Source organism: Ochotona curzoniae, unplaced genomic scaffold (genome assembly GCF_017591425.1).
Source record: "Ochotona curzoniae isolate NIBS_2020 unplaced genomic scaffold, NIBS_Ocur_1.0 scaffold_4683, whole genome shotgun sequence".
In the NCBI taxonomy this organism is placed as follows: domain Eukaryota; kingdom Metazoa; phylum Chordata; class Mammalia; order Lagomorpha; family Ochotonidae; genus Ochotona; species Ochotona curzoniae.
Window position 1 is genome coordinate 27299719 of NW_024467121.1, and position 1153433 is coordinate 28453151.

At 39.3% G+C, this 1153433-nt stretch overlaps 4 protein-coding genes, 1 long non-coding RNA gene and 1 pseudogene across 8 annotated transcripts; 2 read left to right on the forward strand and 4 right to left on the reverse strand.

The window, feature by feature from the left end:
• Nucleotides 1-186684: 186684 nt before the first annotated feature.
• Nucleotides 186685-192863, forward strand: ZP4 (zona pellucida glycoprotein 4). Its single transcript, XM_040968276.1, has 12 exons — nt 186685-186874; nt 187086-187207; nt 187302-187404; nt 188236-188385; nt 188993-189180; nt 189821-189918; nt 190542-190672; nt 190816-191005; nt 191080-191230; nt 191498-191576; nt 192484-192594; nt 192760-192863. The coding sequence occupies exons 1-12, from the start codon at nt 186697-186699 to the stop codon at nt 192861-192863; spliced, it is 1605 nt and encodes a 534-aa protein (XP_040824210.1). The 5' UTR covers nt 186685-186696.
• Nucleotides 192864-228969: 36106 nt separating this feature from the next.
• Nucleotides 228970-832869, reverse strand: RYR2 (ryanodine receptor 2). Its single transcript, XM_040967818.1, has 105 exons — nt 832766-832869; nt 656000-656119; nt 617813-617917; nt 596333-596353; nt 585441-585455; nt 582328-582402; nt 580510-580588; nt 577252-577364; nt 573584-573683; nt 572848-572944; nt 554591-554665; nt 550296-550452; nt 539276-539440; nt 535796-535917; nt 529668-529851; nt 527860-527995; nt 510300-510395; nt 494750-494868; nt 493702-493835; nt 492074-492315; nt 488040-488232; nt 486446-486662; nt 484623-484727; nt 481558-481661; nt 475960-476043; nt 464085-464244; nt 462065-462212; nt 450497-450705; nt 446903-447077; nt 434141-434349; nt 433022-433374; nt 432307-432421; nt 431023-431183; nt 428978-429137; nt 428546-428632; nt 424296-424522; nt 418731-419535; nt 416672-416872; nt 412511-412616; nt 409876-410019; nt 407937-408210; nt 405264-405378; nt 403109-403241; nt 401391-401494; nt 397119-397254; nt 396440-396626; nt 394820-394925; nt 391496-391616; nt 388933-389102; nt 387557-387777; nt 386213-386303; nt 383893-384033; nt 382981-383144; nt 380167-380245; nt 378298-378387; nt 374562-374699; nt 372378-372455; nt 370892-370967; nt 366495-366618; nt 365863-365978; nt 362670-362734; nt 360733-360854; nt 355447-355496; nt 346318-346378; nt 344547-344785; nt 342797-342878; nt 341147-341277; nt 336113-336433; nt 334684-334924; nt 334215-334302; nt 332487-332579; nt 329284-329454; nt 328292-328351; nt 326342-326476; nt 323034-323064; nt 322171-322288; nt 319966-320062; nt 318109-318212; nt 316472-316523; nt 314759-314812; nt 303153-303252; nt 301113-301192; nt 297483-297559; nt 295360-295433; nt 286090-286170; nt 285205-285293; nt 283870-283998; nt 279622-279726; nt 277031-277112; nt 274782-276079; nt 273628-273695; nt 271985-272132; nt 268640-268726; nt 267926-268147; nt 266440-266570; nt 264421-264463; nt 262133-262266; nt 252911-252971; nt 250051-250197; nt 247078-247212; nt 236659-236815; nt 234011-234075; nt 231578-231678; nt 230679-230730; nt 228970-229994 (listed from the first exon to the last, which is right to left on the reverse strand). The coding sequence occupies exons 1-105, from the start codon at nt 832811-832813 to the stop codon at nt 229899-229901; spliced, it is 14907 nt and encodes a 4968-aa protein (XP_040823752.1). The 5' UTR covers nt 832814-832869; the 3' UTR covers nt 228970-229898.
• Nucleotides 466045-466464, forward strand: LOC121147923 (annotated as a pseudogene).
• A 121002-nt stretch (nt 832870-953871) lies between the features above and the next one.
• On the reverse strand, nt 953872-1043855 carry MTR (5-methyltetrahydrofolate-homocysteine methyltransferase). 2 transcript variants are annotated; one of them, XM_040967869.1, is made up of 33 exons: nt 1043465-1043855; nt 1036114-1036328; nt 1032945-1033034; nt 1027032-1027101; nt 1024646-1024738; nt 1022874-1022980; nt 1019123-1019182; nt 1018266-1018360; nt 1013788-1013888; nt 1012644-1012705; nt 1012015-1012082; nt 1011344-1011423; nt 1006062-1006174; nt 1002526-1002666; nt 1000697-1000882; nt 994409-994588; nt 992453-992569; nt 991894-992034; nt 989107-989196; nt 988124-988276; nt 987245-987352; nt 986109-986209; nt 978466-978533; nt 977753-977873; nt 972391-972472; nt 968182-968280; nt 967207-967282; nt 964541-964696; nt 962940-963136; nt 958426-958626; nt 957466-957658; nt 954847-954959; nt 953872-954431 (listed from the first exon to the last, which is right to left on the reverse strand). In XM_040967869.1, the coding sequence occupies exons 2-33, from the start codon at nt 1036321-1036323 to the stop codon at nt 954345-954347; spliced, it is 3759 nt and encodes a 1252-aa protein (XP_040823803.1). In that variant the 5' UTR covers nt 1036324-1036328; nt 1043465-1043855; the 3' UTR covers nt 953872-954344. The 2 variants fall into 2 exon arrangements, with proteins under 2 accessions (XP_040823803.1, XP_040823804.1); XM_040967870.1 differs by lacking the exons at nt 991894-992034; nt 992453-992569; nt 994409-994588 and having other exon boundaries at nt 1043465-1043552.
• An 18133-nt stretch (nt 1043856-1061988) lies between these two features.
• On the reverse strand, nt 1061989-1129563 carry ACTN2 (actinin alpha 2). 3 transcript variants are annotated; one of them, XM_040968082.1, is made up of 21 exons: nt 1129214-1129563; nt 1105832-1105946; nt 1104839-1104958; nt 1103684-1103770; nt 1098552-1098639; nt 1096940-1097018; nt 1093233-1093314; nt 1090205-1090290; nt 1087059-1087151; nt 1084763-1084993; nt 1082144-1082291; nt 1080160-1080310; nt 1077131-1077239; nt 1075711-1075851; nt 1073898-1074080; nt 1071188-1071322; nt 1070133-1070312; nt 1069397-1069543; nt 1066856-1066921; nt 1065505-1065663; nt 1061989-1064003 (listed from the first exon to the last, which is right to left on the reverse strand). In XM_040968082.1, exons 1-21 carry the CDS (start codon nt 1129337-1129339, stop codon nt 1063845-1063847), a joined length of 2685 nt encoding a protein of 894 aa, XP_040824016.1. In that variant the 5' UTR covers nt 1129340-1129563; the 3' UTR covers nt 1061989-1063844. The 3 variants fall into 3 exon arrangements, with proteins under 3 accessions (XP_040824016.1, XP_040824015.1, XP_040824017.1); XM_040968081.1 differs by lacking the exon at nt 1090205-1090290 and adding an exon at nt 1088907-1088992 and having other exon boundaries at nt 1129214-1129523; XM_040968083.1 differs by having other exon boundaries at nt 1065505-1065678; nt 1129214-1129282.
• LOC121148081 lies at nt 1110481-1125967 on the reverse strand. Its single transcript, XR_005882502.1, has 3 exons — nt 1125957-1125967; nt 1115040-1115044; nt 1110481-1110563 (listed from the first exon to the last, which is right to left on the reverse strand). It is a non-coding gene; the product is annotated as an uncharacterized LOC121148081 (long non-coding RNA).
• Nucleotides 1129564-1153433: the final 23870 nt, after the last annotated feature.

Below are 1153433 nucleotides of genomic sequence, written 5' to 3' on the forward strand. Positions count from 1 at the left end.
TATCTTAATGATAAGGAGAAGGAAAGAGAAAATTTAAGTTCTTTTGTATCTAATATAGAAGACTAGCGTGACAGAAAATAATAGAATTGGAATAGCCAACTTTTCTCCACTTTAAAGTTTAATTCAAATGTTATTTCTATTAAACAGCTCTAATGCTTAGCTCAAATTAGCTTAAAACTATAGAGAATTGAAAGAAATGGATGCCTGTTTGTTCAGGTGTGTTGTTATACTTATTCTATCAAGTTTTCATGACACTTTAGTGGCAGTAATGTACTGCACAGGACTAGGTATTGGGGGAAAACAAAACTCAGAGACTTACAAATCCAGGTAGCTGTCAAGCAGGTGTTGTTCACATTAAAACTTTGTTTTTTAGACGTTATATCTCTAAGAAACAATCATGTGGCTATGTTAAAACAAAATTTATTTTTTATTTGAAAGGCCTGGTTACACAGGAGAGACACAGGTTCTTTTAGTCAGTGATTCACTCCCCAAATGGCTCAGCCAGAGCTGAGCCAATCTGAAGCCAGGAACTTGTTCTAGCATCCCAGCACTTGGAAAAGCCTTGGATGCTTTTTCAGGCCCTAAACAGGGAATTGGATCAAAAGTGGAGTAGCCAGAATATGAACCAGCATCCATACAGAATACCAGTACTGCCGACAGACACTTTGTCTACTCTGCCGTGGTGCCAGTCCAAGTAGTATACTTTTTGTCAAAAGGAAGGGAGCATTCAACTGTAAAATCAACTAAATAGACAAGATGCCATGATTTCTACAAGTCCAACATAAATACAACCTCTCAGAATTTAAAATAAAACCAGGGCTAAACTCCTGCCCGGGTGGACAGAATCTTGCAGAACACTGATAGAAGGCATCGGTGGCCTCCCTCTGCTGTCTGGGACAGTGGACTAGCAATTCGTTTCAAATCCCAGAAGAACAGAGTGTCATGGATAAGGCCCTGATAGTGTGGAAATTTTCCGAGAATGGGCAATTAACATGTAATCTAGGAGGCAAATCTGACTGTGGCTGTTGAGGAAATCCTGTCTTCCGAGAAGACATTAAATCATCCCCAGAGTGTCCCCTGAGGGCATCCCAGCAGCCCCATGGGAGTCGAAAAGCAGAATAACTGCTTTGTATCTGTCAGAGATCCTATTTCTTGAGTGTAGAAAAGAACTGGCAGAGAAGCTGAGAATAGCAAGGCATAATTACTGCATGATCCAGACAGAGAAATTGTTCTACATAATCTCATCAGAAATATCTTCCAGATCGTTCTGAGAGGTGGAGAATAATAAAATTCTGTTCACATGAGGCAGCATATTGCATTACTGGATGTGGAAATGAGAGATCCATCTAGTGGTACACTGGGTGTTCCTGAAATTTTTCTTGGAATTTTTTTATGTATCAAATGAGTTGAAATTACATGTGAATGTACTGCTTTTTTTTGGCTGTTAAGATGGATATGTTTTGATATATATATATTGCTTGTCTTTTCAGTACACTTATTTCCCCTTAAAAGAGGGAAAATTCTTTAGAATTGCTTGTATCTAGGTAGAATCATTTAGGTTTCAAAAAATAATTTTCAGGTAGTTAACTTCAGAGTAGAAACTATGGTTGTACTTCAAAATGTTGTGGAAAAATAGAATTTAAAAATGGGCCATACTGTCTCCAATTAGTGTACAATCTATGAGTAGTTTCATAAAGTTCAAGCAAATGTTTAATGAAAAAATATTTTTGAAGCAAGATGAATATCTTTTAATTCCATTTTTCTATAGATTTTTCAAAGTACATCTGTGATTATTAAAGGCAAATTATCCATTCTATGGAGTCTAAAAATTAAAGAGTACTTGGACAATGTAAACAATGAACTTAGTTCCTTAACCTTTTAGCTGTAGGATAGAGCGATTTCTATAAAACACTCATATTAAAAGGTACAGACAGGTGGATGAGTTTTATAAACACAGAATTTAATGTATGTTTATATACACATGCTTTCCTGCAAAGTATTTGTGAAAATGCCTTTGGTATTGCACAAGGAGTGCTGGTATTAGTTATATTTTTAATTCCCACCCCTCAAACACTCGGCCTGAGTGGCCATTTTATTTCCTTTTTAAAGAATCAGTTCTCACTAAGGAAATATTCTGTTTGGGAATGAGTGCTTGGCATTGGTTAAGCTTCCATTTGAGGTGCTCATGTATTTATCTAAGTACCTGGGTCTTGGCCTTGCTCCTGATTCTGCCTGCTGATATATACACCTGGCCAACAGTGAGTGATGGCCTGAGTAGTAGAGTTTGGCACAGTGGTATCTTAAGCTGTCAGCTCCTTGCTTGACACAAAGGTAAGAATTCTATGTTGAGACATGTGTAAATTTCATAAATCGAGAACAAGATTTATTTAAAAGATGAGTAAGGAGGTGCAGGAGTGTAGGGTTCTGCGCATATGCAAACAGCCACCACGAGTGGATCAGGGGGTCACCCAAAGAAGGAGAAATAAAAGCCTTAGTACCTCCGACTGTGTTCAGTGGTGGCAAGGATATTCTCCCCGATTCTAGCTTCTGTTTTGAAGAATTACAGGATCTTTCCATACATTTCTTCCTGGATCCCATCTGAAAGGGGCACATCCTAGTAAGAAGATATTTTGATTGACAGGTAAAGGCCTTATATATGTTCTAGCACTTGCAGAGAATTCCAGCTAAGACTTGAACTGGCTGCCTATTGACCACATCATTTAGGTCTCTGCCACTTGTTTGGAAGACCTGGGTTGAGTTCTCATTTCCCAAAACTATCTGCTGAGTAAACCAGCAGTTGGAAGACTCTTACTGTCTGGCTCTGTCTGCCTTTCTAACACATTTTTTAAAAGAAACAGAAGCAGAATTCCCTATACCAGGAGGGTCAGGGAACCCCTTGTTTTTCTTAGGAAACAGATACCAGTCCACAGCTTGTCTTGACACATAAACACAGGCTGACTTGATGAAAGAGAGTTGCTCCCAACTGAAGTATCTTTAAAACAATGTTCTGCAATGTTCTGCATCTCTAATAATTTTGTCTCATCTGATCACAGAAAACTCTACTTTGCAGATAGAGTTGTGGAACTGGAAAGTTAGATGCTGAGTGCTTTAAAATGTACTTCTGAGGCAGCCAATATCTTTTTACCACCACTTAGCCCCTCTACTAATTTGCTGCACTTCAGTTTATTTTGTTTATTTGTTTGTTTGTTTTTGAGGTCCTTTTCTAACAAAATGGCTGATGGTTAGTATCAGTATACTTTGATTTTCAGTTAGGGGACTTATGTTTTGTTAGACACGGTTTAAGGTGTGTTGTTGCTTTTGCTGTTATTTTGTTTCTTTTCCTGAAGGAGGAAGTGGAGGATTGTATATTTGATATTCTCTGGCCAGTGAAGGCATCAGCTGAGATGACGGTCTTCTTGTCTAAGACAAATGCCCTTTTCAGGTAGCGGCTTCCTCCTCGTGCTTTCCAGGTTAGTGAATCGTTCCTGTTTCAGAGTTGGATCTTGTTGTTGTTTGTAGCTCTATATTTCACCCTTGCTTTTACTCATTTAGATGGTTCTCAATATGCTTATATTCCAAAATTAAAAAAAAAATAAGCTAGTCCACTGAATGATTTTTCTGCATGTGCATTTTGAGTTGCTGAAAGTGTATTTCCCTTGCAAATGCTAAGAGGTACAATCAGATCTTGGAAAATGCCTGATCTTAGGCCTAGATCATCCGTGATCTGAGATAGTCAGTAATTCTTTGTACAAGAAAATAAAGTGTTCTAGAAGTGATGATAGAATGAGAAAAGATGCAGAAACAAGCTTGGATCAGTTGCCATTGTCCAAATCTGAGAGAATTTGTCAAATTCTTCTCCACTGAATTTTTTTTTTTCTGTAGTCTGGTTTGGCAGCTAATGGCAGTGCCTGCTGAACAACAGAATACTTCGTCCAGCTTTCTGTAGTTTTGTCGGTCTGATGTTAAGAAGTGGGGTCTGAGTATTGCTTTATCTTATAGGTTTTTTTTTTCTTTCTATAAATGAACTTCATCTTTTCACATGTCTGAGGGTACTAATTTCATAGAGCATATTTTCCGTTGTGTGTTTTCATTTTTCTCTAGGTTCTCTTCATGCTCATAAATGCAAATACTCATGTATTTCAGGCGTTAGACACCCATTTGTCATATGTTCTAAATGCTTCAGTTTGCCATGTGCCATTTATCTTAGCTTCCGGCTTTTGCTCTTTTGTGTTGGTTTGGTTTGATTTTCTCAAATATAAGGAATTTACAAATTTGGGTTCATTTAGATTTTGTGCTATAATTAGAAAACCTTACCTATTCTCAGTACAGAAATTAATTCAGATTTTCTTCTAGAATTTCATAGTTGTATTGATTGCATTTAGTTTCTGAACAATTTGAGGTGCAAGACGTGACTTTTTTACTTCATCCATTTGGCCTGCACCATTGTTTGGTTTTACTTTCCAACTCCCTGCATTGTTGCTGGCATCCTGCCATCCCCATGCTCTCCCAGCATGTTCTCAGTCTTCTAACAGGGGTACTCATTGACAGAATGTGAGGTATTGACCTCCCCCATTTTTCTAAGTTCTAGAACAGGTTGTAAATACTATTCAATGGAACTAATACGTAAATCACCATGTGCTTTAAATGTTCTACTAGTTGTATTTTTAAAAATTCTAACAGGTATAAATAATGTTATATTTATTCTGCATCCAAAATCTTAGTTTTAATATATAACTAATATAATGATTTTATGAATCTTTTGCATTCTGTTTCATATTAAATATTGACTCATCACACATCTGCAAACAAGCAAAATTCATAGTAGTACAGTAGCCACACACAGCACAAAACCACCACACTGGATAGCTGAACCTGGGTAACCATCCTAATCTTAATAAAAGTTACTTTTGGATCAGAATGGTAAATTGTCAAGAATTTGGACAACCTTAACCAGGAAGAAGATTTTAGATAGTTTGAAGAGTTTTGTGAATTCAAACGCTTGGACGAGCTCCTTTAGGGCATAATTCTCCTAACTGAATGCACAGATCATTCAATTTCTGCGCCCCTGCTAAAGGTTCTTAGCAGTCTTAAAATTCTATGGGAACCATGTGCAAATGTAAACTATTGTGGCAGCCACATATGTATAAACACTCTATTATATCTGTAATGATAGAACACTGCCTTCTTTCATCTTGGGGATGAGGCCACACCATGAGTAAAATACCAAGGTTTGTAAAAATATGAGCTTTGGTACTATGACTTCAGGGAAGAGACAGCTTCAAGAGAGAAATCCGACATTGGGAAAAAGGGAATGGGTGGGTGTTTCAAATGAACTTTTAAGTTTTAAAAGAGACTACTAAGTACCAGTTGTTCTGTAAACAGAAAACTCTCCTTCTGACATAGTGAGCAGTCATTGTTAAATGAAACAGTAAGTTTCTAGAAGGAAGATCATTTGCTGGCATTCAGTGCTGTTTGTTCCAATACAACGCTATTTCCTAAGAAACTAACCACAGGTTATAACACTATCATAATATAGGTTCATCCCAAATCAGAAGGCAGACAAATTGGATGAAAACTTGCTCATTAAAAAGAAAAAAACAAAGGTCATATAAGGCTCACAGCGTTCTTAGTCTTATTTCTAAATTATTTGAGATTGTGCAAGTTAAAGATTATAAAAAAAGCCACATTATTTGATGTTTCAGGGTGGATTATAACTAAGTGTTCCTGAACATCCAATTAGTGGTAGGTTGTGTCTGTGTTTGGAAAAAAAAAATGTACTTATAGCCTAGGGAATAAAAATTGGAGACCAATAGCAATTGCCTAGATCGGAAAGAGATCACCATTTATCTGTGGCTTTGAAGGAGTAAAGTCAGAATCTTTACCGTGTGAGTTATACTCAGGATGAGACCTTCATTCCCAACGCTGTGAAGAGATAGCCCCAAAACATGAGGAATAAATGCTCATCTGCAAAGAAGAAAACAGAAACAATGACAAATTAGTCTATAAAACGTGAATCAATAATAGTGTAAATTTAGAATTACTGAACCAATTCAAACATCATTTTTAAGTCATAGCAAAATCTATATTGTACAGAATATACTAAAAAGTCATACAGTGTTCTTATTTTCTATAAATTCTTAATTAGTCATCATAAATTCAATATTTCGCCAAAGGGGACACAGTTGAAATATATTGGGCTAATTCCTTCCCACCTTACAAAAACAAAAGTTTTGTGGTAAATGAGAACACCACAGGCTAACAATCAAGCAGCAAGTTCCTGAGGCGATGTCTTAAAAGGGATGCTATGTCTTTGTGTTAAGATATGCTGACAATGAAAGTCTATTGACTTTGGCTGAACCCCACGAAACATCACTGCTGACTGTGCATCTGCTCCACAAATCAGCTAAGTACCTGTGCTGCAGAGAAAGGTATTCTGTTTCAAGTTTTGACAGCTCTGGATTCCAGGGAGTTGGTCTCCCGGGTTATTTATGCTGAGTATAAAAAGTATGTTCCATTTCCTCCTGAAACTGTGGGAAAAAACAAAATTTTGCTTGTATTTGAAACCCACCTTAGGGTTTCCAGACAATCCAAATTTTAGTTGAAAATGCCCTGATTTTGTATCATTGAAGAGTGGCATTTCACAGTTGATTCATGCAAGCCACATTCCCCTAGAGGTTATTTGTTTTTATAGCTATAATCTACTATAAAATGAATGGATCATGCATTGCAATGATATAATAATAAAAATGTGTACATTTAGCAAAGCCTCAAAAGATGTAATGCAAAATAAGGAACTCATTAAAAAAAATGGACAGTGTTAGAGAATTCGTGCTTTTCTTGCAGTAATTGATGGACCAGATAAAAATTACCCAAATATAAATGACACTGTAATGACCTAATATAAATGACAAATATAAATGACCTAATCAATATGTATAGAATACTTTGTAGGTCACTTCCCAAGACATAGCATAGGCTGAGCCATCAATGAAATCTTAGCTTTGACATATTAGTGGTATTTCTGGCCACAATAAAAATAAATTAGAAGTTATTGATAATAAAATAATCAAGAAAAAATCCAATTTTTTTTCTACTCGGAGGGTTTATTTTTTAAAGATTTTTGTATTTTTTTCATTTTTTATTATATTTTTGACAATCTTTACATAGGTAATTAGGGTAAAAAGGTTCAAGGGCTATAGGAAAGTGGGCAAGACTATTATTTCCATATTGTTTCCTTCATGTGTCTGAGGTAAAGGGGGATATTGAGGGAGAAGCCCCACCCAGTTTCCCACCCACCGCAGGTCCCAGATGTGGGGCATGCACTGAGATACTTGGTTTAGATGGTTCACCAGTTATGAATCACTGCCGATCTCTCCACTCCACGCACGATGAGGTCATTGAAGAATCTCCTGATTGACATAGTCCATCATAGAGTTTCCATTTGCCCAGTATTTCGCTGCCAACATATAGCTGAGGTGATTGATTGACTTGTTCTGTCTTCTGTCTTTTCTTGGTTAGGGTTCTGCGTCCGGCAATTCGATTGGGGAGGTTCCCAAAGAGACTTTGTCTGAGGTGTTCCCAGACCAGATTCTTGTATGTGTTAGCAAGTACAGGTCCCAGCCCAGTCCATTGCCCTGATCAGCTGGTGGTTGCACTTGCTGGGTTGGTTCTGTTTCAGCAGTGGTGATAATGGGCATCCTTTTCTGGTTCCAGTTCTTAGTGGAAATGCCTCCAAAGTCAATCAACATGATGCTAGATGCGGATTTTTCATATATGGCCTTTTTATACTCAATTTCCTTATGATTTTTTTATGAATAGATATTGTATTTTATTAGCTGCTTTCTCTGCATTTACTGAGATAATCCTACAGTTTTTAATCTTCAAGGTGTTAGTGTGATAAATCACATTTCTTGATTTCCATATATTGAACTTTTCCAGCAAACTAGAAATAAATCCAACCTGGTCTGGGTGAATAATTTTTCTGATGTGTTGTTGGATTAGATCAGCAGGTATTTTTTGAAAATATTTGCATACGTTTTCATGAAGGGTATTGATGGATGTTTCTTTTTCCTTGTTTTAGCCTTCCTAGGATTTAGAATTAAGGCAATACTGGCCTCATAGGAGTTGTAGAGAATTCTTTCATTTCATTTGTTTGGATTAGCTTGAGAAGAGTTGGAATTGTTTTCCTTGAAACTTAGTAGAATTCAACAATAAAGCCATCTGGCCCTGTGGTTTTCTTTGGAGTTTGTTTATTGCTAATCTTTGTTATTAATTCAGTCTCCTTACTAATTTTTCTATTTAGGTTTCTATGTCATAATGACACTATTTAGGTAGATGTATATGCTCAGAAATCTATCCATTTCTTCTAGATTTTCACATTTGATGGCATATTGCTTTTTGCAGTAATTCCTAGTGATTTTCTGCATGTCTGTGGTGCCTGTTTATGTCTCCTTTCTCACATCTGATGTTATCAATTTGGGTTTTCTCCCTGTTTATTTATTTATTATTTATTCTGCTTAGTTGTGTGATGGTGGATTTTGTTTACTTTTTAAAAAAAAAAACCAGCTGTATAATTTACTGGCCTTCTGTACTTTGGGGATTCAGTTTATTTATTTGTAATTTCAATTATTTCTTTCTTCCTTTTGACTTTTTATTTTTCTAGGTCTTTAAGATACATTCATATATCGTTTATTTGATATTTTCCCAATTTATTCATAGAGGCACTGACTGCTGTGAAATTTGCTCTTAAGATGATTTTGCTGCATCCCTTAAGTTTTTACATTTTATTCTGTCATCTTCATTTGTTTCCAAGAATTATTTGATTTTTTTTTTCTATGACTGTGTTCATTCAGTAACATTTTGTTCAGTCTGCAAGCATTTGTTCCAGCTTCATTTTATTGTGGTCAGAAAAGATGCATGGTATGATTTCAGTTTTGTTTTTTTTTTTAATTTGTTGAGCCTGCTCCATGTCCTAGTATAGGGTTTATGCCAGAGAGTTCCATGCTTCAATGCAAAGAATGTGTATCTGCTATTGTGTGTTGAGATTTTCTGTAGATATCAGTAATGTCCATTTGATCCACAGTGTTGATTAGATCTGTTTTGGGTTTTGTTTGTCAGTCTAGTTGATCTGTCAGTTGATGAAAGTGGCAATTTGGAGTGCCACATTACTATTAAACTGCAGTCTGTTTTTCCCTTTTGATCCAGTAACATTGTCCCCTGGCATTGGATGCATGTACATTTACTGTAGTCATATCTGCCTGTTAAATTGAGTTTTAATCATTACATAATGCCCTTCTTTGTTTATTTTAACAGTTCCCTTTTTCAAAGTCTGTTTTTATATTAGGGTGGCTAGTCCTGCTTTTTTCCTTTTTGTTGGCATGGAATATCTAATTCTATCCTTTCACACTTGGTTTGAGTGTATGTTTGTTGGTGAGTTGTGTTTCTTGCAAGTGGCAAAGAGATGGGTCTTGTTTTTAAGCTATTAAGCCATTCTGACTCTTTTAATTGGATAATCTTGGCCATTTTTATTCAAGTAATTAAAAGTAATGATCTGACATTGTTCTATAAATTCCTCTTGTTTGCTTTGAATTTCCTTTGAATCTTTAACTAGGACATTTAATGATTATCTTTGTGTTTCTTTGAAGCACACACTTTAGCCTCATTTGTAAGGTTCAGAGAGTGGTGGTGATTTTGTTCGTTCTGAAAGATCTTCATTTCACCTTCATTTTTAAATGTGAGCTTTACTACTGTGGTATTCTAGGTTGACAGTTTTTTCCTTTTAGGGCTTTGACTGTCTCCGTTCTTCTCTAGCCTTAATGGTTTCTGATGAGAAACCAGCTGTTGGTCTAGTTGGAGATCGTCTGATGGTTATCTGGTGTTTGTCCTCTGCACATTTTAGAATTTTTAATAGCAAGAGGAACCAACCAGAGACCCCCAAAGCAAGAAGACAACATTTGCCTAGGACTCTGACCAGAGAGAACTTTTCTGAGTGTCTAAATCATTCATGCACAATTTTTATTGTAAGGCTAAGTCAGTCATAACTCAAAACACCTTTTTTATAATACTAACATTAAGTAAGTATGGACTTAATTATAACACCTTTCATATTTTTCCTTTTTTGCCATTGTGTTAAAATAAAATTAAAAAAAAACACCTCAGGATACAATTTACGCAATAGGAGTGTAGTTAATGAGAGCTTTGGGGAGTGACCAAATGGAAATAAAACAGTGAAAAGTGTTTGGAACAGTTTGCTTCTCACTTCCAATTGTTCTCCAGGACAAGCTAACTTTGCCAGGGTAGCAGCAACTATCATCGCTTGTAGTGCAAAGCAGAAACAGTGATGCTTAGGACTGCGAATGCAAGCAGAGCTTTTTCTTATGATTGATTATTTTATATGATTGAGAACCTGACTAAAAAAGAGTACGGAAGCAGTTCCAGATTTGCATAAGACAATAGTTTAATAAACATGAACCTGAACAAAAGCTAGGAATTGAGCAGCCTATTCTGTGAGCTTCTTTCCCCAAAGAACAACTTATCTGAGATCTAGCTGGCTGGTGAGGTTGTCTTGCGGTAGCTTTAATAGTTTTGGAAATTTGGAGTGACCTGCAAAGGAAGGGAATATGTGTGTTTAGAATGACTCAGTATTCCGTAGTGTGTGCACTAAGTTATGTGACCAAATTGTACTACATTATTTCTGCATGACATTATTCTCAGTAGACAGTACCCTCCTGCAAATGGATGCTCTTGCAACAAAATCTGGATTAGACAGATTTCATTGGATTGGAGAGAAGCAGATACTGTCATCTTAATAGCAGTCTTTTCTTCTTCCGTACTCTCCCTCCCTCTTTCCTGCTTTTAGAGAAATTTGTATGATTTGATATTTTACCAATGAAAGTAGTAGCATACAGATGGCATACAAACAGAAACTCCAGTTATATATGGTATTAGTTTTTCATGAACTATTAATGGGACACTATGAGTAGTAAGTATAAAACAAGTTATTTAACCCACATAAAATAATAATAGTAATAGTAATATATGATATTATCCTGGCCACTTCTGTGGATGGCAAAACAGAGGGTTAAATGCAGTGTAGTCATCCTCAGAAGTAGAATGGGAGTCAAAAACCTGATGCCTCCTTGGTTTACAAGCACACCAACCTACTTGGTTCCATTCAATTGCTTCCCGTGGTCTTTTTATGTTAGTAGACTGCAAGCCTGAAGCAAAACCAGGCTCAAACTAATTAGTAAAAGCCCTGTATAGCAGCAGGCAGCAAATCTCAGTAACTGCTTTGCTGCAGGGCTTCCGTCTAACTCCCTGAATACAGCATGCAGCTTTGCCTCTCAACTCTTCTTCGTTCCATTTAATTCAATTGCAGGGCCTAAATCCTCACCATGTTCTTTTCCTACATGCATGCTTTTGGGCTTTCGTTTCAGCTTTCATATCCACATTTAATCTTGTCCTGTCACTCAATGTCGGAATATCCTTCTGCAAGCGTGTGCTTGTGTCTACTTTGAGTTGCTAAAACTTAGTTGGCACCCACTCTGCTTTCAGAACTTGAGCTAATTTTCATGTCATGTCATAGGCCCTTCGATGTTTTCGTTAGAACTGAAATTCTCATCTATTTTGCTTTCGTGATAACAGTGTCATTTTAATAAAAGCTAAAGTTTCTTGTTCAACTGCTAATATTATTTCGAAGTCATGACATTTCAGATTTATCCACTAAGGAATAAGTGAGTATTTCTTGCACTGAAAACAGTATGTGTGTTCCCTCTTTACTTTTTAAATGTATTAATGATGGATTCCCTGCTCTTTTACTTAATTCCTTGTCTAGTCTTGCTTACAATCATTAAACCTGTTTCATTGCCATAAAATGACAGGAAAAAAATCCTACCACACAGATGTATTGTGTAAACAAACTGATCTGGGATGAACATGATGGCTCAGTGGCTAAATCCTTGCCTTGAACATGGCAGGATCCCATATGGGCCTTTTCATGTTGTGTCTGGTCCACTTCTTATCCAACTCCATGCTTATAGCCTGGGAAAGTAGCACAGGATGGCTCAAAGCCATGTGGGAGGCCCAGAAAATGCTCCTGGCTCCTAGCTTTGGATAAACTCATTCCCAGCAATTGCAGCTGCTTAGGGAGTGAACCAACGGATGGAGGATCTTTCTGTATTTCCTTCTCTCCATAAATCCGCCTTTCTAATAAAATAGATAAATAAATGAATCCACCCCCTCCAGAAAAAGAAAGCAAAATGATCTTTACAAAGCAATCTCATGGAGTCGCTTTTGTTATCAATCATCAAAAACAGTAATTTCTGACATCATAATATTATAGAATTTGAGTGTTTCTCTTATAAGCCATAGCTCCCAATCCCAAGCTCAATCCATTACAATTACCTAATGAAGACAGAACATAAGTTTAAACTAGCTCAGAAGATAATAAATTGTTAAACTGAACTTTAAGTTTCACTGTGAAATGTGATGTAAGGATAATTTGGTCTGACACTGAGTCAAGTACACATACATAAACACACTGGGAAAAGGTAAATTTGATGTAAACATTTAAGACACTATATGATGTGCCCTCGTCCCCTGTGCTGCTTCTGCTCCTGATTTTGACTTCTTAATCTTGCATACTCCAGGAGGCAGTAGGTGAAATCAAATGTTGTCAAGTCCCTGCCACCCAATTAGGAGGCCTGAACTGGACCATAGCTTCTGGCTTGTGACTGACCCAGCCCTATCTGTGAACAGCACATGGGAGATCTGTCTGTTACTAACTGTGTGTGTGTTTTCTCTGTCAAATTTTTATGGAGGTGTATTTATTATCTATGTCAATTTTCCACCTTATAACAGTATCTTTCTCTAAGTAGTAAAATTTTACCTTATCCTAAGCATAGGTATGAATGATTGAAAGATATATTATTAAAAAAAAATTCCATCATGCTATTGGACTTCAAATAAACCTTTAGAGATGCTGGAATAATGCATAGCTCATGGTAAAAAAAAAAAAAAAGTAGAAAGTTTGGGGAAGATATTCAAAATGGACTATACTGAAGTGAAGTCATATTTATGCTATGGCTTTTTTTTATTAATCTTTTTTCTATAAGTCTATTTTTATTGGAAAGGCAAATTATGGAGAAAAGATAGGGATAGAAAGATCTTCCATCCCTGGGTTCATTTCCCAAGATGCTGCACAGGTTGGAGCTGAGTGGATCCAAACCAGAAACTTCTGCCAGGTCTCCCATGCTAGTGCAGGGTCTCAAGGCAAGGTCATCCTCCACTGTTTCCCCAGATCATAAGCAGGGAACTGGATAGGAAGTAGAGCAGCTGGGACATGAACTGGCACCCATATGGGATCCTGACAAGTGCCAAGGTGACAATGTAGCTACTGAACCTTCATGTTGGCTTCTGGGTCAATCTTATGATAAGGAATTGAGGGCAAGACGATGAGCTGTTTATTAATATATGTAGTACACGGATAGATAAATGTGTACATAGATAGACCCAATAATGACATCCTAGTGTGTTACATCCTATTTAATTTCATGTAGTAGGGTTACACTTAACTCTGTTTAGTCTTTTATTTGAAAAATGTAATCCCGCTCTACACCATTACTTTGGGAATATGTAGTCTGTTGAAACTGAAGAGCTAGAATGTTAGCTTGAGTTTTAGCACTAGATGCATTTGATACTTGCCATTATATGTTAAATTCCAACATTCAAATTATGTTTAGAATCACAATAATAATGCCTGTATAGCTCAAAGTTATGGAATTAAGTGGTAACAGTATGTTTTTGAACATTCTTTTAAAGCATGCATCAATTTGACAATATATTTTACTTCTTGAATTTTTTTCCTTCTCCCCCTCATTTTTTTTCCTTAAAGATGACTCATTTTTATTGGAAAGGCAGATTTACAGAGAAGGAGGGGCAAATAGATATTCCATATGCTGGTTCATTCCCCCAAGTGACCACAATGGCCAGAGCTGAGCTAATCCAGAACCAGGAGCTTCTTCTGAGTCTCCTTCGTGGGTACAGGGCCCCAATGCTTTGGGCAGTATTCAGCTGCTTTCCCAGACCATAAGCAGGGAGCTGGGTGGGAAGTGGGGCTGCTGGGAAAAATTGACACTTATAAGGGATCCTGTCATGTGCAAGGCAAGGATTTAGCTACTGAGCTTGGCTCTTTTCTCCTCCTTTTAACCCAGGCAAATGAAACTTCTTCCTGACCCAAAGGCCTCAGTCACAATTGGATTTCTCCATTTTGCATTTTGATCTATTTACCATTCAAGAATTTGTTCAAATCCTTAGTTTACACATTAATAACACTATCTCTCCTAGAACTTCTACGACACTTAACATCCAAACCACACAATATATTCTTCGGTTTGCCATTTCTCTCATTCTTGCATGACTTATCTTGTGTTAGACTGATCATGCATCATCCATCTTTTGGGTAATTCTGTGTTGAACTTGCACAGTATTATTTTGCGTATGAGAGTACAATGCTTGACCTATCACAATGGACTGTTCTCTGCTCAAGAGCAGACACTGTATCGATTGACCTTAAAGCAGTACATCATCTGGCTCTTTCAGTTATATTTTTATTTAAAACGCTAGTAGTTCTCAACTTTGGATCATTTTCTTTGCTAATTAATGAAATATAACAGCATTTTGGTTGATTGAGTGTTTTTTGTTTATGGCCAAATTATTACTATTATTATTATTATTATTTTGAGAAACAGAGCATGATTTTCCATCATCTAATTCATTCCCTGAATGTCTGCAACAGCCAGGGCTGGTCAACGCTGAAGCCTCCTACATAGATGGGAAAAAAACAGGTTACCTAATGAAAAGAGTTAGCAACCTTGGTGCTTCATGAGTCCTGACAGACCGACCCGTAGATCGATTCTACCTCTATGTATTACCAGCTCTCTAACTCTTCAGCAAGCAGTTTAACTTCTCAAGCCTCATTTCTTCAGTTGCAAATGGGAATATTAGTTGTATTCTTCAAAGAGGGTTGATTATGAGACTCAAATGAGGGTTACTGTGGGGAATAAATGAGATAGGAACTGAAAAGTCTAAGTGCCTGCTATACCTATGTTAGCAGGAAAGAGAGGTTAGCAGAAGTTAATGTATCTGAAGCTGATAAAAAAAAAAAAGGAATCGCACAGCTAGCAGGTGGCAGACGCGAGGCCTCAGTCAGTGAGTCATTCCTGGAGAGAGTTTGACATTACATTTCCTGAGGCAGGAAATCTAAATCCTTCCCCCCAACAAAACAAGGTAGTAATATTTAGTCACAATCCAGATTTCTTGAAGATGGAAGGAAGAAAGACCATCTTTCTTTGCTCATTTGACGTAATTTGAAAAGGGCCCCTTGAGAGGTTGTCATGCTCTAGGTGGCAGTGACTTTGACTGGAAATGGTTCTAAAATGCTGCAGGGAATGAAAATTTTATAAGTCATGCTTTATTCTTTGTCACTTGGGTAAATTCAGCCCTGATATTCATGCCAGATGTTGAAAATCGAATTCCATTTCTCTCAGAAATGGCTCTTTTTTACCAGTTTGAAAATGTGGTCTTCCCAGATATTTCTTACCAAGATTCAAAGCTTTATTCTAAATTCATAATCAAGAATAAAAATGCTGGCTTTGTTTGTTAGACAGTGGGTATTCCCATGAGAGATGCTCTTGCTACTTGGGGCCTGGCTGACACATAGGCTTTGAACCGTTGGTTGAACCATTCAGAGTAGTTTCACTTTTGTAAGTTTCTAAAAATGATCTCATTCAAAATACAGGGAGTGGGCAGACCATTGGCCTACTGGTTAAAATGACAGTTTCGATGCCTGAGTCTTACATTGAAGTGCCTCTGCTCCTGATTCCAGCTTCCTCTTCACGCTCACTTTGGGAGGCAGCAGGTGTTAGCTAAAATACGTGGCACTCTGCCACCCACGTGGGAGACTCAGTTGAGTTTGTGGCTACTACATTCAGTCTCAACTATCCGTGGCCATTAAGGTCATACAATAGTTAATGACTAATGTGAGTTAATTGTCTGAGTGTATCTCTGATAAATCAAAGTGTTGCACTGGATGAACTTGAGAGTGCGTGTGTGTGTGTGTGTGTGCACGCACACACGTGATTATTTAGATATTCTATGCCAATGGTTGTTGACCTGATATCTTAGAAAAGAACCCCATGATTTGAATTTGGAATTACTAAGGTTTACTTTCAAAGAAGCATTTGCAATAGGTGTCTGTACCTGCCTCATGCTTTCATGCTCAGCCCTTCTTACTACCACGTCTGATCAGGCCTGCTCTCTTTGGATCATCGTTTTCTGTTCCAAATTTGACAAACCAGCGAAACATTTTGAGATAGTAGCTATGGCCTTTATATTCTTATCTATCAGTGATTGATAGTGGAATTCCAAATCCAGAGAGGTTTTTTGGTTGTTGTGTTTTTTTTTTTTTTAAGGGCAGGAAGAATATAGAGAATATATTTCTTCAAATAAATCATTTAAAACTGTTAGTAAAATGCTGTTCTACAGACATTGTCTATGATGAGAGTCCCCAGAAATTCCAATTCTATCTCCATGACTTGGAATCTCTCATTATAATGTCTTTATCACACTTGTTCCCAGGGCATCACTATTAAATCTAATTCCCTTTCCCAGGTGTGGTTCCACACAAAAATATTAATGAAAATAAATACAGAAAATGGATAGCTACTTTTCTAAAATATGAGTTTCTGTTCCTAACGTTTTATTCTATTTTCAAGGCTGCTGAGACAGCAGGTACCCTGTTTTGGTGAAATGGACCTGTTTGTTCCTTCCTAGCCCATGTTCACCATCTCCTAAATATTCTACGGCCTTTGTTGTAGAAATAGGAGTTGGTTGAGAAAGTGACCCTTTTCTGGATATCATCAAATACTAGAGTAATGTGATTATGCGGAGAGATGATCAGGGCTGGCATCTTGGAAACTGAAAGCTATGAGCCAATATGTGATGGATGATGGAGTCAGGAATGATGAATAGACAATTGGACATTTATTGTGATCTCTTATTCTTGTTTTTCCCTTATGACAATGCATTTTACTATCCGAACAGTAATACAGGACACCAACTGAACATAACACATGAGATATAACACATGAAAAATGACTGATTGAAACCAGATCAAGTGATGCAGGAGTTCACTTTCCATCTGAGTAGCACAGTGTGATTTATTAAAATATATTACAAAGGAGCAGTTGGCAAGCAGGAGAACTAACTACTGCTGCAATGTGGGTTACAGTTGTAGATGCCTGTGAAAATCTGAGTTTACATATACTGATTTCCAAAAAGCCCGCCATTGCTGGGGCTGGATCAGGTCCAGAACCAAGAGCCATGAATTCAACCTCAGTTTCCTACATGTATGGGAGGAAGGCAGCAGCTTGAGCCATCACTGCTGCTCCCCAAGGTAAACATTAACAGGTAGCTGGAATAAGAAGTAAGCCAAGACTTGACTTAGGCGCTATGCTATGGGATGCAGTTGTCATAACTTAACTAGGTCTCCACTTTGCCAACACCGTCAGTTTGTAATGAAGCATCAGAACCTAGGGGTTCAGGGTTCAGGCTGTGTGTGTGTGTGTGTGTGTGTGTGTGTGTGTGCACGTGCATGTGCATGCAAGAGTGTTCTAATTTCTACTCCAGGTTCTTTCCTCACACAAAGATAAGCATTCCAAATACAGATACATGTAAATTGCAAAAGAGATAATGTGTTCAAAAGGTGAGAAAATAAACACACCTGCAAATGAAGGTGTGAACTGTCTCACACAGAGAAATACTATCATGAATGGGAAGTGGGCCAGAGGAACTGCCCGAAGGCGGAGATACAGAGGAGGTGAGAAAGGGCATTCTTGCAGCACATCCAGATGTGGTCCCTGACCTATATAATCACATACCAAAGGAGCCCTCTTTCTTTCTCCCACAATGCCAGACATTAATCAACTCCAGGCTGTTCCTTGTGCCTCTACCCTAATGGCAGTGTCAGGGTTCCCAAGATCTTTCTCCTTGAACTTCATCATTTCCTATGTCAGCTCACAGAACTCAGGGAAACACTTTACTAATTAGACTACTGGTTTATCACAAAAGGAAACTTCAGGAACAGCCAAAATGAGGAAATGCCAGGGACCAAGTGGAGAGCTGACATATCTTCCCCTTGACACATGACCCTGCCAGGACCTCCATGTTCACCAGCCTAGGAGTTCATGGTTGATCTAATTGTCACTGGCTGCTGATAAAATCAAGTCAACTCCTCTCCCCTGCCTGTAAATCTGTGTAGAAGGTGGGGGTTAAAACCTCTAACTTTCTAATCCCATGGTGGGTTCCCTTAGCAGTCTTTATCCTCAGTGGCTTTCCAAAAGTCACCTCACTAACATAAACTCAGATGTGGTTGAAACTTTGACCTGGAAGTTTGTGGAGGAGTGAATGGAAACCAAGACCAAAATATACTACTGGGCCTGTGCATCCTCCTGTTATAAATCTGAGCAGAGCTTGTGTTCTATAGTTAGGCCTATGACGGTTGCGTCTGAGTAGATATGAACTCCGCTCACCTAGTCATTATTCACTGAACTACACTATGCCACTACTGGCACTGTATTTAGGTTATTTTGGTATACTAAGTAATAAAAAGGTGCTCCAAAGTATATAGGAGGATGTGTATGGATCAACAGCCAATATTAGTCTATTTCATGTCAGCCACTTGAAGTTCAAGAACACTGAAGGACAACTATATTTCTTATGGTTTCACATTTGCATTCAGTCACTTACGTGCCATTTGAGCACTTACAGACAATGAATGATGTTTGTAAGAAGTTAGTAAGAAGAAATTGAGTAGCAAAGAGAATGAAGATTTAATCTTAGAATAGGTTGAAAGCATTCAGTGATAAAAACCTAATAGTATGATAGCCATGAAATCTTGTAAATATTTTTGGCATAACCATATCATATCAAATAAAGTTTATATTACGCAAGCCATCAAATCGTATCCAAAAAGACATTGGCTTCCCTACCTTATACAGTGCTTGTCCTGTTTCATACACAAACTGAAGCTCCTGATGTAGCCAGATTCCTGCAGAAGAAATCAATCTCTTTTTACAATTTATGTATCATTCTTTTGCAAGCAAAGGGGGAAAAAAAAGGAAAAATGGAAGAAAGAGACAAATATTTTTTAAGTACCCATCATATACTAAGCACTACACTGTGTATTTTCTCACATTTTGACTCTTCACAAAAACGAAGGGTGTATAATGTACATTTACAAGTTCAGAACTCTTGCCTCAGAGAAGTAAGTTATCCAGTTCAAACCTGGTTAGTGACAGCGTTGGCGTTAATGCCCACCACTGAGTCCAATGCTGGGATTGATTTCTACCAAATCATGCTACCTCTTTAAAATGATTATTTCATTTGTCCAAATTCAAATGTTTTTTTTTTTTTCAATGTAGGGGGAAATGCAATCTCTTGTTTATTAGCAATATAGTCTGGAGTTTCATCTTCCATTCAAACTTAAAGCCTAGGAGGCATTCACTTTTCTGGAAAAAGACCCATGGGACTAGGATAAGTTGGTGAGTGACTTACATAAAAATATGCCTAGATTAGAGTGGGCTTGAACCTATATTATTTCAGTAAAAACATTAAAGTACTGTGGAGCTGTCACTATTCAATTGCAGTCTTTCTCACTTTAATGCTATTCTTTGCTTTTCGCCAGAGCATTTTGACAGAAGTTCTATTTTGAAGAAGCCAATATAAAATTTTTAAAAAGGCCTGGTGTTCTAAGAGAAATTGCTAATTCATCTTGAAAAACCCTGAAAGATGCTCATAATTACTTCTCAAAATTGGAAATATCTTAAAAGAGTTGTGAAGTGAGATTTCCTTTTACCCTGAAGTGAGTGCCAAATGATAGCAAGGAATATAATACACCACACTCCCGCTACAGAGAAACAATAGTATTTGGGGACATCATAAGAATGTGGGTCTTAAGAGCATGCTAATTAAACTTGTTTCTGTAGCTAACTGAGCCTCGGGAACCTGGAATAAAGCTAGAAAATCAGCTGTAAAAGTTCCAACTGAAATAATCATCCTAAAAAGTGTAGTCGTGCTGGTTGTAGTGTGGTTGGGATGTGGGAATTCCCGAAGGAGAAATGAAGGGAAGGCGATAAAGTTGGAAGCAGACCTTCAAGTAGATGTTTGTATGGCTGCAAGGTAGTGGATCTGGCTCAAAAAGACTACACCTGACTATTTCACCACTTTCTTTGTGGCATACAGCAGCAAATAAATACCTTTCAAATGAGAGCTGACATTAGTTAAAACCTTAATATGTCTGAAAATTAAGTTAATACATACCATGAAATGTGGCATTTTCCACCTGATGGGGAACAAGGAGAAAACTAGTTTCAAATTCTTTCAGATGTAGCGTGGCTGGGAAGACACCTCAAGTGGATGCGGTTTTCAAATGCTTTGTCTGGCATGTCTAGTGACTGTGAGGATAAGGAAGAAAGATTGGAAAGGCAAGAATATAGAGAAAAATTTCAAATTCTGACTGCAAATGAGGCCAATGCTCAAATGAGACACCATCCCCTGATTCTGCCCTTTAGTTTCCAATGACATGATTGTGCCTAGAAATACCTCACTATAAAATCTACTGGAAATGAAAAACTTTAATGTCTTCAGTAGTTGAAAATAAAATTATTTCCAATCCAAATAAATGCTCCTAAAGGTTAAAAAACATGTTTATCCAAATAATGTGAATATTACTAGATTTATACTTGCTTCCCTTTCATCCATTTACCCATTCTGAAAATTCATGCATAAGTGACAGGCAAGAGGAAAATCATAGAAACAATTCTGTTACACACTTTAGAGTAAAATTATTTAGAACCAGGATCCTTTGTTTTTTTCCCCAATTGACATGCCACTTCTAATGTCACTGATTTAATTTTTCATCACTGAACACAGCCTAGGAAATAACATTACAACATTGGTGACTGCCTATTCTATGGCTGAAAATCATGTCCGAAGTGCATATTGAATCATTTATCCTAAGATCAGTTGATACTAAAATAAAGGATAAAGTTTACTTTATGCACCACCATGAATGAAGTTGTTTGGGGTTGGCAGATTTTATGGGTTAGGACTTTATTTCCCCAGTCTGAACAATTTTTTGTTCCCTAAATTCTCAATCTGTCCTGGGTTCTATTCTGATATTTTATTCTCTTGTCGTTTTCAGAAATCTTAGAGAAGCTATTAAGCAGAATTGCTAGAATGATTTGCTCACCTGGAAAAATGGCATTTCAGCAAGGGTTTTTCTAAAGGAAAAATAATTGAAGAATGTTATTTATGTGACCATAAGCTGCTACTTTCTCTGCAATCATGTGAGCAAATCCCTTATTCTGTAGGCTGACTCCCTTTAGTACCAAAGAAAGCAGGCAACATTATTTCACAGTAGGTTGTGGGTGTCTATGTGTAATTTTGTGATGCATACATCTAGCTTGAGAAGATATTTTTCAGCAGGCCGACTTACTCAGAACTTCTCAGACTGCTTCTTTCTTGGCAAAGCTATCCATAAAGATGGATGTGAATGTGCGTGAATAAATCTATACTTTCAAAGTTTTATTTCACAAGTTGGTGACAAAAGATGATAGATTGGAGTCCTATAAGAAGATTCATCAACAATATCAACTTGAACCAAAATTTCACATTGGAGATCTGTTCTTAGAAGGGAAAATAGTCAAATTGATGATTGTTTGAAGCATAATATCTTAAGTAAATGTACATCAGGAAAAGAAATTACAATTTCTGGCCAAGGGTTGATGGTGCTAATGCAGTGGGGGACCTTCATTGCCTTAATTTAGGGTGACGCTGGTCTCTGACCATTGCTCAGGCAGCCATCACAACACTGGGAGCTGTGACGTGAGGAGGGAGCTGATGCAGTACAATAATTTAGTCATGATTGTTGCTCACATCGAAAATCACCCTGGTTCCTAGAACAGTTTAGAGTTAGGCCAAAAAGAGTGTTGTGTTTGCCTGTCAGAAAAAAAAAAATGAAGTAAAAATGAAGTCTTGGTCAAGGAGGATTGCACAAATGCATAGAAGTCAGCAGCTTCAAAGTTTTGACTAATCTGTTTACAGCATCAATTTTAGTGAAATGGGTTACAAAACCTGTGTTGTACTAACTCATGTTGAGATTGGGTGCCTGGCTACATAATATTTATGACATGACACATTGTTGATAGTACCTTAACATACGATATTTCAAAAGTCGTGGGAAAAGTATATATCGGAGGCTTTCTCTACACATTGAATATGCTCAATTTAGCAACATCTGCTGAAGTCAGTGAGGAAATATTACAAAGAATTCTAAAAAAATCATAAACCTTACAGTATACATAAGTATATAAAAGCTTTCTTATGGGAGATGTCTCATGTGGTTATGGTGGATGAGAAAACCCCATGAATTGTCTGCTATCTGGGAACCCAGGAAGCATCATGGCTGACTAGCACCAAAGACCTGGCAAGGAGGAAACATGCTAACACTCCAGATTGGAGCCAGGGATGGGAGCATCCTGGGGCCACTGGTCTAACTCTCAGGGTCCAAGGAACTGAAAACAAATGATTTTGACGTCTGAGGTTTGATGTCTGAGGTTGGCAGAGGATGAATGTCTCGGCTTAGAGAATTTGCTTCCTTCAGTTCTTTCATTTGGGTTTTCAGTGCATTGAATGGTGCCACCCACTTTGGGAGGGCAGTTCTTTAACTATAATTATACTTAAATACAAATTTCTTACAAAAACACTGTCACCTACACACACACACACACACACCCCACAAAAATTTTTTTTAGCCACATATACAACTAACCTAATCAAGATGACATGTAAAATCTGACAGTGGGTAACTGCTGTAAGACTCCTTCATCCTGCCACCCAGTTCTTAGGATTCTCATAGCATCTAAAACCACAAGGATTTAGATTTTTTTAAAATAGTTTTAAGTTTCAACAGAGAAATGAACAAAGCAAATTTAGGAAAATTGTATTTTTCTATCCTTCATACATGTTTCTATGGACTTCATTTCCACCACCCAAGTCAGTCAAAGTGTCAAAGGATGCAGCTGTAACTTCTGTTGTATTAATAGAGAAGGGAAGAGATAGTAGGGAATAGAAAGTTCATAATAATTTTGAAACTTTGAGTTTACATGGGAAAATCTTCAATACAGTTTAGGCTGAGAAGCAGCTTTTCAGATTTTTCATTTCCATGCACTAAAAATAATCTGCAAGTTATGCAAATAAATGCATATTGAGCATGAATAGTTTATATTAATATAAAAATATTATCCCTTAATTGTTATTTTCCTCAGGAAGCAAATGTGCTATTTTGCTCTCTGATAATCAGGTCACTTCGGTGAATGAACATCAAAATGCAGAATGAACTTTTATTTAAATGCTAATTAAAATGTATAAAAATGTAAGATGAGTTAAAGCATTCAACTTTTAAATATTTTATCTTTTGCTTGAAGAATTTGGATTTTACAGTAAGTGAATTACATTTATAGAATTGTGTGCTGTATATCAACTTGAAATACTAAGTGATAGACTGAAAGAATTCTTTACAAAATCATCCTTAAACTACCATTCCTAAAATAACTCCAGTATATATTTTCAATATATGCTGCCATTAACCAGAAAATGGGAATAGAATGGGGCCAGATGCAGGTATGAATTATATGTATAATCAGCCTTAATGTTGAACATTAGGAAAAGGCATTATGGAAAATTTGTCCTTGAAAAGTAATGTGTAAATTTCTGGGATTCAAGCATTCTAAATTTCCAAATATGCTTAAGTGTGAAATAATCTTTGAATATCTAGTTTTCTAGTACAAATTATTTGTAGTAAGCTATATAATGTCTACTAATGTTAATCATTCTAAAGGAAATGAAATTCTTATTTCATCAGAATATTGCTTACATTTAAATACTGAGATAGCAGGTAATCCAACATATGTGGTTGCAAAGGACATCCAAAAGTTTGTCCTCCAATTACATTGTCTAGCAACATAGCAAAACAAAGTATGAAGAAACCATTTGATCCTTAGGATTAAATTTTCATTTTATCAATTATTTTTCAATGGACTTCTACTATTTTAAATTCATATTTTATGCCATTTTAATCGAGACATTTCTAACATTTCCTCATTATAATTTTCACTTTCTGTAGGAACAGTAAGCTCTTTCCATGAGCGTACAAGGTTTTTCACTTTTCTATTAGAATGTTCATGAGACAAAACAGTTTCTTCTCCATATTTTAGATGTATCCTGTTTATTTTAAATTAATTTTAAACTAAATACAAGCATATCAGTATGGATAAGACAAAAGAATTTTACAAACTAATGTTTATTACAGAAAAGTAAGTACTGGTAAAAACTCACATAAGGGTAAAATCACCCAATAAATTTGAAATAGAAGCTTAACATAAGGTCAATGTTAAGGCTTTTCCAGTTATGCCAAAGATAAATGATATTACCAAATGCTGCATATGTTGTGATTAGCTCAAAGATGCTGGAAGAATGCAATGGAATTAGCCTTTTTGTATTTCTACCCACAGTGTATCTAAATAAGATCATGTCCATCAGTTATGGTCTAATTTATTCCTTTGACATTGTGTTTGTACTGATCCTTTGTCCAACTGCTATTTCCAGTCCTGGTACTTATCACATAAGTGGTTTACCACTCCCCTGCCTCGCGTTTTGGTAGAAAAAAAATGACATTATCAAATTGTCTATTATTAAATAACTCACTAAGAACTGTTTGTGGCTTTCACAGAAAGCAAGTACATTTACTGGAACAAAGAGAACATCAAAAGCCTCTTGTCATTTGGGATTCTGAACGATGACTAATTCTGAAAAATTGCTCTGTTAGTGCAGGTATGCTAACTACAATCACCCACAACTGTCACATCTCACAAATTTAGACATGAAAAAAAAAACAGAAAAAAATGTTTATTGTTTTCTCAAATTTTACTCCAGCATAAGTAAGTTAGGGGAGGTCTATTCTATGTGGTTTCAGAGGTTTATTTATTTTGCAAAATCTCATGACTTCCAAACTAGTTGTAGGAAACAGAGATCAGACAGAATGGGAGTATTTTGCTCAGCCACGCCTGGAGAAGCACACTCCTTCACTCATTGCCACTGACCAAAATTAGTCATGTGGTCAAACTATTGCAAGAAAATTTGAGAATGTGTGAACACTGAGTAATTGTTCACCCAAACTCTGATCAACATTGACCAGACTCTGCCATCCTTTTCCTTCGAGCCATCAGATGTTCTCTTTCAATCTTTATCTCATACATAGAATACAATCAGCTCGGGCATATGAACCAACCCTTCACCCGGTCACCACATGCGAACCCAAATCTGTGCAAGAGTTCTTTCCATGTGATCCTCTTAACGGATTTTGATGTGTAACATAAAAAGCAAAAAAAGAAGGCCATTTTCCATCTCATTCCCTCATCCATGGAATTCCATCAACAGGAATTGGAATAGTACAGCAAAACTCTCCTTCCAAAGAAATAGTGTTGGGCCCAGTCTTGCTGTGTACCTGTGGCGATAGGATGCCGATCGTGTTACTGGGAGTGTCGTTCTGATCTGAGTATGCGCTTGGGAAAATTAATTTGTTTTCTCTGTTTTGCTGTGGGACTTTGTGTTGGTGAGTTTTGCTGTGGCTCCTGGCTCTGCCTTCTCTGGAGGAAGTGACGTTTTCTTTTTATCATCATTTTGGGCTCCATATGAGGCGGACATTGAAGACTTTTCCTCTGAATAACAGCGTAGATTGTATAGTTCACTTCCAGAAAGTTGTTGTAAGGCTTGTCTGCTGTGAATGTTCTTTGTTTTTGTCCCAGCCTTCTGGTTCCTTTCAAATATGATTCCCTTTAGAAATTCTGATGTCTCCTTCCTATATGTTGTCTAGGAAATCCTGTGATTGGAACCACACATAATGTTCTTTCCTAGATCCAACTCCCTAATGGGCCTCTCTACTTCCTTGTTTCCTCTCATTGCCTCTCCATAGGATCCAGTCTTTCTCTTCCATTTGTTTTTATCACATTTTTTGTCCTCATGTTTCTTTCTTTAAACTAATGATGGCTACTATTATTAAACTGTTTTTCAATGCCATTCCGCCGTTCCATCTCTTCTTATTAATAGGTTAAGGTTTCAGATTCATTGATGCTCTTTCATCACAGAATGGTCGTGTCAGTAAATATGTGTTGGATATCTAGTCAGTAGAGATTCATTGAATATTGACTTGGTGTCAAGCACTCTTGTGGATCATTGACTTAAGTTTTCCAGTTACAATATGACTTTAATGTCTTTAAAGTCAGTACTAAGTGTGAATCCTTGCTAGCTCTGTTTGATGACGTGCACCACAGCCTGCAATTACTTTGTCTGGCTTGTCAGCCTGGACTGCAATTGTTAACGTTGCAAGGAAATCTGACTGAGCAGGATCAGTAGCACTTGAAAGACACAACAGATAGAGCAGAGGCAGAATCTGAAAATGAGGAGTCCTTGTCCATTTGATGGTTAAAGAAACAGAACCACAAGAGGAAGTGACTTGCAAAAGGCACAGTTACTTAAGGGTTGTATTTGTCCCTTCTACATGTGTTAACAAAATATCTTAGCCTGGGCTTTTTGCTGATAATAGAAATTCATTTTTCATAGTTTGGGACATTGTGACATCTAAGACAAGGCATCAGATGATTTTCTGTCTGCTAAGGGTTTGCCCTCCTTCAGAAATGCACTTTCCTGGTGTGTTTTCATCTGACAGCACAGGGATAAGTGCAAAGCAGAACATGGGGGCTCCATTAGGCCCTGCTTGTCTAAATGATTTGAAAGGCACAGAGGTAATATGCATAAGTGTAAGAGAGCATTTCTCTCTGCTGGCTCATTATCCAAAATGCCTGGTCAGATCTCCCACTTGGGTGACAAAAATTAGTTACTTCAGCCAGCATCTACAGCCTCCGACAATCTAGGTTCCTAGGAAGCCGGAGCCACGAGCTACAGTTGGGACTCTGACTCAGGTACTCTAGTGTAGGACGAGTGTCTTAACCACTGAGCTACATGCTTGCTCCTCAGTGGCCTCATGAGAACACTGATCCCATTGCAGAGCATCAGAATGCTCATGACTTAATAATCACACCGCAGGTGCTCCACCTCCTAAGACTGTTGCACTAGAAATTACATTTTTTGTTCTTTTTTTAAAGATGTATTTTTTTTTTATTGCAAAGTCAGATATATACACAGAGGAGGAGAGATAGAGAGGAAGATCTTCTGTCCAATGATTCACTCCTCAAGTGACCTCAATGGCTGCAGCTGAGCCAATCTGAAGCCTGGAGCCAGAAAGTTCTTCAAAAATTCATGCTAAAATTTAATCTCTGGGTCCGGTGTGATGGCCTAGCATCTGAAATCCTTGCCTTGAATGTGCCAGGATCCCATATGGGCACTGGTTCTAATCAATCCTGGCAGCTCCACTTCCCATCCAGCTCCCTGCTTGTGGCCTGGGAAAGCAGTCCAGGACGGCCCAAAGCCTTGGGACCCTGCACCCACGTGGGAGACTTGGAAGAAATTTTTGCACTGTGATACTTCCATTATGATGTGTTCTATATGCTGAAATGGTATCACTATATTCTCCCTCTCTATCTGTGCGCTAGGATTGCTTCTTTCTCTGAAAGTCATTCTCTAAAATTCTTACGATCCTTCTTTCGATGTCCAGTGTGTTAACTAACAGCTTTAGCTTTGAAAATAAAAAAAAAGGGAAACTCTTCTTCCAAAAATCCATTTATTCAAGGATGTTATTGGCCCAACTGGGTACCTTATGCAATCTCCAAGGTCAAAATACTGTTGTCTAGTCAATGGAGTGTTCTGTTTGGCCCATCTAAGTCACTGCTCACCACTGTGCCTGTAGTGAGGTGGGCACTATTTCTTTGAATGCTTGGCACCTGGAACATGATTAACATTGTATTTGTCTAAAACACTATGGTGAATAGTGCTCATGTGAACAATTTTCTTGGGCATTCCCAGACTTCCATGAAGTCCGATGTGCTGCGGTTTTCTTTATTTTCTTCCCTTCCCTCCCACCATAAAGTATCTGAGCACAAAAGTGGCACAGATGATGACTTAGAATATAATGTATTTTTTACTCTAGTCAAATATAGATATCAGAATTCACAATTCTAGCTATAATTAACTACATAGTACATTGATATTAAATATGTCCAATTTTTCATTTTGTGTTCTGCTTACTAAATTTAGATGCAAAAAGTAATATCTTGTGCAAGTACTCTGAATGTTTTTAGTTCCTCTGAATGTAATTGAGGCTAAGTAAATTTCTTTAAAGATCAAGCAATAAATTTTGGCTATATGTGAAATGACCTGATTTTCAATTTTATATCCAATGATCTAAAAATTAAACAAAAATGATGACTGGGTTTGATTTGCCAAGTCTTTAACTTCAGGATAAATGAATGATATGAAAATTTTGTAGCAGTTCCAATGCAATTTATAATAATAAATTATAGATATGGTCACCCCGAGAACTTCAGCCTGTTGGAACTTCTCCTCTATGGAGCATGTTGTGCTTTTGAATTCTGCATCAGTATTTTCAAGACCTCAGTCTTAACCACTTTTTGTTTTAAAACTCTCTGTGTTGGGCCTGCTGTCTTTTCAACTTTAAATATAATTTCAGTTCATTGTGTAATCATTCTGAGTTTTCATAATTATTCAGACTCACAGCTTGACAGGCACAGTATTAAAATAATTACCTATAATTTGGGGCAGTATAAGTGTACTTTAGTAATTTTTCAAATCTGTCTCAGGCTTACACTTCCTTCCCAGCTGAATCTGAGAAATCTGTGGATGTCTTAAGGTCCCTGTCGATTTTGGCAGAATTTAAACTGCTCTGATCCTTCCACCTGGGTAGAAAGAAGACAACATCTATTTTTATTTTAGTGCACACTGCTATTTCTAAGCGTGCCATCAGGTCTATCCAAGATTATTTTTGAGGAGTTGTTTTAGGCATAAACATGAAAGACTAACTTCTTTAATATTGATGACAATGGAGTTAGAAGAAGGGGCCATAAAGTTGATTGGGTTAATGTACTTTTTATGAATTCTAGGATACCAAATTTATATAATGGAAAAAAGGGTTTCTGCATCATGCTTTAAAAAATTATTATTATTAGAACAGATTTCATGTATAAGTACAATAAGATAAATATACATCCCTCCCACAATGGCCACTTCATTTTTTTTCCTTTAATTTTTGCAGTAACAAACTTTCAATTTACTGTATAATCTCAAGCTCAATGCACCAATAGCAATTCTACTCAACACGTAAGAATTTGAAACCAAAGACACATAGGCAAGGGCTGTAAACCATCCTCAGATCATTAGATGTTATTATTCCACACTGGTTTTTTGTTTTGGTATTCTTTACTGACTACCAAACATCAGAGAAAACATTCTGAACTTGTTAAGATAAAAACAGAAGATGAAAGCAAATTCTTTTCCTAAGCATTCATTGCTTTCCTTATTATGTATCTAGATCACTTGGTGATCCAACTCAGTTTCTTACATTCTCAAACTATCCAAAGATTGCTTTCTACTGTCAGAGCTCGTTTCAAAATGTCCTCACAGTCCGGTTGTAAAAACACTCCTTTCATTTGCTTAGTTCTCTTGTTTTTTTGTGCTCTGCTCTCTAACTACAGGGCTGAGAAGTCACACATATTTCTGAGTAAATTTGAACAATATATGTTTGGATTCCTTATACAAAGAGATTGGCATCAAACAGTTTTCAGATTTGTTTTGCAGCATACGTGTCTAGATGTCATGAGATGTGGGGAAGTATCCCAGGATAGTTATACAGTTCACTCACATGGTACCCACAGCTCACATCGGTAGTCTAGTTCTGTCTGGCTCGTGACTTCTACCCACCGCACGAGATGTTGTTTGGAATTGTTTTCATGCATTGTAGTCAGTTCTCAAAAGGTTTTAGATTTTGGAGCATTTCGGATGCTTGCATTAGGGAATCTCTGCATTTCCAATAGTAACTGTTTTGTAGCTGGTTTCTTTCACTTAGCACAACGCTTTCAACATTTATTGCTATTATTCTGTGCAACAGTATTTTATTTTTTTATTGCTGAATAATGCTTTATACAAATTTTCCACATTTCATTTATTGATTCACAAGGTGATGAGTATTGGGACTGTTTCCAATTAGAGGAAATCATGAAGAATGTATTTACACAGGATCAGAAATTCATCTGTGAGTGGATACTTACTTTTGTTTACACTTGGGTAGTTTTGAGTTGTACTGTAAATTTGTTTAAGAAAAGTGAAAAAAATTTTAAATGACTATCATTTAACACCATCACCATCCATCCTTGGAATCTGTATATGTCTTTGTTCACCTGGGCTCCCTCCTGAACTGGCACCCACATGGATGTTGGGTTTGCATGAAATAGCTGCACTGGTTACACAGCAGTGACAGCCAGGAGGGTTTTTAATTATAAAGTGATGCTAGATATTTTTTTTTCAAGCCTTAAAATCAGAGTTTTTAATTTTTTGAAAAATTGTATTCTTGTTTTTTTTAGTTTTTAATAGCCTCAGTATAGTTCATAAGTGCAATTCTCTTTAATGTATAGTTTTCTTAAATAAAGCAATCAACTATATTATCAAATAATAATAAAATTAACAAAGTTCATGTATCTCATGATCTCAATTGAGAAGCAAAGGGATACTTTGCACCCTACCATCTGTACTGCCAGCAATCCTCATCTACCTTCCTCATTCCTTCCTTTCTTTCCTCCAGTTTTTTTTTTTTTTATTATTGGAAAGTCAGATACACAGAGAGGAGAGACAGGGAGGAAGATCTTCCGTCCGATGATTCACTCCCCAAGCGAGCACAACGGCCAATGCTATGCCGATCCAAAGCCAGGAGCCTCTTCCAGGTCTCCCACGCGGGTGCAGGGTCCCAAAGCTTTGGGCTGTCCTCGACTGCTTTCCCAGGCCACAGGCAGGGAGCTGGATGGGAAGCGGGGCTGCTGGGATAGAACCGGTACCCATATGGGATCCTGGGCGTGCAAGGTGAGGACCTTAACCACTTGCGCCACCGCGCCGGGCCCTCTTTCCTCCAATTTTTATAACAGCATATTTTCACTTCAGTTCTACAACCACAGGCTTAACACCCAAGTGGGTAAGCACATCAACACTTGGAATGTAGAAAAGAAAATTTTTTCTTCAGGACTATAAACAAAGGCTGTTAGCAATGATACGAAGGTTGTCAACAGTGATCAGATTCCAGCATGTCAATTACATGCATGTAAATTACACTTCTTGTACTCTATATTAGCTATCACAGATCAGAAAAATATATAATATTTGTCTTCTTGACACTAGCCTATTTCACTAAGCATCATGGCTTCCAGGTGCATATATTTAACTACATAAGACAAGATTGCATTCTTTATATGGCTGAGTATTATTCCATACTGTAAATATACAACAAACTCTCCATTCATCAGTTTGAGCATGTGGGTTGTTTCTCGATATTAGCTCTTGTGAATCAAGCTGTTAACTTGGAGGTTCAGATGACTTACTGATATGCTCATTTGTGGTTGCTAGGATGCTTTCCCTCAATGTCTGAGGGATATCCAGATGTCTTCCCAAATGATTCCACTTGTTTACGTTGCTACCAGCATGTATTGTTTTCTGTTTTCTGTATGATAACCGTTCTAACTGGGACAGGGTAAAAGCTCACTGTGGTTTTTATCTGCAATCCCCCGATGGCTAGTGACCCTGCGCAATTTGTCATTTGTCTGTTGGACATTGAATTTTATCCTTTGAAAAATGCATTTTCATGTCTTTTGCCCACTTCTTAACTGTAGTGTTTTTTTTATTGTTTTTTAGTTCCTTGAGTTCTTCATATATTCTGGATATTAACCCTCTTTCACTTCCATGGTTTACAAATATATTGCCCATTCATTTGGCTGCCTCCTCACTTTTTATTATTTTGCTCTGCAGTGCATAATCCTCTCGATTTTGTGTAATCTCATTTATTTATTTTGGATTTAATTGCCTGTGCAATACCTATGTCCTGCAGGTTCACCTATGTGTTCCTCTAATACTTTGATGTTATCAGGTCATAAATTTAAATTCTTTATTTAGAATGGACCGTTGTATGAGGCATAAGGTAGGAGTCTCAGCTTACACATCTACACATGTGCATCCAACTTTCCCAGCTCTGTTGAAGAGACTAACTTTTCCCCCAGGTTGACTTCAGTTTGTTTGTCAAAAATTGGTTGTCTCTAGAAGTATGGGTTCACTTTGGGGATTTCTATTCTGTTCCATTGTTCTTTAGCTCTGCTTTTGTGCCAGTACTGAGCTCTTTTGGTTACAACTAACCTGTAGTACCTCTTGAAGTCTGGTATTGTGATTCTTTATTCTTGTTATATTTGTTTTTGCTTTTCAGAGTCTCTTGTATTTCCGTATATTTTAGCATTTTTTTCTATATTTGATAAGCATGTCATGGATATCTTTATTGGAAACAAATTGAATCTGGAAATTGCCTTTGGCATATGGACATTTTCATATTAATTCTGCTAAGACTTTATAAAATTTGAAAGAATCAGCACAGTTAGTTGCTTTTGATATGGTAAGATGCATCTCAGTGTGGAACAATCTTTGTGTTGGAATTAGCCTACTTTGGTAAATTTTGGTAGATTTGCTCTCTGTTCTCCATTGGCTATTACAAGTCTGTAGCATTCGATGAATTACCTCCTATTATGCTAAAACATAGTTCTATCTTTATTGCTTCATGCAAATTGTGTGTGTTAAATAGTAAAATGAGATGAATGCCCTAGCAGTCGTGACCCCGGTTAAGATGTCTTTGCCCTGTGTTTGGGGTATCTGGGCTGAAGTATTGGCCCACCTTGCAAAACAGTAAATGATGTTTAAGTAACTGGTTAGTGCCCACAGTGTGGGAGACCTTGATTATCTTTTTGAATGCCTAACCCAGTCCTGCAAACTGGGAATTTGGGGGATAAGACAGTGGTTGGGAGTTGTCTGCTTGTATTGCAAATAATTTTTACTAATTAAAATGAAAGTATATTATTACAATATTAGAAGAACAAGGAAATGAAGGAGGAGGAAAGGCAGGGAAGTATCATGTCCACTTGTATCTATGATTTACATAAAATCTATTTTCCTTAAGTTATAAATTTAAAACATAAAAATTTGAGAGAAATGTATATTCCTAGGATCTTTTTTACTCAGACATACTGACCTCCTTGGATTCTATTTGTCTTTAGATATGACTTACCATTTGATGTGTTTTTAGTTTGAAAGGTTTTCTTATTTCTACTCAGACTGGTACAAAAAGTTCTGTCTTTTGTTATCTGTAGGTGTCTTAATTCTGCCTTTCATTGGTTATTGCTAGTTGATTTTTAGATACTAGGAGTGTTAACTGGCTGGCACCCCTTTGCCTTCTGACTTCTGCTGTTCCTCTTGAGATCATTGTTCATATTATTGTTCCTTTGTTCAAATTTTTCTTTTGCCAATATCAAAATTATTCCTTTGTTTTTGTCATTTATCTATCTTTTGTTTACTTCTTGATTTGCTCAAATTCTGTTCCATCTGTGATAGCTTGAGTTCCTTAGATGTATACATCAAATGTTGCAAAAATTGTGAAGTTCTGAAATATATTTTGCACTTCATTCCCCTCTAAGGTCTTCATCACCCATATACTCTGATTACTCGTGGCATCATCCAATGAGATACTACGCAGTTTTCTTCAGGATTTTTGAGTCTGTTATTTAGAATATATAACAGATACTGAGTTTTCTTCCATTTTCCTGTTTTCTCCTGTCAACTTACATTTGCTTTTGAATCATTGTCACTTGTTACACCTTTCAACCCCAGACTCTGCGTACATTCTACTGAGATTGTCTATTTAATTATACTTTTTTTCTTAATTTTTTAAATATGGCTTCTATAAATCTATAATCATGTTGATTGATATGTGCGGCTTTAATATCTGTTAGATCAGACATGTGAGAAAGTGTGAGGCAATTCTGGTTTTCTCTTTTTCTGAGTAAGGAAAATGCGTGTATAGGATTGTTGCAGCCCTTGGAGTTTACTGAAAATCTGACAAGCTAGGTTTCACATTGCAGCAGCTCTGGATGGTTATCTTTTTTTTTCTCCCACTGTGAGTTGTTAGTGTTATTGGATAATCTGGGCTAATCTGATGTTTCATGCATAAAGCATGCATATTCAGGATTCTTTGAATTTTTTTTGAGGCTTCACACTCTAAGGTTTACTCCTGTGTTTATACAGCTTAGTTTTCACCTAATGATAAGAATAAATTTGTGCTCAAGTGTCTCAATTCCATGAGATCCTGTTCTCTTCTGGGAGGTGCATGGGGGGACAGAAGCACTTCAAAGGCTATTTTCAAACATGCCCAACTGTCACTTTCTTTTGGGCAATTTTTGTTTTCTCCAACTGTGTATATAGCTTTAGGATAAGGCAAAAGTTCATGAAAAGCTTGGTCCCTCTTTGGTTTCCACTGTGCAGACACCGTTGTCCAGGAATTGGTTTGCTGCATCCACTGAAGAAAACTTGAGGGTAGTAGTCATTGTTCCTTGTCACTTCACTGTTACCACCAGCAGGTTCACCACACTGCTGAACCTCTTGGGCACGCCATGCTCTGGCAGAACCTCTCTGTCGACTGTTTGGAGTTGGATGTGTGCAGCCCCAGACAGAAATGTTGCAGACTCCCACCATTTAACTGAAACTTGGTCATTACTCATACATATGTTATTTCCAAACTGTTACATCTTTTGTCAGTTTTCATAGTATCAAAATAGTAATTTATGTTAAAGTTTTCTCCATTTACAGTTGCTTTCTGAGTAAACAGTCTGTGACCTCCTCACTTAGCCATAGCTACAAATACTGTTTTTAAATTTAGAAGTTAAACATAAAGACAACGGCAGGATCTTCTACTACTGTCATTCAGGGTGTGGCAAGGGATAGTTGTGCCTATGGCTGGAATAAAGCTTAGCACAAATGAAGGAGAGTAATAGGGAAAAACAACAGAAATGAGCAATTCAAGATTGCACAGCTATTTAAGTGTAAGTGCTTGCAGGATACAGAGAGATTCTACTGATGTATAATTCATAGATCTCAATGTAAATGGCTATGCAAAAGACATGGAAAAGAGAGGAGGAGATACTTGCAAACAATAGCGCTCCTAAGCTGTCACTTGCATGAATAGTTCTTGTCAATAGGGAAACAGAAAACAACTCAAATATCTGACTGTTAAAGGCTTTATATTCCAGACACAAACACTTATAACCTTGGAGTCCCTATTACACTTCTCAATCTGACTTTTCTGACAACTCTCAAATCAGGATATAATAATATTGATAGAGTTGATGTAAAGCTGAGTAACGTTAGTTGTGGTAAGGGACCTTAAGACCCTGGAAAAATAGGTGTCATGGTAAATATCTCAGATGATGTGTGACTTGAACTGGCATTTTTATATGCCCTTTCATAACATGGTTTGCTACAACAAATGGTATGAAAAATTGCACCCTCTGGAGCACAGAAGAATTGCACACTTTTTATTGTGCTTGCTGTGTCCTCTGAGAACTACTACGGTACATGAATAAAGATGAAGACCTAGACATGTGGATGGAGTCTGATGTCTTTGCTGTAAGGACATTTAGAAATTAAAAATTATGACAGACAATTAGCAAACTGATGACCCCTAAGCTAATGCTGCATTTCCTGTCTAAGGCTGTAGGCCTGAAAAAGAAGATTCTGATATACATTCTAGATTGAACCTAAGTCCAAAAGTAGAAGATCGGTGTCTCCACTTGAAGCCAAGCAGAAAGCATGGCTTTTGCATACTTTGTTCCATTACATTTGTCCATTTCATCAACCCAAATGACATTGGGGAGGACAATTTACTTTTATTGGGTCGACCTGTTCAAAAACTAGTCTCATCCTGAACAATCCTCACAGACATACTCAGAAATGCTTCATCTACCCTAGTACTCTGTGGCCCAAGCAAGTTGATACCTGAAATTTTAACGTTATTTCCTGAGAGTGAAATGCTGCCCTCAGAGATTATCATAGTCATATAATTATTTGACATCTTCCGATATCCATACCTCATAAAGATTCCAGTCTTGGGCCCAGTGCCGTGGCCTAGCAGCTAAAGTCCTCACCTTGAACACACCAGGATCCCATATGGGTGCTGGTTTTAATTCCGGCAGCTCCACTTCCCATCCAGCTCCCTGCTTGTGGCCTGGGAAAGCAGTTGAGGACAGCCTAAAGCCTTGGGACCCTGCACCCATGTGGGAGACTTGGAGGAGGTTCCTGGCTCCTGGCTTCAGATTGGCACAGCACCAGCTATTGTGGTCACTTGGGGAGTGAATCATTGGATGGAAGATATTTCTCTCTCTCTCCTCCCCTCTGTATATCTGATTTTGCAATAAAAATAAATCTTAAAAAAAAATGATTCCAATCTTTGGAAATTTACCAAGCCACAGGCAGCACATTTATTACACCATTGCTGCATAAAAAATGATCAGAACAGTAAAGGTTTACAACAGCATGAATTTCTGCTGTTTTTGTAGGTCAGAAGTGCAGCCATGCGTGGCTGTGATCTCTGGTTGGGGTGTCTCACCGGGCCACAACCTGCACCTGGCAAATCTATCTGAAATCTAACTAGGAAAAATCTGCCTCCTAGCTCCTCTCTCTCCAAACCTCTGTCAGGATTCGGCTGCTTTGGGATTGTGGGAGGTCTACAGCTTCTTGCTATTTGTCACCACCAGTGATGGTCTGCCAGGCTGCCCTTCAACATGACCACTTATTGAAAAAACTCAAGACTATAGAGAGGCACTCTAGAAAGACAGAAATTACAGTCTCATGCAACTAAGTGCAGAAACGACAGCCATTTTAGCAGTACTGTCCTGATTTGGAAGGAAGTCACAGCACCTGTCCACACTCGAGGAAGTGAGTTCCTAGTTGGTCATGGATACCAGGGGTAGGACTATCGGAAGACATTTCAGAGTCTGACTTCCATGGGAGGCAAGCAGAGCTATGGACAACCATCAGCTCTGTTAACTTTGTCTCTGCAACTTGGAGAGTTTTTCTTGTTGTGTTAGGCGTCTGGCAGCCTCTTTCCTCACTTTAATCTTGCCCTGCTGTGCTGCTCTTATGTTTTTAATTTTTTTTTTCTTATCGGTTACATTGCTAACTAATAATTCTCAGAAATTCAAATGAAATAGTTGTTGATATGTTTAACAGTGTTCTATTTTGTACAGAGGAGCAAATTAGCTTCAGGATATGTGATTACAGATGGAGGGGTCATTTTGTTTGTAGGCATCTGTCTCAACCTGACTTTTCACACTTTGGCAAGCTACTGCACGGGAAAGGGGGTAAACCTTTTTTTCAACCATCATGTTGAAAAAGTTAGCAGCTCTCTGCCAAAATCTTACTTGCAGTGGTGAGAGAGTTTGACCATTCTAACTCTACTTTTTCATATCTTTGTGTGACATCTCTCGGCTCAGGGTTGTTTGATGTCATCCCTATCAATAAACATCAGTTGTACTCTTGGACGGTATGTTTGACAAGAGGCTCTTATAGCCCTGACTCTGGGGGAAAAAAAAAAAAAACTCTTAATTTCTGTTCTGGGCTGCTCAAGCAATTTTTTTTCCCAAAGCCTCCTGACACCAGCACCTGATTTTTCTAACTCTGCTCATTTTTCAATATTGGAAACACATATTAGTAAGCCAAGATGCCAGGAACTTTTAGACCATTGAGCACATAATTGTTACCAGTACATCTTACAGAACTTTAAAACTGGTAATCCTGTGATTCTTAGACATGCAGGGTTCGTTGGCTTGTTTAAAATGAAAATAGATTTGCTTTAATCTGTTTAATTTTTGGATAAGCAGAAGAAATTAGTATTTTATAAGTATTCTTAAACAACATGGAACCCCATTTTGTTTTATAACCAACTGTTGATTATTTACTAAATCCATGTCACTGTCATAACTGACATAGGCAACGCAGAGACACACACTGTGGTCTTGTCCTTAAGAAGGATGTGACCACCCCTACGGTAACACACCAGTACAAGAAGAACGAGCGCCTCCAAAAGCTAAATCTAAAGGAAATCTCATCCTCCATATTCACTGCACCTACCTGTCTCCCATTAGCCTTTGTGGTCCTTGTTCATGTGTACTGTTTTTGCACTTTCATCCCCGGAATGGAATCCAGCAAATTCTCCTCAGAAAACACGATGTTGGTTTAGTTACAGATTGATCATATCAATGCAGGAGAAATCAATCACAGATGCAGATGATGCAGAGAGGCCAGAGTGGCTTTTCTGCCTCCTTTGCTATTTCAGAATACAGCAAACACTAACAAAACCTTTCCTTGGAGTAGCTTCCTGCATCTTGCAGGTGTTAGCCATCAACACATTTCCTTCTTCCCAGGAGAAAACTCAATTATAAAATCTTCATTCCCCCATATTTTTCCTGATCATTCAAAATAAGACACAAATAAATGGCAGTGTGTCCACACATGCTTGTGAGTCTGAGGAGTCTGCATGTCTTCCAGACCAGAAATGTTGTTTGTTAAGAAGCAATAGGTATGACAGTATCCTAGTGTCCAGTTCTATCCCAATGTACCATCCAACTGAAATTCTCTAAAGCTGAAAGAATTTTCTGGAGAACAGGCTGGTACTGTGGTACAGCAAGCAAAACCACCTCCTGTGGTGCTAACATGTGTAGGAGCCATTTTAAGGCCTGGTTGCTTCACTTCCAATCCAGCTCCTTGCTGATGTGCCTGGGAATGCAATAGGGGATGGTATGAATACTTAAGCCACTGCACTCACATGGGAGACCTGGAAGAGACTCCTGGCTTGGGATCGGCCCAGTTCCAGCTTTTGGGGCAAAAAGAGGAGTAAATCATGGATGGAAAACCTCTCTCTGTCTCTCCTTATCTCCCTGTATCTGCCTTTCAAATACACATTAAAAAAAAAAAAGTGTTTTAGTAAGAGCTGAAAATTTTCTGCATAAGGTCTATCAATGATTTTCCTTGCATTATGAAATATAAGCTCAGTTTCTTCCTAATGTCAAAACAGAGCTGGAGAACCCTGATGGGAGAAACCACAATTCCATATCATCTGTGCAAGGGAGCACATATGGAGAGGTAGCCAGACACTTGTTCCCTCTAACCTTGGCTTTCCGGGGATACACAGGGAAGATAAAGCTCATTATCACTAATGAAAAGCTGAAATGTCATGGAGCCAGGGGCTTTCTTGCATTCCCCTTATAATGCCCAAAAAGTTGGATGGACCCAATAATTAAAGAAGGAAAACAGCAGAATTTAATGAAGAGACACCATTTTAGAGATAACTTCACGTGGACTGTCTTCTTTAGCAATCTCCAAAAGGGAGGAGGGGGGTCCTGGCTGAAGACATTTTATTGCTTTAGGGAATCAAGCATCTCAAGGAGAAAATCAATTGCATTTTCAATTGCTAATTTGAAATTCTTTTTGTTGGGAAAAAATTGTTCTAAATGACTTTCCCTGAATTAATTTTCATTTTCCAAAAAACATGTGCAGGTTTCTAAAGCAGACTTAGAAAAAGCAGGTGTGGAAAAAAACAATTATCTGGAACCAATACAGTCAATCTCATCTCCAAGGATACCAGCAGAAGCCATAGCTGAAATTGTTTCTCAAACTTAATATGAAAAGGGTATAAGAGGTGAAAATGCTTGATTTGATTTTTTTTTTTTGGTAGTTTTATCTCCTTTTTTGTGCAACAATAGAATTTCAGTTATCAGAGGGCTTTCAATTTTGAAAAAGACAACTGCTTTGTAAAGGCAAAACATTGGCAGTTGCAAATGAGTATTAGAATGTTAAGCATCAGCTGCCACTTGCCAGAGGGAATAAATATTGTAATTGCTTCCCTCAGAATGTTCACTTGTTAGAATGCTGGTCGGAACAGCACTTCCAGTAGGTGACACTAGATATAATCAATTTAAGTCCTATGATTAAGTCTTTGTTCAAAAAAGGGATGGGAGGACAAGGAGGTGGGGGGGGAGCCTAAATACTCACAGTTCAGATACATAATGACATGACCAACAAAAGAATTAGATCATCTGAATATCAACAATATTAGTGAAAAGCTGTGTAGCTAGTGGAGCCTTCTGCAGAGCATAATTGTTATGATTCTGTCTATTCTCAGGCACACTTTTACCCAGGATGTTTACTGCTGTGTACAAAGGGTTGATACAACCTTGCATGCACTGATTGTAGTTCCAAAGATGCTTCGTCATGGAACCCGTGCTCCTTTATAGTTCATGGGTGAAAACGACCAAGTCAAAGTTACGTGGCTTTCTCCAATTGGGGCTTGTTCCTTCCTTTAAATAGATTCAGATAAAATTATCAAAATAGTGTAAGAATCTGGAAACTCTTTATGTTTATTGCACATGAGCTAAGCATTCAAATCTAAGAAGCATTTTAAAAAATACTTGGGAGGTAATGTCAAACCTAGTGTCTAAATTCCCCTTTGTGCCATAACACGCTCAATACTAAATTTAAAGAGAGAAAGACAAGAATCTGAATATCTTAGAACATAGGCTTAGGCAATGGAGCAGTTAGCACTTGATTGGTTGAAATAGCTGCCCCTAAGCCAGAAGAGTGTTCTGGAATGATACTGAAATAGCTTGGGGAAAGGAGGAGGACTGAATGACCCTGCATTGGGAAAGCAGTGCCCAGAGCAGTTCTGAGCATCCTGAGTGTGCACTCCAAGGAGCTGCTATCACCATGCGAGTTCCAGCCACTTCTTGTCTCTCGTGGTCACTCATGTTCCACCTCAGGCAAAGAACAGCCAGACAATTCAAAGTACTCACAGCATTGCTAGAGCGTGGTGGTGTCTGTTCTATGAAGGGGTTGCACTGGAAAATGAGCAAATAGTAGAAACAGACGCTAGAGACCTCCGATAGGCTTCCTCAAAGCCTATTTGGAAATGATGCAAGAACGCAAGAAAATTCACATGGATTGTTTTTTTTTTTTTTTTTTTGCTTTCACAGTTTTCTGAAGTTTTCTAAAGTATAGGGTATGGACTTCAGGATTTAAATATCTAAACAACTTGATGAACAACTGTTTCCTCTGGTCTTGGCTCTGCTTCCTTACAATGATTAATTCATTTGGGGAAGCATAGAATCTTCATTGAGGTGTGAAAGGAAATTGTGGAGAACTTCTGTTTATTCTGAACATTCTATTTGATTTCTATTTTAAAAAATTGTTTATCAAAACAACCAAAAAGTCATAGATAATACGTCTCAGGAAAAATTTTCTATCAATTTCAAACAGGCATTGGCATTTTCCAAAATCACTTTGTCATTCAAATATTAATGCTTACATGCAAAGATTTGTAAAATTGCTTTTTAACTTGCAGCCACATGATAAAAAATGGAGAAATCTCTGATTTCCAAAAAAATGTTAATTTTGAAGCTATTAAAACTCTTTAAAATGGTAATAATAAAATTACAACATGTAAAGCTACAGGTTTTAATCTGGAAGAATAAAACAATGAATTTTCATGTTAAATATCTTACATTAATTTTAAAAAACTAATATTTTCTTTGCAAAATAAGTTTTATTTTTCTGTCTTTAGAGCCTGACCAGGTTTCATTAAGATAGTGATCTGCTACAATATATGCTGCTTTGCTTTTATTTTTTCCAGATTTATTTTCTTTTGAAAAAGCAATATTCAAATATAACTGAATGATTGATGGTGATAGTAATAATACCTAACTAGAGAGTTAGCTTTATTCCAGCAAATATGTAAAAAATATCTTACAAATAATGCCTTCAAGATGAAAATGTTTTATATATCTAGAGAGGTGATTTGTTCGCCTGGTAGCCTTTTCCAAGCTTGATGTTCCAATTGTATAACCACAGCATTTAAAAATTTAGAAAGAAAATCTTATACTATTTCTGGATATGCAATTTACAATATTTCATTTGGGAATCTGAAGTAATTAAAGCAAATGAAATCTTTCACATGAATTATTTTTTGTCAACAAGAAAAGAAAGTATGGTCCTTTCTTGAGAAATGGAAAAAAAAGTCAAATAAGATGATGTTTGCTTAATAAATGTTAGCCAAACATTTGCTAATAGAATGTGAAATACACAATCAAGCAACAATGTTATTTTTACTGCTCCGAATGTTTTTTTTAATTGTTAATGAATATACATAAAATAGAATTCATGATCTTCATAAATATATTTCTAAGATGAAAATCATATTTCCATTCATTCCTCAATCACCGCTACTTCAGTTCTTTCTTTTCTTTTCCTTTTAGTTTTTGCAATAATAACATACTTCCTATTTACTTATTTGTATATCATTAACCATAATGTTAAAAATAAAAAGTAAAAAAACTAGCATTTACCAGGAATATAGACAAGGACTAAAGTCAGTTCATAAGTTAGTTTCATTCTTATACTTTATATCAACCATCGCAAATCAAAGATATCCCTTTAATTTATGCCTTTATTAATTTGGGTTTTCTCCCTTTTTGACTAGTTTGGCCTATCGTATATCAGTGTTGCTTATTTTAAAAAACAGTCCATTTCACTATTATATTTTTTGCTTCAATTTTATGCATTTTTTTCTCTTATTTCTTTTCTCCTGCTAATTTAAGGTCTCATTCGTTCTAGTTTTCTAGATCTTTGAGTTGAATTCTTATACCACATTTGAGAGGCGAGGAGAGGGATACAGACACAAAAAGAGAAGTCCCATGTGCTGGTTACTGCCCAGATGTCCCCATGCTGGACTATCCTGGGCTGAACCAGCAGGGCGGACTTCTGTTTTGGTGTCTGTATCCCTCTTGTGTAGCAGGGGACCATGTACTTGAGCCATGACCTGCTGCCTCCCAGGGAGTACACTATCAGGATTTGGGAGTACAAGAGGCAGTGATACTGGAATACAGGGACTGTAATATAGGATGCAGACAGCCCAGCTGGGGTCTTCACCACGGTGCCCAATGCCTGCCCCATGGTGCTGGCTTCAGAGGAAAGGAAAGATTTTTTTTTTTAGCGTATGTAAGCTAAACTAGATTGGAGACAGTAGGCAAAACTCAAATATTTCTTTTTGATCTGGGGTTTAGGGTAAATTTCAAAGCCATGAAATGAAAATCTGTAAGGAAGTTACACTTTGGCAGCTCTGCCTCAGCCCATTTGTGGTATACAAAGCATCAGGCACTGAATAATCCTCATTGTGGTTTCTCCCATCCTGGAACAGGCTCTGTTGATCAAATTTTCAGCTTCTTTGATTGCATAGACAACCTACTAAATAGCTTCAAATTCCATCAACCATAGCAGTGTGTGAGGGAGAGATAAGGAAGTGAAAGTAGTTTAATAAGCCTATCAGTCTTTTGGTCCAGTTTCATAAGGACATCCTTAGCCAAGCAGCCACACATGCACCAAAACTGCCAGGTATCTCAGGAGACAAGAATGAATCCAGGCAGCATTGATAGAACCTCTAGGCCAACTCACGGATTGATGAGCACAGAAAATGCAGTATAGACCACTGCTTTTGTACTTATTAGTTAGCATTAGACTATGGGAAAATGCATATGTTTGATTTTTCATGGAGTAACTTACTGGGGCAAGTTCTGTTCCTGTGGAAACCAAATGTCCTTTTTCAACACCTGCATGACAAGATGATATTGAATTTCATATTAAGTGTGGGCTGTATATAATACATATTAATGGGATGACATTTTATAAGTGACTAGAATTAACTTTTTATTTATTTTTGATGATGTTTACATAGTTGATCATGATGGGAAAGGTTGAGGTTTAGAAGAAAGTAGATAAGACCATTGTTTACAAATTTTCTTTTTCTTCCTCCTGTATGTGGGGGAAGAGAACAGATAAAGGAAAGAGCTTTACCCAGCTTCCCAACTGCCTCAGTATCCAGAGATGGGGAATGGCCACCAGATGTCATCACAGGATCCCCAGTATGGAGCGTGCTCCAAGGGTTCTGCTTAAGTTGTTTTGATAGTTTTTTTAAAAAAAAATTTAGATGATGTTAATATAGTTTATCAGAGTGAGGTGGATCAAGGGCTAGGAAAAAGTGGATGTGATCATTGTTTCCAAATTTTCTATTTCTCCTTTCTGTTTCGAGGCAGTGGGGGAGGAAGATGATAAAAAGAGAAGCCATACTCACCCTCCCAACCACCCCAGTATCCAGGGATGGTGAATGGCCATTCAATATCAACCCAGGGTCCCACTGTGGCACACATGCTTAGGGTTCTGCCCAGGTGGTTTTGATAGTTCTGAAATGTTGTTGGTCTTGCCAATCCCAGGATGAGAAAATACTTCCAAGGTCCATTGGCTGACACAGTCCACCATTCATCCAGATATTTGTTGTCAACACTTGGTTGGTGTAGTTGTCCAATTTGTTCTGTTTTCCTTCCTCTGGTGTGGTACCAGATGTCCTCTGCAGGCCCCAATGGACCACATATTCTCCATGTACCTCTAAGCATGCCATTCACTGCTCCGTCTTAGCCACTGAGGAGGCCCAGTTTTTAAAATGTAGGTCTTTACTATCATCCCTAAAAAGACTTAATAATTAGTAAATCTTTATATTAGAGTATATAGCACTATTAATATAAAATATGAAAATTTGCTAACATTCCTAAAATGTGACTTTCTGCTCTAATTTTATGCCACTATGAAAAATATCTTTCTAGAAGACAGTGAAAAATTTAGTGAATGATTAATTTATATATCACTGTTGGCAATGAGTATTGATCTCATTATGAGGGATGCAGCTTTTTCCATCTGTGGTTCTATCCCTGCACACTACAAAATTCAGACACATGTTATAGAAACAATGATGGCAAATCACAACTTCTAAATACATTTGTTTGATAGGACACAAAGAGGAGGCAGATCTTTCAACTGCTGGTTCACTTTCCAATGATCAAAATGGTCAGGGCTAGGCCAGGCCGAATCCTAAAGCTTCTTCTGCATTTCCCATGTGGATGGCAGGTGCACAAGGACTGAGTGCATTCTGCTACTTTTGCTCGCTGTTAGCATATAGCTGGATCACAAGTGGAGAAGCCAGGGCATTCACTGGCAGCCTTAGGGTATACTGGCATCACAGGCAGTGAGTTAATCTATGCTACACACTTGGTGCCAGTCATACATTAGTTGATATGTTCCAGTTCAACTGTTAATGTAAGAAAGGATTTGTCATTAACATAATGTACATTGAGTCATCCATCTACTCAATCATGCAACACATTCATTAAACATTTGCTTTGGGCTACTGCAAGGACTGTAACAGATACCAAGACAGAAACAGTCATAGTGTTCATGGAACTTATATGTTAGTGAGATATACAGCCACGACATATGTAAATGTGAGGTTGGGATAAATTCTGTAAAGGAAAGAAAAAGCAGCAGGATAGGACGAGGACAGGGAAATCACTAGCTTAGAGAGTGAGGTTAGGGCACAACTCAGAGGGGCACAGACAGTGAAGGCCACAGTGAGATTAGAATTGAGCCTTCTAAATAACCAGGAGACACAGAATGCTTTCACAAAGTGAAAACAAGGGTGGAGAGGAGTATCAAAACAAAGAACATATTCTGAGTGGTTTTCTCCTTACAACCTAAAATTTTATTCCCATGGTATGTCTGATTCTCTGGAAAGAATGAGACAGAAGACAATCCAGATAGTGATATGAGAAGCAGAAGGGTTGGCTTGGTATTCCTTCCCCAAAAGGGAAGAAAATAGTCAGCCTGCGATGCACTTAATGCAGTCATTGGCAGAGACTGTCACTTACAGCTATCCACACAGAACCGCAGCTCCGTGCTTGTGTTATGCAGATTGGCCCTGTGCACACATCTCTTTGACATGGTTGAATTTTCACCAAAGGCTTGGTGATCATTTCATAACCCAAGCTGAATTATCTCATTCCTTCAATTCAGATAAAAATTCTGTATTGATGAACAAACTCACAGTAACAAAGTACTCCTAAATAATCATCTTTTTGTTGATGTTGGGAGATATTAACCTGTTGGTACTACCTTTCTTAATCTGTCCTTCTGGATTAAATAGTCTCTATCAAAAATTCATGTCCACTTAGAATCTATGAAAGTGATCTTGATTTACAATGTGAGTATTACAGATGTAATCAAACCTAACTTGAGGATTATTAGGGAGAGCCTGAGTATGACAGAGTGAGAACAAGGAGGCAGAGATCGGAGTGGCGCATCTACAACCCAAGGAACACTAAGGCCTTGGTTAACCACCCCAAGTTAGGAAGCAGCCATGAAATGCGTGGTCCTTCAGAATCCTCACAGCAAACTTGGCTATGCTGACCTCTTGATTTCAGTCTTGGAGCATCCAGAACTCAGAGAAAATAGTTTTCTCTCATTTTATGCTCCTTAGTTTGTGGTAACAGCAACCTTAAGAAAATAATATAACTGGAGAAGAAAAAAATCTAAGCAATACCCATCCTTCTGCTACGTAAAACTGGCCGCATTTGGATGATGGTTTCCAGAGCATTATAAAAAGAAAAGATGCACTCACAAACAAAAATTCATGTTAGAAAGTATCCTAAGGGCCATAGCAATTTTGAGTCATTTTAATAAATACATAATTCAGCAATTTTCTGCACTTTAAGTTGAAAAGGTAAAACCAGATAAAATGACTTTCTACAAAAAAAATAGACAGCCTAAGATCTTCATCTATTCAATAAAACCTGATTTGAGGGCCAGGTACAGTGTTAATTGCTGTCTGATAAGCAATCAAATAAATGAGATATTTAGTTTAATCTTTTCTGATATTCTCTGGGAAAAAAAGCCTTAAAATAAATTTTCACTGTTTTTATCATGAATTCTTTACATTGCTACTACTTCACCACCCTTCTTTCTCAATGGATAAGTAAGACATAATGGCTCAAGAATGTCAGTACCACTTTCATTTACAATGTTGTGACCCACATGTCAAGAAATTCTTAAGAATATAAAAATAAATAAATAAATAAAATTTCAAGCAAAGCCAGAGGGCAGTTGATGCTGTGACAATGCTTGGTAAGAAAAAAAAAATTAAGGGACTACAGTTATGTTAGAGTTTTGACTAATGTTCAGAGTTTTCCTGTTGACTTTACAGCCCGATCTAAAAATATAGACCATTTGTCACTGTCAAGAACTAAAGCTGTATTAGAAAACTCAATACCAGAAACAAAAACAATTCTCTGAATAAAATGTTATAATATCGAGCATTAAATCCAGGGCTTTTATGTTCCCAGCACTGATCCCTCGATACCTTCTCCCTGGAACTTGTAAGTATATGTGAGTCACAGGAAGGATGTCTGTTATGTATGTCAGGATTGGAAGGGGATTACATTTTACCAGGACTCAGCAAACCTTCCCAGTCATGCTACAAAACGTGAAATGCACAGATATTCAACACTACCCACTTTTATGAATTGTTGCATGAATGAGCAAGAAATTGCAGACATCGAAGCAAAGGAACAAGGGTTGTTCAATTTAGAGGAAGAAGGTAGAGAAGTATCCAAAAGCTGCTGTGTGAAGTGTGACATGATTGAAACATTGGCTAAAGATGTGGTCAACTGACTAACCTTCTGAATATTAAATATGTATTAACTTACTCTAGAGTCAAAGGGAGAGGCAAAGATTCTCCATTCACTGCACTGAATAGCTCCCCAAATGACTGCAACTGCCTCAACTAGGCTAATTCAACACCAGGAGCTTCTTCCAGGTCTCCCACAGTGATGCAGGAGCCCAAGGCCACAGGACACCCTAAACTGCTATCAGGCCATTATCTGGGAGCTGGATTGGAAGTGGAACAGCCAAAACCCATATGGGAGGCTGGCAGTACAGGTGGAGGACTAGCCTGAAATACTACCATGCTACCCACTCAAGCCGGCCTTTTTAAAAATGTATGTCATTTATTTAAAAGTAAAAGCTACAGAAGGGGAGGGGGGCGTTTCAACTTTCTTATCCTCCAGTACCTAGTTTAGGAATCTGAGGTAAATCAGAGCTTCTGCAACACAATTTTATTTATTTTGCTTGATTTTAATTTTTACATTATATTTAATTACTTACAGCTCCACAAAATATAGAGTAAAACAAATAAAAACTAAAAAGTAGGACTATAGGCATGGCCTATAAACAGTCAATGAAAAAGGTGTTGATTTCTGCAAATAAATTTTAAGTCATACATCACTAAAGTTGTAGTGGTATATCTAAAATTTTTTAAAAAATTAAAGTGACAAAGTATATTTGCAGTAAGGCTAATATTAGGCTTTTGGTGTGTTGCATTTTTCAGATTTTAGCTCTCAAATATAATGGAAAACACAGGGTATTCATCTTGCAGAGTCTGATTTTATTTCACTCAATATGGCTGAATACTATATTCATATGATGGATACCTTGGTTGGTTCCATATATGATTTATTGTGAAATTTAGTGGTGCAGGATTCTCATTCATGCAGTGCATTCATGGCTTTTAGTTATAAACTCAGTATCAGGACTGTTCCATCAGATGGTAAGTGTCTTTATAGCACTGCAAGAAACCTCCAGAGTGTTTTGCCCAGTGGTTACATGATTTTACATTCCAGCCAGCCATGTATAAATGTTCCCTTCTCCACACCCTCACCAGTTTTGTTAACCTTTCTTTTGGATATCATTCTGACGTTGGTGAGGTGTTACTGTGGTTTTGATTTGAATTTTGCTGATGGATAATGTTAAACATTTTTTCATACACTTTAATTTCATCTTTTGAGAATTATGTTGAGGTACCTTGCCTATTCTTTATCTGGGTTGGTTGTTCTTTGATGTTGAGGTTTTCTTCAGCTGCTCGTATACATTCTGTATAATGACCCTTTGCCAGAAAGGTAGCTTAGTTTTTTTTGTTTGTTTGTTTCTATTCGATCATTCTGTCATCTTCTTTTCATGCTGCTGATTAATTCCTTTATGTCTAGATTTGCTTTTAGCACCTTTGCCTTGAGAGTCTTATTCATTACCATGCCCATGTCTTCAAGTGTTTTCCCTCTCTTCAAGCAATATTGTAATCTAAGATTTCAAATTTAGGTCTTTGTTCCATCTTGAATTAATCTTTGCATATGATGAGAGGTATGGATCTAATGTCATTCTTTCATCTTAATTCATTTTACCAGCAGTTTTTATTGGTCAGACATTGGTCTGGAAACTTCCATCAAAAATCAGCTGATTTTATGCATGTTCTTTACCTTGTTGGCTTTCTGTTCTGTTCCATCGATCTGTATGTCAGATTTTATGCTGGTATTATGCTGCTACAATTTCTATAGCTTGATAGTATGCCTTGAACTTGGGTATTGTGATGGCCCCAACTTAATTTAATTGTTTTTGCTATATTGGGTCTTCTGTGACTTGACATAATTTCGATTTTTAAAAAATTTTTATTTATTTTGAAAAGACAGATTTACAGAGAGAAGGAGACAGAAAGACCTTCAGTCAGTTGGTTCGCTCCCCAAGTGGCCCCAGTAGCCAGAATTGAGACAGTCTGAAGCCAGGAGTCATAAAGTGGGTCCCCAGGTTCTTCTGCGTCTCCTGCCCAGGTGCAGGGTCTCAAACCTTTGGGCCATCCTCGACTGCTTTCCTAGGATGGAAACAGGGAGCAGTAAGGGAAGTGGAGCAGCTGGGACCTGAACTGGCACCCTTATGAGATCCTGGTGCCACTAGGCCCGAAATTTTAAAGTTTTTTGTTGTTGTTAATTTCATAAAGCATGTTATTAATGTCATTATTATGATACTAAACTGTAAATTATTTAGACAGTATAGGCATTTTAGTGATATTATTTTTTTCAGTCACTGAGCAAAGAGTATTTCCTTTTTATAGTAGATTATTTCTTTTCTCAATATACAGTTTTCACTGTAGAGATCTCTAATTGGTTAAATTTATTGCTAATTATTTGATTTTCGCAATGGATACTGTGCTTAGGATTAGCACTTTGGTTTGTCTTTTAGCCAGTTCATTGTTAGTAGTAGAAAAGGTACTCTTTTTTGTATGTCAGTTTTCTAACTTGAAAGTTTATGAAAATGTTTTTCAGTTCCAGCAGCCTATTGGTGGAATATATACTTTCTCTAAGTATGGTGTCATGACATCTGAAAACAGGGGTACTTCAACTACCTCTTTTCAAATTTGGTTCCCTTTTCTTTCTCTTCTGTGATTACTTGTGAATACTTCCAGTACTCTACTGAACACGTGTGGCTCTCGTGGACGTCTTCGTCGTCTTTCACATCTGATCATTTATAGGGCTGGGAAGATGATGGAAAACCTGTTTTTCAAAAGTCTTCGTTTCACCTTCATACAGTGTGGGCTCTGCTTGGAATAGTATTCTGGGTTGCATTTTGTTTCTTTTAGGACCTGGACTGTGTCTCTCCATTCTCTCCTTGCCTGTCGGGTTTCTGATGAGAATTCAGTTGTGAATCTGATTGAAGAGCCTCTAAAGTTAACCTGCTCCATGCACACTTTGGAATCTTTCTGTATTACTGTGGACAGTTGGCCAATGATGTGACTTGGGGAAGATCTTTTCTAGTCATTCTTATTTTCACTGTAATTCCTGTACTTGGATAGCCCTTTCTTCAATTTAAGGAAATTTCAGTTATTAATTTATTGACTAGGCTTTGCAATCCAGCTTCTCTCTCGGGGGCTCCTGACTGAAGGGATCCGCAGGTGATGGTCCTCAGCAAGAACCACCAGAGACACCCTGGTCGAGCATGTCCGTTTATTGTAAAGCAAGCACAAACTTTTTTTTTCTTTTAATTCTTTTAATTTTTTTAATATATAATCTTAGTTGATTAGGGTACAAAGGATCAAGGGCAACAGGAAAGTGGGTAATACCATTGTTTCCACACTAATATCATCATTTTTCCCCTGTGTCTGGGGTCAGGGGAGAAACAAAGGGAGAAGTCCCACCCAGTCTCCCACCCATCCCAGGTCCCCAACGTGAGGCACGCTCCGAGGGTCCTGCTCAAGCAGTTTTGATAGTTCAACAGTTGTGAATTGCTGCCAATCTCGCCGTTCCAATTGCAATGAAGTCTATTCAGAATCCACTGGCTGACATAGTCTCTTCGTGGTTGGAGTTCTGAGATCAGCAGTTCAGTTGGAGGGATCTCCAAAGAAACTTCATCTGAGATGATCCCAGAACTGATATCGTGTGCCAAACACAGATTTCTATAGCCTAAGAAAAGGGGAAGGAACAAGGGCGTCTCCTAATAATCCTCCTACCCGGCAATGGCACTGTAATTGGCTAGAAGGCATGTCTACCTCTTTGGGCAATCCAGGCTTGCTGTAGATCATCTACAACATACATAGCTGGCAGGCATGTTGTGGGTCACGTACAACATGCATGGCTTCCAGGTAGGCTGTGGGTGATTTACGACTGGCAGGTAATGCGGGAAGACACCAACTATTTCAGCTGTTTATCGGGATTCCCAGCACAGCTCTCCCAAGGACCTTGCCTACATGGGCTGAGGTCTCAGTGTGCCAAGACCATTGCCAGAGGGTTCCCTGGGGACATGGTGCGCTGTGCCCTTATGACCTTATAGGCCAAGCAGGCAGAGATCCAGGGGCCATCTCCCATTCCCCTCTTTCCATACCTTTAGGGATCTCTGAAGACATGTGAGTCAAGAGTTATTTTATGATATTATGAAATTCTGTTTTCTCATCTCTTCAATTTTTAATTTTTTTTCAAATATCTTCTAGTCTATAGATTCTTCTGCTTTATCACATCTTCATGTAGGCTTTTCACTGTCTTTTTAATTCGATGTATTGAATTTTTCAACATTTCAATTAATTTCTCTTTGGATTTTTGTTTATTTCATGGGATAACTCTTCCTTAATGTCTTACGTATTTTCTTAATTCTGCCTTGTTTTCTTGTGTCTGAGTAATCTTATCAGGTTTTGAATTCATGTTCATGTATTTTTTTCAATGTCTTCATCTTGTGATATTGAAAGATCGTTTCACTCCTTTGGGGGAGTCATGCTGTCTCCCTTGTTCATGCTTCTCGTGCTTCTCTGTTTATGTTTCAGCATTTCTGGAAGCAGTTAATGTTTTCTTCCTCCGATGGTTTTGTTCTAAACAATGCTTTTGTGGCTTGATGGAGCGACCACTCCTTCAGTGGATATCTGTAGCTGTGTGTTCAGTGTGGGCAGCATGAGGTACACTGTGCTGAAGTGTAGCCTAAGAGTCCAGGCTGGTACCCCATTTAGATGTGGTGGACCCCCCCTTTTGTCAATGATCATGACTGTCACTGAAATTTCTGCTTGACCTACTTTCAAAGTGACCAGTGCCTGAGGTTAGCCCACAATGGCTACAACCCCCACCTACACCAGCATATAACCACACAAAACACAGATGCAGTTTTCTGTGTGCCTAGAGATACAACTGTATATGTCACACTATTGTATAGATAGTGAATTTCCATAGTTTATATCAGGAAGATTCCAGAGTCACAAGATGCACACCCTGTTGCAACTGTGGATAGCAGTGGCATTTCCAATCCCAGATGCCTCTGGGTACCCGGCCTTAGTGGTTAATGCTGCTGTGCCTCTTCTCAGAGCTCATTGAAGGAGAGAGTGTGTGCTGCTGCAGTCAGGCTATCTGTCCCAACTCAGTCAGTGTGAAACGTAGACCGGTCCTTTTGACAAAACCTCCTAATTATATGCAGCCGGGTGCATGCTATATCTTCCACAGCTGCAGGCATCTTTAAAATGGTTGCTCCTCACTACTGGTTTGGGTGACCTGTAAGAGAATCAGAGAAAGGAATGTATTCCTACCCCGTTGGAACTGCCAGAATCTTTCCTTACTGTGGCCACTTAATTGCATATTATGTAATTTCCATGTTTGTAAAGGTTATATTTCTATGTTGGCTTTGTTTTATTCCATTGTGATCTGAGAAGATGTATGGTCTGATTTTAATACTGACAAATTTACTGATACTTGATATATGCCTCTATATATAGTCTATCTTATAGAATATTCCATGTGCTTAATAGGAGATGAAGTAGCTATTGGGTGGAATGTTCTTTAAATGTCTGTTAGATCCATTTTTTTTTTTTTAGATTTTATTTATTTATTGCAAAGTCAGATATACAGAGAGGAGGAGAGACAGAGAGGAAGATCTTCCGTCTGATGATTCACTCCCCAGGTGAGTGCAACGGCCGATGCTATGCTGATCCAAAGCCAGGATCCAGGAACTCCTTCCAGGTATCCCACACGAGCACAGGGTCCCAAAGCTTTGGGGTCATCCTCGACTGCTTTCCCAGGCCACAAGCAGGGAGCTGGATGGGAAGTGGAGCTGCTGAGATTAGAACCGGAGCCCATATGGGATCCTGGCACGTTCAAGGCGAGGACTTCAGCTGCTATGCTACGGTGCCAGGCCCTGTTAGATCCATTTTTGCAGTAGTATGGTTTGAATACATGTTTTTAAATAATTTTATCTTCTGCATGACCCATCCACTATTGACAGAGGGATGTGAAATGTATCAGGAGAGTTGTATTGGCATGTAACTCTCCATTTAGCTCTCACGGTGTTAGCTGTTTATATCTGTTTATATCTGATTGACCTTGCATTGGGTGTTTATGTATGATTTTAATATCCTATTGCCAAATTGATCTACTCAATATATAATTAATTCTTTTTATAGGTTTTAATTTAGACATTTTGTTCAAAAAACATAGAAATCCCTGCTCATTTTTTTTTTTATTTCTATTTGTCGGTATATCTTTTTCTGGCCCTTACATTTTTTTACATGTGTTTGTGAAGTGAGTTTCTTTTTTTTTTTTTTGGCTAGTGAATTTAATCCATTTTTGTTCAAAGTAATAAGAGATAAGCACTTACACTTACAATTTTATTGTTTTCTGATGATTCCTTCTGTATTAATTTAGTAAATGTGGTGGTGTCATGTGTTTTCATGTTAATTTTAACGTAGGACTCCTTCAGAATTTGTTGTAAGGCTGTTCTGACGATGATGAATTCTCTCAAGTCTTACTTATTTAAGAAACACCTTTTCTTTCATTTCTAAAGAATAGATTCACTGGATGTGATATTCTTGTTTGGAGATATTTTTCTTTTAATACTGTGAATATATCACCCTACTATTAAGTCTACTAAGATTTCTGCAGAGAAGTCTACACTTAGCATAATTGAATTACCTTTATTTGTAACTTCATATTTTTCTGTCAATAGCATTCTCGTCTTATCTGTAAACAATTTGACTGCACTATGCCTTGGAGAAAATAAGAGTTTTGCTGATGTCCTTTAGGCTTTCTGCATCTGGTCTTCCACTATTTGCATCAAGACTAGGAAACTTTTAAACTATTTCGTATGTGCTCAATTCCTTTTTCCTTCTCTTGTGCTTCAGGGTTTGTTAGTCACTTCAGGAATCCTACATTTCACATGAGCTTTGTACGCTCTTTGTCTTCGTCTGACTGTGTTAGGCCGAAAGTCTTGAGCTTTTGATTAGAAAGTCTTTTCTCCTGTTGATGCGTTCTGCTGTTAAAGCTTTGAGTTATGTTTTTAAAATTTCATTGGTTAGAAATTTTCATCTTCTAAATTTCTGCTTCTCTTTAATGATTTTTCCATAGTGGACTTTTAAGACTTTGAACATATCAGCCCACTCCTCTTTTCCTCAAGCTTTCTGTCTACAGTCCCTTGCATCACATTTAATTTCCTCGCAATCATTCTGAATGTATTTCTAGCATTCTTTGCTATCCTTCAAATGAGTCTATTTTGAGATTACAATAGAATACAATAGTTTTCTTTTGGAAGTGTCATGATAACTTCTTTGTTTCTTGTTGTCCATACCTTGAGATATGCATATCTGATATAATACACCCTTATTCTTTATGCAGTTTTTCATTGAAAAGTAATTGATTACTGTGGTGGGAAATAGGGTATCCTTTGGCTGGTTGCTTTGGAGTTGGTTGCGGGTGAGCCTAAAATTGTGAACTCTGAATTAGTTTGCTTTGAAGAATGCCACCTGAGTCTCTAAGCGACACTGTGGCCTAATCAAGAGCAAAAGAAAGTAGCCTGTATCTGACATTCACCATCATGAATCACTCCAAAATGGCTGGACCGGATGGACTACTCTTGAGTTTTTAACAGAGCAGTTGTGTGAGCTGCTTTTAGCACTGGTGGGCAAACAAGTGAGGATATAGAGCTTTTTCGATGTCCTTTAGGCTTTCTGCAGCTGGTCATACAATGTTTCCTTCAACAGGGAAATATTAAACTGCTATTTAGTAAGTGCTCAATTCATTTTATTTCTCCTATCCTTCAGGGATTTATGTTATTTATATATATATCATTTACATAAATTATAAATTTTATATAATTATATGTAAACATATATATTCATTTGTAAATATAAATAACATATATTTTATATAATTTTATAATTGTGTAATATATTGTTATATAAATTATATGTATATAAAATTAGGAATGTTTAGCAAATACGCAGTGGTTAGCTTTGGGGCTGTTTCAAACCTGGGAAGCTTCTGAGTTCTTTCAGCCAGCATGCCTCATCTCCTTTCTTTCCCTGGCCTTCTTTTTACCTGACTTTATTCGTGTGAACTCTGGCTGCTTCTTGCATGACCACCATGTCCTGCATGTGAACTTGCTTTCTGCTGACACGTAAGCCAATTTCTATTTACTCGCCTCCTCTTCAGCTACATAATCCACTATGGATCACCTATTTATGTAAAGGAATTTTAGAATTCTGTCACCAATTTTAATCTGTCTTAATTCTAGATTGAATGAATCATGCAGGAAGATCTGCATCACAGCATTCAAGTTTATGTTCAAGGAGGATAGTAAATACTGGGCCAGCTAGTGGCAATGGCCAGGGCTGTCAGGAGGTCCACCTTTTCTCCACCAGGAATCCCAGCATGGAGACCTGTCTTGGGTGGCCACCGGAAGTCCAAGTCCCATGAACACAGCTGGGAGGATCTCTGCAGTGGGTCATCTCAGTTGACTTTAGGTGCACCAGGCAGTCAGTCAGATCTGGTTCAGGTTTGACAAAGATTTATTGAGCATCTGCCATTGAAGGTGAGCTTTGCTCTCAATAGGAACCAGGGACTGCACTCTAGCTTCCCATGTTCACAGCAATGTTGGGTTTGTGTGGAGTGGTGAATTCAAGGCTTGATACCTGCAACTTAGTGAAGCCCATCTCTAAATCAAATAGACCTTCCTGCATTCCTGGGACCCCACGGGGTGCAGGAGGCCCTTATTTCCAGTTGCTGATGCATACCCAGTGATGCATGTTGCAGCAGTTTAGGTTTGAGAGTTGAATGTGACTCAGGGCTGCTCTGAATGAAAACTTTCTCCTCTCCCTTAGCACAGGAGACTCAACCTCTTCTGTTGAATAAGTTTTCTGTTTTAATGACTTAACACCCTCAATTTGGATCTGGGGATCTTCTACAAACTTGGCTTTACAGCAGACAACTCCTTCTCTTGCGGGCCTTCTGGAAGCTGGCCCCTACCAGCAGGGTAAGGATCTGTGAGGAACCCAGTCATGTTTTTACCCCAAAATGAATCTGCTTCTTGGGTCAGCAACTTTGTGGCAGCTAAGGTTCACAGACACAGGGTCTAGTCTCTTAGATGAATAAACCACCATCTGTTGCCTTGTGGCAGGCGGGCAGGTGGCAGGGTAGCTATCTGGGCTCCATAAATCCACCTAGACCAGACCCCAGCTGTATGTGAGCTTTTGAGTTCAAACTCTTAAGATGATCACTTTCCTCACTTTATTATTTTGAGATTTTTACTACTATTTCCCATGAAACTCCCTCCCCCATTTCCATTTCCCCTCCTGCCATTTCCCCCATATTACAGTGGTATAGTCATTCAGCAAAAGTTACAAGTTGAAAATTCTGCTATTCTAGTGTATGATGGCATTGCAGGTATAGACAAACATAAAAATCTAGTGTCTTACTTGAAGGTATATTTAACAGTCCTTCTTCCATTCAGAAGTAGAGATGTGTACTGCAATGTATCTTTACTCTCTGGTATGCCAGTGTCTATTACACAGTTCACCTGAGAATATATGTCTGGTTACCTATATATCTGTTTACCTTGTATGTTGCTTGAAGGCTGTCTTATCAGAGAATGCAAAATACTTATTCTTTTTGGATTGGCTTATTTCACTGAGCAGAATGATCTCCAATTGGGACTCTTTTGTTGCAAATGGGTAAATTTCACTTTTTGGAATGGCTGAGTAGTAATCCATGGAGTTGACGTACCCCTGTTCTTGAACCATTTTTCTGTTGAGGGACATCTGGGTTGTTTCCATTTATGGATTGTGCTGCTGTAAGTGTAAGGATGTGCGTTGCTTTCTCATGTAGACGTTGCTTTACTTGGATACACTCCCAGTGATTTCTGGGTTATACTGCAGAACAATTTAAAATTGTCTGAGCATTCACCATACTGACTTCCATAGCAGCTGCGATAGCCTACTCTCCCACCCACCAACAGTAAAAACAGGGTCCCTTTCTCCCCATATCCACACCAGCAGGTAATGTGAATAGAGTTTCAAATGTAGCCCAATCTCACTGGAGTTAGAGCAATACAAACAAAAATCACATTGAGGTTTTACCTAATAGCCAGGGAGCTTGAGCATTTTTTCATATGTCTATTAGCCGTTTGAATTTGTTCTTTTGAAAAATACCTGCTCGTTCCCTTTGCCCATTTCTTCACAGGGTTATTTGTTTTGCTGCTGTTGTGATTCTGGAGCTCTTTTTAAGTCCACGGTATTAGTTCCCTATCTGTTGTGTAGTATGCACGTGTTTTCTCCCATTTTGTTCGTTGTTTCTTTGTTGATTGTTTCCCTATTGGCACAGAAGCCTCTTAGTTTGATGTAGTACCATTTGTTTATTTTAGCTTTGCCTGCCTGTGGTTTTGGTGACTTGGAGAGTGCTCCCTGTGTATTCCTCTAATAGTTTGATGGTTTCTGGGTGCAGAATTAGTTCCTTAATCCATTTAGAGCTAGTTTTTGTATAAGGTGACAGGTCTGGGGGGGGGGTGTCTTCTCACCTCTGTAGGCTGCTACCCTGGATTATTTTCAGTTCTCTTGTGGAAGATAAGTTGGCAGTATATGTGTCGGCTCCCTTCTAGGGTTTCTATTCTGTTCCATTGATCTTTTCTATTTCTGTTGCAATACTAGACTGTTTCTATGACCACTGCTCTGTAGTATGTGTTGAGGACTGAATTTGTTTTTCCTCCAACTTTATTCCTCAGGATAGCTGAACTGTAATCCTAACCAGCTCAGAGTAAATGTCATTAAAGGGGTATTATTACTGTCAGCCCCCACTTGTGTTCTCATAAGATGAAACCTCAGGCTCATCTTCTTGCTTCCCCATGATAAGAATTCAATGAGATGGGGGTTGACATTGTGACTTGTCAGATAGTCTGGGGAGATGGACCCTTCCCTGTGAAGGCATTTCCTGACTCAGATTTCAACAGTGTCTCCACTGCATAGTTGCTATTCTTGCGGTAAGACAAGAAGCCAGAATGGACATGCCTTTCCAAAGGGGTAAAAATGGAGGAGGAAGATGTTATTCTTTTAAAGGAAACTCCACCACAGATTAGAACCCTAACTATGCTTATAACAGTAGCTAATTATTAGACATTATAGGGTTATTAAGAAGAGATATCTTCATTAACTGCAAGCCTAGAACCCTTGAAGCCAGGCATTCTATCACTAATTTATTGCCAAAGTTTCCAGCCCTATCCTTTTGTCACAGAATAGGTCTAGTTGAACCCATGCAAATGTCCGGATTTTAAAAAGTCTCAGAAAAGCTTTTACATGTTAGAGGAATTAAAAAGAAAGTTTTGTGCTTACCTATCTCAAAGTACTAGTCACAGGAAAATGTTTTCAGAACCAGAGAAACATTTGAATTTAGTCTCAATATTTTGAAGTAAATGGGAATTGATGGTTTTATTAATTTAATCTCATAACTATTTTTCATTTGTTCTCCATTAGTTTTACAGATTTCACTTTTTTTCCTTCTTTAAGTTCTATAATTTATTCTCTAATACATTAAGCTCAAGGTTGTCACAAACTATATTAAAGAATACTATTTAGGGTCTTTATAAATCTTTTTGCAAATGTTTGAAAAATTTACAAAACTTTTGTCCTATTTTGGTCTTGGGCTTTCATTTTTTAATCAAGACATCATAACTGATAATACCACAAAGCCCTCAAACTTCTGAGTTTATATCAATAGAACTTTTATGCTTTTTAATAACATTTTTGCAGCTAACCTGAGCTTCTCCAAGAAGTGCAGCCCACACAATCCTGCTAAGCAGTCAAGTTTATTGAGGAGAGAGATAAACAGACCAACCGGCTTGGGTCAGCTCTGCTTTCCTTCAGAGTGACCCCAAGGTGAGGGTTAAATGGGATTTTATAGAAAGAGCTGAGTTACACAACCATGGGGACAACGGGTGGGCTGGAGCGGCCACAGCAGGCAGTCCTAGGATCAATGAGTGACTAAATCATACAATATCGTTTCCTGGAATCAAAAATTGCTAGCAAGGCATGTTGTCCTAGTAATCTGGCCCCAAAAGCAGGAACTGCCAGAGCATTTTGCACAGAAGCATAAAAAGCAGACTTAGGCAGTTTAGCATATTTATGCAGCCCTGAATCAAAGTGACTCCTCTTTGAGATGTATCAATACTATTTGGAAATTATGCTAAACCCTGAGTCATGTTGTAAAATCCAGTCACAAACAGCCAGATTATTACCTTTATTTGAAGGTACAAATTTTGACATACATTCTTCTAATTTTGAGACCACCAGGGACTGACCAGTAATTTCAGTCAGAATAATTAAGCCTATCAAATATGCTAAGAGGTCTTAAAATATCTGATCCAAGTAAAATTCCTCATCACAAAATATCTACTACCTTTTTAGGATGAGTCAACCAGGTAGAGTTCAGATTTATTCAGTTATTTGATCACTCAAATTTCATGTCCAAAAACGTTCTTGATACTTAAAACTCAGCACTTTCCAACGAGAACCTGACAACAGAAAACACAAAAGGTAATGTTACTAAGTTGCAAAGTGTTTCCTTTGGCAACAAAAAACGAAATAAAAACCATAAATTGAAGACTGACACACAAAACCAACTCACAACTTGGATCAATTTAAGACTCAGAGCTAGGGACCAGAGAGGGCTCACGAGAGTTGCCTCTAAATATACAGACCCTCCAACTAACAAATCAGCAAAGTGAGCTGCTTCAGGGTTTGAAAACAGATTCCAAAATGAGACGTCAACCAGTTCAGATATTTACTGGTATATCAATATGTGTATTTCAAAAAAAGTTAGAGGATCACAATTCTATTATTTGTCATATCTTAGGTATTTATGCTAAATTTTAGATTATGCTATAAAATGCCTCATGAATTACAGCCTATTGTACCACACAATTGTTACAAGGTTTGCTCCTCTCAACTCTGACTCTCCCAGTCTTCAACATAGTTAAGCCTTTAAGTATTCTGTCCTGTCTTTCTCTCTTCAGTCTAGGGTAATGTGCCTTTTTCCTGGAGGACAAAATCGTTATGAACAATGCTCTTTGTTTATCTAAAACTTTTTCATAACTTTCTTACCAAGAATGCATTTTCATGCTTGCGAACATTCCCATAAGCTAATGCCCTTGATTTACATTTTGAAATAATCCTTAAAAACTCTGCAAATTATTTTCTAAATAAAAAAATATATCAAATCTCAACCTTAGTTGCTTTTAGGCAATCTTGAATTATTTGTCATATGGACATTTATAGAGATGAACCCTAGTTAGACCACATAATATATTCTTTTATAGAATTTAAGAAGCTAGGAGTACTCACATTTACTTCTGACCAAGGTATACTAAGCCGCTGGTACCAGCAGACAAGGGACGCAGACATGAGACAAGCACATACACCATTTGAAATCATTTTTCTGTTAAACAAAACTCCAAAAGTTAGCTCATCATATTTAATATATAGAACACAATGAGTATTACAGCTTCATCTAAAGCACTCTTAGGTCAAAATTACATTTCTATGATTTCAAACACTAGCAAGATAAGTGGCATTTCCTGGAAAGCACACACAAGTACAAATGCATGTTAACACTTTGGAAATTTCTTGAAATTAGCCTTCTCATTTATCTTTTCCTTTTAAACAAATGTAAGGCAGATTATCTATCAAAGCTGTGCTTATGAATTAACAAGCATTTGGACTAACATTTTTTTCTGAACTGCCCTATATTGGTTCATTTTGGCAAAAGAGCACATATTCTTGTGTATATAGAACTTTCATTTTCTTTTCATAAACCAACTCTAGCTGGAAAAGAGTTACATTAAAAAAAAGATGGCCATCTCTCATTCAGTCTCAGGGAGCTGCCATCAGCCTCTCCTGACTACCACGGGGTACCCTGATTTACTTAGTTACACAGCCAGGTCAAGGCTGCTTCCTTTCCACTTGATGTCTTTGGGTCCACAGACAGGCCCAGGTTTCAGAAAGAGACCTCAGATGCCATTTGCAGGAAACATGCTTTTTTGAACCTTAGGAACGTCAGCTCATGTCCCTGGGTGTGGGAGGTAGCCCTCTGTGGAGACAAGTAGACCTACCTGGCTGGGGACACCAGAAATATTGTGGAGAGTGACCACCAGAGACACGAAAGCAACTTTAGGAAAGGAAGTAGCGCTTTAGCCTGGATCATTCAGAATGGCTGGGCCCTAACAGACTACTCTCGAGTTTTTAAAGACCAGTTGTATGAGCTGTTTTTAGCACTGGCAGGGGCAAACAGGGAAACAGAAGCAAATACACAGCAGTTAGCTCTAGGCTACTTCCATCCCCGGAGCTTCCCGAGTTCTTACAGCCAGCATTTCTTTCTCTCCTTTCTTCCTTCTTCTCTTTATCTGACTTTGCTGTTCCTGTGAGACCTGGTCTCTTGCTCTGTTCTGCTTGTGTTTTTGGCCACATGCAAGCCAGTTTCCCTTCAAATTCTCAGTGCTAAAAAATAGCTTACTTTGTCCAGTTTTGTAAAGTCACACTTTAGTATCATAATGCATATTGATTCAATATCTACAGTGATGATGCTCTTGCCGGCAGTCCCAACCCAGCTCGGAGCAACAGGGAGCACATGTCTGAGACTCTCCTTACAGTCCCCAAAGAAACGTGATTTAGCTTAGAATTTTTTTTAAAAATCTATACAGTTTGGATATATTCTGTTACTAGGGTGGCTTATGGATGAAAATAGAATCTTCTATTTAAAGTCTTAGAAATAAGTAGTACTTAATTGATTAGACATTTAGGTACAGATATAAGGATGTTTAATATTCTTAACAGTGCATTTTGGAACAAAAACTCAAGTGAAAAAAGACTATACAGCGATCTTTAGTGCAGAGCCAGGGCCCACACATGAATTGATCTGTGAGCATGTCCATTCTGAATGAGACAATATTACTGTTATAAATACTCAGTGGGGTGCTGAAATGAGTTGACATATTTAATAGGCTTATGGATGAGAAAGTAAGGATATTTTAATTAAATTTAGCCACTAGGCTACCATGCTAGGCCTTGTGCAAAGTCCTCGCCTTGCACATGCTGGGATCCCATATGGGTGCTGGTTCTAATCCCAGCAGCCCCGCTTCCCATCCAGCTCCCTGCTTGTGGCCTGGGAAAGCAGTCGAGGACGGCCCAAAGCTTTGGGACCCTGCACCCATGTGGGAGACCCAAAGGGGACTCCCAGCTGCTGGCTTCAGATTGGCTCAGCTCTGACCTTTGGGGGTGGGAGGGGTAAACTGATAGACTGAAGATCTTCCTCCCTCTCTGTCCTCCTCTCTGTATATCTGACTTTCCAGTGAAGATAAAATCTTAAAGAAAAAGCTTTCCAAAAGTTTTAACTTATTAAACCAAAATGAACAATCTCAAAGAGGAAATTTGTATTCACAGCTGTCATTTCCTCTCTCCTGCATCCTACCTTTGTTGAAGCTGCCAGCTGAATTCCTGCTGTTTTGTTTTCCAGATGTTTTGTTCACTAGCTTTCTTATTTGTCCTTTACTTCCTTGATTGTTCTGAAAAATAACAAACGGATTTTGTTAAATGCCAATGTCATTCAGTTTCTATTGCTATAATTTTCTTCCTTTTTCTACCTTTGCTGATAATCATTTCTCTTAAATATCATAATTAACACTTTATGTTTCTTAAAATCTATTTTCCCTCTAGTCATCTTAAATCAGAAGAGAAAACATGGGTTTTCTCCAAGTCAGATTTGCCTTCATATTTCTAGTTTTCCATTAGTTACCTGGTGCTCTGCAGAAATACTTCCATTTCTATAAATGTAAGTTTAACTATCTGAAAATAACTGTCCTTTAGTATTAACTTTACAATATCCAAGTCTGAAAGTTAAAAGTATATCACACTAGGAAGTATGTGAATAAAACTGAAGAAAAGTATAGCGTGATATTTTTGAGGATAGCACTTTCAATTTATTTTATGATGCAGTTCCAAAGGCTCTGGGACTTCTCTTCTCTCCGGTCACTGGTTTCTGTGACAATGATTGTTTTCTGAAACACTAAGTCCATCATTTTGCTATTTAAGCATATCCTAACAAGGTCTCCCCATATATACCCACTAAATGTCCAAATAATATATTCAATAATGGAATTTGAGTAAATTTGTGTTAGTCATCTAATCTACAAAAACCCAGTCTTTCCTGAAAAATTGTAGAGGTTTATAAGCGTTTCCTTATTCTCTTAGTGCTTAAGAATTTATAGGTAGGCATTTGACATGGCAGCAAAGGTGCCACTTAGGCCTCTTGCATTCTATCTTCAGGTGCCTCTGCTTTAAGTCCCATATTCAATTCTGTTCTTGACATAACATTGATAAAAATTTTAATGATTCATATTTATTTGAAAGGCAGATTTTACAGAGAAGCAGACACACAAAGACACTTTCCAATATGACCACATTAGCCAGAGATTGGCCAATGTGAAGATGGGAGCTGGGAGCTTCTTTTGATCTTTCACATTGCTCAAGCTCCTTGGGCCATCTTTTGCTGCTTTCCCAGGTACAGTATCAGGGAGGTGATTGAGCAGCACAGTCAGGGGTGTAACTTACTATGCCAAGGTGCCAGCCCCTGAGGTCCACATGTGTGTCCAGCTTCTTGTCAGCCCTGAGAGGCACAAAGCAATGGATTGAGTGCTTGTGTCCTTGGCACCCAAGTGGGAAGCCCATGTTGAGTTCCAGGCCCTTGACTTCAGCTATTGCAGGCATTTGGAGAGTAAAAGACCAGGTCTAAGATCCAATCTGTCAAATCATGCTCTGACTTTTAAAGAAAATGATTGTTTTTGAAAACAAAGTATCTGATAAGATCATATGAAGTAATGATTCAGTTCTGCTAAGTCTTTGTTCACAACTGAATGCAGTCAGATCTGTTTTCACACTTGAAAAAATTTATTTTTACTCATGATTCACCTTAAAATGTTAGATCAATGCATATCACTTTTTCTGAACTTTGTCAATGTGGATCCACAATGTTCACCACCTTGCATCCTCCTTGTCCTGTAATTTAATCTAGCAGAGGTTGGGCCGCACCGCAGGTCCACCACTATAAGTCCATCCTTTTAGCTTGGAAAATGGTGCTCTCGGAACAGTGTACATATTAGAGAGCCCATATTTTACCTGTCAATCGCTTGAGCTATTGCCACATTCCAAGACACCTATGCAACTTATAGGTAATCAGGTATTCATGAGTTTGGTGAAAGAATGAAAAGGTAATGAAATTAGAAATAAAAAAGCACAAATTAAGTTCTGTTAAGTGACAAGTTAGAGATAAATTATGAAATTATACCTATAAATGTTACTTTGTCTCCTAGATTTTACTATGATTTGAGAAAATTAAATATTACACTCAATTGTATTCAAAAAAATCAACTTTAAATCAAATATTCCCATACTATGCAACATCCAATATCTCCTTTTATAGTCTTTTACTGTAACATTGACTAGTTACTATAACCTTTATTATAGCTAAAGAGCCAGTTTCTTCAATATTTTACTAAATTCTTTCAGCCCTTACAACTGCTAATAAATATTGTGTATCCACAAAGTTTTTTAGCCTAAATATATGAGGGAAAATGTTTTGTTTTTGTATATCTGGTCCAGTTCACTCAGCATAGTGTCCTTAAATTCCATATACTTTGCTGCAAATGAAAGCATTTAATTCTTTTCATGGCTGAACAGTATTCCAGCGTGTGTTAAGAGACGGGGTTTGTTAGGGTCGGGGGGAGGTGGTTTCCTGCTATAAATAACTCATTTTCCTTAGGACTTACCTTGGAGAAGGCTTTTTCCATATCTAGGCTGCAATAAACATGCTCAAACAGGTATCTCTCTAATGATTTTATGTCTTTTGGATGTAGACATAGTAGAGAATAGCTCAATTGTATGGCTGTTCTCTTTATAGCTTCTTAAGAACTCCCAGTATTCGTGTCAACAGTGTTTCTATTTGCATTCCACCCTCACAACAGAAGTGTTATTCTTTTGGTAATTTTCTCACATTTGTGGAGGGGCCAATTGTCCAGTACTCTGTAACTTACAGATCACAGAGTTTGTGATATTAGCACAGGATATAACTGTCCTAAATTATTAATGGTATCCATTTCTGTATAATGAGAGGAAGTTCATTTTCTGCGAAAAAGTTAATACTGAATTGTTTCCTACAAACTACTGCAATTCAATCATAATGTATGGCTAGGATTTAAACAGTGTGTGTGAAGTGGCATGAATAGTCTGTTTCTATTGGGGAGTGGAATCATACAAAACCACATACAAAAAAAATAAATCTTTAGAAAAAGTGGTAAAGGCGTGTATTTAGAGAGGAGCAGAAACAAAGACCTTCTGCCCTCTGCTTCACTCACCAAGTGGCTGCGCTGAGTGGAGCTAAGGTGATCTAAAGCCAGGAGCTTCTTGGAACTTCTTTCGGGTCTCCTAAGGAGGGAGTGTGCAGTCCCAAGGCGTTGGCCCGTCCTCAACTGCTTTTTCTAGGCCATGAGTAAGGAGCTGTACAGGAAGTGAAGCAGCCAGGATATGAACCAGTGGCTATAGGGGATATTGACATATGCAAATTGAGGATTTAGCTACTAGGCTACCATGCTGGACCCTGCCCTGCCATTTTCATCTAAAACAAATCTAGTCTTACAAACAGGTGTTCACTTCCGTTTATAAAATACCTTGTTTTCAAAACCAAACACATTGAATAGAACATATACAAATCATGTGACAGATTACATGGTAATGTAACACCCAGATATTCACATAACATAGAAAAACAAATGGTACACTACTGGATCCCTAGCCTACTTTTGTCAGCAGCAGCCAGCACACAGCCACTCCCGAAGGTGACATTTACACACAGTGTCTAAGTTCTGGCTCTGCTCTTCATCCCAGGTTCCTAACACTCTGTGCTCTGGGGGCTGGAGTAGATCACTGACTCAAGCAGGAGACCTGCCTTTGTCTCTGGATGTCTGCTTGGCCTGCCCAAACCCTGACTCCTCTAGGAAGTTGATAAATGAGCCAGCAGATGCAGGATCTCTCTCCTGCTTATATACACAAACACACACATACACATGCATACTCATTGTAACAGGATATCTGAACAGTCTTTGAAATTTCAAGAATTATGTACTACAGGTAAAAATCTAAAGTTGGCTTGGATTTCCCTTCCTAGCATTTAAAATTTGAAAAAAAGAAAAGTTTTCAATACTGAAATTACCATATAAATTCATTTTTCTTGCTACATTTATTAAAAAAAAAACAGCCCCAAACTATAATAAATATGATAGCAGGTATATCAAAGACTCAAATGTCAATTTTATTCTTATTGTACTATTCTGAAGGTTGTATGGATGCTGCCTGTCAGAATTTTAGAACAAAATAGATTAGAGCAAAATAATGCCGGTCTTGCACTTTAAGATTGTTACTCTCAGACTGGCACAATAGCCTAGTGACTAGAGTCCTCACCATGCATGTGCCAGCATCCTGTATGGGTACTGGTTCACGTACCAGATGCTGCATTTCCCATCCAGCTCCATGATTGTAGCCTAGGAAGCAATGGAGGATGGCCCAGTGTCTAGGGACCCTACACACTCCAGTGGGAGAACCAGAAGTAGCTCCTGGCTTTGGATCACCTTAGCTCCAGTCATTGCAACCATCTGGTGAGAGAACCAGCAGATGGAAGATCTTTGTCTCTCCTTGTATCTATTTTTAAAAATATTGCACATCTGACTTTCCAATAAAAAGAGATTTTTAGCGTTCACAGACAGATACATTTAACAAAGAATTCCAGGTAAAGTTAACCTGAAAACCACTCTTAAACTTTTTGTTGCACATAGGTGGCTAAGAGGTTTTTTTTTTTTTTTTTTGACCATTTCTTGCCTCCCAATGTCACAGCTGGACAGCTTTACCAAGGAAATGAGAAACTAAAGCTAACCACATGATCAGTAACTGTTTGAGAAAACAACCAAACAAAAAAGCCTTTATCGCAAGAGGATAACAAAAGAGATGAAAGAGATGAAGATTGTCAATATTGAGTTACTAATGGCAAACCTAAGCGAAATGTTGGGACAGGCATCTACATGACACCCCTAGGGTGATCCAGATGGCTTTGATCACACACCAATGCCCACAGAGGGCCACCATTCGAAGAAATGTTTACTGGACATGGTGGCAATGCTTGGTCTTGAATCTAAGGCTGAAGTACATAGCAACTAGAACATTTAAAATCATTTAGTTATTGGCCAGAGAGAATATAACTTTACTACATGTCCCTGAATTCTCCTCCCTGCATGAACAAACAGGCATGGGAAGCCTCTTCTTGCTTTCTCTAACCACATGGATTTTTCTATCTTTAGGCTCAAGCAATATTTCCTCTTCAATGTTACAAACGATTATTATCATCACCCTTTGTGTATTTTAGGAGCTGCGGGCAAAGACTACACAGATTTTGCAGTTTTCTTCTTGAAATTCAAGTCTAACATTTATATTGTTTTTGGAAACATGCACATTTATAATTTATCTTTTGGCTCTCCTTTATTTTGGTGCCTCTTCCTTCAGAGTCTAGCTTTGCTATATGAAAATTATGATACTCATCCTCATTTACATAGTATGTTTTTATACCTGCCTTTTAAATTTTGTGTTCTAGAAGTATGGAAATAATAAAAATCTGCATCTATTAATGTTTCTAATCTGGCATAAAAACGCTTTTAGTTACTGTGTCAGTTCTGAAGCACCTATCTGACCATTAGCATTTTTAACTTATATTCCTTTGAATTTACTCATATTTTCGACTACTGTTTTTGTGGAAGAGATTGGTTATCTTATAGGATGTGACAATTTTAGTATTGAAGTTGTGAACTATATTTCATTGTCGGTCATTTCCTAAATCTGGCATTCATGGTGACTTCCAGTGGTTTACTGATATTGTGATAGAAAAAACAAAACCAGAGCCTGGAAGAGTTCAGGGGATGTTAGAACCTTCTAGATTACTGGCTGATGTCCTTTGTTCTGTCTCCCTACCTGCACCTTCAGGTCATTTCCCTCTCTTTCCTCCAGTCATAATAGAGCGAGGCTTAGCCACAAGGATGGAGATTTTTGTTGCTGAATAGCACTTTTTAAAAGGTTTTTCTGTTGCATATTCACTATACTTTTTAAGGAATAGTCCTAACCATATCTGAAGGGGAAGTTTTTTTTTTATCTTTTAACTACAGATTCTGTTGGCCAACTTCGAACTACTTTTTGACTAAATCACAAGAAATTACCATTTTTTTTTCTTACCTGAAAATCCTCAGCATTAAAAATTATTGACCATGCTTCACATCTATTCCCTAAGAAACAAATGGAATATTGGGTTTATCTCAATGCCCTTAGAATCTGATTTTCACCAAATGCTTTTTGTCAGTGCTAAACTTTAAAATTTACCAAACTTGGTTTAAAAAGCAATTTCCTTTAGTGGTGATCATTACATTACAAACAAGCATGAAAATTTATCACTGAATATTTTATATTTCCTCTAAGACTGAGATGGGACTGTTTACTATTTTTTCTATAAAACATCCTACAAAATAGAAAATATTTAAGTGATTCACCTGAGATTAATATTCATAAATGTAACTTACAGGAAGATCAAAGATGGCTGAATAAGGTATAGCCACATAGTTTGAGCTGCTCTGTGATATTTAAAGAACGGAGGAAGGACTGCAGTCGCAGAACTCTGTCTGATAGAAGCTCTTGGCCAATAAGCAAAAGAAAACAAAGATCTGTGGAACAAAAACACCACTTGCAGTCAGTGATGGGGGGCGGGGAGCGGCCCACCACAGGCAGTGTGCTGCTGCCCACCGGGGTCTCAGTAAGTGGGGTGAACACACTTTCTCCTGCAAAGCACCTCCACCAGCAAATCCTGGGAATGACAAGATAAAGTGTTGCGGCTGTGGCAGCCATGTGCGATGGGCTTCTATCAAAGGGATACATCTGTGCTCCCCTTCAACTTTAAGTTGCAGTTGGTGGCCTGGCAGGGGTGATGTCTGCAACTGGTCCTGAGAAACACTTTCAAGCTCCAACCCTTTTATGAGCCCTGAGCGGAGGTCACACACAGCAGACCTCGCAGAAATGCAAGGTATCATCATTAATCACTAGAAACGGACTTACGCCACCAAAGTGAGTATCAGGGAGTAACGCATAGATTTCTATAAATTTACAATCCACATAAATTGAGTTGTGAGGATATAGAAAACTTAAATAGACCATTAACTAAAAGGAAATTTATTCAGTTATAAAGACCCACCCAAACAAGAAGAGTACGACAGGGTGGCTTCATTACTGAATTCTATCAAACTTTTTCAAGAAAGAATAATTCTAGTTCTCAAATAATTCAAAAAAATTGAAATGGTAGAAATCCTGCCCAAATTCATTATATTAGTCCAGCAACATCCTTTAAACAGAACCAGATTTAAGAGACCTGTAGAACAATAACCCTAACTAACCTAAATGCAAACATCCAACAAAATAGTATTTAATCACAAACAAGACATCAAAAACACTCACTCAGATAAGTCGGGTTTATCACTGGTAAGCAGATATGGTTCAACATATGCAAATCAATAAATATGAGATATCACATCAACAAGCGACTATCATTCCATGAGGAGAAACCATTTAATAAATATAATCCTTGAATTATAAAACCCTTAACTAAATTGAGTAAGAGCATTCCTGAACATAATAAAGCAATATATGAAAACCCTTAGCCAACTTGATACTGAAAAGGGAAAAGTTAGGGCCATTTCCACCAAGATCCAGAACGAGGCAAGGTAGCCCACTCATCGCAGCTGTACCATGTAGCCCCTGAACTTTTAGAGTCACTAGGAAATTAAAGGGACACAAATTGCAAAGGAACCCACTCAAGCGATCCCTGATTGCAGAGGATATATGATCCTCTACATGGAGGAATTAAACTATTGGAACTCATCCGAGTTCAGTAGGGTTGCAGAATATAATCACAGAAATGGTTTACACAAACAATTCCAGATGAGAAAAATTATAAAGTCAGTGTCATACACAACAGCTTCAAAAACTTTAAACACCTTGTAATAAAATGAACTAAAAGTGTCAGGAATCTGATGAAAATTACAATATAAAATTTAAAAGATGACACTAAGACATAGGAAAATCTGCCATGTTCATAGAATGCTGTAATTATTATCCTGAAAGGTCCATACAAATTGAAAATCTAGGTTCTCAGATCTAGAAAATGATGATAAAATTAATATGGAAACACAACAGCTCAAGCAGACTTACACAACGAAAAGAAAGCTGGAGTTATCACTATACCAGATGCTAGGAAGTACTGTATTTTTACAGTCAAAATACCCTGGTACTAAAACAAGAAAGACATGAAGATCAGTGGAACAGAATAGAAGTCTTAGCAATTAACCCACATACCTAAACCAATTGATTTTTTGACAAGCTAATAATCAATGCAGGGAGGAAAGAAATTCTCTTCAATAACTGGTACTGAGTAAACTGGGTCTATAGGTGCAAAAGTATGAAAAAGATACATACAGTACACCATACCTTACACCATATGTAAAATCAACTCAATTTACCAATCATCTACACCTATGATCTAATACCATCAAAGTAGTAGATAAAAACATTAAACTCTGAAAAGCAAAGGCAAAAAATGTCATGCAAAACCCCAGAAGCACAGGCAATCATAGCAAAAATGAACAAAATTACAAACTAAGAAGCTTCTACACTGTGAACAAAACCAACAAAGTGAAGAGGTAGCTGCAGAAGGGAAGAACATATGTAAACTATGCATCTGATGGATGATTAATATACATGATCTATACAGGACTCAAAATAGTCAACAAAACAATCCAGTTATCAAATGGGCAAAGTACTAGAACAAACGTTTTTCAAAGGAGGAAATTCAAATGAGGTTTCACCTCACTGCAGTTAGAACTACTATCACACAGAAATCAGAAAATAAATCCCATGGAGAATTTGGGGGAAAAGTTACCCTGATCCATTGTTGATGGAATGTAAACTAGCACAGTCAATACAGAAGACACTATTGAAATTCTTGAAGTGTATGAACATAGACCTACCATATTACCCAACCACCCCATGCCTGGCTTTTTATCCAATCAAAATGAAATTATCATCAGTTATCTGTTCTGCAATATTTATAGCAGCTGAATTTACAGATGTCTATCACTGGATGACTGGATAAAGAAAATGTGTGTATGTGTGTACACTATGGAATACTACTTGGCCAATGAAAATATTAAGTTTTTTATGAAGCTTCTGGCTTCATGCAATTGCTAAATGGATAAAACTGAACATCATTACACTTCAATGAGACAAGTCAGTCCCAAAAGAGAAGTATGTTTTCCCCGATTTGTGATAATTAACACACTAAGTACAAAAACAATGTAATTATATGGGCAAGAAAATATGCTGCCATCTGATTATTGTTACTGCATTTGTCTATACACCTGAGGAACACAGGACTTTTTTTTCTACTTGGTATATGTGGTATCTTTACCTAACAAAGTGTTAAGTCCATGATAATAATGTGAAATGAAATTACGCCATTATAAAAAATAGAGAAAAGAAATAAACCGAAGTGTGGGTGGCGATCTGGGAAGGAGGGAGGCTGGGGTAGGTGGTAATACTGTGCTCCTAAATCTGCACCATGAAATAAATGAAATCCTTTCACTTTATGTAAAAATACTTCAAACGTACCTTAGAAAACACAATACATGTAGAAAATATGATCACGAAGCAGCAGGGAAATAGAACAGTGATATCTTAATCATAATGGTTATGACTTTGGTGGCAACGTCAATTAATACAACCATTATAGAGAATAGAAATCCTTGAAGTAAAAAATACACAAGCAAAATCAAGTAGAATTCACCAAAAGTCGAACAAACAAGATTAAAAAAAGGTTTCATGAACTCGAAGCTGGTCATGTAAAGCGGGGATGGTCAAGCGCCAAGGATGGCAGAAAACTTAAATTACAGAACTTGTCAAAGACAGATGCAACTAACCTGGTGCAGGAAGATCAAATATCACCAGCATGTTTTCCATCTGCTAAGTCTGTCTGTAGCATATTATGGTCAAATTCTCCCAAGTTAGAGAAGATTCTCTAAGAAACAAGAAACAAGAAGCAGTATAAGTGGTTTATTCACGCCTTATGCCATAGATTTTGCCATAAACATTAAAGGACAGAAGGGATTGAGGTGATACTTTAAAACTATCAAAGGTTGGGATGGCAGGGTGAGGGGCACTGCCAACTAGGAATATAGTAGCCAGTCAGCTATTCATTAAATTGAGGGCATTAAAAGACAACTTCAGACACGAACAAGTTCAGAATTTATCACCACCCAAACTATCTTCCAAGAAATTAAAATAGGAGCTCACTGAAATAAAAAAGACAATTAGCAGTAATTAAGATATCAGAAAATAAAAAACATTTTGCAAAGATTAAGTGCACAAATTCAAGATGCCCTAATATTGTAAATGTGATGCTAAAATCACTTCAAAATAGCTTATTACAAAAAAGATTTTTGATTTTTTTCTCTTGTGGCTGCAATGAAGTTTACAAACTAAACAATAAGTGAACACTACTAGAGAAAATCAAACAAAGGAATATTGTAATTGAGGGAGAAAGTGAAGGAGCTACAATAATACTTGAAAATGAGTATCTAAATCACATTAGTATAAACTTATTAGTAATTACCTTTAATATACTTTAAATCATCTAATATTAAAGAACCAGAGGAACTACTTTTTTTAATAAAGGGGTCCAAACATTAAGTGTATATGCTTACCTAAAAGCTCATGTCACCTCTAACACATAAATAACAGTGAACAATGGCCCAAGTCCTTGGGCCCTAGGGTACCACTGCAGGAGTCCCAGGAGCTACAGCCAAGCTACAGCCATTGTGGCTACTCTAGGGGTGAACCAGTGCAAAGAAGACCTCCTCCTCTTTCTGCCTTTCAAATAAATACATCTTTGATTGTTCTTTTTAAAGACAGAGTCATTCAACAATGATAAAGGGTTGCGCCACGTGTGATAGCCTAGGTGCTAAATCCTCACCTTGCATATGCTAGGATCATATAGGGGCAGTGGTTTGTGTCCCTGCTGCTCCTCTTCCCATCCAGCCCCCTGCTTCTGGCCTGCGAAAGCACAAGAGGATGGCCAAAAGTTTTAGGTCCCTGCACCCTGCTTGGAAGACACAGAAGAAGCTCCTAGCTCCTGGCTTCGGATCAGTTCAGCTCTGGCCATTGTGGCCAAGTAGATCTTCTGCCCGCTGGTTTACTCCCTATTTCTCTGTCTTACCTTATCTCTGAATATCTGATTTTCCAAAACAAAATTTTTAATAAAAAAAATGAATGATAAAGAGGAAATAAGACTTGGAAATTATATATATATATATGATTATATATATATAATGTCAGAGGACCCAAGTAATACATACCAAATACTGACACAAAACAGGAAGTACAGATTCCATCAGAGTAATATTAAAGGACTTTAAAACCCTACTTTCAGAGATAGATCATTTAGCTGGAAAATCAACAAATGCAAAGCTTGCAACCTAAATCGATTGTTCCTCTAAGGCATCTATAGAACAATCCATTTAACATTTAGAGTGTATACATTCTTTTCAGCAGAGCATGGAAAATTCACCAAGCTAGATGCTATGGTTGCTCACATAATGCATCTCAAATCTACCAAAAATCTTTCCTGATCCTGATGCAATAAGATTAGAAATTAACATGGAAAACATTTGAAGCTATAGTTTATATACATATATAAGTATATAAGTCATTAAGTCATATATACTTATATATAAGATGTATATAAACTCTACACAGCATATTTGAGCATAAATAGATGAAAAAAATGAAGTACTTAAAAATCAACTGTAACATATAAACCAAATCAGTATTATCCCAGTTAGGTTAAGTGGAGAAGATGTTGGAGCCAGCTGGGGTGTAAGCAGTCCCAGCTCTATCTTGCGCCAGTGTAAACTAGCTGGTTCACAGCCTAGAAGTATCTCACGGTTCCAGTGCATCCCACCAACGTAGGCACATGCACCATGACATCTGAACACTGTTGGGAGTGTATCCCCAAATCCACGATGAGATCCCTGCCCAGAATGCGAGGGACACTGAGTCTCTGCAGCAGTTAGTCTAGGTGGGTACAAAGGAATCCAGACACAAACCATGACCCTGTTAGCTTTGTGGGCTCTGTGCAGAATTCCCACTGCCAGAGGACTCAAGAGGTCTGCTCTCTCCACCCTGCAAGCTGCCCCATCCTGAGCCCTCACACCTTGCAGTTCAGAGAAATGCCCACTCTTCCACATCTCAGCAGAGTTCAAGTACAGGTGACCCTCAGCTTACCGTAACCCATTTGAAAGACATGGAATGAGATTCTGGCTGCAAGTTTTAACCTGAACCAACTCTAGCCACTTTAAGAACTTTGGGATACTCAGTACCGTGTCAATTAATTCCATAATGTAGTAAATCATTGTTGATGTTATGTTGGGGCTTTTAAATGAAAGGGATGATATTCTGCCAGCTCTGCCTGCAGACCAGAGATGGTCTCCCCAATAAAACATTGAATGTATCTGGACAATAAAATGCTGGACTCTATGCTTGGTATATGCTTTCAATGAAAGAATCTCAACTGATTTTGAACTGTAATACTGCAACAAGGTGGAGGAATCCACCATGGGGGGAGGGCACCGGGAGGGTTTGGGGGAATCCCAGAGCCTATGAAACTGTGTCACATAATGCAATGTAATTAATAATAATAAATTTTTTAAAAAAACACTTTGAGATAAAACCAGCAGATGCTCTTGTGTTAATGTGCATGTGTATGTGTTGATAAATGTTTTTAAAAATAGACATTATCTCTATCTCATCTTCTCTGTATATCTGACTTTCTGATAAAGAAAGAAAATTTTTCAATAATAGGGGCCAGCATGGTAGCCTAGAGGCTAAAGTCCTAGCCTTGCACATGCTAGGATCCCATATGGGTACCAGTTCTAATTCTGTCAGCGCCGCTTCCCATCCATAGCCCTGCTTGTGGCCTAGGAAAGCAGCAGAAGATGGCCCAAAGCTCTCGGGCCGGTAACCCACATGAGAGTCCCATAGAGTCTCCTGGCTTCGGATTGGCACAGCTGTGGCCTTTGCAGCCACTTGTGGAATACACCAACGCAGAAGATCTTCCTCTCTGTCTCTCCTTCTCTCTGTACATCTGACTTTCCAATAAAAAGTAAATAAATCTTTAAAAGAAATAGGCATTAATTCTAAATATTTCTCAAATTGAGTCCTATGAATGTACACAAAGTACACAGAATTATCAATATCTCTAATCAAAAAACAAGCGTAAATCAAAACAAGAATGAGATGTCACTTCATTTTAGGCTTTTTTTGCCGAACTGATGTGAAGCCAAGAGCTTCTTCCGAGTCTCCCATGTGGGTGAAAGGACGTCACGACTTCAGGCTGACCTCACTTCTTTCCTGGGCGACAAGTGGGGAGCTGGGTGGGAAGTGGAGCCTTCAGGTCAAGAACTAGCACCCACATGAGATCCCAGTGCCTGCAAGCTGAGGATTCAGCCATTGAGCCATTGAACCATGCCCTTAACTAAAAAATGAAAGTGGTTGGCATTTTAATTTTTGAGAGACACTTGAAAATATCACTTCATGTTGTCATTCATCATTCAACCTGTTACGAAAGATTTCTTTAATATGTAGGAACATTACATTTTTAAGAAGTTAAATGTTTAAGAAAACATTAAAAACTAAAAATGCAACATTCTAGTGAAAAACAAGCACTCAGATTAATCCACAAGTTCTTATATATTTAAGGTAGACATAACAAAAGAAATAACAAGATTAGAAACTAGCTCTAACATTTATATTTAAATTTGGTTTTCTTATCTTTCAATGTGCTGTTTATTTACTAGGATATCTTCCATGTTAGGAATATCAGGAAATCAGCAATATATCTAACTCTTTCCCAAAAAGCTATAGAAAAAATTCTGCTGTTGATTATTTCTAAGCAATGACTTCCACAGTGTAACAGATTTTACCAACTGTATTTGTTAAAAATCCATTGAAATGATTATTCCTTCCTTATATTCCCTTAAGCAACTGCAGGGAAAAAAAAAACCCGTCTGATCCATAACTCTACATGGTGAAAAACAAATTAAAAGGGTAATTAATATAGTTTCATAGCAAGGTTTCTTTGAGTCAAAATTTTGTTTCTTAAAATCTGTAAATATTGATCTGATAATATAACCTCCACTTTAGCAGAACCTAGATATTATGTTCATAAAAGTATATCAAAGGTACCTTTATGTCAAATGTATTTCATCAAAAAATTCCCTAATAATTTTAGTTTTCTCCAAACTAATGAGCAGCAGGGTACTAAGTTCATGGTAATTTTTACTTTGATTCCCTTATACCATTAATTTATTCACCAGCAATGGCATGCCCTGAACTTTACAGCAGAGCCAAAGATCTTTAGAGATTGAATTAATCAGGTCAACAGAAAAGGGGATGAAAAGCTCACTGTTAGAAGGTGAAGACCTCATAAATAACCCACTCACTTTAAAGGTACAAGTGTTTTCTTTTTTTAACTTTATAGGATGACCAAGTAATTCATTATTGAAAACATTGAAATGATTTCTGCTTCTTGCCACAGTCTAACGACAGACTATAGAAGTTATCATAAGTAGACAAAGTAACTTGTTTTGTCCCCATTGGACAATATGACTTACAATTGAGCTTCAAGTGCAGAAAGTACACTTATAAATTGCAGAACGCAGAATTCAACCATGTCCAAGGAAAGCAGGTGGATGGTCTTTGGTCTTCACCTCTGGTACATAAACTCCGAGGTCCTGAAATAGTTCTGAAATTAGGGGAACAGTGTGATTTGGGACTTTGGCTCATGCATGGTCAAACTGAACCACAGAATAAATGAAAACTGAAATGCACCAAGTAGGTAATCAGACCCACAGATGGAGTATGATCAAGACCCTCGGAACCAAAGTTTGGGTGAAGTTCCTTTGTCAGCAGTATCACATGCTGTTGTCACCCATATGTTGTCATACTATTCATGACTCCACTTGGAGAAGGGAGAGGTTCTGCTTTTGGAAACCTCTCCCAGATTTTGTCCTATATGTTCGTCTTTTTGACTTATCAAATACATTATTGAGCTGTAACATGTCATAGCCATGAAAGAAATGATTTATAGAGCCATTATACAAAATTATATCCAAAAATTTATACTTTCAAATTAAGGATCTGAGCATGCACATCACTAAAGAAGCACTCAGTCACAGATCTACAGTTTCAGTCCTCAATTCTCACACATCAAATACATATTCTACCATCTCAAAGAACGTAAGACTGAGTGTTAAGAAATGAGTGTTCCCCTAGCATGTAGATGTGTATTTGGAATGATACGGTGCCTTAAATAAACAGATTCCATGTGATATTTCAGTTAGATGGCAGCAGACACATGTGGTATTTAAATAGTACATTTGTCCTTTTTATTTCCAAGAACATAATAGTTTTGGATAGTTTCCTGTTTACTAGCTCTGTGTTGTTAGGAAGGGTCTGTTACATGTTAGTTCAGACTGAAGCTATAAGTGTTACTTCATGTATGAATGAATAAAAAGCAAAGTAAAATTATGGAACTTTTTCTACTTCTTAGTTTTTGGCCGATGAAAGCCATGGTATCTGGAAAATGTTACTGTTTAAGGATTACATTATCATAATATCTATAAAGTAGCTAACATGGAGTTCAACAGAAAAATGTAAATACTACTCATATCATGATATACAGTAACTCTAGATATTCCCCAAAACATGATATACATTTTATATATTCAGGATGGACTCATCAGTAAATTTTAAGATATGGATGTACTGAGAAAGTACTAGCAAGTGAATAAGGTAGAAATGTCAAATTTTTCTGAAATTACAGGGTAAGCTGACTCCAACTCTTCCATATAAATTCTTCTGTTCCCACTGGGAGACAGTACAACAAAGTTTAAGTTAGAAGATTTGAAACTAAGCACTCAACTGCAGCTTCCAAAACTTACAGATTTATGATGCTAGGAACATTATTAGACTCTTCATACATACTGCTCATTTTAAAAATCCAGCTTAGTGCCTGGCATAGTAGCCTAGTGGCGAAAGTCCTCACTTTGCATATGCTAGGATCCCATATGGGCACCAGTTCTAATCCCGGCAGCCCCACTTCCCATCCAGCTCCCTGCTTGTGGCCTGAGAAAGCAGTCGAGGACGGCCCAAAGCTCTGGGACCCTGAACCTGCCTGAGAGACCTGGAAGAAGCTCCTGGCTTCGGATTGGCTCAGCTTCAGCCATTGCGGCCTCTTGGGGAGTGAATCAATAGACGAAGATATTCCTCTCTGAATTCATCTCTGTATATCTCACTTTCCAATAAAAATAAACATTCAGCTGATTTACAATTTAGTATAGGGATTATGTCCAGTATATATACTCATACAAAGCTATACGTGTAATTATACATAACCACATTATGCCATGAACACATTACTTTTGAAAAAGTTCTCTAATTTTTAGAACCATTCCTGTTACTACCCTAATGAGAAAGTCCAAATGAGTCTCTCCACAGATCAATCATTTCCAACTCTATCCTTTCCACCTCCATCTTGGCTATAAGACAAGACTATTACCCTAAATAACACAATCTTCACATTAGAACTAATAATAAGTAGTCATAACTGGTGAACAACCAGTCTGCAGTTCTCTGATGGGAAACCCCCCTCTGCCTTTGAAGGAACATCAGTGTAAGAATTTAAGCCCTAAAGTCCTAAGATAAGATGGCACTGAAATGAGAATAGTCTCGACACAATGACAGTAAAAGCCCATCTAATGAAAGAACAATGGAAATCCAAATTAAACAATAGGTGTCTTCATGGAAAAATTGTAAACTATAGTCATTACTTTCAATAATAACCCTGAATGCAAATAGCTTAAAGTCCCCAAAGATGTGAAATAGATCAGTAGCTTAAAAAAAAAAAAAGACTCATATCTGATGTTTACTAGAAGCACACTCTAAAGATACAGAGACTGAAAGGATGGAAAAAAGACAATCCACACAAAAGGAAAGGAGAAATAAGTAGTGTAGCTATTCAGGTACCAGAATGTGTGTATACACACACACGTGTGTGTGTGTGTATGATGAATGACATTAAATTATGGTTAAGATATTAATTCAACAAGAAATGATCATAAGAAATGTAGACACCAATTCCAGGGCCCCTAGCTATATAAACCATGTTCATAGACCCAAGGAAGGCATATATATATATCCATCCAACAATAATGGTAATATCAGCACCTAATTTTCATCAATGGACAGGTCTACTACCTAGAAAAGAAACAGCAATCTTAATCTGCTATGCACCAAAAGGATCAACGCCACAGTCCAGGTTGCCCACTCTTACCACTGTTATTCAACATCGTCCTGGAAATTTTAACCTGAAGTCTTAGGCTACAAGGAGAAATCACAGGGATGACAATTGGAATGAAGGAAGTCAAGTTATTCCTGTTCGCAGTTAACATGATTCTCTATTGGAGAACCAAAAGACTTGACTAATTTGGGTATACCCTTTGAATATAAAAGACTTTGGTAAAGTTCTTTCACATTCAAGTAAAAGCTTGTTTTACCAAATTTTTGCCCATTTACATTCATAATTAGTTGCACAAATTTCACACTTGACCAACAAAGATACACAGATTTCAAGTGTAACAATGGAAAAATATTCAGTGGAAACCAAACATGAGCAAGGGCAGCTATAGTTACATCATAAAATAGACTTTAATATTTAAAGTATTATGAGAGACAATGAAGGTTATTACCTAATGATTAAGAGATCAATTGAATAAGAAGGTGGGGTTATAGTAAATGCACTTGTATGCAATGCTAGGGCAACAGGTTTATGAGATAACTATTCAACAGAAGCATAATCTCTGATACTGTAACAGTAATATACTTCAGTACCCCCACTTTGATCAACAATGAAGCAACAGGTCCAATCTAAACTGTAGGCCCAGTAAACTTAGTAGCTATCTAGGGAACATTTCTTCCCACAGCTGCAGAATGTACATTCTTTCATCTGTGCATAGAACAGGTTTTTATTGTAGAATTTATTGCATTTATTCATCTATGTGTTTAGTGCCTCCGTAAGCTATGAGATCTTGAATGCAAGAAACTGTTTTAGTTCTTAATGTATCTGGGGATAAGGAGAGACACAGACCTCTAATCCAGATAAATTTTGGTCTTGAAAATACTAGAATTTAACGCTCAGAAATTCCAGACTTTTTGCTGTGCTGTCCTAGGGCTGATGGCCATGACATTGGCAAAGTCATTACTTCTATCAACAAATCACATGGCACAAACTGGGGCTCATGGCCAGACTTCAAAGGTAAATCCATCTCAGAAGGAGAAATATCCATATTCTGGCTCCAGGAAATCTGGACATATTTAAAGGTTTCCCACAGTTCTCAGCGGTCTGTGATCAGGAACATCCAGTTTCCATTGAAAACCTTTATCTATGAAGTTACAACAACCAGGAGATATACTAAAATAGTCAAACCAATTCAAGAAAACAGGAGTTGTCCTGAAAGACCCAGGCCAGATAATGAAGAAAACTGCCAAGTAGCATGGTCTGTTCGAAACCAGACAGCCACATGGCATAAGGGCTTTTTCCTAACTTTTCTAATTGAATGAAAGTGGGAACATTTCTCAAGATTAATAAGAGTGTAGAATTCCATCCAGCTGGCAGCTCCAGGGTCTCACCAAGTGTTTAATCACACAATATGTGGGCATTAAAGCATTGGTAAGGAACACCCAGGAGATTAGTTCATGGAAGGCAGTTCCTCTTTCAGAACCCTGAGCCCACTTCTACCTGTCATTCCTGACCGTTGCTTAGGGCTAAAACTGAGAATAAATAGCAACCTTTTCTGCAGAAAAGCTCATCCAAAAAAAGGAATTATTTACACTGCAAGCCAACCTGACATCTTCCATGCTGTTCCCATCTGCTTCAGACATGCACACTGGACAGTTTTCAAATGACAGCAGATGTCCCAGCTAGGAAAAAAAAAATTAATCAACTAAAAAGTATGTCATTACCTAGCTAATTTTATAGTTCCTCAAGCCAGAAAATATACTGTATTTTGGTCATCACAATATTTCCTCAATGTAAAGCCAGTTCTCGTATAAACTCAATATTTTCTTAGAATTTATCACAGAAAGATATCTTTAAATATGAATGTCTAGATAGGATGCTGCTTTGAATTTGGGTCTTTAAAAAGTGTAGGTAAGTCCTTCAGATCCAAAGAGGTTCTACATAAGGATTAAAATAAAACAGTGCCAAATGTAAAAGACTTCCATTCACATTGAGCATAATTCATGCCAAGTGATCAACTATGGATACTGCTTGTTCTGTTGTGGGCATCTCGCAATAATCAACTATCTCTTCATTTGTATTCAGTGTAAAACAAACAAACAAAACTATCAATAAGCAAAGCTAATGTATTCCTTTCCTTTTTTCCCCCTGGAATTAGTTTGGAGTTTACTGTTGTATTTCATCTAGATTGTTCAAACTTACTTGAGATCCAGGTACTGAATAAATATTCCTTAAAACAGAGCTAGTGCTTTTTTTGACATTGTATTTTCCTAATAACTAGTTTTTAGAACATGATGTCAGATGATCACTGCTGTGTAGTTCAAGAAAAAATTTAAGAAATCTATTATTATGCTCTTCAGGCAATGTTCTACGAACCAGCTGGAAAAACTACCATATATACCAACCAAATGACTGTATGAGAAGACACATGGAACAAAACAAAGCCAATGAAAGGAACATACATTGTTCATATGACTTAGTGGTTACAAAAACACAGTTCCACATTATAATTAAATTTATAAATCAACTACACTATGCAAGATTCCAGCCAAAACCACAAAATGGTACACAAGAAGAGAAACTTCTATTAATCTAATAGTCATTTGGCTATTTTGTTAAGGTGTTCTCTCTGGAAGGAGGGTGAGGTGCCCTATTTTTACCCACAGAATGGTGGAACGGGCTGTTCTTTTTCCTAGATTCTAAAATTTGTCCATAAGGAATCCTTTAATCACAAGGTCAATAATACTAGCTCTATTTTCTTGTTCCCTACGTTCTCAAAGCACTAAAATTTGGAGACTCAGAGTCAAGGAAGGACTACCCTTCCCAGGGTTAAGTAATTCCTAGAAATAATACATTGTACTTGCAAATATTCATTGTAAAAACTAGAACTAAAACCTAAGGTCATTGTGTTCAAGAAATCTGAAATGCACGCAGAATTTTTCATAGTGCAGACCAAGCATCCTCGAGTCTATACCTTAACCACTATTTGACTGTCACACAGCAAGTCAATATTGCCTTTGCCTTAGATCATCACAGGTCCAAATGTCAGACTACTGGAGGCAAGCCCTGTAATCCAAATCCCACACAATTTCAATCTAGTCAATCCCAATTTCTTTACCTTCCTTTATCTTTGCTGCCAAACTCAAATGACAGCCTAGCATTTCTCCTGTTTCCTGACACCTGCTTCACCTAGGGCCTTTGTATCATACGTGGTGACCTCCTCTTTCGGGTCTGTGAGTGTAATAAACTTCTTCCTTCCAAGCTTTGTTCTCATTTCCTCCTGAGGCCTTGCTCAATTTTTTGTATCCTATCCAACATTCATATTCTTAGAACAAGACAAATATGCATCCACCAGGGGACCAGAATATATTCTGCATCTCCACCAAGCAGAAAAAGACTGAAATTGTTTCATGGTCTAATTCCTGGAAATTATGACTAGACACTTTACATGGCAAAACAGATTTAGCAAATATAGTTAACCTTAAACAGATATTGTCCTGTATTATCTAACTGGTGATATCAGAAGCATAGCCTCCTGCAGTGTCCTGGGGTCCCAAGATCTCAACAACACAGTGCTATTGGTGGTTTAAACATAAAAGGGCCCATGTGACAGGAAATGCAGGTGGCTGTGAGGATTTGGGAGAGAATCTGTGCTGGCAGCAAACAAGTAAATGCAGACCTCGAATCTGCAACCATGGACTCTGAAGTCAGCCAAAAAACCAAGGAAACTAGAAGTGGACTGTCCACTAGAGTCTCCAGGTCAGCTTCCAGACCAGCTGATGCCTTCGTTTTCAGGCCTGTGAGAACTATAGTTGGGGAGCCAGCCATTTCAAAGCCAGTATCTTATCAAAACTGATGTTTTTATTGGTATATGCTCTCAGATTTGATAGTTTATTATTGTGGCAATGGACAGTAATGAACCATTTTCATCAAGAAAAGGTACCCAGAGCTGGCAAATATGCTTCGCCTAGGACAGGGTTTCTTTGGGAATTTGCTTTAATTGATGTAAAGGAAATAGTATTACCCATGGCTGTGTGACATGGATATTGTCAAAGACACTGCCCATTAAGGCATGCCACTTCCAACAATCTGACAAATGTTATCATGACATAATAAAACTCTAGTACAGAAAGTAATTATGTAAAAGTTGCCATTACATTGTGATCTTACAATGTGAAACTGTTATATCCTACCACAGAGTTGAAATATTAGCTATAAGCATTGATATTTCTATCAGATATAACAGGTATATTTAAGTCTTTATATATGGAAAGTTTAAGAGATAGAATTTGTATATAAGCATTACATAAGTATTAGTGAGGCTGGCAAAGTGGCATAGCGGGTAAAGCTGCCGCCTGTGACACTGACATCAGATATAGACACAAGTATGCTCAACTTCGTATTCAACTCCCTGCTACAGGCCTGGATGAGTAGCACAACATGGCCCAAATGTTTGAAACCAGGAGGCAGAAGCTTCTTCTGGGTCTGGGCAGCAGAGGGTCAACCAACCCATGGGATGAGTGAGCCAGCAGATCAAACTTTGTTCATTTGTTCTCTCTTTTTTCTCTCTTTCCCCTTCTAACTCTCTGACTCTGTGTGTGTCCCCCTCTCTCTGTAACTCTCTCAAAATAAATAAATCTGTTAAAAAATAATTATCAGGGTATTTTGATACCCAAAGACTGTTTCTTATTGTCTACAAAAGAATGGGGTCCAGCTAGGGAAGATAGTCTGTGTAAACTTGGTGAGCCCTTTCTTTGAAGAGAACGGAAAATTTTCATATGTAGATATAGAAAATATGTATGTTTTGTAATTTCCTTTTTCATTGTCACTTTTTTTTCATATGAGAATTTCAACATTGTGGAGCTAAAGAGAAATAAAGCACATTCAAATATTGGTTATATTAAATTCTAAGCAGATAATTTAAAAATTGTGGTCAACATAAGATTATGAATATAAAGAAACCTCAAATTTTGGTGGCAACCTGAAAAAGGAAAATAATTCAGTTCCTTTGTACATATGCTTTTTATTAAAGCAAGATGCTGTCTCAGTGATCATAAAGAATTTAGCATGGAATTCAGCATCGTCCATTTTATTTGTACTGTGTGCATATAATGAAACAGAGGTAACATTTCTGCTTCTAGTCATTCCATCTATTTGAAAAAAATAAAAAACAGATGAAATGTAAAAAAAAAACTTTATTTCGTGTGTGACAGTGTATTTTTTTTTTTTTACAGTGAGCAGTGATTCATGACACAGAATCACATGCAGGGTAGATTTTTAGATCCATATCTCACTGCTTGGGATTCCTAGTACTTTGCTTCAATGTGGGAGATAATAGAGCTCAAGCATACAAAAGTACTTAGTATTTGTAGGGCAAATTTCTAGAGCAAAAGTAGCACAAAAGATCTTCAGACCAGGGCAAAAGGCTCCAGATAAGAATGGATGGTTTCCAATTTTAAAAATCAATCTAAAAGAAAAAAAAAAAAAGAATGGCTAGAATACTTTTTGGAACTAATTTTTGGTAATGATTTGATTTCTACCAAACAAAAGGAAACGTATTATGATTGGTTGTTACAGACCAAAGTCTTCAAAATGGTATCATCTTAACTCTGGGGTCGAATTAACTCTAGAATATGGCCCAGCACGGTGGCTCAGTGGTTAAGGTCCTCGCCTTGCACCAGGATCCCATATGGGCGCCGGTTCTAATCCCAGCAGCCCCGCTTCCCAACCAGCTCCCTGCCTGTGGCCCAGGAAAGCAGTCGAGGACGGCCCAAAGCTTTGGGACCCTGCACCCACGTGGGAGACCCGCAAGAGGCTCCTGGCTTCTGATTGGCATAGTATCAGCCGTTGCGCTCACTTGGGGAGTGAATCATCGGACGGAAGATCTTCCTCTCTGTTTCTCCTCTCTGTATATCCGCCTTTCCAATAAAAATAAAATAAATCTTAAAAAAAAAAAACCTCTAGAATAAAAGCCCATTTTGAATTAGCTTAATCATCTTATACTCTTTAAAAAGATTAAATTTAGCACAATTAAAATGTAATACTGAACACTGTGCAAATTATTTCCAGAATCTATTTAAAACTTAACAAGTGAAGAAATAGGAAATACGACCGTAGCCAGAAAATTAGTTAATAGACTCAGAAATAACAAATATAATTTAAGGGCAGATAGCAGCATTAATAAGGTTATTGCATTGGTTTGACAGATGTAGGGGGACGTATGAATAAAGTAAAAAAGGCAAAATTTAAAGAAGAAAATATGTAAATTGAAAATAAGTTCTGAGGAATTCACATATCTTTAGACACTGCAGAAGATCAGTGCAAGTGAAGCTATTCCCAGAGGAAAGGTTCCAAATGAAGTTTGAAGAGAGCAAGGAGAAAATGCCAACCCTCAGTGAGCTGTGTTACATGAAACCAGCTGTTTCTTATGCAGTAGTATACCAAAGGAGATTAGGAGAAAGAAAACAATTTTACCAGACGCAGTGAAAGAAAGGGCCAGGGGAGTAGGAAGGGGAATGTCACTATATTCTCAGAATTGAATCAGTTCTCTTTGTTATATCACAGTAACATGAGAGGAATAAAATGTAATAATATGCAATTTCCAAGTTTGAAGAAAACCATAAAGCCATAGACTCAAGGAGATCAACAGACAGAAAAATTAGGGGGAAAAAGGAATGTCATATCCTTGTTGGGTGGGGGGGGAGGGTTGTTTTGTTTTTTTGTTTTTGTTCTGTTTTAGAAATAGTGAGACAAGGAACAAAGGCTCTGATCTGCTGACTCACTCCCAAAATGCCCGCGGAGGATTTGGGAACTCAAGGCTTCCATGTGGGTATCAACAACACAGTGTGGGAACCTCCTGAGTCCTTCAGGATCCCTCACAAGGCCTGCATGAACTCCAACTTCAGTCTTCTGGAGCCAAGGAGGGGCCGCAGACACTCCTGTGTACCTAGGCAGTTCTTAACCATTATGCCCAACACATACTCCCCTAATCACAACCACAAGAACTGGTGATAGAGAGGAAAATCTTAAATAGGACTAAAGAAAAGCAACATACAAAACTAAGAATTTTGTGGGAGAACAATGAATTGAAAATTTCATCTGGCACAAAAATTCTTGAAATGCGTGCATATCTAGTATATTCAAGAAGTATATAAAATTGTATGCACCAAAGAAGTTTATCTTTTAACCCTGTTTTCCCACAGGTTTTAGTGAAGTACCTTCAGACTATCTGAAATAAAATAAATATCATTGATGATTTTTCTAGATCATATTGTACTCCTCAAACCCTTAAAAGTGTTATCAAAGTGCATATTGGAATGTTTTCCAATACAGACACATTGTGAGTGATGGAAATACCAATTACAAAGAGCTTAAATTACAAAAATTGTCTTTGTATTGGGAACTCAGAAATGAAGTATAAATTAACAGATGTGATTTCAATGGATCTTGTGAGGATACCTCTTGCTTCACAAACCATAGAAATAACAAATGATCTACCACCAAGAGAGCTTAATGCCAACAATTCACAAGAACAATTCAGTTTAATTCCATTTTTTTTAATTGATGGATTTCTGTAATCGGCTTCAGAGTTTTTTATATCAAAGTCACAAACATGCTTTTCCCTTATTTCTTCTAGATAAAATCATTTTTATATTTACAATCCATGTGGACAGATTTCTATGCAGTGGGAATATGGATTAATATTTTGGTTCTACATATATCTCCAATGATCCTCCGCCATTTGTTAAGGTCGGCACTTGGCTCACTACCTCAGTGTCACTTTAATGCTGAAGCACTGATTGTGAGGCTATGAATCTCTGCAGGTGCTGCTTAGTTCCACTGGTCTATCTGTTTATCTTTTCAAAAATAATGATCTTTACTGTAGCTTTGTAATAAATTCTAATACTTAGTATAAGCTCTCATCTTTCCTTCTCCTTCAAGATGGCCATGGCTATTCAGAAGCTTTGCATTTCCTAGAGTGATTTTAATGGAGATAACATTGGATGCATCAGTGAATTTAGGGATGTGTGATTCTTTTAAACAATGAAGTTTCTAATCCACTAATAGATTGTACATTACCAATTATTGGGGTTACCCTGATCTCTTCTGAATAATATTACATGGACTTAATCTTAGAGATCCAACACATATACTGAGTTACAGTACTATAGTTAAAACCCAATGCCAGCATCATACTAAATGGAGAAAGATTGCAAGCCTTCCCACTAAAATCTGGAACTAGACAGAGATGTCCACTGTCACCACTACTCTTTAATATAATATTGAGTCTTTACCAGAGCTATTAGGCAAGAAAAAAGAAGTAAAGGAATCCAAATTGGAAATGAGGAACTAAAATTATCTCTATGTGCAGAGGACATGATTCTCTACATAAAACAACCAAAGACTCAGTCAAGAGACTATTGAAGCAGAGGAGCAGGATACAAAATTAGTGAACACAAATCAATAGCACTAGTGTACACAAGTAATTCCATGGATGAGAAAGAAATTGTAAGTACAGTTCCCTTTAAAGTAGTGGAAACTTAAATATTTAGGCAATAAATACCTAGGAATTAAGCTAACTAAAGATGTGGAAGGCCTCTATGATGAAAACTATGAAACATTAAGGAAGTAGAAGAAAACACTGAAAAATGGAGAAACTTACCACGTTCCTGGATTAGCAGGACCAACATCAAAATGACCATAATACCAGAAACAATATAGATTCAACCCAATCCCAATCAACCTTCCAACAACATTTTTCTCAGAAATAGTAAAGATGATATAAAAGTTCACCTGGAATCACAAGAGACTGTGAACAGCCATAGCTATCCTGAAGAATAAAAACCAAGCTGGAGGAATCACATTTCCAGATCAAAAGATATACTACAGAGCAGTAGTTATCAAAACAGTCTAGTACTGGTACAGAAACAGAGAAGATGATCAGGGGAACAGAACAAAAACACCAGAAGGGAGCCCAAACATGTATAGCCAACTATTCTTTGACAAGAAAACAGAACAATCCAGGCAAAAAGCCTGGTCTATTCAACAAATGCTGTTGGGACAAATGGATAGCAGCTTGCAGAATTAAAAAGCAAGACCCACACCTGTCATATTATACAAAAATAAGCTCTCAATGAATCAAGGACATAAATCTATACCCAGAAACCATCAAACTATTAAAGGAAAACATGGGAAGCATTCTCCAAGATATAGTAATAAGGAAAGACTTCTTAGAAAAGATATCAAAAGCACAGGTAATCAAAGCCAAAATGAACAAATGGGACTACATCAAACTAAAAAGGTTCTGTACAACAGAGGAAACAAAGTAAAAAAGCAACCAACAGAATGGGAGAAAATCTTTGCAGACTGCATAAGTGATAGGAGACTAATATCCAGGATTTACAGAGTTTCAGAAAACTGGGAAAGTGAGAAAATAACCATGTAAAAAGGTGGGCAAAAGAACAGATATTTTTCAAAAGAACAGGTTCAAATGGCTAATAGACATGTGGAAGATGCTCATGCTCCCTAGCCATCAGGGAGATACAAATGAAAACCACCTAACTCCAGTGAGACTGGCCTATGTTCAGAACTCAACTAAGGACACCTGCTGGCATAGATGTGGGGCGAAAGGTACCCTCTTCACTGTTGGCATGGATGTGGGGTGAAAGGTCCCCTCTTCACTGTTGGCATGGATGTGGGGCGAAAGGTCCCCTCTTCACTGTTGGCATGGATGTGGGGCGAAAGGTACCCTCTTCACTGCTGGCATGGATGCGGGGCAAAAGGTACCCTCTTCACTGTTGGCAGGAGTGTGGGTTAATACAACCACTGTGGAAATCAGTACGGAGAGTGCTTGGAGAACTGCAAATAAATCTGTCATATGACCAAGTTATTCCGCTCCTAGGAATGTACTCAAAAGAAATGAAACCTGCATATGACAAGGGGATCCATAAACCTATAAACAGCAGCACAATCTACAATAACAAAGACATGGAAATAATTCAGATCCACATCCAAAGAATAGTGGCTAAAGAAACTGTGGTACATGTACTCCATGAAATATTATTCACCTATTAAGAATGAAATTGCACCATTTGCAACTAGATGGTCCCAACTAGAGACCATTATGCTCAGTGAAATAAGTCAATCGCAAAAGAACATATACCATATCTCTAATATGTACACCATCATGCAAATTGTAACTTCAGTCTCACAATGGAATAGGTTATTGAAGTACTAAAGTAGGGGTTTTTTTTTAAAGTTTTATTTTTATTATTTTTTTTATTGGAAAGGAGAGGAGAGACAGAGAGGAACATCTTCCATGCGATGATTCACTCCCCAAGTGAGCGCAACGGCCGATGCTATGCCGGTCCAAAGCCAGGAGCCTCTTGCGGGTCTCCAACACAGGTGCAGGGTCCCAAAGCCTTGGGCCGTCCTCGACTGCTTTCCCAGGCCACAGGCAGGGAGCTGGAAGGAAAGCAGGGCTGCCGGGATAGAACCGGTGCCCATATGGGATCCCGGGCGTGCAAGGCGAGGACCTTAACCACTTGCGCCACCGTGCCGGGCCCTAAAGTAGGGTTTTAATCACTAAATAGTATTGAGTAATTTGAAGTAGTATGAAGTAATAGATAGTATTGAGAAATAAACAGATGACTAGCAATAAAGGAAATAGTGTTAAATTAGTAAAATGTTAATATTAAGAGATACGTAAGTGCTAAGAAGTAGCATCACGTAAATAAAGAAGCTAAGGTTAAGAGATAGTCTTAGACAAGTAATTAGCGATAAGGTAATTGAAGTATAAGAGTGTTAAGTAGTGTTTGAGTAACGCTGATTAATTAATAGCTAACCTAACCCCAATTTTGGCTTCTGCAATAAGTGCTTAGCTTGGTGCATACAAAACTAAGGTAAAGACATGACAGGCCTCAGGATGGCCTAGGCCCAAGTTTCAGCTTCCTAGAATTGACACACACAGTTCTCCTGAAATTGCCACCCACCCTAGTCACAGCGGACCAATCAGGAGAGACCTGGAAAGTCCCTGACAGGTGGTCCCAGACAATAGAGGTCGACCAATCACAATCCTACTTGTGTCTGTTCATATTATTTGTAACCTATTCTTAAAATGTAGCATTATATAACTAAAACCCTTTATAAACTACGTAATATATATATTGGTGGGGTCCTTGTTGAGAGTCCACTGTGTTGGATGAGACTTGGACCCAGCTCAAGCTAGCAATAAAGTTTTGTTTTTTTTCTTTTACATTGTTGTGTGTAGCACCTGTTCGTCCTCGGTGTGGGGATCATTTGTACCTAACACCATACTGGTTTTCTCGGCTGCATCTCATGTGTTTTGACGGTTTTGATTTCAGTTTCATTTCTCTCAAACACTTTATTTTCTCGTTGAATTCATTGCTGGCTCATGGATTACATGGTGGCATCACTTTATCCAAGAGGCTTGTAAAAAACGTATTCATTTAAAAGACATAGTAGGGAAAAGGAGAGCTAGAGAAAGCAATCTTTTACTTCCTGGTTCTAGGCTGAAGCTAGGAGCCAGGAACTTCACCTGGGTCTCTGGTTGAGGAGCAAGAAACCAAGTATTTATACCATCTTCTGCTGCTTTTCCTAGTTTGCAAGCAGAGAACTGGATCAAAAAGAGTGCAGTTGGACTCAAACTGGCTCTCCAGTGTGGGATGTTGGCATTGTTAGCATCGGCTTAACTTGCTGTGCCACAACCTCAGGCTCCAGGTATTATTCTGGTGAATGACTTTATGGTATAAGTATATGGAGGCAAAGAATAGACCACACAGTAAGAAAACCAAAGAATGAATGAGGTCAGCTGGTTCTTTTAAAGTAATTTATTCTAGGGCCCACCACAGTAGCCTAGAAGTTCAAGTCCTCACCTTGTATGCACCAGTCTCCCATATTGACACCAGTTCTTATCCTGTCAGCGCCACTTCCCATCCAGCTCCCTGCTTATCACCTGGGAAAGCAATCAAGAACTGCCCAAAGCCTTGAGACCCTGCACTTGCATGGGAGACCTGGAAGAAATTCCTGGCTCCTGGCTTCAGATCAGCTCAGCTTTGGCCATTGTGGCCACTTGGAAAGTGAATCAGCGGATGGAAGATCTTTTTTTCTCTCCTCCTCTCTGTATATCTGACTTTCCCATAAAAATAAATAAATCTTTGAGAAGAAATAATCTACTCTTGCAGACTGATCCACTCCTATGAGAACTAAGTCATCCCACACCAGTGTTAATTCCTTTACAAAGCTGTTATGACCCATTCACCTCTCTTGATTCTGTTCTTCAAATTCTCACTACCTTTCATTACTTGTTTACTTTGGTAACCTAGCTTCCTGCACATGAACCTTTGGGAGACAAAGTAAACCCAATCCTCAAAGCATGCCAGATGAAAAAGAACTGCTGGAGAAGAAAATATATAGAGAGAAAGACAAGCTATATAGGCAACTCTTTTCAATACTGAGCATTAAAGATTAAGGGATATGAATCATAAATATTGAAATGTGAGCAATTATTTAGTTTATTATATTTAAACAGCTTCAACCAATGGGCCTTAATCAGTCTGACTTCTCTCTTCTATCCAAAAGATTTTCTTCAAGAACTAGCAAAGCAAAACAGGAAAATTCCAAAATATTGGGACTTTGTCCAGTGCAGAAGCAAACCCAATGTGGTCCATACACTCTCAGTTGCTTCTTTATTTTCCAGCTCTACATTAAGATCTCCTGGACTATTTAAAGTGTTGTCCAGAAACAGCATATTAAGCATCATCCAGCAGATGATCAGAAATTCTGAATCTGAAATCCAGCAGGATAGCTTGGGGATAAGGAATCAGGTTTTCATCATGGTGCCCTAGGAATTCATTTTCTGATTTGGAACCATGGGCCTAGATATGAATTCTCCTGTTGCTGCTTGTGTTCTGTGAGGGGAAAAGTGACCTTGGAATTATTTTCAGGGATGCTGATACTTTTCTAGTTGATCAAACTTATCTGTATTTAGGGCTATTTGTAGATACCTAGAACCACTCAGGTTCGTGAGCCCCATACAGTACGCTTGAAAGATTAGGTGTCACCAGTTGTTAGGTTAAATTTCCATATGTCTTCTGTCAAATGAGATAGTTTTAAATTTCTAATCTCTACAGACTTGGGTTATAAAAAGATAGAATAATATCCTTTGCTATTCAACAGAAAAACTTCTCCTAGAATAAAATGTGTCCTTGGGTCAAACACCAAGACATTATAGGAACATAATTAGCAGAAAAAGTTATTGCTGGATTGCAAAAAAGAACAGAAGGAGAAATAATAAAACAGATGGACTATGCAATTAAAATAGCATAAAAAGATTTGTGTATCTGGCAATGAACGAACACATTTTATATTAGGCACACATGAAACACAAGATTGACCCAAACAGGGCTGGTGTTGTGGCACAGTGAACTATGTTGCTGCCTGCAACATTCACATCCCATTCTGCAGCATAGATGTAAATTCCACCTGCTCTGCTTTAGATCCACCTCTTCACCAAAGTGCATGGGCGAGCAGAGGATGGCTGAAGTGCTTGGATATATGCTTCCCAAGGAAACAGAACATTTTCCAAGTAGCTCACATAGACCACAAACTAAGTATTAACCTGCTTAAAAACATAGAAAATACATGAAATATAGTCTCTACACACAATGGTATAAAGCTAGAAGTGAATAAAGAATTTAGAAAAATTTGCTTTATCTGGAAATCACACAACATACTCATGAATGAGTCAGAGAATCAAGAGGAAAATCTAAAATTTGACTTCATCAACAATGTAATTACACCATGTTAAATGTTATGGGATGCAGCCAAAGCAGTTCTAGGGACTAAGTTTGTAGTAATGAGCTCATAAAGATGGATATAAAGGAACAACATCTGAAACAACTCTATCACACTTACAGCAACTGAAAAAGAAGAAACTACATGCAAAGTGATCAGAAAGAAAACAATAAGAAATTAAGAGCAGAAACAAATTGAAACAGAAACAGACAGAAACTTACTGGTTTGTGGATCTCAGTAGGCTTTTTAAAAAAGATATTTATAGAGCTTTAGCAAGATTTTTTTTCCAAAATGCATAATATTGAGCTATAAATGTAATACCATAATACAATATTAGGCTTTCTAGCTTTGTATTCAATAAACTAATCTATTTCATTATCTGATGTGAGAACTTAATTTTAAAAACAGAAAATCAGATAGATCAAAATGAGTCAGAAGATCAAATCAGTGATCAAAATATCCCCTCAAACAAGAGCCCAGGACTGCATGGCCTCCCTGCTGAATCCTGAAGTGCTAATATGAATACTTCACAAGCTTTCCAAACTAACAAAGATGAGAAAATGATGCCAGCACTAACACGGTGCTGAAACCAGGCCAGGACACCAAAAGCAAAAGAAATTACAGTCCAATATCCCTGATCAACACAAATGCAAAACACCTCAAAATTGTTGCAAAATGAACTCAACACATTAAAATGATCAAGTGGGATTAAAAAAAAAAGTAGCATACAAACCACCACACATTAAAGGACAAAGGACTAAACCACTGATCCACCCAAGAGGAGCAGAAAAGTCATCTGACAAAATATTAGAAACTATCATGATAAATCCTCATAACAATTTACATACAGAAGAATATGTAAGTCCACAGCTGACTGAACACTCACTGGTCAAAAGTTCTTCCAGGGTCAGGAGGAAGAAAGAATTGTCCTATGCCACAATTTCCACCCAACTGAACAGTGAAACGTCTAGTCAGCAATTGGATAAGACAAAAGGCAACAAAGTCAGAAAAGTCAGCTTGCTCTCATGATTATACACTCGTACACATTAGAGTCCCTAAATATTCTTCCAAAATACTGTTATTTGCTACGAGTCACAGAATACACAAATCAGTATCCAAGTATTTGTGCCATTTTTTCGTATACTAACAGAATGTCTGGCAAATCAAGAAAATAAATCCTTCAAAATCTGTAATGACTATTTTCTCAAACATTGCAAGAACTTAGGATCATGCTGCTTATGTGGAAGACCCCATGGAGCGCTTTGGGAGAGGAATTTGTGAGGAGCCATGGTTAAAGCTTTGCTGACTGCAATGCCAGTTTGCCTCTGCATTATTAGAAGGCCTATGTTCCAGGAGTCAGATTCCATACTGAACTATGAAAGCTTAGAACAAGTTCTTATGGAAATTGATTGGCTAAATTAGTTTCACTGTCAAAGGATTGGTGTGTGGTAGACATGTACTTGAACAATAATAGGTTTGGATCACGACTTACTTATTACGTCCATACTTTGGGTAGGCATATGGCACAGCCTTTAAGTCACTGCTTGAGATGCCTACATTCCATCTCTAAGTGCCTCTTCCAGCTCCTCTGTTTCGGAGCCAATGTGCTGTTACTGCTCATCCAAGGATGCAGCAGGTCATTAATCAAGCACTTGGGTCCCTGCCACCAATGTAAGAGACACGGACTGGTTTCCTAGCTCCTGGTTTCATCTGGCCCAGACAACAACAAAAAAAAAGAGTTTAAAGACACTCTTCCTTTGTCATTCCCTCTAGCGTTTCCACTTTGTCTCTCAAAGTAAATTATGATTTTAAAACAAAATTATGTTTGTTGAGTGCTTTATAAGGACCGGCATGTTGTGATAACACAGGCAGTTTGCATCCTGGTCCAATGAAGCTTCCACATGTCATTACTTCCATTAGAGCAGCTGATCACCCGATAGTTTTTGTTTTTTAAAAGAGTAATCTCTTTGAAGAGCAGAGTGACACAGAAAGGAGTGCACGTAGAGCAAGAAAAATACCCCTTTTGTTCATGCAGCAACCAGGTTTGGGTCAGATAAAACTAGGTTTAAGGCACCCCAGTCATGTCTCCCACGTACGCGACAGGACCCTAAGAAGTTGGGCAATTATCTGCTGTCATCCCAGCCACATTACCAGGAAGTGGACGAGTGGAAGATTCAGGAATCAAACCACCATTCCCAAATCCAATACAGTAACCTACTATGTCACAATACCCATCCCTTATTTCTTTAACCATCCACTGATTCTTATTCCCCAAATGGCCACAATAGGCGGGGCTGAACCAGAGCAAGCCAAGAATCAGTTCTTTCCCTGGATTTCCCACATGTGTAGGTGCCCAAGAACTTAACCTTCTGCTGCCTTCCCAGGTGCATCAGCAGGCAACTGGATTGGAAGTGGAGTATCTGGAAATGGAGCTGGCACTTATGCGGAACACTGGCATTGAAAGCAGCAACTAACACATAGCAATGGCCTCAGCCACCACTTTATTTTTTTTAAGAAATATTTTAAAGATTTCTCATCACTTAAAAATTTGTGTACATTTCAAGTTCCACTGATTTGGCTGGAGTAACTGGATCTCACATTTCCTTTTTTAAATGTAATTGTCAACACAGATGGGTATTTTTGGACCTTTTCCATACATCCATCTGCCCAAACCAGATCCTAGGAAGCTATCCTTTTTTCTTCACATTCTCACTTTCAGATCAAACCAATCATTAAAAATACATAAACAATTGTTCAGAAAATTAACCCCTTTTCCCCTAAATGTATTAACTTTCCAATAGGATTCCAGAACTGATATCTATATTCGTCTTTCTTTCATAGTTTTCTACAATCTCCTTCTGAGCGCACTAGAAAAATAGGATTAAAAGGGGCTGGCACCGTGAGAAAATAAGTTCAGCTAGTATTATCTGAGGGGTGCTTTGAGTTCCAGATGCTCCACTTACAATCTAGGACCTTTTTTTTCTACATTTTACATGTTATTATTATTACTACTCTTATTATTTTCATTTTATGATACAGTTACATAGGCTCCTGGTATTTCCCTTATCCCAGCTCCCTATCCACCCCCCACCAAGTTCCTCTATAACATTTCTATAGTTCTTCATACACAGTCATATGTCCATCATTGCAGGCATGGGCAATGGCAGAGTCCAGCATCCTATTATCAAGATATAGTAAGCAATTTCATTGTAAGTCCATCTTTGTCCGGAAGTAGAAATACATACTACATTGAATCCTCACATCTGGATATGTTAGTCTCCATTTCACAGCTACTGTACATCCCCTCAAATGAAAAGTCATAATACAAAATCAACAATAGAAAGAAATATAAACTCACAATGCCATGAAGTTAAATAACATGTTACTAGATATGACAGTCTCCATTACACAGCTACTATACATTCACTTAAATGAAAAGCCACAAAACAAGATCAACATCAGGAAGAAAAAAGTGTAGCTGGAATAGCTCAGTTGGGAGAGTGTTAGGCTGAATCCAGGACCTTTTAACGCACCTGGAAGAGAGCAGAGTCCGAAGCACTCGGGCCCTTAGCACGCACTTGACAAACCTTGAACTAGTTCCATATTTCTTACTTTGAACTGACCCAACACTGACCAATGTCGTCATTTTGGGAGAAAACTAGTAGGTGGGCCATCTAAAATTTTTCAAATAAATAAACCTCTAAAAATATTTTGCCTTAAAGAGCATTTATTGATGTCTAAAAGCCTGGTTTCAGTTTTCATTTCATCAGAGCTCAGGTTTTTGCAAGACAGTCATACTAATATGCACATCTATACCTGAAGAGTTGAGAAACTCAGATCTAGATGCCCATTCTAGGCCACCTACTCAGCATTTTGGATGTATGTATTGTAAAGCAATGTAATCTTGATATATGGGGGGGGGGGGTCACACTCCACATCTCAAAGACAACAGTGAACACAGTAGTTTCATACTTATACAGAGGTGGTGATATCTTTCCTTCCCCCAATTGCTGCACAGTTCTAGATTCCCTCCCAACTCACTGGTCCTCCTCTGCCTTTTCTTTGCAGATTGTTCTCTGTAATCATAATTTATTGTTTCCAAGAAATGTATCCTTAATTCATCTATTTTGTGATGTTTGTGAAGAATCCCTTAATTCTACATTCTACTACTTATCTCCTAGGCCAGACCTGTTTTTTTATCTCATCGCAAACACTCTTTCCAAATTTTGAAGTTTTGCATTAATTTAAATGGTATCAAAGATCCACATGTCCAAAGTTCAAATTAGCATTTCCCCCCCAAACATCAGTCTCCTCCTTACTGTGAATTCTATTTCCATTTGAGAGGGTATCATCATAGCCTGTTACCTTTAGGCGAAATTCAACCCCTCAAATCCTCTAAATATTTAAGAAAAAACTATGATTTACTTATTTTATATCACATGTAAGCCCAAGGTAAAACACTTTCTGCTATCGCCAGGATTGCTTCTTCAGACAATATTTTTCTAGTACTCTTCCTAAGCAGCCCTCTCCACACTGCTGTAAGGCTGATCTTTGTCAGACACAATTCTGATCACTTCCTCCCTTGTTTGGAATTCCCGAGAGCTCTGCCTTGCTGACAGGATGATGCAAACTCCTTGGCATGCCCTGTCCTCTGCGTGCCTACCTGGACTGACTTCTCACCGTCCTGCCATTGACATTTAGCCTCTAGGAATGCTAATACGAACTATTTCTAGCTCATTTCTATGGCAGATTCTTCAAGGATGGAAGCCCTTATATCACCTTGTATTTACTTATTGGTATTTCAATATTTTTGTATTAGTAGACACATTTTGAATCATTTGTAGCTACCAGCCACAACGTTAATGGTATTGAACATACAACTTAAGGCCCATGTCATTCCATGAACATTGCCTGTACTGACTGGGAAATCCTGCTGCCTGGGTTTGTAGTCCTTGTGGGATGAGGGTCTGATAAACTTCACAGGAAAGGGGAAAGAAGGATCGTATAAACCTCCAGAAGATGAGGCTTTAACCAAAGGCAAAGTCAGTTGAAAATGAATATGAACCTGCACAGGGAGCCTGACCGTAAACAAAGAAGAAATTTTAATTACAAACCCAAAGTTAATTGAATGAATAAGTAAAAATGATTGGCCCAGCTCACAGGTCAGTAACTGAAAACGATAGCAGTAGACCAAGTTTTAGATGTGGTTCAGTTAAGGCTCCAGCCCACAACTCCAGAATGCACTAGCACTCAGCTCTTGTTCTTGTATCGTCTTTGCCTTATGTGAACGAGTAGTACTGGTCTTTAACAGGTCGCATCATTCATAAGAATGACCCTGTGGATCCCAAAGGTCTGCAGGGATCCTTGAGATGTACTCACTGGCTAACTTCAGATTCTAAGATCAACCTAAACTCATTTAAACTTACTTTCTTTCGAGTAGAATACAATGTTCTGTTTGGCACCCTCTACTTGTGAGCTTCACAACAGAAAATCCAGATGTCTCAGTTACATTACGGAATCACCTATACAAATCTGATGTGGTATAAAGAAATTGTGATGTATTTACCCAAGGAAATATTGTCACTTACTGAAACAAATGGAGTTGGAGGACATTATGTTAAGTAAAATAAGTTAGGCACTGTATGATCTTTGTCACGTGTGTAACCTAAAAATGGTTGGTTACATGGACATGGAGAATGGAACAGAGATTAACAGAGGAAAGGAAAACTCTGGTAAGGAAGAGATTATTAGAACCAAAAATGAAATCATTAAGTTCTGGTGTCCTATAGCATAGTGGAATATTGCAGTTAAAGTAATTTATATTTCAATATATCATGTACTGAAGTATCACACTGCACTTCACAAGTACACATATTTTTTAAATGTCTTCACTTTTTAAAGCAAACTTATTAACAGAAATACATTTTTATGGATCATACTGAAGCACCATAATACAAATATGTAGTATGCAACAAATCAAAGTAACATTTTTCCTTCTTTACAGTTACTTTATGATGAGAGCCTGGAGTGTCTCCTATTTACTCAGAAAGTATGTAGTATATTTTCATGAACTATAAGCACTCAATTCTACTATGTAACATTAGGGACTTGTTTTATCTATATAACTGATTTGGTACCTGTTATACAAACACCTTCTCTCTTCACCCTCCAAGATCTTCCAGTCTCCAGTAATTATTGATCTGCTTTCATGTCAAAAGTTTTAACTTCTGTACATGAAAAAGGTTCTCTTCTGTGTGTTTTCTAAACTACCACATTCCAATGTTGTCCTTTTTTTTCCCCCAACAAATCAAGCGGGAGCAAATAATTGTTCACTGTGAAAATGTCCTGCATTTTCTTCATCTATTCGTTTGTTGATGGGCACCTTGGTTAATTCCATATTTTGTCTATTTTGAGTAGCGTAGCAGAAAACATGGAAGTGTTGTTATTTCTATATAACTGGACATATACTCAATAGTGAGATTGCTGGTCAATATGTACAATTACATGTTGACAAAGAATAAAAATTTGGAGGAAAGAATTTGGCACAGCTTGAGGGATTTCACACCCTGTATTAGAGTAGCCGAGTTCTTGCCCAGGCTCTATTTCTGATTCCAGATTCTCATTCATGTATATCCTGCAAAGGCAGTAAGGGTCGTGGCTCAAGTGCGTGGGTTCCAGCCACCCACAAGGGACATCCATAGCGAGGTTCCTGTCTAAAAGCTTTAGCCTGGCACCAGCTCAACAATTTTGAGAAAAAAAAATAGAAGATGGGAACTCTCTATCTCTGTCATTATCTCTTTTTAAACCAATGAAAACAAGTATTTTCAAAAATAGAACTGATTTTAAAACAAAAAGAATTTATGGTTCTCAGCATAATGCAAGGGAATGGATAGGCGGATAACCCGCGGAGCCTACAGAAGATATAACAGAGGGCAGTTCTCGTGTAAACGGGCTTAAATGTTTACAAGAATACGTCTAGTTAGCCTCCAATTTGTTTACCTTTTCTGAGCATTGTAACAATAGGTTCCAAAGAAACTTACATGCTTTTTATTCTGTTATTTTCGAAGGTCACTGCTTTTCAGCAATAGAGTCCAGTCTCAGTTAAGACTCCAAATGCTTTTTGCTCCAGAAAACAAGTTATGTTTTTTTCTGATCTGCTAATAGTTTTCAATTTGTTCTTTCTTCCAAGAACTATTTCCTAGTCAAATCTCCAAGAAAAATCTGTTCCTATTGTTCTGTATTTCCTTATTGATAAGTTCATACCATGTACCAGTCCTTTCTAAACCACAAACTGAGCACTTATTTCCTTCTTTCCATCTCCTTCCAGAATATAAATTCCATAACCAGGAGTACATGTCTAATAGTTAACACATGCCTACCCATAACTATAAACTGTTAAACTATAAACTGTTCACCCATAAACTGTTGGTTGAAGGAGTTCACTGCATTATCTTCTTACACTTGAATGCTTACCAAAGGAACAGACCAAGTTTTACTTGCATAGGCCGTGTTGGTGCAACAGAATAAAGTTACCATGAAGTGTGGGCCTGGGACCCCAAATGTGATACTGCACCTTTTGTTTTTAGCAACTAAGTCAACATTCACTAACATTTAAAGTTACCAACTTCTACGTAACGGAAGTATTTCCTCCGGCAAATAATATGGAGGGATGGATCGATTCTGTGATATCTCTTACTTCAACTGTTAGCAACGTATAAACACAAGGCATCACAGAAATGAGTCGTTTGAATCAGAAAGTCGTTTAACCAAAATGAGTAGCAAGGATAAAATGCAGTTATGTTATACCCTTAAAATAGGAAATAGAGCCAAGTTTTGGCAATCTTTCAGTTTTTCCATTCTATATTTCTCAGCCATGTCACATTTTCTTCCGCCATCTCACGGGAACAAACGAATGGGAGATCACTTCAACATCTCCCTGACCTTGTTCAGCAGATGAGGAATTGAGAAAACAGCGGAGTCCTGCTTTCCTAGAAGAAATTCGCTTCTAGTAGCTATTTGCATTACAGTGATTATTTTAAAAGAATGCATCACTCTTGCTTGAATATAAATGAGCTTCATGAATAAAGTATAAATACATATTTTTAAAAAGATAAATGTCAATAAAGGCAACTTGAGTCTATATTATTTGGAGGTTTTTGATAGCAAAAGGAAAAATCTCTTATTTCTTACAATGGCACAAAAAAGCTAAATGCCTCAAATGTAGGAATACAAATTTGATGAGTATAAAATACTTGAATTGATAAGTAAATGAGCCAATTATGAGGCATTTTAGTTATGTGGCAGAGAAGAAAGTGAAATAATGATTTTGCCTACAAAAGCAGCTTCAAAGAAGGGGAATCAAAAGTGTTTCATGGCAATAATTCTAGCTTTGGACTGAACATATCATTTTGTTTACTAATGGAAAAGTGTCAAATCATAAATCTTTTCATAGTTTATTCTTATATCCTCAGAATATAATCCTGATAAATACTATAATACTTTTCTCATATTAATCAGTGTGAGAAGCAGTAGAGAAAACTATATAGTGAACTACAAGGGTTATAATTAACTTATTCATCCTTTATGCAATTGGCACCACATATTTCATTACATACCCTTACAATGAGAGGCAGGGATGGTCAAAAAACATTGAAGTAAGGCATGAATCTCGGAGCTCCGATCCTGGAGTCATACTTTCCTCCAACTCTCTCAAGCGCTGCTTTCCGTTCTAGATAATGGCATATGGCTCAGGCAGGGTTGGCCTGCCCTGATTCCCCAGGGCACACTTTCCTCCTGCCATGTGCATATTCTTTATTATGGATTTAATGTATTATTGCAATTTGCCTTTGTTGACTTCGCTTGTCCACTGCTGCATAATCCTGGACACCATTTCCTGGCCATCTGGCCAGATATCCTCTGAAGCTCACAGCTGAGGCCCAGCCGCCAGGAGCAGCATACCTTCCTTCTTTCTACTCTTCCGTTTACCAGCACAAATCATCTCTCTAGGTTTTTTCCTAACAAAAATTAATGGGTCTACATGATTTCTATTTTTTTTTTCCGGAAGCACTTAGTCATAGCAAAACAAATTTTACGAGACTTTATTTGGATTTAAAATAAAAACAATTATTACAAATATCCATAATATACTTACATTAAATGTATCTTCCTTGATTACCTGAATTTCAAATCTAACTTTTGTCCTATTTTATCTTGACTCTGATCAAGTGATAAGAAATATAATTCTCAAATCACCTGACATCTCATTTAATACTTTCAGGATAGGAAGATTATACTAACAGGATTAGAATATGTATAAAATCCACAGGAAGATAATCACAACTTTTATTTCCTAACTCAAAAACCTGCATTTTTCTGATCCAACAACTGAGTCTTCCAGAATTCATCAAGATTACACACAGACTGCTATGTGACAGGTGGGGCATTCGCCTGCTTTCCAGGATTAAAGTGGCGAGTGGACTAGGGTCTTAATACAGTACAACCGTACTTCAGTGCCTCATTAGACTTCGGGTTATAAAACTCAAGTTATGTTTCATGGCATCATTTCTTTTAGCATACTAATTTTGAAAATTATTACAAGCTTAATATTATCTGACAAGTAATACTGGCTGAAATTCAGACTACTGTATATTCATTCAACATAATCACATGCTGTCTATCATGACATGACCTTGGGTCAGTCAGTATTAGTCTGTGATGAGCAAATTTATAGGAGATTCATAATTTATAAATGCAACGTATTAAGTAGGCTGTCAATAAAATACTGCAGGCAGTTGATCTTTTCTCCTTTGTTTTTCCTTTCCTCCCCTTCATGTTTGTGGCCATGAGCTCTCATTTGTGTCTAACATAGCCTGAATTCTCATCCTAACACGGAAAAAAAGCCTATTGCTTCTATGTAAGAGTATTTATAGCTCAGTCCAATTCTGCATACCATTCACTGCATTTTTTGGCAATGACCATTTCCCTTGGGCAGCTACCAGTGTCAAATGATTATGATAGTGAGATTTTCATTCATGACTATATTCTCTTCTATTTATTTAGATATGATACACTGCCCAGAATTTAAACCCATATTCTACCCATCTATTATTTTATTCAATAACTATCTTAATTACTACAAGCAGGAAGGTAAAGAAAGATGGGAACAGAGTAGGTATGTCTGCTAATCACTTCCCCACAGAAACATTCCTCTGAGCAGCTACTCATGTACCAAGGCACCTTTACAACAACTGAATCCAGCCAAGCCAATGACCAGAGTGTCTGGTTTGGGTATAAGAAGAAACAACACCTTGAAGAAAGCAAGGAGAGTGTTGTCCATGTCACCCTTACTTCAGCTTCCAGTAACGCAGTACAAGGACACTTTGCCCCCACCCCATGTGACAGAATGAATAGGAAAGAAATTGATGTCTTATGCTTGATTTCTAGGCCCAGGCTTGCCATAGTTGAAATGGCCACAACAGCTCTTGCCCCCATATTAACAACTGCAGACCTAGTGTCCACACCCTCTCTAATCAAGCTACTACAAGAATGCCTTAACCACTCCTCCTCCAACCTCTGAAAACTAGCAGAGCAAGATACTAGCCTCTGGATAGCAGAGCAGAAAAGGGACGCAAGATGTAACAACTAATGAAGCCCACAGTCCTGAGCCTCCAAGCCAGGGTTCACAGATGGGCTCCAGAAATGTCCTGGCATAGTGCCCTGGGACAGCCATGTTGAGGTGTGTGTCACTACCAGCCTCTTGTGGGCCTGGCACGTGCCCAACACCTCCCAGGAATTAGACACTGTGAGATTCAAGTGTGGCCCATCTGATACCTTTATCATTCTTCAGAAAATAAAGAAATTACAGCACTGGACCTTGAAATTCACATCTGAGTTGGTAGAACTCAAGGCTGGGCAAATCCTTACGGTGTCTGAAGCCAGTGTCTCTGGACAGACCTTGAGGACCTGTCTACAGGCAGGGGGAGGTCTGTCATCCCAGCTGGTCACAGAGTCATGTGTCGCTGTCTGCAGCACCCATGACGGTGGTTTCCCCGAACTAGCAGAGATTCTCCCTAAGGGTGTCCATGTCAGCTCCATCACACACAGCTCTATTCTTGGCAGACTGTTAACTCAAAGCACAATCCAGCATTGTGGCAAGGCTGACGTCAGCCCCTGAAGGAGGTGTGCAGGAACGGAACGCCCTTCTTCAGACACAATGCCTGCAAAAGTATGACCCAGTGCAGATTTAGTACTGTTCTAATCTTTTGGGCATCCCTGAGACTTTTACAATGAAAACATTTTAATGGTGGACTGCGCAGGGTATCTATTGTTAATAAAGTTAAAGCACCTACTGACTTAGAGAAAACAGCAGATTTCTTGAGATTCTCAAAGGACAGCCACAAAGCAACAAGTTATAAGACTGGAAAAATACCTAAGCCTTCAATATATGGATGATGTCACATGAAAATAAGCAGTAAGAGTTTAATGAGAATCAAAACCTAACATAATGCACAAAATAGTGCAAGAAACCAATTGGTTAGGTGCGGATGTTCAAAAATCCTCACGAAGAATCAAAAACAGTATTTAAAGAACCTGAAGAGAACCCAAAAGAATACATGTAATACACTGATAAAATTACATTCACTATTTAAAAATCTAAGCATCAAACAGAAACACTTTACTTAAATGAATATACAATGGAAGACATGAATAGCAATGATAGAAACAGTGAACTTGTAGACAGTCTGCTTGAGAGGACCCAGTGAAAAGAAACAAGAGGAATGAAGAAAACATACAGGTCCTTTGGGACAGGATGTAAAGAGTAAACATATGGAGCCAAGAGCGATAGCATAATGGTTAAAGTCCTCGCCTTGCACGTGTCAGGATCCCATATGGGCTCCGGTTCTAACCCTGGCAGCCCTGCTTCCCATCCAGCTTCCTGCTTGTGGCCTGGGAAAGCAGTCAAGGACACCCAAATCCTTGGGACCCTGCACCCATATGGGAGACCCAGAAGAGCTCCTGGCTCCTGGCTTCGGATTGGCGCAATTCCAGCCATTGTGCTCACTTGCGAGTGAACAATTGGATGGAAGATCTTCCTCTCTGTCTCTCCTCCTCTCTGTGTATCTGAGTTTGTAATAAAAATAAATAAATCTTTAAAAAGAAAGTAAACATACGAGTTGCTCAGATATTGGAAGGACTTGAGTAGGCTAAAGGTAAAGAAAGCATATTCACAGGTTGGCGTCATGGTGTAGCTGGTTACGTCACTGTCTGTGATGCCACATCCCATAGTGGCTTTGATTTATGTCCCAGGTGCTCCTGGAATGTTCCTGGAAAAGCAGCAGAAGTTGGCCAAAGCAATCAGGTCCCTGCCACCCCCATGTGAGACCCATAACAACCTCCTGGGTCCCGACTTCTGCCTGACTATCTCCTGGCTGTTCTGGCCATTTGGCAAGTGAATCAGCTGCTAGGCAGAGTACAGACAGAGAGTCTGTCAAATTAACAAGTGAATCCTTGAGACAGAGAGAGTCAAAGAATGAATATCCAAAGAACTAAGAACAGAAAACTTCCCAAACGTAGAGAATGACAAAAAAAACTATATATATATATAAATATAAGGTAAAGGCTCCCGAAGGTTAAAGATTATGAGAAGATTCCCAAAGTTGCAAAAGGAAAGGAAATTATCAATATACAAGTATGCATATTCACTTGATTGCAGATTTTTGAGTAAAAGCTAAACATGCTGGGATGGAGAGGAGCGAGTCCAAGTGCTGAAGAAACCGCCGGCCAAGGAGACCATTCCTAGAAACATGGACATTTCTCAGATCCATCACAGCTAGACCTATCTTAAAAAAAATGATCAAAGGAGTTTCTCAAGTTAGAAGAACAAGATGCCAATCAATAGAAAAAAATCTGAAATTTGGAAGCTCACTATGAAGAATATAGCAATTCAGAATACTCCAATATTCTCAGCATGTTACATAAACTATTCATATATTCAATGTAAATACTTTAAAAAACTACTAAAATGGGGGCCCGGCGTGGTGGCGCAAGTGGTTAAGGTCCTCGCCTTGCACACCCGGGATCCCATATGGGCGCCGGTTCTATCCCAGCAGCCCCGCTTCCCTTCCAGCTCCCTGCCTGTGGCCTGGGAAGGCAGTCGAGGACGGCCCAAAGCTTTGGGACCCTGCACCCGCATGGGAGACCCGGAAGAGTCTCCTGGCTTTGGATCGGCATAGCATTGGTCATTGCACTCACTTGGGGAGTGAATCATTGGATGGAGGATCTTCCTCTCTGTCTCTCCTCTCTGTATATCCGCCTTTCCAATAAAATAATAATAATAATAAATCTTAAAAAAAAAACTACTAAAATGTTGACATGATGTAAGATAAAATGGGACGAGAAAATATTTTAAGGTATGAACCATATTGTATTGCCACAGCAGATTTTTTTCCATTATTATCCCTTTTTTTGCTGTTTCCTTTTCTATGTTTATAATCAATTTTAAGTGGCATCATGTTAAACCCAAAGTAAGTTTTGTAAATCTCTTAGCAACAACAATAATCAGAAGGAGACTTATAAGAAATAGTAAAATATATCAAACAGAATAAAGAAACAATGAGTCCCTTATTAAAGTCGGCACTCAACGCTCTCTACTAGTTAAAAACAATTATCTACAAAGAATATTGTAAGAGAAAAAAGGCAAATAAAAAGAACTACTAAAAATGGAACATAGGATGACAATTTCAATCGTAAGATCCTCTCTGTCAACAATTACTTTAACATCAATGGATTAGCCTTACCAATACAAAACAAAGTCAAGAAATATTAAATAAAAAGCATACAACTCAAATGTATACTTAGAAAAAAAACTCCACTTCACTTCTAAGGACATGTACAGAGTGACAATAAAAGTATTATATATCATATTGCAACACCCAAAGAAAACTGAGTAGCCATACTTTTTTCATCTTCTCTCCATCTTTTTGTTGTTGTTTTGTTTTGGTTTTTCATAATCATACTTAGTTGATTAAGGTACAAAGGGTCAAGGGCTGCAGGAAAGTGGGTTAGAGCATTGTTTCCACACTAACATTTTTTCCCCTGTATCTGAGGACAGGGGAGAAACAAACGGAAAATCCTCACTCAGCCTCCCACCCATTCCAGGTCCCTGATGTGAGGCACGCTCCGAGGGTCCTGCTCAAGCAGTTTTGATAGTTCAACAGTTGTGAATTGCTCCCCATCTCGCTGTTCCAATTGCGATGGAATCTATTCACAATCCACTGACTGACATAGTCTCTTCATGGTTGGGGTTCTGAGATCAGCAATTCAGTTGGAGGGATTCCCCAAAGAAACATCGTCTGAGGTGGTCCCAGACTTGATTCTCGTGTGTGCCTGCTAGCTCAGGATCCGGCAGCATCCATTGCCCCAATTAGCTTACGCACATGCTGGTCATTGCAAATGCTGGGTCAGTTCTGTTTCCAGTCCCTGTCTTCCACATGAACTGATGAGTGTTGCAGTCGAGCCTGATCCTGCCCTCCTTATACTCGGCCCTCACACAAACCAGTGCGAGCTGCAGCCTGGTTGGGGCAACTCCCCGTAACCCCCACCAGGCCTGCCCCACCCTGATTCCCATGCTTGCCAGTATGTACCGCAGACTTGTTCAGTCTGTTCCACATCCCATTTAGCTCTTGAGTAGCCATACCTTTTCCAGAGAAAATCAAAAGCAGCAAAAAGAGAAAGATCACTATCTAATGATAATAATGGATTCAATCTAGGAGAATGAAATAAAATTTTGAAATATATGTTCATCCACAATGGAAGCATAATTTGAGAGAAAGGCAGGACATGTAAACACCGTGAAGAAACAGCAGCTTGGGAAAACGGCCCCATCAGACCCTGACAGGACATCCCATCCGACAGAAACAGGTCAACTTTCTGAACAGCTCATACAAGATTTTCTGGGATAAATCATGTGGTAGGTCACATGACTCCACAAATCAAAACGGACAATAGAAGTCATACCAATGATCTTAACAGACTCTGATGCAATAAAATTAGAGATCAATAACAACTTTGGAATTTTATGGAGATCAAACACCTTACTCCTGAATAGCCAACAGTTGAATGAATAAATTTAAAAAGAAAAGCAAAAATTTCTTGAAGTAAATGAAAACAAAACAAGCCAAACCAAAGCCTATGCAACCCTGCAGAAGAAGCACTAAGATGGAAATTAGCAGGAATCAATGCCTGCATCAGAAAGGGGGGACCATCTTCATGTATAAGGAAGATAAAAAATCAAGTGCAAAGTTAGGACAAGGAAAGAAACAATTCAGGTCAGAGCACAATGACAAAGACTAACACAAGGAGTCACTATTGTGAAGCAGTGAGTCATGGCACCTCCTACAATCCCAGCATCTCATATGGGTACCGGTAGAAGTCTCACTTTAGGTCCAGGTACCTGTTAACATTCCTGGGAACAAAGAAAATGCTTCAAGTACTTGGGCCCTGCCTTCCATGTGAAAGGCTCCCATGGGGCTCTAAGCACCTGGCTACTGCCAGGTCCAGACCAGACACCAGCAGCCATTTGGGGAGTAACCAGAAGATGGAAGATCAAACTTTTTCTCTACTTTAAAATTAAACGTGAGGGCCCAGCGCGATAGCATAGTGGTCAAGGCCCTCACCTTGAACGCACCAGGATCCCATATAGGTGCCAGTTCTAATCCTGGCAGCTCCACTTCCCATCCAGCTCCCTGCTTGTGGCCTGGGAAAGCAGTCAAGGATGGCCCAGAGCATTAGGACCCTGCATCCATGTGGGATACCCAGAGAAAGAAGTTCCTGGCTCCTGGCTTCAGATCGGTGCAGCACCGGTCATTGCAGCCACGTGGGGAGTGAATCATCAAATGGAAGATCTTCCTCTCTCCTCCTCTCTGTACATTTGCCTTTCCAATAAAAGTAAATAAATCTTTAAAAAAATTAAACATGAGACAAAACTAATAAATGTACTGCTTATTTGAAAAAATAGACAAACTTGACAAAGTACATGATTATGTAAGAAAAATGGATGAAATATGTAAACTCAAAGAGGACATTTTTACTAACATCACAGAAAATATTTGATAGATACTTTTATCAGAATTTATATGCAACAATTCCAATAACCTAGAAGATAAAAATCCTGGAAATATTAAGTCACTATTCATCAGCATGTTACTAAAAACAAAAGATTTCCAGCACCTTGGAATTCTCTTCATTCTTGTTGTTGATTTTGTCTCATGGCTTCTCACTTACGGGAATATACAGAAGTGCATAATAGAAATAGAGACTGTCATATCCAGTTCTGAAGATACAATGCAGTATGCATCTCTACTTCAAAATCCAGGATGGACTCCCATTGAAACTGCTGGATAAATCTTGACATTAGGATGCTGGTCTGTCCGCCATGGTCAGTATCAGCAATGTCAGTACACGCTCAGATAACAGAAGATGGACCTATGACTGCTTATATAGTACTATACTATTACAATCATATTGCAAAATTAAGTTAGGGAGAAGAAATACGGATGGGGGTGGGGAAAATCCCTGAACCTATAAAATTGTACCATAAAAGTAAAAAGAAAATAGAAACAGGAAAAGGGGGAATATTAAACCATATAACCCTTAGAAAAATTGAACCACACGAGCCCAGGGCAGTAGCCTAGTGGCTAAAATCCTTTCCTTGCACATGCCAGGGTCCCATATGGGTGCCAGTCCTAATCGCAGTGGCCCCGCTCCGCATCTAGCTCCCTATTTGTGGTCTGGGAAAGCAGCAGAGGACAGCCCAAAGCCTTGGGACCCTGCACCTACATGGGAGACCCAGAGGAAACTCCTGGCTCCTGGCTCCGAATCAGCTCAGCTCCTGCTACTGTGGCCACTTGGACAGTGAACCAACAAACAGATTTCCTCTGTCTCTTCTCTGTATATCTGACTTTCTAATGAAAATAAATAAGTCTTTAACAAAAAAAAAATAGTGAACCACAACTAAATAGAACCCATAAGCAAGGCAGTGAGATTGATTAATTCAATCTTTCCTCAAACAGAAACCCGGGAGCAGATGGCTTCTCCATTCAATTCTAACAAAACATTAAAGATGAATTACCATCAGTCATTCTTAACTTATTTCAGTAACAGAAGAATCAATATTTTCTTTAAAAAAAAACATTTTTATTGGAAAGTCAGATTTACAGAAAGATCTTCTGTCTGATGGTACCTACCCCAAGTGCCGCTATGGCCAGAGCTGAAGCAATCCCAAGCCAGGATCAGAGCTTCTTCTAGCTCTCCCATGCGGGTGCAGGGTCCCAAGGCTTTGGGTCATCCTCTATTGTTTTCCCAAGCCACAAGTGGGGAGCTGGACGGGAAGTGGAGCAGCCAGGACATGAACTGGTGCCCACATGGGATCCTGGCACATGCAAGGTGAGGATATAGTCATTGGGCCATCGTGCTGGACTCCGTAATCAACATTTTCAAACATGTTACGAGACCGGCACAATGTTGAGACCAACATCAAATGAAGACGCAACAGAAAAATAAGTTTCAGGCTAATATCCCTGATGAAAATCTTCAACAAAATACTACACAACTGCATTCAATAGCACATTTAAAAAGTTGCTGGAAATGATCAAGAGGGATTGATGCCAGGGTTTCTAGGAGAGCTCAACAGGAGTGATGCAGATAGTCTAATGCATGCAAATTGATCAGATAAACCAGGTCAACAAAAACTGGACAGTATAAGATCATCTCAGCAGATACATAAAAGACATTTGCTACACCAAACATTTATCATGATGAATACTCTGAATAGATAAGGTCTGTAAGAATTTCATCTCAACATGAAAATGACCTACATAAAATTAGTTGATACCTAATATACCAAGTAGAGAAAATCTGAAAGCAAGATAAGGATGCCTAGGGCCTGGCATGATAACCTAGTGGCTAAAGTCCTCACCTTGCATGCGCTGGGATCCCATATGGGTGCCAGTTTGTATCCCTGGTGCACCAATTCCCTTTCTACTTCTGGACTGTGGCCTGGGAAAGCAGTCGAGGAGGGCCCAAAGCCTTGGGACCCTGCACCTGCGTGAGACACCCAGGAGAAGCTCCCGACTCCTGGTTTTGGGTCAGCTCAGCTCTGGCTAGTGTGGCCACTTGGGGGGTGAACCAGTGGATGGAAGATCTTTCCGTCTCTCCTTCTCTTTGTAAATCCGCCTTTCCAATAAAAATAAACGATCTTTTTTTTTTTTTTAAAAAAAAGCATAAGGATGCCCACTTTCAAACATAACAATTGTGGCCACTGAGGAGTGAACCAGTGAATGTAAAATCTCTATATCTCACTGTGTCTCCCCCTCTGTAACTTTGTAAACATTAAATATTTTCTTAAAAGCTAAAAACTGAACTACTGTGTGACTCAGCAATCTCAATATTGTACATATATCCAGGAGCAAATAAACTGGTAAAAGGAACATCTGACATCATAGCAGTATACAAGCAACTGGCGAAGCATTTTTATTATGTAAGAATTAATAAGCCTGAATGTTTATTAACTGATATATGGAGAAGGAACATTTGGTACATACACACGATGAAATGATACTCAGTAATAAAAATGCACTCGAAAGCAATCTGGGTGCAATGGTGAAATCAATGCGTGGGACCTCAGTGTCCCACATGACAGTACCTACAAGTTCTGGCTCCACTTTCAAACCTCTAGCATTCATCGCATGAGGCAACTGGGGATAGCCCAAGTAACTGCATTTCTGCCTCCCACACAGGAAGCCCAGATTCACTTTCAGATTGCTAGCTGTGACCTGGCCTAGCCTCAGTGTTGCAAGTTTTGGGGAATTGTGCCAACACATGAAGACCGATCAGTCAATGCATCTATGTATGTATCTATGTATTTCAAATAAACTACTTTAGAAAAAAAAATCTTGTCATTTGCAATACCATAGATGCAACTGGACATCAAGTTGAATGGAATTAACCAAGCACATAGGAAGATTAGTACCACTTGTTCTCATGCCTATAGAATCTTAAAGTTGATATTCACAAATTCAGAAGACAGTGATTTTCAGATAGAAGTAGGGATGGGTGAAGATTATTTAGCAGAAATTAACTTATGATTAGTTAGGAATAAGAAATTCTACTTTCTATTGCATAATGCTAAATACATTTAATATATTGTGAGTCTCCCCCCCCCCAAAAAAAAAGCAGAACAAAGTATTTTGAATGTTTTCACCATTAAAAAAAAGTAATCACTAAAGGGCCCAGCGGTATGGCCTAGTGGCTAAAGTCCTCACCTTCAACGCACCAGCATCCCATATGGGCGCCAGTCCTAATCCCAGCAGCCCTGCTTCCCATCCTGCTTCCTGCTTGTGGCCTGGGAAGGCAGTCGAGGACGGCCCAAAGCCTTGGGACCCTGTGCCTGTGTGGGAGATCCGAAGGAAGTTCCTGGCTCCTGGCTTTGGATTGGCACAATTCCAGTCGTTGCGGTCAGTTGGGGAGTGAATCATTGGATGGAAGATCTTCCTCTCTGTCTCTCCTTGCTGTATAATCTGACTTTGTAATAAAAATAAATAAATCTTAAAATAATTACTGAGGATCCAGATATATTTTCACTGATTTGACAGTATACAAATATATGAATATATTGAAACATAGAAAAATATTTTTAAAAATAGAGACCACTATATTTTAACATTATTTAAGCAATCTTGTGATTATCACCACAAAATATTGATTTGAGCAGCCGTTTCACTTCCAATTATGCTCCCTAATGATGTGTCTGGGAAATCAACAGATGATGGAGCAAATGGCGGGGGCCCTGCACGCGTGTGGGAGACCTGGAGGAAGCTGCTAGCTCCTGGCTGGGGGCTGGCCTGGCTATGGCCTCTGCGGCCATTTGGGAGTAAATCAGCAAATGGAAACTCTGTCCCTCCCCATCTTTCTGTAATTCTGCCACTTAAAAAATGTTTCAATGACTACTGATTTGTGTTGCCTTGAGGAATTTGTAGTTATGAATAAATAAGTTATTATTTCAAATTATAAATGTGTCAGTGTTGTTTATTAATATTCAAGTCATTTCCTTAATGGAATATTAGACAGAAAAAGTACATTTTACTTAGCAGAAACAAATGTCTAACTCCACCAGTATTCTCAGGAGAAACAAACAGTAGGAAGCCAGGCTTTAGTTTACACACACACACACACACACACACACACACACACATATTCTCTTGCTTTAACATTTTCATGGAAAAATGGGATTACAGTATAAGCTGATTTTGGCACAAAAAGATTGTGACTCGTGCATGGTTTTTATTAATATGCATTTTTATGAGTTTTTGAAGAGTTTATGTGTGCAGGCTAATGAATCAGATAATAAAAATAGTTATTATGGAACCTTTGAAGTCCCAGTATAAGCAGGGTGGGATGTCAAGCCGGAGACCAGTACAGTTAATATTTCACTTCAAATCCAAAACCAAGAGAAAATCCTAATGTTCCCAGTTCAAAGACCATTAAGATGGAAGTAAGTACCTCACCTATGGAAAACCAGTCTTTTGTTTCAGTCTGGCCTTCTACTCACTGTAGGAGTCCCATTCACATAAGGAAGAATCATCTGCTATACTCATCTACTGATTCAAATGTTAATGGCTTCTAAAAATACACTCACAGAAATATCCTGAATAATGTTTGAGTGAATATACCCAGGCATAAGTTGGCACACAAAAACAGCCAAACCGAGAACCAAGGTGATCTGGAGGTTCAATAAAAAAATGGCAAGTGAGCCTTATCATTATCCTCTGGGCAATTCATTTTCCCAGCTGACTTTAGTTATATTGAATTAGAAGTATTCTACTTAATTTTGTGGAATTATATTTTATACAATAAAAGTAAGAGCCAATGTTTTGGTCTTTCCATAAATTTCCAAGGCATGTCTCATTTTTCCTGATTAAAAAAAAATCTGTTAACATGTAATACACATTTTTGGAGCATTTGTGTAATATCTCAACACACATACTTAGAAATATGTCTAATTTCATCAGTAGTCGCTATGTAATAGAATTTACAGAAACAGACCTGCCAAATCTTAGTATTTGTGTCAAAACAAAGGGAATGAGGAGTACAGCAAATTGTTATGATGAGAAGGCTTCTCCGGAGAATGAGAAAAATCAAAGTTAAAATGCAGAAATAAAGAGACACACACGGAAAACAGAGTTGGTTTGTATTGCAAAAGCTTGGCAGACAACAAACTGAGAAATGGGGCTTGGGCCTTTGAAGCATTGTGGCCAGGAAACAAGGAATAAGCAAAGCCTGGGGTAGAATCTCCAGGAGCCTCAATCTTGCAATCTGTTTATGCCACAGGTTGCCATAGACAGGCCAATGACTGGCACACTGAAATCCTAAGTAAAAGTTTTCTGAAAATTGGGCAGAGTTTCCAGTGATTTCATGTGACAAAGATTAGACGTCACGGCTCACAGTGAAGGAGCCGTTGAAATTGTCAGCCGTTTCAGATCTATTCCCTACAGGACTCAAGACTCAAGTTACGGAGGGACAGAGTGTTACTGCACACACAGGCTGAACCGCACGCAGGCTACAGCCAGTCACTCTCCATCAGATCCTTACTCTGCAGCCGATGGCTCGAATAGCAGGGCAAGCAGACCCTGCTGGATTCTGGAGCAGAGTGTCACTGTATGTTTTCTGGTTTGATCTTTCTTGGTAGATAAAATAGGAAGTTTCTCTTGCCTCATTAAACACCTACTGAGATGAAATAACAGACAGCCCTGTATCAAATGGCCAGATAATTCTCATCTCGGAGCATACACAGGCATCTCAGCACACAGACCCTGTTCTCAAACATTCTGTGAGCATGACCTGCCCCTGGTTTATTGGGAGGAAATGAGATTGTGAGACATGATCCAACAGAGCCTGGTACTTATGTTTGAGTTTAGAGTCTGTTGAGGTGGACAGCACAGATTGTGAATGAGATGTTTTCCACAGTGGAAATCAAAAAGGCACATAATGTACTGAGTCGTTAATAATTTCAATGATCTTAACCTATTTAAGACAAAATGAAGTTTAAGAGACATTTAGACATATATAAATGCTACAGAACTATTTAGTAGGTCCAGGAGTTAGATGCTATGATTTCAGAAGTCTAATTTTTTTTTCTGTTGCAAAACAGTATCTCAAAAAAGCTTAAGTGATGATGTCATTGTTTAAATTGCTAAAAATCAGAAGCATTTTAGTTATGCTAATATCTAAAAGCTGATATGAAACCTATAAAGCAGAATGATTAACAAATCCGGTGCCTTGAATCCGAGAAATTAAGAAGAGAGATTATGAAAAAGAAGTTGAGTGGGTGGGAGGCCTGTCCAGCAGATAAAGCAGTTGAGAAACCTGTATCCTGCTTCAAGTCCCAGCTCAGCAGCTGATGTCAGCACCTGCTTAGGTGTTCCCACAGGCAGTAGGTGATAGTTTACTGATGGGGCCCTGCCACCTGGGTGTGAAAGCAGCATTGAATTCACAGCTCCTAGCTTTGGCCTAGACTAGTCCTAACTGATGCATGTATATTAGGAATCAGCAGATTACAGCACTTTGCCTATCAACCTTTTTCTGTCTCACATATATTTAAGCATTTTAAATATATATATTTTAAATATTTCTTTTAGGGCCTGGCGTGGTAGCCTATTAGCCAAAGTCCTCATCTTGAAAACACCGGGATCCCATGTGGGCACCAGTTCTAATCTGGCTGCTCCACTTTCCATCCGTCTCACTGCTTGTGGCTCGGGAAAACAGTTGAGGATGGCCTGGGAGAACCAAAAGCCCCTGGCTTCAGATCAGCTCAGCTCTGGCCATTGCAGTCAATTGGGAAGTGAAACATCAGATGAAAGATCTTCCTCTCTGTCTCCTCCTCTCTGTATCTCTGACTTTGCAATAAAAATAAATCTTTAAAAATTATTTATTTTAGGGAGAATTAGAGATCAATGCTCCATCTGCTGGTCACTCCTTGAATGGCCAAAACAGCTGGAACTGGGACAGGCAGAAGCCAGGAGCCCTGAATCTCATCCTGTCTCTCAGTTCAGGGACCCAACAACTCAGAACAACTTTCCTAGGTGTATCAGCAGAGAAGTCAATTAGATGTGGAGCATCTGGGACTCAAGCCAGAGTATATATTGGCTCCCAGAATGGCAGAAAGCAGCCTAATCCACTGTGCTACAACATCCCCCATATAGTTTTTAAATGGGGCTGAGGAAGGTCGTTTATGTGAAGGAGGCAGGATGGACACACCAAGGAAGGATTTGATTGAACACACATTATTTAGAATACACTGAGTTATAAATGTCCCCATAATCCAAGAACTTGTAACCACAAATTTCTACTTTTTCCACTCCACACATCACCATAGATCAGTTTGATCTAATTGTATTTCCTGGATCCAAACTAATCCAGAAGCAGCATCTTGAAATACTGTGGTAACATATCAGATACACTTACATAGCAGCATGCTGTTGCAGTAATACAGAAAGAGGCAAACTGTGGAGGGGGAGGAGGAATCCCAGAGGCTACAGAACTACATCGTATCATGTAACTGACTAATTAAAACGATTACAGTGGTCACCAGATCAAAATGTTCATCTTTGAAAGCTCCCGTTTGCAAATGTGCAGAGCCATGTTCCAATCAATTGCATTGGCCAGCATCCCGCAAGCACCCCAAAGTTCAGTGAAGGTAGGAACGTTCAGTCCCACCTCCAGGAAGGGAACCAAGAGATCTAGAACGTCTGTGCCCAGCCATTACCATTGAGAACCGTTATCATAATGAAAAGCAATTTGTGTAATGCTTTTGTTGTCATCACTGTAGTGAAAAACATCAACTATTCCAAATATGTAATAATGGAAATGATCACTTCTTGATCTAACATGTAGGAGTACAGTCCTGGGCCATTCTAAAAATTATTAGATTGTGCCCATATTTCAGAACAGAATCCTGAGCGTGTGTATGGTATCCATCCCTCTTGAGAAGACTAAAAGCAGCCAGACTATGTCCTTTGAAATGGAAGAACAAAACCAAAACATATTTGTAATTTGGCGATGCAAATTAGAGATATAGCAGGTAAGATAATTTAATTATTGAATTTCTCAGAATGTAAGGATGCAGATAATAGTGCACTGGAGAGCCCTACAGAGTTTTCCAACTCTGAATACCCAGGTATGGAGGCGAGGACGGAAAGAACGGCAGAAAGCAAGCTGTGAAATTGCAGTTAATTCTGTGGAATGGTCTTCCAATTGGCCACTAGAGAAACCAGATCCACTTCCATTGCACAAACCACACGGGAAGAGCAAGACTCGGCAGAGTTAAGTCCTGTGAAGCCACTTTCTGAAGCAACAGGGTCCCAAGGCTTGGGTTGTTCTCAACTGCTTTTCCAGACCACAAGTAAGGAGCTGGATGGGAAGCGGAGCTGCTGGGATTAGAACTGGCGCCCATATGGGATCCCCGCATGTTCAAGGGGAGGACTTTAGCTGCTAGGCCACCGCACCAGGCCCTCTTCTCTGCTTTTTAACCTGCCAGCTCCTTATCCTGAAATGAAGCCTGCCTGTCATTGTGCCATGCACACATGCACACTTGTCTCTATAGCCAAATGATGAGTCTATTAGAAGGGAAAGATGGGTAGGGGCTGTTTACTTTTTGAGCCACAAAACCTCACCACACACCCGGAAAAGCACAGGACATTTACCATTGGCAGCCAGGGACAACCGGCAGGGATGTCTCCAGGGCGAAAGTAGCAGCCCACTCGTTGAGGATAAATGTGACATGACGATAACAGAGAATCTGTTTAGATCAAATGTTTTCTTCATCTGACAAACTGCTCCCTACTGGAAGACAGCCTGGGGCCACTTCCACGTGGTGGGTGACCCTGTGGGGGAAATGGCTGCCCAGGTCATACACACTGGGCTTTTCCACATCTCAGGTATAGGGGATGGCAGGGGGCAGTCGCTCCTCAGTTTGCACATCACGGTGGGTGTTGACCTTCTGCGCAGAGAGGTCAGGGTGACTCATCGTTCCAAACACTTCTGGCTGGGAGCGTCTGCTGGAATCGCCTCCGCTCAGCCCTGATATTCCTGCCTTTTGTTGTATGGTGTAGCTGGGCACTGCTTGGCACCAAAAAGGGTATTGTGGGGAGGGTTAGGCCATAAAACTAGTGAGCAGAGGTTTGTATTGACCTAGGAACAGTTAGTTAAAAGATTGTCTAGTGTAGAAATGGACAGCATGCAAAAAGAACAAAAGTCATATGTGTGTTTGTGGCAAAGAGAAACACTTCTGATTTTTTTTAGCATGTACGCTCCAGCAAGGAGCTATGGAGTGGACACAGTCCGGCTGCTCCTGGTCCTGTGCTCCTCCGAGGTGGGATCAGCAGGAGCAGCATCAGCACCATTCTAACAAAGGTGGTTGTACATTTGACCTGCAAATGTTATGTCCCTGCATTGACATGATTACGGAACTCAGAGTCAGACAATTGAGGAAGTCAGTCTGGTAAATACAGTAAGATATCAGCTTTACTAATAAAGCCTTGTTTTCAAAAGAATTAGAGAGCCCAGATGATCTCAGCAGCAACAACTGCATCCCAGAATTAGAAACCTCTAGCAATCAAGTTAAAACAAAACTATCTCAGATTCTGCCCCAAGGGCTGGCCCCTTTCACCAGAATGGATATTAAAACAAACATTCCCATCCTCTATCTTCACACAAGTGCTCCCCCACTGTCCTAACCCAATCAAATCCCAGCAGACAAGAGGCCCTGCACACCCAGTCTGCAGGGAGCTGGCAGAGAGGTGAAGAGGAGGGTGCAGACGGAGCTTAGGACGAGCAAGCTGAGCATGCATAGCCACTAACACTTAAAGCCCACTCACTCTGTGCTGGGCATTGTGCCACACGCTAATGCAGGTTATCACAGGTAATCCCCACAACTAGTGTGTGAGGTAGGCAGGAAAATACTACCATGGAACAGCAGCAGTGAGAAACCTATCTATACAACAAACAGTAAGAAAACTAGTGACAGAAGACAGTAATCAGTCTTTAGAATAATCCACAGAGTGTTAAAAAATAAACAATAGATATCTAAATGGGTAATATCATTAGGGTTCTGAAAATAATCACTAGAACTCAGCTAAGAAAACATGAAAGTGGTTGTCTTTGTACAATTGATAAGAGAAAATGACCACTCTAAACACGGAAGCTTGGAACTTCATCTGGGTCTCCTATAAGCAGGACGCAGGGGATGACGCATTTGAACCATCACCTGCCACCTCCCTGGATGCATTAGCAGGACATGGCATCCTAAGCACAGATGTCAGCATTCAATTTGGAATGTGGGTAGATAAAGCAACTGCCAAACCCACCGCACCACGATACCTATGACCATCTTACATAGTTTAACTTGTAATATCTAGGTCTTATGGCCAAATCCTTAACTGCTTTTATAATAAAAGAGGGTAAAGTACAGTTAATTGTTTGGGCTATTCTCATACACTCTAGGAAGATTTTACATATCATACTCCACACTATCCAGAGTTCACCTATAAATAAGCCAACCTGTGTCAATGACAGTTTCTACTGGCTCTGTAACCACTGCACCTGGCAGAAAGCCCTAGGGAAAGCATAATTACTGGGACCTCAAGGGCAAAATCATATGCTTGTTGGGAATTCAGTATGCAACTACCTTTTATCGACGAAAATAAGTATCATAGGAATACTGATTGCTACATATCCAAAGAGCTATAGTGAGGCAGCACCAACACCAATTTTGACTACCCATTAGTCATTCTAAGATGTTATCACAACATTTTTATCCCATGAGCTACTGAATTGTCCACGGGTGAAGTATATACAGGATAAAGAATATAATCAGATGATGTGCTTGGTTTTATGGAATGTCTAAATCAGTGACAAAGCAATTAAAAGATCTTTAAATCTGAAATGTACTCTTCGCCTCAGGGAACATCTGCAGTAATCTAAGTAAAATTTCATTATAGCAGTCAAACCCATCGTCATCAAAATGCAATTGATTAATCAATCCTCCAAGAATTCAGCTTACTACCCTTATTTTTTTTTTTTTTGCTAGAAACATGATGGACATATTTGTCCTATTATTAGACCCATAGCAGGGAGGCTACAGGTTTACTTCTGCACATATTAACTGTCATGTCAATTCTATTCATTGAAAGCTGCATGTAATCTAATTTACCTGATTATTTCCATCTCTTTTCACTGTTTTTGACTTTTTCTTATTTTGTGAGCTGCCATTTTTTTCAATAAGCTATGTGACATAGATGCCAAAAACTTCTTTTAGCATTATTGGCAGAGGTCAACTAACATAGCAGCTCTATTCCCTTTTATTAATAACATTAATTTTCATGAAACATATAGACATATTCCTCGGCTTTTGTGAGATACTAAGAAAGTATGAAAGATATTTTCACTGTTTCTCATCCTACCACCTTCCCGATGGCCACACATACACGTTGATCTTTGTTGATTATTTTAGTATAACTCATAAATTCAAGTATTTGAGCATGTTTCCTTAAAAGGTTTTTTATATGCAAAAGCACTCTTACTAAGTTGTGTTGTACCTCCCGATGCTTCTCTCCCACATGTCCTGTAATATGTGACTTATTATACAGTCACTGCCACCCCTTCCTCCTTTCTTCCAACTCTAGGTCAGACAACTTTGGAAAGTATATTTCTGTGCTTACATTCTGTCCCAACTTACAGCTTTTTAAATGAAAATTCTTCTTACAATATGGCTCTCTACTTTTTTTCTCAAAATTTTATTTTGAAAAATGCCAAACTGACAAAAATAGTTGAAATGCTGGAGAATGAGCATCCGTAGAGCTTACACTAAGATTCACTAGAGCTCACCGCTTTGGCGGACATGCTTTCCTCTGTCTCCGCCATTTCTCATTCTCCTCCATCCTCCCCACCCCCCCCACCTGCCGCAGAGAGACACATACACTGCATGTCGGCCTTTACTGATGAACTGAACGGAACTCATTTATATTCAAAATCTTGATCTTGCTTCCTTAAAAGATACTCTCATACAACTGGTAGATTATAGCTATTCTAAAGAAACTTAAAATTCATAAAATAGCATCAGATGTTTAACCTTTTAGATATTTCCTTAATCACCCCTGAGAGGGTATTTTATTAATTGGGAGATTTTCAACCCAGGAACAAATACTGGCCATGAATTGCAAGAGTTCCCACAGTTACTGTCTACATTTTTTTAAAATCTTCCATGAATCAACATTTTGTTCTTTGCAACAATGTTTCACTATGGGGACCCGGCGCAGTGGCATGGTGGTTAAGGTCCTCACCTTGCACACCCGGGATCCCATATGGGCGCCGGTTCTAATCCCGGCAGCCCCGCTTCCCTTCCAGCTCCCTTCCTGTGGCCCGGGAAAGCAGTCGAGGATGGCCCAAGGCTTTGGGACCCTGCACCCACGTGGGAGACCTAGGGAAGAGGCTCCTGGCTTCGGATCGGCATAGTATCGGCCATTGCGCTCACTTGGGGAGTGAATCATCGGTCGGAAGATCTTCCTCTCTGTCTCTCCTCTCTGTATATCTGCCTTTCCAATAAATAAATAATAGAGGTACGCAGTGTTCCTAATGAACACGTGACAAGTATCTCTTCTTGAGAAATGAACACTTTTAAAGTGGATAAGAGTATTGTGATTTAATCCTTTCTCTTTCAACATTTCATGTACTGTTTGTAGCTCCCAGGGTTGGGCATAGGCCTGATACCACGGGTAAAAGCCCATGCTCCAGCGCCCCATGCCCCAGCGCCCCATGCCCCAGCACCCCATGCTCCAGCGCCCCATGCTCCAGCTGTCCCTCACCTTCTGTGTTCTTGCACCCCACTACAACACGTCATCAGCACCTCCTCTCAAGTCCTCCTTAGAAAACGGAGGACTTTCTAACCTCTGCAGTCATGTTTTTCTTCACATCTAGAAAGTTGTCTCTCATGATATTTCTTTTCTAATCATAAACGTATTACTCTTCACACATCTTTCAAAGGATGAAATGGAAACCTTAATCATTTTAATTCCATGAAAAATTTCAGTCTAATTCACATCATTGCCAAAGCTTGATAGAGGGCCAGAGAAAACCTTCCAACTATGTCAAATAGATCTTCAAAAAGAAAAAAAAAAATCTAAAATCATCTACTGTAGCATCAAATTTATAAAAATGAAATTGTATGAGTCTGTATCAACCTGATGTATGAAGCACAGTAAGTTTAAATGGTACTATACTTTTCATGCGAATTGTATCTCTAATACATCTAACACCAAGAGACCAGAGCAAGAATTTTTCAGCCATCCAGTGCAGCCTCCTGAACAAAATTCTTCTTTCTGCATCAACTTCAGTTGTCATAGCTTTGTAATCCATGCTTACTGTGACCCCTGTGCCACCTCCATTGGTTCAAGAATAGATGCATGGACCAAATTGGGCCCCAGAGGTACCTAACTCATCAGCCAGTTGCCAATCATGCCATAGTTATATGTTTTAGCCATTGAGATCAATGTAATCTATCCCCTTGGACTTTTCAATTCAGGGTTACCTGCCTCTACAGTAAGAACTATAACATGTGAGCAGCACAAATCATTGCTGCCACGCTCCCAAACAAATGGAGAAAGTCATTTTCCGACTAAGACTTAAAAAACAAGTGTCAGGCATGACATCCCTTGGGATGATTGCTTTCCATACTGGAGTGACCTGACTGAGTTTTGCTTCTGTTTTTGATTCTACCTTCCTGCTAACATCTGCACCCTTTTGGGCAGCATGCAGTGGCTCAAGTACTTGGGTCCTGACCGCCATGGTGGATTGAGTTCCAAATCCCCGACTTCAGTGTAGCTCAATGCAACTCACTGTGGGCATGAAAATTAACCATCAGATGAGAGCTTACTCACTCTTTTGCTTTCCTCTGTCTACCTGTCAAATAAAAGTATATACATGCATTCTTATACATAACCCACAAAATGCGGACTAGCATACTGCAAAGTAGATATGTGGCACAGGACTTGCAGTGAAACATGTATCATACCAGATTACGTATGCTTACCATTTCATGATACACTTAAATAGCAGAAAATGAAAACTACTGCTACTAGGGAACTATACTACTGTGACAATATGGGTGCTGAGGATTGGGAGTGTAAATCAGGGAGGGAAGAAGAGGGGAAGGGAAGAATCCTTGTACTTTAAAAACTATCAGGAAAAATTATCTTAAAACTTCATTTTAAAAAATAAAAATTGAAAATAAAAAGCGATGATTTACAAAGAGCTAACCTTGTGACACAGAGTTAAGTGTGTCTGCATAGCAAGCTTTCCATGTAAGTGTCGGTTCCAGTCCCTTCCGTTCCACTTCTGATCCTGTTCTCTGTGAATGCGTGCATCAAAGCAGCTAAGGATGGCTAAAATACTCGGGCCTCTACCATCCACATGCAAGACCCAGATGGAATACCAGTCCCCTACTTTCCGCCTGACCCAGTCCTGGCTGTTGCGGCCACTAGCAGATGGAGGCTAACTTTCTCTCCCCACCACCCACCCCGCTCTGTACAACCACCTGTCAAATAAAACTGAACAAAACTTTTCTCGATAAAGAATTGAGCAAATGGAAACAGAAGCAAAAATAAGTCATTGACTACCCTAGTGCTGCTCAAACCTCTGGCTTGATATTCTGGAGTATCTAGCTGTATTTCCTTGCAATGTGATTGTTCACCATGCAAATAGGTGACTGCATTAACTTCACCATTTCATCAATGCTTGTCAGAGATTTAATTTGTAACAAAATGTTTCTAAGGGCCCGGCGCAGTGGCATGGTGGTTGAGGTCCTCCCCTTGCACACAGCAGGATCCCATATGGGCGCCGGTTCTAATCCCGGCGCTCCGCTTCCCTTCCAGCTCCCTGCCTGTGGCCCAGGAAAGCAGTCGAGGACGGCCCAAGGCTTTGGGACCCTGCACCCACGTGGGAGACTCGGAAGAGGCTCCTCGCTTCGGATTGGCATAGTATCGGCCATTGCGCTCACTTGGGGAGTGAATCATCGGACGGAAGATCTTCCTCTCTGTCTCTCCCCTTTGTATATCCGCCTTTTCAGTGAAAAAATAATAAAAATAAATCTTAAAAAAATGTTCCTAAGTCTAAAAGCACTAAAATGTCAACATTCTGAATGTTTTTAAGGAGAAATATCTCACATTTAATTGACTTAGTTAAGCTAGACAACTGATTTGGTATCTGCCCCAGCCCCCAAACATCCACATACATATTCTCTTAAAATGACAGGAAAGCACAAATCAATTAAAGGCACAAATCAATTAAAGATTAAATAAATTTAATCTTTCAATTTCTGCTCACATCACTCGCTAGTCCTCTGAAATGGTAGGCAGATGCAGCAATGGCGAACAGTATATTTCCCTCTACTAGAGCTGACGACTTCAGGTTTTCCAAGCATCCCTTATTGGGGTGGCACTTGTGCAGAGCCCGTGCCTCCCCCACTGGGGAACTCCTGCCCATCCCTCTCATCCCATTGGATGGCCAACCACTGAGTGGACCACAGGGGACTGCAGTTTGGCAGAAGATGGAGGTTTTGCAAATAACTTCTCTACAGGGGGTCGATTCCTGGGGCAGGCTGCAGGTGCACTGGTTTGTGGCAGTCTATTGTTTCAGAAAATCAACAAGGAGAATGGCATTTGACTTTGTTGAGCACTAAGAGGCAGAGCACTCAAGAAGCTGGAGGAATTCCAGTGACAGCTCCATGTAGTGATGGATCAACCATCATGGGAGCTGTTACTGATTGAAGCTTGGGAGTTAACATTTGATAAAAACAAGAGTGAACTAGAACTCCCTGCCATTCCAAGCATAGCACTGCAAATTAACAATACATGGTTGTCTCTTGTTTCTGCTCTATACTCTGAGCTCTTAGTGCCACGGTGTGGTTTTTCCCTCTCCAATGCTTCTGTTTTGCTAGATTTGAGCATCTAGCTTTACATGTGAGGTAAGAATCCCCACATGTAGTCTTTAATACCTTTGGCAAGGTCCTAAAAAAAAAAAAAAGCTTTTGGCTGTGTATTCCATCCCCTTACCAACCAAAGTATCAACTACAGAGATGAAAATCTCATGAGGAACCCTAGCACATGGCTCAGCTCATTTCCTTACCCACCCTAGTCCACTCAGCGCCTCCATGCCCAGTGCCTTATCAAATGGTCTCTGAATACATATGGAATTTTATCTGTAACAAACACATTATTTGTAGCACATTTGCTTAACAATTTACCCAGATACAGATAAAGTAAATGATCATTAAGAACTGTTAAAGATTACAGTTAAATTTTCTGTAACTATAAAAAATTGCTTAATATGAATTATCATCACAAATATTATTGATAGTGTGTCTGTCAGAAAGCTGAACACAGGGAACTAATTTAAAACAGAATTCAAGTTCTCTGTGTGTATGTATGTGTTTTGTATACTTCAAATTGTCCTTCCTCCAAGAAACTGTTTAAGAATGTGCACTTACTGTCTGAAGTCACAGCATATACACATATATACACGCAGCATATTATACCAGTTACAAAAAAGTTACTGAACGAAGTAGTGAGCTTTGGGATTTGCTTAGCCTGTGTCATATACAGCAAGGCCTTGTTTTTACAACTGAGAAGTCTCATGGGAGGGCTTAGTTTCTAAGGTGAAAAAGGACACCAGTTCCTACGAACCAGAGGTTATTTAATAGATCTCAGTATGTCCCCATCAGGGAAGAGAAAGCATGACAGTTGGGCGTTCTGGGTAACAGCTGCTCACATGACAGCTTCATGGGGACTTCCACAGCTGCCAATGCTGAGGCTTATGGTATCTGTCGAAGAATTAATGGTGTCACGAGAAACTCTGCTTTTCCATTTTTAGTGTGACATCCATATCCTGTGATAGACCATCTGCCCTCTCCGATTTCTCCCCTCCCTCGCACACGCTCCATGACATCAGCCGCTTGTCACGACCAGTGCCAGAGAGAAAGGGAGATAATTGGGGGTCTCTTCCTTTCTGTGTGCAAGGCAAAACTTCTGAGAGAAATAAGGTGTCTGTGATTTTAATGCAGATAAAAGAAAACTGGAATGCTTTTGCCTGAATGGAAAGAATCTTAGACCACTTTCACTAAAAACTTTCATGAGATCAAAGTAAACACCATGATTGGTAAACAGAACAGAATAAGCCACCTGCCCTCACTCTTCCCATGCCTGGCTTCAGGTGACATGACCAATTGATTTGAATCAAAGCAGCCACAGAGACATCCCTAAAGAACTCTCAGAGTCATGGTTATTTTATCCATTTTTTCTTTGACAAAACAATTGTAATGGTGGGCACGGGGTGGAGAAGAAAGGTCAAGGTTTGGGGTACTGGGTACCCAAGTACTTGAGGCACTGCCTGCTGCCCCCAAGGGTATATATGTTAGCAGGAAGGTAGAATCAAAAACAGAAGCAAAACTCAAAGTCGGGTCACTCCAGTATGAAGTGCAATCATCCCAAGGGATGACTGTCAAATAATTGTCAAATTGTGAAATAATTCAGAATGTGGTTGGGTTGATGTCCTGGGCCTTCTGGATGATGCGAGAGGGCATGGACTAGAAGTCCATCAGTCATGTGAATTTTATCTGACCTGAAAGGCCTGATCAGAACTTTACTAAAACTCAGTGATGCCACAGTAAATTCTTCAGTATGAATATACGGAAAATTAAAGTGTTCAAAAATGTTCAACGTGCACTCATAATCCTGAGAGAAGTATCAACATTGCTCATGGCTTTCTTACCAATCTTTACAGTCAACACTGATCATACTGCCTTTCCTGAGGCATATCAGTGTTTTTCAGATTGGGAGTATTTCTTTGACATTCTCCCAGTCATGGATAAAAGATCTCACTAAGTAAAGCTCTAATAATGACATAGGAGAAAGACGACAGTGGCTCCAAGAAGCACGTATAGCCTTCCTTCAGTGCGTGCTGCCCAGCCAAAGGGCATAGGCAGTCCTTGGACACCTAGGACAGCAGATGCGGGGGTTCACAGAGTTCTGATGCCCACTTGTGCCTTCTTCCCCAAGGACCCTGATATTATTTCCCAGCCCTCTTCTCCCTCATCCAAGTAGCAACCTAGAACTTTCTCCCTCAGTGCTCCTTCCACATAAAATCTTCCGATACTACAAACATTCTCATCTCTGTTCCCTGCTCATGGTGTGTGGGTTTCCTCTTGCCTGATTTTTCCTCCTTCGCTGTCTGTGTTTCTATCATACTTTCACTACCACTTCTGTTTTCTGAGGTTGTCTGAAAAAGACTCAACATTGTAAATCCATGTTAGTGTTGCAAGGATAAATATCTGACGCTACAGCATCTTTAATTACCTCCTTAAGACGTGATTTACCTGAACTGCAGAGGGGCAGATAGATTTAGGGAATGATAATGAGAGAACAAAAGAGAGCTTGGATTCAGTTAGCTATTTTACTCCCACAAATATTTACCATGTAGGGGCTAGACCAGTAAAAACCCAGGAACTAGAATCGCAATTCTGGTTTCCTACCCAGGTGGCAGGATGCCAATTACTGGACCACCACTTTCCCTCGCAGCCTCCAGCTGTCTGCATTAATAGGACATTGGAGTCAAAAGCCAGTCAGTGGACCCAGCGTGGTAGCCTAGCAGCTGAAGTCCTCACCTTGCATGCACCAGGATCGCATATAGATGCTGGTTCATATCCCGACTGCTCCACTTCCCATCCAGCTCCCTGCCTGTGGCCTGGGAAAGCAGTCGAGGACGGCCCAAAGCCTAGGGACTCTGTGTCCACATGGGAGACCCAGAAGAGACTCTTGGCTCCTGGCTTTGGATCAGCTCAGCACCAGCCATTGTAGCCACTTAGGTAGTGAACCAGTGGACGGAAGATCTATTTCTCATTCTCTATAAATCTGACTTTCCAATAAAAATAAATTTTTAAAGAAAACAAAAAGAGGGTCAAAAATTCAATTTAGGCACCAAAAGTGGGCGATCTGGTTGTCTTAATTGATGGGTTAACCGCTACGTTAAATAACAGTCCCTGCAAACACTTCTTCATTAAAACATGTGGTCAAGGAATTTTGTATGGTTACCTATTAGCCAGCACCTTACTCACAGAATAACAAAGTGTTGACTCCAGGCAGGCCTTATTTAAACCTGCTGTGTGAACATGAATACTGTGTCCTTCACTCCTAAGATGTCACAGTGCCTTTTTTTAGTGCATAGTTGAACAGTAAGTTGAATGACCACTCACTACTTATTAGCAGGTTACCAACAGTCCATAATAGGATTGACACTCCTTGAGATGTGGGTTTTAATTTTGGTAGTAATATTAGAAGTAATTAAAACATGTAATTATAAAGTGAAATAAAGGGAAATGGGATTTTAGAACTATTCTGTAAATCTTTTTAAAATTCTGAGAAATAAAGAAAATGTAAGCAAAACAAATGCCAAAACAAAGATTAGTAATATGATACATAAAAACCTAAATACACCAATACTTTATCAAACACTAGTACTATAAATACTCCAATTACATAATAGTTGCTGGGATTTTTAATAGTTGTAGGGATTTTTAAAATTCTAACATATGTTTAGATGAAAGTTTGGAAATACACACTTACACACACACACACACGATTCTTTTGGCAGTCACAATGTATCTTGGCCAATATTAAATCACTGGAATTTAAGAGAAGTACCACCATCAATATTTATATAATATCTAATAGGACTGGGCATTGTAGCATGGCTTGCAATGTTGGTCTCCCATATGGAAGAAATTTGTAAGTCTTAGCTATACTACTTCTGTTGCAGCTTCTTATCAAGGTGCCTGAGAAGGCAACAGCTGGGTGGCCCAGACACCCGGGCCCCTACTTCCATGCAGGAGACCCAAATGCAGTTCCTGGCTCCCACTTCGACTGGGCCCAGCTCTGAGGGCTTGACTACTTCAGGAATGAGGTTAGAGATGGATGAGCTCTCACTTTCCTCCCTGTTACCCTTTCAGGAAAACAGAACAAAACAAAAACACAAAACAAAATACACACACACCACACACACACACACACACACACACACACTTTATAATGAGTGCTTAATTCTAAAAGTTATAATAACCAGAAAATTGTGGTTACTTTTAACATAGCCTAAAATATACCAAGAGAAGCATAACAAAAATTGAATGAGAAGTAGACATACATTCATATTTAGAGATTTTAAATATTAAAATAGACAACAAAAACAGTATTAGAATAGTACAGCTAATAGATGTGACTTGACTAATGCATATACACATTTGACAGCTAACAAATGCATCTTCTTTTTAAGCTATTGATTATTAGCTAATATTAGCCAATAAGCTGGGACTGGTGCAAGAATCAGAAAATGTAGTGTTGAAAATTCAATCATATTGAACGACAGTGGAATAGGGCATAAATCAATAACAAACTACATAAAATCTCCAAATATATAGATCTCAAATTTATGATCTCGAATTTTCCAAAGGTTGATGGAAAACTTACTATTAAATGTAGAAATATCTGACTAAATGGTAATGCTAATTAACTCATGCTTAATAAAAAAGTTGCAATTAATATATTAACAAAAAGGAAGTCCAAAAATAACACACCAATAACTCAAAGAAGCCATAAAAAACTGTAAATTAAAAGAACGTAGAAGTGATAATAAAAAGAAGGAAATACAAAATGCCACAGAATGAAATTTCCCCTGTAATTTCTTTAAAGGGGCTTATTTTAAAATATGTAAAAAGGGGGGCAGGATTGTGGTGCAGCATGCTAAGATGATGTCTGCCACCATCCCATGTGCATTCTGGTTCAAGTCCAGATTGTTACAATCTCGATCCAGCTTCTTTCTATTGTGTCTGGAAAGGAAGAAGATGGTCAAAGTGCCTGGCTCCCTCAAGTTATGTCAGTGACCCAGATAGAATTCTTGAAGCCTAGCTATCCCTTGTCAAAGCCATTTGGAGAATAACCCAAGTGACATAAGTCCTCTCTTCAACTTTTCAATAACCACATAGAATATTTCAAAATAAAAGATATACAAGATTAGCTCAGATAAAACAAAGTAAAAAGAAAAAACAAGTAATAATATCAATGAAAACAGACATTATTAAAATCTTAGAAAATTAAGGAGGAACAGTTCTTTGTTTTAAAATCTATGTATTTGGGGGCCCGGCGCGGTGGCGGCGCAAGTGGTTAAGGTCCTTGCCTTGCACGCCCGGGATCCCATATGGGTGCCGGTTCTATCCCGGCAGCTCCACTTCCCATCCAGCTCCCTGCCTGTGGTCCGGGAAAGCAGTCGAGGACGGCCCAAGGCTTTGGGACCCTGCACCCACGTGGGAGACCCTGAAGAGGCTCCTGGGTTCGGATCAGCATAGCATCAGCCGTTGTGCTCAATTAGGGAGTGAATCATTGGACGGAAGATCTGTTTCTTCTCTCTGTACATCTGACTTTGCAACAAAAATAAATCTTAAAAAAAGTGGCCTAAATTCTCCAATTAATGGAGAAGTCTGCTAATTATTACTTCCAATTAATCACTTTGTTAATGGATTAACAATCAAGATTCACTTATTCACTGACCATAACAAACACACTTCACCTGTCAAGATACATACCTACTTAGAGTGAAATGATACAAAATACATTCCAGTCCAATGGGGAAAAAAAAAGTTCATGAGTATCTACTATCCTATCAAGAAGACGACATTTTAAGATAAAAATGATTGAAACAAACAAAGAGAGTCATCAGATAAAAATGACTTTGGGATCAATTTTTTAAAGTGGCCAGTTACCCAGTTTTTAAAAACAAATGCTAATGGACCTGAAAGGAGACTTAGCTTTCAATACAAAAACCTGGGGATCTTCAGCACACTATTGTCATGGTACAGATCAGCCAGACAAAATGCCAAAGAAACAACAGAGCTAACGTACATTACAGATGACGTGGACCTAATCGGTATCTACAGAATATTAATTTAATGACTACAGAATACACATTCTTTCACAGTACATGAAGCATTTTATAGTATAGACCACATACTAAGTTATAAAACTGACTGCTGCAGTTCTGATCCAGCTCTGTGCCTCTGGCCTGGGAAAGCCATGGGACCCTACACCCCTGTGGAGACCTGGAGGAGGCTCCTGGTTCCCAGCTTCAGATCAGCTCAACTCCAGCCATTGCAGCCATTTGGGGAGTGAAACAGCAGATAGAAGATCTTTCTCTGTGGTATTATGGCAGAACAGGGAGAACCAGCATCTGTGATGCTTGCATCCCACATGGGCATGAGTTCACATCCTGGTTGTTCCAATTCCTATCAAGCTCCCTGTTAATGATCTTGTCAGCATAAGACAAGCCAAGTGCTTGGGGCTCTACTTCCTGGATCAAAGACCTACAAGTAGCTCTGGACTCCTGGTTTTGGCCTGGTCCAGTCACAGCCATTGCAACTCTGATGGTTGACCCAGCAGATCAAAAAACTCTTTCCTGTATTATCAACTTCTCTTTTTGTAACTCTAATGTTCAAATAAATCTTTAAAAAAAAAAAGGGATGTTTTTTATGTAAGGAGTTACTGCTATAAACTTTTCAAAGGTATCAAATAAATGACATGAAATGTTATCTCAAGAACATTAAATAGTGAGAACCAAACCTATAAATTAAATGAAAGGAACAAAATAAAAATAAGAAAAGATGCCTAGGACAATTATACAGAAGAGTGGTGAAATAAGGAACTTGATTTTGGAAAAAATAAAATTCTTACATGACTGGCCCACTTAAACAAAACAAAAAAAATTGAAGATTCAACAAAAATACAGAAAAGGAACATAATTGATACCATAGAAATACACAAAAAATTTGGGATTACAGAACAGCTATATGCCAACTACTTGAAAAACAGGAAATAGATTTATGAAGACAATTTACCAAAATTAATACAAAGACCAAAATCCATGTTAGAGCAATAATCAAGACAAAATTGAACTCATAATAAAGAACCTCCCAACACAGATAATCAAGAACCAGGTTTCATTACTGAATTCTATCAGATCTTTAAATCAGAACACACACAAATTCCTCTTAACTATGCAAAACAATTTAAAGCAAGGAAATTTCTAAACTCATTCTATGAAGAAAACATTAGCTTAATTTGAAAGCCAGAGAAATGGACAAGAACAAAACACAGAACTATAGAACAATAGCCCTGAAGAGAATAGATGCCCAAATTATCAAGCAATATCAACATACCAAATCCAATACTACAACAGAAAATTATTCATCCAAACCACTTAGGATTTATTCCAAGCATGTAGGAATATTTTAACATCTGCAAATCAATAAATGTAAAATATAACAAGATTAAAAATCATTTGACACAGAAAAAGAGTTGAATAAAAATGTACCATCCCTTCACGGAAAGAATTGGTGTAAGAGGAAGCTACCAACACAAATTAAGCCGGCATATGAGAAAACCACGGCCAGCATCACATTCAACAGGGAAATACTGGAAGCATTTGGACTAAGATCAAGAACAAAGTGGTAATATCCGCTCTTACCATTATTAAATGTCTTTGTAGGTCTTAGAGCCATTAGGCAAGAAGAAGAAATCAGACACAAATTGGAAAAGAGGAAAACAACTCATCGCTGTTTTCAGACAACATGAATGTTTGTATAGGGGAACCAATATACTCCAGCAAGACATTAATGAATTCAGCATTGTTGCAGTATAACAAAAATCAATACAAGAACCTTAATAGCATTGTTAAACATCAACGATCCTCTGCCTGAGAATTTATAAGATTAGTTTCTTTCAAAATAGCTACTAAAAATTTAAATATCTTATAAAAAACTTAAAGGATGTTAAAAATCTAGACAATGAAAATTACAACGCATTAAACAAAAACATAGAAGACAGGCCTGGCAATGGTAGCCTAGCAGCTAAAACCCTTGCCTTGCAAGCGCCAGGATCCCATAAGGATGCCAGTTCTAATTCCAGCAGCCCTGCTTCCCATAGCTTCCTGCTTGTGGCCTGGGAAAGCAGTAGTGGACTGCCCAAAGCCTTGGGATCCTGCACCTGTGTGGGAGATCTGGAGGAAGTTCCTGGTTCCTGGCTTCAGATCGGTTCAGCTCGGGCCTATTGCAGCTGCTTAGGGAGTGAACCAGTGGACAGAAGATTTTCCTTTTTCCTCCTCTCTGTGTATCTTTCTTTTTTTTAAGATGTATTTATTTTCATTGGAAAGAAAAACATAGCAGACACCAAAAAATGAATATTCCATGTTCAAAGATTAGAAGATTAGTGTCACTTAAATATTTATATTACCCAAAGTAAATCCCAAATTCAATGCAATCTCAATTGAAATATCAAAGATATTCTCCTAGGTATAGGGGAAAAAAATCCTAAAATTCATATAGAAACACAAAACATCCAAGATTTTTAGAAAAGAAAAATCTGAAACAATATAAAGTCAGGCATCATCATTCTAGATTTCAAGACATACTTCAAGGTTGTTGTGATCAAAAATTTCTAGTAGTGGCATGGAAATGTGTATGTACAGAATGGAACAGACTAAAAAACCCTTGAAAACTCCATTCAACCTCAGCGAGCCGGTAACCCAGCATGTGTTTGTCAGTGTGCAGGTGACTTTGCCTCCCATTTCAGCAAACCAGAGTACAGAAACTTCTGTTATGCCTTCTCCAGCTGCTCATCTGGCTGCCTGTGTCAGCACTAAATATTTGTTCTGTGAATTTTCAAAATCATAGAATTTCCTCTGCCTCTGATACTATGAAATCTAGGAGTTTCATTGCATTCCTCATGCCATCAGGTCTTGTGTTGAGGCTGCTTGTCAATGTGGGGTTTTGACTCTGTATACTTCCTATTCTTATTCTACTCTGTTCTTACTAATTTGCTCCAAGAAAAAAAAAAGGAAAGGAAAGGAAAAGGGAAAGAAAAAAAGAAAGAAGGAAGGAAGAAAAAAAAGCTAGAACTATTCTGTATTCCATTCCACTGATTTCTGTATGAAAACATTTACCTTCCGCTATTTGAAAGGCAAAAGTGGGCTGGCTTTGTAGGGTAGCAAGTTAAGCTACTGCCTATCATGTCAATATCACCAATGGATGCAAGTTCAACTCTTGGCTGCTCTACTTCTAAAACTGTGCCTAGAACAGCAGCAAGAGTTGGCCTGTGTGCTTGGGACCATGGCACCCATGAGAGCGCTCTGAATAGCACTCCATGATAGTGACTTCAGTCTGGCCCAGCCCTGGCTCTTGTGGCCATTTCAGGAATAAACCAGCAACTGAGGATCTCTAACGTTCTATGTCACTCCAATTTCAAATAAATAAATACATCTTTAAAAATAAAAAGAAAGGCAAGAGGCTAGAGGCAGATCTTCCATCTGCTCGTTCATAGCTCCAATGTCCAAAAGAGCAAGTGAGGGGCCTGGCCAAAGCCAGGCTGAGAGGATTCCGACAGGGTGTCCCACATAAAGATAGGGGTGCAAGCAATGGAAACATCATTTTCTTACTCCCGGGGTGCTAGATCAGAAGGAGAATATTCAAGATTCAAACAGCACTTGAAAATGGGATTCAGACATGGGATTAACCCATTGTGCCCTTTTAAACACCCTCTTAAACACTTCAAATTACAGCATAACAGTATAAATTTAGAAAATAGAGAATTATAAACCAAGCATGAATGAAATAATTGATCCATATTAATCAAAATCACTTTCCAGAATATGCTTACAGGAGAATTGACATGAGATAAGGTAGCTAGATTAGTTCCTCAAACTGGAAGCCACACCTCCCCTGCTCTATAGAATTCTGTCCACCTAGCTGTCAAATAACCCTTCTCAGGAGCATCTCCCTTCACCTGGGACCTAAGATAGGTACCATGCATACCACACTCATTCTGCCTTCATAGGAACCAGGTAACCAAGAGGAATTCTCTCTCCCCCACAGACAAGGTGGCTCCACTCATCCTTTTCCCTTCCTGGGATAGTATATTCCTCAACTCTGTGTGTGTGTGTGTGTGTGTGTGTGTGTGTCTGTGTGTGTGTGTGTGTGTGTGTGTGTGTGTACAGATGCACATGTTCTTCACCTTTTAAATAAACTCATCACTTTGTGCACTGTATTTGTGTCCATACTTAAATGCATCTCTTGGTAAAACACAAAAGGCCTGGAAAAGGAATTTAAACTCAATATTGCCCACAATAAGACATTTGTAATTAACACTTGGACCCTTTTCTGTTTTCAACTAACAAGATGTAGGAGGGTCATTAACATGTCAGTGACACATTGCTTTGGTAATATTATGAAAGAAGATTAGCAGGCAAGGCAAGAATTGGCTACTCAGTGCATAACACACTCCTTCAGACCGTGCAACCTCAGATAGCCTGTATCACATGCAGTGATACTGTGATGTAACCAATGAGCCAACAGCCAATGTGAGTCAGACTGTTCATGATCTACATCAAAGAATTGTAAAACATATTATAATTTTAAGACCTTATGCTACTCGGAAATGAGGCAGGAGGGAAGAGAAGTCTTCCATCTCCTTAGGTTATACTTCACGTCATCCTCACATATTCTATCAAGAACATAACAGGTAACTCATAGACAACAGACTCGAATCAGCATTAGACAATAGTAAAACTACAAAGACATACAGGGGGAATCAAGAGTGATACTGACAACCTCTTAACAGGAGGTCATATACACAGAGCAGGGGAGGAACCCGGGGTGGAGCAGGTGGACAGGAGGAGGCTTGTATCCCAACCCTGGAGACCCCTGGATCCCCACCAAGGACTACATCCCAACTGCCAAAGAGACCACGGGGAATTGGAGTGCTTCCGGAGGCCAAGAACTCTGAGGTCACCCTCCCCCATCTGGATCTCCCACATGGGATGGAAGAGGCCCAAATCCTACCTCACAGGATCCAAGGTCATCGGAACGACAGCCAGGAGCCTGAGCAGTCTGTAGAAACAGAAGAACAGTAAACTTCCTTCGGGACTAGGGAGAGGAGCTTTCTCTGGTCCTTACTTAATTCCAACTTTGGATCCCCACCCTCTCCTGCAATGACTATCAGGGTCCTTCCGGAGCCCCCCACCCCGCCAAAAAAAATAATAAAACAAAATCAGAATAGACAGAGAACAAGGAAAGCTTAGAACCAGACAGGAAATGGTCACCATGGATTCACATATACCTTACTAGGTAGGACACAGAGATTAGATACTCCTCACTGGGGAATGGAAGATTTCTCTGCACATTCCTCCTAAGACTGTTCTGCACCTCAACTGTTGACATGTTAGAGTTACAAGCCAGTTTAGACTATACTAAAATCTGCCAAGTTCAACAAAATTATGCTTCAACAGTATAAACTGCTAAATATTAAAATGAAAATAGACATGAGACAGCTGAATAGTACCCTATAGCCATTTTAATGTGTATAGCAGCCGGTTCTGTATATAAACCAAAATCGAAATGTCAATGAAGTAGTCACAGGATGTGGTTAAGAATTTACATTTTTTTTTAAACACTGGTTACTCAATGCCATGTCAATTAATTCCATAATGTCGTAAATTGTCATTGATGTTATGTTGGGGCTTTTAATTGATCAGGATGATATTCTGCCAGGTCTATCTTCAGACCAGAGATGATCTCCCCAAGAAACCGTTGAATGCATCTGGACAATAAGATGCTAGACTCTGTTTGGTATATGCTTGCAATGAAAGAATCTCAACTGAATTTGAACTGTAATACTGCAACAAGGTGGACAAATCCACCATGGGGGGAGGGCATGGGGAGGGGTTGAGGGAATCCCAGAGCCTATGAAACCGTCACATAATACAATGTGTAACTAATTTAAAAAAAAAAATTGGCTACTCAGTGCATAACACACTCCTTCAGACCGTGGTGGTGAAGTAATGGGACAAACACTTGTGAACTCACTGCCCCAGAGTCTCCTAATCCTTTCCCTACTGAAAAGTCTAACTAAGGCAGAACTAGTCAACAAATTCCCATTACCGGACTTGAGTATCTGCTACCAGAACAAACAAGTGTAGGCAGGGGCAGGTGTTTGGCAGGTGTTCACCTTCAGATTCTGGTTTCCCACTATTGCCACACCAGATGGCAGCAGGTATTGCTGCTGAGCTCAGCACCCTGGCAGGCATGTGGAGAATAAGCCAGCAAAGATAGTCCTTTGCACGCTCGCTCCATTTCCTGTCTCTCCCTTACCCTTTCAAAATTGGTTGACTTTTCAAAATACCTTCTGTTTCTTCAAAACAAATTAAATCATTCCAAAGCTAGTCAATGCCAAGCTGTTGAGAATGTACAAAAAAAAAAAAAAAAAAACAGGAAACACTAAACTCCTGTGCTGAAGTCAGATTGTTCTACTGTTTTACCTCAAGACATTGAAACTCCATCATTAATCACCCTTAACCTCATTTTTCTCTTAGTAGCAAGTGTAAACAAAACAAAAACATACCCTGAAGGCAAATCCAATAGCTACTCATTAAAATGAGAATGCTGCCGAAAACAAATATTGCACAGGGTATCTATATTTCTGTGTGAGCAATGTTTTTGAAATAGCTAGAGATCAACTAGCAAAATAACCATTGGGCTGTATTGAATAATTCTGTATGTTAAATGTAGCCCAGGCTCTCCTGAAGCCAATTTAAATTGGTTAAAAATGGCAGGGATGGAAATGACTGATTTGTGCAACTGTTGATGACAGTTATATAAAAAAGGCTTCCAGAACTTGTGCATTGGCTAACCATGAACCAAGGGAAGGAGAAAAATACATTAATTTTTGTATTATTTGGAGAATTGGAAGCCAGTGTTAGTGTGAAAATGGCAAGCTTGGTTCATAGAGTAAGCCAAATGTTAGCTGCCCCGAAGAAAGTTGATGGATATGGACTTGAACTACACTGTCACAGTGACTGCTAGGAGCTGACCCCCTCCACCAACATGTCCCTGAATTCCCAGCCTGTGCTCAACTGTATCAGTTCCCCAACAACGGTCTGGGGGGTGCTGATGATGTGGAGATTCCAAGGACAATATAAAAACTGATTTCTCTCATTTTCTGGCTTCATCCTCACATCCTTTCTTTCATCAGCCATTCTTCCTCTCTGAAGCAAATGAGAGCCTTTCTCCCATTGCCATGGCTCTGATAAGCCCCGTATCATAAGAGGTGACTTAGTTTACCCAGTTGTACTCTACAGACTCATCAGGGAGTTTATAAATATACTTTGTTCCTCCTCTATGTGAACACTGATAGCAAAAATATACTCTACTGCAATACATGTGTATTTTCACTTTATAAAGTCTTGAATTTTAATTCTACATTTTTCCTATATTTTGTTTCTGCAGCTGTTGCAATGACATCATCACTTCAACTACTCAACATCTAAGTGAACTCTGTGAATGACAAAGTTTTTAAACAGTTATAAAATCCTCTGCACAATCTTTGTCTTGTTTTCTGCTCACAAGATCCTATGGGAGAGTTTAGGTTATCATGGTCTCTAAGTCATGCAACAGAAACCAAAAATTTGCTAGGCTGTGTGACCATTTTGAGCTTATAATTCTGGTTCATACTGAATTTGGAAGGGATTGGCTGTAACAATTTGGACTCGAATATCCAGAGTCCACCCTCTAGGCCATTCTGCATCACTGAACATTCTGTATATGTGTTTGTAAGTTCATAAACAAACATTGCTTGCATGATCCAACACTCCAATAAGACGAGACAGTGGGTTTTGGTTTGCAAAAAGAAGAGATAAGTGGGGAGCACCAGAGAAAGGACTGTGGGTGGGTAACAGAAAAGATGGTTTTAACTAATTAATGAGACAGTTCTTACAGTGGAAGAAACTAAATGATATTTCTCGAGGACTTTCAAAAATATTCCACAGAGATTGCACTGAGTATCATGTCATTAATTCAAATATAAGCTCAGCATGAAACACACAAATTACAATAAAGAATGCAGCAACAGTTCTAAACCAGAGTAGAAGCAGAGATAGTAAACCATAATACACATTCCCTGAAATATACAGAATACCCATATAGGTGATCATGCAATATATCATGTTTTGGACAGGACAATACACATGACAGTTCTGTGAGATAATGAAAATAAATTTGTCACATGTGAGTCATAGCAAATATAATGTAATAAAATAAATGTATTCATTGTGATGCTGGTGAAAGTAAATCTGCTGTACTATCAGGTATATAAAAATATAGTACATTACAGTTATGTGTAAGTACAGTTTATAACACTTAATCATGAAAACAAAATACCCTTGTTCTGTTGTATTTAAGAAACAGAATATCAAGAGGGACCTCTCCCATCTCTTTGTTTACTACCCAACTAAGAACTCAACCTGGGCATCCTACATGGCTGTCGAGGACCCAAGCTCTGGAACCGTGTCCTCCTGCCTCCCAGGGCGCTCACTGGCAGAAGCCGGTAACAGGAACAAAGCTCAGACCCCAAACTGGACATCCAGTGTCAAACATGGATGTCCCAAATGACACATTAAGCTTCTGTGAATACCTGCTCCATTGTTATTTTACAGTGTGTTGTATTGATCAAACACCATACTGTCTTCTATGAGCAATAGTCTCAACCTTTCGTGTTACTGTTTATCTGACCTGCCTCAGCAGGCCATGTGAAGTGACTGATCTGTATCATGTAGATGTTACGGGTACAGCAGTACCTGTTCCCCCAAACCAGGCAGATTTTTAAACTCTGAAGGTTGTAATGGTTGGTGGGTTAAAATTAGAGACCTAGTGTCCTTGAGGCAGGTAGGAGGTGGGCCATCTGAAGTGTTGAGGGCATTGGGGTTATGCTATTAGAGGGTGGTTCTTGAGGAAATACTGGCTGTAATTTCAGTCTGATCTCATTCTAGCATGCTCTCTGCTCCTGGCTCACTGAACCAGCACTCCTCTATAACCACCTTGAGTAATTTCCACCAGGCAGTGTAGTTGTCCGGTGCTGTGTTCTTCAAACTGCAAGGTGACACACACCTTTTCTTTCCCACAAAGTCTCCTCTCAGGTAACTCAGATAACAAGACAAAAAGCATAAGTTATATGCTAGTACTTTCTGTACTTACGCAATGATGAAAAGTCCCTTATGACACATTTCTTAGCATGCAGCCCTGTTGTTGGATCCAAGATGACTATTGCTTTCTGTATTAGGAAAAATTCTTAATGCCTATTCTGTCTTTGAAAATAAATAACTTAAGAGTCCGAATTTCTGTCACCATAATTTTGCAGATTCCATTTAAATTCTTACAACAGATATAGCTCTGATTTAATGGGAAACACCTAGCCTATTGCATTTTCAAAAAATTTTAAAACATTAAAATTCAGTAACAATGTTCTAGACAGATACATTCAGGATAGTATGCTAGGAGCCATACAGAAATTTTAAAAAATTAATAAAATACAGTCCCTGCTCACTGAAAAAAAAATTGTGGAAAAAGAAAGGACTTCATGAATAAAGCATAAGCCAGGAGATGCACTCCAATCTCTTTATTCAGGTTCTAGTTTCTCATTGATAAATATCAGACTGGCTCCATTTGGGAGCAGGATTCACTTACAGCACTTAGCATGGCCAATCTGAAAGCTCCAAATATCACTAAGAGGGCCAGTTAAACCTGGGGACACCCAATTGTTTGTGACAGTACACCCTATGTGTTTCAATCTTAGAGCTTGAGATGATAGAGAATCAGAAAACACAAGTGAGAGAACCAGAACATCTTGCATCTTGTTGGTGTGAAGTTTTCCCATTTTGACAGAACCCCTTGAGGGAACAGTTTTTAAAAAAAATAGGAAGTGCTCAAGCTGAAGAGGTGGCTTGTGGGCAAATCGTGATGGCTTCTTGGATGACAAGTAGAGAAGCACTTTAGTTCAGCTGGCAAAAAGGAGTCACACGCTTTGCTAGGAAAATGCATGTTTTGAGTATTATATTCACACTCCAAAAGTTTGTAGAAGACACGCATTGTGAGAAAACTGGCTACACATTTCAGAATCCCCCTCAAAAAATTTATTCCTTTAATTCCATTTTTTTCATAAAATGAAGATCCATCATGTTAAAAAAAATAAAAGGAAAAAAGAAAAACAACATTTCGCAGCTCTAGGAAGGTTTTGTGGTTGGAGTTATTTCCCCATGGGAGAGGATTATTTCTCTTGTGTACTACATAGGTGTTGTATCCTTTTGGTTAAACAAGCAAGATGGATAGAGACCAGAGGAGCTTTTGTTCAAACAGCAGCGAAACAGCGGGAGATATCTATCTTGCTTAGGGGCACTGTCAACTGTTTGCATTTAGTGTAACTGCCCTCCCTTCAAACTGGCCTCATGAGGAAAGGTCCCTTGAAATGTTTAAATGGCCTTCTCTTGCCAAGTATAGAAATTCTGTCCTTTTCTTAGAGAAAATTATGTTTTCCTAGATTGTGAAGTATTCCATTTTCCGAGTAGGGAGGAAATGTCCTGGGTGAAAACATCACAGAACTGAATTAGGAAATAATTCCTTACAAGCTAACTCTGAGACTCTACCCTACAGGCCAGCTAGTGAAGAAAAACTGCATAGTCAAGGACAGGGAACAGGTAGGCTGTCTGTTCCAGCACTCAAAATGGCAATGTGGCCAGGCTTTGGTGCAGTGGTTAAACTGTGGTTTGGAACATCCACTTTTCACATGGGAGGGTGTGGGCGTATTGCTCAGGCTTGGTTCTACTCTGTTCCAAATTAATGGGAGGCAACCGATGATGACAAACATACTTTATCCGTCTCTCCCTGTGTGCGCATGTGTGCTTCTCAATTTTTTCAACAACCAGTTTTTAAAGATTTGTTATTTTTATTGCAAAGTCAGATACATATATATAGAGAGAGAAGGACAGAGAGAGAGAGAGAGAAAGAAAGGAAAATCAGATCATCTATCTAATGATTCACTCTCCAGGTGACTGCAACAGCCAGAGCTTAGCTGATCCAAAGCAGGAGTTTCTTCTGAGTCTCCCACACAGGTGCAGGATCCTAAGGCTTTGGGCTGTCCTTGACGGTTTTCTCAGGCCACAAGCAGACAGCTGGATGTGAAGCAGGGCCGCCAGAATTAGAACTGGTGCCCAAATGGGATCCCATTGCAGTCAAGTCAAGGATGTTAGCTGCTAGGCCACTGTGCCTGGCCCTAGCCAGTTTCTGGAATCATCCTCAATCCCTCTTCACTCAAGGACAAAAGTGATAATCAGTTACAGTAATACTATGGCTCTGCATATATGAATCACCTTGTTATTTCAAAAGTTCCATTTTAAGGCTAGAATAATACAGAGGGTGTTGGGATGCAGTAGGTTGAGCCTCCCACCACCTGGGAGTCTCAGCCCCATGTCACAGGCCTGTTGGGAGCACCGGATACTCTGATGCCAGTCCAGCCTTGAGCATACAAGATGATGATCTAAGTGTTTGCGATAAGGCAGATCCAGATGGGGTTCTAAGTTCCTGCTTTAAGCCTGGCTGTTGCAGGCATTTCAGAATTTGTCTTTGACATCTGCCTTTCAAATAAATGCATTAAAAAGGAAAGTCAAATGTTTTGGGGGAAAATGTTGGTACTTTACCTACAAAATTTCAATAAAGTTCTCTGCATCATTCACAATTTCTCTGCAAATGAACTCAAAACTAGCAAAATTAGGGCTTTTCCTTCTTCCTATTTTTTGAGAGACCATACATTTTTGTATTATCACAATGAAAAATCAAACCACCTCTTAATTTTCATAGATATTTTAAACTTCATGTTACCTAGGATAGCACTTGAGGGTTTTATTTATATAATTTCTCATCTCAAATGCAAACAATACAAATTAGACCTGTTCACATGTGAAAATTCACATGAGTTTTTTTATGGGAAATATATATTGGCAACTAACATGTTTCAAATTAATGTATACCATTGGTCTTTGAAACTTAATCTCTTGAAGTTAGATGCTTAAAACTACAAACAGGAAACAGTAAGGTTTAAATTTTTTTTCAATTTTTATTTAAATGCCTGTAAGAGGGATCTTTGAAGAAAAGGATTTACTTTAAAATATGTATCTCATTGAAACAGGGAGAAAGACAGGAATGGGAGAGAGGAAGGGAAAGAAGAGAGATGGGAAAAGAGCAGGAAAGGAGGAATGTAAGAAAGGAAGGCAAATAGATCTTCCACTGCCTGCTTTGCTCCCTAAATAGCTAGAGCATCCAGGACTGGGCCAGGCTAAAGCCAGGAGCTTATAATTCCATGGTGATGGCAACAGGACAAGGATTTAAGCCATCTTCCACCACTCTACCAGGTGCATCAGCATGGAATTGGATCAGAACAGAGCAGCCAGGATTCAAACTAGTGTTTCAATACAGCATGCCAGAAATAGAGGCTTGACCGGCTACCCCACAACACTAACCCAGTGGATTTTTTTTTTTTTTTAAACTGGAAGAATGTAAATCAAAACACTCCTGGTTATTCAACCAATTTTGGCTTCTGCCCATTGGTTTTCAAAATGACAGCAAAATTCATTGAACCATCATTTAGTTCTACAAGTGATGGAGCTAAACCAACCACTTAACTCTTTTCTTGATTAACTGGCATAAGGCAGCCTTACTTCAGTCCTTCTATCCTCTAACATTACACATTTGCAAACACCTTTTCCCATCCTAGGTGATGTCTGAAATGAAATGCAATGGGAACATTACCTTCTTATTTTTTAAAGCCCAGCTACAAAATGTAGTAAAGATTTCCACAAAGAGAAAGGACAGAAGTTCTGTGAACTTCTGAGGAGCATCATACCCTAAGTAAGATTAGTCGCTTGCAAATATGTTCACAACTTGCAATTTTTTTTGACAAAATGGACCATAACTTATAAATTCCTCTTTAGCACCTAATGCAATGAGTATTCAAAGCCTGTGTGCAGAATAAATAAATAAATAGAATTCTTTTCCCCAAGCTTCAGTGAATTGCCTTAAGATTTCAATAAAGAATAAAGGCTATTGTGTACTGAATACTGTGTGCCTTTTAACATCTATTATTTTTAGTCTTCCAATACCATATGAAGAAATAGAGACAGAAATTCTATAATGTTATGGAAGATCATACAACTTACACATAATGAGATTAAGTTTTAAAATTAATTCTGTCTGGAATTTAAGGCTCCGGTTTTTCTGCTATTCCAAGTCTTCTGACTCTATAGTTTTACAATATGTAAAACCTGAGAAAAAAGCATGCCCATTGCTAATCTTTCCTCTTCATACAGGAGGATTTTTGTTCAGTCTCCACTTGAAATGGAGTATTTAAAGATATGAAATTAAAATATCTTTATGAAGGCATAGAGCTATTAGGCAAGAATCAGAAATTAAAGGAATTCAAATAAGAAATGAGGAATTGGAAGTATTTCTGCTCACAGATAACATGATTCTATACATAGGAGAACCAAAAGATTCAATGAAGAAACTATTGGAACTCAGAGTTTGACAGCGTGGAGGGCACAAATTAAATGAACCTAGATCAATGGCTCTAGAATACACAGACAACTCCATGGCTGACAAGGAACTAGTAAGCACAGTCCTCTTTAACACAGTATAAAAGCAGCCTAAATATCTCAGAATAATCATAACCAGACATGGAAGACCTCCATGATGAAAATTACTAATTATTAAATAAATAGATGAAGACGTTAAATGGAGAAATTTACCAACACACTTCTCAGAGAAGAATAAATTCCCAAGACATGTGACAGGACAGCGGTAATAAAAACAGTATGATAAAGTACAGAAACAAAGTCAATGGGAATATAAACCCTAGAAGTGAGCCCACACACATATAGCCAACTCATCTTCGAGATGAGAACTGAAAATAACCCAGGGAAAAAGGTTGGTCTCTTCCACAAATGCTATTTGACAATTGGATAGCAGCCTATGGAACAAAGACCACCCCAACCAGAAACACTGTACAAAAATCAGCTCCAAATGGATCAAAGACCTACATCTGCACTTAGAAACCATCAAACTATTAGAGGAAAACACAGGAAGCACTGCACAAGATATAGATATTGGAAAGACTTAGAAAAGTCACCAAAAACACAGGCAGGCAAATCCAAAATAAACTGGACTACATCAAAACAAGAAGCCTTTGTAGAGCAAAGGAAATAATCTACAAAGTGAAGAGGCAACGAATAGAATGGGAGATCTCTGCACACTACACAACAGACAGGGAGCTAATATCCAGAATTTAAACTGCTTCAGAAACTCAAAACTAAAAACCCTGTTAAGAAAGAAAAAGGAAATGAGCAAGCATTTTTCATAAGAAAAAAATTGAAATGACTAATAGACATGAAAAAATGTTCAGGTTCCCTCACTATTAGAGAAATACAAATAAAAATCACATTGAGGTTCCACATAACTCTGAGATTAACCTACATTCAGAAATCTATTAACACCTCCTGCCATGTATGTAGGAAAAAGTGTACCCTCCTCCATTGCTGACAAGAGTGTAAGCTAGTCCAACCACTACGAAGCCAACAGAGAATGCTCAGACAACGGAAAATTATTCCACCATATGACCCAGCTATCCCACTCCTGGGAATAGATCCAAAAGAAATGAAATCTGCTTATGAGAAAGTGACCTGTAAAGCTATATTTACAACAGCATAATACACAATAGCAAAGACATGAAAATAACTCAGATGCCCTTTGAAGGAGGAATGGTTCAAGAAATGGCAGTGCATTTACTTCATGACATATTACTCAGCCATTAAAAAGAACCATTCGCAACAAAATGGTCCCACTTGGAGACCATTATGCTCAATGAAATAAGCCAATCCAATCCCAAAAGAACAAATATTTTACATCTCTGATATAAGGCAACCTTCATGTATCATACAAAGATAAACGGATATAAGTAAACATGAATATATTCTCATAGGTGCCCCGTATGATACAGACTAGCATATTGGGAATTGAACATATTTTCCAGTATGCATCACTAGTCCCCAAAACCAGGAGATTCCAAATGAAACTGAAGTATTCCTGACAATATGATCCTAGATTTTATACGACTGCCTATTTTTCTCCAAAGATGTATGTATTATTATTGGAAAGGCATAACAGATTTACAGAGTGAAGAAGAGATATAAAGATCCTCCATTTACTGGTTCACCCTCCAAATGTGCACAGCAGCCAGAACTGAGTCAATCCAAAGCCAGGAACCAGGAGCTTCATCTGGATTTGGTTTTAACCAACCTTATCTTTTAATTCCATTTTCCATGACCACTTGATCTGTTTCCCTGATGAATAAAACAAGAGAGAGACAAAAGCAGACACAAAGACATCTCTCACTCTCTGGTTCATAGCCCTGAATGCCTGCAACAGCTGCAGCAGGGCCAAGCTGAAGCCAGAAGCTCCAGATCTCCGCTATGGAGGCAGGGAGCACGTGGCTCGAGACATCATCCACAGCTCACAGGAAGCCCATTGGAGGACGCTGGAACTGGGAATGAAGCAGAGATTTGAACCGCAGATATTCTATAAAATGCAACCAGGCACCCCAACTGATGCCTTAACCCTTCTGCCAAATGCCAGTCTCCAGCAGCTTCTTACTGGAATTTTAAGTCCATGCAAGGCATGATACCAGACACTGTCCTAAACATAGCAACAACATAGGGCTGATGACATCTGATAACATCACATGAAGATGTGTGGCACCAAAGGTACTCAGGGTTACAACATTCACACAGCCCTGGTGTCCTAAGGCAGCCTGAAGGAGTGTGTAAGTTACAAACCACCTCTTTCCTGTGCCCGCTGCAGTAGCCTACCAGCTAAGGTCCTCACCTTTCCAATAAAAAATAATTTTTTAAAAAGCCTCTTTCCTGAAGTAGTCCAAGTGAAGCAGCATGTGTTTACACTGACACAATCCCTGGAAATCATCAGTAGCTGTTATCTGCTCACACAGATCAGCATGTTATCTGATTTCCACATACAACTCGACATGGTAATCTCGAACTCACTCCAAGAATCAATATGGTGCTTTTTATCAACCACACACCCTAAAAAGATTTCTTGGATAGATACTGTCAGATCACAGCCAAGTGATTTTAATAGAGGCCTTAACTTGCATTGTTTCAAACAGCCGTGCTAAAAGATCCCGCAGTAGATAGTGACATGAGAAGAATATTACCAATTGCTGGCTATGCCAATCATGTAGAACAAACAGTGTAACATGCTTAGCCTGCTTTGTGGATAATTACTTTGTCTAGCCCTTATCACATGTATTGAGCGGTCCTATACACAGCTTCCCGATTCCACAGGAATGTAAGCAAACATGAAATCAGTGATCCAAATTGATTTGTACAAATTCGATCCTGTGATCTCACAATCATGTAAGAGCCATTAAATGTGTTACCAGAAAGGCAAGGGTCAAGATTTGACTCCACTTGTACTATTTTATGTTACCCAAACTCATGCCTAAAGATGCCCATCCATGACAACTTAGATGCAGACCTACGACGAGAATGGAGCTTGTCACACCGCGTCCTGCGCAGTCTCTGCTGAAGGCAGATCAGCAGCACCAAGTGTAAGGTTTAGCTTTTTACTGCTTTGGATTCTAATTAAATGTCACACAGTGCTAACAGCTTAGCAACAGCATATTAAAGTAACATGTGAATGCTTCTTAGAGTCTTAGTTCAATGTGTACATTTTAATTTTCCCATAAAAAGCTGGTAGGAAAAACATTCAATCTCAAACGCATGTGCATGCATGCGTACATACACATGTGCACAAAGGATTTTCAAAAAATTATGAAGTTTTTTAAACATGCATGCCACAATAAACTTTAGTTAATTACACTTTTCCATGTTCTGAAGCACTGTCACGTTTGAGTGAATATGCATACTTGTGTTGACATACACAAGGACACTTTCTAAAAACCAAACCATGATCACATCAGACATTATATATTGTTAGGTATTTTCTCCTCAATTGTATGTCATAAAGACCACAATTTTAAAAATTGCAATTTTTAGCTGTATGGATTATAGCATACTGACATGATCCGAGAGAGGTATCTACCATGGGAACTTTTTTTGGTCATACTGATAACTAAAATCTGTAATCCTGCTAACAGTTTTACCACACAGAACTCTCAGCTTGGCTTTCTCCTAATGTCCCGTTAAAATTCATCTCCTGTGGACGTTATCATGCTTGTTTTCCTGTCAACTAATGGTAAATTTATCCTACATTTCTCCTTTCTGTAACCTTCCAACCTTGGAATGCCCACCCAGGGTTGCTGGGCACAAAATGAGTTCAAAGACTCGTTTTGGCTCTGCTCCCCATCCTAGCTTCCCGGTAATAAATGCACTCAGGGAAACAGCGGCTAATAGCCCGGGCAGCTGCATTCCTCCCACCGAGGGAGAGACCTGGAGTGGGGTCCTGTGATCCTTGGGCTCCAACCTCAGCTGGGACCATGACGGTCTTGAGCATTTGAATAAAAGAGCACATGGAGATCGCCTTCTCTGCTTCTGCCTTCAAATTAAATTTAAAAAATTCCTTTGAAATCACCTATCAATTGTACATACATCTGGAATTTTCCCTAAATGTTTTACCAGCATGGCATTCTCAGATTACACGCCACAATTCTTTAGTGTATTTCGAAAAGACTTTTGATCATTTTCAAATGAGCCTTTAGCAAAAGAGAAAATACTAAGTGTATAACGAGGTATATATATGTGATGACACTCTAGGTTATATTGTGTCACTTGGTTCTGGAGGTGAAATGGGCACTGATGTTGTAAAATGAAAGCAAGTTTCTTCAAGAAAGGAATCGTGCGAACAGCAGGGTTCCAAAGTCCCTCTGGAATCCTTCTGTACATAAGAAATGTTTAATGCATAAATCCATTTAACCTAGAATTTCTGTAACAGTTTCAGAACTCACAATGACTGTCTCCACATTTGTTGAAAACAGCAAACCTCTGACAGATTCTCACTGCCTGCTGCTAGGTTCTTGGAGGATAAATGAGAAGTGTGCAGGCCGACTTCTTTTCATCATAAATCTAGGCATGTTTCTGAAATAATGAATCTTCTGATTAAAAACTACAAGGTTCAAAGACTCATTGTGGCTTCAGGAAATAAAATGATTTGCAATTGAAGCAGGTAAAATGAGAAATGGCTTAAGCAGCTGTTCTTGGACTGTCTTTTGCCTTCTAAGAAATCTCAGCAAGAAAACTTTTAGCAGAGAAGCAAATTTATATTGGAAACATTACTCAGACTTTGCAAATCATGTATAATTTAGGACAAAATAAACGTTTTGTGGAAGGTAAGAAAATGTAACACATGAAATACACTGACATCCAGAGATGACTACATCGTATAGAATTCCAATTCATTAATATAAGCCACAATGCAAAAGTGTGGACAGCTGGGGCCGGAGAAATGGTTGACTGATCCTGCAAATGACAGCATCCCACAGGAGCACTGGTTCATGTCCTGGAAGCTCTACTTCCAGTCCAGCTCCCTGCTTGTGATCTAGGAAAGCAGTGAAAGATGGCCCAAAGCCTTGGGACCATGCATCCATGTGGAAGACCCAGAAAGAAGCTCCTTCAGATCAGATCAGCTAAGGCTGTTGTAGCTGTTTGGAGAGTGAACTAGTGGATGGAAGACGTGTGAATTACAAGTACCCGAAATGTAAACAATGAAAGGATAATGTGATGTAAGTTTAAAATACAAAACAGATCGGGGATCCTATTGTGCCATAGCAGTGATGCTAGCACTCCATGTGAGTACTGGCTTGTTGTGCTTCTGATCTGGCTCCCTGCTAATGCACCTGCAAAAGGAGCCTAAGATATCCTAGGTACACAAAAGAGGACTGGATGGAGTTCTAGGCTCCTGGCTTTGGCCTGGTCCAGAAACAACCTTTGTGGCCATCTGGGGAGTGAATCAGGGAATAGATCTGTCACTGAAATTCTTTCAAATAAAACACATTTGTGACAACACATAAATATATAAAACAATTGCTTGAAAAAGAGAAGGGAAGTGTATCAATCTTCTGGTTAATTCTATGTTGAAAACTGTCATGTCTATTGTGTCAATATATTGTTAAATTGACCAATAAATCAGTCCCAAAAGGGCACATCATGTGTTCTTATATAGGACAACTAATGCATAAAATACTGATATACACACACACACACTATACAAGGGATATCAATACACTGGGAAGTGATGGATATACAGCATGCTTATTTACTCCCAATAGTGGTACTTCCATTGAAACGTATACTTCTTTATTACAATACTATGCATTCTTCCTTTTTATACTTTCCAGGTAATGCTGCATTTATACATCAACAAGTTAGGCATATAAATGTGAACCAAGTGAATATGCTGTTATGATAACTTGAGGACAAATAAAAAATTATAGAGAAGAAGGAATGGGGGAAGGCTGGACCTCTGTTTATAAATCGTACCATGGGGGAAAATGAAAATTTCACTGTTTTTATATTTTGTAATGTGGGTACTAGAAAATTCAAAGATGTACATGGCTTATATTTGTAGCTTTCTTTAATTTTGATTGGATAGCACTTTTTTAGATTTTTATTGGAAAGGCATATCAGATTTATAAAAAGGAGAGACAAAGAAATTCCATCTGCTGGTTCACTCTCCAAATGGCTGTAATTACCAGAGCTGAGTCACTTTGAAGTCAGGAGCTTCTTCTGGGTCTCCCATGAAGGTTCAGGGTCCCAAGTATTTGGGCCTTCCTCTACTGCTATCCCAGGTCATTAGGCAGAGAGCTGGAAGGGGAAGTGAAGCGGCCAGGATACAAATGAGCTCTCATATGGGATTCTGGTGCATGCAATGTGACGACTTAGTATTGAGACATGGCACAGGACACCGGCATAGCACTCTTTAACATTTAAGATTTTTTTTATTAAAATGCAATTTTACAACTTTGTTACTTAATTAAAAGGTATTCAAGAAAACAGTATATAAATGGGAACTTCCACCGTTAGATTGGTCCATCTAATACGAAGCTACATTTAGCTTAGATAACAAAATCTTAGAAATGTAAAATAAAATATGAACTGAATCACGTTAGCATAAATGAAGCATGTCAAGGTTCCACAATTGGGAATTTGGTTCAGCTTTCTCATCAGCAACAGCACTGTACCATAGAGCACAAGGGACACAGCCATTTGATGTATTGCTTGCCTCCTGCCTTCAGATGATGGTAGACTAAAACTGAGAATTCTGCCAGGCTCTGAACCCCCAAGACCCTCAATCTAACTCTTGGAAGCAAAGAATATGCCCCGCCCCACAACTTCATAGAAATGGATAGTACTGACTTGAAGACTTCCATTTCCTAACTTTGATTCTTCTGTTTTCCTGCTTTCATGGCTCCCCGTTTCCTTTTCATGGTGGGTAACCCTGCTGCTTCCTTAGATGCGGATTCCTGACTGCAATTTTGGATCCAGTTCCATAGGACAAACAGGACTGCCAGTCCACCATCTTTCAGTTCAAATGACTTCCAAGTGCAATATTCTCACTGCTGCTCCCTCTAATGTCAAGAAACCTCCGTGCTTTCAGCTAGATGTTAGTCTTTCAGCCAAATTCCATCAAATTCAAATTTGATGGTCTGTTCTGGGTTTTTAAGACACAGACAGCAAGGAATTGGAATAGGAATAGAGAAGTGTGGAAACACAATATTCCTCCTTTTGATGTGAAGTAGTACTTCTTTTGATAATTGATTAAAAAGCAGTAGTTCCAGGGTAGCAATACTTACCACTGACCAGAGCCTAAGAAATGTCAGCAAAGGTGAAACAACTTCCAGAAACGGAACAAGTCAGATGGTTACTAGGAGTGTGAACATGAAAGTTTTAAAGAATAGAATGCTGAGAGATTACACAGAAGTATTATTCCACCTAGCAAGGAAGACTATTCCAACAACTGGATCATAGAAAAATAGGACTTCCCAGTTCTAACTACTATGTTTTTCCTTCACATGTCGCTTAATTATTGCAATGGAAGATTGCAGATAATGTTTGATCTTAACTGACGGGAAAGATAGTTTCAGGAGGAGCAGGTAATACTACGGGCAGCTCTCTTCCAGTTTCCCAGATGAGGAACAATGTATTGCTATAGGGAATGTGATACTATTGCTGTAACCGGCTCTGTGATGCAGGTGTTATACCAGTCTAACTTGTCACTTGGCCTCAGATCAGGTGAAGGTGGGAGAGGGTAGTCCAAGCACCCAGTCTACCCAGGCATCAACCACCCCAATAAGTGACCCAGATGAAGTTCCAGGCTCCTGGTTTTGGCATCAGACATGGTTCAGCCTTGACCATCGTGGCCATTTGGGGAGTGAACCGTTGAATACAAGATTTCCATCTCTCTCACACATTCTCATTCCTCTTCCTCCCCTATCCCTCTGTCACTCTGCCTCTCAAACTTTCTTTTAAAGATTTATTTTTATTGGAAAGTCCGATTTACAGAGAGAGGAGAGACAACGATCTTCCATCCACTGGTTCAGTCCCTAAGTAGCCGCAACTGCTGGTGCTGAGCCAACCCAAAGCTAGAAGCCAGGAACTTCTTCCAGATCACCCACATGGATACAGGGTCCCAAGGTTGTGGGCCACCCTCGACTGCTTTCATAGGCCACAAGCCGACAGCTGGAAGAGGAGCAGCCAGGATATGAACCAGCGTCCATGTGAGAACCTAGATGTGCAAGGCAACGACCTTAACCACTAGGCTACCACACCAGGTCTACCTCTCAAACTTTAACAGTATGTCTGAATATTATAAAACATAAATTGCATTTTGATTGCTTCAAAATAGCATCAAAATACATTTAGATCATAACTGGAAGTTTCACAGAAGGAAAGAACAGTGATTCCTAACAGCAACTTTGAAAACACTGCTTTCATAAGGGAGTCACATAAGCACATTTATATCCCAGAAGTATAGTCACAAGAACAAATCAGCACTGTCAAAGTTCTCTGGATTCCTGGCACCCACTAGCTTTTTTCCTTTTCTTTAATTGAATATACATAGCTGCAGTTTCACAGCTTTGGTATCTGTTCCTGTTGTCTGATTCAAGTTTCCTAGGTCTCATATCCTCACTTACCATGGCCTCAACACAGAACTACTTCTACTGTGCATATTAAGACATTCTTAAGCCCCACTGGAAACCATAATGCTAAGGGAAATGAGCCAATACCAAAAGGTTAGATACCACATTTGCCTTAATGGAGACTGTCATATCTAGTAACATGTCATTTAGCTTAAAAAAAAAAAAAGGAGGGGGCTGGTATGATGGTTCAATTGACTGATCCTCCACCTGCAAGTGCAAGAATTCTAATGGGCACCATTTCATGTCCCAGCTGCTGAATTTCCCATCCAGCTCCATGCCCATGGCCCGGGAAACCAGCAGAAGATGGTACAGATCCTTGGGACCCTGCACCTACATGGGAGACTCAGAGCTGGCACCCAGCTTTGAATCCGCTCAGCTCCGGCTGTTTTGAGAGGGACACACTTGGAGAATGATCCAGCAGATGGAAATTCTGTCTATCCTTCTCTCTGTAAATCTGCCTTTCCAATAAAAATAAGTCTTTAGGATTTATTTATTTTTATTATTGCAAAGTCAGATATACAAAGAAGAGGAGTGGCAGAGATAAAAATCTTCCATCCGGGCCCCGCACTATAGCGTAGCAGCTGAAGTCCTCTCCCTGAATGCACCAGGATCCCATATGGGTGCCAGTTCCAAGCCCAGCAGCCCTGCTTCCCATCCAGCTCCCTGCCTGTGGTCTGGGAAAGCAGTGGAGGAAAGCCCAAAGCTTTAGGACCCTGCACCCATGTGGGAGACCCGAAAGCAGCTCCTGGCTTCGGATTGGCTCAACTCCAGCCATTGCGGCCGCTTGCGGAATGAATCAGATGGAAGATCTTCCTCTCTGTCTCTCCTCCTTTCTGTATATCCACTTTTCCAATAGAAATAAATAAATCTTTTTCAAAGCAATTTTCCATCCGTGGACTCTCTCCAAGCTGCCACAATGGCCAGAGCTGAGCCTATCTAAAAGCAGCAGCCAGGAACTTTTTCCAGGTCCCCTATGCAGGGTCCCAAGGCTTTGGGCCATCCTCTACTGCTTTCCCAGGCCACAAGCAGGGAACTGGATGGGAAGCACAGCAGCCAGGATTAGAACCGGCACCCATATGGGATCCCTACACATGCAATGCAAGGAATTTAGCCACTAGGCTAATGTGTTGGGTCCCAATAAGTTTTTTTTTTTTTTAACTAATTAGTGAACAGTAGCAGTGACTAACAGCAAAATTCAAGCTGAACTCAAGCTGCTGGGACATTCGCATGCCAAGGTCTGCCTGAGCCAATTCCCAGCACAGCTTTCCCCACACAGCTGGTGAACCCTCCCCAGAGCCTTCAGTGTCACAGTCGCATTCCATCTCCATGTTTCTGAAAGCTGTGTGCAATTATCAGAGAGATTTTTATGAAGTGTTTTCTTGAGAAATTCCTGGTAAAACTTTTTTCATGAAGATTGCTCAGATAATTTGTGGAATCTCAAAAGGAAACGCAAGGCACACCACTTCCTAAACTCCTAAGCTGGAGACGTTTATTTTAGAGCATTTTACTGATCCTTGGAGCAATTTGCATAATAAATGTGGATTGTACTATTTGGTGGAAATAAAATACATGACATGGATTTTGACCAAAACTGCCTAGAATTAATTAGCAGGAACCAGGCGCTAAGAGAACAATTAATAAAATCAATACAAGTTTGGTGTCTAACTTGACCGCTTTTTAACTTTAAAAGCTTGCTCAGGTAGATGTATCTCATTAGCTACTTAAAATACTCCTTACCATAGCCCTGGTCCAGTCTTTGCAAGAATGAGTCCCTTTATACATTCTAATTGAAAGGATGGTGCATAAAGTTTACACAATTTCAATAATCTCAATTAAAACTTTGCTTAAAATCTACCTTTACTAATAATCTAAACCCAGCAATTTTATGCTTAATCAGGTACACATTTAAGTTTTTTGTTGTTGCTGACTCTGATAAGCCAAAATCTAGGGTCCCTGATTTAGTGGAGTAGGAAAATAAGATAATTTTGACCACAGGAACTTATCAGAATAACAGAGGACAAAGCATATCCCTGGGCGACATCTGGAGCAAAGATTTTAGGGATAAGTCTACAGAAATAAAAGACACTGTGCAGCAGGAAATACTGCAATCACGAAGCAGCCAGCAGGATGCCACAGTGACTCCTGCAGTCTACGAAGATGCCAGGTTCTTAGATCAAGGGAGAGGAACCTGTAACAGGCCACTGGTGACCTCATAGTCTCTACTTACTTTGAGTCTGGCCTAAAGAGCTAACTGGGGCAAGGTGCCCATCAAACCTCATGAAGGGAGGGCAAATAAATTTGCTCCTCTCCCCCTACAGTGGTGCCAGGCAACCGGCAGGAAGCAAGTGTAATATTCCCAGGAAAAGGCAGGTAAAGGCTGCTGATATCCACACATCAGTAGTGGATTTTGTCTGAGAAATCCATGATCTCTTCCACCCTGGAGGTCAGCTTGGAGAACTAGGAACTGGGGGGGAAGGAGGTGTGAGGGTGCACTGTCACATAGCAGCTGGCGCCAGTAATGGGACACCTGTTTTCAGGAATGGAGAGACTCGAAGTCCAGGGAATGGATCCACTGAACTTTGTGAATTTGGAAAATTATGTCCAATATAGTCTGTGGAAATTCTGGGACTGTGAGGTGTGCCTGGGCCTTTAGGCAATCACTGGGTCCACTTCCAGTTGCTCAACTACCTCAGTGCTGGAGAGAGTAATTGTGGAGAGCTTCAGACTCACAGCATGGGACACATGGACCCATGCGAGATTTGTGTGCCTGATTGGGTTGATTGATGTGGGATCATCATGAGTAGTTAGTTATATGATTAATGTAAATGACATGCACAAGAAACTGCCAGGAGATAGACTTTAAAGAAAAATCTAACTGAAATACTAAGAAGAAATCAATACGTCAAATAAAGATATAATGGGAAATCCTAGTAACAGGTTCAGTGAATCAAAGAGGATATTTTTTTAATTTTTAATTTTTATTTTTTTAATATTTTGACAATCTTTACATAGTTAATTAGGGTAAAAAGGTTCAAGGGCTACAGGAAAGTGGGTAAGACTATTATTTTAGGAAAGAGGATCTTTAGAGCTATCTTAGGTTACAAGAAGAAAAAAATAGAAAAAGCCAGTGTCAAACCACAAAATAAATATATTTAGGATTTCCTGCAAGTATGGACAAACAGAATGGCTTAGAAGACTTGCAATGACAGAGTATTTTCTTAATTCAGCGATATAAATGAATCTCTGCACAGGAAACAGAATCCCTAGTAGACAGGATCAGAAAAATCTGCACCCAAACTCATTACAGTTAAACTTTCAAAAATAAAATGTAAAGAGACTCAAGAACCAGCAAGAGAAACATGTCACCTTTAGAGGAACTCCAATTAGATTGACAGAATTTTCATTCCAATCCCTACAGGCCAGGAAACAATGAGGAAACATTGTCTAAGGAAACATAGTCTAAGTCTTAAAACAAAAAAAGCTGTCTACCTAACATACTAAACAAACTCTGAACTTGTCACCACCTGGCCAGCCTTACATATGATTCATAAGGTTGTACTAACACAGAATCAAAGAATGATCGCCAACATCACAAAAGAACATGGAAGCAGAAAACTAAAATCACAAATTAGATTTAAAATAAACAATAAGAATATTTATGCAAAATGGCAGGACCGCCAGTATTACTGATTAATGATAGTCTTAAATGTAAATGATCTAAATTCTCCAATTAAGAGATAAAGACTGGGGTCTAGCGTGGTAGCCTAACAGCTAAAGTCCTCGCCTTGCACGTGCCAGGCTTCCCCACGGGCACTGGTTCTAATCCCAACAGCCCCACTTCCCATCCAGCTCCCTGTTTGTGGCCTGAAAAAGCAGTACAGGACGGCCCAAAGCCTTGGACCTTGCACCCATGTGGGAGACCTGGAGGAAGCTCCAGGCTCCTGGCTTTTGGATAGGCTCAGCTTGGCCATTGCAGTCACTTAGGGAGTAAATCATAGGAGGGAAGATCTTCCTCTGTTCTTCCTCCTCTCTATATCTGACTTAGCAATAAAAATAAAGTAAAGATTGGCTGAGTACATGAACAAGATCCATCTATTTGCTGTCCACAAGAAATACACCTTTGCAACATACATACATACAGACTGAATTGAAAGAATGAAAAAGATAAAAATACTCAGATGGGAATAAAAAGTGAGCAGGATTAAGCATTCTAACATCAGACAAAACAGACTTTAAGACCAAGACTGAAGGGACTCACTGAAAGAATTATGTAATGAAACGATCAGTTAAACAGAGAGAGGTAACTATGGCAAATGTATATGCACCTAAAGCTAGGGCACCAAGCTATTTAAAACAAATGCTAAAGGCAAACACAGGTTCCAATACAGCAACAATGGGGACTTTAGCACACTGATGTTCAAATTAAGCAAATTTTAAAAATCAAGAAACAGAGTTAATGTAAGCTCATTGACCAAATGAATCTAATCAATCTTTACCAAACATTCCATGCCAGTTGCAGATTAAAAATTATCAATGCAGAGAACATTCTGTAGAGTAGACCATAAAAATAAGCTTTAAATTTTTTAAATGAAATTGTACCATGTCTTTTCTGACCAAAATGATCCAAAGCCAGACAACAATAACTCAATAAAATGTGGATACACATAGAGACTGAATAACCTGTTCCTGAATGAACAGTGAATTGCAGACGAAAAAATAAAATCAAATGATTCTTGGAAAAAAAGTTGCAATTCAGTTTATCAAAGTTTACAAGATACATACAGTGAAAGAGGTTTTAAGAGAGTATCTAGGGCCTGGCGTGGTGGCGCAGTGGTTAAGGTCCTCGCCTTGAATGCCCGGGATCCCATATGGGTGCTGGTTCTAATCCTGGCTGCCCTGCTTCCCATCCAGCTCCCTGCCTGTGGCCTGGGAAGGCAGTCGAGGACGGCCCAAAGCTTTGGGACCCTGCACCCGCGTGGGAGACCTGGAAGAGCCTCCTTGCTTCGGATCGGCATAGCATCAGCCGTTGCACTCACTTGGGGAGTGAATGATCGGATGGAAGATCTTCCTCTCTGTCTCTCCTCTCTGTATATCTGCCTTTCCAATAAAAAAATAATAAAAATAAATCTTTAAAAAAAAAAGTATCTAGAGGTTGGAAAGGCATCAAATCAACGATGCAGCAGGCCATCTCAAGGACCAAGAAAAACAGGTCAAACCCCCAAATTAGTAGGAGTAAGAATTAAAACAGAAAAAAATAAACACAATGGAACAAAAAACCTCAATAGACACTGAATAAACTAACACAATCATTAAAAAAAAGGATAATATCACAATACCAGATTCAAGAACTCTTCCATCAGTAAAATTCAAAATAGCCTGGCACCACATACAAATAGATAGCTGGATCACTCGAGAAATGTTTCTCCTTTAATTTTATTTCTTATTTTATGATACAATTCCATAGGCTCTGAGATTTCCCTTATCCCCTCTTCAAATCCCCCCCTCCCCGCCCGCTGATTTCCCTTATATTACAATAGTATATTCCTTCATGAGCAGTCCTAAGTCCACCATTCTGCTACCTAAGTATATGCTGATATTGTGGGTACAGACAATGGCAGAGAGTCCAGAATCCTATTGTCAAAATATTTAACAGTTTCATTGAAAGTCCATATCTGATATGGAAGCAAGGTTATATTGTATGCATTGTATCTTCATATCTGGATATGATAGTCTATTATTAAGATACTATACATTTCCTTAAACGGAAAGTCATAAAATAAAATCAACAACAGGAAGAAAGTTTAAAAATTTATAATGCCATGAAGTTAAATAACATGCTACTGAATTACCAATGAAAAAGAAAATAAAAAACCTTCTTGGAGAAAGTGATGTTACTGTATGACCTATTAGTGACAAATTTAGTAAGGAAAAAAAACTCTATTTTGAAGAAATAAAAATAAAAGCAAAAATATCAAAACACGTGAGATGCAGCAAAAACAGTACTGAAAGGGTTTTGATCTTACCAAAATTGGCTTAGGTCTCCAAACCCAAGTTTCTACCCCAGAAATTGACCCACACATTTACAATTACAACAAACTAATCTTAGACACAGGTGGTAAAAATCCCTCCCCGGATAAATAACAAATGGTATTGAAAAAACTACATTTCTATGTGCAGAGTATTAAATAAGATCCCTGCCTAATACTCTATAAAATATCAACTCAAAATGGATCAAACTGAAGATCTGAACTCATTGAATCACTAGAGGAAACAGTGTATGGCACTGGCCTGAGCAAAGACTTCTTAGCTGAGGTCCCAGAAGCAAAGATGATACGGTCCCATTTGCATTACTAAGCTAACAAGCTTCTGCACAGCAAAGGAAACATTCAACAAAGTGAAGACGCAACCTACAGAATGGGAGATGATAATTGTAGACTACAGAAGCAATAAAGGGCTAATACCCAGAACATGTAAGCAGCTCAAGCAATTCAACTACAACCTGATACTATCAAATTACTAGAGCAGAAGATAGGGAAAACAACAAAAATAATCCAGCTAAGAAATAGGAAGAGAAGGATCAAGCAATTTTGAAGGCCAACAGACACATACAAAAACGCTCTGTGTCACAAGCCATCAGGGAAAGGCACAATGAGGTTACACCTCAGCCCAGTTAGAGCAGCAATCATACAGCACTCAAAATGAATGCTAGTGAGGATGTTGGGGGTAAAGGTACCCCAATGCACAGCTGGTTGGAATATAAACTAATGTAATCATTATGGAAGACATATTGAAGATTCCTCAGAAATCTGGAAATAGATCTACCACATGAGCCAATCTATTCCGGGGAATTTATCTAAAAGAAGGCAGCTGATGAACAAGTTATCTCCACCGCCTCTATGTTTATAGCAGGTCAATTCACATTTGCTAAGGTACAGAATCAACAGACGTCTACGAGCCGATGACCAAACAAAGCAACTGATACACATACATAATATACCACCACTCAGCCATAAAAAAGTATTGAAGCTCTGTCTTGTGCATCGATACGGAGGCCATTGGAAATCATTTTGTATAGGAATTAAATGAGTCCAAAAAGACGTAGGTTTTCTCTGCTTTGTGGTAACAGTGCAATAAAAATTGGTGAATTTAACATCTGGAGGCCCGGTTAGATTTGTAGTCCTTGTCCACAGTCCTGAGGGTCACTGCTCTTTCTACTGATCACTTCTTGAATAATTTATTTCATGAGGATTAAGCTAGTGATCATAAACTAGAACTACATTAGTGCAAAATTAAAGAAAAAATAAGAAAGGAAGGAGGTTGGGCTGAGGGAGGAGAGGGAGATGGAAGGGAGGAATAATTATGTTCACAAACCTGTATATATAAAACATATGCAATTAAATAATCCCCAAAACAAACAAGTTTTGAAAGAAATCTTCCACTTCATTTCTGAGCTAGACTTGTATTAGCTGTTTGCAGTGCACATGAGGAAACACGAAGCCCATCCTATCCTACAAGCATGCGGCAGGAATCCTCTCCTCCACACCCTTCCTTCAACCCAACAACAACGAAAATCAAGCCGTGAGGAATTAAACTGTGCTTGCCTTGATTCTTTCTGGCAGAAGGGCAATTTACAAGCTTGTTCCAAAGTTGATTCATTGTGCTACTATGCAGAAAACAGGCTGCAGGTAAAGATATCTAAGCCAGCCCCAGATAAACTAAAATATTTGTGGTACCATTTTTTGCAAGAAAGAGAAATAATTGATCACTTTCATCAAGGCTGAGTTAATAAAAATTCAAATTTTTACTAAATATGTGAACAAGTGTTTTGTTTTACATTAAAATATATTGTTGTAAAATATTAACATGTGTATTCTTTCATTTTTCACCCTGTGTGACAAAATTTATTGTACATGAAGGGCATTTCTGGAATAATTTTTTTGTTTGACAATGAATGACCAAAGAGGTATCTTAATTCTGTTTTTAATTCTCAGTATGTTTTATGACCTAGAATCTGGCCACATATTGTCACACCCACACAATACACAATTAGTCCTCCTCCACCTTCTACCTGGGGAAAGTGGGTGAAGATGAAGTAAGGAGGGGGCTATTCTCAGCAGGTTGCTGTTCCCTGCTGCATTGGGCAGCCAACTTATATTTTAAGTACAGCATGGATGAAAAAGCATTTTAAGTCCTCTGTATGTTCAAGTTTTAAAGGTGTTTTTATTCATTAGTTTATACAAATCAGAGAAGAAAATTAAATCATTATGGCAACAGCAATCTTTTGCTTCCCAGTTCACATGCCTTCCCAATGAGCAAAGTAAAACTGTGCATGTCCAGGACTAGCCTTTTCAGGACCGATGAGAACACTTACACATGTTCAGCAATCTATAGGAAAACACCGGGTGCCTGGGATTCACCGACTGCCCAATGAGGCAGCACCACAGGCCCCTTTGGTAACCCTTCATCGTTCATTTATCCCCTGGTCCCCATGCTCTCGGTGTGTTCTTTCCATTTCCCAATGTGGCAATGTGAATGTGCGACAACAAAACAGCATGTCATTACATCAGCATCTCCTCATCTGTGAGGTGTCAAGAAATACTTGGGCAGCTGTGTCATCCTTGCAAGGCTTTGGAGGTAAACTAAACATGGCATGCAGGAAAAGGAGAGTAAGTGCTAAGTGCAAGACTTGGTCCGATCTCACCCCTTTTCCTCGCTTTCTAAACTATCTCCCCTAGACTGTTTTTCCTTTGTGCAATGGAGTCAAGAGCCCCCTCACTGTGCTGTGATGAGCACTGGGAAAAGATAAAATTTGTAATACATGTCTGGATCTCTTCTTTGATTTTTGTTACAGATTTCAGTTCAGTCTACACAGTTTAGCATTCTGATCAAGAATAAAAGGCCATGAGCTGTTTTATGATTACAGATAGTCACATATAGACAAGGTTGCCACTGGTGGCCTATTTCGACGCTTACATTATTTTACAATTTATCCTAGATGCCTGCATGTAAATATCATTTTACAACTCAACATATTTAAATATAACAGCAGGATTTTCTTTCAGTTTAACTTCATTTGTTGACAGAGAAACTACCTTCTTCCACCCTTATGCAAACCCTTGTTCGTTGGCTCAGTGGCTCAAATGTTTCATGCTGTTGACAACACCTCTTCTGTGGCCATTTCTATCTAAAATCTACATAAAAATTCATATGATACACTGCTATTTATCATCCACGTTTTGGCAGGAGCCAAGTAGAAAACCATTAGCAAGTGTTTTGTAACCCTTCTTTTTGCTAGAGGCTTCACTGTGATTGTAATAAAAATACTGAAAAGCATGACATCACTTTACTTGCTGTATTTGACTTAACTAGATCTGGGCCAAGATGGCAGGGGCACAGATGCTTCTGGAAATCTGGAGAACCCCACAGCATTAAAATCAAACATGGCAAGACTGTATGAGAAGTCCCTGTAGCAGAGAAAGTACTCGGGTTGGGGTGGGGGTGAAGAAAATGAAGAACATGGATGACCACTGCCAGGATATATCCAACCAGCAGGAAGCTAACAAAACTGCCCACGGTTCTAGGGGCATGACTGGAATCCATCTTTTTGCCAGTATGTTGATATCTCAAGGAGGCCTTACTAGCATAGCAGGTGGTGGCTGTAACAACCTGTCCCTTCTCCACTAATGATTCATTTTTGCATCTACCTTCTCTTCTGTTATCCATCCTGTTAGATTTTTGTTTCTTGATCCAGACAAAATCCCAAGTAAGGGTGCTCCCAAACAAAATAAGAGCCTCAGTCTTTCCTCATTTAAAAAAAGGTCCTGAATTGGGGACCCAGGGCTGCTGTGGCATCCCTAGGAAGTGACCAAAGAGTGGCTTCTGGCTTCCTATCTGTCTGAATCCCTGGATATGCTTGCCATCTTAAGCAATACTCCATGATCTGGGGTGGCAGAGGGAGTCCCTGCCATCACATAGCCCCTGTAAGCCAGGAGCGATTCCATCTCTTTTGGATATCTGTGGTTTTTTCTACACCTCACTGGATAGGACTCAGACATGTGTCACATCCAACTGTAAGAAGACTGACAAATGAAAACATTTACTGGGTGGAGCTGTGCCCAATGGGAAACAAAGTTTTTCTATTTAGGATAAGGGAAATCGATGTTGGGGGCATGTGATCAGCAGTCAGCTCCACTCCAGCCTCACTCAGAACATTTTCCTTTTTCATTTGGAATTATTCTATACACTTACACACTCTTAACAACCCACTACTATTCTACCATGTCAAACACACATTAATTACTATGATGGTTCTTCCACTTACAGAGTATAAGACTGAATCTGGTCATGAAGACCTGAACTTTCTACTCTTAAAAATCACTACTTCTCTGGGCAATAACACCCCAAAGCTCATCTCTGGCAACCTTTCAAAGCCTCCGTTCCTTGCGAACATGAGCAGCCAGCTGTTCCAACAGGTAGCTGCAGCTGCTTCACCGCATCTCAGGACCCCACCTAAATCTGTTATTCAATATCCTTGGTCTGCAGTCAGATTTGGTACTTCTGAAATCTCCCTTCAGCCATTACCCGTTGCTGGAAGTTGATTCTCTTTTCAATCTCCCCCCACTTCTCTTCCTCCATTCCTTTTTCTCCCTCTCACTGTTCAATAAAGATCTGCACTTTTCTTGAAAAACAAAGTAAGCCCCTATTTTCTCAGGGACTCACAGCCTGGGATTCATATTTCTTTAATTGCATGGAGTTGGACAGTTATAAAGCCGTTATTGTCTCTCATTTATTTCATGCTTAATGCTAATATTAGTTATTTTCACTCCTGTCACACTGTCACTTGTCTTATCCAACTAAGCTTTTTCCTTGGGGATACCATGAAAAAATGGCATGCTGAAGCTAAAATTAGTACCTTATACCTTCCTCTTTCTTTAAGGTTTATTTATTTTTATTACAAAGTCAGATATACAAAGAGGAGGAGAGACAGAGAGGAAGATTTTCTGTCCAATGATTCACTCCAACTGAGCGCAACGGCAGGTACTGCGCTGATCTGAAGCCGGGAACCAGGAAACTCTTCTGGGTCTCCCACGTGGGTGCAGGGTCCCAAAGCTTTGGGCTGTCCTCAACTGCTTTCCCAGGCCACAAGCAGGGAGCTGGATGGGAAGTGGAGCCTCCGGGATTAGAACCGGTGCCCATATGGGATCTCGGTGCATTCAAGGCAAGGACTTTTGCTGCTAGGCCATGCCGCTGGGCACCTTCCTATCATCTTTTTCAAAGTCCTGTTCCCTTTCACAAGAGCCCAGTCCTGCTTATCTGAACTGCAGCTATTGGGGCAATACATGATACCCAACACACATATCCAACAACAATGGACACTGGCTTCTACCTCTGTCTTACTTTGACCTTCATCTTTATTTAAGCTGCTATTCTATCTCCTAACATTGAGTTAAGAAGGAATAAATATGTATTTTTCTGGATAAGTAGTGACCAAAGTTTTCGCATTTAAATTCTAATTCCACAAATTTCAGTATTGCTTATGCTAAATCAGAAGACAGTCTCACCTGAAGAGAAGCACTGTGACATAGCTGGTAAAGCTGCTGCCAGTAACACTAGAATCCCTTAATAACGCTGGTTTGATCACTTGCTGTGGAGTTCAGATCCTACTCCCTGGTCATGGCCTGGGAAAAGCAGCAGCAGCAGCTGATACCACACCCAGCTCCCTGCTTGTGGCCTGGGAAAGCAGTCGAGGACAGCCCAAAACCTTGGAACCTTGTACCCATGTGTGAGACCTAGAAGAAGCTCCTAGCACCTAGCTTCTAAAAGGCTCAGCTCTGGTCATTGCAGCCACTGGGAAAGTGAACCAGTGGACAGAAGACATTTCTCTTTATCTTCTCTGTAAAGTCTGACTTTCCAATAAAACAAATCTTTAAAAAAATTGTGTTAGATATCTCTACAATAATGCCTTAGTCATAAATGACTCTTAAGAATCAAAGAGCAAATAACATGTTCCAAATTGTAGCATCTGTATGAATATAAACTGATTCTAGATAAGTACTAGGACAAATGCTTTTAGAAATACCAAAAGCATAAATCAGTGCAAACTAGACGCAAGATTCCTTGAAGTGCACCTGTTGTTAGGCCTTCTGTGGAATCAAACAGGCCTTGGTGAACGATGAGGTTTCCCAATTTGTGTTTGCTTAGCACCTTAAAGGGTAGCAGACCAGACCACAAAATTCAGATCCCTACTTCCTAATCTCAACCCACTTCACTCAACTCCCAAAAACAATTTCCAAAATGAATCTCTTGGCACTCTTCGTATGAGTACAGATTATTTGTTCTGAGCACAATTCCTTTGGAGAAATCGCATTCTTTTAGCTTAAATTGTCTGCCTAAAAGCAATTGAGTTTGGTATGTCTCTTTCCCAAGCTAGTGAAGGAAAATTTTGTAAGGGTTCTACAAGCATATTCCTGGTTTCCAAAGGTTTAACTGCTTTTACTTACAACTGTAAGTCACTAAAAATATCTTCTGGAGTCAATTATAATATTAAACTGGTCTTCTAAATATTAGTTATGTCATGATTTCCTTTAAATGCAGAATGCCAAGTCATATAACTTTCAGAATTCATACAGACTGTCACAGTCATTATCCAGCCTACTACATTTTTCCAGCCTGCTGGAATACAAACAATCCTTTCAATTTGTAGCAAATTACTATCAATAATAAGCTGTGCTGTTTGTTTCCTGTATGTCTGCTATGAGTGATATTATCCACTCCACTTACAGCGAGGAAACTAAGGTTAAGTAAGGTCCATTCACTCACCTATGACTATAGAAATTGTACTTGGCACACTGACATTGTCCCCATGTCTAATATCACACTGTTTTCCTAAGGCATTGCTTCCATAATGAAGTAAGGAAGTGGTTTTCCAGATGTCAGCAAAGAACACAATCTGCTATCACATATTATTACTTCACTTTAAGGCACGGAACTCACGCAGATGCTTGTTCTGGCATCATGCATTATTTTCAGAGAAATAAAGTTTAAGAACTGTAAGAAAGATACAGTAAGAATCTGAGGCACAAGCATTTGAGAAACAAGTAATTATGCTTTGCTAGGTTTCACAAAGCCTTGCAAACAGTACAACACCTATGTTTTACAACACTGTGTAGCATGTTATACAACTCTTCATAAATCTCTAGAAACTGATATGATTCTTCAGCAGAATATTAAGTCTAATATCTGTCACTATTGCAGTGTGACTTAATCAAGCTATGGGATATTTGTTGAGATTACTGTAAGTTTTCAGGATGCTGAGTATTCTTTGGCAATGATATTATTTTATCCATCTAATGAACAATAAATACCATGAAAAGATGAACATCTTGGAGGATATCACTCCTCGGAAACATAAACGGAAGATATTTAAAACACAGTATTTTCAAACCTAGGTGTCTCTGGATGCTTTGAAGATACAAATTTGAAATCACACACAATTGCAAACATACAATGACTAAGTACATTAGTAATGGATGTTAACAGGCTGAGTTTTGAAATCAGAAGGGAATTTCTACATTTGTAAACCAATTGTTAACATTCATTTATATTCCTTGAACAAAAGCTTGGCACCAAGCTGGCAGCTTTTAGTAATATTAACATCACCCAGCAATTATTAATTTTAACCAAAGAATAGACATCAACAAGATCTTCCAAAGGTCCGTCTTTGACAAACACAACATAGATTCCAAACAAATTATATAATTCTCAGCTTGATGACCCTCTGGAGATAGCTGATAAAAGAAGCTGTTCCAACAGCTTGAATTCTCTAGACAATCTGGGAAATGTCACAGAAAATAACAGAGAATGCTGGAATGATGTAACAAATGGATGATCCCTGTCAGATTAGAGCACATCTTTTTATCAATTTCAAAGGATTTACTGAGAGCACTTTCAGCGCTCTCATTCTAAATAATAGATCTAATCAATTCCTATCTTATTAGACAAAATTAAAGCTTCTTGAAAAGTTCAAAGTATTTTCTGCTTGAAAATTCTATTTTAGAATTTCTAATTTGTACAGAAATGTGAAGAGGCCTGTCTCAGGAAAACATTTTCTTATTTAAAGCATCCAATGTTAACATCTGAATAACAAATTCAAGCATCAGAACTGAGAGACAGAATTCTAATTAGACATTGCTAAAATTTTGCCTTTTCTAATTAGTGATTGTGATACTTAAGAGTCACGCTCATTTTCTGAGAGTTTGTACTATCTGAGCAAATGGTTAATACTGTATACGTCACATGGTTCCTAGGTCTGAGATGTTTGGAAAGTGTAACTTGGAAAGTTTAACATGGAATGGGAAATATGGTGAACCTATCAATTCTGCTAGATTTTATTTATTCAATATATACAAATTCTTCACTGTTTCCATTCTCTCCCAAAATGAAGTTGCATAGTAAGGAGAGTTGCCTTGGTTTGCTATCATACTTACAGCAGTATTGGCTTATTAAAAATTCTAAATAGATTTGTGAATTGAATGATATTTATTGTTTAAAACAGAAGGCCCTCTTGCTCACAAGTTCATGTTTTCATATTCTAATATGTAGTCTCTCCTATTATAGAATTTAGGAGTACCATCAATAGTGATCTCATGGACACAGAAAGGGTTTTTTTAAGGAATATGATAAATAACTATACCTACAATTTTGACACCCTATGTGGGATGAAGCAATTCTGACATTATAAAAATTTAAACAGGAATATATAATGCCAATCAATCTATCCAACAAATCGAATCAATAATGAACAATCCTCCAAAATAGAAACAGGAAAATGGAGTTTCCTTGTTCAATCTTTCCAATTATTTAGGGAATTATACCTATTATCCACAACCTTACATGGAAAATGGAGGCAGACGGATTACCCTTCATTGACTGAACTAGGTCAGCTGTTTCCAAATATCAGAAGCCAAACATATTATGTTGCCTGAGGTACCACCTGCTTCCTTCTTGGTGCACACCAGCAGGAACCTACAATAGGAACTCAGACATTCCGATGCAGGACATGCACATGACAAGTGATTGCCCAGCCACTGTGCAAAGCCCCACTCTTATTTGTTAGGATTCCAAAAATGGACATTCTGTGTATTGGGGGCTCAGTTTCCATGCCTTTGGTAGAGAAGATCCAAAGTTGTAACACTGCGACTTGGTTAAGGCCAAGAAAGGTTTTCCACCCTCTCAGTAAACCTGAGAAACCATGCAACAGGAAGGAAGCAAAGGAAGAATTCGACACTCAACTTTGCTGTTTGAATCAGGTCCCTTTGTATGCCCAATCCCCACTTAACTCTTCAGAAAATTCTCTACAAGATTCTGATTAACAGCAAAAGTAAACCTACAAAAATGAAAAGTGGAATGACACAGAAGTCTACTTATCAAAAGGAGCTGAAACGGATTTCAAACCTGTGAATCTGGATTGAGAATGTCTACGTCCACAATTAAGACAAGTCAGTAAATCCAGACTGGTGCCCAACTGTTAAAATCCACAACTCTACCTTCCTACCCTCACAGTCCATTGCCATTGCCTTTCAAACTCACCTCCATAAACACCTAGGGGTCCAGGTGTGACCTGACAGAACCCTGCAGGGGCTGAAGAAGTAAGTCAGCGAGTCAAACACTTAATGGAATGAAAGGTAAGTCTATTTTGGCACAAATCACTCTGAATTCCATGCATAGGTTTAATGTGTATTCTCCAGGCACTTGACTATTCCTCGTATTTGGGCAAAAGTTAACACCACTGTTTTTATTCGGAAAATAAACTTTAACCATGCAAAGGAAAGAAATTGAAAGTGTTAAGGTATCTAGAAATGGAATTTTCCCAATAAACAGATAAAATCTACCTCATCTTTCAAAAGCCTTTTAGATTTGCTACTTTACTGATTTGAAAAATAACAGCTATTTAGTAATAATTGCATTTACTTTTAAAAGACATAGTTGCTACAGCCAGCAATGTAAGGCATCAGGTTAAGGTGCTGCCTGTTAAGCTGGCATCCCATAGGAGCATGGGTTCTACTCTCAGCTGCTTCACTTCCAATCCAGCTTCCTGCTAATCTGCACTAGAGAAAGCAACAGATGATTGCCCAAGTGCCTGGGCCCCTGCAATGCAAGTGGATGACCCAGATGGAATCCCAGGCTCCTGCATTCAGCCTCGTCTGACACTGGTGATTGTGGCCATGTGGGAGTAAACCAAGTGAGACAGAGGATGATGAAGCAATTCAAGCCCAAGTCAGTGATACTAAATCAATGTCACACCACCACTACCCTGTGGCCTATGCTATATACATATATATTCCATAGATTTCAAAGCCTTCACAGTTTTATATAAAATCAGTACATAACACAGCTGGACCCACTGATGTGCAGCGACTCTCTTGTCCCTCAGCCTCTTCTCATCACCAGTGTGCTCAGACTTCTTCCCACACTTTAGTGGCCGCAGTAATTTCTTTTCTACCATTGTCAAACCCTTTACTTTGCACAGGTATCAGTGAATTTCTCAGGAAGCAGATTTTTAAGAAAATTATTTGTTCCATACTTCTTGTGTTGATTCCTTAATACTTTTAACACTATAAGATGGCAGTCATTTTAAAAAATAGAACAATTATTTACATTTTCCTCCAAATGGTGAAAATGTCAGTGAAGGGCAAAGGTTGATGGTGTTCCAACTTCTGGCTTGTCAGTATGAAGAATCCCTGAACGGCACTATTAGACAAAGTAGATGTAACTTCTTCCAAGAAGTTCTATGCCAGAAGTGGAAATTTAAAAACAAACAAGTATTTCACACACAGGGAGGTTGGGAGAGAGAGTGAAAACCTTTTCTAGGCACATATTTATTTCGGCTTTGCCTTCCCAAATATCCAGTAAGTCTCCCATAACTGGCCCAAGTTTTAAGGCCTAAATCAAATGACAAATGCCAAATCTGAAATTTCCTAAAGGAGACCTCGTGGAAGCAACAGAAGTAGTCCCAGGTTAGCAGCAACCCCAGCACATACCACAGTAAAACTTCTCTGAAGTAAAGAATCCCTGGTGTTAGCCCTTGAGACTCCTCCTGCCCCCAAAGAAAGAACTAAGAGCTCATATTCAAAGGTTATCAAGCCTTCATAAAGCAAATCTGATGGGGAACAGAAAATGAATTCAGAATCCATAAAACTACAGCTAACATGAGTATTGGATACGCTGAAAAACTACAATTTTCCCTTCTCAGAGTAGAAGCAAATGAGCAAGAAAAATGTCAATGAAAATGTATTAGAACTGAAGAAAGTTGTTATAATTAATATTACAAACTCAAAAGCTCAAATGTTAGTCGTAACCAAAGACAGAAGCACGAGGTGGAAAATATGAAAGAATGATTAGAAGTTAAAGTGGAATAATAGCTCATAAATAATCTGGCTATTTACTGGAATCCTATTTTCTGGAATAAAGTCTCCAAACATTTAGAATAACCTGAATGATAAAAGCATCTTTGCTATTTTGGTAGGTCCCGGTAACCAGGCAACCAAGATGACTTTAATTAGGGGTCAGCCAGGCCAGAAAAATTAAGCATAGCCTTGAATCACTCAACATCCATCCCACATTAAAGAGAGGATCCAGGAGACGTGGTGAACAGGATGGAGGTTTAAGGCACAAGACCAATCATTCAATTATGCATACCCATTTATGAAACACCAGTCAACACTAGGGATGCTGAGTTCCAGAGAGCACCCTTGGTTTACAGTATCCCATACTCAGTCACATGCAGGGGAAGTAATGTGCCCACCTCCATGGGACAGTGTACAAAGACTTTGCATTTGGGGTCCTTCTAGATACTATGTGTCTCTTCTTTTAATGCATCCTCAGTTGTATCCTCTTAGGATTGCAACAGTGCACCGGTATTGTATAGTGTAATATGTGTTATGGTCAAGTAAATAAAAATGTTGACATAAGGAGTTGGAATTTTGGCATGGGGGTTTAAACCACCACCTTAGATGCCTGTATCCAATACCGAATCTCAGCCAATGCTGTGTCCAATAGTGGAATGCTGCGTGTTTTCACCCATTGCACTTCCACCTGGACCGGCCTCAGTTAAGGACATCTGGGAATTTAAGTCAGGAGATAGAGAAGGGGCAGAGGTGAGATATTCCATTTATAATGCAGTGTCTTAAGAAAATTAAATGCATGTTGAGATGATATAAATTCCCATCTTCCTAAATTTAAAGGATTTGTCAATTTATCCTTTCTTACAAGTCATTCCAATTTAAGGTAAACTATGAATTATCTTTTTCTCTCTGGAGTTCCCAGTACAGTGCCCAAAATATAATATATTCAACAAAATCTTTGTGGCTATAAACAAGTAATTTTGTGCATGCTGACAATTTTGAGTGCTCAAAAACATATTACACTGTCACTTATTTTCAGCATGCATTTAATGTGGTCCAAATAGCAAAATTTGTACTTCCTCCTCTCCATATTAAATGAGCTTCCATGATTAACACAAGTTCACATACACATCTGACTGACAGCACTTAATAAAATTCTTTTTTAAAAAAAGATACAGTAAAGTTTGTCCCTCCAGTGTCAGCAAGATAACTGGAACATCTTCAGAAATATTTTATGGCCTCGAAGTAATTTTGAGCTGGCGTTACTTCGGACAAACTTAACAAAAGAGTTTAACTTCTAACTTAACTTGAAGGCATTTGCATTGGGGCAAATGAGCAATAGGACTTTGAAGGTTAAAAATTTATTTGTATTCTACATGGATGGTAAATTGCTTAATGAGACAGGAAAAACATCCTGATGTAATTCCTGCTTCATTAAATTTAGGGTCCAAGAAAAACTAACCTTTCTGGAATACCTTCTCCTTATTCAGTGAACATCTCTACTCACTACTTGTCCTCCAAACACTAAAGCAATGCTTATAATTCATGACTTTTCCTTACACATTTAAAGATGTAGCTTTAAGGAAACTCTCAGAACAAGTTACATTTATTCATCATAAAGTTCACTCATACTCTTAACTTCTAAACTTAATTCTAATTCAGTTTTTAAAAGAGTTTTTTTTAAATTCATTTTATTTATTTTTTTATTACATTGCATTATGTGAATTTTTATTGTTGACCATAACAGACACTATGCTTTAGTTTACAAGTGAAATATGTGGGGACTGGCATCGTGGCTCAACAGGCTAATCCTCCACCTTCACATGCTTGGATCCCATATGAACCCTGGTTCATGTCATGGCTACTGCACTTCCCGTCCAGTTCCCTGCTTCTGGCCTAGCAAAGCAGCAGAGGATGGCCCAACTCCTTGGGACCCTGTGCATCCACATTGGGAGACCTGCAAGAGGATATTGGCTTCAGAGCAGCTCAGTTCTGACCATTGTGGCCATTTGGGAAGTGAAACAGATGAAAGATCTGTCCCCTCTTCTCTGTAAATCTGCCTTTTATAACACATCTTTAAAAAATGAAATATGTAGAGGCATATTTAGATTACCATTCCATAGCAGAAACAACGTTACATCTTTGTTATTATTTTCAAAATCTGACTCATTTAAGAGAATTACACACTCTAGGACACCCCAACCCCAATCATTAATTTACTCCACAAATGCTTACAAGAGCTTGAGCTGGGCCCCTGGGTGTAGGCCAAGAACCAAAAGGCAATGCAGTCATTCAAGAAGGGAGAGCAACCCAATTGACTGAGCCAAACTGATGCCTCGCAGGGCCTACATAACATACTGGATTTAGGGGCTTCAGGTGGCCATCAAACCCAACAATCCTGCAGTAGGGCATGGGTTGTTTAGCCAGTGTCTTAATCACTAACCTTAATGCTCATCCCCAAACCTAGTTTTTGAGCTTTACAAAATATTAAGCACCCTTGAGGGAGTTCTAGCTTTTCCCTATTAGACACGAATGTGCCAAATGGGCTCTTTGCTCACAGTAACAGATTACAGGCTAGCAAATGTTTGGAGTAAAACAACAAAACCCCGCTTGACTGTTGCCCCTATGAGTTTTTCAAAACAAGAATCTTACATTGCCTCTATTCTAATTTCCCATGTGCCTGACTAAACTCAGGTTCACTGTGCATTCTGAATTACTCCCCTGGCTACTTGTACATGAAGGATGCCAGTGGAATTCACTTCGGACTCAATACAGTCTGATCCCTTTGTTCTGTCAGCAGATGAATGATCTCACGTCCTACCTCAAAGAACAGAAAGGAGCAGGGCACCACTACTTCCTTAGTTCAAACCTACACACCAACTGGAGCTGAAATATAAGGAGCCCCTTTTTCATGGTCTACCCCTCAGCTTGACAGACCCATTGCCTCCTGGCTGTTCAAGACTATTCATGCCACATGAAAAATTTGGGGGTGTACTTTTTTTACTTTCCCTATTTACTCACATTATTATTAACACTAGTCCTTCAATTCCTGCTCTCCATCATCTCCTTTAGATGAGATCACCAAAACAACCACTAGGTTTTTTAGTCACCATTTTCATTTCCTCACCTCCCCAAAATGTCTTCTTCGATGTGACCTACAGCCCTTTACCAAAATTTTTAATTCGACGGAAAAAAAAAAAAACGCAAATTTCTCAAAGATTTCAAAGGCAGCATTACAAATTAAGAATGAGACTCCATTTGTCAGTTCACTCCAACAATGGCCAGAACAACCATGGCTAGATCAAGCCAAAACCTGGGAGAACCTCTAGGACCCTGTTCTCCCACATGGGTGGTAGTGACCCAAGCACTCAGCCTATCCCCTATGCCTGGGCAGGTGCATCAGCATGGAACCGAAATGGAAGATGAGCAATTATGACTTGAACCAGCACTCACATGGATGTTGGCAGTGCAGGCGGCAGCTCTGTTACAGCACTATTTTGGTGTTGCAAATGAAGATAGTTCAAACAGTTCAACAAAAAGTGTTGGACAATGAAAAAAAGCCTTCGTCTACAAGACTTCTGTAATAGTTTAATTATTCTCAAAATAGCATTTTCCACCCTTAGTTTCACTTTGTACTCTATATGAGGAATAAAGAACTTCACATGGTCCACAGGGCTCAGTGTGACCTGGCTGAAACCAGATCATAGCATCCTCTTCTCTGCCAACTCCAGTTACATCATCCATGCTTTGCATAGATTTTCCTAGTATTCATTCACTGAAATCATGATAATATTCACAAGCCTTTTTGTATAGTTGATTTGTCTGTCCTAAGAGACTCTGCAAGCAGAATCAAAAATATCCATATTTTATTCAAAATTGTATCTCCAAGTGTCTGGTTGACACACACACTGTTTTACCTACTCCTATTGGATGAATGCTTGGAATTAGAGACAAAGGATTTGTGACTCATTCATTTAAGTTAGGAGACCACGTGAACTTACCCAGGATGAGAATGGATGGAGTTAGTTAGGATTTGGAAAAGAAGGTGTAAGATAGAGAACACTGGGCCTGGTGGCGTGGCCTAGCGGCTAAAATCCTCACCTTGAACATACCAGGATCCCATATGGGCACCGGTTCTAATCCCTGCAGCTCCACTTCCCAACCAGCTCCCTGCTTGTGGCCTGGGAAAGCAGTCAAGGATGACCTAATGTTTTGGGACCCTGCACCCCTGTCGGAGACCTGAAGGAAGTTCCTGGCTCCTGGCACTGGGTCAGCACAGCATTGGCCGTTGTGGTCCCTTGGGGAGTGAATCATCGGAGGAAACATCTTCCTTTCTGTGTCTTCTCTCTGTATATCTGACTTTGTAATAATAATAAATAAAATAAGTCTTATTATTATTAAAGACAGAGAACATTAACTTCAGTGGTAGCATTAGCCAGGAGTTCAAGACCCATATTTATTTATTCTTGGTCCAGCTAATGTTAACTGTTATCAATTCATTTGTAATGATTCCCTAGGAAGTAGATGCATGTGAGGGAATGGAAAAGGACAAAAAGATTGATGGTTAGGAACAAAACAGATTCCTTACATAACTTCCAGAGCTAGACTTTAATGTAAAAGTGCACAGATGTATGGAAATGGTTACATCTGACATAACAGCCGCAACTACTTTCCAAAAAATATGCAAAAATTAACACAACTCCTGACACCAGAGCAACGGAAGGACATGCTGCAACCCATTTTACATTCTCCTATACAAAACCTTATAGCAACTTGCCTTGGAATTTTCCATTCCCCCCTCCTGATTAACGAGCATTTCTAGTTACTTTTAAATAAACCATTGCTAAGCTGACTTTCTGTTGTTCATCAACTTCATACTTAATGACTGATAGAACATGATCTCAGGGTTTAGAAACAGCTTCAGCAAGATAAGCAGGGGCAAAGACAGAACCCTGTGAGAGCCAGCACCCAAAGAATGTGGGGTGCTAGGTAAGGGTGAAGGAATATAAACCCGTATGGGGTATTTCATCTTTGCAGCAGTATTTCCTTAGAGCTGAAGGTTTCTTTTTAGTTTTGTTTCTCCAACTGCCGTAATGCAACCGTATATGGGATCAAGTTGTAATTATGCCTTTATCCATCGCTAATGGACTCACTCCACAGCTCATGTTAAATGATCACCAACTTCACTGGTTTTCATCAAGAAGCAATTGTCATTGTGATTCCCTCCTTTGGAGGGTCCCCACAATGATTTCTGGAGTGACAGCAAAAGCAGTGTCGCACACATTACTGCCAGGTACAAACACTTTAGTGTCCTAGTGGCTGATGGGATCCACATGGATGAAATATTGTTACATGTTACATGCTACTCAGACACACCTGTCATCTACATACCTTCTCTAGTTGAAATGTCCCCTCAGCAAGGAAGAAGATAGCAGAAGCTAGAAACTCATGGAAAGGATTCCAAGGTAGGCCTTGGCAGCAGTAGCTACAATGCTGCTTGCAATGCTGACATCTCCCAGTGGAGTGCAGGATTCTGCTTCCAGTCTGGTTTCCTGCCAATGCACACCCCAGGAGGCAGCAGACAGCCCTCTGCTTGTAGGCATATGCAAAGCAAGTAACAGATGAAAAATCTCCATCCTTCCATCTTTGTATCTCACATTCAAGTAAAATGAAAAGAATTCCTTGCTTCTCTATCAATTGTAAAAACAATGTGAATTGTTCCATTAACTCAAGTACTCATGAGTCACTTTTTAATTACTTTTCACTAAACGGTTCAAGCCCTGATGTGAATCATTAGCAGGAAGCCTATTATCTACTTCCCAGAAAACTATGACCCACCAAATTGTCCAAGAGCTTTGATAATCCACAAGTAGAGGAGGACAAGGAAGACAGAGATATTTTCACTGGAGCAGAGCCAGAGCTAGAGTTGCCTGTCCCCTGTGGCCCCTGTCCCTGCTCAAGGAATATCTGCACTCATACAGCATAGTCTATTGAGACTATCACTTGAAGAGATAACCTGTCCTCTACACCTCAGCCACCCAACACCTTGCTGCTAAAATAATCTGCACCTAAAGCTGGATAGCAAGGGGCTCTTATGTTTTCACCACCATCTATAATCACCTCCCAGGAACCAACCTGTTTTTCATGTGCAGACTCCTGGCTGCTCATAGGGTTTAACACTCACTGAGACCTGCCCATGTGTCAGATTTGCCAGCCTTCCTTTCGAAATACATAAAACAGACTTCACTCTATTACCTCCTCAGTACAGCAGGGTTATTGTCTAACCCTACCCATCAGGAGCACTTGTCTTTCTCCTGGAGTCCCGCCAACAATTCCAGGGAGATTAACATTTACTCGTCAAGACAGAGAATTTCTTTGGACGATTCCAAGAAAATTTTTGGACATCCTTTCACTTAGACACAGTAAGAGATGCAGTGGGGTACCCCATAGCATTTACCCATTCTCAACCCGACACCCCCATACACTATCAGATCTGCTATGGATTACCTTAGTCCTTAGGTCACACAAAATATGTTAATGGACAAATCATAATAGAAACACAACCCCTTTGTGAAAAATTTTTTTAAATTATAAATAAAGCTGAATGAATCACAGCCACATGCCCTACCTCATGAATTTCAACAAGTAGTATTTATTTTTAAAAAGATATTTTATTTCATTGGGATGATATACTTGATTAGCAACTACCTGTATTGTCAGGTGACTTAAAAAGAGGCTTCATTAATTAGACTTTTCATCATGAGCCAAACCAGTGGGAATATTTTTTAGTTTGTCTCAGGCTATAGCTAACTTATCAGAATGAAGCAAAACAATAAATAAGCTGAAATCTCTCAAGATTTGTGCTATGGGATAATTTAGGAAGGGAATTTTAAAGACAATCAAAAATACTGATTTCACTTTTGTTTTACTACTAAGAAACCTGAAACTCAGAGAAGCAAGTGTGCAGTTACATAATGAGCCTGTGACCCATCCAGTGACACATTCGAGAACTTCTACAGATCAGCCCCAGGCAGTAAAATCCAAGGTTGAGTCAATAGCACATGGAGAAACCTATCATCTTTGTCAAAGCTGGAACTAGGACTCAGGTCTCCTCAGTACAGAGTAAGAAGTTTTGCTTCCCAGGAAGGACAACTGTTGGAATGGCCATCTATTGTCTTTGGAACATTCTAGAGGAAAGCCCTTTAATGCCACGTTTCATTAGCGAATACTCACCAAACCCTGAATCCTATCATTGAAGAAATTACTTCTATACAAACATACTGAAATTCTGCTTGAAAAAAAAGAAGTTTGTTCAATTAATTTTTTCCAAAGTCATCCAAATAGCATTCAACTCATTGGTTTCATTAAACTTCCGCATATGACTTGGGATGCTTTCTCTTTCATTGCAAACTACTGTTAAATTACATATGCCCCAGAGGATGAAAATGCAGTGCATAAATCAAGAACAAGTTTATTTTTTTCTGTGCAGTTATGGAAATATCAATTTGCCACATCATTTAACAGCAGAGAATAATGTTCCAGATGGGGTTGTTGAGGGGGCTGGGGAGGGATCATGAGCAATGAACCTGATCATTTAGGGTAAGAATTTCAAATTTCTGACCAAGATGAATTTCTTGCAGCTTAAGGGAACGGTACTGATAGGCCAATTAAATGTGAGGTCAGAAAACTTCATCCGAGACAGGATCTTGAATTTTCATGTCAATTACATTTCATTCTAATTCACAACTGACTTCTTTGTGTTACAACAGTAGCCCCATTTTCTAATTTATTGGTGTCTCTCCATACTCCTACAAAATCCAGATGTCTCACGTAGCATGGCAAGCATGGACCCAAGTGTAATAACTGCATAGAGAACAACTCATTGTGCCAAACCCACAGGAGTATACAGCTTCAAGAAGCACATATGAAAAAAATCCTTTAGCTGAGATCTAGCAGTTCTCGGCCCCAGGTGAATGTATGACTTGAGATCAGAATTATTCATCCCTACTCTCCAGTCCCAGTGCTAGACAAAGCCAAGAAACAAACTACATCACTCATCACACTCCTATCTGAACACAAGGCAGGAGGACATGACTTACCCATTGTTTCTGAATGGTTCCTTATTCTAAATGCTTCCTCATGTCTTTAGTCACTTAATTTTCATTAGTAATTTATCAATCTAGGATGGTCTCTTTTCCACACCATCTATCCTTTCCCACGCAATCAACAACAAAGTCCAACTGTGCTATGGGGAGTCTAAACTGTAATGTTGTTGGCCTTATCTTTCTCTTACGTCCAAGTCCTTTCCTGCTATCCATACCTGTTATTCTGTCATTTAATTATATAATGTCTTACATTGGTGCTTGGGTTTTTATTTCTTTATTTTATCACTATTTGCCGTGTCATGTATCAACATCTTAAATCCCAACTGTACATAGTCAAAAATCCTGCTTTCTTATCCTAATTACTCCTTCAAACACCACCCTCCCCCCAACTACCAGGCATAGAAATAGTGATCTTGTATTTCCTTAACAACAACAACAACAAAAAATCCCCAGGGCCCCAGCGCAGTAGCTTAGTGGCTTCAGTCCTCACATTGCATGTGTCAGGATCCCATATGGGCACCAGTTAGCATCCCAGTGGTCCCATCCAGCTCCCCATCCAGCTCCCTGCTTATGGCACGGAAAAGCAGTTGAGGACAGCCCAAAAGCCTAGGGACCCTTTCCCCACATGGGAGACCAGGAAGAAGCTCGGATTCTGGCTTCAAATTTGTTCAGCTCTAGCCACTGCAGCCACCTGGGGAATGAATCAGCACACAGAAGATCTTCCTCGGTCTCTTACCTCTCTGTATATCTGACTTTCCAATAAAGCAAATAAATCTTAAATATCCAAAACTGCTTCACTCTAATGTGTTTTTTTTTTACTGTTTAGAAATTTAGACAGGTAATTGGAGTTTATTATCACTCCTTTTAATTTCCAGCACAATTATGACATAATATATTATTTATGCTACAAGAAGTTTGACAAAAGGTGATGAGAATATTTATCTAGCAACTAATTGTGGAGGTGGCCAGGAGCATCCCTCAACCATGCTATTAAACAATAGGCATGAGAGCCTCTCACTCAAGAGAACATGGGAGAAGACGATACAAAACATAGCTCAGCATTTGTTGAGATTCTTAAAAACGCATTTCTGAGCTTACAATTTTGAACCAACAAGAACCAATTCCTTTACCTCCTACGGACAGAAGTTCTCTGCCCTTAAATGAAGGAACACACATGGCTTGGCACATTACAACTGAATTGACTTAAAAACAAAGAAATAAAATGATCAACAGTTTCAGTTCAGTATTTGGAAAGAAAGGCTAAATCAGATAATCCTGGCATGTTTCTCATTTTCTGCTTGAGGAAAAAAAAACAAGAGTATTTATGAGAACTGTCCTCTATTATTAAAGCAAGATGATTGCTTAGGCCCTTCTAAAATGTTTTGTAATATTAATTTCTCACTAATGACATTTTTAATATACCCTGCGATAAATCCTTGCCAACATCTAGCTCTCTGCAGTGTCACTGTTCAGGACTGTAACAAGCATGACCCTAGTCTCTTACACAGATTGGAGTCACTCATTATTCAATGCCGCAGCCAATCTGCATCTAAAGGCTGCAATCATTTTTTCTCCAGCTGTTATACAAATTTGTCCTCGCAGCCATTTCCATCAGCTCTGCAGAACTGAGCAATGGCCCAGCACTGCAGGGAAGAGAAGCACTGCATTCTCCACTTGCAGATTTCATGGGGCCCTTCACTAACTTCCAGAGGATAGTCTTAACAAGAACCCCCCAGATTTTGAACTTACGCCTCCCAAGTCACAAATTCTCCCCTGAAACATAGTTGTTGGTTGCTGTCTGCTGAATTTAGAGGCACTACGATTTATATTTTGTCAATACAGTATTTCACATGGCTCAACATAAGCAGAGCTTTGAAGCTTAAATTAATAACACCTTTGAATACTCATGGACTTTTCTGTGCATGTAACCGATCTGCCAGACTAAAGAAAAGGAAAAAGCAAAAGGATTTGAAATGGAGAATATTGGTGAGATTCCCTGAAAATTCAGCAATCAAAAATGATAGTCCCCAAATCACATCCACAGATAAAACACAAGCTGCTGCCTGCTCTTAAGTGAAATGCATGCAAGCTTGAGATTCTACTCAAGACTTCCCAGTTTCAATGAACAAGAACCTACCATTAGATGTCAGACACAGGAATCCATGTGTGATTAATTGTTACATAAGTGTTACTCTATTTACTGTTAAATCCCCTAGCATAGCATAGCATATGGCAAAGTGTGTCTGCCAAGATATTAGGAATTAGTGAAGACAGAAAGTGAGGCAGGGAAAGATAAAAAGGATTCAGGATAGGAGAGAACTAAGCTCTCCTTAGTATACCTCTACTCTGGGTCAAGTATTTTCTGAGTATCAGTTATTCATTCAGGTACACACAGCGGAATAAATGGCATTTATATACAAAGCATTGGCAATACTGCCTAACTTGTGTCTAGGCTGTATACAAATATCTTAACACAATTTTATAATTAAGATCTGTTAAGAAAACGAACAGTTTCAGATATTCATCCTCAGAATATATCTTTGTAAGTCAATAGATGTGATCTGGAAAAATTACTTCTCTACTTGCACTTCTGGGGTTTAGAACACATTCAGTTTAACTGAAGGCCAAGAAACCTGGTGGCTGTGGGTGTCAGATACAAGGCAAGAATCAGCGGGGACTGAGGATGTGTCTTCAAGGGGGTAAGCTGAATTCCCAGGACATTACCCAACATTTCCATGAGTAGGTTAGTGAGGTCTTACTGCACTGAAACACTATGTTAGGAGGGACAGATCCTGAACTCAAAGCAACTTGTTTACAGGGAACCTAAGCAAGATGGCCTGAGCAAAGGCTACAGCGGAAGGCACGTAAGTGCTCAGAAAGCACAGCCCTTCAGCCAACGCTGATTAGTAATATAGAAAGGATTTCTGGAGAAGGTAACACTTGCACTGAACTCTTTTCAGAATGTAATTAAGTCCTTGGGACCCTGGGAACTGGAAGGAAGCTCCTGGCTCCCAGCTTCGGATCAGCTCAGTTCTGATCATTGTGGCCATTTGGGGAATAAACTAGTGGATGGAAGACCTCTGTCTCTGCCTCTCCTTTTGTAAAAATATGCTTTTTGAATAAAAATAAATCTTAATTTTTTAAAGAAAAGCATTTTTAAATAAAATTGCAAATATACCACCTGAAAAGCTATGGTTCCACTTGGTAGTTTTGAAGCTGCTGTGTGTCCGGAATTCCCAGCAGACTACTTTAACCAGTGTGCTGGGTTTCTGCAAGTTTCTCAATCTGTAGGTTTGGAGTGAACTCCGAGCTCGGGAGTTTTAAACTCCAACGCAAATTACTGCTGCTTATCCAGGTACAAAATTACAAGAACTTCTGCTCAAACACAAAATTAGAAAATGGGAGAAAAAGAGCTAAAATGTGGGCTCCCCATCCACAAGAAACCACTCCCATAAGCACATGCTTGGAAAAGCTGGATGAGGTAGTTACTGAATCAATTTAAGCCAACTGAGAGCAATGGTAATGGTTATCAAGCACAAGATAGCGGCCAAAATGAGAACTGATTCCATTCCCCTACTGTTTTCTTCCCGAATGTTCTACCCTTGAACTATCCTAGACTACCAGTTCTGTCTACTTGGTAGACTGAAAGAGCAATCAGCACCAACACCACAGCTGGTAGATAAAATAATTAACCCCTTCACTCTAAAGCACAGAATTACAAAGTCCTGTTAGTTGAGACAGGGTTGGAGATGTTCAAAATAAACTTTATAGATGATGTGGAGCTTTAAGAAAGATGCCTTTGGTGCCATGGTGCCAATGCAGTTTTACAGTGTAAAAAGTGTGAAAGGCTGACTTCTCTCTTCCCCAGCAGACATGCTGAAGTGCCAGCTCTCAATGCCTCGGAATGTGTTATTTGGAATTAGGATCTTCTCAGACTTAAGGTTGAAGTCACCCCTTTAAGATTTGTATTATTTTAAGGTAAGTTGTTTTAATATTTAAAAAAAAGTAAGTAATTTTAAGCACGAAGACACAGAGGCAAGGCGATGCGGTCACACATTAAAGGGAAACTGGTGTGAGGACAGTGGATGCACATGGCCACTATGGAACACGAAGTGCTGGCAGCCATCACAAGTTACAGACATGCCAGATTCTCCCCTACGTGTTTCTGCAGAACACGCTCCTGCTGACACACGAGTCTCAAACTCGCTGCCTCCAGAACTCTAAGTCAATACACGTGTGTTATTCTGACTCGCCCAGTCAGTGGTAATATCTAATTATTCATGTATATCCATGCTTAAACTTACACAAAACACTACTGGCGTGTTCTATTAAATAACAGGTTTTCTTCATCCTGTTAAGTGACTCCTGTAATTGGAGAAATGGCCCTAATTCTCAAATCACCATTGCAGGGTAAGATTTTGCAATTTTGAGCAAATGCTACGCATTACAACAGGCTCTGCCCCCCCTTCCCCCCCCCCCCCCCCCGCCACCCCGTACGCAGCGTTCTCTTGAAGACACATCTAGTACTACTGCTCCCATCCACACTGCAATGAAAGCTCAAGCAACAGTGCAGCGACACCTGCTAGTCTCATATCTACAGTCAACCCTGCCCTTTCTGCCCTTATTCACCACTGGCTTTCACAAATAATATAAGCAGTCACTTTGAAAACTAGTTTGCCATATATAAAAAGCTACAAGTTGTTTGAAATGAACAAAGGATTTTCCCTTTCCTGACATTATTTTACAAGTTTAAGACCCATGACAATTAAAGGTTTGGTGACAGAATTATTTCATTGTACCCAGCACTTTGTATCTTCAACAAAGACATGAGCTACCACTCGAGATGGAGTGTGACTCACCGATAAGTAGGCAAGCAGAATTAAGAGTAGGGGAAATTAGCGGAAAGCCATGCAATTCTACAGTTCCTCTGTGTGAGCCAGCAAACTCAAGTGAACCATATCTGGGCACTCCTACCCCACAGTCCATAAGTTTAGTTCTGTTGCCTTTCTTTGGCAATTCTCCTACCTGTTTCTTAATCCATTCTTCCGCAGCAAGAAGTCCAAGGTGTTATTCAGCTGGGTGTCGTCCTGCTGGTGTAAGGAAAGGAGGATTTCCTGACGCTGGCAGTTTTTGTTGCGAAGAAAACAGTGGCTCAAGGTGGGAGCATGAGTGGCTAAGAGGTTAGCACGGAGGGTGTTGAAAGAAGGGTCTTACGACCACGGGCAGAGAGAGGGAAAAACTGCAGGACTGGGATGAAACTCCTCACCTTTTATCTGATTCCAAATTACCTCCCACTGTTTCTTGTTTAAAGGAAAGCCACGTTAAGTACTTACAGTAAATTCGACTTAACATCATCCTTCAGATGCTAAGTGTGCTAATTTCCACCACATGCTGACAACAGCTGACTGCTCCCTCACTACTGTCTAATTACAAACTAGTACACACACCAACAGTCTCCTCCAAAAATGTTGGGGCGTTAGTAATTTTGGTCATGTTTTTTTATACATGGAATGAATTTCTTAGGGTCTGGTTCACACTGCACCTCACCTTCCAATGAGGGGGGCACAGTTTCAGTAACGGGAGAGTGAACACTGTAAATTTCAGAGGCCTGGAAGCCTTTACATAATGATTAGACAGTGAAATGTGACGGCTTCAGCACTAACAAAGTACAATCTGTGAGATGGTGTGCGGTTTACCAGATACCAGTTTCTATGCTGTCAACTTGCCAGTGAGGGAGAGGGTCACTCACCCTTAAATCTCTCAGGATCTATGAGGCTTAAATTAAAAAGTTAAATGGAACGGCACTGAAATGCAAGCTTAGTTTTGTGCAAAAAAAAAAAAAAGAAACTATAGAAACTACTACATGTATGAGCTCTTTAACACATTCATAAAAATGTATATTATAAAAGTTTCATGAATGCATTTCAAATTTTTTTTCAGCAAAATAAAACTTAATTTCTTTTTTCCATAGACTTTTTAAAGTACCTTCCTATAACCCAGTCTGACATTCTACCCACAGAGTGACCAAAATCACGGATGAGAGCTACAACATTTTCATGAAAATATGTTTGAAACATAGATAAATACAAGATTTAGAAATAGCTATAAGAGGCAAAATGAGTTTAAGGTTTTTTTTTAAACCAATCCACATTTCCTCACAGATCCCTTGGGGAAAACCAGCAGGAAAACTCTGGCACTAAAAGGTTTGGAATTTACCAAGACGGCTATCATGGGGTTCTCTCTTAGGGCCAAAGAAAAGCTTTAAATTAACTATCCATAGGAACCCAGTTCAAGTGTTTCTGGGATTTTAAACCAGACTCTGACTGTGCAGCGACTTCTCATGAATACTTTGAAGGGGTGGAGAGTGTGACTTGAGTCCTTGTAGGTCTTAACTTTATCCCAACGAAGGCAGCCGAGCAGTGACAGCTGGGCCAAGGACTGTGCCAGGAGTTCAACACAGAATCTCTCCTCAAAAGCACACTGCCAGTAAACATTATTCCCATTCTACAGAATGCTTGAAATCAGATTCTAAAGAGCAATGACTCACCCTAACTTCATAGCTTGAGGACTGGACGAGGACTCCAACACAAGGACTCCAACACAAACGCCCAAACATCTAGCAAGAAGCTGTCTGAATTCAAAACACTGGTGGAAGAAGCCTTAATTGCGCAAACCTGAGATGACTTTTTTTTTTTATCCTAAAAGCCATCACGTGTTTCCTAGGCTCTGGAGGCCTCCTGGATGGCAATAACGTGGAGCAGGTGCAGTCCATGCCTCAAAGCAATTGAAGCTAAAAGAGCCATCCTTATTCCACCTGTAACAAAGCTGCACACCTGGAACTCAGTCTTTCCTTTATAAGGAAGTATTCTGTCTCTGAGAGGCTGGCTGGGAGTGTTCGTGGCCAGCAGTGACTCCTGGGAGCACCATGCGGCTGCTTTGTTACATCTTGCTCTGTTTCCTAGTATCGCTGGCTATGAACAAACAGCCTGACGTTGAAACTCTAGGTGATCTTGGCGTGCTCCACTGTGGACCCAGCGGCTTTCAGTTTACTATCCATCTTGGGAGCCAGGAGACAGGATCTTTCCCTGCATTAGTAGCCTGGGGTAAGTTGGACAACTGGCCTCAGTCAGTCAACGAAATATCTCCTTTGCTATCTGCAGTCACTCTCGGGCTTTCTGTCTTAATCTCTAGGCAGAACACAAAGTCGCACTTTCAAGTTCAAAAGCATGCAGCTGTCCTGTGGCCAGCTGTTCTTTCCCTGTAGCACTCAGTGAAAGCTCACTGTCTGCTTTTCGCCTCCCACTTTGCATGCAGACAATGAAGGGCTACTACACACGCTGCAGAACGACTCGGACTGTGGCACCTGGGTAGGAGAAGGTCCTGACCACTCCGTGGTGTTGGAAGTCAACTACAGTAGCTGCTATGCCACTGAGTTGGTGAGTAGGACCAGCTGTTGGGGCCAATGGGATTGCCTCCACCCACCCTGCTATGCCACCACCCAAAGTGAGTTTTGAGGATCTGTTCCTACAGGAGTTCCACCATGTTATGCTGGTCGGAGTTGAACAGGTGAACACAGTTGGACATGACCTACCTACAAAGAAGCAGCTGCTGAGGTGCCCTGTGGATCTTCGAGGTACAGGCTGAGAATGTTGGGGTTCTGGTCAAGAGTCATTGACCTAGAGGAGGACACAGGCCTCCCCTAACTGCTCTAACAGGGGAAAAAAGGTTCTCTGCTCCCAACTTCTTCCTCCATGGGTCATCCTCATGATGATGCCTACTTGTGTAGTTACTCGATGGCAAGGTACTGTGGGAAGGCCTTCATGTGCAATGTAGCCTAACCATGATGTAGTTAAGTAAATACTACAGCTGTCCCCCAGCATAGACTGTCCAAGGGCTCCTCACCAAGGAATGATAGGCCTCTTGCCTTTAGGGCAGAGGTTGATGCTAGTAAGGATAATTGAAAACCTACCTGGGATGCATTAAGTTATGACTCAAGTTTCCTATCATCCCAGCTGGGCACTATCTGGTTAAGTGGGAACACTAAATACTTGCCTGCATTCCAGAAAAACTGTCGTACAATCCCACTTTTCAGTTAAAATAACTGAAAAACAAAACTCGTAATTCTTCTCACTTACTTTGCTACTTTGTTATTGGCATGGGCAGTTCCAATAAAATGAGAATTCACAGGCCACACATCGGAACTACTAACCTAGACCCCAATTTTAACACTTACGGGAACTGAAATTCTCTGAGTATGACCTGTAAAAAACAAGATAACATGAAAGAGTAAGGAGCTTACTCCTTCCAATTACAGTAGAAATGACTTACCTATGCAAGGATGGACTTACTATAGCCATCTGCACCTCCAGGGATTTGAACACTAACTCTGTAGCAATGTCTGTGGTGGTGAAGGCCAACATTCCTGTGACCCATCTTGACTTACTCTGCCCTCTTCCACATCTAGCCCTCGATGCTCCAGGTGTGGGACTGTGCAACTCCATCCCTGTGCAGGACCGGTTGCCATGCTCTGCTTCCCCTGTCTCACAAAGAGACTGTGAGGAACTGGGATGCTGTTACAGCTCAGAGGGAGATTCCTGTTACTATGGAAACACAGGTGAGTGAATTACCATGTCTGAAAACAGCTGAGAAATCTAAAAGTTAGAACATCCAGCAGACCTTTCAGGCTGACCATAAAAACCGTCACAAAAGCACTTGTATTCAAAGTACAATGCTGTCTATAGCCTTTGGTCATCTGTTCTAGAATACATGAGATAAACACTTAGTGCATGGTAATGCACCTAAATCTTGTGTTCACGGATACTTCACCTAATCTCCTCCCAAGAATTATCTGGCCAACAGTCTGAGTACTTAGAGAACCTTGTTAAAGCTGTGTACCCCAAACCTTGCTCCAAGGCTTCCTGATTTTAAAAAGTCCTCATCCAGCAGGTATACATGCTACTCTGCTCTTCAGAATTTAAAGATTAAGTCAACTGCTATGTCAGTTATGCAAAGGAAGCTAAAGGGTGCTAACGACCTTGACTAAGATTCCACAGTAAATGATGGATCAGACCAAACCCAGGAACTACCAAGAACCTCAGCTGGCCTTGAACCAAGGTTGTTGGCTGAAAGCAATTAGAGTCAAGCAATGAAGCCAACACCTTGTTCCTGCTGGCTCAGTACTGGGGAGCTAATGTGTTCAATGCAGCATTTTGGTGTTTCAGTGACCTCACACTGTACCCAGGAGGGACACTTCTCAATTGCTGTGTCCCGAAACGTGTCCTCGCCTCCTCTGCGCTTGGATTCAGTGCACCTGGCCTCGGGGAATGACAGCAGCTGTGATCCAGTGATAGCAACACCTGCGTTTGTCCTATTCCGATTTCCATTTACTGCCTGTGGCACCACAAGCCAGGTAAGACCAGGGGCCGTGGGCTTGGTTTCTGAAACCCTAGTGGAAATGGCTTGGTGAATCATGGAGAGTTGAAATACCCTGACAGTGAAAATTTACTTAGCATGTGTTTGAGAATATATCTTGCATGAGCTAGTTCACCATATGGCAATTGGGCCATGATGAAGTCGGGCCTGGAGCTCCCTCTAGGTGTCTTACTATAGCACCTGCCTTCCTTGCCATTATTGGGGAACTTAAACAGAGCAGCCACAATGCGGACTGGAACTTGTGGGATGCTGATGTCATAGGCAGGGGTTTACACCATGATGCCTGCCCCAGGTGGGCAAAACTGACTGCTGCTTCTTCAGGCTAAAAGGACTTAGTTTCAGAAAAGCGAAAGTCTCCTTCATAGATATTGAAAGAACAGAGTTCCCTTCACACTATGCGGCTGCTGTTCCACAACACCACAAAATATCAGTACACTCTACTTCATGCAATGCCTATGGGAATTGTGAAGTCCCATGACACCTTCCTGGGCTACTCAACAACTGCTGGTAGCCATTGCTCATGGTCCATAAAATGTAACCTACATTAAGGCAGCATTCAGCACTAAATCAAAGGACCTGGCCAACAGGAACAAAACTTCTCCTTGCTGCCCATGCAGATCACTGGAGGCCAAGCAATATACGAAAACGAGCTGCTTGCCATGAGAGATGTGAGAACTTGGAGCCATGGCTCCATCACCCGGGACAGCATCTTCAGGTAAAACCTTACCAACCAGATCATATTTGGCTAGAACGTCCTCCTTTATTTACTTATTGTAAAGTTGGATAAATGCAGGAGAGCCAGAACTTAGGTCTGCTGGTTCACTCCCCTAGTGGCCACAATGGCCGGAGATGAGCCTATCTGGAGCCAGGAGCCTCTGGGTCTCCTACATGAATTCAGGGTCCCAAGGCTTTGGGCCGTCCTTGCTTGATTTCTCAGTCTGCAAGCAGGGAGCTGGGGGGGGAAGCTGGGCTGCCGGGACACAAACTAGTGCCCATATGGGATTGCAGCACATGCAAGGTGAGGATTTAAGCCACTAGACAGCTGCACTGGACCCAGTACCTTCCTTTCTGAAGGAACTATACTTAATATTGCTCTGGGGTCAGTGTTGCACAGTGGGATAAAGCAGGGCTTACCACTGCAACATCCCAAGTGAGTGCCAGATCAAATATGGATGCTCCAACTACGATCCAGCTCTGATGGTTCATCTGAAAAGCAAAAAATGACCCAAATGCTTGTCCCTGAACCCATGTGAGAAAACAAGATGGAGCTACAGATTCCTTCCTGTGGCCCAGCCAACAAACCCAAGCTAGCCAGCCTAACAGCTTGTTCTTCTGCAGGCTCCGGGTCAGTTGCAGCTACTCCATAAGCAGCAATGAACTTCCAGTAGATATGGAGGTGTTGACCCTCCCACCACCCCTTCCTGAGACCCAGTCTGGTCCCCTCACTGTGGTCCTTCAAATAGCCAAAGGTAAGGACATCTGGCTACCTTCAATCTTGCTACCCTCCAGGGTCATGAAGACTAACTTAGGAACAAGGTGCTTTCAGAGACAGGGATCTGACAGATTGATTTTTCCCTGGCTGCTTAACTTAGTTTATTCTGGCCACTTGCAGATAAAGACTATGGCTCCTACTACATGGCTGGTGACTACCCAGTGGTGAAACTACTTCGGGAGCCCATTTACGTGGATGTTGCTATCCTTTATAGAACAGATCCCCACCTAGGGCTACGCCTACATCAGTGTTGGGCCACACCCAGGATCAACCCCGTGTATCAACCACAGTGGCCTATACTGGTAAAGGGGTAAGTAGTCCTTCCATTCACCATACCCAGGCTGTCCTAGAAACCCATCCTGATTGCTCAGTCTCCTTGCTTAGATGTCCCTACACTGGAGACAACTATCAGACCCAACTGATCCCAGTCCAGAAAGCCGTGGATCTGCCGTTCCCCTCTCATCACCAACGCTTCAGCATTTCCACCTTCAGCTTCGTGGACAACACTGTGGCAAAGGAAGCTCTAAAGGGACCGGTATGATATTCCCTTCAATGTCCCTCACAGTGGGGTCTGAACTACATTCACTATTCAGCTAAGGTTATCCCTTACGGCTGGCTGAGTGACCTATGAACGATCATAGATGCTAATGACAACACTGACATCTGCTTCCCAGACTCTAGCCAAGGTGTTCTAACATCTAGGGTGACCAAGAATTTCTGAATTGTCTCTTTGGAGACAAAGAAGGTCTTGACTTGTGACCTGCTGGTTTTACAACATGATCCAAATTCTTCACACTCCCAGGTCTATCTGCACTGCAGTGTGTCAGTCTGCCAGCCTGTTGGGACACCAGCCTGTATGGCAACCTGTCCTATTGACAGCCGTAAGTATCTAAGCTCCTTAGGCTACAGGGGGCAATCTTGAGTACTATTAGGTTCTCTAGCCTCTAGTCAATGACTTAAAACTAATCTTGCTGTGCCACAAGCACTTACAGCAGAGACAAGTAGCAACTTAAGCCTTCAGTCCCTAAAGACCGAAAATTCTTAAGTTGGAGGACACTTTTGTCCTTGCTTTACAAATGAGCTGACAAAAACTAGGATCAAAACAGATGACTAACATGAGGTTCAGTTCAACCATCTACCTAACTCAATGTATACAGCTGCTTACAGGCCAGCCTGGCAACATGGCCCAAAGTTTTCCAGGTAGAATGATGGACATGGCTTGTTTGGAAGACAGTCAAAGCCATTGCCATAACAGCATATGTACTTCAACCTGGTCAACTACTCCTTTCACAACCTCCTACCTACTGGAATGCATGACCTTGGAAGCTTTTAAGTAGCTTCTAATAGTCACAAAATGCTAGTTAGCTGGAAAACAACATAAAATCACAAGTCATGGGAGTTGGGTATTGTTCCTCCTTGGCGGGGGGGGGGGGTGAAATACCAAGTCGCATTAAACTGTTCAAAGATCTTGACACTCTTAAATGCATGGAAGAATGATAAAAACAAGTTAATACTTTGGAAATACACAAGGTAAATATTCCTTGTGACCTGAACCAAACAGTACTTTAAGATACACTTCCATAGAACAACCTGTTACACAACATGTCTCAACTTTCAGTGAACTGAGCTAACTGCTCCAGGAATTCATGAGGTAACTTGGCATTAACAGGCCAATACGGCTTTTATAAAGCATGGAGCAGTAATTTATATATGAGCTTTGACTTTGGATAAAACTTGTACTTCTGCTTGTTTTCAAAAACAAATAAGTAGCTTCAATTTCTCCAACAGGAAGAAGCTCAGTCTATTTTGAGAACAGTACTGCTAGCATTTCCAGCCAAGGCCCCATGATTCTACTTCAAGCTACTACAGATGCTGCAGAAAGGCTCCATAAATACTCAGGTATCCTCCCACTTCCCTAGCTCATGACTGGGTGGTTCACGTAGCTATTTCCTTAGCCCTACTTGCTATGCCCACTTACATCTTCTGCAAAACAAAATGACTAGCATCGTGAACTCCAGTGTTAAGGAACAAACTTTGAGTACATGAACTGTTTCCATCTTTCAGGTGCTGCTGTACAGGCTGAAGCTTTGTGGGTGGCAGGCCTTTCTGCGACCTTGGTCATCGGTGCCTTACTCGTGTCCTACTTGGCTATCAAGACACGAAGATAAATTACACGAAGCTAAAGTAACAATAAAACCAAAGTATACAAATATGAGTGAGTTTCTCATTTGACTTGAAGCTTACAGTTAGTTATAGTTGCAGGCCATAACTTAGATGCACTTGGCAGCTCATGTTTCCAATTGGGTGATACAAGACTATAAAATGTGAGGTCAGTAAATGATGGACATTCGGGGACAAAGATCTTTCAGGTTGTAGAGTGAAAGGAGGGAAGATGAGTGTGTACCTACTCATTAATATCCTTAGACCACCACTCACCTCCCAAGACCCCTGTCTACTGCCTCAGAGGCCGATCATGATCAAGACTAAAACTGGTTCTTCTAAGAATCTCAGACTGTGGCTCATTTTCAGATTTGAAAAATTACAAAGTATCCAATAATGATTTGGTTAAAGATAGCCTCATCAGAAGTGGCTTGGTTTTTAGCTCAAACATTGTAGTGCCCTAGTTTAGACGTGCTGAAGACCACTAGGGGAAATGGGGAAGGGTGTTGCATAACCACTGGAACTCAAGGTAAAGGTCCGTTTGAAGGAACCCCAGTAGCTGATGCTATATTCCCTATTCCTACACTGAAGATTGCAAGCTAACCCTGATTACATAAGGTTTCCCTGTTTCTCAATAGTGAGTTCTGTGACATTTCAGCAAAGTCAAAGATGCAGCTTTTGGTGCACAGCTGTTTTGTAGACAAGCCAGCCTGCCTTCAAACTGTTAAAACGTACAGGATTGAATATTGCTCTTATACAACAGACGGGAGTGTTGCATGCTTCTGACTAGGCTATTCAGGATGCTTGGTTCTGACACAGTCTAGCCTACTGATCATCTAATCTGGTAACGTTTGCTTATCCTTACCACTAAAGCACCTTGCCTAGTGTCACTCAGCTATACTTCTTTTGCTAACTCTAGAACATGTTTTCACTTAAAGATATTTGCATAATTAGGGGAGAAACAGATCTTCCATGTATGATTGTTTCATTTCTCAACTGGTGAAAACTGGGCTGGAGCATGCAAAACCCAGGAACTCCCCCTAGCCCTCCCAACTTTGGCCATCTTATGCTTTTCCCAAGCAATTAAACCTGGCCTGGAAGTGCAGCAGCCAGGATTCACTACCGAAAAGGGAGATCAGCAGTTCTGGCAGTGGCTTTTACCTACTATACTACAACCCTGCCCACCCAAGGCATACACTCCAATGTCTCAGCTTTACAAACACCAGGGTGCAGTGGTAGATACGGACTTGGCTTGACAAGATTTTTGTTAGACTAGGCTGCCCAATTCTTGGAGAAAGGGTTAAGCTAGAGGCAAAGGGCTGTTTTTCTGCACTGAAAACTAGCTTCACAGGGGAGAACAAAGATCTTGGGCAGCAAGTAGTAAGTCAGACACTTCATAATTCACTTTGATAACCAAATAAATGAAATTCATGTTACCTTATACCAGAAATGTTTTAATATAGTGTTCTCATTTAATGCCTGACAATACAACATGGAAATGAAAATTTGCTATGAATATACACATCAAATACCATTCAGTCTGAAAAAAGATTCATGGCCCTGACTGAAATTAACTGAATAGATCAATTTTGAGTTCCATTACATACTTTTTATCCTAACATTTCAAATGTTCCTTGCAAGGATCTGACTAGGAACTGGCACAGCATGACTATGAAGTGAACCACCTCACGTGTGTGTTCAGTGTACAGAGGCATTGTGCTTTGCACTGCAAGTAATGCAATAAACAGTGGTCCCAACACTTAAATCACATAAATACCGTTAAATGGGCCCGGCAGCATGGCCTAGCGGCTAAAGTCCTCACCTTGAACACACTGAGATCCCATATGGGTGCCGGTTCTAATCCTGGCAGCTCCACTTCCCACCCAGCTCCCTGCTTGTGGCCTGGGAAAGCAGTCGAGGACGACCCAAAGCTTTGGGACCCTGCACCCGCGTGGGAGACCCAAAAGTTCCTGGATCCTGGCTTCAGATCGGCATAGCATCAGCCGTTGCGCTCATCTGGAGAGTGAATCATCGGACGGAAGATCCTCCTCTCTGTCTCTCCTGCTCTCTGTATATCTGCCTTTCCAATAAATAAATAAAAATCTTAATAAAAAATAAAATAAATACCATTAAAACAAAGTTGAGTTTAGTGAAATTGAGAAGACATGCTTTGATCATTACAGTCAGAGAAATTAATAAAGCTCTGCCTTCTTAGCTTACCTTCCCTTTGCTTCCAAAGCATACATGTAGCATCCTCTACGTGAAATTGCTTTGATAAATCAGGATTTCTCAGAGGAAGGCTAGTCTACTATAATACATAGCATGCAGGTTGTTTGTTTCAATTCATTCCCCTTTTTTGGGTGTTTGGGGATGAATATATTCCTGGAGCAAGTTGAGAAAATAATCCTTGTTCTTAACCCTTAGAATCAATTGCATCGACATCCTGTGAGCATCCAAACAGCTAAGTACATTTGCTACACTATTTTATATATGATACCTCTTGAGCTTATTATAGGAGTAACAGCCTATGGATGTTATAGCTACCTCTATAGTGTTCCTGGTGTCCTAACGGCTGAATATTCAAGTTGAGGCTGATCCACAAAGAAAGTAATCTTTTTGTCAGGAGAAAATTGTTACAGTGTATCTATGCCTTGAATAAGCTGTGGCCAACATTATTCTGGAGAAAGCTGAATCACTGATTCAAAGAGAAATATAGGTTGGGACCATTCATTTGAGCAGCTTATTAATAGGTAGTTTCTTTTTAAATCATTAACATCCCCAGACATCTGATTCCTAAACCTGCCCATACTCTTAGTATTTCTCCAGGAATTTCTCATAAGACTGCCACCCCAACTCTTCCCTATCCCATAACAATACTGACAGACATCTGTAACTGGTCATTTTCTTTCCTGTGGCTAAAGAGTAATTGTTCCAAGTCAAAAGATTAACTTATTTGCATGCCTTGGATAAAGAATTTATATGACAACAGTTTTCCATTCTAACCAGGAATGCTAGCTTTCAGTGTATCATATGCCCTACATCCTACCTGCACAAGGGAGTTTAAGTTATCCCACACCCCTGGAAAATAAGCAGCTGTTGGAGTCGAGCCAAAAGAGGATATAAACTTGACCTAGGTCAGGTCTGATGTGTGCAACTGACAGCACACATCTTTCTGTTCTTTTCTGTCTGATCACTTTGGCTTCAGACACTAGGCAACTGTGTAACTGCAGATCCTTCAAGACTGAACTCTGTCAGGCCCTGTAAGTTTAGCAGGATGCTGCTGCTTCATTCTAATGGACCCACAAGTGAATGAGCTATGAAACAATGAAGAGACTGCCAATGGCATGGGAAAATACCTACCAACTACACATCTCAAAAGGGATCAATGTTTAAAACGCAACAGCAAGAAAACAATCTTTTCAAAATGGTACAAAAGTAGACATTTCTCAAGATATGCAAATGATTAACAGATCAGCAGGTAAATACAAAATAAAGTTAAAATGAGGCCTCATGTTTGCTAGAATGTCTTGCAACAGAAAGACATAATAAGTATAGGCAACAAGGTGGAGACAAAGGAGTTTACAACAAGTGACAACGTAAATCTAGCCATTAAGGAAGACAGCGTGAAGCTTTCCCAAAAACTACTAAACATACAACTAACTGTATGATTCTGCTATCCCACAGCTGAAGATACAGCTAAAAGGGAAAAAAGTTTTTAAAAAACCTGAATGCCCAATATTATTTGCTACATTATTCACAACAGTCAAAATGCAGAATACATGAAATGCACACAACTGATTAACCCTCAACAAAAGGGAACCCTGTCACTTGCAACAACATGGATGGTCCTTACACATGGTATGTTAAGAGCAGAAAGAAATCTGGACAAGTTGGTTTTAAAGCATCAGAGCAGCATAGATAGAGCTAGACTGGGGGGGGGGTGAACAAATGTTGATAAAAAGGTAAAAAGCCAAAGGGGGAATATCCTCCCACTTTCTACAGGAAACACTATCTTCTGCCTTTGGTGACATGAAAAGAATTACTGATATTGCCATAAGGCAACACTCCATGCTCTTAAACAGGTGACTAACAATGGTCAAATCGAGGGAAATTTCTCATTTCAATCAAAGCAGTTAAGGAGTCAGGGGCCACCTATAAAAAAGATTGTAGAGGTGAGGTCAACATTATAGATCAGCCTGGTAAGCCACAAATGACAGCATCACCAAGAGTTTGATTCAAGTCCTGGCTGCTCCACTTGCACTAAGCTCCTTGATTATGTGCCTAGGAAAGCAACAAAAGATAGTCCAAGTACTGTGTCCCTACACCCACATAAAACAGATGGATGCAGTTCCAGTTGCCTAGTTTCAGCATTGCCAGACATGGCCAATGCCATCATTTGGGGAGTGAATCAACAGTTGGAAGGTCTCTGTTTCCTTTTCTCTCTGTAGCTTTGCCTTTCAAATAAATTTTTAAACATTTGCAGTGTTAACACAAGCCATATGTTGCAATGACACTGGTACAATGGGTTCTACCTATGAGATAGTGACTTTAAATATGAATACTGGTCAGAAGTAAATTATTATAACTTCGTGTTTACCAACCACTTCCTTATGTCTGATCAATTAATTTATCTCTTCATTAGTACATAAGCCCAGTCCCCGAACAATGGAATTTTTGATTTGTCAAAAATACCTAGAATATTAATTTTCAATTTCTGCATCAAGAAAGACCAGTTAGGAGAAATGTTATTCACAACTTTCAGGATGGAATAAAGTTCATGACATCAATAACATAGCACAGCAGCTGTATTTTCTAACAATGTGTTGGAAACTTAAATACCTGCTAAGAAACACATAGTAAATATTCTCCTTCCACATGCAACATGACAAATATATGAGATAGTGAATATGCTAATTGTCTTGATTTAGCCATACCACCATATGTTTGAGGAATCAAAAAAATTCATACGGGTCCAGTGTGATGGCTCAATGGCTAATTCCTCACCTTGCAAGCACCAGGACCCCACATGGATACCATTTCATGCTCTGGCTGTTCCATTTCTCATTCACCTCCTTGCTTATGGCTTGGGAAAGTAATAGAGGATGGCCCAAGCTTTGGAACCCTGCACCCATGCGGGAGACCCAGAAGCTCCTAGGCCCTGACTTCAGATCAACTCAATTCCAGCCACAGCAGTCACTTGGGGAATGAACCAACGGATGGAATATCTTTCTCTCTGTCTCTCCTTCTCTCTATAAATCAGATCTGCCTTTCCAATAAAAATCCATTAAATCTTAAAAAAAATAGCAGAAGTAAAACTTTTCCACACAAAATATGTGAAACCTACTTGTGCGTGTTTCAGAACATCACACATCGATCCATGCAATTTTTATCATTTTTTTTAATACTGAGCCTAAGAGACAAGCTCCTGGCCACACTATCCTCTCAAGGGAATACATGCAGCCAGCAAGTGATCCTGAGAGGGACCAGACCATTGTGGGGAGAACTGACTCTCCTGAACAGGCACTTTTCCAGTGAAGTGTGCTCCCCACACCTTGCCAAAGTCAGCCCTCCCTTCTAGAATGTCTCTGTCCTTGTCCGGGTCAAAGGCCTTGGCACAGAGCAGTAGCTCAGGGAACAATGGATGAATGAATCACAAAACAACATGACATCATTTAATAAGATTTGAAGGGGTGCAGAAAGTTCCCAGAGAACAGCTGAATTTTAACCAGAACATTTGTTGCTTACTGAAGTGGTTTCTGCCCAAAAGGGCAGTTTAGGGCAGAAGTGTTCACCTGCCTCTGACCTTGGCCTTTTCTGGGCTTTGTCATCCCTCGTGTCTTCGGTGTGATACTACTTGGCTCGCAGGATTGAAAGAACTTTCATGATAACAAAATGTTGTACTTCTGACAAAATTTACTTGTCTTCTTCTTTTCACAAGCTGAAAACCCTGAGATTTCAGATTCCCTAGTAAAACACCCTCAACTCATTTCTCCCAAAGAGGAAGACTACTTGACCACATTTAAAACTAAAATGCCACACAGAAACACAACAAATCAGCATCAGCTATTCCACTCTCCTCTGTGTAGATTCTTTTCTGTGTAGAAGGCTAAGATCTGTTTGTAAATGCTTAAACATTTTATTGAAATATAACTCATATTTCATAGAAGTCATGATTTAAGAAGGCAAGTCGAAAGATTTTAGTGTATGCCTAGTGTTGTATAACCATCACTATGCCAGAATAAATCCGGCAAGCATTAGAAATCCCTCACCATTCCCTTTTCTTTTCTGCCTGCCAATCTGGAACCATGATCAACCTCTGCAGCTTGCGTGTTCTGGACATTTAATATGAATGAAATCACACTGAAATTGGCCTTTCATTACTTCTTATTTTCTCATGGCACCAGGTCTTCAAGATTCATTCATATTTCAGTAGATACCATTATTCCATCATGTTCTGTTCCATTGTTCAATTATGTTTATCCATTGAGCAGCCGATGGACACTTGGGTTCTTCCATGTATAAGCAATTGGGAATAATGCTGCTATATAATCATTCATGTGCACATTTCACAAATATGTTTTTACTTCCCCTGGCTATCTCTCTAGAAATAGAATTTCTGAATCCTGCAATAATTCTAGATTAAGCATTTTGAGACATTCACTGAAAGTTTCACAATATACCTCCACTATTCGACATTTCCAATAAGTATACATGAAGGTTCTAATTTCTCCACATGTCTGCTAATAGTTATTATCTTTGTCTCATAAGTGAATAACCATGGGCCCAGCGTGTTGGCACAGTGGTTAAGGTCCTCACCTTGCACGCCTGGGATCCCATATGAGTGCTGGTTCTAATCCCAGCAGCCCTGCTTCCCTTCCAGCTCCTTGCCTGTGGCCCAGGAAAGCAGTCGAGGACGGCCCAGGGCTTTGGGACCCTGCACCCATGTGGGAGACCTGGAAGAGGCTCCTGGCTTCGGATCGGCATAGCATCAGCCGTTGCACTCACTTGGGGAGTGAATCATTGGACAGAAGATCTTCCTCTCTGTCTCTCCTCTCTGTATATCCGCCTTTCCAATAAAAATAAAATAAATCTTTAAAAAAAATAAGTGAATAACCATAAGCTATTTTAAAGTGAAACAAATATATGAAGGGAATAAAAAGGGTCCAGAATTCTGCCTATAAAACTAAGTAGGTGTAATTAAAGGTAGCAAAAAATAATTAAACCATAGAGAGAAAAAATAGAAAAAATCACTTCCTGGGCCTGGAGCGGTAATCTAGTGGCTAAAGTCCTTGCCTTGTATGTGCTACAATCCCATATGGGTGCCGGTTCATATCCCGGCTGTTCCATTCCCTTCCAGCTCCCTTCTGGTAGTCTGGGGAAGCAGTGGAGGATGGCCCAAAGCCTTGGGACCCTGTACCCACACAGGAGACCTGGAAGAAACTCCTGACACCTGGCTTTGCATCAGCTCAGTTCCAACTGTTGCACCCACTTGGGGAATGTACCAACAGATGGAAGATTTTTCTCTCTGTCTCTCCTCTCTGTTGATCTTACTTTACAATAAAATAAATAAATCTTAAAAAAAAAAAAAAAGCAAAAGCCACTTTCCATTCTTTGTTCCCAGTCCTTCTCGCTCAAAGGAATTGTTCTCCACAATTCCTTGTATGTCAGTTGGTAAACAAGTCTCATGTGTATGCCCTGTATCTCCTATGGGAATCCACAACATCTTCTCCAAACACAGTTGTCACTTTTATTTTTTCCTGGATGTGTAAGGGTGCTTCAAGACATTCACGGAAGAGTCAGGTGTTACATTACAGAGGGTGAGCAGATTATATCCCGTATCAGAGTGCCTGGGCTGCAGCATTGCTGCTCTGATCCAGCTTTGAGCAAACACACTTGGGAGGCAGCAGATGATGGCCCAGGTACAGCAGTTCCTACCACCTACATGAGACCCATAAGGAATTCCAGGCTCCTGCATTTACACTGGCTTAGCCCTTCGTCCTGCCTGTTCCCGCGGCAGTTAAGGAATGAACTGTCAGATGTAAGATCTATTTTACTCTTTCTCTTTCAAATATATAAATAAATATCCACTCAAAAATATGTGGGAAAAAATATTACAACTTATTTTGTCACAAAACAATTTTGGAATATATGCATATGAGAAGATCTTCAAAAATTTATGAAGAAGGTACTATGAAAAAATTATAAATTGACTTAAAATGTTTTATACCAAATAATCTTTTAAGTACATTTTCCCATAAGCTCTTTGAAGTGTGCTCATTGTCTAAAAGGCCTGCATCCCCCACAAAATAAGCAGACATTAGATGAAAATGATAAATCCATGAGCAGTAACTCCTCCCCCACACCTTTTTTGGTTTTCCAAAATAAAGTAATGGAAAACCTTTTCCACAAGATGTGTTAGGTTTGCTGTGGATGATGGGAAAGGATTATTGGTGTGCTGGAGTTTTTGCTGAGCACTGTGGAGTAAGCATGGGGGTGAAGGCCTCACTCGGGGTGAAGGATGCTTCTGCACACCTACAAGAAGTGCTGTTTGTCTTAGGCTCTGGTTACAGCTTGCATGCTCTCCTGCTTGTGCCCTTCAACAGCGTGTGCTGAAATCTTGCTGTTCTCGGCATTTGTCGTTGACAGGAAGCTACGGAAAGGTGATGGGAAAACCCTGATAAATCAGCCCACTCATAATGAAATGCTAGGCAGACAGCTCTCTGTCAAAGTCACATTTAAATTCCATGAGTCAATCCTTTTCTCAATTACCATGCAGACAATCTGAGCACAATCCATTGGAGTGCATTGCAGTGACTTCCGTAAGATGACATTGGAGGCACAACACACCCCTCTGGTGACTCAGTGCCCTTGGTTTGGGGCCAACTGATTAATGTACTGTGGTTCCTGTGAGTAAGCCTTTCCCCTATTTCCCCTAACTACTTTTACATTATAAGATTCCCTAAACTAGCATTTTGACCTTTGTTTTTTTTAAAATGTTACTTTAGAAACTGTTTACAAAATAAAACACAAAACTTTGAATAACTAAAACATAGTAGCACAATGATGTAATCCCCCAGTGAGGTGTAATAAAAAGAATATAAGATGTAGTCGATGGAAAAATGGGCAGAACATAGAAGAGAATTATTTAAAATATGATTGTGACAAGTATTTATTTTGCATTAGTGTACTAGATAAAATTAAAACCAAAATTATATGCATATTTAATTATAATCTAGCCTGGGAAATTCATCTGATTGAAGGGTTATTCTATAAAAGCAGATGGCGTTAAAAGCACATTAACTTCCATATTTTAACCCCTGAAATGAATGATGAGACACTATAAAATAATTAATTCACATTTTCTAGCACATATAACATGCCAGACACCCTGTAAGCAATTCTCATAGGTTATTGGGTTTTATGATTATTCCCACATTTGAACAATGAGAGTTGTCTGAGGTTCATATTGTCACTGCTACATAGAAGAGCAGAATCCTGCTGAATGAAGAAATGAATGTTGTCATGCTTCTGTAACACCACTTGACCTCTCAGAGCCTGAGAAATAGAGAAGCAACGCAAGCCTGAACCTTGCAGGATGTGCCATGTATTTCCACTACACTATATATCTCCACTCCAGATCTCAAATATCTTGCTTCTTCTGCCTTCTGCCTCCTGTTGAGTGCAGGAAGGCAAGAAACCAAGAGCTGGTGGGTCCCGTCAGTCACCCAGATTCGGATTTCAGATTCCAAAGATCACACCCATTCCAATGGAATGTGTGCTTCCATTCTTTCCTCTTCTCCATTTCTTTTTTTTTCTCTAATTTGGAAATGTCAAATGACAGTGTTCCATTTGACAAATTCCTGGGCTTTTTATGTCGTTTTTTAAAAAGCTGCAGATGTGGAATCTGGCGTGGTGGCCTAGTGACTAAAGTCCTCACCTTGAACATGCCTGAATCCCATATGGGCACCAGTTCTAATCCTGGCAGCACTGCTTCTGATCCAGCTCCCTGCTTGTGGCCTGGGAAAGTAGTTGAGGACGGCCCAAAGCCTTGGGACCCTGCACCGCGTGGGAAACAAAGAAGCTCCGCGTTTCTGGCCTCGGACCAGCTTAGCTCTAGCCGTTGAGGCTGCTTAGGGAGTGGATCAGTGGACAGAAGATCTTTCTGTCTCTCCTCCTCTCTGCATACCTGACTTTGCAATAAAATAATTACATAAAAAAGCCTCCTATGTGTAACGAGGAAGACATTGGGAGCTTCTGCATCTAATCCAATCAAGTAGTTTCTGAAGGCCTTGTCTTCAGACACCATAATCAGATCAAGCTTGTGATCCAATGTATTGACCAAATTGCTTTAATTTTCAAAATTATATGTATTGATTTATTATTTGAAGAACAGGGAGAAAACGAGAGAAAGAAAAATTGAGAAAGGAGAGGGACAGAAGAGCCCGATGTGGTAGCCTAGCTGCCAATGTCCTAGCCTTGCACTTGCTGGGATCCTGTATTGGTGCCAGTTCTAATCCCAGCATCCTTGCTTCCCATCCAGTTTCCTTCTCGTGGCCTAGGAAGGTAGTCAAGAACAGGCCAAAGCCATGGGACCTGCACCTGTGTGGGAGACCTAGAAGAAGCTCCGGGTTCCTGGCTTCGGATCGGCTTAGCTCCAGTCATTGTGGCCACTTGGGTAATGAATCAGTCGAGGGAAGATCTTCCTCTCTGTCTCTCTTCCTCTCTGTATATTTGACTTTGCAATAAAGAATAAATAAATCTTTAAAAAGAGAGAGAGAGAATCTTTTATGAGCTGATTCACTCCTTAAATGGCCATACTTTAACCTACGGCACCATAGTACTGGTTCTAATGTATTAGTTTTATATCAGTAAGTATTAAAATAAGACTTTGAGATTTAAATGTCTCCATGAGTTTTGGGAGCCAAATCTTGTTCAGCCCACATCGTTCCACAAAGGGCTTCCTAAGGTTTATATCCTTCTTACATGTAACACTCATTCTACTCCCCAAAGTCCCCAAATCTGAACTCAATCTAATGTTAGTTTAAAAATCAAAAATATTCTTCCACATAGTTTAAACATATCAGGGATCTGCTTGGTTTGTTTCTGTCTCTTGCTTAGTGGTCATGCTTTGTGACCACCTTAAACAATATCACACTGACCACCTGGGAGATGTGAGAGTTGAGAAATATTGTTGACCTGACCAATCTAGATGCATTATGCCAACCTGATTAGTTGCCAACTAGCTGAGACACACTTCTTCATGGCACATTCTGGTATATTTCCAGAGCCTCAATTCTCATATGGTTACCGATAGCTATGGATAACATTATCTCCCCTGTACTGATTGCTTCATTTTGGGGGCAACATCGTTGGCCTAATCAACTGAGTGCAAACATCCAATTCCTCATTTGCACATGCCTTTCCTAATTGCCTGCTAACACTTCTGAGTCTTCGCAGAGCAGAGGTCACCTTGCTGGTCCCTCTGCCTCTCAGGTCTCCTCTGCAGCTCCACTCTATAGCTTGCTTAGGCATCTCAAACTCTGCAGCACAGCTCCACCTAGCTCTCCAGGTTCTTCTTTGGAATTTCAGTGGAAGCGCCATGATCCCATAATTCTTGCATTCTGCATGCCTGTAGAACCACTGAATGGGCATAATGCCAAGACCTGTCAAGAGCAGGAGGTCCACCTAGACATAGCAAACCACTAACAAGAATTGCCCTTGCTGGAGAAGTGAGACTTTCCTGAAAACATTCCTCCTGTAAGCAATTTGCACATCTAGGTTTCTGGTGGAACAAGGATGGGAGTCTACCTCAAAGGTCTCAACAATACCTTCCTTCATTGTCTCACCCACTCGCACCTGGTTTCCTTTTACTTGCACTAATCCATTTAGCAAGTGATTTCTCTGCCTTATTTTCTGTCCTGAATAATTTTTTTCTCCTTTATTTCCATGGCCAATTTATAAAATTTTTTTTTAATCTTTCTGTTTCTCAACTGTTTGCCTCATTTTCCCACTTTACTAACAGCAGCCAACAACATCCATGTGATAGCCTGAACAATTCGCTGCCTTAAAATTTCTTTTATCAAACAAACCAGTTCTCTATCTCATAGCCTTGCATAAATTCAAAGCATAGGAACACACACACACACACACACACACACACACGCATGCCAGGTGCTAGGCTGTTATGTAGAAGCCTGGCCTTTCACCACATTCCAAACAGATTTCCAATTTCCTTCTGAATAACTTTAGCTTGAACTTTACTGCCCAGAGTAGCACCAGCATTCTGGTCTTCTGATCCCTCATCACAACGACCCATGATATCCTGACAGTAATACGGTTTCTCTAGCTTAATCCATGAACTCATTCAACCTTCGCTGGTAAGGTAAGCTAATCCAAAAGACTTCTCTACATCTTCAGATACAGCTAACAGCAATGAGCCTTTTTCTCTGGTACCCATACTGTGGGGTGTGAGAGACAGATCATGCCAGGCAAGTCTAGGATGTATTAAGAAGTCTTTATTAACCAAGCTTGGTGATAAAAGAATCCACTAGAAATTAGCAAATGACAAGTCTAGTGGCAATCCAATCAGAATCAAAACCTTGAAAGAAACAAACGGCCATTACCATGAAACCCATCCATTAAACTGAAGACTTACATTCCAGCTTTGCCAACAATATAAATTATCCTAAGAGACCTGCAGTAGACAAACTGGACACACAAAGCCACAAAATTCACTTCTTCCTGGCTTCTCTACCCACATTCCATTACTGCTAGGCCTCACTTCTCCTGGAACTCTTGAAAGTACACAAAATAGAAATGCAATGCATCTTAGTATTCCAATCTTCACTGACTCACTCAAGCAGTAAACAGAAGGTGAGGAATACAGATATACAGGGGCCATGGTCAGGGGCTACCTGTCCTTGGAGTCTGTCCGCAGGAAACCGGAAAGCAAGCAGGTACAGGGGAAGCTAAGAGTTGGAGTGCAAGAGACATGAAAGCATGTGAACAGGAGGGAGAGTCCCTCCCTATCATGGGACTTTATGGGGGGTTTCAAGGAGAGTGGCAATGGTGCAATGCAATACCCTCTCAGGTTTCAGGTGATGATGGGTGAGCATCATAGGTGGACAGTAAGGACCACACTAGTGTAGGAGGTGTGACTTTAAGCTTGTGACCCTGAACTAGCTGCCTAGGAGCATAACACCAATCTTCTTTATTCATTAACTTTTAATTGCTTTAGGAACATATCTGAGAATAGCTACTTAAGGAGGAAAGTTTATCTCAGCTTATAGTTTCAGATGTTCATAGTCCAAGATCAAAGGATCCATTGATTTAGGCTTCTGGTGAGGCTGGAGGATATTAAAGGATGATGGCTTGATTCAAAACGCAAAGAGAATGGTTTGTTCATACATGTATCGTATTGAGCCAACATTCAGTGAAGAACTGTCTTCCAAGCGCAAGTCTCCAATCTCCCTAAGAACTCCCACTGGGGTCATTAGCCAGACATCAGAATAGGACTTTACCCTAACCCATCAATGTTTGGCATTCATCAACTCATCATTACGATAATACTATTAGATTAAAACTGCAAGACTTTGGTGAGTGAAATCCTGTTCATTTCTTAGCAAACAGCAGTAATAAAAGTTTCAAAGTATCCCTAACCCATGAAGCTAAATATACAGATCTGGAGATTAAAAACAATTTGTTATGGCATGCTGTATTCTATAAAAAACAAAATAATTACCAAAAAAGTAAATGTACATTCATCCTTACTTATTTGAGAAGTTGACTGAAATGGTTTGGATTCTTATCCATCAAATTCTTCTAGACAAGAATAAGAGAAATTTCATAGAAGTAAAGACAAAATCTATTCAAGATTTTTTTTCTTTTGAACATTCTGTGTCAAGCACACAGGGTGTGTGGGAGGCAGTAAAGCTCAGAACACTCAGTGTAGAAAACAGAAACTTACTGCAGTAATTTTTGTTAAGAGCTGGATATCGTTGGAAGTATTGATTATAGTCACACAGAAAGATTTTGGGGTGAGGGATGTGGAAATTGGCAAACTTGGTGAATGATTAGAAGGAGGAAGGCATCCTAGGGGCTGAGAGCTGGAAAGGAAAGAACGGAGGACAGGTGACGTAGAAGAAACATGGAAGTTGGAGTCAACAGCCAAACGTGCTCAGCAGGTGCATGAAACAAATCCATAGCTTGGAGAACGCTGTGGAAAGTGTTCTCAGTGAGACAGACAAATCGACAGAATTAAAAAAAAAAAACTGCATCAATGAATTCGGTATCTATAAAGGGTGGTGTCTCTAAATCATTACAGAAATGAGGGTTTTCTCTTCTCTTTTCTCTATATTATTTTGATTTTTCACAGCAAGCATGCTCACATATTCACAGTCTTAAACAGAAATCACTTGTTGTCTTCAATTACTATCAAATATTCGCATTGAATGTTTTGAAAAACATAGAATGTAAGAAGCCAGTAAATACTAGTCTCTTTGGTATAAACTCTTCTGAACTTTTTATACATGTATTTTTCTTTTAACAAGAAATTTCCAGTGTTCTCTGATTTTGTTAATCGGATTCTGTGGTGATTTTAAATACCTGCAAGTTTTTGTAGTCTTAATCCTTTCTCCTGAATGTTGGGCAAATCCAGTGAACAACCTCAACCCAAGGGGGCACGCTGCAAGTGATGGGATATGAATGCTGAGACCAGGTGACATATAGGTGGTAATGTCTGTCTGTCCATCTCTCTGCCTCTGTCTCAGGAAACATGCCTTCTCCTGAAACATACCCAAGCTCAGAGGATCCCTGTACCCTGAAGAGAAGACCATGTGGGGTTACTTGGCTTAGAGGTGTAGCTAGTCTCCTAGCACGTGGTCGGCATCACCCAAACACCTAGAGGGAAGATGGCTCAGATGACTCTAGCTGCATTGAGTCTTCTCAGGTTCCAGACACTGTGGGACAGATACAAGCCATTTCTGCAGCAATCTGTCTCAACTTCCAACCCACCATTGTGACAGATAATGAACAGTTGTTTAAAAATAGGTGTCAGTGTTAATTCAGACACAGGCATCATCCCGAAGACTCTGGGCTACAGGACCTGCTAAGTTCTCAGATAACTTTTCAGTCCAAGATAGGGATTATTTCAAATGTTACCTAGATCCGTACCACTGTTTTTGCTAATGTACTCTATTTTTGATCGTCATTCCAGCAAATAGCAAAGACTTTGTGATTGACAGGAAGGGGTGATTTTAACATACCATTCATGAAGAAATACCTTTAGATAAATACACACATCTATCCTAGCATCTACGTGCTGTTCCGTTAGCTGAAACATCTTTTTTTTTTTTTTTTGGTAAACTTTTCTTTCATGACCATTATTAAAGTATTATGAACAATTTAGGGATGAAGACCCTTCCACACATACTTTTACATACTTTTCTCATTATTCCTTGAGATAAATTCCTCTATGTAGAATTATTGGGTCAAATGGCATATATATTTTCAATTTGGCCCAGTCAGATAGGCTAATAGGTAGTTAGGGTCTGTGGTCCCTGGTAAAGTTATTTTTTAAGAATATAAAATATTGCCTCTGTCTCATTTTACCCTTGTATCTCTCTCTCTCTGTCTCTCTCTCTCTCTCACACACACACAGACTTGTACCAGATTTTGAGATCCCCATAAATCATCAGGAGTCTGAAGTTGATGCAAATGCATTAGGGCAGTTTATTCAGGCTGGCCTGGGCTCCCAGCTGTCACCCAGCCCAGCAGGACTGAGGGAAAGAGATCCCCGAAGTTGGACAACACAAGGTTTTTATACACTTCAGGCCAATTTCATACAATTCCATAGTCATGATTGTCAGTTTAACTGTTAACTTTTGAAAAGAGCAAGCTGACAGGCTTCTATTGGTGGGTTTGAAGCAAGCAACTTTCAAATAGTACAAACCTAAAAAGTACACCAGGGGCCTCCTTCCTGCTCCTCCTGCTCTACCTACGTGACCTGTCAGGTGTCATATAGGTTGTTAGTCCTGGAGTTCACACAGCCCCCCAGCCAAGCAAGCAAGGCAGAAACCACAAAAGCAGAAAACACTGAGGTTCCTCAAAACACACACACACACACACACACACACACACACACACACACACACACTCACACACACACACGTGTTTATTCCTGTTCGTGAGGGACTAGAAGTTTATTGGGCTCAACACTCTGATAGCTTAAAAGTACAAACAGCCTGGCACTAACCTTGCAAGGGTCCCTTGGCTGAGCCCCGTGTGGCAGACAAGCTCACCTGAGGACAAGAAGCAGATAACTGAGCGCAGGAACAAGGGAGTGAAGCCTGGAAGGTGAGCTCACATTGATAGCCACCCTGCTCCAGAAGCAACCACTGCAGCCTGGGAGGAAACCATTCATTCCTCTTTACAACTTAATCACCTCTTCTTAATGACATCATCATTTTGGAGACCAAGCTTCAACATGAGTTTCACCAGGCTCAAAACACATTGAGTCAAAAGAGCCCTTATGGGCCCGGCGTGGTGGCGCAGTGGTTAAGGTCCTCACCTTGCATGCCTGGGATCCCATATGGGCACCGGTTCTATCCCGGCAGCCCCGCTTCCCTTCCAGCTCCCTGCCTGTGGCCCGGGAAAGCAGTCGAGGACGGCCCAAAGCTTTGGGACCCTGCACCCATGTGGAGACCCGGAAGAGGCTCCTGGCTTTGGATCGGCATAGTATCGGCCATTGCGGTCACTTGGGGAGTGAATCATCAGACGGAAGATCTTCCTCTCTGTCTCTCCTCTCTGTATATCCGCCTTTCCAATAAAAATAAAATAAATCTTGAAAAAAAAGAGCCCTTATGCTAATTATCAGACTCACTTAGAAGCAGGGGTTTCCCTTGGAGTCTGCACCTTTGCTCCCAGGGAACTGAAAGCATCCCAAATCAAGGGGCCAACCCAGATTGCTACGGGTGGGATCCTAAACAAGGGGAGAACTCTCAGGAGTCCCAATCAGGACAGGGTGTGATGAGTCTCCCTGAGTCAGGACTCCTGGCAGGATACAGCTTAGCTGCAGGCAAAAATATTTTGGTACCAATTTTTCAATAGAGAAAAAAGATTGCTCTTGAGTGACCCATAAATCTTCCTTACAGGACTGAGACTAATTTACATAAATTTCCGCCCCCCAGTATAAAACAAAGGAACAACAAACAAACTTCAAATTACCCAAAGAACACACAGGATTCAAAAGCAAGTTGTCTCAGATTCCTTGAGGCAGGATCTGGTACAAAGAGATAAGAATAAAATCCTTTATTCCTGGTTAAGATCCTGTGGGGCAAATGCTTATTTCATTCACCACCCTATTTTAAACTGCTATCTCTGATTCCTGGGGTTAAATTCATTTCCACAAGTAAGAGGGAAAGAGAAAGCAGAATGCCAGCAGGGCCAAGTAACTTCAACACAAGGCACACAGACAGACAAGCACAGGGACCAGAGTGTTTCCTTAATACCTCTTCCACCTAGTTCTAGCACAGGTCTGACTAGTAATCAAGGACTGACTGAATGCTTGTTATAACTCCATTAGAGCATTTCTCCCACACCAGTGATCTACCTAATGGGATAGGAACCACCCCACAGAAAGGATACTGACAGTCTTGATTTTGTCCCCTAGCATGGCTCTTGAGACAGCAGGTGCTTCAGAACGCTTCACTTGGTGAATGTGTGGATGCCTCAAAGAGAATGCTCACCAGTACTGATTGAGTTCCAAGTGTACAATAAGTAGTCTTTCATCAAAATTACACAACTTGTTTGAGCATTTATAACCTATAAACAGGCCTCCAAGTTCTCTGAGAAATGGGAAAGTGGCGAAGCTTCTCAAGCCTAAGCTCTTCTTCAAAGCCCAGGTGGGATTTCAAGAAGCCACCTCAGAGAGGTCGGCATTGTAGTATACTGAGTAAAGTCATGTGCCGCTCAGGTTGTAAGTTTAAGTCTCGGCAGCTCCACTTTCAATTCAATTCCCTGATTATGGCCTGAGAATAGGAGTGCAAAATAAGCCAAGTATTTGGGCCCTGCTACCCACAAGAGACCCAAAAGAAACTCTCAGCTTCAGCTGGCCTACTGCTGGCCATTGCACCCAACTGGGGAATTATCAGTAGGTAGATGTCTCTCTTTGTCTATCTCTCTCTCTCTCACCCACCCCACCTCCTGACTTTCAAAATAATATAAATAAATATTTTCTTTAAAAAGTCTGAGAGTGGGTGTTTAGAACAGCAGCTGTCACTTGGGATGCTCACATCCTATGTCGCAGTGCCTGGTTTCAGTCCTGGCTACTCCATTTCTCATCTGGCTTCCAGATAATACACACAATGATGATGGCTCAAATACATGAGACCTCGCCACTCAACAAGAGAAACCCAAATGGCATTTCTGACTCCTCCCTCCAGCCTGGTCCAGCCCCAAATGCTGCTAGAATTTGTAGATTGAACAAGTAGATGGGAGATCTCTCTAGGCTTGCTTGCTCTTGCTCTCTATTTCTCTGCATGTGTGGGTCTATCTGCCTCACTGCCTTTCTAATAAGTGAATTTTTTTTAGAATAAGAATTATTGAATAGGTCCAGACTCAAGTGAATGAATCAATGATAAACATGGATTTGTGTGCATGCAAGGATCTTTCACGGTGGAAATGAGGGTACTAATTCTATCTAAGCAAGTAACTCCTCTGCATATTGAGGAGTTCATATTCGAACTGACTTATGAGAGCAACCCACTCAAATGCAGATCTCTTCAGAAGATTCAAACACTTCATACACCAGATAAAAAAACATTAACTGAAATTTCACAGTTTGTTTTGTAAAATGTCATTGCTTTGATAAAGCAAAGTATTTTTATTCCCTTAGTGATCTGCAGTTCTCTGCTAACTTATGCCTGTCAGAAGCCACATAATTTATTGATGTTTTCGTTTCTTAGGAAAGAGTCATAGAAAGAAATGCTGCTATTAAATGCATACTAGATGGGGCTGGTACAATGGCATATTGGACTAACACTCTAACTATGGTATATGGCGTCTCATATGGGCACCTGTTTGTATCATGGCTACTCCACTTCTGATCCAGCTCCCTGCCTATAGACTATGAATGATGGCTCAAGTCCTTGGGCCCCTGTACCCACATGGAAGACCTGGTGCCGTCTATCTCCTGGCTTCAGACTGACTCAGCTCCAGCTGTTATAGCCATTCGTGGGGCTGTGGGATCAACCAACAACAGGAGGATCTCTCCCTGTTTCTCCTTCTCTATATATGCAATCTTTCAACTAAAAATAAATATTTTAAATATATACTAGTTGTCAAACATTATACTTGTGTCTCATGTGCAATGCTTAATATTGAAAACAATCAATATTCAAAACAACCAATACCAATTTTTTTAGGCCAACAATCAGACTCAAGAATAGTGAAATTATCTAAAGCCACAAGGTTACCAATGGCAAGGTTGGATTAGAGACACTTATTTCTGACTTCAAATGATCTTTCCTATGGGCCTTTTATAACAGCAAACATTAATTGGAAGTGAAATTCTGAACTATCTGAATGTAGGGAAGTTGTTAAATAGAGTATTTTCTTAATGAAATATATTAGTATGATTTGATTTAACGGTTAAGGTGCTGGTTAAGATGCTGTGTCCCATGTTGCAGTGCCTGGGCTCAGGTCTTGGCCGCTCCTTTTCCTGATTCTATTGTCCTACTAATGCAGACAAGAGGAAGCAGAATAGTGAGTCAAGTATTTGCATTTCTGCCATTCCTGTGGGAGACTTGGACCACGTCCCTGGTTCCTGGTTCTGACGCTGACCCAGCCTTGGCCATGACAGGCACTTAGGGAGTAAACCTGTGCGAATGGGAATGCTCTTGCTCTCTCACTGCCTCTCAAGTAAATAACTTTTAAAAAGAGTCTCACAGTATTTTCTGTGTCTTTATGATTATACAAGATCATTAACATTTTCCCATAAATATTTTAAGCAGCAAACTCTAGACAGAATTTATAAAATTCTTATAACTGAGCTTAAAGCAAACAAACTCCAAAGGCTCATCAAATCTGCATAAGACAGGAAGTAAATAGGATATTTTAAAAATTATTTTCATTTAAAACTTCTTTATCTTATGGTATATAGTCTTACATATTAAAGTCACAATTCTCTGTTAAAAACAATATGACTGTATTATATTAGTAGAACATGTATCATTAAAACAATCTATTACCGAAATAATCTCAGCTAGGAGGAAACACAATGGGTATAAACAACACAACCATGCACAACAATGTGAACATTAATAAGAAAAAATGCCACAGACAATTAGACCAAGTTAGACTTGATCTGATGCTCAATGGAAGTCTCCAGTTCTGATTAGTGGACCCACTACTTCCCAGACTCCAACTTCCAGAAATTCTCTTGTCACACAACCACAGTATAACATTAGCAAACAAAGTGTTTAAGAATCAGATAGCAATTCGGGCACACAACCAAGGACAGACCCAAAATGTATGGTCATGCGGGACAGGCAAGGTGGGTTTTTAAGGAATGAAAGCAGAGAGGGCATCTGATCTCAAGACATCTGTTTTGATCCCTTCAGATTGGATGACGTGGGGTTGCAGGTAGGGACTTCAGGATTATGTTGCCTATTGGCCATCAGCAGACTGTTGCAATCACCTGACTCTGGATATGTAGGAGTCAGCCACACACATTCTGTCAACCCCTCTTGCAAAATGACTGGAATATGGTCTCTGGATTTAAGGAAGTTTCAAACCCTGAATCTTCAACACTTAACTGAGTTCCATTACACAGCAGCTGATTTTTAACCTGAGGAAGCTCAATAAATAACATCTTTGTACCTTTCACACTGGGAACTAATTAGAGAACACAGGCTGGATGTGGATTCTCAGTGGTTAAGGACACCAAGAGATCATTAGCTATGTGACTTTCTAGCTGACATGAGACTGGACTGCTGCATGCTCATGTCAGTGCTTCAGCCTAGAATTGAACATGTTCAACCAATCCTAAGTAGTGATTGAAAACTGTGGCCTTCCTTTGCCCAGCCCTGGAAAAGAACACGCTGAAAGAAACACATGATCTCGTCCCACAGGTACAGAACTGAACTGAACTGAAATCTCAAAGAAACAGAGTCAGTCTAAATGCCCCGTGTAGTCTCTTTATGAGACGAATCGAGGATGCCAACATCTAAAGGCCATTGTGAGGCTAACTGAAGACAAGGACATCTGGAGAGAGCCTGACAAAGTACCCTCCTCTTTGTTGCTTATCGTATTTTCCTGGTTAAAAAAAAAAATTCCCAAGGAAACAAGCCTAACTCTTGCTGAGTATCCATGCTCAAATCCAACACTGCATCACTCACTGCCAACTTCTCCCTAAAGTCACCCATACCCAGTTTCTCCAGGGTTCAGTCACAGAAAAACATTTAATAAAATGGGCAATACCAGTACCTGGGACATGATTACTTTATAAACTACCTTTGATCTCACAGTCCTAACAGCCTCTCCACCCTTCCTTCAACCCATACTCCAGTAGACTGTGTCTAGTTATTTTATCTTGCTAAGTTATTAAATACACATTTGCTAAAGTCATTCACCACTCCGCTTCTCCCACCACCAAGATTTTATATTAATTACAGATTCGCTTTCCTTCATTATAGTGTAATTAATTTCACAAATCTTTTATTTTACTGAAACCTACATGTAGATTGGTGGTTCTTAGAACTCCTGTGTTTCTACATGTATACCTGTTGCAATCTCACTTACTACTTTCCATGAAAATGAGAAAATTTGCAGCAATACAGTCTCAAATTATAGAGTTAGTCAAATTGAGCATTTCTTAAACTAGTTCCACCATTTGGATTGAGACAAAGCCTTGTGTGCAGGTATGTAGCCTGGTAGTAAATCCTTATCTCATGGACAAGGGGCCACAAGGAGAGAAACAAGAAAGGTGAGAGAGTTCGTGCAAAAGCACTTGCCAAGTTACTATGGATGGGTCACACTACTATGGAATCCAGAATGGGGTATAAATTGTGTACCAAGATTGAAAAAAATGCTCAAATGCAAAGAACAACAACTTTCTCCAAAATAATTTGAAACTGCTTTCAAAAACAATAGAATATGTTTAAGAGGTGTATTAGTTTGTGAGGAATGGGTACCAAATATTAATCCATAATAGTGATGCAATGTCTTACTTATAAAGCACAGGAGACTTAGTAGGGCCACAATACACATTTTGTTACAGTCCTATAGAAGCAAATGTCCAAAAAGCTTTTGCCACGGCCTACAGATTACCCTTTAGAGCAGAGATATGCATGACTTCGAACTCTGCATGACAAAGACAAAGGAGAAATACTTCTTACACAGTAGCTAACACTTGAGATTAAAAAAAATGTATCGCAGTAACACAGGGAGTTATAAGCTTTTAAATGACTTGAATGCAGTGGAAATGGAATGTTTTCATCCTTCTTGCTGTAACAAAAGTAATTTCAGAATCTGGATTTAAAAGTACAAAATTCTTGAGGGCAGGGAGTTCATTTTATACTTATCACTTGGTGGCTAATAAAGTATTTAAAGAGCAAGGAGAAAGTACATCTAGACAGCAAGTATGTGACGGCCAGGGTGTCCTCAGAAATCAATTACTTGACTTTGGTTAAAAATAAGACCAATAGTAGCTGACAAGAGGAGGCTTATATTCAAATCTGGAGAGCAAACATGACCTTCACCACCTGAGCTGATGAGAGAACACGGTGCATTTTCTTACAGAGCCACTCTGAAAACCTACAGAGAAGTGAGCTGCCTTGCACACAGACTGCATATGGGTGGTAATCTTCAGCTTTATTTCTGAAGATGTTTTAGGAAAATACATAATATCAGGATAGTATAGTGATTGTTAACCTTAAAAGATTCCATTTAACTCTGAAATTCTGAATTACATTGCAATTTCTGGAGAAAACTTTCCATTTTTTTAAACATACAAATGATTTTTGGTTTTATTATTTTTAGGAGAATATATTTGATGTATTTAATAGTTATGATTCTAAGAAGAAAATCTTTTCCTCCTTCCCTGCTTTCCTCATTTCCCTTCTTTCATTTAAGTTTTGCAAAAACATACTTTCAGCTTACTATATAATCACAGGCCTAATGCACCCCTAGCCACTCTCAACAAACAAACAAAAAAATCTGAAATGCCACTGTTACCAAAAGGACATGTTTCCTTAGATATACAACAGTTAATTCAGAATGCCAAAAACAGGATAGTGTTTTTCTATGATGTTTTTAATCAAGGGAAAGGGCAATTTAAGTGAACTTGCTATCTGAGATGGCATTTTGGAGTGCTGGCAGGCTGCAAGAAACAGAAAGATACACATGCCAGGACATTTCAGTGAAGCACGTAGGGATGGGCTAAAGAAAAAACGCTGGGGAAAGCACTAAAATTAGGGGGAAAAAAATATAGGGCCTAGCATGGTAGCCTAGTGGCTAAAGTCCTAGCCTTGCATGTACCAGGATCCCATATGTGCACCAAGTTTGTATCCCTGCAGCCTCACTTCCATTAAAGCTCCTTGCTGGTGGCCTGGGAAAACAATAGAAGATGGTCCAAATTTTTGGGAACCTTACACCCGCGTGGGAGACCTGGAAGAAGCTCTTGGCTCCTGGCTTCAGATCAGCTCAGCTTCAGTTGTTATGGCCACTTAGGGAGTGAACCAGTAGATGTCTCTTCTCTCTGTAAATCTAACTTTCCAATTAAAAATAAATAAATCTTTAATCAAAACGAAAAAGGACAATGATTCTCCCTGCGCTGCCAAAGAAATTAAGTGAAATAAAGTATTCAAAATTACTCTGTACCTGAACAATGCTCAACTTTAATATTTATTATAGTATTCAATTTTCTATATGCAGTTACATAGTTTACAGTGAATTAAATGCATTGATTCTTCTAATGTTCTTACATATTCCATAGCTGAAAGTAGTACAAAGTGTAGTTAAGTCAGAGATTGCAATTACATTACAGCAATATTTTACCACAGAATTGTAATAAATTGTGAAGCATTTCCTTTAGGTACAAAAGAGAATGTTTATGGTTATCTTCTGTGAATTTTCCATTAGATTGCCTTACTAGAAGCTGGCAAGCTTTAAAGTCTTTACTTGTGTCCCCCAATTCAAGTTTCTCTTGCATTTGATTTGCCTTCTCTGAAGACGTTCAATTATATGAAAAGCATACATAACTGCTCATAGCAGGTTATTAATTTTTAAATTTCCCCTTGTGAGAATTTGAAGAAGAAAGCTGGCCACATTGATTAAATGCTGGTGGATGTTTTATGAACATATCCCCCCTCCTCATATTCTTTTCCCTGCTAGTCCAAAACTAAGCCTGAACTTTTTGCTTTATCATCTATTCCAGAATTGCAAAGTTAAAACTTCCAAATCATTATTGAATTGGGGAAATAAATTCAAGTCTTTTTTTTATCTTATCCTTAATCATTTTCATTAAGTCATAACCAAATATATACATAACTTGCAGTTAAGTTCTCATGCTTACAAATGTGCCTTTAGCATAACTTTCTGTAAATATATTGCTTGCAGCCTCTAACATAAAGTTTCCAAATTGCTTTTGTTTCTTAATACCAGGACCTTGTCCATCCTGCCTCCATAGTTTATATCCTGTGCTTGCTTCCTGTGCTATCTGGTTATATGATTAGTCTTGTCCACGCTTTTTCCTTTCATTTTTTCCTGGAATGCAAATTTTTAATCTCTGTTCTAATGCTTATTACTAGTGACAACTAAAATATGAGTTTCATAACATTTAGCAGCCAAAAGGATAAGCCACATTCATTCTTTGCTAATGATTGGTATTATCTATTGTAATAATTTTAAAGTATACGCAAAGAGTAGATAAGATATAAATTTATTTCTTCCTTCATTTTCCAAGCCAATTCAAGATATGCTTAAAAAAATCAATGGAAATTTACATTTTAAAAGTAGCTTCAAAAATTCAACTTTATGAATTAATTGTGATCCAGAGCCCTATACTGCGGAGCATCAGGTTAAGCTGTTGCCTGTGACTGTGGCATCCCATACGGACACTGATTTGAGTCCTGGATGCTCTACTTCCTATGTTCCTCCCTGCTAACACACCTGGGAAAGCAGCACAAACTTGGGCTGCTGCATCCATCTGAAAACCCTAGAGGAAGCTACTGGTGCCTGGGTTCCTGGGTCACAGTCCTCAACCTTGGGGCTCTTTGGGAAGTAAACCATCAGATGGAATATTTTCTCTTCCTCTCTGTCTCTCAGTCTCTTTCCTCACCCCCGCCCTCTTTCCCCAACCCCTCTGCTTTTCAAGGAAATAAACAATTGAAACTCAAAACATCTAGTCATCACAGTAGGCTTTGTTAGGATAAAAAATTACCAAAAGAAAACACATACAAAATTCAGAGTAAAGGTTCTATAAAAAATTTTTTTAAATGGGAGTAAAGAAAAAATAAAACCAAAATTCGACATGTTAAGTGTTTCAAATTCATTTATGTATGCATTTATGTATCACTTGCAATTAGTCAACTGAAAGTCAGCTGGTGAAATGTGGTTGTCATGTGATTGTATTAGGACCAGAACAAATGAAGGGTAACATCAAACAGGCTCCACAAGACTGCACTACAGCAGCTCACTGCTCCTCTCCCCCATTAGGGATCTCCAGGGAGACATCCAGCTTGGAACTCAGTGCTAACATTATCTGCAGATCTTTAACTATGCTCAATTTCTTTTCCCTGGCTCTCTTCTTCCTCCTCCTCCAGTGGTGTTAATTAGGTTGTAAAGCCTCCAAGGCAGAAACTATTTCAGCACCAGGGAGAGTTCCACAAGTCTCTTGACCCAGCTTGTGCGGTTGCTTCACAAGGAAAAAAAAAAAAATCCCAGACCCTGAGGATTTACTCTCCAGCCAAAAGCAGATAAAACTGAGGCCAATCTGATGGAGGCTCTGCAAGAGTGCCAAAGACCAAAGTCAGTCAGTCAGAAGACATTTTTATAAGATAAAACTTGAAATTCCACTCATAATACAGATTTAAGTGAATATATATCAAGCATCTGTAACTTCTTGAAAATAAGTTTAGGGCCCGGTGCGGTGGCGCAAGTGGTTAAGGTCCTCGCCTTGCACGCCCAGGATCCCATATGGGCGCCGGTTCTAATTCCGGCAGCCCCGCTTCCCTTCCAGCTCCCTGCCTGTGGACAGCCCCAAAGCTTTGGGAACCTGCACCCGCGTGGGAGACCCGGAAGAGGCTCCTGGCTTCGGACTGGCATAGTATCGGCCGTTGCGGCTCACTTGGGGAGTGAATCATCGGACGGAAGATCTTCCTCTCTGTCTCTCCTCTCTGTATATCAGCCTTTCCAATAAAAAAATAATAAAAATAAATCTTTTAAAAAAAAAGAAAATAAGTTTAAACACTACTGAATCAATTCATCATTTTTAACATCACCTCAATGGGATGTAAATATTTTGGAACTTGACCAGATGATGGTCTGGAAAGAATTAGAGCATTAGAAAAGCCAAGAGTACTTTTGAAGGCTGAGAAGGGATGGTGGAGGGCTTCTTTTATTACATACTAAAACCCATTTTGAAGTTCTAATAATTAAATGTACAACTCCAAAGTACAATCTGTTCAGACACTTTTTATTTTGAGTAGCAGAACTCTCAGTTTGAGCTTAAACAAAATGAAAATATTGCTGTGTATTAAAAGATGTATGGCAGACTTCCGAGGACCATGTTGTTAATGTCAAGGTGGTAGCTGTTTCTTGGTGGTTCCCTTTTCTGCTTTTCTACCTGTCAACGCCATTCTCACTCTTCTTTACCTCAAGATCCCAAAATGACTGTCCAAGGTGCCAGAAGGGTGGATGATGTCACACTCTGTAACAATCACAAACCACCTGAAACTTACTTCCTAGGGACCATCTGAAGGCAATTGCTTACCCCTGCAACAACTGCAAAGTCAAGGAAAGGATTACTTCACTTGTCACCCTATTTGAAATGCAGAAGGCTCTTCTTATGCAAAGGAACTGGAAGGAGAATCAAAGACTACTGAAATAGTTAGAAGAGAACTAAGTTTAATGAAATTCACCAGTCAAAATGATCCTTGAAGGAATGTATCTAAAGCAAAAATTCAATTAATTTTACAAGGGAAATGTATACTTTTAAGTAATTTTGTCAGTTGGGTGGGGGGGTTTAAGAATATGTTTATTTTGATTTAGAAAAACTCTAAGCTGTCAAATGAATTGCTACATAGTTTCTCATAATATGTCTACTATTTATTTTATACTATAAATTTACCTCAGTCTTCTGCTTTAGCTTCATCTGGATGATTTTGATATGTTCAATTTTTAAATTTTCTTTCATAAAAAGGTAAGAAGGAACTAACACTAATAAGTTGCAGGGTCCTTGTAACTGTGGTCCCAGGTATTGAGCTATCATCTATGATTTTCCAGGCACATTAGCAGGGATCTATATCAGAAGTCAAGTGCATAATCTACAATGCAAAAGACATGGAAACAGCTCAACCACCCATCAGAAGAGAAGTGGATAAATAAACTGTGGTGCATTCACTCCACGGAATACTACTCGGCCATTAAAAAGAATGAAATTCTACCATTTGCAACCAAATGATCCAGACTAGAGATCACGATCAGTGAAATAAGTCAATCCCAAAAGGACAGATATCGTATGTACTCTCTGATATAAGGCAATCTTCATACAAAACATAAGATCACTAGCCTTTTCAATACTGTTTTTGTTATATCTCATGGCTTTTGATATTCTTTTTATTTTCATTTTATAAAAACAGCCTTTTTTCCTTATTAATTTCTTCACTGACTCATAGGTCATATAGTAGTGTTGTTTGCTTCAAGGCCTTTAATTTTTTTTTAATTACTTTAGTGACATATTGGTCATTCAGTAGCATGTTATATAACTTCATGTTGTTGAAAATTTCCTATTTTTCTTCCTGTTGTTAATTTGTTTTATGGCTTTTCATTTAACAGGATGTATAGTAACTGTGTAATAGGGACTATCATATCCAGATATGAAGACACATTGTAGTACACATATCTATTCCAGAATAAAAGATGGGCACTTAATAAAACTGTTAAATGTTTCTTAACAATAGGATGGTGGACTATCTGCCATTATCCACACCTATAATGTCAAGAAACACATAAAGAACAGAATGATGGACTTAGGACTGTCTATGAAGGACTATATTACTGTAATAATATGGGGGGAATCAGTGTGGGGAAGGGACCTGGAGAGAAGGTAAGGGAAATCCCAGAGCCTATGAAACTGTCTCATAAAATAGAATGAATAAATAAGAAAGACAAAAACATAAAGTAGTAGAGTTGCTGTGACTTGAAAAAGGATCCATATGGAATACCAATGTTGCAGGTGGTAGCTTAACCTGACATGCCACAACACTAGCACCACAATATTTAAGCTAATTAAGTTATATGGCTCGTGAATTATGCAAAAGGTCCATGGCAGAAATTTTTCCACCCCAATACATGATAAACATAAAATTCTGACACTGTCTTTTACAGCCACAGAGAATAAGATAGAAGCACAATGACTCATCACAATTTCAAAGTGTATTACTTTAGATTTGCCTAAATCATATACTTCTCTAGAAGTTAAAGATGTTTTACATTTATTAATATGTTGTACAAAGAGAGGTTTTCTTCACAGTCCTAGAAAAAATTTACCTTTAGAAATGTTAACTCCAATAAACTCACTTTTTGATATTTGGAAAAATTTTACTTTGTTAAAAACTTTGATTTCACATATTTGAAAGCTGTAAAGAGAGAGCAATAAATTGGTTTTCCAATGGTTTACTCTCCTAAAATCCCAACAGCCAAAGCCAAATTATTCCAACACCAGGAGACCAGAACTCAATCCAGATCACCTACCTGGGAGGCTGAACCCAAGTATTCAACCCACTACCTGCTGCTTCCTAGAGTTGTATATCAGCACAAGTTGGGATCAAGGAGTACAGTGAGAACTGAACTCCAGGCATTCAGACACAGGACACAGGATTTCCAAGAAGCAGTCCAACTTCTAACACGGTGACAGCCCAGGGAATAGAAAATAGAGACAGTAAGGCTAGGTCTTCTGAAAGACTTCTGGGACGTGCTCATAACCTGACCTTTGTTTGACATCCTCTTGGGTTTTTAGAATGTCCCAAAAGGGAAGGACTTAACCCAAGGGAATATCTCATTTTGAAATAAGATCTTGTTTCGGTTTCTGTACATGGAAGAACCTGTTTTCCTGGTTCCGTTGTTCCTACTAGTTGGAATGTGGCTCTTTCTCGGTTGCTACTAGATGGGATGTGGCTCTTACTGTATAAAGTTAGAGTGTACAATGCTTAACCTGATTGGGTATCCATGTTCCACACCACTATAGTTTATTGAATAATTTGTACTGCGTACTGATGTAAGTCTGGCTGGTTGAATGAACTAATTTGGTATCTGTGCTCCACACCATTACAGTTGATTGGATAATTTGTATTGTGCACTCTTGTGAGGTTAGTTGATTGAATGATTACTATCACACACCAATGCTCTCTTAGTTGACTGGATTACTGTTTCTTAAAAACCCCTTAACTTGGCTGATCAGAGCTACTCCCCTAGTCCATGTGTAGTGATACAGGACAGTCCACCCACAGGTGAATAAAGACTCCAAGCTTCCAAGAGTCGGCCTCAAGCTCATTTCTGGGTAGACAGGGTCAACTCAGTAGAACACAAAATGCAGCCCCTATTTGTTAATTAAAATATTTTTACATAATATATCATTTTTACAAGATTTATTTATTTTTATTTGAAAGGCAGATTTACAGAGAGAAGGTGAGATAGAGAACAAGAGAGAGTGACAGAGATTATCTTTCATGTCTGGTTTACTCCCCACAAGGCCACAATGGCTGGAGCTATGTCAGTCTGAATCCAGGAACCTGGACTTTTTCCAGATATCCACATAGGTTCAGGGGCCCATGGACTTAGGTAGATCAGAAGTGGAGTAGTTAGGACTCAAACGGAAGCCCATATAAGGTGCCAGCTCTGAAACTTGACACTTAAAACTACTATGCCACTGTTCAGCCAGGCGCAATCCCCTTATCCCAATTTCTTTTCACATCTAATCTTCAGAATTCTGCTTATTAGCTATCAGATATGGTAATTCAAATGTAATTTAGTTAAATGAATTTATTGATACAGGTTAAATACATTTACCTAAGATGTATTGCTGGTATAAGTTATAAATGGGGTTGGAATTCAGGTCACCTGACTCCCAAGCTAATGGTCAAAGGCCAATACACCGTACAAATATCACATAGCCATAATCTCTCAGTGTAATGACCACGGATTTACAATGCAGACTTAGTGAAGTGAGCCACAGACTCAATTCAATAATCCTTTCTTAGAGTCACAGACCCACTAATGCAATGTTTCCTTCAACCATAGTTTTTCAACCACTTTTATTTAAAATGTAGATTCTCTGACTTCATTTAAATTTCAAAATCAGAATATTTTGGTACAAGGCTTAGGAGTCTGTATTAATCATAAATTCGCAGATGATTTGTATGTCCCATACAAACCGAGAATGTTTTCCTGGAATACTGGTAATTTTTCATGTGGCTTCTATTTAAATACTTCTTATTACACCTCCTATAGTTGCCTAACCTATTGGGTAACTACTGGGAAGAAGTTAGAACAAGTCATTCTAATTTCTAAGAGTAAAAATGAACATACTTTTATGACATATTTGGGAATTTGTATTTTTCAAATTTGATATGTAACTCATCTATGGTTTTTATCTAACTAACGCTGCCGCTCTAGTTGTTGAGGAAAGTGGGAGTAGAGTAAATGCTAAGAATATTTTGTTCTGTCTATGGTCTGTTGGACTTATATTATATTCCCCATTTTAGATTCTACATTTCCCATGTGATTCACTTTATATTGTTAACTATTTCAAACAGAATAGGAAAGACAAATGGTACAGCAACATGAACCTTTCAAAACTCCTCAAATTGCTCTGGTGCCACCCATTTCTTGAGCCACCAGCCAGTGACTGCCCCTTGGTTTTCTGCACCAAACAACTTTTTCCAAGACTTCAGTTTCTGCTGCTGGAAACTGACCAACCTGTTGGTTTTGGTACACTGAGCCACCCTCCCACTGTGTCTTCTCCTAATGTAATACACCCAGCTGACTGCCCAGGGGGTGTCCAGCTCTTCCTGCCACTTTCAAACTGGGGAACAACAAACCTCTCAGAATACGGATAAGGTGTCTAGAAAGTACTCAAGATCCAGATGATTCTGTCCACAAGGCACAGGACATGCATGTTGTGGTCATGTCTGACCAATGGGAAACCAGAGAAGGGAAATAAAGATTCATTTTTAGCCTTTTTTTCTTCCATAAGCTACTTGAAAGCAATTTTCTCTGTGCAGAATGACTTGTGAAGTCTAGCACGTTGTTTGAACTCACCTGCCATGAAGTTGTTCTCTTCTCTGAGTGGAGCAGCACCAGCCCATAAGTGCTAAGTGCATTCATCTGTGCTGATGCCCATTCTTCCTCACTAAAACTTTTCCTCATTATTGCACTCCTGCTATCCCCAATAAGCAATAATTATAACATCAACCCTTGCATTAGTCAGTGTCAAGAGAACCCAGACAAAAATAATGTCATAAAGGCACTACTCAGGATAAACAGGAAATAGTCATTTTCATGTTATTATGTCACTTTTGCAATGCAGAGCATTTATTTTTCTAAGTATAATATTTAGATTAACTAATTCTGGAACATGGCTTTCATGATATTCTTACATATGACAATTATTTCATGATTTGTATTCCTTAAAAGACATGGTGAGTTTCCATCAATTTACCTTACTGGTAAAAGGTATTTCCAATGTTTGTTTTACTTCCTCATGTATAAGGCATGTGAAGAATAAACTAACAGTTGTAAACATGAATTTTATGAAGTTATCAGAACTCGTCCAGGGTTTTATTCCATTTAGATTTATACTGTGTTGGAAGAAGAGCTTATATCATAATATTAAAAGCTTAAATAGACATTCCTAATTCCCTCTCTCTTGCAATAGTACAATCTCTCATGGCCATCCATGACTCTTATTCTTGATATTATATCTGCTTTTGCATATAGTTCTGAATTTACGTATGAAATCTGAGATATAGCTAATGTAATTCACATGAGGTTCAAAACTGCAGGTCATCCAGGTTACAATGTACAATAACAAACAGGCGTGTTGGCCCTTAAATGAACTCTAGAGCTTCTGATAACATGCTGATAAAATATTTTTTACATTGGGAACATTACAGCTTCTAATAGCTAGTAGTGTTAACCAGGCCTATACCAAGCGAATTATTTTCTCTACAAACAAAATTTTGAAGGCCTACTTACCAATGCTTCATAAAGACAGTGTATATATACATACATACACACACACATATAATATTTATAGGTTTCTTGGAAGAAAGTAAGCATGAAATTAATGATGTTTAGAAGGAGTCAGAACACATTATGCGTGTGTAGGAGTTGAGTGAAGGGGTCTAGAATATGCTACTGTGTCATAAAAATTACTTTGAGCTGAAGGCATTTGAGTTCATTAAATCCTTTATCTGCCTCAAAGTAAAGCCTCCCCGGAGAATTTAGTCATTATAAACCCCTTTCCTGAGAACAACGCTAATCTCTTTTTGGAGACAGGAGCCAGCACCACACCCAGACAATGCTGGAAAACCCTTTGATTTGTTCTCCTAAGAATACATTTATTTTTCCAGAAAGTCACTGGTGTTTAAATGCCCTTTCCTTTCACCTGCACAGAGGTCATTTGTTCTCCCACAAGTGTCGATTCTTATAGACTCTGTGCATCAAAAGTTTTCCATAAATTCCCAGCCACATGCTTAAAATAAGAATCTTTTCTTTCATTAGCCTATCAGTTGACAATTTAATTTTCAGACCTTTATGAACTGAACTGAACAGCACAGAGTAAAAGTTTTTCTTCCAGCTCATCAGCACAGTAACTGTAATGCTTAGATCCCCTCATTAATACTACTCAGGTTTTTTAAGAAAATATTAACTCATTATTGTAATTATCATGAATATTACAACACAACTAGATAATTTTAGATGTTTTCCTTATTGTCTTAACATTGGCTTCCTGATTCAGAAATGGCTATATTCAATGGTGTCTTTCAAAGCCAATTATTCAATTAGTCACTCACAGAAATCTATTATAGAAACACTATGCATATAGTGAATACCAATGGCATTTCATCAAAAATTTTCTATCTGCTTCCCTGTGCCATTTTGGTTAACTGATCAGTAGACTGTTATTTTTCAATATTCTGCATGTAACAGAAAAAAATAACAGGAAACCTGACCTCTTTGAAAAAAACTTGAGCTTTGCGACTAATCATTTTTGTCATTATAGCCAAATTGTTTAACCTACCTGAATTGCTTCATTTGAAATGTGACGGCTTAAATTCCTTTCAGCTCTAACAGTCTAGAAGTCCTCAAATGTTTTGTTTATGAGGAATTTAGAGCTACCATTTCACATTGTTCTGTAATGAGTTATGACTTTATATACTAAAACAAAAACAAAAACAAAAACAACCTGTCATTTGAGAAACATGAAATTTAAAGGATTTATAGAGCTACATGCTTTTTATCCACAGTGCCAATACCGTTAAGTTTGAATATCATTTTAGATGCTATGATACAGGCCTCTGTCCTGTTAATACATATTTGGTGACTATAAACCCACATGCCATCACCCTTATACTCATATTAAGAGAACTGTCTCATATAGCTATCTCAGAGTGATGTGCAAAAATTTCTTGAGCAAGGTAATGGTGAGGGAAATCTTTTCAAAATACAATAGCTGTTGAGGAAATAATTTGGGAATATTTTCCTAAGTATTTCCATGTCAAATTTATATGAATTCCATGCTTGAATCTATGCAATAAACATATTTCTAAAAAGTTCTTTCTGTCTGTGTCCATGGTAAATGAAATAATCACTCAATGACCTTAACAGAAATGAGGGCCTTTTGGTATATTCACCTGCAATGTGCAGTTTAAGACAAATATGCACATTTCCCCAGTTAAGCAAGACAGTGAAGAACTTAATTTTTTTAGGCACAATTTTTATAATCAGGCATAAAGCATTTTCATTACAGTACTTCTTTGAAATAAATTAGTTTTGTGGGGGTTGAAAACAAAGATTTCCTTCACATGAAAAATGTCTATGAGAACTCTTTTGACACTTACAAGCAAAGTTTAGTTGGAAAACATGAAATTAAATTTTGGATGTAACCTTGTTGTATGGGGTAGGTTCAAACGATGTTTCTAAGAACTAGAGGAATGAATTGACTAGGAAGAGCAGAATGATGCCTGTAAGCACTGAAGTGGATACACAGGGGTTATTACAGCCTTTGTGACTGTTCCAATGTTGGCACAACATCTCTAAAAGGATTAAGTTTCTTCTGCTTGGGTCAGGTAGCCCTGTGTTGATACGTGTCAGTGAAGATTGCTTCAAAAGGAGAGGTTCCCTCCCTCTTCCCTTTTGAGGCCCTGAGAAGATAAAGCAGGTGACAAGTGGGATAGTTGAAGCTGTCTTAAGTCCATTCTGCTGCTTTGATCTGCCTTCACTCCCGAAATGCAATGCAAAGCTCACTGGCCAATGTAAGTTTCCTTTCCCCAAACTGTACCCAACTTCTACCCCACGTCTAATACTTAGGTGATGTCCTAGCTTCTGGGAGTTGAGAGAAATCAATCAGGAGAATAGACAGGAGCTTGTAAAATCTACCAATTTAGTTACTCACATCTCACCTGTACTATATTGTGTGTCAACTCTGACTTAGACATTATGAGACTTCACTCTGGTAGTGGACTTTACATCCCGGAAGATGTAATCTTCTCCAATCAATGCTTCCTCTGTAGAGTTTCATGGCAAAGGGTCCAGGTGCTCTTTGATGTTTTATGCAGCTGCCTTGGCTGATTTCATTCAGACTCCTCTGGGCACAAGATCATCTGCTGGAACAGGCTTGGGAATTTCCATAACAGAGCCAGATTATTTTTCCCAAATAAAAGTGACAACAAAAAGCAAATAAAGGAATGGATTGAAGAACGTGTATATTATGCTGAGAAGTTGTAAAATGACAGATGAAGCATCACTGGTACCCACCACTACTCTTGGTACACGGCAAATGTTCAATTTGTATCTGAGTTTTTCATATATTGCTTACTAATGTACCAATTCTATTTCCTATGAAGACAAAAAATACATCCCTATTATTATATGAAATAATTTATTCTGAGTAAGGAAGAGCACTCTAAAATAAGAGTATATGAAAATTAAACAATTTGAAGGACACTGATTTTTGTGTGTATGTGTATGTGTGTGTGTGTGATTAGAGATTTCCAAGAGGTTTGAAGGACCTCAAGATACAGAAATGATAGGGGTGCACCAAATGCCAGATGACCATGAGGTCTTGTAATCACCACTACAGAAAACTTGCTATGCTATAAAAGAACAGAGAAACAGGTATCAAAAGCCCCAGTGCAATGTTGGAAAACATCCTCTGTCCACCTCAAGTTAAAAGCTCCTACCTTAAGTTATAAGGAGGCCCAGTTATACATGAAATAGACAAAAGAGGATGAGAAAGTTAGTTAAATAGTTTAATCAGAGCAGTTTTACAATTCTAAAATTAACAAGCAGACTTGTAATAAAAGAGCTCCAATGTTTGCAAAATGACATTGCTTCCATTCTGAATCTGTCTTTTTAATTGTAAATGTTAGCATTACATTTAAAAGACTCAAAATGGACAATATGGAGTGATTTATATTCTCATCCATGTTTTGTGATGCAACTGATGAAATCCCTGAATGGATATTGCTTCAGCTTTGATATTAAAAAAATGGCCTGACAAGAAGTCCTTAATCAACAACTGATCACAAGTGGCTGAAAGACAGAGAAACCCAAAACTACTGTCAAGTTCATAACATATCACATTGTTGGTGGATGACACTGGCTCCAAATATACAATTAAGCCCACGACACTTTTATTACTATGAATATAATTATCATGAAAGTTCTCTCATGTTGATCAATTTGCTTCTGAAGGTTTTCTTGATCATTTAAACTTGCATAATAAACATGCAATGAGTTATTTCATTTGAAAGTGCATTTTTTTTTTGCAGTCATTGTGTTTTCATACAGAGATTTCATAAAGTTGCACTGTTGCATCAGAACATTACCAAAATAAGATCAGGAGCGCACGGGGAGGGTGAATGTGAAGAATGAGAAGAGCCTCCCTCCATCCTGAGACACCCACCCGTATTCTTTAAAAGATGTGAACAAACTTTTCTTACCATCCCCCATCTAAGAAAGGGGGGAAAAAACTCACAAAATCAATGGAACTAAGAAAGAAAAAATGGTTGACATAAAGAAAATAAAGATGTTTTTTCATGCACATATCTTCTGCATAGCTCAACCCACATATAGTAAGGCACTATTTCCCTCCGAAACTGGTGTCCACGGCAATCTGGTAAGTGCTACAAGTGCTCTGTGACCATGAGACAGCTCCTTCCAGGACGGTGAAATGAAGAGGCCGGGTGAGTGTGGCTGCCACGCTTTGCTGTGAGGGCCCCATAACTCAAGGAGACTTTCAGGAGTCTCAGAACAAAGTTTGTGTGTGTGTTATGATAGTGTCCAGAATGGTTTCCTTTCCAGAGTTTCTGTTTTCTCTGTGTGTGAATTTAAATAATTCTTCAGTCTTTATTCTCAAAGAAAATATATAGGGTTGGGGGCAACAGTCAAGTCTTCAGAAGCAGAGCCACGGTGCCCCCACAAAGCACACACCGCCTGGCAACCTGGGAACTCACCAGGCAGAACACACAGGAAGGGGTGGGAGGAGAAGAGAGGGCTGGGGCGGTGGTAAAGGTTCAGGGCAGGGGAGGGGGTGTCTCCGTTTAATTGAGCTGGTCTTCATACTGCTTCCGGAAGCAATCCCCTGCTGGGAAGAATTCCCAGCACCTTTCTTGATACATCTTCCACACATAAGATTCCTGGAAAAATGAAAAAGATGCAACAGTGTTTTCCAAAACAATTTTGCACTAACACAAACTACATGCTGCTTAATGTAACTGGAAGAGTTCCCATTTATTTATGTAGTTCCAAATGGAATACACCAGACCACATTTATTTTTATAAACGAATAAATCTTCATCCTGACTATAGCATAATAATTATAATATGTATCTGAGGTGTGATTTTGAAGGCATCTTAAAATATAAGTAATTATATTTAAATTCAAGCTATTAACAATTTGTGGTACAAACTTACAGACTTTCAAATATCTTAAAAACTTTAGCTATTTAACCTTCAGTAATTTTTTAACAGATCTTAATGCCATTGATTTAAGTTCATCTGAAATCACCTGCCCTTTGATTAACCGATCAAGGGTATTATAATTAAGCATATTAAACATGTTTGTGCAGTAGGATATTCAAAACCCACATCTAGGATTTCAAGTGACAAAGCTTATTTTTATGTACAATTAGAATTTTACCGTTTTATTAAAGACAATCTTTTCCACATTCTTCCAAGATAACAGGCATTTTGTGTCAGGATGCCATAATGGCTATCTGAAAGTAACTCCCCCCACCCTGTCTATGATACACCTTCTGATACACGTGAGGGTCTCTACTCCCTCTTTTTCAGGGGATCGAATTTAGTCCCTGTTTACTTACCTGCCCTGTGTGTTCTGTTTCATCTTTGTTTATGAGATACATCAGAAAAAACCTACAAATGCAGAAAGTTTGATGAGCAATGGAGCACATGAAGATATCAGTGTAAACAGATAAGAAATATTTATACACATTTATGTCACATTAAATTATAACAATCACAAATAAAGCTTTTATAAAATTAATCAAATTTACCAGAAAGTGGTAAGAATATTTTTTACTTAAATTTTTTGATCTTATGTATAATTTTACCCTACAGCCATTTTAACTTTAGGTAATAAAGACATTTTTGTCAGAATCAAATCAACACTGATGAATTTCAACTGAAGACTTGCTTAATGAGAAGTTCTTACAGTTCAATCGTGCATAATGAAACCATTTGCTTTCATATAATGATACTTTGTTTCTCTTCTTTTGACATTAAAACTAAGTCAGAAATTGAGTAAAAAAAAATGGCATTTTTACCAAACTACATTTTGCCTAGTTCGAAGTGATGACCCCATTCCTATATATTTTTTTTAAAGTAACTTTAAACTGTGTTTCCAAAAGTGCCTTAAGACATCTGTAAGTCTGCAAAAAAGAAAATGGAGCTTCCCATATCTCTGGCCAGCAGCTGGTGGACTCCCATTCCAAATCAAAAACATGTGCACGACTCCCCAGGAACCTGTGCTCCAGCACTTCCATCTACCCATCTTGCCTTCCAGAAAGAACTGTTTACATGAAAGCCTGCAATTCCACTTCTTAAGTCAACCCACTCCAGCAGAAAAGTTGTTGCTCTCCAGTGGTCTGCAAGCATCCCCAGCAATTACAAAGGAAAGGCAGTTTTTCTCTGTCTTCCTGCACTTCCAGGGGTGGGGGAACCGGTGGCTCCAGAGGAGCAGAAGTCTGAGACAGGCACTTACAGATAATTGGCCAAGTTGTGCTCCTGTAAGGTATGAGTTTCAAAGCCATGCGGCACTGTGTCAAAGTAATCATTGCCTATCCCACAGATGAAGCATTTGGTCTAGAAGACAAAGAAAATACGCTGGTGTTAGAGAGTTGAAAATCCAAGACAAAGGGAAAGCACAACTCAGCTTTTAGGTATAATGATCTTAATATATGTCAGAGATCACTATAACTTGCACTATGCAAGTTGGGCTAAGTCCATGAATATAGATGTAAAGACTATTGTAACTGTACCTCAGTATGAAATTGTGTAGATACCAGCAGAAACAAATGACTGATGAAGAGAGGATGGGATAATGATGGCTGTAAGTCCAGTCCGAGTGAAAATGTTGTCCAGGCTTAGAGATCACTCTTGTTCACAATACTAACTCAAGTTATCTAGGCAAGGCTAATCATATCCTAAGAGGAAACTGCAAACGTGGTACCTACCTGAACAACATCTGACAACCAAGAGGAAAAGGAACAAAAGTTCCTTTTGGGCAGAGCCAAATCAAACATGAAGCCCTAAGGTGCCCCATCAGTGATTCTGTGACAGTCTGCCATGTGTCACAACCTTGCTAGACACAAGATTAATCAGTGGACAGATACTGAAACCAACTTCAAGTCTAGGAACTAGGTACCTGGTCTTTTGTCTCCCCCTCCTCTGAGTTGTACCTTTCTTTAAGCAGCCTGTGGAGCAGCAGCAATTCATGTCTGCCATCTGCAGGCCTGGTCCACAGAGCCTTCTATTTCATTATTACAGTATCACAGGATGAGTGGGGTTGCTTAGTGTAGTAGTTAACATGCCATTTGGGACATCCACAATCCATACAGTCCTGTCCCTGCTTCCAATTCCAGCTTGCTGCTCATGTTCACCCTGGGAGGCAGCAGGTGATGGTTCAGGTCCTGTCTCCCACCCACCTGAGAAACCTGGATGGAGCTCCTGCTTCCTAGCTTTGGCCCTGTTGCAGACCCACACACTACAGGCCTTTGAAGCATGGGCCAGCAGAGTGGATGAAAGAGTACATGCTCTCTCTAGCTTTCCCTAGCTTTCCAAATCTCTCTCCCCCACACACACCCATCATTCTGTTTCTAATATTCTCTGTATCTGACATTCTGCCCTTTAAGTAAATCTTTAAAATTTCATTATGTATTGGCTCAAGTTCATTCAATAGCTATTGTCCTCATGTGACTCAGATGCCCATCTTGCTCTGAAGGGCCTAAAGTCAATAGAACATAAAATTCTGCCTTCCTTCTTAATCAACTATTGCTGATAGCAGATATGCCACATTCAGCAATTGGGAGGACAACTAGGTCTCTACTATTGCAATGAATGTCTCTTAAGCTAAGCAGATTCAGCAAAGCTAAGTGGTATCCGTAAATCTAATGTTCCTCCAGGTTATCTAGATCAGCAAAATGCACTGTCCAAGTAGAGTGTCATGACTGAAGCTTGGTATCTCCTCACTTCACTCACCCTCTTCTGCAGTTGGCCAGTGACCAATTTCTTCCCATTCCAAGTCTAAGTGCAGGTTAAGTCCATGTAGTTAGTGCATCCTCAGTTCCCCTCCTTTAGCAAAAGCTTTATGTCCCATCTGGCAGTCCTCTTTCCTCTCCCGCAGTCTCACCAGTCTCTAGTTAATCTCCTATACTTTATACTGCAGTTATGTTTTTACAATGCAAATTCAATCATCTAGCTATTTTGCTTAAAGCCCTTTTCCTGTTTCCTGTGGCCCATAATTAAACTGTCAATTTCACAAATGAGTTATTAAGTTCTTTATCTGCTGGCCCTCTTCTGCTGCACAGCCCCTAATAGTCACTGTTTCATTTGGAAGCACTGATGTTTCCAGGAAGAACTTTGCATATCAAATTCCCCAAAACCAGAGTCTCTGTATACAGGTTCAAATGACAATATTCTAGCACAACCTGATATTGAGTGTCCTGGAGAGGTGCACAGAGAAGTAGGGGACCAGGAGGTTGTCTCTGTTCTTTCCCTTTCAAAACCACAGCTGTGGAACCTTCAGACTTCTCCCAGGAAGCTCTCTGGTTATCCAGGAACAAGACACCAACTGTAGACCTCAGCATTCAAGGTTTTTGCACATAAATGGCTCATGACACTAGTTGTAACCATCTATTTACTAATCTGATACAGTCTCCAGTGAACGGTCTCTGCACTTCTTGAGTGGTAGGATGGTGCTGCATTCCTGCATGTGTATGCAGTTGGGGTCTATTACGTTCCAGCCTGGCACACTGCTCAGTCACAGGTACCGGCTGGAAACCTGATGCCCAGAAACTAATCCACTCTTCATACTTTTTTCTTTCTCCCACATCCATGATTCTCTTGACAAAAGTAGTGAGAAAAACAAGTGTCTAAGACAGCAAGAGGCAATTTGGGGTCCTGAACTGAGCCTCACCTCCATGTCTTCTTTGACTTGCTCCTGTTGGTCTCTGAGTTCTCCAAAAGCATCAATAATTAAACCTAATGTTAAATAAAAGCATAATTGAGTCTTCAGCAAACAGAAAAATGAAAATGGAATTCATAGTCCCTTGGCTGATCCTTGCAGGTAAAGAGAAAACACACAACTACTTTGGGCAATCTAGCCTGGGAACATGGTCAAAGTGTGAGCTCACACCAGATGTTCCCAGCAAGGCATGGCATTTCATCTCATGGGGCAAAGCAGATGTGTAATTACCAGGGTATACCCTCGCAGGGAAAAATAAATAAATAAAACAAAACATTGCAAACTGAAATGACAAGCTTCATTAGATAGCTCAGCCTACACAGATAACTGCTACTCTCAACTTCATGCTGGAATATGCAAGGTTTTAAAGCACAGAAAATTCCACTAATAAGGTTTTTGAGTATTAATATGGGAACCAAATATTTCACATGTCAAATTACACTAGGTATGAGAATTTGCCTCTGGAAACTTTCTGCACAAGTTCTTCATTATCAAATTCTCCATGATGTTTACCAATATTGCAATTAGAAATTAGCTGAATCATGTTTCTTTATTCAAACTCTTTCTTCCTGTGACTCACTGGCTTCACATTTTTTTCCTAGTTTTTTATGACTTTGCCCTCTTATAAAACACATCATTGTTATATTCAGTGAAGACATAACAAGTGGATTGTGGGTCCTTTAAACTTTTCCCTGTGCTTCCCTGAAAAAAAAGGCTGTTTTATGCCTCTGAAAGTTAACAAATAATGTCACATTTCTATACATTTAATTCAAGTCAGAATAAATGTACAGAAGCAGAAAAAATACAACATCAGTGATTTTCCTGAGACAGACATGAACATACTCTATTCCTGGAATAAAATGGAGAGCTAGTGGGTAACTAGGACCCTGTGGTTGCATGTGGGGGCTTTAGATTCAGAATGAACCAGAGTGGATACAATTCCAGCCCAGATTGTAGCTATGCACCTTGGCCAAGATGCTCAGATGTAACATGGCTTAGTTACTTCACATGTCAAATATGAATCATGAGTTAACAACACTGTTCACATCACAATGTTGAAAGGCTCCAGCAAGTAAATCCCCATGCCCATACACGGTAACTCACTCATTAGAGCTCCATGAGTCACTTACTGGGTACTTGAATATAAAACACTTTCTTTTCTACAGATGTAGTCATTTAAGTGGCAAAATTGCAGAGAGTGTGCGGAGGGGAGAGGCAGGAAGAAAGAGAGAGGGAGTGAGGGAGAAAGAGGGAGGGAAGGAGGGAGAGAGAGCGTGTGCCTACCTATTGGTTCACCTAAAAAATGGCTGCAATGGTGGCTGCAAGTTGAAGTCAAGAGCATGGAGCTCCATCTGGGTCTCCCAAGTGAGTGTAAGGCCCAAGAATTTGGATCATTTCCCACTGTTTTTGCAGGAACATGAGCAGGGAGCCAGATCAGAAGTGAAGTATCTGATCTGGAATTAGGGGCCATATGGGATGACAGTGTCACCGATGGTGGCTTAACATACCTTTCCACAATGTAGGTCCCAGTGTTTCACTTCATTTTGCCTCTCAAATACTAGGAGACCTTGGGCCAGAATTGTGGTCCAGCAGGTAAACTCACTGCTTGGAATACTTGCATCTAATATTATTAGAGAGTTGCCTCAACCTCTAGCTACCTTGCTTTCAATCCAGCTCCCTGATACTCTCCTGGGAAGGGCAGTGGAATACAGCCCAGGTCTTGGACCCCTAAAACCAATGTGGGAGAATGAAATGGAATTTTAGTTTTTTATCTTTGCCTGGCAGAGACCTGGTCATTTCACTTATTGAAACAGTAAACCAGGGCACAGCACAGTGACCCAGTGACTAATCCTCGCCTTGAATGTGCTGGGATCCCATATGAATACCAGTTCATGTCTCAGCTGCTCCACCTGCCATTCAACTCCATGCTTGTGGCCTGGGATGGCAGGGGAAGATGGCCCACGGCCTTGGGACCCTGTAGAGCTTGAGAAACCCAGAAGAAGCTGCTGCCTCCTGGCTTCAAATCGGCTCAGTTTTGATCATTGCAGCCACTTGAGGGAGTGAACAGCAGATGGAAGATATTTCTCTTTGTATCTCCTTTTCTCTTTGGATCTGCCATTCTAATAAAAATAAATAAATCTTAAAGTAAAAGAGTAAACCATTGGATGAAAGGCCTCCATGTCTGTCTGTCTGTCTCTTTCTCTTCCTCCCTCTATCTCTGTCATGTCTTACTTTCAAACAAATAAATATTTTACAAAAAACACTGACTTTTTTTTTCATATAACAAACTCACGAAGGCTAAATTCAGCAGTACCACATACTCTCAAAACACTTAAAGTTAGCAAATGGCAGGTCTGACATTCAAATGAAGGACTCTGCCCATCATGGTTTGTGAAATGTGACAAAAGAAAATAGTATACATTTTCATTTCATGTCAAATTGAGTACTTCTTTGCTTTTTTCTCTACAGATTCTAAAAGGAAGAAAGACTATTATTTAGCTTTTCCAGAAAATAACTGACATTCTTACCTTACTTGAATATTAGCTTTAACACAGTAGGTCAATTCCTAGATTTTGTTGAGTTTCTATGAGGATGCTTACCTTGTATTATGGCTAGGAGGATGACAATGACAAAGAAGAAAAAAGTGATGTCAAATATGATTCGGTAGATCTCATATTCATCTCCTGCTGGGTCTTCAATTTCATCACCAATACCTCCTCCAGCACGTACCCCAACATACATGTGGAACATATAGCACTGGAAAAGAGAAACACAGTATCATTCCTTAGACACACAGTCTTTATTTTCATACTCAACAAATCTAAGATTTTGTCTAGTTCTATACCCTCACTCTAAAAATATGAGCATTTTTGCATTTTCTTTTTGTTTGAATATTTGTAATTATGATACAGGACCTTGGCTTTTTCATGCTATTGCTTTTTAAATATGACTATATTCAGCATACTCTGATTAATACCTCTGTCTTATCTTGGAGAAAATGAAACTATTTCAAGACTGGATTGTGAAACACATTGGACTTAATACAGTAATCAGGTTATGATCACGTTAAGCAGCACAAAGCTATTTTTAATTGCATTGTCTGATTATTTTGAGCATAACAGACACAGCAAAGGGGAAGTAAAAGCATACTAAATAAACAAGATGGCACCTTAAAAACTAGGCTGGAGAACCATCAAATTAATTCATTTACGTTTAAACTCCCGATTTCATGCCCACATGCTTAGTGAATGCCCACATTCGGCCTCTCCGGTTTGTTAATTCCTCCCGATCTTCCATAATTCTATGTTTTCCTCCTTCAAATAAGCTATTCTTGATATTTGTACATCCCCCTCATTTTGATAATGTTTACACATTCTCCTTATTTTGACATATGCTTCTCCATGCTTATTCCCTTTCTGGGCTTATATCAATAGCCCCTTCTCCACAGAGCCTTCCTGCAGTGCTTCAGATTGATTCAATGACTCCATTGATGTGTCACCTACCAGCTCAAAGCCTATTTTTCCATTTATTTAATTATTTTAAGGGCAGTGTCACAGAAAGAAAAAGGCAGAGTGAGAAGAGAAATCCATCTTCTAATCCATTGCGAAATGGTTGAAAATGCCAGGACTGAGTCAGGTCAAAGCTGGGAGCCAGTAACTCTGGGTTTCCCACAGAGGTGCAGAGGCCTGAGCACTTGGGCCCAAGCACTTGGACCATCTTCTGCCTGAGCACTTGACCCAATAGCAGGGATCTGGGTTGGAATTGGAGCAATAGATGCCATATAGGTGTGTCTTAACCCACTATGTCACAAATTCCAGGCCCTGTTCAAAGCTTATTAACTTGCTGCTTATCCACTAAATTAGACCAAAGTGCTGAAACAGCTCTTTATTTGGTAACACAACACACTTCCCTAGTTCTTTTTTCTGCTTCTAACCTTCCTTCTTGGTGCCCTTTGCCAGTTCTTCCTCGCCTTCCTGCCTTTTTGTAACTGGTCCTTAAAAAAAAGAAGAAAAAAAAAAACCTTCTAGGCAACTCTCTTGGGTTAGTTTTATCAATTTCATGGATTCAATTCTCATTTCTCTGCCAATTGTCACAGATATTAATATATCCAGCCTGGAACTTGCTCTTTAATTTGACACTTAGATATGTAACATCTTTGTCATTGTCTAGCTCATCCCACATTATAGTCCCTATAATGGACTACATTATAACAAAAAATACTTTGCTCATTGCTCTAGTACCCTTGCCTTAAATTACATGTGGCCTATGATGCATCCTCAGAAACTATTTGGACAAAGATCAGGAATGAGGCAGTTATTTTTGTGGAGTTGTCACTGCCTCAACCCACAGACCTCACCATCTCTGACACATCTAAAAAGCTCAGTGTATATCAAGAGCAGTCTGCAAGCAACACCAAAATGTCCCTGGTTCAACCATGGGATCAAGAGCTCATGGATCTCACAGATGTAGAAGACCAGATGTCTGCAGTTTAACGAACAGAATTAGATAGAGTGTATCATTGTAAGTGTTTTGTCAGATGGGCATACATTAAAAAAATGAACATCATGGAATCAGTGTTGCCACTGTTCATCAAGGGACTGCTCTTGATCCTAGGGAAGGGGTCTCTGCAAGATGTCAGCTCAGCCTGTCAGCTGAGAGCAGCTGATTTGGCTGCTGCTGTCTAAACCTAACTAATCCCAATCTTCTGGATGTTCACACAGCCTGGACTCCACTCACTTTATTTCTCTTTGCAAGGATAATTTTGAACATAGTTTTTTAAAGAGACTCTGTAGGCCTGGAGGGCTCTGACCTAGATTTCTGAACTATACATCTTCTTCCTACACCGGATTTTTCTCTAGACAAGAGAATAGGTTGACCTGTAAGACAAACTCTTAAAAAAAAAAAAAAGGATGATTCGCTTCTTCGAAAAACAGAATGACAAGAGATGGAGGGAAAAGAAAGGTTCGCTCTCCACACCACATGCACCAGGCCTGCACCAAGCCAAAGCCTGGAGCCTGCAACTCAACCTATGGTTCCCATAGGGTGGTGCAGACTCGAGTGCTTGAGCCATCAATCATTCCTTCTCTGGAATAACAGAAGAATATTACGAAGCTACATATGAACTCTTAGTGTGTTACAGTCTGTGGCTGTTTGTCTTGATCCTTACACCCATTCCAGGCTGCTCATTGCTTCTGGTACCTTTAGGAAACACTGCAAGGCCAGTTTCTAGCGAAATGCTAAAAATCCTTAAGAGACTTCCATCTTGGCTTGAAAAAAAGGTAGAAGGGATAAACACAGAGATGAAAGAAATTAAAAAAAAAAAAGACAGAGGCCATATATTGGGGAAATAGAGTAAAATAAATAAGGACAATTAAAACTATTTAAAATAATGACCTTGGTAACAAACTTCCCTTAGAAGCATATTGTCTTCTCAATTACTCAGAAAAGTTTGTTTCTTTCCCAGAAATATACAGGTCTCATTGTCTTCCTTGCAGCTTCTCAATTCAGCAGCTGCAGGTAGACCCCACTGATCCATGAATTTATAAAATCTCTCCCAGCGCTGTTGGCTGCTCAGGATGGATATGGTGGGCTTGGCAAAGAAGACCACTGACCACCTGCCTGGTGGAGTGGGCTGTTGTTGGTCAGAATCCACACAAGAGGCTAAGAATACTGTACGCATAGATTCTGGACACTCTTCAACAGATGCCTAGAACTGCAGCATTACAGAACACATTACAAATGAGAAGCTGAGTGTGGTGAAAATGGAATCAGATGTTAAAAAATTACAAAAGTCGGGCCCGGCGCGGTGGCGCAAGTGGTTAAAGGTCCTCGCCTTGCACGCCCGGGATCCCATAATCCAGCAGCCCCGCTTCCCTTCCAGCTCCCTGCCTGTGCCTGGGAAAGCAGTCGAGGACGGCCCAAAGCTTTGGGACCCTGCACCCACGTGGGAGACCCGGAAGAGGCTCCTGGCTTCGGATTGCCTCAGCTCCAGCCGTTGCAGCTGCTTGGGGAGTGAATCATCGGACGGAAGATCTTCCTCTCTGTCTCTCCTCTCTGTATATCCGCCTTTCCAATGAGAAAATAATAAAAACAAATCTTTAAAAAATTACAAAAGTCTCCCAATGAAACTTTTGAATTTATCTGGACAATAAGAAGCTGGACTCTTTGCATGGTCCATGCCCACAATCAGGGAATCATGACTGGTTATGAACTGTACCACTGTAACAATATAGAGGAATCCAATATTGGGGGAGGATTTAGGGAAGGGCTAGGGGAATCCCAGAGCCTATGAAACTATGTCATAAAATTATATATATATATATAAAATTACAAATAGAAGAGGTAATTCTTCAGGCTGAAAACAAATTAAATCTGGCAAGAAAAATGATGTCAGGGAAACCCTGGGAGCCATGAGTGAAGAAGCTCTCGTCAGCCAGCGGGAACGGCCAATATAATCACTGTTACCTTGTTTGGATAGGTTGGTGGGAAATTCATGTAATTAAAAGCTCTATTATTTTAACATGTTGCCTTATTATTGACATTTAGTACAAATGTAAACATGTAGAAAACTGACACAAGATGCATTTAGTAGATTTGGTAAAATGAATTATTATGACAGTAAGGTTGCGTGTAGCTCAGCTTTTGATTTGTAAAGTATTTACCCTGATTATTTCAAAGATGGTATTTCTTTGACCAGAAAAGGTGATAGGGAGATTTGAAAGTTAACTAGAAAAAGTCCCATAAGTCTACAAAACAGAGGCCATAATCCAAATGCCAAGTATCTTTAATAGACCTTGAATGCAAATAATAATAATTATTATTGTTATTATGCACAAGAGTTTGGGAAGGAGAGGTACTTAGTTATTGTCTAAATAAATTTACAGGTCACTGTTAGGAGGAAGTAATAAGAGTCACTAGATTTAGTTGAGAGAAAACAGCAAAAATAGTTGGTATTAAAAATTTATGTTGTTAATCTAACAACAAACAAACAAAACTGCCCCAGTGATTCCTCTCCTTTGAGACAAGAATCCTTAAATATGTCAAGTTAGTCTTCTTAGTTCCTTGGATACAAACATTGTTTCTACCCTAAACTTCACCATTTCTAACTTTCCTTTCCTTTCCTACATTCTTGGAGAGAAGGCTCAAATTCTTTGGGAATACTGGCGGTTTAATCAATTTCAGGCTCAAAACACTATATTAAAAAAAAAAAATCCCTGTGGAGTATTCAAAAACTGTAGCTACAGCGCCATCTGCTGTAAACTGTGGAATATGCAAGAGTGCTTTTCCAATGTATCCCTTCAACCCCGGGCAAAAGGCCTGGAAACTTAGGAAAAAGCTGATGGAAAAACGTGACATAAGAGAGAAAACTTATTTCAGGAGGAATAAAGGCTGCACTTTGAGAAAAGGAAAGGCTAAAAAGAAAGGAATATCTTTTCAGAACTAAGTTAATGAAATGAAACCTAGGCATTTCCTATTTCTTTTTCACTTACTGGTTTGTAAAGGCATCTGCTTCAAAAGTTCACCATTGCAACTGATCAGCTACACTATTTATGTTCTTCTATTGAGAAAAGCACCAGACAAGCAATGGCAAGAAGTAAATTAAGAAGGGGGGCCCTGAGACTGTAAAGTTAGCCTATGTAATGGGTCTCTAAGGTGACAGTTTCAAGGACAATCAGTTGGGAATGACCTTGTACAAAGCAACTGACTGTTGTCTGGTTCAACCAACCAGTAGCAGCTATTTGTGATGAGCCAGGAGTTGCCATGTGGCTTGTGTCTTAGAACTTAGTGTTCTCTTTCCACAAGGCACAACCTAAGCTATGCAGTTACAATGTCCCAACCTCATCCCAGTGACAGGCAAGACAGCAGGTTACTGCCACATTCAAGGCTATGCTTTGTATTGAATTCTCCTTAGAAGTTCACATCCTGTAAGATTTGTCACTAGTGTGGCAATAATGAGATGGCAGAAGTTTTAAGAGATTGGGTTATGGAAAGGGAATTAATATAGTTTTTATGACACCAGGTCATTTCTTGTGACAGCAGGCTGTCATGAAATGATGCCAAGTCGGCCAACCTTGGGCTTCATTTGCATAGATCTACTTCTCTTTCCACTTCTTTACCATGTTGCTATCTAGCATCATGAGGCTTCCAGATACCCAATAAGCCTCTTTTGTTTACACATTATCTAGCATCAGGTAATCAATACTAGTAACAAAAAAGAGCTATAAAAACTTACAACAGAGCTGGAAATACCCCGTGTCACCCAAAAGTACAAAGATCCCTCAATCTGAAGAAAATCTGGCCTTGAAGTTCCAGCTAAGTTCATAGCTTAGAACATAAAAAGTTGAACTTCTTTACCCTAAAATAGGAAAAATCTCTGTTTTTTGGACCATGGCCCACATAATCAGGCATGATTAGCCACATAATAGCAGTTGTCTTCCTAAAGATTAAGAAAATCAATGAAAATACATAAAGAGACTAACATAAGATATAATCATGTACCTTTGCATCTGGCTGCCATAACAATAGTGACTCAACATACACAGCAATTGCACAAAGAGTAGCACAAATTTTCCCCCTTAACAATGCAAGAAAATAAGGACAGGGCATAGACTTTGCAAAAGTAAAGAGCATTTGATTAGTGCCTGGAACTGTGCCTAGGCAGCTTTAGCAAGTGAGGCAGCCAGTGTCCTGACAACATTCTGGATAACAGTTCAATTCCCTTTTCAGGCTGCATATTTCACATGTTGTTGAATGATTTCAATTATAAATAAAGTTTTTAACAATTCTGTGAAAAAAAATATAGTCATCTAAGGATACAATGAGTAAAAATAAACCTTTAACACAGTCAGGTGTGACTACAAGAGAGGCTTGATTAGCATGCTGTGGGGGTCTCACGATAACACAGGAGGGAGCCCCAGCATTGCATACTGACTCCACTACCCAAACCAACCTTCCCTCAGCCCGTCTAGAGCAATTCCCCAAGTGTTCTCCACAAGTGAGGAACCAAAGTCAGCTTTCTGCCCTGAGGCTGGTGCATTTTGAGATTGAGAAGCACTGTGGGGTATTTTTCTTGGGATATAAATAAACCTCCTAGGAGCACAAGTAGGAATGTTGTCTGCTGTTAGCATGTTGCCACATCTGCCTTGTGCCTTGAGGACTCCCCTCTCCTCGTTCTCAATGACGCAGTCGAGAGGCTGTAAGCAAGGGCAAAACTAAGGGCAACACATCCCAGAGATGAAGAACCACTGACACGCCCTCAGCACTGGTCATGGGATGGGGAGACGAGGGAGAAGGCGATGTGGGGATGTGGGGAGGGGTGGCAAACCCTCACATGTAAGTGCATTTTACTGATGGGTTATTTATAGGGTCCAGTCTCTTAGTGCATGGAATCCAGTTTTGTTACAGATGCAAGAAAAGTAACAAAAATTCATAAAATTATTTTTCTCTACTGTGCAAGAAAAAATAGGGAATGAAAGGAATGGAGACCCACCTACAAGGGGCAGGTGGAGCAGAGACCAATCAAGAGCGCTATGCAAAAGCAAACAAAAGTGCCTCCACACAAGGCACGTGGTTTACTTGCCAAGCAGAGAATCAGACAAGAGGATCAAAGAATAAATCTTGTGCTTCAGTCATGCTAATTGAGGATGAGGGGTTTGAGGTGTTATTTAAAAATATTCTGGTCTACATTCACTCTGATATCTTCAACTCTTTTGGTACTCACTTGCTGTTTCATTCGCAAGTCATTTTTATTTCCTTGACCACTGCCATTAAAAGTAACTTTTAAAATCCTGGTATTTTAAGAATCCATTACTTCAAAAGTTCTGTATCATTAAACATCTTACATTAGATCTTAGCAAAAAAGCTGAGGCTCCATCATTAAACAGCCAGTATGCAGCAGGAATGCTAATCAGGTAATAACCCTGCAAGCTCTTCTCAGGGACTGTGCTCAAACCTTAACTTCTGCAAAGGCCTTGACGCCCAAAGACCACTACACAAATACCATGAGAATCACTGGAGGTATGCACTGTGAGTTGGCACAGCAGAGAGCAATGACAAAAGTATGACTTCTTCATTTGAATAGTGTGACCTGTGATAAGTTGTTTAGAATCTCAGAGTCCTTGTCATAAAATCAGGATGATAGCACCTGCCAGAGCACAGAGTTGTCAGATGAAATGAACTCATGTTTATCAAGCGTGTTAGGCGATACTTGGGTTAACGTCACTTATGGTGACTGCTAGATTACTTCTTGGTAATACGATTATGATTTTGCAACTTGGTCACTGTTTTCTTCCTTTCGAGGAGTTCAGTCCACGTGACTGATCATAATCATCACACTCGTCTTTCACCATGGTCTCCACCCCCAGGAAAACACGACGTACGTTCTGAATGATTTTAATGGCATGGAATGATGGAACATTCTGAGTGCTTTCTGCACAGTAACACGATTTTCCCTGCTCTCAACCAGGTGTAACGCAGGGATGAAGAGGTTCTGGCCCCATACTCTCCTCCTAAGGCGCCCCTTTTGTTCTAGGCCTTCAAAGTTGTTACTGCGATCCAGGAAAATGGGGAGTATTCATTTTTATGTTGACAGACTATTGTGTATCTTCAAATTTTAAACAAACCACAGTTCATTAATGCTTTGAGATTTTTTTGTTTCCTTATTTAAAAATGTACAGAAGAGAAAGCCTGAATCAAGAATCTGAATCATGAAAACTGGAAAAATCATAATTTTTGGAGTATCTTTAAATTACTGATTAAATATAGGATATTTGTTTAAAAAGAGATTGAAGATTGGCAAATGCATGTTGATGATCACTTCTGATAAACATATACTTATTTTTAAAATATGTACATATTTATTTACTCATTAGAAAGGCAGAGACAGACATTCACGCACAATCAGAGAGCTAGGGACTCAATGCTGGTTACCCACATGGGTCACTGATGCATCCCAGACTCCGCCTTAGCAGGAAACTGGACTAAGATGCCATAGGTAGATAGCAAACCCAAACCCAGATACTCCGATATGGAACACTGCCTGTTGCCCTCCAGGCTCAATACCTAACCAAGAACTTTTTTCTTTCATTTTTTTTTGGAGGGGGGGCCGGAAGTGGGGGAACTTTTTACAGACATAAGGAAGCCTTGGGTTGGAAATGGTTGACGCACAGGTAAGCAGTGAATTAAGCACAGGTGACTTGAGTCACTGTTCCGTTCACTGCCCCAGGGCTGACACTAGGAGGCATAAACTCTGTAATGTCTCTATCCTACCCTGCCAAGAAGGAGTCTCAACATGTGCCTAGACAATTTTTGCAAGAACTGAATTAAACTTCCTTTCATAACTTGGTGGAAAGAAACAATTTTAGAATTTTAAAACCAAAAGACATAATATATATTTGGTAAAAATGAATTCAGACAGGAGAGAATTATACATAATGAAAAGCATATGCTTTCGCTCTCCCTCACGCTGTGCTGTGACTGCCTATATGAATATTTTTACCAGTTTCCTATTTTTGAATGCCACCAGAAAAACATGTATGCACTTTATCTAAAATATGCGTTCTAGCGTATATGTGAGTACAACCTTAGATTATTAGAACCCTATCCTAATACTATTCGGGATACTGTTTTCTTCCTCATTTAAATGTAATATGTCTCCCTCCCTATTAGCAAATATAGATACCCTTATTGGTCAGTATATGTATGCATTTTATGCTCATTTAGATGATTTATAATTGTGCATACTGCTAATGTCCTTGAAAACACAGACGCACATTTGTGAGCAAACTTTCAGGTAAACTGCTGGCAGGGAACCGACAGTGCAAAACATATGTATATGAAGTGTCTATAAAGAAGTTCATAGAAAATGCAAATTATGAAAAAAGTACAGATTTCAAAGTTTTTGTACTTCAAGGTATTAATTACATTTTCAAATATTTTTGAAGGAGTCTTGCACTTAAAATTTTGATTTTTTTAGGATTTCTCTGAAGTTTTCAGGTCAACTCAAATTTTCAAACTGAGTCATGAAATGATTTTTCCCATCAATTCATCAACTGTAGGTGTGAAAATTTAAAAGCTTGCAAATGTATAGGCAAAAAAACCAGTGGTTTGCCATTGTCCTGATGTAGATTTTTCCCATTCAAACAGAAACTGAGCATCTTTTCACATTTATAACCCTACTGAATTTATTCTAACAATTATCTGGTTATGTAATTTGCCTAGTGCTTTACTGTCTATTTTTCTTATTGATACTATAAGGACTTTATGAGGATCTATGTTATTCTGTCATTTATATTTGAGGATTTTATTTCATTTTTACTTTACATCTTTTTCAAGACCCTACCCTGCCCCTTTGCTCTGTCATTCCACAGTGCCTAACCATCTTAATTGTTAGTCTTTATAATATCGGTGGTTTTCTGTCCTCATTCACTGAGGGGCTTATGTACTTCTTGAGTAATTTTACTGTCCTTACGCCTTCCTCTCCACCTTCCATCTCAAGCACAACTGTGTAGGTACTCCAGTTAGGAGCTCATTGAAGGATACATCTCTTTCCACGACAATGTGAACAAACTGTACCTCATGCTCCCCTTCCTAACTGTAAGACCTGGTGTATGATAATTTCTGATTTGTCAATATGAGGGAATCACTTAGTACAACAGTCATATAAAGCAACACGAAAACTTTACTATCTGTTGATTATGAAAAGGAGAGCAAAAATTTTCTCCAGGATAATTTAACCTTTCACGCTGGAATACATAAACAACGGGCTAAAGTGATAATGTTACTTCTAGTTCTGTTACTCCAGAATTTTTATTTCAGACTGCACAGCAATATAGAAAATCAACAGAAATGATGCTTCATATTTTTCTATAAATGGATGTTATTCATTTTAAACATTCATTCTACTTTCTACTATATGCACTTTGTTTTCCATTCTGAACTTTAAGAGTAAATACACAAATACTTTAATTGATGAAGTTCAAATTTTTGCATTCATATGAGATCAAAGTTGATACACTTACTGTGAGCATATCATCACATTTCATGTCCGGTGTATCACCATCTTCACTTTTGTTGTAGAATTTTCGGAAAAAATTGAATGCCACTACCGTATACAGGTACACAACAACAGCTAATAAGCCAACTGTTAACACAAGCTGAAAGGCAATGTGACATTGAACAGTGATTAAAAACACAGGGCCTATGATTGAGATACTTGACATCTGTGTGGGCGGATGTATGCCATGAACAACAATGATGCATTTACTTACTAGAAGTTAATGGGTAATATAACCTCACTAACATCCACTGTTACAGGCCACCTAGTGGATAAATGTATTTTAATATTCTATTTATCAAGTTTTCATACTATTTCCTGCAAAACTTTCCCATTTTAATTGACTAGCAAATGCAGAATATCTAGAACATGAATGAACTGCGGTGAAGCCTCACCTGCAAACTAAACAAATCGCTGAAAATATTCATTTTTATTACCTGAATATTTAATGGTTGATACTACACGAATTTCTTGTCTACTTATCTATTTTAGAGGCACTGAGAAAGGGGAAGAGATAGAGTATGTTTATTATCAACAAGCTGTTTGTAACCTCCAGTGCTCAGGGGCTAACGCCCATCCATGCATTGTGGAGTGAAGTGCAAGCCTCCCCATCAGTGCCATCTGTGTCGGTCCAAATGTCAAACCATGACTTCCGCTTTTTGTAAATAATTTACCTTCATTATAAAACCTATCTGACTTTTAGTATAGCAAAATAAATTATTTTTGCTTTTTAATCACACCCCATGACACAAGTTTATATTACTTCTGAAACCTGAAAAATGCAACTTGTGTTAATATAATCTAAATATTTTTAAACATAAATCTGAGAAGACTTTCTCTGTTCACAAAAAGCAACAATCAAAATGTAAAGCACCAACCAAACTACTGACCACTAACATTACAGAACGTTAATTTTCTCAGTGCATCATTAAATGTTTTTATTCACCTTTATATAATTATTTGAATTTCAATTAATGTATTATTATATATAGATAAATGGGATACTTTAAAATTCATACTTAATAAAAAAGGACCTTTCTTTTAGGTGAAAGAAACACTTGAAATCCACACACAGATTTTTTTGTAAAATCATTTCCATAACATTTTGAAGACTTTTTATATACATGGATTTCAAAATTTTTACCAAAATAACATCATCTTTTTTTTTTTTTACTCTATTAACAAACTTTTTTTCAGGAGCCTCTACATTTGATATACTCAATATCACATGTGAAATCTGTAACCACTAAGTTGCTGAAATATATTTCTGATTATATCATAGACATTCTAAACATATTAAAAATGCATTGTCCTTGACTACAAATGTGTCCACTGATTAAATCTTTATAAGTAACTTCATGCTTTTCTAGAGAAATATGTGATCCCTAATGCATTAATTAATTTATATAGATCAGGTGTAATGCCAGCGTAAATGTCTGTATATTTAAGTGCTACAACACTCCATACTTTGGAAAATAACAGAGGAGCTCAGACATGAATTAAAAGTAGTACAAGAACGAATTAAAAGTAGTACAAGAATGAATTAAAAGTAGTACCAGTATAGAGAATCATACAATAGATTCAGCCTCTCAGTGCTTTACATATGCCAGGAGTTCAAGCTACTGACCAACTGACGAGTGCGTATAGAAGAGTTCTGTCATTGGACATACAGCTTGCCATGCACACATCACAGTCACGTTCAGAACCTAAAGTGACGTATGTAGGAGCCATGTGCCAGAATTTGGAAAACACCAGTTACCACAATGTGAATTTTACTACAGACACCATTTAAGTTTTCTGGAGTGATGTTACATCTGTTGGACTGAAAGACTCTAGAAGAGAAGGTCTTTGTTCATCCACATAACTAGTAAAATGTGTTACTACTCAGTGGACATTTGAAAAAATTGCAAATTAATTGATAAATGATGCTTCTGCAACATGTTTCATAGCAAACAAAAATTTTTAATGTTATAACAAAGCTCTGTCAGATGTAAGTTGATTATCTAGACCGAGTTAATTTTCTTTCAAGTCAGTATTACCTAATCAAATATGAAGCATTTTACTTATTCCATCTATTTAAAAGTGGAGAAAAGAGTATATTGACATTCAGCTTTACAATGCTGCATTAAAGTGGATGCCAGGATTGTGGCATCCCTAGTAAACCCTGTACCGGCAACACTGGCATCCCATAAGGGAACTGGCTTGCTTCCTACCTGCTCCTCTTCTGACCCAGCTCCCAGCTAACACACCGGGGGAAGCAGCAGGGCATGGCCCAAATGCTTTGGTTCCTGTTCCCATGTGAGAAATCTGGAAGATGCTTTTGGCTCCTGGCTTTAGACTGACCCAGCTATGTCTGCTGTCCACTTGGGGAATGACCAATCACATGGAAGAGTCTCTTTTCTTCCTCCCTCTTTGTTCTCTGATTCTTCCTGTCTGTGTAAGTCTGCCTTTAAAAATAAATACATTTAATACTTAAAAATTAGATTAAATTGGATTGTAGCATATTACAATTTACTAGCAATATTTGTGTAACACTGATTCAGGCTTCTACAACTTATTTTGGCTTCACATTATACGAAACGGAGAAAGCACCAGTCCAGGAGTGATATGATGACTGATTTCCTGAGTATCTAACTTTTGCCAGGAGTTACTACTTTTTCATAAAAATGCAATAATTACTTTTCTTATTTTTTCATTTCAAGAATTACAGAAATTGAGATTTAGAAACCTTAATGAATTTAGCTTTTTGGCTAATCCAAGGCTTGAACTTCAGGTGACACTAACTCGACTCATCTCAGGCTTAGAAGGAAAAAGGTGTGGACTTCTTTCAAACAGAATCTTGAAAACCGCACATTGATGTTTGAGTGTTGGTTTTATTTATGTTGGCTGTGTTTGTTATTCATAGTTTCCGTTACGGGGGAAAAAGATAAACATTTACCTGTTTGCCATTGTGAGTTACTGATGACAAGATGGTTCTCAATGTTTTGAATCCCATAGCAATGTCAAGAAGATGAGCAGCAAAAAAAAAGTTGTTATAATGTCCAAGAATGGACATGGTCATATACCAGGCCAGGTAGAGGAAGGACTATGGAGACAAAACCAGGTTTGGAAAGCACATTAGATATTGGAACACATGACTATAATAAAAATTACTCTGGTTTAACTCTATCACAACTTCTCCATCTATCTCATCATCTTAGACCATAAATGTATACATATCTTTGGGATGTGTATCCACCTGTCCTTCAAACACACACCTGTTTAATTTGTTCTCAAAGATCTGATGTCACTCCCCTTTTAAAGGAGAGTGGCTTCGCAACTAAAGTGCTAGATGATCGAAGGCAGATGCATGTACAACATAGATGAGGGTAACAAAAACACTTTATAAAAAGCAGGTTTTTGCGTATAATCAAGTCTTCCACAGGGATATGTTCCATCAGTATGAAGGATCAGAAGACAGATGATAAAAACACAGAGAAAACAGGCCAGATGAACAGAACCAGAAATGGCCATCACATCTAGCTGAGTGTTGCTGGACTGTCAAGAGTGAGAAGGGCAGTAAAGGTGTTTCAGAACTAGCAACTGAGTGACTCTACTTACATCCATGACCTAGTTCCCAAACCAAAAAATCAAATATGCTTTGGGGGAAAATCATATTTCTCTTTCATAGAGAAAAATTACTGACTTTAACTTAACAGAATTTTCCAACCTTGGAACTACTGATACTGTAGACCTGACAATTCTTTCTTGAGGTGGCATGCTGCACACAGCAGGGTGTTCAGCAGCATCTATCAGCTACAAACAGCACTGCCTTGTGCTGCCCATGACAAAAGATCTCACCAGATATTGACAAAGGTTTCCTGGGGAGGAAATGGCTGGATTGAGAACCCTGATTTTACAGTTAACAAACCAAATCAATGTTCCCTCTCTCTTGGACATGAGATGGAATTCGGTGGGGAGTAGTGAAGGAGAAGTATATAAGTTTGCCATGGAACATTCAGATCATGGCATTGAGCAAGGTGTTGAGAAACATAAAAGCTAAAGAAAAGGGACATGTTCACGAGCCTAATATGATCAAGTATGTAAGTAACAGCTGAGGCAAGAGTGAAGTGATGGATTCCACACTCATGCTTCCAAGTTATACCTGGGCAAAATGTGTATGTGCGCGCACGTGCACACACACACACACACACACACACACACACACACACACATCTGTAGCATTAATATGTCTCATGTTGCAAGCCGCATCTGTATGCACTGGCCACATGCTGTGCCTAAAATGGCGCCGGCCGGAGAAGCCACACCTTCGTGTAGCCTTCGCGGTACTGCGCAGGCGCCTAGCGCATGTGCAGTGAGCTGCGGCGTGGCCGGCACGTGAACACTGGGGACTGACGAATCCGGTCGCCCAGGACCCTGCGTGATCATGACGCCGACCTATCATCGGCGGAGGCGGGGCCAGTCAGCACATAAGAGCAGAAAGCCTGCCGGGGTCGCCCCCTTCCTCTTCCTCATCTTTGTGCGCGCAATAAACTTTACCGCAGAAGGCTTCACTCGCGTCTGCGTCTTATTGCGGGACAATAAGACACGTGGGCGCGACAGTCTCAGACACTGCATGGGGTACACAGTTACACTAAAATTATTTGGTTTTGGTCATACACATCATCAACTCTACCAGGAATCCTTTATTTTACCTGTTTTAAAATTTTCTGAATACTTGTTGAGAGATAATTAGTCAAACAGAAACCACTAAACTGCAGGTGGATGAAAGCCTCTTAAGGTATCAGAAAGATGTTTGAAGTTCTCTCTTCAATTTACTTGAGATTGTGTCTCTGCCCAAACTCTCCACAAGACAGGAAAAGTGCATAGCAAGGTGAATACAATGGAAAGGCTGAGCTGGGCACGAGTGGACCATGTAAGGAATGTGGCATACACAACTGTCCTTAGCAGGAAGAGACAACAAGGATTGGCTACTAGAAAGGGAACAAGCAACAGGAGCCACTGCTGAAGTTGCTTCCTTATTGTTCATCGAACTGTTTGCATTATCACAAAAACACACTTCAAAGTTTACAGAGGCTTATAATTCCAAATAACATTTAAAGATACTTTTTTTCTCTGAAAAAATACAAAAGAAAATGGTTTTCTTTCTCTCAATTAGTCTTTTTTTTTTTAACCAAATGGTCTCTATAAAATAAAAACAAGTTCCAAGTATATATCCATATGCCATGGTGCTTCAAAAAGTTTATGGAAAATAGAACTAAAAGATCAGATTATTTCACATAAAATATTTGAAATTCATGCATACTTTCTATAATATGCATTTTCACAAACTTTTTGCAGACTTCTCATATTAATTAAAACTGCCAGCTCTCTCAGGATTTCACTCTTTAGATTTCACACTGAATTTACAGTGAACTTGAGTTCTATTTAATGGCCGTTAACCCAACTTCCACTGTCTTGGTCTCCCTCCTGCCTCACCCTGCCTTGAGTCCAGAGCTCTACCTTAAAAAGCCCTCCTAATGGCTCAGTTACAGCCAGTAGAAACCTGTAAAATAGGCTTACTACACATTATTTTGCATCTCAATTTCTCGTCCTTATGTAAACATTTTTATTTCATCTTTCAGCTTTTCAAAGAAATGAAATGAGAAATTGGCTGCTTAATCTTATCCCTCCATGGCCTATCTCAAATATGGTGTTTTAAATGAACTGGTTTGTAAGTAGCTTTCTTCTTAACAATCTGTCTATCCATAGATTCATCTGAGCCAAGTGCATTTTTTTTGTTAATAAAGTAGACTTACATTGTCAGTGAAAACAACTCCTAGTTTCCACATCTGATATTTCACATCAATAGAGTTCAATCTGGAAAAATAAAAGAAGAACAAATGTCAAAGATTCATACATTAGAGACAGCCTGCTGGCAGAAATTTCCTATGGAATAAGACTGGAGAGCTTCCCAGGAGACTAGACCTGTAACTTTAAGAGAATACATATTGTTTTCCCTTTACATATTCTCATTGATACAAGCTAACTGCTGACTTTGTGAATAATCAGAACTTTTATTTAATTTAATGAATGAATATTATAAATATCAGGTACCGATTCCAGGTAAATGTCTAGAGCCAGAAGGACAATCAGGAAGAATGATCACTTGCTTTGAAGAGTCACGCTGATATTGAAAACCAGCTAAACTCATGATCTTCCGTAACTTCAATCCAATTCTCAGCCATTTTTTTAAGTGTTCTTGCTTACTAACACAATAGCAAAAGCATTTTGAAGCAGGTTTCCCTCCCCCAGACTGCTGGCTTCTAGAATGATCCTGTTTCCTTGCAGCAGCCCTTTCTTCAACTAGCTGGCCAGACCCAGTGTCCTGCTATGGGGATTGCCGACTCTGTGCGTGTGTGTGTTAGTTTTACAGCAAGTGCCAGGGGAGAAAATGGACAGCTTGCTCTGACAACATTTTCCAGAGTTCTGGGATGCTTCTTTAGAGGGATTTTGTCAGCATAAAGCACAGTCACTTCTGTCATTTGTCATCTAAGTCCTTTCTCTTTCACTTTTTCCTTCCTACATTATGCAGAAGCTAAAATCACTATATGTATCGTATTTATTTCTGAAAACTGTCCTAAATTAATCAGTATGTTTGCATCAAACTTTGCTAACTTTCATGATGATATTTTTATAACTACATTCCAAAAGAATAATTTTCTGGCTAAAATAATAATAAAGACTTGCATGCCTGTCTTTATTGATTTGGTAGCTATATTCATTTCAGAAATAAAAATGCTTTCTCATTTTTCGCTTCCTCTAGCTTTCAGAAAACTCATCTCTGTTCTCTTTTAGATCTAGGTTGGAATTTAATCTTTACCTTTGGTTCTCATGACATTTTGTAGACACATCTCTTCACCACCATTTCCCAAATGGGTTTGTAGTTGAAACGGTAAGAGGGTATAATCTGTTCACACATATCCCCTACCAGCCTGTAACTGTTTTGTGGAAAGGACATTATCATTCACAACATTACAAAATGTATCTCAATCAATATATGCTGAATTGATTTTATTTTCATATTGAAATGAAACTTCTTAATTCTCATTTTTGCAGACTATGTGAAAAGTGACTTATGAGCTAGAAGTGATGGTGCTTTCGTCAGCCTTTCAGGCATGTAGTATGACCTTTGCAGGTAGTTGACACTGAAGGACTTGAAGTAATGTAAATATACTCAAAATGCTTGTGGAAAAGGAATTAAGAATAATAATTTTGTACAGAGAGTTTTAAAAATCACATATTATTTGGATACATGGTTTCTTTATGCACTCTTCCTTCAATGGGTATTCAACAGAAAAAAAGTGATAACCAATGAGATACATCAATAAAGATACCTTTGGTGTTTGGCCAACATATTCACCTAGGATAAAATAGCACTGTACTACACAATCATAAATATGTGCATTTTCAAAGAAATATTAGCATTCCTGATTGACTGAGACCATAAATACACAAAGAAGAAAAGACGAACATGTTTTTATGGGAAAGTAACTATAACTTTCTTCCTGGAACACTGAATGGGGACAAAAAGAAACTACATTTTTACAAAGCACATGTGCTTTATCTTTAATCCAGAAATGCATGCAGCTATTTGTTCTATGTGTAAACTTGTTAGATTTGATCGCAGGTTAATTCAATTTAACTAAATTATTTATTTCGTTCTAGTTCTAATATAACACTATTCCTTGTAAGTACTATGAATAGTATTTACCTTTAAATTAAATTTTCCAAGAAACAATGTGACTGGCAAATAATTTTGGCTACTAAAGCTCTACTACTTAAAACAATACAGTAGTTACATGAATTGGATACCAACTTTGAACATTTGTAAGAGTACTACATTGTTTCCTTTCTATAAAGCTTAAGAAAATTAACACCTTGGAGCGAAGATGGCCGACGTAGGAGGAAGGCTGTGAGGGAGCGTCTAGTGAGAGAGGGATAGAACGCTACAGAAGCAGCAAAGAGGAACAGCAGGGAACCGCAGGGAGAGGTCCGTGAAGCTCCCTGGGACAGTGTGGAGCCAAAAAGATCCACAAAACTCGGAAGAACAACGAGAACGGAGCAGGGCAAAGTCAGAGAAACCGACATCCCACTCTAGACCCGCTGAGTCACTTTTGAAAACGGCCTGACGGGAGACGCGGCCAGCTCGGAGGCAGGGAGATCAGGGGGATCGTCGCTGGTGGGAGGCCTTCGGCAGCGGTGGAGGCAGACTGCAGCAGCCGGACGTTTGGTGAGCGGGGGGTTGACGTGGCAGCCTCCGCATTTCTCGCCCCCTGCTGAGATTCCAGCCTCTGAGAAGGCGGAGCAGGCGGCCGAAACTGTTGGGTCTGTGTGGAACTACGCACAGTGGTGTTGTGTTGGTGGCTGAGGGGGGCCGCGGGAAGGCGCCTCGGAAGTTCCTGCGCTGAGGGGACCAGTGCGGCTCGGTGCGCAGAGGCAGCTGGCGAGGGTCTGGAGTCCCCCACATCCTGCCTGGTGAGTGCACGAAACCACCGAGCGCACTGGTGAGTGCGCGCCGCACCGAGCGGGCTGGGCACCCCGCCTGCAGCAGCAGCACCTCCGCAGCGCAGGTGTCAGGTGTCAGGAGAGCTCAGATTTGGGAAGTGTAGCGCTGTGTGTCCCTGACACGCAGGTACCACTCCCATAGAGTGAACTGCTCACTTCTCGCCTCCCACCCTGCAGTTCTGAGCGTGGGCGACCCACCAGGAGAGCCCTGAAAACTCCTGCACCAAACTGACACGGTGCGAACCTGCCGTGAAGTCATTATAACAGGGCGCCTGGGTCACTCCTCCGCTAAGGGCCTGTGTGGGGGAGCCACACGGGAGCAGGGGCTCTGAACACCCACACACCACGAGTGGTGGATTCACTGCACAAGAGCCACGCCTGGAAAGTGCCTCACCCACAGTCCCGTGTGTGGGAGACGCACCAGGTGGGCTCTGAAAAACCCTGCAGTCCCTGACACGGAGAACGCAGGGAGAAAGCACATAAAACCTTCTACGCCCTGCGGATTCCCGTGAAGGGGGCACACCCAGAGAGCGCCTCCATCCTTCCACGCCCTGGGGTGTCACACCTGTAGAAGAGGTGCCCAGAGTGTGCCTGGAATCCACTGGGCCCCCAAGGTGGTGCTCTACAGCCCCGGGCCCTGAGAACGCACCAACGGTGCCTTGAAAATAACCACGCCCGGCAACACCACGCCTGCAGGCTCCAATCTCTACAGGAAAGCACCTGACAGCCCCTCAACACACGGGTCCATTTGCCTCACCAGAATACACCAACGCAATGGGAAAAACCACCAGAAAGAGTTGTGCTCCAGATGAAAGAGCCAGCACCCCACCAAACAAGGGCCAAAAGCCATTATCAATATCGACGATACGAGATGAAGACATGGAAGTGTTACCAGCAAAGGAATTGATGAAAATAATGCTAAAATTTCTCAGAGACGTGGACACAAAGCTGGAAGACTACCAGAACCGCATAATCACCGAAATACAACAAATCAAAACCAAACTGGACGCCCAAGATAATAAGATTGAAAGCCTCATCAACAGAATAAATGCGGCAGAGGAAAGGATCTCTGAAACAGAAGACACACAAAATGAAAGTGCCCAGCGAATCAAACAGCTGGAGACAAACCTCAGCAAAACTAATAAAATGATGCAAGAGATGAAGGATTACCTTAGAAAATTGAATATTCGGATCATCGGCCTCCCCGAGGGAGTAGAAAGAGAATCTGGGATGCAAGCAGTGTTCGATGAAATTATACAGGAAAACTTCCAAAACACTTGGAACATGAATCCACCCCGCATACAGGATGGACAGAGAACTCCCAACAGACATGATCCAAAGAGATCTTCACCCAGACACACGGTGCTCAAGTTCTACTCCAATGAAGACAAAGAAGGAATCCTGAGACAAGTACGAAGTAGAGAAAAGATCACATACAGGGGAAAACCCATCAGAATCACTGCTGACTTCTCCGAAGAGACCCTACAAGCAAGGAGAGAATGGACAAAGATCTTCCAAGTCCTGAAACAAAACAACTGTCAACCAAAAATAATCTACCCAGCAAAGATCTCATTTGTATATGAGAACGAAATCAGATACTTCAATAGCAAAGAAAAACTAGAAGAATATGTCTACACAAAACCAGCTCTGCAAAGTCTCCTTAGAAATGCGCTAGTCCCGGACAAAAAGGAGGCAAATCACAAACAAAGTTGGCAAATAAGAAGGTCTCCAAACTAAAGGCCGCACAAACAAGACAATTACATAGGCAACAACACACACACAACACAATCACATGGCAGGGCAAAATTGCAACCTCTCAATTTTAACTCTCAACACAAATGGTCTAAATTCACCAATCAAACGACAGAGATTAATAGAATGGATCATCAAACAAGACCCAACCATCTGTTGCCTACAAGAAACGCATCTAACCAGAAAGGATGCAAAGAAACTGAAAGTGAAGGGATGGAAAAAGATATTCCACGCCAATAGACGAGAAAAAAAAAGCTGGGGTAGCTATCCTAATTTCAGACGAGATAGATTTCATTCTAACTAACATCAAAAGAGACAGGGAAGGCCATTTTATACTGGTGAAAGGAATGATCCATCAAGAAGCAATCACCATCATTAATGTTTATGCACCGAATCTTAATGCACCTACTTACGTAAAGCAATTACTTACAGACTTAAGGGAAGACATAGACACCCGCACAATTCTTGTAGGCGATCTCAACACACCTCTAACAACAATGGACCGGTCTACGAAACAAAAACTCAACAAAGAAACAACAGAGCTCACACAAACAATAGAACAACTGGACTTAGTAGACATATATAGAACTTTTTATCCTAAGGCCACAGACTATACATTCTTCTCAGCGGTGCATGGCACCTTCTCCAGAATCGACCACATGATAGGACATAAAGCGAATCTAAACAACTTCCAAAACATTAGTATCATACCATGTACCCTCTCAGACCACCATGGGATGAAACTGGTAATCAACAACTCAAAACTCCCCAGGAAGTATAGGCACTCTTGGAAATTGAACAATATGCTATTAAACGAACAATGGGTCAGAGAAGAAATTAAAGATGAGATCAAAAAATTCATGGAAACCAATGAAAACTCTGATACAACATTCCAAAACTTGTGGGACACCGCCAAAGCAGTGCTACGAAGTAGATTCATCGCAATCGGAGCGCATGTCAAGGCCCAAGAAAGACGCCAAATACAGGAACTAACCTCACACCTCCAGGATCTGGAAAAACAGCAGCAGAAGAGTCCCACGCACAATAGGAAACAAGAAATCATCAAAACAAGGGAGGAGATAAACCAAATAGAAATCAAAAAAACTATACATAAAATCAACAAATCAAAAAGTTGGTTTTTTGAGAAAATAAACAAAATAGACACTCCACTGGCCCGATTGACCAAAAAAAAACAAGAGAAAGTGAGAATCAACAGCATTAAAGATGAAAAAGGCAACATAACAACAGACACTGCAATCATTAAGAAAATAATTAGAAATTACTACAAAGAACTGTACTCCCACAAATTTGAGGACCACCAAGAAATAGAAAAGTTCTTGGACTCCCACCATTTACCAAAACTCAGTCCGGAGGCAACTGCAGAATTAAATAAACCCATAACCGAGGTAGAGATTGAAACAGTCATCAAGGATCTCCCAACGAAAAAAAGCCCAGGCCCAGACGGCTTCACTACAGAATTCTACAAAACATTCCGAACAGAACTAACCCCAATCCTCTACAAGCTCTTCAAAACAATAGAGGAGGAAGCAACCCTCCCAAACTCATTCTATGAAGCCAACATCACCTTAATCCCAAAACCGGATAGAGAACCATCAGAGAAGGAAAACTACAGACCTATTTCTCTGATGAACATTGATGCTAAAATTCTCAACAAAATCCTAGCCAATAGAATTCAAAAAATCATCAGACAGATCATTCATCCGGATCAAGTAGGATTCATCCCTGGAATGCAGGGATGGTTCAACATTCGGAAATCCATAAATGTTATAAACCATATCCAAAAACTGCAAAACAAGAACCACATAATAGTTTCAATAGATGCAGAAAAAGCTTTCGACAAAATCCAACACCTCTTCATGCTAAAAACTCTAGCCAAAGTAGGCATAGATGGGAAAATCCACAACATAATTAAAGCAATTTATGAAAAACCCAACGCCAGTATCATACTGAATGGAGAAAAGCTAGAACCCTTCCCACTGAGATCTGGAACAAGACAAGGGTGCCCACTATCACCACTGCTATTCAACATAGTCCTAGAGGTACTTGCAGAGGCCATAAGACAAGAAAAAGAAATCAAAGGCATACGTATAGGAAACGAAGAAGTCAAGCTTTCACTATATGCAGATGACATAATCCTATACATAGAAAAACCAGGAGACTCAATACAGAAACTGCTAGAACTTATACGAGAGTTTGGCAGAGTGGCGGGGTACAAAATTAACGAACGAAAATCAAGCCATAGTGTACGCAAATAACACCAAGATGGAAGAAGATCTAACCAACAGGATACCATTCAAAATAGCAGAGAGAAGTATGAAGTATTTGGGAATAAATCTAACCAAAAGTGTAGGAGACCTATTCGAAGAAAACTACAAACTATTTAAAAAGGAAATTGAACAAAACCTCAAAAGATGGAATAACATCCCGTGCTCCTGGATAGGCAAAATCAATATCATTAAAATGTCTATACTACCACAAGCAATATACATTTTCAACGCAATTCCAATCAAATTGCCCAAAACATTCTTCACGGAACTGGATACAATGATTCAACAGTTCATCTGGAAACACAAAAAACCACAAATAGCTAGAACCATCCTGAAAAATAAGAAATTAGCAGGGGGAATCACAATCCCGGACCTCTGGACATACTATAGAGCAGTGGTAATCAAAACAGCCTGGTACTGGCACAAAGACAGAAAGGAAGATCAATGGAATAGAATAGAAGCACCAAAAGGGAATCCACACAGATACAGCCAATTAATCTTTGACAAAAAGACTAATGACAGCTTAAGCAAGTGGGAAGGACTCTTTAGTAAATGTTGTTGGGACAACTGGCTGATAGCCTGTAGAAACAAAAAGATAGACCCACATCTATCACCATACACTAAGATCCAATCTACATGGATAAAAGACCTAAACCTACATCCAGAAACCTTCAAACTCTTGCAAGAAAATGTAGGAAATACCCTGCAAGACCTAGGAGTAGGTACCGACTTTCTAAGAAGGACACCAAAAGCAATAGCAGTTGAGAACAGAATAAACAAATGGGACCTCATCAAACTAAGAAGCTTCTGTACAGCAAGGGAAACAATCAACAAAGTAAAAAAGCAACCCACAGAGTGGGAGAAGATCTTTGCACACGATATAGGCGATAGGGGGCTAATTTCCAGGATATACAAAGAACTTCAAAACAACCAAAAAACCAAAACAAACAAGCCACTCAAGAAATGGGCACGGGAAATGGGCAAACATTTCACAAAGGAACAAGTCCAAATGGCAAACAAACATATGAAAAAATGTTCCAGCTCCCTAGCAATAAGGGAAATCCAAATTAAAACATCGATGAGGTACCACCTAACACCAGTAAGATTGGCCCACATAAACAAGAACACCAACGACGCTTGCTGGCGAGGATGCGGGGAAAAGGGAACCCTACTCCACTGCTGGTGGAGCTGCAAATTGGTACAGCCTTTATGGAAATCAGTCTGGAGAACACTCAAACAACTCAAAATCAGCATACCATATGACCCAGCAATAGCACTCCTAGGAATATATCCAAAACACCTGTTTTACGACAAACCAACATGCATCCCTATGTTCACTGCAGCACAATCAGTAATTGCGAAAACATGGAAGCAACCGAAATGCCCATCAGCAGAAGATTGGATAAGAAAGCTTTGGTTCATCTACTCCATGGAATACTACTCAGCTATTAAAAAAAAACAAAATGCAGTTCTTTGTGGCTAAATGGGCACAACTGGAAACTATAATGCTAAGGGAAATGAGCGAATCCCAAAAGATTAGATACCACATGTTTGCCTTGATTTAACCTGTAATTTTTTGTTTGGTGGTTTGTTATTTTTTGAACCTGTCATTGATACTGTCTCAACCCAGATGTTTCGAAGAATGGAACTTGCATTATTTTTAACATATTGTTTACCCAATACTATGTCAATTAATTCCATAATGTTGTATAATGATACTGAGGCCTTGTTGGGGCTTTTAACTGACTGGATCTTTACTCTGTTAGACCTATCTTCAGACCATAGAAGGTCTCCCCAAGAGGCCACTGAACTTATCTGGACAATAAGACGCTGAACTTTATGCTAGGCATGTGTTTGCAAGCAATGAATCTCAACTGAACTTGAACTATGGTTATGCAACAAGGTGGAGGAATCCACCATGGGGGGAGGGGTATGGGAGGGGTGGGGGGGATCCCCAGCGCCTATAAAACTGTACTACATAATATAATGTAAGCAACAATAAAAAAAAAAAAAAGAAACTTAATTTGAAAAAAAAAAAAAAAAGAAAATTAACACCTTTTCAAGTAAGGAGTTTCAGAAAATAGTTAAACTGTGATTTTTGCATGTGCTTTACTTTGACCTAAGGAAACACTTAAGGACAGAAAAGGCAATTTTAATTAAAGAATGAAATATTCTTTCTTTTCTCTTATTCTTTGTAAGTAACAAAATGGCATCTTCAAGCAGGAACAGAGAAAATAAAATAGCCTATTCACATCTCCCACACCAGGGTGGAAACAACCTTCCATATCTCCTATATGTATTTTCTATTTTCATCATCTTCTTATTCCTCAGATTCTGAAAGAAAGAACATTACTGCACTAGAAAGTTCAGAAATTCATTAGCTCTTTCTCCTTCCAAGTCACATCTGTAGCACTGAGCACACGTAATACTCACACAGCTGATAAAGAACTGTCTTTCTTTGGCTTCTTCTTCTCTCTGGCATCACTGAAATCCAGTGCTGCTTTGTCCATTCCAAGCAACTCACTGATTCTATCACGGCCATAGAATTCTCCATATTTATCCATAACCTGGAAGTTAGGGGAAGAGAATTTTGTTGTCTTCAACCACAAAGTGACATAACTTATGTAGTAATGCGTATCTAGTTATTATAAGCAGATCTCCAATTATTTTTACATTTACTATATATCTACATAAAGGTTTCTCACAAATCTAGTTTATAGTTCATCTTCTGCTGCCACATTGCTTCAGATCCATCTTATTTGAAGGTTAGAAAGACAGAGGGAGAAGATAGAAATTAGGACCAGAATTAAGCAAGGAGTCTTGAACTCAGTCCATGTCTCCAGGTGGCAGGAACACAGCTACTTGGGTCTTCACCTGCTAGCTTTCAGTGTGTACAGTGTGTACATTAGAACAAAGTTGGAATTGAGAGTGGCATCAAAATCTTAATTCAGGTTCTCCCATACGGGATGTAGGTTTCCCAAATGATGTATTTACCACTGAGTGCAATGCCCACCTTAGTATTTTAAACAATAACTAAACAACAAGTTTTCTCATTCAGAAGAGAAAAGCAGAAGAAACATACAAACTAAGGTAACAAGGATAAGTTGGAAGAAATGGAAAGTGACCATGAAACTCAGCTGGTGTACCAAGAACTATGCTTTACTTTATGTGGCTATCATAAATCATGCACAATTCTTATTAATTGCTTCCATAAACTGTCTTAGAAAACCCAAGGTAATCTGCCCAAGATTCCTAAAACTAGCCAGAAGCCAGGAAACAGTTAACAATGCCTATCTTCCCAGCCAAGTGTCTTCTGTCACAAGGCAGGATATCACAGCAATGACATTCCTTCCATAGTCTTGATTTCAACCATGTAACTCTGTAGCAACAATCCTCCATCTTTTTACTTCACATCTCTTAATTCTGAGCACAGAACTTCTTCAATCAACACCCGGTCTTGCCAACTTGTCAGCATTCATCCCTGTCTCAATGCCCTCTTTTTAATGTCCATCATTGGAATTATTTCTTAGCAGCCTATTATATGCCATTTTCCTTCTTTCCTGGTGTCATATTTCCCTGACCTTTCTACTTTTCAGGTTTTAGGATCAATGGTTACAAGTGGCCCAAAGTGCAGCCTGCTCAGTACGTCTAACTGAGATAGCTCCTCTCATGATAAACTTCAGGTAGCCTGAGGGTAACATACAAAAAAAGGAAGAAGGACCAGGAAAGGTAACAAAAGAAAAACAGGAGGAGAATTAAAGGAAAGAGAGCAAGAAAGCAAGGGATGAGGCAAGAGGACATATGGGATAGAAAAAAGAGAATGGGAGAAAAAGGTTTAGATTGGAAAAGATAAATATATAAGAGAAAAAACAAACAGCAGAAAGAGAAATAGGCTTTTCTTGAACACATGTAATGAAGGCAGTTAAAACATGAGAGTGTAATGAAAGAGTTTACTATCTAGATCAATTAAAATAATTAGGTATGCATTTTTCTCATGGTAGAAAAAGCTTATTTGTTTATGGGCTAAAGACAGTATTTTCACCAAGATTCCCCAGGAAGCTAATTTGGTAATCTAAGTAGGAATGCCAGCATAGTTTGAAATGCCACTGCCTTTCCTCTATTTCTTCCTCTGGGGGAGGCCATTTGGCCTAGTGATCCAACACGTGCATCCCATGTGTGAGTGCCTGGGCTCTATCCTGGTTCTGGCTCCTGATTCCAGCTCTATAGCGAAACAGATGTTCAGAGCCAGCAGACAGCATGAGGAACAGGATCCCTGCCATCGTGCAGCATTCCTAAATTCAAACTGATAACTGAGTTGACCCTCAGTTGTTGTTGGCATCTGGGGAGTAAACAGTGAATAACTTTCTATGACTCTCAAATAGATTCATAAATTTTAAAAACACATAAAATTAATGTTTTCAACTATATATATATATATTTATTATAAAGATTATAGAACAAATTTTATAACATGTTTATTCTATAGTTTTATCTTTATTACATAGTTATAAAGACATATGCTCTAAACTTTAGCATCTCTGCATGTGGTGGATTTTTTAATGTGCTAGTCTTGAAATTCTACTAAATTCTGTTGTCCTTCTGCAGTGACATTACACAGACAAAACACATCTCAAAATCTTATTTTATGCCTAAAGCAAATTCATATCTTAATTGCATCTTAGAAAAAAAATGAAGAATCTGTTCCATCTAAGAAGTATTACCTTTCTTTTAACAAATTTGTCCCAGTAATTGTTGGGGAATGACCTAAAAGGTAATAGAAGTATAGATATAAAACATTATTTTTCAAAACAATACAATCACAACCCATGGGGAAACAAAGAATAATTAAAATAATATATAAACATATACATGTTACCAAACACATAATAATGAAATAACTTTCCATAATTTTTCCACTTCATAGTCATGAACAATTCAAATTTCAATACACAGGTGTGTACACATGTAAACATGTCACAGAAAAGATTAGGGGCTTATGTGATAATAATGAAAGCACAATTATTTAAAGTAGTGTTATTTTTAAAAAATACTTATTAATTTTTATTGGAGAGTCAGATTTGCAGAGACAAGGAGAGAAGAGAGAGAAAGATCTTCCATTTGCTGGTTCACTCCCCAAGTGGCTGTAATGGCCAGAGCTGAGCTGATCCAAAGCCAGAAGACAGTAGCCTCCCGTGGGTCTCCCACGCGGGTGCAGGTTCCCAAGGCTTTGGGCTGTCTTCCACTGCTTCCACAGGCCACAAGCAGAGGAGCCGGAAGGGAAGTGGAGCACCCAGGACACAAACTGGCACCATATGGGATCCCAGCACAAGCAAGGCGAGGACTTTAGCCACTAGGCTACCATGCCTGGCTCACATTGCTACTTTTTATGTTTGTAATGCACTAATATATAGGTCTGTCTATTACCTCAAAAAATTAAAATATCTGGAAACCCATCATTTTCCTGTGAAAGAAAGAAAAGTCTCATTCCCATCTGCAAGAAACTTTGAGCATGGCACAAAACCATGATTTTGGCATCTTGCCTATGATGTAGAGGTTACGTAAAGGGACTGACCTTGTTACATTCAGTATCATGAGTAGAATTGTTAAAGCCTTTAACATTTACAGTGAACTCCCACATGGGAGACTCAGAAGGAGCTCTCAGCGTTAGCCAAATCCAGTATGGGCTGTTGCAGGCACTTGAGGAGTAAAGGAGTAAATGGAAATTAGTCTCACTCCCTCACTCTCACTTTTTCTTCTCACTTTCAAACAAATAAATAAATCTTTTAAAGATACACATTCTACCAGTAATTCTTGCTATTGTTAAAAATCATACTTTTGCGGGCCCAGCGGCGTGGCCTAGTGGCTAAAGTCCACTCCTTGAAAGCTCCGGGATCCCATACGGTGCTAGTCCTAATCCTGGCTGCTCCACTTCCCATCCAGCTCCCTGCTTGTGGCCTGGGAAATCAGTTGAGGATGGCCCAAAGCCTGGGACCCTGGACCTACATGGGAGACCTGGAAGAGGTTCCTGGTTCCTGGTTCCTGGATTCAGATTGGCACAGCACTGGCCGTTGTGCTCATTTGGGGAGTGAATCATCGGACGGAAGATCTTCCTCTCTGTCTCTCCTCCTCTCTGTGTATCTGACTTTGTAATAAAAATAAACAAATCTTTTAAAAAATTATACTTTTGAAAAGGATTTAAATTTGGAATAGCAGCTAATAATGTAAATCTTTTCCTCACAAGGCTAAATGATTATTCGACTGAAAAAGTGTTTCTCTACCCTACAATGTACATCATAACATCTAGCTAGTTTTGTGCCAGACAACAAGATAGTACTTGTTGAAATTTTCTAACTCAGAAACATTAAAGTATGGAATTTTTTTCCTTGCCTTCAATGCTACAACTCTTTCCTTGATGAATACTTTTGGCTTCCTTGGTTTCAGGATGAGCTAACCCGGCTCTGCAGGCTGTAAGCCTCCTGCTACACAGTTCCCTGGGCACTAAGTCATGGATGTGAAGTTCCGTCAGGCCATTTTTGATTAAAGGATTCAGAACACAGAAGGCAAAATTGAGGGCAGCCATTACGATCCTGATAGTGCTTGGTCTTTTGAATTTTTGGTCTGAATATATAGCTATTATTCACTCTGTTAAACTTTTGACAAAGCTGCAGAAACTTTAATAAAGTATTTTTATGTCTTCAAATTTCTGAGCACAGAAATGTTTCATACAGCGCTCTACTCACTGTGTGTTGATCACGAGTCTATCCCACTGGCCTTTAATATCGTCCTCTGAAGGCTGCTCTGTGATATAAAGCCCATCAAATTCCAATTTTCGTGCTACTTCCTTTTCTCGCTTAAAAATAACCAAGGGAACCTACAGGTGCAAAATAAACATACCAAAATTAGCTTAGATTTGTTGGTATCTCCTATGGTTACTATCTTTGAAAAACAGCTTTTGCAAAGATGTATTTCCCATGCATTCAAAGATAAGACTTAGTGAAAATGAATTAGTTGTGTTTAGACAAAATGAAACACTAAAAGATTTTTTTTAATACACAGAAAATATAAGGATACCATATTTTGCCCGTTTCCCAAATAATGGTTCACAGATAGCTCTATAATGAAATAATCCTAAAAACAGAGAAAATATTACAAGACACTCTCTCTCACGCATAAATATCCAAATATGGACAGATTTAATAAAATTTAACAACTTTAATAATCCAAACTCCTTGCTAGTAATAGATCTATAGTTTTATTTGAAAAATCTCATTAATAATCCCATGCTTAGCTCTTTACAGCTTTAATTTCAACATCAGCAAAAATCTTGACCAGGTTGCCAAAACCATCCAACACATTAATTTTCTACTCATATGAACAGTTTTTACTCAGACATGGGTGTAAGACAGATGCAAGATATTCCTCACTCTCACAAAAGCAATGGAGGGGAAAGAATAGAAGAAGTTTCTGAAGAAAGACTTCAATACAGAACCCAGATTATTCAAGTCTCCTTGTAGCATCACAATCAGAGGCATTACGTTACACTGAAATGTGTTTTGATAGAGAAATACAAAGGAGCGTGCACAATTCATGTGCAGCTCAGAGCAGTCAGGGAGTGGATCTTGAGTTTTATTCACCAAATTATACTGTTGCTTTGACAGAGCTTGAGGCATAAAGATACATTATCTTCTGGGTGAAGCATGACAATCATGAGGTAGTTCTACCAAAGATGGCAATAACTACCTAATAACAGAACAATCAAAAAGACTTACAGGCATTTCTTAAAGTTCTAACATACTACAATATAACAATATCCCACATTACAAAGAGACAGTGGGTTGGCGGGATTATTTTATCCATATAGGCACAATTGTCCACTATGTGCATAATCAGCAATATGTCAACACACACTATAATCTCATCTCTTTTCAAGGGCAGCTGGTAGCCTAATGTAAACATACAAAAGACAGGATCTCTTGCTCTAGGCCACAATAACCTACAAAGGACATCTCAGCTTCAGAGATGGAAGCCTGTAACTTCCTCTTCTGCTGTGCGTGTTCCTGGAACATTGTCAAATAAACCTTGTACATGTAATTTCCACTTTAGAATTGGTATCCTTGGATGTTCAAATTGAAGACCCTACACATATACGCACACACACATACACACACACACACACACACACACACACACACACACGTTGGTATCCTTGAAGTTTTACTAGCTTACTTTCAAGCAATAGTAACCAATGATGCAGAAGAAAGAAATGACAGTGTGGAGAATAGCTAAGATACGCAAGGTGGGCTCCATGTAGCCACTGCTCTCCTCCAGGACATAGTGAACAGCGATGATCCTATCTGAGCTGCTGTCCACGCTGGTAGTAACTCTGGCATTTTCACTTGAACTTCGAGTCGGAAGCTCCTTTCCTTCAACCACAGAAGAAGTGGAGACCTGATGCAAATCATTTAAAGTACAGTGAGTTCTCTGCAATTAGGTAATCATCACGAACAACACAGCCTTTTGCTTTCCAGAAACTAAAAGCAAGTAATGAATACATGTTTAAAAATGCATCCTAATCCAACCAACAGTTAAGAGGATTCCAACACATGCAGGTAAAAATTAAATGGCTAAGTTCTCTTCTCAAACTATCAAAAAGAGTTCATTGAATACAAGCGTGCCATACCCAGTAGCAGGAACAAATAAGATATTTGACCAAATTTGATGAAAGACACTGAATAAAACCATTTGTCAGTTAACCAGTCTTTAGCCGGGGCACTTATCACTCAGAAATAAGTCTATTTTGCCTTTCTACATAACAATGATGTCTTTAGATTTCAGGTATAAGATTTAGAGGTGCTTACTAGAAGTCAGGTGAAAGCTTTACATTAATTTCAGACTACTTGTAGCTGTAAACTGACTATTAGGACACTAAAAGGTACATACCTTATAAAAGAGCAAGATGAAATTGATTGCAAATGCGACAAATAAGGCTAACATTCTCATGTTGTAAAAGTTGCGAGCAAAATAGTTCTGAAGGTGAAAAAATTATGGAAAGATCACTGAATCAAGTGCCATGAAATTTACAGACAGTTTAAATAAAACATCCATTTGTTTATCCCCAACTACTTATTGAAAGCCTGTTATATTTTAGGCACCATTGCTGGTTGCTAGAGAAATAACAGGGAAGGAGGAAATTTTTCACACCACAGAGGGGACAAAGATTAAGAAGCATACATATATTTAAAAACAAAACAAAAAGCATTGTTCCGGGGACTGTTAAATTGTTACAAAGGAAATTTACATCAGATTAAGAGGCTTAGGTAAAGGGGATACTACATTCAATAAGCAGTCTGTGAAGATTTGTCTCAGGAGGTGCCATCTGAGCAGAGGCCTGAATACAGGAGGGAAGCAAGTCAAGGAACAGTTGGGAGAAGAGTAAATGGGAGAGAGGAGCAGCAAGGGCAGAGGTCCTGGGTTAAAAGGATGCTGGTGTATGCAAGGAGCAGCGTGAAGGAGACAGGAGAGCAGGAGGGGATGAGCTCAGACGGATACCTAGGGGGCAAGGTTTGGGGGCTCCTGACCAAAGTCTACATTGTCCTTTAATGTGAATGACTCCTTGGGTCATGCTGCCTGCTTAGGAGGTCCTGTCCCCACCACTTCCCAGTTGGGGGAAATGGGACAATGACTTGGTCTCCACTTCAGCATCACTTTTCTCATCTATAAAATGGAGCAAAGCAACAGAGTCTATCTCACAGGTTTGCTGTGCAGATCCAATGAGTTCATACAGGGAACTATAGCTACCAATCTTATTTCGATAATAATTTTACCTAACACACATATATAGTTCCACAATAGAATTATTATTTATTCTAGAGGAGACTGGAGCCATTGGAAGATTTCATTGTATTGTAGAAACATTACCACAGCTGATACATGAAAACTATAAAATAAGGGGCAAGAAGGGGAAGCAAAGCGGCCAGTTAGAAAGTTCCTTGGGGACTGTAAGAAGAGGTGATGTTGATGGTAACAGCGTAGACTGGTGGTAGCTGTGGAGATAGAAAACACTAGAAGGAAGAGCTGAGAACTACAGTTGAGATGTATTTCATGTGGGAGAAGGGAACAGGAATCAAAAATGACAACTTCTGGATTTTAGGATCTATTTGGTACAATTACTGAGTTAGAATAAAAAAGCACAATAACTTGGAAGTTCATTTAGGGAAAGAGACTATAGAAGAAATTGAGTATTTATTATAATACTAAGTTAGTAATAGCTATAAATTAACACAGATATGGAAGGGGTTTAAGTATCACAAACCCATATTAAAATGGTAACACCTCACCTTACTTCCTGTACATGCCCCAACTCAGATGACATCATTTCCCCCACACAGGACTCTGATCTTATTGCCTCAAATTACTGGGACAGTACTGGCCAGCTCACCCATACCAGTTCACCCACATTGTTTCTTTGCAAAAGGTGGAACTAGATCACACAGGCTGAATCGCCCTGAGGTAATCCCAGTCATCTGAGTCAGAAGTTTACAGGGACATGAGGGACAGACATGTGGTGGCCTGACAGGACAATGATTTGCTATGTGCAGGTGAACTACTGAACGGAGAGGTCAGATTGCAGAGAAAAGAAGAAAATGGAGAAGTACAGAGACAAAAAAGAACATGTGAATCCCAAGACAGGGATGGTAAAAAAAAACCCTCAATTACTTGGCTTATAGTTAAACATATGCTTCAGAAATCCACCAGGGCTATTGCAGGGTATTGTGGAGCTCATGAACTCCTAACCATCTATAATAGAGTCATTCCTGCAGCCATGGAAACAACGACAGCATATCAAACTAACAATTATCTGGGGTTACACACAAAATGCTTCTGTTCAGTGCACCATGTGTACTAAACAAAATAGGGAAACTATAACATGGATTAAAAAAGTGTAAATGAAACTTCACTGATGAACATATGTTTATATAAACTACAAAAACATGTAATGCCTATGGATGTATATATGAACATGTTTTTGGATAAATATATTGAATGCATAACTATCAGGCACAATCCATTTGTTGATAGCTTAAGTTCTATAGCAACAGAATTTCTTAATTCTCTATTTTGGTCTCTCAAGTGATGCAAAACAATACACAGGACTTTGTCTTTAAAACAGCTTCTCTCATGAGGGATCTGGTCCTGAATATGTAGATAGATCTGATATTATTCATCTGTAGATGAACTCTTTTCCTATCTTTCTTTTCCTTCTTTTTCTTTAAAATTGCTAGAATATTATTTATATATAATATAACCTGTATTATATATATATATATATATATATATATATATATATATATATAACAGAGAGATACCAAAGGCCTGTCTATAGCAAGTTTCAAAAACTCCAATGCGATTATCAGAATAGTTGTAGCTCTTTACTTTTTATTTTCCAAATAGAAAGTATATGTTTTACTAATTTGGGGGAATTTTTATGCAAAATAAGTGGTTACTACATAAAAACTGACTCTTCCCTTGAATTCATCCACTTTTCTTTTACATATCTCTATGTAAATAATACAACCATTCATGGAAAGTTGGCAAGGAGGCAATGATTGAATTTTCAATAAAATGTTAATGTTATAGAAATATTGGTTATTCTAGTTATAGAAATTACTGAGAAATAACCCCTGGGAGCCTTGATTTACTTTGACATAATACAGCAAGAATGTCAGAATAGATTTGCTTAAATGCCTTCAATTCTTGTGAACAAACATTGGAAACACTATATTGGAAATTATTAAATCAAATGACTTTAGGTAGTGTGAATGTAGGTGGAGGTCATGGGTTTGAGAATGGAGAAAAAGAACAAATGCAATCATGGCTAAAATGAATGCTAATGTGCAGAGAGAAAACATACACTTGGCCTTCCACATCCAACCAACTGTGGATCAGAAATATATCTTTTAAATAACAGTTTATTGAACATGTACAGACTTTCTTCCCTGTATTTCTCCATAAACACTGCGCCGCAACTGTTTCTATAGCACTAGGAATTTTAAGTAATGTAGGGATGATTTAAAGTAACAGGAGGATGTGTTTGAGTTATATGTAAATATGACATCACTTAGCTTGACTTGAGCAGTCACAGATCGTGATGTTCATGGGGCTTCTGGAAACAATGCCTTCCAATACCAGAGAATGAGTGCATTTACCGGACCTAACAGGTTTTCTGTAGCTAAGGGTCCGAGCTTATTCATGTGGTCTCATAGTATCTCAGGAACAACATCTTACCAGAAGTTTCTGTTGATACGCTGTGATTTTCTTCCAGAATGCCGACTCTGGGACTTCTGGCTCTCCATACCTATGTGTGTGAAGCTGCCTCAACTTCTGCTTACCCTTGTCCTCCTTTGCTTTCTCTTCTTTTTCTCCATCCTCTCCCCTGTGAAGAGAAGTGAATGAAATATATGCTACTTGGAAACTGAAGAACTAACCAGGCATTGGGTGAAATGATGCAAGTGGAAAAACATTTCAGAAAGCAATGTTACTTTTTAAAAATTAATATTTTCTAATAGTAATATTTTGAATTTTAGAATAAGCAGTAGAATTTCCTGCTTGTCATGATTCTCTGTAGATGACAATTCTGTTAATTTCAAATCTAGCAGGAAACTTAGGTCTTGTAAAGATTTTTACATGTAACAGATTTATTTCCAGTCAAGCAATATTTCATTAGAAGAGAAAACAGACTTTCTTTGTTAAAATTTCCCAACATAACATTTATAATCTGAGTTCAATGGTTAATTTCTAAAATTATTAGGCATTAAAATTTAAAACTCAGAAGACTGTATATGGATTTTCACATATATAGAGTATCCATATACTAATACATTCACATATGAATAACATTAGTAAGCTGCATTAACTCTATATACCGTCATTAATTAAACATAAGTGCTATATTGTTATAATATCAATGCTTAATGAAAATAAAGTCATATGTACCATAATACATAAAAAAAAGCTTATATTCAGCTCTAACACATTGAGGTATATCTAAATTTATTTTTAACATTAGAGATGTTACACTGAAACTCCTGTTGTTCCCTGTTACAGAGGCCTGCTTTTTTACCCTGCAAATTACTTACACGACCATGTCTGCGAAGATTCAACAAAGCAAGGACCTATGACAATGAATTATGCTGATATCAAAAAATCAGAAATGAAAACAGGACAAAGAAAATAGTAAAAAGAAAAATAAAATGCAAAGTGAAAATAGCACTGCAGGCTCTAAGTTTATTTCTGTCTCAATTTTTTTCAAAATATGCACGTAAAGTTAAATAAATGTGGAAATAGTCTCAATGGTTGATCTAGAGCCATCGTTATGAATGAGTTTCTTGATATTCAGATCTGAATTCTTCATTCCTGCAATTATATTTGTGCTCCAGAGCAACAGCAGAATTGATAAAGCTCCACTTTCCTGGACTTCTCACCATGCCCACTGAGTCGGACACTGGGGTGAGTTCCACAAACTTTAACAAACTCTTCAGGTGATTTTCACGCTTTGGAATTAAGCTTTATGGGGTATCACATCACAGGAAACTATGCCACAACAACTGCATTTAGAATGTTGGCTTCCTCCATTCTTTAAAAGAACAAAAAAATGCAAGTATGATGTTAAAGAAAGAATTTCAGGAGTTAGTCACACTGGGAAGAGCACTGTGCAGAAAACTGCTGCTTGAGAGAGACCTCATAAATGAAATCCTGCCAAGATGTGGAGTGACAACAGAAGGGGCAGCTGTGGCACCTGAAACAGGTTTTTGCCACCAGCACCTCTCCACCGAGATCACAGAATGTGCAGTATGACAATCTCTACTACAGCTTCTGGACATGGAATACAGGGAAAGAGACAGCAAAACAACGTTTACAGAAATACGTACTCGGCCTTTTCCGGTTCTGATTTGGTCTCCTCTTTTTCTTCCTTTTCTTCTTCTTTTGCTTTCTGTTCCTTGAATGAGTCAAACAAGGGGGGAAAAGCAGGATTACCTATCATCATTGAATGGGTTTAGAGTTCCAAGTGACCACGGGCCCAACCCTAACCTATCTAAATAGGACATTTCCCATTTATACCGATAGACAAGCACCATGCAGGCTTTTCACAGTACTTGCCCAAACATACTTCTCATCTCTGCATACTTCGTTACTGCATCAGCAGTGGGTACAAAACTTTCTGGGTCCCTTTACTCATTTCAGAAATATTCCTCTTTACTTGGTCCATCTCCTCCAATCTGATTCCTCCTGAAGATTAGATCAATTCTCGTCTACATCTAGTACAGATGCTGCTTGACCAACTATGATATTGCTTCCCCAAAGGATGTAATTTCATGAGTTGCAAATGTATTTAGTATAATCATGCCCAACTGACCAGACAGTCTAACTTAGCAACATAGGGTGTACAGAGAATTAATCATTCAGCCCTGGAGCCAAGGGCACACCAAAAGCTGCAGTGGCTGCCCAGTCTCACATCAGGATCTTGATATACAACACTAGCCTGGGAGGAGACCCAGATTCAAAAGTCTACTAAACATACATCACTCTCACACAGTTAGAAGGTTAAAAAAAATCCCATAAAATATAAGATGAACCATCCTAAGTCAAGGACTTTCTGTAACGTAAACCACATTAGTATTTCCATTTGCTCAACAAATGTAAGCCATATTCTGTGCTGCCTACTGTATTTACCACTTAACAAGTGTCTAAGTTTCTTCATGTCCATTAGCTCTTTCTAATGAACAAATTATGGACATTTGAAAGTAGTAACCACATCTGGGCTTTTATTTCCCTAAAAACAGTGCATGCACAGCAACTCCCAAATGTGATCAAGTAATTAAACCTACACTTTAATACCTTAGGGCAATTTAACAATTCATATATAATTGGAAGGTCTGATCTGTATTCTCAAAACTCATTTCTCCCTAAAAATTCTAATATTTGACACCCCTCTAGCTCTAGCCTGACCTCTGGTCTCATTGATTTACTTACTGTATCACCTCAAGTCCTGAGACAGAACCACTGTGACGGAGAGGTAAGTTACCTGAAGCTTTTCTTGTACCTCAGGAATGGGGACCGGGTTGCTCATTAGATCACTCAGGCCAGCGTTGGGATTATGAGGAATGAGTTTGTACTGTCCACCTTCTCTCTTCAGATCCAAACCAAATATGTCTGACAGAAGGTCGCTCTCCTCAGTCAGTTCCTTTAGGTCTGTCAGGTCTTCAGAGGGCAGGCTGCTCTCCACGGGCTTCCTCTCCCCCTCCTCTCCATCTCCTCTCACCTCATCCTGAGTGGGGTCTGGCATGTTGGCTAAGAGTTCTGCAACTTTGATCTTTTTAGCACCTTCCACGAGGCTTCCCCCCAGCAGCAGGCTACACACAATGCGGAAAAAGCCCCTGAAAACGCTGGTCACAAAGTGCAAGAGGGTCATAAAAATGCTCCAGTAGGATGAAAAGAAGGCCGTGACCATGTCTTTCATGGTCATCTTTTTCATCTTTTTCATCTGTTTCTTCAGGCTCTTTAGACTGAGCATTCGCATGAGGGTTAAGATGTTGTACCTGAGAGCAAACAGTGCCGACCTGACCGTCAGAATGGAAAAGAAGCCCATTCTGGGTCCCTGCTCTTCAGGTCTCTCTTTCTCACTTTCTTCTTTATTCGCTGACCTCTCATTCAAATCAGACTCTGATATCTGAGCTGCCAGCTGCATTTCAAATATCGTGTCTTCACAGAAGTTAACAAAGAGTTCCATCTTCTCTTTTTCTCCTCCTTCATTGACCACATCAAATATAAACTGTCTTTTTGACTCTTTGACCTGAGGCTTTTCCCACTGGGTTCGGCTGGACTCACTGATTTCAAAATAAACCCTCTCTATGCGTTTAGCACTTCCCATGATCTCGATGCGGCCCAGAAAGGGCTGGAAATAGTTCAGTACACTCTCTGCCAGTTCCAGGAAAGTCTGCAGCCGAGTGTCATTAGGCATGTGTTCCGAGAGGTTGGTCAGGAGGACAGCGACATTGAAGCCGATGTCCTTCGCAGGTTCATGGAACCTTTTGACAAACTCTTCATAGTCCAAGGTTTCATTCTCATCTGTCTCCGCACAGGACAACAGAAACTCTGTTTCAGATTGTGTGTAGTGCTTATGACTCTCCATGGCTTTGTGGAAGTCCCTCTTGGAAATGATTCCCTTGCCATCAGGGTCATATTCTTTAAATGTATCAGAAGAGGTCAAATCCTTCAGCTTTAAGAACATATCAAAGAATTTGAGTATCATCTCCACATTATTGGAAGATTCCACAAGCATATCAACCATCTGTTTGCCGATTGTCCCATTAACAACATTACCTGGTGGTAAAGCAATGGCACATTTTTCAAAATGAACTTTCTTAACAAAACAAATACATACATATACATATGTAACAGTATAGATCTTTCATTACACTGGAATTGAGGGGTTTTTTATGTCCAATCCTGTGTTGTTTAATTATTTGTCACTTTTTTTCTTTCTTTCAAAAACTTATATGAAAGAATGCAAAACTCTATAGACAAAGTAACATGACACATATGAAAGAGCATTTGAATAAACACTTTTTTTCTTCAAAGTAATCAAACAAACAACATGTTCAGATAAAGGAATTTGACAAACAGCTAGGGAATCCTAGCCCATTTTAACAGTCAAAGTGTACATCTGTATAACTCTTAGTGCTTGAGAAGTCACTATCATATATAATATCTGATTTAATGTGTTTTTGTTTATAAGGCTGGTGCATTTTATGAATTCCAATTTTACATTTGACAAAGGGAAGATTTCTAAAATTAACTTAACTACCAGGTCCACTGTGACACGATTATTAAGTGTTCATACAAGGATTTAAAAAACAATTCCATGACAGCCAATGATTGAGAAGTACACTTTTATGACGTTTATATATCCACTGCGGTACAGAGAAGCTACAAGACCTGGGCAAATTTCTTAGCTCCTTTAATTGGTGGAGAATGGAGTGCAGCCAGTTACACAGCTCTAATCCCCACATGCCTCATGTTTACTCTTCCATGCTTCCTCGTGTATGCTTCTCCTAAGCAGAGTCCATAGACTTGTTCCTATGCACTCTTTTTGGCTTATTGTTTTACTTTATGTTATACAGCATTTTGTAGACAGGTGATCTCTAGTGAGAAAAAGAATACAGCTGAAACCTATTCAAGCTAATCATCATAGAATTACAACTTCATTCTCAGCTCTATACACTGATTTGATACGCATGTGCACAATGATCCTCAAGTAAAAGAAAAAACTACCTTCTAACATGGACAGCAGCATGACCACCATATCCTTCTGAAGATCCATTAACTCTTTTAAGAGCTCAATTTGACTGGAATCCTGAAAAAATTAACATACTGCCTTTAAGACAAAATGGAAAAAACATGCAGAAAGGTCATGTTTATGCTCAAAAAGATGATGAGGCAATAGCAAGCACTTTAAAGCTTTCCATATCTAAAGGGGGATACTTCAGAATTAAAGAGTACATCTTACTGTTTCCAACTCATGTTCACTACGTATTTGTAAGAACAGTATGTCTAACAAGAATACGAACACCAGCAGTTGTGGGTTCTCAGTGTCAGGAAAAACTCCAGCATGCCTGCCATGGGATGTCTTTCATTTGTTTGAAAAGACTGCATTCCTGTCCTCTTTAAAACAAGTAACATTTCAAGAGATAGATATGAGAGAAACTTACCTTACAAAATCCAAACACAATGTAAACAAGTACCACCTACACTCACAGTATTCAACATAGCTTATCAATTAAAGTCATCAAGCTTTCCATTCTTTCTTCATTAACATTTACATGGATTTTTATACTTTTTATTTTTTGCCACAAAATTCATATTTTATGTAGATGGGCTGTGTTTAAATATTTCTATGCTTATACCCTATAGGCTTATAGAAAATGCCTATATTTCAAATTTCATTTTTAAAAGATTTATTTATTTACTTAAAAGAGCTACACAGAGCTATACAGATCATCCATCAGATGCTTTACCCCCAGGTCTAGGTAAGACTAAATCTAGAAATTTCCTCCTGGTCTCCCATTCAATGGCAGGAGCCCAAATACCTGGCGATCCTCTGGTACTTTTCCCAGGACATTATAAGGAAGCTGGATCAGAAGTGGAGAGGAAGGGACATGAACTGGCTCCTTTATGAGATACTGGTATCACAGGTGGTGGCTTAACATGCAGTGTTATAACTTCAATACCAATTTGTTTCATTTATATTTTCTCCCCAAAAATAATTATATAAAGTATCACCTATTCATTCAAATATACATATACATATGCATATACATATATGAAATGTAGACACTGTTGGAAAGATAGGGCTTTTTTTTTTCTAAATAGCCATAACCATGAACAATGGCTAGATATACCAAAAAATGTCAATAATATGATATAAACATATCAGAATGTGAACCCTGCTGTGAGTTTACAAATTTTGTTCATGTTGATTTTCTCGAATTACTAAAAATAATCAGTACTGCTGTGCTGTGTGTTGAGCTGCCCCTGTGATGCTGGCATTCCAATTGAGCAATGGTTCAAGTACCCACTGATCCACTTCTGATACTAGGCGCCTAGTAATGCAGCAGAAGATGGCTCAAGTGCTTGGGCCACTGAACTCATGAGCTCATCTCATCCAGATGGAGCTCCAGGCTTCTACCTCTGGCCTAGCCCAACCCTCGCTATTACAAAAATTTAGGGAATAAACCAAGAGCTGGAAGATTCTCTCTCCAAAACTCTCCCTTCCAACAAGTGAAGATAAATTTCAACATGATTTTTAAATGTCATTAGTGGAGAATCAAGAGATGTCCATATTTGGCTGATGTCACCAAGAACCAGATAATGACACACATTCTCTCCATAGTCTATCTCCATTATGGATCCTCTGAGCACTCCAGAGCAGGCTTTAATCTCGACTTCTAAGAACGGGACAAACACAGCTCCAACTGTTCAGGAATATATCCCCTGGGATGACCCTGGTTCCATTTAAAGTTCTTCGCTAGCAAAATTAAAGGATGATCACAAGGTTCCTGTTGCATATACACTTGAGGGGTGGGTCGCTGCTGCCCAGTCTCTGGGGAAGGACAGACCCCCAACTTCTAAAATTGCTGGCCTAAGCACATTAAAACTCATCTGCTCTAATTCTTATGCCCTGATAGCCATGTCAGATCTCAAATACACCACTGAAATTCAGCACATCAAAGGGATACATTCACTCAATTTTTACTGAAAGCTTTTTCTATTCGTGCATCATTTAGTCACAAATCAAATGCATGTAGAAGTGAGAAAATAAAATGACATTTCAATAGGCACCTCCAAGCTAACATTAAAATGATGGAAAATCTACTGATCCCTTATTTGCTTTTCTTGATAGCTATTACTCACTGTTTAACTTTGATGAAGTTAAACCACCTAGAGTGCCATGTACTGGTAAAAGATGTATATTGATAATCTTATAAGAACTGTCTCTCTTTAACAAGAGAATCTTAATCGGCTACAGATCCATTTGCAATCATCCATAACAGGGAAGAACGTGCCAGTGAACAGTACAAGGAAGTGCGCATACAAGGACTGTGTCATGTACAATGTGTACCAGGATCCACTGTTTTCTTTCTCCCTTATTCTCCCTTATTCAACTCCTTAATATTCTGTCTTCTCAAACTTGAATAGGAGCCTCTATTCTCAGCTTATACAAATGTCTAAATTAAATATTACTATCAAAGTAGAACAAAACAAACCAAAGGCTGTGCCCAAATTTAAGAAAGCATCTTTAATTTGTTGGTGATTTCAGTATCAAGTTTGTTGGTTAGGACAGCAGTGGCAGAAAGCTCATTTACCTGTGACAGCTTCATCTGCATGTGGGCAAACACATGAAGAAAACCCACCACTGCATCCCATAGCCTGCTGTGTGCCAAACTCTGCTGATTGCCAGTACAAGGACCCTGGGGCACAAGAGAAAAAAAAAATTCTAGCAAAACAATCATAAACACAACAAATTAGTGTTTCCATATGTTAGAGCCAGCATGTTATCTGAAAATAATCCAAAATGAAATATAAATATAAAGTAATGAAAATGTCCCATAAGAGTTGCACGTGTTCTTAGAACATTTACTAGAGCTCAGAAAGCATTTTCAAAGATTTTTATCTTCCACTTCTGAATACAATAGTAACATACACAACAGTGAACAATCTCATATTTTGTGTGATTCTAATTACTTTCATGTAGACAAAAAGGATAGGTCCAGGTATCTGGCTGTTAAATCAATTTGTAGTCACTACCTTGTGCTGAAAAAAGAAAAGTGTAAAAATATATTTAGGATGAGTGGTAAAAATTCCTTATTTTGAATAGTAACCTAGATAATGCAATAGACCACAATCCTTTTCCACATGCTCTTAATTGTATAGTTATTTACTTATAGTATAAACACTAATTTTTAAATATTTACTTGATAGGATAGAGAGAAGGTACACCTCTCCGCTGGTTCAGTTTCCAAATGCCCACCACAGCTTGGGGTGGGTTGGATTAAAGCCATGAGCCAGGGAACATATGAGTAGCAGACACCCAAATACTTCAGCTATTACCATTGTCTCTCAGGGCCATATGAGCAGGAGCTGGAGTTAAGAGCCACAGTTGAGTCTCAAACTCAGGTATTCCAACATAACAAATGTGCATTTTTAACAGGTAGGATCAGTGCTTGTACTGATATTTGTTCAAGATTAATACTTGATCATTAATGTAATCATTCTGAAATCCAAACCTAATGGCACCTGGTAAAATCATATATTGGGAGGTCAGTTAAAATAATTCTGGTGTTTTGAGTACTATAAAATTAAACCAAGAACCACCTAAACGTAAATTTTTTTAAAGATCTGTTTATTTTTACTGGAAAGTCAGATATACAAAGAGGAGGAAAGAGACAGAGAAGATCTTGCTTCCATTGATTCACTCCCCCAAGTGGCTGCAAAGGCCAGAACAGCTGAGCTGATACAAAGACAGGAGCTTCTTGCCAGGTCTCCCACTTTGGTGCAGGATCCCAAGCCTTTGGGCCATCCTCAAAGCAGGGAGCTGGATGGGAAGCAGGGCTCCCAGGATTAGAACTGGCACCCATATGGGATCTTTGCACATTCGAGGCAAGGACTTCAGCTACTATGCTACCACACTGGGCCCCCAGTGTAAATTTAAGTGTCCCCAATCAGAAATTGACAAGCAATTTACAACTGGAGAACTTCTCAATCAGAAACTGACAACTAGGTCAGGGAATGTAGGTAGGAGGAAGGTAGAGTGGGAAGTGTCACTATGCCCCTAAATCTGTATTGTGAAATAAGTGAAATTTTTTTCACTTTATGTAAATAAAATCAATTTTAAAAAAACACAATTCCTAATTAATTAGCAAATTTCAACTTAAACATTTTGTTTTTCCTTTGTCTTGCCTCCAGGAATTCCTTAAAATGTTCACTTTCCATGCTCTCTCAATGCAAGGCTGAACCACCAGCAGTTCAGTGATGCCTGGTTCATGTATAGGACAATGCTGAAATAAAACCATTAAAATATTAACACAAGCAAGTTTTGTTTTAAGAAGCTTAACTTTGCTTGCTTAGCTTACACATCTCTAGTGATCTTTACTTGCCACTAGACAGTGTGTGCTGAAGAATTTCTTTATGGAGAAGACTTTATTTTTCTCCTCAAAGAACAAACTCTGTAAACAAAATCACATTAAATGTAAAAATAAATTGTGGACATTTTATGTTGCAACAAACACAGTATGTATAGTCCCTCACTTCAGAATCATTCATTCCTTTAGCCAAAAGACTCACAGAAAATTTAAAAAAGAAAACATATCAAAACATTCCAGATGTTATTTTTTTTAAGAAGTGATTGGAAGAAATGGCCATATTAAACATAGTGGCAAGATGATGAAATGGAGCTGTTTCATCTTGGGTTTGTATGAAATTCTAAAGCTAAAGAACTCTGCTAAGTTCCAAGTTTACCTTGATTGCAAAAGCCAAGTGCTAGACTCAGAATTGCAAAAAGTGTGAATAAAAATAGATCTTTTCACCCTTAGGATGCAATGAGGTTGAAGATGAAGAAGAAACTTTGGAGAGAACTTTCCATTTACTCTCTCTTTCTTCTAGCCCTAACGCAGTGGTTAGCAATGAGACAAGGGGCTTCAGGAAAATCATTAAGACAGCTTGACTTCTGTCTCTTGAAGCTGGTTCTAATAAGGTCTGTTCATACCAAGTGTGATGGAACCTGGTTGACATAGAAACCATGTATGTTCCTTATGGTCTACTCAGAAAGGAGCCACCACTGCCTCCCAACCCTACCCACCAACGTTCTTCCCAATCTTATCACTCAAAAAGTGGTTTGAAAGGGTAATATTACTCCATGGGACAACCGATCCGCAGGATCTTTTTTTTTTTAATTTTATTTTTGATGTTGCATAGTTGGTTAGAGTGGGAAGGGTCCTAGATCAAGGAAAGTAGGTGAGACCATTGTTTCCACAGTTTCTTTTCCTTCTTTCTGTATCTGGGGAAAAGGAAGAGATAGATGGAGAAGCCACACCCAGCCTCCCAACCAATATTCCTTGGTAACTCAATATTCCAAGGGCTCTGCTCAAGTGGTTTCAATAGTTCTGAAATGCTGTTGATCTCACAGATTCAATGATGTGAATATCCTTCCAAAGTCCATTGGCTGATACAATCCACCTCTGAGTCTCCGTTTGCCCAGAAACTTGCTATCATGCTTCACTGGGGTAGTTGACTAATTTGTTATGCCTTCCTTCCTCTGCTATGGTACCAGGTGTACTCTGCAGGCTCAAATGGTTTGCCATATTCTCTACTTGCTTCTGTGTATGATGTGCACTGCTCGGCCAAAAGCCATAGAGAAGGCCCAGTTCTGACACATGCACATCATTGTCAGACCACGGGTCCTGCTACTCTCCCCATGGTTGAAGCTATGAATCATCACTTATGGAATTATGAGTCCAAGAATATAGTAATTTGACTTAGTTTTTCAGTTTTGATTTTAAAGAAAATGTATTAGAATTATCAAATGTAACTTTTCAATATAAAATGCTGAAATAAAGTTATTTTCTTCCAACAAGAAACAAAATAACATTAAAGGGGAGATATTTCCTAGGGGCTGTTTAAAGAGAAGAGAATGAGTCCTGAGCAGTCATTCCACCTGTCTCTGTGGCGCTTACACTTTATTAGCTTCCCTTGACCATGAGACATTCAAGTCTAATACCTATCACTATATAGGCTCCGGGGATATCATCTGCCTCAATTACTTAACTTTCCTTTTTATTCCCCCTCCCCACAAGATTACATCTGCTCTAATAATAATGAAACTCTAAGTCTTCACTTGCTGTATCCTTTGCACAGGGTACAACAAGTAGAAAGAGTAGAAAAAATTACTGATTAAGTTGTTAGGAAATAGGAAAGTTCTGCTGGATATGGAGGTAAAGATGAGATCTTACAAAAATCTTTTAAAAACCTGAGGTTATTATCTGAAATTGAGCCTAAAAAAATGAAACAAATTAATATAAGACAGGGTGGAGAATATATTCCCCATGGCATTTAACTTCACCTAGTATACACACACAAACACAAGCGCACACACACACACACACACACACACACACACACACACACACACACACACACAAGGCACACACACAAACACACATTAGGTATCTGAGCACAGTTCTCTTATTACATTTCTATGAAACTTCCCTCACTTTGACCTAATTAAACAGTGGTTTTATGTCCCACCTTCTCTCCCTCCCTTGACTCAACTCTTTCTTAAGATATATTAACTGTTTACTAATCTACCAGAAGCTGAACATACAACATCAAGGTTTAGACGTCTAAAGAGTCATGAATATCTCATTTGACCAAATGCTACAACAATTTCATTGTGCATAAATCCGTATGAAATGCAATGTTTGATAATGGTCAACGGCAGAGAAGCTACAAAAGGGGTCGTAAAAGTTACAATTTGGATACTTGACATGCTATTCAATGCCAACAAGTTTATTCTTATTTACATTTCTTCAAACATAGAAATGCTTAAACACACATACCTGAATATACTCAGTAAGAGTGTTAAAGACTTGTTTTGCCACCTGGATAGCTTTGGAGAAATTCCGTTGCCCTTGTTCATCAATAACATCTTTCCCAGAGTAATACCAATAGAAATCACTAATTGATTCCTGGGAAACAGATATATATTACAAAGTTATCATTGAGCTTACCAGTCTTGGACTATAAACAATAAGAGTAACTTAAATAACAAATACAGAAGTAAGCAAAAATATCTCTGAAGATAATCCCATGCTAAAATTTATGCTCTTAAAAATACAATATGGCAAACTTCTCCACAGACATAAATAACCACCAGAGAAGACAAAAAGCAACATTTTCAACTTAAAAATCATTTTGTCTCTAATCACTTGACCTTTAAAAACAGAATTCATTAATTAATGTCAATTTATGCATTAGGTGGAACACAGAAAATTACACAAATCATCAGACAGTATTGTGGGGCGGGGGAGGTCACAGATCCTTTATTCCAACAAAACCACTATTTCTTCAGCGACACTGCAAAGGTGCTCCTTGCTCTTGTAGCTGTCCCTGAGAAAATTAACTGCATAATTTACAAATAACTATTATAACAAATGTCAAAAATAAGACTCTTCTTCAAGAACAAGATATCTCAAAAGTGACTTATACTGTGTGTATGAGCTCTAGTTGTTAAATACATAATATGATTTAGCTCAGAATGTAAACATTTCTGCTTTAAGACATGACAAAACCCATAAAAATTCTCAGCAATGCTGCTAGATTTAGAAGCTTTAAGTTAAAATGTGTTTTTATATACTCACAAATTGAGAAAAACAATGAGAAAGTTTGAATTTTTAGTTTCTATAACATTGTCTGGTTCCTCTATTAAGAAAGTGGAAAACATAAAAATTTAATAAAATTCTCATTATTCAGTTTGAGATGTCAAATATGTCTGTGATATCAGGCAGATTTTTAATCTAAAGTATTAAGCTGGATATTAAAATTAGTGCAAATATTAGAAGAGTTGAAAAAAACGCAACTTTGAGTTATCATATTTAATGTACAGTAACCACTGAAAAGCCTTTCTTGCTTATTCTTAAAGATATCTCAAATAAGTTTCCAGAATTTATCTATCAGCTCTAGGAACAGAATATAAAAATGTTTTACAAAATGAAACTGAATCAAAAATAGCATCAAGCTAAAAGATAAAGGAAGAACATCTCAATTTATAGGAACAAATAAAGCACAACGTAGGGTAATGGGACTGAAGTCAGAGACAGCATTCTAAAACATGTCCATTTAACAACTCTATCACATTAGCCCAATTTTTCTTATTAATATGTAAGGCAACACACCTGAACTCGCAGTAGGTAATCTACAGTAGAGATGATAATGTTGACAGTTGTATTATTACCAGTCTGAGTTCTCAGATAATTTTGAAAATCTACAGAAGATAACAAAAAGTTATTAAAGACCATCTAAAAGTTTAAAATGTGATATTATGCAGTTAAATATGCAAGCAAATGATGACTTAGTCTACAATAATATCATTAAGGCTAAAGGCAGTGTTTTACCTTTTAGTTTTAATATAAAGTAGTGCATACTTTTCATTAAAAATAGGTGACATACCTACTACAGCAATTGAACAAAAATGAATTCTTACCTGCAATGTAGCTAATACTTATTTCACTTTTTCAAACTATCTAGAGTTTTGGCATGTGAATAAATTAAAAGGATTTCAACCCTTGAGGGTACAGTAATGAAATTGCTTACTCAATACTTATTTATTCCTCAATAGCAATAATAAATCCTCAATAATAATAATTCTCCGGAGGGAAGCACCAGAGAAACAAAAATAAAATTAAATGCAGTTTCTGCCCTTACAGGCCCACCAGTTTGGTAAAGAGCAAGAAATATAAAAGGCTCATGGAAATTGATTGTAATAAATAATTCACTAACATATTACTAAGGCAGAAATGCAGTACAGAAGACAAAACAACCATAGAAAGCTATTTATTTGTATCTTCTGTTTCCTACCACCTATTGCCTCTAGCATAAACACAATTGTTAGGTATTAATGAAATGTCTATTCAAGGACTATGAAAGCAGCAAAGCAATACAGAGAATATCACAGTGCTCAAGTCATAGAGATTAATACTCAAGAACTATTGGTGGATTCAAGAGCATAATGGGAACTAATAAAGCTTTGTTAAAATTGATCAAAAACGCTCAACACAAACCTGAGTTGTGTCCCTCACAAAGTAGTTGCAAAAATCGGAAGAGGTCACAGGTGAACTCATCGTCCTGCAGAACCTTTTCGCCTGTGGGAAGTCCAAAGGGATGAACTAACACCAACAACTTTGGCCTGTGCCCTGCCTTGACTCCCACCTGCAAACAACTTGCATGTTGGTCTAGCACTGTTATAAACCCCAGTCACAAGTCATAGCCATTTTTCTATCTGAAGCTTGTTAGATCATGCGCTTGGCAGATAGATATATATTTTCTTTGTAAGAAAAGAACATTTAAACCTTAAAACTGATATTTTTCTCTGTTAACAGTAGCAGCATGGGCTTGGCAACATTTTACAAGACAACCTGGAGGTTTAAACTTTGTCTTTTTATCTCCTGCTTTTGAAGATCATATAATTTATATGATCTCTGTTGCTCTTACAAATGGTAAAGTTAGACTGGCTTTGTCCGTGGAAGTATGATTACATTATTCTATGGAAAGTATTTAATGTATCCAGAAAACAGGACTGTGATTTTTTTTATTATACTTAAATAACGGAATGATTTTTGTGAAAACGAAGTCACTAGAAAATACTTAGCAATTAATTTTAATTAATTTTCACGAGCTTGTCTATAGAAAAAAAAAAACAGAGACAAGAGTGACTGGAACATTACTTTCAGAAGAAAGGGATCTCTAGAAAAGTCTTCACTCCAAGTAACAAATCAAAACAAAGACTGGCAGCTCCTGCTGTGAGAACTGACTCTGATCAAAAGCAAAAAGGTGAAAAGGGGACATTCCTTAGTCCAGAAGTCACCCTGCATCATCAAAATCTAAAACTACACAGCAGCAATGATGCTTAATTGTATTTTTACTGAATCACAAGTCACTTTGAAAGCAAAAACACAAGGAAAGAAACAAACACGTAACGGCACCACACAAATGAAACTTGGTTTTAAAAGCATGAAGTGTCAGTGAAAAGAAAATGTGAACATTACGAGTGTCTGCTCCATTAGCTAATCTTGTTTAGCAGGGAAAATGACAAAAAAAAAAATTGACTAGTGAATGAATGTACTTATGTAAATTTAAAACTTTTTCACAGACTGGAAGTACTTGGGCCAAGAATGAAAACTATATGATGAACATGTGTTGAACTTAAAATATGAACGTTCATAGTGATAGAGAGCTGATGGACTTACCAGTCCGCAGTCTGTGACTTTCAAAGTGACAGGCTTCATATAATGGTAGGGTTAGGAAGCAAAACCATTTTGAAAACTAATATAAACATTAAAAAAAGTACATCAAATCATTTCACTCATTTCCCTGTTAGCCCACAAGATATGATAGTTGGTGATGCAACTAAAGTCACCAAATATACAAATCAGATGTGGCAGGTGCACATTGTCTCCATAAATGGTTGATAAATCCATTTCTTGGTGATAAAGCTCAAGACAAGATAGGTAAGAAAGGGAGCACAGCTTAGGCTAATAAATTCTTCATTGATGCCACTAAATGTCATTGTCATTAGTCACTTTAATCAGAAGAGCTTTTAAAAATATTTATATGAAAATATGACTTGCTGGTATTTATTGATTTTGTTCACTATGAGTCAATCTAAAATATCTTTGTTTTACAGAAAACCAAATCAATAAATCATGTATACACAGTCAATGCTCACATATCCAAGGTGCACTAAGTAGTTTTTGCTGGAAGGCAATCAAAAATGTTGACACTGAAATAAATATGCAATCTAGCTGTGCACCTAAAAAAATGTTCTGCACAAAGCACATGATTTATAACAAAATTTTTTTACTGGTTGTTGGCATGCACAGAATTTCTTGACTATAAACCCAAGAACATACAAATAATGTCACTTAGGTAAAGACACACTGCACACAGCAGAACAGAGAGCTGGACAGGAGACAGTGGGAGGCTGGCTGGGTTTCCATTTGCTACCAGGTGATGCCAAGCACAACCTGGGTGCTGCTGCTTAATGAACACATTACTATCAAATTAAAATGCTGCCATTTCCCATGCTGCAAGTTAAGTGAAACAGTAACAGAGATGGATGATGGCTTTATGTCTGCAAAAGGCACAGGATCACAGTCTGGACTGTGATATATGCAAAAGAAATTTCACTGTATGATGGAAACTAAGATTAATAATGAAATGAAGTTACAGATAGTTGAAAGTGCTCTTGCATTCTTCAGATATTACTTGTAATGACTGCATGAGGATTCAATGTAATTATAGTGAAGGGCATTTTTTTAATAAGGGACTTTTTAATAGGGATATAAACAATAAGACTAGCTAATGAATGCTAAATAACTGCATTTATATTTATTTAGATGTATTTATATCTGGATTTTCTGAAGGCCACCTTAATTCTAGGGGATCAATGTGATTTCAAAATTTGACATTTTCACTTCAAAATAACACTAGGAATAAGTTATTTATTTAAGCTAAAGGTAAGAGGGTAATTGTATATTAAGACTTTTTAAGATTTATTTTATTTTTGTTGGAAAGTCAGATACGCAGAGAGAAGAGACAGAGAGGAAGGTCATCCATCTGATGATACACTCTCCAACCAAGTGGCTGCAACAACTGAAGCTGAGCTAATCCAAAGCCAGGAGCCAGAAACTTCTTTGAGGTCCCAAGGCTTTGGACTGGCCTTGACTGCTTTTCCAGGCCACAAGCAGGGAGCTGTATAGTGAGCTGGGCTGTCAAGATTAGAACTGGTGCCCATATTTGATTCCCACAGGTGCAAGGAAAGGTCTTTCGGCTACCATGTTGGGCCTAAGTAATTGTATTTTAAAGAGTTAATAAAGTTAACACATTTTAACAGCCACCATGTTATTCACAATTAGTTTATCCAATTAATTAAAAATTTACAAATGTATGTGCTTAAATAAGACAGCCTCATGTGTCTGTGTGTGGTGTGTGAGTGCCTGGGTGTTTGTCTGTCTAGTGAAATTGTGAAATATTCATGGACATCCCTCAAAATTCTTAGCCTATTTTCCAGATGAATTTTGGTGTAATTGTTCATAATTATTAATAATTTCCAATAGTGATTAACACAAAAAAATTAATGGGATAATTTAAAGCAATAACTAGCCTGTATGTAAAATAACTAACACAGGATAGACTCCACAAAACTAATATCTCCACTGTTACAAGGTCATGTATTATACTCATAATTTAATATAAAAGTGGGACTAGTCTGAAACATAACATGAGCCAAATCAAATGAGTCCCTATCATCTGTTACTCAATGTAATTCAAAAGTATCAATTCACAGAGAAAAAAATCACTCTGCTGATCCTTATGAGACACTATTTTCCATAATGGCAAAAAAATGAAGAAATAATGGTGAAGATATGTTTAACTAGCAAGTATTTTATTACATGTTAGTAACTCATTATCAACGCTCAATTGCATAAAAATTTGACAAAACGTAATTAATGATTATAATGTGCAAAGTATTATGTCAACAATATTATCTCAGGATTTCATTTCGGCTTTTTAATAATCTTATAAATTATCAAATATAATCCCATTTGTGTGGATCAGTAAATAAAAAGCAAATTAACCAATGATTATCATATAGATATTAACTAATTAAAGACTGACTTGGACAAACTTCAGCAAAAATTAATTAAATGTTTGCATTCTTCAAGGTGCATATGAAGTGCCCAGTCTCCAATGGGAGAAGTTTGCAGTCGAATGGAAGAAACACACAGTAAAACAGGAAATGCCAGTGTCACAGACCTTTCTAAACTTCATAAAATTAACATAAGTATCTAATAAAATCTTTAACAATTATGAAAATACCTTTTTTTAAATTCATACTTGCTTTCATGAACTTTAGGATTTAAGGAAAACTATTTCTAGATGTGTGACATAGAAATTCAATTCACCATCCTTGGTTTAATTAACCTCCATCCTTACACGCCCTCCTATTCTCAGATCCCAACTTATCAAAATGAGCGCTATGTGAATACATGAAGCATGTACCAGGGATAACAGAACTACAGTGCTTTCCATTACTTAAATACAGTATTCAGGGGGAAAAATCTAGCTTTTAAATGTGATTTGCAGATTATTTTTTTTTTGTAGTTTGAGCCTCTGCCTCTCAACTCACATTTCTCTGTTGAAATCCTTATGGTCCTTCCTCCATTTAATCCATCAGTGTCCTAACAGAACTTCCTGCCTTCCCATCAAACTTCCCATTGTCCTAGCTGAGTCTTCCATCTTCCCATTTCCCATTCCATCTCTTAATCAGTGCTCCTTCAATTACTTTTCAAAATTACCAATCCAATTATAATACTCTTCCAAATAAAAAGATGAATTGGTTTAACTACAATCAAGAATATTATACCCTCAAGAATTCCCTGAAGTTTATCAGTATGTCCTGTATCATCTCAGAGCTTCCCACTACCACAAATGAATCAGTACTGGTTACATTCATAATTTTATGTCTCAATCTGTAGGAGAGCAGCATTAATCAGCAATGAGTAATTTGTTACCTATATGATAGTGCATTCCACTTGAAGCATAGCCCTTAACATTAATGTTACAAACTTTATTCCAGGTAAGGCATTTAACACGATACATAAAATTACTTAAATGGCTCTCCTTGACCTTGGAGGAAAAAGAGTGGGGGCAAAATCCTTGAAAGAGGAGTACATGTCTTTTGGGGTCTCTCATAATAATCTAATCAACTTCCAACAACCCCAACAGGTTAGTCACTGCCCTTTGCCATGTCTTAAACCTTTCCCTCTTACTGGAACATATTAGAGATATGCAAAGAGAACTTTGTTGTGATGTTACCTGCTTTCAAGCTTTATCTATACAATACTAAATCTCTGAATCATCTCCAGTACCTAAGACACCACCAGAACATAGCAACCACTTCATTTTAAATGAGTGCTTCAAAATGTAATGCACATATGTTAAGAAAGCTCTTTGCATGTCATTAGATGTCATTAGCCAACATCACAGAAGAGGTTTACTCACAGCAATGGCCAAACAATGTGAGCAGAATACTAAACTACATTTTTGAAAATATTGTGAAAACTATTGGTGAGAGACAGACAATATCAATACTAAGTGGTAAAAATAAATAAAAAGAAAAATTAGAGTATCTAATTCTTAAATATAAATTTTATTCCTTCATTTAATGTGTTACACAATGAATCCTTATTACTTTAATTTCACAGAAATTTGATGAGGTTACCATAAATATATTCATAAGGACATTAGTGCAACGTATTATCACCCACAAATGTAAATTTGGTAGTTAATATTTTGGTATAGGTTTTAAAAATCAAAACATTTCTAAGAAATCAGATCAACTTCAAATTTTCACATTACCTGTAAAATGTAAGACCACCATACAATAAACAAAAATAAAATACAGTGTCTCCTGCTATATTTCAGAAAATCTGAGATAAGGAAAACTGCATTTTCAAATTTATAATGATTTTTATAATGCAATTAAATGATTCTGATAAAAATTAAAATCTAAGGATGGGATGAAATTTTAAATATTCATATAAAGGTGTTCCTTTTGAACTTCACTATTCAACTAAACAAACACGTGAATATAAAATACACAAAAAAGGACAACAATGAGCACATCACAAATCCACCAAACATATTTGCTGAAGACTTTTTTTTGCTTTTAATTTAAATGAGAGGGCCAAACTTACAAAAATAGGGGGGGAAATTTAGTAATGACAGGTCAAGGTTAAATTATACTAAAGGCAACAGAATAAGAATGTCATAAATAGTCTGAAAATTTTATATACAAATCTTCAAAAATATATAGTTGCTAGTGGCATCTTGATATCACAAAGGGAATAACCAAGAAAAATTCAACAAATTTTGAGACTTCAACACGAACTACATGACAATAGGCTGACATTCTAGATAAAGCAAGGTACAGTAAATGACAAAAAATAACTAGCTGCAATTCTGGACAAAAAATAAAATCCTGAAAATTTTGAGAATATCAGGGGGAAAAATTTTGGATCACGGCTTCTCTGAATTAAACATGAGAGGCACGATGCTTGTATTTCCATCTTCGCCCTGTCAATTAAGCATGAGCCCTGGGCAAGCCAAGTAACAATTCTGTCTCTTGTTCCTTAGCTCTACAATGGGATCAAAACTACTCTCAATGGTTATTAATTTGTGCACACGGTATAATTTAGACTTAGGCCAATTAAGACATGGTTTCTAAATGAAGAAACATTAGATTTAGCAGATTATTTTTACTAGTGCTACCTTCAATGTTATTTGGGCCTCAATGACATTAAATATAAATCTCAGTTTTTCATTCTTTTCCATTTTCCAACAGGAATGGCCTTTTCCCAGGTAGGTACAAGCTTTTATTAACTTTTTATGGAATCTAAAAGGAAAGAATGTCCTCTTAAGCAAATTCTTAAAAAAAAAAAATACTTGGCCAAAGGAAAGTCTGTATAGTTCTGGGAAACATTACTGATAATGTTCTTATAATAGACTTCTTGATTAGGTAACAGTATATAATGAGAAAGTATGCATTTTAATCTAGACAGCTGCATTAACATAGAGGGTACTGCCAAGTGTTTCTATAAAATTAAATTAAAAAGATGTTTATTTTGATGCTAAATAATTTTGAAATCCATTCCCAGGAAATATCTGAGGAATCTCCACAAGATTCATGAAAAACATGCATTATGAAAAAGATCTTCTGACTCCAATTCTTGAATAATCCTACCTGAAAAAAATGTGCTTTAATTTAGTTTTCCATGAAAAGTGGTCTTGTATCAAGTGCTGTTCAAAAATGTCATCACTTTTTGGTTATTCCTTTAAAGGAATTCCTTTTAAGTTTGTAATGTTAAGGCCAGAATTTTAATTCTATCTGTTTGAAAAATAAATTTTTGCTCTCTCTTAACGCTCCTTGAATTCAGTATGAATACTGAAAAATTTTTAAAAGAATTATAGTTTGTGATATTTTCAAAGAAGTTAAGAAAAACCCTGTAGAAATGCCAATACTTGGTAGGCAACTGGAAGAGCACATTGAGAAATCCACTTCTGGTCATCTTTCGCTCAGTCACTGATTTCCTGTGTACCAGTAAGTGCAGCCATAAAGCCACAGTGTGTTCAAGACAGGAATGCCACAGGGGGATGAGAACACACACTCTAACAGTCATTCATTCACACCACATCACAAAGAGTAGGATCGCGAGAACATATTTTTAAAGAAAGACAACAAATATAAAAACAAAGTAATGCCTGTTGACCCTTGACAACTAGTATATTTATAACCGTACATCCTCATACAAAGGAAGAAAAAAAAATGGAGAAAAGCTAGGTATGTGATTTTTTTAATAGCAAGATGCATAATGACAGAAATGAAAGACTATTTAATAAACAAAATAATCTATAAAAGGAAAAATGCACATAAACTATTACTATAAAGTCGCTACACAAAGCTAACAAACAAAAGAGCAAATAAATAAGAGGCAGCTCATTCTTAATAATTACCACGCTCATGAGTGATGACTGAGGAAGGAAAGATAATATATTTACAGTAGTTGAAAGAAAAGGAAATAGGGAAAAAGAAAGAAATTGAGATTTTCTTTTTGTTTTGCAGTTTGTAATGAAATAAATACCAAATGTGTTCATCAATTTGGGCAAATATCATTTTTACAATGAAAAAGAATTCACAAGTTAAGCCAATCTATCTAGAAGGATCTAAATAAGTCTTAAAATGGTTAGTCTCAGTTTTTTCTTTCGGGGACTCCAAAACATTATGATCATCTATACCTGGCTGACAAAGGATAAGAGGCTGTACAAATATACATGTGTGATTGTTGTTTCTTTGTAGGACTTGCTGTCAGTGACTAAGAATGACCAACGGAATTCTGCTGAGAGATGTTGAAATATTAGGTAATAACTGTAGAAGAAAAACTTGATTTCTAATTCCAAAACAGGAAAGTTAGACTTTGGAAAGAATTCATTCACTGTTGGGTATTTCCCATCTGACCAAAGGCCAAGAAATTCCAGGAGATACAAGGGCCAGGCAAGCACTCTGTTCTGAGACTGGCAGTGACTCTGAGTTTTTTGAATGGATTGTGAGATCTACAGGCCAGAAAACCCAAGTTTATAATGATGCTAGTAACAGTTCTTAAAGGCATATAACTCAACTGAGTAACCATAACATTTATATCAAATTACTAGATCTAAACATTTGAATGTTAACTGGAAAATAAAATAATAGAAGTGCCGCTTAGTATGTGTTTTTTTTCCTATTCTTGAGAACAAAATATACATTTATAAAGAGATTAGTTAAGTATAATCTATCTCAAGAACCATAAAAGGTATATGGTTTATACATCTATGGTATATATATATCATATTTATATATATAAATAGGTGTCATAAAAGTCCCAACATTCTAAAACTAACATTTATAAGATAAAAACTAAAAACCATGCCAAACACACGCAAATAAACAAAAAGGCCTTACTAAAACTGAAGTAGTTTTAATGAAAAAAAAGAAAGAAAACACACATAAAGAACAAAACAAATTAAACTAAAAATATTTTTTAAACTTAATAAACAATTCTAAAATGAATGGGCAGCACTTGTTATTTTATTTTTAAATACATTCTATGCTACCCTTTCTAGTTAATACCCACACATCTTAGCAGACAGAAAAATTCTATAGTTTCACATTTTAGTATTTGGGGTACATGCAAATCCAGTAATCAGAATTATTTAAACATGAAACTTACTGTATCTTATTTTATTAAAAAATCTGGACTTGTAAAGATGTGCAAACAAGTGAGAGACAGAGAAGGATAACTGTTCTAAAGAACCTGCAGGGCCTGAAAGAATTACTACCCTTAGGAGACAGAATCTGGGAATCCAAATGTTTGTTTTAAAAAAGAAGTCTGTAAAAGTGACTAAGAATTCTATTTTCTTATTGCTACTTGCATGTGCTTTATTCTTTAAAAGTAATTCTCTGATAAGGAATCTTCATTCTTAATACACTTTTACCCCTTAGTAAAAACCAACTAAGGGAAAGACAATTAATAGTAGGATGGACAAAAAGCATTTAAGGACTTATGTGGAAGGTCATTTTGGGGTATGGTCCGTATGTATCAATTCCTAAATTTCCAATGAGTCAGATCATACTTCTGAAATAACCCCGTGCCTCTGCTTGAAAAGCAATTTATACTTGATTCATTTCAGTGAAGAAGAGGGATAGATGATTCTTTTAATGAAGTGATTAGTACCTGATCCTTCCTCTGTCACCATTCCAAGTCCTTCAGCCTTGTTTTGTCGTTCAAATGCATTTAGGTCAAGTACACTAAAGTAACAAGAAAACAACATTTAGAGGACTAACAGAACATCATATTTGGTCAGGAGAGCAAATGCACAAAAGAATGTCAACCAAACGTTAACAAACCCTGGAAACAAGCCCCAATTCAATGCTTACCAGCCACATTTATACAGTAACATCCTAGCACTCACACACTTCAATCCAGGGAACATATCGTGAAGTTAGCAGACACAAAATAAAAGTAATAATATTTTTGTAGGTAAAACAGTTTATCATGTTAAGTATCTGCCATGTTGTCTAAATTTAAATCATGTTAAAAAAGGAAATGATTATCACAATTTCGGAGGGGGGAGACAAAAAATTTGCTAACACTTTATAAAATGAGAACTATCCTGTTGGCTCCCAAACAAAACAGAGGGGTTTTTGTTTGTTTTTCAGTATTTGCAAGTAAGCAGAATATACTTGAATTCACCAAAATCCTCATGTAGGTACAGGGAAGACTATTTTTGTAAACAGAAGAGTATAAAGACTCAATGAAAAAGCTTACTAATTGATGTGATATCGACACTTCAATTACAGTTTGGTCTTGTCTTGTTTAGATACTGATCTTTTAAATCCTTCCATTTCAGAAGGAAGCTGTCTTTTCACGGCTGTCAGAAATACTAAGAAAAGGTCTATGTGGGAAGGTAAAATTATGTAATACAGTGTTTGAAACCAGAGAAGAGCTCTTTTTCCCTGCTTAATGTTTTCTTTTTTTGTTCTTCATTTTTCAGCTGTATAACATTACTCAAGTTATTGTAGTATATCTGCTACTAAATTTCCAAAGTATACCACTTTTTAAAAATTTTGCTACGAATAAAAAATAGTTGTAATTTTTAGCCTCTACTTTGTCATTCATACTTCTGTGCTCATTATTCTAACAGAATCTAGGCCTTTCACGGTCTATGGTATTTCTGAGAAATGTATATGGAGGCCAAGTACTGCTTTCTACAAATAACTACTCTCATTGCTTCAAAAACACACAAAAAAATGAGGTTGTTTCAAGATGTATTTGGCATTACAGGAAGCAAACTTTAGCACTAAATATTTAAATAGAAAACTGTAAGTTTGCATTCACAAATATGTAATTAAATTGTGGAATGGGTAGGTACCAGGAGTAAGTGGGTATGATTAAATGGATTTTTCATGGGTTCATAATCAGTCCCTTCCTTGAGAGTTTCTAAAAACCAGAGAGATCATTTTGTTGCATTTTTCCATCTTGTCTTTAACGAAACAACAGATTTCAAGCCCCACCAGTGGTTTGTATTGAACTTTTATATTTAAATTACAGGTTGTTAAAGAGGAAAATACATGTTTTGAGAGGAGACAAAAAAGAGAGCCCCAGAGAAAGAAAGAATATAAGCAAACTCCTATCTGTTAGTTCTCTCCCCCAAATGTCTGTAACCAGGGTAGAGCGTGAAATCAGAGGCACGAACTCAGTGCAGGTCATCCAGGTGCATAGCAGCAACCCAACTACTAGAACTGCCATACTGCCTTCCAGGGTTGTATTAGCACAACGCTGCAGTTAATGAAGTTGGGCAACAAACTGAAACCAGGAATGTTAACCTTGTGACACAGATAGACTAATGGCTAAGCCAAATTTCTGCCCCAGGAAGACTATTCTATTCTAAAAGTTTATTAACATTGAAGAAGTTGATAGTTGAGTATTTACTTATAACCTAAAGCCACCATATAGAAAAACATTTGCCACACTGTAGATCAAAAACTTAAAAAAAAAAAAAAACAGAACAACTGGAACAGATTTAGTTAAGACACCAGTTGGGGTGTCTGTAATTTATATCAGAGCTTTATTCACAGCTCCAGAACTTGACTCCAGTTGCCTGCTAATGCAGATCCTGCAAGGCAGCACTAAGGACTTAAGAGACAAGGTCCCTGCTACCATAATAGGACCTGGATTGTATTCTGGCTTCTGGTTTTGACCCCTGGCCTAGCCTGGGAGTTTGTAGGGAGGCATTTAGGTAGTTAAGCAGCAGATGGAAACCACAAAGAACCGAAACAAAGCATGCACATTCTTACCTGCATGACTGCATGAGTCCAGCCAGGCTCTGAAAGAAACCCACATCCTTTTTCTCCTTGAGGTAGTCAAGCATTTTCTACAGAAAAAAACCAGTGGCCATTAAATACACATTCATATTCATATATATACATATACTTGCTAAATGTAACAATCAAAAACACACTTTCAATTGTGAAAAAAATGATCAGAATGATACAAACAACTGATATTAATGTTATCTTTACCATAAAAGAGTAAGAAACTTGTTAAAACAGGATTTGTATAATTCTGTGTTCTGCAATACAGAAACATGGTGTGGAACAAGGGATTTGTTTCACACTCACCAACAGCACCTTAAATATTATAGAAGGACATGTGACCCTGGAAGGTCAGTGAGCAGAAGATGACAACTGATCCTATAATATCTGTATGAGAACAAATGAATGGATACCTTTTGTATAGCTGATTGGATATCATTTGTATGAGAACAATTGAGTGGCCAGCATGTGAATGAGAACACTTGGTGGAATATACAAAACAAAAGGAGTTCCAAACAAAAGTATAGAAACAGTTGATGGGTTTTGTTGATTAAGTTCAATACTTCCTCCCTTATCCCATATGATCCTCAGTTTATAAAGTCTGATGCCACTAATAAATCTGCTTTGGACCATCAGTCAGAGTCCACCCCTGTTATTATCGGCGCCGTGCACCAAGTCCATTGCTGCAGGACAGTGACAAATATCAGGAGCAAACATCAATTTTAAATCTCTTCCTGCCACTCTTCAAGTACTTGGAGATTCAGAAGCGTAGTGTAAGTAAAGCAGAGAGATCTACCTGCTGCTGACAGCTTTTCATACAAAAGTGAGTTCTAAGATTGGCATCACAATATCAGGGTTGTGACTACTATATACTAACGCTACAGTCATTAAATCAGCTGCCTATAGTCTATAAATCTAAATCAGGGTAGCAATCATTATTAAAGTATTAGAATTTTCTCTTCTGTATTCAGAACGATGTCCAGAATCTGTGTCTAAAACATTGATTAAACATAAATGTAAAACATGTTAAAGCAATGCATATCTCCCTCTTAGCATATTACATCACAGATAATGAAATAGCTTCTTCTCACTTAGTTAAAAGTCTTGGACATTTCAAATAAAAGTACAGTAGATCCCTGACTCATGATGGTTCAACTCATGCTTTTTATGGTAGTGTGAAACTGATGCAAACTTTGAATTTTGATACTTTAACAGACTGGCAATGTGCAGCTGGAAGTGGGGAAGGAGATAACCAATAACATACTGTGTACCATGTTTCTGTTAGGAGGTCCAGAAGGTTTGATGCAATATTGGTATTATATAATCATAAATGTATATATATTTATAACTTTATAACCAGTTGAGTATTGAGAATTCTTTTTGCCATTTTTTTGGAGGGGGAAATTTATTATTTTTATTGGAAAAGCAGATTTCCACAGAAAAAGAGAGACAGAGAGAACTTCTATCTGCTGGTTCACTCTCTGAAGGGCCACAATAGCCAGGGCTGAGCCCATCCAAAGCCGGGAGCCATGAGCTTCTTCCAGGTCTCCTGCACGGGAACAGGGTCCCAAAGATTTGGGCAATCCTCCATGTTTTTCCAGGCCACAAGCAGGGAGCTGGATTGAAAGTGGAGCATGCAGGATATGAACTGTCCAAATGGGAGGCTGGTGCTTGAAGGTTGAGAATTAGGTTTCTGAGCCATGGTGCCAACCCAGTATTAAGAAGTTTATCATAGGGCCCGGTATGGTGGCCTAGCGGCTAAAGTTCTCACCTTGAACGCCCCGGGATCCCATATGGGCGCCGGTTCTAATCCCGGCAGCTCCACTTCCCAACCAGCTCCCTGCTTGTGGCCTGGGAAAGCAGTCAAAGACGGCCCAAAACCTTAGGACCCTGCACCGGTGTGGGATACCCGGAAGAAGTTCCTGGATCCTGGTTCCGGATTGGCATAGCATTGGCCGTTGCGTTCACTTCGGGAATGAATCATCAGATGGAAAATCTTCCTCTCTGTCTCTCCTCCTCTCTGTATATCTGACTTTCTAATAAATAAATAAATCTTTAAAAAAAAAAGAAGTTTATCATAAGTGAAACAACTAACTACATAAAAGCTATGCTGCTAAAATATGTGTTTCACGTTATAATAAATATCCCCACTTTGAACTTACAAGTAGCTTGTTAGAAAGAAGCTCCAGTGTTAAATGAAAGAGCATAGTACATACAAGATGTAGAAGACATACTCAAATGCTTAACAGAAGCAAAGATCCTACTTTCCTCCAAAGCTCAAATACAGAATAATTCCTATCTAAGTGCTGTGTAAACAGTAAGCAGGAACTTAACCACAAAGCAAAAATCCTGTTTTCCTTTGTGGGCAATCGCCCCGAGTCCGCCTGCTACCCGCTGGGTGTGGCTTAGAGCTTACCTGCCCACGGCACAAGCCACAACTCCCAGGCTTACACATGGTACATGACTGGAAGGTCAAGCGAAATAGACACGTCTTTCAGCCAATTACAGTGTCTTTGATGGGTGGGGGCCTGCCGGAAGATGCCCACCTGCTGTCCCCTGCTGAACCTTTATATCCCTCGGATTTATTCTGAATAAATGGACATTCCTCACCAGCTTATCTCTGGTTGTTTTTGTGGCCAAAAGAACAACTTTGCCTCACCCCTGGTGACCTCAGAGCCTGCTGGCAGGCTTAAATGCCGAGATTCCTCCAAAGCTCAAGTAGAGCATACTTGCTAAGTGCTGTATAAACAGGAAGCAGGTACATAACCACAATTTTAGCAGTAATTCTTTCACAAATCAGAGACAAAGATTATATAAAATAAATATGTAAAGAATTCCCTGCATATACATGTATTTATACACAGGAACATACACATACACACACATACATAGATGCACCAAAGCTCATAGCAATCTTAGGGAGGCAGTCATGTAACTTACAGATAAATAAAACAAAGGAATGTAGTTTGAAGAGTCGAAGGGAGGTGAGATTATATATACTTAAATATAAGAGAACAGATCCATATATGGAACAAGTAATTATAAGTAGCACACACATGATCTTTGCAGGTTCCTTCCAATCCAATTATTCTAAACACATCTGTAAGATATGTGTGTGTGTGTGTGTGTGTGTGTGTGTGTGTGTGTGTGTGTGTGTGTGTGATGCAATGAAGGTCTTCTGAAGTAAAACCCAATGCAAACGAGAATAGTTTTAATGCATACTTTGGGGAAATTACCTATGCTTTATATTTTTCCATTATATTTGGCATACATTATGGCAACAGAATGATCTGGTTACCACTGCAAGGTGCCAAGTTGACAATATCCACACTTTTGTGTAAGGACAGTTCACAAGTGGCTCATGCTTCAATGAAAACATCCATTTGTCATGGTGAAAAACCATACCTAGACTAACATTTCTGGGTCCTTGCCACTATTTTATCTTCAGACCTGTAATTCTTTGAAAAAAAATTTTTTTACTCCTGTGCTATCTCTTGTGTATTCTGACAAATAGTGTCATTTATGTAAAAAATGAGAATTTTCATGACAAATAGTTCTTTTATTGATCCATTTGTCTGAAAAGTACATACATGGATTGCTAAAACATCTTACCTGCTGTACTGTAGAGTTCCCACCATTTAATATAGCAATTCCAAGCTTCAAAGTAGCAGCTACCATTGGTCCAGTTTCACCTGAAAAATATTTTTAAAATCAGTATTGCTTATATCATTTCACCTGCTCCACTAACCTATCTTACCTTATGTACTGTGGGTCTGTTAATGTTCAAGGAAAACAGATTGACTTCTTTACTGAAAACACCAGGGTACTTCAAAAAAGCTCATGGAAAAATGAAATTGAAAGAGAGGCTTGTTTTGATAGCTAATAATCTGGAAATCCAGGAGTAGTTTCTTCATGATATATATTTCCATTAACTTTTCAAAGCATCTGGTATTAAAACACCTTTAATTCTTATTTTACCATCAATATTTTTAAAATCTATATATTTAAGAGTTATACTATATGAAGACATAGAGGCAGGCAGAAAAAAAATCTACTCCCTTGAAATACTGAGATCTGAAATCATTAAGAATTAAAACTATTCTTGTTTATTAGTATAATATTTAAACAGGAGGTTGGTGTTGTGATATAGTGGGTAAAATTGTCAGCTGACATACTAGCATCCCATTTGTGTGCTAACTCATGTCCTGGCTACTCTCATTGCAATCCAGTTTGTTACTAATGTGCATGGGAAAGCACTTGGGCTGGGCCCCTATAACCACGTGGGACACACAGATGAAGCTCTTGTCTCATCCTGGCCCAGCCTGTTGTGGCCATTGGGGGAGTGAATCAACAGATGAAAGATCTTCTAGTCTCTACCACTCTCTCTGTTAACTCTGATTTTCAAACATCAATAGATTTTATGAAAAATAAAACCATGATAAAAATAAATACAAGTCACTAAAAATTGAAGGAAATTCCATTTCCTCTTATTTCAAGAATATTGTGTTTCAATAGCTTTTATTATTTTTACTTCATTACTTTTTTTCTGAACATTTTTTATAATCTCAGCTTTACCAAGATGACTATTTCAAAGTTTTGCATACTCAAGTAATGGTAAAGTTTTAAAACCCAAATGATTGTCATCATTTAGTACATGTTATTTCTATGTTATATTATTTCTTTTTTTGCTTAGAAATAATTCCCATAATTTAAAGACAGGGGTGCTTCATAACAGTGTATCAATATTACTTTAACCATTACATTGAAAACTGTACTAAAAATGTTTCAAAGATGATACTCATTTGTCATGCTGAAAAATATAATGTGGCACATATCTTAAAACTGGAGGCTCCTGAGGTGTTCAAAAGTACTTTGTTTACATTTTTAGTATCTAAACATTCCAACCCAGGATCAGCAAATTCTGGACTAAGGATTAAATATTGTCACCCTGCTAGTTTACCTTGGGTCTCTGTCTCTCTCTCTCTCTCCTTCTTAAGGTTTATTTTTATTATAAAGTCAGATATACAGAGAAGAGGGGAGACAGAGAGGAAGATCTTCTGTCCAATGATTCACTCCCCAAGTGACCACAATGGCTGGTGCTGCACCCATCCTAAGCCAGGAGCCAGGAACCTCCTCCAGGTCTCCCACATGGGTGCAGGGTCCCAAGGCATTGGGCTGTCCTCAACTGCCTTTCCAGGCCACAAGCAAGGAGCTGGATGGGAAGTGGGGCCACTAGGATTAGAACCAGTGCCCATATGAGATCCTGGTGAGTTCAAGGTGAGGACATTAGCCACTAGGCCAGCACGCTGGGCCTGGGTTTCTGTCTCTTAAATGCCACTATGGTAGACTGAAGTTTCTTGACACACAAAGTTGAAAATACTTACTCTCAAAAACTTGCCTGTCCATGGCGGATAAAATCAGTCTGCTAGATTTTGATCATTATATAGTTTCCAGAACAGAAATAAATCTGCTTTGGTAAGAATCTCAAAAAAAACAAATCTAGAGTGTGGGTACATGATGGGAGCTAGTGTTTGTGAATGATCATCTGGTACAGTGTATGAAACAAAAACTCAGGGCCTAAACAGAATGAGTCAGAAGGGATGACACGAGGAGTGGGGTGCAGGCAGGGGAACCCCACGTACTATGGCTCACCTTTGCTGGCACTGATGGTCTGCAGCACCATCTCAGCGGCCCCACGGTCATGCAATCTGGCTTGCTGGTACAGCAACTTTTGCTTTTCCATTTCTTTTTCCTGAACACAAATCCCAACCATTTATATTATGGCTATCATTAACCACAAAAGTGTTCTACAGACCATAGTCTGAGTCATCTCTTCATGTATTGGGCTCTATGACAACATTATGGACCATTTCATCACCAACAGTGTTATTAAACCAATAACAACATTTTTCAGCTCTGGGTTTTTCCCTTCATATTTTTCGTGATATACTTTTGGTACTTGTTAATCAGGATGGATTTTTCTCAATTTCAGTTATTTGAGTAGTCCAAAGCCTGTATCATGGTTTTGTACTTCATCATCGATATGTGCACTTTCTCATGTACACTTTTATGCATAACTTTGTCACATTTTTGATCATCACCCATGTCATGGCCATAACTTGATACTGCTCAGCAAATGGCTCGAGTTGCAAGTTATCACTTAATCACAGAAAAAAAAAGAAATTAACTGAGACATCTTATGGTTTAAGCAAAATTGAAAGCTGATATGGATATAAGATAGGCTCCAACTACATCATGGCTTATGATAGGAATCTCCCCAGTCAGCCCCACAGAATCAGAGATGCAATGTGCCTTTATATTTTGTAATCTCTGGTGGTAACAAACGATACTGCATGGTGCTGCTAGAGCAATGGCTGGAGTTTATTCTGTTTCACTTAAGCTATCACTAAAAACAAAAAAAAGAAGACAGTAAGAATAAAATATAAAGGCACAGCAAGTTCAAGACTGGTATGACCATTCATTCACTTGAGCAATCCAGTTCGCTAGAGAATTGAGACGGAACTAAGCAGTATAAGTTGCAGAATGAAAGTTGCATAGAGCCCTATGACAGCGAGTCCATCAAATGGCGTGGTAGAGAAGCTTAGTCAATGGGACATGAAACAGTTAGTATCATGTCCATAAACACAACGGCCAAAACATATATGACCCAAGAGCAGGAAGAGCTGCAGCAGAGGTAGCCAGAGAGACAGCTTTGCTGCCATAAACTTTCCATCCAAAGTACAAAAAATAGACACTGGAAGATGGAAGAGGTTTAAAAAATGAAGGCTTGCTAGTTACAGAATATGAAAAATAAAGTAAACTAAAAGGAAGGGGGAAAGAAATGGGCTCAAACAAATGAAAAAAGAAACCTTTAAATCAAAAGCAACCAACACAGACATTTATGCTGTTACCAGAGAGTTCTCGCCGAGGCTGGCAAATTTGTTTCTTAAATCTTTGATAATATCGTGCTGCGAAAACAAAATTGATCAGGGTTTTTTTTTTTCACACTATAGTTAAAACTCCTGTGGTTAAATTTTATTTTTTTCTTAAATTATGTGATAGGCCTAAATGGAAGCAGAGAAAAGAAAAAAAAAGAGGCAGCTTTGCTTTGTATGTAGCCATGCTAACATCTCAAAGGTTTGCCTTCATGTTTAAACCTCTTCCTGGGAAGTCAGAAACAAAATGAAAACAAAACCACACAGACACACAAAACCATATTGTCATTACAACACAGTTCCAGAAAAACTGAAAGAAGACCCTTTCACCTGCTCTTCAGGAATCTTTTGAAAATAGATGAGTAACATTTCATTCTTCCTTTTAGACCCAACAATCTTTTACTTTACTCACACTGACAGCACTATATTTGGAACTTCTGGATAACGGCTAAATCAACTTCTTTTGTTGAGTTTTTGTTCTTTTTTTTTTTTTTCAGTAAGAAAATGAGAAGAAATTAATGGCTTACAAGAGTTGCCCTGTGACTTTTGTCAGCTAAAGAGACAAGGAAATCAGAATAATTTTTCTACCGACTCAATACAGCATGCAAAGACCAGGAGACTACAGAAGATGGAAGATGGCAGCACACTACACATTTTCAAGAAAACCTCAACAAAAATCATTTGACATTTGTGCTCTAAAAGTAAGTAGGTGAGTTTGAAGATTTGTTGGAACAATTCTAACAACAGACTTTAATTTTCTAGGATGGCAATTGAAATTTATGCATGATACCTTGAGAAGTATCAAGCAATGCAGTATCAAAATACTTGTTTAAAAACAAACAGTCAGGTATTGAGGCCCAGCAAGATAACTGAGCTTGGGACACCTGTGCCCTGTAAAAAGTGCTGTTTTGAGTCTTCCGTACTCTATTTTCAATTCAGACCCCTGCTAATACACCTCAGAAGTTGTGTATGTTGGTTCAAATACTTGAGTTCCTGCTACTCTCACATCCTTGATGAAGTTTTCGGCTTCAAGTTTCAGACAGGCTCAGCCTTGGGTGCTGCAAACTGTTTGCAAAGTAAATAAGCAAATGGAAAGCATCTCTCTCACTCTCTTGCTCATACTCTCTTCTCTGTCTCTTCCTCTTTCACTCTGCCTTTCAAATAAACAAACAAGTAAATAAAAAACTTTCTGGACAAAAATCACTCTCATTTTTCTTATATGAGATTTAAATTGTAATAATAGAAAATGATGAGACTCATTTTAAAAAGCATAAAGACAAAAAGATATACTAATCTAGAAATGAAAAAAATTTCGTAAAAAGGAGAGAGTTGATCCCCTCTGCTTATACATCTGCAACACGGATTAAAAAAAAAAAAGTAAGGAAAATACCCGAATAAAAAACTCACTTCTTGGCTTTGAGGTTCAATCAATTGTAGAAACCAACAAAACAAAAGCAAAGTAAAACAAACAAAAACCAGGACAGAGATAGTCAGGCTCTCAAATCTCCACATAGTGAAATCAGCTGCAAAATCTCCTCAACACTATTATGTTAATACACATTAATATCTGACATTGCTTCTTTCCAATACTTTGTCATTGGATAACTGCTTTGAAGCATAAAATTTAACTGAGTTATTGGCAAATTTTATCAGAACATAAAACAATAAAACTTGGAAGCTAGACCAGAAATATTCCACATAAGAATGCACTGGGGTTGTGTGAGAAACTGTAAAGCTTTGTTTCAATTCAAATTGATCACATAGTACCTTTTCTAAGCAAACCGGATATACATCTCTTCAGATTATCTCACACAGGGAACTAGCTCACTGCAAACACTTTTTTTAAAGTTAGGGTTCCCTTCCTTATCCTAGATTCTACATCTAAGAAACTTAAGTAAACACTACTTCTTACTTTTCAGCCTACATTTTAGATTCTAAATTAATCCAGGGTTTAAAGAAAGGTTGATAGAAATAAAAAAGGCAGCTCTACTATTTGGATTTTCCTTTAGTCAAAAGGTTCTGATGGTGAAAAAGAACCAAGAAATTATCAGCTGTCATTCTAATAAGATGGATATGTGTTTCTACATCAGACTCATGAGTCAATCATCTGCATTGTACATGAGCATTCAGCATTGGTTTTCGCTTTTTGTATGACCTAAGTTTGTCATAAAATTGCTAATATTCCTCCATTTTGTGTAAAATTTTCTCATGCTTTTAACTTGATTAGGAGAAAAGTAGATAAGGCCAGAGGGGATTCTTTAAACTGTGACACTCTGATGAGAGCAAAGAAATTCACAATTTTTGGGCCCAGCAATGTAGCCTAGCGGCTAAAGTCCTTGCCTTGAACGTGCCAGGATCCCATACGAGTGACAGTTCTAATCTTGGTGGCCCTGCTTCCCATTCAGCTCCTTGGTTGTGGCCTGGGAAAATAGTACAGGATGGAACAAGGCCTTGGAACCCTGCACCCATGTGGGAGGCCCAGAAGAAGCTCCTGGCTCCTGGCTTAGGCTGGGCGCAGCTCTGTCTGTTTGCAGGCATTTGGGGAGTGAATCATTGGATGGAAGATCTTCCTCTCTGTCTCTCCTCCTCTCTGTATATCCGACTTTTCAATAAATAAATCTTAAAAAAGAAAAAGAAATTTACAGATTTTCCAAAGGAATTTCCTCAGTTACATGGACATCTGTGGTAGCATGGGGTAGGGTTTCCATTTCCATAGTCTATGTGCCATGGCAATGAACCCAGCTGTTTTTTTTTCTTTGTATTTCTTAGATCTAAACCACTGCTGAAATGTTTTCATGCCTTTCTCATTAACTGCCTGTAAAAGCAAGTTCCAAACATGAGAAATCCAGAATAACTGAACTCTTTATAAAAACTCCCCATAATTAATAATATTATAAGTCAACTTGAAATATTAACTACTACTTGAATGCATGGAGAACCTAAAAATAATACATATATTAAATACTAAATATCAATATTATAAGAAGAATAAAAGGAGTGAAAGTGTTCTAGTTTTGTTCACAACCTGAATTGACAAATTCAAACTAAACAAACAAAAAAAGGATGACTAAGAGTCTCATTTTTAACTTTAACACACCTTACAATGTATTTCAGACGCTAAAACTAGATCAGCTGTGTTTATATACAGTTGAATCACACTGCAGGAAAATCCTTAAAATATAACTTATATAATGGATAGTTCCCACTTTTTAAAAAAGACATTACATATTTCAAGTGCTAAATACATGGACTTGATATGCTTAGTACAATAAGTATTTGGAGATTCCCAGAGCAGACTTATGAGAACAGGAGTCATAGCTGTTTCTCTGATGTAGCCACAACACCAGTATCCATAAATTGTTTAGTTTCCTACTCATAATATTTATTCATTAAACCCATAATAAATGAATAAAAGTGCTAAATAACATGGCATCCTGTGGCATGGGTCACAATTAATCTGAACTATTAAAGATGTCAGTTTTCTGTTTAAGGAGCCAGAGAACCACAACAGGATAAAATGTGTACTCAGTACCTGGTTGAAGATGTTTAGACTATTATACACAAAAAAATCATAATTTGAATTTTATCTCATGATATTTTTGTTAGTATCTTTCCTTATTACCCATTGTCTTTGTTACTAAGCCTTGAAACAGCAAAATATCTTCCACAGTTTTATTTATCAAAAAGATGAGTAGTTTTCAATAATCTAACAGAAAAGAGTCCATGTCTTTATTCAAAGGAAATTTTAAAAAAATGCTTATTAAAAAATCAAAGCTCATTTAAAAATCAGAGAAAGAGAAAACACTAATTAGAAACATCTACTTGTGCTAATATTTCAGTGACTCTGACGTGTAGATGTTACTATGTAATGTGATTTCATGATTCATTCCTGTCCAATATCATGTACACTTGCATTTGGGGAGCAAAATTGTTTCCTCTAAATTCAACATTTTTCGAATTAATGTAGAACTTCGCTAAAGCAAAAAAAAAAAAAAAATTCAGCTGATCTGAAATAGTCCTCTATCAGCGTCCAAGAGACAATCTGTATACCATTCCTCTGACAGTTCTATTATTACCAAAGCATAACCGACGTGAGGACAGAATGAGTAGCTATAATCTAGAGGTTATAACGTTAGTAAAGTTTAACTGATGTACTGGAGACAACATGGGTTATCCTGAGCACAATTGCAATTTTAAACCATCTTCATTTATCCATTGATTCGTTAAACCTTAAAAACCTTGGATACTGCCTTGAATTCAGAAAGCAAGTGTGACTCAGGCCATTCGCTAGTGTTATTTCCTAACAAAGGCAGAATAGCAAGGGAACTGATGACCAGTAATACTATGGAGCTTTGGTTAGATCATGAAAGTTGTGGAAGGTTATATTAACTTGTGAGAAGCGAGCCATTGGGACAACTGTCATTAGGGATGATTGATAAGCATTCATTATTTGGACTATGAACACTCAAATTCTAAATATTCTTGTATCTGTAATTCTCACTTTTCATGCATATTTATTAATCTCACTCCTGAGATCAATTCTGAGGGGCCAGCACTCTATACGGCTCCACTGTTCCACTGGAACATGATGTATCTGGAACTGCAGATTTTTCTGTAAACTATTACACATTCCTTCTTTCGTTCCTTCCAGAAGTTGGTTCTGAACCTATGCAATGCCATCTTCAAATGGTATCTGTGAGCTGGACTTTATTCTGTAAATTCTCAAATAATTATTTTGACTCAGTTGTTCAGGGCATGCTTCATACATCACATAACCTTTTTCACAAAAAAAAAGCTCTTTTGCATTTTAACCTCATGAATTCTTATTTCACCTGAACAAATAGATTATTTTATTCTTTCTTTATATAACTACATTATGGACAAACTAGAAAAAAACAGACATACATAGGTATGTACAGAAACTAGATACTTTTTCAATAAAACATTTTATTCTAAAAATCATGGAATTGGTTCTCTTTTAATATTCCACAAAAGGTCAGAAAAAGTAGTGAACACATCCATGATTTATCAGCAATTTATCCATTTAGAAATGCTAAATTGTCTTGATAACTGAGAGACAAAGTACAAAAGTTCAGCTCACACAATTTCTAACAGTGTATTTGACTCCAGAGGATGTCTGGTTCTCCTTCAAAGAAGAAAAAGCTGAGATGCAGAGTGGCTGACTAGGGCTTGGTAAGGCCCACACAGTACGCAGGTGGAAACCCAGGCCTCCTGCACTGCACAAGCAGTTCTGAGCTCACTACACTGTAAAAGTTTCTCTATGCATTTCCTCAGCTAGTTTTTTTTTTTAAGCCCATAGTGTGAAAATTGAATCAAAATGGAACCATTTGTGCCAAACACCAGCATTAAAAAAGTTATTAAATTATGAAGCATAGGATCTACTGCATGTTTCTCTGACAATAAGAACTATCCCAAAAGACCCAGAAGAACTACAACTTGGCACAAAGACCCACACAGCCTTACATAGAAAATACATCTGAAAAAATCTGCCCTGGACTGAATCCATCCTTGTCAGTGATACCTGTAGTTACAGATGTGTAAAGAGTCGGCTGGGATAGTAGGCAGTTAGGGTCTCTGGTTTCTAATACAACCTATGTAACCCACATTTTATCAGCAAAGTTCTGCCCCCTTTTGTCTCCTGGAATACATACAAAGATTACTGTATCATGTATATTCCCACTAAGACTATCATTCCTGAACAAATTCAGAATGTTTCAAAAATCTTTCTCCATTTGTCTGTTAGGTTGATTATACAAAAATTGAAAATGAGCACGTGCTATACAGTGGAAAATGCTTATATATAATCAGTTATGTGTTACAAAATGTTCTGAGCATCTTGTATATTATATTAACTAATCTTTATAGCTATGCCCTGAAGTTGGTATTAAAATGAGTCCGAATTTATAGACTGTGTCATCTTGCTTTTGTCATGACAATAAGTGATGGGAAATGATATTCTGATTCTGACTCTTTGTTCTCCCACTAGGAGAATGGGAGATGAAGCTCAGGAGAACAAGCTCTTCGAAGAGTATGAAATGGAGAGAAGCATGATTTTACATTTTAAGAGGTAACTTCACAAGTGACCAGAGACCCTAACTGCCTATTGGCCCATCCGATTCCTCATATTAAGACCTCTTTTTTTACATCAGATTTCCTATAATACGGAGTAAGAAAGGAGAAGGGGTCAGTGTGTTATTGATAGGTTCTCTACCATTTCCTCTATCTTACACAAGAAATTTTGTTTTTCTTTTTTCCCTGCCCTTCCTGTGGCTCATTTTACCCTCCCTCCCCTGAGATGGTATCATAAAAAATACCACTTCCACCATTTCCTTGAGTCTTTTCTCTTTTGTAGCACCTTCCTGTCACTATGGCAGGAGACATCTTTCTCATTCTTTCTGAAAAAACCTTGCTTTGCATAATGAAGTTGTCCACATGGAAATTCTTTCATGAAATGAAAGAAATGAGATTGCTGCCTTCTTTTTCCACTGAATTCCCCACAAAAATAACTTGAGATCAATAATTTCATATATAAAAACTCACTTTAAAGATTGCGTGAGTATTAAGAAAATACTGGTCTCTTAAATCCACCTACAGTTTGAATTGAATCTCATCTAGGATTCATTTGTATAACAAGCAAACTAAATGCCTCAGTTCATATTTTGGAAACCATACAGATTTCCACAGGAGGAATTAAATATTGTTGCAGTTACTTCATAAAAGAATAATTGTTTTAATAGTTTGCATTGCAGCTATTTATTCTGTTTTACTCATCTCAGATTTTCTTTGCAAAGATTCACATAGCCCCATTCATTTAAAACACTGTGCTACAATCAACAATACTAAATAAAGCTATTCAAAGTTCAAATTATGCAGCTATGGGGCGTTATTTATATTATAACCAATTCATTCTTGCCAAATCACCAAACATAGAATTCTTCAAAACTAGATTATTGGAAGGGCCAGATGCGACTTCTTTCATCATTGGGACAGCGTTATATAACATCATTCTTTATGAAATTTTAAATTTAAATTATAACTTGATTCTTCCATGTTTATTAGTGCATACTTTAATGTATGAGTTTCGCATTGGTCTGAATACTTCAGGAGTTAGGTCATTTTAATTATGCTAGAGGCCAACCTGGAAGAAAATATGTTAGTCCTCTAAGTTTCTGTTATATAATGCCAACTTTACCACAGGCATATTTAGATTTACTACCAAACGAGTTTTCCTTAGTCAAATGTACAGAATGACAAGAGCTCCCACATGGATGGGGGAATTCGTCTGTGAGTTAGGAACTGGGTCTCTGCCAAAGGATCTCTATCGGAGAACGATGGCCAGGAAAACAAGTCAACACTCCATCTGTCTCACTTACCAAAGCTCCTACATCATTAATTTAGGTCTCTCAGTAAGTAACATATATTTTATTACTCTTTACTCTTCCACAAAAATGCTCAATTTTGTCATTGTAATGCCATACCCTTCGCTTTTAAAAATAAGGACAACAGAAGAAGCAACTGTATTAAAAATATTTCCAAATATAGTGTAAATTATACTTCAAAAATGTCTATGGTCCCAGAGTTCTTTGTCTATGTGTGTAAGATAAAACTATCATACTCATAAAAGTTTTACCTGATTTGAAACACTTATTTTTCATCTTGCTTCATGGGAGTTTAAAGGTAAATAAAATATTCAACTGCAACAATTATTTTTCAAGTTGCTGTTAAAAGATTTCTTCCTTTTCATTTAATGTTGGCTACCTTATCAGATTTTTTATGAATGTTTTATTTCTGAATAAGAAACATGTCGCTCAATTTGATCCTATCAACTGAATTAGGTGCGCTGTGGAGTCTCCTTAAAATTGCATTCCTCTTTCAATGTCAAATGCTTTTCTTGACAAGAGCACCTTACCTACTTTATCTATTCTCACTGCACAGTCATTAACATACTTTTGAATTGGACCTTCTATATAAACAGTAAATCAAATTTTTGGTTGATGTTAGTAGACACAGTCACATTTACATCTCTCAGCAATTTAGAGGACTTCTGAGATGATTAGTGATAAAAATCACAATCTACGAAACAATTACTATACTCATTATGTATTTATTAAGACGATAGTATATTACCATAATGCCCATTGTACATCTTGTACATTATTAACCATCAGAGATATATCTTACAGAGTGTCCTTAACTCAAATTCAAACATTACAGGATCATGATGTTATGGGAACAATGTGTTCCTCCAAATGTAATAGTTATTTATAATTTTCAGTTTCTTGTAAATATGCTTTGTGTAAGCCTAAACACATTTAGGAAAAATACTTCATTTTTTTCCTGAAGAAGGTAAAGCATAACAACTTACACTAACAATCTCAAAAGTTTGTTTCAAACTATAATCATTATTTTCACCCTGTGATATTTATAATTAATTTTCATTTAAATGACCTCATTAAAACACGAAGATCCATATCAAAGTTAAACATACATAATTCTAGAACAAAATATTTGTTTTTGAAAAATTCTCCAGATAAAATATTTAAAATAATAGACATGAAAGGTTGTCTAGTTCTTCCTGGCAATGAAACGGCATGATCAATACTGCAACCATAGACCATAACCTCTGGTTGCTGTCTGAAGGTGCTATGAACACAATGGAAAAAGCAGACTGTCTTCCAGTCTCACTAGGGATACTGGTTATCCTGTGTTTTCAACTACGAAGGCTAGTATTAAACAATATCAAGAAAGATGTAGGCTGTGGTTGCACTGAAAAAACACCTAACTAAATGCTTTTTGACAATAAAAGGGCTTCATTCTTTTATCCCAGCACGGTGTGTAGCTCAAAAGTAATATGAAAGACAATAAACTGTGAATCATTTAAATTACAAGAAGACATTTATGCCAAGGAAAGATACTGAAGAGATTAATTATGCTGAAGCTAAGAGCTTGTAGAAGGATTTTCAAGAACTTTGTAAATAAAAGAGTCCAAGATGTTGGGTCTAACAAAGGTAAATGTCACAAGAAACCGAAACTGAGACCCAGACAAATACACACATACATAATTTTACCTTGCTGCGTTGGGATCCTGTGACCTTAAGGAAGGATGAGGACAAGAAGCAAAATAGCAATAAACAACTGCTCTGAAGACAACCAACAGACCATAAATGGTGTGCACTTCAGAAAAACAAAATTAATTGCTGCTCACAGCTCATTCTAATTAACTCTGTTTCTTAACAATAAAGACAGTTTAGAGAACAGGTCACACATACATTAGAATAGATTATAGTGTCACACAGGAAATGAATTCCATGACGTTTTTCTCAGCCAGCAATACTTATGAGTTATCTTCTAAGTATCTGAACATATATTTCATACATTGACTTCAATGCTACAGAGATGCTCATACAATTTTTCTTGGAAGCAAATTAACTGCTTTAAGTTCCTTCCTCATCTATACTCTTCAGTGGGTCCACCAAAAATTAAAGACTCGTTGCTGGCTACAGATGAATTGCAGACTTCTAACTCAAAGTCCAGACACGTAAATTAATAGGAAAAAAATCTAATTTCTATTTCCTTGCACTCAATTTAACTTCCTTTTGAAAATTCCAAGGAAAAAAGAAAAGAAAATGAAACAAAAAATGATAATAACACAATTTTTTTTTTCACAGAAAGCAAAAAAGAATAGTATAAGCCAAGGGAGGTAATAATACTAACTTTCCTTTTGCTAATTAACATTACCAAAATTTCAAATTACATAAGAAATTTAAAGACTAAGATCATTCAGGAAATAATGATAAAGCAGAATACAGTCCTGATAATATACGCACTCCTACCTCATGCAAGCAAACTGAATTGTGTGCCACCATCTACATATGTACATGGAATGAGTGACCTATTGGGGCAGAAGTCAAAAGAGGCCAAATCTTTAAGAGATCAATTCAGAACAAAATATTAAGCCAAAGGTTTAATTCAAAACTTGATGCCATGTTGTTCTTCAACAAATATTTTCCTCCCATTGTCTGTTGGAAATTTCAGAACACATCACTGAGATGAGAACGTTTTGAAGCAGTCTCATCTCTGAGAGTTCTCCGGAACACTCATTCTGAACATATGGGCTGCATTTTTCTACTTAACTACCCTATGTTCCTTCGTCTTAGGACTCAGGTTTGTCCATCCAGCTCTGGCATGCAGTTCCTTGACACAAAAAGCTGCAATAAGCCATGAAGCAAGAAACATAAATGTCAATTATAAGCTATGAAACAATGTTTCAAAACAGAACATGTCTAGAGAGACTAGTCTTACTTCAAAACTCTTCACTTCTTCTTCACCATCATCATCTTCTTCATCATGACAACTCTGATACATGTAAAAGAAAAAAGAGGAATATATTGAGAAAACACAAAATAGTTATTTAATATGGAAAATAAAATCATTATATTTTATCAGTAACATTCTCATATATATGTATGTTAGACATGTTATTTAGATATGAAATTAAATTTGTGACCTAAAAGAGTCTATTTAATGCTTCTATAAAATTAAAATACTAAGTAACCAATTTTGTGCATAAAAGGGCTAATTACAAAGTCCATGTCAAAATCTATATACTACCTATGCATTCATTTGCCTCATTCTAACAAAACTAAAATTTTAACAAGATTAATATTTTCTTTTTTTAATACTGACCTTACAATTCACAATTATATAATACTCATTTTTATTTTGTAAAATTATTATCCAAAACACAATATTATAGGTACAGAGATGCCCCCCTCTAGGCAACCTTCCTTGTTTCTCCTCCTTCCCTCCTTCCCCCCGCTGCCTTATTATTATAGTCTGGTCCTTAAGCTATAGTCTCAACTCCAACATTCTGCTATTCAAGTGTATCATGCATATAATACTCATTACTTAAAATTAAGAAAACAGGGATGTTAGATAAAGTGATTATTGCAATCCTAATTTTAAGTTAATTTTTACTGATTTTGGCCCAAAGAAAGTAAATGAAATTTTGTTACTTAATCACTCTTAATACATGAGAACGATATAACTATCTCATTATTTTAAGGTTATTTTCCCCCAAAGGCTAAAAAAAACTAAGCCATACATATATTCTCACTTAATCCACAAAGTGAAACTTTCTTGCTAAAGAGGCACAGGGGCATGCTGGTTAAGAAGGTGGTACAGAGAGGCAGAATGACTGGTTCAAATCCTGATATTATCAGTTATGAACTGTTGAGGCTTGGGCAAATTCCTTCACCTCTTCTTGTCTCAGTTCCAGGGAGGATCCCAGTAGCTACTACAATTGCACATAAAGTAGTTACAGAAATGCCCACAAGAGGACTTGGAGATTCACAATAAACCTCAAAACTGACTGCAGGAATACATAAAAGCAGTAGACAGGGCACTTTTGCTAGAAACATTACTATGCCAAAGAGGTATATTTCATATATTTTTGAAGTGGCCTTTTAGATTACATGACTGCAGGCCGACTGAGAAGCAAAACCAGAAGCTCTTTAGTATGGAATTAAATCATATTACCAGAGCAGTAATGAGTGATTTACAAGACAAAGGAATTTCCTAATAATCCTAGAATTTTATTGTTTCAACCCATAAAGAATGGAACACTAGGCATAAATGGACAAGTATTATAAGTATTTCAAGAAAATTGGTAAGAGAAGCAAGAGTAAAAAAAATTATAAATAAACTCCATGGTGCAATATATGTAGCTTTTTTTCTTCTACATGTTATCCTCAACAGCTTACTGTTGAGTAACTTCGCTGATTAAATGCTTGCAAGATCAGTCAGTAACTCAAAGATAAAATGACATAGGAATCAGTGATCACCCGTCAAAAAGTTAGAGCAGAGATCTCATGCAACTGATTAGTTGAGATTAATGCTGCTTATGTTTCTAAGATTTAGTAATATGTTTTAGTTCCGAAATGCAGACCCTAATCCTCTGTCAAATGAAAATGATTTTTCTTTATTAAACATTAAATTGAGAGGGAATTTATTTACCTTTGCCATAATATCTGCATAAGCCATATATAAAAAATCTTCCTCTAGTTTGCTATGGAAGACAAGAAAAAAAAATTAATGTTTAAGTAGAGAATCAGCTATATGTATAAAATTATCCTTATTTTTTCTAATAAGTACATCTTTTTAAAATTACATAAACACAAAAGTTAAGCAATTCAAAATAATAAATATCTTAGAATTAGAAATCGAAGATTCAGAATTCCTATCTGTCCTAACCTTATCTTACAGGCCAGGATATCAAGTATTAACAAAATAATAACACATAATCTATTGAGTGACACACAATTGTAATAGTTTTCATTTTCTTCAAACTACAAAATTTAAATGAACAAGGAAATTTGACAGTAGACGTGATATTAGTTTTCTGATGGAAACACTGGTAAAATTATAATGTTTACCATAAAAGTAAGATGTTTGTAATGTTGATTCTGTTTTATAATGATGATGATTCTTAAAAATCAATAATGGTTAAAATGCTTAATGGCTTCTTTTAAGGTTAGAAACCACTAATACACAAAAGAAGATTTGTATTACAAAAAAAACCCTATATCTGCACAATTATTTTAGCAGTGCTAAGTTTTAGCCATGAGAAAAATCCACTTATGAGAAATACCTCATTACCTGACAATGCCAGACACAGAGCTGCTCTATGCTTAGGGATGAGATGGTTTTGTTAATTAGGAAATAACAAGAGAGAGAGAGAGAAATAGTGAGAGAGAGGATGGATCACATTGGCTTGGAGGAGAAATGCACATTAACATGGCATGCAAAGAGGTCCAGGGAACTCCTCGGGACTTTTGAAAAGACCCAACAAAGGGAGATGGATGGATAATTAAATTATCCCCCAGGTTCTGTGGGGAAATTATCTCCCAGGTTCTCTGGAAGAGGGAAGTAAATAAAAGTTCGGCAACCTTTGCACGAACCTAGCTATATAGCCAATCAATTCAGTGCCCTCTATAATGAGCAAAATATAAGAACATTTTGATTTGGGGGCCTACACGTGTACATCTCATTAAACTCCACAGATATTTGCTTTTCGTAGCTGTGGTGGATTTGTATGAATGAATGCCAAAGACATGTCAAATGGGCAATGTCCTTAAAATAGGCTTCAAACATACTTCTAAGTTGTCAGAATGGCTCATCCAACCCTTAAAGGGCTTCTAAGATCCCCTGCACAATGGAGACACAGTCTACCTAAAAAAGTGTTGATTCATCATTGGTCTCCATATATTTTGGGCACTGAAATTTTCTTTGCTTTGCTTTGTCTGTTTGTTTTGTCTACAAAGGCTGTTTGCAGCAAACAATCACATGCACACACGCACATGTGTGCGCACACATACACACACACCACAAACATTTATAAGAAGAATCACAGTAAACTAAATCAGCTAATTGCAAAGTTGATAAGAAAAACTAGAATCCATAGGTAAGTATTAAATTCCAAAACTGAATGAGTGGTTGGTCTTCTGGTGTATGTCAGACTGGCTGTATCTTTGAATAACTTTCCTAACAACAACAAGATGAAATTGACATATGAATATATGATACACACAATAAACAGACAGGGCTTTCTTTATTTGTTCATTCTGTATCTGAAAGAACCCTCCCAACCATACCATTTTTCCGTTAAAGCTGTTCTACTAAACAGAAGAATCAGCTGGTGGAGAGGATCAACTCTCTTAGTGACTTCATCTTCCTCCGGAGGTTCAGCCCCAGGTTTCTACAATATAAAAACGACAGAATTTCACTTTTTAAAAGAAATGCTCACTTAAATGCAAAGGAAATGTAAGAGACTCACATAAAATGGAAGTTTCTTCTAGTGACACACACACCATAGGAGTCTGTATGTGTATGTGTGTGTGCATATGTGTATGCATTTTATGAATATTGGAAGATATGCCAAAATTTTATAGAAAATGAAATTAAAGCATGGTTTTATTTTGTTGCAAAAATTCTGAAAGGCATGTGAAAAAGAATCTCAGGACAGTAATGAAAAAAAAACCTGCTATGAAAAAAAAGGTGTGGATTTTAAAATTTTTTGGCATTGTACCAAAGTATGTTTATCTCTGGATGCTATTTTTCCACAAACTTCTGGAAGCATATTTGCACATGGTAAGTACACATATAAGTTAATGAATGCATGTATGTATGCATATGTGTTGTATATGTATACAAGGCATATATAAAATACAATAAATGTAATATAATGTGGTATATATTCATTACATTGATAATTTAACAGAATACTCAGTAATCTAACCAACAAATGGTATGGCAGGTTAAAGCTTATTAATTTAAAAGCTCTGGTGATTATTCTTCTAAGCAATTTGTAACTAACATAGTGTATATCCTACATAAATTTCAGCTTCAGGAAGACTTCATTTAATTTTCAGCAAAATACTAATTCATCTCAAGTGTAAAAAATATAGTCAAACAGCAATGAAAACTGGTTGTCAAATGAAACATTTTTATTGGCTACTCAAGTAATGTTAGGTAAACAATGTTAAAAGAACTAAATTCTTTACATGTTCAGTTGCTTCAAAACTTTTTTTACTATTAGGCAGAACTTTAGCAGTAAGAAAGATGATTAAACAGAATTTACTACTGCTGACTTTTTGGTTAATGATTTTGTAACTTCACTTTGGCGTCTGAAATTTTTACCTTCTTTGAACTATGCTCTTTTCTGTATTTCAGGCTTGCTATTGTGTGTATTGGGAAAACTTCCACAAGATACTCAAATATTCTAGAACTGCTTGAAGTCTTAAGACAAACTGAACCCACTTAAAAAACAGGTGGGTAAAAAAGGCTTATTCTTTTAAAAATTAAATTACTGCAATCACTTATTTCCTGGTAATTACTGAGTTAAAAATAACTGTTATATAAGTAATCCTTAAACTGGGAATCATGAAGCCTTTGTCTTATTAGTTTGCAAAAATTGTGGGACTGCATGCTTGTGGAATGTTAAGAGGATTTAACAAATGGACAAATTCAAAAGATGACAGTTCTGACTCCTGTGTACATAACTATGAGTGACGCAAGCGTCTCGGTTAACACTGTCAAATGGAAATTATGCTTGTCTTCCATCTCATCGCCCAGGACTCTCTGTGCCTAATGCATCATGATCTTATCTGTTTATTTTTATAGCCTAACAACTTTTGACAGCATGTTTGGTGGATACATTCCTTACAGTTCAGCTTTTTATAGTTTATCCTGGGTCTGCGATTTGAAAAGGTGACTAAATGGTGTTGTTATAATGCTTATTTGTATTATTCATCTTAAGTGCTGAATTCTTGATGTTGGTGAGATCTCTTGTTATAATAGTGCATTTTTCCATAGGCGCTGAGAGCAATATCCACTAAGGTTTAAAAGGAATGTATCACATTTCTTTTTTTGTTAAATAACAACTGCTTACACCAACCATGTTCCACCAAGTTCAAACCCTCTTTAAACTTGTAATTCCATTAAAAACATACTGCTAAATCTTCTATCAGTTTATCTTCAAAGTAATGTTCTTCTGTTTCAATCCAAGACTTTTCATATCCCTGGAGGAAGAGATTGACAGCTCGATGCCTAAAATACAAGCAAAATTTCAAATAAAGATTTTCTTAATCATAAAGGTATTCAATATTACTTTATTACTAGACTGTGCAGTAAACTTTAAAATAAAATTCAACCTCCTAGCTTTCACTGACCCTTTGAAGATAACAGAGCAAGGTATCTTGGAGCACATACTGACTTGGATTCAAATTGTGGCTCAGGCGTTTCTAAGCTTTGTGACACTGATCAAATAACTAAAATTCCCCTACTTTCATCATTTTGATTTGTAAAACAAAGATAATATCACAGTTCAGTTTTGTAAGATAAATAATGTAAAGTACAATGGATACATATTTTTATATGGTAACTATTTTTATATAATAAGCTCTTGACAAGGCACATAATATGTTTCAGTACGGCTATTAGTCAGTATTGAAGTTAAATCAAATACTATATATTCCAAATTGAAATGTGAATTTCAATTAGGTGAATTTATGGGAGTGTTTAAATAGAGTTTAAGTCCTGCATTAATGATGATTAATGGCCACCTATGAGATAAAACCACTGAATTCTAGAAGAAGCAACAAGAAAAGAAGAAATGTGGAAAAGATTTAAACACAATAAAGGGTAACAGATTATGATAACCATAAGGAAGCACCATAAGAGATTTCAAAAGTGACAGAATGAGGTGGTGCTGCTGATGGATAAAATGCCGAGCTCAAGGATTGCATAGGCGGGCTAACAGTCATGAGACATGCTAGCAAGATGGGTGTATGAAGGGTCTTGAAAATTGGGAAAGGGAATTTGTAACATAGCTGGAAATGCTGGAAATCAACACAAATTCCTTTTGGTAAGAGAGGGAGGCTGGGAGGTGCGCTCTCACGCTCACTGGTGCATCAGAATCACCTGTGTAGCATGTAACCTGAACACAAGCTAATCCTAACAGAAATTCTCATTCAGGAAGATATGGCACAGATACACAAGTGCTTTTTAAGAAATAACTATGTGGAAGAAGCACTGGAGTAAGGTATATGATTTTTAAAATGAGATGTAGGAGAGGTAGAAAAAGTGTAACATCTTAGAAACGGCTCTGAATCTGGTAGCATCTAGTTGATATGAGGGAGGGAACAAATGACTTGACCAAGTGGCAATAAAGGAAAGGTGGTGATTTAAATTACTTCAAAGAAAAACTGAGGAACTTTGTGTAATGACCATGCAGTGATGAGCAGAGAAGAAATGAAAATATAAATTCAAGATTAGTATTTTATTTGGTACCATAATGTCACAGAATTCAGATGTAGCACATGATTTGAGAAACAAGCTCATATATTTTAGGCTTAATTAGTATTAACGCTGTTTATATACAAAAAAGGAACAAAACTTTAAGAATCTTGAATCAGACAAATTGCTCCAACCCTGTGGCAAAGTAGATGTATGCAATTTGTCCTGGAAACAATAGGAAGTTGCAAAGTTAGAGAAGTACATGAGTTAAGTTCTGTTTACCAAATCTAGGGATGCTGTCACTTGCATGAGATTCAGAGTAGGAAAGAGCATGCTTTCCTGGAGAACTGCAAGAAGGCTGAAACTGGTATCCTTCATTACCAACAATCTTCAAATGTATCAGAGGACGCTACATTAAGTATTGTCTATTATACCTCCAATGGAAGATTAATGGGACTGTCAAATCCGTTCACATCAGCTCTTTATACTACATCAGCACTTTGCATCAGGCAGCAATAATTACAAAAATAATAATGACTAACATCTATCGTGACAAGCTCACTTCTAAGCTGTCTGCATACATCAGTCCATTAAATAATAATAAATGTATGAGGCATGTCCAAACATGATGCAGTTGCAGAAACAGTAACAAGATCACATAATTAATTGGGTCAATCTCATATAGCCAAGAAGCTAAGAGGTCAGGATTCAGAGATATTTCTCAGTATAGGAAGGTCAAACAGCAACTACATTATAGACTACAGAGCCTGAAAATATTAGACAGCATAAGCTTTACACACACAAAAAATCTGTAAATTGGTCCCCTCCTGATTTTGCTAACATAAAGGCAGACTCACTATCACTCATTAGATAACCACTAAACACTATAAAATAACCATTAAAGACTAAAAAATTCTGACCTTGGTAGATTATACAAGGGAGCCATTCGGAAGCAGGCCACCACTGCCCTTTTCCTTTGCTTAGAGAGTAGCTTGTGCCACACAGCCTTTTTAGACCGCTGAGGATGTTCCACCTGACGTAGAAGGAAGAAATAAATACACACGGAAACCTCAAACCACCCTCAAAGCCAGTGTACTGACTTATTACACCTTGCAAATATCCTACATTTGGAATTCCAATTCCAAAAGGACTTAAAAATTATGACGGAAAATTCCAAATCTTAAAAGTTACTCAATGCTACATTTGAGACAGTTTCAAATGCAACATGATTTTGGTAAAAAAAAAGCACAATATTTTCCCAATAATCAGTACTTCAGAAGCTCTGTCATCTCTAAAAATCAAGGAATTATAAAGGAACCCATGAGAAATCATTTATTCTATTCTTCAGTTTCTTTATGGCTGTAAAATGTATTTTTTTTTTGCCCACAAAAATTAGCCTAAGTTTTATTTACTTATCCACTGTAACTAATTTTATCCTAACAGCTACAGAGGTACTTTGAAAAGAGAACATAAAAATTCTAGAAAAATTAAAATTTGTTGTTCCTTAATATAAGATAACAAGGCTTTGTGAAAACACAGTATCAGGAGTGAGTAAAGGATTTAATTTTAAAGAAGGTTAACATGTATTCATTTTGTTAGATGGGACAAAAGAAAACTCAAAAGTTACAGTAAATGATGCAAGCAGGCTATTTATTTAACTAATGGTTATTGGAGCTCCAAGAGGAAAAAAGGATTAATTTTAAGTATTAGAAAGAAAAATCTAGATATGTAATTTTGAGTTAATTAGTAATATCTAGGCAATTGAACACTGTACTTCCCAGATTGTAAAATCTCCGGCCAATAAATTTAGATTTCTGGAAGAAATAAAAATGCTTTGTTAGGCAAGGAAAAAAAAGTAAAACTGAATGTGTTGCCCTTTTTAATAAAGGGTTAAAATTTAATAATGCCTCCATTAAAGCATTAAGAATATTTACACAACAGTGGCTTAAAATTCTTTTCAGGCGATACCAATTTAAGCAATTAAAGCAGTTTATTTAATTGGAAGGCATTTGTTTCTAAGACCTCTTTTTTTTTCCATAGGTTCAAGAAACACTGACAATTAGCTACTTGAGTTGTCTATTGATGAGTAAGTTAAATAAGAAATTGTTGAACTTTAATGTAGTAAGTGAAAACAGAATCAAGGGCAGTGCTGTTTGTACTCAACACATTTCAATTTAAAGTTTTATTTTCAGATCCAAGATCGTGGACTGGTAGCTTTTTAATGGATACACTGCACTTTGCCCAGTTTTGGTGACGGTCAACAAACGAGGCATTGATGATATAGTGAACTTGAAAAAGAAAGACTACTATCATAAAGACTATCATTTGGCATTTTATTAACTAAGGAAAGGTCTTAAACACTGGACTTTGCTATAAATCAAATAAGGTATAACATAAGATTTGTGACCCAAAGTTAACTACTAAGGTGTATCTTGACAAATCTAAAAGTCTTGAAGTGCTGATTTGTTAGCTTAGCCAGACACTGAGTATTAAGGAATTAAAAAGTAACCTACCATCATGAGAAAAATTATTAGGTGTTCAATATAAAAGATATATCTACAAGGGTCACTAATTTGGAAGAAAAATGAACAAGCAATTCCTATAAATGTATTGATTTTTGCATTAACATTAATGTTGAAATATCCTTTGCAAAATAATTTCCATTAAAAACAAGGGTCAATTTCTTTCTACTCAAACATCCTCCTCATGATAATCTAATTTGTTGTCCTATTAGCCTTTTGAACATGAGGACACTTCCAAAGTTCAGAGAAATGGTTATTGTGATAAAGCTATACATGAATTGAATCCTTTTGCATCAAAATAATGTTTTAATTCTGATTTCTTTGAACTCTTTGAAGTAACTACATATTTGGTTAACTGAAATCTGATTCTTATACATTTTCCTAGACAATTTCTGCCTCTGCAAGATTAGACAAGTATTATCTACTTCCTAACCAGATTATTTTGGGGATAATTTTTTTACCCTCCTCAGCACAGTTTTTATTCTACTACATCTTTAATTGTTTACATTGGTCTGTGTCTATATTCTCTAATGAACATGAACTAGGAAACAGCCTCAATCACCATTATTGAGTGTAACACTGCCATCACATAGAGCATTCAATGAATGTTCAAGGCATGAACAGATACTTAATAAAGTGAATTTCATTTTAGAAATGTCATCATTTTAGTGGCTGACACTGTGGTGCACAACCTGTCACTAAATGGGTGAGAGTTCAAGTTCCAACTACTCCACTTCTGATCCAGCTATCAGCTAATGTGCCTGAGAAAACCAGTGGAGGATGTGAACCAAGTGTCAGGGACCTGCATGTACTCCTGGGAAGACCCAGATGAAGCCTCTGTCTCATGGCTTCTGCCTGGCCCAACCCTGGCCACTGCAGTCATTTGGGGAGTGAACCAGAGGATGGAGGACCTCTCTCTCTTTGTGTCTCTCACTTGCTAACTTTGTCTTTCAAATAAATAAATCTTAAAAAAGAAGTGCTATCATTTCCCATGATTGGATATATTTAGTATATGCTTAAAATAAAATATAATAAAGATTTTAATAAGTTACATTAATGTATCTAAAGTTAATTCACAAAAGGCCAGGTGTGTTTTAGAAACCTAACAGGACTAAAAAATTTAAGATAAAATAATGCTGTCAGAAATAGTTCTCCACTAGCTGTTTAATTAACATTTAATAATGTTCTTTACAAGTTATATAATAAACACATTTCTATAACTTTGTAATAACTTAAAACTTCATTACCTTAAGCTTTTTCATCAGTTGATTAGGATAATGCTATTATTCAAGGGAAAACATTAAGTTCTAAAATATGTGCCTTGAGAGGATATTAGTTAATTTAATCCCATCAAGCATAATGACAAATTGCATGTTATTGGAACTTGAGAAGTCTCTAAATAAGCAAGAAGCAAATAAAAGTAATATTACATTACCAGAAGCCATGATGGCCAGAGCTGAGCTGACCTGAAGCCAGAAGTCAGGAGCCAGAAGCCTTTTCTGGGTCTCCCATGTGAGTACAGGGTCCCAAGGCTTTCAGCTGTCCTCCACTGCTTTCCTAGGCCACAAGCAAGGAGCCACAAGGGAAATGGAGCAGCCAGAACACGAACTAGTGCCCATATGGGATACTGGTATGCAAGGCAAGGACTTTAGCAACTATGCCACTGCACCAGGCCCCAATATTTATTACTGCTATGTGGTATGTTCAAAAAACGATGTAGGAGGCTCAAACAATTCCTCAGAACATTTACATGGCAAAGTTCCTGAGGTGATACAGAGAAATTTCATTGTTTTATATTAGGTATAATTTTTTCCTATGTTATATAAACTATCAGAAAGCTACTGCTATAAAAGTCCAGTACCAGATCACACTGTGGGGTTCACGCTAAGATATCTCTTCTGAAGTGAATTGGTTGCTGTGTTACAAATATAATGGATAATTCAGAGAACAACCTTTATGTCAATTATATTTGATAACTGATGATAATAATGTAAAATATTACTATTTGAAACTTTATAGTCAAAGACATATGAAATTCAACTATACTGTAAGCTTTATGATGAAAAATAGGTCATGACTGGAAACATAAAGTCACATGGTTTTAATATCAATGTACTGATATTTTCCCTAAATATAATTTATTTTTGAACTCAAAAATTAACTCAAACCACAATTCAACTAGAGAAAGATAAGCTCAAATATGTTATCACAAGAGTAATAACAACTAGGTAAGCACAGTACACTTGAATTCGTATCACTCACGGTTTTTGTTGTTGTTAGAACAGTTCAGAATTAAGTTTATAAGCTTAATTATTTAATTTAAGAAATATGTTTGAATATTACAGTAAAAGAAACGCCTTGAAGACACAAAATAAACTACATGTTACCACAAAAACTGCATTCTTCAGAACTGTATTTAATAAGTGCCAAGCTTCCCATGGCATATATTTTTTAATAATAAATATACTAAATATATATTTTGGGTGATAGTTAAGAAATTAACATAATCCATTTAAAAATGTATGTATGCAAGTGGGACAAAGATGAGTGAATCAATGCAGAGTCTGACCTGTTCCAGATGAAACAGCACATTGGCTATATCCAAAACTCGTTCCACTGTCTTCTCTGGATCAGCGGTAGCCTCAGTCCTGTTGGGTAAGTCTTTATACAAAGCCATTTGCCATCTAATAGCAGGATCCTCCAACTGCAGAAAAAGGAAAAAAGCACATGAAATGCAAAGTTACATTCTAAAGAGGGTAGAGGTTCTATCAGGAATTATATATTGAGCACACTATAGTACTGAGACCATGTGACAAAGCACAATTAAGGAGAGTGATCACATCTAGTGGTTTAACTACAGCACAATGACTATAGTTAATAATGCAGTGAGTTCTGGAAATTTGGTAAGAAAGCAGATTTCAAGTGCTCTTAACACATACTCACATGCAAATAGCACCTATGTCAGGAGAGGGATATGTAAATTAAGCAAGTTAGCTATAGCAATCATTTCTCACAGGTTTATATGTTAGTATCTAAAGACATCAAGTTAACAAGCTTCTGCACTGCAAAGGAAACCTTTAACAAAGTGAAGAGCCAACTAACAAAGTGGGAGAAAATATATGCACACCATACAACTAATAAAGGATTAATATCCAAGATCTATTAAGAGCTTAAGAAACTCAACAAGCACAAAATAATTCAGTTAAGACATAGGCAAGAGAAATGAACAAACTTTTCAAAGGATGAAATTCAAATGGACAATGGACATGAAAAAATGTTCAGAATCATTAACCATTAGAAAAATACAAATAAAAACCAAAATATGGTTTATCCTCATCCCAGTTATTAATAAACAGACAACATCTAAGAAATCACAATTGGAAACCTGAGAGACCTAGATGGAAATTTTAAAAATAACTTTCATCTTGCATGAGTGACTTATAAACATGTTCCCTATGATAAAATAAAAAGTTTTTTCATATAAACTTTTTTTAAAGATTTATTTTATTTTTATTGGAAAGGCGGATATACAGAGAGGAGAGACAGAGAGGAAGACCTTCTGTCCAATGATTCACTCCCCAAGGGGCTGCAATGGCTGGAGCTCAGCCAATCCGAAGGTAGGAGCCTCTTCTGGGCCTCCCAAATGGGTGCAGGGTCCCAAATCTTTGGGTGGTCCTCAACTGCTTTCCCGGGCCACAGGCAGGGAGCTGGATGAGAAGTGGAGCTGCTAGGATTAGAACCGGCACCCACATGGGATCCTGGGCGTGCAAGGCGAGGACCTTAACCACTACACCATCGCACCGGGCCCCATATAAACTTTCATCTGATTAGTATTCTTCCTTCTATTTAATAAATAAGATGGAACAAGGAGTAAAATAATTCTGTTTGTAAGTATTTTAACCTTTATAATGTATATGCCAAATTCCTAGCATTAGAAAATAAAGAATTAAATGACAAAAGAGATATATATTTACTACCTCTTTATTTCTATCTCTCATTTCTTTAGCGGTAAAACAGAAATACTGACAATAAACATTTGCTTTTCTGTCTGCTTTTTCTCATTCCCCAACGTGATTGTATCCTAAATTGTCCCCAGTCCTTCCAAAAGTGATCTGTAGAATACAGAGGAAGAATTTCTTTCTGCTCTGCTCCACATCTTAACCACTCTTACTTTTCTGTTTTTTTTTTTTGAGATTTGCATAAACCCTTTGAGTCACTGCACATTCAATCCATTCACTGTACTCTCAATCAAATTCAGATGTACAAAGCATATCGGTGCTGTTGATTTCAGTCAATGACATATTGTTTTCAAATTTGTCAATTTTTGTTGGCCTAAGTAAAATATATTGATTTTTACCTTTACAGTAGCTTTAGAGTATTTAATAACAAAGGATTTTTAAGTAAGGACTGGAATGTGTTCAATGATCTTAATCGCTGAAGTAGCAAGACATGTAATACTACTCTAGAGAGAGGTTAGCTTTTAGATAACAAGTATGATCCAAAATAACGTTTTTCTTACCTTCCCTTGTAAATGAATGTTACTGCGGATTATATCTCGCACTTCATCCTCAGTGTCTTTCTGTCAAGAGATATATGTTACCTGAAAGGAGTCTTACAATGCATCAATACTTGGCAGTCAAGGGAAAAATACAATTCTGAAATGCCACATTGGTCAAACATCACTATTAAAAGACAAACCAACCTGACCCAAGATAATAACCTATTTGAAATGCGCAATAATAGCATTAAGACTCCACAGAATTACATTTCCAATTCATAACAAGGAGGTGAGAAGCTCTAACACAATTGTTATTCAAGGTTCTCTAAATTCCCACAAAGTTATTTAGCAATGAACTCTACTGTCTTAAAAATAACAAGAGGCCTACATCTGAGAGTGAAACATGAGAGAACAGCCAAAACTTCCACCCAATTCACTCATTTTATGGTGCTGAACTCGGTATACACTGAGAGGCGCTTCAGAGACTCTGGAAATGAGGATGGGAGGAAGATGTCCTCCAGTAGTTATAAACAGAAAACAGTCACCTCATCATGTATTTTTGAAGGGTCTCATCCTCCTTTGCACAGCTATGAAGAGGGAACACAGAGCACACAAACGAACCTTCAAAAGCCACCTCCTCATGCTTGCAGGCAAAGGAGCTGTTGATGTGAGAATCAACACCTTTTATAACTACTTTGCTTTTAGCACTGAAAAACTGTCATTCATACATTTGGATATATTTCTCATCACAGATTTCAAATGGGAGCTCATAAAAATTCATTTTCCCCCACTACTAGAGATATATTTGTGACTTTTCTGTTTGGTTCTTGTATATGGCCTGGAGGTGACTAACATGACTTGGGGATGAAAATGTCCTTTTAAAAAAATGGAAGCAATCTCTGCATTTGGGTCTTCAGGAAACACTGACCTAGAGCAGGGAGACAAAGGAATGCAAATGCTTGAGAATCTGGAGGGTGAGGTATCCCTACCACTGTGATACAAGGCAAACTTACCAAACTAAATCGATTTTTGGCCAAGGCAATGAGTTCCTGGTCCCCAGGGGCGCAGATGTTCAGCCCAATGGGCAGTAATCGCTTCAGTGCTGCTACAATGAGAGAGGTCTGCATAGAATACCGATCTCCTTTGCGCTTCATTTTCTTCCTTTCCTGATCAGAAACAGCTGCCTGTGGAACCAAGGGAGACGATGGAACCTTTGCCTGCTTTTCTCACATTCCGATTAAGAAGCAGTAAGAACGCTTATATTTCAAGGGGATGCACTAATTGCATGGATGCTTGTTTATATATTTATCAGAGTGCAAGAGGTTAGTCTGAACAGGGTCAGGAAAAAATAACATTAATTTGTACTATTAAAGTGCTCAACTGTTAAAATCATGATCAATGATTCGAAGTGAATGTTCAAAAGGAAATGTAACTAAAATGATACAATTACTTAAGAAATCATCAACCTCCATCTGCTACTAGCACTTTAGTTTCGGTAAAACATTGCTCAATACAGCAAAATTCTGAATTGTATCATGGTTGTGGAGTTCCTTAATTTTGGAAACAATATTTCTTTATGTTAGAGTCAAGATAAATAGACAAAAGATAGCTTCCATTTCCTAAACATCTGTAAGTCAAGAACTGTAAAACCAGTCCTGGATTCCCGGTACGTGATGAAATTCAATTACAGGAGCCAGCACTGCTTTCTCTCATCACATGAGTTGGCAAAGAGCTCAAATCAGGAGCCAGACCTGGGAACTGAATGCAGATGCTACAATATGAGACACGGATATCCTCCACAGTGTCTTAGCTGCTAAGCCAAGTGCCTGCCACTTCTTTAATTTTAACTTGAAAAAGGTTGTTTGATTTTTCTGGTTGTTTAAACAGAAGTAATTAAACCTGGTTTGATATTTATAAATATTTAAATTGTCTTATACTATGAATAACTAAACTTAACATTAAAGGCCAACTGCTCAGTTGTAAGAAAAACTAGAAAAATTCCTATTTATCTTTAAACAATAATATTGTTCCCCACCCCACGGAAAATCAGTTAGCTAACAGAAGCTGACACAGTTTTGAACATCTTTGGGTGAAATCAGTTAGTACAAAGAAATTAATTTTACAATCTAATATCCCCATACAAATTTGTGTTAATTTTGTTTCTTTGCTCAGTGTGTCTTTCCCTGTGTATTTTGTCTGTTTATAAATGTCTTACAGTAGTTGATAAAGAGTGTAGTATATAAGAAAACATCAGGCGTGAATGGTACATAAAAGAGAGATCAGTGAATGCGTAGGGACACAGCCCAGTGTCCTGAAAGCTTTAATGGGGATGATTACAGTCATTCTCATCCTCTCCAATGAGTTGTCAACCTTCTTTATGTTCTTGCCAACGTTGACCTAAACTGAATATGCTGACTAAGCAGAAAAACTGACTCATAATTTTCAGTTGAAAATTCTGTGAAATGTGAACTCTCAGTATAGGATCTACTAATTCTTCAGACTTTTAATTGGTGCTGGGAGAGAAAAATCATCTTTTGTTTTTTTTCCAGAGCACAGATTGCTTGGTAAAAGCTAGTTTCCTTGGCTAGAGTAACATTCTGTTCTACAACTTTGCTCAGTAGGAAGAACATTTTGTGTGCTATCAAACAAGGCAGACTTATTTCTCTTATTTAGCAATAATTCATAATATACAGGAATACATTTTAAAGTTCTTGGAAAACAATCTCCTCTCCAACAATCTCCTCTTCAGCAAACAATCTCCTCTCCAGGATGAGTGACAGAGAAAATAAAAAGTCTGGAAGTATATTTGTGACCTCAGACACGAGAACCTGAAATTCATTCACACGGTTGTCAATTAATGCAGTCAATTTTTAAAAAGTTTTTTGAAGATTTATTTATTTTTATTGTAAAGGCAGATCAGATTTACGGAGAAAAGGAGAGGCAGAGAGAAAGATCTTTCATCCACTGATTCACTCCCCAAAAGTTTTCAATGGCCGGAGTTAGGCCAATCTGAAATCAGGAACCAGGAGATTTCTGGGTCTCTCATATGGGTACAAGGTTCCAAGGCTTTGGGCCATACTCTATTACTTTCTCAAGCCACAAGCAGGGAGCTGGATAGAAAGTGGAACAAATGGGACACAAACCTGTGCCAATATGAGATCCTGGTGGATTTAGCCATTGAGCCATTGCACCAGACCCTCAGCTATTCTGGAGATTTATAATTATATACATACTCACTCCTGATAAATATATAACATTAACTGGTTATAAGTGGTAATTTATAAAGTATGGCATGTATGCATTTTGTGCCTGATATATGCATATGTGAATTTTTTTTTTATTGGATAGGCAGGTTTATAGAGTGAAGGAGAGACAGAGAGAAAGATCTTCCATCTGCTGGTCCACTCCCCAAATGGGCACAACTGCCAAAGCTGAGCAAACTCAAAGCCAGGAACTAGGAACTTCTTTCAGCACTCCCACATAGGTGCAGGGTCCCAAGGCTTGGGGCCTTCTTCCACTGCTCTCCCAGGCCATAGCAGGTAGCTGGATGGGAAGTGAACAGATGGGACATGAACTGGCGGCTTACGGTTGCAGGACTCGCCATTAGGTCAGGCCCATGAATATTAATCATGTTTTTATTCTGATGCTTTGGCATTTGGGGCCTTGCTTATCCTGGAAACTACCTCTCTTAGGGCTGGGCAATCAGGGATGAAGGTACCCCTCAATAAATCCAGAGCCCACATATCCAACTACCTCCTTTTGTCACTAGTCACCAGCCCTGTCTCAGGGTTAGGTAGTAGGAAACCAGGAACGACAGTACTACACCCAGAGCCTATTTGACGTATCCTGATTTGCCAGTTCTAAAGTTGTCTTCTCCACTTGGGTACATCCATAGAAACTAAAACAAAATTCCCTGGATTCTCTGACACGTCCCTAATTCTGGTGCTTCCCAACATAGTTCTTCTGTTTGGCTGCCCTATTTCTAGAAACCTTTGGAAAAAAAAAAATAAATACAAAAAACTCATTGCTTTATTTTAGACATTCTCACTTCTACGTGTCTTACCAAGCCCAACATTCTGGGAAACAGTTGTGTTTTAAATATTTAGATATTTGAATCAGTAAATGACACAATAAAACTGCAGGCTATAATCGGAAGCCTTCAAAAATGTAAAAAAAAAAAATCAATGCATGGGACAACAGTGAAATACAATATTACCTTTGACATCTTTGACTTTGTGTCAGTAATAAGGAAAGACATATTGTTGATTTCATTCTGTACAACAAAGTTTTGCTCTTCTCTTTTGAAATTCTGCAAGTAGCAAAAGAAATCCCAGTTAAAACCACATAGATTAGAAACATTTCTACAGCACTGATTTGCTGTATGTATATATACACATACACACATATATACACACGAAAAAATGGCATAAATACTCATTGAGTATCTAATGCGAGAGCTTGGCTATGGATGACAGCTCTATAACTACACATGAATATGTACTTCTCAGGTGTGAGAATTTATTTTACCAGGTCACATGTTAACATGTTAGCTGGCACAAAACCCACAGTTCCTAAAATGAACATGTACTTTCTGAGGACACACAAAACTATGATGTATCTGCCAATCTGCTAGATATACATCCTTTTACAATAGCAAAATATCCTCTTTGTCACTTTTAATTTGGAGCCATACAAAAGGATGGCAAATACTAGCGCATGAATGTAACACATATTAATAGAACTGTGTTTTCATTATATCCACATGAGCTTCAAAAGCACACCACCAGATATTTAGTTTTTAAATTATTTTATTCATGAGATAACTAAATTTTGTGCATTTTACAGTATAGACCTTTTTTTTTAACTCCTGGAAGTACCGTTGGGCATTTATCTGAAAATCTGCTAATTCATGTAAGTACTCTTTTTCAAAACTTTGCCTTATGTATACATTCACAGATGCTCTTTGGATATTTTTATATTTCAAGAAGCTAAGGATCCTCAATTTTTCATGGAAACTACACACTTTTTCTAAATTCATCTAAGTGATTTCTTACTGGACATTCAATACAGTAATACAACAGAAAATACAAAGTAAAAAGTCACAAATTAATCCATACTCTTTGGCAGGTAAAAAGTGATTTCTTCTGGATTTTAAAGTTTCTTTCAGAGGTCTTAAATAATCTATGTGAGCTACTTAGGATAAGAAATCATATGTTTTTATCGAGTGAGACATAACAACTCAAAAATAGTTTTCCATAATAATGTCAATGTAAACTACACACTAACATTTCAAAAGGCCATCATTCCATAGATTCTTTTCTGTTTTATTATGCCTTTTTATGTATAGCTTTAAATCAAGTTTGATACTGACAGACTACTGTGTAGGAAATAGTAGTATTTAACATTTTATAGGCATTAAATATGAATGTTAAAAAACTGCTATTTATTCAAAGCAATTTGGTTTTTACAACAATCTATTGAAGTAAACTAAGAATTGACCTCACAGGATGAAACTGAGGCTGAGATTTCTAGTCTAACTTTTTCAGTCTTCCCTTACAAAACAGCACAGAATTCTAACTAATGTAGGATCCCTAATTTTCTGTAATACTAAATATCATGATCTTGACGGGGAAAGCTAGAGAATAAAAATGGAACATCTCTATGCAAAGCTAATATTATTCTAAGATTTAGTGGCAATCTATAAAAATATTTATGCAGTACAATTAAAACATTTCTGTGATGTCTTAAAGACAAACCACAAAACACAAAATTCCCTCAAATTAATAGGTAGTGGAACCTATTAATTCTCCTTCTTTTTCCCTCTCTCCACTGTTGAATCCAGTAGATGCAGTTGAAAAAAAAATTATCACAGAGGCTTATTGAAGAAACTGGTTAACATTTAATAATAAACAAATACACACAGTGCCAATATTCTCCTCCTTACATGGGATTTTGACCAGTAGATAAATACTTCGGCCACCATGCGAAACAACTCCTCTGCTTCGGGGGTGGGTTCCTTCAGCCACTTGGCCCTGGATCACATAATAAAGTACATCCTTGGTTATGTTTTAAAGTCAATTTAAAGAAAATTACCCTCCCAAAGTTACACTTGTTTATCACAGAGCTCATCATGGTTTGTATACAGAAAAATTTAAAAATTAAAACAGCCTAACTATTAAACTTGCCGGCATTTATTAGCAAAGGGCAGATTGTTTCAGAATGAGATTTCCAATTTTAACTTTCACATGCTCAATGAAAATTAGCTCATCTACAAACAGGTAGCTACATTATTATACTCATCAACAAGCTCATGGTCAAATAGTTGGTGACTGAGACCATCCAATAGGGACCTATGAGCCAAGAAAGGCTGTGAGTGAATTAGGGAGATTATTAGCAACTTGTAAAAACTGTACCTGTTATAGTCCACAAATCTAATTAGGAGAGGATAGAAAGCGTAGAGATCTCTGGCCAGGGTGGTGAACTCATCTAGAATGAGCAGCTCAGCCTCCGACATATCCCCCCTGGCCTCGGCTTTCAAGTGGTCTTCCTCAGATACCACCATGGCTGCCTTTTTCTTGAGTTTCTCCATTAGGGGCAAAAAATGAGTTTTCAAGAGCTGAGGTTTCACTTTATTTATAATAGGCTGGGAAAACACTGTTTGAAGACAGACATTAGCATTCTGCTTAGTATAAACGTTCATTAAAATGAGGATATGTTACAATTACAATTACACCAAATTCAAGGCACCTGCCCCACCACCACAAGTCTTCCTTAAGAACAGAGCCCATTCCTTAGTCATCTTTCTTGCCCAAAATCTAACTGCACAGTTGCTGTTCTGAAATGATGATTGAATTGAATTTTATGTGCTTACTAGGTTTGAAAACAGCTTTAGAATAGAAACAAAAAGACTGTAATTCATTTTGGGAATCAATTTTCTCACACAAAGAAGTGATTCCTAAACAGAAATGGTTCCCTTAACCCCTTAATAAGTGAGAAATATCCACTGCTTAATGAGACTATGGTTATCTCGCTTTAAGGTTCCATATTTTTGGCCTAATTAAATTGGAAGATTATATCAGATATTCCACTCATTTAATAACAGCCATAGTTATTCGTAAATCTCTAAACATGAGTAGGCCATTTTTAAACAAATTTTTCTTCCTGTACAAGGGAGAAATGCACAGAATGAAAAAGGTGAAATCAACCATATTCACCAATCCATAATACTAAGACACTGTATATTGCCTTGGAGTTTAAGAAATAGACAAGTTCACACACATACATATTAGTTTGAATTCATGAAAATTTTTTTTAATCTTCCAAAGTAAGAAAATTTTTTCAAGGAACACAACACTGCTGTGTTTAAAGATGGTACAGTACTATGGTCTATTTTTTGGATAGATAAATTTCATTATTTTCAGTGCAGATAACAATGATAAGCAAACTCAATCAAAAATATCTGAATCATCTTTTGATCATTCCTACAGCTCCCCATAGGACTGCTATGAGTGTTTGAAATTTCAATTTTATTTTTCCCTGTTTATAAAACCATTGCTTACTGATTTTCATGAACAATTACTTATTTTGTATATTGATTAATCTTATAGACATGGTCAGGTCAGAAAAAATTAACTTATAATAGAAATTAAATGGAAAGGAGAGCTACTGTACACTGATGATATCTGTATTTTTGAAAGAACACCATGACATATAGATAGCTAATACTTTTAGCAAAAAAAAACCAATATTAACAAATGTTATGACACAATAATTGTAGTCGGCTGAGTCTTCTGAATTTTTGCAAATAGAATGCATTTACAGGGTTCATTTTTCAATTCTTACCTGCTAATCGCTTCATCCAGGCTCCCTCATCAATTCCCAAATTATTATAAATGATTTTCAGGATATTGCCCAGCAGTGTGTTCATGTGCTCTGAGTTGAGGGCTGTGCAGCACATCCCAGCCCTGCCGGGATTGCTCTCAGGACCATGCTCCCACCAACGGGACATGTAGCTACACAGCATGGGCAGAATGACTTCCATCACATGCGGCATTTGAGTGTAGCGGATGCCAGACTCCGCCAACTCCACAATCTCTTCCATGAGTTTCTCCAGGGATGGTATATTTGGACACACATCTTCCACATTAGTTGGTAAATTTAGAGCTGAAAGATAATACACAAAATAATGTCATCATTTAAAGTACTACTATTATATGTTATGGGTTATTTCCACTGATAGAAAAAAAAAAGCCAATTTTGAAAACTCAGCAAGCTCCAGCATTCCTTCAACTTCCTTCTCTTTCCTCACAACAATTAATCCCTAAGTGTTTTTTTCCGAAGGTCCTACACTAACTCCTTCCCTTCAAGAACACCACAGGTCCATTTCTCCTACTCCACACTGAACAAAATACCAAGTGGCAGGCTTGTAAGCCTGCATCTTGTCCCATATTTGCTTCTATTCTTTTTCAGGGAAAACCATTCTGAGGTCCCTACTCTGTGGTCCACTTGAACTGAAGTGCCTGTTGCACACCTGGGTCTTACTCAGGCCTATTTTTGGCCTTCTCTTCTCTAAAGCCTCTTGGGCACATCATAAATTCCTTCCTGGATTGCTCGACTTGCAAGGCAACTCCTCATTTCCTCATGGTGAAGCATCTTCTTTCTACCACACGTTAGCATTAGTCTTCCAGAACTATCATCCTGATAACTGGTGGCTTTTCACAGTGTTGAACACGTCCCCTTCCCTGAAACTCCTGCTTCCTTAACACCAGTGCAGTCAGCCTTTCCATCTTTAAACTTAAAAGAACTACTGCTCTTTCCTGATTCATTTCCCCTTGCTGAACTTCTAGATGAGAGTCAGCTCTAGAGACTTACCTTTAAGTCTTCTCTTTCAGTCAGTTACATGTTTATCTAGGTAATTTCAGTCATTCCCATGTACTTCTGCTTTAAATAATTAGCTTTCCAATATCTCGGGAAAAAAAAAATCACCCCAGCTATAGGCAACAGTCTAGCTTGTCTTTGTACATAGGCAAGTGTTACACTGTGTTAACTATATGAGTGTGTCAGCATACCTAATTTTTTTAAAGATACATGGGAGGCGGCTGGTGGGCATGCCAAAATAAAGTCCTGGGGCCTGTGCTGGCAGGGTTGGAGTGCTGGAGGACAGGTAGGGAGTGTGGACTTGGAACTAGCTGGTCTGGGATTGGGGGTAAGTCGAGCAGAGTGATGCTGTAGCACTCAATGGCAAATGCCACCGTGAGGCGGCTGGGGTTGAGTCTGGTAAAACTCCCCTGTTAGGCCACTGCACCCATTAGTGAGCATGAGAGCTGGGACTAAAACAAATCAAGCTGAGCAGGGCTGCAATACCAATTGGTGTCTGCATCTAAGCTGGGTTTGAGAGTGTGCTGGGATAGGATATGCCCCAACATCTGCTGGCACATGCAAGAGCTAGAATAAGTGAGGGTTAGCCAGGCTTTACAACAAAACCTGCTGGCAAGTGCCAGGATAGGCTACAAGTCATGTCAGACTGGACCACAGTAGCCCCTGGTAAGCACAAGATCTGGGTCTGGGAGTTGGCCTAGTAGGGGAATAGTGGGCAAACCCTGCTAATACTGCTGGTGAGCATGAGAGGCAAGGCTGGGAGTGGATCAGGCTAGACAAGGCAGCAGTAGCAATCAGCATACATGTGTGCTGGGTCGGAGAGTGGATCTGACAGAGCTAAGGTGCTGCACCCATGGGTACGCATGAAACTGGATGGGATGTGGACCAGGCTGGACTAGATCACTGTGTATGCTGGCATGCCCAGGCCTGGTGTGTAAGGACTGGGTTTGTGGTGGACTGGGTGGTGCTAGGCCTCAGCACCTGTGGGTTGGCATGGGAGATGGGTCTGTGGCCAGAACTGACAAAAGCAACTGCATTCACCATTATGTGTGTATGTTAATGCTGGCGATGGACTGAATCAGACCCCACACTAGCTGGTACACACAACATTCATGCCTGGGGTCACTCCAGGCCACAGATTTTTGGGGGGTCTTTCCCACTAGTCTGCTGTACTCAAACTCTGGCCACAGGGAAAAATCACAAGATCAGTGGTATGACCTTGGAGTACATATATTAGGACTGGACCTCCACAGCTGTTGAAGTCTGTGCAGTGGACAGCATGCTCAGGATGCACAAAGAGGACATGACAGGAAGCTCACCCAGCGCAGCAGGGGACATCAGCTGCCTCATCACAGGAATGAAAGCAAAACAAGCTGAACAACTCTTTTGTTCTAGCAAGTGTCTGGGTGTGCGGATGAACTAAGATGGACTTTGCGAATCATTATACCTTGGAAAATTTTTCTCAACCTTGGATCAGTGAAACCAACATATCTCAGAACTATCAAAATCACTCAAGTAGACTATCAAAACATTCTTCTCCACATCAGGGTCTCTAGGATAACATCAAATGACCATCCCTATCCCGGGGTGCTGAAGTTGTTTGACATCAAGGAGCAGCCCCCACCTTTTCTGCCCAAATACAGAGGAAAAAAAATTGGAAACATTTGCTTTTTCTCCTTCCTTCATACCTCAGCCCTCCTCACCCTAATCAGTGGCCCACATGAGTATATATGCTTCCCAACTATGTAAACAACATTAAAAATAAAATAATTTAAAAACTGCCCAATTTTGGCTTTTTCAAAAGACACTAGAATTTAATAGATCCATATGTAAATTTTTCCTTTCTTTTCCAAGCTACTTTTTGAGTATGCACTAACTGAGTAAGGACAAGATTATCTAATCAGTGCCAGACTAGAAAGCTGTGAGAACGTCTAGGACATAATGCTGCCTCATCCCCACATGACAGAAGTTTACCTTTAGGACAAATCAAAGCCAAATCTCTAAATGGTATTTACTACATACAAGGGGTCTCACTCTGTTATCGTGGCTCTTTAAAGTAATGATGCACAAGAATGAATTAATGATTTAGTGTTTCTTAGCACTTTCAGGATAATTTTGAAACAAAATGTTTTCATATTACTCCATGTCTGAAGCCAGGAAATCACCCACTCGGCACTGTCCTGGTCCCTATACCTTGCCAACTGAAAAAGCCTGCACCCCCTCCTCCTGGTCTTCTTCTCTCCTCACTTGCTCTTTTCTCTCTTGGAAGTATTTCCAACTATTTCAAAATACTTGAAGATTCTCCTAATATAATGAAGTTTCATTCACTAATTTAAGATTTACCCTCATCTTTGTCAAGTCTTTTTAAATGTCCTCAGATCATATCGCTTTTCTGTGTCCTCAGAGGGATTTATTCTGAATTTTATCACCTATGTTTATCTATTCTCCTCCATCTATTGCAACAGCCAGAACTCTTTAGGGAAAATAATCAACTCTTACTTATCTCCGTGTTACATCTCCTTCACTCAGCAGAGGACAGGTCACAAAATTATTTACTGGGCAGTGACTCTGAAGTGAATAAGCTTATTAGATTTAATTCCATTACCTTGTGAAAATTATGTATTTTTGAAAAACAAAAAATCAAATTATCTGCTTTCTATATTTTCTTATCTATAATGTGTAAATCTGCCTGAATCTTGAAGTATAGGACATGTTTTAACTAATTAAAAAGCCTTATTTAGCAAGATAAGTTTTTATATGTTTACATAGGAGATTAATAATTCACAATTTTAAGTAAATGCAATATATTATGAAAATAGTTATAATTTGTCCAATACATGTTATTATGAATAACAAATTATATATATTGCTAAAGCATGTTCAACATGATATGCTTTGGCTTCATCTGATATAATAACTCAGAATTACAAAACAGGTAAATTAAATTATTAAATCTACTAAAAATCTTTACTTGATATATATCATATTAAAGTCTGTACCACCAGTAGCTCCTATAAAAACACAAGTTGTTCTGAGAAATAACTCCATTAACAGGGATGTACATATGCAAGAAGAAAAAATATTCCTTGTTCAAGTTTTAAGAACATGTCTGTGCCACTGGAAAATAAGTAAGTTTCAATACACTTTATCAAACTTAGAAAAAACAAAAAAAGGAAAAAAAAATTCAACAAATGGGCATTTGTAAAATTGCATGCTCCTAGGACTAAGGTTTGATTGCTTTAAAGTACTGGTCATAACAATGAGACACATCCAGTTTATTTGTTAATTCCATTCAAATTATAATTCTAGCATGTTTTCAATATCCAGTCAATAATTACCAGCAATAGCTCTAAAAGCTTTCATAACCCAGACTGTGAAGCAATGCACCTTCTATTCATAAAAGAATCAGATTTTCCCAATTTGATTGTAACACTAGGCATGATTATGAATACAAAGATATGCAATGTATTCACACACACGTATATTTTAGCAATGTTCATGCTAGAGACAGGTGCAAGTTTGAATTACTAACAACTGTATCTTAGGTTTATATATTTTCAAGTTTGTTAAGTGATAAAAACCAAAGCAAACTGAATAGCACATGAAATAAAACTGTTCTAGTAAAGCACACTCACCTGGTTAACAAAGAATAATAAAGGGTCCAAACCCACCAATATAATAAAGAAGAGTATCTTAATCTTGCTGATTTTAAGAGATAACGGGATCAGAAATCAGGGTGGTATTTTCTCCATATTTGCTGAGCACTTTTTAAAATTTTTGATACTGCTTGCTTGTCTCACTTAACTGAGAAACTAAATAAATTCTCGTCCAGAAACATTAATAGAACATAATATCCTCCCTCCCCACAAAATATAACACCAAATAATTACCCTTTAGACAAAAAGCATTGCAGCTACTAGGAACAGCCTATGAACAAATTGCTACACACCACTAAACCTTAACTTCATATGTTGCACACTGCACATGCTTCTACATTACCTGCTCTCTCTCGGGAAGACTTAGTATTGTAGATAGAATAAATATTATGTTTGTCAAGATGAGTTTCCAAAAACGCTACAGGAAAGGCACCAGCAAAGGCAGCTAGGCATTCTCCTAATGCTGAACGTTGCCTACAAGTAGAAAAATAATCTATTTTTTCCTCCCAAATAAGTAACCAAAGAAGTTATATTAAAATTAGCAGCTCTATCATCTAAAAGGACAATAATTGTTAATAAAATTATTCCCAAATCAAATGTCTAATTGCAAAAAAAGTCAAATTCAGTCAATAGCACAATCAATGACATTATAATCCAAATTACCAGTTAACAAAAAAAAAGTTTACACTAGTTCAGATACAAATAAGAAAATCTTCTTAGTTTTCCTCCAAGTTTGTACTTCTTCAAAAATTTGTTTTCCACTTCCCCTTATCTAACCCAGCCTCTTGTTTTGTTAATAAGTGGAATGACAACAAACTTAAAAAAAAAACAACCTCAAGAAAAAGCATTAACACTAGTATATCACTTTCTGAAAATTTACCATATAAAATTAGCATCAAAGTGCTATAAAGTGCTAAGACATATACAGTGATAAAACAATAACAAAAAAATTTAAATTTATTAAGGCGTATTCAAGAAATATCAATATGATCAGCTGACCTAGAACAGGCTCAAGGCTTTTCCTGCCAATGACACTAAGTCCTTCTCTTCCATTGTCATCTGCTTAATCAAAAGTCTTCTTTGTATATTAAGTTGTTTATTAAATAGAAAATACAAGGTCGTTTTACATGACATGGACTCCTTAGATTTTTGTATATAAATGTATTTGTTTTAAAATAACTCTTACTTCCATGTGCAATAAAATTAAATTGTTAAAAATTTATTTTCACCTCATCTAAAAGACAGAACTATTTATCAGTAAGCATGAGACAGACAGGTCAGAACCTGGATCTCAAGCTAGCTTTTCCCGTGAGTAGAAGGCTGGTACTACTTGCCTGTCAGGGTGTACTTTAGCAGATTAGGGCTTTCTTCTCTGAAATGAACTGAGCTACTTTGTCAAATTGCATTACAGACATTCTGTTCGAGAATGTTTAATAATTAATTGTAGAACAAGTCATCAAGAGTTAACATTTATTTGGTATTAAATATTCTATTAGTTTGTCTTTGATTTAGCCCAACCTCTTCTCAGAATTTCCCTGGCCTTCTTCTCTAGCACATAGAATCTTCTTTATGAAGTTGCCCAAGAGCTTTGATTTTTATTGAGCGGGACAGCTTTTCTTATTTTACCTATCCATATCCTTTGACATGGTTCATCATTCTATCCTGAAACTTCACTTTTATTTCAAAAAAAATCAATGCTTATATTAATTCTTAGTTTGTGTATTTCTAATTTATATTGACATGTTATACTAGCAGATTCTTTTGTAGGACTAAGTTTATAGTTTAAATTGTTGCCATCATTGCTTTATTCTTCTGCGTAACTCAATTGTCTGTATTATTTCAATTCTTATTAAGTTTAAATAATATCTAATTACTCCCAAGGAATTTAATAACTCAATTTGGTTTATTTTATAAATACGAAAAATTACTCTCTAAATAAACAGTTACTACTTGAAACAGGTATTTATACAATGCTAAACTTTACAAACTTTACCTCTCCACATAAATACTCTTGCTGGTTCCCAAAGCATAAAGGCTGGTCAGGATTCTGTAACAGGACACCTGCACATCTTCCACTGGAAAAAAAAAAAAAGAGAAAGAATCTTGTTTGAAAAGAAACATATTTATATACTGCCCTAAGAAAGCTTAGTCTAAAATCAAAAGATCATAATTACTTAACAGTTTGACAAAAGAGGAACAAGTAAATTATGATGCACACATAAAACGCTATTTTCAAATTTTTTTCCCACAGAATTGGAAGTGTTCTAAACATGCACTACCACTATTCAGAACATTCTCAGATACAATTTTGTAATTTTCCTCTAGAAGGAACAATGAAAGAGTTATCCTAGATAATCTCAAGAAGTGTATGAATACAGCTAGTTTTTGACTGCTTGTCTGCAGCCACACAAGGACTCACTCTTTCACCATTACTGTTGAATGAGAACCCTTGAATAAACAGCCTTTTACTTACTGTTTAAATGACCTGCCATTACCAGAAAAAGTACATCACTCAAAGTTTCCAATTTTAGAAATGAAAGATTTATGGATAATCTATTATCTTCTAAGATGTGTCTAAACTAGAAGGAAATTTGAGAACTCTGAATTTTTAAATCTAACTCTGCTACTATTTCCTAACGGATGTGCCATGATATGAATGAAGAAATAATCCTTGCTTACAGACCTTTTTTCCATGTGCACACAGTACTGAAAGAAATGTTCCTCTGCTGAAAATAAAAACTCGGCAACTGGTAGTTGTGACATTTACTGAACTTGCAGTGGCTTTTACAGAGACCTGCCCATCACTTAAGCAATGTAAAATGTGAAAAAAGCTTGAGTCAATAGGAGAGCAGGAAGTTAGGACAGCTCCTGTGTTACTGTCCCCATTCAATATCTGGCATTCAGTAGATTTTTTTCAAAAGATTTATTTATTTATTGGAAAGTCAGATACACAGAGAGGAGGAGAGATAGAGAGGAAGATCTTCCATCCGATGATTCACTCCCTAAGTGAGTGCAGTGGCCGATGCTAGGCTGATCTGAAGCCAGGAACCAGGAACTTCTTCCGGGCCTCCCAAGTGGATGCAGAGTCCCAAAGCTTTGGGCCGTCCTCCACTGCTTTCCCAGGCCACAAGCAGGGAGATGGATGGGAAGTGGAGCTGCCGGGATTAGAACCGGTGCCCATATGAGATTCTGGCACATTCAAGGCGAGGATTTTAGCCACGAGGCCATACTGTCGGGCCCTCAGCAGATATTTTTAAGAAACAGAACTCCAGTTTCATCATATGAAAACTGACTGAAGCCTAAAACCAGATGCTACTGAGCCATCATAAAAGGCCAATTATTGAGATGCAGACTCAGCAGTTACATACTGTGGAAACAATCTTCATTGACTTAGAACTAATATGGACACATTTTTTGTTGCATATCATTTGGTTCAATTGCATTAGGAAATTCACAGAAGAAGCAATCCAAGATGGGATCTGTACTTGGAAGTTACAGTCCAAGTTGTAGATGTTATAGTCCATAACCAACACCTCCCTGGTCCTCTCCGTGAACCCATACAGTTCATCCACCTTTCTACAGAAGAATGACTTCTACAACTTGAGTGTCAACCTATAACGTTCTGCTTTAAAACAAAACAAACATATTCATGTACAAGCAGTGTGTGCATAACTTCGATTTAGCTTTAACAATTCTGATTGTACTAGGCCAAGTACAGAACTCCAAATGTTAGATTTACATACATATTAGATCTTCTCCAAACTGATGCTGACCAATATGTTCAAACAGCGATGAAAGCATTGGCAACAGGGCCACTGTGGTGTAATTGATGATCTGAGTGACCCCTCTGGGTTGGTTCCGGGTGTGGGTGAACTGGCCCTGCTTCAGGTTCTCCATTGTCTTCTCCAGATCCTCTGCAGCATTGTCCAGAAAGGCTCTGAGTGCACTTTTCACACTCTCCATGCCTGTCTTCATCACAGTCCTAGAGCAGATGAAATACAAAGAAAACACCGTACCGTGTTATGTCTATTTCTTTGGCATGGTATCCATCCAGCTAACTAAATGTTTTAAATACAGTCTGAAATGATTTTTAAAGACAGACTTGTAGCTACAAAAATATTGCCTAGTAAACTGCCTTCCCGAGTGCATTCATAGTGAACTTAACCAGGACGCTGAAGTACAAATCCGTGCTAATGCCTTGTTTTCTATCTGTACTTATGAATTTTGAGAAAATCTACTTTATAACAAATTAAGGCTCTTGCACCAGTTTAGTTAATCCCAACTCCAACAAAAGGAGAATATTTCCTGAGGCAGCAAATGTCAAAGAAATATCTAATGCCAGGGTCCTGTATTACATTCCACAAACATTTTGGGGTTTAGAGAGTGGCAACTTAGTCTTTCTAAACTCAGTGATGGCTGAACTTGATTGAGAAGTGATACCGAAACATTATAACTTCTTTTTGATAGAAAAAAGAAGTATACTACAGTGTCTATTTTCCTCATTTATTTTATAATGTACCATAAATAAAATCTTACAAACAAGAAGGTATAATAAAAGTGAATCACAGAATATTTCTTTTAGAAGACATTCACAAATTTTATTTAGATTTATCCGGGATGCTACATGAATTAAATGTATGAATTAATGGCATAAATCAACTGTCCTAAATAAATTGATTTTAATTTGGGAAGATGACTTTCTAATCAGCTTATTAATAAGACAAAGTAGACATGGAAATTAGTCTGCAAATTAACTTCTTACATTCATAAGTATTCATTTCTCATTGATAAAATGAAAGTGAAATGTATCTTGACTATAGGATGCTGGACTCTCTGCCACTGCCCATACCTCCAATGTCAAAGGTACACAAAGGCAAAAATGAGTCCACTCCCAGTTCAGTTTATGCTCAGTCCTTTCCCTTGTCTTTGCCTCCTTATGCAAAATGGCACCCAATTGGGCTCTAGGGGCTGACTGGGCTGTGAAATCCACCCTGTTCTCATACTACCCCTCTGGGATCTGCTGCTCAGTCTTTGCTCCTGGTCAAATCAAACAGACTAGTAGGATGGACAGTTCTTTGTTTGGGTTCACCTGCCAAGCTCCCAGTGAAAGTCCCCTCCCACCTGGTTGCTGGTGGAGTTCTGGCTGCTGGTAGAGTTCAGCCGCTGGATTATCAGTCCCTGCAACACCAAACCATTGTTTCCACTGCTTTCCTGTGTCTGCCTGTCTCCAGGTACCCCTCTACTGTTCCGTCCTGTTCTATTTCCTGAAATGTGTCCTCTCTGCTTCATCCTGGTTAAATGTTTGTCTGTTTAAACGTGTCCTTACCCTATTTCGCCATCTTGATTCTCCACAAAATAAATTGTAAATGCAATATTCATTTTCAAAAGTTTATTTTTACCTGCATTGAAGTTTGTATTATAATCTCAAACAAAATTAGGATCTGTGACCTTAACATACGAGAGCTTATATAAAACATTAATATTTAGCCATTTAAATTATGTTAATCCAGTTACCTTGCATCCAATGTCTGACCCAAAATGTGAAGACAGTTGACAATTGATGTTGCATCATTCCCTAAAGAGGAAACAAAATGCTCTATTAATCACCTTGTAAATTTCTCAATGCCTTTGAAAATTAATACATGTGTTCTAAAAATTAGCCAATGGCAACTCAGCAAGAACTCATTTAAAGAGATTTAATAATCAAGTTTAAAATCATGCAATTTCTTTTGCTTAAAAGTGGTTATGCAAATGTAAGTAGAAAAGCAATAATGCATGTCTCATCAAATAGCTGACATGCTCAGGAAGCATTCAAAAGCATGGCATCAGACTCAAAAATGTTTAACTGAATTCTCTCAATATAGTCCCTTTGCATACTAGCTCAGAAGATTTAAAAACAAACCCTATGAATACTTCCTAAATCAGTGCATATTCTCCATAAAAATGGGTAGTCTAGAAATCTAATAGAAGCAATGCACTAAAAGCCTAATACATTTATTTCATTTTTAGTTATATCAAAGATCTATTCTTATTATATTTAACTGCACTGAGATGAATTAAACTGTCTGAATTTCACTTGCATTAAAATAATTTGTCTGAGTGCTACAGGTGTTTGGGGGAAAAAGAAGTACCAAATCATCATTTAAGTAAATATCAGAGGCTGGTGAAATCAAATAATAGTCCCATATGAGATTTGAAACACAAGTAACTATTATTGAAGGTAATAAGAAATTCATTCATTTTGATTGGCATGTTTTATCAGAAAGCAGAGAAATATGATTGATATATTTTACTGCTTTGTGATAGTGATACAGAAAGGCAAAGAAAAATGATGAATCTGAAGTAGTAATTTTACATTTGAAATGCAGATTAATGTCATCAGTGACTCACTCTACATTTTAACCACACACACACACACACACACACACACACACACACACACACAGTCACACACACAAAAAATCATTGGAAACTAAGGCTGACATCCGCTATCTGAATACTGATTTTTATAACATAGGAATATGTGACATTCTTTACACAAGAAATACCTTTAAATTAACAACTTAAAAATACATGGAAATTAATAATTGCCTTAGAACATGCACAGTTTACCAACATGATACAAAATTTAAAACTAAGGTTATTATTACTGAGCCACAGAGTGCCTTGTAAACAAATGTTTCATTCATCTTGTACTTCATACGTTAGAATTTCTAGCAGTCATGAAAAGAAAGTGGGCAGAAAGCCATAACTTATTGCCTGACTGCTGGCAGATGCTAGTGTCAGGGTATCTACTGCACACTCAAAGTATTTTTCATTTAAATATTCATTCAGCAAAGAATACATATTAAATGCTAGATGCTCAAATTTTCAGAGATGTCATAGTATATACTAACAGTGGATACAGAAAGTGAACCAATAAGGAGGAAAAGATTAGCATATAGTGTAATACCAGGGTCAACTGCGAACTGGTTATAAACATTAAAACTGATAAAATACAGTGAGGGTCCATGAGTCAACCCTCCGGTGGTATTTGAGCACAGATTCCAATGTTATAAAAGAAATATTTTAAAAAATAAAAAGGAAATGTTATAAAGGAAATACAAGTATCTGGGAAACACAGGGAACCGACTGAAGAAAGGTCTGAGGCAGAGGATAAACCTAGGGTCCAGGTAAGGGGTGAAGTCAGCCAAGTCGGGACATGAAAAGGAAAAAAAAACGAGTGTTTTAGTTGCAAAAGTACAGAGAGATCAGGTTCCAGGGATTTCAGTTCAAACATTACAGATATTTTAAAGAGCCATAAGATGGCATTCTTCAGTTTTGAGCAGGATGGATACAATGTTATTCATACTGGAAATGTATCCATTCCCAACACAAAACATTGAAAAGCAAGAGTAGAAGCCAGTAAGCTTATTACAAAACCAGATCTGTTTGGTGATGAGGGATTCTCATTAAGCCATTACCCATGAAAACATCAGTGCATATTTTAAGACTTACTTATGGATCAAACGTGAACGTGTATTTTTCCTGAGTAACTGGGTGAATATTGTTATCATTTAATGGTCTGGGGAGAGCACCAGGATAAAAAAACAATAAACACTAGATGAACGTGGGGCAAAGTCTGCATTCCATACTTTAGACACCTTCAGTGTGAGGGCTCCATCAGTAATTTAGTTAGAGACATAAAAGAGGTCACTGATAACAAAACCTGCCGCACAGGGAAAAGATCTGAGCTGATGTAGTATAAACTGAGAAAGTAGAACAGAAAATGAGAGAAACCAGACTTGGGAGGGAGGGGTCTTTTTCAGAACCTTAGGACGCTATGCAACACTGAGAGCAGAATCCTTCATTCTCTTCCAAACACACATGATTCTTTTTCTGTTTCTTTCCTGCTGAGCTGTGGATCCCCAGTGTTTGTACTTCACACTGAGTTTATCTGTGCCCTTTTTCCTAACTGGAACAAAGGTATATCAAACCTCCACTCATATAGACGCAGGAGCTGAGGGTTTTGTTTGTTGTGCTCCCTGCACCTAGAATAGTGTCTGATACACAACAGACTCTTGATTAAAGATTTGTGGAAAGACTGTGGATATAAGAAGCATAGGAAAAAGCTTTCATGGCAATCTGAGAATTCTGTCATCACTGCGGTAAAATATTAACTACATTTATACTTACATTTGGCATATCCATTATTAAATACAGAAGAATTTCACATGGAAATACCTCAAAGTAAATAAGGTTGTAAAGGGACTTGAAGGAATGCAACAGAGTATAAACTGACTTAACACTTTAACTTTCAGAACAAGAAAAAACACTGATCCTATCAGCCTGTGTAACAGTACTAACTAAAGAACTGCTAGCCTTGGAATATAGCATGCAATAAAGCATTTATATAAAGAACAGTTATCCAGATCGCCAGTATAAGAAGTCAGTCGTGCTACTAGTAAGACCAGCAAAGGCTAATAAAGTATAGTAAGAGGGTGAAAATAGAAAATGGTGATTGCATTTTCATGTATTGAACTTTGTAATTGTTCAACTGCTCTGCATAGTATAAAAATTGAAAATTTAATACTTTTCAACTCCTGTCAGCATCCTGTATACCTCCTTCATCCTAAATTACAGCAGTAATTTACAGGAGTAAATAAGTTACTCCAATCTAAGCAGTCACAAAAGAACTCTGGAATCATTTGCTTGTCTAAGATGGTATGCTTATAATGGTGCTTGTTGTGTGCATGTGAGCAAAGAGATCTATAAGTAATGTCTTATCTTACACGTTATTTCAGGAACTCCAGAAAACACTGAGTATTAAATAACTTCATAAAAACTCTCAATTCTTTAAGGAGCAAAAACAATAAAATAAAGTTAAATGCATATATAAATAATGCCAATAAAGCTTTGCGTACTTTAATTCCAAGTTGTTCTCTGTGGTTTTAACACAAAATTTATATTGTTCAATGATTCTCAGTGGCGTCTCTAATTGTGTGTATCATAAACCACCTTCCCTGGATATCATATTATCCAGGCAGTCTCAGCATGTTGACTGTATCCTTTGCAAAAATAAATAACAGTTATTCTAGTATTTACAATATTCTAGTATTTATTCTTCTCTAGTTTTCTAGATAGACCTTGAAGTAATGACTCATTTTATTCTTCTTTTAAATAGGTGATTAATCCTGCTGGAGTCTTAATTAATAATGTGAAATAAAACTATACTAAAAGACAAATTTCTCTCAAATTTTATTGAGATAGAAATTGAAGAGTGACAGTAACAACTGATTTTGAAGCCTGAGATACTGAAAGGAGAAAAAAATTATTGGTTCCTTAATTCTGGTAACATGTTTCAATTAAACTGAGACCACGTTTGGACAATTACACATTCTACTCTTTGTTCTTAAGAAAACTCTCCCATAACGGTACGCTAATTTCAAAAAATATATATCTACATTGCTACTATATTATCTTCTGAAATTTGCTATGTATGTCTGATTTCAATATTTCTGGGTGTGTTGCTTTGTAGAAAATATATGCTTTTAAACTACATACAGTAAGTTAAAACTAGGACACTCTTGTTTTTGTCATGTTTGCTGCCACAGAATTACATAATTTTTAAATGAGAAAAATACCCTAATGATTTTCCAATTATGAATAAAAATTATTATTAAAAAATTACAGATATTGAGCCATTCAACTCTCAAAGCAGTGGCATGTCAAATGCTCAGATGTTCACTATCCTCACAGTTTCTCCTCATGATTTATTTATTTATTTATTTGAAAGAGCTATGGGAGAGATTTTCATAGGCTTTTAAATTTTTTTCTTTTATTTTGATAATCTTTACATAATTGATTAGGGCACAAAAGGTCAAGAGTTACAGGAAAGTGGGTAAGACCACTGTTTCCACATTTGTGTGTGTGTGTGTATCTGGGGTAAGGAGGGAGACAAAGTGAGCAGGCTTATTGCTCAGTGGCCTCAATGGCTGGGTTTAGGCCAGGATGAAGCCAGGAGCCTCTTCTGGGTCTCCCACATGGCTACAGGGGCTCAAGCACTTATGTTTTCCTCCTCAGCTTTCCCTGGTCAATAGCAGAGAGCTGGATTTGAAGTGGTACAGCTATGACCTGAGCCAACATTCATCTGGGACTCTGGTATTGCAGGCAGTGACTTTATTTGCTGTGCCACAACCACCAGCCTACTCCAGTGTTTCTTAAATGACTCTCCTCACATTATGTGTGCCTCTAAAAATACACAAGTACAATCTGAATCTTATTTGGGAAAATATACACAAATATTCATTTTTCTCAAATGTTCTGATATCATACAACAGCCATTCAAATACTTGAATGGTTTATAGAAGAGATGTCAAAAATATCAAACAATTTACAAATTTACTATTCAGGAAGAGTTGATAATTCTTATAGTTCACATGTTACTTCACTTGCTTTTGGTTCATAAAATTCTAGCAAACACAGCATTAACATTTATGTCCTGGCTTAAATTAGAAATGCTAATTTTGAATGTTTTCATTCTAGCCACTGCTTCATTTCAAATACAGAATAATGCTTATCTTCTCCAGTATTTCTGCAATTGTATGATAGGCGACAATGATGCTTAGGAAGGAGATGAACATTGTGAACACAATATAGAGAGGCAGGAAGAGTCACAAAGAATATTTATCACATCATCATAGAAGATGAAAGGTTTTTACAGACAAACCTCAGTGTAGTCATGAACAGAGAAAGAGATGGTCACTACTGCATCCTTACATCCCAAGAGAAGGTTTCACTTACAGAAGACACAGAAAAATGTATATTGAGCCATCCAATTTATCTCATACATGACATTAAAACCCATTAGGAGTCCTGGTGTGCATATACTTATGCCACCACCACTTACTTATCAGACTCTGTTTCCTTTGTAAAGATCTAAAGGGCTTAGCTATGCTGCATCAAGCGAGCTTAGGTATCTTCCAACTGCTATCATATTAGCAATGCTAATTACCTATTAGTGAAAGGCAAGTATGTTAAAACAAAGCATTTATTCTTTAGAAAACCTTGGGTAATTAGACATGGCAACAGGATCTTAACCATTTGTGCATCTGCCAAGGCTCTCTTCATGACCCAACTGAGTTTCTAAAATACATTGGTGCCCCAGTAAACACGCACAGCAAATATTTATCAATAACATGCCATCTTATTTTTTCCCTCATCAAATATTCTGATTAGTTTACCATCAATGTGGGCCAGCAATGTGATGTAGTGGTGAAGCCAGTGACTACAACACTGGCATCCCCTATGGGTGGGTGCTGGTGGTTCTTGTCTTGGCGGCTCACTACCCATTCAGCTCCCTGCTAATGGCATGGGAATGCCAGCAGGAGATGGCCAAGGTGGTTGGGCCCCTGTGACCCAACTCAGAGCCCTGGAAGTTCTTTGCTCTTTGCTTCAGCCTGGCCCAGATCTGGCTGCTGCAATCATTTGGGAAGTGAGACATGTAAAATCTCCCTATCTCCCTCCCTTCATCACTCCCCATGTTGCTGCAACATTTTCAAGTAAATAAATCTTCTTTAAAATTCATCACAACTCTGTGGAGATAGTTTGTCTCTCTTTAAAAACAACAAACACAAAAACAAAAAAAAAACCCCACAAAATATTACACCTATTTTTAATATAAAATGATGTCCTCAATTGGTCTCTAATTCTTAATGCATTAGTATATCAGTGGGTAAGAAAACATTTTAAAATACATAAAGCAAAGTATGAAGTTTAGAAAATCCTCACTTTATGTATCAGAAAAAAAAAATGAACCAGAGACCAGCCTTAGAAATTCAATTACAATTTGGCAGCCAAGTTGGAATGCACATTCCATTGCCCCTGGAAGCTGGCGCTTCTCCCATCAGTACCACCAGGATAAGGGTTTTGTGTCTTTGCTCATTTTCATGATCCTCTCTTGTCTCTAATTCCTGACGTATGCTGGTTTAATGAATGCTGACATTTGCTCATCATCACAAAGGTATTTCTTTGTTAATTTCTACTTTTAATTCTGTCTTATTTTTAGGTTAGATTGTAAACCTTTATAAACTAAAACAGTATAAGAAAATCAGTTTTAATCATCATGCTTTTTGCTGCAAGAATGTAGAGAATTAAAATTACATAAATGTAGAATGAAAGAAAAAAATGAGTAATTATGAGAGTAATATGACTCTATGCCAACAACCAAAAATTTTTATGTGTCAGTAGGTTTCTTTTTGAAAATCCACAGGACATAAAAGATAAACCAAAAAAAGTAAATACATGGGTAATATCACTTTATTCTGATTCATCCCAGAAATGGGCAAATTATACTAAAATTAAAAGCTTAATTTATACATAATCTACAAAAGATCTAATAAAGAATATTCAGATAAATACAGTAAGTAAATGAAATCTAAAAAATCAAACATATTAGAGTAGAAATATATGTGTATTGTTACAATTTATATAGTACTTCAACATTTATTATCTTATAGTAAATGTGATATATATATATAATACAGTTATAAGTTTAACAGTGCAAGCTGAATGTTAAAAATGAAAAATACTGAAGATTTAGTGAATTTAATTTCATTGTATAAATTACTCTGTTGGCTAACTTACAGAAACAGAACATGCGTGCTTTCATTATTATTATTACTTCAAAACTATTATTTTTAGGATACCATATTAATATGTAAAGACATGCTATAATTCTATTATGTAAAATTTTAATTCATAAAACTTGGAGTCTAATAATTGGGAGTACAATCTATAGTACAATACTCTCGATCTAGCCTCTAACAGTCTAACAGGCAAATACCAAAGAAAATCTGAAGTAATAATAACAAAAGACACATTAGTAATATAAAGGGTGTACAAAATTACACTCAAAAACTCACAGAGGTCTCCAAAAGACTGCTGTAAAAATAAATTTAACCACATCTAAAGACTACGGTATTAAAAAATGTATGTGGAATATTAAAATTTTGGAGACATGGGGTTAAGTATTAAAGCCCAGTTGTTTTCCACTAAAAGCCACATCACATATTCATCCTCAATTAATAAATCACTAAATGACATTTTAAAGGAAAAACATGATCTCAACAGAGGCAATATCAATCTACCATAACACAGTCTACATAGACTTTGTTCAGAGACAATTAAAAATCTGGGAAAAGGCAAAGGGAAGACTTATATAGTATGCTGGAAAAGCTCTAAGTCTTAACCTGAACACAACATGTCTAATTTTTTACCTAAAAAATTTCAAAATTGTTCTTAAGATTTGTACACATTACTGATTATATCTGAAATACTTAAACATTTAACACAGATATGAGAATACACTCTAAATAGAAAGTTATAAATAGTACAACAGAAACTAATACAACAGTCATTGTCAAAAATGAAAAACTGCCAACTGAGAAGTAAGTCTCTGCATTAGAGTTACACAGAACTAGATGGCAATCTGAAGACAACTAGGGAATATCTGAATGGATTTTTACTCAGAAAGTTAAAGAGTATGTGAAAATTCTGTCTAACCAGTTTTCATACAATATCTGATCCACTGAAAAGCTAAATAAAAATCAGTCAACTGGAAAATATGATGGTAATTGCTTCAATGATTTTAAATAGCTGAGATATTAATATATAACCACAGGCAATTTATATATAAAATAAAATTTTAACTATGAAATTTAAGAGTAGCAAATATTGGACATATTGATATTGGAAACCAAATACAACCATAACCATATAATGAAGTTATAAGTTACTTTGATTTCTCAGTTTATTCAGCATGGTTTTCTTAGAAATGACTAAGTTTTTCAATTTTTAGTTTTGCTTCTAAATAGACCTGAACTTGTAATCTCTCTCTCCCCACAGTGAAGACATGTTATTCCTAAAATTATCCCAATTCTGTCTCAAAATCTATAGAGAAAGGGGCTTATAAATTTGTTGTGCAATTGGTAAAATCAGATGCAGCAAAGCGTAAAAGATTTTGCCAGCTGCCACAGACTCTGAAGTTAGCAGAGTGGGGAAATCTGCCAAAAGACAGTGTCTACCATGCATGGCTGTCCGGAAGCAGTTGCTCAGGAACATGAACTTTAACTATGTGAATTCCACTGACAAACAGAAACGGACTCTGGAATGAGTGGTGCTGGAAAATCAACTTTTGCCAAGTGAAGCTCCTGGGCTTCAATATCTCCACGATGATGCTCCAGTATTTAGAATGCAGTACACATGCAAATTAGTAATCAAGAGCACTAAAAACAGTGAGTGCAGTTTAAAATGTTGATTTATAACAGCTCATGAATGAACCTATTGCAGATAAACAAACTAAAGTCCAAGGGCCTAGTTTTGTTATATCCCTGAAATAAAATACGACAACTTGCCATTTTTTTCTCATTTACTCTTTGATAAACAACCTTTCAATTTTCAATAACACTTTGGACAATCCTCAATTTCACAACCAATAAATGGTACTTTTAAACAATCTCAAGGACCTTATCTTGGCCTACAAAAACCATGCATGCAGCCATGCAAACATGCGTTCATGCAACATAGCAGCTCACAACACAGTGCAAAAATGGCAAAGAAAACCAAGTGATGGCCATGCTCGTATTTTTTCAAGAGTCTCCTTACCAAATAGTGAAATCCTATGCCTGACAAGAACTCCAAGTTTGCAGAATAGGCTGAAGACAAAAGAAAAACAAAAGAGAGAAGGGAAGGGGAAGGGGAAGGTGGAAAAGACAAGGGGAAGTTAAAAAATAAAAAATAAAAAGAAGAAAAAAAGAAAAAAAAAACAGCTGATATATGAGCCAGAAAAAGCAACATGATGTCACGCAGAAAGAATCAATTTTCTGAGCAGAATGTGGAGAAAAGGTATTAAAGAAAGAGTCTGAGTGCATATCTTTAACAAACATGGTTAAAAAAGCACATATTATAAGAAATAAAAAAAATTGAAAGCAAAGCTAATTAATACAAAAGCAACCTATATGAATCCCATAAAGCTATAACTACCTAAAAAACCACAAACATACAAAGAATAAGTTTAATATTATCTACCCAAATGTACCACCAAAATTATATATTACGGACATTTTTAAACAACTTAGGTGTGGTGCTTCGGGTTTAAGTTTAAGGTGCTTCAAGTTTTTCAAGTTTTATTTGAAACTTAAACATTTCCCAACTTTCAAACACAGTGACACAGAAATAGAATGTGAACTGATAATCACTCCCAGAAAAAACATCCCAGATTGCTTCATAGGTCTTAATGCTAATGAGTGAACTGAGCACATTCCTGGGTCCTTAGATCTCCCATGGCCATTGGCAACAGGAGAGTCAAACACCAGTGCTTCCCTTCAGTACTGAGCACATCAGCCCTGGTACCCAGTGATTCTCAGACTGATTTCAGAACCTCAGAGATCCCTGCCACTGCCTCATCCTGAGCAGGCCTCAGTCCAGTGGGTCCCTTTCAGGTCCTGCTTTTTGAGAATATCCTTTCTTCACCTTCTTGTTACTCCATCCTCTATCCCTCAGGATTCAGCCCTGACCGTGTGTATTCGAAGTAGCATTTCCTGTCTCCGAGTACTTCTTAAGTACTCTCAGGAGAAGCTGAAAGGAGTCCTCGCCTGCAAGCATCTATGACCTCAGGCATTCTAAATAACAACTGACATAATTTTCACTTCTATTCACAGTCTTCCAAACTATCTGGAAATATCAATCAGCAATGCATATCCAGCAAACCCTGGAACTTTAACCTTGAGGATTCATTTGCATAGTTCTATACAATCTCAGCTTGACTTTCATATTAATTAGAGCAGCTTCGTCCTCACTGCAATGTTCATCCATCCTCAGCAGTATCAGCTGGCCAACCCAAAGTAGGATTAGGGGTAGAGAGGAGCCATGGAAAATGAAGCTGGCCAGTTTCTGTATGGGACATTATAAGCCTCAGGTGATATGTTCCTTAACAGCACTTCACATAATACGATTAGCTTGTTTCTCTGCTTCTGATAGTTACCAATATTTTGTTAGCTATAAAATATTCTATACTTCAGTATTTACTCATTGGACTGAAATATTCCCTTGAAGCCCATAATCAGCAAATCTAATACGCTTTATTTTTCCATCTGTTTCTTGGAATGGCCTCTACTGTACTTGGCATGGCTAAATAATTAAATCTGAACTCTGTATCCTTTTTGATATTTTTCTGGCAATATTTTTCTCATCCTCTCTTTTAATTCATCATTCTCTATACTCTTCAGAGACCCACTTCTGAAAACCGTTCAAATGTTCGTCTTTTTTTTCTTCTCCCCCATTTCTTCATTTTCAGTTGCTTCTGTAACTCGAGTAAGACATGTGCACTGAAAGCTTGCTTCTCTCAAGTGTCTCTCCATTTGCACCAAATGCATTTGCACAACTTTTCTGCTTATCTCCAGCTGAATGAATTACATTTTTTCCTTCAGCAAGTACCTAATCAAACATAACATATATTTCTGAAAACGAGTTCTTTTTGTAAGATCTGCTGTCTTTCTTAGTGACACTAACGATATTCCACCAACTCCCAGGTTTATCAACTAGACTTTCATGTTTCTACCTGCCACATTACTATCAAGTCATGTCCACAGTCTCTCTCCTAGGCTTGTCACACCCAGGTCCTCTCCATCACACAATGTTCTCAGGTCTGTTTTATCTCTATTATACTCATAAAAATTGTTTGTATAGTTAGCTCTCTTTTTACGTGTTTACTCAGCTATACTTTGAAGCTTATCTTCAAGTCAGGAAGTGTGTTGCTCTATATGTATGTTTATCCTCAAATATCATATAGCACGGTGCTGGTGACAGGCATTTAGAAAACATTTGTGGAGGAATCAGGAGGCAGCACCATGGTACGGAAGCGGCACTGCCCTTATCTCGTTCTGATGGCTTTAAAGCCCCTGCTCTTCTGCTTGTATCAACCCTCTCTTTCAGATTGTTCTTTTTAGGAATACACTGGTCTTTTTGTTCTTAAAAAAAAAAAAGCTTCAGTGACTTCTTTGAGCAATGGATTAGGTAAAATACAATAACCTCTTTTAGGAAATTCTTAAAAGAAGCAAGATTTTTTTTTCTGAAACTTAATAACCTTCATAATTGGTATAACCTGCATTCTCCCAAATTATCAGATTCTACCCTATTTCTGTAGTTATTTACAGCTAGAAAATAATCCCAATTTCTAAACTACAAATTCTGAAAGATCAACTTTGAGTGATATGACCTGCATAATTCTTTAGCTCCTCCACATTCAACTGATGTAGCCTTGCTTCACGTTGAATCCCAAAGTATCACTTGACTTTCTGCTGTTAGAGACTGAGTCACAGTCATAGACTGAGCTACCTCCCAGAGCCATCTCTGGAACGCTGAAACCAAAGCTTATTCATCTTTATAGACAACGTTGATGATGGAAGACACAGTAGATGCTCAATAACAGGATCTCTTTTCTAGTTGTTAAGAAGCCAATTTAGATCCACTGAGCTACTGCTTCTTATAATTGTTCCATAAAAATTAAAACTATCATTGCAGTTTTTGTCATGTTTATAAAAATAATCTGGCTTGTCCATAGTATCAGGGCCAAATTTTACCCATTTTACTAGATTTTATCTATTCAATCTTACAATTTTATCTATTTTTTTTAGTTTACTTACAAAAATCATTAATCAGACATTTACATATTGCAGTGATTCAATACTTTCAAATAAAATAGTTGTTTTTCTTATTGATGCTATTTGTTGCTTTAAAACACATTAGCATTACTTTAAAAACTTGAAAAATACATAACAGTAATAAAGTAATATACAACATACTACCAAAAGAACAGCCATTAATATTAAATTTGCTTTCTTTCAAGTTCTCTGTATTAACAGGAAACCAAAAAACTAGGTATTTTTAAAAAGAGTTACATAAATATGCATTTTTATCTTTTATTGAGATGATTTTCCTAAAAATATATATCCATTATTTACTTACTATTTAACTTATTTTCTAATCTATTACTTTTTTGAGGTTGAAATCCTATGCTTGGCACTGATATGTAGAAACAGAACAACTGACTTCTATTTTGTACCTCAGTTCTATGTGTTGTAAATGTAAAGGGCACATACTGGTTTGCAAATGCTAATGTCAGTGGTCCACAGCACATGACTAACTACTGACCAGATGGTACCAACCTTCTTTCCTTTAGGTGAAGCAAAAGCAAAAGATGAAATAATTAAAAATATTCTGTGCCAACAGAGAGAAAGGTATGCTAGGTTAATGTAAGGTCCCCAAGGTATATCAGTTCAGGCTAGCACTGGCCCAGAATGTTTCCTGATTTATTCTACAAGGAAACAGTGTTGGTAAAAGACAATGAGCTAAAACTCCAGCTTGAGTGAGATATGATTAACAAACTAAATCTCTATGGCCAGTGAATACCTCTGAGAGTCAGGCTCAAACTGAGTTGTGATAATAAAACATAGGACAGGAGAGGGAGATAAAAGCAGATTTTACATCAATTTACTTGTATTTTTTCCCATTTCTTACTATTGTATTTTCTCTTAATCTATTTAATTGAGTGGTATCTGAACTGACAATATCCCCTGAAAATTGTTTTGGTTACAATAGGCTATTTGGATGTGAGTATGAGATCTGACAGAATCTCAAGATGTGAACAGGTTGACTGGCAAGCAGGGTTTTCTAGCTACATTTGTGCCTGCTGGCAGGGACGGTGGCCCAGAGAAGTGAATAAGTGGTATTATGAAACAAGAAAGAACTTGCAGCTCTCCTTCCACAGGAAGATGGCAGGGAAGTGTGAAGAGGGAAATTCACACCTTGGAAAGCAGCACTATCTGCTAACAATTTATGGAAGCGGTGTGTCAATAAGGTGGAATCTCTCTACTATTTTCACTATAATTAATTTTAACAACCATATGGGAAGATTATGATTTAGGAGCTTTAAGGATATTTTAACTGCTGATGTATTTCTATGTCACATTAGTGACCACTGACTAGTTAGTTAAACAGACAATAAATTAAAGATATGAGATAGGAAGTTCATTCTGGGTGCATATTCCAGTACAACATAATACAAAGTAGTCTGTATTCTGCCTCAACTCACTTTGTCCTATGGTTTAATATCACACTGCCATTCAGCATTACATGGAAGCCACGTCCAAGAGAAGCTTGTGTTTTCTCAAGTGTTCTGCTTTAAAGAAAATCACTCTCTTTGACCTCTGTTCAGATGCAAACTAAAAGCTTAGTGTGCATTCTGGAACAATGCAATTTTTTTAAAGTAGGCTTGCTTGCAAATTAATTCTCATGTGCATTAAATTCCAGTGGAATTTTGATTAAACAGACTTGATCCACTCCCAAAATCACAAATAAGTCTAGAGTTTAGACATAAATGAGAAGGCATTCTAAAGTGCTGATTTAATGGACATAAGGAACATTTTTCAGAAAAAAAAATCTGTATTTTACTTAATTTTCTTTCAAGATTGGCCCTGATTTTAAAACACATTTAAAATAAATTATATAAGTGAGATTTTTGCCCTATTGAAAATAAAGGCTGATAAAACAACAGATCTGCAGAAATGTTTCAGGAAGCTAATGTTTAAAACAAACAAACTTCTCAAAATACTGATATAGTACTGTACCTCCTGCTTCTACTTGTGGATTCTGAGGATTTATTTTATTTTTTTTAGTTAGCACTAAATTAAGCAGCAATATATGAAGAACTCCAACATATAGAACACGTCTGAATTGAAACATCATAATCTAGTGTTTAGTTCCAACAGAATAGAACTAAGGCAGATGGCAGCACATTCTCAGTATGTTCCCAATTCAACATCCTGAAGCTCTTATTTCCAAATTCATAGTTGCCTAAATCAAACAACAGTCTTTATTTTGGTAGCTGTTTACCTAGTCACCATTTCCTTCTCCTTGTTTGATGCATGCCCTCCTGAGCAGAGAGGTCTGCTTGCTGCAGATAAGAAGTATAAACGATGGTTTTTGAAATACTGATCAATTAAAGGTAAAACAACCTGAAAGAAAGGAAAAGAAAACAGATCTACACAACGGAACTTTTTGGAAGATGACAGCTGAGGTTTTGAAACAGTCAGAGATTAGTTAACATGCAAAAGGCATCCCCAGTCCCATGCAAGGCAGCACCATTTGAGTATGTGGTCTTAAAAATCACTCTACTTCCTCTACTGTTTGCAGGAATAGGCAGAGTGTAGTTGAAATTTGATTATAAGGAACAGAGAAAATTTTCAACAGTTTGGCATTAGTCTAAAAATTTCCAGTATTTTCTCATATATTATTTTCATATTATATAATTCTCAATGCCCAAAAGCTTCAAAAATCATGCATGACTACCATATATTGAGTCTCTATTATTGTATTGCATCAAATGTAGTGTCACTTCACTTACTATCATAACTACTATCACCCCTGCTTCTTTGTAATCAAATGGAGACATAAACAGTGACACAGAAAGTCACATGTCTGACTAGCCTAAACAATGTTCTTTTATATGCAGCCTTTCTCAAAACTCTTTCCTGTATGCATGTGATCCTCCTGACCCTGGGCCAATTTTTCTTCTGATTGCCCTTTCATGTCACCTGGCTTTGCATATGCCATTTACTTTGGAATGTTCTTCAACACTGTATGTCCTAAAACTCTACTTGTGCAGATCTCAGCTCAGTAGCACTTCATCAGATAAGCCTTTAGATTGAATCCATCACGTCTGTCTCACAACATCACTGGCACCTTTACCTTTAATATGTGTCATTTTGTATTAATGCATCTCTCCCTAAATTCCTGCAAAATTAAGGAAAACTATTTTCTAGGTTTATTTTTCACAGCAGCCCTTTTCCCTATTTGCTCTAATTTGTCCAGTGCTCGGAAATATGCTGGAAAAGTACCAGACATATATTTGTTAACAGAATGAACAAAATAAATAATAGAATTCAGGTCTTTCAATATGATTTTTCTGTTACATGATCAATCCTTAACACTGCACCCCAGGCACAACTTCATATCTTTGGATGACTGCGACAAAATCAGATGTAGCATTTATTGGGAAGAAAAGAGAAATCTCAACTACAATAAGCGGAACAACCCTGAATACACAATAGAAGTCAAATATTAGTCATTCAAAGAACAGGTCATTATATAGTACATAAAAATTTGCCTTAGTGGAAATGATCTATAGTGAGCAACAAGTCCAAGCACTGCGAAAGGAGACTGAGGGCAATGAGTAGGTTTTATATTAGCTGCATAATGTAGCATCAGTTCAACATGCACTGTGACTCTGTCTCCTTCCATTTTGACTGAAAGGAAGTCAAATACTCCAGAAAATTCTCAGTAAATTGAATGAATAATAAAAAATGGTTCATATTTTTCATATGGACAATTTATCATCTTGGAACTTTAGCTTCTTCGTCTATGAAATGAGTTGTATTAAAGATCTATAATTGGAGATTCTATTCTATAGGTTCTTACAATGCATGCATTTATAAGGTAACTCAGGCTTTTTCTTCTATATAAAAGAAATGCTTAACTAAAAATGTTAAGTCATAACTATATTCAAATGCTAAGGAAGATATTTTTCTTCCAGGCACATGAAAAGGACAAAGATATAGAAGTTTAAATGTGAGCTGATTCCTTTGAAAAATGTGAAGTGACATGTGACCTAGTGTTGTGGTAGAAAATTAATCCCACATGCAGTTATGTTGATGTCACAGAGTATTTCCTTGCTGTAAAATTCGTATTTGTAGACCAGAAAAGAGGCAATGATCTAATGAAGTGATTTTGAAGCATACTGAAGCAAAAACAAGACAGACTGTATACTGTACTTTTGCAAAGAACTTGATTTCTTGCTCATAAGGGAAATGTTCTCCTTTGCTTCTGCTGCCACCATCTGTAGATACGAAGAGTTTTTAGGCACATGTTGCACTGCAAGCATTACAAGATAGTCATCCAAAACGTAAAGTTAGAACGCACTGCGAAATGAATCATCCCATTTTCCTGAATATAATTGCTACCCAAAATTGTAAAGGCTAAATTCACCCAAATTTTTACAATATTAAAAATACTCATACCCAAATTGAAAAGCTATATTAGTCCATGTCTGTAGTTATGAGTAAAAGCAAAATTTGATACCTCTGTCTCCTAATTAAAATGTGGAAAAAACAAAAAGAAAGCAAAATGCCTGCTCTTCTACAGCCTTTCAGAAAAGAAATTCACCGGATTGAAAAATCAGTGTAAACTGAGGAAACATTACTGACTGCATTTTTAACTCTGGCCTCTAACAAAACGGTTATTTCTTGGTGCGGCTGAACAGAAAAGCTTTCTGTTTTTAATAAAGCATCTGAAAAAGCACAGAAATCCAGGGAATGCAACATGGATGAACAAAACAATTCTAATATTAGGTTAGAAAATTAGCATCACATTAAAGAATATTTAACCTATATCAAAGAAAATTTCCATAGCAATGAAAAAAAAAAACACTCTTTTTTTTAGAAAGTGATTCAAGTGATTGACCTAATACATTACACTCAGGAGAGAGCCTTTCACAAATTATATAAGAGGCTCCATCTAGTCAGGGTAGGTTCTAACAAACTATAATAACCATGATGATAGGCATTATATACTGGACAACTAAAACGCAGAACTGGTCAAAGATTTTAGTAAAATATATTGGAAGCACAGCTTCCTTATTTTATTCAAATCAATCTTTCTTTGGTGATTGGTTTTGGAAATATAAATAAAAATAATTGGCAATAGGTATCATCAAGTTACTGACAAATTCAGAATAATGTGGGGGGAGGGAATCTGGGTAATCTTCTATAATAACAGAACAACACAGTCTTTGTAAACAATTAAGAGAAAATGATAGCTTTTTAAGACTGCAGATTTCATTTTTCTTGGAGATTAAATTTCTTTCAAGCACATTATATAAAACAGTTGGATCCACAGAATTGACTTTTTCATATAAAGTACTTCAAGACAAAATTTTGTAAAAACCAAATCTGATACCATGTCAAGGAATTAGGAACTATCCTAATTTCCCTATACAGCTTAACAAGCATGTTCAGATGCAAACTGACAAAACGATGTGGAGAGAATAAGATTTATGGTATGACCAAAAAATAGGCAAAAGGCACATACATTCTTACTACTGCAATCAGCAAAGATTAAAAGATAGATATTAAAATAAGTTCTGCAAAATCAATAAAGGATAAAACATAAAACTGCTATACTGTCCTTTATTTCATTAACTCTGCAGTAAAAAAAAAAACAAGAATCTAGTTGGTATAAATAAAAGATAAAGTACTGAAAATGCCAACTGCTTGATTTAATTGATGCCTTTTATACCTACGTTGAAATATTGTACTGTACTTCTCAAAAAAGTACAAGTATTACTTGCTAATCAAAATTTTGATAAAATAATGAGATAGAACAACGTAACAAAGGCACTGAACTCCCGTTCTACCTATTCCTCCCATAGAGTTCTTTGATTTTTTTCCCTTCACAGCCATTTGAAAAGGGGACATGCAGACAATCAGGAACTAGTCTAAACGTTAAGTGGTCAGGCTCCTCTCTGTAGCCTACTTTCTTTTCAGAATTCTGTTTATGAGACTTTGCTCAAAGAATGAAATGTGGGTGGGAGAATTTTCCCTGGTTGAAGGCACTCATAATTCCCATTATTCAACACTTTTTTAGGCAGTTTGTCCAGAAGTCTGAATGAAACGTGAATAATACTTTTCCTAACTTCAAATTTGTCTATGTTCTTTCATGAAAGAGATCTATTAAACTATCTACTATTCATTTATGTGTGGCTTAGATATTTCAGTATTTAATTTTATGCATAAAAGTTTTATAAACTCACCACTCCCTCTTTTTCATTCTAACCTCAAATTTCAATAATTCTGGTTAATTTGGCTCCTAGTTAGGATGAACAGGGAATCCATTTTTAAAAGGCTATAGTTCTGTCAGTTGCATAGAGAGGTTGTCTGAATAGTGGGACTTTATGAGAAAAAAATCAAAAGAGTAAAAAATCAGTATTGGGGGATTGGTCAATAACAGGTTGAAACAGGGGTCAGTATATTAAAATGATTTACAAGTGAAAGGTCACATTTCAGAAACAGGAGGCCAGGAGATTAGGATCAAGAAAATTCCAGAGTGCAAGATTCTACAAACGTTAATCTGATGTTGTGCAGAAACTAAATTTAAATTCTACCAAAAAAAAAAAAAACAAGAAAAACAACCAGCAGCTAACAGATTTAACATAATGGGTCCAGCAAAAGGTGCTTGGAAGAAAGACAGAAGGAGCAAGTGACAAAAATAAAATCCAATTCTATGAGGAGAAAAATCAAATAAAAATTAACAACCACCAGATACTAGATTATTTTTAAAGCACAACAAAGTATATTGCTAATATATTACTACCATGTGTCATGTAAATGAGAAATTAACAAATTGAATATTCTCACAACAGAATTAAGGAAGATCATGACATAACAAATACAAAAGGGGGCTGTCTTTCTGATTCTCAAATTTATAATAAAGAGCTCTTGTGTTGTAACCACTAGATAGATGGGAAGGGAATCTTCCATTACACTCCGAAACTCCAGAAACATAACTAAGCATCCCACGCTGCAGGTAAGTCAGTCCTTTCAAAGCCACTTTGAAACTGCCATGGTGTTTAGAAATATGGGAATCCTTAAGGTTTTAGAAGTTATGCAATTTCATTTTATGGGAATGACTTAATTCTACCTCAATATTTTGATCTCCTTTTAATATGTTTCTCAAAATGAAAAAACAACAGAACGTATTATATAAAATAGAATTACATATGTTAGATTACTTTAGGAGTTGTCAAACATTACCCATTCCTTAAGAACTTGTTCGTTGGTTGTTGGGCTCAGGATGCACAAATAATAACATCTGAGAACAGCTCTGCTGTCTGATCTGTTCTATGCTCACACTGTGATCACTAAGAACAACATTAGAACTAGGCTAACGGTGTTTAACCTGAGTACTCACCAAACTCCAGGATGTACTGGTGAGCTTCATCCACATAGCGGATAAGCTGTTGGAGGAAACTATAGGCAAATCGCTTCTCAATAGAAGGTGTGTCCAATTCTAGGTCTTTGAAGCCTCTAGAACACCAAAAATTAAATATGAAAATTGATTCATGCAAAGTCTCTTATAAGGTAAAATTCTGTAATATATTTACACATGTATATATGTGTGTGTGTATATATATGTATATATGTATATATACACACACATATACATATACACATGCAGTTCTTTATATTTAGAAGGCTATACAATATCCTTGCAAAAAATGAGATTTATTGTACAAGGAGTATTTTGCATCTGATAAAGATCCTAATGAATAACTCATAGCTGTTCCATAAAATGCCATCTTTACAAAACAGGTTGTAATTTTTTGTATAGGTATGTTCCATAAGTGATTGATGGAAGCAAAAGCAGGTCAGTTATGAAGAAAATAGCTACATATAGTAATGTTTTCAACAAGTGTGTATTTTAAACATACTAAGCAGCAGCTCTAGAGAGCAAGGATCAATAAATACACTTTCAGGTTTAACTCAGATAGGGATACTGAATCGCTATGCTGAGAAAATCTGTAACTTCAGGTGCACTTTTACCTGGAAACAGCATATCCATTGATCTGCAAGAACTTGAGGATGTCCTGTGCTTTTTCCCTATCCTTGGCTTTCTCTTTGGCTGTCAGTGTATCATAGGGCACCAGCAGGGGATGGTTTCCACCACCTAACGGAATGTCAAAACAAGAATACAGTATAATGATTTCAACAAATTCTCAAAGGACACATAGTACTCGCTAATGGAAGAACCGAAGCAAGCTGCCTAGCCTCTGATATTCTTTAATAATACATAAAACATATAAGACACATATAAAATTCTTTGCTCTCCAGTGTTTTAAGGTTCAAAAAAAAAAAAAAACAGAGAAATCTGTTCAAATAAGGGCTGTGTAAATGCCCTCTAATGGGCAATTAAAGCATGAAAATACTGGTACTTGAAAAGTCCAGCAATAAAAACACCTGCAATGACCTAGATAACACACTAAGGAAGTTATCTTCTCTATTCAGCTGAATTCTGAATGTACAGTACAGTAGATGTTAAAAACACACAAGTCAGTCTTGTAAAATTACTTCAGAAGTTACATATGCTTCATTTTCTTTACAGAGAGCAGAAAAAAGTTTTAAATTTGGACTTTATATTACAATTCCCAAATCACAGATTATATTCTTTACATTACTTTTGAATATGCAAAAATGATCCACGTATGTTAAAATTTCATCAGTCTTTATTATCACGTTCTTAGTTTATTGAGTAAAACATTTTGTCATAGGACTATAAGCAGGCATACTAAGTTTCTAGTATGCTTATTGAGGTGAAAAATACTGGGGGTTTCAAAAATGTGTGGACAGTTGAGCTATAAATTTCAAAATTGTGGTATTCCAATGAAAACATTGGGGCCAGCGTGGTGGTACAGTAAGGTAATCCTCTTTGTGACACTGGCACCCACTTCCTGCTCTGTCCGTGCCACGTCCTGTTCCACCTCCCTGTTGACTGCCTGGGAAAGCCTGGATCCTGCACTCGTGTGGGAGAGCCAGAAGAGAATCCCTGCTCCCAGATTCAGATCAGGTTAGCTATGGCAGTTACATTCATTTGAGGAGTCAAAGAACGGTTAGAAGATGTTCTATCATTCTCTCTGTAAAATCTGCCTTTCAAATAAAAACAAATAAATCTTCCAAAGATAAATTAAAAATGAATGAAAAGAGAGTCATAAATAAAATGATAGATTTTCTCTAACACAGAAGGAGCAAGTAACAAAAATAAAATCCAATTCTATGAGGGAAAAATTAAATAAAAATTAACAACCACTAGACACTACATTATTTTCAAAAGACAACAAAGTAAATTGCTAATATATTACTACCATGTGTCATGTAAGTGAGAAACTAACAAACTGAATATTTTCACAACAGCATTAAGGAGGATCATGACATAACAAACACAAAAGGGGGCTGCCTTTCTTTCTCATTTCTTCAGTGACACGTTAGTCATTCAGTAGCATGTTTTTTAACTTCATGGTGGTGTTAATTCCTTTTTTTTTTCTTCCTGTTGTTGATTTTGTTTTGTGGCTTTTCATTTCAGGGGATGTATAGTAACTGTAATAGAGACTATCATACCCAGATGTGAGGATACAATGCAGTACGCATCTCTAATTCCAGACAAAAATTGGCTCCCAATGAAACTGCTTACTATATCTTGACAATAGAATGCTGGACTCTGCCATTGTCCATGCCCACAATAATGGGCATATGACTGTGTATGAAAAACTATACTATAGTAACGATATAGGGGAACTCAGTGAGGGGGGAGGGAATTGGAAGGGAATAAGGAAAATCCAAGGGCCTATTGAACTGTATCATAAAATGATTATAATAAAAAGAAGTAAAATTTTTAAAAATTATAGATTTTGTAAAAACATTTTTGCAATTATATTGTTAAAAATACAAGAATATTTAAGATATACTTCTATATTCAGATGTAAAGATTTAATACAATAAATGCTAGTAACACAGCAACAAATTGAATAGCAGAGTGGACCACACATCTAAAGTACATTATAAAATCAATATACTACATCCCATGCTGAACTGCCATAAAACAAATATTAAAGGAATTCCACAAAGAAAAAAAGTGAAAATAATTATTTTGTTTGAATTATGATAATAACATATGACCTAGTAAATTCGTTTATGGTATAGTTTGGCCAAGCAATACTAAAACTATCATAAAGGAGAAATCACTGCTTTCCTGAGGCTTACTTCAACTAAGTGCCATCCAAACTAAGATGAAAATCAACTGAGATTTATGACCATTAGGGGACACCATCCCACCACAAACACAAGGGAACAATGCGTTTCCGTAGTGTAGTGGTTATCACGTTCGCCTCACACAAGGGAACAATGAAGAACGACCACACTAACAAATATCAAGTTCTCTCACAGTATGGTCCAAGTATAGTAGTATTATACCAGGCATAGCAGAATATGAACAAGTGTTTGTGAAGGATATGCAGTATGTTGACAAGTTTAACAATATCAAAATTCGAATGCTGTCAAACATGTAATGTAGCAGAACACTTCATAGGAAAAAATTCAGTCACATAATCAATTATTATCTGTTCTGCAGTCCATATTTTTTCACTTATTCTAGAGAATTGAATTAATTTGCAAATTTAACTTGTAAATGATTTTGGAGTCTGATACCAATTGTTACTGTGGAAACCAGTGTGGGCTGAGAAAGAAGAATGGAGAGTCAAACACGGATGCTCAAGAGACAGTAAGAGAAAGAGACAGACCTACAATCTGGAATACATGGTAACTTCTAACTCTAAGACTCTTTTCAATTTAGAAGACATACATTGAACTAGACATGGGAGGTACCTACTTTGAACTCACATGAGTACCATAAACTTTCTAACTTAGCCTACACAAGGAGTTTCTCTTCTGAACTTGACCATGGTCTTAACCCTATCTTCTTTTCCTATAATACTTCCTGTTTCTTAGTCTCAATAACCTAAAATCCAGAATCCAGAACTGTTTTTATTTTAATACCTTCCAAACTGCTCTTCAGTTCAGATCCTAAATGTCTCATTTCTTTTCAAAAGAGATGATGTGTAGAATAATGAGGTTTGAAGACTTGAACATGGTGAGGATTAATTCTACCCATCCACCATTTTGTTTTCTGCAACAGTGTCTGTTTCCCAACTCTACAGTATTTATCTGGACCAATATAAGCTAGATGTAGAGATACAGATGCTTCTTTTATGAGTGATAACCCTTAAAACAAAAAATTGTCTGTATGAAAATTTAGAATCAGGATGACTATGATTTCTTACCATACTTTTATAGAAGGGCTGTAGAATGATAGTGACTAACAAGTCAAATTTTAACCCAGCCATGAAGACTGAATGGACAGATTCTTTTATATAATCTGTTCAGGTAAAAAAATTATTTTATTTACCAATCATAAAGACAAGGCTCCTTTAAAAATTTCAGTAAGAACAATGTAATGACTCATTATCTACCCATTTATACATTCATACAAGAATGCACCTATCATCCAGTCAACGCACTGATCATTTATCAGTGTGTTACAGAGTGGTTTTCCACAGGCAAATAGCCCTGAGCTGCATTTGAGAATAGGAAATTCTGGAATGTACTATTCTGTTGTCCAATATTATGCTTACCATAGCAAAAGGTCTACCTTTCACTAATACTCCCCAAGGTTCAAGATCCTCTCCCTCTATATTTTTATCTCTTCCAATAAATAGAAATAGAAGATTTTTTTTGTTTGTTTCCAGAACTATACAACAATGGTTGCAAAAGAAATGAAGTTTGATCCTTGCATTTGAAAAAAAAAAATTCACATATATTTCCTCTGGAGAACAAAAATTATCATTGTAGCACATCAATGAATAAGGAAGTATGCACACTATAAAAATATGTGCATTAGCTAATACTAGAAATATAACGATGAAAGGCATCATCAGTGTAAGATTCATTAAAGTGGAAAAATGTATATGCACACACAAAAAAGAATAGTTGAGAAATAACTAGCCAATGTTTAGGTAATCCAGCATGAAGGAGGACAAAAAGCAGGAAGTAACAGATGAATCACATAATGTGACTAAATGAAAGGAAAAGACTGAAATATGAAACAAAAAGGGTCAAGAGTAGTAAGTTGGGTACAAGACTCTGAGAGGTAGGACTAAGCAACTGGCAGAACACCACAGATAAGTAAAAATGGCTCAAAGAGAATCTCTGAAATTCTTGGATACAAGATTGTCAGGAAATTATAGACTTGCCGTCTTGACTCTATTAAGCGCATATGGAGCAATCTAATAAAAGCACAATGAGTTCTAACACTAAAAGACTGTCGTGTACATTGTACACTAATGCTACTGAACTTTGATTTTCTTAAAAATAAAGTTCTTGTACAACATTACCTTTGGACTCCAACTCCAGTTTCTTTTTCTTTGCCCATATGTTATGATAGTTTTCAGCCATCATTTCTGCCATAGCCTTAAATGAACAAAATATTTAAGAGGTAAGTTATATCTAAAAAGTCAACTATGATTTTGAGCATATAACATCAAAATATGCCTTAAATGACTAAATCATAGTATGAAATAAAAATGAATTTAAAAGATAAACTTGACTGTCTTACTAGAAATCTTAATTTCAAGGAACCCTAATGTTTTCTGAATACATATACTAATAAAATAGAAATAATTTATTTGAGTACTCACTGATATTTATAATGTTTAAAGATATAAGTTTTACTAACAGTAAAATTCAAAATAGCTATGGATTTTAACAAAAGTGTTTGTTTATAAATATTTAGTTTTGTTTCTGAAGTCTTAAAAGATGACCTAGACTTTATAAACTCAGAATGCGAAGAAAATTAGATGGATAGTCAAAAATTTGACTTCAGTAACATTATCTCTCTGAATTGGGACAAAGACCTTCCACAAGCCACATTACCCTCTCTGTGGCCTTTGGATTTTGACAAGATTTTCTCTAAGAATCTTTATGCTTCTGTTTTCCAAATCCACTATACCATTTTCATTCAGGAAAAATAGCAAAGGGAAAAGCAGCCAAGGGTCAAGCAAAAATTTTAATGGTACATAAAATTGAAATTTATACCCTTCTTTCTCTTAGACTACTACTAACAATGTTGATATCATTACTTGTTTTCATATTGAGCTATTATGTTATGTTCCCTGGAAATGCATTTTTAATTCAAATCAGTCATATCACAGGGGGTTCTTTACTGAGAGAACACTGCATACTAAGAAGAGAGCTAGAAAATGCCGCCTATGTCCTCATAAATACATATTCTTCAAAAGATAATGACAGTATCCCTTAAGTACATTTGGATAAATACATGACCTTGTATAAATGACCTTTCATATGGCCTGCAATGATTGCACATTGTATTAGATGCAATCTATTCTTCTTCCACTTTTAGGTCCTGGTACCTTTTTGCATCACAATTCTTAGACTTTGGTTCCATTAATAGTTAGAATAAAGGATACTAGAATTAAACCACTGAAATATTACAACAGTCAAGCTGATAATCAAGTTGGTTACTAAGTGACTGCCGGCGTGTAGACTCAGTATACTAGACAAAGGGTGATTCACATCCGCTTGGGATGGAATGGAACAACAGATTTCATCATAGTACTCAGAAGCATGTATGATGTAAAATATATAGAATATTTATTTCTAGAATTTTTCATTTAATAATTCATTTAACTATGGCTACATGGCAATTAACAAATCATCTTTCATAGTACTGAAAACTTAAGTTCCATGGACCTATCACCACATCTAATCAAGTTATGCTGAGAAATACATGTAAGAAAGTTATTCAGTGTGGCTTTTAAAAGTAAAATTTGGAGAGCATTCTTATAACTTAATAGTACTTACATGCAGATCTCTTGACAGTGTAACATTGCTCATATCAATGGCTCGAGGGCTATAACCATGGGCAGCATCAACAGATACCTACAACATTTTTGTAAAGACAAAAGGTGACTCATTAAAACCTTATGGTAAAAAACTTTAATGATGCTTAAAAATGCAAAGCAAATGAATTTCTCAACCCTTCCTCAGACAAAACTTTCATGTCTACACAAAGTGTTTTTGCAAACATATCAAGCAAATTAAACAATATTGGGGTGTTTGACAATTGTATGACTCAATAACATACTCCTACTGTTTTAGATTTGACATTCCAAAGGCTAATTTAGTCAAAACAAAAAAAAATTGCACAGTGAATCCAAAATTTTGAAACCTTAGGCAAAGGACTACTGCATTTTAAAACTAAGGTTTGTTTGTTTGAAAAGCTGAGCAACAGAAAGAGAGAGGAGAGAAGGTAATGAAGTCGGGGGAGGGAAAAGAGAGTGAGACAGAAAGACAGAGCTCACAGGTCTGGATCACTCCCCAAATGGCTGGGAGTCATGGATCCACCTGGCCGTGGATGAAGCCAGGTGACAGGAACTCCACACAGGCCTCCCACATGGATGGCAGGGGGAGTCATCACCAGCTGTGTCTGCAACAGCATTAGTGAGAAGATCTCGAACTGACACTCTGACCCAAACTGACCCAATCTCTCTGTGAAACAATGTTGGCCCGTGTGCCACGATATTTTTGAATTTCTTATAAATCCTAAACACCTACAGTGATACATTTACTCTTCCGCATTTAAACAAAATTAATCATAATAGTTGATGTTTACAAAGGTTAGTATAGGCCAAACATAGGGATAAAATATAAACAATTATTCAGTTGTAAAAGCACAGCCTAGAGTTAAACAACAGATCCCTAGTAATCCCAATTTTTGCAATTTTCAAATTTTGACTTTTTCATAATGAAATGTTATTTCATCAATTTTAATAAAGTTCCACTACTATCCTCAACATCATATATTGTATGTGAAAGTGCACTTTAGGAACAAACTTAGGTTCCTTCTAAGAAATCAAAAATTGTATTCTGATGCATTTTATATTTGCATATATTCTCTTATTAGAAATAGGTATATAATTTTTTAAAGTATTTACTACAAATTCCATCTGCTCATAAAATAAAAGAAAGGGTAAGGTGAACCCATTGAGTGATACTCAACTGAAGGCTCTCTAATGATTGAACGCCAAATTCTGTGCCTTTTCCAAAGCTCCGAGTCATCTAACAATAAAATATACTTTACACATTCTTATAAATACTATGTTAGTATCTTGTTTGGTCTTCTATGCCTAAGCAAGCTTTGATCTTCTTTAAAATATATTCCTACTCCAGTTGTAAGTTTACTGCAGTGGTATTTATTACTTGGCAGAAAATAGTGAATTTCAATTGTAAACATTAAATGTGAGTTTAAAGCTAATCCTGAATTAGTTTATAGCTAATCCCTAAAGCTTCAGTTATCTAGTGAAGCATTTGTAATATAATCATTTCTGTTATAATTCTACTTAAATTATATCCTCTCTATAGTAGCATTGTCACTTAATCTTGTTTGGTTTTCAAACTAAACCCCATTATTATCACCTCTAGCTGATTACCACAGTTTTACTTACATGAAAGAAAGGAAGACCTGTTTAATCGGCATTACTCAGGTTAAATTCATTTCTTTTTATTTCCAAAATTATTCATTACACTATTCAGACCTCCAGTTCTCCATTAATGCCTTTGTCCTACTCTACAGACAGCTAATTAGGTCCTGGGGTACCATGCCATTTGCCAAGCTGAATCCGCCAGGTCGGTGACATAACTGGCTCCTCTGGCCCCTTCTGTTCCAGGCTGAATCGGGGCAGAGCAGACCAGCCCCTAGTCTCCAGTGCCCTGGGCAGCCATCACTTACAGTTTGTGTATTCCTATCATTCCTAGCCAGGAAAAGTTAAAAGAATACATACAAACTCTGGTGCCTTAATTATGATTTAACCTCACTGAAAACTAAAGAAAAAAAAAAAGAAAGAAAAAATCAGTTGCTTTTTTCCCCTTCCAGGTTTTGTTAGTCTTAGAATTGTTATATTAATCATATTGAAAATTTGATACTGAAGTATTAAGATTACTATAAAGTTTTACATATACAGTTGATCTCATCCCCAGGATTCGAACCTGGCTTGTCTGAGAAATACGACGAGTCCGGTTATACAGGGCCATGCTGTCTCCTTCCCGGGTTCTTTCAATTCTCCAACCCCAAGCCAGCATAGTTTTGAGAGATTCTTTGATTGGCCAACGATAAATTTCTTTTTCCTATGCAGGAAAAACAAACAAAGAAATAAATTTAAGAAATGAGGATTTTATTAACCTAAAGTGAAAAGTAAAAATATTTTAATACTCTATTCTGAAAATGATTGCCTTCACTCTTGAAAAGCTTGTAGTAGCAGTTTATTTCAAAATCAGAAAAAAAATGAAAATTCTAAAATAAGCAGAATGCAAGCTGAGATTTAATCTGATGAATAGTGCTAAAAGAGATCTCAGCTAATTACAAAAAAGAGATGAATTTATTTTTTTCTAATATCTTAGGCAGAAACCACAACAGAGAAATAAAATTAGTATTCTGATAGATTAGACAATATACTCTACAATATTTTCTTGCTGTATGAATAGCATAAAACAACCCTTCCTCTACAAGGATCACTTCAGAAAGTCCTGTAACTTTATTTTTAAGATACTCATCTTTTTCCAAAAGTTTTTAAAATACATCAAAACTTACACATAAAATATTGACTGAACCTATCAACCTGCCAGCTGCTCAGAGGCAGAGGGGGTTGGCTGACTAGGGCTCTGAGTTCCTTGATTGTAGAGTTTTGCCAGGAGGCCCAGACCCCTCAGCCAGCCAATGACTTGGAGCTGGTGGGTATGACTGTCCCTTGGTATGCCTTGGGTCTGGAGGGAGGCCTGGGCCTATTGGCTCACTGTGTGCTCAGAGTCAGGTTGACTGGTTTCCCCCAGGGGCAGGGCTTGGGTCTGGATTTAGGTCTGAGCTGATTGGCCTGCCGGCAGCTTAGAGCTGCAGGAGTTATAAATAGTCCCAGCTCTGAGCTCCCTGGCAGCAGGGCTCAGGCTGGGCAGCCTGTGGGCTACACCCAGGCCATGCAGTGGTAGGATCTTACAGGTGGAACACTTCGACCTTTAGGTTCAGACCAACACAGCAGGCCTAGAGGGACAGCAGAACTGGAGTAGGTAGTGTTGACCAATGTTGACAACTACTCACTAGGGCACACTGAAGCTAGGGCCGGGGGCCTACCTGGCAGGGCTAGATTACAGTACTTGCCAATGAGAATTGAAACAGGGGATGGGCAATGCTAGACCAGGCCATGATACTAACTAGCACAGAAGAGAACTGGGTCTGTGGTAGACATGTGGGCCCACCCCTTTGATCTGTAATTTCAACTGGTTTGTTTGGAGCTGGGCATGGTGACAGGCTGAATTAGGCATGCCCATGGAATCCCCCAATACTTATGGGTACTGGGACTGAGTACAGGCTGGGTTGACAACTCGCACAGATGCACCCAAGAATATAGTATGAAACTATATTCATATACACCCCAGCGGGGTGGGCTGGGCCACAACATCTACTGGTCATACATATGCAGGATAGAGGGTTAGCACATGACCGGTAAGGGCCTAGCACCCACTAGCTTGGGTGAGCTATGAGTCTGGTGGAGGAACTAGGGAGGTTATGGTTCTCTTTGGTGAGCATTAGAGACAGGATGGGGGGTGTTCTGGGATGGACATAGCTGCAGTGTCCTGGCATGGGCATGGACAGGCTCTGGGATGTGCCCGACTGAGCTATACTTCAGCATCCACTGGTGCTCTTCAGAGCTAGAGTGAGTGTGGGACAGGTTGGGCTATGATTCTGCTCCCACTGGGCCACATGAGAGCTATGTCAAGGCATGGACTAGGTGTGGCTGTGCTGTAACACCCAACAGTAAGAACCAGATAGGGTGTGGGCCAGTTGGGCAAAGCTACTGTTCCTGACAGGACATGGGTGGACTAACTCAGCCTAGAACAGAGACCTGCTAGTTTGTGTGAGACCTGCCACTGAGACGAGACCCAAAAGAGGATGTTGGGGAATTCCTGTGTCAGCCTGCAGACCCTGCAGGTGAGCACAGGAACCAAAACAAGGAGCAGCCCAGAGGGGACCAGATTATAATACCTGCCGGCATATGTTTGGCTCAGGTAGGAGGAGGGTCAAGCTGGGACTGTTCATAACACCCATCATTACTCACCAACTGATCTGAGAATCAGGATGGGGTACAGGACAGGCTGAGTCTGGCTGCATCACCAGCCAGTTCACATTAGGACTGGGACAGGGGCTGACTGCTCCATGTTGGATGGTAGCTCCAACCAATGTGAGCTGGAATGGGAATGGACTAGGCCAGACCAAACTATAATTCCAGTTGGCAAATGCCAAGGCAACATGGGCTATGCCAAACTGGGTCATAGCACCCACCAGCAGATATGAGAACAGGACGGAGGGTTGAGCCTAGTAAGGGTGTAGTGTGGACTCCAATGCTGGACCACCACTCATGCTGGTGAGCATGAGATCTGGAAATGAGGGCAGAACAGGCTAGTCAGGGTTATAACACCTATTGGCCTACATGTGAACTGGGTTACAGGGAGAGCCAGGCTGGAGTAGCCAATTGTATCCACTGGTACAGGCATGAGCCAGAGTAAGGGCAGGCAGGTTGGGATTTTCCACAGCATCACTGCCTAGTGCTAGCCCTGGAGGCAAGTCCTGCCAAGCTAGACTGCAAAAAAACCTGCAGAGTGTGAGATCTGGGGTGGGGGCGGGGAGGAGTCCAGGATAGGGGTTTTGGGCTCCTCTCTGATGGGCTGCAACTGGTGAGCATGAGAACCAGGACTGGGGCAGGCCTGGTTAGACAGGCAGTGGCACCCACTAGCATGTGTGCCATATGGTGGAGTTGGTTGGGGTTGAATTAGGCTTCAATGCCCGATGGTATATATGAGAGCCCAATGGGATATGGGGCAGACTGGACCAATCCATTGCACATGTTGGCAGGCACAGAAACCAGAGCTGGGAGGTCGGTCCAGTGGGGTTACTGGCAGTCACTCTAACTGGGCTGCAGCACCCCCTGTGGTGCATGAGGGCCGAGCGTGTGTTGAGCCGGGCTGGGCTGGGCCACAGCACTCATTGGTTTGCAGAGGATGGAGGACAGAAAAAACTGACCAACTATCCCAGTGAAACTTGACAGCAAATTTCTGGGCCAATGGAGACTCAGAGGTGGACTATGACCATCAATCGACCTCAGGAAGATTTCCTCATCTGTGGAGCAGCGCTACCAGCAGCATCTCAGAACTACTGAAAACACTTTAACAAAACCCTCGGGAAATGCTCTACAATGTGGAACCTGGGATGACATCAGGTTGCAGTTGCCCATTCCCAGGGTAATGTGTTGGTTGGGAGGCTGGGCATGCTTTCCGCTCTTGTATTTCTCTCTTCCCCGTATATGGGAAGAAGGAAATGTGTAAACAAGGGTCTCACCCACTACCCTGTAATCCTCAACCCTTCCCTTGATCAAGTATGTAAACATCATCAGTAATAAATTTTTTAAAAAAGAAACTGAAGCATAGTAACATTTCTTGAAATTCTTAGAGACAACTAAGAATTAAAATAGCAGAGAAAATTACTGAGATAAGAATAACTAACAAAATACTGTTAAAAATTGAACAGAATAGGAACAAGATAGGAAAATAAAAAGGATTTTTGCCTAAAACAAAAATACTAAAGATACAAGGATATTTTTAACTAGAAAATATAGAAAAAAGAAAAATATCTTCTAAAGTATTAAAACCATAGAGAGCAAAACAGAACACCTCTCACCTTTTCAGATAATAGTTTATATGGCTTCATTAGAGGCTGAACTTTGGAGGAGTCTGAATATATTTCTCCATAAATCCATCCATTTGCTAACTATAAAAAAATGAAAATATTTAATATGTACTCATTTTAGACAGTTTTATAGGTGTACATGTGTTTAAGTGTATGTTTGTTTACATAAACTTAAAACCAACTAAAATGAAATGTTACAATTTCTACTCTGCATAGGCCAACATAAAAACCACCATATTGGTCAATATTATTGTCAGTAATTATCTAGAAGAAATCATTTTCCCTGTCTTCCTTACAGACTCAGATATGGGATTACCTTAATAAAGCCTCCCTCACAAGCAGGCTGGGGGACTATGTGGGAACAATGACATTAATTTTGACATAGCTTGGGACCCTACCTGTGACAGTGCTTATGAAATTAGGGAACTAAAACAAATATCTCAGATGAATTTGTGAACTCTGTTATCTTCTTTGCCTATTCTTGAGAATATACAATTATCTCTCAAAATATTGTGCCACATTAACTGATCATCTGTATATTTTAACTTGCATATATCATTTCATGTCTGTCTGTGGTGTCTAGGAAGGCAGTCAGGAATAGCTGTAATATCCCTGTAACATTCCTCCATATCACCAACTTCACTTACTCAGTACTTACTAGAGTCTTCATATAAAACAACTCACACTAGGTTCTCTGGTCAACCAGTTAAGCACCAAAGAGACAGATTTGCATATTCCAAAACTGTTAAACTGGGCAGAAGTTAAGCCAACACTCCCATCCAGGAATTTCAGCAATGCCAAGTCACCCCAACCTGTGTCTGTGCAGGTCAGCACCCACCAGGAGGAGCACCTTGTGCTACAGGTCACAAGCATGTGCAAAACAAGGAGCTGTTGTCTTTTCTCATTTCCTGTGCTTAAGATTATAAAAGTCCAGTGCTTTTTATCCTAGGTGGCCATTTCTCTGATGCAGTTCCTCTGCCGTGTGGAAGCGGTCCGAACCCTCTCCCTCCAGGGAGTGGTCCATGAAAATCTCTCCCCTCCCTAATACAATCCTTCCAGTAAACTAAAGCCTCTTTTTCTCTCCCTTGGAATCACACCTCAGAGGTAATTTTGAACTGGCTGGCCAGAGCAACATGTGAAACTGAACAAGCACACATAGGAAACTTTACCATTTAATTTTTCACTTCATCAATTCACTACGTTTATTTTGATTTTTACATCAGCTCCACTTAGTTTAAACGAGGCTTAACTTAAATGAGACCACTCAGGCATACACTTTCTTTTATAAATTCTCCTAATTTGTTGGAATTATCTCCCAGATGGAGCTGCCTTGGTTTTCTCACTTGGGTTGTTTAATTTGAAAACACAAATAAAACATAACAATTTACCTATGCAAATTATTTTTAGGGAACTATAGACTGACTTGATGGTAAAAGTATAAAAGACAAACACACACGTTGCAAAAGTTTATTCTAAAAATTGAAGATACTGACTTTATAAAACTACACACAAAAGTTTTATTAAGATGTAAATTTCAAATTTGAATTTCTCCTCCTAAAACTTTTGTTGATCACTGTACTTCATCTCTATGAACAGTAGGTATGTAGAAACTGTACTTAAAGTTTAACAGATCTTTTGAATCTCTAATGTTGTGCCCCTTATAAAAACAAATAATCATATATGAATCATACTTGCATTAATGGCAAAGCTGGATAAGTGTAATAACAAGCTATAATTAAAGCTCTTTAATTTAGTATAGCTCTCATTTTAAAATAAGAAAATAATGATAAAAATATCTGACTGGTTATTACTAATGACTACCTTAACAGTATTGAGCTAAAAGGTATTATTAGTTTTTACCTTATCCATTGACCACTTGTCATGGGAATGTTCTGCGTATTTGTTAATGAAGTATTCCAACTTCTCAGGAATTGTAATACTGGGAAAAATAAACAAAAAAGGCTTCATTTTCAAGCAATTTACAAGAAACTGAATTAAAGCTTCATTCAAGCTTATTGATGGGTAGATCCCACTCAATGCATAGACTTACAGAAAGTATTAGCAAAATAACACCTTTTTGATATTTTCAGAAACATAAAAAGCAGATAAATTATTTGTTCATCTTGCATTGATTCATATAGTATTATATGTTAATATAACATATTACATACACTCAAACAGCAGTTATAATAGCATATATTCAAGGTGAAGGTAACCGACTGCATCCAAAAGAAAACAAACCTTAAATCAAGATATGATGAGACTCAACAAGCATAAGAGTACAATTCTCTCCCACGTTGTTTGAAGCTGTTCTCTGTTTTGCTTAAATCCCTGTGCAACAACTACATGTAATCAAAGGCAGCTGATATTCCAAACTGTCACATTTCTAAAATGCAATATTCTTGAATTGTGTCTAACTAGTGATGTTAGTAACTTTAACAATCCCATATATTAAATGACTACATTTAGCCTCAAATATCTAGCTTACAGAAAAGTAACTAAATCATGATTTATAATCAATTATGTTTTTACTTGAAAGGCAGAAACATGAGGCAGTGTGAGAGAAAAAGTGACAGGAACTTTCAGTCTGTTGGTCTACTCCCCAAATATCTGAAAGGGCTGTGGCCAGGCCACAACAATGCTGGTGGCAGGGATCCAAGCACTCAGGCCACCAGCTGCTGGTTCCCAGAGGGTGCTTTAGCAGGAAGCTGGATTTAAAGAGGAGTTGGGGCTTGAACCTATGCATGCAAATATGAGAAATTAAGCAATATCTTAAGCACCAAATCATACCCACCCTTAGGACTAGGAAAAAAAATTTTTTTAAAAATATATATATACTTGTCTGAGAGGGAAACAGGAAGAGAACAAGCAAAAGAGCTAAGTAGCTCCCCTCTGCTCATTGACTGCTCCAATGTCTGCAACATTTGTGGGTGGACCTAAGCAAACCTGGCAGCAGAAAGGTAATCCAGGCCTCCCACTGGGTGGCAGGAACCCAATTACTGGCACCCTCACCACTGCTTCCCAGCGTCTCCATTAATAGGAAGCTGGAGGCAAGAGCCAGTGCCAAGGACTAAACCTGCAAGTGTGTATGGCACAAAAGAATATCAGCCTCTAGGCTAAATGCTTTAAAATTCTGACAGAATTTATTCTTGATTCCTTTCATTTTAAAATTAATATTCAGTCTTTTGAACGGATGTCAAGCGCATGCAAGGATGACCAAATCTGAGGAGGAATGCATGACTTAGGAGCATTAAATTCATACCTGAATTAAAAATTAAACATACATGATTCTATTAATTTTAAATAAAACCTAGTATGTCATGATTTCCTGTTCTTGTCCAGCAAAGTTATCAGCTAGTAACTGAACTATATGACGTAGAAACACATAAGATACAATAAATTAAAAAGAGAAATCAGTCATATAGAGATTACTGGTATCTCCATGTAAATCCAAATTTGCTAAGAAGTCCCCAAAGGGGCAATTCTAGGTAAATTAACATACATGCCCAATACTTATTAATTAATTGAATTTGATTAATCAACACTAACACTGTGACATTACTCCGATGTTCTTTAAAAATATTAGATTATAGTACATGTTAGTGAATCATACACTTACCCATGTAGGAATGTGAACATGTGATACTTTTATTTACTTACTTTGGAAGAGATACAAAGATCAATCACATAAGCCAAATAATGGGGGGAAGAGTCTTTTTTCACAGGACTGTCACCAAATACCAAACATGCAAATTTAAGGCATTATCAAACTAATGGCATATCACTTGGCCTGAAATTTTGATTCTCTTTTTCAGACTAAACCAGCTGGGGGCCACCTGAAAGCCTTAAAGTTGAACTCCCAAGCAAATTCAGAAGCTGTGGATAATAACTATTAAGTGACTACCTTGCTAAAACTCATCTGGCTGAGTCTCCATGGAATCAATAAGCGTGGCATGAAGAGGCAGCTTTCCTTGCAAATAGGGAACCATGGTCCTACTTAAAGACAGTAACAACAATAAAATACTGAGACTCTGAACACCTGAAGTATCCACACATCCTACTACAGAACAATTTATGCACTAAGAACATGTCAGAAGCTCCACAACATTAAACAATGTTGTTTATGTTTGGTTAGGGTTGTCAAACTACATTCTAACTGTGCACTAAACTTTCCTTAAAAACTCTCATTGAATAGTTCCTTCAATCTCATGCTGTGTTCAATGATGCTGAGCCTCAGCTGTGAACCCTGAGTCCTGCTGAGAGGCAGTAATGAATAAATTACTCCCTGCCACTCAGGAACAGAATGGCACTGCTTGCTGGGATCATCTAACAGAAACATGCCATACAAAGGTTGACTGTAGTTATTAATAAACCTTTAGGGTAAATTTTCAGCTAAAATATAACTGATACTTACGTCATTCTCGTTATTACAAATATTACACTGTAGTGCTATACAGACAATCCTAATTATGCTGAGTACCCTAGAAGGTACAGTTTATCTAGTTCTGATACTGTTACTTTGCTACTGCTTCGTAAGTTCAAGGGACCCCTATTGAAAGGATACTAATTGAAAGGGGGCACGTATTAGATAAAGTTCACTTTAGTACCTTATTCAATTTCAGACTTCACACATCATTTACAATAAAAATCTGCTGCAATAGAAAGAGTCCATACTTTGAGGTATCAACAGGTTGTGGGTTAAAGTTCCCTTCAGAATCCATTGATGACTGTTTTTCCATCATACTGACATAATTTGATTCCATGTAGTCTGGAGGCAAAGCTCCCGCAACGGCACTCAGGCAAGGCAGTGCCAGTTTGAAAAGTTCTTGTTCATATTTCTGGGGAACAAAATGGGGGATATGAAAGTACCATATCATCACAGAGCAAATATATTCAGTATGATTACTGCGGCTGCTACAATGTCGTGAGAGAAAACCTGAATTACCCTGGGCTAACTGACTGCCTGATAATTCTCTAGGAATCATTTACAAGTGAACTTTCCATTGTCTTTTAGTAACTACTGATAACATTACTCTAATCTTCAAAGTCTGAGAATTTTAAGTGATTTTAATTAATAACGAGCATACAAAAGGCATTCTGATTTTCTCTGAAATCAGTCTTCCAGTCATCTCAAAATACCAAAAATATTCATTATAAATATGGTGACTAGAAAAAAAAAGTCCAATATACATCAGTGAACAGTAGGGAGGGAAATCGCCAAGTAAGACAGGAGATGTAATTCAGCAGGCCACTGGAATACTGTGATTTGATAAGATTTTACATTTTTATATTTTAATATTTGATATTCTTTCTTTGGATTTGTAAGATTCCTTGGAGAGGTAACAAGAGACAGAGTTGAAGGCTCAACATCTAAAGTCCAAATGCACCAGAATCTGGTCAACTATGGGGCAGTTTTCTGACATACACATTACGCTAAATTCTGAAATAAGTGCTACCATAATGAGTAGTAAAAAATCAATATAAGCTGTATTCTCAATATGTGCTAGTTGAAAAAAGAGAAAATATATAATGTGTGCTTTCTTATCAGTCTATCAAAACAAATATATCCATAAAATATTAAATTACCTTTTGAGACAGGGCATCAAAAATGCCCCAGAACAACTTTCTTGATAAATGCAGCTCTTCTTCTGAGGCAGCACCAAAGTTTCCCCATCCTCCAGGCAGGCAGTAATATTTCCAACATCGTTCATAATGATTTGTTAGCAGCTATGTGGGAAAACAACGATCAGAGCAGGGAATGAGAGATACCTTTCCTATTTTTCAGATTTCCCCTCATCCAGCAGCAGATGTTACGTGATAAGGTCAAATGTGAACTAAAAAACTGCTAAATTCCATAGAAATTATCTCAGAGAACAATATTTCCTTTTTATACTACCCACATTTAAAATTTAATATTATTACATTATGAGTCAATACCCAGGTTTAAAAAATATGTCTTGAACAGTATTCTCTACCATTTTTTAAGATATGATACAAACTAGATGTGCTCTCCTGACTGTTGATAAGTTACAATTTTATGAACTGTGACCTCCTGGAATCCATAGAAACTCAAATGATTGATGACAAGGTGATGCAGTGGCCCAAGAATAAAACCAACTTCTATAATTATTTTTGCTCTCGTCTGGCCTATATTTTAACTCTCATTCTTTTATGATTTGCTTTTATTTCTTTGTCTCTATTTCCTTTTTTTTAAAAAAAGATTTTTTTACTTTTATTGGAAAGATGGATATACAGAGAGGAGGACAGACAGAGAGGAAGATCTTCCATCCGATGGTTCACTCCCCAAGTGAGCTCAATGGCCAGTAGTGTGCCGATCTGAAGCTAGGAGCCAGGAGCTCTTCCAGGTCTCCCATGTGGGTGCAGGGTCCCAAGGCCTTGGGCCATCCTGGACTGCTGTCCCAGACCACAAGGTCCCAGGCCACAAGCAGGGAGCTGGATGGGAAACTAGGCCACCGGGATTAGAACTGGCACCCATATGGGATCCCAGGCGTGCAAGGCAAGGACTTTAACCACTACACTATCGTGCCAGGCCCTGTCTCTATTTCTTTGTTGAATGGGTTCAAACCTTACTAAGTTTTCATCTATGTATATTTTGCTTGTACAATATTAAGTTAGAAGTTCAAGGAAAATGATACAATCTTTCACTTATTCACCAGTTTGTTAGATAATCTTTCACTTGCATTTGACAAATTAGTACAATTACCAATAAAGATTAATCACAAATATTTGAATGCTTTTGCATATTGAGAAGACAAGTTGCAAATGACTGTTACTATTAAAGCTAATTGGCATCTTTTGTTATCAGTGCTTCCTTTTTAGTTATCTTTTTATTTACAAAATACAGACACACACAAAGACACAGAATATATTAATTCCAAGAAAGATGAAATATGAGATTTAACTTGCTTCAACATCTAAATGTCTACACTGCTAAAAGGTTTTTGCTACACATATTAAAAAAAGGTGATGTCATTTTGCAGGTGTCTTTTAAATAAAAAAATCCATTATTTTGCCTGATTAACTTGCTGTGTTGGCTAGATTATTGGATCTGGACTATCACAGTAAATGAAAAGAACTTTTTCCCAATTTAGTAAGAAACAATGAGACTTGGGCCAGGCGTGACAGCCTAGTGACTAAATCCTTGCCTTGCATGGACTGGATTCCCATACAGCCACCTACTAGTGGTCTGGGGAAGCAGTGGAGGATGGCCCAAAGCCTTGGTACCCTGCACCTGTGTGGAAAACCCAGAAGAAGCTTCTGGCTTCAGATCGGTTCAGCTCTGGCCATTGTGGCTGCATGGGAAGTGAACCAGTGGATGGAAGATCTTTCTTTCTGTCTCTCCTTCTTGATATAAAATCTGCTTTTCCACTAAGTAAGTCTTAGGAAAAAAAAAGGAAACAATGAGGCTTAACAGTTGAAGTAGAGAAAATATCAGTGAGTTTATTATACTAAAGGATAACTTGTAACTGCATATATGAAGAGTTTAGTTTTTAGCCCTGTGAAATGGTATTTGTAAACAGCTATTTCATTACCTACTAAGAAAATGTTTTTGAAGCCTGTTCATTTTCCCTTGCGGTTGCTAATAACATTTTGGGCCTGACCTATGACCACTTTCTAGTTTAACAATCTCTTTACTTAGTGGTCTATTTTTTTCCAATTTATTTTCATGGAAATCGATCTTTGGAACTTTATAATCATCATTACTTGTTTATTTCAGATTGATGTACACATGCTAATAACTTACATATCCATTTTAATAATTGTGAAAATTCTCCTACTATTAAAGTCCAAACATAATTTATATAAGAGATATGCTGAAGTTGCTTCAGGAACCAAAGTCAAAAGAAATAGTAATTAAGTAACCATAAACATTTCCTAATCTTACCTTAAGGGGCATCTTTGCATGTTCATTTAATAAAGGGACATCAAATACTAATCTTCTGAGTAAATGTTGCATCATAGAAGGCCTCAACTGGCTGTTGGAACAACATTTTATAAATGAATATATGTGTCTCAGTTGAGTAGACAATTGACTAGTAGACAATTCTAATTACATAAGCCAAGAATCTTTGGCTATGGCTCTGCTCAGATGATTCTAGCTAATTCTAAGATTGGTTAGTCAACACTAGATTTGGTATGTTACGCTTCCCTACAAATTCCTGAAATGTGAAGATACCCCATAATCGCCAGATATTCCTCTTTGTGCCTTTCCATCCCATGACTAAAAGCTTCAGACCCTTCGCTTCCTTCATCAATTAGAGTAAATGCTTCCTTTCCCACTCTTGCAGATAATGAGAATCAGAAAGAGGGTGCTTAGAAACAAGAGGGAAAAAACACTGAGACAACAATTTTGCTAGAGAAGAAGGCAGCAAAAAGAATATACAGCGAACAACTATTGTGTAAGGAAACAACAAGCATTTCACCTCTGTTAATATTTAGAAAATCTGGATATTGGTGTCTGATTCCATTTTACAGAATTTTAGGTCAAGCCTATCATTGAACTACATTCTTTTCTGCACACTGCACTCAGTCCTAACTCAGTCCTCAACCCATACATTCCACTGCAGACATTGCAAACCTTCCTTCACCGCATGAAAAGGTCGTGCTCCAGTCCTTCACCTCTCAGGGTTATCTGACCACATAAAGGAATAATCACATTTTCCAGGGGCTCCAGAAAATGATCATCTTCACTGTAAGGACTTCAGTAGGGGCAGGTATGATAGTGGCTTTCATATTAAAACATTTCTAGACTTTTACTCATAGGCAATGGATAATGGAGGAATTAAGCAAATATCTTCATTGCTATATGCAGAAAATTTTTAATAATGCGGCTGCTTACACATATTTTTAAGGTCGTTCTTCTTATGGAAGAAGAGTAAAACAATTATACTCAGTCTAGGGGGATAATATTCTAATTCTTCACTGAAGCACTAAAGGACTTCTGACATAATCATTCTCCCAGAACACCTAGAATAACATTTTATTAATTCAACAGAAACTACATCCACTATCTATAACCAACCCCTAGGGTGGTCTGGAGGAATAGTGCTGAAATTGACCAGGAGCAAGGGTTCTTCACTCATATTTCACCTCAAGAAACTATATAAAATGAAATAATCTTTTCGTTACAGAAATTGCTTTCCAATTTGGTAAATTTTCAAGGGACACATAGTAAATTTTCTTTTTTAAGTAAGAAAAAATATTGGCATAGAGGAAGCTGTCTACCTACCCACAAATAGAGAGTAAACAAACTTCTATGGAATCCCGTTGAGCTTTGGTAAGTGAGCAGCCCTTAGAAAGTCTATACACAGTATGAAGTAGTGAATCAATGAGGGAAGCATGGTGCTCTGTGCCAGCAAAAAGAGGAGCACATCTTGTTAACAAAGGCAGGACAGCTGTGCAAAGGTACCGATTGAGGGCCAATGCCATGTCCGTAGCACTCAAAGCAGCCTAAAAAGAAATTGAATAGAAAGTGATTTGTGGTTGGTAGTAGAAAACATACAAAGGAATGAACAAGTTTATATGCAATCTCAGTATCTGGAAAATTTCATTAGGTTGAAAATGAAAAAATATATCTTTAAATGTGGTTAGTATGATCTTCACTACTGTAAGCAATTTATAATTACAAATTGTTCACAAATAAACAAAAACAAAAGTAAAAGAATGCTCTTTACTTTAGATGCCCAATGAGTTCAGGTTCTATCATGAAATATCTTTGGTAGGATCTATGTAAGATGAAGATACTAAAGACATCAAAGATGTGACTCCTTTCCATTGCTGGCATGGGAGACAGAGGCTTATTCTTTTATATAACCCATAAATCCATTGTGAATTCCATTTGGTAATATTATCTATATTTTTGCTCATGTTCATCAGCATTAATAACCAAATGTTGGCCGTATTATTATGTTATCAACTGTATTATTTTGGTTCACCATTTCATGTGAAAACACAAATTTCATAAAAAATTTTAATCAACTGCAATAAAAACAGCCACTTAATTGAAAAATGTAATGTTTAAAATGTAATATTGTAATTAATACAGTAACATTTAGAATTTCACTCTGTTCTACAATTTATCAAATAAAATAATCTTCTACACTGTTTTAATGGAATATTCTCCATAGGGAGAGACTAACATGCAGGATAGATTTTATTTAATCTGTACCTTAACAGATGAAACTAGAATGATTCTGTTGGCATGATTCAACATGGCCCACTACATTTCCTTAATACCTTAATTTCTTTCATTGAAAAGCATAACCATGCAGGTCAATATGTGGTTTAACACTAACCAAAAATGAACCAGAGTCGCTGTGACCTCTAAAATGAGTGCTAAATGAATTTCTAAAGTACCCTATTTGAATGTGATCATCACTTGGCTTTGTCAGTAACATTCAGTGAATTCCTTGAGTAGATAGTGTATTTCATCTTCTGCTTATCCACTACTTACATATGAAAATTTAACAGGTACTCAACAAATAGTGATAACAAGTGAACATACACAAGAGACTATCATAAGTGTACGTATGCAAAAAATCATTACACATGTGAAAGAATATTGTAAAAGAAAAAACAAGAGGAAGTTAGTTGTTCACATCCTACCGTATCTAAAGAGGCTGCAGCTCGTAGATCTGGCAGAAAGCCAACCTCGAGAAGATGAAGGAGGAAATCTTGCACCTCAATTCCATAGACCCTGTCAAGGAATAAAACCATGGCTGCCTTGTGATCTGGGCAAAACCCCGCAGACATGTCAGGTTCCACCACATTCCCATCTAAAAGAGAGAAGGTGATATGCTGTTGTCAATAGTCAGGCCTAATGTTCACAGATCACATGGCTTCTCTGCAGCCTTGCTTATGTTTTCCATAAAGTTATCAATGAATGGGTGTTATGAGTTCAATAGGAAGAATGGCCACACAATTTAAATCCAAAATTACTTCAATATAATTTGGATTCCACATTATGTGTGTCAGCTGCTTATACAATTAAGATAAATCATTATATTAGACACTGGGAAAGAAACCAAGAGGTATTCTAAATTTAGTCCTTTTAAATTAAAAGTGAGCATCATATCAAGCATAAACTAGGGTTTTCCCTCTTTTTGAGGCAAATCCCTTTTTAAACATTAATAAAATTCAGGTACCACATGTGTGTGACTACCTCAGACTGGCAATCTGAGCCTGCCTGGCCAAAAGCTGCAGGACTATGGAATCATCCCTCTAGTTTTCTTACAAATCCCTCTCTCATTATTCTAGGTACACTCAAGCTCAAGAATAAACATGATAAAAGAAGTGTAATAAAACCATAACTAATACTGAGAGAAGACACTATCAATTGATAGAGGCAAAGTTCACATGCTAAATAACACATTTTAACCACCACTACTACTAATTAGTAGGGCTTATATAACCATCTGACTTGTCCCTCAATTAAAGAAATGGTGACAATTTAAATTTTGCAATTAATGCACAATCATCATAAAATAAAAACAAATGGGTTTCTATTATCTGTGAAAGTAGTAAGAGAGAAAATGAGCAATTGATCAAGGACGAATGATACATTAAAAATGGACTTTCATTGTTCTTTTCAGAATGATAATCATTGAGACGTTGAGACTATAATCATTACTATAGGCAATATATTGCTTAGTTTTGGAAAATGAATCATAGAAAGTAAAATATTATTAGAGCACAACAAAGCAGGAAACAAGGTGGGATGTGGAGGCTTCAAAGTGAATGCTCAGCATTTTTACAGTCCATGTTCTTGGTTCTTTCTTTTAACTGATCTTTTCCCACAATTTAAGACTTCCCCATTCCTAATCTATATGTCACTAGTACTACTCTTATCCCTGGGAGTTTGAATTTAAGAAAACAAAAGGTAAGGGAAGGAAAATACAATTTTTTATATCAGTACATGAAGAAGGCAGACAACAAGACCTGCAGACACACAAGGGGGGAAGGACACAAGGAAGTCAAAGAAAGAGAAGATTTTTTTAAGTTCCAATTTTTCTTTAACTTATGATGAAGCTTTAATTACTATGGCAGTTGCTATCTCTCCATATTTGCATTTACAAGGTTGGCACACATGAGACCTGTCTGTCTCAAAACAGAGCTGGCAGACAGAGTAAAATGCCTCTAAGTAGAGACTGATCCTGTCACTCTAAATGTGAAGAGTTACAATTTGCCTTAACAGGGTAAGGCATAATTAATGAAAAGCAAGGGTTATATCATATACTTCCTATTCGTTCTTACTCTAAAGTTAGACATTTACATATTGTGATTTAAATATAAAGATCAATGAAGTAAGAAAAACTGAAAAAGAAGTAGAATCAAAAGGAGTAAACAGCATAACTTGGGATATAATATCTTCCTTTAATATTCCTAAATAATTTTATCTTTTGCATTTTCTCTTTAATCTCGAAAAGATTACTTCTTGCAGCATACATGAGATTTAAATCTTAAGGTCAGAAGCCATGAACACCAATTTGAAAAGAATAACATTATAAAAAGACAACGAAAATCATCAAATGTATAAATTAAGGATAGAGTTTAAGAAAAAAAGAGAATCTAGAACAAGAAGCAAAAGCAAGGACGGAAGATAAGAACAAGCAGGAGCCTTTTCTCCTCTCTGGAAACTACTGGAGATATCATGTAATAGAATATTAAAACCTCAGTAGAGAAATGGCTTTTTAAAAACAATAAATATGGGGGCTGGTGGTGTGACACAGTAACAAAGCCACCACTTGAAGTGTTACACTGTCCTGGAGCCATGGCTTTGAGTTCTGACTGCTTGGCTACCAATCTTCCTCCTTGATACTCTGTCTGAAAAGTGAGTATAAAGTGGTCCAGGAGCTTGAGCTCCTGCCATCCAAGTGGGAGACCATGATGGAGTTCTTGGATCCAGGCCTCAGCCAGACCTGGCTTTTCAGGTCATTTGCAGTGAATTGGTAGAGAAAAGATCTCTCTCTTCCTCTTTGCCTTCAAAGCAAATAAACCTCTAAAGAACCATAAGAATGTAAAATATTTTATTTTATTTGGAGTTACTTCTTTAAAGAAACGTAAGTGGTTTAACTCTATAGTAGGTTGGTATTGAATACCAATATCAGGGCTTAGAACTTCTTGTCTTCTAATTTTCTAATGAATCATGCAGAATGGGAGCTCACCTTACCTTTGGCTATCGTTGGCATCTGAAAAGCAATGCTGATCACTCCCACCAAATCTCCCAATGGAATTAAGGATCTCAAAATAGACCTGATTCTGATAGCTTCTCCCTTACCAGCATGAATCAACTACATGGGAAGAAAAATAAATGAATATTAGAACACTTTGCAAAATCAAATTTATAATTCTACCTATGAAATTTGAAGTCAGGGAATCTAAGCTAGATCGCTCAGAAATTGTTCCAGGCATATACAAATTCACAGGCATATACAAATTTCCATCAACAGTAGCTTAGCCCAATTATGTAAACTACTATCTCAGCCAGTTGGACTTTCTGTTAGAATAAATTTTATACACTCTGGGATTCTAAATACATTGAAAGTGTAGGCTAATGAATGCTTAATTCCTACTTCAAATTACAGATATGTACCCATAACAAAAGCAGTAATGCAAAGCAAAAAAAAATTATCTCCAGACATTGAACACCCACAAATACTTGATTTAGTTCGTCTGTTGCTTTGTGTTGATGAATTAAGCATTCATTTATATTCTGCCTGGATTATCATCAGGGATTGGTGCACACTGTGTAGGAACTCATGAACATAGATCCTGTCTGACTACGGAAGCACACATGATGACTGTCTGTAAGCAGCAAGAGTTCCAGGCAGCCCCTGTTAGACTGCTGCCTCTGAGAGCCCGCATGGGGGCTGTTTCTCTCATAGATATCAAACCACAGCTTGGTTTCTGACACACTGCAGTTACAAAGATGAAAAATGCCACAAGTGCCATGCTGAATGACGTATTAAATAATATTCTTTTTCCATATTTAACATAGACATGGCAACAGGAACAAATGCTTCTGTTTATTAGCATGCTTTTTCTCTTAGTTCCTTTGATCTTTTTCACTGAAATGGAGAAGAAAACTAACATAATTGTGAGCATTACATTTTTCTTTATAATCATATTCAGTATTCAGATATTCAGTAAATTGTCTCCATTCATTTAGAGAAAAAAATGTCATTAGCAGCAACTACAAGTTTTAACAAAAAATTGGACTCTGGGTTTTTCTAACATTTCTTTGTCCTGTGCTTCCTTTCTATTCAATCAAAAGAATATACCAAGAAGGTTTAACCTACAAAAGTTACAGCAAGATAAAAAAAAAAAAAGAAAGAAACAGGTGGACATTTGGCTTGGCAGTTGAAATTCTAGTATTCAGTTCTCCATACTGGTTCAAGTGTGGACTCTGCTTCTGACTTCAGCATCTTCCAAATGCATACCCCTGGAGGCAGCAGCTGATGGTGCAAGTCTTGTGTTCCAGTCCTCCATGGACTGACTTCTCAACTCCCAACTACAGAAAGGCCCAGGTCCCAGCCACTGTGGGCATTAGAAGAGTGAACCAAAGGATAGGAATGCTCTGTTTCTGTCTCTTTGTGAATCTTTTTGTCTTTGTTTCTGTCTCCCTCCCCATGAAATCCACTTTTAAGACTAATTCGTTTATTTGAATGTTAGAACTATAGAGGGAAGGCATGAGATGGGAAGAGAGACTGAGAATGAGTAAATGAATGAAAGTTAGCAAAAGGTCTTCCATCTGCTGGTTCACTCCTTAGATCACTGCCGTGTCAGAACTGAGCAAGGCTGAAGCCAGGAGCTTCATGCAGGTCTCTGACATGGGTGGCAGGAACCGAAGCATTTGGGGCATATGCCACTGCTTTCCCCAGGATCATTAGCAGGGAGCTGCACTGCAAAAGCAATAGGAAGAACTTGAACTGTACCCATCAGGGATGCTAGTATCGTAGGCGGTGATGTAAACCACTATGTCGTAATACCAGCCCTTCCTCAAATAATTTTTTAAACAAATATGAAAGAATATGGATAAGGGTGCTTCATACTAAATGCCTCCAGATTATGCTTATTCTAGCTTATAAGTTGAACTTGCTGATCTTAATCCTAGCATCAGTCAATGTTTTTTTTTTTGGTTGTTTTTTTGTCTTTTGTTTTTTCCTTCTATTTGATTTTTAATTTCATGGAATATTTTCATAGGCTCTGAGATTTCTTCTGCCCCTTCCCCAAATTCTCTCCTTCCCAACTTACTCCCCCCATATTATTACAATAGTACAGTACTTCATAAGCAGTCATAAGTCCATCATTCTGCTTTTTAAGTTTGTCCTGACACTACTGGTACAGACAATGGCTGACAGTCCAGCACCAGATTGTCAAGACATATTAAATCTAACAGCGAGCAGGTGCCAGCCAAATCAGTCAATGAGTTTCAAACACCGAGTTGTTTCACATTAGCAGGTTATGAAGCTAATGTTTCACATTTACAGGCTACTGCTTAGTATTTTTTTAAATAAGAAAAAGAAATAGAAATGATTAAAATAGAAAATAGAGCATTTCAAAAAGTTTTTGAGGGCCCAGCATGATAGCCTAGTGGCTAAAGTCCTTGCCTTGCACACGCCAGGATCCTATATGGAAGCCATTCGTGTCCCGGCAGTCCCACTTTCAATCCAGCTCCCTGCCTGTAGCCTGGGAAAGCAGTTGAGGATGGCCCGAAACCTTGGGACCCTGCACCTGAGTAGGAGACCCAGAAGAAGCTCCTGGATCCTGTCTTAGGATCAGCACAGCTTTATTCATTTGCAGGCACTTGCGGGGTGATTCATTGGATGGAAGATCTTCCTCTCTGTCTCTTCTCAATTCTGTATATCTGACTCACTAATAAAAATAAATAAATTTCTAAAAAACACTTTTGTAAAACTGAATTAAAATTATATTCATTTTGGTATAAAATGCAAAATTTGAAATCGTTGCATTTTTTGACAGTACACACACACACATATACATTAACTTCAAATTTTTGTACCAACATTATCTTAATTCCACCTCATGAAACTTATATGGTCTTAACTTCTCACTACCTCCTCACGTTCCCATTTTCCTATAAACCAAAATAAGCATGTAAAGCTCTGTACCGTACCAAGGAAATGACTCTTGCTGGGGGTCGCTTCATTCTACATCCATAAAGAAGAAATCGTATTGGGAAGATATATTCTTTTCTTATTAAAATGTGAGGAGGCTGTGTGAGTTTTATGGTTATTTGAGTAACTAAGCAGTCTATTAATGACTTGTACTAAAATTCCATTACAAATTTTATAACCAATAAGATGTAACCAAATAAACAAACATTTGTTCAGCAATTAGGCTGCAGCTATTATTTTTAATGGAGCATGAAGATTATAGGTTTTGGGTGTCATTGTCATTCCTGCCAGTTCTGGATGTCTTACCAGAGACAGAAAAATCAAGATTGTTGCTACTGAGTTCCCCAGGCACTCACATGCATTTCAGGAGCACAACGTCCTAAAAGATCAATCAACGCAGCATAAAAGGTCATGATGGCATTCCCCATGTGGATGGTGTCATCTTCGTCCTCTTCTGTGTCACTTTTGTAGATTATCCAAAAGAAACATGAACCAATGATAACTGACATTTCAAATTCATGAAATATTTCTGATACCATTTCTGATAATATTTATTATTATTTTGATACTTTAAACATAAGTTTTCAACAAGTAGCCTGCTATGTTTAGAGAGCAATAACAATGAGTTAAATATCTTCTTTTAAAAAGATGAAGAATTGTTAATTTGATGGATTTTATCAATATCTGGTGGAAGAGAATGCAATAAAACAGAAAATAAGCAGTGGAAATAATCATGTAAATTTACTTCTGCAAAAAGCACATATGCATGGAAAAGCGTGACAAAGATATAGTCTAAGGAGAAATAAGGGACACAGTACAGCACTTGGCCTTAAGGTACTGCTTTGTTAATGCTCTTTCATTTACTTACTTGCCTCTTTGCCAACTATATTACCTCCCGCTCCATCTTTCACAAATAGTTCAACATGTGTCCCACTTGCTCTATGCATTAGGAACATAAATGCTTCATCGTTTTTCTGATGAGAAGCAAGCCTGGATAGCCATGGAGGCACACGACCTACTCCACAGCAGCTCAGCAGAGGGCTGCCTCAGCTAAATGCAGATGTCGTCCTAGTCACTGAGAGGTAATGGCCGACAATCTCATTGCTGGGTACACAAGAATGTTCCCAGGGACTCGCATTCACTATTTGTGGTCCTGCTCCAGAGATTCTGATGCATGTTCTACCACCAAGAGAACTCAATGACGTCCTGCACATTCTCTGTGGCTAACTGATAAACACATAACTGCTGTACATGGTGCTCAGGCAGAGTGCTCATTCTTACCATCACAATATCAAAAGAACATCTATGCTTCATCTATCTGTGGAGGAACACAGCTTAGTACTCTGCTTCTTTGTTCAAAAACTTGCTCCCAATAAGCCATTATAAATGCTTCCCAACAGAGCCAGTAGTTTTGCTGAAAGATGTCCTAAAGATGACACTGATTTCCTCAGATTAAAATATTTGCCTTATGTCTATTATTGGAGTCAATTAACAATGTAAGCAATATGGAAACATAAGGTAGTGACTATTTCTCTATTATGCTATCAAGCATTTTACTTCTCAGCATGACATTCTTTTCTAGAATTTAACACCACAATAATCTAGTACTCCATTCTCTTGTCATAGCTCTTTTATATCTATTTTCCCCAAAATTCATTCTAACTACCTCCTCTTCAAAATACCAACCAATCCAAAGGTTTACCTACAGTCATTTGGCAATGCATTAAGCCTCAATTTTATTGGGGAAAAACATAACACGCATTTTCTCTCTCAACCTGAATGTTTCTCTAATGAATCCATATGATCTTCCTTAGTTCATATGCCTCATTTGGCCTATCCCAGCAACAAATTTCATCCACCAATTCCTTCCAAGTTTAGTACTAGAAGTTACACTGTGATTAACACAACGAAAGTATGTTCCATAGACTTTCAAGTGAGAGAGCATAATTACTTCTGGGGATATGGATTAGACTTACAGCGTTTTACTGGAGCCACTAGTTGGCGAGGGACCATCTCGGGAAGGATCCTCTGCTATTTTGATGGCTTCTTCCATGGCTGCAAGGAGACCATTGCCACCTTCCCCTCTCAGAGCAGGACCAAAACACTCAGGCCTCCGAATGAGCAATCTAACCACAACATTCGCATTTTCTTCCACACTTTCCCCTAAAGTCAAATGGGAAAGATAAAAAACAACAAAAAATAACTACACAGAAATACTGGGCAAGTAATGTCACAACTGTTTCCTATATAAGAGAAAAAATTTAAAGCACAAAAAAATAGCAGCAGAGCAAAATTTAACATGAGTAAGTACCATGCAGACAAAATACAGTGAGTCATTTTTCCTGGTACTTATAATTTTCTAAGTAAAGCAAAGTATTTTGTAGTCTTACATGATTTCATCGTTATTTGTTACGGAAAATTATTAAAATCCAACTGTTAAATTTCCTGGCAATTTAGGTATCTAGAGATTTTAAATAAAAGCAACATCAAAAAATGTATAATAAACCAGGGCTATATAAAATTCTCATTTACAAAATATGAAATTTCTTTACTATTATTAATTTCCTTCATGAAAATGTTAGGCCAGATCCTTATGACATGCACCTGTTTGATACAGTTTTACTACTGCCAGAAATGATCTCAATCAAGTCCTACCATTACAGAAGACAGCAAATCTAAGAAAATCAAGATATCTTTCTCCTTCAACTGGATTCCATCCAATATCTGGATAACCCTTTGACACCAACATCTGACAACTTTGCAGTCCACAACCAGCCAAATAGCGAACTACCTAGAAACAAGATGAGAAGCAAAGTGTTATTCTTCACAAGAAAAAACGTCTAGACACTTATATAAATGGTATTCTCAGAGGCTGACTTTTTAAAAAGTACTTTTAAGTTACTTTCAGATTTTATTTTATTTCACTTATCTGAAAGAAAATGAGAGATACACAGAGACAGAGATGGACAGACAGTTCCCATCTGCTACTTCACTCCCCAAATGACTGCAACATCCATTCTGTCAGTTGAAGATGAGAGCCAGGAGCTTAACCCAGTATTTCTAGATGATGTGCACTAAGAGACAGCTAATCAGCAGTAGAACTGGAACTTAAGTACAGGAATTCTCTTGTGGGATGCTCCCATTCCAAGCAGCTTTGTAATAATTATGGCAAATTTCTACGATAATCAATTCTTTCTAAACCCAAATGCCATTTTTTCAATATTATCAAACTCAAAATTTCCTCCTTAGCTGTACCTCTTAACACATTTTCTATTAGATGGGTATTGGTTTCCTATGATATTTCATATGTAGTTTAGCTTTCAAAGATATTCCAAAAGAAATCATTATCAATGTTAGTAAGACTGTTAAAGACCAGGTCTTGACTCCCACTGAGCTAGGTGAAAGCTGTGTCTGGGTGCGTACCAGGTAACGCTGGGCTATAACAGCCAACAACAAGGACCAGAATGGGTATGGTAGGTTGAGCAAGGCCACTGTTTTTACCAGGGCAGAATGTGGACAAAATCAACCTGGGCCAATGACCCACTGGTGTGCGCAAGAACTGCCACTGGGAGGAGACTCGATGGAGGAACTTGGGAAACTCCTTCATTGGGACATAGACCCTGCAGGAGAGTACAAGAAGCAAGGCAAGAAGCAACCCAGACCACAACAGGTTACAGTACCTGCCGGCATACATGTGGGTCATGTCTGGGGACGAACCAGTCTGGGCCAGCTCATAACACCCACTGGCACATCTGAGAGCCAGTGCAGGGGACAGGAGGAGCCAGATTGGGCCACAACACCAGCCAATTCACATCAGGATGGGGACAGCAATTAGATTGGGCTGAAATAGGCTGCAGCCCCCACCGACAGAAACTGGAGTCATGCCAGCCTAGGCCAAACAGGGGCCAGGTACATGAATCCCAGAAATTGTCTCAGTTCATGGGGTCCACATTGGTGGTGGGGGATGGGTTCCTGAGCCCTGGGGACAGGGGGATCTAGGACTGTGGGTCACTTGGTCCAGATACTGGGGCCCACCTTCTAGGTCGATGTTGGTTCTGTGAACCCTAGGGTGGGGAATCTGGTGAGGGCCTGGGTCTCCTGATCCGGGTCTCAAGGCTGGCATAATAGCTAGGTGTCAGGTTGGTAAACCCCAGGGGTGGGGGAATCCTGAGATGCTTGGGACGCCTGGTCCAGCTTCTTTGGCTCACCTGCAAGAACATGTTCTACTTAATAATGAAAAAGGTGGAGCAGTGTACACAGGCCCTGATGTAAAACAAGATGAATGCAACACATTTGGTGCTATAGTAGAACAAAACTAACTTGACAACAACCACAAGCAAACCAAGAGGGCAAATGATCTTGGTGAATGGAGCCAATGGACACTGGGAGGGTGACATCATCCTTGGATCGGGGAAATCAGCATTTCAGAACTATCTAAGCCACTTGGACAGAACCCTAGGAATATGTACACATTGAGACTCTTGGTTGATATGAGGTGGTGGTTCCTCATCCCTGGGTACTGGAATGTGTGGAAAGTCATGCGTGGTTTTCCCCTTTGTTTCTCCCCTTCCCTCAGGAACAACAGGAAATGGCAAATTTGGAAGTAACAAATTCACCCAAATTTCCCTAAACCTTGATCAATCCCATCCTGAGTAACCATATAATAATTATTTTTTAAAATAAAATAAATTTGAAAATTAGAAAAAGAACTAACTTAGCAAACAATTATATCCAACTCAAGTGAAATCAGCTGTTTGAAAGAAATTAATGTGAATAATCATATTTGATACCAACTACATTGAGATATCATTGATATGTATTGAAGTCATTTAATTAAGTATAAAAATGATGAGTTTGGAGAGATTCAGCCAGGTTTGAAAGCATAACACATCGAGATACGACTTCTCATCAAATGCCAGACCTCCCCTGTGACCTCACTCACCAACTGTACGATAATTTGCTTTTTATCTGTACAAATTAGCTTATATTTTCTAGAACATATACACATGTAATCAAACAGCAGATAGCTTTTGGTGCCTGACATATTTTACTCAGCATAATGACTTTGAGATTCATTGTGAATGTCATCTTACATTCCCCTGTACATGGAGTACCAAAGTTTAATTAATTAACTTATATTTGGTGAATATTTGACTTGCTTGTAGTTTCCAGCTATAACCAATAACAGGGCTGAAAGCATTGATATTCAAGCTTTAATGGACACATTTTTTTTTCTATTGAGAAAACTCCTAGGACAGAAAGGCATGATACATAGTCTTTGGTAAGTACAAGTTTACCTTGCTAGAAAATATTAAATCACTTTCCAGAAAGACTCCACCACAGTTCATCCAATAGTAATAGATCAGAGTCCCAGTTTTTTCCCACATCTTCCTCAAGATTTGGTATTTCCTTCCTTTTAAATATTAGCCATTTTGCTGGGCATGTGGATAAAAAGCATTCTTAAAATTGTATGAGAAGTCTTGTGAGATAGGCAAACAAAGTTACATGATTGAGAACTGGCATGTGAGAAGGTTTGTGGGAAGCATTTCCTCTTGGATTTGTTCAGCAGGTCTATACTGTCTGGCCACTACTGATGTCATTCTCTAAGACCAGGACGGAGCAGTCAACAGGAGACAGAACGCTCATCTCATGTGCATCACATTACGGCAGGGAGCAGATTTAAGAATATATATACATACCCTTTAGTAAAACATAACTATTTTAAACATAAATAAGTTAAACCCACATGTATTTTAAACAAGCATTTATAGATATAAGTCAAGATGTATTTATGCACATAACACAGATACATAGTTTTCCAAATATTGAAAATAAAGGAATAACAGAAAACACAGAACTTTAGGAATCTGGGAAAAGGATGAATCCTGTTTAACCAATTTTAAATGCAATGGAATGAGAAGTGCTGCCCCAGAAAGTCACTTTGAAGCCATGGCCTGCCAGATTCTGTAAAGAATATTAAAGGATATCAGGGATAAGCATTTGCAGGCCAATAGGTGCAGAGGCCGAGGGACAAAGCACACCGCCAATGGCAGAGGCACAAAGCAAAGTGAAGTATCAAATTTGTGGGATTAGACTTTGAAGGGGTGGTTGCCAATTCCTTTATACTTACTAGGAATCAGACAGGAAGCCTTTGAAGAATCCTGGACAGAGAAACTAACACCATCATTTCTAAGAAGACTACTGTAGTTGTTAAGCTAAGACCAGACTCTCAGAGGACAGGGCAGAAGTCGGGAAACTACTTGAAATAATTAGTAAACTGCTACACTATGGGGAACATTTCTCTATAACTTGCCAACATATGTGTGGCATAGTATAACAGAGTAACAGGTCTCAGTATATTGCTAATGCCCTGACTGGAATATATAACTCTACGTATGATAGGAATTATGTTTCATGCGTTAAAGAAATATCTTAAGAAATCAAAGGTGCCTGAGTAAAGCAAAAGCAACAACAGATATCATGGAAAATACGTCAATGTAAAAATTAGAGAAATATAACAAAGGATGGAGGAGGGTAGGTAGGCTCATGGGCCAAAGAAGGGTAGTATGGGAAGTTTTAACATGCTCCTAAATGTGTATATAAATAAAATGAAATTTGATCACCTGATATAAATTTATAAAATTAAATATTGTTGAAGTGAGTCCACGCTGGTCATATGTAAAAATTACTTACATATATAAAAAGCACTTGGGTACTGAGATATACTTTAATTCAAATGCCTTCCTCTTCATAAATTCTTATTATAATATGTCATATAATTATGTATAATGTAGTATACAATATATGACATATAACCAATTATTATACTATACTATACCTATAACATATTAGTTTTTTAAAATCTTGAGGAAAAAAACTATGACCAGTATAATTCATAAAAACCAACAGGGAAGGAAGTTAGCTTACCTTTTCCAGATCTGGTTCACGCAAAGCTAAGGCTAACTCATTATTATCCATCACTGAGGCTGCTGCCACATCCAGCGGTGTGGAACCTCTCATGGCAGGTGAGGCTGTTAATTCAAATGAAGATGAAATTAAATCTGGAGTATACTACAACCATTAAAATATGCTAATTGTCAAGTGTAATTTCTAAATGCTATCATACTGTACTAATCTAAATTATTTGCATAAACATTTAACATATTTTCAACAATTTATCTTATATAATTATTTATGTAATACATGTGTGATATGTGTACAACATGATCACTGGAAATATACACACGTGGCATGGGTCAATTGAGCCATTTAACACACCTTATCACACATACTTACTCTCAGTGATTTCTAAGAGTATTATATCCTACTGTGAGCTATAACAGTCACGTTGTACAGGAGATATCTTAAATTACTCCTCCCGTGTAACAAAAATTTTGTGTGCTGTGACCAACTTTTTCCAGACCACTCTTCCTGCTTCCTCCCACTATAATCACCAATCTGATATTTGTTTCTGTGAGATCAACTTTATGGATCCTACTCTTAAGTGATAATACAAGTTTCTGTCTTTCTGTTCCTGGCTTCTTCACATAGAATTATGTCCTTCAGGTCCATCCATGTTGTCACCAATAATGTGTTTTCTTTCTTCTAAAAGAGTGAATAGTACTTTACCATACATGAATACACACCATTGTCTTTATTTGTTCTACCATTGGTAATAGACACTTAGGCTTATTCTATATCTCAGTGGCTATGAATAAAGATGAAATGAATATGGGAACACAGAATATTTCTTCAGCATTTATCTAGTAGTGGAACATATGGGTGATATGACATTTCTAAATTTAAGATTTTAAAGACTTAATTCAAACGCAGAGAGAGAGAGACTTTTGATCTACCAGGAGTGCTGGACTCCACCTGGATGCCTGGGCCCAAACACTGGGGCCATCTTCTGCTATTCTTCAAAGCCCATTAGCAAGGGGCAGAATAGCCAGAATTTGAACCAATACTTCTAATATGGGTTGCTATCATCACAGACCATAACTTAACCCCGGTGCACCACTACTCAAAGGCCTATTTTTTTCATTTCTTGAGGCATGTACATACTGGTTTTGTAATATGGATCTACTAACTTGCATCACCAGTAATTTACAAATGTTCCTTTTTCTCTACATCCTTGCCAGCATTTATTTTTAATCTTATGAAAGGTGGGCAGACCAAATCTAGGAATTGGAAACTCAACCTCAGTCTCTGATTTTGGTGACAGAGACCCACACACTTGAGTCATCACCTGCTGTCTTCATGGGGATGGGTTACTGAGACTGGAATCAGGATAAAGCTAGGACTCAAACCATAACACTCTAACATGCGACACTCTGACATGAGACATAGGTGTCCCTGTGCATATCCCAACTGCTAGCCTAGTCACTAGGCAAAATATTCACCCCTACATATTTTTAAAATAACCATTCTAATTATAGTGACATAATATCTCATTGTGGCTTTGATTTTCATTTTCCTGAGGATTAGTGATATTAAAAATGTTCTCATTTATCCACCATTTTTACATCTTCTTTCGAGGAATGCCTATTAGGTCCTTTTCCACTTAACATAAAATTTATTGTTGAACATAGTAACGTGCACTACTTTTACCTTAACAATGAAATGCAAGTCATAAGTTTACTTACCAAGACCAACACTGCTGTTCTCCAGCAAATAACTCAGGTGATCAAACATGGCTTTTTGATTCTGCCTACTTATACGACAGAAGTAACACAGAAAACGGCAACAGTTCGCCACCATCTTTGGAAAGGTGATTTCCTATGTGAAAAGCTCTGGTTAGATACTGCTAGTAAACAGTGTTTATAAAATTGAGTTTACTGCACAATCAGTAATTGCAAAAACATGGAAGCAACCAAAATGCCCATCAGCAGAAGATTGGATAAGAAAGCTTTGGTTCATCTACTCCATGGAATACTACTCAGCTATTAAAAAAAACAAAATGCAGTTCTTTGTGGCTAAATGGGCACAACTGGAAACTATAATGCTAAGGGAAATGAGCGAATCCCAAAAGATTAGATACCACATGTTTGCCTTGATTTAACCTGTAATTTTTTGTTTGGTTGTTTGTTATTTTTTGAACCTGTCATTGATACTGTCTCAACCCAGAAGTTTCGAAGAATGGAACTTGCATTATTTTTAACATATTGTTTACCCAATACTATGTCAATTAATTCCATAATGTTGTATATTGATACTGAGGCCTTGTTGGGGCTTTTAACTGACCGGATCTTTACTCTGTTAGACCTATCTTCAGACCATAGAAGGTCTCCCCAAGAGGCCACTGAACTTATCTGGACAACAAGACGCTGAACTTTATGCTAGGCATGTGTTTGCAAGCAATGAATCTCAACTGAACTTGAACTGTGGTTATGCAACAAGGTGGAGGAATCCACCATGGGGGGAGGGGTATGGGAGGGGTAGGGAGAATCCCCAGCGCCTATAAAACTGTACTACATAATACAATGTAAGCAAAAATAAATAAAAATAAATAAATAAATAAAAATAAAATTGAGTTTACAAATTGCAATCTCAATCACATTTTCTGTCCATGTACCCCCATGCAAGTCAAATCTCCGATGTTCAACGACTTTCAGATGTGTAGGAAACCACTCACCTAGACTTTCATCTACTAAAGAATCAAGTCTAGCACTAACTCAGAAATCTAGTTATCATAATACAGTTGACTCTGCAATTACTTTGCAGCTTTATACTAAAAACAATGTCATGAGCCTCATGAAAAAAGCAGGCACACTCAGTTGCAACTCATAACACTCCTAGATGGGCTTTCTTCGGAAACTGTGCATCCTGTGTAATTCTGTCCTATAAAATGGGGATAATATGAACAACTGTACCTATAGTAGGTAAGAAGGCAGAAAACTTATTGAGGTAATTTCTGAGAAATTCACAGTTCAATAACTGGACCCAAATAAGAGAGTGTTCTTCCCCGCAATGTCCTCATTATTACAGAGATCCCAGGGATACACAGTCTCTGATGCACACACTCTTGTCTGGTGAGACAGGTACGCTAACTGGAATGCTTGTTAGCAGTGCTCCAGTGAGCACACCTTCCTCAGAGCCCACACCCTCTCATAGTACACTGAGCTCCCAATTGTCCCTCCTTAGCAGAATATAGTATCAATGTTTCTAGGAGTACAAATTGTAGACAAATTGAACATTGGAAATATAGCATCACATTGTAAAAATACTTCTTAAAATACAGAATGATATTTTCATTATCAGTTTATAAAATGGTGGTGATTTATATGAATGTTTGATTCTACTAATTTCATTTTCAAGAACTTTAAGTTACTGTCACTTAAAAGTTCACTTTCAACCCCTAATAAACACATCCCCAAGCATTGCAAGTAAATCTTGGTAAATACCACAAATTTGGTGGAATCCACTCTCATCTGAATCAACATGAATAGATGGGTCTGGAACATGCTTTTGTTATGGACATGTAGTATGATAGCAACAAAATTTTAAGATGTTAGAAAAGGCTAGACTTTAAAAGTCTCTAACTATTCCTTAAGTAAGAGTAATTTAAGAGACAAAGCATATAAAGTTTTTCCAATATCAACAAAGGACACAGCTCGTACTACATCAAACTCTCAAGTTTTGAGGTCCGGGTGCTTTCTTTCAAAACATGTGTTTTTTTTTTTTTTTTTTTTTAAAAAGAGTCCTCCTAAGAGGGTTCAAGAAACTTTTATCTGCCAACCATCCAAACAACTAAGAGGGTTACAGCACACGGGATCCCAAGAATCAAAAGTGTTCCTTTACCTTGGACTCACCACCACCAAGTACATTCACCATCACCTCCATCACCGTCTCGTGCATCCCCAGTGCCCTCATGAGGTTGGGGTGCTGGTAAAACACTTTATTATTCATGATGTCCCTAGAAAGGACAATGGAGGGGCAGGAGTAAGCATTTAGCTCAGAGAATAAGGTCCATACGTCTTCTTGAGATTTTCACAACTCTTTTTAGAAATACAGAAATATGACAAGTCCCAACAGTTAAGTCCCAAATGTTAATTAATAAACTTAATCGGGTTTTCCTCATAAATACAGATAAGTCTACCAAAAGTGGTACACAAGTCATCTGTTATTTTCAATTACAATAGCTGTACTGAAACATATAAAGCTTGTCCATATGAAATATATTTTGGACAACATGTCTTAATCTTATGGCTATGAAACCATATGTTCCAATTATCTAGTATACAAATATGAAGCAATGCTACACCATGTTATATAAAAATTTTTGTATGAAGTATGTCCCTGCTTTTTACACATGAATAGTGTTTTTAAACTTTTCTTCTGTCAAATACATGTATGAAAATATGCTTTAGTGGAATTTCCTATTATATTCTTATTCTGTGGAAATGCTTTAAATATATATATTTTCCAACATAAAACAGCTATGTGTTAAGTCCAAGGTCAAATAATTCAATTCACTAAAATGTACATTCAATTTAAGGAAACAGTGGATGGTAACTTAAATGCTTCAGATCATCACTGTATAATTGTAATGTAGCAAAATATTTTTAAGAATATTCAGTAAGATGCATCTGTCACTCCAAATAGATTCCTGTTGACTTTTATTTTTAAATAAATCAAATCAGTACTATCTGTAGTATAAGAAAATTTGGCAGAGTAATACCAAGAAAATAATATACAACCTACAAGAAAACTGGGAATCTTCTGCTCAGACCTGATGTCATAATTGAATCACTCACATTTAGTCATAAAATTTTAGTTACTTGTACTATCTCATGAAAGTTTAATAGTATGAAAGTTTCATAATAGCACAAATGAAAAAACTTTGGAGCCAAGTACCAACAGAAATCTAACTTATTTCCTGCAGGGTGAACAAAGGCACCTTTTCTTTTTCAAACAGTACCGTATAAAACCTGGCAAAAATTTTTCAACTTGCAATCCACAGATTTAAATTTAATAAAAATCTTTTTGAATGGAGTCACTTTAATTTGGAAACCTTGTTTGTTTCAATTTTAAAGAAAATGGATTTATGGTTCTACCACTCAGTAGATAGGCTGGCATGTACTAAGCAATTCCTTTGTATAAAATATTTATAATACTAAAATCTCTTATCATTTTGAGTCTGGTCATTAATGAGTTATTCATTTGTTAATGATTCAAAAATTACTCTTGTGAGTTTACAAAAGAAGAAAATTATCTCTATTTCCTGAATGACTTCTAACTTTCTAGTTGGTTATAATGACTTCTTATAATCTACTTAAGTTAAATATTAGTACTCAGCAAGACCCACACTCATATATATTTATGAATAAGGATCATGCTTCTTTTCTTCAAATAGGTTTTTGTTTTCTCTTTCTTTAGGTCAAATGAAAAGTATTATCATAAGTTTGTAACTTATTCATATAGTAGAATTTTATAACTTTACATACTTCAAAAGTTCATGATTGCTATTACTAATCTGAGTTCAAACAGATAAACAAAGTAAACGAATTGTACATTTACAGCCTTGCCTTTCTCCTCAGGATTACTTTTAGTTCTGTCCAAAAAGGAGGTTTTCCTCGGTTTCATTAGTTTTATTCTCAATCAATGAACTGGATTTATTTGATCACTTTTAGAGCTTATTTGTGCTGTGTTATTAATACAGCAACTTTTATTACATGCTCTCGTGCCTGATTTATATAATTATATTAGCTGTTTTTAATCCTAATAACATTTTTCTTCATATTTATAAATTCTACCTACCAAGTTATCTTTGTTTATCTCATAAGTGTCACTTCTTCTACATTTTTCTATCTTGATTTTATTTCATAATCCCAAGCTAGAAATACTTAACAATGATTAAATTACACATACAGAAAACACTAGTTTATGCAGTAAGACTCATACAGGAATCTTTTCCCTCTAGAATATCTTTATTCCTTACAGGATAGCCTTTAAAATCAAAACTTCATAAGGTCGTTCAGTGAGAGGACATAATTAAGTGCTCTGCAACACTTTGCCTTCACTCTTAACATTTGAAATATAACCTGTAATTTCAAATCACACATGAAGGCAAGACTCTTTGACATTGGATCCTCCAAAGAGGCATCTCTTTCTCCTTCCTTTCCCAAACTCTGGCAGATACAATCAAGTTCTTGACCATTTCCTCCTAATGGTGCTTTCCCTCCATCTACTAGATTTTAATGTGATTATATTGTCTGATGCTGTTGTATGACTACACTCTTTAAGATAATGGCTATGTTTCATTCCACCTTAGTGACAGTGATGAACTAAGAAATCAATCACCTTATGTTATTGATCAATTTTCTTATTTAGCTTTAAAACAATCTCTAGAGCAAAAGTCTATTTAATAGTAATATACTCCAGAAAGTATATCAGCATTAACATACCTATTGCACTCTCAAAAACTAAAAAGAATTTATAGTACGCAAGGTTGCTAATAGTCAGATAATTTACCCCAATCCACGGATCATAAGCTTCTCTTCTTCTTTGCCCATTCTTACACTCAGCAGAGAACGAATTTGACCAAGAGATGCCAGGAGGTTGATGGTATCCTCCACAGAGACACCATTAATAGTGTAGGTCTTTGGAAGAGCCCGGACCAGACCCCCAATGCCATCATACTGCCGATGAAGTAGCACAAACATGGCTCTCACCAACTCTGGGTCCTCTATGACTGACTCTTGAGCCCATCGAACCATGGTCTCAGAAATCAATTGCTGAAGAGTGGCTGCAAAGTGATTGTGGATAGTTTTTAAAAGGCAATTAGAAAGAAAAGACACATCACTTAAATATGTCATGTCTATACTCCATGGTCCCAAATGCTTCTCTGTATTTGTAGTAGAATTGATGCGGTTAGCTATATTTCAGACAGAAAATCAACTTCATTTGAATATTAACCATGCTTTAATAAAGAACACTTGTGGTCATGTAAAAAAACATGTATCAATCACCTTTAAAAACCATTTTACCTTAAATTGGCTATTTCAAAGTAACAATTATTTCAGATTTGCACTTGACATAACTAAAATTATGACAATTAACATGAGATGTTCTACTACTTTCACTTCCTTTGTTCCATTATTTTTCTTCCCATAGCTCTACTTCCACATATTCTTGTGAAGTTATGTCACAGAAATTCAAAGAGTGGCCTGTTCAGTTAATAGTCTCCTGACTTGAGACATTTGCAATAGTGACCACACTGAGTTATCCATGTATTTACATTCATGTAACTTCCTGTCCTCCAAAGACTTCGCTTGCACGGTTTGATTAAAATAAAATGTTATTTCACGAATAGAAGGTGGTTAAAAACATAATGTGCAATGTTTTAAGTAAAAGCAACATAAATTTCCGAACCTCTCCAAATAATAGCAAATTTATCAAAAGCAAAGAAGGGCTGATATACTATAGAAACTTTAGAATACTTTAGAAACTTTCAAGGCAAATTTTTAAACTATATATTATCCAAGTGAAAACAAAGCTATCAATTTAACCAAATAAAACACATAGATAAAATGCCAATTTATCTACATATTTCTCAATGCTCTTCTGTCACTTTTAATAGGTTAAGACCATGAGCTTCTTAATAACAGAAAGTGATTCAGAATAAACTATGGACTCTGACCTTTTAAGACAAACTGACTCGTTTGACTATCACTTGGCAAAAATCAATTTAGAAATAACTGCACAGATAAAGGTTTTGCACCAGAAGTTATAGTATCAAAAGGAGTGTGATAGTTCTAGTAACTATTTTTTTTGTCATAAAAGCCCTTAATATGTTAGCAATGCTATTTATACTTAAAATCAATTAAGTAGTGCAAGTGAGGTAATAACTAAGCTACATCTCTCAGTCCCCTTCTGGATTACTTCCAGATAGTGTGTTTATTCAAGAGACTGAATGCTCCAGAGGGCTTATCTGATTTCAAGGTATAGCAGTCAATACCCTTAGTTCAACAGGATCAGATGAACCAGAAATACCTATCACTGAGAAAATACTTTACAACCTAGATTCAGTTTGATCCATTATCTCTGTTTATTTTAAGGAGTCATTTGATTCAATCATATTTAAAACCTGCTCACATAATATTCGCACGTACAAGGTATATCACTTCCTTTATCTTTTCTCTGTATAGTTTCTGTCAAATAACTACATTTTTATTTCTCTAGGAAGCCCATCTACTTTTCTTTGCTGCTATTTTTCAATACATTACTAAAATATTGCTTGATGCTGCTGTTTGCTTCTGGGAGTTAACAGCATCTACTTAAGAATCTGTCTCCTGAAATTTGCAGACGCAGTAGTATCCTTGATGGGTTCATCCAAGTACACTTCTTGTTCAAAGGGTGATTAAATGGCAGCTGATGGATTATTTTCCTAGTGCACTTTCACATTGCTTACAGGACTTCTTGGAGTCACTTTCAACTGGTTTTTCCGTTTGTTTCTTCTTCAGGTAGGTCACCTTTTCTACCAACGAAAGCAGACGTCCTCTAATTGTTAAATCACTGTTTCCATCCAGAGACCCATCTTCATCCAACTCAATTCCTAGTGTGAAATAAAGACAGAGTAAGCATAACAACAAATTTCATCTTAAAAAATATATATTGGGGAAAACAACTTTAAGGTCCTGCAACTTTTTCCATCCCTGTTTTGGGGCAACATCTAAACCATTTGACAGCACTTAGTCAAACCGTCTTGAGTACTAGCATGAATAATGCAAGATGCACTTCTCAGCCTCCCTTTCTCCTTTCTCTTTTTCCCTGTTTCAATGTCTCCGGTGCTATCAACAACCAGGAAAAATAATAGAAAAACCAAGCACAGACCAAAGAGACTCCTAGAGTAGGAAAAAAATCTGTTATTTGCCCTGACCCTTTGGCATTTCTACTTTGGATATCATCTATTGAGAACTACAGCCTTGCCTTGTCTAACTGGCCACCCCTGCCTCTTTATCCTCATCTCATGTTTCTGAAAAGGTCCATAAGTGAACAATTCACCCTTGCCTGGAGCAGACTACTTTCACCTCTTGGTTGCCACTACTTTGTCTTCAGGATCATACTATTAAAGCCACGTTCATCTACATATTACAGCTCTCCAAAGCAATACTCCAGCGTCTTTATCCCATTGTTTGAAAAACTCTAAAACGCTGTTCTTAATGTAGCTGATCTGGCTGCAACAGTTTTGGAATTCACTGAACAGAAACTTCATTTCACTTAATTTTTTAGTCAGAATTGTGCTGAACCAATTGAAATTTCTATGGTACTATCTATTGGTTCTGCTGTTAATGCTTGGTGATCTTCAATAGGGGCATTGAAAGATTACTTTTTCGCTTACAAATTGATATGGATGGTTGGTGGCTGTGGGCTTCATGTTCATTATTATCTTATCCCTCTGAAAAGCATCTATCCATTTCTCTTTATAAAAGATTTATTACTTTTTTTATTAGAAATGTGGATTTGCAGAGAGAAGGAGATACAGACAGAAAGATCCACTGATTCACTTCCCAACTGGCCACAGCAGCCAGAGCTGAGCTGATTCAAAGCCAGGAGCCAAGAGCATCATTCAGGTCTCCCACACAAACGTGAGGTCCCAAGGTTTGGGGCCATCCTCCCTTGCTTCTCAGGCCACAGGCAGGGAGCTATTTAGAAAGTACAAAGCCAGGACATGAGCCAGCACCCATATGGGATCCCTGCACATTCAAGGTGATGATTTAACCACTGAGCTATTGCACTGGGTTTACATTGATTCATTTCTTTTTCTTCTTTGTTTTAATAGTAAATTTATTTTATTTTGATGATATTTACATAATTGAGAAGGAGGTACATCCCTGTGGACCACTGATTTGGGTGAGGAGGGCCAAGGCATGGGGGAAGGTGGGTGAGACAATCACTTTCAATTTTTTCTCTTCCTGTACCATGAGTAGTGGGGAAAAATGGGGAGATTTCTTCTCGGCATTGTTCCCATAAACTTCAAAAAGGATAAGTTATTTCAAGAACCTTCCACTCAAACATCACCATGAATTTGTTGTTTTTGCTTTAGTGTGAATTCATTCAGCTGTGATAAAGGCTTTTTTCAATTTTTTAAAAATCTATCTGAATAGTTGTTTCATAAAATTCAGTATCCATAAAGTCTTTCATACTACTTAAAACAGAGCTAGTCTATTTTTTTTCACTGAATCTCAGAACTTATCTAAAGCATTCACTAAAGAAAAATATCTACATATCAAGAATACTCAATTTCATTTTTAAAATTCTTAAGTCAAAGGGAAAGCATATTATTGTCATTAGGTTTGAGTGACTAACGCATGCTTCAATGCAAGATTTCCTTAGTCATTCATTACTTTTAAAACATACATGCTGCTGAATTTTCTATAGCAATCTTAAAAAGTGGTCCCTTTTTGTGACTAAATTATTTTGTTCCTTCAGAAAAATTCTACTGATGTACAATTGATAAATTAAAAATGCTGCATATAGTGCATTCATCACCTCAATTGAAAAACAGAGGTGCTTCTTTCATGCTTTTGTTTTTTGTGCTACAACAATGCTTAACATAACATCTACTCTTAAAGCCTCACATCACAATAATGTGATTATGGGCCCAGTTGGTGTAGGAGATGTCTAAAACTGATTCCTCTGCATAGCTGAAACTCTGTATTAAAAGCTATGCTGGGCCCGGCGCGGTAGCGCAGTGGTTAAGGTCCTCGCCTTGCACGCCCGGAATCCCATATGGACACCGGTTCTAATCCCGGCAGCCCCGCTTCCCTTCCAGCTCCCTGCCTGTGGCCCGGGAAAGCAGCAGAGGACGGTCCAAAGCCTTGGGACCCTGCACCCGCGTGAGAGACCCGGAAAAGGCTCCTGGCTTCGGATCGGCATAGGCATAGCATCGGCCGTTGCGCTCACTTGGGGAGTGAATCATCGGATGGAAGATCTTCCTCTCTGTCTCTCCTCTCTGTATATCTGCCTTTCCAATAAAAAAACAATAAAAATAAATCCTTAAAAAAAACATACTGAATAAGAGTTGTAACTGCCGAACACCTTACCACAATGTGTCATTAAGTCTTCATGGAAATCCAAGAGTTGGTCACGAATTTCTTCAGGACATGGACATTCACTTTTGTCATCTTTAAAATTGAGAAGCATATTTATCTGAAAATTTGAAGAAACAAGAAAGAGGGAGAATGAGGGAGAAAGAAAAGATTAATTCACAAACAGCACAACATAAATCATAAAAGATGCTCAAAATCTGCTTTTGAATACTCATAACTTATTGCTCAATTAGCAACAAAGCATTGTCTGTTACTTAATACAACTACTGCCACACAATAACTACAAGTTTCACAGACTGAAAAATAGTCATGTAACATTGACTCTTCCTTCTCAATTCCATGATACATTAGACTCCTACACTTTCAGAATTACCTAAGTGATCTAAATACTATTTTTAGAATATTTTATTAGACTTCTCTTAAATTTCAACTTCTAACAATTGCCTATACTCTACATTTTAAAATTCTTTGTGACAACACAGCTACAAATAAAAAAGAAAATCCACAGTTGTACAATATTAAAACCAGCATTTCAAATCAAAACAATAACAATATCCAATAATTTCTTCACCTCAAAGCTGATGATAGGGCTGTTTTTTTTCTATTTTTTATTGAGTTTTGTGCCTAGATATATATTCTTCCAATCAGAGCTATAGGGCAGTTGAAGTCTCCAATGGTGTGTGTGTGTGTGTGTGTGTGTGTGTGTGTGTGTGTGTGTGTTTATCCTTTTATAGCTATTAGTTAGGGCTTCCCACATTTTCATGCTCTACTGGTCAGTACAGACGCATCTGTATTCCTGACCAATGCACAGCTATCATCACATGGTGTCTCTTTAGTGATTTTCTCCTCTCTAAGCCTACTTTATATGACAAAGTCACTCATGCGAAATTTCTCTTTAGGTGAGTGCTGTGGCACAAAGTGTTATGCTACTGCTTGGGATCCCTCCTCCCATATCAGAGAGCAAGACTCCCAGCTCCTTTGCTTCTGATTCAGCTTCCTGCTAACACATCCTGGGGCAGCAGATGACACTCACAGGCTTTGGATTCTGTCAGCCATATAGGAGACTCAGAAGGACCTGGCTTCTCCCTTCAGCCTGCCCCAGTTCCCACTGCTGCTGGGTTTGGGGGGAATGAACAAAGATACGGATTCTCTCTCTTCTCTCTCTCTTAAAATAACAAAATATTGTTAAACTACAACTAAGCAATTTCTTCATAATACATGTTTTATTATCCTTTCATTGTCAGTCAGTATTTTACTTGAAGTGAGTTTCTTACAGACAACATATAGTTGGGATAAGTTCTTTAAGCCCATTCTGCCAATTTCTTCTAGTTAGCATCTTTATTTACACTAATATAATTATTCATCATCGATGTTGCTTAAGATCACCATTTTACTTGCTTTTCACTTGTTCTCTGGTTTATTTTTTTCCACTTGAAAATTCTGAGCATCCTATTTAGGTTGTCCACAGCATTTTCCCATTTATTTCTTTTTTCTCTGTGGCTGACCTAGATATTACCTGAAATTACTTACATATTACACATACTGTACACACACACACACACACACAGAGTTTACTGCTATTGACTTTTACCAGTCTGATGTAAAGTTTACTTCCCTGCATGTTTACTTATTCTTCTGTTTTAAAATACTTCTTTTATAGTTCTGACACACATTGAGCCATATCAGGCAAATTTTTGCTTCAACCATCAAACATAACTTAGAAATCTCCAGAGGAAAAATTAAAAAGCATTATATTTGCCCATAGTTTAACACTCCCCACTGTTCTTCCTTTCTAATTTTCCACATATCCTTTATCTGCCTTCCATTTTCTCTCAACCTGTACATGTTCTCTTAGCAATTTTGATAAGTGTGCTGCAACTGAATTCCCATAACATCCATTCATTTGAGAACATCCTGTTTTCCCCTTCTCTCCTGAAGTTGTTTCCCCTGTAGAACTCAGAAGCCTTTTTCTTTCATTAGCTGAAAAATACAATGTGATTTCCTTCTGTCTTCCATGAAATTCTGATGGGAAATTGGCTGTCACTTAAATTACTTCACCCATATTCATAAGATACAACTCTTCGAATGTTGTTTCTTGGCTTTTGATTGTCAGAATTTGACTATGATATGTCTTGTATATCTTCTTTCACATATTCTTTTGCTGAACTTGGTTAGCTATTACTTCTTCAGTTACTTACTTTTTCAGTTTCCCTCTTCCTCACATTTTTCTGGACTCCGGCATTAGAGATGTCCAACAGTTGTCTATACTCACGCTGGTCCTGTGACTCTGCTTCTTTGTTCAGCCTGTTTGTCTTCCTTAGACAAAGTTGTTCCTACATTTCTCTCTTCAGTTCACTGATTCTTTCTTCTGCCACCTCCACCCTACATCAGGGTGAATTAAGATTTTAATATGCTAATTAGATTTTCAGATCTAAAATTCTCAAGTTCTCCTTCATATTTTTTGCTTATTTGCAGATTCTGTATCTTTTCCATTTTGAATCAGTTTAATGACAGATGCTTCAAATCTCTGACAATTTTAACATCTCTCCATATTAGTGTTGATGTACTTTTTTTGTCTCTCTTCATTGAAGTTTCTCCTCTTCTTGGTTTGATAAATGATTTAAATTAAGATGTGGACAGTTTGGACTTGAAGCCATGAGCTCGGGCTCTGAACTGAAATCTCTGCCTGATTGCTGGGCAAAGTTGGAAGCGTCAGTTTCCCACCAGACTTGCAGTGATAGGACTCTTGCTGAAAGTACCTTCTCCTTGCATGGATTTGCTGAAACTCGGAAGAGGCAGATCTTTGTGCTGATCAGCAAGGATCAATGTCTCAGCTCCCTCCTCTGCTGATACAACTATTTACAGCTTGGTGATGCTGAAATCAAGGTTCCCAACTCAGGTTTTGCTAGTGAGGGTAAGGCACGGTGTTTTGTTGCTGTTGCTTTTTTGTTTTGAGGGATCTTTTCATAGGTTTCTGCTCAAACAGTTCCATCATTTTCTAAAAGCTTTTGGTCTTGCTAAGCTGTCCTTTTCCTGGTCCTTTGGCTAGAAAGAGAAGGGTTTTACTGGGGTTTTTCTTGTATATAAATGTTGGTATTTCCTAGTTGTTGACTTCTTTAGCTCCATGTCTGTGACAGATGAGGCAAAAAGAAAATCTAGGGAACTCATTACCATGTTGTTTCTCGGGTCCCAAGTTCCAATGCCAGTCTCCTTTCTTCTGCCTTGCAGAGTCTTCTGATGTCTTATGTATACTTTTCAGGGATTTAGTTGTACTTAGAAGGAAAAATATGGAAAAGCACAGGCACTCTATCCCTCTTGAAGCAGAAGTCTCCCAAAAGTATTTTAACAGACTGAGTTAATCAGGTGGAATTTGGACTTGTTCTCTGTTCAAAAAATGGTGTTTATGGCAATAAGAAAATTCCATATCTCTTCCCACAAAGATTTATATTATGGTAAAAAATAACAAATTATGTAATTAATGCCTAAGTACTTTCAGTAAATCTCCTATTAGTCCTTAAATATGCCTTCACGCTGCACTAACTTGGAGGTAGAGAAAAATGGTGAGTCACTGAAGATGACACCTTTGAATTTCCATGTTACCATCATCCCTGGTCCCATCCCAAAGTAGATTCTAGAAAATCTGTCTAATTAAACTAGTTTGTTCTCTGACTCAGGCTTGTGCTCTTGCCTCTTCTACATCCTAAAAAGACTTAGATTTGGAGGTGAGCAAGAGAACCAAGAACCATAGTGTGATCAATATTTAGCAAGCAGGGTAACAGAGTTTTGTTTTTCCTTTTAAGAACCAAAGAGAAGGCCTACAGAATTCAGTCCCAGGCTTCAAGAAGTCCTCATAGAGAGGGCAATATTGTGACAACCAAAGAAAACTGATCTCTATCTGGACACTATTCCTTCTTGCAGAACTTCAGACTCCAGTACAGTGGCCTTCTCATAGAGTCTGAAATAGCCTTGATATTTTAACAAGTCTCCCTCTCTTTTTTTAAACCAAGCAAACATATTCTTCAGATAAAACTAAAAATACCAACCAAATCAAATTAGCTAAATGCAATAAAACAAAAATGCGTAACATAGAATTTTGTGATTTACAGATGCTGAATAAACTAAAAGTCAAAAAGAATTTTCATTTCATTCTCTTACCTGTTCCTGAGGTGGTGATCTAAATTCCTTTGTTTTCCTGGCTGTGAGTGCAGCTGACATGTTTAAGGCTTGCATAACTTCATTATATCGGAAGCGTTGATTATCTTGGAGCTTAGCTACAAAGTCATCTGAAAAGGCTACAATGGCTTCTATCCGGTGTCTGACCTGGCAGTCACAGAGGTATTGAAGCAATAGGCACATCTAGGAAAAGGATTTTAAAATACTGATTTTAATTCCACAACCCTTTGGTAGTTAATGCACATCAAATCACAACCTGTTGTAAAGGTACCTAGTTGCCTATTCTCCCATATAAACAGAATCTTGACTTTGTACAGACAATTCCATTCCAGCAGATGGAACATAATTTGGCTAAGCCAAAAATGGCAAACATATATTGTTTCAGTAGACACCTAACTTCCAAGGACTTACCTGCAGGAAGTTTCATAACTAGTAAGATATATAATGAGAATAAAGCTAGAGAGTTTTTGTGAAGACATTTTGCTATTAATAACAGTTCAAAATACTCTTTTCTCAAAATGAGTTTAACTGGATTACAGAATGGTACCTAGAGGAAGAAAATATCAAACTAGAGTCCAGGATGTAGACAGAAATACTAGTACTCTTAATTCTATCACTGAGTTACTGCATCAATTCAAGAGGCGCAGACTCTCCATGTAAGTTAGATAAGTGATGAACACTTATTCATTTAACAGTTAGTTCAGAATATTATCATAAATCAAAAAGGATTTTTAACTGACATAGTACTTTGATAGAAACAGGCCTATGAAAGAACGCTTTGCCAAGTTTAAAAGCATTTATACATACTGAATAACTACTGCGGTATCAAAACAAGGTAGAAACAAAGAGAACTTCTAAAACATTATGTGAGGTCCTCAAAACATGGCATAAAAAAAACTATGACTGGAATTCAAAAAAGTTGTGCCAAAATAAATATATCAATAAAAATCAATAAAATTAATTTCCTCTTTTAAAAAACATTTTTTACTCACTTATTTGAAAAGCAGGGTGGGGTAGGTTGAGGTGTGGTGGTGTGCTATGATGTGGAAGAGGAGAGACAGAGCTCTTCCATGAATTAGTTTGATTTCCAAAATTCCTCAACAGCTGTGGCTTTGCCAGAAGGGAATCAGGAGCCATTATTCTGATCTGGATCACCTGTGGGAGTGGCAGTGCTCCCTCCTCTCGCCCCAGCCAAGCACATGCGCCACCACCTGCTGCATCCCAGGACATGTATTGTCAGGAAGATGAGCCGGATACAGAAACTCAAACTTGGGTACGTGGAAGGAAGCAGTACCCTACTTGTTGTGGTATTTTAAATTTTAATTCCACTTAATTAATTTAATTCCATCTTTCCCCTACCTAGTAGTAATCCGCTTTAAAGTTTCTATCTTCTAGTTCATTTGTTTTTCCTTCCTGGCATTCAATAACATTAGCAATAAGGTGTTTTAACAGAAACACATGAATAAATGTAAATTTCTGCAGACTGTGATCTCTGGAGCCACACGATTACTTCCCTGTCTTAGCACAAAAACATGGATAAGAGTTTATTGAATGTGGAAATAAAGAGTACAAATTTGCAAATATCATATTCAATCTATTTGTACCACAGACATTGAGAAAGGATCCTTCAAACATTTGGATGAGCACAAAGACAACCAATGCTTTTGCTTTTGCATCCTTAGAAACATGCCATGGGGAAGTGATATACTAAAATACTAAAACATGAGAATGTGTGCATCTGTGTTGAACAAGTGATAAGGTGGAGGTAAAAAATAAATAACAAAAATATCTGTTGTATTTCAAACATCTCTGCACAGTCTACATAAAATGCATCTACAGGAACAACAGCAAAACACAAGAAAACTGATAATACATGAGCAGGAAAAGAATAAGGTGTCACACAGAGAATAAGCTACAGTGAGAGAGAGAAAAAGAGAGAAGCAGATGGAGGAGGAATAATGAAAGAGGATATGGAAGCTACATTTCAATATCTTAATATCTAGCAATTCTGAAACTGATGCAACATTTTCTGTCTGATTACCTGCAATTTTACAGGCTCTGGCAGTTTCATCTGGAGCAGGCCTTCCTTGGGTCTCTTACCCCCTTTGGCTTCCTCTTCACCTGTTCCTTCTAGCTTTGAGTCTTCCACACTGGACTCTTCCTCTGGGGCATCACCCTCCTCCTCCGGAGTGGCAGCATCCTTAAAAACACTAGGCTCAATCAACTGCAAAATGTGCTTCAGGTCCTCATTGTGGAAGATGCCCATGATTAGCAGTGTATAAAAAAGCTTGATGAGAGGCACAAAAAGGAATTCCGTGGTTCCCCCAACTGGGTCCCGGGCATGCAGACTGCCCTCTTTAACAGCTTCTGTTAGCATCTGGATAGTTTTGGCCTTGAGGATGTCCAGTGGAAACTCTGGACTGTACTGGTAGCATTCATTATTAATGCTCACAAAACTAGGGGAGGAAAATTGCATCCGTGGCCTGAGGGAAGTGCTTAGGCCAATTCCTGGGAGGCCATGCTTTTTGTTCTCATCAGGGAAAAGGGTGATGCTCTTTGTCTCCTCGGTCATGGGAACAATGAACTCATTGTTCATCATGAGCCTGGCAGTGGCATAGGAGCTGAGGTGGATGTCAATGAGCAGGTCATAGTAGCCAGTGCGCAGCAACCCGGGCATGTACTTATTTTCGATAGCATAGAGCAGCTGAGGTTCGTCCACATGGCTGCACAGGGCATGGGCCACCCGGTGATTGCCAAGGGCACAGACAGCTGAATAGAGTCGGAGTGTGTGATAATGAAATTTCAGCAACTCCTCCTGCTCTGTCAACTCTAATATGTCAACAGATCTGTATAAGGGAGGACAGAGGTAGCAAGATTACATATGAACATTGAAAAGAAATACCAAATCAATGGAGAAATTATGTATATCATAAGTTTTAAACAATTATGGAAACAAATACTACCTTCTTTGAATTTTCTATGATGTGTTTAATGCTTCCATTGCTTTAATCACTTCTAGATGTTTCACAAGTTCTCTTCCATGCAACATTTTGTGTTTAAAGCTTCCAAACACTGGTTCCTTCAGTCTCCATTGTATCAAGGATAAGGGGACCATTTTAAATAAAGAGGACCAATTTAACCTAAACCTTGGACTTTCCTCTTTCTAGAATTTGAACACTCTTTGGAAAATAATAAATTTCACTATTTTTTTGTTTTGTTTTTGCAATTCTATGAATATAATGATATCCTCCCCATGTCCCATGTTTTTTTTCTTTCCTCTCCTAGAATTTCATTTTGCAACTAACCAAGAAATCAGAAATATTTTCCTCAGGCTATTCTGCCCTGTCTCTGTCATATGATTGGGCTATTAGACTAATTAGAAGTCCCTGAAAACAGTACTGAGTCCTCTAACACATTATCCCTTTCACAACCCTCAGAGAGCCAGCAGCTCCTGTCAGAGGTGTCTATATTTCCAACCAAGCATGTGCAACTCATCATATGCACATTAATAATAACATTTTCTAGTCAGAAAGAAAGCATCCCTTCAGTTTGTATTGAAGTCAGAATTTATACTGTGCTCAGATCATTTATGTAGTTCAGATCATTATACTTCTACCATTTATCATGTCTCTTTCATACATAAAATAAGTACACACACACACACACACACACACACACACACACAGAACCATGACTGGAGCAGCCTAAAGCAGTCATTTGCTTTAGGACACATGGTTTCTTTTGGTGTAGTAATGTTTTCAAAACGATTAAAATTACAAAGATTGTTCCTGGATGATACAACAGCATTAAAAGCAGAAACTCACTAACTGTATAATTAAACAAGGCATTCATTTATGAGGACTGATGTCTTTGATGAGACAATATTTTCTTCCACTAAAGCAAGTATTTACATCTAAAACGAGCCCTGCACATCTATAGCTTCCAAGTGGCATACTGAAAACACTCTTTAAAAAACTACATTTGGAGAGCAGTATTGCAGAGCAGTGGGCTAAGCTCACACAATGCTGGCATTCTAGACAAACCCCAATTGGAGCTGATCCAGTTCACTGGAAAGGTGTTCGGGAAGGATGCAGAAGTACCTGGAGTGTCTGGGTCCCCACACCCATGTGAGAGACTGCAATAAAGTCCCGGGCTACTTGCTTCAGTCTGACACAGTCCTAGCCATTGTGGCCATTCAGGGACTGAAGCAGCAGACAGAAGATTTTTCTCTTTCTCTCCCTCCCTTCTTCTTTCTTTCCCTCCCTCTTTCTCTCTATAATTCTGCCTTTCAAATAATGATTTTTTCAAATGTGTGTTCTGAACATCTACAGAAATTTTTCCTTTTCCCTAGACAATACTGTAAAATAACTATCTACACAACAAATGATTCTACAATGTATTATAAATAACATAGAGATAATCTAAAATATGCAAAAGGTGTTCACAGGTTATAAGCAAACTATTGATATTTTATGCAAGGGACTTTAGCATTCACTCATTTTAGTATTGGGATCCTGAGCAGATTAGGATATCCTTTAGATATCCAAGGACAACTCTACGTTAAAGGATTAACATGAAATTAATCAATATACATGTTTAGTGATTATTAAAATGTCTATATTTTGCTAACCAATTTAGCTAAGGTGGTTATTTGTGAGAATACAAGTCACTTACAGAGACAAATCTGAACCACTCACTCTACATGCTTATTTTAATATATGTTGTATACTACCACCTACACATGAAACAGTGCCTCATACGCATCAGGATTGAATAAAGATTTACTATTCAACATTATTTTGTATCATTTGCCTTAGTTTCACCAATGTCTACACATAATATTTAAGCATTCTAATCATAGGCATCTTATTACTAATCACTATGACTTGATCAAATCACTCCAGCTTCAGTTCCCAACTCATAAAAAACTTCAAATATAACAAAGCAAAGTCAAACGATTATTTACACCATGTACCACATAAGCCTCCAGAATATCACCAATACAGGGTATAATTTCCAATACCCAGTGCTTGTAAAGTAATAACTGAAAAACCTCCCCTCATCCATGCAAAAACTGTAGTAGGTGCCGATTCCCATGCCTTAGCCCAGCCGCCACAAGAACGCTAATGCCACTGCTCTACTTGGATGGTAATCAAAATTCACATACTTTGCTCTTCACAGCAATGGAGAACTCCAGGTTCTTACTGAAGAATGCAATTTAATCTATTGCATAATTTCTCTCAAGACAGCTTGCTAGAAATAACATATCAAAAATCTTACAGTCTGAAGGTTGCTGATGTGTGCAGTTAATTCTCACTACACTTCAGTACATTATGTTCTTTTCTTAAATATCTCTATTCCCTGCCAACCATAAAATACGTAAGTGTGATTTCTGCTTTGTTCAGCACTTTCAACTCAGGATCAGAATAAGGTGCACAATCGCACACTTGAAGGAAAGAAGAAAGACTAGAGGATATGCTGCCTGTATATTTCTTTACCACTTACAATATTCAAACTTAAGTAAGGAAAAATCAAAATAGATTCTTGTACTAACTTAGCTTGTTTTCTCACACTAAATCTTTACAGAATTGCTTATACTTGCTATGGTTTAAACTCGGTGTAAGGAACAATTCACTGCTTTATATAAGAGCAATTCAACGTAAAACTCCCATTGCCTCTCTTGCACTGTCAAATATATTATTGTTCTCTAATATCCTTCTTTTCCTTTTCTGCAAATGGAATAACTTTATTTACCCTACTTAATTTGGGCCTGTGCATTAACTTGTTATAACCAATAAAAAGTTATTAGTTATTTAGTTATTAGTGAACAAAGTTTTGGCCAGAACTCTGAATGGCCTAGAAATTTTCTTAGCCCTTGTGCAGATCTTTCCACAGCTGTGAAGACTTCATATTGGGCCCAGCACAGTAGCCTAGTGGCTAAAGTCCTCAACTCGCATGTGCCGGGATCCCATATGGACACCAGTTCGAATCCAGTGGCCCTACTTCCCATGCAGCTCTCTCTGATTATGGCCTGTGAAAGCAGTCAAGGATGGCCCAAGGCCCTGGGACCCATCACCCACGTGGGAGACCTGCAAGAGGCTCCAGGCTCCTGGCTTTGGATTGGCTCAGCCCTGGCCATTGTGGCCACTTGAAAAGTGAATCATCAGATAGAAGATCTTCCTCTCTGTCTCTCCTCCTCTCTGTAAATCTGACTTTCTGATTTAAAAAAATGAATAAAATATTTTAATAAAGATTTCATGTCCAAGACTGACCTGCTCTATCAACTTGAGTCCTGGGGCTGAAAAGACAAACCAGTTACATGCTTATTGTACCCAGCCTGGACCTGAACTGTCAAAGATCTCTAATTCATAAGACCCCAGCAAGAAGTAAACACGTGTTTGATAACCTGTGACATTTTGATGCTATTGTTTTTAATTGCCATGAAGGGTTAATAACAACCAGTGAAGAAATTCTGTCCATATTTCAGTATTATTAATTTATTTGTCAAATGTACTGATATTAAGCACTGTTCAGTGCTCATAAGGTGCTAAGCAATACAGTCACAATCCTGCTTTAGAACGCTTATTATCCAGCCGTGGAGGGAAACCACCTCTTTGTTAAATACAGAAAATTAAATTTTAAACCACAATATACTAAGAAGAAACAAAGCACTGGCATATATCTAGCATCCTGGTAAATTTTAAGTACTAATGATTTGCTATGTTATTGGAACATGCAGAAACAATTAATTTCAACTATTGTTTGTGCTTCTCTCTTTGTCTGTGGGTTTTTTGAAACTCATCAGGTTCTCTTTGCTAGGAATCAAACTGGCAAGTGCAAAGAGTAAAGGCAGTCTTAGCCATGGCTTGGTTATTTTACCGCCTTTACTTCTGTAATCATTCAAATGAGACTTTTCATTCATGTTCCACATATTTTGGAAAAACCATGTTCACAAAGTTTGTGAATAAATTTTTTTCTGGCATTTAAAGTCAAAAATCTTCACCTAAAACTGAGAAACAAGTTTCTTGTAGTTGTGTAACTGAAAAATCTACAACTTAATTAGCTATCAAATGGAAGATCTGTAAATTGTAGAGTTATCTTTGAATATTTACTTGCTTCAGGGAATTATTATTGCTGCCTCAAGCACAAACATACTTGTACCCAAAAGAACAAGTGATATTTTGAGTTTTCTTTCTTAATGACTCTTAGCTTCAGAGTTTTCAAATCTGTAAAACAGAGCACTGAAATAAGTGATTGCTACAAGTCCATTCTTTATATTTATGGGTTTATATTACATTACACAGACTGCAGTTCCTCTTGTCCTACTATTTTTATTTTCTGTAGTCACTCTAAGTTAAAAAGTGAATAAGGACAGTATCTGCTATCACATGGCATCTTCAACTGCACTGCAATAATTTCTTTCCCACAATAAATTGGTTGATTTAAACTTGGAATACACAGAATCATGAGCCCAGTGCAAAACGAAATGAGATCTTTCTAACCCTCATTTTGCTTCTCTAGCATTACCACTGCGCCCTAACAAGAAAAGTCAAACTGTAACTGTACCAAACAGGCATTCGTTCAAGGATGCAGAGGGATGGCTGACCTGTTCTCCTCGGGGATGTGAAGGGACATGAACTGCAGAGGATCCAAGCACTGCACCAGCCAGCCTTGGCGTTCGCTTATTCGAGAAACATCTACCTTCAAAAACTGGTTGGGCATTCTGCTCCAAAGGACGTGTGACAGGAATTGCACATGCAGACGCGGGGGACACTGAGGTACGGGGTTTTTGTGTTCACTCTTGAATAATCCCGCTGAGAGAGGCATCACATTCTAGGGGATGAGAAAACAAACAAACCAAAATCTTGTAACATCTCTTGAGGTTCATAAATTAAGGTCTAGAATTGTTCATGGAAGGAGATTGTGGAGATAAGACATTCTATGGGTTAAAGTAATACAACAGAGTATAGAAACTGGGTTGAAAAATCTCCTAAAAGAATGTTTTAAAAAAACCACCTGAAACTGTGTTTGGTCTGAGGATGTTTCCATATACCCCGTGGAACATGTGAAATGTAAGTAGATTTGAGCAAAACCATACATCCTTCACATTTCTTTACAGGCTGCAGCATGAGGAAAGCCTGGGAAATCTTTAGAAATTTCTACTGCTGAGCCTGTTGGACATGTTTTTACACCCACCGGCTCTTTTTCTGTCATGCCCCACAAGCTTAAGCCACTTCCTGTACATCAGAGATACCTAAATAGATAAGCCCAATTACCAATACAATTAATTATGCATTAAGTAACAAAATTTATTTATCATCCATCCACTTTATGCAGCTCCAGCCATCTTTTATTCCTTCTGTTTAATCTCAGAGTAAGAAAACCACTTTTTCCTTAGTTCCATTTTACAAAGACAAAGACTAAGCTCACAGAGCATAAGTAACAGGTATGTGCAAGGTCTACTGAGCCAATCTACAAAGACAGGCTACTGTGATCCTGGCACCTCAACTTCACAACTGAAATATTAAGTTAAATGTCACCTCTGAATTCCAACAAGCTCTTCTAGGGGTTGAAATAGTTCTTAGCTCTTCATTCTTATTGAGTACTTGTAAAATAAAGAATTGAAAATACTGATAAATCTGTGCTAGGCAAATATGACACTACTGGGCACTCTGAGCTTGGTTAATGCTGACTTTGTGCTAACTACTAGTGTGCCAGCACAATTGCTATTCTATTTAAAAAAAAAAAAAAGTGGGGAAGGTGGGGAACATAAGAATGGAATACACCACCCTAGCTCCCAGTCAGGGTACTGCATGCCCTGGGATGGGAGTCTGGGATGTATTGGAGTGGGAGCAACTAAGGGCATGCTTAACAGTGGAGGAAAGACTTTTGGGGTCATTCATGGACTGGGCCACTGCATTAGCATATAGGCGAGGGAGCTGAGACGAAACAGCTAAAAGAAGGGGAACTAGAGGGCATGTCTGGGTCAGGACAAGGCATACCCAACATGGGAGACCAGGGTTGAGCAAAATAGCATCACCTGTGACTTGGTGATACATGCAAAAGCTAGAGCCAGGGGGCACTGAGAAGATTCAGCACTGGGAGAAGGACTAACAGAGAAACACTGGGGACTCCCCTCTTAGGCTGTCACGCCTACTGGTAAGCCTGAGCCATGGCTGGGGGCAGGGCAGACCAGGCCAGGCTGGGTTGCAGCATTTGCCGGCATATGTGTGAGCCATGTCTGGGGACAGGAGGGTCTGGGCAAGTCCACTGGTGAGCATGAGAGTTTGCACTGGGGGTGGCCCATCTGGGAACAGGCAAGGCAAGGTTAGGCTAGGCTGCCACACCCACTGGCAGGAGAGAGAGCCAGAATGGGTATGGGACAGCCAGGGTAGGCTGCAGCACCCACTGGCAAATAACAGGACTGGCTGCAAGTTGTATCAGGTGGTAACGCAGTAGCCACTAGCAGGTGCAAGATCCAAGGAGGGAGGTGGGCCTAATGGATGTTATCAGAGGTCAGCCTGACTAGGCTGTGGCACCCACTGGTATGCATGAAGACGAGCCCTATGGAGTGCTGGGCTTGGATGGGCTGAATCACCCATCAGTTCATGTGGGAAATGAGGCTATGGGCAGAACTGATCACGCAACCACATCCACTGGTATGCATGTTGGCTGTTTAAGTGAAAGACCAAACCAGACTCTGCCTGGTGCACACAAAAATCAAGTCTGAAGTCACTCCAGGAGAGGTTTCTTGGGGGATTCCCCAACTAGATGGCTGGACTTTAACCTGTCACAGAGAAAATGACAAGACATGTGGTACAACCTTGGAGTGGACCTGTGCAGTGGACAGGATGCAATGCAGACGGGGAACTCAACAGTGAGCTCTGTTCTATGCTAGCAGAAGACATCAACTACCATGTCAGAGGACAGAAACCAAAACAACTTGGATAACACTCCTGGCCAAGCTTTGCAGCAAGTGTCTGTTAATGGATGCAATGATGTGGACTTGATCAACCAATAGATCTTAGAAAGATTCCTCTCAATCCTGGTGCAACAAAGCCAACAACACCTCAGAATTCAAAAACACTAAAAAATCCTCACACTCTTCCCCATACTGAGATCTCTAAGGTGTCATCAAAAGCTCTGCTATCCTTGAGTACAGATGTAGTTTGACAGTAAGGAGTGGCTCCCTCCCCTTCCTTCTCTGGACACAGGAGAAAACAAACTGAAACGTCTATCCCACCCACCTGCCTCCATACCTGGACCCTCCCTACCTTAATCGGAGATCCACATGGGTGTGTATCCCTCTCAACTACAAAAATAGTACTAAAAACAAAATTAATTAAGGCCTGATGCAAGGACTCATTAGGCTAATCCTCCCCTTAAAGCACTAGGATCCCATATGGGCACTAGTTCATTTTCTGACTGCTCCACTTCCCATCCAGTTCCCTGCCTGTAGCCTGGGAAAGCAGCAGAGATGTCCCAAAGTGCTGGAACCAGGGAGAGATCTGGAAGATCCTGGCTTCAGATCAGCTAAGCTATGGCTGCTGCAGCCTTTCGGGGAGTAAACCAGCATATGGAAGATCTTTCTATCCTTTTCTTCGTAATTTTGCCTTATCAATAAAAATAAATGTCTTTAAAAATTAAGAATTAAATTTTTAAAAGAAAGAAAAAAATACAAGTTAGTAATTCCTCTGTAAAAACATCTGTAATCATTATTTCCTCTTCACTATAATTTTAACAGCTCTCATCAGAATGTCCCACATAGACCCTGTCAAATTTTTCCTAGCTAATAGACAATGCCTCTCTCACTCTTATCTAACTCCATCCCCATTTCCAACATATTTTTCCAAACAAATTTCATGGGACTGAGTCTTTCATTTCCAGTTTCCAATGACTTGTCCCTGTCTGTATAACAGGTGTTAACTTATTGAATGATATATAAGGAATTTACAATTATGAAAGTCTTTTATCTATACAAATCTCCAGCCATATCCTGGAGAGCATCCTGTGTTACTCTCACATTAAATTATCCACCTCAGGATATTCACTATCACATTTTTTTTTTAGGATTTACTTAATTTCATTGGAAAGTCAGAGAGGAAAAGAGGCAGAAAGGAAGATCTTCTGTCTGCTGATTCACTCCCCAAGTGTCCACAATGGCTGGAGCTGAGCCAATCCAAAGCCAGGAGGTAAGAGCTTCTTCCAGGTCTCCCAGGCAAGTGCAGGGTCTCAGGGTTTTGCACCATCCTTGGCTGTTTTCCCAAGCAACAAGCAGGGAGCTGGATGAGAAGTGGGGCTGCCGGGATTAGTACTGGCGCCCATATGGGATCCTGGTGCAGGCAAGGCGAGGACTTCAGCCATTAAGGCTACTGTGCTGGGCCACTCTCACGTATTTTTGCTTCCCCTTGTTCTCGACCACAAATGTCTTCTTCTGCTAAATCTTCTCCCATAGCTCTTATTTACTAGTAATCAACATCTCCTTCAGCTATAACTGCTTAGCCTGATTCCTCCCAGTTGCTCTTTCATCCCCAATGCCACTAGTCAGGGGCATGGTTTCAGATAATTCAGTCCATTCACTAGTTCCTTTTAGAATCTATTGATTATTGTACTGCAAGTAAGTTGCCACTTTTTGTTCTATATAGGCCTATTTTTATTGAATAAAATATTCATGTTCCAATTATATTCCCCTAATGACACGAAGGGCTTTTTCAAGTTTGACTATAGTTCTTGCAAAGAAATGATTCATTTGATCCATTAAAGTAGTAATAAAATATGAATTAGTTAAATAAGAGGTAGATGCTATGTCCTACCAGAAATATGACTAATACAATACCAGGAATGAATCTTTCATACCTTTATTCTTCCCAATTCAAACTGGAAAACATTAGGACTTGTAGCTTGTGCAAAAACTGCAGGAAATAATTTTGTGCTTGGCTCCACCTTTAAAAAAAATGCATTCACTTGTAAAATCAGTAAGAAAGAAGAAAAAGGAAAGATGTCCTTTTGTAAATGATCAGAGACTTTCTCATACAGCCATTCACTTTCAGTAATTAGAGTATCCCATTACTGTGTGAACATTTTTTGGAAAGCACTGCTTGTTTACAGTGTTCATGGCACTGTCATTATTTAACAGAAATAGGCATCCATGATTAACTCCTTTTTATTCCCTTTCATATTCATTTGTAAATTACTTTTAATCTTAAAACAGGTGTTTCCCCTTATTGGAAAAATAAAAAAAGGTTTTGCTCCATGGAAGCATAAAGCCATCGGCACCCAAATCCATACCTGATAGTATGTGCTCAGTTCCTTCCCATTGGCAATAAATGTGAGCAGCCCACTGGCAGCGTCCACCACACAGCCGATTTCCAGCCCATTATTGTTGCGGCCTTGCCCAGGGCTCATGCTCTCGCCGGCACACACCATATAGCAGTTGCTGCGTTTTATGCTGAATTTCAAAAGAACATTTTTATCTTTGTACAACCACAGGTAGAGGAGAAGGCATGTGAAACTAAACCTAAATTATGCTGCGCAAGCAACAAGCTCATGCTGTAATGGGATAGGTGCACAATGGGTCAGATTCTGTGGTTCTGAGCAAAACTCCTTTGATTGCAGTGGTCATTTTGAATCAGGTCTTAAATATCTCCAAATTTCACACCTTTTGGGGACAGGTCAATATTTCTGAACTAAGTTAGAACTGACCTGTACCTTTTCTCCAAAAACCCAAACCAAACTGCACTGTTTTCTGAGGTTCAAAAAAACTTAACTATTTATCAAATTTGTCATTTTTAGCCTGTTTATTTTAATGACTTGTATTAATATAATTATCACTTATTTCTAAATACTATAAACATCCTTGGACAAAGTTCACATGAGACATCAGTGATTCAATACATTCAAAATTTGGCTATAATTCTGCCCCTTTATGGGCAATTCTGATGATCTGTTATAGGAGACTGACTTTAATAGGATGTACACAAAATCAGCGATATTAACCCACACCCTCACATGATTCTCACTCTCATCAAAAGCTTTACTAGAGATGGTAACAAACTTAAGCAATCTGAGCTGCATCTTCATTCCCTTTTTCTGCCATTATATAGTGAACACATTAACAAGACCAGCAAAAAAAAAAAGCCAAAGGCAGGCAAGCATGGGGAAAAGGAAAAAAAAATAAAATAAAATAAAAAGAAGGCTTGAATAAAGTCAATTTCTGAATAATAAACTATAGTCTACATTTCTATGCATTATGTACATAAGATTCAACAACCCTTCCCTATCTATTGCATACACCAAAATCATCTAACTGCTATCCCATCCCTATATTTTCTTATTTGGTTGCCATCTCTGGAAATCAAACAGTATCCCCCAAGAACATTCTGGAGACATGCGGTTTTGGGTTGTGTTCTCTATTCAGGATTTTTAACTAGACCTCTGCCCCAAGTTTCACGCCCATCACAACAAAATGTATTATGGCCTGAAGTCAGGAGAGTTAGCTTCCCAGACACCAACTATGATGGTGCAGGTAGAGAAGAAAAGCAACATTGCGGAAGACTTTTGGTGAGACCTGCCACAGCAGATCAGAGAGGATGCATGGGCACAAAAGGGAGAAGCGAATGGTTAGATCTTCTCTTGGCTTATTCTGCAAGGAAGATAGCCTTCTTCACTTTTTTGAATGCTTGGTTTGAGTTTGTTTCATTTTACAAATGGAAAAAGGATGGCACAAAAAGTTTAACTGACTTACCCAGAGTCACACAGCGAGTCAATGGCAAAGCTGAGGAAAGAACCCACTGCACCTCAGTCTGAGTTCACATGTGTTACCCTGGTCTAAACTGACAACCCACACTGTCTTCACGCATAGGTCACTGGGTTTATTCAAGAAGACACAAATACTAACAGGAGATAATGCTAGAATTGACTCCCCACCACACAGCCAGTTCCCGAGATACATATCATACCACATACACACATCACACCTCACAGCCACCCCGTTCTCATTCTTAGAACATAGGCTAAGTACTGTAACCCAGGTTGTGAGGAGTGTTGCCTGCTGAACTATAGTTTTATCCACAAAAGGACACAATGCTCTTACTTATAGTTGGGTAGGTTTTTGTGTTGTTTTGTTGCTTGTTTGTGTTTTTATTTGTTTGCTGTTTAATATATTTAGATACTTTACTGGTAAGCATCATAATAAAAAAGCAACTGACATAATGACTTGATTATTTTGTTCCTATAAACAGAAATAGCCTGGACAAAAAAATACATGGAAAAATATCTAGGTTTACAAATTCTTGTTTAGTGTCATTCAAACTAAAAAATAGAAGAAAACCAACCTTTCATGTACTTTTCCTTTTTCATCTCCTAGAGTAACTGTTACTGTACGAACTCTATCCAAGTCGAAGCCTGTGTCATATTGATGGAAATCTGATGTAATCCAGCCCACCCAGACATTAGCAGGTTCTTGTCCAGGAAATATCCTCACTGAATAATAGTACTGTCAGATAGAATGAAACCAAATGTTGACAACATAAAACAACATGAAGCAAAATTCTGATTTGTAATAACTGTTATCTGAGTTTTTGAAAATTTCAATATTTATTTTTGAAAATCCTCTGCCTGAATTGAAATAATCTATCTAGCTGATTTAACACACTCCAAGATTGATATTTTAAAATGAAAAAAACAAAACATAGTATCAGAAATTTTGAATTAACATAATAGAAGACTCTAGGTAAACATGTTAAATGACATGAGGCATCTTATACTCCAGTGCATAGGCACATATATTCACATTAATGTGTAAATATATACAATTTATGTGTATCATAAACTCGTTAATCCTTTAAGCAGGCTGACTTCAATTTCTTCAAGTTTGTGTAAGGACAACACCTACTCCAGTTTTACACCTGTCATCTGTTTCTCTGCCTATGCTTGCCTTTCCTACCCCTGACTAATAATATTTTGAGACTTTAAAATAGCTTCCAAATAGTTCAAATTTAACATGTGAATGTCAAACTCAAACACAGGTGAATACAGGTGCTCTGTACTATGGATTTCACTACATTTTTGTTCCAATTGATATTTAAAAATGTTTTGAAAATAGAGAGAGGTTTTTAAAATGAGGAAGCACTTCTGAAAATGGGATAAAGTTTGATCCTTATTGCATATGCTAGATGACCTTCTTTTAGATAGCTTAGTAAGACTAAGGAAATCATATGTATTAAAAATAAAGTTAAAGACAAATAAAATTTTGTCAGAAATGTGATAGCAAAATCAAGAAATCAAGAACATGGGTTTCATTAAAAACATTTTTGCCAATTTGCTGGTTTTGCAAAATATGCTTCTTTTTTTTTAGTTTTAAAGCAAGATTTATTAGAAAAGTTGAGAAAGAAGACTCCTGTCCTAGTGACAAGAAGGGGCTCTGAGATAGAAAGAACCCCAAAATATGCTTCTTAATATACAAATATTTTCTTTCAAGCTTTCAGTTCCAAAGAACATATCTAAAAATATAAATGAGTATTTCATAGATGATGATGCTAAGTACAATGAATCAAAGTATGCTAAAGCGTGATTATTTTGGCAAATACAAATAAACAGAAAAAGTGACATGCTCCTACCGTGGATGTTTGCATCAGGAAATCATAGTCATCTCGGTCATCAGCAAGCACATCTTCTGTGAGTCTCGCTGAATGACTCGTGCTATAATCCGGCTTTGTTCTTCGAAGTAAAAATCTGCAATATATTAGAAGACTAGGAATAAATAACATTACAATGTTCTGGTCACTTCAAATATTAGTACATAATCACTCAAGCTTTTTGTTTTGTTTTGTTTTGTTTTGTCTTTAACCAAGATGACATTACTCCTTGGGATGCAGGAGTAGGGAATCCAGACGTATTTTTCATTGTCATAAGCAGGTGTGCATGCTCTCCTACTGTTAGAGATCAAGGATGTGGCTAAACAGTCTTCAAAGCTTAAAGTTTCAAGAAAGAATTACCTGACCCAAAGCATAGACACAGTCCTGAAAAACCCTGACACAGTCCAAGAAAGGATTTGATGAAACAATTTACATTCTTGACCATATAAAATACTAGTTAACAGAGAACACTCCTGAAGTTTCAACCTAAATGTGTGCATACTGATTTGAAAGACTAATTGGGGATATATTATAGCTGCACTAACCAATCAGATAATCAATGGATTGCTTTACTTTCACCCTTAGAACCTCTGCACAAATTAAAAAGAAAAGGAGAAACAAATCAACCTTTAGTCTGCATGCTAATTCTCTTTATGTAACAATTACATACTTAAAACATGCTATGTCTATGAATAACCTTTGCTTCAGACGAGAAGGTTTTTCCTGAGCATAATCTTTGTGGTTATTAAACTCCGGCTTTGTAGCATCTTTGTCTTTGTCAACACGATCAGGTACCAGATGACCATGAGCTGTCTTCATCAAAACCTCAAAGTCAGAATCTGCATCATAATCTTCCAGGTCATTCTTGGGCCCAAAGAGGCCAGCACCAGGCAGCCCTCCAGGCACCGTCTTGGAGAAGACCTCTGCACACTCAATGGGCATGCTCAGACGATAAAACATGATATCAGTGTTGCTGTTCTGAGAACCAAAAGACTTCTGAGTGACCTTCAAACATGGAGAACTGTCTATGGTGCCATCGATTCTGGTAACCTAGCAAACAGAGAACAACAGTTCACATTCTTCTCACCTTTACCAATCTCCTGATTCTACAGATGACCACTGCCTGTCAGATTTTAAAATCCCCCAAATAAGTTACATATGACATCACTTTGTGTCATCCTGAGTGTCTTGGATACACCCACACAGTCATTTTCTTATCTGCATGGGCTCCTCATCCACATATTCAGCCAACTGTGATAAAAAAAAATTTTTTTTGAAAAAAAAATAGTGTCTATACAGAACATGCACTTCCTGGTCACAACTTTCTGAACAACATAAAAAATAAATATACATCTAGATTTAATTATTATTGATAATCTAAAAGTGATGTAAAACACAAAAGAGGAACTACATTGATTTTACATATAAATGCACTGGTAAATTCTATGTAATTTCATACAGAGATTTTTGGATGGCAAGCAGGCAGTGGGGTATGCTGGAATCAATCCCCTGTGGACACCAAGAATCATTATTTCTATGGAGTTTTCCTAACCCGAAAGATGATTTGGGAAACTTAAAATTGTATAAATTCAGATTCAGTGTACTTTACCTATCAATAAAAAGAAAGGATTCTTTCCATCAGTCCAACATATTACAGTTCAAACATCTAAGTTAAGCAGTGAATTCTTGAGATTTTGTTGCCATCAAATCAAGGTCAAATAAATTACAAATAATTCTTCCAATAGGTGTGCTCCTGTGTAAAGTTACTACACTACTGGTTTTTGAAAATGGCTTAATTTTGAAAGAAAAAACAAACCTCTATATGTTCATGGTTTGATGGAACTTGAAGAAACTGAGGCAGTCTCTTGCTTAACCACATAGTTATATCCCTGTTTGTATTAACAGCGAATGGCTCATAGCCCTCTTGTAAGCCACAGATGGTGAAATATTTCAATGTACTGACATCCTTTCCGAAGTTCATCCTGCCCACTTGAGCCACACCAAGGCTACAGACAGGTATAAATCCTGGGAAGAAAAAAGAAAATCAAAGCCTTCATCTTACTAATAGGAAATCTTGTTGAGAATTATCAAACTTACTGCTCCAGGACTGTATGCGATGGCCATCATCTTAACATGAAAGTTACAGTGCAAAAAAGTGAGCCCTAGCATTAAAAAAAAAAGTAAAGGTAAGAAGATCAGTATTTGATCGTGGCGTCATAATTTAACAGTTGTGAGCTCAGTGAAATTGCTTTGTCTTATCTGAACTTCTGTAAAAAGACATAACTGCTAAGTGGCCCCTGGTCACTACAAGAACCCTAGAATGACCAATGCTAGGTGACTTGCAGACTCTACTCAGGCCTCCAAGCCATTCTCTCATAAAGGGTAAGTGAGGATTAACTAAGGATTGAGTATTGTGCTTGCTCCTGCCTTGTTCTTCCATCTGGCTAAAGAGCCTCCCAAGTACTAGATGAAGGCTGTACTAGATGGCACTCCCAAGTACTAATAGAGGTTGAGCAGTAACTTTCTTTTTTTTTTATTTTAAAGATTTATTTATTTTTTATTACAAAGTCAGCTATACAGAGCGGAGGAGAGACAGAGAGGAAGATCTTCCATCCGATCATTCACTCCCCAAGTGACCGCAACAGCCGGTGCTGCATCGATCCAAAGCCGGGAACCAGGAACTTCTAGGTCTCCCACATGGGTGCAGGGTCCCAAGGCTCTGGGCCGTCCTCGACTGTTGTCCCAGGCCACAAGCAGGGAGCTGGATGGGAAGTGGAGCTGCCGTGATTAGAACCAGCGCCCATATGGGATCCCAGGGCGCAATCAAGGCAAGGACTTTAGCCACTAGTCCACGCTGCCGGGCCCCGAGCAGTAGCTTTCTTGATCCATAACTCAAAGCAAGAAGGACTGGAGGCAAACACTTAAAAGATTTCCATCCAAGGCCTGCTGTCTAAAGAGAATTTTGCCTGCCTTTTGTTATAGAATAATACATATTTAAGTATAGGTAAAAATATAAACAAACAAGATACATAAGTATACATGTATGTCTTTACATGATTTTGTGACAACAGCTAGCAATATGACAAAAATCAATAAAATATCTCAGAAGCTAATCCAATAGATGATAGATTTATTTTTATTAGAAAGGCATATTTACAGAGAGGAGGAGAGACAGAAAGATCTTCCATATCCTGATTTACTACCGAAGTGGCTGCAAGGGCTAGAGCTGAGCCAATCTGAAACAAGGAACCAGAAACCTCTTCCGGATCTGCCACATGAGTACAGGGTCCCAAGGCTTTGGGCCATCCTTTGTTGTTTTCTCAGGCCACAAGCAGGGAGCTGGACTGGAAGTGGAGCAGTCAGGATGTGAATTGGTGACCACAACGGGTCCCATCTCTTGCAAGGGGAGGATTTAGTCACTAGGCCATTGTGCCAGGTCCAGCAAATTTATTTGTAATCCCATTTTCCACAAGCTTTTCTGAAGTGTTCCTATATAAATCCTGTAAACTGATTCTTGGTTTTCTTTGTAATTAGTTGTCAAGGTTATGAAATGATGATTCTTGACAAAGGGATGATCTGATTGATATGGGGGTACAGAAATGGTACAGACTATTTCCATTTCTTTCTATAATGCCTTACTCAAATGTGTAAGCACTAACTAGACACCTCAACATACATAGTAATTGTTTGAATGAGAGTACAAGTTAGAATTAGCTGACCTAATTTGTAGATCAAACAAGTAGTGACACTTAAGAATAAGAAAACAGTTTTCACAAAAATTTCAGTGACTTCTACCATTTTTCCATGTTGACATTAGTGGAAGTGAAAATATTACGTGACCTTAATATATCACAAAATGATAAAATTATATATATATATATGCCATAATTCAGAACAATTTCAGTTTGTGTTCATCAATATATTTTCAAATGCTTCCACCCAGGAAGAAGAAACACATCCAGCTGTGTTCATGGAAGCGTGAATGATGAGTTTCTAGTTAAAATTACAGAAATTGCACCTGTTTTTTGCAGCTCTGCCAGCTCCTAGAACAGCAGTCAAGCAAAGCTGTTTTAAATAACTGTTCCCAAAGAAATTAAAAAAGTGAATAAATACAAAAGATCTGTGACAGGTTGCACTACATTAACACAAACTGGCAAATCTAGCATTCATTTGAGATAACCAAGGGAGGATACCAAGACAGAAGCACACCACTACAGTTGCAAACATCCATTACTCTAATCACTGTATTTGTAGATGTAGTTTCCAGCCATTAACTGACGTGGCTGGACAATTATGTCAGCACAATAAACCTCTGAGTATTTTTTATCTTAATCTGAGCTTTTCCGTAAATGTCTAGTAGCATGCAAAATTCTATGCTATTTACTATAGCTATGCTTATAATTCCAGAATATTATTTTTATATTAAACATAGTTATTTTCCATCAAATGGCTACTATTTGCTTTAAAAATGTTTCCAAAGGTTCACTAATATATGTGAAAGTTTTCACTGTAAACACTAGTTGATGTAACAAAGATGTAATAAACACTGTACTTTTGCCAAAAGAGTTCAAAATGGTACTTTTTTTAACACTTCTTTTTCTTAATTCAACACATTTTGTGTTTTATTATGAAAATAAATAATACATTCCATTTAAAAATTCATTAAAGAAATGTACATGAATCATGTGAACATAAAATGGCCCAAACAGCACATTCTTCAGGCCCTAACACTGAAACTTGGTGTGTAGGAAGTTCAGGATGGGAAATCCCAGTATTTGAACTGAATTAGAACTATACAGAACAATTTATTAATAAGCACTGAGAAACTTCCAGCCATTTGCTTATTTATCCTATAGATATAAACAGAGTGGCTATAAATATCCTATATTTATAGATATTTAGAACATATAAATATTATATTTATATGTGCCAGAAACTAGTAATAAAACATGCTTAAAAAAACATGCACTGGTAGAAAGAATGGGAAGAAAAACAAATAAAGAAGCAATACCAAGAGAACTGGTTTCTCATCTAGGCAGATGGGAAGCTAGGAACAGAGAAAGTACAGTGGCAAGAGATGGGGGAATTTTGCAATGGAGTTTCCATCTAACATGACATGCAATACTAACAAAGTGACTACAAACAGAAATTTGGAGTCCAATTGCTTGACTCCAGCCTTAGTTCTACAATTTACCAGCTATTTGGCCTTCGGAAAGTTATTTAAGCACTTTAAAGTTTTATCCTTTCTTTGGTAAACACCCATAAATTTTAACACAAGATACTATATACATACTGTCAAGAAGGGCTGCTGGCTAAATTAAAAATGCAAAATAAATACATAAATAAATGTCAAAGAATTTAACCCATCCTTAATTTTAAAAAAGGCTAGCTATAATACTCACACAAGATTATATACATGCAGCCATGATAATCTTCAGGGGTTTTTAGAATATAATATAGAGAAAACTAACATGGTAAAAAGAGAACAATGGATGATTCTAAGAGAAGGGCCTAACAATGATATTGAAATATTCCTTCATTATTCTAAAAGACTAGATTTTGTCCAAATAACATGTTCAAAAAATTTTTTCAAAACGTTCAATAATCGGGGCCAGTGTTGTGGGCTAGCAGTTTAAGCCTCCACCTGCAGCACTGCCATCCCATATGGACACTTATTCATATCCGCACTGCTCCACTTCTGATCTAGCTTCATGCTAATACACCCTCAGCCCTGGATCTTGCAGCCATGTGGGGAATGAATCAGCAGTTGGAAGATTTTTCTCTGTCTTTCCTGTCTCTATGTAACTCTACCTTTGAAATAAATTAAATAATATCAAAGAATAAAATGTTCTTACACCTTTAGATAAAACTTATAACATTAAATGAAAAGGGGGAGGGGCCAATGCTGTGGCTTAGCTCCTTAAGCTACTGCCTGCACTGCTCACATTCCATATGGGAGCCTATTTCAGAACTGACTGTTCCACTTCCAATCCTGCTCCCTGCTAAAGTGCTTGGGAAGGCAGTGGAGATGGCCCAAGTGCTTAGGTCCCTATATCAAGGTGAGAGATCTGGAAGAACATGCTGGCTTCAGCCTAGCCCAGCCCCGGCCCTTGTCATCATTTGAAGAATGAACCAGAAGACAGAAGGCCTCCCCTCTCTATCTAACTCTGCCTCTAAATAAAAGTCTTTAAAAGGGTGGGTAGGAAAAATTATTTTTATAACATCACCTTATTTCCTTAAGGGGGAGAGAAGTTTATTAAAAGTTGCTCTCTGGGAATATATGTGAGAATGTATATAAATTTTAATATATATAAATTTTAACATTTTCATTATGTATTTTCCTAAGTGTATAATTATATTACTTTTATGATAAACAAATACATACACTTCATTCTGCAAAATTCTAGTGTACATGATGTTGTTTTTCGGTGTAGTCCCTATTAAACTAATACATATGGGTATTATTTAAGATAATTTATTTCTCTTGAAAGACACAGAAACAGAGACAGACAAATGTCTTTCACTGATTATTCCCAAATTCCTAGGAGCCAGGTACTTATTTTGGGCCTCCTATATGTTGATACACATTTCTTTCCAAGTCTATTTAAAAGATGAGGAGATCATAGATACACGTAGGGTATGTTCAGGGGTGGGGGGAGAGAAAGGGAAATATTTCTGATTTCCATTGTATGTCCACAAGAAGAGAGTGTGTCCCTCAGGTTTGCCACTCTTTACTTGACTTTGGGAAGGCAACAAGATTCATTATACTGCTCCTAGTGCCCAGGGAGCAGAAGTACAGCTTAGGGGAACTGGTCATCTGATTGAAAGGCAGGTGGGATTTACAAAGAGCAGGCTCAGTGTGGTTTCCAGCTCATGACCATAACCTACCTTACCACCTGCTCCATTTCATTCCACACTTAGAAATAGTCAACTTTTAAATTAATGGCTCCTGAAAGGTGCAGGTCTGTCACATATTCAGTAGCTACGTCCTACTGATAGGGGCACAGACTTGCCTATTCTGGGTTCAGAACTCTATCTCATGTAATGGATCCTTCTGATGAGCTGGGGAACTTCTACTCAGTGCCATGGCAGGGCAAAGCTAACATTAGGAGCCAGAAACTCCAATCAGGTCTCCCACATGGGGAGCCATAATTGAAGTTTTGGAGCCACTGCTTCACAGGCATACTAGCAGGGGTTGTATTGGAAGCAGAACATCTAGGACTCAAACTTGCAATCCCAAATGGAATGGTATCTTAACAGACTGTGCTATAACACTTGTTACTCCCATGCCATACTCAGAGTGTCTACTTCATATTTCATCTTGGTGAACTCTCAAAACAATTCAGTGATTCATGAATCATAATTACTACCCATTTCCATATGACACAAGCAAAATTCTAGTTTAATCACTTACACCCATAGCTAGGAAAGGAACTCAAGTCTGGTAGATTCCAACATCCATGCTTTAAGACAGGCTTCAGCAAATTTGGGTAAATCACCATATATTATGGGATTCAGGATTTGGGAACCATGTAGTCCCTGGTGTAACCATTTAACTCTTGTAATGCAAAAGCAGCTCAATGAAGTCTAAACAAATGAGTCTGGCTGTGGTCCAACAAAACTTGATTTAAAATGCCATGTGGTTGTGCTAGAGCTGGCCCCCAGGTCTTGGTTTGTCAATGCTTGCTCTAAGTTACTGCTCTCCATCTTTCCCTTAGAGTACTAGATGTGCTCACTCTGTGATACCTGATGAACACCCACCATGTGCCAGCTACACAGTGAAGATATGGCCATGAACAGAACAAAGGAGGGACCCTGACATTCTGCAGCTTGTCTTTGTGCATAAAACAGATAAAAAAGCAATTTCCTTTACATATATGTACATAGTGTCCAGAAATGACAAATGACCAATATATACACTATGATGTCCAGAAATGACAAAAAGTTTGGCATAAATTAAACAAGATGGGTTGATAAATACATCATTCTTAATCATTATGCCACAGCAAAATATTATCACCAAATTCAAATTATTTTCCAGTAGGAGATAGGCAAAATACATGACTATTTTATCCAAATTAAACATGTGCATATATCCAACATATGTAATGCACACCATCGAAAAACATACATACACACAGACCACTAGCAAATGTAAAATCTGGTCTCACCTTCCTGTCCTCTATGTTCTCAACCTTCCATCCCGGTTACCTTAATTGACTCCCTGGAAATAACAGAGTCTGACACTGTCTAAACAAAGTTTTCTTCCTGGCAGTGAATCTTAAATTAGTGCAGATGAGCCCAATCAGTTACTTGAGCCTACGCCAGATCCACTCTAACTATTGTAAATCTGCTAGAACAGTAGGTACAACTTATGGCCTAGCTGCTTCCTCCAGCAAGACAGATGGCTTCAGTAAATTTTAACTTTCTCTGTTGATGAGCCTCTCTGTTCCCAAGCAGAAAGGTATGTGATAGCTACCCAAGTTCAACCAAGGAGCTGGCAGTCACAAGGGTATGGGGGCAATGCACCCACATGAAATTTGTGACTGGGGATACAATAAACAACGTAAAGTAGACCATAAGCATACCAGCTTTCCTAGGAACATATAATCTCAGACATGAACACTTCCAAAATAGATAGCAATCCATGTGAATAATACAAACTAATGGCTAAAGAGTATATAACAATAGTCAATATTATACTAATGTAAATGGAATATTTTGACCAGAAGATAGAGTAATGTGTCACTGTAACCCAACAGATGCCAGATAATTTATAACAACTTTCTCATTCATGTCTCCCAGGAGGGCTGTAGGGACTCAAGTATTTGAGTATTTGAGGCACCATCTGATGCCTTCCCATATACTTTCAAGAAGCTGTACTGGAAGCATGCTACACAGGACTGAACCAAATATGGTGATATGGGATGCAGCTTTCCCACGCAGTGACTTAATGTACTACACCAAAACACCAACCCCATGGCAAGATTTTAAACTTCCCATTTACTTAGTTTCAATTAAGGATATAAACAGCTATACAAACTACTGGTAAAAAGAATCCCTTCCTCTAAGAGTAAACTGAGACTATTATTAGATTAGCAGAGGACATACGTGTATAAGGGGTGGTATATTAATTGTCCAGGGTTGCCATAATAAAATATTATACACTGGTGATGTCACATGCGGCAGCTTAAGCCGCTGTGCTACATGCTGGCATTTGCTTCATTTCTGAACAGTGAAGAGTACTGACTTTAATTAGGAATTGAATATTTGTGCTGTATGTAGTATACATTAATTAAAGTTATTTATTTTTTAAATGAAGCAGAAAAAATGTATTTTTAAGAGTATCCTTTTAAATTTTGGATTTCAAACAAAGCAGAAGTTTTGTCAGTCTTCTGATTTAAAAAATAGAAAAAACTATTAAAAAATTTGTGTTTTTGGTTAGTTTCATCTCGTCAAAACACTTTCTTCTGACTAAATCATTGAATGACTCACAGATCATAGAGTAGCATCATTTTCCTCAAGAAGGTTCTTGATTTTCATTTCTTCAGCTACACATTAGTCATTTAGCAGCATGTTATTTAACTTCATGGTGTTGTTAATTTCTTTTTTCTCCCTGATGTTAATTTTTTTCTTTTTGTGGTTCTTCATTTAAGCAGATGTCTAGTAGCTGTGTAATGGAGACTGACTAGTAACATGTTATTTAACTTCATGGCATTGTAAATTTCTATTTCTCTTTCTATTGTTAAAGAAAAAAACAATATACACTGGGCGGCTAAAATATCATTTTTTTCCTCATGATCTGGAGGCTGGAAGTCCAAAGATCAACATCAGCAAGTCCTGAGATCTGTCTCCTGGTCACACAGGTGAAAGCCTTGGGCTGCATCCACACCTGTGCGTACAAATGTCCCTGGTGTCTTATTAGTTTAGGACTCCACCGACATCACCGCATTAAATCTAATACCTACTTAAAAACCTTAATTCCAAATACAGTCTTATTTAGGGTTAGAGTTTCAACTTAGTGATTCAGGGGTCACAATTCAGTCCCTAACTGTGGAATGGGTCTGCTTTGCATTCGACTGGACTTCAGCACACATCTCTGCTAAAAATGCATCGTGCTGAGTCCCTGGAAGCCCACAAGCAACAGTTGGGCAAGAATTTGCACTTAATTTTATGTGAAATTTCATTTAATATTCCTTTCAAATTATTCCAACTTTTCAGTAAAAACAGTGGGCATTCTGTACTCATCAGGAAATGCCAAGTAACAGCACAGTGAGACATGCAGTCATCTCCATAGTAGTAAAAGTTGGCTCATATTGCAAAACATTTTGCAGATGAGTGTGGAGCAGAAGTTTCCTATCAAAGAAAACTCCACGTATTGTTTTTCAACGGCATTAACATGCTTAACAAATGAGAGAGCCTCCGCATGTTTTCATCTATCTTTTTTGGGGGTGGGCTTTATTATTTTTTAGTTCCATTTTTCTGGTTTTCTTTTGCTTTTCTTACACTGGATTTTAAGCTATATTAATAATGATTACAGTTTAAGAAAGAATCTGGAGTTTACAGTGATAGCAGAGAGGGAGCTTTAGCAGAGCAGGGAAACAAACTGAACAACTAGCTCAGAAGGGAATTCCTTAAAATTAGGAAAACGATGGTAACTATTTACTGACATAATATTAGTGCAATAAATATCACTATATATGAAATTTAATTTGAAGGCTCAAGAATACATACATGGAATAATTTCCTACTGAAGTCATAGTTTTGACTCTGGAAATCTACTATATGAACTTGTTTTAAGAAATACATTGTGTCCATATTGCAGACAAAGACCCAGACAAAGAAAGCATACCATGTGTTAGAGAATGGGATTTAGAATGCAAAACTGCTTTTTGCTTGTTTGCTTGCTTTTTAGTAATTTATGTTGGATCCTATACAGATAACATTTCTAGTACTGTGTCCCATAACTAACATGATGAGCTAAGAATTACTATCACTACACAAAACACTGCTAAAAATAGTTACAATCTCAGCACTTGATGCCAAATAATCTCTGATTTTGTCGAAACAGACCAGACTATGGACAAATCAGGAGACCTCTCCCATGCTCTTGGTACAGAGCACTTTCCTTGCTTGATGGGATACTAAGTCACTGTGGACCTGCAATGTCAGCTGCATTGTTAGACAACACAGCATGATGAGGAATGACTGGTGAGCTGTTCACTGTACCTGCACTTGGAGAATTACACACACACTTAAAAGGACTCCTGCTGAGGAGGAATTCTTGAGGCTTCTCTGTTGGCAAGCCAGGGTTCTTGTTCTCTATCCTGCAGAGTAGAGAATGGCACTAAGGGTGGCCTCTGCTGACCTCACAAATTTGAAGGCTCAGTTTAATCTTTACGCAGCTGCTTGATTAATGTATTACATTACTAATGTTATGGAACTGACCAATATAAACTTAATACTTCAAAGCAATATGCACTTATAATTTCATAGGAGTCTAGATACAGCATGGCTATGTTCTCTGCCCAGACTCATGAGGATGAGATTGAAGTTTTGACTTAGGGCAGACATTTATCTGAGGTTCCGTTCTCCCTGCTTGCTGGCAGCATCTGGTCCCTGCGGTCCAAGGGTCCCATCTGGTCCCAGCTCCTGCAGGCAGCATTTAGAGGTTTTTAACTTCTAGCCATCAGCTAGATGAAAATCTAGGTTGATTTCCCATTTCTTCTTACCTACTGTGAGTTGTGCTTTATAAATATGGGGGTACAGAAATTCTTCCCTAGGCTGATTTCATTTCCTTAAACTATATTCTCAGGAGTAGAATGGCTGGGACGTTTAGTACACCACGGAAAACATACATGATGGGATGGTACTCAGCTTTAACAAAGAACAAAAACTTGTGTTTTAGAACAAAAGAGACACAACTGAAACTTACATTTATTTAAATAAACCAGTTCCCAAAAGACAGTTCCCATACCATATGATCTGTAGTAGCAATAGGCAGAGTACAAGAATGTAATATAAGCCTAAATGTCATTTTAGATTAAATACTTATAACACTTGTCTATGCTTTGGAGGAGCAGTGGTTTTCCTACTTATTCCATGTTTAATTCTTTATAATTGTAAGCTTAACTCTGTGCTAAAGAAAATTGAAAGCATATCATAAAAATTAAAAGAAAATATTTTTAAAAATGAGAGGCAATGTATGAGTGAAGAAGGAAGGGTGGGAAGAGCTGTACAGAGGGACATGCCTTCACACTCTTAAAACTGCATATACAAAATGCATGAATGTTTTCCCTCTACATAAATTATAACATTTTAAAAAGAAGAGTTTACCTTTTGAATATGATTATTTTGCTGTTTACCAAGCTTTATCATGCTACTGTTCTCTTTCCCTTATATTAAAATAATTATTTCAAATTTTGAAAGTTACTATACATGAAGAAATGGTCATTTTCTCATCAATGACTGCTTATACTCATTGCCTATGTTCCCACCAAACTGGGATTTTTTGTTTGTTTGTTTTTTACTAGTAAAAAATATTTTATTTAGGGCCCCACAGCGTAGTCTAGCAGCTAAAGTCCTCGCCTTGAATGCCCTGGGATCCCATATGGGTGCCGGTTCTATCCCAACAGCTCCACTTCCCATCCAGCTCCCTGCTTGAGGCCTGGGACAACAGTCGAGGACGGCCCAAAGCTTTGGGACCCTGCACTGGCGTGGGAGACCCGGAAGAGGTTCCTGGTTCCTGGCTTTGGATGGGGCATAACCGGCCGTTGCGCTCACTTGGGGAGTGAATGATCGGACGGAAGATCTTCCTCTCTGTCTCTCTTCTTCTCTGTATATCTGACTTTGTAATAAAAAATAAATAAATCTTTTAAAAAAAATCTTATTTGGGGAAATATTAAGTCTTTTTGCTATAATGTAGATTTAAAATATGATACCTCCTAAACTAAAAACAGAAAGACAGACAGAAAGACAGAAAGACAGAAAGACAGAAAGGACAGAAAGGACAGAAAGGACAGAAAGGAAGGAAGGAAAGAAGGGAGGGAGGAAGGAAGGGTGGGAGGAAGGGAGAGAAGGGTGGGGAAGGGAGGGGAGGGGAAAGGAGTATCATTTTATTCTTACAATTGTACCTACAAAAACTGATTAAAAATAATTAAATTTTGTTTAATTATAGAGAACTAAACATGATCAGACAAAAATATTTTAAATAATAAATAAAAAGATTTTTTAAAATCCCAAAGAAGGAAATCATGGTACTCAAATACTTTTCAATAAAACTAACCTAAACAATTTAATCCCAGATCATCCACAGTAGAGGCTGGAACAGATGGGTAATATTGGGAAAACTCTACTTCCCACTTTCCCCTGATACTTCTTTACCACTAAAGGCAACATCAGATAGACAAGGGTATTACAGAATTAAAGTGACGGTCTCACTGTTCAGGGACTATGTCTCTGAAACAGAATTAAAGTATAAAAGTGAGAAATTTCTATTATATCTACAAATATGGCTTTTTGGAAATGGTACTTGTATTTATTCAAAAGCTTGCTAAGTGAATGAACATATAACTTAATGCAAATAATGAGCTAACGTTTAAGGTTTGGTGATGGGTTTAAGAATATTAAAATACTGATTGTGATAAATTTTCAAGCCAAAAGTATATATATGTATTTTATATTCATATATGCACAGACACAACAGGATATAAGTTCATTTAGAAAAAAAATGTGTTAGGCTCAAACTGAATTGAGATATTTATAGAAAAACTGAACACCACCTTGCTGCTATTCTCCAGGGTGGCACTATACAAGAGAACCTTCTGTGGTGATGGAAACTTTCCGGCTCTGCACTGTCCAGCAGGGACACCATCATACCCGCCAGTGTTATCTCAATGTATCTAAAACGCGGTCGTAAAACTAAGAAACTCAGTTTTCAACATTATATAATTTAAACAGATTCACATGTAAATAACCTTTCATGCCCAGCAGCCTCTACGCTGACAAGTGCAGCTATGAAGAACAAGCATCTTCTCTTCCCTCACCAACACTTTCCACCTTTCCTTTTCAACTTGGCTCCAGTTTCATCTCAGAGTCCCAGTGCTTCCCTGGAAGGGCCTGCATTTCTTTAGGATTTATCCACTGAACAGCAAACTGTCATCTCCACAAGGACAGGGTGGTGTTTTATTCATTTTTATCCTCTCTGCATCCAGCAGAAATTCTTAAAATAGATTCTCATTTCATTCTTATGAAATAAATTACAGAAAGAGGCTATCAAGAGCTGATTAAACAAGGAAGTTCTACAAAAAAATAATGATGTGGGGAAACGATTCTATTTATTTTGTTGTTTCCCTCATAAAAGCCATTTGCATGTCCCTGAAATGTTAGCTATGTGGTACAGCTAGCATTTCTGCTACAGTAATTCCTAAGGCATCTTAATAACTCAGTCAAATGCCGCCTGTGCTTTTCACAGCCGTAAACTGTCTGTTCACTCATTGTCAAAGAGTCAGGAAGGCAGAAAACCAACAGCTTCATCACACTGCACATGAAACGGCAACACAAAAGCCAGGATACTCACCATCACCAACATCGAAGTCCTTAAAGGCCAATTCAGAACCTGAATCATCCAGAAGGATTTCTCCATTTAGTGTAAACATCATGGTGTGTTCATTCATGTCAACCATACACCCTACAACATCACCTGCTTGCCATGAGCGCCCATAGTGCTCATTTCCCTGGTGCCACCGCTGGGCCTGCAGAGGAGAGGAGAGGAGAGGAGAGGAGCGGAGAGGAGTGTCTGGTCACAGAGGAACTCAGGCAAAAGCACTGTTCCCCCTACCCTACCCTCTTCACTACTACAACTCATCAAAGCAATGGTAGAATCAACTCCCACTAACATCTCAGTCTGCTGGTGTATTCCAGGCAGTATGCAGATATCTGAAAGTCCTAAGTCTCATAATCACACCACAAAGTACAGAATCTTGAAAAATTTCAAATGCTCCAAATCATTATTTGGAGAGCCTATGCAAAAAACTGAACCCACAAAACTACATTACTTTAGACTTTTTTTTCCTACTAAAATAAATGCTTTCCAGGATCTGGGTCATTTTTCTTGATTCCCACTGCAAGGAAATACGATCTTGGAATTTCTTATTAAAAAACAAACTGAAGTTCCATCTATTTCAAAATAAAATCCCATTCTGTGAGACCAGTGCCACTGGCTAATTTGAACAAGATGAATTTAAAAGCATTGTAGTTATGTACTAAAATCAAAAAAGCTTCAAATCAAACCTAAAAATATTCTGAAGAAATATACTAAAATAACAAGCCAACGCGGCATATAGATAGAAACTCTTTTACATGTATACATAAGTAACATTTCCTAACTATACTTGAAATATAATTTTGATAAAACTTTTGCATCTATAGCATATCCCACTAATTAATTTTAAGATTTTTTAAAAATTTACTTAGAAGAGTTGTATAGAGAGGGAGAGAAAGAGAAAAACAGAGACAGAGAATTTTCTATCCCCTGATTCATTTTCTAGATAAGCTAGGACTGGGCCAGGCAGAATCCAGGAGCCAGGGACTTTATATAGGTCTCCTACATGGGTAGCAGAGACCCAAATACTTGTGCCATCTTCAGCTGCTTTTCCCAGGCCACGAGCAGGGAACTAGATCAGAAGTGGAGCAGCAGAGACTCAAATAGGCACATGTTTAGGATGCCAGCTTTGCAGGCAGCAGTTTCATGTATTGTGACACAATGCTAGTCCCTATTCTAGTAATTTATAGACACAGAAGTAGCCATAGTAATTATAATTCTTACAACATTATACGTAAGAATCCCCTTCATTGTGAACCGCTATGTAATTGTGTATCATCACCACTGAAGTTGATGATAGAACCCCTCTCAAAAATTTACTTTTTTATTTCAAAGGCAGATTTGAAAGGAAAGACACAGAGATCTACCATCTGCTGGTTCACTTCCACTTCCCCCACAGTGCTTTCCCAAGCCATAAGCAGGGAGCTAGAACAGCAGCGGGGCCATGGACTGCCAGTGGGATGCAGTGGTGAAGGTAGTAGATTAGTCTGTGTATAACCATGCCATCCCCACAGTAACTTTAAAAAAAATAATAACTAAATCAAACATCAAAGGGCATAAAAACCCAGAACCTACTAACTTACTAACCACCCACCTCACCCATCCCTAAACTGAAGACCCTCCCTTGCCTCAGCTCTTGTTGTGGGACAGGCAGCTGGTTCAGAATCACCAGCTTGGAAGCTGCCCCCACCACACACACACCACCTCCATGGATATTATGCCCATCTATCATCACATGAGGGGGTGGCATTGCACTGTTACATAACCACTCCTTTTGCAAGACCCCATAAAGGTCCATGATAGGGAGAGGCTAGCTCTCTTGGTCACGTGCTTCTAAAGCTCTTGCACTCCAACTCTTGACCTCCCCAGTACCTGCTTGCTCTAAAGGCTTCCTGTGGACAGACTCTGAGGACAGTTAGCTCCTAACCATGCCCCTGGATGTCTGTATTCCTAATTCTCTGTTCAATGCTTAGGTGAATCAGTGAAGATGTTAATGCTAAGATGCTTTGTATTTCTAATTTGTGTACTTTTCAAGAGTTCCAGGAGAAGTGAGCCTAGCAGTAATGAAATATGGACAGAGAAGCCAGGAAAAGGTGAATGTGTACAGTTTTGAAAGTGTTCCCAGTTTGGTCACTACATGACTCAGGATAACTTATATTACTGGGGAAGCTGGGACATAGGTCTTCAGTTTAATGGGTGGGTTTCATGGTAATGACCATTTGTTCCTCTCAGCACTTTGATTCTGACTGGACTGTCATATGTACTTGTCATTTCCTAATCCTAGCAGGCCCTGTTATCATAAAGCTTGGTTAATAAAGACTTCTTAATATATCTTAGATTTCTCTGGTGTGATCTTGCTTGCACACTGCAACAGTTTGACTGGCACAAAGAGGATTTTTAACTTCTTAGCAGTAGCTAGCACCTACCATATTTCATTACATCTGATTCTCTGGGTAAACAAAGCTAAAGCTACATTTTAAAAATAAGTAATTATGGCCTGGCGTGGTAGCCTAGTGGTTAAAGTTCTCGCCTTGTACACTCTGGGATCTCATATGGGTGCTGGTTCGTATCCCGGCAGCCCTGCTTCCCATCCAGCTTTTTGCTTGTGCCCTGGAAGTCAGTCGAGGACAGCCCAAAGCCTTGGGACCTCATACTTGTGTGGGAGACCCAGAAGAAGCTCCTGGCTTCTGGCTTCGGATCAGCTCAATTCCGGCCATTGTGGCCAACTGGGGAGTAACTCATTGGGCAAAAGATCTTTCTCTCTGTATCTCCTCCTCTCTATATATCTGACTTTCCAATAAAAATAAGTAAATCTTAAAAAAAATTAAAACCCCAAGTAATTAGTTTGAGCCACACACAAACACAAAGAGTACCAACCACTGGTTTATTACTTCAAATACCTACAACTGCCAGTTATGTCAGGCATAGCCAAAATACACTTACATAGCAGAGTGTTGGACTTGTTACTGCTGCTGAAAGACTTTGTTATATAATAATATCGGGGAAGACAAGGGGTAGATAAAGAGGAGTGGAAGTGGGAATTCCTATGCATATGGAACTGTATCATGAATGAATAACTGAATGGATGACACGGATGGCAAGTGTTGCCCCTCCCCCCCAAAAATGAAACTGATGCTGTTGAAAAAATGAAAACTGTCATTATAAACATCTTACTCTTAACTATTCTATTAAAGCTTATATATAAAATTAACTTCCAAGGACAAATTCATTATATCAAATTCCTTTGTTTTCCTTAAGTTAAAGTATTTTTCTTTGTGTATGTTTATCACATTTAATAGACAAAGCTGATTAATAATTTTGACAAGCACAGAACAGAAATAGATTATTTGGTAAATTTCACAGTACTCATGGCATAAGAAAAAAAGACTTGAAAACTTCTAGAACATTTTTTCCTATGAACTATGTTTCCATGTACTGATTAAAGTGCTGCTTATTTTACCACCAAAAATAAATAAATAAATAAATAAATAAAATAACACCTAGTGCTGGCGGCATGGCACCTGGAACATAGGGGCATACCTAATGCAAGACCCAATGAAGTTTACTCACCTTGAAGCCATCAAAAGCAAAGGCACGTTCATCAGAGCCAAGCTCCTGGTCCGGCTGACAGCCTGGCCTGCTCCAGCCGACTCTCATGTCTCCAGCAGTGACAGCCTCAAACTCAAAATACCACCGCCCTGCCTTCACTGCATAGGTCTTCTCTGCACGGAAGATGCGGAACCGTTCCCCTGTACCACTGCACACCTCGGCCCTGCCAGCTGTAAATTTTAAAAGAGATTCTTGTAGTCATTAGATAGGAAATCAGAAAATAGGAAGGTATATTAGTCATTTGTTAAATACTACAACAAAATTCCAGAGGCACCTAGCCCATCAAAAAAAAAAAAAAAAAGATTTAGGTCATAGTTTTGGAAGTTTGGGTCCAAGATTAGGCAGCCCTTAAGGGCTTGTTTGACTTCTCATGAAGATGCTAGAACCAGGAACAGAGAGAAGCTGGGCCAAACCCCATCTTTTCCAATAACCCTTTCTTCTTTCCAAGAGGGTAAGACCCAAGGAAGTGAGAACCCCCTCCTGCTGATCACCATAAATGAAGTATGACACCATAATGAATTAGACACAATAAATGAATTAAGTTTCTACTATCTTAGGATCATTAACATAAGACTTTGGAGCTTAAATTCCTATATGAGTTTGACAGCCAAATCATATTAAAAGCATAGCAGGAGGATTTCATTTAACTTTAGTAACTAAACCTGCATTCATGATAGTAATAACCTTCAATTTTTATCTTGTTTCACTTCTCACTAAATGTTTTTGTATCTATGATCAACCCCTGTCAATAGAAATCAGCTTGGCAAGGTGAAAGCTCAAGCACTGCCCCTAGAGAGCCTGGGTGTTAAACATCAGTAATGCTGCTGGTGTAGGCCATGTCTCCACAGTTAGCTCCTTCTCAAGGGGGAACTGCAATCACGAGGGGGAAAAAATCCAAAGCAAACTGATATGGCAATAGAAGACCAGATAAGCTTGCAGACACAGCTGAACAGTCACTAATGGGTAAGAGAGGTGCAAGCAGCAGCTATGTGCTTTATGTGGGGAGATGGAGGAGCCACCAGAGCATGGCAAGAACAGCAGCTTCCCTGAGGGCGGCGAAGGCATCCATCATTGTGACTCAGACATTCTGAGGCCTACCACATCTTCACTGTGATTTGCTATACTTACAAATCTGTTTTTAAAAAACTGGACAATAGCAGGGAGTGAATAAATGGGCCAGAGTTCAAAATCAAAACCAGTGTGGGGATAAGGAGGAAATAATTTTCGAAAAAAAAAAAAAAAACTGAAGAGGCATCTAACTTACAAAAAAAAAGAAAAGATCTGTTTAGTTCACAGTCTTAGAGGTTTGGGTCCAATATTAGGCATTCTTTAAGGGTTTCTGACCTCTGATGAAGGAGGTGGACATAACAGAAATTAAGAAAAAAAAATTTAAGAAATGCAAATTTGAAATTTGAAGTGACTAACATTGGGCACTAGAGGGCAAACTTCTTAGAAGAATCCTGACCCAGAAGGACCACAAAGAAAACTCTTCAGAGGTTTTCTTTGAGACAGAGACAAGGGCCACCTGAACTGATACATTATCTCAGCTAAAAACCTGCATGACTTAGAAAAGGACACCTCAGTGGTCCTGCTAACATACACCACTAGTAAGCATCAGGAAGCAGGACTCTCATAATGCTAGCATCACTTACGTTCCTGTCCTTCTAGGAAGAGGCACTGAGTTCATAGATGCTGGATAATGATCAGTTCTCCTTTGCTTCTCTTATGAAAGTGTAACAACATTCTAACCACTGATTTGGCAGAACCATATGAAGAACTATAGCAATAATCCAGATGAATTGCAAAGTTTATCAATAAATACCATAAACAGCAAGCTCATCCTATGCAACAATTTGAGTTTAGATACAAATAAGGCCAGTAAAATCATCATTAGTTCTTTTTAATAATGGTGGTAGCAATTATAAAAATTACAGCTGAAACAAACAAAAGATTAGCATGTGGCATTGGGGTATAAACCCATCACATGACAGGCAAATGTAAACTGACTTTGGAGTTCCTATGGAATTATGCCATGACTAGTATTGACAATTCCGAATTTTATTATTGGAAAGGCAAATCTACAGAGAGAAAGAGAGAAAGATTTCCCATCCACAGGTTCATTCCCCAAGTGGCTGCATCAGAGGGAGCTGAGCCGATCCAAAGCTAAGAGCCTCTTCCAATTCCCCCACACAGGTGCAGGGTCCCAAGGCTTTAGGCCATCCTCGATTGCTTTCCCAGGCTACAGGTAGGGAGCTGGAAGGGAAGCGGGGCCACTGGGACACAAACTGACACCCATATGGGATCCTGGCAGTTGCAAGAAAAGGACATTAGCCACTAGGCTACCATGTTGGACCTAAGAAAAAAATATTTTGAGGAAACATACAGAATTGTAATTTATAATTATTAAACTCATTTGACTTTTCAAAATGCTACAGTAGTTTTGCACCTAGAAGGGAACAGAAATATGTTAGATTTTCTAAAACAGTTATACTTTACCAATTGCTGTAAGCCCTAAGAGTCTCAGGAAGACATCCATCCTAACCTAGCTTCTCTTTCTGTGCCTTCTCAGACTCCCAGAACTCTTACACTTGGCCTTTTAATGATGCCTTTCAGTTCTTGAACACTTTTGTTTTTACCTTGACCCAGCCCTGCTTCCAGCTTTTTGATTGTTTTCCCCTGGTGACAGGAAATATCTTCCAATTCTGAGGTTCTTTCTTCTGCCTCCTTCATTCTATTTTGGAGACTCTCCACTGTACCTTTAATTTGCTCCACTGTATTCTTAATTTCTGATATGTCAGTTTTTATTTGATTCATTTCCTGTGTGATATGTTCCTTAAATTCCTTAAACTACTGCATTACATGCTTCTCATTGTTGATAAGAAACTTTATGACAAGTGTTTTGAATTTGTTATCCCCAATTTTCTCAATGTCTTCCTCAGTTAACTCTGAGGTTGGCAAAGGCTTCTACTCCTTTGTAGGGGAGTTTTCAGTAATATTCATTGTGCCTTTGGCTCTTCTTTTTCTCTTGGTCATTGTACTTCTGGTTATCAGGGTCTTCTCCTTGGGGCAGGTTTCTAAGCTGTGTCACCCACAGGTCTACAATTTGATTTTACTTATTGTGGTTGGTACAAGGCTCTTTGTTTGCAGTCACTTGTGCCACTCCGTCCAGAGAGTTCCAGGTCTGGGTTCTTATGTTAGATTTCCACCATGTCTCCATAACCCCAGCTCCTGGCTCATTGCTCTCCACTTGCTATGATACCACGCTGAGGAAGCACCATTGTCTGTATGACCTTTCTCCCACTTCCGGTGGGAGTAGGTCCCAGGATTAGGGAGATACCAGGTGTCCTAAACAGCGAGGTTGTTGGTGGAGCTGATCTTGACAGAACCTGTTGGCTGTTAGGTCTGAGGGACTCATGGACCTATTTTGACCCATACAATGCCAAATTCAGTATTATTTTTGATGTGGCACCAGTACGATGCACTGAGCTCAGTGGAGTTCACTCAGCTCAGCGCATGCACAGCTCACTGTTGTCCCTGCAGACTTAAAGCCTTTACCACACCATACAAAATTGCACTTATGTGTCACTACTAGAGTTCTCTTGGCCCTCAGGTTGAGGGCTATCTGAACCTGTCTTGGGTGGAACCTGTAGGATGCCACTTTGTTGCAGTTCACTGAGCCAGAATCAGTTCACTCCCAGTTCATGTACATGCTCAGTCCTTTGCCTAGCCTTTGCCTCATTAAACAAAATGGTGCTTGATTCAGCTCTAAAGGGCAGAATGGGCTGTGAAATCCACCCTGTTCCCACACTGCCCATCTGGGACCTGCCACTCTATCTCTGCTCCTGGTCAAATCAAACAGACCAGCAAGACATGAAATTCTTTCTCTTGGTTCACCTCCTGAGGTCCCAGTGAATGGCTCTTTCCACCTGTTGCTGGTGCAATTCCAGCTGCTGGTGCAATTCAGACTGCCACTTGCTGAATGCCTTTTGGGTATCAGCCACTGCAACACTACACGGTTGTGTCTGCCACTTTTCTGCATCTGTCAGTCTCTAGGTACCCCTCTGCTGTCTTTTTTCTCCTCTTCCATTTCCTGCAATGTTCCTTCTCTGCTTCACACTGGCTAATGGTTCTCCATTTGTTTATACATGCCTTTACCCTATTTTGCCATCAAACATCAAAGGAAATTCCCTTTTAGAATTCAGGTAAAACTGGCACCCAGGGAGGTAGAATATGCATCCCAATAGGGGGCTCCACTTAGCAGTCCAGTGGCTATCCTTACGGTAAAATCAGAAACCTTCTTTTTCTATGTCTTCAGCTTGCAGCACTGAGGACAAGTTCCTTCCTAACAATGACTTTACATATCATAAAACCTAATAGGTCATTGTTCCTCAAAAAAAGTTCTGGGACCCTGCACCAATGTGGGTGACCTGGAATAAGTTCCTGACTCCTGGCTGAAGACTGGCTCAGCTCTGGGTTTTGGGGAGTGACCCAGCAGATGTCCATCTTTCCTATTTTCTGTAGATCTGCTTTTCCAATAAAAATAAATAAAATTTTTTAAAAGACTGTGTGCCCAGAAATCATCGTTCTAATAAACACAGAACGGCAGGTGGTAAGTACAAAAACTCTAACTCAGTGCCAACTATTCTCCAAACTACAGATATAAGCCCTATGCCACTAGAGGGCAGCCATGTCATAACTGTGTACTAAAATCCTTAAACAAGCTATAAAGGAAAATTGGTTTGTCTCTAAAATTTTGCACCTACCTAGAATCTATTACACATATTTACCAAACACTTCAAAATTTAATCCTATTAACAAACCTTTACATAATTATAATTCTATCTTAGGAATGTTTTTAAAGTATTGTTGAAACACTACAAATATTACAACTGAAATTTCACATTTTATCTGGAATATGTAGCCATTAGGCTAATGAGAAATAAATTATAAACCTGATTAATTATATAGACGAAATTTTATAAAGCAGTTTATACATATTACTTTTTAAAAATGTCAACAATATCACAGCACATTTTTATGTTAATGTTCTCAATCTCATCTTAATGGTAACAGATTAATTTTGTGTTCTATAATAAAATGTCTTACATCTATTATTTAATCTCCATTTCTACCATCCATGTTCTAAAAAAAAATCACATTTCCCCCAAGCTGCCCAACTGGTTTATGTTGAAGTACCCAGCCTCTCCAATCTGTTCCTTCACACAGTTACCATAATTACAATTGCTATTGTCAGCTGTTATTGCACATGAAGCTCTTGCTTTAAAACTTTGGGGCTGGTAGTACTTGTACAATTATTCCCTTCTCATCAGAAAATAAGTTGTTTGAGCTGTGAGATGGGTTTCATGCTTGCACCATGTGTTGCTGTTGACAATTTAGTCTATTTTTTCCCATATTCACCAAGATCTATTTAAGAGCAAAATCAGCTTATTCATCCATCCGTTCTCTAGAATCAGTCATACTAGTTGTCCAATACCCATGTGTTATAAACAAGTAGATGAGGAGTATTTCAAATAAGAAAGCAAAATGAAATATAATGTGGATTTTATAAAAATTTTAAAGATTTATTTAGTTACCCAAAAAGCAACTTAATTGAAGAGGAAGAAGGAGCTAGAGAAATTTTCCATCCATCATGGCCACTGCAGCCACTTGGGGAATGAACCAGCAGACGGAACACCTTTCTGTGTCTCCTTCCCTCTGTATATCTGCCTTTCCATTCAAAGAATAAATCTTAAAAAAAAAAAAAAAAAGATTGTACCAAACATGAATAAATAATCTATGCCCCCAAGCGAGTAATAATACCTTTAAACTAGAATCATTATTTATGTTTTCCTAGCACATATTGCACACTTTTATGTAAAGGATAAAGTGTACTCTTGGGTATTAATCTTATTTAACTTCTTCCTTAAAGACATGAGCTCACATAAAAGATGTCATTAATACTTAGTTTGAGTGATTCCTTTCCTTATTTCTCTTATTTTACCATTTATTTTATCAATAACTTTAGAACAGAGCAACACTGACTGCCGAAGCACTCCATTTTTTTTCAATGATTACCAGGAAAAATATTTTGAAAATTCCTAAATAAAAAATAACTAATTTTCAAAATGTCTGAAATGAGGCTGGGTAGGAATAAAGACAGAGAGGAGATGACTATATATTCATTAAAACTTTAGATACCTAAAATAGTAATGTCATTTAAAAAAGAATGAAAGCTATAAATTGGTTAATGTGTCTAAATATAAAACCAAGGAAGGTTTTCTTTACTCAATATTTCACTATAACATTTTTGTGTAGAAAAAAATCACCACCTACTAATATCCTCTAGGGATACATAAATGTTAAAGAATCATAAAACTGAAGTCTACATTGTGGCATAGCAGGCAAAAGCTGTCACCTGCAATGCCACCATACCATAAGGACACTGGTTTGTGTCTAGCTGTCCAACTACAATCCAACTCTCTAGGAATCTACCTGGGAAATTAGCAGAAGGTGGCCAAGTCCTTGGGTCCCTGAACCCACATGGAAAATCCAAAAGAAGCTCCTGTGTTGGGTTTTGGCCTGGCTCAGCCCTGACCAAGGTAACCATCTGGGGAGTGAATCAGTGCATTGAAGATCTCTGTCTTCGCCCAAACCTGCCTCGCTGTATCTTTCAAACAAAGATAAATAAATCTTTTTTTTTTAAATATTTATTTATTTTTGTTGGAAACTCAGATATACAGAGAGGAAGAGAGACAGAGATGAAGATCTTCTGTCTGATGGTTCACTCCCCAAGAGGCCACAATGGCTGGTGCTGAGCCAATCCGAAGCCAGGAGCCAGGAGCCAGGAGCTCTTCCAGGTGTGGGCCCCAAGGCTTTGGGCTGTCCTTGACTGCTTTCCCAGGTCACAAGCAGGGAGTTGAATGGAAAGCAGGGCCACCGGGATTAGAACTGGCGCCCATATGGGATCCCAGTGTGTGCAAGGAGAGGACTTTAACCACTACACTACTGTGCCGGGACCAAAGATAAAGAAATTTTTTTAAAAAATGATAAAGCCAAAGGAAAGTACAAGAACTCTGTAACTATTATGCCCTTCATTTACCTAGCAGGGTAGTTGCATAAAAGTAGGAATTACATAAGAATACTATAAATGTTATAATGCCATGTTAGTCTTATGCTTTTCCAAAGAAATGGAAGTATGAAATACAATTTCATATCATATTATTTACTCTTTATGATCCATAATCAGCAAATTAAATAAACATTTTAAAGTTTAAACAAAAAAGTACATTTAAGATCAGTTAGTTCTATAAATGTTTACAAAATCAACTGTTTAAGAAAATACATAAAGATAAATTAAGTAAAAATACAAGCAATCAAAAACAGGATGAAAAGAGAATATCACTATGTATCCAGACATTAAAACACTATAAGAAAATATTTGAATGATTTAAAGCCAAAAAAATGTAGCTACTTACTGAAAATCCATTAATTTCTTATAAAACACAATATATCAAAACTGACACAAGAAAAAAACAGACAACCCAACTCATTTTCTAGCTATTAAGGAAATTGAATTAATGATATCATCTTTAAGGATAAAACTACAGGATCATAGAATCTTGGTGATAGATTCTATCAAAACTTTAAGAAAAAAAATAAGACTAATAAAAATTCTTCCAGAAAAGAGAGAAGGGAAAAATATCTGACTTTTCTTATAACACTAGAATTATCTTGATAATAAAATTTCGCAGAACTACTGCAAGGGAAAAAATTATATAGCAGGATTGCTTATGAACACAGATGCAAAGATCCTAGGAAAATATTATCAACTAGAATATGGGGATGCATACGAATAATTCATTATGATTATTTGCAAACCAAGCTTAAATTTTAAAAAATTGATGTAGTTCATTATATCAATAAAACATAAGGATAAAATAAGCATATCTGTCAAGTTTCAAAACCCAATTCATGATGAAAACTCCCCTCAAACCAGGAGTAAAAAGAAAACTGAATGTGATAAAGTACATCTATTAAAAACCCTACAGCTCACACCATTCTTGATGGTGAAACATTAGAAGTTGTCCCTCTTTATTTTTTTATTTTTAGTTCTTAAGATATTTAATACAGTTGTGGGCGCAATTCTATTACTATAATGATATTTTTTCCCTCTCTTCATCACTTTTTTTTCATTTTTAAGATAGTTAAAGAAGTAAAACAAGCAGTATAACAAGTAAACAAGAAGTGTAGAAAGTAAAACAGGAAGTATAATAAGTAAAAACAAAAATTTGACCTTCAAAGATTAGAAATAAGGCAGGATAACAATCTCTCTCACCAGTCCACTCACATTGCTCTAAACACATTATCAATTCAATAAATCAAGGAGTGAAACAGGCATAATGATTGTGAAAGAGAAAGTGACACTGTTATTCTCTGTGGACTTCATGATTATGCATAGAAAAATCCTATGGAATTTATAAAAACTAATCAGAATGGATAGTCACACTGAGTAAGATTAAAGGCTGTAAGATTAGTATAAACATTAATTATGTTACATTTATAAAGAACTATTAAAAATAATAATTAAAATAAATTTTATTTGTACTAATTTCAAAAATATAAATCAAATGATACATAAGGCAGCTAATCTGTGAGATTTTTAAAGATCTACTATATTTTTAAAATTTGTTAATTACTTTGCTTGATACAGTTTTATAGGCTTAGGGGTTCATTCCCTTCCCCTTCCTCCTTATACATCTTTCCCTCCCACCATTTGTCTCCGTGTTATTACAATAGTGTAGCACAGCCTAATTTCTGATATTCAAGTGTATCCTGACATGGGAAGTACAGAAAAACATAGAAAACCTAGTATTATAATGTAAAAGTATATTTATAAGCTTCATTGAGAGTCCTACTTTAACTCAGGGGAGATGCATACCATATAGAAGATGTGTGAAGATGTTTAATGTCTACATGGAGACACAAAGGAAAACACAAAGAAACCTTCACAGAGAACAAAATAAAAATAAGACTGACCATACCTGATTTCAAGATTATTATGAAGTGATTAAAAACAGGAAGAAATCAACTTAAGGATAGATATGAAGAGTAATAAAAGATATTCAAAAGTGAGCCCACTCATATTGACAAAGATGCTATGGCATTTTAATTTGGAAATGATGATTGTTCCAACAAATGGGACTGGGACAGCTGGATAGCCAAATGTCCAAAAAAAAAGGTTGTAATGCTAACCGTACATAGACACAAAATTAACTCAAATTGGATCACAGACTTAAATGCAAATGTAAAAAATAGAATAACATATTCATATTTATGCATATGATAGTATTTCTTAAAAGTTACAGACTGTAAAAAATCACATGTAGACTGGAAAATTAACAGTATTTGCTCTTTGAAAGGCCTCATTAAGAAAATGAAACAGCAACTTACAATCTGGGAGAAAAATGTTTGTAGCATCTAATACAGTTCGTATATTGAAAATATAGCATCCAACAGAAAGACAAACATAAAACATTAAATACAGCCCAGCTGCTATGCTCCTAGAGATTTACTCTAAGGAAATGAAAATATGTCTACATAAAGATTTGCATATGGATGTTCATAGCAGCCTTATTGGTAATACTGAAACACCAGAGACAATCCAAATGTTCACCAAAGAGAATTAATAAAATGGATAAATAAATTGTCAAATAATAATACAAAGGAATGCCATGCAGAAATAAATTTTGTTGTATACATGAAGACATGTATATCACAAATATTATGTTGCAAATATGTTGCAAAAAGAAAGCCAGATACAAAAAATATATATTGCAATAATAACATTTATACAAAGAATAAGAAGCAGCAAAGAAACTTTATGAAACAGAAGCAAATGTTGGAGATGCTATGTGTGGTGTTTTGTATGTGTCTGTGCATGTGTATATAATTGCCATATGTCATCAAAACTGAACATGTAAAATTAGTGCCTTTTATCAAATATAAATTACAACTCAAATGGAAAACATATTTTAAAAGGAACCATTTAATTCTGAGGGCTTTTATTATACCAGACTGTTGTAGAAATTTTTGTGTTGTTACTTCTTGACTAAATCCCTTTATTTTCCACATCATTTCTGGTGCAGACGCTTTCTTTGCATCAGACATCCCAGTGATATTTTGCACACCTGGCAGCTCCTTCTTCAATGGAGTACAAATACATACCTGATGTTATAAAGCTCATTTCACGATAAACAAGGTATTATATTACAATCACAGATTCTATTGAATTAATTAATTTTACCTGTAGTAAATATAAGGATTCAGTTATAAGTAGAATCTTCAAGATAATAAGTACATACTTAACTCAAAAAATAAATGGGAGTGAGTTTTGCGTAGAAATAAGACCTCACTTCCATATCACAGTATTTGTGTTCAAGTCCTGGCATCTCACTCCAAATTTGTGCCAATGCAGATCCTGGGACATGGTGGTCATGGCTCAGGTCACTGGAGTATGCACTGTGTGTCTGCCTCTCGGCTCTGACCTTGCCACACCCCAGCTGTTGTGGGCACCTGGTAGTGGCCTGCTGGACAGGAATTCTCTGTATCTATTTCTCTGTCTTTCAAATGTACTACAAACATTAAGTCTAATATCTGTCAGAATGTCTGAGGTTAGGATCCTGCATGCACCCCTGAGTACATAGGAAGGTAGAAATCCCTGAATCTGTTTCCTAAACACAGACATCCTCATAAACTTACCATGAGGATGAAACAATAAAGGTCTTAGAAACATTTGTTACACATATAGGTACCCCATAAATCTTAAATCTTACTAATACATATTTGCAACTGTCATATGATAAATACCATACTGAAAATGCTACTTATTCAGGATATTTAGAATAGATTTCTTTTAAACTTATCTTAAAAATAGATATAAGCATCACAATGAAACACATAGTACTCAGTTCATTTTCATCCATTTGGAAATACAGATGTTCATACTGATTACATTGCAGGAGCACAGGATGACAATCACTTTAAACAATATTCCTAAAAGTCATTATCTAAAAGAAAAGCATTCTTTATAAAACCTTTTAAAAACAATTACTGAATGTTTATTCTAATTTGTTTTCCTGAGATCAAAATATCACATTGGCTCATTACCTATTGTTTATATGAGTATAATGCCAGGTGGTGTATGGAAGAACACTAGCTGATTAAACTAGTGGATGAACCAATTCTTCAGCAGGAGGACTAGCAGAGTGGAGAAGGAGACTAGTGTCTACAAGAAGGAAACTTCATTTCAGATCCTTCGGTGAAGGAAACCCCTTCTGCTCTACTGTAGAACCCCCTGAGACTGAAGCATCCTATCCACGGAAAACAATAACACACACTCTAAATTACCAGTCTAACTCAGACACTTAAATGAGAGGACTCTGCCTTGCATTCCCTTTTCACTTATTTCTTTGGCTTCAAAGCACCATCAGATGACTTACAACTGTAGGTGAACAAAGTAAAACCAAATACCATGATCTTGATCTGGAGCCTCCAGGTTGTAGCCGTAGCCCAGCAGCGTGCGCACAGCCTCACGGAGGCTGTCCTTGTTTGACTTTTTGGTCCGGTCATCTAGGAGAGCATAAGGAACCAGGCGAGGGTTTCTTCTGTTCTTCACATCCTAAGGGGGAGCAAAGGCAAGGAGTTGCCAAAGCAAGCAGCCTGAGGAAATGCAGCAACTACCAAAGACATCACCATGGAAAGCTTCTAAGGATGAAGATGTCTGTTTCATTTTCCTCCTTCTTCTTAAGTTGCAGAATTTGCCAGTACACTACCAAACAGGAAAACTACCTAAAATGAGCTCTGTCTTCCATCTCCTATGGTCTCAAGGCAATGAGATAATTGAGAGAACATTCATTGCCTCGTATAGTTCACTGGTAAGCCCGTACTGCTTACTTCTCAATGGTCTCCGGTCAACAGACAGAATAAATTTGCTTTCTTGTCTTTAGAGAAAGCCCAGTGGACAGTCATTACATGTCCCTGTATAAGTGTTGGGAACACACATTCTGTTTACTTCCTCAACTAATGAAGCCAAGGGATACTATGAATACTGAAAAGATTATAAAAATCATAACTGATCTATTGTAAGAGAGGCTCTGATTTTAAATAGTGTTAAAACGTTATTGACAAAGAGAAAGGACAGAAGGTCTTTCAATCTGGGTAAAATGATCCCTAATTTTAGATGCAGTAGGAAATGTTCAGGAAACTGTGGAATGGGCATAACTGCATCGTCATTAGGGTAGCAGCATTTATGAAACCACTTCTTTCCATGCGTTTACTGACACTCTTCTGCAGTGCTTCCAGAGTGTCCACGACTCAAGAAGCATAATCAAAAGTACACCACGGGAAAATGAAGATATACCCACACTATCTCAACAAAAAATACTACAAAACAAAAGCTGTGGGGTTCATGGCAGCTGTTTTGGCAGACAGGAGCAAGGAAAACTGTTCTGTCTCTTATTGCTTCTTCACTCCAGCACACTTCTAATGAACAACTATTCTGAATACCAGAACATCTACTGACTCCTGGAGTCAAAAATCACTGGATTGCTTTTCAGGTGGCTCCATTCCAAAGTTCCCACAAAACAAGCAAGCAGAAGTAAACAGAGCTTGTACTGCTAAAGCAGCTTCCCAACACTCTATCCAGTGCCCCCTCCTTTTCAACATAGCCGCTGTCCCTCAGGGTTTCCACTGTGGAAATGGAAGCCTCCCCTGCATCCACTCTGCAGAGATGATGTTCTGACAATATACTCGTTTTATAGGAGCTTCCTGTGGGTTCTGCACCCAAAGACAGCACAGAAGATGAAACTCAAGCAAACTTCTGTTCTCGGTGGTTTTAGTTTTTGAGAAGCAGATGAAAAATCAAAAGTCAACGCCTTTTCTAATAACACAGTGAATGTGCTGCATCAATGGGGAAAGCAGAGAAGGGAACTGAAAGAAGGGATGGAGAAATGGCTCATGTGAGAGCTTCTCTAAGCTCAGACACAGCCTTGACCTGCAGTGTCAGCATATCCCATGTGGGTGACAGGTGCTCTCTGCCAATGGTCTGAGAGAAGCAGAAGAAGATGGCATAAGTGTTCAAGCCCTTGCCACCCACATGGGAGACCTGAATGAAACTGTGGCTCCTGGCTTCAGACTAACAGCCTTGGCCACTGTGGTCGCCATGGGAATTACCCAATGGATGAAATCTCTCTCCTTATCTCTCTCTATCTCTCCCTCACTCTGTAACAATTTGACATAAATAAATGTATTTTTTTTTAAAAAAAAAACTACTATTGTAACATAACTCTGTGTATTTGATGTGTCTTCCATTGTAAGACCCAGAGCAGAAGTCATCTAATTACTAAATGTAGTACTAAATGGGTATTTTAGAGAAAATGTACAAGATTAAAACATATATAAATGATATATTTAAAAGGTCACTATTTAATCTACATTCATGCACACTTTGACAATTCCAGTTTAAGTCAATCGTGCTGAGAACCCCATGTACCTGTTGGATCCCATATGTCCAGCCTTGCCGGATTCGATCCCGGGCCCACACATTGTGAGCATTTTCTGCCAGCTTATCCACCATTGCTTCTTGAGATGGGGTAAGTTTTATAAAGCTCAAGTCCATTGGGGCAGGTTTATATCCACTTGTCAGCTGGTAACTACAATGCAAAGACAAACAGATAAAACCAAATTTATGTTAAGAGTCCCTAGGACACCTTACTCAAGACATCACTTGATTCCAATTGTTCATAAACCACAGCGGTTACATTGGGGAAAAACTACTCAACAAGCCTGGGATCCTTTCCCTTTAACTATTCAATTATTAAGTGAAAAAGCCATATGACCTTTATGTGCCCAAATTTACACCAAAAAAACACAAAAATTAGCCCATCTCTGAAAGATAACAAGGACCCATGATAGCATGTTCCAAATAGTTAAGGTTTATTCAAAATACTGGTTTTCCATTAAAGCATCTCTTTCTATAATATCCTCAACTTTCAAAGGTTAAATTAATAGAATACTCTTTGATCAGTCAGTGTACCCCCACAGATATTTATCCATTCTTTATTCTATAAGGAGATTTTAATGCATTTATAATTCACTTTCCTGTAGCTATTTCTTGTGTTTTAAGGATTTATTTTTTTTATTACAAAGGCAGATTTACAGATAGAAGGATAGATGAAGAGCTCCCATTAACTGTTTTACTCCCCAAATGGCTTCAAGTGCCAGAGATGAGCTGATCCAAACCAGTAGCTTCCTCCAGGTCTCCCATGTGGGTGCAGGGTCCCGAGGATTTGGGTCATCCACCACTGCTTTCCCAAGCCACTCACAGAGAGCCAGATCACATATGGAGCAGCCATATGATACCCATATGGAATGCTAGCACTTTAAGGAGGAGGCTCAGCATGTAGAGCCATGGTGCCGTCCCCATGTACTGCTAATTCTACTGCTAAATTTTTAGGGAGCCACAAAATAAGATAAAAAAGCTAGCAAGTAGAGAAAAATCTCAGCTAGGTAATCATCTAAAACATGATTACACATCATTTCTCTGGAGTTCAAAGAACTCTTATCAGAGCCGAATTCCACACTCTGAGCTAGAGGGAAAAGGTACAAAAAGAGGTATGTGCTTTAATCTTTTGGAAACTATATAATATAGAAAATGTTATATTTCAATATATAATTGAAACTACTAAAATCTCAACATGCACGTATACAGTACTGCCCTGTTTCACACAGACACACAAACAGCTGTCTCATTCTACTTGGTGACTAATATCAACACAAGGTCTATTTTATTCTTCTGCCATGCTTTAACTCCAGCAATCAATTACTGTTTGAAGTACGAAATTAATTTTAATCCATTTTTCTTATATTTAAAACAGTTCCCAGCAAACAGCAGACTTTTGGTATAGAATCAAAAAATTAATTTATCCCACTAATATAAATAAATACACATGTTCAATTCACATATCCATCTTTCAGGAAAAATAAGAGCAAGGAAATTTATCATAAAAAGATGCTAAGAAGCCAGTTTGTAGTGTAGCAGGATAAGCTGCTGCTTATAGTACTGGTAACCTTTTCAGACTGCAGTTCGATTTTTAGCTCCACTCTCAATCTAGCTCCCTGGGACAACAGTGGATGAAGGCCTCAGTACCTGGGTTCCTGCCACATGGGAGACCAGAACAGAGTTCCCGGGTGCTACTTCCAGTCCGGCCCACTCCTGTCACTGCAGCCATTTGGAGAGGGAGTCAGACAACATAAGAGCCCTCTTTCTCTGCCTGCCTCTAAAATAAGTATTTCTTAAAAAATAAGATAATACAGTTTAAAAATTAGTTCTCTGAATGTTCAAGAAAATACTCTTTAAAAAGCTGTAATCATATTTCTTACTGGTATTCTGGTCTGTGTCTCTGCCACCATTACAAGAGAAAGTCCTTAAGAATTAGAGTTCCTCCTCTCCAGCCTGGCGGCTGAGTGGTGCCTCAGACGCCACCATGCAGATCTTTGTGAAGACCTCGATGGGCAAGACCATCACCCTCAAGGTGGAGCCCAGCAACACCATCGTGAACGTCAGCGCCAAGATCCAGGACAAGGAGGGCATCCCCCCGGACCAGCAGCGTCTCATCTTTGCTGGCAAGCAGCTGGAGGATGGCCGCACTCTGTCGGACTACAACATCCAGAAAGAGTCCATGCTGCACCTGGTGCTCCGCCTACGGGGTGGCATCATCGAGCCGTCCCTGCGCCAGCTGGCCCAGAAGTACAACTGTGACAAGATGATCTGCCGCAAGTGCTATGCCCGCCTGCACCCCGGGCCGTCAACTGCCGCAAGAAGAAGTGCGGCCACACCAACAACCTGCGCCCCAAAAGGAAGGTCAAATAAGGCCTGCCTCCGGGGTGCCCGCCGGCGCCCACGGCCTCAATAAAGTTTCCTTTGGTTGACTTGAGCAGCAAAAAAAAAAAAAAGAATTAGAGTTTCTCCACTCTGTTTACTGGGATCCCCACAACCAGTTCTAGTTCTAGTTCTAGTTCCAGTATCTGACAGGTTCTCAGTAAAACGTGTGGTCTGAATTAATGTACATGTAACAGCAAGAAATAAAGTTTAAGTTGAATAAAGTTAGTTTTGACCTAGTTACTCTTGTGTCATTACAAAAATAATTTATCTACAGACAGTTTTTTTAAAAATTGGGTTACATACATCTGGTAAACATAGCAATCATGGCTGTCATGATTTACATTCACAAGCTAAATTTATAGGCATGAAACTGTGTTCCATTTTAAAGGAGAACTTTGCATAAATGAATAGTTTATCATATTCTTTTTAATTTGTATGAGAACTCACATGGAATATTTTTCAAACACTCATACAAATCAATATATCTTGTAACCTTTTGCTGTTACACACACAGATGTGTAAACTGCAGACAGAGCCACATTTACATGTTCTCAGTTGATAATACTGTCTTCAAGAAAGCTGCTGCAATACATTTAGATGCACTGAGAGGTGATCTAGAGCAGGTAAACTTCCAAGTAAAACATTCTGATGTGAAGCAGCCTTAGGGGCTGTGGAATAGCCTAGGCTTGAGCACTTCCCCATCTCTTCTCTTCACTCTCCCTGATAACAGTCATTCAACATACAACAGCATAAAAAACTCTTCATTCACTTCCATGGCCTTCATGCCACCTGGGTGTCACAAAAGATAAGGACTTCATATTAATGGATGCATCACTGCGTAGAGCTAATGCCACCTTAATGTAGAATAGAAGCAATTTCAAAGGCAAAGATCCTTTCAGTAAATGGGCTCTAATGATTGATCTGCCTTGGTCTGAGGAGGTGCATTTGCAAAGAGAATGGTGTGAAGGAAGAGCTTCCAAATCAGAAATTACAATCACACAATAGCCTATTGGCTAAAGTCCTTTCCTGGATCCCATATGGTTGCCAATTTGCATCCCTGCTGCTCCACTTCCCTTCCAGCTCCCTGCTTGTAGCCTGCAAACGCAGTGGAGAATGGCCCAAAGCCATGGGACCCTGCACCCACGTAGGAGACCTAGAGGAAGCTCCTGGCTTCAGATCAGCTCAGCTCTGGCTGTTGCAGGCACTTGGGAGGTGAACCAGTGGATGATCTTTGTCTTTCCTTCTCTGTGTAAATCTGACTTTCCAATAAAACTAAGTAAATCTTTTAAAAAGAGGAAATTACAATCAAGTCCCACTTAAGTGTAAACCATGAAATGTCAAAAGCATTTTTTTTTATTTTCCAAGTTTCCTTTTCCCATGAAGATGGTTTCCCATGAACTGCTTTCAATCTGTGATCTGAATGAAAACTCAAAGTGAGGTGAATGTATCTGTTCATTTGAAGTAGCAAAATAGTTTGCATTCATTTTCAAATGTAGACTAAAGAATTTATTTCACTGCAGCTCTGTATAATCCTGCGCAGGAAAGGATTTGCATCTTGAAATGGTTCTAAAAGGCTAAAATCCTATCCAAATTAAAGCTGCCAACTACCACTTCAGCTGATTCTTATTTCTGCCTCTCTACACTGTACACTATCTCATACAGTAAAATAAATAAAAGTATCTTTGAAATTAATATCCAGCGTGAAGGCTCAACTAGCTAATCCTTTACATACAAGCAGCAGCATCCTGGCTGCTCCAGTTCTGTTCCAGCTCTTTGCTTGTAGCTGGGAAAGCAATAGAGGATGCCCTAAAGCCTTGGGACCCTGCACCACATGGGAGAGCCAGAAGAAGCTTTTGGGGTTCCTGCCTTCATTCAAAAAGACCACAAGGCTTTGGGCTCCTACATGTACTGGACTATCTGCTCTCCTGGGGCATTTTCCTGTTGAGAGACCCATAAGAAGCTTCTAGCTCCTCACTTTAGACTGGCAGAGCCAGAGCCACTGTGGCCATTTGCAGAGCAAACCAGCAGATAGAATACCAATCTCTTTTCTTCTCTCTCTATAACCCTGTCCTTATCAAATAAATACATCTTTTTTTAAAGAGTAAAATTTTACAACTCAAAACACAGAACATATGACTGATACTCCTGTATCAATATAAAATATTAATAGCTTAAATTTAAACATTTATTATGTAGGATACAGTAAGATTTCATCTTCTCAAACTTCCTGGGATAAATCCACCAGGCAGACAACTGCTTCTGATCTCTCTCATTTTCCTCCATTATATCTGATTAGTTATGTACATATTTTTCCCCCTCTGTTTTAATATGAAATGTCTCTGTGCCATCAATCATTCTATTGAATCACTTTATAAGAACTACACACAGGATTAAATGCATTTAACTGCTCACATTCAAAATATCAAAAATATTTGCCATTACCATCGTTTTTGGCAAGCACATAATCCAATAAAATAATTTTTAAAAAGAAACAGAGTAATACAATACCTAAACGGTCTAGATTTCCCTATAGTAAAATTTCTTTTTTTAAATGCCTCTGGAAAAAGAACAATACAACCAACCAACCAACCAAGCAATAAAATCTGGCAAAGCACCAGTTTGATTCGCATCAGTAACAAAAGAGAAAAGCAACAACAACAAAACTATTAGCACTTGGCACTCCATTGATGAACTGCCATATTGAGAAGAAAATCACCTTTCTATTTCATTCTCATCTGATCCACATTTTCCTAAGCAGGTATGATAAATATGCTTTTCAAAATCAGTACTCAGTGTACTCTCACTAAAGGGGTAATAAAGTGATGCAACTAAAGGGGTAATAAAGTGATGCAACAAAAATATGGGAAAGTACCCAAAACACCTTAGCAAGGTTATTTCTTTTGTCTAACCATGCTCACACCTAAAACTTGCTTGTTAAGCATGAATCAAATTAAATGAATGAAAGTCATTATTCCTTGAAATATATACAGTAAACATGAAAAAATTCTGTCCAAGTTTAGTGGATATCAGCTGCATATTTCAAAACCAAATCAGCTCTTCGAGTACCTTGGAACAAAATGGGAAAATCTCAGATGAATGTATACCAGAGATACTTAGAATAAGTTGTACCAGAAGTAATCTACAAGAAATTAATACTGGGCTGACATTTTCAAAGTACATAGAAAACATTCAAAAGCTATTCTCAAGAAAATAAACACAAAAGAAATGTTTTTTGATGTTGAAATCATAAAAGGAATAGACAGGAGATCCAGCCCTTTAAGTAGTTCTCTTCTTATTTCTTTTTAAATGGAAAGGAAATAGAACAATGCGCCCTGTGCTCTGCCCTCTGCTTCCTTTCACTTTGAGTTCTTTCCAGTAATTTTCTTTGAAACAATATCATGAGGGTTTCTCAATACCCACCAAAAAGGGTCATTTCAAGAGAGGGACTTCTCAAAAAAAAAATAATTTCTTGATCTGGATTTTGAAAAAGTAGCTTTTGGAACTTAATGCAGCAATAACAATATTTAGAGAAGGGCTTTGTGTTTAAAAAAATAAAACAAAAAACAAACAACCAAACAAAAAACAAAACCTATTTCTCCATTCATTAAGGTCTAACATTTTGGGATGGAAAGAAAAAACAGATCAAATATCCAGGGTCTCCAGTCTTAAACAGGCTAACAATTTGAGAGCCCAGAGGAGGAAGGAATTGAAAGTAAGCAAACCATTCCCCATTGCCAACCCAAGTGAGGACCAAAGTAAAAGATCCCATAGCAAAGGTGAACATTCTGTTTTGTGCTCCAGAAAACGGCCAACTCCCATCATTACATGTGCCCAAACATTTGCATCGCAAAATTAGAGGGAACAGACTTGACAGTAAAACAAGTCTAGCAAACCACTGCTTCTCCCTCCAATAGTGGACTGTAATCCCTGAGCAACCAAAGGAAACACTTTAGGTGACCACCATTCCCTACGACATCCTAGATAAGGCACAGAGAAGATCCATCTCTAGGACAGATGAGGAAAGCACCTGACATACGGACTCATCACCAAAGAGCAGTACGACAGCACGCATGCAAAAGATGTCCACAGCGATGCATGAATTCAACTCAAAAAATGTTGGCAAAAGCAAATGACCAAGCATGAAAAACTGAGGCAATCCTGGAAATAACATGGGTATAAACCCTGAATCCAAATTCACCAACAGCAGAATGTTTTCAGGTCCTATTCTAGGAATATGTTATGTATCACTGAATAATATGGGACACGAAAGCAGATTTTTACAGAGAAGAAGAAATGGAGTGAAAAAGTCTTCCACCTACTGGTTCATTCCCCAGCCACAAAGGCCAGAACTGAGCTGTTCTGAAACTGGGAGTAAGGAGCTTTCCCTGGGTCTCCCATGGATGCAGGACAACAAGGGAATCCTCCGCTGCTCTTCCAGGCCCTAAGCAGAAAGCTAGAGCTAGATCATCAGTAGAACAGCCAGGACTTGAACCAGAGAGCATATAGAATGCCAGAGCCACAGGGTGGAGAATTGGCTTGCTGCATCACCACATCAGCTCCTAAAATCTCTATTTTACGGAAATTATGTTTTACCAGGGAATCAGGTAATAAATAAACTAACATGTAATCGAGCTGGGGCTGATGCAGTGCTGTAGTAGTCTAAGCTTCAGCCCTCAGTGCTGGCTCCCTCATTTGGACACTGTTTCTAGTCCCAGATGATCCACTTCCAATTCTGGTCCCCATTTATGGACTGGGAATCAGCAGAAGATGGCTCAAGTCCTGGGGTCCCTGCACACAAGAAGGAAACCAAGGGGAATTCCTGGCTCCTTGCTTCGGACAGGTTCAGCTCGGGCCATTGTGGCTTTTTTGGGGAGTGAACCAGGAGATAGAAGAGCTCTTTCTGTGTGTCTCTCCTTCTCTCTGTGTAACTCTGCCTTTCAAATAAAAATTAAATAAATCTTAGAAAAATGAACACATTAAAAAATAGTATGGCACAAGATGTATGCCTTAAAAATAGGTGGAAAAACAGCAAAACAGAATGGAAACAAGTAGAATTTCAAAGAGACTACAATACTAAAGACAATGAGGAAGGATCACTTCAGAAACATGATAATGGCACCAAACTTAGATGTAAATGCAAACACAGAAAATACTGGTAATTGAGTTCATAATAAACAGTTAAAAACTGAGCTGTTACTATCACAATGCCTCCTGGTTACAAGGTCCCTGGGGACTTAAATGTGAAATTGAGGGCAACTGGATAAAATAAGAACGCTGCATATTGACATATTTAAAATATATGGGCTGTGAAAATTACGCATTATACTTAAGAGTGTACAAAGTTGCCTTTTCTTTACAATTACACGGTTTCATCCTCACAGAAAAAGTCAACTGTTTCAACACAATTTTTCATTCATGTATTTTTTTCATAGATTTATTTTTATTTATTTGAAAAGCAGACTGACAGGGGACAGGGACACGAAGATAGAAGTGATAGGAAACCTTGCTCTTTAATCATCACCTCTCTCCTTTAAAATTTGTTTCCTCCAATTTCTTCTCTACAGACACATCCATGTGTCTCTTACATGTCATAGAAAATTCCTTTTGAAACCATTCCATTCTGAAACTAATCTTCAAGAAAAATTATGTCTGCCATCTCCTCTTTTCAAATTTCGTTACAATAATCGGGAGTTTATTATTCTGAGACAGTTCTAGCTTACACAAAAAAAGTACCAAAACTTGGGAGTACTCCTGAAGTTTTCATATTTTAGTTTTAATAAAGACTTTGCTGGAATAGCTGTTTAAAATCCAAGAAAATAAATGGTTTTAATGAGAAAATAAATTGTTTGCAAATTAGGTGGTTTTAAATACATTTAAAAATTGAACTTGAATATGACTGACTTGTCTATTAAAATATCATACAACATTGTTTCTGATAAACTACTATAATTTCTGATTCACTAAACCAAATGATTATTTCAAAACAAAAATTATTTATGTTAACAAAAAATGCAACTAATCCTACAAACTCTTCTTTTTCCATCAGGAAACAATATTTATCCAGGGCTATGTTTCACAAATGGGAAAAGAATAGCTGAACATTCCATACCATGAGCTTTTCCTAACAAAATTTTCTCTTTATATTAATCTTTATCTAAAATTATCTTTTATTTGGGGCAGGAGCCATGGTCCAACAGGATAATCCTCCACTTTAAGTGCCTGGACCCCATATGTATGCCCATTCATTTCCCAACTGCTCCGTTTCCAATCCAGCTCCCCACTTATGGCCTTGGAAAGCAATGGAGAATGGCCCAAAGCCTTGGAGACCTGCACCTATGTGAGTGACAGGGAAAAAGCTCTTGTTTCCCAGCTTTAGGTCAGCTCAGCTCTGGCCACAGTGGCCATTTGCAATGATATGCTTTCAACGGATGGAGATACTTCTCTCACTTCTCTGTAAATTTGCCTTCCAAATAAATTTTAAATATACATATATATATATATATACATGTTCTTAAATTGTCTTCAAAATTCACTTCAATAGCTTTTTTGAAACTTGAACACTGAAAAACCAACTTGAAAGAAAACATTTAGACTATAAAGTTTATATTAAACTATAATCACACAGAATAAAAGGATTTAAGACTATAATTAAATAAATATATGATTTACAAGCTATGATAGAAGATTAACCAAACACTGCCAAACAGAAGGAATGTTGTTTATCAGCAGGATATACTGTAAGTGAAATAGTTCGGAAACACAAAGGATAAAAACAAAATCATGTAAAATTCTCCAATATCAACGTTTTCCTACTACTTTTAAACAGATGATCAGGGGATGCTGTGAATCTGTTTTCATTAGATACAGTACAACTCCAGGAAAAACTTGTGCAACAGTACAACTCCATGCAATTTGTGAAATGTCTCATAAAATCACAATCCTTTGTAACTGTTTAAAATTTTGAAGAAAATAGTTTAGAATATGAAAGCTAAAAACATATAGCAATTCTTTTATGGAGCACTTAAGTACAAATGTTCATAGACTATCCAGCTAGAAGGCTTTGTAAAATACACATTTTTTAAAAAGATTTATTTTATTTTTATTGGAAAGGGAGATATACAGAGAGGAGAGACAGAGAGGAAGGTCTTTCATCCAATGAATCACTCCCCAGGCTGGAGCTGAGCCAATCCGAAGCCAGGAGCCTCTTCCGGGTCTCCCACGTGAGTGCAGGGTCCCAAAGCTTTGGGCCATCCTCGACTGCTTCCCCAGACCACAAGCACAGAGCTGGATGGGAAGCGGGGCTGCCGAGATTAGAACCGGCACCCATATGGGATCCTGGGCGTGCAAGGCGAGGACCTTAACACTGCACCATTGCGCTGGGCCCATAAAATACACATTTTCCTGGTCAGCAAATGATTACTACTTGGGCTTTATGATTATAAGAGATAACATGAGGTGAGTAACAGAGATTATGTAGTTGCTACTTAGTTTAGCTCCATGATATCATTAACACCTCTCAACCTGTTGTTATTTGCAATCCACGGTCTTCAGGAAAGCAGTGTGAATACTTAACATTAAAATAAATTAGTAAATGATACTAACATGAAAAACAATAAAATATTGAACACTTAATCCTAAACTTTTCCTATGAAGTAGGTATTCTTCCAACTTTTCCTATTTATGTAAAGGGAACTGTCAAATATTTGATAGTGTGAAGAAGAGAATTCCCACACGGTCTTCCCTAGCACCTTCATTCCTACCTCTCTTCCCTTTATGATTTTTAGTATTTGCAATGACATGCTTTCAATTTACATTATACTCACAAGCTTTACTACCACCACCACTAAAGCAAGAATTCAACAAGCAGTAAGAAGATAAACCACTGTTCTTGAGGAATACAGATAAGGACTATAATCAAATCTCAAAAGGTCAATTTCACTCATATATGCTGTGCTTTTGTACTCTGTGTATCAGTTACCACAAACCAGGAGAATCATATATTTATTTTTCTGTGGCTGGTTTATTTCCCTAAGCATAATGATCCTTCATTCTCTTTTATGGCCGAGTAGTATTCCATCCTTGTATGTATGCTACAATTTCTTTATCCACTCATTATTAAGGGGCATGTAGATTGATATTATGTTAGTTACTATGAGCTGAGCCACTATAAACATGTGCGTACAGAGAGCTGCTTCATATCATGATTTCATTACTTTTGAATAAATTCCCAGGAATGGGATGACTGGGTCATACGATACATCTATCTGCAGACTCCTAAAGAATTTCCACACTCTTTCATAATGGCTGTACTAGTTTACATCCCCAGCAAGAATGTATTAGATTACCTTTCTCCTATAACCTCATCAGCTTTTTTTTTTCATTTTTAAATGATAATCAATTGTAACTGAAGTGAGGTGAAAACTTACTGTCTTTTTTATTACACTTCCATGATGGGTAATGATCCTGAGAATTTTTTCGTATGTCTGTCACTTGTATATAAGTGATCCAATTTCTTAACTACTTCTTCTGTTGTTTTTGATATTCTTCAGCTCCTTATATTTCCTTATAATGATCTTACCAGGTATATAATTTGCAAACATTTTCTACCATTCTTCAGGCTGCTTCTTTATTTTACCATTACCTTTGCTGTACAGAAACATTTTATTCTCTTAATTTCCATTAACAGATAAGAAATTTTTAGAAGGCAATGATAATCACAGGTCTAGATCATAGTATAGTAAGAAAAAATCACCAATATACCATATAGCTACCATCTTAAAATATTAAAATAGTAATAACAAGATGATTTTATAATTATTCCTGAAATACATTTTATTAATAAAAAGCCCCAAAATTACAAGTTTTGTTTTGATTTGTTTTATTTTAGGGAGCAGAAAGTGGAAAGCTATATACAATCAGAAACATACTTATAAACACACTTTTTATAATGCACTATCAAACACATTCCATACTGTTTCTTCTTCAGGCAAAGCGATACTGATTCACCAGAGACATAATGGGGTCCCCAGCTTAACTCAATTAATTTTAATTCAGGGTTTAAAAATTTTTATTTTATAAACAGGGATGGACTAGATGAGACAGGCCAATAGACAAACAAAGATCTCCATTCTACTTGTTCGCTACCACAAATCCACCTTATTACTGTAGCTGGGCTGGCACTGAAGCCCAGAACCAGGAACTCAATTCCAGTCTTCTATACTGTGTGTGCAACAGGAATTCAATCATGGGAGACATCAAGGACTCCCAGGGCCTACACTAGCAGGAAACTGGAGCCTTGCATTGAAATCAAGTACATTGATCTGACATGTGGATATGTTAGCTGTTATCTTAACCATTGACTGAGTTTTTAAACTCTGAACATTACAGCTGAAGTGTAACCACGGCATCTGTACACCAATCAAGTCACGTAGGTGCAACAAATCAGTGCATAGGTTATTCAATACAGCTTAGTTATTTAACTTACTTTTTGGGCAACTTCATTTTTTTCACCTTTTCTTCAGCATGTTCATCTGATATACCCACATGACATCCTAGGGCCAACAAAGTCCTGGAAACAAAACAAAGATAAGTTGCAATAAGCCAATTTTTAACCAACTGTCTGCTCATGGTCTTCAAGGTCATTGTCAGTTATAGGCCATTATAACATGATAACTTCATGTATCTAATACATATATTATGTACCAAATCTATCTACCTAGACAGATTATCCACTATCTATATTACCTAAAGAAGAATGTGCCAATTACATTTGGATTGGTTGGTCAATAAAGGACAGAATTTTGACTCTCAAAAATGAATACAGGACAGACTTCTTGTCATATTATCTAAAAGAAACAGACTCCTCCATCCATTCATTTCTTCATTGATAGAAAAAACAGAAATCTTTTCAGTGCCACCAAGTGGCAGAGTCTGTGCTGAATACAATAAATACAAGACAATGTGTTGAGAGCAGTGATACAAAAAAATGAGGGATGTAAAATCTAGGATGGTAAAACTCTAAGCTGATGATAACATCCAGATTTATCTTAAATTCAGGTTGTTTAAGTGCACTTCCATCAAGAAAGAGCCAGGGCCTGCTTTATGGCCTAGTGATTTATCACACCACCTTGTACGTCAGCATCCCATATGGATGCCAGGTTGAGACCTGATTGTCCCAATTATAATTTAGATCCCTGCTAATGCACTTAGGCAAAGCAGTAAGATGGTCTATACGTGAGCTCCTACTAACGTCATGGGACACTTGTGTGAAGCTCCAGCCAGCTCAGCCATCTGGGGAGGGAAGATTTCTTTCTATCAGTCTTCCTCCTTTCCTTCTTTCTTCTTGTTCCCTTACTCCCGTTCCCTCTCATTCTTCATCTCCCTCTTTCAATTCCATTTTCCCTCTCTGATTTCCAAATAAATTAATACATAAATCTTGTTTGAAATAGAAATATTCAAATTACAATGTGTCTTCCCAAGATGATCTATAAAATCTGGCAACACATACCTGTCATCCTTATATATTTCAATAATTATTATCATAGCAAATTATACTTACAAATCTTGAGGTACATTTTCAATATCCAAGCAATTTAGCATTTTAGAAAACATCAAGTACTAGATACCATGTTAGCACTATTGTTGGGTTAAAACAAATCATGTTATGGACATTGGGTGGTTATGATGCATCAACATTACAGTTCATCAATTGTAACAAATGTTACCTCTCTTGTAGAGGATATTAACAATGATGCTTTACAAGTGAGAACAGTGTATTTTTGAAATCTCTGTATTTTCCTTTTCATTTTTGTTGAAAACCTAACACTGCTCTAAAAATGAAATCTTTTTTTCCTAAAAAAAAAAAGCATTAAATGAAATCAAAGTTCCTGCCCTCATTCATTATCATCTAGTTGAAACATAAATATTAAATAACCTTACAATGGAATACTTTTATGATTTTTGGTGAGAACTATAAAATCTGTAAGGTATTAGAAGAGAGGAGGAATCATTGGTGTACTAATTATTATAGAGGAATAAGGACTACTTGAATGATACATAGGAAAAAATCCATTGGAAATAAGACAAAGAAAAGAGAGCAGATGAGCCAATGCAAACTTTTATTTATTGGAGCACAGAGACCACAGACACTGAAATATAAGAAACAAGCAAAAGCAATAGCATAAGACAGGATGAAAATGGGATATCTCAAGTCCCTGCAGTCCCTCAAGATGATGTGAGATCTTAGTCAAGTGAAATGGGAAGGTATTGAATTGTTTAAGCAACACACAAATGAATTGGTGCTTCTGTCAGTGTGTGTGTGCTTCTGTGGGTGTAAATATGGGCTGCTATGTGCAAAATGAAGAGATCAAGTGGGAAGATTAGCTAGGAGACCACTATGGTAGTCTAGGTTATGGGTCTGGATAGCTTCTGTGAAAACAGAGTAAACGGGCAAACTGGAACTATGCTTAAGAAGACTTGCCAAATGGCTGTATGCAAACACACACGCAAAGGGACCATCGAGTCCTGACTTATGCAGAGTGAGATTATATTCATACAGCAGGTGAGGTGACCAGTCCAGGTGTTTCTGTTGTGTTCAGCTGAGGGGCAGGAAATACATTTCCACTGTTCAGAGAGGATATCTGTAAGGGTGGTGTACACTGTGGTGCTGTCAGCACCTATGTGCTAATTAAGCCCTGAGCAAGATGAGAATACTGCCAAAGAGTTTGCACAATTAGAAGAAGGCAATCAGGATTGTACTTAACAGGATGTATAACATGTAGAAATTATAATGACTGTCACCAATACGAGACAAAAAAAAAATAATACTGAAGCAGGAAAAAACTGCTATTTTAGACAAAAAAAAATTATGCCTTTCCTATCTATTACTTTTCTCCTTAGTTTTGTTCTACCTCTGTGTTCCTATTCTTCCCAATCCTCCCACCAAATGAGGAGACTCCAAAGAGTTTATTAAAAAAACAGAAATATTTTCATACATCAAAACTGTGCAATCCCTGATAGCTTTTGCAAAACCTATATCGCAGTAAGTTCTTAAGAAGCTGTCATATGCATACAACGACACAATTATTTTCAAAAACTAATTTCAAGATAAAATATTTGGCCAAAATAAAAAAGATCGAAGTTTCACCATATTTTTGTTAATTTATATAGAAATATTATATATAAATATATTCCACATCAAGCAAACATCATTGTAACATTAATTTATAATATGTAATATGTACAGAAATTATTATTTGGAATTTGAAAAATACTGTATGGCCTGAAAATTCAACCAGAAATGAAAATTTATCAAAATCAGTGTATTTGGGATCACTTGGCAGGCACACTCCAACAAGCTGTGCTGTTTTCAAAGAGGGTACCACAATTGTGCAGTATTGCACAATTAACAGATGACAATCCAAGTCTAAAGTAAGGTGATAGAAAAATCACAAAGAGAGCATCAAAAATTCATACTCACATGAGTCACCACTAATGAAAAAAGAGATAATATGATCTAATTTCTTGTTTGCTTGTTAGTTGGCAACTCTTAGGATATAATGCTAAAGTTGCGAATATTTCCCATAATATATTATGACATAACCAGGGATGGGCATTTGGTATAGTAAGTCAGATGCTTGCTGAAATATCTGCACAGCACACTCGAGTGCACTGATTTGACTGCTGGTTCCTCTCTCAATTATAATCCCTTTGTTGCACACCACAGTAGGTAGCAGATAATTGGTCAAGCAGTTATGTCTCTGCCCTCTATCTTGTAGAATCAAATTTAGTTCCTGACCCTTAGCTTTAGTCTGGTGAACACCTGAGCATTATAGGTATGAATCAACAGATCAGAGGCTGGGAGTAGTCCATCTCTCCTGCCTTCTCCCAACTATGTAGCAAATAAATACTACAATAAATAAATACTAGAATAAATAAATACAATTAAATACTAGTTATACAACATTAAATACTACATATAGTTCCTCTGTCAGACATATGGTGCTACACACTTGATCAATGTTCTACCATTTAGTCCCATCCAAAATTTCATGAAGTAGACACATTTTGATCCCTGTTTTACCCATCAGAAATAAACTTAGGTTTTGAAATGCTGGGTCACCCAGCAAAATTGCTTGGGTAGAACAAATCCTCAGAACTGGACCAACCAACCTCAGTGGCTGTGCTCTTACCTGCCATGAAAACAAATGAACACAAAGGAAATGGGAGAGGAGAAAGGAGGACAGACAGGAAGCCCTATGCCTGAAAAATTAGCTCACAGAAAAAGTCATTAGCATTCATCACATGATATATGCAATCTGATGATTAATCAAACCAGTCACTGGCAGCTGTTAGGAATGGGCCTCGATCATACACACAGTCAATAATCAATATAATAAGTGCATATAGGAATTTCAAAAGTTTAGGAAGTAGTCTTCACAACAGCTGGCCTCACTCAATGATTACAATGATGAAATATACAACAAATTTAATGAAGTTATATTAAACTACAATCCTTCAATGAAGCATTCTGTTATATAGGATAGGGAAATGAATGCTTTGAATTACTAAGTCAAATGTACAAGCCTCAGGATCACAAAGAAAGATGGGACTGAACACCAGGGTATTTTAAAAAGTTTGTAGAAAGTAAGAATTTAAAAAATAAGTTTATGCTTATGGATACTTCAGAAAGTTTGTGGCAATATTAAAATTAGGAAAAATTGCACATTTTCAAAATTTTTGTAGCAAAATAAACATCTTTTAATTTAGTTTTCCCATAGAATTTTTGAAGTGTCCTTGAGCAAGTACCCAGATCATGACAATGACTATACACTATTACAAGCAAACCTCAAATTTACTTGATTTGTATATACTATCTTATTTTTAAATATACTCATTTATACCACAATACTGTTCTGTACGTTCTTCCTCCCTTCCAGTATCTGTTATTATTCCCCAAATTATCACAGTAGTATAGTCCCTTAAAACAGTTACAAGATTAACTTCCTGCTATAAAATTTATCATGACAAGGTAGGCATAAGGCAGAAAATCTAATATCATGTAATATAAGTACATTTAACATGTTTCAAAGTGGGAGTCCTGCTTTAAGTTTGGAGTAGATACACATGCTACATGGAACTTTACTTCCCCGCATGTTAGGCTCTGTTACACCCCTCATCACTGACAATGTACCTACATACCTAATCACTTTTATCTATCTATTTTGTCATTTGCCTATGACCTTATTTTTCAGGTATTAGTAAAATGTAACTTCTCTTTGCCCTATTTGTAGACTTCTATGATAGTTAATATGTATTTTTGAGAACAGATAATTGTGATCAAACTAAAATGTGAAACAATTTTTAAGTTTTATAATCTGGATCCTTAGTAAAATGGCTTCACGGGAAGTAACTCTCTAGCCTTAAATGGGACAAGTATAAATAATTCCATCTTATTTTAGAGAATTGTGGTACACATCAACAAAATACATTCTTAAAACTCCATCAATAAAAACAAGCTTATTTTAAATTTTTAATTCAGAGTTGTATAAATACATGAGTGCTTCTCAAACTGTCATTGGTAAAAGTCTAATTTTCATTTACTATCCAGAATATCAGGATTTTCTAAAAAAAAATTATTAGGTATATTTTCAAAATGAAGACATGTAAGTAGATTAGCCTACATTTTTAAAATTTAATAGCTCTGACAGATAACAATCTATATACTAAAATCGGTACAAGTCTTTCTAAACATTTTCTATCTTTGACTTCTATATGACAAAATAACAACTGTGATTGGCCCTGGTTTCTAGTCCACAGATCTCAACCTGAACAGGATTATGCTGGACCACAGATCATTAACTCTCTGTAATATCCATAAATGCCAGCAGGATACCTTTCTGGAAAAGTTGATGTACACACAGAGACAAAACTCAATTCCAGACAGATTCTAAGCCAGTATAGTTAGTGTTATGGAAAGTTGTAGATGAAATTAAAATAATATCACAGCTGAATTAAAGTATAACATCAGTCTTTGTTTCTTTCAGGTAACAAACTGTCAAGTAGAAAATGTGAAGAAACTTACTTTAAGGTCTCAAGCGACATCTGTAAATTATAATTGCGTTCCTGTTCAGGCAACTTGCAGAACTCCACCAGACATGGGTGTTGTCTCTTATTGTCATCTCTAACCTGAACCAAAATAAGAAATTGGCATTTAACATTCTCCTATGTCAGACTGCAGGAACCTTAAGCCAATTGTGCAGTGCAAAGTAAATGGAGGTAGAGACTAAGAAGGAAAGGCTGGGTGGGAGCCCAGCAAGGCTATTCTGGTGCCTTCAGTGGGAAGAGCTGCCACCTGCGTGCTCCCTGTTCTCTGGTTGGCAGTCTCAGCCTTCTCTATCACAGCCCGGCCTAAAACAGCAACCTGTCTGCTCACTCAGCTCACCTAGCACTCCTGTAGATGAGTTTCGCTCAATGAAGTTCACTTTGCCCACCTTCCTAATGTTTGTCCATCTACCCACCTTCTTTTATTAAAGTAAATTTTGCTTCCATAATACCTACAATTTCATCTTTGTTTGGTTCCTGGTTATACAACTGAACTCGAAGGAAAGATCAAAGAAGAAACGATCTGGGTTTCGTGCTTTGCTTTTCCTTGCTGAGGGGAGAGGTGGATTTCTTTAATTTTATGAATTCCAAATACCTAAGTCATGAGCTCTAACCTGGTTATTTTATACATTGAAATAAATTTTCTGTAAAAAGTGTATGGTAAAAATTGTTTTAATGTGTATTCATATTTGTGCTTTGTACTAAAGATATTAATGACTTAAGTGACTGCCAAAAACTCACCCAGTGAGTTAACTTCTGCTTTTATAAATCACTCCATTATTAATGAAATCAGATAACCCAACATAAATATTTTCCATAAAGGAAGCAAGATGAAAGTCATCTATGCAAATGAAGAACAATTTTTTTCCCTTGTCAGTTTGTGACTCTCCCCAATTTCTAATCTCCTGCTATGGTACCAGAGCTACGCTTGCCCAGATGAGCCTTGAGAAGAGAACTGTTTCAATTTACCAGCAAATAATTACTGAGACTTTTCGCTGCAACAGAAGCAGACTAAAGGCTCAGTCTCTCCCATGAAGGAATACAAAGGCCACTGTGCTTCAACCAGCAGTCTAAGGAAAGCACATCTTGAGGAAACTGTGGCCAAAACAGCCTGGAAGTACGGGGTTCTCTCTCAGTATATGAAAACTCATAGTTCTTTCAACATAGCAGGAATATTACATATGCTATTAGTCTGAGTTGAATTTAAGTGGAGGAATGGTTAAACATTACCTCTTACACATTTGTCAGACCTTACAGAAGAAGTGTAACTGAGACTTTACGGCAAAACCTACTCATTGTAGTGATACTCAGATGCTTGTAATAGAGATTATCATGATTGAGAATAATCTGAGTAAAATAGCTGTTGCTAGCATATGGAGTTTGCTGGTGTGTTGGTTGTTTACTTAAATTTTTTTTACATCTTCCTAGCATACACTCATCTTTCCTTCAACTTGGAACATGGTAAATCTGTCTATAATTTATCCAGCAACTAACTATGTACATACTCCTAGCATCTTTCTTCCTGATTTTCATTGGGACATCAATCTTTCATTTATCACCTTTACATTTCCTCAACTTTGAAGAGTCAGAGAGCATAGCAAAAAACTATCTTATTAGTAAATGCTTTCTGAAAATAGTAAATGTTTGACCACTATTTAATTAATGAAAGAAACTTACCTTCTGCTATGCTTCAGCAGATTTTACAGTCAGAAAGAGATTGAAACTAAATGCTGGCAGCATGCATCTCCAGTCCTTAGCTGCCACTTCTAGCCACTGACCTCTCTTAAGGCATACAACAGCATCACCAGAAATTCCAGCTACCATCCATCAGTAAGACTGAAAACAACCTTAACTCCACGCACTAAACTAAATAACTCCATGCACTAAAACTGCAATTTAACCTAATAATCAATATGTGAGAGTGATATGAGAATGCAAATTATAACTATTTTTTAAATTACCTTATTTGTCACACTTAATAAACCATACAAAACTTCCCTACATGTTTTTTAACCAGCCTTTCCTTACCCCTCCAAACTTTTTCTGCTTCCAGTGATTAATAATCTGTGTTCAGATTCAGGGCTTTTTTTTTTTTTAATAATCACACATACACAGGGTTAACATGGCTTTTTATTTCTCTGTCTAATCTCACATAACTTGAAGCTCTCTAGTCCCATCCATTTTGCTCTAAATGACAGGATTTTACTCTTTTATGGCTAAGTGGCATTCCACACTACTGCATGTGTATGTTCATATGTGCATGAGTGTATGTGCTTATTGTGTATATAACATCCAAGTAGCATAGGTTATCATATTATGTGACTACAAACACGAACAAAAATACCCTTGATTCAGAGCTCAATGCAAAACCTACAACTACTATGAGTACATTAAGTTCTACATTCATTCAGGTATAAGAAAGTACCACAAATTTTGGGGTACTTACAATAACAATATTACAGAAATAAAGTACTACCATAGTCTTACCAAAAGTAAGGATACTATATACTAAGATTACATAGAACATTGGTTTTTATGAAACATAGTTTTATTGACAAACTGTAAACTGAGGCATTTAGCAGTTAAATCATGAGAAAACATGTAATTATTATTTCCCAGCTTGTCTTCCAAATGTGAACTTCTGTTTCAATGTTGTGGCTGTTACATACATCAGGACTAACAGAAACATCACAGACAAATGAAAACTGGTATGTTTCTTTTTCATTTCAGTCCTCATTTTTAATTTCACTGATTTACAGTACAAAGTGGCTCATAAACTATTATCTACGGTAATCATAATTTGAAAATATAACTCCCAGTTGAAGATTCACACCTTTTCAATTGCCTCAGCTCCTAAGCCATTCTTCAAAAGACTGGCCAATAATGTCAGTCACTTAAGTGAGGAAAAGCTGCATTAAAACTAATGTGTAGAGAAAAAAATCAATCTGATCGATTTATGTCACTACAGCAGGAATGGGAAGATAAAGTTATGTTTTCACAAAGATGTATTAGCAGAATACAAAAACAAATTTCAAAATTATTTACCGGACCATACTGCCAGCCAAGTTCAATTTTATTCATTACCCAAAGTTCATGGATATTCTCTGCCAGTTTTTCTCTGATCCTCTCTAGATGGGGAGGCAACACAATCTAAAATTTAGAAAGAGAAAAAGAAAACACACATCAGAAACCAATGCAATACAAATTGGTGCCAACTATCCTCACTATGAATCAAAACAGCCTAGAATTTGTCTCATAAGCCATGGAAATGGAATAATACAATCATCCCATGATATTCATTAGATAAACTTTGTCATTTTCTTGACATCTTAGCTATCCAAGCATATTTATTAACAAAGACAATGCACTGTTAGTGGGGACAAGTGGAAATAATGCAGTCATATGGGAAGATTAGCAAAGTGTGCCCCATTCAAAAAGAAAATTCACCCAGAGACTCTGACCCAACCTGGCCAGTGTCCACAGGGCAGAGCCAAGGCATTTCAGCGTCTAATTAGGACCCATTGACTCCTGAAGCATAAAAACGTCTGGTGGAAGGATTTATGTTTTTCCTTAACTGTGCTATTATTTTTAGTGCTGACTAAATAAAAGATACAAATGCAATAATCGTTATATTTTGCCACTAAAAGGAGGGAAATAGAAAGTGGTTTACTAGTGGTGGGGCTTGTTATTCATGTCTTGAGGCCACATTTTTCACATGAGCTAACAAGCTGTCCTTCAACAACCACTGCAGGAGAACAAACACGACATCTAGTGATGAGGGAGTGTTTTCATGAAGAGTTAGCTGTCATGACTCCCTTCCCAAGACACAGTACATGTTATCTTTATCTGAGATACCCCTCCATGTGCTACGACCACAAAATCCAAAATCTGTTGATTTCCATCCTACATATGTTTCCTACTGTACTTAGGTACTGCCAGCTTTGATCAATGAATCAAACTGAATGTTAGCCATTAATAAAACTAACATTTATTTTAACTGTGCAAAATAAAAAGCAGCACAAAGAAAAAAGCAATATGACTTCAGGAGCCAAATAATTTCTGGCTAAACATTGGAGGCTTCTGTAACCTGATAATTTCAGACTTTAGATATAAGACTTTGATTTTCTTCTTTTTAAGATTTTTAAAAAAATTTTTACGGCAAATTCAGATATGCATAGAGGAAGAGAGATGGAGAGGAAGATCTTCCATCTGATGATTCACTTCCCAAGTGACGGCAACAGCCGGTGCTGAACCAATCCAAAGCCAGGACCCAGGAGCCAGGAGCTCCTCCAGGTTTCCCACATGGGTGCAGGGTCCCAAGGCTTTGGGCCATCCTCCACTGCTTTCCCAGGCCACAAGCAGGGAGCTGGACAGGATGTAGAGCTGCAGGGATTAGAACCGGTGCCCATATGGGATCTCAGCACATTCAAGGCGAGGACTTTAGCCGCTAGGCCATTGCGCAGGGCCCAAGACTTTGATTTTCAAAAACTGATTAAATACATAACCAATTTCACTGAAGCTATTCACCATCAAAATAAATAACTATTTAATTTATTGCCAATTCCACGATACCATTAAATAAAATTTCTAAGACACTACATAGCAGTGTTTTTAAAACTTTAGGCTGAAACACATTTGTGCATTATATAACCAATCTAGTGAGTTGGGATGACTCTTCTAAAAAGGTGGAGCAGGATGAAGAAATAGACCACGGGCATATTAAAAAGGAGGACAATTTTATGTAACTAATTTCCACTTACACCACACACAAGTAGCAGTTTGCATCTCTGGGGTAGCATTCCAACCCCAAAAGTCCTACATGTGAGGATGACACAAAAAGGACAGTTGCCATGAGTTGCCCTTGGTACCTGGCTGGTATCCACCGGGATCGGCGTGAAGGCAGCTTGTGTCAAGGAAACAGTGGGGCCCAGCAGATCTCGTGTGTAACTTCTTTCTTGCTTGTATTCTCGGCTGTGTTCCACTTTCAACTTTTCTTTTGGCAGAACCGCTTCGTAACATGGAGCATACCCAGGCGGAGGCAGAAATTTGAACTCTCCATGTCGTCCGCCAAGCAGAAAGCGCACCCTACAAAGGATACATGTAACAGTCAATGATCTCTGATGCACGTAGATTTTCTGATCAATAAAACATTCAGAGAACATCATTAGTACAAAATTAGCTTCATCAGAAGCCACGCTTTCCTCTAAGTATCACTTATACTGTAATCACCCTGTAACATACTACCCTCTGATTATAAAATATAAAATATGAGGGCATCATATTGATCAAAAGAGACAACCTGAATTATGCTAATGACTCAGCAGGGACTTCAAACTGGTGAGACAATGTAAGGCACATGGATTGTATTCCTAAGTGAATGAGGAATAAATCCAATGGAACACAGATACTTAAAGTACTAAGATATTCAAGAAATGATCAGAAAAGGAGAACACTTGCTTTGAACATTACAATTCAACATAAAATTATACTGACACATTGGAAGTGAGGAAAAGCACTTTCCAATGCTCAACCTCTTAACAAAAATCCCTTAAAAGTGTTATGTGTGTCACTTTCAGTTGCTGAAAAGGGCAACTTCAATACAATTTCAACAACAATAAAAAACAAAATACTAAACATCATATACTTAACATCTATTTAAATAGTTCATTCTTAGCTCAATTAAACAACACTTCTATTTCTCATTTCATCTTAGGCTTCACATGAACAAACTGTCATTCCCTAGCAATTTTTTATCTCATGTGCATTTCAGCAGCAGGCTAAATATAATTAAGTAAAATAAAGTAAAAATAAAATAATAAAAAGTGAGCAAAGACAAACTCTCAGTAACATTCTAGAAACTTTACAGAAAAACAGATACATCATATAAATGCACAAGAAAATGTAATAGTACACGGATAACTAATATATCATAATTACTCTGTCCCTTCTTCAATATGGTGTTTTCATAACTCAGAAGTACTCCTAGAAGGACATTTTTTTAGCAAAATATCAGAACAAATAAATAGCAGCAATAAGGGAATCACTGGAACCAATCAACAAGGGGCCCATGTAATTTCTGTAGAAATGAGGGAAGCTCGAGGCAGGTAGAGGACTGTGGTAGAAAAATTCCAGGAAACACAAGAAAAAAGAAAATAAGTGATATTTTAAAAAATAATATTTCTCATTTCATCTTAGTGAATAATTCAAAGCATGGGTTTGAGGGAATATTACTAGACTGCCCACATCTAAGGACAGAGTATGCAGAGAAAGCATTGTGGCCCTCCGAGACCACTCTCCTGTGTGGGCCTTATCTCTATCTTGAAGGTACAGGCAACACGTCCTGCAGAAAGATGCTCAGGAGGGAAACCCAAAGTTAGGGAAGTGGGATGACAGCAGAGCAGTTCTCTGCGGAAGTCTGGTAAGTGAGAAGGGAAACAGACTAGGAAACATGCACATACTAACTTTATTCCAGCAGAGAAACTAACAACTGGGAAGAAGAGGCCATCGATGTTGAAATTCTCAAACATTCCCTGAACAGGCTGCCCATTAATTCGGAAAGAGATGCTTGGGGCACTTAGATCTAAACAGCAACTGATGACATCATCTGTTCTCAGTAGATGCTGGTTCGGTGAGCTTACAGTACGTGCAATACAACCTAGTGGGGAAAACACATTAGGAAAGGTCATGTATTTTTTTCTCAGAAAATCACCTTCAAACCCAACATTACAAAACTGAATAGGCAGTGACAAACTAACAAAAACACCAGAACAGAATGAATCTTAAATGTTAATCAGTACTATATATTAAACTTCATGTTTAAAATTTTGTTTGGTTTTCAAAAGTCAGAGTATCACTTGTTGAAAAACAGGACTTCCAATATGCAGACATTTCTGCATGTAAACATATGGTATTTGAGGAAGAAATTATTTCACAGCAGGTAATAAAATTATGCCTGAGGAAAATCTACAGGAAAAGATCAGACATTAAACAGCTAACTTATTGGTCTGCCATGATGGCTCAATTGGCTAATATTTCCAAGCACTGGAATCCCATATGGGCACTAATTCATGTTCCAGCTGCTCCACTTCCATCCAGTTCCCTATTTATGATCTGGGAAAGCAGTGGAGGATGGCACAGAGCCTCGGGACTCTGTACCTGCATGGGAGACCTGGAAGAAGCTCTTGGCTCCTGGCTTTGGATCGGCTCAGCTCTGGCTGTTGTAGACACGTGGGGAGTGAACCAACAGATGGAAAATCTTTCTGTCTCTCCTTCTCTCTTAAATCTACCTTTCCAATAAATATGGACCAGTCTTTAAAAAAAAATAATTAAAATCTAACTTACCACCTACAAGTGTGACCATCAGCAAATTATTTAACCGCTATGAACTTTGATTTATTGTAAAATTACTGTGGTGATTAAATTAATGGTATCTATCTAGTGTGGTCTCTCTCAAAACTATATTTCATGTCAGCTGCTTTTGCTAATTCTACATGTTTCAGCTTGCAAATTCAAAATAAAAATATGTATGGAGAGTGAAAGTAGAACACAGGATTCATCATTACTACACTTGATTGTTTGAGATAAATAGACACATTTATCTTGCTTTTGTATTACAACTTACTTCAGACAAGATTTAACTGGCTTCTTAAGTATAGCATGGGACAAAATGAGACATGAAAATGATAGCTGATAAATGTCATTTCTTGCCCTGAACAAAGTACTGTGTAAGTTCATTCTTGTCTTAGATCAAAACACTCTGCCAGTTAGTCCCAGGAGTATGTATTTCTCACAGCACAGCAGGAGAGAACAGGGTTCTCCCACACACATGTCGGACAAACAAGCACATCCCTCAGTTTGAGCAAACAAATAGATTTCACAATTCATAGTTTGCATTTCTTTTACCACCTCCTATTTGGAATGATACTAATACAGAATCACCTACATTTTAAATGCAGACACTTTTATTTTGCTAATATTCAAATTTGTAACCATTATAATAAAGCTCAAATGCTCTTCTAGAATTTCCTGAATAAAGGCACCTTTAAAAAGCATACAAAAATAACACACCTTGCAAAATCTACTTCCTAGTTTGCATCACGAACTATGAGTAATAGAAACAGCATTAAATATATGTACTATAATCCAACTATAGTGCTCAGCTTGACAGACATTACTACAATTATACTAAAAACTATCAGTCATCATTTAAACTTCTGGGTAAGGCTGAATCAATGAAATAAGACAGAGAAAACCACCAATGAACAAGTAGCAGCTCACATTTTCAATGACACATTGTTGAATCTGCTTATAAGCATTTTCACATTTATATAAATTCATTATCAAACACATATGAGAACTACATTCCTGTTTTCTGCTTTTGCCAGAAGGGAAGCTAAAAGCAGTCTGATTCATAGGTCATGCATAAGAAAGTCACATTCATCCTTTCTGTACTGTTGTACAATATTCCTCCATATGCAGTGTTTAAATTCTGCAAAAGCCCAACATTTTTTACGCTTTTGTTTCATTCAGACATCTGGCTTGATCACAACCCAATTCTGCTTCCATCAAGAAGAGAAGCAACAACGTTGTGCATAGATTACCCCCGAGAGAGTGATGATCTAGTGCAGAATTGTTGGTTTTGAGCTAGTTTGGTTCCAAGAAACGTAACCACTTTCCAACACAAAATATAAGGAATGCAGTCTATACTAGAAATCACTAACATTTGATATTCTAAACTCTTTATCAACCATTAAAAAAGAAAAAGAATGGGCAAGTGACACCAAAAACATTATCTCGGTATCATTAAATGATCCTTGGTAGCTCAGACTCCAGCCAATCTAGATTCTTTTTGTTGACCATGAACCTAACATAAGCACAGCATCTAATGGATGGCTTCAGAGAACTTACATGCAACCACAGGCTTGGTATTGTCCATTTTCCCCTATCATTAGAAATACCACAATGTAGTCTGCTCAGGGTAAATTTCAAAACACTTTTTCCCCCCTGGAAATTTCACCACCTACCAGTCTTTCTTGGAAATGGTACTGGGTTCACCAAAAGGGTTTGCTGTGCTAAGGTTTTACTTTACTGCTGGTTCAAAATAAAAGAAATTGTGCACACAATTGGCTAAAATTGAAGGAGACTCAGCTGTACTTCTTGTATTTTTTTGTAGGCTTTTTATTTGTTTTTGGCTATTCTCTGTTTCTGTTTTTGTCTTTTCTCATTGTAATTAAAAATAAAGCTAACGTTTGATTCATCCATATGTGATTTAGTTCTTGAGGATCAGTACTAGAAATAAGAGAAAGGATGGAAATATCCAAACGTTTATACTTAAGAGCATATTACTAAACAGGCATTAGCCTTATTTTATGACTAACAGATCATCTAAAGTTAGTGCTTTTTTCTTTGGCCAATAGGATATTATATGGAAACAAGACATGTGACTATAGTCTGATACACAGTCACATATACAAGGTATACACTACCACAACAACTCTAACAGCATCTCCCAGCAGCAATGAAAAACACTCAGGAGGCACCTTCAAAATACAGTTTCCTCTCTTATAAACAACTGATCTATTGGTAGAGAAAAACATCAGCATTATTTACATAATTATGAATACTCAGCTTTTAAGCTCATTATCATAAATTCTTAGATTTAGTTATTAACTTTATTTTAGAATTCGTTTTATACAATTGATTTGCTTATAAGTTATTCATAAATGTCACTTACAATTTATAAGAGGCAAAATCCAACTTTTATGGCAAATTTCTCTATAATAAATATTTTACAACATATACCTTAGAATACTAGAACTCTATGCTAAATGCAGCTTTATAAACCTAAGCATATGTCAAAAGGAACCAGAATTCTAATACTTAAAGATATTTACATAGTCATAAGCTAAATTTTTTAAAAGAGTAAACCAAATCATACCAGTTTAAGAAAAGAAAATTATTTTTTAATACACAGCAATCATCAAACCCAAGAACTGGTTGCTGGTGAAACGGAGTATATATGGATTTAGAGGCCATTCTACAGATCTTAAAGTGTCATCTGTTATGAACTAGCTACTCACAATATACATTATAGATTGCTGATTTCTGCAATTATGGTATGTAGCAGGATGCTCAAGTCACTTCTGATTATTTTGCTGAGTTTATAGCTCTTTTCACAGTGGAAGTTAAATCATATGGGTAAATCAATTGCAGTAAGTAGAAAACACAAAATGATTTTGTAGTTCTTTCATGTACTGGAATTGTACTTTCTTTCAAAATACACTGTTCACAGGAACACAGATCATTTGGAAAATCCATTGTACTTGTATATTTTTGTCCTGTTGGAATTCTGTTTTTACTTAACTCCCTTTCTCATCATTTCTGGGTTACATTTCTGAGTAACAAATTCCCTTGATGGAAGCAGCACCAAAAGCTTCAGGAAATGCAGAGGGCAGAAGATCTCCTCCTACGACACTGTGAGAGTAGATAGGGCTTACCTGACCAGAGGTGAAGGCCATCGAATCCATAGGAGAAGAGGTCATCTCCAACACCATTTCCACCCCATTCTTCGCCCCCTCCAGGGTAGGGAGAGTATCCTTCAGTGGAGGCCCAGCCCACTCGCAGGTGTGTGGCCTCTGCTGTCACAAACGGCTCTGTGTGGTCCACCATGAGTTCATAGTACCACTTCTTATATTGAGCAGATCCTTCACTGACGCCCAGAAAGATATTTGGTCTCATGCTTTAAAGAAATGGGAATCACACAGAACAAAATTCAAACCTTTCCTGTTTCCACCATATTTCATTACTTTGAACATTAACCTTGCTTTTCCAAGACATCACATACTAAATACATACTTTCTTTAATACTACAAATTACTAAACCAATATCTGAGGTAGTACATGATGATGATCAGCCTTGAGTTCACACAGTCTAATAAACAGTGTTTGCCTTTGGATAACCTGAAAGTGACACTTAAGGATCCAAATGCTGTTTTTGCTCTTGGTTTTTTATTCCATTGACTGTTCAACAGCATACTTTATATCTTAAAGCAAATTTAAATCACAAAATGACACTGTGGAATTGATGAAGATATTACTAATCCAGGACAGGTAACAATTTTCAAGTTTCTTTGTTGCAAGGGATATGACATGGAAGCACACCATGTTGTTTGCAAAGGAACCAAGGTTAGTATCTGGCTGGTCATTCTCTGTGAACAAAATGTTTAGCAAGCTGTTTTTAACTTTATATTTATGGGAGAACTTAACACCCTAAGGTAATACTAGAGATTATAGTGAAGATATCAGAAATAACACAATCTATGTATATTGTGGATTATTGTCTGTGATCTGGGCCTTCCTGGCCTATACTGGAGGTCATGAGGGCACAACACACTGTGCCCTCAGAAAACCAGCAGGGGGCTTGGCAAAATGAGAACCAGCTTTGATCTGATAGTTGACAGGTGCCCCTAGAACAGACGTACATGTTCTATTTTCCTCTGCTTGGAAGGTCCCCACCTTGCAGTGGAGAAATGAGGGAACCAATCAGGGGCCATTGTGGTCAGGTCAGGCTTACAGATTGATCCCATCAGGAAGGGATTGTATCTAAACTGACCTTTAAGTTGACTAGTGGCTATGGGGTTGGGGGTACCAATCAGGTTACTGTTACTAATGTTCTGGTTTTCCTGTTTATCAACCTGTACATAAGCTTCACTATTAGACTCAATAAATGGACCAGTTGGTTGATTCCTGTTCATCTCCTTTCTCTGGTGGTCTTCTGTGGGGCCTCGGTCACCTAACCTTGGGACCTTCCAGGAGGACTGTGAAAAGAAGCCTCAGTATAAAGCTACATGCATGTAAAACTATATTACTGCACAATCCTTAGCCTGCTCTCAAGGATGCCAATGAAAAATATCTACATTTAAGTGGGAAAACTCTAACACAGTGCTTGCGATAAATCCCCATAATGCTTAGTTATTTCTTATTATCTCAGTTTGCTTGGCAAAACTATTCTTACTCACTGTGGAAAAACAGAAAAGATACAGAGAACATATGCTGTTATAGTATCAAATATAGAATGTGAATTATTTTGTGACATTCCCTACTCATTGACACTCTCTGAATTTACCTGCTGACATGGTTTACAAGACGTGTCTGCAACAACAGATCTCTTCCTGGAAGGAGATTGTCACAAATGAGATGCTGGTTAGAACGGACTGCAACTCCATGGCAAACACAGAGGGAGCACAAGACATCCAGGACCTGGAGAGAGAAGCTCCTTTCAGATGGTTCTAATTTCCCATTTTATAATCAAGACTCCAGAGAACTTCTCACACAGCACGAGCATCCCCCGCAGCCACATCTGAGCCAGGCCTTTAGACACTACAGCATGCGTCCCAGTGTCCCACTACCGACTCGCCCACTTTCCTTTGTGCACAAGTTGGGAGTTGTTCACGTTACCACTTACAGTATGAATGAGCAACAAACAGTATTACTTAATTATAATCAAGACATGCAAGAGACACAAAAATGTGACACTTTTTAAAAAAGATATTTCATTTTAAAAATACAAGGGCACTATAAAAAAAACTTGAAGAAAGAATTAAAAGATAAGCTTATTTTGGTGCAAAAAAGTTTTTTTAAAGACTTGCTTTTTTTTTTAATTGAAAAAGTTAGATATACAGAGAGGAGAAGGAGACAGAGAGGATGATCTTCCATGCACTGATCCATTTCCCAAGTGACTGCAACAGCCAGAGCTACACTGGTCTGAAGCCAGAGGCCAGGAGCTTCTTCTGGGTCTCCCACACAGCTGCAGGGTTCCAAGGTTTTGGGCCATCCTTGACCGCTTTCCCTGGCCACAAGCTGAGAGCTGGATGGGAAGCAGGGCCATGGGAACACAAACCAGTGCCCATATGGGATCCTGGTACATGCAAGGCAAGGACTTTAGCCACTGGGCTACTGCGCTGGGCTCCAGTGCAAAAAATACCTTAAGAGCCACAGTTGTAGCACAATGGGTGAAAATACCACCTATTCTGCCACCAGCATCCAACTAGGGTACTAGTTTGAGTCTCATCTACTCTGCATCCTGGAAAAACAGCAGATGGCCCAGGTGTTTGGGCCCCCATATATATACCTGATCCCAGAATTCATTAATGGAAATAAAGTTGCTCACTTACCTTGTGGTTTCTTCCATGCTTGTCTAAAAGTGAGATAATGGATTTTATATGTCCTTCTTTAATAATATTTAGAGCTTCTGGACTTTCCACTAACACACAATGTAAAACTTCAAGAATACCTAAGAACAAAACAGTACAAAAACGTTTTAATAGTCTATAGTGCCCAATGTCTTCCCTTTTTTCCATATGCTGTGTTCATTCAGTTCAACACATAAGTATTTTGTGCTCAATATGCTTGTCATCGGCATTGTGCCATGTTATTTAGGAGAGACCTGACTATCAAGGACAATAAAATTATAAATGAGCGAGAAAAAGGCCGAAGCAGCTGACACAGTGTTTGAGTTGAAGAAACAGTTGATTCTCTCTGAGGCAGGCACAAAGGAAAGCAACACCAGGGTGGGCCCTGGAAAACGCATGCACTACCACTGTCAGTCTTTCCAGGAAAGGAAGGACAGCGTATGCAAGAGAGAAGTCTCAAATGAAAGGCACACCTGGAGGGCCAAATGTACAGAGAGTAGGGGAGAAAATGGGTAACATGGGATCATTATATTGGATTGACTGAGACCAGTGATTTGTATTGAAAATAGCTTCTACAAAACATGCCTTACACCATGGAAACTACTCTGTTCTCATTAAATAGAAAAATTTCTTAGTTTACCAAACAAGAGAAATATACAAATAATCCATGTGTATGTCTGCATTCATTTTTTTTAACAAGCCTTCTTCATCAATAATGAGATGATAGATCTTATGTAAGGATTAGACTCAACTACAGAAAATGTGATCGCTCTCTGTCTCTCTGACAGTATTGCGAATAGTCCTGGAGGACCACTGTAGGAAAGTTCCCACATCTCAAATACAATTCACTTTCTTATGTAATAAATATAAGACTTAGGTTTATACAGGTAGAATACAGAAGTCATTGTGGATTATTACATCTTTAATTGATCAATACCCAAGCCAATATAAAAATCAAGCCCGTAAATACTAAACTCTTCACTAATGAGTTAATATGTTAAAATATGAAAATATATTTAGTTAAAGGGTATTATGGATTTTAAGTTGATTTTTACTGGTGTTGAAAATAAGTTATTATTCCCCAATAACCTATTACATTTAAAAGCCAAAGTTAGGAGCAGACACTGTGACACAGTGAGTTTGGTTGCCACTTTGGAAGCCCCACATTTGATGTCTCAGTGTTTCATCTAGCCCTGGCTCCTCTGTCTCTGATCTATCCTCCCGCTGATTTGCACCTCTGCAAAGTCAATACATGACAGCACAAATATATGGAAAACCCAGACTGAGTTTCTGGTTACAGGCTTCAGCCTGCTCCAAACGTATCTATTGCAAGCATTTGGGGAGTTAACTCACAGACAGAAGATCCCTCTGTTTGTTCCTACCTTTCAAATATCAAACTAAATTAAAACAATACAGTATAAAAAGTCCGAAAAAATAGAAGATAAACTCTAATTCTCTTGATAAAGAAATACTGATGAAGTTTCACAGTACAAGTAAACCTGAATATATCAACAAACATATGAGACTAGGTTTTAGAAATGTAAAGATATGTCATAAATTAAAAACATGCTGGTTAGATCATTTTCTGCTGCTGTATCAGAACACCTGAAACTGGGTCATCTGTAAATGAAAACTGGCTGTTCAAGTTCTGTGTTGTGGAGGCTGGAAGTCCAAGCTTGGGCAGCTTTACCTTGAATTACCACAATCCATTTTAGAGTAACTAATTCAGTCCCACGGCAACAGTAAATCATTCACTACCATGAAAACTACCCCAGTCATTGGAAATAAACCTTAATCCATCCATAGGGCTAGTGCCTGATGGCCTGTTTCTTCTCTTTTTAATTTTAGCAGACAAAATATTTTTTGCCTAGTAATGGGAAACTAAGGGAAGTTTCCAGGCATGTGGAGATTAGCAATGTCCACTTAGGTTAAATAAATTTCATAACACATATAGCATTTTTTTATGATAGAATATTCAAAATCCTATCTTCTACATCATTTATTTAGACAAATATACACATGTTATCATTATTTATAATCACCCCACTCTACAATAGAATCCAGAATTTCTTATGCCCACCCAGGTTTAATAAGGTACACATTAGTCAATATTCTTTTTCCTTCTCTTCCCAGATGCTGATAACTACCATTAGACTTAATTTCAATATCACCCTTTTTTTATGACTACACGTATGAGTATAGACATGTAATATGTGTCTTCCTGTACTTAACTAGCTTATGTAAGCACAATGTTGTTGCCAATGATAAGTGACAAAATTCGATCCTTTTTTGATTGCTTATATGTGCCACAATTCCTCTTATCCATCAATCAGCATATGCAAACTTAATTTATTTCCCATTTCTTGGCTATTGTGAACAGTGCAGCAATTAAAAAAAAAAAGTGTGAACATCTCTTCGAAAGACTGATTCTTTTCACTTGTATGTGTATCCAGTAGCGGGACCACTAGCTGACATGGTAGTTCTATTTTTAGTTTTTTAAGGAATTTCCACACGGTTTTTCAAAGTGTCATTGGAACTTTAATAGGTACTGAACTGCATCTGTAAACCACTTAAATCACTTTGTATAATATACACATTTTAAGAATATATGATTCTGGGCCCAGCGCAGTAGCCCAGTGGCTAAAGTCCTTGCCTTGCATGTACCAGGATCCCATATGGGCACTGGTTTGTGTTCCCATGGCCCTGCTTCCCATCCAGCTCTCAGCTTGTGGCCAGGGAAAGCGGTCAAGGATGGCCCAAAACCTTGGAACCCTGCAGCTGTGTGGGAGACCCAGAAGAAGCTCCTGGCCTCTGGCTTCAGACCAGTGTAGCTCTGGCTGTTGCAGTCACTTGGGGAGTGAATCAGCAGACAGAAGATCTTTCAGTCTCTTCTATTCTGTATATCTGATTTTCCAATAAAAACAAATTTTAAAAATATTGATATGTGTACTCCTCTCAGGGTATTAACACCATGAGGGACAAACAACTAAGGGAATGAAGTAAGTTGCAATTAAAAGTAACAGAAGACATAGTCTGGCCAGTCCGTATTTGCAAAAGATTCAAAGTATTTTGGAAGTTTGTTTTAGTTATATAACAAAGGTGAAACTATAGGAAAGGAGTTTGAGTTACTTGTAAGAGCAGTAACGTGTGGCTGGGCCTAGACATTTGAAGATCCTATGATCCGCTGCTTTAAGTGTAACTGTTGATGAGTGCTACCTTACGTATATTGTGCCTTGCATCTAAGTTAACACCTTCTTAGGGGAGGAAACTCTATCAGGAAAAATGAGGAAATGTGCTCAACTCCAGCAGTGTGGATATTCCAGGAACAAGACAGTGACTTATTATAATGGCACAAATACAGGCCATGCTTTTCCAAGTTGTAAGTGAAGTTTTGCTCTCATAAATTGAAGTAGTAAAATAATATATTTTTAATTTCTTAAAAAGATGATAAGTTTGAAATTTTAAAAACAGTTGAGTATCACTATATGATAAATGCTAAAGTACTTTTCATTTTTTTTTTAATAGAGAAAAGAAAGAGGTGGCAAGAGGTCTGTGGCCTTCTTTCTGAAACAGGGATAATTTGTGACATTAACAAAACTTACCCTAAATACGGTTTCCATACACATCCAAAGAGATAAATAAAAAGGGATCAATTTGAAATTAATGTTCAAATATTTAAGAGCTTAAAAAATAATAATCTCCAGATAGTGATCTCATGTCAAACTAGAAAAACACATTATTACACATACATCAAATTTTCTTTATTTTATGATGGTTTAAGACTCAAGAAGAAAATAAGCACATTAAATCTTGAGCTCATATAAAGCTGAGAAGGAAAGAAAAAGTGGCTGGGTTTAGCAATTTTGTAAAATGAGGAAAAGGAGAAATAATGATGTAACACAGTAACACATTCTTATCTCTACATGAAAATATTAAAATCATGGATGTACTAGCACAATAAATGTAAAAAGATAGATCTGGAATATTTTTAACACAAAACAAGATGAGTACATGTCAAAGTTTCATCGGATAAATAAGTTAAAGTAATACACAACATGAACCATGTAATTATATTACACTATTCAGGCTTAATCATGCTTCTAAAGATTTGCTGCCTTGAATTTCATGAGCCATGATCTAGGAAAGAAAGACAAACTCGGGAACATTAAAGACAGTTAAATAAGGGGGGGAATATCAGTTAAAGGCAGCTCATGACATAGCAGTTAAATAACCATGCTGGAAATCGAAGCCTATGCAAACACTTATTTGCACAGACTCATCCTTCAAAAGCTAACCAGGCGCTGAAAGACATCCAGTAAACTGCGTACTTGAAGACATCTTGCTACTGACTCAATAGATGAAAAAGCTTTCTGTTTCTCTTCTCTTTCTCTGACTTTGAAATAAAAATAAATAAATCCATAAAATAAGAATAATAGCAGATATAAATCACTGCTTTCCAATTTACTAAAGAAATATTTAAAAATACATGTATTTTTGTGAATCTTCCTTTAAATCGACATATGATGATGGCACATCTTAACATACTTAGTACAGTGTAACAGCACATGTATACAATATGTAATGATGAATTACTTTAACATTTATCATTCCTTCTAATTGCTTTACTCTAGTTCTTTATAAATGCATAATAAAGTGTCATGAACTTTAGTCACCCCAGTGTGCTGGAAGCCATTATAAACTCATTCCTTGTGTGTATTTGAATACTAACATCCAAGCCCCCTCAAACCTCTCACTTGTGAGCAACGTTAAGATGATCTCCTGGAGAAAGATAAATGTGGATCGATGAATTCTTTTTTTTTTTTAAAGATTTATTTATTTATTGGAAAGTCAGATATACAGACAGGAGCAGAGACAGAGAGGAAGATCTTCTGTCCAATGATTCACTCCCCAAGTGACCACAACGGCTGATACTATGCCGATCCAAAGCCAGGAGCCAGGAACTTCCTCCGGGTATCCCACACGGGTGCAGGGTTCCAAGGCTTTGGGCCGTCCTCGACTACCTTTCCAGGCCACAAGCAGGGAGCTGGATGGGAAGCGGGGCTGCCGGGATTAGAACCAGCGCCCATATGGGATCCCAGCACATTCAAGGCAAGGACTTTAGCCGCTACGCCATTGCGCTGCGACTGGATCAATGAAATCTTCAAAAAGAAATCATAACAACACAGCAAACACTTGTATTCACGGAGAACTACTGTTTGAGGACAAAAACATAAACTGATTGTAGCATCTGTCTGAGCTTTACATCAATTTTAAAAACTTTCTTAAATTATGAGACAAATCACAGGCACCACTCCAACTCACCACACAAAGAATAAATAAAGACAAACAGAATAACCTAATTTTTGGTACTTAGCAGATGTAAATGGAGGGCCAGACAAAAGCTACATAACATATGAGCAAAACCCACCATTTTAAACGGCAAATCACACGTACAATAGTATGTGGTTTTGAGACAGAGTGTATTTATCGGCTAAAGAAAAACTTGAGAATAAATTTCAAGATAGATGCTGTTTAGAAACCTAAATACATCACTACAGAGCTAAGAACATCATGAAGTTAGTAAAATGCTTTATGATGTAAAGATTAACGCTTTAAGTCGTTTACTATTAAACCTGCACTGAATATCACACCTTAAGGAAACAGATCATGAGAGGCCACAGAGTAGTAATACCAGATGGCAAGCACTCTCTCTGCAATTTTATAAAGCAATGTTAAGAGCAACGGTCTTTTCATTTGGGAATTACTATGCTCAGTGGACACATTAGAAAAACAAAACAGACATGCTCATTCACTTCCCACTCTAAGAAGGGAAGGAGCATGAAACTTAGAGCCAGCATGGCAGGGTTTAAGTTTGTGAAAGAAGCTTGAACACTTTGTAATCATTTAAAAACAACTTTATTTTGCCTCAGTGACCTGTTAATGAACATGCTAATAATACTCACTCCACAAAGTTGCTAGGAAAATGGAGTTATTAGATTTGAAGTGCTTAGAACAGTGTCTTGCAACTAGTGAGGTCACTACTACTTGCATTATGTTTTCCCATCTGAATTTTTCCATACAAGATTCCAACAGTTTTAACATGGAAAACGGTGCTTTTAATAAATTAATAATCATGTAGTTAACTCCAGCTTATTGAAAAATAAAATGGTGCTAGGTTCATATGGCGATATTTTGATCATTTAATTAAAACATCTGTAGTATTTACTTAAAATCCTCTGAGGCAGGTACTAATGCAATCTCCCCCACTCAAATATAAAATATGAGATCCTACAATGCTAAATGACTCATTCAAGATTGTGTGGCTATAAAAGATAGAACTACATGTGGAATCTGTCTTTCCAGCTCCAGAATCCACAGAGGACCAAGAATCTGAACCTGTGGCTTTGTGAGGGAGGCAGGCAGTTGCAGCCCCAATGGAGAGAGGGCAGACAGGTTAGGCACAGGGTTGAACTTCTTTCCCAAAAGCCTTAAGACACTGCTTGTCTTCAGCTACGGCATCATCAGCAAGCAAGGCATCCCAAGTCCTCTATAACACTAGGAGATTATGAGAGCTGCCCTGGAATAGGAAAGTGACAGAAAGAGGTGCTAGCTGACCATCTGGCCTTGGTCATTCAGTCATGCTCCTATCTAAATCCTTAGGAGACTGGCTAACTGTAGCTTAAGAGCAATGTTGTGGATTAGACATAAATCCTTGACCCACTTTCCTACACATTGGCAAATATGGAGGGTACCATGGCCACTGTGGCAATCAGACCTCTCCTTTCTTTAGACATACTACTGCTGACACAGAAACTTGGCCATGGGTCCTTCCCAAAGAAACAGACACTACCAGCACAGCACACAGCTTCTTGATCATTTATGCAGAATCCATCTACACACATTATCATAAAAGAAACACAGAACATACCACTGGGGCTGAATTAGTGAACAAAACTCCAAAGATATAAAATAAGCATGCTAAAAACACATAGGAAAATAAATACGTATTTACGAGCTCAAAGCACTATTTAATCGCAAAGCACACTAAAGAACCGTAACACCTTACAGATCCGAGGAACTAGCACTCACTAAGTAGGCCAGCCACAATGGCACCTGCCTCTCGAAGTGTGTAATGTTCTAGCTCTGTTAGCACTGATTTCCTATAAACTTTAGTGCCTACTGTTAGAAATGAGTGGCACAGTTAAAGGACTAAGTTTGTAAAATGATTACAAATTACTTAATGACATGTTACAACAAGGCACACAATTTTTTTTTCAAATATAAGACAGTTGAAGACATATTTCATTCCAAGACTGATTTTCCAGAAATGTAATTTTCTGCTCAGGTTCTACACAGGCTTTGGGAAAGTACTGTTAAAAAGGCAAAATTTCAGATAGCTCAGAAACTTTTATTTCATCTTTATCTTTTTTTAATAAGAGAAATATTCTGATTCATTTGGCTTTACCATTGAGGGACCTTTTGTTTTTTCACCAAGCCACAGGCTAAGAGAGACAGAGAGAAAGAGAAAGAGAGAGCGGGAGAGAGAGCGAGAGCACATAATGGTCTCCATTTAGAACCATTTCATTGCAAATGGTAGTAGTTCATTCTTTTTCATGGCTGAGTAATATTCCATGGAATGGCTGTACAACAGTTTTTTGTTCCTTCCTCTTTTGATAGGCAAATGGGTTGTTTCAATATCTTTGTTATTATAGATTGTCCAGTGCTGCAGGTCACCTCATTTGCAGATTTTACTTTCTTTGGCTATATTACCAGGAATGGCATAGCTGTGTCATCTGGTAGATCCATTTTCAGTTCTCTGAGTACTTTCCACACTGACTTCCATAATGGCTGCACTAGCTTACACTCCCACCAGCAGTGGAGTAGGGTACCTTTTCCCAAACCCATGCCAGCAGGTGGTGTTAGTAGATTTCCAAATCTAGTCTCATTGAAGTTAAGCAGAACTTCAATGTAACTTTTATTTGCATTGCTCTAATGACTAGGGAGCCTGAGTATTTTTTCATATGTCTATTAGCCATTTGGATTTGTTCCTTTGAAAATTTCCTGCTCATTTCCTTCACTCATTTCTTCACAGGGTTCTTTGTTTTCTCTCTGATATAGGGCAACAATCATGTAAAATGCAATATATATAAACATACACACACACATAAACATTCTCACACATGAGAGAACGGAGCCTAGCATATTAGGAAGTGAAGAATTCCTATAGTATCCAAGACTGAAGTATCCCTCTCTATTCCTGAATTAAGGTATGATTACCAATGAAACTGTTAAATACAACTTAACAATATGATAATAGATTTTCCACTAATGCCAATACCTACAATGCCAGGATATACTTAAACAACAAAAAGGTAGACTTGTAACTGTTGCTGAAGGATTATACTATTGTAATAATATAAGGGGAAACAAAAGCAAAGAATGGAGGAGGAGGAAAGCGAGGTGGAGGTGTGAAAACCTATACTTTCAAAACCATATCATAGAAAATAATAGCATTAGAAAGAGAAAAAACTTTCAGGTGCTACAACAGGGTCAACAGAATCAAGTCAGAACACGATCTGTATGTTATAAGGGACATTATCTCACTCAATCAATCTGCAATATGTTTGGATCAGTGCTTGGCATGTAGTGCACAGTATGTAAATGAATGCTTAGGCATTCTATAAAGCCATTAAAGAGGATATTGAAAATGAAATTTGATAGTTGATTTTAATGTAAATTTTTATCATTTACATTTAGGAAATTACAGACTGGATGAGAACAGAAAAAAAAGAAATAGGAAGTTCAATTTCAAAGTTTCCGTTCTCTTTCTAGTCAGAACTTAATGCTCTGCTGAGAAAGCATTACCACATGTTGACTCTTCCAGCATCACTCAGAAATGTTGTGACCAGGTGTTACAGTTTGCATACTGAACATATCCCAATGTGTTTAATGTGTTAGATTGGTCCTTCCAGAATTGTGATATTAAATGATGGTGTTAATTTTAAGAAGCAGAGTCTAGTGGGAGGTTGTAGGTTACTGAGTTCTCATGATGCTGGTAGTTTCTTTGACCTTTCTGATTTGATGTGTCCTATCCTATGACAAAGGCTCCCACCAGCGATATCATCCAGCATGAGCCCTTCACCTGAGCTGCATGAATATGAGTATCATGGTTATTGAAGCTCAAAAACTGCAAACTAAACTTATTTTCTCTATATATTACCTCATTTCAGGAATTTCAAAATAGCAACTTAAAGCTGACTAATACAGCAAGGGTCTTAGCCAAATACCAAATACACTACTTTGAGTTACTAATATTTTATTTAAAATACTCACAAAGAACATATTTTTAAAACTTATTCTGTATTTTCCAACTCCACGAGTTACCCGTTGCAGTAACACATTGATGATTTAACATCCTGATAACCCAGGATCATAATAATACAAAAACACCAATTACTGTAACATGCTCTCAATGAGGCTATGGATGCAAACAGATGATTGCAGTGTGGAATCTTAAGACCAAAATGGCACTGATCCCAACAGCTTCACAAAAGAGTTTTTAAAAAGACTCTATAATCCTGATTCTGACTTCTTTTCTCTCTTAAGGTTCAGGCTTATATCTTCTTCAGTATATAATAATGACTTTCTGCAAAATCCAACCCATAGAGTCGTTCTTCCCCAAGGCTCTATTAAAAAGCATCTCTTTCCTTGTTATTGGTGTTGTTTGAATTCTTGGAACCACCCACATTAGCTAGCTGTGACTTTTGCATCACTAGCAGTAGTGCTTAGACAACATTCCACAAATAGATTCTAACCTTGTACTTTCGAACTCAACAATGTACAATTAATTAGATGTGAGAGAGGGGGCTCCTAGCATACAATATTCATAAAATACTCTACAGGCTACATTACTCCACATCAGTATTTTAAAAATGATATTAAACTCTGCATTAAATAGTGTGGCAATTTGGGAAACTGCAATCTATCCCATTTATAGGAACTGTATGCAAGCCCAATTTCTAGCACACAGAATACACTCAAGAGTCACTATTTTTGCTTGAACCCAGAGGAGACTTCATTAATTGGTATTTCCAAAGAAATATCACCGCCATCACTGCAAAAACCATGCAAAGAATAAACTACATGCAACATTCAGAAGTCTCCAGCTTCCTCACTTGCTGATTGTTTTTAACTAGCTAACCTTTTCCTCTAAACAACATTTCCTGTGTAAAGAACATCCTAAAGAAAAAACCAGGAGAAACACATCAAGTCAGCCAAATTTATTTGCTCCCATCAATCTTTTGTCTTTTCAATTATCTTTTGCCCAATGACATGGATATACATGAAGCCTGGACAGTTAAGTAATCTATCTTTTATTTCCCCCCAAAAATTCAAGTATTTATTTTCCTACTCCCCAAAAAATGATCAGATACACTGGTCAACTTTAAATGATACAGAATCTGAAAACTAAATAAAACAAATTTCTTCAGCTGTTCTTTCTGATTTTGCTACAATATAATGCTATCACAACCATAGGTGTCTGGGGAACAAACACTGCCAGAACTCTTCCAAAGTCTCTCTCCACTCAGTGTACAAAGGCTGACATTCAGCTTCCAGTTCCTATGCTTCTTTGGTTCACAATTTGCTCTGGCTACTGTGACACCTGAAAAGGGCCACAGAATTTATGTCTCCTACAAGCAACACCATCTAACAACTGACGGAAGTTATTTATCAACAGCCCCAGTTCCCTCTCCCTTTAGGGGAATAACTCTGAGGGCCATCTTAAAATTGTGAGGGCCATGATCTTAAAATTGTGCATATGAAACACGTGAAGTTTGCTCCCTTTATGTAAATAAAACAGAAAGCAAAGAAGCTCTAGTTGCCCTCAGTAGAGACCATGGCATCTTTGTCCCACAATGTCACATACGCACTTGTCCCAAGCAAATATCCCTTTAAGTCTTCACTTGCTGTTTGCTTCTCATAGAACCCAAATCGAGATTAACTTTTTCATGAATATTTCTCTTTTAAACCCATTTTAAGATATATGTTTAAGAATGTATAAATTTGCCTTTTTTTTTTTTTTTCTCATTGCCCTTGCCTGAAGGAAGTATGAAGTCTATGGAGCCTTGATTCCTTTCTTTTACTGATACATTTGGGATAGCCATGATTTTTGCTACTCATGTGCATCCAAAACATCCGAAAAGTTTTAAAAACAATATTTTCTCCTGTAACCTCCTTAAATTCTAACTGACCTGTTGCAGGTCAGGACATGGACATTTATTTACATTTCCTTGGTGAATGAAAACCCTATGAAAAACTATATGGAGGGATTCCTCCAAAAATTAAAATAAGAACAACTGTATAATCCAGCAACCCCTCCTTCTGGCTATATATCCAAAGGATTTGAAATCATGGTCAAAACAGTATCCACACTCCTGTGTTTGCTGTTGTATGTCACAAAAGCCAAGTTTGGGAATAAATCTAAATATCTATCAAAGAAAGACTAGATAAAGTAAATGTTATTTTATATAAATAGTGGAATGTCAGCCTTACATTAAAATAACAAAGCACTGCTATCTGAAACAAAATTGATGGAGATCATTAAGTGAAATAAACCAGATACAGAATAAATTATATAATTTCCCTCATTAGTCCATGCTATCAATGGCCCACATTTCTTCTCTTCCCAATCTCTCATTTGCACCTTTCATTCTCATAGTAGCAAAACAAGCACTCTTCCATGTACAAGGTCTGAGGAGGGAAGGCACAAGTCTTTCACCTCAAAAGCTTTCCTTTGGCAGCCAATGATCTAGGTGTATTGTTTCTGCTCTTATAGGTAAATCGGGGATGTGAGTAACCCCTGTTTTAAGGGAGATGAGGATTTGGGGAATTTTGCTCTTCAGCCTCTAAAGCTAAAAATAGCCAGGAAGACAGTGCTCCAAAGGGGTTGAAGTAGTGATGCCACATAATTCGCTCAAACATTTCCCCCCCCTCCTAATTTCTGCATATCAATTTTTTACTTCCTAAAACATATTACTGTCTCCAAACAAATACAGAAATTGCATCAGAAAGGCTTTAGATACATGCATTTCCACAGTGAAGTAAACGAGACCTGCTTGGGTTCACCCTGTTGCCCAAAAGGCAGAATTACATCTATCCCTTCATGCTAACTAACACCAAATAGACAGGGACTGACTGTAGCTCAGTCACTTATTTTTTCTTTTCTTTTTATTATTTTACGTATATACGGTGACATGAAACAGGTTTGGAAATATAGTAATATTCCCTCCCATGTTCCCACCATTCTTCCTCCTCCTTTTTAAAAATTTTTAAATGACATACTTTCAGTCATAATTACAGCCTTAACTTTCTATTATACAAAGAATTCAACAAATAGGAAGTAGAAAGAACACACCATTCCTCAAGAGTACCGACAGAGGCTATAAACAATAATCAAATGCCAAAATGTCAAATGAACTCAGATAAAACTTTGTTACACTTTGTACGTTAGTTACCACAGATCAAACATGATAGATGTCTTTTTGGAACTGGGCTTGTTTCACTAAGCATGATGATGTCCAGCTGAATCCATTTTGTTGCAAAACAAAGGATATCAGGGGTTTTTGTTTCTTTCTTTTTTTTTCCAGTGCTGAGTAATTCTTGATGTATCTAAACCACCTTTTCTTTATCCAGTCAGCTGTTGATGTGTGTTTGTTTTGAGTCCATGTCAGCTGTTGTGAATTGAGTTACTACAAATATGGCAGTACTGAGGACTCTTTTCCATCTTGACTTCATTTACTCTGGGTAAATTCTGAGGATCAGTTTGACTAAATCATATGTCACCTGATATTTCAACTTCCTAACTGATTTGATGTAAAAACACATACCCTAGATCTGCCATTCAGTTTTCTATTTGCAAATATTTTATATTCCTTATTCATGGCTTCCTTTATAGCTTACTATGAGCAACAAAATAACTATAGCTGGGACGCAATATATGAAATATGCTTGAAAATAAATTTTAAAATGTCAAACTACTATTTCTTTGAAATAAAATTAGAGATCTAAGGGCCATTTACATTTAGAGGTAATTATTTTAATTATCACACTCTTCATGGTTCAGTTTTATTGGCAGGCTGTAAAAAGTAATGGAGTGAAATATCTATAGTGCATTTGAAAATAGTTATAAGTTAACAATTTAAATATTATCATTACCTGTCTAATATTTTGTTTCTAAAAATAATCCAGGACAATGTTTGCCTTGCAGCAAAGGTAGACCATCTGTTTCAAATTAATCTACCACCCAAACTGCCAGAAAAGGAGGGAAAGATAAATAAATAAACACACACACACTATACCTCTACCTACCTGAAGGTACTGGAGACCGGCCAAGGTAACAAAGATTAGCAGGTTCTAGTTCCAACAAGCTAAACTAGCCCCACTCTTCCCTGTTCCATTCAAGGATTTTCTAGTTTGAATCTGCAGCTCACAAACTGACAAACTCAAGAGTTTGTGTTCAGCAATACCCAATTATTATGGAGAGAAAATCAAATGATGAATATGTATGTACTCAGTAAATAATACAGCACTGACATAAGTTATACACATATGCCCGTGCAAGTCTGTACTGTCTGTCTCTAAAAACTAAGCGACTCTCTCCTTTCCCTTCGGAAAAAGTAATTCATTAACCTCACAAACATAACTACAGTAAAGAAAATTCTTAGCAAAATGTAGATACTTCAAGAACAACAGACTACAAGTTATAGTATGTTTTAAACCTGATGCTAGGAAGCTTGGCAGTAGCCCTAAGTTATAGTAGAATCTCAAATCAGTCATTTAAATATTATGTGCCTTAATTTCCTTTCCTTGGAAGTGAGAATATTAGATTAAACCTTTTTTATAGCTCCTGTTACTAAACATGATGCCATCTCTCAGCACAGGGCTAATGTTTTAGGTAGAACTGCCCAAAATCCATGGCTTGATTGGGCTGAGAAGGTAGGGAAATTACAAATAATGATTTACATACAATGGAATTATACCTATAATTTACCTATTGGTGAACAATACACAAATACTTGACTGTACTTGGCTGTTCTTTCTTTCTTTTTTGACCACTTTGTTGTGAATTTTTCACTGACATATACATATATATATATATATATATATATATATAGTTTCTCTTTGAAATAATTGGCTCAATTGCAGCCCTGAATCTCCCTCTTCCTGGATACTTACAAGGGCCATGAAAATGCAGCACTATACCTTTAATTTGCCCATGGCCATGATTCTTATCACTTTGATTCAGCAATTTATCCACTTTTTAACCCATACCACTAATCTGTCACTGCCAATTTAATCATTTCTTAGTATAAGTTATTCAATGCTTTCTTTATCTGATAAATTCTGCAATGAGTGAATGATACATTCATGTTGTTGTGTCTTTAATATTCTCATGTCATAAGTTGTGTATTTGATACAGTTTTATTCTATCTCTTAACTTTGCCACCCAATAATCTGGCACTTTTTATTTCTGCCTTAATTTTGTCATCAAAACAATATGGCAGTATTTCGTGACTCAATTTCTCTCCTTCTCTTATATGAAATCCAGAAGTCTGTTCAGTGATTTAAAATGACCTTCTCCAACCATAACCATGTCTCTCCTTATTCAGTTGCATATACCTATCCCTGTGTGTGCATTTTTATCAAGCAAAAATTAAGGAAGGAATTAATTTTGAATGGTATATGGTATTTTTAAAGGTGAATTAAATATTTTACTCATTGATTTAACAAACACTGTTAAATATCTACTAGATACCAAATGGGAGTACAAATCCAGAGATAGCAAAGATGAACACAATTACTTACCTACCTTCATGTAGTATATTATCACCATAGGGGACTAAGAAAATATTAGCGCTACAGGACAGCAGTTAAAGAAATACTGTGCAAACAGATGGAGGGGCAATAGATTCAGAATGGGCTTCACAGAGGCAGTGAATTCTGCCGACAAATTCATCATAGCCTGGGACACCAAAATAAAACCTACATATACTACTAGCATTTGTCAGAGATACATATGATCCAGCTAACTATTGTAATTATTCTTTTTATACATATCAGTTATTATTTTTATCAAGTTCCTAGTAACAAAATATTGTGTCATATGATTCAAAAATGAATTTTCTAAACCCACTGAAATATCAGTTTAACAGAAGGATAAAATGATACCAAGCCAAACTTTTGATTGTACAGTATATTAGAAGTAACAGATTTGAAAAAGAAAAAATAAGAATTCTGGCTCTAAAGTCTTTCAGGACTTCACAACATCACTTGCTTTTTTAAAAAATGGACAGGATTTATTCCTCAAATTGCTACTCAGACATAGCTACTTAAAATATCAGCAATTTTATCACTTGATAAAAATAGTGGACATACTAAAACGAAATGATTTATGTTACACTGAACTTAGAACTTTTATAGTTTTGAAAACAGCAATAATAAACACAATCAAGAAGAAAACTCGGAATCATACCTGAAGAAGCTTCCAGTCTCTCCAATCTGCTGATCAGCCAGTCAAGGGAGCCAGAAAACTGAGCACAGTTTTTACGATTCCCTCTAATTAGAGCCGCTGCAAAAGATACAAAAAAATTCCATACTTATGTCATTTTCTGTTTCAAAAATCAAAGTAAGCTAAAAGGAGTCCTAAAATGTTACATTAAAAAGTAATCGCCTCCCCAACTGCAGGCAACTGCCTAGGTTGCCTTGTACTTTAGCAAATAAATGTTACACTACTGGGAGACAAGCAGCCAATGGCTAGCAGCCAATATTCTGGGCCTGGTTAATGCTAGTATGCCAGTATACTTGTCCATTCTTTTTTTTTTTTTTCAGATATGAAGATATGTGGGAGGAAGTTGGGGAGTCCCAGGGAAGTTGAGACCAGGTGGTTTAGAGAGAGGAAACCAGAGGACATGTATAGGTCAGATCAGTGTACCTACCCATGTGGGAGATCTGGGCTAGGACAGGTGGCATCACCTGTCATGTACCAGCGCACACTGAAGCTAGAGCTGGGGGGGACCTGCCTGGCAGGGACAGGCCACAGTATCCACCAGTGAGTGTTGGGCCAGTGGATGGGCCATAAAAAGCTGGGATGTAAAATCAACCTGAACCTGCATATGAGAGAACCAGGTGGGGGGAGATTCTGTAGGGGATATATGAGCCCAGCCCTATGAATCTGTAGTACTCATTAGTTTGCATGAGAGCCAGGGATGGTGATGGGCCAAGCTAGGCGTGACAATCAAAATCAATGACACTCATGAGAAACAGGTTTGGGAGCAGACTAGGCTGACCCAGGTTACACTACCCACAGATACATGGGAAAATTGGGTCCAGGGGCAGACAGAGCCACAGTACCCAACAGCATATGCAAAGGCCAAGACTGGGTGTGTACTATAACAGGCAGGGGTCTAGAACATGCCTGTAAGTGTGAGATCTTGTGCTTCCAGTCGAGCAATTTGGGGAAGTCCCCTACTAGGCTGAAGCTCCTACTGGTGAGCACAAGAGCCAGGGCTGGGGGTGAGGCAAGCTAAGTACCTCTTGTCAGCATACGTGTGTGCTGACTCATAGAGTATGCTGGGCTGAGGCAGCCCAAGTTTTAGCATCCATTGGTACATGTGGGAGCCAGGAAAAAGTGTGGGCTGCACCAGGCAAGACTAATTCATTGCTGGGTTTATGTGAGAGCATAGATGAAGGCAGGTTGGCAGGGTTAGGCCACATCTACCTGCAAGAGTTGGGATTAGAGGTGGGCTTGGCTGGGCCTGGCAACACTGCAGCATCTGTTGACCAGTGCCAAGACAGCCATCAAGATCTGGGCTGGGAGTGGGACTGGTGTAAGAACTAAAAAGACTCCCTTGTTAGGTTGCAGCTTCCACTGGTGAGTGAGTGCAAGAGCCAGGACTGGGAGCAGACTGGAGTGAACATAGCTGTAGAACCCCTCAACATGAGTGTGGGTTGGGTCCAGCAGCAGGGTATACTGGCTAGGCCTCGTACCTGCCAGTGCTTGCAAAAGCCAAAAGCCAGAGTGGCTACAGGATGGGATGGGCTAGGTTTTGACACCTATTAGTCTGTCTGCATGAGAGCCAGGTTTGGGGGGTGGTCCAGGAAGGGCTTGACTGCAGCATTCATTGGTGAGTCAGAATGAGAATGAGCCAGCTGCACAGGGATGCAATGCCTGCCAGTGAATGCTGGGACAGGTGGCAGGCCTTGTCCCTGGGCACCCACCAGTGTGCATGAGATCCAGGACTTGGAGCTGATTTGACATGGGAACTTGGGGAACTCGCCTTTTAGGCCACAGCTCCAGCTGGGGAGTGTCAGACCCAAGGCTTGGCAGCCCAGGAAAGATCAGGGTGCAGTATCCACGGGCATATATATGGGCAGGGTCTGGAGGTGGGCTGGAATGGGCCAGTTCATAGCACCTGCTGACAGATGTAAGAACCAGAATGGGCTTGTTCCCACCAGTTCACATGAAGACTGGGACTGGGGATTGGTGGGGCTAGATTAGGCTGCAGTAACGCCAGCATAAACTGGGAATTGTGGTAGGCCAGGCTACAGCACCTGCTGGCAAATGTCAAGGTGAAGTAGGCCCTGCCAGATTGGGCTGCAGCATCCACCAACACATGCAAAAAACATGGGACTGGGGGTGAGCATGGTAGGGGAACATCAAGAACTCCCTGCTGGGCTACTGTTCTCACTGCTGACATAAGAGCTGAGATCAGCTGTAGATCCAGCTAGGTAGGTCTATAACACCCATTCACCTGCACATACACTGGTTTCGGGGAGGGTCAGGCTAGCTTAAGCTACCACATAACTGGCTCACGCAAGAGCCATAATAATTGTGGGTCAGCCACGCTTTGCCATAGCATCTGCTTGCTAGTGCTGGGGCCAGGTGCAAATCATGTCAGGCTATACCTCAGTATCCCCTAGCAAGCACAAAATCCAGGATTGGGAGTTGGCCTAATAGGGGAACTGTGGGCATTCTTCTGCTGACCTGCAGTTCCCACTGATGATCATGAGAGCAAGGGCTGGGGATGGTCCAAGCTGGACAAGGCAATAGCACCCAGCAGCATGCATTTGTGCTGCAGGCCCCACTAGTGTACACAAGGGCTTGCTGGGTTTGTGGTGGGCTGAGTTTGGCTAGGCTACAGTACCTACCAGTTTGTGTGGGAATGGAGCTGGGGGTAGAACTCACTGTACTGCATTCACTGGTAAGTATGTAGACTAATGTATGTGATGGACTGAACAAGACTCACACTAGCTGGAGCATGCAATAGTCAGGTCTGGGCTTACCCCAGGCCATGTTTCTTGGGTAACCAAACTATATCGCTGTACTGAAAAAAAAAAAAATCACAGGATATGTAGTCCGAACTTGGAATGCATATATCAGGACTGGGTCTCCTCAGTAGCTGATGCCTGTGCAGTGGACAGTTATGTCCAGACACACATGGGAGACATGAGAGAAAGCTCTTCTAAGCCTTCTAAGACAACAGAGTATGTCAAGTGCCACATCAGAGGATGGAAGGCAGAAGAGGTTGGACAACTCTCCTGGGCAAGCTTCGCAGCAAGTGTCTGGGTCTGCGGATGCACTAAGGTGGACCTTGTCGACCAAGAGACATTATAGAAATGTCTCGGAACTGTCAAAACCATTCAAGTAACCCCCTTGAAACATTCTTCTCCACATCAATCTCTAAAATGACATCGAATGACCATGCCCCATATCCAGGTGTTAATGCAGTTTGGCAACAAAAAGTTGTCCCTTCCTCTCCCCCTGCCAGATAACACCAGATAAAGAAAAAAATTGAAACATCTGTCCCACACTCCTTCCTCCATAACTTGACCCTCCACACCTTAATCAGAGGCCCACATACGCATACATCCTTCTCAACTGCAAATAACATTAACAATAAAGTATAAAAGAAAGAATAAATCATCTTCACAATGCAAGGGAATCACCTTCAATGAATCACAAACACCAAAAACAAAAACAAAGGATGACATTAAAAGACAAAAATTTATTAGTGGGAACTGAAAAGAAACATTGCTCACCAGAAGAAATATAGCTTGAGAAGATGACATTTCACACTGGGAAGTAAAAAAGAAGAACGGTAACAGAAGTCCAGGTAAGTCTGAGCAGCGGCATGGGCAACTGGATCCCCCAGACACTTGGCTGTGGCTGGGGGTATCTGTGCTGGCCAGGTTGCCTGCTGGGGATCCTAGCTCCCAGCCACTGCTGCTAGGCTGGGGCAGGGTCAAGGTTTGTCCAAGCCTGAGGTCTGAGAATTTCCTCCATCCACAGCAACCATGCTGGGGACAGATCTTAGACAAATCTGGGCATGTTCAGGACCATGGCTCTGCCTACCACAGCCATCTTGGTGGGTGAAGTCAAGATAAGTCTGAGCAGAAGCATGGATAACTGGATCTCCAAGACACATGCCTGTGGCTGGGAGTAACCGTGCTAGCCCAAACTGCCTGACGGGGATCCTAAGATCTGAAGATCTTTATGGGTCAGATTGTACAAGTCCACATGGAAGTCCTGGGCTGGGCTTGTTAGCATGGAACATGGCTGACTAACACACGCCCATGCACACAAAGCTATGGCTAGGGGCCTCTTTGGTAGGGCTGGATCCCTGTACCTGACAGTGAGTGCTGGATCAGGGGATGGGTCACATTAGACTGGGCCATGACACCAATCACCACTCAAGAGAACCAGATATGGGGTTGAATTCTGTGGCGGATATGTGGGCCTAACCCAATGGAACTACTAAAACTACTAGTCCTGCTGGTTAGCTTGAGAGTTGGGATGGTGATGAGCTGAGCTAGGCATGACCATGGAACTCACTGATGCTCTCACAGCTGGGGCTTGGAACAAATGGGGTAGGTCCAAGATGCAGCACCTACACGAACACCCTAATACAGAATGTGGGGCAGGACATGCCAGGCTGCACCAACTCATAGAAAGGCCAGGGTGAAGGGGGAAGAACATGTCAGGTAATGGCCAAGCACGCGCTGGCATGCGTGAGATCTGAGTCAGGGAGTGCCCCAAGCAAGGGAACCTGGAAAACTCCCCTAGTGGGTCACAGCTCCCACTGATGAGCACGTTGTCCAGGCCTGGGTGTTGGGCAGGCTGGGCAAGGTAGCCCTATCCCTTGGCAAATGTGAGTTGCTTTTGAAAGGGACCAAGCAAACCAAAGCCCACTGGCAAGTGCAGAAACCAGGATGGAGTACAGGTCATGCCAGGCTAGGCTGCTACACCTACTGGTTTTCATGTGCCAGGGATGAGAGCAGATTGAGCAGGGCCAGGGTACAGTACCCTCTAGCAAGAGTTGGGAGTAGCAGCTGGCTGGGCCAGGTCAGGCTGCAGCATCCAAAGACAAAGATCAAGACAGGGGAGGGGCTATGCCAAGTTGGGTCAGAACAACCACTGGCACATACAAGATGTGGCTGGGATCAGGCCTCATTGGGGAGCTAAGAGAATGCCCTGCTGGGTTATGGGTACCACTGGCAGATGCGAAGGCCAGAGTGAAGCCTGTTGTCTAGTCTGGGCATGGCTGCAGTGTCCCTTGGCACAGGTCAGGACTGGGTCTGGGGTACGCCAGACTAGGCTAGACTTTAGCACCAATCGGAGCTCGTGAGAACCAGGATGGGTGTAGAATGGGCTAGGCTAGGTCTCTGACCCTGCTGAGCCATGCGTGAGCTGTCTATGGGTATGGACCAGGCTTGGCTGGGCTGTAGCACTTAATAGTAAGAACCAGAATTGGTAAGGGCAGGTCGGGAAAGGCCATTGTTTCTGCTAGAACAGGAGGTAGAATAAGCAAGATCCATGGACATACCGGTGTGCATGAGATCTGGCATTGGGAGAGGTTCTGATGGAGGAGCTTGGGCAACTCCTCTATTGTGGCACAGTCCCTGCAGGTGAGCACAAAAATCAAAAAAGGAAGCAGCTCAGACCAGGCCCAGTTAGAGTATCCACAGGCTTACATTTGTCTCAGGACTGGGGGAAGCCAGACTAGGCCATATCATATCACCTACTGGCAAACCAAATGCCAGAATGGTGTGTGGATCATGCCAGGTTGGGGCACAATGCCAGCCAGTTCACATTAGGGCCAGGATTGGGGGCTGGCTGGGCTGGCTACGCTGTAGTCCTCACCAGCTTGAGCTGGAACTGAGAGTGGCCTGGAATGGATCAGGCTACAGCACCCACTGACAAATGCTGAGGTGAGGCAGCCCATACCAGGGTTTCAACACATGTGAAACCCTGGGGAGAGTGGGCAAACCCTGTAGGGGGGTTGCAGGGAGTTCCCCTGCTGAGCTACCATTCCCACTGGTCAGCCTGAGAGATGGGATTGGGGGCAGACCAGGCCGGGCAGGGATGTTGGCTTGCATATAAGATGGATCGCGGAGAGCCAGGCTGGGTGGACTGTACCTATTGGTACATGCATAAGCCAAAGTGGCTGAGGGTTGGCTGGGCTTTGCCAGAGCAGCAGCTAGTAGATGCTGGCACAGGGGGGAAATTCTGTGGAGCTAAACTGTAGTACCACCTGGAAAGTGCAAGATCCAGGAGTGGGAATGGGCCCATTAGGGAACCAGTGGGCACTTCCCTCTTGGGTTTCCACTCTGACTGGTGAGCACGAGAACCAGGACTGGGACAGGCAGAAAGTGGCACCCATCAGCACATGGGCTGGATAGTGGGGCTGTTTGGTTTGAACTAGGCTTCAATGCCCTTTGACGTATATAAGAACTGAATGGGATGTGGGACAGACAGAATCAATCTGCAGTACATACTAGCAAGCACAAGAATCAGGGCAGGGGATGGGCCTGGTGGGGGTTATTGCAGGTTGTTCCAACTAGGCTTCAGCTCCCACTGATTTGTGTGGAACCTTAGTGTGCAGTGGGCAGGATTGGGCTAGGCTGCAACACCCATTAATTTGTGTAGAAGACAGGGCTGGAGGCAACTGACCGAGCAATTGTGACTAACAGTGTGCACCTAGGCCAATTTGGGCAATAGTCTGTGTCGGACCCTGTATTGGCACACATATACAAGAATCAGATCTGGGATCACCTCAGACGAAGTTTCTTTGGGGATCTCCCCAGCTGAACCACTGGACTCAGGATTCCAAACATGGATTAAATTACAGCTTCCACGGTCTGACTGTGGAATGCATGTGTCAGAGTTGGGTCTCAGTGGCTTCTACAGAGCAGTAGACAGCATATCCAGATACACATGGAGGATACGGGAGTACACTGGAGTCTGCAGAGGACACCTAGTACCAAAACAGAGGACGGAAGACAGAACAAATTGATCGACTCCCCAGCAAAGAGTTGGAGGTGAATACATGGGCAAAGAGAGACTCTAAACTGGACTACTTCAGCCAGTTGTGTCTGGAGAGATTTCATTGTGATTGGAGCGGCATGATTGGCAGCCATACAGAACTGCTGAGCTATCAAAACCACTCGAGCAGTGCCCTCAGAGCATGCCCACATTGAAGCATGCCCCACATCGGGGACCCTGGTATGGCTGGGAGGCAGGGTGTGTTTTCTCCCCTTAATTCTCCTCTACCCCCCTCTGGATATAGAAAGGAAAAAACACAATGTCAAAACAATGGCTTAACCCACTTTCTATCTAGCACTTGTCTCTTTGCACCCTAATCAAATATGTAAAAATTATCAAAATATCAAATATGTAAAAATTATCAAAAATGAAATTTTTACAGAAGTTAAAAAAATAAAATATGGCTGAGCAGCTAAAAAAAGAATGAAGGGTATCAATGCATAGTCAGTTCATTTGGGTACTAACACTCATGACTTTTAATTAGTCATGGGACTAAATTATTTCATATCTCTCAAACCGAATGTTTTCACTTACGTAATGAAGACATTAAAAGTGCATCAGTTTCCCTACAAATGTCCCATGGAACATGAAGAGAAGTAACTAGAAATTATCACAGTTTGTTGCAAGTAGAAGTAACAAACTGACATACATAATAAATGGATGGAAAGGCTGACAGCATCTCTGAAGAATACATTTTTCTGTATCTCTTCTTCCTGTGTAGAGATTTCCAATGCATGTTAATCTTGATCTTTAAGACTGAGATCTATCTGTAGCAATGAAACTTATTCTGACTTTATATTTTCTATACCACTTTTGACTGAGAAACCTTTCTTTTTTTAAAATTTTTATTATTACAGAGAGAACAAACTTTGTGTATTTTACATGTAATATTTTAAGATGATGGCCATATTTCCCCTCTCTTTTCTTCCTTTCCTTTAATTTTTCTTTTTTTTTTTTTACCAAAATATCTACTAGATAATGAGCACTAATTTTTTTAAGAAATACATCTAGCTGAAGGCCATGGAGAAGTGAGCCCTTGAAGAACATTTTGAGATGTAGAACTGCCTTCCCTAGGTCAAAGTGGGGAACTTCCTCTCCCACAACAAGAGACTGAAAGAAGAAACTCAGGAGAAAAGAGAAGAGCATGCTCTGTGATACTCATCACAGCAACCCTATTTACTCATCAAAGATTGGGCTATTAAAAAAAATAACAAATTCTCATAATAAATTTGTATGCAATAAAAATAATTTTGAATATAATCTGTGAAGAGTTAATCTGTAGCCAAGTTATTACACAATCTCATTGAGTAACGAGGTGACAACAACACATCTTATGGGAAAAATAGGTATCCAAGCTAACTTAGAAAAGATACAGGCATATAAAAGAAAGCCTTTCAACTATATAATTTATAAATCTATAATCTTGACCAAACTAATCTGCAAGGGAAGGAAGATAGAGCTGATGCCTCAGAGGCACGCACATGTACACCAACATACACAAAGATCAAGTATGCATGTGTGCATATGAGTGTGCAAAAGGCTTGTGATTTGCACAATGTAATATACTTTTAAAACCATATCTTTTAGAATTTTATTCACTAAAGTGGACAGTGAGGTCTAAAAGTCATTTATACTTTCTAATTATTTGCAATTCTTGTAATAAAAAAATTTATTAATTTGGTATTATGCCATAGTGGCTTAAGCAGCTACCTACAATGTTGGCATCCCATATGGGCACTGGCTAGTTTCTGGCTGCTCTATTTCCCATTTAGCTCCTTGTCAATGGTCAAGAAAAGCAATGAAGATAGCCCATGAGTGATTGGGCTCTTTCTATCCACATGGGAGATTCAGATTAACTTCCTGGATCCTGGTGTCAGATATTCAAGCTTCATTATGGTGGAATCAACGGATGAACAATCAATCAATCAATTTCTCACTTTCATTCATATACTCTATCATTCTCATTCCCCCCCTCTCTTCTATATATCACCTGTCCCTTGTATATTTAAATTTTTTATTTAAATGCATCAGGCACTATAGCTAATGTGAAGGGAACTTAAAAAAAATGCAAATATAGTGCTATAGCTTATAGGTCTTTCTGTTGTATTTTAGGCTCTTTTGAATCTGAAGTTTTCTCATGTTATGCCTTTCCACGGTACATGAAACAGAGATCTTACGTCTTAGTTCCCAGACTTCTACATAATAAGAATATTAGTAATTGATCAATCATAGTACATCCCATGTACAACAAAAACATTTTGAGTGAAGTTCTTAAAAACGATGTGCCAGTACATTGAACTCCTTTGATCAATGCCAATAATTAGCTAAACCTCCAAACTTCTATCCTATCAGCATATGTAATGTAGGTAACAGTGACAATTCATGGCATAGATAGACACACATAACAACCTGATCTAATGATATTTTCATTTTATAACACTGCAAAAGCAATATGCATCCAGCTGAAATTGTGCTTTGAATGTTGGACAACCACCCATTAGTCACAACGAAATTCTATAATGTGCTGAGCTATGATATTCAGTATATTAGATGTATTAAATACATTAGAACTTACTGTATCTTTAACTTATGATAAGTGATTCCAGATATTACCCTATTATAAACTGAGGATCATCTATATTATTATAATATCCTGTGTCTTCATGCTTGACTGGCCTTCCATAAAACACTCATATAATCAATTATAAATGAATGGAGGGTTTAAAATCTCCCAAGAAAACTCCCTCACTTTTAAATTTGCACAACAAATATTGATTACCCGCTTTGTGCCAGGTCCTATCTTAGGTACTGGAGTCAACGCAGAAATCAAATGCCTTTTCCTCTTGGACTTGACACTTGGAGCCTTCCAATACTTTGAAGATGCTCAAAACAGCATGGAACATTAGGGGGTGATAAAATTGAAATCAACATTTTTTTTTTATAACTTCTTGATTAAAACGAAGACGATCCTAAGCCTTGAAAACTACACACTCAAATACACATGTGCACAAATGTTGCTGAGGAAATTAAGAAACTAATGTTATAGAAGCTTCTTGGAGCAGAACAAGAATTCTCCCTGTAGCTGGATGACCCTATGAACTTGCAGTTTGATGACTTCTGCCTAGAAAGCTTCCAAGGTGAGATCAAAGACTGACTGCTTTGCTGCCTCAGCCTATACGACTGTATTTCCTAAGGAGGCTTGAATATCTCTCATGAAAGTGGCCGCCATAGTGTCACTGGGGTCCATTAAGAGCCATCAGAATAGGCTGGAAGACTTCAAGAAAAGGAGTCTGCACACAGACAAAGAAAAGCAATGAACAGAGTCTTACAGAATAATCACTGCCCTGCCATAGGAACTATATGAAATAGGAACTCAAACTGCAACAGTCACCTGCCAAATCCAGGAATGCCAACCTTCATTTTCTGACCATGGTCAAAGGGCTTGCAACCAAACAGCCAAGGAAAAACCGTACAATCTCTTTCTCCCCTTCTTTTACCCTGACCCAGAGTCAAACAGAAGTTTTGTTGTAAAGGAAAAGAAAAACAGCAGCATGGTGGTGATCATCTATTCTTCTTAAGAGAAATTAAGACTGGAGGAAAATCATCAGTTCGATTTCCAAGTCTGTTCTCACATACATACTATGCTACTCCTCCCCAAACACATCTTATTTGAATTGCCTTTCTGGAAGGAATAAGAAGGATGGACTCCTGATAGCACAAATCCCTATTAAGAAAAAAGGCATCTCATCAAACTATAAAATGAATCTCCATATTAAATATGTTAATGGCTGCCACTGTAATTTGATAGATAAGACTACTAACAAAAAGGAAACTAATAACATCTTGTGTCTAAAGTGCCTCCCCAAGATTTCCTGGAGAAGAACATGGGGACTATCTGCATGACCAATTGATGGAATAACATCTGGTTGGGCAGGTGTCTAGACCAGGTGCTTATTTCCTGCCTTAACTGGCCTTTCCTGTGTTTTATGCCATTTAGGAAAACCAGTCTCCCTGAAATACTAGAAACAATAATCTGGAGATATAAAAGAAACTCTAATTGCTAAATCCTTTTCAAGTCTGCAAGGATTGAGAACCTGGTCATTTTTGCCATCCGAAAAGAGGAGCAACATTCTTTCATATTTTGAATCTTCAGAAAATAAGCATTCACAGCTTCTCAAAGATCCATTCCTCAGATACATTTGGAAAGTCATCCTGGCTTAGAAGCCTCCCACAGATAACTGTGTGGATGTCAGAACAACACTGTCTATAGCATCCTAAGGTCTTGCAGATGGTTGCTCATAAATCTGCTTTTGTCATCTCCACCTAAAGCACATATTCCATATATCCATGTCATATGCTAAAATTGTTATAAATCATCATTTCTACATTCTTCATTTTCCTCCATGCTAAATGGAGGCACCATAGAAAAAAGGAAAGCAAAAGAACAGGCCTCTTGGTTTACAGAAAACCCCAAGAGAGGATTCAAAATCACAGGGAGGAAGCTCAAAGAATTTGGAGTTGATAAAAGCTTGGCAACCAAGTAAGGCAGGACAATGAGCTAAAAGCATGTCATCAGACTCTACTTATTGCTTTAGGGCTGATATTTCTCCAGTCAAACCATTATGTGCAAGGCTACCTGCATTACAATTATACTAAATTAAGCAAAAATTATCATCAGCAGGTGTTTCTTCTTTTACATATCAAAACTTGAAATCATTTTACTAATTATTTTCTGGCTATGAGATCTTTTTTTAATAAAAGCAGAATGTTAAAAGACATTAAATGAATATATTTTAAAAAACAGTTTAGGATCAGCATTGTGGCATAGCAAGTAAAGCTGCCACCCATGATGCCAGCATCCCAAATGGATGCCAGTTCAAGTTCCAGTTGGCTTGACTGTACTCCTGCTCCCTGATCTCAGCCTGAGAAAGCAACAAAAGACAGCTGAACTGCCACCCAGGTGAGACACCCAGAAGAGGCTTCTGAACTTGGCATGTCCAAGCCCTGATCATCACAGACATCGGAAGAATAATCCAGGGGGTGGAAAATCAATGAATCAATCAATCGATCTCTATCTCTCTCGTGACTGATCTTTTAAATAAGTAAATAAATCTTTCAAAGCAGTAACAATTATAATCCTATCTAAATCCCACCACAGAATTAAAAATATATTGCATATAACTGGAGAGATTCTCCTTTTCATACTTACATGTAACTATTCTAATCTTTTTTTATTAAGTTACAATTAATGTATTGTTTTTCCCCATCAATTGCCTAACACTGGCCAATATGCTAAAAAAAAACTTAAATATAAAGTCAATGCTTCTTCATAGAATAGGATATAACAGAATACATAGAAAATGAAAAGTAAAAGTTCAAGATTCCACTTCCTAGAAGTGACCATCTAAAACTTTCGTGATACATGTATAAAAATATACATTTATCTACACATTTTTAATTCTACACAGTTGTAATCTTACTGAATACATGATATATGTTTTGGTTTATTTTCTCTTAATATCTCACCACATATTACCATACTATAAACAGCAGAAATCTAGTTTGTTTCATATAATTTTCCAACACATGCTGCTTATATACATTACACTACATGAGTATCCTTTAGTTCATGTAACCAATACCCTATTGATAGGATAACTGTTTCAATTTCATGCTATTCCTAAGTAATTTTACAGTAAATACCCTTTATAGTCAGATGCATAAATACTTCTACAATTCAATCTCTCTTTTTAATAAAAGATTTGTTTATTTTTATTGGAAAGGCTGATACACAGAGAGAAGGAGAAAAAGAAAGAAAGATCTTCCATCCATTTGTTCACTCCCCAAGTGGCCACAACAGGCAGGGCTGAGCTGATCAGGAGCCAGGAGCTTCCCTGGGGTCTCCCACAATGAAGCAAGGTCCCAGGACCTTGAGCCATCTTCCATTGCTTTCCCAGGTCACAAGCAGGGAGCCAGATGAGAAGTGGAGCAGCCAGGACACAAACCAGCGCCCATATAGAGCCAGAAGCCTCCCCAGAGTCTCCCACAATAGAGCAGGGTCCTAGGACCTTGGGGAGTCCTCCAGAGAGTATGTCAGGAGCTGCTGCGGATGAAGCTCAGGTGGCTATCACAAATGCCAACTCAGAGTCCATGAAACAGATTCTAATTCTAATGCTTTTATCCCGTAGCTAGCAGCATGCTTCAACAGGAGGAGGATGAAGGGAGCCAGGCAGGAAACTAGACGAGAAGTGGAGCTACCAGCACCCAAACCAGTGCACATAAGAGATCCTTGTGGTCGCAAGGTGAGAACCCAGCCATGAGACCATCATGCCAGGCCTAGAGTAGATGCATTTTTTAATGCTTTCAATATACAGTGATCATAATCCGTAGATATGAAACTGACAGCTACAGAGGATCAATTGCAGTAAGTGAACACGAGCCTACCTACACGCTGTTAAGGACTCAAATATAAGTAGTAATACTGCAATCAGAAAATGAGTAGAATAATAGGATGCAACATCTTCTGGCTGCAAAGAACTATACGGATTTTTTTTCCCCTCTATTTTGTGATGAGGAAATCAAGAACTACTGTGCATCTATAATAATCATGATCCTGTATCTTTATAATAAGGTTTCCCAGAATTCCCCCATATCATTTCAAAAGGTCCTAAGTGAAGCTCCTTTATAAAAGAAAAAAAAAATACTTGAAGCAGAAACTGGAGAAGATAATTTTACTTTTGTCAACAGAAAAAGGATATTAACAATAAGTGCACATAAATGAAACAGAAATAATGAAAGAGTAATTAAATGCCATGTTAAGTACCTGATGTTTACTGCCAAATTTAAGCCACATAACTGACTGAAGTTATTGCCAATTTATAGATAACATTTGTGATAAAAACAGGTATCACTTTTTCGTGCCTGTAATTTTTTTTAAATGCCACAGATCAAACTCAAACAATGGGATAATAACCTTAAAACAGCATTTTTACTTCTTCCACTTGCTGGCTGAGAAAACAGCACCAATTATGTTGTGTAGCCAAAGTCACCCTAGTGACAGAGCTGGGATTAAGAGACCATGACAGACACTGAGAGTGTCATTTTCTCATGAGTTGTTGCCATTAGATCAAATGTTATGATTCTGTTTTGCAGGAAAAAGAAACTCACAGAAGGGTGATCAGGCTGGGTTTGGACAAGCGAACTACAGATATTGGTGGGAGGTCTCTGCAAAGTATTTCCTAAATAATTCAATAAATGTGTATTAACTGCCTTGCTAGCTGAAGCATGTTGCTAGCTGTGGATAAAAACATTCCAATCAGAATCTGGTTCATGGACATTGAATTAGCATTTGTGATAGCCACCTGAGCTTCACGCACAACAGCTCCTGTCATACTTTCTGGATAACAGCTTGGCAGGCTGAGGGTTTGATCCCAATTTCAGGAACAGGCTTCCACTCATTCAAAGCCAGTGTAGGTAAACTTCACTTCCCTTGTGAGAATGACTGGATTGGTAATATCATTAGCCATGGCTTGAGCTAATGAGAAGTGAGGGGTGGTCTAATGGGGCATTTAGAGAAATAGTATGTTCTATTTCTGGAAGATAACTTTTAGGAGCAATCTAACTTCATTTCTCTGTCAGTACTAGTAAGTGACAGAAACCAGCTGGTGACATAAAGGGAAGCCAGCTTTGGAAGAAGCTGACCCTAAGTAAGGAAGAGTGGAAACATACAGAATTGTTTATGGGAATATGGACAAGTTATTGGACCAAATGCAACCATTTGTGTGAGGCTGCAAACTCCCTTTGCTATTGAAGCTACTTTGAATGTAAGCATTTCGTTATCTCCAACTGAAAACATCCCAGTGGATACATCTCCCCACTTGCAATGAGGATTTAACTTCCTATTTAAATAGGTTACCCATCTTAAAATCACATTTCCAACCATACTGAAGTAAAGTCAAACCACAAAACTAATTATGGTGAGGAATTGTGCTAACACCCACCAAGCCTCCAGCATTTTGTAGAAGCGTTTTAATGCTGACTCAGTAAGCTCTAAAATAAATTAAATGCCCAAGTAACTCTGCGAGTTCATAGAATATACAAGCTTGAGGGAGAAGTGGTTCAGAAAGATAAAGCTTAAGTGTCAACTTTGCTGGAATGAAATTTTTCTTCTTTTGTAAAAAAAGATGATACTCATAATTCTCTCTGCTAATATTTTTTGCCATATATATCTGAGTACATGACATACGGAAGGAAACAACAAATGGAGACATTATGATGGGAAAATATAACATGCATATTACCCAGATTTATCAACCATAAAATTCTCTGTACATTATCCATTCTATGCTGAAATACATGGAGATGACCCTCCTCTTTATTTTACTCACATAATTTATCCAAGGTTTTCATATTATAATATCAAGTGAAGCAGTTAGAGCGTGGTGTTAAAAAATTCTCATACTTCAATCTCCACTAGTTTCATAAATCCAGTGCTATAGCACCCATGCTTCCAATGAAACAGAACCTTTACAATTCTAGCAGCACAAAATCCTTAGTCTGATGATTGTTGCAGACAAAAATAATAAATCTAGGTTCCCATCTGGCTTCAATATTCCTGGCGTGATTTACAGAAATGCTAACCTTTGGGTTAAAAGACCAAAATAGCATGTATTCAAATAGCACAATAGCTCATCCAACTGAAGCATATCAAAAACTAGCAGACACAAAGGCTTATTTTCTAAATAATATGACTGTAAAAAATTAATAAAGTTCTATTATAGTACAAAAAATAATCAAATATTTGACTACCCTTCATTCTTCATTAAAATACATGCTCTCTTTCATGCAGATGAGTAATTTCTGTCAGGATTCAGCCATTTAATTAGTACATATCCACTGATTATCTACTGGGTACCGGACATTAAGTTAAATAACACAGATATAAAAATCAGAAACTCACTGTTCTCTTTCTTGAAATCCAACACAAAAACAAGACAGGAGATAAACGCTACTGATGCAAGCAAACACTAAATGCAGAGAAAGAAGGTAAGATTGTGCTTAAGAATTGGAAGGAATCTGAAGAGCAACCAGCAGATAGAAACATACGAAAGAAATCTTGAAGGATATATAGGAATTTCAGAAAAGGTGAGCCTAAGAATTCAATAGAGATGTGAAGTTCAAGAAGTTATCATATGGTTCAAAGTGGAGGAGTAAATAGTGGAAACACACACAACTGGAAGGGTTAGGTTGGGCCTTACACACCCGGAGAAGCACAGTGAACTTCAGTTTCTAGAAAGATAAGGAAATAGGATAATTATCTAAACAAAAGAAAGTGAAAATTAACTGTAACACACTAGATAAAACCAAGATTTGGAGGTAAGGGCTAGAGAGGAGAAAAAGACTCCTACCCATGGTGGTTTTTGTCATAAGGCATTGAAGCATTATTCAAGATTATCTTTTCAAAAATATTTGCAGCAAGCAGCCCTGGAAAGAGATCGTGTTCTCTATAGAGAGCAAAGGACAAGCAGGCTTATAGCACATTATAACCAATATGGAACCTTGACACTCGGGATTTCTTCTCTGTAACACAATCCACTCTGTGCAGTTACCATTTGTTCCTTTCACATTGTCCTATGAAAACTGGGGACCAGAGAATGGAATTTTTATAATAATGCTCACACTCTGGCCACAGTCATTGTATTAGTAATGAACTGTACCACTTTGCCCAGACTGTAGTCTAACTTCTTAGGGTGCAACTGGGAAAACTTCATATCCTTTACAGTTCTTGACAAGAGACAAAGAGGCAAGTAGAACAGTTCAGACCAAAATATCAAAGAACTAAATCTGCACAGAGCCAACAGGAATTCAGAGTAAACCATTTTTCTGTATTGCTTACTGAAAATGTCAGGCATATCTAGAAGTTGCCAAATGTAGATGTTAGAAACAAAGGAAAAAGAAGCAGGTCCTTGACGTGATGGGATTATAAGAAAAGAGACCTTTGTAGGATTAACTCTAGAACTCAAAAGAAAATACTCAACATACATCTATGGGAAGACAACTGATTAAGAGAGTGCAATGGGAAGCCTTGCCAGTGTAAAGCCACAGCCAGCTGCAATTCAGTTGAGAATACCTCAGGAGCAGTTGGTATGGAAACACACAGGCCAGGTACTCCCTAAGCCTCACATTTTAATAATAGATCCAACAGAGGTGCCCCTTACAACATGTCGTTTACTAGTAAATCTCCTCTTGTTTTTAACCTGTAAACCACATCCTGCCTCAAACCCTTCTTCCTTATACCTATGTGAACCTCAGTCTTTAAAAATCCTTTGATGTTAATAAACTTTGGGCTACTGACTGATGGTCAATAATCATGTGTATAAGGAGCGGCTCGGTGCACAAAGTCCATCACTCATCAAAGGACAGCACACACATCTCCATACAGACTTCCCTCTAAATGCCAAAACTACAGTCTAAATGTAACAACAACAAAAAAAATCTACTGCTTCTTTTTAACCAAAGGTGAAAAATGCACTGTCGTGGCTAACTTCCTCGCTTATAGATGGGCTTAGACACTAAACATCATTGAATCTAATCCAACAAAATTTAAAATTTTAACTGTTAAGAGGCATGTTATAAAATTACTGTACCTGATACAAGAGCACATTACATTTGTCAGCCTCCAATGCCTTGAAAACCCAAACGTAGTTCTTACCTAGCAACTCATACAGAGAATTCAGAATGGATTTCCAGGACTCCCCCGCCTCTCTTCCAGCAACATCAGCAAAGTGAGCTGCACTGCTGTAGACATGCAATCGGTCTACACACTCAAGCACAAGGTTGATCATTCCCTGCAAGGTTCAAAAAAAAAAATCACCATCACAATTTCACTTCTACTCACAGGCAACAAATACCATGCTGATTGGGACAATATATCTGACATAAAGCAAGTCTGTTAATCACAATCAAAATAAAATCATTCAAAGGACAAGAAATACATTTGCATGTGAAATGAAGTGATCTTCAAATAATTCAAATGAATTTTAAGAACTGAGTGCTATTCTCAAACAGCACAATAACATGTACTTAACACTTAAATCTGCAAAATCTCCTCCTAGACTAACTGAAACAGTTAATTGTGGCATTTGCTGTTTTTGTGACATAAGCATAATGGCACACCTTCACTGATTACTAAGCTTACAAGCATGTTGCCATTATTATCGGTTTATGTGGACAGTTCCTTGGTTTTCATGTCACTGTGGTTACTGGAAAGGTCATTTATCTTGAATACATGGTAAAAATCTCTTCTAAGCATTAATGTCAATTTCAAAGATATTAGAAAATAGCTTTAGCACCAGAATAAAGATTTAGAGATTATAAGAATCCATCAATGCTCAGTAATCTTTTCCTTAGACACTTTGCTAAAGATTCTTGCCCTCAGGAAAAAAAAAATCATTATTCTCCATATAAGGTACACTGAAAAAGAGCTGCAGCTCTCACTGAGCTAGCCTGATACACTCCCCATCAACCAGAGGAGCTTCACAAACTCTTGACTTCACAACTCTAGCTCCAATAACAGCATTCAGACACTAGACATGTCATGTTGTCCTTCTCTTATTCAGTTTAAAAACTGTGATATGTGGACCAAGTGCAGTAGGCTTGTAGCTAAAGTCCTTGTCTTGCATGCACAAGATCCCATCTGGGCACCTGTCTGTGTCCTGGCCACCCTGCTTCCCATTCAGCTCCTTGCTTGTGGCCTGGGAAAGCAGTCAAGGACAGTCCAAAGCCTTGGGACCCTGCACCTGTGTGGGAGACCCAGAAGAGGTCCCTGGCTCCTGGCTTCGGATTAGCTCAGCTTCAGCCATTGTGGCCACTTAGGGAGTGAATCAGCGGACATAAGATCTTCCTTTCTGTGTATCTGGCTTTCCAATAAAAATACAATTTTAAAAAACATGTCATGCCAGCTCATCTTAGCACTGCAAGCTGGAGCGAAGTGACATCAATCATGAATATGTAACACAGGCTAAAGGAAAGGGTGGGTTTTTCCATCCACCACGGCCAGCTAGAGCAATTTCCAGAGTGCTCTGTCCAAGACAGCTTCTACCACCTACACCAAGTTCCCTTAGGATACTGAGAAATCTCTAGGAATCTTCCAAGAACCTACTGAGTAGTCTGGAAACCCTGATGTTTAAAAAACTGTATTAATTTAAGTACTTTAATGTTCTGTATTTATATAATCACCAAGAAGCCAACTCTAGCACTGAGAAATGACCACATGACACATACACACTGAGCATACACACACATGAAAAAGGAAGATGTTTTATCTTTTAAGATGATCATTTATTGACAGAGAAATAAGACTAATTTTCATATTCTACAAGGCATATTTCCCCTATTTGTAACACAGCTGTTACCCTATGCTTGACACCATAAGGCTGTCCAATAGGTGCAGAAATTGCTCCATCAAGAAGCTGTTTCCCCTGGGAAGGACAGAAAAGAAAAGAGCACTGGCAGCCTTACCTCTTCCTGGAAGAGGTTCTGTCGGTTCTTCAGAGCTCTCAGTCGGTTCTGTTTGTCCTCATGCTCCAAGTGCTCATCTGGTGGGTGGAAGTAGCCGATCAGGTCTTGCAAACTCAGACTCACTGACTCAATGGGCAAATCCACTGAGGAGGCCTTTACTTTCTTGCTGAGAGAATCAAGGCCCCTAAATAAAAAGCAGAAACAGTTCTTTTATATCTATGATTCACAGTTTTATTAGTTTTTACATTTAGGGATGATTTCACTGTAAATGGAACATATAAAACATTCTGTCTTTTCCTCAGGAAGCAATAATAAAAAACATTTATTCCAGACATGTGTATGTTGTAATGTGTATATAATGTTGTGCTATAAAAACCATTATCTGGAGCCATTCATGTAGAAAAAAACTAGGTGACTAAAAGAATCAATGCCTATAAAACCAAAAGCTTACTTAGGAACCAACTGCTTTTCAATGTCAAGCAATGTACATTCTCACATTTCAGCTGCATTTTTCCAGATTCACAATCTGACATTTGCTTACAGTTTGCTTGCTGAAAGGGGTTTCTTCAGTTTTGCTATCAGTGACACTAGCTTACCATTCCGTTTAACTCTTGACAGTTAGAAACAAATCCTCCAATGATGTTACCATGACATTTGGTTAGTAACTACACAAAAAAATATTTCAAGATGTTCTATTATCTCAAAGACATGATTTAGAAATTAATACGTAATGATGTGTTTTCCAGGCTTCATGGGAAATCATTCGGCATTTACTTTCTGATCCTGATTGGGCTCCCTATGACTTCTTTTTGCTTCTTAATCATAAAAACAAATATACAAAGCGCCCTCGTCTTTTTTTTTTAGGTAATTATGTGACATAAAGACTGCATTTACATAGTTAAATTCCAGGACTCTTAAATTTCTTGGAGATGGACTAAATGGCTGGTATTATTACACATAAAAATGTGTTAAACTTGATGCAGTTTCTTTTGAGAAATTTGCATTTCATTTTCATGTGTTAATTCCATCTTCTCATGCACTGTATGTTGTACCTTCCTGTGTGTATTCACATAAGAGGACAGAACTCCCCGTTTGCTTACAAACCTGAACATAGCAGTACTACCATCACTTTTGCCAGGGGGTGAGGGAACAGAGAATTCACAGATGTGAAATCACAAAAGAAAAATGAAAATGAGAAAAGGTGAAAAGATCTTGATTTATATTCTAATAGGTAAAACAGAGATATCTGAATAGATTTTTTTCTGATTGCTTTTTGTTTACTTACTAATTTTATTGGAAAGTCAGATATACAGAAATGAGGAAAGACAGAGAGGAAGACCTTTCATCTGCTGATTCACTCCTCAAGTGGCCACAATGGCCAGAGCACAGCCAATCCAAAGCCAGAAGCCCGGAGCTTCCTGTAGATCTTCCATGTAGGTGCAGGGTCTCAAGGCTTTGCACCATCCTCAACTGCTTTCCCAGGCCACAAGCAAGGGACTGGATGGGAAGCAGAGCTGCCAGGATTAGAACTGGCACCCATAAAGGATCCTGGTGCATACAAGGTGAGGACTTAAACCACTAGGCTACCGTGCCGGGCCCCTGGTTACTTATTTTTTTGCATAAGAACACATTCTAGGGCCCTGCACGATAGTGTACCGGTTAAGGTCCTTCCCCTGAACACACCAGGATCCCATATGGGTGCCGGTTCTAATCCCGGCAGCTCCACTTCCCATTCAGCTCCCTGCTTGTGGCTTGAGAAAGCAGTTGAGGATGGCTCAAAGCATCAGGACCCTGCACCCATGGGAGATCCAGAAAGAAGTTCCTGGTTCCTGGCATCGGATTGGCGCAGCACCCGCCATTGCACTCACTTGGGGAATGAATCATCGGATGGAAGATAGTCCTCTCTGTCTCTCCTCCTCTCTGTACATCTGCCTTTCCAATGAAAATAAATAAATCTTCAAAAAAAAGCACACATTTGAATAAATTTTTAAAACAGAATCTCAGCATCAAAACAAATGTGGGATTTTTAAATCAGTCTCTATATATTTTGCAAATGTGCACAAATTAAATGGATACCAATATTTTAGTCTGAAAAAACACAGTTGCAAGTAGTATATACCTACTGAAATTTAAAAGCCTTCTAATATTTTCTAGAATATAACAGAAATCTTTTACTTAAAATAATATACTTTCCACATTATTAAGTATAAATACTGTTCAAAGTTTCTGAATTAAACAAAAATTATATGGACACAAAATAGTGATTACTAGAGGCTAGAGGGATTGGGCAACAGAGGGAGTTTGAGTATCAAGTTCAAAGGCAGAGATGGATTTAGAGAACGAGTTCCTGGTGTTACACAGCACTGTGGGGACACTCAAGTTCACAATAACCTGAATATATCAAGTAGAAGAAAGAAACCACAAGCTTTGTCAAAGTCAAAAGAAGGTTCAAGTTGATTACTTTGTTTTGATTAATATGCCTGAAAATGTCTAATGAAATGCCACAATCAAATCTGTAAATAGGTATAATTATTAATAAAAATTTTAGCTTCACTAAGAAGTTTCTGAATATATTAAAAAATTACATAAATGCAGGACTTCTAGTAGAATATGACCATTTAACTAACATCCATGTTTTATGTATATGGTTATCAAGACAACTAAGGTTAATAACCACAAAAAAGAAAAAATGAAATAAAACAAAAAACAAACAAGGAAATAAAACAAAATGAATTTTAATTTAAAAAAAATATGATCAGGCCCGGCGAATGGCCTAGCGGCTAAAGTCCTCGCCTTGAACGCACCAGGATCCCATAGGGGCGGTGGTTCTAATCCCAGCAGCTCCACTTCCCATTCAGCTCCCTGCTTGTAGCCTGGGAGAGCAGTGAGGACGGCCCAAAGCCTTGGGACCCTGCACCCGTGTGGGAGACCTGGAAGAAGTTCCTGGATCCTGGCTTTGGATCGGCATAGCACCGGCCGTTGCGCTCACTTGGGGAGTGAATCATTGGATGGAAGATCTTCCTCTCTATCTCTCCTCCTCTCTGTATATCTGACTTTCCAATAAATAAATAAATCTTAAAAAAAATATGATCTGCTCAGTTAAATATTAGAGAAAGAAAGAGGGTTTTGTGTTGTTCATCCATGGTTTTGTTAAGGAGGTTATAAGGAACTAAGACACTTAAAAGGTAGATTTTTGATTCCTAAGAAAAAAAGTGGAATATGTCTGATGGATTGATAGTACAATGAAATCTAAAAGAGAAATACATCCATACACAATTAGCAAAGAGATGTTAGACTCACCTAAATAAGCACTGCATATGTTATGTTAGATTTCAGTTAAATTTCAGCTGCTTTTTGGCAAAATAAATTGACAAGGACATGTCTACTTCTTATGAGAAAACAGCAACAACAAAAACAGGAAACTTAAACAGCATAAACACAACACAGCACATTTTTTTACAGGACAATGAATATCAAGGGAAAAGGAATCGGCACTCCTGAGAGAGGAGACACAAGGTGCCTCTGGAGCTTCCCAAGTTCACTGCCTTGAAGAATGTGCAGGCCACGGAGAAGCTGAGAGAAGCTGAGAATGCAAGGCTAATACCATACGAAGAACTCCCTGAGTTGAAGAGACTTTGATAAACAATTCGGGAGATCAAGGAAACTTGAGTTTATAGACACAGCCCCCCACCCCCCCAAAAAGTCACCCAATGGAGAATCCAGGAAATCTAAACAAGATCCCCTCAAACACGTAGTCGAAGGACAGCCAACACATCACATGAGAAAGCTATCAGAAGGAGGAAAAGAACCTCTTGTAAGATTAGAGAAACAATCACTTTCCCTTACAGAACTGAAATAATCCCTTCTCCACCAGCCTGTGTGAGAATCTCCTAATTCACTTGACATTGGTTAGAACACACAGAGGATCTTGCCTCAATAGCGGACAATAATAAGCCACAGACTGAACACGGTTCTACCTATCAAAAACAAGCAAAAAAAAATGCTAAAAGTTGGACCCCAAAAGAATTATACCAAAGTAACTTAAATGCACTGCAGAATTTTTCCATTGCCCAAGAAAATGACATTGTTGGCAACTATACATGTAAAGAAGCATAAAACATAATCACCAATCAGGAGAAGCATCAACATTCCAAACTGTCAATCTTGATTTGATACCCAGTGAAAACATCACTTCAAATGAAGGCAAAACAATAATATCTTTCAGACATACAGACCTGAGAGAATTACTACCAATAGGAATTTCTTTATAAGAAAGGCTAAAAGAAATCCTTCTAGCTGAGGAAAATGATTTCCCAAGGAAATACGAATCCATGAAAAGAATAAATGAGTATTTTAATTCCTAATTATGGATATTTTAGATGTGCTTATTATTTTTATAACTGTTTTCCAAATCAACTGGCTGTTCAGATATAGATGATTAAAACGGAAAATGGAGTTCATAGAATCTATGTAAGGAAAATAAATTATAAAACAGTGAACACTGGAAGGGAAGTAAACTACATCAATGTTCTTACTTTAAGCAGGTGATAAATAGTTAAGATGAATGCTTGAAGCATCAAACAACCACGGAAATGAAAATATAGAGTTAGAGCTAAGAAGCCAACAAAGGAGATTGTGTGAAACCATACAAAACACACAATCTGAAAGGGGGAATATGAACAAGAAGCAGCTGTGTAAAATAATAAAGATTTTCAAAGAGTTCATAAAAACAAGTATAATGAAAAAAAAACCTATATACAGATTGTAAGTTTTTTCATCAAAATAAATTATTCTTTCAATTCCATTTCCCTTTAACTTTGTGAGATACTCTGCTACAAAACAAAAAACAATTAAGCTTAAGTATTAATTAAATTTATTAAGCCTATTGTATTCATGAAAATGAACACAATTATAAATACTTATCAAATTAAATGAAAACCAAGATCCAATTCTTTATTTCCTAAGTGGAAATTAAGAACACTACATATTGCCTAATATGATCTATTTGAAGCTATGTATTGCCTAGTACAATCTAAGCCCACAAATAAACTAAAATGAAAAGAATTCAGATAGAAAAAACGAGGTTGACGTCAAAGAATAGCTAGGTGGCTGTATTAATACCAGAAAACATAGGTGGAGCAAATAATGGAATAAATGCTTAGAAAATGATGGTAACATCCCATACACAATACGGAGGGATGGTTTATAAAAGAAGCAGGAAATATGAAGTGGAACAGCATAATCATGAGTGGCAAGTGTCTCCTTTTTGGAGCACCAAAAAGTTTTAGGATATAACTAACATAAAAAGTGCTTTAAAATTCTTTTCAAAATCCACTATGTTGGGAAAAATACTTAAAACTTATTTATGATGACAGGAAATTAATATTTGTAACATAACTAAGATTTAAAATAGTCTAAAAGAAATAATACCAAATAATATGGGAAACATTGAAAGAAAAATATGTGATGAAATAAGGTTAACAAGTATAAAATACATCCATTTTTAAATTCTCAGATAAATGCAAATTTTAAAAATGTATAATGAAATTCTTTTTTAAGAAATGTATGTTTGTATTTTGATCTAAATCTGCAAATCTGTATATGTACTGTTACACATTTGCATATAAAATGTTTATATTTATATGGATAATATTTATTAAACTGTATAAATGTTCCCCATCACAACTGCACAAGCTAAAGTTACAATCATCATCAGAAATTATATTACCAAAAATATATTAACAAGTGTGATTCAGTTTGTCAATACATCAACATTTCCATTATAAAGCAGAATCATTTTATTGCTTCAATGGAATTTGAAAATGAGCAATTTTTGACAATTACTAACTGCATTGTAAAGGGAAATTAGATAGGTCCAACAAATGGACATGTTTTAGAATAATCCTGATCTGTGCTTAACAGTTAAAAACTACACAATTTCTAAAAGCACAATCTCTTTTTAGAAGTTCATTTAAAAGGCATAAAATTGTTTAAGTATACCTTTATTAGTATGTTCTGTCAAACAACCATAGTCTCATGACCATGTCATATTTTAGAAATGTCTGTCAGTAAATCAAATAAGGAAATAAAAATAAAATCCCAAACAACCACAACAAAAGCAAAAGTACCTTATAAATCTATTGAAAAGGAAGACGGTGCTCCGGATAACCCGCGCTGTGCGTGATTCTTCATGCTGAGATCTAGATAAATTTAAACCATCGTCCATGTGCCCTTCATGGTGCATAATAGCCTGTTCACAGATAGGAAAAAGGCCATTATTTCCAACATGTCTTTTCCAAATCAGAGTAAAGGAGCAGTGCATTCCTAAAGATGAGCGATAACAGCAAATTGAATCCAAAGGAAGGCAAAAGGAATTGTAAACTTGTTGTATTTAGATAAAAATTATATATATGCACAAGTGCCTATATAAGCCATATATTCAATATATCCACTTTGTTGTAGTTTTAAAAGATGATTCAATAAAATGTATTGAGTTTAACAAAACAGAAACCTGAAGTATAGACACATATTAAAGCAAAACTGTGAAGAAGGAAGTAAAGAAAACATCACACAGGTACACCAGTGGCATAGCACTAAATGATGTCTCTAAATGATGCTTACATTCTAAAGAGTGAATGTATTGGTTATCCTTTCATTATATTTTATATTTTAATTATTTTTATATTTTTTTATCACACTTTATATTTTAACTCTCTTGAAAGTGAAGCAGCAAAGCATACATATTTCCATATTTATTTACTGAAAGTGAGAGAAAGAAAGCAACTGGTTTATTAACCATATGGCTACAATGGCCAGGGCTGGGCCAGGCTGAAGCCTGAAGGCACGGGCTTCCTGCAGGTCTCCCACACAGGTACAGGGGATCTGCACTTAGGCTAACTTTTGCTGTGTTCCCAGGTACACCAGCAGAAAAATGGATTGAATTGGAGCAATAGTATCTCAAGAAGTACCTATATTAGATGCTACCATCATAGGCAGTGGCTTAAACCACTATAATACAATGACATTCTTTTAAAAGAATAATACACTATCGTGAAGCTGAGTTTACACTGGGAATTAAGTCACTGTAGCATAGCAAGTAAGGCCATTGTCCCTGTAACACCTGCAAACCACATGGGTACTGGTTGAGCTCTGGCTGCTCCAGCTTCTGATTAAGCAGATTGGTTATGTGTTTGGGAAAGCAATGGAGGAGCATCCAAGAGCTTGGTCCCCTGCATGCATGTGGCAGACCTGTAAGAAACTCCTGGCTTCTAGCTCCTTGCTTCTGATCAGCCCAGCTTTAGCCTTCATAACTACCTAGGTAATGAATCACTGGATGGAAAATCTTTCTCATATTCACTTACACGCTCTGTCTTTTCTGCCCTCTCTGTACAATTCTGCTTTTGAAACAAATAAAATAAATCTTAAAAAAAAAAATCTATTTTGACAGAACGTTCACTACTACATCAGCCCTTCACTTTGCAGATGTCAATGTAGTTCTCCAAGACTCATAACTGTGCAGTGTTAATGTAGCTGGAGAAATGGTTAACACCAATTCAATTCCAACCCCAGACCTTAAAAAAAAAAAAAAGTTTCCACTGGAGAAACATGGAGTGCCTACAATGGTTCTAGCATAAAGCTAGATACTAACACCAGTCCTCAGATTATAGGAAACGAAACCAGAAAGCCACAAGGTTTTTTCATCTCTGGCCCTTAAAATGCGCTGAGCTGAACTTGTTTATCTCTAGATCTTTGGCCTCTGGGGACCTGAAAACAAAACAGCTTCAGAATTTCAAACCTGAACACAAAACAAAAGAGACAAATGTCATGAATAGTTAGCTGAGTTAAAGAAGCCATGCTGTATGATTTCAATAATATGAGATATGACATCACAAAAATCAATCTTTGGAGGGAAAAGATCATTGAGAACATTGCCCCTGGGGAAAAGGAAGCTTGATTAACCCAGGAAGAAATACCAGACAATCTTCTGTGGGAACTGGAAAGTTCAAAATGGAGAGAAAAATATAGTATATTTGTTGGTGGAACTCTACAGTTAAGTTTCCACAATTCAATGATATCTCCAAGTTCTTAAGATAATCTTAATCATCTCCTGGGGCATGACAAGTGGATAGAAACAACAAAAACAACAGTGAGAAAGAATTACAATGCTGAAAATGGAAGATGGACACACCAGGACTCCTGGGGTTTTTTTTCTCTCTCATTTCATTTACTTCATATTTGATTTTTCTATTAATAATTTTGTATCAACCAGGTTCACTTGTAGAAACTAAGGAATACATCAGAAATATCAAATATATCCGAGTAATTGTATACTGAAGTTTACATACTTATATCAAAGACCTTGACAAGTGATTTTCTCATCATAAAGATGATGACTCTGGAAAGAATAATGTCTGAGATTCTCATCCAACTCTCTGAGGAAGATGCTACAGGGATTCTTACAGCCAAACCCCATTACAAACATCAGTCTCCAAGGTCACTGAAATAAACACTACCCATTCTAAACAGATCACAGTAATAGTGACTAACCTATACTAGTTGTGTATAAAGCTTTTTGATTCATATTTTGAAAATTCAATTTCTGCCTCACTAAAGCCTTCCTTTCCAAGTCTCACATTTCCAGAAATAGTGTCTTGTTATGTAGCTTTGTGCACTGTGCCGCAAGTTGTATATAAAAATATGAGCAATCTACTGCCATTTATGCCCTTAGGAACTCACCATTAAGACATAGGCTAGAACTCTGCTTTCAGACCAGAGATGGTCTCCCCAAGACTGTTGAATTTATCTGGACAATAAGATGCTAGACTCTACGCATGGTACATGCTTGCAATGAAAGAATCATGACTGCATTTGAACTGTACTAGTGCAACAAGATAGAGGAATCCACCATGGGGGAAGGGTATGGAGAGGGGTTGGGGGAACCCCAGAGCCTATAAAACTGTGTCATAAAATGAAATGGAAAAAAAAAAAAGACATGCTAGAAAATAACAGAGTATACCTAAAATTCAGGAAGTTATATACATATTTTATGAATATACAAAGGTGTGGCAAATAAGCTGAGATAGTCAAGAAGAACTTCTAAGGTAGTCTTTAAATTTCACCCCCGACAGAAAGGAGTTAGGGGGGCAAATGTTTTAAAAAGCATTTCAAACAAAATAAGCAGTCAAGACTGAGGCACAGAAAGGTACAATGGCATTCAGAGGGACTGATAGGGTGTGCTGTTAAACAAAACTGACAAAAGAATGGGGGGATGGAACTTGGGGAGGATACCACATCATTATCAAAAAGTGTGGTGTTTGTCTTCTAGGTAGAGGAATGTCAATGAAGGGTTTAGAGTATCATAAAGGCTAATGTAAACTAGGCTCACTAAGCCAGAATCCAAAAGCAAGTACATTTAGTCAACTAATATTTATATGCATGAATGCTGTAACACTATATACATCAATGATGTATTGTCTAGAAACAGGTCACCTTACAGAGATCTTCAGCAGGTGGCTGAACAGGTTACCTACCTTGTTTTTTCTTATAACATTTTTTATTCACAATAAACGAATAAATTGTCATGTAAACTGTGTTTGACATAAACGTACCTTACGTTGTATAGATCCCATTCTCACTGATTTCACATCCACAGACTGGTAAGTAAGCCACAGGCCTGTATCTACATGTTGTATGTAGCATATGGAGTCACCATATTTTATTTCAGATGTTCCCATGCCATCAATTTCTTTTCTCACTCCTACATCCAATTTTTCCTAAGCATAGAGAAAAAGAAAGTAAGCAAATATTTTTAAAATATTACAAAGTATGAGCTTTAACTTTTTACCCAAAACTTTAATTCAGCATCTGGAACTATAATTTCCAATTTGAATTTCAGAGATCTGAAAATCAGAGATTGCTAAGCAAATCTCCATCTACTGTCTGAGTCCCCAAATATAATAAATATTTCTCTCACTTCCCATTTATTTATACTCCTTCTCCAATAAGCTCCTTTTTTATTTTTCTTCCCATGTTTAACTCTGATCTTCAGCAACTTGTCACATCTTCAAATTCTGCACAGTCCTTAAAACAGCAAAGAAGGTATAATACGTTTCCTTCTTGTGGTTTCTTATCTTTTCCTTCCTTGCACTCACTTCCTTGTTAAATTTACCCAAAATTTCTTTCATCATTGATTGACTCTTGTTTGAAATTAAGTTATGATTATACAAAAATTTTTGAATATACCTACAAGGATTATGACTACTCTATCAATCAAAATTAAATTAAAAATAGCTGAAATTTTTAATACAAAAAGGTCAAGGCCATGGAAGAAAATGTACAATTATCAACCAAGCTTTTATTAAAATAACCATTATGCAAATGTAGAAAAGCTACTCTAAATAAGTTAATAAACCATTCTAATTTCATTCTATAAAATAAGTTAAAACTGCTAATCTACTTATACAAGCCCCATCAGTAGAAAAATTAAATTCTGGAGAAAATATCACAAGGTAATTATTTATTCAGAATAAAACAAGCAGCTTTTAAACATTTTTTTAATCCAAGGAAATTGGTTTGTAGTCCATTTATAGGTTTGTGGACTGCAGTTAACAAGTCACATATTTATTATTTGTAAAGTTGTGTTTTATTTTTTTTAACAGGTTCACATCATTCTCTAGATTTAACACTTAATCGTGATATTTTAAGATGACTATGTTTAATACTTCTTTCAGTCATGTAGGAACTTGTATGGTGCAACAGGAAAAGGTAGTGTGATCAGTAGCTGAAACACAAAAAACCATTCATGCTTTTTGCCTCTTATAATTATTGTCATTTTCTATACCACAAACTTAGAAAAATTCAGATGAAAATGAGTCAGTAGCTTTTAAAACAACAATTATAAGCATAGCACAATCCAGCAGTGACATACAATAAAAGCATTTAAGACAATTGCCTGTTTAACTAAAGTATCCAGATTAGATAAGCAGTAAAAATACCTGTTAACTATATTCATATATCTAAATGAGTTATCTTTACATGAGACATCACTTTCTAATTCTGTGTTTGTTTCTGAGATACTCTGCTTTAAGAAATGATGGAACAATTTAGCTATTAGACAAACCCTCACATTATAAATTTTGGGGAAAAATATAAAATTAAATTAAAAGCACTTGTAAGGGACCATATACTGGGAAAAATTGGATAGATTTCTCTAGAAAGGCAAATAGCACACTGGCCAGATTTGTTCATTCAATACCTTTTGCTTCAGGTAAAGCCCTCTCTGTAATTTAAGCTAAAGAAAGCTGCTGTCCCATGAGCTTGTAGTATCAGAGGATATACTTCAGTACTCACTAGCAATCAGAAAATTGGATGAGTTCAATAAATCCTTGACTAAAAAGATACCCAAAAATCTTATAAAATTTGTACAAATTCTTGCTGACTGCAAGAGCAGGCACACTAAAGGGAAGCCTAGTATAATCGAAAATGAAAGGAGTACCAATGGCTCAGTAACAATGGCACTGAAACTGAAGTTTCCATCCAAAAAGGATAACTCCCTGTAAGCCAAGGTCACTCTTTAGAAGAAAAAAATAAATAAAATTCAGAACTTCCTATGATATGTCATTTCTAATATCCCAAATAACATTGAAAATAAGGAGATATGAAGAAACAATAAGAGCCACACTAAAAAAGCTAAACAAAAACCAAATTTCTTTTTCTAGTTCTTGAAGAATCTAATTTTCAAGTAGATATTAAAATGGTTCCAGAAGTAAAAAAAGATTGACCTAAAACTTTTTAAGTGACAGTCTGATATTAAGCACACCAAACTGATTTTAATGTGAAGATAAAACCATCTGAAAGACAAGAGCCTTGTTAAGTGCCATATAGGCATCAGGTACAACAAATAAGACTCATCAGGAAAGCAAAACTAGCCCCATAGGATTGAATTCCTTTTTCTTTGTTTGTTTCTTTTTCAGATTTAGTTTACTTGGAAAGCCAGAGTTAGAGAGGGAGAGACAGATCTTCCATCCACTGGCTCATTCCCCAAATAGCTACAATGGCCAGAGCTGCGCTGGTCCATAGCTGGGAGCCAGGAGCTTCTTCCAGGTCTCTCGTGTGGGTGCTACTTTCCCAGATCAAAAGCAGGAAGCTGGTTTAGAAGTAGAGCAGTTGAGACAGAAACTGCTGCCCATATGGGATGCTAGTTTCAACAAGCAAAGTATTAGCCTGTTATACCACTGCACTGGCACACATAGGATTATATTCTAACTATAGGGACCAAGCAGTTAAGATAAATTCTTCTAGCATTAACTTAAATCATTTAAAAATCTATCAAAATTATTAGTCACATGACTAAATGGAAGAAAGTAAAGGCTTTCATACTTGGAAGATAGTTTTGCTTGGTTGTCTATTTGTGGTTTTTCTCTTTTTAAAGACTGGTTTATTTTTCTTATTTTAAAGGCAAAATTACAAAGAGAACAAAAAGGGAGATTTTCCAATTCAGGGTTCATGCACCAAATGGCCTCAACAGTTGGAGCTCGGTCAATTTCATGCCAGGAGCTTCTTCCACATCTCCTGCATTGGTGAAGGGCACAAACAATTGGGCCATATTCTGCTGCTGTCCCAAGGACATAAGCAGGGAGCTGGATCAGAAGTGGAACAGCCAGGACATCAGACAGGGACCATATGGGATGCTAGAGTGACAGAATTTTAACCTTGTTATGCAACAGCATCAGGCCTTATATATGGTGTAGTAGCTTAATCAACTTAAGGTACATTATAAAGTTAAGAAAAACTAAAAATTAATAAGGATTTTTTCCAAAAATGTGCTCCTTTGTAGTGCCTTTATTGTGAAACAGTGACAGTGACACACCACAGAGATTACTGAAGCTGACAGAGAAAGCCAAGATTAGTCCAGTTAGGATAGAGATGCAAAAAGGAAATTGCTCTCTTTATTCCTGTTGTCAGAAATCTCACATGCAGACACTGCAGTGAATGAATTTGTAAAGAGAAAGGCTCTAAAGAGTTTCTCACGTGAGCAGCATTTTTGGGAAACCCATTAGCAAGAGAGAAACAAAGTCCCAGAGCCTTAGGTATAGCCTAAACACCCCGCACAATCACCTCCCCTTGAGCATGGACAGGGTCAGCAAGAGTATAATTAGGTTACTATATGGCAAGGATTTTGCAAATATAATTAAGACCCTATTAATTGCCTTTGATTAAATCAACTGGGAGATTACCCTGGTTGGGAGGCAACAGACAAGTGAGCCCTTTTAAAATAATTAAGGTTACCCCGAGCAAGAGATTATTACTTTTATATATACTGCTTTTACTTATAAAATATATTTTTAAAATGTATAAATATTTATACATAAAATCTATCTATATCACTTTCATTACATTTTACCAGAAAATTGACCTTATTTACCAATATCCCTGGGGTTTCCTCCTCCCTGTGATTTTATCTTCCTAACTCCCTGTGGATAACAAATGCAGCCCAAAGCCAAGGAGTCTGGCCTGCTCAGAATCATCCTTGGCACTCCACAGAGTCATCATCAGGCTCACTTGACCCACCTAAATTCGTAAAGCAAACCTCTGTAATAAATCATTTAACACAGGTATATCTCTAACACGCTCTGTTTTTTTTTTTGTTTGAACTCTGAGAAATCTTTTATTAACCACAGAAGGTTGCCTTGAGGTCACGTTCATGCATACTGCCATTAGAAGAAAATATCATAATGTTCTTAAAATTATATTTATAATTCATGATGAGTCTTTTAAAGACTAATTGAAAATTAAAATATGGTAAATTTTCTAGTAAAGATGTAATTAAAGTGATAAAACAACTTATTTTTCTCCAAATTGCATTTTTCTGTGAACAAATGCAAACTTCTAATTTTCTATACACACACACACAAAGGCTTAACAGGGGGCAACTATCGCAGGCGTCTGAGGAATGAACCAGCAGATCAACGATCTCTTACCTTGCCTCCCTCTTTTTACCTACTTACCTTCCTTTCTTTCTATTAACCTATCTATCATAATCTCTCTCTCTCTGGCTTTCAAATAAATAAAATAATTAAACTAAAATGTTTATACAAATCAGCATAAAAACAATTCCTATCATTAATTTCTGTTTTTATAAAATGCATCATTTTGTATTGTTACTAATACCCTTTGAAAGAACTTTACTGCAAACATTAATTTTCAAATTAACTCTGAATAGAAGATTCTACCACTTTAACTTCTTTAATTCTTAAAACATTAATCATGTAATTAATTATTGAACAACTACAATAGATGATCTCAGATGAGCAATATGTCTTCATTGCTGTTAGAACTGAAGCTTATTAAAGAAGGTCCTATTTTTCCTATTTAGGTCCAAAGACTGGATCTGTTAAATAACTTTTCTATTCCTCAGTTTCCATTACTGCATAATAAAGATGTAAAAATTTCCTGTAAACTTGATAAGGTTGCACGAGTATTAAATGATATAGTACATGAAATGTACTCAGATACCATCTGCAAAATCATCAATTATATACTATTACTCTTATTTTCATTAGGAAACTTAAAATTCTTCAACATTTTCTATACAAAACAAGTAAGTAACTCCAATAAACATAATATGCTAAAAACTTCAGGGGCCTGGTGCACTGGCCTAGCGGTGAAAGATATTGCCTTGAATGCACCAGATTCCCATATGGGTGCAGATTCTAACCCCTGAAGCCCTGACTCCTATCCAGCACCCTGCCTGTGACCTGGGAAAGCAGTCAAGGACAGCCTAATGCCTTGGGACCCTGTACCCGCGTGGGAGACCCAGAAGCAACTTTGAATTGCTGGATCAGCTCCAGCCGCTTGTGGCCCCTTGGAGAGTGAACCATCAGACAGAAGATCCTCCTCTCTGTAGATGTGCCTTTCCAATAAAAATAAATAAATCTTTTAAAAAAAACTTCATCATAAAATTGGTTTATGCTATTTTGACATTCTCTTCATCACTCTTGCAATCTCACAACATCAATGTGATTTTTTTGCCATTTCCCTAACAGCTAGGGAACCTGAACATTTTTTTGCATATGTCTATTAGCAATTTGAATTCGTTCCTTTCAAAAAATGTCTGGTCATTTCCTTCACCCTTTTTTAAAATTTTTTATCAGCTTTGATATTTCCCTTCCCCTTTTCCCAAATGACCATTCCAACGATACCCCTTATATCATTACAATAGTATAGTCCTTCATAAAGAATCATAAGTCCATCATTCTGCGATTTAAGTGTATTCTGACGTTGTAGATATGGGCAATGGCAGAGAGCCCAGAATCCCATTGTCAAGATATTTGCAACAGTGTTATTTTGAGTCCCTCTTTGATTTGGAAGTAGAAATGCATACTGCATTGTTATCCTCACATTTGGATATGATAGCCTCTATTACACAATTAGTACATATCCCATTAAATGAAAGCCATAAAGCAAGATCAACAACAGAGAAAAACAGAAAATTTACATGATACATTTGTATGATAAATATGAAGTTAAATAACATGCCACTGAATGAACAATATGTTGGTAAAGAAATAAAAAAGAAAATCAAAAACCTTCTCAAAGCAAACAATACTACAGTGTGACCTATGAGTCAATGAGGAAATAAGAAAAAAAGTTTTTTGAATGAATGAAAATAATAGCAAAAATATAAAAACTCATCAGATGTAGCACAAACAGTACTGAAAGAATTATTGATCTTCTATTTGCACGAAGGTTGTCTTCGTCAGAATATATCATACTTGTCCTTTGGGGATTGATTTGTTTCACAGGGCATAATGGTCTCTAGTTCGGACCATCTGTTTGCAAATAGTAAAACTTGATTCTTTTTCGTGGTTGAGTAGTCCTTCATGGAATAGATGTACCACAGTTTCTTTATCCATTGCTCTTTGGATGGGCAGCTGAATTGTTTCCATGTCTTTGCTATTGTAGATAGTGCTGCTGTAAATACAGGATTAAAGATCCCTTCCTCATATGCAGAATTCATTTCCTTTGGATATATTCCAAAAAGCAAGATAACTGAGCCATATATCAGGTTAATTTTCAGTTCTTATAGGAGTCTCCATACTGACTTCCACAGTGGTTGTACTAGCCTAAACTCCCACCAAAGGTGGGGAGGGTACCTTTTCTCCCCACAAACATGCCAGCAGGTATTGTTAGTAGAGTTCTGAATGGAAGCCAACCTCACTGGAGTTAGGTGGAACCTCAATGTGGTTTTCACTTGTATTTCCCTGACAGCTGGGGAGCCTAAGCTTTCTTTCATGTCTGTTAGCCATGTGAATCTGTGCTTTTGAAAGATGTTCATTTCCTTTACGCATTTCTTCACAGGGTCATTTGTTTTGCTGTCACTGGTTTCTGAAGCTCTTTATAATTCTTGGATATTAGTCCTCTTTCAGTTGTGTAGTATGCAACGATTTTCTCCCATTCTGTTGGTTGCTTCTTCACTTTGTTGATCATTTCCTTTACTGTGCAGAAGCATCTTAGTTTGATGTAGGTTAACACAGTTGCTTCTTTTATTATACTATTTGTAAAACCTGTGCAATGCTTTCCATTGAGAAATACATGTTCATATTTTTCAACTTCTTTGGGATTTATTTTGGAAAACATTTTGGTAGTAAGCTGTTTCTTTTCATTTTTCTACCTCACTGTCAGAAAACTGAACACCATTATTATAGGCACCAACTTTTCTACTTGAAAAGGTATTCTAGGGCCCGGCGCAGTGGCACAGTGGTTAAAGGTCCTCGCCTTGCATGCCCGGGATCCCATATGGGCGCCGGTTCTATCCCAGCAGCCCCGCTTCCCTTCCAGCTCCCTGCCTGTGGCCCGGGAAAGCAGTCGAGGACGGCCCAAAGCTTTGGGAACCTGCACCTGCGTGGGAGACCCGGAAGAGGCTCCTGGCTTCGTATCGGCATAGCATCGACTGTTGCGCTCACTTGGGGAGTGAATCATCAGACGGAAGATCTTCCTCTCTGTCTCTCCTCTCTGTATATCCGCCTTTCCAATAAAAAAATAATAATAAAAAAAAGAAAAGGTATTCTATCTGCAGATGGCTGTTGCTTCTTTTCTGAATTGTTTTTTTTTTTTCAGTACTGAGGTGCTATAAATGGACAAACTAGCAAATTCTCATCTTTCTGCTTAGTCAGCTTAAGGTAGAAGTCCCTAGGCAATAGCTTCACAGTGAGATCAACTGGCTTTTCAACTACAGATGCAGAACCAATGTGACCCCGCTCAATCCCCACTTGGAGGTACACTAAAGCAACCGTGTGGGGAGTCTCTCTCATATAGCAAATATCTGGACAGAAATCTTCACAAGCATATCCATTGCATACCACAAGCTTTGTGTGGTTCCTCCACAGAGACTAAAAGCCTACACTGGATGTCTTTCCTGGGCATTTCCAGTTAACTCATAGAATCAGTCAGGCATTTCTTTCCCCATTCTGTGTATTCCACAGCATCACTGAGACAGAAAGGCATCCAGGACACACTATTTTGATTTCATCAACATTTATAATAGTTTGCTTTTATATGTATACAGACATACATACATAAATATTAACATATAATTAATATTACTATAAAACAACACAGGATCTGACACTGTAGCATGTTGGGTTAAGCCACTGCTTATAATGCTAGCATCCCATATGGGGACATGCTTACATCCCAGCTGCTCCACTTCTGACCCAGCTTCTTGTTATTGTACCTGGGAAAGCAGTGGAATATGTGCTTAGTGCCTGCATCCACATGGCAGACTAGAAGAAGCTTCTGGCTCCTGGCTTTGCCCTTGTCCAGCACTGGTTGCTGTGGCAATTTGAAAAGTGAACAAGAAGACTGAGGAAATCCCCATACCCATCATTCGCTCTATAACTCTTCATTTAAAAATAAAAACAACCAAAATGCACCATAATGGGTAAAATTCAAATAAATAACACTGCACACTTTTAGATACATGACACCATCATATACATAATGGAAAAATACCTATTATATATTGTCAAAGAATTAGCCAGATACATGTGGATCCATGCTGACCATTTCCTGTCTGGTTCTATACTTTCCTTGTATTTCTCTATCTGTTCTAATTTTTTGTGGGGTGGGGGGGCATGGAGCAACCAGACAGGAAATGGTCAGTGTAGATCCACATATACCTTACTAGATAGGACACAAAGATTAGTACGCCTCACTAAGGTATTGAAGATTTCTCTGCACTCCCCTCCTAAAACTGTTCTGCACCTCATCTGTTGACTAATGCCTTGTTAGAGTTATAAGCCAGTTTAAACTATCCTAAAATCTGCCAAGTTCAGCAAAATTATGCCTCAACACTATAAACTGCTAAATACTAAAATGAAAATAGACACAAGACAGCTGAATAGTACCCTACAGCCACTTTATGGTGTATAGCAGTCAGTTCTGTGTATAAACAAAAAATGAAATGTCAATGAAGTACTCACAGGACGTGGTTAAGAAATTGCATGGTTTTAACATATTGATTATTCAATAACCATGTCAATTAATTCCATAATGTTGGAAACTGTTGTTGATGTTGTGCTGGGGCTTTCAATTGATTGGGATGATATTCTGCCAGCTCTATCTATAGACCAGAGATGGTCTCCCCAAGAAACTGTTGAATTTATCTGGATAATAAGACGCTGGACTCTATGCTTGGTATATGTTTGCAAAGAAAGAATCTGGGCTTAATTTGATCTGTAATTCTACAACAAGGTGCAGGAATCCACCACAGGGGGTGGGGGAGCACGGGGAAGGGTTGGGGGAATCCCAAAGCCTAGGAAACAGTGCCAATAATGCTACATAACAAAAAAAAAAAAAAAGAAAAAAAAGAAAGAAATAGCCAGACAGAAAGCTACACTGAACATACAAATGTAAATACATTTTTATTTACATAGTAAAAAGATCCTGAAGAAAATTCAACAAAATATTGATATTTTACAACTAGATTTCTTACTCCTACACATTTTTCTGTGTTCTTTGAAAAAATATAAACTGTTTCCAAAAATCAGAACAAATCATATGGCATTAGAAGCCTAAAAGAATTTTAAATGGCCATAGCTGACCAAACCCTGTTATAATTATTCATCTAAATGACATGTTTTCTTATTTCTATAGTGTCTATGAAATAAATTATGAACAGTTTGAAAAACTCATGTTTATAGTTAGAATGATTGATGCTATTTGCTTCACTTGATGCAAAAGTCTGAACCATGAACATTTATGCAGATACCACATAGTTGGCCATCTCTAATACCTATGAACATATGAGTTTTGTGAAAAATATCTAAAGTTTAATAAATATTTGTGATTATTTGCCAGTCCAATGAGTTACAGAATACCATTTTAAGGTCAATAAAACTCAACTAATCATATAGAAAATTGATCTTCTTAAAAGGAAATGATAGATTTTAATAAAACTTGAGGAAATTTTACCTAGTTTACATTTTTATGGAAAAAATAAAACTGGAATCTAATCCAAAATGTTTAAAAAAAAACAGAGGTATGGTATTACAGATCTCCTAAGCCAAATCTGATCTTGCTTTGATATGTTATACATAGAAATGTTATCCTTTTCTCACTAATTAGCACTGCTATCATATATCCAGACTGAAATCAAATAAAACAGAAAGATTAAATCCCTAGAGTTCTCACTAGTGAAAAATACATTTTTAAAAAATGAGCTCTACATAGTATGCTGAAGGTGTGTATACCAAATGATGATAACTAAGCTTGGAAACACACATCAAAAGTATGCCTTTTTTAATTGGAGCTTACAAGTTTGCCTAAAATGTAACTCAGCAGTTGAACACCATGTCTATCATCACACTCAAGTTCCACAATCTTCACTCTTTTAAATATAGAAATATGTAACTATAATAAATGATTCATTGGAGTTGAGAAAAATCTGTGGGTGAAAGGGTATGTACAAAAGTGTCTGTGGGGCCTGGGGGTGTGGCCTAGCGGCTAAAGTCCTCGCCTTGAACGCACTAGGATCCCATAGGGGAGCCAGTTCTGATCCCAGTAGCTCCACTTCCCATCCAGCTCCCTGCTTGTGTCCTGGGAAAGCAGTGGAAGACGGCCCAAAGCCTTGGGACCCTGCACCCATGTGGGATACCCAGAAGAAGTTCCTGGATCCTGGCTTGGATCGGCATAGCACCGGCCGTTAGCTCACTTGGGGAGTGAATCATTGGACGGAAGATCTTCCTCTCTGTCTCTGCTCCTGTCTGTATATCCGACTTTCCAATAAATAAATAAATCTTTTTTTTAAAAAAGTGTCTGTGAGAAAGATCCGAATATGCTTTATCTCTGTAAGGTTATATTCAGCATCACAAGTCTGTAACAAAAGTACTGCTAACATCTAACAAAACAGAGAGGAGCTGGATGTAGAAGAACTACAGGACAAGTGCAATGCCAGGGCAGGTTACACCGGTTGTGGAAACTTATCTCACCAGAAAGGAATGAATGGAAGTTAACTGGGAACTGAAAAATTCCTGTACCATGTAAAAATCATTTGTTTATTTCTAGTCTCAAAGGAAATGTGATACTGATACCATTACAGCGAACCCAAACTGATCTTTCACTACTTACCTTGGAAGATCGGAATGTAAATGCTGTTGATTTTACATCAGCTTTTTCTTTGTCCATGAGGAGAAGATTTTTGTCTTCCATGAGACTCAGATATTTTCCTGTTGTGACATGGCGAAGTCGGAATGGCTGGCCCCATCTTATGTGGCTTCCACTCCACCTAAAAAAGAAATTAAAAAGAAAAAATAATTGGACTTAATTTAACAACAAGCACACTCTTTTTATCATATTACATCTATTTTTGATGATGTTTACATTGGTAACAAAGATATATGCTCACGTTGACCACTGATTAGGGTGGGAAGGGTCAAGGAAATGGGGGAAAGTAGTGGAAACAATTGTTTTCTTTTATTTATTTATTTATTTTTGTGTTCCTGTATCTGGAAAAGAGGGAAAAGAAAGGGAGAGAGCTGCTCCCAGCGCCTAACCACATCAGTACTCAGGGATGGGGGATGGCTACTCGATGTCATCACAGGGTTCCTGATGTACTGAAGTACTGATGAAGTGATTTTGCTACTTCTGAGATGTTGAGTTCGTTGCTCCAAGGTTGTAGAAATCCTTCCAAACTCCATTAGCTAACATAGTTCACCTTACAGTCTCCACTCACATACTTGCTATCAAAGCTGAACTGGGAGAGTTGCCCAATTTGTTCTGCCCTCCATGATACTAGATATTCTCTGCAGCCTTAATGATCTGTTGTGTCTTCCCATATGCATCTGGGATGTTATACAGTCTTCAGCAACTGAGGAGTCCCAGTTTTGACACATGCACTTTACAATCAGACCACAGATTCTGTGATTTTCCCCATGAGTTTTAAATTCAGCTGTCCAGTTGGGGAAACTCCCCAAAGAAACCTTATCTGAATTGACCCCAGACCTGACTCCTGTGTGTACCAGCCAGTGCAGGTTTCCACTCAGTCCATCACCAATATTAGCCTACACACGAACTGGTTGTTGCAGTGGCCTAGTCAAAACAACATGCATACTCTTAGAAGTAAGAATTAAATGTCTGAGCCAGGCAAAGAACATGGTGTTTTGGACACATTGTTTTATTTGATGGTATCAAAAACCATATCATATTGGTGATATAAACTTCACTGAACAATCTGAAAAACGATAATTCAGAATAATTCAATAATACCTCATGTGACTCAATCAAAGATAAACAGAACTGAATCAAACTCAAGGTCTTCTCATTTTAAATGCAATACTATTCACACTACAGACTAATCTATGTAAAGATAACTAGGACATTCTGTCTCAAGTCAATTTGTAATCATTATTTACAGATATAAAAAGTTCAACTTGAAACAGTAATTTAGAACTTACTAGTTAAAAACTTTGGGTATATTTATAGAGATTTAAATAGTAATATGGTAAATGACTAATACAACTAACTAGGTGCATGTATGTAACTGAAGTATATATTTAAAACATACTGACTTCTCAAAAGAAATTTATCCCTGTGTTTTAAATTGTAGACCAATGATACTATTAAAAACCTATAAACAAAAAAAAATTTTAACGGTCAACAGGAAAAAAATGCATTATATTATGCAATATGGTTGCCAAGAAAGGATAAAAATTGAAGCTATGATCATTAAAAATCTGCTCTTCAGAATGACTTTCAGAAAAGAAAAATCAAACAGGCTGTTCTTGGGTTGCACAGAGTTCTTTGTCAAATGGGAGTATTGCATACAGAAACTGTGTTCTCAAATAAAGTGCAATGACGGCAATTCCAGTAGGCATGGCCTGCTGCTTTAACGGAACTCTGCAATGTTAGTTTGCATGCTTAAAATCAAATCATTCAGAAAGAAATAAGAACCCATAGGTGGGAAATTTGCCATGAAAATTGATTTAAAAGGACAATAGTGATGTCAAATTTTATATTAAAAAAATAGTCAAGGAAAAGGAGCATTTTTTCAGAGAAAAATGCTTGCATTCTAAAAAGAGCACATATTGTAAAGTTTCCCATGTTAACAGCAATCAGAAAATAAAACAAACAGTATAACTTCTAAATACATAGTGGAAGATTTTTATCCAAAAGTAATAAATCAAACTATGTTCTTACTATTTACCAAATTTACTTTATTATCAATTAACTTGTATTTTTTGTAGTCTATAAACCAAGAAAACTTAAATACTGGTCTTAAGAAACAATAAATCATTTCAGTATTGTTTGCCTTAGATTTTAATATGATACCAGAATTAGAATTTTATCATAATTAAGTTCATGTTACAAGTCTTTAATTATATATTCAATTAAATGGAGGCTGGCATCCCATGTGGGGTTTATTCTACTTTCGATCCAGCTTCCTGTTAATGTCCTGGGAAAGCACTGGAGGAAGACCAAATCCTTGGATCCCTGTGTTTACACAGAGATCACAAAACAAGCCCTGGGCTCCCAGATTTGGATTGACCTAACTTTGGCCACTGAGGCAATATGGATAGTGAATGAGCAGATGGAATATCTTTCTGTCTTTCCTTCTCTAATTCTGAAAGCACAATTTAATGGAAAATTCTACAACTAAATTAATGAAAAATATGGTAAACCCTGATAATAACATATTAATATTAAAACAAATGTCTGCTAACAACAGCATGTCAATGCCACTTAGGTTTTGTAAAAAACAAGGTTTTCAAAATTCTCCTATGATAAATATATTATTAGTAAACAACCATGACACGCAATTAATATTAATTTCCTTTATATAAGGAAGGAACTATTTACCTATTTTTCCAAATGGTGAGTCACCTTGTTTGTCTAAATTTACTTGAAATTATTTCAAATGGAATGGTGGATACTGGGTCATTCTTTGTGGTATATGTGTTAACCTTCAATTTTGTAGATATGTTATTCAAAGAAGCAGAATTTAAATGACATAGAATATAATGAAGCTCCTATTGCAGGAACTACAAGATAACCCATTTTTAGTATTCTTATAACTTCTCACTGGAATTAAGTAGGAAAAGTATTTTCTAATAAATGTAACTCTACATTAAAACTATCAATTGAAATACATCTAAAAATATGCCCAGAATTCATTTTCTTAAACCCACAGTCATGAAAGACAGGCATATTTATGCATCTTAAAACACAATCTGTTTTATAAAAGCAACAAAAGTAAATTTCATTAAATGATACAATATCGAAAAGTTTGTTACTGAAGCATTTCAGTTTTCATATTTTTGGATTAGATATAAAACTGGGCATGTTTTCTCAAACACTTAAAAAATCTTGAAAGCATTGGTATTTTGGTTCTAAGTGTTACAGATAAGGCTTAATCAACTCATATTTATAATACACTGAAAACTATAGTCTATCCATCTTTTTAAAATGATATCTGTCAACTTGATAATAAGGAAGTACAAATCTTTCCAAATTATTTTCACAGAATATGTTAGCAAAACCAACAAGGGCACTATTTTACTCATTACAGCGGCAATCATCTTGACTAAAAGTCTATAAATACAGCTATTCCAGGAGGACAGCTTCCCTCTTCAACCCATGGAGCCTACAATCCTAAATCAATGTCTTCAAAGTATAAGAAAATAGGGGAAAAAAACACATTGAAAATACTGCTTTTTAGATAATTACCAATAAGAAAAATAACCTGACAGAAATTTTAATTATGTTTAAAATAGTTCAAAATAATAATGTTAGAAAAAATTCTGCATTTCTCCAAAGAAATTAGAAGGCAATCTCTACAGTTCATGTATTTCACCAAAAAAAAAAAAAAATGCAAGCATATACAGTGCTATGGTCTTTTGTTATAATGAACATGCAGTATCTCTTATTAAAGTTTATATGTCTTATTCCATTATCAAAGTATTTGTAGGTGAAGACAGTGAATGCCATTAATGATTTCTTGTCCTATCCTTTATATTCAAGTTCCATTTTAAACTCACCATTACAACATTAAACTCTGAAATGTGAAATGTGTGACAAGCTTTTAAATATTTGTCCTGTTTATAAACCTTACATCACCATGTTCTCACAGCACTCTTCACCAAGTTCTGTATGATACTGAATATAACGATAGTACAAAAACAGAAGAGGCTATCGGCATAAGCAAACTGCACAACACTGCTGCATGTTTCTCGGATTTACCACCTGGTGATCCAAGATAAATCTAAGCAGGGGAGACGAAAAGGGAAAAAAAACTATGACTATCAAATGTTCATTTGTTTGTCCTAGTTGTTAACATGGTCATCTCACACGGAAGCAAAGGTCATGATCCCTCTGCCACAGGTATGTGTACACAGAAGCAGTAGGTTGTATTTAGAAGTTGTACTTACGCAACCCTGAGAGTCTCTAGTCTCCAAAGCGACCTTGCGTGAACAGATACGGCACCACCTTCATAATGAACAGTTCTGTTCAAACAAAACAGGCCAGTTTTGAGATTAATCTGTTTCATTCTCAAGACTTATTTCAAGCTATGCAAAAGACAAAAATCAATAGGAAAACCTCTGGATAAATAAATCAAAACTTTTTGGCAGGAAACATTATAGCTCAAAATAACCAAAATAGTACTAACAATAAGCTTAAGTACATCATGAATAAAACTTGGTTTAAGCCTATCCTCTTCTTATCATTTTCTCCCTCTAATCCCATTCATTCTCCCTATGTCTGTCTCTCCTCATCTCCTCCCTACCAAAGAATTGATTTCAGCCTTACTCACCTAACTTAGGTCTGTGAAAGTAGTTATCAACTTTAAGCATAATAAAATACATTATTAATTCAAAACAGATAAAATTATCTGTGGCTCTAAATTTTGCTTTAGATATTTATAACATACTAAAGAAACACAAGAACAGTTCTTAAGTACAGTAATTTGTAGTTTAAAATCTACAACATATCAAAACATAAACATCAACACAAAAGTCATAAAAGAGGAATTTCTTTGGATATATACTAAATACGCCAAATTTTAAATTTTTCACACTAGAACTTATTATAAATTTCTAGAGATCACACAAATTTATTCCAACGATTTGAGAATGTTTTAAGTAAACTGAAGCATATACACATGTTCTGTTTCTTTCCAGAGTATTCACTGTTTCTTGGTGGATCCATCTTAGCACTTGAACACACACAAGTTTGTCCTGCCTTCTTTCCCTTTTTCTAACTCACTATCACTACCCATCACTTCTCACAGCACTTAAACTGTGCTTCCAGATCCACTTCTACATTGAAACACATTTTGTTATGGCCATCAAATGACCTTCCTGTTACCAAATCAAATGTCAAATGACATACTTTTTTTTTTAATATTGTGTAAACTGTCTTGATAGATTTCTGATACCACTTTCATCTTCCTTTTCTCCTATTACTTAGATGTTTCTTCTTATTGTAACTATTTTTACTATAGAACTTTCCAAATATACACAAAAGCAGAATATTAAAAGCAAGCTCCAAACAGCCAACATCATACATGTTGATCAACGTAGGAACATACAACCCCACCACTTGGGACAGCCACATTCAATGCCAGAGTTTCTGGTTCAAACACAAACTTCGGAGCTCCTCATCCAGCTCCATTTTAAGGTGCCTGTGAGATGATATTCCCAAGTGTTCAGGTTCCTGCCACCTACATGAAAAACCCCAGATGGAGTTCTAGACTCCTGACCTTGGCTTGGTCCAGCCCCAGCTATTGCAGATATATCTGGGGAGTAAAGCAGGGGATAGAACATATCTCTTTGAGCCTCTCTTGCTTTCCCTCTCTGTCATTATCCTTTTCAACTAAACAATTATCTTTTTAAAACATGGTACAGGAATGTAAATGATACACTTTTACTGCACAATAAATCCTTTATAAGTCTTTTATAAAAATGAATATTGGAAGAAATGTACTTAAATATGAAGAATGTTCTTGAACAATAAATTATTAATTACAAAAGAGAAATCATAGAAAATTTAAGTCTAAAAATAAAACGTGGGGCTTGTGTTGTGACAAAGTTGAAGCTGCTGCCTGCAACATGGGCATCCAATAAGAGTGTCAGTTCAAAGTGCAACTTCCTATCCAGATCCCTATGCATGCTTTAGGAAATCAGCAGATGACTGAAGTCTTGGAGTCCCCTGCGCCTAGGGGAAATTTGAATGGAGTTCCAAGCTCCTGGTTCAGCTCTGGCTGGTGTAGCTCTTTAAGGAATGAATCCACAAATGGAAGATCTCTCTCTCTCTCTCTCTCTCTCTCTCTCTCTCTCTCTCTCTCTCTCCTTATAACCCAGCATTTCCACTACAGGCTTTAAAAGAAACAGCTTTTCGGCCCAAAGCTTTGGGACCCTGCACCCACATGGGAGACCCGGAAGAGTCCTGGCTTCAGATCAGCATAGCGTCGGCCCGTTGCGCTCACTTGGGGAGTGAATCATTGGATGGAAGATCTTCCTCTCTGTCTCTCCTCTCTGTATATCTGCCTTTCCAATAAAAATTTAAAAAAATAAATCTTTTAAAAAAAAAACAGCTTTTATGATAAATATCATGAATATATAGATCTTTATATATTTATAATTCAGTATATGAAGAATTATTTAAATAGTTTATTCTTTCATGACATGTATCTTTTGAATTGTTTTGGCTCTTACATTATAATTGTCATAAATATATTTGTAGATTTTAACATATTTGTATTTTAATATATGAAAAATTATCATTCAGATATTTTTCTTTCATAACGTAGTTTTTAAAATGTGTTTTTAGTTAAAATTTTAAAACCCAAATGTAAAGTCAGTAAGAAAGTTGGCCCCTCCTTCCTAACTAAAACATTTTTAGCTTTATCCTGAATAGGTTTTTGTTTTGGATTTTTTTCTTTCACTATTTTTCAATGTTTCATTGCAAGATGCAGCATCTAATGACTTGTTTCAATTAGTTGGTGATGATTCCAACATCTACACTATTATTTTGAGGTTCTCCCAAATAAATACATAGCATATACAGTATGTCAATGGCTACTTATCAAATCATCGTGGCCTATTTCAGAATAAAAATTGGCAACACAGTGTCAAAATGTGTAACAATGTGAATCTCAGTCTACATAAAAGACACTAGTCATACTCACTTATTTAGAAGCCAATTCACTTAGAAGAATAAAACTCTTCCAAGGAGTTACACTGCTTTCCTATATTGCACCTCTAGAATGCAGCAAGACAGCTATTTTAAAGTCCAACAAGTTTATCAAATGATACTACTATCCTTAAATTTATACAACTAAAGGCAGGCTGACACTACGAGGAATACACACATCTCACATAAGAATACTTCAATCCAAGTCCCTAGCTCTGCTACAGACTTCAGAACCCTGCTAATACATATCCTGTGAGACAGCAATTGTTGTTCTAATATTGCCATTCCTGTCACTCACTCAAGAGACCTGGTTTTGCACAGCTCTGGATGATTTGGGCATTTGAGGAGTGAACCAGTACATGAAAAGCATCTATGTCTCTTTCTATCTCTCTGCCTTTTGAATAAATAAATCTAAGATAACTCATATAACTGAATGATGATCTTTAAGGTAACAATATCTTTTGAGCCAATGATCACAGAGTTTTAATGCAAATGAAAGCAATGGTACTCAAGGAATAAAACTCAAGGAAAGGTATGGATATAAAAATAAATGTACATGTAATTTGGTTTACTCAAGAATCTCTCTCAAAGAATATTTCCCAAATCAGTGTTATAAGCTATTGAGAAAAAAAAAGTTAAACTGCACATTGATTGCATATTTAAACCACATTTTCTTAAAAAAAATAATAATCTACCTTATAAATAAGAAAAAATCAAGCTCACTATAATTTCATTGACTATGATTTTTAAAAACTAGTATGTACACTGAATGACTAACAAAACGAGACCGTTCAATAGCACTTAGAAAAACTCCAGGCTTCTAGCTCTAAGTTATGTCTGCAGAGCACATTATCTCCTCATGTAAAACACATTTCATTAACAAACTCATATTTCAAACTGACCACATAAAATTGCCTCAAGGGACCCTCTAAGCTTCTCCTAAGCACAAATTCTTTCAAGTAAATCATCAGTTCCACTACTCATAACTATTATAATAATGCCCATTGCAATAAGTACAGTTGGCTAATTCTGCATTGAGAGCTTTAAAACACAATTTAAACTGTATCTCAATTGTTAAATCACTTATTTTTTGGTTAAAAAAACAAGTAGGCACTCTGACAGTTAAATAGGTTCATCATCAGAGTCCAAGGCTCAAAAAAAGATTAGTATTAGCACATTTATAAAAGCACAAATCCTGATAGCTCTTTGTGGCCTAGCAGTTCAGTATATATTTATAGTAAATTTTTATAGGATACACAATTTTGATTAATGGAATTTTTTTATCAATGGAATTTACTACACAATTGCAGACATATTCTTCACAAATGATCTGACACTGTAAAGAAACCCTTGTCCTCTTCAGATAAATGTTTTTCCTCATGTGAGCCCTGTCACAGGGACCTGTTCCAGGTGCATCAGTTATGAGCTCACAATTCTTCCCAGGGGACTAAGTCAGTAATTATTTTCACATTTGATCACCTTTCTGAAGATGACACTTTCTCACGTTCACCTGTGCAAGTAGCTGGATTTCTTTATGCCTCATTTTCATCATACACAAAGTAAAATCTGGGAGTCCATGTTATACTGCACAGCCCTTTAAGCTAGCATCCCATGTCAGAGCAATGCCTAAGTGTTGGCAGCCCCACTTCAATACCTGGCTTCCTGCTAATCTTTCTGGGAACAGCAGAGCACAGCCCAGGCACATGGGTTCCTGCCACTACATCAGAGACCTGGCTGAAGCTCTGCGATCCTGACTAAAGCTTGGCCAATTTAGGAAGTAAACCACTGGATGGAAGATCTCTCCCTCTATAACTTCCAAATTCATTGTAAATTTAAAAATGCATGTGTGTATTAAGTTTCATCCAATTTCATCCAAGTTTTATCTTGCTAAGTGCATGATTGTACCATCACAAGATAGACCCTAAACTGTAAGGATCCCCCATACTGACCTTTTAAACAACCTCTACTTTGTCCTTCAAAGTTTTGTCATTTCAAAAATGTTGTAAAAATAGAACCACACAGTAAAAGCAACCTTTTTAGATTGATGCTGTTTATCAACATATTGCCTGATGACTGAATGAAGCTTTCTTTATATTTTGGAAGCCATTCCTTGTTATCGCTGAGTAAAAACCTGTACTATGGATATCTAGATAGATCCCAGGTATCAGCTATTTGAAAAAATTTTATTCTATCCTGAATATTTATGGTTTCTATTCATACTACAGTGTGAATACAGTTTTCATTTCCTTAAATCATATGCACAGAAGAGTAATTTGTACGTACATGATAGTGCATGCCTTGTTTTAGAAGAGTAGCAAAATGTTTTCTATTGTGACTAATATTTTATGGATAACAAATGAGTGATCCATTTTCTCATTAACACAATTTGGTTTTCAACATTTTGTCATTGTGATAAAGTATGCAGTGCTATGATTATGGTCTTAATTTCTTTTACATGATAGGAAACGATAGTGAACATACTTCTACATGCTCACGTAACACTTTGTGTGTCCTCTTCGGTGAATGGCTTTTCATGTCTCACTAGTTTCTAGTTGAATTATCTGTATTTTAATGTTGAGCTTGGAGAATACTTTCCACATTTTAAACATTATTAGTTTTTTTTCAGATATGATTTTGAAGTTCTTCTCCTAGTGTAGTCTGTTGTTCCTTTTATCCCTTTCAAGAGGATTCCTAAAGAGCAAAATTTATCATTTTGATCAAAAAACTTTTCACCAGTTTTCTTTAGTAAACATTTTTTTTAAAAAAAAGATTGCTATTTTTACTGGAAAGTCAGATTTACAGAGAGAAGGAGAGACAGAGTGTCCGCTGGTTCACTCCCCTAGTGGCCACAATGGCCGAAGCTGAGCTGTCTCCCGCATGGGTACAGGGTCCCAAAGCTTTAAGTCATTCCTGACTGCTTTCTCAGGCTGCAAGCAGAGAGCTGGAAGGGAAGTGTAGCAATTGGAATAGCAACCAGCATCCATATGGGGTCCAGGTGCATGCAAGGCGAGGACTTAAGTCACTAGACGTCAGGCTCAGTGAACATGGTTTTAATGTTGAATTGAAGAACTATATGATTTGTTTTTTGTCTGAAAATTTTTGTTTGTTTTCCTAAAAGTACATGTTTTATATGTACCTTAAGTCCATAATGCATTTTAAATTATGATTTTTATAAAATGTGAGATTCAGCTTAAGGTTCTTTTGAGCGGGGTATATGGATATACAATTGTTTCAAGTCTTTAAAGTCTGAGGAAAATTTCATCTTTCTTTTTCTGCCAGAGGCAATCTGTCTCCTCTTTTTGTCAAAGACTTAAACCCAACAAGCTCCTCAGATTTAGTCTCTAAGGACTAACAGGGAAAGAAATGCCTTATAGAAAACTTCAACTTTCTACCAAGTCTCCAAACACCCCTGAGGCAAAGTACAAGAGCTCTTGGACTTTTTAAATGAGAATAAAAAACAAGAGAAAACACTGGGAGATAACATAAAAATTTGGCATGTTTGCAAGTATGTGAATTTCATAGGAAAAGTCTGTAGCATAAAACAGATCTGCAAAGCCCAAAATACGCTTTGTTTTATTTAAAACGTTGTTCAAAGTTAAAATTCCTGCCATAGGCTCATGTACTATAGAGTCAAAGTGAAGTCACTCCCAATACAGAAGAAGATTTAGCTGAGGTTTTCAAGTCATAGTCCACAAAATAGTTTTTCACTCAGTCAGGTAGGCATGCTGCTTTAGTAAATAACAATTCCAACTAACTTCCAGAAATATCTATAGGAGACTTCAAACTCTAAGTCAACAAAGAATAATCCCCAGTTCAGGATCCCTGTTATTCTCCTCAGATAATCCACAGTGAAGTGAATGATTCTTTTATCCCCGTTTCTTTCACAAATACTACACATACACATACACACATAAACATACACACATACACATACATGTGATTTCTTTATAGATATGAGAATGAATGGCACAACCACAGCTAAAAATTGAATAGAGGAGAACAAGCACCCCAACACGGAGGAGAAATGATGTTGTGGAATAAATACCACTTATGTAAGGAGGGTAAGACTTTAATTCTGGCATCAACTGTTTCGATGTATGATCAGATATTGATTTTCTATCTCTGAATCTTTTGAAATCAGAGTCAGAGAAAATGACTCCACAATTTCACATGTACAGTTGGGATCAAAAGGCAAGTTTAAAGTAATTAACTAATGAGACTACAACTGCCATTTCAAAATCAAAGGTCAAAAATGACCCCTGTTTTGCATGATTTTTTCAAACAGTAAAACAGTAAATTATATTTTTCTATAATCTAAATTTTGAAAAGACAGGCTGTAAATGCATTCTCTAAATCAGATAAACATTCGCTTTATCTAATATACAACATTGTGGAGATCGTAAAAGACCTAGCTCCTTAAGACAGTGTCCAGGTAACATTCTTTAGAATTTTTTGGTCTCTTTTTTTCAACTCAGCACACAGGGTCTACATTGCAGTATAGTGGGTAAAGCTACTTCCTGTGACTCTGCATTCCATTTAATGGCCAGACCAAGTCCCAGCTGCTTCACTTTTGATCTAGTTCCCTGTAATGGCCTGGGAAAAAGCAGTGAATGATTGGCTAAAGGTTTGGCCCTATAACATCCATGTGGGAGACCTGGATTAAACTCGTCCTAGCCCCAGCTTTAGGCCTGAGCCACTGGGGCCACCTAGAGAGTGAATCAGCAGATGAAAGAAAGTAACTCCAGTTCTCTCTCCATCCCTTTTTCTGCCTCTCCCTTTCTCTGTAATTCTGTCAAATAAATAAATGAATAAATAAACAAAACTTGAAAACAGAGTAATACATATCCAAATTTCCAGGTTCCACAAGCCTTTCCATAAACATTAAAGGGATCAAGATAATGTTATTAAAAAGTAGGCTCAGAATTATAGTTATTTCAAAGTGAAAGCTTACATGTCTCAATGTACACATTGTCACTGAATTTTGATTTCTAATATTTATCAGATGTAGGGGAATGCTTGGCTGAGTAGCAGAACCATAGGCAGCTTGTCGGGGTCCTCCCACAGTGTAAGAGAAATGAAGTCCATGCCTAACCAGCATTTCAAGAAGTACTGAATATTTATACAAAGGTTGAGGGCACAACAATAATTCCATTCAAGTTTCTGCACAAGAGAAAATAGGTATGTTTTGAGATGACACACCTAAATGGAATGAGAATGAATCAGCAGGGATTTAAAAATAATAAACTCACAATTCAAGTCAACACTGAAACAATCAAATAAACAGCATCTAGTGCAGAAAAACAATGCAAGACATCCACTTTTACATTTCAGCCCATACTGAAACAATGTGACTGTAAAACCATTGGGATATTAACGAGAAGAGGCTTTTTTTTTTTTTAAATCAAAGATATTATGTATGCTGAGTTAATAAGCCAAATGTGGACAAGTAATGCTTTTAAATCTTAATTGAAAAATTGGGACATTTCTTATTTTTGCTGATTTCTAATCTATTGTCTCTTTTCCAAGCCACTTAAGATAAATGCATCAAGGGACTGGTATGACTGCTCAATGGCTAAGTCCCCAAACTGCAAGTGCTAGCACCCCATCTGGGCACTTGTTCATATCCCCAGCTGCTCCACTTCCTACACAGCTCTCTGCTTATAACCTGGGAAAGCAGGGGAGGATGGCCCAAAGCACCTCCATGGGAGATCTGGAACAGGTTGCTGGCTCCTGCTTTGGATCAGCTCAGCTCCAGCCAATGGAGTCATTTGGTTAGTGAACCAGCAAATGGAAGATTTTTCTGTTTCTCCTCTCTGTACATTTGTCTTTCCAATAAAAATAAATCTTTAAATCTAGAGCATAAAACATAATTTGAATTTTTATTGAAATACCGTAAATAAAATTCCCAAGAATGTTTTTAATCCTTTGTGGTAAAAGTCTAATTTTGAAAGTGGTCATTCTTCCCGGTCATGCCCTGAAAGTGTGACTAGACCAATCCAGGCTCCTGTACTGAATCAAGTGCCCTGCATTCCTTCCAAGCAATGGGGAGTTTCAAGTTTGGGGGGAAAAGTGAACCTATTTAAGGGAGAAAAGGCAAACATCAGGAAATACATCTCCTTTAAGACTGACTCTTCCTTTAAAAGGGTTCATCTTATACCAGGACATGAAGGACGAGAAAATTAAGAAAATCATTTATAGAAGTCTTCATCTTTGATGATTTCAGAATAAAACAGAGCAGGCTAAAATGACCCCTGGTAGGTAGAGGCCTAAAGGGTACAAATTACTTAAAAGGACATTAGTCATAAAGTTGTGTACATGATATAAAACATGCATCTCTTTCAAAGCCAGACTAAGAGACTGTTATATCAAAGTCATTGGATGTCTTGTCAATTATTTACAACTAAACTTCACTAATTGTTGTAACATTAAGGGGGCATGGAAAAAAACATTGTCATGCACGCACATGATGGAACTTTGTTCTGCTGAATCATATTCTGGAAGGCAAATGCACAGTCACTTCTAGATGTTGTCAAACTATGATTTAATTGTCTTTAATTTGAAAGTAACAAGATAGTTCAAATATACTCCAAAAGTGATACCTAATATAATAAAAGCAGAACAATTTCTCCTTCTCTCTCACAACATGAAAATTCTGTCTTATTTTCTCTGCAGCTTTTATCACTTACTGTATTTTATTTCTGCAAACAATGGTACCAGTGTATTTATTAAGACATTTTTATTTATCATCATATATCCCTATTAGAACATAAAGATCTTGAAAGGAGGCATTTCATGTGTTTTTATACTCTAATGTATCTCACTTCCAGAACTTGATAGCCATGTCAAAAATTTTTATTGAATGAATGAAAACTCTATATTAAATCCATTTCTAAATACAAACACTGCTTTTGAAACAATGTTTTTCCCTACTCTTGGCTACCAAATAAGTCAGCAATATTTCATAATGTGTTCTTATAAAATTCATTAACTTTATAACATACTTAATTTACACTGATTTAACTCATGTATCAGTATATGTATGCATAAGAAAAATTCCTTTGTTAATGTTCTGTTAGTCACATAAAAATGGGCAGAAATAATGAGATACAATCCAGAGATACAATTTAAAACATAAAACATTCTCCCACATACAATATTTCATGCACAAAACAGTAATTGGTAATCAAATTTAAAGCTTCCAGAATCAGAGTAAAATAAGGATATTCAAAACTCTTAGAAAATACATGTTGTGAAAAAAATTATGCTTGAATTTTGCATTTTGGCACCAAAATAAACATATTTCTATTCCATTTTTCTATAAACTTTCAGAGTCCTTCATATTTTCAAATAAAAATAACACATTACATTGTTTAACCTACTGCCAACAATCTGTTTCTCTTTAGCTTCTTCTACTTCACTATTTGACAAAATCTCAATATTATAGTTAACATTTAAGGCATACCTCCCTTTCACCTGACTGCTCACAACTAACTATATGAGTAGTTCTAGAGCCACGCATCTTTCCTTGAAAAATACCGAGACACTTTAAAGACAATGAGATATCACTTCACCCGTTAGAAAGCCTATGACCAAAAGGCAACAAATAATGGGATTGGTGGTCTGGCACAGCAGGTAGATTACAATGCAAGTAACCCTTACGGGTGCTGGTTTGAGGTCTGGCTATTCTACATATGATCCAATTCCCTGCTAATGTACCTAAGAAAGCAGTGGATGGCCCAGCTACTTGGACCCTTACATTCACATTAGAGGCCCAGGTGAAGCTTTTGGCTCCTAGCCACAGGCTGCCCAGCCTGACAATTGTGGCCCTATGGGAAGTGAACCAGTGGATGAAAACCTTTCTCTCTCTCTGTCACAACAATAAAATGAAAAATGCTGGTAAGGATGTAGAGAAAAGGGAACTGTTACAAAGTGTTGATAGGAATGTACATTATTGCAACCACTGAGAAAAAAAAAGTACAGAAATATCATTAAAAATTACAGAAAATTAGCCATTTTGAATTGTGCTGTTACAAAGTTGTAGGTTGCTTTCATATGTAGATTTCATTTCATTTGGACATATTCCCAGGAGTGGAATAGCTGAGCCATAGGGCAGATCACTTATTAGCGGTCTGAGCACTCCCTATACTGATTCCATGGTGGCTATACTAACTTCACACCCACGAACAGTAGAGGAGGGTATCTTTTTCCCCACATCCTCACCAGAAGGTGTTGTTTATTGCTCTCTGTATGCAGACCATTCTCACTGCAGTCAGGTGGAGCCTCAGTGTGGTTTTGCTTGTATTTCCCTAATAGACAAGCAACTGGAGCATTTTTTTTCACGTGTCTGTTAGCCATCTGAATTCATTCTTTTGAAAAATGTCTGCTTATGTCCTTAACCCACTTCTTCCCAGGGTTAATTCTTTTGATATTGTTGAATTTCTGAAGCTCTTTGTATGGATATTAGTCCCCTATCTGTTGTGTAGTGTGCAAAGAAGACATGAAACAATCCAGATGCTCATTAACAGATGAATGGATAAAGAAACTATAGCACATTCACTATATGGAATACTCAGCCATAAAAAGAATGAAGTCATACCTTGCAATAAAATGGTCCTAACTGGAGATGACTATGCTTATGAAATAGGCCAGTCTCAAAGGACAAATATATAAATACATACAGATAAGTGAATATATACATATATTCTTACAGATAAACTATAAAATGGAGATGAGCATAACAGGGAGTTAAGATACATTGCAGTAGGCATCTCTATTTCCAAATAAAAGTAGGACTCCCAATGAAACATTTAAATATACCCTTACAGGATGATACTAGCTCTTTTATCTTTGTCTATACCCATCATGCCACAGTACACTTAAATGGCAAAAAATTAAATTTAAAACTGTTATAAGGAGTTTTACTACTGTGATAATAAGGGGGAAAATGGTGATGGGGAAAACAGGAAGGGAGAGAAGGGAATGAGGAACTCCTATGCATATAAAACTGCATCATGGAAAATAGTAACAATTTTAACAAAATTAAAAATTCCCACAGACCAGGAATCCCACTACCGGGTATATATTCAAAAAATCTGGAGTCATTGTATCGTGTTTATGGCCACATTCATTGCAGCATTGCTTCCTAATAGCCAAATTATGTACCCAAGGTGTATATCATTAAATGAACAGATAATGAAAATGTATAATATAAATTCAAAAGAATACTATTAAGTCATAAAAAGGAGTTAAATCACTTGTTTGTAGCAAAATGAGTGGACTTTGAGTAAAACTTCCTAACTGAAATAACCCAGATACAGAAAGACAAATACCACATATTCTCGCTGATATATGGACGCATAAGAAAAAGAATGAGTGAAGAAATACTGATTATTAGAGCTAACAGGGGTAAAAGATATAGACTTAGGGTTAATAGGGAAAGTTGGTCTTGGTTCATTCATTTTCACAAATTTGTCAAACAAATGAGATGTACTAAATAAAGTTAGATGCGTTATATAGATTGTGACAAATATATCGTTCTAGTCCCAGATGTTCATGGCAGCAAGTATTTTAGTCCAACAGTTTAAATGGCTTAAATGGCTGCTGGGATTCCCACACCCCTTATCAGAGTACCAGTTCAAGTGATGACTACACCATTTCCAATCAAGCTCCATGATAATGACTGGGAAGCCGTGTTCCTGATAACCATGTGAGAGACCCAGAGGGAGTACTGACCCCTGGCCTGGTTTCAGCCTGGCTCAGCCCTGGCTATTGCAGTCATCCGAGAGTGAGTCGGTGTATAGAAGGTATCTCCATCTATCCCTTTTGCTCTACCATTCTTCCTTTCAAATATACTGTAACAATGGAATAAGCGGTAACACAAATTCATACATTTTCTCAGAATTTCTCCAGTTTTCAAATTCCTGTCCAATAGTCAAACTATTTCTTATCTTAATGAATCAGCATATTCATTTTAGAACATCAATATGCATCTTCCCCAGGGCAGATTATATCAATTCAAGAAAAACTGCCTCGAGGCCAAGCTGTTCTTTGCTTCCCCAGTTCCTGAGACACTGGCAATGACTCACAATGAGAACAAATAAGCATGTTAAAGCATTCAAAAAATGATAGTAATAAAATTTAAATAGTAAAACTTCCTATAAATTTACAATTCAGGAATTTTTATTGGCATATTAAATAGTTGTTCAATCCCACTATATAATCAAAACAAATACAATTCTTTGTTAAGCAACAGCTCTAGGTTCCAAGCTGCCCACTTCTGATTGATTCTATTCCTCAAAGCATCATCAGAGAGACTTCGACTTTAACTTTACTCATGCTAACCAAGCTATGAAAAGAGGTGCAAACAGGAACAGGCATTTAGCCTGCGTTTAAGACGCTGGCCTGGGTTCAAGTTCCTGCTCTGCTCCTGCTTCCAGACTGCTGCTAATGTAGATCCTAGGAGGCAGCAGGTGAGCACCCACATACTTGGGTCCCTGCCACCCACATGAGAAACAGACTCTGGGTTTGGCCTGGCACAGTCATAATCACGATAGACCTGAACCAGCAGACAGGTTGTCTTTCTTACTCTCTGTCCTTCTGCTTCACAACTATACTATTTTTTAAATGAGATACACAAAATTTATTCTTATTGCCATAAAAATCTAGAAAGAATCATAATTACTGACCTGAAGACATGCTGAGGTTATACTGATAGAAAATTACCAACATGAAATCAGAAATACATTTTGAGAAGGGCAGGCTTAAACAGGCATGCAGTAGAAGAGTGAGTTCATAGCAGTATAAAACAGCTCTGAAATCTTTGCAAGTTTATCTCTGCAATAACAAACTATGCATTAAGTATTTTTTGTGCATTCCCTTATGTATATGTCTCCTATACTCAGAGATAAAACAAACTGCATTATACAGAGTGGATAAACACATACTGAAACAAGTTAAGCCACTTGCACTAGTTACACAAGAAACAAAGCCAAGACCCTTACCCAGATCTAACTCTGTGGACCATTTACTTAACCAAAAAATTCTGAAATCTGTGTGAAAAAATCAGAAGGTATCTAAGAATCTCTTCATCTGACTACTCCATTTAGGAAATCCAAGAGTGAAGTTAAAATAGATTCTGCTGGAATCAAAATGACAGAATAGGATATGGACATATTTAAATAGAGGGTGAAGCAGATAGGCACATTCAGGAAATAAGAGGGGGCAGAATAATGGCAGAGGAGTATCTGAAGCCTGAAGGAAACGGGAAAGCAGCAGAGACAACGGTGTGGTGTTGCAGTGACCAGATAACCCCAGTGGCAGTCAGCAAGCAGTATTCTATGCTCCACTGGCAGCTGGAGTTACCTCAGAAGCCAGGTTAGAAGGGGAATTCACTGGGAGCCCAGAAGGTAAATCCAGGCAAAGAACTGCTCGTCCTGCTGATCTATTTGATAAGGAACAGAGACAGAGCAGCAGATCCCAAGCAGGTGGTATAGGAACATGGTGGATTTCATAGCACAGATCCCCTGACCAAAGCTGCATTGAACATAATTTTGTATGGGAAAGCAAGGCTGTGGGACTGGACTATGTATGTACTGAACTGGAAAGGAACTCATTTCTTGTTCAGTGCATTGCACTAATGGGGTATCCTACAGGTTCCAACTGAAATACATCTGGATAACCAACGGACTTAACAGCCAGCAGATCCAGAACTCCACCAGTGGCATACTGGACAACAGTTTGTACAGTGTGGCAAAGGCTGAGATTGGAGGGACAATAGTGAGTATGCATGCACTGAGCTGGGAATGAACTCACTTCCATCTCAGTGCATTGCATGGGTCCCTCAACATCCAAAGGGTCTAATTAGGTCCAAGTCACTTTCACACCTAATCACCAACAGATTCCAACAAGATCAGCACTACCAACAACCTAGTTATTTAAGACACTTGGTATGTCCCTAATCCTGGGAACTGCTCAAACTGGAAGTGGGAGAAAACTTGTACAGACAACAATGTAGCTACAGAACAAAGTCATAGGAAGTGAAGAGTGGTAAGCCAGGAGCAGGGGCTACCAAAACCATGAGGGAAGCCTAACACAAGTATCCAGACCTGAAACTCACTGGAAGGAGTGGCATAAGTAACTACAAACAAACAAACAAACAAAAAAGAACCAAACACAAGAAAACTGAATGGTAGACCTGTGGGAGACACAGCTCAGAAACCTGCCCCAAAGAGAAGAATTTGCTAACCATAAGTACAATGACCAACAGCAAAAAAAGAAATAGAGGTACAATGAATATTACTGAAGACTCCCTACAAAAGGAACAAATGTACCTGCCAATCTCAGAGTCAAAAAAGGAATAAATCAAGGAAGTGGGTGATAACAAATTCAAAACACTTGTTATAAAGCTTCTTAGCAATAATGAGAAGCACATAGAGGAATTCAAGGAATATATCACACAGGAAATAGCAGCACTGAAACAAAATCAAGCAAAATTAATAGAAATAAAGGACAAAATGGAGCAAATTTAAAATTCAGTGGAAAATCTCAAAAGAATGAATGAGGCAGAAGAAAGAATCTCAGAATTGGAAGATATTTCTTGCCACAATGGGGAAACAATTAAAAACCTGGACGCAAAGCAGAGTCAAGCTAAAACAAATATCCAAGAATTCAGGGACACTATTAAAAGGCCAAATGTAAGAATTATGGGAGTTCCAGAAGGTGCAGAAGGAGAAGCTGCGTTTACAAATGCATTTAATGAAATAAGGTAAAACTTCCCTAATCTAGAGAAAGAATTGGGAAACAACATCCAGGAACGGCACAGAACCCCAACAGGGTTGACCAAAAGCAATCTTCACCAAGACACATGATAATCAAGCTCTCTTTAATTGAATATAAGAAAAGATCCTTAAGTGTGCACATGAAAAAAATCAATTGACATACAGAGGAATGGCAATCAGACTCATAGTTGACCTCTCAGGAAACTTTACAGGCCAGAAGAGAATGGAGCAACATATTTCCAGATTCTACAAGCGAAAACTAAAAAAAAAAAAAAAAAACTTGTCAGTCCAGAACAACATATACAAAGTTTTTTTTTTTTGTCTTTGAAAATAAAATAAAATTCTTCCACAGTAAAGAAAAGTTAAAAGAATTTGCCTCCGGAGATTATATGATGGACTATGTCAATCAGTGGATTCTCCAATGACCTCATTGTGCTTGGAGTGGTCAGAGTGGCAGCAATTCAGATCTGCTGAACTATCAAAACCACTCTGTTGGCTCCACCTTCAGACCAGAGATGGTCTCCCCAAGAAACTGATGAACTTATCTGGACAATAAGATGCTGGACTTTATGCCTGTTAGATGCTTGCAATGAAAGAATCTCAACTGAATTTGAACTGTGGTAATGCAACAAGGTGGAGTAATCCACATGGGGGAGGGGGGTTGGAGAGGAGTGGGGGGAAGCCCAGTGCCTATAAAACTGTCACATAATGCAATGTAATCAATTAAAAAAAAAGAATTTGCCTCTTCCAAACCTGCCCTACAAATGATAATTAACAATGTTCTCTTGACAGAGAAAAGGAATAGTGCCCACCAAAACCAAAGGCAACTGCGAAGAACATCTCAGTAAAATAACAGAAGACTAAATCAATGAACAACCCATTGCTAAAATAAATAGGACCAAATTATCACCTTATTTATATTAACCCTGAATGAAAATGGCTTAAACTCATCAATCAAACATTATAGACTGGTAGACTAGATTAAAAATAAAACCCATCTATTTGTTGCCCACAGCAGACACATCTCGCCAACATACACCAGTGGAAATAATATCGCATGGATTTTAATGTTTTTGTTTTTAGTTTAATTTCTTCAAAACAGTTTTTTTCTCATGTTAAATTCTTCACTGAGTCATAAGTCATATAGAAGCATCATTTTCTTCAAGAAGGTTCTTGGTTTTCTTTTTCATTTCTTCAGTAACACTTTAGTCATTCAGTAACATGTTATTCAACTTCATGACATTGTAAATTTCTAGTTTTCTTCCTGTTGTTGATTTTGTTTTGTGGCTTTTCATTTAAGGGGATGTACAGTACTTTGCAATGGAGACTACCATATCCAGATGTGAGGATACAATGCATTATGCCTCTGCACTTCCAGATAAAAGATGGACTCCCAATAAAACTACTAAATATATCTTGACAATGAGATGCTGATCTCTCTGCCTCTGTCCATGCCCATAGTGATAGTCTTCATACAGTTTATGAAGAACTATACTATTGTAATAATACAGGGGAAATCAGTGTGTGTGTGGAGGGGAAGAAGACATGAAGTAGTGGATAAGGGAAATCTCAGAGCCTATGAAACTGTAGCATAATAATTAAAAAGGAGGGGACCAATAGATTCTGCCACAACCTATAGCTCATAACTCCATTAGAATACATTATAGCTTTAAAAAATTTATACATATATATATATATATATATTTGTCTTTAAATGACAAAGAGATAAAGAGAAAGGCAGAACTACAAAGAAACAGAGCTAGATTTTCCATACACTAGATTGCTCCTCAAAGTTTTGGGCCAACAAGGGTGGGGCCATGCTGAAGCCAGGAGCCAGGAAAACCATTGAGGTCTCCCAAGTTGGTGGCAGGAGCCCAGGAACTTGTGCCATTATCCACTACTTCCTAGGTATATTATCAGTAACCTGCACCTTAAGTTGAGACAGGACTTGGTCTCAGAGACTCCATATGGGATTCAGAGACCTAAGTAGAATCAACCTACTACAACATACTCTAACCCCAGGCCATGAACATATCATGGTTTTTAACACAATTCCCCAGTACTTCTTTCTTTTCCATGATGAACTTCCCTGGTTCTCCAGCTACCATTCATTCATCTGACTCTTTTCCTTCTTTACATATCCAGGGTCCATTCTCACCTTTCTGTCTGGTTCATCTATTCCTACACTTTCCCAGCCTTTCTATAGCAAGGCAAGGCCCAAGCTGATACTCCATTTCCCTATTTACAGCTTTCCCCTCTGCATATGAGACAACATATGATAGATGTTCCTTCCTCCAACTACTCCCCATTCATTTGTGATTCACATTCAACCCAAGGCTTTTCGAATTTAAAGACTCACATAGCCCAATTTCACCCTTGATGGCCCACAGAGCCTCTATACTCACCCGTGTCCAAAGCTGAATTCCACCCTTCACTTGAAAGACGCTCTATCTTCTGCAATCCTGAGTACTATATGTCTTACCCACACCAGAAACATCAGGTTGCTTTGCATTTGATACATTTCCTCACACATCAAGTTCATTCCCAAACATGACAGTTTTTCGTGAACTACAATCAGTGAACGAGTGAGAGACAGTGGTCCACTTTCCCTTATGCTTATGGGAACAGTCTAAACAGATATACTCTCAAATGAGAAAAAGCAAATGAAGGCAAAAACAAAACAAGCAACATTTGGTGTCATGGGAACAAGTACCAACCTTCGTTGTTCTTCTCCATGTTCTCCTGAGGGGACAGTGAGACATTCATCCATGTGTCCATGCAGCAACCTGAGGACATCACCACCAATGAGATATCCTGTAGGATTAAGGGCCATTAATGTTTGGACAATCATGGTCTGATGTTGATAGCTGGACATTCTATCTGGTCCAATCTTCTGCTTTCACAGACAAACAGCTAGAGAGGCTCAAGAACCTGGCTAAGGTCAAAGAGATGGATGGTATCAGTGGCACTTTAAGAGTGCCCCAGTTAAGAAGAGTCCCATTAGAACACAAGGCCACAACCACATTGAACATATAAGTATGTATTGATCAGTTTGGAACCTACATCAAAAAATAACAATAGCAATAGCAGCAAAATAAGTAGACATTTCCCCAGGAAAATCTGCTGAATAAAAATGAGTGTGATCTAGGCACAACCCTTGAAAAAAAAAAAAGCAATGTTGACATTATCCTAACTGAGCAATACCCTGAGGACACAGAATTGGAAAAAATAACTTTTGGAAAGCTAGTACATGCAGCTCCACAACAAAGCTAAAGCTCGCAACTGCATAAAAATAAATCTTTACTTTTAAATAGCAATTTAAACAAGATTCTCAAGTGCCATGTGTATGCATGACAGACTATTTAGACACAAGACAACACTAATGATCAATCAGCTCATTATCACAACCACATGCATCAAGGATGAGCACTCTAATTGAAGCAGAGTTTTTACCTTGGGCGGCTTCACTTCCTGAGCTGATTGGGGCCACACTCCACAGTGTCTGTTGGAAGGCGGCATCCACATGCAAGCTGCCATTACCATAAGACAGGTGCTGTATCAGGAGAAAAAGGAGGCAATGCTTCAGGCTCTGGTTAGTTTTAGTAAGTAAGTGCTTCTGGCAACTCAAACTCCGCACTATAGATTTGAACATGTATATGCAAAGAGAACATCTATTTCAACTCTGCCACTCAAAAATTGAAGACTGGTGGCAATAAACAGTAAGAGTTCCCATCTGACTTCAGGTTTGAAGCTTCATTTTGAGTTACTAATTTAAGACAGTAATCAGAAAATGTACAAATGAATATCACTGTGATAGTTTTTCTACAGTGACACAGGGCAAATATATTTGACCAATGTGTTTTATGAAATCCTTTAGGAACTATTACTTGCATTAGATACCAATGCATTTAATGGTTATCTATCAGCAAGCTATTAATTTTCTGGAAAAGATAGAAATTTCATGTTTTCCCTCTAAATACAGAAATGTACTAAAATTATACAACTTGCTTCCTGTAGAATATTGAAATATGAGTTACCAAATCTGAATGAAAAAAATAAAATCATAAGCACAGCAATTGTCATGTTTACTCATCAATACAGGGTCTTCACGTTTGTATAGTTCTGAAAAGATAAAGGTTTCCTTCCACATTACAACATACAACAGCAAAACCGAGGAAAGGCATTCTCCAGGTAAAAAATTTACAATTATATTTACAAGTAAGTCCCTTTATTCCTTCAAAATCATATTCCAGCATCAAGCACAAGTAGCTGAGGCAGGAGCTGTGATGTTAGGTAAAGCTGTACACAGCAACCTCCTCCACCACGACACATCTTCTAGAAGAGACGGTGCCAATTAGTCCTCCAGAAGAGCTTAATCCGTTGAACACTACAAGAGGTGTGTGCATGTAGGGGTATGTGTGTGTCACATTCTCTGTGTGTCTGCCTTTTAAGTGAACTGAAAATAAGAAAAAGAAATTAAAAGCCCCCAAATACCCATGTGAATTAATTTCTTAACGCAAGCTGCTGATGAAGAAACAGTTTCCAGAGGTAAGGAGAGTTCCCCAGGCCTGTTAGTTACCAGGTTTGATGCTAATGAATGAATACATATGAAACTCATCTTTACTTAGGCTTTAATATGTGATAATGTTTGACATATTCTAATTGCCTCCATTTCAAAATCCTTTTACTAATTTACCTCTTGCTTTGTCAATTTCTCTAGATTTTTTTTAAGATTTATATTTACTTTTATCTCTAGATCTTTTTAACTGATTCAGCCACATAAACCCTTGGATCATCAGCACCATACTTTGTCACTACTACTAATAAACTCCAGTGGAAATCTGAAACCACAACCAACCATCCCTGGGTAGATATTTTACCTTGTGGCTTAGATGCCAATGAGTATACCACATGCTATATATAAAACATAAGTTTAATTGCCAGTTCCAGCTCCTGACTTCAGCTTCCTGCTAATACAGCCTTCAGCAGACTTAAGGGATTATGTTCCTTTCCTTCACGCAGGAGACATGGTTTGCGGTCCCAGTTCCTGCCTTAGCACAGCCCTGCTGTCACAGGCATGCAGGGAAATGAATCAACAGGTATAAGTACATCCATCTATCTTTTTTTCTCTTTATTTCCCACTCCTTCCTTCTCAAATAAAAATATAAAATATAAAAAATCTTTACACGCAAAAGAACCTCCTTTATCATTTCTAAGCTATTTGGTAACATTTATTTATTTTATCACAGTATATTTCACACAGTTCTATATGCATCTGGTTTGCTTTTTCACTAATGTAAGGACCAAAATCAAGTATAATGTGTCCTGGGTCTTCTTGTTTCTGCTACATGCTAGGTTTACAGAGACAGACAGTAAAATCATTAATTTCATTACCAAAGTCAAGTAAAACTTTAACAAACTCATCGGCTGTTTCACAGTTCTATAAAAAAATTACAAGGGTTTAGCCTTGTGGCACAGTATAGAAAGCCTCAGCTTCCAATGCTGGCATCCCATATGGGCACCAACTAAGGTACCTACTGCTCCACTTCCAATCTAGCTCCTTCCTGATGCACCTGGGAAATACATGGCAGATGGCTCTAATACTTAGACCCCTGCACCCACAGGGGAGGCTCAGAAGAGGCTCTTGGCTCCTAGTGTAAGTCTGACTAGTCCTGGTCATTGTGGTCACTTAGGGAGCAAACTGGCAAACTTTTTCTCTCGCTCTCCCTCTCTAATTCTGCCTTTAAACTAAATAAATCCTTTATTATGCTTTGTAATGTTTTCAGGAAAGAGAACTTTAACTGTCTAAAATATACCTAGGAAATTATTTGCTAACCTTAGTTAATGCAATGAAAATACTATATATAGTTCTTTTTAATACAAAGCATATCAAAATTCATCACGTCATTGTTTCCTCACAACAAACTTGATGCTGTATCTGATTATTAGCATCAACTTTGATTTACAAATGAGGAAACCAAAGCCCAAAGAATTACATGACTTGCTTCGGTAGTTAGTGACAGAATCAATATTAAAAACATGGGCTCCTATGAGGTTCCAAATTTTTTTCTCCTTCAGCGCACAGAGATGTCCTCCTGTCAAATAAACTATGCTACAGAGTTCAAAGGACAAGTTGTACAACACAAACGAAAAAACTGAACAGCTTATACTAAGATCAAAATAAAATGTGTCCAGTTTACATATTGAAAAGTGTACTAGTTATTGGTTTGCAAGTACAACAATAATTTAAAATGTACATCTGATCAAAATGTATCAGTTCAACAAAAAACACATGCACATATTTCCACCTAATAAAATGCTAACACTTCATATTTTCCAGTGTCTGATTCATGTATTATGTTGTTGGTTTCTGATCATTCACGTTGATGTCTAGAAATTTTTATGTTGGCTATTTATGTAAAGATTACAATTCCCAGATTTTTAAAATTACTTTAAAATACTTTATTTCAAAGTTGACAAAGTATTAGGTTTTAATTTTCTGAAAATTCCCAAATGTGACTAGTAAGTAAAACCACAACTTGGAAATAAACTGGCCTCATAACCAAAATAAAAATATCAATAATGACAAATGAAAAAGCTTCTTCAATCTCCCACTTCTATCCTATATCCTCTGAAACTCTGCAATGACAGCCTCAAACTATTTTTTATTTTCTCACATTTTTTAACATGGAACTATCTCTCACATTAATTTGCTTTCCTAAATATCAAAATAGGTAATCAATAAGATTAAAATTAATAATAAGGCTAAATTAAAGCCTTTTCATGGGGCTCAAAATAAAACCACAGAATTTTGATTTCATGATTAAATCATCTTTACATTCTATTAATAAAACCATCAATAAGCACTCTCAATATCATGAACATTCACATCAAGGACGTTAAGAAAGCCCAACTCCACAGACCCAGGAGCCACATTTACTGTCCTGTCACATTACCTTCCTACTAATAGAGATTTATTTTTATATAACTCATCAAATAGAGATGCAGAGTTGCTTAGAAGCCGTTTTCCTAAATCAGTTGCAATATAACCCTAAATAGATTCTTTCATTGGCCTGTCATTTATCATATTGCAAATCCATGACTGTACTTTACACACTTACCAGATACCTTTCAGAGGACACGCTGACTAAAATGAGGTCATCTCCAACTCGCACTTTCTCGCCCTCTGAGCGCTGCTTTGAAGCAGGATGTATTGTCCACCAGCAAGCCTCACCTGCACAGTGGTAGGATAGGGAACTCAGAGAGACACATCTTCCTTTAAAATCTAGTGTCCTTTGCAGTAACACCACTCACACAATTTTCAAAACCTTAAGATTTCATGCAGCTTAATCTTAGACCATGAAAATCAGAAGAATTAAGCCAAGTCAGCATAACATAACACATAATGAACTGCAAAGTTTCTTCTCACAGTCTTGAGTCTAAGTTCTCAGAAAGGCTAGTACCTTTTCTGCCAGTAAGAATTAATTTGTTTATACTAGCAAAGATCAAATTCCCCAATCCGATTTGATGCATTCTTTATACAAATTACATACTTTTTTCACTGTTACTATTGCTCTCTGGGAAAACAGCCAGTTTGTTGCCACTTGATTTCAAAACACATTTGAGGTTTTGTGATTTGACATCTACATAGTATCTTTTTTGTTAACAAAAAAAAAAAAAAAAGAGAGAGAGAGAGATCATCTCAGTAGACTTGGGATCCCCATTGAAAAAAAGGACATGAAAGTACTGTCACCTAAAAATCTTACTCATCTTGTCCCATTTGCCTTGTTGTGTTATTGCAAAATATGTAGCTTCTATTAACCTAACTGCAAAATTTAAGAAAATTCTACCACAGGATAGAGTATGAAAAGACTATATATATTAAATCAAATAATTACTTTTACATCAAGTCAAGCATAATTCTTATTAGGCCTGAGTATATTCCTCATTCTTTAGCCCCATTAATGATGGTAAATGCTTATGCACCCATATTTCAAATTACTCCCCCTTACTCTAAAAAACTAAATAGGGCCCGGCGGCGTGGCCTAACAGCTAAAGTCCTTGCTTTGAAGGCGCCAGGATCCCATATGAGTGCAGGTCCTAATCCTGGCAGCTTCACTTCCCATCCAGCTCCCTGCTTGTGGCCTGGAAAGGCAGTCAAGGATGGCCCAAAGTTTTGAGACCCTGCACCTGCGTGGGAGACCCGGAAGAAGTTTCTGGATCCTGGCTTTGGATCTGCATAGCATAGCATCAGCCATTGCGCTCACTTGGAGAGTGAATCATTGAATGGAAGATCTTCCTTTCTGTCTCTCCTCCTCTCTGTATATCTTTCTGACTTTCCAATAAATAAATAAATCTTTGAAAAAAAAAAAGCTAAATAATTTTTTAGTTCAAACACTAAAGATAGTGCTTTTATGACATTTGTTAAAAAATAGTTATCATTCTCTCCCTTTACTCTGCTTTATTTTTCCATAACACATTTCTCTTAACTACACAGTGCCAAAATGTAAATTTCATAACAGCAGGGAAACATATATTTTGTTTACTGGTGTTTCCACAGATCTTACCAACATGTTTTAAGTACTCAATCAAGTCTATGAATGAGTAAACTTATCAAATAATACTTCTTGAGCATTAGTATAAACGGTATGTCTAACATAAACCACAATCTGTGGTTATGTCTAACATAAACCACAAGTGTCACTTTACCCACTCAAAACACATTTTCAGAGTTGGAGAAATTTTTTATTCTTTCATTCAAGCAATATAATTTTTTTGTAACGATTGCCTCAGCAGTTGGGGATATGGCAATGAACAAAGAAAAAAAACATCTCCCCTGTAAGTCTAACTCTGATGAAGGCAAGCAGACAATGCACCATTAACGTAATTAATCATTCAGTAATTCATAGTAAGTAAAAAGCTATGAAAAATAGAGAACAAGGAGATAACAATGTAAAGTGACTGGCTTCACTATCACGTAATTACAAGGTAAGAAAAAAATTCTAGATGACATCTGATTTTTCTTTGAAGGAAAAAACATGAACTTTTTCACTTAACTGTGTTGAAATACACTAAAATTAAAACACCAGAAAGATATAATATAGTCTCTATAATATAAAATAAAAATCCAAATAAAATATTCATCTTGATGATACCTGGAATGCCAGGAATTTCTTAGGCAAAATGAGGTGCTTTTCTAGGAAAACAAATAGCTGGGCTGGTAAATTCAGCTTTAATGTTAACCATTCATTTGTGAAAAATGTAGAGAAAATCGTAAGTTTTTTTTGTAATTCATGTTAGGGGGTATTTTAAAGAAATGATGGAGGGATGAAGTGGTAACTTGAGCTTTCCCTTGAAAAGAACAGTTTAACAGTTGGACCGTTTGCTTCCATTGCTTTTTCTACTCAACTTTTTTTTTCTTTTAACAAGTCCATAGATGTTCACTGTAAAAGATAAAAATGAGCAAGTAGTACAGAGGTATAAAGAAACAAATGTAATGTAAAATTTTCAGGTCACTGAGAACAATAACCCAAATACAAGGATTTCCTTTTTTGACTCTCCAGAAGAATTTTCTAATAGGAAATTTCATGGAAAAACAGAATCTAAAGATGAATTTATTCTAATGTAATTTCTATTGTGATAAATAGGTAGCATAATGCCCTGTCTATCCAAAAAAAATGAAGAGATTCTCATATTCTTTGCTTTTTTAAAAAATTATTTTACCTGTTTGAAAGGCAGAATTACAGAGAGGAGGAAACATGGGGAGACAGATCACGAATCTGCTGCTTCACTCCCCAAATGGCAGCAACACTGGGACCTGACCAGGCCAAAGCCAGGAGTCAGGAACTCCAACCTGGCTTCCCACGCACAGTGGCCCAAGCATTTGAGCCATCCTCTGCTGCTCTCCCAGCTCAATTAGCAGGGAGCTGGACTGGAAACACATTTGGAATTCAAACCATCACCCATGTGTCATCACAGGTGGTAGCTTAACCCCTGCACTACACCACAGGCCACAAGATTTTCATCCACTACTCTTTTCTGTGAAAACTGACACTAAATATGCTGTATTTTAATATGGAAGAAATATGCAATAATATTTGACAAATTAACCAAAGTGTGTTAATATGACTAATGCCAAGAAAATTTAAGAGATAATTTTCTACCAAGTCTAGTATGAATATCCAACATCCAACTAATTTTGGGGAACAATCAGGGATAATATAAGCTTTCTCATTATATTAAAAACTTTAATTAGAAAGTCACTCTTTTGTTCCTGATTATGTGATGCATCTCCAACCATCAATTCTCATATGACTTCTTCCAGTCCATTCCCTGGCCAGCTGTCTTTAACCACAGCTTTATTTGTACACAATGCTTACCCGTAGTGTCCTCTTGCAGGCCAACATCGAAAGCCAGTTTGTCAGTCGAAGACCGAGAAGTGGAGAGGCAGCACAAATACTTGGAAAAAAAAACAGTAAGACTGTATCTTTACTCTGACATGTTATTTGGTAACATGTTATTTGGTATCTCTGTTGATTCGACTTTTCCTAAAACTGTAAATACCATGCAAATCCTAGGCTTTTAAGCACTTGTGCCACAAAACAATGCTTACACCCAGCATGCAATACAAACAATAGTAGAAAGGAAATGGGTTATTTCCTTTCTTGAAAGACTGAGGGAATGTGCTCTGTCAGGATAACAAAACAAAAAATTGGAGATGTGTTTGTACATCTCCCATTTCATGTAATATTCACAATTATGAGTAAAAGGACAACGGGAGGAATCTTTATTCCAAAGCAAAAATGTGCAAATGATTCACTTTTATCTTTCACTTTTATTTGCATTGTAAAACCTAACTCATTTGAATTCATCCTAAATTGATGTGGGTATGCAGAATGCTGCCCTACAAATTTTATCCTATTGCATACCCATGTGTATTATCCTAAAAGTGACCCAACTTTCAGACAGCCATTTTCTAAGGGAAACCTGACCTTGGGTTTCCCTAACTGTATTTTCACCAAGTTAAAGTTTAAGATCATTCTTCCAGCCAACTCCCTGACCCTCACAATAGCTTCAAAATTTTAGGTGTTACAAGGAGGACACAAAGACGAATGTGATGGGAGCTGAAACATTTTATAACTTACAGTAAGCAGGTATACTGTTGGTAATAACAGGAGTCTTGCTAAGGGTACCCAGGGACAGTATTGAGAATTTAATAAGCCAAACCACAGTAATCCCTCAGAATTATTGGATAATCAATGCAAAGACTGAAAAAAATTATGACTACAAACAGGGCCCATCCAGGTAGGTGGGTTTCCTTAAGTGTGAGAATGCAGGTAAAATATATCTATTTTTTCGTTTATTATTTTAATTTCATTAAGAATGACTTTAATACTTCACATTTATGATGTTGGCTATAGATTTCATATTGATATTATTTATCATTGAGGAAATACCCATCAATGCTTACTTTTTATTAAGAATGGGTGCTCAACTTTACTAAAGATATTCTTCAGAACATGTTGAAGTGATCACAGTTTTCTTATCTGACCTATTCATGTGATGCAGCACAATAATGGAAATGGTATTACTGATTTCAGAAGGATTTTTCAAATAATCTCTTATAATTAAATAAAGGTCTAACAAAGATATAATAAAAAGTATTTGCATAATATACTTCAAAGGGTATGAAAATGAAATTAAAAGAAAGGTATATCTTCATTAACTTTTAATATTTATTAAAAACACAGATATATGTTGCTTTAATACTTAGGAAATAAAAAATGAGAAAATGAAGCCAGAAAGGAACCCAATGGGTAACAAGCATAAGAAGGAATTACTGCTGTAAAAAAAAAAAAAAAGAAACCTACCTGGGAAACAAAAGAAATAAGTGAATAAAATTGACATGAGAGCTTATAGGTAGATTTTCCTTTAATCTTTTATGATAAAAGGACATTTGAATTCTCCAATAAGATAACTATTTAAAACAGAATCAGAAAAGAGAAATATTTGTTTCTTATACTTCTCCTAAATCTCTACCAATAGTAAAATCATGAGCACAGGGGTCACATTCATACAATGGTAGAACTGCAGGGCCTTAATCATCTGTTTCATCTCATAAATGACAAAAAAAATCAGGTACGCATCCCCAAATGAACAAGCAGAATCAAATCAAATAAACAAACATATCTATTTACCATGCCACTGTAGGAATGACGCAGCAGTATGGCATGTCCATAAAGGAGTGTTCGATGCCCACCACCTTGAGCAGTCTGAATTAAAAAGAGAGGAGAGGACAAAAACACACAAAAAGAACACTTAATGAAGTTAATATTCTTTTTAACATCCAAGGAAAGTTAAGTGCCAAAGGATGAATTAATAGCCACTTCAGAATAAAATACTGCGGAAATACTTAAATTGGAACCAGTCAAGAAAAATTCAAATGTAGGATTAGCATTTAATGTAGTTCTTGAAGGGTTTCAGTGAAGAATTACCACAATCCATAATAATTTATTATAGTTTACATAGCTATTACCTAGGCTCCTGTTATGTTATGGTCCCTAAGTGTAAGAAGCATGGTACTTTGGCCACCACTGTATTGTCTATCTAAATGCCTGGCAACAACAGCAACTAAGTTCATGATGGTTCAGTAAATCAATCTTTCTAAAATACATACCTGATAATATAATCTCTTTTAAAGACTTCTCACTCTGAACAATTTCCTTCTAGGAAACAACGGAGTGTTTCTGAAATTGAGGCTTTCCTGTGAATCAGCTGGAGAACATGTTTGCTGAAACACAAATTCCTGGGTGGGTCTCAGCACTAAGACTATGTGCCAACAGGTGTGAGGAATTTAAAGGCTAGTCCCATTTCAGAAATTCCCAGGTGCTGCTGATGCTGCTCTGAATTTTGGGCTCCTGGCATCAGCCTAAGCAGCCCTGGCCTTCAGGGAAGAGAAGCACAAAATTCAGGTATTTTCTCTCTCTTTTTGTGTGCCTGTGTTTTGTATTTCCCTTTCTGCCACCTACTTGCCAAATAATAGTTCTTATAGAAATTAAATTACAAAAAAAAGGACAAAAAAAAAACCCCACCAAATTTTCTTTTGACTTACTATGGCCAAGAATAACTTTTACTTTTTTTTCTGCAGTTTTTTTCAGGAGGAAGAATATTATGTAATAGTGTAAAAATAAACACATATGAGTGGATTTTGAAAGGTCAAATCTTCCAACAAAATCCAAGCAACACTCCTCTACATATTTTAAGCAAATTTCCCTTGACTTTTTAATATTATTTTAAGGTAATACTAGTAGGAATTTCCATGCTTCTAAGGTTTCCAAAATTTGAAAAAAAATGCCCATTACAGAATCTATTTTATAAGAAAAAGCTTTCATTTAAATACATATTTATATTTTTATGTTGACTAAGGCCAGAAACTATAAAACATAAATTTATGAAAGCAGTAAAGGAGATCAACTAAAGAGGAAATTACAGACTTTGTTTAAGTCTTATTTGGTTTCCTTGTACTCTGCATTCTTTAAATATGTTTATAATATATAGTTTCCTATTAATGTCCTATTATTGGTTGAAGGCATTTAATTTATTAACCACACATCATCTAAATAATTTAAGATTTCTTTTTTTTCTAACCTTGCCATGCATAAATTGCATGCTAGTCAAAACAGGATATTACAGTTGTTCAGAGTTGTTTTTTTATTTTAATCAGTCATAATTTACAAGAAGATTTCCCCTGACTACCATAACATACTAGTTTAGATATTAGTACAATGAAATATTAAAAAGGGGCTTACTAATTCAGGCAATACTAAACCACATCCCGACTACTAAAACTTACAAACCACAATATAATTAGAGTAACATAACTTCTTCCCAAGTACTCACATACGTCAGCCAAAAAGCTTGTAAGTTTATCTTTCCCGTAGTAGTACTTGGAAAGCTGCAGTTAGTTGGTTCAGGGAGAAAAAACTTCTTTGTGCACAAACCTTATTATCTCTTGAGAATGATTTGCCAAGGCAAATGTGAACAGCACATGACGCTCAGGAGCAGCACGGGAGGCCAGAGGCTGGTGCCTCCACCTATATGCACATCCCGAGAAACAGCAGAGCCTCCCAACACTCCACCATCTTTAACTAAGGAGTCACACAGCAGGACTCAGAACAAGTAGAAGAGTTTGGTACGAAATACAGACACCTGGCAAAGCCAGGATAACACGGGTCCAGACAACCACCTGACACCAAATGTGGGCTCACTTGTAATGGTGTCCTAACAAAAGTATCTGGAGAAACAACAGATGAGACTAAAACAGTGGTAACTCATCACTGTTTACTTTTGAGAAACAGAAATATGCCCCTACAACCCAAAAGTATCCAATTTTGTTTCTAAAAGGTTCATCCCTTTTTGGGGATTAAATTCAAAGCAAATGACCATTCTTTTCCTTTTAAGTGGTTTCAATCACTATAATTGCTCGCATGTGCCTGCCTCCTAATCAAATTCCAACATAACCTGACCACCCAATGTAGGTATGAAAATCAACCACTAATAGTATGGACTCCCAGCAAAAAAAAAAAAATTACACCCTAATTAAACTGCCGTCAGCTTATCACCTGGTTTAAATTGATTCTACTGTACACTAACTTTCTTATTGATCTTTACTTGAATATTCACTTGTCAAGGAGCTTTAGGATAATCTGTTTCAGTTAACTATTCAACTTACCATTCCCCAAGAAGTGGACATGAAATAAGTTAGGGAACTGGAGTACGGATGAAGTGACAAACATGATATACTCAAATTGAGCAAGAAAAAATGAAGCAAAAATTCTCTACCACACACCCCAAAATAACTACATTCTATCCTTGAAATCCTTCTGCATATATGTCTACAATGATATAACCATATGTTTATTTTTTGTTTCTCTTCACATTTTATTTTTCTATTTCATTGAGAAGTGAAAAGAGGTTGATCTTCAGATTTCCAAGTATAAAAATTTCCTATTACATTTATACACAAGACTCCATAAACATATACACACACATTATAATCCTTATAGTGAATAATCTAAATTAGAAATCCATAAAAATATTCTAGTAGCAGAAACTCTTACTGATGGTTAATATAATGGTATCCTGATGATTTTTTAAAATGTGGTTGCTATATTTAAATTTAAGAGTTTCAGATTTTAACTTCTAAAAGGTTTAAATGTGCAGGAAACTTCTGTGACTTAAAAAAATTAGAGTATAATCAAGCTAAGAAAAAGAGCACTACATTATTATAACAGAGGATCCAATGTCTTACCTTCATCATAAATTTCTGTAGGAGCATAAGGAAAAAAAGAAAAAGATATTAAACATAAATAATTTCAGATACTTAAAGATTTAGACTCCATTATTCTAAATGGTATATGTGAACAACAAACATAACACTCACTGTGTGTCCCAACAAACTTAGTATCAACTACATGCTAGAGAAAAGCTGTAGCAAGCAAAACTCATTGAAAAACATTCCTAGTTTGTCCTTTCTGTGCAAACATGCCACTATATTTTAATGTGCGAATGAATTTGTAATGTATCCAGCCAAGAGAAAAGGTATTATCTTAAACTTATCTGCTGATAATGCTTAAAAAAACTTTCATCTAATTAAAATGCAACGGTATAAAGAGTGATTAATTAATTTTAGTAAAAGTAGTGAATTAGAAACAAAATGGACTGCCAACTAGTATGCAGCAATGTATTACTCGTATTTCATGCAAAAAACAACAAACATTAAATTTTGTGAGAGATAAATTTCAAAAAAATAATGAAGACATGGCTCATTTTATTTTAACATGACAGTCTCCTCTCATGAATGATATCATAATAGCTTTATTTCTTCTAGAATTCATGATATCTATCCTTCATTTTTATTTAGGCCTTTAACATTCATCTGATTTCTCACTCTTAGTAGAGATTGAAGATTTTTAAAGAAATAGGAAATATAATGCCAAAGTTCTAACCTGGAGTTAAATTAACTTGTTAGAATCAAGTTTAGATTTTGTAGAGAAAAATTTGCATATTCATATTTAAGGAAATCAACAGAAGTTTTTGGATGTAAATGTTTCTAAATAGCTGTTGCTCTGAAAAATATGACTCACCAATTTGCGTATTACTAAATAAAAATTTTATTCAGACTAAATTTTTATTTTTAAGATTATAATTTGTAATGAAAATAAACATGTCATTCTTGTTTTATAAAATATAGCTGTATAATTAATTATACTTTATAGGTTTTATTAATAGCAACATCAGGAAGCTATTTTTTGAGGTGAAACTAACCAAGCACAAGGCCACATGTGGTCCATTAATGATGGATATATTAGCTAATGAGGGATTACAAAAAATAACTTTCAACCTTGATTCAAAGAAACACTAACGTGCATCCTTTTGCTGTAGGACATTGCCTAGATCCTTTCTCTATGGCGTTTTATTTCTAACTGACCTAGCTTTGGAAACTAAAAAAAAAAAGTTCTCAGCTTGATTCTGAGATATAGTTAAGATTTTAAAATTGTAGTAGGAAGAAAAAAAATGATCAGCAGAGATAGAAAAACCTCTTATTCAGAATTCCTAAATACTGCATAATAATCAAAGGTGAAAATGTTCATCTATACAATGAGAAGGAACTGCATATGAAATGGTGAAATGGACATATATAATTTTCAAAAAACTAAGAATATGAAAGATTATTTCCGGCATTACTGACCAATGACTTATTGACTTACATGCTAGACATTAACCAATAATATTGTATTAACAGATACTGCAAAAGGACCATACAAGGGCAAAGAAGAAAACAAATTCCATAAAAAATAAATGATGGATATGTAATTTTAATATAAATGGAAACACTGCAGAGGTGTGATGAAAAATCAACTAACAGAAAAAGAGTAACTGAAGCTCCTTTAAAAATTGATAACATGCTATAAAAGGATAAATGCATACATAAGATAAAAATTGAAGGCATAGAAAAATCATACTTATGCTTATAAAATTTTTTAAAGATTATTTTAATCATAAAACTATAAGTTAAAACAAAATGAGAAATAATTATAAGTGCGATTATGGCATAAGAATACAGCATTGATTATGACCTGCCTTATCTTTTTTGAATGATCACCATGAGATGATGATAAGAAACACAAAGGAAAATTTCAGTCCTTTTCAATAAAACTGGAAGTGGCAGTAATTCAATCCCAGTTTTGATTTGATTACTTCAGAATGATACATTGGATAAAGATCCAGACACCCACAGGAGTTGGTGAGCATAGCTATATATATGTTATATTATCAGGAAAATAAACTGCTATGATTAAATTTCAGCATAAATATGTCACTCTTGAGCCAAATGGAGCAAAACAGCTTTTGGTCCTTTGGCATTATTCACTGGATATAGAGTAAACCTGTAAGACCAAAGAGATTTTCTTAGCAATTACACATCATTATAAGCAAAAAAAAAAGAGTAGCAATTAATTTTCGAATGCATAAACAAACACTGGACATCAAGAGAATGTATAATTGTATTCCATTTGTTATTGGTGCAAAGAAAGAAATCACAATCCAGACAGTGTAGGAAAATCTCATCTACCATAGTTAAAGACTCCGTTTGACCTTGTTCTTTTTTTATTTGTATTTAAATTTAATAAAAGTGAAAACTGATTTTAAAATCAATACTTTTATATCAGCACATATTATAACTTTTATGGAAATGTCTTCCTAAAAAAATTATATAGGTAAGAAACTAGAAACAGGCAACAAGCATGGGGGTGGAAGTCAGGCAGCACCTATCATTAAAAGAAAATGACAATCTGAGAAAGTAGGGCAAAATTTAGGCTTAGGACACTTGTAGCATAAAATTACTAGTCAAGAGGAAATATGTCATACACTACCAGGAACTACCCAAGCAGATTTAAGTCTTTTTCCTTCTTTGCTAACTGTTCTATGCATGAAGAAGTTAGGATTCTCCATAGTTCTCAAACAAACTTTTTCTTTTTGAATAAGAAAATACTGAAAGAACTTGGTTATATTGAAACACTACCACTAAAGACTTGGATTTGTCAGTGCCTACATTTCATTAAAGATTCTTCCCATATTTTTTAGGAGACAAAAGAAGTGCAACATTAACAATTCCAAGTCCCATACATATGAGAATGTAAATACACATGATCAAATACCATATATGGATATATCATTATGAAAAAACTCAACTAATGCTCTAACAGGAAAATAACCTACAAAAAATGGTTAACTTTCCAGGGTTCTGTTGATGAAAATATGTCTAGACCACATTTACATGACATACATGCTAACTGTAGGTCTGAAAGCAATGTGATTTTCAGTCAATGGAAAAACACTTATTATGAAATGATGTATCCCAGAGAAATAAAAACTCATATGTCTTTCAGGTTGATGATCTGCATTCCTACAAAAGTTTTAAAAGAACATATATTTTAAAAAGATCTGTAGCAACTATTGTTGGAAACAGTGAATTTGGCATATAAATGTGTGTATATGTATGTGCATGTGCATATCCAGTTCATTATAAGAATAAAGGGAAATAATTTCAGAAAACTACAATAATTATTAACATTCTTATCTCCTTACATGCTAGTAAGTCAAAGAGCAGCATAAATATACAAAATAGGAAGCAGATGAATTATTTCGGATTTTCTTCTCAGTTTTACTCACTGAAGAATTTTTCTGTAGCAAAAACATATTGACCTTTACAGAGGATATATGGGTAACAACAATCTAGAAATATATAAAGATTTCCCTAAATTCAGATCACTACATACATATAAAAATTTTCTATGGCATTATACAAAACATTCTATAGACATTTTTCACACAATTTCAGACATGAGTAAAACTTGGTAACATGAAACCATTTTACAGGCCCTCACATAACAATGGTTATGTGTGAAAACCCTTTTTTTAATGACTATTGAGTTAGGGACCACGTGACACTATTACATGTTTTAATAATTAAAACACCTTTGATACACTTAAAAAAAAACAAAAAGGAAGTGTAAATTCACGCCATATCTGGTCTATAGTCAGTCCTCCAATACAATGTCATAATATGTTCCATCTTGTCTTATCCCTACTCATGGCCTCCTATCCTATCCTGCATGTTGAATATCATCACTTCAGTTCAGAAAAGGACTGGGAGTAAAGGAGATGGGAAAAAAAGCTGACTATCTTTTTAAAGCCAGGACTCAGAAATACTGTTTGTTTGTTTTTTTTTTTTTTAAGATAGAAAGCAGCATTTGATAACTCAGAGGGCTTATGTTTGAAAAGGCACACATATGTTTGAACAGACACTGATGGAAGAGAAACAACTTAAAGAGGGGAAAAATAAAGAAGGGGAAAGACTGACCTTTGATGAGGCTATACAGAATTATGTAATCCAGTATTATAAAAATAACATTAACTTTATTAAGCCCTGAAGGTCTTAAACTGGGACAGTTGGGTATACTCTAAACATGCAAGTAAAATATACAACTAAATAGTATACTTGGGTCAGAACAAAACAATGGCAGGTGCTACAGTAATCCTAAATCATACTGATTTCCTACCGAGGCCAAAGCGCTGGTTGCCAATCTAAGCATTGCCCTTAGCTTACAACCCATCTGCCTGCTTTCAGTGGGGTGGGAAGCAAAGAGGCAATATATCAGAGAGATGCTGATAGGCTCAGGGTCCTGTACCACCACCACCACCAAGATGTGCCTTGCCTCAAACCTTACTAGAATGTCTTTGGGAATACCCATCTCCAGGAGGTGGAATAAAACAGACTTGAGCCTGACCATGCACAGAGACTGGGAAGCAAGAGGCTGGCTGTACACTCTAGGATTGCAACTGAGAAGGGGTTGTGACATCAATAAGCACAAGCATACACTGGACACAGCCTGGCTGGGATTACTGTAAATGTTAATAGATCCCAGGGTAGAGAAGCTCCCATTGATCAGCTGGTACTGATTTACTGACAGCCAAGACAGCCACAGGTCAGAGATTTCAGGTATTAGGAGCCCCCCAACAGAGACACCTGTCAAATGTTCCCAGAAAAAGTAAACTTTAAACAAGTGGCAAAATTTACAAATAATGCTATGATTTTAAAAAGATACTTCCCACCAATTCTGCCCTTTTCCTTCGTCCAATACTCCTGATCGTGCCAAAGCTTCAGACATAGATATGGGCATGAAGAATTTAGCAGGGTGAAAGGCAAAGTCTCTTCTGACATGCACTCCTTCCAGGTCCATTTGTGGAAGCAGTCTCAGCTAACCCAGATATTAACTTGATTTAAATTCTTAGTGCCATATTATTACACAAGATAGGGCATTTTAATTAATGAAATGAGACTTGAGATGACTTGATGTGACTGCAGGGTGTTTCACTCTCTGAATATTAGAGGTCATGGGATTCATTTTAATTTAACCTAAGGGACAGAGAATAAGCCCTAAACAAGGGTTTGAATAATGGTGTAAGTGAGCAGAAGATTATGTAAGTTGGTATTGCTTTTCATGGCTTATATATTACAGAATATGGATTTCTAATCATAAAAAAAATTTTAATTGTATAGGTCTCCAGAAACAAACAGAAATAGCTCAAATTTAAAATTCATGAGACCTTGGAGTAGGAATGATGGTTCAAAAAATAAATCCTGTCTTCAGTGCCAGTACCCACATGAGCACCAGTTCTAGACCTAGCTGCTCTACTTCTGATCTAGGTCCCTGCTTAAGGTGTAGGAAAGCAGTGGTAGATGGCTCAAGCCCTTGGGCCCCAGCCCTCATGTGGGAGATCTGGAGGCAGCTCTCTAGCTTCTGGCTTTAGATCTGTTGACCCCTGGGTAAGGCCCTTGGCAGAGTGTAACAGCAGATGGAAGATCTTTGCCTCTGTCTGTAAATCTGCCTTTCAAATAAAACAAATATATTTTAAAAAGATAAAATTCACATGACCAACATTGTGGTGTGGTAGGTAAATTGGCTGCTGGCAATGTCTGCATTCCATATGGCACAAGTTTGAGTCCTAGCTGCTTCACTTCTGATCCAGCTCCCTGCTAATGCTCCTGAGAAGTCATCAGAAGATGGCTCAAGCCCTTCAGACTCTGTTCAATACGTGAGACCCAGAAGAAGCTCCTGGCTTCCATTCTGCAGCAGGAATGGTTGTGGTCATTTAAGCAAATGAATCCATGAGGCAAAAATTCCTCTCTGTCTCTCCCTATCTCTGCAACTCATATAAGAAATAAACTTTCAAATAAAAAAATTTAAAGACATAACAGTAGGATATAAAGATACACCAATTATCAGTGTCCTAAAGTAAATCCAGCATTTATTTTTGTATGGTATCTAAATGAACACATTTTCAGCATCAATAGGTTTTACCATTCAGAATAATCATATTTAAAAGATGAGTTTTCTTTTAGAAGCTAAAACACTATGTCGAGATGCCCACAGCCCATATTGGAGAGCTTGGATTTGTGTCTTGACTTTACTCCTGATTACAACTTCCTGCTAATGTTCACCCTGTGACACTCGAGATGGTGGCACAAGTGCCAGCTACATATGTAGGAGATTTGGGCTGAATTTCCAGCACCTGGCTTTAGCCTGACTGAGTCCAACCCAGTCTGGTCACTTGGGGATTAAACCAGCAGATGACAACACTGTGTGTGTGTGTGTGTGTGTTTGTGTGTGTGTGTATGTGTGTGTGTGTGTTGCCTACCATTGTCAATCTCTATTTTTCTCTTCATGCCTCTCAGGGAAAAATATTTAATTACTATTAATCAAATAAAAATATTTAAAAACAGTAAAGGAACAGTCAAAATTTAACCCAATGAGAAAGGAGATTACAGCTCATAAAGAGTACACAAAAATCTACACATTTAGTCACTGGCAAAACAGGTCATGATCTTCAACTCCATTATATTTCTAAAACTGTCTCAACACTAAAGAGCAAACTTCAAGTATTTGCATTAAATAAAAAATAAATTCCAGGTGTGTAATTATTATGAAAGTAACAATGAGAAAAGTAACACAGTGCAACAGAGCAGGACAACCAAATACACAGAGCAGCAAAGGGGGATGTTTTCACATATAGTGAAAGTATGTATTCTCTTTATTTCCTAAAGAATCAAAAGCAGCTTGAGTAGTTGGTCAAGGATCAAGCTAAATACAGCACAGAAACATTTCAATGGAAGCAAAACAATGCAAAGACAACAGAATAGAAAGGGATATGTTTGGGGATCTTGAAATTAGGGGAGTGGAGACAGAGGTGACAACCTTGTTCCTCAGAACAAAGAGTCTTCCATTGCCAACTCAAAAAACAAATGTGAATCAGGAATCATAAGTTTAATTACTGGCACAGAGGAAGGTATAAAATCTCAAAATTGACTACTATATAAAAATTCAAATGGTTTAGTTGGAAAGAGGTACAGGAAGAATGTAAATTATCCCCAAGAATAAAATAAAGTAGAATATTTCAAAAGTCACTATGATTTGATCAACACAAAAAGGTCAGGGACCGAGAACAGTCTGGGCAGATCCAGGCTGAAGCACTGGCATATGCATCCGAAAACAGGGTGTGGAGTGGGTTGGATCACAATCTTCACCAGCTCATACAAGGCCAAGATAGAGGGGCAAGCTATGCCGGGCAAGGGGCTAACACCCACTGACATGTATGAGAATTGGGTCTGGGAGTGGGCCATATCGGGGAATGTGGGAAGCTCCCCTTGTGGGTCACAATTCCTGCTGGTAATCACATGGTCCAGGCCTGGGGTTGGGCAAGCTGAGCAAAGTAGCTCCAACTGTTGGATAATCTGTGGGTTGGTTCTGAAAGGGGGCAGACCAGGCAGGGCTGAGCAAACTTAATCTCACCGGCAAGAGCAGAAACCAGGCTGGAGCAAAGGTCATGCCGGGCTAGGCTGTTACACTAACTGGTTTGCATGAGCCAGGGATGGGAGCAGATTGAATAGGGCCAGGTTCCAGTATTCACCACCAAGTCGGGACTGGGGGTAGGCTGAGTCAGGCCAGGCCTCAGTATCCAAAGGAAAATGTCATGACAGGTGAGGTCAGAGCAACTACTGGCACATGGAGGATCTACGGCTAGGAACAGGTCTGGTTGGGAAGCTAAGTGGACACCCTGGTTCAGTTGCAGTTCTCACTGGTGAGTGCAGGGACCCGAGTGGGAGCTGAGTTCTGATATGGATATAGTTACTATGCCCCTTTGCACAAGTGTGGACTGGGGCTGGACGCACCGAGCTGGGCTAGACTCCAGCAACAACTGGTGCTCGTGAGGACCAGGGTAGGTATAGGTAGGGTTAGGCTAGATCTCTGCCCCTACTGGGCCATGTGTGAGCTGCATTTGGGTATGGGCCAGGCTTGGCTGGGCTGTAAGAACCAGAACACGTTGAAAGCCAATCAAGAAATGTCACTGTTACTGCTAGGACAGGAGGTGGAATAAATAGCTCTGCCCATGGACCCACTGGTTTGTGTAAGCTCTGGCACTGGGAGAGGTTCTGATGGAGGAGACTGAGAAACTCCTCTGGCAGGACACAGTCCCTGCAAGCGAGTGCAAAAACCATGATAGGAAGCAGCCCAGACTATGCCAGGGAATGGCACCCACCAGCACACATTTGGTGCAGATCGGGGGCAGACCTAAGCCAGTTCACATCACCCCCTAGCGAATACGAGCACCTGAACAGAGCATGGATCGGGCTGAAATACCAAGCAGTTCACATGAGGGCCAAGACTGGGTGCCAGTTGGACTGAGCTAGGCTGTAGCCCCCACCAATATGAGTTGGAATTTTGGATGGGCCAGACATGACCAGGCTAGATCACCCACTGGCAGATGTTGAGGCAAAGCAGGCCATGTCAGACAAGACTGCAACACACAACCAGCACATGTGAGAACCAGGGGGAGGAGTGACCCATTCAGGGGGCAATATAGGGTTCCCCTGCTGGATCACCACTCCCACTGGTGAGTGTGAGTTTGGAGGGAGGCAGACCAGGTGGAGAAGAGCTACAACACCTGTTGGCCTCATGTGAGCTACATCAGGGAAAAGCCAGGCTGGGTTGACTGTTCTTACAGGTTGGTTAGGCTCTGCCGCAGTATCAGCTAGCCAATGATGCCATGGGGGGCAAATTATGTCAAGTTAAACTGCAGTGCATGATCTAGTAGTGGGAATGGGCTCAGTAGGGAAAGATTGAACACCTCCTTCTTGGGTTACCACTCCCCCTGGTGAGCATGAGAGCCAGAACTGGGGTAGGCATGGCTAGACAGAATGGCACCCAACGACACGTGTGTGGTCTAGATAGTGGGGCTGACTGGACTGAACTAGGCTTCAATACCCATTGACATGTATGAGAGCTGAATGGGATATGGGACAGACTGGACCAGTCTGCAGTACATACTGGCAAGAATGGGAACCAGGACAGGGAGCTGGCCTGGTAAGGGTTATTTTGGGAGTCGCCTATTGAGACTGCAGCTCCCACTGGTTTATGTGAGGGCCGATTGTGCCATTGGAAGGATTGGGATGGGCTCCCACACCCATTGGTTTGTGTAGAAAACAAGGCTGGAGGCTGAACTGACCCAGCAGTTACAACCACCAGCATATACATAGGCTGATTGAGGCAACGGACTCTGCTGGACCCTGTACTGGCAAGCACACATAAGAATCTGGTCTTGGATCACTTCAGATGAAGCTTCTTTGGAGATCCCCTCAGTCAAACTGCCAGACTCAGAACCCCAACCACGAATAGAATTGCAGGTTCCATGGTCCGACAACGGAGTCCACATTCAAAACAAAGCTACCTGGCTGGCTCAGAGGGAGCAGTGGACAGCATATCCAGGTGTACATGGAGGATATGGCAGTCCACTGGAGCCTGTGGAGTATAACTAGAACCACAACAGAGGAGGGAGGACAGAACAAATTAATTAGCTATGCCAGTCATGTGTTGGCAGTGAAAATCTGGGCAAACAGAGACTCTAAGGTGGACTATGTCAGTCAGTGGATTCTGAAGAGATTTAATTGTGCTTAGAATGGTGAGACTGGCAGCAATTCAGAATTGCTGAACCATTGAAACCACTTGAGCAATGACCCCTGAGCATGCCCCACATCAGAGACCCTAGGATGGGTGGAAGGCTGGGTGGGGCTTCTCCCTTTCTTTTCCCCTTTCCCCTAGACACAGAAAAAAAGAGAGAGAGAATGTGGAAACAATGGTTTTACCCATTTTCCTGTAGCCCTTGACCCTTTGTGCCCTAATCAATTATGCAAAGATCATCAAAATAAAATAATAATAATTTTTAAAAATACAGAAAAAAGCACAATTCCCAAAAGCCTGTACCAAGACATCTGGCTTCCAAGTTCAGAAAAAAAAATATGGAAGATAAAATGAAGTCATAAGGTACATAAACTTAGATTGAGTAAAAATGCAACAGTAAGACATTGATAACCCTACTGTTTTGTACAATTGGGGACACTAATACTGGGGAGATACTAATACTAATTCCCCTTCAGAATCTCAGCATATTGAGAATAGAAAAAGGACTCCCTCCCACTTTGCTTCTAGTTTTTCTGTCTTTCTTTTTTCTTCTTCCTTACAGATGGAGAAACTGAAACCAAAAGTAGTAGCACTACTTTCAATGCTGTAATAACACCTGTACACAACTTGTGACAAGGTTAGCCCTTAAACTTCGTCTTGTAACTACGTTTCCACATGATACAGCTAGTGATTCACCTTCACTTTTTAACTGCCTTTTTCTATAGCAAAAGTTTAAGGCTAACCGATGGGATTTTGAGATTAAACTTTCATGACTTTGTGGCTAAAGGTACAACATAAACATCATCATCATCATCACCGTCACTATCACCATCATAATCATCATGTTATCCATTGATCCAAAGCATATCATCATTTCAAAGCCAATTATATTAAAACTATATGCATGAAGAATATTTTAGTATGTTCCATTATAGATGAAGCAAAAACAAAAACATAGAAATCTAGTTAGAGGCCTGTAATATATATGTTCATCACAAGAGAGTAGTTAGTTTGAATACAAATTATACAAGCCACATCAGAAAGCAAAATAAAAAGATTAGAGGCAACAGCAAACATGCACTTTTAGATAAAGATTTCATTGTAAATACATGGAAACACATACCCATTTTTCCACATCAACTTGCTGTGGAAAGAAAAAGCCAAAATAAATAACAAACAAACAAACAAACAAATAACTACCAATGCTTCAATCTCTGTCACTTAAATTAATTTAAAAAGTGGTCCCTGCATCAAAATGTTTCAAATTCTAAAATATAAAAAAGTACTTAAGTTTCAATTAAGCAAATTCAATATCAGACAATAAATAAATTTAGTAATCAACATTTCAAAAGGCATTATACTAAAAATGCAGTAGGTATATGAATAATCTGAAATTTTTGAAACTAAAACTGACCATTTACCTAATTCCCAAATATAATATGCCTAAAATTCTCTAGCTATGTCAGTTTTAAAAAACAAATTCCAACTCTAATTTTGATCATGATATTTAAAGTAAAATTTCTCTTCTCCTAATATTCCTAACATTAAGTAAGTTCCCTAATTTGAAAAAGACATGCCTTGCCAAATAATTCAAAAACTATGTGGGAATTAAATTATTCTTAAAGTTGTATTTATTGATGAATAAATGTTGGTTTCATTATTATATGATTCTTTAAGAAGAAACAACTGTAATTACCATTACACTATAAAGATAACTGAAAACCATATGTGAACACACTCTGTCTTTCACAACATCCCAGATTTTAGAGCAAATGGATCAGAATAAAAAGCTCAATAGTGAGGAACATACTCAGTATCAAAGATCATTGTATTTACTATACCCCCTTATTATGAATGTGTGATTTTCATCCTGTTATAATTGAAGCATGCCCAGGATCTTTATTCTTTTAAGTGTATTTGTACATTTTTCTTCAGAAAGTTCCTTAATCAAGTACAAATCTAATGCTACTAAGGTGGAAATTTTGGCCAACACTTCAGTGAAATGAGTGGAAATCACTCTTTAGCAAGCATAATTTCAGAAGATAATATATACAAAGTATATGACACACAGAATAATAATTTGATCATGACATTAAACACATAATAAGCCTAAATATGTATTTAGAATTTTATATAGGAGTAGTACATAGTGAAATTGAGGAAGTTACTTATAGAGAATACTTTGACTTTTTAAAAATTTATTTTATATTCATAAAAACTTCTTCTAAACCTCCCCCTACATCTGTATTTGAAAAACAACATATTACTTTTTTAAGAATACTATACAGAACTGTCTGGTTTTCATTATAAGTTTTCAGGATATTCTGCTTTTTTAAAAGTCCTCATTCTATATATTAAATTACTCCAGCAATGAATCCAATTCCTTTAGATCCTGGGACAAAAGGAAACAAAAGCAACTTGTTCAAAACAGTACAATTATCATATAATTTATTTCCCCAAAGGACAAATTTTAATATTTATTTTTTTCAAAGAAAAATAATTCAAAAAATATTAAACAGCTTCATTTTCATTATCAGGAAAACAGTATCTATCATACTTTAGTGATAACAACAATTTATCAAAGAAATCGTATCAGCATCATATTGGCAAAACCCACACAGACACACGAACCAAGCATTGTGGGATTTTTCCAAAAGAATCTGTAATCAAACGTTAGTTAATATTATCAGCAAGAGCAGCTCTCCAATGAGTTATATTACATAAGAGAAGCACAGATTCTTAAACAGAATTAGTGGCAATAATGTTTCAGACTGAATATTAAAATACCCAAAGAAAGGTTTAGCAACAGCATGTACTGGAAATGAATTACCAGCTGGACACACAGGACAAGACAAATGACCCACGGTGTTAACAGACAAACATACAATAAAGTTGCACTTAGGAATAAGCAATGCAGACTGATTTCATGACATGTCTTTTAGGTTAACACAAATCATTTCTTGGAAATCTGAAAAAGGGAACAGTATATGGAACTAATGAAGGAAGAAGAATAAAAATTCACAATCAACTTGCCCATTGTTAGAAATTATACAATCACAAATTCTATAAAATACATGACAACATTTTTAATAATGTATTATCCAATACATAAGAATTTTAAGAAATATACTGATTTGACTATTTTAATAAAAATATTTTAATATTCATGGGAAATTATATCAAATATTCTATCACATTAACATGAATGAAAATAACAATCTTTTTTCAAAAGTATGATTTCATTCAAAGGAAGTAATCGTCACTTAAATGTCAATTTTATTTAGCAGAGATTACATAGATCCCAGTTCAAAGCCAATTAATTTCAAATTGTAACTGGTGAAAGGTGGACAATTCATATTATCATATACTCATATATGATCTGTTTTTCGTATCCATATATTAATTATACACATGGAGCACAAAAATACAAACTATTCCATAACCCTAAAAAAAAAGAGTTTGGTTGCTTTTCCTGGATTGCGCCATATTGTTTTACTACTAAAGATGGCGAGTTCTATTATAATTAAATACAAACTATATCATATATCAAAGAGTTGTAAGAGTTCTCTTGTGATTAAAGAGAATTCATTCTAAGACCCCAAGTAAATGCCCTTGGGAACTGTGGATAGTACCAATTCCTACATATACTATGCTGCTGTTTTGTTTGGAGTTTTAATGTTGTTTTGCATTTTGTTTTTAATTTCCTATGTGCCCTGCAAGAGTTCACCTGTCCCTGTACATTTTATTTTCAGGAAATCTCTACACCACTAACTTTATGCATTGGAGCTGTTAAATAAAAACAAAAAAATCACTTGAACACAAGCACAGCACAGATGCAATCGATTTGATAACCCAGGTGGCTACTAAATGACTAAAGGGGTATTGGTATATACAATGTGGATACACTGAACAAAGGGATGATTCAAGTAGGGTGGTGCAAGCCTTCATCACACTACCTCAGAGCAAGGTACAACTTAAAACATATAAACTGTTTACTGCCTTAATTTTCCTTGTAATATTTTCACACTGCAATTGACTGGATAATTTAAACCCTGCAATTGATGACCATTATATACCATGTGTCAGGCTTTGAATCCTACATTTCCATGAAATCTTAGTGTCTGTGTTTTATATATGAAGTAACTAATAATATAAAGGCATTATGAATCTAGCACAACAATAAAATATCACACTAAATGATGCGGCTGGAACTTGTAATTGGGTTTCAGAATACACAACAAACACAGCACACATTATCCTAATTCTCTTTGCTTCAAGTTTTCAACTTGCATTTTGTTTGGAATTTCTCAAAGTAACATCAAAATAAGAAAACAGTGCAATTTACACCTAGAGATGATTATAACATCAAACATTACTTAATTTCAGTTGTTTTAACCACATGCCTGGTTTTGTTTATAGATAATTATATTACAACAATAAGAACCCAACACAAATTTCAATTTTTAATAATGAGTATTATACAAGTTACTAAAATATTTAATGTGCATCAATGCCCATTATCCTGCTGTTTAATTTTTTTTGAAGCAATAAATTACAGAACAGTGAAAAACAAAAAAGTGAAAAATCTCTAACTTATAAATAATTCTCCATCAAACGTGGATTGCTAAAATCAGGGAAGAAAATCCTGATGATTTCCTGAATTCCAGGCATTAAAATATACTGAAACCATTTAGATTTTTTTAAAGTTCATTCAGTTATCATTTAGAAATTATACTTTAATACAGACACATGAAACTAAAAAGTCACAAATATGAAGCTTACTAAAAACCTTACTAAGTAAACTCAGCAGCAGTATAACCCCTTCTCAAGGTAAGTATTAATGCTATCACCACTGATTACTTTCGTTTTTTTTTAATTTGAAGAGTTTGCATTCTTTTCTATTTAGCCACCACAACTGACATTGAATTTGCAAATTCATTATGTTGTGTGAATGCCTTTGCAATTAATTCATTTTCAAAATTTACAATATTACAATGTATGAAAATACAACAATTTATCCATGAACACTTGAGTTCATTTTAATTTGGAGCTATTTCAAACAATTCTGTGATTAAGCATTCTTATATTCTTGTTGAATATAGAAATATATTTCCTTGAGACATATAACAGGAATGTAACTTAAAAGGATTTATACATGTTTGGTTGTATTACATATTGCCAAGCAGTTTCCAAAATGATTGTATAAATTTAAATTCTCATCAACAGTGCATAAATTTCACTTGCTTTATAACCTCACATAAATAGTTTTTTATTATTTTTAATATAGTATAGTCTTCTTAATTTAGCTATTATAGTATAGGTATAATAATACCACACTGCACTATTAGTCTGCATGTCTCTGATGTCTATGTGATGAAACAAATTTTTACATATTTCTGGACATTAGAATCTGTAATATCATCAAATATTTGTTCAAGTCTTACACAGTCTTCTCTTTTAGACTGCCAATTTTCTACCTGATTCATTGGAGTTCTCCAAACAAGGTCCTGTGTGCGCATGTATGTCTATATCTACATATATATCTGAATGCATATCTACACTTGTATACCTCCTATCTACCTATATCCATTTGTTCCCAATCTGTGTCCTGCCTTTTGAGAACCCTGATGAATAATCTTAACTGTGGTACAGTTATCAAACTTTCTTTCATGTTAAGCTATGTTTTGTATGAAGAGACTTTCCTACATTATTTTCTAGAAAACTTGATTTTGTGTGTGTGATAACAGAGAGGGAGTCAAAAATTTTCCCTTCCTTTGACTCCATCACCCCAGCAGTGGGAAAGAATCAGTCAAGAAAAACAGAACACTTTGTACACGACACTTACATTTTCATCTACCAATACATAAAATGACAAATGCATAGCTAACACTATTCCATTTTGGCCCATTTTTCTATTCTGTAGTAACATGGAACTATTTAATTTTTATAAAATTAAGACAAGTTTTGATAATCAGTAGGCAGATATGCCATTTGTTCTTCCTTTTCCACATCCTATTTGCTAACATTGACCTTCTTTATTTCCCGTGTTCCCAATATATGAACATGAAATATTTCCTCCAAAATGCTTTTCAATTTTCTATGTAATAGCCTGCACATGTTTTAGAATGACTCAGAAGTGTGTAATGGTGTACTACAGCATTCACCAGACTATTTCCACACTATGTGCCAGTAATATATACCAAATCATTAAAAACCTTAGATGTGGGAAGGTTGAAGAGACTGAAATCCCAAGACAAGAGAAGGGTATTAGGACGTCCTAAGAATTTGTTGACCCATTTTCCCTTTCAGGGCATTCCTGGGGTACTGAACTAGACAAAAGAATAAGGAAGAAAGAAAAACCCCTGCAAAACTTTGCCTACTCTCAGGTAGCTCGGGGGAAACAAACATAGTTCACAACCAGAACTTGAGGATAGAACCAAAGGTAAAGGAGACAGAGGAGAAAGTCTCTCGCCCTGAAAAGGTTTACCGTTCAAGTTATTTTCCGCTTCCATGGTACTAGAGAATGAACTAAGTTACTTAGCAGGGAAGCAGTTGAAAGACTCAGAAGTGTAAAACATAACTACATTCAGATTACATGAAACAACACTACCAATATCTTGTGAAGTTTAATCTTGAGCTACAGATAGAACAAAATGCATTTCAATACTTTTTTCAGAAACAGGATCTCAACTACAACCCCTGAAAATTTTATGTATCAGGAAATCAAATGATCCAGAGGACAACTGAATCCTCACCCTAACACTCAGCTTTCAAACAGGATTTCAGGGGGAAAAATGAAAAACTACAATAACATTAACAATTGCCGAGACAACAGAAAGATACAGGCAGAAGATCAAGACGTGGAACCTTAAATTCTGTGGAGATAAATAAGAATTTCCTACTCTGAAATCTCTGCCAAATCAATACAGAGAGAAACAAGTTCTTCCTTACATATTGGAACTAAAATTTAAAACAAAAATGGGAAAACAAAAACAAAGTAAGAAAGATATGCTCATATGCTTCAGCACTGCTGCAAATACAATTTTGTCATACTGTGTTACATATTTGTCAAAATAATGTTTAGGAATATTATATAACTGTAGTTTTACTCATCTATAATTACTTTGCAATTTACTGTATGTGGGTTAATTACTCATTTTTCCATTTGTTACTGTTTATAATGCCTGCCTTTATTTCTATTAAACTATGGTCATTTTGCTTTTTGTTTCTTGGGACTCTTCATTTCCCAGAGCTTTAAGCCCTTGGCTGCAATGTATACTGAACCTGTTAAAAAAAATAAAATAAGGTAAAATAAAGATATTTCCAGGCAAACAAAATTTTAAATAATTTAGAAGTAGAAGAAACAATTGTTTAGAAAGAAGAGAAATAAAACATTAAGAAAAAAAATAGCTGCAGGAAGAAATGATGACTAACAGTAGATGCATGTCTAAATTTTAAATGAACACCAAGTACATAAAATAATCACAGTAATGACTTTGGTGACTTAATGTGTAATAATAACAGCACAAAAGAGGGGCGGGTGTAAAACTGTGAAGTACTGCTGTATGTTCCTACTCTTTCTAGAACACAGTACAGAAACAGTCCAGTGAGAAGTACAGTAGAGCATCACACACCTCGGAAGCATTCTTAAACTAAACTAAGACATCCTTAACTAAACCTGCTGTCTTTGGGCCTGCAGGTATCCTTCTCCCCCATTCGTACATATGACATAATGACTTACGTACTAGTAATTTATTTAGATAAGAACTTATATATTTACTTAATACATACTCTTGTTGGAACACCAACACTCACCTAAGTTAATATTATATTATATTTTCGTAATCCATGAGTTTACCCACTGAAACTGGAAAAACAATATTTCTTGAGAACCTACTATTATAATTTCTGTTAAGTACTATCAAAGCTGTTCTTCTTTCCAAAATTACTAGTTGCATTAATGAAAATTCATTTTTATTTATTTCTCTTTTCTTATTGCTTTTACATATGCTTACAGACAATAAAGTAACACATTCACTAGGCCTCAACCTGAGGTATTTTAAAGCACATAAGACTACAGAATCCTTTCTGCCATCAGTTTACCACAAATTTAATTAAGTAAATGAGTTCAAGTAATTCATTGAATTATAGTTAAGTCTAATTTCCTGGCTAAAGTCTGGTACTGTATTAATCAGGTACAATTCTCTCATTTTTCAGATCTGCCAGATGATGAAGAAGACTTGTCAATAACACAGTGAACTTGCCAATCTTATACACTAACATACATTACAGCTTAACTCAAGAAAAAATTGATCATTTTTATGCAGAAGTTTAAGCTGTTCACTTCTAAAACTTAAACAAGGTAAAGATTTTAGAGGATTAAGATCTAGTTCTTCCTAAATTATTCCTACTTTAAAATATGAACAGTTCCTCTAGTATTAGTTAATAGCTTTATGATTTTGTTCAAATCTTCCAGAACATACGCACACTGTTAAGTTCCAAATTACCAATACCTCATTTCTGAAAGCACAGTTTCTAATTTTAAAAATTCAAATGCTTGAGGGCTAAGTAAACAACACAGTAGCTTTTCTCAGCTATGTTACTCATTAGAATTACTAAATTCAATTAAATACCATACATTACATCACTTAGGGAAATAAATATGAAGAATATGAACCATGAGCGGAGAGAAAGCAATGTGACTAGCCTCATTAAATATAAAACATTTATAAAAAAATGGGATTAGGGCCTAGCGCGGTGGTGCAGTGGTTAAGGTCCTCGCCTTGCACGCCCGGGATCCCATATGCGCACCGGTTCTATCCCAGCAGCCCCGCTTCCCTTCCAGCTCCCTGCCTGTGGACTGGGAAAGCAGTCGAAGACGGCCCAAAGCTTTGGGACCCTGCACCCACGTGGGAGACCCGGAAGAGACTCCTGGCTTCAGATCGGCATAGCATCGGCTGCTGCGCTCACTTGGGGAGTGAATCATCGGACAGAAGATCTTCCTCTCTGTCTCTCCTCTCTGTATAACTGCCTTTCCAATAAAAAAAATAATAATAAAAATAAATCTTAAAAAAATGGGATTAAATCAGCATTGCAGGACACAACAACAGATTGATGTGACAGAATATTCAGTTAAGATTAACATATTTGAGAATGTGTACAAATTCAATGTATGATCAAAAACAATCACAATAAACAAAGAATTAAATCATCACTCATGAATAATGAGAAGTCACTTGTTTAGCTGCTGGAAAAAAAAAACTGAAGTATTCATCTCAAAATCCAGAAAGACTATCTATAAATAACAATAGACTCCAAGTAATAATAAACTCTAAAAACAAATTTGAGGTCACGTTTAAGGTGGATATTATCTGATATTAAAATGCTTAGGTCAATATCCAGCCCTGCTCTTGACACCAGCTTCCTGCCATTGCAAACCCTGAGAGACAGTAGCAATGTCTCAACTGAGTGGACTACCACAAGCACATGGGAAACACACGGAAGTCCCAGCTCATGGCTTTGGCCCAGCTAGGGGATGTTTGGGGCAGTAAAAAAGCTGATGAGAGCATTCTTTGTCTCTCTCTCTCTTGCTGTACTCTTTACCTCTCACTTTCTCCCTCTCTCTTACCCCTCCATTATTCCCTCCCTTGCAAATAACTAACTAAATGAAAGTTTTAAGTGAAATATATACAAAAAAAGCAAAAGACTTAGAAAAACTAACAGCATATCACATAAACAAAGTCAGAGGACTGCCGCGATGCTACTTCAAGGTTTACTGTAGGCTAGAGTAATCAAAGTAGAGTGGTGCCACTGAAAGATGGATCAATGCAAGAAATAGAGCCTAAAAACAGAACTACACAAATACTGCCAAAATAACAAAAGCAATAGAATGAAGGGATCACTTTTTCATCCATTAATTTGGGAACAGTTGGGCATACAAATGATTTAAAATAAATCTATCAATGGATTTGAATATCTTCACAAAAAAAATTGTTCAAAATGGATCACAGGCCTAAATATAACATAGCAGGAGAAAAACCTAGGCGGAATTGTGTTTAGTGATAACTTCTTAGATACAGTACCTAAAACACTACGAAAGAATGACTTATACATTGGGTTCATGAAATTATAATATTCTACTCTATGAAAAATATTTCTAACTAAATTAAGACAAAAGGCCACAACCTGGGTAAATAATTGTAAAATACATCTGGTAAAAGATGGGAATGTAGAATGTACAAAAATTCTTCAAACTTAATTATAAGGAAAACAGTCCATTTAAAGTGTACAAATGATCTAAAATGTTAACTCAGTAAAGAATACACCAGCAATAAATAAGTAAACGCAAAGACGCTTCACACCATATGTCACCAATGAATTGGAAATTAAAAAAGAAAACCAACAACAAGATAATGAGAGGACTAAAATCCAAAACAGTGACATAAATGCTGGCTCTACTGTTGGTAGAATAAAACAGAGAACAGTTACTTTGAAAAAAGTTTGACAATATCTTACAGTAGTAAATATATTCTTCCCATATAATATAGCACATTCTTTGGTTTACTCAAATAAGTTGAAAACTCAAGTCCACATAAATTCCTGTACCTGAGTACATAGCAGTTTTTTTGATAATGGACAGTATTCGACAGCAATCAAAGACTCACATGAATGGATAAATATATTATGATGGAAAAGGAGCTTGCATTGTAAATATGAACTTTCATAAGTGCTTTATTGGGTATTGGAATAAACCAAGATACCATGGTCAAAGATAAAAACTGAGATTGTCTTTACCTTGTTCCCAAATAGAAGTGCTAGTGTGCACACAGTGCATGTGATAATGCACATTCCTTTTCTGTCCTGTCTTAGAAGAAGCATCCCTAACGCCTCAGACTTACTGTTACCATTTATGTTATGCAGAGCTTGGAGCACAGTTACTCATGTTGTATCTTCAGAGTGAACAAATGCAATTAACTGCAGTTTATGAAGCATGGTGTCTTCGTTAGTTACCTATAGTTCTATTGTCTCTGCTGCTATTTACCTTTCAATTGGCTCTATCCTTGCACTAACAAATTTCATTGGTAAGTAAGATTTGAGATACTTATCTCCTTTTAGCCATATAATACAATAATTTCTCTTTTATTATTTATTATTTTTGGATTTTTTTATTATTAATGGAAAGAGAAATCTACCAAAAGAAGGAGAGATATATATGGGATCCCGGCGTGTGCAAGGCACAGGGCCCAAATATACATTTCTTATTTATCCTAGTATCCCAATATCAAGGCCATTCTGCACATAGATGGTACACCAACCTTTACATTTATCAATGGCTGAAGGGCAGTTTAAAACTTCCATACTCAGCAAAAAGCTACAGCAAATATCTACACAATCTTTGAGCTCAGGATCTCAACATTATCTTGGAAGCAGCATAAAGAGAGACTGGTTGCACGATCAATACTACCCTCAGTATATCTGATATGCCCATTTGGTCTCTAAAGCTCAACTTAAAAGTTTCCTCTGCTCTTTGTTTAGCAGCTCCAAGATTACCTGTTTGCAAAAAACAGTAGTTTCTAGAATGAGTAACTAAATCGAAAGAGCTGCTTGAACTTCTTTGAAATCTTCTGATCTGGAACTGTGTATATGTGCGCATTGCTGCTTTTTTCTATGAAGAGGATCTATAAAGTGGATTCCCAAAGCCACCAAGTTTGGGAAACATCATCCAATTTCTCTTCTGGTAACAGTGACCGTGCTGTGACAACAGCTATTAGCATGAACTGTGCAAGATAAACAAAAGTTGCATGGTGATGTCATATTAAAAATCTATTTTCTTAATTCCCTTTCCAGAAACATTGTATTTCTCCAACAACAGACAGGCACAGTGAAGAGAGCTACTGAACAGGTCAAAATCTCTTTATATATCCAAAATTGTTACTATACTAGCAGAAACATAATTTTTCACAAATTCTTAGCCCCTTGATATTTGGCCTGTAAATGCTCATTGCCATTCAGTATTTACTGCATATCTAATACTTCTGTATTAGATGCCCTGTTCAAAACATAAGTTAGACTGGAACTGAGCACGGCAGAGGAAAATCTCAATACTCCTTGCTTTTATACTTGACAGGAACAAACAAATCAGGGACACGGTGTGTTTCAGAGGTAATAAGTATATCACCAAAATAAACTAAAATATTTGCTTTAAGAAAAATAAACTTATAAGAGAAAAATATTTAGAAGACACTGACTCAAGAGGTAATAAAAAACTTTTAAATTATCAGTAAACCATGGAATAGTATCAGCAGACATTTACAGTATAAGCCTTTTGCTATCAAATATTTACACATGAAAAATATTTTTCTTACTATAAACAAAAAATGAGGGAGATATCCAAATTAAATGACACTAATCAAAGACTATACATTTAAGATTTGTAATATAAAACAGTGCTTAACTGTGCCTTTGTGATTAAATTACATGCTGAACACACTGTGCTCATTATTGAGTTTGATGCTACAGTCCCTGGAAACCACACCACTCAAATGCACAGAAATAAATACTGTTCAGTTTTTTAGTGGAAAGTTATCATTCCAAACACAGAAAGATGGTTACAGAAGGTATCTACAAATGGAAGATGTATATTTCAACTGCAGACATACTGCCATGCTCACAGGAGTGATAAATTTACTCAGTGAACATTTTTGGCTATCAGTCTTTCAGGGGATTATGATCAGACACATGTTGACTTGTTTTTCAGATAAGGGCAGATACATAGTTATGCACAGCAGCTTTCGAGAAAAAGCTAGAGAAACAGCATATCAATTACTAAATCTGTCAATTTGCTGGCATTATAACCTCATTCCTGCAGCAGGACTTTTATGCTTTTTCAGACATGTCCCTTGAATATGAGTCCCTGCTATCCACATGGCACACTTGGAGTCCCAGACTCCTGGATTCAGCCCAGCACAACACTTGCATCCATTTGGGGAATGAACTACTATATGAAAAAGCTCTCCTTCCCTCCCTCTCTGTAACTCAACCTTCCAAACAAATTTAAATATTAGGAAACCATGTGTTACCCTTAATTACAATAATTTATTTTCAGGTCTCCTTACTATTAGATTGCCAAACATCTCAAGTGCAAGTATGCATTTCTTACATATCCCAGTATCCCACCCCTAGAATTTACAAAGCAATCTTACATACTTTTATAGAATAAATGCTGTGTAAATCTGTCCAGTTGAGAGGGGATACCGATAATCTGTTTCCCAGAAATGGTGATAGCTGAACACAAATTTAGATTTTTACTTCTCAGATAAGAACTCCACTTGCCAGTCCTGCTTTGGCTCAGGAAGCGGGAGCATCCAAAATATGAGTAAATGTTGCCAATTAGGGCATAAGGATACTAACTGCTTCTACTTTGTACGGTAGCAGAAAGTGTTAGAAATTATCATACATTTACACGTAAATCTGTCTTTATTTTCCCAAATTGAGATATTAGCTTTTAGAAGTATCTTTCTCTCTCCCTTCCCTATGGTAAAAGTTAGTTGCTAATCCAGTTTTCTCTTGCCAGGGTGGACGGATATGTGACAATGGCAAGAGGGCCAGCTTACCAGAGAGTTTCTGGTGGTAGAAATGCCTCTCTCTGGCATAAAAAATTAACTGGTTTTCATTACTATGGACAATCTTAAATTTAGATACCATTCCTGAAATTGCTACAGTCATCCTGTAATAATGCAGACTTCCAGCCTATGAATCAACAAAGCCAGGCAGGAAGAGAATAAAGACGACTACAGAAACAAGAGCTAGAGCTATGATCAACTGAACCAGAATCCTCCCTTTTTTGAAGTTTGGTATCAATATTTTTAAAAATGTATTTATGTTTATTTGACAGTCAAAGTAACAGAGGATGGCAGGACACACAGAGACAGAGAACCGTCTATTGGTTCACTCCCCAGTTATTCCCAATACCACAGTAAGGCAATGCTGAAGCCAGGAGCCAGGAACTTCACCAGGGTCTCCCACAAATATGGGGAAGGGACTCAAGTATTTGGACATCATCTATGCCTCCCAGGCACACTAGCAGCATATAATATGATAACATTTACTTTAAAATGTATTTATGCATAATGATTTAGATGGTCATAAACCAGCCTTTAGTTGTAGTTATCTTGCCGGAAGAGAAAAGATCACTAGAGGAGTATTTTATCAGTATTATGTTATAAAAATAAAATGTTCAAATAACAGGAATTTAAGGTATCACTGAAATTTAAGCTTATCTTCAGATTGCATGGTTGGCAATCACTAATTACTTTTAACAATAGCATTAATCAAAAAATAAATAAATGGGGATATGTTAAAATGTAATTTACTGAGTTCCTACAATATTCCAGGCAGGCATCTTGCTGAAGCATAAGTAAAATTAGCGAGTGTGGTGTTCTTTTTCATTATTAAACAATAGGAGGTTTCAGTCTTTGAGTGTGAGCTCTTCAAGGGCAGAAATCAACTTTCTATACAGTATTTCGAAGTATGATCATGGTTTTACATCACAATTCTGTATTTTAATGGAGCTTATGTATGTATTTTGATAGCAATTTATGATACATGGAGTATTAACATATCTGAAAATGGATGCAGATCAACTGTATCAAATAAATTGTACAAGTGTCCAGAGAGCTAATACATGATATGAAGGCTACAATTAGTAAAATTATACTGCATTAGGATTCATCCAGAATGGGCAACCATAAGAAAGAATGGATACATTAAAAAGCCTTGATATGGTTAACTTTTTCTGTCTTTAGTCCATAATATTATGTTGTACAACTAAATGCAGTAAGATTTTTTGAAAAGCATGAACTCATTTATTTTCTGACCCTTATTCCTAACCACCTATAAACCTTATTTTTTAATGATATATGGAATAAAAATAAATAATGTATGGAACATAGTTTGTATCACATAAAGTACAAAAGTACAAGATTTGGAAACTCTCCTTCATGTTACCGCAACTCACCATAATAAGGAGAAAACAAATAGAAGCAAAGCACGGATATAAAACGTAGAATGGGTAAAATGTTAACTGAAAGTCTGATATTTGGGATGTCTGCCTATAAGCTTGGATAAGTCTTTCAGATGTAGGGATCAGATGCCAAAAAATGTATGAAGACCTGTAAAGTAACCCATTCATACTGTTCAGAGCCACCACACTTATAGTTATTTATTACAAGAGTCACAGCAAACAAAGGCGGGAACCTTCAGAAAACCGGACCTGTTTGTTCATGGTGACTCCTGGTACATTTTATTTTTGGCCCAGGGTTTGGAACTGCTTTCCCCAGCAGGATGAGATCTTATGGGAGTATACTGAAGTATAATCAGTGCAGCAGTCATGAAGATGAAGGCAGTATACCCACTGTGATTCCTGTGCACTGGTATTATTGTGTACACTGAAATTATTGCCCACAACATCTCTATGAGAGAGGTATAACTGTTTTTTCTTATTTGTATATGAGAAAACTGAGGCACAGAAAGGTTAAGAAACTTGCCTTACATTACCAGGAACTGAATTCATGGTGTGTGCTCTAGAATCTCTGCCCTTAACCACCAGGCGATGCATCTGGGTCTCAAACCTCATCTCCTGCCCATGCATTCATAATAAATGCTCTCTGATGCAAACAGTTGTCTAATACTGGTGTGTCAATGCTCAATAAACACATTTTAAAAAGTCATCCATTATGCTGATGTCTAAAACCATATTTTAAAAGTTGGATTCACCAGTAAATTTGGTTAGTTGCTTCCTGATGTATGTTTTTAACACTGACACAACATGCTTTAAATAGGCAGGGGTTTTCTTAGAAAAATGATGTAAGTGTATGAATGCTGCACATTCTGTATCTCCCTTATTCATAAAACTGTATGATGTATAGCTCTATTAATTATTAAGTTATTGTAGTCTTTTATACTTTTAATTAGAATAAAGTACATATTAGAATAGGGAATTTCCTACATTTTAACACAAAATAATAAACCATTTTATCAAACTGAAAACAATCATTTCAGTAATACTGGATATGTCATTCATGGTCTTCCTGTGTTATCTTTTATTAAAATTTTCAATAACACCATAATGAGATCCAGTGGTTACTTAGAAAACAGTCGAAACGATATTTAGTAGTTTTAATAGTACTTATTATTAATGTGTAAATTATTCTATAAAGTCAAAAAAATTCAAAAGAAAGACAAATCAGACATGCTCAATTCTTTCCATGTGCTCTCATACTATCACTGCTTCTGGGATACACATAATTAGACCGTACTATCTTTACCTTTGTAGTCACAAAGCAATTGATGGCAAAACCTACAAAGCTTTCTAAAGACAAAATTTTCACTGCTCATAAACTATATATGATAAATACATAAACCATATGCATATATATTCAAAACATTTGATTCAAAGTAACTGGTGCTAAATTAATGCAGTTTTCAATATTTCAGAACACACATGATTTATTCAGTTGTTATCAATTTTTAAAGTATCAGTCATAACTTAGAGAAAACTACCAATATCCATAGTAACGAGAAGTATTGTATGTTGAAACGATTGAATAACACCAGTCACCAGCACATAGCATAAATTTCAACTCATTTCAGCATCAAAACACAGGATGTAATGATGGACAAACTTGGTTCATTTTGCTTTTGCAAGTTCAAGTTTCAATGCTCTATGACTCTAAGCCAAAGAGAAAAGAGACCAGGTACTACAATTCTCCCAGAAACAACAAAACCAGAATGCAGAAAGGAACAATGTTGCATTTTTAGAATATACTTTTCTAAGTAGAATATACAAGCCATAAATCTCATGCATGGCATTAAATAAAAGCAATGCCTTTTAAACAAATGAGATTCATCAAATATATCAACTTTATATTATCAGAAAATTTTAATGTCATGAGCCTGAAAAACAAACTCATCCCAACATGGTCATGTCATCTCTCACTAGATATCTGAATGCACACGAAACAGAATCCTTAAAATTAAATTTGACAGGGGCTGGTGTGATGGTTTAATTGGCTAACTACTCCACCTGTAAGCACCAGCATCCCATGTTGCTGCACTAACCAACTAAAGTTGCTGCACTAACCATCCATCTCCCTGCTTGTGGCCTGAGAAGACAGCATAGGACGGCCCAAAGCCTTTGGACCCTGCATCCACGTGGGAGACCTGGAAAAGGCTCCTGGCTCCTGGTTTTGGATCTACTCAGCCCTGGACATTGCAGTCATTTAGACAGTGAACCAGTAAATGGAGTCTGAAACTCCTTTTGTCTGTAGCTCTGCCTTTCCAATGAAAATGAATGAATGGATCTTAAAAAAAAAAAAAACCTAAATGGGATGTTAAAAAATTAAGTTGAGGGTAGGTGGTTAGCCTCACAATTAATAAATTTATTTTCCATAGTAGAAAACCTCAGTTCAATCCTGATCCTAACTTCCTTCTGGGAGGCAGTTGCTAAAGTAATTGGATTCCTGCCACCCATGTGAAAAATCTGGATTGTATCCTGCATCTGGGCTTTGATCCTATATGTTTACCTGAATTTCGGGAGTGATTCAGTGTTTGGATAGGACTCACTTATTCTTCCTCTCTCTCTCTCTCAAATAAGAAAATAAATAAATAAAATTTTTTGAGTGAGAAAAGTGTTCATGAATGTCCTATGAGTTAACTCATATAAAAAGGGGTTAGTACAAATTCATTAACAATATTAAATATGAAACAATGATCTGCAGTTTGAAAATACTATCATTAAGTCCTCATTACAGCAAATTTAATGATAACTAAACTAGCCATGCCCCATGTGCCAGGATCAGTTGGGAATAGCAAGAGGAAGGTAGACATGCATTACCCAAGTCTCAGAATAGCAAAGAAGCTGACAGGACCATCAGGAATTATTAACAGTACATCAAGAGAGACCACAAACATAAGAAAATGAATAAGTAAAACAATAATGAAAGTCATTGTGAAAGCAACAATGACAATGTGCTAAACACTCTACAGATACCATCACTGAATGCTGCCTTACACACACACACACACACACACACACACACACACACACACACACAATGTAACTAGAGACCACTATGCTTGGTGGAAAAAGCCAGTCCCAAAAAGACAAATATTTTCCCTGATTTATATATACCTAATATACAGAGTACAAAAATATGTAACAATCTGAGGGATGGCATAAAAGGGTAATCCTCTGCCTGCCACACCAGCATCCTAATTAAATTTCGGTTCAAGTCCTGGCTGCTACACTTTCAAGCCAGCTCCCTCTTAATGGCTTGGGGAAACATAGGAGGATGGCCCAGGACCTTGCATTCCTGCACTCACACAGAAAATGCTGAGGAAGTTCCTGACTCCTGGCTTTGGACTGATCCAACTCTGCCCATGTTGCCATTTTGATAGTGCATCAGTGGATGGAAAATGTTTCTGCCTCTCGCCATCTTTCTCTGTAAGCTCCTTCAAGTAAAAATAAATAAATATCTTTAAAATGTAATGTATATGAGTGAAATTGACATTCTGAGATTTATTGTTAATAAGTGTTTATACTCTTGACAAACAGTAGTTTTTCTATTTACTACTTGTTGAATTCTTTAGTGGAAAATTAAGCTTGTGATTACACAGCACATTCAATGTCACCATAAGACTTAAAGAACAAAAATGAAGCAGAAGAGAAGGTGGAGTAAAGAAGGGAGAAAAGGTAGCGTGGGAAGTATTATACTCTTAAAATTGTGTGTATGAAATATATTAAATTAGTTCCCTTTATATAAACTAAAGAGCAAGTACTAACCTTCCCTAAGCAACACAGCTAATAGATGGCACAGCTGGTAATTTCCAGCAATTTTCTAATACAGAAAAGGCCAATTTTTAATCCTGGGCTTTATCACTAGAATGTGAAATAAAGCTGAGAAGTAAGAGATGTAACACCTCCTCAGAACCTAGGGGAGGAGCAAAGGCACAACAGAAGCAGTGTGTGCATCCAGAGAAGCCCAAACGTAAGTGGGCCAACAGTCTTTTCCTCCTCTTTTTCCAAGTGCATCATCTCCCTCCTCAACATCTTAAAGGTGCTGCAAGTGCCTACTGCAACAAGCCTGGGCAGTTCTTGGCCTAGTGGCTGTCAATGGGCTTTTGGTAAGAATAAAAGCTCCATGAGATTCAATGTAATTTACATATCTAACTTTTATGAGCCAAATCTCTGTCTTATCACACTTTCTAGATTAAACAGACATTTCAAAAACATCCATTCAGACAAGATTTGAATGTTCTGGTGCCACTAAAATATTGGCTGTTTTAGTAGCAGTCATAATAATTAACTCTTTTGAGAGCCAAAACTTTCTAAATTAGGCACAGTTCTCTCCTTTTGCTATCAATATGCCCATGATTTGCTTCATTACAAGTGACAGGGATTTCTTAATAGTTTTTCTTTATTTTCATGAACATCATGCATTTATTCACAGTTCTAAGAGTACAAGTAAAATGGTGTTTAACCATAAAAAGTTAGGGTGTGGTTCCAAACAAAAAACTGTACCCTAGCATCATCAATATGTTTGTCTCGCCCCGTGCTTATTACAGTCTTTTAGACATTAAATAGTATCAGTATCATTCAATTTAACTTAGAATAAAAAAGAATTCAGAAAGAAAACAAGGGTTTGTAAATAAAGTTGATTATGAAAAAAAAGAGGAGCCGGTCAGATGATACATAAAGTTCTTTTTGATGTACTGTTAATTTGTAAGGAGAAAAAAAAAATGACAAATGGTGTTATAGTACAATTTACATTAACAACCATGGATCTTTCTGTAAATAAACCTATTGAATATAATTTATTAAATTAGATATAGCAATTAGTTTGATAAAAGAGTTCACTCTAAAAATTCTATGATGAATGTAGAAGAGCTATACTGAGACACCAAGAAAGAAGTTATGAAATGATACCTCTGGAATCCAAAAGGCTTCTTTGGCTAGAATGGACAGTAGCACCCAATGAACACATTTAATTGACAACATATTTGATAATTACACGCTTCTGAGACTAAAATGATTGTTATAGTAAACAATATCCTTCCCCGTTAGGAAACACAATTCATTCCTCCAGTTACTCCCTAATTCTGAGTTACTCCCCAGTTACTCCCCAATACTGAACACACCAGGATACCCCTCACATTCACACCGTAGGGATCAGCAACCAGAATATTCTCTAACACCATGGCTAAAAGTCACTCGTATAAATTGGAACCGTCACCAAACAGGCTATTATCAAATTTGCTTTGTAGCATTCTTAACTATAATAAAAACTATTTAGAAGTTTAGAAATGATTGTTTTCCCTAAAATAGAAGAGTCCTTAATTTTCAGTACTTTATTCAGAAAAGTCACTTGTAGCCAAAAGTGACTATCAGTTTCATAAGTATATTTTTTTCATAAGGCAGATTTTTCTCAAATTATATTTCCCAAATAATGTGTATTTTACTACACTGGACTTCAAAAGCCGTAATATACACATCACATAAATTTCATTTCACCTTTGACAGAAACTTCACAGATGGAAAACAATTTTTAAAAATCACTTTATTTAAATGAAATTACTGTGAGAAGGGATAGCCACAAATTCTACTTAACAGCTTTAAAAAATATTTTAAATTATTTCTTCTGGAGCTGGTGCAATAGCTGAATTGGCTAATCCTCCATTTACAAGCATCAGCATCCCATAGGGATGCAGGCTCATGTCCCAACTGTTCCTCTTCTCATCCAATTTCCTGCTTTTGGCCTGGGAAGGCAACAAAATATGGGCCAAAGCCTTAGGATTCTACACCCATATGGGAAATCTAGAGGAAGCTCCTGGCTCCTAGTTTCAGATCAGCTCAGCTCAGATCATTGCAGCCACTTGGGGAGTGAACTAGCAGATGAAAGATCTTTCTCTTGTCTCTCCTTCTGTCTGTAAAATCTGCCCTTTCAATGGAAAACAACAACAACAACAACAAAAAACCCTTCTTCTATGCACAAAATATTTAGTTTCCTGAGACCAGCCCAAAGATTTGGGGAAGATAAAAGATCTTTCAAAGTTTTTAAATTTAGAGAAAGCAACTTAGCAACATCAAAATTTAATTTATGGCAATTTAGTCCTAAGTTGGTTACTACCAAAACAAGTGAAATATCAATATATATTTTTCTAGATTTTTACACAAAAGAAAAATGATCTTTTTGTAAAAAGGGGCTTACTTTTCAAATTTTATAGGCTTTAGGGATGTTAAAAATCAGAAAAGGTGGAACCTGTGAATCGGGATAATTTTAAATCCTTAAATTAAGCATATCCTAAAGGGGATGAAAACAGAATAAAAAAATTTAAAGAAAACTTCATATGTTTTGGTTTACTAATTTCAAACGTCAGTGTAACCAAAGTCAACGTGAAAAATTAAATACACACATTATGTGTGCAGTTTTTGTACACTAAGTATTTAGTCTAATGTCAAAAATCACTAAAGTTCCTCACATACATTTAAGAGAATGGTACAATTTTTTTTTTGCTTTAATTTTATCTTAAAATTTGAATTTTATGGTACAATTCTGTATAGTCTGGGATTCCCCTTCCCCCAATTCCCATGAGAACAGTACAATTTAGAATGAATCATAAAAAATTTAAATTATAAGCTCCATAACTCTAAAAGTAAAAACTGCAAGTGTGAGAACAATGGCACATCATGATGGACCACCCATTGTTATTAACCTAGGGGTTTTCATTTTTCAATCTTTTCATTTTTTCCAACCATATCAATGATAAAAAAAAACCAAAAGCAATATGTAGATTAATAATAGTAAAATAAATTTTTCTGTGTGACCTCTAGAACTATTATAGCTTATAAAACCTTATACTGTAGTTATCAGAATAAAAAAGAAAGTATCAAAACACATGATCATTTAGCTTACAGCTTATTGTAATCTTTTAAAAAATGACTTCAGAATGGATGATACCCCAGAAATCAACCAAGCCAAATGGATTTTTCAAAGAAAAATATTTGCATTAAGGGACAGAATAAGAATCAACTGTCAGAAGGAAATGTATAGCTGTTTGTGAAATTACAGCTGACTAAAGCTGCATCATCCCAGTTTCTTACCTAAAATATGCAACAGTGTCATGAAATTCTATTAGCCAAAAGAAGCCTGGGACACAATCACATGGTAAAGGCATTTAAAAATTAAAGTTAATGATAATAGCCATGCATAAAACATTTGGTTAAAACAACAATGACAGCAGCTCTGAACATGGAGAGAAACAAACAAACGTCCAACGAAAACTTCTTTTAGAAACCACTGATGTAAGCATGAGGCTAAGGAAAACAATCACACTGAGCTGTGTATTTTTATCAATTCACTGATTTCTTTAAAATATGCAAGACACTCCAGCCTGCTGGATCAGACAGAAAATCAAACCTATGAAAATAAAAAGTAAAAGACATTGACATTTTAGCAAAAGAACATCTCCAATATTGGAGAAAAAAATACACAGACAGCATCTCAGTTCCTCAAATCCTGCAAGTCAGCAAAAACCGAGTACTTGCCCCTTCTGATTTCTCCACTGTGTTAGCCAGCATCTCCTGCAGGGCCCGGACTGAGAGAGACTGTTCCAGCACAAAGGTACAGATGGAGAGGTCTGGAGGAACATTCTGCATGGGAAGAAGGACAGTCATGAGCAACAGCACAGTGCACACAGACCTGGTTTGCTACAGCTGACTCCAGTGTCTTTCACAGAGAAATACTTGCCATCCCCTTCTAAGGGTTCCCAAATCATCAGAAAACACTACCATGACTACTCATGTTTAACATGTTTCACTCACACACACAGCTGCCATGTATCAAATGCTTAGTTAGATGCACTGCACCAAGTACCTTTAGGAAACATCCTTGTTGCACCAGGCAAGGATTACTACTGTTGTTGTGTGGACAGGAAAATACAGAAGTTAGATTGCTTATAACAACTCCCAGGAGTATAAAAATTTCAGGACAAGATCAAATTTAGGTCTATCTGATTGTTAAGCATACATTTTGAACCTACCAAGCACCATACTAAAAAAAAATAATAAAGAACAGAAAACAAATGCACACCTCAAATTAATCATGAGGCTGAGCAAATACAATTGAACTGGGATCTACATACTTCTAAGAGTGGGGAAGCTTTTACTGGCCAAGGGCTATCTGAATATTTAAAATATCATGTGCTGGCCACAGAAAATTCCCAACTTAAAAATCAGTCTTTTTTGATTTACTGAGTTTCAGATGCCACTTGTGCTTGCCTTGGTAGACCCAGACAAAACAATTTCTCAGGCCTTATTATGGTCCACCTGTGGGCTGGATGTTGGCCACTCCTGTTAGGTCATCATTCGTTGCTCCCAGAAGCGTTACCAGAAAGCTGGATCAGAAGTGTAGACTAATGAGAATTTGAACCAGGTAATACAATCAGGGATGCACAATTCCCAAACCATGGCTTAAGAAGTTGAGCCACATCACCAGCCCCATTAATGCTCTTTAATATGGAGACAAAATAAATTTCATCAGGATATGTGTACTTTGGCAAAGGTAACAACCTTCAAGCTAACAGCACTAATTGTGCACTTTAAAAAAATAATAAATTCAAACTGTTCTCCCTAAATAACCTTTGCAGGGAAAATTCCCACAAGTACAATCACAAAGCAGCCTCTGGCTTCCTGGCACTAGAGAGGCTATGGAAAATCAATTAGGTTTCCCACTGAGTCATCTATCAAACCATTTGGCCACCTAACTTAACCACCTAACTCACTTAAAAACCCACTGAAACATGTCCTTACCTTAACTGAACTAAAACCAGTAGTTCATATAACACAAGCCACATTAAACCATCCCTCTGGTTATCATTGTGTAAAATCCACTTTAACATCCTTATGTCTTTGCTCATTTTTAAAGATTTTATTTTTACGGGAAAGTCAGATCTACAGAGAGGAGGAGAGACAGAGAGGAAGAAGATCTTTCACCTGATGGTTAACTCAAGTGGTCACAATGGCCGGAGCTGCATCAATCCAAAGCCAGGAGCCCAAAGCCTCTTCCTGGCCTCCCACACGTGTGCAGGGTCCCAAGACTTTGGGCTTTCCTTGACTGCTTTCCCAGGCCACAAGCAGGGAGCTGGATGGGAAGCAGGGCTGCCAGGATTAGAACCAATGCCCATGTGGGATCCTGGCACATGCAAGGTGAAAACTTTAGCTACTAGACCACGCAGGGCCCTGTCTGCTTATTTTTTTTTTCTTCCTCAGCCTAAAATATTCTTTTCCAGGTCTGTACCCATGGAAGCAAGTACATGTTTAAAATCACACATAAATGAAATCTACAATAAACACATTTTCCTTGAAGAGAAGTCAGACAGCATGGAAAAACTGAAAATCTCCTTTCATTTTCTCTTCTTCCCAGAAGTACCCACTCTTGGCTTTTGGGTGTGCATCTTGTCAGGTCTTTTTGCTATGCTCATATAGAAACATATTGGAGAACTCTGCACAATTTACAATCTTTAAGTTACTAATATATCATGGATTTCACCATCTATCAGCAAACATGTATCTTCTTTATGCAGAATAGATGCAACCATGTTGTCACTTAACTGTTAGATTGAGTCAAGTGTTCAGCTACACACACATCCATTTAGTTTACTACCAACAACCAATATCAACCTAAGATAATTACTTAGACAAGGAAAGTGCTCAATATTCGAAGACCTGACTTCCAACTATGGTTTCATCTGTTTTGACAAATTAAGCAAACACATAAAGATACAGATCGTGCTCTAAAGACATAGGGTTCTTAACTTTGTTTTCTTCTAATATTCCCTGGTTTCTATGATGAAAGGTTAACAAGTTTACACACTGTCTTTCAACTGTGCTCAAAAGTATTGCAACACATATTTGGAGGATTAATGATGTATTACATTTTAATAGTTTGGCATCAGATGGCAAAGGGCCCAGCACCGAACAGTAATCAGAAGTCAAGTCTGACAGGTCTGATCTTATTCACTTAGGAAGTGGAAAAATACCTATGTAACAGAATTATTCTGAAATTGAAGCAAGAAAATCAATGCATCTAAACTGGAAAATTCTTGTACAGTGAATGAAAACTGCCTCAGATTGAAAGCTTAGCTTCAAAGAAACATAAATTAAGAGAAAGTCTACTCCCACACCAAGAAATGTGAAGACAGTATAGCTGAAAACTCAGCAGATGGTCTGAAGCTGAGGCAGGTTTGTTTTTGCTCAGCCTCCCATCTGTTAAGCAACCTTTGGCAAAACAGTGTTAACTACTGAGGGTCAACTTCTCTCCAGAGTACAGGGACATCAAACTCAAGTCTTCTCCAAAAGATAAAGTTGCTTGTTGTTAATCTACCAACTGGTGACATAAAACAGGCAAAATTTCACCTACCAGATGGCAATAATATCGTTTCAAAATGTTTACACATTCTTAAATGACAACAAAACAATGGCACTGTATCTTGTTGACTTATGTGAAATATTGTGAAAGGGAGATATCAACCAAGATGTTGAGGAAAATCTTAGTATCTTTTTTTCCCTTCATATTTTTTCAAAACTCTAATCATAAAATTTTTACCATATTCCCACACTAAAAATGTGATGCCTAGAGATTCGCACCTTTTCATGGGTATTCATAGTTCTGGGTAGTTGCTCTGTTGTGTTTCCTTTATCAAACTTCGTTGACTTTAACAAGAAATATCTTTTCTTACTTTCTTGGACTAGCTTTATGAAAGACAGGCTAAATATATACTCCAAACAGATGAAGATTATATGTCTGGGTTTCCCCAGGCCTAAGTGCTTTGAATTTTTAGAAAAACGCAAGTCACTGCACTTGGCATTCTTACCACTATTAGGGTCCAGGTGGGAGAATATATATTAGCAGATTTAAATGCATGGTAATTAGCAATACATCGCCACCTCAAAGAGTCACAGCTGTACCAATTTAGCAACTAACAATGAAATTCTCCTTTGAATTAACAAATACACATATGGTTTTTTAGGTGTTCACTTTGCTCTCCAGAATCCATATTTTGTATACCATTACATACATAACATTAGGTGGATATGACATTCTATTTAATAGAACAAATATTTCAAAATTCTAATACTCAAATGTTCAAGTTTAAAGCTAACAGTATACTAGTTTGATGCTCCAAGCCATGCCTTTCTCACTTAGATTCGCCAAAGAGCTCAGGGCAGATTTGTTCACACACATTTTGAGCAGCAGGCATAACTGATGAGCACACAGTTACATGTTATTTTGAAAATAATACAATCAACAAAATCTGGGGAATAGACTTTTGCTGTGAATTGGACTTTGTGACAAAACACAGGTAGCTTAAAAGCCACATATGCAAACTAACAGTTCAACTGATGTAGCCTTCTCCCTTGGAATTAAGTAAAGCTAACCTTTTCAGGCAGACCAATTTCCACTCCATTTTTCAAGATAGTAAATATCAACCTCAATAGCTACAAAAAGGTTTTCATATTAACTCTCCAGATGGTAGGTAGATGCCTGCTTATGTAGGTGGCATTTAAAATATAATTTCTAGTTACTTATAAATTTGCATATATGATCTTCCAGGAAACTGACTCCATGTCACAAAAATCTACTTCAACGTTTGTAGCTTCACCAGTAAATTCAAAGTTTGGTGTTATTTGAGTAAACAAGAAAATGCTCCAAACAGCATGTATAAAATGAAATTTATAAGTTTGTTTCACTACAAAAAAAGTTTGGAATCTATATGTAGTTATTTTTTTTTCTTAATATACATGTTCCAACAACTTTCTGAAGACTTATTTATAATGATAAATGGACAAATAATCCAAACAAAATAATTAATGTAATATTTGGTCTACTGTAGTCACAAAAGATAAGCAGTTTAAAATTTCACGGAAAATATATTTTATGAAAAACCCATTCATGGATTTAAAATATTTTTGCACCAAAACAAACACCTTTTAATCTCATTTTTTTAACTCCCTAAAAATCATTTCTGGAAATGTCATTAAAAAAAGATTACTTTTATTTGGAAGGCATATTTACAGAAAAAAAAAAAGAGAGTAGACAGAGAGAGAGAGATCTTTCAACCACTGTTTTACTCCCCAAGTGGCTGCAATGATCAGAGATGAGTCAAGCTTCTTCTGAGTCTTCCATGTGAGTTCAGGGCCCAAGGACTTAGGGGTTTGGATCAGGATTGCAACAATTACAAGTGCTATGTGGCTAACAGATGAGTATGTGATTAGAGATTTTAGGTCGGTTTGTCGTAAACAGATGGAACTTCTTATGATTATACCTCATAATGACAAAAGGAGGAAAGGATAGGCTATGTATTCTGTTACTGGGTTCATGATGAGGGTTAGGCGTATTATGTCATATCCGCCTAGTTTTAGTAGGACTGCTACTAAGACCATAGAGCCTGCAATGGGGGCTTCTTGGTTCATCCTCAATTGCTTTCACAGGTCATAAGCAGGGAGCTGGATGGAAAGTGGAACAGCTGGTATGAAAACTGGCTCTCATATGAGATACCAGCACTAGCAGGTGAATGATTAGCCTGTTTAGCCACAGTGCCAGCCCCTAATTCCATTTTTCACAAGGATTTTGATTTACCTTTATGTGTATATGTATGTGTGCATACATTCGCAATATGTAGTAATATGTACTGCTATCTCAAGATATAGTAATAAGACAAAAATGCGTGTCCCAAATATCTGCTGAGTATGAGAATCAGTGAGATTATCAGTTTTGCTCTGAAAAGAATCCCTGGGATTACAGATCTGAATGAAGTCAATATTGTCTCCACTGAAAATTCTGATGGTCTGGCCCGGCGCCGTGGCGCAAGTGGTGCATGCCCGGGATCCCATGTGGGCGCCGGTTCTATCCCAGCAGCCCCGCTTCCCTTCCAGCTCCCTGCCTGTGGCCCGGAAAAGCAGTCGAGGACAGCCCAAAGCTTTGGGACCCTGCACCCGCGTGGGAGACCCAGAAGAGGCTCCTGGCTTTGGATCGGCATAGCATTGGCCATTGTGCTCACTTGGGGAGTGAATCATCGGACGGAAGATCTTCCTCTCTGTCTCTCCTCTCTGTATATCCGCCTTTCCAATGAAAAAATAATAAAAATAAATCTTTAAAAAAAAATAAATAACTCTTAAAAAAAAACACACACTGTGAAACATAAAACATAAAACATGTATCACTTTTTAGTCTTTTGACCAGGATCAAGGGAAACATAAAATACGTTTGTTGAGTAGTCATCTTTCTAAATTTAATTTTCCTACTAAGTTATTCATATAATATTTCAAAAGAACTTGTTAAATTCTTATTGAACTGGAATATTGTTATCTGGGCTTGACATCCATAGAAATTGACAATTAGATGGTAGATAACTAAAGAATGAATGAATAAACATATATATGCCTATATATATAAACTACATAAGCTATGAAAAGAAGAAAAAGGAAAAATTAACAGTTAGGGCTATGAAGTCAATTGAGGTCTGTGATAAAATGATATATGCAAATGTCATTAACAATGTTATAGACACTCCAACCTAAATATTTAAATGGTGGCACATAATATATTAGGTTAATTGTAGTAATGTCTGACGAGAGCTTTTTTCTGTGTCAGAAACAGGAGTAAAGACTAACGGTCGACAAATCTTATTCAAGACACACCCAGTATTATAATGCTGCTGTAACAAATCACTATGAATCCAGGGACTTAAAATTTATTGCCTGTTAGTTCCAGATATTGACAGTCTGACAGCAGTTTTGTTGGGCTAAAGTTAAGATCAGAGCAACATTGATTCTTTTTGGAGGTTCTCAGGAGAGAATCTGTCTTTCAGCTGCTTGCAGATTGGCTTGTGCCCCAATCCTCCTTCATGAAATCCCATCATTTTATCTCTACTTCAGCCATCATCCTCCCCCTACCATCTTACAAGACTACTTGCAGTGACATTTTTAGCACACTCAGAAAATTCAGGAAAATGCCACCGTCTCTAAATCCTTAATTTATTATTATCTCCAAAATCCCTTTAGTCACATACTGCAACATTCACAGATTCTTGGGATTAGGACATAGTTATCTTTAGGAATGACCCAATCTACACAAATTCCATAAGCAGATATCTTAAATGCACATTTGTAAAAAAAAAAAAAACACCAATTATTATAACCACAGGTTGGTACTTCAATACCTGCAAACTCATATTATAAAACATTAAAACTAAGAAAACAGTATTTTCTAAAAATTGTGTTTTCTTATATTCGTTAAAGGACAAATGGCATTTTGCTTGCATTGTTAATGTAATTTGACTAAGATATATATCATTTTTTCTGAGAGGCAGAGAACAAATTACAGAGACGACGACAGACAGAGCTCCCATCTGCTTGTTCATGCCTCAAACGCCCTTAAAAGCTGGACTGGACAAGATCAAGGACAGAAGTCAGTAACCCAATCCAGATCTACCTCATGGGTGGCAGACATACAACTAGTTATCTCAGGCCCTCACAGACAGGAGGCTGGAAGCAGGAGCCAGAGGGGGGACCTGAACTCATACACTTAAATGGAGGGCATGCACAGGCACCTTAATCAATGGCCTAACCACTACATCAAAGCCCTTCTTACATGATTGCTAAACCTAGGAATCATGACATGGAACACAGATTTTAAAGGTTTATTATGAGAACTAGCATTTGGTCTGGTGGCTAAAATACAGGTTAGGTCACCGACATTGCACATTGGAGTGCCTGGATTGACTGAATCCCATGTTTTGGCTTCTGACTACAGCTTCCTATGAATGCAGATTCTGAGGGCCAGGCAATGCTAGGGTCCTTAACACCCATGTGGGAGACCTGGCTTGAGTTCCTTGCTCCTAATTGCGGCCTCCCATTGTGGAGTCTGAGTAGTGAGCCAATTGATAGCAGCTTACATTCTGCCTCCCTCTGCCTCATGTGTATACATATAAAGTTCAATTCTCAAATATTTTACAACCTCTATGACCTCACTTTCACATTAGTTTATAGCTCAAGACACAATGGATCCATAGGATAAATATATAATCAAAATAATGTAAATTCATATATAACATCCTAATAGATTTGGATGTTTTGGACCATTTTTAAAATAGATGTAATTACTATCTTATAAGGGACCTACAATACAGAAAAAAGCTAAATATGATTCATTTAACTATTAACATTTTCTTACAGACAAATTGAAAGCATTCAGCTATAAATTTGTAATTCACAGGGCTAATTATCTTTCCACTGATTAGACTATATATTTGTATTATAAGTCATTATATTAGAATAGAAAGAGCAGAAATGATGTAGCAAAACTCAGAAGGTCCAATAAAGCTTGATTCCACCATGGAAGGGACTAACGCTTGTTCAATTATTTAATTGCCAAGGCCCCAATTTCCTCAAGAGGATACCAGTAGAAGTGGTAAAAAAATTTTTTTTAATTTCTATCAGTTCATTTTAGTCCCGCTTTGACATATCTCTTTCTGCAGTGTGTAATGCCATAAATACAATTTAAATTATGCAAACCAGCGTGATTTTTTTCACGTGATTTTTTTCACGCTGGTTTTATGGAGAACTGTTTATCACACAAAAGAATTATTTAAATTACTGAAATGGCAGTCATATCACATGTAACCAAGAGAATAACAATGACTGTTTTTCTTCATTCTCATTAATTTGAAAAGAAATTCACTTAAATGTCCTGAACATTTTAGGATGTATAAAATGCAAACTTGCTACTACAAAATGTTTAAACAATAGAACAGTTCATAGAATTTTTATACACAATTATTTTAAAACAGGCCATACTATCACCTTTAATTAGTAAATCGCTGAACAATCGGAGGCTTTATTTAAAAAATTATGTAATGCAATGTTCAATACACATAAATTAACTTAAGACATGCTAAAATTTGGGGATTAAATACAAGACTTCATTGGACTGATCTTTAGCATAGTAAACATAACCACAAATGACTAAAAGTAATAAAATTGATTTTATCTACCATGTAACTACTCATTAACTTAGTCTTAGGAAATATTTTAATTTTCTCAATTCACTTTCTGAATTATTTATTTACTTGTTCACATAATATTCTGCTTACAAATACAGCATAATAAAATCATAGTAAAGACAATTTTTTTCACTCATTGCTAACATTTTCTTTAGGTAATAGGTCAACATTTATATTTTTAGTCCCAACATCTTCTTAGCCCTTCTTTGGAAAGATATTACCAAAAACCTGTATATGAAAAAATACTCATTTCAAATAAAATGAATCCACGAACCATATTTAATAAAACACATTATGAACAATGATCAAGTTCTCTGTGTTTCTCCAAACCTATCCTTGTTTTCCTTTTTAATTATACCACATATTTAAGTACAGCTTCAACATATTTTATTTATATTTTTGGTATTTCATTTTGATATAACTGGAAACACTAAAGATCTTCTGTACATTCTTACACTCTTCTGTAATTTTTCATGGTAGCATGTTGTGTTTTTGAGACTCATCTATGCTGAGGTGCGCTTCTGTATTTAGATCCATTTGACTGCTAGATGTATCCAAGGTAAGTCTACAGATCAATTTCTTTTCTCAGTCTATAGCCATTTCTAATTATTTTTTTCCAACAATACTACACCAAATATCCTTACATGTTTTCCTGTACACATGTGCAAAAATTCAGTTAGATTGCATACTTGAGTGAAAATCTACAGTGTATGTTTACCTTCAAGTTTTCTAAATAATTAAACCAGTTTTTTCTATGCCAGGTGAATGAAAATTCCTATTACATGATGCTCTCATCAACAATGACAATCTCAACGTATAAGATTACACTTCATCCTGCTCATATTTTTGTTTCTACATTTTAGAATTTGATGGATAATTAATTCTCCAATTAATAATGTTTTATATTACAGTGGATCATCCCACATCATACAATGTGGTATGTCAACCACATGCATATCTCAGGCTTTCTCTGTGGTTTTCATTTTCATATTGACAGAAAAACTTCATGCTTTGAAAATTTCTAGGTATTAAAATTTATATTTTGAAATGTACCACATAAAATTATAAAACTGAGTCTCTTTTTAAAAATTATTACTAATTACATTGCATTATGTGACACAGTTTCATAGGCTCTGGGATAACCCCAACACCTCCCCCCAGGGTGGATTCCTCCAACTTGTTGCAGTATTACAGATCAAATTCAGTCAAGATTCTTTCTTTGCAAACATATACCAAGCATAGAATCCAGCATCTTATTATCCAGATAAATTCAACGGTTTCTTGGGGAGACCATCTCTGGTCTAAAAGCAGAGCTGGCAGAATATCATCCCAATCAATTAAAAGCCCCAGCACAACATCAACAACAATTCACAACATTATGGAATTAACTGACATGGTATTGAGTAACCCATATGTTAAAAAATGCAAGTTCTTTGCCACATCCTGTGACTACTTCATTGACATTTCAATTTTAAAAACTGAGTCTCTTTTGATAGTATACTAAAGGCTTCAGTCTCATAATTACATTTACAAAAAGTACATGGATATTTAATAGATGAAAATATTCTTCTTTTGATTATATCTATATGTAACTAAATAAATCCTTTCATTTAAAAAATTTGATATGAAGCTCTACACATCAAGAAATGCAAAATGGTATGAAATAATAACTTCAGTGAGCATAAGGCTGCATGACAACATCTGTAAGTTTGTCTTGAAATAAGCAGCACAAGTGTATATTCTAAGCACTGAGATATGCACAGGGATTCTGAATCATCCATGGTTTGCCTATTCCTTAATATAGTTCATTTGTGAATCACTTTATGTATATTCAATGTACTTTATACCATTTATATATTTTTCAGTTACAACATGTGAGATAATAAAATTATTATTGGCCTTCCAGAGGTAAAAACAAACATGAAGATGAAGGGACTTGCCCAAAATGGGATGGACTTGGATGCAACTCAATGTTTCCTGAGATCTCCTCCAGTTTGTCCTCCTTACAAATTAATGCCTTCCAAGGAAAGCAATGAATACTATCAAGCAAGAGAAGACGACATTTTTAAAAGGAGTGACGTATGCATGTAGTCCACTTGTGCCTACTGCTTATAATCATAAGACCCAGATATAATTCCTTTGCACACTAGGTCATTAGGTGAAAAAATGGAATTACAATAAGGTTATTTGGATCTCTTTCACATAATATTAAGTTAAGACTGTATCATAACTTAAACACAAATCTCTTACCCTTTATAGAAGACTTACACAAAAGGGTAAAATGCAGCTGTGTTGTTGAGATTACTGAATTATCCAATAATTATGAATATTTAGTTGGATTTGGCCTCTTGAGTTGGCATACTTAAGCAATATAATAAACATATAAGTACACACAAATGCTTTTGAATTATCACTGAGGCATATGTTAAAACTGTAAAAAAATCTCTAGGCTCAATGGGGTTGCAAAGAAAACTAACCTGTAAGATTTGTATATTCATATATATATTTAATTTTGTAATTTATAAAGTTTCCAGGTAATATAAGCACAATTTTTAAAATAAATTACTAATAATTATATCCTTTAGAACTTTAATACAGAAGTGAGGAGGATCATTCCAGTTTCTGAATTTTGCATTAGATAAAACATCCCTCATTAAAAATGCAATGTCTTATATAAAAAATAATTCCATAAAGATTAAGATTATAAAAAAAGTACTGAGAGGATAGAAGAAAACACTAATGGATATTTTTATAGTTATGGAATGAGAATAACCTTTCTAAAATGCAGAAATTTAAAAATCTATAGTTTTTACTAAATATTTATTTGCATTTTTAAATGAATTTTTAATTGATAAATTTATGTAGATACAGAAAGGGTTGTGAATGTGCATGTAAATGATAATTACATGCCAAAAAGATGAATATTCAAACAGAAACATGAATTACTAATATCCACAGGAATTCACATTAAGCGTATGAGATAGGATTGTTCCAAATGCTTGTTTTTCAGATTTGCAGCATTCTTCTGATAAGACTCTGAGCAGAAAAATAGATGGAAAAATAGATGCACAGAAATACAGCTCAAAATACTATAAACCATTTTGGAAGAAAATACAGCAATAAATATCAAAAGCCCTAAAAAGTACCTGCTTTTAATACAAACTCCATATTTAGGCATTATTCTAAGGGAATACTGAGCAGTGCCCAGATATTTGTACATACTGTTGCTTATAATAGCAAACTTAGAAAACAAATACATATATAAGTGATAGAGCTGAGATTTTTAACTGCAAGTATTCTGTATTTTACAATCCTGACAGAAGTTTAGACTTAACTCTGAGACAAACAGGTTTCCTATTATTTCTATAGACCTGTAACTATCCAAATAAAACATAAACAAATTCTGAAGGCTACAGTTGGTCTCTCTGTAAAGACAGGAACAACCTGCTAACCAACAGACATACTTACTAACCAAAACTTTAACAATTGCTCCAAATTCCTAAAGTTCTGCTAAAATATTATTTTACTATATTACTATGTATTTAGTTTACCCATTTCTTCGCTTTTTGTATTTTTTTTAACTTAACTATGTCACATTGGTATGCTTACTAAAAATATGTTACTCTAGTAAGCTGGTGGTACAGAGAATTTAGACAAGCAAAGTTTCTAATTTTTAAATCAGTGTTTGATAAATTTATGAGTCAAAAAAATAAAAAAGGTTTTGAAAACAAACTTGGTTAGATATCTTTATAGATAGACTAGTAATCACCATATCATTCTAAATCTCAAGAATTAAGTCAAAACACATACAAAAAATATTTATCACAGTCACATTTCAATTCAATTGCTAATCGGTTCAAGTGATATGAGTCAGAATTTGAGAATTTGAGAGCTGCTTCAAAGAATTTTGTGACTGTTAACCAGCAACAATTAGAAAATGATACTGTAGCTGTGATCTTCACTAAGATGTATGGGCCTCAATAGTTTTTATACTGGTTTTATCACCGCATTTTATCTTTTGAAAGACTACAAACCTAAAGTAATTGTTAGATTGCTTTTGTCTTCTGCCATCAAGAAGAAACAAAGGTCATCAGACTGGCCTGTGTTTTATCAACTTTACTAGCTGCTCAATACTCTCAAAAGAAAAACTTTAACAAAAATTTCTAGTTCTAACAGAAGGCTTTGTTCTCAGGAAAGTAAATTATTTAACTACTTAAACATATACCAATTTCTTGAAAATCTCTGACTGTAAGAGTTGCAAATTCTTTAAGACAGTGATTGAGAATACTTTTTACCATCCACACCAAATGGAGTTCCTGCAATCTGTTCATCACAACTTTCCTTTCTCCATTACCTTAAATAGTAAACTACAGACATTATTTATAACCTCCATGAAAATATCAGAGGCTACAGAGTCTTTTCTAAAATTTATTTTATTTATTTGAACGTCAGTTGTAGATTTAGGGAGAGAACTTTCATCCACTGGCTCACTCCCCAAAGCACCGTAACAGCCAGGGTTGGACCAAGCAGAAACTAGGAGCCTTGAACCCCATCCAGCTTTCCTCAGTGCACAGCAGGGACCCAACCATTGCACCACCTTCTGCTGCCTTTCTGGGCAAGTTAGTAGAAAGCTATATTGGAAGCAGAGACCTGAACTGACACTCTAAAATGAGATTCCCTTGTTGCAGGTGACAGTTTAACCGAGTACACCACAAAGCTGGCCCAAGTAGCTGCATATTCTAACACTAATTACTTGGAACATGAAATCTATAAATTTGAGGTGTTTGTAACTGAGGAAGATCCCACATGAGTATGAAGAATAGTGTAAGTACTTTTTCCATTTCCAAGTAGAATTATGAGATTATGATTTTCAAAATCTACAAATTAATTATATTTTATTTCTCAGTATTTAAAGGTACATCACACTTGACACGTTACTTCAAAGTTTGCATACACATAAAACCTTGTATTCATAATTCCTGAAGCTATGCATTGCACATTGCTTTCCTGTACTCATAGAATACGGAAGGTCTTACCAGTACACTTTCACAATTAAGGAATGCTTACTATGAGTCCAGAACTGTTCTTCCAGTAAATTCACTTCAAATACTTGATTACACATTGGTCTGGCTACTGGAAAACTTAACAGATTCCAATGACATCATGATGTATCTTTCTACAGACTTATTTAAAACATGGAAAGTTAGGTATCTGGCACAGAGTTAAGACTCCAGAAGAGGCTACATCTTACATCACAGTGCTTCATTGAAATTCTGGCCTTTCTACTTTCAACCTAATTTCTTTTCTGCCAACCTAGTTTCTTTTCAATGCACACCATGGAAGGCAGTAGATAATGATGTCTACTAAAGTCTCTGCCACCCACACAGGACACATGCGTTAAGTTCTTAACTCCTGACTTCAACCTGACCCATTCCAAACTGCTTTGACTATTTAGTGAATAAAACAGAGAATGAATAAAAGTATTCTCTCTCTCTTTCTATTATAAATAAAATGAAAGCAAATGTTAATTAAAAAAATTCAGTGTGGAAAAGTCACAGGTGCTCTAGTTTGCCCTAACTAAAACCCTGTTATTACTGTAAACAGCTATATCTGATGATAAATTGTAGAGTAATAACAGCAAAATTTGGAAAAGCACCCTTAGCCTAACAATATTGAAGATTAATTACTTTTTGCGGATCACAGGCAGCTCATGAAAGTCAGAAAACAGAGAGATGCTCAGTGAAAAGTTTACCAATGGGGCAGAGCATTACTTAGTACCTTATTTGTTCCTTGTCCATTTTTAGAATAAAGAACCAGAAAATACTCACATGTACTCCCATGGCAATTAGATGACAAAAGGAAGCACAGCAAAAACCAGTGTGGATCCAGTGGGTTTAACCAGTAATTGCAAATAACATCCCATTTGAGAGTCACTTCAAGTACCAACGCTCTGCTTCCAATCAAGCTCCCTGCTAATCCACCTGGGAAAGCAGCAAATGCTGCAACTACTTGAGTCCCTGCACCTATTTGTGAAAAACCTGATGCAAAAATATGCTCCAGCCTTCTGCTTGGTTCAATCCTGACTCTGGCAGCTATCTGGTGATTGAATCAGCAGACCAACAATCTCTTTGTCTCTTCCTCTCTTTTTCTCTGTCATTCTACCTTTCAAATAAAGAAGTAAATTTTTACCAAAAAAAAAAAAGAAAACTATTTCCAACCTAACCAAGTTAATATGATATGGATTATAGAAATCCATGACACTAAAAAAAAGTTAACAAAATTAACCAGACTCCCAAATAAGTGGTCTAACTTACAAAAGCTATAACAATTAAAATATAAATTTCTGTCTCTCCAAACATGCAAGAATTCTCTCAAGTTATTATTATCTGTCCAAAAATCATTTTATTTGATTCTTTAAAAAATCCTAATAAAATCCCCAAATTATCACTCTCTCCTACATCACAACCAAAGCAAATGAAGTGCTGAAGATCAGGGAACAAGTTCACAAGTTCACTTAGTCTTTATTATTATTATTATTTTGTTTGTTTTTGTTTTTAAAGATTTATTTATTTATTGGAAAGTCAGATATACACAGAGGAGGAAAGGCAGAGAGGAAGATCTTCCGTCTGATGATTCACTCCCCAAGTGAGCGCAACGGCCGATGCTATGCCAGGATCCAGGAATTTCCTCACAAGTGCAGGGTCCCAAAGCTTTGGGCCGTTCTCGACTGCTTTCCCAGGCCACAAGCAGGGAGCTGGATGGGAAGTGGAGCTGCCGGGATTAGAACCGGTGCCCATATAGGATCCCTGCGCATTCAAGGCGAGGACTTTAGCTGCTAGGCCACACCGCCAGGGCCCAAGTTCACTTAGTTTTACACTGAAAGGGAGAATGTTGGCCTCTAATCTGGATTTCCTAAAGTCAAGTTCAGCATTTTGTCTCCTTTATGGTGTAGATAGGAATAACTAAACGGCATTCTTCAATTTGAGAAATTAAAATGGCAAGTGGAATCTTACCAAAGGAAATTATTTCCTAAACACTATTCCATGTTAAACCTGTGAACTGTGCTTTCTAGCCCAGCAATTTAAAACACATTATGAATGTGTCAAAGGCTCTGGGATCCACAGTTCTTGGCATAATTAAAACACATTAGTTTGGTTCAAAGTATAATGGGCACCACATGTGCTATGAAAATGCATTCTCCTAAAAGCCCCTAGCAAGACATTAAACATTCACAACCGACTATAAAAAGTCAGCGGAATCTGTCAAAGTGTAAAGCTTTCATTTAGACAGCAGTGTAACTAAACTCACAGGGATATCAGACTTAGATCCAAACTACAATTTTATAATTCTGAACTAATGGAGATGGGAAAGGATTTGAAGGTCATCCTTGGAAATCAGCACCCATAGATGAAATTCTGCCTTTCTGAGTTTAGGAACTGTACCTTCTACCTCTTTTCACATCAGTACCAAGTGCAGTGCCTGCATCCAATTTGTTATAGAGTTGGTAAATGACAATGTGTGCTTGTGGCCAAGAAATGAATAAATAATTGGCACCAATGAATAATCTGGCTAATTAAGGAAATAGTATAACTTGTTCCTGAAGAAAATGATTTCCATGCATCACTAGGATCAGTGTAACAGAAGGAGAAAGAGGAAAGAAGAAAGAAGAAGAAAGGAGAAAGAAAGGGAGGGAGCAAGGGAGGAAGGGAGGGAGGGAGGAACGAGGAAGGAAGGAAGGCAGAGAGGCAGGCGGGCAGGCAGGAAGGAATAATAAATAGAGAACATGGCCTTTTAAAAGAAGCCAATCACTGATTTTATATTTGAACATTCACAGGAGATGAGGGATATGTTGTCCCAGTGGAATTCTCCCCTTGAGTTCCAGAATACTCTCCTTAAACTAGGGAACTTCAAAGCCTACCATACTGTTGATATTTGAGGGCAGCTGCTTTATTTCAACCATATTAGAAAAATGGCAGGCAGTGATTTTAACTTTTACAGAAGTCATTACCCAATGTTAAACACAGATGAGTACATATGTTTTATCTGCTCCTGCAGTTTGTTATCAAAGATTACATCCAGCTTGGATCAGTCTCATGATTTTGTCTTCTTTTTTCCTCTCCTTTTCCTTTACAAGGCATTCTTGCTCCTCTCAAGCATTTCTGTAGCAGACTTTTCTATTATTTCTTTCCTCTTCTTTCACAGAAAAAAATGACTATGACTAAACATATTACATATACTATATACAATATTTTTACCATTTATTGGCAACTGTCTTTCTCCTTTTTGATGCCTATTTTTCCAAAAACATGCAGCTGTTAAATAATTTCCAAAACCACAATATTATTTTTACTTAATTATTTCATTGAAAGGCAAAGAGGCAGAAAGCGAGGCAAAGGCAAAAAGATAAAGGTCTTCCATCCAACACTTGACTGGAGTAACTGATCCATTCCTTCTGTCCTCTGTAGGCTCCAAGTACTACCATATCCTCCATGTACACCTGGATATGCTGTCCACTGCTCCCTCTGAGCCTCCGAGGAGGCTCAGCTTTGACAGGTGGACTCAATGACCAGACCATGGAACCTGCAGTTCTCTTCATGGTTGGGGTTCTGAGTCTGGCAGTTACATCTGGGGGATGCCCAAAGAAACTTCATCTGAAGTGATCCAAGACCAGATTCTTATGTGTGCTTGCCAGTACAGGGTCCAGCAGAGTCCGTTGCCTCAATCAGCCTATGTATATGCTGGTGGTTGTAACTGCTGGGTCAGTTCAGCCTCCAGCCTTGTTTTCTACACAAACCAATGGGTGTGGGAGCCCATCCCAATCCTTCCAGTGGCACAATCAGCCCTCACATAAACCAGTGGGAGCTGCAACCTAGTCAGAGCGACCCACAATAACCCTTACCAGGCCAGCTCCCTGCCCTGGTTCCCATCCTTGCCATATGTACTGCAGACTGGTCCAGTCTGTCCCACATCCCATTCAGCTCTCATGCATGTCAATGGGTATTGAAACCTAGTTCAATCCAGTCAGCCCCACTATCCAGACCATACATGTGTAGCTGGGTGCCTTTCTGTCTAGCCATGCCGACCCCAGTCCTGGCTCTCATGCTCACCAGGGGGAGTGGTAACCCAAGAAGAAGGAAGTGCCCACTGTTTCCCTAGTGGGCCCATTCCCATTCCCTGCTCATGTACTTTCCAGGTGCTTCTGCAGTTTGGCTTGATAGAATTAACACCCTGTGCCAGCATCGGCTAGCTGATGCTGCAGCAGAGCCCAACCAACCCACACCCACACTGACCTATGTTTGTACCTGTAAGAATAGTCAACCCAACCCGGATTTTCCCTGGTCCAGCTCACATGAAGCCAACAGGTGTTGTAGCTCTGCCGGGTCTGGTCTGCCCCATTCAACTGATGCTCTCCAGTGCAGTGGTGATCCAGCAGGGGAGCCCTCTACATTCCCCCTACCAGCTTTGCCACCTCCCTCCTGGGTCTTGCAGGTGCTATATGTGTGTCATGGCCTGGTCTGGCATGGCCTGCCTCTCCTCAGCTTTTACCAGTAGGCAAACAGAAGTCTAAATATGTCTTAAGTCTTCCTCATTTACTAAATGTTGAAAATATGCCAAATAAATTAATAAACTGTTGAAGAACTGACAAAATATATTTGAATTTGTCAGAGAGAAACTTCTGAGAACCAGTATACTTCCAAACTAGTCAAACCAAATTGTTGCTTCTGGGATTTTTTTTTAATCCAATGCTATTCAGAAGTACTTTGATGCTTCTTTACATTTATTCAAAGTAATTTATAAAATTTATTCACACTGAATTTTCTACAGCAACAGGAAACATCTGATTATCTTCCTAATTAGTAGTACATATTAAAATCCACTTTTAAAATTTACTGTACTTTTACAAAAGGAAATTGAACTACAGTTTATTTATGTCATATAATGATCACTATAACATATAGCGTTATTACCTCTCATTCTACCATTAAAATTACTTTTTTAGTTCCTTACACATAATTAATTTCTAATATTATTTTTAACTAATATTATTTTCTTTTCATTTATTTTATTATTTTGTGATACAGTTCTTTTGCTTTTGGGGTTTCCCATCATTCCTCCCCAAATTCTCTTCTCCATGAGATTTCCCCTAGATTATTACAATAGTTAAGTACAGTCCTTCATAAACAGTCATAAATCCATCATTCTGCTATTTAAGTATATCCTGACATTGCAGATACAGACAGTGGCAGAGAATCAACCAACCTATTTTCAAGGTATTTCTAACAGTTTCATTGGAAGTTCATCTTGGATTTGGAAGTAGAGATGCATATTGCACTGTATCCTCACATCTGAATATGAGTCTACTAAACAGTTACTATACATCCTCTTAAATGAAAAGCCATAAAATAAGAGCAACAACAGAGAAAATAGAAAATTTACAACATGAAGTTAAACAACATGCTATTGAATGACCAAGAATGTAAACAACCCAAAGGACAAATATCATATGTGCTCTCAAATATAAAGCAGCCCTCATGCAAAACACAGGATCAATACCCTTTTCAATACTACGCTTGCTACATCTCACATGTTCTGATATTTTTATTTTTATTTTCATTTCTTTGGAAAAGTTTTATTTCTTACTAATTTCCTCACTGATTCATAGGTCATACATTACCATTGCTTGCTTCAAGAAAGTCTTTTTATTTTGTTTTCCATTTCTTCAGTGATACATTGGTGATTCAATAGCATGTTATGCTACTGTAGATGCTATGCTAATAATGGAGCATGGTCAAACACATCATAAATGCACAAGTTGGTATAAATTCCATTATGGCATTTTAAACATTATTTACATGATTCTCTTTGCCAAACAAAGCAAGCTCAAAAATACTAACTTATTTTTTCACATGCTGTTTTCTAGAATCCATTTTTTATTTAACATTTCAATAGCTTCAGTACCATCTTAACAGATATAATGATAGAACATACAGATTTTATGTAAAAAGTTTGCAAGTTCTAAAACACGGACCCAGCGTGAGACCCTAGTGGCTAGAGTCCTCGCTTTGAATTGGCCAGGATCCTATATGGGTACCCATTCTAGTTCCAGTGGTCCCTTTTTCCTTACAGCTCCCTGTCTGTAGCCTGGGGAAGCATCTGAGGACAGCCCAAGACCTTGAGACCCTGCATCCACACAGGAGGCCCTGAGGAGGCTCCTAGTCCCTGGTTTTAGATCAGTTCCACCCTGGGTACTGCAGCCACTTGGGGGTGGACTAGCAAACGCAGTTTTGTGCATCTCCTTCTTTCTATAAATCTGCCTTCCAAAAAAATAAATAAATCTTTTTTTAAAAAAAGTTGTTAAACATGCTTTTCCTGTTAAAACATTCTACATTGTTATTTCTCTCAAAAAATTATTTGAGATTTTTATTTTAATTATTTTAAAAAGGGAGGGGGAGGACAGAATGTGCGAGAAAAACCAGCAAACATAGATATTTTTTTCATCTACCTGTTCTATACAAAAATAGTTGCGATAGCCAAGACTGGACCAGACAAAGCCAGAAGCCCATAGGTCTATCTGGGTCTCTCACAAGTATGCCAGAGACCCAAGCATTTGGGTCATAATCAGATCCTTTCCCAGAGCATTGGCACTGAGAGTTAGATAGCAGCTATACCGGCAAGAATTTCAACCTACATTATAATACTGGATCTCTGCACTGCTGCATTGCAAGCTACAGCTTAAGTCACTGCACCATAATGCCACCACTATCCTTTGGAAAAATTTCAACTACCATTGATATAGAAACTCTTCTGGAGTCTACCAACTTAACAAACATGATAAATTTCCCAGGAACATGATAAATTTCCCCATCTTTTAACATCTTTTCTTTTTTCCACGTTTTATAATTTGCATCACAGAGGTCTTGCACATCTTTGGTTAGGTTTATTCCAAGATATTTAGGGTTCTTTCCTGATATTTTAAAATGGAATGTTCTGCCAGCTCTACCTTCAGACTAGAGAAGGTCTTCCCAAGAAACTGTCGAATTTATCTTGACAATAAGATGCTGGACTCTATGCTTGGTATATGTTTGCAACAAAAGGATCTTGACTTAATTTGAACTGTAATACTGCAACAAGGTGGAGGAATCCACCCTGGGGGGGAGGGCGTGAGGAGGGGTTGGGGGAATCCCAGAGCCTATGAAACCGTGTCACATAATGCAACGTAATTAATAAAACAAACAAACAAACAAAAAAACCAGAATGCTGTGACTAGTTTTTCTCAGCCCTGGAGTTGTTTGTGTATACTAGGGCCAACAATTTATATTCACTTTTTTTTTTAAAGATTTATTTTATTTTTATTGGAAAGGCGGATATACAGAGAGGAGAGACAGAGGGGAAGATCTTCTGTCAGATGATTAACTCCCCAAGTGAGCGCAACGGCCAGTGCTGTGCAGATCCAAAGCCAGGAGCCTCTTCCGGGTCTCCCACGCGGGTGCAGGGTCCCAAAGCTTTGGGCCGTCCTCGACTGCTTTCCCGGGCCACAGGCAGGGAGCTGGAAGGGAGGCAGGGCTGCCGGGATTAGAACTGGCGCTCATATGGGATCCCGGGCGTGCAAGGCGAGGACCTTAACCACTGTGCCACCGCGCCAGGCCCTATATTATACTCACTTTTGAATAGTTTTCTTAGCTTGATTCAGTTCTGATCTTTTGTGTGTTGTTAACTTAAGTGCTTTCTAGTTCTGAAATCTTTCACTTTATTCTATTGCTGAGCATTCTGCTGACTTCTTAATTTGCTCTATTGTATTCTTCAGTTCAAGTATTTCAAAGTGATTCTGTTTTACCGCTTGCATCTCCTTTGTTACATATTCATTAAATCCTTGCCTTTGTTTCTCACTGTCTCTGAAGGATTTACCATTTTTTAATGCCCCGTCCAAGAGAACCTCAATGTTTCCATCCTGCAACTCTAAGACTGAGATGGTCTTTTGCTTACTTTTCAGGAAAACACAGTTTTTTGCACTCAATTGCACTGCTTATGGTTCTTCTGTTCCTCTTGCCTACTGTCTTTCAGACCTTCAGGTTTTCTCTTCATCCAGATTCTGTCTTTAAATTGTGTTGCTTCCAGATTTGGGGAAAGATTTTACTGTGCCCATTCTATACCCAGTTTCCTATTCATTCTCATTCTGGGATGATGTTGGGGCACTTATGTTAGTCACTCAAAGAGGCTTCAGCCTCAAGCTCCCATGCTTCGGTCCTGCTTCAGACCCCAAAGTTAGTCTCCCTCAACCCTGGGTGCCTCCAGGTTGTACCCATTCTTTCATCTGCCTATCTTCTCTTTCACTCAGGATTTCATTGGTGTCTTGAGTCAGGCAGGTTACTGCCACAAGTTTAAACTCATGTGTTGTCATTTGATCTTCTCTTGCTGTGCCCTAGTTGGTGATTGTAACTGTTGCTCTTGGAGACAAATGAGTCATGCCTGCCTTACCTCAAGTTCTCTTCAGATGACTGGGTAGACAATTCGAAAATAGAAGCAACAGAATGTCCCTGCCTTTTTTCCCCCAGGCAGGGTTTCCCTGGACTTCAAAGCAAACTTTCTTTTGCTTATTGCTACCTAATGGCAAAGTCCTCTGCTGCACAACCACTGCACACCTAATTAAATGTGCTTCACTCTGTCTCACCCCATTCATGGCCCGTAGCTTTGCAAAGCCTCAAGCGGGTCAATGGTCTTGCTCCTTCCCACCTCTCCCGCAGGTGCACCAAACCTCTCGTCAATCCACCATCACTCACTATTCTCTGACTCCCTCCCCTAGTGTCCACATCATCAGAGCACACTTCTTTTTACCCTTACATTTACACAATTCAAAATGGTATTCACAGCATCTTTTAAATTTTGGTCAAGAGACAAATAAAATGCATATATACTTTGGAACATGTCCACATAGGGAGGACTACCCCCTCAGCAATTTGGGGGAAATGCTCAAGAATCAGTCAGAAGAGTCAGGACAAGAAGAAAGGATTCTGCAGTTTATGAACTTGCTGCACTGGGGCCTCCAGGCAGACATCATTACAATGAAGATACAGAGCACGCTTTCAAACTGTTCTGCCTCACTCACCACTGGTCCATGCACTGCTGCTTGCTCCCTTGTCTACCTAGGCAGCCTTCACTCCTCCCTCCTATCTTGCTTGTGCTTTGGGTGTTGAAATCCACACCCAGAGGGTCGCAATGTCCATCTACGTAAACTCATGTGGCATTTAGTTCTGGCCTACGTAAACTCATGTGGCATTTAGTTCTGGCTTACTTACCCTGATACAAGTAGCTGATCTAGATCCAGTTTCTGCCCCTCTAGGGTCCAGCATCCCTCCCTCTCTCAGGTGGTCCTTTTATCTCCCAAGGGATTTAGGGTGTGGACCTTCTGAGTGTAGACTAGACTCCACTTTCATTTCCTGAGTCCCTCCCCTCAGTTGGCTCGCTCCCCAATGACTTGGGCCCCAAACGTGTGACTGCCAAACTGGGGGCAATTGACAGTCCATGGAATCCCACTCAGTTTTGCCTCCCTTCACAGGTGTTGGGGTCAGCACTTTGTCCTATGGCTTTTTGCCATGCACATCTCTTCGGGAATCCTGTGGAAGTCTGCCTGCTCTGATTCCCTCGGTGCTGGCTCCAAACCTGCAAGCCTGTTGCCCGTAGGTTGGGGTACGTTGAGTAGTTCAGTTTTGCTCACCTTGCTCCTAGGTTTGAGCTGCAACACGGGGCATTTTTACTAGTTTGTTCTTGTCCACACAGCTTCACTTTCTCTCCGCAGGCCTCCTGTGAGCACTGCTCACTTAGTTTGGTGACCTTCCTGCTCCAGCTCTACACAGAACCTGCTTTTCTCCTGTCACTTTCTCCACTCAGGGCTATAACTTCCTATCTCATCAACCATATTTTCTCCTCCCAACATAATTTTGACCTGCATCTTTGTTTCATACTAAATTAGTACCTTTCGGTAAGTGGCATTCCTGAATACTTTGGATCACTCTAGAATGAGGAGAATGATATGAACTATTAGTTTATGACCAGTAGGTAATGGTATGGGTGACAGGAATCTGAAATGTGGAGCAGAGGGCTCGGCGGCATGGCTTAGCAGCTAAGGTCCTCACCTTGAACGCTCCGGGATTCCATTTGGGCGCCAGTTCTAATCCCGGCAGCTCCACTTCCCATCCAGCTCCCTGCTTGTGGCCTGGGAAAGCAGTCGAGGACGGCCTAAAGCTTTGGGATCCTGCACTCGTGTGGGAGACCTGGAGGAAGTTCCTGGTTCCCCGCTTCAGACTGGCACAGCTCCAGCCGTTGTGCTCACTTGGGGAGTAAATCATCGGACAGAAGATCTTCCCCTCTGTCTCTCCTCCTCTCTGTATATTTGACTTTGTAATAAAAAAAAAAATCTTTAAAATAAAATAAAAAAAAAAAGAAATGGGGGACAGAGTTGTCGGACTGAATGATGAACATGTGGAATCTAATGCTATAGCCAGGTGGAGTATCCAAACATTTAAATCATAAGACACCCATTAAGTATGCTGAAGAATTGCTTAGTATGTGGGGGGAAAAAACTTTATATATCTGATATCAGAAATGTGTGTCAACTGGATATGACTAATGAAAGAAAAGATTTAGGTTTTTGTTTTTGTTTTTTTCCTCTATTGGAACACTGGAGCCATGACTTTGACCACTGATATTATGCAAACTGAAGCTGATAACTAAAAGTCTAGTGACTTATGAAATCAGACCATAATTGCAGTATTGGTCTGTAAAGCAAATAAAGTTAGTCCCTCTCTATTTCTACACTCCTATTCAGTAAGCGGTATATTCCACCCCAACACTAAAACACAAATTACAATATAGTTCTAGGACAATTTATTCTGCAGGTTTTAGTGTATAGCTTTAAAAGTGTAACTCTAATACGAAAAAAATAGTATTCACGGCATCAAAACTTAGTTATTCAATTAATTTGAAAATACTTTATGGGCCAGCAATCCGTGGCCTCCAGCTTTGCCATCCCATATGGGTGCTAGTTCAAGTCTCAGCTCTTCCACTTCCAATCTAACTCCACTCATAATGGCCAGGGAAAGCAACAGAGTACAGCCTAAGACCTCTGGCCCCTGCACCCATGTGGGAGTCTCAGAAGAAGCTCCTTGCTCCTGGCTTTGGATTGGCTCAGCTCCAGCTGCTGTGGCCATTTGGTGAGTGAGCCAGCAGATGGCAGATCCCTTCCACTGTCTCTTGCCCTCTCTTTCTGTGTAACTCTGACTTTCAAGTACAATATATTTTCAAAAAAAGTTCTTATAAACCAAACACCATTTTCCTAACTAAGTAATTTCTGAGCAGTTCATGAATACAAATTACATAAGATTTTACAACATTCATATTCCAATACCTTTGTATATACAATGCAATCTGCCTAGTTATCCAAAAATACATTAATTCTTCCTGTCTTCTAATAAATGGTGACCAATTCTGAATTTAGTTTGATCACTATTGTGCAATGTAGTAGAATTTTGCAATATGACTTTATATTTTAACAGTTTATGCAAAATTAACTTCATATTTAACATAATATAAATGGTTTTATACAGCAGTCCATATACAATTTGTTTTTTTAAATTTTTGAACCATATGTTTTGAATCCTGCTGATATGTATACTTGTATTTCTAACTTGAGCAGCATAACATGGTTCACATAACTTAATTATGAATTTCTTTATTAATGAACATATTTAGAAATCTTTTGTTTGTTGGCTTGTGATTTGAATAAAAAAAATCTTTAGATATATTTGTTTATGTAAAAGGCAGAACTACAATGAGGAAGGGAGAGACAGAGAGATCTTCCATCCACTGGTTCACTTGCCGAGTGGCCTCCAAGGTCATGTGTGGGCCAGGCTGAAGTCAGGAGGATGGAAAACCACCAGGTACCCCACATGGGTGGCAGACCCTTCTATGTTTTCTTCAGCATATTAAAAAGAAGCTGGAACCAAAGCAGTGATCCTCTGGATATCAGACAGCAGTTTAATCCACTACACACAAAACTGGCTTCAGAATTCATTTTACAATATTTTTTGGCTCAGCAACCTAAGCCTCTCTCATTTAGCAATATGCATTTAAGGATCCTTCATTTTCATGACTCATTTCTTTTCAGCACTGAATGAAAAGTCCACAGGCTGGAAGTCCCACAGTTTGTCTGTTCACCTTCTGAAGGACATCTTGCTTGCTTCCAAGTTTTCACAGTTATGAATAAAACTGCTATAAACATTCATGTACACTTTTTGTCAAAACAAAATCCTAAATTTATGACATGTCTGCGTAAACACCAGGGAATGTGATTACAGGATTATATGTTGAAAGTCTACTGAGTCAGAAAAGAAGCTGTCATGTTTTCATGTGAAACAGCCATTCCATTAATGTTCCATCAGCAGTGAATGAGAGCTTCTTTGCTCCCCAGCCTCATCAGCATTTGGTGGTGCTCGTGCAGTTAGTATTTGGGGATATTTATGTGTCTTCCTCCAGCCATGGAACCTACCACTTCCTCTCTTCCAGTTTTTCCTACAGAATATATTGATACATTAGTGTGAACCACAGATTTTTTTTCCCCGTACTCTAGAACCCTAGGATTTTCCCATTTATCGGTTGTGTTTTTATATCTTTCTCTGTCCTCCAAACACTCCCTTCAGTAATTATTATTCTAACTTCAAAAACCTCATATGAGGAATATATGGTATCTCTGTCTGCCTTATTTCACTTAATATCATGACCTCAAGTTCTATACCTTTTATTGTAAAGTCAGAATTTCATTTTTTGTGGCAGAATAATTTTGTGTGTAAACAGACCATATTTTCTTTCTCTTTTATTAGTCATTTGACATATAGATTGATTTCATGCCTTAATTATCAGTGTCGCAAAGAATAATTTGTCATATACTTATTTTATCTTGTTAAGCTATGTATATATAGAAATTGGATAGCCATATCATATACTAATTGATCTTTAAAAAATATCCACAAACTCCTCCACAAAATTTACACTAATTTGCATCGGTAGAGAGTTATTCTGTGGCTGTTTTCTTATTTATTGTGGTGTTTGCTGATTCCAACTTTTTAATGTTCTAAAATATATTTTTGATATGTGTCTTTTGAGATTTTTTTCAAATCAGCTTTACTGAGATACAGCTTAGATGCAATAAAAGCTACCACTTATATAAATATGTAACTTGATGGGTTTCCTATAATTGCTGAATCACCAGCATAACCACAAAATGGAACACTTTGACCAATTCTATGAAATGATAGCATTCTCAAATTTCTGCAGCAAATCTCCACCTATTTTCCACAGGCCTTATCAACTCCTCATCTGCTTTTTGTCACTGTAACTTTGTGTTTCCACAATTGCATACAAATGGAATTACTCAGTGTGTATTCTTTGGTATCTTGTTTTTGTCACTTTTATTTAATGATTTTTGAATTGGCACCAACATTACTGCGATCATTAAACAGTCCATCCTTTTTTGTTACTCTTTAAAATCCATGATCAGTAAGTGGAAATTTGGATTATTTCTAGTTTCAGGCTATACTAAATAAAATTCCTCCAACCATACAAGGATCCTTAAAAATTCTTATGAAAAATGCATATTACGTAAATACTACACATGGATTTCAAACATTTTGCACCAAAATAGGCTTATCTTTTAATTCTACTTTCCATTAATGTTTTGAAGTACTCTCACATGTACATAAATATTGGGGAATAAACTGGTAAACACCTGCTGGATTACTAAATAAGAGTAGAATGTTATGTGGCAGTATATGTTTAATTCTACAAGAAATAATCAAAATGTCTCCAAAGTGACTGGACCATTTTGCATTGAGATTTAATTTAAGCTTATTTATCATTTAATGAAAAACAATGTGTGCATGTAAAATATTTTTCTGTCATGGTACTAGGAATTTATGATAGCAAAAAAATTTAACATTTTATTTTGCATCAGCTTTGTCAACAATTACCTATACATTTTAATAATTGCTGTCAAGCATTAGAACTTATGAATCAGGAATAAGCATATCATTGCATCTTTACTTTCAGATAAATTAGGAAGGTAAACATTCTTGCTAATGAACTAAATGAATCCATAATCATCTATATGTTATTAATCATCACTATAGTTACAAAATGAATATTTATACTAACATAATTTACAACATTAAATTAATTTCTTCAAGTTTAATAACAAAGTCCACGCACTCTTCATATAAGCACATGAGGATATTAAAAGGCCAAAGGGGAACTGGTGCAGTAGCCTAACAGCCAAAGTCCTCACTCTGCACATGCCGGGATCCCATATGGGCACTGGTTCTAGTCCTGGCAGCCTTGCATCCTATCCAGCTCCCTGCATGTGGCCTGGGAAAGAAGTCAAGGATTGCACAAAGTCTTGGGACCCTGCACCCATGTGGGATAACCAGAAGAGGCCCCTGGCTCCTAGCTTCAGATTGGTGCAGCTCTGGCCATTGCGGCCACCTGGGGAATAAATCAACAAGTGAAAGATCTTCCTCTCTGTTTCTCCTCTGCTTTGCATATCTGACTTTCCAATAAAAATAAGAAAAATCTTTAAAGAAAAAAGCCAAAGGAACTGGTAAACCACAAAACTAGAAATATCAGTATTAAGCTATTAGCCTAAAAAGGGAAAAGCAGTTAAACAAGCATTTATTGAGCATCTACTTTCCTAGAAAAATGCATTTCGTACCTAACCTATCAGATAAATGAGGGGCTGCCTCTGTCCATCAGTGGTCACAATTAGAGGAAAAAAAATAAACACAAAGTAGATATAACTTAGAGCAAGTAGCATATGAGAAGAAGGAATTCGTTTACATTGAAAGATGGTAGGGAAAGGAAGGACAAAAGAGACAAAAAGCAAGACAGAAAAAGGAAGGAGGGAAAGCAAGAGGGAGCAAGAGAGGAAGTGAGAGGGAAAGAGAGTGAGTTCTGTTTTCAAAGAGGAGGACAGTGTGTTACAAATCCAAGAAAAGGAAGGAAAGGGTGGGAAGAAGTGAGGGAAAAGGTACAAATCCAAGAAAATAAAGGAAGGGGTGGGAAGAAGAGAGGGAAAAGGACAACTGCCTAAACTATTACTACTAGGCTTCCTTTAGGTGTAGAGTGTGAGAGGGTTTTCCATACAAAAAACATCATCACTAACTCCCTGTTTACTCATGACCAAAATACCTAATGGGATATAACATAGACTAAAGATGCCCCTTCCCTTCTGTTGTTATTGCACATTCCTGGCCTGAGGTAGTCAGGATAAGTGGACAAAGTGTCTGCCAATCTTCTAGCAGGATTTGAGGTGAACCCGTATGTTCAAGCTGGAAACTCCAGGTGGGATTCTGCCCAAGTAACCAAGTTAGCCCTGTAACTCACAGAATTCTCCTTCAGATTACAGATCAGATTTTAAGCCTCAGACTTCACTGCTTTCTGAAATTTTTTCACTTAATTTTCTCAAAAGAAACATAATAGGAAATAAGGAGTTTATCTTTGGCCACAACAAGACTCTCTAAGATCTTTTATACACTACTAAAATAAATCTTTAGCTCATAAAGCAATGTACTGATGTTGAATTAATCAAATATTCCATAACTTGCTCCCTATGTTCGGAACAGTAATTATATCACATTTGTCCATTTGTATCCCCACCTTTTCCCAACAGGGTAGCAACAATACTGAATATTTTAATGCTAAGAAGAATTAATTGCATAAAAATTAAAACTGTATTTTAAAATAACCTGACAAAACAGAAACATGCTTTCTCACAAGAATACACTTATCTGTTCTGTACAAACTACACATTTGTGCTTCACTGTGGTATCTCTGCCATGCCTACTATCTACTTCTATTTACGTTTAAAACACTGGCACAGGAAGGTCACAGCCTATGAGTTAAGATGCCCGGGTCCCACCTTGGAGCGCTGGGTTTTGATTCCTGGCTCTGGCTCCTTACACCAGCATCCCACCAGTGTAGCGCTCATGAGGCAGAGGTGACAGCCCAAGTATTAAGAAATCCTCTCCCCACACTGGGGACCACATTGCTCCCTACAACCCTTGGCTGCACCCAGCCACCAGACACTGGAAACAATTAGGTTGTGAATCAGTGGATAGGAGCTCTCCATCAATCTGTGTTTGGGAATGTGTGCATATGCAAGCATTTATGCCTTTCCTAATATTTCTCTCTTTTCTTCTTTCTGTATCTCGCTAGAACACAAAGATTTTTAAAAACAAACATGGTTTCTAATATCTTATAATCTTTCCCAACAACATTGGTCTTTTCTTGCTTCCCTCTGCACAAAGCTTTGTAAAGTCTGTAAATTCAGGGAATAAACATAAGCAAAACAACATCACAGCATTTATTTTCATATCATTATACTTCATTATTGCAATTAATTTTAAGGGAAGGTGTTAAGGGAGAGTATTGTTTAAGATATTTCATAAACTTTGTATTAAGTGAATTGTACTTACATCATCTAGCATTTATCTTATACTGACAGGTTTATTATTCAAAATTTCTCACTTGAATAAGAAGAGCAATTCATCTGGAATATCACAACTATTATGCATCATTAATATCCTAATGCATTATTTATGGTGGTGGATAATATTCTGAAATGAGAAGTCTCCGAAGACAAAATATTACTCTGCCATTTTCCACTATTGGAAGAAATACTTTCAATTAAAATGATGGCACAAAAACTGGAAGAAACGGAAAGAGATTTTCATATTGTTCTACATTCAAGACTCGACTTTTTGGAGATGGATGAAAATCAGCAATGTCATATTATACATACTGTGAGCACAGTCCAGTATTAGCAACAGAATCATCGAAGTAAAGCATTGTACAGAAAAAAAAAGCCTCTTTTTAAAAAAGCTTATGTTATTTGAAAGGCAGAATTACAGAGAGACGCAGAAACAAAGATTTTCCATCCATGGGTTCAGTCCCTAAATGGGCACCAGCTGGCACTGAGCTGATCTGAACCAGCAGCCAAGGACTGGAACCATCCTCTGCTGCTTTCCAGGCCATAAGGTAGGAGCTGAATCAGCAGTGGAATGGCCAGGACAATGTACCTGCTATTATTCCCTTTCGATCAGGACTGATTTTCACAATGTGTGTGTGTGCACACATGAATATGCACATGCACACAAATACATGTGGTTATAAAATGATGTTCAGGAGATGTCATCAATTCCTAATTTACATTTTAAAGTGTTTTTTACTTATGCATTGAAATATCCAGAGACTTTCTTATATTTTCTCTGCAAATATGAAGAATTACATTAATAGAAACATGGCACTGGACTGCTTTTGGATTTTTGGCATAAACCTCACTGCTTTCAATGCAGTTTTAATGAGACTTTGGTTTCTTTCAAAAATACTTTACTTTAGATTTTTGTAACAAACTAAATTTTCCATTGCACAAGTGTTTCCTAAATAGTGTGGCTTCTGTTATAGTTAATTTAAAAATTCATTTAAAATTTTGGTTCTTTTGTTATGCTTGTGAATAATTTAAACGACATAGTTAAGCAGTAAATTATCTTAGATCAATTGTTTGGCATAGCATTCTATATGGGTGCTAGTTTGTGTTTCAGCTGCTCCACTTCCAATTCAGCTCCCTATTAATGGCCTGGGAAGAGCAGAAAATGGCCTGTTTCGGCCCTTGTCACCCATTTGAGGAACCCAAATGAAGCTCCTGGATCCTGGCTTCAGGTTGTGAAGTGAAAACAGCAGATGAAAGATCTGTATCTCTCTATTTCCCTTCCTCTCTGCTCCCTCTCTCAACTTTTGACTTCCAAATAAGTAAACTTTTAAGCAAATTACTGACCATAGAACATGTGTTATTGTGGTATCTTCACTATTTCATTTATCTCATGATAATTGCCTGTTTGGACTTTTTAGATACTAAGTTTGCTTTTTCAAGAAAAGAATTTATGGGCCGGTATGATGACTCAACTGGCCAATCCTTTAACTAAATGCTGGCATCCCATACGGTGCCAACTGAGATCAGCTCAGCTCTAGCCGTTGCAGCCACTCTATATCTGTGTTTCTGCTTCTCTCTATAAATCTGTCTTTCCCATAAAAATAAATCTTTTAAGAAAATTATATATTATGAAGATTTTTAAGTTTACCGCATATGTAAGGTAAAAAACTATTATGCCTAAATTTCCTCTTTTATAATTATTATTCCACTTAAATTTACACAAAAATATTTGATGATTTATGTTTTCTGCCTTTAGATCTGATTAGATTATTTGGTGGTTTGGCCAATTCCTTTAATTTTTTAAAAGAACAAATTTTATTTATTTGTTCATTCATTCATTTGGTTTATGCATTCATTTATTTAAAAAGCAGATAGCTTCCCTTCCACTGGTTCACTCCCCAAATGCAGACAACAGCCTGGAGCTCAGGAAACAACCTAGGTCTTCAAAGTGACTGGCAGTAATTCAACACTGTTACTTCCTAGTGTTTGCATTTGTAGTAACTGGAGTCAAGATCTGAAATCAAGACAGACAGAAAGAAAAACAAACAGAAAGACAAATGGACATATAACAAGGGAATTTCAAACAGGCTGGACAATGGAATAAATGACAATGAACACTTTCCATGAACTTTTGAGGATTCCTCATTGGTAAATATGTATGTGTTTATATGACAGATATAGATGTCTTCTTTAAGAAGTTTGGGCTACCCTTATATTCACATATTTAAATAATATTCTTATGTACCTTAAAAAAAACAAGCAGAAGATTTATTTGAAAGTCAGAGTTAGAAGCATAGTGAGAGAGCTCTTCCATCTGCTGCTTCACTCCCTACATGGCTGCAATAGCCAGGGCAGAACCACCTCGAAGCCAGTAGCCAAGAATTTCTTCCTTGTGCCTCACATGGGTGATAAGGGTTCCCAAGCATTTGAGCCATCTTTCACAGCTTCCTCAGGCCATTAGCAAATTAACTGGATCAGAAATGAAACAGCCAGGCCAGGAACAGCAGGGATATGGTCCTCCATCTGGGTTGCTGACTTCACAAGCTAAAATGCTAGCCCCCTAAGTTCCTCCTTTGTTTATTCTTTTTTAGCTGTCTTGAAGATCTATATTGGAAATAATTAAAATGTACTGCTTACCCCTTCTTTTCCAGCTTGCTGTACTAACCACTTAAGACAATTACAAAGTTGAATATAGTTTGTATACACTCACCATCTTCTGCCCAGCCTCTACTGTGCTCTGTCTGCAGCACATTCCCAAGAGAAACATTCACACAACTCAGCTCCATTTTCTACATTTTTCCACACTCTTAGGGATCTTTACATTGAAAAGTAAGTTTGGCTGAACTCATATTCTGACTGTGACTCCCATTTTCTTCCCCTGAGCTTGGTTACACACACACACACACACACACACACACACACACACACACACACACACACACACACACATATTTGCAGGAAGCATTGTTGATGTAATGTCTGATAACAATTCTATTTACTTTGTCTTAAGAGTGATTTGGTCTCTTTTCCAAGATTTGAAGAACTTTTCCCCTTGACATTTTTTTAAATTCTTTTCTAGTTGATTAGGGCACAAAGGCTCAAGGGCTACAGGATAGTTGGTTAGACCACTGCTTCCACATTAATATTATTTTTTTTTCCTTGAATCCAGGGTAAAGGAAGAGATAAAGGGAAAAATCCCACCCATCCCAAGTCCCCGATGTGGGGTGCGCTCCGAGGGTCCTGCTCAAGCAGTTTGGTAGTTCAACAGGTCTGAACTGCTGTTAATCTTGCCACTCCAAGCACAATGAAATCTATTCAGAATCCACTAGCTGACATAGTCTCTTCATGGTTGGGGTTCTGATATCAGCAGTTCAGTTGGAGGGATCCCCAGAGAAACTTTGCTTGAGGTGATCCCAGAGCTGATTCTTGTGTGTGCTTACCAGTACAGGGTCCAGCACAGTCTGTCACCCCAGTCAGCTTATACATATGCTGGTGATTGCAATTGCTGGGTCAGTTCTGTTTCCAGCCCTGCCTTCAAATGAACCAATGGGTGTTGTAGTCCAGCCCGATCCTACCCACTGCGTACTTGATCCACACGCAAACCTGTGGGAACTGCAGCCTAGTTGGAAAGACTCCCCATAACCTCCACCAGGCCTGCCTCTACCCTGGTTCCCATGTTTGCCAGTATGTACCTCACATTTGTTCAGTCTATCCCACATCCCATTCAGCTCTTGCACATATCAGTGGGCATTGAAGCCTTGTGCAACCCAACCTGCCCTATTATCTAGCCCACACATATACTGGCTGATGCTGTTCTGTCTAGCCACCCCTGCCCCAATCAGAGTATCTTCCTAGGTGATTAGGAAGTTTATTGTACTAGGAGACTAGCTATGCATGATGACTTTCCAGTATTCAGTTTATGGGTAGTGTAACTGAACTATAGTTTTTAGTGTGTGTGTATGATTTGGTTGCATAAGCACAGATTCCCCTTTCTACCCTCCAGGACTCTCCAGCACCACCACTGTTTCCCCCCTTATTATTACAATAGCATAGTACTTTAGTAACAGTCATTACGTCCAACATTCTGCTACTGGGTGTATCATGGCACTGTAGGTATAGACATGGTAGATAGACTATTACCCTATTATCAGGATATTTAAGTTTTTTATTAAAGATCTATTTTTACTGGAAAGCCAGATTTATAGAGAGGAGGAAAGACAGAGAAGAAGATCTTCCATCCAATAATTTACTCCCCAAGTGACTGCAATGGCCATAGCTGTGCCAATCCAAAGTCAGAAGCCAGGAGCTTCTTCCAGGTCTCCCACATGGGTGCTGGGTTCCAAGGCTTTGGGCTGTCCTTGACTGCTTTCCCAGGACACAAACAGGGAGCTGGATGGGAAGTAGGGCTGCCAGGATTAGAACTGGAGCCCATATGGGATCCTGGTGTGTGCAAGGTGAGGTCTTTAGTCTCTAGGCTACCATGCTGGGCCCAATTAAACAGTTTTTATTGGTAGTCCTCCTTTTATTCAGTTGTAGAGATGCATACCCAATGTATCTTCACTTCCTGGTATGCTAGTTTCCATTTCATAATTCATGTGTGAGAATATATGCATTAACATGTTTTAGCTATACATTTATTTATCTAAATATTTTGCAACGAGTCTGCCTTAAACCAGAGACAGCACATAATATTTTTCCTTTTGGTTTCAGCCTATCTCACTGGGCTTAAAGATCTCTAGTTCAGACCATTTCATTGCAAATGCTACAATTTCCTTCTTTTCAATGGCAGAGTAGTACTCCATGGAGTATATGTATCAGTTTCTTTACCCATTGTTCTTTCAATGGGCTGTTTCCTTGTCTTTGCTATGGTGTATTATGCTGCTATAAATATTGGGTTGCTTGTCAGTTTCACTTCCTCTGAATATATTTTCAGGAGTGGGATAGCTGAGTCACATGGTAAAGTCACAGATAAACAGACTCAACAACTTTATTTAATGCTTTTAAATGAATTAAAGGTTTCATAAAAATAACAGACTCTACAAGAATAGTACACAGTATAAACTCAAAAATAAGTACAGAAGAAACTTGAGAAGACAGCTGACGGAGGAAGAGAGGAAAACGTGCCCTTCTGTTGCTTTCTATTTAATTTCTTTCTGAGGCCTTCTAATACAAGTATTTTGTCTTTCTTCCTTTCTTTAATATTCAACATCTCCCATGCATTTTTCAACTCTTATTTAATCCTCTTTGGATTTTTCCATGTTTTCACTCTTCCATCTTCTATTTCTCTGAAGACATTGTGGGTTGATTTGCTCTAGGTTCCTTCTAATTCAGTCTGTATTTCTAAAATTACTTTAACTTTTCATTTCCTCTCCTCTTCTTTCTGCTCTCTTTTGAAGTCTCTTCTGCACTCATCTCATTTGAGTTTCTAATATACATTTTTCTTGTAAAAAGTGTGCTATTTTCTGAATCTCAGTGCATTTAAAAATGTAAAGTAAAATTTGTTGGGTCTATTTATTTGGTAGTATTTTATTACCTATAGAAGTCATTCTGCTCTTTACCCACTCTTTTTTTTTACATACAGCTACATATACATCTAACATTATGTCACATGAATAAATCGTATGATTATAAATAATTATATATTAAAATTATAATGCTACAGGCAGTTATGGTTCTAAAAAAGCAAGCACACCTTTGTCAACTCTGGATTTCTTCTATTCTAAGGAAGTATGGCTTCTCTTTGCAGATTTACTGGTTCCACTTTTTTCCTCTCCTTCTGTCTGCTCCATTTCTATTACTTGTCCCTATTAATCATGCTCAATCTGGATTATATCATCAACAACTTCCCTTAAGAAGAGGACTCTGTCTGGGATGGAGACTCCATTTGATTAGTTCTAAAAGCCCACAGAAGGAAAGTTGCATTGGTAAAGTCCCATCCTTGCCTGCATTTTTTTACTTCCTCCTGGGGGAGGCTGATCTCTCCCCATTTGCCCACCATGCTTTCAGGGAGTATTGACTTGTTGCAAGTTTTCAGAAACAAGACAACACATTCCGCTTTCTCCTCTACACTTACTACCCTTAGTGGAGTCAACTTTCACCTAGGATTTTTGGTTCTGTTTTGCTGTTTTGGATACTTCAGTTTCTGTGGTTTTAGAGCTTTATCATCATCATGTCTGTTTTCCTGTGGAAATTCAAATAATTGAAAGAATATGCCTCTCTGATAATATCACTTATGCCTAAATAAATTTTTATAACAAAGTAAGTCTGCTTGAAAATCCTAAAGATCAAAAAATCAACTTCTCAGTTGCAAGACATAGAGACTAATATTAAAATCCATTCACCTAAGAGTATGCAGTAAGTATTGATAATTATGAAATAAATAGCTGATTAAACCATGCTACCAAGATGCAAATGCTTTTATTTTCTGCCAAAATCTATGCTTAAATTATGAACTATTCTCTTTGACACAGAGATCACCTGAATAGATTTCTTAGGAATAAGAAACATGGCCTTTCAAAAAACAAATCCCACATTTGATTTGAAGATTTTGCAGCTTAAGATCTTCTGGGATCACTTCCAGAAGCACATGTATAATTTAAAGTGCATGATTACTTATGGCCAGCAATGGTTCTGTTCTCCTTATCTTTATGATAAACAGAGAAGACACCAATTTCAGAATAAAAAAAACATACCCTATTTTCTAGAAATGAAAGTCAAATCCAGATATGCCCGTATCATGTCAGCTACACCTGAAGTTATCATTTTAAAGAAGAACTGGAGAGCATGAGCTTTAACTCTTTGTTACTATAGGGAATTGAAAAATCCATCTTTTCAAATGTGATCAGCCTAAGACTATTTTTTTTCTTTTAAAACAATCCATTAAATTTTAGTAGTTTAAGATATTGTGCTTTGAGACTGAAAAATAAAATAAATGAGACACCTCTACACCTCAGGGCATTTAGAGGTTGGCATTTGTACCTGGAGACATATATACACATGCATTTAGCATGAGAAGGAAGTGCCTATGTTTATTCCAGAATTAAGCCCGTCCAGCCACAAAACAGAAGCCCATATAAACAAAGTACTTAACAACCACATCAAGGAAAACCTAGGGCACTAAAAAAAAAAAAAAAAAAAAAATACAAAGACTGACTGAGCTTGTAGGATATCACCAGACACAAAAATACAGGAAGTATATGCAAGACAAAATGAACAAAGGCAGAGGAGGTGGAAGTCAAACTGACATCATGAGGGATCCCCTAGCGATGTGGGTTGCAAAAAGAAAAAGATCATATTGTAAGAACTGAAAAACAGCTTACACTGGTCTACTGAACTTTAACTTTATTCCTAATCTGAAGCTTAAACAAGCTTGGCTTTTCATACGCAAATTTTCAGATTAATTAGAAAAATATGAGAACATAAAAACAAAAATGGATAAAATGTCAATTTCACCAGATCCTCAAGTAACTAAGTAGTCAATTATCCCTAGTGGGAATTAAACAATTTATATGGATGCCCAAATCTTATTTCAGTGCTTGGCTTTCACATGATGCACCTATGATAGAATTAGGAGTATCAATTTTTAACATTGTAAATCAGCTGTTAAAGAACCAAGAGAACAAAAAAGTCCCATTTCCAGTCACTTCATTCATGTTATGGCAGCCATACAGGCCTTATTGCTTGCTCTTTTTAAATACTGTGTAAGCATTCCTAACTCAACTCCTTGTATCACCTGAATCCTCTTTGCGGAATGTTCAAGAACTTAGCACTGAACATTCCCTCACTTCATTCCACCTGCTGAAATATCATTGCCTCAGAAATATCTTTTTTCAAATGGTATTAAGGGAAGATTATTCTGTCCCTCATAACTGTTTACTTTGCTTTTCTTACAAGTTCAGAATTTAACCTACCTATTGATTTGTTTCCTTTTCCACTAGACTCCAAACACCACTGGGCAAGATCTTTATCTATTTTTGTAACACTGGTATTTTAGATCTCTGACTGCCAAAAGGCTCAATCACAATTTTTCTTTATGTAGGAGTGAAAATATTTTTCCTACCCCTATAAGTTTCTATATGATATGTTCCACAGAAAATAACAGAGTATTAATAAACAATGAGTAAATACTGAGTATCCCACCTTAGAATTGGAAGTGGACTCCAAGAAACAAAGTCTGTTGCCAAACCCTTCTGCTGCCAAGCATAGCTTTTGCTGTTCTTTGTGGATGGTTGCAGTGCACTGCAGAACGACTTCATCATCCTAGAAGAGGGAAAAAAAGAGAAAAAGTGAGATTTGATGTCAAATCACATTTAGAAAAACATGACTTTAGCCACACTTTAAAAGTCTGAGCCAAAAGCAGGACCAGTACTACAAAAAAAAAAAAAATGAAATCTAAAAATAATTAATTCTGAAGCACATTTCATTTGCAAAAGAAAAAACAATCTTGTGGGAGACAAAGGAAAGGCTATGGCCACTCAAGGCAATGAATAGTTTTCTAAAAGTTATTACTGATCACCCGACACACCAGAATGGATAACAATCAAACACAAGATTCTGATGCTGGCATTCTCACATTCCATATTAATCATCAGATAACCAAGAAAGTGTGTAATATATTCCAAAGATATCAAATAGCATCAACAGTGGAACAGATTCTGATAGCAGGCACACTTATGATCCCAAAACACAGCAAAATAGGTCAAAAACAAAACCTCTGTATTCAAATTAGCTGACAGAACCTTTTAATTCAACCACATTTTGGTTAATTACAGGGACCAGCATTGTAGATAGCAAGCAAAGCTGTCCACTGTGACGCTGGTATCCTATAGCAGTATCAGTTCATGTCCTCATTGCTCTACTTCCAGTTCCCACTAATGGTCCCAGGAAAGCAGCACAACACAGCACAAACATTCGAGTTCCTGCCACCCATCTGGAAGATTCAGATGAAGCTCCTGACTTTTGGTTTCAGTGCATTCCAAAACTAGCCACTGCAGCCATCTAGAGAGTGAACCAATGGACGGAAAGTCTCACCCTTCTCCCTCTCTTACTTACCTATTTATTCATTTATTTTAAAATAATTTTTATTTATTTATTTATTTATTTACCTATTTATTTATTTATTTTAAAATAATTTTTAAAATGCCTATAGAGGCCATTTGTTTATTCAATAAAATCAAGCATTGGAATCTAATCAATTAATTAAAGATTACACGAATTACTGTACAAAAGAAAAGTAGAATCAGTATTTTTTAAAGCAATAATAGTTACCATTTTTAAATAAAGCATCATAAAATTTAATAAGTTTCAAATGCCTTGCGAGTCTAACCACTTATATTTTGATACTGCAGTCTCAAAGCATCAGAAAATTGTAAAACAGAGCGGTAAAATAATGAATATATTCAACAACTCTTTCAAAAAGACACAGCTTTAAAAAGTACAAACAGGTACATCCTAGAGGTCCTGCAAGCAGGAGGAAGGGAAAATAAAGGTAACTAGATGTGACTAATCTTCAAAAGCAGGACACATGCAATATATGGCTAACTCAAAAGAATATGCTACATTAATTGGCAAACACAGTACCACTTTGCATTTAACATGTTTAGAACACTGTGTATTTGCCTTTCCTTCCTATGTAAAAGTAGAAATATTTAATAGCTGGACTACCACACCATTCAGGAGTCACGTCCCAATTTTTAACAACCACTTCCCAATAGCCCCTCCAGGTGCTCAATAATTTCCCATGAACATTTAATTGTTCATTTAAAAAAAGGCATTAGGCAGGCTTTTTGGATGCTGATGACTATGTAAATAACATTAAAGAATTTATACACATTCATTCCTCATTATCCACAACACAGTAGTTCTAAGAACTCCCTCCTCTCAGATAACCAAATTCATGTATACTCAAGTTTCTTATATACAACTGCGGAGCATTTACACGTAACTCAGGGCTCACTGTATTGAGTAAAGACACTTTGGGAACAAGAGCAAGAGAAGACAAAAAAGGTTTGGTAGATACAAAAAACAAACCAAAACCTTTTGGGACAAACAAGAGGAAGCACCACTTAGTAAGGCTAAAGGGAAGAAAAGGTACACATTATACAAAAAGTATGTGTGGGCATTAAAAAATTCTTGGAAAATACAAATTATGGAAAATCTATATATGAATTTCCAAAAGAAAGCACCTAAATAATCTTGTCTTTTAATTCCACCTTCAATAAGCTGTCCGAAGTCCTTGTAGTATACGCCTAACCCAGTACTAATTTACCTAATATTCACCTCATGCCTATAAAAAAAAGATTATTCACACATGTTCAGATGAACAAGGCACGAAGTACCTTGTAAATTACAAAGATTTATCATACATATTTCCAGAAGTTGATTATTAAGCTTAATTAACCTGAATATAAGTCCTTAATTGCATAGATCTTCTGAAAATTCAATGATTACTACCTATAAAAATACTTCTCAAGACATTAATAAACACCAGCACCACCCACTGATCATGCTAAAATGCAGATTCCAATTCTACACTTCTTAGGAGAGGCTGAGTCTACATTTCTAAAAAGCTGTCAAGGACAAGAGGCATTCTCTGCAGACCTAGGATCCAGAACGGGTCTCGGAGAGGACAGGGCCTCTGGGATGTATGAATACTCTAGTTCAGAGATAGTCAACAATAGCCAAATGTTAAAAGAAGTCTGTGTCTGGACAATAAGACGCTGGACTTTATGCTAGGTATGTGTTTGCAAGGAACGAATCTCAACTGAACTTGAACTGTGGCTATGCAACAAGGTGGAGGAATCCACCATGGGGGGAGGGGTATGGGAGGGGTAGGGGTAATCCCCAGTGCCTATAAAACTGTACCACATAATACAATGTAAACAACAATAAAAAAAAAAAAAGAAGTCTGTGAACTACGGCCAAAATCAAACCTTGGAGCTCATGTGAAGATTCCAATCAATATGCAGTATATTCTAATTATGTAAGGAAAGCAATGAATATTAAATAAACCTATAAAATTTATCAGATCAACTCACACAAATTTCCCTTCATGGAATGCCTTAACACTGTATGATGAAGCAGTTACTTTATTTTTATAAGTTTTGTTTGAAAAAACAATGTTTTTTTATTTGAAAGGCAGATTTTTCAGAGAGAAAAGGAGAGAAAAAGAGCCAGAGGCCTTCCAACCACTGGGTCATTCCCCACATGGCGAGAATTGAGCTGATGCAGCTCTGAGAGCCAGGACCTTCTTTCCAGCTGCCCCATGGATGCAGGGGCCCAGGGCTTCAGCAATTCTCCACCACTTCCCCAAACCAAATGGGACACAGAAGCTTGCAGGTGGAAGATTAGCCCACTATCCCATTGAGCCAGCCCTTACAGTTTTCTAAACCTTAAGTAATTAACCATAATATAAAGGGAGCGAAACATGATGCTAATATCTTGCTATTCCTGGAAACTATTTCCCATTTTGTGTAGCAGAAGCAAAATCACTGATCTTTCTTTATATGAATTTTGGATTAAATATGTTACATGAAAAAGAAATCTTAGAAGAAACCTCACAACTAGATAAATGATACACCTTAAATAAGGCTGGTCTTCAGCTTATAATCACCAAGCCCTGATGATACTCTCTGCTCAAATGCATCAAATTCCTATTAGCTGAGTGCAAGCCACCATAATCTCTTGTTTATCTATATTTGAAACCTAAACTTTATTTAGATAGCTGTACGTTGGGGCCAGAATGGTGGGGCTATAGTTTAAGTTGCCCCCTGCAATACTGGTATCCCAAACTGAAACCCCAGTCCCATTCTCTGGCTGACCCTCTTCCAAACCAGCTCTCTGTTAATGTACCTGGGAAAGCAGCAGAGGACAGTCCAACTGCCCAGGTGGGTACCACCCACCCATATAGGAGACCAGCTCCTGTCTTTGGCCTGGTCTAGCCTTGGGCGTAGTAGCCATTTGGTAAATGAGCCAGGAAGTGAGTAATCTCTTTTTCGCTCATTCTGCCTTTCAGATACATAAAAACAAATCTTTTTTTTTAAGTATGCAGAATATTTTTCCATACTACAAATTCCTTTCCCATGGTGCTCCATCTTGAGGTTACGTCTTCAAATTGATTACCATGTTCCTTGACTTAAAACATATCAATGGTTCCCTACTGTTCTAACAATGATTCAAAAAAATTCTTAAGCCAACATGATCTGCATTGCATGGTCTGGTACTACTATATGCCCAACAAACCTCCTTCATTCCTGTGCTCCTACAGGGCTTCTGCATTTTATTAAACCCCTTTCTCCTTCTCTTTTAACATTTGCATTCAATTAGATCTAAATCTAACCTAACCCAACAGGTTGCCTCTATTTCTTGCTTTATGTCCTTATAGCACTCTATTTTTTTAGTTCGCTGATTTCAACAATAAAGGAGTGATAACAGAAAACCTCATAAGAATGTAACAACTTGGGAGATTACTGTTGGAGGTGACAAGAAAGCAGATGAAAGAGTCTACAACTTAATGCTGTGGAATATCCACAAGCTGGTAAAAGAGTGGAGCCACAGCATTTTTTTTTAAAGATTTATTTGTTTATTGGAAAGTCAGATATACAGAGAGGAGGAGAGACAGAGAAGAAGATCTTCTGTCCAATGATTCACTCCCCAAGTGACTGCAATGGCCGATGCTATGCCAATCCAAAGCCAGGATCCAGGAACTTTTTCTGGGTCTCCCACACGGGTGCAGGGTCCCAAAGCTTTGGGCCATCCTCCACTGCTTTCCCAGGCCAAAAGCAGGGAGCTGGATGGGAAGTGGAGCTGCAGGGATTAGAACTGGTGCCCATATGGGATCCCGGTGTGTTCAAGGCAAGGACTTTAGCCACTAGGCCACGCTGCCGGGCCCCACAGCATTTTTTTAATGATATGAGCTTCTCTCATACAAGTTCTATCAGGTAGAAGATTTTCAATGCATGACATCAAGGCCAGCATGAATACTGGCTAACAGGAAGAAGTCCAAAGCTTATCTGTTGTATGAATGCATGGATGAATAAATGACCTCTAACCACATTCTATCCATGCCAGGGGTTGACTTTACAGAAACTTCTGCCTTTCCAGTGTAACAAATACAAAACAAAAGACAATTCCTTCAGTACTGACATCCTGATGCATTTCAGAACAGTCCTAAATGTTTTATTTTTTACCTTCCCCCCACTTCATTTCCAAATCATTCCCTAATTTATATTAAACAGCAAGGAAAAATTCCATAAACTATTACAAAGATGTTACTTGTGGGGATAAGCCACTTCTTTACAATGTAATAGACCAAATTTCTTTTATAATTTGCATATGTACCATGGTAACTAGGAGCTGCATGAGCAGAGATGAGGTCTGTCCTGTTCACCAATACATCTCCGATGACTAACATTACTCCTGGCAAACAGAATGTACTCTAAACGACTGTTCATCACAATTCACCTTCTAGTGTGAAAATATTTCATGGCACGTTAATAGATGGTGTACATTTTTAGAAAAGCTAAGCTAAGGTACTATTTAATTTCCAACTAAATATAGCTTATAAGACCCTAATAAGTGATTTCATATTTTTTTTTCATTTTTTCTCTATTTTTATTACAAAGGCAGATCTACAGATAGAAGAAAATACAGGGAGAAAGGTCTTCTGTCTGCTGGTTCACTACCCAAGGGGCCACAATAGACAAAGCTGAGCCGATCCAAAGCCAGTAGCCAGATTACCCCCAGCCCCCGTTACTTGTCTTCCATATGCATACAGTGTCCCAAGGCTTTTGGCCATACTTGACTGCTTTCCTAGACCACAAGCAGGGAGCTGGATGGGAAGTGGAGCAGCCCGGATCCTGGTGCGCATGATGAGGATTAAGCCACTGAACCATCACACATGGCCAGATTTCCTGCTTTTATGAAGCCAGGAAATAGAACAATATAGGAGGAAAATTACTAATCTTTTATATTATAGCTGTGTACCATAAGAATGTGTGGCATTATTACACAATTCAATTGGATCACTCAAAAACACGGTGTCTTATCTTACTCTATTTCCATCTAAATATAATAAAGCTTTTAAAATATTCTTCTTGGGCCCGACGCGGTGGCGCAAGTGGTTAAGGTCCTCGCCTTGCACTCCCGGGATCCCATACGGGCGCCAGGCCCCGGTTTTAATCCTGGCAGCCCCGCTTCCCATTCAGCTCCCTGCCTGTGGCCCAGGAAAGCAGTTGAGGACGGGCCAAAGCATTGGGACCCTGCGCCCGTGTGGGATGCCTGGAAGAGGCTCCTGGCTTCGGATCCTGGCATAGCATTGGCCGTTGCGTTCACTTGGGGAGTGAATCATCGGATGGAAGATCTTCCTCTCTGTCTCTCCTTTCTGTATATCTGCCTTTCCAATAAAAATAAATCTTAAAAAAAAATATTCTTCTCATGCATAATCTAAGTAATCATACACTTTTCAAAACTCAAGATATAATAACTCTCATTAGAAAATGCCTCACATCCTGACAGGTACATGTATGATTTAACTAGGTTTGTGCTCCAAAGTCTTCACAGAATTTCTGTAACTGTTCCTCTTCCAGAGTTAGTTTCTGAAATTTTTCACAATTAGCTTCAGTTCAAAAAGCTTACCACATGTGCCTAATGCTGTGACTAACCTATCCAGGAAGTCACACTAAATTCCATGAAATAACAAGTCCAATGAAAAGAAATCCTTTAGTTGGAAAAAAAATCATTTGGTTCAAATTAATGGTGGTCATATTATCATCTGTTTTACATCAACGTAAATAACTAATATTTAATAAAATGTGTATATGGGGTTTGATTTCTTTTACTGAATTCTCTTATACACTTCTTTTAGCATTTCTAATCTTTTAGAACAGCTATGTAATATTTGTGGAGGGAAAGCCTAGAACTAAATACTCGGGCAATTTTGTGATAACTAAATAAGGCATGATTTCTCTAACAAGTGCTATCAAGTCTGCTGAAATAGCACAGCAAGGAAAATAATTCTGAAACAACATCAATAGTTCCTTTCAAATATTCATTAATCATTTCACAGATACTAAGGAAGCAACATGCGCTAGGAAATGTTCTAAGTAACTGAGACAAAACAACAGGCAAACCAAAGATCCCTGAACTTATTAGGCTCACATTTTGGCATGGAAAGTGCCAATATACAAAGCATAATGAGTCTGTAAATGATTTTGGAAAGTGAAAGTTCTATGTAAAATAAAACAGAACAGTGTAAAAGATCAAAAGTGCTACTAGACTGATAGGGGAGGAAGTTTTTAATAGAATTGTCAAGGCCTCATGAGGGGGTGACAACTGAAGAAGGAAAGAAAAACTAGCCACACGACTGGAGAAGTTCCAAGGCAAAAGCAGGAAGTCAGGTAAAAGCCCATCAGGTGTGTATGAGGGGGGCTGGAGAGATAATGCCTTAGTACGGTCAAGATACTGGCAGAAAAGGTCTTTGTGTCTGAAACACAACGAGACAGTACAGGATGACGTCTGCTTTTGTGGAACCAGCTCATGAAAAACCTTGAAGTCACTGAAAAACCACTGGCTCTTACATAAGATGAGAAGCCACTGAGTAAAGAACTAGTGCAAAGTAAAAAGCGACCTAAGAGGGTGAGTCCACCAATTCAGAGAGAAAGTGGCCATGGTTACAGCAGGAAGGGTGGAAAAAACTGACCAAATTCTGGCACGCAGGGTATATCAAAGAGTTGTGAAACAGTGAAATCAAAGGGAAATTTAGTTTAGGACAAAAAAATTGAAATTCATGCATAGCTTCTACATAACACACATTTTCCATGAAGTTTTTCAAGGACTCTTCCTATGTTATAATTTATTAAGTACTATTAAGTACAATGATAGGTACTCAAAAGTTTATTTCATATATTCATAATTATTTTCAACTTTTCTGGCACATGTCTAGATAAAATCTTATCTACAATATTTCTTTCTTACCATAAATAAGAGACCAAATTAGAAAAGATAATTTTTTTAAAATCTTATATTTGGGACTTTCATTCAATCTATATTCAATCATTTAGAAATATATACAGCCTTCAGGCTTTTTAAATTTTTTTAAAGTTTTATTTATTTTTATTGGAAAGTCACATTTACAGACAGGAGAGACAGAAAGGAAGAGCTGCCATTCAAAGATGTACTCCCCAAACAACCACAACAGCAGAAGCTGAGCTGATCTGAAGCCAGCATCCTGGAGCCTCTTCCAGGCATCCCACGCGGGCGCAGGGTCCCACAGCTTTGGGCCATCCTCAACTGCTTTTCCCAGGATACAACCTGGGAGCTGGATGGGAAGCAGGGCTACCAGGATCACAACTGGTGCCTATATTGGATCCTGGTACATGCAAGGCGAGGACTTTAGCCGCTCAGTTACCGCAATGGGTCCCAGCCTTCAGTTTCAACAGGACTTTCAATGTGATTGGTTTGGGCAATCTTTGAGAAAATTATATTTATTATTTGTCCATGACACTTTTGCCTACACATTAAAAAGTCTTATTATAAGTTAAAGGTGCAGGAAAAAAGTTAAGACAATAGTAACACTATATAATTTAAAATAATGGCAATGTTGAAGACTCAAGCAATTTTTTTTTCTTTTTCAAACACTGTGAAGGATAGTTTGTGCAATATCTGACTCCTCATTTCATAGAATTATCACGTAAAATGAATATTGGTTCTACACCCTGGTGAATAGTCACAGTCAGCTTCAACACTGTGTGCTTCCAATACGATGACTAGCTATCTCTAAAAATTCCCTTAATATGAAGTTTTATACAAGATAGCACTTCTTGCATGACATCTTCATGCTTTGTTCAAAACCATCTTTCTAATTTATGTTGACACACTCACATTCACTAAATTCCTCGGCCTGTGTATCTGGAGTCTTTCAAAGAGCTGGATTGTCCACAACTAACAGCCAGATATTCTTCTGCTCCTTCTATGTTCAACTGGATATTAACTTGCAATATTATCACTTCTTGACCCACTATCCTCTGTGTTGTGCAGTTTCCATTCTTCAGCTTATAAAAATGTTCCATGTATTGAGGCACTGAATATTTTGTCATTTGTGATGAAATAAGCAAGTTTTCAGTGGTCAATCACTGAGTAAGAACTGATATGACTGGTTACTAATTATAATGTACATTTACTATCTGAGAATGATCTAGAATCATTGTGTAATTGCATAATAGAAACTCTGGCAAAAATTTGTTCTTCATAGCAATGTTTTGTGCAGTGATATGAGTTTCTAACCCTCAATTCCCTCCTGATAGATGAACTGAATATTCTCCCAGATCCTTTTCAGCACTCACACTTTATACTATGAAAAGGGCAGATAATTCCTTCCCTGTGCATATTCAAAGAAAGGAATTAAACTTATCATTCACACATTTATTGCCTCATATCTCCATTTTGTTTTGTGTAATAGTAGGAACTAGAGAATATTTAATTACCAGGACACCTGTCCACGCTGTGTGTGTAGTTTTATGTAAGGCTGATGGATGGTATCTTTTAACTCATAAAATAATAGATCTACAGAAGTAATCTTTTGCTCTGTGCTGGTGACTCCCATGCAAAGGTTTATACACAAAATGACATGTAAGGGATTATAGGCATTAATAATGGGCCTGGATAATATAGGCTAAAGAGGAACATGACAGAAATATCCAAATATCAGACAGTATTGAGACATCAAGCCTCTTACTTAATTCCTAATAGTCAAAGGTGGCAGTTGGTCAAGCATAAGGTAAAGACAGAATGTTGCCTCTGAATATATAAACATTTCATCAATGCCTCTCCACTACAGTTTAGTAGAAATAAACACTTCTAACAGAAAGGAACTTTACATTTTCTTCTCTCATAAGAGAAATCGGGAAATCCATCCACTCTGAGCTAATTTACTGTACCGGTAAACTCTAAGTAAGCACCTTACCATTCCTTAACAGTATGACTGCCATCAACAGAGTGACATACAATCTGACTCTGTTGGTCTCCTCATGTACTATATCAGCAATCTTTTAGACGCTCAAATTTTTATCTTCCTGTCAACTGAGTGAAAAATAAGACTAGAACATTAACAAAGGAGACCTTGATTGCCTTTCTTATGTACCACAAAGAGGGACAGGCACTTGATGTGCCACTTAAGGTGCCTACACCCCACATCATAGCACCTGTGTTGAATCTCAAGCTCTAGGTCTTTAATATCAGAAAGAGCCTTAGGTACCCACTGTATGGAAAAACATGCACAGAAGGGACAATCCAGACAAGGAAACACAGAGTTCCATGAGTTAAATATTATTGTTGCTGTTACTGTCACTTTCCAAATGAAGAAAAAAATAACTCATTTACACATGGTTACATAGTTGATGAGTGGTTGAATGGAAATTAAATCTAGGTCTATTGAACTGCAAAAGCTTGAAATGTCTAGGATAAAGTGCTAGAAAGATAATGTACAATATTCTAACTTATTTTTATCTGATTGTACAAATACAGCTTAGACTTATTGCAAACTGGTTGTTCAATGACAATGAAACCAAATGAAAAACAAACTCATACAAAAATCCCAAGCAGAATTTTTTGATTGAGGAGTAACTACTAGTGGGTGACATGAAAAGGAGGATAGTTACATCTTTCATAGGTGACTGAAATTTAGCCAATAATTAATGTTTATTCCAAGAATGTCCAATGCAAAGCAATGCTACTCAACAGATTTTTAGGGAAGCACAGAGAAAACCAAAGTAGAAAGGTTAGCACAGACAGGATACAAGAAAGCAATCTTTTAATTTGCATTTTAGAAATGGAAAAAGACTAACTGGAAATTTTATTGCCTGGATAATCATAGAAATAATGAATGTATCAGTATCTGCATGCCCTTGGAAATTCATCAAAATGCTTGATAAAACAGTCACTGACATAGAACTCAGGAGAGTGTCTTCCTTCAAACACTGCTTTCCCAAATTTCCATGTAACTTCAGAAGTCAGAAACACAAATCAACATGAGCACAAAATGCACGGAAGCAGAAAAGTCCAAGGAAGACCCTTCTCTAGGTGCACGGAAGAAGGGAGGAACTGTGTAGGGAGCTGCCAAACAGCAAAAGCCGATGAAAACCTAGTCTGATAATTATCATCACCACACACATGTAATGATAAAAACTATCAGGGAACAAATTTCAACCCACATGGTTGATTGCTCCCTCCCACTACATGCTGGGTTACTGACTTCTAAATCACCAAGGAAAAAGTTAACATATTCATACTCATACTCATACACAGGTTGGTATGGCAAATAATGCAACTACAATATCATAATTAATTTACTGGTGCAGATACAATCTTATTATCTATTCAGTGTCAAACAAGGAATTACTGAAGTATGTCCAGACTAAAATACCCATAGATCACATGAAAAAATTCATTTCAGCATCATGATCTGATATATCCCATCCATTCTCCAGTGAAATTTCATACCAAATTATGTGAAAAATGAGATAAACTGCTATCATGAAAATCTCTCAAAGCTAGTGACAGAAAATTGCAAATTTTAATACCTACTAGAGTTAGTGATAGAAAATATGTACTAAGAAGAACACAAATGATTCCCAGCAACAATAAGGCAAAGGACATTTTTTTGCTACTATGTTATAAATCCTTGAAAACAATTAAGTTTCTGCAATTCTTCAAAAGCAATGGTAAATGGAAACACTGGGACTAGAAAAATATAAACGGGCCTGGTTCTGTAGCCTAGTGGTTAAAGTTTTCCCCTTGAACACGCCAGGATCCCATATGGGCGCCAGTTCTAATCCCAGCAGCTCCACTTCCCATCCAACTCCCTGCCTGTGGCCTGGGAAAGCAGTTGAGGACGGCCCAAAGCCTTGGGACCCTGCACCCAAGTGGGAGACCTGGAAACAGCTCCTGGCTCCTGGCTCCTGGCTTCGGATCGGCTCAGCTCTAGCCATTGTGGGCACTTGGGGAGTGAATCCTCAGACAGAAGATATTTCTCTGTCTCTCCTCATCTCTGCATATCTGAGTTTGCAATAAAAATAAATAGATCATTAAAAAAAGAAAAAGAAAAAGAGAATGAAAAGCCTAATATGGCTTTGCATAATTCATAATCTATAGGGAACCATGACAATAGAAACAGATGAAAACTAGACATCAAATTTGATCTTTAAGAGTCATTATGCAAGTTAAAAAAAATCAAGAGACACTGGATGTATTTCAGACATTGAAACTCAAGTTCATTTCATGTGAGATAAAGATTAACATTGACAGTTAAATTTACAAAACAATAACACCAACCAAAAGATATCTGTGCCACCAGAAAGTCAGCATGAATAAAATCTACATCAGCTCTGAATGTTCAGAACTTCCCACAAAGAATTGAAGACTGTCCCACATGTCAAGATTCCTATTAAAACTCATTATAATATATGTGGAGTGTAAGAAAGTACTTTTGACTTTTTTTTAAAAGATTTATTTTATTTTTATTGGAAAGGCGGATATACAGAGAGGAGAGACAGAGAGGAAGATCTTCTGTCCAATCATTCACTCCCCAGGCAGCCGCAACGGCCGGTGCTATGCCAATCTGAAGCCAGGAGCCTCTTCCGGGTCTCCCACGTGGGTGCAGGGTCCCAAAGCTTTAGGCCGTCCTCGACTGCTTTCCCAGGCCACAGGGAGCTGGATGGGAAGTGGGGCTGCCGGGATTAGAACCGGCACCCAAATGGGATCCCGGGCATGCAAGGCGAGGACCTTAACCACTGCGCCATCACACCAGGCCCACTTTTGATTTTCTTATATCTACAAATGGAATAGGACCAAACAAATGACTCCCCCCCAAATCAGTGTTTCTATGTGCACAGAAAAGATTAAAATTGATAGACAAGCACAGGAACTCAGTACTCCACAGCATCTCCCTGATATCTGGCTAATGCTCAAGTATGAATATTAAAAATTTCAAACCAAATGTCAGAAAAGTTGGCCCCTTAGGGTCCATACTGACCACTGCACTACAGAATAATACATATTCTACAAACTGTTGGTAAGACAGGATGCTTCTATATAAAGTTAAATATATTTATTCATTTTATACTGAAATATTTAGTATGTATATAGAGTTGATAAGTCCCACACAGAAGTACAAATATGCATTTATATATAATATATTGGTTTGGATTGCATGCATATTTTTAAATGTTCAAAGTCATCTTCTTCCTCTCTAAAGAGTAACAGAGGCCACAATGAGCAAGTGGCAGGAATTCTCAATGAGCCATACCAGACTAAGGTTGGATAAACCTTGTTAAAATTCTGAAGAGAACCGCGGTATGCTAATGCTCCCAATTCTTTATGAAGAGTTATTGAAAAGACTTCATAAGGATACTGAAAGGACCAGTCCATTACATAAACTGCATCCATTATGTAGAAAAAGATGGAGAAGTAATTTTATAGGCAATTTTTAGATCTAAATCTGAATATCCAAAACACATTATTTGAAGATAAGGTAATTTCAGTCTTCTGAGAGCACTGTCTTTACATGAGCTGCGCAACAGTGACCTTCAGCAGTGTGTTTTTCCTTTATAGTACTGTACAAAGCAAAGTTTTCAAGACTATGTGAAAAATAATAGTAGTAAAATAAACATCACAAAAATTTCAATAAAAATGTGGAGCATTGTGTAATGTTACCCCAAGAAGTAATTTTAATCTTGTGCCTAGGATATATTTTGCCATATCCCTCCCAACTTTCATGTTTATTTAATATGTTTATAGCTCTGCATGAACATAACATTTATCTGTGGTTTTACACAGTCACTTTTGAAAAATGTGAAATTACATTTCAAATCCCAATTGATTCCTATAATTTGAAAATAAAAATTATTTTTGCTTCTTAATCTTAATACACTTCTTTAAAATGAAGTCTGCTGTCCAATGTACTCATCACTGTAATCCTCTCCCATGATTTTACATGCTTTCAGTAAATTTTTCACTTCTCTTGAACAAATATTTCAGCTAAAAGCCTTTCATTAGACTGTAAATGACTCCATGAATGAGCAGTTTATATATTTTTGAAAAAAACAATTGTACCTGAGCAATAAATTATTCATTAAAAGCTGTAAATTTGCTTACTAGAAAGGAAGTACAAACAAAATAGAAAATTCCAGCTCAACTGTTATTTCCATTCAGTTTATATGTGCGCCATAATGATCAGCCAAAGGTTAACTTGTACATGAAGAAAGCCATAGCAGAGGTAAAAACTAAGGAAGTATCAACGCACTTCACATTGGAGATGTGTTGGAAAGACAGCGCAAACAGCAAGTGGCACACAATACTTCGGAGTATCTCTTCTTAGAAATTAACAAATATTTGCAAATTATTTGTGTGACACTACTTCCCAAGAGAATCTACAAATAGCACTAAGCATCATGATTTGAGGCAGAAAAATAAGCTCCAATAGAACCTCTGAGTTTAGCCCAGCCTGTCCTGGGTAGTAAGTCACAGTGTAACTTGCCAACTGTAAAGGTCACCTAACATAACCTGATCTCTGTTTCTTTTAACAAATTCAGCAGCAAGCTCCCTACTCAAAGCAGTGACCTTAATGTCTCTTTTCTGGCTGAGAGTTTCTATTCCACCTTTTTTCTACCTGAACACTGAAGGAGTGGTCTTTGTTCTACAAAATGTTTCTCTTTTGTGTGTTCTTCCCATGCTGCCCTGAATCCCTGACTGAAGCACAATGGCCAGCAAGGGGCTGCTAATTAAGCTGTCAGCTGAGGCCCTGCTCCTAGTCAACTAGGGAAAGAGGAAGTCTCTTGTGGTAGCTGAACATAATGAGCCTCCCACCCAGCAGCCCCTTGCTGGTCTATGACAACTGAGTAGGCTCAGTGTTTAAAGCTTCCTTCCCCTACAGTTATGGTAACTACCTCTCTTGTCCCTAATAGGAAGCAAGAAGAGGGGGCACACCAGCTATAGAAATTTGTGCAATTAAAAACTTGACAGCCTAATAAGAAAAGTACAGTTAATATGAAAAAGCAAATTTTAAATAAAACAATTTTTAGAGGCCCAAACACTTTTTGGGGGCTTTTTAACAATTTGGAGGGCCATTTCGTTTCCCATCCTAAGCAATCTCACAGAGTAACTAAGAAAGGAAATCATTCAACCATTTGTGCTAAGCAATGATTCACTGAAAGCTTTTTCATGTTAAAATGTGAAGCAAATAATAGCAAAACTTATACTGGTATCAGTAGCAGACACAATCCAATTTAAAAAGGTGTTTTTCATTTTTGAGCAATAATCACTTGCAAAATAAAATATGGAACCAAAAAATAGGGCAGGGGTAGGCATTGTGTCACAGCTGATTAGGCCCTTTTGGGATGCCTAAATCCCTTATCAGAAAGCCTGACATCAAGCACCACCTGGCTTCCAACACACCTCCATGTCAACCCACTTGGGAGGCAGAAGAAGATACAGAAAGTACTTGGACACCTGCCACCCATGTGGGAGACCCAGATGGAGCTCCATCCAGGTCCTGGCTTCAGAATGGTCCACCTCAGCTGCTGTAGGATATTAGGGAGTTAGCTTACCAATGGAAGACTGATATCCATCTCTCTCTCCTTCATTCCCTCCTTCCCTTGCTATTTTTCTTATGCATGCCTTTCAAAACATTGAGCTTTTTTAAAATGTTATTCTTCCACGAAAATTGACAAATGTTTTAACATTGTGTGACAATTTATACATTAAGTTAGTGATTACTAAATCTTCTAATCATAAAAAAAATAGTCAACTACAGAGAACAACAAGGAAAGTTTAGAACCAGACAGGTAATGGTCAGCGTGGATTCACATCTACCTTACTATGTAGGACACAAAGATTAGTTACTCCTCACTAAGGTATTGAAGATTTCTCTGCACACTCCTCCTAAAACTGTTCTGTACCTCAACTGTTGACATATGCCTTGTTAGAGTTATAAGCCAGTTTAGACTATCCTAAAATCTGCCAAGTTCAGTAAAAATTATGCTTCTGAAGAACCTAGATTTTTTGGCTTTTGTGATTCTGCCTTAATGACTTGACTGGGGGCTGTGTGAACTCCATACCTTAGAGTCTCCGTTGACATCCGGCATGACACCTGGCAGGTCATGTAGGCAGGAATGAGGTACCTGGTGTCAGTTAAGACCCACTACCCTACAGCTCATTAGTTTGTACTTTTTGAAAGTTGCTTGCTTCAAACTCACCAATAGAAGCCTGCTAAATCATGACTGTATAATTAATAGCCTGAAACGCATAAGAACTGCCAGGATGTTCAACCTGGGGCTCCCTGGCTGACTCGCTTTTGCCCTCCCTGCGGATCCTGCAGCAGCTGCCCCTCCCCCGTCCACCCATGCTCTGCTCTGCTCTCACTTCTCTCTACCCCATGCTACCAACCTTGCTGAAATAAAGGCCTCTCATGTGGCTCACTTGCTGTGTCTGGCATCTTGGGTTTGTGGGAAAAAAAATACCAATGACTCTTCATGGTGGGGTAAGGCTAGGATATGAAGAAAAAACCGTAAGATCCCACATACAACACTAGTGTGACTAGCCAAATAGAGTCACCAATTGTCTGGCTCTCCCTTTCAGGAAAGCAATGTATCTCAGACATCTTACATTGTCAACCTCAACATAATTTCTCAAAATATTGCTTGCCATTATAAAGACCTTCTCAGGTCAAAAAGTCTGTCTTGAATTGCCTAAAACAACTGGAGTTCTTTCCTTTTGCTATTATCATCAGAACTTTTTTGATATTTATTTTGAATACTAAGAGCCTGAGCCTTTCTCTAGCAATAACCATTTCTGTAGCCATGGGTAAGTCACTGAACTTTCATACCTCAATTTCCTTATATACAAAGCAAAATATCAGGACGCATTTGTAAATGTCTAAGGTCTTTATTAAGCCAAGTCAATGTTCATTTCGTTATGCTAGGCTGGTAACTTTCCTAGACTGTTCTAATTGTAGTAAACATTTACCCTCTTCCCATCTTCATTTTTCCTTAATTTCTAACTCTTCCTAGCCTTTTCCAAGAGGGAAAAAAGGATAATACTGGAAGTAAAAAGGGTCCAAAATAACAAAAGGTCATAGAGATGCACATCTATGGTCTCATAGGCAGCACTCTAGGCAAAGAGGAAGCAAGCAAACGTAGCAATCGGCAAGAGGCCGAAACATGGCAGGTGCACGCTTCCTCTTTCTGATTAGATCAGGGTAAAGAATGCCATTACTTTGTCCTCAGCGGAAAAGGCTACTCAAATTTTAAGCGAGGTTTTTTTCACTATCTCAGTGTTGTAACACAGCAGAGGAGAATGAGGAAGTTTACCTTCATGAATGTGCCATATTCCCTGAATACTCAAAAGACTGGAAGTTTGAGAAATATCTTCATTACATAATTTGGAATCTCACTGAGACAAAGGTACTTTGGTCATCAGAAAGGCAGATTTTCAAATTCTTACCCCAAAATACCTAAGCATGATTTCCTAAAAGTTAGCAAGCATCCATTTATACAGCATTCATTTATAAAACGTGAGGTACAGATTGCCCTGCATTTTAGCCTGCACAATATTTTCTTGAGCAAGTTGCTAGCTTTAAAGAATGATGTGAAAGAATCCCCACAAGACTAGGAACCTTAGACCTTTCCTACTTTGATGATATATAAACTTTTAAATTTTCCCAACTGTTTGAGTAGTGCTAATCAACATCAGAATTCCAAGACCAAAACACAAACTCTTCCAGTTGTTTGAGAAACCTGATGATAAGTTTCACTCACTGTATTTACCATTCTGGCTTATGACTAAAGAAAGAACTGTGCCACAAATTCATATTAACCAATAGTAATATGTGGGAAGTAGATATTATTCTGAGAAACAGCTGACTGGTTTACAAAAATCATAAAAATAACCAATATAGACCTCTAATGGGCAATGGCAAGATCAGAAGTAATACAGATGTCCATATGATTTCATCACCTGAACACCAATTCCATCTCTCACTTCCAGGGTTGCTCTTAGAGATTAGATGCCAGATCCAAAAGAACTATCTAAGCAGACATTTTCCAAAAGAACAAATACAAACAGTCAACAAATACACGGCAAAAATCCTCATCAGTTGTATGGACAGAGTTGCAATACAGGGCTTTAAGTCATCTCTAAGATATCTGCATCACAAATGGTGTTAGCAGTTCAGTTCCTGGAGCTCCCACCTGGTATTTCAGACGCATACTCTTCCATATTTCATAAATCTCCATGGAAAGTAATTTATGCATGATTCAACTACCATAATTTACTAACAGCCAAAGCATCTTTCCGAAAAATGTTGTGAATCTGTCCTGATATGATTAACCAATTCATTAAAGGAGAGTTAGGAAGTGACAAGAAAAGATTTGAAGGTTCATTTCCAAAATTGGATCTGGTACTTATGATTCTGTGTCCTTACTATCTAGCAATCTCTGTAGAAAAAAAAGGCACAATGGTAGGGCTGAAACTTGATTCTTGAAGAACAAATGGTTTTACTCTTGTTAATGTTGCCTCAGGTTCTACAAGTAACATTTTGGCAGCTCTAATAATCAGTTAAACATATTCCTTGGCTAGTGCACAGACTGAGGGATACTTGAGGTCAGTAACACAGTATTACATTTACAGCCCTAGTACAGACCCAAGTCCCACTACCTTATGAGACCAAAAATTTAGTCTTTGGCCAAATAAGAACACAGTTCTTCTCTTCAACTGCAATGATTTAAAATAATTTAAATACAGAATTGACCTAGAATATCTGCACACAAGTAACAAAGACAAAAACTGTTGGTGTACAACCTAACAAACGATTATAGGCAAATGGGCAGCAATGTTTGTTGTTTTTAATTGAGAATTTGTTTTCTTCACTCCAGTGACAGGGCTGGGGTTATGTGATATTGGAGAACAAAAGCACAGATTTAGAATATATAGAATCAGCTTCCATTGAAGGAAGGGAAGTACCTCGCTAACAAAAAGCATTAAAAAGTTGAGTTTTATGAAAGAATCTGCCCCCCTTAAAGGTCGAAAAGGCTCTGTAACCTTGGGGTGGTAACAGAGATCTATTACTACCACAAGTATCAGACAGTGTGGCATAGAGATTCTTCTAAAGAAAGCTTTTAGAAGTTCTTCATGGGGCAGGCAAGTAGCATAACAGGGTGAGACACCATTTGGGATGCCCATCACTTGGGACACCTACATCCTGTATCAGAGTGGTTCAGTCCAAGATACTTTGCTTCCAATCTGAATTTTGTTAGTGTGCCTCGGTACGCTGCAAATAATGACCCAAATACTTGGGTCCCTGCCACTCACATAGAGGACCTGATGGAGTCCCTGCCTCCTGGCCCTGGCCTAGACCAACTCCAGCTATTGAGCATTTGGGAAGCAAACCAGCAACTTAAAATCAATTTGTCTCTTTTTTTTTTTTTTTCTCTCTCTCTCTCTGTCTTCCCTTTCTCTTTCTCTACCTATCTCCTCTAACTAAATCATCTTAAAAAGTTTTCACTTTATGCTACTTTTCTGGTAATTCTGTCAATGAGAGAAAACCACACAGAACTAACCAGCAAGATGTGTGATCCATATTGCTAACAAAGTAGTAAAAGCGGAAGTCTACTGGCCTTTAAGATATCATCACTGTCTCTGGTTGAACTGTATATACAACCTGTTTAAAATATAACATTCTTAACTACATACATACACATACATATAACAATATAAAAGGTTTGAAAGTTACAGTTAAATTGATGCTTGCATTTGCAAGATATCTAAATTAGATTACACAGGAAAGACTTAACGACTGCTAAGGAACATACCAAAGAACTACATGTAAAGTTTTTAAAGATACTGAGCCATGCATCTGCTAAGTTCCAGTGCTGTAGCAAACGTAAATATGTAATAAATATTCATAGTAAACTCATCCAATGAAAACAGAGTATAAGTTACCTAAAACAAGTCCATCAGTAATTAATATAAACTTGCTGGGTAAGATTAAGAAGAATAGAAAAGTTATCTATCTAAAATGATCTTCACCTCAAGAGTATTCTTTTTTCTCCCCTAAAAGACAGAACAAATTTTGTAAAATATTTATTTCTTTTTATTGGAAAGTCAGATATACAGAGAGGAAGAGAGACAGAGAGAAAGATCTTCCATCTGCTGATTCACTCTCCAAGCAACCACAATGGCCAGAGCTGAGCCAATCCTAAGTCAGGAGTCAGGAGCTTCTGCTAGGTCTCCCACACTGGTGCAGGGTCCCAAGGCTTTGGGCCACCCTCTATCGCTTTCCCAGGTCACAAGCAGGGAGCTAGATGGGAAGTGCAGCTGCCAGGACATGAACTGGTCCCCATATGATATCCCAGCTTGTGCAAGGCAAGGATTTTGCCAGTAGACTTCTGTGCTAGGCCCAACAAAACAATTTTATGCAACTGCTGGAGTTAAGCTTAACAGAGGAGGAACTTAAAAAAAGATTCTAAATTTAAAAAGAAGTTAGAAAATGGATAACTTAAATATTCTGAATCAATAATTGCAACATGTATGCATACAAATATATGACTTACACTATACTCCATACATATACACAATTATAAGCTGCAAATTAAAAAAAAAAATCTGAAGTAGCATTGCAAGTTAAGCTACCACTTGGGACACCCACATCCAATATTAGAAGGCAGGTTCAAGTGACAGCTAGTCCACACTTATCATTAGCCTCCTGCTACTGTACCTGGGAAATGCAGATCATGGCCCAAATATATGGGTACTTATCCCATAGTGGAGAGACCCAGAAGCTCCTTGCTCCTAGCTTCAGCCTGGCCTCTCTGTGGCACCTTCCTAGACATCTAGGAAGTAAACAACTAGGAGCAAGATTTCTATCTCCCTCTCAAATAAATAAATGAATTAAATTCTAAAATAAATGAATTTTTTAAAGATTAAATACTAAAACAAAAAGAAGGAGCAAAGCTATCTAGAAACCTCCAAAACAACCCAAGTTCCAGTTTAGTAATGTGTTCTTTCAGTGTAATAAAATACATTTTAGGCATTAAAATAAATTGGAACATAGACACCAAATACTAATTTAGGATAGCCATCAAATATAGGAATTATCTTGCAATATTTCTTCTTAACAAATGTGTCCCACTTAACTACAAACTGGTGTTTCCTCACTCTTCAGACTCTACCTGTGGGCTCCCTGGCTCTCTCCTCCTATATCCTACCCTCCTGCTCAAAACTGATGAAACTATCTGTGATGCACATCCCACCTATGATGCAGTGGGAAAATCCTCTAGTTGGAGTACCCTGAGGCATAACTTGCTACCATTCCATTATTCAAACTCTTCCCTCCTCTGCTTGCTTTTTCTCACAAAGTAAGGAATTTTCTACCTAAAATCCACTCATTAGAAAGAAGTGGAAGAACACTAGGTGAGTAGGAACTGCACTAGGTGGGAAGACCTAGATATATGTGGCACCTGCAGTGGCAAGTCAGTTCACAGGAAAGGGTCACGGGAGTCCTGCAGACATAAGGGATTCGTCCACTGCTACACTCACTCATTGCATAGAATTCATGCTGCAATGTGGAAAGACACTAAGTGGGAGGGATTAGGGAAGAAGGACCAACAACACATTAGAACTTATGACTTATGACTACAAGATTGTGAACATAAGCCTCCTTCAAGCCAACTAGTCTAAACCAGCAGGTTGTGGATTCTTCAAATTTTACATACAGAGATGTTCTCTTTAGAGGACATAACAAAGCATTACTCCATACTGCATAATAGAAATACTTATAAAATTTTGGCTTGGACAGAAATTTATATGGGTAAAATAAAAATCAAGAAAAGTACCTATGTTGAGATCTCCATCACAGACCAGAAACCTACCTAATGAACATGAACCCAAAGTGTCGAGGAATTTCTTCTAAAAATAACTATTTGTGTTATCCACAACTTTGGAAAGGCATGCACCGATCTTAAAAGTATATACAGAAAACAAAAAAGATTAAAAAATTAGTTTTTTTAACATGAACTGTTTAGAGAAACAATTTAATGAACAGCACAGTGTCAAAATCCTCACTTATGCTAAAATCTCAAAATTACAATATTTAACTTATACAAGAAAAATAAAGTATTTCGCAAATTACAAGTAGTCATGATTTTAAGGCTAATTAAAAGTGAAAACATCTTGGTATACAATTGACTTATGTTAAGGCAACTATCAAGAGCAGGACTAAATCTACTCTTGTTTAAAAGAGAACATCACTTAAAAAACTAAATACAACTACAACTGTCTAAATGCAAGTCAGACTTCTAAAAAAAATAATTTGAAGAAAAAAAACAGCATAATTTTGAGGGAACTGATTAGTCATTTCAAAATTCCGGTTAGATGTTGCTGTAGTCATTTTTATGAAGCCATTTTCTAATAAGTACTTTGATAGCAAATATTAAACTACCATAATGGTTATACATTAAGTAGAAATTTAAGATGATGCTGTTTTAAATCAAAAGCATAAGAGGCAATGCTGGTAATATGTATTCTAGAAGTTATTGAATACATTGCTACAATTAAATTTGCCCTCTCTGTCTTAATCACAGTGTGTTCTCTTGTTGTGGACTTGTCTTCAGTTGCGTAATTCTTGAAGTACAAATAAAAAATGGAGGCTTTTTATGAATATTTTCATTACTATGCCTTGTATTCTTCAATTTTATAAACTTACAGTAGTATTCCTTTTATTATTAAATGTATGATTTGTTTCCTGTGAGGTAATTTAAGTACTTCCATATTTTACTCAACTTTAAAATTAACCATAGCTTACACTAGGGCTGCTGACTCCAGGCAAACGCCGGAACTGTGACAGGGAAGGCTGTCTCTCTCGTAAGCGCCGTGGCAGGAAAGGCAGGAAAGGCTGCTTTCCCACAGGGTCACAGCCTGCCTTGCTCTGAGGAGGTCTGCGAGTGGTAGGGCAGTCAGTGCTCAGGACCCTGGCAGCCACTGCCCACCATAGTCGCCCTTACGGCACAACGGGCTTCGCTCCAGGGCACAGTTCACTGTGCTTCCCAGAGTCAGGAAAAACGTTCTCACAGGAATCCCTCCACATGTCCTACCTGCCACAAAAGGCCTCTCACAAATCCTGGGCAGTCACTTTCCACGCTGCACGAGGCAGTGGCAGAGGGAGCCAGGCTCCAGGCCCTCCCAGCGTCCTAAGCTTCCCGAAAGCCTGCGGCTACTGGCCCCAGGGCTGGTCACCGGAAGCCACGCGGGGGGTGGCCGGAAGCCAGCCCGGGAGCGCCGGGCCACACCGGAAGACGCCTCTCACAGCAGCGAACACGACGCAATAAAATCCGAACAGTGCGAAGGTACTGATATCAAACCGCCATCCTCAACATGCCAAAAGCCCCTAACGCAGAACATTTCTCACGGAAAATGCGATCTTATCTTTCATTTAGACATATATGAGTGGTTATTTTTTTTTTCCAGTCCAAGCAATTAAATCTAATCGAAGTCAGGTCAGCAAAGCACAACCCACAAACTTTCCATTCCTGAGGAAGACGTTACAGCGTGAAACGTGCTTATCACCAATTAATTAGTTATGATTCAGAGGAAATTAACCACTGAAACTTTTTTTTAAAGATTTATTTTTTTTTTTTTTTATTGGAAAGGCGGATATACAGAGAGGAGAGACAGAGAGGAAGATCTTCCATCCGATGATTCACTCCCCAAGTGAGCGCAACGGCTGATACTATGCCAATCCGAAGCCAGGAGTCTCTTCCAGGTCTCCCACACTGGTGCAGGGTCCCAAAGCTTTGGGCCGTCCTTGACTGCTTTCCCGGGCCACAGGCAGGGAGCTGGAAGGGAAGCAGGGCTGCCAGGATAGAACCGGCGCCCATATGTGATCCCGTGCGTGCAAGGCGAGGACCTTAACCACTGCCCCACCGCGCCAGGCCCAACCACTGAAACTTTTAAATTTCTCATCTGTGGAATGGTCGCTCTATTCCTGCCTAAATAAAGCCATTATTTGGCCCTGCCTGATGGCCTAGTGGTTAAAGTCCTTGCCTTACAAGCACCAGAATCCCACATGGGCACTGGTTCTAATCTCTGTAACCCTGCTTCTCATCCAGCTCCCTGCCTGTGGCCTGGGAAAGCAGTCAAGGACAGCCCAAAGCTTTGGGACCCTGCACCTGCATGGGAGACCTGAAAGAGGCTCCTGGCTCCTGGCTTTGGATTGGCGCAGCACCAACTGTAGTAGTCACTTAGGGAGTGAATCAACAGAGAGATCTTCTTCTGCCTCTCTTCTCCATCTGACTTTGCAATAAAAATAAATTTTAAAAAGTAATGCCATTATAGACACAGCTTTGTTGTGTTGTAAATACAGTGTTAGTGATCACTACTTTTTCTTCTACAAGGGTGCTTCAAAAAAGTACATGAAGAAATGGAATTAACACTCTTCCATATTTTCTTCATGTCACTAAAAGCTTCTGTTTCAAATGGTATTTAAAAGCAATTCAAAGGAAGACAATTTGCTAATATGAATCAGATAATATTTTAGTTGCATTTTGAATTATATATGTACATACCATTTAGACTGTACGTTTTGTTTGTCCTGTGAGGAGGGGTTGTTATTTTCAGTTTATAGGTGGGAAAGCTGAAACAGAGTGGTCCAATAATGGGCTCAAGACCTGCATAGAAGGAAGGTGCAAACAGGACAGCGAGTACAGGGCCTAAGCTCAGTGTTCATCCTCTTAATCATGAGGCTAGGTTGGTTATTCTACCGATCTTATTTTATTATTATTGTTATTATTATTTGTTGTTGTTTGAAAAGCAGTTATAGGGCCTGGCAGCGTGGCTTAGCAGCTGCTAAAGCACCCCGGGATCCTATATGGGCGCTGGTTCTAATCCTGGCAGCCCTGCTTCCCATCCGGCTCCCTGCTTGTGGCCTGGGAAAGCAGTGGAGGACAGCCCAAAGCTTTGGGACCCTGCCTCTGTGTGGGAGACCCGGAAGAAGTTCCTGGCTCCTGGCTTCGGATTGCCATAGCATCGGCCGTTGCGCTCACTTGGGGACTGAATCATCGGACAGAAGATCTTCCTCTCTGTCTCTCCTCTCTGTGTATATCTGACTTTCCAATAAATAAATAAATCTTTCCAAAAAATAAATAAATCTTTAAATAAAAAGAAAAAAGAAAAGCAGTTACAGAGTAAGAAGGAGAGGCGGAAACAAGAGAAATCTCCCATCCACTGCTTCATTCATTCCACAAAATGTCCACAACAGCCAGAGCTGGGTCAGTCAGAGCCAGGAGCACTGCTGGAAGCCCTCCAGCTCTCTCATGTGGGTACAGGGGCCCAACCACCAGGCCATTCTCTGCTGCTTTCCTAGGCCACCAGCAAGGAAGTAGAGAGCAAGTACAGCAACCAAGACTCTAACTAGCACCCATGTGGAATGCTGCCATTGCAGGCCAAGGCTTAGCTTGCTACTCCGCAGCACTGGACCCTAATGACCTACTTTATCTAAAGCATTAGCAAACAGGGTCATGTGAAATATCAATTCCCATCTTTAAAAGCAGTTTTATGAGACCAAGGCTCATCTATTCCCTTAGTAAAGGCCAGGATTGCTTTCTGACAAAGGCATAACTGCCAAAAGCTGTTTACATTTACATCATACAATATGATAGGTTGATATATGGATACCTGTGAAATTATTAACCCAAATTGATTAGCATAATGATCACTTTAGATGCCCTTTTAAGCTAGGCAGAACATTTAAGAACTATTTGTTATTAATTTTCAACTATAAAATACATTCTTATTAAACTAAACCACCTTTCTGTACAATAGCTCATTAGAAATTAATCTTCCTATATAATATGAATTTTATTATTCTCATTTCTACCTATGGTAGTAACTAAACACTAGGTGATATCTCTCTCCTAATCCATTTCAGGTAACACTTTCAGAAATTAAGTTTAACCTCCTACACTATCCTGTACCATAAATGGTGCTAACTACTTCTTGACTACTAACTACTTCTTGACTACACAGCAAAATAGCAGCCTGGTCTTAGGCATCCTTAAATGGTTCCTGCAATCAGGAACAAGTTGGATTCAGATGATATACAAAGCTCTCAGAAATCTCTCCTCAGATACTACTCTCTGAGCTGTTTTAACTTTTTTCAGAACTGAGACATTATTCTAAATACACAGAATTTTTACTTTTAAAGCACCTCCAAGATAACAAGCCCTTTGAAGCACAATAACTGGTCAAATGACCAATGCCATTAATACAACACAGAGTGGGGGCATTTCAAAGACATACAAAGGAAACAGAGGTATCTTCATCCAGAACAACACATTTTTTTTTTTATTTTCCAGGAATCAATGAGAGATGAATATGTGATAATTTAATGCTAGCGAGTATTCTCACTATATTTATGCCAATTTTACCATTATGCCTCCGAACTATCACTGAACATCAGAGCAATCCTACCTCTCCCTGTTCTGATGGTAACACTAAATTTTTATGATTCCAGACTTGACCAATTCATAGCACTGACTTAGAGAGGAGACTCTTCTTCCCTACTTGTGATAGCCATTCTGAAGGATTCCTTCTAACTCTTCACTTTCAGCCTCTTTCTGTCCCTTCACATCAACCAGCCCCAGGAGAGAGCTCCATATAGCTGGCAAGTAAACTGGGAATAAAGTACACACTCAGCTTAGCTCTGTTGCTTCTTTCCCTCGGAAGCACGGTTCCCACAAAGAGGAAAGGTCACCCTCTTTATATGAAGCATGCTGCAACCTCTCATCTGCCTTGCCCTTTTATTTCCCACATTCTTCATGGTCCAGGCAGGAAAATGGTGGCTGCTAACCAAGCCTACTGCAGAAACTCTAAAACACAACACAGGAGAGTACTCAATGACAACTGAGTTTAAGTGGTTACACAACAGAGAACCAAGAAATGTTCTGAAATAATCAGAACTTCTGTAAATATGGCATAGTGGTTACAAGTAGAGGAAGAACAGATGCACATGGAGGATATGGCAGTCCATTGGAGCCTGCAGAGGACATCTGGTACCATGACAGGGGGAGGAGGGCAGAGCAGACTGATCAACTACCCCAGTCAAGCATTGGCAGCAAATATCTGGGTGAATGAAGATTCTAGGGTGAACTGTGTCAGCCAATGAAACTTGAAAGGATTTCCTCATCCTTGGAATGGCAACATCAACAACATTTCAGAACTATCGAAACCACCAGGGAAGAACCCTCAGAACATATTCCACACCAGGGACCCTGGGATGACACTGGGTGGCCATTCCACATCCCTGGGTACTGGGGCAGTTGGGAGGCCTGATATGTCTTCTCTCCCCGCCCCCGTCTCTCTCTTGGCCTGGATACAGGAAGAAGAAAGCAGAGGATGTGAAAGCAATGGTTGCATCCACTTTTTCATAACCCTCAGCTCTTCGCACCCTAATCAGCTATGTAAATATCATTTTTAAAAAGAAGAGTTGGGGAGAAAAACCGAATGTAATGCCTTTTGAACAGGAAATCAAAGTAAATGTCTTCACCTTTCTGGAACTCTATGAGCATGTGCAAAGAACTTAACATTGGACATAAGCTAAATCAATATTAGTTATCAATATCATAATGTGTTATTTGTATAACTATTACTTTAACCCACAGATAATTTTTTAAAAATTCATCCATGACAATTTATATTCCAGTGTATAAATTCATGCATGCATACATCAAAATCCTAAGAATAATAAACTAATGATAACTAAAAGCTTGCAAGAAAATAGTTTCTTCAGTGTGGACACTGTCACTAGGAAAATAATTTTTGCCTCACAAGCAAAAAACAGGAAATTCCATTACTGTATGCTCTCGGCACACAGTACACATGACCTTTGTGTTTGTATTCATGTGAGTGATTTTTCATTTCTGCTCTCCAAATTTCTGCTATGCATGACTCTACCTGCTGTTAGAGAGAACAAACTTATGGTTGGCTATAAATTTTCCACTTGACAGATTTTTTATGGTCTAGGACTAGCCACTTCTCTCCATCATAAAAAGCATATATTTCTGTAGGAAAGAAAACTTTGTAATTTTAAAAAGAGATTACATTCTGATTTATTAAATATGCTTATAACTTAAATATCAACTTCAAGAATAAAGTTAAATTGCCAGAGATTTTTATCATGAGTAACCAAACCTTGCTGGGGTCCGTGCAGTGGGTGTGGATGACACGAAGGTGTGAAGAGAACAGCTCCCCTGTGCGGCAAGGCCCTAGGGGAGTTTTCAGCTGTTAGGCAAGGCCCGGCGGAAGTCTCTCCGACCACCTTGATGCTGTTTCACTCCGTGGCTGCATGGACACTCAAGCACCCCACTAAGAATTCTGTATTCTATTGAGGCATTGTTGTTTGCCCCTGTGAGACAGTTTTTGCAGGTTTTTGCAACTGATGTGAACTTGAAGGCTAATGTTACTGATGTCTTGGTGAGTGGGCCTTTGACTATTTGTACATAGAAGCACAATTAAGCCCATGCCATTTTTGGACACCTTACTGTGTGCTAACTATTGCCTCAGAACCTGGCCCAGACATACAGCACACCTTCTGGGAAGGGGCTTGATATATATCCTAAATATTAATGCAAGTGATGGGAGTGAGAGCTGAAATTGCTATGGCAATAAATATAGTTATTGTTATCTCAAAGGCTGGCTTGTCTTTGCAATTTTTAGGAGTGTAGAAAATGTAATTGTTTTAGCCGCTTTTATAATTTTTAGCTAGAGGAATTAATGATGCTTTTATTAAAGAAAAATGCTTTTAAGTATTGCATTATTGTTTATGGGGTTGTAGGAGTCTATAGTTGTAGGGGGATTTAACATTTGAAGTTTCTGTTTTAGATTTTAGGTTTTTCCCTTGTAACCTATTTTCCCATTAAATAATGGGTGAATTGTAGAAACAGAAATGTGGTAGGAATGTACTACTGATTAGCAGGTAATCACATGTCCTTGGCCTTGGAGTCCTGGCTGTCGCTCCATGGCTACTGTTGAAGAATGAATAATGGCATGCTTTGAAGAATATGAATACAGTATTATGCAAAATTATCTTTAGGGGCACCTGCTTAGCCCTGAAGTGCAGAATGAATGACCAAATGTGTGTACATGCCCCCTTAGTCTTGAAGTAAAAAAATAGAGCAATTAGTTGCTTGTGTAGAAGCTTGAGAAGGGTTTTGAATAAATAAAAAGGACAGCTTTTTCTTGAGCTGTTGTGAGAACGCACCAGTGTCTGTGTTTGTGGCTTTCTTTATTGCCGACTCCACGCACCCTTCCCGAGCTCCGAACTCGGCTGGAGCTGGACTCCTGCAAAACCTGATTTTGTGCCGAAACTTTATAGAATGGATTAAAGGTGTCTTCTTCAAAATTCAGGTGCCTAAGGTGATAATATTAAAAGATGGGGTGTTGAGAAGATATCCATGAGGACTGCACCTTCATGAAGAAGCTAAGGGCCTGGTAAAAGAGGCTTCACCGAGCAGTTAGCAATAGTTTTCCTTTAGCTTTCCGTTATAAGAGAACAAAGCTAGAAAATTTTTATCATATCCTGCTTCCTCCAGAACTGTGTAAGAATACATCCCTGTTCTCTGTGAATGACTTGGTCTCAGAATAGCAATCACTTATCACAAAGCCTTTCAGAACTTTTAAAAATGCAAAGAAATTTAAGTATGTGGTTGGATAATGTTGCCACTTCCAGAATGTTAATAGGAAATAGCCCTGAAATCTGAAAATAGAGTTTGTGTCAGTAAACTTGCCATTGTCAAATCCTTAAATATAGATTGAAAACCTGGTGGGGAAAGGCAGACATTTTTTTCCTGGTGGGCTACCAGAGAGTAAGAGGGAATGGTAATAGCAAGACAGCCTGCTGGCTGGTCAGACAGCAGAAGGCTGAAACATCTTTGGAAAGCTGTAACATTCAGAGCTTCAGTTTAGCTCATACTAACATGTCCATTGGCTCAAGGCTTCCACAGTGATATATTTTCAAAGACTGTAGAAAATAAACCACAAAAGAAATATTCCAGGATAAAGGCACACTCAGATCCGCAGAATATACTAAGTGGTCTGTCTTCTGCTTATACTATTTTCCAATGGTTAACAGACCTTCACACCAAATGCTTTGAAGAAAGCATCTCTAACATTCCAAGTTTTTCTGTATTATCTAAAACAAAACAAAAAGTCACTAAACATTCAATGAAGATTACGATGTCATTCCCCAAACTAGAAAAACACACACACTCACAACTTATGCCAGGACCAAGCTAGCAGGGTCCAGAGTAATTTTCTAACATAGAAAAGAAAATTTGGGTCTAGTGCAGCAGCCTAGTGGATGAAGTCCTTGCCTTAAACACATTGGGATCCCATATGGGAATTGGTTCTAATCCTGACAGCCAGTTTCCCATCTAGTTCCATGCTTGTGGCCTGAGAAAGCAGTTGAGGATGGCCCAAAGTTCTGGGACCTTGTACCCACATGGGAGACCCAGAAGAAGCGCCTGGCTTTGGATCGTCTCACCTCCAGCCGTTGCTGCCGCTTGGGCAGTGAATTATCGGACAGGAGATCTTCCTCTCCATCTCTCCTCCTCTGTTATCTGACTCTTAAAAGGGTTTTAAAGAACATAATTGCATATGCTCTTATCTATCCAGTTACAATGCTGAAAACATATTGCAACATTTATCAATAAAACACACAAACAGAATTGATTCTTTTGGACAAAAGTTCAAAACACTAATACTTAAGAATTTTGAAGAAGTTTTCTTCACCTACTTCTTTTTAAAGAGTTATTTATTTTTTTATTTGAAGCATAAATTTTTCTTACAGAGAGATTGAGATCCTCCATCCACTGGCTCACTGTACAAATGGCCACAACAGCCAGAGCTGAGCCAATCTGAAGCCAGGAACCAGGAGCTCCCTCTAGGTTTCCGACATGGGTATAGAACCGCAAGGACTTGGGCCATCCTCTGCCACTTTGCCACGTTCTAAGAAGGTAGCTCAGAAATGGAGCAGCCATGACAGGCACAGCTGCCCAAATGCGACGTCAGCACTACCTGCAGATGAGAATGTCACAAGCTGCCACATCAGCTAATCGAGTTTCTAGCATGTTATCTATTACATGACAGCATTAGTAAGTGAAAAGGAACATGCCAAAGTTGCATAAAATTTCACTGCCTAAAGACAGCAGAGGGCTGAGCTGAGGCACCTCAACTCATGCTGCTTGACATGACAATAATCTGTTGTGAAGCTGGTCTCGAGTGCCTGCCTCACCAGATGACTGTGAAATGTAACTGTGATGTTCCCTCATTCATTCACCAGGCAACTGAGTATTAATGCAAGGGATAACACCCTTGGCATCCCTGTTACTTACGTTTATGCAATGCCCATTCCTCCCCCAACACAGCCATGAGCCTCAAGAGAAACCATCTCACCATAAGCGCTGTGTTGTTTTTTTTTTTTAATTTTGTTAGTGATTACTTCAGGGATCTGATCAAACTCTGGTTAATGAGACACCAGCAGAAGTCTTCTGGGGGAAAGATGATTCTGGCAAAGTGTTTCTTCTGAAATACAATTACAAGAAGGAATGACCTTTCTTCTCTTGACATTGTCATATCTGGAAAGGATACCTGTAAGGTATAAATTACCAGACAGATTGACATGAAATATGAAAGATTAGAAGGATGGACCTTTCAGATTGGCCACCTCTGAAGCAATTCTGCCTCTAAACTTGAGTTAATAAATGGCTTTGGGCATGAGGCAATTGGAAACAGGAGTCTTTCACTTGTAACTTAGAGCATTCCAATGGATGCAATGCCCAACGTTAGAGGGCGCCAAATCCAGCCTCATGCCTGACTCCCTGGCTAGTTCTCCTAAGTGCCCGGCTGCTCAAGACCTCGACAGGTGTAGGGGGAGCCATCTCCATACTGGAGGCTTGGATGAAGAAAAAGCAGTGGCTTGTCACAGGACTCGCCTACATTCAGTACACCAAATTTACCCTGACCTCCAACACCTGGTATTTTACTACAGAGTTCAAATGCCAAAATCTCTGTAGTCAAAAATTTACCCCAGCAGACTTGATTCCTACAAAGCTAAAAGTTTTTTTTTCTTTTAAAGTAGGAATGAGTTGCATAAAACATCTTAAATGCAAAGTATGGTAGAAAGAAAAATTGAAACATTTCATTACCAGAGAATTGTTCAGTCTCTGTGTGCTGTGGGGGGAAAAAAAACCTGAAAAGCTAGCAATAGGATCATAGAAAAGGCATGTAAATCATTCAGTTTGTGTGGTGCACAGTAGGTGTTTAAAGCCTAATAACTAGTCAGTTGTTAGTAGTCCTCAGCTCACTGCCAGTAGCACTCAAAAAATATCTATGAGCACTGAAATATTTGAGTGGTTTCAAATTAATCCTGTGATCATAATCAGTAAGTCACAATTTCCCTGCAGCAAGGATTCCTCTTAATGTTTATCCACCATCAAAATGAAAAATAACCCTTAATAATCTATAATCTTATTTATCTTTCCAGAAAGGAAGGGGAATTATTAAACCCTATTGATATTTCCTGAATGGAAGAGCAAAGCTGAAAGATGAATATGCACTGAAAAGCATCCAGCTGACTTTTAAACAGCTCAGGAATGTTAATGGAATAGTCACCCTGCATATCAAAGTAGAGGCTTTACAAGCGACTAAGTTATTAGACACTAAGTGATTTTAAATTCTGCTATTCATTCTCCTGTCGCCATTGACGATCATTTCACATTCCAAAGGCCACAGCAACACAAGGACAGCAGAGTCTGTTGATGCAAACCACAAATTCTGAGAAAAACCTCTGCTCTCAGCGCACTGCTCAGTGTGCGTGAGACAAAGCCTGGGATCCCTTCTCTCATGGGCACAGGGAACAGGCAGTCAAGTGGTCATCCCTACCATTTAGCCACGAAACACAACTATTTGGTAGCCTGCCTATTCTGCACCTTGAAATGTGCATGCCTATTCTTACCGTCGCCACAACATTGACTGTGTTCATATTACACATCCAAGTCTGCTGGAGTGTTTCACAATACTGTGAACTTGGTGCTATAATTATTCTCATTTGACAGAGGGTAAAACAGAGGCACAAAGAAGGAACAAGCCCAGCCTCACCAGGCGGTTGTGTGTGGTTGGCCAGCCAGGATTCAAAGCTGGGCAGATGAGCACCTTGAACTATGACCTAAAGCCCTTGGTACAACCGAATGACAATTCAGTTTTCCCAAAAAGCTCTATGAACACTTGAGTTATTCTCAGTTCAGTTCTGGCAATTGTGGCTCCTTGAAGAGTGAACCAGTGGAGAGATTGGGGGACAGCCTTCCACTTTCACATTTCTTGAATACCTGCTGGATATTCAATTGTATTATCATTCATTAAAGATGATCCTATTTAAAACCTATTGAACACATGGTATTTTTTGAAAGATAAAATCAATTTAACCTCCAAATGAAGGTTTAGAATCTTTGTTTTTCTAGGTTTGTCTTAGATTCTTAAAATATTTTCATGATTTTCTTTAAATTTTTAAATTAAAAATTTTTTTAAAGAAAGAAAGAAAGAAAAAGAAAAACAGACAGACCCCATGTCAGTTTTGTTGCAAATACAGTTTTGTGTCAAACTCTGTTTTAAATCTTTGTCAAACTGATAGGAATTATACACTAGTAAAATCTTCATGTTTTTGTGGCTTTCAAGTTTATGGGTGAAGTGGAACATCTTTTTTATGTGCTTGGTGCTCTTGCATATTTCCCTGTTTGATTGTGCCAATTTTATTTTTTATTTGTTGAAATGTTTATTTAGTGGAACATTACGAATTTAGCACTATATGCTATTGCAAAAATAACAGTTAAAATGTTAAGTTGAAAAATAAAATTTATAATTATTTTATCTATCTAAAGCCAATTTGGGTTTGAATTGCATTCCAACCCCCTCAAAAAAAGACTTGTAATGGCAACCGCATGGTCTTGCTTAAAAGAGTGCCAACAGGCCATGCTACCTACTTATCTAATCTTTTGTCTTCTAATGAAGTCTTTTTAATGGAGTTAATGGAAATAAAACCACAGATATTTCAAGCCTAAAAAACGTTCAATCCTCTCTGAGAGACCAATTAGAAGTAGAGGAGGCTCCCTAAGGAAGGACTGACTAAATCCAATAATCCAAACTAGGTCCAAGAGAGATGGGTAGGGAGACCTTGAAAGATCTTAAAACTAGAGATAGTAGTTTCATTTTAATGAGTTACTATTCAATATCTAAGAGTGATATTCTTTCTTAAGCACTGATTTAGAGGTTAGAAATTCAATAGGGTCATCAAAACATGATGAAGGAGACAAGCTGCCCTTTCACCGACAGCTTGCTTGCTTGCTTATTTTTTTATTTTTATCTCAGAGGCAAAGAAATTACACAGAACAGATCAACAATCACACCCCAGGTTGGGCCAGATTGATGATGGGAGCGAGGAATTCAATCTAGGACTGTGGATGGAAGAGATCCAACTCCTGAAACCATCATTGTTGCCTTCCAGGATGTCCACAAGCAGGAAGCCATCCTCAACTGCTTTCCCAGACCACAAGCAGGGAGCTGGATGGGAAGTGGGGCTGCTGGGACTGGAACCGGCGCCCATATGGGATCCTGGAGAGGACGTTAGCCGCTAGGCCATGGTACCGGGCCCAAGATTTTTTTTGTTGTTGTTATTACAAAGTCAGATACACAGAGAGGAGGAAAGACAGAGAGGAAGATCTTCCCTCCGATGAATCACTCCCCAAGTGAGCACAACAGCCAATGCTGTGCCAATCCGAACTTCCAGGTCTTCCACACGGGTGCAGGGTCCCAAAGCTTTGGGCCGTCCTCCACTGCTTTCCCAGGCCACAAGCAGGGAGCTGAATGGGAAGTGGAGCTGTCAGGATTAGAACTGGTGCCATATGGGATCCTGGTGTGTTCAAGGTGAGGACTTTAGCTGCTAAGCCATAGCTCCGGGCCCCATATTTCTGAATTCTTACAGAACATTCTTAAGTATCAATAAAGCATACAAAATACTATAAAAGAGATCATAAATGTTTAAATGCTTTATTATCTTCCAAAGAATTTAAAATGGCATTATCACAGAATTTACAATTGTCTTTGTTGCTCTGGACCAATCTGACTTCAAGTATTTTATTTATCTGTTTTAATTCCCCTCACCTAATTAACTTTGTTGCAATCATCAATTTTATTCTAAGTATGTCCCACACAAAAGGTGACACTTCCCTTCCATAGATATCCTACTTGCCAACCATGCTTGACGTAATAGATCATGGGTGAAATCAAGGGAGTGGGTTAAGTAGCTAAGAATAATCTGTAAACACCTACCACAATTATTCAATATGTCAAGAAAGCATTTTGACTCTCAGCTAAATCAAGCATACCATTGTTGATATGTTGATGTTTCTTACAAGTGGGGTGATCATGGTTCATGGGCCTGTGTAAATGGATAAAGGATAAAGCAAAGAATAAATCACCAGTGGGGCAATTGCCATCTGAAAAGCAAAAGATATAAGGGCTTAGTCTTGAGAATTGGTTCAGTGCTAGAAAATCTTCTAGATGATGTTTAAAGAAAACTGAATTTTCAACCCACTATGCTCACAAGAACTCCAATTAATCTGTTTCTCAACCTTCATCATCTCACCAGCAAGAATACTAACCCTGAAAGTCATAAGGGGAGGACCCTTCAGCGAGAAAATGCAAAATCACATGCTAACAAGGATTCCTCTTCAAAACCATAACCAATTCCTACTACACTTAGGCTCATCATTGTAATATGCACTGATGACCTGCAAACATAATCAGATACAAGTGTTTGCATGATACTTCCTGAGCTCATGGTATCACGTGATGGCATTATTTGGAGCAGAGGCTCAACTGAGCCTCAAACCATGTGATGCTATGGAATACTTAAAATGCAAATTTTACCCTCTATTCCAGTAGGGACAAGCATACAAATGCATTCCTGCCATCAACTTTACATAGTAATACTGTTTAGCAGTGTCATAGTATCCAGGCCCAACCTCAAATGGAACATGATATTGACTGAAGCCAATTTTCATCCTTAATCCAACGTGTACAAGACTTCTTTTTTGTGGTGACCACTAACTCAATGCTCCTACATTTTCCAACAAAAATACCCATGACAACATGTCAAAGTTGCAAAGGTCCAGCCCAGGCTTCCTCAGGGCCCTGGGCCTTACTTCAACTTCTTCCCCAGACACCTACTTTTCTAAATGATAGGAAAATTTCCCCCAGTTCACAAGCTACCTTACCAGCACCAGAACAAGACAACCCTGGCAGCAAGGAAAACCATCAGGAAAAACAAAGACTTGCAAGTCGGAGTGTCTTACAATATAGGGGTGTCCGAAAAAAAAAAAAAAAAACAAGTTCAGCAAAATTATGCTTCAACGCTATATAATGCTAAATACTATAATGAAAATAGACACAAGACAGTTGAATAGTAATCCATAGCCATTTTAAGGTATATAGAACCTGGTTGTATATAAACTAAAATTGAAATGTCAACAAAGGAGCCACAGGATGTGTTAAAGAACTTGCATTTTTTTTAACATGTTGGTTACTCAATACTATGTCCATAATTCCATAACATTATAAATTGTTGCGTTGGGGCTTTTATTTGATACGGATGATACTCTGCCAGCTCTACCTTCAGACCAGAGATGGTCTCCCCAACAAGCCGTTGAATTTGGACAATAATATGCTGGACTCTATGCTTGGTATATGCTTGCAATGAAAGAATCTCATGTGAACTTGAACTTGGGTAATGCAACAAGGTGGAGGAATACACCATGGGGGGAGGGTTTGGGAAGGGGTGAGGGGAATCCCAGTACCTATAAAACTGTGTCACATAATGCAATGTAATTAATTAAAAAAAATTCAAGTCTCCCCCCCAAAAAAGAATATGGGGTGGTGGAATATCATGGTAGAGACAGGCAAAACCCAAATGTAGTTACACAAGGTAACCAAGAGAAAATGCCAACCCAGTCTAAGGTCCACTCCAGAGACAGGCATGCTAACCAAGAGAAATGTGACATCTGCAAATAGCCAGGACTTGGAGCCTTAATTTGAGCTCCAGACCCCAAGAAAACTTATAGAGATAGTTAAACAAAGAGCCTGTGGCAGAGTCTTACTGTTTTTCTTCAAAGACAAGTGCACAGAGCAACATAATATGTAAGAAAAGGCCTCTCATGTACTCAAGGAATGCCTCAAGCTTTAAAAAGGCAAATGTACTCTAACTGGAATGTGATACTGCATGTCAAAAGTGTGTTTATAGTTTATCTTTAAAATTTATTTTAATATAAGGAGAACAAATTTTTTGTATTTCATTTTCCTCCATATATAAAAATTGGGAAAAAAAAGACAAATACCACATGATTCCAATTCTGTTTAAAAAAAAAAAGGAAAAAGAAGAATGTACATGGAAGAAAAAAAGCAGTAATGACAGAAGTTTGACTCCTGGTAGTGAGCAAGTAGTTTCTACTTTTTTCTGCAAGTATTTTGTGTTTTCAAATGTTCTAAAAGTTAATTTATTACTACAAAAATTAAAAAAAAAACACAAAAAAACAAATTAAAAAATCTATACAGGACACAGCACGGTAGCCTAGTGGCTAAGGTCCTCACCTTGCATGCGCTTGGATCCCATATGGGCGCAGGTTTGTGTCCCAACGGTCCCACTTCCTATCCAGTTCCCTGCCTATGACCTGGGAAAGCAGTTGAGGACGGCCCAAAGACTTGGGACCCTGTAACCGGGTGGGAGAACAGGAAGAAGCACCTGGCTTCTGGTTTAGGATTAGCTTAGTTCCAGCCATTGTGGTCACTTGGGGAGTGAATCATCAGAAGGAAGATCTTTCTGTCTCTCTTCCTCTCTGTATATCTGACTTTCCAATAAAGAAAAAAAAATCCTTAAAAAAAAAAAATAACAGAGGGGCCAGCATTGGCATAGTGATCAAGATGTTACAGTGCCCACATCCTCAATCAGACAGTCCGAATTCAAATGATGCCTCCAGTTTCCTGCCAGTGGTCATTGTGGGAGGCGGTAATACCATCTTAACCCTGTAGGTTAGTCACCAAAGCTGGAGGCCTGAATTGTTTTGTTGTCTTTTTTCTTTCCTTCTTTTGTTTTCCTTTTCTTTCTTTCTTCCTTCTCTTCTTTTTTTATTATATTTTTGATAATTTTTACATAGTTAATTAGGGCACAAAGGTTCAAGGGCTACAGGAAAGTGGATAAGACTATCATTACAACACTTTTTTCTTTTTCTATATCTGGGGTAAGGGGGAAGTAAAGGGAGAAGCCCCACCCAGTCTCCCACCCATCCCAGGTCCCCAATGTGGGGCATGCTCCGAGGGTCTTGCTCAAGTGGTTTTGATAGTTCAACAGTTATGAATTGCTGCCAATCTCACCATTTCAATCACAAACAAATCACTGCAGAATCCACTGGTTGACATAGTCCATCTTAGAATCTCCATTTGCCCTGTTTTTCATTGCCAACATATGGCTGGGACAGTTGATTGATTTGTTCTGTCCTCTGTTTTTTCATGGTTAGGAATCTGAGTCCAGCAATTTGATTGGGGGGATCCCTAAAGAAACTTTGTCTGAAGTGATCTCAGACCAAATTCTTGTGTGTACTTGCAAGTACGGGGCCTGGTACAGTCCATTGCTCCAATCAGCTGGTGGTTGCAATTGCTGGGTCGGTTCTGTTTCCAGTCCTGTCTTACACTGGAACCAATGGGTGTTGCAGTTCAGCCCGATTCTGCCCAGCACACACCACCCTCACATAAACCAGTGGGAGCTGCAGCCCTGGTCCTGCAGAGCAAAGATGGTGTTGGAGTCTAGCCCAGCTCGGTGCATCCAGTCCCAGTCCATACTTGTGCCAAGGGAAACTACAACCATATCCTGATCAGAACGCAACCCTCATTCCAGCCCATGCACTACTTGGTGGCAACCTCAACCCAGCTAAAGGGACACCCTAGCTCCCCAAGCAGAGGCCTGAATTTAGAACCAAATTATGACTCCAGCCGGACCCAGTCCCAGCTGCAGCACACATTTGGAGAGTAAACCAAAAAACAGTGGATATATCTCCTTCTCTCACTTTCTCCTTTTTAAATAACTAAATACTCCTTTTAAAAATACAAGTTTAGGGGACCAGAACAATGATACAATTGGCCAGTCTTCTGCCTGCAAATGGCAGCATCTCACATGGGTTCTGGGTCATATACCAGCTGATCCATTTCCCATCCAGTCACCTTCCTGTGGCCTAGAAAGCAAGAGGATGGCCCAACATCTTGGGACCGTACACACACATTGGAGACTCAGAAGAGGCTCAGCTCCAGCCATTGCAGCCTTTTGGGGTGTGAACCAGTGTTTGGAAGGTATCTCTCTTCTCTCTCTCTCCCACTTCTTTTCTCTGTAAATCTGCCTTTCCAATTAAAGAAATAACAACTCTTTCAAAAATATACCAGTTTGGTTTAGGGGAGAAAAATAGAACATACTCTGAAGTCCTAAGCCTGCTTCATATCTATTGTACTGCCTTTGCTAGCATTTTTTTTCATTATTTTATTTATTTGAATATCAGAGTTAAAGTGGGGATGGAGAGGGTAGAAAAAATGGGCGGGGGATGGGGGGAGAGAAAGAGAGAAAGAGAGAGAGGCCTAGTTCCTTCCCCAAATAATCATAAGACTTGGATTCCTCTTTCCCAAAGTAAAAAAGAATTTGTTAAATACCTTAATTGTGAAAAGTATTTCATAAGCATACATATATTAAAACATGCTACACACCTTCACTACATATATGTGTGTGTGTATATACATAATTTTTTTTTAATTTGAAAGGTGTGGGGAGAAGGGAAGAGAGATTCTCATGTACAAGTTCACATCCCAGCTGTCTGCCAAGGCCAGGGCTGGGACGTGGCAGGTGCCGGACACTCTCTCATATGGCTGGCAGACATTCAGTTACTTTGGCTATCACTGCTGCTCCCAAAGTCTGCGTTATCCGGAAGCTGAAGTTAGGATCCAGAGCCAAGAACCACAGTGATATTCTCCAATGTGAGACACATACAGATTAACCACTAGGCTAAATGCCTGCTTCCTTGAATATATGAATTTTTTTGCCAATTATATACCTCAATAAATCTGGAAAGAACTTTCAGATGATGGTATTTCCAAATTCAGGTCCTCCCAACCAAATGTCGCATAAAGCATTCAAAGAAATATGAACGGTTCAGCACTTCTACTTCAACTACTATATTATTCAAGCAGTTCTCAAAAGAAATCACATTACATATGCATCTCAGTATCTTATTGTATACAGTAGGGTATAAGTGCTTCAACTGAGGAAAACATACACATATACCCACAGAGAAAGAAATCGCTCAGCAAGCCCCATTAACATACATCTTGGACACTCAAAATTGTCACTATTGTGAAGAAACCCCGAATCAGCAAACTTCAAAAGGACAGCACCTGTTTTTGTCTCTTGCTCAGTGGCTATCAGAGAAAAATCTGGAATGATTTGCTACTCTACACATTTCTACATCAACTCAGAAATCCATAAAGCTAGCATATAGTAGACTGGTGCTGCTCACAACATGGCAGCTGTACTCTAGCGCCTGAGTTTTTCCCACAACTTTTATTGGATAAACTAACATGAGCTTCATTCTGAAAAGAACAATTGTCTAGAGCCCCATGAGCACCATGTGGAGCAAATACGAATCTTCAGGTCCTTTCTGGAATGAGAAACTCTTCTACTGTTTTGAAGGGTCCACCTGAGACCAAACAAAACAACACATAAGCTAACAAAAGAACCCATAAGCTAATATAATGTTATAATCATTTGAAAATGGAATTTTTTAATGAAAGGAATAGAAAATTTTAGAGGGGTCCTACTAGTGATGTCTTAGTTCATTTTGTGCTGCTACAACACAATATTTTCAAGGGTTATTTTATCAAGTATAGAAGCTGCTTCTCTCTAAGTAACAGAAACTAAAAATCCAAAATCCTGGCACCAGTGCCTGGTGAAGGTCTTTTTCCTACCCTCACAGGACTGAAGGTGGGAAGCCCCGGGGGAGCACTGGATGCTCCCTCTGCTAAAGGCCTGAATTGTGCACACCAGAGAGCAGCCTGATCCAACCACTTTCTACAGGCCCCTCATCTATTAGTATCACCACATTGCAACACCTGAATTTTGAGTGCATTAAAATTATAGCAAGTGCATAATTTTATAGCTCATCTGGGGGAATTTAAGAAAAATGGTACCCATTATATGCAGTCTGGTAAAGTGACAGAAAATGTTGCCTAAATACAATATTTCCTATAACAGTTGGTCCAATGGAATTCATCATTGCTGGTTTTGAAGTGCTTAGATTCTTCAAAAAATAAAAATACCCACGCAAGGTAGTATTTAAGAGTAGATCAAAAGGTGCCTTTAAGATTGATTGGTTAATTGATTGGTTGATTGATTTATGAAGTCAGAGTTATAGAGAATAAGGGAAAAACCAATAAGAGAAGTGTTTTAACCAAAGAAGCCAGTAATCTCACCTGGGTCTCTACATGGGTGGCCAGTACTTGAACACTTGGGCCATTTTCTGCTGCTTTTCCCAGGCGCCATTAGCAGGGAGCGGAATCAAAACTGCAGCAGCCTGGACATGAGCCATCACTTCCATGTGATGCTGGCATTACAAGCAGCAGTTGTGTCCAGACAGCAGAACTTTGACCCACTTGATAAGGCTTTTGAATAAATGTTCTGAATAAATAAATGATTCTGAACTTCTTACAACAGCCAAAGAATGGGCACTACCTACCTACCTCATAGCAGGGAAGTGGTTTGTAAATTACACATGTCTGTTTGAAGTAATATTCTGCAAAATTTTAATTATGGCATGAATATTGGTATGATTCAGTACTTGAGTAGATCAATCAATACATGAAAAGCTTCCTATATTATCATTATAGCTAAGAAGACTACATAATTATCTAGGTTTGCAAATAAAAATAACTGAATTATTAGGTGAAAGCATTTATGTTGTTAAAATTACATTATGTTGCTTTATCTAATTTTTTAAAGATTTATTTTATTTTTATTAGAAAGGCAGATTTACAAAAAGGAGAGACAGAAAGACATTCTGCTTGTTAATTCACTCTTCCAGTGGCCACAACAGCCAGAGCTGAGCCAAACTGAAGCCAGGTGCCAGGAGCTTCTTCCGGGTTTCACATGCGGGTGTAGGGTCCCAAGGTTTTGGGTCATCCTCTACTGCTTTCCCAGGTACCAACTAGGGAGGCATATGGGAAGTGGAGAATCCATGATGTAAACCAGTACCCATATGGGATCCTGGTGTATACAAGACAAAAATTTAGACACTGAGCCATTGTGCCAGACCCTACTGAATAATTCCTACACAGTAGATATTTCATGGGGGGGAGGGGAGTGGTAAAATCACTACAATCCTAAAATTATTGTGAAATATGTGAAATTTGCTCACTTTATATGAATAAAATAACTCAAAAACAAAAAAAGAAAGGCTTACAATGAACAATGTTGTTACTTTTTGTCATTTAAATAAGGGCCATTCTAATTGGAGGGAAATAATACCACACTGTGGTTTTGATTTGTATTTTTCCAATCGCATGTGATGTTGAATACTTTTTCATATATTTTTTGGCCACTTGCATTTTTCTTGAGAGATATATATTTAAATTGGTCCACTGTTCATTTCTATTTTTTTTACTCCTTTTTTATATTATTATCATTTTATGATATAGTTCCATAGGCCCTGAGATTTCACTTTCCCCTTTCCTAAATCCCCCTCCCCCGCCCCTGAGTTCCTCTGAATTTTTAGTATAGTTCTTCATAAACAGTCATATGTCCATTGCTGCAGGCATGGACAATGGCAAAGAGTCCAGCATCCTATTGTCAAGATGTAGTAAACAGTTTCAATGTGAGTCCATCTTTGATCTGGAAGTACAGAGGCATACTGCATTGTTCGCCATATCTGGATATGATACTCTCCATTACACAGTTACCATACCTCCCCTTAAATGAAAAAAGCACAATACAAAATCAACAACTGCTCTGCCTCTGCTCCTGATCAAATCAAACAGACCAGCAGGACAGGCAGTTCTTTGGGTTCACCTCCTGAGCTCCCAGTGAACGCCCCCTCCCACCTTGTTGCTGGTGGAGTTCCAGCGACTGGTGCAGTTCAGATTACCACTGGCTGAATGCCGCTGGGTTATTGGTCACTGGACACTATACTGTTGTGTCTGCTGCTTTCCCATGTTTGTCATGCTCCAGGCACTCCTCTGCTGTCATTCTGTCCTCCCCTGTTTCCTGGAGTGGGCTCCCTCTGCTTCACACTGACCAACGTTTCTTCGTCTGTTTAAACATGGCCTTACCCTATTCTGCCATCTTGATTTCCTGTCCTCAGAGTCTGTCCGTATGAAGCCAGACAACAAGCAAGTAATGGGGAGGCCAAGGGTTGGAAAGCTACAGCGATGGAAGCACATGACACTGCTCATTTCTTTCTCCTTTTTTTTTTTTTAAGATTTATTTATTTATTGGAAAGTCAGATATACAGGAGGAGGAGAGACACCGCTCACTTCTTAAGTTGATCGTTTCTTGCTGTTGCTGAACTTTTTAGTTGCTTATACATAATGAATATTAATCATGAATGAAGAGTTCGCAAATATTTTCTCCCATTCTGTTTGTTGTGCCTTCAGCTGACAGATTATTTCCTTTCCTGTGACCAAGTTTTAGTTGGATATAATCCAATATGTCTGATTTGTTTTTTGAACGTATATGTCTATCTCAAAATTTTCATCCAGTATTTATAAGGAAATGTAATATTTTGATGGTGTTAGTATAAACTAACATATTATACAATTCATAATAAGCAACAGTAATTTCTGGGTCCTACATTAACATTTTCCTTTATTCTGGCCTTATCAGTCCAACTTTTCTATTAAAAATGTTTTATTTTAACACATTCATCTGGAACCGTCCTCTCTAAATAAATCCAACAGATCTGTGACAGCCTACCTTTCACTCCTCTGGTGGGTAATTCAATGAATGAGTAGACAAGATGAAATAAATTAGAACCAAATGGTACTTATCAAATTAACTCTGGATATATTTGATCTTTCAGTCCATCATCTCACAGATAAATGTTAGTTTACATCAGGGCTGCCAGGTTCATCGTACAGCTCAGAAAAAGTAAGACATCAGCCATCACAAGCTTCCAGTGTGGAGCTGGGTGGCAGGGATTGACTCTTAACAACAGTAGTGTTAAAAGGTTATTAGGGATAAATAGTAAATTAGTGTCTAGAGGTGAGACTAGTTAAACACTTAATAGTAGTAGGAATGTAAGAGTGCTAAGTAGTGATAAGGGAGTTTCTTAACTGTTCACATAACAGCATGGACGCCAGGATAGGCCTAAGGTCAGAGAGTAGGCCTAAGTCTCACTTCACTTCAAAGTTTCTTTTTCCTCAGAGTGATGGAGTGGGCAGGGGGGAACGACCTTGGAGATGGGCCAATCAGGGGCATCCGCACATCTGCAAATGGAATATGGTCTGCACTGGTACAGGTTGCAAGGGACCGTGGCCTACACTGGTACAAGTTATACGTGACCAAGAAAAGGACTGCTTGCTGGAGATGTGTTATACATAACTAGGAGGGAATAAAAAAACAGTGTGCAAGAGACAAGTGGGGTGCTTGTCAAGACTCTACTGCAATGGATGAGACATGGACCCTAGCTGGAACTAGCCATAAAGTTTCTTTGCTTTTGCATTGTTGCATGTGGAACCTGTCTGTCCATGGTTTGGAGATCTTTTTGACCTAAAACCAGGAGCTGTCTTCTGGTGAGAATTCCACATAGAGTGTTGGGCCTCTTTTTAAACCTCAGTGATGCTGATGCTGCTCCCGAAGGTAATGGAAGGCAGAGAGGAAGCTACTGTTGACTTACAGAAAGGGGCTTGCCCAAATTACTATAAACACTGAATCTTTGAACAAGTAATTTCATTTGTAATGCAAACTTTTAGGGGAAGGACATCCTACCCAAGTCTTGTTTTTTTCTCTGTGATGGCCAGAAAAAACACAAATAAGATTTCATAGCAAGACTCACCAGTGCTGTTTTAGTCCAAACTGACAAGTATGCATACCATCTGATGCTACCAATCAAATCTCTGTCCAGAACCATTAGAGGGAAACACAAATTGCTGTTGAGACCAAGTTCTGTAAAACACGACCTTGAATGATAGCGGGGGCAGTATCAGAATCTCAAAGTTACACTAATAGACTGAACGGGTAAACAGACATCAAGTCAGATTGATTTCTCTCTTACAGTTATTAGCAAGTGAGGTAATGACAGACATAGGTCAAGAATGTCTTGGTCTAGTCATTTTCACTTCTTGGCTGAAATCAGGAAACAAGAAATGATATATAAGGATAGTATTGTGGCATAGTGTTTTAAACCTCCAACTGCAACACTGACACTCCCTAGAGGTGCTGGTTTGAGTTGTGCCTGCTCTGCTTCTGATCCTGCTACTTGCTAATGGCCTGGGAAAAGCAGCAGAAGACAGCCCAAGTGCTTAGATCCCTGCCATCCATGTGAGAGATCCAGAAGAAGCTCCTGACCCCTGATTTTGGCTTGGCCCACTCCTGGCCTTTGTTGCTGTTTGGGCAGTGAACCAGCAGATAAAAGATTCCTTTACATATCCCTGTTTTTATTTCCTCTCTATACAACTATCTTATAAATAAAATATTAAAAAAAGAAACAGACACACAATAAGAAATCCAAGTTAAAAAAAAACACACATACACACCCACAAATCAACAAATATTATATTCAGACATACTTAATAAATATTAATTAAATGTAATTTCTCTTAAAGGCGAAAGTGGTAGTACACTTCACACTTGATCTCTGCCAAAGGGCCGAGAAGCTATGGTAGTTACACTTGTATAAGGAAACAATATCCACCTCAACATATGTATAGACTCAACACATTAACTGGATAGTCCTGTAGTAATAAAAGTGTGTTTAGTACAGATGCAACAGAAATATCAAATCCCATCCAGACAATTTGAACAGAATTATGTAAGTAACAATGCTTTTTGGAAGCCATTCTATTAAAGAAAAAAAAAAGAAAAAAGAAAAAATAAGAAGTCCAAAATGCATGACGGTAGCCTGGACTTGTCATTCCATCAATGTATTTTTGTCTGAAATACAATGCTCTAATTTCCTCCATCTGACCACAATCACCTTCTTTCCCATTATCTCATTACAAAAACACTTTCCAAGTGTATCATACATGTTCCTATTTAATTTCTTTTATTAATCAATAACCCCCTCCAGTTTACAAATCAACTACATTTTTAAGCTAATTATCTTAGGATTTCCACAATTCCCATGCCTTTATGCTCCAGTCAGCTTGCAAACCCACTTGCTTACAGCAATATAACTACCCGAATTTCTGTGCTCTCCCCAGCAGTCTCCAGCTGTGGGACACTAGTGCACGACAGTAACAAGACTCTGCTAATAAGTCTGACTTAAAATGTCCTTGTAGGTTGTTATGCACTACCGCTATGCTTTTTACTTCCTACTTTCTCAGCTACAAGGCCAGGCATTCAAGCTTTCCTCAAGTTCCTTCCTTGTTCAATCCCTATCACCTTCACTCCTAAAAAATGCCATCAACTTCCTTCCCTCATCAGCATTGTGCTCTGTCCCTATCATCATATCTACACATATGCATTTTCATTCACTTAATTAATTAATCATATTGATTCATTCACCTCACTGTAATAAAAATAGCCAAGTTCTTTTTGTCTGGGCAAGTCTTTGCCTCACTATCTGAATGTTATATGATTATATGCTTCAGAAACATTTGGTTAAGCAAAAAATACAAAATTAAGATTAATTCAATAAAAGAAGAAAAACACAGCAATTTGTGAAGAAAAGAGAAGCCACATTAGTTATATTGGAATGAGTGGGAATTTCTTTAACATTAAACAAATGCATCAAAACCCTATAGCAAGAACCCCATAGGGGGTGCTGCATGGGACTCTCCTGCTGGACCACCATTCCCATTGGTGAGTGTGAGAGCTGGAATAGGGGCAGAACAGGCCAGGCAGGGCTGTAACACCTATTGGTCTCATGCGATGTGGATCAGGGGAAAGGCAGACTGGGCTGACTGTTTCTACTGGTGCATGCATAAGCTAGAGTGGGTGTGGGATGGTTGGACTTTGCCACAGCATCAGCTGGCAAATGCTGGCATGGGAGGCACATTTTGTCAAGTTAAACTACAGAACTACCTGAAGAGTGCAAGATCCAGGAGTGGGAGTGGGCGCAATGGGCACCTCCCTCCAGGGTTACCACTTCCACTCATGAGCATGAGAACAAGGACTGGGGCAGGCATGGCTAGACAGAGAATGGCACCCACCGGCATGTGTGTGGGCTGGATAGGGGGATTGGTTAGATGGAACAAGGCTTCAATGTCCGTTGATGTGCATGAGATCTGAATGGGATATAGAAAAGACTGGACCAGTCTGCTGTGCTTACTGGCAAGCATGGGAATGAGGGCAGGGAGCTGGCCTGGTGGGGGTTATTGTGGGTCACTCTGACTAGGTTGCAGCTCCCACTGGTGTGTGTGAGGATTGAGTGTGCAGTGGACAGGATTGGACTGGGCTGCAATACCCATTGGTTTGTGTAGAACACAGGACTAGAGACAGAACTGACCCAGCAGTTGCAACCACCAGCATATGCATAGGCTGATAGCGGCAACGAACTGTGCTGGACCCTGTATTGCCAAGCACACACAAGAACCAGGTCTGGGATCACCTCAGATGCAGTTTCTTTGGGGATCCTCCCAACTGAACTGCTGATCTCAGAACCCCAACCATGGACAAAACTGCAGGTTCCAAGGTCTGACCGTGGAGTGCATGTATCAGGGTTGGGGCTCCTCAGTGGCTTAGATGGAGCAGAAGTGCACATGGAGAATATGGCAGTCCATTGGAGCCTGCAGAGCACACCTGGTACCACAACAGAGGACAGAGGACGGAACAAATCAGTTAACTACCCCAGCCAAGTGTTGGCAGTGAATATCTGGGCAAACAGATACTCTAAGGTGAACTTTATTAACCAGTGGAGTCTGGAGAGATTTCATCGGGCTTGGGGTGGCGAGATCAGCATTAATCCAGAACTGCTGAACTACTGAAACATCATGAGCAGTGCCCTCAGAGCATGCCCCACGTTGGGGACCCTGGGGTGGTGTGGGAAGGCTGTCCTCCATCCTAGGGTACAGAGGTGTTTGGGAGGCTGGGTATGCCTTCTCTTCTTGTCTCTCCCCCTTCCCCCAGACATAGGAAGGAAAAAAGAGAATGTAGAAATAATAGTCTCTTGATGTTATGTTGTGGCTTTTAACTGATCGGGATGATATTCTGCTAACTCTGCTTTCACACCAGAGATGGTATCCCCAAGAAACCATTGAATTTATTTGGACAATAAGATGCTGGACTCTATGCTTGCAATGAAAGAATCTTAACTGAACTTGAACTGTAATACTGCAACAAGGTGGAGGAATCCACCATAGGGGGAGGGTATGAAGAGGGGTTGGGGGAATCCCAGAGCCTATGAGACAATGTCACATTAATGCAATGTAATAAATAAAAAATAATATAACAAAAAAATAATTATCTCACCCACCTTCCTGTAGCTCTTGACCCATATTACCCTAATCAACTTTATAAAAATCATCAAAAACTAAAGATAATTACAAATAAATTAATTTAATTAAATCTGGAAAAAACCCTATAACAAACATTGTATGTGTACTAACTTATTTATCATTTTTTCTAAACCCAATAGTGAAGACTTAAGCCAACATAATGGAACAAGACAAACACAAAAGTTTTTAGGATGAAAAGGCTATCATTTACCTACAATATTATTAGTGTACTATTTTCAAGCAAATTATTTAGATGAGAACTCAAAAAGGTGGCAGAAAGATCAACATATTTAAAGAAAAAGGCCAATCCACATCATTATATATCATGATAAAGCAGAATATATTTTTAAAGACATCATTTATAACAAAATAAAAAATGAAGTAGACATAAGAATAAAAGTAACAAAAGCTATTTATAAGGCCCTGACACAATGGTTTAAATCCTGCATTTTGCAAACATTGAGATCCCACATAGGTACTGGTTCAGGTCCCAGCTGCTACACTTCCCATCCAGCTCCTTGCTTGTAGCCTAGAAAAGCTGTGGAGTATGGCACAAAGCTTTGGGACCCTGCACCTGCACGGGAGACCTGGAATAGGAACTCCTGGCTTCTGCCTTCAGATCGACTCAGCTCCGACCATTGTGGCCACTTGCAGAGTGAATCAGCAAACAGAAAATATTTCTTTCTTCATCTTCTGTCTGTATATTTTTCTGTATATCTGTATATCTTTCCAATAAAAAACATATTTATAATTTTATGAAGATAATTACCTATAAAACCTCATCAGTATACATCATTGATAATCATAACAACTGAATACATATACTATATTTATTAAGAAAGGCTTAATATTATAGTTATGAATTACTTCCTTGCTGATCCATAAACTCAGTGTCATCCTAATTAAAATACCAAAAGCATATTTAAGATTCCTTGGCATAGATTCTTAAATCTATGTCAAGAAACAAAATGCCTAGCAGTAATAATGAGTTAAAAATGAAAATGGAAGATTTCTTATCAAGTTTTATTTTAAGCCATACCACAGAAATGGAACAGACTTGGAAGGAGCAAATCAGAGCCATTGGAATATGACAATTTCACTTATGTCAGAGGTAATATAAAAAACTAGGGAAAAGATGGGTACCAATAAACTATTACTGAAAGACACAACAATCCTCAAAAGAAATTCTAGGTGGATTTAATAAGCAATTGTGAAACAAAATGCCTAATGAAATGATTCAGTCTCAAAAAAACAAACATTATGTTTTCTCTGATTTATGGTACCTGATATACGGAGTATTAAAAAAAATAATGCAGGGCCCGGCGCGGTGGCGCAAGTGGTTAAGGTCCTCACCTTGCACGCCCAGGATCCCATATGGGCGCCGGTTCTAATCCCAGCCCCGCTTCCCTTCCAGCTCCCTGCCTGTGGCCCGGGAAAGCAGTCGAGGACGGCCCAAAGCTTTGGGACCCTGCACCCGCGTGGGAGACCCAGAAGAAGCTCCTGGCTTCGGACTGGCATAGTATCAACCCGTTGCGCTCACTTGGGGAGTGAATCATCGGATGGAAGATCTTCCTCTCTGTATATCCGCCTTTCCAATAAAAAAATAAATAAATAAAAATAAAAATTTAAAAATGCATATGACTAAATTTTACGTCTTGAGATTTGATTACTGTTGTAACCATAGTCTATATACATGAAAAATCATGGTTTTTCTACTTACTGAATTCTTTATTTAGCGAAAGACTAAAGAACAGGTTATCCCAAGAATTCAAATAAAAACAAAAAAGTAAGGAGGGAGGGAAGTTATATTCTTAAAACTGTGCATTTAAAATACATGATTTTTCATATATATATATATATATATACACACACACTCTCTCTCAGATTGGAGAGACATGTTTTGTTTCTTATCTAGTTTGGTATTAAAATGGTGTAAAGAATTGAATATGACAATGCACATGAAAATACATGAAAAGCAAAAGAAATACCATCAACTATAAGGAAGCAGTGTTATTATTAAAAAGTCAGAAAAACATGTTTCCTACTCTTACTGGTATTTTTTAAGATTTATTTTTTTATTTGAAAGGCAGATTTACAGAGAGAGAAGGAGAGACATAAAAAAAAGAGAAATAGAAAAAAATCTTCCACCTGCTGGTTCACTCCCTAACTGGCCACAATGGCCAGAAGTGGGACAGTCTGAAGCAGGAGTCTTCAGGTCTTCCAGGTCTCCATCCCAGGGTAGAGGCCTAAGGACCTGGACCATCTTTTGTTGTTTTCCCAGGCACATCAGCAGGGAACTGGAGTAAGTGTGGAGTAGCCAGTATGGGTCATGGAACCCCATAAACCCTATGGGATTCCAGCAACACAGACAGAGGCTTAACCTATTATACCATGGAACAGCCTTGTCCTTGTGTTATTACACTACCCAGCTTATCTAACTCAACATTTTAAGCTTTCTTTGTCTCCATATGAATATTTCGTATATTTATGAAGCTATTTTTGCTATCAGAACATTACAAACCTACCAAAAGGGCACTTTACTAAGCATGCTTGGATCATAAAATATTTAGTTGTTCCTTAAGCTGTCATCTGACATTTGCAATTAATAATTGCTTATAAAAAGGAAAGCACAGCTAAGATACCATCGAAAGGTTATTCTTGAGATTGGAAAAGAAACCCATGGATTCCTTTCAGTACCCAATGACTTTAACACCTGACAGGAAAAAGATACTAAGTTGACCTTTGAAGTCTTAAACTATAAATAACTTTCCCCAAGGGATTATTTTTGCTTTGTCTGTAAAACTTGTAACTCAACGATGGTAAACAGTTAATATTAGTCAGATGTTCATTGTTTTCCAGGTATTATGTACAGCACTTCATAAATATTTTATTTGCTCCATTATCTGAACAATTGGATGATCTTTTGGTGAAGATAGGAACTGTGTTGGATAGTAATCCTGGATTATATAACGACAGGATCAGGGACTAAACTCACGTGGTGTCAAACTTGGGATATTTAGCATAATCATGCTTTCCATTTTTTAGTGATTTCTTCAAGTTCTTCCACCTTCTTGTTTCAGTTTATTCCAAGGTATTGTCTAGTTTTTGCAGCTATTGTTGTAAATGGGACTGCTTTCATGATTTATTATACATCCTATTTATTATTAGGATATTAAAATAATATTATTCTAAGATTATTTATATCGTGCATTTTTTTACTGAATTCATTTATCATCTTTTTAAAGATTTATTTATTTTCATTTGAAAGGTAGATTCTATAGGAACAGAAGAAGAGACAGAGGAAGAATGTCCTCCATCTGCTGATTCAACCCCTCTGGCTAGAGCTGAGCTGAGCTGGGCTTTGAACCAGGAGCTTCTTCCAGGTCTCCCAAGTCAGGGCAGAGGCCTGAGAAGTTGGGTCATTCTCTGCTGTCTTCCCAGACCACAGAGAACTGGATCAAAAGTGCAGCAGCTGGGACACAAGCCAGCACCTATATGGGATACAGCGTCACAGGACAGAGCATCACCCTGCAGCACAAACACACTGGCCACTCATTTACCATTTCCAACAGTTTTATTTTGTGGAGGGTTTTACATGTCATTACAGATAAGATCATATGAACTATTAATAAGGACAGTTTGACTTCCTCATTTTCTTATCAGATATGCTTATTTCCTTCTCTTATTTAATTATTTTGGATAGCACTCCCAGCAATGCCTTGAGTGGTAAAGCAAACCACTGACTTCTCAGCACCATGTGGTTTATTTTCCCTAGCTCCTCTGGTTGATTACTAATTTTATTTCACTGTGGTCTGAGAAAATCTATCAGTCAATGCTGAAAAATGTGTTGAGGCACGTTTGTGGCAAATGAAGGGTCTATTGTGAATAATGTTCTACATACTGATGAGAACGTTATATATTCTCAGCTCTTAGAAGCAGTGTTCAACACTGGTCTGCAGCTCAGTTTAACTCCTGCATTTCATCAATGCTGTTTTGTCTGCATACCAGTACATTGACACGTTGAAATCCAAACACTATTGTTGTGGCATTTCTGCATCCATTTAGATCATATAGTACTTGATTAACACACTTGGATGGCTTGGGATACATATACACACAAATATGTGCATACATACACATATGTACACATATATGTATATACATAAATGCACACACATGTGTTGACTGATTTAAATTTCATCTTAAACTAAATAAACATTTAGTGAAATTGACATTTACTTTTCTAGGTTTTCTAGATTTTTCTCTTTTATATTTACAATGTGTATATAGTGAGCATGCTCAACTTTTATAGGATGGAGAAACATTCTGACAAAATAATTACAAAAAACATTACGCGTGGTGATAACTTGAATAACAATTGCAAAATGTTTCTATTCTCAAAACAGTGAATAAAGATTCTCTGACTCCCTGCTGGGTGCTGAGCACTGGACAAGGCACTCAAATCAATGTCATCTTGCCATCTGCTTGCCAAGATCTTCACAGCACCTGGAGTTCAGAGAATTCCCAGAAGAAATGGGATTCCAGCCCAGTGTTCCTCCCCCAAATATTCAGTTGCACTTAATTGAAGACATGATGCTGGGAAAGCAGCAGCTCAAATTTCTGCGAACTCCTGGCTTTCCTTTCAGGTTCAATGAGGAATTGAAAGAAGCTTTGTTCTCCTTCTCTCCAACGAGAATAGTTCTGTGGGCCCTGCTCACTCATCCCTACTTCAACACCAAAGACAGTGTGGGTTTGCCCTTGATCAGGGTCAGGGTGGAAACGAGTGGTCAGTAATCTACATAATCAGCCAGTGCTGAATTCCTTAACTCTTTGATATCACACCTACATGCTTGATGTTCCCAGCTGGTGTCCTCCTACCCCAGCCAAGTACCTGGTCGTCTGCCTCAAACTCTCCTGGACTTGCCATCAACACTCAGTAATACCAGACCTAATTCTCCAATGTCCTGCTCATGTACAATACACAGTGTGGTTCAAACAAAGGATGCAGAAATAATGAATTCATTTATAATACTGATACCACGCTTTACAGAACTGTGAGGGTCACAAAATCTCTTTTCTTCTCTGGATTTCTACTTCTGGTTCCTCCAAGCCATCCTTGCTACTGTCCAAAATTAGAAAGGGGAGACAGCAAACGTCAAGGAACTCTAAACTTGTATCTGCTCTCTGTCAGCAATTATACTGAAGTCAAGAAAAAAATTAAGTAAATATAGTCATTTCAAAAAAACATTAAATATTTGAGAATTCAGGGGAAAGACATTTCCAAGCAAAATTCCTTTTCAGCTGTTCCAATCAAAGGCAAATGCTCAAAGACATCAAAAGATTCTGCTTCTTCAAAGTTGAGAAGAAAAAGAAAAGTTAAAGATGAAAGGGCAGTTAGGAGACTGCATTTGATTCATGAGAAAGACAATTATATCTTCGTTAGAGATATTGAACTATTGGGAGTTCAGGGAGAGAAGAAAAAAGGTGACAAGAGATGAAACACATTCTTTTCCAAAAAAGTCCCAATTACTATGATTTCATTTTCTAATGTTTTATAACATATTTGTGCCTCTTCATATGAGATTGTCAGTTTTGACATTAACAGGAAACCTACGACTCATTTCCAGAATTAGGAATTACAAATGAAGGAGATCCAAATATATCTTTCTTTTACAACAACTTCTTCCCCAAAAATCATTATTCTGTGTCAAGTGCAAAGGATTGTAAAGGTACGGATGCATGGATTGCCGTGAACTCCCCCAGCTTCTCATGTAACCAGCAAACACCATCATTGTGACAAGTTAGAAGGGGTGAGTCAAAAACATTAATCACTGTTCACTTCAAAATACAGAAAAAGGAATTTTTTAGAGAAAACTTCCAACAGGTGTCATCCTGCCCACAGATTTTGGATTTGAACAAGATTGAATAACATACTTGCTTTATCTGTGTCCTTATGGTTGCATTCCAAAATAATATAAAATAATTTAACCACATATATTGCCAAGATGGCAATGTTTAATCATAGATAAAACATACAGGTGCCTTTCTGTCCAGCTGTTAATTTGAAGAAGCTTTTTTGAGTAAAATAAAACCACAGAAATTAGGTTTTCCTAAGTGATATTTAATGTTCAGCTGTTTCTGCTGTAAATTCCTTAACTGAAATTAAATGGTCTTTACTTACTTTCTTCCCTTTTTTGAATTTTAAGATGATTAATGGCTCCCATGATCTATTGACTCCCATGAAAAGACACTGCCCACAAGCTAATCAGCCAGTCCAATAATTTGACGCATGCCTTTTATTTTTTATTGTAATGTCACGGCATTTAGAATTCCTAATAAATTACTAAACACAGTCTGAAATATGTACTGGCATTGTGGCGCAGTGGGCTAAATACTGTCTGAAATGATTTTGCTCAAAAGAGTTCACAGGATATAGTATCATGAGGCATGATGTTAAGTCGAAGTTCCACTACTGTGGAACTACTGTGAGCTATTAGGCCTTGAATAATCCATCTGACTCCTCCAGGGTCAGCCTCTTTATCCTTTTAGATCTACTTCACTGCAGACAATGCCATTTTGCAAGCAACTCAGAAAAGTATCACCATGGCAAATAGGAACTTGAAAACATAAAAAACATAAAACCCAGGTATTCTCACCTAAAAGACCTGAGTCAAAAATGTTGTGCACATTATTCAGCAAGGAGTAACACCAATAGGAACAGTGATAGAAGATTCCTGCCATACTCCTCTTCCTTAAGACTGTCCATTAGCTGTGTGCCATCTTAGATTGTTAGAGGTTATTAGCAAAAAATAGATATCTGCCAGCAATAATCACCAATGCTCACCACATTAACCATCAAGTATAATCAAAAGTTATAGAAGTATTCTTTTAGAGTGAGAAGTGACCTGTCTAAAGACCACAGCCTTGATTGTGCTGTTCTTACATCTGTCTTAATTAAAGCACATACTAGGAAACATAGATTATTTGATTGATATATGTATCTCACTTTTCTTAAGATGGTGAACAATTTGATAAAATCCAAGGTGCTCTAAACTCAATGAAATCCCTTCCAAGCCCCCAGTGATAGCGTTTGCAAAGACAGATTTTTTTGAAAAATCAAAACTTTATATGGATTGTCAAAAGACCCCCAAATCGTCAAATGAGATTTAAAAAGAGGAATATTGCCAGAGACTTTATTCTTTGTGATTTGAAAACATAACACAAAGTCACAGTAATCAAGATAATGTACCACTGATGTAAAAATATGCATGGAACAATGGCACAGAAAAGAGAGCCCAGATACAAACTCTCGTAAATACAACCAAATAATCTTCAAAACCAGTGCCAAAACTCCACAGTGGAGAAGACAGTGACTTCAACAAGATGCTATTGGAAAACTGAACCTCCACAAATAAAACAACGCACAACAAATTTTGAACCTTATATTAAATATTTTCAAATTGACTAAAAACGGTTTATAAGGATAAAATCATTTAAAAATGGAAGAAATGGGGGGGGGGAGCCCAAAGTCCTGGATTTGGCATTAATTGCTGTGTTATGAAACTAAAAGTGCAGGCAACAAAAGCAAAAATAGACATGTGGTGAAATATTATGCAGCTTCAAAGATGAAGAAATTTTGTCACATGCTACCCTATCCATCATTTTTAAGAACATGATCCAATGCAAAATACCCATTAAAAATAAATATTGCCTAATTCCACTTACATGAAATAACTAAGTTAATCAAAACCACAGACACAGAAAACAGAAAGGTGGCTTTCAACGGCTGAAAGGAGGAGTAGAGAGGGGAAATTAGTCTTTAGTGAGTACAGAATTGTAAAACAAAAAGGTTCTGCTGCCAATACAGTTAACACTTTTGAAATGTCCACTTCAAGATTATAAAGGTGACACATTCAGTTCTACATGTTTTTCTATTCACAATTATATTTTTCAATTTATGAAGCAGTTATAGAGAAAAAGAAGAAAAGCCAGAGAGACCTGCCATTCACTGGTTAACTCCCTTAATGGTAGAATAGTCAGGGTTGCGCCAAGCCAAAGGCAAGAGCCGAGAGCTTCTTATGGATCTCCCAGGTGGCTGTGGGGCCGAAGGACTTGGCTCATCCCCTGTGCCTTCCCGGGCACATCAGCAGAGGCCTGGATAAGAAGTGGAGCAGCCAGCACTTCAACCAGCACTCCTATGAAAGCTGCTGCTACAGGTAACAACTTAATCCACTGTACCACAACATTAGCCCCTCTAGCAACAGTTTTTTAGAAAATCAAAAACACATAAAAAAAAAAGAAAAAAAAAAGAAAGCTACAACAGTCACTACTGCGTCTACAGAATAAATTAGTGAACAGATTCATTAATCAAAAAAATCTAAGAACTCACCTAACAGCTGATAACTGCTAACATCCAGTCCTCACAGACACTAGGCACTGAGGCTAACAGATTTGCAAGTATTATCTAATTGAACAATCTCAATAGTTAGGCCAAGAATTATCTTCATTTTATACAAAATATGAAGTGTATTAGGGTCATACAGAACTCAAAGCTCTTGCTGATCAGAGTTGAACTGTATGTTGTCAGCCCTAGTACATCTCAGACCAGAAATTAAAACAGATACCATCGCTTTCTGGTCAAATGAAACAAATGAATAGTCAGAAAGTCGATGCTGAATTTGAGAAAAACAACTGCAGGACGCAATGTCAATTTCCCTCTTTTATGACAGCAGCCTACATGAACAACTCCTCACTTTTCTCCTTTCTTTTAGGTCTAAATTTATAAACAACTGCCAGAAAGTCACCACTGGGGAAACGCACGTCCCGTGGAGACACATTTATTCCTCAACTTCCTACGCAGAATTACAGCCAACACATGTCATTACTCTCCCTCCCCAAGGACAACAGCCAATGAGGCCAGGTGAATTTCAACCATGTTTTCTTATACTTGGTGCTCACCAACTGAGCATCGTCGAATATGGTTAACACCGCCAATTACATCACAGAATGTTGGTGATCTAGGCAAAATTAAATCAAAGCCTAAAAAAAAAAAGTTTACATAGAAATCCATACAACATGACAACTAGCAAAGAGACTGAAGATGTTTTTTGCAGACAATACTAATCAAAAGCCAAATTCAAGGTAATCCTCCACTTCCAAGCGCCGGCATCCCATTTGGAAGCGGTTTGTGTCCCAGCTGCTCCACTTCCACTCCAGCTTCCTGCTTATGGCCTGAAAAAGTAGCAAAGGATGGCATGTTGGAAACCTGTACCCACATGGGAGACCCAGAAGATGCTCTTGGCTCCTGGCTCTGGATTGGCTCAGCTCCAGCAATTGCAGCCATTTGAAGAGTGAGCCAGCAGATGGAAGATCCTTCTGTCTCTCCTTCTCTCTATAACTCTACCATTCCTATCAAAAACAATCAAATCTCTTTAAAACAGCCAAGTACAACTTTAAAAAGATTGAATACAAGATCCTTGTATTCACGCATATCCTTGTGACTCACATATTTGAGGAGGGTCTTGAGTTCTTCAAACAATCCCCAAAGTTTCCTGAGTCAGTAAATGGTGTGACTCTGTCATCTGCTTTTTGTCAAGACAGTACTGTCAGCATTTGAAAGTTGATGTGACATTCTTATTGCTGCATTTTTATTCAACTCATATATGAATTTGGGAGGTGGCCTTGCCAAGCACCCCATTGATTCACTTTGTGAACTTGGCACAGAAGCCGGCTGCTGTCACCTCTGTCCCTGCTTATGAAATTGGCAGAGATCTCAGCTCCCTTTCATGAGATCCTGTCACCTGTCAGAGAAAGCCCCCAGATCTCCTGGGCCTGTGACTTCTCAAAATGCCGCAGTGGAAGGAGGCGTGACCAGCAGAGTAAGGCTCTCTGGAGGCCTTTGATGTGAGCTGCGTCCTCCGCAGCCTATTAGCTCTGCAGCCATTTGACACAAATATGTCCAGATGCCGAAAACTTACTGCAGGCTCTGGCTGCAGTTACAGCCACAGGGAAAAGCAAATAATTATTTTTTAAAGGCCTTTCTCTCTGTTTTCAGCAGTAAATCAAGATGATGGGATTCCTGGGGACAGGAGGGGAAGGACAGTCTGTACTTTTCGGCACAGTGATTGGGGCCTGTTATGCAAGTGGGTCTTGTGCTGTTTCTGTTGTTCCCTTAGTGAGGGTGCCTAGAAGAAGCATCCAGAATGTACCTCTCACTCTTGATCACCAAAGCTGAAACAATGTGAGTGTAAATGCAGGCCTCTGGCCCAATGATGGAGACTGCTGACAACTTAAAAGCTGTTTAAGAATCCAATCACTTCCAGACTCTGCTGTGCATGTTTGATTTCTTTCCATCAACCTGAAGCTGGATGCCGGTACAATTCTCCCAGTGTGGACTCCAGTTCTTTCACTATTAGGAAGGATCTCCCATGTAGAGTACCATGGTATAGAAGAAGGGAACATAGTCAGCAGGAGTGTTGTTGTGTTGTGAAGGCACAAGTTCCGTGGGTAAAGTGAAGCTTTGATGCATGTGATCATTCTGAGAATGGAACATAGGGATAATAGAGAGACATAGTCCCCCAGTCCACAACTAAAATGTTCTGCAAGTCAGGAGCCCTTCCCTTGAAAGCATTCATCTCCAAAAAGGCTTTGGGTCCCAAGGAAGAAATCAGCTTTAGGTTACAGACCCATGAGAGCCTGGAGCTGCAGCTCTTTCATCCCTGGCAAACCAAGAATAATGGCCTAAGACTCAGAAACAGATTTATATCGTTCTGAACCTGGCTAGAAAATTCCCTGTATCTAGAGATGTCAGGGAGCTTGACGCTCTTTTAAGAAGATGCGCTGAAAACTATGACAGAATAACTGAGAAATTGTCCCACAAACTGCCAAGATGTCCAAAGGCAGCATAAGAGCGCCGCCATGTGGATGCTTGCTTAGCCTTCACGTGCCTTGGTTCACACACCATCAGGCGCGCTTCAGGGCTTACCTGAAGCACGGCACTTCCAGAGTGAGCAATGCCACTAAGCACCATCATTTCCCATCCCAACCAGCAGGTTCTTAGCACATGACCCCTGTGTTCTCTGGACCTGCATCCCCACCGCAATAAGTGCCCAAAACTTTGCTCTTTGTTACTTGACTGACAGCAGGAGCGTCGAGAGAGAGGGAGTCTGAGATACAGGAAACTGAGGACTGTGGACCAGTGGAAACAATCTTAGGAGGCATGGACTATCCTAAAAGATGAAAAGTTCTGTTATCCACACTCAAAGCAAAAAAACCTAACAAAAGTAATTTTTCATGCCAAGATCTAACAATATAACATTATTTTAATAAAATCTACAAACTTGTGATGCTGAGGATGCTTTTATACAGAACTCTGCAGAAAGGGCTAAGATCCTATTACTCAATGGAAACAACTGGTTCCACTGTCAGTACAATCAAAAGAGAATCTACATACTTTTACTAAAATAAATAGATAACTACCAACACATCATGAGAGAAAAATATAAAGACTAGCATATGGAAAACGTTAAGGTACAAATGTGAAGCTGTACATCTCCAAGCTCATTTTTTAAGTCCACCATCATACCAAGACCAGCACTCCAGTGATAGATTAAGTTCACTAGTATCGAATTTTTAAATAAAAGTAGGCTATATGAGTATCATTTCTGTCAAAGACTATTTTTCTGCCAAGAACCTTATGTACCATATAACTGTGCTTATTATTTAACAGAAAAAAAAATGATGTAAGCCTGAAAAACATACAAGCTTAATTTTATTAGACTTAAAGAAATGTTATTTATGCTTCCTGGAAAGTAGTTCTTTTCTTGCAAATTGTATTGCATAACTTGAGAAAACTTAAAACTTGCTGCATGCAGACCTGAAAAAGCTGAATCGACATGTTTTTCATCTCATAATTGGGAGAATGTGCGGGAACTGACCTCACAAGATGGAAGAGAATCAATCATGCTTCAGATGAGTTCTTTCCCCTTGCTGCCTCCTTTCATATCTACATCAACACTTTCAGACACGCAGAGTCGTCCTGTTTGGCTTTTTCCAGGAACATAAGGACCACCAAAAGGCCCAGGTGCTCACTGAAACAGCATGGGACTCATCCTATCCCATGCAAGGGATAGTTGCTTCTACAGACAGAGATGCAGAAGGCCTCCTACAGCAGCAAAGGACATAGAAAAGATTAGGTAAGATCTGACATGGCCAAACAAAGAAAAGACACGCCGATGTGATCATGGGAAGATACCTGAAGAATAGGGGAGAAACCATGTTCCCAGGAGCAGGAGACAAGTTTGCAGGTCAAGTCTACCGAAAAGCAGAGTCTGTGGAGCAGCAGAGAGTGCAGCCATACCACGGGGAGCAGACTACTGGACACTGTTGCAGCTGGTGACTACGGAGGGCACCATCTTCTCAGAAGGAGGTGAGCGGAATGTGCAGGGGCCCATGCCACTGGTGACACTGCCTGAGGGGGAACGTCACATTCCTCACTGACTTTGAGTCGGATCTGAAGCATTATCAGGGACAGGATACCTACCTGACCTCATAAAGGAAGAACAAATTGCTTTCCTGGGAGATTTAACAGAAGGAATAAGTCTGCAGTGAGCGCCGATGCTGAGCATGACCTGCAAAGCTGGCGGAAGACGGGGTGCACATTTGGGTCTATGACAGGAGGGCACCCTGCTCTCCTTCCCCGACTCCACAAAGGCACGTGACTTAGCTTGCCAAGGACAAGCACTGAGTAACCTGTGTCGGGCAGGCAGCTGGCTCCAAGGGCACCATAGGCCTTCTTCGCGGCCGAGAGGCAAGCTCCTGCTCCCTATGTCTGTGGGAGGCCTGTGCCCTGTGACTGTGGCAAACTGTGACTTTGCAATAGTGTGTGGAATGGCTGAGTCTTTGAGCAACCACCGGGTCTGACTTCTGAGTTCCCTGGGTGCTGGGGTGGGTTAGCACAGAAACCACCACACTTACACTGAGAAGCCCACGCATCCTCGGTGTAGTTCATGCCCCCGAGTTGGAGGGTGCAAAGCAATGTGGGCTAAACCTGGGCAGCTGGTTCACCTGGACAGAGAGGACTTGAGGCTGTGAAAAACACTGGCTGGTATGATTATACGCCTCCTCTACTGATCATAGAGGATATGTGCCACACCCAAAGTGAATGTCACCCTGCACTGTTTGCCTAACCTCCAACACTGGCCAGAGATCACCATCCACACCTCTGGGTAGTCACTGAGGGAGCTGATACTCCACTAAGCCACAGAGGCACATCTCAACGAAAGCCCTTATAGGAGCAAACCAAGAAATGTGTACACAGATGCCTCAAATCAAACACTGAAATGCAAAAACAAAAACAAAAAAAGACAATATGACTTCCAAAAATAAACAAAATATTTAAATAACATTGATGAATTCCTGAAAAGGAACTCAAAAGAATGATCTTAAGATTACTCAAAAACACAAAGAAGCAGAAAGAAATTCATATAAACATGGATGAGAAAATCATCTGTGAGATGGAGATATTAAAGGAAAATCAAGCTGAAATAATAAAGAATTCAATATGTCAAATCAAAAATACAGTGGAAAGCCTTAACAATAGGCTTGTTGAAACAAAACAAAGAATATCTGCGCTTGAAGACAGATATTTGGGACTATTTCAGTCAGCCAAAAAAAAAAAATCTTAGGGCCTGGCCTGGTGGCCTAGTGGCTAAAGTCCTCGCCCTCAACACGCCAGGATCCCATATGGGCGCCGGTTCTAATCCTGGCAGCTCCACTTCCCATCCAGCTCCCTGCTTGTGGCCTGGGAAAGCAGTCGAGGATGGCCCAAAGCTTTGGGACCCTGCACCCGTGTGGCATACCCGGAAGAAGTTCCTGGCTCCTGGCTTTGGATCGGCATAGCATTGGCCATTGCACTCACTTGGGGAATGAATCATGGGATGGAAGATCTTCCTCTCTGTCTCTCCATCTCTCTGTATATCTGACTTTCCAATAAATAAATAAATCTTTAAAAAAAAATCTTAGAAAAGCTGAAGCTAGTATTTGAGATTTATAGAATACCATTAAATTAACAAAAATGCTTTTTAAAAAATTGAAATAAGCCCATGCATCTTTTCTGGCCACAATGGAATAAAGCTGATTGTTAACACAATTTGCAAAAACATGGAGACTGAACAACATGCGTCTGAATAAACAGTGGGTGATGGAAAAAATCGAAATGGAAATCAAACATTCCTAGAAATGAATGAAGATGACAGTACAACATATTGGAACTTATAGAATATAGCAAAATTAGTGTTCATAGGAAACATTATAAAAATGAGGGCCTATATAAACAAGTCCAAATTCTAATCATCCCAAAGCCAGAAAAAGATACAACAAGAAAAGAGAACTATAGACCAATAACCCTAATGAAGACAGATGCAAAAACCATCAACAAAAACTAGCTAATCAAATTCAACGACATACCAAAAAAAGCTATTCACCCATACCGAGTGGGATTTATCTCTGGTATGTAGTAATAGTTCAACACTAATAAACTAATAAATGTGACACATTACATTGACAAATTAAATAAAGCCCAATAGGTGCAGAAAAAGCATCTGATAGAATACAATATCCTTTCATGTTACAAACCCTAAGAAAAATGGATATAGAAGGAATATACCTAAACACAGTCAAGGCAATATATGGCAATGGGGAAAAACCATAAACATTTCACTAAAATCTGAAATCAGACAAAGATGCCCACACTCAACATTACTTCTCCATAAAATTAAGGAAGTTTTATCCAGATCTAACGAGAAGATCTGGCAGAAGTATGAAACAAGACCCTTACTTGGTACTTTATTCAAAAATCAACTTACAGTGAATCAGGGAGCGAAACCTAAGATCCAAAATCATCAAATTACTAGAGGAAAACATTGCAAGATATTGGCATTAGCCAAGGACTTCTTGAACCAGAACTCATTATATTGGCCTCGTGCAATTGCCTAGTGGCTAAATCCTTGCCTTCTATGCACCAGGATTCCTTATGGGTACAGGTTTGTGTCCTGGATGCTCCACTTCCCAACCAGCTCAAATCCTTAAGATACTGCACCCATGTGGGAGACCAGGAGGGGGCTCTCGGCTCCTGAATCCTGGCTTCGGATCACCTCAGCTCTGGCCATTGTGGCTACTTGGGGAATGAACCAGTGGATGGAGAATCTTTTTCTCTGTCTTTCCTTCTCTTTATAGATCTACCTTTCCAATAAAAATAAATAAATCTAAAAACAAACAAAAAGCTCATCGCATAAGCAAAGGAGGCAAAAATAAACAAATGGGATTACATCAAGTCCAGAACCTTCTACACAGCAAAGAAAACACAACAGAATAAAGAGGCAACCAGCAGAATGAAAGTAAATGTTTGTAAAATATACATCTGATTACGTATTAATATACTGAACATATAAACAATACAAAAAACTCAATAACTAATCAAACCACCCAGTTCGGGCAACGAATGTAGACAGGCATGTTTCAAAGGATGAAATACAAATGGCCAATAGACACACGAAAAGATGCACAGGCTCACTAAGCCATGGTAAATAGGGTGCAGCCAGTGATGGCTCATAGCCACTTTGTCAGGTTAATTGACAGTGGACAGGGTAAAGCAAGAGCGTTTCCGCACCCGCCCTTCCTACGTCCTCTCGCAATCTTCCCCTCCTGCCTTCTGTCCCACTCACAACAACTGACAGAGGTTCCACGCACCTGGCCCTTCCCGCCTCCTGTTGTGGTACGTTAGGTTAGTTAACTATTGGAAAACTTTGGGCTCTGGTAACTTCCTGACTAGCCAAAACCTTGTTTGTACTGCATGGCTCTCAGTCTGACTGCAGGATGAGAGCTTAAAAGCACCTGACTTTGGCAGTTCAGGGCAGAGGCTCCTGGAGAGCAGCGGGAGCTGCTGTCACCGAGCTCGGGAAATACTCTTTCAAACATCCCACACGCGGGTCCGGTGTGATCTCTCTCGCATTCAGGCGACACCATCAGGGAAATGCTAATCAAAGCCACAATAAAGTTATACCTCATCCCAACTTGAATGGCTATCATGTAAAAATCAAGACAACAGCAAACAGCGGCAAGGATGCGGGGGAAAAATACCCTAATACATATTTAGTGGGAAAGTTAACTACCACAACCATCACGGAAAATGGATAGGGATTTCTCAAAAATCTGAAACTAGATCTACCATTTGACAATCATTCTACTCCTGGGAATTTACTCAAATAACATGAAATCAGCATATTAAAAATTACCTGTACCCCGATATTTAGAGCAGTTCAAAATTCACAGTTGCTAAGATATGGATTCAACCCAGATATCCCTTAGGAGATGACTGGATAAAGAATCTGGTATATGGGCCTGGTGCAGTAGCCTAATGGCTGACAAGTTCACCTTGCATGTGCCAGGATCTCATATGGGCACTGGTTTCATTGACAGCTGCCCCACTTCCCTTCCAGCTCCCTGCTTGTGGCCTGGAAAAGCAAGCAAGGATGGCCCAAAGCCTTGAGACCCTGCAACCACATGGGAGACCTGGAGGAAGCTCCTGGCTCACTTCAGATCGGCTCAGCTCTGGTTTTCGTGGCCACTTAGGAAATGAATTAGCAGATAGAAGATCTTTCTATCTTTCCTCTCTGTAAATCTGCCTTCCCAATAAAAATAAATAAATCTTTCCAAAAAAAAAAAAGGAATCTGGTATATCACTGGGATATTATTTGGCCATAAAAAGATCAAAATGCTGTGTTTTGTAACAAAATGATGTACTGGGGACTGTTATACTAAGTGTAATAATCAAGTCTCAAAAAGACAAATATACGGTTTGCCTGATTTATAGTACGAAAGTTATGTGATGTACATGAGTAAAATTGTGATGTTGAAATTTGGTTATTTATTTGTCTCTCTATATAAACATATGTAAATATATATAAATATATTATTTGTCTATACTCCTAAAGAACGGTGACTTTCCTACCCACCACTTACTGAATTCATTATTTAGTGGAAGAGTAACATTGTGAGTATAAAACCAATCCAAAATTCATCATTGTAAAAAATGAATAAAAAATAATGAAGAAAGGTGAGAGAGAGAGTAGTGTTGGAAATATTATGTTCTTAAAACTGTAAATGTGAAATAGAAAAAACTCACAGAAACGAAAAAGAAATTTTTGTCATAAAACATGACTGGTATAATTTAATTGAAATATCTTATAATATTTGGAATTATCCTTTAAGTAGCTGGAGTTTCAGAGTTCTGTCCATTGGCTCACCCAGAAATTCATGTGCAGTAAATGGAGCTGTCTTAAGCTGTCAGATGAACTGCAGGGCGTTGTGGAACGTCTGACTAGGATCAACAGAGTAAAGACCTCCCTTGCCTTCAACCCCTGCCCTCCTATCACTAATCATTTAACAAAGGATGCTCAGTCAATAGAACAAAGGATGAGATGTGGCTCGGGGTCAACATTGGGGAAAGTCACTGAAAGACAACGCAATCCTCCTGTTTCTTGAGCAATCTAACTCTCAGCTGTAACATTTTGCTTTCTTCCTAAGATGACTTTCAAACAGCCATCCTCCAAACTCACTTCTCTTTACTGCCTGGAAATTCTCTTTTTCCTGACTGGAGCATGTCATGTAAACATTCAAACAGATTTCCTCTTAAAGAACTTCAGTGGCTTCATGCCCGTATCCTCTCCAAATTACTACTGAAAGGTCAGTAATGATCTCATAACTGGTAAATTCAAATAACTGCTTGTCCTTCACAAACTACATAAGGCTTCATTTGATTCTGCTCGCCACTGCCTCCTTTGTGCACTGCACACACACCTCGCCCTAAGCACCTGCTTTTCTGGTCTAATTCTTTGGCTCGGTCTTACTTGTTCTTGTCACTGTTCACTGGTTCCACTTTCTAATGAAAAATAGATGCTGCATGTAAATGTTTAAAGAAGTTAGGATGAGAGTGGGCGTTCTTGCACAGTGTGTTAAGCTACCACCTGTCAGTAGGCATCCCACAGGAGAACCAGTTCAAGTCCCGGCTGCTCCACTTCCTATCTAGCACAATGCAAATGCACATGGCAGAGCAGCATCAGATGACGTGCATGTTTGGGCCTTTGTCATCCATGTGGAGATCCAGGTAGGATTCTGGGCCATCCTCTACTGCTTTCCCAGGCACACTAACGGGGAGCTAGATAAGAAATGGAGCAGCCAGTCACTAACTGGTGCCCATATGGGACCCTGGCACTTGCCAGGTGAGAATTTAGCCATTGAGCCATCACATTGCACCCAGATTGGATACTTAAGCCATATAATTCGTAGGTACAGAGCATGCATCCTTTTAATGCACCAAACATTTCATAATCTAAAAAAAGGACCTTTGAGAACAAGTTTATTGTAAAAACCATGGCTGCCTACAATCAGGCTACAATTCAGTTAAATGCTCATGAGCTCTAGCAGCAGCAAATCACTATGCATTGTTGCAAGACTCTGACTCTGTCCTTCTAGGTTAAACAGCACGTAAATCAGCTGTTACAGGAATTACAGACTTGAACAAAATTACTGCATCATTAATCTTTCCCTTTGAACTGCATAAAAATTGTATCATCTAGTTTCTTAGCCACTGACATACACATCCTGCTTGGCAGTCATTTTTGCATATTTCTCACAGTCATTTAGCATATTTATTAGTCTCGTCATTACCTCTGGCAGCCATGGCACAGGTGGGATTCCCACAAACACTGAGATTCATTGTAGACTGGTTTTGCATCTTTTTTGGCTTTCTTTCTAGCTTACAGTCACACCAAAGCTAGTTCTACTTCAAAGGCAATCCCAGCTTCGCACAGCTTCCAAGGCACCTCATCTGACACGCTCAAAACAGTTCTACCATCAGCCTATCTGTCTCCTAAGCTATGATACACATCATGTTGGGATGTGAAGGACCTCTCTGCATCTTGGTTCAACTCCTGACTCCACCACTCATGCATACCTTGATCTTGAGCAAAGGCATAATTGCTCATATTTTTAAATGGGAATAATCGTTATTAGAAACCGCCGCATGGTTGCCTGAAGGATTAGGAAAGTAGAAAAAAGCCTAGGGTGGGGTAGGCTTTGAGGAAGCAGTTAAGATGATGCTTGGGAAACCCACATCCCAATACTTGACCTCTACTCTTTATCTTAGCCTCCTGCTAATATATATCCTAGGAGACAATAGATAACAGCCCAGTGTCTGAGTCACTGCCATCCACATAAGAGACCTGATTTTAGCCAGCATTTGAGGAATGAATTAATGGATAGAGAGAGAATGAAAGAGAGAGAGAGAGAAAGAGAGAGAGAGAGAGAGATCTTCTATCCAATATTCCACACCCCAAATTCCACAACAGCCAGAGTTCAGCCAGGCTAAAGCCCAAAGCTCAGAATCTAATCCATGTGTCCCATGTGGGTGGCATGGGACCATCTACTAAGCATCACCTGTTACTATGCAGGATATACACTAGCAGGGAAGAAGACTGGAAATGGAGTAGCCAGAACCAGAACCCAACACTCTGATATGGGATGCAGGCATCCCAAGCAACAACTTAACCACTGTACCAAAATGGCCAACCCCAAACAGCTTTTTCTAAAGTATCTTCGAGTGCTGAATGAATCAGAAATAATATTAGTATATAATTATTACATATGAATATAAAATTTATATTGGTATAATTGTACAATTAAGTATCATTACAGAATTATTTGTGCAATTAACATTAATACTGTTGCTTTGGTTTAGATATAATAATTGTATTGCTTACAGAGTAGAATATGTAATTAGATACATATATGTAATGTGTAATGAACAAAACAGGATACCTGGCACTCCCCTGTCCTTTAACAGTTATTATTTCTTTCTCTATGTTGGGAAGCTTTGAGCTCTTCCTTCCTAGTTCTTAATAAAATAACAAATCATATTCAAACCATAGTCAACCTATTGTACTGTAGAACATTATAACTTATTCCTCTCACTTAACTGCATTTTGGGTTATACAATCTGCCTTGACACCATCTGTCTCAGCCCCTAGTGACCTCTTTTTTACCCTTCACTTATTTTTTTCAGATTTATTTATTTTTGTCGGAAAGTCAGATTTATACAGAGAGGAGAAAAGTCAGAGGAAGATCTTCTGTCAGCTGATTCACTCCCCCACGTGGCCACAATGGCTGGTTGGGTCATCCTTGACTGCTTTCCCAGGACATAAGTGGGGAGCTGGATGGAAAGTAGGACCACCGGGATATGAACCTGTGTCCCTATGGGATCCTGGCACATGCAAGGTGAAGACTTATAGCTGCTGGACTACCACACAGGCCCATTCTACACCCCATTTCTATGAAATCAACTTTTTAGCTTACTTGTGTAAGTTAGAACTTGAGACACATGGTTTCTGTTTCTGGCTTCTTTTACTACTGTTTTCTTTTACTATTGTCTAAGCTGACCAAACTGGTGGCATAGAAAAACAGTCCAGTGAAAAACTCAGTCAGAAAAGTATTCAAGGGTCATAGAGCAAAGTTGTGTATTAGAAATAATGGGGCCAAAGGGCCACGTACTAGGGAATAGACAAGAGGGAAATCAAGGCTCAAAAAATCAGGAGAAGGTGGCTACACAGGCCACAGGTTACAGCCCAGGACTTACGACCAAGAAGGAAGAACAGAATGGGGTAGACCTGGGATAGAACTGCTTAGAACACTCTAATTTTATTTCTCATCACACTGATTGGGTTCACCCATACCATCCCCCAGCCAATCCCACAAGAGGTTCTCTTTTCTGGCCTCACCATCCCAACCACACTTTACCATTAGAGATTCTCAGCTGTCCTTATGTCTGTGGCCTACTGTAGATGACAGCCACATAGCTTGGTACACTGAACCTCCCACCTGCAATACACTCAGGGTCAAAACTTATCACTTGCTGTGTCACAGGTCTGAAATTTGGTCAGAATATCAGTGTCACCTTGGTGTCTTGCTTGTCCTCTAAGCTCACAAAGGTTGCAATGCTGGCACTTTCTTTGCTTTTCTTGGCCAATCAAACATATTCCATCCCGACAGAGAGCTCTGGAAGGGTAATCAGGACGACTGGTGTGGCCAACATTCCTTCAGTGGTTATGGCTCATGTGAGAGGTTGTCCATATTGCACCTGTATGTCCCTTTGGGGATCAGTCATGTGCACCATCAGCAACACACAGTTGTTGCTGGGGAAGCTGCAGTGAGAAGAGTGTGTCTTCCAAACACAGACAGATGGGGTAGGAGGGTCAGATCTGACATTAGTCATGGAACAAAAAATTTCAATCCCAGGGATATCAGGAAGTAAAAATAATAATAATAAGGCAGATAAAATAAGACAGTAACTGTCAAGTCTCTGCTTCCTCCTTATCCCCACACCTGCTTTCCTGGAGACTATTGCAAGGACCTCAGAAGAGATTGTTAGTCTTAGAAACAACCAATTTTCAGTGGGAATTGCAGGTAGAATCTAATTCCAGCTTCTTCATTTTTCTCCTGCATCTTCAAACTGAAAAAAGACTGAGTTGAATATGATATGATTGGTCTTATCAGTAGACAGTAGTGTTAATAAATCTTTGTCCAACAAGTTCTAAAACTCTGTCTCAAAGTACCTAAAACATCTCTCAAGAGGAGCAAAAACAGCACAGAAATTCCTGTCCTATTTCTCTCTCTTGTACCAGTCACACTGAGGAGATAAAATTTGCTAATGAAGACTCTCTTGGAAAAGGATGGAGATTTCTTTAGAGAATATCATATTTTTCATAATAGCTGTTATAATATGCAGAATAGTATTAATATAGTAAAGGACAGATTTAACAGCACATAGAGCTCAGAAACACACATGCAAAAAGGTAGCAACAGGCAAAGATGATCTATTGACAAAGAATGCTAAAATGGGGCAAATGCAGTAGCATAGCATATAAAGCCCTCTCCTGCCACTCTGCAGCCTGTAGTTCAAGTTCTCGTCACACTCCTACAACACGCTGCCGCCACACCTGCAGCCCATACAGGCATTACTTCAAGTTCCAGCTGTTCTACTTCCAATCAAGCTCCCTGGAAATGCACCTAAAAAAGCAAAAAAAGCTAGCCCAAGTGCTTGGAGCCTTATATCTACGTGGGTACAAATTCCTGGCACTTAGTCTCAGTGCAGCTCAGCACAAATCTGGCCATTGTACACCGGGGAGTGACTAGAAGACACAACTATGGTCCTAACCTCGAACCCAGTGATGCTCTTTCAAGGTATAAATCCTAGAGAAACTTTGCACATTTACATCAGAAAACATACACAAGATTGGTCATATATAGGCATTGATTTTAAAAAAGGAAACTAACATTCATGAAGAGCAGTCTGCAGTAACTGTTGTATATTCACAAGATGGTATAATATATACTTGTGAAAACAAATTATCTTTGCTATAAAAGCCAGTGTGGAACAATCTGAGAAATGTAACAAGAAGTGCAAGTTACAATAGAAAAAAATATATATATTATGTGAACTCATTTTACACTGCAGAAAAAAGCAAGATACATGTTCAGATGTGTATTTGGAAATTGGGAGAATAAAAGTGAAAGAATACTCAGAGGAGGATTAGTAATTGGGAAGAAGGAATTCTGATTAAAAAAATATTTACAGAGAACTAAGTTGGCATGCACCTTTAATTGGAGGCTACACTCACACTTTCAAATTTATTATTGGCTTAATAATTAATATTAACATGTAACAATATTTAAATATCTGTAATAAATTTTTAAATTAAGAATAAATTTGCTGTGTCACCACCATGCTGTAAAATCATACTGTAATCCCAAAGTGCATAGCTGACTTTTAATTGTATAGTAGTAGCAAATCCAGAGGGATAAGCCAAAGTTCATGCCATCAAGCTAAGAAGCTTTTGTGCTGCACAGTAAACTATCAACAAAATGAAAATGCAACCAACAGAATGGGGAAAAAATCTTTTCTAATTATGCAACTAATGGAGGATTAAAAGGCAGAATCTATTAAGAACTCAAGAAACCCAACAGCAACAACACAAACAATCCAGTTGACAAATGGGCAAAGGATATGAACAGGCATTTTAAAGAATGAAATACAGAAACAAGAAAAAATGGTCAGGATCACAAGCCACCAGAAAAATGCAAATAAACACCACAATGAGGCTTCACTTCATTCCAGTTAGAACAGTTATTTGAAAATCAAAAATAATAATAATAATAATAATAAATGCTGCTGAGGATATGGGGAGAAAGTATCCTAATCAACTCTTGATGGGAATATAAACCATTGCAACCATTATAATATGGAAATTCCCCAGAGATCTGAAAACAAATTTACCACATGACCAAGCTATCACACACTATCACATTCTCTCTTTGTTACTTTTCCTTTCAAATAAATAAACTTTAAAAAAAAAAATTACAGGTATGGCCAGTACAGAGGGGTAGAAGGCTTAACTTCCACCTAGCATTCCATCTGGGTGCTGCTGGTTCATATCTTAGCTGTTCTACTTCTAATCTTACTTCCTGCTAATGGCCTGGGGAAGCAGTAGAGAATGGCTCAAGTTTTTAGAACCTTTCAACCATGTACAAAACCCAAAGAAAGCTAATGGCTCCTCGCTTTGGACCAGCTCAGATCTGGCCATGGCAGACATTTGGGGAGTTAACCAGTGGATGGAGTATCTGTCTCTTTGTGTGTGTGTGTGCATGATTCTTTCAAGTAAATGAAATAAACCCAAAAAACCTCAAACTATGATCATTTATACCCCAAAGAATCTGCACCAACTGTTCTATTACTTAGTGAAATTCAACCAATTAAAAATATACCTATCTTAGTGGTACATATTTATATATACAAGCAAGGGAAAAGAGTTACATGATTACACACAGACACAAGCTGAAAATAATTATTTAGATAAACCAAGCATTACTCTGAAGTAATACTGAATGTTCTCAAGGCCAAAACAGGACAAACATGGAAAACCATTTCCGGAAGCCCGGTATCTATCACAGCAGGTTTCAAAGCAATCATTTCTGCTATTTTTTAAGATTCACCTATTTTTATTGCAAAGGCAGATTTAAAGAAGAGAAGGAGACAAAGATCTTCCATTTGCTGGTTTCAGTCCCCCAAATGGAGCTGAGCTGATTCAAAACTAAGAGCCATGAGCTTCCTCCAGGAAGTGCAGGGTCCCAAGCCTTTGAGTCGTCCTCAACTGCTTTCCCAGAGCACCAGCAGGGAACTAGATGGGAAGTGAATTAGCTGGTACACAATCTGCACCCATATAGGATCCCAGCACTTCTAAGGCAGAGAATTAGCAAACTGAGCCACCCCACCAGGTCCCATTTTTTGCTATTTTAAGATATGCCATAGGAAAAACAGAGCAGTTATTTCTTAAAAATACATTTAAAAAATTCAAAAACGACAGCATATAATTACAGTGCAATAAAAGGACACTACCCAGATTGGATGTGATTTGTAGAGATTATATGGTATATAATATCTATAAAATGTGATGTAAATAAGACATAACATTTTAAAAATAAACAGACAAATATGAGCCTTCAGATTATGGGTATTATAAAATTTGCACATTCAAGTGCTATTCATAAGCGCATGATTCATCTGGAAGTTATACATTATTAACAACACTAAAGCTTTGCAATCATAAAGGATGACTCATAATTCTACACTTAAAACCCAGGAAAAATTTTCATTTAAAACAATCACAGACATGAAACTTCAGTGAATATCATGTTTTTAGTCTTTTACTGGTCAATTTATGAAACAAAATCAGTGACTCATTTTTTTCTTTTAAGTATTATTAATTTATCTGAAAGAGTTAGAGACAGAGACGCTTTCTGTCCACGGCTTTACTCTCCAACTGGCCACAATGGCCAGGCTGGACCAGGCGCAGGTTAGAGATCAGGAATTTCATCCAGGTCTCCCACACGTGTGGCAGGGCCCCAAACACTTGGACCATCACCCACTACTTTTCCAATGCCATTAGAAGGGAACTGGAGACATGAAACAGCACCCATAGGGGATGATGCTTCTCCTACTAAGCCACAGCCAGGCATTCAGTGGCTTGACACTTTAAATACAAATTTGACCTAATAGATCACTTTTTCCTCACTAGCATCCAAGTACAAACACTCCTTGATAGTGATCCTGTATAATCATCGTGAAGAACTCCAATGTGAATGACGCCTTAATATTTTGGATGAATTAAAATGTAGTTACATAGCATCAACTATGATTTGAAAAAGTAGTAAGAGTAATAAAAGGAGGATGAAACTGAAAAAATCTCCGATTGGGTACAATGGAAAAACAGAAAACTAAACAGACAACTACACTACAGCCTACCGTGTGTTATCACAGGGAGGTGCGGTAGGAAAAGAGAGTGGGCCTTAATGGGCTAGTGAGGGCAACAACGATTCCCTGGAGAAGGCGTAGCAGGGTAAAACTGGTCAAGAGGGTAGAACTAGATGAAAAGTGAGCTTGGGGCAGGGCCAGGGTAGGGGTGGCAGATGGGTCATAGGTAAGGGGAGAGACCTAAAAGCAAAAGATCAACACTGACAAATAACAAGTGCATTTGAAACTAAAGTTGAGTGTGAAGAGAGTCATGTTTAAGAATGACTAACAGGATCCCTGACTAACAGGGGCCACTGCGCTAGCCTAGTGGTTGGGGTCCTAGCCTTGCAGGTGCTGGGTTTCCATATAGGCACCGGTTCCTGTCCTAGCTGCCTCATTTTCCAACCAGCTTCCTGCTTGAGACCTGGGAAGGCGGTCAAGGACAGCCAAGGTCTTGAGACCCTGTATCCACACGGGAGACCCTGAGGGAGCTCCTGGCTTTGGATTGGCGCAGCTCTGGCCGTTGGGGACACTTGGGGACACTTGGGGAGTGAAACAGTAGATGGAAGATCTTTCTCTCCACCTCTTCTTCTTTCTGAGAATCTGACTTTCCAATGAAAATAAATAAATCTTTAAATATATATATTTAATCAGCCAAGTTGATAATAACTGACTTTTTATGGCTGGCTTTTTGTTACTTATTTTTTTGTTTTATTATTTATATTATGATTTATTTTTGTTATTTCTTTCATGTTCCTACTGATCTGAGGACAGATTAAAACTCACAAGACTTGAGAAGTGTCATACCACAGATATACTAAACTGCAACAACCGCCAGCCTCATTAAATAACTTCCACTTCAATATTAAACTACATGGAAGAAAAATAAACCTTTTTAAAAATTTTCCTAATGCTGAATATTTCACCTGTACGCAAATATCTTTGAAATCATCTATTTTAAATTAAATAAATTATGCTACTCTTTTATCAGAAAGGTCAAATTTCCTGTTAGTGCTGCTGTTCCATTTTCAAACGCCTACAGAGCAATTAACAATCATGCAGAGGCACCCTGAGAGACAGCACATGATGACTCAAGGACTTGGGTCCCTGCCACCTACATGGGAGAAGACCGAGTGCTGGACTCCTGGCTTCAGCCTGGCACAACTCTGGCTGTGTGGGCATCTGAGGACTGAATAACTGCAAAAAAATCTCCATCTCTCTGCTTCATCTGTCTGTCTCTCTGTCTGCCTCTCTCTCTCTCTATTCCTTCCTCCCTCCCTCTCTCTCTGTAGTTCTCCCTCACTTTCAATTAAAAGGAAAATAAACACTTTTTTTCAAAGAAAAATAATCATACATAGGCTGACACTTGGAGTTCATTAGGGGACATCACCCCCCATATTCACTTGGTTCCGGCGCCAACTCTACTTCTGATCTCAGCTTTACACTACTTCATAACCCAGGAAACAACAGGGGACAGTTTGAGCACTTGGGACGCTACCACCTATGTGGAAGACCTAGACTGACTAGCAGGCTTGTGACCCAGCCTGGCCCAGACCCCTATCTAATGCAGCCAATTTGGAAAGTAACAAGTAGATGGTGGAGATATCTCTCCTTCCGCTTCTCTTTTAAAATAAATAATCATGCAGGAGACAATTCATGTGCAGTCAGCTCACAGAGAAATGAACTAGTCACCCCGAGGCGAGACTGTCACGTGGCCCCACCACTCCCTGTACAGCTCTCCTGAGTCTGAGGCAAGAATGTGCTTCTCAGAACAAGCCTAAGAATGACAGGCACTGACTGCGCAAGCAGGTACTCTTCTGCACGTTTTCCATGCATCTCCTGTAACCCTCCCCACAGACCACTGAGAAGGGCTCTATGCTGCTGCTGTCGTTAGCTTACACACCAGAAATTCAGGTGCTATGGTTTGAATGTCCCACCAAACTTCACATTGCAATGCAGTCCCAATTTGAGAGGAATTAGGAGACGGGCCATTAAGACACGATTTGATCAAGAGGGCAAAACCCTTGTGGATGAACAGATGCATTGGTTAATAGGTTGTGGCAGACCTGGCTTTGTACTAAGAATGATTTCTCTCAAGCTTTCTTGCTCTCTGCAGCCCTGGGATGCCCCCTGCCATTCATGACCCAGCAGGAGGCTCTCACCAGATGCCTAGCAGATGCTGGAGCCACACTCTCGGACTTCTAGAAATATGAGCTAAAAAAAGGAGAAGAAAACCCTCTATATAAATTCCCTGGGCTGTGGAGTTTGGTTATAGCAACAGAAAATGGATAAAAACATGCTTGAAGACATTAAGTAATTTGCCCAAGGCACCTAGTTAATGTACCTGAACTCAAACCAGTTGGCTTCAGTTCCAAACTCCAGTAGAAGCAGCTAGCCAGGAAGCAAGACAAACAGAAACTGAGCCTCTGCTTCCTTGATCTTTTTAAAAAATGTATGTAACCCTGTACGGAGGCACTTGGCCAGTAAGAGGAAGACAAGTTGGTTGTATCTATGGTATTTAAATTAAAGAATCTGGTATCAAAGAAGTCTTTCCACACTGCTTTATCCTTGTCTGAAAATTCAGGCCAAAATTCAGCAGCAAAAGTAGTAGTAGCAACAACAACAAAACAACAGTTATCATAGGCGTTAGATGGTCTGTTTACCCCAATGCCCAACAACCATGCAGTAACTCGTATTTCTCACCATCATCCCGCTACTAGCAGGTTTTGACATTTGATATCCCAAGTACTCTGACACAGCAGAGGACTTGAACCCCAAATCATTCTGCACCTATGGTACCCATAATGTAAAAGACTATTCTCTCAGGAATTAGAATGTCTGAGTCCTAATCATGACCACCAACAACCAGAACCTTAGGATCCTCTTTCAGATACCAGTCACATTTCTGAGTACGTGATGCTGGCAGTTCCTATGTTTCCTGAATTCGAGGAATATGGAGTCCTTTACAAAACCAAATATTGGGCCTGGCACTTTAGCCTAGTGCCTAAAGTCCTCACCTTGCATGCACCAGGATCCCATATGGGCACTGGTTCGTGTTCTGGCAGCCCGGCTTCCCATTCAGCTCCCTGCTTGTGGCCTGGGAAAGCAGTAGAGGACAGCCCAAGGCTTTGAAACTCTGTACCCATGTGAGAGACCTGGAAGAAGCTCTTGGCTCCTGGCTTCAGATCAGCTCAGCACTAGCTGTTGCGCTCACTTGGGGAGTGAATCATTGGATGAAAGATCTTCCTCTTTGTCTCTCCTCCTCCCTGTATATCTGACATTCCAACAAAAATAAATCTTTTTTAAAAAGAACAGAAAAGCAAGTCTTGGGGCAAGCATCCTCAATTACAGATTGATATTACCTCAACCTGCAACATCAGAATCCTATATGGGTGAAAGTTCACGTCTCAACTGCTCCACTTCTGATCCAGCTCCCTTCTAACAGCCTGGGAAAAACAGCAGAAGACAGCCCAGTGCTTGGGCCTTGCTCACATGGCAGACCTAGAACATGTTCTGAACTCCTGACTTCAGCTTTATCATGCCCTCACGGGAAGTAAACCAGTGGATGGGAGAATTTCTCTCTCTCTCTTTCTTTGCCTCCTTTCCCTCTCTCTGTAACTTTTTCAAATAAATATAAGAAGAAGTGGGGGTAGGGGGATGCCCACAAAATCTCCATGGGAAGCAAACATTGGTCCAAAGAATATCTACTAACTTTCTGCAAAGATTCTCTTGCTTTTTGCATCACATTTAACCTCTTCTAATGAAAGTATTCTACTTCGTCACCTCTGCCTGACAAAGTGTTCTACTCATTGGAATACTAGCTTTCCCTTTAAAATAAAATAAAAGGACTGTATTTCAGGTGAAAGATAATAGTTCTCAAATTACTAGCTCTTTTGTTTCTCTGTACAATGGCCTGCAAGCAAGGCAACATTAATTTTCTAAGATCTCACTTCTGACCCCTTAAATAATGCTTCTCACAGGTAGTAATGGGTTTGCACATTGTTCCTTTGATGGCAACTAAGTTAATGATTAAAAAGTTGTCTGTCTGCACCCAGGCTTGGAAAACATAATGAGCTTTATCTGCACAACAAACAAAATGTAAAATGCTAGTAAAAGAGCCTACTGATTGAATTTACTCTTTATGGTTAAAGAGGAATAAGATCTCCCTAATAGAAAGAATTAAATTGTGATCTAATTTTGCCCAAATAGTACTAGTGAGAACAGAGACCATTTAAACCAGGGACTCCAATTAATTTGCTACTCTCTTTTCAAAGGTCTGTGTATTTTTAAGGGCACAGGCCAAATGACTTGCTGTTAAGCAGGCCCTGGCATGAAAGCACCCAGGGCCATAGTCCAGAAACACAAAGTTGACAGCAAGGAAAAATACTTTTAACCTCTTGGGAGCCAAATATAGACACCCACAAGTCAAAAGCACTGGAACTATAACTGCAAAATAGTTTATGTTTGCCTAGAGCTTCATAATCTTCAACCTGTTTGGGAAGTAAAAGCACATAACTCATTGGGTGATACCAAAATCTGAAGCAATGAGGCAAGTACAGATGAATCTACCGCAGCCGTTTTCTAAACCACTGCACTGAATAATTAGAGAAGGCTGATGAAAGCAGGTTCTGAATACTAAGTTCTAGAGGAATTGTAGAGGTTCTTATTTGTCTCTAGATAATTCATGATAATATTTTGATAGTACAAGTGATTAACAGCCAACATTTCAATAGGCAGGCTCCCTAGGGCCCTCAGTGCAATGGCTTCTAACACAGCAAGAAAGTGAGACTCTGGACATGGGAGCAAATACACCACAGGTGTTGTGATCCTGACATTAATGGCAACTAGCTGTTTTCTCTGAAGGTCAGTTAAGTTACAGATGGGTAAGTATGGGCTCTACCTGAGTCCTGTCCTCCTAAAACCCAGCGTCTGTACCACTCACCTGGACATTACTAGGTACCAAAGTTCACAATGATATCAACCCTTTAGGGTATTCTAGAAACCTTTTTTTATCCCCACTGGGGGAATTTTATCTTCAAGAAAATATACCCACCCATCTGACCTCACTCCCTTCCTCTGCCATTCTGAACCCCTCAAGAATGAAACCTACTTAGCATACAAATTGAATCTTGCATCATTCCTTCACCTATGGCCACTTCTTCACATGAACCTACCACACCTACACATGGTCTGCTTATCAGAATCACTTTTAAACTCATCTTCACCAAGCAACACCACAAGTCACATGTACGTCCCCAGTGCTGTTTTGAAAGACCTTTGATATAGATCTGTAGGAGGATAGCCTCTTTTGCTTCCACATGTCCTTCTTGTGTCCTCACAAAGCACTTTAATAAATACTTGTTTTAATTTTTTTAAATGACTTGCTTCATAGCAAGACATGATGGAATACGTACTTCTTATAAATAAATAAAAGTTTTTTCTGTCTACTTTCATTGCAAAATGGATACACTGTAGCGCTGATGTTGTGGTGAAACAGGTAAAGCCTTCGCCTACAATGCAGGCATTTCACATGGGTGCTGGTTTGTGTCCCACCTGTTCCACTTTCCATCTGGCTCCTTGCTAATGGCCTGGGAAAGTGAGAAATGGCCTGAGTGTTTGGGCCCCTGCCACCCATGTGGGAAATTCAGATGAAGTTCCTGGCTTCAGCTTGGCCCAAAACTTTGCAGCCATCTTGGAGGTGAACCAGGGAACAGAAGATCTATCTGTCTCTCCCTCTCTTCATAACTCTTTTAAATGACTTAAAAAAAAACTTTTTTAGACAATGAGTCTATTGGCCCATTAGCAGTAGCATCATTATCAGAATTGCCTGGGTAAGGATACTGAGCTACTGTTCTAAGCACTGTCACGGCCCAAGTGCTCATTCTGAACCCAGACTCTTATCCCTCACTGCCCGTTGCACACTGGAACACACTGTTTCACAGTGCTGTCAAATGCATCAAGCTTCTTGCTGCCTAAGAGCTTGGCACTTGCCACTTCCCTGCTCTTCCTGTAGATCTTTCCAGTGTTGGCTGCCTTTCATCATCCGTGACTCATCCCAAATGGGCACAATGACAGCATAGAACAGGACCAACCTATCTGAAACACCCTCCCTGCTAACCCCAAATTCTATGTTGTTTTCCTCACCACCACCTGGGGTAGTGGGGCGGGGGGTGGGGCGGGGGGGGGGGGGGACTTTCTTCAAAAACAACATACCACCTGCAATTTTCTTGGTGCTTATTCCATTATCAGAATCACTCCATCCTCCCAGCTAAGCTTTAATATAAAAAGGAAGGGCATTTGTCTATTTCACTTAACAGTGACTCCTCAGTACTTTGGAAGAATCACTTTATACAGTAAGCACTGAGTGAATAAAGGAGAAAAAAAAAGTCCAAACTATAACTAAATCAATAAACAGCACATTTTAGAGGAGTTGTCAAATACAAAATTTAAGGGTCCATAAAAGGTATGAATTTGCAGTTTAAATAACATGTATCATTAGAATTTTTACCAGACTAGATTATGATAATATAGGATGAGGCGTACAACTAAACCCTATTTAGACACAAACAGCACAATTGCTGGTATCTTATATTTATCTATCTACCTACCTATCTATTTATTTCTTTATTTTTGCTTAAAAATATTTCAAGTGCGTTAAGCATGTGGAAATATGAAAGTAAAATTTCATTCATATTATCTTTAAATTCGAGCAAGAGACGAACAGCACATTTCACCTGATAAAAAGGCAATCTCATGCAGAAGCCTATTCATATCATAAGACAAGATAAAAACAAGATGATCCTGTGGTGTCTGGGGGAAAAGTCAATTAGAATCCGATTAGATGACATTCAGAGAATGATGACCGCATGTTCACACTAACTAAAATTTAATATTTTATGGAATCACAGACATCTCACTTTATCACTATCAACAAAAAATCACCACGATATATTTATGGCATTCAAAGTTTCCTATTCTGATGAGGGAAGACCCAAAGATTAAAAAATGAGCCATTCATCAACTCTGTTCCTTTGGGTTCACTAAAACAATAAGTAAATAAAAAACAAAACAAAAAGCTACATTGTTTCAAACAGTATGAGCCCCATGCAGAGGAAAGAGCTGGACAGACTTAAATATTCCTAGTACATTCAAATCCACATCCTACAAGAGCAGAGCTGTTTTTGACCATCAAGTTACATCTCTAATCAGCTTACAGCATCTAACTCCTGAAAGCAGAGACCTTTACACTGGCATACAAAATGAGCAAAAACAGAGATAAGTGAGCTAAGTATTTTCAATTATGTTATAATCACAATACTCCCCTATCCCGCACCATCCCCACAAACCTACAAACATATGCTTTCTTTCTTTTTTCTTTTTTTTTTTTTTTTGCCAAACTAGAATTCAAGTATTACAGGGCAGATATTTTTCACCTCCATCGTCAGGAAGCACTGGCGTTCCTCTCTGAGAAAGGCTGGAGAAGGAAAACCGTGGAGGAGCAGAAGGCTTGGAATCTACCAGCTTGATTATTGGCCTCTTATGAAACCAGACTCTACCTTTAATGGGCAGAGTTAGGAGAAGACAAATAAATCAAAGTTAACAACCATCATCTCGACCCACAGCAAAATATGGCATCCAAAACCGTAACATAAAATTCCTAAACCTGTCTCTCCTTTCATCCATAGATCAAGCTTGTGCTCAAGGCTTTGTTTCCTAACGCTGAAGGCAGAATGCAGAGGAATCTCAGAAGGACATTTCTGGCTCCAAGTGAGACTAACATTCGGCCTCTGCCCTGCAGCTGTCAGTCTGCCTGCCCCACACGTGATCCACTCAGATCCTTAGGACGTGGACAGTGGGCAAGAATGGACCTTTTCCAACAGTCTCAGGCTCCAGTCTCTCTCACCCGCAGGTCACAGCATTCCTGAGATATGTCTCCTAATCAATATATTTCTCGATAGGTAGATGGATATCCAGGGAAGGACTTTAGGGCAGGTTTATTTTAAGTGATAAAAAAAAAAGATTCTTCCTGGTATCCTAGTGCACTCCTGTATGCAAATTTTCTTTAATGCTGCAGACTCTAAACTGTTATCAACGAGCTCTCATCCCTCCCTAAGCTAGGGAACAGTACACTGTAGGATGGCTGCATTGCTTACCTCTGTGCTCAATAGGCAAGAGTATTATGATATACAAGTCAAAAACTTACTGCAGGCAAAAGGATGCCTCACCGTCACGGCGGGAGATGTCATTCGGCAAAAGAACCCTCACTGGAGGCAAAGGACTCCACAGTACTGAGGAAACCGAGCCACTCCTCCGTGACCTGAGGATCACTGCAATCTTCCCTGAGAGGGAGGGGACTCTGTGTTCACACAGTCTACTGGTGTCTGCTCATCTGGTTCTAACAATCATACTTCTCTCCCATTCCATAGACAATAAGCCCCTGGAAATATCCAAAAAGGACAGACTCCTAGAGCTGCCAGCAGGGGTTCACCAGGCACACCACTGCAGATATCTGCAGTCGGTTTCATCAAATATTCAACGAAGCATAGCTTTTGAAATCAAATTAAAAGGCTTTAGTTACCGCATTTTTCGATGCTCTTAGAATGCTAAGTGCTAATGACCAATCTGCAGTGGGAAGGTTGGTTTTATTTGCTAGCTTGTTTGTTGCTTTATTATTTTTCAGCACATTTTTGTTCAACCCCAAACAAAAGCACTTAACTTCATCTTGTGCAATTTAATATCAAACATATTCTCTGGTGACTACTGATTTTTTTTCTGTTATGTCTTTCTGTAAAGAGGTGGAACCTGAAACCCTAGAACCTAACAAGGACATTCTGAGGTTTTTCTCACTGCTTAGTCAATACGCAAGGCAGCAAATGCTCTGAGCTCCATGAGACCCTCTGCACTGCAGTACAATTTGTAACTCGCATTGCAAATGCTCTATTCTACAACAGGAAATGCAGGTATTCCAAAGAACTGTTCTGCTTTCTTAAATGCTCATTACATGTCTAAAGAACTAGACAGTAATTTGATTTCTTTCACCTGCATTCCAACAGTGAACTCTGATGATTATGCATCTCTCAATATATGATTAATTCCCCCCTTACAGTATAACTTCTCATACAATGTCAAATAATTTACGATCCAGGCTCTCATCCTTAGAGACTTGAGTTTACATTTTGTTTTAAACAGCAGCAAATGACAAATTTCAAAAGGACCATTCATGTGTACAAAAGTTTCATATGCATCAGAAAACAAAATGCTTAATTGGCTTCTCCCTGTGCCTCCAAACATATTTAGGCAGAGATTATCTGTTTTATTGCCAATGCTGTGACTACTGACAATGTCAGAGAAGCAGGTGGAAGTTGATAAGATATTCCACTGATGTTCTAGGACAGAAGGCTGGCATCAACCTTTAAGAAGTTAAAATTTCCCCCAGCAGGAGGCAACTGCCTAGGTTGCCTTGTAACTAGGCAAGTATTACACTTCTGGAAGAGAAGCAGCCAATAGCTAGCAGGCATTCTGGGCCTCATTAATGCCAAATTTGTTAACTACACCAGTGTGCCAGCATCACTTTCTTCTGTATTCTTTTTTTTTTTTTTTTTTGGTTTTTGGTTTTTTAAAGATACATGGGGGCAAGACCATACTGAGGGGCCTCGCCAGTGTGGGGGCTGTACGTTGCCAGGGAAGGGGCCTTGAGGAGGTATGGGAGTGGGGACCACAAAGAGAATGCATAAAAAGGTATCAAATGACTTCTTGGGACTTCTAAGGACCAGGCCACCAAATTCACAGGTAAACAAGGGAGCTGAGCTCTGGTGCTTGGAGGGGTGAAACAGGCAGATATCTGGGTCAGATCAATGGACTTGCCCATGTAGGAGACATTGATTGGGCCAGATGGCATCTCCTGCCACCCACCAGTACACATGAAGCTAAGGGATGGGGACCCTGCCTGGCAGGGCTAGGCCAAAGTACCTACCAGTGAGTGCCAGGGCAGGGGATAAGCCATGCAAGGCTGGGCCATGACACACACCAACCGCAACGTGGAGAACCAGGTCTCTCACGACTCTAGATTTGTGGCCTCACCCTGGTAGGACTGTAGTAACCCCTGCTATGTGTAAGAGCTTGTGGTGGTGATGGGCTGAGCTAGCATGACCACAGAACTCACTAACATTCATGAGAACTGGGTTTGGGAGCAAGACGTGCTGGCCCAGGTTACAGCACCTGCAGGCATATTCAAGAATTGGTGCAGGCAGGCTGGGCCAACGTCTAGCACCCACTGACATGCATGGAAGCCAGGACGAGGTATAGCCATGCCAGGGTAGGCTACTGTATCCATCAATTCACATGAGAGCCAGGCAGGCTGGCAGGGTTTCTAGCAGCACCAGCAAAAGTTGGGACTGGTGGTAGGCCAGACCAGGTCATGCTACACAGTTCTGAGAGTGGGGAGGGGCCAAGCCACACTGCCTGGTTCAGAGCAAGATCTGAGGCTGAAAGCAGGCCTGGTAAGGGAACTTTCCTACTAAGTTGCAGTTCCCACTGGTGAGTGCAAGAACCAGAGCTGGGGGTAGACCAGGCTAAACATGGCCATAGCACCCCTTGGCATGACTATGGGCTGGGTCCAGGGTTGTGCCAGATTGGTCTAGGCTCTAGTACCAATTCATGCTTGTGAGAGCCAAAGTGGGTGTGGGACAGCCTGGACTAGGTCCTGGTACCAGTTGGGCCACATAGGAACTGGGCCTGGACGTGGGCCAAGTGGGGCTAGACAGTGGAACCCATTGGTGAGAGCCAGAATGGGTACAGACTTCCCAGGCAAAGCCACAGTACCCACAGCACCAACTGGTGAGTGCCAAGACTGGAGACAGGCCATGTCAGGCTGGGCCAAACACCTGCCAGTATACACAAGCTCTTCAAACTGGGAGTGAGTTTGATAGGGAAACTTGGGGAACTCCCCTGTCAGGAACCAGATCGCACTGGGTGAATGTGAGCCAGGTCAGGCGACAGTACTCATTGTCATATGTGTGGGTGAGGTGTGGGGGGTGGGCCAAGCTGGGCAAGTCTGCAGCCCTACTGCAATGTGTGAGAGCTGAGCAGAGGTACAAGTCAGGTCAAGTCGGCCTTCAACCAGTTCACATGAGGGCTGGAGCTGAAGGCTGACCAAGCTGGGTTAGGCTGCAGCACTTGCAAGCACTAGATGGCACTAAGGACATGCCAAGCATGGCCAGAATACAGCACCCACAAGTGAATGCCAAAGTGAAGCAGATCATGTCAGACAGGGCTGCAGCACCAGGCAATTCCAAGATCCTGAGCTGGGGGCAAGCCTAGTAGGAAAGCTTTGTAGACTCCCCTGCTAGATCACTGTTCTGATTGGTGAATATGAGAGCTGGGGCTGGGGGCAGACTGGGCTGGGCAGAGTTGCAACACTCAGTAGCCTACATGTGAGCTGGATTTGGAGGAGGACCAAGCTGGGCTAGGCCACCATAGTCACTGACACATGCGAGAGCCAAAACACATTGTGGCCTGGCCAGGCTTTGCTACAGCATCCACTGGCAAGTGTCAGGACTAGGTGCAAATCATGTTGAGTTGGACCGCAGTAACTCTTGGCAAGTGCAAGATCCAGGGCTGGAAGTGGCACTACTAGGGAAACTGAGTATTCCTATGCTAGGCTGCAACTCCTGCTGGTGAGCATGAGAGCCAGGATTGGCCCAGGCTGGGGTCAAGGCAGCAGCACCCATTGGCATACATGTCGGATGGGTCTGGGGGTGGGTCCATCTAAGTGAAGCTGCAGCATTCAATGGGTTTGTAGGAGAGCTGGATGGGATGTGGAATGGGGTAGACTGAACATGCTGGCATGTACAGAAACTGGCACTAGAGGAAGGTCTGGTGGGGGGTTTTGGTAGGGGGCCACCCTAATTAGGCTGCAGTTCCCACAGGTGTGTGTAAGGGATGATTTTCTGGCAAGCTGTGCCGGGCCTCAGCACCCATCTGTTTGCATATAATATGGGGCTGGGGGCAGAATTCACCAGGCAACTGCATTCACTGGTTTGTACATAGGCTGATGTGGATGACACACTGAACTTGACACTGCACTAGCTGATGTCCACAATAGTCACATCCAGGGTCATTGGTGGCAAGGTTTGGGGGATTCCCCAATCAGACTATTGGTCTCAAACTCACAAGATATGTGGTCCGACCTTGGAGTGCACATATCAGAACTAGGCCTTCTAAGCTGCCAGTGCCCATACAGTGAACAGCATGTCCAGATGCACATGGGGTCATGAAGCCAGCTCATCTGGGCCACCAGAGGATGTTGAACATCATGTCAGAAAATGGAAAGCAAAACAACTCTCTTGGATAAACTTTGGCACTAAATGTTTGGGTGTGTGGATCCACAAAGGTGAACTTAGTCAACTGATAGACCTTGGACTCAACCCTGGAGCAATGACACCAACAATGTCTCAGAACCATCAAAACCAATCAAATACCACCCTGAGAATGTGCTTTCCTATATCAGAGTCTCTAAGATGACATCAAGTGACTGTCCCCCATCCGTGGGTGCTGGTGTGATGAGACAGCAAGGAGCGGCCCCTTCTCCCTCCTTCTCTGGGGACACAGGAAAAAAGGGAAAAAAGAAAGAAAAAAAAAAGGTCAAACATCCTACCCTCCTTCTTCCAAATCCCAACTCTTCCCATCCTAATCAGTGCCCCCATGGGCATACATCCTTTTCCACTATGTAAATAACATTAAAAGAAACTAAATTTTAAAAATGTTTTAGGTTCAATTTAATCTAATGTAACCTGTCTCCTATAAACACAAGATGAGTGGTGGTGAAGAACCAATGAGTGAGGGTCTGATGGAGGGTCTCTGGTGAGTTGGGCATGAAGATCATTCTCACACCACCTTTCACTCTAAATAGCAACTTCAATTTACAGGCTTTAAACCCCACTGACCAACCCATCTTTCTCTAATGCCTTCAGATGTGAGCCAAAAGAGAAGCAGCTTTTATCCACTTGAAGAACTTTCATTAGTTCAGAAAGAATTTACTCACAAACTTGTTGATAATACCTAAGAATTTTTTCCCTAAAAAGGAACCTTATAATGTGAATGATTTTCATTTATCCTGAGACAGGCCCTATTTTACCTTATTGATCTGCCTGCTCCATTTTTACTCTCATTTCAGGAACAAAACAAATGAATACATTTAAAAAATCTGAAATCACCGACATATCAGATGCAAAATACACTCCTACCCCAGGGACAGATTATTTCACCATAATTACCCTATAACAGGTGCACAGCTTATGGGCAGAAACCATAGAGAGTCCCAGTGAATTTGGGGACAAAGGAGGGGGATGATCACCTTTTGAGAGTTATGCATCAAAGCCACTGAAACAAAACTGAAAACAAAGATACACAAAGATATGAGAGCTTTAGTCTAAATGGGATTGTATTTACAACATAACTAAAAAAAGCCTATGTTGGTCAAAAAGGCAGGAAGGTAGGGGTCCTCAACCATTACCAGAAGAGCTCAGTGGGTTCTTTCTTCAGCGTAGTATAGAAATAAAAAGCCATTGCAGACACAGAAGATCTTTTTTTGTTTCTTTATTTTTAATTTTATGGTACAATTCCATGGGCTCTGAGATTTTCCCTACCCTCTCCTCTTTTTCCCTCCTCACAACTTATTTCTCCCCTATTACTACAATAGTTTAGTACTGCATTTGCAAAGTGACCAAGTGAAAGTGGAAAAAAAAGAAAAAGTGAAAGCACCTACCAAGAGAGAGCCAAGAGGTGGAAAGAGTGAGAAACATTAAGGGTTTTTTGGAAGGGTCTAGGGATTTTAAGTGTTTCCTGACCGCTCCTTGTCTGGGCAGGAGCCTTCATGGAAGATGTTCCCCATTGGTGGGTCTGTCAACCAATTGGGAAATGGCCAGGCAATTCTTGTGCCACTCACTTGAACGTATGGCTAAGATTTTATCAAGCTTGGATGGTCTCAGACTCCAAGTGCACCAAGAGTCCTTTGGCTCTGACCAGCACAGAAATCTAGCCATTGCCTACCCCCCTCCAAGGCTTCCTGCTTCTGCCCTGCAGAGCACTCATCTTTATCTGATTGCCTCTTCTTTCATTTATCTGCTGCCTGTCTCCAGCACACTGCATCCCTCCCAGTCAATCCTAGAAAGCCTGCTTTGTTCACACCAGAATCCAAGAGCCTGGACTTACTGAGTGATGACCAAATTAATAATGTGGCTCAACAATCATACAGCTAGGCAGCTGCAGAAGTCCAGTCCAGCTGCCAGTAGCATTTCTCAATGTGCATTAATAAAGCAGCCTTCTGATGTTATCCCTGCTTTTTGTGGCCTTTCCAATTGTCAAGCAGTAGTCTCAGCAATTCCAGCACACTAATGAAATTAAATTTCTAATATTTCAAGAGGCAGAATCAGAGTCGACTATAACCTCCACAGCAGCCAGGCCAGCCTTCAGGCGCCCTAGAGAAGGTGCTCTTCTTAGCTTGCCTCCTTTTGCTTGTGTGTGTGCAAATGGAAGGGCTCACAAGGTTATGTTTTCCATCTGATTTCCAAACCTCTCAAGTGTCAGACAAATCATGGTGGGAGAACAGAGTCAGGAAAGATTCTGTCCCTGCTCTTTCTTTCATCTCTAGTTCTCTAAAGGAAACATCAATAAACCAACTACCACTAGCTGTAGAGAACTGAGTGTCCTCAAGTGAACAGCACTTTGTAAAAAGAAGTAATAAAGGAAATTATTTTCAAGGGAATTACTTTTACCTAAAAGGCTGTGGCCACCAACGTGTGCATCAGTACAGTAAAAATGCAACCGCAAGACACGTTGATAAACCAATCACTACTTAAAGCAAGAATTTCTCAGGGTGTGCCTATATACAGCTCTTGAGGGTCAGAAATCATGGGGACTTGCTGCAGATTATAACCTCCTTTCAGGAACTTGGGAGGAAATGCCATGGGTAGTAATTTGGCATGGCTTATTCCTTGAGTGGGTTCAAAAAAAAAAAAAAGAAAAAGGTGGTGGAAGTGGCAGTTACTCTGCAGACAGGTTGGGGTTACAGATAATTTAAAGATCATTGTGCATCCCCAAAGTAACATTAACATCTAAAGAAGGAAGCCATCTGAACTCAGCAACTTCTCTTCCTCAATCTCTGTGTCTATTCAGTAATGAGGATCCCCAGGGGATCTACCAGTAAGTAATAGGGAGACTGCCATTTCCACTAAACAAGTAGTTGTAGAAAGTACCTTCTAAGCCAGAGTTTAGGCCTCTTTCCCTTGGGATTCTGAAGACTACTGAAGAGCCACACTTTTCTAACAGCCAGATTAAACTCCTGGAGAAAATGCTAACCCAGTGTTAAAACAGGAAGCTATTTGTTGCAGTTTCCAACCAGCATACCACTGTCCTGTTGAAACACTGACTCTACATAACAGAGGAAGGCTCCTTATGCTTTATTTACTATATCTCTCCTTGTCTAATTTAAGACACCCAGAATCACAGGAGGTTCTCCACTGCCCTTTTTACTACATTAGTGAATAAAAGGAGCATTCCAAATATTACTACAGGCTACGTGAACACGAATTAAATTAAACAGATCAAATCTGATATGCTGTATTGACATATTGAGCCTGGAACCTTCAAGCACACAACTTTTGTCAAACTGAGTTTCAAAACTCAACAATTCACAGATTATAGTTCTTAGTATGTCAGCTAAGTATTCCAAGGAGTCTCCCAGGGGCTAAGAATCCTCTTTCCCAATCACAGCATATGACATTCAAAAGCAGATATAAAAATCGGTTGTATTCCAGAAAGCCGAACTAGAAATTTACAAAAGCAGAAGATAGGATGCTCACTACTTTTTTCATAAAATATTTTGCCCATATTAATATGCAATGCATTTGTTATAATTAAGAAATTAATAATAAATAGTAAAAGCTCTATTTTTAGTATAATTTTAATGATACTACATTTTTTTTCTTTTGATAATCAAAATTTTGTAAACCGTGAACACAACAGCAACATAATTTACACAGTGTCAAGTATTAAATATCAAAAAAGTGAGTGAAATTTTGGGGTTTTTTTTTCATTACAAATAAGTGATTCAAATTCATTTGGTTTGCTATAACCAAAAAGTCTTAATCAAGTACAAATTATAATCACAGCTTCATCTTGTCACATGTGATTCTCAAATTACTCAAATGGCTTTTTTGGACACCGTATTTTTACGCCTAGCCCCCAAATTATTCTTTATCCATAAATATCAGAATATACAGCTAGCATATGCCACCAATGTACTATTCAGCTTTATCCTAAACATACTTAAATTATGATTCCTGAAGTGCTTATAACAAGAGTGGGAAACTTTCTTCTTCCAAGGGCCTTTTAAATCTTTGTAATACAACCTTCAAACCATACAAAACTAGCATTTTAAAAATTAGCCTGAAATATATTTACCAAATTTTGAATCCAGCCATCAGTTTTCCTTGGCAGAGCCAGATGAAATGATTTCACAGCCTCGTAGAGCCTGTAAGTTCAATGTACCCCACCTATGGTCTACAAAGAAAACAACTTTAACTGGACAAAGGCACATCATGGGTTTAACTTATAGGGACATGAATAAACTATTTTGAGATATTTGTCATGTTTCCACATGTGCAAATAATAAAGCAGATATTGTGAAGCCTTAGAATTAAGCTGCAAATAATAATGCTTTCATAAATTTTTAGAATCAATTCTTAATCTCTTGGTTCTTTTGGAATGTTTTTACAAGAATAAAAAAAAAATCCAAAGTTTTTAAAAAAAAAATCACCTGGAATCTAAAATCTCACCACCAGAAAACTACAAAAACCAACTAAAGATCATCAATGGATGTTAATAACATGGGCAACTCAGTTAACAACAGAATGATTTAGCAATTAGGTACTTAGGAATACACCTTCACATATCTCTTGTACTACAAAAAAATAAATAAATAAACAAAATAAACAAATAAAAAATAGACATTTGTTCTATGTAAGTCCAAACAAAAACATAAAAAACAAAACAAATATTCACTATTTTTTCAAGATGCTAAAAATTCAGAGAATTCAACAGAAGAGAGGCTTACTTGGTATTGACCAATACACTTGAAGAATTTAGGAATATTAAAGAAACAAGGAAGAAAATTTAATGACTCAAGTAAAGTTGTGCTTGTTATTGACAGCATTGAAAACAATTTAGTCTTAAAATGTGCAAACTTTTGTTTTCAGCATACATCATGTCTGCTTACTTCTTATAAGATCCTAACAAAATACTCTGGTAATATACATAAACCTTTCTTATATCCTCAACTGCCTTGTAAGACATCAACTGTTCTTCGATGTTAGACTCTCCGAAGAGTCCACTATTTACACCATCTGTGTCTGCACAGGGCTAATCATTAGAGACTTCAGGAATCACAGAAGGTTATTTTATGAACATGTTTCAGCGATTATTCCATTAAAAAAAAATCATGTGTGACTTCAAAATATTCAAACTGGAGGAGAAAACAAAATTCATATCTAAATAAAGATCAATTAGTAAATGATAGAAGATAACCCAAAATTAAGCTCCAACTTCACATTAATAATTTAACAGGAGTGTTCACATTGGAAATGATTTCACGGGAATGGGGATTGATAATAGCCTTAAAAGATGAGTCTGATTTCTATGCTTGTTTCCCAGTAAGTTGAACTTCCCACAATGTTAATCCACACTAACTTTTTCGGATGCCTCTGATTCCCACTTCACTGCTAATGATACACTTAAGTAATCATTTAATGAGTTGAATCAGAAGTGCCATAAACATGTAAGTGTATTTCTCATCAAGGGAATGATATGAAGCCACTGTCCACACACTTAGCACAACTCTCCTGTGTCATTCCCCACCTATTCTTCACCCAGATACTTGCTGAGAATCACACTTCAATCTAGACCAAAGAGGTCTGCTTTGAAGCAGCTTCCATTTCTTCATTTACTTTTTCTCAGACACTCAAACATCAGTGAGTGATCTGAATCTGACTACTGTGTGCTGTGGTAAGAACATGCTGCTCTCCGTCAGAGCAGATGATGTCAGGACTGAAGGTAGTATTTGCTTCAACACAGGAGCTACTGCTTGGCAAACTCACTGAGGATCCTTAACCTCAGGCAGGTTTCTGGAACTAGATCCATCCATTCATTCATTCACTCATTCATTGTGCACTCATTCACAGCACACCTTTTGTGTTTCATGCACAATGCTGTGTACTTTAGGAACAAAAAAAAAAAAAACTTGAACGAGATGCTCGCCCTAAAGAAACATTAACTTAAATATTCATTAAGACAAAGCAACATATACAAGAATAACTTGGAAAAAAATATTACATTGAAGGTGGGAAACGCCAAGTCCAATAATTTTTAAGAATAGAAGGAGAAAGAAATAGAATGGGGAAAGAGGGCAAATTTGTCTAATCCTTATAGATATTCATGTATATTTAGTAAGAAAGACATCATTGAAAGTCAGGGAGACAGAATATATGAAAAGGAAAAAAACAGGAGGGAGCACTATGTTTTTCTCAAGGTTTACATGGACTCTGATCTCTTATTTCCAGGTGTTTATCTTGTACTCTCTTCAGTGTTTCCCTTTATGTGAAAATTCTTCTGGTCCTTTAACTTATAGGACAATAAGATGATTTCATTAGAATCCCCACAACTGGAAGCTCTCTCATTCTAACACTTGATCCAACTTCATCCATGAGTATTTTAGGATAACTCAATTTTCTACAGCAGTTGAAAGAAACTACCATTTACTTGGTAGCTTCCATGCCACATACATAAAATACATCAACTCTTGAATCCTCACAACTTCATGAAGATGCTTTTATTTCCGTTTAATCGGTGTAGAACTCAAAGGTTAGGATTCAATTAGTTCACTAGCTCACTAGCACTCAAACAGCTAACTGTGATAGCGTCAGAGATTAATCCTTGATCTCCACAGTCTGCATTCAACAATACTCAGCAGCATTTAGCACATTATTATATTGACTTTGTTTCACCTAGCACATATTTACTGGAGACTTATTCTGATCTCTCACATAGAACTACCAAAGTGCTGCCATGCCTCTCATTCAGTGTAGAAGCACAATTAAGCAGACAACTGCAGCTTAGTGTCACACAGAATATTAATTAGCTGGGCACGGATAGGTAATTATGCTTTTTTTAAAAATCTATAAATAGTTTGGGGAACACAGATTTCTTTTAGACTTTGCAGATTCTTTAATTTGCCAATACGTATTGAAAAAATTTCAAAGTATAATAATTTTTCAAGAGCATAATAGGAGTATTTTCCAGATTTCTTCATTTGTTTGTTTAGCATGACAAAACATACAAACACAAAATGTATTATTTTAATTCTCATCAACGTGTAATTCAGTGGTATTAACTACATGTAAATTATAGTGTACCCATCTCCAAATGCATCCTAAATATGGTTGGGGTCCCATGCATTTTGAGAAATACATAAGCTTATAATCAGGGCTTCAGCAGGGGAGGTAGAGGATGTTGTAAGAACATAAAATCCCAGACAATCCTGAAGGAATTCTGCAGACTCCTCTGCAACAGAGTGACCTGTCTATGTAGATACCCAAAGGGTAAAACTTAGCCAGAGAAAACTGGGGTGAGGTTGAGCAGAAGAACAAGAGGGCAAGGGCCCAGAACTGAGAGAGACAGCATTATCAACAGGGTTATGAAAACATTCCCAAGCTCTCAAAGTGCATCACATCAGAAAGTATTGCAAAAAGTGCTTGGGAAATGGAATTAAAACATAACTTTATCTGGGTGCAGAAAATGTAATCAACGCATACAAGAGATCTTCAAAAAGCTCACTGTCCTAGTGGTTAGGACTGGTTGAGAAGTCAATCCCTTCAAAAGACCTGGGCTCAAGTCCTAACTCCAGCTTTTGACTCCAGCCTCCAGTTAACACAGACCTTGCGAGGCAGTAGATTAGGACTCTAGCAGCACTCATTATGGGGGACTCTAGGATCAAGCTCCTGGTCTTAGCTTTGCCTGAGCACACCCTCAGTCACTGCAGGCATCTGGGGAATGAACAAACACATAGGAGATACCTCTTGCTCTATCTTTTTCTGTCTCCCTGTCTTTAAAAAAAATCACGAACACATTTTTAAAAAATTATGCAAGTATTTAAAAATCCTTTGTGCTAACATAGCCTTTTAATTTCATTTTCTTTTAAAAATTTATTTATTTATTTGAAAGACAGATTCAAAGAGACAGGGAGACAGATCTTGCTTGGACTGGTTCACTTTCCAAATGGCTGCAAAGGCCAGGAGCCTGGAACTCCATCTGGATCTCCTATGTGGGTACAGGGGCTCATCTTCGGTTGTTTCCCAGGCACACTAGCAGGGACCTGTGTTGAAAGTGAAACATCTGCAACTTGAACCAGGAAGAGATTCTTTAGTTAAAGCCTACATTATTTTAAGAAAGCTAGATACGCAGGTTAGGAGTCCTTTATCAACAAACCACCAAAGTGGAAACAAGAGGCTAGTTACTGGCCAACAGTTCTTGAGCCTTTCAAGAGATAACCTCTTCACCATATCCATGCACATGTCGGCAGACCTCAAGGCCCTCGCACCAGGCTTTGCTCATAGCTCTTCTGAACGAGGACAAATCATCCTCTGACCACCAAACAAAAGCTAGGTGTCTCATTTGTGTCACCAGCGCACTGAATTGGAGCGCCAAACAACCTCCACTTGGAGGGTTCAGAAATACAAGTCTAAACTGAAGAAAAGCTCAAAATCTCATTTGCATAGAAAAGTGCACAATTCACAATCCGCATCCCCACCTCTTGTAACTGTTTCTCTTCATAGCTACCATGGAATGTTAGCAATGCTTTCTGACGCCCACAAAGCAGCCCAGAACCTGCCATCCTGCATACATTCTGCTCATCTTCCTCTTAAATTGAATCTATCACTTTATAACAAGCTGTTTCCCAAAATCACCCACTTTTTAAATCTACAATACCTTTGAACAGAAACTTTTCAAAGTGTTGGATGTCAACCCAAGAAATTGTAAAACAAACAAAGAACATGTATCATTGCAAGCTAATCCTCCTCCTGCAGAGCTGGCATCCCACAAGGGCACTATTTTGAGTCTAGCTGCTCCACTTTGCATCCAGCTCCTTGCTTATGACCTAGCAAATCAGCAACAGATGGCTTAACTGCTTGGGCCCCTGCACCATTGTGGGAACCTGGAGGACGCTTCTGGCTCCTGGCTCCTGGCTTTAGACAGCCTCAGCTTAGGCTGTTGTGGCCTTCTGGAGAATGAACCAGCAAATGGAAGACCTCTCTCTCTGTGTCTCTCCTTCTATGTAAAATCTTCCTTTCAAATTAAAAAAGTATTTTAAAGAAATATTATCTTAAACTATTTTTTCCAGAATCAGAAAACTCTTTTCCTATTGGTAAAAATAGTAAAAACTACTTTTTTTATTTCTAATATAAATATACCCTTGGGTGATTTAGAAGAAAAGTTTGTAACAACACAGAGAAGTATCATGTTCATTTTCTATCCACAGCCTAAATGGTTTGGCAGGTCATCTGAAAACTTACTGGAAAAACCTGAACATATTTATCAAGGGCCTTGAAAGTATGGTTCATAACTTTTAAACAATACCCCACAAAAATGTATGCATACACATCCCCTATTCCACCCATAACTGTTCCATGCTGATTCAACATTAAATTCATTCCTCTAAACACACTGCGTCAGCACACCAGAATTATTCCATAGAAAGATTATAAAATTATTTCAGCTGTCAGAACGAAAAGTAATAAAGGCCCATCAGACTTTAAAAAAACAACCAGAAACATTTAGATTTCAATGAAAGATTTCATAGGGAAGATTCTGTCTCCTTTCCCACTTCATTCCAACTTGTTCTTTTTCTATAAGCTGTAATCGATTGATGAAGTCATAATGTACTTAACAAAACACTCTCTACTCATACATGATACATGTCATTCCCACCCCCAGCACTTTCCCAGTTCAATTCTCCACTTCTCAGCTCTCTCCATTTCTGCTCTCAACTGTCCCTAACACCTATAGGTTCCTTGTCCAGACCTTCATCCAAGGGCACGCTTTCTGCTCTTCCTAGTTCCTTTCAATCCAAATCTCTCTCTACATATATATCTTGGCTCATATATTTAAAACACAAATCTGACCCTTCAGCCAGTACAGCAGCTGTTCTATGGGCCTTAAGAAAATTCTGTAAGATCCAGACTGCATCTCATCCCATTCCTGAATAAACCTTTGGTGCTACCTTTAACCCACCACCATCTCTGAAAGGACACGCAATACCAGGACACTTTCTTGTTCTATCTGTATTTTCATCATTCCACATAATAAAAGTAATCATTAGAATGTTTGAACACTGGGTGAAGTATCCTCTAGCTTACACCTCAAACCTTTAAAAATATTTATATCTCACTTAGAATCAGGCTAAGAAAACTAGAGACTTTTTTTTTTCTTCAAAAAAAATATAGATTTCAAGCAGCAAAATTTGGACTTAGGTCTTTCTTTTGCAATAAATAAATATTTTTAATTTATCTTATTTATTCAAAAATCAGTTATATTAATAAATTCGTTTATTAAATAATAAATTTTAAAATATATTAAACATTAAAATATTTATTTGAAAAGCAGTTTTATATACATATATATAGGGTTGTATAGATCTTTTATCTGTTGGTTTACTCCCCAGATGGCCTCATTGGCCGGGGCTGGGGCCGGGCCAAAGCCAGGAGCCAGAAGCTTAATTCAAGTTTCACATGTGGATGCAACAGCCAAAGAACCTAGGCCATTCTTCTGCTGTTTTCGCAGACACATCAGCAAAGAGTTGAATCAGAACCAGAGCAGTTGAGACTCAAACAGGCTGTGGGATGCTGGCATGGCAAGGCCAGCTTAACTTACTATGCTACAATGCAGGTTCCTGAACTTAGGTCTTTCTGACTAAACTCTAGAGTCAAGTCACTGTCTTTCTCCAAGTTCAGTTATGGCAAGAAACATTTGATTCATTGCTAACTAGCATCAGTAACCAGTTCGAGAGCATTTAAGGGATGTCTAATGTGTTACTACTAGAAGTCATTTTGTCTAGAGTCAAAAAGACCAAATGTTGGGGTGGTTGCTTCTGTCAGGATAATTATTCCACTCCGACATAGCCATTACTGCAGCAGGCACACATCCAGCTTGTAAGTAATAATGCCCTTCAGGAGAAGTATGCTGTGCTCTCTAGACAGTTCTGCCAATTGCACAACTGTGTCTGAATACTAATTTCTTGATACTAAGCTTAAAATGAAAAATCAAGCACAGTGCAATGCAAACACAAAACTAGACAGTCCCTAAAACTATTTTCATAACAGTACCATTATTATTCCTAGATATAACATTAATCAAAAGTTAAAGAAAGGGACATAAATCAATCCACCCAGCCTACTTTCTCCTGTAATTTCTATTGTTGAAAGCAAGATTTAATAATCACCTTGAGTTTGGAAATAAGTTACCAAAGTAAAACTAAATCCCCTAAATCAAGCCTTTGACCTTCATATTAGTTAATTTGCATTCTCTTCTTGTAGCACAAAGTTAAGCAGATCCTTGACAATCGAAAATAAAACTAAAGACTTCAAAGTGAAAATCGTGAGATTTTTCTGTTAATTCCTTAGATATCTACTCAAGATTTCCAAAATCTTGCAGTTGAAACACCCAAAGGCTTCATTTCTGCATTTTTAATTTTTCATATCAATTATTGAGAAGCTAAAAATCCATAATAGGCTCAATATTTTCATCAGCCAATGTTCTACCTCTAATGTTTTCTTCCACAGAATAAAGAAGACAGTTCTGCAGTAAATGCTAGGTTTTTTAATGCCTTTCCCAAGTATTAATTCAATAATTAATTCAAGGTGAGTTTGTAACAGCTATAGTTAGGCACTTCCCACCTGCCAGATATTACATTAAGTACTAAGCATGCTAAGAAAAAAAATCAAAAATCTTGTCCTAGTCTAATCCAAACATTCTACTTCGAAGAACCTTTCATTCTGCAGCCTCAACCCATTGGTGACATGGCTATTTGAAAGCCATGCATGGTCCAGCGTAAAATCAAATGCTATTTTTCCCACCACACATTTTCATTTCAACAGCGCAAGAAGCAGCCCTTACAGAAGTGGAGGCAAATGACAATGAAAAAGAGGACTAATTTTGAAGACGGAGAGATCTTGCGTCTGTCCCAACTTTGTTACTGAGACTTGTATCTCTGCTGCAAAGTTGCAGAAAGCTTCTAAACCCTAGGAAATGGACAGAGGAAAACAAAAAGGGCTATCATGATCAAGAATATACAGAAAATATTTAACACTGTCATTTCTCAATAAATACGGCTTGCCAACATGACAGTCAAAAAATACCAGTAACACCTATTGTATGTACTTGAGCCACCAATCATTTTTATTACACATAAAAAAAAAAACCCACTAAGGCACTTTCTTTGGTAGAAATAGGCCCATTTGTATAAATCATAAAGGAGTGTCTTACTACTAAAAAATAATGGTGTCTAATTTTTCCAAAAGGATATCCAGAGAGTCACAATTTCAAGATATCCCTGCAGAAGTTCGGGATCTGTTTCATAAAAAACAAGTTGCTTAAATTTCCTAATTTCTCCAATAATACAGGATATGGGTAGAAACAGAAAATAACATAATAGTACGTTTTAAAGTTCAAGGAAAATGTAATTAAAAAATAAGTTTTAGTGCTAAATATTTCTTGCATGCATGAATTTTAATTTTTTGCACAAATACAAACCAGTATACAAATTTAAGGCAAGTATCCAGGCACAAAACCATTTCCTCCATCAATTATTAGTAGCAATTCTTGCATAAGTATTTAAAGTATTATCTCCCAGGGCATTTAACCATCTGAGTACACCCACGAAGTTCTGAACCATTTTCTCACTCAAATGGGCAAACCAATCCAGAGGAACCTAGATGTTGGGAAAAGAAGCAAGTACAAAAATGTTATGAGTCTGGTAGAATTCACAGCATTTGAGTAAGAGTCTAGGTTTCCTAATATCCAAAAAAAGGGATCAAAAGTAATATTATTTATGCTGTAAATGGTAACATAGTTCTAATGACAACAAAACAGAGCTAGCACTTTAGCACCTATTTCATGCCTGACATCATACACTAAACTGATCATTTCTCATCTTTGTATCAACACTACAAAACAAGTGTAAATAGGATTGTTCATGTAAGATAAAATGCAAGTTTGGAGACACACATCCAAGACTCACATAGGTCAGGACAAGGATTCAAACATAACCCCCCTCCGACTTCAAATCCTAATTCTTTCCATCCATTACTCTGTGTTGTGGTGGTGGTTGTTAGATCCTGGACTTTCACCTCAGCATAGCCCATCTCCAGGACTGTGTCATTGCCACTACAGCAAATGTGTGATGCCATTTGTGATGGAACATATTTCAAGAGAACCTCAGTGCTATATGAAATTTTTAAATTATCCAACTACATGGCTTCCTAACTAAAATTAACTCTAGTCAGAATTAAGATAGTGTTATTAGAAGGTCAAGTTCAAGGAAAGGCAGTCAGTGGAAGCTTTTTTAATAAGACAAAGATTATTTACTCATCGCAAGGGTTACAGTCACTTTCTTTGGAAAAGTCACTCAATGAAATTTTACAACATTACTGTCAATGGAAAGTCAAAACTGCACCATTCCGAATTCGAATAGAAAGTTACAAATGGCTATTATTTAAGCAAGAGGAGAAGATGGATGTTTGAGGGACTCAAGTGAAACGAAAAGATGGAAAAAACTAGTCGATAAAATGGTTTGCGTGTCTCTCCCACCTCTGCCCTGATGACCTCATAATATCTTATCTCCTTGGATACTGTCAGTGTTGCCAGAAGAACTGCAGACCCCTTTTCCTTTATTGTAACAGAAATAAGGGAATTTTTTCAAATCAGCAATACCAGCCAGATTCTCACTTGTTTACTTGATTATTGGTGTAGACTAAAAAATGTTTCTGGATCCTGTTTTTAAAATCAAAGAGAAGCATTTCTCAATTCCTCCTGACCTGTTCTGACATTTAATACTTTTAGTATAACATAGTTCTCTGGAATTTGAAATCCATATTTTCAAAATTCTCTGTCTGGTTGACCCCAAAGACTTCAGACATAAGTTTTTTATTGTGGCATTGATATCCCTCACACTGGTATACAGGGCATTAACAGCCCACTAATCTAGGCATAAAATGAACACCAAATTTAAGTTTTAAGAGATATTATTTATGATGCAAACTAATTGTAATTGGAGTTATTCTAGATGTCAAGTGAAAAGAAACTGAAAAAAAGGCATGTGTCCACACTGTATTGATTGATTGATTATAAAGCTGTAACAGAAGGAACTTAGTAGAACAGAGGAAGATAATATTTGAAATGCTTACTGGAACTAGCTGAACACATTCTCTAAGGGAAGAGAAGAGACAAAAATGCCAACTCAGAAATGTCCAATTCTATTAGTAGACAAGAAAGTAGTAAAAAAAATAATTTTACAAGGAGTTAAATTGTCACAAGTGAAATAGTCAAGAAAACAGCTGGGAGAAGAGTGAAGTGCTATTAGAAGAAACACATCCTATCAGCAGCAGGAATTGCTGGCTGCGGTAATGCAGACCTTATGTTATCTACTCAACATCAGGGGCTCCCGGGAAAGCCTTGGCACTCAGTCTTGCAAATGCATTCCCACGCTGTTCTCTCCAGGTCAAAGGAACCACCCCCACCAGGGCACAGACTACGCACCAAATTCAGCAAGCCCCTTTCCAGCCCAAGTGTGCCCTACCCTACCAGCTTACAAATTCTTCCCAATCCTGCTAACAAAGACACCTTTTTAAGGAAAATTTTACAACTAACTGTGCTTTCATTATGCTAAAGACTATACCACATACCAAGCTTGTGATCCAAATAAAGGTCAATATTAAGCCCTTCTACAATGAAGTCTCTTCTCAACATACTATCTCTTGGCAAATTATACTCTAATATTCTTTTTTTTTTTGGTACTCTAATATTCTTACTAATCCTTAACATTTTAAGTATGATTTACCCTATTGACTAAGACTTCAAAACCTTCAATATGATTTTTGTCTACTCAAAAAAAAAAAAAGATCCATCTACATTGTGAGTTATATTAGTCCTTTGTTCCTTTACATGGCCAAAAAATATTCCATTATTTGGATCTGCCACATTGTACTTACTCACTTGTTAGCTGACAGACAGTATGGCTTGTTTCCACTTTTGGATTATTAAGCATAATACTTCTCTGAATATTCACTCATGAACAATTTTTGTTTGGTTATATGTATTTACTTCTTTTGAGTATATACAAAGGTACTTCTAAGAAGTTCTCAAAATTTCTAGAAGTCAAATATATTCTTTATTTATAACACATTTTCCAGGAACTATTTAGAGACACTTAATATTATAATTTCAAATATTTTTGTACTAATATAAACTTATTATTTAATTCCACTTTCCCCACAGAATTTTTGAAGTATCATTAAGCTATGGAGTGGAATTGCTGGGGTATGATTCCAGTATGTTTACCATGTTAAAGAATGCTAGACTTTTTTACAGCAGCTGCACTGTCTTACTCTGTCCTTAACAATGTATGTGAGTCCCGATTTCTCTGCAGCTTCTGTCACACATTTCTATCTTTACTATAAGAGTCACCATAGTGGACATGAAGTAACATTTCACTGTAGTTCTAATTTCCATTCCCTAATAACTAACAAATCTGAGCAACTTTTCATGTGCATCTCGGCTAATACTTTCAACATTTATATACCTCTGATGTAAATTAAAACCAAATTAGGGGACTTCCAAATGTTGTTATACTTCATACTGCCAATATGCTAGTGTGCTGATTTTTATAGGGAGTAAATTTTACAAATGCAAACATAGAAGATAAATATTAATTTCTTCGACTTTATTATACTAAAATTACATGAACACCACATCCAACTTTTTAAAAAAGATTTATTTATTTTTATTGGAAAGTCAGATATACGAAGAGAAGAGAAGAGAAGAGAAGAGAAGAGAAGAGAAGAGAAGACAAGACAAGACAAGACAAGACAAGACAAGACAAGACAAGACAAGACGAGACAGAGAGGATCTTCCGGGTACTGATTTATTCAAGTGGCCACAATGGCTGGAGCTGAGCTGACCTGAAAGCGGGAACCAGGAGCTTCTTCCAGGTCTCCCATGCAGATGCAGGGCACCAAGGCTTTGTGGCTTTCCCATGCCACAAAAGCAGAGAGCTAGATGGGAAGTGGGGCCATTGGGATTAGAACCGGTGCCCATATACGATCCCAGCACATGCAAAGAGAGGACTTTAGCCACTAGGCTACTGCATCCAACTTTTTAAAAATAATAATTATAGAGGCCAGATGTGGCATCACAGGCAAAGCCACCATCATTTAGGCTGGCATTCTATATGAGCACCATTTCATGTCTCATCTGCTCTATTTCTAATCCAGCTCCCTGCTAATGTGCCCAGGAGAGCAGTAGAAGATGGCACAAGGGCCTGACTCTTGCCACTCAACTGGGATTCCACAGTGAAGTTCCTGGCTTCTAGATTTGACATGGCCCACTTCCAGCTGCTGCAGCCATTTGAGACAGAAACCAGTAGATTTGGAAAATCTCCTTTCCTTGTCTTTCTCTTTTTCCCTAACCCTGCCTTGTAAATAAATAAATTGCTGTTTTAAAATGACCCTCAAAAATAGTCTCATCTTCCAGGCTATAACTCTCTGTGGCAGAATTAAATGAACAAAATTAATCAGAACACGTTGGGGATACATGTTAACATATGTCCAGTACAAAAGTGATAAAACTGGAAAGTAAAGCAAATGAATGTCAGGAAGGTGGTTATTTATTAGCGAGAGGAAGTCAGCATATTATGAGTTTCTACGATGCTTATAATATTCTATTTCCTTATAATAATCTACTAAACAAGTTCATGTCTTTATTGCTTAAGTGTAAACACACGTAGCATAGATTTTATATTTTCCAGTAACAACAACAAAAAACAATTTGCATCCATGCCAAAATATATTGCTTATTAATGAATGGTTTTGCCTAACAAAAAAAATTGCCTAAAAAGTTGACAATTAAAAGGACAGAATTATCTTAATTCTTCATAGTTATTTGAGTGGAGAGCACAGTACATATCCTAATCTATTCTGTGCCAAATAAAAAACATTGCTTTTAAAGATAACCCAATTTTCTAATTGACTCCCCTCCAATAAACACTGTTTGCTACAAATTTACTGGAAATAAAATGTATTGGAAGATCATAAAATCCTTAACATCCTTCTCAATTCTCAACTAAGCACAGTCTTCAAAGTCACACCTGTTCTTCCTCTCCACCAGGAAATTATTAGTGGCAGAAAGGAATCTCCCACTAGCCTCTGAATGCCCTTAAACTTGCAGTGTTTATTAGCTAAGTGCTGGTTCTCTAGCAATTTTCCAGCTGGAAAAGTAGGGGTCAGCCTAGTAAAACAAAGGCATGGCTCAGAATGCTACCACTAGCAAAGAAACATTCATCCAAGGAGGTAAAAGCAATGGCTACAGGGGGATCAGACACACACATAAATCTTGTTACTTGGTGATTCATGGAGAAAATGAAACTTTTTCAAGTTCGCTAGTACAGCCCATGAACTATGGTGGAGGACAACCAGATAGAAGGCTCTAGAATATTTCTTCAGCATCTTTTTTTAACCATCAGCTTCTAACCCTTCATATGCTAAGAGCCACAATTTGCCTTTCAAACTGCAGTGTTAACAGTCAAACCCTTTCCTTACCCCATCCAGTATTTATCCCTCCCACACACAACCTGACCTAGAAAATTCCAAGCATTGAGCACTCAGCACAAATTCCAAACAACCACCAGTGTATGAGAGGGCCAAGATGGCCCAGCACCTGCCGAGAAAAAGGATGGTGTACTCTGTACAGGCTTCGGGGGATTCTGATACCACATGAAGTGAAGAAAACATTCAGTCAGCCCCACGTCACTCAGAGCTCTCAGAAGTCCTTTTGTCTAACATTCAAGTTTCTGAACCAGCCCAGCTGATGACAGGCAAGGGGTGCTGGAATTTTCACAGAGGAGCCATCAAAGGCTCTGCATGCAACTCTGCCTTGTACTAGATACTTTTCCCGGAATCTCTGTGTTTAGCAATCATACCCTACATTCCTTTTCCTCCACATGACAACGCCACCCTAGGCATGTAGCAAAACATTGCTTCCACATCATTGCTACATCAAAGATGCATTAGAATAATCAGCTGCCCCCAGGCACTTGAATATAAGTTCTCTCAATGATCTCCCTCTCTCCAAGAACTAGGGAGGAACCTCCATGCAAACACACAAGAGCCTGCAGAAGAAAGGATGGTGATTGTCCTTCCCACACCAACAGAGATAGGACATGGAGGGACCTCAGTACCTTAGCCCATCAAGCCCATCAAGCCGTGGCAATCCTGGAGTTCCCCAGGGACCCTAAAATCAAAGGGAGGGGTGGCTACAGATTAATACTTGTGCATGACCCACGTCCAGGTGCAGTCTCAGGGCTTCCTGTCACCACTTGAAAGACTGCATTCAACCTAGGAAGTATACTGTAGTTGCATCCATAATGATACAATGCATAAAAGCAAAGGCCTTCAAAAGACAAATCTAACACAATAATTCAATGAGCCATAAATCAAAACTCAATTTAAATTTCACATAGTAAAACCAACCAGGGAATGCTGGACAGTGTAACTGTATAATTTGCAAACCAAGAGAGCCGTGAGAAACCCCTGTTCCTCATTAAACCCCATTAAAGAGACATTCTTTACTTGTCTAATGGTATTATATCATAATAACTGAAAAGTGATGCTACACCATCCTTGTTTGCTGTTGCTAAGATTTTCTGATACCTGAAAATAAACTGTGTAACTGAATAGTCTTACATAAGGCATTGAAAGCATGAGTCATCAACCACCAAGGGTTTGCATACTAAATATATTGCAAACAGCTTATTTGTTAACTAAATGTGATCCCTATGCTTTAGGTTATCTGTACTCTGATTCCACTTTCAAGTTCTGGCAAGTTTCTGCAGCATTTCAATTTTTCCTGCCACAGTATCACATATTGATTGAGGGAGAGTCTGCAGGCAGTCGCTGGCATGGTGCTGCAGGGAAAAATGTGATTCTATCATCCCACAGGAGCACTGGGGTCCTGGCGACTCTATTCCCAATTCAACTCCCTGCTAATTCAACTTGGGAAGCAGTGGAAGATGGCACAGGAACTTGAATCCTGCCCAGTACGTGGGAGAAGTGGACAAAGTTTCAGGCTGGGTTCCAGGCTGGGTTCCAGGGTTTTGCCTGGCCCCACCTGGGCAGTTGCAGTGATCCAGAGACAGAACCTTCTGTGTGTGTGTGTGTGTGTGTGTGTGTGTGTGTGTACTGCACACGTGCCTCTCTGTAACCCTTTCTAATAATTAAAAGAAATCTTAAAAAAAAAAAAAAAAACAATCAGGAGCCAAAGTTGAATCACATCAATTCCACTCTCTTGTTCTATGATCCAGTTTTTCCATGTTTAGAGGAAGAATGATAACAACCATCACAGAGTGTTTGGTAAATTAAAGAAGCTAATCAATGTAGAATGCTTATCACAGTTTCTAGTACTTTTTTCAGCTATGTGTTTGTAATTTAAATGATTAATTGAATTATGCAAACCAATGCGTTGATAGTTCCTTGGGCCACTAGTTAGAAAGGAGTTCTTAAGGACCAACAGCAGCAGGGTTGGATAGCTTGACGCAGGGCTTACCAGAAGCATCCTGTACAAGGAAATACATAGACTTCCTGCACCATGGCATCTCAGAAGCAGCCCAATGTTCTTCAAGTACCCAAGGTGCTAGCTCAGTCAGCTCAGCAGGTGAATCATCAGCCAGAAGCTATCTTACTGAGCTCAGGGCTTCATACCCAAGGAAACTCTTTTAATATCTGCAAACAAAAATATAACCAACCCACAGGACACACAGGCTTTATTCTCCCTTCCCTAGGGGATGACCTCCACTCACACAACACTTGTCCCTTGCACTCCCTACCATCTCCCTACAACAAACCGCCTCCTTAACGTACCTTGCCAATCTTAAACACACGGGACTGAAAATGGTCAAATATACACCGCTTTGCACATTTTCATACTGTCTTATATAATAAAGGATTTCTGAATGGTGGGAACATTAGATTTCTCAACTCTCCTAAGAAAATTCAATCCTACTTCCCTATCCAATGGGATGTAAGCAAAATATCCACGTCTTCATCAGATTCAAGCAAACTACTTACAAAACCCTATGAGACCTGCAGTGATGTAAACAGTCTGGTAAATGCGTTCTACAGCAGTATTCTAAATCCCAAAGATGACTAAACCCAAGAAGGTGACCAATCATTGTCTTCATTTCTCTTCAAGTGATCTTTTCTCCAACCTACCTTTGCTTCTCATCCTAATGTCACTTCAGACCTACCCCTCCTAAAAGCCATCCCATCTTATTCCAACTAGCTCCTCATATGCAGGATTTATCTGATCCAGGAGTCCTATAATTCCTGATCCTGTTACCAACCCACCATCACCTAACTGATTCCCTTTCCCCTTAAGTCATCACTTAGTTGTATTACCAAGTTCAAATCCATGAGCCATCATCATATCATCACCCATATATATCTTTAGTTCCCTATCTTCTCTCCCATACCTTAATTTACCTAATTAAAAAAAGTCTACTTTGGGCAAAAGTCCATCTCTACCTGAATTCCAAGTGGACCTGCTAGAATCCCTTGACCTTTCCTGTTCACTATTACATCATCACTACACCATTTCATTTTCCTTGCCTCCTTAACCCAACATTTTCCCAATCTTTACTTTGCGAGGAAAATCATGTGTCTCATTTCACCAAGAAAATATGGGCAATGAGGAAAACATCACAAGGTCCTACCACATTACTCTATCTGTATCCATCTGCTCTCTCTTCTCTCCTGTGGCTATGGATAATTATCTCAGCTCCAGCTAAAGCCAAATCCTTGCTAGAATCACAAGTTCTCTTCTTTCTCCTGGGCAAGGGCGTCCCCTCCACCCCCGCTACTGTATCATCAATGTTCCCTCTCAATTAATTCCCTCTCATCAGCATATGCAAAGCCATTTATTCTTCCAATTTCACATGGAATTCCTTTCCTTCCATTTTCTCTTAAACTGATACAATCTTAAGTTTTCCCTCACCCTTTCTCCCATGACTATTCCAATGTCACCCACAAGCTCTGCAAGGATAACCCATTCCCAGCGATCAGCTTACACTGAACCCAGCTGAGAGATGGTGTGGCAGAGTGATAAGGCGTAAGGTCTGGCAACAGACTACCAAAGCCTGGGTCCCCTACTTATGGGTGCTGTTAGACAAGTCAGTTTTCCACATCTCAGTTTCCTAATCTTGGAAACGGAGGTGATAATATTTGTACCCAAACTTCATAGCAGTTTGCAGCAGCATTTAACACGTTGCAATGTGTAGCATGCTTAGGAAAAAACTCCCTGGAGCATGGCTAGTATAGGTCACATCCACTCCCTTCACAGAAACAGCAACAAAAAGAATGCAGTGGTTTTCAAATTCCAGGTTCTTCTGCTGCTTCTCCAGTCCTGTGTTTGCTAGCTCCCCCTCATCTCAGGCCTTGCTCCTCTTTTGCTCAGAGCTCCTGTTCAGAGGGACAGCTTTCAACACCATCAATACACTGAAGCTATCCTCTCATTCATCTCCAGCCCAGACTGCTCCTCAGAACTGCAGACTCATCCATCTAATCCATGCTTTCACTCAATAGCATTCCGTAAGCATGGGACTCATGCCAAGCATAGAGGCTTGGGGGTACAGCAGAGAATTAAATGATCCTAAAAAATCCCTGCTATCCTGGACTGTAGTGATATTGAGGGAGAGAGACACCAAGTAAGAAAAGAAATATGTGTTAGATAACAAGATGCTTAGCAGAAGAATTGGCAGAGAAGGGAGCCCAGAAAAGAATGTGGGAGAAGGCCATACAGGGCAATGAATGGCAGCCTCTCTGAAAAGATAATGTCAACACTCGCTGACCCCTTGTGAAGTTAAGGTGACAGTGATGATGGGTGCCCCAGGGACAGGTCCAGGCCTGGCTGCTGGAGTGGGGCAGTGACCCAGAAGGCCAGGAAGAGATAAAGACAGACAGTAAAAGGACCAGACACTGGCAGGCTTCACAGGCCAGCATAAGAACTTATAAAGATGTTTTCTCTGGCTGTATCAAAGCCTACACAGGTACAGTATACAGGAATAAAGTTAATGAATTCCCCATTTTGCTTTATTGTGAAATATAAAACACAGGGAAATGCACCAAAAAAAAAAGAGTCACAACCCATCTCAAAAAGTAAAATACAGTCCAATTATCCTTCTAGCTTCCTATAAGTATAATCATTACTCCTTCGCTTGCTACTCATTAAAGTCTTAACACCTAAGTTTTCATCTCTAAACCATAAGTCAGATGTTATTCTTTTTAAACTTTTAATAAATATAATCACATATTGGACATTCTTTAAGCCTGGCTTCTTTCGATCAACATATTTTGTTCTATTTTGTTGTCTGTACCTATAATCAATGCATTTTCTTTGATATAGAATATTTTAATGCACACATAAGCGATAGTTTATGTATCCATATGTTGCAGCTATAAACATCTCAGGTATGACTCTTGTGAACAGGTACAAGCAATTCTGCTGGGTCTTTGCCAAGGAGTGAGGCTGCTGGGTGACTCACACTAGGATCAATCTTAAAAAGATAAGCACATTTTTCCTAATATATGTTCCCCCCCAAAACCCCGCAAAAACATTATAAGAAACACTAACAAGGTACAAATTAACGTCATCCATGAACATAAACATAACACGAACATAAATCAACAATAGAATGTGAATACAAAAACAATATGCAAAAATCATAACATTTAAAATGAAGTAGGTTTATTCTAGGAATGAAAGCTTGGTACCTCTCATACTAACAGGAAGAGGATTAAAAATTATAAAATCCTTTTGGATTATAAAAACAGATTTGATAAATATCAAAGAGCATTTACTTAAAGTTTACTTTTCAAACTAGAAATAAGAATGAGCATTCTCCCTCTGACTGAGCATAACTACCAAAAAACCATAGGAATTTGTCCCCCATACTCAAATTTATCATTACTGACATTGGCTGTTTCTTCAACACTAACCGAAGGGTAGGTTAGATTCAGTTATGATTATAGATTTGGGCATTACTTCAAGGTTCTGCCAATTGTTGTTTTATATATTTAAGTCAATTTTGTTAGCTGCACACAAGTTTAGAGTCATTAGAGTCTACCATTTTGAATCATTCTTCTTCTAGAAGTTATAACCATTATTCTTCTGTCATTTATGAAATGTCCCTCTAACTTAGCTAATTATTTGTTAGAATTCATTTTACTTATTATTAATATAGTTTACTATCTTCCTTTCATGGTATAATTTCTTCCAGCTTTTTACTTTCAACATTTTTATGTTTTAAATGATCTCTTGTGAAAAAAATAAGCTGAATTTTATTCATATTTGTATCCAAACTGACATTCCTCCTGTTTTAACTGGTAAGTTTAGAAAATGTTCATTTTATGTAATTTTTTTTTTTAGTTTAAATCTGAGATCATATAATTTACTTCTTGTTTGCCTAGACTCCAGCCCTGGTGTTTCCTCCAGTGTCAAGTTCCTGCTAATGTGTACCACTAGGTGGCAGAGGATGGTTCAAGTAATTGAGTTCCAGCCACACATGGGAGACCTTGACTTAGTTCCCAGCTTCCAGCTTTAGCCTGACCCAGTACCATGAATTGTGGACATCTGAATAGTTTACTTGCTCACTTTCTGACTCTCAAGAAATTAAAATTATTTAAAATTCATGGCAAATTTGCATTATATCTTAATTCAAGTTTTCCATGAACTTCTTGGAGTCCCTTCACAATATTTCTAGGTTTGAAGAACATCATAGGACCTTCCCTCATGGATAATACAAGCTTATTTTTCTGTGTGCAAAGGACCTTAATTTATAACACCATCTAAATTGATTTTTCATTCAATTTGATAGTATCCTAAACACACTTGAGAAATTCAATACAGGAACAATGTTGTCAGTATGCTTTATAATTCCCCTTGTCTTCAGTCGATAATTAAATTTTGATCTCACCAAAATGAAAGCATTCTCATAATAATAAAATGCCTTAAAAGGATATTCATCTGGTACAATTTCAACATAAGAAGAATGGCACTGTACATACAAGATCTGCAATGTCAGCTGGTTGCTTTTTAATCAGAGTCATTCTATGAAGGCATCATTTTGTTTGGTTACTTCCCTGCCATAGTTATGAGTGACAGGCAGGAAATCTCTCATAAAATCCTGACTATATCCACTCCCAGCCCATCAAAGCTCCATGATCTGGAAACCTCCTCCTTCCACTAAGCACATAAGGTAGCTAAGGCAATCACTAGCCTGCCTCTCACAGGTTCTTTCTCTTTCTAGCAAACACCAAGGAAATTTCTCTCTGCAAAATGCATATGTTAACTTCACAGCCAGTAGGGAAGACCTTACTGTCAATGAATTGGCTTCCATCATAGTTCTCTCCCAGTTGGAGCCTTCACAGCTAATCTTCTCAAATTTAAAATCTCTATGTTTCAAATAACACTATTTTGCTTTAAAAACTTTGCCGCTGCATGAATAGAAGCTGTTGTCATTGGTCAACACATGTATGTTGGCAAAAACAAAAACAAAAACAGAAAGTAGCAAGAGCTGGCTCCCAGGGAATGAAAGTGACAGACACATAGCACAGTAAACACCCAAAATGCCCATGTCAGAATCCCCAGAATTTATGAAGATGTTACACTTCCTGCCAAAGGAGAAACACACTTGTAGACAGATGAAGCAGGAGCTAAAGAGTCAGAGTGGAAGACAAAGTGAAGGGCCACGGCTGGCTTTCACAATGCAATGGGATCCAGAAGAGCTGGCAGCCTAGAAACTGGGAGGGATGGGGAAGAAGATTCTCTCCTAGAACCTTCAGGATGAGAAGCAGCCCTGGGGCACCTTAACTGTACCTCTGCAAGTCTCATTTCAGATGTCATAACTACAAAAATAAGAGAATGAATCTGTGCTGTTTAAGACACTAAATGTGCAGTGCTTAGTGGTGGAGGCAATAGAAACTTCCCATGTAGTGAGTTCTCTGTTGATACTGAAAGGTCGAGAACTCCACAGACAAGACCACTTTACTTAGTGAGAGGTTAAGATAGGCGTAGCAGTCTGTAAGCAAGTATTCTCTCCTAATTCCTAGACATGAGATGACTACAGCAGCGAGTAGCCAGCACAAGCCATCACAAAATAGTCCATAAACCAGTGACAAGACACCAGCCTATGTGTATTGTTACAAAACTGCTGTCACTTTGTGCTCCATCTGTAAATTAGGAAACCCTCACTGTCCTGAAGTATTTCATTTGACATCACTTAGGGGGTAACAACATAAAAAAGTTTCTTCTCCTTGGAAGAAAGGAAACAGTTACAGCATTTAACAGGTATTAAAGGTCGGTCAGAGAAGTACTTTTAAAAATGTGAGTGGCAAATCAAAGAAGGCTTCCATCAGTATTTCTACACAAAAGAATACAAATAATGCAGAAAGTATCATTCAGAGGACTAGTACTATGTGGTAATTTCTTTGTTTCAGTTCTGTGTAAAGTGTACGCATATGTTTACACTAGATCACCATGCAACTATTGCTCTCATTAAGAGCTATGGCCCAAGATGTCTAAAAATCACCATACTGGCGAAACTAGGAGCACATAGTTCAATGCCAAAGCACACACATTGTAATACTGTACTAAACAGAACTATATTAAGTTATTACAGCACTGACACTTGCTCATTATATAAGTTCAAGGAAGATATAGATGTTTCTTCATATTATAATGCATGGAAATTTTATTTTAGCTCTTACACAAAGATCAGATTCTTCATTTAAAATTTTTAAGAGAAAATACATTCTTATAATAAAATTTGCTTGAATAAGTGATGACCCATTTTCAAACATCTTAAACTTGTCTGCAGTTGCAAAAAGCAGTTCTCCAATAACGAACCAAAGACAGGCAGCATGCCTGAAAGACAGTTAGTTAACCGCTTTTCCTATCTTTTAATTAAAATCACAGCATCAGCTGTCTTGATTCATCCTCCATGTGCCAGGATTTCTGCGCATGTTCCCTTTTGACTTTCATCTTTTGAAATGGAAACATTATAATTCTGTGAAGTTTTTCCTTATTTAGGAATATGCTTGTCATCTCAAACCAGCAAGTGCTCTACTGAAGTGAGCCTGGCCACCCAGTCACCGCCCCCTCAATGCTCATCGTTCCTACCTGCATTGCTGACCGCCACCAGCAATCCCAATGTGCTGCAGCAGCACTTAACCCATCTGATGGAGCCCACCATTTTTGTCCTCACTCAAGGCCCCAATACACATGGTGAACCTGAAAGGAGGAAGGCAGGCTTCCTGCAAAGGTGATATTAATCTCAATGCATGAGGCAATCATGGAGACTAATGAGCCATATCCAGAAACCATCATCCTATATCCTTTTCCCTATATTTGACTTCTTAATTTTCACAAGGACACCAAGAGAAACATTCAAATACACCATGATTAAGTGTGTATATCCCATATCTGTCGCTTCACACAACCTTGCCAGCGTATGATACTGCTTTCTGCAAGCCCAGGGAGGGCACACATCCTGTGTGTAAGAGTGACACCATGGTAGCCTCTGATGATTACGGTGTCATTTTTTTACAGAACATGATTATTAAAACAGAACATCACTTGAGGCTGTCACCAAAGACACCAGCCTCCAGGAACTTGGTTCTCTTCTATTGCCACATCCCTTTTCACACTAAGGTACTGGGACACATGACAGTGGTCCAGCAATCTCCACTTCAAATTCCAATAAAAAACCAGAAACCAATTTGTCTGGATTAGAAAATCAACTCACTTGGAACATATGTTTCCTTATTTTTTCCTGAGCTTCACTTCTCTTACCAATACGTCTTCACTCTAAACAACCTACTCCTTAATAAAGAAAAATGAAGCCAATTAGTAATTCAGCTATCTTCGGTTACTCTAATAAGAATAGGAGACTTTTTGTAAAATTCCAGCCATGGTACTCAACACTGAGTTGATACTCAAAATCATTTGCTTGCTTGCTTTGCCCATGTTACTAGGAGCCAAAGTAAGCCTGTTTCATTTTTCTCTTTGACCCAAATAATAACTGAAGAAAGGGTGTTTGCTGACATGTCTGCATTTTGCAAACTGCTTAATCTTCCTTCTGTGGAATATTTCTCTTTTCCGAGTCAGCACCATGCCATCGATGCACCACCAATATCCTCTGCCATGATTTCGTTGACTAAGCACCGGAATGGGTGCATACACACAATACAACATGTCTAACCTGCAGTTGTGGATGGCAGCAGGATGTTGGCCGTCCTCCCATCCCCCTGCCAGAGCCATGTCTTCTTCCATCTACGATGGTCACCCTCTTGGAAACAGCCAAAGGCCCAGGAGGGATGCACTTGACACGAGGAGGAAAGAAGCCACACAGGTCTGTAGCAGATGCTTGGCAATCAGTGACCAGAGACACACCAGGCAGACCAAGCTCACAGCACTCAGAACTTCAGGCCAGCAAGCTCGTACCACTCATCAGCCATCACACATTTTAGAGAACCAAGCAAGAGGGAAACAACAATAGTAATAGTAGCAATAATACGACAAGGCTGCTCAAAGGTCCTGAACCTCACAGTGAGCCTAACAGAGCAGGTGCCACTCTTGTATTTTACCAGTGAGGAAACTAAAACTGAATTAACTTAAGAGATCAGGCACAAACCTACTTACAGGAGAAGCTAGACCCAAATCTAACCCATTATCCTGCCTACGTTTGCATGTTGTTTAACTACTATCCAGCATTCTTTGTCCATATGACATATTCTGCAGACAGTCTTTTCAGACTCATAACAACACTATCTTTTCAAGATAATATGGCTTCTTCAAATGTACCACATTTCTGGCAGAAATTTCAGTGGAGTATAACAGTTTAGGATCACAGGAATGCAAAGTGCATTTTCCAGCCATTGTTATTCCTGAGGTTGGATGTGATTGCTAAACACTGTAACAGTAGGAGCTCACACTTCCTTAATGTAGCTGAGGAGCTGATAAATCACCTAAAACAAGGAAACAGGAGTCAAATCAAGTGACCACAAAAATACACATAGCATAACATTATTTTTGCTTCTAATAACAAGCTCTTAGGAATGTCAGTTCCAGTTCTGAAATCAGTTTCTGATCTAGCTTCCCGCTCATGCACCTGGAAAAGTAGCAAAGGATGGGCTTGGGACACTGCTATCCATGTGGGAGATGCAAACTGAGCTCCTGGTTGGTGGATTCAGCCTGATCCCTGACCACTGGGGCCATGTGAGGAGTGAACTAGGAGATATGATTTCCCTTCTGTCTCTCTTCTACCCTGCACCTTTATTGCTCTGCCTTTCAAGTAAACCAAACTTAATTAAAATTCAGGCTTTTCACCAAAAAGCATTTACTTTCCCTAAGAGACAGGCAATTCTGCTGTTCCTTAACTCTAAAAACTTAGGATAAATAATTACTGAGTTAAAAGCATATGTGTTGTGAACAAGACCTAAAACTGTGAATTCAGTAAATCTGTAGATGGAACTCAATGACAGACACAGAGAGATGAAGGACCCACAGTCAAACCTCATGGTCCAGGTGAACAGCTTTCACCCAGGTTTTCCTGGAGCTGGAACACAACAGAAGACAGGCCCTTCACTCTGGTCCAATCTGTTTCTCTGGCCCTGACTTCCACACATAAAACACAAACACGGAACTGTGCCATGGTGAAAAGGCCAAGCAATCCTTTTTCTTCCATTCATGAGATATGGTTCTTCCAAACAAGCTGACCATCCTAAGAGGTGGGAACCACAGGGCATGGACAGCCCCATCTGACACTGCACCTGGACGTCTGTCTCCAGACACCTGGAACCCAGTCAACCATGCCCAGCCCCGGTGTTGCAATGCTAGCACAGGTGCATCAAAATGAGAAAGTAAACACACACAGTTTTTAACAATTACCCACCCCTGTCATTCGCCAGGGCTGCCTTCACAAAATACTACAAAGTAGCTGAATTAACTTACAGGAATTTATTTTTTCATGGTTCTGGAGGTTGCATGTGTGAGATCAAGGTATTGGCAAGGTTAGCCACTTCCAAAGGCCTCCTTACCTTGCAGATGGCCATCCTCTGTGTGTGCCCACTGCTGGCATCTCTTCATCTTCCTATAAGGACACTCACTAGTCCTACTGGACTAGGGCCTGCCAGAGTGGCCTCATTTTACCTTCCTTAGCTTTTTTAAAAGATCCTATCTCCTACACTCACATTCTGAGATATAGGAATGCTAAGGTTTCAACATAGAAAAAAGTAAGGGGAGTACTGATCAACCCACACCCATCCACCCCCAGGAGAAATAACTCTTATGACAATCCAACAGTTTTATTTCAAGTTATTTTTGGACAAAAATAATTGGGTACTCTTTTTCGCAAAAGTTGCATTTTAAAACGAAAAAAGTAATAATCCAGGCTCCTTTAAGTATTTAACTGACTATCTGACTAATATTTTTAACAAGGAGAAAAGTAAAATCAAAAGACAGAATCCCATTGATCCAATAATTTGACTTGTATAGATTAACTTTGAACACGTACACAAAACAAAGTTCATTACATTATGAACACTTCAGAAACTTCTCAAATGCCAATAGAGAACTGCTTAGCTGCACTGCACTATGCTGTTTTATAATCGCCACCAAAAATCATGTGTCAGGGAACAGGTATTTATTTGGCCTACTTTTTAACCACCAGTTAAGATGACAAATGTGCCCTTGTCACCTGTGGGTGTGACTGGATTCAATGCCTGCCTCAGGTTCAAGTCAGGCTTCCTGCTGAGGTAGACCCTGGGACGCAGTGATCATGGCTCAAGTAATTGGACCTACTGATTTTGCTACCCACGTGAGAGACCTGAATTAATTTCCCTGCTCCCAGCTTCAACCCCAACCAAGAAGGCATTTCTCTAAAGAATCCTATTAGTTCAATGTATTTCCAATTGTATCTGTCTCCTCCATCAGCACAGAGACCCAAGGTGGGAAGCCGAGCGTCTCTCCATACTCACCACGGTCTCTGTCAGAGTAGGTTCCTAACGAAGAAAGCACAGCAATAACTCTCTCCTATCTTCAGCAACAACAGTCCATATAATGTTGGACAAGTGACTCAACCTATGTTTCCTCTTCCCTCTGCAGAATGGGAAGAATAATATCTGCACACCCCTTTTCAGGATTTTGTAAGGATCAACCAAAAAAATGCTTACAAATTCACTCTAACAGAATGACAATTCTTAAATAGAAGACATGATTCAGATAGAATAACTCCAAGTTTTAAGATCAATGACCCTATTAAATTCACCTGCTAGGTTTCTTTTTTTTTTTTTTTTTTTTTTTAGTGGTTCCCCAGTCTTCCATAGGTTAGCCATGGATGAAAAAATGTAAGAAATGTGCTATTCAAAGGAACATAGTGATTCAATAAGATCAAATAGGTCGATTTGTTAATACCAAAATCACATGAATCTTTGTGTCGAGTAAACTTCGTTTAAAACAAAAACAAACAACAGAAGAAGAAAAAAAAACTTTGAGGCAAAGTTTTATCTCCGGTAGACATGAACCACTGGGGAATGGCCATAAGATCCTAATCCAGAGATGAAGCCAGACTCTTCTGCCAGCTGGGCCTCCCCCAAGACAATCTACTTTAGAGTTTAACTTACGGTTAAAATACCCTAATAAGATGGGAACTTGGCCAAACTAGACAACCCTACTTTGTAGCCACATGCTCAGGGAATTCAAAGGCATGCAACTTCCAGCTGTCAATCACAAATGTCCAATATGAACATCAGATCCACATCTCCAGTCCATGCCCTTCATTTCTGAGAGATAAAACTCCAAAACCAGAGAGAAAGACTGCCATGTGCTCAAACAACTGGCTCATTCATCCCAAAAGATCAATGAACTTTGGCTTTACTATTCCCATTTTCATCTCTCTGAACAGAATTTCATTATCCCTTGGTAAAAAGGAACTGAGTTAAGTCATCCATGACCAGTGGATTTACCTCCTGTTAAGTTACCTTCACACTTGACAAGAGTAACATTTGACACCTACCAAGGTGCTTGAGGCCTATGCGTTTCTTCTCACCCAGACGCACAGGCAAATTGACTCCTCTTTTTTGAATCCAAGCAAAGGAACCTTTGTCTTTGGTAGTAATGATCACAAAATTGGCTTCATTTCCACTCCTCTCGAGGAAAATTTTCTATCACAGGTTTGTTTTTTTTTTTTAAGGCTTTACAAAACACTTCCCACTGTTTGCTCTGAAGTCACCTTGAGTGCTGCTTTGTTCTGGGGTCAAGCTGAGCTGGGATTCTTGGGTGTTTTCAGGAACTAGCTTTCTTGTGTGGGGGACCTTTCTCTGCAGTTTCCTGTGGATCTGGAGAGAAAAGAGGATTTTTCCTCCCTGTCCACCAGAGATCTGTGCTTCCCATAGAACCGCAATAGCTCAGCAGCAGAGCACACCACAGCACCTTGGGTTGGAGAGAAATGATTCTTCTCCTTCTCAAACTTGGATCTCCAACTCAAGGAAGCTGTTCTAAGTCCTGTCCCCTGGATAATCCTTACAACACAGGTGTCTCCATGGCATGTAGGCTGAACCTCACCTGTGTTCTGCTCACCCTGTGCCTTGACCTACCATCACTTCTCAATCCCTTCCTTAAACCCTGTAAGGCAAAGACCACCACCCATCCCATTTTACAGAGGAAAAGCAGCCTCCACTCAGACAGGTTGAGCAACTTCCCCAAGGTCGTGGAGCTGGGATGTGAAGCCAGACAGTCTGGGTCCAGAGCACAGACCTTCTTGACTCTCTAGGCTCGACTGCCCCTCCTCCCACTGTTATTTTTTTCTCACTAGGGTCATGTTCTAGCCAGCCTAGACTTTTTGCCTGTAAGAGTCAAATTTCTAAAAGGATTTCCCCAGAGCAATACACGTGGAAAAGTAGCAGCTTTTAAATGTATTTCCAAGTTTCTCAGAGTATCTTAATCTAAAGTGTCCAAATTTAAGGCTGTCATTCTATAATGTGAATTTACTTTTATATTCTCTAACAAGAACATTCTCAGCCCACTGTCACTTGCTGAAGGTAAAAATGTCCTTTCCCTTTTATCACTTTTGAAAACTTGAATGTTTTAGAATGTCTTGTCACTCACTTTAAGTTTAATGCTATTTGGAATGGTTAAATTATAGAAAAAAAATACCCAAGACATCAACCTTAACAGAGTTTCTAAGTAGCAAGAAAAGCTGAACAAAATGAAAATGAAAAATTGTTAGTATGGCTGGTTTTGTGGCACAAAACCTAAAGCCACACTGCCCATGACATTGACATCTCATATCAGAATGCCAATTTAATTCTAGATGCTCCACTTCAATCCAGCAATGTGCCTGGGAGAGTAGCAGAGATGGCCCAAGTGCCTGGATTCCTGTCACCCACATGGGAGACCCAGACGGAGTTCCTGGGTCTGAATTTCAGCCTCATCTATTCTTGAGCCATTGTGATCACTGGGGAGTGAGCCAGCAGATGGAAGATCGTTCTCTTTCTCTCTCTCTTTCAGTAAGTAAAATAAATCTTAGAATAAAAAGTTATTATTTTTCCAAGGACATCTTTATTTCTGAAACATTCTCCATTGTGAAATGAAAGTATCAGTCCACTTTATATGGAAATGCTTGGCTGACCATGCACTAGTTGGGAGGACAGCTAAGACGACGCAGCATGCTGTGTGCATATTTGGAGTGGCAAAACACAGAGCAGCTGCCACGCCCAGACCACATGTCCCACCTGTGCCAGGGCTCTCACTGAGTTCATTTCGCTCACTTGAATATTTGTTAACAAAGAGTGATCAAATGTAGCAATGCTACAGCTTTTCTCAAGTGATTTTTTTTAAAAAATTATGCATTCAGAAATATTCAAATATATGTGATTGCAAATCATCTCTCTACCACCCAAGAGGTATGAGCCCACTGAATTCTTGTTTCTAGTTCTCTCGGCTCCCTTTGCCTGTAAAATTGCGTCTGCGAAGTCTCTCTTTTCACGAATATGCTAAGTGAATTTTCTATGCTATTTCAAAACAGTCTCAATTCCATCCCACACATAGTCTTGAAGTGCCCACATCAAGCCAAGGACTGCTAGGAGCTGTAGAATGCAAAAATCAGTACAGGATTCTGCCTTGTGGAAATCAATCAGACCTCCAAAGACCCCTGCAGCAGAGCCCTGGAACAGGGAGACCCACAGTATCCTATGCCAGGTAGAAGGGAGAGCCTATTTTCTCAGCATATAAAAGCCAAACTTTCCAGACCATTTGTATCTTAAGAGCAAGGGTTTGCCCTGGATTCCTGCTGGGTATTGTGTCTAGATTGCAGCAGGAGCAAGGAGCAAAGGCTGGCCACATTGAATTTAGCCCTTGGTAAGATTCTCTGAAGCTTATTCAATAAATATTTACATAATGCTGAGGTTCTGCAAGGTAGGGCACTTAGGGATAAAAAGCAAACAACCAAGATGCAGGATTAAAGATAAATCAGCTAAACACAAGAATGACAGCAAATTACACAATGGAGTATAAACTGAATAGGAACCAGAAATGCAGTTGTTATTTTAAAAGTCAGCCCCATGTCAGAGAAGAATCATGGTCCCTAGTCCCAAGAGGCTTATATCCTCCTGGGGAGATAAATCAAACACACATGAATCCCCAGAAACACAAAACTATAATTATTACTATATGTGGGCTTGAAAGGTGAGCCTTGTATCAGAAGAAGAAAACATTAAGTCATTTAAAGTCATTTAACCCAAGGTTGCCTGGAAGAGGTGAGCCATTATAGCTAGCTTGGTTTTGCTTTTTTTGGTAAACTTTTCTTTTTCAATCTTCCAGTTTAGATAGAAAAGCTAGTGGCGAGTTCTTTCCTTAAGGAGTGAGTTAAGCTAGAGAGAAAAAAAAGTATTCAATGAAAAATATAATCAAAGGCAGCCAGTTGAACTAAAAGGTGGACAAAAAACTCAATGGGAGGGTATCTCACTTCCTGCAGTACACAGACTGTCAGACTCAAATTCTCCCCACCACACACTAAATTCTAGCCACCCACCTCTAGCCCACTGATTGAGTGCCTATCCACCTGACAGGTCCTGGGTGGGAGCCAAGGTGCCCCGGGGACACCACACAGATGGGGAACCTGCTTCACAGAGTCTATTACGATTCTGAATCCGGGTTGTTTTACTAGTTTTACAAAGGAAATCCCAGATTGTTATTCCAGTTTTACAAGGTCAGAGAGATGCAACCCTACAACTTGCACCTCTTACACTGGAGCTAAAATGTGGGACAGAAAGAGGGTATGAACCAGACAAGTTGGCTCCAAATTCAAGACTTTCTGTTTTTCTCACAGGGTGGACAAAAATGAGCAAAAATCAAAGGGTTGTTTCTCACATCCATTTCCACTGCCATTCTTACCTTTTTAAAACATTTTTATTGTTCTTTTTATTGGAAAGTCACATCTACAGAAAGGAGACACAGAAAAATCTTCCATCTGATGGTTCAATCCCTAAGTAGCCACAATGGCCAGAGCTAAACTGATCTGAAGCCAAGAGCTTCTTCCAGGTCTCCCACATGGATGCAGGGTCCCAAGGTTTTGGCTATCCTCAACTGCTTTCCCAGGCCACAAGCAGGAAGCTGGATTGGAAATGGAGCAGCCAGGACATGAACTGGTGCCCATATAGGATCCTGGTACATGCAACACAAGGATTTAGCCACTAGGCTATTGTGCCAGGACCCCCAATGCCCATTCTAAAGCATGTGTCACACTCATGGCTCCAATTTCTTTTTCTTTCACAACCTCCCTGCAGGACCACATTCTCAACGTCTTCAACTTTATGATTATCCTATGCTCTGCTGTATACCAAAAGTACATTGTGGAGTCAGAAGGGAGAATAAAAAAAAAATCAATGAGCAATTTCATCTTAGAAATACATCATGAGCCCTCCTTCATTCTCTACTGCTTTGGAGAGATAGTAGAGAAAAACATAACAGAACAGGCAACCCTACAAACTACTCCACAAGTACTGTTATGGTCTTAGACAGCTAGTTCAGGGTCATGAGCCTAAAAACTATACCTCCCCCACCTATGTGATCCTTTGTTCCCAACTATGAGGCTCACCTATCATTGCCTGGAACCTGAGACGTGGCGATAAGATGATTCCGTGTAACCAACTCCCTCCCAAACTCCCATAAAGGCCCATGACAAGGAGGGGCTTGCTCTCTTGGTCACGTGCTTCCATCATACTTGCACTCCAACTCTGTGCCTCCCCAGTACCTGTTTGTTCTCTGGCTTCCTGCAGACAGACTCCAAGGACAGACAACCCCTGAGCAAAGCCCCTGTATATCTGTATTCCTCACCCTCTATTCATTGCTTGGATGAGTTGATGATGAAGCAAACACTAAGGTATTTTGTATTTCTAATTTGTGTGCTTTTGAGAGTTCCAGGACAGTTGAGGAATAGCAGTAATGGAATATGGACAGAAAAGCCAAGAAAAGGTGAATGTTTACAGCTATGTGTGCCCAGGTTGTTCACTGCATAATTATATAATTGATACTGTTGGCGAAACTGGGACATAGGTCTTCAGTTTAGTGGGTAGGTGTCATGGTAATGACCATTTGTTTCTCTCATGGTTCCAATTTAGACTGGGTTGTCACAGTGACTTCATTTGATAATTTCTAGTGGGCATTACGCTCACCACGTTTAGTTAATGAAGACTCCTTAATACTTCCTAGACTTGTGTGAAATGATCTCTCTTGTACCCCACAACAGTACATTGCAATGAACAGCCCCTAACCAAACTGCTTTTTCTTCTCTTGTGGTACCCCAACACAGAGATGCCAGATATTTCACCAAGTAGACATCAACATCTAGTCTTCCCGCCAATCAATCTCACTCCAGAGAACTTTAGAGAGACCAAGGGGCCCAACACTCCAGCTTACATATTTGAGAATTGGAACCAAATTTGACCTTGAAAATGGCACTTCTGATTCAATTTTATTCTTATTTGAATACTCACTTATTTTCAATTGCTTCTTAAAAGGACAGAGTGGAGAAAGAGGCACACACAGAGAAAGCACATTCTTCTATCCACTAGTTCACTCCTGACATGTCTACAAATAGAAAGAATTGGGTCAGGCGGAAGCCAGGGGCCCAGAACTTCATTAGGGTCTTGCAGGGGGTGGTAAGGGCTCAAGCGCTTGGACTATCACCTACTGTTGCCTCCCAGAATACACAGGCAGGGAGATGGATCAAAATAAGAGAAGCCAGCACTCCAATACAGTATGTGGGCTCTGAAGTGGCAGCTTAAACTACCACATCACAATATTTGCCTCAACCTCATTTTACTCTCTAGTCTCCATAAAGAAGGACCTCAAAACTGACATCATGAAATTATGAAAAAGACTAAACAACAAATGCAAGCACTTTGCAGCAATTGGCTAGTGTACTGGAAGTATGCAAATGTTAACTGATGCCAGACATCTTCATTGGAACACATCTTACCTGAGCAGAACACCATAGTGCACATCAGGTTTCAGAGAAATGGCACTAAGAGGGAGAAATGAAGTTGTGATGACACAGAATGCCAGACGAATGAACAGCCTAGGAAGGAAGCAGGTGTATGCCTATTGGAGATTAATTTGCCAGCTTTGCCTAAAACAGCAGCTATCGAAACACAGTCCCTAGATGAACATTAGCAGCATAGCTTGAAAATTTGTCAAATCAGAAACTCTGACAATGACCCCAAAATTTTCGATTTTAACAATCCCACCAGGAGATTCTGATGCAAGCATGAATTTGAGAATTACTGCTGAGTAAAGTCAACAATACAGATATGTAGTTCCATGACCCTATCATCCTAGAAGGATAATCATGAAATAGTGGCATTTCAATTGCTGGAAAGCAGGACCAGTGAGTTAATCTTCGTTAGTTTAGTAAACAGAGTGCAGCCAGGGTTGGCTCAGTAGCATATCATATTAATCCTCTACCTGTAGCATCAACATGCCACACAGGCACCAGTTCAAGTCCTGACTGTTCCACTTTGTGATCCAGCTCCCTGCTTATGACTTGGGAAAGCAGCAGAATATAACCCACACCTGTCCCCTACAACTACAAGGGAGACCTGAAAGAAGTTCCTGGTTCTTGGCTTAGGATTGGCCCAGCTTCAGCTATTGCAGTCATTTAGAGTGTGAACCAACAGATGGAAGACCTCTCTCTCTGTTTCTCCTTCTCTCTCTCTCTCTGTAAAATTTGTCTTTAAAATAAAAATAAAAATAAATAAAGCATAAGGAAAAAAAGACAACCAGCTACTCCTTCCAGGTTGTGCACCTGTCATCCAAACTCTGGTATCTGTTATTTCAGGCAATTCCCTCAAGTCACATACTCAATAAATACTGCTTAAAACCACCATAGTAACATTTCTTCATAGAGGAAAATATCAGCAGCCAGGCTGGCAGTCACCTAACTGCATCTCCCTCACCTACCCAGGCAAATACCTTCTACATTTTCCAAATCAATCACATTGCATGCTTGCCCCTGAGCGCTGCAGAGAGATGCTGTGTACACATGACCTGTAGCCACAGGTGCCTCACATTGCCCAGGCCCATCAGAGAAGTCTATATGAAAAATCAAGAATTTCAGCATGATGGTGATTTTAGGGATATGAAACACAGATAATCAGATATTGCACTCAGATATTCCAAAACATATGGCTAACATGGGAAAAAAAAATCAATGCCCCCCCCAAAAAACTTTCCTTTATAGAATTTAACAGCAGATTCTTTGCCAGTTATTAAAATGACGCTATTTCTGCCTTCCAAAAGTATATTTCTCAAGTTAAAACATATATAAATTACACGGGGCAATAGGACTTCACTGTATATTTCATTGCAAATTCCTTTGATAAATACTCCAAAATGAAGTTAAATGTATCCAATACATACAAGTACACACACATACAGATACACACACACACACACACACACACACACACACACACACACACACACACATCACAAGCCCTGGTTTCAGAATTAAGCCCATTTTCTCATGTCTATGCAGGCATTGGGAACAATTTTCTGCCAAAGGTCATTTGCATATTTCTACCATTATCTGCAAGACATACAAAATTATCAGCTTAACAATAAGTCTGCCATAGACTTGCTGAATTTCACATTCCACCCGTGATTGACTTAGCAGGGCCAGACCAAATGAATTCACAGGCCTTGTGTGGCCAATAGGTGGGCTGTTCCCCACCCCTAAAAGCTATGGCATCCCAGTGTGGCTACTGTGGGAGTAAAGAAGGGAGGCAGATCCCCATGCAACCACTATCAGATGCACACGTCAGCCCTTTTTGGGCCTACATCCTAAAATGCAGAAGCCTAGAAGTCCACTGATTTTCACACATAACAGTGTAGGCTTTGCCTAGGTACACAATGAAGATGTCTTTTCCACTCTTGATTGCTTGGATATAGGATTCCTCCAGCCCCAGCACCCCAACCACACCCCTGCCTCGTGAGCCCTTTTTCTCCATAGGCTATCGGAAAGAAAAAGTAATGTCTCTGATAGATTTGGGAGAATCCCAGGGGCCCTTCTGAGCTCAGCCCAGCTCTGCCCTCTCCTCGCACTTGCAAGTGGGCTCTGTAGACAGCTAGGTCCTGCTGCTGCTCCAGGGCCCTGCTCCAAGGGAGGGGCCTCCTGATGCCTCTGCAGTCCATCAGCCTCGGTCCAGGAATTCAATTAGCAGGCCCTTGAGGCCAGCTGATTTAACACAACATCCTCCAGCCAAGTCAAGCCTCTGTGCGTGCCCATTTATCCTAGTCATTGTTTTTCTCCCGATTCATCAAGAACCTGAACTGTAAATATATATTTATATGTCCTCATCAGATCCCTCTAGCAGCAATGATCTGATTGTGCAGATTTTAAAGCCTTTGGAGGTTCCAGTTCAGCAAATTTAAATTACAGCCTTATGCTTAGACAAAGGGCCCAGGAAAGCCTTCTTACCTAGATTTGAGATGCATTGCCCTACAGAATATTCTAGTACTGCACCGTCTGTTTTCCCGGCAACACTGAGATAGATGTGAGCGAGCTTTCACAGAGGTGTCAACACCATTAAGAAATTTAGGTCTTTTGTATCTCTTCAGATTTTTCAAGCAGTCAGTAAATAAAATTATTTGAGACCTCTGATGGGGAGCAGGGGAAAGGAAGATGAGAATACAAATTTAATCACCAGCACAGAAGGAAATGAAAGAAACCATGGGCTGAATATTAGAACATTTTTACCAGGAGGTGAAGCAGTAGAAGATTTTCAACAATGCCTAGAGAAAAATAAAGGTCAAGATTAAAGTCCAGAAACAAGAGAGTTCAGGTACCACTCTGGGAAAGCAGGGAGGAGCATTTGTATAAGCAGGTGGCCCATTTTCATATGGGCCATTGGTTCATATCAAGTATTTCTGGGCAGAACTAAGACTGTGCAACACGAGTGCGTGCAGCATTGCCTCCCTATGCATCTTCTACTTCAAGGGCCCACTGAGTCTCTGCAAACACAAAAGGGCCTAAGTGGCCCCAGTGAGGGACGAGCTGTCACAAACAGGAGTCACCACCTTTGAGCCAAAAATTAGATACATTTGGCTATCATTACCTGTAATAGAGCAAGTCTACAACCACCCTGAAGCTTGTTACAGCTACCAAGATGGAGTAAGGCACCATGCTTTGTAAAGGCATAGTATAAATATGTCATACAAAGAACTTCATTTTTTACGGACAAGTTTAAATCCCCTATCCAGCCACTCTCCAAAACTCACACAAACCACCTCCCAGCAGCCGTACTTGATTACACCAGATATCAAAAGTGCCAGTGTCCCCAAAACCAAACTCTAGACCCTCACTCCTTTCAGCCTGCTGCATGTTTATGGAGGGAGATGGTTTGTACCTGCCAGAATCCTGGGATAGATCTTTGACTTTCTCACATGGACCACATCCAAGCCTGGAGGAAATCCCACTGGCTCTGAATCCAAGACAGATCCACATCTTGCTGCTTTACACCACCTCAACCTAGTACAAACCACATCAGACCCTGTCGGCAGCCTTTCAGAGACTGGCACCACAGTGAGGACTGGTCTTCCTGCCCACTCTTTGCCTACAACTGCTCTTCTCCACACAGTAGCCATGCAAGTCCTTTTAAAGCAAAAAAATGGTGGGAAGAGGAGAAAAAGTGAGCGCCAGTGTCTGACACAGTGCTCAAGCTGCCACTTGTGCTGCTTGCTTCCATATGGCAGTTCCTGGGTTCAAGTCCCAACTCTGCTACTGACTCCAGCTTCCTGCCTGCGTGCTCACTGGGGATCAAGGCATAATGGCTGAAGTATTTGGGTACCTGCCATTGACATGGGAAGCCAGGATTAAATTCCTGGCTCCTGGCCTCAGTCTGGCCCAGTCCCAGCTGCTGCCAGCCTTTGCAGAATGAATCACAGAATGACAGAAGTCACTCGGTCTATATCGTATGATTGAGTGTAAACTAAAATAAATGCATTGAAAACCACAAGTGACTCCGTGGCTCCAAACCCTGCCATGACTAACAGCAAGGAGTCCAGTGCCTTTGATGGCACTCAGACCTCTCCGTCTGCTGCTGTACACATCATCCTATCCCCTGACCTTCCCTTTGCTGTTTCTTACCTTCTGCATTGACTTGGTTCCAGGAACTCATCAGGCACACTCCCCTTTGGCTTTCACAGCGGCTGTTTCCCTGCCCCCTTCCGGTCTGCTCAAATGCCATCACCCAAAAAAGCTGCAGCTTGATGATGACACTTAGGGTCACAATGTGCTCCCTCTTTCCACTCCCTGATCCACTTTCCTTTATCACCTCTCATACTTACAGCCTTCTAGTAGACAACACAATGCACATAACGTGTTTATGTTATCTCATCTCCCCCAGCAGACTCCAAGCTCCATGAGGGTAGAGTGTGTTCCACAAGGAACAAAGCTTGTGAGACACATCCAGCTGCAGCACCACAGAGAAGTAGCAGTAGACGAGCAGGTGACGGGAGTGTGCCTTGAAGTAAGAGGGAAAGAGGCTGAAGACAGAACCCCTTTTAGTTCAGTTGAGGAACTGAACTAACACATACTCAGTGAACTTAGGGTTGACTGCAAGAGACTAGGAACCGACCAAGGAACTGCAGTTTGGATGCCAGCGCCTAGAAGAGGCATGAGTGACAACAACAGGATTGTCACACGAAGGACAGCAAGCAACAGAGACCAACTGGGTTGGAACACTGGGGAACCTCACAGAACTGGCTGGGAAGTGGTCCAGAAGGTGGGCAAGAACCTAAGGGAGTTTATGAGCCCCAAGTCAGGGCACACACAGGAGCACTCAGGATGTCCCGCACCAGCTCCTGAGTTAGCTTCAGCCTGGACTCTGTTCTTCACTTCCTTCTACTAGGTTCAAAGTCCCAGGACAGGGTCAAATGCCTGTGTTCACAGCAGGGCATTGGGATAGTAGATGTTGTTGACTTCCATTGCTTAGACAGGCCCCATCTGGAAAGCAGGATCCCCATGCTGAATACCCAATAAAAGGGTGGGAAAAAATCACAGTATATCTCAGCAGTTTCCAAAGGCGATTTCCAGTGTGTCAGGATATAACCATGGGATGGCTTCTCAGCTCCTAAGGACGCCAGACATCCACAATCACAGCTATAAGTTCCTGTGGTTTTCAAGGTAAATCACAGTTCTACCAAGTAATCCTGTCCCTAGAAAAACGTCTCAAATGTACTTAACACTGAATTGTTATGAGCGTGAATTCTACACGTGTATTTTACAACAATAAGAAGGCAAGAATTTTTCTTTCTTTACCTGTTCAAATAATGAAAAAGGAAAATATTTAAATTTTTGGTTGATTTTCAGCTTCCTGTAATTTAGCTACCCTCAAGAACAGGCATCAAGTGTAACCTTCCTAAATGCATATTTACAAAGAAAAGGTGTTAAAAAGAGAAGGCTCACTAGAGTGTGTGTGTGTGTGTGTGTGTGTGTGTGTGTGTGTGTGTGTGTGTGTAAGGTGGGGAAAGCAAGATATTTTATACATTTCTGGAAGCCTCTACAGACTAAAAAGCATGAACACCATCACCACTACCTCTTTCCTAAACAAACTCTGACCCCAGTAAACTCAGATGCTCCATTCCTGCTCCCTTCATGCTTGTGACACTGGATGCAGTGGTTCAAGTTCAAACCGCTCAACTTCTGATCCAGATCCCTGCTACTGTACCTGGGAAGGCTGCAGACCCAGCCAGCTACATGGAAAACACAGATGAAGTTCAAGGCTCCCCGCCTCAGTCTGCACCAGTCCGAGCCATGCAGCCATTTGGAAATGAACCAAGGGATGTCTGCCCTCATTCATTCCTTCCTTCATTCATTCTCTCACGTGCTCTCTGTAACTTTTAAATAAATAAATAACAATACAGTTCGCTAACCCTCACTATCCAAAAACCCATCAGATATTTATTTCACATCATGTTATTAATTCACCTTTTATGAATACACATACTTTAAACAAGACTGAAAACATAATTGCATGCATGAGCATTTTCTCTTCCCCCAACATGCTGGTTTAGATAGAATAGTAAATAGAAAGTACTTGGTTGACTCAAAACTTGAAAATGAAAATTAAGAAGCAGATTATTCTGTATAATTTCTGAAAACATTTCTGGGTGATGGGACAAGGCCTCTCTATTAAAGAGAAGGTTACCTGTTTGGGCCTTTGGACAAATGATGGTTTGTATGGTGTTTATAAAATTGCTGCTGTCCCATTTAGCACTTAATTGATATTGCCTTATACCATCAGTCAGCTTCTTAAGAAAGCATGTACTTAAAGACTGAAAACAAAACATTTTCCAAGCAAGAATTTTCATGCTAGCATTTGCCGTGAATATGCCTGTGTGTGCATGTTTACATTGATTGACCTGTACAAAACCTAGCATGTGCCCAACAAATATTACTTGACTAAATAAAGAAAAAAACAGAAAGATTTACAAGTGAGAAATATTTTCTATATGATAATGTAATATTCCACAGCTCTGGGTGTATCTCTCTCCTCATTACTGATCAAACTGTTTACCATTATCTGTACAAAAAAAAAATGCTTGCAGGGTTTTTTTTTTGTTTTTGCTTTTTCAACCTGTAAAAGGCACTGGCTGGCATCTAGAAGGTAATTTCCCTAGAGGGTACCCAAGGGATGAAATTGTGAAAGCCCAGTATGTGAACTAGCTTATTGCTGGAGCTGGGGACCTGTACAACATCCCAGCTGTGCCAACAAGCTAAAAAGGAAAACTGCCTGTGAGACAGGCAACAGGGCTATGCAAAGGGAAGCCAGACCACATGGGATGCTTCTGGACTCAGAGAGGAAGCACCATGTGCTCCAGGGCTGATGTTCCAACCAAATGCACCTGCGAGCTTAGGAAGTCAGACAGCAAAGACCAACTCTCTAACAAACCTATGGTAACAGCAAGCAGGATACTTTCAGAGAGACCACTAGAAACCCATCTAAAAGGTAATCATCTGTGACTGACTAGAATGTCCTGGGATTCCCAAGAACATACATTCTTTCTTATGTTGGATTTGGCTCACCCAGTCAATGCTCACACACAGTCTAGAGGAGGAACTCCTTGGAGGCCCAGGCCCAGACTTCAGGGATTAAATAACCCAAGTATCAATCAAAATAAAGATATTCAAACTTTTTAACCCATATATTTTCTTATGCGCATTTTTTCTAATTTCATAGCATCTTTCTGCTCCTTACTTATTAACTCATAAAAAATTAGATTTCATGTACTTCATAGATCTAATCCTAACATCAATATTTCCTTCTCTGCCTCTTCCCTACTTTGTTTCTTTTACTTTCAACTTTTGTGTTGGCATATTTTCAATTTACTTTATAATCACAGACTTGATGTTCCATTAAATAAAGCATTCTACAGGCAAAAAGTAGAAAACCAAGCAATTAAGACAAACGCTGGAGAGAAAATTTTTAAAAAGTTACACTAATTCACTGCTGGTGGGGGTGTATTCTAGCATAAGCATCCTTGGAAGACAGTTTGGAGAGTCCTCAGAAACCTGAAAATACGTCTGCTATACAAGCCAGACAGTGCACCCCTGGGGTTTTATAATAAGGAAGTACAATTAGTACATGAGTGATCTACACCTTCATGTTCACAGCAGCTCAACTCACAATAGCTAAGACATGCAACCAACCCAAATGTGCATCAACTGATGATTTAAAAAGAAAATGTGGCATATACGTGTGTGTATATATATATATATATATATGTATACATGGGGGCATTTATTTGTATTTATGTGTGTGTGTGTGAGTGAGAGAGAGAGAGACAGAGAAAGAGAAAGAGAGAGAGAGAAAGAGAGAGAGAGAGAGAGAAATATAGTACTTAGAATTGGTGCGATGGCATAACAGATTAATCCTATGCCTATGGCACTAGCATCCCTTATGCGTACTAGTTTGTGTCCTGGCTGCTGAACTTCTGATCTAGCTCCTTGCTGACAGCCTCGGAAAGCAGCAGATCATGGCCCAAGTGTTTGAGCCCTGACTTGAGAAACTCAAAAGAAACTCCTGGCTCCCAGCTTCAGATAGGCCCATTTCTAGTTGCAGTGGCCACTTGGGGCGTGAAGCAGCAGATGGAACATCTTTCTTTGTGTTTCTCCCTCTCTTTAATTCTAACTTCCAAAGTAAAATAAATAAATCTTTTTTAAAAAAAATAGACTACTACTGGTAGGGACCCGAGGGACCCATCTGCCACCACCAGCTGCCTCCAGGGCACACATTTAGGTGGAAGCTGGATCACAGGCAGAACTAGGGCTCCAACCAGTACGGGATGTGGGCATTCCAAGCAGTGTCAGAATCACTGCTGATACCTACTTGAGGCTTTTTTTCATTTACAATGCACTTGTCCTCTTATATCTATGCCTGTTCCTTTAATTCTTCTGTAACCAAAGCAAAAGATATCACCACCAACAACAAAAAGCCATCAGAGCTGGTTTGCCATCTACTGCCCAGGAACTGGACATAATATCAGCTTGTGCTGATCACATGGGCTGAATTGACCTCAACACTATATTGATATAGATAGTACATTTTAGGTATATTTTCTAATGTCCACACTACTTCCTCATTGTTCAATGACTGCTAAGCCCACTAACTTATCCAGGTGGGGTGGGGTGGACACATGGCTAGGTACTCAAGTCAATGAGGAGAGTAATGGTTTTTAAAGAGCTTCTTACATATACCTGTAGATGATGGACCACATAACACTTGCTCTGGAGCAAAGATTGTTTCAATGTGCCATGGCAATAGAATTTCTCCCATTTCAGTAGGGTTTGCTCTAAGCCTCATGGTCATGCCTAAGACTAAACCATTCCATCTTCAGAATGTATGCACCCTGCATGACTGACTTTGTACCTCCTGGCATCCCATTTGTCCCTCCCGTAAGCCTCAGGCAAACATAATTCTCTTTGCCTCTGTGAGTCTGACATTTTTGGATCCCACATTTGTTTCAGTCAGCTCTTTGTACTTTAACAAAAATACCTGGGAAGAGTGGCCTGAGCTGGAAGAGGTTTGTTCTGGAGGGTCACAGTTCAGGACCAGGCAGCCCCACTGGTCTGGCATCTGGTGGAGGCTGGCAGTAGGGAGGGGGCATGGTTATGTGCAGTGGAACAAACACATGGTGAACCAGAAAGCAGAGACAAGCTAGGCCAAACTCGGCTTCCGTAACCAATGTTCTCTAGAGAACTGGCTGAGGGCAAGGTGGCCAGGACCTAAAGACTTTTCACACCAGCCCCACTTACCAGAGGTTATGACTAGGCCATGTCTCTACCCTTAATCAATCAACGCTTAACACAAGAACTCAGGGTCTGAATAGCCTTGGAAATGGGGAGCCAAGTGCAGAAGGCACAAACCACAGAAGTATGCTCATGCAGCATGCGTCTCTGTGTCGGACTTATTTCACTTAACATAATGTCTTCCAGATTCATCCACGCTGTCACCAATGACAGCATTTCTTTCTCTGTTGGGCTGGAAAGTATTCCAGTTGTGTATATATACCACATTTTCCATATCCATTCACCCGTCCTGGGGCCCTTAGGATGTTTCCTATCTTGACTACTGTGAATAATGTGCATCTTGCTAATAACACTGGATGGTATGCTTGCAATTCACTAAGAGAATAGAAGTTAGTCTCTGACGTCTCACCAACCCTCTCCCCCAAAAGGTAACCATGAGATGAAGATTTATCAATTGATTGTGGTAATCATTTTAGGATGATATAAAATATCACATTGTGCACTTTGAATGTATACAATCTTTCTTTGTTAAACCTCAATAGAACTGCAATTTAGAAACAAACTAAAATCCATCAGCCATGACAGTCTGACTCACTGTTGCCTCTTCCTTGCTCAAGAATTTCATGAAACAAATGACTTTCCAACTTCTCTCCATCTTCAAGGTCTTAAATGCCATTTTCATACCTGAATAATTGAATTTTTACCATTCCTTGGGGAAATGAACAGGGAGTAAAAGAAGTCATCAGAGTCCATCCTAATTTTTTAACTTCAAGCATAAACATTGTACTGCATACAATTTAATAAAGAAAAGGATAGAAAGAAATTCAATTTGCAATTCAAATCGTGACCTAATATATTTATCTACAATACAAATACGTAACAATGAAACTATTGCAACACAAAGGGCAACAGGATTGGGAGTATTTGCTCACCAAGAGATCACACAATGTATGGCTGGCGTCTCTCTCCAGTTCATTCCATCTTGGTGGGTGACGCTGACCTGGAATAGCATGCATCATTGGCAGTAGACATGCATGGATATTATTATAGCTGGCTTTAAAAAGAAAAAAAATCCCAGGAGGGGTGACGTAGGGTCTTTGACCAATCCCATATCCTTATCCTCCCTGTCCCTACCCCCTGAAAAAAATAAGTAAAAGTTGCTTTGATTACAGCCTATGCTTTCTTTTGGTCTTTTTTTTTTTTTTGGATCCTTTATTCTAAAAGGTGGTGTGATAAAAATGCCTGACAAACAGAATAGGTACTAAGTAGAAATCTTTGCAAATATACCAGATACCCAAAGGCCAGTCTTACAGAGCATCATTCTTTCTTATTTAACCTGATTTAAACCAATGGAATAGATTTAAACAGTCACCCAATAAAATAAAATCAGTTCTGTCATCTGGGGTTCACTTCCTTATTAAAAATTAATATACCAAATGAAGAACCAAACAGGACACGGACTCACGGATTCCTTAGCTCAAACATCAAAGTTTTTTCCCTCTTTAACTCAAGATCTTAAAAATCTCTGAACCACTTTTCAGAGTTTCAGAGTTGACTGCTGATGGAAAAGGTCAGGCTGGCAGCACTCAAGAATTCTACTTTCTATTTATTTATCTACCTAAGGGACATAGTTTGGATCCTTTACTCCACTGGAATACTTGAATCATACAAGTTGGAATATGAGCCATCCAGAAGTTGAGAAGAAAAGAAAACATACATCCAAGCTAAAATGAATCCAATTTTGAGGTCATTAGTCAACCCCAATTTTAGCCAGCTTTTGAACAAACAGATGAAACGAAAATAGACTAAAATCACAAATGTAACTGAAGAATTTTCACTTAGAACTCTGCACTGACCAAAGACCTGTTGTGGGACAGGAAGTCAGTTCCAATTCCTTCAGGATGGGAGTCTTAGTTCAATATAATTTAGGAGAAAGGTTTTCCTGGAACATGCTCCCATATATTTAAAGGGGGTCATGAAATGCTGCCCTCTAGTGACAAGGTCGTAGAAGACAGGTTCCAAAAACACAAATACGTGCCAAGGGCTCAGTTTGTACTCTTTCGGAATTTTCATCTTCCATCCAAGTGGCAAAATCCTGACTGGCCTTCATTTTATAGTTAAGCATCTATTTCTTCAGAACAGGCTACAGATACAGAACGTGGATTTATTAGCTCAAAACCAGCTCTATTCTTGGACTCAACTGCTTGCGGGGGGGGGGGGGGGGAAGATCTCCAAGGAAAAGATGCCTGGCGAAAAGGTAATACTGCTTCAGAAAATCAGAATTAAAAACAATGTGGTCCCTCATACCTTCTATTTCAAGTCCTCTCATCCTCAATGTATTGCTACAATGAAATTATTTTTATAGGAACAATAAACTAGAAGTGTGAATTTCTGGTTTAACAAAAAAGCTGAAAAAAAGTTGACAGTTAAGAAAGGAGAGTGAACAGAAGTGGCAGTGTGTTACATACAATGAGAAGAACTGAAGAAAAGAATTCCATGTGATTTAATCCCAAAACAAAACAAGCCCAGGAAGAGATTTCCCAGACTGGCAATCGGGCAGCAAAGGGCTCTCTCTCTCCCCAGTGGAAAGTATTTGCAACAGGGCATTGCCTCACGTCATAAACAAAAAGGCACGTCCCTTCTGTTGAAGGAGAAGATTGTCAAATCCAGTTTTTATTCCTTCTCCTCGTAAATCTAAGAACATGAAAGGCTGTGAAAACACAAAAACCATTTTCAGGATCCCAGGGGTCATGAACTTCACCATTTTCTTGTGATAGTTTATAAGTCCATTCCTCACAAGAATTTATTTGAAGACTCAGATCTCTGCATGAGAGAAAAGAAAACCATTCCAGTAGGATTCCAATGGATCTATTTTTCTCAGGGCTCATACTGTCCCTCTTGCCTGGAATGCCCAGGCTTCAAGGTCAACTACAAATATATATCCAGCCGACAGCCATATCTTTTTGCATACTTGTCTTACTGAGTTGCTGCCCGAGCCACACTGAGCCATGGAACAGTCTATCACAAGCCATCTAGGTTTCCTCATTGGTCCCCTTTGCATAGAAGGACTGCCCAGTCTGTGGAAACAGCAAGCTGCTAGCAGTTCCAAAAGCTCCACAGGTGACAGCGACCCTTATGGAGGTCCTCCACCACAGGACAGCTTCCTAAGCTCCAGTCACCTGCAGTTGCCTTCATCAGCCCTTCTCTGGAGTGTGTGAGAGAAAGGCTTAGCAGTGAGGCTGTTGACTAACTTCCTGTAGATAATCCTTTCATTGGCTGTAACACTTTTCAGAGTGCTTTTGAGCATGATCCAGGGAAATTACACCCTTGGAAGAAAGCACAGGACAGTCGTTCAGTAACGTCCACACTGTTGAGAAGACGCCACACAGCCCAACTGCTGCTGCCTCGGACACATGCCCATTGTACAGTCATCAGTTCGAGAGTCGGGTTCTAGAAACGCAGGAAGCAACTCTGTGTCACACAATGCAAGTGTCACATGGATACAACCTACACATTGTGTCTCTCTGCAAGACAAAAAATAACCAAGATAGAGAGCCTCTGTCTCAGCTTTGACAAACCCTCTGCCTTTTACAGTCTCTAACGCTTCAAACAAAAATACTTAGGGCAGAAAAGCCTCGCCAACAGGAATGGACTTACTTTCCACATTCTCATTTGCAGCCAGAAGCTGACAAAGTTGTTTAACCTCTCTGGACTTCAGAAATCCCATCAATACAATCACGATGACATTTGCCTCATAGGGTTGTTGGAAGCTTATATGACATAAACCATGCACTGTGTGTTTAACACAGAACGAGGAAGTAGTGGACACATGACAGCTTAGGTTACTTGCTAATAGTCTTCTGGACAGCCAAGGAAAGGATGCATTTGTAAAACTATAGGAAATTTGATTAAAAAAAAAAAACCTTAATTCGCTTCCTGCAATCAATATTTATTGAGCACCATCATGTTCAAAGTTTGTACCAAGAAACAGCACCTTTCCTCGAGACTCTTCCCCAAAACAAAGACACTTAGCATTTTTTTCTCATCAGGTTGGTGACATACAGAACACACTTTTAAAAATCACAGGCATCCACACATTATATAAATAGAAAATTAAATTAACAACTAGAGTACGAGAACCAATAACTTAAGTTGCAGTTATTCACAATAACAAAAAGGTTTTCCATAAGGCTTCTATACATAGCAAAGATTCTCCTAATGCATTTAAGCTGCACATTGATTTTTCTTTAGCTAATACACTTTATCTGTATAGCCAGGTTTGGTTGGGCTAAAGCATAGAGGCGGAAATAGAAGAATGAATCATGTTGGGTCCCCTGGTTGGGGTTGCGCCCACCCAGCACCCTTCAAAAAGAGGCTCCCCTGCCTGTTCTTGGTGACCTTCCATGCTCTCTCCACTGCCTCTGTTCAGAGCTCAGGCTCTGTCCACCAAACACCCACAACTGCTTCCCCGAAGTGTTCCTAGTCGATGCCCCAGCACCACCATTCTCGTGAGCTGTCAAAGATGACACAAGATCCTGCAGAGTGAGGTGAGCTCCAGGAAACACAGGCCAGACATAGATTATCTCAATTACAGGAAAACATTCTCATTAATTTCCCTCAACAAAATAATCGACTAATCTCTCCAGTCTCTCAGATTGTGTACCTGTCAAAATCCACTGTTCTTCAGCTAAGATCCTCACTCCCAGCACCGACCCCAGGACTAGGCTGAGCTCATGGCACTGCTAAAGCAAAACAAAGCCTAGGGCCAGCCTGGAATCCCTTCCAGAAGGTCTCAGGGCTATTTCTCCTATCCTTATGCCTCCACCCCACCCCTCAAGCTGTCCTTGGTCTCCCATATTCACCATCACCTTTCTGGTTGACTGACCAGGCAGTTCCATACAAGACCACACTGACATTCTGACATTTTTTTCTGTAAAATTTTAGTCTCTAACTCCTTCTCCAAGAACTTGGCATCATATCCAATCAGCTAGCCATTTTCTTGTGAAAAACGATCTTACAGAACAGTGTTGGCAAACATAGCTACCATCCTTGTTCAACTATTTAATTTAAAATGAAATAAAATTAAATACAATTAGAATTTCCATTCCTCGGTAGCAGGAGCCACTTTTCCAGGACTTCAGAGCAGCATAAAGTCTGTAGCTTGAGAAGCTGTCCTACGGGATGTTCCAGTTATCACAGAGGCTTTCAGAGGACAGCACCTCAACAGAGCACCCGACAGCTGGATCCACTTCCTCTGGGCAGACGAAGCTGCGACATGCAAAGCAGAGAGGGCAATTTCGCCACAGTGGGATTTACCCAGGAAAGGTCATGCTGGATGCAAGGGCTTTGTTTTCCATTTTAATAACTACATATATATGTGTTGTGACCAGATTTAAGAGTTGGCCGTTCCATTATCTCCTACATTTATCACCATTTCTTTGGTTAGAACATTGAAAATAGCCTCTTTTAACTGTTTTTACATGTACCAGCATAACACATTATTGCCATAGTCACCTTACTGTGCATTACAACACTAGAACTCATTCCTGCTATCTATAACTTTGTACCTATTGTCTAATCTTTCCCTACTTGCCCTCAGGCAACTCTGATAATATTCTACTCTCCATTTCTATAACACAACTTTTTTACACTTCACAAATTAATGAAATTGGGCAGTATTAACTTTTCTGTGCCTAGTGACTTTCATTTAACACAGTGTCACCAAGGATCATTGACGTTACCACAACTGATAGAATTTCAACTTTTTATGGCCAAATAGCATTTCATTGAGAAACATACTACATTGTCTTTATCCTTTCAACCAACGATAATCACTTATGCCGATTCCAGTCTTGGCCACTGTAAACAGTGTCACAATAAACATGGCAGTTTGGACATATCCTGGATATAATGATTTCCCTTTTGTTCGATACACAGCCAGCAGTAGGATTCCTGGATTGCATGGTAGCTTTTAGTTTTGTTTTTTTTTAAAGATTTATTTTTATTATTTTTTTATTGGAAAGGCGGATATACAGAGAGGAGAGACAGAGAGGAAGATCCTCCGTCCAACGATTCACTCCCCAAGTGAGCGCAACAGCCGGTGCTGTGACGGTCCGAAGCCAGGAGCCTCTTCTGGGTCTCCCACGTGGGTGCAGGGTCCCAAAGCTTTGGGCCATCCTCGACTGCCTTCCCGGGGCCACAGGCAGGGAGCTGGATGGGAAGTGGAGCTGCCGGGATTAGAACTGGCACCCATATGAGATCCTGGGCGTGCAAGGCAAGGACCTTAACCACTGCGCCACCGTGCTGGGCCCAGCTTTTAGTTTTTTTTCTTTTAATAACTCCCATACTATTGTCTACAATGACATCTATCATCAGTTTAAAAAAATTTCAACTCAATAAGGCAAAGATCTCAGTAGAAGATCTGAAACTATGAAACTAGAAAAAAATAGGAGAAATACTTTATGGCATCTGTCTAGGAAAGGATTTTTTTGGATAAGACCTCAAAAAAAAAAAACAGGCAAATGGCAAATGGAATCAAATCAAACTCAAAAGCTTCTGCACGGCTAAGAAAATAATCAATATAGCAAAGAGACAGTCTAAGGAATGGCAGAAAGTATGTGTCTCCAACAAGGAATCTACGCTCAGAATATGTAACAAATTCTAAAATCTCAAGAGGAAAGCAAAACAAAAATAACACGGTTAAAAGACTGCCAAAATATTGAACAGATATTTCTGAAAAGAAGACATACAAACAATTCCTGTGAAATAAATGCTCCCCATTACTAACAATCATGGGAATGCAAAACCACAGTGAGGTATCACCTCACCCCAGTGACAGTGGCAGTGATGAGAAACACAAAGGTTGGTGGTGCTGAGGGCAACAAGGCATTCAGACACCGCTAGTGGGAATGTAAATTAGAAAGCAAATTTTGAACTACATTTTGAAATCATAAGGCTACCAAATGTGTATAGTATTTTGCATCTATAAAGAGCTTTCATATATGCTTCTAAATAGCATGGTTTCAAATGAAGCAACATTTCATATGGCAGAATATCACAAGGAAAGACAAAGAACGCAAGGCCTGAAAAGACAGTTCCGTCTCATGGAAGTTTACAGTAATTCATACAGAGAGTCTTGAAGGCAGCAGAATGGTCATTTAGATTCCATCTAAAGGTATTCCAACCTGTTTTTACATTCCTTTATTTGGCCTTACAACACTCCAGCCCCACTAGATAGTTCTCATGTTTAATTAACCCAGACATGCGTGGACTGCATCATATTATACAACAAAACCTGATAGTGCGTCTTTTCCGTTGACTCTTTTCCTTCATATTGCAATGTATGTTAACCAAGTGGCTGCCATTCCAACTGTATTCATACGTAGGATCAAGACGAGAGAAGGTTAAGCAAAAAAAAATCGGCCAAATTTAATTTTAAAAAGCCCTATTTTCAACTCACCTTCAGTCAACTGCCTGCTGTTCAGCCCATATCTCAATCTTCTTATCCTAACAACGTGAATGTCAAAAAAAGTGCTTTCTGTTTTCAGGGTTTTGGCTTAGCAATGCTTTGTCGTGGTCTTTCATAATGGACAGTGTATGTCAAGAATTTAAAGAATGAGGTCTCAGGAAAAAAAATGTAGGTGTTTGGGCTTGGCCAAGGCTTAGGATTTGAAAAATAATTCCTGAAGAGGCCCTGATGGGGAGGCAGCACTGTGGTGTACTTGGTAAGCCATCCTCCACAGCACGGCTGGAGTTCTGGCTGCTCCTCTTCCAACGCAGCTTCCTCCTAATGTACCTGGGGAAACAATGGAGGATAACACGAGTGCTTGGACCCCTGAGCTCAGGTGGGAGACCTGGAAGAAGCTCCTGGCTCCTGGCTTCAGTCTGGCCCAGCTCCAACAGGCCCAGTTCTGGCTATTATGGCCATTTGAGAGGTGAACCCTTCCCTCTGGGATAGAAGACCCTCAACTCTACCTCTCCATCTCTAGATTTTTGTTAAATAAGTAAGTAAACCTTTACAAAATAGTGTCTGCTGTGTCTACGTTTGTAATTCAGATCAGGGATTTGGGAGTAGCACTGGCCTTGGGATGTCTTGTTTGCTCTTGTGACCAGAGTCTAATGAGCAGGAACTAAAAGAATCCACTGGAATCCAGAAGCAACCTTCCCACTAAGGAAGCTCATATTTCAGCTACTATTTATCTACATGTTCATACAGATCCTTAATGATTAATACAGGTGTTTGAGCTCACATTTTTTTCAATCAATTTTCCAAGATATATGTTCAAAATTAACCATTATTTTTTCGATAATTACAATCAACTTTTAAATTTTATTTTGGGGGATTAATATCTATGTTTCTTTCCTGAAAATTTTGACTAGATTTTGTAATGTATACATGACAATACTCTCAAGTCAACTGCAGCTGTGACGTGGTAGTTCTGGAAGCCTTAAGTCTCACACTGGCCTTCTCAAAATTGTGCTCTCCTAGCTAAGTAAAAAAGAATCTCCATGAACTTTCTACAACAACAAAAATTTCATGATTAAAAATCAGATGATTAAGATGAATCTTCTGAAATATTAGTGATTACTTGAAAATCCATTATATAGCCCCACCAACTGAAGTTATATTATTTGCACGATGCATTCCATGACATGTAGAATACAGTGGGATTAATTAAAAGGTTGTACACTCTTTTTCCTAATCTATTTCATATATACCATCTTCTTTTTATTTCCTGATAACATGCAATTACATTTATTTAAACTAGTATGCATTTCACTATATTCCTTGAAGGGTGTTAGCAACAAAATTCCAGGTCATGCATAAACCAGACAAGATGTATTCTAGCATAATTCAGTTGCTTATGTCTTTAATATCGCCAAGGTTTCCATTATTTCTTACTGAATACTTCTTATGAACAAATTTGGATTACTACTAGCTTGAACAAAAAGGCATTTCCAATAATAAATGCACCCAAAAGAAATGTAGTATTTAAAATCAGTATATAGGAAGAAATGATTATTTCCTATAACACTGTGTTAGTTGGAAATGAATCTTAAAAAGAAAAAAAAAAATTCTGACAATGACAGGCGCTATCCAGGTGTCAGCCTTCTCCATTCACAGCTAAGAAAAACTAGTCCAAGATCCACAAAGGGACACAGCTACCCCTACCCCCAGGCAACAATGGGTTAAACTGCAAGCAGATAACATGAATAAAATTAGCAGGGATTTCCTAAGAGGTCTGAAATACTTGCCTCTCCAGGAGTCTGGGCTGTTCTTAAGCTATGGATGAGAATCTCAGCTGCCCTGGATTCCCCTGAGTTTGGTTTGCTTTTGGGAACTGAAAATATTTCTCCCCTTAGAGGGGAAACCCAGGCAAGAAGGGGTTACTCTGGCCTTATCAGTAATAGAAGCACTCAATTGAAAGTCAATAAAATACTGCCTGTCAAAATACTGTCCTGCTGTTTCTTTTGTAAACAACATATTATGAGCCATATATTACGTCCTTCATATGACAGCTTAAGTATGTCTGACTGCTATGAGAGTGTACTACCTACTACTGAACTAGTCCAGGAAGGAGTTTCTTAGGTAGAAAACTTACCTTACCCCTGTTATATTTCAAATGTATTCCCTACGGTTCACATGTAGGAACCTTAAAGAGTAAATTGCCCCTCTCCTATGCAATGCTTTCACCATGGTAGGTCAGTTAAAAAGATCCCCAGACAGATTATCTCCATCTTAGTCTTCCTGGCCTTCAGAGAAACAAATGTTCTTAATTATAAAAATAAATGTTTATTAATCATAAATGGAAAAGTCTGGGGGTATTCTGGCATACAGATACAAAACAGACTAAGACAATCCTCACAAAAAGAAAAAGAAAATCTTTCCACACCACATATAACAAATGCAAGCTAATTTTTAAGCCCATCCTTAAATCCTTTTTTTTTTAAGATATATTTATTTTTATTGGAAAGGCAGATTTTACACAGAAAGGAGAGACAGTGAGAGTTCTTCCATCTGCTGGTTCACTTTCCAAACAACTACACTGGTAGGAGCTGAGCTGAGCTGAGCTGAAACTGGGAGCCAGGAGTTTCTTCTCGGTCTCCCACATGGGTACAGGGACCCAAGGATCTGGGCCATCCTCTACTGCTTTCCCAGGCATTAAGCAGGGAACTGGATCAGAAATGAGGCAGCGAGAACACGAACCAGAACCCATATGGGAAAGCCATGCTAGCAGGTAGATTGGCCTGCTAAGGCAGCACGTCAGCCCCAGCCAGCCCAACTTTAATCTTTTGTCAAATAATGGAATTCAATCATGAAACAATGATGTCACAGATTAGCAACCTCCAGAAAGTCACATATAATATCAATAACCATGGTTTTTACTTATGCTTATAATCATTATTATTTTTGTCTCCCAAGTCACAGGAGAGTCTGAGGTGACAAAGTCATGGAATGCATTTATTCTAGCTCCTGCCTGCCAGTAGGCACCCAAGACACTGACACATTTATTGAAGGAATTTGGAACGTGTGGTCTAGTGTTGCAATCAAAGCACAAGAAGAAAAGAAGATGAGTGCTTGCTTCCCTGAAGCTACTGAGTGTCCTGACCAGGCATTGAGCTTCATGGGTGGTAGGTCACCAAAGGGGTCATGGTGGTGACCATGACTTGACAAAGCATATGCATCGTGTGCATGTACCAAAGGTGACCAATCCATGAGTTCAAACATGATAGGCATGGATGCATGCAAGAGAAATTCTTAAGGTTGGATAGCCCTAAGCAACTTTGGATTGGGAAGAGTACTGTATTTCCTGTCCCTTTAGTTTCCAATGTCTTAGGAAAGGCAGAAATGGCCAAGATAGCCTTAACTTAATATTGAAATTTTAGGTGTTATTGGGAAGAGTTCTAAGCGTATGCTAATAACGACCAAATCAATGGCACATACACTAATGACTTAACCCAGATGTGTAGAAAAACAATAGGTGTGACCATTACAGCTCTAAAGTGGTATAGAATGTGTTCCGTATTCTAAATAATGAGAACAATGAAAAGTATATAAAACAAAGGAAAGTTTTCAAAATGTCAATAGGGCTCATTAAACACACACACACACACACACCCCTGAGCCCACTGTGGAAGAATGAATATGGGGAGAGAAACTCAGGCTGGCCACCCTGACACCAAAAGAGGACATCAGATCTGTCAACATTTCCAGTGTGAACATGTGGCAAGATCCAATCTGTTCAACTCACATGTATTTGGCTTCTAACGAAACGCACAGACAATGCTTTCTGCTTAGTGACATTTCTGTGGGCTAAGAAGAGAATAAAAATGTATCTCAGTGACTACAGTACAGGAATAAATCTACTCTCATAAATGATACTTGAAGATTGGGTCATTACTCATTATATATTCTCACATTCTGCTTCTCCATTAAAACAAAATCATTTACATTCTACCCTGATTTTTCAAAATTGTACAATCAGATGACTCATTACTATAGAGGACCAGATTACCAAAAAAGAAAAATGGACAGAAGGAGAAGAAAACAGCAGAAGCAACAGTAAAGAAAAAGTAGTGCGAACAGTATGCCCTAGGCCTGGGAGCGAATCTGTGAACAGCACAAAATGCGACAGCCACCATGAATAACGACAGTCAGCAACAGAGGTCCGTGAGCTAAGACCATTTATGGCATTATCCTCTTAACAAATGGGTCAACAGGGCCAGGTGCCTTATAGAAGCAATAGTAACTAGCCAGGGAAAAGGAGAAACTCAGAAACTCAAACGCTTTCCCTAAAGCAGTGCCTCCTGCAGTGAGCAGGCTGGCAACAGTGGTCTCAATGGCAATGTGCTGCACTGCTGCAGAAGGAAACTGTGTCTCAGCTAGCCCTAGCACTACAATTTAGAATTGTGACTCAGGCTCTTCCACCTAGAAATTCTACCCAGAGTAGATTAACCTGCCCATTCTGATCAGTTCTATTCAATCACATGGTATACTTCTTACTGCTGTTCACAACCCGCATGCAGCTGGAGAGTAAAGGCCCAGATTATCTTACACTCAAACCACAAAATCACCTATGATCTTTTTTTTCCAAAGCCCAAACAATCCCCGCATTGCAAAGTGGCAGGGTCCCAATCAATTACTCTCACTCCTCTCCCACAGTTCTAACCTAGATGAATTAGCTGATACGTTCAAGTTTGCCCTTGAAGAAAACAGCTTTCCTTTCTTCCACTTTGCTAAGATGAAGGTGAGATAGAGTTGGGTAGAGGAAAGAACTAGCTGAGAGCATGGAAGGGTTAAAAGCTCTTGGTGACTAAGAAGGGAAGTATTCTAGACTAAATTGTGGCCCTCCCCACAACCCATACACTGAAGCCCTAACAGCCAGGACTTCTGAATGTGATTTATTTTAAGATAAAGATAATCAAGTTAAAATGGAGCCATTAGGGTGGACCATAATCCAATAGCACCGGTGTCTTTTGAAGAGATTAAGACACACACACAGAGGAAAACTCACAAGAGGACAAACGGGAAATTGCCATCTGTAAGACAAGGAAACAATCTTGGCAACACCCTAATTTCAGGTCTCCAGAACTGCAAGGAAAGAAGTAGCCGCCAGTCACCCAGTGGCTGGTATTTTGTTAGGGGAGCTCTGGCACAGTAGCACAGGGAGGCACAGAGCAAGTCAGCAGGGGTCTCGCTGACTTTGCTCCCCTGTTTGCACAGCTTGCTTCCCCCCAGCCCTCACCGTGTCCCCTTCCCACAGGTCCACGTCTTCATACCCCTCCCCAACTGAAACAAAGTCACAGGACATTCCACCCCGAATGCTCTTGGCTACTGATATTAGGAAAACAATTTGGTCAAATTCACGTGCACACAAATGCATGCACACACACATACACACTTGCACCATTCCAAATTCACAAACACAGGATACATCCCATGACCTTATTTAAACACTTTTACTCATCACTTCCTTTATACTCCTCCATCTTCTAGGAACAGCAGAGAGGAAATGGACACTTAGCAAGTGAAGAACTTTATCCAATGGACTAAATCTTACTTTGCACAAAAGGGAAGGAAATTGCAAAGGTTAAAATAACTTTCCAAGTAGGAAAACCAGGAGTTGAATCCAGATTAATCCCTGATCCCAAAGCCTTTACTATTTTCACCAAGCTACAGTATCTTCTATGGAGCTGAGATGGTCAAAAGGTTTACAACACAATTATCTTTTAAACATTTATTTATTTTTACTGGAAAGGCAGATATACAGAGAGGACGAGAGACAGAGAGGAAGATCTTCCATCCTTGATTCACTCCCCAAGTGGCCAAAACAGCCAGACCTGTATCAGGAGACTCTTCCAGATCTCCCACATGGGTGCAAAGTCCCAAGGCTTTGGGCCATCCCGTACTGCTTTCCCAGGCCACAAGCAGGGAGCTGAATGGGAAGTGGAGCTGCTGGGATTAGAACTGGCACGCATGTGCGATTCCGGCACAGGCAAGGCAGGGACTTTAGCCACTATTCTACCACGCTGGGCCCTATAACACAATTCTTTACTGGAAAAAAAAAGTAATCCACAGTAAGTGCTCCCCTAATATTTTAAATTTTAAATTGACAGAAATCAGTCCATTATGAAAGCCTTCAGAGAAATGGAAATGCAATATGTTGTGCTACAAATCTCACAAAATGTGTTTAAAAATTAGCATTAATGACAATAATAAACTTGATTAACTTTTACTGAAGATAACTCATAACTTTTAAATACAGAGCAGTAAATACAAAAAGATGACGTGGGCTAGACATTTGACCTAGCAGTTCCAATATCAGAGTTCCAGGGTTCAGTACCCAGCTATGGTTCTTGACTCTAGCTCCCAGTGAAGGTAGAGCTTAGGAGGCAGTGGCGATGGCTCCAGTTTTGGGGTTCATGCCACCCACCTGGCCACCTTGGATTGTTTCCCCGTTTCTAGCATCACCTGGCCCATTCCCAGCCATCGTAGGCATTTTGGGGGTGAACCAGATGGGAATACTCCCACTCACCCTATTCGACACTCAAATAAAAAAATATTAGAAAAGGAACATGAATTCCATGCTGTTTTATTATTATTCAACATTTAAGGGCACAGTTCTATTGACAACATTATCCTAGGCTCTTGGAGCCCACGGGCTCCAGTCTTGGACCTTTAGCCTTCTTATGTGAGTAGAGATGGCTAAATCAGCAGTTAACTTTACCTTCTATTGGGTATCTTATTTGTTTTTAATTTAATTTTCCTTCTAGAAAACTGAAAAGAGACTATTACATTCAGGGAATGTCTGACTGGAAGCAACGCAGCATTTCTAAGCAGTAAAACTGCAGAAGAGTGAAGGAACCAACACACCACAGAAGCAGCTAGTAGGAACAGAACTAGGACAAGAGGGGATAAAAGCAAAGCATCACATTTCCTAAGCACCAAGAGATCACAAACCATCCTACTGCGCACATGCACACGCACACATACACTTTTCCATTTGGTAGTAACATTATGCACTCCGTCATGAATAAAAGCAATAACAATCCTAATGTCCATGAATGGCTAAAAACCTAGTCACTCTGCTGCCTCTAAGGTTCAGGCATATTGTTCAAGTTTGTTGAGCTCTTACAAGTGCCATTCCATGTCCACAGTATGCTTTGTTCGAGACTTTTTTGTGTTCACAGCTTTTGGCTTATAAAGGTTGATTCGTCTTTTTCAACTGGTTTATAAAACTAAGCATTAGTGGCCAGGAAAATAAAGGCAGCATGGAGGAAAGCAAAGAAGTCAGCTTCGATGAATTTTATTCTGGATAAGCTGACTGTGAGATCCCATGGAGCACCCAAGGAAAAATGTAGATGAGACAATGGGTTGTGACCTCACCACAGTTGGCATTGGTGTGGCAGAGAATGTATGAGCCAGTGAGAAAGGGGTGGAGGCATTCATATTTATGAATGAGGAGAACCATGAAAAATCAAAGAAATAGAAATGGATAAGTGAAATTACCTTCATTTTGAACCACACTAACCTAATATGGTAGCCTCTAATCCAAGTGGCTATTGAATGCTTGAAACATAATGTCTGCCTTAACATGTGCTGTGTGTACAAAATACACAGTTAATTCTGAGGCCTAAATGAGCAAAAGTTCCATGTCCTCCAAAGAAGTTCAAAGAGACTCATGCTGAGCAAATGCACTTAGGAACTCACTGGCAATCTCTTAGACAGCCTTTGTAGAGAAGGATGAGGCCAACCGCATAAGGCACAGGGGGTAAAAAAAACCACTTCTCTATCCAGCATTTGGGGCCAGAGAAATAGGAGACAGTGCTAGCACACATTTTGATTTGTTGTCTGTGAAAAGGAAAATTTGCACGTGTTTGTACACAGCAAACACTGATGTGCTTGCTCCCCTAAATCTCATCCCTGTACCCACCCAGCCATTTGAGAACAAGCTCCAACACTGATAGAAAGAAGGAGGGAGAACTGTGGAACAAAAGGCACTGTGTGATTTCTCAAAAGATTTGAACCTTCCACATTTTTTTAAATTTCAATGCTGGTTGAGACGACAGATAGAAAAGCTAGCAGCACCCACAGGAGCTGGCCTAACAGTGTGGGAGTATGGAGCGCCATTCGGTACATCCTAAATCCTGGGATTCCAAGGATTCTTCATTGGGCTTTTGCTTCCCAAATGCTTTCAGGAAATCTCCACATGACTGTGATGAATTTTGCTACTAACTAGCTTCACAGCATGCATGTGCCTGCCATAGAGCAACTCAGCTGCTTTGGCATCCTACTCTTCAGTATCCAAGTTCCTAAATTGTGACTGGCTATCTACAACTTCTCAATGGAAAATCCTGGCAAATATGGTCCCCTCCTGAGGGTTAGATGTCGAGGCAGGCTATCATTCTTGTTGGCCTACAAGTCAATGCAAATACCAAATAGAAAGCATGCAAATGTTTTCAGAACAACAGTCATCTCTCCATTTGCTAAAAGCATGCAAGTCTTCATCTCATTGAAAACTATACAGTATTTGGGCTTTTGCAATTTCCCTTAATATATTATAAGAGTAGCAAGATGAAAGAATTAACTTAATCCACACATTGCAAATGTGGGCGGAAATTAGTATTTTTTTAAAAATCCATTTATCTTTATTGGGAAAGCAGATCCACAGATAGAAGGAGAGATAGAAAAATCCCCCTCCACTGATTCACTCCTCAAATGACTGCAATGGCAAGAGCTGAGCTGATCTGAAGCCAAGAGCCAGGAGCTTCCTCTGGTTCTCCCACACAGGTGCAGGGTTCCAAAGACTTGAACCATCCTCCACTGCCCTCTAAGGACACAAGCATGAAGCCGGATAGGAAGTGGAGCAACCGGAAACAAAGCAATGCCTACAGGGGCCCTGGCATCCAGAGGAGAAGGATTAGCCAATTTTGCCATCATGCTGGGCCTGGAAATTTTTATCTCACATGTAAATTGTGTAGCTTATAAACCTCCCCTCTCCATTAAAGTCCTCAAATAAAGAACCCCAACAATGGCAGGGTCTAATTTAACACTCTTTACATATAGAAGAAACTCATGGAGAAGCTAATAAGCACCCAGCCCACACACATCTGCTTCTTCAATCACTTGCTGGGTTAACCTTATGGTACTGAGAACTTGGAAACACTAGAGGATTGCAAGAAGGGCAGCTAGAAGAGAAAGTTTTCTCCTTGATATAATAGACACATATTTTCTTAACTGATAGAACATAACCTAGGAGTTTTAATCCTAATAAGATAACTGGGCAGTGCATGAAAGAAGCCCATCAAGTTAACACACAGGTGCACTGAAAGTAACAGGTTCAATATCTCATTTCCAGACCTTTAGGATGTTAAGCATCTTGGCTCCTCAAAGGCTCCCTGCAAATGATCACTGTCACAAAGCAGTGAAAGCAGTAACAGGGAACAAGCTCTTGGATAAGCACTGTGTACTCACTCTGTACCCCAGAGGATGGAAAATGGCAGTATACACCTCACATTGTCTCATAAGAGTGTGTGAGTTAACACAAAAATTCACTATTTACAGGAAGAGTTAACACATGAAAATTGCTGACAGTAAGGCCTGGCCTCTAGAAAGAACTCACTAAGGTTCACTCCTTTTTAAATGAATGTTTGCCAACACCTGCTCACAGCAAACAAAGATAACAGTTGCGAATATTTCAGACACAGCATGTCAATACAGGACTGAAAGCTTCATCTCAAATTATAAATGCTATCAAAGACTAGTAATGAAGTCAGTTCGTATTCTCTTTACCAAACTTAGCCTGAGAAGCCTGGTGTGTATCTTACATTGACAAAACATCTGAATTCGAACTTGCCATATTTAAGGACTCGGCAGTCACACATGGCAACTACAACATCAAACAATGTAGTTCCAAGCAGTGCTTACTGCAGAAGGCTACAGGTGTCTCTTTCTCCCACAGGGTATCCCCTTCTAGAAAATGTCCATTCCTGGCCTTACCTTCTCTCTTTACCCATATTTCATGTGGTAATCCAATTCATCCACTGACACCATCAGACTTGCCTCCTCACGATAAGGTCATCCCAAAGCATGCTTGGAGCCCTATTTGTATTCTCAATACTAATCACACTCTAGGCATAAAGTAGATGTTTGCTAAACAGCCAGTCAACTAAGGGTACCAGGATGAAAAGTCCAAGTGTCTTAAAATTATATTTAAGCTTAGTCTTTATTCATAGAGACTCCTTCAGCAGTCCTCTTCCTTGACCCCAAAATGTCCACTCCAGCTTGCAATTAAGACAGAAGCAGATCTCAACAAATAGGCTGGCTCCTCCTGCATTATCAACTACTAACTGGTATTTTTAAAATATTTTAAATGCTTTGGCATGCACTCAAGGAGAAGGCCAAAATTCATACCAAATATTTAAGAATTAAGTAAAAGTTTCCTTCTACGTTCTGTAATCACAGCAAGCAGCTTTAAAATTAGCACTCCACAACTTCCAACTTCTCCCTTTCATGTTCATGTTTCCCTTGCCAAGTGGTGCATGAACAGAAAATCTGTAGGGTGTACTCAGTTCTCCCAAGCTACCTGGCTCCACCTGTGCCACTTCAGCTCTGGCCCTTTGCTCAGAATGTTACCCAGAGCTATCTCACCTCTATCCTCTATTTTGCCACCTATTCTCCACAGGTACAAAATTCCCTGGTATCACAGCTAAGGATCCCATTTTCTGTCTGCTCCTAGGTTTTATCATGAAACCCAGCGATTCTATTTCCTACTGCTTGTAGTTTATAGAAACAATTTGTTATTGACGGATGAGGGAAGGGACAATGCTGCCAATTCTGCCTCCAGTAAGTATGCAAGAGAATAACCTAGAGTGGAAAGATAAAAGTTAAGCAAGGTGCCAGCATCATGACACAGCAGTGTGATGTTGGCAATCCATCTGGGTGCCAGTTCAAGTCCTGGATACTACACTTCCAACAGCTCCCTGGCAATGAACCTGGGAAAGTAGACACAGATGACCTAAGTGCTTAGACACCTGCAGCAGTGTGGGAGATCTGAAGACTCTGCAGCCTTCAGCTTGGCCAGCCCGGTCTCTTGTGGCCATTTGAGGCACAAATCAGCAGACAGGAGGTTTGTTTTATCTCTCTCTCTCTGCAACTGCCTTAAAATAAATAAATCTTTTTTTAAAAAAATTAAACACAAACAGGTATGTCTTCACTGGATTTAGTTGGCTTAATTAAACTGGGTGGTAAGTCTATAGTAACATGAGAATGTAAAACAAAAACATTGCAGTAAGAATACCTAGGGAAAATACTTGTTAACATTATGTGATATGCTGTGTGCATTCCATTTCAAACATTAACTTTTTTAAAGAAAAACTGCTTAAGGAAGTGCAATGGACAGAAAAACATAGTTTTTAAGTGAAATCAAATAAAACATATTCCTTGAGGAACACATGAATAAAAATAATTTGAAATAAATAACTGAGATATAAAACAACATCTGGAATGACAACATTAATAATTAAGAAGTTTAGTATAGGGCATGCATGGTAGCCTAGCTGCTAAAGTCCTCGCCTTGCACATACAAGGATCCCATATTGATACTGGTGCATGTCCACCCTGCTTCCCATCCAGCTCCCTGCTTGTGGGAAAGTGGTCGAGGACAGCCCAAAGCCTTGGGACCTTGCACCTGCATGGGAGACCAGGAAGAAGCTCCAGGCTCCTGGCTTCAGCTTGGCTCAGCTCCAGGTGTTGCAGCCACTCGAGAAGTAAATCACTGTATGCAATATATTCTTCTGTCGCTCCTCCTCTCTGTATATCTGACTTTCCAATAAAATAAGTAAATCTTTTAAAAAGTTCAGTATAAAAGTTCTCTCTGTACCCATGTGCCAGCTATAAATATCCAACTTGCCATGCCTATTTTGAAATGTATTGCTAAATATAAAATGTATTTTACTAGATATAAAATTAAAAATAATCAGATCCCTGACCAATTTAGGCTGTGTTTCAAAAAAATACATACATATACATATATATATATATATATATATATTTGAAAAAAGTATCCTTCTAAAATCATACTCTAAGTTCTATTGCTAACCCTATGATTCCTCTAATTCCTGCTAATTTACCTGCCTTCTCTTACCATGACATACAGCCAGCTTCTCAGCAAATGATGAATAACTTGGATAAATTGCAATATATTGTTCTGGGGCACAGGATACCTTCGCCAACTCTATGCTCCTAAAATGTATCCTGGGGAGAACAGATTTTCATTACATTTCTCAAAATTAGCAATTCTGGAGATCACCTTGTCCCAAAGAGCAATTTTGCCTCACTCATCATTCAATTTCTCTTACTTTCGTAGCCTTTCTTCTGAAAAAGGAGTTACCTTTTCTCTGCAACAATCATAAAAAACATGAAAAGATACGGGGAGTTTTGCCCTAGTACAATGTCTGCATACGTATTTTTCTCAGCGAGCTCACCTAGGAGCAGGTCAAAGGAAATGTCAGTTAAAGGCCAAAGCACGGGGAGATCCAGAAATAGTAAAAGGATTTTTCATTTTCTACATCAAAATCCAGAAAAATAGAGCCTATGAAATCACTTACAATTCAAAATAAAAAGGAGTTTTGGTAAACAAGAAGTCATTTGCTTATTTGCTCCAATGATAACAGGGTAGGGACTTTCTTAAAGAAATTTCCCATTCCCAGATGCAATTTTATAGAAGTTAGGATGAACATAGTAAGAATACAGTACATATGCAATCAAATTAACAAACAGATTTTTAAAAGAAATGTCTTAGAATGGAGACTGTACATCCATAAAACCACGCAAAGTTCAGAGTGAAACACAATATGTATTAACACAAATGATGACACTAGTAATGAACAGATGGATGACTAATCTTATCTATCATAATAAAAGTGTCAACATCGCATGCATAATGGAGTCATTTCAACTTCTCTTCCACCATACCAAGGGCACATTATCTACAAGCCTAATAATTTTTTGCCAAGACATAAATTTTGCCTTTGATAAATGGAACACCAGGAAATGGACCAGCCTTTGCATGTCAGTGTGACTTGATAAGAATCACCACAACGTGTGTCGAGGTAGGGAAATGTTTAAACAGCATGTAGTACATCCATAAACAAAGGAAGGGCATTTTGCTGAATGGAAAATGCCAATCTTCAAAGTCACACGCTGCATCATTCCAGTCATATAACATTGCCAAACGAAAAAATAACAGAGACAGAAAACCAACTAAGTTTTTGGGGGTCTGGGATGGCAGGAGTGGGAATGATGGGAGTGACTGTAAAGGGATAGTACAAGGGGATCTTTATGGAAAGCAAGTGTCCTGTGCCTTGGTGGAGGTGGTTATGTACACCTCCAGGAGATAAAGGGACAGAAAACTATACACGTGCTTTATACCAACACCAACTTTCTCCTTCAAAAACAACAAAAAAAAGTTACTATGAGAAGTGAGAGGCTAGAGATAGAAAAAAGAGACAGACAAGAGGTCTTTCTTCTGCTGGTCCACACCCACGGCTGGGACAATTCAACTCCTGGAAGCTAAAATTCTCTCCTTCAGGGACTCAACCCATCACAAGCTGGAAGATGGAATCTGGAGCAGGGTCACAACCCAGAACCAGACACTCCCATGTAAATTGTGGGCTTCCCAAACAGCACCTTACCAATTATCCCAATGCCTGCCCATCTTTCTGTTTTTGATAAGGCGCTATAATAAATAAGGAGCAACCAATGAGGAAACAATAACCTCCATGGGACTCTACTTACTGCTACATAAAAATGTTTGAAAACAAACTATAAGGAAACATACTGCAATTTTATTTAGTATCAATAGTTCATTTCTGTTGGAATACTTCGGTTTCAGGTTATGATGGAGAAACTGATACTTACCAACCTTTCCACTGTACTTCAAGTACAAGTAGAAAAACCAGATGAAACTACAAGATTACTTGAACACACTGAAAAACTACCAAATCATGGGACGTGGCAGGCTTGCATGCAACTTCCCTAAGCGAAATTTAGAAATTGGGAAATGTCATCCTGAATTACAATTCTTCTACCCAGTACAAGCCTGGGAAAACCCAAGGTAGTCACGTAAGACCTTAATACAGCAAAGCCTAAGAGTAAGAGCTATCTGTAAATAAGCCTCAACTAATGGGGAAAAGTACGTGTGTGTGTGTGTGTGTGTGTGTGTGTGTGTGTGTGTCTGTATTTGTATTTAAAATACATGACCACAACAGCAAAAATAATTAAGACAGGATAAATGGAATTAAAGTAGAATAAGATCCTTACAAAAATAGTAAAAATATTCATTTAAAATAGATACTAGTAAGTCATAACCTCTGCTATAAATACTAAAAGAGTAATGAAGGAATGCATACATCACAAGCCAATATAAAGCTTATTTATATAAGCTTACTATAAACTAAATAAACACAGAGATCTAACTGTCTTGGTCAGGTCTGGCTGTTTTAACAGCCCAGAACTCAGCGCTTATGAACAGTAGGATCTGATTTCTCAGAGTTCTAAAGGCTGGAAAGTCTAAGATCAGAGCATCAGCGTGGCAGGATTCTCACAGAAGCTCCTTCCAGCTTACAGACGACCACTGAGTCATTGTACCCTCACACTGCAGCAGCAGGAGAGGGGAGCTCTGAGGAATACCTGGGCAACAGCAGCAGGAGCATTCATGAGGATGCCACTCTCAGGACCCTATTGTTTCCCAAAGGCCCCATGTCCCAGGACTACCTCACTAGGGGTGAGGATTTCAACACAATATCTAATATAATGTGCTGACTTGTGTGTTGAGGACATGTTTATCAACACAGATATCTAATCCATCACATCAATGAAACAAATGCTAAGATAACAAATACAAACTCGTATGCTTTTAATTCATGTATAGGACAACACTAAGCAGGGTTCAGTTGCTAACAATGAAAAACAAAGAAAATCTGGCAACCAGAGCACACATTACACTTAATGAAATTTTAATGAAGTTTTCCTTGAAATTGATGGGAAGGATTAAAGATCTGTTATCATGTCTTCCAATGTGCATTTATTGAGATTCTGGGCAGCACAAAGAGGCAAGAATGAGAAATAAAAACTGGAAAACAAAGGAAAGTTTATTATGCAAGAAAACATGATTGCAGACACAAAAATATCAGAACAATCATATCCAATTAGTGAGTGCATACAAGGTCAACATGCAATACCAATTACATGTTTGCATTCTAGCAAAAAAAAATAAGTGATACAGCTTCAATTAATTAAAAAAATAAGTACCTGGGAATAAATCTGACCCATAAAATAGGCAAAACCTCTCACAGAAAAAGTTAAGTGTAAGGTGTCAGCATCACGATGCACTGGGTTCAGCATTCCTGCCTTGCCATCCTAGCAGCCTATGCTGGAATGTCAATTAGAGTCCTGGTTGCTCTGCTTCTGATCGAGTCTCCTACTAATGTGCTTGGAAAGGCAATGGAGGATGATCTAAATACTTGGGCTCCTGTTACCCTTGTGAAAGAACAGGATGGAATTCCTGGCTCCTGCCTTCAGCCTGGCCCCGAACTGTTGCAACCATTTAAGCAGTAAGCCAGCAGATGGAAGATCAGTATTTCTCTCTCTGCCTCTCTCTTTCCCTCCATCTTTCTCTTTCTCTGCTTCAAAAAATAAATCCTTTCAAAAAGAAAGAAGTGATGAGTAAGAGAAAATCAGAATACTAAATAAAAACAGAAGCACGCACCACATTCATAGATCGGAAGATTTTATGTTGTAAAGATACCAATTTTCACCCAATGGATCTATAGATTCAATGTAAGTCCATTAAAACCCAGTGAATTTGGGGGGGGGGGGGAGGAATTTGTAAGTTAATACCAAAACAAACTGAAATGAAAGGAGCCGAGATTAGCAAAGACAATTTTGAGGAGTTAGAACAAAATCAGAGAATTAACACCAATACACAGTCAAACAATGTAAAACTAGAGTAATTTAAAACCTATTGCATTGGAACAAGAAAAGACAAATAGATCAGCTTTCATCCTATAGAAAAAACTGGAAACAACCTAGTTTTGATCAATAAAATGGATAAATTATGGCACAGAGTTTGAACAATGAGTCACCATCAGAGACAATTCAAATGCATCTCACAGACAACATTAACTAAAGGAAACCAGACACAAAAGAGTACACAAAATAGGATTTCATTTACATGAAGTTAAAAAAAAATGTAGAGCAAATCTACTCTCTCCAAATCAACAGAAGGATTATCTTTGCAAAGATGGTTATTCCTGAGAAGTACGAGCAGGTTCCAGGACTCGGTGTGAGCAGTAGTTTCACAGGTGCATTCACATTGGAAAACCTCATCAAGCAGTACTGGGACCTGTGTCCTCTCTGCATGCAATATGGAGGTCCAAATTCTATAACTTTTACAAAGCTACTTAAAGATATTTAAGAGAAAACGAAACTACAAAAGGCAAATAAATTAGGGGATCGTTCAAGGTAAGCCTCCACCTGTGGGGCTGGCCTCCCACATGGGCGCCAGTTAGAGTCCCAGATGCTTCATTTCCAATCAGCTCCTTGTTAATCACCTTAGAAAGCACCACAGAACACCAAAGTCCTTGACCCCGGACCCACGTGGGAGGCCGGGAAGAGGCTCCAGGCTCCTGTCAGATCAGCCCAGCTGCAGACATTGTACCCTCTGGGGAAGTGAACCAGCGATGGAAGATCTCTCTCTTTCTCTTTCCTGTAACTACATTTTAAACAAAAATAAATGTTTTTTTTTTAATGGGCAAATAAGTTACTTTAGTGAAAACATCTTGTGGACATTTTGGACTTGATTACTGTGAATCATGACGTTATCTTACCCATACCATTATATCCATGGAATCTACTAGAATGTCTTACATGTACAGTTACTAGGAAAAGCCAAAAGCACAGTAAGAATCAGTAGTGATAACAATAAAATATGAAAATTCAGGGAATTTATTTATATTTCTGCCAATAGGACAGTTTTCAGCCAGCATTTGACTGTCCTCATTTACCTCCCCTTGGATAAAATAAAAAAAATGCAGATAAATTCTGCATTTCTCTAGAATCATTCTCTTAAATATAGATCTTGAAATCTCATCAGGTGCCCAATGAATTCTAACTTCAACCTTTTCCTTTTTAGGGGTCTTCAGTAGCTGGTAGCTATATAAAATGGAATGCCTAAACAGTCACTAATTAACATCTAAATAAAAATAAAGTCTCGGCCTCTTATGAGCTCCAGGAGTCTTCTTTCCAACTTATTCATATGAAAAACGGCCTTCTGTCTGCATTTCAGTTTACATACAGCATAGAGGAACTTTATCAAAAACACGTCAGTAATAACTTTTCCCTGACCATAAAAATAGGCTGAATTTATCTAATCTTAAAAATAGACTCCATTTATCCACAATATCTGAGCCCTGCTTGGAGGCTGTACTGCTAAATTATGCAGAGTTCTTGACTCCTGATGGCATAAACAACGCGCAAAAGCAAGTGCCATTATTCACTTTCTCTCTTAGGCAAAGATGTGTGAGTCCTTCTCCTAGATTTATTTACCAGGTTCAGTTTTGGTCAATTTTTTGTTTGCTCCATTTTTCATGGTAGAAAACAATGATCATTGACACTGCCTTCATAAGGCCCATTTCTGTCTCCTATTATATCACCCAAATTGTCTACATACAGAGTCCCCCTACCTCCAACCCCTGAAAAAACTCTGGGCTTCAACTGCCCATTTACAGAGAGAAATAGAGAACCTATCTCTACTCCATCCCTCGTGTGCGACAGCATTAAACTGGTGCCCATTTCGTGGTAACCTTCAACTCCTTGTGTTACGCATGTTTCTTGATCTGCCAGCCCTGTGAAATGCCCAAAACTGTGTTCTCCAGGCACAAAGCTAGAAAATGCTCCACCACTGGCACACAGGTAGCTTCTCATCACTGCATAATTCAAAGCCTTCCCACCATCTAATTTGTGCTTGTGTTATCAGCCACCGCATCTCCCCTTCTCCTGCAAAGTTTGTACATATATCATAAAGAGGTAAAAAGATGGCAGAGCCTCAAGTGTGGGCTGGAAGAAGGCTCCAGGTCACTTGGACTGAGTTTTTGTTTGTCCTGTATTTGATTTCCCAAATTGGTTTACCACATTTGCACAACAGTAATTTCATTTTAAAAAAAAGGAGAACTAGACATGCATGGTTTAGAAAATTGGAGTCTGGGCCTGTTCTTAGATTTATTTTGGCACCTGGAAGAGCAAAATCTTTCTTTTGAATTTTACTTTTACACTTTTATTTGAAAGGCAGAGAGACCTTCTATCTCCTGGTTAGTGTCCAAATGCCCACAGCAGCCAAGGTTGGGCCACGCAAAAATCAGGAGCCTATGTCTCAACCTGGGTCTCCCATATGGGAAGCAAAATCCCAAATGCTTGAACCCTTACCTGCTACCTCCCAGATGCACTTCCGTAGCAGGAAGATGGAGCAAAAGCTGAGGAGCCCAACTCAAAACAGGCACTCTGGATGGAATGCAGTATACCAAACAACATCGTCACTAAAGTACCAAATGCTTGTCCCAGATGCAACTTCAACCATCATAGTTTGAAAGTCCGCATGTCCTACAAAGTGCTAGCAGCTTTGGGCATGCTGGACAAAACAGAGAAGAAAAACACTTCCTCCTGCACATGACTGGTTGACGTTCTTAATATGCTACAAACTACATAACTTTGATTGATATTTGGTATTTGCTTAAATGAGGACATTTGAAAAGCTCATAAAAATGGAGTAAAGGGCCCGGCAGCGTGGCCTAGCAGCTAAAGTCCTCCCCTTGAACGCGCCAGGATCCCATATGGGCGCTGGTTCTAAGCCCAGCAGCCCCACTTCTCATCCAGCTCCCTGCCTGTGGCCTGGGAAAGCAGTCGAGGACGGCCCAAAGCTTTGGGACCCTGCACCCGTTTGGGAAACCCGGAAGAAGTTCCTGGATCCTGGCTTCGGATTGGCGCAGTACCAGCCATTGCACTCACTCGGGGAGTGAATCATGGGATGGAAGATCTTCCTCTCTGTCTCTCTTCCTTTCTGTACATCTTTGTAATAAAAATAAATAGACCTTAAAAAAAAATGTTTTTTAAAATGGAGCTAAAAGACAAATGTGTTCTGTTGCAAAAGAATTAAAATCCTCACAGCTTTTTTTTTTTAATAACATGTATTTTCCTTGAACTTTTTGAAGATCCCTTATATAAGCACACTTCAATCTTCTAGCATCAAAATAAACTTAGGTTTTAATTCCACTTTTCCCACAAACTACACACACACATTTTTGCAAGCTATAGACTGCATCTTAGCATACTGCCAGCTATTTTTTAAAATGGGGGAAATATTTCAAAATATAAATTACTTCATATTTCTGAAAAATCACTGAAATTAATTTGGTCAACAGAGTCATTTTTTTCCCACAATGGAACAGCCAAGGGCAGTTGTAATCAGTGAATTTATTTTGTACTTTTCCTCATCTGAGATGTCAGAAACTTACTACTGCCTTTTCCTAGACTGACCATTGGCAAAAAGTTATTTGCAAGTACCTATTTGTATCCCACAACTGTTTTGAGTCAGCATTTTTAAATTAATTAATTAATTTTTTAAAATAATCTTACTTAGTTGATTAGGGTACAAAGGGTCAAGGGGTACAGGAAAGTAGGTAATACCATTGTTTCCACACTAACATTTTTCCTTCTGTATCTGGGGTCAGGGAAGAAACAAAGGGAAAAGTCCCACCCAGCCTCCCACCCATCCCAGGTCCCCGATGTGAGGCACGCTCCGAGGGTCCTGCTCAAGCAGTTTTGATAGTTCAACAGTTCTGAATTGCTGCCAATCTCGCCATTCCAATCGCGATGAAACCTATTCAGAATCCACTAGCTGACATAGTCTCTTCATGGTTGGGGTTCTGAGATTAGCAGTTCAGTCGGAGGGATCTCCAAAGAAACTTCATCTGAGATGATCCCAAACCTGATTCTTCTGTGAATTTGCCAGTACAGGGTCTAGCACAGTCTAAGGCCCCAAACAGCTTATGCACATACTGGTCATTGCAATTGCTGGGTCCGTTCTGTTTCCAGCCCTGTCATCCATTTGAACCAATGGGTGTTGTAGTCCAGCTCAATCCTACCCACTTCATAACTTGGTCCTCACACAAACCAGTGGGAGCTGCAGCCTAGTTGCGGCATTGAGTCAGCATTTATGAAATGGGGGAAAAAAAACCCTACCAGCACTATGAACTTCTCCCACTTGTCTTCATGAAATATGCTTGCTTTAAATCTAGCTGAATTATTTAATCACCAACACAGCCACATCCAAACAAAACACACCCAGCCTAACCAATGAAGCTTTATAGAGCTCCGATTTTAATTACTTACCAAAGGTTCCTCAGCAGAAAACAAAATTATGCAGAGCTAAACCAAAGTCAAATTTGTGTGCTCTCAAATTAGGTGAAGCAGGAAGCAATAAGGTTTCTGTAAGGAGAGGAACCGCACCGACTTCTAGGTGTGCCCAATCACAGTCATGACAGGGGAGCAACAGGGAGGGACGAAGAGCTGTCTCTGCCTTGTCTCCTTCCTAAGACCTTGCTGCATTAATATTCTCTCATCACCTACAACCTTAGATAATGGACTTTCTTGTGAGCAAAAGGTCTCAGACCCAGTGGCTTCTCCACTAGCTTCCTGGGGTGCACCTGGCCTTGTCACCACATGGTGCCAATCTCCTCAGGTTTGCCTAGGTCTACACCGCATCCTGCTTGTGTGTGTCTTCCTAACCCACTATGGGAAGGGCACCAGCCTCAGGTGTCATCCTTATGACCTCGCTTTAACTTGATGAGTCCCTATTCACACATAAAGTCACATTCTCAGGGACTAGGAGTGGGGAGGTCAGCATAGCTTCTAGCGGGGCACACAATTCAATCGTTACCCATCTCTCAGAATCAGCATATCCAAAAGGAGTTGTCCTCTAAAACCTGCACTTCCCAATTCACAAATGGATGACACCATCTTTCTCTGAATTTCCTCATCTCATCACTTCTTTCTCCTCCGCCTTGTCTTTAATCAGTTAACCATCTCATAAACACTTGATCCCCAGTGTCTCTTAAGCCTCTCTCCCTCCTTTCCACTCCTGTAACTACCACCCAAATCAAGGTCTCAATTATCTTGCACTAACTCCATGGCGACCGTCTCCTAGCTCCAGTCTCTCTCTGATCGCTCCATATCCCAATTTATCTTATAAATTGCTGCCACATTAATCGTCCTAATGGACAGCTCTGACCTATTTCCCTCCCTTGGGAGGGAGAATGAGAAAAAATAAGTCTACAGGCCCCTCTTGCCTTACAAATTAAGTACAAATCTATGACTGATTACAAAGCTCCCTAACCTTTTAGGGTCTTCTCTTTCACAAACATGTTTCTGTGTGTCCTGCCTCCTTTACTGTGACCCTGCCAAGGAAGCAGCACTCTCATGGGTTTCACTGACGTCTCCTGAAAAGTCCATTTTGCCAAGAAGTAGGCTGGAAGCAGGATGGGTCCAGCGGAGAGGGGAAAACACTAGCCAACAACCACAATGGGAGCTACTACCAGTTCTCAGCTTGAGATACAAGGGGACGATACATTGCTGCTGTGCCCATGGAGTGCCCCAGGCTCCCAGCCACAGCCCAGGGCATGGGAACGCACTTGGACCAGGGGAGACAGAGATGAAACAACACACTGTCTGGTAACATTCCTCTTCTCATCTGCCCCAGCCTACCTTCCTCACCCCAGTTCATCAAAACTCCTCCCCAGGTTTACTGCCCAAGGCACACTAGTCATGTCCAAGTTTTTTTTTTAAAGAGTAAAAATGATTCTTAAATACTACAAAATGAATACCTGCCCAGGATTTCAGTGCATTCATTCATGAAAAACAGTATAGTGTCACAGCAGGTCCAAAGGGCAATTCTAAGAAAATAGGAACATGGAAGGTCCTCGGGAATGCCAAGGTGGATGTACTTGATGGGTGCAAAATGGCTCAATGTCCACAACCGCATTCCGTAAGATACAATTTACACTCTGCCACCACAAGTTCAGAGTTATCACATGAGTTTTCTTCTTTGGAGGTCTATTTATTTAAAAGGCAAAGTTATAGAGAGAAACAGGAAAGACAGAGAGATCTTGCATCTGCTGGTTCACTCCCCAGATGGCCACAATAACCAGGGCTGGGCCAAGTGGAAGCCTGAAGCAGAAAACTCCATTCAGATCTCCCACATGGGTTCTGGGGCCCAAGCACTTGGGGGCCATCTTCAAAGGCTCTCGCAGGCACACTGGCAGGCAGCTAGGGCAGAAGTAGAATCTGGACTTGAAACAGTGATCATATGAGATGCTGTTGCTAAGGGCAGAGGCTCCACAGGCTGTGCCACAACACATTCTTCCCCTCTCACCCTCCCCCATTCACCTAGACCAGGCACCATCAGTTCTCTACAATTGAACAGAGTTGCAGTTAGCTCAAAGACAAATGAATGGCAGAAATATCCAAATTGGTGAAGGAGGCAGACAGGACAACCAAAATTAATTTCTTAATTATCTTATCCATGTCTTCCATAATTTGTATCTCTCAGAAGAATGATGGAAGCGATAGAGGGAAGGAGTGAACAGGTCTCTTTAACACCCAGGCTGGCCAGCAATATCATTTACTCTTCACTTGCCCTTGAACAAGCCATTTTACCTCTTTCCTAATCTGTATAAATGCAATTAACTTCTTTATAGATTTATTCTGGAAATCAAATGAATCATGACTTTCTTGCCTGGACTGCTTCATCTTCCTTCATTGTAAAATATTAGGTCATGATTCCTAAAGTGCTTTTTTAGTCTGGAAAATCCATGACTATACATGTTGCCTTCCCTGGGAAGCTGGATAATCGTGCCCATCCCATGGGATCCCTCCTCAAAGTCCTTTCAGCTATCAGCTTCTTAGGTCTACTGTGTAGTAAAATACTTTATTTGTCCTTCTTTCTCATCCCATTCACCCGAGACAGAATGAACTCTCGGACGGCAGGAACTAACTCAGCTATATTTCAGTTCTAGTCCCCAGCACAACACCTGGCATACAGTAGGCAACCAACAAAAACTGCAGAATGAGCTAAACAAAAAGAGGTGTTGGTGCAGGCAGGTGTGAAGACACAATTCTACTTCTCTCCTTCGCCAGTTGACCTAACCTCTTTTGACATGGTAGGACACAAGTTGGGCAAATTTTACAGATTTTTCCTAGAATGATGCAGTTCTTTATAGCCAAAGCAGAACACTTACACCTAATGGTATCCTATCTTCCTGAAATGATGGCCCCTTTACTGTCACAAAAAGGACAGGCATGGAAATGGATCCTTAAAGCATCTCTGACAGTTATGAGTCAGAAACATTTCATCTCAGCTTTTTGTCTGTCTGTAACTCAAGAAGAAATGTTCTCCAAACATTTAACTGAGCCTACAAGCCTAGACTTTTACACTGACCAAAACTTCCAATCACGGCCACCATCCTTAGAGACACATCACTGTCAAATGTGCCCAGTATCAAAGGGCACTGAGATGAGAGTGTAAAAAATAATGAAAAGAGCATCAGAAAGTAAACTTCCTGTGTGAGCCAGTGTGTGTGCGTGTTACTGCTACATTTTTCAAGTGCCCCAAGCATCTTTCAATAAACTGTTGTTCCCCAAAAGAATGACAGAAAGTTTTGTCCTTCCCTATTGGTTCATGACTCTTACAGAGCTTTAAAATATTGCTTTTACTGTTTACTAATGAACACAGGAAAACAACAGAGACAACAGTATGATGTTGCAGTAACCAAATACCCCAGTGATAGTCAGCAAGCAGCAAACAGCTCCACCAGCAGTCGGGTGGGATCGAGAATTTACCAGGAGTTCAGGAGGTGAACCCACCCAAAGAACTTTGTATTCTGATTCTGTGTTTGATTCAACCAGGAACAGAAACAGCAGTATACCTTAAATAGGCAGTGCAGGAACAGGGTTGATTTCACAGTCCAGACTCCCACCAGAGCTGCACTGGGTGACATTTTGTGTGGGTAGGCAAAGGCTGTGGAACTCATTTCTGGCTCAGTGAATTGCACCATTGTGGAATCCTACAGGTTCCCACCAAAATAGGTCCAGGCAGCCCTCAGACCTAACAGCCAGCAGATCCCAAACTCTGCCAGTGACACATAAGGTGCTATTTTATACAGTGTGGAAAAACTTTTAAGCCTGCACAGAGAAGAGTGAGCTGTGCACGCACTGAGCTGGGAGCAAACCTACTTACACTTCAGTGCATTGCACTGGTCCCACAGGGAAAACAAAACCGAATTTGGTATCCTATAGGTCAAAATAGGTATAGGTGGCCCTCAGACCTAATGGCCAACAGGTTCTGGCAAATCAGTACAACCAACAACCTAGTTATTCAGGAACCCGGGGTCTCCCTAATCCTGGGAACTGCTCCAACCAGAAGTGGGAGAAAAGTTACACAGACAATAGTGCAGCCACAGCATTGAATCACAGGGGGCCAAGAATGGTAAGCAAGGAGCTGGAGCTATAGAAATCTTGCTGGACACGTAACAACACAAGAATCCAGACCTGAAATTCACTGGAGGGAGTGGCACAAGAGACTGCAAACAAACAACTAGGTACCAAACGCAACAAGTAAGATCAAACTGTAGACCTGTGGGTGATAAAGCTTAGAAACCTGCCCTAAGAAGAAGGATCTGATAACCAGAAGTACAACGACCAAGAACAAAAGAAGAAACAGAGGTACAATGAATATTACTGAAGACTTCCCTGCAAAGGAACAAAAGCTTTGCCAACCTCAGAATTAAATGAGGAATAATCAAGAAAATAGAGGATATAAAATTCAAAACACTTGTTATAAAACTTCTTATCAATAAGAAGCACATAGAGGAGTTCAAGGAATTTAAGGAACATGTCACATATGAAATAGCAACACTGAAACAAAATCAAGCAGAATTAATAGAAATGAAGGACACAATGGAGCAAACTAAAAATTCAGTGGAAAACTTCAACAATAGAATGAATGAGGCAGAAGAAAGAATCTCAGAATTGGAAGATATTTCTTGCCATAATGAAGAACCAATCAAAAAGGTAGAAGCGGAACTGAGTCAAACTAAGAACAGTATTCAAGAATTAAAGCACACTATCAATAGGCCAAATATAAGAGTTATGGGAGTTTCAGAAGATGCAGAAAGAGAAGCTGGGCTTCAAAATGTATTTAATGAAGTAATAAAGGAAAATATCCCTAATCTGGGGAATAAATTGTGAAAAAATGTCCAGGAGGGACACAGAGCTCCCAACAGGGTTGACCAAAAACAATCTTCACCATGACATGATAATCAAGCTCTCTTCAGTTGAACATTAGGAAAAGATCCTTAAATGTGCATGTGAAAAAAAAAATTAATTGACCTATAGAAGAATGGTAATCAGACTCATAGCTGACCTCTCACAGGAAATCCTACAGGCCAGAAGAGAATGGAGCAACATACTCCAGATTCTAAAAGCAAAAATATTTTCAGCCCAGAATAACATTCCCAGCTGTTTTTCCTTTGTCTTTGAAAATGAAATAAAATTATTCCATAGCAAAGCTCAAAGAATATGTCTCTTCCAGACCTGTCCTACAAATGACAGAGATATTCTCTTCACAGAAAAGATGAATAGCACCCACAACAACCAAAACTAATATGAAGAATATGCCAGAAAAATAACATCAGAAGACTAAAGCAAACACTGAACAATCCATTGGTAAAATGACAGGACCAAATAACCACCCATTCATATTAACACCAAATGTAAATGTCTTAAACTCACCAACCAAACATCACAGATCAGTAGATTGGATCAAAAAACAAAACCCATCAATTTGTGCCTAGAGGAGACCCATCTCACCAACAAAGTTAGGGGAAACTATGTCTCACAGATTTTATGTTTTTGTTTTTATTTTCATTTCTTTAAAACAGCTTTTTTTCTATTATTAAAATCTTCACTGACTCATAGATCATATAGTAGCATCACTTTCTTCAAAAAGGTTGTTGATTTTCTTTTTCATTTCTTCAGCAACGCATTAGTTACTGAGTAGCATGCATTGTAAATTTCTATTTTTCTTCCTGCTGTTGATTTGTTATGGCTTTTCATTTAAGGGGATGTATAGTAACTGTGTAGTAGAGACTACCACATCCAGATGTGAGTATACAATGCAGCATGCATGTCTACTTTCAGATCAAAGATGAACTCCCAATGAAACTGTTTACTGTATCTTTGACAATAGGATGCTGGACTCTGCCATTCTCCAGTCTGCAATGATGAATTTATGTTTATAAAGAACTATACTATTATTATCATACAGAGGAGATCAGTGTGTGGAGGAGGGGATTTTGGGAAAGAGATAAGGGAAACCCCAGAACCTATGGAACTATATCAGAAAATAATAATAATAAATGGGGTTCAGTGCAGTGGTCTAGCAGCTAAAGTCCCTGCCTTGCATGCACCAGGATCCCATGTGCGCACCAGTTCTAATCCCAGAAACCCTGCTTCCCACCCAGCTCCCTGCTTGTTGCCTGGAAAAGCAGTTCAGGACAGCCCAAAACCTTGGGACCCTGCACCCGCGTGGGAGACCAGGAAAAGGCTCCTGGCTCCTAGCTTCTTATCGGTGCAGCTCTGGCCATTATGGCCACTTGGGGAGTGAATCTTTGGATGGAAGATCTTCCTCTCTGTCTCTCCTCCTCTCTGTATATCTGACATTCCAATAAAAAAAAATAAATCTAAAAAAAGAAATTAATCAAAAATTCCAAAAACTGCAAAATAAAGTTTATAGCACTTGAGAATAAAGTGACATTTCATTAAAACTTTTGTTCCTGGGCTGTCCATGCTGTTTTAGATTTCAGATACTCTTTTTCATGTCATCTTCACAGTATGTATAAAATGGGTCTTCTCTATCTCGTAGAGGTAGGCCATCGATCCCTTCTCATGGATTTGTTTTCCACCTCTTCATCTTTATTCTCTGAATATACATAGAACACAGTCTTCACTAAGCCATGAACTTTCTATTGCTAGACATCCGATACACGTATGATCCTTTTGTTCCAGTATCTATACTCTACAGGTGCTCTATCCACCCAGTTCATGCACCCTGAATTAAAGTATCAAAATATGTAGGCCCCGGTCTCCCAAGGGTTAACTCCACAGCTTAGCTTGGTTTTCAAGGTGTTAACAGGATGGGCAATCTCGGCCTGATACATTTAGCCCCAAGCTTGACTGCAGGTTCCCTCCTTCCTGCTTCCCCTTTTTACATGCCCCTCGGGGGAGCTTAGGTGTTGCTTGAGCATTGGGAAAGTGCTGGGAGGGGCCAAGCAGACTATAAAGATGCAGCTTGACTTTGAATAAACTGGCATTCTCTTCACAAGAATGATCCATTGTGTGTAGTCTGTTTTGTCTGTCTCATAGCCCTAGTCCCTCCGCTCGGCTCAGGGTACGCAGAGACGCTGGCATTGCCCACAAAAATAAATCTAGGACATTACTGCACTATTCCACATTTACTATGCAAACTATTTTCTCACAGGAATAGCTCAATTCTGCAAACGTCAAATACAAGACTCATTACGCGATGAACAACCCACAGGACAGTGGTACTATAGGATAATCTTTGGAAAGTACAGAAGACATTTCCTGAAGAAAGGAGCCGGGCCTCAAGCCCCCTCACTGTGATAAGCATGTCCATCTCCAGCAAAAAGCGACAGCAGGGAGCCTTTCAGGCGAGTGTGGGTCCCAGGGTTAGCTTCCTGGCTGTCTAATAGTGTGCTGGTGACATACATTCTGGGTATCCACCTCTAAGGAATTCGGTAAGAATTTTACAAAATACACAGGTAAGGTACTCAGGGAAGATATGGTAGGCCAAACATGTAAATTATCCCAGAGGAAACAAAGGTTGACAGCAGCAGTTGGCAAAAATAGAAACCAGTGCTGGCCAAGTGCCACCACACAGCAGTGTCGCCACTCAGAGGTGACAGGCATCTGAGATGAGAGGGGATTCTGTCATCCTCTGGAACGATTCAACTGCGTCCTCACAGTGCTTCAGATGACTTCAAAAGCACGTGGATGTTATTTTCCCTACACATGGAGATGCCACTGTCATTATTCAAACAACATCTCTTACAGCCAACTCAGGAGCCAGGAGCTTAGCCCTTAAAAAAAAAAGGATTTACCCCCAAAATCCCAAAGATCTCAAAGTGGTGACAGAAACCAACAATTCACATCACCACAAGTGAACTGAAAAGTATTTCACCTCAGAGTCAAAATTTGGTAAAAGGAACAAGGAACAATGGTGTGTGTATGTGTGTCTGTGTGTGTGTGTCTGTGTGTGTGTGCGCGCATGAACGTGCACACACATTTCTATACCCTCTCTATGAAAATTTTGCCTCTTGGGCCTGGTATGGTAGCCAAGCAGCTAAAGTCCTCACCTTGAATGTGCCAGGATCCCATATGGGCGCTGGTTCTAAGCCCAACAGCCCCACTTCCTATCCAGCTCCCTGCTTGTGGCCTGGGAAAGCAGTCGAGGATGGCACAAAGCCTTGGAACCCTGCACCCATGTGGGAGACTTGGGAAAGACTCCTGGCTCCTGGTTTTGGATCAGCTCAGCTAGGGCTGTTGTGGCCACTTGGTGAGTAAACCATCGAATGGAAGATCTTCCTCTCTCTCCTCCTTTCTATACATCTAACTTTGCAATAAAAATCAATCTTTAAAAACAAAAGAAAATATTGCATCTCAAACACGAACTCTAGCGACAACTAAAAGAATTTAGGTCACACTGGTTTGTGTTAAATAACCATAAATCTGTTGTGGAAACATGACAACTATTAATGACCCTAAACACCCTGAGATTTTTAGTATTCATTTTAATAATAACTGTATTCACTAAAGATGAAAGATTTGCATTTCATGCAGTTTTCAGACCCCTTAAAATATCTATATTATTGCTATATTGTTATGCATTAAATATAAAAGGAACTCATGGGTTCCTTAGAACACCTTGAATCAGATTCTAAATTGAGAAGAAAATGATTAAAAATTGTATTAGAAGTGTAACAAATGTGCAAAACCAGTATTTAAGTCCCTCAAATTTTAAAGTTTTGCAAGAACAGTTTTCATTGTAGAAAAACTGAATGGCCACAGGGAGTTGTTCTTTCCACTTCAGTGACGGATGAGCGAGCCTGCATCCCTGGCCCAATCACACCTGGGTCTCCACTGTATGCTTCAGACCAAGTGCCCGGGGTGAATAAGTGTGTGTTCATTCCTGCCCCAACCTAGCAAGACCCACCAAGGCCCTTGCAGCCTCTGAGCTCCTATAATACTCGCTACTGTTTGACTTACTTGCCCTGCATGGCTTGGCTTCCTCACTAGCTTGAAAATTTTCTTTTGCTAACCTGGCAGATCTTCATCATCAACAGGTCCCTTGGTTCAGTCAACCAAAGAGAAGGATGTTTTGCTTTGGCACACATGCTGGTGCCCTTCCTTAGAGGGAAAGCCCTGTTTGGGTGACAAGTGGCATGGGCAGGGTCTAGACCCTCCTGAGTGCTAACAGGGAAAACTTGAGATCTCCATCTCATTGCAGCAGGAACACCATGGAAGTTTCACTGGGACACAGAATCTGTGGCGCATGAAGCACATGTTCCATCAGGCTCAAGGTCAACTGTGATACTTTAGGAAACTCTAGAATCACAGGTCACATCTTCACCAACCAGAAAGTAGTAACAAGAAGCCTGAGAAGCACTTCAGTATAGAGGATGGGCAAACCAGTTCACTAGGATTTGGCTGACTGACCTGTGATCCACCAGGATGAGATTTCCTAAGGACCTCAGTCCAAGAACAAGGTTTTGCTCACTATTCCAACATGAGTTTGAGCCTGACTCACCCCAGGATCATCAATGTAACAATGGGGCTGCCATTCCACCTTTCCCAAAACAACTTTTATATGACCCCAACAACCCCAACATCACCAACCCAACCTCCATCGGCAGGGTCCCCACAGTGATCTCCTCATGAGCAAGTGGAAACAGTGCCAAAATGGCATGTCCCTGCAAGGTTCTGGAAGTCATCTCATGGCTCTGAGAGGAGCCTTTCCCATGAAGTTCACATGAGCCCAGGACTCTCAAGGGCAGCAGTCATCACTCAGAGTCACGGAGTCCTTATTCTCTTCCTCTCCTGAGCTCACACACCTCGGTGACTGTAACTTTCTTCTCCCAAATCTCCCACTCAAGCCCAAGACCAGATACCCTCTCCCACAGGTCCAGGAACCACTGAGACCTCCCACAGTGGCTGCCAACACTTTCCCTTCCGTCCTATCCCCCAACAGAATTCCACCCACCAGCCTTTCTAATCTGTCTCAGGCAAGGATTTTCTTCCACTCTCTTGTCCCTGCTGTCTGCCTATCTCCCTTTAATTTTCCCTCTCTCTGGATCTGAGTGCATTCAAGTGGTCTTCACATTGAATTTAGGGAAAGACATCAGTCTTTTCTCCTGCCCCAAGCTTCTACCTTCCAGAAAACTTCTCAGATGGATCCTTACAGCCAGCATTGTGCTAAATGCCATGAAAAACTGATCTCCCAAGTTTGTCCTAACCTACTCATGGACCATTAGGGAATTAACCGCAAGTATGTGAGCACATGTGTGGTAACACCTGGATGACTCAAAAGAGGGACAGATAAAGCAAAGCTGGAATTGACTGGTGTGAAAGCTGGTAGAAAATTTATCCAAGGCATCAAAAGGAAGTTAATAAAGGTCACAAGTGAAGTAGAGAAGTGAGATTGGCTGTGGCAGGAATAAGTACAGCAAGTACAATTTTAAGAGGATTAAGATGGCAGGAGGATTTTGCCGATTTGTTGAAGCTAACTGGAACAAGCACTGTGGTGCTGTGGTCTGAGTGATGGAAAATGATGACAAACAAATATGATGGAAAAAGAATAAATAAATAGCTAAATTACCAAATTTGTCACCTACCATGAGCTACATATTACAACAGATTTTTCATTTTAATTCTATCATGTAACCTTCAGTAATTCCGCTGATCTGTGTAACTGCATTCCATATTACAAAGGATATGAAAATGTTGCCCAGTTCATTGTGAGGTACTGGTTGGATGTGGCCTCAGACACAGGTCATCTGAAGGTGAGGGTCATACTGGTATTTCTAAGCAAGAACTTGGACTGGCAATGTCACAACCAGCAGCCAGCAGCAAGAAGAGCCACTTCAAAAACCCAATGGGCCTGGCACAATAGCCTATGGGCTGAATCCTCACCTTGCATGTGCTAGGATCCCATGTGGGCACTGGTTCACGTCCCAGCTGCTCCAATTCCCATCCAGCTTCCTGTTTGTGGCCTAGAAAGGCAATTGAGGATGGCCCAGGGCCTTGGGACCCTGCACCCACATCGGGGACAGGGATGAGGCTCCTAGCTCCTGGCTTCAGGTCAGCCCAGCAGCTGCAGGCATTTGAGGGGTAAACCAATAACTCTACCTCTTCCTCACTCTTCTCAACTCTTCTTTTTGAAAAAAAAAAAATAATACAAAATTTTTTAAAAGAAAAATAAAGCTGTATTCACCTTTGTGCCTCTCAGAGTTGAAAGTTGTTTTCAACTCTATTATCCAGAAGATCTGAACCCTCGAGGATAGATCAGTCAGAACAGGAAGTATGATAGAATCTGTTGGGATAGTCACAGACTTGGAGAAGAAAGAACAAAAAGAACCCTGAAAGAATATGACATGTTGTCTCCAAAGCCAAGCAGAGTAGCTTCAAAAGAGAGGATCAGGACGCTGGCACTGCTAATCCTCCGCCCTGTGGCACCGGCATCCCACATGGGCACCGGTTCATGACCTGGCTGCTCCACTTCCCATCCAGCTCTCTGATTATAGCCTGGGAAAGCAGCAGAGGACGGCCCAAAGTCTTAGGATCCTACATCCACACGGGAGACTGGGAAGAAGCTTCTGACTCCTGGCTTTAGATTGGCTCAGCTCCAACCACTGAGGCCATTTGGGGTACAAACCAGCCTTCTTCTCCAACTCTCCTTCTCTCTCTGTAAAATCTGCCTTTCAAATGAAAATATTTTAAAAGAGCGAGAGAGAATCAGTCTTAGAGTTTGAGAAGGGATCTATGAGATCAGGGACAGAGAAGGACACTCACATTTGGCAGGAAAGAAATCACTGGAAACATCCAGGGAAGGGATGCTAACAAGAAGCGCTAAGTAATTACAAAGCACAGTGCAGACCAGCCATGAAGGAGTTGAGCTGTACAAGAGTCAAATAAACATGTTTTACGGTGGGAGAAATTAGCATGCTTCAAGCTAAACCAGGAAGCACAAGCACAAAAGAAAAAAAAGAGAGAGAGAGGATGAATTTCCATCCTAAATCAGCACCTAGGTCGTGCGAGGGACCCTATCTTTAGAAAGAAGAGAAACCTTTCTGAGGGACAGGAGGACAGATTTGGAGGGGGCATCCTGTGACAGCCCAAGTGAGGACAAGAGGGCTTTAACCTACTCTACAAAGAATGATGTGCTGACAAATGACTTTTTGGGGCAAATTTTCAGAGATTTTCACACACTTCACATTACACTATGCCATAACCCAGAGTGTGACATGGCACTATTATTATTACAAGTTTCAGTTTCCTTATCTGCACCATTAGAGAGCCGGACGCTGACAGTCACAAAGCATATGTATGATACAGATAAGATGATTTTCCCTTTACTTGTTCCATGCCAGTCTCTACGTCTGTGTGTGTATGGTTGCAAAGCAGTCCTGCACTTACTTCAGATGCTTGCTTAACATGAATATCATACCACGTATTCAGAAGGTGCTCAACAAACGTTCTGCTGTATTAACAAACTTCTCATAATGTCAGAATTTCAGGGTAGAGATGTATGTGCCAGCTTCTTTCCCTCTTCACCCCAAAAGCTATTGACAGAAGCAAGTCACCCTGTGCTGAGGAATCCTTCCATGAGCAACTCAGCCTTGATTACATAAACAAGCAAAAAAACCACTTGTCTATGGTCAAAAATACAAATGAAAGGAATGCCAAATACATCAGTGCCCTAAATGTTTTAGTTCTTGCCATTTCTGCCAATGTGTGCACACAGATTTCTAAGTAAGAAAAGAGCTTGCTGCTGTAAGCCTAGGTGGGCTTCCTATCAGTTTCTCGAGACCCCAGTGCAGTACACTTGTCTAAAGCTCCTCGTGGCTTCCTTAGCGCACCACTCACGCCTCTCTTCTGCACTCTGACATTCCCACGGCCGAGAACACTGCGATCCCTGGGTGCTGCACATCTAGCGAATACCTGAAAGGTGGAGAAAGCAGCCTTTCTCTCCTGAAGAAGATATTACTCCTAGAAGATAGGAATTCTAATCCTATTCTGCACTGCTGAGCTGTTGATTTCATACCATTAACCTTCCGGTACCTCTGCAAATGAGGGTCATTTCCCCGCAACCTAACTCAGTGTTGTGTGATGGCATCAGTTCCTCATTATAATTACTCTTAATCGACAACCACTTTGAAAGGCGCTTCTTGTCGCCAGACAGTAAAGTGTATAAGCACTGGGAAGAAATTTATAGTGGAAGTTTGTTCTACAATGGAAGCACAGAGGAAGACTGTAAGCGTTCCCATCACAATAATTTCTATAGCCAAGACTAAGTGTTAAGCCTGGAGCCATGCATAACAGAAAACTACATGGTACATCCCAAGAGGAATTCAACCATGCTTGCACCAATCTATGAAAGGCAAAGTACTCAGAAGAAAGAATCCTTGGTCAAGGTCATCTCATATCCTGGCTTTTGAAAGGTCAGGGAACACCTTATATAGAATTCAAAAGTCACTTGGAAATAGGAGAGACTGCAAGTAAAAGACCCATGTTTTTACATATAAAATTATAATTCAATATACATAGGCCAGTTATTAAGATTTTAAAGTAAAATAAACCACATTCCAAATCATAGATATGTTTGTATATGACAGTCAACAAATCCATTACGGGCTGAGGATGTACCAAGCGAATGCCCCAGCACAGCCTCAGTCTCTCTCTAAAGACTACACACTGGAGTGGGCATGTCTCCAGCTGGGGAGCAGTCACTGACCCAAACATGATTGTTCATCAGCATAACCACTTGCAAGGAAAGGTGCCAGGCTTGGAAGCCACAGCACGACGGAGCAGAGGAGGAAGAGGGGGCCGCTACAACCAACAGTAACAAAATCACTCCATAACTGAAGAGTTAATCTTCAGATTTTCAGCAGCAAGCATAACTCATGGGGACAGCGGATGAATGATAGCTCCTCAACTTTTCTTGACAGTGATCTCAGAATCATGTTAGAAGAAGGAGAAAGAAAAAGCTGAGATCAGTGGAGAGAAATCGGCCTCAGTGTGCTGGAGTGCTGAATACCAATCCAGCAGACAGGGATCCACCAAACACAATCATCAGGATACCCTAATTAGAACACAGGAAATGTGCAGTCAACTTCACAACCACCATGTCTTGATGCCGTGCAGTACTCTTTTTCTTACACAACAGCTTCACTCGTTACCATCGGGACGTCCTTGATTTACGACTATTTGATCAGGAGGTACACATTCTTAATATTCCTTGAACTATTTGCTTAAAAACAACAACAACTCACATTGACAAGATTGCCCACAATAAATAAATGCTCTATATAAAATGGGTCGAATAGGGTGTGAGAACCACATTCTGTTACCCCATTAACGTTTCTGAACCAGCAACATTCTCAGGTTAAGAGAACAAAACGGAAAGGATGAAGGGCGGCACGCAGAGGGGCCGGGAAAGGGTCTGAGAATTTCCGAATTAGAATTATAAAATGTTGAAGACCAGTCATGTTTTCCTTTCAGACACTAATGTTAAAACAACAAGAAAAAAAAATTCTCCTGCCTCACTGTGCTACCTCCTTCAAGGTCATTTATCTTCAGCGCAACAACCTCCGGCTGTTTTATTAAAAGCAAAATCTCAGTCTGGAACTGCCAGATCTCTCCCCAGGACCCACTTATCAAAGGTGTTGCCCCAGCTGACGGGCAGCTGTCAAGTGGCACAAAGTTAACATGACTTTATATGTGCAAAACCTCACCAGCAAGCACAATAGCTCAGTCCCCATTAAGCATTCTGATAACACCACCTCCATGAGCCGGGCTTAACACCGGAGCCTCCAGGAAGCCCTGGAGTGAGTGCACAAGCCTTCCCAGATTCCAGGCTAATTTTAACCCCCCTGGAGGTTGATAAAAAAAAAAAAAAAAATTGAATTTAAAAATTATTCAGCAACGAACTAAAATGTTCTTTAATTTTTTTAGGGGAAAAAAAACTATGACTAGCAAGCTTAAAATATTACCCATGAGCAAGATATTCGGCAACAAGCTCTTGAAAGCTGGATCTTGGGCCAGTATTCCCTCCAACAGCATAAACAGTGCCTAAACTGCAGTTGCCAGCATGCCCCATCTGATATCCATACTCCGGATTTTATTTTTCAGTGCTTGTTTCCACGGCTCTTTATGCACACATTATTATCTCTCCCACACATACACACGCACACACACACACACACACACACACACAAAGACGACAAGGAGCCAAAGGAGAGAGTGGGCCTTCACAAGTGTGGATGTACTACTGTCACTCGGTCAGAACCCAAATACATCACCAAGGCAATTTTCACACCTAAAAGTTACCCTGCTGATAATACTTCAAAATCCAAGTGTCTTTCCGATTTGTATGGAGGCAGCTGTAATTGGCTGTAGCATCTTTACTCTGCCCAAGAGAGAAATAGCAGCAGGAGCCGCAGTCCCGCGCCTGAGGGTCGTGGGAATCCTGCACGGGAAGGAATATCCTTCCGGGAGGGGACAGTGGTGGAGAGGCTTCGGCTGGGAGGATGCTGACAAGGCTAACTGGCTTATGCCTAACGCGAAGTTGGGGCTATTTGCTCGCGTCCAAGAGACACCCCCCTCCTTCCGCCCCAGTCCCAGCTTGGAGGTGAGCAGTGCCTCCGCCTGGGAAGTATCTGCAGTGTTTGAACAAATCAGAAAGAGGCAGGCTGAAGCGGTGCCAAGAGGTACTTAGGCAAAAAAAAAAAAAAAAAAAAAAAGAACTGTTCTAGTGTAGAGCCTTCCCTGCCCTACCCAGGGTAGAAAATCCAGGCAGCCACCCTGCCCTTACACACAGGCACGCACTTCGCTGCGCTCGGCATTCAATAAGCCAGCATTTAAAGAACAACACGTTCGCGATGTCTCCCCACCCGCGCACGCTCACGCGCTCACACACACCACACACTCGCTGCTCATGGGTTCCGTGTTCTGCGGGCGGCCACGCTTGCACCACCCTGGAGTTAGAGGAAATCTCAGGGTCCTGCACCACAGCCACCAACTGCTGTCGCCACCACCACCCCAGCTCTGGGCGGGCAGGCGCGCTCCCTCTGCCAAGTACCCCAAGCGATGTCTTCGAGAAACGGCGCGGCAGGGCTCATCCCCGGTGACAACCAGTCCCCGCTAGCCCCCGCGCCCCCATGGGCTGCCCTTCCCCCGGAGGTGCACGCTCTTCCGCGGAACAGGCTGCGAGGATCCAGTGCCCCGGGATCCAGGCTGGGCGCCTGCCGCCGGCTCGCCGCGCTCCGATCCCTGGCTTTCCACACGCGTGCACAGACACGCGTCCCTCCCCTAGCCCACCACGCACACCTGCACACACTTGGAGATGCCGGCTCCAACCGCATCGCCCAGCCAGCACCCCCGCCCCGCCGGCGCGTCCCGCCGTCCGCTATCACTCTGCCCAGACCCTGCAAGTGACTGCCCTGGCGTCCCCTTCCCCGGGGAGAACGCGCGAAGCGCGGCGCTTACAGTTCGCAGGAACTGGATCTCATCCTCGCCTTCACCCCCATCAGCCATGGCTCCGCGCCTTCTCGCCGAGGCTGACTCCTGCTGAGCCTTGCGGAGCCCCGCGGCGGCCGAGAGTCGGGGGCGGAAGAGGCTGCGCTGCTGGGTACCGAACGGCAGGAGGTCCCCGCCTGCAGAGCCGAAGAGGCGGCGTGGGAGCGCGGGGACTGCCGAGGCGCGGGGCCTCCCGGCCGCACCGTGCGGGAGGAAGGCGGCCCGGCCGAGAGGACGCGGGGAGGCGGCCGCGCAAGCCCCGCCGCGCTCGCTGCCCGCAGCCGGCGATGCGCTCGGCCCCGGCACCTCCGAGCGAGTGCGCCGAGCCGGCGAAGCCGGGTTAGTGCCGCGGAGTGGGGGTGGGAAGTGGGGGCGGACAGGCAGGCGGGGAGGAGCTCGCCCGCTCCCCAGTGCTGCAGGTAATCCGCAACCCGCTTCTCCGGGCCGCCAAACCCGAGGCTCAGCGCCGCTTACTGGCTGTGCTGGGTATCAAGGGCCAGCGCGCAGCCGGTGAGCGCAAAGCCTTCCACCTGCGCCTTGTTGGGGCCACTCAGCCCAGGCACCTGCGGCTTCTGGACTCACACCCTAGGCATTGCGCTCCTTCCTCAACGACCGGGGCTGCAGCACTAACTTCTGCAGCTCTTCGGATCCCACGGAGAATTACCTTTCACTCGGCGCACTGGGTGCGCCATTTCCAAGTAAAGGGTACCCAGAGCATGGTCTTTTCAACTTGAATTCCGTTTCTTCGCCGTCCAAGTAGGAATCCTTTAACGTTTCGATTCAGTGTATCATGCTTTTCACAGATAATACACATAAGCTGCACGGTTTGGATGTGTAACAGTTTAACAAATTCATTCAGCATGTTTGGTGGGCGTCTGTGTCAGACAAAGCAGTGCCAAACAGGAGGCTTGGGTCTGGACTGGAAATGCAGATGCCTGTGGAAGGCATCATGGGGCAGGGGATTAAGACACTACCTGTCATGATGGTTCCTGTCTGGCTGCTCCACTTCCGATCCAGCTCCCTGTTAATGTGCAGAAAAGCAGCGGAAGATGGCCCAAGTCCTTGGGTCCCTGCACTCACATGGACAACTCAGATGAAGCTCCTGGCTTCCTGCTTCTGCTGGGCTAGCCTATTCCTGAGCATTAGGAAGCGAACAAGGCTGGTGGAAGTGCTTGCTCTCTCTCTCTCTCTCTCTCTCTTTCTCTCTGTTTTTCTCTCTCCCCTGCTCTCGCACTTCTTCCCTCCCTTTCTCCCTCTCTCCTTCCTCTCTCATTTCTCTCCCCTCCCACCTCTGTGCCTCAATCTGTAACTTAAAAAAAAAAAAAAAAACTACAATACGAGCACACACAAAAGAAATTAAGCCTAATGCAACAAGAAATTGCAATAAAGTATAAGAAAATAGAAGTTTGAATCACTGGATGGCTCTAAATGCAAATTGTGGTACTGACTATCCTTGCTGAGAAAAGAAATTTGAGCATTTCGCCAAGGATATCAACTGTCTCCCACTTCTCCAGGCAATAACCCACCCAATCTCCACTTTGACTATGTCTATGACTAAGAAAATGTGAGTTCTGAGATAAGTTGGACAAGAAAGCATTTGTATCTTGTGCCTATTCCACAGTACTTTCTTTGTCATGCTTAAATTGGGCAACATTCCAAGTGTAAATCCTAGACAGATGTAAGGGAAAGATGCTTGGCCCAGTAGCAGTTAATCCATAGCATAGGACACCTGCATCCCCTGGATACTGGGGTTCCAGTCCCGAGACTTCTTCCCATCTAACTTCCTGCTAATGTACACCCTTGTAGGCAGAAGATGGTGGCTCGACTTTTTGAGCCTTGTCATACACATGGACTTGAGTCCTTGCCATTCAATGGCGACCCAGATGGAGCTTTTGGCTTCCAGCCACAGTCTGGCCTACTCCCTGCTGTTGTAGGCATTTAGAAAAGTGAACCAGTGGATGAAACTTCTGAAATTCAGCCCATTCCTTGCCAACTCAAATTTCTATTTTTTTTTTTTTATGTCTAGGGTAAATGAGTTTAGCCTAGCAGTGAAGATACTGTTTAAGATGCCTGCATCCCAGATCCGAGTGCCTGGCCTTGTTACACGGTTGCAGCTCTTGACTCCAGCTTCTTGCTATACAGACCCTGGGAGCGAGAGGGCCCAGCTTCTGGCTTCATTTCCCTCAACACCACCTTGGTAGTGGACTGGGAGAGTGATCCCTCTCCCTTCCTCCTCCTATTTGTCCCTTTCAATCTCTCCTTCTCCTTCTCTCTCTGCTTCTCTCTTACCCTCTGCCTTTCAATATAAATAAGTAAATAGACACTCTCTAGGGAATGTTTTATTCATTTCTCCTTATCACACTTCAGAACTCAACACACCAAAGTTTTAGATAATTTCTATTTGAGTTGGATCTTTTTGTAAGGTTTATTTTTATTTGAAAGGCAGACTTTACAGATAGAGAAGGAGAGACAGAGAAGATCTTCCATCCACAGGTTCATTCCCCAAATGGCAGCAATGGCCAGAGCTTAGCCAATCTGAAGCTGGGAGCCAGGAGCCTCTTCCAAGTCTCCCAGATGGGTGCAGGATCCCAAAGACTTGGGCCATCCTCCATTGCTTTTTCAGGCCATGAGCAGAGTTGGATTGGAAGTAGAGTAGCCAGGACACAACCTGGCACCCATATGGGATGTCAGTGTCACAGGTGGAGAATTAGCCTGTTGAGCCACCACATAGGCCTTTGTATCTTTATTAAGCATACATTAAAATACCAGAATTCTAATGTTCTGCAAGCAAGCACTAGGAGAAAGTTCCTGGGGCTTTCACCCAAGTGATCCTGAGATGGCATTATCTGAATCTCTGTATTGTTGCAAAGTGCTCACTAGTAACATTTTGAATGACAATGATGGTGATGGAGCCCCATTTATTGAGCACTTACTGTGTGCCAGGCCCCTTCACAGCAATGACATTTTAGAAAAGGGGCATTTTAAGAATGACAGCTTAAGAAAATTAAGTCATTCAACCAAGATTACATAGCTGCTGAGTGGTGGGGCTGGGGTCCGAGGACTCAAAGTTTGAATTATTTGTCATTATTTTGTGCCACTTCCCTACCCCCATCCCAGAATAGAGTACAGACAAGAGTCTAGACTAGCTTAAACTATAAAAGGCTCTGGCAGCCCCAGGAGATCTGATTCTGGCTTCAGGCCAAACCAGGGTCCTGCTAGCTCTTGGAAGGCCAAGTGAGTCCTGGAAAAAGATAGCGATGCCTCAGTGCTCAGAAATACAACCCAACTTATACTTTCTGCTACAGTTCAGATTCTTGGGTAGAAATCAGTTTTTTCAAGATTTGGAGGTTATTCACAATCAGTTCCTTAAATTATATTAAAATTATGAAGTCCAAACCACAGCTAGAATTCTAGTTTCAAGGATCAGGGCTGAATTCACACACACAGAAAAAGCAAACACCATCTACCTCCTACACAGGAGGAACCCTGGGCATCCCACAGAAGTCGACAAGATTGAAAGCTGCCAATCACCTTTTCTCCTGAGAGGGGATGTGGGTTTCCCATGGAGCTATGCCTTCTCAACTGAAACTGCCTAGCAAGTCGGTCATCAGCAGAGATGCATGTCCCCAAAGACAGATCATCCTCCTGGTCTGGTTATTTCTATTATACCAGGTTCCGATCTGAGAGCTGATCATCTCCCTCTCCTCCAAGCAGCAATGTTTTTTAAGGGCAAGAAGAAATTCCACTGATTTTCATGTTTGTAGCTCAGATTCTGTCACTAAATTTGAAACTGATCATCCTGTTTCTCATCCTTTTACTACATGAGTCATCTTCCCAACTCCCACCATAATAACCTCATATGACAACATTGCTATGTTGTCACTTCCCAGCCTGACAAGAACCACAGCCACTGACGGATGATATTTCAATCACAGCCAAACCCTCCATTGTGGCATGGGAGGCTCCCATGATACAGCCTTCAACAGATCTTTGTAGTATTATATTTCTGAGTTCTCTCTCATCTTGGTTCCAAGGAAAACTACTACTCTACTCCACAGATAAATTGCATAGTTTACAATCCTTTTTTAAAATGTATTGTTTCTTTGGATCCTAGGGCTACAAAATCCTGTCAAAATCTGCACCATCCCTCAAAGCCTATTTGATTTAAAGAATCATCCTCTACCACATGGATGTTGGGGGATGTTTTGGTTCATTTATTTGAATGAAGAGAGAAAGAGGAAGAGAGAGAAAGAGAGAGAGAAATGAGAATATCTCTCATCTATTGATTCACTCCCCAAATGCCACCAACAGCCAGGGTTTCCCCTGAGTGGTAGGGACCCATGTATTTGAGCTGGCTCCCAGAGTGCTCCCCAGTAAGAAGCTAGAAAGAGTGGAGGGAGAGTTCAATCCCAGACTCTCTGGATCACAGCTGACCCGAGCAGCAGGCCAATTCACAGTGTCACAATATCCATCACCAAAGCCCACTTTTGGGGTTTTGCTTTCTCTTAGAAATTGGAACTCCCTCTTGAAGACCATGGATCTTTATCCTTAATTGCCTAGGATTGTTGTAATACATTTAAAATGAATGTCCCCAAATATACTAACCACTTAGAGACAGTGTGTCCACTTTTTACTGCATTTATTCCTCATAGGTGATAATTAAGACTCTCTTTGCCTGATGGTGATAAACTGTGAGTTTGTCATTTTTGCACACAGCTTTCCAGTTTTTCTTAAGAAAACTGCAGTTTGAAACAACTTTCTCTATCACGTCCTCTATGTGGAGATCATTAACTGCAAGGTGCTAATCACCTTGATGTCTTCACAATAGAAAGGTTGCCCAAAATATTTCTGGGTATACTGTCTTCCCAAAAATGAGACCAAGTGCTCTAATGCTTTGAAATTTACAGAGAATAACATAGGCTATGAGCTGGTTCTCACTATTTGTTCCTTCATCTGAATGTTTACCAAGGTACCAGACCTTGTCCAAGTAAATAATACATAGGCCCTATGCACATGTAGAGTTTTCCGGGGGGCAGGGGACATACACATCAATATATGTCAGCTGCATTGAGTACTATGAAGAAGAAAATATGAAGCAGATAAGGGGGTAGAAGGCAAGAAAAAAGACAAATGTGTCAGTGAAATGATGAAAAAGAGCATCTAATGAAGTTACATGGCAACATTTGCTGGAATCAAGCAAAGAACTTAACTCCATGATCATTTGAGACCAAAGCATTCCTTGCAGATGGACTGGTATGCGCAAAGACGACTGTGGGCACAGTGCATTTGAAGCACTGCATGAAGGGCAGGGCAGAGCAGTAGGCAGAGCAAAGGGCGGGAGAGGGGAGTGATGAGGTCAAGGAGACAGTGAGCACAGTACCAGTTCTGTCCGCTCAGAGAGGGAACACCCACTGCTTTTTTAGGAACAGAGACCAGGGTGCTCAGTCTAGCTTAAACTAGGCCAACTGGCTAACTAACCTGAATCTATCTAACCTGAATCTGCATGTTCTTTACTTTTCCCACTCCTGGATATTAAAAAAAAAAACTGTCCATCTGAGTCTTGTTTATCTTTGAAGACTTCCTAGAAAGTCCCACTTGGTGAATTACATGTATTCACTGTGATGCTGAGATACCTTGAATTTCTTCACCTTCACTAAAACAAACGGACTCAGGCTCATCTGCTTATATCCTGGGAATCCGTTCAAGGCAAAGGTCATAAGCATGACCTCCAAACCAAATTCAGCTCCAATTCCTTCTTTGCTACTTACTACAAAGTTACTTAAAACATAATCTTCTGTTTCTCTTTTTATAAATTTAGGATAATAATAAGCTCCTCTGTTTTTATCTTCCAGTTTAGTCAACTGTTCTTCTCACACGTATATCTTTATACAAGGCTTTGTCAAAAACTCATAAGTATGCTGCCAAAAAACTACACATGAATTTCAATCTTTTGTGCCAAAACAAAAAATATTGAATTCCATTTTTCCCTAAAAGGATACTCTCAAACAATATATTGGATTAAGTATTCCCACACAGTACATTGGATTTCTTTGTTTTTCTTCTGTAAGGTCATATCATATTCTAGTTCCAATTTGATAAGAGGTTCCTTTGTCTGCCATAGAAGCAATACTAGGAAATAAATCAATTGCACACACACTCAACACCAAATGTGAAGATGAAATCCCAATGAAACTATTAAATATATCTTGACAATTGAATGCTGGACTTTCTGCCATTATCTACACCTACAATGCCAGGATACACTTAAATAGCAGAATGATGGACTTAAGACTGTTTTTGAAGAACTATACTATTGCAATAATGTAGGGGAAAATCAGTGGGGGGGAAGTGGATCTGTTCAGGGTGGTGGGAAAATCCCAGTACCTATGGAACTGTATCATAAAATTAAAATATATATATAAAATAAAGAGAAGGGCTTAACGTTCAGGAAGGATGATGTTGATACTGACTTCTGCAGTGCTTAGCAAGATATAAACAAAGTAACAGTGTCAAGATACAACAGAATTATGTTTTTAATTTGCTGTTGGATGTCATGATCACAATGAAATTTCCATAGGTGAAGGACTAAAGAATATGAGGGAAAAAGCTATAAGCCTCAAGATTATTATGATTTATCAGCCCCTGTAGTATGATACTTGGCAGAAGTCTGCACTGATGTTCTAGGTAGCAGGTGTACTAGGCCACCATTGGATACTTAATTAATTCCTAGAGGATGAATTTGCTCAAGCACCCTTCCTTGATATATGTGATCTGATGACAGCTGGAGGCAGAAAATGGGGAAGAACCCGACTCTGCAGCTTTACGCGAAGGCTACACAACTTATACCCTCTGCCAATCCACCCACCCATCCATCCATCCCATCCATCCACTCATCCAATTCTTCAGTCATTTATCATTATCAGCACCCATCTCTGTCTCCCTTCTCGGGAAATGGGGAGATCAAGACAATACCTGCTTTGTGCAGCTTGCAGGAGTACACAGCACATAGAATGGAGAGTTGGGAAACGAGGAGGGCCACAACAAGGATGCTCCTCATATCAAATAACTAGTAAGCTGAATGGTATCATCCATACTGGTGGAGTGTGGGCCAGGCAGAGCAATAGTCTTTATGGTTAAACAGCATAGGAACAACCCAAATAGAGGAAAAGACCTCAGTAATGGTCCCAAGAAATGGAAAGACGATGCCATCTCAGGAAGTCCACTTGAACTGGGAAGAGTCAAGACATTACCTAAGAGTCTACGACTAAGGCACTTTTTTTTTTCATATTGTGCTTAAGAGAACCAGGAATTTAGAAGATACTCAGAATTCCCATAGGTCTCCTTCTCTTGCATGTGAGATCTCAGGGTCTATGGGAATTTTTTGCCTGGGCTAAACTAACAGACTGCTTTGATTAGAAATTGCCAACTTTCTTTTCTTACTGTGGTATTTTTCTTAACAATTTGCTAAGATAAAACCCACTTTTAAAATTGTATATATCAGGCCCTCAGCTCTAGCTAAAATAATAAGTATCACAAGAAAATAAATGGCAAATTCTCTCTTAGAAAAAAATTACTGCTTCAGCCTAGGAGCCAGAATTCCCAAAGCAACAAAATGGGAAGCAATGATTCCCATGTTACAGAGAGAAAAATCCAGAGCACACACATGGGACTTGACAGAGCGCCAGACACCAATACTGAAGCTTAAAGCCTGAGGACATTAAAGAGTGGGGCTGAGCCAGAACCTCCCACTCCTCTCACACAGCGAAGTCCCAAAGATTGAACAAGCAGCATGTTTAAGCTGTGATTTTTGATATTAGTGGTTTTTATATTAGTGATTTTATATTAGTGGTTTATATCCAGCAATCCAAAGTTATAGCCAACTTCCTGCTCAGCCTCTCCAGGTGGCGGGATACCTGGCTGCCCAGCAGGGCACTTCCCATGCAGAACTCCCAACTCCAAGTTCTCTTCTCCAAGCCTTTCATTCAATGGAAATTAGTGGTACACAGTGGACCAGGCTGAAGACTCAAGGAATCCTGTTTGCATTAACTGTCTCCCCTCACTCCCCACACCTGAACACGTCCTCCCTATAAGTATATTCCGAATCGAGCTGCTCCTAATTATGTCCATGTCCACACCTCCTCCCTCTGCTCGGCTTCATCAGCCTCTCTGCTCCCTCTCATCCACCACAATCTACTTGCACCTCTTCCCTCTGCCTTGGATAAAATCCATGCTCCTTATTATACGAAGGGAATTTTTTTGCCCCACTCCAACTCCTCCTGCCATTCTCCCATAATTGTCTCTTTGGTTCAGTCCATACTCACTGCCACTGGTCTTCTCTGCATCCAGCAAACAGTCCCAAGTTCACCTACCAAGTGCTTCTCTGTGGGAAACCCTCCTAAGACTGTCACATGATCAGTTCCTTGGAATGATCCTATCCAAAGGTACTATTTCTTTGTTTTTTTTTTTTAGATTTTTTTTTTATTGCAAAGTCAGATATACAGAGAGAAAGAGAGACAGAGAGGAAGATCTTCCATCTGATGATTCACTCCTCAAGTGACCACAACAGCTGGAGCTGCTCCAATCCAAAGCCAGGAGCCAGGAGCTTCTTCTAGGTCTCCCACACAGGTGCAAGGTCCCAAGGCTATAGGCTGTGCTTGACTGCTTTCCCAGGCTACAAGCAGGGAGCTGGATGGGAAGTGGGGCAGCTGGGATTAGATATGGGATCCAAGTGCATTTAAGGTGAGGACTTTAGCTGCTAGGCTACTGCACCAGGCCCCAAAGGTACTATTTCTAAGACAATAGCCCTCTACACATCACTTCTTCCTCACTATCTTGATTTATTTCCTTTTTAACTAGTAATTGCTTCCTGAAATTTTCTCATTTATTTGCTTCCTGAGCTGAAATCCAATCCTTGGTGAAGTCATGAGACCTAACATCTGTCACCACCCACCCCTCCCCCAGTACTGCTGACTTGTTTTGTCATGGGAGGCTGCCATAGTCCAATGGGACCTATCCTTTACGAAGTCACGCTGTCCACTACAGCAATTCCAGGGATATTTATGAAATAATATCACAATTATTTTCTTTCAGTTTCTGTCCTGATGCAAAAGTTATCAGTCTGAAAACTTCTAAGATGTTCTTCTCATAAATATATGATTTGCTATTTTTGATAATATCCAAACTTCTCCGAGTTTCCCTAAAATAGAAAATTTTAAAAATCCTAGCTCATTGCTTCAAATGCTAAACAACAAGGAATCAGTGCTATAGCATAGTAAATAAAGCTGCCACCTGCAGGGCTGGAATCGCATTGGATGGTACTCTCTGCTGATGTAGCTCCCTGCTGATGTGTCTGGTAAAGCAGTGTAAGATGGACCCTGAACACATTGAAAGACCTGGAAAAAGCCCCTGGCTCTTGGCTTCAGCTGGGACTAGCCCCACTCACTACAGTCATTTGGGGAGTGAAGAATGAACCAGCAGATGGAGGATTCCCTCCCCACCACCCCTGCTTCACAGTCATTCTTTCTGTCTGTAACTCTGACTTTAAAATGAGTAAATGAATTATTTTTTTAAAAAAAGGTAAATAAGGCCTGGCACGGTAGCCTAACAGCTAAAGTTCTCGCCTTGCATGCGCAGGGATCCCATGTGGGCATCAGTTCTAATCCCAACAGCCCCACTTCCCATCCAGCTCCCTGCCTGTGGCCTGGGAAAGCAGTCAAGGACGGCCCAAGGCCTTGGGACCCTGCACCCATATGAGAGACCTGGAGGAGACCCCAGGCTCCTGGCCTCAGATCAGCGGCCTCTTGGGGAATGAATCATCAGACAAAAGATCTTCCTCTCTGTCTCTTCTCCTTTCTGCATATCTGACTCTCCACTAAAAACAAATAAATTGTTCTAAAAAAAAAAGGTACATAACCCAAACTTAAGGATGCATGTAGGTCAGATTAGTCCTTGCGTATTTCCTTTATTTTGAATTCAATATCTACCTCCAAAACAAAGCCACGTGCTGCTGTTCCATGATAGATAGGCAGATGGAAACATAGAAAAATGCTTTTTTTAATTAAATGTCTTTATCCCAAAGATAACATTAAAAACCAGATTTCTCTTTATAGCTAAGTAAGAAAAGTGTTTTATAAATATCTCATCACTAAAACATGCATGACATTTTATTTCCTTTTATAAAGTTTGCTTTAGTTTTTCTCATTTTATCTAACTCTACCTTTGTTTCTCCCAGTCAACTGCCCCACTTTCACTCTTTGCACATTCCCTTTTATATTCCATGTCCCAGAAAGTATTTTGCTTACTCAATTAGTTTTACTGCACATTTCCCTTTCTTTAATCTTATTAGAGTATACACAAGAAGGTTCAATGTTCCTGCTCCTTGTTTTCATTCCTTTTTTCAGCTTCCTTGTGCACATTCTTCAAAGTATTCCAGACAGCTTCCATGCATTAGAAGGTAACCAATAGGAATGACAATTAAAAGTATGCACTTTAGTCCTCTGCCACTGAAATAAACAACAACAGAAGCCAGACCTCTGGAATAGGGGGTAAGTCTCCACCTTTGATGCTGGCATCCCAAATGGGTATGAGTTCCTACCCTCGCTGCTCCATTTCATATTCCAGATCACTGCTCCAATGGTCTGAGAGGATGGAGAAGACGGCCCAAGGGTTGGGATACTCATGTGAGAGACCTGGATGAATCTTCTAGATCCTGGTACCAGCCTAGGGAATGAGTCAACTGATAGAAGAGAGAGTGTGTGTGTGTGTGTGTGTGTGTGTCCCCTGTCTCTCTTTCAAAACAAATCATTTTTTAAAATAAATAAATGTTAGCAAAAGAAAGGAGTGAGTGATTGACTTAGCTATTAAGATTTCCATGTTCCTGGGCAAGAGGGTCAGAAAGATGGGAAGGGGAGAGGGGAAATCCCTGAGCCTATGGAACTGTATCATGAAGAATAAAAATTAAAAAGAAAAAAAAAAAGATTGCTATGTTCCACATCAGGGTACCTTTATGTGGCTCCCGGCTCCAGCTCCCTGCCAGCAGAGAACCCAATTATGTCCCTGCCACCCACACAGGAGGCCTACCAATAATGCCCCACTGACAAGGATCATTCACCTCCGTCTGCCCATGAAATTTCTATTGTATTTAGAAAAATACAGCACAGGTGGGGCAGACTTCTGTTTCACAAAAGCTTGAGCCTGACTCCTAATTTACACAATGCCTTAATCCAAAGGAAGTATATAACTCCAAAGATGGCCTGCTGATTTACAATAATGTGCTGATGATGCGGCTGCCATACTCCCAGGTGGCAGACAGTGGTGGGAAAGCAGACCATGGATCACATAGCAGAACCAGAGGAGCATGAGATGTGCAAAAGCATGAAGAGCAATGTGATTACCACGTAGCATCAGTTTCCTGATAGCCCTCCCTTAGCCAACACTCCCAAGAGAAGCCTGAAATTGTAGATAGTATCGAGTCCTTTATATACTGATTTGTTTCACATAGATCTATGATAAAATTTATAAGTTAGGCCCAGTAAGGTACTACTAATAAAGAAAATATAAAATGTAACAATATACTCAAAGCTATCTAAAAGTTATGAATTCTTAATTTCTGGAATTTTCCATGAACAGTTTCCGGCTACACATAATGCAGGGATAACCGAAACTGCAGAATGCAAAGCAGTGAGAGGGCAAAGCCTAACCTATACCTTCTTATTTGCTTCTAATAATTGGAACAGGCAGATTCAGGCCAATTTTGATCCTCAAAAGCCAAGTCTGTGGGGAGTCACTTCATTGCACTGAAAATGCACCAGCTACAGCATCATCATCATGATAAAACAGCAGGTACATCCTTCTGCCAGGCATTCCACTAGAGCTCTTGGGCCTGGTGCACAGCCTGGTGTGCTCACAGGAGTGAATCATTGCCGTGTAGTGGGTTTGGTAAGTGTTGTTTGGAGAAAGCAGCAGCGATGCATGTCAAGAGTGCAAGCACTGATCTATGCAGCGGGCAAGTCAGCAGAGCTGGAAGAAGGACACCAGAGCAAGCCAGAACAGCATCTGCAGGAGTAACACCAACCCCAGCAGTTCCGCCTCCAGCCTGAGCCAGGACAGCTAGCAGTACAGGAAAACATCAAATCAGGCCAGGCACAAGGCGTGGAAACCTTTTGTAACCCACACACAGTTTGGCAGAAGTTCTCCTCCAAATCAAATGTAGCTGAAGGTTGGGGTAAAAACAAGCCATTTTAGAGTCTGCAAGCAAAGGAAATAGAGTGGGCTGCTTCAGAAGCATGTAAGAGCAATGGAAGCAAAGCAGCTCTGGGCAACAGTAGTCACAGAACAGTGACCTTCTGAGAGAGAGAACGAGCCAGAGAGTAGAGCCCTGACAACAAAGAAAGCAGGATTTTGAAAAGAGCAAGTAACTCGCAGAAAGTCTCTAGATCTCAAAACACCTAATCGAAAATACAAGGCAAAAATAAGAGGTGCATTACAAATCTAAAAGGCCAAATCCTCTACCAAAAATCTAGGTTGCAGCAAATTTTTCCAAAAGACTGGAGCAGGTGGTAAAAACTAAAGGAAGAAAAGAGTGAAAGAAAGAAGGAAGGAGAGAACACATATGCAAACAGTCAGGAAATCCTACTTGTACACATTGCAGATGACTGGGTGGCGAAGGGAACAGAAGGTGGGGACCATAGATGTCTTGGTCATTTGAGGCTGCTGTCATGAAAGCATGAGTGTGAACTTGGTGACTTGTAAGCAACAGTCCTGACAACTGAAAAGTCTAGAATCAAAGTGCTGTCAGATTCTCTGAGGAAAGTTCCCTTTTGGTTTTATTCATAGCAACTTCCTGCTTCCCAAATCACCACCTATTTTCACTTCCTACTATGATGTGCACATGGTTTGACTGCACCCCTCAAGAGATCATGTGTTGAAATTTAATTCCCGTGGTGAGATACTATCAGAGCAGAAAGTTAACCTATGGTGTCCAGAGGTGTGGTTTGTGAAAGGTGGTTAAGATTAGGTGAGGTCCTGGGTGGAGCCCTGGTGATTGAATAGTGATGGCTTTGAGACACAGGAGAAGAAAGGGAAGAGGAGAAGGAGAGGTTAGGGGGAGAAGCATGCACGCACTGCCTGTCCACACAGGACGCCCTGCATACCCAGGACCATCACTGGAAGGCCATCGCCAGAGCAGCCCCTCAGCCTCAGGCCTCCAGAATTGTGAAACCCCTTTGCTTTAGAAAGTGTACAGCCCAGACGTTGTAACTGAGATTTTCTGTAATGGAAAACAGACTAATGCTTGCCAAAGACCTTACCCCAACATCATCACCAGGACAATTAGGGTTGCAACCTGTAAATTATGTCAAATAGAAGAGAAGCATTCTCATCATAGCAATAGATTTCAGTAAATACGAGGAAACTTCAAAGCACTCATGAAACATGGAATTAAAAGATAAAAATTTAAAATACAAACTTTAGTTACCAACACAAGAGTTTTTTGAGGTGGGGATAACCATTTAGTCCGTTATAATTTAACTACATCAATTCAGTCCTTTTTACATTATTAGCTGAGGAAAAACAATGGATAACCTTTAATAATTTTTTTTAAGACTAGGACACCGAAAGAATCAGAGCAGAGCAATTCGGAACTGTAAGGCAGGTGCCTAATGATTCCTGACCAAAACTCTCCTAGAGCTGCCCTTGTTTGATGAGAGCAAGGATCAGGACACTGGTGGTGATGGAGGGGTCTTCTGCTGCGTCACCTGTTTTTCTTGCTAAAACATTTGCTGATTTTCTCACACTCTCAACGAGCAGAGGTGATTCTGTTTTTTGGGTCTTTCAGAAAGTCAACCAGCAAAATACCTTGATCATTAATGTAATAGAAATGGAAATGACTGCTTTCCTGACCTCCGCTCTTCCCTGGTCTGCTTCTGCCTTGGCAGGACACATCAGCTTCTTCGTAGCTGTCCTCCTGTCGCTCTTTGTTCTCAGCGTCGTCGTAGAAGAGAAGCCGTGCTTCACCTCTTGCCACAATTCTTGGAAGAAATGCTTCAGGCTACTGCCCCCGCTTGCTTAAAATGGCCACTGAAACCCCTGGTCTTGTCTGCAACTGATCTGAGTGTCATAGCTTCAGCACCTGTACAGCAAAATGTTTACTCCAATTTTACTTCTTTGACCAGAATCATGTAAGCTGAGTGAATTGACATGTCCCTGAGTGCTGCTTCGTTTTTTTTTTTTTTTGCTGCAACTTGTTGATCCTCTTCAATTATAGCACAGCAAAATGATATGTATATATCTATATATACATGTATATATACATATATATATATATTTTTGCTTACTCTATAGAGATGGTCAGCTGCTATCGGCTTCATCAATACCATTATCATCCCTATTGAAAATTAGCAATCTATGTGTAAACTGGTGATTTATTTACAGTTTTGTCCCTAGAAACTTTTCCTATTTTTAAAAAAGATTTATTTAATTTTATTGGAAATGAATTTAAGGAGAGAAGGAGAGACTGAGAGAAAAATCTTTCATCTGCAGTTCACTCCTAAATGACCACAATGACTGGAGTTGAGCTGATCCAAAGCCTGGAGTCTGGATCCAGGAGCCAGGAGCTTCTTCTGGGTCTCCCATATGGGTGCAGGGGATCAAGGCCTTACGCCATCTTCCACTGCTTTCTCAGGCCATCCCACAGGGAGCTAAATGGGAAGTGGAGCAGCCAGGACTTGAACTGGTGCCCATCTGGGACGCTGGCATTGCGAGGCAAGAATTGAGCCATTGAGCCAGTCTGAAACTTTTCATATTGATTCTTCCATTCAGATTTCACCACCAACTGGATGCTTAACCATTAGCAAATTCAGCAGAATTCTTACAGCTCTGACACAGGTTTTTCTCAAAATGAAACCTCCTCCTTCTTAGTATATCAAAACAGATTGTCTTCAGATATATTCCAAGTTGGCATAGATTTATGTTGGTACAAAAATATTTTGAAACCCAGACTAGCACTGTGACTTCTCATTCTAAGCCTCCGCCTGCAGCATTAGCATCCCATAGCTGAAAGCAATAGAAACTGACCCAGGTTTTGAACCCTGCACCTACGTGGGACACCTGGAAGAAGTTCAGGCTCCCGGTTCCAGATGAGCTCAACTCAGGTGGGGTGTGAACCAGCAAATGAAAACCCTCTCTCTGTCTCCATCGCTCTGTGACTTTGCCTTTCAAATCTAAATAAAATAAACCTTTTTAAAAATATGTTGAAGTCCATGTACACTGTTTTCATTATGTACATTTTCCATGAACTTCTGTACTAGAAATTCACGCTTAGCTCACATTCTAGGGTTCTTAGGGTTCTTTGGGGGTACAGAAATATGTAGAAACAAGAATGATTCTGTACATGTGTTTTATTCTGAATTTTTAAAAGGACTTTTGATCATGTTTTAGGAGAGCAGATATATTTAGATAAAGTAGGCACAGAAATAAATGTGAATAGATAGATGACAGATAGATAGATACATAGATAGATCTCTAAGAATTCAGTACTTTATTTACGTCATTTAAACATACTCATGATTTGGAAGCCAGAATAAACACTATCACAAATTTAATTCATGATATGAAGATTTTCCCAGTAGTAAAATTCCAGGTCCTAAAATCAAAGATGTCCAAATTGAAACACATTGGAAATGAGGTTTGTGAATTTCAAAATGAGTATCTAATAAGATGTGAGGCTCTGTCACAATGGTCCTTGCCAGAAGTGGGATACCTCAGGTAAAAGAATTTACCATTATCCTGCCTTATTAGTGAACTACAATGCAGTCCTACACCACATAACATTAGGCCAGCAACAGGTGACATGCACAATGGTCCTCCCACAGGACCACCTCGAGTGATGATGCAGCCATCACTGTTTGGGTAAACACACTCTATGATGCTCACACAGAGACAAAATCACCTAAGGATGTATTTCTGTCATTAGGTGGATATGACTCAAAACAAAAATGCCAAAGCTTCCTCAAAAAAACACATGAAAATGCTTATTTAGAAAAAAATAAATGAATTTCAAAATATTTTCTATAGAAATAAACATTTTAACTTATTTTTTTTTTATCAATTTCTTGACGTATCCTTACTCACTCCAGTTTCACACCTGACCTGTGAGTGTCTAAGTTGGACCTGCAATTTTGATTGGTAACTCTTAAAAAATGCATAGTGAAACTGAGAAAAGTACAAAATGAAAAAAAATTTAATGATTTTGATAACACTAAAATATTAAAATTTATAAAACTTTAATATTGGAAGATAAGTTATGCTGTCATTTAACTTTTTGAAAGATATAAACAATCTGTGAATACCTCTCAAAAAACTTCTTGAAATCCTTCAGGAAGAATAAATTGTTAAAGGCTCTTTCAATTCTTTTCTTGCTGAACACATCAGGATAGACTTGCTGGCAAACATGTAACATGCAATTGGCTCTACTTCACATACTAATGTGGTTACATTGAGTTTTACTAGCTGCTGTACTGGTTTGTTGGAAAATGGGGAGGGATAGAAAACTTAAAAAAAAAATGTCAGTGCCCTCAGAAGGGCTCCATATCACCTGCTCATTTCCTTATTCACTTATGCTTTCTAGCCATCTAATATTACAGCAGATGATAATCAACATAGCTCCTCTGTTATGAAGGCTGCTCTAGAAGAAGTAAAATTGCCATCTCATAGTTTTTTACCATTAGGCATTCATTTAGATTAATTGGCTGCACAGCTTAGTATGTCAAGTAGACATCATAAAATGGAAATTATGAATAATGAGACGTTTCTTGAGGACTTTTTATCAGCAGGACTAAGTGCTGAAAACTTGATGACATGTTCCCTCCCTTGTTTACAGCTGTGGAACATGTTGAGTTTGGATTTAATTCAAACTGCAGGAGGAAACTGCTGAGAGGTTATAAACAATGCTTCCTGGTTTAAACATGTTTAAACATGATCTGATTTGTCATGCAATAAGGAGCATCTACCCCTTTTTTTGATCATCTTTCAATTTCCTAACATGATAATAGCTGACTATTTAAATCAAAATAATGACATGTCCTGGAGTCTCTAACATGAGATAATGTTATAGAAAATGTTTGATATTGGAAGTGAAGGGGAAATTAAATATATTGTTTAAGGTCCTTACACTATTTAAAAAGCAAAGGTTTGAATTATAAGTTAATGATGAATCTTAAATTCTACAGTAACCGCATAAATAATTTTCAAAGAAGTATTGCTAATAAGCAGAAAAACAGAGAAATAATATATAATTTAAAAAATACTGAATTGATGCAAAGAAAGCTCAAAAGAGGGAAACTAGGAATACAGCAAAGATAGGACTAATAGGAAACAAACCACAAGGTCATAGATACAAACCCATAACGTAGATACTAATTACACTGACTAAAATATAGTACCAACTTCAATTTAAAGACAAGTGTCACACCAGATTTTTTAAAGCAAGACTTAATTATATGATGTTTGTTCAAAAATCTACTTCAACTAAAAAAAGCACAGATATATTATAAGTAAAAGGATAAAATAAGACAGGCCATGCAAATTTTAATTTTAGAAAACCTTGAACCACCTATATTAACAATAAAGTGTGATCTGATAAAGATGATTATACCATAATGTAACTGCATCAAGCGAATAAGGCAATATTAAGTGTATGTATGTATGTACCTAGTTACAGAGCTTCAAAGCAAACTGTAATCACAGAATAAGAATAATTAAGTCAACAATTATAGTTGGAAATGTCATCACTGCTGTCTGACAAAAGAAGCGGAAGGATTTTTCAAGAGCATAGAGAAACTGAATGTAACTATCAAACAACTTGGTCTAACTAGTATTTGCAAAACACTGTGCCCACCAGCAGTGGAACACATATTTTCCCAAGTGTAGTACAGAAAATTCACCAAAGACGAGCCACATTCTGTGCTATAAAACACGTCGTAGTAGGTGGAAGAGCACTAACTTCACATGAAGTGTGTTCTCTGACCACAGTGGAGTAAAGAACTAGTATCTGCGACATTCCTAAACATTTGCACACTACAAAGCACGTTTCTAGATAACAGGTACAGTTTGGAGATGGTTTGTCTCTTCTGAAATGCATGTTGAAACATAATTCCCATTATGGGATATTAGGAGATGGCAGCAGATGAGATCTTTAAAAGGTGATTAGGACTTTCCTTTCATGAGTGAGCAATGTATTCATTGCAGCGGGGTGGCGGCGGGGGTGGGGGGATGTTTACTATAAAGTTGGAATGGCTAGCTCTCCTGAGTGCCCCCTGTCTCCCCCATGAAACTGCCCTGTGCTTCCTTCAGCCTGCCAGCAAGAACACCACCAAATGCAAATCCTTGAAGTCAGCCTAAGCCATTTTCCTTATAATTTACCCAATCTGGTCTATCATTTTATCAGCAAGAGAAAATTGGCTAAGAAAAATCAATCAATTAAACAAGAAATCTTCGGGGTCCTGGCATGGTAGTCAAGGAGAGGCTAAAGTCCTCCCTTGACTGCACCAAGATCCCATAAGTACTGCTTGTATCCTGTTTGTCCACTTCCCACCCAGTTCCCAGCTTGTTGTCTGGGAAAGCAGTAGAGAATGGTCCAAAACCTTGGGACCCTGCATCCACATGGGAGACCTGGAAGAAGTTCCTGGCTCCTGGCTTCAGATCAGCCCAACTCTGGCCATTAAGGCCACTGAGGAATAAACCAGTGGATGGGAGATCTCTCTCTAGTTGTCTCTCCTTTTCTCTTTTTCTGTAATTCTGCCTTTCAAGTAAAATAAATAAATCTTAAAAAAAAAAAGAAGTCAGATATCAAACTAAGAAATTTTTGTACAGCAAAGAAAATGATCAGCAAAGTGAAGAGACAATCAACAGAATGGTAGAAAACTTTTGCACTCTACGCAACGAATAGGAGACTAATATCCCAAAACTATAAAGAGCTTCAAAACCTCAACAACAGCAAAATAAAGAACTCTACTCAGAAATGGGCAGGGGAAATGAGCAGACATTTTTCAAGAGAATAAATTCAAAAGCTAATTGACTTATAAAAAAAAATTTAGGTTTCCTGGATATTAGAGAAATGCAAATAAAAACCATTCTATCAGATTCTACCTGATTCTAATGAGACTTACCTACGTACAAAAATCAACTAACAACACCTGCTAGTGAGATTGTGCGGGAAAAGGTTGTCTATTCCACTGTTGGTAGAAGTGTAGACTAGTGCAGCCACTAGGGAAGTCAATATGGATTGTGTTCAGATAACTGAGAATTGATCTACCATAAGGCCCTGCTAATCCCACTCCTGGGAATAGATCCAAAGCAACTGAAATCTGCATACAAGAAAGTGAACTGCAACCCTATACTTAAACAGCACAATCTACAACAGCAAAGATATGGAATCAGCTCAGTTACTCGTCAAAAGAAAAAGAGAGAAAGAAACTGCGGTGCATGTACTCCATGGAATATTATACAGTCATTAAAAAGAATGAAGTTCTACCATTGGCAACTGAATGGTTCCAACTAGAGACCTTTATACTTAGTGAAATAAGCAAATCCCATAAGGGCAAATATCATACATTCTCTCTGATATACGCCAACCCTCATGCAAAGGACAAAATAAATAGATACATAGACCATCAAGTATATAAAGCTATTCTCATAGATGAATTGTTTAATGCAGACTAGCAAAACTGGACGTTAATCTACGCTGCAGCACACATCTCTACTCCCAATGAAACAGTTAAATATACTGTTTATATTTTAAAGTATATATATATAGTTTATATTTAACTATATATATACATATCTATAGGCAGTATGATGCTAAATGCTAGATCTTTGCCTGCACCTACAATGCCATGAGACACTTAAATAGCAGAAAGCTAAACTAGTAATTGTTACTAAAGGACTGTATCACTGTGATAATATAGTGGGAAATGGTGGAGGGGAAATTGAGGAGAGAGGAAGAGAGGAATCCCTGTATCTATAAAACTGTATCATGGAAAATAATAATAAATGGGGAAAAGGTCAGTTCTACTCAAAATGACCTTCAGATTTCATGCAACCCTACATTCAACAAACATTTGAGAAACATGCACACCAATTCTAAAATGCACATGGAAATGCAAAACACCTAAAATGGTCAATACAACTTGGAAAAAATATTTGTAAAACTTAGGCTACTTATTTCAAGATTTATTATAATACAAGGGTAATAAAATGGTGTGTTCCCAGTGTTCCCAGCCATTAGCCATCTAGCAACTGTGGCAGTGTAAATGACAAGCTTTTATGGGAAATAAAAGTAAGAGAAGAAGATAATAACACAGTAGCATCAGTGCAAACAATAAAACTTAGACATCCTTCTGCCTTCCATTATTACCAAGAATTTCCTACCAATTGATCACCATTTTCCTATTTCCCCACATGCCCTCTCACCTCCCTTTTGAAGACATCTAGAAGAATTTGATTTTGTTCATTTTCTCATGCAGAGCAATTTAACTTTTTTAAAAATTAAATTCATGAACCCAAAGACTCCTTTTCACAGTAAAAGTCATATTCCAGGTCAGGCATTTGGTGTGGCGCTTAAGCTACCAATTATAATACCTGTATCCCATATCAAAATGCTTGTATTTGAATCACTGCTCTCCTACTGATTCTATCTTCTTGCTCAAGTAGTTGGATCCCTACACCCATGGGAGACATCTGGATTGAGTTCCTCATTCCTAACCTCAGTCCCAGCCAACAGTCACCAGGGCAGGGAATTAATCAGCAGGTGGGAGCATTATCTCCTCTCCCCTCCTCTCCCCTCCCCTCCTCTCCCCTCCCCTCCTCTCCCTTCCCCTCCCCTCCCCTCCCCTCCCCTCCCCTCCCTTTCTTTCCCCTCCCCTTCTATTCTCTCCCCCTCCTTCTTCTCTTCTCTCTCTCTCCTTGTCTACCATCATCCCTTCCTCTCAAAGTAATTCATTAAAAATTTAAGATACACCAATAATTTATTAAACTCAACAAAAAACAAGAATTCCGTTTTCTTACTTAGTTCAAACTTTCAACTGTTTTTTTTTATTATTACAACTGTATCACTGAGCAACTGAAAGTGCTTTTAAAGTGTGCCACTGAAAAAGAAAGTTACTCAGACTCTCCCATAAAGCCAGGATCTTTCTTTACCATTATCCTTATAGAAAGTCTACTTTTCCATAAACTGTAAATTCATAATATGCCTTTAGTTATTGATTGAATGAAGAATATTCTATGTTCATTTCCAAGGGCTGCTGTAAATCACCACAAACTGGACGTGTTAAACGACAAAAATTGACTCTCACCACTCTGAGTGGAGACCAGAAGTCTGAAACGAAGGAGCTGACAGGACCGTGCTACCCCCACAGCCTGTAGGACATTAATCCTCTCCTTTTCAAGCTCCTGGAGCTTTCTGATGTCCTTTAACATGTGGCAGCATAGATCTAACCCCTGTCGCTTTTCACCTGGTCATCACACAGTTATCTTCTCTCTGTGTCTCTCTACGTCTTCTCTTCTTCTGACAAGGACATCAGTCATGGCCTTTAGGGATCGCTTGAAGTCATGAACTGAAGCTGGATACAGCTGCACTAAGTAAACCTGCAAAGACCCTATATGCAAATAAGGATAAATTCTGAGTAGTCACAAATTTGAAGGTCAATGTTATTCAATCAGCTACTGCCATCATCCTAAATGTATAATAATGTCTAAAAATTAAGGGTTCTAATTTGAATACATATATACACATATATATTGTATGCAGGTAATACAGATATGTACATATGTCATACATAAAGTATACACAGAGATTGTTTTGAGCAGAATTTGTCATGTTTTTCTTTATTCTTTGGTTAAACAAGCATCTAATGGATATTTACTATTGGACCAGATGTGAGACTTTAGGCTCTTTTAATAAATCTAGGCATTGGTGCTGTCCCTGCCTGTCTTCTTCCTACCGACTCTTCATCTCTGCTTTCCAAAGAAACTCATCTGCCAGAAAGGGAATTTCTTCCAGGCTAGGGTTATTTTCACACGTTAGTTTTTAAATTAAAACAATAGTAAAGTGCACTGACATTTTGTTCCTAGAGCATGTGGAGTAATATTTTTATGGTTACTCTGGAAACCAGAGAGGCAGGAGGGATGGAGCAGAAGGGCTGGCATCGGGCTTTGGGAGATGGAAGGAGCTCCTCTCAGTGGCGTGCTGGCCTGGAGCCTAGCAGGAGAGGGCCAGGAGTCCAGCTACTACCCAGAAAATGACTGCATCCACAGTCTGACTCATCATTCTGGTACTAGAGAATGTAGACAGATTATTTTTCAAGAAACTAGTGATAAACCAAGGGATGGAGGAATTAAGAGCTGGTTCTAAAAAAGAAATGTTTATATAGGACTAGACATCCCGTCAGCCTGTGAAGGGCACTTGCTGGTGGAACGATCATTTGTAGAGAACAGCTATGCTCACTGCCAAGTCCACCATGACAAATGTGCTCCCATGGACTTGATTTTGCCACTGGTACTAGATTCCAGGACATGTCTGAGCTGGGTCATATCAGTTCTCGTTTGTTTATGAAGCATGGCCCCGTCTCCACCTACAGTGGGCAGACTATGTGCACAGTCATAGAAATTTTTAAAGTATGATCTGGACCCTGTCCCAGGCAAGGATAGAACACAAATGAGACAACTAAATTTATGTTTATGTGAGCCACACATGTTACTTCCTCATCCAAAGACACAGAGACAGAGAAGAAAAAAAGAAGGTGACAGAGGTAGGTGCCAGAAGAAAACCCAAAATATGCTGACAATAAATGTGTCCCACTAATTGAAAGTTCAACTTATTCGTGATTTGAATTCCAAGTTCAGTCTGTTAGTAGGATATCTTGCAATTTACTTCTTCTTACTGGCCCTATTTCCTCATTTATAAAAAGAAGGGAATAATTCTGGCCTCATTACTCTGTTGTGAAAATCAAACGAGAAAAATGCATAGTAAGTTTTAAGATATTAGTTGACACATCATTGACACTCATTAAGCAAGTAGCAAATGTCATGCAATACTCATAGATTCACTCTCACCTTTATCATAACTTGGGATATGGCATGACACACAATGGCTGGGAGCAGCAAGAGGCTTTGGAAGGTCAGTTCTCAGTCCTGACTCCCCTGGAAAAGAACAGCATCCAAGGGGTACTGAAGTCTCAGGGATAGATGAGGCACATGGTCTGGCCATTAAGGACAGAAACAACTTAAGCACAGTTGTCAACAGAGGCTATCTAATAAGGTACATGATTTTCACCTGTTAGCCTGAGATTTGAATCAGTTCTTGCTGTTGCCCCAGACATTTTCATCACAGATAAAGGTCATGGCATTGGAAGGGTCAGAACTTTAAAAAAAAAAAAAAAGGTCACAACCAAATCCCACCCTGCAGCATTTCCCCAGCACTGGGAGAAGCAACAGCAAGCCCAGGGGGAGTAGCTGCACCAGGAAGTGCCTATGTCTCGTTAGGAGCCCTGGGATCACTGAGGTCCCACCTCCCAGTAGCAGTTCAGCATCTTTTTAGAGGGGGCACAACTGTGGATACAGCCTCAGCCTCAGTTGGGCTAGGTTAGAAACCAGGAGCTAGTTGGACTTTAGGAAGATGATCCGGACCCAGTGGTGGGAAGTTGGGCAGAAGATAAGCATGGCAACTAATCACGATGTGGTGTGGAAGAGTGTGTTCTGTTCTTGGCCATCCCTCTGTCACACAACAGAATCAACTTGGGTGAGCAACGAGTTGTTTCATCCCTCTGTTAGATTAATCACCCAATCAAAATTATTTTTAAGATAGTGTTCTATTTATACACCAAAGTGCTAAGTATAGAACTCTACAAGCATTCAAAAAATATTCCACATGAACTAAAATGAAAACATGAATTACAAAATAAAGCCAGACCAGATTGTATCTGGAAAATGGACAGTATAAACATTGAAATGTTTTTGAATACAGAACTGGCAGATGGTGTGAGTGAGGGGAAGAAGGGCATTATTTCTATATATCAACCCTTAAAAAGAATTGAAATCTTTGTGTAAGAAATGATTTTGAATACAAATAATAACATTTTACAAATGCGGTCAAATTGGTTACAAAAACAACTAAAAACACACTCATTTTATTTAATTTCCAGTGAAATGTGATTGTGACTTGCCTTGACTAATGGAACTGTCATACTGTCTGGACAAACATAGAAACTATTATAGAATTAGAACAAATGTGCTTGGACTTCTAAAACAATGGTTTTGTGGAAAGAGACTTGAAAACTTGGGGCCTGTGTTGTTTCTCCAGAAAAACTACTTGTTACAAAATATGCTGAGCAAGGTCAATGAGGTAGCACAGCAAGCTCTGCCTACACTACCAGTATCCCATATGGATACTGGTTCAAGTCCCACCTACTCCACTTGCCAGTCCAGCTGTCTGCCCCTGTTCCCCGCTTAAAGCCTGGGAAAGGGACCCTATGTCCTTGGGTTCCTGCCCCAGTATGGGAGACCTGGAAGAAGCTCCTGACTCCTGGCTTTGGATCGGATTGGCTCAGCTCTGGACATTGCATCCATGTGAGGAGTGAATCAGTAGATGGAAGATCTGACCTTGTCTCTCACCCTCTATTTCTCTCTACCTCTGACTTTCAAGTCAAATAAATATATCACCTGTATCATCCCTCATGTGGTTTACAATCTAGCTGATGTCACTAAATTAAAGCCAAGAGCTCGGCAATGCTCAGAAAGATGGTTTTATGAGGTCCTCTATAAGCATACGCTTCCGAAGGATGGGGAAAAGGGAGAAGTCTGCATGGACAGCATAAATTAGGCTGGCCCTGGGTTGTTAGGTAAACTGAAAATGGAAAAGAGGGAAAAGAGAAGGGTGCAGGATTTTTCAGGTAAAGAGACGCAGCAAGACTGGGTGAGAGGGCAGAAGCCTGCCTGTTAGCACTTGGTACCACCACCCAAAACAGCTCAGAGAAGCAGAGAAGCACAAAGCGGGCTTGAGCCCTGGCATGGAGGGATTTGTTTACCAAAGGTTTAGTTCACTCATGCTGTGTATCAGAAACAGCCTGCACACCAGGAATGTCAATGACATTGGGAAAAAAGAGAGTTGGGTTGGAACAAGGTCTCAGTGAGGAAGCATTGGATAACTAACAAAAAATAAGGGTTCAGAGAACTAGATTGGTGAAGATACAGTATAATGGAGAAGAGAAATGTAATAACTTGGAAGAAGTAGACAATCATGCCCAGGAATTGGGGGCACGGTGTTCAAATGACTCAGAGTTGAACAAGTTCACAACTTCAGTGGGTGGGAGAATAGAGTGTCCACGCAGCCAGGAACCTGAGAAAGCACTTGGCTAATGACCTGCCACGTGAGAGTGGGGACAATCTCTTACTTAAAGGATTTTGTGACATTCTAGTGAAAGTTGCTTTTAATTCACTTAAAATGCATATCTGACATAGAAATTTTTTATTTCATATGTTCATTAGCAGCTTGCAGTCCTTCTGGATGCAACTTCATTTGTTTATTATCTGTTTCAGATATGCACAATCCTTTCCCAGCTCTAATTTATATTACTTTCAGACTGGAGTGATTTTATCTGTTGTTGACTGGTCTCTGGGCTGTGGCCACAGTCACTGTATGGGAAGCACTTTCTATTTCCAGTGTTATCTCATCACCTTGTGGATTCCTAATCCCAACCAGGGCTTCTCTAGCCTTAATTGGCAAGGCCAGATTGTTCTGTCTAAATCGGCTGCCTACCAGCAGAATGAGGATAGCCACATGACAAATGTCAGACATCAATGCATTCCTACAGCGTTTCTACCTTCCCTGCCCGGATCCTCAGCTGGCTAGAGACTAAGCATCTTGCTTATCATGTGTATCTTCGTTGCACAGACAAATTGATTTTTACTAAGTAGATTTGTAATGCTATCTTTTAAAATCTTTGTGGTTGCATTTAGAAAGGATGGCAGATTAAGAAAATGAAATGGACCAGAAAGTGTAGCTTAGAGGAGAAAGAAAACAGCTGGAGGGAGATCCACGCGCTCACCTCTGCTTCCTGAATTTTGATCCCTCCATCCTCAGCAGCACTTCCCAGATGCCTTGCCTTCACTGGCTGCCATTGGCTTCATAAAAAGGAGTGATGGGAAGGGGGTGGGTCGGTAAGCAAGTGAAAAGTCATCCCAACATGTGGTCTTAAAAGAGATGGTATAACATCGCACTGACTCCTTGCTACTGACCCAACTTTTGCTCTCTCCCCTCACTTAGCTTTACATTTTGTCTAGTTGCATGAGCCTGTGAAAGATATATCTAACCTGTTGGTGTCACAGAGTTTAAGACTGAATTCAAGGACTGTATTATTCTTTTCACTTTTCACTTTCCCCTCCTAGCATTCAGTTTGTCCTGTGCTTCTGTTAACTGTAAAACTCTCTGTGGGTGGTCCTAATGCAATAGCTCAACTGGCTAATCCTTCCCCTGCAAGCACCAGGATCCCCTATGTGTGCCAGTTCATGCCCTGAATGCTCCATTTCCATTCATCATCTTGCTTGTGGTTTGGGAAGGCAGGCGAGGACGGCCCAAAACCTGGGACCATGAATCCTCGTAGAAGACCTGGAAGAAGCTCCTGGTTTCCGGCTTCAGATCAGCTCAGCTCCAGCCATCTCAATCACTTGCGGAGTAAGCCAATGGATGGGAAATATTTCTGTCTGCTTCTTCTCTCTGTAGATCTGACTTTGCAATAAAAATAAATAAATGTCAGATCTACAGAGAGGAGGAGAGACAGAAAGGAAGATCTTCCCTCCACTGGTTCACTCCCCAAGTGATCATAATGGTCAGAGCTGCGCTGATCCGAAGTCAGGAGCCAGGAACCTCCTCCAGGTCTCCCACATGGGTGCAGGATCCCAAGGCTTTGGGCCATCCTCAATGGCTTTCCCAGGCCACATGCAGGGAGCTGGATGGGAAGCAGGGCTATTTCATATGGGATCCCAGCACATGCAAGGTGAAGAGTTTAACCACTAGGCCACTATGCTGGACCCAAAAATAAGTAAATTTTTAAAAGAAAAAAAATCCACTGTGGGTGCCATGCTTTAGAAGAGGCTGAGATTTGCTGGCTGAAGAAAAAAACCAGTTCAAGTAAGTTGGTCTTGAAAGAAAAGTTAAAATAACAGAACACATATTGCACATTTTTGCTTGATAAAACGGACTGGGCAGAAGTTCAAGTATTTTCAGAGAAATTCATAATAGAAAATATTTACACTATAATTTCATCTTCCTGAACTTTTAGTCCTTCTATGGCAAATCAGCTACTATGTGAAGTGTTGGTTACCTCTGATCTACAATGTCTAGTGCCCATGAATGTTACAAGGATTAACAGCACAATGTCACAAATGCAAGAGATCTTATACAAGTTTATGGAAAGGCAGACTACGTAAAACCGCTCATGGATTTCAAGTATTTTGTACCACAATGAACTTATCTTTTAATTCATTTCTCCATAGACTTTCTGATGTAATCTTATATTTCTTAGAGAAGTAATTTACAGCAAATTAACAAAACTCATTATGTAGTGCTTAATAAATATTGGGTGATACATACCAACTGCTATTACCAACACCGGTAATGATCTCTCATGTTATAAGACATGACACAATTGCCACAGCTGCTTGTATTCTTCCTAAACAATAATTGCTAAATTGCCATGAAGATTCAAAAGCATTAAAACCTATACAAAGTTTCAGTGCTTTATTCCTTTTTGTATCCCAAATACAGTTATTAATATCCTTAAAATTCACCCTCCAATCCGCTCATGAAACAGAAAATAAGCAACACAATATAGGAAAGAATGAAATTAGATTATAAAACAGTTTAGAAATTAAGACAATCATCCCAGGAACAGGAGGGAATAGTTTAGATATATCTAAACATACACAACGATAGAATAAGGAAAGTCTATCAAAGGCTAAAAATTCTAAAAGATCGGAGTTTCTCTATGTGTAATTCTTTCACAGTAAGCCAGAAACAGCAATGGCTGTGTGTGTGTGTGTGTGTGTGTGTGTGTGTGTGTGTGTGTGTGTGTGTGTGTGTGTGTGTGTGTGTGTGTGTGTGTGATAGTCACATATTCACTCACTTAACCAGTATAGATTGCATACCTAGTTCAAGCATACTGGGGATAGCCTAACAAAACAAAGCAAAAAATGAATGTGCTAGAAAATAATACTCATATATAAGTAAATATAAACATCACCTACTTATATAGAAATTCAAAGATATGTGTGACATCTACTACATAAATATATGTAAAAAAAAAGTGTTTGATTTTACTCTAGATGCAACACTGTTTTAATATAGGTTGCACAGCCAAAAATTTTCTGAGCACCAGCATGACACTAGAGGTGGAAAATTCCATACCACATTGCATGAGACAAAGTCACAGACAAAATGCAAAAATACTAGCAATTTTGTCTATGATTACATTCAGGCACATACAAATATGAAACATAAATAAATTTCATGTCCAGATTTTGGTCCTATCTCCAAGATATATCATTATATATGTGTAAATGTTTCAGAGTCCAAAAATCTTAAAATATTTCTGGTCCCATGCACTCCAGACAAAGGACAACCGACTTTTAGCACATTAATTGCAACCTATGGTTTCCAATACTTTCTGCTCTCCTGAGTCTTTTCAACCTCTGCCCAGCGAGGACCTGAGTAAGGCTGAATAATTCATCAAAACCCATAATAAAGAGTCCAAACATATCACTGTGTGAATTTTAAAAAGACAACATCTAAAAGTGAATTATTTGCTTTAGGTTCAAGATAATTAGCTAATAAAACACACACAATTACTATTATTCTGTCTCCAAATTTCATTTAATTGATATGTAAGGAAAATATACAAAATATCCTAAATAATGCAACAAGTTGGGAAAAGTTAGCTAACCTTAAGGGGGAGGAATTTTTATTAGATTTTCTTAAAATGAAACTGAACAATGCAAGGGACATAACAACCAAAGAAAACAGAGTAGAGGAAGGTAACTTCGGAATTTGCTTTGGTAAAAAGTGAAGAGGATGCCCATTACGAACTCCTGAGGCACCATGCTGAAAAGGAAATGGGGAGGGAAAGAAAAGATAAACAAAAATAAGGGAAAAAAATATTTTCATCAGGATAGATGTGGTTATGCAGCAATAATAATAATTTTTAAGACTCAAAAAGTAACATCAACAAGTTAATGGGTCGGAACAACAATCTGCCAGCTATGTCTCCAGATCAGAGTTAGTCTCCACAAGAAACTGTTAAATTCAGCTGGGCAACAAGATACTGGACTCTATGCAAAGTACATGCTTGCACTAAAAGAAATAAGACTAGATTTGATCTGTAATACTGCAATAAGGTGGAGCAATCCACCACGGGGGGAGGGCAAGAGGATGGAAAGGGGGAACATCAGAGCCTATGAAACGTTGTTATAAAATTAAATGCAATAAAAAAAAAGACTCGGGCCCGGCGCGGTGGCGCAGTGGTTAAGGTCCCCGCCTTGCACGCCCGGGATCCCATGGGGTGCCGGTTCTATCCCGGCAGCCCCACTTCCCATCCAGCTCCCTGCTTGTGGCCTGGGAAAGCAGTGGAAGACGGCCCAAAGCTTTGGGACCCTGCACCCATGTGGGAGACCCGGAGGAGGCTCCTGGCTTTGGATTGGCACAGCACCGGCTGTTGCGCTCACTTGGGGAGTGAATCATCGGACGGAGGATCTTCCTCTCTGTCTCTCCTCTCTGTATATCCGCCTTTCCAATAAAAAAAATAATAAAAATAAATCTTTAAAAAAAAAGACTCAAAAGTAATGTCTGACCATGAGGATTATTGCTTATTTCCATCGACCATAAGCTGACAACTCACTCTGCATTGTTCTGCATTTAACATCCAGGTTGGTAGAGCAGCAAACAGGAAAACGTGGCAGTAATTGTGACTGATAGAAAGAGCAGTCGTATAGCATCCTCTTGTGCACCTGCACATACACACACACCACGCATATGGAATTAAACACTGCTACACTTTTGAATATGATAGAGTCGACAGTAGAGATTGTTAGTGTTCAGCAAGCAGGGTTCCTATGGGTTACAGTTAAATCACACATTTTCTAGCCACAGATCACCATCATCACCCTTAGCTGCCATTGCGTTGGGACAGAACTATATAACTCAGTTCTGTCCAAGGAATGTGGGAACAACTGGTTGTGTCATTTCCAGACTCATCCATTAAGCATCCTTCATGATATTCCATTCTTGAACTTTTTCTTTCTTATATGCAACTAGAAGTGAAGGGCTCTTGTCCTAAAGGTTGACACTGTCACAGACTGAAGAATCTAGGCACCTTGAGTCACAATCTAGGCAAGCTTGAGAAGGAGCTTCTCTAGAGATCTGCCCAATCTGGCAGAGCTGCACTGGATTATTCTAAGTGAAAAATAATATATTTCATGTTAAACCACTGAAATTTGAGAGCTAGTACAACAGTGAAAGATAATTAAACTAAGAAATTTGAAAGAAAATAAAACCCAGTTGAACTTGACATTCAAAAAATTCTACTTGAAGATATGTGGGTTCAATTGTAGTATTCATTTCTGTAGTCATACTTATATTGTCGTTTCGCAAACATTTGTTTCCTTTCTAAAAGTTAAGAAGAGCACAAAAGATGTAGTTGTCAGTTGCAAAAAAAAATCTAAATGTTATAGCTCTTGACAATTGACTGATTTCCTTTGTCGATATTTGTAATGCACTTATTATGTGTTGGTACTTTGCTAAGTTCTGAGAAAACATTAGTGAACTCTGTGAAACTAACAATATAACTAGCAGAAGACCAGGGAGATAGATTCCTATTACACAATGAGGAGATAACAGACCCCATCTAAAGCTGATAAAACATAGGAGAGAGGTTTATGGGTACTAATATTATTAAGGTACACCTGTAGATGAATTCCAAACAGTAACAAATTTGAAAACAAAGTGGGAAATAAGGGAAGATAAGACACAATGTATTACGAAGACTAAGGTCAACTAATTGTTACAGTCGAGGAGGCCCAAAGCCCTGCACTGGCATGAGAGACCCGGAAGAGGCTCCTGGCTTCAGATTGGCTCAGCTCCAGCCGTTACGGCCACTTGGGAAGTGAATAATCAGACAAAAGATCTTCTCTGTCTCTCCTCCTCCTCTCTGTATATCTGCCTTTCCAATAAAAATAAATAAATCTTAAAAAAAAACAGTACAGTTGGATGTTGGACTCTGACATTGTCCACACCTATATTGTTGGGAGACACCTCAGTGGCGGCATGATGGACTTGTGAAAGTTCATGAAAGATACCCATTGTAAAACTGGAGGGGATTATCAGTAGGGAGGGTAAGAAACTTGGGGAAGGGGAGAGGAAACTCCAAGTGCCTATTAAACAGTGTCATAAAACAAAATAATAGGGGAAGTGGGCTAAGGGGTATATCAAGATTCTTTATGTTACTACCTCCCAATTCTCATTTTGTAAAATTGAGACTGTATGGAAATGAAGTGTTAAAAATAGAAAAAAAAAACTAGATAGGAGCATTTTATTTTAAAGATTTAGTTTTATTTTTATTGGAAAGTTAGATACACAGATAGAGGAGACAGAGTGGAAGATCTTCAATCTGCCGGTTCATTCCCTAAGTGACTGCAATGGCTGGAGCTGCGCTGATCTGAAGCCAGAAGCCAGGAACTTCTTCCAGGTCTCCCACATGGATACAGGATCCCAAGGCTTTGGACTGCTTTTCCAGGCTGCCAGCAGGGAGCTGGATGGGAAGTGGGTCACTAGGATTAGAACTAGTGCCCATATGGAATCCTGGTGCATGCAAGGCAAGGACTTTAGCCACTAGGCTACTGCACTGAGCCCAGGAGCATTTTATTAAAAAGTTGTAGCATCAATGTCGGAAGTACTGAACAAGAAGTCAAAAGTGAAGTCCACAGCGAGGAATGCTGGTAGTGTCCAGGGGGAGGAGTGAGATGCTTCCATCTTTCGTTCTCTTATATAATTGCTTTTAAGTTCTACTTTGATTTAAAAATAAGAACAACACAGAAAAATCCTGTTGCTTACTTCCCAAAAATACAACCTAAGGGGAATTTCATTCCATTTCATTTGTTTTGTTATTCAAATCACCACTAGCTAAATCTGACTCCAGAATCAGTAACTGCTATTCCCTCAAATCTACAGCTAGTGAGCGGTAGTAATTTAGGGTGGGGCTTTCTAATTCACTCTTGTGATTGCAGTAGTGATCATCCGACTTTACTGTAGGAAATCTGGCCCCATAAGAATCTTTAATCTGTAGAGTAGCTTTGGAGAAAATTATGTCTCTTGCTGATCCCCTTACCGGATAGTGGACATAATCACAAATAATCCTCCCAAGCATGCCTACCTTGAATGTCTACCAAAGGCACTCTCTCATTCCTTCTGCCTTTGGACAAACTGAGCACACAGGGATGGACTAAGAGCTCAAAGAAGCCCTTTGATGCGGCCTTCTCTGTGGGAGCCTATCAAGGCCAAGTCCTTTCAAGTGCAAAACCATGGAGAAAGCTTAGGCATAAAAGAAAGATGAAGAGATTCTGGAATGCAGCTTACCACTCCTTCCCAGGGGTGGTCTGAAAGAGTTCCTAGGACAGAAACGCTGATGTCCATGGCAAACTTCACTCATACTCTCCCAGCAAAGGGGCTTGTGGTCTCCCTCTCTGGAACTATGCCTTTCAAATGGACAAATAAATTGAAAGAACAAGGAAGTTCGTGGAAAATGGAGTTAAAAGGTTAAGTATGCAAAATCATTTGAAACCCATACAGGTTTTGGTTTTTTTTTAAGTATTTTTATTATTGTTTTATGATACAGTTCCATAGGCTCTGGGATTTCCCATCCGCCTCCCTAAATTTTCTTCCCTACCCCCATTAACTTCCCCTCTAGTATTACAATGGATGGTCCTTTATGAACAGTCATAAGTCCATCATGATTTTGTTGAGGTGTTTCCTGATCTCATTGTTGGCATGGTCAATGTTGGGGAGTCCAGCATCCTACTGTTTGGATATTTTCAATTGTTTCACTGGGAGTCCATCATTGGTCTGGATGCACAGAGACATACTGCACTTTGTCTCCACATCTGAACTTATCAGCCTCTGCTGCACTTCTATTATAAATCCCCTTAAATACAGAGCCAGTGAACACAGTCTACAATCAGGAGAAAAAGAGCAAATTTTCATCAATATGAAGTTAATGAACACGCCACAAAATACCAATGTGTTGCTACAGTGATGGAAGAGAAAATCAAAAACCTTCTTGTTGAAACTGATGCTACTGCATGGCCCGTGTGAAACTGAAGAAATTACAATTAGTGCAAGAACCCATGAGATGTAGCAAAAACAGTGTTAAAAGGGACATTTACAATCTCAGAGATTTAAAGCAATCAAACCATCTTTTATAGATGATGAATGAATCACAAAAACTTATTGAAAAAGACACAAATATGTCAACAGTTGAGGTACAGAACAGTTTGAGGAAGGGTGTGCAGAGAAATCTTCAATACCTTAGTGAGAAGTAACTAATCTTTGTGTTCTACCTTATAAGGTATGTATGAGTCCATGCTGACCGTTTCCTGTCTGTTTCTAAGCTTTCCTTGTTGTTCTCTATCTAATTCTAACGTGTGTGTGTGTGTATGTGTGTGTGTGTGTTTGTGGGGGATGGGGGGCTTCAGAGTGACCCTGATGGTCACTGCAAGAGAGGGTGGGGATCCAAAGTTGGAACTAAGTAAGGACCAGAGAAAGCTCCTCTCCCTAGTCCCGAAGGAAGTGTACTGTTCTTCTGTTTCTGAGGACCGCTCAGGGCTCCTGGCTGTCGTTCTGATGACCTTGGATCCTGTGAGGAAGGATTTGGGCTTCTTCCATCCCATGTGGTAGATCCAAATGGGGGTGGATGACCTCAGAGTTCTCGGCCTCTGAAGGCATTCCAGTTCCCCGTGGTCTCTTTGGCAGTTGGCATGTAGTCCTTGGTGCCCGTATGACAGTCCTTGGTGGGAATCTGGGAGTCTCCAGGGTTGGGACACAAGCCTCCTCCTGTCCCCCTGCTCCACTCTGGAGTCCCCCCCTGCTCTGTGCATATGACCTCCTGTTAAGAGGTTGTCAGGATCGCTCTTGATTCTCCTGTATGTCTTTGTAGTTTAACTATTGTCTAATGCTAATTTGAATCTGTTGTCTATAAGTTACCTGTTATGCCTTGTTAGAGTTATAAGCCAGTTTAGACTATCCTAAAATCTGCCAGGTTCAGCAAAATTATGCTTCAACACTATAAATTGCTGAATACTAAAATGAAAATCAACACGAGGCAGCTGAATAGTACCCTATAGCCGTTTTAAGGTGTATAGAAAGAAGCCAGTAGTATATAAACTAAAATTGAAATGTCAATGAAGTAGACACAGGATGTGGTTAAAACTTGCATTTTTAAAAACATATTGGTCACTCAATTCCATGTCAATTAATTCCATACTGTTGTAAATTGTTGTTGATGTTATATTGTGGCTTTAAATTGATCAGGATGATATTCTGTCAGCTCTGCCTTCAGACCAGAGATGGTCTCCCGAAGAAACTGTTGAATTTACCTGGATAATAAGCTGCTGGACTCTATGCTTGGTATATGCTTGCAATGAAAGAATATTGACTGAATTTGAACTGTAATACAGCAACAGGTGGATGAATCCACCATGGGAGGAGGGTACAGGGAGGAGTTGGGGGAATCCCAGAGCCTATGAAACTGTGTCACATAATGCAATGTAATTAATAATATATATATATATATATATATTAAAAAAAGAAAAAGATACAAATAATTAGGAAATGTAAAAAAGTAAAATTCACAGCAAAGATAATTAGATTTGACACAACAAAACTGCAAGTTGAAACAAAAAAGGGACATTCCATAAGAAGATGAGCAAAACAAGCTCTAGCCCTATTAGCATTGAGCATCACCAAGGGGACATGCACTTAAAATCAGAGATGAAGAGAAATTGTTCCAATTTTTTCCTCTTTACTTGGGTCATGATGTTATTGGCATTATGAGTAGTAGAGATGATAATTTTTTGTCGTATGGATACTTAACATTTCATTGGGAGTCTACCTTCATTCCTTATAGAGATGTCTTCTGTTTATTTTCCTTGATTCCTGGTATTCTGGTCTTCATTATAGCCTTTGTTTGTGGAATTACATGTGTGTATATTCTCCTGCTGTTGCTGTTGCTGTGTATTTTTGATGGAAGTCATCTTATATTAAAGCAAACATATGATATCTGAGCTTTCCGGATTGGTTCATTTCCCGTAGCATAATAGTCTCCGTTTGGCTGCAAACAATAGAACTTCATTCTTTTTAATAGTTGAGTAGTATTCCATAGAGTAGATGAACCAGTTTCTTTATTCAGTCCTCTGTCAATGGGCATCTATGTTGTTTCCATGTTTCGCAATGAAACCCATACAGTTTCTTCATAATAAACACTTACACCCAAAACCGAAGTGTCCTCAGATAGCAACATCTTTGTACACATTCACTCATTCATTTATTTACTCCTTCAGTGAATACTTAATTGAATATCTATCATAAGCGGGCCTAGAAATCGAGCTGTGGGTAGGACAACACTTTTGGAGCTGAACTAGCCAGTATTCTGTATCTGAAATACAACATGTGGTGCTCTGTTTTCTAGCATTCATGTTCATAATAAAAAAGGCATAAAATAAATATCTGAACTAAAACCCACTAATTACCAGAAATTCAACTGTAAGATCAAGTAAAAGTCTCCATGCATTCCATTAATATAAAAATCGACATCAAAAATTGCATAGAGCAGACCAGGGACACTGAGGCACTCCTGCATAATTCCAGGGCTGTTCTTCAGTTATGTTGCAGCTAAAACAACAAGCAAGGATTCCCGAGAGCCTGACAAAATCACGAGCTCCGTGCAGTGTATTTATCCGTACTTAGCATTTCAATAACAGTATCTCTCTTTTATGCTTCTCACTTCTGAGTATTTTTAAAATCCTGTCAAAAAGCATAGCCATAAAATTATATAGGAGAATTTCTCTCAAAATGCTGAGAAGTACTCTTCAGAATACAAGTTTAGCCTGACATGCTGTAAAAACAGTATGTAGTTCAAAGCTACATATGAGAGAGAAATCTTTACAAAGTGCCAGGGGATTAAAAAGCAGAAACAAGGGCCAGTCTTCGGGTTTTTGCTACTAAGCACATTACAACATGCAGCTAACCAGCCTCGTTGTTCGCTCCTCACTCGTGTTTGCTTTTCTAGCAGGAGGGGCATCAGAGACCCCCCTCCCCGCCCCTGTAACCCTTCAATGAGAACACAGCTTGTCCCTGGAAGCAAGAAGAGGCTGACAGGCTTACAGGAGAAATACCTGTTCAGCAGCCCTTCTTTGGGCACCCCACATTGCTCCCCACGACTTGAGTGCTACCCATATGTCGTGTCTTCTGTGGAATGCAATCCGAGATAGTTTGAGAAAGACACCACTGCTCTTTGGAGCATCAGGAGTTTCCTCAGTCCCTTCCCCTAGAGATGCATACAACTTTCCATCCCTTTCTCCCAAGTTACTCCAACTACTGACTGGATGGGTGGGCCTGGGTCAAGTCCAGGGGCAGAGAAAAGCCTCAAGACAATGGGAGAAACCTGAGAAGTCCCTCAGGAACAGGACACTAGGGGAGGCAAAGAATGTAAGTTTTGGGTCCACAAAGCAGCACCCACTAAAACTAACACACTTGACCAACTGGGGCCAGACAGGTGCCCAGCAAAGTGGCGTGATAGAAAGAGAACATTTCCACTTGCCAATCTCTGTGGAAATTTTCCTCATGTGTGAAATAGGATGTGATGAAGATTCAAATATTAGCTTTAATCCTGACCTGACAATCACTTCCAAGCTGAACAATCAACTCCCCTGAGACACTCCCCTCCAAATTCTCATGGACACCAAGTGTCTAGGAGTAAAGGAGCATTTGGGAGTCTTGGAGACACAACTCAGGTCCCCAAGGATGTTTTCAGCCCCTCAAACAGGAAGGAACAGCAGGGCAATTTAGTGGGTGTCTACAGAAGCGGGCCCATGGTCCTGTTCAAAGAAGGCATGTCCTTGGTTGCAGGATGCTTGATTTCGGGAGTACTGAGAACACATTAGGGCACACCTCCACGGAGCTGTAGCCTTGGTGACCACGGTGATAATGGCCTTCTCTGGAGCTGTGCCCCATGACAACCTACATGCTCACTTGCTTACAGTGGGTCGAGGTAGGCTCTCTCCACCTCATCTCTTGTTCATTGTCCTCAAGAGCGACCAGAAGAAGCGAAGGCCACACAGAATGCAGCTTAATGGCCAGACTGAGTCCCAGCCTGGGCAAGATTGGAAAAAACAAAGACTAGAAAATCCTCTGTGCTTCAAATTGGACATTGCAAACAAAGGTACATAACAAACAGAAACCTTACCAAGAAACCAAGCTTAGGCATAAGAGAAAAATGGTCAGGTTCTGGAAAACAGCTTCTGCCCCTCTTGTCCTGTCCGGGGAAATGACCCCTGAAAGTCTTCCATTGCCAACGGGCAAGACAGAGATGCAAGTCCTTCGGAAGCAAGACATTCAACAGACTCTCTTCACAACCCACCCACTACACTTGTTTTTCACTGTCTCTTCTGTAAATTCTGTTCCACTTCTATTCTTAAAAGAAGTAATAAAACAGGAAGTTGACTTAATAAGCTGAGAAGAGAGGTCTGGGAAGCAAGCTCCCTAGGAAGTGTCTGGTGGCACTTTCCACTGGCAACCTTGACAAATCAGTTTATATTCTTTAAATTTCTTTGAGAAAATGAGGGAACTGCACTCATACTAGATGCCCTCTGAGGAAATCATTTGGAGATCCAAAGGAGACCTTCTCAGCTACATTCACAAGTCTGGTAGTGAAGCATGGAGCACTTATTGCATTGAAAGGCATTCACGCAGCTGACTCGCTTTGCCAATGTGCACACACCACAGTACTACACAATCAATTTGTATAAGGAATGATTCAGTCCCAATGCCATAGTTATGATACCCAGGAAAAAGAAAGTCTCCTGTTAATTTGCCCTCATTCCCCACTCATCAGGCAACTATTTTTTGAGATCCTAGGCAGTGGACAGGATCCTGGCCAAACTGAAAAAACAAGACACACTCCCTCTCTTTGGCATGCTCACAGTCCAGTAAGGGAGCCTAAGGTCAGCAAGTCCACAGAAGTGTGAAATGGACTTTGACAAAGTATCAAGAGGGTGTGTCCCATGCCAACCACATCCCCCATTGTCCCATGGAGGGGACAAGATTTCAGGACTAGCCTGATAAGAGAAAAACAGGCCCTTGATAGCAAATGGTGACGGTGACGCACACTGCTATCTTCAGTGACTGTTGCTCTGCTTCAATGAAGGAAACCAGTTCAAGTTCACAGATGTCATTTCCTCCTCAGAGGAGGCTACTGGGCTCCCTTGGCCTCCAATGCTTCCCTGCTGGGAAAGAACAATCATAGCTTTCATGGAAAAGAGATCAGTTCTGACTGCCCAAACCCTCTTCTCCCCCCACCTCCATCCCCTGTATCCCCTCCTGAGATGGCCCCTGGGGCTCTGCTACCATGAAGTGCAGGGAAGTCTGCTTGTAACAGGGGCTAAAAAGCCTTCCAGAATTTGTAACTCAGCCTCTCTGGTTGGAGAAGGAACAGCTGTCATGGAACATGAAAAATTAATTAGGAGAATATGAGTGCCTGGGCTTCCTTTCTCCTTGGATCACACCGAATCAATGCAGCCCTCAGCTCCATCCCCTACAAAAGGTAAAACCCAAGTGTGTATTACGCATGGACAGCCCGACAGTCGTTACAATTACAGGATATTTGGAAGGCCTGGAAGATCCCTGATGCTGTAGAGTTTTAGTAATTAGCCTGCTAACACCTGTCACATAAATCAGAATCAGGAATCACCCTGGTCTCGCTAAACCATGTAGAGGAAGGTTAAGGGAGAGTCGTAACACAGAGAAACGCTAATGCCCTTTCCCTAAACATGAACTTGCATGTAGGAATAAAGAAGAAGTGCACATTCAGTCTTATCTATTGCTTTAGCAGCTTAGCCCTGAGCCCTGACTCCTGACCTCTGACCCTAGCCCTGACACTGTATCCCTGCCCTGTAACAGCCCAAACAAGAAACAGAATTCTATGCAGTGTCCATCCGCTGGTTGGGACTGCCAGTCGGCTACAGGCCTCCACTGAGCCAGTAGTCTCCTGTGCCTTCCAGGCAGTGAGGCACATCCGGGACCCGCCTGGGTTAATTGGCTCTCGGATGAGGTCATCCTGACAAAGCTCTTCTGAGACGTGTGAGTTTCCTCAGCCCAGAATCAGGCGGCCTTATTTAGTCCTACATTCAAAAGCATTTTTTCAAAAATTCCTGCATGGTAATTGATGCTGTTTTTATTTAACTGGTGGTATTATTTTTTTTTTCTCCTTTTAACTGTTGGTATTATTTTTTTTTTCTTTCCAGAATTGTGAGTTTAAGGGCAAGTATTTAGGGGAAACTATTTCTTTCCAACAAGCATTCTTTTTTTTTTTTTTTAAGATTAATATATTTCTATTGGGAAGGTAGATTACAGAGAGAAGGAAAGACAGAAAGATCTTCCATCCACTAGTTCATTCCCCAAGTGGCCGCAAAGGCCAAAGCTGACCGTATCTGAAGCCAGGAGCCAGAAACTTCTTCCTGGTCCCCCATGCAGGTACAGGGTCCCAAGGTTTTGGTCCATCCTCTACTGCTTTCCCAGGCTAAAAGTAGGAAGCCAGGCAGGAAGTAGAGCAGTTAGGATATGACCCATATGCCAACATCTGCCTATATGGGATCCCAGCAGATGCAAGGTGAGGATTTAGCCACTAGGCTATTGCACCAGGCCTTCCACAAAGCATTCTTACCATTGAAAGGTCAATCCAGGGGCCAGCAGTATGGCACAGCAGGCTAAGCTATCTTTTGAGATTTAGAATCCCATATGGGTTCTCATTTGAGTCTCAGCCACTACACTTCTGATCCAGCTCATGCTCATGTGCCCAGAAAAGCCGCAGAGGATAGCCCAGGTGCTTGGACCCCCTATATTCACGTGGGAGACCAAGAAGAAACTTCTGGCTCCTAGTTTCAGATCAGCCTAGCTCCAGCTGTTGAGACTCTTTTGAGAGAGAACTAACAGATAGGGAAGCAATCTCTCTCTCTCCCTCCCTCCCTCCCTTCTCCTTGTAAGTCTGACTTTCAAATAAATATAATAAATCTTGGAAAAAAGAAAAGAAAGGCCAATGCCGGTGTTAGAGGATATACAGTACACCTAGCCCCAGTCTCCCCATCCATGGACGTGAAGTCACCGAGTGCTATGGCATATCAGTCACCTCGAGTTTCTGGGGCAAATGAGGACACTGATACAGCAAATGTCAACAGCAAGGGGGGAACAAAGGCCAGACTCAATGACAGAGTGACAAGAAGTTATTCCTTTCTAATTGGGCTTTTCAAAGTTCACCGTCACAGTCTTGTCAGCTGATGGGGTTGAGAGAGGATACAGGGTGGCAATGTCACCCATGTGAGAAGCAGAGCAACACACACCCACTGCACTCAGACTCCATTCAAGGAGGCTGGGCACAGGGTCATGTGCCCAATGTGGCTGACTTGACTAAGCCCAGCAGGCAGAATGCAAGGAAGGACATGAAGGGCCATAGACATTTCACATGGTCTGGGATGCTTCTAACGCTTTGTTCCCTAGCACAGGCCTTCTCACCAACCATAGGAGCTTCAAGTTCACTGAGTGAAGTTCTGTGTTATGAGATATTTTTTTCCAAAGGTGAGGAAGACTATGTATGAAGACAGCAGCACCCACGTTAAAGTGCGTATGACACCTCTGTAAGGCCTTTGAGCTGGCACCAGTACTCAGGTGGGTTGAAGGCATCATAACAAAAACAAAAGACTATGTGAACATCTATTTGTAGTTGCTGAAGTCCCTTTTCCTCTTCCCCAGTTTGCCTCGCCATCCTAAAGACAAAAAGAAAAAAGGATACTGTGGAATGTCCCATCTCTCCAAGCAAAAGATTAGGAAATCCTTCTCTGGGGGATTTATTCACCCTTGAACATAAGACTTAGAGCTACCGATAGGGGTTTTTTCCAATACAGAGAAACTGCAGAGTATCCCACAAACCTATAAAACCCGTTTATAAATTTGAAGCTGCCAACAGCCTGCTTCTGGCTTTATCATTTGAAATGCAGAGAGACAAAGAATATCTTCCAGCTTTGGGACCACTCCCCTAGTGCCAGCAAAAGCCAGGCTGGGCCAGGCCAAAACCAGGAACCAGGAACTCAATCCTAATCACCCACATGGACAATAGGGATCTGGCCACTTATGTCACTGCTTGTTGTCTCCACTGGGGTTGCATTAGCCAAAGCTGAAATCAGAGGAAGAGCCAGGATTTCAAGCCATGCACTCTGCTGATACAAAAGTGTCCCAAGCAGTGTCAACCACTGCACCAAACACTTGCTCCCCAACTGCTTGCTTTCTTAGTATTCCACCCTCAAGCATACACAGCCACAACGTACTGATGTTTGACAGAAGTCCACTAAAAGAACAAATAGTCAAATGAAATTTGGAAGAAACAAAGGCTACAAAGGAAGAAAACTGCAAAAATCTTTACCATTATAGAGAAAAGATACTGTGTGTGTGTGTGTGTGTGTGTGTGTGTGTGTGTGTGTGTGTGTGTTATATAAAATTCTTGGTAAAAACAGCATTCAGAAAAATTTCTAAAAAACATTAAATAGTAAGACATTTAGTTGAAGCAATAAAAGATAAAAGTGAGACAGGCTATCAGAGAAAGTGAATGAAAAAGAAAAAAAAATTTACAGAAAAAAAACTAGAAGAAAACTGGAAAACTATTTTTAGAGCTCCAACACTCAAAGACAAGTTCACAGAAGAAGTGAGAAAAGGGAAGAAGCTGTCAACCAAACAACATTTCCTAGAACTGGGGGACGTGACTTTCCTTTCGGAAGGATGCAGTGAGCACCCAGACTGTTGTCGTAAACTTTCAGAATACCAAGAAAAGCCCAAGAAGCAGAAATCCAATACGGCAAAAGAAACAAAACACAATGTCAACCTGCCTTAAAATGGAGAAAGGACTATTATTTCCCATGTAGAACACTGTATCCAGTCAAATTACACCTCAGATGACAGGTTAAAATAAATATCTCAATATCATAATGTACAAAGCCTTACAAGTGTAGCTGTCATGAACCATGGAACTCCAATTATCCAAGGAAGCTATTAGACTACACAACTAGCAAAGAAATACGTAAAAAGAAAAGGAAAACACGTGGGCCAATTTGGAAGCAAGGGATTCAACAGTTTGCTAGAGAAGTAAGATCAATTAGACTCCTGATATAGGAGCCCATCCATGCTGGAACACGTCACTAAGAAGGGGCGGCACAACAGGTCAACTGGCTAATCCTCCTCCAAGTGCCAGGATCCCATGTCCCAGCTATTCCACTTCCCATCCAGCTCCCTGCTTGAGGCCTGGGAAAGTAGTTGAGGATGGCCCAAAGCCTTGGGACCCTGTACCCATGTGGGAGATCTGGAAGAGGCTCCTGGCTCCTGGTTTAGGCTCAGCTCAGCTCCAGCTGTTGTGACTATTTGTGCAGTGAACCAGCAGATGGCAGAGCTTTCTGTCTCTCCTTCTCTCTGTAAATCTGCTTTTCAAATAAAAATAAATCTTCTTTTAAAAAAAAAGAAGTAAAAATTGGTAGGATACCAGTAGCAACTGGATGCAATGAGGAAAAGATAGAACACTGACACATTTAGATTGAATTGATAATTCACATTGGACAGTGATAGAAAACAAGCAAACAAGACCAAGATTTTCTCCAGAAAATATAAATTTCCCATGGGAGTTAATGCTGGCAGCTAATATAGAGTATGCACAAAAAGTGTAGGAATGCAATGGCCACTGTGGGATACAACTGTCATTTGTAGCTCATATTTATACTCCAGTGGAAATGTGACCTTGTGGTCTTTTTACTTTTGTCTTGTTAAACATAATGATTTTTGGTAAATTCAGTCTGAGAAGGGATAAAAGCTATGACCTGCAAATACTGTTTAAAGGGGGTGGGGAAGGGCACTGTCGGGATGCAGGGGAGCGAAAGAAGTATGACTGTCCTCTTGAAACCATGCCTATGGAATGCATAAAATCTATTCTTATTATAGTAGTAAAAAAAAAAGTAAGTTTTAAAAACAAAAAACCACAAAGTACGCTGCTTTACCCAGAACAAGGGGTCTAGTCTGCTCTCGTTGGAACGACCACGATCACTCAGCCCTCAGCCTTGTACCCCTTTCCAAGTTAACCCAACTGAGGACACTTTCAGGAATCCTTTGTTGTGCCCTAAGAAGAAAAAAGTAAGGAAGAGGGAAGAGAGGAGAGGAGAGGAGGAAAAGAAAGAAAAGGGAAGGAAAGAAAAGGGAAGAAGTAAAGTAACTACAGCCTTCGCTTTGCATAGTGCTTAGAGAGCCAGGGTAACATAAGCATCACTATTCAAAAAAATGATTACGTAAACATTAGGGAAGTAGCCTGAGGGGTGGAAGAGATCAAACAGGGAGTTGCTAGGTGAAGGAAAGGGATACAAGAAAAATCCTCACCTTCCACAATGGAAAGTAAACTGCTATTGCCTAAAACTAAAAATGAAACCATGAGGCAACACTAAAAACATGTTCTTGAGGGATACAAAAGTAAATACTTAGAGTAAGAACTTACTTGGTACCCTTCAGGTAAAAGACTAAATGACAAGGGGAAGAACAAGGACCTGTGCTTTAAGTAATAAGCCTTTTAAAATACTTGTTTTAGAGGCCTGCATTGTGGTGCTGCAGCTTATGTCACTGCCTAGGACACCAGTCTCCCATAGGCGTGGGCTCCTGCCATTCTCTTGGGCAACCCAGTGAAACTTCTGGCTCCTGACCTGTGGCTGTTTGCACTGGACTGATGGATGGAAGATTTCTTTCTCTCTCTGTCTTTCCCTTTTTTTTTTTTTTTTGCAATTCTTTCAAATTAATTAATTAGAAAAATAAATATAGAAATTGGCATCATGACATGGTGGATAAAGTCACTGCCTACAATGACAGCAGCCCATGTGGGTATCCTGGCTGCTCCACTTCTGATCCAGCTCCCAGCTAATGTGCCTAGGAAAGCAGCAGCAGATGACCCAAGTTCTTGGGCCCCTGCAACTGCTTGAGAGACCTGGGAGAAACTTCAGTTCCTGGCTTCCTTCCTCCTGACCCAGCCTTGGCCACTCCAGTCATCTGGGCAGTGAATCAGAAGAAGGAAGATATCTCATATCGCATTCATTCATTCTCTATGTCTGTCTCTGTCTCTGTCTCTCTCTTTCTTTTTCTCTCCCTCCCTCCCGCTCTTTCTCTTTGACCCTTGAATAAATAAGTCTTTAAATACTAAAATAAATATTTCTTTTGAACTGTGCACATGAATTTGACAAATAACGAAGACAGGAGTGGTAGTGCAGGCTGTCCTCTGCAGAGGGCTTGGCATGACTTTCCCTCAGCATCACAGCATGCTCTGTCTGCACAGGCCTTAGGTCATTAAAAGTGGGAGGCAATGGAGACAGGTTAGAGAATGTTGCTTCCACTTAGGTTGTGCAAACCCCAAGAGACTGTGGCTCCTCTCCTAATGCTGAGAAAAAGCTAGATCATCTATAAAATAATCATTTGTATCGAACCCAAGAGAGAATTGAGGGAACCCAGGAAACTGGATGCCAATGAACGACAAGCCATCCCAAGGGCAGGTGGAACAGAATATTTTCATCACTAAAGGCCATCATAAAAGGGATAAAGGAAATCAGCTAAAATTTTGAACAAATTCCTAAATGCCACGTATGACTAGCCTGTCAATTTAGAACTGGGAGTTAAATATACAGAAAGTTGACACCCGCCCCACAATCTGATTCATGGGCTTCCAATCAAGGCTCATAAGAAAGATTAATGACAGCAGCGTGAGGCAACAGAGATGCACAGGTGTAAGGGGTGAACACAGCTTCCAGAAAACAGACATGAAACACCACCTGCTTCCTCTGATATTCCTCCCCCAACGATGCAAAATTCTTACACAATGAAGGAGCAAAAGTGAAACTTAGTCTCTCAAGACTGCTGAGTAGGAGGAAGAAAACTTGTCTGCATCCAGAAGAGGGATATAAAACTAAGTGTCCTGTCCCATAAAAACAGCTAAAAGTTTATCAGATCCAGGGCAAGCTTTGTGGGCAGCAGATCAAGCTGCTGATTGAGAAGCCCCACATTCCATGCTGGAATACTTGGAATCAAGTCCCACATCTACTTCTGCTCCAGTTTCCTGCTAATATGTATCCTGAGAAGATGGCTTGAAGAAACTGCTTCCCACGTGTGAGACCTAGATGGAGTTCCTGCCTTCTGGCTTTGATTAAGCCCAGCCCTGGGTATAACAAGCATTTGGAGAATGAACTAATGGATGAATGGATGGATGGATAGATAGATAGATAGATAGATAGATAGATAGATAGATAGATAGATAGATAATAGACACTTTCTGTCATTCTGCCTTTCAAACACACTTTTTAGAAAGGATGTTCTATATCTAGAGGAAGGATAGAAACATCAGTGATTTGCCTCAGGTAAAAAGAACAAGAAAATTTCATTGAGCCAGGGTCTTGTGCCAATGTAGAGCAAGCATTTACTGTCATGGGAAGAGGCATGACACACTAACCTGCCCAAGACCTTCCACAGTTACAGGCACATTTTGGTTGTGATGGAGGCAAAAGTAGGAACTCCAAGAAGCCTTCACACCTGAGGCACAGAGGCTTCACCTCAAACTGAGACTGGAAAAGTGAAACTACACCTCACTATGAACCAACCACAGAATAAACAATAGTAGTCTATTGTTTAGAGAAGGGGAAAGTGTGGAGAGTGAATGTCTATCTGAATAGGCGGACAGTTGAAAGCTGAAAGTGAAAAACAGAGAAAAAATCCCCCTGACAGCCACCATTGGAATCATGTGAAACCCCTGGTTCCTTAAGAATACTAAACAAGGGTAAAATCTCAATCTTGTCCCACTACTGATGAGACTGACTCATTGTCAACCCTATGTACACACTGGTAATCGAAGAGAAAGTGTTCCTATTTGCAAGTGTGTAAGCTGTTCTCTGAAGCCTCTTGAGCCCCTGTGTGATGGTCATTATTAAAGAACAAAGAAGACAAAAATAAAACAAAACCACAACCCACTGTCACTGTTAAGAGACAGCATAGTCAATAGAGTTGCGTTCAATGATAACTCAGACATCATCATTATTAACCAGGGACTTTCATTTCAATATGTTAAATGACTTAGTAGAGAAAATAGATCAATGAATACACAGACTGGACATTTAAGCAGAACTATGGAAACTCTCTTTAAAAGTCAAATGGAAACACCAGAAGTGAAAACATAGTCTCAGACATGACCAATTTCTTTTTCTTTATTGATTACATTGTATTATGAGACATTGTTCTACAGGTACTGGGATTCCCCCCACCCCTCTCCTAACCTTCCCCCTATGGTGGATACTTCCCCTTGTTGTGTAACCACAGTTCAAGTTCAGTTGAGATTCCTTCATTGTGAGCATATACCAAGCATAGAGTCCAGCATCTTATTGTCCAGATAAGTTCAACGGCTTCTTGGGGAGACCTTCTCTGGTCTGAAGGTAGGGCCAAAAAAGTAAAATCCCGATCAATTAAAAGCCCCATCAGCAGCAATATATAACGTTATGGAATTAATTGACCTAGTGTTGAGTAAGCAATATGTTAAAATTACATGTAAGTTCTTAACAACATCCTGTGACTATTTCAATGACCAATTTCTATGATGGGTTTATTAGCAAGTTAGAGCTTAAGAAAAAGGTCAAAAAAAGAAAAAGAAAAGAAAAATGTCAGTCAATCTAAGTATAGGTAAAAGAGACTTTTAAAATGAAATACAAATAGAAAAATAAGAGAGAAAACCAATGACAACAGTTGAACAACATGAACCTTTTGGACATATTTGGAACTGGGATTTTTGAATTGTAAGTCCCATTACCCAATAGCTATTTACAGCCCTAAAAGTAAGAGTTTTGCCTCAATCACTAGCAGAAGACTAGGCTTTCCTTTTTCCAGTTGTATAGTATATTTACATCTAGGTTTTTTTCCCCCTTTAGTTATTTAAATAACCTTTGAGATAGAACTAACATACCATATAGTTCACACATTTAAAAGATGTGAGTCAAACATGGTTAGTACATTTACAGGAGACTATCACCACAGCCCATATTAAAAAATATTTACATCTCACAAACATCTTCGCAGCTTTTTGGCTGCCATTGCCCTTCTCTCCTACTCCACCCCACCCTCAGCCTAAGCAACAACCACCAATCTTTCTGCCTCTATAGATTTTCTTTCCTGGAATTTTACATGAATGGAATCATGTAACATCTGGACTTTTGTGACTGGATTATCTCACTTCACTTAATTTGTTCAACGATCATCTATTCTAAACCTTGTGTTAGTACTTTATTCCCTTTTTAAAAAGAGTTATTTTATTAGTATTGTAAAGGCAGATATACAGAGAGGAGGAAAGACAGAGGGGAAGATCTGCTGTCCGAATATTCACTCCCCAAGAGACTGCAACTGCCAGGAGCCCAGAGCCTCTTCCAGGTCTCCCACTCAGGTATAGGGTCCCAAGGCTTTGAGCCATCCTCGGTTGCTTTCTCAGGCCACAAGCAGGGAGCTGGATGGGAAGTAGGGGGGCTGGGATTAGAATGGGCATCCACATGGGATCCTGGCACATTCACAGTGAGGACTTCAGCCACTAGGCCACTGAGCAGGGCCCTAGTACTTCATTTCTTTTTAAGAGAAAGATAATATTTTGTTGTAAGGGTAAAGTACATTTGGCTTATTCACCTGTACTCTGCTTATAGTCATCCACGTGATCCTTGCTGTCAGCCAGCTAGAGGGGCTCAGCTTCAAAACTCCAAGTGATCTGAAGTTTTCTCCTTTTTGAGCCAATTTTAGCACCAACTATTGTACCTTGAGTTCTTTGGGAAGTAGACTTTTAGGTAGTCTGTTGAGGAGTACCCTTGGATCAACAACTACGTCAGGAAGGATCAGGCAGAGGGAGAAGTTGAAATGTGCTGTGAGCTAGTAATGAACTCGGTGACCTACAGGGAGCTCTGAAACTATCGCAGCCCGTATTGATTCATGCAGTATGTATCTTCGTGTCTTTGCCTGGTTCGAGTCACCGGGTGTGGGTCACTCAGGAAAGGTCTGGCCTTGGCCAAGGTTGCTCTCTATTACTGAGGCTGACTGTTTAGACACTTACAGCAGATTGGACTGCCTGTTCTCCTTCAAGTGGGATGTGGCTGTGTTTTTCAGCTCTAGCATAATCCTGTATTGGAAGGAGTCTCTGGAAGATTTTTGGAAGCAGACACTCTACTTGTATTTAATCTCCTCACAAGGTAAAGGGCGATACTTCACGAGGTAAAGGGCTTCCTTGGTCAGATTCAAGTTCTTCCTCTGTCCTGTCTTTGAGATGGTATAAGGGAGTGTGCTTTTCCAGGTTAAGCCATTTATGTCTGACCACAACATTCTCCTTCTCCTTCAATTGTCTTGCTGTTCAAGCTTTAGCACAGAAACTAATAAACTATGTAGGCAAGAGCTGGTGAAGGGCAGAGGAAGGTTGGAGACTGAATACAAAGAGAAGAAAACAAAAGCCCTACCTTCTCCTCATTAGAACCTGCAAACCCTTAACCTCAGCCATATGGAGGAAGCTTAATAAGGTTTGATGATCTTGATGGTGATGATGACGATGATGATGCAAAATCAACAATATGTATCATTGGTTACCTTTTTTTTAACCTGTCATCATTACAAAAATGAATCATGCACACACATACACACACACACACACAATTTTTGTGTTTTTAGCTTCTTTTGTTAAAGCATTCAGCATGCTTAAAATTCATGATCAGCCACCTGCTGGAACCATCTTGTAGCTCACAGAAAAGCAGCCTTCTCTGCAGCAGCAGCTGTTCAGCAATGCAGGGCCATGCCACAGAGAGCCACAGGGCAAGGCCTGAAGACAAATGACACAGAGCATAGAGCAGCAGGTGGATTCTATGGAAGCAGATGGGAGAAGCAGAACAGCACTAAAGGGCTTGGTTCTCTCATGTCTCACCCCAAGTGCTCTGGCCTCAGCACTTGACCCCCAATGCCTGAAACCTGGAGCAGTTATACTGCTGTTAATACTTCTAGATTTCTTAGTAATTCTAGAAAGAAATACTGCTGGTCAAGTCAGCCGGGAGTCATCTGTGACTGAGTAGAGGGATAGGTGAACAAGCACCCAGAAAAATAGACACAGTATTGAGTTAGGTTTACATCTTCAAGGCTGATTGGCAGCAGATATCCCCAAATACACAGTTTAGGGAGCATGGCTTTACAGGATTTCACTAGTCCATGACGGTGGTGATGATATGAACATTCTTACTTACATAACAAATTAATAAATCAAAATAATAACTTAGGTCTTTCATTTTAATCTCCTGAGCTTGGAATCCTCAGAGACAGGGCTGAAAGGGATGGAAAGGCCAGAAAACAGTACGCGGGCTGAACTTACCCTGCTCCTTCCCATCTTCTCACTACTCTTTCTTTCTTTCTTTTTTTTTACTTCTAAGGCAGAATAACAATACATTTCTTTCGAAAAAGGAGAGTGAACACTAAAAATCAGATAATTTTCCCTATTTTTGTCGCTTTTAAATAGAACACTAATAATATGGGAATAGTGATAACATGAAGAAAGTTGTTCAGAAACATCTCATCCCATCAACTGTCATCATTTTTTCCCATTTCTATCCAATATTTGTTCATAAAATTGAGCACATTCACAGGAAATGTCATAAAAGCACAATTTTTCATTTTTTTGCACTTTCACTTAATTCTGAATCAACTTTGTCTTTGCCATATCAACTCTACCATACATACCAGAGCATAAACTGAGCAAGGTCTAAAACCAGGTCAATTTAAATTATTGTTTCAGTATCTATAATAGGGTATGGCATATGGCATGCATTCAATAAGTATTTATTAAATGATTGATAACCTAATTACCACTTAAAAAACAGTTTAGATTTTACTAGGCAGATCATGTTGTTACAGCCGTTGACTGTTCAAGTTGTTTCCCGAACATTCACCCCAGAGGCAGAATAACAGAGTTAGGGAAAGGAAAATAGAAGGCTCTTCTGTGTGTGTGTGTGTGTGTGTGTGTGTGTGTGTGTGTGTGTGTGTGTGTGTGATCACTCCCCTAAAGACTGCAATGGCCAGGATTAAGTTGCAAATTGGGATGCCCCATCTAATATCAGAGTTATTTATAGTACTGTATGCTCCACAATCTAGTTCCCTGCTAAGACACATTAATACACCTGGAAAACAGCAGATGATGTCTCAAGCACTTGAGTCACTGCTACCCATGCAAGAGATCTAGTTAGAGTTTCAGGATGCTGGCTTCAGGCATCTGGGGAGTAAACCAGTGAATGGAAGATATTTCTATCCCTCCCTCCCTTCCTTCTTCTCTTCCTCCCTTCCTCTCTCTCTCATTCCCTATCTCATTAGTCCATCTTTCACATGAATAAATAGTGTATTATGCACAACCTAATAAGACCCAACACTGTCCCTACAGCTATTCCCTCTCACTTTTGTCATTTACTTAAGTAGGAATTCTCAAAGTACAGCCCATGGCTTAAGGAGTCTAGATCTCTTTACTTCTTTTTTATAAGATTTATTTATTTATTGGAAAGTCAGATATACAGAGAGGAGGAGAGACAGAAAGGAAGATCTTCCGTCCGATGATTCACTCCCCAAGTGAGCACAACGGCCAATGCTATGTCGATCCGAAGCCAGGATCCAGGAACTTCTTCCGGGTCTCCCACACAGGTGCAGGGTCCCAAGGTTGGGCTGTGCTCGACTGCTTTCCCAGGACACAAGCAGGGAGCTAGATGGGAAGTGGAACTGCCAGGACTAGAACTGGCGCCCATATGGGATCCTGGCGCTTTCAAGGCAAGGACTTTAGCCGTTAGGCCACGCTGCCGGGCCCCTAGATCTCTTTACTTCTTGACATGTATTTCCTAACTAGTTTCCTGAAATGAATTTTTCAACATAGACTAACACTAGCAATATCTGAGCACATTATTAGATACTTTTCCAGCTGACTGTGAGGGGTGGAGACCAGGCACAGGGACCAGATGGCAAGCAATGACAAGAGGATCACAATTTGTAAATCCTGGGAGCTCTCTCTGCCTTCAATCCTCTGCATAAAGAAGCAATCAAATGCATGTCCCTGGTGTTTGTATTTTCCCAGGTTTTCCTTAAAGCCATCACCTTTCTGCTATTTGGTTTAAAACATCAAGAGTAAGCTAGTAGGCAGATCACATCTAGGAGCCGATTTTGGCAGAAGGTTGGACAGCCAAGATGCTGTTAGAAGCTCTTGGATTCCATGTGGGTTGGAGGCAGCCTTCACACATCTGCAGCCTCCATCTGCTGCTCTGCTGTGGGACATCATCCTCTGTTGAGGCATGGCTTCGTTTGCACAAAATGTGTCTGTGTTAAGATTTTGCTTCTCCGCCCACCCCACCACAGCTGCTTGTACTCAGCTAAATAGCACCCATCACTTCACAATGGCTGGCAGTACATGGAACATCGGCCCACAGAGGACATTCACACAGCACGTAGGGTGTGCAACTACATCCATGGGCTGCAATATGCTCATGAGAAGGGATAGTAGAAAAGATAATGGGCATTCATGTCTAAAGCCCTCATTCTATTTTCAACTCTGAAAAGGTGCAAGATAAGAGAGTGAGTCACTTCCTGCATTCACTCCTCCTCCATCAAGAAAAATAGCTACCCTTGCATCTCTCCTGGCTGCATGAGAATAGAATGAAACAAGGCTGTGAACATTTTACAAACTGTATCCTATACAGCATTATAACTGTTGTTCTATTGCTTTGAGCCACAGGTCATTGCCATTGTCATTTGAGTGTCAACACTGAAGGACACAGAGAGCAATAGGTGACAGATTCCATTCCTTGTGCACCCCAGGAACTACTTCATTGCTTATTCCTCCACACTAGCTGATCCCTTGTTGCATTTGGGAGGCAGCTGGCTTTGCAAAGGGGTACAGGATAGAGCGTGACTGGCGAATGAGTCACGAACTTCCATCACCTCGGTGCTACTTTGAAGCAAGCATGTGATCTTATTCAGAGACTAAGAAAAGTACTCCATGCTGAAAAGGGAAAGTCCTCTTCCCCCTTTCCATGTGATGATCTGGTGCTCTGCAAAGGAACCACCTTCTGGCCCTCAAAAGAGAAAGCCAAGAGCATTTGGGAGCACTGATTCAAGACCCTAACATGACTGAACACTGCATTAACCCCTCTGAAACGACCGACCTCCAGATCCCTCTTACGTGCACTTTGCTATTAAGATTTTGTGGCTTACATCAGCTACTGTAATGTCTAAAGGCAGAAAAGTGAGAAATATAGGGTGACAGAATTGATCAAGATCAAACTGAACAAGTTTTGGTCAGGAATATTCCCTTGCCTTCTGGTTTCCAGCTACTTTGTCTTATGATGGTTCCCTATTACTACAAAAATGAATAGACCTCTAAGGCAAATCCTAAATTGCCTATGAATTTAGAAATGGCTACTGGGAAGTGAAATTAAACGAGGAATAGTGGGGATTATGCAAATCATGGATGCTTAGCCAGGAGGGCTCCTTGTTCTGCAAGGAAGAAGAGAAAGAACAGAGAGTTGGACGTCATAGGTGAGCAAATGGGAACCCAGAGCTGTCCCTGGAAGGCTGTGGCACTTCTTGTGATCTGGATCAATGCCTTGGTGCTTTCCGGAAGTGCAACTCTTACTCCAATCATCAGAGGAATAGTTTGTCTTTCTTACAGCAAAAATCATTGCTACTGTCTGAATCACTCAGATGGTCCTATTTTGAGGGCCAGCACTGTGGAACTGTAATATTAAGCCACCAGTCGCAACACTGGAGTGCTGGCTGGAGCCCATGATGCTCCATTTCCAAAGCAACTCCTTGCTATTTGGCCTGGGAAAGCAGCAGAAGGTGGTCAAAGTACTGGGTCCTGGCCACCCAACAATGAGAACAACACAGAGTTCCTGGCCTCTGGCTTCAATCCTGGCTATTGCAGCATTTGGGGGAGTGAACAAACAGATCAAAATGTCTCCCTCTTTCTCTCCCTCTCTTTTCTGTCTCTGTATGACTCTCTCCCTCTCTCTCACAAACACATATACACAGAGACAGAAGAACTCTCCCTCTCTGTCATTCTGCCTCTGCAACAAATAAATCAGTAAGTCTTTTAAAATAACTCATTTAAGTTGAAGCATAATCTCTACTGTGATAATAACTGCTATCGGGGATGGTTAGGTTACGAGGGTGCACCTTCACATAATCCTTTTCATTTCTTTCTTCTGCCTCCAGCGAACTGCGTTCACCTTGTCACCCACCTGCCAACTGAAGATGCTGTAAAAAGGATCATCTTGGAAGCAAAGAAGACATGGAACCTCTTGTACCTTGATCATCAACTTCCCAGACTCCAAAACCCTGACAAATCAGTTGTATTATTTATAAATTAATCCATCCACAATATTTTATAGTAACAGGAACAGACTAATTTTGGATCTTAAATGCACATAATGCTCAGTCCATCACTGGTTCTCACCGAGCCCCTCCTTGGCTTTTATTATTCTTTATTACATGGCAAACGCATAAGCTAACCTCATTATCATTCATTCCCCATCTAATTTATGAATATTAATACCTTCAATATTGTGGTTGTTGGTCTTTTTAAAGATTTATTTATTTGAAAGTCAGCGCTACAAAGGGAGAGCAGAAGAAACGAAGAGAAGGCGGGCAGGGAAGGGTGAGGAAGAGAGAGACAGAAATAGAGAATCTTCCATAGACTGCTTTGTTCCCCAGATGGTTGCAGTGGATAAACTGAGCCAGGCTGAAGCCAGGAGCCAGGAGCTTCACCCGGGGCTTCCATATCGATAGCAGGGATCCAAGCTCTGCTTTCTCCAGGTTATTAACGGATAACTGGATTAGAAGTAGAGCGGCTGACACACGAACAGAAGCCCATCTGGGATGCCAGCATTGCAGGTGGTGGCTTTCCCCACTACGCCACTATGCCAGCCACTTAGTCTCACCTTTTTTGTTATATTCAACATGCCTAATGGTTTTTCTCAAACATTTCTAACCAATGTATTGTTTAATTTTTCTTGTTATTTAACATATCATAGCTAAAGGTGGTTGGAGTGAATTTGTTTCCATTGCAATACCCCATTGTGTACTGCTATTAATTTTACTATCCCTCAAAGACCCATGCATTAAAGATGTGGCCCTCCATCTTTGACAGTGATTATTGAATTTATTTTAGTGATAGATGCATTAAAGGATAGCTGCTTGATTGAATTACAGTGTCTGAGAGGTGAGCCTAGTGGGAGATCCTCCAGTCACTGGGAGCATGCCTGTGAGAGGGGCAGGTATTTATGGAAAGGTTCTTACAAGAGGGTAGTTACAAAGCCAAATTCAGCCTAATCTCTGCTTCCTGGCTGGCTATGTGATTCTTCCACAGCACATATCCCATCATCTCCCACCTTCACCACACACAGTAGGGCCACTGGCTCTTGAAGTATGAAACTCCATAAGCACATAGTAAAGTAAATCCCTCTCCCTTCATCAGTAACTTCTCAGGACAGGTGCTTGGCACATCTATTATTGGGGTATTCCACACATCAGAGGAACGGTTCAAGTTCCAGCTGCTGCTTCCCTCAGCTGCGTGGTAATACACCTGGGAAGACAGTGAAAGATGATCTATACTCTTGGGTCTCTGCAATCACGTGGGAACCCCATGGAGTCCTTGGCTATGGGATTCAACCGGACAGGGGAGTCCTCCCGAACTGTGCTGAGCTGGCCCAAGGGTGGGGTCACTGCAGAATGGGACAGCCAGGAAGATGGCAACTTGGAAAGCATCGGTGGACGGGCCACACGCAGGCTGCCAGGCTGAATCCCATAGCCCCAGCCATGGCAGCCATTTGGGGAGTGGATCAGATAATGTTAGGTCTGCCTGCCTCTCATATTATTTCTCTCTCTCTCTGCTCCCAACCCCCATCATCACCTACTCCTCTCACTCTGCCACTCTAACTTTAAAATATTTTTAATCTTAAAAAAAAAAAAATATATATATATATATATAAAGGAGCCAACACCATAGCACAGCAAGTTAAGTTTCTATCTACAGCACCAGCATCCCATAAGGGAGCTGATTCAAGTTCAAGCTGTTCCACTTCTAATCCAGCTCCCTGCTTTTGGCCTGGGAAGCAATAAGAATGGTCTAAGGGTCCCTGCACCTACATGAGAGACCAGAAAGAATTCCTGGCTCCTGGTGTCAGATCAGATCAGCTCTGGAAGTTGCAGCCATTTGGGGAGTGAACCAGTGAATGGAAGACCTCTCTTGGTCTCTCCACCTTCTGTTACTCCACCTTCCAAATACAAATAAACCAACTCTTTTAAGTAAAATGCTCTGAGAGATAAGTGGCATCTCTTGGGTCTTTTGGTTATAGAAACAAAAAACTACATGAATATATGTAACTTTTTATCTATTGTTAAAGCACATTTGAGTTCTTTCCATTTTTGCTTGTTCACCAGTTTGTTCTAAAGAATTCTGTAAGCATTCTTATATATATATATATTTTTGAATATTTATGCAGGAATGGAACTGTAAATATGCAAACGCTCAGTTGGACAAAAAATACTGGCAATTTGTAATGGTTTTCCAAATCAATTGTGCTAATTTAATTTCCTACAACAATATGTCGAAGATTCCACTGATCATTTTACATCTAATACTTGATATTGAAAGACTTCCTCTTTTAATCATGAGTATAAAATGGTATTTAATTACGTGTATAGTGTACAGTTCCCTGAGGATTTAAAGTCTTCATTTCATATGTGCTTACTGTTTGTATGTGTTTTCTGTTCTCTGCAACAAACTTGTCTGTTGTTTTTTGCTCGTTTTTCTGTATCAAATGTTCTTTTTCCTGCTGATGTGGAAGAACATCTTGTTATTCTTGGGTCTTCTTTGATAGTTGATTGTAGTGCAAATATCCTCTCTTTCTCCTCTCTTTCAGAATATACAATTGTTCTCAGAAACAATACAGTCAAAATACATACCAAGGAAGACAAAAATGAGAAGGGCCCCAGAAACCCCATACCCACAAAAACTTAGACTTTGGAAACGGATCGTGGAGAGTGATTATTCCTGGAATTGCTGCTGGGAAGAGCAGATGGAATCTTAGGGTGAAGCCGATCCTGATGGAAGGGGTGGGGGACGTGCTGACAATGGCAGGGAGGAACAGCAGGATGCTGACGGGAGAGTGAGGAAGAACAGCTGACTGCTAGTTACAAGACCCATTCTCTGAGCCAGCTTATTTTCTCTGTAGTTTGGGCTCATTTTTAAAGAAACTTTAATTTTTGGAACACTTTCAGATTTGTAGAAAATGTGAGAAGATAGTCCAAAGATTTCCAACATACCCTCCTCCAGTTTCCTATTTTCAACATTAATTTTTTTTTTAGAATTAATCAATATTGATACATTGTTATTAACCAAAACCCACGGCTTATTCTGACTTCCTCAGCTTTTACCTTATGTCCTTTTTGCGTTCTAGGATCCCTTCTAAGACAACACGTTAGGTTTAGTCATCGTGTCTTCCTAGTCTCCTCCCAGCTGCGACAGTTTCTCAATTTCTTGTTTTGGGTGACCCTGACTGTTGTGAGGAGTACTGCTCAGGTGTTTTTTGCAGAATGTGTTGCCATTGTCTGGTGTTTTTTCTCGTAATCAGGTTTTCATTATTGTAAGTCTGAAATGTGCCATTTTTATATCATAGCAAGGTGTTCTCATTTCCTAGGGCTGCTACAACAGAGTCCTACAAACAGGAATGACTTAAGACAACACATATTTCTTCTCTCATCATTCTGGAAGCCAAAAGTGCCAAATTGGGATTTTTTTCAGAGCTGTGCTCTCTCCAAAGCCCCTAGGGCTGGACACTTCCTTGGCTCTTCCAGGATCTGCCAGCTCCAGGAGTTTCTTGGCTTCCAGTGCCTTAGCTCCAGTTTCTGCCTTCTCCTCAGGTGTGCCACCCTCCACCCCCACCTCATGTGTTCCCCCTCCCTTTCCTCTTTCCATAATGACACCAGTGAGGCCGCATGAGGTCCCACCTTATTCCAGTATGACTTCCTCTTCATTTAACTGTATCTATAGTCACACTCTGAGGTGCCAGGGGTCAGCATGTCCTTGGGAGGAAGGCAGTTCAACACATAACACAGTAATCCACATTGTCAACATGATTTGTTGCTCTTGGTGCTCAACTTGATCACTGGACTCAAGAAGTATTTGTCACTTTTCCCTACTTCAAAGTTATTTTGCCTCACTTTCCATAATCCTGCCCCATTGGGAGAAAAGTGTAAAGCATCACTTACAAGGAAAGAATGAGGAGTTATAGCCCCTTTTCTTGAGACTGTCTATTGAATTATTTAGAATTAGGCCATTGGGAAGTCTTTTGGTTGGCTCCTAGGTCCTTTTGATGCACCCGATTTAATGCACTTCCTTATTTTTTAGAACTGTTAGATGTTCCAGATTTCTCTCATCTATTTGTTGTACCAGTCCTACAATCAGTTGTCCCTCCAAGGTTCTCTGATTTATTATTATTATTATTAAAGGATAAATAGAAACCAAAATCTCAGTGCAGGGATTTGACCCAGCAATTGAGATATTGGTTCAAGATGCCTGCATTCCCCAGCAGAGTGCCTAGGTTAAATGTGCATTTCTGGCTCCTGTCTTCAGACTCTGCTAAGGCAGTCATGATGGCTCCAGTTGGTGGGTCCCAGCTGCCTATGTAAGAGACTCAGATCTAGTTCCTGGCTTCTGGCTTTGCTCTCCCCAACCCTGTCACCATACCAGCCATGATGTGTATCTGTGAAGTGAACCAGCACATGGGAATATTCTCTTTAATAACTAAATTTTAAAAAAGAAAGAAAGCAAGCAAGATGTGGGAGGTCGTATGCTCACTGCTAAGTGTTATCTTTTAGAAATTTCTCAGCTGAAAGGGGAAAAAACACACATGCTTAACCCACATATGAGTACATATCTAGAAATGTCATTCCATACAACCACCTATATTAACTTAATCATTCATTCATGCTGAGTCTATCCAGTTGTAATGCTCTACCACATGCATCATTCTCTCCTTCTCTATTTTGCTTATTTAGACATATCTACTCCAACTGTGGGAAATCCAACATCCATTTACTTCCTTCATTCCGTTATATAACAGTACTGCCATCAGAACTGTTCATCACGGCCTCTGTGGGAACTAACTTCATCCCCTGGAGTACAGTCCTTGTATACAGCTCCTATTGCTGTCAGTCATGTAAGATGCTACTGATTTCGAAAGTTACTTGAGTCAGGGCTCTACCTCTCAATGAGGTTCTTTCGTATGTCTGTCAAAACACTAGATTCTCTTGTCACAGTCCACATTCCTTCCTGATACACCCGAGCCTCCCAAATAGTTTTAATGTTCCTACATTAAGACTCACTCTTTTTGCTATAAATATGTTCTATTGCTCTTGACAAATGTGCAGCTTTATATATGCACCACTACAGCGCTACTGTTATGCAGTATAGCTTCACAGCCCTAAAAATGTTCTGAACTTCCTTGTTTAACCCTGCTTCATCTCCTTTTACATCTGTGTATCTTTTGGGGGAATGTGTCTGTTCAGATGTCTTCTTAGCAATCATTTTTGAAAGTTATACATCTAATAGGAATAGTCGCTTACTAGTAACGTGTTTGGTAAATATTTTCTCCTACTCTGCGGCCTTCATTTTTATCTTTTTAATTATGTCTTTTTCAGAGCAAAAGTTTGGTGTTATTGCTTGGTGTTTGTTGTTTGTTTGAGAGCCAGAGAGCAGTCCCATTCACTGGTTCACCTATCTGAATGCCTGTAATAGCTTGGGGGCCAAAGCCAGAAGCCAGAAACTCATTCCAGGCCTCCCAATGGATTGGCAGCTACTTTCAGGACCACCATTGCCCCACCTAGTTCTGCACTAGTAGGAAACTGAAATCAAGAGCCAGAAACAGAAACAGCACTTAGGCATTCTGCTGGGAGACACCAGCCTCTTAACCGCTGAGCACTGTTTAAATGGAGAAAATACATACAATTTATCTTTTTTTTTTCCTGGATCATGTCCTGGATATGTCTAAAAAACCACCACCAAATCTATCACTAGATTTTCTCCTTTGTTTTCTGTTAAAACATTTTCAATTTTTCATTTAGCTTTATTCTATATTCTTAGATCATGTGTTGAGGTATAGGTTCTTTAAATTTTTTATAGATATACTTTTTTATAGATATACCTTATTCCAATACAATTTGTTAAAAAGATTATCCCTCTCCATTGTATTATCTTTTAATATCATCTCTCCTTGTTTTTTAAAGTTATTATTTATTTGAAAGGCAGAAAGAGAGGAGAGTGAGTGTGCACTATATTCCATTTAATTGGTTCACTCCTCATATGGCTGCAATGACCAGGGCTGGGACTAAGGCAAAGCCACGGAGCCAAAGAACTCCATGTGGGAGGCAGAGAGCTAAGCATTTGGACCATCAACAGGTGTTTTCCCAGGTGCATTGACAGGGAACTGGATTAGAAACAGAGCAGCCAGGACATGAGCTGGTGTTGGAATTCTGGTGCCACAAGCCGCAGGCTAACACTACAATGTCAGCCCTACCCTTGCTCCTTTGTTCAGAGCAGGTGACCATCGGTGTAATTCTGTTTCTGAGCCATCTGTTCTGTTCCACTGACCCATTTGTTCTCTCACCAATATCCCACTGTCTTGATTACTGTGAATAGTTTTATAGCAACTTTTCTTTGCTGTTGTTTAAAGTATCCTTTTTTTTAGCACATGAACAAATTTCACTTATTTCACAATACAGATTCAGGAGTGCAATTCATCCCATGCTACCTCCCTCCTGCCCAGCTTCCCAACCTCTCTCCTCCTCCTTTCCTTTTTATCCTAATTTCTGCAAGGCATATTTTCATTCACTTTGCAATCACAGGCTTAACACTTCATTAAATAAAAATATCAACACAGAGCCAATAGGAAAAACAGGGCTCGGCATGATGGCCTAGCAGCTAAAGTCCTTGCCTTGAATGTGCCAGGATCTCACATTTGGGCACTGGTTCTAATCCCAGTCACCCCACTTCCCATCCAGCTCCCTGCTTGTGGTCTGGGACAGCAGTCAAGGACAGCCCAAAGCCTTGGAACCCTGCACCCACATGAGAGACCTGGAAGAGGCTCTGGGCTTCTGGCTTCAGATTGGCTCAGCTCCAGCCGTTGCAGCCTCTTGGGGAGTGAATCAACGGACGGAATATCTTGCTTTCTGTCTCTCCTCCTCTCTGTATATCTGACTTTGCAATAAAAACAAATAAATCTTTAAAATAAAACAGGAAAAACAAAGCAAAAACTACTATTCCTCAGGTGTACAGAGGTTGTAAACAATAAACAAACCCCAAGATGTTCATTTGTTCAACTACATAACACTTTTTGCATAGTGACTTAAAAGTTAATGTCAACTCCACAATTTTGTCTTCTCTTCAGGATTGTATTGACTATTATAAATCTTTCCCATTTCCATATGGATTTTAGAATCCATGTACTGATATCTACAGAAACAACTTACTGGAATTTTGCTTACGATTACAAGGGATTCATAAATTAATTTCAGAAGAATAGACAACAATATTGAATCTTTCAATATATGAACACAGACTGTATCATTAATTTGTTTGTGTTATTTTAATTTTTTTCTCTTGGACATCACTGTACGAGGTGGAAAGAACTAGCTACTGAGATAGTAACTCAGTTCATGAGACCAATCTCTTCAAACACAATGTAGGAAAAAGCCCTCAAAAAGGGATGGCAGACCTAGTTTGCATATACACAGAATAAAGAAACCTCCCAGCAACTCTTGATATTTAGCAAAAATGTTTACTCTATAAACTAGATTACCTTTTAAAACAAAGGCTTTGCATTTAAGGAATTTGGCGCACATAACCAATGGTCTGAAGAACATGGAGAATTGTAAAGGTTAAGGTCTCATTTTAAAAAGAAGCACAATGGAAATTTTATTGACTTATCATTAGTTAAGCCAGTGATCCATGGCTGCATTCAGTGAAAATCTAATTTATCTCAGCAAACTAGGGCGTGGCAGCCACTGACAAAATGAGAAAGAAAATTGAAACAGTTCTTATTATATTTGGGTCAAAATATAGTTTGATCTCAATTTTCTAGGTCATTTAGGTAGAAGTTGTGCCCAGGTCTGAATGACTCAGTAACTACTTCATGTCACTGCTTCCTACGATAGGCGATAATTGCATACTGGTGTTTCTCTGAAGAAACTAACAGTATAACCTGGATTGATTTTTAGCATGAATAATGAATACAAATGTATTAGTTCTTCACTCATTCAACAAAATTCTATAGAACAGTCTGTGTCAGACACTGGGCTAGGCACAGGCAAGACGACTGACTGTTCAAAGAGGGAAAATAAGGAAAGGGAGGGAGGGAGAGAGAGAGACAGAGAGAGAGAGAGATCAAAGGTCCTGCTTGGTGTAGGGTGGTCCAGGGAAAGCTACACTATGACAATGTAGCTCACGTCAGCCTAGGGGTAGGGGCCCAGTGCAATGGCTCAACAGGATAATTCTCCCCCTGTAAGCACCAGCATCCCATATCTAGGAAAACAGTGGAGGATGGCCCAAAGCCTTGGAACCCAGCACCCACATGGGAGACCTGGAAGAAACTCATAGCTCCTGGCTTCAGATCAGCTGAGCTCTGGCTGTCGCCTCCATGGGGGGGAGGGAATAAACCAGTGGATGGAAGATATTTCTGTCTTTCCTTCTCTCCATAAATCTCCCTTCCCAATAAAAATAAATAAATCTTAAAAAAAAATCCCTAGACAAAAAAAGGGACAGAGCCACATGATTATCTGGACAAAGACAAGTGCAAACACAGGCATGTCCTTGGGGCTTCAAAGGACCAACAAGGAGGTCAGATATGGAGGAAGTAGGTGGAATGAGGAGGAAATCAAGTCAGAGTGAACACTAGAGGAAATCAAGTCAGAGTGGACGTGTGGGTCCTGTGAGGTGTGAGCGGGGAGCAGCTAGTCCCCAGGGGCTTAGCTGGGACAGGGGAGCTGGGTTTCTCCTGACTGCAGCTTTTGAGAAGGAACAGGAAACACCCTCCCCCACTCCCCAAAGAGGCAGGATTTACTTTTCTTTGTTTGCTACTGTAAATGTCCATTTTCAAATGTTCAGCTATTTACATGTCCTTTTTTTTTAATCAAGAAACGAGAGGAAAGAACAAAGGGGGAAAAAAAATCATCTTCCCAGCACTGAGCAAGTGCAGATCATTTCAGATATTCAGTGTAGATTCCTTCGGACTTCTGCATACGCACATTCGGGATAGCACTTTCAAAGATCGCATCGGGATGCTATTATGCATTCTCCTTTAATTTCCTTTTTCTCTTTGTCTAGTCATTAAGCTATTACAGCTTTGTTTCTGTTTAGTTGTACCCCACTATGTTAGTTTGCTGGACTGAAACAACAAAATATTACAGACTGGGGCTTAGCCAACACAGTCTTCTTTTTGCAGTTATGCAGGATGCAAGTTCAAGACCAAGGTGCTCTCAGTGCTGGCATCTGGTAAGGCCTCTCCTGCTTTGTGGACATCTGCCTTCTCACCCTATCACTTAGAGTCTTTCCTCCACCTTTTTTTTTCCTTTGTTTTAAGATTTATTTGTTTTTATTGCAAATTCAGATATACAGAGAGGAGGAGAGACAGAAAGAAAGATATTCCGTCTGTTGATTCACTCCCCAAGAGGCTGCAACGGCTGGAGCTGAGCCAATCTGAAGCCAGAAGCCCAGAGCCTCTTCCAGGTCTCTCATGTGGGTGCAGGGTTCCAAGGCTTTGGGCTGTCCTTGACTGCTGTCCCAGACCACAAGCAGGGAGCTGGATGGGAAGTGGGGTGACTGGGTTATGAATCAGTGCCCAAATGGGATCCTGGCACATTCAAGGCAAGGACTTTAACTGCTAGGCCATCATGCTGGGCCCCTCCCCCACCCTTCTCAGTGCAAAGCAAGGTATGGTGTTTCCACCTCCCTAGATAAGGAGAAAGACCATTCTAGCATATAAGGGATCTGCTCTTATCACTTCATTCCTCCTTATCTCCCTAAAGGCCCTGTCTTTAAATAGGCTCACTTCAGGGGATAGGATTTCACCATGCAAATGTGATGGGGAACAAGAAGACACAAATCATAACCAAAGGTATAAAAGCATTATTAAAAAATATTCAGATAAATATGAATTGGGAAAGCGTTTCACCATTGCTGATTAAAACATAAAGCCAATACAATCATGTTCATTTTCTGCTTTACTCTTTTTTCAAGACTTATTTTTAATTAATTAATTAATTAATTTTTTAGTTACAGATAGAGACATCTTCCATCCACTGTTTCACTTCCAAAATGGCTACAACTTCCTGAGCTGAGCTGATCTGAACTCAGGAGTCAGAAGCTTCTTCTGGGTCTATCACGTGGATATAGGGGCCCAAGGACTTGAACCATTTTCTTCTGTATTCCCAGACTATAAGCTGAGAGCTAAAACTGAATTGGAGCAGCCGGGATACAAATGAAAATCCTTACGGGATGCCAGCACCATCAGCAGAGGATTAGCTAGCTAGGCCACAGCACCAGTCCCATTTTCTGCTTTACTTTTAAAAGAAAGACCATACCATTTAAATAACAGCTAGACCCCAGATTCTTTCATTATGTAATTTTCCTATATGTGAATCTTGTTTTAAATCACACCCAAATTTGGCCTCTTCCATTCCTTTTTAAATCACGGATATACATCACAAATGCTTAATTCTAAAAGGAGAAACTAAGGAAGGAACTTTTAAAGAAACAGATTCTAATAGTAGCAGCTAGCTTCTCCAGGCCAGTAGCATTCATATGGTCCTTTCTTCCTCCTCATGTTCCTCCACAGGGACCTGGGCTGGGTCCCAGCGACAAAACCAACTTACCTTCCAGTCCCTTAGCCATGGGAGGGCAATGAGAAATCTCCCAAGAACTAGGATTTATTTTATTAGTATTTATTCATTTATTCTTATGTAAGGAGCATCTCATACTCTCCTTTGGATGAAGAAAAATGACAGTAACCAAGCCATACGTTTGGCTTTTATTTTTCTCTCCAGAAGCTCTATCAGTGCGGGCTTCCACCATCCCTAGTGATTTAGAGGATTTAATTATGTCTCTAAAGGAGCTTAAGCGCTCAGGATGCAAATGACCAAATCCCAGAGCTTTAGTGGGATGTTGGATAATTGTGTCAATGACACATCATTAAAGGATGGAATTTATCAAGATAATATTATCAAGATAATAAGAAAAATACTTGGTCTGGTCAGTCCTTTTTTCCTAAACAAAATGGCTTTCTCACAAACGCAGCCTTCCCCCAGCTTTAGTCCAGAAGCGCACTGTGTGGAATTACACAGGTCAGAGTGACAGTCTTGGATCTGCCACTTCCTAGCTGGGTGACCTTGACTAAATCACTTAATCACTCTAGGTTAGTCTTGTCCACTAAAATAGGAGGCTTGGATGATTAAACTGAAAACCTGCCCTGAAAGTGCTTACCAAAAGGGCTAATAAAAATAATACAAAATTTCCTGCTATTGTTCCCCATAGTCTACACTCATTGCTACCTTGTTTTCCAGCACCTACAATGATCTATTGGCCACCAAATCATGGATGTGTTTTAGTCTTTCTATAGTTCAGAATTTTTCTATTGTTTCCTTTCTTTGATTAAAAAAAATTATTTTTTTTTCATTTGAAAGGCAGAATTACAGAGATAGAGACACGCAGAAATGTTCTACCCACAGGTTCCTTACCCAAATGTCCACAATGCCTGGAGCTATGCTGGTTCAAAGCCAGGAGCCAAGAACCTCTTCTGGGACTCCCACATTAGGACAGGGCACCAAGCCCGTGGGTCAACTTCTGCTGCATTTCCAGGCACATTCACAAAGAGTTAAAAGTGAAGAGGAACAGCCAGGACTCAAACTGGCACCATAATACCAGCCCCATCGATTGTTTCTTAATTTACATCCTTCTTGGGTGACTCAGGTAAACCTCTCATACAAAATCTCCTGGTTCTAGAACCATGGCCAGACAAGAATATCCATGCTTGGGAGTCCACTCCTTGGAGAAGATTAAACTGGAAAGAGAACGGACACTAGGTTTGCAGTGAAGACATCGAGGACCTACAGAGGGATCTTCTTTGAGACTGGAAGAGAGGAAACAGAGCTTTCTGGCGAGGCAAATAATTGGGATGACAGAATAGTAGCTTCTAAACTGGAAGCCTCCTAAAAGATCTCAATGCCATAGCTCTGAAGAGGACTTTCATGTTTTGAGACAGAGTTGCATCTTAGAAGAGCAATGCACACTAGAATCCACAGGATCCTTGTGGTAGGCAAAAAATAGTTCAGCAAAGCAATCGATGTCAAGTGCCTGAAGCTGTGATTGGTATTTTTTAAGTTAACATGTAACAGACTAGATACAATTCTAAGAACACAACAATATTCACCCTCCCAAAATTCCTCCCTTCCCCCCCACAGTTCCAATCTGTCTTGTTTTGATTTTTTTAGGATTTATTTGTTTTATTGGAAAGCCAGATATATAGAGAGGAGGAAAGACAGAGAGGAAGATCTTCCATCTGCTGGTTCACTCCCCAAGTGGTCACAACAGCTGAAACTGAGCTGATCCAAAGCCAGGAGCCAGGAGCCTCTTCCAGGTCTCCCATGTGGGTGCAGGGTCCCAAGGCTTTGGGCCATCCTTGATTGCTTTCCCAGACCACAAGCAGGGAGCTGAATGTGAAGCGGGGTGGCTGGGATTAGAACCAGTGCCCAAATGGGATCCTGACACTTGCAAGGCGAGGACTTTAGCCACTAGGCTATTGCGCTGGACCCCCCTGTTTTGATTCTTATGAGATCCTAGCACTTGTAAGGTAACGATTTAGCCACTGACTCATTCTGCTGGACACTAGCACCTTGTTTATATTAAGAACAATATCCTTACTCTTGGGGCCAGTGTGGTGGTCTAGCATGCTGATCCTCTACCTGTGGTACCAGCATTCCATTTAGGCACTAGTTCTAGTCCCAACTGCTCTACTTTTAATCCAGCTCTGTGCTTATGGATAGGAAAGCAGCAGAGAGTAGCCCCAAGTCCTGGGTCGCTGCACTGAAGTGGGAGACCAGAAAGGAGCTCCTAGTTTTGTCCTTGACTAGACCCAGACTTTTACTTTCCAGAATTCTGAGGGTGAAGGTGGAGCACAGGGTGAAGGACATGCCCACCGTGATCCTCCTCGGCAAGGAAGGCAACAGGCTACCCTTCCGCGGCACTGGGTCCATCAGATCTGTGAATGGGCAATCAAGGCATCAAACATGTTAAAGCCAGGCCACAGGGAACACATGATGGGCAGTTATGATACCAGAAACTTCTGGAGCCCTCCAGTGAAAACTATAAATGATACATTGTCTGCATTTTGAAGTACATGTCCAGTAAGTGCTCAGAACCAAAAAAACAAAGGAGGACTGTATGGACCCAAGCCTTGTCATCTTCCACTGGCTCTTCCTTGAGCCCGCTGGGAGACATTTGCATGAATCAGACAGATTTTGTCTCAGAAGATTGCTGACACTCTACTGCCTTCACCCCTGCTCAGGTACTCTGGCCACCACTGACGTGGAACAGCAAGAATAGGTGCAGATTGCCAACCTGTTAGTGAAGTCATTGCCCTCAGGCATCTTGGTGACAAAGAAACAAGCCACACAGGAAGATCATGAGGGCCACGCCCACGCCGGCAGTTGGATCAGGTAGCAGGTGACAAAGCTTTCTGCCAAGTATAGGCAATGCCTCCTCTGGGGTCTGGGACCAAGAATCTGCAACTTTTCAAATGAATTCTATTGAAAGGTCAATTTCAGAATCACTACTCCAGGATTTCATGCCCTACTGAGGGGAGTGCAAGTGGCCCCAGGCATGGATGGGTAGACACCGGCCCTAGAGAGAAGTACCACAGGCAACCTGGCCCCAAAGCCAGGGCACAACCCCAAGGGCTCCAGTCCCTGAGACTGGAGATCCTGACAGGTGTGATGCAAACAGGAAAAGGTACGGGCTGCTTGCCAATGCCAATGGCCAGCAGTGAGATCAAGAGCAATTTTGACAGGAGTAGGGGTTCCTAAAAGGTTCAAATCACCAGCCTTTGGGGCACAGGGGCACCTAGGCAGCAACACTCCAGTCCAGGCCCCTCCGTAGTCAGGCGTCATAGGGACAGGACCCTGGCTCAGGCCCTCCGCAATCTGTGAATTTTAACCTTATTTGGGAAAAGGAGTTAGAAGGAGATGAGAGAGCCACAATGCCAGAAATGCCAGAGACTGCCAACTGCAATCAGGAACTGAAAGAGGCAATGAAGGATTCCTCCCAGGAGCCTTCAGGAGAGCAGCTGTGCCCTGCTCCTGATGTAGGATTTCTGGATACAAGAACTGTGAGAGAAGAAATTTCTGCCTTAAATACCAAGTGTTTTGTACTTGCCACAGCAGCCCCAGATATTTAATATAGTACTCCTTCAAAACTCCTGGGAAGTATCTTTTAACCCCTAAGAACTCTGGGATGATTTCAGGAAATGGCAGCCCATGTTTGCTCCACCACAGCCCCGAAAAACATCGTTAAGATCAAATTACTGAAAATTAGGCTAAGCAGGACTTAGAACTAAGACTAAAGATTAAAAATAAGCCCATTGCTTCTCTGTGACCCTCTTTCTTGTTGGCTCCATCTTTACCCATTCATGTGGTGGTACTACAAAGCGATGGTCATCACCCAGCTTCTCCTGCCTTCCTGTTATCGGTCCTCCTCCATGGTTGCTGTGATCCCAGGGAGCAGAACAGTAGGAACAACAGGAACATGGTCTCTTTGCCCTTTCCAGGTCCTTGGGGCAGTGACGCGATTCTCAGAAGACTTCCTGTTGGTGAGAAGCCAGGACCAGCTGCTCTTCCCCAAAGCAGCAGCTCTCAATGGAACTACTAGAAACAACCATGTGGGAAAATCACCTGCATCTCATCTGGAGTCCAACTCCTCCAAGAATACAATCCCTGCTAGCATTTTTTCCCTCCAAAACAGGCCAGAGGGAGTACTAAAAGCTTAGGTGCCTGGACTGCAACGCGGAAACATTGTAGTTTATTAATTTATCACCCTTCCTCCCACACTCTCCCCAGTGACCTCTTCAGCGTTGATGACTAAACATTTTAAACATTAAGACTTCCCAAGCTCTGGGAGCATGATACATACCACTTAAAATTTACAACTAGCTTTTATGGTTTCTTCCTCTCTTGTTATTACTGTCCAACAATCCACAAAAAGTTTTACTATTCTGATGATCTATCTTTGATCTACCATGCCAAATTAGCCAGACCTAAGGCCAGCCTTTACAGCAGCTTCAACAAACTCAGCTGAAAAATCCATTTCTCATGTTAATCCCCTTGAACCAGGTGGCTATTCACTCCATTCTCACAGATAACAAGGTTTGTTTTCTTTTCCAAATTGAAAACATACCATTTGAACAGAAGCTCTTCTCCCTGTAGAGCTCTCCATTGGACCCTTCTATGCTGATGAGAACATTTCCTACTCTGTGACAAACTGTCACTTTTTCCATCAGGTGACCTATTATTTTCCTGTAATAAATGAACATCCTTAGAGTCACAAGTGGGAAGAAATAGTATGGAATGAGTGGATTGGGCACGATATGGAGCCTATTCAACCCAAAGTCGATACTGGAAGCTGTCGGGATACTGCGGCTATAGGGAAGGAATTAACATTTTGCAACATGAATTTTTGGAGTCACAGCGAAATGCTACAATCTGAATGTTCCCAAAAAGTCATACTTGGAAACTTAATTCTTCATTGTGATGGCATTAAGAAATGGGGGTTGGGGGATGGTGATAGTGATTAAATGATGAGTCCCAGCCTTCTGACCAAGGCAGGTCCTTGTCAAAGAGGTAGACAGCACTAACTTTCATTCGTTTTTGTCCCTTCTAACTGTTCCATTATGTGAAGGCATCTAGGCAAGCTGCTAAGGGGAATGGCCTTCACTGGACGCTGAACTTTATGGTGCCTTCATCTTGGACTTCTCGACCCTTAGAACCATGAGTGATACATTTCTGTTGTTTATAAATGACCCGAGTTTGTGTTTTTCTGTCATAGCAGCATTCCTTAGTCAGTTTTTAGTACAATAAATACCTGATACAAGCTTAGTAAAGAATAAAGTTTATTTACAGTTCTATTTTTTTAAATCTTTTTTATTGGAAAGGCAGATTTTACAGAGAAAAGGAGAGACATAAAGAGAGGATGATCTGATTCACTGCCCAAGTGGGTGCGATGACTGGAGCTGAGCTGATCCGAAGCCAAGAGCCAGGAATCTCTCCCAGGTCTCCCATACGGGTACAGGGTCCCAAGGCTTTGGGCCGTCCTTGACTGCTTCCCCAGGCCACAGGCAGGGAGCTGGATGGGAAGTGGAATAGCTGGGATATGAAATGGTGTGCACATGAGATCTCTGTTTTTGAGAGGCAAAGATTTATTCACCGAGTCATCATGCCAGGTCCTATTTGTTTTCTTCCTTTTCTTCCTTCTTTTCCTTTCTTCCTGTCTTTCAATCAAAAAAAAAAAAAAAAGGCAATGGAGCTTCCTTCTTTTGCTGGTTTACTCTTCAAATTTCCACACAGCTGAGGTTAGATCAGACCAAAGCCAGGAACCAAGAACTTCATCCAGGTTCCCCCTCTGGTGGCAGGGATGCCAAGTACTTGAGTAATCTTTGCTGCCTCCAGGATGCACATGAGCAGGAAGCTGGATCAGAAGCAGAGTAGCCAGGACTCGAATTAGGCACAGTGATACGGGCTGCAGGCATCCCAAGCAGCATTTTCTTTTGGATTATTGCTTTAGAGGCTCATGTCCAATCTTGACCAACTCCATTGGCTTAGCATCTGATGAGTACAGCACATGGCAATGGGGACTGCAGGGGACAAAGGATCAAATGACCTAAGGATCTTCCCTTTGACCCACCTCCTAAACATCATTACTGGATTATGTTTTCATCCTGTTAATACATTAACTTAAAACTTTGGGGTTTGAATGTATGCATGAGTTCAGGAACAAATTCTTACACAAACCATAGCCCAGCACACATACATTAAGCCATTCCTTCTTTCCACATACACTATCTAATCATTTCTGAAATCTCAGAGCCTCTGTCTTAAATATTCACTTTATTCTTTTTTTAAAAGATTTTTTTTATTTCATTGGGAAGTCAGATAAACAGAGGGGGAAAGACAGAGAGAAAGATCCTCCATCATTGATCCACTTTCCAAGTGGCTGCAGCAGCTAGAGCTCGGTCAACCCAAAGCTAGGAGCTTCTTTCAGGTCTCCCACAAGGATATGTGGTCCAAAGGCTATGGGCCATCCTGGACTGCTTTCCCAGGCCACGGGCAGGGAGCTGGAGGAAGTAGGACTTTCTGGGACAAGAACCAGTGCCCATATGGGATCCTGCACATGCAAGATGAAGACCCCAGCCATTAGGCTACCATGTCAGGCCCAGAGAGTCACTTTATCCTTACCCCTTCTCTGCCTTCAGACTTCTGCTCAAATGTTACCCCCTCCAAGAGTCTCTCCCTAAGTAAAATAGAATTATTTAATCCTTAGCCTTCTGAGTCCTTTAAGGCAGTCTTGTTCTTCTTATACCATTACATTTTACATTTATATCTTTTTAATTTGCTCACTGTCTGATCCCTCCATCTAAACATGAGCTCCACTAAAGCAGTGGAATATTTATCTTTGCTCCATGCAAGAGGTGGGACAGTGTCTACAGGTGTACCACACCCACATTTGTTGGTTGAAATGTGAAAAGAACAGAAGATTATGGGAATCTAAAATTATCTTTGACAATTTTGAACATGCAGTTTGGGCTGTGAGTAGGAGGTTCATCCCGTAAGACATTGAGGAATTATCAAGCTCCAGCAACTACACCATGGTGATATAAACTCCCATACAGCCTTTCTCAAAAAGATCCCCCTGAAGGACAGTTTTAATCCAAACAAAAGCAATAAACCAACAAAGAGAATACAAAGGAAAACACAAAGGGGTAATCCAAGAAACAAGGCAAAGGAAACAGAGCAAAGAATACAGGAGACAGGCAGAAGAGGGCAGACAGAATCCCCAGACTGACAACAAGTGGAGCTCCCAGGACAACAGAACCAATCATCCATCCACATTGGAAAAGCTGGATGTCTACAGGAGGCACTTCTCAAGAAGTTCAAATAGAGTAGCTGCTGTAAGTGAATCCCTTAAGAAGAGGTTCGGACAATTACATATGGGATGTGAGATTGGATTACTGAAAAACTCTAGGGAAAAAACACAGATGAACCCAACCACTCTCAGAATAATGGCAAAGTACAGAAAGCTTTTCTAGAACATGAAGTCTTATTTACTACCTGGTTCAGCTCTACAAGGCATATATTTGAAGGATCCTATCCTTGTAATACAGCCATTTTGGCACATGTTGCTACTAGAAGGAACTATTCTGAAAAATGCATCTTCGGGTGATTTTATTATTGTGCAAACAATATAGCATGTCCTTACACAAACTTAAATAATGCCAGCCAATCACTTGATGACATTGTGTTTCTTAAAACAGAAACACAAACAGGAGACACATGAGGTCACTACAATATGACATTCTGCTTTACAGAAAGCATTTATGATAGAAGGAGTACATTTTAAAATGAAGAATTAAAGCAAGGTAAAGACATAGACCAGGAACATAGTCTTTATTTATCATATCAAGACTTATGAACTATACATAATGGTGTTAGTTACACTTTTTATTTAACTGTCAGGGCAGGAGGTTGGTTCACACTGGTGTCTCCATAAACATATGGTTAACACACCACACAGTAACTTTAACACAGTTGTTATATGCCAATGTGATGGAAAATTTTCAACTCCATTTTAATCCTATGGGACCACTATTGTCTGAGCAGTCCATCATTGGTCAAAAGCCATTAAAATGGCATCAAATATTGGTGTAAGCAAAATAAAGCTGAAAGAGAGATGTGAAGTGAGAAAATATTGATCTACCTCTGGTTTCTGCTTGGCCCATTTCTGATATCTTTAACAACAGGAATTCTTCAAATAGCCATGTCAAGCTGTCACCATTCTTCTTTTAACACAAAATATTAGTTCTCACTAGAAGTGGCCAGTAGTTTCCTGATAACATTGTTCACCAGTCTTCTTATACTTTGCTTCTGAGTTTACTTTTTCTTCTTGGTAAAACAAAATCATTAACAATTCCTCCAGCAAAGATTTGTAAATAATAGTCTTAGCCTGTGTATTCTAAAAAGTCTCACATTTTCCATTCTTGAATGGGAATTCAATTGTGTATGGATTTCTAGATTGCAGTTATTTTGTCACACCACTTTTCTAAGTTATTATACCTTAGTCCTGGCTTCTGGCACCTTTGATTGTCCACAGAAGTGAACTGTCAGCCTCGTCATTCTCTTTCACAGAAACTTGTGTTTTCTCTTTGGTAGCCTTTAGATTTTTCTCATTCTTGACGCTCTGCAGTTTTATAATAATGTGTCTATAGATGGACTTATTTATGTTTATTTTGCTAGAGCCCTAGTGTATATTTTTAATGTGAAGATTTGAGAATTCATGTGTACTATGGTTTGAATCCAGTTTAGGTGGACTCCCAAAGATCTGTACAATAGAAGCTTGGTTCCCACTGTGCCAGTTTGAGAGGGTCTGGAGACTAGAAGCAGGTGGGCACTATCCTTAGAACAGATTAATGCTGGTCTCATGGAGTTCATTCTTACAGGAGAACGAAACAGCAGATGGGCAACTTCTGTCTGTCTATCCCTCTGTCTCATTACCTTTTAAATAAATAAAATTCATCTATTTTTATAATTTGTGGGGAAATGGAATGAAAAGATTTTATTCTGGTACATGGATATTTTGAAATGTATTGCCTTTTTAAAAACATTTTCCATGAACTTAAAAAAAACCCCTCATATTTATTATGTGTCTATAACATGCAAACCAAAATTCTAGGCTCTGGGGCCTTCTCAATGACAAATACACAAGCATTTGTTCTCCTGAAGTAAAATCAGAACATGCATTAAAGTGTATGAATCAAGCAGAGTAAAGCATAGATCTTGGCGGTGCGTGCTGCAGAGTGAAAAATCAACCAAGGCAAGGGCACAAGGAGTGAGAGGTGTTAGCAACCACAAGGAAGGGCATCCTGTGAGCCTGGCCCTTTCAGTGGGACTCAGTCAACACGGGGAAAAGGCATGAAGGACTCCAGAGCTAGCAGGGAGGAGAGTCATGGGAAAAGAAGACTAGGAGGGGGCTTTCAAGGGGCACTCAAATTCCAGGATTCCTCCTCACTTTTACTGACAGGGAGGCAGAGGCTGGTGGAAGAGACAAGCAAAGGCAAGCAGGCTGGGGCTCGGGGTACGAGCAGGTGCTCCTGACTCTTGCTGTTCGGTCAGTAATTTCTTTGGATGGCTTCATGGGTGTGATTACTTCTAGTATCTTTAAGGAACTGAACACACTTAACGAAAGTTCTTCTAAGCAATTGTGCTATTATTTTAGATGCTTTACTATGTGCCATTTCTTGGCTATTTTTCATCACAGCAGTAAGCGTGGGTTTTTTGTGCTTTCGAATTTTAACTACAGACTCATCTTCGGTAGGAAAAATAGGCAAAACAAGGAAAGGGAGAGAAGAGAGTGAAAATACAAAGAAAAATAGAAGAGAGAATTTTTCTTCTCTTGTGCTTTCTGAATTTTAATCACACCTAGTTGGTTTGCTAGGCGCTTAGTTCAAAACAAGGCTTCCATGGGTAACTAGAACTCGTACTGGTGGCGACTTTGCGGACTCCACATTGCTCGAGGCTCAATCCAGAAGCTCACAGAAGCTTGTCCCAACACACAACCTGTAGTACAGGCCATTCAAGATAGGACACAGCTTCTGAATCTGTGAGGGACTGAACTCAAGGCTCCCTCTTCCAAGCGAGTTCCCAGAACCTGGGGCCTAGAGCACGCAGCCTCAAGTCCCACCTGCCTCTGTGTTTCTGAGACCCCCAAATCATTTTTTTTATTTGAGATGGCTCTTACTTTTTAAATCCATCTTTTATGCTTTGTGACTTAGTTAACTTTATTAATGAACAAAAGAGAAAATAGTTATAACTTAAGCATCAGAGAAGTATTTTTTCTCACTGAATGATTGCTAGAAATTACTGAAATACTAGAATTTTATTTCAGGGAAGATGTAACTCCTTATATCTTTTTCTTTTTTTAAAGATTGATTTATTTTTACTGGAAAGGTAGATTTACAGAGAGAAGAGACAGAAAGATCTTCCATCCCCTAAGTCACTCCCCAAATGGCCACACTGGCCAAAGCTAAGCCAGTCTAAAGCAAGGAGCCAGGAGCCTCTTCTAGGGTTCCCAAGTGGATGCAGAATGTCAAGGCTTTAGGCCATTTACTGCTTTCTCAGGCCACAATCAGGGAGCTGGATGGGAAGAGGAGGAGCAGGGACACAAACTGAAACCCATATGGGATTGTGGCACTTGCAAGGGGAGGATTAACCAATTGAGCCATCCTGCTAGGCCCTTCCTTGCATCTTATGGTATCACTGCTTTTTGTACATGGCCTCACCTGTCTCTGCCTTCTTTTAGGTCCTTTAGCAAACATTAATCTAACGCTTCACATGATAAAATAGATTTAGCAGTTGTGATTAAATTAAGGGTCTTGCTATAGGAGGGATGATCCTGGGATTATCTGGGTGGCTATAAGAATAATCACATGAGACCTTAAAAGAGGAAGTCACAGGGAGATTTAACTAGAGAAGGAAAAGCCACATGACAAATGAAGCAGGATGACACACTGGTGGCTTTGAGTATAGAGGAGACCACCATTAGCCAAGCAGTGCAGCTGCCAAGGCATCAAAGAGACTGATTTTGGATTTTTGATCTTCAGAACTGAGACAGTAACTATTGCTGTAAGCATTATATTTGTGGTCATTTATTATGGTGCAATAAGAAGGTAGCACTCAGGATGACTATCTCTAATCTGTAGTTTGAAATACAAAACTCTTTTTGAGCACCAACAGGATGCCTCAAGTAGAACAGTCCACATCTCATGATGTACAGCAGTCCCAAAGAGGAAGAGCAGACTGGTGGCCAAGTACAATGCCCTGGCAATCCTCTCCGCAGACACCAAACTGAGCAGTTATTTACATACCAAGGCACCTTTGCAAGGGCTATGAAAGGCAGGTGAAAAACCAGCAGTGCCTTGCTTCAATCAACAGTAAGAAAAGATGCAGAGAAGCCTATAGCCGAGTCTTTGGACTCTCCTTAACCAGGTGGCAGGGAATGATCTCTACTCACCTCCCAAATCCCAGCACACTGTAGAGTTATACTCCAGCCACGGGGGAGAGTAATACAAGACCATGAGCTTGTGATTCTGCCTTGGAGTTCAGAGCAAGGCCTTCTGCTGTGAACGCCCAAAGGCTTCTTTTCCCAAACCAAAGCAGACAAGAGATGGTAACGTGTCCTGGCATCAAGCACAGACTTTCACCCTGTGAGCCACACTTATTCTAACGTTCATTACTACCAGCTTCATGCAGGCCCACTAGGAACCCCTGAAAATCAGCAGGGTCTGGTGATAGTGCAGGTGGGATCCAAATCACTGCCAGCCTGCAAGGACAAGGAGCTGCCTCTTTCACCACTCCTGTGACCTTGGAAAAACAGTAGGGATCAACAGCACTAAGACTTGGGACCCAGTTCTGAGCTGTTGAAATTAAAGTGCTTATCCTATAGTGGGCCCCATTCTCAGCCCAGTGACCGGGGACAGAGCTGCTAGGTCTGCCCCAGAATCAAGTAGAATTCTGTGGTCTCATTGAATATATTTACATCCCAGCCAGTTTTCCCTGTGATTGGTGCAGAGGACTTGGGCTGCAGACAGACAATTGTTACATGAGCTCTGGTTTTATCTGCATACTGTGCTTAGCTCAGTGTGCTATGAGCACTGAGTATGACCAGCGTAGTGGAGTTGGTGGCCACAGGAATATGCATTTAGACATAGCCTTATAAGTAGAATCACCCCTTTTTGGACATTTGTGCCCATTCAGAACAATACCACCTGCAGACTTGAGACAAATCTGGGTTAGGAGAACCTCTGGATCAAAAATAACAGTAACTGACCAGTAGCAGACTTGTGGCAAACTTCAGCTTCAACTTTGGAGTCAGCCAGGTCTGAAACAGCAGAAATGTCTAAGCTCAGGGAAAATCTCACAGACCATCCAGGATTTCTGGGCCAGTCACAGATCAATACAAGTCATGAGGAACAGAAAAACAAAAAATAAAATAACTAATCCTTCAATGTGCAAATGGCCTTGTACAGCAACAAGTTAAAAAACTTCCAGGAACTGTGAAAGCTCTGTAATTGTTCTTTTCAAATAAACAAAAATGAAAAATTTAAAAGAATAGATGCCATATGACTGTCTATGAAGGACTATACTATTTTAATAATATGGGGAAAATCAGTCGGGGATTGGAAATTTGGTAGGGGGTAGCAATTGTACCATATGCAATTGTACCATAAAATTTTTTAAATAAAATTTTAAAAATTTAAAAAAAAAAATAAATGGGGGGGGGGCAGAAGGGGAAAACCCTGAGCCCATGGAACTATATCACAACAAATAAAACTTTTTTAAAAAATGAAAGAATTCACTTAACAGAAAAAAATAAGTAAAGTGGAAAATGTGATGGAAGTGTCATAAGTAGGACTATACATCCAACAGGAGAAAGATCTAGGTGGCTTAAAGAAAGGCAGGCTATTTGAAATAAATGGTCAAAGGAGAAAAAGGAATCAAAATAAGGAAGGAAGCTTATAGGAGCTTTGGTTTATCATCAAAAGAACAAATATCTAAATATTACTGGGATTTGAGTGGGATTTGCGAATGCTAAAAGGATAGAAAACATATTCAAAGGGATAATAAAACTTCCAAAGCCCAGAGAAAGAGGCAACTATTGAGATAAGCAAAGGTCAGGTTTAACTCAACCAAGTGTATCTCAAGACATATTATAATCAAGTTATCCAAAGTTAAATATAAATCTCAAATCTGCGAAAGAGAAATTTAAGTCCAGGAAGCAATAGCATGAAGTGTTCACAGTACTGAAGGAAAATATTGGCAATCAGGAATACTGTATCCAGCAAATTCTATTCCTCAGGATAAAGGGATAAAGATATTTCAAAACAAGAAAAACAAGAGAACTGATCACAGTCAGATGTGTTTCAGGAAACAGTTCAAGAGCATTCTCCACCCCAGCTATGGGCAACTGCCTGGTTTGCCTTGTATTAGGCAAGTATTTATACTGCTGGGAGAAAAGCAGCTGGCAGCTGACTGGCATTCTGAGCCAGGTTCATGCCAACTCTGTGTTAACTATAGCAGTGTGCCAGCATAGTCCCCTATTCTGTAACACTAAGTCTGCGAGGGCTGGGGGCGCGGAGGGGGACAAGTGTACTGCAGCTATCATCTTAGGGCAGCTTTCTCCTGCTCATCTATTGTCACTACTGAGTTTTGGTTGCTTGGGAGAACTGAGTCTTAAAAAAACTAATACTATCTGCTTGCTTTCAATGTTTGATGGATCACCTTAACTCAGATTAGATCTGGCCACACAATTTTGGTTAAAATGCTCAATTAAACGGATTATTTGATTTTGACCGCACGGGTTGAACCTCAAACAGATCTTTAGATTCAAATCTCTAAACTGAGTCGGTGTATCCTGGAGCTCTCGGAGGGAGGTACTGTCAACGTGGAGAGCTCAGAGCTGTTGGAGTTATTGTGCAGGATACCTTGCTGGATTATAAAGTGATACCAAAACCACACTGTGCTGCTAGAAATGTCTGATATTGTGTGCGGGGATAGGTTGGGTGTGTGTGTGTCAACTTCTGCTAATGGCAGATGGGTTCAGAGTGGGCCCGACCCCCATGGTTTTATATCAGGCTAGCTTGTCCTGATTATTTTGTTGATTGGATGATTTCAGGGGTGCAAGTAGGAGAGCTCTATGCTGTCTTCCTTGTCCCCAGTGTCAGACCAGGACCAGGCTGGGGCTGAGACAGGAAGTTGGCTGCCCACCCCCCACAGCACTCCAATTCTATCTTACAGCCCCTTAACCCTCTCCAACTACTTCGTGTGTCCAGGCTCTAAGGGTTTATCTGAGATATTGGGAGGACATCATCACCCATGTGTGAGTTGGGGTGATGCACTCATCGGGAATCTCTGTCTCTGAACAGGACATCTGTATCAGGGTCCCGGATACAGCAGGCATGCTGAATGCATGTGCATGCGGCCTGCTGGCCCAGCCAGCCAAAGAGGAAGTCAAGAATAAACGGGTTAACAGGCAGTTTTTGCCTGCCCAAACCAGTAGGATCAGCAAGCAGGACAGATTCTTCAATAGAGGAATGAGATAAAGGTTCAAGTAAGTTAAGCACTAAATATCTAGGCATTGCCAAGTCAGAGTATTTATCAACTGTGTGATTCATGGCTAGCATTCTCAAGAAACTAACCACAATTTGACCCTCCCAAGCTCCCAGGTATTGAAGAGGTGTCAGAATCAACCACCACTATTGGAACCAGGTACCAGAGCTGACTCTTCCCCATGGCACATGCAGGGAAGACCTATGGGAAATGCCTTAGAGATGATGAAATTTGAGCGATGTGGTGAGCACGAGTAAGACCAGGAGCCCTGGGAAAAGCTACTGGTTTATTCCTGAGTGGGAAGCAATCAAGGAGGCCTGACCCGCTGCCCATGTGTCCTCCATTCTCTTCCAGGTGGGAAATCTGTTTTACCCTATGTGACTCTCTACCAGGATATATTCTCAATGGTTGGTCTTGGCTTAATTCCCAGACTTTAAAAAAGCTGGACTAATCTTTTTCTTTGGCGTTGCCTGGACTCACTATAAAGACCAAAAATCATAGCCAGAGGAAAAAAAATGAGAGCTTAAATTTTAGTATGGTTTTGCAGCTTGATCCATTCTACTATGGGTACAGTCCATAATCAAAACCCCCTTTTCAATCCAAATTAAGGGGGAGATGGGAAGTTTTATTGATGACCCCAATATTTGTAAGACAGATTGTGTAAGGTGGTCATCACAGTTGATTTTATCTGGAAGGACACAGTTCTCCTCATAGGCATAGGAAAAAAAAAAAAAGCAACATCAAACTATAAATTTCTACCTCAGGCTGCACTTGATATTTTTAAAAAGAATCTTCAAAAATGAGATGGGACAGAGTGAGTGCCCCTTGGCCTCTATGGCCTGTGTTAACAGAGACCAAGAGCAAGAGAAATGAGCTGGACTGATAGAGCAACCTAAGGATAGGCAGCAGGCCCAATGAATCAACACCTTTTGTGGCTGTCTGCCATTAAGGAGCCCAGCAAGGCCAGCCCACATCCACAGAGCACTTTGTTTTCAGTATGAGCGGCCAGAGGATGCGGCAGACAGCTGTCATGACACAGCCAACCTTCTGAAGAAACCCTGCCCATTCTGCCAAAAGAAAAACCTGGCTGCTAAAAACAAAACTGCCCCCGGAGATGAGGGAATCATAAATCAGAATCATGGAACCTGTTGTCCGTAAGTTGGAACAGCCCTTCACTCCAACCAGCTCCCACACTCACTGTAGAGGGGACAGAGCCTAGGATCCCTGTTGACACAGCAGGTGTCATGAATGCTCTTTTAGGTACAGCGGCCATTACTCTGCTCGCTTGCTTTTCAGGCCAACTGTTCTTCCAGTCCAGATAGCTAATCAGAGTCAACAGGATGCCTTCCCTAAGGAGGTTCACATGTCCCCTGTAATGTCTTTTCCAATATTCTGTGTGAAGTGATAGACCTACAGGTTAACCCACAGTTGTAGGCCTCACACACAGCTGTCTAGGCCTTAAAAGCTGACCAATGATATTAAGCCTCTAGCCTGTCTCCTGTCAGTTCGTATTTGCCTTTAAATGGAGTAGAAAGCAAGTATAAAGCTACAACTAACCTGGACAGTGCTGCTGTAAGGATTTTTTAAAACAGCCTTCCCACCCATTAGGACAGGCCCCTGAAGAGGACTTAAAGGACAAATCTCTTTTGTTTTTTAGATAATTATTTTTATTTTTGATGATTTTTACATAGTGGATTAGGGTACAAAGGGTCAAGAGCTATAGGAAGGTGGGTGAGACCATTATTTCCACATTCCCTTTTTTTCCTTCCTGTTTCTGGGGGAAGGGGGGATATAAGGGGAAGAGTCACCCCAGTCTCCCAACTGCTTCCATACTCTGGGATGGAGGTCAGCCACTGAACGCCATCCTAGAGTCCCACTGTGGGGCATGCTCTGAGGGTCCTGCTCAAGAGGTTCTGATAGATCAAAAGTTCTGATTTACTGCTTGATCTCGCCACTCCAAGCATGATGGAATCTCTCCAGAATCCACTGGCTGACATAGTCCACTTTAGAGTCTCGGTTTGCCCAGATATTCACTGCCAACACTTGGCTGCGGTGATTGATCAATTGTTTGGTTCTCTGTCCTCTGTCACGATACCAGATAGGACAAATCTCTTAAAGGGGACAAAGATACTCTCTAAAGTGTAGATAATATAAAGTGTAGATGGACAGAACCCCCTCTTTGGGGAAAAATAACAGATCACTGACTTTGCTCAATTTAAGGGTGGCACAACTAAGACCCCTGCATCAGTGCTGCTAAACCCAGCCCATCCAAACAGGCAGGAAAGCAGGGTAATTGCTCCCCAGAGGGTCTCTGTGCCATGCTCCATGAAAACTGGAGGCAATCTAACTAAACAGCTACAAAGTCATATTTACCATTTCTTGGAAGAGGCCAGAAAGTTCAGGACCAAACCAGTCAGATTTGGAATTTCTAGTCCAGCATTGGATCATGGAAATTCTGGTGGTTGTCTGTAAGTCCCATATTCCACTGCTTCTCTTTGTACCACGCATCTTTAATGTTCTCATGTTTTCTCTAACACATTACAGGCTGGTCAGCTCCAGATACCCATGAGGCAGTGCCTGCAGCCTATCTTGCTGGACAATGTGATGAGCCTTCCTGACTATGTTCAACAATCTTTCCAGGACCACCTTTAATTATCACGGGACAGACAGCAAGAGAAGAATGCCCATAAACAGCTCCATGCCCATAGGCCAACTTAAAGAAGATATAAAAGGTACATCTCTAAGATATGGGTTACTGCTCTTGAGAGATGAATGTTAGAATAGCTGGTTTGACATTAGCCTACATGTGAAAGGGGCAAGAAGAAACTAGGAATTTCTAAAGAAAATGGAATGAGTCCAGAAAAGTTGCAGAATAAAAAGTCAATGTACAAAAATCAGTAGCACTGTTTGTTATACACTAGAAGAAAATTATCTGGAAAAAAATGACTAGGAATAAATTTAACCAGAGATGAAAGATCTATTCAATGAAAATTATCTGTCACTGATGAAAGAAATTGAGGAATACACAAGAAATGGAAAGAAACTGGTGTTCATGGATTCAAAGAATCAGTATCACCAAAATGCCTAAAATACTTACATATTAAATCCCTATAAAAAAAACAATGTCATTTTTTATATAACTAGAAGAAAAAAACTACTAAAATTCATATGGAAAAACAAAAGACCCTGAGTAGGCCAAGCAATCTTCAAAGCTGGATGGGAAGTAGCGTAGCCAGGACAGCAATCAATGCCCAAATGGGATCCTTGTGCTTTCAAGGTAAGGATTTAGTCATTGAGTCTTCATGCCAGGCCTGCCAAGACAATCTTGAGCAATAAAAACAAAGCAAGAGGACTACACAACTTAACTTTAAAATATATTACAAAGCTATAGCATATAAAACAACAGAGAATTGGCACAAAAAAAGACATTAGACAAATAGAATAAGATCCTAGGATTAAATCCAGGCATCTACAGCCAACTGAGCTATAATAAAGATGCTAGGAAAGTACATTGGGAAAACAGTCTGATCCATTAAACAGGGCTAGGAAAAATTGGATATTCATTTTGTATAAAAATCAACTCAAAATAGATCCAATAGAAGACCTAAACCTTTGAAACTAAGACAAAGCACACAGAAAACACTTCAGCACATTGGAAACACAGGAAATAAAAGCCAAAGTAGGCAATGGGATTTCATCCAACTGAAGGGCTTTTGTGCGGCAAAGGAAATAATCACCATCGTGAATAGATTAATTTACAGAAAAGGGGGGAATATTTTCAAGTTTACATCTGACAAGGAATTAAAAAGCAGAATATATTAAAAGCTCATTTCAATAGCAAAAAAAACCTCCAATTTAAAAGTGGGCAGTAGATCTAAATAAACATTGTTCAGACACCCAAATAGCCAAGAGGTGCATGAAAAAAAATGATTAATATCACTAATTGTCAGGGAAATGAAAATCAAAATACACTGAGATAGCATCTCATTAGATCAGTTGTTATCAAAAAAACAAAAGATGTGCTGGTGAGGATGTAGAGAAAAGGAAACACCTACACACTATTAAATTCCCAGAGAAAGGGAACCAACGTTTGAAGACACATCTGTATTATCATTAGGTATACACAGATACTCCAAAATCTAAAGAAATCCAATATCAAAGCAGTCCTGATCCCAACTATTACAGGGATATTCAACAAGACTTACGGGGTGTTGCTGTGTGCTTCCCTTCCCATCTAAGACTCTGAGGGACCACAGCCCTTAATCTAGAGACAGCACTCCTTTCTCACTCCCCTTCCTGATGAGCTCATTAATTCTTATTTTTAAATGCCTTTTTATCTTGTTGACTGCCTAATTTTTATCTCCAGCCCAGAGCATTCCTCTAAGTGCCAGATATCCATTGATGGTCACTAACCTATAATGATTCAACTTAAGGGTTTTTTTTGAATTTTATTTTATCATGATATGAAAATAATGAATTCAGTAGCACCTATATTTTGAAGTTTGATCTTTTCCCAGACTAATGACGTGTAGGATGCTGGGCCACAACAGCAGTTTGAAGCTCTCAGTCAGCCCCACAACCATGAAATCAAACAACCCACACTCCACGGTGTGGAGCGTGAGCTAAGACAGCATGTATGACAGGCTAGGGATGGTAAGTGCATTTTTTACTTCTGGTATTTCCTACTTAGGTGAGTTCATGATACAACTTCTTGGTAAGTCAAGGAACATCTGTATACCCAACAGATATGCATTTTTTTTTTTACCTCTCCATTTGGGTCAAGTATGCAAAAAAGGACTCCTAGCTTTCCTAATCTGCGATCCTGCTCTTCTCTGGCTTTCCCTGCCTCAGTTGATGATCTCTCTCTCAACACAGGGAGGTGCTGAAGCCAAGAGCCCAGCTTACAGTCTTGATTCCTCCTTCCTCTGACCCTGCCCACCTTGTATATGTCCTGCCAATTCTATACCCAAAATGTATGTGATTTTTGCCCACCCCCTGGCCCACACCTACATCTTCTCTTAGTGATATAATAAGCTCCCTCCTTTCCAACTACAAAAGGTGTTGAATGAATCAACATTGGTCTCTAGACCCCTCACAAGTAGCTGATGGTGTTCTTCCAGACTCCCATATCTTGAGCTTAGTCAATCAGAAGTTAGATTCTTTCAAGAGAATTTGCTGTCGTTTTGCTTCAATTCTCTTTACTCCTTTATTTCCCATCTCTTTCCCATGAGATACTTTTTAACCTAATTCAAAGAACCCAAACTGGGTATTTCAGGTAACTGTGCAGCAGGCCAGGCAGTAAGTAGAATCTCATTGCCTTGGACCCAGGATGTGTGTAGCAGGTGTTTCCTGTGCTACAACTGCATTTATCTGAGACTCATTTTCCACAAGGCTCCCAGGAGAGCTCTATGTTTTGCTGCCGTCTGTGATCCCAACAGCCGGAGTTTGGAGTCTGCTGATCCCAGAAATGCTTGCATACTAACTCTGCCACCGAATTCCCTTGCTAAGGAGCTCAGGGCTGGGATACTTTCTTGGTGCACTGGGATGACACAAGCCCCAGGAAGCAACCAATGAGGGATGCTTGTTGTGTGATGGGCTCTGAGCCTTCCAGATCAGCCTTCCAGAAAAAAAACAGCAGAAAGCATACACAGTTTCATCACAGTTAACTCAGTCAGCCCAGAGCAAAGGCACCAACCCCACAGCTGAGCAGCACAAGGCATCCCCATTTATTCCCCAAAATGGAATGAACTAGATGTTCTACAGGAGAGAAGCCCAGGAAGTCTTCACTATGCATGGGATATGCTTGAAGGATCAAGTATTTAAAAATGCCATTTAACAAAATTTTAACATAAAGATATTTCTTCTCTGGGGCTGAATGATGGCTCAGCTGGATAATCCTCCACCTACAAGTGCCAGCATCCCAAATGGAAGCCAGTTCATATCCCAGCTGCTCTACTTTTGACCCAGCTCCCTGCTTATAGTCTGGGAAATCAGACCCTTTAAAACACTGTGGTTTGTCATCACAGCGTAACACACCCTATGCAGACACATGCCCCTTTGTTCAGCCTTGTCATTGCCCTCCTCCCCGTTCACTTCCTAGTTCACTCCCAGCTCCAGGAGATCTTGCTTTTGGGCAGCAGAATCTTACTTTCCCTTTAGCATCTTCTCCGTATCTGTTCTTATTTCCTAACCTCTCTGTGATGGAGGTAATCCTCTTTATTCCTAAGAATTGCCCTTTTAGGGATCAGCTTTGTTCCTGACAGCTGATAGCTTGACACAGCAGTGAGTTTCTCAAGCAAATGAATGAAAAGCACTGCGCTCAGGGAGAGGCGAGCCTCCTTCACCTCTCTGTGGGTCTGTAGCCCACTGGAGGCAGATGGAGAAGCTTCTAGGAGAATTCAGCCAGTGAATCCTACTGGCAAGCTTGCAGCTAGATCTGGATTTCAGGCCACCCCCAGCAGGCTGCTGGCAGGCTGTCTGTGTAAACAAACAGCAGCCTTTGGATCGGAGCTGGAGAGCTGGAGGTAAATGAAGAAAATGGTCCTGATTATGAGGGTCTGGGTGTGTAGGGAGCATTGTTTTCTATGAATGAGGACAATACATAGTGAAATATTATACAATTTTCCTCCTTTAAAGCACAAACTCAGCATTTCTTGCAAGCATAAAATTAGCAACGTGTGTGTATGTAGATGGGAAATTACCAGTTACCCAGATGAAAGTATTTGACATTTGTATTTGTGTTTTTAAAAGCCCCGGTAGTCTGAACGCAAATGCCTATGTTGTCAAGATATCTGCATACAACAAGACCTTTTTACTATAAGTAAGGGGATGAGAGGTTTCTGAAAAAAAAAAAAAAAACGAGTCATGGGTGCCATTTGAAGAAGTCTAATCTCCTTTTAGGGGACGGGTGGAGTCCCAGACAGCAGCTGATACCTGTCGGGATCAGCTCTCTGTTTTCTGCCAATAGCAAATTCCTTATCCCAGCAATGGGTCCCAGTTACTTGAGGCAGCAGCCCTGTCCTGTTGACAGTTTCAAAGCCCATTTCTTTCTTCCTACACAAACACAGCAAGTCATTTCCCTCTCCACGACTCACTTCTGCTGCAGCAGAGACGGGCTTCTTGGCTAGCAAAGTGGCAGCCTTTCAGGCCCATGCACTGCCGTGGGGTGGGTTTAGGAGTGCTTGTTTTCTGGGAGCCACAGGATGCTTCTCCCAGGGGGACTGAACAATTGGCCAGGATGACAGTGAAATTCTCCCAGCACTACTAAAGCAGTCGTCATGTTGAGCACGGATTTAAAAATACTGGGTGCTCCTCAGTGGCAGGAAAGTGAGACTGGCTGATTTCTTAAGCATCAGAAGGAAAATGGAAATGCATTCTATCTACCCAGCCTCAGCCATATTCATGGGTAGAGCAGGTGGCTGCCTATATGTTGGTATGTGAAAGATGCCAAGAAGTTCCCTGGCCAAAAATACCACCCCCTCCACATACACACACAGAGCCAACTGGCCGTGAGATGCTAAATCCTCCATTTAGACATCTTCTGCTTTACCATTTTCTCTATCAGTTTTTTTTTTTAAATTGGTGTATTTATTGAGAGGTAGACAGACAGAAAGAGAGGGAGAGCATGCCACCATCTGCTTGTTCATGCCTCCAAAGGCATGCAAAGATCTGCCCTGCTGGAGCGGAAGCCACAGCAGCCAGGAAACAGAACCCAAGCCTCCCAGTCGGTGGCAGCAAGGCAACCATGTGCACCATCACCACTCACTGCCAGTGTCTGCGCCAGCAGGAAGTTGGAGTCAGGATGTGGGGCCAGAAATCAAACCCAGGCATTTCAACATGTGGTGAGGGAATCTTCAACCAATACACCAAATATCAGCTCCCAGCATCCTTTTTAAGAATGCAAAGAATCTTATGAAGAAACGATTAGACACGACACAGACATATAGGGAGAAGATGACCAACTCCAGGTCGAAGAGAGGCACTTTCAATCCAGACTTCTGACCCCCAGATATGTGGAAAAATTAACTTCTATTATTCAAACTGCCCAATCTAGCATGTTATTATGGTAGGTCACCCCTCAAACTTGATATGCTCCTTAGTGCAAATTAGTTTATCCAATGATCTGATATTTACCAAACTAGTTCAGATCTAAGGCAGAACTGGGAATTAGACACTTTCCAAGAAGGGAATGTTCTGGAGAAGATTCCTAAAGCACCTTGTGGGAGCTGAGCACATAGGTGCATTGGTTCTGGACTGGAGGGAAGAGGAAGAAGAGGAGGCAGGTCTGATATTTACACACAATTGTAGGGGCTGAAAAGTACTGTCATAATCCACACAGCATTTTATCCTAGCCACAGTGCTTCAGGGAGGTAGTCTGTTATACAAAAGAGGAATGGGAGTGTCCAAAAAGGGGTGTGAACTGGTCAAGGTCACACTGTCACAACTTTGACCATACCTAATGTCCTGGACTCCCACTGAAGACCAACACGGTCGGCTTCCTGAGTTCACCATGCTTCATGCTGTACATCTCATTCAGCTTCTCCACCAATCATCCCCTCACTGTAATTCTGGACTTCCCAGGTGCAAAGTGCCAACTCTCTGAGCCCAAGGGTTTATACTGCAAGACACTACCACCATGAGAGAGCTGTCTGGGGTCAGGATTGCATCTTAGTTCTCTTGCAGCCTTCACAACAGCTGATACAGAGCTGTGTCCAGATGGAAAGAATATTTGTGGAATACACAAATAAGATCCTTCTCTTATTTTCTGCAAAAAGTGAGATGGATTAACCCCAAGCACATGTAAGGATCTATTCCAAATATCCTTCCATCTGTAGCTGAAAGACCATCCCTTGACCTGGCCATATTCCCCAGATATCCCCTGCCACCCTCTGATCACTCTCGTTCCTATTATTTAAGAATAAAAGAAGCTACTTTCTGCAACAGAAACCTGACGGCCAAGTTCACCCAGGTCCACTGTAACACTCCCTAAAGGGCTTCTCCCATACAGAGTGACAAAAGCAAAAGACACTAGGACGGGCACCGCAACATTGAAAAGAACAGTATGTAGTTTAATAATCTAACTTAACATACCACTCTGAATAACCTCACCACAACATGCTTTGAGAATAAATCTGACTTCCTCCTGTCCAGGACTGGCCGAGGTCCTCCTGCTAGGCCCATGTTCCCCCCCAGCTCTGCTGTGTCTGCCAAGGCTGCCTTGGTGGGTGAACAGCCTGAGAATGTCCTGGTGCTGGCCTTCATGTTCTGCTCTGTCCAACTTGAAATTCTGAAATACTTTCTAAACAGGGGCTATGCCTTCTCCTTTTGTCCCACAAAATCATATCTGTGGCTGTGAGATGGCCACAGCACTTTCCTATGTTGGGACAACTGTGTATGTTGCAGGGAATCTTCCAGTTTCTCTGTGTGTAATTTAGAAGAGCAGACCAGGATTTCTCAGACTGGATGGGGAAGAATCAGGCGGAATTGGGGGAAGGACACTAACCTGATTGAGTAGTCTCCTCCTCAGGCAAGGCCAGCAGCTGCCATCCGCTGAATCCAAGGGGTGCCCCTGATCAGACACCATGTGTTGGCCCACCAGCAATACAGAAATTGGGTTGGGTCTGGCAGGCAGCTGCCAGGGAGGCCTCAGGTAAGGGGAAGGCTGGAGCCAGAAGCCAGAATGTTCTGCCCCAACGGGCTGCAGGCCAGCAAGGAGCAGGGCTCAGTCTCCAGAGTCAGGGCAGAGAAAAACTGGCCCAAGGAAGTTAGAAGCCAAGGTGGGGAGGCTGTCCTTATGGGCTGGATCTTCCGTGCCAGCCAGGAACTCAGGGCCCTGGCCAATCCTAGCAGATGGAGTGGAGGGAAGCTGAGATCTTGTGGGCTTGTCCAGGCTTGCTGAGTCAGCACTCCCCTCACCAGCTGTAACTCATTGAAACTGGCTAGGAGGGACCTGCAGGGGAACTGCAGAGTAAGCCCTGCCTCCCAGGTGAAACGCCTTGTGCCCTCGTGGCAGTTAGCAGCGGCCTCACCACAGCTTTGACTGAATCCTCTCTTCTTCACCATTTTGTCAAAATCCCAGAGTTTCAGCCAGAACGGCTGGTCTTCAAGGTTCGAGCAGGAAAACCTGCTCCTCCCTATCTCCTGTGTCTCTCCCATTTCCCCGTCCCCACCCACCTTCGCACCTCTCCCTCTTCCCCCCCTTCCTCCTCCTCTGCCTCTCCCTCCCCTATGCTTCCTGTGGATCAAGAACCTCCCAGCCTGAAGCAATTAGGAAAATTTCATTGTGATGCAGCAGGCCTGGGCCTCACACTGAGCTGATCCCCAGCGCTGTCCACCCACAGCCACATACCTCCAAAGGAGTGGTGGTTTGAAAACTGTCCATCTGCCCATCCTGAGGACTCCCTGGTTAACCATTTCATTTTCGTGCATGCTCTGTGTCCACTCTCAAGCTGCAGGCTTTTTTCTGAGTAAGAAGAAATTCACCAGAAAACACTTGGGTACATCCTGAATTCTTTCTGGACTAATCCTTGGTCGCCTCTAAGAAGCCTGCCACACTCTGTTATGAGGAATGGCAAACTGGATGGGAAATCATTCAACCTCACAAGTTTCTGAAATATAAAACATGTCATCAATGATGGTATTTTGGAAATTTTATGGAAAAATGTGCATTATGAAACAGCTATATGTGGATCTCAGTTGTTTAATATACTAACATGAAATTCTGTGGTTTTTTTTTCCCCAGGAACTCTTTCAAGTACTATCCTATGTCAACATGTGCAAAATGTGAATGCATCTAATAACGAGATGACCATGGCAGATATTTGCTGAGCACTAACCGCACACTGGGTACTGCCTTGTTGCACAACTTCCTTTGACCTTCACAGCAGCCTAAAAGGAATGATCATTAACATTATTGTGTTAGGAAGAAATTGGTAGAGCTCAAGTGGTTCATACAGCTAATAATGGAGGGAGTCAGGAATGGACCGCCATGGGCAGGATGTGACTCAGAAAGGACTCAGTCCCCATGAGGACCTGATCCTGGGTCCCCTTGGAGCTCTTCACTCAGTCATGGTCCTGCGCTGTGCACTACTGGGTTTTCCCTACCCTGACATGGAAGATTCTAACACTTCATTCTTCACTTATGTCTCTATACAGAGGCATTTTGGTGACTGCTTCCTGGCCCTGAACAACCCCAGGTTCAGGTTGTTGAGTGCTTTGCGGATCTGCTCAAGGTGAGCTGCTGAGAGCTGCATGGGGAACACCTGGCGTGCCCCAAGGTAGGTAAGGGGGGTGTCTCTCTCTCTCTCTCTATCTGTCTGTCTGTCTGCCAGGGAGGAGGGAGTCTGATCAATTCTTCTGCCTGTTTGGAAACCTGATGAGTAGCTACATGGTGCAGCCAGATCTCATCCCCTTTAACTATAGTGCCTTTAGCCACCAACTGATTTTTTAAGAGTAATTTCAGAGCAGAGAGAGAGGCATGTGTGAATTAGGGTTCATGTGTGCACATGCAAACATGTGCTTTAGTGTGCATGCAGTTATCTGTGTCTGTGTGTAAATATCTTGTCTACATCATCACCATGACTATGAACTGTGGAGCTATCTTCAGTTTGCTCATCCACGCTTGCTTGCTCACATAGCCACACATTCATTCCCACAGACACTGTCCTTGGCCAAGGTCTCTATGCCGCATCCTGAGATAACTCGGCCAGCCTCCTGCCCCTAACCCATCATTCTCACTGCCTTCATCCTGCCTCCTGCCTCTAACCCGTCATTCACACTGAGGCTTGAGTCATCCTTATGGAAGGCTGGTGGCATCACAGCTCTAAGAATTCCACATGAGTGGGAATCCTGAGTTGACACTTAGTAGTCACCTTACAAGTCCGGGAAATCTATTTCCAAATCTGCCCTCCAACCTCATCACCCAGTATGTTATCACTTGCTTGATGGGCCATCCAACCAATCACATATAGAACCAACATTGACTGAGCCTCTGCGGGCGCCAGGGACTCTGCTGCCTCCTAGGGGATATTTGAGAGAGGACATGAGCTTGTTTCATACTGTCCGTGGTCCCCAAGGCCCACAGCCTAATGCTGGCAATGCTACCAGATGTACTGGATGCTACTAGATGCCTACTGGAGTCATTTTTCAAGTCAGATGTCTATTCACTGTGAAGTTGACCTTAGATTACTTGGAATTCCTTCCTGGAGACCGACCCCTAAATCCTAGTGCTGATTTTGCTAGTGATTAATTGTGAAACTTTGTGCACATTTCTCAACCACCCAGGGGCTCAATTTCCTCATCTTGAAAAAATGAAGATAATAAAAATACCCCCTTCACTGTCTTTAATTGAAAGGATAAAATGCGAATTAGTGCTCTGAGCATTCAGAACAGGGTAGGAAGTTATTTCTAGTAGTGTGGACTCCCACATCTTTCTCCTATTGCTATTTACACTTATATCATTCTGTCTCCTCCCTCTAGTTGATTTTTAATTCCTTAAGATCAGGAAAAGTCATCTATCTTTGCATTCTGGTGTCACCTCACAGCTGTGGTCATAGTAGATGTGTAGCAAATACTAGCTGAGCTGAACTAGATTGTTCCACAATTTTAGATATGCTAAGAAATACAAAGGTCATTTTATTTACCCATTATCCCTGCCTTCATGCAGGACTTCCCTAATTCTGAATAGAATTGAAGCTGGGCTACTGGTTACCCATTCCACGCTCCAATATTTCAAACAAACAAAAGGAGGCCTTAGAGATCATTTTATGCAAGTACAACAAATAGATGCCAGTTTATATACTAATTCCAATCAGTACATTGTGGCTTTCTTATGTGGGGGGATTGCTATTATTGATTAGTAATATCTCCTGCTTGCATAAGTTGGGCAGCTTGTAAAGTGTGTCTTATTGTAGCTATTTCCCATCAAATCTATTACTCTTATTTGTATCAAGGAAACTAATGTCAAGGGCATGGATTTCAAAATCTTTTTATACCAAAATAAACTGAGCTTTTAATTCTAATTTCCACAAATTTCCTTTAGTCCATTCATAGACATACATGCATAATTGAGTGGGGGCAGGGGGAGGGAGTATGAAGCAGGCCCTGTGCAGTCCAGAAGTTGAGGCCTCCTTTTGAGATTTCTCAGGTTTCCAAGTCATTGCACACTCTCTGTTTTGGAGGACATAGTCATGCTTCTCAGAATGCACTCCCTGTGAGTTCTGTGGATTTGATGCAGACGGGAACATGGGTTGCTTGTGTGTAGGGTTTGTTGGACATGATGATGAGAATTAATGAGTCGCACGACACCACACCAGATGAGCATAGATGAGAACCAGCCCTTAGCGCTTGATATGGCCCATTTTAACATGGTTTATTTTTCACACTCGGACTTTGAGTTATCCCCATCTAGCTTCTGGGGTCAAGCAAGGGCACCTTATTGACAAAACCAAACTCTGCCTCATCACCTATGACTCCAAGGCCATAGAACCCCTCCCTCTCTCCAGCCAACTAGCAGGCATTGCACTGTGAGCCTGGGCTCCTGGCTTCCAAGCTGGCTGCCAGGTTCATTTCACCACACAAGGTAGAAGCTGCAGCTGTGTGCATCAGCACGCATCTGCACAGAAGGGGCTGCAGGCTGCAACTCCCCAGCATGTCTTACGTTTTGTTCTGGGTGTGCGGCATAAAGGTGGTTCTTCCCTTAAAGGAAAAATGTTCTGGATTTTTAAAAATGCTTTTAAAAAATAAAGGAAGAGAAATATGAAAAAGAAGGAAAGAAGGAGGAAAAGGTGAGCCAATTCCATCTTCCTTCTCTTTCAGATCTCCATGGACACATTTGTTGGCAGTTCTGCCAGCTGTTGCAAGTATTTAAGGGTTGGCAATAGGATCCAGTGAGAAAATGAAATCTCTGCTCACCCCGAGAACTTTACTGGCAAGATATTTAAACTGCAGCTTCACCTGAAAGAGGACAGAAGGCAGCCCACGGGAAACCTCCCTCCTCCCTGGAGAGCTACGAGAAGCAGCTGCATGCTGTTTCTCAGGCCTTGACAACACGGCCTACTCCTTCCGCCTACAGGAGTATTCTGGAAAAAGGCATTAGTACGCCACAGACACCATCTCTTCCTTCCATGTTCCACCTCGTGCAGCCCAGTCCAGCTGGACGCGATGGCCAGGGCTCCTGCAGGCTGAGAAAGTCCTATGGGGCAGAAGGGAACAGAACTCCCACCCCTCCAGCATATGGAGTGGCTCTGCCAAGCTAACAAGCTAGTTGCAAGAAGACTGACGGATTTGCTGCATCTGTGTTCAAAAGCGCAAATTCATATAGCCCAAATTTGGTCAAGTTCCAGATTTTAAAAACCTGCATGGAACGCAGAATTCATTTTCCTGTGAAATTAATGTTTAGAACACTTCCCCCCAAACCAGGAAGTGTTTAGAATCGTTGACCCTGGCATCTCAGGGAATCAATTTAGTTGGGGAAAACACACACACACACACACACACACACACACACACACACACACACACACACACACACACAGCTTAGGATGTTCAAGGATTTGTTGTTACTTCAAGGACTAGATACTAAGTATGCCACAATTTTTTAAAAGGGGGGATTAAAAATAAATACATTGGTGTTTTGTAACATTTTGCCAATATTAAAAATGACTATTATGTCAATCAAGTAGTTACACAGAAAACATTTGCAAAGTGATACTGGTAAAGGAATTCCATGGACTTCTATTTTGATCATTCTTCACATGCACAGTTTCACAGAAATATTTATACCTTTGTGCATGCCAAGAGAGCATTACAGAAAAAGATTACTGGTGTTCAAAGAGTAGAAAGAAAGTAAAATTTTTATTTTGATGGTGCATTATTATGTTTAAAAGAAATTAAAAACATAAAACAACAGAAATGTTGGTTAGATCTCTGAATCAACGCATAACAGCTCTTTTAACTCAAATGTAGTAAATTAAGGACTAACAGTTCTGCAGTTCTGGGGCCTGAAGACAAGCTCTGCGGAAAGAAAATTAATAGAGCAGGAAGAGCTGGAAAAAAAAAACAGTTGGGAAAGGAGAGGCAATCAGAGGAGAAAATGGTGCGTAAAGACTTCCAGCTTCCAACATTTGACTTACATTACTCTCACTTCTCTTTCTTCCTGAATCATTTCCTCCCTTGGACTCCATAATTTTCCTGGTATCATATCTACCTCTCTCTGATCTGGACGCCAAATTTCTATGCAATGCATCTGACTGTAAACCTGTAGAGGAGTAAGCACGTCTATCGACCTTCCCCTGAGCTCTAACATAAGGCTCTTTGCATACATCACAACAGATCACTAGCCAGAGAAAACACACAAATTCTATGTATTTGACACGTAAGTAGGGATCTTCACAAAAAAAGTGAAGCCTGAGCAAATGACCAATCAAGATGTTTTTATAATTCTTAGACAAAGAAGAAAGTATTTGTGATGGGATTATAGGGCAAATACATTGTGGGTTCAGCTCATGAATTTTTTTTTAAGATTTATTTATTTTCATTGCAAAGTCAAAGATACAGAGAGGAGGAGAGACAGAGAGGAAGATCTTCCGTCTGATGATTCACTCCCCAAGTGACCACAATGGCCAGAGCTGAGCCAATCCGAAGCCAGGAGCCAGGATCTTCCTCCAGGTCTCCCATGTGGGTGCAGGGTCCCAAGACTTTGGACCGTCCTTGACTGCTTTCCCAGGCCACAAGCAGGGAGCTGGATGGAAGCGGGGCTGCCGGGATTAAAACCGGCACCCAAAGGGGATCCTGGTGCATTCACAGTGATGACTTTAGCCACTAGGCCACTGCGCTGGGCCCCAGCTCACGAATTTTAGGGCTATTGTTAGGAGGTAAGGCAGAAGCGATGGGCAGACAAGGGTTCCTTTCTAGAGTTTGCCTAGTCAGCCCTGTAGAAGTGGTGCAGTGGCAGTTACCCTTCTCTGGTGATGAAGGCTGTCTACTAGCTGGGGCAGAGTAAGGACCCTCCCCGAGAGGAGTTTTTATGGCTTGGTGCTTATGGGAAAAGAGGAGCTACATCACCTTCCCTCCAGTTACAGTTCCTCAACGGGTTTCAGTTTGAAATAACCAATAAACCTATTCAGCATATTTTGAGATAGTATGTCTTACTCTTTCATAGTAAATACTTGGCCAAAAAATTAGCTGGCCAGTGGGAAGCAAGATTATTTCTTCCCTCCCAAGGTTGATACTTGACCTATTCATTTATTGTGATAAGGGTTATATTTTAAAAGGTAGCAATGTTTTACATTTTGTCTTTCTAATTATATGACTTTCTTCCTAGCTGGTCCAGGGACTTCAATGTTCCTGGGGTCAGGCATAGTTATAGGATGTAGGTGATCATTTGGCAAAGATTAAGAATGTCAAGGAAAATGCAAAGAAACAGACTTACTTAATATTCAGCTTTTTGACACCTCAAGTAGGACCAAGAATTTGCACCAGGCCACAGCTTTAATAAAGGATTTCTAAACACCTCTCTCTATATATCCATCTTTCTCTTTCTCTCTTCCTCCTCACTGGCATATTAGTGAGGAAGGCTAGATGACTCTACTTACAGAGCCCTCCCCAAATGACAAGTGTGTGGTGGGGTGACTCCACAAGCTGAGTGCCTCTGGGAAGCATATAAATTGAACTCATTCGTTGAATTTCAACTCCTGGTGTCTCAGAATGCAATCTTATTGGAGATGAGAACTTAAAGATACAATCAATTTAAAATGAAGTCATCAGGGTGGGCCCTGATCCAATACAATTGATGTCCTCATGAAAAGCAAACAGAGCAATACTGTGGAGCCAGATAGGGCACTCTATTTAGATCTACAAGCCAAGGAAAGACTCTCAGATTGGACTCAACCATGGAAGACCATAAATGTCTACTGTTTAGGTTCCCTAATCTGTGGTGTTTGTTATGAGCGCTACAGAAAACTGTTACAAAGGGAGGATTTTTTTTTTTTATTAATCAATCTCCTTCTGACTCTACTTCTTCCTTCACTTGGACTTCTAAAAGAAAATCATAGTAATAGGCTTCCAACACAGGATACCATCACATGACAGTTGATGTGACCACACAGAATGTTCAGGAGAGCAGGCTGTGGTTTAGCTCAACTGAATCTTCCTCAGTTCAAGAAGGGTATACACAAGACACCACCACTCCCCACCCCAGTGACAGACAGGGTCTGCAGAGAGGCAAGTGGTCATAGGATTTACAGTAGTGATGTTCTGGTTTTTGCCTCACACAGAGATAAGAATTCTAAGCAGAGGCATTGTAATGTGCACAAGTGGGAACAAAATTTCATTTAACAGTGAGTGAGAAAGCACATATTCACATGTTGAGTGTGAGCCATTCTCCATGGAGAAATATCAGTTAGGAGCGTGCCACAAGGTTGCCCAAAGGCGAAGAGAGAGAAAGCTTGAATATCACTCGCAATGGGATCTGGGGCAAAAAGGGGGTTCTCTCCCATCCCCATTTGCAGCCTTTTTCATGAGGTTTGGGGATGGTACCTTAACACACATGAAGCCAGGTGGAAATCTTATAGCACTTCCATGTGGAGTTTGCCCTTTTTGGTCACAGATGAGACCCAGGGGCATCATGAGAGGATGGGTGTTTCTGATAAAGAATGTTCTATTACATTTTTGAGTTTTTAAGGATTCCAGCTCACTGGGCTCTAACTAGCTGCCTACCTATTCATATTGCACCAGTAACAGGGATGAATTGACTGTAAAGCTACGATAGGTGCACAGGCCGAAACTAGTAGCTTCAGAAGGACTACAGTCTCAGCATATTGGAATCTAATGAGGTAGAGGGGCCAGTTGATAAGGGACACAGCTGCAGGACCATGCAAATGCTAACAGGGTGAGTAGGCCAAGAGATGTCACCCCTAATGTCAAAGCACAGCTGAGTGCCCCACTCTTCGGCACAGCATGGAATGTGCAAAAGCCTCATTGCAGCTCCATGTGCCATCCTGGAGAATGGTATGGCAAGAAAACCCAGCTGAGACATCAAGCATATTCAGTCACGTGCACATAAACAGGTCAGGCTAAACTTTAAACCAGTTTGGACGATCAGAAATTCATTTCTCCTTACCACCAACTTACATTCTATGGTTAACATTTATAGCATATACACAAAGTGCTATGCTGTCACAGGACTTTGGGCCATGGGGAAAATGAAAGTGGAAACACTTTTCCACCCATTATGTTAGTGGAACAACTCAGAAAGCTCTTCCAATTGGTCACAGTGACTCTTCTAGTGATTTTGTAAATAGATTTATTTCCAAAACACTCTCGGTGTCATTATTTGTAGGTAATGGAGTTTCTCAGGCCAGAGGAGGGCAAATTAAAATCAGCAGCTTCACAATCCTGCCACCGTACAAAAGCCGCCTCCTAGTCTGTCAGCTGCATTAGAAACTCTGGCTAAATGATTTAAGTTGTCAGTGCAAAGCTGTCAAGAGACACTGAAGTGGGCAAAGCTGTGAAGGACTCGTAAAGGGTGAGCTAGGAGCCAGCTGATGGTTCACTGCATGGGGAAAGGCTGACTTTTCCATCATGGCACTCTTGGGTGGGATTGGTGCACTTTCTATGTCCAACAACAAAATTTCTATGGTAGTAGGAGGAAAAGTCGTGAGCACAAGAGTTTTTCTGGCTGAGGAGGTGAAGTATGTTTTTGACTATGAAATACTCATTGTAAACAAGCCGAACAGTTCTCAAAACATGTAACAAAAGCAAGCAAAATGACTTACAGAAAGATCACCATCCTCAGTATCCTTGGGAATCACAACTTTTAACTGCCTGCTCCTGTAAGGAACACCAAGAAATGTACGCTCCTCATTCATTCCCATTTTACATAAACAAAAGCATCCAGTTGATATGATCATTATCCAAACTCGGAGTAATACAGCTAAAGGTGACTAACTTGGTGACTCGAATATGAAAGAAGCACTAAGGGGGCAATTGTTTTTCTTTCTTTTATATTGGAGTACCCCAAATGCCAGGCACTACTTGGTGGTCAGGTATAAAAACTGGAGGAAAGGAGATGCAAGCCTGCACACATCATGCACTCAACAAATCGTTACTGAACACTGTACATGCTGGTCACTCCATAAGCATGAAAGATACAGTCTTTAACAAGGCAAAGTCCTTGCTCACAAACCTTTCTATTTGTACGAGAGACAGACAATAGACCAGCATGCAATATGGATAGTGATGTTATAAAGAAAGCAGATTCGGGACCTAAGCTGTGATTGTGTGCAGAAGAAAGAAGTTTAGTAGGTAGGAAAGAGGTGATATTTGAGCAGAGCCCTACACCAACTGCTGTTGATATGAAGAGACAGGAAAGTAGGTGGGACTAAATAGAGCTGGAATATTTTTCTCAGAATTTCTGTGCAACCCTGCATTGCAGCTCTATCCCTTCACCTATCAATGCAATGCACCCATGATGCCATGACATATGTACCTGTGTCTCAGACCACAAAGCAGAGGACACCCTGATGGTCACGTAGAAGCATTTTTGTCTTTTAAGATTTATTTACTTGAAAAGCAGAGTTACAGAGACAGACGGAAAGAGAGAGATCTTCCATATGCTAATTCAATCCCCAAATGGCTTCAGTGGCTGGGACTCAGTCAGACAGAAGCTAGGAACCTGGATCTTCATCTAGCTCTCCCACATGAGTACAGGGACCAGGCCTTTTTTTTTTTTTTTTTTTTTACCTGAAAGGCTGAGTCACAGAGGGAGAAGTATAGACAGAGAAAGAGAGACGTATCTTCTACCCACTGGTCTGTTTCTGAATGGCTGCAATGGCCAGAGCTAGACTGGTCTGAAAGCGAGAGCCAGGAGCTTCTCCTGGGTCTCCCACATAGATGAAGGCCCCAAGCAGCCGCGCGATTCTCTGCTGCTTTTCCAGATACATTCGCAAGGACCTGGATCAGAAGTGGAGCAGCAGGACTTGAACCAGCACCTATGAGGAGGTGCCAGTGCCACAGGCAGAGGACACCAGTCCCAGGGAATCCTCCTTTTGCCCTGGGCTTTTTGGATCCTGTTTATGGCTCCTTTTCCTATGCTCTCTGCTCAAAAGCAACTACCTGGCCTTTCAGGACAGTAATCTGTTCATGTGCCCTGCACTCACACGTGAAAAAATATTCTTTTGCACAAATCTTGCTCCCTCACTGTGCATGGTATTTATACCTCTGTTTTCAATTCTTATCTCTTGGGGAAGGGGCAAAAAAAAAACTTAGAATAAAGACTGAGATACTTAAGCCTATACACCCTGATGGTTAAATGTATATGTCAGCTTGATATGCCACAGGCTGCCCAAATTTAACAGCACTTCTGAGCCTGAGATGTTACTTCCAGATGAGGCTGATGCTTGAATCAATGGACTCAGTAGACTGCCCTCTCCAATATGGAGGACACTATCCAATTCCCTGAGTGACTAAAAGGAACAAAAAGATAAGGGCAAAAGCATTCCCTCCTCTCCTCTTCAGCCCAGTGGTTCCAGCTGGGACTTGATCATTGTTCTCAGCACTCCTGGGTCTTAGGCCTTTGGACCTACTGGATTCTACTACCAGCTTCCACATGGTGGATTATAGATCTCTCCACTCTATAATCAAGTGGAACAATTTCTCAGACTACATCTCTTCATATCTACATCATTAGATATATAGAGATATATCTGTTTCTATTGAGAACCTGACTTACAGTGGGAAAAAAGCTGCAGGACACTCTAGGAGATGAACATCCAGGAAAAGGAGCAGCACATTCAAAGGTGCTGAGATGGCAAAATGAAAGAGCAAGTCCAGGAGGCTGGAGCTGAGAGCCTTTAAGAGATGTGAGCAGAAGAAACAAGTACCCAGAGGCCAAGCCTACAGGGCTAGGACTACAGGATTGGCCAGAAACTTTATTCTAATGAGAAAAAATACTAAAACATTTTGAGCTACAGGGTAGCAACAAAATCATTTAAATGCTGTGTGGAGAACAGGCTGTGTGGATGAAGCAAGTCCCACTAAGAGATAATTATAGTGACACAGAAAGATGGATCCTGGGCAATGTTGGCAGCAGTTGAGGGGTTGGGGGCACATTAGAAGATGAAATGGAGTTGGGTTTCGGATCTGCTTTCTGGGAGAGGAAACTGCATTTACTGAAGGATGAAGTGTGCAGAAGGCTAGGACTGGGGCCTGAGTAACTGCATATATGTCTCAATTGATGGACCAGGTGGCCTGGGAACCATACGCCTCAAACAAAATGGTGGTGGCCTCCAGGAGCAGTGAGAAAAAAGGATTATGTCTTCTTCCATATCTTCTCTTAGTTGTCCTTAATCATTCATTTTGCTCATTATTTTGGTCCTATTCCAATTCCCCTAACTCTTCCACAGTACTCTCCTAGTTGCTTTTTAAAAAATCTCTTTTGATGTAATGAACATGTTAAAAATTAAATATTCTTTTGAATTGGGGCCAACATGGTGGATCAACAGTCTAATCCCCCTCCTGCCAGCACTAGCATCCCACATGGGCACCAGTTCCTGTCTCAGCTGCTCCACTTCCAATGCAGCTCTTTGCTTGTGGCCTGGGAGAGCAGCAGAGAGTGGCTCAAGTCCTTGCACTCCTGCAACCACATGAGAGACCAAAAAGAAGCTCCTGGCTTCAGACTGACTCAGCTCCAGCTGCTCCAGCCATCTGAGGAGTAAACTAGTGGATGGAAGATCTCTCTCTTTCTGTCCTTTCTGTGAATCTATCTTTCAAATAAAAAAATCTTCGAAAAAAAATTCCTCAGAGTGGACGCAGTTATTCTCCCATATCCATCTCCCCAGAATCTTCCAGTCTTGTTCTTATATTGTCCCAGGCTCAAGCATTTTATTTAAACACGGCTTGAAGACTTCACCCCCACTGCCAACCAACGACATCACAGGAAGCTAGAAAGATTGGCAGAAGGCTGCATTCTCTTCCCCAACCCTGCCCTTCTGATCAACAACACAAGCCTGGGGATTTACTCATGGCATCCCTTTAATTCCCTACCTCCCTCTCAATGTTAGACAGGAACAAGAGTGGATCAGGAAGTTTCTGTGTGTTTTCAGAGCAAGCCTTTCACTTTGGAATGAAGACAACAGTTTTTTGTCCACCAACAACCTTGTAAGCTCATTGGGCTGTTTTGTGACAGTACCATGTGTCCTGGACACTTCCCTGGCTGACTTGCATGGCACCAGGTGAGTTTTTCTCCCTCTTTCAGTAAGTAGGGTAAACACACAACATTCAGCCAATTTGTATCCTTTAGTGGGAAGAGTTTGTGAAATGTTTTCTTGTTCATCGGTTATTTGAATTGGTTCGCTCACAGTTCCTGACAGGAAAAAATGATCATCGGGACAAAATTGCTGCAAGGATTTTAAGGTGTTTGAAGGCAGCTGGAGCTTTGTTATGTAACTTTGGTTACGCAGTTCTGTTTCCCCACTCTCAGGGTGTAGAGCAGACACTGACTAATTAAGATGGGAATTGATTTATGTGCTTGAGAATCCCAGCTAGCTGGGACAAGTGTTTGCAGGTTATAAAATGTTCATGTTGCTTCTTTGATAATGCAGCGTCCTCAGTAGCTGATGATAATGGCAGTTTACTTTTGTCGCTCTGATAAAGTAACTAAACACTCAATCCCCAGAATCCCAGAGTTCATGCAATGCACGGCACCTCCATCCAGCAACTTGGATGCACCCTTGGGACACTTCTAGCACCAGCCAACTGTCTACGGTGGGGTAGATCCAGGTCAAAGAGTCACACAGCATTATCCCCTTCACTGAGAGAACACATGTTCCCGGGGGCAGCCAACTAGAAACCCATCCTCAAGTCTGCTCTCCTCCATGGCCAGAATCCTTGCCTGGGTGCCTGCCCTTCACTGTTTTGAGACAGTCACCATTCAGTCATAACTACATGAGATTATGTGATTCCCCAGGATGCAGTTTCAATACCATCTACTCTGTCCGCGTGGCTCTTACCATCTAATTTACTACATTTTAATGACTTTGAGTTAGGTAAAATAATGTTGATTATTGACATTCATTAATTACACAATTTAGTCAATAAAATGTATTAGCTACAGGACATAATTTTGTATGGAAAGAAATCCGAATATAATCATTACAGCTACAAATACCAAAGTTAAGCACAGCTCATTTACTTGATCCTCCCAGTGGCACCTGGCCAGCTGAACTTTTCAGAGGGCTTGAGGCAGAAAAGCTCAGGGCACTGAACATTTACCATGCGGGAGGGTTAGAGAAGGCTGCTGCCAGAAAGACCTCTTGCTTTCTGAACCTGTCCAAGGCTAGCCCAGCTGTAAACCAGCTAACAACACCTATCATGGTTTTTAACCATTAATGTGGTGGGCTAATGAGAGGTCTTGTGGTTCTGACTTAATGAGTTGAAATGCTTTGATGGTAATTAGTGCAGCTATTATTTTAACATAAATCAATGCCTCTAAGGCTGCCTGAAAAGAATTTAATCTCTAAAAATTAACCCTTCCTACAAGCACCTACTGCAAATATAACCATTCTGTTTTTGGTATATGTCTCAAATATTGTCTTGCAAATAATTCCATTTATAGTGGATCTCAAGCAACTTGACTAAAAGTAATTAAGTTTTATTGTAAATAGTTCTGAGGTTTTTAGTTTTGTTTTGTTTTGTTTTGTTTGACAATCCCAAGGAAAGATGAGGACAAGCTCACTTCCAGCTGGAATCAAATTCTGATTAATTGTCTGGAAAGAACCATGTTTTTCATAAAAAACAAAAACAAACAAACAAAAAAAAACAGTGGTGTCTTCTGGCTGCAGGTCCAACCTAACCTGGCCAGGGGAGGCCGGCAGCCAGGCCCGTGCTCCCAGTGATCATTGTGGCCTTTAGACTTCCATCCATCAGGCGGAACACAGGATCAATAACCAGCTGCCTAGCAGGGTTTTTTAAGGTTATCACTCCCAATCTTTCACTTGATGGATGCTTAATGTTGATCAAATCGACTGAGCGTTGAAAAGTTGCCTTCTGTTGCACGTTTGATAAGTTATCATTTTCTGCCAGATAAAGAAGTTTCTACAAAAAGAGAAAAATTACTTCCCCAGGATCTGTTCTGGCTCTGCAGAAACAGAAATGCAGCTAAGAGGCTTAATGTGGAAACACTGCACAACTCAGGTCTCGCCAAGGACTATGCTCGCTTGTAACAGCGAACTCCCTTTATTCTGTGTGTCTATTTTGAAACCATTGATTCTTTCTGGAGGAAAGCATGTATAAAAGGCATTTTTTGGAAACTCCAAAGTAAATTGAAAACCATTACACATTTAGGATATATTTTTAGAATAATGTGAGCGAGAATCCATACACATCAAAAGATAACCATGATTCACTCACCAAGAGGTCACAACAGCCAGAGCTGTGCTGATCTGAAGCCAGGAGTCTGGAGCATCCTTCATGTCTCCCACATGGGCACAAGGTCCCTAGGCCTTGGGCCATCCCCAACTATTTTTCTGGGTCAGAAGCAGGGAGGTGGATGGGAAGCGGGACCACTGGGATTAGAACCTGCACCCACAAGGCAAGGACTTGAGTCACTAGGCTACCATGCTAGGCCCTTCCTCTCTGTCTCTCCTCCTCTCTGTATATCTCACTTTCCAATAGGAATAAATAAATTAAAAAAAAGAAAAAAGACAACCACGAAAGTTTTGATTGTGGACAGTATCATGACCTACTATGTAAAGTCAGTGCCTATGCTAGTTCAGGCCCTGGCTGCTTTACTTCGGATCCAGTTCTCTGCTAATAATGCCTGGGAAAGCAGCTGAGGATGGCCCAAGTGCTTGGCCTCTGTTCCCATGTGGAAGTTCAACGATAGAGGTCTTTGGTCTGTGGGTTCACTTCCCAGATGGCCTCAACAAACAGCTTAAAGAAACAGGGCTGGGAAAAGCCTAAGCCAGGAGCCAGGAGCTTCATGAGGGCCTCCTATGCAGGTACAAGGACTTAAATACTTAGTCCATCCTCTGCAGCTTTCCCAGGCCATTAGCAGGGGGCTGGAATGGAAATGCAGAACTCAGACCCAGCTTCTGTATGGGATCCCAATGTTGCAGGTGGCAGCTTAACCTGCTGTAGCACAGTGCTAGCTTCACAAGTTTTTTTAAGATTTCTCTCTCTCTCTCTTCCTCTCTCTCTCTCTCTCACCCAGAGTATATCCTTCCAGGTTTCCCAGGAGAGATTCTGGAGCACTGCCTGAAATCCCTCTCCCTGAATGGATTCTGATCTCCAAACTTTGGCCTCCCCAGTCCTGTGAGGTGAAAGGGAATTCTACTTTACCCATAGTAATTCTCTGAGCATAAATATGCAAAGCTTCAGAGTTTAGACACTGCTAATCAGGCTTGAAATTATAAAACATGTGGCCAGCACAGCAGCACAGTAGGCTAAACCTCAGCCAGCAACCATTCCATAGGGGCACCAGTTCATGCCAAGCTGCTCCATTTCCAACTCAGCTCCATGCTTCTGGCCTGGGAAAGTGGCAGAGGATGCGCCATGGCTTTCAGCCCCTGCACCCAAGTGGGAAAGTAGGAGACCCAGAAAAGCTCCTGGCTCCTGGCTTCCAATTGACCTAGCTCTAACTGTCATAACCATTTGGGGAGTAAACCAACAAAGGGAAGATATCTCTCCATATGTCTCTGTCTTGCTGTCTTTCTCTCTCTCTCAATCTTTCTCATTCTCTCTCTCTCAATCTCTCTGTAACTCCTTCAATTAAAAAGAATAAATCTTTTCAGAAATTATGAAACAGGAAACTAAATCTGTTTTATAAAATAAGTATAATAATGACAAAGCATCCCAATAAAGATTACAGCAAGAAGAAAAAGTAAAAACCACTTGCAGAATCATTTTACTTGTAAACATAGAGAAAATGCTGTTAAATAATAAAACAAAAGGCTCTTAAAGTCAAGGGACACCAGGGGAATGCAAATTAAAATTATCCTATGATACCATCCCCATACAACAAAAGGGTCTTTAAACATTTACCAATACGAGTGTTGGCGAGGATAGGGAACATCAGTATTTTGGTTTCCCCAAAGCAGATGATTACACAAAGTTTTAAGTTACAAGTAAATTACTTGGGATATGCTCCTAGGAAACACTGGTGGGAAGTGAAAAGGGGAAAAAAAATGGAGGTGAGGGGGAAGGAGAAGAGCTAAGTTCATTAGACCCAAGGAGAGGGCAGATGGCAGCCCAAGTACTTGGGTCCCTGCCACACACATGGGAGACCTGGAAGGAGCTCTGGGTTTCCGGCTATTGCCAACATTTGGGGAGTAAACCAACAGATTAAAGTGCTTACTCTCGCTCTCTTACTCTCTCACTTTCAATCGCATGAAAATAAATGCACTTAAAAATAATTACAGTGTGCCCTATCAAGCAAGTAACCACTGTGAGTAACTGAACTTTTTTCCTCTGGGAACTCAGAGACACTGTAAAACACATGCCTCCAGATGTGTCCTTTCAAAGGGGAACAGGTGCTGAGGGGCTTTTATACCAAACCCTGTACACAGGACTGTTAAAGCGCTACCCCCACAGGCAGTAACTTACCAACATTTTCATCCAGCTGCACAGGCAGACCAGGTTCCAACCTTCAGAAAAAGCTGTTGAGCAAATAGGGATGAAGTTACAGCAAGACAGGAGGCACGCACTACCACTCACAGTGACTACTGATTGGAGGTTTTGAAAACATCTACTAAAGTGAAACGCACCTCATAACTATTCTTAGAATACATACTCACCAGAAAATCACCGTATGTGTACACCAAGAAACATGCACTGTCAAGCACCATATTCAAGAAGGAAAAATGGAAACCAGGGGTAGAGTGGACAAACAAATGACAGAAGAGATAAATTCACAAAACAGAATAATTAATTTTCCTTTTGTTTGTGTGTTGAATTGGCAAACAAATAAGGCCTATCTATTTGTTGCAACCGATTGTTGTCTGTTAAGTCTCTTTAAATCTGTTTGTCCCAGCCCCGGCGCAGTAACCTAGTAGCTAAGTCCTTATCTTGCATGTGCCATGATCCCACAGAGGCACCAGTTCATATCCTGGCTGCTGCACTTCCCATCCAGCTCCCTGCTTGTGTCCTGGGAAAGCAGCAGAAGACAGTCCAAAGCCTTGGAACCCTGCACTAATGTGGGAGACCCAGAGGAAGCTCCTGGCTTCAGTTTGGCTCAGCTCTGGCCTTTGTGTCTTTTTGGTGAGTAACCCAGCAGATGGAAGATCTTCCTCTTTGACTTTGTCTCTCTTTCGCTGTAAAAAATCTGCCTTTCAAAGAAAAATAATTTAAAAAGTAATAATATAAAATTTACATTTATTTTAGAGGTCCATATTAAAAAGTTCATAAATGAAACAACATGTATGGGAATCTACACAGAATAATATGATGTGGATAAAGAAGATTTAGCTATGCTTCAACAATCTGAAACCAGTGCACTTGTTTACTGGGGATGAAATACTGAATTGTCACAGACTAAGGAGCCTCAACAGAAATGTGTGGCTCACAGTTCTGGAGACGCGACACCAAGATCAAGGTTTTTGGCATTCTGCTTTCTTCCAAGGCTTCTTCCCTTGGCTTACACACCAGAGCCCAGGTCTTGCAAATTACTTTTTCTTTCCAACAGACTGTCCTCTTTCCATTTGGAAGTTCATCCTCTTGAGAATCTAAGTGAAAATCAGGTATTAACTATCTTTAATTGTTAACATGCTAATACTGGCGGTGGGGAGCAGGGGGGAACCTATTTGCTAATAATAATAAGCAAGGAATCTGTGGGTGTGATTCTTCAAATTCACAAGTATCCTCCTAGGTGTTCTGGGAATACCATGAACCTGAGGAACCGTTTTTAAAATGTGCTGCTATGTACATCACGCAGCCTTAAAACTGAAGGAGATTTTGACCCATGCTACAATATGGATGATCCTTGGAGACACTCAGCTAAACAAAACAAGTCACAAAAGGACAAACACTGTATGATTCTATTTATTTGAAATACCTTATCTGCTTTTCCAATAATAAATAAATAAATCTTTTAAAATATATTTATGAAGTGCCTTGTATGGTCAATTTCATAAAAACAGAAAGTAAAATGGAGGTTGTCAGAGCCTGGAGGAAAGAACAGATAGTCGGTGTTTAATAGGACAGAGAATGTCCTGGGAGAGATGAAAAGTTCTGAAGCTGGGTGGTGGTGATGGCTGCATAGCACTAGGAATGTATTTAACATCACGGAATTGTCCGCTGACAAAACTGTTCAGATGGGGCCTAACAGTGAAGACATCACTTGAGATGCCCAAATCCCATTATCAAAATGCCTGGCTTCCAGCCCCTGCTCTACTCCCAATCCTAGTTTTTCACTAATGAAAACCTTGGAGGCAATAAGTAATGGCTGAAGGACTTGGGTTTCTGCCACACATATGGGAAACTCAAATAGAGTTCTTGGCTCCTGGCTTCTGCCTCATCCAATTTTGGCTACTGTGAGCATTTAGAGTGAGTCAGAAGATGGAAGATGCTTTCTCTTGTTCTTTCTCTCTCTCAGAAAGTTAAAAAAAAATTTTTTAAAACCAAAGATGGCTGAGATGGGGATGGATTGGGTTGAGCTAAGCTATAGCACCCAGGGATGAATATGAGGAATGGATGGGAAGCAGGACAGGCCAGACTAGATTGTTGAATGTCAGCACACACAGAAACTGGGGCTGGAGAGTGAGCCTGTTGGTGGTTATTGGGTGTCACCCAGCTAGGTTGCAGTTTTTGCTGGTGTGCATGAGGACTGGGTTTGTGGTTTGTTGGGTTGGATTAGGCAACAGCACCCACTAGTTTGTGTGGGACTTGGGGCCAGGGGTGAAACTGATCATGCAACTGCACAGACTGGTACATGTGTAGGCTGATCTGGGTGGAGCACTAAACTTGACCTTGCACTAGCTAGCACACACAAAAGTCATGTCTGGGGTCACCCCAGGTGAGGTTTCTTGGGAGAATTCCCAACAGGATCACTGGACTGCAATTCCAGCCACAGGGAGAATCACAGAATTTGCGGTCCAGCCATGGAATGCATATTTTAGGATTGGGCCTCCTTGATTGCTGATACCTGTGCAGTGGACAGTATTCCCAAGTGTATGAATGGGGCACTAGGGTGGACTCTATTAGCTAATTGATCTTGGATGGATTTCCTCAATCTTGGAGCAAGGAAACCAACAGCATCTCAGAGCTCTCAAAAGCACTCACACAACAGTCTCAGAACATTCTTCACATTGGGGTTCCTAAGACGACATCAAGTGGACATCCCTATCCCCAGGTATTGATGTAGTTTGGTGGCTAGGAGCAGCTCCCTATCCCTTTCTTCCCCTGCCACCTCATACAGGAGAAAAGGAAGACTTGGAAGTATTTGTCCCACACAACTTCACTCATACCATGATTCTCTCCATCCTATTTGATGGTCCTCGTGGCCTGTGTTCTTGTCAACCTTGTGAACAACATAAAAAATAAAGAGGGGCCCGGCGCGGTGGCGCAAGTGGTTAAGGTCCTCGCCTTGCACGCCCGGGATCCCATATGGGCGCAGGTTCTATCCCGGCAGCCCCGCTTCCCTTCCAGCTCCCTGCCTGTGGCCTGGGAAGGCAGTCGAGGACGGCCCAAAGCTTTGGGACCCTGCACCTGCGTGGGAGACCTGAAGAGGCTCCTGGCTTCAACCTGGCATAGCATCGGCCGTTGCGCTCACTTGGGGAGTGAATCATCGGACAGAAGATCTTCCTCTCTGTCTCTCCTCTCTGTATATCCGCCTTTCCAATAAAATAAAATAAAAATAAAAAATCTTTAAAAAAAAAATAAAGAGAAAAAAAATGCCACAAAAGTTGGGTCTGGGCCAGGTGGAAGCCAGGGTCCCAGAATTTCATCCGGACCTCCTACGTGGATAGCAGTGATACAAGTACTTGAGCTATGGTCAGCTGCCTACATGGCAGCCTGAAACTGGACTCCTAGTTCAGGAAGGACTCCAGTCCAGGTCCTCTGATATGGGGTGTGCCCCAGTCAGCAGCTGTTAATTCTGTAGTACAATACATACCCTGGTTCTGAGGATTTTGCCATGAATACCTGCAGTGGCCATCAGTAACCATGTAACCATGTAAGCAGACAGAAAGAAAGAAAAAGGGAAATATAGGGGGCCAGTGTTGTGGTGTAGGTAGGTTTAGCCATCACTGTGACAATGGTATCCCATTCTGGAGTGCGGATTTGAATCCCAGTTGCTTCACTTTTGATTCAGCTCTCTGTTAATATTTCTAGGAAAGTATCAGAGGATGGCTTAAGTATTTGGGCACTTGCCACTCACAAGGGAGATCCAAGTGAGTTTTCAAGCTCCTGGATTCAGTCTGATCCATCTGCAGCTACTGTGGCCATTTCAGGAGTTAATGAGCAAATGGAAGATCTCTCTCTCCCCCACTTTCTCTATAACTCTGACCTTCAAGTTAATTAATCTTTTTTTTAAAAAAATGGAAATGCAAAGAAAATGGAAAGAAACAAAATGTCAATATTAGCTAAGTGTAGATTGTAGAATTCTGAATCACATTCTTTTGCTAATTTTTATATAGTTTACAAGCTTGTTTTCCAATGAACAAAATCTGCACTGAAAAATGTAACATTTTCGAATGGTCTTTTCCTTACCTTATACATTTGCTGTGCTTATTCAGGTTTAAAATGGGTTCCATTAAATCTCCAGAGTATCCGGTAAAGTTCTAATGACCAAGAAAATCATTTGTAAGATGTCAGTTCTATAATTGGACTATCTATATGTACAAATGGACAAATAGCCGCCCACTTAAGATTTTGCTCAGGGATGAACCAAGTCAAAGTCAAAATAAAGCTTCCTTTACAAAAAAACATTAGCAGACAAAAATATGTGATGCTATGGTGACAATAAGATAGCTGGCAAGTCAACCATACCCCTTCTCTGAATTTGCAGCACAACTGGCCTTGATGATGCCCGTGAGTTCATCTGCAGTGTTTACAGCTGCATCTGGGAGATCTCTAATCTCACCACAGTGAGTTCTGTCCTCAGACTTACCCTGTGCCACTGGCATCCATAATTAGACTTACACGATTGTCGAGCAAATGAAGTACGTTTGATGTGGTATTATTCACTTTTTAAATTTTATTTTTATAAAGCCTTGATTTGGTGAAGAACTGAAAAAATGGAGCACTTCCTAAGGGTTTTCAGTTGATGACAAAGTTTTAGTTTTTTTGATTTTAAGTCAGGCATTTTGGATTTTTCAATCATTGCTTTCTGTAGATGGTTGTACTTGAGTTCCTGTACTATCCCATGAGATAAGTGCTAGCTAGCATCATGAACAGTTACAGGTGAAGTCATGTAACCCGTCCACAGGAAGTAACTGTCAGAGGGATGCAAAGGGAAGCATCGATGAAACAACACAGAATGCTATTTATACTCTACAGCTAATTGTACACCTTTCCCAAAAGATAAAAGATGGGTCTGATCCACAAATATCCTCACATAACTTTCACTGAAGAGAAATTATTAATTAACAAGTATCTAAGTGTCTGCTTTCTTCAAACTCTAAAATTTAGAAAAAATATACAAAGAAGTAGAAGTGTCTTCTTGCCCTTTTAACTATCTTACAAAATAACGGGAGAGGGTACCTATTCCTTATTAGGTTAAGTAGAGTTAAGTAAATAAGCACCCTCAAACACAAAGCAGTGACCAAAGAGGCTAAGATATACAAACAAGGGGTGATTGAAATAGCAGTCATAGAAAGTGACTTGGTGGTTAAAGGTATTTCTCATAGCAGATTGGTACAGTAAGATCTACAGATTTTATTCATCATAAACAGCTGTTAATAATGAAGAGTAAAAGGTATTTCAAATTAAGTTGGGGTTATTGTTAACCGTAATTGCCCTGAAGTTATTCACAATAGCCAACTATATATTTTCTGAGTAAATGTAAGAAAGGAATTAGAAGATCACAATCAAAGTAGTAATTATCCTGATTTGATCAGCACACGTTGCACACAGGTACTGAAATGTCAGACTGTGGTCCATAAATTCACACATCTTATAGTTAACCAAAAATGTCTTTTAAAGCTTTGCTTTATTTGAAAGGCAGAGAGAAAGACCGTCCACTAGTTTCACTCCCCAGATGCCTGCAAGAGCTGTGGGTAGGCCAGGAGCCTGGAATTCCATCCGGATTTTCCATGTGGGAGATAGGGACCAAGTATTTGAGTCTTCATCTGTTACCCCCAGCATGTAAAACTGTAGCAGAAAGCTGTATGATTACAGAAGGAGTTGGGATGCCAACCAGGCACTCTGACACGCCATTCTGGCATCCTAAGCAGTGATTTATTTAACTATTGTACCAAGTATATGCCAACCTTCTTTTAAAATGTTCCTGGAGGGCCTTTAGCCTAAGTTAGGACATCTTTGCCCATATTGGAATGTCGGGGTTCAATACCTGGCTCCAGTTTCCAATTCCAGCTTCCTTTGAATATATACCTCGGGAGGCGGCTGTGACTGCTGTAGTAACTGGATTTCTGCCACTCACGTCGGCGAGCCGGACTAAGTTCCCACCTCCTGGCTTGGGTCTTGGCCCCGCCCTGTTGGTTTCAGGTATTTGGAGAGTGAACCAGCAATCCAGAGTTCTCTGTGTATCTGTCTCCTGATCTGATCTTCCGCTTTCTAAATAAAAAAAAGTTCTTTACAATGTTCAAAGAGGCACAAACACTCTAATCAACCTGATTTGATCTTTACACACTGAATACATGTGTTGATTTATCTCATTGGAACTCCATAAATATGTATTAGAAAAAGGCAGCATTTAGAAAAAAATGTGCATTGTAAACTTTCTTAAACACTTATGCTCACGTGAAATTACTGATTCCTTGGAACCTGTACCAGTGTTCACATTTTTTTTTAAAGAAAACTAGAGGAGAACCAAGAAAGGACTCATGATTTAGAACAATGGCAGGAAGGCAGGTTACACTTATTAATCTCAAAAGAGCCTTGTACTAAATAAATGGGTTTTTTTTGGAAGGCTGATTGTTTATCAGCAAATAGTGCTCAGAAGCATGGCTTGTTAATCTGCAGGGAGAGTTATCAGATACTTTTGTTCCCAAAAAGGTCAAGATGAGATAAGGAAGGAGGAGACTTGACAGCTGCTCCTAGACCTCTGTCCCGTAAGCAACAATGCATCACGTTCATGCTCATGGTCCATGACTGACGCTCCTTTCTAATATAAAAAATGGTGCACACACATACACATGTGTACTCGTGGCCCACACATATGCATGTGTACACACACACATTTCACCTGATGCTGACATAGCCATAACAAGGTTCACATTCAGAAAGTTTTGTACCAGGACATTGTGCTGACGTTTTCAACAGCAGTATGCAGTACACTGTCTGAAAAAGCATGGCTAACAAGAAGACGGGGAAACAGGCTTACCTGACCAAATCTAAACAAACCTAGAGGTGCTAAGTGAATAAAGTGAAAGAAAGGGTTGAATTTCTTAAATAGTAATAGCTGCACTCAGAATCAGCAGCAATCTTGGAAAGCAGGCCTAAAATATACACAGATAGTGCTTTGTTCCTCAGAATAATCCATGGGGAAGCACACCTTTGGGACACCCACATCCCATATCAATTGTCAGGATTCCAGTCTCAGCTCTATTTCCAATTCCAGCTTCCAGCTAACATGTCCTCTAGGAAACAGTACATTATAATTCAAGTACTGCCATTCACATGTGTGTTCTCTGCTTTGGCCTGACCAAGTTCTGATTGCTACAGGTATCTGGGTAGTGGACCAGGGGATAGGAGCTCTGTCTTGGTCTCTTTCCACCTTTCAAAAAAGGTAACATTTAAAATAATGTTACCTTTTTGCAATCCATGGAGAGAGCAGGAAATGTCACTTTTGCTTTTAAATTCACAATGGAGGATGACTTTAAGACTTGAGCAGGAGCCAGCATAGTGGCACAGTGTGATGAAGCTACAATGCTGGCATCCCACATGAGCATATCTCAGCAGCTCCACTTGTGGGCCTCTTCCATGCTAATGTGCCTAGAAAGGCAGTGAAAGATGGCCCTGGTCTCTGGGCCACTGCAACTCACATGGGAGACCCAGAGTTCCCGGCTCCTGCTTTCAGTCTGGTCTAGCTCTGCCTGCTGTGAGTATCTTGGAAGGGAACCAGCAGAGAAAAGATCTCTGCCTCTCAAAAAAAAATCAATATATCAACAAAGAGAAAAAAAGGCTTGAGCATGAGCAACACAGGAATGAAGTTAGTCAAATCACTACAAACTGCAGAAATTACTTTCTGTGAGGGAAGGGAATTTGACTTTGCCATTATTGTGTACTCAATGCTGACACAGGATGACCACAGGATGAATGAATGCAAAATTCCACATCATGACAAATAATTCATCTTTAGAGTATCTCAAGCCAAAGCAAGAGTAGAGCCAATTTGCCCAGCCAGTCTTTCCTCATGTATCATGATCACTGCTTGAGCTCACGAGAACAAGTTTTAAAGACAGAGATACAGGGGCTAGGGTTGTATCATTATAGGCTAAGCTTCTACTTGCAGCTCCCACATCCCACATAGGTGCTGCTTTGTGTGCCAGCTGTCCCACTTCCAATCCAGCTCCATGTTTGTGGCCTGGGAAGGCAACGGAGGATGGTTCAGGTCCTTGGACCCCTTGCACCCACATGAGAGATGTGGAGGAAGCTCCTGGCTTTGAACCAGCCTAGCTCCAGCTGTTACAGCCATTTGATGAATAAACCAGAGGATGGAGGATCTCTGTCTCTCCTTTGTGTAAATCTTTCAAAATAAATAAATAAATCTCTAAAAAAGTTAGATGTACATGATTTCTCCCCTACATTGAATGCCATAAATCTTGGTATGATTCTAATAAGAATATGTAAATCAGCATGTATAGATTAAATCTATACAAATTAGAAATCTTGCAGATCTTTGCCTGAAGGAAGTTTTAGAAATGGCATATAATTCATAATGTCAAAGCAATGGCAGTAACATATCTATCCTATTACAGTAAGCACCCATACCATTCTCCCCACCAGAAACTGCTTTATCCCAACAGTGCTGTAGGAAAATAGATGGATACAATCCTTCCCCACTCTCTCCCCATTTTTTAGGGCAGTCACAACTCTACTACTCTTACTCCTAAATATACTCACAAATGTTTGCTAACTCATATTATCAAATTCTTCACAAAATTCATTCTTGCTTGCACCCATCCAGAAATCTCAACTTTCCCTAGGTCCATCAACCCTATACATTTTTCAAGTAAAGACTTATTGGTGACATCCCAACCAAACCTCACTTTTCACTTGATAAAACCCAGTAATTACTCTGCTGTCTTAAGTCAGATACGCCTGCTAATCTGATACATACCAACCAGAATCAGCACCTGCCTTCCCTCTAAACGCCAATGGCATTACGTGACTCAACCCTGCCATGTAGTGGCCCCTTCAGTTTCCAGGGCTTGTGCTGACGACACCCTTGTCACAATACACTCCTCTGTTTTATAACCATTCTTCTCCAACAGCTTTTCATTCACCATGTTAACCAACACCCCTCTCTCTAAACAATGTCAGGTTTGGCTCTCTGGCTACATGGGGATAGCAGAAAATGATATGCTGCTATTTGGCAAGATGGAGGCAGGAAGAATTCTGTTTAAGCCACATTGTTTAAAGGGCAGGGATCACATTTATTCTACTGGAGCAGGCTAACCTTCAAATTCAGCAATTCATTTGACAAAATGTACTGAAGCTACATTGAATGCTAGTGAGCCTTTGATGATTCAGAAGGTATTGCAAGAATAGTGCGATACATATGAGTCACTGTTATGAATATCTGTGATTGCTGAACTGCAAGTTTTGGAAAGGCCACTGCCAACAGTGGGCCAGATTTCCTTCCAAGTGGTTGTCTCCTTGCATTTGCAGTGCTTGGAAACTTTTACGCCTGGAGAGGCCCTAAGGAGCACTAGTTGACTTCTTGACTTTCAGTCCTCTGATATCACTCACTCAGCCAATATTTTAGTTTCAACTAAGTAGCTGCAATACTTGCTAACTCTTTGGTTTTAGTACTAACTATGGCATTGACCCTTCCTGAGGATGGTACACTGTACTTTCAAGTAAAAATTTGCTTTCATCTCTTTTCTCCAGTTGATGATCAATTTTAACAACTGCAGTACAAATGAATTCTGGGTTCATTCTCTTGATTTATTTGACCTATAGGGCAATAATGCACATAGGTGAAGCAGAATTAGGTTTTTAAATTCTTTGCAGTTTATTGATAATTTTTTCTAATTACAAAAGAAAAATTATACTCCAAATCATCTCTATTCCACATTGAGAATGAACTCAAAATCTCACAGTTGGGCTAGTCAGTAAATATGAAAACTTATATAAACTTATAAGCTACTTCCTTAATTCCTATCATACAACTCAACAAGGCGTATGTGTGTGTGTGTGTTTGTGTGTATGGTATCCACTGGCTGACACTTGGTCTCTAAATTTGCTCAAGATTAAATGACTGTGAAGATGAGAAATGGGCGTCTGCAGACCAAGAACAAGTCCTAGGCGCTGCTTACAACCAAATTGTCACTTAAGTTTGCTACTTGTCAGCTTTCTTGATTGTTTTTAAATGAGTATTTTTATTTAGCAAAAAAAAAAAAAAAACCTGATAACTAGAAGGCAGGCTTTCAACAGGAAATACATCTTGAGCTATTACCTTTTCTGTAAAGTTTCATTATTTTATTTAATATTTAAGAGATTTTATTTTTTATTGGAAAGGCAGATATGCTGAGAGAAGGAGATATAGAGAGAAAGATTTTTCATCCACTGGTTCACTCCCCAAGTACCTGCAACCCCAGAGCTGAGCCAATCTGAAGCCAGGAGCCAGGAACCAGGAGCTTCTTCCAGATCTCCCACATGGGTACAGGATTCCAAGGTTTTGTGCTGTCCTCAACTGCTTTCCCAGACCATAAGAGGGAGGTGGATGGAAAGTGGACCACCCAGGACACAAATTGGTGCCCATATGGGATCCTGGTGGATGCAAAGGGAGGATTTAATCACTAGGCCATCATGCTGGGCCCCAGAAAGCTTTATTATTTTAAAAATAACCAAGCATCTCAACACCAAGGAGATCCTCCCTTGGAATACTTCAAATTTTTCTTCATATGCTCATCTCAACATATTTTCAAAAACCAAAATCTATTACATCAGGTTAAAATATTTCTAATTAATGATATTAAGCACTAGCCACCAAAATAACTGGATTTTACATCTTTTCTCTTTAACAGGCAAAAATAAAGAAGTTAATTAAATAATGTCAATTGACCAGGTAGGTAGACACAGAAATTTTTCCAGATAATTTGGAACAAAATGTCACTTTTCTCTGGTCTGATTTTCTGAGAGAACACACAGGACTGTATCAAAGCTCAGTTTTCTTCTTGGCTGTGTGAGCGTCACACTCAGCAGGTTGCAAACACGTTATGTAAGGCACAGACTATGATAAACATTATTTGTAAGTCATCCTGTTTGCTACTTCTTCCATTTCATGGAACACCTAACCTCAAGATCTCAAAAATCTTTTAACCCGAGACGCCTTCCTAGGCAAAAAACGTAGGCTATACAAAAGTCCTCTCTTTTCCATGGTTTCACTTTCCATGGTCTTATTCACCCACATTCGACTGTGATCTAAAAATATTAAATGGAAAATTTCAGAAATTGACAAGAATCCCCCAAGTTTTAAACTGGATGCCATTCTGAGGAACATGATACAATCTCCTGCTGTCCCTGGATCTGCATCATTTCTTTATCCAGCATTCTCAGGCTGCATTTGCTACCTGCTCTTTAGTCACACAGTAACCACCTAGGTTATAAGACTGACTCTTGTGGAATCCCAGTGCTTGCACTGCAGTAACTTTTATTTTGATTAATAATGTCCCCAAAGTACAAGAACAGTCATGTCAGCAATACAGATATGTGCAAGAAACCCAGAAAGAACTTCTTTTAGTGAAAAGGCAAATAAAAAAACAAATAGAGATCACTAAAGAATGGGAAGGGTCTGGGGAAGAGAGAGGAGAGAGGTTGGATAACAGTGCCAAAACAGACCTAGAGAGAAGGAGCAAGTTCCTAGTGTTCCACAACACAATGGGGTGACTGTAACTCACAATTACCTCATGTATATATTTTTGAGCAAATTCAAGAGAGAAGCTCACAGGTATCATCAGAAAGCTGTGACAAGGAGAGGGAAGTGTTAATTATAGTAATTTTATCAGCATACATCACTGTGTATAAGGAAAAATATACATATAATTAAATGACACTCTGTATTTCACAAACATGTACAATTCTTTAAGTGTTCATCAAAAACATTAAAGTTTGAGACAGAATAAACAAATCTTCACACATTGAACACACCCCATAACATGCACAATTAGAATGATTTAGAAATTAAGTCAGAATGAAGAGTATACATGGAATTAGATATAGTCTAAGTGTTAAGAAATGCAAGTTGAGTTTAGGGAGTTAATTCTTTTAAATCCTAACTTTTCACTCAGACGACTCAAAATAGCATGCATTTCAAGCTAGATCTGTTGCCAAGTTAATCTTTTTTTAAAGTAGAATCATTTGTGCTTATTAAAAAAAAACTCAAACAATGTAGGAAGAACTACCCAAATTATGAGTTCCTCCAACTCCCATACCCCAACTGCATCTCCCAGAAGTAACCACTTACATTCTGTACATCCTTCCAACTTGTAGGACTTTTATTAGCACTCATTCCTTAAAAACATACATACACAGAAAGCATTTGAATACATCTTTTTTGTACTGTCATCCGACAGTACATACTGCTGATTCACAGCAAGTCAACAATGGTGTGAGGTGGTTTGCATGCAGGGCCATCCAAGTGCCATCTTCATGGAGTAGTCAAGACAGTATCAGCAAGGCTGTTTCCAGGGCTTTGATGGCCTAGTATCCTGGGCAAAGAGAACCATCATGGCTTCCCCTCCAGTCAAGTAACAAAACTAAATGGAACAAATAACCACACTGTAGGTCCTAAGTGGAAACTGGAGGTACTGAGCCCAGTGAAGACCCTGTCCCCGATGTGATGAACACTTCATTCAAAGCAACCTTCAAACCTTCAACCTTCAAGCACTATTTTAGACACCATAAAACAAAACAACAACAACAAAAAACTGCATATCTAAGGTGCCAAAGCTGCCCTTACGAAACTTACAGTCTAATGAGGAATGGGATTGTGTTCTGGAGAGGCCAGTGACATTTATATTCAGATATGCACAGTGATGTTATAAAGCAAGCTCAGGATGGTTTCCTGAAGCCATGGGTGAGTCATGATGAAGTTACTCCAGACATAAGGACATTAGGGTAAACAGCAGCCCCAGGTTTCAGGTAGTGGTAACTGCAGATGAAATTTAGTTTCTCTAAGTTGCCCTGAAAAACATTTTCTTAAAAAAATTCTATACTATACGCAGCCCTCAATATTGGCACTTTATATTAGGCCTAAAAGCTTTTCCCTATCCTAAGCTCTGTTCAATTCTACCTTCCCTTCCAATCTTGAACCCACAAATTTTCCTCATCTTCAACCCACTGCACTCTGCAGTGATCCCATGAGCCTCTGAAGCATGGGCGATCCTTGCAAGGCTAACTCAGAAGAAATGCTCTCTGCAGTCCCCTTCCCAAACCTCTCTGAAGCATGTGGCCCTGCTGACATGCTGTCAAATTGTCTGATCCTTTGGTTTCCTTGGCATTGTGCCGTTATCCCTGGCTTCCTTTGAGCCATATCTGCTCCTCCACTGGCTCATACTCCTCTCTGTTCCATAAGCCTGTTAGATAGTTCCACCCTGAATTCTCCTTATTTGCTCCATAAGCCATCCTAGCTACATCTATTACCTAACCTCCATCTCCAGATTAAAGTCTCCCAATTCTACGGAAACTCTAAAGGTACATACCAGTCCATCACATTAGATCTCTCCAAAGTCATCTCTTCTCCCCTCCTCTAATTTGCCTTGGCAAATGGTACTGCCATCCACTTACCACAAAAACCTGGTATCTGGGAGCGCTGGCAGGCACACAAATGCACTACTCTCTCACCCCCCCGCCTTCGTACCTGCTGTTCACTCTAGCTAAAATGTTCTTCATTTCTTTAAAAAAAAAATCTGACTTACACATATACAAAATTGTCACAATAAGTTTTAGGTTATCATTCCATGTTGTCTTTATTTTTTGCAATATATTTAATACATGCAGTAACCACAATTAACACATACAAAATTGTGTTATAAAACACCTACAACTCATAAACACCCATATTCCTATTTCCCAAGAACAAGAGCATGACTCATAATTTGCATTGACCAATATGCTCCCTTCTGTGCTCTCTGTATCTTCTTCCCATAATCAACTGTGCTATTAGATTTTTTCTTTTACAATATAGCTTTATAACGAAAAATATACTGATAATATATTCCTTGGTTTAGCCTGTTTTTGAGCTCAATAAAAATAGTATCATGCCATATGCAGTCTCCTGAAGCTTGGTTTTTGTCCCTTCATATTTTTAGAGAATTATTCTTCTTGTGAGATATAGGGTAATGGATTAATTTATAATACAGAATATCCCTTAAGATTAATATATCTAATATGCTTATCTGTTCTTGTGTATATACATACATTTCACTTTTTTCCAGGTATTAACCACTATGAATCTATTCTATCGATATTCACGCACATCCCACTGGAGGCAATGTGCCAATATGTGGGAAATACAACTGGGAGTCAGAAGCTAGATCATTAGGTATGCAAGTACTCTAGCTTGAGGTGCAGTAGTTTTCTAATGTTGCGATCTATACACCCACCACACTGCATCAGTTTCTGCAAATCTCTGACATCAGGTCCAAAGTGCATAAGCCTATGGGTGTATAATACATTGTCACTGTGATCAAATGTGAGGCATATTTCTACAGGTTTACCACCCCTGAGTTTACAATATATGTGAGAAAACCTATTCAAGTGTTTTCAATCCATTTTTAAAATAGAAGTTCTATATATCTATATATTTGTTTGTAAACAGGTCTTCTCTAAGTACTTGCTTAACTAAGTACTTAGATTCAAAAGTTGATCTAATAATTTTTTATAATCACTGTTTTGTGTCCCAAGAAAATTTTTCCGGCCCTGAGGTGTCTTTTTTTTTTGCAAATATTTACAAATTTTGTTCTTTTGTACTTAAAATCCTTAATATATTTAGAATCGGTTGATGAGAAGTGGAATTTCATTTTCCTCCAAATGAACCACTGTACTAGTGCTACTTTGTCTCCACAGCTGCCAAGCTACTGTCATATCAGTCAACACAAGAACAGGCTTCATTTTGTTCCAGCACTCAGAACACCTACCTCTATAAACAGGTATGGAATTCATTCTACAGTAAAACTTGATTGTTTCCCAAGTTCCTTCAACTTCATTGTTACACACATTAGGCCATTCTCGGTGCTTTGCTATTCCAGGTAAATTTAAATATATGCTTATTAGCATAACCTCTGCTGGAATTTCTTAGAAATGGCATTAAACATAAAGATCAATTTGGGGCAATATAGTACTTTTAAAATCTTCAATACACTGTTTCTTCTTTGCATCCTTCTACCCTCCTTGCTTCTTGTTCTATTATCCTCTAAGTCTTGAATCAGGTCTCATCCACTGTTTCCTCTGAATATTTCCACCAGCATCCCAATGAAAGTAGGACAAGTATACTTTATGTGCCAACTTGGAATGGTAGCATCCTTTATTACTGAATATATCAGGAATTAAAGAATAACAGTAATTTAGGACACACTGGCTTTGCACACTTGCATGTCCTCCTAGAAGAGTTACTGGATATATATTATGTTCCTCAAGAGACAACAGTTCAGATGGAGCTCCCTGGAGATACTGACTAAATAAGACTGCTCATTGGAACTATCCAGATTAATAAAGCAACTAATGACAAATCCTTGGAGACATGAAGATGCATGTGAGCAGAGCAAGAGATCAGAAACACAGAAGGTTAACCAGTCAAGGAGAAGGGGGAAAGAAGAGCTTTAAAAAAGGAGTTTACACTGTTCAAAACCACAGAGGAAGAATTAAAAAGCAAAAGATCAGAAAAATCACTGGATCTTACACTTAATTAAGAGGTCACTGGTGGCAAGAAAGATAGGTATAAAACCCCATTTCATAAATAAATCTGCTCAGATCCCAGGTAAAAATGAAAAGAAAGCAGGTAGACTTGTTTTGAAATGCAAAAGACCTCTAGCTCCAGCCTGTCCCAAGGGAGCAGACATCTGCAGAGCTCAACTGGCCAGGACTGCTCTTCATTTCAGGGTCCCCAAGGACGGCACTTGCTTTGGAAACCATCTAAAGATCCAGCTCCCCTGCTGCATTCCACAGAAGTCTTTGAAACGCAAAAACAAGGCACTGAAAAGACAAGGCTCCCAGGTTGGCTGTTGCTTATGGTTTTTAAGGCATTCTGTACATTTCCTTAAGGATCATCAAGTACAGAAAAGTTAAGAAAAAAAGTTACTCTGTATCATATCCAAGAATGGGCCCCAACCATTTCTCAACCTCAGCCACAGACATTTTCTTCCTCAGAGCATAATCCTCAATCTGCAAAAAATTAGAAAGAGCATATTAAACCAAAGGGATAAGATTGTAAGGACTAAAGTTTTCACAGGTTGTGCGAAGAAACATTAAATGCCTTCAATTTCTTTTCTTAACAGTAATCTGCTGAGCTAAATGGAGACAGATACTTAACTGTCCACCATGTTGCCTTGTTCTCTAGGCAGAAAAACACACAGTAAATATCTGGTGCTTAGGTGCTGTGTGTGTGTGAGAGAGAAAGTGTGTCTCTAGAGTGTGTGTGTATGTGTATATGTGTATTTATTAACTGGAATAAATTTCATAACTCTCCTCAACTTTTCATTTAACTCACACACCTTCACAATAAACAGGTTCCAGAGTTACACTTTAAACAATAAAGCGGCATTTATGAAAGTGAAACACAATGTAACAGTTAACTTACCTGATCTTTGGAAATTTTTCCGACAGCAAAATATTTGGATTTCAAGTTGGAGAAGTAGAGCCCTGATACCGCTGAAGCAGGTGCCATGGCTAATGATTCTGTTAGCCTAATGCCTGAGGAGAGCAACAGAGAGGAAAACACTCAGTGCCTAGCACAAGGCCTACCAGCTGACAGGCACTTAGTGAAGTCACCTTGAACAAGTGGATGGATGAACAAGTGAACTCATCCTCCTCATAACTTAGCATGAAAGCTTTAACCAGAGGAGTCTAGCAAATTCTTGTCAGGCAGATAAACACATTCAGGTCATGCAGACCTTCTCTAATCCTGCTGAGGCAGACATGGAGAAGATCTTTACTCTTACACTAGTCATACAAGTTCCTCCATGTGGAGGCCATAGGTCTGTGTGGGTCTCAGAGATGAGAGCACCACCAACATGGCCCTCCATGGGTTCTATGGGCTACTGACACTAGGGAGGACAAAGAGTCATCTCTAATGTAAGAGCCTGCAATAGCACTGAGAAAACAGATGAATCTGCTCCTGGAATTTGAGAACTCAAAGGAACCAGGGAACACTGCATCATCTAAGCCAGTAATTGTGTATAAGGAAACAAAGAAACAGAACAAAACCAAGGTTGAATTTTTTGCCAAAGGTGTTCCAACTAGCTAATGTGTTATAGAACTTGAATCCAGATCTCATGATTCCTAGAATCATATGTTGTTTCTGATTATTTAAACTCAACAGGGCTCAAAAAAAGAGAGAGAGAGAATGGGGTCTTAATCACTTTGCTGTAGTCCTTGACCCTTTGTGCCCTAATCAACTATATAAAGATTATCAAAATAAAATCTAGTATATATAAAAAATTCAACAGGGCTCACAGTTTCTCATTTAAATACAAATTCAAATAAATAGATAAGTATATAAATACATACATACATACAAACAAATTCCTTTCTCAGCTTTGACATCAGTGAAAACTACAAACTGGGCCTAACTCATCTTGCTTACACAAACCATGCAGTAAGGACTAGAATAGAAGCCTGCATCCAACAACAAACACAGAACCATGAGCAATTCTGTCCTGGGCCCAGGATGCCGAGGTTGGGTGCCCCAGCCTTTGTCTCAAAAAGGCACATGCTGACTTCTCACAATCAACATATGTATAAAACAAGAGGAATTATGATTACATATGAGTACAGGTACTAATAACAGTGTAAAGCAAACAGAAGACAGGGAGGGAAGGCTGGCAGTTCTTCCCTGCCCAAAGACACTTAAGCAATAGGAGCATGAGGGGAATCCTAACAGGACATCCCAGTTCCTTTCGAGGGACAAAGGATGTCACTGCACCAGAGACAGGAACTGGGGAGGCAGTGTTGGTGGAAGTAAGCTAAGTCCTAGCTGTTACATGTTAAGAGGAAAAACTTTAAACTGATAAATCCAAAACCGGATTCATTAATTTGGGAGTTAAACTATTAGAACAAACAGCTAAAAATGAGAAAGGACAAGATAAGGAATTGTTTCATTACAAACCCTACCAATTTTTAAAAATCATTAATCACACATGCCATTACTTTTATTAAAGTATACCCAAGAAATAAGGAAAGACCTCCAGGCAACTGCTTAGGTTGCCTGTACCTAGGCAAACATTATGCTTCTGGGAGAAAAGCAGCCAATGGCTGGCTGGCATTCTGTGGTTTATGCTGACTCTGTTAACTATATCACTTTGCTAGCACAGTTCCCTATTCTTTATTTTAAATCAGCACTGGGAGGAGTGAATAAACCATTGCCACTCACTTGCTGGGGTCTCTGGGCTGGGGTGCAAGGTCACTGAGGACTTTTAATGTGGGTAGAGCTGCAGCCATGTACTTCCATAAATCAAGTCATGGGACCTACCAATACGCTAAGTGCTGGTAGTCCTGGCTGGCAGGCCAGGCTGGGCACAAGATCTTAAGACAATTTCCTGAGGTCAGGCTACTGTCCCTGTTGGCACTGCAAAGTGCTGGAGCTGGAGAGGGCACAGCACAAATCATAAGGCTCCTCCCTAGCCCTAGCTTCTGTACAAACATGCACACACAAGAGCAGGGGCACGGGGCAGGCTGGGTAGAGGACCTGGAGAGCCTCTATGGGCCAGGCTACTGTACCTGTTGGCATGTACGAGAGTAAGCATAAGAACTGGGGATGGTGATGGGGTGGAAGGAGGCCGAGTGCTTTGGTGCTACAGGCCTCCTTGGGCCAGACCACTGTGCCTGCTGGCATTCAAGAGCCAGGGCTGGGTATAAACCAGGACAGGGGCCTAAAGTGCCGGTATGTTGGGGCTTCCTGGGCCAGAACATATTTCCCCTTACAAGGAATCTGGACTAGTTTCATGAAACCACTTCTCTTCCCCAAGTCATGAAGACTGGCAACATGGAGAGGTAATCTCTTTATCTTCGGACAAACACAGAATGGAAGACAAAAACATTTCCTCCTCTCCTTTCTTCCCTTCCTTCCCAAATCTCTCCACCTCTAAATATGTCAAGTGTACCTATGATCTCAACTTTTAAATAAAATTTAAATGAAAGCAGTAATACCACTTAAAAAAAAAAAGAAGGAAAGACAGGAAACTACTCCTACAGCACGTACCTGTAGACTCCTCAATGTTGGCGAGTCTCCACATGGTGAGCTTCTCAGTGTGGTCAGGCTGGCTGGGGTAGCCGGGAGCTGGACGGATGCCCTCATAGCGCAGCCTGCGCAGGTCGGCAACATCCAGCTGCTCACTGGAAGAGTAAGCCCACAGCTCTCTGCGAACCCTTTCATGGAGCTCTTCTGCAAAAGCCTGGAAACCCAGAGCCCCAAGGGTGCTTAGGCAGAGGAGGGAGGGCACAGCGTCAGTGTCACCTCCACCCACTGAATCAAAGTCAGGTTGAGCAGCCTCTCACCTGGACCACAGCCAGGCTAGGGCAAATCTGGTGAAACAAGATAGGCTGGCTTCTTGATTTGTCTGTACCCTTGTTAACTGCTCTACCACTAGTTTCAGCCTCACCTGGGCTCTGAAATGTCCATATTTAATGACCTGAGGATGCTAGGTCTTTTAACTTAAATACTTCCCTGAAGCACTCCTTGAACAATCCACAGCTACACTAGCTGCCACGTGCAGTAGAGGCACTATTAAACCTTTTCCATTGTAAAATCATTGCTACTGCTGCCATATTTCACTACAAGAAGAGGAGCTCCCCAGAGCCTCAGGTACCACATTCTATGCAAGGAAAGATGAAGAATCTATAGAAAACAACATTTGAATGAGAGGATCCTAAAACAGAAACTTGCTTTCAATCAGAAAGAGGTTACTTGGCACACTGCATCAGACAAAGCAAGTCATCAGAGATAAGGCAAAGAAGCCAAGCCTCTAAGGGTTAATAGCCTACTATGGCATCATTGAAGGTTCTCCTTCGACAGAAAGATGATACTTGAGAACAGTCCAAGAAAACACAATTTAGAAGTAGGTTAAACCCATCACCATGTGATTCAAAGGTTGATCTGGCATCGTGGGACCCCCGCACCTGGAACCTGCCTCAGTGCCATAGTACATGGCTGTAGTCCTACCTCTGCCAGTCGATCCCCCAGCGCCTTGACCATGATGCTGCTGTAGTCATCTCCATTCTCCTCATAGGCCTTGCTCAGCTTTTCCACCCCAAAACAGGCAACTGCAAAGAGGCCCAGGTAGTCCTGGATGCCGGTATGCAGAGGAGCTATGAAATCCGCGAGGCAGTGGTATGGGTCAGTGCTGGCAGAGTCTTTCTCAGCCTTAAAATCCAAACATGAACAGAAGGGACTGTCAGCATGCACATGGCACCAGCACACTGTGGAAAACACTCTGGGATCTTCAAAGGAACCTAAAGTTCATGATAAAGGGATAGCTGCCTGTTTAGTTCACTTACAATAGTTCCTGACATATAGTGAGTAATCAATAGATACTTAAATAAGGTTAAAAATATGTATATACACACATCATGTCACACAAGGCTCATTCACACACTAACCCAATACAGGCTGAATTCCTACAGGCCCTGTGCTGGGAATTTGAATCCTAAACCATAACCTTTTTAAGAATTTACCTATTTTGAGCCCAGTGTGGTGGCTCAATTGGTTAATCCTCCTCTTGTAGTTGCTGGTTCTTGTCCCAGCAAATACATTTCCCATCCAGCTCCCTACCTGTGGCCTAGAAAAGTAGCGGAGGATGGGCCAAGGCCTTGGAACTCTACACCCATGTGGGAGACTCACAAGAAGCTCCTTGTTTCAGATTAGATCAGCTCTGGCCACTGGAGCCATTTGGGGAGTGAACCAGCAAATGGAAGATCTTTCTGTCTCTTCTCCACTCCGTAGAATCTACCTTTCCAATAAAAATGAATCTTAAAAAAAAAAAAAGAATTTAGCTATTTCAATTTTATCTGAAAAGCAAAGACACACACAAAGAAAAACAAAGACAGATTTTCTATTTCACTGATTTATTCCCCAAATGCCTGCAACAGCCAGGGCTGGGCCACGCTGAGACCAAGAGCTTAAATCTCAATCCAGGTAATCCATATAAGTGGCAGGAACACAGGTATGTCAGCCATTACCTGTTGCCTTCCAGGATGTGCATCAACAAGAAGATAGAGTCATGAATAACTAGGGCTCAAGCCCAGGCATCCAATTATGAGGCGTGGGCATCCCAAGCAACACTTTAAGCACTGCACCTAACAGCTACCACCAGCCATCAATTTTTTAAAAATGGTTTTCCAAAAGTGTTTTCAATTCAGACCAAGTCCTAGTGCTTTATTTGAAAGGGGTGCACTAAATTTTGCATCAGTAGAAGCAGGTGAAAATATTGAAGTAAAAAACACATGGCCAAGTGCTACCTTCCAAAGGTGATGGTACAAGAGACAGCTAAGACATTCAGGGGTCATCTTGAAACCAAATTCAGTAGAATTCAGTAGAATTTGATTCTTGATTCCCTGTAAGAGGTCCAAGTGCCTTCCCATCAATCAGCTGATGACTGACTTACCTGCTACTAAACTGACAAAGTCTGATCCATTGGTGGGAAAATGGAACTGAAGTCTGCTTAGTACTGTGGCACAGTAAGTTGTCCACTATTTGTGACACCAGAATCCCACATTAGAGGGCTGGCTCAAGTCCTGGTTACTCTACTCTGATCCAGATCTCTACTAATGTACCTGGGAAAAGAGCAGAAGATGGTCTAGGTAATTGAGGCCCCCTGTCACATAGGTGGAAGACCAGGACAGGCTTTGATCTGGCCCAGCTCCAACTTTGGTGGCCATCTAGGGAGTGAAACAGTCAAGAGACACCTCTCTTTCTCTTTCTCTTTCTCTCTCTCTCTCTCTCTCTCTCTCTCTCTCTCTCTCTGTCAGACTCTATCTGGGACTCTGCCTTTCAAATAAATAACAAACAAAAGTTAATTTTGGTGTGAAAAATTTGAAATCCATGCACTTTTTTCAAAGGACATGTTTTACATGCACTTTGTGAAACTCTCTCCTGGTACACAATTGGAAAAATATTTGCTAAGGAAGAAACGTGCCAATAATATCTATCAAGTGCTCATTTTATGACTACTGTTGGTGCTTCACACAAATTACTAACTGAACTCTTGTTCAATTTTATGTCTTTTTTTAAAGATCTATCTATTTTTAATTGGAAAGTCAGGAATAAAAAGAGAAGGAGAGACACACAGGAAGATCCATCCACTGAGTCACTCCCCAAATGATCCCTGCAATGGTTGGAGCTGAGCAGATCTGAAGCCAGGAACCAGGAAGACCTCTGGGTCTTCCATGCAGGTACAGGGTCCCAGGGCTTTGAGCTGTCTATGCTGCTTTCCCAGGCCACAAGCAGGGAGCTGGAGGGGAAGTGGGGCTGCCAGGATTAGAAGCAGTGCCCATATGGGATCCCAGTGTGCAAGGTGAGGACTTTAGCCATTAAGCTGCTGTGCTGGGCCCCCATCAGCTCCATTTTACAGACAAGAAATCTGAGGTACAGAGAGATTGATCAACTGGCTGAGAATCAGCAAACTGATACGACAGCAGAAGCTCCTACTGCAGGGGAGGCTCAGATAATCATCGAATGGCTGATCCAGAAACTTTGGAGCTATTTTCTGGCCACAGAAGCCAGAAGAGCCTAATTGACACTGGGCAGAAAATTGTTGGGTGCTGCAAGCAAGGAAGTATTTGATAACAAGGCAGGTAAATGTCACGGAGCTGGGGAAAGCTGCATGCCGAGGGGCCATTTCCAGTGGTACTCTGCTAATCCACTTTGCTTAACAAAAGGCAGAGGGGCTACAAAGCTTCCCAGCAGCACAGGAGGGACAGGTCATACAGCCCCATGGCACCTTTGAAGAGAAAGCAGTCACAGCTCACTCAGAACAAAGACTGCCACACTAATAAGGCACGGCAGCTAGAATTTTCCAGAGGGTACTGGAGATGACATGTTCTTAGAAATATAATTAGGTCATAGATGTGTATGGTCCGATTCCCCTTTCCAGAGACTATTAAAAAGGCAAACTCTGAGAGTTCACTATAGTCCATGCTGTAGTACAGCACTGCCATACACTGCCTGAACATGAATAGTACTGGAAGTAAAGAGAGATCGGGGAAAACACAGATAGGAAATGTAAAAGACTAAGCCAAGGGTAGAATTTTCAGACCTGAGTATACCTGTAAGAGGATTTATCATGTGAATCCTAGTAAGGGGAGACTGGCACTTAACCCTGGAATCCCACTGTTTACATTCCAGAGTGTCCAAGTCTGCATGTATACAGTAGAAGCTTGAGTGTGAACAGTAGGACTGTAATTGTCCTCACTAAATGCTTTACTGAATCATTCAAGGCCTCCAACTGAAGAGTTCCTTCAGCTGTTGTTAAGGTCAAACTACACCACTATGGATGATACCGTGATAGTGATCAAAGCAACACTATCACTTTTAAATGTCTGAAAATGGTAATGAACCTGAAAGAATCACCTACTACAAATTAATTCTCCATGATTCTGGTGAACTTTGGTTCCAATTCTTGATTAGGACAACTATTTTTATAGCAACTATGCCATTTGTGTGTGTGTGTGTTCTTAATATCTATTTATTTTTATTTGAAAGGCAGAGCTACAGACAGGAGACAGGGATCTTGCATTTGCACCCCAAATGACTCAATAGGCAAAGCACAGGTGATTCAAAGCCAGGAGGCATCCTCTTTCAGACCTCCCACATGGGTACAGGGCCCCAAGGATCTGAACCATCCTCCAACGCCCTCCCAGGCCAGTGAGCTAGATCAGAAGTGCAACAGCCACAACCCAAATTGGAACCCATTTGGGATGCTGGTACCATAGGTGGGAGCGCTGCATACTAGGTCACAGCACTAGTCCTGCTATTTGTGTTTTTAAAAGTTGGGGTATAAGAGGCAGCTGTGCTAAGAGCCTGCTGCCTTCACCCCAAAGGAGGCCAGTGTATTGAAAGATTAGTTATGGGGCTGTGCACAGGCAGGGCTCACCCTTACAGGCCATGGAGTACAGCGTCATCTCCATTTGCCTTCATGTACTCTTCTGAGGAATGGCAGCATACTGCCTAGCTAAAGCACTGTGTAAAACTTAAACAGGATGGCTCAGCAAGCACCTTCTTAACCACTGGCACCTAGTACACATTTAGCTGCCATTTGTTTCTGCCTGCCTTCCCTGGAGAAAGAGGGTTACCAGTCTACTTTAATAATATACATAGACATAAACAAGTGCTTTTTAACAAGTAAATGTTCTCTTGCTTAGAAAGTAAGATAACTGAGAATATGAGTGTGTCCACTACTGAGGCAACAGCAATGTAACAGTCCATGTGCAAACACAATGGTAACTCACTCCCACTGGCGCCTGGAAGGCCCTGTCTCTTGACACCTGTGCTGACGCCTGCTCTCCATCACCCTGACAAACAGTGTGGGCTCAGGCCTGTGACTGGCCTTTGTAGATGAGGTGGAGCAGACTCTAACCTTTATACAAAGCTTGGGATTCTTATTTAATTCTCACTGACGTTTTTAGAGCCATAACCCAAAAGTAAACACAATGTGCTCCCTGCCAATGTGCCCTTCATACCTGTTGCCTCAACCCATAGAAGGTGGCTATGGGCTCTGCAGCCTGAGGCACTGCGTCCTCTGCATACAGGTGGATATCGTCTTGGACACTCTGCGCTGGCCAGAATCCGACGATGCCTTTGGCTTGGAGTTTCTTTTCACTAATCACTGTGTTTAGCATGTTCTGGGCATCATCATAAACCTTTCTGGCTTCTTCACCTAATAGAAAAATGTACTTAGAATTCAATTCAAGACGCCAACAATAACCAGAAAAATACATTTCTTTTTAAAGCTGCTACTCTGTCCTCAGCCATTTTCTCCCCTTACTCTTCTATTCTCCTCAAATAGCTCCTGAGTGTGTGCCATCAGGGTAGCTGAAGGCAGAACAGCCAGGGCTTAGTGGTTCCCGCAAAGTGAAGCTCCCACAGTCTGCTTCCCCTAGTTCAAGCGACTTAAATTTTTCCATTTAACAAAAGGCAGAGAGCCAAAGCAGTGGCTCCCCAAAGCAGTCTGTCAGACAGAGGGTGAGACAAAGCAGGCCAGATTCCTGGCCCACTGACATTCGTCATGTACGCAAGACTTCACTGCCTGCACAGTGGCCTCTGGGGGCATGCCAGTGCCATTACTGCACTGTGCCTGGACACTCTCGCCACCTGCACAAGTGAGCGAGGCTCCTGTTCTCCTGACTCCCTGTCTTGATTCCTGTTTCGGGATCTCAGAGCCGCCCACTCTCCCCCTTTGCTCACCAGTGATGACTCAGGAACAGTAGAGGGAGAAAACCCTTGCCACCACTGTGCACCAGGCTGAGCTGCTGAGTTTCAGCACACACACACACATACACACACATACTCCCATCAGGACCCCTTTAGGACACTGGCAAAGCAGTGGTTTCCCAGTCTTTCTTCAGCTCTAACATCCTGCTTCTACTAGCCTACACCTTTGTCTTACTCTGATCTAATTGTTACCCAATCCCTTGAAGAGCTGTACATTTTGATTCCACTTCTCTAGGGGTAGATTTTGAGAGTTAGGCTCAAAATGACATTTGCAAAATGCAATTTATTGACTCATTTTCTTTTCTAGTTTGTAATTCCAAATCCTACTCCTCTCCTCGAGGCCCGGGACCCTGAAACTCTTACAGTTCCTCCAAATAAGCAAAAAGTGCTATCCTATACTCCATCTTCTTTGCCTGAAAGACCCCTTCCTTCAATGCTATCCTCATAAACCTAGTCCCAGTTTCAGTAACTCAAAAAGCATTTAAATGCCCTCTACCCCAGGAAGTCTGCCAGCTTGAGCTCTATCTCCTCCTCTTGTGTTCACAGGGCTGTGCCAGCTAGTCAGGTAAAAAAAGACATGGATTACACTGTCTTCTATTTATCCCTAGCTTGTATCCCAACAGCAGTAAGATCAATTTATGGAAAGGGTAAGTGAAAGGTCAAATTCACTGGATAAAACAAGTAGTGACCAAGCAGTTTAAAACCCAACCAGAAGATCAACAGATAAACAAACTGAAAGTAGCTATCCCCTGCAGAACTCAATCTACTGCATATCACCTCTCTCGTCTTCAAAGTCACAATGCCACACCGTGAATATCAGAAGCAGGAAGGAAGAACCTACTGAACTAACCTACTGTTTTGTCGTCAAATATCTTGGGAAAGCCTCGATTTGGGTACTTGCCCCGGAGCTGCCAGACATCAAAGAAAGGCTTCCAGTCAATGTAGTTCACCAGCTTCTGCAGGTCATAGTCTTCAAAGACCTGGGTCCCAATGAATGTGGGCTTCACTACAAGAAAGAAGGACAGCTGCCAGTGTTGACGCCAGGCTGGGGCTGAGGCCCCTCCTGCTGGCACACTGCCTCACAGAGGCCCTCTTGCCAATTCCTCTCTGCTGCGCTGACTCCCACGCTCTGCCTCCCTCCTGTCACCCGTAGGAGCTGTCTTATATAGAGGGGAACTTTAAATTACTGTGCAGAAGGAGTAATTCTACACCAACTCTTAAATAAAACTGTTCTTCCCATGCAGGTGACTGATTACTCCACTCTTGGAAACCTTCCTCAATGCTTGCATCCTACCCCCACCAACAAAAAAAGAAAGACTTGGGTTAATTTTCTTTTGTACAAAGGAAGACAAGAATAAAATAAAGATCACTACACATATAATAGGCCACCTATATAAAGTTTAAAAACATGAAACAACCATCTATATCGCCTACTGATACAAGCATACAAAAAAAAAACGGAATGCATGCAGATGAAGTCTTAAATCAGGACTGTGGTTATTTCTTCACGGAAGGAAGGCAAACACACACACACAACCTCTGATACATATCATTTTATTTTGTTGTTGCTTATTAAATAGTGGTGTCTGTTTCTTCAGCTGGCTATTGGGTATGTATGGATATTCCATAGATTGTTTTCAACATCTAGTTAAGTCTTCAAATTTATAATTTATCTAATGCCAAAGGCCTTATAAACAGATGGTGCTGGCAAGCCATCTAGGTCACCAACAGCAGTCAACTATGCCACAGCAGCGCGAGCCAGATTTTAAGGTGTTAACCCACTGTGGCTCCCCCTGCTTATCTCTATCTACTCTACCAATCTCGGGGGCTCTCCTCGGACAGTAAAAGTGCAAGGTTGAGAGTACAGGGAGACTTAGAGGACTAATTCATTGACTGCCTGCAACTGTGCTTAGCACATTGACTCACAGTAAACCTTCCCCATTGTGCCTCATGTTTTTACTATGCAAGCTGCTCCTTTTTTTGGTAAATCTTTATTATGCTTATTTGTTTGGAAATACAGCCAGTATAGTCCACTTAGTAGAGAAAGCAAATGGCAACTAGTGAGATTCCCGGTTCATGTGACTTCCAGTTGGGGAAGGAAGGGGTGATGCTCTTGATAAGACTGACCCCTAAGATCTGCACGCCCTTGAGAAAAGACCTCCTTAGTTGACTTCCTGCAATTAATCTAGGACCTGTCCATAGAAATATTGCTCAGGGCTCTTCATGAAAGGCCCCACAGTCCTCAGGCAAAAGGTCAGAGCCTAAGGGGGCCTGCACTGCATATTAAATCAGAGTCCCCATTGCTATCAGGCACTGTTGACCTTCCTAGGACCATCCCTATAAATACATATTTTGGATGTCTGACATGATCAAAACAGACATGCCCTTGTGTCCAACTTCACAGAGAAAATGAACAAATATTCAGAGCTGGACTATACAGCAATTTCTAAGTTTTCAAAGATTTTTATATAATAACTTCTTTTACCCTTACAATATTTCCATTAAGTAAGTGTCAAGTGTGAAAGAAAGACATTCAAGATCACTTAGTGAACCAGAGCCAGGAGCCATGTTGGGATGAGAACCCTGGCCTCCCAGCTCCTACTGTAGCATTCCTTCCACTGAACCACACAAAACTCAGCAGGAATGAAATTAGAACCAAGCTCACCTACATTTCCAATTTAAACCTTGCAAGTCTGCCAAGCATGTGTAGACCAAAGATGTCGGGAGCAATAAAAGCTGATTTGAGATATCACCTTGGAAATATGGATTTAATTAATGCAACCCCTATTCACCCTGTCTCAGTTTTGCATTTGTATCTTATATCTTTCTGTGCCTGTCAAAACACCTTACACATTTTATTCCCATGTGAATACCTATGTGAGGCAGGCAAAAAAAAAAAAAAAAAAAAAAAAAAGGCGGTTAGAAATAGGAGAAAACAAAAGGAGAAGAAACCCAATAAAAGAAATACAGAGAAAGGGGAGCATCGGAGAGGGAATGAGAGAGTAAGAGACAGACAATGCAGCAGTGTTTTAAAGATCTATACAGTCTAGTACATGTTCAATGTCAGGCATTCTACTTCTGACCTTGGGCCTGTCTGAGACCCAGACCACCTCAATGATAGTTCTACCTATGCAGGTCTCCACAGGGATTTTCCAAGCATCATGGAGAAGAAAGAGACAGATCTGAGGTAAAAACTCAGTAAGCTTTTTAAGTTATAAGACAAAACTCAGTTTCCTGGAATCAAAATGGAGATAAGACCCACATTCATATACAAGTTATCTCAAGAACTCAGAGAGCTACTGTGGGTTCACCTGAGGACAGTATCTGGCACACCACAGGTTCCCTGGAAGTGGTACCCATTTGCTTTATTTGCAGTCATCAGGGTCACTCATTATTTGACACAATTCAGAGTAACTGGAAGCCAGTCTCATTTTGCAGCCACATAAATGCAAGTGTCTCCTCAGTGCATTGTCAGTTATCATGCCCAGTCTTTCTCTTGCAAAGAAGCAAACAGACCTGGGTAAGGCTCAGACAGCCAATCAATCTGGAAAGCATTTTTTCTGGCTTGAATTAAGGGTAAGTATCTCCTCTCCTGTTAAAAAAAAAGAAAGAAAATTATTTAGTTAAGGGATTCTTAGATTTCCATAGCTCCTATGAAAATATATCCAGTAAGTCATTGTACAACCTCAGCAAGGAAACAAATGGCTATTAAAAAAGTTCTAAAAAGTTCTTCCTTTTCCTTCCAGTAGTGTTTTATCCACATTAGTACCAGAACAAGGGAAAGTAAAGACATATAAATCTACATTAGTTATTAAGGTCAGCTCTAGTCAGAACCAGAAGTAAGTACGCTCGTATTTTTAGAACTTTAGTAGATGTTAACTGGCTACAAAGCATCATGTCTTCATCAAGCTCTTGGTTATCTCATGTCCCTTGCCTAGCAATTTTCTGGAAGTCTCCACATGCAAAAGCTGACTTTTAAAGAATCACTGTTTCTACTCTGTAATGACTTCCCTGAGGTTTGTCTATGATGCGACAATTCCTGAAACATCACTTTGTCAGTCTTGTGGAGCAAGGCTGACAGGGAGAAAGGCTTACAACAGTCCTGTCTACTGTCTCCATTTCTTCCATTTCTCCTTAAGAACAGGGATCTGTGAGCATCATTTCACTACGCTCTTTCAGCTCCTTTTTCCCTGCTGGGTAGAAGCCCATGTTTTATTCATTCTCATAACTCTGGTGTCTAGCATACCACCTAACTAACACCTACTGGGTGGCAAACACATAATTCGCTAAATAAATCAAACTCATTTTAATATAACCAAAAAATATTGGGAACTCAAACACTGAAAAACTGCGATTTGAACTAGAACAAAAATACTTCTCTGAAATGATTCTCAGCCATAACCCTTCCGCAAAACAGTAAATAAAGTTACATCAAAAAATGTGGGATCATTTCATTGCCCATATAAGTAATGACCTATTTCTGTCACTCACCTTGAGAGATTCATAATGGTCCTGTCTAATATCTTCATATTCTTCTATGATTTCCTCAAAGTAGTCATCCTTCAGATTTTCATCCAACAGTTGAGAACACTGAAAATTCAAGATAACATTCACTAACCATAAAGCAGCAAAAGAAAATGTGAACCCTGCAGCAATGGGCAGCTCTGGTGATACCACCTTCAAGCAGCCCTCTCTAACATCATTTGCTCTCCCTTCACATACTGGGCTAATTCCTACCTGGGAGTGCAGTAAGGGTAAACTAAGGAGGTCTGGATTAAAATTCTACCAAAGCAGAGTGGTCCTTGACTAGCATGTGGGAGATAAACTCTAAGATGTTGCGATACTCTGCTTGATATAACACCATGTATCTGGGGCTTCAGGCCAAACTGGTTTATGCTAATAGGTGAGTTATGCTAACTACCTTGGCTCAGGCTATATTTGTTCGAACTCACAGCCTTTCTAAGTTCTGTGAGTCCTTCCAAGTGAATCATGGAGCCACACAGAATCAGGGGTCCCTCTGTAGTATTTTCAAAGGCATTCTGTTCATCTCTGTATCACCGCACTTAGTAGAGGCTTTAGAACCTCTTTATGCACTGACTTCCTTACTAGAGGATGGGCCCTTTGAGAGATGGTTCACACATTAACCACGGGCATGCCTGATGCCTAGACTCAATGGCACATGCAGACTTGCATCCTAATTAAACATTTAATGAAGGAATGAGGCCAATCTTCATGATCAACCATAAGCTTTTGCTAAAGTATGAAAGCATACTGCTAATCAGAGAACAAGTGAGGCTATTCAATATATCACAAAACTAGGTTCAGCTAAATTTTGTTTATGATCATCAAGTTGGTAGATTAATACCTACCATCAAGGTTCAAAATAAAACTACAAAAAAAAAAAAATCAACTCAGTTAACTCATTGCATGGTTCCATGCCTGTATTCCCTGACACCAAACAAACAAAACCAGTGAAATCAGTATCTTCATCTGAAATAAAGGAAGCTAGACCAGATGACAGCTATGGCATCTAGCAGCTTTGAGAATCTGTAATATTATATGAGTTTTTCAAGTAATATATCTAATTGCAATCCAATTACCTACAAGTTAGTACAAAAGTATCATTTTATTAAGGGATGTAATCAGAAAAGGACATCATGACAGACCAAAAAAACCACAGTCAAATGGTGTACATAGCATAAAGTGCTTCCCAGCCTCACATTAAACTCACTTCAGTGGAGTTTTATTTTAGAAAACCCAGCAGAGCTAACAGAAAAACAAGATAGGGATGCCTACTCCTGAGGTCCCTGACTTAGATGCAAACAATGTTCCAGATTTTAACATCAAGATAATTTATTTTATTTTTTTTAAAGATTTATTTTTATTATTTTTTCATTGGAAAGGCGGATATACAGAGAGGAGAGACAGAGAGGAAGATCTTCCGTCCGATGATTCACTCCCCAAGTGAGCACAACGGGCCAATACTATGCTGAGCCTCTTCCGGGTCTCCCACGCGGGTGCAGGTTCCCAAAGCTTTGGGCCGTCCTCCACTGCTTTCCCAGGCCACAGGCAGGGAGCTGGAAGGGAAGCGGGGCTGCCGGGATTAGAACCGGCGCCCATATGGGATCCTGGGCGTGCAAGGCGAGGACCTTTAACCACTTGCGCCACCGCGCCAGGCCCCATCAAGATAATTTATAATGCTACTCAGGTACTACTGGTGAGCCAGGAACATATTTGCTGACACCTTCCACACACCCAGGGAGCCTGCTCCCCAAAACAACAATAACTGGCCGCTTCCTGTCCAGTCTGACTTGACTGATGGATACAAGCTCATGGCCAACACATGGACTACTGTACAGGATCCTCTCACAAGAGTAACAGTCGGGCCCGGCGCGGTGGCGCAAGTGGTTAAAGGTCCTCGCCTTGCACGCCCGGGATCCCATATGGGCGCCGGTTCTAATCCCAGCAGCCCCGCTTCCCTTCCAGCTCCCTGCCTGTGGCCTGGGAAGACAGTCGAGGACGGCCCAAAGCTTTGGGAACCTGCACCCGCGTGGGAGACCCGGAAGAGGCTCCTGGCTTCGGATTGGCATAGTATTGGCCCGTTGCGCTCACTTGGGGAGTGAATCATCGGACGGAAGATCTTCCTCTCTGTCTCTCCTCTCTGTATATCCGCCTTTCCAATGAAAAAAATAATAAAAATAAATCTTTAAAAAAAAAAAAAGAGTAACAGTCTACCATGTAACTTCATCTCAGCCACAGAGATATATTACAGCTTAACAGGTATTTTATAAATGAGCAAGAACTAAATGTTGGCAATTTATTATTATTATTATTATTTTATTAAACAAGAAAGAAAAAGCAAAGAGAATCCACAGGGCTGAATCTCCAGTCATTAAGCATTTGTTTCATTTTTCTGGGATCTTTCAAATACATCAGACAGTTGCTACAGCGAGGTTCTATTTCATGTTCACTGCAGTTAGATCAAAAAATAACAACTAACCAAAACAAATTACACCACCTGCTCCTGAAAACTGTCACTAGCAATTGCCTGTAAGAGTCATCATCTGACATATAGGGGGGAATACCTTCAAAAAGGGGCCATTTCTTTGTATCTGAGAGAGTCTAAGCACTATCACTGCCTGGTGAGACTACATTCCAGACAACACAAAGGCCCACCATTGTCTTCTGCTTGACTTTTGGGACTCTTCAAGACAGTGAAGGACTCTGACCTCTAAACGGGGAATTAAAGCACTGGTTCCTTCACTTTCCTGTAGGAGAAACATTAACCTACACACTTAAAAATACCCAACCACCTTTTCTCCAAATGGAAACGTTCAGGGCCATTCATCAGCATTTGAAAATAGCAACAACACACCACGGATACGATATAAACAACCATGAAACACAATCTAAAAATAAGATTAAAAATTTATTCTAAAATTTGAATATGTATATATGACATTTCACAAGTTAGTCTATGTCAGTGGCAAAATTTCAAAAACTGAAAATCTAATTACTCCAGCCTGATTTAATCTTACTCTGTTTAATAAGGGAGAATTGTTACATATTAATGGAAACATGTTCAATGTAGTAGACAGTAGCATCACCTGCATTCCAATTCTACACCTGCTACCGGTTGGATATGTGGCTTCAGGAATTACTAACTTCTTAATGCCTCTGCTTCCTCATCATTAAATGGAATATAATAAAACAGCCTATCTCATGAGATTATTTTGAGGATTAAATAAAATAATTCACATGAAAACCCTTAGCTCAGTTTCTGGCTCACTTTAAGTTTTCTGTGGCAGTGATAACTGTATAACTCTCAAATAGATAAGTCCACAGATCTGAAAGAATTCCTTTGGAAATAGACTCAGGAAATGAGGATCACCTACTTCAGGGTGCGTGATATCATTGGAAGTCTCCCAGATCACCAGGTCCCATCACTAGACTTTGCTGGTTTGCAGAGTGAGAGAGCTGGGTTACACTGCTGCTTTTTAAGACTACTCTTTCAAAAAGAGGGATTGAACTGAAGGATATAAGGGGCTCCTCACCTCTTTTCTGTAGCGCACTGAGTTCCAAGGGAGCATCCATTTATAGCCAAGGGTTCTAAAGCTAAAACTAATTTGGAAACCACTGGACTCATATGTAGTCTCTTGGATTTCCAAATGATGAAATATCTAACAAGATAGAATATTAGATTTAACTGAAGGAGAAAAGAAAGGAAAAAACTTTAGGCATGTTTTTAATTACATGCCCTAAGACGCTACCATTCTGGGTTTTGAACATCTAGTGAATATTTTTCTTTCTTTAGGTCAGCTCAACTGGCCCATTCTCAAGTTAAGTGTTTTTCTATCTGGGAAAAGGTTATTTTAAAAATCCTAACACTTCTTGTAACTCTGGCAGTGGAGTCAGTAAGTCCCTATTCATACCATAAATGGGTGAAATCTTGGTCAGGGCAGGGATGCAGGTCAATGGTGACTCGGTGCCACCCATCTGCCTCTGCTCAGTGCCTTAGTATAGTTGAAAGCACAAGATTTCTGCCAGCAAGGCTGACCCTGCAGTGACACACTACAAGCCAGCTTCCTTTAGCAGAAACAAACAAAAACAAATAGCTCTGGGATAATATCCTTAACTCTTAATACTGTCTTTGTTCTGCTTTTATACATATTTGAAGTAAAATGGAAGGCTCACACTTACCACCACCACACTCTTGGATGCATCCAGGACATGGATTACAGGAGCGCTGTATCTTGGAGCTATTTTAACTGCTGTGTGAGTTCTGGAAAGTGGGGTCAGAATGAAAAGCATATCCATCAGTGCTGACAGATCCTGTACAACTCTTGTTCAGAACCATTAGAGATAATGTATTTCTACAGTGCTTTCCAGAGAAAGATTTCAAGGTACTTACTTACAAATATTGAACTTCAAATTTCCTTGTTAAACAAGAATGACTTTTTCTCCCACTCTAAGATGGAGAAGCAAGGTAAAATGATTGATAGGCTGCAAAGTGAAAGACTGTAAAGTGAAAGACTACAAACAAGTCACGGATAGAATGAGAAAGTCCTTGTCCTGAGGTCCTTGATAAGCTGGTACTCACAGCAGCCCACCTGAGCTACGGGGGTACGCGGTTGCAGGAAATCACACTCCACTGCTGCTAAGGCTGAGTTGAGTTCTAGCCTCAAAATGAACTGGGAGATCTGCCAGGACCCCGAGAAGCAGCAACCAGGCGGAAGCGCCAGGACACACTGTCCAACTGGCACCCTTGCATCTGGGGGAGACACCAACACTCTTCAGTCACAGCCTCATCCTGTGCTTGTGAAAGGAAGCTCAAACCCACATTTCCACACAAAGCAACAGAGAGAAGCAAAAGCTACAAAAAAGATTGGCTAAGCCCCAAATATCCATTAACACCCTGGTACCAAGAAGAAAAACCCTTTAATCCTTTATTTAGTTAACTCAAGTGTAAAACAAATTGTTCTTCTGGTCACTGAATGTTTAGAACAATAACTTATGCCACATAACTGTCATTTCATTATAGATTCTAACAACTTAAAGTGAGAAGTAAAAATGTACACAGCCTCTTCTGGGGCCCCAAAGACAGAAGTGTCCAGTGCCTCTAATCCCATTTAGAAGGGTAGCCAACAACAGTTGCCCCAAAGATGAGCTGTACTTTTCTATCTTCTCTCCTCACTCCTTCTTCTCTGAAATGCTGGCACTCTTCCCCAAGTCAGGTGTTTTCATTTTTTTCTTCCCCCACAAAATTTTTACTTAGAATGTTGTCCAGAACATGCCATTATATGAGAAAGAAACTAAGTAGTATGATATTTAATGAAATTCTGTTTTTAAAAAACATTAATTGTTAATAATATAAATGCAAATTAATTTATTAATTTATTTATTGTAAAGAGGCCAATAAAGATTGCAGTAATATTATACAATTTAAGGGGAAACAAAACAAAACAAAACATCACTACCTCCAACCTGCCCCCAACCAACTAACCTTCTACTTAAGTTTGTGAATATTTAGAAAAGACAGAAGGAATATATACTAAAGGGTTAACACTGATTTTACTGGGACAGAAATTGGAAAGGGAGAGATTAAATTATGTTTCTCTGAATTATTTTGCATGGTATAATAAACATGGAATACTTAAGTAATCTTTAAAAACCAAGAGAATACTAAAAGTATAATATATGTGTGTAATTTTTTTTTTAAGATTTATTTTTATTATTTTTCTATTGGAAAGGCGGATATACAGAGAGGAGAGACAGAGAGGAAGATCTTCCGTCCGATGATTCACTCCCCAAGTGAGCGCAACGGGCCAATACTATGCCAATCCGAAGCCAGGAGCCTCTTCCGGGTCTCCCACGCGGGTGCAGGGTCCCAAAGCTTTGGGCCGTCCTTAACTGCTTTCCCGGGCCACAGGCAGGGAGCTGGAAGGGAAGCGGGGCTGCTGGGATTAGAACCGACGCCCATATGGGATCCCGGGCGTGCAAGGCGAGGACCTTTAACCACTTGCGCCACTGCGCTGGGCCCTATGTGTGTGATTTTAATAAGCTTTTCAGAGAAGTTTAAAAATTCACTCCTAAACAGACAGCCAGGTTAAACAGGTAACTCCAAGCACATTTTTACTGATCTTTGATTCCAAATATGTCATTTATACCTTGTGATTCCAAAACCACATATATTACAGATCAGAGAACATTTGGTTTTATATTTTCTAATAGCAACAGGTTTAAGGGGGATAATTCAAGCACATTTCTACAGATGTTTGACTCCCTTTCAACTTCTCCAAGGATCTATCCACTAGGGACAGATGTAACCTCCCTTAACCTCCTGAAACATTCAAACTCCTACCAAAGCTGGCTCTCCTAGAATAGTTTTCTTATCTGGATGCAAAACTCCCTGACCCTAAATGAAGAGGTAATTAGCCAGCTTTTGTAAGTTCTAAGAACTTGCATTAACTAAAGTCTACCCTAAGAGAGAAAAGTGCAAAACAGGTAGGAAGAAATCTACTTGTTATATTTCTTACAAAGACCCTGTACTCCAAATTTAAAAATGTACATCAATTAATAATAATAAATGAGAATATCCAATTAAAAAACACTTAGGGAGGAAGGGCAGGTTTTTGACAAAGCAATTAAGATGCCACTGGAGATGTCCAAATCCCACACAGGAGTACGACACTTTGATTTCTGAATCCACTCCCAATTCCAGTTTGCCACTAACAGGTACCCTGGGAGGCAGCTATGATGGCTCAAGTACTTGGGTCCCTACCATCCAGGTAAGAAACTAAACTGAGTCTTGACTCTCAGCTTTGGACTGGTCTATCCCTTATTATTGGTAGTATCTGGGAAGTGAAACAGTATGGCAGACTGTTGTCTCTTTATCTCCATGTCATCTGAATAAATAAATACTAAAGAAATTTTAGGAACCAATACTGTGACACAGCAAGACGAGCTATCACCTAGACATTTGCATGGGTGCTGGATTGAATCCAAGCTGTTCCACTTCTGATCCAGAACCTGGCTAATGTGCTTGGGAAAGCAGCCTTGAGCCCCTATACTGACCTGGAAAACCCAGATGAAGCTCCTGGATCCCGGCTTCTGGCTGGCCCAGCCCTGGTCATTGTAGCCATTTGGGGAGCGACCAGCCAATAGAAGATCTTTCTCTCTCCCTCCTTCTCTCTCTTTCCCGCCACTGTACTGGCAACTTTGCCTTTCAAGCAAATAAATAAATCTTCTAAAAAAATTCATTAATCCATATATCCATATGACTTGGGTACTTTTCTATATGGCTGTTATACATTTCTGTTGAAGTGCTTATTCAATGTGCCCAGTGTGATAACCTAGTGGCTAAATTTTTGCCTTGCATCCGCTAGGATCATGTATCAGTGCCAGTTCATGTCCAGGCAGCTCCACTTCCCATTCAACTCCCTGCTGTGGCCTGGAAAAGCAGCTGAGGACAACCCAAAGCCTCAGGACGCTGCTTTGACATGGGAGAACCAGAAGAAGCTCCTGGCTCCTGGCTTTGGATTCACTCAGCTCCAGTCATTGCGGCCACTTGGGGAGTGAATCAATGGATACAAGATTTTTCTGTATTCCTTTTCCCTGTATGTCTGCCTTTCCAATAAATAAATAAACAAATAAATAAATCTTAAAGGTACTTATTAAAAGAAAAACTTGCTGAAGCAAGACTCTCTTCCAGCATCATTACTTAGGATAGAGTCAGATTAGGAGATTATATCCTCAAATTCTTGGAGGTTGCATGACATGTGCTTTTCAAAGAATGCTCCAGCAACACAGTGAAGCAAATGGCTCCTGGGAAACACTACCGTTGGCTTTTATTTTCCAAAAACTACAATGGGCACCAAGAGAGAAAACCAGAAAAGTACAGCCCATCAATAAATTGGACAGTTGAAAGAAACTTTAAGAGGTGATGGGACCCAGCTTTCTGCTTTCAGAATGAACACATTCTCAGACAATGAAAACATACATTTTATAATAATTGAAGACACAGTAGATGAATTATCTCATTCTAATTTGATAAATGTGTTATAACTTTAAAAAATTATTGGCAGGCTAATCTTGTCAATGACATAGCTTGAGAGGCCAGTCATGTTGTTTCTGAATGTTTTTTCTGTTTGTTTTTCTGTAATGTCTGCTCTGGTAATAGATACGATATAATGGACTATTTGGTCAAGTTCCAACTTGCACAGGTAGTAAATCCCAAATCTTAAACTTGAGTGTTAAGTGTCCTACTATATAAAAAGATTCATTATGAAGCCAGGCTCACATGTATGCAACTCATAATGTATCTTAATGCATCTGCCTATTAAATTATTTATTCTACTTCACAACTGTGTCTGAAACATCCCATATGTGCACCAATTTGAGTTACACCTTTTCTATGTCCAATCCAACCCTCTGCTAATGGTCTAGGAAAGCAGTAGAAGACAGCCCAAGTACAAGGTGCCAGACACAGTTCCAGGATGCTCGCTTTTGCCAGTCCTGGTCCCAGCATTACACCCATTTGGGCACTGAAGGAGAGGATGTAACATCTTTCTGTTCCTTCTCCTCTCTCTCTAACTTTGCCTTTAAAATAAATAAATAATCTATTGAAGAAAATAATCCCTTAAGAAGAGCGCTGTCATAATGCTACTAGATATGTTCTTTGAGAAAAAACAAACCCACTTTTCTGATGTAAGCAATAGTATTCGAAATATGGAATCTCTCAAGTATAAAGAGATGTTAATAGTCATATTAAATAGTCAAGAAAGAAAGAACGAACGAACAAGCAAATGGATGCTATGGAATCTTCAAGTCAACACTCCAGCTTTCTACTGTTCATCAAGTTGGACAATACATGACATAAAAAGTCTAGTATCTATAATTCATATATATTTTATCAAATATCACCATGATTAGGATATCACCATGATTTTTCCTAAGAAAAATCTGAAAAATCAAATAATGATCACATGATCACAGGCGCACTTTCTTCTCTTTATAGCCTCTACCCCCAAAAATTCCCCAGAAGCAATTCACCAAAATGGTACTTTAGTTCATTCCAGCTTCTGAGTTTTCTATCTTTCAACTGCTGTAAGGTTAGAATTTCTTCAAGGGAACCTGTATCTCTTTAGTCAGACACCTGCTTCACAACAGAGTGGGCCAAAGTTCAAGCAATATCTCTGTACCAAAAAATACACCTTTTCTACTCAGTTCAATTTTTAAAGTGACAAGAGTTTAGAATTCCCAGAAACTGAACAGAAAGTGAAAACAGTAAGAAAATGATAACTGGAAGTCAGAAGAATCCAAAAACCACAAAGGAATCCAGAAAAGCCCAAAAAGCCATACAATGTGAGACGTATGTTCCAAGTTTTTTACAGCTTTGGCACAGATCAAGATGGGAAAGTTCTTATGTTTATATAATAAGGAGTCAATGTGTTCAGTGTAAGGGACAAAAAACAAAGCAGGTTTTCTCCCTGTTTTTTTTTTTTTTAAAGTATTGCTACTTAAGAGATTTTAAATGAACAAAAGGCTCATTAACATGACTTACCTAGAAGTGGTTGCACCACCAATCAGCAAAGGAATCTTTATAGCTAATCTCTCCATTTCCTTGGCAACAAAAATCATTTCATCCAGGGAAGGAGTGATGAGTCCTGATAGTCCAATTATATCTGTTATTTAACAAAGGAAAAAAGATATAAAAGAATGAGAAGGAGGATAAGGAAAAGTATAAGGACATTTTTGTAAAATGCTTTGTAATAAAGGGCACAGGCCTAACATCAATTCTCAATTTCTACTTTCAAGACATCTTCTCTGTCTGGGGATTTCAATTTATTCTTTGCTTTTGGTAGTAAATAGAATTAAGAACTTAAAATTATAAGAATGCATTAATTAGTCTTAGGGAACCATGCAACATTTGACAAGGTTAGTCCATGATTTCCCAGACTTGAATATGTCACAGTTTTCAAAGAATCATAGAAAGGCTTAATAGAAGTGAAAAAAAAAAATCTAATGATTATTCCCTTGCAAAAAACCTGGTCCTGTTACCTGCCTCTAGAGCTTGAAAAAGGTTCCATGATCAGTTATCACACACCTCTCTCACCCCCAATGGACGCTGCCACAACAGCCCCATGCAGGAGCTGATACTCAACTATTTCAGTATCCCACATACCCACATGGGCTGGGATACTGCTTTTCACTGGCAAACTGATTCTTAGGGGAAAATTATATTTAGTGAAATGTCCAAAAGTAGTCATACAATACCTGCTTTGTGGTCAAGAGCAGCTTTCAATATCTTATCACAGGGAGTCATGACTCCTAAATCAATAACTCTGTGGTAAAGAAATGAGATGAGAGAAAAATTAATGAGAGTCCATTAGACACAAACTTGAAATGAGCATTTTTTAAATTTCTGTCATTAAAATTGCTCTAACATAAACTGTAATCACAATGAAATGCTCAATAAATATGAGCCAATACTACCATTAGCTACCATTTAAAAGGCACTCAGTATATCCAGGCATTATACTAAGCTTTTCCAGGACAGCTTTACTGAGATATAATTCACGTTCCTTACAATTCACTCAGATAAGATGCGTAATTCAGTGTTTTCTAGTAGTTTTAAACTGTAGCAAAGATACATTATTTTTCACTATAAACATTTTCAAGTATTAGATTCAATGGCAGTGATTACAGTTAAACACTGTATAATGATCACTATTTACTTCTAAAATGATTTAATCACCCTAAACAGAAGCTGTAAATTTCTGCTTTTCTCCCACTCTCCCAATAACTCAGTTCCCAGTAATCTCTATGTTTGATCTTTATAAATTTACTTAAACTATATATTTCCTCTAAGTGAAATCTCAAAGTATTTGCCCTCCTGTATCTAGTTTATTTCCCTTAGCACAATGTCTTCAATGTTCACATTTTAGTGTACGTCAAAATTCCATCCTTTTTTAAAGATCAATCTTTGCCCATTTATTTGCTGAAACATACTCGGGTTATTTCCACTTCACACAGATTTTTGGGTAGGCCATTCCATTCACCCTTCATAACAATTCTGGGATGAAAATACAGCTATGGCCCCATTTTCTTGAGGAAGAGTACAGAAAAGTCAAGCAACCTGTCCAGTCCCACATTTTATCCACAGTGTGAGAAGATGAATCAGTATATGACACCAAAATCCATTATTTCATCCATTTGGGACATTTGAAAGAATACTGGGGAATTGTTTAATAAGTACCTGTTAAGACATGGAAGTCAATGAGAAGGATAATCAAGAAAATGTTTGCTCCTGTACAGACGAGGCTGATAATGAGGAAATCTGGCTACTTAAGCATGGCAAAGAGGGAGAATGACTCAGGGAACAAGTAAGCAAGAAAGATGAGGAAAACTTGAAGGAAAGGCAGTCTCTCTCTCTCTTTCTCTCTCTTTCTCTCTCTCTCTCTCTCACACACACACACACACACAAGACAGAGGGCAGGCACAGGGGCAGAAAACTCTCTGGAGTATAGCCTGAGAAAATAAAGTAACATCAATAGATCAATGGTGGACTAAACCTCCTGGAACTCAGAGAAGAGGAAATGTCTCCACTGGAAAACAATCTCTATTTTTACTTCCACGTTTTAGGTTTAAGGAGCATTTACAGTCATTTCTACAATGGAACTTGATTATGAGCATTTGTTATTACAAAATAGATCTATTACAAAATAGCTCATGCATTCCCACCTATTTTATGAGTCAACAACTCTTAAACAGGTAAGAACGGTTAAATAAAACCGAAGAGTGCCTGGTAGACACTAGAAGACCCTGATGATGGGTCACTGGACACCAGCACTGCAGGTGACCTGCATCCCCCTTATCAACTTCCGGCCTATCAGATTCTTTGGCTGTAACCACCACATCACATTTTTTAAAAAAGGTTTAAGAGAAAAAAAAAAAGCCAGCAGGTATAGATTCCTCAAAAAAGGCAAGACAATTTCAAAACAATGATAACCAAATTTAGCTTTACTAGGACGAACCCAGGAGCAAACAAATATTAAAAACACTAATGATATATGACCACTACAGGTTTTAACAGGAGTAAAATGTTACCAGGACACCTTTCTTGAAAAAAATGTAAGCACATCAACAACAACACATTTTGTTGTTGTTGTTCAACAGTAGCTGAGTATAAAACTATTGCATATAAAATTTGGCAAAATAGAATACTGCTTTTAAACTGATACAAAAAGGCATGCATTTTTTTTTTCTACACTGCAGACATTTTTCAAATTAAATTAAAAATCATCTGGTGACAAGAAATCATCTTGATTTTCCTGCTCTTGTTTTTAGCAATGCCTCTTTCATGAACATCTTTTTTTTTAAAGATTTATTTATTTTTATTGCAAAGGCAGATATACAGAGAGGAGCAGAGACAGAGAGGAAGATCCCCCATCCAACGGTTCACTCCCCAAGCAGCCACAATGGCTGGAGCTAAGCCAATCCAAAGCCAGGAGCCAGGAGCTCTTCCAGGTCTCCCACTCAAGTGCAGGGTCCCAAGGCTTTGGGCCATCCTTGACTACTTTCCCAGGCCACAAGCAGGGAGCTGGATGGGAAGTGGAGCTGCCAGGATTAGAACTGGTGCCCATATGGAATCCCGGCACATTCAGGTGAGGACTTTAGCCACAATGCTATCATGCTGGGCCCTTTCATGAACATCTTATGTGTGTGCAGGCTGCCTTGTTTAAGAAAGAGAAGAGATTCTGTGGCTGAAACAGAAACTGGAAGAAGACAGTTGTAGGTGATGAGTTCAAGGAAGAGGACCATCAATATCACAGAAGCAGTTTTCGTGTTCAAACTAAAGCTTGAACACCACCACTGTAATTAAACTGGCCACAGGTGGGGCCCAAGCAGCTCCCAGGGGAGCCACAGTTGGAGAGTTCCCAAAGCTGCTGCCAGAGCTCTGGCCTTCCCCGAGAAAGTCACTGGAACAAGAAATCTGACTGAAGTTTTAACAGATTCACTTTGGAATGGAAGAAGCACAGGTGGAAGTGCAGACGTCAGCCAAGCTGCTGCAGAAGCCTCGGCAGGAAGCTGTGTAGGGAGTGAGAAGTGGTCAGATCCAACACTGTGATGGCAGAGCTGTGGATTTGGATTATATGTGGTGTGTGAGAATACATCACAAAAGTCAAAATGACTCATGGTCGTTTCTTTGGGAAATAAAATTGGAATTGTCACTTACTGAAACAAGGAGAGAGGTGTTTGTAAGATGTTGGGGGTCAGCTCAGTTTTAAAAATACTAAGGTTGGAAAGAATCAAGATGGTGGAATAGGATAAGGAAACATTTAAGCAAAGAAATATTAGCCAGTGTAAAGCAGAGAGGGCATATTCCAGGAAATAGGAGATGACAAAACGACAGTAGAGGGGTACCTGGAGACTGACAGACAGTGGAAAACAGCGGACACAACTATGTGGTGTTGCAGTGACTGATACTCCAGCATTCAGTGAGGGGCGATCTGAACTGCACCCTGCACCGGCAGCTGGAACTCCACCAGCAACCAGATGGGAAGGGACTTTCACTGGGAGCTTGGGAGGTGAACCCAGACGGGGAACTGTCCATCCTGCTGGCCTGTTTGATTTGACCAGGAGCAGGGACAGAGCAGCAGGTCCCAGACAGGCAGTGCAGGAACAGGTTGCATTTCACAGCCCAGTCCTCCCCCTAAAGCCAAGTGTACAGGGAGACAAAGGTTATGCACTAAGCTGGGAGTGAACTGATTCTGGCTCAGTGAACTGCAACAGTGTGTCATCCTACAGGATCCACCCAAGATAGGTCCAAGCAGCCCTCAGACCTGATAGCCAGTATATCAAGAAGAACTCTAGTAGTGCCATTTTGTACAGTGTGGCAAAAGCCTTAAGACAATAGGGACAATGTGAGCAGTGCATGTGCTGAGCTGGGAGTGAACTCATTGAGCTCTGCATTGCACTGGTCCCACAGGGAAAACAATACCGACTTTGGGGTCAATATAGGTCCATGTGGCCCCCATACCTAATAGCCAACAGGTTCCAGCAAGATCAGTACCACCAACAACCTAGCTATATAGGACTCATGGTGTCTCCCTAAACCCAGGAACCAGATGTGGGGAAAAAGTTGTACAGACACTGGACTCTGCCACTGTCCATGTTCGTAATGATGGACATATGACTGTTTATGAAGAACTATACTATTGTAATAATACAGAGGAACTCAGTGGGAGAGGAAGGAGACTTGGGGAGGGAGAAAGGGAAATCCCAGGGCCTATGGAAATGTATCATAAAATTGGGCCCGGCAGCGTGGCCTAGTGGCTAAAAGTCTTCACCTTGAACATGCCAGGATCCCATAAGGGTGCCGGTTCTAATCCCAGCAGCTCCACTTCCCATCCAGCTCCCCGCTTGTGGCCTGGGAAAGCAGTCGAGGATGGCCCAAAGCTTTGGGATCCTGCACCCATGTGCGAGAGACCTGGAGGAAGGTCCTGGCTCCTGGCTTCAGATTGGCATAGCACTGGCCATTGCACTTACTTGGGGAGTGACTCGTTGGACAGAAAATCTTCCTCTCTGTTTCTCCTCCTCTCTGTATATCTGACTTTGTAATAAAAATAAATAAATCTTTTTTAAAAATGTATCATAAAATGATAATACCAATAAGTTAAAAAAAAACAAAGATTTTTAAAAGCGTTTCCTTTAATATATAACAAATAAAAAGCTTTTAAATAATCAATTGCTAGTGAGCATGTAAAGGTACACAAGGTGGGATTAAAATGTCCATAACTTACCTACTTATTTTTAAGCTCAGCTGAATAGTACGTTATACAACATTTCCATTCATACCCATGTATTGCATTTTTTTAAAAAAATTCATGCCAGAGAAGGAACTTGAGAACAGCTAAGGGGGCCCAGCATTATGGAGCAGCAGGTGAAGTCCCAACTGCTCCTCTTCCGATCCAGCTCCATGCTAATGCACCTGGGAACACAGCAGAGGATGGCCCAAAGCCTTGGGACCCTGTACCCATGTGGTCCTGTCCTCAGTCTGGCCCAGTTCTGGCTGTTACAGCCATTTGGGGAGTGAACCAAAGTATTGGAAATCTCTTTCTCTCTTTCTCTCTCTTTTCCCTCCCTCTCTCCCTGTTTCTTTCTCTGTGACTCTACCTTTCAAATAAATAAATTTTATTTTAAAAAAAGACAACTGATTAAAATACAAATATGTTTCATTATTCTTTTCATTAGATCCATAATAGATGTGATACATAATTTTTAAATTCATTGATATACCACACTTTTGTTAACAGTGTATACTAAAGTCCAGATGTCTTCTTTCAGTTACATTAAATGAAAAACTAACATAACCAAGCATCTCATAGTATAATTGTTTTTATAATAAGTATAATAGTATAGTAAAAATATTTATAAATATGTATATATTATTTCTTAAATGGAATTTAGAATATTCACATTAGATACTACAGTTCAAGTTGTTTGAAAATTAAAAAAAAATGTCTATCGAAAGGTAAAGTGAAATAATACAAAATCCTCAGCTTTTAGAATCAGAGGACTGAGTCTGGTCTACCCTGTTAGCTGTGTGGTAAGTTCTCTCAGTTCATTTTTTCATCTGTAAGTTGAGAAAAATGCATCCAAAGCCAGCAGGGCAGAAAGAAAATCATGCAAAGAAAGGAAGGATCAAAGACTAGAAAAGTAAAGGAGCCACAAAGCAAAAACAAGAACAAAATCAGGAGAGGAAGGAATAGTTCAGGAACATGAGAGCACTGCACACGTTGCAAATGGTAAAGAGCAGCGAGGCATTAGCAGCTCTGGTAAATTCATCCTATTCAAACCCTCAAAATTGCTAATTCAATTGCAGCATATCACCTTCCCCACAAAACCTGAGCTTTCTGTCTAGACAGACACTATCATTTTTAGTTTCACTTTTCTTCCTGACAGAGAAATATTTTTGCTGTTTCGTGAGATTCACTGCATCAGTGACAGAAAGCTAAGGGAAAGGATTTGAAAGTGGATGATCTAGGAACCCACTCACCAGCTGACTCATACAAGCACCCCAGCATCACGCTGCTGCTCCTAGAATGCGCACCTACCTGCATAAGGCGTCTGTCTACTCACTAACACTGTAAAACAAAACTCATCAGTGCAAGAGACCACATGACGAGATACAAGCCAAAAGGCTGCTTGACTCTGATTAGGAAGTCTGCATGTTCACACTTTTTCTGGGAAGAGAAATTAAAATTTCATCATAAAATCTTTCCCCATTTAGATTTATTAGCAAAGATAAGCAAAACTTCAGTGCACAGGCCAGGTACTGGATGTACTGCAGGAAAGCACTGCGTCTAACAAGCAACCTTCAGAGTTTGACATTCAGTTCCAGTAGCACTCTGGAGCAGTGCCATAATTTTCCCTATCCTCTTAAGATGCCTTTGCTGAGAAGGAAAATATTATTCAATATGCTCTTCCAAGATAATCACTCACTGATCAAAACAAATAACGATAAAGCAGGTGACAACGGTATCTCAAGAATTGCTCCCGGGGTTGCAGCAGTAGCACAATGCGTTAAGCTGCTACCTGCGATGACAACATTCCATACGAGCATTGATGTGCCTGGTAAAGCAGTGGGGGGGAAGGGTGAGAATCAAGCATTCGACCCCAAGATTATCTTCTTTAAAAAAACATACACACACAAAATACCCTAATAGAAATAGTACTTATACATAGAATGAGAAACTGTTGTCTTTCAAATTTATTTTTTATTTTTTTATAAGATTCATTTATGTCATTTCAAAGTCAAAATTACTATGAGGGAAGAAAAGACAGCACAGTTTTTCCATCTGCTGGCCTACCCCACATGCAGCCACTACAACCAGAGCGAGGCCAGTTCAAACCAGGGAGCTAGGAATTTCTTCTGGGTCTCCCATGTGGGTGAAGGGCTCCAAGGAGCTGGGCTTTCCTCTGTTGCTTTCACAGGCCACTAGCAGGAAACTGGAACAGGTAGTGGCCGGCACATGAGCCAGAACCCATAGGGGTGCTGACGCCACAGACGAAGATCAACCTGCTACCCTACCATGCTTGCTCCATTTTTACATTAGCAGTAACTGTACATATTTGTAAGCTACAGTTGACATTTTCACACATATATCCAATATGTACTGGATTGTACTGATCAAATGAAGATAATCAACATTTCCCTTTAGAGATTCTACTTGTTCATAAAATAAATACTAGTGTATTAAGACCTCTAGTCTTTCCCCACCCTGTTCCTTCGATTTAAGTCTAATTTGGTACCTGTTAGCCAAAATCCCTTTAGACCCATCTCCCCACCCACCACCACCAAACGTTGAGTCTTGACTGAGAGAGCGAGAAGGTTAACAGAAGTGCCTGTGAAGACAGTCGGAGTGGAAAGGAGCCTTCCTCATTCCACTCCTCTTTTCCAGATTTCCTGAACAGCTCCAACCTACATTTAACTGGCCTTTAAGGCAGAGGTGGATAAAAAGGTCAGAGCAGGAAAGGGGCTTAGAGAGTAACTGTCATTTGACAACAGAGAAGAGAACTCAAAGGGGCACAGCTACAGCTATAGCTAAAGTCCATTCTCTTCTAGAAAAGAGAGCTGATTTGTTGTAATAAGCTATATAAATACTGATTTGTTACAATAAGATACAGCAGAAAGCAGTTTTACTTGACCTCACTACTGAACAAAAAATAGGCAAATAATTACTAACTTATTTTATTTGAAAAGATGTTATTATAGAAAACTTGAAAATAAGCAAAAGGAAGTAAAAAATAACCTTTAATATTCACTACTACTCCTTCACAATAGAGAATTACCCTGTTGAAATGTTATCAGTTATAGCAGAAAAGGGATTGAAGCAGGTGAAGCGTTAACTCACCTGAAATTATTGCAGCCAAGGACTACTCCAACTATGTTCTTGCCTATGTCATGCACGTCACCTTTAACAGTAGCCAGCACAATGGTGCCTTGGTAAGGGTCCTGGAAAGAAGCCAAGCAACTAAGTACAACTGGGATGACTGAGCACTGATCCAGTACCCAGTTCTCCAGCACCAGACCGGCAGTGTCACACAACCACAGATAGGAAACCTCAATTGAGAGTTCTGCAGAAGACCGTGATAAGCCCAAGCAGGTCAAAGGAGGCCCACTCAGCTGGTTAACCCAAGGGGCTTCAACCAACATCATGGGTCTCCTAATCCCAAAGAAGAATTTAAACACAAAATAGCCCCACAACTAAAGACTATATCCTCTATTTCACCAAACCACCTGCCAAATATTTACTGTTAATAATAAAAGGAGAGGGAATAAGAGGAAGGAGTTGGCTAACTGCATACACTGCAGCAGAAACAAAAAACAATCGCACCAGGCCAGTATGGAGGGTATCTGATTATCTCTCTAACAAAAATGTTCTATGCACTGTTAGCACCCTCCTCCCTTAAAAATGAAAAAAAAAGACAAAAGGGATTTTATAAGTAGCATGTCTGCCTGGGCCATTCACAAACTCCCATCAGTTTAAGAATTCAGAATCCTAAGGGCCAGCACTGACTGCACCCCACAGGGATTACCCAGGGTCAAACAGATGAACAACTGTACTGGTGATGCAGCCAAAGAAAGAATGAAATGGAATCCAGAAGTGCCAAGCCCATTACCCACACAGAGACAATACTGAGTTTTGGGTTTTCCAAAATAAATGTTACTCCTTTACCTCCATCTCAGGGACAGATCTATGTAGCCAGGCTGCCTAGCACAGTAGGGGCTCTGCAAATAGTCAGCCAATGAAGAAGTGATCCAGTTTTGTCTGAAATTGTAATATTTGATTGAAAATTTATGACTAACCAAAAATTTCTTAAGGCAACATTCAGAAGAAAACCCCAGGTAATTTGATAGCTGGTTCATCTGTTTACTGTCTATTTAATGACAAACACAGGCTAGCCTGATTGCCCCTATCCCTAACCCAGAAACAGTCTTCCATACCAACTCCTTAAAGGGCTCACAGGCCTGAACAAAATGACTTGCCTCTTCCTCTAAGGTGCCATTCTGTATTCTGTTTGCTTCTCTTTCTTTTTCCATGAAGGGGATAAGGTGGCCAACAGCTTTCTTCATGACTCTAGCCGACTTTATAACCTGGGGGAAAAAGCAGAGTTGGCATCTTCACCCCACTATCAACTGGCCACTAAGCGGCCAACTGGGAAACACAGGAATTGGTTAGAATGCAGTGACCTCAGCCAGGTACAGCACAGGCTGCTCTGTCAGAGAGCAGGACGAAAAAAAAAATGTTCTCTTCCTGCAGGGAAGCCAATGAATGAGACACAGCAGAAGGAAAACAAGACTGAAAACGCAGTGCTGCAATTTCAGTCCCAGAGTCACTACCTGTGCTGTCTTCCTCTACCTCAAGGATTCTATCAGTCCTCAGGTTCTTGGGCTCCAAACTTCTCCACCATGACCTCATTCCCAGCCTTCTCTTCTCCATCTCCAGCACTCCAACTCACCTAAAACTGACTGAAGCTATCACTTGAAGAAGGCATTTTAGTTTTCACATGTCTCATGGCCCTATCCTAATATTCAACATGTATTTCTCAACTATCATGGTTAGTAACTACTACAAATCAAAGGGTTCTGGTTTACCTGAAACATGTGACTACTGAAAACAGTAATGTTTCTTCAGAGTACACATCCTTAAAGCGGGACATTGGCTGGTCAGATCAAATCTTAACAGTGTTAATGTCACATTTAACTTGGTATTGTCTAGACATTGGAGACAAGAAGTGGTATAAAATATGCTAACAAAGATTAGATAACCATGCTAAGTATTTCCAGATGATTCCTAACTTACAACACATTAAAAGACAAAGAAAAATGTTACACTGCAAAAATGTCTTCTTATTGTTTGCCAACCTGAGGTAGAAACATTTTTCCAGCTCCAAAAAGATCGCCGACAACTTTCATGCCATTCATTAAAGGTCCTTCAATTATATTCAGGGGCCGGGGATATTTTTCCTGATTTAATCTGGCTTCCTCAGTATCCTCGATGATATATTTTTCAATGCCCTTAAAAAAAAAAGGAAAGAGGAAAACACACACAAATTGGTTTAATCCAAATGGTGGTCAACAAAAGGAACCACAGGATGCTTGAAGACACGGGTTTCATAGTCAGACTGCCTCAGTATGAACACCAGCTCCTATGTCTATTTGGATGGCTTATTAAGCTTTAGTCTCCTCAGTTAGAGTGACTCAGTCATCTACCACAGAGTAGTTTGGAGGATAATTAGGTGAGATAACCCATCTAACCCACTGGCACTATCGATGGAAAGCAATGAACTCACATGAGTTCAAACTCCTAATAACATATACTTTGTATCCCAATATTTCAACACTGATATTTGATGTTAATAAACATCTTGGTCAAATAAATACATTTTTTCACCATAATATTACAGGGCTATGGAGGAATGACAACAAGCAGAGCCCTTACTAAAGGGCCAGCCCATGAACCAGTGCAGCTCTGATCTTTCTGGCTTTCACTGAATCCCTCCTCCAATTTCCACTCAGGGATGCTTGTTTGTGGCTATTACCACAAATCCAACCACATGAATCTCAAAAGGCCCAAGAGTTAGATTCAATTCTAGAAAAAAAAAATTAAGGGGCCAACATTGTGGTATAGCAGGTTAAGTCAACCCCACAATGCTGGCATCGCATACAAGCACTGGTTTGAGTCTCTGCTGTTCCACTTCAGTTCCAGGTCCCTGCTAATGTGTCTGGGAAAGGAGTGACAGGTAGTCCAAGTTATCTAGGGCCTCTCCTTCTCCAACCATTGTCATCACTCCCTGCCAGCCCCCTCCCTGCAGCATCAGGAAACCAGTTCAAGTCATACAACTCACCTTCACAAGGGCATACTCCAGGCGTTCTTCAATGGAATTATTCCTCCACTCATCAGACTGGACATTTTTTTTTCCACCTTTGCCATGAGTCTGCATTGTAATTAGAATTTTAAAAATGAGCTCAATCGGGCACTTACTAAACTACTTGACAGCAAAAAACAAACAACCTTTGTATTATTTATTTTTTATTTAGCTTCCAGTAGAGTATATAAAATGAAAAGATCAAATGTTTGGGAGCTGGTGTTGTGACACAACAGGTTAAGCCAATACCAGCAACCCACTGAGCATTAGTTTAGATTCTAGCTGCTCTAATTCCAACCCACTCACTCCTAATATATCTGAGAAGGCAGCAGAAGAAAGCTCAGCACTTGGGCCCATGCCACCCATCCACAATGAGACCCGCATGGAGTTCCAGGCTCCTGGCATCAGCCTAGCCCAGCCCTGGTCAGTGCAGACATTTGGGGAGTGAATCAGATGAAAGACCTCTCTCTCTCTGCCTCTTCCTCTCCCTCTTATCTTTCACTCTTGGCTAACTCTGCCTTTGAAATAAATAGATAGATAAATAAATAAATAAATAAATAAATAAATCCTTTTTAAAAAAATCCTTAAAAAAATAACTTTTTAAAGATGGAAGTAAAAGCATCCCCCCTTCCCCCCATTTTCCCCACTCTGCCCACTCTATCCCTGTAAATAAATTTTACAAAATAAGAAAAAAAAAAATTCCCAGAGCCAGCATAGCTCAACTGGATAACCCTCAGCAGTGCCAGCAATCATATAAGGATGCTAGTTCATGTCCCAGCTCCTCCACTTCTGATCCAGCACTCTGCGGAAAGCCATGGAGGATGATCCAATTCCTTAGGACCCTGCACCTATGTGGGAGACCCAGAGGAGGCTCCTGGCTACTGGCCTCAGATTGGCTCAGCTCTGGCCATTACAGCCCTGTGGGGAGTGAATCAGTGGATCTAAGAGCTTTCTCTCTGTTTCCCCTTTTCTCTGTAAAACTGCCTTTCCAATAAAAATAAATGAGTATATATTTTTTAATTCAATATTAAAAAACAAAAAGGTTTCCCTCAGTTCAGGCGCACTTCCAAAGGCAAAACCTCTCGGCAGCTCAGAATGAATGCAGAAGCATAAACGGCTAGAAAGCATATCTGGCATCCAGCAAAACAGTGTCAACAAAATCTTAAATAGAAACGGTCTTACAAATAAAGACCCTTCCCTTTCCTGGGACAACTTCCTCTGGACAAGTTGGGGGGAAAATAAAATAACACATCATTTCACAGGTTCAGAAAACACTCAAGACTACAACTTCATGATACAGAAGCTATGCTGTCCCCTGGCCTTCAACAGAACTCCGTCTTAATAAGCTACTAACGAGAGGCCCCCTCCAGGTCAAAGAAGGCCTAAGATGGAAGCCAGATAGTATCTAATGTTCATGTCTCAATGTTCAAAAAGTAAGGAAGGGCTAATAAGCATTTTGTCTACAACTGCAGAAAGTCACAGAAACTGGGAGAAGGGGAACTGTTTCTAGAGATTATTTCATATGCAATGAGCTGAGAAACCGATTATTTGGTTAACACCTGCAACAATCACAACCTGCCATGGGTCCATACGAGAAACTTGAAATGGGTAAAGGGAAATGAGAAGACTATGGTTTGTGCACTATCATAGCTTTGTTGAGCCTATGAGTTTCACAAACAGCTTCAGAAATCTAAGTCTTTCTGCTGCTAAACCTGACAAATCAAGGACACAGTTAATCTTATATATTGTCCTATCCTTCTTCCAGAATATTATTCTATAGAACAGGAAAAGTTGGCAGTTACATCAAAACTAAATTCAAATTCTAACATGGGAAAAAACTGACAAAGTAGGCAATATAAGCAAAAACATTCTTCGCAAAACCATGCCACCACTTTTCCAGTAGGCCTTGTTGGGAAAACGTCTTCCTTTGCCCCTATTCTCCTAACCAGATGAAAGTGCATGTTTCATTGAGAAAAAGATCTCATCTTTTCTTAAACTGAATTCTAGGACACAGCAACCATGACAGATACTTAATGTGCTAACATAAAGTAAGTGGGAAATAAGGGATTGATTTTCTAATTAGCCACACTTATTCCCACTTTTACAGATCAGGTATGTACAGACGCCAAGCTTTGTACTGCAGAACTTTGACACACAGAGACCAAACCCTACACAAACCTACACATACAACAACAGGAAACAGATAACACAGCCATGCAAGAAAGTCCAAAACATTACATAAAATGATGAAATAGAAAATATCTAATAAAAAGGAGAGGATATTCCCAACATACTGCAAAACATCTTACCAAGAACATCTAGAATATAGTTCTATTTTTGAAAAGAAAATGTGAATGCATGCATACCTATGAGTATATAAAAGACCACATGACTAAGCAGTTTTAACAAAATTTCAAAGTATTACCTCTAGTAGAATTAGTGATTTTTATTATTGTGCTGTGCTTATCTGCATTTCATTTATTTTCCATAGGTAAGACATCACTTCGATATAAAAAAATTAAGTTTTAACATTTCAACACAATATAAAAGAAACCTTAGTTTAGAATACCAAAGCATCCAAGGTACGATCTGTTTCCTCATTTCCATCATACCTTTCCTGCAAGTTGTTATATGAATCTTCAGTCCTCTAAAGTCAAAATTCAACAGTTACTTCTATTCAGCAATGAAAGGCTGATAATCATGAGCAATAAATTCAAGAATTAAACAAAAAAAAACCACGTTTTCTGTAAAAACTTATCTTTCTACCTGGGCATAGCGTAAGAGCTTCTCAGTGGCCTCAGGGTCTTTATTCCAGATGAGATCTTCACAGAGCTGGAGGAGTTCCTTGTGAATATCATCATATACAGGGAGGTTTCCGGCATTCACTATCCCCATGTCCATACCAAACTAAGGACAATTAAAAAAAAAAAAGTGACGTGCGCAGTGATGTCCTAAATCACGTCAGTGTACACATCCACAACCAGAGAACCCAGGTGAGATTTTGGGCTCAGTCTCCTGGCTTCCTGCTAGTGCATACCCAGGGCAGTAGCATGGATGTTTCCTAGTCCCAGCCAATGTGGGAATACAGGCGTGAACCAGCAGATGGCAGCACACACTCATCCTCTCTCACTCTCAAAATCTCACTTTTTAAGAAAGCATCTCAGGCCTCAGTCCCTCCCACCGCCACTCACATAAATGTAAATATAAATCAATGGGTATAGCCCTGTCCTGACAGATCCTTATTTACTCACATATGTAGCATGCTACAGTGAGCGTCCAGTTTATAAGCTCCTGCTTCAACAGGACAACAGAGCATCTATCATACCTTGATTGCATGGTAAAGGAAAACACTATGCATTGCTTCTCGAATGGCTTCCATTCCTCGGAAGGAAAAGGACAAGTTGGAAAGGCCTCCACTTATTCTGACTCCAGGCAATGTTTCCTGGAAGAAATTTAAAAATCTGAATATATTCCCCAACAGCAGCAATAACATTTTTTAAGCTTTATCTGTAAGAATGGAAACTAAAAACAAATAAACTTCATAAACAGTCCACAGCTTCAGATTACTAGACACACATCTAGACTTTCCTTTGGTGTGACAGAGGACCTGTTGCATAATTTTTCCCAATGGGCACTAAACTGCCTAAGAAAAACACAAAAATGTACTTTATATACCTCTATAGTGCCCATGATAAGCGCACTATACATGTTATACATGGTGTCCCATCAACTATGTACCTGTAAGTTATAAAGAGACAGCGACAGATAAAAAACACATACATACACACAAAAATCTCTTACTGAAAGTACAAGCTACCAGAAGATTCCCATGCTTAAATGAACATTCTACCTCGCTATAAATTTGACCAGTTATAAGAGAACAAAACAAAACTGAGGTTCCATAGCTGTGACAATATTGTCCATACCTGTGACAATATTAAGCTTAGCAGGTTTCTGCAACAATAGGGATTCTCATACTATTAGTTTCAAATCAAACAGACTCAAGCACTTAAAGAAATAGCTCTTCATTTTTTCCTATGACCCAACCATTACTGCCATGTACATACTATAGAGAAACCCAGACATGAGTGCTTAAGATACAAAATGCATGAAAATGTTTATAGCAAGCAGTATTGTTCATAACGTCCAAAAGCTGAAAACAAACCAGATGTCCACCAATAGTATAATGTTTAATAGTGATAAAGTTATACAATTAATAAAGTAAATGACAGATATATGAACACAGATGACTCTTTGGAAATGAAGTTAAACAAAGAATAAGAATCTGATAATTCCAGTTACATTAAGCTCAAAACCAGACAAAACTAAACAGCATAATTTAGCTATTTAGTTAATTTTCACTGTTTCCTGTCAGCTATGTTCTAAAGAATCACTGCAGATACTGAGTTAGGGAATATTGAAACACTGCTCTTTGGAAAAACATAGACAGGCTCCTGGGAACCTTTGATCACATACATAATCTATGTTTTATTGCAGATAACCTTACTTAACAAATGAGAGAATTGCCAATCTGCTAACGCTGAATTCACAACCAAAAGAACTATAACTGATACCTAGACAAAGCTTATCTAGTACACAGACTTGGTCCAGAAGGCTCACCACAGCCTTCTTGTACTCAAGAACACTAGACAGCACTTCAATACCACATCGAGGTCCATGGAAAAGAGCAAAATCACCAACAAACTTAAAAAAAAAAAAAGCAGGGAGGGTACACAGTAGGAAAAATAATGAGGGCTAAAACAAGAAGATCTACCATGGGCCTATTCAGTCTCATCTGGGTTCATGTGAGTTAGGTCACTCAAATTCTCCAGCACTTTGCACATGTCTGTGAATGACTGCAAAATCTGAGTAATTGATTTGGGGGGACCACAAGTTTTAATGAGTATGTAATCTTGCAATTATAAAACCCAGGAATAAATAAAAGTTTATATAAATGATAACATTATAAAGATATACAATAAAGTGGTACAGAAATCATGACAATGGATGCCTTATAATGTGGTCTAATCAGAAAAGGAGACACATGGGGGACTGGTGTTTTCCACCCTGGACTAAATGAAAGCTATATTATGCTTCATAATCAATTTTATAATTTCTCCCTTACATGGGTCATACTTCACAATTAAAAGAAGTTCTTAAATCTTAGAAAAATAATTTACTAAGAACAGGAATGTCAATGTTATATTAGCCCCAACCATTCACTGAAGTCATACAATCAATTTGAGCCACTTTTCAGGTAAAAGAAAATGCTCATACTTACTTTAATGACTTTTGTTGCATGGATAAAATTAATAGCATACAAGTTGTGTTCTTCCATCCCAGTACCAATGGTGAGGATATTGGGGTCAAAGATAATGTCATTGGGATTAAAGCCCAGCTTTTTCACAAGTAGATGGTAAGCCCGAGTACATACTCTGATTTTAACATCCGTTTCTGTTGCCTAGGGAAAGCAGATCCAATTTGAAATACAAAAATAAAGTGTTATCTATGAAAACAGGGCAACTTTACTTGTCAAGAGTACTCAAGTGTCAATGCTCGGATTTCATAGAAATATAAATGCCAAACAATCCCTAAAACTTAATCAAGCAATCTCAGAGGAGCCTGTAACAATATCAACCCAACAATCACAGTTGCTTCATAAAAATCAAATGGCATATTAATAAAGAAACTTCTAAAAATATACATATTTGACACAAACCTAAACATTATTAAAGAACAGGTTAAAAAAAAATAAGTGCCCTTGTTACCTTGTCCTTCCTGCAAAGATCTTAGCCTGTCTCCCAGGCAACACTATGTCATCCTTTCCTGATTCTCACAATCATGTTTTAGGTTAACTCACGGACACCTATTTATTTCCCACCCACCACAGTGTTTGCTTGCTAAAAGATGATTGATGTCAAACCTACAAAACCCTTCAAAACAGTGTCAATAGCAGTTGAAACAGCTTGTACTCCCAGTTGCTTCCTATCATCTTCAGAATCTGGGCCTCCATCTACAGTGCCATCTCCCACCATTTGCCCCTTCCTCAGCCCCTCGTGCCCCACACTATTCCCTTGGTGTTCCTGAAGCCCACCAAGCTTGCTCACACTTCACAGTCCTTCCATGTATTACTGCTACTGCCCAGGACACACTGACCTGGCTGGGCAGGGTACAAACACCTTGGTTAAGTCCTAGCTTCTGATCACACACTTCCTCACCTCTAGAGGGAGCTGTCCCAGGAACTTGAGAAACACCTACCTGACTCCAGGACAGTTCATCATCCAGAAAGCAGAGTGGCAGGAAATGACAAGAATTCACTCTATTATATTCTTTTCATCACTTACCTAGTTTGGTGTTTACTTTCTCAAATATTCGTTCTGTTTAATCTCTCCCTGCATGTGGTGGAGTTAGATTTCACTTCCTATTTAGAAAATTTCCTCACAATTCAGCAGAAAAGAAGACAGGAGCAAGTTTTTTTACAGCCCTACTACTCCTCTGGCTTCTAGTGGAGATAGCAAACTCTCATCAACAGCTTCTTACTTCTTCCACCTTCAGTAAAGAGTGATAAGGTAGAAGCTGAGACTAAGATGTGGTCCTAGAAAACTGGTCAAAAGCACGTCATTAGAGCTGATTTCATTCACTCTTCATCAGAAGACCAAACAGGGTTCTAGGTTGTCAACTCAGTAGAAACAGAGGAGGCAGAAGGAGGGTGGGAATTGCCCATGATACTAGCTGTCTTTACTAATTTAGTTTGGTTGGTAGTCAAGGTCCTGGCCATTTCCATCTCCATGTGATCATTTGCTGGGCAGACTGAGATGAGTATGTCACACACAGGAGGCTGGGATGTGAAGTCCAGCTGCAGACCAAGGCATAAAAGCCAGGGGGACATTCATGAGCACCCTCAATGGCAGAATTCAATCTCTATAGCCAGAAAGGAGTCATCAACTACAACCTCCACTATGACAAAGCCATGTCAAACTGCCGTCACTGTATCCAGGACAGGACCTGCCACATTAACACACACCCAGCCTCTGTCCGCTAAAGAGGCAAGTTAATCTCAAAACAGTGTGCTCATGTACAGGCCTCTGTGTTATTCCGTCTTACCTATTAGCCGGGGCTATAAAACAAATACACGAGGAGGCCTCAACCATGCTCGGTTTCACAGCCCCAAACAGAAATTTAGTGAAACAATAGCAGGCTTTCCCATTCCGGGTCAAGGAGGAAACAGTTTCACACATTACAGAATCAAGATTAGAGACAATCTCTCTGGATCTAACACTGGTGAAGGCCAACACACCTGCCCCAAATTTCTGCACTTTTAAAAAAATCATTGTTTCAAACGCCACCTTTAGGAGAAACTGCAGCTTTGTGTATAGAGCAGTGGCTTTCCATTTAAGGTAGCTGTTTTCTCTTTATAACAAAAAGTATTACCTAAGCAAAACAGATTCTCATTCTTCACTATTTCATCCAATAACATTATGAGAACTCAATAAGAGGTTGAAACTTTATATCAAAACATCTGTATTGTTTTCTGAAGCTTGCTAGTATATGGCCTTTTTTTTTTTTTTTGCTTCACTTTCTACAATTTTCAATATGTGTTAATTTGACAATGTATTCCATAACTGACAAAGTATCTAAGAGCTCTAGATAACATCCCCATAGAAATATATAACCCATCTATTTCTCTTCCCTTTGGCATTTTGGTTCTCAGATTTTTCAGTACACTGATATAAAACCTTTGAATATATTCGTATTCTTGTGTTGTTAAATATTTTTATTGGGATAATTTTCCATAAATGGGGTTATTTGTTCAAAATGTATGAGCAAATAATGTCTCCATGGGTATTACTGTCTTTGAAAAGGTATCACTTTATACTCCATTCCCAACATACGAGGCTGCTAATTCATTCTTTTCATTGCATTCTTTTCATACCTGCTCTAATCTTGATCATTCTTAAGTTTCCTTTTACCAATTTAGAAAGAATAAACATTATCTAAATATTTTACTTTACCAATTTTTGAATGCGAGGTAGATAGACCTCCCATCCACTGCTCCTGTCCGCAAATGCCCACACAGTTGTGGCTGGACTAAGCAAGCCAAAGTCAGGAGCCATGAACTCTACCCAAATCTACCATGTGGGTGTCAGGGTCATGACTACTTCAGCCCTCACTACTGTCCCTGCAGGGTACACATTAGAAGGGAGCTAGAGGGCCTAGCACAGTAGCCTAGTGGCTAAAGTCCTTGCCTTGCATACACTGGGAATCTATATGGGCGTGGGTTCATATCCCGGTGGCCCTGCTTCCCATCCAGCTCCCTGCTTTTGGCCTGGAAAAGCAGCTGAGGACAGCCCAAAGCCTTGGGATCCTGCACCCATATGGGAGACCTGGAAGAGGCTCTAGGCTCCGGGCTTTGGATCAGCACAGCTCTAGCCATTATGGCTGCTTGGGAAGTGAATCATCAGATGGAAGATCTTCCAGTCTCTTCTCCTCTCTGTATATCTGACTTTCTAAGGAAAATAAATCTTTTTTTTTTTTTTTAAAAAGGAGCTAGAATCAAGAGAGGATCCAAGATTCAAACACAAACACTCCATTCTATGATGCAAGTATTCCAACTCACATCATAGCCCCTATGCAAACATCTGTCCAGACATTACTGCTATAATTCCTATTTCTTTTCAAACTCTCAAGCTAACTTTTCAACTTACATTTACCTTTAATTTGTAGTCACATTCAAATCTAAACTGGGAAAACCTGTTCTTAAAATCAAGCACTATGCAGTGTCAATGAACAAAGCATGGGACAAACACTGAATTTCAGTCTTTAAACACCCAGATCAAGGATAAAACGCATTTCCTTATGTCTTGACTTTGGCTAACTGTAAAACAGAATGACAATCATGTGTGCTGCTTGCTATGGTAAGAACTAAAACAGCTCATCTCATCTGGTGGTTTTCAATCACAGTATACATGGGTATCACTTCTAAGGCTTTGTAATTACAGAAGCAGGGTCTCACCCCAGACCAAAAGAAACTTCAGTTAGAATTCAGAAGTACGTTTTTTTAAAAAGATTTATTTTATTTTTATTGGAAAGGCAGATATTCAGAGAGGAGAGACAGAGAGGAAGATCTTCCGTCCGATGATTCACTCCCCAGGCAGCCGCAATGGCTGGAGCTGAGCCAATCCGAAGCCAGGAGCCTCTTCCAAGTCTCCCACAGGGTGCAGGGTCCCAAAGCTTTGGGCTGTCCTAGACTGCTTTCCCGGGCCACATGCAGGGAGCTGGATGGGAAGCGGGGCTGCTGGGATAGAACCGGCGCCCATATGGGATCCCGGGCGTGCAAGACGAGAACCTTAACCACTTGCGCCATCGCGCCAGGCCCCGTACGCATTTTTTTTAAAGTTTAGTCAATAACTGCCTTTCCCTGGCAGAGAGATTTGACTTAACACTCCTGTGTTAAGTCTCAAGTGTCTGCAAGGCACCCAACATCCATTCTCATTTCCGAAGTTGACATTTTCACCAGCATTACTGAGAAAAGCAGAAATCATCAAAGACTACCCCCAAGGACATAGGCCAGCATGTGTGCACCTCTGCATTCTCCGTTCTGCCTTCTGCCCTGCACTGGCAACAAACTTCCAGCTTCTGATCTAAAGCCAACTGCTCCACTCCCAGGCTGCCACCCCTCTCTGTTCACAAGGTCATCTATTTTGCAAATGCCCTTTTTCTCCCCTGCATCAAGTCCTCCCTCTCTCTACCAGGTCATTCCTATCAGCTTACAAAACACATTGTCACATCATTTGTATACACACCCACAAACCTTTTCTTAATCTCATAATGTCATCTCCCATTCCCAGTCCTTCCAATTCTGATCTTTGTGGCAAAACTCCTCCAAAAAATTGCTGCTTCCATTCTTCTGTTATCACACCTACTCCAATGAAGGTTTTATCTCCGTGGAAACATTACAGCAAAATCATCCATGACTCCATTTCCAGATTCAGTGGTAATTTCTTGGGTGTCTTACTACTTGATGCATAGCTTTTTTAAATAGCTGATCATCCCCTTTGTTATTCAAGTGGCTTCCGAGTAAACCCTCTTTTCTAGTTCTCCATCCATCAAACAAGCTGTTCTCAAAGCCTTCTGATATATCTTCTCCCCAGCCTCAAAGCACTGTTGTTTCAAACTCTTGGTCTCAGACTTCTCTAGTCATTCCTTCAGATAAGCTTGGCCAGTCTCATCACACTAATTATAATCTACGCACACAAACTCCCAAGAAAGGGAATCCTATCTTCAAGCCAGATTTTGTTCACAAAATCCAAACTCATCTATGCAGTCCCATTCTCAACTTACCCGCTGCGTCCCAAATCTACTTTCCCTTAGTCTTTCCAACTCAGTGGCGCCATGTTTTCAACTTTCCAGGCCAAAATCCCGAGATGATTGCTGACACCCTGGTCCACACATCTTTCACGAGCAAAATCAAATGAAAAGGCAAATCCCGCTGGCTCTACTTAAAAGTACATCTAGCAACAGGTAACTTTTAACATATATTACTGCTTCCAGCTTAGCCCTAACCATAACCATCTCTCACCTGAATCGTAGCAATAAACTCCAGTATTATTGCTTTCTCTCTAACACACCAATCTCCACAAAGAATCACTGGGGTTTTAAGGGGCTAGTGCAGTGGCTTATCATACTAATCTTCTGAGTGCAGCACCAGCATCCCACATGAGTCCCGTATGTTCCACTTCCAATCCTGCTCCCTGCTTATGACCTAGGAAAGCAGCAGACGATGGCCCAACTTCTTGGGCCCTTGTACCCACATCAAAGACCTAGAAGAAGCTCCTAGCTTCTGACTTCAGTTTAACTGAGCTCCAGCCGTTGGGGATGAACCAGTGGATGGAAGATCTCTAGCTCTCTCCTTCCCTCTACTTCTGCCTCTCAAAAATAAAAAAATATATATATATAGGTCTGATCACTCATATTGCTTCAGCGGCTTCTCCACCCAAAGTTAACAAATGTTTTCAAATTTTTTATTTCACAGGAAGAGAGACAGGCAGGTAGACTGTCTGATCTCATCTACTGGGTTACACCCCAAATGCTGCAAATGGCTGAGGCCAGGGCTGGAGGCAAAGTTAACAACGCTGACCAAAATGATAGGCACTACATGATTTGCTGCCTAACTTCATATCCTTCATCTTCTACCCTCTGCTCCAGCTACTCTGCCCTCCAAGCTGGTTTTCAAACATGGTAAGCATGTATTCACCTTCAGGCTCCCTTTGCCCAGGACACTCCTCCACAGCAAGAAAAGGCTCAAGCATCCACGTGGGCTGCCCACAAAATGCTTCTGGTTCCTGATTTTAACCTGGCACAGCCCCAGTAGGTACGACCATTTAAAGAATTATCCAGAAAATGGAAGAGCTGTTTCTCTCCCTTCGCTCTACCTTTCAAATAAATCTTAAAGCAGGATGTGTTGGGGGGAAACAGACATATGCATATACAGCTATTTCAGACTTCATTTTCTCCCACTGCTATATAACCTGGGTAGCACAATGCAATTAACTCAGAAGAAATCACTCACCTGTCCTTCTTCATCAAAAGCCATAATCACAACAGCAGCACCAAACTTCTTGACCTTTCTGGCCTTCTCCAAGAAGTCATCTTCCCCCTCCTTCAGACTAATGCTGTTAACAATGCACTTCCCTTGGCAGCACTTTAACCCAGCCTCAATCACAGCAAAATTGGAAGAGTCAATGCACAAGGGCACCTGAGGACAAAAAGGCAAGAAAGTCACAGACTTCAAGTCACCACAGACTCCTTCCCATAAGTTTCCAAAGATTCCTTACCTCTTCTTTAATGAAACAATAAAAAATAAGGGTAGTGTCAAGAGAGAGGAATTTTTTTCTTTAGATTTTTAAAATTCTCACTGGAAAGGGAGATCTGATTTACAGAGAGAAGGAGACACAGAAAAGGCCTTCCATTGGTTGGCTCACTCTCCAAATGGCTGCAATGGCAGGAGACGAGCCAATCCAAAGCCAGGAGCCAGGAGATTCTTCTGGGTTTACCACTCAAGTGCAGTGTCCAAGACTTTGAGGTCATCAGCCATTGCTTTTCCAGGCCATAAGCAGGAAACTGGATGGGAAGTGGAGCAGCCAGGACACAAACTAGCGCCAACATGGGATCCCAACACTTGAAGAGGGAAGATTAGCCAACTGAAACACTGCACCAGGCCCAGAGAAAGGAGCTTAATACACTTTTGCTTAAAGCTTCAAATACTTAGAGTAATTTCAGCATTACAACAGACACCATATATGGGTCAAAAATTTGTAGCTCAACAATCACAGCCAAACATCAAGTAAGAATCAGAGAGATCAGCTCACTGCAAGCCTCAGTACCAATGTGCATTTTCAAGTGTCTACACCCCAAGGCAAACAACTCAAACAGGATTCAGACACCACTGATTCAACTCAGAAATTACTGTTCAGCCTTACTGCCTTTTGGGAACAGCCCTCTAGCCAAGTAACTAAAATTCTATCTTCTCTTTACAAAACCAAGGTCCTTACTGGGAAAACAAAAGTTATAATATTAGAAAGCTAAAACAAATGTATTACTCATGAAACGCAACTAAAAGAAATGACAAAGTTAAAATGCACAGAAAAGAACAGGCTCCTTTTTAATTAATGATTCTGTTCCAGAAAAGGCAAAAGGAAAGACATAAAGGAAAGCTTAGATGAGTATAATGAAATGAAATGGATCTAGGCCCTATGACCTAATTAAGTCATTCAACAAATGGATACAGGAACATTAGTAAGGCAGACAGTCTCTCACTTCCCCAGGCTTACAAGGATAAATGATTCAACAAGTAATGACACAGAAGTGTTGTCGATGCTAGTGGACCAGAGAAGCACACTGCCATGAGAGCATCTCCAGGAGCACTAAAATCAGCCTGGTGAGAGAGAATCTACAGAAACCTTCCTGGGAAGGTAAACGTTTCAACTAAAGAGTCAGTAGTAAGCAATACCTTAATCTAATGTCCAAAAGAGGGTCAAAACAAACAAGCACTACACTAATTTTTAACTTTTTAAGCATACTAGTAATAAGAATTTGCTAGGCAAATGCCCAATTGATAAAACAATACTAGCTTGCTGACAGTTTGGGGCCTAATCTATGAAGACATGCCCATACATTGGAACACTCAATTGGAACTGGGCATTTAGCCCAACAGTTAATGCAGCTTACAGCCTTTTGAATTTCCCCCTTTCTTATTGCCTTTCTAACAAGAATAAATAAATCTTAAAAAAAAAAAAAAAGAAAACCAGTTCAAGAATTGATAGAGCAATGAGATAAATAAAGAGAAAAATGAGACCCAGTGAGCCAGATAAAATCTCTTGAACACAAACTTTGTACAACCTTGGCGATATCAGGTTCAGAAGCAATTAAGTTGCAAAATCTAGACATTGCACTGGGACCATCTAGCATGCCATCATCCATGTTGATATCCAGCACTTGGGCTCCCATCTGCACCTGCTCTTTGGCGACAGTCAGGGCTTCCTGAAGAAAGAATGTAGGAGGAAGTAGCATTAGGAGCTGGTAATTCATGAGATGAAACAAAAGTAACCCCTTACACTCCCAGCAGCTGACTCCCTGACTGTGTGGCTCTCCTCTCAACATCTCTTTTATCACTTACCTGCACCCTTGGGACATAACACGGTTGTTTTTCCTGTGATACTGAATCTAAACTTTTCAGCCTTGTGCTTAGAGCCCTCTGAGCCAGCCCCACCTTCTGAACTTCCCACTGGTCCCCATAAGCCCTTCACTATCCAACTCTGTTTCCATCACTGTGCCACAGATCACACTGTGCCTGCTGCTTGGAAGCAATCTCTTTCTCTTCCATGTTGCTTCTGATCCAGTTCAAGTCTCATCTCTGCCAATAAGGTTCTTAGAAAAACCTTCCAAATCTCATAATTTTTCGCCTAAATATGTAATGCATCCATTGCAGGCTATTAGCAGGAGTCACATGAAAAGAACTGTCGTTGAACTAAATAAGCAGAGTTTTATACTGCAAGACTTTTTACTTCCTTTAACACACTATAGTAACTGCACCTTTTTAAGGTGGACATCCTATGATATATTTTCCATAAGGAATATCTTGTAGGATGAGTGTTTCAGAGAACACATTAGGGAAACACTGTTCATTCCACAATTATCTGTGGCCTCTCATCATAATTATTACATGGCTTATGAGAACATTATTTCTTCATGATTTCATGAGTACTAGTTTACTTTGCCAAGTAGCTGTACATTTCACAGCACAATAAAATAAGCGAAGTTCAAAGCAATCATAGATGTTGATGCAATCCTGATTTATTAGCCCAACAGAATCAAACAGAAATTATGATAGAACAGGTATAGAACCCTCTGGCATACACAAGGCAAAACAATCCTATTGAGCCACAGCTGCATGGAGAAAAAGACCACAGCTCAACTCAGCAAGTCAGCAAGTTCTTTATATCAGTATAACTCAACAATCCCAGTTCTTGAAGGGCTTTCATCTAACTGGAGGAACCTGATGTAGTCCCATAAAATGTTACTGGGCACTTCTATATAATATGTATATCAAACGCTAAGATGATCTCAACGTTCAGAAAAGGAATGGGTTCCATAGATAAAAATGGAGAAATCTGGCTAAGAAGGAGAATCCTCAGTTGCCAAATGGGAGATGAAATAAAGGACGTAAAGAGTTACAAGGTGACAGAGCGTCTGGTCTCCCTCTTTTTTTTTTTTTAAGACTATTCACTTATTCATACATTCATTCATATGAAACACGAAGTTACAGAGTCAGGGAGAGATAGACAGTGTTTTCTCATCTGCTGGTTCATGTCCCAAATGACAGTACTGGTCAGGGAGAAGCCAGGCTGAAGCCAAAAGCAAGGAGCTTCTTCCAAATATCTCAGGTGGCTGCAGGGACCCAAATCTTGGGTCTTCTTCCACTGTTTTCCCAAGTGCATTAGCAGGAAGCTGGATGTGAAGTGGAGCTGCTAGCACTCAAACTGGCATGCATATGTTACTGCCACAGCAATGGTTTAACCCACTATACCGCAATGCCAGCCCCACGGCCTTTATCACAAAATAACAGCCTGAAGGTCCAACCTTGTCAAACAGGCCTAGAGAGATGGAGTGGTTTCTTTAAAGGTGTACCAACTGAACAAGAAGATAAAACTAAAACTACTTTCATGATATGACAGAACGTTGAAGGATCACTAAGTCATGGAGATAAACCATGGTCAAAGCAGAGTCAGCAAATGGTTAACAGCAATGGGCTTGCCAGATGCAAGTTTTATCATTTCCTTGCTGTGAAACAACAGGCACGTAGTTTCACCTTCTTCAGCCTCTATTCCACATCTGTGAAGTGGGGAAGAACAGTACCCAATCCACATGGCTCTCAGGATGAAATGAGTAACAAAAAAAGTGCTTAGCAAAGTGAATGGCATAAAGACCTAAAATATAACAGGTGTTATTACTTTCACCTGTTTGCATCTTCCTAAAAATTCTCTGCTCTCAGTGTCAAACCCAACAAGGGACACTATAGAATGGACATAAGAACCAAACAAACAGAGCCTGGTGGCATGGTCTAGCGGCTAAAGTCCTCGCCTTGAATACGCTGAGATCCCATATGGGTGCCAGTTCTAATCCCAGCAGCTCCACTTCCCATCCAGCTCCCTGCTTGTGGCCTGGGAAAGCAGTCGAGGACGGCCCAAGGCTTTGGGACCCTGCACTCATGTGGGAGACCCGGAAGAGGTTCCTGCTTTCTGGCTTTGGATCGGTGCAGCACCGGCCATTGCACTCACTTGGGGAGTGAACCATTGGAGGGAGGATCTTCCTCTCTGTCTCTCCTCTCTGTATATCTGACTTTGTAACTAAAATAAATAAATCTTAAAAAAAAACAAAAAAAAAAAACAAATTCTGTCAAGAATGTTGAAATAACAAGAATGGAAGGAACTTGGGTGAATAAATGAAGAGGACACAATGACAGTGTGAAGCAACTTGATTTTATCTTTTACCAAAAAAAGAAAAAAAAAAAAGAAGAAGAAGAAGAAGGAGAAGATTGTGTTGAAACATCAAAATAAGACTAATGAGAGCCAATCAAGAACAAAGGTAAGCAGGCTCCCGTAATTGTCAATTGTCATAACTATCAACTGAGAGAGTGAAAAGAAGCAAGACAGACCATCAGGCCATGCCATGAAATAACTAACAGGTCCATAAAGGGTGATAAAGGAATCCTATCTTTGTGATGAAAAGTTAATCTGCTCTGATTTCTAGGCCTATTTCCCAAAGGCTGCAAAATCTCAAAGCAAGAAAAACCTGGATAACCAAATTAATCATCATAACCTTCAGTTTTAATATCTGCAGAAGAAATCTACACACACATCCTGAGCAGGCATTGTACTGACTGATTTGGGTGTTGACTGAGCTTAATAGCACCGTGGCTAAACCACCACATAAACTTCCCAAGGCAAAAACCTACCACTTTTGTTTATTTTAGTTTACAATTAACCTGACCCTCATCAATCAACATTTGATGTAATTATGAACAAAGGAATTTGCTTGGCTTCACTTTTCCCAAATTTGTAAGAAGCTGAAATGAAGAACACTTCCAAATTTTTAAACTTATTTCTCCTTTAACACACAGCTAAAACCTGGATCCCTCCCAACTCTTCCCATTTTATGTCCCAAATACAGTACATTTTGACAAATATTAGCAATAGATGCTTTAACTTTCTGAAACCTTACCCTCCCATCAGCTCAACCTGGAGCAAACACACATTACCATGACCACACACTTGCCAGCAACTCTGTTAATAACACTAGGCAGAAAGACATTTCATTTACATGCTGCCTAGCCAAAGACACGGCAGATAATTCAGGAGTCTTACTAAGATGCTCACTTCATAGTTTCCTGCCATGATGAGTTTAGCAAACTTCTTTGATCCTGCAACGTTACAGCGCTCTCCAATGTTAACAAAGTTGGTGTATGGTCCAATCCTGAAGGGTTCCAGACCTTAAAAGGAGAAGCATTTTGAGCATTTTTCTGAAAATACATATGGATGACATGAGAAAGACAGACACAAATGTTTCTATAAGAAATAAAGTCCTGGGGGTGGACCAGACTGAGTCAGTTCGCGTGGTCCACTGGCAAACCTGAACGCCAGAGTAGAGTGTGGGTCAAGCCAGGTTCAATCGCAACAAAAGCAGGATACAAAACAGAATACCAAGGTGAGGCTGCCTGTGCCAGACGAGACCGCAGCACCCAACCAACACACGTGAGAATCAGGAATGGGGAGCAGAGCTGACAGGGGAACAAAGGGTAGTTCCCATGCTGGATAGCTACTCCCACTGGAGAGCATGAGCTGGTACCAGACTAGGCAGGGCTGCAGCATCTGTAGCCTCATATGGACCAGATCAGGGAAGAGCCAGGACGGGCAGACTATTCCTACTAGTGTTAACCAAACGGGAGGGGGTGAGAGCTGTCAGGGCTTAGCCATAGCAGAAGCTGGCACTAGGGGCCATTACTGTCAAGTCCAACCACAGGGTCACCTGGAAAGAGCACAACCAAGAGTGAGAGTGACCTGGGAGGGAAATCGTGGGCTCCCCCCTCTTGGGTCAGCACTCTCATGGGAGGGCACAATAACAACTAGGACAGGGACTGGGTTGGCTAAACAGAGAGGCACTCAACAACATCCGTGAGGGCTGGACAGTTGAGCTGGGTGGATGGAACTAAGCTCCAATACCCTTCGACATTTACGAGAGCCCAATGGGATATGGGGCAGACTGAACTAGGCTGCTACACATGCTGGCAAATCAGGGCAGGGGCAGGCCAGGTGGGGGTTATTGGGGATCGCTCCCACTAAGCTGCAGCTCCCAGTGGTTGGTGTGATAGCCGAGTACGTGACTAGCAAAACCAGAACGCACTACAACACCCATTGATTCCAGTGGAAGTTGAAGCTCAAGATGGAACCAACTCAGCAATTGCAACCACCAGCTGAATGGGGACCAGAGAAGATCTCCCCAAGAAGCCGTTGAACTTATCTGGACAATAAGATGCTGGACTCTATGCTTGGTATATGCTTGCAATGAAGGAATCTCAACTGAACTTGAACTGTGGTTATGTGCAACAAGGTGGAGGGATCCACCATGGGGGAAGAGTTAGGGGAGGGGTGGAAGGAATCCCAGTACCTATAAAACTGTCACATAATACAATGTAATTAATAATAATTTTTAAAAAAAGAAATGAAGTACTGTGCCATGGCCCATTTGAGTATACAGATGATCCAATGTGGAAACAGGACCATGGCCTTAACCTCTAGGGAGATCCAAACAACAACAAAAATACTACTTAATGCAAATATATTTGTAAATAGAACTCTCCAAAGAAGAAATATTTTCAGGGTTTTTTGTTGTAAATATTCCAAAAGGAGCAAATTACACCATCTCTGAGAAAATAGAAAAATCATTATCTTATTCCCTTTTTAAACCATGAATTCCCAAATTTTCAACTCTGTGAACATTTCAATGGCATAATGCTTCACAGTTACCATAAGTGGTATATATTTGGTCCAATATGAGTCTTTATAAAGAACAATGCGACATAACAGAGTAACCAAGAATCTGGGGCAAAAGTCATTAAGAAAGAATCGTAAGATGACTGTTGCAAGGATGTCCCTGTGGACATCACCATGATGCTAGCAAGCTTTCTAGCGGTCAGAGCTTTCCTTCATCCCCTGGACCCACAAGCCAAAGATTCATAACAGCAAGGCTGGACCAGGTTGAATCCCAGGAAACATGAGTCACTGTGGCAGATCCACCACTAATCAGCTGACTCTAGGCTAGCCAACTGGACTGTGAGTGCTTCTTTATTTGTCAAGAGGTAATGACATCTGTCTTGATTAAGGCCAATTTAGGGGCATTTATACTTATGGATATACTTTTTCCACTGACATAAAGAGAAATATACAGTATGAAGAACCAGTACTCTCAAATGCTTTTGTGCTATTCACACAATTAAGTATTAGCAGACACAGTGTCCTACCTAGTTACAGGCAGGCTCTGGAGACAGCCTTGGGTACAAATCACTTACCTTAATGAACCTTAATGAACCCAGGGCAACTTCCCACACAGCCCCTGAGTTTACAAAACTTAGATTGTAAAGTGTCTATTTTAAAATATTACTATAAGTGTGAAACTCGGTAACAATAATAAGCATAAAATTAGCACTAGCAATCAGAGCATTCTATATGTATGGTTTGAGTCCTTAACCAAAGCACATGTTAAGGAAGAAACAAGAGGGTAAGGAAAATACTGAACATGAGTCAGGTACTATAAACTATCCCAGGTTACCACTGCACCACTGTTGGTTGACGATCTCCTCCACTCCAGAAGTGATTCCCACGCTTCCAGCCTTCTAGGTTAGAGTCAGGCTATTCCTGATCCCAAGTCCAATGCTAAGGTTAACAGGACAGGCAAGCAGGAATGTGAACATGTAAAAGCTGAAGATTTCCCCCATGATGCCTCTAGCACTGCACACAAAGCACTTATGATCTATTATGAATGTGGAGTCTCTGGTATAAAAAAACCCCATTTCTTTCACATTTGCACCTTGTAGGAAAAAAATTTAAGAAGTATGCATGCTATCAATCTTTTACAAATCTAATTGAAGGCTACTGTTAGAGTAATTTAGGAATAACATGGCATTCAAATGAGAGAAAAGGCATTCTTTCTTTAAAAAGTTTTTTCTTAAAAATCATATATAAATGGATCTCTTTTTTCAATTTTGGCAAACGTTGACTATTTCACTGATAATGTCCAGGTAAATAATGCATAGATCTAAGTTCTAAATATGCAATAAATAAACTTTCTTATTACACTTCTGATAAAAGCCACTTTCTTAACGGAGTGGGCAGTATCATAAATCACAAATCTCACCTCACCTACAAAAAGAAAAAAAAAATTGGGGCCAGAATTGTGACACACAATTTAAGACATTGCCTGGAAGACTAGCATCCCATATGCGTGTTGGAGAATGTCCTAGCTGTTTCACATTCACTGAAGCACCTAGGAACGCAGTAGAACAAACCCAAGTGCTTGCACCCTTTGTCACTCATGTGGAGACCTAAACAGACCTCCAGGAGCCTGGCTTCAGCCTAGTCTGGCCCCAACCATTCTAGCCATTTGGGGAGTGCACCAGCAGACTGAAGATCTCTTAATCTCTCCCTTTATCTCTGTAATTTTTTTTTAAGATTTATTTTTATTTTTTTTTTTTTCATTGGAAAGGCGGATATACAGAGAGGAGAGACAGAGAGGAAGATCTTCCGTCCGATGATTCACTCCCCAAGTGAGCACAACGGGCCGATACTATGCCGATCCAAAGCCAGGAGCCTCTTCCGGGTCTCCCACGCGGGTGCAGGGTCCCAAAGCCTTGGGCTGTCCTCGACTGCCTTTCCCGGGCCACAGGCAGGGAGCTGGAAGGGAAGCGGGGCTGCTGGGATAGAACCTGCGCCCATATGGGATCCCGGGCATGCAAAATGAGGACCTTAACCACTTGCACCACCACGCCAGGCCCTGTAATTCTTTCAAATAAATAAATCTTCTGTTAAAAAATTCATAGGATTAAAAAAGATAATAATAATAATAAGAAGAAAAGCAGAATATGGCTCAAGTGCTTGCACACCTATACCCATGTGGGAGAACTGAATGAAGCACCTTGATCCCAGCTCCTGGCATCACTCCAGCCCAGAAGGGGCCACTGGAGACACCTGGGGCCTGAAGCAGAAGATGCAAGATTTCTCTGTCTCTCTCACCCTTATTCAAAATAACTCTCTATCTAAAAATAAGGAACAAGAGAAACAAATACATTTCCATTTTAGATTTTAAATTCTAAGTTATTAGGGCGCTCTACTCTCCATGCATGTTATTTGTAGGCTCTGAGAAAAACCACACATTCTGCTTAAAGCTACTATCTAATATTCCAGCAAAATACTAAGGCAAGAATATGAAATTTAAAGCTTTCTAATGGTTGGAACGATGACCTATTTTGCAAACCTTTCTTGTTGGATTATCAAAACTCATGCTGAAACAGGGAGCCTGCTTTCTTACAGGATTGTTAAAAATCAAACAAAAAAGTAAATATAAAACTCCTCACTGAGCCATAAATACACAGCAAATAGTAAGATTACTGTAATACTATTTAGTAAGCAAATCAAATTTTCAAGGAAGATGTGGTTACCATCAGCAAACACTAAGCCTTGGTAGTTAGCAATTTTCAATAACAAGGACCAACCCAACAATTAAAATTATGAGGCTACACCCAAAAGCACGTTTTAAAAATAGAGCACAGGGTCCAGTGTGATAGCCTAGTGAGTGGCTAAATCCTTCCCTTGCATGCAGCAGTTGCTCTGGTTTGTGTCCCAGCTGCTCCGCTTCCCATCCACCTCCCTGCTTGTGGCCTGGAAAAGGAGTAGAGGACAGCCCAAAGCCCTGAGACCCTGCACCCTTGTGGGAGACAAAGAAGAAATTCCTGGCTCCTGGCTTCAGATCAGCTCAGCTTAACTCAGGCCATTGCTGTCACTCAGGAAGTGAACCAGAGGACGCAAGAGTTTTTTCTCTGTATTTCTTTCTCTCTGTATATCTGCCTTTCCAATTGAAAACAAAACAAAACAGAGCACAAGAGATCTACAGCTATGAAGATCTCATCGTAACCTAGGCAAATTACGTAGGCCTTCATTCATTCACTATTACCTCAAAGTTGATATCCTCTTCCCCAAACTCCGAGACTAATAAATGATTCATTACAATTTACGTATGTTCCCAAACTAATCTTTGATGTAATAAACTATTTGGCAGATACATCACTATCCCTTAGAATAAACACAATAAATACATTCTGTAAATAGTTTTATGATTCGATTACTGTTTCTACTTTCTACTTGTTTAACATTATAGCTGGTGATTATACCTGTGATTACAAAGTGAAAGTATGCTATTGCAAAGGTTCAAGAAAAAAAAAAAAGAAGAAAGAAAGGAAGAGGTTTGAGGAATGGAAGGAGAGAGGGAAATACAGGAATCTTAAAATTTTATCTTATGGAATATATATAATCAGTTCTCTTTATATTAATAAATTTTGCTAAAAACAAGAAGTCTCTCAAACCATAAACACTATATCTTCATGACTTACCAGAGAGTAGCATGTGTCCTTCAAAAAGAGATGCAGGGGGAACTCTAGGCTTACAATTTTTCACAGCTTCAGCGATTTCCCTAAGTTACAAAAAATACTATACCCATTAGTCCAGAATAAAATTAATTTAATTAAACTAATTACAGCTATGAAATCAAGCCTATTTACTATAATTAATCAAATAATTATATACCTACTTTCAAATACACAATTACAATTTGCCTTTTCATGGTAATTTAGAAAATTAATCTATCAACTAACTTTTATGTGCCTGTGAGTTGGTTATGCTCTTTCTGCTCCCAAAGACATGAACCTGGAATTGTGTGACAGTTTTTGCAAACACAAACAGCAAACATTCATATCCTTTCCTTTTCAGAACACCTTCTCTCCTGGCTTGCAAATACCCATTTCCAGTATCATCATGGGTTCTTCTCTCTGGGGTGTGCATCTGTGTCCTCTTCTCATAAAGACGTCAATCATACAGAAACAAAATCTACCCATAGGATCTTCTTTGACCTTACTCATCTTCTACTCAAAAGCCTTGCTCTGAGATAACAAGGGTTACAACTTCATCAGTCACATTCTGATACTGAGAGTTATGATTCCAATAAGTGAATTCTAATGGAAAACAATTCTGCACATAGTAAGAGGTATTTAAGGGGGATTATTACCTGATATGAGCTGGTGTTGTACCACAACATCCACCAACTATATTGACCAGGCCATTCATAGCAAAATCCTATATATAGGAAAGATAAAATTTTATGTGCTTTAGATAAAAAAAAACAGAGTAGCTCATATTCTATGAGTTCCTTTATATCATATACAGTGTACTAGGAAATTCATTTTGCTATCTGATGCCATTACAATAATTTACCCACAGGTTAAAATAAATGAATGTGAGTTACATTACATATCTATGTATAAACTGAATATTAACTTCTTAATGTAAATTAAAAATTCTTCAGGTGAAAATTTTGGTTTCTCTATCACATTAGCCTCATTCAAGTATTCTAGCTATCACATGTAGGAGTGGCTACAAATTAGATATCATGGATCTAGAGCTGAATTACAAGCTGTGAGGGACTGGGGGAAGAAAGCCAAACCTGAATAGATACCACTCGGAATTTCCCAGCAACCACCAGGGCCAATCAGGGATAAGATGCTTCTCACACCTGTACTGCCTTAATTCAGAGTACTTAAACTATTTTTTCTGACATATCTGAGGGGGAAATTCTGCTTCTAAATATTTTTACTCCAAAATGCTCTCTTAAAAACCCAAGTGAGAGATATTACTGACCTTAAGGTGTGTGGCCATAATGGCAGGTGTCTCATCATAGTCACCAAAGGTATTTGGGAGACCTGAGAAAAAATATTTCAGCCATTACCGGAAATTACCTTCACAAATATATCCTACATTTTTAAAGGCTACAGGATATAAGTTATCAAATTTTATAGCACATGATTACTTATAAAAATTAATAATATGTGATATTTACATAGTAAGGAGATACCTCACCCCACACCAAAAAAAAAAAAAAAGAAAAGAAAAACCTACTGGGAAAGAATCAGCCTTCACCGTTTGTTTTCCATGTGAAAGCAGAAACGCACTGTTACATGGTGCACAATTCCCTACCTCACTAACTTCTCATAAAGGAAATCCATCTTTGTTACCTAGTAGCTCAGAAGTGGGAGGTAGTACTGCATTAACTTTTGAATTAATGAGCATTTGATATATAATTAAAAGCACAGACAACCAATCTCCTTTCAATAGATTCTCCCAAGTAACACATTAGCTGTAACTACGAAGTTTTTCATTTTTTTAATTATCCCTTTACAGTTATTTTGCTTATGGTGGGAAGTAAAATTTGCTAGTCACTAAAATATGTATATTTGGAGACAGAAGGTATCTGAGGAGTGCTCAAAACATTCACCTAGAAACCTGGCTAGCCTAGAGTGAGTTATTTAATTGAATCTAGTGTCCACAAATATCATCAGCACTTTTGCATATAGTAAACTAGAAGTCTTAGTTTTTCAAGAGGAAAAAAAGCAACAATACACAAGATGTTTTTCTTCCTTTGCTTCTGCTAACAGAGCAGATTCCTCTTCTCTTCTTTGGACTTGTCTCACTAGACACTACCACGTGGTAGGTATGGCTACCAAGGTGACAAACGATTAAACTGTGCTCTTTTTATGTGTCTAGATGCATTTCCTAAAAATATGTCCTATGCTGTACCTTCACACTTAAGAAAACCATTTCTGCAGGTCTCACAGGAAACACTGCTCTAATCCTAAATAATCTTCTTTTGGAAACCTCCATATACCAATATTTGGTCAACCATATACCAACATCTGAAACACAAACTTTTCAAATCCATGTTACCCTATCTATTCTATGGCTTGTGAATATATGCCCCCATGTGTGATCCCCTAGAAACACAAACCTGCATTGGGATAACAGAGTACATAGGCTGTTGTGCATTTTCCAATTGTTTCAATAAAGGGTCTCATTTCAGCTGCACCCAGAGCACAATTTAACCCAATGCTGGAAAAACAAAAGGAAGATAGTACAAGCATATTGTTCATTCAGATTATCTATGCACATAAAAGTCATGACAAGGACAATCATTTAGTCTAGTGGTTGAGATGTCTGCTTAGTATGTTAGAGTTCCATGGTTCCAGAAATGGTTTTAGCTCCTGACAGCACAGATGCTGGAAAGCAAGGCAGAGGGCCCAAGTAACTGGACTCCTTCCACCCAAGTGAAGATTGAGATGCCCCAACTCTGGCTGCAGCCAGCCCCAGCCATTGCAGTCATGTAGGGAGAGCCAATGGATAAGCATGGTGTGTGTGCACATGTGTGATTCAAACACATTTTTTAAAATATTTTAAAAAGTATAACAAAGAAAAATATATCTAATACCAGGCAGATAATAAGTCTAATTCAAGCACCTTCAGCTACTGTCAAAGCTATCTCACTGAGGTACCCTGGTTTCCTAAAATACTGATGATGTGACATTTGATTTGGGTTTTCAAAACGTGAGCTGGGGAGGGCCTGGCACAGTGGGTCAACACGCTAATCCTCTACTTGCAAATGCCAGCATCCCATACAGGCAGCAGTTCATATCCTGGCTGCTCCACATCTAATCAAGCTCCATGTTTATGGCCTGGGAAAGCAGCAGAGGAATGCCCAACAGCTTGGGTCCCTGCACTCAAATGGGAGACTTGGAAGAGGCTCTTGGCTCCTGGCTCTAGAACAGCTCAGCTACAACTATTATGCCTATATGGGGAGAGAACCACTGCATTGAAGACCTTTATCTCTCTGGCTCTGTAAATCTATCTTTAAAATAAAAAATAATAAATCTTTGAAAAAAATGAGTTAGTTCATAAACAAAGAAAGGCAGGATACATAATGGCTCCACTTCGTCCTATTTGCCTGCCTGCTGAACGCTAACTTACTATCTGTACAGTTTCACAGTTACTGGAATAGGTTGGAATCACAATATGTACCACTGTCAGACTGACTTATTTCACTTAGTAATACAGAGCATTGAAGGATCATCTGTTTCTTTTCAGGTCTGATCATGTATTTCTTTTAAGCACTAAATACTGTTGCCTGCATGTACCACAGTTCATATAGTTTCATGTTGAAGGACATCATGGTTACTTTCAAGTTCTAGCAATTAAAACTATCATAAGCATTCATGTGCACACTTCGGTGTGAGTGTAAAATTCTGACTTGTGGTTTACATAAATGACAAGGAATGTAACTATTATTTGGTTTTGTAAGGAACTGTCAAACTCTCTTCCCATTTTGAATTCCCACCACCACCAGTAAACAAGTATAACCATTGCTCCATATCCATAGCAGCATTTCCTGGCATGACTGTTTTGGATTTCAGTCATTCCAATAAGTGTATAATGGTATATCCCATTCCCTAACAACTCAATGTTTAGCATCTATTTTTTTCATATCTTTTTAAAGAAATTATTGTTATTATTTTAAGATTAATTTATTATTTTCTATTGGAAAGTCAGATTTACCGAGAGAGAAAGATCTTTAGTCCACTGGTTCACACCTAAAGTGGCCACAGCAGCCAGAGCTGAGCCGATCCAAAGCCAGAATCAGGAGTTTCCTCAGGGTCTCCCATGAAAGTACAGGATCCCAAGGCTTTGAACCACCCTTGACCGCTTTCCCAGGCACAAGCAGGGAACTGGATGGAAAGCGGAGCAGTCAGCACACAAACCAACACCTATATGGGATTCCCAGCTTGTGCAAGACGAGGACTTTAGCCACTCTGGCTACTGCACCATGCCCAATAAATACATTAAAAAAAAATTTCTGTGTTTTGGATACTAGTTCTTTAAATGGTTTTTAATCTTAGTAAAACCCAGCTTCTCATTTTTTGTTTTCTTTTTATATAATCTACTTTTGGTATTTTATCTTAAAGCTCTCTGCAAAACCTATGATATCCTTTATTTTCTTCTGTATTATCATCCAAAGTTTTAACAATTTTGCAATTTCTACTCAGATCTCTAATCCATTTCATATCTTGCAAACAGTTTACAATGTCTGTGTCTAGATTTACTTTTTTCAAGCATGAATGTCAGTTGTTCCAGCACTTTATTTTAGAAAGATTGCCTTTTCTACACTGGATTGTCTTTGCCTTATTAGGTTTGTGACACTGTTAGGGTTACATTAAAGTATTTCACTTTGGGACTAGCTAAGTAGCTTTCCAGATTTTTTTTTTAAAGATGTGTTTATTTTTAATTGAAAGGCAGATCTTCAGAAAGAAAGGGAAAGAGAGAGCCAATGATTCACTCCCCAAACAGCCACAATGGCTAGAGCTGAGCCAACCAAAGTCAGGAGCCTAGAGCTTCTTTCTGGTCTCCCACAGGGTGCAGTTGCCTTTGGGCCTTCCTCTACTGCTTTCCCAGGTCATAAGCAGGGAGCTGGATGGGAAGTGGACAGCCAGGACACAAACCAGCATCCCTACGGGATGCCAGCACCCTAGGGAGGAGGATCAGCCTGCTGTGCCACTGTTCCAGCCCATGCTTTGTGTTTTTAATTTTTAACTTTCTTTGTTCATTGCTAGAATGTAGGAAAACATAAACTCTTGCATATTCATTTTGTATTTTGAAGCCTTAGTTCCAGATATTTTACTGATTCTTTGAGAAATTCTGCATAAATCATACTGCTTGTGAACAACGAGTTTTATTCTTTATAGTCTATATACCTTATACTTTCCTTCTTCATTACATCAACTAGGATTTTTACTACATGCGAACAAGCAATGAGCATGACTATCTTTGGCTTATTCCTTATCTTAGGGAGAAAGCATCCATCTTCATGTCATGAAGAATGTTAATAGCTGGAAGGTTCCTATGGGTGGTCTTTACTAAGTTCAGGAAATTCCTCTCTATTCCTACTTTGCTGGGTGTTTTATTTTGAATGAATGTTGGGTATTTGTTAAACACAATTTTTATTTTGGAATAATTACTAATTTGCATTAAATTAACAAAGATAATACAGAAGCTTCAAGAATATTTCTCTGCCAAAGATTATCCAGAAAAAGTAGCACCAAGCTGAGAGGAGGGAAATAGGTCTGAACTGAGGGTTTGGGGAAGAAATGCTGCTAGGGTGTTCTGCTAGGGTTGTTCTTGTTTTTCCAATAATTCTCTGCTAAAGCAGTGGAGGATGGCCCAAGCACTTGGGCTCTTACACCCACAAAGAAAACTCAAAAGTTCCTGCCTTCTGGCTTCAGTCTGGCTCAGCCCTGCCCACTAAAGCCATTCAGGAAGGAAATCAACAGACTTTCCTCTCTCTCTTTCTCCCTGTATAACTCTGCTTTCCAAATAAATAACATTTTAAAAATACCTAAAAGAGAAATAAAGATGATGGAAAGACTACTCACAGCTTCTTTGCAAGACTCCCAGGGACTTGATCTATTCTCTGCTGCTTTTCCAGGCCATAAGCAGGCAGCTGGATCAGAGATGGAGCAGCCAGAATTCAAACCAGCACCCATATAGCATGCAGCTTCACAGACACAGGCTTAGGCTGAAACACTACCATGCCAGCCTCAAGCCATGGTAATTTTACACATAAAGAGAGCTTTAGCATTCCCAACTAAAGGCCAGCATTGCTCAGCCCCAGCCTAGGAGTTAAGCTGCTGCCTGTGATGCCAACATGCCACATGGGCACCAGCTCAAGCCCTAAGCTGCTTCACAACCAATGTCCACTAAGGGGGGGGGGGGTCATTCGTGATCTATTAGAAATTAATAATTTTCTTCCCTACTAATGGCCTTGGAAAAGCAACCGAGGCTTGCCCTAGTCCTTAGGCCCTGCACTCACGAGTGAGACCTGGAAGAAACTCCCAAGTGTTCAGACCCCTGCAATCCATCTATATGGGAGACCTACAAGAGACTCCTGACTCCTGCCTACAGCCCAGCCCAGTGGGGAGTGAACCCAGCCCAGCCATCTGGGGAGTGAACCAGCAACTGGAACATGTATTAATTGCTCTCTCTTTCTCATTCTGTGCAGAATAAAGAATTCCCATCAATACCACATTAGGCTGCTTCTAGTTGGTAAAGAAACATGAAGGGGCAAAGCCTTAAAAAGTGCAAAATACTGCCATAAAAATGTAAATGGTAATCGCTTTAAAGTGTTACTTGCAATCTCATACTACAAGGGGCTTGCCTGAAACAGAGAAGCTTACAGGTGCAGGAGTCCTAAGAACTGTACCAGCCCCTCAAATTTCCCCCTTTAGGCAATGACCTTCTTGTCAAGCCTTTGGGGAAAAAGCCTGAGTACTGAAGGGAAAATCAACACAAGGGGCACAACGGAAATATGTGGAACATTTCTCTCTCTGTAGCCATAAGAGATCTCCCAAAAGGAAGGGACCCAGGGAAAGTCTGATCACTCACCAGAGGGCGTCTGCATGAGACACGCTGATGACAAATGCCTCCCCTGTCTGTCCAGAAAGAGTCCGTCCACTTTTATCAACAATTGTCCCTGAAATCTGAATTAACAAAGTAAATGACATTAACAATACTGATATAGGGGCAAATTAAGAATACAGTCACCAAGACAAAATGAACAAGCTTTCTTTGTTCTTTTATGAGGTAGAGAACTACAAGACTCAAAGATAGCACTTTATATTAATGATCAGAATAAGCATAAGGAACTGGAGGTGGGGCAGGAAGAGGCGGCAAGCCATTGGAGAAGAGAAAGGACTAACGCAAATGCAATGCCAAAATCGGGTTTCAGTTTCACAGGTCAAGTCCCAGTGAAGGCACTTTCCCAGAGACGCCTTAGCTTGTCCTAACCTTCTGATGTTAAACATCTAATTTATTACTATCTTCCTTTTTGAAGATCCAATCCCTTCTGACCGAGCAATCTAAGGACTCTCACAAAGGTCTGTGGATTAAGTTAACAAACTTGAGTACTCAGCAGTCAACATGCAAATCCATCCCTCTTTGGGCATTAATGAGACTGAGAATGTAAATTAGTGGGCAGGAAACCAATACAGTTAGGTGCCTGGTGAACAATCTGCCTCTTATTAATAACTTCTAGATTCATTTTCCTTGACTCTCCAGAAATAAATCTGCTAATGATTAGAAGTGGTGGCGGAAGGAAGGCCAATGGAAGAAATTATAGTATATTTTCTAAAAGATATTATCAATATTCCACTATGCAAGATGGGGTGGAAAGGAGTCCTATACTCATAATGACAATTACTAACAAAATACAAATTTTATAATGCAAACATTGTAAAACTTACAAAGATAGGTCGGGGAGTATACTTCTCTTGAAAAAGTTGCTGCAGTGCAAACACGGCTGCCTGTCAGGGAGAAAAGGAAGAACAGCTTCAGTTTTAAGAAACTACCATGTCGGAGGTCGGTCTAACTGCCTGATCAGAATGCCCCCTTTCCCCAGATGTCTTCATAAGATAGACACTGAGCTCTAGGGGAAGAAGCAGCACTTCTTCCCTGTAACACACTCAATCCCCATGTTCTTCTCACAAGTGAAATACTGTACAAAGTAAACCAAAGCAAATGCTGTCAACTAATTTTGCCTCTGAGGAGGTGCAGAACAGCCTATTCTTCCTACCTTCAGTCATAATACCATCAAATAAATAAGCAGTTCTGGCCTTCCTCAGCTTGTCACAGACATGCTAGGTATATGAAACTGTGTCACGACAATAAAAAAAGTGGTCTCTTTTTTTCCCATGATACAGTTTTGTAGGTGATGAGATTCCTCCCTACACCTCCTTTTTCTCCCTCCTTCCCCCCCCCCCACCATTTCTCCCCATATCATCACAGCATCATCGTCCTTTACTAACACTTATAAGTTTAAGGCATTGTAGATATAGGCAAAGACAAAAAATCTAGTATCATACTGTCAAGGTATATTTAGCCGGTTCGGTGGGAATCCTCCTTTTAACATAGCTTTCCTTCCCAAAAAAAACACGTGATCTTACAGTGGGTTGTGAAGGTACTGACCCCACATAACTCTATGCTGATCAGACCACACAATGGATATTTCCTTTTACTCAGTCATATTTTTTGCTTCTAAAATATGCATATTATTGCAATTGATTTTCTAAAACTAGAATTCAACCTGTCATTAATCATCTCTATGATGGAAAATTATAATTAATTAATTATTATTAATACTTAAATTATTATCAGAAAATTATTAAACTAACATGAGAATTTTCTTCTTGGAACTAGATAAATGTATTCTAAAGATTTCATGGAAACAAAAACACTTAAGAATATCCTGAAAAGTCCTAGAAAAAGGGAGGAGAAGTTGTTAACAAAAAGGAACTAGGTCTACTAGTTACTCAGACATACTCTAAAGTTACGGTAAATAGTATGGTGCTAGCACATTAACAAGCAAATCAATAGAAAAAAAAACTAGACTCAAATGCTCTCAAGAATTCAGGATGATGAATACACCAATCCTTTCACTGGGAAACAGGATGTTTAATGGATGGTTAGTAGAAAAACCAGATGATCATAGAGGAAAAAAATGGTAGTCAGATTTCTACCCGATTTTCCATGTTAAAATAAGCCCCAATGTGTCATAAGTGAAACTTCCATAATCTAGGGAATGTATCCCAAAGAGTGTGATTATTGTTGTTGTTGTTTTATTTTCTAAAAGGGAGTGTGTTGTGATTAAGAGAGTCCACCCAACATATAGGAAGTGGGCATCCCACATCAGAGTACCTCACATAGTCTCACCTGCATTTTTTTTAGGATTTACAGAGAGGAGGAAAGACAGAGAAGATCCTCCATCCTATGATTTCTTCCCCAAGTGACCACAATAGCCTGAGCTTAGCCAATCCAAAGTCAGAAGCCAGGAGCCTCTCCTAGGTCTCCCACGCAGGTGCAGGGTCCCAAGGCTTTCAGCCATTCTCAACTGCCTTCCCAGGCCACAAGCAAGGAGCTGGATGGGAAGCAGGGCAGCCGGGATTAGAATCGGTGGCCATATGGGATTCTGGCGTGTTCAAGGAGAAGACTTCAGCTGCTAGACTACAATGCTGGGCCTTCACCTGGACTTCAAATTCAGCTTCCCACTAAGGTATCTGAGAGCCAGCAACCAATAACCTGTGTGCTTGAGTGACTGTCACCTATAGGAGAGACTTGGATGGAGTGCCTAGCTTCTGGCTTTATCCTGGCCCAGCCTTGGATGTTATAGACATTTGGGGAGTAGAGAACAGAAGATCTCTCTTCCTAACCCAACTACCATCCATGTCACTCTGACTTTCAAATAAATAAATGTTAAGAAAAAAAAAAGTATGTCATATGCTCTAAAACTTAAAAGCTCACTATATCCATAATGTCTTATCTCTTATTGTCAAACCCTCGTATTTGATTTTTTAAAATTCATTTTATTTATTTGATGGGTAGCAAGACGGACAGATGCCCATCTGCTGACTCATTCTACAAATGCCAACAACAATTTTTGCTGCCAATCAAAGCCAATTACAGCAAATACTAATTATCCAGGTTCCCCATGTGGGTGGCAGGAAACCAACCATCTCAGCCATCACTGATATCTCTCGGGGTCTAAAACAGCAGGTAGCTGGAGCCAACAGCCCAAGCTGTTATGTCCAAGTACTACAATTTGGAATGTGAACATAACCCCCTGACTATTAGATCAAACAAGACGGATTTTTTTTACATATTTCTTGTTTGTTACTGTCCTTGTTTTCAAAATGTACCTGAATTGATTGTCAAAGTATAATTTAGATGCCAGAGAGTCACAAAAATATCTCTAAAAAGATGCATAAAATATAATCTAATAAATGTGTTAAGAATATGGCAGGGCAGCTATCTAGCTTTTGATGGGGAGTGGCTTCATGAATTCTTATTACAAGAATGTTAACAAATGATTATTCTTAAAAGTTCAAAGTTGGGTTTATCATCTTATTTTCATAAAAATTAAATAACTAAAGACTTGGTAAAATTATAAAGTACTGGGCAAGGGGAAGACCAGTGTTATTCTCCTTGTCTTAGGAATGAGCAGTAATCCTATCAGTACCATACCAAACCCCTTCATTAAAAAAAGACTTCATAAAATCAACTCTAAAAGCTCTTATTTCAGTAAATACACAATATCACCATTTCCCACCACAAACTAGAGGACAGTATTTTCTACTCATTTTTGAAAAAGGCCTGATTTCCTTAGTAAAAGAATCTTTTAAAAGGACCAAAAACCTAATACAATAAAGGGCATAGGCCATAAAACACAGAAAAGGAATTACATACGCCTCAAAAACTAAAGACGCCTAATGTCATTTATAGTAAGAAAACAAAAAAGAAAATCATAGTGAGGTAATAGTTTTCACTTTTTCAACTGGAAGTTTAAAACCTTTAAGAATACATGGTATGAGACAGGGTGTAATAAAATCTACACTAATGTACCCTGATAAAAGTGTAAAGTGTAAATGGAAGGTAAAATTAACAATACTAAAAATCAATAATACATCTGCCCTTTCCCTCAGCAATTTTCATGATATCATCTATCACCTAGAGCACTTGTGCAAAGACATATATATAAAAAAACTTATTACTCCATACACCCATGCACTTTTGCATACACGTAAGCAATACAAATACACACCCACAAACACACATTTCTATCTGCCGAGAATCTCTGTCAGCACCCCAATCTCTAACAGTAGTTCTAGGAAGACAACTGCACATCCAAGGATTAGCAGAAGAAAAGATCCTTACATATCACTGCATATAGTTATACAGCTTTTGAATTTACTAGGTGTATACATTTATTACCTATAAATGTACACACATATATAGTAGCTGTATGATCATACTTAGAAAAATATGTTTTAAAAGTTAAAAAGATAGCTGGCATTTAAATTTTTCGTACTTTGCTTTAAAATATTTAAGAGCAAAATGGAGCAAACACAGGAAGTGTATTTGACTTTATCATCTTCTCCTTGGACTGGGAAACACCTCACAGCCCACATCCCAGCTTTGTGCTGTTCTGTTCTTTCAACTCACCTTGGCATTGGCAGTATCGAAAATAGTTTCAATGAGTAGGATGTCAACCCCACCATCCAGAAGGCCTCTGGCCTGCTCTTGGTATGCTTCAACAAGCTCATCAAATGCTGCAAAAAATCAATCACATTCAGTTCCTCAGTATCTCTGAATGATTCTAGGCCAGTGGAGTTCAGATTTGGCCCCTTGGAACTACTGCTGGTTTACAATGCATACTTAAAGGACAATACTACCTTCCAGAAGTAACCAAATGAAAAAATATGCCTATGATGGAAGATAAACAAGTAAACTGAAAATGAATATTTTTTTAAGATTTTTTTTTATTGGAAAGGCAGAGTACCTTTTTTTTTAAGATTTGTTTATTTTTATTACAAAGTCAGATATACAGAGAGAAGGAGAGTAAAAAAGAAAGATCTTCTGTCCTCTGGTTCAATCCCCAAGTGGCCACAATGGCCCGAAATGAACCGATGCCAAGACCCAGAAGCCTCTTCTGGATCTCCCACATATACGCAGGGTCCAAAGCTTTGAGCCATCTTCTCTACTGCTTTCCCAGGCCACAATCATGGAGCTGGAAGGGAAGTGGATCAGCCAGGATACAAACCAGTGTCCACACTGGATCCCAGGTGTGCAAAGTGCAAATTTAGCCACTAGGCCATCATGCAAGGCCCTGAATATGGATGTTCTTAAATATTTACTATATAATCTCTACTTTCCATATTTGAGTTGAAAAGTGAGTAGGAAGGTGTGGGAATTTCTTGCACTATACCATTTAATCTCAACAACTCGAAAATGGATCAATCGTCATAGATCATCTATATCAGCCACTAAGAGTTGAGTGTGAGAAGCTTGAAACATCACAAGTTGAGTCAGAGACCCTTAATCTCTGTGCCAAGGCTGCAGAGCATTTTGCTCCTGCGCTTACACAAACTCTGTCAGAAAGGAAAACTGCCCAATGGGCAATGTGAATCTCAAACAAAAGGTATTCGATTACTCCCATGTAAAATTTGTATTTATCTATGTCCACCTAAGAAATAATCCTTTCCTCTTATTAGCTTTCAACCAAAACAGGAAAGGAAAAAGGAAATGAAATGCTCAGTTATTAAATCAAGAAGTTCTAAACAACCAATTTATGTTTGCTCTGTTTCTCACCTTACGCTATGTAAGAGTAAAAGAGGTTCACTCCCCATTTCAGGTTTAGACCAAAAGACACTGACCACACATAAGCTCAGCTTAAATAACACTGAGTTAAAGCGTGGTACCACAACATGCAAAAATCTGTCACCAAAAGCCTGCAAATGGTATTTCCTAAAGTTTTCATATACATAAAATCTGTTACCACTACAGTAGCATTATTTATTTAGCTCTAACATTTTAATTCTTGCTTTTATAGTCTCAACTAAAATTTCTGAATTTTTTTTGTCAAGCTTTGAATCAAATAGGCTTACACAAATGCACAAGTTTATAATGCTTGTATCTTTAGACTGCATTCTGATAAATTAATGAGCTACCAAATAATAAACCATGCCTGGTATCTAACTTTTCTCAGCTCCCTAGTTTAAAGCTTAATTTCAGTTGTTTACTTCCAAAGCTGATAAAGGAGATCTGATATACTATGTATATCTGATAGGAAATTAAAACAATAAAGAAGTCTTTTATGAATTTTTACATGGATGAAGTCACAATAATCCTAAAGCATACCCTGTTGTTAATCTCATTTCATACATTTAAAAATTACAGATGTCCAATGCCATTGATTATATATGACAAATACTCACTGATGTTCCTGTAATCTGGTCTTTCCACAGATGGAGACACAGAGAGTGTCTTATTAGTTGGGCCCAGAGCTCCTGCTACAAACCTCTTAATTCCTTTGAGAAAACAAAAACAAATGTGAAATCTCTCAATAGTTCCTTTTTCTTAATGATTTATTTTATATATTCGAAAGTCAGAATAACACAAAGAGAAAGGGGCAAAGAGCTTTCCATCCACAGGGTCATTCTCCTTACAGCTGCCTAGTGTTGAAATAGGCCAGGTCGAACCCAGAATCAGAAACTTCTCCTTGGTCTCCCATGTGGATCTAGGCCACTTGGGCCATCTGCCACTGCTTTCCCAGGAACATTAGCAAGGAGCCAAATAGAAAGTGGAACAGGCATACATGATGCTGGCATTGCAGGCAGCAGCTTTACTGGCTACATCACAACACTGGTCCTGACAGTTACATTTTTTTGTTGTTGTGAATCATTAGACTATGAGATTTTTCTTAGAACACAGATCTACAGTCCTTTATTCACAACTCAGAAATCCAGAAAGTACGTAAAGACCCCAATTTTCTCCCAAAACCATTTGATAATAACACTTGACCTCGACTGAACTAACATTAGGCTATGTGCAGTCCTTAACCTGTGGAGAGAGATGATTCATTAATTTTGCTGATCACATAAACTAATCCAGACCTACTGGGAAACAGGTACATGTTATTATCGGGCATAAAACTGAATTCTTACACAGATGACCTCAAACTGTTTCAGTAAGTAATCCTTCAACCGACACAGCTATATCTGGACAAATTCTTTTTAAAGAAATCTTGAAAGTCCTGAATTTAACAGTGGTTCTGCAAAAGTGCCTCACAAGAGCATTCAACTTAAAATGTTCTCTAGTACTTTTACAGTAGGTTCTTCACTGGGGGGACTTATTAAATTGACTTTAACAACTATAAAAGCTGAAATGGAAGTATGAAGCAGATCAAATTTTATTTTAATAACTCTAATAACCTTCCCTCCAGTTTAGTGTCCAGGTGCTTTTAAAATAACCTGAGATGTTCCATTCATTTATATATAATAGCACAAGCCAGGGATGATACTGTTCATAAGCCTTAGTGATTTCAACCACTCTATAACTGGGCTATGCTTGACAGCTGAACTGGAGAAAACTACCACCTACTTGATAACCCAGTTTCTGAAAAGGTTATAGGTCCAAAACTTTGTCTTCCCCAGAGTGATAATGTGAACACAAGAAAAATGCCTTTTCCTCTCCCTGTACTACCTGGTTAAACATCTTACAACCTACAAATACTAGTCTATGAATTTCTATGGATTTAAGCATTATCACTCAGAAACAAAATTCCAGTAAATTGCTTTAGTCTTCATTAGTATGCTGTGTATTACTTCACTGTAATTTTGCTTTATATCTTTGCTGTTGCCAATAACTTCACATTTCCAAATCTTAAGGGGCTCCATTTATTTCTTCTATTCCAAAGCCAGGGCCCAAGTGTTCTGATGTTCTGATGATAGCCAGCCAGATTATTTCAGTCTCAGCAAGACTGAATCTAACTTGCTTCTGTGTGCTGCAGGGTCTTCAGGACACCAGAAGTATAAAGGACAAAATGCTGAAAGGACATGCTTTCTTTTTTTTTTAATTGAAAAGTCAGACATACAGAGAGGTGAGAGAGAGAGGGGAAGATCTTCCATCTGATGATTCACTCCCCAAGTAACTTCAACGGCCAAAGCTCAGCTGATCCAAAGCCAGGAACCAGGAGCCTCTTTAAGGTCTCCCATGCAGGTACAGGGTTCCCAGGCTTTGGGCCGTCCTCGACTGCTTTCCCAGGCCACAACCAGGGAGCTGGATGGGAAGTGGAGCTGCCAGGATTAGAACCAGTGCCCATATGGGATCCTGGCAATGCAAGGTTAGGACTTCAGCAGCTAGGCTACCACACCAGGCCCAAGGACATGCTTTCTATCTGACTAAGCCAATCATAGCAAGAAAGGTACCTTTAAAAGGAAGAGACTAAAAACCATGACTATAATCAAAAGAGCCTACTGCTACTTTAGTAACTTGATAATATGCTTCCAGAGAAACACATATTACTTTAGCTGTGAATACACAAGTAAACTGGACACCACACTGCAAAGTCAAGTCACAGCCAGCAGCTCTGTGCAAGAGCACAGCTGGAGGCCCGGGCTCCCAGGGTGCATCAATTCACAGACACAATGAGGGCCTGATGACGGGACTGCAGAGGTAACCCATCAACAAGCAAAGTGCCCTGTCTGTGGCATTACTGGTAGCCACAGATCACATAAGGAAAGCCTGCAATAACTCTAGCACCCTGGTGACTGGGGAGAAATGAAAGGATTCACCCATGCAAACAGAAGGAACACTGCTGACCTGTCTGGAGAGTCACCTCCTCGGCAGCTTTCCGGGCCAATCTCGCAGAGCACCTGTTCATCCTGTAGGCCTGAGAACATCAACCACCAACATCAGCTTATGCTTCAGCCCTCCATAAAAACAGTAAGAAACATATGCCGATCTATTACCCAGTTTTACTCACTAAAACAAGGGGGGGAAAAAGAATTAATCTGAAATCAGCTGCTGCAGTCTTCAAAGGCAGGAAGGAAAGACCAAAATTTTGGGAAAGCACTTTTAGACTCTTCTCTCTCACCATAGTGAGCTGAGGTGATCAAGAAGAAAGCAGAATAATGCAGAAAAAATGAGCAGGAGACCCGAGCTCTAAGACTGGCTCTGTCATTGCCTTCCTGGGCAGCTCCACCAACAGTTCCTCCAGGACTTCATTTCCTCCCCTGTATAACGGCTGAAATCAGTGATTCTCAACTTTCTGTAACTTAGGAACCTTTCCCCAATTTGATAAAGAAACCTCTCACTGGAACAAATATTGTCTTGAATTGAAGGAAGCTCATGGACCTTTGAAAAATCTTTGACAGACTAGATCAAAGCTCCTGGACTTGTGGTCTTCACAAGCCCTTCCAACCCTATGTGCCTTGGATCCTCCTGTCAGGGATCTAACAAATGAGAACCCCTTAAATGGGGAGAAGGCAAATCTACACCGCTGCCTACTTTTAAAGTGTAATTATTTTAACTGTACATACTTCTTGGCTACAGTGTGACAATTCATTACATGTATTTAATGTGTGATTAAATCAGGGTAGATACCAGTATTATTCCCTTGAGCTTTTCTTTAAAAAAACTAACACTTTATAATTATAATTATCTATGTATGTGATGTTCCAATGTATAAAATATGTACTGATACTGTCAAGGTAATTAATGTTTCTTTGCGTTCTCATTACTTGTGTTTGAAGTCTTCAAGATCCTCTCTTCTATTTCCTTAGAAAATATGTAACAGGTCACTGTGAACCGCAGTCATGCCACTGTGCTGACTCAGTGCCCCTCATAGCAACTTCCTCTGGTCTTGATTTCCTTCACTGCACAATGGTTAGAATCAGGGATTTTGAACATTTCATAGATTACTATCCTCCCAAAAACTTGATTAAGTGCCACAAGTAACAGTATTGCAAGTAGACGTCCTTGTCTTGTTTCAGATCCTAGAAGAAATTTCAACTTTTTCCCATTCAGTATAATACTGACCTGTCACATACAGCTTTATTATTTTGGAGTGCATTATTTTTTTTAATATTTATTTGCTTATTTGAGATGCACAGTTAGGGAGAAAGAGAGAGAGAGAGATACAGGGAGACACAAAGAGAGAAACGTCTTCAAATTGCTAGAAGTAAATCTGCCGGTTTACTCTCCAAACAGCTAGGGCTATGCCAAGCCAAAGTCAGAAGCTCAGAATTTGCAGGGCCCAAGCACCTGAGCCATCTTCTGCTGCTGTCCCAGGTGCATCAGCAAGGAGCTGAACCAAGCAGAGCTGCAAGGACTTGAACTGGCAACACTCAAATGGGATGCGGCACTGCAGGCGGTGGCTTCACTCATTACACTACTGCATGAGGGAAATTTCTTTCTTCTTTTCTTTTTTTTTTAATAAGGATTTTCTAATTTTGCTTGAAATCAGAATAATGGAGAAAGACAGATAAGGAATGAGAGGAAGATCTTCTACCCACTGGTTCACTTCCCAAATAGCCACACAGCCATAGCTGAGCCAATCTGAAGCCAGGGCCAAGAGATTCTTCTGAATCTCCCGCATGGATACAATGGCCCAAAGACTTGAGCCCTCCTCTGCTGTTTTGCCCAGTCATAAGCAGAGAACTACACTGGAAGTGGAATAGCCAGGATATAAACTGGTGCCCATGTGGATGCCAGCAACACAATGCAGGCAGAATGCTATCCCACCGTACCAACCCCAGGACACTGTTTTTATACCTAATTTGTTCAGTTGTTATAATGAAGATCCTATAGATTGTGTTCTTCATTATGTTGATGTGACTTACTGCATTTATTGATTTACAAATGTTTAACCGTTCTTGCTTACCTTGGATAAATTCCACTCAATCATGGTATATGAACTTTATGTGCTGCTAGATTTGCTATTATTTCATCAAGAAATTTTGCCTCTGTGTTCATCAAAGTATTGATTTTCTGTCTTCTTTTATTGTTATTATATCTTTAATTTTGTTCTACTGGTATACAGCTATGACCATTATTTACATATCAAGTACCTGTAGTTTTTTTGCTATTGTGTCTTTGGTTCTGTTTAACCAAAACACAGTCCTAGCCAGTATTTACATATCATAGATATAAGCAGTTACAAGAGACTGCATACGTAGTTAAGAAACCCTAAGGTATTTACTCCCAGTCCTTTAAAGCAACTGCTGCCTTGAAGTATTGTGGAAGTAACTAAAACACAACTTTATTTTCTTTCGATAACTCAAGAAACACCTGATCTCACAAGATCCCAATAATATGAGAGAAACCAGTGTACAGTACTCAGAAAATTTACAAGGAAACAGATGCAGGTTTGTGTTAAAATCCAACACAGAAACAGGGCCTTTAGTGTCTATAAGGTATTTCTACATTTTACAGTTTGGGTCCAGTACAATGGATCAAATGGCTAAATCTCTGCCTCCCAAGCATTGGCATCCCATTGGGGTGCTGGTTCATGTGCTGAAAATCCAGCTCCCTGCTTGTGACCTGGGAAAGCAGCTCAGGACATCCCAAAGCCTTGGGACCCTGCACCCACGTGGGAGACCTAGAAGTTCCTGGCTCCTGGCTTTGGATCAGCTCAGCTCCAGCCACTGTGGCCATTTGGCCAGCAGAGAGATGATCTTTCTGTCTCTCCTCTCTGTATATCTATATTTCCAATAAAAATAAATACATCTTTATTAAAAATTTTACAAAATTTTAATATCATGTTGACAAAGCATCATGTTGACTAAGAGGAAATCATATCTGCCACCCATATCCATTAGGATAGTTATTGTCAAAACAGAAAATAACAAGCAGTGTATTCGAATTCTGTATACTGTTGGTGGGATTTGCAATAGTACAGCTGCTGCAAAAGAAAAAAAAGCGTGATAGTCTCTCAAAAACTATAAATAAAAGTATATGACTTAACAATTCTATTTGTGGGCCCGGCGGCGTGGCCTTGCGGCTAAAATCCTTGCCTTGCACATGCCGGGATCCCATATGGGCACCAGTTCTAATCCCGACAGCTCCACTTCCTATCCAGCTCCCTGCTTGTGGCCTGGGAAAGCAGTCGAGGATGGCCCAAAGCCTTGGGACCATGTACCCACATGGGAGACCTGGAGAAGGTTCCTGGTTCCCGGCTTCGGATCCGTGCAGCACCAGCTGTTGCACTCACTTTGGGAGTGAATCATCAGACGGAAGATCTTCCTCTCTGTTTCTCCTCCTCTCTGTATATCTGACTTTGTAATAAAAAATAAATCTTTAAAAAAAATTCAATTTGTGTGTGTGTGTGCAAAAAAACTGAAAGCAAGGACTCAAGCAGACACCTGCATACACATATTTATAGTAGTACCATCGTTTACATTAATAAATGATCAGAGGCAAAACAAATGTCTACTGGCAAAAATAGATACAAAAAGAAAATGTGGTATGCATGTATAGCGGAACATTATTCAGTCTTCAAAAAGGAAATTCTGATATATACTACAAAATGGATAAATCATAACATTATTCTAAGTAAAATAAACCAGATAAAAAGACAAATGCACATGATCAAATTATATGTAGTACAAAGACATTGAAATTCATAGAAACCAGGCCAACATGATGTTATTGTAAAGGCTCAGCCTGTGGCACCAACATCCCATTTGGGCATCGGTTCAAGTCCTGGCTTATCCACTTCTCATCCAGCTCCCTACTTATAGCCTAGGAAAGAAGCAGAAGATGATTCAAGTTTTTGGGCCCTCACACCCACGTGGTTGACCCAAAATAAGCTCTTGGCTCCTGGCTTCAGACTAGCTCAGCTCCAGCCTTTGCAGCCATTCAGGGAATGAACCAACAGATGGAAGACCAACCTCTCCATCTTTCTCCTTCTCTCTATGACTCTGCTTTCAAATAAAAACAAAATAAGTCTTAAAGAGACAGAAGTTAGAATGGTGGTTGCCAAGGATAGTGAACTTGAGAAAAAGGGGAGTCACTGTTCAACGTATTTAAAGTTGCTGTTTGGACTCCCCTGGTGGGCTGCAGCTCTCACTGGTGAGCATGACAGTAAGTCTTTGGGGCAGACCAGGCTGGACATGACAGCAATGCCATCAGCATACATGTGAGCTGGGTCTAGAGGTGGGGCAGACTGATCTAAGCCACAACACCCATGGGTGTGTCAAGAGCCACGTGGCACACAGGATGGAGCAGGCTAAACTGTAGCACATGTCAGCACATGCAAAAACCAGGAATGAGGGTGAACCTGGTGGGGAAATGTCCCCTGGTCCAGGTCGCCCAGACTTGGTTATGGAAACGTGCTAATGCGTGTGAAGACTAGACTGTGGTGGGTAGGCCAGGCCACAGTATCCACTAGTTCACATGAGATGGGGTGTGGGGACAGATCTAACTAGGCAGTGCACCCACCAGTATGTGCATTGGTTGGTGCAGGACCTCACCTGACCCTGCACTGCCTGATGCACACAAGACTCAAGTTAGAAGTCATCCCAGGTGAGGTGTCTTGGGGCACTCCACAACTAGATCACTGAACTCAATCCTGGCTACAGAGAAAATTACAAGATTTGTGATATGACTTTGGAATGCATGTATCAGTTCTGGGCCATCCTCGGTTGCCCATGCAACCAAGTAAACATGTAGTGAACAGTATGCCCCTATGTACTCAGGGGACATGACAGATAGCTCATCTAGTGCAGCAGAGGACATCAAATGCCACATCCTAGGACAGAATACAAGCAGGACAGACAGCTCTCCTGGCAAGCTTTGCAGCAAGTGTCTGGGACTGTGAAGGCACTAAGGTAAACACTGTCAACCAACAGACTTTGACAAGATTTTCCCAACCCTGGAGCAACGAAACTGACGTCTCAGAACTACCAAATGCATTTATTTTTTTTTTTTTAATTGTTGCTTACATTGTATTATGTAGTACAGTTTTATAGGCGCTGGGGATTCTCCCCACCCCTCCCATACCCCTCCCCCCATGGTGGATTCCTCCACCTTGTTCCAAATGCATTTAGGTAGTACCCTCAGAATATTTTTTCCCACATCAAGGTCTTTAAGGCATCATTGAATGACACAGTTTTGATAGCAATGCGTGATACTCTCTCCTCCTCCCACCCACAGATAAGAAAAAAAACAAAATATTTATCCCACCCATCTTCTTCCACCCTACTCTCCACACGCTGATGTGAAGACCACATAGGCAGGCATTCCCCAACTGTGTAAACAATATTAACAAAATAAAAACTTCAAAAATAAAGTTTCCGTTTTACAAATGGATGACAGTGATGATAGCAAAACAACGTAATGTCACTGAACTCTACTTAAAAATAATTGAGAAAATAAATATTACATGTATTTTACTCGAATTCAAAACAATCTGCCAGCCAATATTTTAATAGGCCTCAGAAAACCATGTACTCAGCCAAAGATCATGTCTTTAGCAAGTAACTGTATAATAAGTATTTTTATTTGATTACTTCTTGCCCATAGAAGTAGCCAGTTAGGAAATAAATGACCTGTTCATAAGAAAGAATTAAAACTATTCTCCCTGTCTCAATAACAACAAAATAAACAAAACAAAAATAAAGATAATGAGGTATTAGTTTGCCTCTGCAGCTCCAGGTGGTTTTCTTACTGGCCATTACCAATGCAGTAAATGCTCACAAACTTCTTACATATGAAGGAAAACGTAATTCTTACCAAATGTTCAAGGCCATAGTCAGCTTGGGCAATGCTAGTGCTGCTGAAAGTATTTGTCTCAATAATATCTGCTCCAGCCAGCAAGTAATCCTACAACATGGAATGGAAAAAGTCAACTTTTAAAGCAGCAAGAGAAGCACAAGGTATTCCACAGAAAGACATGGGGTTAATAGCAGCACAGAACCTGAATTCAGGCACAGTTAACACAACTAAGGTTTTACACACTGCGTCAAGTTCCCTAAAGTGAGCCTCAACCTCCATATGTGTAAGTATGTACAAACAGGCAGGCTGCTCAAGATGACACAAGTGTCTGCCATTTCAGGGACATGCAACAACATTACTCCTGGGCCCCTAGCCTGTCAGTATGCACACCGAGAAGTATAATACCTCTAACGTCATGAATCCTGAGCACATCTTTTTCACCCCCCAATGATCCAACCTTCACTTACCGGACCTTTACAAAACCCTGGAACTTCTGTGCCCTGCTGTTAGAAATCAGTTTTCCTGGTTTCACTCTAGATGCACTACCTGATGAATTGATTTAATCTCAATCTGACTCTCTTGATTTAATAATTGCGAATAAACACAAGTGTCCCTAAGCTGATGAACAATGCTTGCATAAGAATTAGGAAATGAAAAACTATACATATATATATATTTTTAAAATAAATTGTAAGTCACAAACATTCCAAATACCTTTTAACAGGGAAAAACATATCTATTTTGTTACATGTCACTGACAGTAAAATATATACATTTATATATGCTGATGCTGGAAGATAATGAATTAAAAATAAAATAGAAAAAATGGAAAGCATGAAATCTTTGAGTTTATACATTAACAGTTCTACAAGCTTTCTACCCACACAAGTGTACACACTCACAGAAACATCTTTAAAAGGATCTGGGAAGACTGTACTAACTAGTAATAGTAGTTACCTCTGGCAAAGAAAATAGCAATTTGGAGTGGCAGTCAAATCAGAATTTATTCTTCTTTATGGGCTTTTTTTAAAGACATATTTATTTTTGCTGGAAAGGCAGATATACAGAAGGAGATACAGAGAAGAAAATCTTTCATCTCCTGGTTCACTCTCCACGTGACCATAATGGCCAGAGCTCAGCCAATCTGAAGCCAGGAGCCAGGAACCTCCTCCAGGTCTCCCATGCAGGTTCAGGGTTACAAGGCTTTGGGCCGTCCTCAACTGCTTTCCCAGGCCACAAGCAGGGAGCTGGATGGGAAGTGGAACAGCCAGAACATGAACTGGCACCCATATGAGATTCTGGTGCACATAAGGCAATGATTTAGCCACTAGGCTATCACACTGGGCACTATGGGTTTGTTTTTTACAAATGAATTAATCAAAATGTAATATTCTTTAAAAAAAAAACATTAAAAACAATTCTAATACCAAGGAATAAGCTGTTAAGTGAATGGTGACATACAGATACACAGATATGTAGATACATTTACAATTTACTAAAATCACAAAGCCATGTTTCAGATTATTCAATGCTAAAATAAGCTTAAAAATACAAATCACAAAACAATAAAAGATACTTTAAAAAATTGGTGGAAAATGCTTACTATAATGGATTTTTTAAAAAAATTTTGAACCCAAGATAACTTTTTTTTTAATTTCACCAACATAGGAAGCTCAAATGCAGTTCTGGGCTACCAATTTCCACTTCCTTCAGCCATGGCTATTCAAGTAACTAGAAAGTGCTTTTCAAATAATTTTTTAAAAAATACAAAGTATAGAAAATCAGAACAAAATATAAATTAAATAATGTTAACAATGTGAATGACAGTTATGTCTTAGCATTTTTTGACAGATGAGAGGTGGCTTCCTGTGTCAGAGATGGCTTCTTCTGTGTTCTCACATGGTGGGTGGGCTTCCTTTATAAGGGCCTCTCATAATACACCTGATACTGGTACTGGGTGAAAAGGAATCTTGGGAAACACAGGCACTGACATCATAGCAGCATCCCTTTGTTAGTGCTTGAACGAAAATTGGCACCCCAAACTCATGCAGACATTTAAATTCCAAAATCTGGGGATGGGGCCATGGCACAGTAAGTTAAGCCTCCACCTGTGGCACTGGCATCCCATCTGGATGCCGGTTCAAGTCCTGGCTGCTCCACCTCCCTATGTGCCTCAGAAAGCAGTAAAGGATGGCCTAAGTCCTTGCGCCCCTATACCCACATAGAGACCCAGAAGAAGCTCCAGGATGCTAGTGGCAGCATATTGAGCCATTTGGAGAGTGCACCAGCTAATGGAAGATGTGTGTGTGTGGGTGTATGTGGGTGTGTGTGTGTCCAAATCTGACTTCCAAATAAAAATAAATTAATCTTTTTAAAATAATTTTAAAATAATAATTCCAAAATCTTACATTACAGGTCTATGGATTAAATTAATGGTTGAAAGATCATGATGGAGACTTGATCTTACTATGGAGCCTGAAAGAGGGACCCTGGGAAAGTGATGGGCTTGTATTAGGTTATTAGGGTAGAGCCCAAGCCCAAAACCCAAATCATGCTATGTGCCTGCTGCGTCTCTCTACTCCCTGGTTCCTCATGTGAAACCATCCACATGTGCTCCCCGGACCAGCTGAACTAATGGGGACACCCAATCCTGGCTTGTGACGTTCTAATCAAATTGGAAGCTGAAATGAACCTTCTTCCTTCCACAAAGAGCTGACTAACACATCTTTCCACATCCTGAGTTCTCCATTTGCTCTCCACAGTGAGAGGACACAAGAGAAAATGGCTGTCTGTAAACCAGGAAGCAGGCCTTCACCAGACACCACGCCTGCTGGGTCTTTTTCCTTCAAAAACAGTGAGAAATAAATGTCTGCTGTTTAAGCCGCTCAATCTGTGGTAATGTTTCATGGGAGCCTGAGCCAAGACACCACCTTTTAATAGTTCTTCATAAGGCTATCTCAGTGACTTAAATAAGGTACTACGTGTAAAATATATTAAATTTTAAATTAAAATATTAAATTTTTTGTTCTTCACTGAAGTTTAAAACACCTTAAGGTCAGAAAAGCCAAATGCTCACTAGAAAACATAATTTCTATTTGGTGCCTAAGAGCTGCTTTCTGAATAAATCCCTCTTTCTTCTAGAAACACCTTGGACACGGGAATAACCTGAATGTTAAGAATACTTTACCTTATGGATTTGGTAAATGATATCAGGCTGAGTTATACTTAAAATATCATTGTTGCCTTTCAGGGACCTGGCATGATCTTTAAACTCCTCATCTCGGAAGTGTTCCTCACTGAGCTTGTACCGCTGAATCATGGTCCCCATCCCTCCATCCAGCACCATAATCCTCTTCTGCAGAATGGCTTCAATATCATCCCGTACAGTATTCTTCATACCTGCTGTAAAAAAAGTGAGTGCTTAATAAAGCAACATGAGAAAGCTTTGTGGTGGGGAGGGGTTTTAGAGCAACACAGTCATTGACAATAGGGAGTAAGTGGATAAAAGATACATTACAAAAAGGCCTCCCCAAAATGGTGTGCATTAAGTACTGACAGTACCTAATACAACAAAACATGTACACGGCACAAAATCACTGATGAAGCACAAACCAGAGTGAAAGCAGACTGTGGCTATTCCTATTTCAGAGATGATAAAAACAAGGGAGCAATGAGCAAAATAACAAAGATTTTGAGATTCTTTTTCGTTAACTATTCCCTTAAAAGAAGAATTTAACAGATACCTAAAAACCATCAGCAATTCCAAACAATCATTGAAAGTGTCAGATTTGGCTATCTCCTTCACCAACTGTCAGGGATAACAAGAGCCAGAAAGCAGGGTTAACTCACTTCTGCTCCATCTGTGAAGTAGTAACCACTTTGAGTAACACCCTCAAACTTATCAGTTCTCCTCCTGCTCCTTGACTTCTAATTCTTGGTCCCCTGCTCCTTTACTTCTAATTCTTGGTCCTAAAAAGGCCCCACTCCAGATCTATTCTCTGGGTTCCGGGAACTATGGAAAGCAAAACACCTTGTTGACTGCAGTCACTGAAAATTCACAATGTTGAGCCTCTTTAGGTTTTCTTGACTGCCCTGAACACCTCCAAACCAAACCCTTGACTGTCTTAAACATCTTTATTTTTTTAAAGATTTATTTTTTTTATTTTTATTGGAAAGGCGATTATACAGAGAGCAGAGACAGAGGAAGATCTTCTGTCCAATGATTCACTCCCCAAGTGAGCCACAACGGCCGATACTATGCCGATCCGAAGCCAGGAGCCTCTTCCGGGAGCCACGCGAGTGCAGGGTCCCAAAGCTTTGGGCCGTCCTCGACTGCTTTCCCGGGCCACAGGCAGGGAGCTGGAAGGGAAGAGGGGCTGCTGGGATAGAACCGGTGCCCATATGGGATCCCGGGCATGCAAGGCAAGGACTTTAACCACTGTGCCACCGCGCCGGGCCCTACTGTCCTAAACATCTTAAATAACCTCTTTAATAATAACATTTTAAATAACCAAATCCTTCTCTTCCTTTTCATTCTGCAAGTGATTTAGCCTAATCCTGTAAAGAAATCTTCCGTTGGGAGCTCCCCAGAATCATCCCACCTTAATCTCAAAATGCTTTTGCAGCTCAGCCCACTCTTACCCTCTGCTTAGGGGAGAACACATGATCACCACCAGCCCAGCTCCCATTCCTCCCTCACCTCCCCCACTCCAGTTATTACACCACAGCACCTCTGATTCCTTATCTTCCTAATGTAGTGCCCTACTCCACCACTACCACTAATTTGTAATCCATAAAAGCTTAATTTCCAGAACACCTGACCCTTAAATACAGATTTCAAAGGAACAAACTTGCTAAATTCCTTGTCTGATCTTCCTACTTCCATGAACAGTAAAATCTTTCCCTGAAGTCTAATCTTAAAATCTCAATATTATCTCACTCCTTTACTCTCCCTCATAACCAACATCCACCCACATTCCAAGCCTTACACATTTTGCCATCAAAATGCCACATTCACACTGGACCCACTTTCTAACCTTAGTGTAAGGCCCTTTCTTCAGGCACTCACTACACATGACAATTTTCAGAGGCCCTCTTAAAGCTTCAGGGCGCAATTAATATCATACAAGTAAGCTATCAAATGTCCTACCTTTGATAAGATATCACTACCACAGCTGATCACCCTGTGTTCCAAACCCACCTAATGCACCACTATCAGATTACTCTTGACAGAAACAAATTTAACACCTTCAACAGCTCCCAACTGCCTACCAAAGTCAATACAAGTTACTCAAAACAAATCTCAATAACATCAATCTGTCAACATCTACTGCATGAGAAGTACAAAGTTCACTGTGGAATACTATACATAACCAGATATACCACAGCTGGCTCTAATGAATGTTCAGCCCAATAGCATTGAATATCCCATTCTCTCTCTGACTTTCAAAATAAATATTTTTTAAAAAGAGGTACCCAAATCTCAAAGTACCTGGGTTCCATACACAAGTCTGCCTCCTAACTCTAGCTTCTCCCAGTGTAAACCTGAGAGACAGTACTGATGGCTCAAGCAATTCAATGCTTGCCACACCTACTTGGGAGACCTGGATTGAGTTCCAAACTCCCGGCGTTAGCCTGCTTTAGCCCCAGTTATCTCAGGCTTTTTAATAGTGAAGCAGCAGATGGGAGGGACTACTTTCTCTGTCTCTATCTGTGTGGCTGGCGCTCTCTCTCTCTCTCTCTCTCTCTCTCTCTCTGTGTGTGTGTGTGTGTGTGAGAGAGAGAGAGAGAGAGAGAGAGAGTGTCTGCCTCTCAAATAAATAAAATAAAAAGCTGGAAATGGTTAACTACCAAAATAACACTTATATAAATTAAAGATACTTACACAGACTAGAGGCTGCAAGAAAACATAGGTATGCAGACATTTGTAAAATAGGCTGTCTGAGGAAGCAAGAAAATCATGAATGGGAAATATAAATATAAAAGAACATACAAATAAAAATATGCATAGGAATTGTGTGGATTGAATATAAAACTCCACTACAACTGAGGTCCTTAAAAATCCATTACTTCTACATTGTCCTTGTGTTTTTTCTCCTTTTTGGAAATCAAGAAGGCTTCCTCCAGGAGACTTGTGGAATCACGTGCTCAGTGCGCTCATGTGTCTATATTCTCTCAGCTTTTCCAGTAGGGCGCTATCTTTTACTGGCTTTTAGTTACCATCAGAGGAAATCGCTTTGAAAGAATGGGCACTCACTGAAATACTGTTTTTCCATGTAGAACATTCAAAAAAGACTACACTTATCTTGTTCAGAGCACTGGGTCTATGACATTTTCTCTGGTTGGAATGAATCTAGCCAACATACTTTGCTGAACTTGCTCCTTGTCATTAGCACTTAATTTTCTGGTGAATATTTTGATTCACAATAAGTGTTGCAAAAAATAAACAGGTATGGGTGTTTGGCCCAGCAGTCAAGATGTCTGCATCCCATACTGGAGTACCTAAGCTGCACACCCAGCACCTGACTCCAGCTGCCGGCTAATTCAGGCCCAAGGAGGTAGAGTGCCGCTCAAGTAACTGGGTTCTGGCCACCACCACGGGAGTCCTGCGTTGAGTTTCAAGCTTCCTGCTTCAGGCCCAGCCACTGCAGACTCATGGAGAGTGAACCTCCTGGAGGACCAGGGTAGATGTGGGACGAACTAGGCTAGGTCTCAGCCCCTACTGGGCCATGTGTGAGCTGTATGTGGGTATGGACAAGCTGTGGCTGGGCTGAAACATCCAACAGCAAGAACCAGACTGGGTTGAAGGCCAGTCAGGAAAAGCCACTGTTCCTGCTAGGAAAGGAGGTGAACTGAGTAGGTCTGACTCATAGACCCACTGGTACCTGCAAAATCTGGCATTGGGAGAGGTTCTGATGGAGGTGCCTGGGCAACTCCTCTGGCAGGACACAGTCCCTGCAGGTAAGCGCAAGAAGCATGCTAGGAAACAGCCCAGAACAGGCCATGGAAAGGTTCCCACTGGCATACATTTGGCATGGGTCAGGGGCAGACCAGGCTCAATCAATTCACATGATTCACTGGCAAATCCAAGCACCAGAATAGAGTGTGGATCGGCCCAGGATCAGTTGAGACAAAAACCAGTGCACATTACGGAATGCCAAGGTGAGGTTCACTGTACTGGATATGACCACAGCACCCAACTAGTACATGCGTGAGAACCAGGAAGGGAGGGGCAGAGCTGGTAGGGGAATAAGGGAGGGTTTCCCTGCTGGAGAGCTACTCCCACTGGGGAGTGTGAGCTGGGATGAGTGCAGACCAGACTAAGCAGGGCTACAACACCTGTGGGCCTCATGTGACCTACATCAGGGAAAAGCCAGGCTGGGCTGATTGTTCCTATTGGTGCAGACAAAAATTAGAGTGGGTGAGAGTTGCTTGGGCTTAGCTGCAGCATCAGCTGGCAGAAGCTGGCACTGGGGGCTAATTCTGTCAAGTCAAACCACAAAACCACCTGAAGAGTGCATAATCTGGAAGCGGGAGAGGCCTAGGAGGGAAATAGTGGGCTCCTCCCTCGGGTTACCACTACCATGGGAGGGCACAAAAACTAGGATGGGGGCTGGGGTGGCTAGACAGAGAGGCACTGAACAACATCCATGAGGGCTAGATAGTTGAGCTGGTTAGATAGAATCAAGCTTCAATACCCATTGACATGTACAAGAGCCAAATGGGATGTGGGACAGACTGGACTAGTCTGCTACACATACTGGCAAACCAGGGTAGGGGTTGGGCCTGGTGGGGGTTATTGTGGGTTGCTTTGACTAGGTTGCAGCTCCCACTGGCTTATTTGAGGGCTGAGTATATGCTGGGCAGAACCAGGCTGAACTGCAACACCCATTGTTCCAGTGGAAGACAGGGCTGAAAACAGAACCAACCCAGCAATTGCAACCACCAGCTGATTGGGGCAATGGACTGTGCTGGGCCCTGTGTTTGCTAGTACATACAAGAATCTGGTCTGGGAATATCTCAGACAAAGTCTCTTTGGGGATCTCCCCAATCGATATACTGGACTCAGAACCCTAACCAAGAAAAGACAGAAGACAGAACAAGTCAATCAACCACCTCAGCCATATGTTGGCAGTGAAAAACTAGGCAAATGGAGACTCTAAGATGGACTATGTCAATCACTGGATTTTTCAACGACCTCATCGTGCTCAGAGTGGCAAAATTGGCAGTGAATCATAACTGGTGAACTATCAAAACCACTTGAGCAAGTATCTCAGAGCATGCCGCCCATCAGGGACCTGGGGTGTGTGGGAAACTGGGTGGGGCTTCTCTCTTAATATCCACCTTTCCCTCAGATACATGAAAGAAACAATGTGGAAATAATAGTCTTACCCCTTCCTTATAGCCCTTGACCCTTTTTTCCCTAATTAACTATGTAAAGATTGTCAAAAAATAAAATTTTTAAAAGTTACTCATAAAAACTTCATGACACACACAAAAAAATTTATTTGCTATCCCATCAGCCTTCTGCAAGGGAACACAAACATGTTGTCTAAGATTAAGAACATTCAGCCTTAAAACCCAACCTACAGATTCAAGAATTCCCAGTTCATTTACAACTCCATTAAGGGGCCAACACCATAGCACGGGTTTTAAGCCACATCCTGCGATGGCAGCATCCCATATTGAAGCCAGTCCCTGCCCTGGCTGCTCCACTGCCAATCAAGCTCCCTGATTATCTGTCTAGGAAAGCAGAAGAATGGCCCAAGTGACTGGGGCCCTACACCCACTTTAGAGTCCTGGAAGAAGCTCTGTGCTCCTGGCTTGAGCTTGGTCCAGCCCTGGCCATTATGGTTACTTATCAGTGAGCCAGCTGATGTACTCACTAACAACACACCAGCAACCAGGGTCAGGCTGAAGCCAGCGGCCAGCAACTCCATCCAGACCTTCTGGGTGAGTGGCACAAATCCAAGTACCTGAACCAGAACCTGCTGCCTCTCCGGGTGCACATCAGCAGAGCTGGAACAGCAGCAGGGGCAGAACTAGATCCCAGGCACTCCAGTATGGGTTGCAGTTGGCCAAGCAATGGTTTAATCTGCTGCACTACAATACAAGCACCAACATCTCCTTCTTCTATGATGACTCTTGTGAGGATAAAGCTTTCAAAGAACAATGATGTGATTCTCAATCACAGTTCTACTAGTTTCAAGACTGATTCTAGCAGTCTCACATATCAGGACTCCAGAAACCTCAGGGGTCACCAATCAACCTCTGACATATTCGGGATTTAAATTTACCTAGACACAAACAACAGATGTCTTTCATTTTCTCTATTCAAAGTGTCCTAAATATTCAGAGGCATTTTACTGCTGAAAGAAATACCTAGAATCAGGGTCAGTGCGATGCTTCAACTGGCTAATCCTCCCCCTGCAAGCAACAGCATCCCATACAGGCACCGGTTCATGTCCCAGCTGCTCCATTTCCCATTCAGTTCCCTACCTATTGTCTGGGAAAGCAGTAAATTATGGCCCACAGCCTTGAGATCCTGCACCTGCAAGGGAGACTCAGAAGAAGGCCCTGGCTTTGGATCCATCTGGGGAGGAAACCACCAGATGGAAGATTCCTCTATCTCTCTCTGTAAATCAGCCTTTCCCATAGAAATAAATAAATCCTCCTCCAAGAGGAACCACACTTGATTTTTTTTTTTTAAAGTTCATCTATGTTGATGTACTTGAAAGGCAGGTTCACTCCCAGGATGAGCCGAGTGAGCTGTCTCCCAGAGAGGGGACCTCTCCCTCCGCCACAGGGCCGTCACTGCCCCACCTGCGCAGACCCTCACGGGTCTGATAGCATTTGTGTGTTTGTGCATAAGTCATAATCAGGATTTGACGTTATCAAGGAGCAGAGCTCATTATAAAAATTAAATTATTCCATTCTTAGCTAACTTTCACTTTCTAGAGTTGATCCCAGAACCATCAACATCAGATCATCCCGATCTACCGGACATCTGCAGCTAGGGACTGGTAACAATGATTTTAAGCACACTGAAGTGTGTGTATGCACAAAAAATCAAGGTTCCGGACAATTTTAAAATAGTTGTCTTGGTTTCCCTATCTGTCTCTCACCACTTGAACTTTTTTCAGTAGAAAGTATCCTGCAAACGTTTACGGAATTAAAAAAAAAAAAAAGTTACATCAGGTAAAAACCTGCATATCTCCTGCTGGAATATTTCACACAGAACTGCAATACTTATTGACTTTGACGTCACCTCTGTGCTTCCAGGGAACGGGGAGCGGGATGCTTTTCAGGTTTTCCTGATTTGTTTGAGAAAAGGACCTAAGTTACTAGGTAAGAAATGGAGCCAGAAAAAAACGTGGCCGTAGGGAGATACTGGGCCAAGTTCAAAAAGTGCCACCCGCCCACGGGGACATCCCGGCTGGTGTCTGCCACGATGGCAGAGAAACGCCACAGGGGTCAAGAGGCCACAGCACGGGTCACTACACACAAAACCCAACCGAGCAGAGGGGCCGCAGCGTTACCGGATTGCGACAGCTCTTGCAACGCGGCTGACTCGTTGCTGGGGCTCCTCCCGCCGGGGGCGCGGCAGGGAACACGTGCTCTGCACAGGTGCCGGCCACGCGCCTGGTCAGGTCGGCAAGGGAGGCCCGTCCGCCTCGGATCCCTGAGGGAGCAGAGGGCCGGCCACGGCAGGCAGCCTCCGTCCAGCCGGGCGCGAGGCAACGCGGACACCGCGCGCCCACTGCTCCCGCACGTGCTTCCTTTCCGGTCACCTAGCGGCCGGGAGCGCGGCCAGGGCCAGGGGAGGTTACTGAGAAGGTTCCGGAGTGGGTTCACAGCGGAGGCCGACGTGGTGTCCACGCCCCGGCGCGGCCTCCAGGCCCCCTGAGGTTCAGCTGGCTCAGAACGCCGTTACTTCTTCGCTCAATCTGGCCTCGGCGCGGGGGCGTGCCCACCCCCTCCAGACTGTGATTGGTCGTCAGTACTCCTCGAACCTGCATTGGTTATCAGTATCAGCCAATCACCTTAGGATTTGTCCCTAAGCTCTCTGGGAAATGTAGTCCTGGCTCGGAAGTTCCCCCACGTGAAGCCTTGAGATTTTTAGCTGGGAGTTTCCCGAGTGTGAACAGAGTGTCCCTTTCAAGTTAAAGTCGAGACGCCAAATTCGCGCCGTCTTTTAACAAGCTATGTGGTGACTGAGCCGGGAACTTGCAGTCACGGTGTGTTAGGCTAAGCTTTCACCTGCTACCCCAGTACCCCATAGTAAGTTCCTTCTGCTGCTCCTCTTCCCATCCAGCTACCGGCTAATGTGCCTTGGAAATCAGCGGAAAATGGGTCCTCTCCTTGAGCCCTCGAACCCACATGGGAGACCTGCAAGAAGCTCCAAGCTCCTGGTGTGACAGTTGAATGGGCTAATAGGATGTTAGGGTCCTGTCCCTTTTGGAATGAGAAAAGGGGTGTCTCTTTAAAAGTGCACAAAATAAATATTATACCACCCCTCCCAAAAGATCAATGCTCTTGCGTCTGCCCAGAAGCTATTTTTAGTAAGACCAAATGCTTCCACCCTATCAAATTTTAGCTTATACGAATGGGAAGAAGTCACAAGTCAACCTGATTGTTGTTTCATAGTGAGCTAGCTAGACAGGATTCAGTTGTGACCTAGTATGGGCTTTGTCCCTCTTGCTGATTGTTAGCCCTGCTCTGCTCACCGGAACTGTGCTTACAAGACAGCGGAGCCACCACTTTCCTAAGTTTTGTTGAAAACCCCTTCCTGATGCTGAGACTTGAGGTTTCCATCCTTCCTCACTGAAATTGTCTGCATGAGAATCCTTTTGTGTGAGACAAGAACCAGTTACTTTTGTGTTGATTTCAAATTCTCTATAACTCTGGCTTCAGATCAACCTAGTTTCAGCCTAGTCCCATCTGGGGAGTGAACCAGTTAATGCAAGACCTCTCTGTAACTCTGCCTTTCAAATAAAAATGAAATCTTTAATTGGTTATAAGACCAGTTCTAGTTCTGTCTTGCTGTTGAGTCATGATGGACCAGATACTTCTATATCAGTCATCACGCCACATGCTATGCAGGAAATGATAGATGGCAAGATGACTATTTTATAGAAGTATAGTACATTAAATGAAATTGTGTTTATTTGTGAATGAGCTATGGAATGTTAATGGATGTTTCTTTGGATGTTAATGGTCACTTCTTGACAGGGTCAAACACTATGCTATGCATTGGGACTGCAAAGAAACAAGTTACAACACAGTCCCAATGTCTTAGAGGAGGAATTCACAATGTAGATTTATAATTCAACAGGAAACAAACAAACAAAAAATTCAACATGTTCCAAAAGAACTGTGGTCCTCTAAGCATGCTGGGGTTGAAGGTAGGATTTTAAAGTAGGTATGTTTCAAGGCTTTTCCAATCAGAAGACACTCAATGGGTAAAATAGGGCAGTATCAAAGAATCTGACAATACAAGACAGCCCTGTACGGCTGAGGGTGGTAGATGAGAGAGGACAAGTAAACGAATCTTAAAAATAATCAAATTCAGACCAGATAAAGAAGTTTATGAGTCTTTTTCAAAGACACAATCTTGCATTCATTACTCCATGTAACTAAACTTCAATTTGTTTACTTCTTTCTTTTAATCTGAAAGAGCATGTCCATCCATTGATACAGTCCGCAAAGATCCCCTCATAACTGGGGCTGAACTTGAGGGTGAAGCCAAAAGATGGAACTTATCCAAGTCACCTGCAGGTTGCCAATGACTTGAGCTGTCACTGCTGGCTCCCAGGGCCCACAGTGGGAGCTGGATGCAGGCATACTACCTGTTAGGTGAACCACATAGCCTGCAATTTTCAAAATCCAAAAAAGCTTTTAATAATGTCTATAGCATCTTAACCCAAAGTAGGCATACTTGGAAGGGGGCAATATGAAGTAAAAGTGAGAGAATGAGGCAAGGAAGAGCCTGAGAGGGATAAAATGCCCTGAATAGCTGAAGATGTCAAAAATTATAAGCACTAGTGTTCAAATTATCAACTGTCCAGTAAAGTTTGATCATACGTTTCCTGGAAAATTATATTTCTGGTACCTCTTCATCTATTATTGGACACAAACTATAAGAATTGTGTATCAGATTCTGTTTTTAGCAACTCATCAAAGTTGACTTTCTCGTTACAACTGACCAAAGCCACGGGGCAGGTGCTGTGCTACAGCAGGTCAAGCCACCACTTGCAGCATTAGTGTCCCATGTCAAATTGCCCTGGATGAACTCCCATCTAAGCCTCTGATTCAGCTTTCTTCTAATAAACCTGTAACACAGCAGACAATAAATAGCCCAAGTACCTGCATCCCTGTAACCCACATGGGAGACTAAGATGAAATTGTAGGGCTCCTGGCTTCAGGCTGTCCCAGCTGCAGCTGTTGTGGACATTTGGAAATGGATTGCCTCGCCTCGCCTTGCCTCACCTCTCTCTTCCTCTCTCTTTTCCCATCTATCTCTCCCTGCTCTCCACAGAAATACATCTTTTAAAAATAAACGAACTGACTAATTTCAGTATTGTGATCATAAAATGATAATAAAAAGCTTAAAGTATATATAATGCTTAAAGGGGAAGTGAATTCCTACACACACACATTCTCTCTCTCTCTCTCTCTCTCTCTCTCTCTCTCTCTCAACTCAAAGGACAGTTCCAAGACCACTGTTGTGGGTTATGTCCACCCAACAACAGATTAAAACCTTAACCTTCAGTTCCTCAAAATGGGATCCTCTATGGACACCGGTTCTAATCCCGGCAGCTCCACTTCCCATCCAGCTACTTGCTCGTGGCCTGGGAAAGCAGTCAAAGACAGCCCAAAGCCTTGGGACCCTGCACCCACGTCGGAGACCCGGAAAGAAGCTCCTGGCTCCTGGCTTCGGATCAGTGCAGCACCAGCCATTGCAGTCACTTGGGGAGTGAATCCGTAGACAGAAGATCTTCCTCTCTGTCTCTCCTCTTCTCTGTATATCTGACTTATTAATAAAATAAATGAATCTTTTTAAAAAAATAAAAAATAAAAAATGAGCTGAATATTGAGCTGTAGGATATGGTTCTAACATAAGTTATAGGGTAGTGAGACAGAATGTAAAGGAAATCTGTAGTCATTTTATTACAACAAGCAAACCTGGGAGACATCGCTCTCTCCTTCCTTCCCGCACTGAAAGAATTAAAGTCCTTTGTAATATTTGACACCTGGTGTGCCAGTTGACTCAGTCTGTGCCACCTGCTCCTTACTCTACAAGCACTCTTCATTATCAAAAAGTACTTGGCCTTTTACGTGGCTAATTGTTCCAACATCTGAATTTAGACATGGCTAGGATTAAATTTGTAAAAATAGATCTTTGCTAATTATGGGATTCATTCAACGAAACTCTTAAATGCAATCCCTTACTAATGTTCTCCCTGTGGAGTTCAGATATCCAGCTCTATTTTAGAAGGGCAGAATTTGAGACTTTCAGCAAGTTAGCAAGAAGAAAGCATCGGGCCCGGCGCGGTGGCGCAGTGGTTAAGGTCCTTGCCTTGCACACACCGGGATCCCATATGGGCGCCGGTTCTAATCCCGGCAGCCCCGCTTCCCTTCCAGCTCCCTGCCTGTGGCCCGGGAAAGCAGTCGAGGACGGCCCAAAGCTTTGGGACCCTGCACCCGCATGGGAGACCCGAAAGAGGCTCCTGGCTTCGGATCGGCATAGCATCGGCCGTTGTGCTCACTTGGGGAGTGAATCATCGGACGGAAGATCTTCCTCTCTGTCTCTCCTCTCTGTACATCCACCTTTCCAATAAAAAAAATAATAAAAATAAATCTTTAGAAAAAAAAAAAAAAAGAAGAAAGCATCAAGGACTCACACAACCTAGGATGCCTAGAATAAGAACTAAGGCAGCCTGATGCCAGTACCCGTGACAGCAAACTAAGGCTTAAGTGAGCCAAAATGCACTGAAAATACTGAAAATATGAATACTGAAAAGATAAGAGATGGCACTGGTACTGTGGCTCAACAGGTTAATCCTCCACCTATCGGTGCCAACATAACAACCCTAGAAAGAAATAAACAGTAACTTGAAAAGAATTAGTTGAGAATAAATTTTTTCTCATACCCTAAAGGAAACTAGTTAATGTTCAATGCTTACGATGCTTAACATTTGAAAACAAGTTAATGTTTTACTCTTACTTGCCTTTTTAAGGTTTTTAAGGCAAGTTTTAAAACAGAAGTGATTTGAAAGAATCAAGGGGACTGGTATGTCTGATTTTCCAAAAAGGTCCAATTAGGATGATTGAAAATTATAATTTCTGTTCCATCTGGGCCTTAATTCTGTCATTACAAGATATTTTAAAAGGGAAAAACTCCTTTAGGTCAGTTATATTAGAGCTTATTTGAGAAGAAAAAAACCAAAACAGTGAAAAAAAAAAAATCTGTGAGTCAGATGATACCCAGGACCTGCTCTGCTTCGGGCTACCACAAAATAGTCCACAAAGAAATCTGGTAGCATCATTACAAAAACAGAGGCTTGGCAGAGAGAACAGTCTAACTGTGTAAAGCTCAACTGACGAACCAGTTACTGGTGTCAGTGTGTTAGCTGAGTGTTTTGGAGGACTTCATGCAGGTGTTTTAGTCTATACAAGTCCCTTCTTACAAAATTTGAAATTTGATGAGTTGTTTGAGTTATGAGTTATATGTTTATTTCCCCAATATCGATGGCTAGTATTAGATACATTAGGGCTGCAATGAGCAGGTAAAGGTCCTGCAGCCTAGTGAGTGACACAAACAGTAATGAATGATAATATTATTAAAGCACCATGGAACAAGAGCACCATACACTAACAGCAGTATCTGATAAGAAAACCAAAATACAGGCTACTGCCATGGCATCGTAGGTGAAGCCTTTGCCTGCGTCACTGGCATCCATAGGGAGGCCAGTTTGACTCCTAACTGCTCTACCTTCAGTCCAGCTCCTGGCTGTTGTGCCTGGGAAAGCAACTAAAAATGGCTCAGATCCTTGGGTCTCTGTACCCATGAAGGAGACGCAGAAGAAGCTCCTGGCTCCCAGCTTCAGATCAGCCTAGTTCTGGCTGTTGCAGAGTGATCCAGTGAATGGAATACCTCCCTTCTCTCTCTCTCTATCTTACTCCTTTTCTCTTTATAACTTTGCTTTCATATCAAATAAATCTTGAAAAAAAAAAAAAAGAAAGAGAAAGAAATCAAGGTAAAAAGAAGCTGAATAACTTGCCCCAAATAAACTTCTGATAGATGGTGGAATTCCTGGCGTTCAAAGTATTAGGAACTTATTAAATGTTTCTGCGTCTTGTGGTGAAACAAGTCATTTTTATTCACAAAATCCTCAAATTTTTTTTAAGGCTTATATATTTTTATTGGAAAGGCAAATATACAGAGAGGAGGAGAGACAGAGAGGAAGATCTTCCGTCTGATGATTCACTCCCCAAGTGACCACACGGCCGGTGCTGAACAATTGCTGTTTTTCAGGTGCCAGTCATAATGTAATTATGTGAAACCTTCTGTTGATACCTTTGATAAGATATTTTAAAAAGCACATATGAAAATGTTTCAAATTCAATGCAAGATATTACATTGGAATCACAGAAAAAATGTATTGTAGGCTACCTAATCAATCCATGGCAGATAAGGAGAAATTGCTTTTGAAAAAAGAATCAGGTATTGAGAAAAGATGAAAAACCACATATTATTAAAAATATTTATTCATTCATAATTTTTTTAAAAATTGTTTACTTATTTTTATTAGAGAGTCAGATTAACAGAGAGAAGGAGAAACAAAGATCTTCCATCTGCTGGCTCACTCCCCAAGTGGCTGCATCGGCCGGAGCTAAGACGATCCAAAGCCAGGAGCCAGGAGCTTCCTCTGGGTCTCCCACACAGGTGCAGGGTCTCAAAAACTATTAAAAATTAGCTAAGATCCCAGACATAGAAAATACATCACGATAGCAATACAGCCTAGATTTAATCATGTGATTCATTTTGGACTGATTCTACATGCTCAAGATGTGAGTAATTTAATAATTATACAGATATGTGACAAATGAATTCTTCATCTTGCTCTGGCTCTCTCTTCGGGGCCTCAAATGGCCCATCAAAATAGGGACTTTGAGTTCTCATTTACCAGTCATTCTGCCACTGATGTGCAGAATACTTGAAACAAAGTTTGGGATTGGCAACCCACGAGGTTGCCATCAGAGACCTTAGTAGGACTCTTTTAGAGGCTGGCATGGTACGGCCTTTACTGTGGTCCCTTCCAGAATTGCTCAAATGAAGCAAGGTAATGAACAGCTAACTGTATGACTACTATTTGGGAGCTTCCCTATGTAGGAAGAAGATATAGAAGTCTAATTGCATGGTGACATGTTGGTGACCACACAGCTTCTCCCTGAGATTCAGACACAAAGGTTCACTGAGCACAGGAGCTTGCATGAAAACCTTGTGGATAAACCCCTCCTCTGAACCCTGGGACTGCTGGGTCTACCTCGTGGCCCACTGTATGGCGAGGTAAGGAGTTAACAGGTGGTAGCCTTAAACTTCATGACTGATTTCTAATTGCAAAGCATGTGTAGTGATAGGATGATGCTGTACACTCTGGGACCAAGAACACTCCGCAGCAGTGGCAACACTGTCCAGAAAATGGTGAATTGTTAGCAGATACCTTTGTATTTATTTTTAATTACAACTACCTTATATTTATGATAGAGTGATGTTGATTTCCCATATAGATTTTTGCAATAAAATCTGTTCTTTTAGATAAGTGTGTTGTTCTAAGATGAAAATAATAAGTAAATAGCATTGAGTCAAAACTACAATACACTACCATTGGATTGAATATTAACTGGGAAAATCTGTTGAGAAAGAATAGATTAATGGAGGATCTCTGTGCAGTAGAGAGATGAGAAAACAAACAAAATACCGAAACGAACGGAGGAAGTAATCTAGCTCATTCAGAACCAGGCCAAGAAGGAGGCGGAAGCCATGAAAGGAGAATGAAATTCAATCTGTGATGGGAGAAAAAAATACATAGTAAAGAGGGAAATCAAAGGCCCTGGCAAAGCTCGCCTAAAGAACCATGAGACTTACCGGCGTTGATAGCAGGGTCCTGTCCATAAAGCTCCTTGGATGCTCAGCTACTGTTTGTCGAGCAAGAATACCAGTTCAGCCAGGGCAGCCCAAGGAAAGAGGGTGTTATTCTAGATGGACAGAATGGACCATTTGAAAATGTGAAATAAAAAGCCTTTTTTTTTTTTTGGTGTAGCTCATGGAAAACAAAACAAAAATTACTATGCTTAAGAGTAGGAAAATGTGTAGGAGTTTATGACGCATTAAAAGTTTGCTGTAGAGCAATTTTTTTAAAAAATTTATTTCTTTTTTATTGGGAAGTCAGATATACTTTCCAATACTTTTCAAAGTCAGAGAGGAACAGAGATAGAAAGGAAGATCCTCCGTCTGATGATTAACTCCCCAAGTGACCACAATGGCCGGAGCTATGCCAATCCAAAGCCAGGAGCCAGGAGCCTCTTTCAGGTCTCCCACACGGGTGCAGAGACCCTAGGTTTTGGGCTGTCCTTGACTGCTCTCCCAGGCCACAAGCAGGGAGCTGCATGGGAAGCAGATTGCAACGGGTGCCCATATGGGATCCAGGTGCATAGAAGGATAGGACTTGAGCTGCTAGGCTACTGTGCCGGGCCCAGGTTTGGAACAACTTTGACTTTTCCTACCATCCCACGTATTATTTGATAGTATCCTTGTCAATACTCTCTTTAGCAGGAACGGAATTCACATGTGTGCTTGGTATCTCCACTGAATGATGAGGCTGAAGTCAAGCCTTGGAAAGCAAGGAGTCTGACCTTTCCAGGCTGCAGTCCCTGCATATAGCTACAGGGCCTCAAGGCTGTTTTCCAAGGAAGACAGGAACATCCTGCTTCACCAGGGCTCTTCCATCATTCATCTTAGACTAAATGCAGCCAAGCCTAACAGGCTGAGTGTGTTTGCTAGGCTGTGTCAATATATCAAGCATCCCCAAACACATAGGATGATTAGGGATCAAAAAATGAAACGACAAGGAGTGAGACATGACTGGCGTAAGACCTTCCTCATTGATGTTATCTGTTACGCGTCTCTACTCCCAAATCAAAAGTGGACTCCCAGAGAAGCTGATTAAATGTATCTTGAGGATAATGTGGGTGGGTGGGGAAAAGGAAGGGACAAAGAATCTCCACTCCAGGGATACGATAACTGAAAACAAGCTCTCATACCTACCTCGATGGGAAAGAGTCAGAGAAGAGAGGGGGGAAAAAACCTGCAAAGAGAAAAACCAGGTGTGGGAAAACTGTGTTTAAAATGAAATGCTCTGCAGTGTTTGCCAAATGAACAAATGACTGAATGAGCCTAATTTGGGTCAAGATTTTTTCTTCCATCATGAAAATGCACATAAAGATCAACTGAGAAAGAAAAAGTGAATATGTTTAGTAAAAGCAAATCATAAGTGTATCTGTCTACCCAGAGCAGGCTAAGTGCTGAGCCTGGTCTCAGCAGGCTGTCCAAGTTGCTTCTGTGTTGTTTGGGATAGAGCCAGGCTGCTGTAACAGAGAGCATGAACATGATGCTGTGGAGAACGTGGGCTCGGGTTTCTCTCTCCACGTGACAGTCTCAGGCTGAGCCAATCGGGTTCAGTCTGCTCCATGAATCAAACAGGAGCTCAGGGCTCTTGGGAGCCATAGCCAGTGCCAATCCTTTGCGCTTCCCAAATACTCACTGTATCCACTGTTCTCTTGAATTCCATGAACTCAGGAAGGGTGAGGAGGAAATTTGCATTTCAAAATACCTTTATCAATATTTTGAAAACATAAAATGTTTTTATATCATGATGTTTTCATCAAAACATTGGAACTGAAGCGTTAAGTCACTGAAAAACTGGGAAATATCCCCCTTGTGGTCTATTTATCAGTTGGTCTAAATGAGCTAAATCACTCTTTCAGTTATTAAAAAAAAAATCTGGAGTGAGCGTTTTACGTACCTGTTAAAATGCCACTGTCCTACATGGGAGCCTGATTCCCAAGTCTGGCTGCTGATTTAGCTTCCTGCTAATGCAGATTCTGGGAGGCCGAGGTGGTGTCCCAAGTGACCATGCTCTTGTCACTCAAAGGGGAAAGCTGCACTGAGTTGCCAGCCACTGTCTCCAGTCCCCTCCTTTGCAGGCATTTGGGGAGTGGCCCAGCAGATGAGAGATCTATCTCTGTGTGACTCTCAAATAAACACTGAATAAACAATACATTCAATTTTTTAAGAAATCTGACTTGAATTTTCTACTAAGATAGAAAAACAAAGTTTCAGAGTGGCTCTACGGTGATTTAAACATCTTGAAAAGGAACTCCCCAGAATGATATTTCAAATGATCTCTTTGTTTCCAGCCTTGGTCAGTGCATCTTGAGTTGTTTTAAGCAAGATTCAGAAATGATTGTGATTGCAGGGGACATTTTCTTTTTTAAAAGTACGAGATGGGGGGGCCGCAGGACAGGGTGTCTCATGCCTGGATCCCAGACGACAGTCACCATGTGCACACGGTGAGCTGTTCCCGGGCCTGCCTGGGCTCCAGGGGCTGCTCCCTTCAGGGAGAGTACACAGAGGGGGGAAGTCTCCGTGACCGGGTAGGACCGGGGCCCACCCACCACCCTCATTGGGTGGTGAATGGGATTGGGGAGGGGGCGCAACCTTGGGCCTGGGGGTTTAAACTTCCAGCAGACTCCTGCCAGCTGGTGGGCCTCAGGACAGGGCGTCTCATGCCTGGATCCCACACGCCAGCCACCATGTGCACGTGGTGAGCTGTCCCTGGGTGGCCAGTGCGCCATTTGGCACCAGGCTCTGCCTGCTGGCCAACTGGCCGGGGAGCTCTAGGGTTTTGGTTCTTTGAATCTCTGCTTAGGTAGATCCAGGTTGAATCCACTGTGCTTCTGGGATATGAGTCATTCCGAAAGATTCCCAAAGACAGTAACTCTTCTTTGAAGAACCTGTAATCACTTAATATTGCTGAGCACCAAACACCAGTCCATGCAAAAGCTAAGGCTCAGGGCTTGTCCAGCAAAATATCCTATTACCTGACATGATGATGGAGCAGCAGACGGGTCACATTAGGCAGGGACATGACATTAATGAGCACCATATCTGGAGGAAGATTCTATGGGGAATGTGTGGGCCACACCCTGTGGAAATTCTAGCCCCACTGGTTAGCTCAAGAGTTTGGGTGGTAATGGTCTAAGCTAGGTGTAACCAAGGAGCTTGCCATCAATCACAGGTAAAGGAACCCGCAACAGTCTGGACTGGTCAAGGCAGCAGCACCCAAATGTGCATCCTAAATAGGGTGTGGGGTGGGCTAGGCTGCAACATTCATCAGCTCATACAACGCCAAATGAAAGAGCAGACTATGCTAGACACTTGCCTAAAACCCAATGGCATGTATGAGAACTGGGTCTGGGAGTGGATCAAGTGGAAGAACTTGGGAAACTTCCCTGGTGAGTCATAGCTCCCCCTGCTGAACACATGGTCCAGACCTGGGGGTCCAGACCTGGGCAAAGTAGCTCCAATGGCTGGCTAATGTGTCAATTGGTAATGGAACAGGGTGGACCAGGCAGGACTGAGAAAACCTTAGCCCACAAGCAAAGTAAGAAATCAGGATGGAGCACGGGTCGTGCCAAGCTAGGCTCTTGCACCTACTGGTCTGTATGAGCCAGGGACGCTAAGCCACAGTGTATAAGGCAGAGTCCAGGACAGGTGAGGAGCTGAGCTAAGTTGAGTCAGAGCAACCACTGGCATGCACATGATCTATTGCTGGGAACAGGCCCGGTTGTGGAGATAAGGGGACACCCTAACTGGATTAAGATTTCTACCAAGGAGCACGGCCCTGCAATGGGGGCTGCATTCTGATCAGGATATGGTTGTAGTCTCCCTTGGCACAAGTGTGGACTGGGATTGGACACACCAAGCTAGGCCAGACCATAACACCGTCTGGTGTCCTGGAGGACCAGGGTAGATGTGGGACGAACTAGGCTAGGTCTCAGCCCCTACTGAGCCATGTGTGAGCTGTATGTGGGTATGGACAAGCTGTGGCTGGGCTGAAACATCCAACAGCAAGAACCAGACTGGGTTGAAGGCCAGTCAGGAAAAGCCACTGTTCCTGCTAGGAAAGGAGGTGAACTGAGTAGGTCTGACTCATAGACCCACTGGTATCTGCAAAATCTGGCATTGGGGGAGGGGTTCTGATGGAGGTGCCTGGGCAACTCCTCTGGCAGGACACAGTCCCTGCAGGTAAGCGCAAGAAGCATGCTAGGAAACAGCCCAGAACAGGCCATGGAAAGGTTCCCACTGGCATACATTTGGCATGGGTCGGGGGCAGACCAGGCTCAATCAGTTCACATCATCCACTGGCAAATCCAGGCACCAGAATAGAGTGTGGATCGGCCCAGGATCAGTTGAGACAAAAGCCAGTGCACATTGCGGAATGCCAAGGTGAGGTTAACTGTAATGGATATGACCACAGCACCCAACTAGCACATGTGTGAGAACCAGGAAGTGAGGGGGCAGAGCTGGTAGGGGAATAAGGGAGGGTTTCCCTGCTGGAGGGCTACTCCCACTGGAGAGAGTGAGCTGGGATGAGTGCAGACCAGACTAAGCAGGGCTACAACACCTGTGGGCCTCATGTGACCTACATCAGGGAAAAGCCAGGCTGGGCTGATTGTTCCTACTGATGCAAACAAAAATTAAAGTGGGTGAGAGTTGTTTGGGCTTAGCTGCAGCATCAGCTGGCAGAAGCTGGCACTGGGGGCTAATTCTGTCAAGTCAAACCACAGAACCACCTGAAGAGTGCATAATCTGGGAGCGGGAGAGGCCTAGGAGAGAACTAGTGGGCTCCTCCCTCTTGGGTTACCACTACCATGGGAGGGCACAAAAACTAGGATGGGGGCTGGGGTGGCTAGACAGAGAGGCACTCAACAACATCCATGAGGGCTGGATAGTTGAGCTGGTTAGATAGAATTAAGCTTCAATACCCATTGACATGTACAAAAGCCAAATGGGATGTGGGACAGACTGGACTAGTCTGCTACACATACTGGCAAACCGGGGTAGGGGTTGGGCCTGGTGGGGGTTATTGTGGGTTGCTTTGACTAGGTTGCAGCTCCCACTGGCTTATTTGAGGGCTGAGTATGTGCTGGGCAGAACCAGGCTGAACTGCAACACCCAGTGGTTCCAATGGAAGACAGGGCTGAAAACAGAACCAACCCAGCAATTGCAACCACCAGGTGATTGGGGCAATGGACTATGCTGGGCCCTGTGCTTGCTAGTACATACAAGAATCTGGTCTGGGAATATCTCAGACAAAGTTTCTTTGGGGATCTCCCCAATCGATATACTGGACTCAGAACCCTAACCAAGAAAAGACAGAAGACAGAACAAGTCAATCAACCACCTCAGCCATATGTTGGCAGTGAAAAACTGGGCAAATGGAGACTCTAAGATGGACTATATCAATCACTGGATTTTTCAACGACCTCATCGTGCTCAGAGTGGCAAAATTGGCAGTGAATCATAACTGGTGAACTATCAAAACCACTTGAGCAAGACCCTCAGAGCATGCCCACATCAGGGACCTGGGGTGTGTGGGAAACTGGGTGGGGCTTCTCTCTTAATATCCACCTTTCCCTCAGATACATGAAAGAAACAATGTGGAAATAATAGTCTTACCCCTTCCTTATAGCCCTTGACCCTTTTTTCCCTAATTAACTATTTAAAGATTGTCAAAAATATAATAACAACATTAGAATTAAAAATAAAAGTACAAGATGGGTGACAGTGGGGTAGAACAGTGGGTAAAGCCATCTTCTGCAATGTGCCATCTCATACGGATGCCAGATTGTGTGCCAGATGCTACATTTTCAACCCAACGCTCTGCTAATGCCTGGGGAAAGGAACAGAAAAGTTCTTTTAAGTGGTTTTACCTCTCAACCACAGGAAAGCCAAAGGAAGTCCTGGCTTCAGCCCAATGCAGCCCAGGCCATTGTAGCCACCTGGGGAGTGAAGGAATTGATGGAACATCACTCATTCCTTTTCTTTTTGTAACTCTTTCAAATAAACGAGCAAAATCTTAAAAAGAAGAAAAGAAAGTGAGAAAGGAAAAAAAAAAAGTCTGAGGAAGGTGAGGGTACAAATAAAGGTGACAGAGGAACTGTGAGACATTAGAAAAAAGTACACATAGAAGTTGAAGATCTAGAAATGCATGAAAAGCACCTGTTTCCTCAAAGCATTTCACATCCTCACATACTCCCTGGGCACAGGCACTCCAGTGGGAAGACCTCTAGCCTGTCTTTCGTCAGCTGGAAATCTCCCTCCCACCTCAGGACAACCCATTGGCCTGATTGTTTTGCCCATTCTCATTCCTGTGGGTGCTGTTCACTACTACTCAAGCTCACATCAGTTTGCAACACTGTTCATTGCTTGCTCCCTACCTTCCAGATGTTACTTCTCAGGTGTGAGGTCCAAGATGCAGGCGATATCATTCCAGCAGGGAGCAAAGGGGCTGGTGCTGCACATCACTAACCCAGGACAGCATGGGACCAGCTGCAAGCTAGAGCAAGGCGTAGCAACTCCGGCAGGAGAGGGAAGCCTGTGAAGACTGCGTAAGGCTACCAAGGACTCGCCAAAGAGGAAACAGGCCTGAGAGGATAACCACATATTCCCTCACTGGAGAAGGGTAAACCAAAGCATTAATACAGTGATGTCCTTCCATCTGTTTACTTATCTCATTAACAGGTCACAAAAACAGACAGCTGAGCCCTGAGGCACAGAGCAAAGTTTACATTTGATGGGACAGTGTTTTCTTAGGTTTATCTGAGCAGACTAATACAGATGACGTGGTGTTCCCACTTGACTCCCACTGCTTCCTGGTACTTCATTTAAGTGGCTTGGGGTTTTAACAAAACCATTTTAGTGAATACCATATACACCCAGAGTGGAGACTCCAGAGAGGAACACACTGGGGCAGAAACATGATTCAGGGAAGAAGTGCTTTGGGCACTGCTCCATGAAAAGGCCCTTTGGAGGCAGGCATTGGTGCAGCAGCTAAGGTATGGGAATGTTTACATCTCACATCACAGAGGCCAGTCCAAATCTCAGCCCTAATGTACATCCTGGCATGCAGCAGGTGTAACTCAAGGACTTGAGTCCTTGCCTCTCACACAGGAGACACACATTGAGTTCTGGGCTCCTGGCTTCAGCCGGGTCCAGCCCCGACTGTTGTGCATACTTGGAAAGTGAATCAGCTAATGAAAGACCTCTGTCTGCTTCTATCTCAGCCTTTAAAATTAAAAAAAAAAAAAAAGTAAAAGTATAGCCTAGCGTTTTGGTGTAACAGGTTAAATTGCTGCCTGTAACACTAGTGTTTCATCTATGTGCTGTTTCGGGTCCTGCACCTCTGGGTCCTTCCCACTTCCAATCCTGTTCCCTGCTAACACTCCTGGGAAAGGAGCCGGAGACAGCCCAGCGCTTGGGCCTCTGCACCCATGTGGGAGACCTGGGTTCCCATGTGGGAAGTTCCTGGCCCCTAGTTTCAGATTGGCCTAGACCTGGTGGTGAAAGCCATTTGGGAAGTGAACTAGTGAACCAGCTGGTAACTCTACCTCTGCCTTTAAAATAAGTAAAATATGTCTGCATTTAAAAAGTCCTTTTGGCTCTTGGGACAGCTAAAGGCTCTGAAGCATGCTGACAAGGGCATGTGGTATAAGGAGCGCACTCGGAGGGAAACGGAGGGTAATTAAACTATTTTAATCTGATTTACATCTTGTATATAGATAGTAAGACTAATACTACAGTGAAGTCAATGAACACATGCATAAACTCACCCCTTTGCTCCCGTTGCAAGAGCAGTTACTGCTCCTCACTGAGCATGAATCCCACCTACTGCAGTTTTATTGTCATAGGCCTTTGGTTGTACAGGAGACCTCTTGGATGGTTTCTCTTACCTCCCTGCTCTTAGGTAGCCTCTGACCTCCCCTTTCTCCCTGCCTCCTCTGGTAGCTAGTTCTGTTCTGTTAACACATATCTGACTTCCGAGATTCCCCAAGTGAGGCCACACAATTTTCTATGTCTGTGTTTATTTTACTTAGCATAATTCTTTCCAGAATCAGCTACATTGTAGCAAATGGCAAGGCTTTTCTGTTCCAGGGATGCGTAGTGTTTCACTGTATCTGTTATCCATCTGCCGGTAACACTTAGGTTGTCTCAGCATCTTGGCTACTGTGAACGGCACTGCGGTGAACACAGCAGTGCTGATATCTTGATGAGGTGGTGATTTCATTTTCCTTGGGTGTACGCCCAGAAGAGGCCTGCTGGGTCGCAGGGCAGCTCTGTTTGCAGTTTCTGATTATGGCTGTAGCTAGTGGCTGTACCATGTTTTCTTTTTTCCATACCCTCACCAACATGTGATCTTTACATTTTTTTTAATAATAGTCATCCTAAGGAGTATGAAGTATCATCTTCTACTTGTTCTAATTTGTATTTCTCTGGGAATTAATGATGGTGATCACCTTTTCAGTTGCTTTTTTGTGTCTTCCTTGGAGAAATGTCCACTCAGTTCTTTTGCTCTAAATTTGATCAGAGTTATCCTTTGTTTAGGCCAACTTTCTAGTTTTGCAGTTATGTAATTAAATTCTAATCACACTGCCATTAGGGAAATTTACTCCAGGTGGGTCAAGATTTGGGGGAGCTGAGAACTCCCACCTATGGGTTTACCCCATCAATGTCCTCAATTCCTGAGGGTGTAGGCAAAACTGGGAGTTGGGAACTTAATCTGGGTCTCACATGCATGGCAGATATGACTGTCTTCCAGGTTATATAGTAGCAGAAAGCTAGAGCGAGGAGCTGGAGCTGAGGATTGAACATAGGTACATGCGTATTCTGATATAGATGCAATCATCTTCATTGCTAGGCCAGACACTGGCCCCAATATACCACTTCACTGAGAATACTAAGTATTCTGAGGGCTTTTCCCCCGCTGTGCTTTACAACTTCTATTTACAGAGCCAATCTTTCTCCTTCTCTAGGAGCTTTGTGGAGGCGATCTCTGAAGATCTATCATGATTGATTTTATGAATATCTGTCACTTGGATATTCCAGGAGTTCTTGGCTTTGGCAAAAGAATTTGTGAGTAGACCCTGTTGGCTCCCAAGCGTTGCTTCTACCCTTCTGTTTTACCAATGGGGCATCTGCACTACTGTGGAGCTAACCTCTAAAAAGACTTACAGTCCATGGCAATTTATAGCTAAGGACTCTCTTTGCCAAATCACTCTTCCCAGCTCCAAGCTCCGAAAAAAAACGATGGCTTGTCAGTTGCTTAAGCATTGAAATATTAATGAATGAATCCCAAAGTGAAAAACAAAGTCTATCTCTGCTGATCTCACATGTAAAATGAGAATGCCTAAGGTGGGGTCAGCACAGTGGTGCAGCATGCTAATCTTCTACCTGTGATGCTGGTATCCCATACTCCACTTCCTATCCAGCTCCCTACAAATAATCTAGGAAAGCAGAAAGCAGCGGAAGATGGCTCAAGTTCTTGAGTCCTTGCAGTCATGTGGAAGATGGGGGAGCAGGGGAGAGGGAAGCTTCTGGCATCAGATGGGCTCAGCTCCTGCTGTTGAGGCCATTTGCAGATTGAACCAGGAGATTGAAGACCTTTCTCTGTGTGTGTGTGTCCTCTCTCTGTAAATCTGCCTTTCAAAAAAAATCTTTAAAAATATGTCTCTGATGGCAATTTAGGCATTCTGCGGCAATGAGGTACTTAGGAAAGCTCAAGGAAATGGTGATGACACTCAAGTATTGTCTTCCCAAATAATCCTACAAAACTGCTCTTTGTCATTTAAATAATAATTAGCAATTTCTTCATGAAGATTTCTTCCTGTGTATCATATAGGCTTATTTTCTTTGACAGAAGGGCTGTAGTGCGCACACCCAGCTGCTTATTTCATGAACCAAACCAAAATGTTCCATTCTAAAGCTTAAACATTCCTATAGTACTAGCCAGACAGTCCAAGCTGTCATCTGGCCATTTGTATTTTCCAACTTCAAACCAAGCTTTCCAGGAAGTTGTTGTCTCCTGGTTTCGGTCATTTTGATGAGTAAGGATTTTCCTTTACCTCTGACCTAGTGGTTCTCAATTGCGAGTTATTAGAATCTCCATGGAACTTTAAACAACAACAAATGTCCAGGTCTTAAGCCAGATCCTCGCAACTTGGAACTCTGGGGTTATGGCTGGATTCACATGCATTTAAAAATCAAATTAGGGATTCTGGGCCTGGCGCGATGGCGCAAGTGGTTAAGGTCCTCACCTTGCACGCCTGGGATCCCATATGGGCGCCGGTTCTATCCCGGCAGCCCTGCTTCCTTCCAGCTCCCTGCCTGTGGCCCGGGAAAGCAGTCGCGGACAGCCCAAAGCCTTGGGACCCTGCACCCACGTCGGAGACCCGGAAGAGGCTCCTGGCTTCGGACCGGCATAGTATCAGCCGTTGCACTCACTTGGGGAGTGAATCATTGGACGGAAGATTTTCCTCTCTGTCTCTCCTCTTTGTATAGCCGCCTTTCCAATAAAAAAATAATAAAAAAAAATCTTAAAAAAAATCAAATTAGGGATTCTGAATGATCTGCTAATTAAACACCTTTTTTCTAACCGATTCATCACTCATCTCTAGTTCAGCTAATCCTAGCTCCCTGTTTCAAATTCACTCTCTACCCAACAAACCAGTCTCTTTCATTCAAGGAGGAAAGTACTAAACCTATGTTAGCTTTTAAATCCAATGGAAATTTTAAGTGGGAAGTTGGCAGTTAATCAAAGCATGCAATTATTCTTTTAAAATAAAAACAGGGATCTTTTTCTTTCATAAATTAAGTTTAATCGATAATTCTGCTTCAGAAATAAAAAGTTCTAAAATAAGAGTATAAACACATTTGTTATTTTTCAGAGTTTATTTCTTTTTTTCATTTATTAGCAGTCAGTAATGATCCAATCTGTCATTGAGTGTTGTAAAGAGGTTAAAAATGTAGGTAGATGAGTTACTCGTCCTAAAATACCACAAATCCACCAAATGCCTTATCCTTAATATTTGTGGATGGGAATATAGCACCTGCTTGGAAACAAACAAACAAACCACAATTCACCTAAACACCAGCCCCAAAGTGTCTGACATAAAACTCAAGGATTCAAACATTCCAATAATTTAGAAACCACAAACTATTTACTGATAAAGCCAATAAAGGCTTCAAGTTCTAAAGAGGCCAAAGTAGTAAAGGAATAGGTTACCAGTCACGGATGGAAAGTATCACATTTCCAGTTGTTGGTGGAAATTAATAAAAGTCTGAGGAAACACACTGCGGTTAACAGCACATTCCTGCTTCTCATGGAACACTTTAATCTTTGTTTACAATTGTTTTTCCTGGTCATTAATGACTCAGATATAAAAAGAATTCCTGCTTTATTCTTTACAAGCTGTCAACAAGATGGAAATACGGGGTGCGGGGGGGGGGGTGCGGATTACAGCACACATTAAGCACAAGCAGAAAAAATGCACACTTGATAGATGAGGCTGTGATGACAGGAGCACACGTGGCCTCTTCCGCCCCAGAGCATAGCTCTACCCACACACACAGAGCCAGACTCTGGACTTGATAGGGTACATCATCCAATCCAAGGGGACACTAGCAAAACCACCCCGCAACTCCTAGCACACCAGAGGATGGCACCCAAAACACATGGACGGATTCTGCAAGGGAGAGCACTTACCTCTACCATGGTTGAGAATCAGCCCTTTTCTATGAATTCTGGCTTCTCCTTAACAGGTCCTAATACTAAAAGCATAAAAGTCCTTTTCTGGAGAGCTACTGGTGTACCAGTTGTCTCTTCTTAGAAATGACTACTAGGAAGCCAGTTTATTTCAAGACAGATCACTTAAACTGGCCATCTCCTGGGAGCCTCTACTAACAATATTTTAGAAAAAGCATGGAAAACTGGAATCAATAGACAACCCTTAAAAATTCACATCACACGCTGACCCCATCTTCCTCTCTGGCAGTTTCAGCTAACTCCCACATTTCCTCATTCAACTTCCCACAGTTCCTCAGAGTGTCCTCCAGAGGATAAGTAAGGCAAGAAAACAAAATCCACTACTGGGACCATCCGGTCCTAAATGATGCAGAGCTGACTACCCACTCTAGTTAGACTTTCTTTGAAGTACTAAAGAACTTGGAGGCTTCTCTTCTCTGGACATCCCATCTCATCACAATGCCTTCAGCTGAAGAAAGGATTGTGCCATTGATTCTGAAATTGAGCCCAGCTTTGGATAAGCAAAAACATGAAATACAAGAATCTCAAATGCATTCCTTTCGCAATACCCATGTAAGTATATTCAATAGAAAGTATATATTTGAAAAATATAAATTACCAATTTGTGGTTTGCCCTCCTGTTCCAGTCTTGAATCTTCAATAATTTGGATTTGTATTTTTCTCTTTTCTTTTTCCCCAGAGCCTCCTAATTTCAAATTACTTGAGTGATTGGCTTGATTCAAGGAAAGAAACCAACCTGTTGTTTCATTTAGCTACAAGTTCAGAAATAAAGGACCCTATTTATGTAGCACACTCTATCATCTACTGTAGAAATTTCATTTCAACCTTGTTACATTACTAGCAATTACTGAGCTGCTGCAAAGCACTCCCTTTCCCTCATAACAAAGCTTGTCAAAGTTTCTGGGAAATAAACTGTGACTTTAGCCTTTATTGCGTTCTGCTGGAATCAACAATTACAGAAACTCAGCCATCACAGATCGCTCTCCCCATAGAGTGCGGAGGAGAAGGCGGTGTAATCCAGGGCGCCAGGCACACTGCCTGGGCCTGAGTAGGCAGGCATTCTCTTGATGCAGTACTGGGCCTGATCAGGGGGCAGCTCTCGACGCAGCTCCTCTGCCAGGATGTATGGCTGCAAGAAACACAGAAGGGTTCACAGAGTCAGAGGTCGAAAACATGGGAGCAAAACCAACTTTGATCCCTACACATTTTTTTTGCATTGGTTTCACTTTTAAAAATGATTAAAGGCAGACTCTACAGAGCACGGTACCAGGCAAACAACAAAAAGCACAGTTTTATTGATAAAAAAAAAAAAAACCCTGTCTAAACGGTAATCTTCCCTTTTTGGTCAGCAAGAAATTTAGTATGACCCAAAAGGCAAAAGGAGCAACATTTATTAATATATTATCCTCAGTATTTCTCATGCACCATAATGCAAGTGATAAATACTGTGCTTGAAGTTTCACACCAGAAAAACAAAGGACAGTTGTTTCCTATCATACACTGAGGAATATTAAACAGGGATGTTTAACTTAACATCATTGGTATATTTATTTCAAAACAGGAGGGGAGAGGGAAACCATTTTCCTGTTTGGCTTATTAAAAAACCAGAAGTGTGTGACTGCCAGAGGAGCTCACTGTCTCTGAGAAAAAATAAAACTGACATTTAACTATGGAGGGTTTTCATTTTGTTTTGTTTCTTAATGTCACACATCCAATGGGAAATAAGACAATGCTGGCTGGAAAGAGTCAAGGTAAGTAAATCACAAACATTTCAGCATAGTACAGGCAGGAGTCTGGGGCGGGTGGATGAGACATGGCTTATTACTTTCTCAGTCGTTTGGGCTTTCTCTCCTCCACCTTCATCCCCAGGGCAAATGATTCTTTTTCAAAACACACCTGCTATCCTTTTTCAGCTAGTTGACCTTGTTGGACGTTTAAGGTCAAACGAGGCTGTACTCAGGAAGTTTCAGCACTCGGACTTCTCTTGGTGTTACCGGTCTTTACCTGCTCAGCCAAAACCCAGACTAAAACAGTGTCAGCTCGAATTGAATTTCTCTTCCTGGGATGTTTTTGTCATTTAAGGGGTAACAGAAGTCCAGGGCTTAGCATTAAATTCCAAATTTCTTGGCTAAGTGTGTCGAATGCCTTGCCAATGAGCTAAGTGACTGAGTGGCTATCTTTAACTTTGCTCCAGTGGCTGGGAACCAAGTCAGGGTTGCTGACACTCAGGGAAAGGTTCCCAGGATCATCACAGCTGAATCTGAATTCTGTGCTTTCTCCTTGCAGAGTCAGACCTATCCATGTGCAATGCCCACACCTACACACACACATACACACACACACAATACACACTATTGGTCCTTCTTCTGGAAAACTCAGTATGTGTCCCAAGCACAAATGTCAGGAGTGAATGTCTGTTTACTCTGCCCTGGGGACACTACCTTTAAGCCTGCTCGTCCCTGTCCAGATTTAGTGCTGGTATTGTGTGAGACACCAGCATGAAAGCAGTTTTTGTTATTTGCAATGCTGCTTCCTTCTTTCTTCCTATTATTTATTTGTTTACTTGCTTGTTTTGTTAGCACAAGGCAGTGGCCTACTGCTGAAGGAGAAGAAATTCCAGCAGAGCAGACCTTGTCAGAAGCCAGGATTCGGAAGGAGGCGATGACCTGCTCGGCGGTGTCCGTGTCGGCCGTCTCTCTAGTCATGAAGTCAATGAAGGACTGGAAGGTGACAGTGCCTTGTCCATTGGGATCAACCAGGGTCATGATGCGGGCAAATTCGGCTTCGCCCTGCCAGGAGGTGCCAGGAGGTGGCAAACAAACAGTCACTTCCACAGTACCTCTTTCTCAATGCTAATCTCGCTCTTTCCCCTACTGGTGGCAAGTTGCTTTGAGTTTGTAAACCTCAGCGTTCCCTGCATTTCCTGTCAGCACCTTTCCAGGAGACACCCTCCCCCGCCCCCTCTACGCAGTCAGTTGCTGCAGTCAGGCACTCCTGATGTCAGATTCCTGCTTCCCTGTGACCCACACTGTTTGCCTAGCTCACACGGCCCTCTTAGGGAAGAGTAACACACAGCGAGAATTGGGTCTTGCCTCAGATTGTCACAGAGCAAAGTGATACGGCTAAATCAGAAGGAAGTTCAGAGGAGACACTTTTGATTTTAGAGTTCTGGAGGAAATCAAGGCAGGTCAAGTCCAAATATGTATAACTGGGTAACAGACAAACACAGACACATTAGAACTACCACAGCACACAGGGAAAGCTGTTTTTCTTAGCTGAGTTATTACTAAAAACAATTTACCTTGAAACATATGAAAGAAAAAGGACCTTAAAAATCATCAGGTTACCAATGCCAGTAAAATGTATGCTTCAAAAGGAAGAATACTAGTATGTGAATTCAATCTTCTTCAGCCGCTTAAAAACCATCAGGATGGGGACTGGTATGGTGGCTTAGCACGTTAATCCCCCGCCCTGAGGTGGTGGCATTCCCTGTGTGCGCTGGTTTGTGACCTGGCTCTTTCACTTCTGATCCTCCTCTCTGCTTATGGCCTGGGAAAGCAGCAGAGGACGGCCCAAGTTCTTAAGACCCTGTATCCATGTGGAAGACCCTGAAGAAGCTCCTGGCTCCCGGCTTTGAACTGGCTCAGTTCTGATTACTGCAGCTATTTGGAAAATGACCCAGTGGATGGAAGATTTTCCTCTCTCTGTAACTCTGACTTCCAAATAAAATAAGTCTTTAAAAAATACATATAGACATCATGATAACCCATGTTCTTGATTCCTTCTCTAGAAAACATTATTAAACAAAATATGGGAAAAATGCTTTGATGCAGTATGTTTATTTTTATATATCAACAACTGCATTTTCAAAAAAAATAACCAATTCCAAATTTGATACCTCAGTTTAAACCAGTCATCTATGTTATAGACCCAAGATCAATAAAATATCAGATCTTAGTAACATCTTCACATCTGTCTTACCAAGTCGTAACCCATGGAAATCAGGCAGGCTCTGAAGTCCTCATGATCCATCAGTCCATTCTTCCTCTGTTGGCAAATACAAAGAATTGGATACAGTAAGAATTAGAGGCAAGTTGAGCAGTTCCATTTGACCAAGTGTACATCTGGTAAGAAAAGAGCATTTGAGGCTCTGCCAAGATTGTCAAGGTCACCTGAGATTCACAGAAGAACAGAAAGATGTTACAAAATATTTCTTTCAAAGGAAAAAGGGGTGAGGGTGGTTTATAAAGACCAGACAAAAACGAAAGACCACATTCAACCAAGTAGCAGAAGGAATTTGTCAGGAGCTCACTTCCGCCACCTACTGGTGATAGAATATATTACAAGCATTAGTTACTTGTAAAATCCATCTCCATAGAACTGAATCAATAACCCTACAACAACTCTAAGGCCTTTGGACCAGGCTGCAATGACCTTTCCAAGGTCAGCTCAGCTTTCCCAGAAAAACATGAGAGGACAAGAAAACTCAAACAAGATGAGAAAAGGCCAGCTTAAGATCGGGACCCAAACTCCATAGAAACAGGGTTGTCAACATAGAGCCCTAGGAATGACAGGAGGCATAAAGCTGGCTGAAGATGTTCTTGAGGGTTTTGTGGAGATGGCTAGCATTGAAGCATTAGCACAGATTTAAAGAAATAACTTGTATTGGCCGAGCCAATTACTAACACGTTCTTATCTGATGTTTTCATTTACAACACGGCCAACCCGAAAGCCAATGATGCAGGTTGCTTCTGTGGATGGAAGCTCCCTGTGTTAGTTCTCGCTCCCGTGTTTAGCCCTCAGTTGCCATTTTGGCCTGCCACGACCCCCTAGAGCTCCCTCTCTGGCTCCTTGCCTCCTTCTTTCTCTTCTTGCTCCCCAAGTTCTCTCCTCAGAGAAGCACGTGACACGCAGAATTTTGCAGCTTGACGCCCTAAACTCAAGCCCTGGGTTCGCCCCTCCTCCAGGCCTTGGCCCTCCTGAGTCCTCACAGCTTGGAGCTTTCACCATGTCACTTCAGGTTTTTTAGCTCCCCATCACCCGTCACATTCTGTGTCCAGATGTCTGTCTCAAACTCAGATCTTCCCGTCCTTTCCACTTCCGACTTCATTGCTGAATGAGATGAAGCAAAAGAGATCTGCGTTCCTGCCACCTCTCCATTTCTCCACAAATTCCATTTCCCTACAAGCCACACAATTACTAATTCCTAAACTTTCAGGTTCTCCATGGTCTTCCTTTGCATTTGTGCTGCAAAAGACTGCCTCATCACCTTGAAATCAAATCAATGTCCTTTTGTCCTATAAGATAGCCTAAATGAGACAGAATGTCCTTCAACAGACAAAGGTGGATTTGTGCAGGGACAATGATTAATCATTTCCTTGCACTAGAGGAAACTGACTTGGTATCCAGAGGATAAAGTCAGGCCAGCATTACAGTATGTTTCTAAATAATAAAGTTGGGAAGTAACCATGCACATGCCAATTTCCATCTCTGTGTATTTTTTCACTTAGGCCTGTCACAAATAGATCATCTAGACTCTGTAATGGGTCTGCCCTTGTGTGCTGAGTCCAGGGGCATTTCAGGAACTCCTTGCTGGTACTCGTAAGTCATAACACTGTGCAAAGCAATGGAATATTCTTTTTCTAATGATACTCAATGATAAGATTATGGCCTTCAAGGTCTCTTTTGGCCAAGTGGTTAATAAACTGTGACCTTTCATAAAAATTATTTTTCAGTATTATTCAAATCAGAATACCAGATAATACTCTAAAAACAATACTATGAAATTTTGTATCATCTTGTCACTGTTATTTCATGAGTCTTTCTCAGTTCATTGAAACTAAAAACAGAGGCTGGAACTGGTGCATTCAGGTAAAGCCACTGCCTGTGACATTTGCATTCCATGGTGCTGGTTCATGTCCCTGCTGCTCCACTCCCAATCAAGCTTCGTGCTAACAGCCTGGTCAAGGCAGTGGATTATGGTCAGTGTATGGGCCCCTATCACCTGTAATGAAGCGCCTGACTTCAATCTGGCCAAGTGCTGGCCACTGTGGCCATCTGGGGAGTGAATTAGCAAGCTGGGAATCTCTCTTTCTCATCCCATCTCTCCTTCTCACTGTAATTCTGATTTTCAAAATAAAACAGTTTTAGAAAATGAAAATCGAGTTTCATGTTGAAACAACAGCTTAAAGTTTTCATTAGCGTTTAGCTAAACAGTTACTTAGGCAAAGTACAAAAGAATTTTGTATTTCAGTCTTTAGAAAATGAACAACAACCACATTTTGTTAAGGATGCACTTTCACAGAGAACAAATCAAGCTTTGATATCAACTGCAAATGCCTTCATTCAATGAACTGCAGGGAACAGCACCCAAGAGCCATGGCAGAGCCTAGCCCACTCTGCCTTGGTGACTATTTTCCTTTGTACTAACCATTCTCCTTCCCAGTGAACTTTTGCTGACACTCAGACATCACAGGTGGGCAGCACCATTTCAGGAGCACCATTTACCATCCCCAGTCATACCCTGTCAAAGTGGTTGAAGGAGGCTCTGAACTCATTCATCTGCTCCTGGGTGATGCCCTTTGCATCCCTTGTCAGGATCTGGGTCTCCACCTCGTTGATGGTTCTAGCGATGGTTGTCAGCAGCAGCTCCCACCCAACACGGATGTGCTGCAAGGAAACAAAGGGAATGATCAGCCCCAGGTTCTCCCAGCATGTTGGCCTTGCTTCTTCATCTTCCTAATAGGAGAGTTCACCCCAAAGGAGAGAAGTTGGGCTTACTATTACAGATGTCCCTCCACTGTTTGTTTATTTAGCAAGATCCAATGGTGAGAAGTACTCTGAAGTAACATCAGGGTTCTAACAGTGTCAAATGGTACTTTGCAGATTAAACATAGTCTGTGACTAAAAATAGCTTCTCAATTTACCAAATAGCAGAATGGGCCCTGCCAGCTCCCAAGGAGATCCAGTTGCTCAAAATGGGAGAAATACAACAGTCCAGTTTCTGATACAATCTCTGATGAAGATGGATGAATTCATTGTGGTAGGAACAATACTGATGTTAACCTCGATAACTATTGTTTACAGAATTCATAAGGTTTTGCCATACTAGTAACTACAATGACTTACAGAGGCCTAACTTTTATACTTGCAGAACTCAATAAACAAATAAAGACAGGTATATGCAGCAAATACTCCAGGATGGTGACAAAGTCACCATCAGAAACAAAGGCCACATGGGCCTGTCAGACTGACCCACCTCCATGGTGTAATTCGTATGCTTGTTGTCGAAGACCAGGGCCTCCTGGATGAGCTGATGGTCTCCCTCCAGCTTGTCGATGTTGTTCTTGTAGTTAATGATGTTGTGTTCGTACTGTTTCAGCTGATTCATCTGGTCTTCCAGGGCTCCTGTGATCTGGATGGAGCTGCGGGCAATCTCCTGGTGCAGGCAAAGGGGGACACAGCAGAAAATGAATGGACTAGCCTCCAAGATAGCTACATGGGGTGCACAATTTCTGATCATGCGTTAGGTGTTACGCCAGCCTCTAGGCAACAGCCAAAGCACTGGGAAATGGGCAGTCTCAGGAAACATGGTCTACTTGTAGCCCATCTAGAGAATGGGGAAAGAGGAAGAGATGCAGATGGAAATCAGAAAGGCCAGAGCAGTAAGATATTAGTCCTTACAACCTTCTTGCCCATCAGAGGAAACCCCTTTGGGGAGAACTGCCCTGTCCTCCTGTTCTGGCAGAGCAGCCAGGCACATTCACCATCCCTGCGGGCTTCCTTCACCACAAGATTTCTTGTCTTTAAAGTTAATATATTATCACTAAAAGAGAGATGAGAGGAGAGGTAAGTGAGCCAACAAAAGTGTCCTGGCTGTTCTTAGGGATAAAATAAACCTCAGATCTCATTCAAAGACCATTATACATAAATGTTCTCAAAAAGCAAACCAGTTGTAAGTCTTCATGTGTACTTCCAAGGCACAGAAGGATTAATAGAGGCTGAACACCAGTGAAGATCCCTGCCATAGCCTCTAAGGACAAACCAAGCAGACTGCAGCAAGAATATTCCCACTCCATCCCAGCCTGAATAGTGTCCCCTCCGCACATGCGTGTGCGCACGCACACACACACACACACACGCACACACACATCATGCAAGGCCAGGGCACATGCATCCACAACAGCCTAGATGATAGGTGTACAAGGTGCTGCCACAGCCCTGAGTGGAGAGAGCAGAAACTACAGCACAAAAGAGATCGCTGCTGCATCATATTCAAAGCTTCTGAAAAGGTCCTGGCAGGTGTCGACCTACCTCCATCTTGTTCTGGATCCAGGGTCCGATGGCATTGGCTTGTGCGGCAAACTGGCGCCGCAGTCGCTCATTAGTGTGCTGGCGAGCCAGCTCTTCCTGCAGGGACTGATCCCGGATGGGCACCAGCTGCTTCACCTGTCAGGGCCCAAGGACAACCAAGGTTAGAGGCCAGCTTTGACCTCAGAAGAAATGACCGCAGGGGGAGGAGAAGGGAATCCCTACTCCAGGGACTACAGCGACAGCTCGGTGTAGCTTTGACTGCCACCCAGTGCCACTAATTCTCTGCTGAAAGGCTGGATGAGTTGAAGGGTATTTAAGAGCCTGCTTTAGGGACATTGGTCATTTTTCCAGCCAGAGTCTCTTGGCTTATAGCACCAGATCCATGGGAGATGGGTCCCAAGTGCAATGGATTTATGAACTTGGATGAGTTTGGCTATAAGTTAGCATTTCCTTTGATCATGAGTGTGCAAACACACAGGAATATTTTAGCTATACCCGGGACTTTCTCACAATAGCAATCGAGGCATTCTCGGCACCAGTTCAGCAAGTGCATTTTGCAGTACCATGTGTTTTCAACACTTACACTCAAAATTTAAGATTTAGATCAGTACGTATTACTCTAACGTGTTTCTTTCACCATCTTCAACACACTTCTGCGTTCACAAACACTATGATAAGAAGAGATCTGCAGATCTCTGCGCTTTCCTGGATTGCTGGGGGCTCCAGGATACACAAAAGTGAGGAAGCCTTGTTGGGTTCTTCAGTTTGACTCTACACAGTGTTGAGTCACTCAGAAATACTCTGCCTGGCCTTGCATGTTTCCAATTCTGTTTGTCAATTACCTTTGCATATTATGTGTTAGTTTTCTTTGATTCAACAACAACAAAAAACTACTTCACAAATCCTTATTTTTTGATCGTCTGAGAAGCTGCTGCTAAAAATATTCAGTATCTGTTTTATAAAAGCCTAATAAAAAGTCAATTTGCTTTCTAATGTACTAAAAGAGAGAAAAGCTTGTCGCATTTTAAAAAATTATCTATTTTCCTTTCCCTGCCACATTTTCAGGAAAACCCCTTAACCTGGTGTATTTCTATTATCACTCTGGCTGTCAGGAAGACCAGAGCTAAATGTAAAGCCATAATTCACCAGCTAACGACTATCTCTAGATGGATGAACATCCTTCTTCCCAAATGAGCTCGTCCTCTGCTTATGGCTTCTTACTAATGTACTATGTGTATATTTGTATAGACAGCTACCTCAAGTCTCAGTGTGCACACTGGGATGATGAATTATGCTATAATTTAAGACATGAAAATAATGATCTTTTCAGAATGAGACAAAGGGTACAAATAATCCTGTTTGATACTAAATGCAACTTGTGGGTAGTTCCCCAAATTTAAGAAGCAGAAAGTTAGTAGAAATATTTTATTTCCCAGATATATATTTGTTTCTAAGTGACTTTTCTGCATTTCCAATTCATATAGGAAGTGGGCATTTTTGTGTGGAGTTGAAATGTCTCCATCCCATACGGGAGTGCTTGGTTCATATGCCCAGCTCCGGCTTCTGGCTAATACAGACCTTGGGATTCCATTCCTGCCTCCCAAAGGGAAGTCCTGGATTATATTTGTCTCCTGGGCATTTGGGGAGTGAGCAAGCAGACCATCCTTCCTCTACCTACCCTCTGTGTTTCTCTGTGTATATGTCTCAAATTCTAAAAAGAACTAATTCACATTGATGAGAAGTCTAGCCTATATCCTAAAATTCTTTTAAGAAGTACTATAAGCAAATTGGTTTCTCAAGTCTTCAGCTCAGGTTTTTAAAATTGTCTCCCTTACGAGTATCATAATTTGCATTGCTTTTGCTAACATCTGTTAAGATTTTGCTTAAAGACAATCTTTGGGACTACCATCATGGTGTAACAGGTTAAGCCACCATTTGTAACATGGGCATCCTATATCAAAACATCAGCTTGAGTACCAACAGTTCCTCTTCTGACACAGATCCCAGCTAATAATATTCCCGAGGAGGCAGCAAAGGAGGCCCCAATTCCTTGGGCTCACACCCACAAGGAAGACCCAGTAGAATCTGATCCTGGTTCCTGGCTTTGAACTAGTCTACTATTGGCCCCTGTACCCATTTGGGGAGTGAGCCAGTGAATGGAAGATCTCTTTTGTTTCTTCTCTGTTCTATAACTGCCTTTCAAAGGAAAATGAAATAAAACATTAAGAAAACAACCTAACAAAGGGTCCAGCTGTGGAGCACTAGGTTAAGCTACTACTTAGCAGCATTGGTAACCTATATCAAAGCACAGGTTCGAGTCTTGGCTGCTCCACTTTTCATTCAGCTCCCTGATAGCATGCCTCAGAAAGCAAAGGAAGATGGCCCAGTGCTTAGACCCCTGCCGCCCACTTTGGGAGACCTGAATGGAATTCCTGGGTCCTGGATTTGGCCTGGTCATTGTGGTCATTTTGGAGAGTGGATGATTTCTCTCCCTCTGTCTCTATGTCACTCTACCTTTCAAATAAATAAGTTGTTTTTTTTTTTTTTAAAGAATCTAATACATTTTGCCTGTGACATTTAGGATGCAGGTAAATGATGGTCATGATGCCAAATTGGGCAGTGACTCCAGGTCACCAATTTGCTAACCTCTGTTCTGAGCCCTGGCTTCAAGAATGCCCCCTTCCTCCCACACGTGGTTCCCACTACCCACCTTGTCCCACTTGGAACGGAGTTCATCCATGGTGACAGTGCTGTACGGGTTGCTCGAGCTGATCCTGATGCTGTAGCTCTGAATCACCTTCTCCACCTCGTTCTGGATGGCCATGATGGACTGCCGTTCCCCATCTGCCTCAGGTAGTGTGGCCTTGAACTGCTCATGAGCAGTGATCAAACTCTACATCAGAGATACAAGTGAAGAAAACCCAACCTGGTTTTAGTGTTACTTTTGCAGGTGTTGGTGTTCAAATAATTATTTTTTTAAAAATGTTTCTTTTATTATTTGCAATCCTCAGCTACTGTTCAGGTCTCACTTGCTGCTGATGAACAGAACTTAGCTGCCCTTCTAAACAATCAGTGTTATCTTTGTAATCCTACAAAAGAGTACCTGACATCGGCTGCCTTTGTACCAAGGGGAAGCAGGCAGTACTTTCCTACTCAAAAATAAACAAACAAACAGCCAAGGAAACCAACTCCCTTTATCTAGAAGGCTTCATAAGATCTGTACTTATTGAACCTGTTCTTTGACCTTCATGTCTAAAATAGCAGCCTTGTGGGATCAGCTGCTCAAATAAGCCCCCTGCTTTGTAAACCACCCCAAGTACAACAGGACTGTTTGGTTTGGATGCTACAACAGATCAGCTCCCAATAGACCTTTGTGAAACAAAGAGTGACTTCCAAGGCACAGCTAGAAGTTTCACTTATTAAAAACAAACAAAGAAATCAGAGTATTAGACTGGGCCCATCCAAGAAACACGGCCTAAGCCTCTTTCATCGATACTGCAATGATCAAGGAAGTAATGGCCCCTTCCACCCCAAAAATCCAGGCACAAACCCATCTAGATGATTCCTTTGCAGTGAGGCAGGCTTCAGTATTTCTTGCTGGATTCTTTCTGATGGCATATCTATTAAAGTTGGAAGTATTTTCTCTTTATGTTATTTTATACATCAAATTCCCTGGATGATGGTCTCTATATAAGTCGGATCATGCTATGTAAGAATGGCTCTTCTCGCTTTCCTCACCCCATAAAAACCTTATTTACAATTGTAAAGTGCCAGAAGTTACAGACTGGACATTTCAGACTAATTTGAGGTGTCTTAGGATTTTTCCTCTGGCAATACTTTGTGTAGAGAAATGAACAGTAATAGTCATACACTTTGCAAAGTGGTTAACTTAGCAGACAATAAACTCTTAACTTTGCATGGATAATTCCAATGTCATATGTGGTGATTTTACTCAATGATTCAGTACTTTTCTTTAAAGAGCAGATCCTTTCACATACATTGAAAACCAATAATTCATTAATAATCAATTCAAATTCAGTAACTAACTTAGTTGTAGCCCAGACCAACACATACATTTTTAAGCTAAGGTTCAAAGATTAATTTTGGGCTTTCTAACCATGTTTTCTTATAAAAGTAGATGTAAAGTATGACAAAAACCTAAATAGAATTCTAAGTTTAAATAACAATCTCTAACTTTGTACTAGTAGTTTGGGGTGGTCACGTGGTCCAGCAGGCTAAGCCACCACTTGGAATAGACACATCCCATACTGCACTGCAGATCTGAGTCCCAGATGCTATGTTTCTCATCTAGCTTCATGATAATATACCTGAGAAAGGACCAGAAGATGCACTAAGTGCTTGGGCCCCAGCATCCACATGGGGACCTGGATGGACATCCTGCCTTCTAGCTTCACCTGGTCCCATTCAGTTGTGGTCATTTGGGGAGTGAGCCAGTAGACTGAAGATCAGTCTCTTCCTCTCTCTACCTTTCAAATAAATAAACCACATGAGTGCAGGTTTACCTGGATTTCCTCAATGCTGTGAACAATGAACATATCCTGCAGATCCTCCATAGCACCTTCCATCCAGTTGTTAAAAGGAGCAGCTCTCTTGGCAAACTCCAGGTGAAGCTGATCAATGGTTTCTAGCAATTTCTCGGTTCTCTGAAGATTATGAAGTTAAATGGAAACAGATGTTTCATGGATTAAGTAAATTCTCTGAAACATATCCAAATGGAAACAGGTACTCTGGAATAATAAACTAGTATCTGACATTTAGGAGATGTCTGCACAAGGCTGTGTGATGCTTACAAGAAGACCAGATTGAGCTCTGCAGGCCTCTGAGGTGCCATCTGAATTAAAAAAGGATTAAACACCAGCCAAAGCAACTACATTTTTCAAATACACAGTAACTAGAGAAATGATTCCCCACCTGGGCATCTTCTGTCATTTTACAGTCAATGGTACAGGGAGAAGTTGCATCCTTTCCCAAAGTCACCCATTTGGTGAACACAGGAGACCTATTGGGAAATTTCCTTTCATCCTTTTTCAGGATTTAACACAGAGACTCTCTCACCTCTCTGATCCATGGCAGCACAAAGGCTTCAGCAACTAGGATACTGTGCTTGTCTCCCAGGGTGAGGACAAAGGGGAGCGGCCGGGAAAAGCACTCCATATCTCTATGTCTGCCACCATCAGATGCACATTTCCTCCCATTCTAAAAGGCTCATGCTGCTTCCGGTACACATATAGTCCTTTGTCTATCTTTCAACATTTCTTTCCTTAGGGAGTTATGTCACAGTCAGTGGCCATCTAGGAAGCCTGAGATCATGTATTTTAATTGATAGATCAGAAACAAGGTGAAAAGACTCCAAAAACTAATAAACAGTTTCTTTCTTTGCTATGCCATGATTGTTTCACAGGTGAGAGACAGTTAAATTATGTACAGTTAAACGCCAGCTACCCACCGCTATCTACCCAAGTCTTTCCCTTGGGTAAGGCCAAATTCACCCCAATCCTTTTTCATATCTTGATGTCCTGCAGTATTTGTTGTTCTTTTTCCTTAGCACATCTCAATCAGGCTCCTTCTGCTGTTCTGACCAAATGTATTCATTTAGGGGGACTTTGGGAAGCTCCTTGTAGTTATTACTTGATAGAAAGCGGCTTTATGCCACAATCTCACTACCCCTGGACTTTTTTTTTTTATCCAAAAGAATGTTTCACTGCTACATGACTAAATTATAGCAAAAACCTACCAATTTTCCATTTCCCACCTACTTCCACCTTTTTGTGCTCTCTTTAGAGATTTTTTTTTTAACCAAAAAATCTGTAATTTCATAGACGAATAGTTGCAGAGCAACAGAAAATTAATACCAAGGACCAAAGACTTAATTTAAGAACCTCTGTTAAAAAAGGTCATGCCAAGGTGGCTTCAAGACTTCACCTCCAAGGCCTCTCTCCTCTTCTGGGTGAGCGTTCCCAGACGGTCCCACTGGTCACAAATTTTTTGGCACCTATCGTTGACATTCACAGCATCATGATAATCCAGTTCACTGTCAAATGGGACAAGAAATTAAAGATTAACCTTTCCAGATTACACAAGGGACATGGACACACAGGCTCAGCAGATACTGGTAGATTTAAAAACAGAAATCTGATCAGAGGATTGGCAGGGTCTTTTGGTGTTTTGCTTATCCTACCATTGTAAACACTAACACTCTTGTCAGATAAGTAATGAGAATTAGTAAAACTCACACTGGTCTCCTGACTTCTCAACATTTTGGCTGACTTTATTCTCCTTTCTTTTTCTCCCTGAACCTTCCTGCTCCCAACCACCCCATCCTCATCCCCTACCCCCAGGCATGATGTTTAAGTGGCAATGAACCTTGTAAAGTGAAGCCAACTATGTGACCTGAGGACTGTGCTCAGGGCCAGGCTGCACCATGGCAACTAGAGCCACAAAATGAGTGAAAGGGGAAGGGAGGTGTCAGCTTGCACCACACAGTGTCCTTGGCTGCCTGGGAAAGGCACCCATCTGGTCACTGGGTGGTGCATAACATCCAGAGGAAGGCAGTGACCTTGCCTAGCACCAAAAGGCAGCAGAACACAGCTCAGTTGCTTTAGGACAACAAGGGTCTCTGACTTGCCTCTGGCCACCAGTGTGACAAGCAAGAATACAATGATTTCTTGCTAAGTACTTTTCCTCATCAGACCCATCTATGTATCTTGCTGCAATCTTTGTGAATCAATTTGAACTTACCATTAAACCAATTCATAACTAGAAAGTTAATTCAGTAGCTTCAGGGATTAAACTTTGAATCCTGTAAAAAAGTTTATCACCTTTCAAATGAAGATGAGAGGTAGACCGCTGAGGGTATAAGGATATCTTCTGGGGACTTGTTCAAAAGTAGACTAGGATAAGAAAACTTTTAAGACATCGCCTCCTACCCCCATTCCTGGGAAGCTTCTGCTTGTTTCTCTTACATTAGGACAGTGATGGTTCATTGCTTTGGTTCTTTTCTTGAATAATATTAGTTAATGCTTATGAAGTATTCTTGCTCTGTAACTAGACAAAGGACGTATAAGTGGTTCTTGGTAGGAGCTCTCCATCACCTCATTAAAACTACCCTATGAATCAAAACCGTGGGTTTCCTCATATGCACAGATTGAATCTAAATAATACTAGACTCTACCAGACTGAAAATTGTCTTTCTAAGTAGGGAAAAAATGCAAACTACCAAAACATACTAGAATAAAAATCAAAAAGGTCAGGATCTCCAAAATGCTAATATTAAAGAATAGAAAGCAAAGGGGCTGTCACTGCATTGCAGCAAATTAAGCCACCGCCTGCTGTACCAGCATATCATATGGGTGCTGGTTCAAATTCCAACTATTCTACTTCCCATTCAGCACCCTGCTAATGTGACTGGAAAAGCAGTGGAAGATGGCACAAGTCCTTGGGTGCCTGCACCTACAGGGGAGATCCAAATGAAGCTTCCGGCTCCTGGCTTCAGCCTCACCCAGCTGCAGCCATTTGGGGAGTGAATCAGTGGATATGAGATCTCTCTGCCTCCCATCTTTCTTTCTGTATCCCTGCTTGTTCAAAGAAAACTAAAACTAAATAAATCTTCACAGGAAAAAAAAAAAGAGTTTTTTTTCTCAATAAAAACAAAAACCAAAAAAACCCTCTAGGAACCTCACTGATAAGTCCTGGAGAGAAACGCTCACCCTGCACAGTGATTCTCAGTGTGGAGGAGGACACTCCTCCCCCTCCTCCACCTCACACACGATGGTCCTGCACGTCTGCTTGCCAGGAGATAAGGTGGGCCTAACTGCATCGATGTTCTGTATTTTGAGAACTGTACATTCAAAAATTTATTTAGGAATTAAGTTAATCAACGTTGGTTTATGTTGAACACAGACCTCAAACTCTGTATCTGATCTGTGTACATACATGTGTACCAGGAATGATAGGAATATAAAGTTATTACTTACATGTTATGAGTAACTGTCTAAAGTCATTCCACATATTCAAGAAGCTATGTTAGAGCACTAAAAAAATTTAGGTTTTCCTCAGCCCTTTACTTACAACTGTTAATGAGGAACTCAAAAGCCAATATACAAGAAGTAGGAAAAATGAAACCATGTAGAGATCACCAATACAGTGTGCAAACTGGATATAAAGATCACAAATAATTAACAGTTTCTATATGAGTAAGGTTGAAAAACATATTAATTAAGGGGTCTGCTCTGGTCAAAAGCAAAGAACATGGGAGTTTTAAAATGTAATAGATTCAAGCATAATCAATTATTTGGGTCTATTGAAGTTATCTCTAGATACCAGGCTCCAAAAACTCTGCAAATATATCTAGTTGCAAAGAGTGGGTAAGGAAGAGGAAATGCAATTTTACATTCATGAAAATGGGGCAGAGGCCTTAAAACTACTCGGAAACCCTGCACGGAGACCCCTCTGCTGGGAATGGCCACACCTGGGCTTTCCGGGTACAGATCAGGGACCAGAGGATGTCTGAGGAGCTTATTGCCAGTTCTTCACAGGAAACAAAATGCATGGAAGTGACGCAGCACTTATTGATTGGGTGATAAACAAAAGCAGGGTCATCATATCTTTTCCTTTAAAAGTGAGGCAGTGACTTCGGTTTTGCGTTTTATTTTCCTGAAAGGCCTTAGGCTCCATGTCCTACAATCTAGCCTGGGAGAGGCTGCCTTTCCACGCTTTTCCAGCCTCAGGCCTCATCTGCTTGGAAGCAGATTTGCCTTGTGCTGGGGTTGGGGATTCTCCTAAAACCTGAGAAGCAAAGCAGAATCTGTCTCTGTATTTAAACACAAAGAATCTTAGTCAGAATTCTAGCATGGACAGACAGGCCAGCTTCACTAGCCCGCTACATTCCGTGCCCGCATGGCTCCTGTGGCTCACGGGCTCCTGGTAGGGAAGAGGTTAGTGGTGGCACATACTTGAGCTCCTGCGCAATGGCTGCTATCTGCTCCACGCGGTCCTGGTGTGCTGCCAGGTCGCTCTCAAAGGCCTCGTGCTTCCGCAGCAGGGCTCGGACCTCCGTCAGGGACGCCGACTCGTAATCCTTCTGTAGCAAGATCTGCTCTTTGCCTGCAATAGAGGATAAATATGTCGGTGGCATGCAGCAGTTTCTCTGTGGCACTGAAGTGTGCAGGGAAGATCGAGACCCCAGTGATGCAAGAGGCCAAGTACCACTGACCTGAAGACACAAGTAAGCATCTCTGTGGAATTACTTGTAAAGGCTGCCCCAGTGCTCCAGGGGCTTGAAGCTCTCAAGTAAGGAGGGGAAGGCACACAGAAAAGCAAAGCTGTACTTTCCATCACTCCGAGCAGGAAGTGTCTGCCTTCCCAGTGGGGTACTCTGGAGGTTAGCAATTACTGCCAAGAGCCACCTGGGGTAGTGAGCTAAAACTCTAGTCCTCTGTTCTATTCTGGCTCCAATTCTTATTGCTAAATTTCTGTTGTTAATTGTAGCAGAAGCACTGTTTTCCTTCATGATAATAAATAGTACGGATTTTCTTTCTTGTACTTCTACTTAATTTTAAATATCTTGTGAAAAATAAAATCAAAAAAGTATATTTTGATGCAAAAAATTGGAATCCATGTATATTTGTGTTTCCCCTACCAAATTCTCTCACTTGAGCAACTGCTGTAGTTCTAACTGAAGTCACATGGATCTCTGGCTTCTCCCCTTATAACAGTTTAATTCTTTAAATGTCCATATATTTGGCAATGACAACACTGCACTGATGTGCCAGATACTGATTGAAAACTTGGAGCAACTCATTAAATCTTCACTTAAGTCCTACAAGGAGTGTCCCCATCTTGAAGAGGACACTGAAGGCAGGAGAGGTCAAGACCATGACCAAAGCTTTCAGCTTTGAAGCATCAGACTGGGTCTCCCAGCTGCCTGGTTCCAGCACCTTCACTTTAATTACCTGCTACACCGTATTCAAAATCAAGCATTGATATAGCCAGAGAGAGAGCCAGAGAATGAAGGGCATTGCCCAATCCCTCACCAAATAGATTGTTATGTGATGGGGGGGGGGGGATGTTCTGTTCTTCTATCTTAGCAAAAAGAGCTACTTACTGTAATAGAAAGGCACAGAATATTGGGTTCATTCACCAAAACTACTTAAGTAGAACCCTGAGGGCATGCTCTCTCTACATCAGGGGCCCTGGGATGATGCTGGGTGACCGTTCCCCATCCCCAGGTACTAAGGCGTTTGGGAGGTTGGGTGAGGCTTCTCTCCTTATCTTCCCCCTTTCCCACAGATACAAGAGGAAGGAAAAAAATTGGAAACAATGGTCTCACCCACTTTCCCCTAATCCTTGACCCTTCCCACTCTGATCAACTATGTAAACATCATCAAAAAGAAAAAAAAAGAATGAGTTCATATTGTGATGATTACCAAAACAGTTATTATGTAAGGTCTGAAAGAAGTAAGTAAATCGAAGTGCGATAAGGAAGTTAGATTCCACAAAAATAATATGTTGCATTCTTCTCCTGAATGCAGACACTGTAAGTAGGATGTTGTGCTGCTCTGTGGCATTTAATACATATTCTTTTGGGCAGAATCTGGTAGCTGGCTCAGGGATATCTAACTCACAATTAAGAAATAAGCAGTTAATTGTATAATCAAATATATTTACATATTTGATTATATGTAGGTATATATAGACAGAAGGAGGCCAGGCCTTACGCAGTAAGCACATGGAGAACACATGTTAAGTACCACATGATCTGCACAACGTTAATCTTCATGCTTCCCGCCTGAAGAAAGTTAACACTGACGCAAGACAGCAGAGAAAAGTGAGACAGCTGCCCGCGGCATCTCTCTACATGATAGTAATGACACATTGCGTCTGCATCCAATTCAACTCTGAGTTTTCAAAAGCTAAATGCAAGTCTTGGCCACTTACCATAAGCCCAAGTTTCATGTGTTGAGGCCTTCTGCCTGAACTTCTCTGCCAGGTGCTCCAAACGCTCTAGTCTCCGTATCTCGTTGAGCAGCCATTCCTCATAGCCCTTCTCTGCCTGTTCCAGCCTCTGCCAGGCACCAGCAATATCCTGGAATGGGTCAAGGACAAGTTAAGGCACATTCATCACACCAACCTTCTACAAAGGTCCTTGGGTTCTCCTATAAATCCCCTCCATAATGTGTTTCACCATGTCCCCCCACCATCACTAAGCATTCATTCAACTAATTTGACTTCTAAACGTCTTAATCATCACTAGGGTCTTTTAGCACATAGTTGTGATCATCATCTAATCTGTCACTTCTCCAGATGTGGACAAAGATGAGCAAAGGCTCAACTTTATGGTTGGGGCTGGTGTTTTGGCACATGAGGTTATGCTGCCACACGCAACACCAGCATTGCGTAAGGGCAATGATTTGAGATCCTACTGCTCCATTTCTAATTAATATCCTGCTAATGTGCCTGGGAATGCAGCAGAGGGCTTGAGTCCCTGCACAGATGTAGGAGACCAGGAAGAAGCTCCAGGCTCCTAGCTTTCATCTGGTCCAGCCCTGGCTGTTACAGCCATCTGGATAGTGAACCAGCAGTTGGAAAATCTGTCTGTCTCTCTTTCACTGTGTACCTCTACCTTCCAAATAAGTAAGAGTACATCTTAAAAATAACTTTAACAACTTTAAGGCTACAAAAAGACACAATGCCAAAACCCCTGATTCAATGACTGGGAAGAATTAGCCCATTGGTCACTGGCAAGGCAAATAATGACTTGGTATCTTGCATGCAGCTGCCACTAGTGAGAAAATGAGTAAGGGTAAAAAACACACATAAGTTTGCTTACACAATTTTCAGGAGAGACAATCAATAAGTAATTAAACAAGTTCATTTCAAGTAGTGATAGACGCCATAAAGGAAAAAATAAATTGGGGTTAATGGTATTGAGAACCCATGGAGGTGGCTTCTGTAGGTTCTTCAGAGACATGTCTGAGGAGGTGGCACTTAGGCTGAAACCCAATGATGGAAGAAGCCATCACAAAGAAGTCGGGGAATGAGTACTCTGGGAAAGGAAACGAGTTCGAAGCCCTGAGAAGCAGATATGCTCAGTCTTGCAAGAGTAAAGGTGCATCAGGGCAGCCATGGCACAGTGAGCTGCAGGTAGGGGAAAACAGGCAGAACAGCAAGGTAGGCAAAGGTCAGACTGCCAGATCCTGTGGGTCAGGGTCATGAGCCTGGGCTGTACAATAAATACTTCTGGAGGTCCCTGCTGGGTTTGGAGAAGCAAGCAGAAAATACTTGATGGATTATAAAAGATGACAAAGGCTGCTCTACCAGAGCTGCACTTTAAGGGCAAAAGAGAGCCATTTAGGAGTTACTTGCAGTCCAAGGAGGGGTTAGGAAGGTTTTGCTTCTGGAAGTGGTGGTGGAAGCAGAATATTGGTATAGTCAGGAAGGACAGCCATTGATTCTGGTTAAGGACCTGGATGCGAGGAAATGACAGAAAAGCACAGTCAAAAATGAAGGCTGAATATGATGGGGCTTTGGCAACTTAGGGCAAACAATTTACTGGGATATAAGAAATTGTAGGAAGACTCTTTTGGATATGTGGGTTTGAAATCTTTTTTCAGATATTTGGGTAGACCTACAGGTGTGGAGTAAGAAGTAAGAAGTGAGAGCTGGAGGCACAAAAGTGTTGAAACATAAGTGTCACGGGTGCTAATAAAATTAGTATTTACAGGGCCTCGGTCACTTAACAGGTGCCAGCCCACAACATTTACAGATATGTAGAGGAATCAAGGCCTTGAGTACTGATGGAGAAAGCTTTGTGGGTAAGAGAAGAAAACATCAGGAAGGCCAAGAGTGAAGATTTCAAAAAGGAAGCAACAGGAAACGGAGTCAAAGCTACTGAGTCATGCAGGGAAGTGAAAATAAATGTGCTGATCAGTTTGCTAATAGAGACATCAGTGACTCTGATGAGAACACATTCGGGTTGACCAGGAGATAAAAGCCAGGGTCCTGCAGGTTGAAGAATCAAAGCAGCAAACACGCAGATAAAGAGAAGGCAACCAGAATATCTAGATGATTTGCCATGGAAGGAGCCAGTAGTGAGAGGCTGTGATTTTTTTTTTTTTTTTTTTTGGCAGCTTCTAGAGCGCTTTGGGGATTCCAATGCTTATAACTGAGAAAGGGGAGAGAATATTGATGCAAAGGACAGGGAGGTAAATGTGAGACCCAGACCCCGAGAAGGCGAAATGGTGGGCAGTGAGAGCTGTGAGGAGAAGGCATGTGATGCAGGCACTAACAGATCTGAGCAGGGACATGATCAGGAGGAAATGGGGACAGGCAAAGGAAGGGCCACACATCAGGTTTTCCTAAAAGTCTGCCCTTAGGGAGCTACCACACCAATGGCTGCTGGAATCTAGAAGAGCATGAAAGAGCATCAAAGATGAACTGGTTATAGAGCCACAATCATATCCATATAACTGAAAATATTCAGGAGTCAGTGCCTCCTTCTCAACAGCCTGAAGGTACCTAGATCAAAGTCTTTAGTTTAGAAAGCGGGTTACTCACCGACACCATCTTGCCCTCGGAAGGCATGAAGGCTGGCCGGTTGCTGATCCGCAGCTTGGTCTGCAGGGTGTTGAAGTTGATCTCCAGCTGGCATTTCTCCTGCACCTTGGGAGGCTTGTGCTTCCGACGGTAATCCCGGAAGTCCTCCAACTTTTTCTGCATGGCTTGCATGGTCTTCTCAGGCGTCCGATTCTCCAGCCACGGGATCGTGCGACGAATCCATTCCAAAAGCTGCTCCCAAGATACAAAAACATTGCTAAACAATACCAGCAAACTGACCCCAGTTAAAAAAAAAAAAAAAGATAGAGGCACTTGGTAATTTGGAATGGATTAACTCAATGTTCCTAATATTACAGATGTGTGATCACCATGCCCGTGACTTAACAGAATGGTGCCTCTATACATGGTAGCACGAATGGCATTTTCAGTGTCCACCCATGAGCCCAAACAATCACCCCAATGATACCATACACAGGTAGAAAGCTTGAAGTCAGCACGTCAAGTCATGTTTTAACAAAAATATGACATTTACAAGAAACTCGGGGACTAGACATCAGCAGACAAATGCTGGATGGAGCTTTCAAATGAAAAAGTAAAAAAATAAAAAGACCTGACATGGCAGAAATGCAGTGTGGTACATTCATCAAAGAATTGAGTTTAACTTAAAATGCATTTTAAAAATATATGTATATATAAGTTTAAATCTACAGAATTTATTTATTTAACAGGTATATGGTAAACCTGGGATTCGTTTTGCTTTGAGATAAATCTGTGTGACCTAAGCAAAAGTGGTGGTGGTGAATTCCTAGGGATAAAGTGCATACCCTTCCCTTGAATTACTATCTAGAGATCTTAGAAACTAACTGATGAAAGCTTTATCATCTGCACTGACATCTTCTGATGACATGGAAGATGACAGAAAATCAGAAAAAAAAAAAAGTGAAAATGGTGATAATCTGCGGGTTTTAGGAGAGGAAATGAAGGACCGAGTGAGAAAAGGAAAGATATAATAAGTGAGAATCACCTGTCCTTCTTTTCTGGTCACCCTACAGTCCTGAGATTTCCCAGTGACATAAATGCTATCAAGTCAAATTTTTCCAAGGTAGCAGCATAACAGCATAAATTCCACATGATTAGACTGAATTAAAATAAAACTGCTCAGGGCAGGTGTCTGGCATAATATCCAAGATGTCACTTGGGATTCCTGCATCCCGTATGGTATTATCTGGGTTTTTATCTCAGCTATGTTCCCAGTTGCAGCTTCCTGCTAATATGGACTCTGGGAGTCAGTGTTGATAGCTTACGTTTTTGGGCTCCCTGACACCCACAATGGAGACCTGGCTTGAACTTCTGGCACCTGGCCTCGGCCTGGCCCTGGCCTGGCCCAGCATGGTCCATCCTGGGTCATTGCAAGCATTTGGGGATGTGAGCTTTGTCTCTTTCAAATTAAGTAAACAAAAGTTGAAAAATAAAACATTCTTTAGGAAGATTTATTCCAAGTGACCTGATATATTTTCCCAGTATTGACTAAATTTTAGCTGATTCAGAGGAAAAATCATTTGGTTTTGAACATGTGTCACTGTGTCTGAAAGCACGAGGCTGTGAGCATTACACAGACCATTGTGGTATTAGGCAAAAAATGCACAGAGGCAATGAAGAGACCACCTTGGAACAAAAAGAGGAGCAACAGAGAAGGTGGTGCTTTAACCAGGTACCCAGCTTAAGCTCTGTGGAAAGGCATCACAAAAACCCACACACAAATGATTTAGATTGAGGGCTCTACCCTCCTCCTCATTAGCCCAAGGTACTACTGCAGGCACACCAGGCTAAACCACGTTCCCTTAACAGGCTGCACACACTCCTATGAGGTCGGCTCCCTCTGGGGAACAAAGTTTCTGAACATGACACAGATCCCATGTGGGATGGGTGGCTAACAAAGCAGAAAAAAAAAAAAAAAGAAAAGAAAAGAAAGAAAAGAAAAGAAAAACCAAGTAATGCAAGTCATCTTGGGGAGTCAGCCTGGGTGCAGAACTGAGAATGGAATCACATTCTGCAGTCTTAAAACACGCAAACACCTCTCTGCTATGGGACCATTGGGAAGGCCAAGGGCATGACCTTTGTACCAATACCTCTGTTGCTACAGGACGAACAACTTCTGAGATCAAGTGTGTTTTCCTACTTTCCTCCTCTCTGAGATGAGAAATGCAAAAAGAAAACACCAATGATCCATTTTCACCCTCTGTGCTTCACCCCCTGGGTGAGTATGGACAGAACTGGGGTCACCAATGTCCTTTACCTCACTTGCTAGCCTCTCATATTCTTCCATCAGCCTCTCATTCTCTTGATTCACAGCAAGAACCTTACATATCCTGTTAGCTGCTGTCTCGGCCTGTAAAACACAATAGGTAAACAGGACAGCTCTGTCGACGGGGAGGTGCACACATGAAACTGAACGTGGCAGGGGATGAGGTGACGAGAGAGATGGCGTGCTGTAAATGATGTAAATTCCAGATCAGGGTGGAAGATTGAGGGGATGGCTTTTTAATACTATGAATCATTTCACACCTTTTTTTTACAGTTTTCACACAGACTTACACGGCAGGCTGAATATACTGTAGGGAATAATGCGGAGATACCATTAGTCTAAAACACAAGCTTTGGAAAACATCAAGCAAGTTAGTAACATAAAAATATGGGTCAAGGAAACCAAGATCTTGGGTCTACTTGAATAGTCCATGGATCTCCTGATTATAGGTGGAAAATCCCCAACATTAGCCCTTTAGGAATCAATAAAAAATTATCGGGGAATTGAATATACAAAGGTACGTCAGAAAGTTCATGGAAAAATGGATTTTAAAAAATGAGTTTATTTTGATGGAAAATTAGTCTGAAACCCACGCATAGTTTTTTCACAGGATACTTCTCATGAACTTTCTGAAGACCTCGTGTAGGCATGGATTGCAATTTTTTGGGGTGGGGGAGCAAAATAAACTCATCTTTTAATCCCACTTTCCCAAGACTTTTTTTCTCTCATACAAATATCCTTGTACTTTAATTCACTAAAGACCTCGTCTGAAATGAATATGTGGAGCTTCCTTTTTTAAAATAACAAATTTATTTTATGTTTGAGGATGTTTACATAGTAAGGAGGATATATGCCCATGTGGACCACTGATTAGGGTGGAGTCAGTTGAGGAATGGAAATAAGTAGATGAGACAATTGTTTCCAATCTTTTTTCTTCTTGAATTTAGAGAAATGGGGGGAGGGGAAAGGGAGAGAGAGCTGCTCCCAGTAGCCCAACCAAAATGTGGAGCTTTCTAGAATGATTCCTTCCACAGGTCTGTATTCTGTTTAATCTACATATAAAGTCCCTGAGGTGATTAATTCTTTTCTGTTATTGTTTCTTTGGGGGAAACTTGGGCCAGGAGTAGTAAAGTGACTTGAATCACAATATGATGAATCAAGAAGAGAAGCTTCTGGGGTCATAGCTTATCCCAAAGCCTCACTTTTAAAGTGGTAATAGACATGATTATAGGTCAATTTCCAGTTTTCACCACTTTCTAATGATGATTTTTAAAGAGCTCACAGATAAAACCCATTGGTCCACCCCAGTCTATCAGCATTCTTTACATAATAGAAACAAGGTAACTATGCAGAAAGTTAAGGATATCTTCCCACAATGGATGGGAATACCTGCAGGCTATAACCTTATTATCCCTTTCACTTAAAGTAAGATCAGTCTTGAAAGAAGTTAGAATAAACTACTTAGTAATGAAGGTAATTTCTAGGCAGAGAAGAATAACTAGGCATAGGAAAGGCATTCATTTTTTTCTCATCATGTTTCCAAATTTTCATGCTCCCAGTTTTTTCCTAAATGTTTCTTGTAATTCACTAATATAATAAAGGAAATAACTTTACAAGGAAGGTAGATTAAAAACTTCTCAAAAAACTGTGTAAAGTTAATGCCATTTTTGTTTTTAAACACACGATCTGGGACTTTTCATATTAGATCATTATAAAACACTTAGATTTCAAAGTAAGATGTGAAGCGCACAAACACACACCCAGGTACACATAGGCACAGGCAACTAAAATCAGTGCAGAAGTGTGGCACGGCAAGCTGGATGGACAAGTGTTGAATACCTGCTCTGCTCCCGCAAAAGCGTGGTAGAAGCAAGATACGTAAGTCATGATGGCTCTTTCATCGGGTTTGGGAGTATTCACAATGTCTGAGGTGGGGAAAATAACAGGACAGACACACACACACACACACACGCACATAGATGAAGAGAAGAAACCAGGGTGAACAAAGGGAAGCACACATTGGTTTGTGCTGACCAATCTTCCGTGTGTTTCAAAGGCCCACAGACCTGAACCTCAGCGAGACTCTGTGGCATTAAAATGATTCCTGAACAGAACAGTTTGAGCCAGTATGTTGGTTTTCTTTTTTCCAATCAAATTGAGGGCTTTTTTTTCTTCCCCACCCCTTTACTGGGTTTTAAAATAGCATCCAATACATTAATAAAGCATCCTGACTACTTCATATCAGAGCTGTAACTTCTTCCTTGTGATTCATGAGGCCCACATCTTTGACTATTTCAGGTGCTCTACCCCTTCCATCTAGCCTCCCGATAAGAAATACAAGGGGTCTTCAAAAAGTTTATGGAAAATGAAATTAAAAGGTACATTTATCTTGGTATAAAACAGTTTTAAAATATGTATTTCTCATGAACTTTCGATGTATCATTTTAGGAGATGCTAGAAATACCAGCAGGATGTAGTGTACCATCTGTCCTGCTATTTCCCCTTCCCCACTCTCCTAACTGTTGGGGATTCCTACACTGTACAGAAATGCAGTTTCCTTTAAAGGAGATGTCTCTTAATACCTTCTACACATACTTACCAGGATACTTAAAAAATCACAAAGAGTAACGAAACATCTACAGAGAAGCACTTACATCCTTTTAGCTTATCATGACTCTTACAACCATTTCTCTGAGCTGTTGAAATTAGGAAGAGCAAGAGAGGAATACAACCTTGAGGGAAGGTATCCTTTATCCCTCTAACTTGGTAACATCACTTTGGGTGAATTTATTTGAAGCCTGTTCACATTCTTGCGTCAGTCAACAGAGAATGAAGGTAAAGCAATACACTGTAATTCTGTATGGTAAAAATCTAGTCACTGGGTTTCCAGAAACAGAAAGGATATGGGTTTATGTAACTGCATGGAATCTTCTGGAAGACAAACACGAATGACATACCATTGCATGGACAGAAAAGGAAGTTTCAAAGAAAACTAGAAAGACAAACAACTACCTCTTTAGAACCAGATGGATCTCCTCGCTCACAGGGAAGAGGGAAATAAAGAGGAAAATCATTGAAAAAGAAAGTAAGACACAGAATATGAAAGGTGAGCAGTGACTCATACTTTGCTTCCTCACCTTCTGGGCCCCAGCAAAAGCATGATAGTAACAGGAAACATAAGTCATTATGGCTCTTTCATCAGGTCTGGCAGTGCAGACTAAATCTGTGTGGAGAGAAGAAGGTTAACTGCTTGGATGTCCTATTACCAGCAGGCTTGGGCTAAGTGCTTCCTCAGAGAAGTCAGAGGCAGGAATCTTCCACCCCTACCTCGATACACTTGTGCTGTAAACTTTGGTCTCATTTTTGTTTTAATCACACCTGAAACGTCATCACTCTGTGCACTTTCGAGCACCACCATGGGACATAAAGGGATTGCAAACAGGAGTGCACAGCCATCCCACAACAGCCCTACGCTAACAAGAATGGCATACTGATGGCACAAGGAGGCCTCCAAAATGCACACAACAGCACATTTCCAGCACTTTCTGTTACAATGTACAGGGAAGACCCAGAGGTTAACAGGATCCTTTCTCCAAGTCCACGTAGAACACATGAGCCCACAGATCTAAAACTAACATTCACCTCGGAAAAGGTTCACGAGACAACACAGAGAAACGTTTTTTCCCCTCACAGGCTTTTGAAAGCACAGTAGACGGTGAAGATGAGGAAGTTTCCTCAGTTTTTACTTCAGATGACAGTTCTTGGGTGAACAGGCCAGTGAACCACTTTAAGCTCAACAGCAGCAGGTAGGAAGGCAAGGATTCACGAAGAGGCAGTAACAATCTGACAGAAGGGATTTAAACCTAACATCACAATGAAAGCACAGCAGAAATCAGAGCCATGGCTACATAATACTTCACTGATGCTATGTCGGCATGTGGGTCGCAAAGCTACAGGGCAACATGCACAGTACACTTGTTTGGCAGTCACATCACATCATGCTCCACACCCAACTTCCTAACTGCTCACCAGAAGATTCCACCAACACAACAACATAGTGTAAGAGCATTCAAAAGGAAACAAGAAGAAATGCAATAGAAGATAGCAGGAGGAAATGAATACACTGCTAACAGATCTCATCAGACACAAAGGATAAAAAGAGTGAATGTAAGCTTAGATTCAGCTTTAGAAACTGAGAGAAAAACTGAAGAACTGAGAAGAATGCTAACAAGGTCCAAGTGACAATGATGAGATCATATATGAGTGTCTGAATACTAAACTCATCTTTATGTCTAGGATATTAGAGAGGTACTAATGAACCAGAAGATTAATTTACTCAGTGCTGCCTAGCCTCTCCGTAATTCTGGCTATTACTTCAATTGGTAAACTGAGTAGTTATTTATTGTATGGAAAGGTCAAAGGGAAGATCATATAAATACAAATTTAGTTTAGAGAAGACTGATGGACACAGGAGAAAATAAATGTTCCATGTTTCTACTTCATTCCTTTCTTTGTTTTCTCCTTCAGAGCTTTAGGAAATTCTGAATCGTATGTAAGAGTTAACACCCAATTATATAGGTGTTTAATAAAATGGTTACATGAACAAATAGTCGATATTAGAATCCTAATGAAAAGATCACTATCACAGTTTGAACTGTAACTCCTCCAGAAAGATTTGCAGCAGTCCTTCTAACCTCTAGATGTGATCATATTTGGAAGGTAGGTCTTAATAAATATAATCAAGTGAAGATATGAATATGTTGGAATAGGAAGGGTCTTTAAGCCTATGCGACTGTTAATCCTTGACAAGAGGGACGAGGAGAGACACTGGCAAACAGAAAAGAAGGGTGTGTGAAGACCAAGGCAGAACTTGGATTAATGCAGCCATAAGCTAATGAATAGGGCTCCTGGAGGCTGCAGGCCCTACCAACACCTTCATTTACAGCTCCCAAAGTGCAGGAGAAATGCAGTCTCTCTAAGTCACCCCATTTGGGGTTATTTCTCCCAGTAGCCCTAAATAGTCACCAAAAAAGAAGAGGAGAAATGGGAAATTATTGACATAGTCATGTTCTTTGAAGCAATACAATGAATTTCAGTTCCTTGGGAACAGGATGTGCACCTCATATATCTGTTGTCTCCTGCAGTACATGGCAGAGGGTCTTATTTATATAAGAATAAGGTGCTCTGTATAGGTGCTTAGCATAATATCTCTGTGGAGGAATATGTAAATCAGAAATAAGTGAAATGAATAAACGGTGTTCACTTATCTATGCTTTAAATGGTGTGTCAGATGATTCACAATAATTCACTACATAAAAAGTGCATAAAACATACTTGAAATTAGTCCTGAGAATGTGTAATGATAAAGTACAAAATACACTTCCAAAGTTTTAATTTAGAGTAATTAAAAATAAACCTCAGGGACAGGCATGCAGCATAGTGGTCAAGATGCCACTTGAGACGCTCATCTGTCATGTCAGCATACCTAACATGTGTGTGTTTCTGCTCTGCTTCCAGTTCTTCAATTTCCTACTAACAGCTACCTCAGAATACAAAGATGATGGCACAAAGACTTGGGTCCCTGCCACCAATGTGGGAGACCCAGATGGAGTCCTAGGCTCCTGCCTCGGCCTGGCCCAGACAGGGCTGGCATTTGGAAAATGAATCAGTAGGTGGAAGATCTATGCTTGCTTCTGTCACCTTGCCTTTCAATAAAAACAAATAGAAACTTAAAAGAAATGTGAATGTTTGCATGGTATACACATGCTGACTATTCCATCATCTAGATTTCAATTCTGTAACTTATTAGCTGAAAGGATTTTTGTTTTCCTTAAGCACGTCACAAAGGAATTTATTGTCTGAACTTGTTTATCATGGGTAAGAACAACGCATTGTGTTTTTGAAAATTACAAGCAAAGATGAACTTTTAACCAAATCCAATTTTCACTGTAGTTTTTCTGCCTTGCTTTTGAACAGGATTTTATATTTTTCTTTGCATCACCAAGGTACACACGAAATTCTCTATTACTCGTGTGGGCAGTGTCAGAAACTTGTTACGAATCATACTTTTTAAAAAAAAACAGCTCTAAAGTTTTCCACATATAGTTGTAACACTTATGGTATACATACTTTTCTCTAACTTCAAAAACACATTCTTCATCTCACCTTCAGCATCCAACATTTTAGGAATATCCAGGTGCTTCTCTGCAATTTCCATAGCCAGGTTAATATTTCCTATGGGGTCATCCTGTATGAAAAAAATACAACCAATTTAAAGAAAAATACTTTGACCCAGGCCTTACGCTTTTTAAATGTTTAGACCATCACCAAAACCCACGGATGCTGCACAATCCATGCACACTCCATTTCACAAAAGTCAAGCAAAAGGTTTAGCAGAACAAATGTTTTACACACAGGAAGCAAGTTGTTAGAGATTTTCTTGTTGACAAGAAAGGACACATCAGAGCTTATTTTTACACAACTTAAAATGCTTCTAAAAGAAAACATTAAAAATAAAACTTTCCAGGTCTGGATGGATTCAATGAGGAGAATATTTACTCCCAAACCTGAATGTTATGTACAAGAAAGCTGATGGACAGAGAGATGAAAGAGATGTGTAGATATATGAAATCTGTAGCTAATGAAAAGGTGTTACAAGATGGCCAAAAATAATAAAAATTAAGTTTCTGCATCATAAAAGGCTAGAAGAATTTTTTTTTTAATCTTAGCATTTTCAGTAAACTATTAAGGAATTTTTGTTTCACAATTACAGCTATTTCCTATAAAACTGACTAAATACACATGCTCTGAAATTTCATCAAAGATAACACTGAAATATTCAGCATTTTTTTACTTTGGTTACAGAAATTTAATACTGTGACTATGTAATTGGATGGGAATTAAAACAGAATAATCAGGCCCGGAGAAGTAGCTTAGTGACTAAAGTCCTTGCTATAATCCCGACAGCCCCATTTCCCATCCAGCTCCCTGCCTGTGGCCTGGAAAAGCAGTAGAGGACGGCCCAAAGCCTTGGAACCCTGCACCGGCGTGGGAGACCTGGAAGAAGCTCCAGACTCCTGGTTTCGGATCGGAGTAGTTTCAGCTGTTGTGGTTGCTTGAGGAGTGAATCAGCGGACGTAAGATCTTTCTCTGTCTCTCCTCCTCTCTGTATATCTACCTTTTCAATAAAAATAAATAAATCTTTAAAAACCAGAAAAATCAAAAGGAAAAGTGTCATTCATCTAGGGAAGACTTTCATTGATTTTAGTAGCAAAGTCATTGATGCACTTTGGAAACAGCAATGGGTATATTCTTCTTAACACTGTGAAATATCTGAAAAGTGCAAGGATCAAAAATACATTTGTGGTTTTTTTTTTTTTAATTTTTATTGAAAAGGCAGATATACAGAGAGGAGAGACAGAGAGGATTTTCCGTCCGATGATTCATTCCCCAAGTGAGTGCAATGGCCGATGCTATGCCAATCCGAAGCCAGGAGCCTCTCCCGATTCTCCCACGCGGGTGCAGGGTCCCAAAGCCCTGGGCCGTCCTCGACTGCCTTCCCAGGCCACAGGCAGGGAGCTGGATGGGAAGCAGGGCTGCCGGGATAGAACCGGCGCCCCTATGGGATCCCGGGCGTGCAAGGCGAGGACCTTAACCACTGTGCCATCGCGCTGGGCCCCAAAAATACATTTGTATCTCTCAACTAGGAAACCCAAGTCAGCTGGCATTGTAGAGTCTACAGTTATCTCGAGCAAAATCACTTTAATAAATTGCATTTGATTGAAAGCAGCATATCATTGAGCTTACTGTGCATTTTATACCAAGTGTTTATGAAGCCAAATATCTCAGTAGAAGTTTCTTTTTCTCATATAAGTATTCAAGAATGACTGTAGCATTTAAAACATAGAGTGGTGATTCTGAGGCTTTGTGGAAAACAACCTCATAGAGATTGTAACTTAAAGAGATAAAATGTTGCAGTTAAGTATTTCCTAGCTCTACTGCTGGCTGTGACCCTGGATGCATTACTGAGCTTCTTACTTTCTTCCTCAGTAACCAAGATTACACACCTACTTTCTAGGGTTCCTGAGTGTTGTGAAGAGTGAATGAACATGTATACATAGATACACACACACATATATACACATACATGTCGATATATAATAGTGTGTCTGATGTAGCACTATATAAGTATCAGCTTCTATCATATTACTAACATTTTTCCTAGTCATCTTGGATGGCCAATTATCAAAGGTTATAAAAAATTGACCACTATCAACTGTGGTTGAAACTAGGCTTATTCAGAATAACATCCTCATTTTGTAAATAAGGATTAATTGGGAAAAAAAAAATACAGTCTTTATGTTTGACACATTCCAAAGAAACCTGAAGCATAAGAAAGTACATGCGTTGGAAAGATGAGTAGCTCCAGTCACCCCACCTTCTTAGGCAACTTTATAGCATGATGTTATAATCATTAGGATGCATGTCAACCCTTCATGTGCTGCTCCATAGTCAAGGAGACAGGCTAGGGAAGGGGGAGGTCAGCAGGTGATGCACTAAATAGGTGGAAGACGCCAGAACATTCTCTATGATATCCATGCCACACAGGTGAAGTCAGCATGCAGCACGACCAGGTTCCTCACCAAAACACAGCAACACAATGTGACCAGACAGCTAAGCACACCAGCACTTGGGAGCTCATGTGCTGTGGACCCACGTGGCAATGGGCACCACAGGTAGGTCATGCTTCATCCTTCAGGTTTCGCATTATTATTCCAAAGGCAGCATAGACCATCCACCACAAGATTCAAATGGTGCACTGATTTCTTTTTCCCATCACTGACTATATTTTTATATTTGAAAAGAGGATAGAACTAGACAGAGTGCTCCCACAGGCCAGTTACTCGGCCAAATCTTCACAACAGCCAGGGTTGGGCTGGGACCAAAGCCAGCAGCAAGGAATACAATCTAGGTATAAAAAAATTATTTGAGCCCATCACTGCTGGAGCCAAGAACCAGAGCCAAGAATCAAATGTGCAGGCACTCTAATGCAGGACATGGGTACCACAGCCACCAGGTTAGTTACCTTAAAACAAAGAATTTGAATACCAATCTAAGATGTATGCACACAAAAGCCTAGGTTTAAAGCAATAATTAAAGTTGTATAATTTGAATTTTCTGAGGCAGTGGGAGGGAGAGCAAAACTGAACCCACTATAGACATCTAATATCTTACATCAATAATGAGGTAGTTACGAAGTATCCCTTATGTAAGCAATAAGTTTATCAATTTGGATAAAACATCTGTAACTACAACTTCCCAAGATGAAAAGGAATTTGAAAACTCTTTGGAGTGTTTGAACCTTTCTTCCTCTTCTCCCAAAGACAAAGAGTCTTTCAAAAATTCACACAAAATGTGAATGAAGAAACCACACATGGATTCCAAAAACAACTCTACAACAAAATAAACTTTTAACTCCATGTTTCCGTGGATCTTTTCATGCACCATTCTAGGTTTCACTTTTCTTATTTACAATCCAGAAATGTCAGATGTCTTCAGAATCACATGTAAAGCCTTCATGGGAAATCCAGCCACATGAACAAACCTATTTTATTCTGAGCAAGACTTGTGGTTATCAAGCAAGCATTTTCCTGGGCACCCTTCACATGTGCATCATGAAAAAGCAAGCTTGAAGAATCTGGTGGATTTTGGATTTTTTGTTTGTTTTTGTTTTTTCGTTTTTTGCCTTCAGTGGTCTTTCCTGCTGGGAGTCCCAAGGTTTGTGTCACTGGGTGCTGATGTGCTTATTCTCAGGGTGGCATGCTGGGGTGCACACAGGCAGGGATATGGCATGCCAGGCTACCCAGAATAACCTTGTTAAGCTTTGAGTAGTCGATGAGGTCAGGCCGGTGTCTGTGGATGAGGGCACAGAGCCCAAGGCCATCTTTCCAGCTTCACCACCGCACAGAGGAACAGGAACATGCATTAATGGAGGGAAGGCAGCAGCCAGGCTCTATGCTCTTCCTGGGGCTGATCTCTCTTCAGTGTGACTCCAGAATGTATCTTCTCTCTTCTCCCCAAGCCCTCCCCTCCCAGGAACCCCAAGAAAGTCTGTGATCCCTTGAATGCCCATCTGTTTTCCTAGGGTCTACTGTGAACTTCACCTTCTGCTTCTCTCCTCACCAGAGCCAGCACCATGCCCGGCCTCACCAGGAGATATCTCTCTCTTGCTATCCTTGCTTTCCAGGGACAAGCTGCCTCTTTCCCATTCAGGCCCTTAGTCCTGAGTCTGCCCAGTGAACATGCACATGACGGTCTACACTGACCATGTGAAGGTCATGCTTTCTCCAAAAGTCTTTCATACACATTAAAAGCCACCACTGCTAGCTCCCATGCCTGCCTCTATTTTAAAGTTCTTTATTTCTTTATTTTAAAAGGCAAAGGCATGTGGGTGAGGGAGGCCACATGAAAAGCAGGGCATCTTGTGATCCAGCCTACTTCTCCATAGAGGCCAGCACTCAATACTCCAGGGCCTGACAGCAACTTCAAGGAAAGCAGGCAGTGTGAGCTAGGTTCCTCAACAAGTCAGAGGTACATAGGGACCCTGGGGAGAGTGTCAGGGCCACACTGCTGCGGTTGTGAGCCCAGTCATGACCAGAGGAAGAAAAGCAAGAAGGTGAGTGGAAGCTAGTTTGGGAGCTCTGACTTGACACTGGTGGAAGGGCTCAGCTGTCCCTCTCCTCTCAGCTGTCCAATAGTCTGTTCCATGGACAAGAAAGGCCAGGTCCAGAGCCCTGTCACTTGCAAAACACCTTTAAAATACTGTTAACAGGAAGAACTTTCTCAATTTCTCACTGTGGTGCATCCTTTCCTCCAGATTCTCCACGGCCAGTAAAGGACCCACTTTCCCTTCCAAAGGACAAAAATGGAACCAATTTTGCTACTTAGAATATTGACAAAAACCCTGGTGATGGACAAAACACTGAAGAAGTGACAGCATCATGCTTCTGCACAATTCCTGGTCTGCATCCATCTTGCTTCCTAAGCTCCCCTGGGTCTCCAGCAGAGGAAGGCTGATGGACTAAGTGTCCTCCTGTTTTCCATAGGGCCCAGTAAGAGCTACCGTAAGAGTGTGCAGACTCTGCTGGACCTGTCCCTGTCACTGAGAAGCAGCGATCACTCTTGCCATCCTCTCCAAGTGCCCCGTGAAAGTCATGGCCAAGTGCAGTCCTCCAGCCCCATGCTCTGTCCCTGCAATGCTCATATAGGCAGTCAGAATTGTTTCACCAGCATTCTAGGCCTGGGTCAAATGTTTGCCCTGGAGAGACTCTTAAGCATCAAGAATTCTCTAGCCTTTATTTTCCTGTGTATGTAAAATGCCTCTGAAACAGGAGGAAGCCAACACTGTGCTCAACTAACACCATTCTCCCAGCCAAACCTGGTCCCAGGGAGACCCAGAGGTGCCCTAAAACCCCATTGGCTCACCTGGTGTGGAAGTTCTGAATGTTCACATTTCTGTAAGGAGCGGTCTTCCTCTGACACCAAAGTAGCAGACCTTCCTTAGCAGACGTTTCTGGAATGACAGCCAAGAACAGTGTCCACAGGCAATACTTACTGTTCAGGTCACCCAGTTCCTCAATGCTTTTCACACAGACCTCCCAGAAAGATGAGCACCAAATGCTTCACCTCTTCCCATGGCCTCTGCAAACACCTGGGAGCCGCAACCCTGATTAGCTTCTGCAGCCACTTAGAGGACTTCAAAAGGATGATGCTGGAGCAGCCAAAAGTCACATTTAAAAACAAAAGTACTGGGCCCTGCATGATGGCTCAATTGGCTAATCCTCCTTTGCAAACACCAGGACCCCATAAGGGCACCGGTTCATGGCCTGGCTGCTCCATTTCCCATCCAGCTGCCTGCTTGTGGCCTGGCAAGGCAGTGGAGGAAAGTCCAAGTTTTTAGGTCCTGCACCCATGTAGTAGGCCATGAAGAAGCCTCTGGCTCCTGGCTTTGTATTGGCTCAAGTCCAGACATTGCAGCTAACTGTGGAGTGAACCAGCAGATGAAAGATATTTCTCTGTCTCTTCTTCTCTGTAAATCCACCTTTCCAATAAAAATAAATCTAAACAAACAAACAAACAAACAAAAACCTAACAAGACCAGACTTCAGCATGACTGGTAATTTGGCTATTTTCTTTCTTTCCTTCTTCTCCTTCTTTTCCTCTCCTTCCTTCCTTCCTTTCTTCTTTTCTTCCTTCCTCTCTCTCACTTTCTTTTTCTTTTTAATGAAAGCAACAATTTTAAAAAGTGTGGGCTCACTCCTAGGTAAGAAAATATTTGGGACATTTGTTTTTCTAGAACAGTGACTGTGATGCGTGAAAAGATGTGCTTGGCAGACTAGTAGGATCTCTCTGGCATCCTTAACATGTTAGTAAAGCTTAGAACTGGGCACAACTTCACCCTTTGCATTAGCTTAATGTTGACTGCATATAATTCAGAAATACACAAACACGAAAAAATGAGAGCAGTCCAGAGTACAATCCACACCAAAAAACGTCTGTGTGCAGTTAAAACTCAATTTATATATAAGCAGATTTTTAGCAAGGTGGAATTCATGGGGGTCACAATATCCTGGATTTATTTCCATACCCAGTAATTGTATAACACCCCCAAAGAGTTTTACTATAAACTTCAAATTTAGCCATTTGAGTCTGAGCAGGTTAAAAGAAACCTGTGGTAGCCATGAAAATGCTGTTGAGGTGTCCCACAGCTGGGAGTACATGGCTGCCCCATGGTGTATCCCTGCTCCAATGCTGCCACGGAAGCCACACTTTCAGAGGCTTCTCCTGCCTTAGCTGACACAGGGCTCCTCACCAGCACAGCTGAATGAACCCTTCAGATCTGTACCCCAAACCTCTCCCCTCCCCCTTCTTGGTTCCAGTATCAGCCTAGAGTTTGGGTTTGAAAGACATTTCAGCCATCCTCTGCTCCTTCCCTTTCACCCTGTATGAGTCTTTTTGCCAAGAAATCTACTATACTTCTTCTATGGGTTAAATATTATTGTTCCCTTTCTGCTGCCATCACTACATTCATGTATTGAAGTTCTAAACCCTGGTGTGATGGTATTGCAGAGGAAGCCTTGGGAGTGATTATGATTAGAGGAGATCCTGAGGGAAGGGCCCTGTGATGGGATATGCACATAATCTCAATAAAAGAAAACAGAGCTTGCTAATGCTTTCTCTGTACCCCTGCAACCAGTCATGTAAAAACAAAGCAGCTCACCAAACCATACCATGCCAGATCTCTGATCTTAGACTTACTATTTATTTATTTATTAGAATGTCAGATTTACAGAGAGAAGGAGAGACATAGAGAAAGATCTTCCATTTTCTGGTTTGCCCCCAAATGGCTGTAACAGCCGGGCCTTCCATTATATGAAGGATGTGGAGCTGATTTTTTTTTTCAAATCCAAGTAAATATTCTGTAATCATTCACCTAATCTGTTCATTATAATTCAGACTTTTCTTTCACTTAAAACCTGTATGAAATATATACTACCCCAACATTTCATGAGCTTTAGGAATAACCAGAATGATTTCTCTTCATAAGTCTTATCTAGGAAAAACATGTTAGGGAAAAAGACTCAAAGTTCTTAGGTTAAATTAAAATATCAATTGATGTCGATGCTAAAATATGGAACCTAATAACTGATTGTTCTGCTAGTTATGTGCCTGCCTATCTATCCTCATGGTCTGGACCTAAGCAGTTAATAAATAAGAGTGCATCTGAAGGAAATAACGAGCTATTTTTAAAATTTAAATGAAATTTTGGTTAGAAAAGTAAACACAGGTAAAGCAGATTGAGAGAATGTCTAAAGTGCTCCAGAAATTTAGATGTACAAGTCAATGAGTTTCAACTCATCTTGACTGGAGTATGTCTGAACACTCCCGGGTTCTGGACACTGAATGAGGCTTCAGTGACTTAGTGGGCTGATCTGAGCAATATCGGCAACCGAAGTCCTCCAACCCCAAGTCTGCTTTTAGACCTTCGGCAAGAGGTTAACAAGTTTGTACCAATGCAGGTGTAGGGGAAGCCTGAAATGTGACCATTTGATATGTGCATGTCCTCACACAAAATCCTGGCATGTTTATAAAAGACATGTTATAAATTGGCAGTGCCATTTGTCATTCTATCACAAAAACTGCATGACACTCCAAGGAACCCCATCTACATATGAACTGTCCATTCAACAGGAATATTAATCTCTCAGTTTCTTGCCTGTAGGGGACCCATCATTCTTTTGACGGAAACGAGGTCCTCAAAGAGTTTGATTCTAAGTAAACTCGTTTTCTGCATAGTATACATCATTAAAACAAAGATTTTTTGTGTGTGGATATAGAAACTAAGTGGTATAAAAACAAAGTAAAAATATGTTAGCAAAATAACATCTAAATACTAAAGAATAAATGCTTTTAAATGTCTGGGAGCTTTGTATTGAAATCAATAGTCTTGAATTTCTTAATCTTTTGAAGAATAGATCGATACATCCTTTCATTGTAACATTTTACAAAATACTGATTAGACCATCTTATTTTGGGCACAACAATAATAATATGTAGGGAAATTACAATGAACAATGTTATTTTTAGCTGCATTTGAAATATAATTAAATTTTAATTCATATCATTTAAAAAAAATTTGTAACCGGGGTGAGTATTTGGCATAGATTAACATTTCACTTGAGACACCCACAGGCCATACCAGGACGGCTGGATTTCAGTTCCAGCTCTGTTTCTGATTCCATTTTCCTGCTAGCACACACCCCTCTAAGCAGCAGGCTCAAGTGGCTGGGTTCTTGTTACCCGTACGAGAGACCTAGATCCAGTTCTCAGCTCCTGGTTTCAGCCTGGTCCAGTCCTAGCCAATATAGGCATTTGGGGAGTAAAACAGCAGGTTGGAATGCATGCACATTCTTTCTCTTCCTTAATAAATAACTTTTAAAAGGAAAAATAAAATTAACCAATCAGAAGAAAAGCCTGAAGTCAAATTCATCTGTATAACATTGGCAGAAAAAGCCTTGCTATTCCAGCAAATGCAATAGTAAGAAAATATTTTATTAAACTAGCATTTTTCTTTTAAATTATTTTATTTTTAAATTTTGTTTTATTTGATGTCATTTATTTTGACAGGCACAGAGACAGAGGGATTTCCCATTTGCTGGTTCACTCCTCAAAAACCCACAATAGCAAGGGCTGAGTTAGGCCAAAGCCAGGAGCCAGGGACTCAATCTGGGTATTTCACAGGGCTGATAGGGAATCAAGAACCTGAGTCGTTACATTAGCAGGAAACTGACCTGGACAGCAGAGCCAGGCCTTCAGCCCAGGCACTCTGATGGGGGATGTGAATGTTCCATGCCAAACACCAACCCCAGCATTTGTTCTTTAGAGAAAATTTATACTGTTATAATATTTAAACAAAACAGTTTATAAAATGAATAAGGCTGCCATAAATTATTATTTGTTTAAAATGGAAAATTTAGGAAACATCTTCATTAACAATAGAGAATATAGTTTAATAAAATTATAATGTGTAAAAGTTTTCAAAATCAGAGTATTTCTTAATTCAAGCTGTCATTCCTGAGTTTGAATTATTGAGGTTTTAATGCCATCATATCTTAGCTTTATTTTTAGATGACATAAATGGGTGTTTAGTGCTGAAAAGGAATAATCTTACGTGAATTAGAAGCTTCTTAAGGGTAAATACCACAGGCTTCCTGCCACCTGCAATAATAACAGGCAACACAGTGGTTCTGAATGCTGACTGATGAATAACTAAAGACCACTCACAAAGACCAGTCAGAGGGTACTCTGGCCAGGGGCAGACTTAGAAAAAACGCCCCCATTCCTCTACACTTGCGTGCCTGGTTGGCAGGATGACTAGCTGGACAATTCAGACCATGAAACATATTCTGCAGTTACATTTTTTGTGACTCATGGGCCAATCCAGGCAAAGACGTTTTACAAATGTTAGTTTGACACTTTTCAATAGTGTTGAATTATCAAAATATTTGGGATTGCAGTGGGAGTAAGAGACTAAAGATTTTTATCTTTGGTAGTAGTGCCAAAGATTCTGAGTCTATTGCAATGATAAACTGTTGCTAGGCTGGAAGGCACAGCAACCACAAAGAGAAGGCGGGTGGGAGAATGAGAGGTGGGGTGAGGTAGGAGGGAAGAAGGGGGAAAAGAAAACAAACTTGGATGGCAACAGATTATTTTTTGCACCTGAAAGAAAGAAAATATTTCCATTTCAAGTCTCGAGTTCTGTTCTCCTGGTGAATTTACTAGTGTAGCAAGCAGCAAAGCTCAGTGCACGCTCATTTTGAAAAGCAACTTCTGTTCTGAACATGTGCTCATCTTTCTCAAAATGATTCCACCCCCGTGAATGAAACAGAGTTGCTGGAATGTTTTTTTCATACCAATATAAAATTGAGGGAAAGACAGCTTACATACCTCTTATCCCATCATTTAGGTGAGTTGTTCATCTTTATGATATCCTATTCAACCATCATTTCAGATAAATTTTAAACCAATGCAATTAGATTCTTATCCATGTGTTTTACCTTCAACTGAAATATCCTGAATAGCAAAGCGAAGGATGATGGTCCAGATCATACCCAGAGTCATTTTCACGTTGCCATCAACAATTTCTACAGGTAAGAAAAACAATGGTGAGATAATGGAGAAAAAGCATCATTGGCATATGCCTTTTGCCCTATTTTTTTTCCTATTACTTTAATTTCAGAGCTATTGGAAACTATACATATGAAAAAACAAGTTTATATTTTTATGAGTATCACAGTATATTTGAGTATAAATATGATATTCATAACCAAATGTCTTCAGTTTAAATTAATTCTGAGTTAATAATAAACACAAATCTTGCATATGCATTACCAGTAAAATCTACTAAAAAGTTTCCAAAGCTTTAAGACTGACTGTATCAGCTAAGGTTTTTAAAGAATGAAATACAGGGCCTGGAACAATAGCCTAGTGGGTAAATCCTCGCCTTGCATGCACCAGGATCCCATAATGGGTGCCTGTTCATGTCCTGGTTGCTCCACTTCCTATCCAACTTCCTGCATGTAGCCTGGGAAAACAGTAGAGAATGGCTCAAAGCTTAGGGACCCTGCACCTGCATAGAAGACCCAGAAGAACCTCCAGGTTCCTGGCTTTGGATCAGCTCAGCTCCAGCCGTTGCGGCCACTTGGGAGGTGAACCAGAGGATGGATAATTTTTCTGTTCCTCCTTCTGTCTGTATATCTGACTTTCTAATAAAAATAAATAAATTTTAAAAAGAAAAGAAAAAAGGACAAAATTCAGAGAACAGCCTCATCTTTGCCCTGGTCTTTCTCAACACGTTCCCTGTGGACCCAGCAATGCTGAATTATCAGATTTAGGTAGTCCTAGTTCCTGCCAACCTTGACAGAATTCCAACCTCCTACACAGAACAAAGAGGCCACTTTCTTCATATTAATGGGTTCTTGCTAAGAGTCACTGAAATGTGTAAATTCTTCCTTGCTGTAGTAGTTGACTCTGTTTTTACTGATTTTTCACTCACAATACCATGGTTCTCATTTTTAGCAGAGAATCCAATACCAGGTGGGCTCTGTATTGGCGAAAGGGAAGGAGGAAGAAGAAAATTTAAGCTGCAGGCCTCATTCTTGCAATATGGAGGCAGGTATGGACAGACAGGGCCACCCCTTCACACTTCTCACCTTCTGCCCCAATGGACACCAGTTTCACCCCTTTGCTGGCTATGTAATCCAAAGCTTTGTTGACATTAGCAATTTTGTGGAACCGCATTTTCCCTCGGTCAGGTTTGGGCAGCCTCTCCCCTACAGGACAAGAAGAAAAACAGTAAAGACATAACAAAATGTTAGTCCTTGATCAGGATCAAGGTAGCAATATTCAGAGCACAGTTACCTGTTTCTGCTGTGTTCTAGTTCCTCTCAATAACAGCATGGAGGTAACATTAACAATAACAACAACAAAAACCTAACAATCAAATGGGCCACGCAGGAAGCCATGCTGTATAAGCCATAAGCTTCTGAGAGTCTGATTTGGCTCACAGGCCAATTTACCAATGAAAAGAGAGAAGCTGGTTAGTTTCCCTGGAGCTGCTGGCTAGCTGTTGGAGGAAGTCTTGATGGCCTAGTTCAAATCACCAAGTTGGCTGCCAGAGCTCATCTTAGACACCTGATTATGAAGATATATGGATCAGGGCAGACTTGCTATCATCCTTTCCAGGCACACTTCTCCAACAGCGATCCGTTCTCTAGTCCAAGTTTAAACCAGCCAGCTGAAACTCAGAGTAAATCATAGTCTCAACAGATTTTAATTCATATATTCCAGGTCTTGCTGAAAAATATAGTGGCATCTTGGATACACAATAATTTTGGAATATACACTAGCTGAACTGCTGTAGCCTGGTTGGTGATCACACACATGTCTTTATTTTTTAAAAAAGTGTCATATTGTCTTGAGGTTGGGAGGTCTAAACATCATTTTAATAAGTCAATTCTAAATAGGGTAATTCCAGGCCAACTGCTCTTTGTAAAGGTTTTTTTTTTTTTTAATTTGTTTGTTTGTTTTACCAACTATACCATGTTCTCACCCAGCTAAGTTTAAAGGGAATGTTTATACAGTCATTTTTGAATAGAAGCTTACTACTGATTACACAAAGTACAGGCTTGGGGTGTAACACCAACCTGAGATGACTTCCAACAGTAGCATGAGTTTAAGACCATTCCTGAAGTCTTCCTCGATATTCTCAATTTGGGTGCCAGCTTTCCTTAGATGTGAATTACACCAGGCAGTGAAGGTCTGCAATAAAAACCAGATTCTACTTAGCACAAGCTGATGAGAGGTCAAACCACTTTCTTATACTCGGCACCTGACACATCACACTTCATGGGTCTGCAACTGCTTGGGCCTTCAAAAGAAAGCAGAATATGGTGGAATGAAGAACTAAAAACCCAAAGATAAGATTTTAGCAAAATTTCCTCTGTAGAGATAAAACTCATTTATTCGCTATCCCAATCTAATTTCTGCTCTTTATTTAAGAAAAACAGCACTGTTTCTATAACCTATAGATTTCTGAAAACCTCTCTTCTTGTGGGGAAGCAAAACTCATATTAGCATGGGTTTTATTTACTGCATACAACAAAAATAAGTTTATGGATAGATAATATTTTAAGAATGTTATTCAAAATGCTTCACTTTAGACCACAGGGAGGCTGACATTGAGTAACATTATCTACAACTAGTTTACCTCAGATGAACAATAACCTTAAACTAATAACTGAATTGATGTTTTAACCACTATGCCATCGCTCTGGGCCACTGATTTTTTAAATATATGATTTTTTTAATGACACCAACATCCTAACTCACATTTCCTAAGCCTTAAACAGGACTCTGGACTTCAAATATGACTTGATGGAGTCCTAACCTAGAAGGGCTCACAATTACATGGTGTTAACCAATTACTGGGGGCAAGCTTCAATGGAAAATGGATGATATATTAAGTGGCATTCACAGTCATTCTGTCTATTTTTCACGCTTCTTTTAACTCAGCTTCCACTTGTGCACTATTTCCTGCCAGCACCAGATTAGAAATGATTCTGGCAGCTGCTGGCCAAGAATGCAAACTGTCCCTCTGCCTTCCGACAGCTGCTGGGCTTGAGAACAAAGTGTCTGTCACGTGACACTCCAGGGTGGAGGAACAGGGGTTGGAGAAACTAGGTTTGTGCCCAAAATGAGAAAATCAACCATTCCAAAGCAGACTGCCCCCAAGTAAGACTACAAAAGGACAAAGTGTCCTTAACAATTGATTCTTCTGGGTAGTAAAGAGGTTTGTCAAGTCTGACTAAAAGTCACTGACTTCCAGAATTATGTCATGTCATTAAAGTTAAAGACAAGGAGGAAATGCAAGTGTTTTCTTGTACGTGCAATAATAACTGAGGGCCTTAATAATAATTGTCTTTCCTAAAAGAAACAAACTCTTTAAACCAAAACAGACCTAAACAGAAAAGATATTTTGTATACAGTTTGGATCGATACTCAGTATGGATGGTGGCCCCTATTGAACTAATTGGTAGCAACTATTGAAATCAATGAAGATGAAAGGATATGTAACTTTTGGCTCTGCAGTTGTACTAGCTATCATTCAAGCACTCAGAAAACACATGTGCCTGTGGTTACTGCGTTTAAGTGTTATTCATTTATTTTTATTGTAAAGGCAAAATCACAGAGAAGATTAGAGATAGAGAGAATGATCTTCCATCAGGTAGTTCACTACCCAAATGGCCACAATGGCCTGAGCTGATCTGATCTGAAGCCAGGAGCCAGGAGTCTCCTCTAGGTCTCTCATGCCTGTGCAAGGTCCCAATGCTTTGGGCCATATTCCACTGCTTTTCCGGGTGCATTAGCAGGGAGCTGGATGGGAAGTGGAGCAAGTTGGACATGAGCTGGTGCCCATATAGGACGCCGTGTTTGCAGGTAGAGGATTAGCAAATTGAGCCATTGTGCTGGTCCCAGATAGAGTCATTTTAAATCACTGCTTTTGAATTTTTGTTTTGTTTTGTTTTGTTTTGTTTTTTGCTGAAGGTAACATTCTTATGGGAATCTATTATTTATTTATTTAAATGTTAAATTCATAATTACTTTTTAAAAGGGAAAAATATAGTTCCAACAGTTAGAAATCCAAATGGCTTTACAGAACTATATAAAATGCAAACCCTTCCTGTTATCCTTGTTTCCCATCTATCCAATGTCTTGCCTCAGAAAGAACCAAGGGGCTTCAGTGTATCATGTATCCCTCCAACAGCTTTCATACATGTATTAACACAGAGACACTTATTTTCAGGGTGTTCCTTTTAATGCAAATCATGTTATGCACATTATTTTGTACATCATTTTTAAAAACCTATTGAAAAATTATAACCCAGAGGGGCCAGTGTTGTGGAGTAGCTGATTAAGCTACTGCTTAAAATGTCAGCATCCCATGGAAGAGTACCAGTTCAAGACCCAGCTACTCTGCTTCTATTCCAGTTTTCTGTTAATATGCCTGGGAAGGCATATCTACAACTAGTTTACCTCATTAGCAGGAATTAGCCTCATCCCATCTTTCATAATATGACTTACTAGCAGAGTAACCGTTCCATGGGAACTGCAAGACTTCTGCCTTTTTCCGAGTGAAATTATATAATAGGACAAGCAATACAATGTGTTTAACAGAAAGAAAGTTATGTATGTTCTAACTGAATTATTGAGAAATTGGTGTTATTCAACTGCTGCACATCTGTATCTGATTTCTTTTCAAACCAATTAAGCCTACAGTCCTGGCAACTTACATTGTAGACTGTCCCACAGGGTGAAGATGGAAAAGATTCTGTGATCATATCATACACAATTCTACCTGGAACAAACTGTTACCTGGGTATACAAATGAGGACCAAAATAAACAAATATAATAGTAAATAAAATAAATTAATGATGTATATGATGTAGTTCCTAAAGTCTTTAGCAGGCAGGTTCTAAGTTCAGGCTGACTCCAAAAAGATTCTCAGCTCAAGTTTTACCATTCCATTTTCTCTCAACAAAAATGTTGACAACATATCAATACATTTTCATTGTGCTTTTTTTCCCCCACAATAGTCTTTTCTGTAAAAATTACAAAAATATCCTCTTTTCAGATCACATTTCCTAAAAACAGAAATTCATGATTGACATAAGGCTCTCTCTGATTGAAGCAGGCTGGGGTGTATGGAGGCCTGGGACTTTGAGGCAGAGCGGCAGCATGAAGCTCAAGAGGAGGCAGTCCAACAAACCTACGGTGTTTACATCCATAATGGGTCAGGTCAGAAACAATCTGGAGCACTCAGTGACCTTCAATTTGAGGCTGCATATCACTTACTGTTCAGGGAGTCAAGACATTTAGAGGCCCATACTGTTGATATTGAACTTACCCTGATACTTGTCCTGGCCTGGATCCTACAGGGAGGGGCAACTGACTCCCCAAGAGGGAACAGGGAGGACATGCACGCCTGGTCTGGCCTGCAGCCATGGCTCAAAACTTAAGTTCTATTTCTGCCTCTGACACCATCCAATTATTTGTCCTTCATGTTCTGATGCTCTGCTGGCTATAAAGAAATGACTGACATGGTGGGGAACAGCTTTATGAAATAGTTCAAGAGGTTATCAAGTGGAGAAGAAACGCAAAAGTTCTTTGGGCAACACCACCTATACTGTTGCACTTGTGTAAAACCACAATTACATTAAGCTGATTTTCTGTTTATTTCTCTATTTATAATAATCACCATAACAGTATTTTCTATTTCACAAATTTTCAATTTGCTAGGATGACTTCTAATCACTTTCCTGGTTTTTATTAGATTTTGAAAAGCAGGTTGGGAGGTGGCTCCAGCATATTTTTTGCAATCTCAGGTTACTGAGGTAAGAAGAAGGCCAGATTCATTTCTCTGAAGTTAAAATACTTTCAGCTTCAGTAAGAAAGTACTTGAGGCCTGTGTTGCAGCATAGCAAGAAAAGGCAACACCTGTGATGTTTGCATCCCAAAAGGATGTCAGTTTGAATCCTGGCTGTTCCACTTCCAACTCTGTGTGGCAAAGTAGTGGAAGATGGACTAAATCCTTGGGCACTTGTATCTACATGAGAGACCCAGATGAAGTTTGGGCTCCTGGCTCTGACCTGGCCCAGACCCAGCTGTCGCAGCCATTTGAGGAATGAACTCGCAGATGGAAGCCTCCCCCTAAACCCCATCTCTCTCTCTGCCTTCCAAATACACAAACAAAAAAAATCAGGAAAGAAGGAAGAAGACAGAGGAAGAAGAAGAAAAGCAATTCTGTCCTCAGAGTAGTGTGTCCTGGACCTCTGGAAGGGGAGAAATTCCATTCCTGCATTCCATAGGATCGAATCTGGCAAAAGCAGAAAAGCCTAGTTTACTATAAAGCTTTATAATCCCAGCCAGGAAGGCCTTAAAGGTACACACATCATGTCAAGATCCACACTGGGTGACCCTCACAAACAATACAAAACCCCAATCAACAGGCCACTCCAGAACCACGTCAGAAACCAGTGGTATGACCTTTGATTTAAATAGTCAGATCCTTCTCAGCAGACATTGTCTTTTTGTTTGTTTGTATTTTTAAATTATATTTTTGGCAATCTTTACATTGTTGATTAGGGTAAAAAGTTACAAGGGCTAAAGGGAATATTGAGGGAGAAGCCCCACCCAGTCTCCCACCCACCCCAGGTCCTGGATGTAGGGCATGTTCTGAGATCCTTGCTCAAGTGGTCCCGGTAGCTCACCAGTTATGCATCGCTGCCAATCTTGCCACTCCTGGCACGATGAGGCTGTTGAAGAATCCGCTGATTGACATAGCCCATCATAGAGTCTCCTTTTGTCCAGTGTTTCGCCTCAGCAGACATTTCCAAGGTCTTTCCACAGACATCTACACTAGCATTAAGGAAGTCCTCAGGAAAGTCATCTACCCTGGTAGCTACTTGCTCAGGATAATGAGGACTGAATAACCATCTGATCTGAAAAATTCCAAACCTTCAGCTTTGAGAAATACCCAAGTACATCTTTCAATTATTCATCCAAAAAATTTAATCAAAGCAAAGACTTCACAATGAAAGTATTAGTCCTAAGATGCTGGGCATCCTTTGAGCAATTACTAAGACATCTTGGAAGTCTATCTGAGGCCTAGATGTTTTTACATTTTACATAGCCAGGCATCTAACTACATAAAGGGCAGTCTTCTTATTCTCTGCTCACATATTTCTGGTTAATTCTCAAAATCCTATTAGATACTGTAGTAGGTGACAAGTTTGGCTTAGCAATTCCTCAAAAACAGCTGGCCTTATCCTGAGACCTGGTTTAGGTATCAGTTTTCTGTCTGTTCTGGGCAGGTCTGCTCATCTATTCACAGCTTGTTTCTTCTCCTAGGAACTCTGTTATTAGCCCTGATTCAATTGGTTGTTTGGAAGCTATGATGGATTATAAAAACCTGGAAAACAATTTTTTTTTTGCAAATCTAAATGCCACAGAAACATAAAAGAACAGCTTTTGGTGGTGGCAATTCAAAGAAACTGAGGTGCTCTGGGGTATAAAAGGAAAGAATCAAGTCATTTCAGAACTTTGCTCAGTCAAGGCAAGATTGCTCAGAAAAAATAAGGATACCACATAGTCACATTTTAAGCCTACTGGAGCACAGAAGATAGTCCGCCTCCTATAACCAAGGCTTAACCTGCTATTGCTTAGCACAATCATAGCATGCTGCTGCATAGAAATAAAGGGGAGGTAAGAAGGGTTGGGAACCATTAATCCAGGGGCTGTGAAGTCTTCATCTGTTCCAGGTCTGTCACAAGTGCTCACACACAGTTCAGAGCATGGACAACATCGTTAGCGTATCTTACGTTCCTCAGGGTAGAAAGTGTTCAGAACATTAGGTTGTGTTAAAGGTATAAAAACATTTTACCCATGCTATTTTCAAAAAACACTGATTGATAAAAGGTGGTTAAAACCTAACGAAGCAGTGCACTACATTTGACCAGGACTTGGTTCATAACACAACAGGTAAAGAATCTTAAAACTTACTACTGTAAAAAGGCAAGTCCATTGCATTCCACTGTAAAATAAAGCCCACAATTGATTTCTCAGGCCTTTAAGTGCCTGCAGGCATACATACACATTATGAATAAAAAAAATATGAGCCCAAAATAAACACCATAACCACCAATCCTGTCTTCTTCACTTCTATAGGGACCCACAAGCATTCTTGTGAATGTAAGAATCTACGGTCACATACAGAGCTAATATCCATTCGAAGTATCAATACTCCCAAGTTTAAACTGTGTTGATCTAAGTCATAAATAAACTGGAACTTCCTCAACTGTATTAAACACTGCTTTTAACTTGAGTTCTAGGGCTACTTATAAGTGCCCAACAAAATTCAGAATTACCTGCCACTATACTCTCCCTAAGAATCTCAAGAAGAAGGAAAGCCCACAGATAACTCAAGGGTTTTCCAAGGCACCATTATCACTACTACTTGAAAATTCTAAGAAATGCTGGTGAAAGCAATATAAGGGAAAGCATGACTTTTGGTCTTCTGGACAGTGCCTGGAACACAGGGGTGTTCAATACTATCTTTTTGGGACTGGCATTGAGGTACAGCAGATTAAACCACTCCTGTGATACTGGCATCCTTTATGAGTATCAGTTCAAATCCTGGCTGTTCATCCTCTGCTCCAGTTCCCTACTAATGTGTCTGGGAGGGCAGTGGGAAATGGCCCAAGTGGTTGGTCCTCTGCTACTCACATAGGAGAGCTGGATGGAGTCCCAGCTTTCTGGGTTTGACTGGTTAAGAACCAACCACTGCAGCTATCTGGGGAGTCAATCAACAGATGGAAGATCGCTCTAGCTCTGTCTTTCAAATAAATGAAATAAATCTTGTTTTAAAATAACTATTTGTTGAATATGATATTGTGTGTCAGACTTTCTGATATAGATGAAGAAAGACAGCTTTTTCCTTGATAGGGAAATTAAAAAGACTGAGAGGCTAAAAATGGATCTCTGCTCAAGTTCCAGGGTTTTAAAAATTATTATCATGTCAAACCTAACTATAGAATCCTTAAATGTTAAGATTTGGTAATCTTGCCAGAGACAGAGTGAGAAAGAGAGAGGGAGATACCTTGTAAAAATAACAGGCAACCTCACTGCTGAGGGTGTCTAAAAATAGCATCAAACTAAATGGATGACAATTTAAGTGGATAGGTTAAAGTTGGCTCTCAGCACTTGCGAAGATAATCTTATCCAGGTCTGGTTTTAATCAGAAATTCCGAACCATGCCTTTCTCTCCGGCTCACAGACTGGCTTCCTTGGGCTGTTCAGAATACAACTCTTTAGCCCACAGGCTGTTCAGAATACAAAAAGGAAAATGCTAGGAAAAGAGTAAATGCTTTCAGTGTTTCATCTAAGTAAGCTACCTCAGGCTAATTTCAATTTGAGGACTGATCTCCCGGTTACATATAATCTTCCCTATAACTTCCTGAAAGGATGGAACAGATTAAAGTCATGGCATTTGGAAAGGGGAAAATTGCTAATAGGGCTATTTTACACAGGGAAAAAGCTGTGCTCCCATGGACACTGCTCATGGCACTCTTTCAAGGCTCTTCTACAACTCAAAGTCACAGACAACTGATAGCAAGGCAGAATGACTGTCCACACACATGCCTATGAAGTCTCTTCAGTGAGACAACCTCCATTTTCCCACAGAACAAGTGTGTCTCCATTTGGACATTTATTTCAAAATTTCTAATCAACAAATGTGTGCATACTTTGAAATGTCTTTTGGAACGCTGATGCTGCCTTACCAATTTTCACATTAAAGAGTTTAAGTCACATTTCTAACACATATTTAATCTTTATATAATGGGACTTCAGAAAGTTTGGTGAAAAATGGATTTGAAAGATAAGTTTATATTGGTGCCATGATCTGTCCATAATTTTTTGTAAATTAGGATTTTTTCTATAAACTTTCTGAAGAGCATGCATACTTATGAGATTTCTATTTGAGAATTGTATTTCAGTACATACTGTTAGTCTTCTGAAAAGAGGTCAACACTTGAATAAGCTAAAACATTCACTGTTCTGATCAAAATTTCATTGATATCAATAAAAATAAATAGGAATTTGTAAGAATGATAACAAATTCACCCAAGCCCATCATTTGCTGATCTTAGAGTGTGCTTCTGTTGTCTATGAAATGGACAACTGTCCTAAATCCAGGCCTACTGCATTCCAACTCCACGTCAAACACCCCATTTAACACTCTGTGTCTCAATGTTCCTTCTTGTCCTGATCACCATAAATAATCCTGGATATGGGTCAAATTACTTAGCGTATTTTTCTATTTTATAAATATCTTACATTTATCATGAAGTCAAAGTCAAATCCTCATCTGTTAATTTCCTCCCTGCTCAGGAAAATTCCCCACACATATTTTATTACCACAAACCAGAGTCTTTATCATTCTCCTCATTCTTACTTGTTAGCTACAGTTATTCAACTCTACCTTTTCATAATCCTCAAGTTCAAGTTAAGCAACGCAGGCAGCACAGCAACTATTCCTGGGATACTATGCAATTTAAGCTAGCTTTTCTCTTCTCCAAGAAGGGCTTTTTAATTCCTGAGACAAAAATTTTATTATTAAAAAATGTATAGCATTCTCTTTTCTAAAGCAGAGTTAATAAATTATCTTGATGAAATTTCCTGATTTGAATGTCAAATCCAATGCAGTTAAGGTTAAAAATATTCAGATTCTTAAACTATTTTGGGGTTGGAAGCATATGTTAAATTAACAAAAACAAATATCTTCAAAGTCTAAGTTATTTTTACATTAAAAAGAAAAAAATACATTTAAAAATATTCAAAGCAGTAAGAGGATCACCTGAAAGATCCAAGCTTAAAGACATTCAGAGCCAGGAGCCGGGAAGTCACAAGCTGGGTGCTCCTCAGGGTTGCACCTGCCTCCCCTAAGCTGGCACAAACTATGTGGAGAATTCCTTTGAGGACTTTGTGGTAAGCAACCATATGAAGGTTCCCAACAAACAGCCTATGATTGATCCTGAGCTATGCTGCCCGAAATAACTTGTTTCCTTGGAGTCTGGCTAATTATGTGCAAGGTGTGGGCTCTGTGGAAGGGCATACCCAGTGTTCCTTAGCTTTAAGCTATGGCAACACTTATCATAATTCCTCATTCTCTTCTTGAAGGGGAACTCAAGCTCAAAGGAAAACACCATGCTGTTTCCCTCCTTAGCCCATCCGGCAACTGGGGAAGCAGCTTGTCCCACACAGATAGCAAAAATAAATATTCAAGTTCACCATACTGTTACTATTTTCAAGGACTCAAATAAATGGCTGCCTAAATATAGGAATGAAAGCATTGGTGTAGACTGAAGCAGCTCTCTGTAACACACCTCCTTGTCTGCATTGGTATCCTACTCTATAGTCAGGTGTATTAACAGCTTTCCTCTACATATGGGTGAGATATAGTTAACATATGGAAGAAAAAAACCAGGAAGTTGGGCAGTTCCAAATTTCCTGCTGACCAGAGGGAATCAGCTGGGATCTCTTCCATCAAGTTCTTCCCTCTTGCTCATATTGATTGGAAAACGTTTATGGAAATACACAACAGGGGCAGGCATTGAGCCTGGCAGTTAAGATACCAGACAGGACATCCACATCCCACACGCAAGTCGAGCAGGCTTGACTCTGTGCTCTGGGTTTGGACTACAGCTTCCTGCTAATAAGCACTTTGGGAGGCAGCAGTGATGGTTTAGGTAATTGGGTTCCTATTACACACTTGGGGGAAAGAGACCTGGGTGCAGCTTCCAATTCTGAGATGCAACCTTGAGCAATTGTGGATGTGTGGGGGTCAACCAGGGAATGGGAGCACGCTCTCTCTCTCTCTCCTGCTCAAAAAAGAAAACATATAATAAAGATACAATAAAAGCTTTGCATTCTGAGCCATTTCAAGCAATCAGATACTACTCACGAAACTCATAAACGTGTCCTCTCATACTACAACATAAAACAAACTAGCAGGCATTATGAGGCAATGCTAACACTGTCTCAGGGCTGTGACTTCAATATTTCTTACCTACACGTCCAACAATGAGCATGTATTCTTTATATGAATCATTTAAAAATGTGTTTTAAAAAAGTAATTTGGAGGGCTGGCATCTTGGGACACCTGCATTCCATACTGGAGGTTCAAGTCCCACCTGTGCTATCAACTCCAGCTTCTTGCTGATGCATACCTTGGGAGGTAGCAGGTGATAGCTCAGGTACTTAGGCCCTTGTCACCCACATGGGAGACCCAGAATGAATTTCAAGCACCTGGCTTTAGCCTGACCAGGTCATAGGTGTTGTCAGCTTTTTGGGAGTGAATCACTGGAAAGATCTCTGCTTCTGTTACAATGTCTTTTTCTCTTCCTCTGCCTCCCGCCTCCAACTTTCTGCTTCTCAAATTAAAAATTAAGTAATTCAGGAAATTATATACAAGTTGTTAGGCTAGATGAATGACCTATTTTCTTTGCCCTTCCCAGTTTGTCTGTAATTATGCTACTCAGCTCTATTTTTATCAATCCTCTATATTCCTAAATAAGAAGAACAACACTGTAATCTGGAATATTAGATGACTGACATAATCAATTAAATGCAATATTAAGATTTTTTTAAAGTACCACATTGAAACCCCTATTTGGACATATTTTGAAACCCTAGTGGAGAAGGTACACATTGTCCAAGTTCTAGGACGGCAGAAGTGAAATCCTTTAGAGTCTTTCATATCCAGTTACCCACACGCTAGCTGCAGCAATAGAAGCCACTGTAACATGCCAGGTATTTCTGACACTGTTTTTCCTGCATCCCTACCAAGTCCTTAAAAGACTTGAAAGGCAAGAGTCCCACCTACGTCTCATTAGAGATGTGAGGGGAATTTTACATTACACATGACTTTACCACACAGTAAAGAAATACATTTATCACTTTACTCCAAGATTTTCCAGTGTGTGAACATACATGTAAATTCCTAAAATTTTGAGAAAAGACAAACTATAACAAGAATAGACCCAGAGACCCCACTTTGATCATTGGTTCAGATAATTAAATAATGTTTAACCCGTAATTTTTCACACATACAGAATAAACATCCTTAAACACATAGCCCATTTAATATCAAGTTGTTTGAAAAGTAAATGTATGCAATATTTATAAAATCATACACATAGCATACAAAACATCAAAGTTTAACAGCATTTCAGAGGGCAATCTGGCCTTTACAAGGCCTCCAGCAAGGTGAGTGGTTTATATCTCTCTCATTACTGGCCTTAATCCAAGAACAGCCTGCTACGTTTCGTCTTCTGAAAGATTCATGAATTAGGATATTCAGAAATCACCAGACATCTGATGATACATTTGTCAAAATTTAAGAAATCTTACAGGATTCATCATCATGTTTTTTAGATGTTCCTTTTGGTGTCTTTATTTTTAAAATATCTTTGAGGTGTATTTTTAAAATTCTTTATTTATATTGGAAAGACAGATCCACAGAGAGGAGGACAGACAGAAAGATCTTCCATCTGCTGGTTCAGTCTCCAAGTGGCTACAATAGCTGGAACTGAACTGATCCATAGACAGGAGCTACTAGCTTCTTTTGAGTCTTTCATGTGTGTGCAGATCTCAAGGCTTTGGGCTGTCCTCTGCTGCTTTCCCAGGCTACAAGCAGTGAGCTGGCCAGGAAGTAGAGCAGCCAGGACAAGAATTATCACCCATATGGGATGCCAGTGCTCAAAGGGGGAGGATTAGCTATTTGAGTCATTGCACCAGGTCCTGAAATGCATATTTTTAACATATATTATAGCCAAAAGCTTAATGGTCCTACCAAATAATGAGTTCAACAAGCTTAAAACTCAGAACTAGGCCACAGGCATATGTAAGTTATTTTGTGCCAATAGCATTTTACCCATCAGGAGGCTGGCTAGTGCAGCTTTTTGAAACATGGTGGTCATAGCTAGTACTATAAAGTGGACATCTTGGGAGAGTCAGAAGAGATGCTATTTTTAATTTCTCTGGGACACCAGCCACAAACTGAGACTGTTCTGGGCAAACTGGGATGTAGGGTCCATATTCTCTCTGAATTGTATCCACCACCCTTCCTCATCTCATAAAGAAAAGAGATCCAGGGAGAGGCTGTGATGTGCACAGAGTAGTGGGGATATTGTGCTGCTTTACCAAACCAGGTTCTTTGATTTTTCTGTAGTGGGAATTGACAAGGGGCCAAGGTAGAACCCAGACAAGGTACATTGCAGGGATTTATACTCCAATGCAAGAGAGACAGCATAGTGGAAAGAAGTTCCACTTACTGGCTTTCTGACTGGAGCTGCACAGCATCTTACAGGGCTGGGGAGGCATAGGCAGTTCCCACCCAGCACACGGCACTTGGACTTACATCCAGCTTGGAGTTTTGGCTTGTTGCCCTCAGTAATTACCTTGATTCGCTGCCAGCCCAGTGCTCTGAATAGGCACTGTTGTTATGCTTACACACAACACACAATGGGAGTGGTTCTCACAATTGCCACCCCAGGAAAAGCCGCATATTGGTCACATTGAGCTACTCTTGGCTTATGGTCAGGCTTTGGACACACCTTACTCAAGACTGGTTTGGAGCTAGCTGGAGATGGGTATGTAGACCAGGAAACTGACACACACCCAGTGAAAGGGGCCTCTGCCTTACTGCTCACACCAACTGTCATCTTTTAAAGTTAAAATAAGTCTTGTAAAGGAAGAGCTGACCCAGAATCTTCATGTATGTGAAGTCCCCTGCTCCCATCACTCTTCTGGGGTTACTTTGGAAATTCACCTGAGAGGGTAAGGGTCTGCTTTGTGTCAAAATAAAAGCAGAAGCAGTCTTGGCAAGACAGGACCTAAAAATAACCTGTGCAGAAGAACACTTTCAATGTCTGGCTCCCTCCTCTGACTGTCCTCTGGGGGTGGTGGAGGACATAAAAATGCAGAATTATCAAATTCAGACATTGTTCCCACTTCATGTCTCAAATTCAAGCTCAGTACCCACAGCAATAGAAGCAGCAGTTGGGGGAGCTAGGAGAGCCCCAAAACAACAAGCCTGTCAGAGATGAGGGTCAGTGCACAGGTTCAACTAAGTTTGCAGCTCCTTAGCCACAAGGTATATTCTACTGACATCACATGTGAGGGCTTGTGCTGAAAGACGTCAAAAGGCTTCATCTTTGCCAAAGGTTTTTTTTTGTTGTTGTTGTTTTCCAGCACAATCCCTCCTCCTCTCTCACTGGGCCTGGAATTCTAGCAATCAGATCACATGGTTACAGACTGAGAAAGGCTAGTTCCATGATTATCACAGATCCCTAGAAAGGCAGGTACTAGGAATCTCTTGTTTATAGGAAAAGGCAGACATGATGTCAAGAGCATGGGAAATCATTAGAATTCTGGGACTTCAGGTGGCATTTAGGGTGAGGGGTGGGGCCAGGGGAGAGCCTGAAGTGAAGTGGCCAAGGTGGGCGCAGGAAACTTGAGGCACTGCGAGAACTTATCAACCAGGGAAAGGCAACCAGGACTCATGGGCTAGTTGTGGTTCTGCCAGGTGCTACTTTCTTTCATAATAAAGCATTTACTAATTATGAAAATTTTTCCTTTGAGAACCAGACACGCCCCATTCATAAGGACTTGACTTTGCTTTAGCCAGTTGAGCTCCAGGCACTCCGTTATATTCTCTCCCTAGGCTTGAAGAGACCTATCATGAAAAGTTCAAAAATTAAAATTTAAAGCAGCATTTAAAAAAATGCGGTGAGTTCCTGGTACTGCCAATTCTCAACCTGCCAGGCTCTGTCCCCATGCAGTTCTGATCTTAGAGTGATCCAGCCGGTCACTTCTCAGTCTTTTGGCTAAGATCAAGTATAGAGTGGTCCAGTGGACGGAAGCCTGGAGGCGCCTGCAGGAGGGTGACTTCAATCTGTGCTCTTGCCTTGGAAAGTCTCATTTCCTTGTTCCCCAAAGAGCTGGCTCATCCTGAAGCTTAGGCTCCTGAACTCCGGCTTCTTTTGGAACTGAATCAGACACAGCAGCCTCGAATTCCAACGGCACGGCCTTCCTGGCATGTCCTCCCCAGTTCCCTCAGAACTTCATTTGCCACTTCCTGTGCCCCTTTTCTCTTACTGTGAATATCTATCAATAGGACAGAGACCATGGGAGCTTAACCTCTACAGATTCCTTTGACTGAAAAAAGCATTTCCTCCCTGAAAACTGAGTTTTCTCACTGTTATTTATTTTTTTAAAGATTTATTTTTATTGAGAAGTCAGATATGCAGAGAAGAGGAGAGACAGAGAAAAAGAGCTTCGTCTGCTGTTTTACTCCATAAGTGGCCGCACTGCCTGAGCTGAGCTGATTCAAAGCCTTCTGGGTCTCCCATGGGGGTGCAGTGTCCCAAGGCTTTGGGCCATCTTTGACTGCTTTCCAAGGCCACAAGCACGGAGCTGGATGGGAAGTGGAGCTGTGGGGACATGAACTGTAGTCCATGTGGGATCCTGGCACACACAAGGCGAGGACTGTAGCTACTAGGCTACCATACCAGGCCCATCACATTCTTATTTGATGTTCCCAGTTTCACTACCTTAGAAATTTTTTAAAAGTCAGAGTAAGTATATCAATCCACAAAGGTAAGAGGGTATGGGTAAGTGAAAAACTAGCAATACTAAAGCCTAGTTCTGTAGGCTAAGAAACTAAGCAGAAGGTAACAAAAACAGAGACAGTATCAAAAAGCCTTACCCTTACACAGCCTGGATCTGAAACCCAACTCTACCACTCACCGAGAATATGCAACCAAACAATTAGCTAACAAAATTTCAATCGTGAGCTACAGTCACACATTCCTTGCTTCCAACAGAATTTTCCAGCTACCTGCCACTTTTACAACCTAAACCAGCAATGGAAAAGTTATTTTAAAAACTAGCTAGGGCCCAGTTCAATAGCCTAGTGGCTAAATCCTAGCCTTGCATGCTCTGGGATCCCATAGGGGCACTGTTTCCTGCCCCTGCGGCTCTACTCCATGCATATGGCCTGGGAAAGCAGTAGAGCACGGCCCAAAGCCTTGGGACCCTGCATGCACATGGGAGACCCGGAAGAAACTCATGGTTCCTGACTTCAGATGAGCTTAGCTCTGGCCAAGCTACAGCCGTTGTGATCACTTGGGAATGAACCAGCAGACAGACCTTTTTTCTTATCTCTCCTTTTCTCTGCAGATCTGCCTTTCCAATAAATCTTTTTTTAAAAAAAACTATCTAAAAATCAAAACTATGTAAAAAAACAAAAATTATATTTATCTTTCAAAATGGTCAAGACCAATTGATATATGTGGTTTTAAAAGTCCCTGGAAATTCCAATAGTTGCCTCTCTATTTCATACAGTGACTAGTATGAGATAACAGGAGTAATATGCCAAAATCCACCTCCTTTTTAAAATCTGCTACAACAATGGATTAAAATATCAGTTATTCTGTCCGAACAGAATTACCTCTTTGATTACTTAAAGAAAAGTTATGTGCTCCAAAATCTTACCCCAAAAGCCAAAATATATAATAGAATTAGCAGTCATTTTATATTTCACAAAACTTCAATAGAATAGAAATGTTACAGTCTGTATAAACACATGGCTTGCATTTTTTAAAATGTTAGCCCTCTTCCTACATCCCAGCTCAACCTGTCCATCGTCAGGAAATGCCCTTCCTCAAAAACGTGTTTCTAAACACGAAAGTATAATTCTCTGCAGGTAAGTTTAAATTTCTTGCAATTCTGTGTATGCCCTTTACTATTTTCACAACTGATAGTCTCCACTAAACCAAACACCTCAAGGAAGTTAATAATTCAAATCACTGCCTTAATTTTAACATGATAATTTTTTTAAAGATTTATTTATTTATTTATTACAAAGTCAGATATACAGAGAGGAGGTGAGACAGAGAGGAAGATCTTCCATCTGAAGACTCACTCCCCAAGTGAGCGCAACGGCCGATGCTATGCTGTTCCAAAGCCAGGATCCAGGAACTTCCTCCGGGGTATCCCACACGGGTACAGGGTCCCAAGGCCTGGGCCGTCCTTGACTGCTTTCCCAGGCCACAAGCAGGGAGCTGGAGGGGAAGTGGAGCTGCTGGGACCAGAACCGGCACCCATATGGGATCCCAGGGCGTTCAAGGCAAGGACTTTAGCCGCTAGGCCATGCCACCAGGCCCTTAACACGATAATTTAAAAAAAAAAAAAAAGGAAAACATACCTTGGGATTTAATTCTATACCTAGTATGTTAATATCAAGCAAATTCTACTGTTTTTGATAATCCTCACAAATTTTCAATTACATTTTCCTCCATAAAACCAATTATTGGTCTTTCTGTGTTAAAACATTTTTTAATATAACAAACTTGAGCACAACCCCCACAATAATAATTACTTACAGCTTTCAGTTGCTTTGAAAATAAAACTTGTTTCACAAGCTAAAAGATATCTCACTGCACCGCACCAAAGCTCTGGGCTTCTGTTCCAGCAAGCTGACTGATTAAAGGGTCAGAGTTAGGCTTCTTGGCAAAGTTCCAACAGAATACAGAGAGGAAGATTTCTCCAGAACAAAAAAAAAAAAAAGAAAAAAGAAAAACCAAGGATGTCTTGACAGTCCAGTGGTTCCAAACTATCTAGTATCTGCACATTTTCATCCAGGAAAAAACAAAACAAAACAAAGGCTTCCACAGACAAAGTCACCACTGCCTTCAGGAGTCCTCTAATCTTAGCCCATGTTAGTGCCTCTTGGGTAACTCCTCTTCCACTTCTCTCTCTCACAATCTCAGCCACCGCGTATATAAGCAGATTCACTCCTGTACCTGGATTTGTAGCCTTCATCCCTCTCCTTGGTTTTCCCCTTAGATATCAAATACTCTCTCCAAATGCCACACTTTGGGCTTCTATGAAATCCAACAATGCTCTTCCAAGTGAATACCAAAGAAGAGTCACAGAGATACTCTGAACAGGAAGCTCTCACAACCAGACCTGTGTCTTATCAAGGGCATTCTACCCAGGATCCTGGAGGAAAGGCTGCTGACAAGCCTGAGGCCCCAGCCCTGATCTAGGAGGGAATACAGAAAAGCCTGAAGTCCCTGGAGCCCAGCCGAGGGGCAGGAGGCATGTAGGAGGCAGCCCCGACAAGAACTGCTGAGTGACTGGCTGAGATGTGTAGCACAGAGAAAGTTCAGGTAACTGCCTGGTGTTTGGCCCAGGAGCCTCAGAAGACGCTTCCAGTCGGCCTGACACAGAGGCAAGCAGGAGGAATACCTGTCTCTGCTTCCTTCCAGCAGCCCAGCTAACCAAAGAGTCCCTTCTCCAAGCTTCTCACCAAGCTTTTCTGTTTCCTCACTAGACTATAAGCACCTCAGGGGCCAGGGTTATGTCAGCATCATTCTCTTGTCTCACCCTTGGAAGGACCATGAGACAAGTTTGCCAAATGAAAGAGACAGTGAAAATCAGTTGTGCTTGGGCAGGTAAAAACATCTTCTAGCTTCTGAACTGGAAAACAGTGGGAAAGGGGGTTCTGGTGGGGGAGAAAGAATGAAAATCTGCTCAGCTGTTCGTACAAAAATTGCTCTTCTTAAACTCCTTTACAAAGATGATATTCTTGCACTTAAGATTTTCTTGCGTTTGAAATGTGTCTTGCAGACTACTTCACAAGCTTGCCTCCCAATCTTCAGCTCTCAGTTCTTTCTGGAAGCAGAGTCCCGTTCCCCGGGAAACGGCAGTGGAACTCTGACTGTCCTCCAACGTATTCCACATGAACTCCTCTGCTCATCACAGTGACTCCCCCACCCACTGCGCCTTGTCTGTAGGTGTCTCCCAGCTGTGGCAACGGACCGCAGTACTTTCTGACAGTTTTCTGAGGCTGTATTCATTATGTTTCCCTGCAAAAAATTAGATTCCTCCTCCCACACTCGAGGAAAACCTTATTTTGGGCTCAAATTTCTTGTTCAGTAGATGTGGCTGAAGGTAAGGCAGATTCCGGACAGAACATGGTGTTCCAGACAGGATGCAAAGACAACAAGTAATCTTTCCATATTTTAACAATGGCACCTGTGATTCTGCGCTGCCCACCAGGCCTGTCACCTGTCATGGAAATTAGTTTCCAAGGGTAGTCTTTCTTCCTTGACATTTCTGCACATCAAAAACTTTCTTTGGCCATCAAATGCTACCTGGAACTCCAACTCTCCTGAGCAATGCCTCTTGGATGCCAGACTAGACACCTTAGCACAATCACTCATTTTTCTGCACCGAGTGATGACATATCTTGTAAATATTTAGCTTCCCATCTAAACACCATCTCCCGGTGGCTAAACACACTCCTTTCATTAGCTTTGTCATTTGTGGTGCCCCTGTCTTGAGCTTTAAGTCAGGAGCTCTGATCCTTGGATCATATCTGCTTAACTGAATTTATACACCAGCCTACCATATGCCATGTGGTTATTTAATATTCCTAATCCCTCCTGATCACCCTCAAATTGATGCCTTCCTCACCATTGCTTCTTTGAGTCCTCACATTCTAATTCCCACCACCTTCTGCGCAGTGTCCCATCATGAGTTTTTTTTTTTTTTTTTTCCATCATGAGTTCTTTTGTGTGAATTCTTTTTGCCCTTGGCCCTCCAGCCTCAGGCCCTCACCTACTAGGATTTATCATGCAAATAATAAACTATTTCAAGCTTGGTTCTTTCAAAATTAAGCTCTGTTCTGTTTGAAAAAAACAAGTCCATACTCAGCCTGATCCAAGTCCTCTGTAACCTGGCCCTGTTGTAGTTACTCAATGTTCTCTCTACATTGAAATACGTGACCTTGAGCTTCAGAAGCCCCCTTCCTACTCACCCTTCCTCAAACACATCATAAGCCACAGACATACCCTAGAAGGCAGACATACCCTAGAAGGCTACAGCCTGGACCACTGTGGTGACTTTGACCTTTTATCCTCCTTCCTCTGAACTTGTTCTTCCATAGGGTCTCACAGTAGTGGATCTGAGGGGCATTGATAGTACTAGCAAGGTTAAGACAATATTACACTTACCACTCTTTCCCTCTCTCCCCAACACACACACTGGCTTTTCATACTATTTTGCTAGCCAAAAATGCTTTTTGATCCAACTTGCCAATCATTCAATAGTTAGTTCTCAAATGAGGACCAAACTCCAATTCTACTTCCCTACAGGTCTTTTTTCATTATTCTCCACCCACAATAATCCTCTCTGACCTACCATGACTTATTCTTTATGTAAGCATCTGGCACTTATCTTAGACAATTTGTTATGTTCTAGGTTCTAGGTGTTCCAGTGTGTCAATCCTGTTTTAGAAGCACACAGGGGAGCAGGGGGAAATGGAAAGCTAGTGTTTGATGAGCACAGAGTTTCAGTTTGGGTTGAAAAAGTTCAAGAGTTAGAAAGCAATTGATGGTTTTGTAATAACACGAATTTAAGTAATGATATGGGATTGTACACATAAAAATAGTCAAAACTGGGCCCGGCGCGGTGGCGCAAGTGGTTAAAGGTCCTCGCCTTGCACGCCCGGGATCCCATATGGGCGCCGGTTCTAATCCCGGCAGCCCCGCTTCCCTTCCAGCTCCCTGCCTGTGGCCTGGGAAAGCAGTCGAGGACAGCCCAAAGCTTTGGGACCCTGCACCCGCGTGGGAGACCCAGAAGAGGCTCCTGGCTTCGGATCGGCATAGTATCGGCCCGTTGCGCTCACTTGGGGAGTGAATCATCGGACGGAAGATCTTCCTCTCTGTCTCTCCTCTCTGTATATCCGCCTTTCCAATGAAAAAATAATAAAAATAAATCTTTAAAAAAAAAAATAGTCAAAACTGTATGTTTTGGATTATGTATATTTTACAACATAAAAGTATGACGGAGTCACCAAGGACCAAATATTGTGCTTCATCATTCTTCACAAGCCTGACTGTAGCATTCATTAGACCACTTGATAAAATTAACAAATATTCGCTGCAATATCACAAGATAATAGTGACATATAAGCATTTACAGATGACTTTACAGTGTACAAATTCCCTTCAACAGAAGTCAGTATAAACATCTCATCTGGCAGAAACCCATCAGTGAAGCAAGACAGACAGGAATTTATCTTAATTTTCTAAATGAACAAATGATAGCTCAAAAAAGTTTAGTGACTCAACTGTGGGCACACATACAGTTGCAAACAAAGCTGATTCATCTGAATCTCTTGAATCTGAGAAATTTCACAAGGTTTTAATTCACTTTTCATCTGGTGGGAGCAAACAATTGATGTTCTTGTCTCCTAGGTAATACCATGCTAGAGTGTGTTTCACTATGCAGGGCAATGAGTCTTCACCACATGCCCTTACATTAGCAGCTACTCCCCCCACCGCCAAAGACAGGTAGGGCTCCCGGGTTCTCAACCGAATCCCTATCTTGTGCACAGCTGCCCCTACACATGCACCCCTTCTTGTGGCCTAATTCCATTTGGTGATGTGACATGTTAGCCCTGATGCCAGCCAGACAGAAACACTTCAAGGTGAATCAGGTGAAGAGAAGAGGAAAACTTCTTTTTTTAAGGACCATTAAAGACAATCAAAGTTCCTCTAAGAAAACTGTGTGGATCACCAAGTCACAAAGATTTAGGATATAAAGAACCATTTAGGTACTGACAGGGATATCTCATTGCCTTAAAAGGCCTGTTCTGGTCTTCCTGTGTGGTTAAGGACAGAGCGCTGTGCTTGCGAGATAGCACACGTGCTCAGCATTGCTGCCTGGAAAAGTCACTTCCAGATTAGGCTTCAGCAGAGCTAATGGCTGAATGTGTCCCTTGATCAAGAAAAAGGCTGTTTTTAGACACTGAAGCTCTCAGAAGTTTCAAAAGCCCCTGAAACCAAGCTCAGCTTCTTCAAAACTGATTCTCTGGAACTGTCCTATATGGGAGAGGATACCTCATCACTGCAGTCTTCATAGCATGCCATTAATACGTATCTACAGGAGTTGTTCTACGCATGAGCTGTGCATGAAGTTAAATGCACCCTTCTCTATAGGAAATGCAACTATGCTTCTATCTCCCAACTAAACACACCCCTGAAAGGAAAGGCAGGCATCCTGACATGTATGTCCCCATGCTAACCCCAATACCTTCTGGATTGCCTCCTTTTATAGAAGGTACTATACTCTTACTAAGTCTGCCTGCAGCAAGGCATTCCACACCAAAGGACAGGGATTTCCACAGCCCCCGAACTGGGGATATAATTAGGTACCACATCCATTAGAACGCTGCGGACGTCATCATGTGCTGCCAGCATCTGTTGACAGATCTCATACCCAGCGTATCACTGAAATGGCAAATGTGGAGAAGGTAGCCCACAATAGAAACAATGGCATTTTATCCTTGCCCTGTTCCAACAGCATGTCTCATAGGACATAAATAGAGGTCCCTGTGCTGGCTGTACTGAGCTCACAGTTCAGCGTTACTTTACTGACTCGAGCAGGTTCTATACCAAAAGTAAAAAGAGAGTATCTTCTGGGTCTGTTCAGAGTCTGTGTCCTTCTGAAGTTTTAGGTTCCCCTGCACCCCAGCACCTACAATACTCAGCAGTCTTAAGAAAAAAAATTTAGACATTTTAGCAGTTGGTTGAACTGGGAGCAGGATGTCTTTTAATAATAATCTTTATTCAAGTGCTTTACATATGATTAAATAATCGCATAGGACTCCTTAAACCTAAAAAAAGGACAACAGGAATAAATATGGTAGGAGATATGTGTCAATAGACCTCTAGGAAATTGATAGTTTGAGCCTGCCATTGTGCTGTATTAAAGATAAATCAATAGAAACCACTGAGATTACACCATAGCTTTAGAAAATGACAGAGACAGGAATTGGACAGAGTCTGTCTGTCAAACTTCCTCAAAATAAAAGAGAATTTGAAACAAACACCAAGGAAATTCTTTGCTCATCTATGAAAAAGGCAGTGCCCAAAATCATGGAGAAAATTTTAAAGAACATTCCATGCTAAAAACTGAAGTTGCTTTATGGTTTCTCGCTGTCTGATGATGCATCAGCTCATTCAGCTGTGGCATTCGTAAGCCTTAGGCCATGTGCTTCCCTCACAATAAGCCCTTAAAAAATCAGAGCGGGTTTGACATTTTTGCTTCAAACTTGGCTTCTGTTTGTGATTCCTATCCTCTTGTTTCCAAGAGAGGCAAAAGCCTTGGAAAGCTAGGCAGAGACTGAGATGCAACTGAATCAGAGCTTTCAACACTGGTAAATGGCAATTCCCAGGAGGGTAAACAAGAAGTGAGAGATCCTGATAGAAAAATAGTGCTTGGTTATTTGAAAATTATCGAAGTGTGAGACCTCTGTCCTTCCAGCTAACACTACTGGGAAAGAAGCATGGGATGTGTGTTTTCCACTATCACACATTTACCATATACTATCACACAATCACCCATAGTGGCAGCTACACACAGATTCCTAGGCGGTTACCCACTTAAAAGCAGGCCCTGGGAAACGAAATCCACCTTGCCCTATGCCCATGAAAATAGAAGGCAAAAGATGGGGCACTTGGCATTTGCCATGACACTGTCATCCTCCGGCTGGGTTAGCAGGTCTCTGTGGTCACGTCTGCCCAGCCAGGCTTCAAACCCAAACAGGAGGTCAGATTTAGCCTGCCAGGGAGCATTCCCTATTTGTTCTAGCTAAGAGGATCAAGAAGAAATCTTAAAATGGTGGAATGTTCCACTGGACCTCCAGAGAGCGCCAACCAGCAGGACCTTTTAGAAGCTGGCTGACTCTTTCGACCCTATGCGCTTACCTCAATGAACTATAAATAGAGTGTGAAATAATTATTACTTGATCATGAATACACAGTGATCATACAGCATCCCTTGCTAAAAAGGCCCCCACACATGACCTTTCACTACTCTTGGGGGAAAATCCTGGTGGTCATTTTACCTCTTTCATTTGGAGAGACTTGGTTTGGGCCATGGACTGCATATTAAGGCCAGTAAACTGTTAACTCTGTAGGCAAGGTCATGGAGCCAAGAGTGGCCTCAGAAGCAGACCTGAGACTTTCAGAGCCACTTCTAAGGCTAGTCAGTGGGAGAAACAGGAACAAGCTTAACAACGAGCTGCTCTTCTCTTAACGATTGTCATTCTACAACCCTCATGTTAACCATATACATGCGCTCGCGCACACACGACGACCAGCGTCCTGCCTGTCCGGGCACCCTGCACGTGTTCTCCCCTTTCTAATACCCACCCCCATCCACTAGGGCTGCGAGACCGCAAGATCACACAGCAACTCCATCCAGCACCCTGTGGCAGGTTCAAGGACCCGGGATGCTCAAGGACTGGGGTAGCTGGGGATGTGGAAGGAGTACCGGGAACCCACAGCCATGTGGTCCGGCCCATGGATGGCAGCACAGGGCACCTGCTGACCTTCCTCTGTTGCTTCTCCCAGGCTGGGTCCAGGAGCAGGTCGCGGTCCCACTCCTCCTCCTGGATCATGTATTCATCTTCGTCATAGACATAGTTGTACTGCACACCGGGTTCGATCTGATTCATGGTGCTTGTGCGGCCGGGGCTTGTGGCGCGGGGCGTGGGGTTCGGAGGCGACGGACAGACCCACGGAGGCTCGGCGGGCACGGCAGAGATGCGGGGCAGACGGGCTGGCTGGCGGGATGACCTTCGTGCGGCTCCAAGAGGGGCGTCAAGCCTGGGCGCTGCGTCGCGGGCGAAGCACCAGCTCGGGATGCGAGCGGCTGCCGCGCTGCTTAATAGCCCCGCCGCCCATCACGTGGTCGCCGGGCCGCGCCCCCGCCCCGCCCGCTCGGGCCGGCCCGCCCCCGCCACCCCGAGAGCGGTGGCAGAATAGGGGCGCCTGGCACCTCCCGAGTCGAGTGCCATGGTCTCTGCTGCCCCCAAACCGCCCTCAGGACGCGCGCAGAGGCCGCTGAGAAAGCGTCCAGGGCTGCATGCCGGTGCGATCCTCGTTCCCATCCACTCTGCTCCCCTATGGCTGGAGGTGGGGGTAACCTGCGGGCGCATTCGTGATCGGGGCACGTGGGCCTCGGGAAAGACCCCTTAGGGGGCCCGGGTCGCTGACCACCTCAGACACAGCCAAGTTTTCCAGATACCATTCGTACAGTCACGTTTTCCATGTTTTCTCCCTTTTTTTGTGGCTCGTTCACACACACACACACACACACACACACACACACACACACACACACACGAATAAAGTTTAAAATTGCAAAATACACTCCTCCTGCCTTCTGTCTTCCAGGGCAATGAAAGCAAAGAACTTGAACCAACTGGAAGAAAATGTCAGGAACCAGACCAAAGGCAGGAAGTGTCAGCTCTCAGCTGCCAGTCATAAATTTAAGAAACTTGACAATGGAGGACAGGCAGTCAGCTTCAGATTACATGTCCATGTCGTCCTCCCCTGCTGTATCTTCCGCTTTGTACACATCTCCTGCTGTGGCTGTTCCCTCTCAGGCCTCTGAGGCCAGCAAAGCAAGGATCTTTGAGACATGCAGAATGATCTTTTTTCTTTTTTTTTTTTTTTTAAATCAAACCGGTATTCACTGCCTAGCTACAAATCAGAGCTGATGGGATCTCTGTCTCTCTTGAAGCGTGCATCTGAATTGAATACAAATTATCCACTAATGCTACAAGATCGTGACTCAGGGCTACTAATATGTTGGCATACTTGAAGCGCAATTTAGAATTTTTAACACTGTTTCCTTTTATTGTCTGGGGGCATTCTCACTAACTATGAGCAGGAAGACAGGACTTTTTCACATCTATCATCCCTAGCAGCTAAAAGTGTTTCTACTGCATAGTAAAGTGCTCAACTAGTTGAAGGAAGACGTATCCTTGGAAATTAATTTGGTTGGGTTTAAATGTAAAATTTAAAGATACATTTTGACATTTGGGGCTAAAAATCATACTCTCTGAATAAATTCTTTAATAAAAGTTAGCTATTACAGACTATTACCAAAAAATACTACAGTGTTAGTGTTCAAAAATAACAGTGAGGATTTCAAGTTCCAGATAAGATGGAATAAATGACACCAGATCTAGCATCTTGCTCAGGGCAACTAAAATCAGGGTGGGGTGATATTTACAACAGAAGTTTTCTATTTTAAAATATTTCATATATCTATTTGAAAGGCAGAATTAGAGCAGAAGAGAGAGAGATCACACATCTGTGGGCTTACTTCACAGATGGCTGCCATAACTGGGGCAGAATCAAGAGGAAACCAGGAGCCAGGAACTGCACTGGGGTCTCCCATGTAGGTTTGGGGGCTCAAAGACTGGGATCAGAAATGGAACAGCCAGAACACGAGTTGCTTGCTGCCCATGTGGGATGCTAGTGCTGCAGGCAGTAGCCTAGACTGCACTGTGATGCCAATCCCTGAAACACAAGTTTTTAAAATATGACAGTCAGGCAAGGAAGCACAATAGGGTCTGAGAGGCAAGAAATGAATTGTGTAAATGTGGTGGTTGCTCTACTGCCTGCAGAAAAAATGTAAGAGGCAATAGGATGAACAAGAAACCAGGTATAGCTAATGGTGTCCTAAACTGGAAGTTCAGAGATCAAAGCATCAATAATTTGCAAGGTCAGTTACAGGAGAAGAGAGAGTTGTGGGAAACAGAATCCTGGAAATCTGCAGTGTGCCCTTGGAATCCAGTCAGTGAATGCATGTAAGAAAAATACCCGAGGCAAGGAAAGCAGCCCCTAAATGAACTAGAATCGATAGTCCTTGGAGCTCATACAATGTCGAGAAATGGTCCTGTTTCTATCAACTGGGATGGAATGCTCATGATTCACAGAGCATCCGAGAACTCACCAGGGTGGAGAAATGAGCTGTTCATGCAATGTTGTGCTGGTGCTGCCAGGAAAACCTCAAAAGCAAGTCCTGAAGGTTAAAACTGGTTCTGGGTAATTTAGAAGCCCCAAACACCCTCAAACTAACATCTACAATTTCTACAGAAAGAGTTCACCTTATCAAATATTACCAGGTGTACAAAGAAGGAAGCAAGTATGATCCATAATGTGGAGAACAATCAGCCAAAACTGACCCTGACCCCACCCTGACACAGAGGATAGCACTAGCAGAAAGGAACATTAAAAGGAAAATTACCACTGTCCTCTCTATACTTAGGAAACCAGAGGAGCCCCTGAACAAGTTAAGAGATGTGGAAGATTTTTTAAAAATTCAATGTGAATATCTAGACATGAAAATTACAATGCCTGAGACTAAAAATATTCTAAATGTGCTTAACCATAGAGTAGACATTGCATAAGATGAGTAAACTTAAAGCAATAGAAAAAAAAAAGCTAGATAAAGAGAAAAAAGAAGTAAGCCATGGGAAAACTCCAAGAAGCTTTATATTGTTTAACTAGACTTCCTGACACAGGAGAACAGAATAGTTGAGGACGCATCAGCCAATGTAAAGAAATCAGTAAAAGAACCTCCACTTCCAGCCATGAAGGAGTAATGGGAACCAGAATAAACCTCTCTACCGAAAGAGTAATTTTATATATGTGTTTATATGGGCAGAATACATTATATATATATATAATATATATATATTATCTCATGTATTTGGTATATATATATAGAATATATATATATATATTCTTTTACTGATTGATCTTGATTGCAGTTAGTTTTTGCAGATGTATGCACACTTCACACTCAAATTATACATTTAAACATACACAATTCATTTTATATGAATTATATTTCAACAAAGCAGTTGAAAAATTAACTGTGGGAGCGAGTGTATGGTCCAGACACTAAGATGTCCAGTTTGATGCCCATCTCCAGCTCCTCATTCCAGCTTCTGTTACTGTAAACTCTGAGAAATAGCAGAAACACCTCAAGGAACTAGGTTTATGGCACCCCCGTGGGAGACCAGGACTCAACTCCAAGCTCCAGTGTTAGCCTGAGGCAGTGGCCACTGTAGACATGTGAGGAGGCAGATGGAGGCATACATGCTCTTTCATTCTATGTGAGTGTCTAAAAAAATTTTTTTTAAATTTGTTATGTATTTCTTTGTTGCCCTAATGATTTGGACTGGCTTAACACTCACAGATGGTAGCTCTTTGAGTACACTGCCTAAATTTCAATTTTTAAATTTTCTTCTCATTTTTACAGGCCCATCTGAAATGTCTTCTCCTCTAAATCGATTCCTTATAATTCCAACTAGAAGTGATTCACTTCCATATTCTAGAAACTTTTAGTATACCAGTTATATGTCACTAAACTACTGCCATGAATTATAAATATTTACACATTATTTTCCCTAGTAAGTGAAACACTCTCGGAAAAAAAGAGCTTAAACAATTGAGTCTTCATTACAATTGGTGCAAAGAAGTGCCTAACTAAAATAAAACTTCTTTCTATAAATCTGTTTTCCAAATAAAAATAAATAAAACTACAAAAACAAGTACTGATAACTAATAAATATAGCCAATATATTCACTACACTCTTATTTTGTGCCAGAAACCACAGGGAAATGTTTAATGTTAATTAATGTAGTCCCACAGCAATATGTGTGAATAGTATTAGTCATTATGAAAATACAAATTAAAGCCATAATGAGATATCATGATTTACTTCTAGAAATAGCTCAATCTGGGGCCAGTGCTGTGGTTTAGCTTGTAAAGCTGCCATCTTTGACACTGGTACATCCCATATAGGCACCAATTTGAGTCCTGGCTGTTCCACTTTCAATCTGTCTGTGCTAATGCCCTGGGAAAGCAGCAGAAAATGGCCCAGTACTTGAGCCCCTGCAACCCAGAGGGAAACTTGGATGAAGCTCCTGGCTCATCACTTCAGTCTGGCCTAACCTCAGCAATCGCAGCTATCTGGGGAGTAAACCAGCAAATGAGAGATTCTCTTTCTTTCTGCCTTTCCCTCTCACTCTATAACTGACTTGCAAGCAAATAAATAAACCTTAAAAAAAAAAAGCCTGGAACCTAAAAATCAGAACATATCAAGTGTTAATGAGGATATAGAACTGGAATTCTCATAACCATCCCATTTACAACGAAGAAAAAAGATTAGAGAGATTAACTTGCCCAACATCAGCATTGCAGCTGAAAGTTAGTAAAACTCAGAACTTGAACCCAGGGCTGTTGTTTTTAAGATTTATTTATTTTTATTGGAAAGTCAGATATAAAAAGTCAGAATTTCTCCATGTTTCTGAAGTATCCTTGCCTGTCTATGAGTCCCCTCATGTCAGAGATGACCCATCCTTGACTGCTGACCTCTAGCAGCCTTCCTTCTTCTAATTTACCTATATTCAGCCTTCTTTTCATCTTTCCTCGGGGCCCCTGGACTCCCTTTTCAGTTTGCCACTGCATTATTTTGGCCCATTTCTCATTCCTCATTTCTCATTCCTCAAAGAAACTTTAGTCTTTAGAACTATCGATTATTTAAGGAATAATGATTCCTGTTGTAAATTACTTGCTCTCCTTTTCTTTAAAAATACATATTTTAGGGCCTGGCACTGTAGCCTAGTGGCTACAGTCCTTGCTTTGCAGGTGGCAGGATCCCATATGGTCACCAGTTTTAATCCTGGTCGCCCTGCTTCCCATCCAAGCTTCCTGCTTGTGGCCTGGGAAAGCAGCTGAGGATGGCCCAAAGCCCTAGGATCCTGCACCCTCATGGGAAACCTGGAAGAAGCTCCTGGCTCCTGGCTTCAGATCAGCTCAGTTTCAGTCATTGTGGCTGCTTGGGGAGTAAACCAGTGGATGGAAGATCGTTTTGTCTCTCCTCCTCTCTGTAAATCTGACTTTCCAATAAAAATAAACAATTCCTTAAAAAAGGATACATATTTTAAGATGTTTTGTTATATATGAATAACTTCAGGGTAACTCAGAAAATTAAGAACTATTAAATGTTATGTAGTAAAGACTATAATTAAATTTTCTTTAAGAAAATGCTTATTATTATTCTTTCCAGATATCTGTCATGGGTGCTATGGCCATGAAAGTAATGGGCAAACTGACGTTGGCGAAGCCACTTCTTTCTTGGTACCCATATGACACCAGCATCTCATATGGGCACCAGCTCAAATCCGGGCTGCTCTACTTCCAATCCAGCTCCCTATTGATAGTCTGAGAAAGCAGCAGAAGATGGTTCAGGGACTTAGGCCTCTACATCCACATGGATGAGCCAGAAGAAGCTCCCTGTTCCTGGCCTGGGATCAGCCTAATTCTGGATGTTGTGTCATTTGGGTAGTGAAAGAACAAAAAGAAGATTTCTCTCTGTTTCTCTCTCTCTTAAATTCTGCCTTTCAAATAAAATGAATAAAGCTTTACAAAAAAATAGATTATAACTTTGCATCAAGGGTTTCATTGTCTCACAAAACATTTATCTGAATTTACTAAAGCTTAAGTTTCAGACACTTTCACTTGCACGAACCTTGCCTAGACTGTGCAACAAATTTAGAGTTCATAATTTTTTATCCTCTATTCTTAAGCAAATCCCACCAAACTGAATAATTTTAGACCCTGAGGTCATCATGATTTTAGAAGAAGTGTCATAATTTCCACCTATCAGTAGCTCCTTTAATCTTCTGGAGCTCCAGAGATGTCTACTGTGATTTAAACATTTTAGGACACTCATTACCCTGTTTTCCAGATTGTTCACCACCTAGTAAGACCTCTTAATATTTAGCCAACACAGTGATAATCATGTTACCTAAATTATCTCATTTAATCTGCACAATCACTGTAGAGGGAAGAATGATGTTTCTTACAAATATCTCAAAAATAAGGGAGTTGAGATTAGAAGAGATGATAAAGCAAGATCATACAGTTCAAATATGAGGCAGATAATTCCAAAATTCATACAATTAACAGCTGTGTAGTATTTTCTTCCTAATTATTTCTGGACATACTGCTGTAGCAGCATTTTTTAAAAAAAGATTTATTCATTTTTATTGGAAAGTGAGATATACAGAGAGGAGTATCTTCTGTCTGCTCATTCACTCCCCAAGTGGCTGCAATGACCGAAGCTGAGCCTGTCTGAAGCCTCGGCTCTTCCAGGTCTCCCACGTGGGTGCAGGGTCCCAAGGCTGCTTTCCCAGGCCACAAGCAGGGAGCTGGATGGGAAGCGGGGCAATCAGGATTAGAGCCAGTGCCCATGTAGGATCCTGGAGTATATAAGGTGAGGACTTTAGCTATTAAGCTACCGTGCTGGGCCCTGAAGCAGCATTTCTAAAATGTGATTCTCATGTAACATTTTCATAAATAACTGGTTATTACTTATTAACAGTTGTAATGATGGTCCTTTGACCCAGAAATTTACATTTTTTAAAACTACTATACAGATACAGACATGTGCCCATGGGTAAAGGAGTGGCTAAGAAAGCTATGGAACATCTCTTTGAATGTCTGTAATTTAGAAATGAAAAGCTTATTGCAAAAATGATTTCTTTTGTACAAGAAAATCATATTTACCGATAAAATGTTTGTATTCAGAATAAAACATTCCATGTTGTTCAGAGAACCATTACTAACAGTTATAGGACTGGGAAGATAGAGCAACATCTACTATGTATTTCACAGGATTTTATACTATTTGTTTTTTTACAGTGGGTACATTTTATGTTTATAATAAATGATGGCTTTTATTACTCCAGCTGTGTTCTTACCAACTCAAAGAACGAAACATTTCAACAACTGAACATCACATCTATTAATACAATTCAATCCTGCACTGGATTTTTTTGTCCGCCTACAGTAGCATCTATTGAACTAGTTGTCACTTAAGACACCTAGATCTTTTTTACAGAGAACAACAGCGTGGGTAAAATAATAAAAGGTAAAATTCAATCCAATTATTATTGTTGTTAAGAACAGATTTAGAGCAACAGGAAATGCTTGACATTTTCACCACTCATGCTCACATCAACCCACATTCTCTTTGTTATTGTGATGATGTTTATGGCCTTCTTGAGTTGCCACTGGGTTCAGAGCCTCTTTCAAATGTGTAAAAGTATAGGTGAGCAGCATGCAGATACAACTATTCAATAGTGTTTAAGGATTCTCAACTCATTTTTTAAAATAAATACACATGTATAAGTCTAGTACTTTTCCCTAATCTTCTATACAACCAAAGTTAAACAGGTTCTTGTAAACCATGACAGAATTTTTATGTGCATTCACATATAAGTATTATTTTTGTTAAAAAAATAGAATTATACTGTATAAACTATTATGCAATTTCATTTTTTATGTGACACTAGTGACACTATGTTCAGTATCTTTCTAAATCAGTGCATGCAGCTTTTTTTAACTGAAAAAAAATTTTTTTAAAGATTGATTGTATTGTTACTTGAAAGGCAGAGATACAGAGAGAAGGAGAGACAGATATTTTGCATCAGCTATTTCACTCCCCAAGTGAACAGACAAAACAATGGATGGAGCTGAGTCAATCTGAAGCCAGGAGCCAAGAACTTTTTTGAGGTCTCCATGTGCATGCAGAGGCCCAAGATCTTGGGCCATTTTCCGCTGCTTTCTCAGGTTATAAACAGGGAGCTGGATCAGAAGTGGAGCAGCCAGAACATGAACCAGTGCTTTTATAGGATGCAGGCGCTGCTGGTGGAGGCTTAGCTCTATACAACATGGTGCCAGTCCCAGTGCAGGTTGTTCACTAAAGGCAGTACTGACTCAGCAATGCTGATTGACTTCTGGACCATTGCATTTTGTATTTATGTGGGAGGGATGGGCAAGGAAGGGTGGCAGGAAGGGAAAGAGAGGGAAGCTATGGATTCCTTGAAATTTCAGGAAACAACATATACTGGAAGTTCATCTGCTCAAAAATTAGGTTCCAATCATTGAACTAATTGGGGGCCACTTGGACTAGCAAAGTCTTAATTTAAAATGTGGCTGTTTCTGTAAAGGACCTTCCCATCACAGCCCAATAAGCACTTGAGCAGCAGGACTCACTCAACTATTGACAGCCTCCTCTCAGTAGCTTAATTCCCCTAGGCTGTACTATGAGCTCCCCAGTTCCTTCATCCTTGGTTTTTTACTCCATCTCAGTATCTGTCTCAATTCTTTGTTCATTTTCCAGCAATGTCTTTGGACTCCTTCCCTTCTCCATAACTCCATCTTCCATATGGTCCATTTTGGGAAACCATGAACGTTCAGGGGAAAGATTGTCTTTCTGCTAGTCTTGTCCTTTAGGATCTACCCTCAGCTAGATGGGAAGAGAAGAGAAGAGGATAATGTAACTGATTAGATTGAAGTACAGGAAGGCAGTGAGAGGATCTAGGTTCCCCCTGGGATTCTGACTTTGCTGTCAGATGGATATATACAGGAGAGCACTCTGACACTCATGTTGGGATTGAGAGGTTGAATGACACACATGGTAAGATTTGGTCATTTATCAACATCCATTTATGCCAACTGTTTTGTTAAGGCAATGTTTGGGATGGATTTGATAAATTTGAGTCTGAGTTCCAGGTAAAAGGATCTAATATAAACTTTTCGAAAAAAAAATGCAAAGCATAGGTGGGTGGGATGCAGGATGTTAGAAGATAAAGGAGAGAACACAATGCTAGAAGAGAAGCAGGAAGTGAATGAGTTGAGTGAAGACTTTCACATGTTTCAGAATTTTGCCTGGAGCAAAGACAGAGGCTGGAATTATTTCCTTTAAAACATCTCTTATCCTACTGGTATGCATTATGGTTCCTTGGAATAGCAACACTTAAATTATGGATATCAGAAATTGCTAATAATATCTACCACATGTTGTAAAGTCATGATATTTATTAGACAAGTGCTAATTGCTTTCTTAATGTTAGATCTCATTATTCCCAAAATCTAGAACAAGGCCTGGGACACAGAAGCCCACTTTAAAAAATTGTCAAATTAAAGTTTATCTAAAAGGCAGTAATCTTAGTCTATCGAATTTTAGCTGACGAATTCTGATGTACACTAATCAAATATCCCCAGATGCAATTTTTGAATTTAATGCAATGATTCTCTTCCAAACTCATGCACAGGGGAATGTAGGTTCAATCCTTACTCCTGAATGACTCACCTCTCTGGGCCATTCCAACAGAAATATTTCCATATAAAAACGGAAAATCACTAAAACTTTCCTCAAATCCTATCTGTCTCAGTTTAGACAGATGGTGCTAGGGGCAGCCCAGTTGTTAAGATACCAGTTAGGGTGCCCATATCCCACATCAGAGTACCTGGGATTTTTTTTTATCTAACTCTGGCTCCTGACTCCAGCTCCTTGCTACTGCAGACCCTGAGAGGCAGTAGTGTAATCACATTTTTGTCACCCACATAGGAAATCTGGATTATATTTCTAGTTCTGATTTTGATTTTAGCCCAGCCCATTATAGGCATGGGGGTGGGGAGGAGAGAGTTAAAGCGATTGACTGAAGCACTTTCTCTCACTCTCCATTTCACTATCTGTCTCTCTATGTCTCCCTGCCTCTCACATAAATACACCGATTATAAATTTTAAAGGGAGTGCTAGAGATGCATGTCAATTATTGTAGAATTGTTTCTCTATTCAGTAAACATTGTTAAGGATATTCTAGCTACTAAGCACCATGGCAGGTGTTGGTGATATCAAGATGACAGTGAACTGTTTTCACCTGCAAGGAGCTACCAGGCCAATGAAGAGAGAATCATTTACTCAGATTAAGAGCTCTAGAACTACCATTTCATAGCTATAAAAGAAGGATATTCAAGTGTGAGGGTGTATGGGAACATAAGACTCGGGTCTGATTAGGTGAGACAAGAAGGCTTCACCCGGTTTGAGCTGAGATATGAGAGAGAGCATTGGAGTTCCCAGCTTCTTAAACTGGGTCGGTATTTAGGAATAAGGAGAATCCCATGCAAAGGCATGAAGGCCTAATAGAGCCCTGAGCATGAACATCTAATATGGGCTACAGCATGAAATAAGAAACACCGGCATAGGAGTTACTGCAAGCCATGAGAAGCATGGTGGGCCACACTGAACAGTGCGTATTTGTCCCAAAACTCAAAAACAGCACTTGGAGTATCTGCTCAAGTACATATCATTGGACTGTTAGTAAACGTCCTCCTAATATGCAAAGAATAAGGAGCAAGCTAGTTCAGTACCAGTAGGGAAACAAACAGAGGAAATGTGTACAGGGAACTTTTAGGGGGAAAAATGTGTTATGCGGATTGAGAAAAAGAGACCTTTGGGCTTCTTCTTAGGTTCCTGATCCGGCTAGTGACTGGATATAACAGCCTGGAGACAACGGAGAAGAACTGTCTAGGAAAATGGAGAAGGTGCAGGGAAGATGGCAAATGGAGTTTAGGGACATCGTCAGTCATTAAATCTGCAGCAAGGAGAGTGATCTGGTGGGAAAGCAAGAAGTGGAATGAATGAGACTGTACACTGAGAATGCACTACTCAAGCCTGACTGCATAGATGAGGTTCTACACGCAGGACAAAGCCCACTGGGAGGACAAACACTAATGAGTGGGGATTAAAAATAGCTACCTGTGTTTTGATATTGTAATTATGCTGCACAGACCACCTACTGAATCCACTGGAAGTTTAGTTGTTCTTGTTTAACAGAAAGCCTGAATCTTTACTTTTATTTTAATCTTCTGGTTTCTCTATTTTGTATGTAGTGCTGGGTAACATACTTCCATTTTCTTTGTTTTATGAATGTTCATACAGAAGTGCTTGATTTATGGAGAACTGCAAAATCATTACAAAGGTTTATTTCCTTTATCCAAGGTAAGTCATTTTCAAATATATCTCCCAAAGATCAATTCCACACTGTCTCTTTTTTAACTTTTCATAAGGGGTCTCAGGGTCTAAATAGGAGCAAGTCAGGCTTTGGGGAAAGAAAAGACCACCATAAAAAAACTATTAAAATTTCTCCTGGGTCATTTGACCATGATAAAAGCATTTGATGATGAGTTTTAGTTGCTTCAGTCTTTTGATTACAGAAAAGAAGCTACATTCCAAGTTCGCCTACTATTGTCCTGGCAGCATCTCAGCTAAAAATAAGACAGGTGCCACACAGTAAGGGCCATAGAATTTTCTCATTTGATAGAGTCTGAGAAGTGGAGAGCTCTTCTAACTGTGAACAGGGTACATTTCCCAATAGACATTTTATCTTGTAAACCAGTCTGTGCTTGAGTAAGCTCTTTAGATCTCAAGGTCTATAGCAGCACAGGAACACATTTCACCATCTTCTACTCTTCTCCAATTGGGGAAATTAAGGAGGCATAAATTGCAGGAAGTGTTAGAGTAATCTTAGTGAAGATGTTCAGCTCTCTCATCTTGAAGATATTGAGGTTGAGAAATGAACGGGATAGCCCCAGCACTGTCACTAATGTCAGTGACACAACAGTTGTAGCCTTGGAACCAGGTTGACTCAATTTCTGTTCCTGTTTATTATGAAACCCCAGGCAGTTCTCTTTACCTTTTGGTTACATTTCCATACATGTTAAAAAGGAAAAACATAGGTTGGAATGTATTTTCTCTCTCTTTTTTTATAGATTCATTTTAATTTTTTTGGAAAGGCAGATTTACAGATAAGGGTACTCCCCAAGTGGTTGCAGTGGTTGCAGCTAAGCTGATCTGAAGCCAGGAACCAGGAGCCAGGAGTTTCTTCCATGTTTCCCATGTGAATGAAGGGTCCCAACATTTTGGGTCGTCCTCTACTGCTTTCCTGGGCCACAAGCAGGGAGCTGGATGGGAAGCGAAGCAGCTGGGACATGAATAGGAACCCATATGGGATCCTGGCACACGCAATGTGAGCATTTAGTCATTGAGTCATCATGCTGGGCTCAGGTTAAAAATATTCTAATGTCACCTCAAGTTCCAGCCATCCTACCAGTGTTTTTGTTTGCTTGAATGTTTTTAAAATCAGTGCCTATTGTTATCTTGTCCTTATCTGGTCCAGCACATTTTTTAACCACAGTTCCCTCTCCTTCACACTGTAAGTCCTTGTTTATTTGGCTAAAACCTGCTGAATCATTATAACTTCAAATGCTGTTATCTGCAGATCTACAGCTTCACTTGGAAGGTTTTATACAGCACAGCTTAGGAACTCGGAATCCATTTTAACAACGTTACCACTGTGCTACAATATTGATCATAAAACCTCTAATTAGATTAAATAGTCTGCTTTTAAGCATTAAAAATATATAAATTGGATAGTTAGATATATAAATAATCTAAGAATTACATTAACAGGTGTTAAGAATTTAAATTAAAAAATCAATGTTAGGTCTGTCGCAGTGGCCTAGCAGCTAAAGTTCTCGCCTTGAGCGCACCAGGATACCGTTTGGGCGTTGTATCTAATCCCGGCAACCCCGCTTCCCATCCAGCTCCCTGCTCGTGGCCTGGGAAAGCAATCTAGGACGGCCCAAAACCTTGGGACCCTGTACCCGTGTGGGAGACCTGTAGGAAGCTCCTAGCTCCTGGCTTCGAATTGGCACAGCTCCAGTTGTTGTGGTCACTTGGGAAGTGAATCATTGGATGGAAGATCTTCCTCTGTCTCTCTTCCTCTCTGTATATCTGATTTTGCATTAAAAATAAAATAAATCTTTTTTTAAAAAAAATCAATGCTACCACTAATATCTTTGTGATCCTGGAAACATTATCCCCTAAGCTTCAGATTCCCAACTGAAAATATAAATAATTTCTACCTTCACAAGAAGTACTATAAAAAAAAAAAAAGTGAAACGCTATAGGTAAAATAATTGCATAAATGTTTACTACCGAAGAGCAGCAATGCTTTATAGGGAGGATAGCTCTGACACTACAGATAATAGAAAATACTTTGATAAGTTGAAAGGTTTGGTTTAAAGAGATAAATACTTGCACAATGAGATTTATGAAATAATGGGAGGTCCTCTCCCATGCTTCCACCATCCATTGTCTCATTTGGGTAATGTCAAAACTTATCTGATGGAGTTTAGGAACTGAAGGAAGCTCAACAAAATAAGTAAATCCAAATACTGATGAAATATTTGTAAACATTTTCATAAATGTACAGGTAAGCAAGAAATAAGGAAGCAATATCCAGAAGGCAAAAGTACAAGTAGGAGCTATGAGCATGCAAACACTAGATTCCATTTCAACCTTAAGAAACTGGGTGAGCAAATGAGATATACACAAAGAAAAAAAATCCACTGGTTATAAACAGATTGGGATTCCAACAGTAGTGCAGTACCACCTTCAAGTATTGAAAAACTTTATAAACTTAAAATTCTGTACTCAGCAAAAACATCTTTGAAAATAAAGGCAGATATTTTTTCAGGCATATAAAAGCTAAAGGAATTCACCACTAACAAAAAGTATTAACTGAGTCCTTGAAGGGACGAGTGTTGTGCAGTCACATAAATTACCACTTGCAATACTGGCATTCTATTCTCAGAGCACTGGTTCACAGCCTGGCTGCTCTACTTCTAACCCAGCTCCCTGCAAATGTATTTGGGAAAGCACCAGAAGACGGCCCAAGTACTTGGATCCCTGCCACCCATATAGGACTTGGATGGAGTTCTAGGCTCTTGGCTTCGACCTTCACTGTCCTCATTTGGTGAATGAAACAGTCGGGGGAAGATTCATTCTCCCTCTCTCTCTCTCTCTCTCTGTCTTTCAAATAAATAACTAAATCTTTGAAAAGAAGTAAGTTCTTTTAAAGATTTATTTTTTTATTATTTTTTCATTGGAAAGGCGGATATACAGAGAGGAGAGACAGAGAGGAAGATCTTCCGTCCGATGATTCACTCCCCAAGTGAGCGCAACGGGCCGATACTATGCCGATCCGAAGCCAGGAGCCTCTTCTGGGTCTCCCACGTGGGTGCAGGGTCCCAAAGCTTTGGGCCGTCCTCGACTGCTTTCCCAGGCCACAGGCAGGGAGCTGGAAGGGAAGCGGGGCTGCCGGGATTAGAACCGGCGCCCATATGGGATCCCGGGCATGCAAGGCGAGGACCTTAACCACTTGCGCCACCGCGCCGGGCTCGAAGTAAGTTCTTTAAGCAGAATGCAAGATAGAAGATTGGATCTACATAAAGAATTTAAAATCTATAGAAAGGGTTACAATATGAGTAAATATTTTTTCCTTTTTATTGAAATCTCTTTAAAAGTAATAAGCAGGCTAGAAAAATAACAATGTCATATCACATATGGGAAACTAAACCGTGTGATTTCAATTGAGTTGTCCATAATATTTGCTATTGTTCCTCCTGCTAAACATTAGTCTTCTTCAATTAGGGCACAAACAAGAATACCAGGCTTCCTTTTTAACATCATCTACCAATTTGTAAAGTGCTGCTTTTGGGGGGTCCTCTCTCGCAAATTTCTCATAAAGTATCAATTATTTATTAACAAATTTGATCTGTCTTCTTGCTCCAATTTTAGCTGAATTGATAATGCTTTTCTAACTGATGTCTCATCCTTATTAGTGTCTCAAATTATATTCAGACATATTATAATAAGTATAAGCTCATTTTGACAAAAAACTTTCAAATATGTGCATAGTCCTTTTTCAATATATGAACTTTACATTAACATTCTGAAAAACCTTTGTACAACAAGTTTTAAAGCAACCACTAAAATAAACTGGAGGTTGCGTTGTGGTGGGGCAGGGTAATCCTCTATCCTGTGGTACCAGCACCCCGTTATGAGTGTTTTTTCATGTCCAGTGCTACACTTCCAGTCCAGCTCTCCACTTACAGCCTGGAAAAACAGCGGGATGGCTCAGGTCCTTGGGATCCTGCATCCACATGGACACCAGGAAGAAGGTCCTAGCTCATGGCTTCAGATCAGCTCAACTCGGGCCATTGTCATTTGGGGAGTGAACCAGTGGATAGAAGACCTTCTCTCTATTTCTCCTTTTTTTTTCTGTAAAATTTGCTTTCAAATAAAAATAAATTAATCTTTAAAATAATAAAGTGATGAATTAGACATAAAACACCAATGGAAGAGGTTAATTGGAATAATTCAAGAAATGCAATTGCTTCAGCAGAATATATTAAAGGTGAGAAAGTGAGTAAAAAAATGGGATGGATAAATAGAAAACAATGAAGATGACAGCCTTAAACCTAATCATATTATTGATCACATTACATATAAATGGTCTAAACTTCCCACTTAGCAGGCAGAAATGATCAGACTCAATTAGATGTTATCTAAAATAAGTATAATTAATATTTAAAATCACAATAAAGTCAAAAGTAAAGGGACCAAGAATTAAAGTGATGAAAATGTTTAATTCATTTGCAAATTATTAACCTACCATCTCAGAGATGCTAGCAAAAGATATGACTTGTGAGTCAGAGAAAAAGGACTTGGTTACACATATCAACTGCAGTAAACACTTAATTTGTATTTTCTCATTGGTTTCCTGAATGCCAGTTTCTATGAATAAGGAAGGATGATCAAGCAAATTATGAAATAGTATATTTCAAAAGTCTGGCAACTTAGATAAAATAGACAATATACTGAAAGGCATCAATGTCTTTCGGGGAGAATCATATGTCCTGAAAGGCCTGATTAAGACCTTTCAATATCTTAAATCAATTTAAGATCATTTTTACAGGGCCAGGCATGGTAGCCTAGTGACTAAAGTCCTGGCCTTGCACATGCTAGGGTCCTATATGGACATCAGTTAAAGCCCTGTCTATTCCATTTCCCATCCAGCTCCCTGCTTGTGGCCCAGGAAAGCAGTCAAGGACAGCCCAAAGTCGACTCTGCACCCACATGGAAGACCCAGAAGTTTCTGGCTTCAGATTGGCTTGGCTCTGGCTTGTGGTGGCCACTTGGGGAGTGAATCAGTAGGCAGAAGATCTCTTCGTGTCTCTCCTTCTCTTTGTAAATCTGCCTTTCCAAGAAAAACAAATAAATCTTTAAAAAAAAACAACATGTCACAAAGAAGGAATCTAGATGCAGACGGACAAACTGTGAAATCTATCAAAAATACCAATTCTATACAAACTCTTGCAGAAAACTATGCCTTTTCAACTCATTTTGTAGGGTTATTGTTATTTTATACTCAAATCAGATAGTCATTACAACAAATGAAAAATACATCTTTTGCAAACTAGTTTCAAAAATCCTAAAATAAACTGCAGCAAATCAAACATAATAATATGCACAAAGGAGAACATATCATAGGATTAATTCCAAGAATAGAAGGTTGTTTTAGGGCCCAGCACTAAATCCTTAACTTGTATGCTCTGGCATCTGTATGGGCACTGGTTTGTGTCCCTGATGCTCTACTTCCCAATCCAGCTACCTGCTTGTGGCCTGGGAAAGAGTCGATGATGGCCCAAAGCTTTAGGGTCCTGCACCCATATGGAAGATCCAGAAGAAGCTCCTGGATCCTTGCTTCAGAACGGCTCAACTAGCCATAGCAGCCACTTGGGGAGTTAACCAGCAGATGAAAGATTTTTCTCTCTATAAATATGCCTTTACAATAAAAATAAATAAATCTTAAAAAAAAATTTTTAAGTTTGGTTTGATGGTCAAAAAGAGTCATGTAATGCATCATTTTAAAAAACTAAAGAACACTCTAATTACCTTAAAAGTTGTAGAAAAAGCATTTGGCAGCCAGAATTTGGCCTAGTGATTGGGATTTTGAGTGAGACTCCTCTTCTAACATCAAAGTGTCCAGGCTGAATACCTGACCATGGCTCCTGATTCCAACTTCCTGCAATGTAGACCCTGGGAGGCAGCAAGACGGCTTAAGTAATTGGGTTGCTGTCATCTACATGGGAGATCTGGACTGAATTTGCAGCTCCCGGCTTTGGCCCAGGCCTGGCAATGTCAATGAGGGCATTTGGAGCTCACTGAAGAAGGAGAGAGAATGGCAATGTGCTCTGAGGAAGGCAGGCTTGTGCGATGGATCTCCAGAAGAGTAAGTATTAGTGTGGAAAAGTCACAAGTGAGACAAAGACATCTGCTGGAAATAAGACGTGAAGATGACAGAGGGGTGTGAGAAACTGAGAAATTATGCCCAGGAAGAGTAGAAAATTATCACAAACAGAAAGAGAAGCGCTCAGCCCTTCATTATTGTGCCTGCTTCATTCCCTAGAAGAGAGATCCCTACTATACAGACATTTAAAACCCTAGCTGAGTGTGATTTGAAATGATTAAATGCAAATAGAAGTCCCCAATGTAATTTTCACTTCATAAGCAATCCAACTTCTCCATTTTGTGAATTTCCCATGAAATAAAATAAGTTTGGTATATTAGAGCAAGGAGGAAACTAAAGTTCATTTTTAGAGATGAGAAAGTCTTAGATTAGTCCGGTCTTCCTTCCTTAGACCGTAGCATTAGTGTTTTTATTGGAAAAGAAGACCAGTAACGCGAGATAATTGGAAGTCAGTATTTCTGTAGAATTTTATTCTTTTTTTTTTAAATACTGTGTCACAATACTCCTAACAAATTGACTATCATATCCATTTTTAAATGGGCAGTTCAGTCACTTCTTCTGCATTCTCGCTGTTGGATATTCATTAACATCTTCCTTCTCTGAAATGCTTCCTTCCAAAAATGAAACTATACCCACTGAATAGGATTTCATCTTTAACCCCGTGACCAGCTCAGCAACTCCCATGTGCAAAACAAGAGTGTCAGACTCCTTTAAAGTATTCCACTAATATTTTTGGAGAGCTTGTGGAGGAGACTGTCACATGCACACATAGACAGGTGTAAAATTATGAAAACCCACTTTTATGCAATTTTTAAAGTTTATTACTCTAATTATTTAGCAGTTTTAGGATGACAAGAAAATCTAACAACGTTCCTTTGTACCACTCTCATTATGGGCCCTTCCCAAGTTTCCCTATTAGCAACTTCCTGCATTAATAAAGTACATCTGTTATTATTGATGGTCCCACAGTAATGTATCATTAATTGAAGTCTATAGTTTCCAATAGAGTTCACCATATGTTACAGTTCTTGGAGGTTAGACAAATGCTTACTGACATTTATCCACAGAGTAGATTCACTGCCCCAGGTCCTCTGCACTCCTCCTACTCATCCTTTCCTACACCCTGGCCCCTGACAAGCTTTTGCAGTCTCCACAATTTTGTTTTTCCCAGAATTTCATGAAACCAGAATCATACACTATTAGGCATTTTTAGTTGACTTCTTTTACTTAATAATAGGTATTTTAACTCCCTCAATATCTTTTCATAACTTGATAGCTATTTTCTTTTTCAACACTGAATAAGTATATTTAATTACATGCACCAATTTATTCACTTACAGAAAGACATCTTGGATACCTCTAACTTTGGAAAACAACTAACTAAATTGCCATATATGTTCATGGGCAGATATTTGTACAGGCATAACTTTTTGAAGCCCTTGAATAAACACCACAAGGAGTGCTGTTGTCAAATCACCTGGCTAGGCAGGGAGTTTTGTAGCAAATTGACAAACTGTCTTCCACTGTGATTGTACCATTTTAAATAAATGTTCCTGGGGCCCACATTCTCACCAAAATTTAACGTTATCAATGATTTGAATGTTAGCCATTCTAATAAGTATGTATTTCATTACTTTAAGTTTTCAATCACTAATGACATATGAAATTGAATATCTTTTCATATGATTGTTTATCAACTATGTATTCCATTAAGGTGTGTGTTCAGATTTTCTGCTCACTTTTAAGCTGAGTTGTTTGTATTCTATTTGCTTAATTTTGTAAAATTTTTGTGCATTTTGGATACCAGTCCTTTATTATTTCTTCTGGTTTGTGGAATGTCTTTTCAGTTCTTAATGCTATCTTTCATACAAGAGGCTTTAAATTTTGATAAAGACCAAATTATTTTTTGTCTTTAATAGACTGAACATTTAGTCTTCACTCTAAAAACTAATTATTGAACTCAACATTATCTACATTTCCTATTATTTTATCTTCTAGGAATTTTACAGTTCTGTGTTTTATATTTAGATCGATGGCATATCCCATTTCCTTTCTGTACCTAGTCTTTCCAATTTTTCATTTTAATTATTGCATTTATAATCTGTTTTGCACCATAAGCTGCAAATAAGTTTTCCTCTCATTTTCTGTTTCCTTTGCATAGATACTTCTTCTATTAGAATTTGCTTGGGCATTTTAATTGCTTGGACACATGTAATGAATTCTTTAATGGTAAACATATTACTCAGTTAGTAAATTATCAAAAATTTCCCATTTAAAAATGGGAATCACTTAAGCTCAAAAAAAAACCTCACTTAACAGACACATAACAAGTATTTAGGGGAAAATCAATGTGTGAGTTAGGGGTAGAAGAGAAAGAATGGAAAAGGAAATCTCTGAGTCTATGGAATTATATAGCAAAATTTTTATAAGCAAATAAGTGTGTATTATCCAAATCAATGAAAGCCACACAATGGAAAAGCCATAAAACTCAGAGTCCCTAAAGTGAAACATTCAAAGAAAGCATGGTATTCTTTTTTTTCCATTTTTATTATATTTTTTACAATCTTTACATAATTAATTAGGGTAAAAAGGTTCAAGGGCTACAGGAAAGTGGGTAAAATTATTATTTCCACATTGTTTGTGGGTGGGGCTTCTCCCTTAAAATCCCCCTTTACCTCAGATACATGAAGGAAACAAAGCATGGTATTCTAAAAGAGCTTGAGCTGGTAGTATGCTATTAATGAACCTGCACTTGGCCTTTGCAGCCTAACATGTATGGTGACAGGTGGAGAAACTACAAATAGCCTTCGCCTAAGAGTGGAAAAAATGATAAGCCAGGGCCAAGGCTTTCAAAGTGATTTAATGACAGGAATGCATGGGGCAGACCTGAGGACACAGAACAACAGATTACACGCCTCCTAAAGAACTGTTAACACAGCGATGTCAGTTTGTTGGGATGCTGAAACCCACAATGTGTCCATAGAGGGTGTCTCATGAATACTAGCTTCCTAAAACAAAACAAAACAAAAGAGCATTCTGTAAATCTTTGGCACTAATGGTAGACTGAATTTCCACGAATCGCATGTTTCCTGGGATGATTGGTCTGTGCTGGCCAGTGTTAATTTTGGATGCTAATAAGGAACGGAATGCAATTTAACCCACCTGTTGGCTATATCGTGTTACCTGAAGGCTGGGTGGAGGTCCTCAGATAGGGGATTTAGGAGCTCTTAGTTTTAATTCCAGTTCCACTTGTCGACTCATTGAAAAATTCTGGTATTTGGATTTCCTCATATTTAAAATTGGAATATGATCTGACTTTACTGGTAAGGTGAGTATGAGTAATTAAAGTCTTAGAGTGTGTGGTGCCGTATATTTGGAGTAGAGAGTCAAACATGAATTCTAGTTGTAGCTCTGCCTCGCCCTGCCCCAGTTTCCTCGTATTAAGGACATCATAATGCAGTTACATCATATGATCTCTAAAAGTGCTTCAGCTCTAAAGTTGATCACTTTGGTCCTTGCCTCAAGCAGTGGTTCTCAACCCCTAACAAGAGACAGAATAACCTGGAGGATTTGTTAAGATATAGACAGGGGCTCAGGATTGGGCATTTCTAACAAGTTCTCAGATGTGCTTGAGTTTCCTCTCCAGAAGATCACATCTGAGAACCATGAGTTTATGGCAGGTACAAAAATGTTGGCCCAAAGGAGAGACAACAAAAGAAACTTATTCATATTCCAGAATCCACTGCTTTATGGATGTGCACCGTATGCAGTCCTACAGTTCCCACTCTCCAGCATCCCCTGCTTGCTTCAGTGCTCTACTGTTAAGAACATATTCAAATGATCAAATATGAAAAAATGCTCAGGTTCCCTCACTATTAGGGAAATGCAAATAAAGACCATACCAGGGATCCACCTATACATAGGCCTTCACTGAGAACGGCCTACCTATAGAATTCAAATAACAACAACTGCTGGCAAAGATATGTGGGGAAAGGTACCCTGCTCACTGCTGGTGGGAATGCAATCACTACAGAAGTCAATATGGAGAATACTCAGGCAACTGAGAATTGATCTACCATACGACCCAGCTGTCCCACTCCAGGGAATATATTAAAATGAAATGAAATCCACATACAAGAAAGTGATCCTATATTTATGACAGCACAATCCACAATAATGAAAACATGGAAACAACCCAGATGCCCATCAACTAATGACTGAATAAAGAAACTGGGTACCTCTACCCTATGAAATACTACACAGCCATAAAAAAAAAAAATAATGAAACCCTACTGCTTGCAACAAAATGGTCCCAACAGGAGATCATTATGCTTAGTGAAAAAGTCAATCCCAAAAGGACAAATACCATGTGTTATCTCTTTTATAAGACATTCTTCATGAAAAGCACAAAATAAATAGATATATAGGTAGTCAAATATATACATATATTCTCATAGATGAACTGTATAATGGAGACTAGCAAACCGGGATGTAAAGATACGTTACAGTATGTCTCTCTACTCCTGAAAAAGAGTACTCTCAAAGTAAAATAGTTAAATATACCTTAGCAGTATGATGCTATACATCCTACTTTTTTTTTTTAAAGATTTATTTTTATTATGTTTTTTATTGGAAAGGCGGATATACAGAGAGGAGAGACAGAGAGGAAGATCTTCCGTCCGATGATTCGCTCTCCAAGTGAGCGCAACGGCCGATGCTATGCCGGTCCGAAGCCAGGAGCCTCTTCCGGGTCTCCCACGCGGGTGCAGGGTCCCAAAGCTTTGGGCCGTCCTCGACTGCTTTCCCAGGCCACAGGCAGGGAGCTGGAAGGGAAGCGGGGCTGCCGGGATAGAACCGGCGCCCATATGGGATCCCGGGTGTGCAAGGCAAGGACTTAACCACTGCGCCACCGCGCCGGGCCCCTATACATCCTACTTTTGCCTACACGTATAATGCCACAAAATTCTTAAATAGCAGAAAGTTAAACTTCTGCTACTAAAGGACTATATTACTATGACAATGCAGGGGAAAATAGCTAGAGGAAAATGGGGAGGGAGAAATCCCTATAACTACAAAACTGCACCATGAGGCTCAGCAGCACTATGGCTCAGCAGCTAAACATTGCCTTGCACATGCCGGAATCCCATGTGGGTGCCAGTTCATGTTCCAGCTGCTCTACTTCCCTTCCAGCTGCATGCTTGTGACCTGGGAAAGCAGCACAGCATGGCCCAAAGCCTTGGGATCCTGCACCTATGTGGCAGATCCAGAAAAACTCCCAGCTCCTGGCTTCAGATCTGCTCAGGTCTGGTCATTGTGGCCACTTGGGGAGTGAACCAAGGGATGGAAGATCTTTCTCTCTGTCATGGGCCAGAGTCAGACTTTGACTTCTGCATGAAGATTAGATGATTTGCATCACTACCAAGATGAGAATTTTTATGTACTGTGCTTACAGTCAAAAGGGCCTAGTTATTTTAAAGGCAATTTCTCCTGTTGTGTTGTTAAAATTCAAAATAAGAACCTAAATCCTAAAATTGTTTTTGTGGCTCACATCTTAATTGGCTGCTTGGGGACTAAATAAAAATGTAATTTCTTAATCTCTTTGACACCAACAGTAATTGCTATCTGAAAATATGTCCTCCTTATGCAACTTACTCTAATGATGCTTAAAAATACCAGAAGACCATACTGTTGTTTCATCATGTCACCTGCTGACTTGATACTGTTCTTACCCCCAGATCCAAAAGGTTAGCTCAGGTTGCTTGAAGAATGTCAAATCTGTTCTGGGTCATCTTTATGCCAATTATCTTCTGTTCTTGTCTTTTATTAGCTGAAACAACAGGAAAAGAGCAATATTTTGCAGTTTTTCCAGAGATAATTATCTTAATCCAAACTTACTGCTGGACTTGAAATAAAAACTATAAATCTACATTCCTATAGGAAAGAACTACTAATCAATGGTTTCATTTTGCTTTCAAAAATGAACATCAAACTTTAACACAGAAAAAGGAATGGAGAGAGAAAAATAAGAATCCAGAGAAAACTTGCATGAAAATCTTTTTTTATATCATCATCAGAATCTACAGTTATTTATAGTTTATAGTCCAAACTAGGGTATGTACTTTGAAAATTAAAGGAGAGTGTTTATGTTTATGCTGATGACAACTGCCCTATTCATTTGAGTACTCCTTATATAGAGGACTATGAAAGGGATTGTCTTATAGGCTGGGAATACAAACAGGGGAGAAAAATCACATCTTACACTATAATTTTGATGGGGAGAGAGGATATTTACCAAAAAAGAAAACAGAAATTAGACTGGCATTGTGCCACCGCAATGTGAGTGGAATGTGAAAGAGTTGGAGCATCACAAGCCCACCAGTCACCTGGTTCAATGCTGGACACCTGCTGAAGGTCAGAAATTGTGATTATAGCAATAATAAATAGTTGAATGCTTCTGTTTTCAGCTATTGTTTAGTCACACACATCAATTCTTCTCTAATGATTGCCCTAGTTTGTCATAGAAGACTACATTCCCTCCATCTTCCTTTACAAGTAGGCTAGACTGACTTAGCTAGACAACCACCATGGAGATCCCAGGGAATTATAAGGTTCCTGGGGCAGGGCTCAGATCAAGAGGTTTTTACCTAAGTTGATAGAAACTTATGTTCAGTGGCTAGTGGAGAAGGCAAATGTAATAGGTCCATGAATTCTATTTGCCTGGGCACACACAGAACT

Bases quoted from the DNA above. Each gene is read 5' to 3' on its own strand.
- ZP4 (XM_040968276.1), top strand. From the start codon at position 186,697: ATGCGGCTGCTTTGTTACATCTTGCTCTGTTTCCTAGTATCGCTGGCT. The intron at 187,208-187,301 runs GTGAGTAGGACC...CTGTTCCTACAG, and splicing joins GCTGCTATGCCACTGAGTTG to GAGTTCCACCATGTTATGCT. The intron at 192,595-192,759 runs GTATCCTCCCAC...TCCATCTTTCAG, and splicing joins AAGGCTCCATAAATACTCAG to GTGCTGCTGTACAGGCTGAA.
- RYR2 (XM_040967818.1), bottom strand. From the start codon at position 832,813: ATGGCTGATGGGGGTGAAGGCGAGGATGAGATCCAGTTCCTGCGAACT. The intron at 431,184-432,306 runs GTAGGAGCATGT...TCTATCTGACAG, and splicing joins TCCTGATGCAAACATCCACG to TACTATTATTCAGTGAGGAT. The intron at 346,379-355,446 runs GTAAGGAGACTC...TTTCCTCTTTAG, and splicing joins GCATAGGATTTCACTATTTG to GGAATGATGCAACATCAATT.
- MTR (XM_040967869.1), bottom strand. From the start codon at position 1,036,323: ATGAAGAATACTGTACGGGATGATATTGAAGCCATTCTGCAGAAGAGG. The intron at 988,277-989,106 runs GTGAGTTGTATG...TTTTTTTTTAAG, and splicing joins TGGAGTATGCCCTTGTGAAG to GGCATTGAAAAATATATCAT. The intron at 964,697-967,206 runs GTCTGTTTGCTT...TCTTTCTTGTAG, and splicing joins GCTGTCTGAGCCTTACCCAG to TGAAGCCCACATTCATTGGG.
- ACTN2 (XM_040968082.1), bottom strand. From the start codon at position 1,129,339: ATGAATCAGATCGAACCCGGTGTGCAGTACAACTATGTCTATGACGAA. The intron at 1,090,291-1,093,232 runs GTGAGATGAAGA...CTCTCCACACAG, and splicing joins TAAAATGTTGGATGCTGAAG to ATTTAGTCTGCACTGCCAGA. The intron at 1,082,292-1,084,762 runs GTGAGTAACCCG...GACCCATTCCAG, and splicing joins CCGAGGGCAAGATGGTGTCG to GATATTGCTGGTGCCTGGCA.